The 1,153,433-nt window shown below is 38.4% G+C and overlaps 1 protein-coding gene, 2 long non-coding RNA genes, 1 other non-coding gene and 6 pseudogenes across 9 annotated transcripts, besides 11 other annotated features; 7 read left to right on the forward strand and 3 right to left on the reverse strand.

The window, feature by feature from the left end:
- Positions 45,231–46,060: an enhancer, noted in NCBI's record as "OCT4-NANOG-H3K27ac hESC enhancer chrX:137415505-137416334 (GRCh37/hg19 assembly coordinates)". NCBI's record gives its function as "activates a minimal SCP1, AML or CMV promoter by ChIP-STARR-seq in naive and primed H9 embryonic stem cells {active_cell/tissue: H9 hESC(naive and primed)}" and the evidence as "EXISTENCE:reporter gene assay evidence [ECO:0000049][PMID:30033119]".
- Positions 46,061–46,888: an enhancer, noted in NCBI's record as "NANOG-H3K27ac hESC enhancer chrX:137416335-137417162 (GRCh37/hg19 assembly coordinates)". NCBI's record gives its function as "activates a minimal SCP1, AML or CMV promoter by ChIP-STARR-seq in primed H9 embryonic stem cells {active_cell/tissue: H9 hESC(primed)}" and the evidence as "EXISTENCE:reporter gene assay evidence [ECO:0000049][PMID:30033119]".
- Positions 109,236–109,513, forward strand: RN7SKP31 (RN7SK pseudogene 31; annotated as a pseudogene).
- MAGEA13P (MAGE family member A13, pseudogene) lies at positions 194,574–196,170 on the forward strand (annotated as a pseudogene).
- KRT8P6 (keratin 8 pseudogene 6) lies at positions 199,355–200,767 on the reverse strand (annotated as a pseudogene).
- On the forward strand, positions 270,881–271,183 carry H2AQ1P (H2A.Q variant histone 1, pseudogene; annotated as a pseudogene).
- Positions 326,612–916,908, reverse strand: FGF13 (fibroblast growth factor 13). Of its 6 annotated transcripts, NM_001139501.2 has the most exons (8): positions 916,806–916,908; positions 915,944–916,156; positions 702,393–702,502; positions 569,397–569,564; positions 420,703–420,813; positions 414,869–414,972; positions 347,342–347,540; positions 326,612–344,871 (listed from the first exon to the last, which is right to left on the reverse strand). In NM_001139501.2, exons 4-8 carry the CDS (start codon positions 569,524–569,526, stop codon positions 344,735–344,737), a joined length of 681 nt encoding a protein of 226 aa, NP_001132973.1. In that variant the 5' UTR covers positions 569,527–569,564; positions 702,393–702,502; positions 915,944–916,156; positions 916,806–916,908; the 3' UTR covers positions 326,612–344,734. The 6 variants fall into 6 exon arrangements, with proteins under 6 accessions (NP_001132973.1, NP_001132972.1, NP_001132970.1 ...); NM_001139500.2 differs by lacking the exon at positions 702,393–702,502; NM_001139498.2 differs by lacking the exons at positions 569,397–569,564; positions 702,393–702,502.
- MIR504 (microRNA 504) lies at positions 379,596–379,678 on the reverse strand. Its single transcript, NR_030229.1, has one exon. It is a non-coding gene; the product is annotated as a microRNA 504 (primary transcript).
- Positions 423,992–428,490, forward strand: FGF13-AS1 (FGF13 antisense RNA 1). Its single transcript, NR_038405.1, has 3 exons — positions 423,992–424,027; positions 426,609–426,694; positions 427,776–428,490. It is a non-coding gene; the product is annotated as an FGF13 antisense RNA 1 (long non-coding RNA).
- Positions 472,213–472,742: an enhancer, noted in NCBI's record as "NANOG hESC enhancer chrX:137842490-137843019 (GRCh37/hg19 assembly coordinates)". NCBI's record gives its function as "activates a minimal SCP1, AML or CMV promoter by ChIP-STARR-seq in naive H9 embryonic stem cells {active_cell/tissue: H9 hESC(naive)}" and the evidence as "EXISTENCE:reporter gene assay evidence [ECO:0000049][PMID:30033119]".
- Positions 489,699–490,898: an enhancer, noted in NCBI's record as "MED14-independent group 3 enhancer chrX:137859976-137861175 (GRCh37/hg19 assembly coordinates)". NCBI's record gives its function as "activates an origin of replication core promoter dependent on BRD2, BRD4, P300/CBP and CDK7 cofactors, and independent of MED14, by STARR-seq in HCT116 cells {active_cell/tissue: HCT116}" and the evidence as "EXISTENCE:reporter gene assay evidence [ECO:0000049][PMID:35650434]".
- LOC100130620 (tropomyosin 2 pseudogene) lies at positions 518,259–519,015 on the forward strand (annotated as a pseudogene).
- Positions 637,399–637,543: an enhancer, noted in NCBI's record as "145 bp enhancer 215 fragment used in the MPRA reporter construct; PK_construct_3360". NCBI's record gives its function as "activates an SV40 promoter by MPRA in HepG2 cells {active_cell/tissue: HepG2}" and the evidence as "EXISTENCE:reporter gene assay evidence [ECO:0000049][PMID:23512712]".
- Positions 637,466–637,476: a transcriptional cis regulatory region, noted in NCBI's record as "NFE2L2 motif; enhancer activity is reduced when this motif is scrambled". NCBI's record gives its function as "necessary for full MPRA enhancer 215 activity {active_cell/tissue: HepG2}" and the evidence as "EXISTENCE:site-directed mutagenesis evidence [ECO:0005528][PMID:23512712]".
- Positions 856,252–856,455: a silencer, noted in NCBI's record as "fragment chrX:138226529-138226732 (GRCh37/hg19 assembly coordinates)". NCBI's record gives its function as "represses an EF-1alpha promoter that drives an FKBP-Casp9 reporter gene in an ReSE screen in K562 erythroleukemia cells {active_cell/tissue: K562}" and the evidence as "EXISTENCE:reporter gene assay evidence [ECO:0000049][PMID:32094911]".
- On the forward strand, positions 888,272–907,745 carry LOC124905222 (uncharacterized). The gene is made up of 2 exons (XR_007068344.1): positions 888,272–906,783; positions 906,952–907,745. It is a non-coding gene; the product is annotated as an uncharacterized LOC124905222 (long non-coding RNA).
- Positions 936,361–936,970: an enhancer, noted in NCBI's record as "OCT4-NANOG-H3K27ac hESC enhancer chrX:138306638-138307247 (GRCh37/hg19 assembly coordinates)". NCBI's record gives its function as "activates a minimal SCP1, AML or CMV promoter by ChIP-STARR-seq in naive and primed H9 embryonic stem cells {active_cell/tissue: H9 hESC(naive and primed)}" and the evidence as "EXISTENCE:reporter gene assay evidence [ECO:0000049][PMID:30033119]".
- Positions 936,971–937,579: an enhancer, noted in NCBI's record as "OCT4-NANOG-H3K27ac hESC enhancer chrX:138307248-138307856 (GRCh37/hg19 assembly coordinates)". NCBI's record gives its function as "activates a minimal SCP1, AML or CMV promoter by ChIP-STARR-seq in naive and primed H9 embryonic stem cells {active_cell/tissue: H9 hESC(naive and primed)}" and the evidence as "EXISTENCE:reporter gene assay evidence [ECO:0000049][PMID:30033119]".
- Positions 1,053,429–1,054,086: an enhancer, noted in NCBI's record as "NANOG-H3K27ac hESC enhancer chrX:138423703-138424360 (GRCh37/hg19 assembly coordinates)". NCBI's record gives its function as "activates a minimal SCP1, AML or CMV promoter by ChIP-STARR-seq in primed H9 embryonic stem cells {active_cell/tissue: H9 hESC(primed)}" and the evidence as "EXISTENCE:reporter gene assay evidence [ECO:0000049][PMID:30033119]".
- Positions 1,054,087–1,054,744: an enhancer, noted in NCBI's record as "OCT4-NANOG-H3K27ac hESC enhancer chrX:138424361-138425018 (GRCh37/hg19 assembly coordinates)". NCBI's record gives its function as "activates a minimal SCP1, AML or CMV promoter by ChIP-STARR-seq in naive and primed H9 embryonic stem cells {active_cell/tissue: H9 hESC(naive and primed)}" and the evidence as "EXISTENCE:reporter gene assay evidence [ECO:0000049][PMID:30033119]".
- Positions 1,073,825–1,074,367, forward strand: SNURFL (SNRPN upstream open reading frame like (pseudogene); annotated as a pseudogene).

Consider the following 1,153,433-nt stretch of genomic DNA (forward strand, 5'->3'; position numbering starts at 1 on the left):
TTCCCAAGAGTTTGAGCTGCAGAAAATGAAAATGGGCTTCCTAGACAGGTTGCAAGGTCTAGTTCACAGAATATAAAAACAGAATCTGTGGCCCATTGATGAAGATGTTGGAGAAGGGGTTTTAGTATCTGATGAAGCTCCTTAAGAATTCTGAGATTCTACAATGTTAGCAACATCAGCCCTCTCATTTTACAGATGAGAAAATTAAGGCTAAAGGTTTAAGGAGATGCAATACCTGAATAGGTTTCCTGAGTTTTAGTCCAGGACTTTTTCCACTATCACACACTGGCTTCTCAAACCCACTACCAATCTCAATCCCTCTGGAAAGCTCTCCTTGGTTAAATGAATTTCAGGCTTAATTACATTCTATTTCAAATATACCTTGTCTTGCAAAAAATTCCACCACCACTGAGTCCCACTCACACACCCACAAAGAGGGGCATTACAACTTTTATGAAAAAATATCTTTGTGCCAAGCTACTAGATGCACAATTGCTAATGAAAATAATCAGAGTTAGAAAAAGTCATCTAGGGAGTTTGGCTGAGACCCTTCCCCTTTCAGATACTGTCCATAACCCCCTTCTTGATCACTTGTGGTTGCTTAGACAACTAGGCTTGACTGAAACTCTAGGTTGACATTGCCAAGTTCAATATTATGCAAGATGAAGAAAAACAAAAGGTCAGAGTCTTGCCTTTGGAGAGCTTAGATTCCTGTAGAGAAGATCACACATAGGTGAAAAAAAGGATTTAAGAGCAAGTACAAGTAAGATGGTAGCAAATAACACAATTGTACGCTTTAAACTGAAACTGTAGGTAAGTGCTTAGAGCACATTAAAGAAAAAAATTAGGGCTATTTCTCCATCAAATGTTTTTCTTAATAGCTGCTCTGTTGAGAAAAATTGTTCCATCATCATCAACAAACATTGATGAGCACCTTCTCTGCTGGCTGGGGAGAAGAGGAGGCACCTACATCAGGATAGAGATCTAGGCCATGCATCAGGCAGCAAGTACTCAGGTCCAAGAATGTTCAGGTACACAGGTATGCAGGGGAGGTGCTGAAATCAGAAATCCCGAGGGCCCGAAGAGAAAGAGAGGGATTTTCTTCAGGATGCTGGTCTCAAAGTGTTCCTTGAAGAATAGCTAGGAAACAGAGAGGGCAAAATTATGCTAGGTTGAGGAAACAATATGGAAAGGACGTTTCGTTTACTATGAGGTTTTAGGAGCCAACATTGAAGAAAGAGAAGCCCAATTGTGGAAGACCATGAATAATACATTAAATAAGGATTTGTACTTTATCCTATAGCCACTTGGGTACCATTGAGGATTTTAAAAAGAAAAGGAGAGGGATAAACTTTACAGAAAGTTTTTAAGAAGTACTCTCTTTACTTTCAGGTGTGGGTTGTTGGTGGTAGTGATGGTAGGGAAATGATCATGTAAGTGTACAAATGGAACCAAAGCTTGGGGATGTGGATCTCAGGAAGAAGAAATGGATAAAACTGTAGTCCTTGTTTTGATGTATTTAGGAAAAACAACGTACTCCATTTTAAAAACAAAAATCAAAGAATGTTGTTTATTTAAAATCAATATACACGTCTTTAGTGATTTGGGGTATTTGACCTCTTCTTCCAGTTTCATGTTTTAAAGGAAATACAAGAACAACGTGCATTTTGATTTCTTTTTAAAATTATGCGTAAGTAAAACTGTCTAATATGCCAGTGAGTGTCTTTCCTTCTTTAAACCTAAATATACTTAAAACACTATTTATTGCCAAATTAACAATTCTACATTAAAGTTAATTTTAAAAAATAAGTTATTGTTCCTGATGATACAACTCTTTGTTATTTTTCATGTTCCCTTCCAGACCTAATCCTTATATATAATTTATTTTATACAACTGTTATTACAGTCCTTTATGTAACTGTCACTAAAACCTACATATAAAATGAAGGAGTTTTAATAGAAAACTAAACCACATAAAAATAAACAAAAATGTTGTAAAATGCAGTTAAAAATAAAAATGCTGTTTTGATACAACTTTGCTATGCCTCCTCAAACTCTCTCTAAACTACACCTGAAGTCATACGAACTGTTAGAAGGCTCTCATAGTTTACAAGCCTGAGATTTGACATCACTGGACCATAAACTGTTGATACTTTTAGGGTCATTATACTTCTCATGAGTAAGTAAAGTGGGCTTTAAGATTTGGTCCCTAATAGTTGTGATACTTATGTAATTATTCAAATAATCATAGTAGTTCCTTTTACTGTATGCCAATGGAATGCCAGGCACTGTGCTAATCAATTTGCATACATTAATTATCTCCTTACGACACCTGAACAGGATAGCAATTATCCTCATTTTACATAGAAGGAAACTGATGCAAGAAAGGTCAGAAACATACCTAAGATCATGAAGTTAGTTAAGTACCAGAATGGGATTTCAAATTTAGGTCAGCCCCATTCTTGTGTCTGAACTCTTAACTGATACTCAACTTGCTATTTTCAATTTTGAAGGGGAAAAGAACTATTTTTGTTCCTATTTAGTGCCTCACCCCCAGCTCCCATGTAACTTTTAGTTTCAGCAGCAGCAACCTACAGAATCCTTGATGGGAGCAATCGGTAGAGTGTGAACAACCCTATGGCTGACAGACACTAAATATATGAATCCTGAGGAAACTAGGCACACTGGGAAACTGCCTGATCAAACCTTTTGAGGCTTCTACCTAGTAGGAAATTGTTTCTTCCCCACAATAGTATTGACACCAGGTTCCCAGCTTCTGGGAATCACTTGCTCTCATAATCCATGTCTTCTATTTCTGTATTACAGTAACTGTTGGGGTTGGGGGATGGGAGTTGGTATGCAATTAAAGCATAGCTTTCATCCCATTAGTCCTTCAACAAATATTTTTTGAGTACCTCATACATACCTGGTACCATAATTGAGCAACTTTTATCATTCTCATTTGTGTTTATTCAGATGTTTTCTGTTAATTTAATTGGAAGTTTAATTTGTTTTCTCTTCTTGGTTGTTGCTTATTTTTCTCTACTGTATACTTGAGGAAATGGAAACTTCCTCAGCAGTCTTCTCCTGGGCACTCTGAGCTAACCATGTCAAACACTGTCTGGTTAGTTTCCTAATGGAGTCATGTCTGAGAAGAAGTCTTCTAAGGTCTCACAATCAGTGCTCTGGGTGGGGCAGGGCTAGCTTGCTGGGCATGCAGCTTGTGCAGTCATACAGGGCCTGAGCCTAGAAAGGCCCTGTACTTTGTAGAATGCTCTGCTGTTGCTGACTTGAAAATCTTAATGACTTTTGAACAAGGTGCCCCACATTTTCATTTTGCATGTGGCCTCATAAATTATAAGGTTGGTCTTGGATGGGCCAATGGCCCAGTGAAGCCAGTGGGAACTGGGATCACACAAATGATCCTTGCCAGCCTTGCCTAGATCCCCCATTTTGAATTGAAGAAAGATGGGAAGATGAATGGCCAATTCATCTTGTTCAATGTATGTCTGCTCTCCATTGAACAATGTGAACCACCTTTGAGGTTTTTGTTTTTGTTTTTGTTTCTGTTTTTGTTTTTGGAGTCCCGCTCTGTCGCCAGGCTGGAGTACAATGGTGTGATCTGTGCTTACTGCAACCTCCGCCTCCCAGGTTTAAGTGATTCTCCTGCCTTAGCCTCCGGATTAGCTGGGACTACAGGCGCGTGCCACCATGCTGAGCTAATTTTTGTAGTTTTAGTAGTTTCACCATGTTGGCCAGGATGGTCTTGATCTCTTGACCTCATTATACGCCCGCCCTGGCTTTTTTTTTTTTTTTTTTTCAGAAGGAGTTTCTCTCTTGTTGCCCAGGCTGGAGTGCAATGGCATGATCTCGGCTCACCGCAACCTCTGCCTCCAAGGTTCAAGCAATTCTCCTGCCTCAGCCTCCCGAGTAGCTGGGACTACAGGCAGGCACCACCACACCCAGCTAATTTTGTATTTTTAGTAGAGACGGGATTTCTCCATGTTGGTCAGGCTGGTCTCAAACTCCCGAACTCAGGTGATCCACTGCCTCAGCCTCCCAAAATGCTGGGATTATGGGCGTGAGCCACTGCACCCAGGGAGTTACCTTATATTTGCAGATTTCCCTGCAGTCAGACATAATCCAGGTGTAAAAGGATAGAATCAGAAGACATGGGTTAAATGTAAGCTCTAACACTTACTTACACGGTGATATTAATAAATCACTTAATGTCTTTGGACCTCACTTTTCTATCTGTAAAATGGAGATAGCGGTGGTCTGCCTTACGTATCTGAAAGAGTGTTTGTGAGACTCAAATGAGATAATGTATTTGAAAACTGTTGAATGTTATTCACGCTTTTGAGATCAGTATAATTGTATATTCTTTCTAAAGCCTATGTAAAATAGATTTTAAATTTTTCTATTTAACAGAATAAGTGTTTGTGATTATAAAATCAAATAAACAACTACAGAAGTTAAGAAATGCACAAAGAAATAGATCAAAAGAAGAAACATAAAACCCTGTAGAGAATGCATGCCATTTCTTGCACTGGAAGCTATCAAAGTGATTAACAAACTGCCGTGATATTTTCAAATTCTTATTGCAATTCTCATTATTTAAATAATAATTGGGATCTCAGGAGCATCATTTTCCAGCTACAAATCTATTGTCTGTCTGCACATTTGCCTAACACTTCAAAAAGTAGAACTGGAAATATTTGAGAGAAATTTGTACCTACTTGTCTAACTTCCAAATCCCTTGTATTCATCATTCTCCTGTCCTTCTATTTGTTGACAGTTGATATTAAATTCTTGTTTTTGTTTTTAGGAGAGAACAAAAGAAATGTTTAAAATGGTATGTTTCTCATACGTCAGAAGCTACATCAATCACCTATTCCCCCCTCCCTTTCCTGTCAGCTATGGGAAGTTCACACAGGTATAACTTTTATTGAAAGTTGTTGTTGTTGTTGTTGTTTTTAACCAGAGGAGCCTACATCCACCAGAATTACCAGTCACTTCTGTTAACTGGTATGCGGTGAGCAGTCTAGCCACTTTTAAACGTTGTACTCTCAAATAAGCTTCCTCTAATCCTCCATGGCTGTTCTGACAGTTTTCTGGAAAGTTGGCTCATGCCGTGATGTATATAGTGAGTTCATTTTTAGGCTCATTTGCCACATTTTTCGAGTAAAATGCATAACGTGAATTCCTAAGTTACAAGCTGGGCTTTGTATCTATTTCTTTCAAGTCAAGAATTTGCTTCTTGGTTAAAAACATCATATTTCCAAGTTAATAGACATCCAGATGGGCCATATGCTCCTCCAAAAAATTTAGGAGGGGGATGCCTCACAACCACTGCTAGGGCTACTTCCTCTCCAGGCAGCTCATTTTGGAAGTGGGCAACCTTGCCTAACTTGTACATAAATGATTTTAGCATCCAAATAGTCCATACAAGTTGGTCATGAAGATAGTAAAAAACATTGATTAACCATTTGTGGTTCTATTTTGCTTATCATATACACATGGTTACACAGTGTAAAATTTAAAGTTAAAAAGCAATTTTACAGTTTCTTGTACTTCATTTCATTTTGTCATATCACTAAAAGCCATTCATAAATGAATCTTCATATTTGTATGGCTTAGCCTCTGGTCTTACCACAGATCCTGCCTTAGCACTTTGGTTATTAAAAAAATAGGCAATACCCCTCCTGGATTAGTGTCTCTGAGGTGTTTCAGTAGATTTGTCAAACTTACTTTCCCCCATATGCTCCAAGACTGATAGATTGAAGCTCTTTGAAAGGTGCATATGTGCACAGCCTTAAGTAAAATATACCCCCATTCACAACATTAGTGACAAATGGGAAATGGAGTTGAATGATTCCATTTATCTTAAAACTAGCAAAGGGACTCTTTCTGACTGTCTGTGCTCAAATCCCTGAAATAAAGGCTAATGATGGAAGGGCCAAAAGAATGCACGGTGCTCATGGACTAGATGCTTCCTCCCAAGAGATTGGCTGCCCAAGGTCAATGATAGGGCAGGGTATATGTGAATAGTAGGCTCTACTGAAGATGACTTTGGCCCAAGGCAATCCGCTTTTCCTCTCTTGAATTCCATTTCCTCTTCTGTAAAGGCAGAGGGTTGAGGTCAGCAGAAAAAGTGGGCTTTGATAAGGAGGTGATAGATAAGAGACTGTAGAGAATAGTGGCAAAGAGGATGGGCTATGTAGCTAGGTTGCCTGCATTCAAATTCTGGCTGTGCCATTTACTGGTTGGGTGGCCTTGGGGAAGTTGTACACTCTGTGCTTCAGTTTCCTCTTCCACAGAAATGGGGCAATAATAGTGCCTACTTCACAGCATTGTAAGAATAAAATGAATTCATACATGCAAAGACTTTAGCACAGTACCTGGCACACTGCAAGTGCCCAATATGTTTCAGCTGTTATTATCAGTGGTCTGTAAGCAAAGAAAGGTCCAGAATTGCTGATTAGGATGATATCTCATTCTGGAGTCCCAGAAAGCCCCACATAGTAGGTCCTTTAGTGCCTCTCAGCCATCCGACTACTGAACACTGGTCGTTATCCTCTTCACCTGGCTGAGCCATTGATAAATGGAATATTCCCTTCTTTGCCTCCTGATCGTATGAACCACACATACCTTACAACTCCCACCCCTTTCACAATGCTTTACCCAAACCACAAGGCACATCCACAGACTCACCATAAAAGTAGGCTCACACATAATATTTAGACACATCATTTAAAATACACTCTCTCACACACCCTCCACACCACACACACACAATCAATCTCTGTCTGTCTGTCTCTCCTGCTTCCCCTGTCCCCCCCGCCGTCCCCCGACCCACAGCCTCTCTTTCTCCACGTCCATGACTTGCCAACATGTAGGTTTAGAACAGTGGGCCAGGCCCAGGTTGTGCCCCAAGAGGGCCACTTCTTGCACAGTGCTGTATGCCTTGCCTCTCTCCATGAAAATAATGTGCTCTGGCTGGCCTTGCACAATCCTTGTCCAGCTGGCTGGCAAGCAAATGAGAATGCCTCACATTAACTGACTGAGCGAGACCTTCATTACCTGGGGTTCAAAGCTCTTCTCTTTCCAACTCTGTATGGGTGCCAAATAACAGAAAGAGTCCTTTCTTGCATCATGATCTCTGCAATAATTGCTGCCTCAGAGGTCAATGCCATATTACAGCATTAAACATGAGTGACCTGTACTTCCTTGCCTGAGCCTCTGTGTTGCTTCTGTGACCTGTGTAAAAACTGTGAGCTATTCTAACAAACGTACCATTTTCTTTCATAGTTTGGGGTCCAGGTACTAATTACTGGGTCAGAAGAACATAGCATAGTTGAAGCTATAACTTATTTTGATATTCTGAATTTTCAGCAACACTGGTTTAGGTCTTAGGACAGCTGCTGAGAATGGTAGGGGGGCAGGAAAGAGGCTGCTACTTGATGAAAATTCAATTTAAGAAAATGAGTACCTCCCTTTCTAGCTGTAAGTTAACAACAGTGACCATCTCGTCAATATCATTAAACCTTTATGGAACACCCTTTAGCCTCAAAGTTTCTTTTCCTCTTTAAAAACTTTTCCTCCCCAGTTACCTGTAAATTGATGCATTATAGCAGTAATAGAGATAACAAAATGCTGTAGGAATGAAGGGGTGGGTTGCCCCTCCACACCTGTGGGTGTTTCTCGTAAGGTGGAATGAGAGACTTGGAAAAGAAAAATACACAGAGACAAAGTATAGAGAAAGAAATAAGGGGACCTGGGGTACCAGAGTTCAGCATATGGAGGATCCCACCAGCCTCTGAGTTCCCTTGGTATTTATTGATCATTCGTGGGTGTTTCTCCGAGAGAGGGATGTATCAGGGTCACAAGACAGTAGTGGGGAGAGGGTCAGCAGACAAACACGTGAACAAAGGTCTTTGCATCATAGACAAGGTAAAGGATTAAGTGCTGTGCTTTTAGATATGCATACACATAAACATCTCGATGCTTTACAAAGCAGTATTGCTGTCCACCTGTCCCACCTCCAGCCCTAAGGCGGTTTTTCCCTATCTCAGTAGATGGAACGTACAATCAGGTTTTATACCGAGACATTCCATTGCCCAGGGACGGGCAGGAGACAGGTGCCTTCCTCTTGTCTCAACTGCAAAGAAGCATGCCTTCCTCTTATACTAATCCTCCTCAGCACAGACCCTTTACGGGTGTCAGGCTGGGGGATGGTCAGGTCTTTCCCTTCCCACGAAGCCATATTTCAGACTATCACATGGGGAGAAACCTTGGACAATACCTGGCTTTCCTAGGCAGAGGTCCCTGCGGCCTTCCGCAGTGTTTGTGTCCCTGGGTACTTGAGATTAGGGAGTGGTGATGACTCTTAAGGAGCATGCTGCCTTCAAGCATCTGTTTAACAAAGCACATCCTGCACAGCCCTTAATCCATTTAACCCTGAGTCGACACAGCACATGTTTCAGGGAGCACGGGGTTGGGGGTAAGGTCATAGATTAACAGAATCTCAAGGCAGAAGAATTTTTCTTAGTACAGAACAAAATGGAGTCTCCTATGTCTACTTCTTTCTATACAGACACAGTAACAGTCTGATCTCTCTTGCTTTCCCCCACAAGGAAAATCACCAACTTCCACTCAGCCACAATCCTTCTGTGAGACCTCATGGAAGATACTTTGCTTTTTCTCCCGGGTGGCAGTTTCTCCACTAGCTATGTTATGTTTTTAGGCCATGTTTTTGAACTTCCTCTTTGGTGGGTAGCCTGAGATGATCATTGAAGGCATACACACTTATTTCCAACACCAGAAGAGATTACGTCTTGAGTCTAAAAAGTACCCCTGACATAGGAGGTGCCTCCATACCTGTAAGCATTCCCAGAAGCCAACAGGATTGCGTGGATCAGAACATTGAGTAAGGCAACATGGCTTAAACCCTTTGCTGTTCATAGTTGGAAAGCAGCTTCCAAGGAAGCAGATCTCAATTTCTTCTACAGCTGAAGACACCTGAAGGCTGAAGCAGGACTAAAGAGCCCAGAGACAGCATGGTGTGTTAGGAGAGAACTGGCCTTGCACTTGGAGGACCCAGCTTCTGGTCCTGCTATGCGACCCACTTGCTTGGTGACCAACTTATGTCTCCTCTCAGGACGCTTGTTTTTCCATGTTTCAAAAGGGGAAATTGGACTAGATGGTCTCTAAGGTCTCTTCCAGTGTTGATATTTGATTGTTCTCCCCAGGGGTTTCACATAGATCATAACCATTCTAGAGTCACACCCTCTGTCCCCAATCCTGGATCAGTATTTGGTTGCTAAGGGAAACAGGCAAGCAAAAATGTTTGACAATCCTTAGTGCTATCACCAGTTGCCAAGTACACATCTGTCATGCTGACAGTGTCAGCAGGGTCACTTTTTGTATCTGGATGACAGAATGGTCATATTATTGCTTGATTTGAAGAAGAGCACCATTGACTATCTGCCGGAAAAAAGCTGTGGGTCCTTTATGACTGCATGATGCACTTCCACTGTTTAGGAAACTGACTATCCGATCATGTGAACTGACAGATACGGGGCTGTGTTAAATATTAAGTATTGTAGAAATGAAAACTGTTATTAAAGTAGTAAAATGTTTATCTAGAGAGCAGTGCTGATGAAACACTGTGGTTAGTTCTTGCCCTCTTTGTTAAAATAGGTAATTGATTGTACCATCCACATACCCACGTGAAAATTATCCAGCATGTTGTATTTATAAGCTCCTCCCTACCTGAGAGAAAAAATGATAATTATCTAGCCTTTTTGTCCTGGGTCACTTAATTCAGTTTCAGTCCAAGTTTTTGACCTTCTTTAATAAGAAAATGCCAGATTTTCCATCCCATAATCTGGTTATCTAATACCTTGCTCAGTGATTAAAATTGATTAAAATGAAGAAAGAGTGCTCTTTTAAAATAAGAAAATGATTGAATTTCTATGGTTTAGGTTGTATTTAAGCAAAGATTGGATTAAATTGATCTGGATTGAATGAAGGACACTCTAAACAATTCTAAACTTATTGCAACTCTGAATATTGCTTTCTGGAATGCCTCAGCACAAAATGTCACTGTCACTTTTGTTTCATAAACACATATATCTTTTAATGCATAGATAATGCACTTTTTAGAGGCGTTTAAAACATACACATTTGCATAGATATTCATTCACAACTGTTTTCACTAAACCAAAATAGAAAAGACTTAGCTGACTTTTAAGCACTTGCATTTTCCAGTTTGAATACAGAGAATTATGACTTTGGAGATCTCCATTTACATAACCAAGAGGTGGCAGTATTACATCCATTATGTATTCACTGCACCATGTATCATTTAATGATAAAAAGTGAAATGTGTAAATAAAAATATGTAACAAATACTTCTGTCCTTTATAAATGTCTGCATCGCTAAAAACCATTAAAGTGTAATGTTTCCTTGTAAACAACAATAACCTTCCCAAAAAAATCAAAGCTAGGAACCACAGTTTATTACCGCTAGTGAGTTTATTGCAGCTCCAAGAATCCATACACATCTACTTCAGTAATCACTTGTTTTCTGGTAAAACATTCACCTCCTTCCCAAATATATATATATATATACAAATCAATTTCTAAAAAAGCAATCAATCACAAGATGCCCCAAAGTAAGACCCTCTGTTTCTATATAAGAAACAATTTAGAAAAAAAGTAAGTAAAAGAGTTAAATATGGATAAACATCATCTTATTAACTGATTATTACTATTAAAATAACTATTTGGAATCAAACATTTTTGGTTACCTTCCAAGATTGTTGAGCATCTTGGAAGATTGAGCATCTACTATGTTATAACATGTCACTTGTGTTATGATCCAAGTAAGTTTTATCTAAGCTACCTAATCTTTTCTGTTTTATTTTTGGTCTTCTATTTCTAACCAGTCTTGGAGATAAAAAAAAAAAAAAACAATAGCAGAAGGAAAAACTACGTAAAACTTGAATCTGTTGAATCACCAGTTTATTATAAAACTATCCTCAGTAAAAATCAATACCACAAATACATCTGAGCAATGAAGTATTGGTATTTGGAATAGAAATTCTTAGAAAAATAGTTTAAATAGAAACTGAGCACTTTACATTTGGCCTTGTGGAAAGTTGGGTTACTCATAAGGAAATATGATGTTATTTTAAACCATGAACTGCATTGTATAAGATTTCTAAAGATCCATCATCCCCGGAACTAAGCCATTTGAGTGTTGGGAAATATTTTTATGTTATTTAGATGCTTATGCTACTGATTAGAATCAGTGCATATCCTAACTGTATAAGAATGTTTGTTGTACAGGGTCTAAAATTTATCTGAAAAGCTTTTATAGGGCACTTAGATTATCAATATCAAACTAAAATATTTATAGCTCTCAATTTCAAAGAAGGTATTATATAGTTATGAGATTAACAGTTCTAATTGTGGACACTTGAATATTTTAAATATGTCCCTTTTATTTCTTTTTTTAGATCTCATTTAAAATCAGAAATTGTGGTTGTAATGGAGAGAATTGGGCATTTTTTTCATATATGGAATAAACAGCAAACACATTCTCAATGAGTTTAGACTGAACATCTAGTTTGAGAAAATTTGATTTATGGACAGGAGTCAAAGTTTACCTGTGAAGATAATGAAATAGCATGACAGAAAAGAGTGGTGTTGTGCCAATGGCCAAAAGAGTAGATCAGAGATTACCTTCCAATGATTTCAAAGTGGGCAAGGGTTTTAATTACTGAAGGTGGAAGGGGAATTAATGTAATTATTGTAATCACTCCTAAGAAATCTTCTAGTTTCACCACACTGTGGAATAATTTTAAGTTTATAATTCATTCTTAATCAAATTTGATGCATTATATTGCCATCTCCCACAATGTTAAAATAAAAATGTATTTTAATGTTTTAATTAAATTTACATTTTTTCTATGTATGAATTATGTGGTTGTATTACAATATTTGATACTTCATCAAACTCTCACCTTCCTCTGTGTACAGGTACTCCTGTCACGTTTTCAGATTCTTTCCCATGCCTCTATTTTCCTTCCTCAATAAAATATTCATTCCAGGGAAAGATGTTGGTTGGTCAGGAAGAGGAGGAAGCAACAAGATATCAACATTTACTTCGTTACTTAAAACATACCAGGTGCTTTGCTAAGAGCTTTGTACTGATTATCCTGTGTAATCTTCACAACAACCATTTCAGGTAGGAACTGTTATTATCCTTATATGACAAAAGGGAAAACCAGAGATGTGAACTGACTTGCCCAAAGTCAAACAGCTGGTAAGCAGCAAAGATACAACACAATTCCACTTACAGGAGGCAACATCACCAACAACAACAATAATAGCTCCCGTTTATTGAACTGCATTATGTGTTAAGCACCATGCTAAGCATTTTACAAACATCAGTTCATTTAATCCTCACAACAGTCCTCATGAAACAGGGGCTAATCATTTTTTTTAAATTTCATTTTATTTTTTATTATTTTTTTAATTATTATTATACTTAAAGTTTTAGGGTACATGTGCACAATGTGCAGGTTAGTTACATATGTATCCATGTGCCATGCTGGTGTGCTGCACCCATTAACTCCTCATTTAGCATTAGGTATATCTCCTAAAGCTATCCCTCCCCCCACCCCACAACAGTCCCCAGAGTGTGATGTTCCTCTTCCTGTGTCCATGTGTTCTCATTGTTCAATTCCCACCTATGAGTGAGAATATGCGGTGTTTGGTTTTTTGTTCTTGCGATAGTTTACTGAGAATGATGATTTCCAATTTCATCCATGTCTCTACAAAGGACATGAACTCATCATTTTTTATGGCTGCATAGTATTCCATGGTGTCTATGTGCCACATTTTCTTAATCCAGTCTATCATTGTTGGACATTTGGGTTGGTTCCAAGTCTTTGCTATTGTGAATAGTGCCGCAATAAACATACGTGTGCATGTGTCTTTATAGCAGCATGATTTATAGTCCTTTGGGTATATACCCAGTAATGGGATGGCTGGGTCAAATGGTATTTCTAGTTCTAGATCCCTGAGGAATCGCCACACTGACTTCCACAATGGTTGAACTAGTTTACAGCCCCACCAACAGTGTAAAAGTGTTCCTATTTCTCCACATCCTCTCCAGCACCTGTTCTTTCCTGACTTTTTAATGATTGCCATTCTAAGTGGTGTGAGATGGTATCTCATTGTGGTTTTGATTTGCATTTCTCTGATGGCCAGTGATGGTGAGCATTTTTTCATGTGTTTTTTGGCTGCATAAATGTCTTCTTTTGAGAAGTGTCTGTTCATGTCCTTCGCCCACTTTTTGATGGGGTTGTTTGTTTTTTTCTTGTAAATTTGTTTGAGTTCATTGTAGATTCTGGATATTAGCCCTTTGTCAGATGAGTAGGTTGCGAAAATTTTCTCCCATTTTGTAGGTTGCCTGTTCACTCTGATGGTAGTTTCTTTTGCTGTGCAGAAGCTCTTTAGTTTAATTAGATCCCATTTGTCAATTTTGGCTTTTGTTGCCATTGCTTTTGGTGTTTTAGACATGAAGTCCTTGCCCATGCCTATGTCCTGAATGGTAAAGCCTGGGTTTTCTTCTAGGGTTTTTATGGTTTTAGGTCTAACATGTAAGTCTTTAATCCATCTTGAATTAATTTTTGTATAAGGTGTAAGGAAGGGATCCAGTTTCAGCTTTCTACATATGGCTAGCCAGTTTTCCCACCACCATTTATTAAATAGGGAATCCTTTCCCCATTGCTTGTTTTTCTCAGGATTGTCAAAGATCAGATAGTTGTAGGTATGCGGCATTATTTCTGAGGGCCCTGTTCTGTTCATTGGTCTATATCTCTGTTTTGGTACAAGTACTATGCTGTTTTGGTTACTGTAGCCTTGTAGTATAGTTTGAAGTCAGGTAGCGTGATGCTTCCAGGTTTGTTCTTTTGGCTTAGGATTGACTTGGTGATGTGGGCTCTTTTTTGGTTCCATGTGAACTTTAAAGTAGTTTTTTCCAATTCTGTGAAGAAAGTCATTGGTAGCTTGATGGGGATGGCATTGAATCTATAAATTACCTTGGGACAAGGGCTAATCTTTTCTCTGTTTTGCGGGTAAGCAGATGGAGACACAAAAGATTTGTAACCTACCTAAGGGCATGTAGCCGGTAACCTAGGATTCAAATCCGGGTCTCTCTTCACTCCATAACCCTTAACTCTCCTGTTATAAAATAGAAGAAGACAGAACTGAAGGTGGGCTCCAAGGATGATTCAGCTTGTTCAGCCTATTCAAATAATCCTAGAGCTGTCCAAAGATATGAGATTTGACTTTATACTTCTTATTTGTAGCTACCTTCAAAAGTAGACCTGGGGCTCTGTCCATATGCAAACTTATATGGTACACCTTCACTCAATGTATTGTTTTGTTCTGTCTTGTGGATAAGGATTAATCCAGGAGGGAACATGCTCATGTCACCCTTCTGACTCAAGAAACTTATTAACTGACCAGTTTTATCAAAAGGGTGGAAAATCCTGCCCATGTAGATACTACTTACAGATACAAGTGATTCCTTACCACCACTCATATCATCAAGGCATCATGAGTAGAACAGATGCCTTTGGATTTTATAGATTATTTATTTATTTTTAATTTTTTAAAATTATACTTTAAGTTCTAGGGTACATGTGCACAACATGCAGGTTTGTTACATATGTATACATGTGCCATATTGGTGTGCTGCACCCATTAACTCATCATTTACATTAGGTATATCTCCTAATGCTATCCCTCCCCCCTACCCCCACCCCACAACAGGCCCCGGTGTGTGATGTTCCTCTTCCTGTGTCCAAGTGTTCTCATTGTTCAATTCCCACCTATGAGTGAGAACATGCGGTGTTTGGTTTTTTGTCCTTGGGATAGTTTGCTGAGAGTGATGGTTTCCAGCTTCTTAAAGAGTAGTACTGGTTGAGGGGGTAGAGGACACTGACCCGGGGTATTTGCGCTCAAAGGGAAAAGTCATTAAAGACCAAGATGTGAGATCCAAAGAAATGAATCAGAATTGATGAAATTTCTTAGCAGTTGAGAGATTACTTGCAAATATCTTTCATTTTATGGACTATAGTGCAGACCTAGGACTGTGAGCATTCTTTTTCTCAGAAAAAAAAAGGCTTTTTGACACTAACACACTGTGAGGCAAAGCTATCTACAAAAGACCACAATTAAAGCAAACTTACTTTTACTTTGCACCAAAGATATGATTTATATCCTAGTCTCCAAAGATTAAAAAAGCTCATGTGCAAAGATAGAGACATCTATGCCTTGAATTATTAAACTTGTCAGTCTCTATTTTTAAAAAGTCAACTTAACATGCAGTCCTGGATGTCTGAACCACATTCCATTTGCAAAAGGCAGCAGTGAGGATGCTCACTTCATCTATTTCTTTGTTAAGTAATGAGCAATCTGAAAAGACAAGTTATTTGTAATCAACGTATCCATTTTAAAAAAGGACACGTCTAAGGAGAAATCCAATCATCATCAGTTGAAGTTTGGATTCAGTGGTAGACTTTCCTTTGGAAAACTAAGTATTAAATCTCATCTATTGGGCATGAATTAGAAATTTATTACAAGCTAGTCTGCTAGGTTTTACCTTATGATATGCAGAATGTTGCTGCTATATATAATAAAAAAGCTTAGTGATACAGTATGACCTCAGCGGTTTTCTATTCAAGCATTGTGCATGAGCGTGGATAATTTCAATCAGAGTAAATGCAATGGAGATATGACTTTAAGCCGAAGCTCTGTCTCTGTGACCTTGGAAAAGTTACTTAACCTCTCGTGCCTCAGTTTTCTCTTTTGTGAAGTAGGATGTTTGATTCGTTCATCTCACAGGTATGTATAGGGTACCTAGTATTTGGTAAGTACTAAGGTTGTCATAGTGAACAAGGAAAGCCCTTGCCTTCATGAAGCTCATAGTCTATGTGTAGAGACAGCCAATAAATAGGCAAATAAATAATTTAATGTATAATTTCAGACAGTGGTATGGTTTATGGAAAAAATAAAGCAGAATAAGGAAATAGAGCATGATGAAGAGGATAGACTAACTTTTTGAAAGACTGCTCCAGAAAGGCTTCTTTGAGGAGGAGACTTTAAGCAGAGACCCAGATAAAATAAAGAATCTAGACATACAAAGATTTGGGTGAAGGAAGAAGGAGACAGAAAGTGCAAAGGCTCTAAATTCAGTGTGCTAAATATATTGGAGATACATAGAGGAGGCTGGAGCTGACTGAGGAAAATCGAGAGCAGTAAGAAAATGGCAAGAGCATAGGAGGCCTTCTGGGCCATGGTTAGGAGTTTTGTTTTATTTTAAGTATGACGGGATGTTATGGATGTTTAAGCAAGGTAGTGCTTTGATTTGATTTACATTTTTAAAAAGATAACTCTGTATTCTCTGCAGACAATAGACTTTAAGGGGAGCAAGAGTGGAAACAGAGAGCAGTTAGGAAGCTATTACAATAATCCAGGCAGGAAATGATGTTGGCTTAGACCCTGATTTTCATCATCAGAGGTAGTAAGAAGTGTTCATATTTTGAACATATTTTGGAGGTAAAGCCTACACAATATCTTGATAGATTGGATATGACGTGTGTATTAGTCTGTTTTCACACTGCTGATAAGGACATACCCAAAACTGGGCAATTTACAAAAGAAAGAGGTTTAATTGGACCACAGTTCCAGGTGGCTGGGGAGGCCTCACAATCATGGTGGAAGGCAAAGAGGATCAAGTCACATCTTACATGGATGGCAGCAGGCAAAAAGAGAGAGCTTGTGCAGGGAAACTCCCATTTTTACAACCATCAGATCTTGTGAGACTTATTCACCATCATGAGAACACCATGGGAAAGACCTGCCCCCATGATTCAACCACCTCCCACAACACATAGGAATTCAAGATGAGATTTGGGTGAGGACACAGTCAAACCATATCAACATGTGAGTGAAATAGAGGTACCAAGGATGATTCTGAGAGTTTAGGTCTGAGCAAGTGAAATGTTTGATAGTGAGATAGGAAATATCAAGTGAGATAGGAACTATATCTCACTTGATATATCAAGTGAAATAGGAAAGATGGAAGAACATTGTTTAGGACAAGAATCACTAGTTCTGGTAGAATTGTGAAGTTTGACATACTTATTAGATATTTAAGTAGAAATGTTGAGGCATGAGTTGAATATATGCATCTGGAGCTTAAAGAATGCTAAGATATGGAGTGACAAATTTTGGAATTTTCAGTATATAGAAGGTGTTTGAAACCACAGAAATGTAAAATATCAACTCCTAAAGGAGAAAATACAGTTGAATAAAAGAAGAGATCCAAGGATTAAACCTGGATCACTCTTTCATTAAGAGGTTAAATAGATCAGGTGGATCCAACAAAGGAAACTGAGAAGAAACAACCCATGAGATAGAAGAAGCAGCAAGAAAGAATGGTGTTTCAGAAGGAAGTGTTTCAAAATGAGGAAGAGAGTGATAAACCATGTCAAATTTTGCTGAGAGAATAAGTAAAATGAGACTTGAGAATTGGCCAGTAGACCTAGCCACATGGAGGTTGCTGAAAAACGTGTTAAGGGTGGTTGCTGAAAAATGCTTGGTGAAAAATTGTTGGTTGAGAAGACAATGGAATGCAAAGAAGGAGAGACAATGAGTATACATAACTATTTTTAGGAGTTTTGCTGTGAGTAGGAGCAGAGAAATTATGTAATAATAATGCTGTTTTTACTGGCTTATGAAAGTTTTTGGCAGACTCTTACATTTAATATACAAATAATTAGACTGATAAAAATTAATCACTTTCTAATGTCAATAACTGGCAAATTCACTTTACATGTTTCTACATATTCATGCATTATAAAGGTTTATTAGTATTTTTGACCACATTAATCTGAATGTTAAACACACGGCAGTCTTCAATGAGTCAGAGATCCCCTCATATGAAACACAAACCCTTTGCCCCATGCTTATGCCATTCTGGATGACTTTGTTCACTAATAACCACTATCTAAGAACATGTCTATATTTTTCTACCAGCCTATATGCCTTGACACATATACTACATAGAGGGAGTATACTTTCTCTTTAGTCTTCAATATAAGCATAAGATCTGTGAGGAAAATTAAACAGAGTGAGTCAAAGTTCTAGAAGGTGGCTTGAGGTCATGTCATAGTTATGGAAAGGGGAGCAGAAAGCTAGAGAACAAAATATTTATTGATTTCTTCCTTGTCATGAGACAATCATGGAAAGGGGAGGGAAATAAACTTGCAATGGAATGAAACTTTCAGAGACATTGAAGGGTATTTATGTGATTGTCAATTTTTTTTGTTCCAAAATGTCTAAGGAGTTCCTTAGAACCCAACCACATTCATTTATAAAATGAGGGTGTTGGAGGAGTTTATGCCAATAAGTGACTGACAACATTAACTCATTCTAGAGGTTCTGGCCATCGCCAATATTCCCTGTATTCCCAAGTAATAGAAATAGAATTTGACTTAAGCCAAAGGAAATATTGACTGCTATTTCAAGGGTTTACCTGGCAGGGTTGGTAATAGCAAAGAATCCCTAGTGTGTCAAGGAGAGAATGGAATCTTTTCTCCAGGTGTAAAGCCTATAATAATCACCGGCATCCACTTAGGTCAGAAAATAAAGCTGTCAAGTTAGAAAACAGCAAACATTTATTTAGTGGATTTCAGCTAACCCCATGTGTGCATGTATACACATGCATGTGTGCACACATGCACACACTTTGTGTGATATAATAGCTAAAGGACAACTCTAAATAATGTGCTTCATAAGGAAAAGTAGTTAACAGATGCATAGACTCTGTTTACATATTTATTCCCAGAGTTGATTGTTTGTGTTAATTTCCAAAAACCCTTGTGTTGATGAGAGCTAGTTGGTAGAAAGAGAAACAAACTCTATGTCATTGTATAATTATGCCCATGTTTGAAAATTTCTTTTTGTTTCTCATCAAGATGCAAGGCTTACCATATATCATTATGCACTGACAATGCTAATAGAGGAAAAAATAAAGCAAACAATTAGCCTTGAGGAAAAGATATGAACTAATGCACAATTCATGAATTTGCTACTCATTCACACCTGTGATTCTAACAGTGAGTGATTTTGAACAATTCTAAGTTAATCTTTTGAGAAAGCACTTGATGTTAGGATTATTTAAAATATGACTTCTTATGGTACGTATGCAAAATAAGTTGTTTTCAACAGAGATGAAGTTCACTGACTTTCGTACAACCTTCCTAAGTAGGCCAGGAATGAGACTCAGGGCAGCTTCATTACTGCCATGAAAACACCTTACTGTGAGCTAAATGTTTGTGTCCCCTCAAAATTCATATGTTGAAGCCTAAACCCCAACATGATAGTATTTTGAGGTGAGGCCTCTGGAGGTTGATTAGGTCAGGATGTTGGGGCCCTAATGAATGGGATCTGTACCCTTATAAGAAGAAGAGACATGACAGAGTTTCTCTCTTTCACTTTCTCTCTCTCCCTTTCATCTGAGGATATAACAGTAGATAATCATCTACAAACCAGAAAGTGAACTGTCACCAGGCCTTGGATCTGCCAGCAATCTTGATCTTGGACCTTCCCAGCCTCCAGAACTATGAGAAATAGATTTCTGTTGTTGAAGACACCCAATCTGTATTATTCTGTTACAAAAAACTCTATGGACTAAGACATGCCCCTAATGATAACGTCCGAATGGGATACAGTTTCACAGATACACGTATGATCTGCAGTCATCAGAACTCTGGATAGATCCCAATTTAAATCAGCTGATGCAAAAATGAGGCTGTATTAGTTTAGATTACCTAGTATAGAAGGAGGTTTATAGCTGGTTGTCAGCAATGATTACAGCAAGGAATTTTACTACTCCCTGCATATACTCTTTTTCTCCATTGCCTGTCCATTTCTCAATATACAGTAATTTTATTCTTTCAGATTAGCTTTTAAAATACTACAGAAGATATCTTATTGGCCCACCTTGGGTCAGGCTCCCACTGTTATACCAATGAATGGTCCCTTGAGCACTACCTCTGGGAAATATAAGACTCCCTATGCCCCCATGAAGCCTTCAGAAGCCCTGAAAATGTGGTTTCTGGGTATATACCAGCCACACAGCATTACCTGGACTACGTCCAGGAAAATAGTTGCTACCTGCCTGGGATTTAGAACTGTTCATATTTCAAACAAGACCAAATAAAACAAAGGAAAAGAATGCACAGACACATATATCTCCTCAATAAATCAGAGGGCTTCATTTTGCTGGATTCCATTCTAGACTCACAGACACCTGTGTTGGAGTTGGCAGGAGCTCATTACTCAGCTTTTCCTTTGTCTTTCTGAAAGTAATCAAGAAAAGAGGCCTAGGAGCCAGGTTAATTTAAATATTTGTTTATAGTCAGTAAAACTGTATTGGAAGAAGTGGTTTGGACTGGTTGCCAAAGTGGGAATTCCATATTACTTCCCCTCAATCTGTATTATGAGACCTACATATGGGAAGAGTTGGGTCTATAAACCAGGATTTTACCCAGCTAGCCACATGGAAGGCTGATACATACCCTGGCTGAGCAAGAGTCAGAGGAAAAGAAAAGAGGGAGACTTTCAGTTTTGCCTATAGAAAGTAGGTCCTGAGCCCTGATCCAGCTATCTTTACCATATATGGAGCAAGGATAGAGAGAACAAGTGCCCCTAAAGAGAGAGCAAGCAACAGATATATGCATGTATCCAGTGACACCTTTCCCCATTTCATCAATCATGTAAATAATTTTTTCTCCCTAGGAAAGGAAAAGGTGAAAAAATAAAGAAAAGCCCTTAAAATGTCTCTCTGATACTACTTTCTCCTGGGGAGTGAAGCCAAAGCTCTCTTATGGAAACATGAGGACAGAGGAATAGGATCCACATCCCTACAAAGTATTATTTTTTCATAACCATGATTATATCATAGTACATTCTTATTGTTTATTCTAATCTACTAAGCCACCAATAATAGAGGCATGTACCAATTTTACCACAACTTTGCAAGCATCATGGATGAACCATTGAACATTTTGGTTTTGACTAATTTAATAGCTATAAAATGCAACTCATTAATTTTCTCTTTTTATTTTTTGATTGCTAGAGGGTTTAAATATTTTCCCATATGCTTGTTTACTAATAGCATTTTCTTTTATAAATTGTTCACCTCCATTACCCACTTATCTCACCAATTTGTATGAGCTTATTAGATTATATAGACAGCAACTCTTTGTCATCTTTACTCTTAACTTTTCTTCTCATCTGTTGTTTACCTTATTATTTTAGCCACTTTTGTATGTATGCAGAGGTTTAATTTTCAGGGAGTCCACATCATCCATTTTCCCTTGTAAATTCTTTAATAGCTTCAAATCTAAGAATGTAATTGACCCCTTGTTCTAATGTATTTTGGGGGATGGAATTATTTAAAAAAAAAGAAGCAGTCATGTCTCACTTCCAAAAAAGTTATAGGAATCAAAGCAATCTTGAACTAAATCACAGTTTGTAAATGAATTAGTTAAGCTTCAAGTTGGTTTTTCCTTATTCATGCTGAAAAAGACTTTTGCTCTTTAAGCAACAAAATATGGATCACAGCGGGAAGTATTAACTTCTAACACTTTCGGAAGCGCACAAACCTTCTGTTATTCCATTCACATAAAATACCAGTTGACAGATGGTATTTGCCAGAAAATAGGAGAGAAAAGCATCTTAGCAGAGATTTATAAATTGAAAATTCTCTCAAGAGAAGTACCTATCTATTTGGTTGGATATTTAAGAGATAATAAGTCTAGGGCCAGTGTCAGAAAATGGAAAGAAGATAGGGAGAAAAGGAAGTTCAGTCTTAAGCCTGGTTTGGTTTTAACTAACTATGTGACTTTCATCAGCTATTTACCTTCTCTGGGCACATGTTTTCTCATGGTTTTTGTAAGAAAATTGAACAGAATAATTTATTAAATCCCTTTTGATGCTAGCATTCTGATTCTTCATTTATTCATTTAATAAAAATGTCGAGTTCATAATATGTAGCAGACACTCTGCTAGTTGCTAGGAATACAATGTTAAGTAAGAAATAGCTCCTCTTTTCACTGACCTTTTGAGCAACTTGATAAGGAAAAGAGATACATAAGTAGAACATTGAAAACCTATGTTATTAGTTCTTTAATGGCAGTGGGAGGTAGAGCTATGCACTGTAGGCTAAGGAAACAACTAAGGGGCATCCTCTCCATCCCCAACTTCCATCTCCATGCTTTCCTCAGCACAAGTCAGGTTGTCAAAGGAAAACTTAACTGAAACCTAAAGATGTATAGGATTTAGGTAAGAGGAGAAGAGATGTGGGTAGATGAGGAAGACTATGTGGAGGAATCCAGTAGGAGCAAAGGCTGAGAAGCATAAAACAACAGGAACCATGCAGAAAACTGCAAGTCTTGATTGTCCTGGAGTTTGGAGTGTAAATCAGAATAAGCCAGAGACAAGGCTAGAGGACAGGGCTCAGACCATAGAGGACTTCTTGTGTTAGGGTAAGTAATCTGGCATTTATTCTCTCAGAAAAAGAGACTTATTATAGAGTTTCAGGTATGAGAGTACCATGGTGAGATTTGTATTCTGTCAGAAGACTGCAGGGTGGGTTGGAGGAGAGTACAAATGGAGGCAAGATCAGGTAATATATTGAAAAGCTATTGTCATAAACCAAGCATGATCCTAGAGGCTTAAATAAGGACAGTAAGGGTGGCTGCATATGGTTGTTCTGGTCATTTACTGCACAGTGGTACCTGGCTAGGGGACAAATGGGAGCTAAAATTCAGTTTGTACTCCAATTGTCAAGTCTGCGCCTTGGTAAGAGGCTTCATCCTTCCAGAGAAAGAGACACCATGTTCTAATTCCTGCAAAGAGGTCATAAATGCTAACTTGCATTGGCCCTAAAAATGGTCTTAGACATGAACACGGATTTGAGAAATATTTAGGAAGGATGTAGGAAGGACTTTAACAAAATTATTGTGAGTATCAAACAATCTAACTATTTGTTATTTCTAAAAAATCAATATTAGATGGCATTGATCTTTCCCCTCATTGAATTTACCTGTGTAAGTTCTGAACTATATCAAAGTTAAGTTCATTTATTTAAATATAAGCTACCAGAGTTAACAGGAATTGTGAGTTTAAACATTTACCATACCATGTGTGACACACAATTGCCATCAGCTGGGTTGGGCTATTGAAGATGGTAAATAGGACCTCCTATGGCCATACCATTAGGCTCTAAAAACCATGAGGCCATAGTGCTTCATGGTTTTTATAAATATCCACTTTCATTATTGCTTTTTATTTTCACACTAACCTTCTAAGGAAGGCACAGAAAAATGGCCTTATTCCCTTTTGTAAATGAAGAAACTCAGGATCAGAAATGCTAAGGGACTTGGCATGGTCATACACAGACACAAGACAAGAACCCGAGTTCCAAGCCTCCCAGGCCAGTGCTCATTCCTTCACACTAATTGGCCTCCATGACTACTCTATCTGTTGTAATCTCACTGCTAAAATAGTTTGAGAAACATCACAGCTGAAAATTCCTATATTAATTTTCAGTAATCATCAGCAGAAATCATACTGATATTTAAAGGTCATTAGTAAAAACAATTTATAAAATACTAAGTGTCAGTCCCAGCAGACCAATAAAACTATCTGAAATGGGAGAGGCACCGTTTCTCTGGCATTCATTCCATCATCTGTGCCTACTATTCCTGTATTAGTTGTCAAGTGCTGCATAACAAATCACCCCCACCTTGGTGAAATAAATGAATGGATTCAGCAAAAAATCTTAAATATTTACTATGTGCCAAGCCTTATACTAGGTGCTGGAGATACTGTGAGACACAGTCCCTGCCCTCAAAAATCTTATAACGTAGTGGGAAAGGTAAACAGACAAAAGCAATAGACTGTGATGAGGGCTTTGATGGAGGTAAGCCCAGTGTAGTCTGGAAGTGCAAAGAATGTACACTCCTATCTCAAATTCTGTGATAAGGGAAAAGTGAAAAAAATCACCACAGAAGAAGTAATATACAACTAGAATCTTGAAGTAAAAGTTAATATACCAGTGAGAACAGGAGCAGGGGGAAGAAATAGCATTCCTGGTAGCAAGAAAAAGAAGTGCAAAGGCCTAGCAACAAAGTGTGCTTAGATTGCTGTATTAGTAAGGGTTTTTCAGAGAAACAGACCCAATAAGATAATATGTATATGTTTATATAGGTGCTATATTGTGTGTGTGTGTGTGTGTGTGTGTGTGTGTGTGTGTGTGTATATATATTTGTGTGTGTGTATGTGTTAGAGTGACAGCAATTAAGAGAGAGAGAGAGATCTTAAGGAACTGACATGCAATTGTGGAGGATGACAAATCTAAATCTGCAGTTTAGGCTAGCAGGCTGGAGACACAGAAGTTGGTGCTATAGTTTGAGTTTAAAGGCAGTATGCTGGCAGAATTCATTCTTGCTTAGGGGATATTAGTCTTTTCTATTAAGGCCTTCAACTGACTGAATGAGTCAGTTACATTACATTACATTACTTTACATCTACATTACAAAGAATAATCTGCTTTACTCAAAGTTAAGTTTTTAACTGTTAATTGCATCCAAAAAAAAACCTTCATAGAAACATCTAGAATGATGTTTGACCAAATATCTGGGTTCCATGGCCTAGCCAAGTTGACACATAAATTAACCATCAAAGTTGCTGAACATAGTTGAGTATATCTAGAGAGCAGATGTCATGTTAAGAGGGAGGTTTTGCAAGAGACGAAACTACAGAAGAAAATGGAGTCCAAATCCCTAAGGATTTTACAAGTCTAGAAAGAAACCGAGGACTGTATCTTGAGGGCAGTGAAGAGCTATGTAAGGCCTAGATTTCCATTTTAGAATGGCTCTTCTGACTGCAGGGTAGAAACTAAATTGGGGAGAACAGGGAATGAAGAACTAGCAAGAGGAAGACCAGAGAGGAGAAAATTGCTGAGTTCAAGCAAGGCATGTTGGTAGCTTGGACTAGAGAGATGGGGATGGAGATGGAGACAAGTGCTTGAAATCCACAGATAATTTAGAGGTAGTAGTCCCAATAATTGATCATGGATTTGATGCATTAGAGAGGGAGAAGTAGCCCTAAATTGATACCCAGGATGCTGGTTGGGGCACTGGTTAAATAGAGATTTCATTTACTAAGATGGAAGAAAGAGAAGGAGGAGGCAATTTGAGGGAAACTATGAAGCATTCCTTTTGTACAAATTGAATTTGAGATACTGTGAGATTCTAGATAGAATGGCAATTGAATGAACAGAGAGTTATATAATCCTATTCTTTCTAAAAACAGTGAAAGGTGCTTTTACGCTACCACAATTCATCTGCCTTTTTCTCTTCATCGGGCAAATACATTCATTGTAAATTCCTGCTATTCCTATAACCTAATGATTGTCAGCCCTTCTCCCTGGATTTTACTGTGGATGCAACTGGAAATAACACAATGGAGCTGCACACACTAGCAGTTTAAAAATTCCTGGAACTCCTTGAGATTTTTAGCTTAAAATAATAAAATGTGGATTATTTTTGGCATCAGATTCCAAGCCATTTCCATTGACTCCACAATCCTGGAAAAGTATTTGGTTTTGGTGCTATCAAGCGGGTTCCCAGGATACCCTCATAAATTGTTCTTTTCCATTTTTATCCACACAGAAGCCTGAGAGATACTTTTACAATGTAAATAAGATGATGTTACTGCTTTGCTCACAACCCTCCCATGGCTCCCCATTTGGTTCTGAGTAAAAGCCAAAGCTCTAATAATGGCTTTCATTCTACAGGATCTGTCCCCTGGCTATTTTTTCTGATCTTATTCCCGTCTCCCCCTTACCCCTTCCATTCTATCCACAGAGGCCTCCTTTCTATTTCACAAATGCACCAGATACACCTCCATCTTAGGGTATTTGTATTTTCTTTCCTACTGCCTGGAATGTTTTTCTGCCAAATATCAACATAAATACCTTCAGTCTCTGCTCCAATGTCAACTTGCCTAAGAGGCCCTCCCTGATAACCCTAAATGAATCTTGCATAAATGTGCCAAATTCAGTGCCTTCCTCTTATCCCTGCCATACGTACACACACAGGCACAAACACACGGATTCAGTCATTTCTCTCTGAAAGCAGAGTTTCCTGGTAGAAACATGTTATTTAACAAAAGATATCCTGGGCTAAGGCAGTGTAGAATGATGGGAATAGAGAGTAAGCAGTGGAAAGATGCTGAAGTCAGCCTTCTTTGGGGACGCTGGTGGCCTAGTTCTACCTAAGATAGACCCACTAAGAGTGGCTTTCTCTTCTTTTTTTAAATATTTCATTGTACTACCACTTTCTAACATTGCCTTCTCCTGTTGAAATGGCATGTCTCTAGTTCTGCTCCTAGCTTCTGGGTCTCTGTCCCAATTACCTACCCTGAGAAGAAAGGAGCCCTGACCTGGCTATATGAGGTAGAAGGCAGTGCCATAGGTATAGTTCAGGCCCTGGGACATCGAGTCCTTCTTCTTTCTCCCTGAGGCCAAGAGTCCTATCTCTCTCCTCTCCTTGTAATAATCATGTTTTGGTTCACTTCCAGCCCTTTGTCAAAGAGAGTAGGACATGGGCTATCCTTCAAGATATGGGCCTAAAATCTCCCTGGCATGATGAATGATCATATTGGCCCAGAAGCCATTGAGGGCTGTCATGGGAGAGGGCATCATCTCTAATCTAGTTCGTCACTCTCCATCTCAGAAGTGCATGTCTTATTTTCCATGTGAACCACTGGAAGTAAACGTTCTACTTTCAACTCCTAGAGATTATGGTTCTGTTCTTTACCTGACATTTATGTTCTCTGTCAGCAACTCATTAGATATGCTAAGAAAAGAACAAAGTGGTGGGGTTGGGAGTTGAATGGAATACGTCAAAGAGATGGGATATCCTGGAACATGTGATTTGCTTTAAGCTCTATTCTTGTCATGTCTTTTCATCCACTGTGTCCCCAACCTCATGATTGTTCCTGTAACATTAGTCTAACAAACACACCATTATAATTGCATAGTTTTTTACTACTATTTCAGAGCATCAGGAGTTGGCCTAACACCTTGGCTATTATATTCAACAGAGCCTATTCAAATTATAAATAAAGCTTTACTGCTAGCTCTTTCCATTTTAATTTCTCACACATGTACATTATCTTTGCTTGCCAGAATGACAGCTCACTATCAGTGAGCAAACACAGGTAGAGGAAGAAACTACCCAGCAGAGAAATTGAAACTAGCTGAGAAGTTCAACATACATCCCTCTCTACTAAGTCTCATCTTGGAAGAAAGAAGACTACTTTCAGTTAGAGTTGGAAATCTAGGACACTGCCTCTAAGAGATAGAAATTCCAAATCCCACACCTAGCTTTTTGCTCTATCTAGTTAGCTATTTTATACCTCTGCAGCTTTTCTGAGGGGCTTTTCTTTCAAGATTCAATTCAAGCCCTACCGCCTTTGGAAAACCCCCTGGGGATTGAAAGGCTGTTTTTACTTTTATGCCCCTGTAACATTTTTTAAAACTTTTTATTTTGAAATACTTTTACATTTACAGAAGAATTGCAAAGATAGTACAGATAATTCCTATAAATCCTTCACCCAGCATCCTCTAATGTCAGCATCTTACAAAATCCTTGTTCATTTGGAATTCACCAGTTTTTCCACCAATATCCTTTTTCTGTTCCAAGAGCCAATCCAGGATCCTACGTTGTGTTTGGCTGTCAGGTCTCCTTAGTCTCCTCCAATTTGCAACATTTTCTTGGTCTTTCCTTGTTTTTCATAACCTTGACACTTTTTAAGAGTACTAGTCCAATATTTTTCATAATGTCATCTTTGTTCACTGTAAAGTTATTACATCCTCTTTTCACACTCTATTCCTTAGAAGTGAATCAGCGAATCCAGCCCACACTGAAGAGGAGAGGAGTCAAGCTCCACTTCCTGGAGGAAGGAGTATCAAAGAATTTGTGGACACATGCAAAGAATACATTTGCAAATATCCAGTTTCTCCTTAAGGTTTTGCCTGTACAATTTGCCACTATCATGTTCTAATAGTTCTAATAGTGATTTTTCCATTTATTTCATTCCTTTCACATTTTATTTATTTTTAATTTTTAATTTCCATAGTTTTTTGGGGAACAGGTGGTGTTTAGTTACATGAATAATTTCTTTAGTGGTTATTTCTGAGATTTTGGTGCACCCGTGACCCAACCAGTGTTCACTGTACTCAATGTGTAGTCTTTTATCCCTTACCACCCCCCAACCCTTTCCCCCAAATCCCAAAAGTCCAATGTATTATTCTTATGCCTTTGTGTCTCATAGCTTAGCTCCCACGTTTGAGTGAGAACATACGATGTTTGGTTTCCATTTCTGAGTTACTTCACTTAGAATAATAGTCCCCAATTCCAGCCAGGTTGCTGTGAATGCCATTATTTCATTCCTGAGTAGTATTTCAGGGTATATATACACCATATATTTTTTATCCACTCGTTGATTGATGGGCATTTGGGTTGGCTCCATATTTTTGCAATTACAAATTGTGCTGCTATGAACATGCATGTGCAAGTATCTTTTTCATATAATGACTTCTTTTCCTCTGAGTGGATACCTAGTAGTGGGATTGCTGGATCAAATTGTAGATCTACTTTAGTGCTTTAAGGAATCTCCACACTGTTTTCTATAGTGGTCGTACTAGTTTACATTCCCACTGACAGTCTAAAAGTGCTCACTTTTCACTGCATCCACATCAACATCTATTATTTTTTAATTTTTTGATGATGGCCATTCTTGCAGGAATAAGGGGATATAACATTATGGTTTTGATTTGAATTTCCCTGATAATTAGTGATGTTGAGCATTTTTCCACATGCTTGTTGGCCATTTGTATATCTTCTTTTGAGAACTGTCTATTCATGTCCTTAGCCCACTTTTCGATTGGATTGTTTGCTTTTTGTTTTTTTTTTCTTGCTGATTTGTTTGAGTTCTTTGTAGATTCTGGATATTAGTCCTCTGTCAGATGTATAGATTTTGAAGATTTTCTTCTACTCTGCGGGTTGTCTGTTAACTCTGCTGATTATTATTTTTTATTTTTACTGTGCAGAAGTTTTTTTTAGTTTAATTAAGTCCCATCTATTTATCTTTGCTTTTGTTGCATTTGCTTTTGGGTTCTTGGTAATGAAGTTTTTGCCTAAGCCAATGTCTAGAAGGGTTTTTCTGATGTTATCTTCTAGAATTTTTATGGTTTCAGGTCTTAGATTTAAGTCTTTGATCCATCCTGAGTTGATTTTTGGATATGGTGAGAGATGAGGATCCAGTTTCATTCTTCTACATGTGGCTTGCCAAGTATCCCAGCATCATTAGTTGAATAGACTGTCCTTTTCCCACTTTATGTTTTTGTTTGCTTTATCAAAGATCAGTTGGCTGTTAAGTATTTGGCTTTATTTCTGTGTTCACTATTCTGTTTCATTGGTCCATATGCCTATTTTTAAACCAGTACCATGCTGTTTTGGTAACTATGGCCTAATCATATAATTTGAAGTTGAGTAATATGATGCCTCCAGGTTTGTTCTTTTTGCTTACTCTTGCTTTGGCTATGAGGGCTCTTTTTGGTTCCATATGAATTTTAGGATTGTTTTTTCTAGTTCTGCGGAGAATGATGGTGGTATTTTGATGGGAATTGCTTTGAATTTGTAAATTGCTTTTGGCAGTATGGACATTTTTACAATATTGATTCTACCCATCCATGAGCATGGGATGCACTTCCACTTGTTTGTGTCATCTATGATTTCTTTCAGCAGTGTTTTGTAGTTTTCCTTGTAGAAGTCTTTCACCTCCTTGGTTAGGTATTTTCCTGAGGGTTTTTGTTTTGTTTTGTTTTGTTTTGTTTTTGCAGCTATTGTGAAAGGGCTTGAGTTCTTGATTTGATTCTCAGCTTGGTCACTGTTGGTGTATTGCAGAGCTAGTGATTTCTGTACATTAATTTTCTATCCTGAAACTTTGCTGAATTCTTTTACCAGTTCTAGGAGATTTTTAGATGAGTCTTTAGGGTTTTCTAAGTATATGATCATGTCATCAGCAAACAGCAACAGTCTGACTTCCTCTTTACTGATTTGGATGCCCTTTGATTTCTTTCTCTTCTCTGATTGCTCTGGCTAGGACTTCCAGCCCTATGTTGAATAGAAGTGGTAAAAGTGAGCATCCTGTCTTGTTCCAGTTCTCAGGGGGAATGCTTTCAACTTTTCCCTCTTCAGTATAATGTTGGCTGTGGGTTTGTCATAGATGGCTTTAATTACCTTAAGGTATGTCCCTTCTATGCCAATTTTGCTGAGGATTTTAATCAAAAGGGGATGCTGGATTTTGTCAAATGCTTTTTCTGCATCTATTTAGATGACCATGTGATTTTTGTTTTTAATTCTGTTAATGCGCTGTATCACATTTATTGACTTACATATGTTAAAACATCCCTGCATCCCTGGTATGAAACTCACTTGAGCATGGTGGGTTATCTTTTTGATATGCTGTTGGAATTGGTTTGCTAGTATTTTGTTGAGGATTTTCACATCTATGTTCATCAGGGATATTAGTCTGTAGTTTTCTTTTTTTGTTATGTCCTTCTCTGGTTTTGGTATTAGGGTGATACTGGCTTCATAGAATGATTTAGGGAGGATTCCTTCTTTCCCTATTTTTTGAAATAGTGTCAATAGGATTGGTACCAAATCTTCTTTGAATGTTTGTTAGAATTCAGCTGTGAATCTGTCTGGTCCAGGATTTTTTTTTTGTTGGGAATTTTTTTTATTACCATTTCAATCTCACTGCTTGTCATTGGTCTGTTCAGATATTCTATATCTTCATGGTTTAATCTAGGAGGATTGTATATTTCCAGGAATTTGTCCATCTCCTCTAGGTTTTCCAGTTTATGCACATATAGGTGTTCATAGTAGCCTTGAATAATCTTTTTTTAAAATTTATTTGGTGTCAATTGTAATATATCTCATTTTGTTTGCAGTTGAGCTTATTTGGATCTTCTCTCTTCTTGGTTAATCCTGCTAATGGTCTACAAATTTTATTTATATTTTCAAAGAACAAGCTTTTTGTTTCACTTATTTTTTGTATTTTTTTTTGTTTCATTTTGTTTCATTTAGTTCTGCTCTGATCTTTGTTATTTCTTTTCTTCTGCTGGGTTTGGGTTTGGATTTTTCTTGTTTCTCCAGTTCCATGAGGTGTGACCTTAGATTGTCTATTTGTGCTGTTTCCAACTTTTTGATGTAGTCATTTAGTGCTATGAACTTTCCTCTTAGCACTGCTTTTGCTGTATCCCAGATGTTTTAATAGGTTGTGTCACTATTATCATTTAGTTCAAACAATTTTTAAATTTCCATCTTGATTTCATTTTTGACCCAACAGTCATTCAGGAGCAGGTCATTTAATTTTCATGTATTTGCTGGCTTTTGAAGGTTCCTTTTGGAGTTGATTTCCAATTATATTTCACTGTGGTCTTAGAGAGTACTTGATGTAATTTCGATTTTCTTAAATTACTGAGACTTATTTTGTGGCCTCTCATATGGTCTATCTTAGAGAATGTTCCATGTGCTGATGACTAGAATATATATTCTGCAGTTGTTGGGTAGAATGTTCTATAAATATCTGTTAAGTCCATTTGTTGTAGGGTGTAGTTTAAGTCCATTGTTTCTTTGTTGACTTTCTGCCTTGATGACCTATCTAGTGCTGTCAGTGGAGTATTAAAATCCCCCACTATTATTGTGTTGCCATCTATCTCATTTCTTAAGTCTAGTAGTAATTATTTTATAAATTTGGGAGCTCCAGTGTTAGGTGCATATATATTTAGAATTGTGATCTATTCCTGTTGGACTAGTCTTTTTATCATTATATGATGTCCTTCTTTGCCTTCTTAAACTGCTGTTGCTTTAAAGTTTGTTTTGTCTGATGTAAGAACAGCTACTCTTGCTCGCTTTTGGTGTCCATTTGTATGGAATATCTTTTTCCATCCCTTTACTTTAAGTTTATGTGAGTCTTTATGTGTTAGGTGAATCTCTTGAAGACAGCAGAAACTTGTTTGGTGAATTCTTATCCATTCTGCCATTCTGTAACTTTTATTTTTTTATTTTTTTATTTTTTTGAGACGGAGTCTCGCTCTTTTGCCCAGGCTGGACTGCAGTGGCGCTATCTTGGCTCACTGCAAGCTCCGCCTCCCGGGTTCATGCCATTCTCCTGCCTCAACCTCCCGAGTAGCTGGGACTACAGGCGCCCGCTACCACTAATTTTTTTTTGTATTTTTAGTAGAGACGGGGTTTCACCGTATTAGCCAGGATGGTCTCGACCTCCTGACCTCGTGATCCACCCGCCTCGGCCTCCCAAAGTGCCAGAATTACAGGTGTGAGCCACCGCGCCCGGCCCATTCTGTAACTTTTAAGTGGAGCGTTGAGGCCATTTACATTCAATGTCAGTATTGAGATATGAGATGCTATTCTATTCATCATGCTATTTGTTGCCTGAATACCTTGTGCTTTTTTCATTCTATTATTGTCGTGTAAGTCCTGTGACAATTATCCTTTAAGGAGGTTCTATTTTGGTGTATTTAGAGGATTTGTTTCAATGTTTACAGCTTCTTTTAGCAATTCTCATAGGGTTGGCTTGGTAGTGGCAATTTCAGCATTCGTTTGTCTGGAAAAGACTGTATCTTTTCTTCATTTATGAAGCTTAGTTTTGCTAAGTACAAAATTCTTGGCTGATAATTACTTTGTTTAGGGAGGCTAAAAATAGGACCCCAATCCCTTCTAGCTTGTAGGGTTTCTGCTGATAAATCTGCTGTTAATCTGGCAGATGTTTCTTTATAGGTTACCTGATGCTTTTGCCTCACAGCTCTTAAGATTCTTTTTTTCACCCTGACTGTAGATAACCTGATGACTATGTGCCTAGGCAATGATGTTTTTGTGATGAATTTCCCATGTGTTCCTTGTGCTTCTTGTATTTGGATGTCTAGATCTCTAGCAAGGCCAGGGAAGTTTTCCTCAATTATTCCCTCAAATATCTTTTCCAAACTTTTAGATTTCTCTTCTTCCTTGGGAACACCAGTTATTCTTAGGTTTGGACGTTTAACATAGTCCAAAATTTCTTTGATGTTCTGTTCATCTTAAAAAAAATTTCTGTGTCTTCAACAGATCAGGTTAATTTAAAAGCTTTGTCTTCAAGCTCTGAGGTTCTTTCTTCTGCTTATTCGATTCTGTTGCTGAGAACCTCCAGTGCATTTTGCACTTCTCTAAGTGTGTCCTTGATTTCCAGATGTTGTGATTGTTTTTTGTTTATGCTCTCCATTTCACTGAATAATTTTCCTTTCATATCCTGCATTATGTTTTTGATTTCTTTGAGTTGGACTTTACCTTTCTCAGGTGCCTCCTTGATTAGCTTAATAATCAACCTTCTGAATTCTTTTTCTGGCAGTTCAGAGATATTGTCTTGGGTTGGATCCATTGCTGGTGAGCTGGTATGTTCTTTTGGGGGTGTTGAATAACCTTGTTTTGTCATATTAATAGAATTGTTTTTTTGGTTCCTTTTCATTTGGGTTGACTATGTCAGAGGGAAGATCTGGGATTCAAGGGCTGCTGCTCAGATTGTTCTGTCCCACAGTATGTTCCCTTGATGTGGTGTTCCCCCACTTCCCCTAGGACTGGGGCTCCCTGAGAGCCAAATTGTAGTGATTGTTTTTACTTTTCTTGGCCTAGTCACCCAGCAGAGCTATCTGGCTCTGGACTGGTACTGGGGAGTGTCTGCAGAGTCCCATGATATGATCTATCGTCAGATCTTGCAGCTGTGGATACCAGCACCTGCTCCAGTGGAGGTAGCAGGGGAGTGATGTGGACTCTGTGAGGGTCTTTGGTTGTGTTTTTGTTTAGTATGCTGGTTTTATGTTGGTTGGCCTCCAGCCAGGAGGTGGCACTTTCAAGGATGCATCAGCAGCAGCCTTATAGGGAGGATGCCAACTTGCCCTAGGACACCTGGTTAAGTACTCGGTTTTCTCTGGTGGTGGGCAGGGCCATAGCGCTCCCAAGAGATTATCCCCTTTGTCTTTGTCTGCCAAGTTGGGAAGAGAAAGACCACCAAGTGGGGGCAAGGATAGGTGTGTCTGAGCTCTGCCTCTCTTTAGGTATGGCTTGCTGTGGCTGCTGTGAGGGATTGGGGTGCTCTTCCCAGTCCAATGGAGTTATGTTCCCAGGGGGATTATGGCTGACTCTGCTGAGTCATACAGGTCTCCAGGGAAGTGGGGTAAAGCCGGCAGTCACAGGCCTCACGCTGCTCCCATGCATCTGCAGTCCTAAAGGCTGGTCTCACTCCCACCATGTACCTCCCCCCCACCAATAGAACTGAGTCTATTTCCAAGCAGTTAGTGACCAGGGCTGGGAACTTGCCTCAGACCCTCAGCCTCCCCACTCAGAAAGCAAGCAGGCTCACAGGTTTTTGGCATCTCAGGGAGCCTGCAGCAGTGATCCAGATCCTTCAAAGAGTCTGTGGATTATCTCAGCTTTCCTGGTACGTTCCAGTATTATCTCAGCTTTCCTAGTATGTTTCCTGGTATGTTTCTGGTATGTTCCGGGTATGTTTCTGTATCTCAGCTTTCCTGGTATGTTCCTTAGAGCAAAAGTTAACAATGTGAGTTTCCACATGTTACTCTGTCTGTAGGAGCAGGAGCTGCAAGCTACTCCTGCCTCTTCTCCGCCATCTCAATCCTAGTACCACCCCTTTTACATTTTTAATTGGCATTCTTCTGTGAGGAAGATTTGGCCCTTTACCTCATTTATTTATATAATCATCTATTTGATCCAAGAATCATATGGACTCTTGGATATTTATTTTATACTTTGGATTATAATCTAATACTGTTATAATTTACTTTCTTGCTCACATTTTCAAGTGTCAGACATAGAAAGCTATTTTAGTTTGGCTCTTGTATTCTTTTGACATCACCTGAAACATTTTAATATACTTTCCTGTGTGTGTGTGTGTCCATCTCATTCAATTAGGTTGTCCTCAAAGACAGAAATGTTGTACTATTTATTTTTGTGTTCCTTGTGTTGAACACAGTGATGGACATGGTAGGTCCTTGATAAATGTCTGTTGAATGAATTAGAGGAACAGAGAAATGGGAGTGGAAGATTTATCTCACTAATAAAGGAAGAATTCATCACTTTAGGCCCATACAAGTCCATATGGGACCACAGGAAACTTAGATACAGAGTTTTTTGTAAAGACCTCATCATTTTTATGAGAATATCATCTAACACAGTTATAGATCAATTTGTGAACAGAATTTCTGCTGCCAAAGAAGAAGAGGTATTGTTGAATAAGTGAACATAGATAGGGTGCTTGAAATAGTAAGTGTCCCCAGAATCATGGCCTCAGAGTTTGGAAGTGTGCTTTGTGAAGAGCATTTGGAAGCAGTCCATATACATTCCCTGAACACAGAGCCTTCATAAGCTACTTCTGACTGGGAAGTTCTCACTGACTCCTGACATCCCAGAGAGTCACATTCTGTCCAGGATCAGGAGGGTGGTATAGATTTTAGAGTGAGGCTATTCAGCCAGTCAGAATAGTTGGCTAAGAAATTTAATGCTTTAAGGTAATATCTCATGTATCCCAGAGTTTCTGAGATTTATTTTTCTTTTTTCTTTGCACCTGTGAGAAAAAGCCAGCTAGTGGCAAAATTTTAGAAAACTTCTGATTCTCATCCATTTTCATCTTTGGTAAGGACCATCGATCTAGGTTTCTCAATAGAGAGCTTAGAGCTCCTGAAGGCAAAGTTGTATGAAACTCAGCCAGGATATTCTTGGTCTCTGCCCAGGTATTAAATAAGAGCCAGAAAAAGCTGCACTCAGGCTAACTCACAGCTACCTTAGTCTCACAATGTCCAGAAGAGAGAAGATAACCAATCATCTTTGGGTGGTGGGAAAACCTTTCTAGAACTGTAACAGAGTAGGCAATAGAATCAGTGAAACTTGAGTTGGAATTTTCTTTACCTCTTGCTTATTTTATAACCTTGGACAAATTGCTTCCTCAAGCCTCGGTTTCTTCATCTGTAAAATGACGATAATATTGCCACCTTGGTAGGTGGCTTTAAGGAGATAAATCATAGATGTAAAGCCCCTAATGGAATACTTGGCACACAGCAGGTGCTGAAGAATGACACCTGTTATGAAGGCTCCAAACTCCCATTCCGTAAGCTCTTCTTGCAATTTCAAGTTCTTGTCCAGTCTGTAGTAAGTAACTGTTGCTGCACTACTCCAACCCAAATGTGAAAAGAATTCACAAGCCTTCCTTTATACAGCCCACAATGCCCCCGGCCTGCAACCTTTCCTTTTAGTTTTTAATTATGTTTATAGTTCTCCTCAGAATGGCTCCCAAAAAGTTTCAGATTGTTACCAGCTGAAAAAAACCTCCAAAATCAACCTCCTTCTTGTATCTATTGTCCTCTCTTCAAACCATCCTGTGGCTCTCTTGACAATACTTTGTGTTCCTACAGCATATTCTAGTAAAATAGGATTAAGTCTTTTCTGTTTGGCTCTAGGAAGGCATATTGCTTTCTGATCAAGTGTTACAAGCATTTTTTCAATACAAGGAGAGATGGAGAAAAATGTATACCACATCAGCCAGAATCTCTAGTAGAAAAAAATTCCTACACATGGGAAATTCTCTTCACCTGAAAGGCTTAAATATAATATAGTGATTAGTTTAGATTGTTACTTGACTTCTGAGTAGTATGACTCTAAAAACACAGAGCTCTTACATGCATTTTAGCTTTCTCTGCATCCAGTACTCTGCCCGGTCAGGCTGACAGAGATGAATCTTTGAGTATAAGCTTTTAGGTTAGATTGTCGCAAGCACAGCACTGCACATCCTATAAGCTGACAATAAATAATAAGAGCATATAGTAAACACATATAAAAATTATATGGCCTGGCCTCATGTAGTGCAAGATATAACTCCTGTAATCAAGACCTAACTGGCCATTTTTAGGACACCAGTTCCCTTCTATAAATCTCCTGCTTCCAGGACTGCAATTTGATATGTGTAGCTGAGAAAAAAGTTGGTAAGTGGGCAGAATATTTGCCTTAAATATCTGAGGAGAAACCATAAAAGGAAGAGCTGAAAATTATTAATGTGGTCAGTGGGGCAAGAAAGAGATTACAGAGCTTAAATTGTGTTTTCCCAAGCGTCAAGCTAGCTACATCATTAGGGAAAACAGCATATAAAACAAAAGGTGAAACAGAGAGCATTCTAAAAACTCATCATTAAAATAATTTCAATATCTTATATTTATAGGCAGATTAGTCAGAAAAAGAAGCCTACAAGATTCCTTGTAGGATGAGTTTCCAGAATAGGGGTACAAGGTCAGGCAGAGTCACTCTGATTGGGATAAGAAGAATTGAAAATGAAATAGATGGGGTTAGCCATCTGTGGAAATCTTTTCAGAAGCAACCAACCCTAAGAGATATCTTGAAAATGTGTTGCCTAATGAAATGAAGACAAGTCCCTAAAATTTCCTTGGGAAGATGCCAATCAAAATGTCATGCATTTAGGATCTGCTGTAATCTCAGAATTGTTACTTAGATTGGGAGTCATAAGAGCTGGCATCCTACACTTGCTGAGTGACCTTGGGGAAGTTATTTGACCTCCCTGAGACTCAGTTTCTTCATCTGCAACATGATAAAGACTTATATCTACCTGATAGAATTGCTGTATTATATGAAAATATTCATGAGAAAGTGCTTTATAAATGATAAAAACCCTAAAATATTAATTTGATGATGATGCTAATGATGAAAGTGACAAAAATGTAAATGGATATGGGCTGTAGAAAAAGGATAATTGTAGTGAATGTTCTTCTTAATTGTGATTGTGACTAGGTCTCCCTGCCTGGTTTAGGGATATCCTAGGGTGCTACCGCCCACTGCCTACATATTTTAACCCACCCAGCCATAATTACCAGTGATTTGTCATCTGTCTCCCTTGCACATGATGGCAAGTATCTCTTATTCCCTTGCCAAACCCTCCCCTTTCTTACTTTAAAGCACCTCCCATTTCTCCTTGCAACTAGTTCTATGTAATTAAAGGAAGAGAAATCATGATGTAGTCTTGCCCAGCATTTTTCTCTCTTTTCTACCATCTTTCTTTTGCTTATTACTCCCCAAAATACATCTTCATGCAAAATAAGTTGTCAAAAGTGCCTTTGATTAGGTCAATAACCATAGCCTTTGATCTAAAGCTTGCTTCATTTTAATTCTACACTGGAACCCCGCCAGGCATTCCTAAATGTTTTATGGCTTATGGTTGTACAGTCCTAGGAGACTACCAAGTCTCTATCCAATGTGATTTTTATCATGTGATTTGGCAACTGATTTCAAGTATATGCATATCTTCTACTTATGCTTCCACTCCCATCAGCTCTTTTGTAAATCCTGCTCTAGGACTGTCAACTGGTCAAGTTTGTGTTCTACCTTGGCAATGTATTGTCAAGATATATAATTTATTTTGATTGCTTGAAAAACACTTAATACAGAGTTCAGCATTGGAAAGAACATTACACCAAAAAGTCAGGGGAACTAAGTTCAAGTTGTCAGCCTGCCACTAACTATCTATGTGACTTGAACAAACCACTGTATTTGTTGAACTTCAGTTTCCTTATCTGTAAAATTAGAATGATCACTGTTTTACTGTGTATCTCACAGAAGCATTGCAAGGATCACTGTATCCTGTACTTGTGTCTCTCATGCTATTTATTACTTTGTGCTTTAATTGTTTGCTTATTTATCTATCTCTCTATTCCCAGAACCTAGCAGAAAACCAGACATATAGTAGGTGCTCAATGACATTTGTTGGAAGAATGAGCACATGAATGAATAAGGTAGTGATTGTGAAAGTGATTTGCAAAAATAAAAATGTATTCAAAATTATTTCAAAATGTCCTAGTAAGACAAGTATTGTAAGTATTTGCATACCCCGTTTAGAGATGAAGTAATAGACTCAGAGGGGTAAAGTACATTGTCCAAGGTGGTAAAATGACTTGATGATGGATAAATGAGAAGACTGGGGTCTTTTGACTCCTAGTCCAGCTCATTCTCTACTGTAGTACATTGTCTCACGTTTTGCTATCAGTATTGTAAATCTTATTGGATGGAGACTTCAGATATCTTATTTTCTGGACCATGTGGGATGAGACTATAGTAATGATCAATTTGGCCTGGGCTTCTCAAAACACTAGAGTGTAAAAAGTGACTGGTAGTGCTTAGGGCCCATTATGTAGTTTTTTTTTTAATAGTTTGATTCTGAAGTAATCTATCAGACCAATAAACTCAGAGCAAAAGAGCACTTTTGAGCAGGGCCTAGCTGAGTAAGAAACCACTACCCAACAACAGAAGTTAAAAACATTTGCAATCATAGTGACCCGAGATCACACTCCAACCTGGGTGACAGAGTGAGACTCTGTCTCAAAAAAACAACAACAAGCAAAAAAAAAAACAAACAACAACAACAACAAAAATTGAAGTTATGACTACAATTTGCAGATAATCAGACAATTGACAGGAAGCCAGACTTTTCTAAACCACTTTAAACCACTTTCTTCTCATGAAACCAGGTAACTTGCCTTTATTTTATCAAGAAACTGTTACCCTATGATTCTTTGCAGCTAGAATGAATGCTAAAAGAGCAATAAACACCTTTAGGAAACAAGTGTAGGACAGAATTCAGGAGCCCTGCAATTGCAGTGTGGTGTCTCAATCAATTACATTGAAAAAGCAGCAGCTGCAGAGGCATTGTTACCTTGGAAACAAAATAAGCATAGCTTATAGAAGTGGACAACACGACCTGAGCACCCCATGCACTTTTATGTGAAGATAGTTCAGAGCACAATTATGCCAATTCCTGCCACACACTAATACCAATTTTAATACACAGAGAACAGCCCTTGAAATCTTCCCTGAGGTTTGCTTTTGGCACTGTATTATATTGCAAGCACACTGAGTAACCAAATCTAGATGGGCTCCAAGAAATCTCTGTGTTGGACTCAATTCCATCCTAGAATATTTATATTTATTATTTATTATTATTATTTATTTATTTATATTTATTATATACCTTTCAGCTCCACCATCATACCTCCTCCCACAAACAAGAGCTCATCTTTTCTCATATGTAGTATTGCAATAACCTTTTAGGTAGACCCTTTTGGCCTGTTTTTGGACCACCTACAACACTTCCTTTACATGGTTCCCCGAGTAATCTTTCTAAAATTCAAATATTTGATCACGCTATTATCCTATAAAAACCCTCTTAAGTAGTTCTCCATAATCTCAACTGTATTTTAAAAAATGTACCCTGGGGTTGCACTGTCAAATAAGTTTGAGGAAGTGTTTCTTAAAATATTCCTGCTCCTGGGCATTCGCCCTGCGTAGCAGTGTATTGAGAGCTCTGAGAAGAGTACCATAAAAATCTGTTTGATTTGTTAAATCCAGTACTTCCATACTTATTTGACCACAGACCCATTTTTCATACTACCTCTACCAACATGTCTAAGCCATTGATATATCAATTTATCAATCTCTTCAGTGTCACTCTCTGAAAAAAATGGTTTGGTAAGTTGTCAGTATCTGAACAATTTCTTAGACCCATGTGCTTTTTTAGTTACAAGTTAGCTTAAAAAAAAACCTTAAAGTTTTTAAAATGTTTTGTTTTTAGCTCATTGGCTTGTATTCTATTTTATTAATTAACAAACTTTATTTTACAGAGCAGTTTTAGGTCCACAGCAAAGTTGAACAGAAAGTACAGAGTTCCCATATATCTCTACCTTCACACATGGACAACTTTCCCATTGACCACATCCTGTAATCAGGTACATTTGTTACAATCAATGAACCTATATTGACCCATCATTATCACCCAAAGTCCATAGTTTACATTAGATTTCACTCTCGGGAAAACCTTAAGTTCTCACTGTGAATTGGTTCCTTGTCAGTTTCTAGCCTCTATTGGGATTATACTTCTGTTTAAAATAGGGGCACCAAGCAACTCATTTTTAGGGATCAGCTTTTTACTACTCAATAAAGGTCCTTGATAAAGAATCTTACCATACCATGAACTTAGTTGTACATCAACATCTTAGGGAATCAGTTGTTCTCATTAACAACATTTCCCACAGAGCTGAAGGCTAATCCTTTCCTGCCATCAAGGGCATGACACCAAGGTACAGCACACAAACAGAAAAGATGTGTGTTGAGTTTTGAAAAGGGAATAGAAGTTTGCCAAATTAAGAAATAGAGAAATGGATTCTGCTGTGGACTGAACTGTGTCTCCCCCCACCCAAATTCATATGTTAAAGCTCTAACCTCATATGATTGTCCTTGGGAAAAGGGCCTTTAGAAAAGGGATTCAGGTGAAATGAAGTCATAAGGGCGGGGACCTGATCCACTACAACTGGTGCCCTTAAAAGAATAGAAAAAGACAGCTGATCTTTCTCTCCACCGTGTGAAGTCACATGGAGAAGACGTCCATCTACAAGCCATGAAGAGGACCCCCCTGGACCTAACCATACTGCCACCCTGTTCTGCGAATTCCAGCTTCCAGACCTATAGAAAATACTTTTCTATTGTTTAAGCTACCCAGTCTGTATTTTGTTATGGCAGTCTGAGCTAAGACAGTGTCCAAATAGAGAGAATAGCCTATATACAGGTAAAATGTCACAGGAAAAGAGTTTGCAAAGACTACCAGGTGATAAAGCCAGATTGCACATGCCCTTTATGTCATTCAAAGAGTTTTCAAAAAACACTGGTCAATAGGATTAAGTCCAATGTGTGTTCTTTTCAACAGTAGTTATATTGTGCTTTAGGGACAATTTACAAGAAAAGAGAAAAAAGTCAGGAAATACAACTGGAGCCTGTGAATGCTCCAGGAACTGATAAGAAAACTATAAGATTGATAAAGGATGACCTGATTTTCAGGAGTGGAAACTTCAGTGTCTACATCATCTTTCAACTCAGTTGTCATAATAGCTTCTTAACTGTTCTCTGAAAATCTACTCTTGTCCCTTCCCAACCCTGCAAACCCATTTTTTTCTACCTCAGACAGAGTTGTAGATAAAGCTTCTCACAATCTGATGTGCATTGGAATTCCCTGAAGGGCTGGTTAAACAGATTACTGGACTCTACTCCCAGAGATTCTGGGTCAACAGGTCTGTGGTGGAGCCCTGAGAATTTGAACATCTACCAGCTCCCAGGTGATGCTTTTGCTGCCAGTCCTTGGACCATACTTTGAGGACCACTGGCATGAAAACCAACCTGATTAGTCTCAGAGTTGCAATTAATATTCATTTTTTCCTCCACTGTACAAATGTAGACTCCCCTCAGCTACTATACCTTCTAACCTTGATGGCTTCTCTTGCAGTGTGAATTTGACTCTCATCCCTGAGTGATCTGAGTCCCTAGTCATCATATTGTCTCATGCTTAACTCCTGCCCTTGTCTATTCAATATTACAATGGAGCAAGTGGTGTGCCAAGAGATGCCCCAGTTGATTATCTGGGTTTCATAAGTATTCACCCTGTTACCATTGTGTAACAACAACCCAACCTCTTCCTGCCAATAAGTCAGTGAGTCCTACCAAGATGATGACTCCTTTTTTCTCTTGTGGTCCAAGGACATAAAGAGTCTCAAGTTCTCTAGTGGTAGTTGTCACTTGTAATTCAATGTTACGCTTGCTGTATCCCCTGGTAAAAGTGTGCTGCCTTTGGTGACAAGCATCTCTATTCTAACTCTATTGAGCCTACAGTTCCAGGGACAGGAAGAACAAAGTCTCCCATTGTAAGACAGGGAGTAATAGAAAATGGAATCATCCTAGCTTTCACCCATTGGTTTTCAGATTATGTATTCATCCTGTAGGGTTATAGCACCATATATAAGTCTTTTATTTAATTTATACACTGTATCCTAGAAAAGGGAACCCCATCCTCAAAGAGAATTCCCTCGAAGCTGGCACTTCAGCTGTGCCTTCAGTAGGCCTTACAGACAGTCTATCAGGCTGGAAATTTCTGAAAAGCACAATATCTGAAACAGTCAGTGGAACCCATGGTTTTATTTTTTGAGATGTTTTATTGGATCCAATTTTAATGGATCCTTTTATAAGCCCTCAGATAGTGGTGCTGGCTGAGGCTCTGCAGGCAAGAAAGGAAAACCCATACCTGATATACCCATCTATTTCTAACAAGAAAGCACTGGCCCTTCCAAGATGGAAGAGACCGACTTGCCACCCTCATGGCCAATTTGCATTTTCAAGGACAGGTTCTATATTGAGGGCTCAGTGTTGTCCTTTGTTTCTGGCCAATTGAATATTTGACAGCAGCAATCAGCCTTGGTGAATGGGAACCCATGTTGTTTGGTCCATGTGTGGTCTCATTTTTTGCCTCCATGTGCTCACTATGCCAGTTCCAGAGTAGCCAATGTCAAAAACAAGTTAATGTCAAATGACTGAGTCATTCTATATATTTGGCAGTTCAGTGTCTCTCCCATAGTAGATGTTTTCTGGTAAGTGTTAACATGTGAAACAAAGATTCTCACATGTTGTACCCACTCAATTATGTCCATCCACATGGCTTTACCCCAGAGTTCTTTATTTCAGTCCTTTCTATTTTTTTTTCATGCCCCTACCAGCCAGACAAGCCATTTGCTGCTGCTCATGAGTCTGTATATGTATTCTAAACCCTGGCCTCTTCTCCTTCCACAAAAGGTGGACAACCTAGTGCACTGCCTGAAGCTGCTCATCGGAAAAATTGTTTATCACCAGTTTTTCCTGGCCATCCCTGAATAAGATTGTATTGCAACTGTCATCCATTTTTTGTTTGCACTCATCTACCCAGCTGACTAATCTTTAAACAAAGTTTGAACCTTTTCACAACTCCCGCATCAGCCGGTCATCTGAGCCCCCAGATGTGGCCATAGGCATGGCTGAGGCAAGGGAAAGGATGATGGTGCAAATGTGGTAGATGATTCTGGCGTCTGGGCTACTGGTTCATGTAGTTTGCTGGTATCCTTTGGTCTTCCTTGTACTTATCTCAGATGTGGCACTTCTACTCTATGATGGGTTCATTCTACATCCTTATGATTTCATCCTCTCACCATTACCAATCAGCAACCCCAGTCTTCTCGTCTCTTGCCTGCCATCATTCCCTTAAAAACTTTACCCCTTAACCCTTCAGGGAGATGGATTTGAGGGTTCCTTCTGTCTCCTCATCCAGCTACCTAATGATTATTAAACTCTTTCTCTGCTGCAACTCCTGCTGTTTCAGTGTATTGATATGTTATGGTACAGCAGGCAAATGATCCTGGTGGTCCCATAACACAGGCATACTGCTTTTCTTGTGGTAACGGGAACAAGTGCAACAGTATGACTTTTCCTTCAGTGAGGTCTCAGCACATTTCTGAAACCAGGACCCCTGAAAACTATACTGATTCAGCAGACTCCCGAATCTTTCAGTATTTACCTTTTACCTCTTGGAGTGGAATGCATGTGTCTTACCAAGTTCTCCATCATGCTAACCATCCCTTGCTGATGTGGCCCAATTAGCATGAAGTCATTGGCTTAAAGGATCTATGTGATTTTCTGCAGTATTTGCAGATGGTTCAGATCTCTTCAGACTACTTTATAACAAAGGGTCAGAGATTTAGCATAGCCCCATGGAAAAACTGAAAATGTGTGCTAATTTTCATCCTTGAGAACATGAACTGATTTTGATCCTCTTTGATTGGGATATACAAGAAAGAATTTGCCAAATTGGAGGCCACATATTAATCTCTTCTGACAGACATTTCATATCTAGCACAATGGCTGTAGTTTGAGCTATCACTTAAATGAATTTGTGGTAGTCTCTAGTTACTATCAGTATTTATTACATTTCTGTAGGGACTAAACTGGTGGATTAAATGGAGATATAATGGGAACTACCACCTCTGCATCTTTCAGGTCTTTAATAGTGGTGATAACTTCAGCTACTCCCCAAAAGTAATACTGGCTTGAATTTACTATCTTTGCCTGAGGTGACAGGGGGTGGAATGAGGCAGCTCTTATCTTATAGTCCAAGGACCCAAGTATGTGAGTTATTCCAAATGCCAAGTATGCCAATCCAATTATACATTTGAGTGTAGGGAAAAGAAAGAGAGATCAGATTGTTGCTGTGTCTGTGTAGAAAGAAGTAGACATAGGAGACTCCATTTTGTTGTGTACTAAGAGAAATTCTTCTGCCTTGAGATGCTGTTAATCTGTAACCTTACCCCCAACCCTGTGCTCCCTGAAACATGTGCTGTGTCAACTCAGGGTTAAATGGATTAAGGGCTGTGCAGGATGTGCTTTGTTAAACAAATGCTTGAAGGCAGCATGCTCGTTAAGGGTCATCACCACTCCCTAATCTCAAGTACCCAGGGACACAAACACTGCGGAAGGCCTCAGGGACCTCTGCGTAGGAAAGCCAGGTATTGTCCAAGGTTTCTCCCCATGTGATAGTCTGAAATATGGCCTCGTGGGAAGGGAAAGACCTGACCATCCCCCAGCCTGACACCCGTAAAGGGTCTGTGCTGAGGAGGATTAGTAAAAGAGGAAGGAACGCCTCTTTGCAGTTGAGACAAGAGGAAGGCATCTATCTCCTGCCCGTCCCTGGGCAATGGAATGCCTTGGTATAAAACCCGATTGTATGTCCCGTCTACTGAGATAGGGGAAAAACCGCCTTAGGGCTGGAGGTGGGACAGGCGGGCAGCAATACTGCTCTTTAAGGCATTGAGATGTTTATGTGTATGCATATCTAAAGCACAGCACTTAATTCTTTACCTTGTTCATGATGCAGAGACCTTTGTTCACGTGTTTATCTGCTGACCTTCTCTCCGCTATTATCCTATGACCCTGCCACATCCCCCTCTCCGAGAAACTCCCAAGAATGATCAATAAATACTAAGGAACTCAGAGGCCGGCGGGATCCTCCATATGCTGAACGCCGGTCCCCTGGGCCCCCTTTTTTCTTTCTCTATACTTTGTCTCTGTGTCTCTTTCTTTTCCAAGTCTCTCGTTCCACCTAACGAGAAACACCCATAGGTGTGAAGGGGCAACCCACCCCTTCATTTGAGACCAGGGAAGTAACCATTAGGTGGTTTCATGGACCCAGTAAATCCATAGTAAGCCAAACCTTGGCCAGATTTTTGTTTATTATCTGGCCTCCAATATGCCTCCACCCTAACAGAGGAGTCATAGCTTTTGCTTACATCCTGTTTCCCAGAATTGAGCCATATAGCTACTCCTAGCTGCAAGAAAAGTTGTGAATGTGAATATTTTAATATTATGAGTAGTTGGGCAAATTACCAACCCAAACACAATCTGAGCTCTGTAAGTAAGGAAAAAGTGGAAAATAGATGCTGTGTAGGTAGCTAGCTTGTCTGCAACAGCAATGCCTATTGGATCCAAGAGGTTTTTTTTTATATGCCATATTCCTTTTATACTTAAATAACCAGTTTAGGAAAATTAGAGCAATATTCATTATTATTCCATTTAAGGTAATGTTTACAAAATACTGAAGTCTCCTAGTGTTAGTGAGGTTATTCCCTTAAAATCAGTGCCTATGTGACTCTGAACAATGTCTGTCTCCAGCTTTCCATTGTTCCAGAATCACATTTTCCCCAAATTAATATGAATTGCTAAGAACATTTTCTATTTTGTTATATCTATAAGGGAGAGAGAGACAGCCAATTTTTTATTAGTCTCAAATTATATTCATCCCACTTTTTTGGTGGTAAAATTACCTCTTATGAAGTGACGATGATTATAACTTATAATTAAATAATAATTTATTTAATATCCTTATTTGGAAAAATTAATTTCCAAATATATATAACACCTGAACTTAACCCTTAAAAGTAAAGGAAAGATAATGCAGACCTCAAGTAAATTATCTTAATGTCAGATAATATACAAATGTCTGAGTCCAGAAGAACATAATAAAGTCTCCTTTACTTTCGATTTAACTGTATGTTTCAAATCATTTGAGGCACATCATAAAAATTGTCTCTTCTTTATCATTTTACCCGTGCCAAGTTTCCTAATGGACACAAGTTCTTCATTCTACTCTTTTAAATTACCCCACTTAATCAACTCTTTTCAATTGGAAGGAAACCTCTTCCTTTTAAAATCACCCTATCTCATTTCTTTCTCGTGTGGCCACTTAGATTTGGTGATTCTTCCTCTTGTCCTGTGAAAAAGGTTATCGAGCATTGAGTATTTTGATCCTTAGACACCTGATAGATTGCTTAGTATATTAGAAAAGGGGGAGGTTTAGATTCTGAAGGATAAATTGGAGAACTTTAAAAGAAGCTATTACCTTTCTCTGCCTTCAGGGTATAATATCTAAAAAAAAATCAGATATTGTACACTGCAAAGATCAAACTGCTCTTAGCACTTTCACTATGCATTATAAAGCTAAAATAATCTCTAGTTCTTTTTTAGCATGGAGGTACAGGACCAGAGAACAACTTTAGTTATTCTGGCCTAGATATGCTTTGTATCTCCAGAAGAAATGCAAGAAAAAAGAAAAAATATGTATCCCATTACACTTATATCACTCCCTGTCTCAAATTGATTTTTGAAATTTGGTGAGTATAGTGAACTCTAGGTGTACAATAGTAAAATTATAGCAGACTTGTACCATGTAGTTAAAATCATCTCTTACATCTAAATGCCACTTTAAAGTTAGTAAAGACCTGTTTTTATCCATTACTCCATTTGATTTTCTTTAATCTCTTATGAAGGTAACTGAGCAAGATAGTCATTAGTACTGATCACACATATTTAAGCTGTCTCTCCCCTTTGGCACATAGGAAGATTGCCCTTCTCTCTGCCTACTTCAAGTTAGGTGTAATCATATGACTTGCTTTGAAAGGTGAGCAGATGTGTCATTTCCAAGGAAAAGCATTGAGAGGCAGTCCATGCTTTTCCACATTTTTTTATTCCCTCTGTCAGGGCAACCGGCAATGCTAAGTCTGTGTCCCAGAGTGAGAATGAAAATTCAGAGCAAAGTCCCCAGACTACCCACAATGAACATATAGTGTGAATGAAAAATAAACCTTTTTGTTGTTTTAAGTCATTAAGACTTTGGAGTTATTCATTACAGCAGCATAAGCTTGCTTAACTTGCAAGATTGAAGTGGCTTTAATCTTAACAATATATTGTTTGTTTGCAAAGAATGGAAACCCATTCAAACTAGCTTGAGAAAAGTGGGCTACAAAGGTATCACATTAAACCCAAGTGTAGGAAACATGACCAAGCCTTGTGGAACCAACCACATATTTGATGATCTCTTTCTTCTCCTCTATTCTGTCTCTCTCTCTCTCTTTCTCTCTCTCTCTCTCTCTCTCTCTCTCTGTCTCTCTCTTGTCTGCCTGTCTCTTTCTCACTCTTACTTTCTCTTTCACACACACACAAACACCTTAAACCCCAAGTGCACATGATCGAATTTCTAGAAAAGAGAAGCTGATTGCCTAAGCTTGGATTAAGTGTCCTTCCCTGTATCATTCAGCTGTGACCAAAGCACAAGGTCATGTGGCAAGCAAGCTGCTCACTTTCTGCAATAGCCAAGGCATATTCCGTAAGAAGAGAGAATAGACAGAGTGAAATGATAGACATTTTTAGTCCACCAGTCAAAATTAGTTGGCTTCAGAGCCAGAAATAGAACTCAGGTGTTCCGACTTGTAGTTCAGGGCTTTTTATCTACCACACCGTTTGCTGAAGCTTCACACTTTTGTATTTGGAAGAAATGATTGGACCTAAACTCTATCTGAACCCATGTAATGATAACACTTTTTATAACAGGGCACTACTGTTATTTTCATTTAAAAAATATATATAGTGATGCAAAAATAGACTGGTATCTCATAGAAGATATCCAGCTTTCATTGGATAATAAGTCAAAACCTCCTTGAATTTATAATTCTATATTTATTGTGCCTTAGTTTGTTGTCTTCTTTCAATGTTTCTGTATTGAATGATCTTTGTCCTAAATCTATCTAAAAAAATACAAAAAAGTCTTTGATTTTCTTCTCAAAGTTTCAGAGTTAGATGTATTCTTTATCCAGATTTTTTGGGCTCAATTTTTATTTTCCCTAATTTAACATTAACTTTTTAACTATTAGTGTTCCTTAAAAAACCTTGTAACAGCATGAAAATCAACTTATAACTTGAGTAACTTGTATTTCTCCCAAATTAATAAATATGTTATTTTTATGTCATCTGTGATGTTACTCTCACTATATGCATGGTGTACATAAATTCAACATTTAATACTCAATAGCCTCTGAAGAATATTTGCACAATTTGAGCAAGCTACCATGCATTAAAAGAGCAGTGACAGGCCAGGAGTGGTGGCTCACACCTGTTATCCCAGCACTTTGGAAGGCTGAGGCGGGTGGATCACCTGAGGTCAGGAGTTTGAAACCAGCCTGGGCAACATGGTGAAACCCCATCTCTACTAAAAATACAAATAATTAGCTGGGCATGGGGGTGCCACGCCTGTAATCCCAGCTACTACGGAAGCTGAGGCAGGAGAATTGCTTGAACTCAGAAGGCGGAGGTTGCAGTAAGCTGAGATGCCACTACACTCCAGCCTGGATGACAGAGCAAGACTCCGTCTCAAGCAAACAAACAAAAGAGCAGTGACAGCTTGGTTACGGTTCTGTGAATTGAAATGCTAGGCTTCCCTTAGGGTTAGTTCCTCCATAAGAAAGATGATAATTCTTCTATCCTCTACAAAGAAGTAAAATATTTATCTTCTCTCTTCACTCTTCCCTGCCTCACCTATCACACACATTTCTGTACCTGATTATGGTGTTCTCCCTTGCCACTAATACTTGGGCCATGTTTCTGAAATCCAGAGCTTAAAGTTATCCAGAAAACTGCTTAATGTAAAGCTTGCTTAGGGTGCAGCATGCTGTAGTAGAAAAAGCTCAAACCAGACTTGAGAAAGCTAGATTCTAGTCCTAGCTTTGTTCTTTAAGAATGGCAAACTTTCTGCAAGTCATATACACTCTGAGCTTCCATTTCCTCATCTGGAAAAGATATATTATAAATACTGTTCTACTCACCTCTCAGGCACACTGAAGGCTCAAAGGAGATGTATGTGACAATTTGTTTAGAACTGAGAAAAAATATACTAATGTAATACACCATTAACAATATTTTCTATAAGAATCTCTATCTCTTACAGTCTCTCCGAAATTGACATTAGAAGAGAAAATTTAAGAATAATCTTAAATAGAAGACAAGCAATCCCTTATTTAACAACATCTGTGTCATAAATGTTTCATATATGTTGTTTGCCACAGTTCTTCCAACTGTTTCTGTCAATGTAAAAACAACTGGAAATTTCAGACAACCTAAAGTTTACAAATAGAAGAAGGCAAGATGCTGTTTAATAAAATAAATCACTTCAAGACCCAATGATAGATTTAATAGTCATGTCCTTTAGCAGATGCCCAAATCCTAAAATTCACATGACCCTTAGATTTTTTTCACTGCTAGAAATCCTACCAATTATAGACTCCATTGCATTAATATGCATCTTCTTTGAAAATGCACGAAAATGCATGTTAATCTCTGCTTTATAAGGATGCAGATTTTGGTTGAGGTGCAGAGGTAGGTATTTTTGTGGCCAGTAATACTTTGTGGGAATGTAGACCTGAGCGATTTTCTCTGGTAGGGGATTAAGGAAGCATGCAGGTATTGGGCTCCAAGCCCAAGGAATAGGAGAAAAGTAGTAGGAGGGTAATAAAGATAATCTTCATCTATTTTTAATGAAAAAGTAACTAATGATAGCCCTGTAACTTACAATAGAAGAAATACTCTCCTTTCACTTCCTTCTCCTCTGTCTTCTGCTTTCAACACATGAGCCCTGTATTAGGGATACAACTATTACATGGTTTCTAATATCTAGGAGCTTCCTTACCTCAACCCTACATTTCAGGAATACAGCCCTCAGTATCCAGAAATCAGGCAGAGACATTAGATCTAGAGTTACATTTCTGACCATAGTTTACTTTCCATGCTACCTTTTATATCAATACCCTTAGATCAATCAATCTGGAGCCTCTTAGATCAATATGCTTCTCTATTATCATCCCCTGACGTGTATATGGGAAGGATGGAAGTGGAGGGGAAGGAAAATATTGGGTCTCACCAAGGGTTACATGTATATGAGGCAACTGAAGAAAATGACTCTGCTTTTCCATATAAGATTCCATGTTGATTTTGTGGGCAAATTCAATTCCTTATCTTGAATGATATACAAAAGTTTAATATATTCAGCAAATATTTCTTGAGCACCTTCCTTGTACCAGACACTGTGGCAGCTTATGGTATAATATGAGATGAATAAGCCATTATGCACATTCTAAAGAAGCTTACTGTTCACTGGGAAGAAGACACAGGCATCAGATTTCAAAACAATAAATAAATACTGTATTAGGAAAACAAACAGCGTTTTATGAAAGATCAGAAAAGACTTTGTGCAGGGCAGGTTTTCAGACAAGATAAGAGGAAGTTGGAAAACTGCACCAGACAGAGGAAATAGAATGTGCAAAGTTTAGCATTGAGATAAGGCATAACATATTTGAAGAAGTGCAGAAACTCTATTGTGGCTAGAAGATAGAGTGAGGTGAAAAGGTGGGAAGGGTAGCAAGAGAAAAGGCTGTGGCTGTGAGCCTTATATATTTTATTAACGTATTACAGTGGCTTTCCAATTATGTGTGATGATAACTCTGGAAGATTTTGGAGTTAGATGAGGTCAGTAAAGAATATTCTTCTACCATATCTGAGGTTAGAACCAACAGAGGGAGAAAAAAAAAGTCAGACAAATGTAGATAAAAATATCAACTTTATGTTGGAGAGTATAACTTTGTATATATTATAATGTCAAGTAGACTTGTTAATACTGCTTCCTTAATTTGAATTTATCTACCCAATCCCAGATACTACTGAAATACCCTAATAGTCTTCTATAGCACATCAGCCTTTGTCAACTTTACAGCATGGAGGAGCAGATAATTCATGCGTCCTGAAGGCAAACTATTTCCTGAAAAAAGAGCCCAGGAGCTAAAGAACGTGAGTTGTCAGATTTCTTGTAATGAACAACCACAGTAGCAACAACAACAAACTCATTCAGACACATAAAATATGATAACAAAGAGAAGGTCTCAGAACTTCCACAAGGAAGAAAACAAAAGTTTTACTACAAAGGGGAGAGAATCAAATTGGCATCAGACTGTTCAGCAGCAATTTGTACCTCTGTGCATCTACTGAACATCTGTCATCCTTGAAAGTCCTGTTATACAATAAACAAGTAATCGAATCACACAAACAATAACTTCTTAAGAAAGTGAGGAGAACTCGGGAGACGGAGCTTGCAGTGAGCCAGGATGGCACCATTGCACTCCAGCCTGAGCAACAAGAGCAAAACTCTGAAAAAGAAAGAAAGAAAGAAAAGAAAGAAAGAAAAAGAAAGAAAGAAAGAAAGAAAGAAAGAAAGAAAGAAAGAGAGGAAGGAAGGGAGGGAGGGAGGGAGGGAGGAAGGGAGGAAGGGAGAGAGGGAGGGAGGGGAAGGGAATATTTGGGCACTTACATATTTGAAAAGGTATTTTGTGTTCAAACAAGATTGGTATATTGTGTGTAGAACTCTAGGATTAAAATGATGTTTCATTAGAACCTTGAAGTGTCACATCATTATTACTCCTACCATCCAATTTTTTTTCCTCTAATAATCTTCCACTCTGTTTTTGAAACTCAAATAGTTAAATAATGGATCTCTTGGATTAATTCCCTCTGTTTATTTTCCTCATATATTTGTTTCTTTTTTATTTGTTTTAAATCATATGACATCTCCACAAATTTTTCTTCTATCAGTTTCTAAGAGCTCTTTTTAGTGCTCTGATTGTTATTGCTTTTCCTGAGAACTCTCTTTTATGTTGCTATCTTCAAACGTGTAGTTATGTTTTTTTCTTTGTATTTTAAGATTTAGCAACAGAAAAGCTTTTCATATTCAAGAAGTTTGTTCACTCACAGAGTTTACTTTAAGGGAGAGAAGGCTGTTTCACAAAGTGACCCACAGAAGCCAATGTCATTCTGGAGGTTCTAATTACTACACTAGTTGCCTTAATTTCCCCAATAACATATAATTTTAACTTCTTTAGGAAAGTGTCTTATAATTTTATTTGCTTATTTGTTTACCTGGGAGATAAATTTTGGCAGTGGGTGTTGCAAACCTAATAAGCCTCAGTGTTTTGAGGTTCCGTTTCTCTTTTCTGACCTCTTTGCATTAAAAGAGATTCAATAATTCTTTTTTTTTTTTAAGTTTTTTTTTCTTTTATTATTATACTTTAAGTTTTAGGGTACATGTGCACATTGTGCAGGTTAGTTACATATGTATACATGTGCCATGCTGGTGCGCTGCACCCACTAACTTGTCATCTAGCATTAGGTATATCTCCTAAAGCTATCCCTCCCCCCTCCCCCCACCCCACAACAGTCCCCAGAGTGTGATGTTCCCCTTCCTGTGTCCATGTGTTCTCATTGTTCAATTCCCACCTATGAGTGAGAATATGCGGTGTTTGGTTTTTTGTTCTTGCGATAGTTTACTGAGAATGATGATTTCCAATTTCATCCATGTCCCTACAAAGGACATGAACTCATCATTTTTTATGGCTGCATAGTATTCCATGGTGTATATGTGCCACATTTTCTTAATCCAGTCTATCGTTGTTGGACATTTGGGTTGGTTCCAAGTCTTTGCTATTGTGAATAATGCTGCAATAAACATACGTGTGCATGTGTCTTTATAGCAGCATGATTTATAGTCCTTTGGGTATATACCCAGTAATGGGATGGCTGGATCAAATGGTATTTCTAGTTCTAGATCCCTGAGGAATCACCACACTGACTTCCACAATGGTTGAACTAGTTTACAGTCCCACCAACAGTGTAAAAGTGTTCCTATTTCTCCACATCCTCTCCAGCACCTGTTCTTTCCTGACTTTTTAATGATTGCCATTCTAACTGGTGTGAGATGGTATCTCATTGTGGTTTTGATTTGCATTTCTCTGATGGCCAGTGATGATGAGCATTTTTTCATGTGTTTTTTGGCTGCATAAATGTCTTCTTTTGAGAAGTGTCTGTTCATGTCCTTTGCCTACTTTTTGATGGGGTTGTTTGTTTTTTCTTGTATATTTGTTTGACTTCATTGTAGATTCTGGATATTAGCCCTTTGTCAGATGAGTAGGTTGCGAAAATTTTCTCCCATGTTGTAGGTTGCCTGTTCACTCTGATGGTAGTTTCTTTTGCTGTGCAGAAGCTCTTTAGTTTAATTAGATCCCATTTGTCAATTTTGTCTTTTGTTGCCATTGCTTTTGGTGTTTTAGACATGAAGTCCTTGCCCATGCCTATGTCCTGCTGGCCAAGGTGATTTACAGATGCAATGCCATCCCCATCAAGCTACCAATGCCTTTCTTCACAGAATTGGAAAAAACTACTTTAAAGTTCATATGGAACCAAAAAAGAGCCCGCATCGCCAAGTCAATCCTAAGCCGAAAGAACAAAGCTGGAGGCATCACACTACCTGACTTCAAACTATACTACAAGGCTACAGTAACCAAAACAGCATGGTACTGGTACCAAAACAGAGATATAGATCAATGGAACAGAACAGAGCCCTCAGAAATGATGCCGCATATCTACAACTATCTGATCTTTGACAAACCTGAGAAAAACAAGCAATGGGGAAAGGATTCCCTATTTAATAAATGGTGCTGGGAAAATTGGCTAGCCATATGTAGAAAGCTGAAACTGGATCCCTTCCTTACACCTTATACAAAAATCAATTCAAGATGGATTAAAGACTTAAATGTTAGACCTAAAACCATAAAAACCCTAGAAGAAAACCTAGGCATTACCATTCAGGAGATTCAATAATTCTGCAAGTCAAATTAACCTTCTCCCCAGTTGCAGATGATAGCTCCCACTGTCCCATTCATCAATTGCTAGAACATTTTCTAGAAATTTGTTGAAATCTTTTTCCACTAATGGCCTCCTTTAGTTATTATTATGATTTAGGATTAAAGGGGGCCTCAAGAAAAAGAGGGGTTAAAAGTGGTGTGTTCTGTCATTCTGAACTGGAAGCCTTTGTGAGTCCTTCAAATTTCAACATTGCTAGGTTCGTTTCTCAAATGATTGTTATGAATAACGCTGCCACCAGTGATATATGAGAATACTTGTTGCCCTGTGTCCTTCACAACAATGAATATTATTGCTCTTTTGAATATTGACCATTCTAATAGGTTAAAAATGGCATATCTTTATTGTTTTGCTTTGCAGTTTTTTTGATTAAAAAAGAAGCTGAGTAACTTTGGATCTCAGATGGGATTTTTCTCTGGTAGAGTTTGCTTTTTATGTACTTTGATCATTTTATTGCGGATATAAACTTTTTATTCATTTGTAGCAGTTGTTTGTATATGTTATGTATTGATAGATACCAGATAAATTTAAAAATCAGTTCTACTATTATAAAGCAGCAAAAAAGTTGCTTTATATATATTAGTTGTTACACAACAACAAAGGATGTACCTAGGAATACATCTAATAAAGGATGTGCATGACCTTTAAGTAGAAAATTACATAACGTTATTGGAGAGTATGAAAGAATGCCTAACGAAATGAAAAGATGTACTTTGCTTATGGATAGAGGACTCAATACGAAAAAATGCGGATTCTTTCCAAACTCATTTATAGCTTCAATGACAGGTCAATTAAAATTTCCCCAAAATTCACTGTGGAACTTGACAGCTGATTCTAATAAACACACACACACACACACACACACACACACACACACACACGAATGAATGAACAAAAGGCCAACATTAGCAAAGATAATCCTGAAAAAGAAGTTTGTGACTGGAGAGAGAGATGTTCCTTATCTGATATAGATATTTATTATAAAACCATAGTTATACAGATAGTGTGACATTCATAGATACACAGATGAGCCAATGGAACAGAATGGAGAGGCTAAAAATAAATCTATGTCTATATATCTATCTATATCTATCTATATATATGCACACACATATATATGGAAACGATATATAACAGAGATGCATTGCAGATTAGTATGTAAAGAGCATAATATTTAATAAACAATGTGGTTGTATACATATGTAACAAACCTGCACGTTGTGCACATGTACCCTAGATCTTAAAGTATAATTAAAAATAAATAAATAAACAATATGGTACAATTGATCTTCTGTGTGAAGAAATAAAATTGTTTCCCAACCTCACACCAGAAACAAAATCAATTCCGATTGGATTAAGGTGGCAAATCTGAAAGGCAAAACGTAAAAAAAAAATTCACATGACAATATAGAGGAAATCTTCTATACCTGATGTTAGATAAAAATTTTATAATCAAGGCACAAAAATCCAATCAGACTGGCCAACATGCTGAAACCCTGTCTCTACTAAAAATACAAAAATTAGCCTGGCATGGTGGCATGCGCCTGTAATCCCAGCTACTTCAGAGGCTGAGGCAGGAGGATCGCTTGAACCTGAGAGGCAGAGGTTGCAGTAAACCAAGGTCGTGCCACTGCACTGCAGCCTGGGTAACAGAGCAAGACTCTGTCTCAAAAAAAACAAAACAAAACGGAAAAAGACACAAAAATCTCAAACCAGAGAAAAATGCAGATAAATTGTATTTCAAATTACAAATTTTTTTTCTTTTTTTTTTTTTTGAGACAGAGTTTTGCTCTTGTTGCCCAGGCTGGAGTGAAATGGTGTGATCTCTGGCTCACCACAACCTCTGCCTCCTGGGTTCAAGCGATTCTCCTGCCTCAGCCTCCCGAGTAGCTGGGATTACAGGCATGTGCCACCACTTTGTATTTTTAGTAGAGATGAGGTTTCTCCATGTTGGTCAGGGTGGTCTCGAACTCCCAACCTCCAGTGATCCGCCCACGTAGGCCTCCCGAAGTACCGGGATTACAGGCGTGAGCCACGGCACCCGGCCTACAAATTTCAATTCTTTAAAAGATATTTAAATACTGAAAAGACAAACCACAAACTGAAAACGTATTGGTGACACATATAGCCATAAAATGTTATTTTATTGATATATAAAATGTCTATTAATGAACAAAGCAGATAGCTATGAAATAGGCAAAAGAAATCCATAGGTATTTTGTAATTGAAACAACAAGAATGGCCAATAAGTTATTAAAAGATACACAGATTCATTAATATTTAGGAACAAAACCATAATGAGACACTATTACATCACATTGGTAAACATTTAAAAGTCTGAAAATACTAAATGTTGGGAAGTTAGTGGAAGAAGAGAAACTCATATACCAGTGATGGAATGTAAAATGGTACAATCACTTTGGAAAATAATTTGCCATGGCCTGGTAAAGTTGACCATGTGCATGTCCTACAAGCTAGCAATTTCACTTCAGGTACAGCCATAGAACACTGGCTTTCAAATTCTCATGACTCACAGTAAAAGTAAAATTTACATCATGAGTCAGTGTATACTTGCATATATTTTGACTAATGTTGAAACATGTGTGTTTCAAAATAATACTCACTGCTGTTACTTTTGATGCATTCTGATTTTTTCATGTTCTATTCTTTTCTGCACAATTTCCTTTTATCCTAGATGTGACTCAACCCACTAACTGGTCACAACTCTCAGTTTGAAAAATATAAGTTTAGAGAAAGCTTTTGAGTGTGCACTTGGAGACACAGAAAAGAATGTTCATAACTGCACTTCTTAAAATAGGAAAAAAATAGAAACAACCCAAATGCTTTTCAATAGTACAATAGATAAAGAAATTGTCGTTTATTCATACAGTGTAAGAATACTATGTATGTGAGGAAATGAATGTCTTATAGCTACACACTACTCTATGAATGGATCTCTGAAACATGTTGAGTAAAAACACAAGTTGCAGAAGACTATATATATATGTATTTGTCCATTTATATTAAAGTCAAAACCACAAAATTATACACTGTTTAGAGACACATATTTATATATTTTATTTATTTATATGGTAAACTGTAAGAAATACAAGAGAGTGATTTAGACAAAATTTAGGAAAGTGAATCTTCTGGGAAGATGAAGGTGGATGCCATAAAGGGGTGACACACTGGGTATACCTAACGTATTGCTAATGTGCTCTGTTCATTTCATTAATAATCCCTAAACTGTCCCCATTATTATATAGGCTTTTTTATGTAATGATATAGTTTATAACTTTAAAATGTAAAGGAATGAATTTATTATTTTATTTAGCAAATATTTAGTAAATGCCTGCTAGGGACAAAAAGATAAAAATCCCTGTTCTCATGGTGCTTGCATTCTAGTGAGGGGAAGACAGACAATAAATAAGACTAATCAGTAAAAGAACTTCTATTTTAGAAAGTGATAAATGCTAAGGATGAAACATAAATCAGCAAAGGAGTTATGGAATGTGGAATATGGGTGTCAAGGAAGCCCTTCACAAAAAGTAAGGGAGTAGAAGATGAGGTGTGAGGAGAAATTAGGACCAGATCTAAGTGAGATGGGAAGCCATTCGAAAGTGTCAAGCACAGGGGTAGATTTAATCTGATGTACTTTTTAACAGCCTCACTGCTAATTAATGCCCTATCACTAGAATAAAAAATAAAATGGGTATCATAAGTGTTCTAAAATGTTACTCTGAAGATAAGAAATAAGGTATTAAGTACACCAAGGCCGAAACCCTAAAATAATGGTAACTACATTACTTTTGGATGTTTTTGAGCAAAATGATAACATAAGAGAAACAACAAAATACTTAAGAAAGAAGACATATTGGTGTGGGGGTTATAGTCAAGAACATCAGGTTGGCAGCTATTAGAATAGTCCACCTGTGAGGCAGTGCTGTGCCCTGAACCCTCTGATAAGTACTACAGTGAGGCTTCAGGGCATTTGCTGTTTGAGCCTATCTTCATGTACACGTCCAGTTTTGCAGTCCCCCTTTCCCGCAAAGCTTTTCTTTCATCTTGAAATAATGTCGGAAAGAAATGACTGTCAGGAATCTATGTAGGAGCTACATGTAGAGCTACATATATAGTCATGTAGAGATCATAGTTTCCAATGTGATCTTATTGGACAAACCACACACCTGTTCATTACTCAGCGCCTGGCAATTATTTCTATAGCTGAGAAGCTAAAAAAAGAATTACCTGAAATGTATACACCAAACAAAGATGATCTTGGGGAGAAGTTTGAAAAGTAAGTGCAAAAGTAATGATATAGTTGTCTGCTTCTTATTTCATTGTGTCTGATCACTTTCACAAGTCTATTAACAAAAGTGAGTCCACAAGCAGACACTGAGATTTATATGCAGAAGTACTTGTTAACTTCTATTGTAGAAGATATGAACATGTGAAATTTTACATGTGAGAAGTTTGCAAAAAATAAAAATGTTAGAAGTATTAGTTCACAAAATATAATCATATTTACAAGTATATAGTTTGCTATGCATAATAGCTATACAAGTCAACCTCATTTATTTTCCTTTAGAAGCTTTTACAAACTCTATTACTGGGCATAAATAATACAGTAAATTAGCATTTTCAAAGTCTAGTATGATTCAGATAAATGATAAGAGGTATGGAAATGACACATGGGAAATGTCAGATATGTGGAGGGAAATTTAAAGAGTCATTTTTATTGATTTATTTTCCTTGTACCTAAAATCAGATACTAAACCTGGGAAGCATGGGAATTTTACCGATATTAATTTGACACTGAGATGGTAGGGCAAAACAAATACAAATGAGACATCTATGAATGTCACAGGAATTGCTACTGACATAAAGAAACTTTTGTCTCTGTGCCATTGGCTAAAATCAAGCTGGTGCTGGTCAATGCTATTACAATACCCTGTAGGACATTGATCACAAGAATTTCTTGCACAAGAATTTAATTGCACTTAGTATTGGTTAGAATACATGAACCAAACTCCAGACTTCGCAATCTTTGTTACACGGAGGTTTATATTAGATATGTATGGAATGATAAAAAAATAAAAACTGAGTGTTATATGTTTAACTTGTGGTATAAATGAATTAGGTTGAATTTATTTCAAAATAGACTGACTTAAAAAAATAACTCACTTAGAAATTAATCAGTCAGAAGCACTTTTGGGCACGCAACACTTCAGTGTACAACAGTATCATGAGTCAGGAAAAATGGACTGATGTTGGGGCTATCCGAGGGCTGATCTTCCTCCACAAGGGAGACTGCCCCCAAGACCTGAAGCCAAGGTTCTCCCAGTGATAGAAAAGTATCAGGCAGAGGGAATTCATCAAAAGGAGGCTGTTAGTAAATTAATAATGAAATGAAGCAAGGCTCACATTGAAACCTGCTGAGACTTAGAGTGCTTAAATTGACCAAGAATTGGCTGAGGGAGAGGATCAAGGCCACTTTAGGTCAAGTTAGGAAAGAAATTACCATTCCTTTGTTTGCTTTTACTTTGGGTCTTGAATTGACTACTTTGTTATTTTCAACACACAGCACTGTATAGAGCATTTTATTTGTTCATTCTACAAATATTTATTAAGCAACTATAATGTGACAGATACTTTTCTCAGTGCAGGCATAAAGTGATGAGCAAAATAGGTATGATCACTGTACTCATTAATTTAATGGTCTAGTGGGATAGGCAAACAAGCAAATTAATCTATACATATATACAAGAATATATACATACAAATCAAGAACAGTCCTCTAAAGGAAAACAATAACGTGCAATAAAGGAAAATAGCAGGGATACTTACTAGTTGATTGCATGTTAAGGAAGGCTTCTCAAAGAACGTGACTCATTTCATTTAAAACTCAATTATCCCTATTTTACACACGAGAAAAGGGAGATTTAAAGTGACTAAGTGCCAGCAGTTAACTCAGCTAGTACTGATAAGGAACTGGGATCAAATCAGGCCTGCCTGATACTGTATTTTATGCCTGCTATTGTATTTTATGCTCTTAACTACTGACCTTAACCATAAGGTTGAGGAACAGGTGTCTGTGAGTTTCCCTGAACTGCTTGTTTGGGTTTATTTCGGTTCTGAGCAACAGCACTATCCATGCCACCTAACAATCAGCACTGCTTTAGCTTCTGATAGTCAGCAGAGGTCAGAGTGTGATACCAAGAAACAAAGAGATAACAAGACCGAACCACAAGGTTGTGGTCATAAATTCACAGCAGTACATATAGCAGCATTTGATTGGTATGAAATAATCGCATCATATTTTGGGTTAAACCATGTATTTATTTACATAAATCTTGTTAAACATTGAAGTTCAACTACAGTTGTGGAACTCTCTTCACCTTTTCCAGAAATTTGGTTAAGTGCAGTAACAGGCTAAGCAACTTTTAGAGCTGCTCTTATTAATGAAGCATCCAGTTGCATATTTTTGATCCAAGTAAGTGAGAACAACAGAATAAAATCAACTAAGACAAATAACACATTAGTAGAAGGATAAGAACAAAAATTAACAAACTCATACAAAGACAAAGAGAATATTAATACAGGAAAAGCTGATTCTTTGCAGAAAGAGAATAGCTAGCAAGAGATGGTGTCAAGTCCAGGAAACATTTCCTTATATTCTTTATTGCCAAATGTGCCATCTTTGGCTAATTTCATTTCTGCCACCACAAAAAAAAGGGAGCAGCACTCTTATTTAGCAAAATGTCATGGCTTTTGTTTGCATTGAAACAATATATATCTTCTTTCATCTGTAGTTTCCTAAGAAAATTTATTTAGTACTGGTTACATAATTACTTTGGATCCTGACCTGTGGCTGAGAACCATCCCAGTCAGATGCAGCGGTGGGACCAATACATGAGCTGAGGCTTCAATCCCCTGACACTTGCTCTATTGTCCCATCTGACTTCATTTACCAGACACAATTTCTCACAGAAAAAAAGAAATTAAGAACTTCAAGATTGCAACTACAGAGCCTTAAACCCAGTGTGAGGCACTTCTGAGCACAGGGTCCTGTGTGACTATACTGGCAACATGCCCATGAAAGCAGCCCTGGTTGATCAAGTGATTGTTCCTTACGTAGGGGCTTTTGCCATTTAAGCTCTTGTAGCTTTAATAGGCAACCATACTGAGCTAATTCCATCAAATGGTACATGTACCAATAGAATAGCTCTTCCAACTGAAGATCACTTGTTTAACTTTTAAAAATGGAGTTCTGGAGCACTTAAATCAATAAATACTTGTGCGTCCACTGTGTTTGGGGTAAATCAACAAAAGTAAAGACAAACTTCCTCTTCCCCAAGAGCTCACAAATCTAATTGGAGAGGGAGAAATAAGATACGGTCAATGGATGTATATCTAACTTATTTTTCTTAAAAGCTTCATAATGTAACATAATGTGCCACTATTTACTCAAATATTTCCCTAATGTTGGGCAGTCATATTATTGTCAGTCAGTCATATCAGTTAGCTTTTGCTGTGTAACTAACCGCCCCTAAATTTAACGGTTGAAATTAATCATTTATTAATTTCCATGATTCCGTGGGTTGGTTGGGAAGTTTTTCTCATCTAGGTCAACTCAGCTGATATATCCTGGGCTCACTCTTGTGTTTATGATATGCAAGCAAATTGACAGAAGGCTGGATATCCAGGATAGTCTCATTCTTATCTCTGACAGTTGGAAAGCTGTTGACCAGAGTGACAGGACTGACAGGTACACATGTCTCTTGTCATCCGTCATTCTAGCTAGTTTCATTCACGTGGTAATCTAACGCTTCCAAGAAAAAGATCAAGCTTCAATGCACAAGCACTTTTGAAGCCTCTTGATCATATTTGTTAATGTCCTATTGGCCAAATAAATCACATGGCCAACTCAAATTTAAGGGACAGAGAAACAAAATTCACCTCCTAATGAAAAAAAGTGATCACTTTTACAATATTTTGCACTAGTTTTTCTGATACTATATAATAAAGATATTTATGCAAGCATACCTTGTTTTATTGTGCTTCACTTTATTTTGCTTCCCTTTATTGTACTTTCCAGATACTGCATCTTTTACAAATTGAAGGTTTGTGTCAACCCTGCATTGAGCAAGAGTATTAATGCCATCATTTTTTCCAATAGCCTGTGCTCATTTTGTGTCTCTGTGTCACATTTTGGTAGTTCTTGTAATTTTTCAAACTTCTTCACTCTTATTATATCTATTATAGTGACCTGTGTGATCAGTGATTTATGTTCTTACCATTGTAATTATTTGGGGCACCAAAAAAATATGCCCATTTAAGATGTCAAACAATTGACAAACATTGTATGTGTTCTGATTGCTTCACCAACCAGCCATTTTTCCATCTCTCTCCCTTTCCTTAAGCCTCCCTATTCCCTGAGGCACAAGAATATTGAAATTAGGCCAATTAATAATCCTACAATGGTTTCCAAGTGTTCAGCTGAAAGAGTGACACATCTCTCAATTTAAATCAAAACCTAGAAATGATTGAGCTTAGTTAGACATGACAAAAGCTGAGATAAGCTGAAACTAAGCCTTTTGCAACAAACAGCCAAATTCTGAATGCAAAGGAGAAGTTATTGAAAGAAAATAAAAGTACTACTCTAGTGAACACATGAATGATAAAAAAGAGAAACAGCCTTATTGCTGATATGGAGAAAGTTTTAATGGTCTAGATAGAAGATAAAATCAGACACAACATTCTCTTCAACCAAAGCCTAATCCAAAGCAAGGCCCTAACTCTCTTCAATTATTTGAAGGCTGGGAGAGATGAGGAAGATCTGAAAAAAAAAAAAGCCTGAAGCCAGCAGAAGTTGGTTCATGAGGCTGAAGGAAATAAGCTGTCTTATAACATAAAAGTGCAAGGTGAAGCAGGAAGTACTGATGGAGAAGCTGAAACAAGTTATCCAGTAGATCTAACTACGATCATTGATGAAGTTGGCTACACTAAGCAACAGATTTTCAATGTAAATAAAATAATCATCTATTGGAAGAAGATACATCTAGGGCTTTGATAGCCAGAGAGGAGAAGCCAATGTTTGGCTTCAAAGCTTCAAGGTCTCAGGCTAATTCTCTTATTGGGGCTAATGTAGCTGGTACCTTTAAGTTGAAACCAATGCTCATTTACCGTTCTGAAAATTCTAGGGCTCTTAAGAATTATGCTAAATTGACTTTCCCTGTGCCTTATAGATGAACTAATGAAGTCTTGTTGACAACACATCTGTTTACAGTAGGATTTACTACATATTTTAAGTCTACTGTTGAGACCTACTGTGCAGAAAAAAAAGATTCTTTTCAAAATATCACTGTGTCTTGACAATGCATCTAGTCACCCAAGAGCTCTGGTGGAGATGTACAAGAAGGTTCATGTTATTTTCATGCCTGCTAACACAACGTACATTCTGCAGCCCACAGATCAAGGAATGATTTTGACTTTCAAGTCTTCTTATTTAAGAAATACCTTTTGTAAGTCCATACCTGCCATAAATAGTGATTCCTCTGATAGCTGTATCTGAGGAAAGTAAATTGAAAAGCTTCTGGAAAAGATTCACCATTTACATGCCATTAAGAACATTTATGGCATTAACAGGAGTTTGGAAGTAGTTGATTCCAAACCTCATGGGTGACTTTGAGAGGTTCAAGACTTCAGTGGAAGAAGTAACTGCAGATGTGGTGGAAGTAAGAAGATAACTAGAATAAGAAGTGGAGACTGAAGATGTGACTCTATTGCTGAAATCTCATGATAAAACTTGAAAGGATGAGGAATTGCCTCTTATGGATGAGCAAAGAAAATAGTTTCTTGAGATGGAAACTACTCCTGGTGAAGACGCTGTGAACATTGTTGAAATAACCATAAAGTATTTAGAATATTACATAAAAATAGTTGATAAAGCAGCAGCATGACTTGAGAGAATTGCCTACAATTTTGAAAAAAAAAATACTGTGGGTAAAATCCTATCAAACAGCAATGAATGCTACAGAGAACTCTTTTGTGAAAATAAAAGTCCATTGTGCAGCAAACTTCACTGGTGTTGTATTTTAAGAAATTACCACAGCCACCTCATCCTTCAGCAACCACCACCATGATCAGTCGGCAGCCAGCAGCATGAAAACAAGACCCTCCACCAGCAAAAAGATTATGATTGCTGAAGGCTCAGATGATTGTTAGCATTGTTTAGTAAGAAATAATTTTTTAATTAAGGTACGTACATTGTTTTTTTAGGCCTAATGCTATTGTATACCTAATAGACTACAGTATAGTATAAACATAACTTTCACATGCACAGGGAAACAAACAGTTTGTCACTAACCTTATTGCACTATTTGCTTTATGGTGGTAGTCTGGAACTGAACTTGCAATATCTCCAAGGTATTCCTGTACAAGTATGGTGGGTTTTATTTCTGTAAGAGAGATTTCCTGAAATGGAATTGTCATGTTAAAGGATATGCAAATTTTTAATTTTAATAGGTATTACAAAATTGTTTCCAGAAAGATAATAGTACTTTATATTTGAACAGCAATTTATCAGTGTTCTTTCCTCTGCATTATCACCAGGAAAGAATGTTAGCACTATTATTTTCTTTTCACAATCAAATGTGTGCAAAATGCTATCTCGCTGTTACTGTAATTTGCAGTATCTTGACTACTAACATGCAATAAACTTCAGAAAACATTTATGTTAACACAGTTGTTGAAAGGTTATTTATTAAGATGATTAAGGACAAGTCAGGAGAAATTCTCAATTGATGTTGACAAGAAAACTGCTTGTCATTTAGTTGTCGATGTAAAACATGCACATAAGTCCAAGATTTGGACTTTTAGTAAAAAGCCATAACAAAATTACACATAAAGTGTATTTAATAGAAGTATGGAGAAAGTTTTATCTGGCTTTGGAGATCAGGAAGGGTTCCTAAATGAAGTGATAGATGCAATGACATTTCTTAATCCCATGCATATTTTAGAGCATATTTTATGTATCAATCTTATCTTCAGCTCTATTTTGCCTAAGTTATCAGAGGTAAGAATTAGGGGAAACAATATATGCCTGGTGGGTGAGTGGGAAAAGATAGACTTAATAGAAATTTCACCAAAAAATAGTGCATACAGATGATGGAGATAATTAGGTGTTTCAGTAGTATAGGAATTGGTCTTTGGGGATCAGGCTCAGAAAAAAAAATATGTCATTTCCTATTTTTCCACCAAACACTGAGAGCTTTCCTTTAGAGGTAGTGAGGTGATTAACTGATTCTGAGTTTTTTCTCATTCTCAACTTTGTTGAGTTGTTGGTGTTAAGTTATGTTACAGTCACAGGGCACCAAATTGTCCATGAACCAGCACTGTTAAATTTATAATCCTAGACAGTTAATCCTAGGAGAGAGAAAAATATTGGAAAAACCAAAGCTTAAAAATCAAAAATACATTGAAGACTTCCATGTCTGCAAATATTCACATATTTTTCAAAGCTTATAATGAGCAGTTGACACTTGGGATTTCTTCCTATATATCTTAGATGGAGTTATATTCCTTGGCTAACCAAAATTCTTTCCTGATTCATTAATACACCAACAAAATCACTTCATGCTTAGTTTACACGATTTCATGTTTTAAAAACTACAATACACATATTCATTGTAGAATCAACTAAAAATCACTCAGTGTATGTGGAGATAATTTCCATATGATAAGGGAAATGAAAATGGCAATAACCTTATCTCCATTCCTCCAGGGAAGGAAATTGAATATAACATTTTAACCTTAAAAAAGACACATAGATTGAAAGCTTAGAAAAAAGCCAGTGATAGCTTTGGACAGTGGCAATACGTTGCCCAAATCAACCACTAGAACATGCACCAAAATTGTGCCTTCCTCTATTTTTATTACTTGATTAAACTACACAATCTTAGGATCACCAGAGTTTGATGACTAAAATTTTAAAGTATTAGCATGAATTTTTCCTTTCATTTTTAAATTGTGTAATGTCAATTTTAAATGCAAAGCATTTAACTTGTATGCAAAAATCACTAAAATTACACAATTAGTACTTTGTGGCTTTTCCCCGGAGGGCACCTAGGGTTGGCCAAAAGAAAACAACATGAGCCAGACTTAAATGTTAGAAGGAGAAAGAGAGAATAGACCTAGGCCCGAAGCTAGCCAAGGGAGTGCTCCTGAGCACTAGGAAACTAGCAAGATGAATGCATACCCTTTTGTATTAGTCTGTTCTTAACACTGCTATAAAGTAATACATGAGACTGTGTAATTTATAAAGAGGTTTAAGTGGTTCATGGTTCCGCAGGCTGCACAAGAAGCATGATGCTGGCATCTGCTCAGCTTCTGGGAAGGCCTCAGGAAACTCTGACCCATGGCAGAAGGTGAAGGGGAAGCAGGCACGTCTTATATGGCAGAGCAGGAGCAAGAGAGTGAGGGGAGAGGTGCTGCATACTTTTAAAACAACTAGATCTGAAGATAACTAACTCACTCACTATCACAAGAATAGCACTGAGGGGATGGTGCTAATCCATTGGTAAGAACTCCACCCCCATGATCCAATCACCTCCCATCAGGCCCCACCTCCAATATTGGGATTATAATTCAACATGATATTCAGGTGGGGACACATATCCAAACCATATCACCCTTGAAAGTATGCAGAGGCCTTACTTCATGATATGAGGCATGCTCAGACCTTACTGTCATTGGACTGCCCTGCCCACCAGCTACTAGACCTGTACATTGCACCCCAGAAGAAGGAGAGGTCTGAGGAAGTTAACTTAGGTATTTTACCAATCCACAGCAAACAAGTGACTTCCAAAGATACTTAAACCTTTCCACTGAAGTGCGCTCGATACTTGAATTGTAGGTGGGTGGGCAAAAGACTCACCTCAACCAAGAGGCAGATTAAGGCTGGCCATCCACTAGACAGTCATTTGTGCTGCCAGCCTAGCCTGGGGATGGCTGCTGCCACCATGCCTCATGCTAAGATGTCATGGGGCATGCATGCCCAACTTCAACTCTCCCTGCCCTTTCACCCAGGCTTCTGCAGGGGCCTGGGGGTAGCAGAGCCCAGGGAAGAAGGAATAATAGGCAGGGCACAGAGTTTCAGAGAGTGAGAGGGTGGCCAAGAACTGAACCTGTCTGGGGAAGGTGGCAGGAGGTAAGACTGCATGTGAGCCAACACTCCGAGCCTCCAGTGCATGTCCCATTTGGCTTAACTCAAAAAGCAGAATTGTAAAGATAAACTCATTTATAATATTTAAGACAGCAACTACAGAATATTAAGCCCCAGGTGCAGGGCTTTCTGAATGTAAGATCCTCTACAACTGCACTGATCACATGGCTATGAAGCTGGTTCTTGCAGCAGGACTATGGAAGGTACATGTAACAGGGTGAGTAGGGTTGAAGAATGGACCCAGTTGTGGGCTACTGTAATAGTTTGAGGGACAGAACTGGGACGTGAGCAGTGCCAATGTGCATGAAAGGAAGAACGCCATTGGTGGGCTGTGGATAGAAATATTTGGAGACACAAAGATGAGAATATGCCAGTAAGTAGGTGGGGCAATGAGAAAGTTGAATGGCTCAGGAAAGTCAAAGGCAGTGTTTTCTTGGGTCAATAAATGTGACCCAGTAGCTTCTTCAGGATACCACACTAGCAGAGTCCAGTACTGTAAGATGAAAGGCAAAATGAAGTGAAAATGAGGTTAGAACGCTTTAGAACAAGAGGAGTACTTCTCAAAGGCATTCACTCTCTCACCTCTACTCTCTCTTATAGGTCTTCCCTTTTCCCTCTTTCAGTATAGCTACAGTCTCCATATACCATACTACTGGGAATGTATATGTAGTTCTATGGTTTGCTCAGTCATTTTGTGCTGAGCTATGGAAGATAGTCCAGCTACCTGTTTATACTTTGGTATCATCCTTGGGCTATTTGCACATGTATGTTGATACAGCCACTTCTATCTATATAATGAAACTTTTTAAGGACTCATTTTAGAAAAGACTCTCTTTGTCTTTCCCTCCTTTACCTATACCTCCAAAGTTCCTGGTTTTTATTCCTTTTTTGTGTGTGACTCCAAAGCTAAGGAGAAGATAAACCACAGCAGTATTTACCAAAGTTCTTTTTCTTTTTCTCTATCCCGTTTCCTCCTCTAGAGTCACATTTCAGCTGCTCAGAAACTTTTCTGTTAAAGTTGTTGATGTATAATTTATACATGATTATAAGTATATAGTTTTATAAATTTAGACAAATGTATACACCATGTAACATTACACAATTATAAATATAGAACATTTCCACTACCCAGAAGGTTCCCTTATGTATTTGCCTGTATCCCCCACCCTTCCATCTTACATAACCACTGATTTCTATTAACTAAAGATTAGATCTGCCAGTTCTAAATTTCATAAAAATAGAATCACACAGTATGTACTATTGTGTCTGGCTTCTTTTGCTTAAGATAGAGATTTTGATATTTACTTTTTTATCACTGAGTAATATTCCATTATAAGGGTACATGGCCAGGTGTGGTGGCTCATACCTATAGTCCCAGCACTTTGGGAGGCTGAGGTGGGAGGATGGCTTGAGCCCTGAAGTTCAAAACCAGCCTGGGCAACAAAGCAAGATCCCATGTCTACAAAAAATACAAAAAGAAAGAGTATGCAACTAATTTATTCATTCACTCATTGGTTGACATTGTTTCCAAGTTATTGGCTATTATGAATAAAGCTGCAATGAACATTCATTTAAAAATATTTGCATGGACATGTGTTTTTGTTTCTTTTGGATAAATGCCTAGGAGTAGAGTAGCTATGTAATTAGGTAAATGTATATTTAAATTTATATGAAACTGCTAAACTGTTTTCCAAGGTGATTGTACCATTTTACACTCTAACCAGCACATATGATTGATCCAGTTGCTTCACGTCTTTGACATTTGGGTTGTCAATGTTTTCCACTTTAGCCAATTAAATTAGTAAGAAGTGTTATACCAGAGAGTTTTTTTTATTTCCTCCTTCTGGATGACTGATAATGTTAAAAATATTTTCATGTGCTTTTTGTCCTTTCATAAAGTATCTGCTCAAATATTTCATCCATTTTAATTGGATTATCTTACTATTTAATTACTAGAGTTTTTATGTGTTCTGGACAAAAGTCTATTATCAGATATATGTATAGTAAATATTTTCTTCTAATAGGTAGCTTGACTGTTCATTTCCTTAACTGTGTCTTTTGAGAAGCAGACCTTTTACATTTTGATGAAGGCCAACTTAGCATTTTTACTTTTGTATGATTTCTCTAAGGGTAACAAAGTGCATCCTTAACTTATTAAAGTTTATTTACAGTCAATATCGTACCTCTTCATATCTGACCCTTCATATTCTCACTTTCCAATTCTCATTTAACACCTGACACATCCCACTTCCCTCTCCACTTCACAAATACAATATTCTTACAACAGTTTAATTACACTTACTCACCTCTTAACATTTGTTTTATTGTTGGCATATTTATTACTTCCACACACATTGCAAAGCTCATCTTGCAGTGGTATTATTTTTACTTGAATCAGTCAGTTGTCTTTAATTGAAGACATTATGAGAAGAAAAATAAAACCTAGTATTTTATATTTACCCACTTATTTATAATTTCTGATATTCTTATTTCCTTTATGTAGATCCTATTTTCTATCTGGTATCATTTCTCTTTAACCTGATGAGACTCTGTTAGCGTTCATTTTATTGCAAGTCTGCTGATAAAAAAATTATCAGTTTTATTTATCTGAACATATATTTTACCATCATACTTGAAAAATATTTTTGTTGGATATGGACATACTAACAGGTTTTATTTTTTCCCTTTAAGTACTTTACAGATGGTATATGCATCTTAAAGAGTAGTCTTCTGGCCTACACTGTTTATGATAGGAAGCCAGCATCTATTATTACAATTGTTTCTGGTATGTAATGGTGTTTTATATTATGACTGCCTTCAAGATTTTCTCTTTATTTTTGGCTCAGCAATTTGATTATGATGCGATGAATTTTGGCTTATTTTTGGTTGTTTACTTTTTTTTTTTTTGAGCAAATTGGATTAATAAGTCAATATTTTCCATCATATTGGGGAAATTTTTGACCATCACTTCTCCAATTTTTTCTGCTCTATTATTAGCCTCTTCTATTTCTGAGATTCTGATTACAAATATCGTGTATCTTTCAATGTCATTCCACAAGTCTCTGAGGCTCTGCTCATTTTTACCTATCTTTAGCCTTCATCTTTTCAGATAGAATATCTGTTGTTCCATCTTTGAGATTACCGACTCGTTAGTCTGCAATCTTCAATCTGAAATCTGATGTTAAACCCATGTATTGAATTATTTATTTCAGTTATTGTACTTTTCACTCTTAGAAATTCCATTTTTTACATTTTTGCTTTTACTGTTAATATTCCTTGTCTCTTGACTCATTAAGATCATGTATTCCTTTAATTATTTTAACACATTTTCATTTAGTTCTTTGAACATTTTTATAATAGCTGCTTTAAAGTCTTTGTCTGCCAAATCCAAAGTCTGGATCACCAATGGGTCAGTTTCTATAAACTTTTATTTCATTTGACTATGTGTCACATTTTCCTATTTTTTTTCATGTGTACTATTTTTTTAAAATTGTACTTGACATTGTTGATGATATATTTTAAACACTTTAGATTGTGTAATCTTTACCTGGAAAGTGTTTATTTCTTCTTAATTACTAGCCAATCATCTTCAACTTGGGTTAGATTAGGTTTACATTTTGGAAGGTAAGATCTATGGAAATTCCAGTGTTTTCCCAGATCCTCCTACTTAATGAAACTCAACTTCCAACCTTTGTATCCCTCGAAAATTTTGTCAGGGTTTGGTTTTAGTCTTCATTAAAGTAGATCTAGAGTCAGCCATATTGTGGTTCTTAATCTTAAGGCGCATCCTTTCTGGTGTCTCCGTTGGGTGGTATAGATATGTTAATGAAAGCTTTATACTCTAGCTAGGTCAGACTTAATATTTCCCAGTGCTCATTGAACTCTAGACTCTCTTCCTTTCTCAAATTCATAGTAGCTTCTCTCTAGTAAGCATCAAGCACTCTCACCCAACACTTGCAGAGGCCAGCCAAGAAATCACGCAGTACATTTCCTCAGAGTTTTGGGTGCCTTCTCTACGTGCAGCTCCTTTCTCTTCAGTATTCTGTCCTGCAGATTCCAGCCATTTCAGCTTCCCTGAACTCTCACTTCTGCTTCCTCAGTTCAATGACATTTCTATGCCCTGCTTGATTCCAGTCCTTTGCACCATGCTTGAGATATTGTCCTCAAGCGAAGAGCTATCTGTTTTTTAAACTCTGTGAACTGTTTCTTTATATATTTTGTACAGTTTTATGGTTGCTTATGATGGGGAGGCAAATCTAATACCACTTACTCTATCATGGTTAAAAACCTAATTATTTTTTTCAACTCCACTCTCACTGTTGATTGCTTGTAATCACCATGCCCCTGGCTAGAATCATGGGGTGTAATCCTGGCCTTTTAAGTCATTCATTTTTAATATACTTATTATCACTTAAGAAAATTACATTTATAAGATCAGAATTAGTGAATTGTTAGTAAGGAAACAGTGTTAGTTATACTAAATATAGCACCATGAAAGGTTTATCATTTGCATTGCCATTTCAAGAGTTATTTTTAAGATTGGTTACTTGTTATTCAGTGTGCCTCCCATTTCCCTTTACATCAATGAGCTTTCTATTTTTTCATAAAGTTAATGCTTATTGAACTTTTACTGTGATACACACACACACACACACATACACACAGATTTTACTGTGTACTGTGAATACAGAAATCAAATGCAGTCCCTCATGAAATTTATCGTCTAGTGAGAGAGGCAGACAAATAAACAAATAATTAATACAATGCCCAAGTTGTTGAGATATATAGTACACCTGGGAAACTGACAAATAGGGATGTGTTGATATCTTTATTACTGATCTGTTATAAATTATCTATTAATTAGATTATTATTCGACATCTTGTTTTTCCATCAGCTCATGCTAAAACTTTTGCCTCATTCAAAAATCCTCCTTGGTATTACTGGACCATCTACAAAATTAGTCCCTTTAACTGTTGGTACTTGGGGTAATACAATGTAAACTTTTTCAGATATAGTGCTTTAGACTCAAATATAAATTAACTGAGTTTAAGTAGGTGTTTTGATCAGACCTTATAAATATTCAATTACCTTAGTAAAAAACTGAAATACAATTTTATTGCTTCTTTTCCTATGTAGAAAAAATAAGTCATTTAAATGTTCAATAGACAGTACTTTTTATGATTAACCCACAATTTAATATACTATAGTCGGCTGCTACCAAACGTATGGTGAGACTGAAGGGATTGAGGAAAAGCACATAAAACACCTAGACCCCTCTTTATTGAAAGGCTAAGGGTTGGAAAATAATTTTATTTGATAGGCTAAGTGTTGACCTATAAAAGGAGAAAATAGGCCAGGGAAGAAAGGATAAGCCTGGTGGAAAGAAGTTAAAGTATGGTTGCTTTGGAGTTATAAAACTCCTAAACCTGATCAAAGAGAGGGAGGCCAAAGGGGTTCTTTCATGTGCTCGAAAGGATGTTTCAGAACATCCTCATGAAAAATAAGCAATGATTTCTACTTAACTGCGAACTGGATTTCCCAGACTTTTTCTGTTCTTTTATTCCAACATTGGTAGTTTAATCAGGTTTATGAAGAGAGAGAGGAGCTTGTTAAAAATCCTGCTTTGGCTTTTCTCCTTTTTCTTCTTTCTTGCACACAGTTCAAAATCAACCAATACATGAAAAACCTACATGGTACTATCTCAGCTCATTAATGTGAAGGGAAATGGGAAGTATACTGAATAACGAATAAGTAACCAATCTTAGAAATAACTGCTAATTGATGAAGTATTAAACAGCAGTGCAAATGATGGACCTTTCATGGTGCTATATTTAGTATGATTGAAATTCATCCATAAAAACTTCATTTTAGAGGAGATGGGAAAATTGAGCTTTTGATTAGTAAAAAGTGGACTTTCAAAAATGAAGAGGAAATATATGCAATATACCTAAAGATGGTAGGACTAAAATCTTAGTGACAGTGTATTTGTTTCACTTGTTTTTCTGAATTTTTAGCTCAGAGCAGTCAAGTTCTCAATGCATTGAACAGAAAAATTGCATTAGCTCAGTAGCAAAAATTTAGCCTCAGTGAAAAAAAATTACTGATAGTTTCTTGGTCCATGTGGGATGGGGTAACAGAAGATGGAAAGGTCTTTTCCATTTTGATGGCTAAATTTCAATGTAAACAAAATTAGTATATTAGTTTTTAGGCAGAGCTGCAAATATTTTCAGAAATAGTATGAGTGACTGCTTAACCAAAATTTCAAAGACTTTTTAGATATAAATCACTGTATGGCCTTTTGTTCTGAGATTGATTCTGTGTGAAAACTTGTGACGTGGAGCCAAAATTCTTGGTTTCAAATCACATCTCTCCAATTTGTTGACTTAATCTCTCTGTGCCTCAGTTTATTCACTTTTTAAGTGGGCAGGGAATTATATCCTCCTTTCAATGTTGTAATAATTTAATGAAATTGTGTATGTAATATGTCTAAGACAGCTTACAGCATAAAAGTAGGTGATGAGTACATGGCAGTTATGTTATTCACCAAAATGGAAACTCCACGAGGGCATAAACTGTGTGTTATTCATAATTTCATACCCAATATCTTTTTAAGTGCCAGGCACATGGTAAACACACAATAAACAAATAAATGTTAAATGAATAAATTCCAGTTCCACACTCTTTAAACATATATAGAAATTAGTCATATCAAGGATGGTTTTGGCTTTTGTTGATGAATTCTTATAGAAAGCAACCAATGTAGTCAACAAAACAGTCCCAAGTAGGTTACCTCTAGCTCTGCTCCTATGTAGTGTAGATGCTTGAATTATAAGGCCTAACCACTAGAAGGTAGAGAGCTAGCAATCTGGCTCTCTTACAACATACCAGTTTCAAGAAATGAAAGGCATATGGTTTTGGTTTTAACATTTTGCTGTTTCTTTAAATTATTCCATCATATCAGTGACACATGATAATTTCCCCAATAGGCAGTGGGTCTCTAAAAACATTCTTCCTTGATACCATGATTTAATCTATGTTGGTTCAATACTACTGGATACAGCAGAAATATTCATTGATTTTCATCTAATTTATCCTTTTTCTTTTGTTAAAGTGTTAACATGTCCCCTTGATCCTCATTGATATGATTTTAAAAGTACCCATAAATACATTTATACTGATCTAATTCCTTGCACTTTTTGATCCTTTTCTTTGTTGAAATGAATCCTCTGGAAGTATACAAATGTAAATGAAAAATTCATAACTTACCAATAGTAAAATAAATATCAAAATGAAGGGGAAAAGGATAACTGTAAGATGGTAATAAATTCTAATTGCACTGAGCTATAGCAAAGAGCTATTCTGAATGGGAGCAGAGATAATCAGCAATCCTTCAGTACATGCACGTTGTGTGAGCAAGTGTACTCTGGCTATGCAATGAGAACCTGCCAGTTTTGAGCCTTTGAAGATTACTTTGGTGATAACGTATGCATTTTGTCCAAAATTCATGGCATTCTTGTGAAAGTTATGAAAGGGTTTTCTTTTTGAGTATGCTTTCAAACCCTGTAATAAAATAAATAGTATTTCTGCTATATTTGCATATCTGTAACTTATTAACAAAAATGTGTGGTTATCTTTCTTATTATGAAATTAACCTCTTTTAATTGAGAGACTAAGTATTGCAGTGGATAAAAAGACAGGTGTTAGAGTCAGGAAACAGGTTTGATTAGACCTCAAATCAGAATCTGTATCAGTTACATATGACCTTCAACAAATCCCTTTGTCTTTCTGTCACTCAATTTCTTCATCCATAAAATAGGAAAAAATAACACCCAGATAATACAACTCTAAATTGTTTTCTTAAGTGTTAAATTCTCTTTCTTTTCCATTTTCAATCTATTATACAAAATAAGAAACAGAGAGAGGGGAAAGTTTCAGATATTTTTGATCTTTAGGTATATAGACTTTATTTATTTATTTTTATTTTTTATGTTTTGCTATTTGAGTGAATATATTTTTTGGAATACTAATTTCAAGACATTACCATAGTTTAAAATTTCTTTTTTTTTCCATTGCTATTTTTTTTATTATTATTATACTTTAAGTTTTAGGGTACATGTGCACAACGTGCAGGTTTGTTACATATGTATACTTGTGCCATGTTGGTGTGCTGCATCCATTAACTCGTCATTTAGCATTAGGTATATTTATTTTATAAATTACCAGTAAATATAATTAATCACATTTCACTATAGAATAGTAAAAAAAATCCTGAGCATTTTCACTGCATTTTACAAAAAGAACAATACATTTACCTAAAACATTTGCCAAAATGATGAAATGTTCTTTTAGAGTACAATATAAGTAATATACTCAAGTAGCTTTCAGGGAGCAGAAAATCTAGCTGTGTCACTCGATTTAAAGAATTGTAGCTATATTATTTTAGATTAGAAGTCTGGTGGCTAGGACTGTCTCCTATCTTTCAAAGCTATGCAGTCTGTGTTTAAGGGCAGTGGAATGACTAATCTCATTTAGATAGGCACAAAGATGCCTGCCAATCAGTGACCCAAGCTTTTCTGCAGAACCAATACGATTGGAGAAACACCTTTTTCACTTCAGGCTGCATTAAGAACCAGAGGCAAATATGGAACTATTAAATGTATAAATGAGTTTAGAATTGGGGGAAAAAGGCAAAAATCAAAAAGGCAAAAAATAACTAGAAAATTGGTACCTCTTATTAATGCAAATAAGTTCATTTTTAATGGTTTTATTGAGACATAATTCACATACCATAAAATTCACTAATAAAAAGTGGACACTACAATGGGTTTTAGTATATCCACAGTGTGGTATAACCACAGCATTATCCATAATTTGAAATTTTTTGTTATCCTAAAGAAAAACCCTGTGCTCATTAAAGAATCAAACTCCATTCTCCCCTCCCCCAGCCCCTAGAAATCACTAATCTTCTTTTTGTCTCTTTGAAGTTGCCTATTATGGACATTTCATAGAAATACAATTATATAATATATAACGTCTTGTATCTGACTTCTTTCATTTAGCATAATGATTTCAAGTTTTATCTAGGTTATAGCATGTATCAGTACATTATTCCATTTTATTCATTTGTACAGATACGTCAAGTTTTGTTTGTCCATTTGTGTTCTGATGGACATCTGGGTTGTTTCCACTTTTAGGCTGTTATGAATAACGCTGCCATGAACATTCATTTATACATTTTTATGTGGCCATATGTTTTCATTTCTCTTGCATATAAACTTAGCACTGGAATTCCTGGGTCAGTTGATAACTGTTGAGTTGTAAGAATTCTTCACATATTCTGAGAATAAATCTCTTATCAGTTGTATATTTGTTAATACTTTATCCCATTCTGGGTGGGTTATTTTCTCACTTTCTTGATGATATCTTTTGGTACATAACTTATAATTTTGATGAAGTCCTACTTATCTTTTTTTTTTATTTGTTCCCTGTGCTTTGGTGTCATATCCAAGACTATTGCCTAAGCCAAGGTTATATGACTTACTCCTATATTTTCTTCTAAGAATTGTAGAGTTTTAGCTGTTGCATCTAGGTAATTGATAGATTTTGAATTAATTTTTGTATATGGTGTAAGGTAGTTGTCCAACTTCATTCGTCTGCATGTGAGTATCCAGTTATCTCAGAACCATTTGGCACCATTTGTTGAAAACATAATTTTTCTTTCATTGAATGGTCTTGACACGATTATCAAAAATCAATTGATCATAGAAATATAGGCTTTTAAAAAGAATGAGATCATGTCCTTTGCAGGAACATGGGGATGGAAGTGGAGGCCATTATCCTTAGCAAACTAACGCAGGAAGAGAAAACCAAATACCGCATGTTCTCACTTATAAGTGGGAGCTAAATAATGAGAACCAATGGGCACAAGGATGGGAACAACAGACACTGGTGCCTACTTGAGGGTGTAGGATGGGAGGAGGGAGAGGATCGGTAAAAATAACTATCAGGTACTGTGCTTAGTACCTGGGTGACGAAATGGTCTGTGCATCAAACCCACATGACACGAGTTTGCCTCTAATAACAAACATGTGCATGTACTCCTGAACCTAAAATAAAAGTTAAAACAAAGGAAAGAAATATGGGTTTATTTCTAGACTCTTAATTCTATTTTATCGATCTACATGTTTACACTTAGACCAGTACCACTGTAGATTTGTGGTAAGTTTTTCAAGATTGTTTTGCTTATTCTGCATCCTTTGAATTTCCATATGAATTTTAGGATCAACTTACTAATCTCTGCAAAAAAAGCTGGGATTGCATTGAATCTGTAGATCAACCCGGGAAGTACTGCCACCTTAATAGTATTAGGCTTCCAACCTATGAATACAAGATGCTTTCCATTTATTTAGCTCTCCTTTAATTTCTTTGAACAAAATGTAACTTAATTTTGTAGGATGAAAATTTTTATGGGATGTTCTTTGGCTGTCATCCATCTCCTATTACACCATGACACCTCTCAGTGGCATCCATATTGTCTCATGCTTTAGACCTTTTCATGGGTAATTATAGGCTTGGTGTTCAAACAGATCTGGATTTAAAACCAACTCTGTCGTTTATGGTCTGTGGGACCATTTAAAAATCAATTAATTTTTCTGTGCTTTGTTGCTCTCTTATTTAAAATAGAGAAAATATCTGCTTCAGGATTACTGTAAGGAATCAATAAGTATTGGAAAGTGTCTTCATGGTTTCTGGCACAGGGTGGTCATTCAATAATTGCTACTCTCCTTCTTAATCCTTGCTCACATCAAAATAAATCTTAAGATGAGTGCCAATGGATAATGGGGAAACCAATCAATCACTGGTACTGTGCTACCTTCTTAGGTAGTAGATGTATTAACTTTCTTAAAAAATAATAGACATTTCAATAAATATTTTGGGGAGATTTTAGGACATGTGCCTTTTAAATCACACACTACAGGCCACTCCCTCATAATAGTATTTAGCATTTACCACATAAATTATTCTGTGAGGAATTATAGATATGTCTAAGGTATAAATAGCTCTGCCTAAAGATACTGATATTGGAGTTGGTAGGACAAAAAAAAAAAGCAAATAATTGATAGCTGTCATAAAGGCAATAGTTAACAGAATTTTCTCAAAAAGATTGTCCAAAATAAGTGATATGAGGCTTTAGAGAAAGAAAAGGTCAAATGTAGACTGGACTGGTCCACAAGGCTTTTTGTAAATAAGGTAAATTTAGCCTTGGGGTTGAATAGCCTTAGATAAGAAGAGAAATGGGAGAAGAGAGAATGGCATGAATAAAGGCAGTATGTCAATGAAGGTTATATGATTGTAAGTTAGGAGATTGACTCCTGGTTAAAAACTTTTGTGTGATTATATAGGCCTACACATACACAATTACAGGTTTCACCTGGCAGGCCTCGTGGAGAAAAGCTGCCCTTCCCACACCACACATAGTTCACAGCCAATTAACTAAAGTTTTTGAGGGGAGCTGCAGTGAAGGCATCCCCTGGCCAGTCATGTTCTTCACGTATTTGCATTCATAGCACCAGTGCCACAACATGGATGGAACTGGAGGACATCATGTTAAGTGAAACAAACCAGGCACAGAAAGTCAGACTTTGCATTTTCTCACTCATTTGTGGGAGCTAAAAATTAAAACAATTGAACTAATGGAGAAAAAGAGTAAAATGTTGGTTGCCAAAGGCTGGGAAGGATAGTGGGGTGGGGAGGGGAAGTTAGGATAGTTAATGGGTACAAAAATACAGTTAAATAGAATGAATAAGTTCTAGTATTTGATAACCTTCATTCTTAAATGTGTTTACCTGAGACTTGGGCAGAGGTCTTCTTTAGCTGCCTCTGCCAAGGCTTCATTATAGAGGGAGGAGGGGGAAACCTTAAAGATAACTTTTATTTCACTATGACTCAGTAACCAGTACTTTTCTACTCCAAGCCCACCCGACCCAAACCACGCCCAACTACCTCAGAGTCCATAAAACTCTAGGAGTCTTTTGTTTAGACTGAGATGACCCCCATGTCTGTGCTGGTCAACCTGATGCTCCACTGGTGCATCTTTTCATGGAGACAAATAAATTAGGGTGAGTTAGCACTTCGTTTTCTTAGGTTTTGACCTCTTATAATTTTGCAGTAAATGATTACAAGCTTAACTCTTATTTTTGAATTGTTGTTTTAATCAACTACTCTAACACCTGGCAGCTCAGCAATCTCCCAAAGCTCAGTTTAACTCCTAACAGTAGGTAAGGGCAACTTGCTCTGTCTAAATATGCAAAAGAGAAAATTTATTGGAAGGGTATGAGATAGAGTAGATAATTGAAGGAAAATCCAAAGAACCAAGCTTTAGAAAAGATAGGAGGCAAAGAACGCTAAGGCAATAGGATCTAACTAACAATATTCCAGGAATCACTTTCTAAATTAATTAAGTCTAATTCTTGTGTTTAGTACGTGTGTAGCTCCATTCTGAGGGAAATTCCAGACAAAGGGAGCTTGGCTTAATTAGGACCACATTTCTACTTTGGGCTCCTTATTTGATAATCCACAAAGATTGTATCCAATGTGGGTTAGGTATTTCCGCAGAGAAAAATTTGCTACCAGACGAAGATAATTGGATACTGGTAGACAAAAAAGGCAAGTGTATTATAGGGAAGCACAAGTTGTGTTTGAAGGACGGTATAGATTTCTGTTTCTCGGGACTGTGGGGTTCATGTAGAGGAGTAGAAGGGGATAGAACATAAATATCAGGGACTTACTGTGGGACATCATAAAAGTCAGACTAAGAATTTTGTTATTTATCGTATAGCCACTGGGAGCCTTAAATCAAAAACATTTTGTCATGAGAACAACATGATAAAAATAATAATGTAGGAAGATTGCCTTGGTAACATAAGGATGAAACTGAAAGGAAGAGCGAACAAGGCAAGAGGTTACCGTAAGAGTGTAAGCATGAGATATTAGCTTCCAGAAGGAGGATAAGTGGAAAGAAATTGCCAGACATCGTAAAGGTAGATTTTCATAATTGACTGGTTGAATGAGGGGTAGGGAAGTCAAAGATGAAGACTGACCAACAGACAGATTGGGTAGTGAAGAGGAATACCTTAAGAGAGAAAAGGGCTTCAGTTTCTCCATCTGTACAATAAAGAGGTAAGACTAGATTTCTAAGGTGACTTCTAGGTTTCAATTTTTATGATTGTATGAGTTTTAAACAACTTTATTGAGGAATAATTGAGATGCAAAAATGGCACATACTTAATTGATACAACTTAACGAATTTTGACATATGCATACACCCTGAAACCACCACAATCATGATAATAAACATATCCATCACCTCCAAAAATTTTCTCATGCTCCTGATGCTCCTCTGTTTTTATTTTATTTTTTGCAGGAAGAACACTTACTAAAACCCTCAATTGAGCTAAAACCCTCAATAACTTTTTAAAATGTACAATACAGTATTGTTAACTACACGCACTATGTTGTACAGAAGATCTATAGAACTTCTTCATATTACATAACTGAAACTTTATACCCATTGAACAACAACTCCCCATTTCCCTCTCTTCCCAGCCCCTGGCAACTACTATTATCTGTTTCTATCAGTTTGACTATTTTAGATACTGCATATATGTGGAATCACATAGGATTTGTCCTTTTGTTACTGGCTTATTTCAGTTAGCATAATGCCCTCAAGGTTAATCCATGTTGTCACATATGGCAAGATTTTCTTCTTTTTAAAGATTAGATCATACTCCATTGTAAATATACACTACTGTTTTATATACATTCATCTGTCGATTGACATTTAAGTTGTTTTCATATCTTGGCTTTTGTGAGTGATGCTATGTGAATATGAGAGTGCAGATACTTCTTCGCAATTCTAATTTCATTTTTTTGGATATATGCCTAGAAGTTGAGTTTCTGGATCATAAATTACATTTGAATTTTTTTTGAGAAAACTCCATACTATTTTCCATAGTGGTTGCATCATTTTACATCCCTACCAACAATGTACATGGGTTTCAATTTCTTCACATCCTTGTGAACACTTCTTTTTGTTGTTTTCATAGTAGCCATCTTAATTTGTATAGGATGATCTCATTGTGATTTTTATTTGGACTTCACTGATAATGAGTAATGTTCGGCACCTTTTGATATACCTGTTGGCCATTTGTGTCTTCTTTGAAGAAATGTCTATTCAAGTCCTTTGCCCATTTTTTTTTTAAATTGGGTTATTTGTTTGGTTTTTGTTTTTGCTATTAAATTGTATGTTATACCTTATAGTTGTACCTTATATATTTTAGATATTGATCCCTTATAAGATATTGGTTTGCAAATATCTCCTTCTAAAGGTTGCTTTTTCATTCTGTTGACTATTTGCTGTGCTGAAGGTATTTATTTTGATACAGTCCCATATACCTATTTTTTCTTTGTTTTCCTGTGCCTGTGCTTTTGATGTCATATCCAAGAAATCTGGTTTAATGCTGCTGGCATAGCTCTGTGAAATTTAGAGAAGGCGCCAGGTGTGGTGGCTTATGCCTGTAATCCCAGCACTTTGGGAGGCCAAGGCAGGTGGATCACGAGGTCAGCAGTTTGAGACCAAACTGACCAACATGGTGAAACCCCGTCTCTACTAAAAATACAAAAAAAATTAGCTGGGCGTGGTGGTGGGTGCCTGTAATCCCAGCGACTTGGGAGACTGAGGCAGGAGAATCACTTGAAATCAGAAGGTGGAGGTTGCAATGAGCCGAGATTGCACCACTGCACTCTAGCCTGGGCAATAAGAGCAAAACTCCATCTCAAAAAAAAAAGAAGTTTAGAGAAGGCACATAATGCTAAAACTTCTCCCCCAGGAGAGAGAGAGAGAAGAGTAAAGCATGTATTCACCATTTTGGCCTTTCAGTGCACTGTTATAAGGAAAAGGAATGGATGGCTTACTGCAGCAAGCATAGCTCTGTGAGATTGGGAAAAGGTGCACAATACTGAGACTTCTCCCCCATGATGGAGGGAGAAGACTGGAAAGTGCACATTCGTTAAAAAGGTTTTAAAGGCTTCCAAAATATGTAGTCAGGCTGATCAGTGAAGGTCTTTCCCTGTCAAAGCCAGTCTGTAAAATTGGGAGAGGCCCCTGTTTTTTCATATGCATGAACACCAACACTAAACTGCAAGAAACACAAAGAATCAAGAAAATATAACACAACCAAAGCAAAAAGTAAATCTATAAAATGTGACCATAAAGAAATAGACATCTGTGAATTTCTTGATAAAGAATTCACAATAGTAGTCTTAAAGAAGATCAGTGAATGATATGGTTTGGCTCTGTGTCCCCATCCAAATCTCATCTTGAATTATACTCCCATAATTCCTACATGTTGTGGAAAGGACCCAGTGGGAGATAATTGAATCATGGGATCATTTCCCACATACTGTTCTTGTGGTAGTGAGTAAGTCTCACAAGATCTGTTGGTTTGATAAGGGGAAACTTGTTTCGCTTGGCTTTTATTTTCTCTCTTTGACTGCTGATATCCATGTAATATGTGACTTGCTCCTCTTTGCCTTCTGCCATGATTATGAGGCTTCCCTAGCCATGTGGAACTGTAAGTCCAATTAAACCTCTTTCTTTCATAAATTGTCCAGTATTGGGTTGTCTTTATCAGCAGTGTGAAAATGGACTAATACAGTAAATTGGTACAGTAGAGTGGGGTGTTGCTGGAAAAATACCTGAAAATGGGAAGCGACTTTGGAACTGGTTAACATGCAGAGAGTGGAACAGTTTGGAGGGTTCAAAGAAGACAAGAAAAATGTGGAAAGTGTACAACCTCCTAGAGATTTGTTGAATGGCTTTGCCCAAAATGCTGATAGTGATATGGACAATGAAACTCAGGTTTAGGTGGTCTCAGATAGAGATGAGGAAGTTATTGGGAACTGGAGCAAATGTGACTGTTGTTATGTTTTAGCAAAAAGACTGGTGGCATTTTCCCCTGCCCTAGAGATTTGTGGAACATTGAACTTGAGAGAGATGATTTAGGGTATCTGGCAAAAGAAGTTTTTAGCAGCAAAGCATTCAAGAGGTGACTTGGATGCTGTTAAAGACATTTCATTTTATATGTGAAGCAGAGCATAAAAGTTTGGAAAATTTGCAGCCTGACAATGTGATAGAAAAGAAAAACCCATTTTCTGAGGAGAAATTCAAGCTAGCTGCAGAAATTTGCATAAGTAATGAGAAGCCAAATGTTAATCCCCAAGACAATGGGGAAAATGTCTCCAGAGCATATCAGAGGTCCTCATAGCAGCCCCTCCCATCACATGCCCAGAGGCGTAGGAGAGAAAAAACGGTTTCTCGAGTCAGGCCCAGGGTCCCCGTGGTGTGTGCAGTCTAGGGATTTGTCCTGCATCCAAGCCACTCCAGCCATGACTAAAAGGGGCCAAGATAAACTTGGGCTGTTGCTTCAGAGGGTGGAAACCCCAAGCCTTGGCACATTCCACATGGTGTTTAGCCTGCAGGTGCACAGAAGTCAAGAATTGAGGTTTAGGAACCTCTGCCTAGATTTCAGATGTATGGGAATGCCTGAATGTCCAGGCAAAATTTTGCTGCAGGGGTTGGGCCCTCATAGAGAACCTCTGCTAGGGCAGTGAAGAAGGGGAATGTGGGATTGAAGCCCCCACACAGAATCCCTACTGTGGCACTGCCTAGTGGAGCTGTGAGAAGAAGGCCATTGTCTTCCAGAGCCCAGAATGGTAGATCCACCAACAGCTTGTATTGTGCACCTGGAAAAGCTGCAGCCACTCAACATCAGCCCATGAAAGCAGCCAGGAAGGGTGCTGTATCCTGCAAGGCCAGAGGGGCAAAGCTGCCCAAGACCATGGGAAGCCACCTCTTGCATCAGCGTGACCTGGATGTGAGACATGGAGTCAAAGGAGATCATTTTGGAGCTTTAAGATTTGACTGCCCTGCTGGATTTCAGACTTACATGGGGCCTGTAGCCCTTTGTTTTGGCCAGTGTCTCCTATTTGGAATGGCTGTATTTATCCTTTGCCTGTATCCCCATTATATCTAGAAAGTAACTAACTTGCTTTTGATTTTACAGGCTTATAGGTGGAATGGACTTGCCTTGTCTCAGGTGAAACTTTGGACTGTGAACTTTTAATTCTGAAATGAGTTAAGACTTTGGGAGACTGTCAGGAAGGCATGATTGGTTTTCAAATGTGATGATATGAGATTTGGGAGGGGCCAGGGGCAGAATGATATAGTTTGACCTGTGTCCCCCACAGAGGTCAGAGGAACAAAAAGAAAAACAGAATGAAAAAGAGTGAGGAATGCCTAAGGGACTAGGGGACACCTTCAAGTGAACCAATATGGAAGTTCCAGAAGGAGAAGAGAAAGAAAGGGGAAGAAAGCTTATTTTAAAAACCAATGACTGAAAACTTTCCAAATCTTGGAGGAGGGAAGGATGGGAATGGAGATCCAGATTAATGAAGCCCTAAGAATCCCAAAGAGAATGAATCCAAAGTAGTCTACCTCAAAACACATTATAATCACATTGTCAAAGAGAATCTTGAAAAGAAGCAAGAGAAAAGTGACTCATCACGTAAATGGAGCCTCCATAAGACTGTTGGCAGATTTCTTAGCACAGCCTTTGCTGGCCAGAAGGAAGTGGAATGATATATTCAAAGTGCTGAAAGAACAATTTGCCAACCATAACATTATACACAGTAAAACTGTGCTTCAAAAATGAGGAAGAGATAGAGCTTAGGGAATTCGTCACCACTAGGCCTTCCTTACAAGAAATGCTAAAGGGACCTACCTCTTCAAGTTGAAATGAAAGGATGCTGAACAGCAACATGAAAGCATATGAAGTATAAAACTCACTGATAAAGGTAAATAAATAGACAAACATAGACTGTAATACTGTATTGATGGTGTGTAAATCACTGTATTTTAGTATAAAAGTATTTAAAAAGTATTAATAATAACTTTATAAAAAATTTGTTAATTGATATGCTGGACAAATGATGAAAACTGTGAAATCAATAATATAAAGTGTGTGTTGGAGAGGTGTAAAATTGTGGAGTTTTTGTACGTGGTTGAAGTTAAGTTGTTATCAGCTTAAAATAGACTGTTACAGGATGTTTTATGTAAGCCTCACAGTAATCACAAAGAAAATACCTTAGCAGATACACAAAAGGAAAAGAGAAAGGAAGAGAAAGGAATCAAAATATACCATGACAAAAAATCAGTGAAACACTCACCAAAAAAGACAGAAGAGAGGAAAAGAGCAATAAAATAACTAAAAAATGAGCAGAAGGAAATTAATAAAATGGCAATAGTAAGTCATTTTCTATCAATAATTATTTTAAACATATATGGATTAACTCCCTCAATCAAAATACATAGAGTGGCTGAATAGTTCAAAAAATAAGATCCAACTGTGTGCTGTCTACAAGAAACTCACTTTAGACTTATGAGTTTTGTTTGATTTGATCTAGAAGTATGCTAGGCCTGTGGCATGCATTGTTTAAACATATATGCCCATTCTTTGGGTCTAGTGCTGGAACTGTTATTAACCCACTCATTTTGCTTTGTGCCACTATTAGGCCATTCTCACTCTGCTAATAAAGACATACCCAAGACTGGGTAATTTACAAAGGAAAGAGATTTAATTGACTCACTGTTCCACATGGCTCAGGAGGCCTCACAATCATTGTGGAAGGTGAATGAGGAGAAAAGGCACGTCTTACATGGTGACATATACCCTGAGCATATGCAGGGTAACTCCCCTTCATAAAACTATCAGATTTTGTGAGACTTATTCACTATCATGTGAACAGAATGGGAAAAACATGCCCCCATGATTCAATTACCTCCCACCAGGTATCTCCCATGACATGTGAGAATTATGGGAGCTATGATTCAAGATGAGATTTGGGTGGGGACATAGCCAAACCATATCAGTGCCCCTAGATCTTTTTTGGTCAAGAAAAGGTTAATGCTTTTCCTTACCATCCTACAGGAATAAATACACATTTCTTTATATTTAAATAACCCTTTACACTTAGAGTACTCTTCTGAATCTACTCTGCATTTCACCCTGTGAGGTAGGCAGTGCAATAATATATTTATTTCATTGAGGAAACTGGGGCATAACAAGATGAAGTGAATTTCCCAAGGACGCATAGATAAAAGATGAAGCTAAAACTAGGATTCAGTTGTTCTGATTCCTAGTCTAGGACTGTTATATTATACTAAACTATATAAAGCAGTTATAGCCTCTGAATGAATTTAGATTTCATATGAATAACTTAGGTGAAAACGTGCTATGGTAGATGACTATATTAGAAGCATTTGAGTCCTCAAAAATCATATATGCTACATTTATTTCCAAAATCTAGAATATAAACTAAACAGAAAAAGTAGATATGTGTGCGTTGCAGAATGGTGTCTTTGGGCCAGTTTCAATAACTTCCCTTTTATTTTACTTCTCCCTAACGCAACCACATGGTTCAAAATTGGGTTTTAAAAATAAGCTTATTTGTTGAAATGATTAACAAAAATTGAAAATATAGAAATGGGACCAGTAACACAGTATTTCCACCTCTATTTCCTTTCCCTTGGCTGTAGTATGAAATACATTTATTGGTTGGGCATGGATGTTGCTTATGATAGACAACATTAATGCCTCCCCCAAGATCACTGAATTCTGCTGCATGAGTACCCTGATACCACCCCAAAACTATTTTTTCCCATCCCAGGAAGAGTTAAAGATAGTAGGGTTGGATCTCAGGGCATCATCCTGAAAAGCATGGATGTTTGGAATGTCTTTTATAATTCCCACCCATAAGAGTAGAACCAGCTTCCCACTGGTCCTTCTCCAAGCCTGGAACACTAAAAGTTCTTCTCCAAGCCTGGAACACTTAAAAGTGGGGAAAGAAACTTATTACTCATTAATTTATTGCTTTTTAAAATGAAGAGAAAGGAGAGAGAGATCTAAAAATATTGGCTCAGGTACCTTATCTTCTTCAAGGGGAAAAATTTTAAAACTCAAAATATTCCTCTGACTTGGTCATGCTAACCAGAACAAAATTAATTTTGATTCTTCATGTATTTTGAAAGGAAATGTTTAAAAGAACAAGCTAGTTAATGTCTGAACATTACTATGGTCTTGGACTTTATTTGTTACAAAAAGGAAAAATCACATACAGAGTCTAAAGTCTGCTTCACCATCCTTTAACCCAACCTCTAAGATCAAACAATCACAAATAAAAATTTCAGAAATATACTCTACTGTCCATCAGTCCATCTATCACATTGAGGCAGAGGAGTAGCAATCATCATTTTGAGCCACTGCTTTTATCTCGAAACCTCACAATTCCAGCTAAGAAAAAGGCCACCACAACAAACTAATTTTCTTGGAATACTGATTTTACATGTGTTTACCATTCAATTTTATATTGTTTTTCTTTATGTGGTAGAAGTAAAGTCAGTAAATATAATTTTTAAAAAATTTTAATTAGCTTCTTCCATAAATACTTTTCTCAAACTTCTGGTACTTGCTACAACATGTCTTCTAGTGAGTACTCATAGATAACACAAAAGAATTAGCAAATGGAAAACAGGTTCTATCAGAAAAAAGCTAGTGAAAATCTTATTCACTACCTATCAAATGAGTGTGGCTTTACTGTATTTGGAAAACTTTTTCAAGTTCATTGTTCAGGCAAGGTTTTCCTCAATATATGCATTTATAATCATTTTCTGCTTGGAACTCTTCAGGCCCTTTTCACCAAAGTCAGTGTATATCTTCTGCTGTGTATCTACCCTGAAAGTAAACAGTAGATATGTTGTTTTAAATATTAGCAGTTCAAATCTGAAAAACCAATATGACGAGTAGAAAGGTAAAAATAGGATTAGCATTTGTTTTTATAATATATATATACTCGGAATTTGAATTCCAATTAAGCCCACAAAAAGTGCCAGGTACCTTGCTAGTTGATGGGATTGAAAACCTAGATAGGAAAGTATCTGTATACTCAAGACCCTCAGCATCTCATAGGGAGATACAGAAAAAGAAGCAAATAATTCTAATGCAATGTGGTGTGATACCGGCTGTCATATATATATGTTTAAAGTACTATATGTAATTTGAGGAGCTGCAAATTTCCTCAAGTGGTGTTAAGGAGAGATTTTCCTGAGGTGGAGATATTTGCTTTGAGTCTTAAAATATGATTAGGAACTCCTCAGACAAAGAAAGATGGGTAAGGGCAATGTGAAAGGAATAAAAACTGATATGAAGTTAAGATGACTGGTATATCCGAATATATGGGGCAAAGTAAAAAATCCAGAAAAGCCCATTGGATTTTTTTTTTATTGATTTACAGCTTAATCATATGAGCACAATGAATATTTAGAGACTATATGATATAAAAAGAACAATCAGAATAAGCGATTATGTCTTCCTGAATCTCATTTAAAACTTAATTAGATCTGGCGGGAAGCTGGCAGAATCCTATCTGGTTGGAAGGAGATAGATCTATCACTGTAAAAAAATATCAAAAAGTCAGCTTATTTCTCCACAAGCCCAGAACTTATCTGTAAACTCAACTTTGCAATGTTGGAAGAGTAGATTCTTACCTTAAAAGAGACACTTAAGTTTATAAGTGTTTTCCAAATACATTTTCATTTTATCCTTACAGCTATTCTTTGAGGTATTGACAAATAGGACCTTTATTATTATCCCTTTCATCCATATATGAACTAAGGTCAGAGAAGTCAAGTAACTTTTCAGAGTCACAAAGCATGTCAGTTTGTATAGCCAAGACCAAAATCCATATTTTCTGATACTAAATATTTCATTCCCTACTACACCACACACTATATTTACCAAAATTTACAACACACTTTTAAAACAAATTATGCCATGAAATTATAATTATACTTAAATTGTTCTATGATAATCTTAAATTGAATTTAATTAATTCATTTCTTCAAAATAAATCTACTTATATCTACCTTGAGACATGTAGGCATGAGGCAACTTTTTTCCAAAAATCCTTACAGTAGAAAATCCTACATTCTTCACCTTGCTCATTGCCCTGTGACATTGACTTGTGTAAACATACACCAACAGGCCTCTTACCTTTAGCTTCCTGTTGGCTTTGGCCAGTGGGAGGAGGCACCTTCAGGTGAGAGAAAAGGCAGAAGATGAGGTTGGAATATGTATTATATTCCTTTGACTCCTTCCCTGCTGTTCTACAGTAGGATGGCTATGTCCTGCTACTGAAGGCCACAGCTCCAATCATGTGGCCCTTCACACATAACTATCCTGTCTGGGTTCTGATAATCATTTCCTCCTTTGTTCCTTCAAGCCCAGCGGTGCTAACAGTACGCTACTGTTGTTAGTCCTGGGGTACTTCACCATTACTTACTGCTATTCCTAAATCCTAGCCACACTTTTGTAAATAGTCCATGTGTTAAATTCTTCTCAAATTATTCATCATAAGTGTGTCATGTTTCCTGCTTGGACTTGACTGATAAAGCCCCTAATCTTCCTTTTTGCTTCCTTGCACCCATTTCTGATAGTCTCCCCATGCAAACTCCTTGTTTCATTCTTTTACAAGGCTAAATAGTATGCCTCTGTGTGTGTGTGTGTGTGTGTGCACGCGTGTGTGTGTGTGTGTGTGTGTGTGTGTGTGTGTGTGTGTGTGTCTCAGTGTTGGGGGAGGGATGTGGTGGGAGGTGGTTGGATCATGGGGGCAGATTTCCCTCTTGCTGTTTGCATGATAGTGAGTGAGTTCTCATTACATCTGGCTGTCTGAAAGTGTGTGGCACTTCTCCCTTTCTCTCTCTCTCTCCTGTTCCACCATGGTAAAACATGCTTGCCTCCCCTTCACCTTCTGCCATGATTGTTTCTTGAGGCCTCCCAGTCATGTTTCCTGTTAAGCCTGCACAACTGTGGGTCAATTAAACATCTTTTCTCCATAAATTATCAAGTCTCAGGTAGTTCTTTATAGCAGTGTGAAAACACACTAATACAATGGACATTTAGGTTGTTTCCACATCTTGGTTATTGTGAATAGTGTTGGAGCCAGTGAGAAAGGGAAATAGTGTATGTTGGTCAAGGGGTACAAAGTTTCAGTTACATAGGATGAATAAGTGAATAAGTTCTGGAGATCGAATGTACAACAATATGATAATAGTTAATGCTGTATTGTATAATTGACATTTGATAAAAGGTTAGGTCAATAAGTGTTGTCACCATACACACACAAGAAAATGGCAACTATGTGAGGTGATAGATATATTAATTAGCTTATTTTTGGTGATTATTTCACAATGTAAGTGTATATCAAATAATGAGTTTGCACACCTTAAATATATGCAATTTTAAATTGTGAGTTATACCTCAATAAAAACATAAGTAAGTAGCTCCACCCCCATCACTCTTTCACACAACCTTCTTTTTTTTGTTTTTATGTTGAGACAGGGTCTCATTCTGTTGCCCAGGCTGGAGTACAGTGGCGTGATCATTTTCCACAGCATACTCAAACTCCTGGGCTTTGAAGTTATCCTCCCGCCTCAGCCTCCTGAGTAGCTGAGACTACAGGCACATGCTGCCACGCCCAGTTTTGTTTTGTTTGTTTTGTTTTGTTTTGTTGTAGCCACAAGGTCTTGCTGTGTTGCCCAAGTGGCTCTCAAACACCTAAGCCCAAGCAATCCTCCCATCTCGGCCTCCCAAAGTGTTGGGATTATAGGTACGAACCCCCATGCCTGGCCTATTTTTCTTATATAATGTATTACTAACTGAAATTTCCCTTTTTGTTTATTGTGTCTCTCCCTTCAAGAAGGAAAGCACCTTGTAAGAGGAGAGCAAAATGGTTTGTTCATTGCTGTATCTCCAAAGCCTTGAGGAATGTCTGGCATACAGTATGTACTTGGCAAATAATTCCTGAGTAAATGAACAAATAAATAATTTTGGCCAAGTGATTAAGTGATTAAGAATCAAACTTCCTAGATTTGAATTCTGACTCTCCAATCACCAGTCCTATGCCCTTGGGCATGATGCTTGACCATTCCATCACTTGGCTTTATGATCTTTAAAAGTAGTAATATAAATAGAACCTAACCCTTAAGGTTGACATGATGTTTGACTTAGTATATGTAAAGTGCTTAAAACAGTGTTTGGCATATAGAATGTGCTTTATAAGGATTATATCATTACTGCTGCTATTAGTGCATCATAGATTCACTGGGGCATTCTCATTCTCATTATTCCCCAAATCCTCATATTCCAGTACTAGCTCTTGGTCATTAAATCATTCATGAGGGCCTCTGTCAGATGTATTTAGTGGTTAAGGATGTAATCCTGTAGACACTAAAGATCTATGGAGTCACTGATGCTTAAAATGTAATTGTATTGATTCAACGGCAAGATTCATCACACATTTTACAAATATGGAAGATACTCAACACACACACACACACACATGCACACACACACACATAGCATAACTTTATCAGATGGATCTGGGCTTGTTGAAAATTTTGACTTCTATGCAGTTGGTAGTGCCCTAGAAAGTCCAAGCTATACACTTAAATTATAATGCCCACAAGTCTTAGGAACTATTTTTGTCATTTCAGTATAGTGCCTTTCTCAATAATATCTATTTTGCTGAAAGCAAAATATGTCAGAAAACCAACAAATAATTATAATTCTTTTTTAAAAACTTTTATTTTAAGTTCAGGGATACATGTGTAAGTTTGTTACACAGGTAAACTTGTGTCATGTGGTTTATTGTATAGGTTATTTCATCACCAAAGTATTAAGCCTAGTACCCATTAACTATTTTTTTTTGATCCTTACTCCTCGTATCATCCACCCTCTGACTGACCCCAGTGTGTGTTGTTCTCCTCTATGTGTTTTTGTGTTCTCATCATTTAGCTCCCACTTGTAAGTGATAACATGTAGTATTTGGTTGTGTGTTCCTGTGTTAGTTTGCTAAGAATAATGACCTCCAGCTCCACCCATGTCCCTGCAAAGGACATTATCTCATTCTTTTTTATGGCTACATAGTATCCCATGATGTATATGTACCACATTTTCTTTATGCAGTCTATCATTAATGGGCATTTGGGTTGATTCCAGGTCTTTGCTATTGTGAATAGTGTTGCAGTGAACATACCTGTGCATATGTCTTCATAATAGAATGATTTATATTCCTTTTGGTATAGTATACACCCAGTAATGGGATTGTTGGGTTGAATGGTATTTCTCTCTCTGGGTCTTTGAGGAATCTTCACACTGTCTTCCACCATGGTTGAACTAACTTACACTCCCACCAATTGTGTATAAGCATTCCTTTTTCTCCATAATCTTGCCAGCATCTGTTATTTTTTGACTTTTTCATAATAGTCATTTTGACGGGTGTGAGATGGTATCTTATTGTGGTTTTGACTTGCATTTCTCTAATGATCAGTGATACCAAGCTTTTTTTCATATGCTTGTTGACCACATATATATATTCTTTTGCAAAGTGTCTGTTCATGTGCTTTACCCCCATTTTTATAGAGCTGTTTGTTTTTTTCCCGTAAATTTGTTTATGTTCCTATAGATACTGGATATTAGACCTCTGTTGGATGCATAGTTTGCAAAACATGTCTCCCATTCTGTAGGTTGTCTGTTTACCTTGTTAATAGTTTCTATTGCTGTGCAGAAGCTCTTTGGTTTAACTAGATCCCATTTGTCAATTTTCATTTTTGTTTCAATTGCTTTTGGCATCTTCGTCATGAAATCTTTGCCTGTGCCCATGTTCTGAAGTAATGACTTGGTTGTCTTCCAGGGTTTCATATTACGTATTAATATTGCCATGTAGCCTCAACATAAATTGACTTCTCAGTGGCTACATTTTTCCTATAGTTAAAATGGGAAACCTTTGAGAATGAGTTACTGTGTTGCAGGTTAGCTCCTACAACTCAGGTAATAAAAAAGTCTCTAAAAATCATGGAGAAGAGGGACAAGATGTTTGACTAGATGCAGTCACAAAGCACTGCTGCCATCAAGGGAGTCCAAATTATCCAGCAAATCACCATAATTTGGAGAAATTATGCTCAGAGTGGAGGTTGAGGCAACGCTGAAGCTGAGACTCTTTAGTCTCAGTTTCACAGCAGGGACAAAGCTGTGAACCCTGCACAGTGTGGCCAAATTACAGGGCTTATCCTTGGCCTCAAAAGGTTCCTGGTAAAGGAAGGAGCTGAGGAATAGCTCACTCTCACTATGGTCCTCTGAGAGCCTAGCTACAAGGAACCCCACATCCCCCATGGACATGTTAGCTGTCAGGGGACTCTCCCTGGGGAGCAGGCAGAAACAGGTCTTCAGACAGCATGGAGCCTAGGAGCTTTTTTGTTCTGAGCAGCTCCAGTGGACAGCAGTCATAGACACCCATTCCCCAGGGCTCCACATGCCCCACCAGGTGATACGGGCCCCAGCTGAGTTCTGAGCCAGCAGAGAGTAGGGCTAGCCTTCTTGTGGAAGTTCAATGCATCTGCTCTGCAAATCCTTCTGCCCTCTGGCCCTTCCCAGGGTCAATGCCTAGCTACCTTGCAGGAGGGGATGCATAGCACAACCCTTGTAGCACAGCCTGAGTGCATTGCTGCACCTGAATACTTTCCTGTTGGTCAGGAGCACATTGGACCCTACAGTGCAGCCAGGACTCAAGTGGAAGAGAAGACTCCACCATCACAGCAGTGAGAGGGATGAGACTTGTGGGCTCCTGTGCTGGGGTGGGAACAATGCATGCCTCCTCCTACAAGGTCAGTCCAGAGAAAGTGTGACATATCTCTCTGTTGCAGCCTTTGCACTTAACAAAAGAAATGCAGGCACAGGACTAGCAATTGGAGGCGGCTCCCCCAAGGCCCAGAGGAACATCTCTGATATGAGGGGGTCATCTCTCTTTCTGCCTCCCTGTAGAAGACACCTATGGTGCATGCCTCCTCCTACAAGGTCAGTCCAGAGAAAGTATAACATATCTCCCTGTTGCAGCCTCTGCACTTAACAAAAGAAATGCAGGCACAGGACTAGCAATTGGAGGCAGCTCCTCCAAGGCCCAGGAGTGGATCTGGTGAGGGGGTCATCTCTCTTTTTGCCTCCCTGTAGAGCACACCTGTGAACATAAGAAAGTACAGAAGGGTCATGTGGCTGGGTATTAACCTAACTACCTGCCATCATTCTCAAGTGCCATCTTCTGGATTGCAGTCCAAACTACAAAACCAAAAATTTATCCAGCTAATATATATACATGTGAAACCAAGTGCAATAATTCAGCTGCACATGAAGATGCTATGCAGACCCCTGGCCCTCTGAAACCATCTGGAAACAAAGCCACCTGACTGTACTCAACTTATATCACAGGTAAAGGAACACCAACCCTTCCAGATGAGAAAGAATCAGCATAAGAACTTTGACTATTCAGAAAGCCACAGTGTCCTCTTACCTCCAAATGAACCCATGTGCTCCCCAGCAATGGTTCTTAACCAGTCTGAAATGACAGAAATATCAGACATAGAATTCAGAATCTGGATGGCAGGAAAACTCAGTGAGATTCAGCAGAAAGTTGAAACCCAATCCAAGGAATCTAAAGAATCCAGTAAAATAAGCCAAGAGTGGGAAGACAAAATATTCATTTTAAGAAAGAACTAAACTGAACTTCTACAGCTGAAAAAACTCACTACAATAATTTCATAATACAATCAAAAGTATTAACAGTAGAATAGACCAAGCCTAGGAGGGAGTCTTAGAGCTCAGAGACTGGTTCTTTGAGTCAACTTGGTCAGACAAAATTTAAGAAAAACAAATTCAGAAAAATAAACAAAACCTCTGAAATATATGGGAATATGTAAAGAGATTAATCTATGACTCATTGGCATTCCTAAGAGAGAAGAAAAGAGAAAAAGCAACTTGGAAAATATATATGAGGATATAGTTTATGAAAATTTCCTAATCTCACTATAGAGGATGATATGCAGATCCAACAAATACAGAAAACCCCAGCTAGATACTATATAAGATGACCATCCCCAAGGCACATAGTCATAAGATTTACTAAGGTCAAAGAAAAAGAAAAAAATCTTAAAGGCAGCTAGGGAGTAGGGGTAGGTCACATAAAGAAGGAACCCCATCAGGCTAGCAGCAGACCTCTCAGTAGAAAACCTACAAGCCAGAAGAGATTGAGGGCCTATTTTCAACATCCTTCAAGAAAAGAAATTCCAACCAAGAATTTCATATCCTGCCAAACTAAGCTTCATAAGTGAAGAAGAAATTGCTTCTCAGAGAAGCAAATTCTGAGGGAATATGTTTCAACTACACTAGCTTTAAGACTCCCTTAAGGGAGTGCTGAGATATGGAATTGAAAGAATGACACCTTTTACCAAAAAAACACACTTAAGCACATAGCCCACAGGCATTATAAAGGAACTACACAATCAAGTCTACATAATAAGCTAACAACACAATGACAGTATCAAAATCACACATATCATTGAATATAAATGGACTAAACATCCCACTTAAAAGACACAAAGTGGCAGACTGAATAAAATGACAAGATCCAATGATCTGTTGTCTTCAAGAGGCCCATTTTACATGTAATGGCACCCAAAAACTCAAAGTAAAAGGGTGGAGAAAGATCTACCATGCAAATGGAAAACAAAAAGAAGCAGGAGTCACTGTTCTTATATCATATGAAACAGAATTTAAACCAACAAAAATTAAGAAGACAATGAAGTGCATTACATAATGATAAAGGGTACAATCCAACAAGAAGCCTTAACTATCTTAAATATATATGCACTCAATACTGGTGCACTCAGATTCATAAAACAAGCTGTTCTTGACCTACAAAAAGGCTTAGACAACCACACAATAATAGTGGGAGACTTCAACACCTTACTGACAGCATTAGATCATCAAGCTAGAAACTAACAAAGAAATTCTGGACTTAAACTTGACACTTGACCAATTGGACCTAATAGGCGTTTACAGAACACTCCACCCAACAACCACAGAATATACATTTTTCTTATCTACACGTGGAACATATTCTAAGACCACATGCTTGGTCATAAAGCAAATCTCAACAAATTAAAAAAAATTGAAATTGTACTCTCAGTCCAAAGTGCAATAAAATAGAAACCAATGTCAAGAAGATCTCTCAAGACTACACAATCACATTAAATTAAACAACTTGCTCTTGAATAATTCCTGGCTGAACATTGAAATTAAGGAATAAATAAAAAACACTTTGAAATTAATGAAAATATGGACACAATTTATCAAAATCCCTGGAATGCAGCTAAAGGGGCGTTAAGAGGAAAGTTTATAACCCTAAACACCTTCATCAAGAAATTAGAATAATCCCAAACTAGTCAAATAACTTTGCACTTAAAGGAACCAGGAAAAACAGAACAAACCAACCTGAAAGCTAGCAGAAGAATAAAAATAATTAAATTTAGAGAACTTCATGAAACTGACATGCAAAAATCCATTTAAAAGATCAGTGAAACCAAGAATTGGTTATTCAAAATAATAAATAACATTGATGGAATGCTAGCTGGACTAACAAAAAAAAAAAAAGAGAGAAGATCCAAGTAAGTAAAATCATAAATGGCAAATATAACATTACAGCTGATCCAAAGAAATTCAAAAGATCCTCAGAAACTACTATGAATGACTTTATGCACATAAATTAAAAATCTAGAAGAAATGAATGCATTACTGGAAATGCACAACCTTGTAAGACTCCATTATCAGGAAGAGATTGAAACCTTGAATAGACAAATATCAGGTACTGAAATTGTATCAGAAACAAAGAAACAAACAAAAACCTATCAACCAAAAAAAGCCTTGGACCAGATGGATTCACAGCTGAATTCTACCACACATATGAAGAACTAGTACCAGTACTACTGAAACTATTACAAAAAATTGAAGAGGAGGGACTCCTTTCTAACACATTCTATGAAGCCAACATCAGCCTAATACCAAAATCTGGCAGAGACACAGTGAAGAAAGAAAACTTCAGCGCATCTGATAAACACAGATGCAAAAGTTCTCAACAAAATTCTAGCAAACGGAACCCAGCAGCACATCGAAAAGTTAACTGGCCCCAATCAAGTAGGCTTCATTCCTGGGAAGCAAGGTAGGTTCAACATAGGCAAATCAATAAATGTGATTCACCACATAAATAGAATTAAAGCAAAAATTATATGATTATCTCATTAGATGCAGAAAAAGCTTTCCCTGAAATCCAACATCCCTTCATGATAAAACCCTCAACAGACAGGTCATTGAAGAAATATAGCAATACCTCAAAATAATAAGAGCCATCTATGCCAGACCCACAGCCAACATCATGCTGAATGGACAAAAGTTGGAAGTATTCCCCTTGAGAATGGAACAAGACAAGGATGCCAACTCTTACCACTCCTATTGAACATAGCACTATGAGTCCTAGCCAGAGCAATTAAAGGAGAAAAAAGAAATAAAAGGCATCCAAATAGGAAAAGAAGAAGTCGAATTATCTCTCTTCACCAATGATGTAATTCTATTCTTAGAAAACCCTAAAGACTATGCCAAAAGGCTACTAGAACTGACAAATGATTTTGTAAGATTTTAAGACACAAAATCAATGTATAAAAATCAGTAGTAGCATTTCTATACACCAATAACATCCAGGTGGAGAGTCAAATCAAGAACACAATCCCATGTACAATAGCCACAAAGAAAATGAAATGCCTAGGAATACAGCAAACCAAGGATATGAAAGAGCTGTACAAGGAGAACTATAAAACACTGCTGAAACAAATCAGAAACAACACAAATAAATAGAGAAACATCCCATGCTCATGGATTAGAAGAAACAATATCATTATGATGGCCATATGCCCCAAAGATATTTAGAGGTTTAATGCTTTTCCTGTGAAACTGTCAACATCATTCTTCACAGAATTAGAAAAACTTATTTTAAAATTAATATGGGATCAAAAAAAGAGCCTAAATAGCCAAAGCAATCCTAAGCCAAAAGAACAAAGCCAGAGGCATCACACTAAATGACTTCAGATTATATTATAAGGCTACAATGACCAAAACAGCATGGTACTGCTACAAAAACAGACACATAGACTAATAGAACAGAATAGAAAACTCAGAAATAAAGCCACACACCTACAACCATCTGATCTTCAACAAGGCTGACAAAAACAAGCAATGGGGAAAGGGCTTTCTATTCAATAAATGACGCTGGCATAATTGGTTAGCCATAGGCAGAAGAGTGATATTAGCCACTTAACTTTCACCATATACACAAATTCACTGAAGGTGGATTAAATATTTAAATGTAGGACCTCAAACTGTAAAAGTCCTAGAAGAAAATCTAAGAAATACCCTTCTCTACATACACCTTGGCAACAAATTTATACCAATTCCCCAAGAGCAACTGCAAGAAAAACAAAAATTAACAACTAGGAACTAATTAACCTAGAGAGCTTCTATACAGCAAAGGAAACCATCGATAAAGTAAACAGACAATCTACAGAAGAGAAAAAATTATTCACAAGCTATGCGTCCAACAAGGGCATATCTAGAACCTATGAGGAACTTAAATAAATCAACAAGCAAAAAACAATCCCATTAAAGTGTGGGCAAAAGACATAAATATACACTCCTAAAAAGAAGACATACAAGGGGCCAGCAAACATATGAAAAAATGCTCATCATCACTAATCATCAGAGAAATGCAAATCAAACCATCTGATACCAGTCAGAATGGCTATTATAAAAAGTCAAAAAAATAACAGATTCTAGTGAGGTTATGGAGAAAAGGGAATGCTTATATACTGTTGGTGGGAATGTAAATTAGTTCAGCCTCTGGGGAAAGCAATTTGGAGATTTCTTAAAGAACTTAGAGATACCACTCAACCCAGCAATCCCATTATATACCCCCAAAATATAGATCATTATACCAAAAAGACATATAACCTCATATGTTCATCACTGCACTGTTCACAATAACAAAGACATGGAATCAACCTAAATGGTCATCAATGGTGGATTGGACAAAGAAAATGTAGCATATATACACGATGGAATACTACACAGCCATTAAAGAGAATGAAATCATTTCCTTTGTACCGATATGGATGGAGCTGAAGGCCATAATCCTAAGTGAATTAACACAGGAACAGAAAACCAAATACCACTTGTTCTCTCCTAAACATTGAGCACACATGGACATAAACATGAGAACAATAGACACACTGCGGACTACTGGTGGAGGAAGAGGGAGGAAAGCATGAGCTGAAAAACTACCCATTGGGTACTATGATCACTACCTAGGTCTAATATACCCATGTAGCAATCCTACACATGCTATGTGTAGGATATGCTGTGTATCTAAAACAAAAGCTGACGTTTAAAAAATAATCAGGGAACAACTCTCTGTATGTTAGAACAAAGCATATACCTGTACATGCCTATCAATTAGCTCAAATGAGCATGACTACTTGAAGAGTAGGATTTTGCAGAGCCATGTTAGCACTGTGCAGTACTTCTGAAGTTCTACCTCAAAATACTATAATACAGAGAAAACATGAGCAAATATATTAAAAAAAACATTCTTTTTTGGTGTTAGAAAACTGCATTCAGCTCTTTTTGATGGATTTGCTAGTTGGTTCATTGAAACAAATTCTCAGCTAATTCAAACAACTCATGCATTTTGCTGTTATCGCCCACAAAATTGATGTATTTGTCCAAATTGCTAGTTGCTCTGGTTTTCTGCAGCAGAGGGTAAGTTCCGATGAACTCTAGTAGATGGATGAAAGCAATGTAGTTAGCTTTCTAATAACATCCACAAATGATCACCAAAAACAACACATGTATATAGGATATCAAAAAGATCCTAAACCATCATCACAATTTGACTTTTTAAAACTTACACAACAAGGCAAACGATTTGGTGGTAACTTCTAAAATTGTACTAGAACTAGGGCAACTTGCACACACAGAAACAAATAGAATAATTTGTTGCCAGAATGTTTCTGGTGTCTGTGGGTTTTAAAATAAGTCCCAGTTTTCCTCCTGATCTAGAACATCTCATTATCATCATCAAAAGGAATACTTGCTTCTGATGTCTTATATATTTACTATCTTTAACAGATAGCCAGGGGATTGCAGTCTTTGATGTTTACATTTATCTAATTTATTGTCCACAGGCTTTGAATTGCTTATTTAATTTAAATTAATGGGCCATGTTTAAATCAAAGAAAGCTAAACTAATTAGGCAGAATAGCCTAATCTGGCACTTTAAACTTTAAGATTTATTGCGGGCATTCAAGATTTGAAATTGACTGCATTTATTGAATAAAGCCAGGAAGCCATTTTATTCTAACGGTTGGGCTAGGTTAATCTGTAATGAAATCCAGTCTAAGAGTAGAGGGGGGAGTTCAATTCAGTTAGACATTTGAGTACTGTGTGCCATATAGATGCTAGATACTGAGGATAGGGAGATGACTAGGCCTCACACCATACTTTCATGGAGCCCACAGTCTACTAAGAAGGATGGAAAGGAAGAAATAATTATCACAAGGGATGCATCCTCCTTTCTTCTGTAAGTATGTGAAGAGGACTTAACTTCCAAAGATATATTCAGTTCAAAAAGCTTTTACTGAAGACCTATGATTATGTGTTGGAAACTGGTACTAGTGTTAGGGACTGAGAATACATAAATGAAGCCTTTGCTTCTGTCATTGAGATGAAGGAGACAAAAGAAACAAATGTTTACAATAGAGTGGAAATAGATATATGAGCACAGTGAATAGAAACACAACTTGCTCTGGAGGAGTTAGAGATAACGAGATATTGCCAATTGATGCATTCAATAAATGTTTAATAAGTGCGCTCACTATGTATCAGGTCATAGGGGTAAAGGGATGAATAAGTCATAGATCCTTCCCTAGAGGAGCTCATGATTCAATGGAGCTGTGTATTGCAAAGTGCTACAAATGTTTGCATCTGGTGGATTATTTTAACAAAAAATAAAAAGTGTTTGAAATTCTCAGGCTTCTGAAAGATATAGCACTGGCTTAATGTAAAAATATAGAAAATCCTGAGGCAGAAATAATGAAGGATGTAAGACACAGAACTATCAGTTGGATGAAGGTTAACAGTTTTTTTACTGAACTATATTGTGTTTAAAACAACTTACAAGCTGAAGTTAAAAAATGACTCATGATGCAATTATGAGTTCTATCGATTAAATCATGATAAATTGCCTCAAATGTTTTTCTTGGATTGAATTATAATCTATGATATTAGACTGTTTACACAATATCAAAATCACTGGTGGAAAATTGTAAGATTTGGTCAACTAGTTTTTCTCTACTTTATGCTAAATGATTTAAATTTAACAATAATAATTTTCTAAAAATAACACTGTTCAATGATGATAAAATTGTTGTCCCAGTGTATTTCTGTACAATTGTGAGTTGTTGAATTGGTTGAGTACAGAACTTCTTAAAGTTACATAGAGTAGTTGCTTTGCCTTTACAGACATATTCTTTTCAAGTTCCAAGATTCATAAATATTAAGATTGCATATGATTTCCTCACTAAAACATCTATGACTAGAAATTGTTACTTTTTTGGAATTTTTTATATGCATTGCCAGCAGTTGACTTTCTTGTGGGGACTATTCTTCCTCACATAAGATTTTATTACTTAGAATTTTGTCAGGTTGACTAGAGAATAATCATGCCACTTGCAGAGAAAAATGCTTTCCAGTCCACTGCTTCATTTACCATCCAAGTGAATACTAAATGTTGCCAGGGGTGTGGAAGGGAGACAAATCATGATATCATCAAATCCAAGGGTCACTTGAAAGTATTTTAAGCTTTGAATATGAAATCTAAGAATGTTGTTTTGTACTATATAAATAATCTTACCCTTTTATTTTTAAAATACATACCTGACTATGTCTCTAATCCCATGCCAAGCAATACAAGGAACTTAGAAGTAATACCAATCCTTTGTGAGGCCTAGGTAGGCAGATCACCTGAGGTCAGGAGTTTGAGACCAGCCTGGCCGACATGGTGAAACCCTGTCTCTACTAAAAATACAAAAATTAGCCGGGTGTGGTGATGTGCACCTGTAATCCCAGCTACTCAGGAGGCTGAGGCAGGAGAATCGCTTGAACCTGGAAGGTGGAGGTTGCAGTGAGCTGAGATTGCGCCATTGCACTCTAGCCTGCATGACAGAGCAAGACTCCATCTCAAAACAAAACAAAAACAAACAAACAAACAACAACAACAACAACAAAAAACAGAAGTAACACCAATCAGCCCTCCCATCTTCCATGTTATTTGTCTAGTATTATAGTCTCATCTTCTTTTTGGTCATATCAACCGAGAAAATTATTCATCAATATGATTGTTTATGTCAGGGGTTAGCAAACCTGTTCTATAAAGCTCGAATAGTAAATACATTTGGCTGTGCAGGCTCTACAATCTCTGTCACAACTGTGTAACTCTGCTAATATAATGCAGAAGTGACCATAGACAATAGGTAAATTAATGAGAGTGGCTGTGTTCCAATACAATTGTACTTGCAAAAACAGGCTGTAAGCTGCATTTGACCTGTGTAGGCCATAGTTTACCAAACCCTGGTTTATATATCAGAGATTTGTTCAGCTTTACCACAATCACCCTGCTTTTTAAAAACGTTTGCATTCCACTTCTTATACATTCAATTTTCTTCTTCCTGAAGGGGAGCTCCCGTTCGTATTTCAGAGAGGGTCTCTAAAGCATAATCATCTTTGACAGCTAGGATTTCCTGAAGCTCTTCAGTTTAGATATTCTAATCTAATTTGATTGGTGTTTTAAATTTTATATAAAAATTACAAATTCTTTCTAATTCTGTGAAGAAAGTAGCTTGATGGAGATTTCATGTGGAACCAAAAAAGAGCCCATATATCCAAGACAATCCTAAGCAACAAGAACAAAGCTGGAGGCATCATACTACCTGACTTCAAACTATAAAGGCTACAGTAAGCAAAACAGCATGGTACTATTACCAAAACAGATATATAGACCAATGGAACACAACAGAGGCATCAGAAATAATGCCACACATTTACCACCATCTGGTCTTTGACAAACCTAACAAAAACAAGCAATAGGGAAAGGATTCCCTATTTAATAAGTGGTGTTGGGAAAACTGGCTAGCCACATGCAGAAAACCGGACCACTTACTTACACCTTATACAAAATTAACTCAAGATGGATTAAAGACTTAAATGTAAGATCTAAAACTATGAAAACTCTAGAAGAAAACCTAGGCAATACCACTCAGGACGTAGGCATAGGCAAAGACTTCATGACTAAAATACCAAAAGCAACGGCAACAAAAGCCAAAATGGGATCTAATTAAATGAAAGAGCTTCTGCACAGCAAAAGAAACTATCATCAGAGTGAACAGACAACCTACAGAATGGGAGAAAATTTTTGCAATCTATCCATCTGACAAAGGTCTAATATCCAGAATCTACAAGGAACTTAAACAAATTTACAAGAAAAAAAACAACCCCATCAAAAAGTGGGTGAAGGATATGAACAGACACTTCTCAAAAGAAGACATTTATGCAGCCAGCAAACATATGAAAAAAACCTCATCATCACTGTCATTAGAGAAATGCAAACCAAAACTACAATGAGATACCATCTCACTCCAGTTAGAATGGCAATCATTAAAAAGCCAGGAAACAACAGATGCTAGAGAAGATGTGGAGAAATAGGAACACTTTCACACTGTTGGTGGGAGTGTAAATTAGTTCAACCATTGTGGAAGACAGTGTGGCGATTCCTCAAGGATCTAGATCTAGAACCAAAAATACCATTTGACCCAGCAATCCCATTACTGGGTATATACCCAAAGGATTATAAATCATTCTACTAAAAGACACACGTACACGTATGTTTATTGCGGCACTATTCACAATAGCAAAGACTTGGAACCAACCCAAAATGACAGACTGGATAAAGAAAATGTGGCATGTATACACCATGGAATACTATACAGCCATAAGAAAGGATGAGTTCATGTCCTTTGCAGGGACATAGATGAAGCTGGAAACCATCATTCTCAGCAAACTAACAGGGAACAGAAAACCAAACACCATGTGTTCTCACTCATAAGTGGGAGTTGAACAATGAAAGCACATGGACACAGGGAGGGGAACATCACACATTGGGGCCTGTTGGGGGTTGGGGGGGCTAGAGGAGGGATAGCATTAGGAGAAATACCTAATGCAGATGATGGGTTGATGGGTGCAGCAAAACACCATGGCACACGTAATACCTATGTAACCAACCTGCACATTCTGCAAATGTATCCCAGAACTTAAGGTATAATAAAAAAAATTATAAGTTCTGATTCTTTTATTCAAAAGGTCATACTCTAATAGAAAATTGTATCTATACTAGGTTTAAAACTGTTTATTTATGATATAAATATAAACAAGGACTGGAAAGGAATGTGGGAAAATAAAAATAGTTGATTTGTTAGAATAGAAGGATTGTAGCTGATTCTTTTTTCTAGTTATATTTGTAGAATAAATAAATCTTTTAAAAGTTTTTGTTTCAACTGATTCAACTTTATTTTCCTTGGACAAGAAACATATTTATAGCTTTCAAGTAAATTGGTGTAATATCAATATCTAAACAGAATGACATTGATTTCTTTTTGTAGGATCTCAGTTTCTCAAAGAATACCTTAGGGAACTCTTTTGGCAACTCTGTGTAGTTATGCCGTCTGGATGACACAAATGTGTTGAACACTGATTCCCAGAAGTATATACTGGTTTCTTCCCCAAGAGGCCTGTGTGCCTACCTGATGCTGAAAATTGGTAGCTACTTGGCATAGGAGCTGTATTGCATAGTCAAAACTCACGTTCCATAAGTATCATTTGCGCTAATGATTGACTGTCAAACATTAAGATATGTTGATCTTAATGTCTTTGGCAATGAGTGCTTAGGGGAAAAAAAAACTTGTCAGTAGACTACCACTAGAATCACCTTAATTTTACACTCATGACCTTTGATAAGGACTGTTATAATGTAATATTTTTATCAGTTATTTATCACTGCATAACAACCTGCCTCAAAACTTATTGGTTTAAATACGCAAATATGTCTTATGTCTCAAGATTCTATGAGTTTCCTAAGATAATTTTCTGGACTGGGTTGGTTTAATTAAAGTCTGCTCTGCTCACTGATGTGTCTCTCTTCAGGCAGTGGGTTAGCCGACACCTGGATGTTCTAGGATGGCCTCATTTCACATGTCTAGCACTTGTCAGACTTATTAAATGGGGCACATTGGTTATCTTCTGTAGTGGATGCTATGGCATGCAACCTAGATCCTCCTCTACAGGGCCAAGACAATTTTCCCACAGTGTCTAGAAGTGTTGCGAGCTGACAATTTACTACTGTGCCCTTACCCCAATTATTGCCAAAAGTTGCTGCATAGCCCAAGATCATATTACCTCACTGAGAGACACCCTCATTCTATTACTGGTTCTTGCAAAGAGAAAACGCCTAGACCCTTTGCCCAACTTGGTACAACTTTGAATAACCATCTCAGTTCTAGAGCTTCCCAAGGAATCAGCTGAGACCTTCATCTCAACTGTGTTGCAGCCCAACTTTATCTTGTGGCCAGTCCTATATTTGTTATTGCCTCACAGTTGTTGCCAACAGTGCTTTCAAAAGCTTCCTGCTTGGAAATCTCCATCCCAGAATCTATTTTCTAGGGAACGTCACCTAAGACATCTTTATGTGGTTTCTCATCCTCTAGCAGACTTTCAGTCTCATTCATCTCAGGGTTGTTACAGGGTTCCCAAGTGCTTAAAGAAGCCATGTCTTTTGAAGACTGGGATCAGAACCTGCCCAATTTCTCTTCTGTCACATTATTTCGGTCAGTCTTACCAGTTGTTAAAATAAATTTGAAAGGGTTAAGTAATCATTTAAAAAAATTATAGAGGTGGGAACTTTGCATATTGCTCAGGCTAGTCTCAAACTCCTGGGCTCAAGAGATCCTCCCATCTCAGCCTCCCAGAGTGTTGGGATTACAGGCACGAGCCACCACTCTTGGCTCTATATAATCTTTAAAAAATTTTTTCAAAACAGGGTCTTGCTCTGTTGCCCAAGCTGGAGTGCAATGGCATGATCATGGCTCACTACAGCCTCAACCACCTGGGCTCGAGAAATCCTACTGCCTCAGCCTCCTGAGTAGCTGAGACCACAGGTGCGTGCCATTATGACTAATTTTTTTTTAATTTTTGGTAGCCATAGGGTGATATTGTTTGGATACTTGTTCCCACCCAAGTCTCATGTTGAATTGTAATCCCCAACACTGAAGGTGGGGCCTGGTGGGAGACGTTTGGATCATGGCAGCAGATCACTCATGGCTTGGTTCCATCTTTGTGATAGGGACTTCTCACAAGATCTGGTCATTTAAAAGTGTGTGGCACCTCCAGCCCCACTCTTTCTCTCACTGACTCCTGCTTTCACTATGTGAAGTCCCTGCTCCTGCTTTGCCTTCTGCCATGAGTAAAAGCTCCCTGAGGCCTCCCCAGGAGTTGAGTAGATGCCAGCACTATGCTTCCTGTAAAGCCTACAGAACCATGAGCCAACTAAACCTGTTTTCTTTAGAAATTGCCTAGACTCAGGTATTTATTTATAGCAATGCAAGAAGGGCCTAATACACATTGTCTCTCTATGTTGCCCAGGTTGGTCTCAAACCCCTGGGCTCAAGCGATCCTTTTGCCTTGGCCTCTCAAAGTGATGGGATTACAGGTGTGAATTACCACACCTGGCCTTAATTAATCTTAATACTGCTGATGATGATGCTTTTTCGAAGGTTATTTTCTGCCAGGCATGATTCTAAGCACTATATTTATAATGACTTATTTATTATTACAGCCTTATATGGTAAATACTGTAGTTATCCTTTTTACAGATGAAGAAACAGTGAAGTTTCATCATATATTTCCCTCAAATAAGCTAAATGTACCACATGAAATCTATGAAATACCCCCGCCTTTCCTAATGTGAAGATGGGTGATGTGGTTCTGTGATGTACAGAGCAATCAATCAATTGGCTGACTTCATATTTGGGATTTAAATCATTGAACAATGCTGATGCTAGTGAGAAGTTTCATTAACTCGAGAATTTTATTAAGTGAGTGAGACTTGGAAGTAAAGAGTGAGAGGGCTCACATCTCCCAGTTTTTATTTGGACTCTACAAATGTTGTGGACTTCAGCGTGCTTGTGCTCATGAATCCCTACTATATTTTATTCACTGAGGGATTCCCACGCTGAAATAATTTCAACTGAAGAATTTGTCTGGTGTGGTCAAACTGCCCGTTGTGCATCAGAGCAGGCATTTTAAGCATCAAGCCAGCTTATATTTGAATAAAGGTGGATCTACTTACTGATCCCATGCATTTATGCTGTCTGCCTTTTATTTTAATGATTGCTTTTCCCCAACCTCCTTTGATAATCAGAAGCTATTTTTATGGCTACTCAAATATTATTGAGGCAGCATAGATTTAGCATAAAACTTTCTACAGCTAAGAACTGTCTCCTCATTCCTCTAACATAAAAATGCAGAAACTATTACTAAGGGAATGTGAGAGCAATGTTGCAACATTTTCACTCCACAGCATGACCGGATGGCAGTTTGGTCTGACTGGCTGCGTGGGTATTCCCTTTCTCCCTCACTATTCAATATACAATTGACTAAGGGGCTGACCTTTCCATATGGTAAAGATTGCTATTTGGTTATGGAAATGCAAGTTGCTGTCCTCTTGTGCTGGAATTTTTAAACAAGCTTCTAGAGAACATAAAGGGCATCTTAAATGCCCTACAATTACAGCATATGTAATTTTCACCACTGAGATATTGTAAGTAGCCTAGAGTTGTCTTTGTGGATTCTCAACCTGAAGCTCCAACACTTCACTGTCACTTGTACTATAGTTAGAACACTAAAAATATAATTCATAATGTAAACATATGTTCAGTTTATCCTTAATAAAATCAAAAAAGAAGTCATCTTCCAAAATGGGCCACTGTTCAGTCGCATTCTTTACAAGCTGGTCTACAATGCATTATCATAAAATTTTGGCTCAGAAGAGGAATTGTAGTCTACTTTCTCTAAACTGCAGTCATTGACTTAAAATATCATAAGTATGCTCCAGGGACAGTTAGTAAAATTATTAATGGAAGGCGACTGAGCACCTATAAAGTTTGAAAGGTTCCCCAATGAATAGCAGCTAGCCAAATCAGAATATTAATTTTTATTGTATTTATGACTTATTGAGCATATTAAATAAACAGAGCTCAATGTTAGGCTCCTGACCTCAGTATTATTATTGATATTACTTACAGGGTAAGATTTTCATTCAGGGAAATTATTTTGATTAATTTCTTTGTTGACTAAGAAAAGATTCTCATTTCCCACTTCCAGAGTTGCTACTTCATTTACTTCAGTTGGCAGTAGAAAAGGTGATTAAATTGTTGACCACTCATGTTCTCTTTTGTAGCATATTTGAGTTTGTCTACTTCAAAAAGTAGAACAGGAGCATAATCTTGGTGACAGAGTTTCTGGGATCTGTAGCTACGCATCTCCTCAGGTCATTGCTTATTGTATCTGCCTGACTCAGGGAAAGTTCCACCACACTGAATGTTGCCAAGCCACAAACTGATAGAACACCACCATTTTCGTCGATAGAGCAATTTGCTAAAAAGTCTTTCAGCAAATGATTTGTTATAACTGAGCCTAAATGTACAGAACACCCTGGGCTTCTATTTGTTTTTACCTTATGCAATTGTGTTGTCAAATAATAGTTAGATAAATTAATATCAGTTCTTAAAAATTGCCTCAAATAAGACAAAACAAAGACCTTACAGCAGTTTACAGCAGTTTGTTCTCTACTCTTAAGTCCTCCATTTCTACAGATGACATTCTGTTCCAAGAGAATTAAAATCAAACCATCAGGTAATTGTATCTATATACAAAGTTATTTTCTTCCATATTCAAATCCCTTTGAAATTGTCTTCCCTTTAGCACTTAGTTTCTAATTAAGCGTGTCTTTGGTACAAACTTGAAATCATCGTTAAATTGCCACAGATGGTTCTGCCTTGTTCACATTTTTTCCTCAGTCTTTCCCTTGATGTAGCTAGGAGCTAGCTTTCTGCTTTGATTTACCTTAGATTTTAAGAAGTTAGAAATGCACATATCATTTTACTCCATAAACTGGACTAAATGGCTTTTCCTTCTCAGAATTCCTTGGAGGATCTTTGTTAACATCAGTTTGTGTCGCTATTTCTAGTCATATGGCATGTGAATTATTTTCCTAAAATGTGTTTAAACTGATATGGTCCTCACAATCAACTGAAGGTATTTATCAAGATCATTAAAATAAATCCATATGTTATCCATTCATCTGCATAGATATTTCAAATGGATATGTTTTAGTCAACATTTTAAGCCATTTCCCTAACATTCCACCTTGCTATGCAACTGTAAACCTGAGTGCTCTACAAATAGCCATACGCACACAAAAGGGATTTTCAAATGCCAGTGCTGATGTTTGTAATAAGTTTTCCCCAGTTTGTGTGCAAAATTGTATTTGTTTTATGTGCTGGGTAGCTAGTGGAATTTCCTTCCAAATGTCTGTAGTAAAAGAGCCACCTCTTGAGTTAAGCTGTGAATTTTTTAAAGAGGGAACTCTCATTAACCTTGATTATGGACCCACAAGATCCAGCCTAATGCTGTGGACTCTGAGTACATTTTTGGTGAATTACAGACGGATTATCTGTGAAAAGCACAGGCTGTGAAGAGACTGTTAATTAGGGATTAAATTGTATAACTGATTACATCATATTTAATAAGTTTTATGAAATCCAGTTTGATTGAAAAGATATACCAGTGCCACTTAAAAATGAACAACACTATATAAACCATAATAGGAGGTAAACATGAATGCAAACAGTCCAGAAGAAATGCAGCATCAGATTGTGAACAATTGAAAACTTGGACTTCCCATGCTTGGCATGTGCCTTACTTCTGTCTCCTTTCTCATCATATGGAGAAGAATTAAGTTAAAGAAGGGAAACTGCATGGAAGGTGATGTCCTTATTCTTGTTCACTTTGTGGTTATTATTCTTGCCCACTTCTGGTTTACCTTGCTCCTTGTAAGCACCTGCATAGCATTTTATGTTTTAGAAATTAAAATTGGACTTTGGGAATTATAGTTGGGAAATTATTTTCATCTTTCTTAACTTACTTGATCTTCATCAGAACCATATGATTTAGATAGTTATAGTAGTCGTTGTAGTAGTAGTAGTAGCAGCAGCACTAATAGCAGCAGTAATGATATAATCCTTATAAAGCACATTCTATATGCCAAACACTGTTTTAAGCACTTTACATATACTAAGTCAAACATCATATCAACCTTAAGGGTTAGGTTCTATTTATATTACTACTTTTAAAGATCATAAAGCCAAGTGATGGAATGGTCAAGCATCATGCCCAAGGGCATAGGACTGGTGATTGGAGAGTCAGAATTCAAATCTAGGAAGTTTGATTCTTAACCAGTTAATCACTTGGCCAAAATTATTTATTTGTTCATTTACTCAGGAATTATTTGCCAAGTACATACTGTATGCCAGACATTCCTCAAGGCTTTGGAGATATAGCAATGAACAAACCATGTTGTTCTCCTCTTACAAGGTGCTTTCCTTCTTGAAGGGAGAGATACAATAAGCAAAAAGGGAAATTTCAGTTAGTAATACATTATATAAGAAAAATAGGCCAGGCATGGTGGTTCGTACCTATAATCCCAACACTTTGGGAGGCCGAGATGGGAGGATTGCTTGGGCTTAGGTGTTTGAGAGCCACTTGGGCAACACAGCAAGACTTTGTGGCTACAACAAAACAAAACAAAACAAAACAAACGAAACAAAACTGGGCGTGGCAGCATGTGCCTGTAGTCTCAGCTACTCAGGAGGCTGAGGCGGGAGGATAACTTCAAAGCCCAGGGGTTTGAGTATGCTGTGGAAAATGATCACGCCACTGTACTCCAGCCTGGGCAACAGAACGAGCCCCTGTCTCAACATAAAAACAAAAAAAAAGAAGGTTGTGTGAAAGAGTGATGGGGGTGGAGCTACTTACTTATGTTTTTATTGAGGTATAACTCACAATTTAAAATTGCATATATTTAAGGTGTGCAAACTCATTATTTGATATACACTTACATTGTGAAATAATCACCAAAAATAAGCTAATTAATATATCTATCACCTCACATAGTTGCCATTTGCTTGTGTGTGTATGGTGACAACACTTATTGACCTAACCTTTTATCAAATGTCAATTATACAATACAGCATTAACTATTATATTGTTGTACATTCGATCTCCAGAACTTATTCACTTATTCATCCTGTGTAACTGAAACTTTGTACCCCTTGACCAACATACCCTATTTCCCTTTCTCACTGGCTCCAACACTATTCACAATAGCCAAGATGTGGAAACAACCTAAATGTCCATTGTATTAGTGTGTTTTCACACTACTATAAAGAACTACCTGAGACTTGGTAATTTATGGAGAAAAGATGTTTAATTGACCCACAGTTGTGCAGGCTTAACAGGAAACATGACTGGGAGGCCTCAAGAAACTTACAGTCATGGCAGAAGGTGAAGGGGAGGCAAGCATGTTTTACCATGGAGGAACAGGAGAGAGAGAGAGAAAGGGAGAAGTGCCACACACTTTCAGACAGCCAGATGTAATGAGATCTCACTCACTATCATGCAAACAGCAAGGGGGAAATCTGCCCCCATGATCCAACCACCTCCCACCACATCCCTCCCCCAACACTGAGACACACACGTGCGCGCACACACACACATACACACACAGGCATACTATTTAGCCTTATAAAAGAATGAAATTTTGTCATTTTCAACAATATGAACATGAACTTGTAGGCCATTATGCTAAGTGAAATAAGCCAACCACAGAACAACAAATACCACATGATCTCACTTATAAAGGGTGGAGCTGCTTTTGGCTATAATCTGGGAAGTCCTTTCTGAAGAGAAGATAATTGGAGGAGGCTGAAACATTTACAAGAGGAATGAAACAGCCATGTAGACAGAGTTCATCATAAAGTAAGAATAGCATTAGTTCAAAGGTGATAATGACTAAAATCATAGCAGAAAAGAGAAGAAGAGAGTGTGGCTAGAATGTAGAGAATGAGGGGGAGAGTGCAGAACATGAGTTCAGAGGTCCCAAAGGGGTTTGGTTCCATAGAAGGATTTTGGATTTTGCTCCAAGCAAAATGAAAACTCATGGAAGACTTTTGAGCAAGAAAGCATTAGAGTCGGATTTAAATTTAAAATGGCAATTTCTGGCTGTTTTGTAAAGAGAGAACTTCGCCCAGTTAAAAGTGGAAGCAGAAAGACCCACTAGTAAGAAGTGAATGGATTTGGGGCATACTTTGGACTCACAGACAGTAAGGAGAGAACCTGGATGATAAATCAGGTTGTCTACTCCTCAAAAACTAGTTTCAATTTTAACACGAAGAAAATTAATATTTTAATTGCTGAGTGTGGGTAAGGAAGGAAAGAAATGTGCAGGAGACAGATAGGAGAGACAGAGAGAGAGAGGCGGGGCCAGAGAGAAAAGAAGGAAGAGTAAAGAAAGGGAAGGTGAGGGAAAGGAGGAGAAGGGAAGGGAAGAAAGGAAAGAGAAAACATTTAGAATATAAATCTCTGAGGAATGTCTTTCAAGTGAATTGCCACAGTTGAGAACTTTAAGCAGTAGAAAGTCTCTGGAATTGGGGAAGCAAATATTCCGTGTTTCAGAATACTAGGAGACCAAGTTAGCCGAGAAATTCTTCTCAAGATAGACTAAGGACCAGATAGACTCTAGGTGGCTTCTAAAGTGAGAGACAGAATATCATTGTTGATGTTTATAAAAGTGGCCTCCCTTTTATCCTTACAACTGACATGCTCCCCTAAATTGATAAGCATTACAGAATTTAGTCAACTGAATGTATTTTTATTCTTTTGCTTCTTCAATAGAGAGTTATTTAGCAGAGTCTTGCCCCTTTCCTTTAAATGGGGATGTGTTTAAGCGAAGCATATGTCTCTTGTGCATCTTAGCCAGTCTAGCGTGCTGTGAAAGCCTGATAAATGTTCAATCACTCTAACGACCTAAGACTTCTTCCTGAATGTCCTGAGGCTTGTCTCTTGGGTGTAAAGCCTACATTGTTCTGGGAAGTAGTCACAGTAATGGTTTGGTCAATTAGTGTAAGTATTAGCTGTGACTAGATCCAAATGATAAAACTGTGTTTTTAAGCATTCTGAATGTAAGGCACAATATATCTAAAACCTCTTTGTAGATTAAATCAAGTTATAGCCAACATTTCATCAAGCTCCATTTAACAAAGTGTGCCAAGAATCTTAGGATCACTCTCTCTCAACTTTCTTTCTCCTTCACATCCTGTCTCCTGTTAAAACCTGCTCTAAAGAAAAGACTTGAAAGTAATTTGCAAAAGTATAAATGTCTAATAAGCCTTCAGATACTTATTTACTCCTTCAAATACATTTTCATTTCAACAGGAAATAAGAAGTCTCGAAGGAAAAGAATGACACTCCAGTTACAAAATTTGCCCATCAATGAAAGGGGCAGAACAAATAAATCGAATGTTTACTGTATTAATCAAGATTCTGCAGAAAAACAGAACCAATAGAATATTGATTTATTATTTACTTGCTCATTTATTATAAACACTTGGCTCACGCAATTATGGAGGCTGAAAAGTCTAAATCTACAATGTGGTCTTGCAGACTAGAGATCCAGGAGAGGTGGTGGTAATGAAGTTCCAGTGTAAAGGTAGTCTGCTTGAGAATTCACTCTTGCTTGGGGAGGCCATTCTTTCTGTTCTAGTCAGGCCTCCATTTTATTAGATGGTGCCCACCTGCATTAGACAGGGCAATCTGCTTTCCCCGAAGTTCACTGGTTTTAATGTTAATCTCATCCACAAACATCCTCCAAGTTGACACATAAAATTAACCATCACATCTACCTTTGATAAGAACTGTTGAAAATATGGTTCTATCTGCTTACTTCTCCCATGGGTTGTGTTCCTCATTATATTTGATTGTCTTTTGTTTGGAATTCTGTTCAAAACCAACATGATACATATATGAAATGTTATGTTCAAAACAAAAAACATACATATTTGATATGTTATGTTTCCTGCTGTCAATATGTAGATATAGTAAAGAACATACCGGGGATAACTGACCATGTTCAAATTCACAAACGTATGTATTAAGCCCTTATTATAGGATAAGGATTGCAGGTGAAAACACAAATAGGTAAACCATAGACTTACTCTCACACACTCTTGGGGTGAGGAGTAATATAAGTATATAAATTATTATATGTAAGGTAGAATAACAATACTATCATAAAATTAGTATATGCATGATTTTTGAGGATTTAAAGAAAAGAGACATGATATCCCATTGAGAGAATGTATCCATTTCTTTCTTCCTTCATAAAATAAATATGCATGAAGTTCTACTATAGCTAAAGCACTATTTTAGGTGATGGTGATACAGCAGTAAAAAAAAAAAAAAAAATCCCTGCCCTCATGGAATTCCCCTCCTAGGAGGGAAGACAGACAGGCACCCAACATGAAAACAAATCAGTAGAGTGGTTTTAGGTCCTGATAATATTTCAGAGAGTGATAAATAAAACTTTAAAATTAAAATAACCAAAGAGAAGGTGATGGGTTACTATTTAAGTTAGGAAGGCCAGGGTTTTGTTATTGTTTTTGTTTTTTGAGTCAGGTTCTCGCTCTGTCACCCAGGCTAGAGTGCAGTGGCAGGATCATGGCTCACTGTAGCCTCAAACTCCTGGCCTCAAGCAATCCCCACGCTTTGGCCTGCTCAAAGTGCTAGGATTACAGGAATGAGTCAGAGCATCCAGCTCCTTTCTAAAGAATGGCATTTGAATGGACACCTGAATAAAGAAAGGAAGTTATCCATGCTTTTGTCTAAGGGAAAAGCATCCCAATAAATGGGAATCACAAATGTAAAGCCTCTCAGGAAAAAAAAAATGGGTTTGGAGTGTCCAGGAAAATCTTCATGAGGGGTGGGATTTACAAAGAAGCTTAAAGAAGAGGTGAGATTTTTTGCAAGTAAAAATGGGAGTGAGAAAGTGGTGTTTATTTAGAAATATAAAATCTTCTATGAAGAGTATTGGTTATATGTATTTATATGACCCTATAATATTAATTGTAATATTTTATTTCCTAAGTGCTTTTATTTCTCCTCTGTTTTGTGCAATGAATAATTCAAGACATTATGAAATAAATATGAGTGTTGGTCTCATCCTTCTGAAAGTAAAAGACTGAGGTGGACAGGTCTACTATCCAGAGTATGTGCAATCTAATGGAAAGAGCTCTTTCCTCAAAGAGTTTTGTTCTCTAATTTCACAATGAGATCCACATAAATAGCTTTTGCACGCCTCAATAGAAGGTTATTTCTATCTGTCATTCACACTAAAGTGAGAATAATTTTGATCAGGTAGTTGAATAATTTCTTTGTATACTCACATAACCTCAGGTAATCAGAAGGAGACTTAAAAGTCACCTCAGCCAAGCACCTCCTGATGCTTTTGTCCCCACCAAGTGATTGCCTATGTTACCGAACACAACTAATGTTCTCTCTGAGACGTCCCATCCCATCATTGGTCAGCTTAGATAAATCATTCTTTTTGTAGCACCTATCCATTGGTCTAATACCTATACCTCTATGTCAGGATTCTTAGTCACAGATAATAAAATCCACCCTAGGTAGCTTAAATATAAAGGGATTTATTACAGCTTGTTAGATAGCTTACAGAATGTTTGACAGTGTGGGAGATCAAAGATTGGGTAATACACAGCCAGTAACAAGAAATTCTCAACCAAACTGTAGGGCTACTCTAGCAGAAATTCCACTAACACGAATGCCCACTATTCAGCATCTGTGATTTCAGACAGTAAAAAGTAGAATCTCTGCCACATTTTCCCTTGAAGATTCTAACTCTTTATTCACAGTCACCACTTCTCTCTCAAATTTAATGGGCAAGTATATCTGTTTGGTGAAGCCTAGATCACATACAGAAGCTTAGACATAAGGGAATCTGGTCAATGCAGTTTTGTGATTGCAAGACTCTTACTAGTGAAAAATATGGTAGAAGAGGATTGGGAAGGATATGGAATGAGCCAATCTGTAATATTTGTCATATTTCCTCTCTGAGATTTCTTGAAATTAAACAGCTTCAGTTCCTTCAAATGTTGGAGGCTGTTGAGATTTAAGTCGGTTTGCCATCCTGGTACTTCTTCTCTGAGAACACCACTATTTGAATATCTCCTTCAAAATGTCATACCAAGAACATGATAAATTTTTCAGGTATATTTTGACCTGTGAAAAATGGAGCAGTCCTACTACCTCTTCAAGACACTGAACATCTATTGATATAGCCTCCAAATGCTGTTGATTTATGGAGCTTATTGTGTAGGACAGCAAGTCCTTTTCACATGTCTTACTGTTTTTTGTGCTTTTTGTTTTTTTGTTTTGAGAAGGAGTTTCTCTCTTGTTGCCCAGGCTGGAGTGCAATGGCGTGATCTTGCCTCACCGCAACCTCCGCCTCCCAGGTTCAAGTGATTCTCCTGCCTCAGCTTCCTGAGTAGCTGGGATTACAGGCCCAGGCCACCACGCCCAGCTAATTTTTGTATTTTTAGTAGAGACGGGGTTTCACCACGTTGGTCAGACTGGTCTCAAACTCCTGACCTCATGATCCACCCGCCTCAGCCTAGCCAAAGTGCTAGGATTACAGGCGTGAGCCACCGCGCCTGGCCATCTCACTGTTTTTAAGATAAGTCATCCCAAAACTGTGCTACTATACTTGTAGGGCTAGTTTTATACACAAAGGTAGAATGTTGAAATGTATCACTATTAAATTTCATGTTGTTAAAAATCAGAATTCAAAACCTGGTATCAAGAGGCTAAAAATATGGACAAAATATATTTTCCAATATAAATCATTATCTCTCCTGGTTTGTATCTACTAATGGCTTGATAAGCATTTCAAACTATATTCTCACTCAATTAATTAATATGATTAATATGACAAGGTAGAAGACAGAGACCTATCAGAGATGAGTTAACACTGATATATTAATTAGAATAAATTCTGTTTAACTGTACACACACACACACACACACACACACACACACACACACAATTGTTGTCTGGTCCCAATTTATTCATCTTATACATAGTATACTAGGAAAGACTTTGAGTGCTAGTTTTTTTGTGGTGCTATAAAGAAACACCTGAGGCTGGGTAATTTATAAAGAAAAGAGGTTTAACTGGCTCACAGTTCTGCAAGTTGTCACTAAGCATGGCACCAGTGTCTGCTTGGCTTATGGTGAGGCCCAGGAAGCTTTCAATCATGGCAGAAGGCAAAGGAGGATCCAACAAATCACATGGCAAGAAAGGGAGCAAGAGAGAGCAGGAAGGTGGCACATTCTTAAACAACCAGATCTCACATGGACTCAGAGCAAGAACTCACTCATTATCACAAGGGTAGCACCAAGCCATTCATGAGGAATCTGCCCACCATGACCCAAACACCTCCCACTAGGCCTACCTCCAACATTGGAGGTCACATTTCAATATGATATTTGGATGGGACAGAACATCCAAACCATATCACTTTGTAAAATGCCACATAAAAATCCAGTTACATCATTTTCACAGAATACCCTTTATCTACCAGACTGATGAATTTCAACATAATTCATCTCATCATCCTACCCACATAATAGATCTGACTCCTGATTCTCATATGTCTGACAAAAGGTCGTTTCTCCTTTAGGTCACTCAGGAATGTTAAACCGTCTTTGAGACCTTTAATTTCCTCTCACCATGATTAATTAATCACTAAGCTGGTTGTTTTTCTTCCATTATAATGCTCTGGTGTCTCCATTTTGTACTTTCACCACCTTAATCTGGGCCTGTATCATTTCAGACATGGGCTGCTGCGAAAATTTAGCTGATTTCCCTCATTGTTTTATTTGGTGACATCGTGAAGAATAACTTCCTTTTGTTCTTGTGATCCCCATTTAAAATGCAATCACCCATCTCCTCTGTACACATTTATTAGAGATTCTTGAGGGCAGTTTCTTTCAACCTGTTTGTAAGCAACTTAAAAGCAAATATTATGGTATCAGCTCCCACAATTATTGTTCACAGAAATATTATTTAACAGCAGTTAACTAGAGCTTGAACCCATTGAATCAATTCACTTATTAAATGTAGGTACGGAATATTTTTGTAGCACTTATGTGAAGATGAATATATGCAACTGTTTTGAACCAAGAGCAGCGATACCACATTGAATTCATTTGGGTGGTCTTGTGGTAAAGCTTTAAGAATTTGTCATTTGACAATCTTCCAAATGTATTGGCTGCTACTGCAGGCAGAAATCTATTGGCAGATAAAATGCCCCAAGTGTTTCACTTGCAGTGTTTGGCTGAATCACATTTGGCAGTAAAATCTATTCAGAGACCTCAGAGACTCATTAAAACCAGATAACGTTGAAACATAGCAAAATGGTTTCTATTTGGACCATAGTGCCAACTTAATAGATGTGTGAAAAATAAAAGAATTAAGTAGTTTCTTGTAAGAACATACATCTAACTAGCCAAGTCCTGAAATCAGTCAATATGTGTATATGTATTAGGTCAATGGCAGTTGACCTACATGGGTGATAAGAGAGAGATGCCTAAGAGCACACTATATATGTGCTAGAGTATTGAAAATAAATTACCTAGCATTAAAGTTAAGGTATTAGTACATAAATATGCTTCATTTGTATGACACAAAAAAGAATAGTCAGTCTATGGGAGAACCACTTACTAATGGGGGCATAGCTCAGTGGTTCCCAATCCTATATATGATACACATTTATCTCAACTCTTAAAGCAGTTAAAAAGTTTTTCTAGTCACTAGAATAATTCATTGTCATTATAGAGCATTTGGAAGATGCAGAAGTACAAAAGAAAAAATACCATTACCTGGAATCCTGCCACTCAGATTTTACTCCTATTACCATTTGGAAAACTATATAGAATTTTAATATATTTTTATATATAGGTATCTTAATGTGCATATTGTCAAAAGAAATGTTTTCTACTAAAATAAAATAGTTCTTCATTTTCTTGTCATTGATGCTTTCAAATGAACATCCATATGTTAATTCTTACCAACTTTAATCTTTTTGTTGATTTTTATCCATGCTCTAACAGGGAAAATCAAGAATGTATGTATTGTTAAGATAACTAACTGATGCTTGTTTTAGAAGTTGTGCTAGCTATTCTGAAGATCCTTTCTAAAAGACCTCACTGAAGGCATAATAACCTCCAGTAAAATGTAAAGCAATTTGGTAACTGTCAACAAGTGTCAAATAGGTCCCTTGCAGGGAAGGCTGAGTATCTTACTTCTTGGGAACCTCTCTGGTAAGGAATATTGAACACTGTGAATACTGCTTGCCTGGTAATCAGGACATCAGAGCTCTAATTCTGACTCTGCCACTGAATTGCCACTAATCTTATTTTCTGATATATGGAATGGGGGTGGCAGGAAAGTGAACATATTTTAAATTATCTGAAAATTTACTGTGGATCTATTCTGATTTAGACAGAAGACATAGGTAATCAATGTATTATATATTGGATGTTAAATGACTGAACAGCATCTTCATCTCAGAAAGGTTAAGCAGTTATAGATATAGCATTAAATTAATTGGAAATGTGGGAAAAGGTAGAGGAAAAACAAATTGTGTCAACTCTCCTAAAATGCTTTTCAGAAAAAAAAAGAAAAAAGCACAATAAGGAAGTCTCCTTGACAAGTATAAATATTTGAAAATAGTCATTAAATAATACTGTCATTGATTTGTTGAGTTTGGAGTCTTGACTCACTGTTGGCTCCTTCCTATCATAATATTCAGTTTTCTTTGCCCATTTATTATTTATTCTAATCATGAAGCAGTGGAGTGACATAGGTCCATGGTAAATACCAAAGGAAGTCTCAAGCCAGGTTCATTATACTAACGTCTTGAAATATATTATTATGTGCCGTACTTATATTCTTATTAAAGTAGTTAGGGTTAATCTTTCCTGAATGCATGGACTATTAATTTCTTTTAAAATGGACTGGGGGAACAATTGTATATGTGTATTAGTAAGGTTTACTAATGAGATGGTCTGTTTTCATTTTTTGGCTCAATTTTAGTGATTCAAGGTTGGAGAATCACTTAGCTATGTGGCTCTTCAAGACCTACAGCTCACAGAGCAGATTATGAATGATACAAAAGAGTAGAGCTCTGACAAGGCCTCACAGTGATAAAGTACTGGGGGCAGAGACACGCAAAAACCTATGAATCTCAAATTTCTGCCATGGAACTCTCTAAGTTTTCAACACTAATCATAGCCACACTTTAAAAATAAGATAAAGAAGCTCCACTTTCCCAGTCACTGGTTTCTTTCCTCTGCACTGTTCTTGCGTTTGCCTTTATTGACGTGGTATCTCTTCCCTCTATTCGTATTGTTCCCTGGTTGGCTTTGACCACTTAGAGGGCAAAATCAGCAAAAAATTTTTGAGAGTCTGAGAAGATAGGAGAACTGTGAAGGAATTGGAGATTTTGCTTGTGAAGTACTGGCCTGTTGTTCCTTGTTACTAACAACAGGAAACTGAAAAAAAGAGATTGTCAGATAAAGGGAAGAGTGAAAGAAAGGAAACATCAAGTATCTTTTCTCTTCTCAGGGATAGGTGGATGGGGGGCACTCACTGAAAGCCATGGGGGAAATATGAAGAGAAGTGACAAAACATTGTCACAGGAGGGATGGAGCAGGATGGCAGAGTAGCAGGCTCCACCAATCATCACCACTACAGGAACACAAAATATAACAACTCTCTACACCAAAAAAAGCACCTTCATAAGAACCAAAAATCAGATGAGCACTCACAGTACCTGGTTTTAACTTTATATCACTGACAGATGCACTAAAAAGGGTAGAAAAGACAGTCTTGAATCACGACACCATCCCTCCCCACCCCTCTGGCAGTGGCCACGTGGTGTAGAGAGAGAATCTGTGCATTTAGGAGAAGGAGAGTGCAGCGATTATGAAACTTTGCATTGAACTCAGTGCCACTCTGTCACAGCAGAAAGCAAAACCTGGCGGAACTCAGCTGACACCCACCCATGGAGGGAACATTTAAACCAGCCCTAGCCACAAGGAATCACCTATCACAGTGGTTATAACTGGAGTTCTGGCAAACCACGCCACCATGGGTTAAAGTATTTTGGGGTCCTACATAAAGTTGAAAGGCAATCTAAGACACAAAAACCGTAACTCCAAGGACAGTCCTAGTGCTGAACTTGGCTCAGAGCCAGTGGACTTGAGGGACACATGACCTACTGAGATACAGTCAGAGCAGCTAAGGGAGTGCTTGCAACAGCCCTCCCCCAACTCCAGGCCACAAAGCTTGTGGCTTCAAAAGAGATCATTTCCTTCCATTTGAGGAGAGGAGAGGAAATATTAAAGAGTACTTTGTCTTGCAAAGGATTCCAGCTCAGCCACAGTAGGATAGGGCACCAGTCAGAGTTATCAGGCACACTTTCCAGGCCCTGACTCCCAGATGACATTTCTAGACACACCCTGGCTGAAAGAGAACCCAATGTCTTGAAGGGAAGGACCCAGTCCTGGGAGGATCCATCACCTGCTGACTAAAGAGCCCTTGGGCCCTGAATAACTAGCAGTGACACCTAGGTAGTATGCCATGGGCCTCAGGTGAGACGCTCAGACTTGCTGGCTTCAGGTGAGACTCAGCATATTCCCTGCCTAGCTGTGGTGGCTAAGGGGAGAGACTCCTTCTGATTGAGAAAAGTGGAGGGAAAAGTAAAGGGGACTTCTTGCACCTTAGGTACCAGCTCAGCCACAGGGGAGTGCAGCACCAGGCTGGCTCTCTGGATCCTCAATTCCAGGCTTTGGCGCTTGGATGGCATTTCTAGACCTCCCCTCTGGACCTCTGGGAGAGAGGGAAGCTCACTGCACTGAATAGTGAGTCTCAGGCCAGGCAGCATTCACCATAAGCTGACTGAAGAGCCCCTGGGCTTTAAGGGAACATTGGTGGGTAGCCTGGGAGTAATCCCCATGGGCCTGTGGTAGTGGTGGCCACAGTGAGAGACTCCTCTGCCTGTGGAAAGGAAGACTGGGAAGAACAGCATCTTGTTTCAGTGCCACCTCAGCTGCAATACGACAGAACACCAGGTAGACCTCTAAAGTATTTTTCTCCAGTCCCTGGCTCCTGTACAGCACCTCTGAACCTGCTTGGGGCCTGGGAGAAGTCACTGCCTTGAAGGGAAGGAAACAAACCTGGATGCCTTCACCATCTCATGATTGTAGAGCCCCAAGGGCCTTAAGTGAACATAGGCAGTAGCCAGGTAGTGGTTACAGTGAGCCTTGGGTGAGACCCAGTGCTATGCTGGCTTCAGGTCTGATCCAATGCAGTTCTAGTGGTAGAGGCAACTGGGATGCTTGTTCACTCCATACTCAGCTCCAGGTGGCTCAGAAAAGAGAGAGACTCTATTTGCTTGGGAGAAAGTAAGGGAAGAGAACATGAGTCTCTGCCTGGTAATCCAGAGAATTCTTCCAAATCTTGTCCAAGACCATCAAGGCAGTACCTCTATCAGTATGCAAGAATGACAGCATTACTGGTCTTGAGATCCTAAAGCAGATACAGCTTAGATCACAACATCCATGTTATTTCAAATATTTGGGAAGCCTTCTGAAGAAGAAAGAGTACAAACCAGCCCAGACTGTGAAAACTACAATAAATACTTAACTCTTCAATGCCCAGACACAATAAGTCACCAGGGACGAATCCTGGAGAAACAGAGATATGTGAATTTCAGACAGAATTCAAACTAACTGTTTTGAGGAAATGCAAATAAATTCAAGATAAGCAGAGAAGGAATTCAGATTTCTATCAGATAAATTTAACAAAAAGATTGAACTAATTTAAGAGCAGCAAGCAGTAATTCTAGAGTTGAAAAATGCAATGGATATACTGAAAAATGGATCAGTCTTTTAATACCAGAATAGATCAAGCAGATGAAAGAATTAGGAAGCTTGAAGACAGACTATTTGGAAATACATGGTCAGAGGAGACAAAAGAGAAAAAAATAAAAACACAAAGAAGCATGCCTACATGATCTAGAAAACAGCCTCAAAAGGACAAATCTAAGAGTTACTGGCCTTAAATAGCAGATAGAGAAAAAAAAAGGGTATAAGGTTTATTCAAAAGCATTATAACAGAGAACATACCAAAACTAGAAAAATGTATCCAAGTACAAGAAGGTTATAGAACACCAAGTAGGTTTAACCCAAAGAAGACTACCTCAATGCATTTAATAATCAAACTCCCAAAAGTCAAGGGTAAAGAAAGGATCCTAAAAGCAGCAAGAGAAAAGAAACAAATAACATACAATCAGGCTCCAATATGTCTGGCAGCAGACATTTCAGTGGAAACCTTACAGGCCAGGAGAGAATGGCATGACATATTTAAAGTGCTGAAGGAAAAAAACGAACTTTTACCCTAGAATAGTATATCCAATGAAAATATCATTCAAACATAAAAGAAAAATAAATACTTTTCCAGACAAACAAAAGCTGAGAGATTTCATCAACACCAGAACGCCTACAAGAAATGCTAAAGGGAGTATTTCAATCAGAAAGAAAAATATGTTAATGAGCAATAAGCAATCATCTAAAGGCACAAAAGAAACTTGTATTAGTAAGTACACAGAAAAACACAGAATATTATAACACTGTAATTGTGGTGTGTAAACTACCCTTATCTTAAGTATAAAGACTAAAAGATAAACCAATCTAAAATAATAACTATGACAACTTTTCAAGACATAGACAGTATAGTAAGATATAAATAAAAACAAAATGAGTTAATTGTGGGATAAAGCTAAGGCATATGGTTCTTATTAGTTTTCTTTTTGCCTGCTTGTTTGTTTATGCAAGCATTGTTATATTGTTATCGGCTTAAAATAATGGGTTATAAGGTAGTATTTTCCAAGGCTCATGGTAACACAAAATCAAAATTATATAATGGATATACAGAATAAAGAATAAGGAATTAAATCACAATTAAAGAGAAAATCACCTTCACTAAAAGGAATACAGGTAGAAAAGAAAAAAGGAAAAGAAGACAACAAAACAACCAGAAAACAAATAACAAAATGGCAGGAGTAAGTGCTTACTTACCAGTAATAACGTAGAATGTAAATGGACTAAACTCTCCAATGAAAAGACAGAGTGGCTGAATGGATTTAAAAAAGTGAGACCCAGTGATCTGTTGCCATAAGAAACATACTTCAGTTATAAAGATACACATAGACTGAAAATAAAGGGATGGAAAAGATATTCCATGTAAATGGAAACCAAAAAAGAACAGAAGCAGCTATACTTATATCAGACAAAATTGATTTCAAGGTAAAAACTGTAAGAAGAGGAAAAGAAGGTCATTATATAATAATAAAGGGGTCAATTCAACAAGAGAATATAACAATTTTAGATATATATGCACCCAACACTGGAGCACCCAGATATATAAAGAAAATATTATTAGAGCTAAAGAGACAGACCCCAATACAATAATAGCTGGACAATCCAACACTCCACTTTCAGCATTGGACATATCTTTCAGACAGAAAATCAGCAAGGAGATATTGGACTTAATCTGCACTATAGAACAAATGGACCTAATAGACATTTACAGCACATTTCATCCAATGGCTGCAGAATACACATTTTTCTCCTCAGCACTTGGACCATTCTCAAGGACAGACCATATGTTAGGTCATAAAACAAGTCTTAAAACATTCAAAAAGTTGAAATAATATCAAGCATCTTCTCCGACCACAATTGAATAAAAGTAGAATTCAATAACAAGAGGAATTTTGGAAACTATACAAACAAGCGGAAATTAAACAATATGTTCCGGAAGGACCAGTGGGTCGATGAAAACATTATGAAAGAAAATGAAAAGTTTCTTGGAACAAATGATAATGGAAACAAAACATACTAAAACTAATGGAATACAGTGAAAGCAATACTAAGAGGGAAATTTATAGCTGTGCCTACATCAAGAAAAAAATAAAAACTTTAAATAAATAACGTAAGATGCATCTTAAAGAACTGGAAAAGCAAGAGCAAACCAAACCCAATATTAGCAGAAGAAAATAAATAATAAAGAACAGAGCAGAAATAAACAAATTTGAAATGAAGAAAACAATAGAAAAAAGCAATGAAACTGTAAGTTGGTTTTTTGAAAAGATAAATAAAATTGACAAACTTTAGCCAGGCTAAATATGAAAAAAGAGAGAAGACTCAAATAAATAAAATGATGGATGAAAACGGAGACATTACAACTGATACTTCAGAAATTCAAAGGATCATTAGAGGCAACTATTAGCAAGTGTATGCCAACAAATTGGAAAATCCAGAGGAAATGGATCAATTCCTACACACATAAACCTACAAAGTTTGGACCATGAAGAAATAAAAAAACCTGAACAGACCAATAACAAGTAATAAGATCAAAGCCATAATAAAAAAAGTCTCCCAGTAAAGAAAAGCCCAGGACCCTATGGCTTCATTGCTGAATTCTACCAAGCATTTAAAGAACTAATACCAATCCTACTCAAACTATTCTGAAAAATAGAGGGAGAGGGACTATTTCCAAACTCATTCAATGAGGACAATATTATTGTGATACCAAAACCAAAGACACGTCAAAGGAAGAAAACTATAGGGCACTATCTCTGATGAATATTGATACAAAAAGCCTCAACAGTATACTAGCAAACCAAATTCAACAATACATTAAAAAGATGATTCGTCATAAAGAGACTTTATTTTTTTTATTTTTTTTTCAGACTTTATTTTTGAAAGTCTTATCAGTAATTTTTTAAGTTTTATTTTAGCTTCAGGGGTACATGTGCAAGTTTATTATATAGGTAGGTTGAGTGTCTAAGGGGTTTGGTGTACAGATTATTTTGTCACCCTGGTAAAATGCATAGTATCCAATAGGTAGTTTTTTGCTCCTCTCCTCCCTCCCACCCTCCAAGCTCAAGTAGGCCTCAGTGTCTGCTCTTCCCCTCTTTGTGTCTATATGTTCTCATATTATAGCTCCTACTTATGAGAAAATGTGCTATTTGTTTTTCTGTTCTTGCATTAGTTTGCTTAGGACAATGGCTTCCAGCTCCATTCATGTTGCTGCAAGGGACATGACTTCATTCTTTTTATGGCTGCATAGTATACTATGGAGTGTATGTTCCACATTTGCTTTATTCACTCTACCATTGATGGGCATTTAGGGTGATTCCATATCTTTGCTATTGTGAATAGTGCTGTGATGAAAATATGCATGCAAGTGTCTTTATGATGAAATAATTTATAATTCCTTGGGTACATACACCAAATAGTGGGATTTCTGGGTCAAATGGTATTCTAAGTTCTTTGAGGAATCACCATACTACTTTCCACAATGGCTGAACTAATTTACACTACCATCAGCAGTGTAAAAGCCTTCCCTTTTCTCCACAACCTCACGAGCATCTGTTATTTTTTTCCTTTTTTTTTTTTTTTTTTTTTTTTTGTTTGACAGAGCCTCACTCTGTCACTAGGCTGGAGTGCAGTGGTGCGATCTCGGCTCACTGCAACCTCCACCTCCCAGGTTCAAGCGATTCTCCTGGCTCAGCCTCCTGAGTAAGTGGGACTACAGGTGTGCACCACCATGCCTGGCTAATTTTTTGTATTTTTAGTAGAGATGGGGTTTCTTCGTGTTAGCCAGTATGGTCTCAATCTCCTGACCTTGTGATCTGCCTGCCTCGGCCTCCCAAAGTGCTGAGATTACAGGCGTAAGCCACTGCACCCAGCCCTTGACTTTTTAATAATAGCCATTCTGACTGGCATGAGATTGTATCTCATGGTGGTTTTGATTTGCTTTTATCTAATGACTAATGATGTTGGGCATTTTTGCATACGCACACTGGCCACGTGCATGTGTTCTTTTGAAAAGTATCTGTTTATGTCCTTTGCCCACTTTTTAAAAATGGGGTTGTTTTTTGCTTGCAAATTCATCTACATTCCTTATAAGATTCTGGCTACTAGACGTTCTTTGGATGCAGAGTTTGCAAAAATTTTCTCCCTTTCTGTAGGTTATGTTTTTAATCTGTTGATATTTTCTTTTGCTGTGCAGAAGCTCTTTAGTTTAGTTAGATCCCATTTGTTATTTTTTTGTTTGCATTGCAATTGCTTTTCATGTTTTCATCATCAAATCAGATGTGGTTTGGTTTGGCTGTGTCTGCACCCAAATCTCATCATGAATTACAGCTTCCATAATCCCCACGTGTCGTGGGAGGGACCCAGTGGGAGGTCATTGAATCATTGGTCCAGGGTTTTCCCATGCTGTTCTCATGATAGTGAATAAGTCTCATGACATCTGATCATTTTATAAATGGGAGTTCCCCTGCACATGCTCTCTTGCCTGCCACCATGTAAGACGTGACTTTGCTTTTCCTTTGCCTTCTGCCATTATTGTGAGGCCTACTGAGCCATATGGAACTGTGAGTTCATTAAACCTCTTTCCTTTATAAATTACCCAGTCTCGGGTATGTCTTTATTAGCAGCATGAGAACAGACTAATACAGTAAGTTGGTACCAGGTAGTAGGGCACTACTGTAAAGATAGCTGAAAATGTGGAAGTAACTTTGGAACTGGGTAATAGGGAGAGGTTGGAACAGTTTAAAGGGTGCAGTAGAAGATAAGAAAATGGGGGAAAGTTTGTAGCTTCCTAGAGACTTGTTGGATGGCTTTGATCAAAATGCTGATAGTGATATGGACAGTAGAACCTGGACTGAGGTGGTCTCAGATGAAGAAGAGGAACTTGTTGGTAATTGGAGTAAAGTTCACTCTTGCTATGCAAAGAGACTGGTGGCATTTTGCCCCTGCCCTAGAGATTTGGGGAACTTTGAACTTGAGAGAGATAATTTAGGGTATTTGGGGGAAGAAACTTCTAAGCAGCAAAGCATTCAAGAGGAAGCAGAGCATAAAAGGTTGGAAAATGTGCAGCCTAACAATGCAATAGAAAAGAAAAACCCATTTTCTGGGGAGAAATTCAAGCTGGCTCCAGGAATTTGCTGGAGTCCCTACTGTGACACTGCCTAGTGGAGTGGTGAGAAGAAAGCCACCGTCCTCCACACCCTGGAATGGCAGATCTACCGACAGCTTGTACTGTGCATCCAGAAAAGTCAAAGACAATCAATGTCAGCCTGTGAAAGCAGCCAGGAGCAGGCGTGTACCCTGCAAAGCCATAGAGGTGGAGCTGCCCAAGGCTGTGGGAGCCCATCTCTTGCATCAGCATGCCCTGGATGTGAGACATGGAATCAAAGGAGATCATTTTGGAACTTTAAGGTTTAATGACTGCTCTGTTGGATTTAGGACTTGCATTGGGCCTGTTGCCCCTTTGTTTTGGCCAATTTCTCCCACTTGGAATGGGTGTATTTACCAAATGCCTGTACCCCCATTGTATCTAAGAAGTAACTAAATTGCTTTTGATTTTACAGGCTCCTAGGCAGAAGGGACTTGCCTTGTCTCAGGTGAGACTTTGGACTGTGGACTTTTGGGTTAATGCTGAAATGAGTTTAGACTTTGGGGGACTGTCAGGAAGGCAAAATTGGTTTTGAAATGTAAGTACATGAGATTTGGGAAGGGTTGGGGTGGAATAACATGGTTTGGTTTGGCTGTGTCCCCACCAAAATCTCATCTTGAATTGTAGCTCCCATAGCCCTACATATCATGGGAGGGACTTGCTGTGAGGTAATTGAATCATGGGGGTAGAGTTTTCTCATGCTGTTCTCATGACAGTGAATAAGTCTCATGAGATCTGATGGTTTTATAAAAGGGTGTTCTCCTGCACATGATCTCTTGCCTGCCACCATGTGAGATATGCCTTTGCTTCTCCTTTGCCTTCTGCCATGATTGTGAAGGCCCTCCAGCCATGTGGTACTGTGAGTCCATTAAGCCTCTTTCCTTTGTAAATTATTCAGCCTCGGGTATGTCTTTATTAGCAGCGTGAGAACACACTAATGCAAAATCTTTGCCAGGTCCTATGTCAGGAATGGTATTTCCTAGGTTATCTTCCAGGGTTTTTTTACAGTTTTAGGTTTTACATTTAAGTCTTTAAGCCATTTTGAGTTGATTTTTGTGTATGGTGTAAAGAATGGGTGCAGTTTCAATCTTCTGCATATGGCAAGCCAGTTATCCCAGCACCATTTACTGAAGAGGGAGTCGTTTCCAAGTTGCTTCTTTTTCTTAATTTTGTCGAAGATTAGATGCATGGCACTGGTACAAAAACAGACACAGAGACCAATGGAACATAATAGAAAGCCCAGAAATAATACCTAACTTTAAATTAAACTACAGAGCTATAATAAACAAAACGGCATGGTACTAGCATAAAAACAGACATATAAATCAGTGGAACAGAATAGATAAGCCAGAGATAAATCCATACATCTATGGTGAGCTAGTTTTGACAAAAGTGCCAAGAACATATATTGGGAAAAGGACAGCCTCTTCAATAAATAGTGCTGTCAACACTGGGCATCCATATGCAGAAGAATCACACTCAACTCCTATCTCTCACCATATACAAATATCAAATCAAAATGGATTACAGGCTTAAATCTAAGACCCCAAACCATGAAACTACTACAAGAAAACATTCAAGAAACTCTACAGGACATTGGACTAAGCATAGATTTCTTCAGTAATACCCCACAGGCACAGGTAACCAAGGCAAAAATAGGCAAATGGGATCACATCAAGTTAAAAAGCCTTTGCAAAAAAAAAAAAAAAAAAAAGGAAACAATCAACAAAGTGAAGAGACAACACACAGAATGGGATTAAATATTTGCAAACTATCCATCTCTCAAGGGATTAATAATTCATAACCAGAATATATAAGGAGCTCAAACAACTCCATAGGAAAAAAAGCTAATAATCCAATTAAAAATGGGCAAAAGAACTGAATAGACATTTCTCAATAGACATACAAATGGCAAAAAGTATATAAAAAAGTGCTCAACATCATTGATCACCAGAGAAATGCAAGTCAAAACTACAATGCAATATCATCTCACCCCAGTTAAAATGGCTTATATCCAAAAGTCAGCAATAAGAAATGCTGGTGAGGATGTGGAGAAAAGGAAACCTTCATACACTGTTGGTGGGAATGTAAATTAGTACAACCACTATGGAGAACAGTTTGGAGGTTTCTCAAAAAACTAGTAATACAGCCCACATATCCCACTCCTAGATAAATATCCAAAAGAAAGGAGATCAGTAGATCAAAGAGATATACTTCTACGTTTAATTATAGCAAAATTCACTATAGCCAAGATTTGGATTCAACCTAAGTGTTCATCAACAGATGAATGGATAAAGAAAATGTAGGACAAATACACAGTGGAGTACTTACTATTCAGCCATAAAACAATAAGATCTTGTCACTTGCAACAACATGGATGAAACTAGAGGTCATTATGTTAAGTGAAGTAAGCCAGGCACACAAAGACAATCTTCACATGTTCTTACTTATTTGTGGCAGCTAGAAATTAAAAGAATTTAACTCATGGAGATATAGAATAAAAGAAAGGTTATCAGAGGCTAGGAAGGGTAGTGGGCATGAGTGGGTAATAAGTGGGGATGGTTAAGGGGTACAATAGAAGTTAGAAAGAGTGAATAAGACCTAGCATTTGCTAGCAAAACAGGGTGACTGTAATAAAAAATAATTTAATTTTACATTTAGAAATAACTGAAAGAGTATAATTGGATTATTTGTAACACAAAGGATAAATGTTTGAGATGATGGCTACCCCATTTACCCTGATGTGATTATTATGTGCTGCATGCCTGTATCAAAATATCTCATGTAGCTCATAAATATATACACCTACTATGTGCCCACAATTTTTTTCAAATATCTATATAAGCAGCTATTGCTGCAAAAAAAGCATTGCCATATGTTTGAACGCAGTACTACCTGTCAGCAAGAGACCAAATGACATATAAACCTTCCTTATTGACACTTGAATCAATATGCCACTAGTTTGCAGCAGCACAGCCATAATCACCTACTGAGGAGTTTACAGAAAAAAAAAAAAACAGACACTTAGGTTGATTCCAGGAATTCACATAGAATCAGTGGCCAGTTTATAGCATCTCAAGAGAATGAAAGAGTGATAAGGAAGAAAGGCATCTAGAGAAACAGCCAAAAGCTCCACCGCCTTTTGTTAAATGTTCTGCTCACCGCCAACAAAGTTTCACCAAGACCGGTCTTGGCAGAGCCTTGGGAAGACTAAAAACTTAAGTTTACACCTAATTCTTAAAAGCAAAGGGTTAGCTAGGTGACTGCTAAAGCGTGTTTCCAATCTTTCTTGATCACATATCCTCCTTATCAGTAAAATAATAATAACTCCCAACATGGCTGACATTTGGCTAATACACTCCTGTACTTCCCTACCTATTGTTTGCATCCATTCTAATTGGCCAGTGTCCAATTAGGCTATCATATTTCTTTAAGGGGATTTTTGAAACAAAATTTCCTGATCTGTCTTGATTTTCCCTGATATACTTCATGGCTGTGAAGGCCTCTTCCATAGAGTCACTTTGGAGGTCTGAAAGGGTCACAATATGAAAATTTCCCCTATCTTACATTTGATAGCCCAATGTTGCCAGCTATTTAAGGTCTGGCTAAGTTAATAAACCAGAGAACACTTGGTTAAAGGGTACATATAAGTGAAAAGAGCTAACTGCTACCAGATGGGTTAGGAGGTCCAGGAGGAGCCTATTAATTCACCGCTCATCAGCTCTGTCTTCTCTTATGACCAGTTGCAGGGAGTTCTCATGGCTGCTCAACCTCCACCAAAACCAGGAGACCCTGGGAGCTCTAGCTATGCAGAAAGCCGTACAGCCAAAAGAAGTCCAGGAAACTTCAAGTGGCAGCAGGGACATTCTGAGCGGGTGTTTCTGAACAGCACCTATAATAAGCGATGTGGCTAAAGCAACAGTAGTACCTAGAGGTGAGCAGTGGCAACCTTAGAAAGGTTGACAAACTTTAGGGTAAAACCCAGACCTTAGCTGGTTCCTTGAGATTTGGAAGCATTTAGTATCTTTGGTTACATGGCCATAACTAGTTTCCTGCTGCCTTTTCACTCCAGCTCATGGTTATTCGGTGAGGAGGAGAAGCACCACAGAACAATGCCAACACCAGTTCAGTCTGAGGTGTGAGTGTGGGAGAGGCTGTGAGTGTGAGAAAAGTAGCATGAAAAATGCAAACATTCTGATTCTAAAATAGAATATTAAATCCATTTCTATAAGCAAGTACAGGAGGATCTTGGCAGTGTATTAAAGTTCATGATTCCTGCACATCATCTCATACTGTAAGTGAAGTCTTAACAAGCGGCAGGGAGATGGGCTGTGGTAGCCAAACATCTTTTACACTTTAAGATAATGTTGTCAGGGACATTGTTCAGCCATAAGAAGCTAGTTCAAAATGGAAAGGAAACTCAGATGCGTGCTTTAAAAAGTGGGAGGTAGCATGGTATGATGAGAAGTGTACAGATTTTGGATTCAGGTAAACCTGAGTTCCGATCCCAGACCTGCCATTGAATGTATATTTTCTGACTTCAATCAAGTTGGCTTTCATCTTCTCATTTGTCAAATTGAACTAGTAATAGCACCTATAAACGAAGGTTTAATGAGGATTAACGAAAATGCTATATATAAAGCCCCAGCACAAGAGTCTGTCACATAATAAGTGCTCAGTAAGTGGTTATTCACATTCCACTTTGCTCTCATTTTTTCTTGGCCTCTTAGAGTATAAGAACTTAAGACACAGACAAAAACATGGGCCTAGGAAGGCCAGAAAGTGGAGGATGACTAGGCATAACACTTCTTTTTTTGAGACTGTAACTAGAGACAAAGCATTTCTGCCTTCTAGGTTTGGAAAGGTTCTTGTATAACAATCTGGGGAGTATAGGCGGGAGGTTAAAATAAACAACTCATTAAACCAGAACATTTAATATGCTATTACAAGAGGCAGGAGGGAAAATTAATAACTTCTAAAGACTCCTTGGTCTCCTCTGTGTATCTGTGCTCTGAAGACTTCAGCCAGATCGGCTTGACAGAATATGGGCTTGTCAGGGTAAGTTATGCTCTGATGGGAGGCTCAGTGGTCTTCCAGCTTTGCCCCAAATGCATGATGATCTCCATTCATGAAGATCTCATACTGACTCATCGGAGAAGTCTAGGAATTGAAAAGCGGAGCTAAAAATCATTGTGGGCAGCCTTTTCTGAGTATGTAGGAAAGGAAGATCAAGAGATAAATATCTCTGCTAGAAAGGATGCAAACAGCAGTGTTGCCAAATAGGCTGCCCTACTTGCCTTGCCTAGGATAAGCCATAAAGATTCTTCCCAGACAAACCAAAGTGGTGGCCAAAAGCCCAGATATTACAAATAATTTAATTCAAAAAAATAGCTGAAAGATACAAATGCTTATGAGAGTCAAGTTGTTTTCCTAGCCTGACTCTCCAAGTGCTCTAAGAACTGATGAGATAAAGCAAACATGTTACAAATGTACCACAATTTATTAGGTAAAATTGGTATTTCCTATGTTGAATTTGCTTGAAGATAAATTAGAAGCCATTTCCTTATAAAAAGATTCACACCAGGATTTTCTTTCAATAGTGAATTTTAGAATAAATTTTCTCCATATGCAGCTCTTCATGAATGTGCCTACTGGGCAAAACAGAAAGTCCTGTAAAAAGAAGGAAAGAGGTTACGATTTATAAAGAGCCAAGGAAAGCAACTGCCTTCTCATTGGTCATACTGTGCTAACAACCAATCATCAGGAACAGCCAAAAATGTTACAAAGGGCTACAATTATAAATGTGGCTCCTGAATTGTCTGTTTGGAATCAAACATTGCCACAAGGTTGCTACATGCATCAGCATCTCTTAGTAAGTATTATATTCTGTGGATATATATTATGGTTAAAATCTATTAAGTACTGATTCTAGGCATCCAGGCAGTCGACATATGTCACCATAGTTCTTTTGGTGATGGAGGAGAAATTATAATTTAGAAAGGCAAGGAGGAAATAAAATTAGTTTCTATTAAAATTAAAAGAAAGCATTAGCTGACTTCATTAAGGCAAGTCAGAGCCATTAGGAAATGAAATTACATATCTAAAATCATGAAGCCTTCAGATAGAGCAATAACTATGGAATCTATCTATTTCTCTTCTAAATTTATCCAATGTTACCTCAAAGCCCTGCCAGAAACATAATTCATTCTCTCATGCCTCTTTCATAGTTAGAGTTATAGAACTTTACATAAGAGGCTAAAATTACCCCATATTGTAAGACACTTACAAGGTTGCTATTCATGTGTTTAGTCCTAGAGTTGCATCCTGGCCAAAACAGTCTGTGCAATCAAGAGAAATTTCAAAATAAGCCTGGTTTTCATTTTTATTTATTTTTATTGTTTTTACAGGCAGGGTGTCGCTTTGTCACTCAGCACAGCAATCATAGCTCACTGTAATGTCGAACACCTGGCCTCAAGCAATCCTCCTGCCTCAACCTCCTAAAGGGCTGGGATTACAGGCATGAGCCACCATGCTTGGCCATCATTTGTATTGCTTAAACATTGCTGTATCAGTCAGAGTCTCACCAGGACATAGATAGAATGCTCAAATGGTGTAATTGAGGAAGGTTTAATATAGGGGCCGTTTTTATGAAGATGTAGTCAGGGTAGGGAAAACCAACAAAGACAGTGGCATATCTGGGGACTAATAACAGGGGGAAGCTGCTACCATGTCCAGAAGTGAAGGAAACAAGAGAAGGAGTGGTGTTACTAAAACTCAGTGGACACTGTAGCCATAAAAGTAGGGCTTCTCAACAGAAGTTTTAACACTTAATAAAGGAATGAAGCCACTGCCAAAAGCATAACCAGGTTAGTTGTTGGGTAGGGAATCAATACCCTAACCAACATCTCTCTTTTCTCATTATTTGATCTCATGCTAGTGCCTTCCATTGACTGAATCTGAAGAAGCCCCAGCTAGAGACCTGGGAGATACAGTACCTAGAGCCTGCAGGGGTGCAAATCAGACAAGAGAATGGTAGAGAATAAATCTGTAGGAAAAAAAATGGAAAATAACTAGTACTGATAGGGGCAGAAGAGGGCAGGTTCTCGGCAAGAGCCCAACCCTCAAACTGAAAAGGTGATATGGAGGCCCAAAGTGAGAACATACATTCCTGTTTTCTAGCTTGAATGCTGCCTTTTCCAAAACCACTCATAGCCCACCCCACTCCCCCATCCTGTGCCCATAAAAACCTCAGGCTCAGCCAGTGAGAGAGAGAAGCAGCTGGACGTTGGGGACTACAGTTGGACGTCACAGAGAAGTAGCTTGACTTCAGAGGGAAAGCTTGATGGCATAGCTTCAGAGAGGATCCCAAGAGGGGAGGACCAGACTCCATGGGAAGATTACCTTCCCATCCATCCCCTTCAGCTCCCCTTCCCACCGAGAGCTATTTTCACCAGCAGTAAAATCCCCCACATTTACCATCTTTGATTCATTCATGTGACCTCATTCTTCCTGGACACTGGACAAGAGCTCAGGTGCCACAAGTGTGGGTGCAAAAGGCTGTCACACTATCCCTCCACTGAGCTGTTAACAAGCCATCTGTGGATGGCAAAGCTAAAAGGGCACTGTAACACTTCCTCTGGGGCTTCAGGGGTCACAAGCATGCTCCCCTAGATGCTGCCATGGGGTGGGTACAAAATTTTCTCTTGCTAGTGTCCAAAAGCACTCACCCTGGCTCCTGTACTTGCTCACATGAGCTCCCCCTCCCACAAGAGGTGGAGCAGCAAGTGAGTGAAGTTCACCCCAGCTGGCACCTGTGCACTCCAGTTTACACCTGTGAAGGGGTTGGGGAAATATCCTGCTTCAGTACCACTATGAACATGGATTCATAAACCACAGCAATACTTCCTTAAGATGTCCCATTTCTCTTTCATCAATTTCCTTCACAAATCACAGTTCTCCTCATAACCCCTTATAATCTCCTCTAGTTCTTCCCTTTATGTACCTATTATTAATATCTTATTCTCCCACCCTCCTTTTTTACTCTTGATTCATTCTATACCACAGAAACTCAAGAGTGAGTCTGATAAGGCAGAACCCTCTTTCCATTGTGCAGGAAAAGAAGAAAGCAAGGTATACCAGGCTTGAATTCCCTTTAGCAAGCAGGAAGAAGGAAACATTGGAAACATTCATTTATTAACAATTTTTATCTCTTTAAAATAGAACTTTCTTAAATTCTAATCTAACTGCTCCTTTATTGCCATCACCATGAACACAACAATTATCAGTATTCTAAGGTCACTCTGCTAAAGCCACACCTGCTTACTCTCAAGGTTTTTAGTATTGTATCTTGACTCGTCTGAGGTTAAATATCACTATGGTTTCTGCAACCTCTTACATTTTTTTCTCTAGGAGTTAGAGTATTCTTGAAAGAAGTAAATGGTACTAAAAATGAACTTTAAAACTTAAAGCAATAGAGTAATGGGCCTGCAATTAGTGGAGCTTATATTCTGCTGGGTGTTGTCAGGGAAAGAGTCAAACAAAGGATTGGTAAAAACATTGTCATCCCAAGGTAACTGTGTGCATGCCCAAACTGTATCCTATGAAGAGCAACATCACAGGCCTCACACTGCAGGGGAAAACAGACTGCCTTAAAGTAATACAGCCAGCAACTACACACTCTCATTTTCACTGAAGCATTATTCACAATAGTCAAGATATGGAATCAACCTAAATGTTTATCAATAAAAGAATGGATAAAGAAATCATGGTATATATACACAATTGAATACTCTTCTGCCTTGAAAAGAAAGAAATCTTGACACTTGCAACAACATGGATGAACCTGGAGGACATTACACTAAGTGAAATAAACTAGGCAGAGAAAGAAAAATACCGCGTGATCTCACTTATATGAGGAATATAAAAAAGTTAAACTCACAGAAGTAGAGAGTAGAATGAGGATAACCAGAGGCTGCTTGGGTGGAGGAAGGGAATGGGGAGATGTTGGTCAAAAGGTACAAAGTTTCATTTAGCCATATAGAATAACTTTTTGAAATCAATTGCACAGTGTGGTGACTATAGTTAATAATAATGTGTTGTACATTTCAAAATTGCTAAGATAGTACATTTCAAATGTCTCACCACAAAAATGATAAGTAAGTGAGGTGATGGATATGGTTTAGCTTGATTTAGTCATTCCACATTGTATACTTATATGAAAACATCACACAGTACTCTATAAATATATAAAATTATTATTTGACAATTAAAAATAATAATTTTAAAAGAACCATATAGAAATTCTGGAAATGAAAAGTACAATAACGAAAATGAAAAATTTGTTAGAGGAGCTCAACAGATTTAAACTGGCAGGAGAAAGAATTAGTGTGCTTGAAGATAGATTAATAGAGATTATGCAATCTGAAGAGCAAGAAAGAAGAACAGAGCCTTAGAGAAATGTGGAACACCATTACGTGCACCAATATATGCATAATGATGGTGACAGAAGGAGAAGAGAGAGAAAAGGGATAAGAAAAATATTTGAAGAAACAATGGCTCAAAACTTCCCAAAACTCTTGAAAAACATTAATCTACACATTCAAATATCTCAGCAAACTCCAAGTATGATAAAAATAGAGATCTGAAAATAGTCACATAATAGTAAGAGTGCTTAAGGACAAAAAAAGAGAAAATATTAAAAACAGCAAGAGAAAAATGGTTCATTACTTACAAGAGAGCACCAATAAGGTTAATAGCTGACTTCTCATAAGAAACTTTGTACATCAGAAAGCAGTGTGATAACATATTCGAAGTGCTCAAAGAAAAAAATGAACGACCAAAAATCCAATATTCAGCAAAGCTATATTTTAAAAAAACGAAGAGAAAATAAAAGCATTCTCAAATAAGTGAAAACAGAGAGAATTCATTGCTAGTAGAATTTCCTTGCAAGAAATATTACAGAAAGTTCTTCAGACTAAAAGCAAATGACCCTAGACAGAAATTCAAGTCTACACACAAAAAAAATAAAAAGCACTGGTTTAGGTAATTATGTAATTATAAAAGATAAATGAGTCATATCAGCATAAATGGTAGAGTAGGTACCTCCCCACCTTCATCCTACTCTCAGCCCCCACTCCAAAGAAACACCAAAAAACAAGCAAAAACTGTCAAAATCAACTTTGTCAGAACTCCAGAAAACAATCAAAAGTTTGCAGTAAACAAGCTAACATTGAATCAAGAAAAAGGCAATATGGAACTGTTTTGTGATGTTTTTACCTGCCCTTACTCCATCCCCTTTCCTATACGGCAGTAGTCTTGGTCACTGAACAGTGGCAGTCTGTTTTCCTAGTGTGAGACCATGGCCCCTGGTTCTAGAAGGGAACAGAGCATACCTTATTCAGAAACTATTGTGAATATATGTTCTAACCTGTCTAGGGGCTACATGGAAAACTAAGGCAAGACACTCATATCTATTTTGCCTAACTTGGGGCTCAAGCTAGAAAAATGGTAGACTTTACTGGAAAACACTGCAAGCTAAACTAACAATCCTTAGATGCTGGGGACAAAAAATTATGGACAAAACATTAAAAAAACCAACAACTAAGGAATGAGAAAAAACCTTGGGAGAATTTCTTTGTGAACCTAGGATTTCAAAAGTAGCAGTTTAGACCTGGTAATTTAGGAAGTCATGCACACAACCAGAGACACATGCTAAGACCTAAGCTTTCACTTTAGGCTGAATCCTAGGCTCAGTGCAAGCCTAAGTGTTAAAGGAGTGCCCTGGCACAGAGCTAATCTGCAAATACTGGGAGAGGTGTCCTTTGTTTGTCTGTTTGTGCTCCTGGAGTGCAAGGTAATCTCTATCAAAACACTAGCTGAATACAAGCTAAGGAACAGAAACTTCAGTTACCATACATGACAAAGAATACAGTATTTGCAAAAATTGCTAGAGTTAGACTGTAAACAAATGAACTAGTTCAGCCTTCAGCAATAAAAAAAGCAAACTCTGGGGAAGAGGGAGAATTTCATAAATAAGCTTGTGTTTGAGGTAGGCCTTAAGGAATAGGAAAATTTGCCTTCAATAATAGAATGAGAAGCTAGGAGAGGAAAGCTTTTACCATTAGAGGAATACAGGGAGCCACACTATGGAAAACAACAATATCTAACCTTGGTCTTAGGAAAACTCAGCCTCCAAGCTATATGGCCCAGATTGTCCTTTGGGTAAGAAGAGCAAGGAAAAAAATACACACTCAGTATTTCCTGATGAAGCTGTAGGAAAATAGGAGTTACTTTCTGCATTAGAAAGGTTGTCATTTCCATTAGGTTGACAAAGGTCGAAACCAGGCCAGTAGTTCTTGTTGAAGTGGATTAATATAAATGTTGAGAGTTGAGAGCTAGTTACTATCCAGTGGTAGAAATAAGAACTTTGTCCAATACTCTAGCTTTACAGATGAGGAAGACAAGGCCAATGAATAGGGTGTGACTTTACCACCAATATATTGAGGGCCTAGAATTTGAGCTAGGTCTTAAAGAATGGTTTGTATTCTAGCATTTCAGTTTTCATTATACTCTAGTGTGTATTCTGGCAACAAGGGAAACAAGTTATAGGATATTGAAAATACTTCATCAATGTCTCCTTTTAAATACCCTCTCACACCAAGGGAAAAAAAGATACAGATATTATTAATGTTATTTGTACATAGATCTAAAAATGTCTAACAGTAGCCCCTTAATATACAGTATTTGTAATGAAATAAATAATGTCTAACTTTCACAAAGTGCTTTAGAGTTGACAAAGCATGTTATAGATTCAATTTAATCCACAAAACAACCTTATGTGGTAGGTATTATTATCCACAATTTTGTAAATGGTGAAAAAAACAAAGAACACTTAAATAAACCTTTGAGTGCCCCAAATCATACAACTAAAAGTTTATTAAAGTTCAACCCTAAATTTCATGATTCAAGTCAACTCTAGGAATTATCCTTGACTACATAATCTATGTTTCTAAGTCCTGTCAATTAAATCCTGCATATTTTTCCTCTTAAGCAGGTTTTAAATCTATCTTGTTCTCCATGCCTACTACCCCTGGCCTCATCAGACTTTTGTTGTATTTCCCATGTGCTGTTGTAATAGTATTTCAACTTTTCATTCCTCCATTCTCATCCTCCTTAAATTTACCTTTCATGCCACAGCAAAAGTGTTATCAGCCGGGCGTGGTGGCTCACGCCTTTAATCCCAACACTTTGGGAAGCCAAGGCAGGCAGATCACAAGGTCAGGAGATAGAGACCATCTTGGCCAACATGGTGAAACCCTTTCTCTACTAAAATACAAAAAGTTAGCCAGGTATGGTGGTGTGCACCTGTAGTCCCAGCTACTCAGGAGGCTGAGGGAGGGGAATCACTTGAACCCAGGAGGCGGGGTTGCAGTGAGCGGAGATCACACCACTGCACTCCAGCCTGGCAACAGAGCAAGACTCCGTCTCAAAAAAAAAATGTGTTATCTAAATACAAATCAGACTTGTCTTTATAATACTTCAAATAAAAATAGAAGAATAAGTCAAAATTTGGTAATGTTTTAGTTGAAATGGATTAGCACATTGTTAAAGGGAACTCCAATGCTGCAGTGCCATGTAGTGTTGCACTGTATATATGCCTTCAGTGGTTTTATAACTTTACTGGGGAGATAGAATTAACATTCTCAGCACAAATATCCCAAAAGAAAGGAGAGTATATAATAAAGTGCTAAACTGCATAAAATTAAGAGTCAGGATCCGTGAAAAAAGTACCATATGGTTTATTCTCTTGGTTTCAGAAACTGCTTTGAAAAAATATTTTTTTGTCAACTTGAATAGTGTACCCTTAAAGTGTCAATTTTTAAATTTTCCTTTTAATCCTTAAAATAGATGAATACAGTTTGATATGGTTTGGCTCTGTGTTTCCACCCAAATCTCATGTTGAATTGTAATTCCCAATGTTAGGGGAGGGACCTGATGGGAGGTGATTGGAATATGGGGGCGGATTTCCCTCTTGCTGTTCTTGTGATAGTGAGTGAGTTCTCATGAGATCTGGTTGTTTAAAGGGTTTAACACTTCCCCCTTTGCTCTCTCTCTCCTGTTGCCATGTGAAGATGTGCTTGTGTCCCCTTTGCCTTTCTGCCATGATTGTAAGTTTCCTGAGGCCTCACATCCATGCTTTCTGTACAGTCTGTGGAGCTGTGAGTGAACTAAACCTCTTTTATTCATCAATTATCCAGTCTCTGGCAGTTCTTTATAGCAATGTGAGAACAACTAATACAGAAAATTGGTACTGGAGAAGTGGGGCACTGCTATAAAGATACCTGAAAATGTGGAAGTGACTTTGGAACTGGGTAACAAGCAGAGGTCAGAAGAGTTTGGAGGGCTCAGAAGATGACAGGAAGATGAGGGAAGGTTTGGAACTTCCTAGAGAGTTGTTGAATGGTTTTGACCAAAATGCTGACAGTGATATGGACACTATGAATTCTTGGTTGAGGTGGTCTCAGATGGAGATGAAAAACTTACTGGGAACTGGAATAAAGGTCACTCTTACTATGCTTTAGCAAAAAGACTGGAAGCATTGTGCCCCTGCTCTAGAAATCTGTGGAACTTTGAACTTGAGAGAGATGATTTAGGGTATCTGGTAGAAGAAATTTCCAGGCAGCAAAGCATTCAAGATGTGACCTGGCTGATTCTAACGGCATATGCCCATATGCAGGAACAAAAAGATTATCTTAAATGGAAACTTGCATTTAAAAGGGAAGTAGAGTGTAAAAGTTTGGAAAATTTGCAGCCTGACCATATGACAGAAAAGAAAAAAAACTATTTTCTGGGGAGAAATTCAAGCCAGGTACAGAAATTTGCATAAATAAAGAGGAGTGGAATATTAATAGGCAAGACAATGGGGGAAACACCTTCAAGCTATTTTGGAGACTTTCGTGGCAGACCCTCCCATCACAGACCCAGAGGCCTAGGAGGGAAAAAAGGTTTTGTGAGCCAGGTCAAACACATACAATACTGCACAACTCCATTAAAATATCATACTCATTAATGAGAATGATACCTCTGATGGAAACCATGACTGCTTTCCACTAACACTTTCACACTGATTGGCACCAGCTCTATCCTTCTCAGCCCAAATGGCTGCTCAAGTTGCTGAAGAGAGTTCTTCCTCATCATCATAGTGAACTGGCAAGCTTATAATAACCACTGCCTGGAAATAGGAATTAGCAATCTCTTACACTGAACCTCAGAATCAATTAAACTACTTTATTGAATTGATGAGTCAAATTTCCATCAAGTATCCTCTCTAAGGTCCTAAAGCACAGCCATTCTTTCCTTAGATATCCGTTTGTCTCAGAGTTTGCCTTCCTTTTTCATTATCCTATATATCTGTCCATTTTCCATTTTGGCAAAAGATACATGGAGTATTTGGTAGGCCAGGAAAGTGGGTCTTAGTATATGACCACTAAATACAACTTTAGTGAAGAAGGTGATGAGGATAGGAAGGGGAAGAAATAAAATACTAAGGATATTGAAAAGAATAATTTAAAAAAATTTTTAAAATATATCAAAAATCACAAACCTTATTTATAAAAAGACAGCTGCATGAGAATAAACAAAACACATGCCATGTTATTGAATATGAAGACTCCATAGTATACAAATGTCCATTCTTTCTGAATTACTCTATACACTGAACACAATATAAGAAACAATGAAATTCATTCTGGAACTTAAAACTAATATGTTAATCAGGAAAAAATAAATGTATGAAACCCATCAAGAAAATTGTGTAAAATGAAAAAAGTTAGAGGGTATTTGTATTATAAAATAATTTTAAAAGCATAATTTTATCACAGAAAGAGTCAGCACTTTGAAACAGAACAGAAACTCTTGACAGATATCACATGTATATCCGATATAAATATGTGATTAAAAATCCATGCAAATTTAGTTGATAAAGCAAAGCCGTCATATATTATGTAACAAAATCCAGCAAACCATTAAAACCTTATATAAGGAAAAAATACTATGAAGAAAATTTGAAGGCAAATGACTAATAAGAAAAAAACCCTACTACTTGAAGTCCTATTACAAATCAAAAAAAGAGTAATGTTTCCCCAAAATTGGCAGCTATAAGTTTGAAAAAGGAGTACAAAAAGCAAACAAATGTGAAGACTAGATAAAATATGAAAAAGCTCAATTTCAAAAATAATAAAGTGATGTAAATAAAGTGAGACACAATTTCACCTCTTAAACTTGCTAAATCATACAAAATTATAATTACTCATGTTGGCAATGTAATGGGGAATGGGAATGTTGATAGGCCTAATTTGGGAATGTAGTCTGGTGAGTCTCTGGAGGCAATCTGGCAATATGTACCAAAAACTCTAAAAACGTGCATCAGCTAGGACACAGCTATTCTGCTTCTAGGAATTTATTTTTAAAAATAATCATGGAAATGCAGAGATTTAGCTGCAAGAATGCTCACTTAATATTATAAGCAATGCCAAAAATTATTTCTATCTTCTTTTGATCTCCTTTTCCCCTAAATTTCTACAATGAGGAGTACTTTTGATACAGGAGAAAAAGAATTGTTGCTTATGAGCAAATTAAATAAACAAGAAAGCCACATTAGTTTAATGGAAAGAATACTGGAGACTGAATTCCAAACCTAGATGCAACTCAGAATCACCTGAGTAGCTTTTTTTAAAAATTATCTTAATTGGAGAATATGCCAGTTCTGACTTCTTGCCTCTACTACTCTATTACCCATCACCCCCATGGCTGCTAACAAGCAAACTACTATCATCCCTGGCATACAGAAAAGAGCCACTACTGAACTTGGTGATGCTAGCGCCTTTGCACTAGCACATTCTTGATAACCTTGATGAATGGTGAGTCCTTTGGGTTCTCCTGTGGAACATAACTCTCTGGTGAGTTTTATGGCCTCGCATAATAAATCAATTCCAGCATTCCTCCTTCCCTGAGCCTTTTTATTTCTTCTTCTACCATCTGCCAGGGCAACTTTGACATTTTCACTTCCCACAGCGTGAGACATCACTTTCTCCAGGCTTGTAAGAAACATGCTAGCAGTGAGTTTGTCCCATCCAAGGAGTCTTTGCCAGGGTGTTAAATCCTGTGTCCTAAGGAAGTGCCCCTAAATCAATGAATTCTTGGTAATCTAGTCTTACATTCCAGATTCCTTGTAGAAGCATCCTCGAAACTGAATCCCAGAAAATACTATGGTTTCTGCAGGACATGCTAGCAAATTTTTGCAACTCTTTCAGAGTGTAACGTCTTTACTCCTTATCAAAACTATCACATTCTGATCCAGGTTATGTTAATATTTAACCCTAGTTATTGTCCTGGCAACCAAGAGAGGAGATGGGACATCTCTGTGTGCGGAGAGGGATAGTACCAGCTGCCTTGCATGAGAGAAGCCTCTGTAATTTCTTTTCTCATAGTAAAAGTACTAACTCTTACTCCAAAATGGTGGGCCACTTCTAGAAGCTTTGAGAGATGTAGGGGGGATCTATAGAGTGAAAATCTTCAAGACCATCCCCTTAGATGTCTCCATCTCATGTTTCAGCATCCCATCTAATAGTAGACTTGACTTTTGCATAACGGACCTACTTTGGCTGATAATTTAAACATTTCTGGACCTCTAGGACCCTAATTAGCAAATCCTTAATTTACCCCTAACCTGTAACTATTCTCCCATTGGAGGCCTCCTGTTAGGCTACCTTGAAGACAGTCTGGCTCTCACATTTGGCCTTTAATTGTTTGTTAACCAACCTCATTTTCTCATTATCTCTCTGCAGGGCATTAGTGCAATTTAGTAACAACAAACAATCCCTACTACATCAAAATTGAAAACTTTTACTAGCCAAAAGACATTGTTAAGAAAATGCACAGGTGACAATCATAAAGACTGAACATATTCTGGGCCATAAAGCAAAACTTAACACATTTAAAATACTTCAAACTAAGTTCTCTGATTGTTACAGAATTAAACTGGAAACCAGAAAAGAAATATTTCTGGACAATCCCCATGGGTCCAAATGGAAAATATTTTGAGTTGTATGATAACAAAAACATAACATATCAGAACTTGTGGGATACAGCTAAAGCAGTGCTGAAAGGAAAATTTATAACAGTTAATGCCTATATTATAAAAGAAGAAAGGTCTCATCAGTGATACAAGATTTCACCAGAAGATACTAGGTAAAGAAGACCATACTTAACAAAAAGTGAGGAGAGGAGAAGAATCAATGAGTCAAAAGCAGGTACCTTGAAAAAGTCAACAAAATAGAAAAATTTCTAGCCAGACTGATCAAGAACAAAATATGACACCAATTACAAATATCAGGAATGAAATTGGGGAAATCACAGAAGACAATATTGATATTAAAAGCATAATAAAGGGATATTACAAACAACCCTATGGCAATAGATTCTACAATATAGGTGAAATGGATGAATTCCTCAAAACTTGCAAACTTCCAAAATTCACTGAAAGAGACATAGGTAACCTGAATAGTACTATGTAATTCTGAGAAATTAAATTTGTAGTTTAGAAGCTTCCAACAAAGAAAAATTCTGGTCCAGATGGCTTCACTGGCAAATTGTATCAAATATTTAAGTAAGAAATAATAACAACTCCACAGGAATTCTTCCAGAATTTATTTGAGGAAGAAATTCTTCTTAACTCAGTTTATGAGACCAGAATTACACTAATAAGGAAACCAGATAAGAGCATTACAACAAAAGAAAATTGTACGACAATATCCCGTATAAACATCAATGCAAAAAACATCAACATAAATACTACCAAATAGAATCTAAAAATATATAAAAATTATATCATGACCATGTGGTGTCTATCTTGGGAAACAAGGTTGGTTCATTCAAATATCAATCAGAGTAATTCATCATATAATAGATAAAAGAAGAAAAACATGTCATCATCTCAATAGATGTGAAAGAAACCTTTGACAAAATGTAACATCCATTCATGATTTTTAAAAACTTCCCAGAAATCTAGTAGTAGAAAGAAACTTCCTCAACTGTTGAAGGCTAACTAAAAGAACTTTTGAATTTTTTCATCGATGATTTATGTTCATTATTTCTTTCATAATTGAAAAAGTTTAGTTTTCAGTTTATGCTGAATAGTGACATTTAGTCAAATCCTAAAAATTCACCATAAGCTTTTGAGACATTGGATTAGTATGGAATATTCTAAGCTTTGAAATGAGTAATATCACACCACGCAGTCTAGAAACTCTCAACTGTAGTTTCTCCAGAAGATAAACCTCATGTCTCATCCTCTTTGAGTTAGACATGTGACTGTATGAGTTGGTGTTGAGGACCAGGAAGTCTAACAGCATTTTCTGTCGATTTTAAAACTATCCTTATCCTTTCATATCACCTCAAGTTCACACATACTTTCTGTGGGCATGTGTGGAATGGGGCCTACTAATCCAAAGCCTATGCTCAGGTTTGTCTAAGAAAAATTATTTCACTTATTATTTCCATAACTACTTAGGCTTCAGCTCTTTCTGTTCTGATAAGTCATTTCCATCCACTTCTGTCCATTGCTTTCCTTTCAAAATGTTGTTTATTTCTCTCTTGTGCTATAGTTTCTTCTCTTTCTCTGGTGGTTGTGTTTATATGTGTGTTATTTTTCTGTTGTTTTAATGGGATTTAGGGTGGCAGCGCAGACAAGCATATGTTTTCATGTGCCATTTTTATAGCTTTATTATTTTGTAATTTATACAACATACAATTTACCCACTCTGATTATATACTTCAGTTACTTTCAATAAATTTATAGAGTTGTTAAACTGCTCCAACAGTTCAGTTTTAGAACATTTCTATCACCCCAAAAAGTTCTTTCATGCCCAAGTGTTGTCAGTCAACACTCTCAGACCCAGCCTCAAGCAACCAGTGATCTGTTTTCTTTCACTGTAGATTTATCTTTTCTGGCTAATGCATATAAATAGAACTGTACAATGCACAGTCTTTTGTATCTGGCTTTTCTCACTTAGCATTATGTTTTTGAGGTTTGTTCATGTTATAGAATTCATCAGTAGTCTCTTTCTTTTTATTGATGAATTGTACTGCATTTTATGGACACACCACATTTTTCAAAATTCTTTTACTAGTGGATGAATATTTGGATTCCAGTTTGTAGCTGTTATAAAAAGAATGCTTTTATGAACATTCTCTCACAAGCCTTTATGGAAAAATGTTTGTATATCTCATGGATAGATATATAGGAGTAGAATTGCTGTGTTGTGTGGTATGTTTAACTATTTAAAAATTTGTCAAACTGTTTTTAAAATTGCCTAAAACATTTTACATTTCCACCAGCAATGCTCTAACTTTTCCACATTATTGTCAACACTTGTTATTATCTGGCTTTTTGGCTACAGTCATTCTAATGGTTGTATATTGGTATGTTATTGTGGTTTTAATTTTCATTTTCATAATGACTAATGATTTTGACCATTTCTTCATATGCTTATTTCCTATTCCTATATTTGCTGAGCTGTCTATTCAAATCTTTTGCCCATTTCTTAATTGAGCTATTTGTCTTATTACGGACAAGAAATTGAGTTGTATTGAGTTGTGAGAATTGTTTAATTACTCTTGATAACAGTCCTTTACAGATATATGACTTGCACATATTTTTCTCCTGGTTTGAGTTGTCATTTCATTTTCTTGTCTTTTGAAACACAAAAGCTTTTTATGCATATAAAGTCCAACTTGTCAATATTTTCTTTTATGGATCATGCATTTGGTGCTGTATTTAAGAACTTGCCTAATCCAAGGTTACAAAGATTTTCTTCTAAAAGTTTTACCTCTTACATTTTGATATGATAGATGTTTAATTGATTTTGGGGTACTGTGTGAGGTTATAATGTAGATTCATCTTTTTGCATATGCTACCTCAATGTCTCAGGACCATTTGTTAAAGACTACCTCTCCTCTATCAAATTGACTTGGCAATTTATTGAACATCAATGGAGTATAAAGGTGAGGATGTATTTTGAGAATTTCAGTTTAATTCCATTAATATATATGCCTATCTGTTTACCACTACAATACTATCTTTACTAAGGTATCTTTATAATAATTTTTGAAACTAGGAAGTGTGAATCCTCCAACTTTTTTTTTTCAAGTTTGTTTTTGACTATTCTGGGTCCCTTGCATATCCATATGGATTTTAAGAAGAGCTTGTCAATTTCTGCAAAAAGAGCTGTATTAGTCCGTTTTCACGCTAATGATAAAGACATACCCGAGTCTGGGCGATTTACAAAAGAAAGAGGTTTAATTGGACTCAGTTTCACGTGGCTGTGGAGGCCTCAGAATCATGGCAGAAGGCAAGGAGGAGCAAGTCACATCTTACATGGATGGCAGCAGGCAAAAAGGGAGCTTGTGCAGAGAAACTCCTGTTTTAAAACCATCAGATCTCATGAGACCCATTAACTATCATGAGAACAGCACAGGAAAGACCCACCCCCATGATTCGATCATCTCCCACCGGGTCCCCCGCCTCCGCAATTGGGATTTATGGGAGCTACAAGATGAGATTTGGGTTGGGACACAGAGGCAAACCATATCAGAGCCACCTGGGAATTTGGTTGCATTGAATCTATGGATCAATTTTCCATCTTATCATTACTGAGAATTATAATCCATAAATGTGAAATATCTTTCCATCTAATTTGATTTTCTTTAATTTCTTTCAACAATGTTTTATGGTCTTCAATGTATAGACTTCCACTTGAAATTTGTTTCTAAACATTTGCTTATTTTTGCTGCTCTAGTGAATAAAATTGTTGTCTTGGTTTTATTATCATGTTATTCACTGCCTTACAAGAAATACTCTATAATGGTCTTTCTCAGCTGTTTTATCTAAAATATAAATTGCATGATAATGTGTGAAAATGTATTATACACAAATATGATTTCCTGGACCATTTGCAATAACTCTTTGTACCTTCTCCATCAGAAATCCGAGGTACAACATTTTAAAATTACTTTTTTGTTAATATAAACAACTTGGTACCTAAAAATATAATTTAAAAAACAGTAAATATTGCTTTCTAAATTTAGAGAAATGGGATTAAGAGAAAATCTCAGATAATTTATACAAATTTAAAGATTTTCTTTGTTGGTTTAACTCCTGACAATAAACTTTTATTAGAGAGTAGAGTTAGACTTGAGAGTTATAAGTAGACAGGCTGAAAAAATGGAAATAAAGTCATTCTCATAGAGTACTTCTGTGTAATATTCTATACGTATATTTGGTTTTCACTCATGACAATAGAGTTTTATTATGGCATAAAATTAAAAACCTTTTTAACGTGCCTTGTGAACAATTTATCAGTTTACTATGGCCACAACTACATCATGTGACTAACAACCACAAAATCTCAATGGTATCAATGTTAATCATTTGTTTACCTCACAACTCGGTGGGTCAACTAATTTAGGCTGGACTCTGCTGGGCAGCTCTGCTAATCTCAGTTTTGCTTGCTTATACATGTAGGTGATGTTTGATCTAGGCTAGGCTCATCTGGGCAGCTCTTCTTAACTCAGGTGTGCTGGCTCACACATCTGGGGGTTGGCTGATCCAGGCTGGAGTAGAATAGGCTGTTTTGCTAATGTGAAATATGCTTTCTCAAACATATGAAGATAAGCTGATCTAGGCTGGTCTCTGCTGTGGTAACAACTCTGCTCCAGTTTTCTCTCATTCTTCTTCAGGGTTCAATGGGCGAGCCTGAGTCACGTTCTTTTTCTGACAATAGGAGAGGTCCAAGAGCAAGTGTAAACATGCAAGCCTCTTGAGGCCTAAGGTTAGAGCTAGCTCACTGTTACTTCTAACTTTTTCTACTCTCCAAAGCAAATATCATAGTCCTACACAAATTTGAGTTTGGGAGGACATTTCTGCAACATGGACATAGGGAGGGATGAGGAATTTGAAACAACACAATATACAACAAAACCCTAAAAATAACTCATTATTAAAATTCTGAAATCATCATGAGTTTACTCAAGACTTTTCAAACTCATATTTGAGAGTTTCACCCTTAGATTCTCTCAAAATGACCTTCAAGAATGCCAACTCAGTGTCACAGTAAGGGACTACTGAGTCTTATTATCTGAGCCTTTGTTGTGTTTTCTGTGTTTTTGGTAAATAAATACATTTCTAATACAAGGCTATATTGGTGTGCTGACCTACACAGTATGTCTTAAATGGCAGACATTTATCTAGATAATGCTTTTTAATGTCACAATGAATATATTTAATTTGATAAAAAATAAAAAAGGCTTTGTACTTTTGAAACTGTGCTCTAAGCATTTGCTAGCCGTTTGTACATTACTCCCTTTGATTGTTATACAGCTCTAATGGATGCATGTTTCAACACTCCCTCACCCTCTTGTGTTGAGGAGACTCTGAGTGGGATGTTCAGTAGTTGGTATATCATTCCTAGTTGGCCAGATTCCATATAATCACCAAATGGTAGAAATTATCTCAATGTGTTACAAAAAAAAAGAAATATTTGACATGTAATTAGACTGTACTTATTTAGTAAATTATATTGGGAGCAGAGGGAAATTGCGTTTGGAATAAATATACCAAGAAGCTAGTATTTTACCCTAATTTGTAGTTTCACTATGGTTTTCCATTCAACTGTGACTAGGAAATTATCTCACGCAGTGAATTCTAAATATAGAAAAAAAATTAAAAACAAGAAGCAATTCATTTAAATTCTAAATTTCTTACAAATCTTTTTCTGTTGGTAAAAATACGAATAATATTTCATAGTCTAAAACCCCATAAAAAGTCACTTGGCACCCAGATATACTGTCTTCAGAATGCTATGAAACCTAAGGGAATCATAAGTTTTTGCTATAGTTAGTGATATGTTTGGACAAGAACAAACCATTGGTTCAGTTTAAGTCCTCTTCTATTCATGAATCTGTTGATCCACTAGGAAAATGGCCACAGCTCTTTTAAAATCAATTCATTTTAACAACTACTTATTGCGTCCTCATTACTTCCAAGGCCCATGATAAATGCTGTACGCATCCAGACATGGTACTAGAAGGCCTAAGTCTAAGAAAGGAGAGAAAAATCTAGAGAAATACTTATTATAAGAACTCACATTTATTGAGTGCTTACTACATGCCAGGTACTACATTAACTGTGTCATAATCATTGTGTCATTTAATCTTCACAATAACCCTAAGACATAGGTATTATCATCATTCCCATTTTACATATGAGGGAACAGAGGCTTAAAATGGTTAAGTAACTGGTGCATGGTGTCAGAGCTAGTAAAGAAGGCAGAACTTGTACTTGAACACACTTTTGTTGGAGTCAGTATTAATCACCATGGTTCAATAGGTTACAAGTACTCTTATTAGTGAAAAAATGCAATAGGCTCAAAGAGAACGAAGATATTAGATAGGAAGGAAGGAGTCATAAAGGGGTGGGGTCCTGTGAGGAGGGGAATTCCAGGCTGAAGGATACATGAGCAAAGCTAAAACTCTGCAGAGCATATTCAGGCAATGGTAAGGAATTCTAGCACGGCTGCTGCATTTGAGGTTTGAAGAGGAGGGAAAATAGAGGGAAATGAGCCAGACATGGTAGTTTGGGGGAGAGTTTGTCTCATGTTTTGAATGCTTTTCATAAGATATTGAGCTTCAGTTTTGAAGGCAGTGGGTTGTCATAGAAGGTATTTTAGAAAAGGAGGTGATTAATTTAAAATTATGAGATCTCTATGTTTACATAAATGGTGACACCATGTACTATTATTCAGAAAGCTGCAAACTTCTATTATTATGGCATGCTGGTCCCAGAGCAGGTGGATGAGACAGTCAACTTAAAAAGCCCAAGATTGGGCCAGTTTTAGTATTAGACATGTAGTGAAGCTATTGAATCAATGCTATATTAAACAATGCTCATATACAGACGTTTGTAAAAGCTAAGCCATTTGAAATTTATTTCTCAAGTGGGCAAAATTGATAGTAAACATTCAGGAATCTCAAGATTCTTTTGAGAAATGTATGGGTTATAAACTGAAAGAAATATACCACCTATAAAAGGTGTCTTCACAAATGAATTGTTTAATGAGGTGATGAGGTATCACATTAAGGACTAAAAATGAACTTTCCTATCCTATTGATGTTTTTGTTTGTCTTTTTCCTTCCAGAACTCCCATCCTGAATCTCTCTTAGTCTTATCTGAATGTCTTTGCACATAGTGATCCTTCTACTTGGAATGCATTTCCCCTGTCTCTTTGCTTGATTCATTCCTAATGATCACACAAGACTTATCTTGGGCATCACCACCTTCTCCAGTAAGCTACCCTAATACATTTTCCCCACCCAAATCTTAATTAAGTACGTATTTTGTGGTCAATCAAAGCCTCTTGTTCCCTCTTCCAGCATCTCTTACAGTCCTTCTTATATTACATTGTAGTATTATGTTTACTTTTCCATGTCCTAATGACTGTGAAGTCCATGAGTGCAGGGACAGTTTTATTCATCTCTGGGTCCTCAATTTTTGTGTTATTTGTTCATATAACTACATATGCAATAAAATGTTTGCTGAAGGAATGAATGCATATGTAACTGTGCAGCTAATACCTCTGAAGAAGCAATTTGATTGCTTAAAAGCCATAAGTTTAATCCTAAATGCTCTAAAATGAGATGAGATAGCCTTTCCTTTTAATGAATGTTTGTTTTTATTTAATGGTTATGTATTTACAAGGGAAAACAAATGTTGAGGCTAAAAACTGGATGAAACTGAACTATTACAACAAACCTTACTCTGAGAATGAATACAAGGACAATCAAAGGATATAAAGTAGTCCCCCTTATCCTCAGAGGATAAGTTCCAAACACCCAGTGGATGCTGAAACTGTGGATAGTACTGATTCCAACTGCCATCAATTGGAACATGTTTCTGTTCATGTCTCCCATCCACAAATGTAATGCTTTTTCCATCTTTCAAAAAATGGGGTACATAACAGGTGTATATATTTACGGGGTAAATAAGATGTTTTGATATAGGCATGCAATTGTGTAATAATCACATCATGCAAAATGAAGTATCCATCCCCTCAAGCATTATCCTTTATGTTGTGTCTTTTTATCTCAACTAAGTACTTATTATGCACTGTGGTCATAAATTTTGCAATGTGAGGTATGACAGCAAAACTAGCACAAATTTATTTTTCTTTCTTCACAAGTTCATGGACAAAAGATTTGTTCTTACTGTGTATCATAGCAACCTCAGCATACGACTTTTTTCTTTCCTTATTAAGTGAAGAACTTTCAACTTTTCACTTAATGGAAACACTTTACTGCTTCTCTTTGGCATATTCAAACTGCTAGCTTCACTACTCTTCATAATCTCATGCCTTCACTTGGAAGCTAGAAGTTAGATAACCATCTACATCTTATTAAAGTCATTGCATTTTATTAGGTCAGCTCCCAGTTAACACAGTCCAGAAATTTCATTCATTTGCATGATTTGGGAGTTTTCACTTACATATTTATCTCAACCGACATCTCTGAATTTGTTTATATATTTCTTAAGAGAGAAAATTTTATTGGAATAGCAATAGGCATTCCCAGTGTTTTTAGACCTATGCCCTCAAGACTGCCATAAGATTCAAGAGGGGACTTCCCAACTTTTAGTTACTTGAATCCCTCTCATCCCAGGATAGTAGGACTGAATTGTCTGTGACAATGTTTTTATATTTACAGTTTAAAACCTCACATACTACACAACAAAAATACACCTTATTATCTATGATGGCATGATGTATAAAGAAATTCAAGGCCCTTTCCTACCAACAGTACCACTAAGAAGCAAGAAACTAAACATTCACATGGTATACTGAGTTGATTTATCAGTGAATTTACTTTAGGGTTTAAGTGTATTGCATTAGATATCTCTTAAGGAATATATTATCAATGCAGTTTCTTTTCACATTGTATTAGTTGTCTCTTAAAATCCAAGCATTTATGTTTAAGACATCCTCAAGGAAGAACATGGTTTAATTACAAGGAGAAAAGCCAACAGAAACGCTTTTGGCACAGAAAATTTGCACTCTGCCAGAGTATAATTTATCCCTGCGTGTACATACATAAGAGTATAGAGTGAAAAAAAAGGGGGCATATTTTCCTGTCAGACCACATCGTTCACTGCATTCCCAGCAAAATGAAGGGAAGATGGGTTAAATAACACGTAAAGCCTAGGATTTCCACATTCAGCAGCAAAAATAAGATAAGCATTAATTAATTAATCCAACTAAACTTTGAGTACCTCTTCAATGCCATAATCTGGGGTTGGATTTCCGAGGAAGCCAGTTCTGAGATGGGCTTCATTATGCAGGATATTTACTAAGAAGTGACCTTGAGATAACATCTGCAGAAAAGAGAGGGAAGGAAACAGGAGTAGGCAGCAGGAGAAGGTGATGTTTGATGCAGCCCAGTGACAGCCTTGTACAACCCCACAGGATCTCTGAAGCTATAGCTGCCCTTCAGAAGTCCCACACCCCTCCATGGGTGGGTAGGATCAGGCATATGTAATCCTAAATCATTTACTCGTTGTGTCTTGGCCACCTTGGGAAGGGATGTGACTTTGAGCAAGGCAACCCTCTACAGCTGAGCTGATCCCTGAAGGGGCTGATTACTGAAGGCTGTTTGCGGACAGCACTTCCAATAGCTGAGATGAGTCCTTCCCTGAAGGGGGATCTGGATAACACACCATTGTGTCTACCATAGCCATGCACTGTGCTAAGACTGGAAATACAAAAATGGGCACAATTTTTGCCCTTGGGAAGGTCAAAGTCTTGTAGGGTAGATTGTCTTATAAACACACAAGCAAAAAAAAATATTTGTTTTATGCTATTTGTGTTATTTATTTTGTGTATTTAAGGCACCGTTACAAACATTTACATACATTACCTTATTTAATCATCACTAGAACCCAATGTGGGTGGAACAATTAATATCCTATTTATCAGAAAAGAGGAATAAATGAATCAATGGTAAAGTGACTTGCTCAAGGTCCAATAGTAAGTGGTTAACTGATCCAGCATTCAAAGCCTTTCAGTTTGACTCCAGTGTGATAACTGTTTTTTGTTTTTTTAAAAAAAAATAGGTACTGCAGAAACGACGAAAGGTGTGTGATCAACTTTGCCTATGTTTACAGGTTTCAAAGAGCAGGATCTTTCCCAAACACAACACACACATGTCACTTCCCTGTTTTAAAGCCTTCAATGACTACTCATTGCCTTCTAGGACAAGTCCAAACTCATCAGCATGAGGTTTACCAAAGCTGATCTAGCCTTTCTAATTAACTGTGTGGCCTCTCTCATCCCACACCTCCTCATTCATAGGTTAAACAACTTGTAGTTTTATTAACCAAATAAGTTGATGTTGTTTTAAACTTATGAGCCTTTGCACACACAGCTCCCTCTACTAGGAATGGTTTTACCAGAATGGTCCATGCCCATCCAAGCAACTTTTATGTGTTCTTGAAGACTTGGCTCAAAGATCATCTGCTCTCTGAAGACTTTGTCAAATTTCCCAGTTAGGGTAAATCACTTCCTCTTCTTTAGTCCCCATTGTAGCTTGTACATAATTTTACTAAGGTTCCATCATACTGTCTTATAAATATTTTTATTTATTTCCATTTATTTTACCTGAAGACAATTATTGTGTTTTACTTATTTTTAGAATTCCAGGCTCTAGCAGTTTCTGGCACAAAGTAGGAGATAAATATATTTTTGAAATAAATGGATAAATAAGTCATTCTGGACTCCAACCTCTACTTCATTCTCCACACCCAATTGGTCACCAAGTCTTGGGTCATCTGCCTGTTAAAAAAGATTCTAAATTTCTGGTGCCCTCTTTATCCCTGCAAGCACAGTCTCATTCAAGTCAGCAGCCTCCTAAGTGGGGTTTCTGTTTCTTGCCTTCAATCATACTTCCTCCTCTCCTTGTTCAAGCCATCTTTTGCATGGCTAGCAGAGTAATTTGTCTGAAATGTAAATAAAATTACACCAATCTCATAGTTAAATCTCTCCATGGGTCCCAACGACACACAAGATCAATTTTATATTTTACATTGCATATATGGCCTGCTAGTTATTTGTCCCCTGCTGATCTTTGTAGCTTCATCTCTCTCATTACTCCCCCATATTCAGAGCCAGAATGATAAAAAGTGGGACTCTCAGGAAAGCTAACAATTCGATACTAATCAAGTCAGTATTTTTTCAATACTTCTTCAGCCATTTTGTCTAAGCGAGGATAGGAAGAAATTGATTTATTAAGGATAAAATTTTATTCCTCTTTATGCTTAAGGTAAAAGATTTATGACATTAATTTATACCATACAATTTCTAAATTCTGACAACTACTTGGGAAGCAGCGTGAACCAGTTAAAATGTAGCTACTAGATAATTTCTAATTCTAAATAAATAGTCCAATGTATTGTTGCTGAATATAGGTGACTATCCTCTGACTGTCTTGGGTTTAGTTGTGCCAACTGTAGTTGGAACATGCAACTTGTGCATGTGTGTTGCAGAAAACATTTGACAATGAGAAGTCAGTACCAGTAGGAATGCTTTTTAATTTTTAGGCGAGGTACTGAGTATTTCTGTCAAAGAATGTGTGATTTCTATTTTGGCAGTGATATAATGAGTTGTAGATAGAAACATGACTTAACTGGTGCCATCTACTACTTAATATTTTAATGTTTAATGCCCATAGTAGATTGACATCAGAGCAGCTGCCTGCCTGGCCTCTTCCTGGATATGGTTCATTCCCTACTCACCTTGACCATACCATATATATGCAAGTTTTCAACATGTCATAGTGTCCTGAACACATGCTTTTTGGATACACTGTTCTCTCTCCCTTCAATATCTTTCACTTTCTTTTTCTTCCACTAGGTTTATTTTGTTTTTCTTTTTAAATTTTTTATTTTGACAAATTATAATCATATACAATTATGGGACCCACAGTGATGATATATGTATATAGTGTGGAATGATTGAATCAAGCTAATTAACATATCCATCACCTTAAATACTAATAATTTATTCCCCTGTCTAAATGCAATTTTCTGCCCTTTGACCAACGTCTCCCTGATTCCTCTCCCCAACCCCACCAGCCTCTGATAACCATGGTTTTCCACTCCCTGCATCTATAAGTTTGACATTTTTAGATTCTACAGTAAATAAAAACATGCACTGTTTGTCTTTCTGTGACTGGCTTATTCCACTTAGCATAATATTTTTGAGGTTCATCCATGTCACAAACGCCTGAATTTCCTTCTTTTTAAAGGATGAATAATATTCTTTTGTGCATATATGCCATGTTTTCTTTATCCATTCATCCATCGACGGACACTGAGATTGATTCCATAACTTGGCTTTTATGAATAATGCTGCAGTGAACATGGAGGTGCAGATATCTCTTCGACACACTAATTTTAGGTTTTCTTTTTGGTGTCATCTCTTCTGTGAAGCTTTCCATGAAGCTTTTCCTAATGCCCACCTTCAAGACACTAGATGTGGAGATAAAGTTCTCCCTCTTCTTCATTTCTATAGGGCTCTTACATGATTCCTAGTTTTATCTTCAGTCATTGAGTAGGAGGTGTCCATTACCAGGCTAGATTATGAAGATATTTGTAAGAAAGATAAAGAGTTCATTTTTAACATGTTTAATTTGGGGTTTCTTTTAGAACATCCAAGTAGAGATGTCCAGTGTTCTGCTAAATATGTATGAGTTTACAGTTCAGATGAGAAGTGTTGGGAAACAGTTCCTTATGGTTTCTCACATTTTTGTGCATCTTGAGAGCAGAGTATTCCATGTAGGAGTTCTAGATTTAGGGGAATTTTTTTTTACCATGGAATGAAGATTTCTAAACCTACAGCGGAATAGGCCATGAAAAAAAGTCGGTAGAGGAAGGATGATTTCATGCAGAGAACTAAGAAGTGAGAGCAACAATGTCCTTGACTCTAAAAAATAATCTGCATTTAATTATCCTTGTCTGCCTAAAAAGCTTCTATTCATCCTTTTATTCTCCATAATCTGCAGAATCAAAAAGTCAACAACTCTATGAAGCCTTCCCAAATTTCCAAGAAGACAGGTTTCCCTTTCCTATGATATATTTGCAACATCTACATTAGTCTATCACTTTTCACACAGTATTATTACTACTGATTTACATGTTTGTCTTTTCTTCTGGGGCAAGAAATAAATAAATATAAAGAAGACAGTAATTTTCTGAATGTATAGTTATTATAAGTGGGTTTGATGAAAAAGGAGAAGAGAGGTATCTGCAATTGGGCTGATAATAGAGAAATGGAGGCAGATCCAAATCCAGAACAATCTTACACTGGGCAGAAGTATCATTGAATTGTGGGGCAGGGTGGAGAGGCTTAGGAGAGTTGCATGGCCAGTGAGCCAACACTCGGGCATGGCCATGGGGGGAATATTTGTGGTTCTGCAGGGGATGCACAGATGATGATGAAGAGCAGGACATGGTGATAATATAGAGGTGGATGCTAGGTAATGGCTACGTTGCTTCAGCATCTATGCTAGGCACTTTTTGTACATTATTCTATATAATGTTCAAAACATCAATGCAAGGTAGATGTTATTGTTACCAAGAGGCTTAGAGATATTAGAAAATTGACTCAAAGTTGCAAAGCTGATAAAAGTGAAAAATGGAAAAGCCTAGGCCTGTCTAGCTTCAGATGCTTTTTCGAGTACACCCGTTTTTCCCTATCTGAGATTAACATAACACTGATTTATGCATAACTGGCCAGGAGATGTTAGACAAGTGGTACACAATAAAGTATTCTGAGGTCAAATAAGTTGAGAACACATAAATAAGAAAGATAATCAGGTATATTAACTGCAGAATTCCAAAAATTAATTTGATTATAGTATTCCTTTGTTCATATACCAAAAATTACCATCTATCATGCCACTAGCATCAGGTCAGAGTCTGGAAAATGCTACACTCCACTATGATAGCAAATGTCACCCATGTAAAAATCTTATTTTGTTTACAGAGAAATTGTAACCAAAACAAAACTTTCACGGCCTTCACCCACCAATTGTCACTCAGAAGTTATTAACAAGTGGATCATATGGCTCAGAGCTCCTATGAGCTAGTTCACATTATTAGTTGTCAACCTTTCATTTCATTAAAAAGGTATCAAAGTATACTTATTTCATACCAGGGACACACATTTTGCTTCTGACTAGTTCTAGATAGGAAAATGCTTCCCTCTACCTTAGAAATACTACCCAAGTATAATTATAGAGGAACAAAAAGATCTGCCAGTGATCTTATGCAAATTTTGGAAATATCAGTGTGAGTTATCTTAAATTAAGCAGACTTTCTATGTAAGAGTACTGATTACAAACTCTTTAGGGAAAATGCACTATTTGTTGTTACATAGTAGCTAGGAAGTCCACCTGCTCTTCTTTGATCACTGTTCTATTTTGAATGACCATTTGGTATTTAATTAATCATCTTATTGGAGAACCCATCTCGCATTTTCTGCATGTGATCGTATAGGCAAAGGAAGATGGAGACACTAGCTACCAGAGGCTTCTTTGTATATTTTCATGTAGGTATTATTTCAGATGGATTGCATTTTACTCACAGCCTCAAAACAAATAAAATTTACACTAACTGCTATTTTATTATAGGGAAGTAATACCACAGTTCCACCTGCTATTTAAAGTAAATGCATTAGAATAAAATTTTAGTTCAACTTGGCATAGTAGCTAGAAGTAAAGACTCTAGAAACACACCTTGGACTCTGTCCCTTGCTAGCCAGGTGGTATGGAACAAGCAAAATATTCTCTCTGTGCCTTTGTTTCCTCAACTATAGAATAAAGATAATACTGATCCCTGCCTCAAAAGATTTTAGGTGAATTAAATGAACTAACATATATAAAGCACTTAGAAGAGTACCTGAAACACAGTAATGCTATATAACTGTTAGAAGATTAATTAAATACAGACTTTTAGGTCTTCTCAAAACCTTTAATATGCTTGTGCTTAGTGTGCATCTATAAGAACCTAGTTGTTAAGAAGGCGACTAGCATCCTATCTATTCGGTATTGTACTAGAATTCCTACAAGCTAGCACTGTAAGGCAAGAAAAATAACCAAAGGTATTAGGTTTCTAAATAAAGAAACAGAACTGATATTAATCACAGACAAGTTTATCGACATAGAAAACTAAGAGAACATGCACACTAGTTTTTGGAACTAACAAGAGAGTTCAGCCACATTGCTGCAAAAAATATCAATATGCAAAAATAAATCTTGTTTATTCACACTAGCAACAAACAGAAATTGCAATTAAAATTAAAACCATTGATATTAGTAACAAAATACCATCTAGAAATAAATCCAATCAAAATGTACAAAAGCACTATAAAAATTATAAAATTATGCTTGAAAGGTATTTTAAACATTTTATTTAAAATAAGAATTGTAGTCATGAGAAGACTCAGGAGAGTACAGAGATGAAATTTTGCTGAATTAATCTAAAATTCAACGTAATTCCAACTAGGAGAGTAAGCTCTGGATATAAACTTGGCAGCATTCAAATTCCAATATAACCACTTACTATGTTATCTGGGGCAAGTTACTTCAACTTTCTGTGCTTCGGTTTTGTTATCAGATAGAGGCAATGTAGTATTTTTCTCTTTAAGTTCTTCTGAATGATAAATAAAATAATAAGGATAAAGTTCTTAAAATACTCCTAGCACATAGTCAAGTGCTCAAAAAATGTTGCCTATTACTTTTGTTCTTGTTATATTAAGAACTCCTACAGGTTTATAAAGAAGAGAAATGACCTAATAGAAAATAGGATATCAAACTAAAAGGAGCTCACAGAATAAGAAATACAAAGTCCAATATGCATTTAAAATATTCTTTACTAATAATTTTTAAGGAAAATAAAACCCTATATTTCTTTGGTAATATTGGCAAAGATTAAAAAATATGTTTCTAAGAATATAAGAGAAATAAGTGTTTTCATACACCACAAGAATGTAAATTAGCACAATTTTGAAGAAAAATATGACAGCATCTAACAAATTATAAGATGTGCATAAATTTTGATATAGCAATTCAATTTGTGGGGATTTATCCTACAGAAGCAATAGCATAAGTAAACTAAGATGGAATACAGGATGTTTATTGCCATAATTGTAGTAGCAGAAACTGAAAATATCCTAAAGATTCGTATTATTCAGCCAATGAAAATGGAGAGATAGACAGATATACATTAACATGGAAAAATGCCCAAGACCTATTGTTAAGTGAAAGAGCAAGATGCAGAACAGTAGTCTAATGAGACATCACAATTTAAATTTTTCATATAAGTTTTGTAATATACATAAAATCCTCTGAAAGAATATACAGAATCTGTTCACTGTGGTAAACTCTGGGGATGGGGGTGGGGAGGGAATACATATGGCTTTCATTATCTCTTTTAAGCATGTCTCAACTGTCTAAAAATGCTACAAGGTGATTGGCTTACTTTTATGGTAAATAGATTTACTTCTGCTAAGTTTTATTTAGTTAACATGGTTTTCACTGTTAAGCTGTCTCTTAGCTTCATATATATGTTACATTATTTATATTCATTTACTAAATACTAAACACTTCTCTAATTCAGTAAGATGTTTACTATTTAAATTTATGAAAATTTTAGAATGCTAGGTCATTGACGTTTTAGTTCAATCTTTTCTGGTTCATGCTTAAAACTGATTATATATTTCTCCAGTATGATGGTTAATATTGAGTGTTAACTTGATTGGATTGAAGGATGCAAAGTATTGTTCCTGGGAGTGTCTGTGAGGGTGGTGCCAAAAGAGACTATAACATTTGAGTCAGTGGACAGGGAGAGACAGACCCATCCTCAATCAGGGTGAGCATCGTCTAATCAGCTGCCAGAGAGACTAGACCAAAGCAGGCAGAAGAAGTTGGAAGGACTTGACTTGCTGAATTCTTCTGGCCTTTATCTTTCTCCAGTGCTGGATGCTTCCTGCCCTTGAACATCAGACTCCAAGTTCTTCAGCTTTTAGACTCTTGGACCTCTACCAGTGGTTGCCAGGGGCTCTCGGGCTTATGGCCACAGACTGAAGGCTGCATTGTCGGCTTCCCTACTTTTGTGGTTTTGGTACTCAGATTGGCTTCCCTGCTCCTCAGCTTGCAGACTGCGTGTCGTGGGACTTCATCTTCTTTAAAACCTCCCCTTCATATATACATGTATCCTATTAGTTCCGTCCCTCTAGGGAACCCTGACTAATACAACCAGAGTCAAATTGCAAAGGTTTCAGTTGTCCATTTGAACAATTTTGTCATTTCCCTATACAGTATATACCCCTCACTAGGACAATGAAGAACCATACCCATAAACTTTGTTTGATCAGCATGGCAACTTTGGGTTCATTTGGACATTTAAAAAGCATGACTCTTGATACCTCTGGGCAGGAGTTGGGGAAATGGTAGTGAAGCCAAAATGCTCTGATTGGAGAAAGAGGGTATCTTTTTAGTATCCCCTAAACAGCCTTCCTGAAATGACCTTCCACCTCTCCTCATTTCCCTATGTTCCATTCTGTTGGCACACATGGCAGGGAGAGGACGTTTTCTCTAAGCCTTTCCCCATTGCCAGCCCATTCAGTTAGTGGTTTATTCAATTCTCCCTTACTCTTCACCAGCACCTACTATTTTGGATGTCTTGCCTAACATCCATCCAAGGTAATGTGGCTGTATTTAGTATTTAAGTCTTGGTGAATATGTGAATCATCCCACTTTTCTTTCTCTCTCTCTCTCTCTCTTTCTTTCTTTGTTTTCCTCTCTCTCTCTTTCTTTCTTTCTTTTTTTTTTTGAGACGGAGTCTCGCTCAGCTGCCCAGACTGGAGTGCAGTGGTGCGATGTTGGCTCACTACAACCACCGTCTCCCGGGTTCAAGTGATTCTCCCATCTCAGCCTACTGAGTATCTGGGATTACAGGCACCCACCATCATGCCTGGCTAATTTTTGTATTTTAGTAGAGACAGAGTTTCACCATGTTGGCCAGGCTGGCCTTGAACTCCTGACCACAGGTGATCTGCCCGCCTCGGCTTCCCAAAGTGTTTGGATTACAGGCGTGAGCCATTGCATCCAGCCTATCCCACTTCTTTCTTATAAATTTCCTGTTAAATCTTGGAGGCTTTGTTAATCTCAGAAAGTGTATTACCCAGACTTAGGCTTTTTTTGTCATATAACTGAAGAAGGGGCAGATATTCACATGCTGAAAGTTGTTCTGAGTGTTTGCATTCAGGAAAGTACAACTAAAAGCAATCTGTTTACCTAGGAGGTTGTTCAATTTTGTACTGGAGATTCTATCCAGTGCAACAAGAGAAAACATAAAGATCTCTAGATATGAAAGGGTGATGTAAAACTGTCTTTATTCACAGACTCCAAGATAGCATATGTAGAATATCCTATTAATCTAAAAAAAAAGTTTCAAGAGCTAATAATTGAGTTTGGCAATATTATAGGACAAATGATCTATATGCAAAAAATCAGTTGTATTTTTATATACTAGTAATGAACAATTGGAAACTGAAAGTTAAAACAGTACAATTTAAAATATTATCAGTAAATATTATCAGTGAAAAATCTGGCAAAACATGTAGAAAACCAAAAGCTATAAAAACCATTGCACATATAAATTAATGAAAACCTAAATAAATGTTGATCTTGAGGAAAAACCCTATAGAGAAACAGGTTTTGGTGGATTGAATTGTAGTCGTCAAAATATATGTGCAAGTCCTAACCCCTGGCATTTTAAAATGTGACTTTATTTGGAAAAATATTCTGTGAAAAGGTTTAAGTGAGGGATATTGAGATAAGATTCATCCTGGGTTATCTGAGTGGGCCCTGAATCCAATGACAAGTGTCCTTATAAGAAGAGGAAAAGACACAGAGAACACAAAGGAGAGACACAGGAGAAGTCATGAGAAGATGGAGGCACAGATTGGAGTTACGCAGCCCCAAGCTAAGGAACCCCTAGAGCCACCCAAAGATGAAAGAGGCAGAAAAGGACTTTTCCTAGAGCCTTGAGAGAGGACCACTCCACCAACACCTTGATTTCAGACTACAGACCTCCAGAACGGTGAAAGAATACATTTCTGTTTCAAGCTACCCAGTTTGTGATAATTTATGACAGCCCTAGAAAACTAATATACAGATATAAGAATTACAATGGACCTCTTGTCAGCAACCATGCAATAAAAGAGAGTGAAATGAAATATTTAAAGTGTTGAGAGAAAAAATTAATCCACCAACCTAGAATTTTATATCCAGAAAAAATGTTATTCAAAAATGAAGGAGAAATAAAGACTTTCTCAAACAAAAACTGAGAGAATGCATCACCAGTAGATATACCTTGCAAGAAATGTGAAAAAGGTCTTTGGACAGAAATGAAAAAAATATATATTAAAACCTTATATATATAAGAAAAGAAGAGTGTCAGAGAAGGAATAAGTGAATGAAAACAAAATGATTTTTTTCTTAATTGACGTAACTGACAACTGTCTGAAAACAGTGTATTGGGTGATCATAGCATATGTGTAAGAAAAGTGAATAACAGCAATGTCACAGGAAATGGATGGAAGAAATTGGGAACAATCTTTTAATAAAATATACTACATGGGAAGCAGTTTAGTGTTATTTGAAGGTTGGACTTATATTAAAACTATATGTTGTAAACACCAGGGCAACTTAAATTTCTTGAAAAAGAAATATTATTGATATACTAAGAGAGAGAGAATGAAATGGAATCATATTAAATGCTCAAGTAAAATCAGAGAAGGCAGAAAAGAGAAAAATGAAGAATAAATGAAACAGAAAGGTTACAAACATGGTATATATGAAACCAGCTATATCAACTATACCTTAAATGTATCTATGTACACAATTTTTTAAAAACAGAGATAGAAAAATTCATGGAAAACAACATCCAATCATATGTTGTTCACAAAAAATGCATTTTAAATATAAAGACTCAGGTTAAAAGTAAGAGTATATAAAAGATACATCATACTAACAATAAAATAAGAAATCTAGGGTACCTATATTAATTTCATATTATAGTTGGATAATTCTATACTATTCTATCAGTAATTGGTAGATCAAGCAGGCAGAAAATCAGTAGGGATATAGGTGACCTAAACAGCACTATCAATCAACTTGATCTACTTGACATTTATAAAATACTGTATCCAAAAACAGTATAATACTTATGCACTTCAAGCTACATAAAACGTTCAATAAGATAGAACACAATCAGAGCTATTAAATGCACCTTCACAAATTTAAAAGAAGAGAAATTATACAAGATACGTATGTGTAAAATTCACAGACCACAATACGTATAATTCATAAAGCATGATGGAATTAAACTAACAATCAACAACAGAAAGTAGCTAGAATAGCCCCCAAATATTTGGAAACTAAATAACATACTTCTAAATAATTTGTGGGTCAAAGAAGAAGCCCTAAGAGATAGATAAAAAGACTTTGACTTAACTTAAAAATGAAAATAAACCTTCACAAATTTTAAAGAAAGTAGAAAAAATAAAAACAAAAATTAGATAAGACATCAGGGTGTAGAGCCAAGATGGCTGAATAGGAACAGCTCCAGTCTACAGCTCCCAGCTTGAGTGACACAGAAGACCGGTGATTTCTGCATTTCCAACTGAGGTACTGGGTTCATCTCACTGGGGAGTGTCGGAAAGTGGGTGCAGGACAGTGGGTGCAGCGCAACGAGCATGAGCCGAAGCAGGGCAAGGCATTGCCTCACCCAGGAAGCAGAAGGGGTCAGGGAATTCCATTTCCTAGTCAAAGAAAGGGGTGACAGACAGCACCTGGAAAATCAAGTCACTCCCAACCGAATACTGCGCTTTTCCAACTGTCTTAGCAAACAGCACACCAGGAGATTATATCCCGCTCCTGGCTCAGAGGGTCCTACACCCACAGAGCCTTGCTCATTGCTAGCACAGCAGTCTGAGATCAAACTGCAAGGCAGCAGGGAGGCTGGGGGAGAGGTGCCCGCCATTGCTGAGGCTTGAGTAGGTAAACAAAGCAGCCGGGAAGCTCAAATTGGGTGGAGACCACCCCAGCTCAAGGAGGCCTACTTGCCTCTGTAGACTCCACCTCTGGGGGCAGGGCACAGCCAAACAAAAGGCAGCAGAATCCTCTGCAGACTTAAATGTCCCTGTCTGACAGCTTTGAAGGGTAGTGGTTCTCCCAGCACAGAGCTTGAAATCTGAGAACGGACAGACTACCTCCTCAAGTGAGTCCCTGACCCCCTAGTAGCCTAACTGGGAGGCACCCCCCAGTAGGGGCAGACTGACAACTCACACGGCCGGTTACTCCTCTGAGACAAAACTTCCAGAGAAAAGATCAGGCAGCAACATTTGCTGTTCACCAATATCTGCTGTTCTGCAGCCTCCGCTGCTGACACCCAGGCAAACAGTGTCTGGAGTGGACCTCCAGCCAACTCCAACAGACCTGCAGCTGAGGGTCCTGACTGTTAGAAGGAAAACTAACAAACAGAAAGGACATCCACACCAAAACCCATCTGTACATCACCATCATCAAAGACCAAGGGTAGATAAAACCACAAAGATGGGGAAAAAGCAGAGCAGAAAAACTGGAAACTCTAAAAATCAGAGCGCCTCTCCTCCTCCAAAGGAATGCAGCTCCTCACCAGCAATGGAACAAAGCTGGACGGAGAATGACTTTGATGAGTTGAGAGAAGAAGGCTTCAGACAATCAAATTACTCCGAGCTAAAGGAGGAAGTCCGAACCCATGGCAAAGAAGTTAAAAACCCTGAAAAAAAATTAGATGAATGGCTAACTAGAGTAACCAATGCAGAGAAGTCCTTAAAGAACCTGATGGAGCTGAAAACCAAGGCACGAGAACTACGTGACGAATGCACAAGCCTCAGTAGCCGATTCAATCAACTGGAAGAAAGGGTATCAGTGATGGAAGATCAAATGAATGAAATGAAGCGTGAAGAGAAGTTTAGAGAAAAAAGAATAAAAAGAAATGAACAAAGCCTCCAAGAAATATGGGACTATGTGAAAAGACCAAATCTACATCTGATTGATGTACCTGAAAGTGACAGGGAGAATGGAACCAAGTTGGAAAACACTCTGCAGGAAATTATACAGGAGAACTTCCCCAATCTAGCAAGGCAGGCCAACATTCAAATTCAGGAAATACAGAGAATGCCACAAAGATACTCCTCGAGCAGAGCAACTCCAAGACACGTAATTGTCAGATTCACCAAAGTTGAAATGAAGGAAAAAATGTTAAGGGCAGCCAGAGAGAAAGGTTGGGTTACCCACAAAGGGAAGCCCATCAGACTAACAGCTGATCTCTCAGCAGAAATTCTACAAGCCAGAAGAGAGTGGGGGCCAATATTCAACATTCTTAAAGAAAAGAACGTTCAACCCAGAATTTCATATCCAGCCAAACTAAGCTTCATAAGTGAAGGAGAAATAAAATACTTTACAGACAAGCAAATGCTGAGAGATTTTTGTCACCACCAGGCTTGTCCTAAAAGAGCTCCTGAAGGAAGCACTAAACATGGAAAGGAACAACCAGTACCAGCCACTGCAAAAACATGCCAAATTGTAAAGACCATCAATGCTAGGAAGAAACTGCATCAACTAATGAGCAAAATAACCAGCTAACATCATAATGACAGGATCAAATTCACACATAACAATATTAACCTTAAATGTAAATGGGCTAAATGCTCCAGTTAAAAGACACAGACTGGCAAATTGGATAAAGAGTCAAGACCCATCAGTGTGCTGTATTCAGGAAACCCATCTCACGAGCAGAGACACACATAGGCTCAAAATAAAGGGATGGAGGAAGATCTACCAAGCAAATGGAAAACAAAAAAAGGCAGGGGTTGCAATCCTAGTGTCTGATAAAATAGACTTGAAACCAACAAAGATCAAAAGAGACAAAGAAGGCTATTACGTAATGGTAAAGGGATCAATTCAACAAGAAGAGCTAACTATCCTAAATATATATGTACCCAATACAGGAGCACCCAGATTCATAAAGCAAGTCTGTAGAGAACTATAAAGAGACTTAGACTTCCACACAATAATAATGGGAGACTTTAACACCCCACTGTCAACATTAGACAGATCAATGAGACAGAAAGTTAACAAGTATATCCAGGACTTGAACTCAGCTCTGCACCAAGCAGACCTAATAGACATCTACAGAACTCTCCACGCCAAATCAACAGAATATACATTCTTTTCAGCACCACACCACACCTATTCCAAAATTGACCACATAATTGGAAGTAAAGCAGTCCTCAGCAAATGTACAAGAACAGAAATTATAACAAACTGTTTCTCAGACCACAGTGCGATCAAACTAGAACTCAGGATTAAGAAACTCACTCAAAATCGCTCAACTCCATGGAAACTGAACAACCTGCTCCTGAATGACTACTGGTTACATAACGAAATGAAGGCAGAAATGAAGATGTTCTTTGAAACCAACGAGAACAAAGACACAACATACCAGAATCTCTGGGACACATTCAAAGCAGTATGTAAAGGGAAATTTATAGCACTAAATGCCCACAAGAGAAAGCAGGAAAGATCTAAAATTGACACCCTAACATCACAATTAAAAGAACTAGAGAAGCAAGAGCAAACACATTCAAAAGCTAGCAGAAGGCAACAAATAAGTAAGATCAGAGCAGAACTGAAGGAAATAGAGACACAAAAAACCCTTCAAAAAATCAATGAATCCGGGAGCTGGTTTTTTGAAAGGATCAACAAAATTGATAGACCGCTAGCAAGACTAATAAAGAAGAAAAGAGAGAAGAATCAAATAGATGCAATAAAAAATGATAAAGGGGATATCACCACTGATCCCACAGAAATACAAACTACCATCAGAGAATAATATAAACACCTCTACACAAATAAACTAGAAAATCTAGAAGAAATGGATAAATTCCTCGACACATACACCCCCCCAAGACTAAACCAGGAAGAAGTTGAATATCTGAATAGACCAATAATAGGCTCTGAAATTGAGGCAATCATTAATAGCTTACCAACCAAAAAAAGTCCAGGACCAGATGGATTCACAGCCGAATTCTACCAGAGGTACAAGGAGGAACTGGTACCATTCCTTCTGAAACTATTCCAATCAATAGAAAAAGGGGGAATCCTCCCTAACTCATTTTATGAGGCCAGCATCATCCTGATACCAAAGCCTGGCAGAGACACAACCAAAAAAGAGAATTTTAGACCAATATCCCTGATGAACATTGATGCAAAAATCCTCAATAAAATACTGGCAAACCAAATCCAGCAGCACATCAAAAAGCTTATCCACCATGATCAAATTGGCTTCATCCCTGGGATGCAAGGCTGGTTCAACATACACAAATCAATAAACGTAATCCAGCATATAAACAGAACCAATGACAAAAACCATACGATTATCTCAATAGATGCAGAAAAGGCCTTTGACAAAATTCAACAACCTTCATGCTAAAAACTCTCAATAAATTAGGTATTGATGGGAAGTATCTCAAAATAATAAGAGCTATCTATGACAAACCCACAGCCAATATCATATTGAATGGGCAAAAACTGGAAGCATTCCCTTGGAAAACTGGCACAAGACAGGGATGTCCTCTCTCACCACTCCTATTCAACATAATGTTGGAAGTTCTGGCCAGGGCTATTAGGCAGGAGAAGGAAATAAAGGGTATGCAATTAGGAAAAGAGGAAGTCAAATTGTCCCTGTTTGCAGACGACATGATTGTATATTTAGAAAACCCCATCATCTCAGCCCAAAATCTCCTTAAGCTGATAAGCAACTTCAGCAAAGTCTCAGCATTCAAAATCAATAAGCAAAAATCACAAGCATTCTTATACACCAACAACAGACAAACAGAGAGCCAAATCATGAGTGAACTCCCATTCACAATTGCTTCAAAGAGAATAAAATACCTAGGAATCCAACTTACAAGGGATGTGAAGGACCTCTTCAAGGAGAACTACAAACCACTGCTCAATGAAATAAAAGAGGATACAAACAAATGGAAGAACATTCCATGCTCATGGGTAGGAAGAATCAATATCGTGAAAATGGCCATACTGCCCAAGGTAATTTATAGATTCAATGCCATCCCCATCAAGCTACCAATGACTTTCTTCACAGAATTGGAGAAAACTACTTTAAAGTTCATATGGAACCAAAAAAGAGCCCGCATCACCAAGACAATCCTAACCAAAAAGAACAAAGCTGGAGGCATCACACTACCTGACTTCAAACTATACTGCAAGGCTACAGTAACCAAAACAGCATGGTACTGGTACCAAAACAGAGATATAGACCAATGAAACAGCACAGAGCCCTCAGAAACAATACCACACATCTACAACCATCTGATCTTTGACAAACCTGACAAAAACAAGCAATGGGGAAAGGATTCTCTATTTAATAAATGGTGCTGGGAAAACTGGCTAGCCGTAAGTAGAAAGCTGAAGCTGGATCCCTTCCTTACACCTTATACAAAAATTAATTCAAGGTGGATCAAAGACTTAAATGTTAGACCTAAAACCATAAAAACCCTAGAAGAAAACCTAGGCAATACCATTCAGGACATAGGCATGGGCAAGGACTTCATGTCTAAAACACCAAAAGCAATGGCAACAAAAGCCAAAATTGACAAATGGGATCAATTAAACTAAAGAGCTTCTGCACAGCAAAAGAAACTACCATCAGAGTGAACAGGCAACCTACAGAATGGGAGAAAATTTTTGCAAACTACTCATCTGACAAAGGGCTAATATCCAGAATGTACAGAGAACTCAAACAAATTTAGAAGAAAAAAAAAACAACCCCATCAAAAAGTGGGCAAAGGATATTAACAGACACTTCTCAAAAGAAGACATTTATGCAGCCAACAGACACATGAAAAAATGCTCATCATCACTGGTCATCAGAGAAATGCAAATCAAAACCACAATGAGATACCATCTCACACCAGTTAGAATGGCGATCATTAAAAAGTCAGGAAACAACAGGTGCTGGGGAGGATGTGGAGAAATAGGAACACTTTTACACCATTGGTGGGACTGTAAACTAGTTCAACCATTGTGGGAGACATTGTGGCAATTCCTCAAGGATCTAAAACTAGAAATACCATTTGACCCAGCCATCCCATTACTGGGTGTATACCCAAAAGATTATAAATCATGCTGCTATAAAGGCAAATGCACATGCATGTTTATTGCGGCACTATTCACAATAGCAAAGACTTGGAACTAACCCAAATGTCCAACAACGATAGACTGGATTAAGAAAATGTGGCACATATACACCATGGAATACTATGCAGCCATGAAAATGATGAGTTCATGTCCTTTGTAGGGACATGGATGAAGCTGGAAACCATCATTCTCAGCAAATGATCGCAAGGACAAAAAACCAAACACGGCATGTTCTCACTCATAGGTGGGAATTGAACAATGAGAACACATGGACACAGGAAGGGGAACATCACACACCGGGGCCTGTTGTGGGGTGGTGGGAGGCGGGAGGAGTAGCATTAGGAGATATACCTAATGTAAATGACGAGTTAATGGGTGCAGCACACCAACATGGCACATGTATACATATGTAACAAACCTGCACGTTGTGCACATGTACCCTAGAACTGAAAGTATAATAAAAAAAAAATTGAAAGAAAGAAAGAAGTTCGAACAAGCTAATAGTGTATAATTTCATTTATATGGCATTCTGAAAAAAGATAAAACTATAGAGACAGTAAAAGGATCAGTGGTTGCCAGGGTTTGGGAGAAAGGGAAATAGTTTAATAAGTTTAGCAGAAGGGATTTATTAGGGCAGTGAAATTATTCTGCGTGATCCTGTACTGGTGGATACACCAGTTGGAGACACTGAACATTTGTCAAACCCTATGGAACTTTTCAGCACAAATAGTTAACCTTCATGTATGCAAATTAAATAAAATCATTTAGAAGGTTGGGGGAAATCTCAGGATGGTCTGGAGAATACAATAAAACAGCCTAATTCTATTACAATGGTATGGAAAAACCTCACTAGAGGGTATTGGCTGGGGCGGGGAGGGGGGTGGCAAGCTGCTGACCTAGATAACTTTGGAAATGAGTGAACCTCTTCAAAAGTAAAAAAATAAATAAATAAAGAACCAAAATGCACTGTACAGAGCAGAGGGGATCAAGGTGGATGGGAGGCAGGACTAGAATGCAGCTCCCACTCAGACGGACAGAGCAGCGTGTGGTTTGGAGGCTCTCGCATCGTGAACTTTTGTTCTAGAACAACTGCAGGAATACATTAGGAAAGTCAAGAGAACCAACAGACCCTCTGAAGGAAATAGATTGCTCCTGCAGAACTTGGGAGACACCCCAAATACTGTGAGTGCCCAAACTGTGGAAGTGGAAAAGGGAACCACTGGGGAACCTGAAGTTCTAGATTATGGGAGAAGATTCTGACCTTACCTGGAGCTAAGTCCATTTAGAGAACCGAGTGAAATACAGGGGTAGAAGAAGCAGCGGGAAAAGCCCTGTAGGCTTGCTGGGACCCCTAGCAAGCCATTTCTGCCCTACCTCACAGGGGTCCTTGGGGAGGGGGGCCAGAGGCACTGGAAAAAGGCCACAGGGAGAAGGAAACTTCCAGCTGAACTTTGTAACAATTTGAACCCATCAAGATGTCTCCTGGCCAGAACTCGGAAGAGGGCATAAATGTGGTGTTCAGACTCCACAGGCAGGGGAAGAACTAAAGCGCTACTTGCTTTCGCAGCTGGGAGACAGGTAGCCTGGGGCAAGCTCTCAGTGCTGCTCATCCACTGCCTAGAAACAGACTTGGTGTTGTTGGGGGATGGGGGGAACAGTGGGAGTGAGACTGGCCCTTTGGGTTGCGTGCGAGCTGGTTGAGGCCTGTGAATGCCAGCTTTCCCCCCTTCCCTGACAACCTGCATGACCCAGTAGGGGCAGCCATAATCCTCCTAAGAACATAACTCCATTGACCTTCGAACCTCACCCACATCCCTGACAGCAGCCGCAGCAAGACTCGCCCAAGGAAAGTCTGAGCTCAGACACGCCTAACTTTACCCCCACCTAATGGTCCTTCCCTACCCACTCTGGTAACTGAAGACAAAGGGTATGTACTCTTGAGAGTTCTAGGACCCCACCCACTGCCTGTTCCTCCCCATACTATGACAGCTGATGCTCTCTTGAAAGCTCCATCTCCCGGCAGGTCAACCAGCACAAAAATAGTGCATTAAGCAACCAAAGCCAAGGACCATTTTAACCCCCTACCACCTCCAGCAAAGCAGGTGCTGGTATCCATGGCTGAGAACCGCAGATGGTTCACATTACAGGAATCTGTGCAGACAACCCTTAGTACCAGCCAGGAGCCTGGTAGACTTCCTGGGTGGCTAGATCCACACGAGAGATAACAATCTCTACAGCTCAGATCTCAGGAAGCCACATCCCTAGGAAAAGGGGGAGAGTACTACATCAAGGGAACACCCCGGGGGACAAAAGAATGTGAACAGCAGCCTTGAGCCCTGGACCTTCCCTCTGACAGAGGCTACCCAAATGAGAAGGAACCAGAAAACCAACTCTGGTAATATAGCAAAACAAGGTACTTTAACAGGCCCAAAATTCATGCTAGCTCACCAGCAATGGATCCAAACCAAGAAGATATTCCTGATTTACCTGAAAAATAATTCAGAAGGTTAGTTATTAAGCTAATCAGGGAGGCACCAGAGAAAGGCAAAGCCCAATCTAAGGAAATAAAAAAAAAAAAGATGCAAAAAGTGAAGGGAGAAATACTCAATGAAATAGGTAGCATAAATGAAAAACAAAGCTTCAGGAAACAATGGATGCACTTATAGAAATGTAAAATGCTCTGGAAAGTCTCAGCAATAGAATCGAACAAGCAGAAGAAAGAACTTCAGAGCTCAAAGACAAGGTCTTCAAATTAAAGCAATCCAACAAAGACAAAGGAAAAAGAATAAGAAAATATGAAGAAAGCCTCCAATAAGTCTGGGATTATATTAAACGACCAAACCTAAGAATAATCGGCATTCCTGAGGAAGAAGAGAAATCTAAAACTTTGGAAAACATATTCATGGGAATAATCGAGGAAAACTTCCTCAGCCTTGCTAGAGACCTAGACATCCAAATACAAGAAGCTCAAAGAACACCTACCTGGGAAATTCGTCGCAAAAAGATCATTGCCTAGGGACATTGTTATCAGATTATCTAAAGCTAAGATGAAGGAAGGAATCTTAAGAGCTGTGAGGCAAAAGCACCAGGTAACCTACAAAAAATTTTAAAAACCTATCAGATTAACAACAGATTTCTCAGCAGAAACCCTGCGAACTAGAAGGGATTGGGGCCCTACTTCAGCCTCCTAAAACAAAACAATTATCAGCCAATAATTTTGTAACCAGCAAAACTACGCTTCATAAATGAAGGAAAAATACAGTCTTTTTCAGACAAACAAATTCTGAGAGAATTCTCCACTACCAATCCAGCACTACAAGAACTGCTAAAAGGAGCTCTAAATCTTAAAACAAATTCTGGCAACACATCAAAACAAAATCTCTTTAAAGCATAAATCTCACAGGACCTATAAAACAAAAATACAATTTAAAAGAAATCAAAAAACAAAGAACCAAGCTATATAGGCAACAAATGGCACGATGAATGGAATGGTACCTCACATCGCCATACTAACATTGAAAGTAAATGGCCTAAATGCTCCACTTAAAAGATACAGAATTGCAGAATGGATACGAACTCACCAACCAACTATCTGCAAACACATAAGGACTCATATAAACTTAAGGTAAAGGGGTGGAAAAAGACATGCCATGCAAACAGACACCAAAAGCAAGGAGGAGTAGCTATTCTTCCCCTCCCCCCCGCCCCCAACCCGAGATGGAGTTTCGTTCTTGTTGCCAAGACTGGAGTGCAATGGCGTGATCTCGGCTCACCACAACCTCCGCCTCCCGGGTTCAAGTGATTCTCCTGCCTCAGCCTCCCGAGTAGCTGGGATTACAGGCATGTGCCACCATGCCTGGCTAATTTTGTATTTTTAGTAGAGACGGGGTTTCTCCATGTTAGGCTCCTGGCCTCAGGTGATCCACCCACCTCAGCCTCCCAAAGTGCTGGGATTACAGGTGTGAGCCACCGTGCCCAGCCGAGTAGCTATTCTTATATCAGACAAAACAAACTTTAAAGCAACAGCAGTTAAAAAAGACTAAGAAGGACATTATATAATGATAAAAGGCCTTTTACAACAGGAAAATATCACAATCCTAAATATATATGCACCTAACACTGGAGATCCCAAATTTATAAAGCAATTACTAATCAACCTAAGAAATAAGGCAGACAGCAGCACAATAATAGTGAGGGACTTCAATACTCCACTGACAGCACTAGTCAACACAGCACAACACAGGTCATCAAGACAGAAAGTCGACAAAGAAACAATGGATTTAAACTACACCCTGGAATAAATGGGCTTAACAGATATATACAGAACATTCTACCCAACAACTGCAGAATATACATTCTATTCAACAGCAAATGGAACATTCCGCAAGATAGACCATATGATAGGCCACAAAACGAGCCTCAATAAATTTAAGAAAATTAAAATTATATCAAGCACTTTCTCAGACCACAGTGGAATAAAACTGAAAATCAACAGCAAAAGGAATATTCAAAACCATGCAAATATATGAAAATTAAATAACCTGCCCCTGAATGATCATTGGGTCAAAAATGAAATCAAGATGGAAATTTAAAAATTCTTTCAACTGAACGACAATAGTGACACAACCTATCAAAACCTCTGGGATACAACAAAGGCGGTGCCAAGAGGAAAGTTCATAGCCCTAAACGCCTACGTCAAAAACTCTGAAAGAGCACAAACAGACAATCTAGGGTCACATCTTAAGGAACTAGAAAAACAAGAACAAACTAAACCCAAACCCAGCAGAAGAAAGAAAATAGCCAATATCAGAGCAGAGCTAAATGAAATTTAAACAAACAAACAAACAAACAAACAAAAAATACAAAAGATAAATGAAACAAAAACTGGTTCTTTGAAAAGATAAATAAAATAACAGAATATTAGCAAGATTAACCAAGAAAAGAGAAAATCCAAATAAGATCAATTGGAAACAAAATGGAAGATATTACAACTGACACCACAGAAATACAAAAGATCATTCAAAGCTACCATGAACGCCTTTATGCACAAAAACTAGAAAACCCAGAGGAAATGGATAAATTCCTGGAAAGATACAATCCTCCTAGTTTAAATTAGGAAGAACTGGATACTCTGAGCAGACGAATGACAAGCAGTGAGGTTGAAATGTTAATAACAAAATTACCAACAAAAATGTCCAGGACCAGACGGATTCACAGCAGAATTATACCAGACATTCAAAGAAGAATTGATACTAATACTACTGACACTATTCCATAAGATAGAGAAAGAGAGACCCTTCCCTAAATACTTCTATGAAGCCAGTACCACCCTAATACCAAAACCAGGGAAGGATATAACCGAGAAAGAAAACCACAGACCAATATCTCTGATGAAGATAGATGCTAAAATCCTTGACAAAATACTAGCTAACCGAATCCAACAACATATTGAAAAGATAATCCATCATGATCAAGTGGCTTTCATACCGAGGATGCAGGGATGGTTTAACATATGCAAGTCAATAAATGTGATACACCGCATTAACAGAATTAAACACAAAAATCACACGATCATCTCAATAGCTGCAGAAAAAGCATTTGACAAAATCCAACATCCCTTTATGATTAAAATTATCAGCAAAATCAGAATACAAGGGACATACCTCAATGTAGTAAAAGTCATTTATGACAAACCCATAGCTAACATAATACTGAATGAGGAAAAGTTGAAAGCATTCCCTCTGAGAACTGGAAGAAGACAAGGATGCCTAATCTTACCACTCCTCTTCAACATAGTACTGGAAGTCCTAGCCTAGCCAGAGCAATCAGACAAGAGAAAGAAATAAAGGGCATCAAATCAGTAAAGAGGAAGTCAAACTGTTGCTGTTTCTGATGATATGATTGTTTACCTAGAAAACCCCAAAGACTCCTCCAGAAAGCTCCTAGAACTGATAAAAGAATTCAGCAATGTTTCTAGATACAAAACTAATGTACACAAATCAGTAGTTCTTCTCTACACCAACAGCAACCAAGCTGAGAATCAAATCAAGAACTCAACCCCTTTCACAATAGCTGCAAATAAAATAAAATAAAATAAAACACTTAGGAATATACCTAAGCAACGACGTGAAAGACCTCTACAAGGAAAACTACAAAACACTGCTGAAAGAAATCACTGATGACACAAACAAATGGAAACACATTCCATGCTCATGGATGGGTAGAATCAATATTGTGAAAATAACCACACTGCCAAAAGCAATCTACAAATTCAATGCAATTCCCATCAAAATACCACCATCATTCTTCACAGAATTAGAAAGAAAAAATTCTAAAATTCATATGGAACCAAAAAAGAGCACACACAGCCAAAGCAAGAGTAAGCAAAAAGAACGAATCTGGAGGCATTATATTACCTGATTTCAAACTATACTATAAGGCTGTAGTCACCAAAACAGCGTGGTACTAGTATAAAAATAGGTGCATAGACCAGTAGAACAGAATAGAGAACCCAGAAATGAACCCAAATACTTACAGCCAACTGATCTTTGACAAAGCAAACAAATACATAAAGTGGGGAAAGGACACCCTTTTCAACAAATGGTGCTGGGATAATTGGCTAGTCACATATAGGAGAATGAAACTGGATCCTCATCTCTCACTGTATACAAAACTCAACTCATGATGGATTAAGGACTTAACTCTAAGACCTGAAAATATAAAAATTCTGATTCTGGAAGATAACATTGGAAAAACCCTTCTATACATTGGCTTACGCAAGAATTTCATGACCAAGACCCCCCCAAAAATGCAATAAAAACAAAGACAAATTGCTGGAACTTAATTAAACTGAAGAACTTTTGCATGACAGAAGGAACATTGAGTAAAGAGACAACCCACAGAGTGGAAGAAAATCTTCACAATCTATACATCTGACAAAGGACTAATATCCAGAATCCACAAGGTACTCAAATAAATTAGCAAGAAAAAAAACAATCCCATCAAAAAGTGAGCTAAGAACACGAATAGACAATTCTCAAAAGAAGATATACAAATGGCCAACAAACATATGAAAACATGCTCAACATCACTATTGATCAGTGAAATGGAAATCAAAAGCCCAGTGCGATACCACCTTACTCCTGCAAGGATGGCCATAATTTAAAAAATCAAAAAATAATAGATGTTGTCATGGATGCAGTGAACAGGGAACACTTCTATGGTGCTGGTGGGAATGTAAACTAGTACAGTCACTATGGAAAACAGTGTGGAGAGTCCTTAAAGAACTAAAAGTAGAACTACCATTTGATCCAGCAATCCCACTACTGGGTATCTACCCAGAGGAAAAGAAGTCATTATACGAAAAAGCTACTTGCACATACATGTTTATAGCAACACAATTCGCAATTGCAAAAATGTGGAACCAACCCAAATGCCCATCAATCATTGAGTGGATAAAGAAACTAATATATATGATGGAATATTTCTCAGTCATAAAAAGGAATGAATTAATGGCATTCACAGCGACCTGGATTAGATTGGAGACTGTTATTCTCAGTGAAGTAACTCGGGAATGGAAAACCAAGAACTGTATGTTCTCACTCATAAGTGGAAGCTAAGCTATGAGGATGCAAAGGCATAAGAATGACACAATGGACTTTGGAGACTTCGGAGGAAGGGTGGGAAGGGGGTGAGGGATAAAAGACCACAATTTGGGTGTAGCTTATACTGCTCAGGTCATGGGTGCACCAAAATCTCATAAATTACCACTAAAGAACTTACTCATGTAACCAAACACCATCTGTTTCCCAATAACCTATGAAAATAAAAAATTTCAATAAAAAAATTAAAATGAACTGTACATATAAACACTGTTTTCTAGTTCTATACAACCACTTTACCTGTATACTGGAATTGAACAGTTAAATGGGTGGCAGATGGTGAGAGCCATGTTTCTCACTATTGGAGTAAATATTACAGCAAAGCAAGGCTCGAATAATCCTTGCCATAATGAATTACAGGTAGAAACACCAATATAAACTAATGTTCAGTTTGATATAGACGCAGATAGTTACATATATTAATATTTATAGATATGTGTGTATACATGAATTAATACACACACACATGCACATATAGACAGTAGAGAAACCTGAGAAATACCATCTCAGCCAGATGACCAAGATGAGTACCAATGGTGATAAATCGTGTTGCTCAAATGTACTCTTGATATGGTTTGATAAGAATAGCACTTCATCTCTCATCTTCCTCCTCAAACTCCATAACCCCAGTCTCATCATGGAAAACCATCGGAAAAATCCAAGTTTAGTGTCATCCTACGAAATACCTGGCCGGTAATCCTCAAAAATTTCAAAACAAGCAAAGTTTGAAAAACTGACATAGCCAAAAGGAGCCTGAGCCACAATGACTACTAGCATCATGGCATCCAAATGAGATTCTGGAGCAGTAAAAGAACATTAGGTCATACTGATTTGTTATTTGTGGCAAACGTACTACACTAATATATGACATTAATGGGAGAAACCAGGTGTGAAGCATATGGGAATATTCGTTATTATTTTCACATTTTTCATGTAAATTTGAAGTTATCCTAAAATTAAGTTTTTTAAAAAAATACACTGTTAAGATAATTTGAAGGAAACAAGTCACAGGCTGGGAGAAAATGTATGTGCATACCATATCTCATTAAAATAACTAATTTTCTGAATGAAGAAATCTTAAAACACAAACATAATTCCATAAATGCATACTATTATGATTTGCTAATCAAAAAAATTTAATAAATAATTTTTTTAAAAAAAACTTAAATCCCCAGCTACTTAGGAAGCTGAGGCAGGAGAATCGCTTGAACCCGGGAGGCGGAGGTTGCAGTGAGCCAAGATCGTGCCACTGGACTCCAGCCTGGCAACAGAGTGAGACTCCGTCTCAAAACAAAAACAACAGCAACAACAACAACAAATTTCAATCCTAAAAAACACAGCAAAATGAAAAAACATATGAATAAAAAGATGTGCAAAAGATTTGAACAGACTTTTCACCAAAGAGGGCATACAGATTACAAAAATTCATATGAAAAAATGTTCGATATCATTTGTCCTTAGGGGAAAATGCAGATAAAAGCCACAGTACGATTCCACTGTACACTTATTAGAGTAGCTAAAATACAAAATCTGAAATTTCCAAATATTGGACAGTATGTGGAGCAACAGGAACTCTTATTCATTGCTCCAGAGAATAAAAATTGATACAGCCACTTGAGAAGACCATTTCTTATAAAGACAGAATTACCAAAAGTTGAAACAATCTTATACTTAGGTTTTACCCAAGTGAATTGAAAACTTACATTCACAAAGCAACCTTTACATGAATATTTATAGGAACTTTATTCATAATTGCCAAACAAGATGTGCTTCAACATGTAAATGGACAAATAAACCTTGTTACATCCATACAATGGTATACTAGTGAGTGATAAAAAGAACTAGCTATTTATTCATATAACATGCATGGATCTTAAATGCATTTTGTTAAGCGAAGAAGCCAGATTCCAAAGACTAAATATTTTATGATTTTACTCATATGACATCCTGGAAAAGACAGTGATGTAGATACAAACAGCAAATTAGTAGTTGCCAGTAGTTTAGGAAGGGGAGGAAGTGGCTGAATACAAAGGGGCTGCACAGAGGAATTTTCGACTTACGGAACTGTTCTATATGACAGTTGAGTGGTAAATATATGACTGTATGCATTTGTTAAAATCCTTACATCTGTATATCATAAAGAGTTAACTAACTCTGATGTATGAAAACTTAAGTAATTCAACCAGCCATTGTATATTTAAAAGAATCACTGGCTGCTGAGAGAGGAATGAATTTTACAGGGGTAAATGAGGAAGGAGAGGTACCAGTGTGGAAGCCTTTACCATAGTCTAGGTAAGAAATGATGTTAGCTTCACCCACAGAGGTAGTGATGGAGATCCCAAGCAAGGAGAGTCTGAGAAACTGGCACGGATAGGAAGAGGCTAAGGAGATGTGGCCATTGACAGCAGTGTGATATACTGGAGGGCATAAAAAGGAAACTAGCTAAAAATTAGGTAAGGAATTATGAATAAACTATAAGTTTTTGTTAATAATGATGTATCAATATTGATTTATTAGTTGTAACAAATGTATCATAATAATGTAATCTGTTAACAATAGGAGAAACTGGTTGTGGGGCATATAGGAACTTTGCACCATCTGTGCCATTTTTCTGCATGATTCCACTCACATGATGTATATAAAGTAGTAGAAGTCACAAAAACAGAAAGTGGAATGGTTGTTGGCAGGGGATATAAGGAGAGAGAAATGGGAAGATGTTGTTCGATGGGCATAAAGTTTCGGTCATGCCAGATGAAAAAGTTATAGAAATTTTTTGTACAACATTGAGCATACACTTAACATGTTAAAAATTGTTAAGATGATAAATTTATGTGTTTTTAATCACAGTGAAAGAAAAACTGCACTAGAACACAAGGTCAGGGATATTGATATCAAAACAAGTTAAGAGTGATGAATATTGAAAGGAAAGAGAACATATTTGGTAACAATACAATCTACCCAGAAAATCAATAAATTAGGCATGGGGGAAATTCAAATACTTAAGAGACTTCCAAAAGATTGTGTATGGAATTCACTATAGCAAAATCAAGAGTGCTGCCCCACAAAATCAATAACTAATTAGAACATGTAATAGAAAATATCCCACTTACAACAGCAACAAAATCCAGAAATTATCTAAGAAGCTTGACAAAATTGTGTAAGATCTTTATGCAGGCACCTAGAATAGTTTCCTGATAGATTCAGGTAAAAAATAAAAGTCCCAAATAGAAAGATCAATATACCGTATTTGTCGATGGAAAACAGAGTATTGTAAATATGTCAATTGTCCTTAAATTATTTACAGATTTGGTGCCTTATCTATATTTGCCAAGATGACAAGCTTGGCCTACTATCTTCCTGGGAAACAGCCCTGGGAAATTATAGAAGGGAGAATGACAAACAAAGGAATTAAACTTGCTAACTATATTGTATTCGTTTCTCAGGGCTGCCATAACAAATTGCCACATACTAAGTGGCTCAAAGCAACAGAAATTTACTCTCTCACAATTCTGTTCATCAGAATCTGAAATCAGTATCACTAGACTAAAATCATGACATCAGGAGGACTCACTTTCTTCATGCTTCAGGGGAGGATATGTTTCTTGACTTTCCAGCTTTTGATGGCTGCCACTATTTCTTGGCTTATGGCCTCATCACTCTAATTTCTGCCACCATCTTCACGATGTTTCTTCTGAGTATGTGAGAAATTTCTCTGCCTCTCATTTATTAGGACACTTGTGATGTATTTTGGGTCTACCTGGATAATCCAAGTTAATGTCCTCAGCAGAAGATCCTTAATTTAATTACATTTGCATAGACCTTTTTTCCAAATAAGGTAACATTTATATTTTCAAAAATTGGGACCTTATAGCTTTCAGAAGCCATTTTCTAGAATACCATAGTCTATTATCTAGCACCCAGAGATTCACATCCATCCCACATGCTATATACATTCACACTATCCCAGCATCTGAAAAAGTCTCAATCTGTTACAGCATCAACTCAAGTCTAAAATCTCATCTAGATAACTTTAGCTCAAAAGTCCCAAATCTGAATCATCTAAATATGGTATAGGCATGATCCATTCTGGGGCATAATTTTCATCTCTATCTCTGAACCTGTGTAACAAAAAAACAAGTTAGCTGTTCCCAAAATACAATGGTGGAACTGGCATAGTGTAACATTTATAAACATTCACATTTCTAAAGAAGATGGGAGGAAAAAAGAGACCACATTTCCAAATCATTTAAAAATCCAGCAGGACAAATTCCATCAGGTTTAAAATCCTGTGAATAATCCTCTCATGATTCAAGGCTTTCATCACTGGGTCCAAGTCTTTGCTTCTGGAGTTATCCATCTTTTTTCTTGAAAGGTAGCACATGTGTACTGATGAGTAGTTCTATCAATCTGTTTTCTACCCATAAAATTTTAAAAATTCAATAGCCTTCCTTCATTTCATATTGTCTTTGTCCCTTTCAGTCCTATCTGGAAGTATTTCTGTTGATATAACTTTCATAAAAACTTTGTGGGCCTCCCATGTATGTCACAGGGATTCACTCCATTTTAAAAGATGGTCCTCCCAAGATATTGCCTGGAAAATCTCAACTCTATTCCTGGCTTCTAACGGTTGAGTGTATTCATGAGTTGCACACATAATTTCTTCAGCATTGGCCTTCTCTGCAGAGTATACTTTCTTAACAGTAAATCTAATTCAGCAATTTTTGAAACCTGGTAAGTTGAGAATTTCCCAAATCAAGGGCTGGTTCAAATTTGCTTAATAATTCTTGCCTCAATTTATCTCTCTCCTGTCACACTTTACTATAAGCAGCAAGGAGAACCTAGGGAGAATTCATTCCTTGACTCTTCCAGTTTCTGGTGGCTGCATCGGACCCCATCACTCCAATCTTCATGGACAGTACCTTCCAATCTCTCTGGTCCATCTTCACTTCACCTTCTCCTCTGTGTGTGTCAAATCTCCCTCTGCCCCCCTCTCAAGAATGCCAGTGATTGTATGCTCACCCATGTAATTCAAATAATCTTCTTATGACAAGACTTAATCACATTTGCAAATACCCCTTTCTCAAATAAGGCAACATTTACAGGTTCAAGAGACTGGAATCTGATATCTTGAGGGGCTCACCACAAATAACATCAATATCTAAACAACATGAGAAATGCTTGGGAGGGGCTGAAGATTGTGTTGAATTGGTACTTGTGTTTGGAATGAGAGTAGAGGGAGGTGGCAGTGAATTTGGGGAAAGTCTCCAACCTGCAATAGATACTAGATGACAGAATAGATATGCTATGGTCTGAATGTGTCCCTCCAAAATTCATATGTTGAACCATAATCACCAATATGATAGTGTTAAGAGGTGGGGACTTTAGGAGTTGAATAGGCAATGAGGGCCCCACCCTCCTGGATGATATTAATGCTATCAACTAAAAAAAAGAATCAAAAGATCTATACATTTAGAAAAGGAGATTCTATTTCTTATAAAAGATTAGAACCTGCAAGGTGGCCATCCCACAGACTGGCAAGCATAGGCACTGGTAAACACTAGAGACAGGCACTTAGAAGGAGGAGGGGTTAGGGTACAAGCTTTATGCCGAATGGATTCGCTAAACATACATATTCAATAGGTTATAGGAGTAGTTATGAATATTTATGAAGGTGGTTCTGATACATGCATATTGAACAAACATGCATGTTACATATGACCCATGTTCACCTTAGGGTAAAGACTTAACGTTTAAATGTATACAACTACAAACTAGCCAGAACCAGTCCATTGTGAATAGAATGTTATTGAAATCAGCCTCTTGTCCAATCAGAGCTCTAGTTATGACTGCTGGAAGAGGGGAGTCAGTTAGTCAGTGCCTGTGAGCTGGGTGAGCTGTTATTGTTTCAATACTGCTTATCTTGAGGCCAGTGCTTGTTCAGTTGGTAGAGAAAGAGAAAAACCTTGTGGCAGTTAGAACATAAATTATTCTTTAAGTGTAGAAGGTACATGACTTAACCATTGCCTGGCACATCCATTAAGTCTTACTTATAATTTGGTATCTTATTGCCACAAAGAGTTGATGCTGTCAGTCTTATGATCTCTATTTTAATATTAATGCTGGTAAGTGGTTGTGCATAAACTACAAAGGGAGTGGATATAACGAGACATGTCCAACTTCCTGTTTCCATCATGGCCAGGAACTCAGTTCTTAAGAATTCTCTGGGGTCCCCTTGGCCAAGAGAAGTCCATTCAGTCTGTTGGGGAGGGGGATTTAGGATTGTATTTTTAATTTACAGTGCCTTTACAAAAGCGCTTGAGAGAGAGAGTTCAGCCCCATTTTGCCCTTCCATCTCTTCTGCAATGTGATTACACTGCTTTCATCCCTTTTTGCTCTTTTTGCCCTTCTGCTTTCCATCATGGGAAGATGCAGCAACAAGGCTCCATCTTGGAAGCAAAGACTAGAACCTCACTAGACCACAAACCTGCCAGTGCCTTGATTTTAGACTTCTGAGGCTTCAGAACTGTGAGAAATAAACCTTTATTATTTAAAAATCACTTAGTCTCAGATGTTTTGTTATAGTGGCAGGAAAGAACAAAGACAAGATAGCAGGAAAGATTTTAAACTTTGGTCTCTGCTTCACCGCATAATTCTGAGGCAGTCCCTCCAAATACAAGTGCCATTAGCCATGGGCCAATATCAGGACAAAAGGAAAGATGGAATGGACTGAAGCAGTATGACTTGAGTCTGTATTGACAACCACCTGAAACCACTTTACAGGAGGAGAACTATTCTTTTAAAAAATTTATTATTTTAACAGTGTATAAAAATGGAGTACAAATAAAATAGCAACTATCATAGTAAATCACACATTGGGTAGGTATTCTTTCGTGTATGTGTGTGTGTGTATGTATTCTACACATATGCTTTGTAGAGATGTAAAATACATTTCATACCAAAAATGAGAGTTAAAAAACTAAAAATCATTGCATCGAATAATGCAACGTTAACTTCAAAAGAGCAGGACCTTTCAAGATGATGAAGAGATAAGCCACAAACTGAGAGAAAATATTTGCAACCGACATATCTGAAAAAGGACTGTTATCCAAAATATACAAAGAATTCTTTAAAACTCAACATTAAAAAACAAAAACCTGATTTTAAAATGGGTCAAAGACCCGAACTGATACCTCACCAAAGAAGCTACACAGATGGCAAATAAGCATACGAAAAGATGCTCCACATCATACATCATCAGGGAAATTCAAATTAAAGCAACAAAAATAGAGCACTACACATCTATTAAAATGGCAAAAATTCAGAAAACTAACAACAGCAAATGCTGGCAAGGATGTGGAGCAACAGGAAATTTCACTCATTGCTGGGGGAAAGGCAAAGCGTATAGCAATTTGGAGGAAAGTTTGGCAGTTTATTGAAAAATTAAACACACCCTTACCCTACAATCCAGCAACTGCACTTCTTGATGTTTACCCAAAAGGGTTGAAGACTTATGTCCACACAAAAACCTACACACAAATATTTACTGCAGCTTTATTCATAATTGCCAAAATTTGGAAGTAACAAAGATGTCATTCAAAAACTGTGGCCCATCCAGGCAATAGAATATTATTCAGTGCTAAAAGGAAATGAATTATTAAGCCATGAAAACAACATAGAAGAAACTTAAATGCATACTACTAAGTAGCAGAAGCCAAATTGAAAAGCCTTCTATTGTATGATTCTAACTATATGACATTCTGGAAAAGGCAAAACTATGGAAACAGTATAAAGATCAGCGGTTGGAGAGGTTGGGAGGAATGAGGGATAAATAGGTGAAACACTGAGGATCTTCAGGACAGTGAAACTATGCTGTTTATGATACAACAATGGTGGATACATGTCATTATTCTTTTGTTCAAACCTGTACAATATCCAGCACCAAGAGTGAACTATAATGTATACTGTGGGTTTGGATGATATGATGTGTCAGTGTAGGTTCATCACCTGTAACAAATGTCCCACTGTAGTAGAGGATGTTGATAATAGGAGAGACTATGCATTTGTAGGGGCAAAGCGTATATGGCAGTGGTCCCCAAACTTTTTGGCACCAAGGACTGGTTTTGGGGAAGACAATTTTTCCACGAACAGGAGCGGGGAGGATGGTTTCAGGATGAAACCGTTCCACCTCAGATTATCAGGCATTAATAAGATTCTCACAAAGAGCGTGCAACCTAGATCCCTCACATGTGCAGTTCACAACAGGGTTCGTTTTCCTATGAAAATCTAATGCCACCACTGATCTGACAGGAGGCGGAGATCAGGCAATAATGCTTGCCTGCTGCTCATCTCCTGCTGTGCTGCCCTGTTCCTAACAGGCCACAGACTGGTACTGGTCTGCGCACCGGGGGTTGGGAACCCCTGCTATACGGGGCATCCATATACCTTCATCTCAATGTTGTTGTGAACCTAAAACTGCTCTAAAACCATAAAGTCTTTTTTAAAAAATGAATTGGCCACAAAATGTCATAAAGTGTAGCAGATTAAAGTACTTTTTTGAAGTCTTGAAAACAAAGAGCATGGCCTTCCAAAATCAGGCTGTTCAGCCTCTTCCATGTAGAAAATAAATATCTCAGAACAAAAGGCTTTGAAAATCTAAATCTGCCTGGTGAAGTGACCCCAGAAAAAGGTGTGCTTCTTCTGTAACAGATCACTTCATATCATGTGTGCTGCTGCTCTCCCTTCTAGCATCTAGCCTGGGAGCTGAAAACATCCTCTGTAAGAGTTACAGGTGTATAAATGCTCAGAGCCGAAAGGGTGTGGTTTCTCTCATGGAATGTTTAATCCAGGATCCAGGACCTAAGACAAGGACCCTCAAGAATGAAGAGTGGAGTTTGCTGTGGGATGGGGAAGAGATACACCCACCTCAGAACTTGAGGTCCTTGGTTTGAGGTAAATGGACTCCAGTTTGCAGAGGGAGGAGGCCAACTCAGTGTCAGAAGTCAAGGTGATGATACTGAGGAAGGCTAAGCAGAATCCCCACCACAGAAGAGTCTGGGCTACAGGCCCATCCTGCCTTAGCTGTTAGCCTTAGAAGGCTTTGGGGACATGATGACCCTCAACCTGATTTCCACCCTGAAAGGGGAGCAGTTTCAGGGAAGTGAGGGTCTTGGTCTGAGGGGGTAGGACTCAGGTCAGCAAAGGTAGGAGTTCCAGGCCCTTCAAAGTGAGGACCCTTATTGGGGGCTGAGTTAACCTCCCACCCTCAGAAGGGTCCCCACCAAAATGCAAATTTGTCGTTAGCCTTTGGAGGTCCCTGGCTGTCAGGAACAGGCGGGCGCCAATACCCACCTTCTCTGCAGTTCTGTGAAGGATGTCTCAGGTAGACTGGGGAAAAGGCCTTGTGAAGACAGGGAGTTGAGGTCCTGTAATGAGAAAATATGTATACTTTGAAAAGGACTGATGGTAACCCTTAACCCAGAACAAAGAGAATACCACAGAATCTTATGCTGCCCAGCTCTGGTGGCCCCTTGTACAGGCATGTCAGGCTGAAGCCCCACCGGTTTGGTGGTCTTAGTGAAGTAAAGGCATCAATGAGGGGTGTGGCCTCTGGTGGACAAAAAAACGGGCCCCAGGTATTGCCAGAAATCAAAGTGAGGCCACTGAGCTAGGTCTAAGGGGTTTTTCCACCCAAAGTGGAAGGGGACTTATGTTGCCCTGCTCTTGTTGTCAGCCCTGAGAAACCTCAGGCAGAGTGCCCAGATGTGGTGTAACTTTTTTTTTTTTTTTTTTGGAGATGGAGTCTCGCTCTGTCGCCCAGCCTGGTGTGCACTGGTGCGATCTCAACTCACTGCAACCTCTGCCTCCTGGGTTCAAGTAATTCTCCTGCCTCAGCCTCCCGAGTAGCTGGGACTACAGGCACGTGCCACCATGCCTGGCTAATTTTGGCATGTTGGCCAGGCTGGTCTTTAAGTCCTGACCTCAGCCTCCCAAAGTGCTAGGATTACAGGCGTGAGCAACCGTGCCCATCCAATGTGGTGTATTTCTTTCTTCTTCTTCTTCTTTTTTTTTTTTTAATTATACTTTAAGTTCTAGGGTACATGTGCACAACTTGCAGTTTTGTTACATAGGTATACATGTGCCATTTTGGTTTGCTGCACCCATTAACTCGTCATTTACATTAGGTATATCTCCTAATGCTATCCCTCCCTGTGTCCCCCACCCCATGACAGGCCCCGGGGTGTGATGTTCCCCACCCTGTGTCCAAGTGTTCTCATTGTTCAATTCCCACCTTTGAGTGAGAACACGTAGTGCTTGGTTTTCTGTCCTTGTGATAGTTTGCTGAGAATGATGGTTTCCAGCTGCATCCATGTCCCTGCAAAGGACATGAACTCATCCTTTATTATGGCTGCATAGTATTCCATGGTGCATATGTGCCATGTTTTCTTTATCCAGTCTATCATTGATGGACATTTGGGTTGGTTCCAAGTCTTTGCTATTGTGAACAGTGCTGCAATAAACATACATGTGCATGTGTCTTTATAGTAGCATGATTTGTAATCCTTTGGGTATATACCCAGTAATGGGATGGCTGGGTCAAATGGTATTTCTAGTTCTAGATCCTTGAGGAATCGCCACACTGTCTTCCACAATGGTTGAACTAGTTTACAGTCCCACCAACAGTGTGAAAGCATTCCTATTTCTCCACATCCTTTCCAGCATCTGTTGTTTCCTGAGTTTTTAATGATTGCCATTCTAACTGGTGTGAGATGGTATCTCATTGTGGTGTATCTTAACTTTCACTTTGGAAGTCTGAGGGAGGGGAAGCTTCCTCTGAGGCGGCGGGCTCAACTTAGGCAAGCAGAAGAAGAGTCCCAGACCCTGTCAGGCTCCAAGGTGAGGCCCGGAAGAAGTAAGGGAACCGCTCACCACACTGGAAGGGTCTCCTCCAGCTTCACCTTGCCCCTGGATGTGAATGCCTCCAGGTAGGGTTCCGGGATTTGGTGTGTCTGGCCTTTCATCTTTAGAGTCGCACGGAGGAAGGAGGCGTCTTCTGAGAGGACTGAAGTTGGCTTGGCAGAGGGAGGAGTCCCAGGCTCTCCAGGTATTAAGGTGAGGGCCCTGAAGAAAGACAGAGGAGATGTCTTACCGCAGAGAGAGGACAACCCAGCTCCCTGCCCCTTCAGTCAGCCCTGCGATGCTGCAGACAGGGTTCCCGGATGTGGTGTATCTGGGCGTCCCTCTTTGGAGTCTGAGGTAGGTGAAGCTTTATTTGAGGGGTGTAGACTGAGGTCAGGAGAAGGAGTCGTCCTAGGCAGTGCCAGACATCAAGATGAGGACCCTTACGGAGGGCTGAAGGGATCTCCCATCAGAAAAAACGGAGCCCGTAGAAACTCATTCCTGCTGTCAGCCCTGGGAGGCTCCAGTCAAGCAGGCACACCTTCCCCTATTCTCCGCACTTCCTTGTTGGAGAGATAGGAATCTTCACTTGAGGGCTGCATCCTCAGTTCAGCAGAAGGGAGGCAGTGCAAGTCCTGTCGGGAGTAAATAGGATGACTTTGGGAAGAACTGAGGAGACTCCATCTCAGAACCCAATGGGATCGCCACAGAAATTCACCCTAATCCTCACTGTCAGCCTGAGAACCCCAGGAAATACTCTCTGGCTGAGCGTCCTCTTTTACATGCATCATACACAGGTTGGGTGTTGTAGGGGGATGAGAGCCTTGGTCTGAATGGCCAAGCCTCTGCTTATCGTGGGGAGGAGTCGCAGGCCCTGCTAGGCATAAAGGCAAGGACCCTTAGGTAGGGCCGAGAGTACCTCCCACCCCAGATAGAGAAGGCACCACAGAAACCTCCCCTTCCCTGAAAGGCCTCAAGCTTCGCTCTAAGGCAGAGGTCCCCCCACCCCACTCATCCCCCTCATTTCCTTGTCTGGCCCATCTGGGATATGGGCACCTTAGCATAAGAGAAGCATCCTCTAGTCAGAAAAAAGAATGGGTTGCAAGCCCTGTTGGGAGTAAAAATACCCCCAACTCAGAACCCAAAGGGAGCCGCATAGATACCTGCCCTGACCCTGCTATGAGCCCTGGTAGAATTTACTCAGGTCTGTTAGGCTGAGGCCCCAACTCATTTCCTTCTGGGTGATCTTAGTTAAGTTAAGGGCGTTAGACGGGGTGCAGCTTCCAGTCAACACAGTGGGGAGCCCAGCCCTGCCAGGAGTCAAGGTGAGAACTCAGAGAATGGACTGATGAGGCCTCCGACTGTAAGTAGAGGGACCCAAACCATGTCCTGCTCCTGCAGCCAGCCCTGGAATACCCTGAGTAAGACTGTTAGGCATAGGCACCTCCCTCCAACCTTCCACTTCCCTCACTTGCTTGTCTGGCATGTCTGGCCATGGAAGCCCTGGCCTGAGGGAGGTATCCTCAGGACAGCAGAAGGAAAGCAATGCAAACCCTGTCATGAGTAAATTTGAGTCCCTTTGGGAGAATTGAGGGCAAATCTTACTCCAGACAAAGGAAGTTTCCATCAAAACCTGCCCCACACCTATTGTCGGCCCTGGTAGCCCCCAGGGAGGTCTGTCTGTAAGTCTCCCCTCATTTTCCACTGACCTGAGAGTCTCAAAGAGGAGAAGGCCTTTGTCTGGGACGGCCAAATTCAGGTCACCAGAGGGAGGAGTCCCAGGCCCTGCTGGGCATGGAGGTGAGGACCCTGAAGGATAACTGAGTGTACCGACCACCCAAGGACATATTAAGTCCAGCCCCTGCTATCAGCCCTAGGAGTTCCTGGGCAGGGGTGGCTGTATGTGGTACTTCTTCACTTTTGTCTCATTGGTCTCAGGGAAGTGAAGGCCTTAGTCTAAGGGGGCAGCTTCGCATCAGTAGAGGAAGCTACATCTAGTCAGCCCAGGAAGGAGAACTAGGTTATACCAAGAGTCCAAGTGAGGATCCTGAATGAGGATTGAGGGGACCCCCTGCCACCTTCATAGAGTTGAGGCACCTGCCCTACACTATTCCTTCCCCGGGAGGCCCTGGAGCATGGTGTCCAGATGTGCTGTGCCCTCCATCCCATCAGCTGGACTCAGTTCAGCAGAGGGAGGAATTTCAGGCCCTTCCAAGAGTCAATTTGAGGATGGAGGGGACTTGACAAAAACAGATGGGCCCAGCCCTTCCTTCCCTGGTGTTAGCTATGGTAGGACCCAGGAGTAGTGGGGGATCCACTCCAAAGCTGTGAGGACCTCAGAGTCTGGCCCCATCCCACCTATCAGCCCTGAAGGGACCCCCTGAACTCCTCTTACAGGGGATCCAGGAACTGGAAGTGAAGGCCTTAATATGAGGCACATGTCCTCAGCTCACAGAGAAGAGGAGATCCAGTCAATGCCAGGAGTCATGATGAAGTGCAGGACGGGAGACCTGTGGGGCCCTAGAGCACTAAAAGAGGACCTGTTAAGACAGTATTTATCAGAATGACAAGGTTAAGTTTTTCACACTCTTCCTCTCCCCCAGTCCAGTTGGCTTCATCAGCCATCTCCTGACCATGCTCCTGTAGGCTGCCCCCGAAACAAGTCAAGATGCCTCACAGCCAAAAGAGTCGGCACTGTGAGCTTGAGCAAGGGCTTCAGGCCCCCAAAGAGGCACAGGGCCTTGTAGGTGTGCAGGTTGCTGAAGCTGAGAAGGTGAATACCACAGCCTCCTCCTCTCCCTCTACTCTGATCCAGGGCACCTTGGAGAAGGTGTCTGCTTCTGGAACACCAGGTACTCCCCAGAGTTCTCAGAGAGTCTGCTCCCCCTGCACTACCATCAAAGCCACTCCATGGAATCAATCTGATGAGAGTTCCAGAAGCCAGGAAAAGAAGGATCCAGGTGCCTCCCAGGCCCTGTGAGAGCCCGAGTCCTTGCTTGGTAGCATGCTAGAGAAGAAGGTGGACGAGTTGGTGAAATTCCTGAGTGTCAAGTATACAACAAAACAGCCCATCACAGAAGCAGAAATGCTGAAGGGTGTCATCAAAGAACACAAGGATCACTTCCCTCCGATCTTTATGCAAGCCCATGAATGCATGGAGATTGTCTTTGGCACTGACATGAAGGAGGTGGACCCCATCAGCCACTCCTGTGTGCTCCTCAAATCACTAGACCTCACCTACGATAGGAGGCTGAGCGATGACCAGGGAATGCCCAAGACCGGCCTCCTGATTCTTACCTTCGGTGTGATCTTAATGGAGGCCAACTGTGCCTCTGAAGAGAAGATCTGGGAAGTGCTGAATATTATCAGGGTGTATGCTGGGTGGAAGGATTTCATCTATGGGGAGCCCAGGAAGCTCATCACCAGAGATTTGGTGCAGGAAAAATACCTGGAGTGCTGTCAGGTATCCAACAGTGATCCTCCAAGATACAAATTCCCGTGGGGCCCAAGGGCTCATGCTGAAACCACCAAGATGAAAGTCCTGGAGTTTTTCTCCAGAGTCAGTGGGAGTGATGCCAGTTCCTTTCCACTCCTGTATGAGGAAGCTTTAAGAGATGAGAAAGAGAAAGCTCAGGCTATAATTGCCACCATGGGTGGTACTACTCTCATGGCCAGTGCACATTCCTGGGCCAAGTCCAGCAGCTTCTCTTGCCCTGAGTGAAGTCTCAGGCAGATTCTTCACTCTGTGTTTGAAAAGAGAAGTCAAGGTTTTAAGTAGTGAAGGGCTGATTGCAGATTTTTATCTTTTTGTTTGTTTGTTTGTTTTTGCTTTTTGGTATTTTTCAAATGTTTCTCTTAAAAGGCTTATTAGCTTCAGAATGCAGATTCATGAATGACATTGCTCACACATTTATTACTGTTTATCAGGTTTAAAAATAAAAGTTTTCTATTATATAAACCAAAGGGGGGAAGCTTCCGTCTTATTTTGTGATCTGGAATAAGATAACATGGTGTTGGAATAGGAATTTTCTCAGAAATGTGTAACAGCCTAGCAATAAAACTAATGAGATCAATAAATACAGGAAAAACATAGAAGATGGTTAATTGTAGGATTTATGTATGCCTCTTAATCTGTGGTTTTGTATTAAAGATTTATACCTGAATTATTTGGCTTATTCAAGAATGTATGAGAAATTAAATCTTATTAAATATGAGCCCCAGTTCACTGGCTCATTTATTCCCCAAACATTAATTGAGCATCTGCTCTTTGTAAGGCACTGTGTTAGTAGTGGGGATTCCAGGTTAAGTGAGGAGGTTGGCAAGATGCCCTTTAAGACCTAAAGAGCAAGTACAAAGAAGGAGTGAGGAAGTGGGACTTCAGATTAAACAGTCAAGAAAAAATGCTTGAGCTAAGGAAGTTTGGAGATTTGGAAAAGTGCAACTCCTTCTGTGGGAGTTAATTTTAAGTTAAGCTGGATGGTGGCAGGGGCCAGGCGCTCAATATGTCTTATAGGTGAGATAAAAGCCTGGAATGGAAAACTGCTCCTAGCAGTTCCTTCTAGATGGTGGACAAAGCAGAGAGGAATCTCCACCTGGGGCAAAGTATGGAATGTGGCCTGCACTCATCCCAGTGTAGTTGAACAGGGTGCATGAACTAAGTGTTCATACACATCATCTGCAAGGGTTTCCTGAGAAATAGGGTGATACCCCCTTAAAGTGGTGCCCAGAAGCCTCTAGGCTGGCATTCATTTCCCTGGTGTGGGAGAGCCAGGGCCGACTCTATTAAAAAGGCATTTAATTAAATGATCTTGACTGTAATTTGGCCAGTTCTAAGCAAAGGCTAGATTTTGAGTGAGAGTGGAATGAATGAAAATAGTGATTTGCATGGAAGAGAAGTTGGGAGGGTTGGAAGGAGTTACTCCTTGACTCAAAACTTCTAGGATCCTTGAGTTGCATCCAGCTGGTGAAAACTTCCCTACATCCAAATCAAATAATGTGTCTATCAATAGGAAAAATTTACTGAGTTTTATTTATAAAGTAGCATTTCTGACCCATTTGGTGTGTTATGTCCTAGTGTGCTGCATATTCTCTGAAATATCCTTGATATCTCTTTCTCTCCCCCACCTTCCCAACACACACTCCCAGAGAATATGGTACATATGGAGGGTTTAGGGTTAAAATCATATTGAAAACAACTGCCATTCATGAAAGATCCAATACATGCAAGTGGCTGTGCCAGTTGCCTTACTCACATTACGTACATTCCAACACTTCTACAAGACAGGGCTTATGAAATCCACCTTACGTATGAAGAGCCTGAGGCTCATAGTGCTTGATAATTTCCCCAGATCATATAACTAGTAAGTGACAGGACTGGGACTTGACCTCTGGCCTGAATTCATCTAGGCCCACACTGCCCCACTCATCCTAGCCTGAGGCAGGCCTTCTGCCTCTTGGTTCATATCTGTTCTCAGTTCTCCATAATGTTGTTCAGGTAACAAAAAGAACCTTGTGGCTAAGGTACTAAAAAGCAGGCCCAAGGAAGGAAGATGGAATGAGAAACACAATCTGAGAGTAGTCTGTGGGCTTTATGAACCTAGGGTCCTCCTGCCTGAGCCCCGTGGTCCTTGAGAGCTGATTCTGCCCAGGCGCTCACATTTTTGTCCTGTCCCAGCACTTCCCTGCATTACAGTACCCTTTCTCTGGTGTTGACCTGTGTGCCCCCCTGTCCAAACCTGGAACCTGGACTGCTTACCAGATCATCACTGCCTCCTCCTCTGAGGGCTGTGCCCTGCTCCAGGTGGAAGAACTCAAAATCACCTGCCCTTCCCCTGACACAGAGCATTCCTTCTATCTGCAGATGTTCCCTGAACTGTTCCCTCCCTCATTCTGGAATCCCGTTGATAGCAACAGCCCTTTCTAATGTTAAAAGCACACTTTGGAGGATGTTTTGATGCCTGGTCATTCCCCCTGGGCCTCTTCAACACATACTCAAATTGTCTTGCAAATGGATTAGTGAGTAGAGTTTGATTTGCACATAATATGCTGGTTCTTGGGATATAATCCTAAAGTTAGAAAAAGAGATCTTTTAATCATCCTGATATTTGCGATAGGAATTTAATAAAGTGTATTATTTGAAGCAGGCCACTGAATGCATTGACGAATGGTAATACTTTGATGGTTGAAAAACCAAAGCCTCCCTTATAAGCAGTAGGCAAAGAAAGACCATATAAATTACTTGATAAGCAAACATCTACAAAAGGCTGAATTCCTAAAATCCTAAATTTCTCCTAGGAGGTGAACAATAATTCCCTGACAGACATGCTAGCTCTGATGAAAAAGAAAATAAAGGTTCATCATCATTCTACTTGCTCTTGTCTGTGTTTCTGCCTCCACAGGAAAATCCTGTTTTGTAGTTCACTTAATGGTACCTGTACAGGTGTTCCAAAGTGTTCAGTCCTGTGGAAGGTAGCAGAGACTCGTAAGTTAAGATTTTGACCATGCATCAAATAGAAGGAAAAAATTCTTAGTCTACTAAAATTATGGAAGTTTTTGCAAAGATCAGTGCAGAACTCCCTGCAAAGATTTCTAGGATTCTTTGAAAACTGGATGTGATCCTGTATTTGAAAGCACTTAAGAACCGTGGTGAATTTCAAGATGAGTTTAGTTTTCTCAGAAACTCCTCCAAGAAATGAAGAGTGTTGTAATAACAAGTTATGATAGTTGCTTTTTATTGAGCACCTATTATGTGACAGCAAAAGCCAGTGTGCCATTTCCATGCCTCCTCTCTCATCGAGCAGCAAACACGGTGGCCCTGAGTTCAGATGGTGGAGCTACAGAACAGGGAAGCAGCCTGTATCCCTGGGTGGCCTGACGGAGGAAGTCCCTGGCAACCTACATCAGAATTTATGCACACAAAAAGGAAACTTTCGTTGTGTTAAGCCATTCAAATTTCAGGTTTTATCTGTTGCATCAGCTAGCAGTTACTTAACTGATAAATGCACAACTTTTATTTATATATATGTTCATATAATACGTTTTATTTCAATATAAAATTATTATATTTAAATTTTTTATACTTATATGTATACTTGTTTACATAAATATTTGAATAAGTCTCGAGGAACTCCTAGGCTTATTTAAATATTTTCATTACAAAAGTAGCTGTGCAAGTACACTTATTGCAAAAAATTTTAAAAATACAGATCAGATCAATCAAAATTCTTGCCTTTAGAAAGTTCCTCCAACATTCAGGCACCTTTTTGGGGATAACCACAATTAACAATTTGATGTGTATTATTTTAAAGCTGAATCTAGGCTTTTTCATGGATTAATATAGTAGAAAATTATATTGTGAGTTTTTTTGGTAGAGTCAGCTGAGTCTTTATTTTGGAAAAATACAATTGAATTGGTTTTTAGTTAGGGGGCATGGGCAAGATCAGGTACCCCAGGCAGCAAACTCCCCTCAACGGTAGGCTAAGGGCTATGGCTGAGCGTCAGATGGGTCTCCCGCTCCCTATGCTCCCCTGTTTAGTGGCCTCTCCCACAGGTTCTGGGGCAGCCACAGGAGTGGGTAGTCTGGGAGGGGCATCTCTGGCAGCACATCAGGGGACCCTGACACTAGCTTCCCATCACAGGTCTCGATAATCTTCACAACCATGGCCCTGGAGGAGCTCCTGTGGCTAAAGGCATCAGAGCCCCTGCCAGAGCCAAAGCCAGAGCCCAGGCTGTAGAGCTTGTGAGGCTCCCATAGGCCAAGCTCAGCCCACCTGAGTAGCCACTGGTGGTCTTCCTACGGATACTCATGTTACTCATCCCAGATTCCATCCAGCTCTTCTCATCCTCCACTCCAGCAGCCTCCTGTAGGTGGCAATCTTGATGTCCAGGGCCAGCTTGAATTTCATCAGCTCCTGGTACTCACGCAGCTGCTGGGCCATGTCCTGGTTGGCCCCCTGCGGGGCTGCCTCCAGCGCCACTAGCTTTGCATTGACGTCCTTAACGGGCATTGGTGTCCTTAACAGCCAGCTCCCCACACTGCTTGGCATCTGCCATGGCAGCCTCAGGTAAGCCATCTGGCTTTTGAGGCCCTCAGTCTCATCTTAGAGCTGGCTGATGTTCCAGTTCATTTCAGAGATATCCATCTTTGTACAACACAGGTCATCTCTGTGCTTCCCAGGCAGAATCTGCAGCCCCTCACACTTGTTCTGGTGCATGTTCTCAGCCTCAGCTGGGTTATGGCTGGCAATCCCCTCACACTGGGCACACTTGGCAATGATGCGGTCCACATCCAGGGAGTAGCTGTTGCCCATGGACAGGAACCACAGGTGTGTCCAAAAACTGGGACTGCACCTCAGGATCTTTTCTTCATACAGCTGCCTGAGGAAGTTGATCTCATGGGTCAGCTCTTTCAGCTGAGACTTTAGCTCTACTTTGTTCATGTAAGCTTCATCCACATCCTTCTTGTTGAGGACAAATTCATTATAGCTGTATGCTTATTGATCTCATCCTTGTACTTATTCCTGAAGTTTTCCACCAGTCCCTGAATGTATTCAAGATCTGCTTCCAGCTTCAGCTTTTTCATGGCCCAGGGTTTCCAGATGTTTCCAAAGGTTACTGATGTAGTTGTCAAACATGATGTTGTTCCAAGCTGCCTTCTGCTGTGGCACGAGGCTCCACTTGGTCTCCAGCATCTTGTTCTGCTGCTCCAGGAACTGCACCTTGTCAATGAAGGAGGCAAACTACTTGAGAGTCTTGATCTACTCTTTCTCCTGGGCGCCCACAGCCTGGATGTTGGGGTCCACCTCCACCTTAAGAGACTCTGATTCACCTTGAGTGGAGGCAGGCCGGCTGAACCAGATGGAGATTCAAGGAGCCCAGAAGCTGCTTCTGAGTAGAAGCATTTTTTAAAAAATATGCATGGGTAATGAAGTACACATTCACCTGACATTTGCGTTTGCCACTTAATAAAGTGGATGCAGAATCTTTCCATAACAGCACACATAAATCTACCTCGCTTTTGTACCTACTCCCTAGTATTCTAAAGAATGTAAGAATGTATGTGTCATAAATAATTGAAAATTTTTCCTCCTAATGGACAAATGAGTTGTTTCTAGATTTTTTTGTATGATTAATAGGACTTAAATCAACATTTTTTTAAACATGAATTCTTGGTCAAATGTGTGTTTTTTTCTCATAAGAAAGACATTTTAATGTGGAAAATTGGGTTTAAGTGGGAGAGGTGTGAATGTTTTTAATTTTTATAAATGTTGCTGACATTTTATTCCAAAAATGCTGCAACATTCATTTTCTCATAAACCAATGTATGTTAATACCTACATGCTCAGAACCATTTTTTATTATTAATATTTTAAATTTGGGGTAAAATTATGGGTGAACAAGTATTATCTCACTATTGTTTTAATAGATATTTTCTCATTTTCTCATTAGGTTAAGCAGAAAATATAACTTAATTCCTCACCCATACAAAGCGAGATTTATGCAGTGATGTCCAGAGCAACAGAATTCTTCCGGGTATGGTTTAAAATTCTGAAATGTCAACCATTCTCCCTTTGCTTTGAGAAGCAAGGGTTTGGTCAGAATGTTCAGGAGCAGAGCCAGGGAAGAGGACCAGACAGGACACCCCTAAGCTAGTGAGGGGCATTGGAAGGATCTAAGGAAGAGTAATTGCCAGAGTCCACGAGCAAGACCACGTGCAAAATGGTTCCAGAGAGCCCAAGGCCAGGTGACACTCAGAGCTGTAAATCCGGAGTTCAGTGTAGAGTGAAGCAGTGCCTATAAGAGAAGGTGGGAAATCTGGGTGGGGAGCATGGTGGTTCAGGACAACTTATGTGAATAGGCTTGGGGAATCTCTGAGTCTTTGTTACAAGCTGGAAGCTTCATTGTGGTCTGGGTAGGCAGGTCTCGTGACAGAGCGGACCAGTGGCATGCCAGACACACCACCTTGCCTTAGAGTCATCTTATGTCCTGTCAGGAAGAGCATGGCTAGCTACCCAGCATTATTCTAGGTGAGTTACGTCTCCTGACTACTCTACTAGTCCATGACACCCTTGCCAGTTTCCCAGGCCTGGAGTTGTTGCAATGCCTGCCAGAGTGTGGTATGTTTTCCCCTCCACAGTGGCCCTCCTCCATGGAGGCTGAGGCTTTGTGAATGAATGGGGTTGGTGACTGATGACCAGCAAGATAACAAGCAGAAACACTGAGGAGCAGTGGAAGGGATGCTGCAGCTTCCAACAGGGGCAATTGGAGTGGGAATGCCCTGGGACAAATTATCTCAGTGACTGCAGATAAAGGGCTGAGGGTAGACTTGCCTGGAAAACGGTCCAAATGATGTCCCCTGCTCAGATTACCTCCCTTGGAATCTGAGCCGTTGGCACTCTAGAGGGTGGGTGTCTTGTGGCTATGACTGCTGGCCTATGTTGCCACCAGATGCTGTCTGGCTTAGAGGATTGGCCCAAGGTGCAGACATGTGCAGTGTAGATGGAAAACCCATGCAGATGGCACATGCTTCCTTGTTAAACTAACAGGAATATGTGGGGTGCAAAGCAGGAAGCATCATGTATGATGATGTTGAAAGCATCCCCACAGCCAAGATAGTGTTTAGGCCTGGAGATGAGACATCCATAATGACACACTCTGTGCTACTTTCCCTTGGGAATTCTGAAGTTACATGAGCAGTTGTGGCACTGTAGGTTTTTTTCCATGGAGGCAGAAAGCCCAGGCATGAGGCAGCCTCCACATTTTGAACCAGCTAATGTGACCCTCTGGTACTTTCATTTATTCATTTATTCTTCCAGCAAACATTTATTGAACACGCATTGAAGAAAAACAAATGAAAAAGACAAAGCATTAAATTCAGACTGGAAATTAGGCTGTGCTGCATCAATAGAGATCATTTGAGGTCATAGGTTTAGGGAAAATTGAGGTTTGTATACATAGCAGCCATCCTCTCTCTGGCAAACACAGTTAGCAACCAAACTCACACAAAACTTGATAAATCCAGGGAAGAATTTAAAGGGAGAAAGTACCCATCCAGAAAAATCCACCAGAGAAAAATGCCCTGTGTTTTCCTAAATATAGTCTATATGTATGTATGTATGTATGTATGTATGTATGTATGCATGTGTGTAGGCTTGTGTCCATGCTTGTGTATTTGTTGTTTGTTATATGTGTATGTAAAAAACACCCACACATACAATTATATATTGTGAGTTTTCAATCTCACATCTGCTATCTTAGGTCACCTCTAAGGCTCTAATCTTACTGGCACCAACACCCAGACACTCTTCTAACCCTGTGTGGCTGTTTGAGGGAGCTGGCAGATCTGCATTAACTAAAGTTTCTACAGCAAACAGGCAAAGTGTTGGGTGCAATCTTGGGCGCCAGGACCTGAAGGCCAGGTCTCAATTATCTATCATATTTATATCTAGCTGGTGGACAGCAGTTGTCAAAATTTTAGATGAGAGACCCATCATTCAATCTGAAGCCTTCCACAGAAATCCAATAAATGAACATGACAAGGCAGAGCAGTCTGATTGCAATGAGGACCATAAGACCAGAGTTTCATCCACTCAGTACCCTTTCTTCTTCCTCTGAAGCAGTGGGCCTTGACGCTCAACCCACAGAACTTTAGTCTTCCCTTGAGCCCTGCTAGGAAAGCTCTATGCTAAAAGACCCTTCCTCAGACACGGATTTCATCATACTCTGGTACAGGCAGTTATCTATGTGGACTTCATTGTGTCCAATGCACTGAATTTCAATTTTGCTGTCTAGCTTTTTGATACTGTCAACAACCTGTGGCCCACCAACCTCAGCATCTCCCGATTACCTTACCATTCATTTCTTATTTCTGTGACTCCTCATTGCTCCAACCCATCAAGTTAGACACCTATAGATACACACTGTCCTCCTATCCACTTACCTAGTCTTCATTCTTAGCATGGGACTGGCTACCTTCCCTCTAATGCATCATCCACTTTCAGATTTTGCCCAGGCTTTTCCTTCCTACCAACACCAATCCCTGTCTCTACCTTGTATAGGTCTGTGTCAAACTCTCATCTCGGAAAAAGTCTCCTACTATTGCCTTTACCTGGTAGCCTCTTCAGCACCAAACAAAACAACGAAGAGAGCTTTCTCTGACTTTCCACCATTCCCTTCTTTTAAAACTATTCTCAGGTTCTGTTCCAGCTTTTTCAACAAGAGCAGGGAACTTAGATCATTTTACCTTCACATGTTCTCTCTGCTCTTCCAACATGGCTCACAACCTTCTTGATGATATTCAGAAACTTAATTCCCTTTAAATCTTTTATTATGTAGCTTAATTTCCCTTTAATAACAAAAGGGGAAGTTGTTCCCATAAGAGTTCCCTATGTAAAATAGAGAAAAGTAATTTGGGGATTGCAACATCCGTTCTAATAACCATGTGCTCAGTCTTTAAATTATACATGTTTCTAAAATCCTTGGTATGTGTGACCACAGTGACCACACTGTGGTAGGAGGGCCCTGGGTATAAAGAGGGAAACAGCTGGCTCTACCCACTGGAAATTCAGAATGCTCAGAAATGCAAAAACCAGCGATATACGTTTATTTCAATAAATCTCTTCATATGTTTTTTTTTATTTTAAACTGTCAATTATCACAAAGGTATTTGCATAATAAGGAAAACATATTTTATACTTACCCATGTAGTTGCAATTTCTAGTGCTCTTCATTCCTTTATGTAGGATACAGATTTCTATCTGGTATCATTTTCCATCTGACTGGAGGACATTTTTTTTTAACATTTCTTATGGTGCAGAACTGTTGTTGGTCAATTCCTTTAAGGTTTTGTATTTCTGAAAGAGGCTTTGTTTCATTTTTGTTTTTGAAATACATTTTCATAGGGTATAGAAAACTAGGTTGACATTTTATTTATTTTTTTTTCCTTTCAGTACTTTAAAGATAGTGTCCCAATCTCCACCGGCTTTCATTGTTTTTGACAAGATATCCACTTTCATCCTTATCTTTGTTCTTTTGTAGGTAAAGTGTCTTTATTTTTCTTCTCGCTACTTCAAAGATTTTCTCTTTATTAGTGGTTTTAAGCAATTTGATTATGATATGACTTAGTATAGTGTTCTTCATGTTTCTTGTTCTTGGAATTCGTTTTGGATCTGTGGGTTTATAGTATGCATAGAAATTGGGGATTTTTAATTTACAATTTATTCAAATATTTTTTCTATCCCCATTTGACCCTCTTTTTCAGAGTCTCAAAGTTTATGTATATTAGGCCATGTGAAGTAGCCTCATAGCTTGCTAAGTTTCTATTTATTAGTATTAGTCTTTTTTCTTTCTCTGAGAGCATCACTGTTTCATGGTGGAAAATGTCTATTGCTATACCTTCAAGGACGTTGATTTTTCTTCTGCGATGTCTAATCTGCCATTAATCCAGGCCAGTGTAGTTTTTTTATTTTAATATTGTAATTTTCTTTTCTCAATGTTCATTTGGGACTTTTATTATATCTTCAATGTCTGCATTTAACATGTTTAACTTTTACTCTTATTTCTTGAACGTGTGAAATACAGCTTTAATAACTGTTTTAATATCCTTGCCTACTAACTCTATCATCTGTGTCAGTTATGACCAACTGATTCTCCTTTTAAGTAGCAATCTTGATTTCATGCTTTTTTGCATGTCTGGCAATTTTGATTGTATGTTAGACTCTGAATTTTACCTTGTGGAGTGCTGAGTATATTTTTTAATTCCATAAATAAATATCCTTGAACTTTTTTTCTGAGACATAGTTAAGTTACTTGGAAATACTATCATCCTTTCAGGCCGTCCTTTAAGCTTTTTTTAGGTAAGATCATAGCACTTTTTAGTCTATGGCTAATATTGCCTCACTACTAAGGCAAAATCTTTCAGAGTACTCTACCTAATGCCCCATGAATTATGAGGCTTTTCACTCGGACTCATGGGAAGGAGAACTATCCCCAGCCTTGTATGAGCTCTTGAGTTCTCTCTGTATGTTGTTCTCTCCTCTTTGGTATTCTACCCCGAAAATTCTAGCTACATGGGCCTCCCTGGACTCCCAGCTCTATATCCTCAATTCAAAGAGAAATGTCAGTTCCCACTGTGGCTTGCATTCTCTCCAAAAGCAGTAAGCTGAAGCAAAGGTAGGGCTCACTTCGTGTGTTTTTCTTTTCTTTTCTTTTTTTAGTACAATAAAAAATTGTTTATTGATACATAATGACTGTACATATTTATGGGATACATGTGATGTTACATAATACAATGTGTAGTGATCAAATCAGGGTGTTTAGAATATCCATTACCTCAAACATTTATGATTTCTTTGTGTTGGAAAAATTTCAGATCTTCTCTTTTAGCTATTTTGAAATATATATTATTGTTAACTATAGTCACCTTATTGTGGTATTAAAAACTAGAACTTATCCCCCTCCTTCTTTTATGACATCAACTTTCTTATTTTATGTGAAGTAAGCCAGGCACAGAAAGATAAAATGGTAGGTTAATGGGTACAAAAACATACAGCTATATAGAAGGAATAAGTTCTAGTTTTTAATACCCTCCCTTTCTCAGCCTCTGGTAATTATCATTCTACTCTCTACTTCAATGACATCAACTTTCTTAGCTCCCACTTATGAGTGAGAATGTGCATTATTTGTCTTTCTGTGCCTGGCTTACTTCACATAACATAATGAATGACCTCCAGGTCCATTCATGTTGCTGCAAATGACAGGATTTCTCTCTATTTATGGTTGAATAGTATTTTATTGCTTATTATTTCTCAGAAATCACTGTTTGTCATTGCCTGATGTCAATAAATTAAAAATCATTGTCTTATATATTTCATCTGGTTGTTAATGGTGTATCAGGTAGGAGTGAAGATTCAGTTCCTGTTGCTATGTTGTGGCCAGAAGCAAAGTCCTACAATCTAAATTTAAAACCTAAATTACCTAGGCATGATACACATCCCAAAATTTCAAACTTATTTAAATTAAAATCAGAATTGAAAGACAGGAGGACACACATTATGTTCACATAGACACATTACATACAACTGGGAAAATACCAAAAACATTTTTCTCTGCTAGTTGAAATATGTTACTTTTTATTTTCTTATTTATGGTTTTAAAATGTCTAACATTTATTAAACACATATGAATTATTTTATCTTTAAAAGTTTTAAATAATATAAATATTTTGATTTAGACGACCAAGAATAAACACACAGACATTCTCAAGATTGTTTGTTGGCAATGTTGATCAACCTCTTGCTGGGTTCTTCTCAGCCTCTGGCGTGCCTACCATTTGTTTAACTAGAAAAAAAAATCGCAATCCAGTTAATAAGCTGTGGTTAGTCATCAAACTTTCCCTGCAGTTTCAAATACAATGCTGCACAAGTAAGACTCTATCTTCTTTTTAAAGCCCTCCCTCTAGAAAAAGTACTAGCTTATAATTTAAAAGGGGGAATTACATTAATATCTAAGCCATATTCTCCATGACATGATTGCATCCAATATTTATATGAAGACAGTATACAGGCAATATGGGGCGATTGAATTATAATGATCACATTCATTATTGTGACTGTTGTTTTATATGTCTCTTGTCAAAGCTTATAACAAATAAATTATGATATTTACAAAATGTGTTCTTTAGTCGTTACTGCCACTAATTCCAAGTTGTACTTGGAAATGCACCTTTAGTTAAATACTCCTTGATTTTCCTATGAATGTTATTATTCAACATATAGTCTCTTAAGTTTCCATATGATTATCTTTCACAAAGGAAATAGCATGGAGAAAGAGCTTTGATTTATGGTTTTGTTAATGCTTCTCTACCATATACATTATGTGCTTTGTTGTTAGCTATGTGTCACATACTCATTTTCTTCGTTCAACAATTCCACCATTTGAATGATTTCATTCACACAATGTCCTAATGAAACCATTAATTGTCGCTGATATGATACCATATTATCCTTGTGCTTTAGGATTTTCTCTTCAGTATTACTTGTTCCTTTGTCTTTTTCTTTTTAGAAGAACCACACAGCCCCTTTCCTTATATAAGCCCCTTTCCTTATGTAAGCCCCTTTGCTTATATAAAAATCTCTTTATTTTTTTGACCATGGCCTTCTTTCTGAGACTCACGAATCCCTGGGTTTTACCAAATGATTTTGATTCCAAAGTGTTTGTATACATTTTCATTTGTAAAATATGCACACGTTATCTTTTATTTGCAATGGAATCATCTTATAAGGCATATTTTAAAATTTTTTTTAAAATGTAGGTTTACGTTCTCCACAAAAGGTGCAAATGAATTAATAAGCACCAATATCTTTGCCGGTACTGTTTTTTTCCAATACCATTTAATATTTAACCAGCATTTTCCACTTGTAAAAATAAGGCTTTCAAAATTTTTTATGTTATCACTTTGTTTCCTCTATATGCATTTGCTATAAATCTAAAGAATTTGATGGCTATTCCACAAGTTCAAAGAATTACAAATTATTATTACACTATAAGGCATGTATTCATTTATATGATTATAATACGTCCTCTTTTATTTTTCCCTTTCTGCAAACTCCTATATCATATATTCTTTTCTCTATTTGCACAGCTTTTTATACTTCAAGTTGTGTTCAAAGTCATTGCTTTTCTATAGTCTTTAAAAAAATTTTTTTAAATATTTCAGCTGATATATGTGTGTGTGTATATATATATATATATATATATATATATATTTTTTTTTTTTTTTTTTTTTTTTTGAGACGGAGTCTCGTTCTGTCGCCCAGGCTGAAGTGCAGTGGCGCAATCTCGGCTCACTACAAGCTCCGCCTCCCCGGTTCACACCATTCTCCTGCCTCAGCCTCCCGGGTAGCTGGGACTACAGGTGCCTGCCACTACGCCCGGCTAATTTTTTGTATTTTTAGTAGAGACGGGGTTTCACCGCGTTAGCCAGGATGGTCTTGATCTCCTGAAATCGTGATCCGCCAGCCTCGGCCTCCCAAAGTGCTGGGATTACAGGCGTGAGCCACCGCGCCTGGCCTTCTCTGATATTTTTAAAGAAATTATTTTTGTTCCATTGATAACTATTTATTGTTTTATGAATTTCAATTACATTGAATTCTGCTGTTATCTATATTATCACTATCTTCTGCTTGCCTTGTGTTTAATTTATTTGCTTTTATAATTTCTTAATTTGGAAGCTGATATTATTGAATTGTCTTTTTTGTAATATGAGCGTTTAACGACATAAATTCCCACTAAGCACTTATTTGGCAGAATCTCACAGATTCTGATATGCTTTAGTTAGATTTTCATTCAGTTCAAAATATTTGCTAATTTTCCTCAATAATTTTTGAAGCATGGGTTAGTAAAATGTATCACGTAATTTCTGCATATTTGTGGACCTTACAGATAATAACAAAATGTAATATTAGAGCCTTAAATGCCAGAGTGACATGTTTGTACCTAATATTTTGAAAAATGGGAGTCATTGATGGTTTCTGAGAAGTACACTCACATGATCAGAGCCATGTTTGAGACAAATCAATCCTGGAAGGTAGAATAGATTGGAGGCAGGAAATAAGTAGGTAGGAGTCTGCTACTCATTCTAGCCAACTATACCATAGCCTGCACTTACATGTATTGAGTTTGTCTCTGTTTCTGAAGGATGATTCATCTTAGTACTCAGCTTACTTTGAAATTAAATGCCAATTTGAATGTACTGGCAAATTCACCAGTTAGTGTCATCTTCAATCCTAATTAACACACACTTTATCTACATAAATGACTGATTTCACTATTATCATGACCAAATCAGTTAAATAACTCAAACTGGGCTAAAACTGTTATTAGTGGAATAGATATTTGCATTTAATATATGCTTTTCAAACTGTAAGTAATTGCTACTTAGTTACACAGAATCTAAAATGCAATCGTCATGAGACATAATTAGTATGAAATCAGAATCTTATAAATCTGTACCTAATTATTCTGACTCATATACCTAGAAGTCTGGTTGCTATATACTTTAAAAGGTTTTATGATCTTTTAAATCAAAGCATTTATTTCAACAAATCTCTTGAAACTTACGAATACTGTGGAAGTAGCACAATTGTTATTTAACATGTGTGACTTACAAGGTAAGCAAAACTAAGTTGACCTGGACTCATAAAATAACATTACATTTTATTCAGGAAGAATTCCGTGATTTTAAAGGTTTTTGTTATTTTTTCAGAGCAGCCAATTATCATAAGATCCATATTATATAGGCAGGAAGTTGGAATATTCTATTCATTTGGCATAAGGGTAATTACTTGCCATAAATGGGAGAATAGACAAGCATTTCAAACCAAAGCCCTGCAGTTAAAACAATCTTGTCTCACCTGCCTCTTCACAGACAGTCGGCATTGGAGAGACACATGTATCATGGATTTGATATGCAACACTTATTCTGAGTCACAAAGCAACTTTCAAGTAACACTTGAGGACTTTGTCCATGGCACGCTTCTTAATGTTTTGGGGTATGGACCTCTTTCAGAATCTGATGAAAGTTGGGGAAAGGAGGACTTTTGCCAAGGAAATTCTTTAACATGTACATAAAACTCATAATTTTTTCTATAGTTTCAGGGAGTTGGTAAGTTCCTCCTTGTTGTAAGTTGAATTGTGTCCCCCGAAAACATATATTGAAGTCCTAACTTCCAGTATCTGTGAATTTGGAGAGAGAATCTTTGCAGATGTAATCAAGACATTAGGGTAAGCCCTAATCCAATATAACGAGTGTCCTTACAAAAAGAGGGAAAACAATGTGAAAACAAAAACACAAGGAAAATGCCATGTAATGAAACAGGCATATTGGAGTGATGCATATAACCCATGGAACACCAAAGATCCCTAGTGGTGTGGATTCTCTTGACATCCATCCGCAGAAGACTGAAACGATTTTTAAGAATTTCACCAGCAAAGCATTGCCAGCCTGGAGAGAAAGAGAAAGAGGTGGGGCAAAATGAAGCAAGAATGACTTCAAGGGCAGAGCCATGCATGCAGAGGCAAGAGATAGCACAGGCCTTGAGGGGCAGGGCTTCCACTTCACAGCTGCCAGAGATTGAAGCCACCACTCAGGGTCAAGAGGGCAAATCCACATCAGTGGGCCCAGAGGACAGAGCACTGAGTCACAGAGAATTATTCTCAGGCCTTGGAACCTATTGAAAGTTGCCCTGCTGTGTTGCAAAATTGCTTTAGACCAGTACCCCTTTTTCTTCCAATTCCTCCCTTTTGAAATAAGATGTCTACATTATACCTGCCCCACGGTTGTATCTTGGAAGAAGATAATTTCTTTTCCAGGTTTCACAGATCCATAAAAAGAGAGGAACTTTGCCCTAGTATGAATCACATCCAGAGTCTCATTCATAATTTATTTAAATAATTTACATGATGAGATTTGGGACTTTTGGAGTTGATTATATATAGATAATATTTTGGGCTTAAAATTAATGCTGGAATGGGTTAAGACTTTTGAGGATGCTGGGATGAGGTCCAGGTATTTTGTGCATGAAAGGGACATGGGTTTGGGGAGGGCAAAGGGCAGATTCTTCTGGGTTGAATTGTGTCTTCCAAAATGATACGTTGAAGTTCCACAGTACCTGTGAAAGTGACCTCTTTTGGAAATACATTCTTTGCAGATATAATTAAATCATTGGGGTGGGCTCTAATCCAATATGACTAATGTCCTTATAGAAAGAGAGAAGATGATGTGAAGACATATATACAGGGAAAATGACATGTGCAGATGCAGCGAGACACTAGAGTAATGCATCCAAAAAGCCAAGGAATGCCAAGGATTCCTGACCATCACCAGAAGTGAGGAGAGAGAAATACAACAGATTCTCCCTCAGAATGCTCATAAGGAACGAACACTGATGACACTATGATTTTGGACTTCTAGCATCCAGAAAGGTGAGAAAATAAATTTATATATTTTTATGCCACCCAGTTTGTGGTACTTTGTTTCAGTAGTCCTAGAAAACTAATGACTTCACCTTCAAGTCCCATTCATAATGTTTTTAGCAGTCTATGAAACCCAGGATCCTTCCATTGGCAGGTATTTGTTTAGCAGCCAGACATAGTGGCAAGATGCCTTGAATACAGTATAAAGCATATTTTGAACCAACTTATATGACTAAGACTAGATAATATTATACCTTTTAAGATCTTTGCATAATGAACTACTGAAGAGTGTGCTTTGAAAACAGGATAAACTGGCAGCAGACATTTCATTCCAGTATTCTGATTATCCATCTGACTAACCTTTGCTTACTCATTGATTAATATGTTTACCTGTCTTCTCCATAAGCATAGGATTGAATATCAAGTTTGGAGCTGACTCACCATTCAATAGATATTCAAATACACTCTTTTTCAAATGCTGGGTAAAACATTCTTAGTAAAATAAAATATAGGCAATGGACAAATAAAGTTTTACTTACTAAGCTCTTGATATGAGTTCTTCTTAGGCTGTTACCTTGAATGTATCAGTCTCCCATGCCCATAATAAATATTTGAAATACGCAAAATATGTGAGTTTAGCAATGTATGGTGCCTAAGTCAAAAATCAAACAATATGGGCCAGTACATCATATTGTTTTGAGGTCAAAGCAGTTTTACTGAAAATTCGTGATATAGAGAAGGTTTTACAATGTTAAAAAATAGATAAAAATTAAAAATTGTTTTCATTAAATTTATTTTTATGTTTCACTCTTCAGGGAAAAATGTACTGTTCTATCAAGTTTGAGTGTTTGACTATATTTAGGAAAGATTTTCTTCTAATTTTCTTTTGTGCAAATGGTAAAATAAATTATTCCAATTAGATATAAAGAGAAAATATAAATACTAGTATCGGGAGAATCATTCATTTATCAAATATTTACTGAGTGCCTATAATGGGTCTGGTACTCTGCTGGATAATAACAATACAGGGACAAATAAAGCATGGTCCCTACCCTCAAGGAATTTTGCTGATAGAGAAAGACACTCAAAATAGTAATTATACAGTATTGGTGGGAGAGAGTGTGGAGAATGGGTGTCCTACTGGAGATAGTAATTGAGCTGATATTAAAATGGGCAAGTGAATTCCAGAGAGATATAACAGCATGAACTAAAACAAATGTAAGAAACAGCATGTTACATGGGAAATACTTACACTAAAAATATATTAGTTGTTTATCTGAAATTCAAATTTAACTAAATGTCCTATATTTATACTTCATAAATTTGGCAACTGTTTATGTGGAGAACTGAAAGCACTTCTGTGTTGTTAGAATGTCAAGTGTAAGGCAGGGTTTGTGACAGTTAATACTGGAAAGGTAGGTAAGAAGATGTCAGATCATGAAAAACTAGGTTTGCCAAATCAGGCAGCTTGCTTTAAGTTCTGAGGAAAGTAGTGAGCCATTGACAAGTTTTTAGCAGAGTGGTAGTACAATCAGACTTTTAGTATGGTATTCTGACAACATACAGGGAATACATTGAAGTGAATAAAATTAGGGACAGGAAAATTATTAAACTGACTAAAGCTAGGTAATCCAGGAGAGATGATGGCAGCTCAAACTAGTGCAGGTTGATAGAGCTGGAGATAAAGTAATGGAAGAAACTTTTAGAAGTAAAACCTGGAAATTTGAGTGATTAACTAAATAGGGTAATGAGGGAGGGGAAGTCTAGGATGACTCCAAAGATTCTATCCTAGTGACTGGATGGATGTCATGGAAAATTTAGAAAAAGGGTAAATTTTTTAGAGAAGATAACAAGTAATGTTTTGGACATGTTGAATTGGTAGTGCTTGTGGGACAGCCAGAGAAAAATGACCAGCAGAAATCAGGGAGCAGTCTAGGTTGACAATATAGATTTAGGAGTCATTAGAATAGAGTTAAAGTTATAAAAACTAGGGAAAAAATTAAGAATAATCATATTTGCAGTTGGTAGAATTAAAATCTTCTTAAAGGAAAATTGCCACTCAATGTAATCATAATTTTGGCTCATCTATACAGCATAAAATTAGTCAATAAAATAAATATATAATTATGGATAAAGGCACTGTACTTGTTCCAAATCATGTTTCTTATTTGTGGAATGACTTTATATTTGACAGACCTGAACATAATGTGAGAAATTCTAGCAAGGAATGGGGAAACTTGTAGAAAAAGCTAACCATTGATATTTGTTATGGCATGGATATATCATTCACTGCACAAGGCATGACCTAACATGAACAATAAGATAATTCATATGTTCCAATGTGGGCATTTATAAAAGGAACTTCCAGCCTTTAATGTGTGTATATATATATACATATATGCAGCCTAATTACATTTTATCATTGTCAAAATAGTAAGTTTTAATTTTGATTCATGGTTCATATCATAACATCTTCTTCAAAGGGAAGAGTGTAACATAGATTCCTCCCTCTCTGAACACCTATATCATTAAACAACCAACATAATGCTTTGCCATATGTCAATTTACCTTGTAGAGTTGAGCCATGGAATCTCAGAGTTGAAAACTACTTAAAAATGTATCAAGTCTAACCTCATTTTCTATGTAGGAATCTCTCTGTCATCCCTGATATATGGGTTTTATTCCCTGCTCAAATACTTACAGTGACTAGGAGGACAAAGGTCCCTCATTCCATTGCTGGACAGGTGCAGTAGGTCCTAAATCTGCCTTCTAAAGGTATGCAGAACCACACCTTCTGTAACAACACTCTGCTTTTTGAAGACATGTTTTAGGTTATTCCTTTAGTTATCCTGGCTTTTTCTTTTCATGAAATTTCCTTCAGCCTTTCTTTGCATGATTTGTATGGTAGTTTAAAAATATGTCCACATATTCTTTGATACTAACCCCTTCAAGAAGTAGTGCTTAATTTCCCTCCTTTTGAGTACAAGTTGGATTGATGAGTAGAATGTGGCAGAAGTGACTGTGTATGACATGTCATAAAAAGCAATGAAGCGTCTTCCTTGTTCTCCCGTTTAGATCACTTGCTCTGGCAGAAGCCAAATGCCATGTCGTCAGGACACTCAATCAGCCCTATGGAGCAATCCATGTGGTGAGGGGTACTAAAGCCTTATGTCGAGATCCATCAAGGAACTGAAACCTCATGCCAGGAGCCATGTGAGTAAGCATTCTTGGAAGTGAATTCTAGCTCCCCTAGTCAACCCTTCATATGACTGCAGCCCTAGCTGACATTTTGATTGCAAGTACCTGAGAGACACTGAGCCAGAACCATGCAGCTAAGCTCCTCTTAAATTACTGACCCTCAGAAACTGAAATGATAAATGTTTTTTAAGCTGCTAAATTTTGAAGATGATTTGTTGCACAGCAAAAAAACTAACATGATATGGTTTCTAGGTCTTACATTCTTGACCTTGTCCTCTGGACACATTAAAGTTGTTGATTTCTACCATAATATGTAACACAATAATTGATCCAACATTTTATCAAGTGTGTAGGTTTGTATATCTACCATGGTAGTCAAGTCCTAAACTGTTAAATACCAGAAGAATCACCAAACTAACTTAAACCAACTTAAATTCTTCTCCCAAACCAACCTAAATTCTCTCTCCAAGCAATCTTGACCATTTTGGTAACCACTGATCTATCAACAGTAGAAATGGCAGAGTAGGTAGCTAAAGAGGTCACCCCTACGCAGAAACACACACCAAAAAAATGAGCAAAAACTGTCAGAATCAACTATGTCAGAACTCTGGAAAATAGTCAAATGTTTACAAAACTGAAGGAACCAATAAGTCAAGACAAATACAACTTTAAAATAATAGGAAAGGTTTCTGGTGTTTTTACTTGCCCTTGCCTCACCCACCTCCCTGGCTTGACAACTATCTTGAAGATAGGAGCTAGGATAGCCAGTATGAGAACTTTGTCTCTCATTCTAAAAGAAGCAGAATGATTTTATTCTCAAAGCATTGTGTTTGTTTCAACCTATCTGAGGGTTATATGAAAGACTGATGCAAGGTGGTTGCCTTTGTTCTGCCTAATTTAGAACTCTCGAGGTGGAAAAGTAGCTATGCAGAAGGCATTCCTTAAAAACATTGTAAGACAGCTGAACAATCTGCCACCACTGGAGAAAAGACATCGTAGATGAAGCAAACAACAGACATATTGAAAGTCTGGGAGGAAAATTTTGGAAGAAGTTTCATGAGAAATTCATGTTGTAAAAATCACCTGCATATACAGAGGAATTTAGAAAAGTATACACATGACCAGGGCAAGATAGTTGCTCAGAATATATCTGGGAATACTCCAGACATTCACTTCTGGATGATCTCTAGGCTCAGCACAAGCAGAAAACGAAAGCGAAGGCAGAGTTGTAAGTGGCCTGGCTAAGCCCCAACACTGAGAGAATCTGCAAAAACAGGGAATTTTTTTCTTTTTCCTTTTGCTTTCTTTTTTTATCTTTTTTTAGCTTTAGGTATTCAAGGAAATATCTGTCAAGAGACTAGTTGACTACAAGCTAAATAAACCGGAACTTCAGAGACTACACACAATAAGAATATAGACTTTACAAAAATAGACACTAAACAAATGAACAAACAAATGTAAAGCACAGTAAATTTACAAATAAAAAGATGAACAAAGGAACAATCTGATTTCCAAGAGTTACCACATTATAGTATTCAGAGTGTCCAAATTTCAACAAAAACTTATGAAGCATTCAAAGAAACAAGAAAACACGGCCCATTCACAGGATAAATTAATAATAACTGTCCCCAAGGAAGCTCAGAAATTAGATTTACTGAAGAAAGACTTTATTTTTTTTAATTTATTATTATTATACTTTAAGTTTTGGGGTACATGTGCACAATGTGCAGGTTAGTTACATATGTATACATGTGCCATGCTGGTGCGCTGCACCCACTAACTCCTCATCTAGCATTAGGTGTATCTCCCAATGCTATCCCTCCCCCCTCCCCCCACCCCACAACAGTCCCCAGAGTGTGATGTTCCCCTTCCTGTGTCCATGTGTTCTCACTGTTAGATTCCCACCTATGAGTGAGAATATGTGGTGTTTGGTTTTTTGTTCTTGCGATAGTTTACTGAGAATGATGATTTCCAATTTCATCCATGTCCCTACAAAGAACATGAACTCATCATTTTTTATGGCTGCATAGTATTCCATGGTGTATATGTGCCACATTTTCTTAATCCAGTCTATCATTGTTGGACATTTGGGTTGGTTCCAAGTCTTTGCTATTGTGAATTGTGCCGCAATAAACATACGTGTGCATGTGTCTTTATAGCAGCATGATTTATAGTCCTTTGGGTATATACCCAGTAATGGGATGGCTGGGTCAAATGGTATTTCTAGTTCTAGATCCCTGAGGAATCGCCACACTGACTTCCACAACGGTTGAACTAGTTTACAGTCCCACCAACAGTGTAAAAGTGTTCCTATTTCTCCACATCCTCTCCAGCACCTGTCGTTTCCTGACTTTTTAATGATTGCCATTCTAACTGGTGTGAGATGGTATCTCATTGTAGTTTTGATTTGCATTTCTCTGATGGCCAGTGATGGTGAGCATTTTTTCATGTGTTTTTTGGCTGCATAAATGTCTTCTTTTGAGAAGTGTCTGTTCATGTCCTTCGCCCACTTTTTGATGGGGTTGTTTGTTTTTTTCTTGTAAATTTGTTTGAGTTCATTGTAGATTCTGGATATTAGCCCTTTGTCAGATGAGTAGGTTGTGAAAATTTTCTCCCATGTTGTAGGTTGCCTGTTCACTCTGATGGTAGTTTCTTTTGCTGTGCAGAAGCTCTTTAGTTTAACTAGATCCCATTTGTCAATTTTGGCTTTTGTTGCCATTGCTTTTGGTGTTTTAGACATGAAGTCCTTGCCCATGCCTATGTCCTGAATGGTAATGCCTAGGTTTTCTTCTAGGGTTTTTATGGTTTTAGGTCTAACGTTTAAGTCTTTAATCCATCTTGAGTTGATTTTTGTATAAGGTGTAAGGAAGGGATCCAGTTTCAGCTTTCTACATATGGCTAGCCAGTTTTCCCAGTACCATTTATTAAATAGGGAATCCTTTCCCCATTGCTTGTTTTTATCAGGTTTGTCAAAGATCAGACAGTTGTAGATATGCAGCGTTATTTCTGAGGGCTCTGTTCCATTCCATTGATCTATATCTCTGTTTTGGTACCAGTACCATGCTGTTTTGGTTACTGTAGCCTTGTAGTATAGTTTGAAGTCAGGTAGTGTGATGCCTCCAGCTTTGTTCTTTTGGCTCAGGATTGACTTGGCGATGTGGAGAAAGACTTTAAATCTGTCTTAAATATGATCAAAGAACTAAAAGTACCCATCAATGGTTTCTAGCTAAAGGAAAGTAGGAGAATGATGTCTCAATAAATAGAGAAAATCAACAAAGAGATAGAAATTTTAAAATAAACCATGGAAATTCTGAGCTGAAAAGTATAATACCTTAAATTTTTAAAAAACTTACTAGTGGGCTTCAATAGAAGCTTTAAACAGGCAGAAGAGATAATTAGAGAATTTGAAGATATGTCAATTGAAATTATCCAGTCACAAGAGCAGAAAGGAAAAAAGAGTGCCTAAGAAACCTGTGGGATACCATCAAGCCTACCTATTTTCACACAATAAACATTTCAGGAGAGGAGAGAGAGAAAGAGATGGAAAGAATATCAGAAAATGTAATGCTCAAAATATCTCAAATTTCACAAAAGACATTAATCGACACATCTAAGAGGTTCGACAGAGTCAAAAAAGGATAAGCATAAAGAGGTCCACACTGAAACATATTATAACTAAACTGTTAAAAGATAAAAGCAAACAGAATGTTGAAAGCAAAGATAAGTGACTCATGATTAACAGAGGATCCTCAGTGAGATTAGCAGCCAGTTTCTCATCAGAAATTATGGAGTCCAGAAGGTAGTGGAAGCGCACATTTAAAATACTGAAAGAAAAAAACTGTCGGCCAAGGATTCTATATCCAGCCAGATTATTCTTCAAAAATCAATGAAAAAATAAGACAATCTCAGATAAGTAAAAGCTGAAGGAGTTTATTGCTAGAACCTGCATGAAGGAAAGCAAGAAATGCTTTCAAATATAAATGAAAGGATACAAAACAGAAACAGATAAATAAAGAACATTGTTCAAGTTTAATACAAAAGCCAGTATCATTGTGTATTTGTTTTTGTAACTCTTTTTTTGCTTTCCTATATGTTTTTAAGAACAAGTGCCTGAAACAATCATTGTAAATCTACATTAAGGGGCAAAGAAGGTATAAAGTTTTCATTTGTGACAACAATTATATAAGAGATGAGGGAAGAAGCTGTAAAGAAGCAGAGATTTGATTACTATTGAAGCTCAGATGGTATTAATTCATAAAATATTTTAACTGAGCCTAAAAGGTTAATTGTAATCCTCATGGCAAACACCAATAAAATAACAAAAAATAAAGAAAAAAATAAAAATAAATCAAGATGGTACCCTACATGCATTGTCCATTCTTAAATAACTTTAAAGGAATACCTGAGACCGACTAATTTATAAAGAAAAAAGAATTTAATTGGCTCACAGATCTGCATGCTGTGCATAAAGCGTGATGGAAGGCAAAAGGGGAGCAAGCACCTCACATGACCAGAGCAGGAACAAGAGAGAGAGTGCAGGGGAGGTGCCACATAATTTTAAACAACCGGATCTTACAAGAACTCACTCACTATCATTAGGACAGTACCAAGGGGAATGGTGCTAAACTATTCATGAGAAATCTGCCCCTATGATCAAATCACCTCCCACCAGGCCCCATCTCTAACACTGAGGATTATAATTCAACAAGAGAGTTCATGAGGACACAGATCCAAATCATAACACTATAAAAATCAATTAAACATAAAGAAGGCAGCATGGAGGAATAGGGGAACAAAAAGGATGTCAGACATAAGTCCTTCCTTGTCAGTAATTACTTTAAATTTTAAAAGCTTAGTTCTCCAATTAAAAGGCAAATACTGCCATGAAGTCTTTGCCCATCCTATGTCCTCAATGGTATTGCCTAGGTTTTTTTCTAGAGTTTTTATGGTTTTGGGTTTTACATTTAAGTCTTTAATACATCTTGAGTTAATTTTTGTATAAAATGTAAGGAAGGGGCCAGTTTCAGTTTTCTGCATATGGCTAGCCAGTTTTCCCAGCATCATTTACTGAATAGGAGATCCTTTCCCCATTGCTTGTTTTTGTGAGATTTGTCCAAAAGCAATTGCAACAAAAGTCAAAATTGACAAATTGGATCTAATTAAAGAGCTTCTGCACTGCAAAAGAAACCATCATCAGAGTGAACAGGCAACCTACAGAATGGGAGAAAATTTTTGCAATCTACCCATCTGATAAAGGTCTAATATCCAGAATTTACAAGGAACTTAAACACATTTACAAGAAAAATGCAAACAACCCCATTAAAAAGTGGACAAAGGATATGAACAGACACTTCTCAAAAGAAAACATTTATGCTGCAAACAAACATATAAAAAAAGCTTAATGTCACTGATCATCAGAGAAATGCAAATCAAAACCACAATGAGGTACCATCACATGCCAGTCAGAATGGCGATTGTTAAAAAGTCAGGAAATAACAGATGCTGGTGAGTCTGTGGAGAAATAGGAACACTTTTACACTGTTGTGGAGAATGTAAATTAGTTCAACCATCGTGGAAGACAGTATGGTGATTTATCAAGGATCTAGAACCAGAAATAACATTTGACCCAGCAATCCCATTACTGGGTATATACGCAAAGGAATATAAATCATTCTATTATAAAGACACATGCACATGTATGTTTATTGCAGCACTATTTACAATAGCAAAGACATGGAATCAACCCAAATGCCCATCGATGATAGACTGGATAAAGAAAACATGGTACATATACACATGGAATACTATGCAGCTTTATAAAGGAATAAGATCATGTCCTTTGCAGGAACATGGATGAAGTTGGAAGCCATCATCCTCAACAAACTAACACAGGAGCAGAAAACCAAACACTGCATGTTCTCACTCATAAGCGGGAGTTGAACAATGAGAACACATGAACACAGAGAAGGGAACAACATACACCAGGGCCTGTTGGGGGGTGGGGGGCAAGGGGCGGGAACTTAGAGGATGGGTCAATAGGTGCAGCAAACCACCATGGCACACGTATACCTACCTAACAAACCTGATGTTCTGCACATGAATCCCGCTTTTTTATAGAAGAAATAAAGAAAACAAATGAACAAGCAAAAAAAAAAAGGCAAAGATTGTAAAGTAGTTTAAAATCAGGTAGTGTGATGACTCCAGCTTTGTTCTTCTTCTCAAGATTGCTTTGGCTGTTTGGGATCTGTTGTGGTTCCACGTTAATTTTAAGATCGTTTCTTTCTATTTCCATGAAAAGTGTCTTTCGAAATTTGATACAGATTGTATTGAATCTGAAGACCATTTTAACATAATTAACAAGATTAATATTGTTAATATGCAGGATAATATTAATTCTAACAATTTATGGACACAAGATATCTTTTTATTTATCTGTGTCTCCAATTTTTGCATCAATATCTTACAGTTTTTAATATACAGAGTTTTCACATCCTTGGTGACATTTACTCAAAAGTATTTTATTCTTTTTGATGCTATGGTAAATAGGACTTTATTTCAAATTTCTTTGTTGACTATTGCATTTAATTTCTTTCTTGGATAATCTTTCTGTTAGGGTATAGAATCACAAATGATTTAAACCCTATGGTACTGGCATGAAAACAGACACAAAGATCAGTGGAACAGAATAGAGAGCCCAGAAGTAAACCCACACATACAGAGTCAACTAATCTTTTATGACAGTGCAAAGAATACACAATGGGGAAGGGATAGTCTGTTCAATAGATTATATTATAAAAAATAGATATCCACATGAAAAAGAATAAAACTGGACCTTTGTCTTAGACCACATACAAAAATTAACTAGAAATGAATTAAAGACTTAAATATATATTCTAAAACTATAAAATCCATAGGAAAAAAACATAGAAAAAGCTCCTTGACATCAGTTTTGGCAATGAATTTTGGATATGACACAAAAAGCATAAGTCAAAAAAGCAAAAATAGGCCAAGCACAGTGGCTCACACCTGTCATCCTAGCACTTTGGGAGGCCAAGGTGAATGGATCACTTGAGGCCAGGAGTTTGAGACCAGCCTGGGCAACATGGCAAAACACTATCTCTATTAAAAATACAAAAATTGTCTGAGCGTGGTGGTACACATCTATAGTCTCAGCTACTGGGGAGGCTGAAGTGTGAGAATTGCTTGAACCTGCGAGGTGGGGGCTGCAGTGAGCTGAGATCGAGCCACTGCACTCCAGCCTGGGTGACAGAGCAAGACTTTGTCTCAAAAAAAAAAAAAAAAAGGAAAATTAAATAAGTTGGATTACATCAAACTAAAAAAGCTTCTGTACAGCAAAGGAAATGATCAAGAGGGTGAAAGTCAACTTATGGAATGGGAGAAAATAATTTCAAACCCCATATCTAAGGCATTAATATCCAAAATATATAAGGAACTCACACAACTTATAGGAAAAAATGAGCAAAGACCGGAGTGGACATTTTTTTAAAAGACATACAAACAGGTATATGAAAAGGTGTTCAACATTGCTAATCATCAAGAAAATAGATACCAGAACGACAATGAAATATCATTTCAAAACTGTTAGGATGGCTATTATCAAAAATGCAATAAATAACACATGTTTGTGAAGATGTAGAGTAAAGGGAATCCTTGTACACTGTTGGTAGGAATGAAAATTGGTACAGTCATTGCAGATAACAGGATAGCTGTTAATTCAACAATTTTAAATACAGCTACTATATGATCCAGCAATACCTCTAGTGGGTATGTATCCAAAGGAATAGAAATAGATATCTTGAAAAAATATCTGCACCTCCGTTTTCATTGCAGCATTACTCACAATAGCCAAATATGTAAACACTCTAACCATCAATTGAAGGATGAATGGAAAAAGAAAATGTAGAATACATATATATGTATATGCATGGATATATGTAGACAATGTAGAATACATATATATGTATTGCCATTCATCCTTCAATGGAATATTATTCTACCAGAAAAAGAAGGAAATCCTGTCATTTGGTACAACATGGAGGAACCTGGAGGACATTATGCAAAGTGAAATAAGCCAGACACAGAAAGACAAATACTGTATTATCTCACTTAAAAGTAGAACCGAAAATAGTTGAACTCATTGAAGCAGGGAGTAGAATCTTGGTGGTTGCCAGGGGCTGGGGGGTGGGGGAAATGGGGAGATGTTAATTAAAGGGTACAAACTTTCAGATATAAGACGAGTAAAGGCCCAGCACAGTGGCTCATGCTTGTAATCCCAGCACTTTGGGAGGCCAAGATGGGCGGATCACCTGAGGCCAGGAGTTCGAGACCAGCCTGGCTAACATGGCGAAACCCCGCCTGTACTACAAATACAAAAATTAGATGGGCGTGTTGGCACATGCCTGTAATCCCAGCTACTCAGGAGGCTGAGGCACGAGAATCACTTGAACCTGGGAGGTGGAGGTTGCAGTGAGCCAATATCATGCCACTGCACTACAGCCTGAGTGACAGAGCGAGACTCAGTGTCAAAAAAAGGGAAGATGAGTAAATTATGGGGATCTAATGTACACAATGGTGACTGTAGTTAATAATTTCGTGTTGCTTAATTGAAATTTGGTAAGGAGGAAGATTTTAAGTGTTTGAACCACACACACAAATGCAAGATTGGTAGCTATGGATGATGGTAGATATGTTCATTGATTTGACTGTGTAATCAATACACAATGTACACATATTTCAAGTCATTATATTGTATGCCTTGAATATAAACAATTTTTGTTAACTAAATATTTTAAAATAAGAAAACCGAAATTGGCAGAATGGAATTTTAAAAAATATGATCCAACTTTATGCTGTCTCTGAGAAACTCATTTTAAATTGAGAGACAAATGGGTTGAAAGCAAAAGAATGGAAAAAGATGCAGATATACCTTTGAGATGTTGTGGGCTAAGTTCCAGACAACCGCAATACAGCAATTATCGCAATAAAGCAAGTCACATGAATGTTTTGTTTTCCCAGTGGATATAAAAATTATGTTTACACTATACTGTAGGTATATTAGCCATGCAATGGCATTATTTCTAAAAACCAATGTACATGCTTTAAAAATATTTTACTGCTAAAAATTCTAATGATCATTTGAGCCTTCAGCAAATCACAGTCTTTTTGCTGGTAGAGGATCTTGCCTCAATATTGATGGCTGCTGACTGATCAAGTTGGTGGTTGCTGAAGGTTGGAGTGACTATGACAATTTCTTCAAATAAGACAATGATGAAGTTTGCAGCATCAAGATTTCTCTGTAGCATGTAATGCTATTTAATAGCATTTTACCCACAGCAGAACTTCTTTCAAAATTGCAATCAATCTGCTCAAACCCTGCCACTGCTGTATCAACTAAATCGAAGGAATATTCCAAATCCTCTATTGTCATTTCAACAATATTTATGGGACCTTCACCAGAAGCAGATTTCATCTTAAGAAACCATTTTTTTTTTTTGCTGATTCATAAGAAGCAAAGCCTCACTCATTAAAGTTTTTTTTTTTAAATAAGATTGCAGCAATTCAGTCACATATTCAGGTTCCCCTTCTAATTTCAATTCTCTTGTTATTTCCACCACATGTACAGTTACTTCCTTCACTGAAGTCTTGAACACTTCCAAGTGATCCATGAGGGTTGGAATCAACTTCTTCCAAACTCCTTTTAATTTTGATATTTTGACTTTTTTCCCCATGAATTAAAATTGTTCCTAATGGTGTCTAGAATGGTGAAACCTTTTCAGAAGGTTTTAAATTTACTTTACATGGATCCATGAAAAGAATCACTATTTATGGTAGCTATAGCCTTATGAAATATATATTTCTTTAAACAAGAAAACTTGAAAGTCAAAATTATTTCTTGATCCACGGGCTTCAGAATGGATGTTGTGCTAGCAAGCATGGAAACAACATGAATCTCTTTGTACATCTCCATCAGAGCTCTTGGGTGACCTGGTGCATTGTCAATGAGAAGTAATATTTTGAAAGACATCTTTTGTTTTCTAAGCAGTATGGCTCAATAGTTGGCTTAAAATATTCAGTAAACCATGCTGTAAACAGATATGCTGTCCTCCAGGCTTCATTGTTACACTTACAGAACACAGGCAAGTGGAATTAGCATAATTCTCAAAGGCCCTAGGATTTTCAGAATGGTAAATGAGCACTGGCTTCAACTTAGTGTCACCAGCTGCATTAGCCCCTAACAAGAGAGTCAATCTGTCCTTTGAAGCTTTGAAGCCAAGCATTGACTTCTTCTCTCTTGCTATGAAAGTCCTAGATGGCATCTTCTTCCAATAGAAGGCTATTTTGTCTACATTGAAAAACTATTATTTAGTGTAGCTAACTTCATTGATGATCTTAGCTAGATCTTCTGGATAACTTGCAGCTTCTACATCAGCACTTGCTACTTCATCTTGCACTTTTATGTTATGGAGATGGCTTCTTTCCTTAAACCTCATGAACCAACCTCTGCTAGCTTCAAACTTTACTTCTTCAGCTTCCTCACTTTTCTCAGCCTTCACAAAATTGAAGAAAGTTAGGGCCTCTGGATTAGGCTTTGGCTTGAGGGAATGTTGAGGCTTGTTTGATCTTCTATCCAGATCACTAAAATTTTCTCCATATCAGCAATAAGATTGTTTTGCTTTCTTATCATTTGTATGTTTCCTGGAGTAGCACTTTTAATTTTTTCAAGAACGTTTCCTATGCATTCACAATTTGACTAACTTGGGCAAGAGGCCTAGCTGAAAGCTAGCTTTCAGCTTTCACCATACCTTCCTCACTAAGCTTCACCATACTTTCCTTTCATCATACCTTCCTCACTAAGCTTAATCATTCCTAGCTTTTCATTTAAAGTGAGAGGCATGTGACTCTTTCCTTCATTTGAACACTTAGAGGCCATTGTAGGGTGAATAATTGGCCAAATTTCAATATTGTGTTTCTGGGAAGAGGAAGGCCCCAAAATGATCAAGTGTGGGGAGGAATGGGCTGTTGTTAGAGAAGTAAGAACACAGACAACATTAATCAATTATTATCAATTATTTGTTGTCTTATATGAACATGGTTTTTGGTGCCCCTAAACACTTAAAATAGTAGCACCAAAGATGACTGATCACAGTTAGCAATAACAGATACAATGATAATGAAAAAATTTGAAATCGTGTGAGAATTACTGAAATGTGGTACAGAAACATGAAGTTAGCACATGCTGTTGGAAAAACAAGACCATTAGACTTGTTTGATGCAGGGTTGTCACGAATTTTTAATTTGTAAAGAAATATCTGTGAAGCATAATACAAAAAAAACCCCACAATACCTGTGAAGCTACAAAACAAGCCTCAATAAATTTAAAGAGGTTTATATCATCCTATGTATATTTTCTGGCAACAATAAAATGAAACTAGAAATCAATGACAGGAGGAGAATTGAAAAATTCACAAATATGCGCAACTTAACAATATACAACATATTCTTATGCTGTGAAGCATAATACAAAAAAACCCACAATATCTGTGAAGCTACAAAACAAGCCTCAATAAATTTAAAGAGGTTTAAATCATCCTATGTATATTTCCTGACCACAATAAAATGAAACTAGAAATCAATAACAGGAGAAAAATTGAAAAATTCACAGATATGCACAACTTAACAATATACAACATATTCTTAAGTAATGAATAAGTCAACAAAAAAAAAGAAAAATTACAAAATAATTTGTGATGAATGAGAATGAAAATAGAACATACCAAGACTTATAGGATGCAGTGAAAGCATGGCTTAGAGGGGAATGTATAGCTGTAAATGCCTACATTGAAAAAGATACACAATCTCATATCAGTAACCTAACTTTACATTGTAAGAGATTAGAAAAAGCAGAGCAAACTAAACCCAAAGCCAAGAGAAGTAAGAAAATAGCAAAAATAAGAGAATAGAAAGAAAATAGGGAAAAATCAACCAAACCAAAAGTTGTTTCTTTGAAAAAAATCAACTAAATTTACAAACCTTTACCTAAATTCACTAAAAAAAGAGAGATGACCCAAATTCCTAAAAATCACAAATGAAAGTGTGGACACTACTGCTGACCTTAAAGAAATAAAAATGATTATAAGATAATACTGTTAGCAAGTCTACATAAACAAATTAGAAAAGGAAGACAAAATGAACAAATTCCTAGAAAGGTACAAACTACAAAAACTGTCTCAAAAAGGAAATAATGAATCAGAACAGACCTACAACAACTAGAGATTGAATCAATAATTCAAAACTTCCCATTCCTGAACAGCTCAGCACTAAATGGCTTCACTGCTGAATTATACCCTATCTCATACCATATAAAAATTTTAAACATAAAATTGATCAAATATCGAAATGAGGAAGCTGAAAGTAAAAAAAAAGTCTTAGAAGAAAGATTTACACTTAGAAGTGTAAATCTTTGTGACATTGAATTTGGCAATAGATTCTTAGATGTCACACCAAAAGCACAAGCAATAAGAAAAAAAATAGGTAAATTAGACTTCAAATTTTTAAAAAAAATGTGCATCAAAGGACATTATAAAAATGGTGAAAACACAATCACAATATAGGAGAAAATATTTGCAAACTATGTATTTGATAAGGGTGTAGTGCCCAAGATATAAGAATAACTCTTACAACTCTACATCAATGACAGCAACAACCCAATTAAAAATGAGCAAAGGGCTTGAATAGCCACTTCTCTAAAGGAGATACCCAAATGATGACAAACAGACACATGAAAATATGCTTAACATCATTAGTCATTAAGGTAATGTAAATCAAAGCCACAATATATCACTTCACACCCATTACAATAGCCATAATCAAAAAATGCAAAATGAGCGTTGGCAAGGATGTTGAAAAATTGCTGATGGAAACATAAAATGGTGCAGCTGCTGTGAAGACCAGTTTGGTGGTTCCTTAAATTAAACATAGAATTACCCTATGACCCAGCAATTCCACTCCTATTTACCCAAGATATTTGAAAATAGATGTTCAAACAAAAACTTATACATAAAATGTGCATAGCAGCACTATTTATAGAAGCCAAAAAGTGGAAAACAACTCTCAAATGTTGATCAAAGGGTCTTCAAAGGAAACTTCTCATTACCAAACTAAAATTGATTCTCAATATATGAAAGGAAATTCCATTTTCAGGAGTTCAGACTCAAAGTTTCATTCCTATCTATAAGTAGATAAACAAAATATACATCCATACAATGACATATTATTCAGCCACAAAAAGAATGAAGTATTGATATGTGCTACCATGTGGATGAATCTTTAAAACATTATACTAAGTGAAAAAAAAAAAAAACCAGACACAAAGGGTCACATGTTGTGTGATTTCATTTATATGAAATATCCAAAATTTTTAAATCCATGAAGACAGAAAGCAAATTGTTGTTTTCCAGGAGCTGGGGGAAGGGTTTAATGGGGAGTAACTGCTTAATGAATACCGTATTTCCTTTAGGGATGATGAAAATGATTTTGAACTTGATATAGGCAGTGGCTGTACAACATTGTGAATGTCCCAAATGCCATTGAAATGTACACTTTAAAATGATTAGTTTTATGTTATGTGAATTTTGCCTTAATAAAAATAAATGGTATATAAATGCAATCATACAGTATGTGACCTTTTGAGATTAGATGTTTTCATTCAGCATAATTCCCCTGAGATCCATCTAAGTCATCTGCCTTTTTTGTCTTCAGAAAAACTGATGAAAGAGTCAGTGCCAAGCACAAAGCCAGCTAACATGTCAGTGGCATTCTCTACCTATGTTAACATTGCTCCCTTTGTATTTGTGTACACTTCTACCAGGTGTAATGACACTTCTCTGTCCTATCAGCTAGTCTACATTTCTCTCTCTTGTTCCTAAAGCGATATTAAAATTCTTTGCTGAATTTAATAAGTATCTAAATTAGTTATTATTGCTGCTGTAACAAACTATCACAAATGTAGAGGCTTAAAACTACAGAAATTTATCTTACGGTTCTGGAAGTCAGAAATGTGAAGTGGGCTTCACTTGACTAAAATCAAGGTGTTGTCAGGGCTGCATTCCTTTTGGAGACTCCAAGACAGAATATGTCTCCCAGCCTTTTCCAGTTTTTAGAGACTGCCAGCATTCCTTGCCTAGTGGTCTCTCTGTCTTCAAATTACATCACTCCTACCTCTGCTTCCATCATCACAGCCCCTCTCTTTCTGGATGGGTCATTTTTTAGTTGACCAAAGTATTTTTTTTATTATACTTTAAGTTCTGGGGTACATGTGCAGAACGTGCAGGTTTATTACATAGGTATACAAGTGCCATGGTGGTTTACTGCACCCATCAACCTGTCATCTACATTGGTACAAAGAGGAGCTGGTACCATTCCTTCTGAAACTATTCCAGACAATAGAAAAAGAGGGAATCCTCCCTAATTCATTTTATGAGGCCACCATCATCCTGATACCAAAGCCTGGCAGAGACACAACAAAAAAAGAGAATTTTAGACCAATATCCCTGATGAACATCAATGCAAAAATCCTCAATAAAATACAGGCAAACTGTATCCAGCAGCACATCAAAAAGCTTATCCACCATGATCAAGTTGGCTTCATTCCTGGGATGCAAGGCTGGACCAAAGTAATTTTTGCTGAAATCCAGACATATTGGTTCAACATCATTCCCTTGACTTACCAGCCTAGATAGCCTTTCAAGGATACCAATCTAATCTGTCAACTGCAATGCATTAAATGAAGTGAGTGGAAAGAACCACAGTAAACTGGATATGCCAAATACGCTACAGCAAGGTTGGACATCCACAAACTGACTTTTTTGAGTTATGAATTTTATTAAAGCATAATTAGTACTGCTTTTTCCCACACTCTGCCAGTTTGGGGGCAATGCTTGGGATATTTTGCAGACAAAATATGCATTGATTAATGATTCCTTCTGGTGTCTCTTCACTAAGATATTATTTTGGTGGTTTGTATTATTGATTTACATTTTCTTACAGTAAAAGCAAAGTAATAATTTGTATTAATAAATAGAATAAACTGATACTTATTCGTTTGACTTATAATACAACCAGCTCTCTAGAAGGCAGAAGAAAAGAGAGACAACATAATCTCAGAAAAGCTAAGCATTTCTTCTAAATATATGTAAAATGCAAAATACGGCAATGCATTTAATGTATATTTTATATATATAAACAAGACAGTAATGTACATATATGTCCCCACATAAAGTAAATATTACGTGGATGTGTTTTCTCCCCTTAAAATGTGAAAGCATATCCCAATGGGAGCATTTTTTTTAATCCTTACCCATACCGGGTCTTCAAAAAAATTTCCCATTACCAAACTAAAATCTATTCTCAATATATAAAAGGAAATTCCTTTTTCAGGAGTTCAGACCCAAAGTTTCATTTCTATCTATTGCAATTACTAGCTGTATACATAAAAACCTAAAAAAATTTCACCATACCTTCTGAGTAACATTGAGAATACTGGAACATGTATTCTCTCTGTCTGTGATTCCACAGGGACCTTAGTAGCTTCCTAGCTTAAATGTTATCTACTAGGTTTTGTGACATCTGCACATTTATTTAATAAACTTTTTTTTTTCTGGGGATCCATTGAATATGTTGACTGAGTAGGGCTAAAGACAGACACTAAAGCAAGGAAGTCCCTTTAGGACACTCATGGCAGATAGGCCTTCAATCTTTAGATGCTTCCTAAAACTGCTTTAGGGTTTTTTGAAGTTGCCTGCTACCCTCTCTTTCTCTCTCTTCCTTCCCATCCATCCCATGCTACCTGCTTTGATGATCATGCCCTTTGCTTTGTATTTACACATATATCTGGTTGGAATATTTTGATATAAGGGAGTTACTGAGGATCTCTCTTTAAGCTTCAGTTTCATTCTGTGTCACTAAGTCCAGGGGACAGAAATCTCTTTTTTACAGATGGTGAACTCTATTAATGTTTCCATAATATCTTTGCTGCAGTTTGTAGCAACTGTGGATTTGCCTTACCTTACCTTTTCTCTATATGTTGTCACATTATTTATTTTTAATCAAATGATATATATTGATATTTCATTGTTTCTGTGTTTTTCTTTGTTTCCATTTGTCTCTCTAAGCTGTGAGCTGACAGGGTTGAGAGCCAGACTTTGAAATGAGTCAGCTGTGTAGAGCCCAGACACTGAAAGAGGTTTCCTTAGCAACGGGAGATGTGTGGGAAAGCCTTATGCACACTATAGCTTAGGAAGCAGGATTTACTGGCTGAGGCACAAAGCTTTCCTTCGGTCCTGGAGTTATATTCTTAGTACAGGGATACTTGGTCTGTGTTAGTTTTAGCTAACAAACATTGTAAAATTTCTTCTCAACATAAACTTTGCATTATGTGAAAATAAATTAAATACTGATATTTAGCACATACTGTTTCAAAAATAACTGTAAAATCAATAAAGCACTATTGACCAAAGGGGCCAAGCTTGAATCAAAGGTAAATAACAAAGGCATCTTGTTGATCTCATCACAAATACATACACTGCAACAATGACTTCAATCTGGAAAATGTCTTACCTCCATACTTATCTATAACGCTTTCCTTAAATACATGGAAAATATGTGACACCTGGCAGGTTTCCTAGAAGATATTTGATCTTTCAGATGGCCAATCTTTATTTGATCTGTTGTCAATTGATTTAATTGGTTAAACATGGTATTAAGCTAGCCAAGACTTTAGGTGCAATACCCCGTTCCTCTCAATCCTAGGTGGTTGCATTGTGAGACAGGTATTTGGCAAAAATGAAAGAATCAGTGCATTTTCACCTTCACTGCTGAAGACGCAACACCAAAGACATTATTTCTATTATCTAGACTACTATGTAATGTTCATAAACTCTAAGTGCCATGCTAATTCTTATTTCTGCATTAGTATAACAATATTAAAGGCACAGCTATAGATTTAGCAACCTACTTTATTCAAAACAAATAGTCTTATGGCTGAAATGAGAGGATGTTTGTGTTGGTTGTCTTTTATTAGGTAGGCTCTAAATAGAAAGAATGCCTATAAAAATGTTTTACAAATAAATATATCATTTTCGCTATTCTGCCTCCTTTTCGTCTTGGTAGTACTGAGGTAGTAAAATTAACTCAAAAGCCAATAACAAGTTTGTTGAATAATTAGTATGTTTTAACAAGTATACAGCACATAGTTTGCGCTTAGCAAGTGCTTATTAAATGAATGGGTGAGTGAATAATATTCCCGACTGGTTTTAACCAGTCTCTCTCATGGACTCCCTGTCTTCCATCTAATCCCCCCAAATTGCGAGTATTAACCAATGTCCTATATTATGGTTTCAAATGTCACATAACTTGCCAATTTAATCCTTTCATTTGAGTCCTAGTTGTAATAACTCTACCTGGATACTAGACATGTTTTTTGAATTGTGAGTTCTTTACCCCGAAACCAATTATGTCCATAAGTGAACTCCGTTTCCCACAGCTACCATATCCAATCAAATTCAGTTTTATTCCAAATAACTTTGTCCCTGTTAATAACATTTTTATTCTCTTAGGCTATTCAGACTTAAAATTTTGAGTCATCTTTGGCAATTTCTACTCACATAGCTCTTATTCCAGTTAGTCACAGACCCTATTCATTTCCTTTCAAAACGACTGTCATTTCCATCCATATTATGTTCCTTCTCAAGATTTTGTCTTCTCATCCTTAGATTACTGGAAAAGCCTCCTAGCCAAGGCCCCGGGTACTGAGTTCTCCTTTACCCCAAATTACCTCAAGTGCTCTCCCTTTCTGCTATCTCCTACAGCATTTAAAATTTATGTCTCTCAGTTTAGCACTGAATTACATAGTTTTACACTGGTCCTCATTGCTGCATATAAAGTTCATTTCCCTGATATATTATAAATTCCAAGAGGCATTAATTTCTTAAACTGCTCTGTATATTTTACAGCCCTGAGCAGACTAGCCACTCAAAAACTTAAGAAAGGCGTATGAGTAAAACTAAAGAGAAAGTAGGGTGGTAGGAAACAGGCAAGATGAGGAGAAAATAAAGAGGAAATGAAAGGGAGTTTCTCTATGCAAAATTTCCCTTAAAGGAGCGATATCCCCCAATCCTGATCCACTCTGCCCCTGTTGCACTTGCCCTAGTCAAGTAGATAAGAAACTGTATTCTTTACCTTACTTGTCACCTTTTGGTTGGACTGAATAATCTGATAGACAGGTAGCAATGGCAGAAGTGAGCTCTTAGACTTAGCATCAGAATAGAGCCTGTGATGGAGCTGATGTCTTGGCTAAAGTACTGAATTTTGAGAAGGTTTGGAGAAGCATTGGGGAATAAAGCACCTTCGCTAAAGAAACAATAAAGCCTCGCATTTGTCTTGCAGGGACCACTGCCAAAAGTTTGTCAGCATTCTACATCTCCGGTTTCCTACTGCCTTTCACACACACAAAAATGTTAAACAACAATGTCTTATGCTTGTGCTATGGTCTGCATATTTGTGTCCCCTCAAAATTCAAATGTTGATACCTGAAATTCCCAATGCAATAGTAGTGAGAATTTGGGGCCTTTGAGAGGAGATTATTTGATAAAGGCAGAGCCCTTGAGAATGGGATTAGTGCCCTTATAAAAGAGATGCTAAAAACTTTGCGTCATCTGCCATGTGAGGACACACAGAAGGTGCCATCTATGGGGAAGAGGCCCTTACCAGACATGAATCTGCTGGGGCTTTGATCTTGGATTTCCCAGTCTCCAGAACTGTAAGCAATACATTTCTGTTGTTTATAAATTACCCAGTCTAAGATATTTTGTTATAGAAGCCCAAAGAGACTAAAACAGTTGTAACACTGTTAATCAGAAGATGCTTCAATATGTTTCAATAACATACAGCCTCAAAATCTCAAAAGATTAATACACAAGTATTTATTTCTCACACACGTAAGGCCAATTGGGAATCATTTGGGGGTAGGATTTTCTGCTATTTAGTGACTCAGTGATTTACACCTCTTCTATCTTACAATGCTATCATTTCAACATATTATCTCTGCAGTTGCTAAAGAAGGGGAATAGAGAGCTTAGATAGCACACCAACTTGTAATGCTTTGACTTAATAGTGACCCACATCTTATGTACGCAAAACCCATTGGCCAAAGTGTTTATATGGTCCCAACATAACTAAAAACATACTGGGCTATTTAGGGGAACACATGAAAAATTTGGAGAGTACTACTGTCTTCCAGGAGAACCTTTATGTTATCCAATAAATTTCACACCTGTTTCTTACTTGATTCCTGTAACAGTTCTATGAGGTGTACAGAGCAGATAGCCACTCCTTCATAGAAATGTAGCAACTAATTCCCACAGGGTACAATGACTTTTCTAAGGTCACAAATTTGACTGATATAGAGGTTGAATTAGAACCCAGGATGCCTCGGTTCACTCCTTAGTTCTTCGTGTTTCAAAAAATTTCCTCCTGAAAGGAAAAAAATTAAGTTCCAGGAAGAATCCTAGAAGCTAAAGGTGGTCCACTCACTCAGCCAATTTCAGCCACTTTCAGATATAAAATGTGATTCTCTATATTCCAAATATATTAATAAATAATATATTAAAACATTAGGAATCTTTTAAAAAGAGATTATTGTATATTTGATAGCAAAAAAGAAAATTAATTTGGTAGCAAAATTAATATTTACTGGCAAAAAAGAAAATTAAAAAACTCTGTTGATCTGACAGCAATTAGCACCACAAAGCAGTTTTAAGGAAATAGTAGAGAAAGAAAATCTTGATTAATACGCAAAAGGGATACTGAAAGGAAATCTAATCAGAGGAAGTTTAATATTAATTATGTGGTCTTATGTCATGATCATTTGACATTACACACACAAGAGTTAATATAGTGTGCTAGACAGATAATTTGGTCAACTGGATTTCAAAATAATTAATATTATCCATTCATTACTATGCCTCTCCTTATACTCATCTCTCCCATACTTATGTACCCCTGTTTTACTACTTGTCATATTGTGTTTTAATCATTGATGTTGGTGTCTCTTCCCTCCCCCAGATTTTGAAGACAAGCACTGTGTTTTATTGGTTGTTATAGTCACAACACATAGTGCAGTGCTCCTACCTCTCTTGTTACTTCTCTGAAGATTCTTCAGCTTTTGTTAATCACTTGCTCTTCCATGTTCCTCAATGTTCTGTCCTACATCTTCTTCTCTTCTCAATCTATACTCTCCTCTTGGGAGATTTTAGCTACTCTCATGGATTTAAGTACCATCAATATTGTGATGATCCTTGATCTCTATTTCTAATTGATCTTTAGACCCATCATTCATTGTCTACAAGACCTCTCCACTGGTCCTGAAACTCAAAACATTTCTAGTTGACTCAATTTTCTCCCTCCCAACCCCCAAAGTGCTGTTGATTCTATGTTCTCTAGCTCTTTGAATGGCACCATCATCTAACTAGTTGTTCAAGCCAGATATGGAGGAGTCATTTTTCTTCCCCCCAATCATCCACTATGATCAATCAATCACAAAATTCTACCCATTCTACTTCATTAAAAATCTCTCAGATACATGAAATTTATTTCCGTCTCCACTTCCATTGTACTAATCATGACACTATTACCTCCCAACTGGAATACTCCAGTCTTTCCTCTTCTACCTCACTTTCCATACTTCAGAGAGAGTAATCTGTCTAAAATACCAATAAGATCTTATTGCTTCCATATTTAAAAATAATTAATACTCTGTTATTACTAGGTGCTTTGAGTATACAAAGAAGGAAACATACATGATTCTTGTTTTTAAGGAGCTTGAAGTATAAATTAGAGTGGTGATGGAAATAAAATAACTAAAGTTTTTTTAATACCAACAACAGAAACTGACTCTGGCTAACTTAAGCAAAATTTAAATAATATATATTAAAAGAATAGTAGATAGTTTCCAAAACCAATAAGAAGTCTGAAAAAGTAGGTTTGGAAAAGAGTCAAGAACCAAAGGTAACTAGGCAGCAAAAAAATATAGCCAAAGTCACTCCACAGGAGCAGCTGATGTTGGCACTACTGCCTCTGGCCACTGACTCTACCGTGTTAATGAATAATCTTTACCTGTCCACATTTCTTTGCATCATTCCCTTAAAATTCAAAATCCCAGAAGGAACCATTCAATTAGAGAAGTCTAAGTCATGCATTCATGACTACATGCCAGGGAGGAAGGAGTGGGAGTATCTGGTTACTTCAAAATCCATGAAGGAGATGGAGCTCTAATTCCCACCAAGACTCACACAATGGAAGATTCTCTCAGAATAGAAAGGTTGTTTAGAGAGTAAGCAGCTCCCAAAAGTGACAACTATATATAAATATATGCAAGTTTACAATTCTTTATCCAAAAGCCTTGGGAAAAGATGTATTTGGGAATTCATAAATTTTCAAACTCAGAAGAGTAACAAGGTTGATATACCATATATTAAGTAATATGATGAGTGGGATTTGGAGCAATATCCCATAATTAAATACACTTATATTTCTTAATTGAAATATATTACTATTAACACTAAACTTGGATAAATAAAGACTAGAAAGAGCCTTACTTCAGTTCAAGTTAGGTTTCACTACCAAATAATTTCAGGTCAGACCAGATTTTTTAATGAATTATGAAAAAATTTCTATTTTCATGACTTTGGGGATTTAAACATTGTAAGAAAGAGTTGATTGTCTTGTTTGTGTTAAGCAACATAAATATTAATCAAAGTTTCTCAGATAAAGGACACAATTATTCTGAAGAGATCAAGGAACAATCATCCTAGTCTATCTTAAAAGATTACTAGGATTTGAATGGACCTGAATGTGAGGAAGGACATAAACTCTGGAAGGCATAGCATGAGGAAACACTCTTGGATGGGAAAAAAAGAAAATATGTGAAGGATAGCTTAGATGAAAGTTTTAGGGTCTGTGAAGGGGAAGGGCAGGACATAACCTTGAAAGGTTGAGAACTAGATTAAGGGAGTTCTCCAACCAAGGGGGAGTCATTGAAAGTTTTGAATATAAAATTATAAAATCAGAGCTATGCTTTGTAAAGATTAATCTGGTTGTACTGTGTCAGTTTCAAACCATCTATATAGATAAATTCTATCTGGTGTCACAGGAGGTGTTTATACAATTGAAATCCATATTCTCTTGTCCTTGTCTCAGTAAAGATAAACAGCTGCTCAACACCAACAAGTCAATATTACCACACTTGCAGAACATTCCTACTCAGTTGCCTACTAAGAAGTATAGAAAAATTGTCGGAAGACTTGTGAAGATCTAGGATACAAATGTAAGATAAACCATAAACACACAATGTAATGCAGAATACTGAAATTAAATGTTAATATTTAGTCACTTCTTCAATTGTTGCTTGTTTCTTTTAATGATCTAATATCAGTATGCCAGATGTTGATCATAATAATGAGTTAATTACAAGTATTCCATTGTGAGGGAAATAGTCAAAGAAAATATAAGTTCCAACAAACATTTGTTGAACATTCAGTGGAGCCGGATATTATCCTGGGCAATTTCTGTACGTGATACTCAGGTCAGGAGTGAACTATTTCTTGGACATACACCAGGACAGTAACCTCTCTCCCCTCTCTCTTCACCCCAAATTCCACCCTCCTTTCTTGGTTGCAGAATAAAACCTCCATATTTGGCACTTATTTGTTCTTAGGAACAGGAACTGGTAGTTTTCTTCATTTTCAAAGCATCTCTAGTCTCAACTACAGGAATCAGAATGGCTATATATCAAAGAGCATTGGCTGCTCCAGTTGTTTAGCAGCAAAAAGCACAAAAGAAATGCAGCCTCAGCACGTTTGAGGTTATTATCCCATTAAGAACCACTAAGTGTGAGCTATAAAAATCTCATAACTGTCTCCACTTCCACCACTGCATTTGGCTCTGTAGTACTGTCCTCCCCACAAGCTGTTACCTGCAGACTCTACCATGACACATATTTGCCAGTTATGGTTGTGCTTAAACTGTAGAATAATTTTGCTCTGTACGCTAGAATATTTCCAATATTTCCAGGACTTAAGGGTCTTCAGAATGAGTTATTTTAGAACTGATTATTGTTCACTTGTTTCACTAATATCATTACAAAACTATATAGTACAGCTCTTCAAATCTCATAATCCCTCCCCAACAAACAACTCATTCTCCAAAGTGATTCCCCTTTAACTGGGAAAAACATTTTGTCTAAATATTCTTAAAATTGGCTCGTTGTGTTAAAGAGATTTTTAAACAATGGATTCATAACTAGAAAGACAATGTGACACAATGCAGCAATTTTGAACTTTATTCTCCTGTGGCACATGAAACCAAAAAGGTGCATATACTTACAGCACTCCCCTGAGAGAGTTCCGGTGCACTAGTCATAATTGCATCCTGTTTTCTTTGATCAAGAAAGCAAATAAGATTTTAATGGACTGATAGTAACCACATATTCTCCTGGTTTTCCTTCTGTTCCACTAAGTGTCACTTTTTGGCTCTTCCTTCACAACCTGACTTCAAAATAGTGGAGAACTTTGTGATTCAGTCTGGTGACATCTCTTCTCATTCTGTACTCTTTTGTTAGGCATTTCCCTAGATATCTTAAGATCGATTTAATATCTATATGATGATGACTCCAGAAATTTCTATTTCTAAGGCAAATCTCTCCTCTGATCTCCAGAAATCTATTTGTCCCTCTGTCTATTTGATACCCCTTCTTTGATGTTTCAAAGGCATTTCAAATTCAACTTTTCTGCATAATTTTTCTTCAGCAGCTGAGTCCTCTTTCAACAGATCATGCTTCAGTGAATAGTTTCACCATCCATCCAGTCTTGTATGTCAGAATCCTAGAAGTCAGCTATAAACCTACTTCTCACTTAACATCTATAGCTAATGTATTCCCAAATCCTGTTAATGTCCTTAATCTATTTTTGTATTTTTCCCTTTCTATAGCTATCCTTCTAGTCTAGGCCATCATCTCATTTCACCTAGACTACTATAATTTATTTTCTGCACAGTAGACATCAAATATAATATGAATAGTGTCTTAGGAGTTAGGAGTTGCTCAACTCAGCAGTTCTCAAGCTACTTGAGAGGAAGTAAGGTCAGGGGATCATGGTCAGAAGTCAGTTACTAGAATTGTAGTTGAAGAGATGCACAACTTTATGCAGATTAATATGAAAGACATACATTTCTCTGTAGAACAGTCTGAGGTCACAGGTAATAAGGAAATGTTAGTAAAGACTTTAAGAGTCAGGATTCAGGAGCTGGGAAGACTAGGTTCATTTTCTGAATCCGTTCCTGCTTCCATGACACTTATGACAATCCTGCATCTACCTGTGAGAATGAAACTTGGCCATCTTAAAAACTCACTACACTGACCTAGCACCTGGCATATAATTTGTTTTCCACAAAGGTCAGCTCTGCCTCCTAGATTATTTAAGCTCTGTCTGATAAATCCAATTCTCTTGAAGAGGGAAAGGGGTAAACAGGGAGATGTGAATGAAGGCAGGGATAAAGAAAAAAGAGGTGCAGTACTAGAAAAGAGACAAATAAGATGTTCTTATACAATGAGAAATTGTTGCACCTATAACTACCTCTGTTCTCTTGCAAAATCACAAAATCAATTTCGTCATATACTTCTAACTGGACATGAGCCTATAGCAAAATAATAATATGTCTCATCTTTTCCACTCTCCCCTTCCTTATTCCCTTCTAACCACACCATCTTTTTGGTATTATTGAAATATACCAGGTTTTCCTCAGCCTTAATGATTTATACTTGGTGTTGTCTCTGCTTGGACCCATCTTCTCCCAGATATCCTCACCACTATCTCCCTCACTTCCTTCAGGTCACTTCTCTGACAATATTTAACCTGAAGTCTTTCCTGACTTCTCTCACTTGCACATATTATCCCCCTTCTTGTCTGTGTCACACCAGCAAAACATGAAAGCCACCAGAATAAGGTCTTCCCGTTTTTTGCTGTGGTATCCACAATATTTTAGAATAATGTCTGACTTACAGTAGGTGCTCAGTAAATATTTGTTATATGAAAATAATGAGCAAATAATCTGATGCAACCTAGTGATGAAATATCGTAGTGAAAATTCTTCTATTAATTACTAACAAAGGCTAACAAAGAAGCCTTACTTAAGAAACATCAGTCTGGTTGGATAGAATCCAAGAACTGTGACAATCTCTGCCAACACCCGCTCAGAACCTTCTTTGCCCCATCCATCTGCTAAGTGTTTCTATTCATGGATTTGCCTTGCGGCTTTGTTTGCAGTCCCATCTAAACTTTTTCTTCCCCAAAGGAAGAAGCATAATCTCAGTGTCTGGTACATGTTTAGCCTTTTCCTGTTCAAGACTTGGTGTCATTTCTTTTCTCAGGCAATCTGAGCCACAGTCCCACCTCTTCAATGGTTTTCCTACAGGCCAGGCCTTGTGCCCTACTCACCAAATTGCTTATCTGAAAGAGATTCAGATTTTCTACAGATTGAGTTAAGTCCCTGCTTCATACTGGGAACGTATGGATGAGCTAAGTTGTATGTGGGCAGTACAACTGTGGGAACTAGTTTTCAAGCTACTTTTAGGAGCTGTTTGAGTAGTATGCTTATGACAGTTAGCAGCATAAGATTGTATTCATGTTCTCTAAACCCTAGATAAAAATACTAAGAACTCAGGTTTTCAGAATTTAAAAATAAAAATGTGTACTTATTTATATAGAACCAAAATAAAACACTAATTATTCTACTGCAATTATATTGGACATTTTTCTCTGAAGGTTTTGCAGAATTTTACAAACATGGCTAAATCAGTGTAGCAGGGAAAATAACAGAAAATGCAACTCTCATGCAGTAATTTAGTGACTACAGAAGGTCCATAAGACATATTTTTAAAAACCCAAATATATGACAATTAAACAACTCACTTAAATAACAGGTGAATAATGAATAAATCACAAGGAAAATTAGAAAATATTTTGAACTGAATAACAATAATAATATAACATATAAATTGTGGAAGGTAGATAAAGCAATGCTTATAGGAAAATTTATAGCTTTCAATGCTCATAAAAGAAAAAAGCCTCCATCCCTAAAAGCTAGACTAAGAAGAGCAAACATAATCTTGAATCGTAAATAAGTAAAATGAAATAAATAATGAAGATAAAAGCAAATATCCATGGAATAGAAAACAAACATTACAAAATATAAACAAAGCCAAAATTTGATTCTTTAACAAGTTCAACAGAAGCAATAAACCCCCAGCTAGACTGGTGAAGGAAGAAGGGGAATCCCGATTACCAATATCAGTAATTAAAAATATGTAATCACTGTAAATCTTACAGACATCAAAGGTATAGTAAGGGATATTATGAATAATGTTATGATAACAAACATTGTTTGTTTCGACTTTCTATTTTACTTTTTGTCAGTTTTGATAAGTTGTATTTTTCAATAGAAAAATATAAAATAGCTGGGTCAAATGGTATTTCTAGTTTAGACCCCTGAGGAATCGCCACACTGACTTCCACAATGGTTGAACTAGTTTACAGTCTCACCAATAGTGTAAAAGTGTTCCTATTTCTCCACATCCTCTCCAGCACCTGTTGTTTCCTGACTTTTTAATGAATGCCATTCTAACTGGTGTGAGATGGTATCTCTTTGTGGTTTTGATTTGCATTTCTCTGATGGCCAGTGATGATGAGCATTTTTTCATGTGTCTTTTGGCTGCATAAATGTCTTCTTTTGAGAAGTGTCTGTTCATATCCTTCGCCCACTTGTTGATGGGGTTGTTTTTTTTTCTTGTAAATTTGTTTGAGTTCATTGTAGATTCTGGATATAGCCCTTTGTCAGATGAGTAGGTTGCAAAAATTTTCTCCCATTCTGTAGGTTGCCTGTTCACTCTGATGGTAGTCTCTTTAGCTGTGCAGAAGCTCTTTAGTTTCATTAGATCCCATTTGTCAATTTTGGCTTTTGTTGCCATTGCTTTTGGTGTTTTAGACATGAAGTCCTTGCCCATGCCTATGTCCTGAATGGTATTGCCTAGGTTTTCTTCTAGGGTTTTTATGGTTTCAGGTCTAACATTTAAGTCTTTAATCCATCTTGAATTAATTTTTGTATAAGGTGTAAGGAAGGGATCCAGTTTCAGCTTTCTGCAAATGGCTAGCCAGTTTTCCCAGCACCATTTATTAAATAGGGAATCTTTTCCCATTTCTTGTTTTTCTCAGGTTTCTTAAAGATCAGATAGTTGTAGATATGTGGCATTATTCCTGAGGGCTCTGTTGTGTTCCATTGGTCTATATCTCTGTTTTGGTACCAGCACCATGCTGTTTTGGTTACTGTAGCCTTGTAGTATAGTTTGAAGTCAGGTAGTGTGATGCCTCCAGCTTTGTTCTTTTGGCTTAGGATTGACTTGGCAATGAGGGCTCTTTTTTGTTTCCATATGAACTTTAAAATAGTTTTTTCCAATTCTGTGAAGAAAGTCATTGGTAGCTTGATGAGGATGGCATTGACTCTATAAATTACCTTGGGCAGTATGGCCATGTTCATGATACTGATTTTTTTCTACCCATGAGCATGGAATGTTCTTCCATTTGTTTGTATCCTCTTTTATTTCATTGAGTAGTGGTTTGTAGTTCTCCTTGAAGAGGTCCTTCATGTCCCTTGTAAGTTGGATTCCTAAGTGTTTTATTCTCTTTGAAGCAATTGTAAATGGGAGTTCACTCATGATTTGGCTCTCTGTTTGTCTGTTATTGGTGTATATACCCAAAGGATTATAAATCATGCTGCTATAAAGACACATGCACACGTATGTTTATTGCAGCACTATTCACAATAGCAAAGACTTGGAACCAACCCAAATGTCCAACAATGATAGACTGGATTAAGAAAATGTGGCACATATACACCATGGAATACTATGCAGCCATAAAAATGATGAGTTCATGTCTTTGTAGGGACATGGATGAAGCTGGAAACCATCATTCTCACAAACTATAGCAAGGACAAAAAACCAAGCACCACATATTCTCACTCATAGGTGGGAATTCAACAATGAGAACACATGGACACAGCAAGGGGAACATAGCACACCGGGGCCTGTTGTGGGGTGGGGGGACGGGGGAGGGATAGCATTAGGAGATATACCTAATGTTAAATGATGAGTTAATGGGTGCAGCACACCGGCATGGCACATGTATACATATGTAACAAACCTGCACGTTGTGCACATGTACCCTAAAACTTAAAGTATAATAAAAAAAAATCTTGGTTCATATTTAGATGACGCATTTTCTTCAACTGAACAAGAGTCCACAGTTACAAATGCAAACAGAAAGGGCACATCTGCGAAAAACAAGCCTCTTAAGCTGGAAGAATGAATAATGATGATTTGTGGGCTGTGCTTTCTATACAGCGAACTCTGGGAAGACCTTTCTGTGAACAGCTATCTGATAACAATTGAAGAGGCTTTGTGCTCCCACCCACTTCCCACTCTCTTTTGTATCAGTAACTCCGCAGGGGAAAAGGAGATTGGTAGTAAAGATTCCTTGGTCATTAGAAACTCAGATATCGATTCAGAATCACAGAATTTGCAGGAATTCTTTTTTTCATCACTTATAGTTTTGAGTATAGAGTAAATCCTTGAGTGTTTTCTTTGGGGATATGAAAGTTGTTTCTACTTTGAGTCTTAAATCCCCAGTAGAAGCTTCTAGATAATGAACCAGATACTTAAATAAAATACTGGTTCAATTAGGATTTAATTAAAGTTTATGGTTATGAAACAATTCCATTTTCATTATAGAAATTGCATGTGGGGTTTCCCATTTTTATTTTGCATACATTTCTGTTATTCTAGAAAATGTATAAATTTGCTTCTAATTTGAAAAAATATATATAAAATATATCTTAAGGAAATTGAATTTGTCATTTTAAAAAAAACTGCCCCAAAAGAAAACATAGTGCTTTTATAGTTTTACCAGTTAATTTACCGGACATTTAAGGAGGAAATAAAATGAATCTTAAAGAAACATTTTCAGAAAATAGAATAGGAGGGACCAATTCACAACTCATTTTATTATGCCTAAACTAAAGACACAACCTGAGAAATTCATTACAAGCTGGGCACGGTGGCTCACGCCTGTAATCCCAGCATGATGCAAAGCTGAGGCAGGAGGATCACTTGAGCTCAGGTGTTCAAGACCAGCCTGGGCAACATGGAGAAATCTCATCTCTATTAAAAATACAAAAAAAAAAAAATAGCTGGGTGTGGTGGCACAAGCCTGTAGTCCCAGCTACTGGGGACGCTGAGATAGGCGGATAGTTTGAGGCCAGGAGGCAGAAGTTGCAGTGAACTGAGATGCACTACAGCCTAGGCAACAGAGCCAGATCCTGTTTCATAAATAAATAAATAAATTCATTACAAAAAAAGAAACCAAGAGACCAATATCTCTCATAAATACAAAACCCTTAACACAATTAGTACAATTTGAGCAAATAGAATTCAGAAAAAGAAAAATATACTGTAACCACATATCTTTTATCCCAAGAACATAGGATTGATTTAATTTGTAAAGGTCAATGTAATTTTCTATAGTTGTTAAATAAAGGAGAACCAGCATTTGATAAATTTCAACACCCATTCATCAAAAAGAACCTTCAGAAAACTGGGTACAGAAAGAAACTCTCTTAGTCAGATAAGAGTCATTTACAAAAATACCTAGAGCCAATATCATATTTAATGGTGCAATATTGAATGAATTTCCCTTTCAAACAAGGAAAGAATGACTTCTTTTACCACATCTATTCAGCACTTTGCTGAAAGTAAATGAGGAAAGAAAAAGAGATGAAAGTCATAAAGATCAGCAAGAAGGAAACACCAAAATTAGGGAAGGAGAAAGGAAAGAGACAGCCTGCCTGTCTGGATGATATGGTTTGGATTTGTGTCCCCATCCAAATTGTAGTCCCCAGTGCTGGAGGAGGGGCCTGGTGGGAAGTCACTGGATCATGGGAACTGACTTCCCCCTTGCTATTCACCTGACAGTGAGTGAGTTCTCATGAGATCTCGTTGTTTAAAAGTGTGTGGCACCTTCCCCCACCTCCCTTTTTCTTCAGCCATGTAAGAGGTGCCTGCTTTCCCTTCGCCTTCCACCACGATTGTAAGTTTCCTGAGGGCTCCCCAGTCATCCTTCCTGTACAGCCTGTGGAATTGTGAGTCAATTAAACCTCTTTTCTTTATAAATTACCCAGTCTCAGGTAGTTCTTTATAGCAATGTGAGAATGGCTAATATACTGGGAACTCCTGAGAGCCAGAAGTGACTTTCCAATGTAGGGAAAGGGTGAGTGAGAGACTCCCAGCAGCCAACATCCCCATCATGGAATTGTGCAACCCTGGTTATGGGTTACCTCTTGATGTTCCCAACCTGAAAACTAATGTAGAGAGCTGCCATGAGACTGTGGGATGGAAAAGCTCCAGATAGGGAGCTTGCATTGGGTTCTACACCCTTTCTGAGACCTAAGTGGCTAGAGCAAGGTGCTGTTTTCAAACCCATCCTTTGGCAGACTGCACAATTTCCTGGGGGCCAGCAATGCTGGGACTAAGCCATCAGGGAAAATTGGACTGTCACTGCTGGTACTGGAGAGTAAGCTAGAAGCAATCCCGTAGCTGGAGCTGGCCCTAAGAAGCAAGCAAAGCATGGACTACAGCTGCTGATCCCAGGAAGTTAATGTTTTTGGGACAGAGACTAGAACATGAGTGAGGTTTTGCTGCTGGGAATTGGTCACTACTAGGGTGACAGCTCCTGCAGCAAAGTTGGGGGCACTTCTAATCCTTGGGAGCAAGCCCCATCAAAACCAGGGTGGGAAAGGGACATGCATTCCCCACCTGCTAGCCTACACTGTGGCCACTGAGAATGGCCACACCCTCTTCAGTGACAGGGTGTCAGAATGGCTGCTACTGCTCCTCATTCAAGCACTCCATTTGTGGCCTGAGGATTGCCCAGCCCCAGCCCATCATGGATGTTCCCTGCTTTTAGCATTGGGTGATCAGAGCACAAGCCCACACAGCCTAAGTTTGTTCCCCCACCCCCAAGGCATAGCACATATCCCAGAGTACTGGGGATTTCCCAAATCAATCCACCTCCTTGAGCATCTGAGCACTCCTCCTGAGAGCCTGAGGTTGAGCCTAAACTCCTAGCTGCTACCACCTCAGCTGGCACCTGCCTGCAAGTGCCAATTGCGGGCCTGGAGACTGGCCCAACCAGCCCATCTCAACCACCACCAACCTAAACACACTGTGCTCTGGACCCAGAGAATCGTCCTGCCACTGCTACTTCCATTGCTCATGCAATGCTGGCTGCCCAGGGCCTGAGAATTTGCTCACCTGCCTGGTCCACCACTGCCACAACCAGCATCTGAGCAAGCAATCTGGAAGCTTAACAATCAGCCTGCCAGTAACTGCTAATACAGGTGCAAGTAGACATTGCCCTGAGGCACAAAGATAGGAATGCTCAGCCCTGGATAAAGAGATCAATCCAGCAAGATGATATAATAATTCTAAATATATATGCACCCAACAATGGAGAACCCAGATTGATAAAGCAAATACAATCAGATCTAAAGAAAAAGACAGACCATAATATAATAATAGTCAGGGACTTCAACACCCCATACTCAGCCTTAGACAAACTGTCTAGACAGGAAATCGACAAAGAAACATTGGCTTTAAACTGGGCTTTAGACCAAATGGACCTAACAGAAATTTACAGAACATACTATCCAACAATTGCAGAATACACAGTCTTGTCATCAGCACATAAAATATTCTCCAGGATAAGTTATATTTTAGGCCACAAAACAAGTCTTAACAAATTATTTAAAAATTGAAATCATATCAAGTGTCTTCTCAGACCACAATGGACACAACATAACTGAAACATATATGATTAATATATGTTCATGGATTGGAGAAATTATTATCATTAAAATGACCATATTTCCCAAAGCAAACTACAGATTCAATGCAAATGGTAGCAACATACCGACATTATTTTTCACCGAATTAGACAAAAGCAATCCAAAATTCATATGGAACCAAAAATTGTTCTAAATAGCCAAAGTAACCACAAGCAAAAAGAACAAAACTGCAGGCATAACATTACCTGACTTCAAAACATGTTACAAACTATAGTAAGCAAAATAGCATGGTATTGGTGTATAAAATAGACACACCAACCAATGGAACAAAATGGAGAACCCAGAAAGAAAGCCACATATTTAGAGTCAACTGAACTTCAACAAAACTGACAAGAACTTTCACTGGGAAAAGGATGCCCAATTCAATAAATAGTGCTTGAGAATTTTGATAGCCAGATGCAGAAGATTGAAATTGGACTCATATCTTTTATCATATACCAAAAACCAGCTCCAAATTGATTAAAGACTTAAATATAAGACCCAAAATTATCAAATTACTAGAAGAAAACCCAGGGAAAACTCTCCTGTATGTTGATATAGGCAAATAATTTATTGCTAAGATCTTAAAAGCACAGAAAACAAAAACAGACAAATGGAACTATATTAAACTGAAAAGCCTGTACACAGCAAAGGAAATAAGCAACAGAATGAAGAGACAACCCGTTGAATGGGAAAAAAAAAATTGGCCAACTATTCATCCAACATGGGACTAATATCCAGAATAACCAAGGAACTCAAACACCTCAAGATGATGAAAATAAATAATCTCATTTAAAAGTAGGCAAAATACATAATAGACATTTCTCCAAAGGAAATACACAAATAGCCAACAGGTATATGAAAAACATGCTCAATATCACTATCATCAGACAAATGCACATCCAAAACACAGTAAGAACACCATCTTACCCTAGTCAGAATGGCTACTATTAAAAAGACAAAAATAAAAGTTGTTGGCGAGGATGTGGAGAAAAGGAAACTCTTATACACTGTTGGTGGAAATACAAACCATTACAACGACTATGGAAATCAGTATGGAGATTTCTCAAAAAACTAAAAATAGAATTACCATTCAGTCCAGCAATCCTACTGCTGAGTATCTACCCAAAGGAAAAGAAATCCGGATACCTACATTCCTATGTTCATTGCAGCATGATTCACACTAGCAAAGATGTGGAATTAATCTAAGAAGTGTTTATCAATGGATGAATGGATAAAGAAAATATACTATATACTATTCACAATAGCAAAGACATGGAATCAACCCAAATGCCCATCAATGATAGACTGGATAAAGAAAACGTGGTACATATACACCATAGAATACTATTCAGTCATAAAAAAAGGAAAAAGGTCATGTCTTTTGCATGATCATGCATTTTGCATGATCCATGACATGGTTGGAGCTGGAAACCATTATCCTCAGCAAACTGGAACAGAAAACCAAACACTGCATTTTCTCGCCTATAAGTGGGAGCTGAACAATGAGAATACATGGACACAGGGAGGGGAACAACACATGCTATGGCCTGTCAGGGCAGGGAGATGCGGAGGAAGGGAGAGCATCAGGATAAATAGCTAATGCATGTAGGCTTAATACCTAGGTGATGGGTTTATAGGCGCACCAAACCATCATGACACACATTTACCTATGTAGCAAACCTGCACATCCTGCACATGTATCCTGGAATTTAAAATTAAAAAAAAGAAAATGTGCTGTATATACACAATGGAATGCTATTCAGCCTTAAAAACATGAACTCATTTCATTTGCAGCAACATGAATGGAACTGGAGATCATTATCTTAAGTGAAATAAGCCACACATAAAAAGACAAATATCATGTGTTCTCATTTCTATGTGAGAGCCAAGAAATTTGATCACATTAGATAGTGGAAAGGTAGATAATAGAGACTAGGATAGGTGAATTGAAAGGAAGAAGGAGGATGAAGAGAAATGAGTCAAAGGGTACAGTAAGATAGAAGGATAAATTCAATATTTGATGGTAGAGTAGGGTGACTATACTTAAAAAAGTGTATTATACTCAGGTAACGAAGACTCAAAATACCCTGACTTGATCACTATGCTTTACATATGTGTAACAAAATTTCTCATGTACCCCATAAATTTGTATACATTTTTTAAAAATCAGTAAGGAAGAAGCAAGTCTTTTGTTTTTAAGTCCCATGAAAGTATATGTAGAAAATTATAAAGAATCTACCACTAAAATTACTATAATATTTATGTCATTTTAGCAAGGTAGCAGGATATAAACTAATATAAAAATCAATTATGTTTTCATATTTTACTGTTGAAAAATAAAAAATAGAATTCACAATAGCAACAAAAACCTATTACTAGAAATAAATCTAATGACAGATGTGCAAGACCTCTACAATGAAAACTAAAAACCATTGCTGAGAAAAATTAAGGCCTAAATAAATGGAAACATTTTCATATTTGTGAATTGGAAGACAACATTTTTAAGATGTCAATTATCCTCAAAATTATCTGTAGATTCCATGCAATCTTAAACATAATGCCACCATGCTTTTTTTGTAGAAATTGACTATCTGATTCCCTGAATATATATGGAATTTAAACAACTGACCTAGAATAGTGAAAGTAGTTAGAAAAATCACAACAAATTTGAAGAAATATACCACCTTATTTTTTTATTAATAATTTTTATTTCAGTAGTTTTGGGAGTAGAAGTGGTTTTTGGTTACATGGATGAATCATATAGTGGTGAAGTCTGAGATTTAAGTCCACCAGTCAACACAGTAGTGTACATTGCCCACAATGTGTAGTTCTTTATCCTTCATCCCCATCCCACCCTCCCCTTTCTGATACCACTTAATTTTGAGAATTACTGTAAAATTACATTACTCAGGACAGTATGGTACAGTATGGTACTGTTAATAGAGCAGAGTTCAGAAAAAGACTCACACTTATAACAGTTATTTAATTTTTGGAAAAGTCACTAATGCAATCCAATGTTGAAAGAAATGGCTTTTCAACAGTTTTCAGAAATACTGGCTCTCCATATGGAAAAATAATAGAACTCAACCCTCACCTTACATCATAAACAAAAATTAATTTGACATAGATCACTTATATAAATGTAGCATAACGCATGTTGTATATTTATACAATGAAACAAAACTTAATAATAAAAAGGAGAAAACTACTGAAACACAAAACAATATGGAAAATCATAAAAATATTATGCTTAATGAAACAAGCCTTACACAAATGAGTACCTACTGTGTGATTCCATTTACATGAAGGTCTAGAACAGGTAAAAGTAATCTACCATGGAAAAAAATCAGAACATTGCTTCTGATGAGGGTATGGGCACAATTTGACTGGGAATGAAGCACTAGGAAACTTTCTGGAGTAATTGCAATGTTCTACATTTTTATAGAGGTTAGAGTTATATTGCACATTCATTTGTTAACAATCTTCGAATATTACACTTAAGCTTTGTAGGGACTTGAGCTCATAGGTGCTGCTCGGCAACAGGGGGTCCAACTATAAAATCAATATACCATCCTGGCTAACATGATGAAACCCCTTCTCTACTAAAAATACAAAAAAATCATCCAGGTGTGGTGGCAGGCGCCTGTAATCCCAGCTACTTGGGAGGCTGAAGCAGGAGAATGGCGTGAGCTGGGGAGGTGGAGCTTGCAGGGAGCCGAGATCGCGCCACTGCACTCCAGCCGTGGCAACAGAGTGAGACTCCGTCTCAAAAAAAAAAAAAAGGAAAAAAGAAAAAATCAATATAATGTGTATACTGGTGCTATTGTACCTTTCTTCCTACATTTTGTGTTCTTCAAAGATTTCATTACAAAATGTTGGTAAAAATCAAACAAATAGAATATCTATTTATTTTGTCTGTTTGATTTTTACCAACATTTTGTAATGAAATCTTTGAAGTGCACAAAAGGAGGTCTTCAGAAGCGTAAAGATGTACTCTGCCTCTAAGGGAGAAAGGGTTTGAGATGGTAAGGTTTACTTCTGTCATTGCTTTATCTCATCAGTAGAAGTGTCTAAGCTGACTGAGAGAAACTTGGGTAGAGAGGATATGCAATCCACTTTTTCTTTCCAACTGAGATGATGATAATGAGCTTTCACTACATTCTAATTACTGATTTCTGCCTGGAGGAACATCTTGGCTTTTCCAATTAACAATAATTTAATATGTTATTGCTTATCCTTTGTTCTTTTTTCTTTGAGCTCATCCAATTACTGCATACTGCTTTTTTCTTAGCTCTAAACACTAGTTTTATTATTTTTCTTATGAGTTTTTTTAGATCTTGTCCTAATTATGAAATATTTCCAGTTGTACTTAAAATCATGGTTAAATGCTTTGTATTTTTGGCATGCATTAAAAGAGTGGATAAAATATCATCTGTTTGTTACTTGGGGAATAATGTAACATAAAATATTGTTTTGAATTTTTTAAACAAATCATTTTCATCTCTTTAAAAGATTATCAATACAAGGTATATGCAATTTAAGCTAAATTGCATCTTCTTTGCAAACCAGTGGCTTCGTAAATAATTTCTTTGTTGATTGAATAATCAGTCCGGGAGCCATTCTGTATTTTCCTTCTTTTACATATTGCGGATCTCAAACCATCTGAGAAGCACAGTGGTTTCACCATATTCCTGAAATATTTTAGAAGAAATCATTCACTGACGTAAAATTTCCCCAGATGACACTCTGTTTTTATTGAGTAATAACTATCTGGTAGGCATCATAATTAGTGTCTTCCAAACAGAGCTTGCAGTCTATACCTCATAATTTACTGTATTGCAATGTTTTACAGTTCCCAAATGTAACTACAAAACTTCTTGAAGGCAGAAACTTATATCATGCCTTTGTATGTCTCCATAGTGCCAAGCAAAAAGGTAGAGTCAGAGTAGGATTCCAAAAGTAAACTAACGGATATGTTGTAGTTGCATTTCTCCTTCAGTGCACTGGCTATATTTGTGCTAAATGGGAATACCTGAGGATAAAGTTCAGTAAAATTAATCTTTTTTAATCTAATTGTTCATCTACAATTACATTGAAATCATGCTTGGTCCCTCTGTGTGCTCACAGACAGACTGACTGATCTGCTGATGAGACAAAAAAAGAAAAAAGAATTGTAGAATAAACACGTTTCTAGTCTCTACTAAAAAAATTCTATAGCCCAAAGGCCAAAGTACAACTTTTTTGTTGTTGTTGTTGTTGAGATGGAGTCTCGCTCTGTTGCCCAGGCTGGAGTGCATTGGAATGATCTCGGCTCACTGCAACCTCTGCCTCCTGGGTTCAAGCGATTCTCCTGCCTCAGTCTCCCAAGTCAAAGTACAATTTTTAAGACTACTTTATTAGCAGAACTTATCAGCTTTATTTAACTAATTTCATTCAAGATTTTCTGGTCTAATAGAAGAAATGTAACCTCTGAACCATTTATTATAAGAGTACTATACTTTCAATCAGGTTGTATACTTTGAAAAAGGTTATAGATATTGGTATGTCTCAATTGCTTACCAACCCATACTCTCTTAAGAGACTGGGGCAGTTTCCCTCACTGCAATAAATCATATCCTTGTACAAATAAATTATTAGGAATGTGTCTGTGAGCATTCTCATTCCATTCAAGTTTGCTAAAAATCTTTTCAGTTGAATTGTGCTTATATAAGAGAATATGTTCTAAATGTTGATCTAATTTCAGCTGTAAAATATGTGGAATAGGCCACGGGTAGCAAAATAAATTCTGAACTTGCAACTGGAAGAACTGTTTCTAGGCCTGAGCATATCACTTATTAGTCAGATAATCTTGGGGGAGTCATTGTACCTCTCTAATGCTTTGACTTCCCCTGTAATGCTGCCTTCCTTCCTACCTCTCAGGGATGTGAGGATTTACATGCTTTGTAAGTGGTTGAACATGATGCAAATTTAAGGGATGATAGCCATAACTTAACCAAACAAATTTCTAGCTTTAGCTGTTCTTTTATGGCTTGAGCATAAATTTTCCTGGGGGAAATTCTAGTATATAAAAGAATGAAAGTTAAAGTCACAGTGGCTAATGTTTGCTTCTTGCATACAAACATTGTCCAGCTCTCTCTAAAAACGTACCTCTGCTTCCCTCTCTCTGACTTGAATACCTTATACTTCTAACTACTGCTCATGCCATGCAATTCCTCCTCATTTTTTTCAGGCCATTTAAAGTCTAGTTCCTTGATAATGTATCTACACCATGCTGATTTCTTCTTCACTGAACTTCTAGAGATTTTTTGATGGTTCAAATTATTTGATTAAGCCAGCTCCTCCAGCAAGCCTTCCCTGACCACTGCTACCAAGACTGGCTTATGGGCTCCTCCTTTGTGCTCCAGGAGGCCCTTGGGCATATGTCTCTTCCAGCGCCTGTCATACTTAAATGTTTTAAAGAGCATTACGAACTGCATCTGAAATAAAATTGAATTAAATCATATTGTGATCACTTACTTACTCAACAGGAAGCTTAAGAAATAATGACATAAATATATTAAAGCCTCCTAGGTACTTTTTTTGAATTCTGTTCCTCTCCATAACTTTCAGAAAAACCTACTGAATTGATGTACATTATTGCATGTAATTCGATATTATCTAACTACCCATAAGTCTAGAACTATAAAATATATAGTATTATTTGGCATGTTGTAAAAATTTTATCTGGAATTACACTGAAGTATCCTTCTGTGATATATACTTTTACTCAATGTTGTTTGTGAGATACCTCCATGTTGCATCCTTGAGTACAATACTCAGCTTTGAATATACTACAATGCATTCATCTATTCCTCTAACTGATGGTTTGACTTTTCAAAGAATATTTTAAGAGAACTGTACTATGAACATTCTTACCCTCGCTTTTTGCCATACATGTCTGTATAGAAGTGGAATCGTTGGGTCTTAAAGTTATGCACATGTTAAGCTTTAATAAATATTGCCAAATCATAAAAATTTACACTCCCAGCATCTTGTAGAAGATTTGTGCTTGCTCTACACACTCTTCAACACTTAATATAGTTATACTTTTAAAATCTGATGAATCTTTGTCCCACTCCAGATTTACTCTTCATTCTTTTCTGCCCTACTATGTGATCCAAAAGACTGAACTGTATGGAGGACAGCAAAGGATTACCTTGTCTTTGGCTTCTATTTGGGTTCCTATGGGAAGCAATAGAAGAATATTGAAAAAAGGGAAGAAAGCTATTCTCATTCTTCAGTCCCCACTCTGTGAATAATAGATTTTTTTCCCTTCAGTTTCCTTTCTGTGAAGTAACCACATCAGAGCCTGGAATACTTTCTTCATCATTTCTATTGAAGTGAACTTTTTCTTACTAATTTGTAGAAGTTCTTTACATATTCTGAGTACTAATCCTTTTGGGGGAGGATATATGCATTGTAAATATCTTCTCCCAATGTATGACACGTAAAAACATTACATGTTAAAATATTAAGATTTTTAAAAATTTTATAATGGTTCTATTTATCAAGTCAATCATTTTACAGTGTGTAATTTGTCTTCTTAAATAAATATTTTTGTACTCTAAAGTCATGGAGGTATTTTCTTAAATTTTCTTCTAGAAGATTAATGAAAATTTGACTTTTAATATTAGACTTTTAATCCACCGAGAATTTATACTTGTATACAGTGTGAAAAAGAAATCCACCTTTACTTAATTTTTAAGGCCATACTGCCTCTGGAGGCTCTAGAGGAGACTCCTTTCTTGTATTTTCCAGCTTCTGGAGGCCACCTGTACTATGTGCATTCCTTGGCTCATGACTCCTTCCTCCATGTTCGAAGCCCACAGCATAGCAACTTCGAACCGTTCTCTGCTGAGGTTGTCACATCTTCTCTATTCTGTGGAAGAATCTCTTACTCCCTATTATAAAGGTACTCATAATTACATTTAAGGCCCACATGGTTAATCCATGCTAATCATCTCATCTCAAGATCTTTAATTTAATCACAACTGCAAAGCCCCCATTACAATAAAATATAACATGCACAGGTTCCAGGGATTAGGACCTGGATGTATTTGGGGGGCCATTATTCAGTCTACCACATGCTACATTAGATACGTGAGCTTCTTGAGGGCCTATGGTCTTATCAGGCTCAAAATCTCTAGTGCATCACATATAGCAAATGTTAAGCAATGTTAAGCTAGTGAATGAATACAATTTTGTTTCATTTCCATGGTATTATTATAAATTCCTTCAAGGAAGACTTTGCATCTTTAGCTTTTTATATACCTTACAGTTACTCTACAACAACATAGATCCCTAGTAAACTCAATACACTTGAGGTAATATGGTAAAGTATAAAAAGATCAAGAGTCCAGTCCTGGTTGTGTCACTTATTAACAACTAATTTTAGGGCAAATTTATTTTTGCTTATCTAGGAGTATCTTTGTTCATTGATAAAATGGAGAAGAGAGAGTAAGCCTAATTGGTAAGAACCCAATCTTCTCATTCCTGATTCATACAGGGCATTTCTGTTTTTATCTGTTTTATGTAACTACTGAGCTTTTTAATACAAAATTTCATTGGTAAAAACAAAGGGTTCTGCTTCTTTAAAAACTTCCGAAAATTATTGTTCTCATCACAGCCCACCACGGGGATCCTGAAGCACAGAGAGGTACATGGCTTTGCCTCTTTTTTTTTTTTTTCTTTTTTTTTTTTTATTATACTTTTAAGTTTTAGGGTACATGTGCACATTGTGCAGGTTAGTTACATATGTATACATGTGCCATGCTGGTGCGCTGCACCCACTAACTCGTCGTCTAGCATTAGGTATATCTCCTGATGCTATCCCTCCCCTCTCCCACCACCCCACAACAGTCCCCAGAGTGTGATATTCCCCTTCCTGTGTCCATGTGATCTCATTGTTCAGTTCCCACCTATGAGTGAGAATATGCGGTGTTTGGTTTTTTGTTCTTGCGATAGTTTACTGAGAATGATGATTTCCAATTTCATCCATGTCCCTACAAAGGACATGAACTCATCATTTTTTATGGCTGCATAGTATTCCATGGTGTATATGTGCCACATTTTCTTAATCCAGTCTATCATTGTTGGACATTTGGGTTGGTTCCAAGTCTTTGCTATTGTGAATAGTGCCTCTTAAATTTGCTTTCTGAAACCATTGCCTTGAAACCATTCTGTTGAAACCAGTACCTTAAAACCATTGTGTTAAAAAGGCTACTAGGACCATGTCTGTCTTTATCCTGGGGGTTGCCAATATTTCCTCTTGTCCCCACTCAAAGGACAACTGGAGAAGTTCTGAGACACCATGTAAATATATTATTATCAGTGACACATTTCCTATAGGCAGACTGAGATCCAAATCTGCAGCACAGTTTCAGAAATGCAATACTGCAGCAATCATTTAGGGAGGAAGGACATAGCAGCACTAGTCAATCAGTAGGTTAGGCAACTTACTGTATGCAGTGTGGTAAGGTGTACAAAATGCTCCTTGAAAGCAGGAATGGTGTCTTATTTATATTTCTATGCACACATTTATGTTTCATAAATGACACAATATCTTCCCCAAAGGAACTTATATCTCAGTATATTATGTCATATGCACAACTTTAATCTATTTTCATCAGTAAGACAGCAAAGCTGATTAGACTGACTGTGGGCCAATATTTGCAGTCACTCAGATATGACTTACATTGTTTCTCTCTAAACTTCATCTTACGGCTCCTAGAGCTCACTGTCATAAATCCAGGAAATGGTCAAAAAATTACCGATGAAGAAGATCTTAGCTTTTCTTGCATGTACTCTCACAGCTTTTCTGAAAAATAAACTTAAAATCACAGCTTCACTTTGTCACATGAAAAATAATCATGTTTATGTATTCTGATCACTATCTGTGTGACCTTAAGTAGTCCCTTCCTAACCCAGTGAGTTATTTTTACCATATAAAATGTGAAGACTCAGACTAAATAATCCCCAAATTCCTCTTCAGATTCAGAGGTCTATGATCTATGGTTACGTGAATAAATATATCACTTTAACCCACTGAATTAGTTTTCTTAGGTGTCTTTACTATTAAATGACTATTTATTAAATGCTTGCCAGGTACAAATACTTCACTCAGAAAGAGTAAAAAAGGAGAATAAAAAATGTTGATTCTGTTACTGATAAACAATAATATTCATTGGCACAAACTGTGACTTCTGGAAATTTTTTTAACTCCACCAAGAGTAACCATGGCAACATAGATTAAATTGACTATTGCCCTGTAGTAAAGTATGAAAGTCTTAAATTCTTCCCTTGAAGCAACAATATGGAAGTAAGAAATGTGTCTCTTATTTCTGAAGCTGAATTAGTTGAAATAAATGCAGTAAGCTGAGTAATTTCAATGGACTTTTCAGAAATTCTGTGACAGATCATTTAAGGGTTGAAGAGCAATCTAACTGCTACAAACAAAATAAGATTACCATTTATTAATGTCCCATTCTGTCCACACAACTTAAAACCAATAGTCTGGGTTCTTGAGGAATGTGATAATGAAATATTAATATTGTAATTTTTGTTATGAAAGAGAAGTCTGGTCAATTTTCTAAATGATTAAAATCAGGAAATAATTTTTTAAATTGCATCAATATTATAAGAAAAGTTGGATGAAAAAGATCACATGACATGTGGAAAAGATGAAAAATAAACCAGTGCATCATGAAACATAATTTTTAAAAGCTTGAATAATTTAGAAATACCACTCAAGTAAATCACTTGGGTATTTTATCTTAATTCATGGTTATGTTATAGTGACCCATTTTTTCACTACAAGATATATATTGACAGTATTTGTCAACATGTTAAATTGCTTCCCAGATAAAGACAATTGAATATTTTTTAGTTCCTCAATATGACATGTTAGGAGCAATGCCCACACATGTCGTGTCCCTAATCTTTCTTTAGCTACTCTCACTTTCAGCTCCAGTTTTATCAAGAAGATCCAAGGAGATAGAAGTCATCTTCTTTGAGTTCACTCAGAGTCTTTCCTTTCCATGTCTGAAGTCCTTTCTCTGTGCTCTCATTCTCTAATTTTCCTTTTGTATTGTAGAGAAAGAAATGTCTCCCATGGTTTTAAATCTAAAAAATTCATTCCTACTACTCCTTTAATCCCATTACTCTCCTCTGGTTCTTTCTCTCAAGCATATTCATCTCTATTTTTTTTATCCACTTTCTTTACTTCCATTTCTAGTATCTACCTTTCAATCTAGGATCCAAATCAAACACTACCAACTTCTGGGTGGATATTTTTAGGCAAATATTCCTTAGAGTCCTTAAATTTAGTGTTTTTTAAAAATAAAACTCACTATTGCCTTCTAAACTCCTATCCAACATGCTGCCTCTCTTGATTCCTCATTTTGTGTAATAGTACTACCCAGTTACTCTGTATCCTCTTGTACCACATTTTGAACCATTCTCCCTGTAATCCTCTATATCCAGGTAGTCATCAAGCTCTATTGATTGTAAGACTACAATATTGATGACATCTGTCCTCTGCTTTGTGGTCAAGTTAACCTAATTCAAGTCTTCATTCTTTCTTTCCTAAGATTACTACCAAAGTCTCCTAAGTCATCTTTTTCTATTCTCATGCCCCTTCATTCCATCCTTCATACCACCACTAAAGTCTCTTAATATATAGCTCTAATCGTGTCATGAATCTGTTCAAACACCTTTACTAAATCCACAGTATAAAACATAAACTAGTTAACATGTTATTCCATATCCTCAGCAATGTGGGATGATGTTCCTATAAAATTTGCTTCTTAGATATACTTAACTGCTTTCTTTTCTAGACATGATCCTAGTACATTTCAGTCTTTGCAGACCTTGCCTTCGGTATTGGCAATCTTGTTCTCATGTATCTTTACCAAAATTCAAGGTTAGTTCAACTTTCAACTCTTCTGTGAAGACTTTTATCTCTTTGTTTGAAATCAGTCTTTCCTGTTCTGTTTCTCCTTCACTCTCTACTTGTTCTTATCATGCTTTCCTTATAGCTGTTATATTCCTACAAATTCTGACATAATATAGGCACTTGTATGTTTGAAGTGAATTGAATCAATACATAATTGGTATGATACATTGATTATGGTTGTGGTAATAGTATTATATTCTGCCATATGAAATAACTGTTTTTCTTGGCAATAAATGACTGAATTTAAGTGATTTTCCATAATTTAACCAAACACTTTATTTTTTTCTACTTATTTTTTTTTAGAAAAGAATTTTTACAGTACAGCTAGACCATAATTTAGCTAGTTTGAGGGCCATGGTTCTGCTAGTTAGAATAGAGGATGTCAGTTAGACATTCTTATTTGTATTCCCAACTTTTTAGCAGTCTCGTTTTATTCCCTAGATCACGTCACCTAAATAACAGCACTAAGATCATATACGATCAAAGCTAACAACTAGGCACAGTGCATCACTGAAGAAATGTTGGCACACATATTTGATGGAAAACAGTCATATGGGCCAAAACCAGTATGATCAAACATCCCAATTCAATGGAAAAGTGCAATTTTGGTTTAGCTGATCTGGTTCCACTGAGAGAATATGACTACATTCTTGCTGCACTTTACAAATGAACTGAATTCTGATTTTCTTCTTTAAATTCATGAAGTCCTGATGGTAGGAACTTCTAAAAAATTTTCACACATGCAAATGAAATGCACTTATGACCTCCCTATAATTTACTTCACGGCATTGAGTCCACAGAGGCAAATGATTTTCTGGAAATAGGTGGCTTACATCAGGATGGAGATCAGTACATTTGAGTTACACCTTGCATTTTCTCAACTACCAAATATGCTCTTTTGGAATCAAAAATACACTGGAAAGTATATAATTTTATTGTCCTATATTTAATTTTTATTATCTAAGTCAACTAATCTTCCCAAAAGTCATAATCCATTTTTAACTGTGCCTCAGATATTGTACTGTTCCGGTAATTATATACCAGGTATTATACCAGAATGATAGCATATTATGAGAAGGGTAGAATGATTTTTTATATTTGAATGGCCAATGTACAATTAATTCTACGTAAATATTCAATAAATAGTAATTTGTAAATACATCATCAAGTAATTTTTAAGTAATACATCATTTGACAAAATCAAGCATTTTCGTTCATTCCTCTGTTAAATACTGAAAGGAAGGAAATTGACACTTTGTCAACTGGGATTCTAAAATGCTTTCCAGGTTCAACCTATGTATCTGAGCCAGGGTGAAATCCTAAAAAATCTCTCTTTTCCCACCCATTGCCAAAGGTGCAGGTGCCCTAAAAAGAAGCTCAGTAATTTTTTCTAAGTTCTACTTCAATTTTCCATCATCTGTCTTGCTCTGGCCGTATATTGCAGATCTCTATCCTACTTCATCATTTGTGGATGATGCTCTTTGGCCTCAGTCTTTTGTTTGGAATTCTTGAACTCAGTTTTTTTTTTTTCTCTGGATACTATCACTCAACACTCTGAAGACCGGGGGCAGATCACTACTACACCCTTTGGATTGCAGCCTAGGTACCCCAGGCCTCAGCTTGTTCAAGCAAAGAGTTCAGACACTTGGTCTGATCTAATATTGGCCATATTGTGAAGTCAAGACCAAATTCTCATGCCAAATGTTCTTGAAAGTTTTCAAAAGCCAGGAATTGGGACAAATGCATTTTGGTAACTCGATTAAATGTGTTAAAAAAAAAAGAGATCGGGGTGGGCACGCAGGAGCAGCAGTTCAACAAAGTGATTTGGAGTCAGTGGGGGTAAGTTTGAGTCTCTGCTCAGGCACATACTGGCTGATGACACTAGACAGGCTACTTAATTTCTATGGGCTTTCACTCCTCGTGTATAAAATAGGATAACACCTTTTTTGCCAATTTCTGAGGGTTGCTGTAAGAACTGAGCAAGGTAACCAACCAAAACACTTTTCATGAAAAGCAGTATCATCCTTATTGAAACCAAAAGGACAAACAAGGTAACATTTTGAAAGGAATAAAACCTTTGACACTTTACCAAGTAGGTAACAAAATAATAGCCTAAAATATAAAGGTAGCCCAGCAAATATTATTTTCCTGCAGCTCCTGGAGCCTCCTAGCAGAGTTAATTGTTCAGCTAACTGGCCGTTGCCATTTTTTACTTACAATTTTGCCCATACCACACCATCAATCTTATTTCTTACATGCAGAAATAGCTGCCTTTATACATCACCTCTTCTTTCCAATATCCAGACTAATACACCACAGTGACATGAATAATAGCCAATCTGCCACAGCGTGCGCTACACCTCATAACATGATTCATTGATGCAGTTTTGGTAGTGCAATTCTTCTTGATTAGAAGTTCTGGAGGTCTATGGTTTCCCTCTATATTAACTTTGAACATGTCCTGTCTAAGACACAGTGGCTTTGGACTGAAGAATGCTATATTTTGAGGCCCAAGAACTCTATTGTTCAGTACAGAACTATAGTTTGCAAACTAATTCATTTTCTCAGTTTTCATGCCCTTGTTTACATAAGAAATAACTGTCACACTACAATTTATATTATGATTGGGTTTACAAAGTTTTCCATTGCTTTTGCTTAATTTCCTTTTTATAAAGAGCAAGGCTGAGTTAGCAAAGCTACCACCAAAAGCCTTTTAATTGAATGAGCAGTCTATAAAGTTATCAATGGCCATGATGAGGGCAATCCCATCTATGGCTTGTCGGCTTACTTGTAACTTAAAATAACTTCCCAGCACTTTCTGAGAGATTCGTTCTTCAAAACTGTGAGATATTCTCTTTGTTCTTAGATATCAACCCTATTTATATCTCTATACCTGTAAAGTCATGTATCTGTAGAAGAGTCAGCTCTCTATTTTTAGCTGTGCTAATGGCCAATTTTCAAACAAATAGAACAACTTGACCAAACAGTGACCTGAAACAGCATGTTAAGACAGATGACATGTAGACCTGCTGCTATAATCCAAAATATTGGCTATTAAAAGCTATATATGGCAACAGTTAAATCCAGGGCTGTTTAAAGATGACAACCACAGTACAACTTTGGTAGAGTTATTTTCAGCTCAGTTTCATATAGACGCTAAATTCATGCTATGGGACAATGCAACAAGCCCTTTTATGGGCTGAGGTTGACATTTCAACTGACTGATACATATTTCTTGAGCCCTTGCCAAATGTCCAAGGCTGTCAAAATGACTGAATTGTTTGATTGTGTTAGAAGGCAAAAACAGAGTTTTAAGGCAAAGATCAAATTTATGAAGTGAAAAACTAAAAGCTAAAATAAAAATGCCTGTACCAGGGCCTGTGATGAGATACCTTAAAAATTCCTCAAACAGAGAACCAGAAGAGCAGGCTGGGGGACAGCCACAGCAAGGGACAGAAAGAGCAATGGTATACACAGCCTCAGAATGGGACTGTGGAGATGAGGGCAGACCTCCAGTCATTCTGAGAGAACACTGGATGACTCTAGTCTCTTTGACATACAGGCAAACTAGTCAATTGGTAAATATTAACCATGTGTACACACTTTTCTAGGTATTGTAAGAGAGGGATGCAAAGAAACATACTATGGTCTCCATCCTTTAGTTGTTTATAGTCTAGTTAGAGAATGAAGATATCTATGCATAACCATTCTGCCTTAAAAGTTCGAATTGTGTGCCAAATGAATGGCATGGTTTATAAAGGTTATGGAAGTTTATAGTTCTCCATCTGTTTGGACCAACTTCTGCCTTCCTTACCTGACTTCTTAAGCTAGGGCAGGTTATTTCATTATAGGCCGTCCTAGAACCTCCCCTCTTCTTCCTAGTCCTTTTTCCGGTCTGTAACTCTCTGTGATTGCATTATTTCTAGCCACCTCCCCATATAACCTGTAATCAGGTCATGAAAGACCAAGGCCATTTTTCTGTTTGCCACTGTATCTCCAACACCTTGCACAGTTCTTAGCTTCTCTCTCATGTACTTAATTTAATATATTTTCTAATATTATTTTTAATTAACTTTAATTAGGTATGATTTACTTGCAATCAACCAAATTTATTTAAAATGTTCAAGCTTCGATAGATGCATAGAGCCATGGAACCACCACCAACAACAAGATACGGAACATTTCCATCTCCCCTAAAAGTTCTCTTGAGCACCTTTACAATCCATCACTACCTCTGATACTGGCCCCAGAAAATCACAAATGCATTTGTCACTATAACTTATTCTGCATTTTCTAGAATTTCATAGAAATTCTTATTCTGCATTTTCTAGAATTTCATGGAATTACACAGTTTGTATCATTGTGTCTAGCTTCTTTTACTCAGTCTAAGGATTTTGAGATTTCTTCATGTTATTGTCTACCCACAATATTTTTTTTGCATCCTCCAACGGCATTTTCTGACAAAGAGTGTATTTCCATTTTACTATCATATTTTCTTACATATCATTTCATTTTACCACAAAAAAAAATGTGTTTCAACTGGTGTGATATTTTCTAATCTTATAGTAGTAAGTAAGAATCCTCAGATGAGGCTTTAATACTTTTATCATTTTAAATGAACATATATAATGTATTGAAATGGGTATTACATTATTTTAAACATTTTAAAACTCTGGAGTTAACTTTTTTCTTCTTTTATTGTCCTTTTAACTGAATCCTTTTCAGATGTGTAGTCATGATTTTTCCCTTGTAATACAGCTGATTTGTAACAGGAGTAGGAAATATGTCAGATATGGCGTTTACTTGTCATTAATTTGTGCTTTTGTTATTTGTTTTAGTCTCAAAGCTAAGTGTCTTCAAAGGAATATTTTTAAGTTACTTGTCAATTTTGTAAAGGTTTGTTTATTTCAGGCTAGATTTTCAAAAATCCACAAATCAACTAGGCTCACAGAAACCATAAATAGTTGTAATCAGCGGAAACTGAGAGGATGAGTGAGGATACCACAACAAAGGGATTTGTCCACTCTTTCCTCAGGACACTTGGCCTCCCTTATGCAATAGGTGGTCATATAAATACCAAGTGGGGGTGCCAGCGCATATTTACATACTCAAAACTAGTAGAACTAGTAGAGACTCTTTTCTTTTTTACTTTTTTGAGCTAAAATTTAGAAATAGAATATACCCCACTTTGGAGACCATTGCTAGGCAAAGGAGAAGTATTGAGAATCTTTAAGCTGAGAAGTGACCTGACAAAAAAAAGGAAGTTTTAATTATATTAACCAGGTGATACTACACACACTGTGTTGCAGGGATTAGAGACTACAGGTAGAGGGAATAATCAGAGGTTGTGTTTGTTTTTATTTCCATTTATTTTTAATTAGTATTTTAAGTACTATACACTCAAAAGATTTAAAGGAATAAAGGGTATATAAAGTCTTCTTCCCCTTCTTATCCTTCAGCCCAAGTCTTCAGAGTTAACTACTATTAAGAGTTTATTGTGCATCCTTCTGGATAGTTTCTAAGTACATATACCATATAGATGTATGCCCATCCTTGTCTATTTGCATAAACGTGGTTAACTGTTCACACTGTGCTGAATACTGCTTTTTCATTTAACGATATCTACCTTGAACATCTTTCCACATATATAGGTAGAGAACAACCTTATTCCTTGTCAGTGCTACTGAGATATGTTATAATTTGTTAGCCAGTCCCCTTAAAAATTTTGATCCTTGTTAGAAACACAGTAGTGAACATATATGTACATGTGTCTTGTGTAGGATTATCTTTAGAAGCAAAATTTCCTGGATAGAAGTATATTATCAGTCTCTATTGCTGCATAACAAATTGTCCTGTAAAACAACAGTCATTTACTTGTGCATAAGTTTGTGGGTTGGCAATTGGAGGAGGGTTTCTTTGACATGGTTTATCTCTGCTCCACATGATGACAGTCGGACCCACTTAGGCATTTTCAGTTTGTTGGTGGGTTGTCTGGGAGCTTGCTATTCTTAGATGGCCTCTCTCACCTCTCATGGGCTCCAACTCTGAGTGCTGCTAGAGCTGACATGGCTGGGCCTCTTTTTCTCTCCACATGGTCATTCTCTCTACGTGACATCTCATTCTCTCAGAGGTTAGCCCAGACTTGTTTACAAGGCTTTTGTGACCCAGGTGAGTGAGATCAGAAGCTGCAAAGCTTCTTCTAGACTTGGAAGTCATACACTGTCAATTTTGTCACATTCTATTGGTCAAAGAAAATCCATAGCATCCAAGACTCAAGGAGTAGAAAAATAAGCCACTTCTTGGTGGAAGTTGAGACAAAGTAACACTGCAAAGATATGTGTACAGAGATGGGAGAATATTTTCTGGCCATATTTGTAAACTATCCTCAACAAAGAATGTGTGCAAGATCTTTCCAATGAGGGGACTATTGTGATATTCAGGTAACTGCAGGTTAATAACCCAAGAATGATATAAGACACATTGTAAAGGAAGAGCCAAAAGAACTTGTTAACTGATTAGTTGTGAGATGATAGACAAGAATTTAAAAATTTTGATGTTCAAAACTAGACTTCATCCGTCAAGTTTAGAATTTAGGACTGGAAGAAATCTGCTCCAACCCTGACTAATGCTCAGATTCCCTCTACAAACTCATTCCTAATATGCTTGAGCACCTCCAGTAATAAGGACATCTCTACCCTTGTGACAATAAATTTTTTGAACGTTCTGCTACATGGGTCTTTCCTGAATCAGACCAAACTTTGGCTCCCTGAAACTTCAACTGCTCAGTCCTGCTTCCAATCTGTAAGCTCCAGAGAATGATTCCATTTCTCCTTTGACATAAGGCCTTCAACAGCTGAAGACAATTATCAAGCGCTGTCCTTCCTTAGTAACTTTTTCTCTAAACATCTCCAGTATTTTGATCTGTTCCCATATCTCATCTCTTCCAGAATATTCTTTTGCTATATGTATAGCAGTATGTGGATATGCTCATGTTTGCCAATCTCTCTCTCTTCCTCAATATATAATGTCCAGAATGAAACACAGTACAGAAGCATTGCCTAATATACAGCAAATGAGCGTGATTAGTTTTTCCCCTTGTTCAATTTAATGTTTAAAATTTTTTAAATTTTAATTATTATGGACACATAATAGTTGTACATATTGATTCAATTTTGATTAATGCAAACCAATACTACCCTAGCTTTTCTGGAATCTGCATGTTATATTTTATCCATTTCTACTTTCAATACATGAGCAACCTTTTTTTTTATCAGATATACTTCTTTTCACGATGTTACAAGAAACCGTTGAAAAATCATGTCCTTCCAAGCCAGGAGCTTTTTGCCATTCTCCACAGGACAGCCCTTCATCTGTTAAAAAAATCAGCTTAATACACTGCTGTTCATATTCCTAGAGAGTAGTATCACAAGTACTGGGGCAATCTATCCTCAAATGACAATTTATGTATTGCATGCTTTGTGAGGGAAGGGAACAAAACATGAGATACTCTACAAAAATGTTATATCTGGCTTTTTGTCCTAAGACACTATGTATGTTAGTTACCTTGTAATTTTTTAAGTACAGGGGAAGCCCATTTCTCAGTGTTCCAAAAAAGAAAGAAAAACTTGTAATAAGGCATTAAAACTGTCAATCATCTCGGTTATAGAAGAGGTCACTGCAGTTTCCCCTAAGAAGCAATTATCAGGTGAGCTTAGCTTTCCGGAGAAGGTGGAGGAGTGAGGTTTATACTTTTCAGATTTTTAAAACATAAGAAAGAAAGGTTAGCAGCATAGGGTTTAAAACTCATTACAAGTAAACACAAATTGTTCCTTAATATTATCTTTAGTAGAAGAGGGCCTTTGTTAAAGAAAAAATCTTTTGACTTCCTTTGTGAGTCTAAATTTTTCACCAAATTGCCTTATAAAAATAATCAATTAATACATTTAGGACCTAGAAAGGAAAAATGTCCTTTGATATTTGGTTAAGGATTCCCCTAACATAAGGTAGTATTTCCCTAAATTATATTTGCAGAACTGTTTTTTTCAACACAAATATAAAACTTTGTATTTATTTATATCAGTCAAGGTACATATGTTAGATTGAGACTGAGTCTACCTTGAAGAAATCTTTAAGGTTCCTGATTATGTCTTAACAATATAGTCACTGTCCCTACTAAATTATTTTCATAAGCAGATTTTATATGCATGCTATGAATGTCCTCGCCCAAGTCATTAAAAAATTGCTGAACAGGGCAATCCCAAGTATCCAGCTCTGCAGCATGTCACTAGAAAATTCTCTTCAGGTTTTCGGTGAGCCATAATCAGAACCGTTTTGGCTGCAGCAAATCAGCTGGTGCTGAATCCACCAAGTTCTCCTGGACATCTAGCCCATGCTTCTCTAACTCATCCAAGAGGACATCATGAGAAATACTAATATCTGCTTTCTTGATGCCTTCTTATCTTTTCCTCTTGGAATTCACAAACTCATCAAGGTTAAAGTTTATTTAAACTTTATAAGAAAATGTTTTCTAATGCTGAGGTATTTTTTAATGTCCATAAGGTTCTTTAATTAAAAAATGCCAAATTCATCTATACAACAAATAAAGCAAAATAGCCCAATGCATTCTATTCTTAGCTCAATCTGCCAGAGCACATTTGCATAATATCACAATGTACTGATTTCAGCTGTTTGTTATATCAGTACCAAATGGAGCAAGGCCAGGAAACAGAGCGGAAGTGGCTATAGATATTACCGTACTGCTTTTCATTAATAAGAAGCTTAAAAACTGGCCTTCAAAAAATAACACTTGTCAGAACCTCAAATTGGTGCTGTCTAAGGAGTATTGATTGATCTTGACTAGCCAGGAAATTACAAAGAGGAGAGTCATAGTGCAACAATTCATCTTTGTCAATAAAAGAATCTCTGTTTCCACTGGAAACCATCTCTCTCCTGGTTCATGGGATGCAAACTTAAAGAACTGTACGTTTCTGTAGGAGCTTTCATGCGTTGTCTTGGAAAGTCCTTCAATTGTAATAATTATGTGTGCTTACACTTGTCACCTTGAATCACTTTTAGTCACATTCTCTTACCAAGCAAAGTGCCACAGAAGTGAAATGTTGACCCAACATACCAAGGAATTTATTAGCATGGTAGCATTGAAAATGGGGAACATTTATCACTTACTTCAATGCAAACTACAAGTTACATTCAGTTATGTTGTCTGGATAGTAATTTTTTCACTAGAATGTAAATGCCATGAGAGCAGGAACATTATTTTGCTCAATGCCATGTCCCTGGCAATGAGATGAGTACCTGACCCATACAAGACAGTCAATAAATATTAATGAGACTGATAAATAAATTAATGAACAGCTAATACATATCCATAGAATTACTACTATGGAACAAATATTAAATGCTTACTACGCCTCAGACACTGAACTAGGTTCTAATGGTATAGCTATGGAGAAGACAGAATGTGCCCTCTTGTTGATTATAACCCAGTGGCAGGTAGCCAGAAGTAAAAGATTGGTTCTCTGCTCTTGGGAGTTAGCTATGTTAAAATTGAGTTGGAAGGGCAAGAAACAGACACACAAAAAGTTAAATAAGGAGACTTTAATATATATAATACAAAGGCTATCATCCTTTTTATATGTATAGCTCATAAGGCTTACAGAGTCCATCTGCAATTAAGTTCATGTCTAGGCTTTTTGTTTTGTTTTATGAAGGCTTAGCTGCCCTTACCACAAACACTTAATCTTATCATTTCCTTCCTCCCTCTAACTATTTTATTTTCACGTATCATTTTTTTCTTTCCTGTATACTATAAACCCCCAACCAAATAGGAAACAAAATAAAGTGTGATACATCTTGTTTACTTTAAAACATCTCAACCTTTCTGCCTACACCACCAAAAGCAATCATACTTCAAAGTCTGTTGGCTGTATCATCACAGCACTTTTAATTTAGATGTAGTTACATTTGCATAACAGTTTAGCTGTGAATTTGGCAGGAAATTTCTGAAGAGTTATTTTGGTTTTACAGAAAGTATGCCCAATGTCTAATAAGCAGATCTCCTGTGCAGTGTTGCATTTTTATCTTTACGAAAAAAAAAAAGACCCGGAGGCTCATACCTTGGCAAAACCTTTTTTCCTAACAAATAATACAATTAGCAATATTGCTTTTCTCAAGGGTGATAATGTAGTAAAGCTTGTTAAATTTCTGAAACCATAGTAACACTACAGGATAAACTCAATGAAAATGATATTTAATATTTGGTTTACTTTTTCTGAGTATAAAATAAATGCATATTCATATCATATTTTTGGAAGATGCAGAGAAATATAGAAAGGATAAAAATTACCCATAATCTTATCACCTGAAGCCTACTACTTTAATATGTTAGAATAAACCATTCTAGTTATTTTTTTCCTATGTGTGTACTTGTGCATATTTAAGAAACTTAGAAGTATACTCTATTGGCCAAGGATAGAAAGTAAGTGTTATCTAAAGTGGCCTTCCGGTTGCTTAATAGAGACTACTAACATATTGAAGAGGCTTCTTAGATAAAGATACCATGAAGAATTAGTAAAGGCTGCCTTTTTTCTTTCATTCTTTCTTCTTTACATTCTTTCTTTCTTTTCACTTTATATTACAGAAAATTTCAAACATAAATTAAGGAAAATAATATAATGAAACCCCATGTACCTAATCACCCAGCTTCAACAACTGTCAATGTTCTGTCATTATTGTTCCATCTATATCTCCACTCAGTCCTCACACTACTTGATTATTACATTTGTACACTTCTTTTTTAGGTAAAATTTGCATACATTAATATACACACGTTTTAACTGCACAATTTTGAAAACAAATCACACCCATTTCCAGATAATTCCGTGTGTCTCTCCACAGTCAATCCTGCCCTCATCCACCTTGGAGGTACCCAGAATTCTACATCTTCTAGAACTTCACCTACATATACATGTACAGCATGTACTCTTGGCTTCTTCACCCAGCACAGTGCCTAGGAGATTAATCCATGTTATTGTGCGTATCAGTAGTTCAATCTGTTTTATTGCTGAGTAATAGTCCATTGTATGAACATACCGTGGTTTGTTCATCCATTTTTCTGTTGATGAACACCTGAAGTATTTCCAGTTTTGGCAATTATGAATAACAATGCTATAAAATTCTGGTGCACTAATTCACATGTATGGGTGTAGATATATTTTTGTTTTTCTTGAATAAATACCTAGAAGAGGAATGGTTGCGCCATAGGGTAAGTGTATGTTTATTTTTGTAAGAAACTACCAAACATTTACCAAAGTGGACGTGCCATTTTCCACTCAACCAACAATGAATGAGAGTTCCTTTTGCTCCATATCTTCATCTACATTAGGTGCTATCAGCCATTCCTGTGGGTATATTGGCTTCACATTGTGGTCCAGTTATTAGGATGACCAGCTTCCTCACATGTACGTTTCTAGACCAAAGCCTGACCAGGGCCCAGTGGACACCAATGGCATCCCAATATCTAGAGAATCACAAGGTTATTCCTTTACCAGTCCCAATAACAGGCTGGGTCACAGAGTTATAGTGTCCAGGAATGAGCACTTGTTATAGGTGTCTTGAGAGGCTCAGGCCTGTTGGACAATCAAACTGGGCCAATCATAGCAAAACGCAGCAAATACCATGTTTTCGAAGAGAAGGCAAAGGAGCTCCTATAGGTGTAGAAATCAGACTTTCTCCTACTCCATAAGAGCCAAGCAGCAGTTCCTCTTGAGCTGTGTGCACTGCCTTTTGTGGAAGAATCACTGCCCAAGACCTGAACTTGTTCACTACTTTCAAATACTTGGTGGCAACATCCTGGAGCTGATGGGCAACAAGGTCCACAAAAACTATAGGATGCACATCACCCCAAAATATGTGGAAAGAGTAGTGGACAACAATCCATTGCTCAGCCACCTCTTTGAAGGTGACACAAATTCAGGCTGATGAACTATTTTGATCCAGAAAGAACAGCTGTTGTCTGGATCCCAGAACCTGAAGGGAGTCCACACAGCCTCATTTAGCTCTCAAACTTTAACCAGCTGAAGGGCCCCTAGGATACTGCCATCAGCAAATGCTAATAAAGAATCTAAATCCATGGGCATGCTTCTGGCTCCTCTCAATTTCAGACATTCTGAGCTGAAAGTATTTGTGAGACATCCAAGAGGAGAAATCCCATATAAAATTGAAGGGATAGAAACTGTGGTCAGTGTCAGGTGTTTGAGTCAGTGATTTTAGAGAGGAGCAGTTTCTAATGATGAGAGTGCAGAGCTCATTAGCTCTATGAAAGGCCTTATGAGATCAGGAAGTTGTCCGGGGTCCTCCTAGGCATGTTGAGTTCTCACATGATGATTGTAGTTGGGGTGAGCTGAAGACCGTGGCTGAGATGCAGAAGGCTACATTCGTGATAGGGAATGCCTAAAGGTTGGAGGTGAGAAGGTTGCATAATGGTTGGCATAAAATTAATGGAGTTTTAAGGTGAAGATTTAGGCATGATGGAGAAAATATTAAATAAATATACAAAAAAGAATTATATTAATGTTGATTTTATTTATTTATTTATTATTGATTTTATTTAATATTTATTTATTTATACACTACCACATTCCAAAGAAGAACTTGAAGCAAAGATTATTAGCTACTTAGTGTTATGGTTCTTCCTGTGAAATACGTCTTTCTGTCCTCTCTTATGGACACTGGTAAATAGTAATATTACATACAAGCTACTATCCAGCCTACGGCATGCACTTCAAGCAGTTCTTACTGCTTATTAAATGTTAATGAATATATCTACTTATTAATGTATTCCATTATAAACACAATTATTAATCTCATTCTCAGATGAAACACCAATGAGTCTAATGATTATATATTTGAGAGAGCACCATACAGTGGTTGAATAAGTATTTGAAAATGTGTAAGTATACTCTATGCAAATTCTGTTTCCAGTGATGGATTCAAAAGAAAATATAATTCTTACAGACACATTAACACACGGTATTAGGTTAAAAATAGGTGCCGCATTACATGCTGTGGAAATCTGAGATTAATTTTTATTAATAATAACTATTCTCCCTTGTGAGGGAGATTTTCACTTGCTCACTGGATATTCAAGGGCCGCCCTCTACTGCCTCTTGGCCTTCTTACAGAGAGCTGATAAAAGAAAGTCTGTCCAGATGATTTAAAAAATGGAATTAGAAAGCCTAGCTTTGAGACTGCAGTTCACTACTTACTGGCCATGTATTCTTGGACATTCATTTATTCCCTCTGAGCATCAGTTTCCTGTTCTGTAAAACGGGGATAATAAGAGTTTCTTCATCTTTGTGTCTTTGAAGGGATTAAGTCAGCCTGTGACTTAAAGCCACCTGGCACAAAGTACATCCTTAATTAGTGGCTCCATGGGTCTTCCATATATACCAGATATTTAGGTGTGCTTCCCCAAGGTACAGCTAGATGTGGTTCTCATGTGATTGTTGGATGCTTAGGCAACTAGATGTGAAAATCAGACTCTGCTAAACCTTTTGGAGAGACATAAGAGTGTTGTGAAGTGGAAGTAAGAGTTAGAACAAAGAACTAGACAGTCCATACACTGGTTTCCTCTTGGTTCTCCACTGCCTGGTGATCCACCCTCTCTCTGCTGCTTTCCACCATCTTTCAAAGCAGAAGGACCTGGCTTGGCTTTTGCCTGCTCCACAGGAGTGACCTGAGTATGAAAAATATAGTACTGGTGTTGGGTTTTCAGCTGTTTGGAATATGTGCTTGCATAAATTCCAAGAAACCTTTGTTGCCACATAATGCTTACAAAGCATCATGTTTACAGACAGCGCATTGTCAAAATGTTCACAAATTTGTGATTTGTTACAGAGTCACAAAGCCTTCTTAACATCAGCCAAGGTAAACTCTTAGTCTTCTTTTTGTTTTACCTGGCAAGCCAGCCTCTCTCTGCAACAGCTGGCAGTGGAGATTCGTTTTCAGGTGAAAACACCATAACACCCACATGGCAGCCATCACCCAACCCCAAAATGAAGTATCTGTTTGTCCAGAACACTGGTTTCTCATATTAGGTTGGTGCAAATGTACTTATGGTTTTTGCATTGTTGGAATTGCCGTTTGATATTGGAATACATTCTTAAATAAATATGGTTATGTTATAATCATTTTAATGGGCATTTCTCACTTATTTATTTTGCTAATGACGTATTAGTTGCTGTTTATTTTAGAGTATGGAAATGATGTTACACAAAAAGCAAATTTAAGTGATTTTCTTATTCTAGTTCAAAATGGCTCATAAAGCAGCGGAGACAACTTGCAACATCAACAATGCATTTGGCCCAGAACTGCTAACAAATGTACAATGGTGGTGGTTCAAGAAGTTTTGCAAAGGAGATGAGAGCCTTGAAGATGAAGAGAATAGTGGCTGGCCATCAGAAGTTGACAATGACCAATTGAGAGCAATCATCGAAGCTGATCCTCTTACAACTTTTTATCTTATTTGTCTAATTTATTGGAGTAATATTTCTCATTTGATATCTGTAGAATCGGTAGGAAAGTCTGTTTTTGCATTACTGATACTGATTATTTGTTCTTTCTCTCTCTTTTTTCTTAGTCAGTCTTGCTAGGCTTTTATCAATTTTATTAACTGCTTCAAAAACCAACATTTGACTTAGTGCATTTTATGTTGTTTATATATTTTCAGATTCATTCGTATATACTCTTTATCATTTCCTTTCATTCTACACATGAGGTTCAATTTGGTACAGTTTCTAATATCATAAGGTAGAAACAATGATTTTTACTTTCTGTATTATGAGGATTTTTAGCATGCTTTAACTGCATATGACGAAGTTCGTTATGTTATATTTTTATTTTCTTTCAATTTGAAATATTTTCTATCTTCCCCTTTGATTTATTTTTACCATGGGTTATTCAGAAATATATTGTTTTATTTTCAATTGGGACTTTTATAGCTATCTGTTTGTAGTTGGTATCTAATATAGGTCCATTATAGTCAGAAAGATGTTCTGTAATATTTCAAACATTTAAAATTCATTGAGAATTGACTTATGTCCCTGAATATGGTCTGTCTATCTTGGTGTACATTCTGTACACATTTAAAAAGAATGTATATTCTGCAATTGTTTGGTGTCATATTCTGTAAATGCCAATTACGTCAAGGTGGTTGATAGTGTTCTTCAGATTTTCTATATGCCTAGTATTTTCTGACTAGTTGTTCTATTAGTTACTGAGACTGGGGTGTTAAAAATCTCTGACTATGTTTGTGAGTCTACCTATTTCTCTCTTTAATACAGCCAAATTTGTGTCATTGATGTTTTCTGGCTGTGTTTTGGGCATTCTAACTATGAGTTAGAATTTCTGTGTCCTCCCAATGTATTCATGTTTATTATCATTAATAAATGCCCCTACATTTCTCCAGTAATACTATTTGTCTTGAATTATATTTTGTCTATTTATATAGTCACTCCTGATTTTTTATGCTTCTCATTTATATATTTTCCCAACTTTTTACCTTCAACCTATTTGTGAATGTTAATTTAAAATTCATCTTTTGTAGACATGACATAGGTGCACCTTGTTATTTCTTTGTTTGTTTTTATCTTGCCCAGAATTCTCTGCTTTTTAGTTTGATGTTTGGTACATTTATATTTAATACGATTATTGACATGATTGCATCTCAAACTACTAATTTGTTATTTATTTCCTAATCAGCTCATCTGGGTTTTGTGCTCCTTTTAATGTCTTATTTTGATTTAATAAAAATATTTTTGGCATTTAATTTGAATTCTTCTATTGGCTATTTATTGTACAATTATTTGTAACATTAAAAGCATACCAAGCTTATACACAAGTTGTAAGCACAACTTTTAAGAAATATTTTTAAAATATTTTTTCCTAATCTCATTGAGCTAAGTTTGGTGACATGATGCTCTATTATCCCTAAATATTTTATTAGTATATCTTTTAATAGTAAGGACATTCCCCCCAAACAACCACATTACATTACACCATTAAAATTAGAAAATCAACACTGAAACTATTATTTAAACCAAATACTTCATTTAATTCCCATCAAAATTCCCAAAGAGTAGTAAAATATTCAATTCAAAAAGATGTGTTGTATTTAGCTTCATGTCTTTTAGTATTCCTTGGTCTGCAAAATTTTCTTAGACTTTATATGAATTTCATGAATCACACAACTTTGAAAATGGTAAGGCAGCTATTTCATAAAATGTCTTTTAAGTTGAGCTTGTCTGATATTTCCCTATAACTAGATTTAGGTTATACATATTTTACAGTTATATCACAGAATTTATGTTGTGTTTTCATTTTATTCTATGAGTACCCAACAATGTTGATTTGTCTCATTACAGATGATGTTCACTATGTTCACTTTGTCAGGCTTCTATACTTAAATATCCTTGTGTTCCAAGTTTCCTTTTGGCATCATGCCTATTCCTCTAACTTAAATCCAAGACAACAAAATTCATTCATGTTTTCTCCCTTTCTGTATTTAGAACTCCGTTCTCTGACATTGAAAAACTAAAATTCCTAATTCATTCATGAGAAGACTGTAATGGAGGTAAAAGCCAATCATCCCAATAGGTCCTTGGAGAGGTCCTAGGCTCAAAATCAGCAGGTTCATAGGATGGAAATAAAAAACAGTGATTGTTAAAAGCAACATGAATTGAAGGTCTCTCTTTCCATCTTATATATTAACAGAGAGTATATTTGACTAAACAAATGAAGAAAAGCAGCATCCCAAAGAGAAGGAAAAAGTTAAACAACTGATTGTGGAGGAAACAGATGTTTCAGGGAATAGAAGATAAATTTAAATAAAATAAAATCTTTCTAAATTGATATCCTTAGGCAGATTTGAGGAATTTGTGCCATCCATGAAAAAAGATATCATAAAAAATAATTAAGGCATAAGAAACAGCTCTTAGAATTAAATATGATTGCTTAAAGAAAAAATTCATAAGAAGAGATGGAAGAAAAAGTTGAAGAAATTTCCTAGAACATTGGGGGAAAATATTAATGATACACAAATTCAATCAAAAAGTCAATATCTGATTAATAAAAGTTCCAAAAGAAACAATAGAGGCTGATCATTAGAGAAATGCAAATCAAAACCACAATGAGATACCATCTCATGCCAGTCAGAATAGCGATTATTAAAAAGTCAAGAAACAACAGGTGCTGCGAGGTTGTGGAGAAATAGGAATGCTTTTACACTGTTGGTTGGAGTGTAAATAAGTTCAACCACTGTGGAAGACAGTGTGGCAATTCATTAAAGATGTAGAACCAGAAATACCACTTGACCCAGCAATCCCATTACTGGGTATATACCCAAAGAAATATAAATCATTCTATTACAAAGACACATGCATGCATATGTTCATTGCAGCACTATTAACCATAGCAAAGACACAGAATCAACCCAAATACCCATCAATGATATACTGGATAAAGAAAATGTGGTACATATACACCGTGGAATACTATGTAGCCATAAAAAGATATGAGATCATGTTCTCTGCAGGGACATGGATGGAGCTGGAAGCCATTATCTTCAGCAAACTAATGCAGGAACAGAAAACCAAACACTGCATGTTCTCACTTACAAGTGGGAGCTGAACAATGAGAAAACATGGACACAGGGAGGGGAACAACACACACTGGGGCCTGTCGGGGGTAGGGGAAGAGCATCAGGAAAAATAGCTAATGCATGCCAGGCGTAATACCTAGGTGATGGATTGATAATTACAGCAAACCACCATGGCATATGTTTACCTATGTAACAAATCTGCACATCTTGCACATGTACCCAGGAACTTAAAAAAACAGAGAAACAATAGAGGAAGCTGAGGGTAATAAATTATCAAATAAATAACAAAACAAAATTTCCCATGGGGGCACAAAGACATGAATTGTCATATCAAAAGGACCTATAGAGAGGTGATTAGAACGAACTTTTAAAATATCGTGTCCAAATGTATCCTCATAAAATTTTAGAACACTGAGTACGAAGAAATGATTCTAAAAGCCTCAGTGGGGGCAGGGGACAGTTCATCTACAAATAAACAAATATCAGACAAGCATCAGACTTATGTGTAAAATTGGATGGTAGGAAACAATACGAGAATACCTCAAAATTCTGAAGTAAAATGTTTTTGATCCTAGAAGTTAGATTTGACTTCATTGTGCTAAGTAGTTAATGTACTTCCTCTGTCTTGTGTACTAGGCTTGTTGCCCTGCTTAGTCTCTCCCTTGAAAAGGAGTATGACTAAGATCTTTGTAATACAGATCTTTCTTTTTCTTTTTCTTTCTTTCTTTCTTTCTTTTTCTTTCTTTGTTTCTTTCTTTCCTTTCTTTCTTTTTCTTTCTTTCTTCTTCCTTCTTTCCTTCCTTCCTTCCTTCCTTCTTTCTTTCCCTCCTTCCTTCTCTCTCTCTCTGTTTTTTTTTTTTTTTTTTTGAGACAGTGTCTGGCTCTGTCTCCCAGGCTGGAGTGCAACAGCGTGATCTCGGCTCACTGCAACCTCTGCCTCCCAGGTTCAAGTGATTCTCATGCCTCAGCCTCACATGTAGCTGGGACTACAGCCACGTGCCACCATACTTGGCTAATTTTGTATTTTTAGTAGAGACGGGCTTTCACCATATTGGCTAGGCTGGTCTCGAACTTCTGACCTCAAGTGATCTGCCCGCCTCAGCCTCCCAAAGTGCTGGGATTACAGACATGAGCCACCGTGCCCTGCCAGATTTTTCTAAATCATATATTTCTGCTTTTTTTCATAGATTGAATTTTTAGCATCTAGGATGCTAGATATTGAGTTTTTTGTTGTTGGAACTTTGTTCTATTCTTTTAAATAACCTTAGACTTTTCTATCTTAGTTTAGTTAGTTGGGATATGTTTGAGCCCATGTTAATTGCAGCACTATTCACAATAGCAAAGACATTGAATCAACCTAAATACCTATGAATGACAGACTGGATAAAGAAAATGTGGTACATATACACTATGAAATACTATGCAGCCATAAAAAAGAACAATATCATGTTCTTTGCAGAAACATGAATGGAGTTGGAGGCCATTATCCTTAGCAAACTAAGGCAGGAACAGAAAAGCAAATACTGATGTTCTCACTTATAAGTGGGAGCTAAATGATGAGAACACATGGACACATAGAGGGGAACAGTACACACTGGGATCTACCAGAAGTTGGAAAGAGGGAGGAGGGAGAGGAGAAGAAAACTTTAGTATTGAGTACTAGGCTTACTACATAGGTGATGAAATAATCTGTGCATCAAATCTGTGTGACACGAGTTTACCTATACAATAAGCCTGCACATGTACCCCTGAACCTAAAATAAAAGTTTTTTAAAAAGATAAATATCTCATGTTAATATTGGTTATTTCTGGGTAGTAGGATTGGTAGTAACTTTATTCTTATTCTTTTACTTTGTATTTTTCTAAATTTTTGAAAATTCTACAGTAAACACATTTCTTTTATGGCAGAAAAAGGAAATAGAAATTATTTTATTTATTAAATAATGAGGTCTGGTATTAGGACAGTATTTTGGTTACTTGAAAGTACAGGAATCTTAAAATAGATGAATGCTTGCCCAATTTTCAGGTCTATACAGATTCTGGGTTTTCTGTGCTAAAGTACAGGTAGTAAACTGACAAAAATATGTCTTCTCATCTTTCTTTTTCTTTCTCTTTCTTTTTCTTTCTTTCTTTTTTTTTTAAGACGGAGTTTCGCTCGTTGCCCAGGCTGGATTGCAATGGCACGATCTCGGCTCACTGCAACTTCCACCTCCCAGGTTCAAGAGATTGTCCTGCCTCAGCCTCCCAAGTAGCTGGGATTACAGGCATGCGCCACCATGCCCGGCTAATTTTTGTATTTTTAGTAGAGACAGCGTTTCACCAGGTTGATCAGGCTGGATGGTCTTGAACTCCTCACCTCAGGATATCCAACTGCCTCGGCCTTCCAAAGTGCTGGGATTACAGGCGTCAGCCACCGCGCCCGGCCCTTCTCATCTTTCTGTTGCAGGAGGTGGAACATTGATGTGGTACTGATCATTTTGTTCAGGACTCAATTAGTAGGAATTCTTCCCCCAAACTGTCAGTGGGTTGTCTTTCTTAATTTTCACTGCTGCTTTGTGTTTTCATCTTTCTATGTGACTTCATTGGTGTTTTAGGAAGAAGCTGTGCAAGGCTGCATTGGCGATGTTAGCCTGAAGTCTTTGTAAAACTTTGAACATACAGGAAAAATTGTTTCTGCTGATCTACAATTCAGTTGTCATATACACGATGATATCTTAAGTGGACATTTTTTTCTTTTATATTATTTCACAGAGATCTGTAATTCCTCTCACTTGAAGGTCACTTTAGTAAGTTGAGTGTGGCTTCCTGACATATTGGGGAAATTTGTTTTGTTTTGTTTTGTTTGTATTTATCCCAGATCTCTGAACCAGAGCACATGTAACCCACCCTAAGATGCAAAACAAAGCAATGTAACAGGTAGGGACTGAGCTCTGGGTGCAGCAAGTTTATTGTTTCCAAAGATCACCTCTGATGGCAGAGGCTACTTTGGTTTTAGTTTCCTGAATCATGATTCTGAGGCCTTTTCAGAAAAGGGAAAACTATTCTGAGTCAATATAGAAAGTTCTAGAATCAATGCTGCCTTCTTGGTTTCCAGGAACTTCAGTCACCTTGTAGTTGTTAGTGTGCTTGGGGTGAAATCACCCTAAAAGTTTGATTTTTGTCTATATTGAAATTAAGGTCAGCACAAGAAAAAAGTAACTGTACATAAATCCCACTTCTTATGTATATGTTGGTAAAACTATTCTTTAAAATTTTTCTGCCAGAGCTGCATTAAAATGTATGAACAGATACATCTAGTTGCATGAACGTTTTATGCAGATTGGGAAATTAGGCTGTCTTAGAAGTTCACTGCAATTTTCTCCTAATATAATTTTTTTGACACCTCAAAATAAAACTTCTTTTTAATTGTGTACTTGTTTTTAGTGCCTTATGTGGGTTACCTTGCATATGTATAATTAAGTTTTATAGATTTATATTTAAAATTGAGAGAGTTTTGGAATTTGAAAATTATCATTCAAAAATAATGATGTAACTGTAGAGTCAGGTCATGTTTCAGTTTTGTGCTGTCCTTAAGACAGTGTGATTAGTAATAGTTTTGAATTCTTCTTGCCGAAATTGACAAACCTGAAACATTGTAAAAACTAGTATCGCATTTTTTTTAGATTGAAGAAAACTTGGATATTATCTAAACATAAATCTTCATTTTATAAGACAGAAGGCTGAGAGCCATTAAGAATAAATATATAGCCTAGGATCATACGCCAGTGTTAAAATCACGCTTTACTGTGCCTTTATGAGATAATCAACTGTACACCACATGACCTGCAGAGGACACCATTGCAGGTATACCCTATAATAACAAAATTGTGTACTTATTTGTCAAACAACTATTTCCTTTCTATGAAGAGAAAGGAATCAGAACATCTATTGCTCCTGCTATCCCTTTAGCTACTTAAATTTAGTTCAGATTTTTTTCAAAAGCCTATTTGACAATTGCACAAAATCACAACCATTAGGGATGAGTCATTCTACACTCAAGCAAATTTTTATTGAGATTAATTTATGCTAATCAAGGATAATGGGCTGACCATGAGCAACAATATTAGCTAAGGTAAATACCTGTTCAAGTTATAACAGTGATGGCGCTCTTAGGAATAAGCCAGTTTGTAATGAAATAGACCTCTTCCACATCTGAGCTACAGCTGTAGACCTGTCAATCCTTCAAACTCCCTGAGGCCTATGCTTCCTAAACTTTAATGGTAGCTAGCAGAAACTAAAAACGAATTCATAATGTTTTTCACAAAAGTCCTTCTGGCATTTAGTGTCTTATTAGGCGCCTGAGCAGCAGATAAATATCAGCTTCATGAAATTTGACTGTTTGGCTCTGTCTCTAATGGAGATGAAACTAAAGAAAAAGACCATTGATTTCTGACATTATCATGATTTTCTGCAAAATTATGTGAATATATTGTCATTCTGGTATGGACCACTCTAGCTGTTTTTTGGTGGGCTTTTAGATAATAGTTACTAATAGAGTTCCTGGATAATGCAATGGTTGTCTAGTGATGACTCAGTTTGCCACATGCAGTTAATGCCTGCAATTTTTTTTTTTTTTTTGAGACAGAGTCTCGCTCTGTCACCCAGGCTGGAGTGCAGTGGCATGATCTCAGCTCACTGCAACCTCCGCCTCCCGGGTTCAAGCAATTCTCTGCCTCAGCCTCCCAAGTAGCTGGGATTACAGGCATCCACCACCACGCCCTGCTAATTTTTGTATTTTTAGTAGAGACGGGGTTTCTCCATGTTGGCCAGGCTGGTCTTGAACTGCTGACCTCATGATCCACCTGCCTCAGCCTCCCAAGTTGCTGGGATTACAGGTGTGAGCCACGACGTCTGGCCAATGCTTGCAATTCTACAAGCACCGCCAACCCCATATCCTCCCCCATCTCTCCCACAGGAAGTGATCTCAACCTAAAAATGCAACAGTGACTTCAATCCAATATATAATTCCATCTAATTTCTTCTTAAATACATCTGTGCATAGTAGAAATTGTTAAGAGGCCAGTTTGGATTAATGAAAAATTGATATTTCTGAACGCTTTAGATAAAGAGTAATACAACATTTGGCATGTGGAGTGCCTTTATGCTTCCAAAAGGATTTCAAATCCATTGTTTCATTTGATGCTCAAAACAGCACTCCGAAGTTCATGGCACAGGTACTAGCATTCTCATTTTACATCTGAGGAAACTGAGAGGCAGAGTGGTTGAATGATTTTCCCCAGCTTACTCATAGAGTAAGTCTTACAGTAGAGACAAGTACCTATATACCTTGACTCCTATCTAAATGGCTTTTCTTCTACAAACAGCTGAAACATTTCCCTTTATAAACTGCCATCATTGATATTGTTATTAGCTTATTTACATTAATAAATTTAACAATACTATTTGTTATAAATGAACTTCACCATAACATAACTAAATGAGCATTTCTAAAGTGTTTGAAAAGAGTTAATAAAAATCACGTTATTACAAAATTATTGCAGAGATACTCAGAAGTTTGCATAGAAAAGGCAAGAAATCAGAGAATTCTAGATAATATACAAAATGCTAGCATACAGCCCATCATTTTCTGATCAAAAATTGACCTTTTAAAATTAACAGAATGAGGTTAGCAGGGTTACCATTGCCATTTTAGCATATTTGAGTTGGTGTTTCTAGTGGTGAGTACAAAGTCCATGAAAGTTGAAGAATAAGACATTTTCACTCTTTTGTATGTCATCATGTGTCCCCTTTGCCTCTATCTCACTTAATTGTAAGTCCTGTACCCAGCAAGTTGGCTCTACCAGGAAGTTTTCTGTTCTTATACTTTAAACTCCAAGGAAACATAGCTTATTCACTGCTAGTGGCACTGAGGCTATAACGGCCTCTTGTCTTTTTCTCTTATGTATTAGTCATATCTCTCATTCCTCACATTTATCATGCTGCCCTTCAATACAGGAGGCAGTATAGTGAACTCGTTAAAAAAAAAAAAATCATAGATTTAGAAGTCAGACCAAGTGAGGCTTGATCTTATCACTTACTGCCCTACCCACTTTGTAGCCATGTGACTGCCTACCCAGGGTTGGGTTGTTGATTCCTCATCTGTAAAATGGTGTTCATGCATTAATCTGCAAGTGGTTGGATAATGTTTGTACATAGAACGTATGTAGCTGAAACAATGCAGGGATTAACACTAAAAGTGGTTCAATTGATTGTTAAACCAGATTGGTTTGAGGAGTCGCTGTGTCATTTAACATGGTTGTTACAGCTCTTGAATTATGGATATGTAGGTAGGTAGGTAGATAGATAGACAGACAGACAGACAGATAGACAGATAGATAAACTGATACAGATATTGATAGGTAACTTTCAGATTCTTCCAGGGCTAATTGATTATGCTACTACCTAACTATAAATGTATTCTTCTATATACGTGTATTTGTCACATTGTTTCTGCAGTTCTTTCAACCAGAATTCTTCTTCTGGGGCCCTATTTTTAGAATATTTATGTTGCAAGTAATAGAATATCTAACTAATAAATGACTTTTAAAACAGGGATTTATTATCTCACTTAATAAAAGCTCCATAACTGGGCTTTTCCTGGGTCTATAATGGCAAGACTCTCAGTTGGTTTCTCTGAAATTATTTTAGCTTTCCCATCAGGGTTGCGAGATGGCTGCCAAAATATCACATTGTCAGAGAACCCATCAAAGAGTGGAAGAAAGATACTTTCCTGCTGCATCCTCTGCTATTCAACAGGAAGGAAACCTTTCACAGAAGCCTTCCCCCCTCACCCCCATGAAATAATTCCTCTTACATATTTTTAAACAAACTTGGTCACATGCTCATCCCTAAACAGATCACTGGCAAGAGGGCAATGGGGTTACCATGTTTGGTTTGGACTGGAGAGATATCCACCTTCCCTGAGCTTGTCGCTGCTTATACTGAACAAAATCAGTATTCTGTTAGGAAGGTATCAGGGGGCATGGCTGTTGGATGAACAATAACCAGCAGTGCCTGCCATAAGGATGCAGAGACTGTTATCAGGCAATAGATTTCTATCTAATGTAACTAAAACAAAGCTCAAGCCTCCTCTTGACCTGAAACTAAACTAAACTAAAATAAAATAAAAAGCCAAAGTGATTTACTAAAAGCAATATTATGATGTTAATTATGGGACACTGCTCTGTGCTTCTTTTTTTCTTTCTCTTTTGATATAGAAGTGAAATTTGTTATTCAAAAACATATAGGCTGAAATTGGAACATAGGCTGAAACTGGAGTGGAGAAGAATAATTTGTACATGAACAATTCACAGAGTTTTTCAAGGTTGGAAGGAACATTAGAAAATATCTATACTTATGTCTCAAAATCCTCCATCCATTGTTTCAGTTTGCAAAAGAGAAACTATGTCAAATAATTGTTCCCCTTCACTTGAATACTTTTGATGATGGGCATCTCATTATGTCATGAGCCAGTCCAGTCTCTTTTTTGAACATTCTAACTATTACAAATTTCAACTTATAGTGACACAAAATCTATCTTCTTCATTCATTACAGTGCTTAAATCTAGTGCCACACAGAACTGATCCAATCTCTCTTTAAAATTCTTTAAATTTAGAAGAAATTGCTCAGTCTTGTTTCCATATAATAACCCTGAAAATAGTTGAAGGAACTTATGGTGCACCCTTTTGTCTCCCCTAAAGTTATTTGTCTCTTGATCCTGTATGGTTTCATCCCACGTCCATCCTGGTCCTTTGCTTGCAGTCTCTGCTCATCTTAAAAGTGGCACCTAGAAAACAGTAAAGTCCTCCTGAGTGGATTGACAAGTGCAGAGTAGAGGGTAACACATCTCCATCATTCAAAATGCTAAATATCTGTTAAAGCAGTCTACTTGTGCACTATTTTTATAATGATATTTAAACGATGGACTCATACTGAACTAAGTCTTTTTTAAAATCATGATTTAATGTTAAGCCTCAGCACCTATATCTTGTAAAGATATTGTTTTTATCATTTGAGGAATTTTTAGGGGAGGGATGGAATTTGAGTAAAGGATGTTAAATTGATTTCTCTTAAATTTCATCATATTAGGTTAAGGTGTTTCTTTTTCAAAAAAAATCTTATGCTCTTAATTTTTTTAACATACATCTGAGTTTTGGTAACTGCTAAAGTTCTATAAAAAAAAGGGGGGGCTTACAGAATTTCTTTAGATTGCTGCTCTCAATCCTGACTACAAAACAGTATCACCTGGGAGACTGAAAAAAAGTCAAATCAAATATCACAGACAAAAACTCTAATATTTAGGCTCAACCCTAAACCAATTTAATCAGAAACTCTGGAGATTGGCTTTGGCATTACTATTTTTTTTTTAAAACTCCTCATATAATTCTTATGAGCAGCCAGGATTGAAATTAACTGTGCTGTATTGACCCAAGGCAATTCTAGATAGCTGATGAAATGGTCCTTCAATTCAAAAATTATAGCTCTATATCATAGAGACAAGATAGACCTCTCAAGTTCAGATGTCTTTCCAAATGTTTATGTATTTCAGACACAAATTAGAAATTCCTAACATTAATTTATATAATCCCTTTTCTACCCTAATACAATTATTATTAACATTTTTGTATGGTTTCTCACAGTATCCGATGTATCTTTTTTTTAACAGTTTTAACCATATTAATAGTAACCCAAAATATTTTAGATGCTGTTCTCTATTCTTTATAGTTATCATTTTAATGAATGTGTACTTTTCCAGTGAAAGAACATAATATACTTTCTTCCCACTTCCCTATTATGAGACATTTAGGATGGTTGTTTTAGACAATGCTGCACCAAACACTCTCATTGATATAATGTTTACTGTATTTTGATTTTGAATAATTTCCTAAGCATAAGTCCCAGAAGTAGAATTAATTAAGGGTATTAATATTTTATTGTATATTTTTAAATTGCTTTCTAAGGGGTCTGTAAAATTGCCATAAAATTTTATACATATAAGGATACTGGTGCTGCCTGATTGTGCCTGCATTAGGATGTGTCATTGAAGTTTTTACAACTTATACAAAAAAAAGACCTTATATTGCTTTTAAAAAAGAAATCCCCTCCCTAGATTATCAGCAGAGTTAAATGCGTGCCTGCTTGTAAATATTTCCTTCTTGCTCAGGGTGGCTTTGGCTGTGTCTTTTGTGGTTTCCTGTAAATTTGAGGATTGTTTTTTCTATTTCTGTGAAGAATGTCAGTACCGTTTTGATATAGATGGCATTGAATCTATAAATTGCATTGAATCTATATTCTTCGGGTACTACGAACATTTTAACAATATTGATTTTCCAATCAATAAACATGGAATATTTTTCCATTTTTGTATGTCCTCTTCAATTTCTTTCATCAATGTTTTATAGTTTTCAATGTAGCTATCTTTCTTTGATTAAGTTTATTCTTCAGTAATTTATTTCATTTGTAGCTATTGTAAATGAGATTAATTTCTTCATTTCTTTTTCAGATTGTTCACTGTTGGCATACAGAAAAGGTACTAATTTTTTATGTTGATTTTGTATCCTGCAACTTACTGAATTTATTCGTTCTCATAGTGTTTTTGTGGAGTCCTTAAATATTTCTAAATATAATATCATATCATCTCCAAATAACAATACTTTGACTCTTCCTTTCCAATTTGCATACTCCTTATTTCTTTCTCTTTAATTACGCTGGCTAGGACTTCTAATACTATACTGAATAAAAGTGGTGAAAGTGGGCATCCTTGTATTGTTCCAGGTCTTAAAGGAAAGTCTTACAGTTTTTCCCCAATCAGCATGATACTAGCTGTGTTTTTGTTGTATATGGCTTTTATCATGTTGAGGTAAGTTCCTTCTACATGCAGTTTTTTGAGGGATGTTGAATTTTCTATATGAAGGGATGTTGAATTTTATCAAGTGCTTTTTTCTACCTCAATTGAAATGATCATATGATTTTTGTCCTTCGTTCTGTTGATATGATGTATCACATTTACTGATTTGCATATGTTGAACCATCCTTGCATCCCTGGGATAAATCCCACTTGATCATAATGAATGATCTTTTTAATATGTTGTTGAATTTGATTTGCAAGTTTCTTGTTGAGGATTTTTGTACCTACGTTAATCCGAGTTAGTGCCCTATAGTATTCCTTTTCTGTTGTGTCTTTGTCTGGTTTTGTTATCGGGGTAAAACTGATCACATAGAATGAGTTTGGAAGTATTCCTTTCTCGATTTTTTGGAATTGTTTGAGTAAGATTGGTATTGATTCTTCTTTAAATGTTTGGTAGAATTCTGCAATAAAGGCATCAGGTCCTGGGATTTTCTATTATGAGAGACTTTTTATTACTGCTTTTATCCTATTACTTGATCTTGGTTTATTCAGGTCTTGGATTTCTTCATGGTTAATTCTTGGTAGGTTGTGTGTGTCTACGAATTTACTCATTTGACGTAGGTTTTCCAATTTATTGGCATATAGTTGCTCATAATAGTCATTAATAATCCTTTGAATTTCTTTAGTATCTGTTGTAATGTCTTTTTCATCTCTGATTTCATCTGTGTCTTCTTTATTTTTATTAGTCTGGCTAAAGACTTGTCAATTTTGTTTATCTTTTCAGAAAAACAACTTTACATTTAATTGACATTTTGGATGTTTTTAGTTTCAAATTTATTTATTTCTGTTCCTATCTTTATTATTTTTTTTCTTCTACTAATTTTGGGTTTAGTAATTTTGGGCTTGCTTTTATTATTTCTTTTCTTCTACTAATCTTGGGTTTAGTAATCTTGGGCTTGCTCTTGATTTTCTAGTTCTTTAAGACACATTGTTTGATTGTGTATTTGAAGTTTTTCTACTTTTCTGATATAGGTGTTTATTCCTACAAACTTCCCTCTTAGTACTGCTTTTGTTGTATACCATAGGTTTTGGTATATTGTGTTTCCATTTTCATTTGTTTCAAGAAAAGTTTTAATTTCCTTCTGATTTTTAAAATGACCCTCTGGTTGTTCAGAAGCATATTGTTTAATTTTAATGTATTTGTAGAGTTACCAAAGTTCCTCTTGTTATTGATTTCTAGTCTTATTCCATTGTGGTCAGAAAAGATAAAAGATTCTTGATATGGTTTTAATTTTTTGAATTTGTTGAGATGAGTTTTGTTGCCTAACATATGGTCTCTCCCTGAGAATCTTCTACACACTGAGGAGAAGAATGTGTATTCTGCAGCTGTGAAGCAAAATGTTCTATAAATGTCTATTAGGTCCATTTAGTCTATAATGCAAATTACATCTGATATTTCTTTGTTGATTTTTGTCTAGGTGATCTGCCCAATGCTGAAAGTCCTCAGTTATTATTGTATTAGGATCTTTCTCCCTCTAATTATAATTTGCTTTATATATCTGGGTAATCCAATGTTGAGTGCCTATATATTTACCATTATTATATTCTCTTGCTAAATTAACCCATTTATCACTATATAATTACCTTTTTGGCAGGTTATATTACCTATAAGCTTTATTTTAAGTTAACACAGGGCAGTTACAAATCAATAAGAAAAGGAACATTTGATTTAATAGGATCGAGACCCACTGTTCCATATATTAATTTATTTGTGATTTTGACATTGAAAATGATCTTACCCTCATCATTCTTTGTCTATATTATATTTTAATGAACAGAGCCTTAGATTTTGATATGATCAAATATAGCTTTTTCCATTATATTTTGTGTTTGTTTCATCTTTCTAAAAAATATTCTGAAAACCCAACATTAATGGATTTTATCTCATATTTTCTTCTAAGAAAGTTACAGCTTTGCATTTCATCTGGAGTTAATTTTTTTGCACATTGTGAAAAGTACAGGTCTTAGTTCACCTTCTCAGTGTGGTAAAAGTTTTTCCAATTCTATTCATTAAATAACCTATCCTTGATTTGTGATACAACCTTGTAATATGTTTTAAAACTTGGTAGGGCAAGACCCTTTCTTAGTCTTCTCTTTTAGAATTGTCTCTGCTATCTGTAAACATTTACTTCTTTCTAAAAATTGTAGAATCTGTTTGCCTGATTACTGCTAAACTAGTGCTGCATTTTGTTATAATTTCATTAAACCTGTAGATTATTTTGGGTAGAAATGCATGAAACAATATGGGATATAGTTCCATTTATTCAGGTATAAATTAAAGCTTTTTGTAAGCATTTACAAGTTCTTTATTATATTTTGTGGGGGTTTTGAATAAATTACATTTTAGATAACTTATAGTGTTCTCTGCTATTGTAAATTTTATCTTATTTTCTATTTTAATTAGTTATTGATCTAGAGAAATGCTATTGATTTTTATGTTCACTTGTGTTCAGCAACCTTTTTGAACTCTTCAACTAGTTCTAATAGTTTGGGGATTCTCTTCAACTTTCCGTGAAAATTATCATACCATCTGCAAATAACAGCACTCTTTTCTCTTGTAGTATTAATACCTTTTATTTTCTTTACTTTTCTTATTGCATTGATCAGGACTTCTAATACAGTCTGTTCTGTTCTAACAGGGAATATGAATTCCTAAAAAGCACAATGATATACAAAATTATTCAATAAATATCACAGGGCTTGTGGACAAATGGGGTTAGGGTCACAACATTTGAAAACTTCATCAGGGACACATTTTAAAAAATAATTTTAAGAACTTAAAATAAATGGTATTACAGATTTTTACATGTTAAATGGTTAGGAAATATATGAATGCACCAATAAATATGGCATTTTACCTTGAAAAAGATTTGAAGTAAGTTTGTGGACATGGGTAGTGGAAGTATTGCAGCTTGTGAGTTTTTGTGAAATGGTAGGAGGATTATCTGAAATCAGGTAGAAAGTTGGAATGCCAGATGTGAGCAAGCGTGGCTCATAAGCACGGAGTAAACTGAGAGAGCTGGTGGATGTTGAAGTTTGTGAATGTGTTTGTGTGAGAGAGAGTGAGCACAAACACATGTTTTGTTTACTCCTCTTTGGTTCAGTTCAGCTGGGTATGGTTTCCTGTGTTTGCCTAGTGTTTCTCCTGGAAGAAATCATGCATAAGAAAACACAAAATGCATGTTACACTCAAATTGTTTTGATATATTAATCATGCTAGAAAAAAGTGTGTTTTCAAAATACACATTATATCAGAAACAACGTGCTATCATAAAACATAGTAATGATAGTCAGCATCCTTGTTTAGTTTCTAACGTTACAGAAAATTTGTATGTGCTTTCTGTCTTAAAAAGTGCTTGTGGCTGGGTGCGGTGGCCCATGCCTGTAATCCCAGCACTTTGGGAGGCCTAGGCGGGCAGATGACCTGAGGTCAGGAGTTCGAGACCAGCCCGGCCAACATGGTGAAAACCCTTCTCTACTAAAAATACAAAAATTAGCCGGGCATGGTAGCAGGCACCTGTAATCCCAGCTACTCAGGAGGCTGAGGCAGGAGAATCTCTTGAACCCGGGAGGCAGAGGTTGCAGTGAACCGTGATCCCCCCATCACACTCCAGCATGGGGGACAAGAGCGAGACTTCATCTCAAAAAAAAAAAAAATGTGCTTGCTTTGGGTTTTTGGTATATATATTTTATGAAGTTAGAAATATTTCATTCTATTATTAATTTGGTAAATACTTTTATCATGAAGAGAGACTCCTTTTGGTCTGTTAAAGTGGAAATTACATTGACAAAATTTTTCTGGCACTAAAGTATTCTTTTGTCCCAGAGGTAGATCCTATTTTGTCACAACATGTTATTTTTTCCTATACTTGAATACAGCTACCTAACACTATGTTAATAATTTTAATATCAACAGTCTTTGAATTTCTTAATTTTTTATAATATGTTTAACTGGTTTTGGTATTAAGGCTATGAGAGTCTAATAATATTAGTTTCTCTGCAAAAATTTGTATCAGGTGGTGATATAGTTTGGCTGTGTCCCCACCCAAATCTCAGCTTGAATTTTATCTCCCAGAATTCCCATGTGTTGTGGGAGGGACTCAGGGAGAGGTAATTGAATAATGGGGGCCAGTTTTTCCTATGCTATTCTCGTGATAGTGAATAAGTTTCATGAGATCTGATGGATTTATCAGGGGTTTCCACTTTTGCTTCTTCCTCATTTCTCTCTTGCTGCTGACATTTAAGAAATGCCTTTCACCCTTTGCCGTGATTGTGAGACCACCCCAGCCAAGTGGAACTGTAAGTCAAATTAAACCTCCTTTTCTTCTCAGTCTTGGTTATGTCTTTATCAGCAGTGTAAAAATGGACTAATACAGATGGGGTTGACTATTCTTGGAAAGTCAGTAAAAACCTAGCTATAAAAAAAATTTGGGTCTGGTGCTCATCTGAAGGGAAGCCTTTGCCTTATCATTTCATTTCTTTAATGTAATTAGTTTAATGAAGTTTTCAAATTGTTGTGACAGTTTTGGCATTTTGTTTTTCCGGATTGATTCAACTTGTGTAAGTTTTAAAATTTTTATATATTAGTGACTGTTTCTCCTAGTATGTATCCAATGAGTAGCTCTAATTTTCTTGATGCAAATGTTCTGCTAGTGGTTTGAGGGTTTCGCATTTTAGTTTTATTGCTTTCAGATGTCTCTAGCTTCACAAAGTTATAAGCCCAGTTTGATAAGTGAAATTGTTTCAGAGCTGAATTCCCCAATACTGAAGAGATGGAATATTCATGGGTTCTTGAATGTTGGGAACATGTAGCATTCTTGCATACAAAATTAGGAGTTGGCAGTTGTTCTGATGGGGGTACTTGTGTAGATGCAAGGTACTGATCTCCGAGCATCACAGATTTTAAAGATATAGTGAACACCTCTGTGGTCAAATTCATCCCAGAGGTAGTTTAGGCTGTGATTAGGAAAACTGACAGATTTTGAGTGTATTATTATGGCTTCAATATCTTCTCAATAACCACATTGGATTAAAATCCAGAAAGCTTTCCTGAGACCCATGCTGAGGGGAGCTCCACCTCTGAGCTTTCATAATTGCTGAGCCAGAAAAAAAGAATGTGATGGATTAGATACTGGTTCTTAAAGCTTTCCCTTGAAAATTACAAACATACTTTTCACTGACATTTAATTGACAAGGGGGAGAAAAGTGTCACCTACCTCCTCCCATATCTGGAAAGAGAATCAGAAATATTTGGTGAATAGCAATAATGACTACCATATTTGATGATGAATATGAGACAATATATGGCTTCAAGGAGCTCTAAGTTTATGACTTAGGCTCATAAATACCTGCAAAATAAAGCATAATATAGTAAATCCCAAAAGAATGAAACAAAGTTTTGTGGGGCATTAGAGGAGGAGGAGATCTATTTGGCTATGGTGGTCTAAGAGCACACCATTTTCTTCTATGAAGGTACTGATCTTACTTCTAGTTTGTGAGACCAAACTAATCTTTATGGTAACCATGCCCACTATTATATGAAAACATTAGGCTTCAAATGCCTCACACAATGAATAAGCTCAATGATTTCCAGGTGTACTGCATTTAAAAGGTAAAAATAAATGTAAGATGGAGTTAGAAGATCTATCAGTCACTGGGCTTGATCTCTGATTTAGTCTTGGAGAGAGAATAAATTTTAGGTTCGTGTTTGTAATTCAGTTCAACTGCTGCTATTGTGATTATTCTGAGTTTCCATCATTTCAAACTTTCTTCCGAATATATAGAGTCATATCTGAAATGTTTCCCGCCAACACTGGCAAAGTAAAAGTGAACATCATAGTAAACTTTTCAGGGATGATAGTTAGGCCTTGGGCATCAAAACTGATAATATTTTGAAGCTTTCCATTTGCAGTACAATGTTCACTAAATTACCACTCAATTTCTTTTAATCATGCTCTGAGAACTTCTCAGTGGATTTGAATTGAGGCATGTTTTATTTATTCATTTAACAATGATGGTGCTATTAGAATGTCAATTCCAAGCCTCATTATATGTGGAACTTCCTAGATGGTTCTGCTTTTATTTGTGGATTTCTAATTCTCTCATTATTTTGTTACCCTTGAAAATGCTTAGCTTAGGACTCAGCCAATTCCTGTTCTCTAACTCTGATATACTTTGTCTGATGATGGCTTACTTCAAATTACCCTGGCCAGAAAAGAATGGGCCCAGGTTTCCATTGATCATAGAATCTCAACCCCAGTCCCAGTGTTTGCCTCAATAGTGTGAGCTATAGTATGTCCCCCATGACACACTCAGATTCGTATTATTCTTGGTACTATTTGCCTGTGTATATGGTCCTCACAGATAGATCCTGCAAAGAAAACTTCCCGAGAATTTCTATAACTATTCTGTTTGGCTTTGGCAAAGTTTATATTTATCAGGTCTTTATGTAATTTAGGGAGAGGGATGAGATATTTAAAAGCTTAAATAAGCATTTTTGACTACAGCTGGCAAAAGTCATAGTTACTTTGTATTGGCAACAGTTTTTGTTTTGTTTTGAGACAGAGTCTCGCTCTATCGCCCAGGCTGGAGTGCAATGGCACTATCTCGGCTCACTGCACCCTCCACCTCCCAGGTTCAAGCGATTCTCCTGCCTCAGCCTCCCGAGTAGCTGGGATTACAGGCGCCTGCCACCATGCCCAGCTAATTTTTGTATTTTTAGTAGAGACGGGGTTTCACCATGTTGGCCAGGCTGGTCTCGAACTCCTGACCTTGTGATCCGCCTGCTTCAGTCTACCAAAGTGTTGGGATTACAGGCGTGAGCCACCATGCCCGGCTAGCAACAGTTTTATTGTTCTCAAATTCTATGAACTGTCTTTATACCAGAGGTTAGTTGTTATAAGAAATTACATATTACCAATGTAGTTTTACTGTCTCTCTTCATTCTTAGGTGATGACATCCCTACTTTTACTGATAAAATAGAAGCAATCAGAAGAGAATGTCCACATCATCCCACTTCTAACTCTACTAACCCAATTACATTGTGCACTCTGCTTCATTCTTGCTTCTAACACCAACCCTTTCACTTTTGTACAGGGTTCCTAAGCAAGGATTAAAACTATCACCCCTTTCTACCATATCATTATATGCTGATGAGAATGATTGATGACAAACAGAAAAAACAAATATGCTGTATCTCCCATTTAAAAAACCCTCTTTAAACCCCACAACCACCCTCCTCACTCCCCTACCCCCATATTAGTTGTCTATTGCTGTGTAACAAATTCCCCAGAACTTAGCAGCTAAAAGCAATGTGCATTATCTCACAGGTTATGTGGATCAGAAACTTGGGAGCAGTTTACATGGTGTCTCTAGCTTAGTTTCTCTCATGAGACTAATTAAACTATTATCTTCAGTAACAATCCTGACTCTACCATACTCACTCACAAGGCTGTGGTCACAAAGCTGGATTCACTTCCATATTCACTCACATGGCTATTGGCTGGCATCAGTTCCTCATGGGCTACTGGACGGAGGGCCTTAGTTCCTTGATATACCACCTGGGCCTCTCCATAGAGTTTCTCACTGTATGGAAGCTTGCTACCTCCCACACCAGTGTTCACAGAGAGTCATGGAGAAAGAAGGAGACATCAAGAGAGAAGCTACAGGCTGGGTGTGTTGTCTCACGCCTGTAATCCCAGCACTTTGGGAAGCCGAGGCAGGCAGATCATTTGAGTCAGGAGTTTGAGACCAGCCTGACCAACATAATGAAATGCTGTCTCTACTAAAAATACAAAAAATTTAGTCAGGCGCGGTGGCACATGCCTGTAGTCCCAGCTACTCAGGAGGCTGAGACAGGAGAATCATTTGAACCCAGGAAGCGGAGGTTGCAGTGATCTGACATCATGCCACTGCACTCCAGCCTGGGCAACACAGTGAGACCCTGTCTCAGAAAAAATAAAAAATAAAAAGAAAATAAAAAGAAAGAATCTACAGTCTTTTTGTAAGTTAAACTCAGAAGTGACACTATTCTTCCTGCCACTTTCTATTCTTAGGTGTAAGTCATTAAATCTAGCCAGAACTCAAGGGAAGAGGATTACACAGGGGTTTGAATACCAGGAGACAGAGAATCATGGGAGAGTAGTTTAGAGACTGCAGACTCCTCTAGCTACTGCCATAAGTCCTCTGCCTCTCTTTCTAACTAGCCTCACTATTAGGATAGTGTCTTAGTCCATTTGTGCTGCTATAACAAAGTACTACAGAGTGAGTAATTTATAAATAATATAAATTTATGTCTCACAGTTCTGAAGGCTGAGAAGTCCAAGATCAAGGTGCCAGGAGATTCAGTGTCTAGTAAAGGCAAACTTTCTGTTTCCAAGATGGTGCCTTGTAGCTGTGTTCTCCACAGGAAAAGAATGCTGTTTCCTCACAAGGTGGAAAGGACAGAAGGGCAAAAGGGAACTCCAGAGTTCATTAGAGCCTCCTTTAAAAGGGCATTAATCCCATTCATGAGGGCTCAAGCCTCATGACCCAATAATTTCCCATTTATTGCATTGAGGATTAAGTCTCAACATGAATTTTGGAGGAACACAACATTCAACCCATTGCAGATGGCTTCTATTAAAAATATGAAGAAAGAAAGTAAGTGTTGATGAGAATGTGGAGAAATTGGAACCATTGTCCACTGTTAGTGGGATTGTAAAATGATGCAGCCACTATGGAAAGCAGTATGGGAGTTCCTCAAAAAGACATCACAAGAAAAGGAAACTATAGGTCAATCTCTCTGATGACACAGATGCAAAAATTCTCAATAAAATACAAGCAAACTGAATTCAACAATACATCAAAAAGGTTATACATCATGACCAAGTAGGATATGTCCCTGGATGGAAGATTGGTTTAACATATGCCATATCACTTTGCCCTTAACTCCTAAAAAGTGTAATCCATGCTTATTTTCATCATTTTCTCACCTCAAACACCCATTAGATTTATAGTTCTTTCATTCCACTGAAAGAATTCTCACCTTGCCAAATTCTTTTTTTTTTTTTTTTTTTTGAGATGGAATATTGCTCTGTTATCCAGGCTGGAGTACAGTGGCATGATCTTGGCTCACTGCAACCTCTGCCTCCCGGGTTCAAGAGATTCTCCTGCCTCATCCTGCCCAATAGCTGGAACTATAGGTACATGACACCACACCCGGCTAATTTTTGTATTTTTAGTAGAGATGGGGTTTCATTATGTTGGCCAGGCTGGTCTCGAACTCCTGACCTCAGGTGATCCACCCACCTTGGCCTCCCAAAGTGCTGGGATTATAGGTGTGAGCCACCATGCCCGGCCACCTTGCCAAATCTAATGATCCATTCTCAGTCCTTATATTAAAGATTCAATCACAGAATTTGATGGGGTAATTATATCTTACATTTTGAAACACTTTCTTCACTTGGCTTTTAGGACTCTGTAGTCTTTTGGTTTTTCTGATACCACATTTGCTTTTTTAAAATCAAACTCTAGTTGGTTTTCCCTCCCCTTATGTCCCATTTCTAAATGTTGCAGTCTACAAGAATTCACTCCTAGTCTTTCTTCTCATCTCTAGATTACAGCCTCCAGATGCACATCTAATAAGCATCTAAATCCTAAAATGTCCAAAACAGGACACTTGAGTTCTACCCACAAAATTGACTTCCAGTTTTCCCCTTCTCCCTGAACAGCATCACCATAAACCCAATTGCTTAGGTAATTTTTAGCAAATCCAATATACTCCACCTTCAAATATATCCTCAATTCAATCCCTACATACCGCTTGCATTATTAGCATTTTGATCTATGCCACCACCACATTTTGCCTAGATTAGTGACTCCAAATTGGAAATTATGAACTTCAGGATCTTCACAAGATGACCGATGAGAACATGCCAAAAAAACAGAATTATGATCAATATTTTTCCTCTAATCATTTATTGCATAGGTTTTAGAAGATACATGATATATTAGAACATCATATGTGTATATAATCTATAAATAATTAAATACACATATATTAGGATATGTGCTTGCTTGAAATTTGTTACCATTAAGGGAAATTGATTAAAATGTTGGGAGATATATTTAACGGAGACTACTACCTGGAGGTCATTTCTGTTATCTTTTTAAACCAAGAAATAACTTTCCTATAACAAAATTTACCATTTTATAGTGTATAATTGAGTGGTTTTTAGTGTATTTGTGAGGTTGTGTAAACACTACCACTTCCTAGTTCTACATTTTTATCACCCCAAAACAAACTTTATTTTCACTAGCAGTGACACCGCATTGTTTTGTTCCTTGATCCCTTGGAAACCATTAATCTACTTTCTGTTTTTATAAGTTTCCATATTCTGAATATTTCAAATACATTGAGTCATATTATATGTGATCTTTTGTGTGGTTTATTTGACTTAGCGTAATGGTTTCAAGGTTCACGCATGTTGTAGCAGCTATTAGTATTTCATTTCCTTTTATTGCCAAGGAATATCTCATTGTATGAATACATCACACCTCATTCACCTATCACTAGGTTGATGGACATTTGAAGTATTTCCAGTTTTGGTTATTGCAAATAATATTTCAATGAGCATTTCTGTACAAGTTTTGTGTAGACATATCTTTTCAATTATCTTGAACCTATAATAACATTACTGTGTCATATATCAGTCTCATGTTTAACTTCTTCAGGGACTGCCAGATAATTTTCCAAAATGGCTGCATCATTTTATGTTTCAAACCAGTAACATATGAGGGTTCCAATTTGTCCACATGCTGACCAACACTAGTAAATGTCTGTCTTTTTTATTGTAACCATCTTAGTGGGTGTGAAGTCGTATCACATTGTGGTTTGGATTTGCATTTTCTTAGTAACTAATTATGTTGACCATCTTTTCATGTGTTTATTGGTCATTTATATCTTCTTTGGAGAAATGTTCATTCAAATTCTCTGACCATTTTTACTTTTAGTTTTTTAACTTTTATTTTACATTCAGGGGTACATGTGCAGGTTTGTCATATAGGTAAATCGTGTGCCACAGAGGGTTAGTGTACAGATTATTTCATCACCCAAGTAATAAACATAGTATACCATACATAGTTTTTCAAACATCACCCTCCTCCCACTCTCCACCCTCAAATAAGCCCCAGCTTCTGTTGTTCCCTTCTTTGTGTCCGTATGTACTACATGTTTAGCTCACACTTATAAGTGTAGTTATCTAAGTATCTTCATAGGTCTTATATTTATGATGGTTAGGTCTTCTTGTTGAATTGAGCACTTTACCATTATGTAATGCATATATATTTATGATGTTAGATGCATATATATTATTAGGTGTTAGGTGCATATATATTTATGATGGTTAGGTCTTCTTGTTGAATTGAGCACTTTACCATTATGTAATGCCCTTTGTATTTTTTGATCCTGGTTGGCTTCAAGTTTGTTGTGTCTGAAATGAGAATAGCAGTCCCTGCTTCCCTCTTTATTTTTTGTTTGTTTGTTTGTTTGCTTGGTAGATTTTTCTCCATCCTTTTATTTTGAGCTTCTGAGGGTCATTGCATGTAAGAGGAGTCTCTTGAAGATCGTATACCACTGAGTTTTGCTTCTTTATCCAACTTGACACTCTGTGCCTTTTAATTGGAATATTTATCCCATTTACATTCAAGGATAGTATTGATATGTGTGGATTTAATTCTGTCATCATGCAGTTAGCTGGTTATTATGCAAAGTTGTTTGTGTGGTTGCTTTATAGTGTTCCTCCAGTGTGTTTTTGCAGTGTCTCATAGAGATCTTTCTTTTCCATATTTAGCACTCCCTTCAGGAGCTCTTGTAAGGCAGGTCTGATGGTAACGAATTTCCTCAGCATTTGCTTGTCTAACAAATATTGTATTTCTCTTTATCTTATGAAGTTTAGTTTGTTGGATATAAAATTCTTGGTTGAAAATTATTTTCTTTAAGAACGCTACAAATGGGCTCTGAATCTTTTCTGGCTTCTTAGGTTTCTGATGATAGGTTTGAGGTTTGCTGTTAGCCTGTGGAGGTTCCCTTTGTAGGTGACCTGCCCCTTCTCTCTAGCTGCGTTTAGCATTTTTCTTTCATTCTGAACTTGGAGAATCTGATAATTGTGTGTCTTACTGCTTGTGTGATATTTCACAGGGGTTCTCTGCATTTCCTGAATTTGAGTGTTGACCTCTCTAATGAAGTTGGGGAAATATTCATGAATGTTATCCTGAAATATGTTTTCCAAGTTGCTTTCTCTCACCACATCTTTTTCAGGAATACCAGTGAATCACAGATTTGGTCTCTTTACATAATTCCATATTTCTTGGAGGTGTTCTTTATTCTTCTTTATTGTTTTTCTTTATTTTTGTCCGATTGAACAATTTTGAAGAGCCAGTCTTTGAGCACTGAGTTTCTTTCCTCAGCTTGATTGATTCTGCTGTTAATACTTGCAATTGCATTATGAAATTCTTGTAATGTGTTTTTCAGCTCTATCAGATAAGTTTGGTTCTTTCTTACAATGGCCATTTCATCTATCGACTTCTGTATTGTTTTATTACAATCCTTAGTTTCCTTGGATTGAGTTTTGAATTTGTCCTGAATGTTGATGTCTTCATTCCTATTCATATTCTGAATTCTATTTCTGTCATTTCAGTCTTTTCAGCCTGGCTAAGAACCCATGCTGGGGAACTAGTGTGGTCATTTGGAAGTAAGAAAACACTATGGCTTTTTTAGTTGCCTGAGTTTTTGTGCTGGACCTTTCTCATCTTTGTAGGCTGATGTTCCTCCAATCTTCGGAGTTGCTGTCCTTTGGATGTTTTTTTTTTTCCTTTTATCCTCTTTGATGTGCTTAGGTGTTTGATTGTGGTATAAGGTGGGTTCATTCAACTAGCTACATTTCTAGAAAATTTTAAGGGGGCCAAGGCTCGGCCCAGGGCTCCTGGGCTAAGTTCACTCTGGCAGGCTTGTACCAGGCCCCTGGCTTTCTTTTCTGGCCCCTTCAGATTAAGAACCTGCTGTGCTGGAGTGATTGAGATATTATCAGTCCTGTCATCACAGGACTCTGATGGGTGGTGCCAGGCAAAGCTCTTCATCGGGCAGTGGCAGCAGATTCCATACTCACTTGCATATGCCAGCAGCAGTGGCAATGTAGTGAGGTGTACTCTCATTGGCTATGGTGAGGCCTTGGTGGATGCAGGGGTGCCAGCCTCCATGCAGGCATTCACGATGGTGGCAATGACGGCACAGTACGGCAGGGTTGGGCTCTTTGCTCATTTTAAAATTGGCTATTTGACTTTTTATTGTTCAGTTGTAAGAGTTCTATATATATTCTATATACACGCCCTTATCAAACTTATGATTGCAAAATATTTTCTCTTATACAAGGGCAATCTTTTCATTGCCTTGATGGTGTCCTTTGAACACAAATGTTTCTAATTCTGCTGAAGTCTCATTGGTCTACTTTTTCTTTTGTTGCTTATGCTTTTGGCTTTTTATACTAGAATCATTGCCCAATCTAAGGTCATGGAGATTTATGTTTATGTTTTCTTCTTAGAGTTTTATAGTTCTAGATTTCAAATTTAGGTCTGTATCCATTTTTAGTTAATTTTGTATATGGTATGTAAGGTATGGAACCACATTTGTTTTGTTGCCTATATATATCCAATTATCCCAACGTCATTTGTTGAAAGAACAATTCATTCCTATTGATATCTTAGCATCCCTCTCTAAAGTCAATTGACCATAAATATACACATTTATTTCTGTACTTTAATTCTATTCTACTTATCTATATACACAGTTTTAATTACTGTAACTCTGTTAGTAATTTTGAAATAAAGAAGCATGTGTCCTCCACATAGTTTCAAAAAATTTTTTAGTTATTTGGATTTCTTATATTTATATATAAATCTTGGGGTTTATGTAAAAAGCAGACAAGAGCAGACACCTTTGCCGAGTTTCCAATCTTAGATAGAAAATTTTAGTCTGTTATCATTGAGCTTCCTGTTAGCTTTTGGTTTTTGTAGACGTCCATTGACATTTTGTTTTTTAGTTTCCTTCTGATGTTAGTCTGGTTTTCTTAAATCATGAAAGGTTTTAGATTTTCTTAATTTTTTGCATCTTTTTCAATAGTCTAGTCAATTAATATGGTGTATTACATTGATTGATATTAATATGTTGAACCAACCATGCCTTCCTGGAATAAATTTCACTTGGTCATGGTGCATATATTTTTCATATGTTGCTGGATTTGGTTTCCTAGTATTGTGTTGAAGGTCTTGCATTTAATTTCATTAGGAGTAATGGTCTGTAATTTTCTTTTGTTTTAGTTTCTTTTCTGGCTTTTGTATAAGGATATCACTGGCCTCATAGAATGAAGTGAGAAGTGTTTTTTTCCTCTTCTATTTTTTGGGAGAATGTGTGAAATAGTGGTTTTAATTCTTATTTAAGCTTTTGGTAGAATTCAAGAACAGTAAAGTCATCTGGGCATGGGCTTTTCTTTGTGGAAAGTGTTTTGATTACTAATTCAATATTTTTGCTTGTTATAGGTTTATTCATATTTTATACTTTTTCTTCATTCAGTTTTGGTAATTGGTGTCTTTCTATGAGTTAACTCATTTTATTTAGGTTATGTAATTTGTTGGTATACCATTGTCCATAATATCCACATATAATACTGTTTATGTAAGATCAGTAGAAACATCCCCTTTATCTTATCTCTCCATCTCTATTATGTCTCTCACCTTTGGTAAATCTATAATACCTAAAGGTTTGTCAATTTTGCTAATCTTTCCCAAGAATCAGCTTTTGGTTTCATTGATTTTTAAGATTCTTCATTCTCTATTTTGTTATTTTCTACTCGAATCTTTTATTTCCCTCCTTCTGCTTGCTTTGGGTTTAATTTTCTCTTCTTTTTCCATGTCTTAATGTGGAAGATTGATTTGAGATTCTTCTTATTTTTTGTTATAGGCATTTGCAGCTATAAATTTCCTCACTAAGCACTGCTTTTAAGGTGCATCTTATGAATTTTGTTATGTTGTGCCTTTGCTTTCATTCATTTTTATAATTTCCCTTTTTTGATCCATTGATTATATAGGTTTGTGTTTCATAACTTCCACACAAATGTAAATTTCTCAAATTTATTTCTGTTATTGTTTTCCAATTATATTTTATTGTGGTTGCAGAACATACTTTGTATGATTTCAATTATTTTATGTTTATTTATATTGTTTCGTAGCCTAACACATGGCACATCCTGGAGAAGTTCTGTATATACTTGAGAAGAATGTGTATTTTCCTGTTGTTGAGTGGACTGTTCTACAAATATTTATAAGATCTAGGTTTGTATAATGTTATTGTTATTTTCATCTGGAGAATTTCTATCTTGTTTTTTCAAATAATTTCTCTCCATTTATGTTCTCTATTTAGTGATACATTGGTCTTCTAGTTTCCTTTTTTTTTTTTTTTTTTTTTTAGATAAAGTTTCACTCTCGTTGCCCAGGCTGGAGCACGATAGCGTGATCTCAGCTCACTGCAACCTCCACCTCCCAGGTTCAAGCGATTCTCCTGCCTCAGCCTCTCGAGCAACTGGAAAGTGTGTGCCACCACGCCTGGCTAATTTTTTGTATTTTTAGTAGGGATGGGGTTTTACCATGTTGGCCAGGATGCTCTGGATCTCCTGACCTCGTGATCTGCCCACCTCGGCCTCCCAAAGTGCAGGCATCAGCCACCTTGCCTGACTTCCTTTTGTTCTTTTTTTTTTTTTTTTTTTTTTTTTTTTTTTTTTTTTTGTGATGGTGTTTCGCTCTTGTTGCCCAAGCTGGAGTGTAATGGCACGGTCTCGACTCACCACAACCTCCGCTTCCCCTGTTCAAGCAGTTCTCCTGCCTCAGCCTCCTGAGTAGCTGGGATTACAGGCATGCGCCACCATGCCCTGCTAATTTCGTATTTTTAGTAGCTCTTTTGAGCGTATTTAAGACAGTTTGTTTAAAGTCTGTTAAAGTGTAACATCTGTGTTCATTCAGGGACAGTTTCTATTAACTTCTTTTCTTTCTGTTTATAAGGGCCATACTTTCTTGTTTCTTTGCATGTATCATATTTTTTGATGAAAACTTGGGATTTTATATAATATAATGTGTCACTGATGGAAATCAGATTCCTCTACATCCCTGACGTTTGTTATTTTTGCTTTTTGTTTAGTGAACTTTCTGAACTAATTCTCTAAGGTCTGTATTTATTATAAGCAAATTCTTGTGTGTAGTCACTGAAGTCTCTGCTCAGTTAGCTTAGTAGTAATCAAGTAATGATTAGACCGAGATTACCTAAACACTTGGCACTAATAAGTCTCCAATGTTAGCTGGGGATCACTGTTTTCGTGTAGTGCATGGCTTCCACCCTCAAGCGGTTAATTTACAACTTTATTTTCACTTTCCACTTGTGCAGAGCCATAACTTCAGCTTAAGGTGAGAATTTAGGACCTGCTCAGGTTTGTCCTGGCCATGCTTAAAGCCCTGGGAATACACACAGCCCTTCATATGTGCATGGTTTTCTAGATTTCCAAAAATATAACAGAGCTTTTCAAAGTCTCCTGTGGACATCTCATTCCCCAGCTTTCTTTTTAAGCTTTTGATTAGCATATAGTTTGCTCCAACTGTTATCCACTGTCTCAGGCAGACATGATTTTAAACAACTGCTGTAATTGTTTTCCACAAATACCTCCAAGAAAAGATAGTTAACTTTGGGTGATTTTTGACCCAGGCCAAATAAAGACAAGCCATGGGAGTGGTGTCTTCCAGAGAACCACCAGATGGATTAAGTAATGATCCCTCTGGGAATAGGGCTTTAACAAAACTTCAATCCCATTCTGTCCCCTCCAGTGGCTGCCAACTGCTGGTTTTCATTCTGATTGTAGATCGTTTGCTTTTTTGGCTACTGTGCAGCAGGGAAGAGGGGATTGGAAATAGGATAAACTAAAATGCCACAAAGCTCTCTGGTCTTACCAAGATGCAGCTATTTTTCTTAAATAAGTGTTCTTGATTATTCCAAGCCTTTGGTTAATTCCCAGCATTCTGAAAAAAAAAAAGTATTAACAGTTTTTACTGGTGCTTTCCTTGCTTTTACAGAGGAGAGTGGTTTCCAACATCTGTACTCTACCATTTCCACTAATGTAACCTAAATGTTTTTATTATGACAGAACATTCATCCTCTGGATTTTGCATACTTGGTTATCTCACTTTGATCAGGTCTTTGCTCACATTGTAACTCCTCAGGGTGGCTTTTCCCACTCACTGTTTTCACAATACTTATAACTACCTAACTGTACTGTATTATCTTTATAGTACGTGGCAATGTACTATATAGTTAACCAATGTTGTCCCCTGTAAAATATTACTCTGTAAGGGTGAAGACTTTGTGTATTTTGTTCACAGTTTTAACTCTCTCATAACACCATCTTTGGCACATGGTATGAGCTCAATAATTATTTGTTGAATTATTAAATTCATTGATGACCACTTTTCCTTTCCCCACATCAAATACCTGGCTAAATGAAATCAGTTTTTAATAAAATAATATTTATTATTTTTTATGAATATTAATGTGGTATATACTAATTAAAATATGGAAATGTAGAAACATATAGAAAATAATAATTACCCATGGATACTCTTGTGAGCAGTTTGTTACATAACAGTTTGTTTTACTGAATTGGATTTTTTTTTCTGAACACATTTTTAATGTGGATGAACCTGCTTTATTTAACCACTTCCATATCGTTGGACTTTTTGAGGTTGCCTTCAATTTTTTGTTAATCCATGATAAATATCTTTGTAAAAAATACTTTTTTTCATTTTTATGTTTAGTTCCTAAGATTAAAATTGTACAATTAAAGTTTCTGAGTCTTAGAATATACAAAATGATGAGTTATTTTGATACATATTACTAAATTTCCCTTCAGAGATGATTTTCTTAACTTGTAACCATTCTGTAGTCTTGGAGATTTCCTATTCCCTCAAAACTTTCCAACCTTTACTACTTTCGTATTTATTTTATCAGTTCATAGGCCAATAAAAATGTTATCTTGTATTGTTAATTTCTTTCATTACCAATGACACTGAGCATTTTTATATGTTTATTAATATTGATTTCAATTTTACAATTGTCTGCCCCATAACTGTTTTTAGTTTTTTTAGTGTTCAGCGTTTCCTTTTTTATAAGGGAGCCCTCTGTTAAGTAAACAATTCTTTATTGAACATATAAGCTCTTTCTTGGTTTCTCATTTCTATTTTTATATAAATTCTAGCATTTTTATTTCTTATGCAGTCAAATATCATAATTTTATTTATATAAACACTTAACTCTATTTGTTGTGTTTAATTCTTAATATTTAATATTTTTTTGCTATTGTGATGAGGTTTTTGTCCTTTATATTTTCTAAATAATTACATTGGTAGATTAAAAAGGCATTGATATTTATTCAATTTTTACAGATAGTTTTATTGCTTTAAACAATATATTAATTATTCTCTTTTATTTTCATAGTGATTATATTACTTGAAAGTAATAGTTCACTCTTTTCTTCATTTAACACATAATTATTTGGTACATACTCTATGCCAGAGACTGTTCCTCACACTGAGAATATATTTCCACCTACAGAACAAGACACATGGTGACTCTATCCTCATAGCAGAAGAAAGGTAATGATGAAACAAAACCATCTATAATATATCATATGATGATAAGTGTTATGAGTTAAAAAACGGGGAAAGGGGCTATAGACTGATGATGGCAGAAAAAGGTTACAATTTTCAATTTTCAATGGGGTGATTAAGGAAGAATGCTCTGATAAAGTGACATTTGAGAACAGACTTGAGGAAGTTAGGAAGTAAGTTATGGGAAGATCTAGATCTGGGTAAACAATGTTCCAGATAAAGAGAAGAGTACATGAAAAGTGCTTCCCTGAAGCGGAAACAAGTCTAACATTTTTAAGGAACAGTAAGGAGGCCAATGTGCCTTTTGTGAAGTGATCTTCAGGGAGAATAGTAGGAGACAAGGTCAGAGAAGGAGTAGGGGTCGCAGCATATGTATACTCTTGTAGAATTTGGACTTTTATCATGAGTGAGATGAGAAACCAATAAATAATTTTAATGAAAAAAGTGACATGATCCAGCTTAAATTTGTTAATGTTATTTTTCCGACTACTAGGGGAAGAATAAAGTAATGGAGAAGGACAGAACATAGAAACTAGTAGTTGTGAGGCTATAGTCTAGGCAATAGATGATGTTGGTTATGACCTAGGTGGTAGTGTCAGAGGTTGTGGGAGTATACAGATTGGGAATATACTCAGATGGAATAACTGATAATAGTTGTCTGGTCATAAATTATGAGAGAAAGAGGATAAAGAGTGTAATTCCTAAGTTCTGGGCCTGAACAACTGAGTTAATGACCTAACCATTTATGCAGATGTGGAAATCTAGGAAAGGGTTGGGGTTAGAATGAGGAATAAACCAAGCATTCTACCTTGTAAACAGTAAGCTTGAGTTTCCAATTAAGCATCCAAGTGGAGATGTCATGTAGGCAGTTGACTATACAAACATAAGTTCAGGGGGAGTTCTGGGATAGAGATGTAAGTTCAGGTGCCACCCATTTATGGGAGGAATTTGAAGTCATTGGGTTGGCTGAGATCATTTTGTGTATGAAATCCTCAAAGGCTGAGCACTGAGGCATTCTCACATGCATACATCATGAAAATGAGGAAGACCTAGCAGTGGAAATGGTAAGAAGTGGCCTGTGAGGTACAAAGACAATTAAGAACAAGTGGTGCCATACAAAAAAGTACTTTAAGAAGGAGCGATTGGCTCTTAGTTTCTAAAATGTGTATTTCCTATTTGTATTATTGCGTTATATAGAAATTCCAATAGTGATAGTACTAACAGTGTCTATTAAGCACCTAGTATGTATTAGGCATTTTGTTTAGCAGTTGACATTCATTATGCAATTTAATTCTCATAATAATATAGGAGTAAGTGAAAATTATCATCCCAATTCCTCAGATGCAAATCCAAGGACCAGGTAATTTAGACCACTTGCTTGAGATTTCATAGCTAGTAAGTTTTGAATCTAGATTTGAACTCAGGATGTCAGAAGTCAAAATCAGTGTTTTTAACTGCTGTGTCATTTTGGCAAAGTACTGTTAATCAATAGTGATATTAGCAGTAGTCATCAATGGCTTTGAAATACTTGCATTTTTGCATTGAGTATGATACTGGTTGTTGGCACATAAATATAAATAGATTATATGATAGGTAGGTGGGTAGATAGATAGACATAATCTTGCTATGGAAATGTAAGAAAATTACCTTTTCTAATTTAGTAACAATTTTTATTAGAAGTAAATACTGAAATTCATTTAAAACCCATTTGGGGCTCTTTTTGAGTAAATATTGACAAGATTATTTTTAAATGCATATGGAAATTCAAAGGACCCAGAATAGCTAACATAGTTTTCAATAACAGCAAAATGAGACAACTTATCTATTTGATTTCAAAACTTACTATAATGCTATATCAATATAGAGAACTAAATTGTATAATGAATGTCAAGTGCTTAACAAAATGCCTAACACATACTAAATGCTTAATGTATTAATTGTTAGTACTATCACCAGTAGTAGTAATAAAAACAAAATAGCACTGACGTAAAGGTAGACATATAGATCAATAGAACAAAATGGAAGTTCAGAAATAGACCCATACATACATATATAGCCAATGATTTTTGACAAAGGTGCAAAGGCAATCCAGAGTCAAAAAGATAGTCTTTTAAACAAATTGTGCTTAAACAGTTGAAAGCAGAAACAATTAACCTGATTTTTTTTTCTGATCATACACAAAATTAACTTGAATTGGATTTTAGACCTAAATCTAAGATCCAAAATTATTAAATTTCTAGAAGACGTAAGAGAATACCATTATGATCTTGGGTTAGGAAAGAATTTCTTAAAGAGCACACAAAGTATATGGACCACAAGAAAAATGTTTAGTAAATTGGACTGCATCAAAATTTAAAAGTATTGTTCTTCAAAATACATGAGTAAGAAAATGAAAAGATAAGCCATAGACTTGAAGAAATAGTTGCAAAACATGCTGATAAAATACTTACAACCTTACAATAAGTTAAACAACCCAATTAAAAATTGGCAAAAGATTTAATCGGCCACTTCACAAAAAAAATGGTATATGAACGGTCAGCAAGCACATGAAATGAGCAGACACTTCACAAAAGAAGACATTTATGTGGCCAACAAACATGAAAAAAAGCTGAACGTTAGATCATTAGAGAAATGCAAATCCAAACCACAGTGAGATACCATCGCCTGCCAGTCAGAATGGTGATATTAAAAAGTCAAGAAACAACATGCTGGTGAGGCTGTGGAGAAATAGGAAACTTTTTACACTGTTGGTGGGCGTGTAAATTAGTTCAACCATTGTGGAAGACAGTGTGGCGATTCCTCAAAGACCTAGAACCAGAAATAGCATTTGACCCAGCAACCTCATTACTGGGCATATACCAAAAGGGATATAAATCATTCTATTATAAAGATACATGCAAGTTATATTCATTGCAGCACTGTTCACAAAAGCAAAGACATGGAATTAACCCAAATGTCCATCAGCGATAGACTGGGCAAAGAAAATATGGTACATATACACTTTGGAATACCATGCAGCCATAAAAATGAAAGAGATCGTGTCCTTTACAGGGACATGGATGGAGCTGGAAGCCAGTATCCTCAGCAAACTAACACAGGAACAGAAAACCAAACACCATGTGTTTTCACTTATGAGTGGGAGCTGAACAATAAGAACACAATGAGAACATATGGACACAGGGTGGGAACAACACACACTGGGGCTGTGCAGGGGAAAAGGAGCATCAGGAAGAATAGCTACTCCATGCAGGGCTTAATACCTAGGTGATGGGCTGATAGTTGTAGCAAACCACCATGGCACATGTTTACCTACGTAACAAACCTGTGCATCCTGCACATGTATCCTGGAACTTAAAATAAAATAAAATAAATTTTGAAAAAAAATAAAATAAAAGATGCTCAGCATATTATCAAAAATGGCGATTAGGCCAGGTGTGATGACTCACGCCTGTAATCCTAGCACTTTGGGGACTCGAAGCAGGTGGATCACTTGAGGTCAGGAGTTCAAAATCAGCCTGACCAACAGGGCGAAACCCCATCTCTACTAAAAATACAAAAATTAGCCAGGTGTGATGGTGCCTTCCTGTAATCCCAGCTACTGGGGAGGCTGAGGCACGAGAATCGCTTGAACCCAGGAGGCAAAGGTTGCAGTGAGGCGATATCACGCCACTGCACCCCAGCCTGGGTGACAGAGCAAGACTCCATTAAAAAAAAAAAAAGGCAAATATAACCACAGGAGGTATCAGCACTCACCATTAAATTTAAAATTTACAAAAAGATAGAACATGACAACTGTAATTTTCACACACTGATGGTGAGATGATGAGATACAAAATAGTATAATCACTTTGGAAAACAGTTAACATTTTTCTTATTAGGTTAAACATACACTCATTCATTCAGCAATCCCACACCTACATTTTTATCCAGGAAAAACGAAACCATACGCCCACACATAGAGTTGTGCACAAACGATTATAGCAGCTTTGTTGTTAATAGCCAAAAACTATCAACAATACAAATACCCATCAGCACAACAATACAATTAAATACTATTCAGCAATAAAAAGGAATGAAATACTACAGACACATGCTACAACATGAATGAATGTCAAAAATATTAGGCTGAGCAAAAGAAGCCAGATAGGAAAAATACATACTGTATTATTCCATTTATATAAAACTATAGAAGAGACAATTTAAACTGGTGGACTGGGCCTGGCACTGGATGTATTTGGAAGGAGGATTGATGGTGATAGGACTATGATGAGATTTTGATGGCAAAAGGACACTTTTAAGTATAATAGAAAAGTTCATTTTCCTGATAGTGGTGATGGTTACCTCTGTACGAATTTGTCAAAACTCAACAAATTGCAGAAAGTTGTATTTTATTATAGATAAATAATCCTTCAATAAGCTTTATTTTAAAAAAAAAGACAATCTATTTTGGCAACCAAGGAGGTAATAATAGATTTTTCCTGTCAATTATTAATGTGAGAAAGATAATAATAAATGTCCTAATATTCAACCTCTTTGCATTTCTGAAATGAAGCATACTTCATTATAACAGTTTATTCATTTACTATCTTGCTAGATTTCAGTTTTTAGGGCTTAACTCAAGATTTTTTGTATCTATACTCATGAAATTGGTCAATGATTTCATTTTCTTATTTTCTTTGTCAGATTTTAATCTCATGGTTATGATAGCACTGTAAATATATTTGGAAGCATTTGTAAAAGAAATTAATTTTAGAAAATCTTAAAACTGGTATTACTTTTTTTTCTTGAAGGCTTGAAACAGCTCATTTATAAAGCGTTTTTTACTCAACACATTTATGGAGATTGTTCTTTGATAATGCTTTGGTTTTGTCATTGCAGTGTTAATCTTTTGAACTTTTCTGGGTCAATTTTTTACGTTGAATTGTATGTTGTGTTGTTTGACTTGATTTCTTCTTCAAGATTGTTTGTATTTGCTAACTAGATTTTTGGCTTCTTTTTACTTTTTATTTTCTTTTACGTGAAATATCCAATTAATTATCATGACCAAAATAAAAGCCAAGTCAGCAGGTAAAGCCTTGCTTAATTTCCAAATAATATGCTTCTCCTCCTTCCAGCACACCCACCCCCAAGATTCCGATATACTTTCTTAGAGGTGTTTTTTGTATGTATGTTTGTGTTTTTTGTTTGTTTTGTGACTTGTGACACGCACAGCAATATTAACAATTAACAATTATTAATTGTTAACAACATTAACAATACTAATAACCATCCATTAAAAGAAAGCAAAAACGAATTTATTTATTCATGTTACGATAAAGCCCAAGCATTACATGTTCATTGCTAAAGAAATTGTCCTGGCTAGGAGCACTCAGTGTTCTCAATGGACAGGTCAGGTTCACGTCCTGTATGCACATCCTCTGGGAAGAAAATAGGGTCAGATACCTTGCAGATGAATACTTAAAATAACTAATTAATAAATAAAAATTGCAGTGGTCATATTTCTCTGGTTCACAATGATTAATTTAACTTATTCTCCACTAATTAATGATGTCCAAATTGAAATGATGTCAATTTAATTTTTTCTATGAAAAATGAACAAGTTTTCATTGAGTCAGTCAAGATTATTTGCAGGGGCAAGTGACGAAAATTGAAAATCCAGCACAAACTAGATTAAGCTAAAAAAAAAAAAAGAGGGTGGAATGTATTCATCATTTACGCAATTATTTCTTGAATGCCCAATACATCACAGGGAAATAAATGTATTGGGTTACATAACTGGAAAGTTTAAGGATTCTAGTTTTTGGCAATGCTGTGGTCTGAGATATTAATGCTATCATCAATGTTCTATTGCTCTCTCTTAGTTCTCCTTTCCTTTTTGTTTGCTTCACCTCTGGCTGATTCTTTTCATTTCATAGCCAAGATGTCGCCCAAAACTTCTAGATTTACATCAACAATATAGCCATTGATTTCAGTTAATAAGAACACCTATTTTCACACAATGCTGGCAAATGTTCAAGGAAGGATTGTGATTGGCCCAGCTTGGGACATGTGCCCATTTCTGAACCAATCATATTGAGTTAGAAATTGAGGTACTGGGGCCAGTCCTGGGCCATGTGCTCACTCATGTATTCATCTAAAGAAAGGTCAATCTATTAGAAGCTCAATTATATGAGTTCTCAAAAGGAACAAGTGATATTGTTAACAGAACAAAGGGGAATGGGAAATATGCTAGGCTTTCAAACACTGTATGAACACTACTACAAGTACTCTCTTGCACTTCTTACCTCTTTTTTCCTTTTATTCCCCAGTGTTATTTCATAGTCTGTTATTTAAGATCAAGTTGATTACACTTTTTTATTTATTTATTTATTTTGAGACGGAGTCTCACTCTGTCACCCAGGCTGGGGACATGATCTCGGCTCACTGCAACCTCTACCTCTGACTCCCAAGTTCAATCAATTCTCCTTCCTCAGCCTCCCGAGTACGTGGGATTACAGGCATATGCCACCACACTCAGAAAATTTTTGTATTTTTAGTAGATATGGGGTTTCATCATTTTGGTCAGGGTGGTCTCGAACTCCTACTCCATTCAGTTTCCTTCCAGAGACTGAATCTAATTACAGGAAATTCATTTATCTTTTGCTCCACTGAACTCTAAATATGCGGCCATTTCTCCTCATACTTCCAACAGAGTACCTGGCCAGTCATAGCTTCTCACCTTTAGACTTTTCAGAAAGTCTTTAAACACCATTCTTTGAATCCCATCAACTTCAGGGGATACATGTCAAGTTCTCTAAACTGTTCTGTTGAAGTGACCCTCTCTTGGCGTGAGGTAGAGGGAAATAATTCTTTCTCTACTCTCACAAGTGGTTGAGAGAGACTATATACCATACCAACAACTCTAAATTTTTCACTCTCTTCATTTTCTCAAAGAATTCTTAGTATTTGCCTATATTATTTAGCGATGTATGATGGTGGTAGATCCAGTTTGGGGACATAGCCTTTGCAAGTCCTACACAGAAGGCTTAACTGCACTCTGAAATGAAGATGTTTCATGACACCCATGTATCTCAGCCTTTGGAGTTTTTGCAGACACCCTGGTACAAAAGAAAATGTCTTATTAAACAAATCAGCTATACACAATTTCAGTTACTTAAAGTTAAATCTGTAACTGGTTCCAGAAGTCACTACCTTTTATAACATAACTTCGCCATTTTAGGTGATTTGTTCTGATGCATACTACTTTTGACTGATGAATATTATTGAAGAATATATACGCAAAGATTTTTCCCTACAATTTTTCTTACATACTCATACTTAGTCTCTTATTTTGTACTGTCCGTTTTTAGAAGGCTCATTAAAAACAGAAGTTATCTAAAATGTGTTCTTGTTTTCTCCTGTAAATCATTTTTAAAAGTATGCCCTTTCACTTGCAAGACAAGATATTGTCCATGATTGTTATTTTTCCATTTACAAAGTATAATAGACTTAGTTGATTTGACACTTCGAAGGTATTCATAGTACCCTTACAGCTTGCCTTCCTTCTTTGTAAAAGCAGAGTATCTAAAATACCTTGCCAGACTGCCTTGAAGCTGACTATGGCTATATGAGGCAATATTTGGTCAATGAAATGCAAACAGATGTTGCTGGGAGGGCTTGCTACAAACTTTCTATATGAACATACTAAGCATGTATGTAAGTGTATGAGCATACTAAACCAGCATGTCCCTTGGATACTTTGTATATTCCTGCCTGAAATTCAGATATGAAGCTAGGAGATACAGCCACCTTGTAACCATGCAGGGAAAAGCTACACACTAAAGCTAACAGAGTAAGAAGATAGAAAAAGCTTAGATATTTGTTGACGTCCTTGAGTAGCTGTACCAGCCCTGGGTTGCCTGCCTCTGGCCTTTACATCACTGAAATATATAGCCTCTCACCTTTGTAGGTGCTGTTGGTCAGCTTTTCTCATATATGCAGACAAATGTGAGTGCAATTTTCTTGTTTACATTTAATACCTACCAGGTTGCTGTTGAAATCTCACACCTTATACTGGAGAGCAGAGTAATAAGTAATATGTATTAAAAGTAACTATAACTAATGGCCGGGCACAGTGTCTCATGCCTGTAATCCCAGCACTTTTGGGAAGCCAAGGTGAGCAGATCACTTGAGGTCAGGAGTTCAAGACCAGCCTCTACTACAAAAACAAAAATTAGCCAGGCATGAATGGTGCATGCCTGTAGTCCCATCTACTTTGGAGGCTGAGGCAGAAGAATCCCTTGAACCCGGGAGACGGAGGTTGTGGTGAGCCGAGATCTCACCACTGCACTCCAGCCTGGGTGACAGAGTGAGACTGTCCCCCCCGCCACAAAAAAAGTAACTATTGATGGAGCAGTGTATGAAGAAGGGGTTGGTGCTTTGAGAAACCTCTGGAGAAGATTTTTATATTTCTGTGATAGCTTCCCTCTATTTGGTAAGCCACTGAACTATAGGACAGCTTTCTGTATTCAGATGTCTTTTTAGTTAGCTTCCATCCCAGTTATTCGGTAGCTCTGTCTGTCTGGCCTTCTTCCCAAGCCTGTTGTCAGAAATGCAGCCATCTGTACAAATGGCTATCTGCTCCTGGTAGCTCTGTGAATCATGGAGCCTCCCAGAGTAGTTGCTTGTTGATATTATGGCTCTTCACTGGCAAAGGGTACTTAAGGAGGGTTGTTATACATCTGCCCTAACATCCCTCCTTGCCTGCAGCCCTTACTCTTCTAAATGAGGTGGTAATGGTTGACTTTTTCTGGGATTGCCTCTACATATGGTCATGATTCTGTGATGTCTTTTCAGAAGAGAGTTGACATTAAGATTTGCAGCTTTCTTCAATATGCTGACATGTTCATAATATTAAGAAGAAATTCCCAGTATGTGAATAGCACCCTTTCCAGATTTCCAGAAATGAAACAAATTCCTTGCCATCCTTTTAATTCCTTGGCTTGTTCAATAGGTGGATATTTAGAAAGAGGCATTATTCAAGTCTCAACTTATGCAGAGTTCTCGAAGTTTGCTTAAATTTATGAAGATATGTAAACATTCAGAAGGGAAATTAAACATATCTGTCCCAAATGCAAATGTTCTGCTCTCTGACACTTGATATTAAATCAAATGTCCCTCAGTCCGATCAGTGTGGTGCAATGTGAAGTGCAATGGCTTGGGACCTAGAGATTCAGTTACCAGGTGTGTGATCAGGGGCAAGGGATTACAATTTCTCCATTTCCTCATCTCTAAAAAAAAATGTTTGGATTATAGTTTTCTGTTGTCATTTGTTTGTTTGTTGACTAGTCTGTTCTTCTATTATTATTATTATACTTTAAGTTCTGGGATACATGTGCAGAACGTACATGTTTGTTGCATAGCTATATGCATGCCATGGTGGTTTGCTGCACCCATCAACCTGTCATCTATATTAGGTATTTCTCCTAATGCTATCCCTCCCCTAGCCCCCCATGCCCTGATAGGCCCCGATGTGTGATGGTCCCCTCCCTGTGTCCACATGTTCTCATTGTTCAACTCTCACGTATGAGTGAGGACATGTGGTGTTTGATTTTCTGTTCCTATGTTAGTTTGCTGAGAATGATGGTTTCCAGCTTCATCCATGTCCCTGCAAAGGACATGAACTCATCCTTCTTTGTGGCTGCATAGTATTCCATGGTGTATATGTGTCACATTTTCTTTATCCAGTCTATCATTGATGGACATTTGGGTTGGTTCCAAGTCTTTGCTATTTTGAACAGTGCTGCAATAAACATATGTGTGCATGTGTCTTTATAGTAGAATGATTTGTAATCCTTTGGGTATATACCTCGTAATGCAATTGCTGGGTCAAATGGTATTTCTGGTTCTAGGTCCTTGAGGAATCGCCACACTGTCTTCCACAGTGTTTGAACTAATTTACACTCCCACCAACGGTGTAAAAGTGCTCCTATTTGGATTATAGTTTTTAACCAAAATTATACTGAGAAATAGAAACTATCCAATGTCTGTAGTGTGAAACTCAGGAGTAAACACATAGAAGAGAGAAACAAAAAGGGACATATTTTCAAGGCATGAAATAGTAGGCAATCAACTAAGAGTCCTTCTAGCCCTAATAGTCTACTATATAATCTGTTTCAGTGTGTGACATTTCTTGGAATTACCATACTTTCATCAAAAATGGGCTTCCACATTCTTGTGAATTAAAGATAGGTAGAATAGATATAGATTTACATACATACAGCGGTTATTTTTAACTTGGTGGTTTTTATGTTTTAAAAGTTTGTGCCTTTCTGGATTTTTCGTATTTTCTACAGAGCCATATATTTTACATTTATATAATATAAAATATACATTTCGTATATTTTACATATATATGAAAGGAGAATTATTTTCCCATAATGACACACATTTGGGGAAGGGGTTGTCTAACAAAGACCAATGGGCTGTGTAATATACTGCTGTCAGTTTCTAAAAAGGTTAATATAATAATTGCTGCAGCAGCAGCAGGAGCAACAATAATAATGATAAAAAACATTAAGCTCTTACTTGAGCCCTATTTTTATACCTTTATTTTTATGTTATATAATATAGTTAATATTTTTATTTACCATGTGTCATCTAACTTCTTTAATCTTCATAAGAAACCTAAAAGAAAGGAACTATTATTTATCCTATTTAATATATAAATAAACTTTGAGATATAGAGTTGTATACCATCAGAATGATGCGTCATTGCATGAAACATCAAAGAAGAACCACACAAACCCAAAGAATTCTGCAAAGGTGAAGTCAACTTCTCTGGCACCAGAGCATTGACGAAGTGCTTTCTTTCTTTGTTTCCTAGAGCTGTGGGTCTTAATTGTGTTCATTTGACACATATGTTCTGAAAGGTTTTAGACATATTTTGTTACTAATACTAGTTCAAAGACAGAAGTTTCTTAATTGTATACATTTTAAGTTTTCTTTTTATTTTTAATTTTTAAGGTGTACAATTCAGTGGTTTCCAGTATATACACAAAGTTGTACAACCAAAACCACTCTCTAATTCCAGAATATCTCAACACCCCAGAGGAAACCCCATACCAATTAGCAGTGACTTCCCAATCTTCCCTTGCCCCAGTCCCTGGCAACTATGAATCTACTCTTTGTCTCTCTCTATATATAAATTTGCCTATTCTGAACATTTAATATAAATAGTATAATAAAATATGTTGGCCAGGCACGGTGGCTCATGCCTGTAATCCCAGCACTTTGGGAGGCTGGGGGGTGGGGGGTGGAGCATCTGAGGTCGGGAGTTCGAGACCGGCCTGACCAACATGGAGAAACCCTGTCTCTACTAAAAATAAAAAATCAGCCGGGTGTAGTGGTGCATGCCTGTAATCCCACCTATTCGGGAGGCTGAGGCAGGAGAATCGCTTGAACCGGGGAGGCAGAGGTCGCAGTGAGCCGAGATCACACCACTGCACTCCAGCCTGCGCAACAAGAATGAAACTCTGTCTCAAAACAAACAAACAAACAAACAAACAACAAACAAACAAAAAAGAGTAGTTTTTTGTGTCTTCCTTCTTTCAATTAGCATGTTTTTAAGTTTGTATGTTGTAGATATGTCAGCACTTCATTCACTTTTATGAGTGAATGATATTCCACTGTATGGAATATGACATATTATTTATCAATTCATTAGTTGGTGGACTTCTGGGTTACTTTTAATTTTTAGTGAATAATGCTGCTGTGAACATCCATGTACAAGTTTTTAAGAGAAAATATGTTTTCATTTTTCTTTGGTATGTACCTAGTAGTGGAATTGCTGTGTCATATGACACCATCATGTTTAGCTTTTTGAGGAAACGCCAGACTATTTCCCAAAGGAGCTGCAGCATTTTACATTCCCATCATTACTGCATGAGAGTTCCAATTTCTCCACGTCCTCATCAATATGTGTTACTGTCTTTTTAAAAGCCATTTTGGTGGATGTGTTTATTGCAACCTCGTTGTGGTTGTGATTTGCATTACCCAAATGACTAATGGTGTTGAACATTTTTTCATGTGCTCATTGGCTATTTCGATGTAGTCTTTGGAGAAATGTCTATTCAGATCATTTGATCACATTGAATCACAAACATTTGATCACAAAAGTTATGTATATATTCTGGATTGATTTGTAAATTTTTTTCCTTCATTCTGTAGGTTTCCTTTTCATTTTCTTTATATGACTTTCGAAGCACAAAAATATTTAATTTTAATGAAGTCAAATTTAGTTATTCTTTCTTTTCTTACTTGTGCTTTTTGTGTCATATCTAAGAAGGTTTGCCCAGTCTAGAGTTGTAAATGTTTATGCCTACATTTTCTTCTGAGAGTTTTAAAGTTTATATCTTATATTTAGATATTGTTTATATTTTGAATTAATTTTTATGCATGATCTGAGCAAGTTGTCCAACTGTATTCTTTTGTGTCTAGATATCCAGTTATCCCAGAACCTTTGGTTGAAAAAGTCTTCTTTTTCCATTAAATTATCTTGGCACTCTTGATGAAAGTCAATTGACAATAAGTGTAAGAGTTTATTTTTGTACTGTTAATTATATTCCATTGACCTATATCTATTCTTTTTTAACTTTTATTTTAAGTTCAGGGGTACATGTGCAGGCTTGTTATATAGGTAAACTTGTGTCAGAGTGAGGGGGTGTTGCTGAACAGATTATCTCCTCACCCAGGCATCAGGCCTAATACCCATTAGTTACTTTTTATCATCGTCTATCTTCTCTCCTCCCACCCTCTAACCTCTGGTAGGCTCCAGTGTGTGTTGTTCTTCTCTAGGTATCCATGTGTTCCCATTATTTACCTCCCACTTACAAGTGAGAACATGCAGTATTTGGTTTTCTGTTCCTGCATTAGTTTCCTAAGAATAATGGCCTCCAGCTCCATCCACGTTCCTGCAAAGGACATATCTCATTTGTTTTTATGGCTGCATAGTATTCCATGGTGTATATGTACCACATTTTCTTTATTCAGTCTACCATTGATAGGCATTTAGGTTGATTCTATGTCTTTGCTAATGTGAATAGGGCTGCAATGAATATATGCACATATATGTTTTATGATAGAATGGTTTATATTCCTTGGGGTATATATCCAGCAACAGGATTGCTAGGTTGAAAGGTAGTTCTGTTTTTAGGTCTTTGAGGAATTGCCACACTGTTTTCTACGTTGGTTAAACTAATTTATGCTCCCAGCAACAGTCTACAAATGTTCCTTTATCTCTGCAACCTTGCCAGCACCTATTAATTTTTTATTTTTTAGCCATTCTGACTGGTAGGAGATGGTATTGAGGCAGGAAAATAGGGTCTGGAGGCAGGGAACATAAGGCCAATTCACACTACAGCTATGACAGGAAATATCCTCTCCATAGAGGATATTGTCCAATTCTTTGTTCAAAATGCCAAGAACCTGGGTACCCTCCACCGTTGACAGAATCTCATGTAGTTTACATTTGCATTTCTCTAATGATCAGTGATTTTGAGATTTTTTTTCCTTAGGCTTGCTGGCCGCATGTATATCTTCTTTTGAAAAGTGTCTGCTCATGATCTTTGCTCACTTTCTAATGGGGTTGTTTTTTCTTGTAAATTTGTTGAAGTTCCTTATAGAAGCTGGATATTAGATTTCTGTCAATTGCATAGTTTGCAAAATTTTTCTCCCATTCTGTGGGGTGTCTGTTTACTCTGTTGATAGTTTCCGTTGCTGTGCAGAAGTTCTTTAGTTTAATTAGATCCCATTTGTCAATTTTCACTTTTGTTGCAATTGCTTTGGTTGTCTTCATCATGAAATCTTTGCCCTTGCCTAGGTCCTGAATAGTATTGTCTAGGTTGTCTTTCAGGGTTTTTATAGTTTTAGGTTTTACATTTAAGACTGTAATCCATCTTGAGTTAATTTCTGTATATGGTGTAAGGAAGGGGTCCAGTTTCAATCTTCTGCATGTGGCTAGCTAGTTATCACAGCACCATTTATTGAATAGGGAGTCATTTCCCCATTGCTTGTTTTAGTCATGTTTGGCGAATATCAGATAGTTGTATGTGTGCAGTCTTATTTCTGGGTTCTCTATTCTGTTCCCTTGGTCTATGTGTCTGTTCTTATACCAGTACCATGCTGTTTTGGTTACTGTGGCCCTGTAGTATAGTTTGAAGTTGGGTAGCATGATGCCTCCAGCTTTGTTCTTTTTTCTTAGGATTGCCTTGGCTATTTGGGCTCTTTTTTTGTTGTTCCATATGAATTTTAAAATAGTTTTTTTTCTAGTTCTGGGAAGAATATTATTGGTAGTTTGATAGGAATAGGATTGAATCAGTAAATTGCTTTGAGAAGTATGGCCGTTTTAGTGATACTGATTCTCCTATCCATGAGCATGGAATATTTTCCTATTTGTTCGTGTCATCTCTGATTTCTTTGGGCCGCGTTTGGTAGTTCTTATTGTAGATGTCTTTCACTTCCCGGGTTAGCTATATTCCTAGATATTTATTCTTTGTGTGACAATTATGAATGGGATTGCCTTCCTGTTTTGACTCTCTGCTTGGCTGTTGGTGGTGTATAGGAATGCTAGTGATTTTTATACATTGATTTTGTATGCTGAGACTTTGCTGAAGTTGTTTAGCAGTTTAAGGAGCTAGATCTGTATCTATTCTTATAGCAATATCACAATTTCTTGATTACTGCAGTTTTTTTTCACCTTTGTTATTGTTTTAGTTATTCTGGTCTCTTGCATTTCCCATGAATTTCAGGACAAGCTTTTAAATTTTAATACAAAAAGCAACTGTGACTTTGATAGGAATTGCAGTGAGTCAGTGGATCAATTTGTGGAATGTGATTGTTAGTTTTATGTGGCAACTGGTGTAGTACTCAAATCAAGCATTAATCTCAGTGTCTCCATAAAGGTATTTTCTAGATATAGTTAATGTCTACAGTCAGTTTCCTTTAGGTAAAGGAGATTACTTTTGGTAATGTGGGTGAGGCTTATGCAATGAATTGATAGGCCTTAGGAATAAAAACAAGTTTCCTGGAAAAGAAGAAGTTCTCTTTCCACAGTCAGCATCAATTTCTGCTTGAGTTTTCAGCTGGCTTGCCTGCCCTACAAATTTGGAACTTGCCAGCACCCACAATCACATAAGCCAACTCCTTGAATAAGTGTTTTCTTTTTTGTGTGCTTTTGAGACAGGGTCTCGCTCTGTTGCCCAGGCTGGAGTGCAGTGGTGTGATCATAGCTAAATGCAGCCTTGATCTCCCAGGCTCAAGCAATCCTCCCATCTCAGCCTCACGAGTCGCTGGGACTACCAGTGCACACAACCATGTCCTGGCTAATTATTTATTTTTTGTAGAGATGGTTCTCAATATATGGTCGTGGGTTGTCTGGAATTCTTGGGCTCAAGTGATCCTTTTGCCTTGCCCTCCCAAAGTGCTGAGATTCTAAGTATGAGGCACCACACCTGGCCTGAAATAAATGTCTTCATAAATATTCTTTCTCTTTTTTTTCCTTCCCTCTCTTCCTGTCTCTCTCTCTCTCTGTCTACCACTCTTTCTCTCCTATTTGCTTTCTCTGGAAAACCCTAACTAATAACAGAGAGTATAGCCATCTTAACAATACAAAGTCTTCTAATGCAGGATTATGAGATGTCTTTTCATTCATTACATCTTTTCCATTTCTTTCAACAATGATTTATACTTTCCAGTGTACAAATTTTGCACTTCGTTCACTTAATTTACTTCTGAGTATTTTATTCCTTTTGATGCTATTGTAAATGGAATTGCTTTCTTAATTTCATTCCATATTATTTATTGATAAAGTACATAAATACAGCTGATTTTCATATATTGATTTTTGTATCCTGTAACATTGTTGAACTCATTTATGATTCTAATAGGTTTTTTTGGAAATTACTTATAATTTCCTCAATACAAGGTCATGTCATTTGCAAATAGAGGTAGTTTTACTTCTTTCTTTCCAATCTGAATTTCTTCCATTTCTTTTTCTTACCTTATTTCCCTGGCTAGGAACTTCAGTAAAATTTTGAAAACATATGGAAATGGCAGATATCTTGTCTTGTTCCTGATCTTATAGGGATAACTTTTAGTCTTTCATCAATAATTGTAAAGTGAGTTGTAGTTTCTCTTTATCAGATTGAGGAAGTTCCCTTCTGTGTTTAATTTGTGAGTATTTTTCATCATAAAAGAGTGTTGGCTATCTTCAAATGGTTTTTCTAAATCTATTGAGATGATCAAGTGTTTTTTTTCATTATCAAATGAATATGGTACATTTTTTATTTTTATATGTTGAATTAACCTTGCATTACTGGATTAAAGCTGCTTGTTCATGGTGTATAAAAATTTTTTATTTGTTTCTGGTTTTGGTTAGCTAGCATATTTTTAGAATTTTTACAACTTTATTCAAAAATCACATTGGTCTGTTTTTGCTTCTTGTATTTTGGGGTGCTGTTGGTAGGTGCATATACATTTATAATTATTATGTCCTCTTGATGGATTGAGCCTTTATCATTGTAAAATGTTATTTCTCTCTAGTATGAATTTTTGTACTAAAATCCATTGTTTTCAATAGTAGTATCTACTCCTCTATCATTATTACTTTTTGCACAGTATATCTTTTTCTATTATTTTACTCTCAACATATTTTTGTCTTGGAATCTAGAGTGTGTTCCTTTTGAAAACATGTATCTAAACATATCATGTGGTTTTCTTCATTCTGCCAATCTCCACGTTTGAATTGGAGATTTTAATCCATTTATTTTTATTGCAATACAATATATATAACCTAAAATTTACTATTTAGACCATTTTAAATGTACAATTGAGTGTCATGAATACATTCACAACCCTCAAAACTATTTATTTTCAGAACTTTTTTGTCTTCCCAAACTGAAACTCTGTCATTTTATGCACAATTTTTTAAATTATGGTGAATCCAATTTACCTATTTTTTCATTTGTTGCCTGAGTTTTGGGTGCCATATCTAATTCATTTATTTTAATGGCACTACTAAGACAGTAGGATTGACATCTGCCATTTTGCTATTTTTTTCTATATATCTTACATCTTTTTTGTTCCTCTTCTTCATTACTGGGTTTTTTCCCCTGTTAAATAGCTATTTTCTACTGTACTACTTTAATTGCTTTGCCATTTTTATGCTATGTTTTAAAGTTATTTTCTTAGTGCTTGCCCTCAGGATTTCAATTAACATATTAACTTATAACAGTGTATTTTAGATTAAAAACAACTTAAATTAAGTAGTATAGAAAAACTTTCCTCCTATATATCTCTGTTCCCTCCATGTTCCTTTTTACTATCACTGTCATACAAATTCAGTCTTTATACATTATAAGTGCATCAACAGAGTTTTATAATTATTATCGTTTAATGCTATTTTCTTTTAACTCAGTTAAGAGAAGACAATTACAAACAAAAAAATATACTATCATTTGTATTTGCTTTATGTTGTTACTGGTACTCGTTATTTCTTTATATGGATTTTAACTACCATCTTAATGTTTTTTTTCTTTTTAACCTGAGGACTTTCTTTAGTATTATTTATAGGCAAGATCTGCTAGTGACAAATTATCAGTTTTTGCTGATCTGGGAATGTCTTAATGTCTTCATTTATGAAAGATAATTTTTCTGCATAGAGAATTGTTGGTTGACAGTCTTTTTCTTTAAGCACTTTGAATATGTCATCCAACTGTGTTCTGTCATCCACGATTTCTGATGAAAAATTATCTGTCAATGTTATTGTGGATTCTTTTTACACAATGAGTTGCTTCTCCCTTTCAGGTTTTAGGATTCTCTATTTTTGAATTTTGAGAGTTTGATTATGATCTGTTTCTGTGGGGATTTCTTTGCATCTATCCTACTTGGATCTCATTAATCTTGGTCATACAGATTAAAGTTTTTCTTCAAATTACTGAGATTTTGAAAAGTGTTTCTTCAAATATTCTCTCTGTCTCTTTCACTCTCTCTTCTTCTGGGATTTCTATTAAGCATATTGTGTTGGACTGAATAATGACCCTCAGTGATATCCAGGACCTAATCCCTAGAACCTTGAGAATATCACTTTAAATGCCAAGAGATATTTTTCACTGTGATTAAATTAAATATTTTGAGATGATGGGATTATCCTAGATTAATCACAGGGCCTTAAATGCAATTGCAAATGTCTTTACATGAGAGAGACAGGGGGATATTTGACACAGCAGGCATAAGGTAATAATATGAATGTGAAAGTACAGAGAGACATGAAGACACTATATGGTTGACATTGAAGATAGAAGGAAAGGGCCATACATATAGGAATGAAATTCTAGGAGCTGAAAAATACAGGGAAACAGATTATCTCTTGTGTCTCTGAAGGGAGTGTGGCCCTGACAACATCTTTGTTTTGGCCCAGTAAAACTGATTTCAGTCTTCTGGCCTCAGAACTATAAGAGAATAAGCATTTTTAAAGAAGTCACAAAGTGTGTGATAATGTTTTTTACAGCAGCCAAAGGAAGCCCATATATGTATGTTGGCATGGTTGATAGTATATCAAAGTTCTCTGAAACTCTGTTAATTTTTATTCATTTTTTTCTTTCTGTTTCTGAGACTAGATAATCTCAATGACCTCATCAAGTTAGCTGATTCTTCATCTTCCTTTTGTCTTTCTTCTGTCTGCTGTTGAATCCCTCTGGTACATCTTTTATTTCTGTATTACACTTATCAACTCTAGAATTTGTAGTTCATTTGTTGTAATGTTCATCTCTATCAATATTCTCTACTTGATGAGACATAATTCTCACACTTTCATTTAATTATTTAGAAGTAGTTTCCCTTGGTTCTTTGTACATATTTAAAATAGCTGATATAAAGTATTTTGCTGTTAAGTACAATGTCTGCTCTTGTATTTTCCTTTAGTTTGGTCTTGAGGTCTCTCTCTGGAGAGAGGTTATAAATTCTAGCCCTGCTCTGATGGGGGTTCCAGAGGATTTGGTTGCAGATGATTACAGTGTGCCTTTCATTTCTTAATCCTGGAAGACAGCCTAATACCTAGATGTCCAACCCACATGGAAGGTATCTTTTTCACAGGAAACTTGTTTATATTGGCAGACACCCTTATGGCTTTTGTCTGAACTGTGTACAGTTCATTTCTACCAGGATAGCCGTTCTCTAAAAGAGCCTCACTGAGAGGAAAGTAGAATTTGCTTTTGCCAATCAGGTGAGAAACATAGGAGGCAGCACAATACAACACATGAAATAACAGAAGCATTTTTAAACTCTCAGATCCATAGGAGAAGAGGGGTACCCATGAGGGAACACAGAAAGCCTGAAGGCAACGAAGTGCTCAACTAGTAGGTGAGGGGTGACAGACTCGGGGGACATGTGGGACTATGCCTTTATTAAGGCTCATGGGTGTTATCCCTTAGGCTCTCCCACAGGGACTGTGGGTTGGCTAGTTTAAAGAAAACATGTATGAAGCAGGAAAATTATTCACATGACTCTGGAGTTGATCATTAGATTTTGTTATGTTCAGCAGCTATGGGATGTGTTAGGTTTTGAGTAAGCGAGATGAAGAACAATCAGGCTATATCAAAAACACAGAGAGAGCAAGTTTTAACTAGGCCAAATGGGTCAGAGTATGACTAGTCAGAGTATGACTAGGTTTTGAGCAACTTATGTCAGGACTAAAAATGGATGCTGAAATAGCAACTATGCTAAACAAATTTCTGATAGCTCTTCTTTAGGGATAGTTTCTACTGACTGCTTTTTCCTCAGGTATGGGCCATAGTTTCCAGTTTCCTTGCATGTCTCAGTTGTTTTGTTGTTGAAACTGAACATTTTAAATAATATAATGTGAAAAATCTGAAAATCAGATTTTTTCTCCATTCCTAAAGTTTGTTGGTGTTTTTCTGTTTGCTTTTGTTGTTGCAGTTTGATTAATGACTTTCTTGAACTAATTATGTAAAGTCTGTATCATTTGATGTGTATGGTCACTAGTCTCTGCTCAGTTAGCTTAGTGGCCAGCTAATGATTGGACATATATTAGATTAGACACATATAAGAAATTAGGGCCTTCTCAAGTCTTCCCTAGGTATGTACACAGCCCTGCCCATACATGCAGCCTTCTAAAATTCCCAAGAATATATTGAAACTTTTAAAATCCTCCTATGGACATCTCATTCCTTAGCTTTTCCTTTTAAGTTTTTCTAGTCAACTTTGTGTTTGCCCTAACTGTAGTTGACATCTCAAGCAGCTGCAGTGTGGAACAACTGCCACGGATTGATTTCAACAAAAGCCTGTTCACACTGAATGAGGTTGAATCAGGTGAAACAAAGACAAGTTCTACAGGTTGGGATATTTAGAGAACAGGTCCCTGATGACATTCTGTAGGGATAGAGCTGGCAGACACCCTTAATGGCATTCTTCCACTTTTGATGGCTGCCAGACTGCTGTTTTTATGCCACTATAATTGCAGGGCACTTGGCTTTTGAGAATATTGCAGAGCTGAGTAAAAGAATATGGAAATATGGTAAGTTAAAATGCCACAGATTTCACTGTTCTTGCCAATATCCAGCAAATTTTCTAAAATAAAGACTTCTCAAATTCTTACAAGTTTTTAGTTAATTTCCAGAGTTATGAACAAGTTAATTTAGAATTTTCACCTGTGTTCTTATTGCTTTTATGGATGAAAGGGTTTTCAGAAGTTCTTACACTGCAATTTTAGTAATTAACCACAGGAAGAAAATATGCAAACTACACATCTGACAAAGGATTCATAACTGGACTATATAGCAAACTCTGAAAACTCAATGAAAATTTCTTAAAACATCCAATAGAATATAGAGAAAATTCATCAACAATCATTTTGTAAAATAGGATATATGTATCGAAAATAAACACATGAAAAATATAGCTACTTTAAAAAAGTTTGGCAATATATTACAGAACTGAATATGTGATTATTATATAACTCAGAAATGCTTATTAATTTGTCTTAGAGCAATGAAAGCCAATGATCACACAAAATCTTATACATGAATGTTCATAGCAACTTTATTTGTAATAGCCCAAAAGTAGAAAGAACACAAATGTTGTTCAACAGGTGAATAGTTAAACTATGGCACATCTCTACCATGGAATACTACACAGAAATTAAACATATTGCATTACTGATATACACAACAGTTTGGATGCATCTCAAGGGAATTGTGCTGAGTGACAAAAGCCAATCTCTATGTGTTATATACTGTATGATGACATTTATATAACAATTCTGAAATAATAAAATTATAAGGATGAAGAACAGATTAGTGTTTACTAGCTTTTATGGGTGAAAAAGGATGACAGGGAGATGTTTATAAAGGAATAGCACAAGGGATCTTAGTGGTGACGGAACAGTTCCATATCTTGATCATTGTAGTGGTTACCCAAATATACACATGTGGTAAAATTGCATAGACCTACACACATAAACGTGCACGCACACACACACACACATACAAATTAGTGTATGTAAAACTAGAGAAGTCTGAGTAATGTCTGTGGATTATACAGATGCCAATTTCTTGGTTTATATATGATACTGCAGTTATGTAAGTTGATACCACTAGAGGAACTAGATAAAGGGCATATAGCACTTCCCTATACTCTTTGCATCTTCCTTTGAATCTATAAATATTTCAAAATAAAAGTTTTAAAAGATCAGTTGGAATATACACATGCTTATTCCTATAGTAGTGTTACTATATTCAGTTATTAATATATTCTCATAGCTTTCTTCATATGAAGATAAGGTATAGGGAAGAGTCATATCTAGTATTTGGGAAACTGAAAGAAACCCCAGTGGACCCACTTGAGTGTACATCATGGCAGGAAAAAAAAATTGTTTCAGATGTATTATTTTCTGGTACCATAGATAAAGAATAAGGATAATGCAATGGGAACAGTTGAAATATTGGCTTGTTTACTTGCATTTGTATGTTTGTTTTTAAATTTTTACCCTGTGCATTAGTTCATTCTCATGCTTCCATAAAGAAATACCCAAGACTAGGTAATTTATAAAGGAAAGAGTTTTAACTGACTCACAGTTCCGCATGGCTTCGGAGGCCTCAGGAGACTTACAATCATGGTGGAAGGCCCCTCTTCACAGGGTGGCAGGAGAGAGAATGAGTGCCAGCAGGGGAAATGCCAGATGCTTATAAAACCATTGGATCTGTTATAAATCACTATCATGAGAATAGCATGAGGGAAACCACCCCCATGATTCAGTCCTCCACCTGGTCCCACCCCTGACACATGGGGATTATTACAATTCAAGGAGAGATTTGGGTGGGAACACAAAACCAAACCATATCATTCTGACCCTAGTTCCTCCCAAATCTCATGTTCTCACATTTCAAAACACAATCATGCCCTTCCAATAGTCCCCCAAAGTATTAACTCATTCAAACATTAACCCAGAAGTCCAAGTCCAAAGTCTCATCTGAGACAAAGCAAGTCCCTTCCACCTATAAGCCTGTAAAATCTAAAGCAAGTTAGTTATTTCCAAGATACAATGGGGGTACAGGAATTGAGTAAAAATACCCATTCCAAATGGGAGAAGTTGGCCAAAACAAAGGGGCTATAGGCCCATGCAAGTCCAAAATCCAATAGGGCAGTCGTTAAAGCTTAAAGTTCCAAAATGATCTCCTTAGGCTCCATGTCTCACATCTATCCAGGTCACAATGATGCAAGGGGTGGGCTCCCACAGCCTTGGGCAGCTCTTCCCCTGTGGCTTTGCAGGATGCAGCCACCCTCACAGCTCTTTTCATGGGCTGGTGTTGAGTGCCAGTGGCTTTTCCAGGTGCATGGTGCAAGCTATTGGTGGATCTACCATTCTGGGGTCTGGAGGACTATGGCCCTCTTCTCAGAGCTCCACTATACAGTGCCCCAGTGAAGACTCTGTGGGGGAGCTCCAACCCCACATTTCCCTTCTGCACTGCCCTAGCAGAGGTTCTCCCTGAGAGCTCTACCCCTGCAGCAGACTTCTGTCTGGACATCCAGGCATTTCCATACATCCTCTGAAATCTAGGCAGAGGTTCCCAAACCTCAATTCTTGACTTCTGTGCTCCTGCAAGCCCAACACCATGTGTAAGCTGCCAAAGCTTGGGGATTGCACTCTCTGAAACAATGGCCTGAGCTGTATGTTGGCCCCTTTTAGCCACAGCTGAAGCTGAAGCAGCTGGGGACGCAGGGTACCATGTTTCAAGGCTGCAAAGAGCAAGGGGGGGTGCCTGAGGCCTGGCCCACTAAACCATTTTTTTCCTTCAAGGCCTCCTGGCCTATAATGGGAGAGGCTGCAGTGAAGGTCTCTGACATGCCCTAGAGACATTCTCCCCATTGTTTTGGTGATTAATATTTGTAGTGATAGGAATATTCTATATCTTGAAAGGAGTTTCTGTTACATGGTGCACGCATTTGTCAATACACATGAATTGATATACCTAACAGGTTTGTATATGATACAGTATATAATTTTAGCTCCATTTCTCCCCCAAGAAATATAGAAATATTAAACTCTACTTCCTGATATGCATGATAAAGGGTTTAAAGATGAAGTGCATTGATGTCTGTAACTTATTTTGAAATGCAAAAAAATAATTATTTTATAGATAAGAGCATTAATTGATGGATATATTTTCATAATGAAATGTTGGGGGAAATACTTGGAAGTGAATATAATCAACTAACTTGCAACCGTAAGTTGGAGATTGTATCAAATTTGTTAGAGGTGTGGACCAAGCCAAATTAAATTGTAACTATAAGTTTTTTAAAATTTGTGTTGAGCTAAATTGTAAGGTAAACTGAAAGAAGCTGTGTAAAAGAACCAAGGATCATCATGGTAAAGAGAATGAACATGAGGTGTGTGTGTCTGTGCATGCACACATGTGTGTGAGAGAAAAAGAGAGTGAGAAGGGGATAGCTGGGCACAGTGACTCACAATTGGTATCCTCAGGACTTGGGAGGTGGAGGTGGGAGGACCACATGATGCCAGGAGTTCAAGACCCACCTGGGCAACATAGTGAGACCCCATCTCTACAAAAAATGTAAAAATATTAGCTGGGCATGGTGGCACACGCCTTGTAGTCCCAGCTACTTGGGAGGCTGAAGTGGGAGGATCACTTGACCCAAGAAATTCGAGGCTGCAGTGAGCTGCGATTGTGCCACTGTAATCCATCCTGGGTGACAGAGTGAGACCTCAACCCCAGAGAGAGAGAGAGAGAGAGAGAATATTTTAAATTATTTTGTAAAACTCAACAATTCCAAAATAAACTTTATTCAAGGAAAAAAATAATTAAAATATGCATTTTAGATATTGGGGTGATGTCAGCAAGATGGCAGAACAGGAATTTTCTCCTGTCATTTCCCCACTATCTACAATTTTGACAACCACTCAAGTATGAGAGTACCTTTGTGGGAGTCTGGTAGTCCAGCTCACAGATGGAGCAAAACAATTACGAGAATAGGCACATTGAAAAGAACCAGAAAATAGTTTCACTACTTATGTCAACCGTCTCTCAAGCTAGCAGAACTCAACACCAAGAGATACAACTTTGACTCATGATTTCTCCATTGGGTGAAAGGGAGAGTGTAGTAAATGAATGCCTGGCTTTCCTAGCCACGTGGGACACTGACCAAGAGGCCTACTTCTTTCTATCCCCACTCAGAATACTGAGGGGATCATCATGTCTGAGTGACTGAGAGGCTGTGAGCAGGGAACAGCGGTAGGGGCTCACAGCAACCAGAGACTGGAAATTCAACAAAAGGACACATATACTACTAACAACTTCACAGACTCCATCAGGAGGCCCACCCACTAGTGGCTTGGGATGCCTGAACTGTAAACCCCCGAAGCTGACACATGGGTGCTCCCAAAACTTTGCATGTCTCCCTCTCTCCTCTACCTTGGCTTGCTCCCTGCACACGGCCCAAACCCTGACAGCGAGTGTGAACTTGTGTGCATGCAGAAGCAGGCAGCTTGACTCTGTGGGAATGGGAGAAGGCACAAAAACTTGAGCACTTCAGGGCACCACGTTAGAGAAAACAAATGGGAAACTCTCAGAATTTGGTTTGGTTTTATGAAATTAAGAAAATACAGATGATCTTAAAATTTCTCAAAAAGAGCTTGAGTGACACATCTACAGAAAAGATGTGCAAGAGTCTTAGTATCCCCAGTCAGGCTAACTGGTATAACTGTTTCTCTTCTGAAGCCAGTCAGTATAGGCTGAAGGAGGAGACTACTTCTTCAAATGTGAACATGGCAACACGAGATTTCAAGGAACACCTGCCAAAAACAACACAAAAATAATACCACCGAAGAAACTCAGTAATTTTCCAGTTGCCAACAAAAAAAAATGGAGATCTACAAATTTCCTGACAAAATATTAAAAATAATTGTTTTAAATAAGCTTGGGTTGCTACATGAGAACACAGACAAAGAAGTCAGTAGAATCAGGAAAACAATGTATGACCAAAATAATAAGTTCAACAAAGAGATAGAAACTGTGAAAAACAAACAAACAAACAAACAAACAAATTCTGAAGCTGAAGAATACAATGAATAAAATTAAAAAAGTAACAGAAAACATCCACAGCATACTCAATCAAATGAAAGAAATAATGAAGTCAAAGCATTAGGAGAAACACTTAATATAGATGACGGGTTGATGGGTGCAGCAAACCACCATGGCACGTGCATACCTATGTAACAAACCTGCACATTCTGCACATGTACCCCAGAACTTCAAGTATAATATAAAAAGAAAGAAAGACAGAAACTATCACAGTGAACATGCAACCTACAGAGTGGGAGAAAATTTTTGCAATCTATCCATCTGACAACGGTCTAATATCCAGAATCTACAAGGAATTTAAGCAAATATACAAGAAAAAAAAAACCGCATCAAAAAGTGGGCAAAGGACATGAACAGACACTTCTCAAAAAAAGACATTCATGAGGCCAACGAACATATGAAAAAAGTTCAACATCACTGATCATTAAAGAAATGCAAATCAGAACCACAAGGAGATACCATCTCATGCCAGTCACAATGGTGATTATTAAAAAGTCAAAAAATGACAGATGCTGGCAAGGTTGCAGAGAAATAGGAACACTTTTACACTGCTGGTGGGAAAGTAAATTAGTTCAAACATTGTGGAAGACAGTGTGGTGATTTCTCCGAGATCTAGAACCAGAAATAACATTTGACCCAGCAATCCCATTACTAGGTATATACCCAAAGGAATATAAATCATTCTATTACAAAGATACATGCACGCATATGTTCACTGCAGCACTGTTCAAAAGAGCAAAGATGTGGAATCAACCCAAATGCCCATCAATGATACAGTGGATAAAGAAAATGTGGCACATATACACCATGGGATACTATGCAGCCATAAAAAGGAATGAGATCATGTCATTTTCAGGGACACACATGGCGCTGGAAGCCATTATTCTTAGCAAGCTATTGCAGGAACAGAAAACCAAACACTGCGTATTCTCACTTATAAGTGAGAGCTGAACATGAGAACACATGGACACAGGGAGGGGAACAATACACACTGGGGCCTGTCAAGGGGGGTGGGGTGTGGGGAGAGATACTATTAGGAAAAATAGCTAATGCATGCTTGGCTGAACACCTCAGTGATGGGTTGAAGGTGCAGCAAACCACCATGGCACATGTTTACCTATGTAACAAACCTGCATATCCTGCACATGTACCCTGGAACTTAAAATAAAAATAAAAATTATTAAAAAAAAAGAAATCAAACCATAGTACTACAGGAAAATCATCAATCACAAAGAAAGACAGCAAGAGAGGAAGAAAGAAACAAAAAAACTTACAAAACAGCTGAAAAACATTTAACAAAGTAGCAATAGTATGTCTTTACCTATAAATAATTAATTTTAATGTAAGTAGATTAAATTCTCTAATCAAAAGACAGTGAGTGGCTGAATGGATGAAAAAGGAAGAACTAAGTACTTGCTATCTATAAGATAGTCACTTTAGCTGCAAGGACACGTATAAACTGAAAGTGAAGAGATTAAAAAGATATTGCATGTAAATAGAAACCAGAAAGAAGCAGAGACACCTATACTATATCAGACAAAACAGACTTAAAGTCACAAACTGTAACAAGAGACAAAGAATGCCATTATATAAAAATAAATGAGTCAATTCATCAACAAGATGCAATTTTGAATATATACACACCCAACATTGGATCACCTAAATATATAAAGCAGGTATTAATAGATATGAACAGGAAATATAGACTGTAATAGTATAGTAGTAGAAGACTTTGATACCCAGCTTTCAACAATGGACAGATCACCCAGACAGAAAATCAATAGGGAATTGACTTGAACTACACTTTAGACCAAATGGACCTAACAGATACAAAACATTCCCTCCAAAAGCAATAGAATGTACATTCGTCCCAAGTAATTGCGCAGGTACATTTTGAAGATACATCAACTGTTAGGCCACAAAACAAGTGTTAACAAAACTAAGAAGATTGAAATCATACCAAATATCTTTTCTGACCACAATGCTAAGAAACTGGAAATCAGTAAAGGGAGGAAAACTGTAAAATTAAACAATACACTCCTAAATAGCCAAAGAATCAAAGAGCAAATCAAAAGAAAAATTTAAAAAACTTGAGACAAACAAAAGTGGAAAAACAACATACCAAAATATATGGGATGCAGCAAAAGGCATTTCTAAGAAGGAAGTTTATAGTGATAAATGCCTACATTAAGAAAAAAAAAATCAAATAAACGACCTAACTTTACACCTCAAGGAACTATAAAAGAACCATAAACTAATCCCAAAGTCGGAAGAAGGAATGAAGTAAATATCAGAACAGAAAAAAGTGAAATAGAAACTAGAAAAATAAAAAAGAGCAATAAAACTGAGTTGTTTTTTGAAAAGATTAAAAAACAGACAAGCCTTTAGCTAGAGTAACTGAGAGTGAAAGAGAAAAGACATAAACAAATAAAATCAGAAATGAAAGAGAAGACATTACAACTGATACCATAGAAATATAAATGATCATTAGAGACTATTATGAACAATTATACACAAGTTGGGTAATCTAGAAGAAACAGATAAATTTCTAGAAACATACCACAACCTAGCAAGACTGAATCATGAATAGAGAATCTGTAGAGAGCAATAATGAAAAAGAATATTGAATCAGCAATTTTTTAAAAAAGAACTTCCCAACAAAGTAAAGCCCAGAACCAGATGGCTTCAGTGGTGAATTCTACCCAACATTTAAAGAAAATCTAATATCAATCCTTCTCAAATCTTCCAAAAAAAAAAGAAGAGTGAGGAACACTTCTAAACTCATTTTTCTATGAAACCAGCATTATTCTCCTACCAAAGCCAGGCAAGGACACTACAAGAAAAAAAAGGAATACAGTCCCAAATCCCTGTTGAACATAGATGCAAAAATCCACAACAAAATACTAGCTAAAAGAACTTAACATCACATTAAAAAGATCATTCACCATAATCAAGTGAGAGTTATCCCTGGGATAAAAGGATGGCTCAACATACTCAAATCAATAAATATGAACAATAAGACAATGAAGGATAATAATCATATGATCATTTTAACAGATACAGAAAAGGCATTTGAAAAAAAATCAACACCCTTTCATGATGAAAACATTCAAAACATTAGGTAGAGAAGGAATATCCCTAAATATAACAAAGGCCATATATATGACAAACTCACATCTAACGTGATAGTCAGTAGTGAAATGCTGAAAGCTTTTCTTCTGAAATCAGGATGAAGAAGAGAATGCTCACTCTTGCCACTTCTATTCCACATGGTACTTGAAGTTCTGCTTAGAGCAATAAGTCGAGAAAAAGAAATAAAATGCATGCAAATCAGGACGGAAGAAGTAAAATGGTCTGTTTCAAATCACATGCTCTTCAATACAGAAACCCAATGACTCCAACAGAAAAATGTTAGAAGTGATAAATAAATTCAGTGAAGTTGTAAAGATTTTTGGGGACTTATGTGGTGCCATATGAATTTTAGAATTTTTTTTTATTTCTGTAAAAGATTCGATTAAGATTTTGATAGGGCTTGCATTGACTCTGTAGATCACTTTAGTTAGTATTAACATTTCTGTAATATTAATTCTTCCAATCTATGAACAAAGGGATCTGTTCCATTTGTCTTCTTCAATTACTTTCATCAATATTTTATAGTTTTTAATATAAAGATCTTTCACCTCCTTTGCTAAATTTATTTCTAAGTATTTTTTTGCAATTGCAAATGGGATTGTGTTCTTTATTTTTTGGATAGTTCATTGTTCGTGTGAAGAAACAACTGATTTTTATGTTGATTTTTTTATCAACATTGGTGAATTCTACCCAAGTGAAATTGGTGAAATCCCACTTGATTATGGTGAATGATCCTTTAAATGTGATGTTAAGTTCTTTTAGCTAGTATTTTGTTGTGGATTTTTGCATCTATGTTCAACAGGGATTTGGGCCTGTAATTTTTTTTCTTGTAGTGTCCTTGTCTGGAATGGTATGAGAATAATGCTGGCTTCATAAAATGAGTTTGGAAGTGCTCCTTCCTCTTCATTTTTTTGGAAGATTTTGAGAAGGATTGGTATTAGTTTTTCCTCAAATGTTGGGTGGAATTCACCAATGTTGATACAAAATCAACATAAAAAATCAGTTGTTTCTGTACACTAACAATGAACTATCCAAAAAATAAATTAGTGGCTGGGTGCAGTGGCTCACGCCTGTAATCCCAGCGCTTTGGGAGGCCGAGGAAGGTGGATCACCTGAGGTCAGGAGTTTGAGACTAGCCTGGCCAACATGGTGAAACCCCATCTCTATCTACTAAAAATACAAAAATTAGCCAGGCATGGTGGTAGGCGCCTATAATCCCAGCTACTCGGGAGGCTGAGGCAAGAGAATCCCTTTAACTCGGGAGGCAGAGGTTGTGGTGAGCCAAGATCACACCACTGCACTCCAGCCTGGGTGACAGAGCAAGACTCCATCTCAAAAACAAACAAACAAACAAACAAACAAAATAAAATAAATTAGAAAAACAATCCCATTTGCAATTGCATCAAAAAGGAAAATGTACTTAGGAATAAGTTTAACCAAGGAGGTGAAAAATCTGTACATTAAAAACTATAAGATACTGATGAAAGGAATTGAAGAAGAGAAATAAGTGCAACAGTATCCTGTGTTCATAGTTTGGAAGAATTAATTTTGCAAAAATGTTGATACTAACCAAAGTGATCTACAGAGTCAATGCAAGCACTATCAAAATCTTAATATAATTTTTTACAGAAATAGAAAAAAAATTCTTAAAACCTTATGGAACCACCTAAGTCCCCAAAGATCTAAAACAATCTTGAGAAAGAAGTTTAGAACATTTCCTGATTTCAAATTATATTGTAAAGCTATAGTAATCAAAACAGTATGGTATTGGCATAGAAGCAGACACATAGACCAATGGAACAGAATAGAAAGCCAAGAAACAAATCCACACATATATGATCAACAAATCTTCAACAAAGGCACTAAAAACACATCATGGGGAAATATAGTCCATTCAATAAATCGTATTTTAAACATTGAATATCCAAATACAAAATAATGAAATTGGACCTTTATCCTATACCATACACAAAAATCAACTCAAAATCGATTAAAAACTTAAACATAAGACCTAAAATTGTAAAATTACTAGAATAAGAAATAATGTCTATGGCATTGGTCTTGGCAATAACTTTTTTGGCTGTAACACCAAAAGCACATGCAACAAAGTAAAAATAAACAAGTCAGACTACATTAAATTAAAAAGTTTCAAAGCCAGGCATGGTGGCCCATGCCTCTAATCCTAACACTTTGGGAGGTCCCAAGGTGGGCAAGATGGCTTGAGCCCAGGAGTTTTAGACCAGCCTGGGCAACAGGGTGAAACTCCATCTCTACTAAAAATACAAAAACTGAGGTGGGAGGATCACCTGATCCTGGGGAGGTCAAGGCTGTGGTGAGACATGATCACACCACTGCACTCCAGCCTGGGTGACAGAGTGAGACACTGTTTCAAAAAATAAAATAAAAAAATTATCTGCCCAGCAAAGGAAATAATCGACAAAACGAAAAGGCAACCTGCAGAATAGGAGAAAATATTTGCAAACCATATTTCTCATAAGGGGTTAATATCCAAAATATATAAGGAACTCATACAAGTCAATAGCAAAAATACAAGTAAACTGTATTTTGAAAAATGGACCAAGGAGCTGAATAGACATCTCTCCAAGGAAGACATACAAATGGCCAACATATATCTGAAAAGGTACTTAACATCATTAATCATAAGGGAAATGCAAATCAAAACCACAATGTAATATCACACATGTTATTAATAGGAATAATATTATCCAAAACTTAAAAGATAATGTGTTGGCAAGGAGGTATTCTTGTACACTGTTTATGGGAATGTAAATTAGTAAGCCATTATGTAAAACAGTATGGAGATCCTCATAAAAGTAAAAATAGAACTACTGTATGATCCAGCATTCCCACTTCTGGTTATATATCCAAAGGAAATTAAATCAGTATGCCAAACAGACATCTGCACTCCCATTCATTCCCATTGCACCATTATTCACAATAGATAAGTTATGGAACAACCTAAGTGCCCACGGACAGATGAATGAAGAAAGAAAATTATATATATATACATATATATATATAATATATATATATACATATATATATATAATATAATATATATATATATCTTAGCCATATAAAGAGGGAGCTCCTTCCATTTACATAAACATGGATGAAACTTCAGAGCACGTTGAAATAAGCAAACTAAGTGAAATAAGCCAGATGAAAAAAGAAAAAAATGCTACATGACATCCTTTGTATAAAAAGAATCTTAAAAAGTTGAACTAATGGAAACAGAGAGTTGAATGGTGGTTACCAGGGTCTAGGGGGTGAGGTAACGTGGAGCTGTAAAAAAAATTATTTTAATTTTTCACCTTTATATACCATTTCGGTTGTTCGTAGTAATTATGTTACCTTAAAAAAATAAAATGTGCACTTTAGATGGGAAGATGTTGTTAGAACATAATTTTGCTGATTTTTTTCTGATATGATTGTACTGGTCAAACTGCCCCTATAACTTGAGGAATTCCTTTTTGAGCAGGCAAAATACAGATTGTTCAACAGACGAAAAGGAGGAATTAGTAGGGCAATCTTCTATAGCCTAATAGGCAAGGTTGTGAATCATACTTTGCTCAGAGTCTATTTTCTTTCTTTCATTTTGTCTACTGATGAGAATAAATTACTCATTAGGTTTCTACAAAACATGTAGAGCAACTCCATTTCAGAGATGCTCAAATAATACAGGCCTAAGTGGCTCATAATGTTTTTCTGGTAATGAGGTATGATGGAATGAGGCACTGTAGAAAGATTGCTCCTTTCCCAGACATCACTTGCATACCAGGGGCTCTGCCCCTCATTGTCCAGCTACACTAGGCTAATTAATATTTTAGAGATACCCAGTGCTATTTCATGTGCCTTTCATGTGAAGCTCTATGCCTTCACTTATACTATTCTGTTCTGTTTTGTTTTATGTGACACAGAGCGTCTACACTTCCCTTCTGGCTGTTGAATTCCTACTCATCTTTTAAGACTCCACTGAAACATTAACTCTTCTTTGAAAATGTTTAAATTTCCCTAATCAAAAATTTTTCCTCCATTGTATTTTTTACATCACAGCATTTATTGCAATCTAAGTGTGATGCTTGCATGTCTATCTACCACTTTACACTGAGAGTTTGTAGAAAGATCATGCAAATTCCGCTTTTAGTACAGTTAGCCTTGCAGGTGACTCCAAGGAACTTTGAAGCTCTCTTTACCAAAACTTCCCTAAGAACAGCAACATGACTTGTTTATTTAGTGTCCTGCTACACACACACACAGACACAGACACACACACACGCACACAGAAACAATAGGGTAGTGTTTGTTCTGTGTATATCTGGCACTAAATATGTTGGTAAATATATTGGTGGTGTATTTTGAAACGTTCTTAAGACCCATGAAAGTCAAATATTGTTCAAGCTGTTTTATTCAGCTGTTTTACATTAAGAAGAAAACTATAGTATAGCCAGACTTGGAGAACTAATTCATTCTGGTTTTGAAATTTTCGAGGAAGAAAATAACACTTGGATGGTAATCATCCAGTTTGTCCCAGGGTATTAGTGACAGAGAGGTTTCCATATGTGAAGAACATAAAACTGAATAGTTACTTGCAATTGGAGTTCCACTTTATTAATCGCAGTAAGGAAAGAAAAATTCTCTGTTACTAAACCCCAGAATATCTTTTTCTACAAAATTGACACAGTTTCAATCCATTTATCTTTGTGTGAATGCTTTATCCAGGCCTCAGTAATGTGCTGTGAAGCGCTGACAGTATTTAAGGTCATAAATATCTACTGTGCCAACAAGCTGAGTGATTGACTCAAAAGGAGCTGAGATTTTACTCAATCATTATCCCATACGTTTCTCTTACTCTAATTGCTAACTTTACACAGCATTAAAAACAAATTATTAAGAGCGTACACATTATTACAGTACAAAATATGTAGATATGCTAACATGTTGTAGGGCAAACCTGGGCAATACTATTTAGTGTGTGTGTCATAGCTGAAAGGATAGCTTCTGAAGCCAGAGAGCCACATGGATTTTGAACTTGACTGCTCCATTCTCCCAACTGAATAGACATATGATCAACCTCCCAGAGGAAGACAGCAGCTCTGAGTTCTTTTGGAGGCCCATCTAGTGTGTGTGTGCCTGTGTGTGTGTGTGTGTGTGTGTGTGTGTGCGCGTGTGTGTGTGTGTGTGTGTGAAGTGTTTGTACAAAAGAGAAATAGGCAGTGTTTGTAACAAAAACTAATATAAAATGAGAAACTGAATTGACATTTGGTTAGTTTACAATTCTAAAACTGAAAATCATCCACATTGTGTGTTCTAGAAAGACTTCCTGCATTGTGACAGAATTGCAACTGTTACAAACTTCTTCCAGTATGCCCACATAGAAATTGGAAAATCCCCAAAATGATGCCATGTATTATACTTGTCTGCATTCTTTATTACGGTAAATGTGATGAGAAATACAAGATACTTGTACTCATGTGATATTAGCAAAAGGGTTCATTAATTTGTCATAGATTATTGTTCTCTGTGCAACAAATTCAAACCAACCTCTAAAGAGTAACAGTGTTTAAAGATTACAAAGGCCCAGAAAATGTGATGGTTCATGAAAGAGTAACTTCCAAAATTCCTCTAAGCTGGGATTTTTTTTCATTCTCTCTCTCTCTGTTTCTTGGAGATAAAGAGCAGTCCAGAATTAGAGACATGTTCTTTTCAGTATACTATTACTTGTAGCATTCTCAATCGTGTGAAACCATGAGACCACATCTTTGTGGACAGAGCAATAAAAGTTATGAAAAGCTGTCTTTGTAAATATGGTTAAGAATTTGAAGGGTACTAGTGGCCTGACCTAGCTATACTTTGCTAATTGTTTTATAATTGGAAATGGTCATCTATTATACCACTGCCATATCCCTGTACAGATTTTTGTACTGACAATCACAGCCCTGCTGTAATCAATTTCTAAAGTGAGAAAATGGCTTTGAATAGAGGTTGAAAGGATTTTCAGAAACAATAGAAAAAAGCGTAGATTGTCTTGCAGAGATTGTTAAAGACTCTGCCAGTGAAGGCACATTTCAATTTTACCCATGAATGACATCGCATCTAAATGAGGCTTCTAAGACACATTCGTATGAAATTTGTTGAAAATGGTTATCAGTTCTGATCCCACCACCCCTTATCCACAGCATAGTTATGGTCAGCTGATGTAGATGAAGAGATATTCATTTTCCCTCATATGTTCATTTGGACAATGGATGCTTGGTAAAGTTAAATCCATGTAGCTAAGGTCTTTGAAAAACTCTTCGGTGAGCTTGACTGGCTTAAAACTGGAACAAATGTACTGGTTAGGGAGGGGAGGAGTGCCACAGATCACTTCCCTCTCAGTCCTTTAAGGATTCCATGGCAATGAGCATGTCCTCTCTTTGGATACAAACAAAACTCCTGGGAGGGGGAATTGGAGCCTGTTTTGCTTTTAAAAAGTTGCAAAAAGCCTGAAGAAAGTGTTGTTTTCTTTTCCATATTCATTCTCAGGCTAAATACAGTATAATGATTGAATACACGTTCACAGATGGGGTGGAAAACTGACATTAAGTGCCATGCCATAGAACACTGACATTAAGTGCTGTGGCATAGAACAGTAGGTATCAGATTCAGGAGATTCCCAGGCCAAGCTTAAAACAAAAGAAGCATATAAAACACCACAGGTGATTCAGGTACACATAAAAAGCTTGAGGACTACCACTCTACTGCAATGTTAATAGACGCTCCATGAAAATGTGGCTTTGTGGCCCAATAAGTTTGTCTCAGCATTTGTAAAAGTTAAACAGATTTCTTTAACACAAGACTTTTCAGAAATTAATTTGCTAATGCACGCTAATCCTGAAGAAAGGAATAGTGTATGCCAGTGTGATATGGTTTGGCTCTGTGTCCCCACCTAAATCTCATTTAGAGTTGTAATCCCAATGTGTTGAGGGAGGGACCTGGTGGGAGGTGATTGGATCCTCGGGGCGGTTTCCCCATGCTGTCTCATATAGTGAGGAAGTTCTCACTAAATCTGTTTGATAAGTGGCGCTTTCCCATTCTCTCTCCTGCTGCCACGTGGAAAAGGTCCTTGCTTCCCCTTCATCTTCTGCCATGATGGTAAGTTTCCTGAGGCCTCCCCAGCCATGCAGAACTGTGAGTCAATTAAACCTCTTTCCTTTATAAATTACCCAGTCTCAGGTAGTATCTTTATAGCAGCGTGAGAATGAACTAATACCAGTGGTTCTCAAAGTCCCGAGGATCAACAGCCTCAGCATCACCTGGAAACTTGTTAGAAATGCCAAGTTTTGGGCCCACACAAGACTCACTCAATCAGAAACTCTGAAGGTGAAGTCCAGTGATCTGAGTCTTACAAGCCTTCCAGGTGATTCTGATGTGAGCTAATATCTGAGACCCAATAGTATTTGAAGTGTTTCCCACAACTATTTGACTAGAGTCTTTTTTTCTTTCATCAGTTATGTGGCAGGACTAGTATTTTCTGCCAGGAGGAATGCTACTAAAGGATGTGCATGAGGGGATGGGGTGGGAAAGGGTGTGTGTGTATGTGTGTGTGTAATGAAGATGTGTGAAAGTATTGATATCATCACTTGTAGGAAGGTTTGAGGACTATTTATTTACTTATTAATTTATTTTAACACCACTGTCTGTTTAAAGCAACTTTAAGGCAGCTCAAAAAGAATGCTGGGGGTAAAGGATTCTTCCTGGGCATTTTGACTCCATCCTATTAACGCAGGCATCCCTGAGACCCACATAGTGCTAATTTGCTTACTACCAGCAGACCTACACTATTTCTGAACAACAGAAAAAGCAAGACCAGCAACTGAAGTAGTCAGTGACCAAACTTTAAAGTTCTTAGAGAAAGAGGGAGACAATGCACTACTTTTCCCTACTGATTGAAAATTAGTAAGAGTTAATAGGGAGAGGTGGTTGAGTGAGCATCTCCTGATTTTTAAAACATGGTACAAAGGATCCTGCATCCAAGATAGCTAGGCAGGTGAGCGTACCTCATGTAGGTGTGTTTAGAGCTCAGGCAGGATGAAGCAGGATGAGGAGGACTTATCTCATGAAATTACAAGGTGACTTAGACTGGGCTGGGGTGGGCAGGGATAGGAGCTCATGCTGAATCTGGTCCAAACATCTTAGAAATGAGGAGTCTCCCCTCCTTGCAAAAGCAGGCTGTTTGGGGCCCCAGTAATTTTATTTGCAGATGCTCTGAAAAGCACTAGTCAACTACGTTTTATGTATTTCACAATTCTTCCCTCCATATACAGATGATCCTTCACTTACGATGGGGGTCACATACCAATAAACCCATCTTAAGTTGAAAATGCATTTAATACACCTAACCTAGCAAACATCATAGCTTAGCCTAGCCTACTTTAAATGTGCTTAGAACGCTTATATTAGCTTACAGTTGGACAAAATCATGTACTACAAAGCAAATTTTGTAATTAAAAAGTGTTGAATAGCTCATGTCATTTATTGAATAGTGTACTGGAAATAAAAAGCAAAATGGTTGTATGGTAAAGTATGAGTTCTACTAAATGCCTATTGCTTCTGTACCACTGTAAAGCCCCCGAAAAAATGTAAGTTGAACTACTGTAAGTCAGAGACCATCTGTATTGACTGTTCTCAAAGTGTTCATTGCCAGACAATGCAGCTTTGGGGAGCTAGAGAAAAGTCATCAACATTTAAAAAAATTTACATTTTCCTTCAGTTCTCAAAGGTAGAAAGGACACTATTTAGTCCTGTGTATTCCCTCTAGAGAGGAGAGAAATAAGCAACAGAGAGGGGAAATGACACTGTGAGTGGCAGAGAAAATACTAGCACAAACGCCTCATTTGTATAATTTGACTACTGAACGGGAATGTGAATTCCTTTGTACCAATCTGAAGTGCAAGTACAGTAACTAGTAAAATAAACACACTTTAAAGTGTTCATGTTAATATGACTCTCTAGACTGTAGACTATCTGAGGACAGTGACCTTATCTGCATTATACAATGTTTACTTCCAGTTGCTACTTCAGTTACTGGCACATAATGGACGCTCAATAAATACATGTTGGAAGATTATTCTTTGAATGAATATAAAGAGTTTATTCGGTGCGTATTTGGGTATACAACAACAAATATTAAACAACTTTTTTAAACTTTTTGTGCACAGGACAGAAAACTGCCTGTACATGCTATGTCCACTTTTGGAACACAGATTTTTAACAATTATGAATGCACAAAATCTTACATATCATGCAACTCTATGCCAAGAACCCAACTTTCTTCCATGCAACAGATATGAAGATCTAAATGGAAACCTAGCTAAGTCTTAAACACTTTTCCAGTAGCAAGTATAATATATGTTGTTGAGGGAAAACCAGTCTTAACAATTCCTTGTACACAATATTCATGTGCCAAATACAATGACAGGAAGACTCATACATATACAGATAAGACATTTCTTATTTTAACAACACAAAAGACAACATCACAGTTCCACAGTTCCTGTCTTTACACAAGAAGCCACAACAATAGTTTAACATGATACACAAATGGAATTAAGAGAAATCTACACTTGAGGATAATTTTTTGAAGTTCTCTTTACTGACTGGGGTTGACAATACAACTCAATTTCTACGCACAAAGTACAGCACAATAACTTGACCAGAATACCACAAATCTAAAAAAAAAAAAAAAGAAAGAAAAACAATTGGTCAAACCACAAGAACACTGTTACCTTGAGCCTGAGAAGCCAATTCAGATTCAACCCTGAATTTGGTTGATTTGGATTAAGTGACGCAAAAAGTCAATAGAACCATTGAATTTCAGAAATCATAAAGTTGCACTATGCCAAAGAAAAGAGTACATGTGAATCAAGCGTAGATAGAAAACATCAAGCCAAGAAAACAACACAATTCACATAATTTTGTTTGCCCCGACAAAACATTTAAGCAGTTAATTTTGTTTTGTTTTGTTTTGTTTGTTTTTGAAGAACAATTGTGGTCTTTTACATTTTCTTGGTGGGAGAGCAAATTTTGATCAGCATTAGTGCTGTGAAATACTTTTGGATTATCATCCCCAAAGTATAGGTGAGATCATGAGAAAATTTGGCAGTCCTTCTCTCAGATTTAGTTCACTAAAATGCTTGGCATTCTTATGCACAAGCTCAATCTAAATAATGGGGCTTTAGTATGGATGATAAGAAGGTCTAATGGCAGATAGAATAGTGAACTCTGCCTGTTTGTTTGGTAAATGTCACTGACAAATTTGAACTTTTGGGTGAAGGACTGCTAGAAGAATTCAACAGCACCTGGAGGTAAGGTTCTGTTACAGAGCCCTTCTTTTGCCCTCACTGGCTACGTTGATTCATTGTGGCTCATGGATTTGCCTCCGTTCAGCACGCCAGAGACACTTCTGCTCTTGGTTGGGGTCCCGCTTCCAGATCGGGAGAACTCCGTGAGATCGTGCAGTGATGGCTCCTTGTACATGGCCACTGAAAAGCACACAAAGATGGTGTAAAAGGCCTTCAAATGGGCATACCAATTGTGAAAATTTCTAAGAATAGTTTGTAGGTGTTCTATTCCACACACCTAAATGATAAGTATGTGAGGTAATGCATATGTTAATTAGCTTGATTTAGCTATTCCACAATGTATACATATTTCAAAATACCTTGTTCATAATAAATATATACAATTTTTGTGTCAATTATAAATTAAATTCAGAAAAGGAAAAAGAGAAAAAAAATACATTAAAAAAATGGGCCTACCACACTGGTCCTCAACTTTTCTTTTGGTTACTAGGCTTCTGTGCCTTAAGCCAGACATGAAAAACACTGCTTTCAAGGACTCAGTAGAGAGTGGACAGGTTCAGATTAAGCAAAAATCTAGCCTTGGTGTAGTAGTGTGTAAAGAATTTTAATGCCTAACTTCAACCACATATGGTTATGTAAGAGAGGATTAATAAAAAATGCATTTAATAAACCTCTTAGAAGTTTAAATATGATCTATAGCATACTGTACAAGGCAAATATTAAAATTTAAAATATTTTAAAACACTGATTTCTATCATACTTTAAAATGAAACACTTCAAGAGTCTAAGTATTGGATAATTCTTGGTACAGTAAATGGTAAAATTTATTATTGTGCTATAAATAAACATAATAGCTTATAGTTATGGAACACATAACATTAGATACTACTCTAAGTTCTTTGCATGCATTATCCCATTTAGTCCCTATGAGAATCTTATAAGTACTCTTATCCATATTATACAGATGAACTTGAGGCATACACAGGTAAATAACCTGTTCAAGACCATCCAGTTAGCAAAAAGTGAAGTTGGGCCTTGAATTTAGGTAGTCTGGCTCCAAAAAATGTGCTGTAAAACACAGTGCTGTGCTTATTCGAATTGCACAGTGTCTGCCTCTACTCTAAACCCCTACTCTTACCTCAGGCTAGTAATCTCTTTGAAGTCTTCCTCTGCTTTGCCCGCATTTTCTGTCTCTTCTCTACCATATCTCACTATTTCTTACCTCCCTATCTTCCATAGCCTATTCTTGTCCCTCACCCTTTCTAATTTGCTATTAATCTGCTAATAATGATGGGAAAACTATAAGCAAAATTTGCTGAAATAATATGTTGGGCCCTTAGAGAGGACCCAAGGAGCTTTCTGGTAAGTGTTAAGTGTACACACATTTTTTTTTTCTTTTGTTTTTTGAAACGGAGTCTCACTCTGCCGCCCAGGCTGGAGTCCAGTGGCACGATCTCAGCTCGCTGTAAGCTCCGCCTCCCAGGTTCACGCCATTCTCCGGACCTCGTGATCCGCCCGCCTCGGCCTCCCCAAAGTGCTGGGATTACAGGCGTGAGCCACCGTGCCCGGCTGTGTATACACATTTTTAACACCTATGTTTCTGCCCAGGCAACATTTTAGCATAATTTGGGGATCTTGGCTGTCCTGAGTTAGCATGTAAGTTACTTCCACATAAGTAAAGTGTCACTATATGTACATGCACTATGGAAAAATTAAAATCAGGAGAGCAAATGTTTTTGAGTGTTACAAAATGTAAGTTTTTTAAATAAATGTCTTAATGTGGAACAACTGTTTCATTTTCAAAAGTATTATTAAGGACTGCTTTAAATTACTATTTCTAAATGTTCAACATCACTAATCATCAGGGAAATGCAAATTAAAACCACAATGAGATACCACCTTACTGCTGCAAGAATGGCTATAATTAAAATGTCAAAAAACAACAGATGTTGGCATGGATGTGGTGAAAGGGAACACTTTTACACTGCTGGCGAGAATGTAAATCAGTACAACCACTATGGAAAACAGTATGGAGAATCCTTAAAGAACTAAAAGTAGCATTGGATCCAGCAATCTCACTCCTGGCTAGCTACTGAAAGGAAAATAAGTCATCATATGAAAAACACAACTGCACAGGTATGTTTATAGCAGCGCAATTCACAATGGCCAAAATATGGAACCAACTTAAGTGCCCATCAATCAACGAGTGGATAAAAAAATGTGGTATATATATACACCATGGAATACTACTCAGCCATAAAAAGAAATGATATGATATCTTTTGCAGCAACTTGGATGGAGCTGGACGCCATTATTCGAAGTGAGGTAACTCAGGAATGGAAAGCCAAATATTGTATGTTCTCACTTAAGTGGGAGCTAAGCTATGAAGACATAAAGCATAAGCATGATATAATGGACTTTGGGAACTTGGTTGGGGGGAAGGTTGAGAGTGGGGTGAGGGATAAAACACTACATACTGGGTACAGTGTATACTGCTTGGGTGATGAGTGCACCAAAATTTCAGAAATCACCACTAAATAGCTTGTCTATGTAACCAAAAACCACCTGTACCCCCAAAACTATTGAAATTTAATAAATAAATAAGTATATTTAGTAGCATAATCCATAGTTCCCACAATATCAAATGTACCTTTCAGTGGTTTAGGCAGAAAATGAGCTGCAGGCTTGTTCTTCTTCACATGGTTGCCTTTCATGATCTCTCCTTCTTTGTTCAGACCCAGATACCACCCTCGGCCTGACTGCTGCTGACGGTATATCATTGATGAATATGTCACATAATAATTTTCAAACACTGATTCTTTGAATTTGCACTCAGGTGTGAAAAGTTCCTGCAACAAAAGTAAATAAACAAAAGTTCAGTGTTTATAGCTATGAATTTCCTGTAGAATCATGTGGTATTGCCTTTTAGGAGATTAAGACATACTTTGTAAAAGCTCGTGTGACTGGTGCTCTATTTTAATAGCATAAACTATCATCATTGGAAACCATCAGACTACATATAACATTTCACATGATGCTTTAGAAAAAGTCATAAGTGAAAGTGCTATTGATCAATGATTAGCTCTCTTTGTAATAGGTAATGGGAACATTAGAACAAGCCACATAAGTGAAATATATTGGACAACTACAAGAGCCAAGGATTGAAAAGACAAGCATAAAACTGACACATGGAGCTTTGTTCCCTTCAGGGTTCAATATGAGAAAATAAACATTCGGTCCTTGTACTTAATTTTCATGGATTCTTGAGTTATTATACACTATGGTTGTCAATTGCCTCAGGCTGAAATCTGTGTTACAATGCTTTCTGCCTATATTTCTAAAAGAATGCTACAAAGAAAGCCTACCTTTTACTTTTAGGTAAACCAAATTGATTTTTTTTGGATCATTGGACCTTGACTTGAGACAGAAAGAAAAATTCCCCCCTCACCCCATCCTTGCCTTACAGTAACATTTACATGCAAATCAATACAAAAGCAAGGAATTTACAGCAATTTTACTAGCAGACACGATAGAGCAGCCCAGTGGACTTTGAACTCAGGAATATGGTTTTCTGTCATGCATTTGGCCATTTTTACTTTAGACTGGATTTTTCAAATGAAGGGCTCCTGCCCTCAATAGACCATTTCAAGGAAACAAACAAACAAACAAAAAAACCAACAACAACAAAAAACCTTTTGTGTGTTTGAGTGTACACGTGTCTATGTGTACAATAAACAGCCATTAAAAATGATAATTTCTAAGCTAAATGAAATGAATAGTAGATTTGAATGTATAAGTAATCCATAGAGTAGCAAAGGGCCTACTTGGAGTGGAAGATTATTAGGAAAATGCTAAGTGAGCTACATGTCATAGAGGCACCAATTAAACTATCAGATTTTTGCTAATTTGCTGAGATGTTATCAGGAAAAACACTTGGTACTATCACCAAAAACATGTATACAAACAAATATTGCAAGCTTTCTGGGGCACTAGTCTTTTAAAAACAATGTCTCCATGGTTCTACCTTCCTTTATTTTTCATATTGGATACCATTTTAAGCAATACACACTAGCTGAGCAGCAACATCTGAAGCCCTCTCAGTCACTTCAGCAAAGAGGGATATATTCCTCAGGCAAGGCAGCTTTTCTCTGAAATTTAAGCACTCAAGCAATTTCCTTTCCTTTTTTCTGGGATTCTACAAACAGTGTTTCACACAGTAATCTGCCTAATCTCCCCCCATCTTCCCAATCTGGCTCCCAGAATGCACGAACTGAAGTATCTTTTGGGGTTATTTCAGCCTAGGGGCACACTCGATAGATGTTCAGAGGATTCACACAAATTCAACCTACTCAAGAAGCAATGTACTTCTAAGGCAACTGTCACATGTTAGGAACCAAAATGTTCTATTTATGGGCTGTGAAAACTCCTCTTTGTAGGATTTCTCAACATAGAGAAAGCCAAGAAAGTACCAAGAAATTTGACTAGAAGTCTCCACATTTCCTTTAGTGATGAGGACAAGTACATAGAACGTTGCTGAAATTCTTTGGGAATTAAATCACTGTACGGAAAAAAGTCATCATTGGAGAATGGATTTTCCTTTCATAAAGAATCAAACCATTTTGAAAATATATCTGGTGAAAAATGCATATGATCAAGGCAAATGATACCAAATAGCCACATAAACAATGTATGGCTGACTCCAGAATGGTGAGATGGGATCATTGCATATTCTAAGTCAGGTCCCAAAAATGGGCTGCATTTAATGTCTTGTGTGATAGCAGCATTCATACATTCATTTAATACACATTTTCTAAGGATCCATTATGTAGTTGATCGGTGCTAAATATTCATAGGTAAGTAATATGTGGCTTCAGACAGCTTATCATATATTTGTAGGTATCAAGCATGTACACAAATGTCATAGATACAATGTGTGCTACCATAAGGAAAGAAAGGGAGGCTTACAGGAGGTGCTGTATGAAAACAGAAAAAGCCAGACTTAATTCTGACTGAGGGACTAGGGAGGGATTCACAGAGAGGGTATCATTTTAGCCGAGCTTTTCAATACAGAAAACAGGGAAGAATAATATTTGAAGCACAGGGCCACACTTCCTCTACTTTTCCTGTGTTCCCTGTCTTAGTAACTGGAATCCACCATCCTGGCAGTTGCTCACTTAACACTTCAGAGGGCCTTTCATTTCATTCCTGTGCCCTCTAGTCCGTGATCCATGACCTTCACCTTCCATTCCCAATGCCACTGCTCTACTTTGCGCCTTATTACCTCTTCACTGGACTGCTGTCATAACATCCTAACTGGTTTCTTCTCTTCAGCTGGCAGGTTTGCTTTCCTAAAGCAAAGTTCCCTTCCTTGGGAAATTTTGATGATTTCACCTTGCCTATAGTAAAAACAACAAACAACTTGATGTAACATTTAAAAATTCTCCACAATTCAGTCACTACCATGCCTTCCAGCGTCATCTTCCAGTGTCATTCACCACAGAACCATGTGTGCCTTTGCGCTTTACTGATGCCATTCATTTCCTTTGCTTAGAATGTCATTCCTTTGTTTCTCTACCTACTGGCTTTCCTCTAACCCTCCAAGGCCTAGCTCAAATATGACTGTTTCCAGAATCACATATAATCTCTCCCAATCAGAACTGATTACACCTGTTATCTGTGCTCCCATAAACTCTATCTACATCTCTAGCATGGCCCTGTGACTCATACAACTGTATGATTAGCTCCAGATGGTAGGGAACTTGTCTTATTTTTTCCCCAATCTACCTTCCCCCAACAAAAATGACACGTTAGCACATGGCAGACCGCTTGATTATTGTTTATGTGATTTGAATTTCAGAGATTCAGATTTAAATATTGGAAATTCTAGGACTCAGAATTATCAACTAGTAAAAAGTCTGCAGGGATTTTCCTTAATACCATATCATGAAATCAGCTGTATGTAAAATGAGGCTGTCACTGCATGGACAGATTCTGCAAGTGTAATTTAGTATCTGGCACCTATAACGTGGCACCTATAACATCAGGAGAAAATCTTGGCAATTGTTACAACTATTGAAAAATGGCAAGGAAGGACTCAATGAACTGAATGCTCTGTCACATCCTGGCAATTTCTTAGTCATCACCACTAAATTTGGACTCAAAAACTCAGTAAAGAGGGAGAAAAATGAGGCCAAAAAAAGAATGCTGAAGCAACCAAAGGAGTGTTCTGTTCTCTGTGTATGACACTGTCATTTTATCCAGTGTTGAGTAGGCAGAAGAGGCTTGATTTTTATCAAATGTGGAAAAATGTGAGCATGTCACCCAACACAGGCAGGTCCACCAAAAGGATACAGTTTCACCCCTATGTCTCTGCAGTGATTCATATGAATAATAGAAATTGGATTTGTCCCAACCCACGAAATCCCTGTTCAGAGGAGACTAAGTAGATGTATGCCAAGGAACCAACCTACTTTGACTGATCTGGAAGATGCTCACTAGTGCCCTGGAAGAAGGTACCATAGCGCTCTTGACACATGAGAGGCACTAAATAAAGGCAGCAATCACTGTGTTCTGGATTTAACAGGCACTGGATAAATGTCTGCTATTGTCGTTAATGCATGAATGAGTTAAAAAGATGTCATGCATTCCCTGCATAGTTACTGAGAAATTACTTGACATGAGTACAAAATAAAAGATGCTTTAAGTCTTCTGACCTTTTATGTGTTGATTTCTCTTAAAAGAAATGTATGTTTGGCATATCTATGTTTTTTCAGAAAAATAACAACTTTTTAGTTAATGAAATAATCAATCTGTCTCTAATATCTTTCCTCTGTATAATCATGTCTATTTCTCTTGCAGTTCAATGTTTGGTTCTTCTCAGTGAATACTGAACCTTTTATTTAAGAAATTCATGGTGGCTCATGCCTGTAATCCCAGCACTTTGGGAGGCTGAGGCAGGCGGATCCTGAGGTCAGGAGATCAAGAGCATCCTGGCTAACACAGTGAAACCCTGTCTCTACCAAAAATACAAAAAAAAATTAGCCGGGCATGGTGGTGGGCACCTGTAGTCCCAGCTACTCAGGAGGCTGAGGCAGGAGAATCACTTGAACCTGGGAGGCAGAGGCTGCAGTGAGCCGAGACTGCACCACCGCACTCCAGCCTGGGTGACATAGCGAGACTCCATCTCAATAAAAAAAAAAAATTCTTATCAGTTAGTATCATTATAGTATAATGATAATATTTTGGATAAGGAATGAGGAATCTACATTCAGAGAGTAGGTGGATCCAGGAGCAAAATCTAATACTCCTTTTTACCAATGTACTCACATTATTAAGGAGGAAATAATTCTTTGGAGGTTGAAATATCACTGACAAGAATAAAACATTTGAACCCTAAACACCACATCTGTATAACATATTGGGGAATTGTTACAGCCACAGATGTTAATGATCAGCTGCCCTTCTCAGGGCATATTAAGACCTCCACACAGACTTTAGAGAGGCAAGTAAAGAATGCATTAGTGCAACCAGTTATGTTGAATATATGGAAATAACCGCAAGACCCAAAGGTGTGCCAGAAAACGTTTTTTCCCCCGAACAAAGGCTTGGGAGCAATATAAATTGTTATTCTCTGTTACAGTCAGAAGAAGCAATAGTGGCCTGGCTTGCCCCTGGCACCGAGGGCAAAGTATGGACAGAGTGTAGTATCTCTTTGGCCTCCCGGAGCTGGAGCCAGGTTAATAGACGAGTGGGCTGTGATGATGGCTTCCCTGAATTGAGCCAAGTAAGGACCATGTCAGTCAGCAGATGGTGTGTAGCTATATCTTCAGTAGCCATACCAAAATGATGAGAGCTAAAATATCTGTAAAACATTTATGTTGTTTCAGCGTCTTAAACACATCTCCAATACCAAAAGATACACACCAAGACTAAATGCCTTCCTGATGCAAATAAGTAATTTGGCAAACATAGGCCTTAATAACAGGTTTTTCATACTTTTTTTTCACCCTGCTCTTGTATTTTCAGCTATAGTGCAACTGATAGGGTGGCACTGTTTCATGTGTGTCCGTATCTCAGCAGGATGGGAGGCTTTGAGGATTGCCATGCAGACTGTAAATGTTTCCCTTTAACACATTTCTCTCAAAAACATATTTTTTTTTTACATGGGCTGCACTGATTCCCTTGGATCTGGAGAGAACAACAGAGGGTACTGAAGTTGTCCATACATAAAATGGGAACACTAAGTCCTCAGCCTGGCGAACAAAGCCTGTGATGGCAGTGTTGCCAAGTGCACACATCCTGGTATAGATTAATGTGTCTCAATACATTTTGTTTAATTCACATGTAACATTTTTTAAAGCAAGAACCATAGAACACAGAAAGAAAAACAGTTGATAGATATTATGAGTAGGCATTTAAAGAATGTTTCATAATGAACCTAGAAACACAGTTTCCTCTTTTCAGTAGGTTTTATAAACCTATTTTAACTAATCTACCTTTTCCTTCTATATTCCCACCTCTCTCTTCTTCTCCTCTCTTCCAGTCACATTTTCAGTAGCCTGATCATTCCAATTAATTGAACAATTACTGCCAATAGCAAGGGTCACTCTTCTAATTCTGAGCCATGTTCCGATGATAATTAATTTTCCAGATTAAAAGTTAGGTTATTTAAGCAGGTTTGACTTGTGTACATCAATTATTCCCCAGCCTAATGAAATTAATATGCAGATTAAAATTAGATTTTCAACTCTGTTAAAAAACTTGAAACAACAGAATCTTAAAACATAAATCATGCCCATAGGGGTGACAATGTAACTACCTATATTCTCTATACAGGCTTCCCCTCCACCAGTGATTTCAAAATCCAGGACTAATTATTATATTTAGGGCTTTGATGTTCTCTTCCAGGGTATATTTGATGTGAATGAATTTCATTATTACTGAGATCAAAGCATGGGAAGGGAGAGACTGGGGAAGAGGGAATCAATACTCACCCAGTGCACTGTAGCTAAGCAAAATTATTAATTCACGATAAACAGAATATGGATTGCTCACTCAAATATCTGCTGGACTATTAGATACTTGAGGGCAGCTCCTAACATAAGGGCTGGCATACAGTAAATTATCAATACATACCTAGTGAAACAAATAAATTAAAAATAGAATATATGAAGAAACTTTGGAAGCTCCCTTGTGTAAATCCAAAAAAGGGTTAAATGTGGCACTACATTTTCCAATGAATAGAGGACTATTTTAAAGTAGATACAGGCAAGTCAGAAACTTGCCTGTGAGAGCAGAAAAAGTAGGCGATCAAAGGAGGAAAGTGGCCTAGAGGTAAATTCAATTTCAAAACTGGAAAGGATGAGAGAAAGGGGAAGGAGGGGAGGTATAGAGAAAAGGGGGAGAGGGTGAGGGAGGGAAGCAGGGAGGGAGGGAGGGAGAAAAGGAGGAAAAGAATAGAGAATAACAAAAGCAAAACAATACTTAAGCAAAAATAAAGAAATTCCTAATAATCCTGACATAGGCAAGAACCTCATACTCCTGGTCTTTTTGTCTGCAAATAGTTAAGTGTTTCAATTAAATTCTATTAGACCGATTTTTGTAAAATGGTGAAAAAAATCTACCAGTTCTGCTGATCTTACTGGTTGTTGTATGAGGATGCAATGAGATGATCTAGGGTGAAAGAAGCTCTGAATATTGTAAAGCTCCATAAACATGAAATGTGGGATTGCTTCTGATAATACGGGCCCAGAAATCAAGGCCAAATAAATAAATCCACTTTTCAAGATTCTTTTTCACTATGGAATCAATTTACAAAAAAAAGGCCTGGCTATATGTGTTTTATTAACATGGAAGAATATAAATTCTATCAAAAATTAGGACTGTACATGAATTACACTTTGTGTTCAGCACTCTCCTTCAAGCTTGGTTCTCAGAGAACTGTTTTGCCTCCTTTCATTTTTCATTTCTGTCTGCAATAGGCTGAAATGGCTGCAGTAATCCAAGCCATAGCACTAAAGAAATGCAGTGCTTAAATAAAAGGGCTTCATGAAATACCATGCCACAAAATGACTTAAAAATACACAGGTTAATTAGCAACGATTTCTAAAGAAATGCAAATTGGAATTAAGAGTATGCACATTGGGACTATTTTGCCTCATATGGTTACACTGAATTCTTTACCAAGACTTTCTATATTCCTAGATATTTCATAGATATTTTAATTTACCTTATGTTGGCCCCACAAAATATGTCAACACAGTGTTGCTTTTTCTCCTTAGTTCTTCACAAACAAAAATAAGAAAACTATTCAGGAACCTGTCAACCAATGGACTGCTGAAAACAGAGCTAGGACTCAGATATGACCATATTTCAGCCCTGGAGTTCATTTAGTCCTCTATACTGAATTGTTCTGGATTTTCATATATTTCTCTAAAGCAATGTCATACAATGGATTACCCAGGCTCTCCATTCTTCCAAAACAATGTTTTATAAAACACACTGAAATAAGCTAGAAGTTAAAGAATGAGAACAAACAAATACAATACATCCCTTCCAGAGGCTAAGATGGGTTATTTTTGTCGTGATACAAAAATTACATGATCCAAACGCCTCACTCTCCTGCAAGACTGGTCAGCAAATACATTTTGACATGGAAGTAGCTTGTTGAGACTCGTGACAAAGAAGAGAGATAGGCCATATGTCTTCAAGACTGTGTGACTGGCCCAAGACTGTGTTAGTCTGACCTTAACCCTGCAGAAGGATACGGATTGTTTAGGCAATCCAATTAGGTGGCAGAGGGTGTAATTCATTTTACATAAAATATGTTCTAGAGAGACTGTGTGAACTGTTGTATATTTTAAAACTTATTAGGGCATCTCACTGTTTAACAGAAATCTGTGGAATTTTTTATTTCAAGCGAAGAACACTTCTCTAAGGTGAATAACCCCCTAAAAAACCCCCTATTAACCTGCTTATTATGTGTATTAATTCAGTATATTGGTTTTTTTAATGGCAGTGTTGATCTATGTGTTTTGAAAGGTGAATCAAATATCAGATATGATTTCTAAAAACAAACCTTCTAGTCTTTTAGCCATTCTCTGTAATTAATTTGTGCCTATTGGATACATAGTCTCTGCTACTATGAAGCTTTCTCATTTGTGGCAGTCCTCTTCTCTGTACTGACTTCAGAGTGGGATCTAAATCCAGCTGCAAGAATATGAGTTCTGAAGTACATGTTATCAGGAGAACAAGCTTAGTAGGTTGTGTCTTTTTAAATAGCTGTTGCAAGCACTTGACTAAAAATTCAAAGCTTAGGAGCTCTGAAAAATTTTCACAGAGATCCAACCAACTGTCATGCACAAGACAAAGGTCCTTTCCTCCTAGATGAATTGAAAAGCTCTGGCAAGGCCTATTAAAAATAAAATGATACCAAGGTGGGTGCATATTATATTCTTGTACCTCAGGATTTTTTTTTTCTTTTCTTTTTTGAGATGGAGTCTCGTTCTGTTGCCCAGGCTGGAGTACAATGGCATGATCTTGGCTCCCTGCAACCTCCACCTCCCGGGTTCAAGGGATTCTCCTGCCTCAGCCTTCCAAGTAGCTGGGATTACAGGCAAGGGCCACCACACCTGGCTAATTTTTGTATTTTTTTAGTAGAGACGGGGTTTTACCATGTTGGCCAGGCTGGTCCCGAACTCCTGACCTCAGGTGATCCACCTGCCTTGGCCTCGCAAAGTGCTGGGATTACAGGTGTGAGCCACCGCACCTGGCCAGGAATCTTTGAGAATCACACTTTTGACACACATTGGATAGCAGCTCTGTTACATTTGGTAGGGTTTGTCTCTGAAGAAAAGTGTCACAGTAATTAGGAGTCTGCTTCTTCAAAAACTTTGAAAGGAGACTTTCTTGAACAAGTAGGAAAGTAATGCTAGCCAACAGCAACTGCTCAAATGGAAGTCACTATAGCATTCTTTCTGCTGCAAAACATAAAAGCTGGTGTCACAGGGCAAGGTGCAAAGGCCTCATCTATAAACCAAGGATTTGAATGGATGAGAATGGTGCTGCAGAGGACTATTAAACTGCTGCATCACATTACATCTGCAAATGACTGCTGAGGATAACAAGTGCTAAAGAGAGGAACCTTTTTTATGAAGAATGCATTTCTACTCATCAGCCCCTTGAAAGGAGCTACATGAGAGGATGCTAGTGGCAGTCATTTGTCACGAATCTGAATGGAGGGAGCCAATTTATTCATTTGAGACCCAAATAGAAGAATTAATTCTAATCTAGGATTTAATGAAAGCCTACTGTGTCCCAGGCACTGTGACAGCCCCCTTTGAAATATATAACAATCTGCTTTACTCTTGAAGGCACCTCTCAGTAATTACTTCCCTCTGGCCTGAGAGGAGAGTTCCTCCCACCTCACAGGTGAGAAAATCACAGCAATGGTGCCCTTAACAAGTCATTTTTAAAATAAACTCAATTGCAAGTGCACCTTTTCACCCACAGAGTAGTCACTGGGTAGACAACAGCTGTAATGCCAACTCCCTTCTAAATGCGCAACTTCAACGTTTGCTGAAGGCTCAGCCCTCCCTCCTATTTGTGTGCCCTGGCCCTTTTGAAGAGCTCAGCTCAAAGTTGCCTCTTCCACTTCCAAGTTTTCTGACTGTAGGCAATTCGTGTGTTTTCTGATCCTGCATCTGCAAGATGGGGACAGCATCATGTGCTTCATACGGAAGATCACAGAAGGCATGGGGAAGCAGTTAGCTTAAGTGGAAATGCTCGACAACTACCAGATCTCTTCCCTTCCTTTAACTTTCCATTTGTGTGATATATAAGAAAATGTAGTATTCTCCCCACCCCGCAACTTGAAATTGGTATAAAAACTGGTGGTGGTCAATAAAAACAGAGAAGAAAAGCACCTTTCCATTTCTGTGAGGGGCTAATGCTACACATTAATTGTATGTGTGAGAAATGCTTACAGTAGTGATTCCTTTTCAAGGATGACAATGCATGAGCCTTTGATTTAGCGCTTAAAATATTCTAAGAATCTAATACTAGAATTACTATAATGTGTATCAGTGAGACCACATGATAATAAAGGGATTTGTGAAATAATTCCATATTAATAGGCCAGATGACATTTACACATCTCACTTTAATTACTATGCTACAAAACTACAATGTTATTATCTCACTTCTTTTGTTCCAAACCACTGTTTTACTAGTTCTACTTTCATAATGTAGATTACTAATAACAATAATGAAAAATATAACAGTATTTTATGTTTAAGCAGTGCCTACATTTAAAGTTTTCTACAACTGCTTGAATAGTTATGGCATTCAAGTGACAGGTAAGGGACAGTTTAACAAAAGTAATGATAACAAAAGTAATGATTATAATGGGTTTTGGTAGACTTTTAAAAAAATCTCTAAAGAGCTTGTTTTAGAGTCAAAGAAATGAAACAAGAGATGCTAATACACTGGAACCTGGCATTAACACTTTCTGCTGGAGAACTAATCCAGTGCAGGGAAGCAGCTCCTTCTAGAGGAAGCTGGAATCTGTTTACGGTAGCTGGTACTGGCATGTGATATTTCTGGGGCTGCAAGACACTGAAGATCCAGGAGCTCCAACTGATCCTGAGTTCCAGAGGGTAGGAAGAGGTCTGACACAGAGCAGAAGCCAAGCCAGGCAGCCTATCCCCTAGGCCGCTTCTTTTTCCATTACAACGGGCAGCAGCATTCCATTTATCTTATATAAATCTGTCCACTTAACATTCTCCTAGATCATGGCATGAAAAGTTCACTCTTCTACTGCAAAAATACTCACAACTGAGTTTGGGCACATGTTGGGTTTTTTATTTCCAGTGAACTCTACTCTAGAGGTATTCAGGAAATGACCCTAGAGCACCTTTACTGAAATTAGGCTTCTGCCTTTTCAGGTACAGACGCAGGTAACACATATAAGGAGATATATAAATTATTTAGTCAGATTCGTGTGTGTGTATGTGTGCACTCACATGCATACATACATGAGAGAGACAGAGCGAAACACAGAAATACAAAGCGGAGAAAGACAACAGAGAGTGAAAACACAGAAAGTTAAAAAAATGGGCCATTTGCTTTCCCCAATTCTATAAACCTGTGGACTTTGAGAAATATCCACCACCCTCACCCGTGAATGTTTAACGGGGAAGGCTGGAAAGTAAGTTGTCTCCCCTTTGCTGGAGAAGACATCTCTTTACTGTCCAAACTCCCAGCTGTGCTCAGAGCTCAGGGTGAAATCCGATAGGCTGCCCAAGGTAAGTAAAGTTCTTCTGTAAAGTTAGTGTCTATAGAGGAGCCAAACAGAGGAGTAAACATATTTCTTCCTGGAGGTTTTCCTATGCTTAATGCACATCCATCTCTGGGGAAAAAAAAAAAAAAAAAAAAGGAAATCCAGGACTCTTGAGAAGTTCAAGATTGGTGCAAAGAAATCCTGTGAAAGCTCATTAAAACAAGACACTTTGAAATATGAATGTCACCATCATAAAGTGAATCACATTTTCACAAGGGATATATAATGCTTACATGTGTAGCTATGTTGCAGTGAACAAGACAACGGTTTCCTATTTACGACTAAACTGCCATCGCCTGTGATGCTGTTTATGATTATCATCTTATATTATGGCTCTACAGAAACCACTGCGGTGAAGCCTGAATCCTAAAAATGCAATGCTTTACGGGAGTGTTTGGCCACGTATCTAGCTACAATTCATAACTGAGCCCCTAGTAGCTTAAATTAAATTTGGCTTGCCTTGTATTTCCTGAAATACTGCAACATTTTATATTAATATTTTAAAAGGATTTTGATGACATTAAATTTTGAAATTGGCAAATTACAGTTCTTTATCAAAACATGCAATTTAAATTTTCAAATATTTGTTACCTAAGTATCACTGTAGCTGAAAACACAACACAGTAATATAATATAAACCATGAGAATATATAAAAATGATGAATACTTCATAAGCTTTGTACAACCATTACCTATCTGAAATAATGTTCAGTTCTATTTTCAACAATGTAGACTGTTAAAGTATTTGCATGAGAATGCAAAATGCATAAATTATCCCTGCAGGGAGCACTTAAAACTTAAGGTAATTATATAGCATAGAAGTGGTTTCAGATAACTCAAACAAAATAACAAATAATTCTACAGTCACCCTTTAAAATGATTACTATTCTGTGTTACCAGTGATCTTGATCATTTAAAAATCCCTCCTTACAATTACATTCACATGATCAATTCGTACTTTGTTCTTTTACCATCAACCTCTTACAGCTGGCTCTGAAAATTTGCATGCTATAAAAACTGAACTAGTCAGCTAGTAGAGATGAATCCTACAGTTATATTCATGCTGTGAACAGAACCGTAACACTCCCTTAATATATCTTATCATTGCACTTTTATACTAAGCGTGCATCCAAATCAAGTCCTATTTTTTACATTCCTCCTGCTCAAAATCTTTTAATGGCTCTCTGCTGCCTACAGGATAAAATCTAAACTCCCTGGCCGGGCGTTCAAGGCCCTCCACAATCTGGCACCTGCTCTCCTACAACTCTAGCATAAGATTCCTCAACTCAAGCCAGATTGGAGAAATAAGTCCAGGATGAAAAGTAGGAGATATTTTTTTCTTATGAATGGAAAAATATCTCCTACAAACCAATTACTGTGCTTCAAGGGTAAGATAGTCTCTGTGGGTAGAGAGAGAATCATTAGGTCACAAGGAGTATGTAACTAATTCCTCCTAAATCTCTTTCTTATGTTCTGCAGTATTATTTTTTTTAAATCCTGAAAAATGACTTGCAGTTCTCGAACATCCCAGTTGTGTCATGTCATGCTTCCTCACACTGTGATTTAGCAGGCAGTGCACTTGTGCAAGGCTGCCACTATGCACGCAATTCTTTGGGGCCAGTTGATAATAGGCACCTCTCCTTTTCACAGCGCACAGAGAAAAAGAATCAAACGTCAGCATGTCAGAAACCTCCAGGCTCAGCTTTGACAGGAATGCAAATGCACTTTACCATTGATTATTTCTGAAGACTTTTCACAGCATCAAGGAAGAGGATAATGAAGTTGTATCTGAACAGAAGGAAGCTAAATTATTTATCTCATACTAATTTTTACCAGATGGCTGGTGAAGAAAAATCTATATTGGCAAATATGTTGTATATATTACCTTAAAGATAATCAAGGGGGCTAAAACTTTAAATGTCCACAATATATTTGCATTTAGTCTTAGCGCTCACATTGATTTCATGCACAGGTTCTTCTGAGTGCACGTGATTGGTATACAATAAATTGTTATCACCAAGTCATTATAAGTTGCATCATTTATTCATGAATCACATCAGCAATTGGATTGCTTCTAATTTTTAAACTCTCAGATAAAATACATTTGGTATGTCATTACATGATGATGGCTACTATATCCCTCAACATCAGGAGGATACAAACAACACTCCTTCCCCAAGAGAAAGAGAATATTGCCCTTCAGTGAGAACACAGTTCTCAGAATCAAACTCCCTCACTAAGCTTCAGGCAGAACTGGTTAAATGCTGACTTCCAACTAAAATAAACACAGTCAGTTGATGGAAAGGTGATAACTGTAAGGGAGACAGGGTGTACCAGATATACATTCTTTTCCTCTCCTGCCCAAGTTATGTCTCTGGGGGTAGGGTTGCATGCACTCCACATCTGATTCTTCCCTCCTCGGCCCTGTCATGGATCCATTTGCTCTGCTTTGAAGCTCACTACTGGGGAAAGGAGACATAGACTTGTTCTTTGACTGACTCTCAAATGTCAGTTGTTCAGAAAAGAAGACATTCAATTATGTGTGCTGGTTTATATCAACTAAAACATTTTCAGATGAGCCTAGCTATTCTATTCTGTTCTCTAGGTAAAGCAGGTATAAGTTCTGGTTCCAGAAAGAAAGTGGTTTGTGTAAAGAATCACAATGCATGATTTCCCTAGACAGTCAGAACTCCTCTGAACAACATCTTCACATAATGTTTGTTGTTTAGCAGAATGTGTGGTATCACCTCTGGCTGACTTATGAAGACCATTTTTTCTATATGCCATTTAATGAAGAGTTTACTCATTCAATTCAACAAAGAATTCTTAAGTGCCTATCACGTGCACTAGTTTTCCTAAACTAGATTCTGACAACCATGGTGCTTAGCACTTTTGGAATAGCATGTGCCTTCTCTAGACAGTTGTCCAAAGAGCACTTCCCAGGTCTCAGCCTGAACTCATGAAGTATCCTAAAGTGTATTCTTACAGCAAGAAGACAACAGACCAAAACTGAGTTCTATAGTCTACACTGGCCAAACAAGATATAACTCTACTTTGCATGAATCTCTTCCTACTAGAATAACCTGCTTGAGCATTTATTCCATTCCAAAAGGATTCATTTGGTAAATTCATGTTATAGTTAAGTATTCTATTATCATTAGAAGCGGCAGCAGCTAATTGCTTACCAATCTCTAAAAAAAAATGTGATTATCCTAGAGCAAGGAACAGATTAAAATTTAAATAACTTTTGTTGAAACCTAAAACCAGATCTTTCAGAATCACACTTCAGAATGACCCAAGTTGCCATCATGACAGTACCTACAAGAACATACAAGTCGTACATGTTCCTACAAGAACATACAAGTCGTACATGTTATGACTAGCCAAATATGAGTCAATTAATCATAGTGAACTATAAACAATACACTACATTCTATGCCAATATAAGATATTAAGATTCAATTTTTTCTTTCTCTTTTTAGTTTACACATAATAACTGTACATATTAATGGGATAAGAGTGATGTTTCGATACATGTATACAAGGTGTAATGATCATATCAGGATAATTAGCATATCCATCACCTTAAACATTCATCATTTCTTTGTGTTGTGACCATTCAAAAATCCTCTCTTCTAGCTTTTTGAAACTATATAATAAATTATAGTTAACCATATTCACCCTTTACTGCTGCACAACACCAGAATTCATTCCTCTTATCTAGCTGTAATTTTGTATAAGGCGGCTCCATTTTTAAATCACCTTTCTGCACAGGAAGATTGCTTCAATCATCAGAAACAACATGCTACAAAACACACTTTGGTGTCACTGAAGTTATACTCTATGCAATTCAGATCTACTGAAGGAATGTTTACAGAAGCTGGATATTTGCTGAAAACCATAGGGAGGAGGAAGGAACAGGGGAACCATAAGCCAAGTGACCAGAGTAAAAGATAGTATGAAGACTCTGAGTAAACACTAACAGAGTTTCAAATCTCATAGCTTTGGGGTAAGCTCTGCAGACTATACTTAGTTGCCAGGGACTTCACTAATTTTCTAGCATTTGAAGGAAATAGGAGTAGACAAATTTAGCAGGTATGAAGCCATTAGAATAGGGATGTTTAACTCTGTGCAAGCACATCAAATTATGTGTACAACTCCAACAAAAAAGCAAAGAGATGGGTGTGTAAACAGCAGTGACAGGAAGACAGACATACACATAAGCAGTGAAAATAATTTCAGACTACACATTTGTTTTCTTAGCAATATTAACTCTCCATTCTTTTAAGTATTCTCAATATTTAGCCACAGTTGCTCACTGTATTCTGAATATATAATAATAGATTCGATTTTTCCTGAGCCTGAGTCACAGCCTGGTAGTAAATTAGGTGCTTAGGAAGATACTTTATTTCCTTGAGGCCACTGAGCCATCATTTAGGGTGTAATATGCTTGCCTTGGTTTATGAAGATGCTCCTGACTCACTTCAGTGGGAGTTGTTTTTGCTGCACTGCTGATAGCTGAGTTAAATGAGTGTACTCATTATTTTCTTTGTGCAGTGTAGATGGGATGGGCTGAGCTAATTATACTTTCTTGCCAATTCCATTCTGACCTACAGAGCAAATGTCCACAATGTTTTGTTAAAATCTGAGGTTCATTCTTTGTCTGTGGAACAAAGCAAAGCCAGTGAGGCCACATGGGGTGGAGGGAAAATTGTGGACTCCTTGATAGCATTCCCTAATTCACTCTGTTAGTTGGCCACTATACATGTAAACTATACATGTAGTATAACATTAATTTACAATATAAAGCAGATCATGTCATTCTTCTACTCTACACCTCCCAATAGCTTTTCATTTCACTCAGAGTCAAAGACAAAGTCCCTGACTTGGCCTATGAGATCATCTGTGATCTGACCACTACTACGTCTTTGATCTTATGTATCATTTGTCCTCTTTTTTCATTTTATATGTCACACTGGCTTCCAAGCTTGTCCCTTTAATATGCTAAGCATATCCCCACCTCTGACTCTTTGAACTGGCTTACACCTCTGCCTTGAATAATTTTCCTCCAGATATCCGCCTGAACCTTCCCCTCTCATCCTTCAAATACCACCTCAACAGAGAGGCTTCCCCTGACCATCCTATATGAAAGAGAAACCCTTATCTCTCCGCACTCTCTACCCCTCTAACCCTTCTTGTTTATTCTCCAAAGAAAACTATATCTTTATTTGTTTAAAGTCTGTCTACCCTCTCTATAATATGAGCTCCCTGTGGGCAAGGATTATGTTTTGCTCATTGCTGTACTCCAGTGTTTGGAACAGTACATGGTACTCTATTCCTGACATAAAAATTTACTAAATTAAGGGATAGATGAATCCTGGTAGCCTGGTACAGTGAAGGGACAAATTATTCCAAATTTTTAAGGTCTTTGCATAATTATTAAACAATTAGACCTGTCATAAAATATTTAGGACCCTACTGAGGTACAGTTCTCAGGACTTTAATTTTCACTGCTGTTACGAACTGCATTAAAATTATAAATCAGCATCTCTACCCAAAGAAACGAAATAAACCTTTATGAATACTCTTTTGAGCTAAACATGAAAGGCTATTCACAAAAAAGGTAGGGCAAGATGAAAGGAAACAGCTAAAGAGAATACCTTTGAAAAGTGTGCCAACAGGTAATTAATCATTAAAAGCAGCAAATCCTGATGGCTAGTAAATTTCAAGGACTTATCCTAGTAATATGTGAAAGTGAAATCTTCTCAACATATCAGAAATGCCAACTCCTTGTATTGAACCAAACAACAAATGAAGAATACATCTTTCCAAAGAAAATTCTGTAATTTTGATGATTTAATTAAAATACACTGCAGATTACAGATTGAACAGTAAAACATCGAAAGCAGGTTAGCCAGGGACCTAGTATTTATCTCTGATGTTTCATGGGGGCTTAACACCTGATATCACTCATGCTTAAATTGCTCTTTGTAGAATATGGGCATCTCAGGCTGAGCACATACCGTACAGATGGGTTCATGGTTCATTCTTTTTGCCATGGACCACAATTTCTCTTCAATTTACCAAAACAAAGATAATAATCTTTTTAGAAAGAGAAATATTAACCAAATACATGCCACAACTTGCTAATTAAGTACAATGGGATACAAAAATCTATCACTTCAGTGCCACGCTTCCAATGTTGTTTAGAGAAGGAAATGATTTCAAAGGAAGCATAGTGAAGGAGAAAGAAAAAAAGAATGATTAAGTTAATTATTAGTAATTAATTATTAAAATTAAAAAGTTAAATTTTTAATTAAAAATTGAATTAAAAGTGATTAAATTATAAATTACACTTTACACAAGTGTTTTATCAACAGCAATAAACACAAAATGTATCTTTATTCTACTCACTGGCAAGTAGGTACATCAGGACTCCATCATAGTGTGCCTTGCTAATAAGTGAACTCAGAAGTAACGTATCTAATCAAATACCTGGGATGGCTTAGCCAGGAGCAAAGGTTCAGGGCCCTGACCTAAGAGCAGTGCAGAGGGTTAGCTGAATTCCCTGCAAGATAGTCTCTTCTGTATATAAACTAACAGACTAGATACTGGACTCAAAATAAAAGTAAGGCAACAAGCACAATAGGCCCTTTAGTCGCTCCTTTCATGGAAACTGGTTTTTAAGACATGCCCACTGCAATCAACTGTCTTGGCTTGCTGATTTTGGCACACTGGGAAAAGGAAAAATGTATAAGGGGTGATTACATGCCTTTAAAAAAATCTGAACTAATGGCAAATAGCGTCCCAGATTGGTGTGCTGTACACTCTTGTTCTTCACTTTACATTCTGTATTAAGGAAGCTTTGAATTTGCATACTGGTTGAGTTTTTAAGTCAGTAAGTTGCAGAACAATAATTAGAACCCAGTCGGGTCTAACTTAGTAACTTTGGGCAAGTAATGTTACCTCCATGCCTCAGTTTCCTCATCTTTAAAATGGGGAAAATATAGTACATTCTCCATAAAGTTGTTAGGAGGATAAAATAAGTTAAGATTTGTAAAGGGTCACCCAGCCTATAATAAGGAATACAATTTCCTAAAGAAGAAGTTTATAAATTGAGGAATGAATGGCAGTATTTTAGAATGTTTGCATTCATATAAAACAATTACTTCGTGCCTGAATAAAATAGCATAGTAATGGCTGCCCCTATGTATAAACCAAAACAGGACTAACAATCAATTAGTGTCTATAGTCAGCATCAAATCTGCTTCAAGGTGAGTGATTTAGGCTTTTGGTTTTCAAAATGGGGTGATGGGCTGGGCATGGTGGCTCATGCCAGTAATCCCAACACTTTGGGAGGCTGAGGTGGGCGGATCGCTTGAGGTCAGGAGTTCAAGACCAGCCTGGTTAACATAGTAAAACCCCGTCTCTACTAAAAATACAGAAATCATCTGGGCGTGGTGGCACTCACCTGTAATCCCAGCTACTTGGGAGGCTGAGGCAGGAAAATCGCTTGAACCCGGGAGGCGGAGGTTGCAATGAGCTGGGATTGCACCACTGCACTCCAGCCTGGGTGACAGAGTGAAACTCCGGCTCAAAAATACATACATACATACATACATACATACATACATAAATAGCGGGGTGATGGCAGGTAATGAAATTCTGTGACCTCATTTTTTTTGGTAAACTTTGCTTTTCTTTCTGTACTTCATCAGTCATCCTTAGAGCATAGGTTAGAATCCTCCAACTTGAAGAATTTAAACCCTATTTCTAAATATCTGGCTAAGAAATCCCCAGGAGATTTCTCTGCAAGTGCTTTTCCACTCCTCTGCTCTTCCATAGCTTTTGAGGAGTGAGGCTGCTCCTCCCATTGCCAGGAAATGAATTCCAAGAGCTTAAATTTTGATAGTGACCACCTAAAAATGCATTTCATTCTAGTGTACCTTCTTCTTGTCTACATAGTAGTTCCTAGGTTTTTCTTGTTGTTTTGTTAATACCCTTATCTAAAATATTGTCAAACTGTTGCTCTGCAACAGTAATCTGTGCCTGGTAGTCTTCATTTGGGAGTGGCCGTATCATAGAAAGAAGGAAACCCTGAGTATCCACTGGCTTTTAATTCAATGTCTGTTCAATATCTGTTTCTCCCATTTAACGATAAGCTCAGATAAGGCAGAGGAAGTTTTTGGCAAGTATCAGACAATCTGTGGATTATTGTTGAGTGAATAAATGTTTGGATGGATGAAGGGATAGAAATATATAATGTAGGAAGCTATCTTGACGATGGTAGAAGGAGTAAATATAAAAAGGTCAAAAATACATTTATTCAGAATCTTGCTAATTGGTTAAAGAAAAACAAGAGAAGTTTAGATTGTGTATATAATTTGGTGAGACTATTGATAACAGGTAGACAAAGTAAAAAGTGAGAGAGGGTTAAGATGTGCTAAGGAGGGGCTACCAGGGTTGATGAATGTGGGTGACAGTTACTTGAGAGGTGAAATGCCTTTTCGAAGCTGCTACTCTAAGCAGATTTTAGCCAATCAGTAATGATACTGAATAATGATGGTAAAATAATATTATGCAATAAAATAATTTTAATTAATATTAAAGTGTTATTATTATGTTACATCCATCCTGAGATTAGTATTTGGAGCATAATTGCTAATATTAACGCTTTGCATCTATTCATAGAAAATATGTTGATTATGCTTACCCTATGGTTTCAGAGGGTAACTGGAGAATACATAGCTTCTTTGGGGACTTCTCTGTAGGAATAATTCAGAACCTGTGATACTAGGATACTTTTCATTCATTCATTAATTCAATAAACACTTACTGAACACCTACTACATGCATGAAAAGTGTAGACACTATGCTAAAGCCCTAGGGATACTACAGTGAACAAGTCACAGCTATTTCCTGCTTTTTCAGAATTTACAGTCTGGTTAGAGAAACAGGAAGGATAAATGTTGCAAGTATTGTTTGGCAAGATGAGTACCAAAGTAGGAGTAATCATAGTGCACTATAGGAACTTTGAGAACACATGGTGCTTTAATCAGAGAAGGAGCTGCTGTTTAGTAAGAGCATCCTAGACTGAGGTATAACAGTCATTTTAGCCTAAGGGCCACTAGAGAGGCTCAGTCATAATAATGGATATTTAATAATAGAAATAGCTGACATTTATTCAACACGTATAGCATGTCAGTAATGTGTACAGGACTTTACATATATTATCATAGGGAATACAATGGCATAGCGTATGTAAATCCCGTAGGTGTTAGGGGGGAATAGCAGAGTTGCCTTGGGAAATTTTCTAAGGCTTTCTCCAGGCTGCAGTGGCTCCTCAAAGCTGATAGCAACAGCAAATAAGAACAATCCTGTCACAGTATCTCTTGGTTGGCAAGGAGTTCAACTGAGCTTATTGGAGGAGGAGACCATAGCACCTTGAGGGGTTCATGATAACCGGTGAATGATAAGACTTGGTATAATATTTCACATTGCCAAACACTAGAAGCATATGGGTTTAACACTAACAAATCTTCTGGCAGACGCCAGTAGGTTATTAGCTTAATGCTGGTGGGTTAAAGTGTCAGAAAAGTAGGGGGCACAACCTCCTTTTCAATCTTATAGGTAGGTACTACTAAAGTGTGAAACAAATGGCAGGCAGACTCCTCCTCAAAAAACAGACACAATGTCCAAAAAACAAAGAAGGCTGAAAGATACTAATTTGAGAACATTGTGAGGCATCTTAACCAGGGAAATGCTACACATAGAAAGGAACAAAATACCAGCTATGGACATCATTAAGGCCTAACTTTTCAATCAGACTGATAGTACTGAATGAAATAATCTGTTATATTTAATAACCCTTGCTAAAGCTTTTCAGAAATCATGATGGCGTTTCATAGATCACCCCTGTGCACTCTGAGCTCAATTATCAATTATTGGTAAAATGACTCCTACATATTATTCTCCTTGACCTTGTTCTTTAGGAATTATTGGAAATCAATTTTAGAAAAAAAAAGCCAATTAATTGGCATATATTTATTGATTGCCTATGGGCAGGGTAATGTACTAGGTTCTTGGAAATGAATGAAAATATTTAGTTGAATCTTTAATTTTGATCCTCCGGGGTCCCATTTGTCATGAACAAACACAACCCACTAACTTAAGAATTAGGTGTTTATATGACTCCATCTATTATTAAAATAACATTAATCACCATGTTATTCACTTATCTTATTAGAACTGCAAACAGAATTACCTTTAGCAATTACTGACTTCCTATAGACACAAGCATTTAAATATGGGCATTTGCCGTTAGCCCTAAAGAGCCAATATTAGGAGCTTTTGCCTCAAGCCACATGGGTATGCATAAACTATTTGAAACTATTTTGAAATTTTGACACAATATTATACAATCATATTGCATGTGATGACGGAACTACATTGCCTACTTTTATTATCTCAATTTTCCACTTAATGGCTTTGACTATATACTTAAGGAAACCAAATCTTTTACTGACTACTGGGCTCTATGAAGGATTATTCTGGTAATCCACACTTGATCTTAGCCAAAAGGCCGAGAAGCAATTATTCTGGTAATCCAAAACCAAAATTCAGATTCTGCCTGCTAGAAATAAAAACAACCAATTCCCAGTATGATTACTACACTGATGTCAGAAATCACAATCTGAAATATGTCATTGATGTAGATCTTTGATAATTATGTTTCTTCCTCCATTACTGCATAGGACAGCAGAGAATTCTAATAAAGGTCTTGCCTTATAGAGTCGCTTCTGATTTTTAAAGTGACTATGTTCAAGTTACTAAATCAAATATTTATTATGCTTAACTGGTTGTTTTCTTTTATTGAGGATCAGTCGTGAAAGTGGAAACTATGAAATAAGCTTCCATTGTAATGGCAGAACCTTACTGAAACAAAGCCAACAAGTGAAGTTGAGCAGTTAGCTTTCACCAGGACTACAATATTTGTGTTCAGGAGGGAAGGATGTTTTTCTACAATACAAAGAAAATAACTTTTCTGCACTCAAGTAATTTTCCCAAGTAATTTTCAGAATGAGCAAAAAATGTGAGACTGTCAAAACAGACAAGTTTCCTTTAAATAAAGGTGTAAGCAAATACAACCAGCAATTACTAACAGAAATTGCCTTCACTACAACAGCTATCAGCTAGACTGCCTAGCACATGAAAGAAACTAATCCTTAAAACCTCTTTTCTTTTGTATGAATACTTAAATGAAAGCAACTAGTTAAGCCAATGATTCTAATTGGACTTTTTAAAGTAAACATTTTTATTTATTTAGGCTAGGTATATAAGTCAAAAGTTACAATTATGACAAATTTAAATTCAATCTATGAATGCAAAAGAATAATCATTCTTATATAATAGTACGGAAAATAACTTTTCAGTTTGTCTGAAAGACATTTGAACATTCGAGTGTCGGGAGTAGCTTAAGGTCAAGACCAGTTACATTCTTTTACATCCAGGAATTCTAATGGAGAGGAATCTCTGGATCGGTCACTGGTTTAAAGATGACCCTTACTAAAGTCTGGCAAATGCTCTGAGCCTTGAGCTTCAAAATTTATACAACAGAAAGAATGATACTGACCTTTCTCATTTACAAGTTAAGGGATGATAAATATTATTTCTACTAGGCTACATAATCATAGCTTGATTTTATTCTCAAACTTGTCTTTAAAGAAGAATTTTTTAAAGTGTAAGTCCTCATCTCTTGCCTATTCTGACAAATACCTCAAATTGAAAAACATTCGCCTCTATCACCTGTATAAGTCAAAATATGGAATCTTATCTCAAGCTGATGGTGGAAATACTGGCTTGCTTTTTCTATCAATCTTACATAATCTTGAAAGTTGATCTTCTTATCTCTCTAATCCTTCTGAAATGTGAAGGACACGAGTAATGACTTGAAAAAATGAATGACAGATCTGAACCATCACATTAATACCTTCTGAAGCAATGAGCTAAAAATGTTCTAGAAAGATATTTTTTAATTAAGTAAGGCTAGGTGCAGTGGTGCATGCCTATAGTCCCAGCTACTCAAGAGGCTGAAGCAGGGCGATCAGTTGAGCCCAGGAGCTGGAGTCCAGTCTGGACAACATAGCAACAACCTGCCTCTAAAATAATTAAGTATAAAAATGAACATTAGGTGCAAATCAAAACCACAATGAGATACCATCTCACGCCAGTTAGAATGGCGATCATTAAAAATTCAGGAAACAACAGGTGCTGGAGAGGATGTGGAGAAATAGGAATGCTTTCACACTGTTGGTGGGTGTGTAAATTAGTTCAACCATTGTGGAAGACAGTGTGGCCATTCCTCGAGGATCTAGAACCAGAAATACCATTTGACCCACCAATCCCATTACTGGGTATATAACCAAAGGATTATAAATCATTCTACTATAAAGACACATGCACATGTATGTTTACTGTGGCACTATTCACAATAGCAAAGACTTGGAACCAACCCAAATGCCCATCAATGATAGACTGGATGAAGAAAATGTGGCACATACACACCATGGAATACTATGCAGCCATAAAAAAGAATGCGTTCATGTCCTTTGCAGGGACACAGATGAAGCTGAAAACCATCATTCGCAGCAAACTAACACAGGAACAGAAAACCAAACACCACAAGTTTTCATTCATAAGTGGGAGTTGAACAATGAGAACACATGGACACAGGCAGGGGAACATCACACACTGGGGCCTGTTGGCAGGTGGGGGGCAAGGGGAGGGAGAGCTTTAGGACAAATAGCTAATGCATGTGGGGCTTAAAACCTAGATGATGAGTTGATGGGTGCAACAAACCACCATGGCACATGTATAACTATGTAACAAGCCTGCACTTCTGCACATGTATCCCAGAACTTAAAGTATAATATTTTTTTTTAAAAATGAACATTATAAACATAACCATTCTTCATGGTCTTATAAGCTATGTACTTAGTTGCTAATTTAACGCATGCTTGAAGTGTTCATTTCTAAATAAAGGTTTCACATAGGTTATTAATTCAACATTGGTGAGATGAAATAAAATGTAACTGTATTTCCAATTTAATCTGTAAAAGGAACTTACTCCTTGAGAAGTGAAATGTTGTAGCCTTTCCTGACAGCCCTGTGGGTGGCAAACAAGTCACAGTCTTTTTTTCCTTTTACCCAGCTGTATATTGTGTTAAAATAATTTACACTTTGTCTAGCAAGGCAAACCAATGATTTGGAGTGCCCTTCTTAGAAATTCTCATGACACACATTTAATTTTTTAAATTTGAATTTAAAAATTTGTTTGTGGGTACATAGCAGGTGTATATATTTATGGAGTACATGAGATATTTTGATACAGGTATACTGTGTGTAATAATCACATCAGAGTAAATGGGGTATCCATCACCTCAAGCACTTACCCTTTCTTTGTGTTACAATCCAGTTATACTCTTTTAGTTATTTTAAAATGTACAATAAATTATTGGTGACAGTAGTCACCCTGTGAATATGAAACACTAGATCTTATCCTATCTAACTATATTTTTGTACCCATTAACCATCCCCACTCCCTGCCTCACCCTTTCCAACCTCTAGTAACCATCGTTGTACCCTCTATTTTCTATGGCAAATATTTTATTTGAATGTTGCTCTATGTAAGATGTACTTCATTTTTAGAATAAAGTGATTTGAAATATATTACAGTTGGGGGAATTACACAGATAATACACACCCACTATAGTATACATCTAAGAAAAATATAACTAGGAAGTTTCATTTCTGTCCCCAAACAGTATGTTATACAATCCAAAGGTCCAACAGAAACACATTTGAGGAAGTCTGCTCCTTTAGGTAATAAACACTGTGTTGTCTTTTCAGAAATCTACTACCACTACTCCTCATTCACTAGAGGAGTTAGGGGTAGTTAACAGATAACAAGTGACCCAAACTACGTAAGTTACTTGGCTAGTATATGTCCATGGAATTTTCCTTCCTTCTCCCAAACCCTATCACAGTTCTCTTACTCAGCCTTTCCTTTTGTTGTACTCTAAACAAATAAGAGCTTGGAAAAGGGTATAAGAAGCAGCATATCCCTCAAAGATCTTCCTCTCAGATACCTGGTGCTCCTCTACAATTGACATTTGTGGATACAGAGTAATGGTTTGCTTTGTGCCTCTTACATAAATCAAAACTGTGATTCCATTTCTTTGCAAAGACTTACGGCTAACGAAGGCTTCAGTTTCTTAAGTTCTGATGCTAAGTCCACTTGGTGCTTTGGAGTTCCAGTGGGGATGAATGAAAACATTTCACTGTGAACTCTGGTGATGTTACTAGTGCTGCATTACTTAATCATATTAGATGACTTCCATATTAGGAAGTCCAGGAGACACCATGATTGTTTGGAGATTTTCTCTGTTTCTCATATAGTCTTCTGTTTTCACCAATAGTATTAGATAGAAATTTAATTTCTCTGCCTCAGAGTACTTTGGTAAAAGAAAATGAGAGAAGGAGAGTTGGTACATTAGGTTAGAAATAAGGGTATAGGAATAGTTGAAGATCAGTATTTCCTTGTTCATTTTTACAGGCAGTTTGCCATTTTCATGTGTTTCATTCTATAGGAATGGCTTTGTTTTATTTCGTTTGATAATTGGGATATAATGAGAAATAGAATCAAGCTGTGAAAGTGTTCATGACAAAATCTCACTAAGTACTATTTCTTTGAATGTGATGCAGATTTCATCAGGGGGTTCTAACCTTCTTTACCACCTTAGTCTTTAAGAACAATAAAACACAATCCTCAATAAAAATTCTAATCTGCATATTAACCAAGATTTTCTTCTCTTTGGAGGAGTTACAATAAAAATGCAAATAAACAATGCATCAATATAAGAAATGAGAAAATTTGCATTCACATAAAGCTTCATCCAAGTCTATGTGAGAAATATAACAAAATCCACATTAGTAAAGTCGAAATTCCTGAAGCCCTAATGATGTTTCCCTGAATTCTATAGGACTGGCATTGAGTGATTCACTTCCTGAGCATTGACAAAATCAGATCCATTGTTCGTTTAATTTCATTATTTTTTCTTATACCATAGTGCCTTTTCAGACAAGAGTACAGTAATAGGTAATGACAAGTACAATAAAAATGATAATGTTCTTTGTTAACAATGAATGATTAAACTGTCTTGGTAGAAGTCAATATGGTTCCATATTCTTGTGAGTTAAAAGATGACTTTGGAATATGCTTCAACCATCACTTTAATGCTCAGCATGAAAAAGTTAGCTTACTAAACAATGCTTTCTAAAGAGCATCTGAAATAAATGCAGCAATCAGCAAGACATACTGAATCTACATCCAGAAAATTTCCGTTTTTAAATGGAATGAAGCATGTAACCCATGGCAGACGCATAAAATGGAATTCAGGTAAAATGGCAAATCTGACTCCAAAAAGAGCATTTTGATTCTGTTCAAAAGTTACATCTAAACACTAAAAGCAGCAAGGGCCTCTTCAATTTTCCATTTGCTAATTGTTTCTAATCTATTCTGCAATAAAAACATGGTGTGCTAATGGATAATCATTAAGAAGGAGAGAATGGTTTTCAGCTAGCTCCCATTCTCTCGAGGTCCACCAGTTGTACTTCAGATGCTCTGGTGCCTACTGCAGAGCTACTGGGTACTGTCACCATCCAGCTGACAGGCATAAGATTTGGGGTGTTTCTTTGTTCTAGAAGGCTCTGAGCTTTCACATTTCCTTTTTTATTGTCTGGTCCAAAGCCTTATTCAGGATTTCTAAACTATCTCTCATTAATAAGGAACTCCAGCTTGAACAAGACTAGTTCCCCCTCCACCCTCAAAGTCTAGAGTCTGGACTAATGGAAAGAAAGAAAAAATTCCACATTAGTGAAGTTGTGGAATCACAGGCCTCTACTCACAGTTAAGTTATCCAAGTTAAAAAAAAAATTACCTCAAATGTATTTCTCTTGGAGTTTTGTATTAATATTACGCATCACAGTATTCAGGGCAGAAATTTATCTTCCTATTTTATTTTGCTTAGGTGAATATTGAAATGATTGTGTATTTTCTGAGCCTCCTCAGATAGGGAGGAGGCAGTCAGAAGTGTGGTGAGGCTAAGCCAGCCTGGAATCAAACATTTTCTACAGACAGAAATCACTAATCAATCTTGTGTTAAATTGCTCAAGAAAATCCATAAAGCAGTTAACATCACCTTGATTATTTATATACACAGATAGTTGAAAGTTGACTAACAAGATTTGGGAACAAAATATACAAAGCAGCTGATGCCCATCATGAAAAGGTGCACATAAAATCCACACCATAATCCAGGATGACAATTTCTAAACTCATACCTTGTGTTCAGCCATCTATTAAAACCTTGAGAATGATAATATTTGTTTTATATTTTAATTCTGTATCTAGTCCCAAATGAATCATCATTGACTACTCTCCCTCACCCAACATTATGTAAACATATAATAAATGGAGTTGTGGTTGTGGATAATCTTAGGAACAGACATTCAAATAAACAGGCATATAATTCTTATTTAAAAGTAAACTGGCCATCTATGCAAAATCCAAATACAATTTGTATCAGAAAAATTATAGGGTTGGGGTGTGTTTATATGATAAGAGAGAGAGGAGGGGGACCATTTTAGTCTATGTTTTCAAGGCTTTACACTTCACTCAACATAACTGCAGCTGAAACTTTAGTTTTTCTAAAGTCATGGTGGGGAATTCCTTACAGAAAGTCTCACAGCATCTTCTTTTGTGATTCACCTGTATCTCTGGTATTCTTTGTCATCTGATCATCTACTAGTCTAAATTAGGTTTCATTCAGCACACCTCCAAGGCTGTTCTGACAAACAGGCAGCTGCCACTACAGCATCTTCTTAAATGGCTCCATAAATGAAGTAAAGAGTATGGCTGTTCCAGTGGCCTGTTTTGGCTCAATGGTACAATCTTCCAGCTGGTGAATTCCCCAGTAAGTAAGCACTACAAGAACAATTTGTTTGATTGATGCAATGAAGCCTGAAAATTGCTATGGCACAAAGCTGCCTCCAGATTGGGAGGAAACTTTGGCTAGCACAGTCCCTTGAAGACATAAATGTTAAAGGCCATCTAACATTTTGTTTTGGCTAGGGCCCTCGAAAAGCTCAAAGTTACTTCAAATTATTAGTCAGGTCGGAAATGTTATATTCAATACATGTACGAGTCTTTAAAAGACCAATCATTCCTTTGTTTCAGTGAAATTATTTAAGTGATTTTAGGAGATAAAATTCAGAAAAGCGATCAGCTGAAAAAGGGAAGTTGTTACAAGAAAGATCATTTGCTCATTGATCTTCAAACACTAGTTTGCATGTGTGAGAGAGAGAGAGAGAGAGAGAAAAGGGAAATGAATTAATTTAAAAAATTAACTTAACAAAAAAATATTCCACAGATGGCTAGTTATAGAACACTTGGCAGTTAGAAAATGCCAAGAGGGTTTCCCACATAAGGCTGAGAAAAAAATGAGTTTATTTCTTTTTAAAAGAAGCAGTGGCAGAAGGACCAAGAAACAGAAGAAAAAAGATAGAGATGGAAAATCTGAACCTCCCTCTACCAATAGCCAACAATGGTCTGATTACAAGAATTTAGGAAACATACTACTTATTTTGGCTCAAAGAAGTCCAAAGGAAGTTCCCTTCTCATCCTTTTCCACCTTCCTCACCACTGCTCCATTCAATTTTATACCTATGTTGTTTTTAAACTCAGTATGCACTGACCTTAATACTCAAGGGTATGCTCGGTCCAATGAGCTCTCTGGAAGTGAGGGAACACAACCAAGATCTTTGTTTGTAGGAAAGGGGTTCTCAGTGACCTAGAGTTTGCTCCTTTAGTCCCTTCATAGTCTTCTACCCTGGAGAGTAGATTATATCCCAGTTTCCAGAGATCACCCCAAAACAAGATCCAGGTCTCACTTAAACCTAAGATTCCTCCACTCAAAACTAATTTGAAGGAACAAAGTGAGGCTGTCTGCTTCTCCTTGAACCTGTGAGGCCTTAGAATCTGTGTCAATTCTTCTTCAAGTATCATAGGGATTCCACGGCTACCTGGGGTTCAGCTCGAGCCAAGGCTCTAATGATCTCAATTTATTATTGATTTGACTGTGTAATTAAGTTACTTTAATCCTTGTGCACTGAACAACCAGTGTCCTTACTGCAAGTGTTCCTGACTGGATAGAGGAGATAGTAGGGGAGCTGTTTCCTGTGCCTTTTAAGCAGACACAGGCAAAATAATTTTGGAAGATTTTGTAAACACTTAGAATATGTGTATCTGCAATATATCTTTCTGGCTGGGCCTTTGGAAATATATCAAAAGCGTCTAGCGTACTTTAGTTAATGCCTAAGCATTAACTCTGAACACAGGGATAATATTAAAAGCATTTCATTCGTATTTATGAAAAACATGTAGATTTTTTGCAGTAGATTATATTTCAGTATTCTGTAAGTGCTTGTCAGATGAAGGCAGTTTAACTGAGATGTAGTGGCACTTAATTTTTGAAAAGAAAAGAGAAAGCCCCTACCCTCATGTAAAACTAGTGACAAAAGTGTGTGCCTGACCACTTTTTAAAAGAGCACAAGGATAAGACAGGGCAGCAAAAGGTGCTATTTTAAAGTAAAAAAGAATAGCAATCTGCTATAAAGAGAAAAAAAAGAAAGCAGGGAGCAATAATGCCATCAACTAAATTAGGGCTGACACAGGGCTGGGAGGTACATAATCATCTGTTTCTCAGATACTCAGATGAGAAGTGAAACCATTCCCAGTGTTTTCAAAAATTTTAACATGTATGCTATCACTAAGATGTTTTCATAGGGAGTTTTTGTCCTATGATTTAATTCCCTGGCATTTACATTGTATTTCTTCAATTGTCTACATTTTGAAATCAAAATGTTCAAATGCTGAATGATGGTAGTCTAGACTCTCTAAACTGTCCAACAAAAGACATGGATTTTCTTCTTCCTGAGAAAAGTCTGAGTTGCTATATTATCTCATAAGCCTCATCAATAAGGATCCAATATCTGAGAGTTTTTTCTACATATAATACACTGTGTATTTGCATTCCTGAAAAGAAAAAAATGTGTTTTTATTGTTAAAATCTAGCCATATTCAGTTGTCAGCTAATGAGGAAATTCATGAGAAAGCTACATTCTCCTAAGGTATGATCCAAAAAGTACGTATGACAATAATTGAATAAGAGGTGCTAGAAAGAAGCACTTAAAGAAAGTGAAGTTGGGACATGGCAAAGTGTACTGGAAAGAGTATTGGTTAGGAGTCACAAGACTTGCTTTCTAATTCCAAATTCCAATGTTGTCAATTATTTATTAGCTACGTGTCTTTTGGAAAACCACTTCATCTTTCTGGACATAAGTTTCCTTATCTATAAGGACAGAATAATAAGCCCTTCTCTATCTCACAAGGTGTAGCAGGGATCAAATGAGGAAATAAAGATGAAAATACTATAAATTTTAAAGTGTTAGATATAGGTCTATTTCAATTATCATATATGAACAGAATACAGAAACATATACAACTTATAAATAAAAGATCATTATTCCATTTCCTAACACTTTTTTAAGAATTCAAGTGCCTGATCTAGACATAAAGGTTGTACACATTTAGGTGTGAACAGTTCCTTGTTCCCAAAAACAAAAACAAATAAACAGAGAACAAACTAAATAGATTATTACTATTCAACCACTAAAATGTAGATTAAGAATAATATTTTAATATATAGAGGAATAGTCATAATAACGAGTAAACAGCAGGTTTGAAACATGGTATGCATAGTTATTCCAAATGTACATATATATCTTTATGTAATATATATGTATTTTATATATGTACACATATATGTGTATACATATATTATGCTATATCATATATTAGGTTATATATGTATATTATGTATTTATACATATATATAAAATACGTATATATTACATGAAGATATATATGTATATTTGGAATATATGTATACATATATAATATACATATATATTACATAAAAATGTATATTTGGAATATATGTATATATATAGAGAGAGAGAGAGAAAGAAAGACAAAGACAGAGAGAGAGAGATATACACGAATTCCAGCTAGCCACTACAAGGATCTATAACAGAACATTAATATTGGTTTTCTCTTGGTTGGGGGACTTTGTAGATACCTTTTTGTATTTTCCAATTTTTCTGCAAAGAACATATATTACATTGGTAAACAGAAAATAAACATACACAAAATAACTGTTCAGAAAGAAAAGCTCAATTAGAAACTTAACATTCTTACTGAACCTGACTATAAGAGAGTTACAAAGACATTTCAATAACTACTAAAGAGACTTATCAGGATTGAGTTTCTTCATAGAAGAGGATCAGTTGAATTTTCATGAAGCATTGGGGTGGTGGGGTAAGATTCCAGGTGAAATGGCTTTGAAGTTGAGTTCCAGTCAACATTTGCCATACGGTGGTAGTCTGTGCCCTCTGTATGGGAAACCCTGCCCTGCACTCCCTTCAGTAAGAATACAGATAGAGTGCAGACCAGGGTCTCCCAACAGCAGCTGATTCAACATTCCACTCCATATTTTCTGTCTTCTGTTGTGATTCTATGTGGGAAATGGATGGCTCGTTGAGTTACCTTTTCCTTTTGAGTTATTCCACTTCAGTGATGGACACTAACTGATGAGGGTAGACTGTGGCCTTGTGGATCAGTTCGTCCCCTGTAAACAGCTGTACTTTTGGACTTTACATAAATTTTTCTTAGTCTTAAAAAAAATGACAATTTAATATATGATAGGATTTCCATAGTCTTCCAAGAATTATAGGCTTATATATATTGGCCTGAAGGCAGCATGTTATTATATGGACTGTAACGGCAAATAATATGAAGCATTTGTTAACTTAATGAACTTAACACTGTAAAATGCTGTGCATGTATTATCATTCCATTTAATCCTCTTAAGAACCCTATGAGGTCTATACTACTATTACCTCCATTTTATAGATGAGGAAACTAAAGGACAGATGGATTAATAATTCCTTTGCCCCAAATCATAAACCTTATAAGCATTTGAATTGTGTTTCAAATCCATGTAATGTCAGAGCCCTCCCTCTTAACCACTACAGGCATTTTAAAGGCAGATATTATGTATCATTTATTATGATGCTGCAGCCTGCTTAAAATCAGGATAGCAAAAGGTTGTTGCCACAGGGTAAAAAGGGGAAGAAGTGGGGGAGGGTAGTGTGTTCTATTTCAGAGATAGAGACAATGACTCCATTGTTGGTTATTTTGAGTTTAAAGAGCCATTAGTGATAGGTTAATGTGCAGCAGCCATTTGTATATATAAGCCTGGCTCTCAAGATGAAAGGTGTCTGCATATGGATGGTAACTGAAACCACAAGAATACATTTAATAATCTAGAGAACACAAGCAGAATACAAGACAACTACTGAGGCTGGAAACTGGGGGTGGGGAGGACATCAAACATTTCAGAAAAGACGAGGGAAGTGTAAAAATTAAAAGAAAAATAGTGATGGTGTAGAACAGAGAAAAAGCAGTGTTGTGAAAGCCCACAGAAGAGATGGTTTCAATGAAAAAGTTGACCAACCTGGTCAAGTGCTGTAGAAAGGAGAAATAAGGTAAGGACTGAAGGGAGAAATGGATTTTAGTTGGCAGTCACTAGCGACATTAGCAGGAGGAGTTCATGGATGGCAATGTGGGCAGAAGATAGAATGCGGAGGGCTGAATAATTAAGAATTAGATGAGAAAATAAAAGCAAAGGTGAAGCTGAATAATTTAAAAATAGGCGAGAAAATGAAGAAAGCTCTTGCCTATCAAAGGAAAGAGACAGTCTGAAAGAGAAACTTAGGAGGGACTTTTTAGGATGAGAAGTCTTGAAATGATCTGTATGCCAGTGGAAAAAAGGTAGTAGTCCAGGAGGTAGTGAAGGTACAGGACAAAGGATAATTGATGTATCTAGGTCCCCATGGCTTTGGGAAGAGATAAAATAAATGGAAAAAGAAGAGGAACTTTTCTTTTGGGAGATGGTTGTTGAACTGAATGGCTTTTAAGGCCCTTCACAATACTGATGCAATTTCATAAAGGATGGAAAAATCCTACAGTTATTGTAGTGAGTTCTGGAAAACTAGACAGAGGATGTACTCCAGTGGTATCAGGCTGGCAATACATGGCACAAAACAATGTTACAAGGCTCCAGTGTACTTCAGACAACTACCAATAACCCCTGTGCCTGATGCTAAACCCAGACTTTTTTCAACAAATAACTGTCTCTTTTCCTTTCTTGTCTGGCTTCTTTTAAATGCTAAGTTTGAAATGTGATACCTTTGCATGAAAGCGGCATGCAGTCTACATGTCAGTTGATAAGAGTATACTGGAAATATTTCACTTTAATAATGTGGATAGGATCCTTCTGCCTCTCCCCTTCTCCCCTGGCCCCCACACCTTGTTCTTAATATCTCTGGATTCCATCTCTTCCCTAAAATACCTTTAGGATTTCTCCTATGTGCATAACAAATAACAGCATTATTTACATTTTAGCACTTCTTCTAAGACGTTTCCAGGTGCTAGATACAAGCTGTAGAAGAGCTTGCATTTTTTCCTTTAGATCTAAATAGTCTGAATCTCAGTATTGCTCATGGGAAACTGTTTCAAAGGCTGAAGTGTCAGAAGCAGAAAGGAAAGAAATGAGTGGGTGGGAAGTTCTACATGCAAACCTGTCACACTCTTCTTTCATTTTCAGACCTGAATATGCATGGATGCAGAAATTATAGCTTATTCCAAAGTTTTTATTGTCAGCATCAAATTTAACAAAAAAACGTCAAGAATATCAGATTGGTATATTTAGGTGAAAATGTTCAACAGACTTCATCTTTAACACAAATAGTCCTATCCGTTAATAAGCCCTTTAATTCCCTTTGAATACACTTCAAGAGAGGGCTCCAGGCAAAGTACACAGTAAAATCTCATTTATTCCAATTTCGCTACTTTGAAATTTACAATAATTTAAAAACAGAATAGGGAAGAAACTTGATTTTGTTTAGAGATCCCTTTATACGTATAGAACAAAATAATGACACTGAGAAAGAAACTTTAAAAATACTTGCAAGTCAAATTATAAAGATGATGCATGCATAAGAATGTTTACCATAACATTATTTTGTAACAGCAACAAAGAAAAAAATGCATCAGCAGAGGACTGGATGAGCAGATTATGGTACATACATACAACAGAATGTTATTCATCTTTTAAAACAATAATGTGGATGTACATTTATTGACATAGAAATACATGCACAAGATGTGCGTAAAAAAGCAAGTTACAGAACAGGTCATATAAAGTTATCTCATTTACATACAATCAAGTAGATATATGTGTATATATACACAGGGAGGCATACAGGTGATAGACACTGAAATATCTGTGTAGTGAGTTTGGGGTGATGTTTTATTTCTTTTTGTTTCAGTATAAAATAAAAACTAGAGATGAAAAAGTGCCTACGAACAAACTTTTCTGGAATACTCAACTTATATTTACATGTAAACAACTGAAACACTAATTATATATCATTTCATTAATTCAAGTCATCTGAGGACAAGAGTTAGCATAGTTTGAGTTAATCTAGAAAATTCATGTAATTATGTTTCCTTAAAAATCCTTTATAAGACTGACCTACTTCATAATTAATTTTTAGTTATAAGTGGATTTTGTGTGTGTTGTGTGCACTGGAAAAGTTTCAATGCTGTTCTTTAGCTATGACAAACACACATGACCATCACCATCGCCACCACCACCACCGCCATCATCATTTCCATTATTAATCTACATCATCATAAAGTATATTTAAAATATATTAAAATTGATTACATAACTCTTAGTGGAAATAAATGTATATTTCAAATACTCACAATGCTCCCTAGCAACAAATGTCAGCAAGTGATAAGGAATCAATAGTTGGACTATAGGAGTTCAATATAAATTAGGCTGAATTACGTCTCTGCTTCATATAGAGGGATACTCTTATCAAGAAAAACCTCCGGTTTTTCTATTTATATTTACCTGCTTTTGGACAAGTCAACATTTCCTCATCAAAGAGTTGAGTAAAATTATGAATCTTATAAATACAGGCAACGTTTATCAATATCTTTTCCTCATACAGTACTTGGATATTTATCCATTACATTGATTGAGTTTAAACATTACTCTTGGAAGCTCTTTCAATGTCTGAACTAACTAATCAATTAATTAAATATTGTAGGCAACATTTATTGAGTACCTAGTATATTCCAGACTCTGTTCCAGGTACTCGGGAAAGATCACTAAGCAAAATAAAGACCCTGCCCTCAAGGAGCTGACATTCTAGTAGAGGAAGACAATAAACAAATAAGCAAGTACGTATTGATTCATTCAACAAAAAACAGTGAGCAAAACAAAAATCCTGACCGCCAAAAAATTTATACTCTACTGTGCATACACAAACAATATACAAATAGGCATTTTATTCAATAAATGTACATTTAACATATTTAACATGACTTGATTTATTTAAATGTGCTGTATAAATTATGGATGCATAAAATGGATATATAAATAATAGATAATGGGAGATAGGAAATTATGGTGACAAAATGCTATTTTAAATTAAGTAGTCAGGGAAGCCTCTGTGAAAAAGTCATATATGAATAGAGACCTGAAGGTAGTGAGGGAGTGAGCAATGGGGAATCTGGGAAAGAGCAGTCCAAGCAGAAGAAACAGCCAGTGCAAAGGCTCTAAAGCAGGGGTGGGTTTGTCATGATGTGAAGAAACGGCAGGAAAACTGATATGACTGGAGCACAGTGAGTGGTAAGTAAGGAGCTAGTAAGGGTTAGGGAGATGAGGTCAGAAAGATAGTCCCCTAGGCCATGTCACAGAGGGCATTAAATTCCATACTAAGGATTTTGGACGTTGAAGAATCCATTGGAGAAATCTGAACAGAGGAGTTGTCACATTATCTGACTTACTATGAACAGGATAACTGTGGAGCACAAAGTGGGGAGGCATAAGGATGGAAGCAGGGATGCTAATGAGGAGACTATAACAATAACTCAGGTGTGAGAGGGTAGATGTAGAAGGTAGAAGTGGAAGTGATGAGAGTTGGTTTAGTTCTGGAGTGCATATATTCTGAAAGAAAGCCAAAGATTTGTGGTGCATTGATGTGTCATGTCAGAGACAGAGAGAAGGCAAGGAAAACTCCAAGGATGTTGACCTAAGCAAATGGAAGGATGGGGTTGCCGCTTATTGAGATGGAGAAGACTGTGAACATATAATATTTAGGGAAGTGACATGAATATTTCTATTTGGGACTTGTTAACCGAAATACGATAATCAGGCATCTACATGGAGAAGTCAAGGAAGCAGTTGGAAATATGCCTGAACTTTAAATAAGAATGCCAGGCTGGAGAATTTGGGGAATCACCAGTATGTAGACAGTGTTTGAAGTCATGAGAGTAATACACAAAGAGGGTGAGTGTGCACAGAGAAAAGACCAAGTTCAAGGATGAGTCCTGGAGCCCACCAAAGTTTACAGGTTAGGAAGATGAAAAAGAACCAATAAAGGAGACTTAGAAGGATCAGTCAGTGAGGTAGAAGAAAAGCTAAGCGAGTGTGGTGTCCTGAAGCCAAGTGAAGAAAATGTTTTCAGGAGGAAGGAATGATGAACTGCATCAACCACCACTGTTTAGGTCAAGGAAGCAGATATTGAGGACAAGACACCATATTTGGGAAGGTGGAGGTAACTGGTGACTTTAGGAAGAGTAATTGGGTAGAATAATGCGGGGAGGGGTAAAAACCTGATTGGAATAGGTTTAAATAGACAGAATGGGAAGAGATGAAGTGGACACAATGATATACAATACTTTCAGGGATTTTGCTGTAAAGGGAAACTGGTAAATGGAATGGTAGCTGGTAAGGGATATGCAATAAAGGAATATTTTTTCTCATTTAAATGAAGCTGAAAGAGGAGACCTTGTGTTTAGGGGATACCAGCCAGTTACATGCGATGGCTGGAGGAGGTGGTGTTTGATTTGCATAGGGCTCAGGGGATTGGTTTGACCAGGCATGTTATTTACGTAGCCCGCGGAAAAACTGACTCTTCCACCCTAGTCTTTTAATATGGAAATGCAGGGAGCCATGATGTTTTACACACATGGGGATATGTGGGAGTAGCCATGCTGCCAAGCACATGTGGGGGCAAGGGCAAGGGGACAACGGTGGGAATTGCCATGTTGGGTGGACCCAGTTTTTCTTGGCTTGGATTTGCATATTAAAGACTGTCAGTTTGGGTTTAAGAGCCAGGGATTTTATGCTAGACAAGAAATTACTTGGAACTGCAAAAAACCTTTTAAGGACCCCTTTTTCTTTTTATTTGCCTAAATCAAATGGGATAAATAACAGTAATGATTGTATGCTGATGGGGTTGATATGGTGGAGAGGGATACGAAGACATGAGAGAGAGAGAAAGAAAGAAAAGAACAATTTCTAGACTGAGAAATTTGAGTATGAAATATGGAGTTGAATATACTGCATGACTGTAAGAGCTGGCCTTATATAAGAACAAGGAAAAGGATCCATAGTAACAAAGAAAAAGACAGAATATGGGTCACAGCTAGAAGTGGGTGAGTAGATATGGTGGTGGAGGTATGAGGCCATTTTGTTCTGACTTTCTGTTTTCTCTGCGAATTAAAAGCCTTAGCCTTAGGAGGGGGAGAGGGAGGCATTCAGGATTTCAGGAGAAATAAAGTTCAAAATAATTAATTAGGTTGGTATAAAGGTAATTTAACTAGGGGAATTCTAATGTAGTACTACTAAAAAGGAGAAGGTGGAAGAGGAGAGGGAGAAGGAGGGAGAGAGGAGGGGGAGAAGTAGAATAAATTGAGCCCTTACTAGGTACCAGGCACTATTGTCAGGTTCTTTGTATATGGGAATACACTTAAATCCCTCAACTCTATGACTATAGTTTTCTATTATTATCCCCATATTATAGATGAGAGAACAAAGTAAAGTCAGTAACTCATTTGAGTAGAAGACTTATTGGTCTGCACTGATGGTCATTAAGTTTAAGCAAAACCAATCAGCATGGTTGTATTTTCCTCCAGCAGAACTAGTATAGATGCTGAATTAGCACAGATGTGGATTGAACAAGGGCTGGAGTATTGCCAGTTGATTAATTACGGTGGGAGAAACAGAAAATTGAATCAATATCTGAAAGTGTGATTATTATGAGGTCTGCATCACCTAAGATGAGGAAAGAGAGAAGTGAAGACATGGAAGCAAGCTGAAAGAGGGAGTGGAGGTTGAGGAACTGAGAAAAGGTGTTAGGGTAAATATACTATCTCTCTGTGGGGTCAAGAAATTTGAAGTCTGAGAACAAGAAGGAATAATCTGTAAATGTAGAAGGTAACAGTCAAACAGTGGGATGCTTGAAATGGAGATGGGGCAGAGGGCAGAGGTTACTGATGATGACAGTCTAAGGTTTTCCATTAGAGTGGATGGCTGAGATAGGGTGGACAAGATCATTGGAGGACAAAAGTTCAAGGAACTGAGATGGCAGAGCACTTAAGAATCATCTATATGGATACTAAAATTATCAAGATTTATAGCAAGAGTAATGCTGGAGGGTGTGACAAAATTGTCAAGGGCAATTGATAGTGGTGTTGGAGAGAATGATAATCAAACACAGGAAAGGCTCCCAAAGAGTTTTATCTCCCCTTTACAGGAGGTGCAATCAAGGGAGAACTAAAGAGTCGTGTACAGTATAAGGTAAACTAATAGTTAAGGACAAACATTTGGCAGTTCTCATGGTTATGGCTCTGATGAGCACCCCAAACTCTTGCCGCTTTCCCAAGTAATCAGTTTACGTTTCTATCAGTTTGCTACTTGATAACTTATGTTGTCATGAGCTTGTTAAATCTATGGATACTGTTTCTCATGCCATTTTCTTCCCAATGAAGCAAGCTAGACTTTGTACGATGCAAACGCAGAGCTCATTTGTTGTAAAAAGCTCCAAACAGAAATATTTGTTAGAAAAATATTTTTCTTTAAAGTCCTGGTAACCTAGCCGAAGAAATAGGATTTACTCAACTGCAAGGCAAAGGATAAATGGAATCTAGATCTTTGACATTTGAAACATTCATAATTTTATTATGAAAATCTTGAGAAATCATAATATTCATCTGCCACATTTTTAACTCTACATTGTATATTACATGCAATAATAATTCTGTGAAAGAAAAATTCTTTTGCTAATTTTTGTATTTATTATATAAATGTTATAAAATAAGTATGAATAACATCTATAAAATATTACAAATTCTATTTACTATTATTTTCATATTTATTCTATTTTGATTTATTATTCTTAATTTTACTCCTTTTTTCACATTGATGCAATTCTGATAATCTAATATGCATCTTAAAAACGATGCCACAAATTAAATCAATGCCTACACAAAGGGGAGTGGAAAATTGAGATAAGTTAGACACTGTCTAAAGGGTCCATTCTTCTGCTTTTTTTTTCTTTAACAAAGGTAATAAAACTAATTTAGAAACTTGCATACGGGCATAAACGTAAGAATCACATATGATTCCACCATGTGGTGACAGCCATTTTGAATCTTTTTGGGGAATGTTCATCTTTGGTAGGGAAGGAGACCTAAGAGATGAGACCTGAGTCTTCCAAGATATATTTTTGTTGCTGTTATACCCTCTCACTGTTTGCATTTCGCAGTAATTCAGTGTTCTGCTAAATCATCGAGAAAAATGATAGTTGCTAAAGCATCATTATTATTAACTAACAGTTTTACTTTAAACAAGAAATAGTTGTTTTGAATGAATGGAAACATTTTCAATCTGCAGTAAAACCAAAGGGGGAAAAGCAACTAAAGATTAGAGTCAGCAGAAAAAGACATAAGGAAAAAAAGCTGAAAAACACTTCCATATTTTAGACTTGTAATAGCACAGTGAATCCACAGCTACCTCATGCCTGGCCCCACCAAGCCTACAAGGTCTGTTAGCCTTGTAGGCACACTAAGAAAACTGGGTGAGTTGGAACTAAGGTACAGGCTAAGTTTAGGGGCCATTCAGGGTTCAAAGACATGTTAAAACATGAATGGGATTAATGGACTTGGAAAACCCACTTAAATGTCCAGTAAAGATTTATCTTTAAGAATTTATCTTTTCTTCACCACTATGTCTCATTGACTTCATAATGCCTTAACTGTGTCCTCAGTCTTTCAATCTATGAAATACGGACCCTATAAAACAGTGGTCCCCAAGCTATTTGGCACCAGGGACTGATTTCATGGGAGAAAATTTTTCCACGGATGGGGGTGGTGGAAGCGGTGAGGGTTTCGTGATGAAACTATCCCACCTCATATCATCAGGCATTCGATTCTCATAAGGAATACACAACCTAGATCCTCCACATGTGCAGCTCACAATAAGGTTCAGGCTTCTATGAGAATCTAATGCTGCTGCTGATCTGACAGGAGGCGGAGCTCAGGTGGTAATGTTTGCTCCCCCATCGCTCAGGTCCTGCTGTGCAGCCAGGTTCCTGACAGGCCATGAATTGGTACAGAGGTTGGGGAACTCCTGCTACAAAGCATAAATGGTTATATTATCTGAATTATAGAGTACATCATCCTTATGGACACAGTCACTATTTCCTTATAAGGAATTCACATTGCTACAGAATGTTTCCCATAAATCATTCAATCAGAAATTTAAAAGGTTGAGAATATGATTCGTATTTCAAACTAGCTCTCTCTTCAAATTTCGTTGATCCTTTCACAGAGATTTTCATATTTCACTATATTATGTACTATCTATTATAGTTATGTGCTGACAGAAAATTTCTGTAAAACAGACCATCAGGAATAGTGATGAATTGTGGGATGGTAGCTTAAGAAATAAACGTTAGACCTAAAACCATGAAAACCCTAGAAGAAAACCTAGGTATTACCATTCAGGACACAGGCATGGGCAAGGACTTCATGTCTAAAACACCAAAAGCAATGGCAACAAAAGCCAAAATTGACAAATGGGATCTAATTAAACTAAAGAGCTTCTGCACAGCAAAAGAAACTACCATCAGAGTGAACAGGCAACCTACAAAATGGGAGAAAATTTTCACAACCTACTCATCTGACAAAGGGCTAATATCCAGAATCTACAATGAACTCAAACAAATGTACAAGAAAAAAAACAAACAACCCCATCAAAAAGTGGGCAAAGGACATGAACAGACACTTCTCAAAAGAAGACATTTATGCAGCCAAAAAACACATGAAAAAATGCTCACCATCACTGGCCATCAGAGAAATGCAAATCAAAACCACAATGAGATACCATCCCACACCAGTTAGAATGGCAATCATTAAAAAGTCAGGAAACAACAGGTGCTGGAGACGATGTGGAGAAATAGGAACACTTTTACACTATTGGTGGGACTGTAAACTAGTTCAACCATTGTGGAAGTCAGTGTGGTGATTCCTCAGGGATCTAGAACTAGAAATACCATTTGATCCAGCCATCCCATTACTGGGTATATACCCAAAGGACTATAAATCATGCTGCTATAAAGACACATGCACACGTACGTTTATTGCGGCACTATTCACAATAGCAAAGACTTGGAACCAACCCAAATGTCCAACAATGATAGACTGGATTAAGAAAATGTGGCACATATACACCATGGAATACTATGCAGCCATAAGAAATGATGAGTTCATGTCCTTTGTAGGGACATGGATGAAATTAGAAATCATCATTCTCAGTAAACTATCGCAAGGACAAAAAACCAAACACCGCATGTTCTCACTCATAGGTGGGAATTGAACAATGAGAACACATGGACACAGGAAGGGGAACATCACACTCTGGGGACTGTTGTGGTGTGGGGAGTCCCCATCACACTCTGGGGACTGTTGTGGGGTGGGGAGAGTGGGGAGGGATAGCACTGGGAGATATACCTAATGCTAAATGACAAGTTAATGGGTGCACCATACCAGCATGGCACATGTATACATATGTAACTAACCTGCACATTGTGCACATGTTCCCTAAAACTTAAAGTATAATAATAATAAAATAAAATAAAGAAATAAAGTAGCATTCCAAATAAATTATCCCTCAAAATGGATAACTAAACCGTTAGATTCACGCATGCCAATCTTTCTTATTGTAGTTTTAAAGCACTCTTTGCTCCTTTCTGATATATGGCATTCACATTGATCTTGAGTCCATGACCAAGTTAGAGGAAGCTACAACTGTGAGCCTATCATCATGCCCTATTTGTGCACATTTACAACTGAACCGTAGATTTTTTTATTGTTACACAGGTGAGCCATGTAAAATCTTTGCTTTGAAATGATGGCAAACTTATATAACATGAACTTGAATGAATGTAGTGTTTCTTTTTCCACTGATAGTCTCAGCTTATTTAACTTATAGGCTTTTGGCCTCTACTGAACAAAGTACCCTCAACCAAATTAAACAGGGAACAAAGCACTCACAAGAGATGTTTTTCTTTATAAAATGTTTCATTAAAAGTTCAAAAATCCTGATTGCTTTTCCTCAAGTTGCACTTCTAAGCTAAAATTAGATTTTAGATTCTACAACTACATGAGCCTCAAGAAATGTATCCAAAACTTTTGGCGCATAGAAGAAGGTAGCCTTAGTCCGATGCTCATTCAGCCACGGTGATGGGATGCAAACATTTATTTGGCAAATATATATGACTAACAATTCACACAAATAATCTCACATAACCCCATGAATAGATAATGCTCCATTTTATTTTTAGAGGCAGGGTCTCACTCTATCAATCACCCAGGCTACAGTGCTGTGACATGATCACAGATCAATGCAGCCTCAATCTCCTGGGCTCAAGCAATCCTCCCACCTCAGTTTCCTGAGTAGTTGGGACTACAAGCACATGCCACCACACCCCGCTAATTTTTTTTTTCTTTTTGTAGAGACAGGGTCTCGCTATGTTGCCGAGGCTGGTCTTGAACTCATGGGATCAAGTGATCCTTCCACCTCAGCCACCCAAACTGCTGGGGCTACAGGCACGAGCCACCACACCCAGCCCCATACTCCATTTTTTATTAAGGATTCTATTAGGTAACTTTCCCAAGAGCACACAGCTTGGGAGTGATAGAATATACAGGCATACCTTGGAGATATTACAGGTTCAGTTCCAGACTACTGCAATAAAGTGAGTATCTCAATAAAGTGAATATTGCAATAAAGTGTGTCACATGAATTTTGCTTTCCCAGTGCATTTAAAAAGTAGGCTTACACTATATTATGGTCTATAAAGTGTGCAACAGCATTATGTCTAAACATTCAGTGCATATACCTTAGTTTAAAAATATTTCATTGTTAAAATATGCCAATGATCATCTGAGCCTTTGGCAAGTCATATCTTTAGTCCTACTTGAGGGTTTTGCCTGGATGTTAATTGCTGCTGATTGATCAGGATGGTGGCTATTTAAGGTCAGGATGATTCTGGCAATTTCTGTGACAATAATGAAGTTTGCTGCATCAATGGACTCTTCCTTTCATGAAAGATTTCTCTGTAGCAGGTGATACTGTATGATATGACTTTACCCACGGAAAAACTTATTTCAAAATCGGATTATATCCTCTCAAACCCTGTATATGATTTATCAACTAAGTTTTTGGAATATTCTACATCATTTGTTGTAATTTCAAAAATTTTCATAGCATCGTCACCATTCAAGAATAGATCCATCCTAAGAAATTCTTTGCTCATCCACAAGAAACAACTCTTCATCCATTTTGTCATGAGTTTTATCATGAGATTGCAGCAATTCTGTCACATTTTCAGGCCCTACTTTTAATTCTAGTTCTCTAGCTGCTTCCATGACATCTGCAGTTACTTTTTCTAATGAAGCCCTAAACCCATCAAAGTCATCAGGAGGATTGGAATCAACTTCTTTCAAAGTCCTGTTAATATTTTGACCTCCACCTATGAATCATGAATGCCTTAATAACATCTAGAATGATGAATCCTTTTCAGGTTTTCAATTTGCTTTGCCTGGATCCATCAGAAGAATCACTATCTATGGCAGCTATGGCCTTATGAAAAGTATTTCTTAAATAGGAAGACTTGAAAATCAAAATTACTCCTTGATCCATGGGCTGCAAAATGGATGTTGTGCTAGTGGCCATGAAAACAACTTTAATCTCTTTGTACATCTCCATTAGAACTCTTAGGTGACTAGGTGCATTGTCATCAAGCAGTAATATTTTGAAAAGAATCTTTTTTTCCCCCCAGCAGTAAGTCTCAAAAGTAGGCTTAAAATATGCAATAAACTATGCTGAAAACAGATTTGCTGTCATCCAGGCTTTGTTTTTCCATTTATAGATTAGAAGTAGAGTCATAATTCTTAAGTGCCCTAGGATTTTTGGAATGGTAAATGAGCATTGGCTGCAGCTACACTAGCTCCTAACATGAGAGTCAGCCTCTCCTTTGAAGCTTTGAAGCCAGATATTGACTTGTCTCTAGCCACGAAACCCCTGGGTGGCATCTCCTTCCAATAGAAGGCTACTTCATCTACATTGAAAATCTGTATGGCCGAGCGTGGTGGCTCACCCCTGTAATCCCAGCAGTTTGGGAGGCTGAAGCAGGCAGATCACTTAAAGTCAGGAGTTTGAGACCAGCCTGGCCAACATGGTGAAACCCTGTCTCTACTAAAAATACAAAAAAATTAGCCTGGCGTGGTGGCAGGCACCTGTAATCCCAGCTACTTCAGAGGCTGAGGCAGGAGAATCTCTTGAACCCGGGAGGCAGAGGTTGCAGCGAGCCAATATTATGCCACTGCACTCCAGCCTGGGCAACAGAGTGAGACCAAAAAAAAAAAAAAAAAAAATCAGAAAAAAAGAAAATCTGTTGTTTTGTGTAGCCACCTTCATCAATGATCTTAGCTAAATCTTCTGGATAACTTGCTGTAGCTTCTGTTATCAGCACTTGCTGCTTCACCTTGCACTTTTATGTTACAGAGATGGCTTTCCTTAAGCATCATGAAGCCACCTCTAGCTTGCAACTTTTCTTCTGCAGCTTCCTCATCTCTCTCAGCCTTCACAGAATTGAAGAGAGTTAGAGCCTTGCCCTAGATTAGCCTTTGGCTTAAGGGAATGGTATGGCTGGTTCTATCTTCTATCCAGACAATTAAACCTTTCTCCATATCAGCCGTAAGGCTATTTCTTTCTTATCATTTATGTGTTCACTGGTGTAGCACTTTTACTTTCCTTCAATAACTTTTCCTTTGCATTTACAACTTGGTTAGCTGGTGCAAGAGGCCTAGTTTTTGGCTTATTTCAGCTTTTGACATGCCCTTCCTGCTAAGTGTAACCATTTCTAGTTTTTGATTTAAAGTAAGAGAAGTGCAACTCTTACTTTCACTTGAACACTTAGAGGCCACTGTATAGTCACTAGTTGGCCTAATTTCAATATTGTGTTTCAGGGAATGGGGAGGCCTAAGTAGAAACAGAGAGATGGGGGAATGGCCTGTCAGTAGAGCAGTCAGCACACACACAATATTTATCAATTAAGTTTGCCATCTTATATGGCCATGATCTGTGGTGCCCCAAAACAATTATAAGAGTAACATCAAAGATCACTGATTACACAAGATCACCCATAACAGATACAACAATAATGAAAAAATGTGAAATACTTCAAGAATTACCAAATGTTACCTGGAGACATAAAGTGAGCACATGCTGTTGGAAAAAATGGCGCTGATAGATTTTCTTGATGCAGGGTTGCCACAAACTTTGATTTGTAAAAACTGCAATATCTGCAAAGCATAATAAGACAAGGTATGCCTGTACATGCTTATGGTGGCTATATTTGGTATCAGGAGTGGATTCCCCTATATCTCTATTTTCTAACTCTGTATACAAGGAAAACAAGGCTGTGTGTAGCTACCACTGTAATTCTTTCCCATAGCTGTCTATAAGTATATTTTGAAATGGAAAATATAATGCATTGCCATGTCTAGGAAATATTTACAGTACCCACACAAGTTGTGCCATTCAGGTGAGCTATGTCTCTAAAACAGAAAACAAAAAGTGCCAATAGTGGAAAGCTACATCATTGAATAAGTTCCTTTCCTCTGTTAATATCAGAGGGGTGTGTGTGTGTGTGTGCGTGCGTGTGCGCACCTTTGTTTAATTTGCCCCCTACAGTGCAGTCTTCCAAACCATTTGTTATTTTTATTTTCATGTCATGTGAATAAATGTGAGTAATTGTGGTAGTTAGAGGCTTTACTCCCTCGGATGGTAATTATCCAATCTATAGTTCCATTCCAAACTCAGTAAAATAGTATTAGAAAAGTTGATCTTCATCAGAAAGGATCTCTGGGCATAGCAGAATAGACAAGACATGTAATCATAGGTCAAATTAAAATAATTTTACCCCCCCGAAAGTACCTGTTATTTACTATGTTAACAGGTTTTATTTGTATTACTGTAAAATGTCAGCAAGCTTATATTCATAGGAATCTTCTATCTTCTATGAATTTATCAAGCTATTATTGCCTAGGACTTATATTACTTTTGCTGGCAAGAAAACATGCTTGAGAATGCTTCAGAGGAATTGTTAGCAGATGAAACATCCAAGCTCTGGTGATCTGAAGTGAGTGGAAGGGCTAATGCACAAGGTTGGCCTTAGTTTTGCTTATTTATTCCTTTATATTTAACTCTATCAAGTATAAAAAATGTTGATATTTAGGATTTCTGAAAATTAAACCCAAGGAGTTCTGTCCTATTCCCTCATAAGCGAGCCAGGAAAAAGCTAGTTTATAGTTTACAAACTCCTTTTGTTGATCACTAAATGGCAATGAAATTACACAAAACTATTAGAGGACATAGAGTATGTCATAAAATTCCTATTTATGCACAAATTATTATATTTTAGAGAAACACAGTAAGATCAATGATTCCAAGTTCCTCCTGCAAAAAAATGTTTGAAGATGGGGATTATCGGTCAGGAACTATGAAGATTCTGAATCCACTTAATTTGCAGGACCATCAGTGCTTGGATGGAAGCTAAACAAACTAACACACACACACAAACACACTCTCTCTCTCTCTCTCACACACACACACACACACACACAGCTCCAATGTTAATAAAGAAATCATGTCTCTTCTCTTGTTGTATAGGGTATTGATATTTTAGTTTTAAGTCCACTTGATTTGCTTCCTGAGTCACTATCAGTGAGGCAAGTATACAGACTAGGCAAGTGAGCCCTCAATTAAATGATTTAACAACTAATTGCACCATAGATGCACACGTCTAAGCCCAAATGAGAATTTTCTTCAGTTTAGAAATATCTAGTTATATACCTTACCATTTTCAAAAGCTGTCTACCTCCCTTTACATAGAGCAAATTGCTGTATTTTGACACTATTCACACATTCATTTGTTATATGAGTCATAGGCCAAGGAAATGTGACATTTTCCATAATTCAGCGGGATGACGAGCAGGACAATTAAGTGGAGGCAAATAGAAGGCACAAAGAGTCATCCTTTATTGGTCAAGTCCAGTTATGCCCCAGTGGAATTCTGTTACTTTTATATAAATAAACCAAATAATGAAAGGCAGAGGAAAATAAAAGAATGCTGTCATGAAAGACTCATTAGAAACCTATGTCCACTGTTGTAATCACGAGCAGGAAATAACTGTTCATTTCCCTAGGTATATCCCATCTATTTCAAATATGATCCCCTGGCTACTCAGTACTAAAGAGCACTCATTAGATCTATATTCTACATAACCTCATTGCTGTAGATTTTATTAAAAATTTAATAATGCATGCAAAGTTAAGGGATTTATTACTTGCAAAATAGACTTAAGAGGTCAAAGAAATATATTATACACTATCATTTGATATTTAAGGTAATTGATAACCTGACAAAGGAAGGGAGCTGCTCAAGTTCATACATTCATTTGAACAGGGGTTAGAAACTGCACTCCTGTATTTCTAATTCGGTGTGCCCATATTGTGAAACACACATAATTTGAACCTCCAAATTCTTCCTTACTAAAGTGTATCATTTTGATCCAGTCATCTCTTATTATGTGAAAGAGAAAAATCACTCATTTTTTTTCTGTCTTTGGCTTCGTACATAGTAAAATTATCTTCTATCATTTATTTACTAAATATTGGTAAAATATTTACTTGGTATTTAGTAATGAATTTGGTATGGTGGGAAATATAAAAGATGGGGAAGGCACCATTCTTATATTCAAATAGGTTAAAATATGGTTTGGGAAATATCAGATTTACATGCAACAAACATTTGGAAATAAAGGAGATATGAGAAAATATTACACACATTGTGCGTCAAGAACACAAAATGAGGCACAGTGATGCCTCTGCAGGCTTTTTATGAGGTTGTAACATCACAAGAAAATAGCCTGATATTAGCCAATATTACTTATCTCTAATATCTGTATTTACAACGGACTTAATGAAGCCCAAACAGGGTATGTGGTCTCATGGGCATGCAATCCAACTTCTTCTACTCAAGAGATTTTTTGCTAAATAAAAATATGAAGGCAGTGAGTCCTTCCATAAACAATTCAAGAAAGGGAATAATTGCAGAGAACAACAAACAATAAAGCAAAAACAAACCAAAAGAAGATCCTAACTCATTTGAATTTAGAATGTTACACCTGAAAGGAAAATGAACTACTAAATATTCTTAGAAAACGAAACTTCAATTAAAAGCAGGAAGTACTGTTGAGCTGGTATGCTTCGTTTAGCAACCACAAGGAGATATAATAAAACTATCTAGAGCAACACTTCTCCCTTTAATTAAGTGGGATGACCACTAAAGGAGCATAATTGCCTTGGGGACCACCAGCAATGTCGTAACAGCAAGAGAAACTTTCTAAGACTTCCGGAATCTATACAAATCTGCCACAAGATCATACCAGGGGCAGTGATTTGAGAATTCTACACGAGATTGAGACTCATCAAACAACTAAAGAAAAGTTATTGTATCTTGCAAGAAAGCCAATTAATGGTTTCTTGGCCAGCACCCCTAACAAATAAAGGTACTTCATCTACAACTTCTAGAATGAAATAACCCTTTCAGTGTGACCCTACACCATAAAAAAACTGTCATAAATGAAAAAAAAATGGACAAAATGATGAATTGCACATTATCACGATTTACTTACTGTTACAAATATATTTACTTGGACTTTATATTTAATTCAACAGTTCAAAATAGCAACCCAAATACAGCAGCTTTTCTCGATCACTTGACAAGTGCACACAGTATGATGTAAGATAATGCAGGCAATAGGGCTTTAAAAGTATGAATTGCCATACTTAAAAGTATGTATTTTAATATTATTACACTGAGCTGTCTCTATAATCCTACTCTTAGAATCCTAGAAGCAATTTAAATGGAAACTATTTTTATAGCAAAGTTTATTTGGCATGTTACAAACTAAATTCCCTCAGATGAGATCCCCCTATATAGAGTGAGAACATTTATTATTTTTTTTATCAAGGGTCCCTATAAACTTTTGACCCTCAATGTATTCTGATCTAGTAGCACTGCATGTGGCTTCCTGAAACAGCACTTTTCTCAATATACTAAATGAAATGCTGTTTGTGATGAGACGGTAACAGGTTGCGTGACCACAGTAACAGCAAATAAACGTTCAATAAAATCTAATAAAAAAGAAAAATTCTTTACTATGGCTGTACTTAAACTTCCTATGAATAATATTACGTTTTAACATCTTGCTGCTAACTTTTAAGAAAAAAGGTTAATCTTACGTTCTAAGGGAAAAAAATACTATTTATGCAAAACTGATACTGGTTGCCATCAGCTTTTCCCTAATGCTCCAACAAATATTAGAGAATGCTGTTTAGCCACTTGGTAAGGTGAACCTATATTCTTATTTATAATGTATGAAAGAGTCATTGATTCATTAAGAAATTAAATGTTGGCAACATTCTGTAAAAGAGAGTGTTACTGTGCTTATAAAAGTGAAATGGGAACATGACGAACAATTTGTGAAATAATTAATGTGCCAGAAATGAACAATTTGTTGGTAATACATTCCAGGATTTTTCACAATGTGCCCAATTTTCATTTTTCTTGACTTGCAAATACTATATGAAGTTTGAGATCTGTAAGGTTCAGGGCTCTGAGACATATAAAAAGCAAGATTTAACTATTAATACATGTTATTTATTCAATAAATCAGTAGGATAATATTTCATACTCTTACAACACATTTCATACAGAGATCTTAATATACTTACGCCTCTATGCAAATGACACTGATGTCTTGGTAGAATTTCTTGTATTACTCAATTTTAGGTTTGATAAAATCTATACAATGTCAGCTAAGAAAATTATATCATATTAAAGGAGTGACTCAAACAAACTGTGTAAATGACACCTATACTTGATGATTAGTTATACTTAGAAAAAGCCTAGAATGTGTATATATAAAGCCTCTTAAAGGCTGACTTAGTATTCAATGATGCATAATAATATTTCAGGAAATAATAATAAAACAATTAAGCACGGGTGGTTAAAGCAATGTAAGAATCCAAAACAAAATAATGATCTATCTTCCTTCAGCATGCTTTTGTCAGCATTTCACTAGTACAATAACCTACCACATTCAACATATACAAAAATCAACTCAAAATGTATTAAAGATCTAAATGTAAGTCCTGAAACTGTGAAATAGAAGAAAACATCCAGAAAATGCTACAGGACATTGGTCTTGGCAAAGATTTTTTGGGTAAAACCTTAAAAGCACAGAAAACAAAATTTAAAAAATAGACAATACATGAAGCTAAAAAGTTCCTGCACAGCAGGGAAACAATCAACAGAGGGAAGAGACAACCTACAGAATGGGAGAAAATATTTGCATACTGTCCACCTAACAAGGGATTAATAAGCAGCATATATAATGAACACAACTCAATAGCAAAAATAAATAAATAAATAAATAAATCCAATTAAAAATTGGGCAAAGGACTTGAATAGACATTTCTCAAAGGAAGACATACAACTCTTCAACAGACACATGAAAAATATGCTCAACATAACTAATCATCAGGAAAATGCAAATCAAAATAATGAGATAGCATCTCAACTCTGTTAAAATGGCTAATATAAAACAAACAAAAAATAACAGTTGCTGGGTACGGATGTGAAGGAAGGAGAATCCTTGTACACTGTTGGGAATGTAAATTAGTACAGCTATTATGGAAGACAGTATGGAGGTTCCTCAAAATACTAAAAATAAAACTACCATATGATCCAGCAATCCCACTACTGGGTATATATCCAAAAGAAAGGAAATCAGCATATCAAAGAGATATCTGCATTCTCATGTTTACTGCAGCACTATTCACAATAGCCGTGATATGGAATCAACCTAAGTGTCCATCAACAAATGAACGAATAAAGAAAATGTGGTACATATACACAATGCAATATTATTCAGCCACAAAAAAGAATAAAATCATGTCATTTGCAGCAACCTGGATGGAACTGGAGGTCATTATGCTAAGTGAAATAAGCCAGACACAGGGAGACAAATACTGCATGTTCTCACTCGCATATGGGAACTAAAAAATTGGATTTTTTTTTTTTTTTTGAGACGGAGTCTTGCTCTGTTGCCCAGACTGGAGTGCAGTGAGTGGCACGATGTCAGCTCACTGTAACCTCCACCTCCCGGGTTCAAGTAATTCTCCTGCCTCAGCCTCCCAAGTAGCTGGGACTACAGGTGCGTGCCACCATGCCCGGCTAATTTTTTGTATTTTTTTTTTTTTAGTAGAGACGGGATTTCACCATGTTAGCCAGGATGGTCTCGATCTCCTGACCTTGTGATCTGCCCACCTGGGCCTCTCAAAGTGCTGGGATTACAGGCATGAGCCACCTCGCCCGGCCCCAAAAATTGGATCTTATGGAGGTAGAGAGTAGAATGATGGTTACCAGAGTCTGGGAAAAGTAGGTGGGAGGGGGAATGCAGCAAAGTTGGTTCATGGGTACAAAAATACAGTTAGATAGAAGGAATACATTCTAGTATTTGACAGTACAGTAGGGAGATTATAGTTTACAAAAATTTATTGTATCTTTCAAAATAGCTAGAAGAAAAGATTTGAAACATTCCCAACACAAAGAATAGAGAAATGTCTGAAGTGACAGATGTCCCAGTTACCCTGATTTGATAATTACACATTGAATACATGTATTAAAATACCACGTGTACCCCCTAAATATGTACAATTATTACATATCAGTAAAAAACTTAAAAAAAAACCTACCCCAGTAACAATCAAATCTCATTTTGGTTCCAATTTTTAAACTAAGGCAGTTCACAATAATTCTGACAAGGACAAGTGTTTCCCCTTCAAAATGGAAAACTGACCATATAAAAAGAAGACTGCTCAAATGCTTCTATATTTACCATAAAAAATACTTTTTTCAAATATCCTAATAGAAAAATGCTAAATGAACAACAGGAGAATCTGACTTTTGGGTATGAAATCAAATCATTTAAAGCCTATTTGCATAGGTATGCATGTGAATATTAGCACAGATGGAGAGAAAATCAATGATAAGCATCTTTGAAAATATCTGTCATCATGTAATTTCCACTACTAAATAACTGAATTTACTCCTTTTTATACTGTATTTCTTACTACAGAGGTGATACAGAGATTACTGGGCATCTGGACCAAGAGCTCTCACACTGTTGAACCCTGAGGGCAGAGGCTAGTCAGAATTTCAGAGAATACTAAAAACCTTGTGGAAGAAACTGCCTTTCATTTTCATTTTGATTCCCTGAAACTCCCAAGAATGGTGCTCTGTCTGCCAAAAAGAAAGGTAGCTAAGTCTGAAATAAATCTAATTCAGAATTGTTTTACATTTCTGGAATTCTCATTTCTTTACTATTATTATCTCTCATTTATCTGCCAGCATCTTTTGAATGTTTTGATTTTACATAATTACAAAGCAACACTACTATCCAGGCAGTTTGTTGCAAAACAACTTTCTCCATGGGTCTACACCTACACTCACGCCCCAAGTGGCAGAGCCTTGCCTCTGACAGCAAGGACCATGAGTGGTTCCAGCAAACTGACAGGCATCACTAGAATGTGTTACAGATACTGAAAAACAAATGAACCAAACCAAACCAAACACCTCTCTTGATGCTGAAACTCCTAGTCTCACCAAGGCTTCTGAGGTTCAAGATAGCTGCCGCTGAGCAGAGGAGGCAAAAAGATGAGTTATAGAGAAGAAAAGTCTAACCTCAAAATCTGAAGAGAAAGCATACCTCAAGTAAGTAGGGTATTGGAAAAGAGAACATAAAATAAAATGCTGCTCTATTTGCTCTCCATGTGGACATTTAAGGCCGAGTTCCACAGCAAAGAAAATAACTCAGCAAAACCACCCATCATGGTTCTGTTGACACCCTATTTTCAAGTTTAATTATTTGTTTGAACAGTTTCATGCCTTGATCAGAGATAGCAGTTAAAGTGTCTGTTGAGTGTATTTTCTTATGTGAAATTTAATAATCGTTTGACTGAAATACCCTTGTAATGTACATGAGCTTTGATTTTTTGACAGCCCTACTGAAAGCAGAACTTTTTTGTTCAAGCAAATAATTATTTTTGGGACTAGAGGAGTACAGAGAAACATAATGAGTTGGCCAGGTCGCTTCCCTTACTGGTAAAGATATGAGGAACATAAATGTAATGAAGAGCTTTAATACATGTGTTTTGTATCCACTTATTGCTTCTAGTGTTAACCACCCATCTAATCACAGAGAAGGGGTAAATGAGTAATGGGGATCTCAAAGAAGGAGGAGATAGGAGGGTCAAAACTTTGCTCTTTCCTCATCACTCATGAAAGTCAATAGTAGAAAATGATAACTCTTTTTTTTAGAGAAATAAGCACTTTCTGTTCCTCAAAATATCAGGTGTTAATATATATTGCATGTTATAGCTTCAGGAAATTATATCTCTATGGGTCAGCATTGTTTCTCTTTGTTATGCCTACTATTGGAACTTGAAATTATAGAAAAATGGAGGGAAATATATCCCTGTGTCATTGGCCAAACATGTGAGGTGGACTTTGATACATCTAAAAGCTTTGGTTGGTTGAATCTACTGTAATCCACTTGTGCTGGGCAAGTGGGAGCCTTTTTTTTTTCTGAGTCACACATATATAAAAATTTTAAAGCATTTTATCCTACATCATTTCTTGATATAATTGAAAACCATTGTCCAGTGTATTCAATTTTACCTCCTCATGGCATAGAAGCATGATCTTAGTGTGATCTGCTAAAGTCTGTGGTGCCAAGCAACCAATATATATTGTTTGATATAACTGGTAAATTTCCATAATGATGCACTCTCACCCACCCCCATCCCAAGGCATTCAAATTGTTTCCCTATATGGAATCTTCTTACAGTGAGTTCTGGGCTAAAAATAGCATTGCCAAGCTGCAGAAGTCAGGATGAAACAGTTTATGCTGATCCTGTAGTAGATCAACTATTAACAATTACAGATCTGAATTTGGGATGAATCTCCTTATGTATACTATAAATTCCAGACATTGACAGTATGAATGGATCAACATGATCATGGTTTGGGGTGCCTAGTATCTTATGGATATTCAACAGGTATATGCTAATCAATTGGTTGGCAAAGCTTGTGGACCATTTTATGCTTCGACTTCCCTGGGAGATTAGATGTGTGACTGGGCTCTCTGAGACTTGAAGAGCAATGAAGGGAGTTTTCAGGAAATTTCTGCTTCAAAGGTTATGATACAATATAAAAGCTCTCAGCTTCAGGTCTCCCATAGGCTCTATCTTCCTCAGTGAAAATAACACTGCAAAGAGGCTCTTTCATTAACACGTTAATTACAGTGAATCACTGTTATGACATGGGAAGGAGCCCGGGAATACTTTAAATATTTTTAAGAAGTCTTTAATCAGATCAACCACCAAGCACTCTAAAGAGGACTTTTGTTGTTGTAGCCTTGCTGATTTTGTGGCCAGGATATAGCAGTAGATTTGTTACACACAGGCTTTTTTGTTATAGTATTTACTATACACAATGAAGTTTTTACCTTTTCGAATTTCATTTCTGAAAGCTATGACTTTCATTTCCTGGTATCTCATTGACAATTATGAAAGTATTATGGAATGACTCACATCTCTTTCTATCAGACATTTTTCACTCTTCGTATTATTACAGTCTAAGTTATAATACTTTGGGGTTGTTATTTACATTTGACTCTTCCAAATCTTTATAGGACATTTTTTCTTGGGTAAAAATGAACATCACACCTAATTTTAATTACTTTTGTTATATGATATGCCAGAATTCCTATACACATCTGAGGCCCTTTTAAAAGGAGGTGTTATATATCCAAGAAATCAATTGAGGTTTTCACAGTAGTTCTATTTCCAGAACTGTCAAAAGTAGTTAGCATCAGATTATCTGATGAATAACTTAATCAGAATGATAGCATAGATGTGTTATCTACTCACACATTCAGCTGGACAAAACATATTAACTGTATTATTCAGGGGCTTGCCCGTTATTAACCTTGGTTACAGCTATTATAATGATCAGAAAATGCTTTCATTCAAAACTTCCCTGTTCAGAAGTCACAATTCCCTTTAAGTGGTGTAGTCACTGAAACCAGTGCTGTAGCTTCCAATTTTTTTTCTTGTGTCTCAGTAATTCACTTTCTTATGTAATTTTGAAATGTTAACACTTCAGAGGACCCACAAAAGTTCATAATTGGTCTCTGTAACTTATTTAAAATATTCAATAGGCCTGACAGAAACAATATCATCAGTCTTTATGCTTTATTATATACATCTCTATTAATTATTTCAATAAATATGTGTTAAAAACATACTTTTGCTAGGCTGCTCTATGACTAAGGGGGAAGTAGAGAGAAAACAAATCAGTTACTAATTAATGAGCATAGGATTTTGTAGGCAAACTATTTCAATGCACAAGGTTGATGGGGAAAAATGTTTTGTTGAGCTGTTTTTTTTTTTTTTTCTATCATGTTGTGGATTAACATTATACAAACGAGGAGATAGAGACTAAAAACAACGTCTTCACCAAGACATGAGAATCACTGGGTAATCACATAAAATAAAGCTAAAAAGTCATATTTGCTCTCTTTCATAAAGGTACTTAGCATTACCAAATATGTTGCTAGAGCAATTTCCAAATGTTCAGTGTAGGTTATGTATTTAAAACTTAGAATTATTTTAGGAATTCCAAAATAACTAGTGCCGTTATAGCAACAGAGCAATGAATATAACATTACATTTTTCCATTTGTCTTTCTTATATGTGTGTGTGCATGTGTGTATGTGTGTGTGTGTGTGTAAATCCCCTTACATCTGGCTTTACTTGCTAAAATTCCTCTTAGTCTTTCTTGCCAATTATTTTATTGTTTAGCTTCAAGAGTCTGGCTTTTTCCCACAAATATGAATTTAGCTTCAGAGTTAAAATCATGAAACACTCTGTTAAATATGTGCTCCATGACCTCTAATTTGGATTTTTTTTGTCAACTTGGCCTCAAAAACAGAATACAGAGCCAGTCACATTCTATTTAGCTACAACCAATAGTCTCCCTGATTTCCCAGAAAGTACCATTCTCAGTCATTCTTACACCTAAAACACTAGACCATCACCCTGAATACTTTACCCATTTTTGTTATTTTCTTAGAGTCCATAAAGAGAAAATAGGTACAAGCAACCAGACTTATGCAATTTCACATACAAATAATGCCAAGCTAGGTTTTCTTCATATTTTAGTGAAACTTACATTAATTGCAAAGAATAATAAACGTGAAATAATCTGTGATGTAGGAAATGTTTTTTGGCCTTGAAAATTAAGCTGATTTACTTGTGTTTGGAAGTAAAATCTAAGATGAATACTGCTACTTCTGTATATTTTTCACTGCAATAATTTTAAAGACTTTCATCTTAATAACACCAACTCAATAGCTGGACACCTCTTTAAAACATAAAATCTAGCTCTTTGAGCTAGCAGATCCATTTGGTAATAAATAAAATTTGCTTATTTTCTCTGCTTTTTTCCTGTAAAAATTTAACTTTCTATATTTTCCATTTCTAGTGATAGCATTCAGAAATATATGTGTTTGTATAATTACCCATACAAACCATTAGTGTGAACTGAAAACATTCATCAGAAATGTTTAATCCCATAAAACTAAATGATTCATCAAAAAAGTTTATCAAATGTATACTACACACCAAAATTAGGAACCTAAGTTTTGATAGTAAACACTTTTCCAATTTTAAATAAACCAAATTCAACAATTTGTTAATTAACTGATATATATCAATAAGCAAAAGTTTTAATCTGAAGTTAAAATACCTTTGTGCCTATGCTTTTTGATTTTATTTGATAATGATCATTTTCTTCAATATTGGATGTGATGCTGCTTGTGTTTATTTTAGATCAATTTCCTTCAATAATTGAGTCCATATCACTTTCCTAAAGAGTTTTCATTATTAAACAAAGCTCTCCATTTAATTCTATTAGATTTTTAAGCCTCTAAAAAGTAACCCTAGAATTTAAATTAGATGTACTTGCTGATATACCATCTAATATAATTCAAACATTTTACATGCTACAAATATTTGCTAGAAGTACATTCATCACTGTAAATTGATCAATGAGTTCATCTAAAGTTTGACATCCTTTCTGTATTAGAATAAGAGCTAAAGATGCAAAGCCATACCATTGAAAATTAGGTCTTCGATTGTCACACATTAAAATCACAGGAAGTAAACAAATCAGCAAAAGTGTAACCCTGCATTTGACAGGTAAACATACTGAACATCTGAGGCATCTTAACATGAACCAACCCCCTACTCATGGTATGAAATTAAAACATATATCAGAATCGATTTTATTGCACCTAAACAATGCAAACAACCTTTCCATTAATTGTATTTAAGCCCAGTGACTAGAATGCGGAATCCAGAAATTGCTGCCAGATCATATTTTTTATGACATTTTTTATTTTTTGGAAATACATGTTAATTTTTTCTTTTTTCTTTTCTTTTCTTTTTTTTTTTTTTTTTGAGATGGAGTCTCGCTCTGTCACCCAGGCTGGAGTGCAGTGGCGCAATCTTGGCTCACTGCAAGCTCCGCCTCCTGGGTTCATGCCATTCTCCTGCCTCAGCCTCCCCAGTAGCTGGGACTACAGGCGCCTGCCACCAAGCCCGGCTAATTTTTTTTTTATTTATTTTTATTTTTTTAAATTTTTTATCAGTAGAGACAAGGTTTCACCGTGTTAGCCAGGATGGTCTCGATCTCCTGACCTGGTGATCCACCCACCTTGGCCTCCCATAGTGCTGGGATTACAGGCGTGAGCCCACGTGCCCGGCCATGTTAATTTTTTCTACCTCAGTTTAGCTATCAGTAAACTTATATGACATATCTGGGAATCACTGGTTATTTCTCAATTTATGGACTAATTATTTTACTTTTCTAAAGAGGTTTGGGATTGCTGAAAACATAACATTAAAAACTGGGATCTTAGGAGTAGGATATTTACATGGTCTCAAAGTGTCTCCCAGTGGATTATTTACTAGTTGAAACACACACACACACACACACACACACACACACACACACACACACACAAACCCAGAAAACCAAGAGTTATACAGGGGAAAATGAGAAAACACCTTGATTTTATCATCAAAATTAACGTCCAATGAGGGGCAAATGGATACTGCATACCTCCAGATGTGATACCCTAAGAAGGACATACTATCACCTAAGCAGTACTCTGGCTAAAATGCTTAATCTCAATTGAATTAAGAAAAACCATCAAGCAAACCCAAAATTGTGAATGCTTATTTTAAAATTAGAAAGTGGACTCTTGTCTTCAAAAATTCTAATGTCATAAAACACAAAGAAAGTCTCTGGAAATGTTCTAGATTAAAAGAGACTAAGAAGACATGCCAATGCTGTAACTGACCCTAGACTGGATTCTCTACGGAAGGAAAAAATGAACATATTTTTTACTTAAAAAATTGGAATATGGACAGTAGATTAGCTAAAGTATTGTATTAATGTTACATTTACTGCAGTTCATTACTGTCAGTATATAAGAAAATATCCCTATTCTTAGGAAATAGGTGTAAAGTGCCAGGGTACATACTCTCAAATGGCTCAGAAAACTGTGTGTGTGTGGGAAAGAAAGAACAAATGATAAAGCAAATGGAGCAAAATGAATCGGAGGATAGGATATATGGAGTCATTTGTACTAGTGTTATTCTTGCAAACTTTCTATAAGTTTGAAGTTGTTTCCAAATAAAAAATTTTAAGCAACGCAACTAAAATCGGACTATAAGTACATATTTGCTTTCCCTTTTGAAGACAACAAAGTCAGTAAATATGTATTGAGAAAACAACAGCATGCATTAATCAAGGCACTGGGGATATAGTAGTGTATAAGAAAAATGGAATATATGCTGTCAACATGTTAAATTCTAGTTGGGGAAGATGAAAAACACACAAAATAATAATTTTAAATAGTGATAATGCCTTGAAGAAGATAAATGTGGATAATACAGATAGTGAATGTACTGCTTTAGTTAAGGTGGTCAGAGATGGCCTTTCTAAAGAATGTCATTCCAGTTGAGACGTGAACAAAGAAGGAAGCAGCTATGCAGGTATTTGGGGGAAACAATCCAAATGTCCATCAACTGACAATGAATAAACCAATGTAGGAACATACAATGGAATATTACTCAGCCATCAGATGGAATGAAGTACTGATTCATGCTACAACATGTAAGAGTCTTCTAAACTTTATGCTAAGTGAAAGGAGACAGTCATAAAAGGCCATATATTGTATTCCTTTTGTATGAAATGTTCCAAATAGGCAAATCCATAGAGAGACAAAGTAAATTAGTGCTTGCCTGAGACTGGGGAACGGGATAAGGTGTGTCTACTAATTGGTATAATTTCTTCATTTAGCGTGATAAAAGTATTCTAGAATTACACAGTGGTGATGGTTGGACAGCCTTGTGAAATATACTAAAAACAACTGAATTGTACACACTTTAAATGGATAAATTTAAGATCTGTGAACTATATCTCATTCAAGCTGTTTAAAAAAAGAAGGAGGTAATAGATAATGGAAAAGCGGTCAATAGTCTGGAATATGAAAAGGTCCAAGAGTATGGCCATGAGATTGATAAGGCTGAGGAATAGAAAAATATCCTTACAGCTAAAAAAGGTCACAGAACTTGAGACCAGTTTTGTTGGACGGGTCATCTCAGGGATTCTGAAGTTACCAAGAATGTTAACATATGACTGACAAACTCAATGTCAGTGTCTTTGAGAACAAGGAAAATGACAAAACACTTACTAATTGAATTATCTGTAGCAAATGCTGCATCTTGGGCTGCCATCTCGGGCTTTTCCCTATTCATCAGCAAAAGCATTCTAAGAATATTTATGCATGTATTCATATATCACACACCTCAGTAATCAAATGCATCTCTCTAAATGTAACGTGTTTAGAGGCATGGTCAAATGAAGAATTTTTCCATTTAATATTTATATTTCTCATATTTAGTTTGTTTAAAACAGTAATTCTTAACTGATTTTACAATGGCCAAAAATTTGCAATATGTGTTGAAAAATTATAAAATTTTAAAAACCAAGCTAAATGCATTAAATATAACCTAAATATTAACTTAGGCATGTAACATTCTTAAAGGAAAGCAAATCTAAGTTGTCAAAGAATAAAACAAGTGAAGCTAAGGTGTCACAACTGCTAAGGGGCTGGTATTGTTTCATTTGTCACTATTTCTGATAGTGACTCCTTCAAAGGAGATTGTATTATGAGATGTTCTGAGTGATAGGTAAGAACAACTCTATGTAATGAGAGAAGAAACGGTAAATTTAAGGTATGTGAAAATAATCCAGTAGAGAAGAAAAATATGTCCCCTTAGTTCAGATTGCAATCTGACTGAGCCGTTGGGATCAGTAACACAAGCTGTCTCATTCCCATGGCATCAAGCTGACTCTCAGAAAGAGGACTGCTTTCTGGTCTTGCATCTAGTTTGCTATGGTAGTCCCAGGACTACAAAACGTGACAGTAAAATCACTCCTACAAGTTTTCCCTGGAAATCCATGAATGAAAAAGGCTTGTCAAAGGATTTCTACTTGTCTATACGTTTTGTCTGCCCCAACTTCAACCCAAGCAATACTGTGTATTGTGAAAAAGGAAAACTAGAATTTTTTGAAAGGTAAGTAATTATATGGGTAGAACTGCTGCTAATGAGTTCTAGAACATTCCAAAATAAAAAAAATAATAGTAATGCTTTTGGTTTAACTTTGAGTTTTTGCTATCCTGTTTCTAATATCTGTTATTTCTTATTAAAGTAGACATAGAACGGGAATTTTTTTTATATTTAAGACACTTGACTTTCTATAGTCAATGATTATTTATTTCAAGCAGTTTTAAAACATTTATTACAAATAGCTTTATGTTATTAAATATTCATACTGTGAAGTTTTGAGGAACTCTCAAAAGCTTGTGTACAACTCCTTATTATTGCTAAAGAAAACCAAAGGTAAGAACAAAATTATCTCTGCACAACAAATAACAACTTTCTTGCAGTCCCAGAAAGACTCAGCATATATCATGGACAAAAGTAAATATGTTATGAAATAATGGCTAATTATGATTCTCTGTGCCACAGATGTGCCTACATCAAGTCTGTCCCCCATGGCAACAAGAAAAAAAAAGGGCGGGGAAGGGAGGGTGCAGTGCAAGAATTCTGAGATTAATCATGGAAAGTAAATTGCTATCTCTGTAACAATAACAATGTGGAGGTGTCGTTTCTTTATTTAATGGACAAAAGGGAGAAAATAAATGGCAAAAACTATAAAGTTGAATTCAACCCCCCCAAAATTGAGGGATATAGAAGTAGAAATGCAAAAGAAGGTAGAATAAAGAAAAAGAGATAAAATAAGAACGCTCTTCCAGGGATCAGCATTTTCCATCATCTCAAGAAATATTCCTTCAAAAATGTAAAGGCAATTTGCTTGCAAGAACAGAAAAACATTGGTATCAGGAATTTGGAACAAATGATTAAGTGCATATAAACTCATGGTTTCTGACTTCAGTGGCGTGTCCTCAGTGCCTCAGTGCTATTCAACAACCATTTTTCTTAAGCTCAGATCAGTGGTTTTCATAAGCATTAGCTGGGGAGCTTTCGAAAATATTCATGCGTAGATCCCACCCTTGGATATTGATATAATTGGTCCAAATGTAACACAAAGAATGGAATTTCTTAAAGTTCCTCAGGTAATTCTGATGGGTACCTAAGGCTGAGAATCATTATCTGATTACAATCTAGGGGTCAGCAAACTTTCTGGGAGGTAAAGGGGACAAGTTATTTAGTAAATAATTTAGGCTTTGTGGGCCATAAGGGCTCTGTTGCAACTATTCAACTCTGCTGTTGCAGTGCAAAAGCAGCCGTAGACAATAAGTAAATGAATGGGTGTGGCTGCGTTCCAATAAAACTTTATTTTCATAAACAGGTAGTGGGCTGGATTTGACCCACGGCCTTAGCTTACCTACTCCTGTTTATTAAACTGTTTCCATTCCCCTTGCCCAAAACAGTTGTTCCCACCCCTGTTTACCTGTGGTTACCCCCATACCTTTGACTTTCAGTAGGTGACCTCTTATTCTACTTTAATGGAAAAATGCAGATCATCTGGTAGAAAATTCTTCTACTTCCTTGTCTATTACTTGCAGACTCAGTAAACCTATGTCTGCATCTGTCCTCATCTCTTTGTCTCCTATTAGAGATTCAGTGTCCCTTCTTTTCAAGATGAATGTAATTCTTTCACTTATACTTAATTCCATCACCCTTCCATCTCTTCTGCAGCTCGACTCCATAAAGAATACCATTTCTTATGTCTGTAATCACTCCCTTTCTATTTGTTCATTTCTTTTACTTAACAAATATGTTCAAGTGACATCCTTAACCAAAGAATCCTCAGTCTTCCTCAACCCTGTGTTCTGCCCTAAATACACACCCACCCTTCCCTTCCCTTCCCTTAGAAATTCTATACCTGTTGCCTCTACTTCCTCTCATCCCATTTACTCCTCAAGCCACTAGAATCTGGCTTCTGTTCCCAATATTCCACCAAAACTGTTTTTGTTAAGATCACCCACAACATATGAAACATTTCACATTGCTGACTCTTCTTAAAACTCCTTCCCCATTTAGCTTTTGCAATACCACTATATCTGCCATAATTAGTTATTCTTCCTCTGCTGGTCACTTTCATGCTGTTATTTTCTAACATTATTTGACAAGCTCTCTCCTCTTCTTATGCTACATATTTTCATAACTATTTCCATGGCATGGACTGCTACCTACATGTGATAACTCCCGAGTTTTATTTCTAGTTCATGTCCCTTTCTCAAGTGCTAGGTTCATATTTTCAAATATCCCTTGAAAGCTATACTCAGGTAACTTCCTCAAATCTGCTTTTTCCCGCTTTATTCAGCCTAAATGCCAGAGGCAAAATTCCCCCTCTCCCTCATGACGCCTGATAATCCACTGAGCACTTCTGACTTCTGTGAAGGTTTTTTTTTTAATTCTTACCTGAAGACACCTCATTCTCATCTGTGCAGTGAATGGCAACCATACATGTTTAACCATGTATGGTGGTCCTGCTTTCCTTCCAAATCCAATCAGCCACCAAATCCTGATGATTCTACCTCTAAAATATCTCAGCAATCCATCTCCTTTTAGCCATTCCCACTGCAACTGCTTTTTAAGCAGACTGTAGTCATCCCTCACCAATTTTTTTTAACTTGCCCACATCAGTAGCCCCTTACCTCCTTTGCTTACTTTTGCTTTCTCTTTAGGTCATTGTCCTGTTCTGTCTTCTCTTTGCTAAGAGGCACTTTGCAAAATTGCATATAGCATTTTGTAGTAGAAGTGCCATGGTTTTACGCAAGGGAAGAGTGATCCTTCCTCTTTGGTTGCTGTCTCTTCTTGATGAAACATGATATTTCATTAAGCTTTTGATCTCAGCAATATAAGTTGCTGAAGTTATTAGGATAGAACTCCATCCTAAGTAATCTGGGCACCACACTTTAAATAAGATGACAACAAAATGAAGTGCCCACTGAGGATGGTGATCAACTTGGTGAATGGATTCCCAGCCACAATTAATAAGGAGTAATTGGAAGAATTGGAAAATTAATTCTAAAGAGGATTCTGATTTATTTCCTGGAGCAGACTAATTTGGATATTCTTTCCATATATGAACTCCAGGATCATCAAGCAGGCATATTTCCTCCTTAACAAAAACATAGTTCCTTTTCTCTAATAGAAACACTTACTTAAGGCTTCTTTTTTCTTAATAGGAAATACATACAAGATGTGCCACATTTGGATGTATATTGGCCCACCCATCACGGAAAGGAAGTTCACCAATCTACAGTCCTCATTTCCCTGGGAAGCCTTTCTAGAAATGAGCTCACATTGACATTTACCAGTTTGCTGGAATAATGATTAATTTGAATGGTAGGCTATGCATTTTCAACGCTGGTTCCTTAAGTGTAATGCTGAGTGCCCTAATTTTCTTGAGTGGGGGCACCTGACATATAACCCAAGTTAAATAATTTTCCACATTCTTACTTAAATATTATTTCCAAAGTACGTTCTTCAATTGTGATGTTGCAAAATTTATATTTAGTTAGCTTTTCTCATCAGGGCACCATAACGGTGACTGCAACCCATTGAAATTCTGGATGATTTATCAGTAATTATTTCATATGATATCTGGCATGTGCTTTCTCAAAAGTATGCCCAGTATATTCCGTTTCCTTATCATGCCTTCACAATATTTTCAGAAAGCGTCTATTTTATTAAAAAACCTACCTTTGTATCTGGTCCTGCTGAGGCAGTCTGTTGATCTAAAGGAAATTACTTAAAATCCTTCATTATTAAATTATCTTACCTTAGTACACAAATCTAAAATAAAATCCCCTTTCCTATCTTTTATAGTAGCACTCTAGTAATAAAATGACGTATTTCATGAACTTTGCCATAAAATCACATTTTTCATTTAGTAAAAAGAGCAAACCCCCATATTTATTAAGCAACCAGACCACTGAAATTGCCTGATAGGAAAACTGATAGTGACCAGGGTTTGAGGTATATGCTGATAATTCTCTTTTTTTCATAATCTTTTCTCATCATATGAAACAAACTACCTGATTTACCAAATAAACAGGCCCTCTGGGGCCTTACTCTATTCCCACCTCTTTCCCATCTTGGCCTCTGCAAAACAGGGTTATCATATGGTTTCCACCATATCTGCCAAGAGTCTTCCTGCACACCTGGCTTTGAAAGAAATTCAGGAAACAAGCAAGCAAGAGTGGTTAAAGGTAGTGTTTCACCTGAAGTTTGAGGAACAGATTTTTATTGTTATACTAACAACCTGCTTCAAGACTTGCTAGTAAGAAGTTCGACAAGCAATTTTCTCCATTTTAAACATTCTTTTCCTTTATTAAAATACATGAATTCAAAACAAAGATTTAAAAAATACTCATATATTACGCTGGGCACGGTGGCTCACGCCTGTAATCCCAGCAACTTGGGAGGCCATGGCAGGCGGATCATTCGAGACCAGGAGTTCGAGACTAGCCTGGCCAACGTGGTGAAACCCATCTCTGCTAAAAATATGGAGTGTCACCACGGCACTCCAGCCTGGGCCACAGAGCAAGATTCTATCTCAAATAAATAAATAAATAAATTAATTAATTAATTAAGTTAAAATAAAAATTCATATATCAAATAGTCTCTTATAATCTGAAACTAGATCTGCCAATAAGAATAAAATCTTAACCCTAATACTGTATCATTTTGCTTATATCTAAATGTTAACTTTTTTTAAAGTTTAATTTGGCCCCATGTTCCATATTGAATTGTAATCTACATTGTTTATACATTCATCTGAGAAAAAGTTCCATTTTTCATTCTGTTCACTCCAAAGTTACAAGAAAAAGACAAGCAGGAATTTATAGGTAAGGAAAGGTTAAATAGTGCTTATATTTAAAGCAGAAGCAATCAGGAATCCTGTTCAATTAAACTGAAGATAAGAAATAGAACTCTAGAAACCCTTCAAGAACTGGTTTTCATGTCCTCGAGCTGATCTGAGGGAGAGATCTCATGTTTTTTTAGGAGTAAACCTGGATAAATATATGTTCAACTGAGTTATAGAAATGACTTTGTTTCCCACAGCTGCAAAGCAAGGCAGCAAGACAGACCATTATATGCTACATAAGATGACCCAAATGACACTGTATTAAAAAATGTTCAGTGAATCTTTGATTATATACTAAAATGCTTGCTTCAAATAACTGATTAGTAATAGATATATTTTTCACAGAAAGTTAATCTGTCCTTTCAATGAAATATTTCCATCAACATTCTTCTCCTCATCACAGAAATCTGTAATGATAACACATATAAAGCACATTTTCTTTCATATTGGATGAAAACTAGAATAGTCAAAACATGCACACAGTCAAAAGCTTACCGAGGTGTACAAGTATCCCTCACTGTTCATTGCCAAGTACAGCTTGGTTTGAACTCCTTGGATAGCCACCACTCGCAGACCCACAGGGATGAGGTTAAACAGAGCTGAAATTAAAAAAGAAAATGAAAACAGTGTTACAATTCTGAATTTCAGAACTTTTCAATGTTTCCAGCAGGACTGCCTGGTCCTCCAAAAGTAGTGTGTAGTTGGTGAGGGTATGCATATATGTCTGTTTATGTAGACATGCATACACATACAGACCCCCACAAACACACCCACACATACCCCGAGGCAGACAGATAGGTCTCATTCTACCTTTTAGTGTATTTAATTTCATGGTTGCAGCCAGGTAACTGGAGCTGTAACTACATATTATTTAACAGCCTGGAGAAAATGGAAGGCTTTTGGTCACAATTTCATGGTTTTTACAGTGTTGGAGGTGGGGAATCTTGATGCTTCTGGAAAGATACAGTCCCAAGAATTGTTCTGTACATTAAATAGTGTCATTCTCAACAAATTAAGGTTTTAAACTGCTCCCCAAGATAACTGCTGAAATTCTCACAGTCATATTTAAAATCTACCTGTTGGGTAGAGAGTCCTAGACTTTTAGAAGAGTCCAATGCCCTCATCTAAATTATCTGTGTTATTCCAAATACAAGAACTCCAAAATAAATTCAGGTCTTGTAAAAAGAAAAAGTCATTTTGTAGTCCTATGTTTCCAGAGTAGTATTTCCTTTTTTCATTTTTTGAGACAGAGTTTCGCTCTTGTTTCCCAGGCTGGAGTGCAATGGCCCGATCTCGGCTCACCACAACCTCCACCTCCTGGGTTCAAGTGATTCTCCTGTCTTAGCCTCCCTAGTGGCTGGGATTACAAGCATGTGCCACCACGCCCGGCTAATTTTGTATTTTTAGTAGAGACGGGGTTTCTCCATGTTGGTCAGGCTGGTCTCGAACTCCTGACCTCAGGTGATCTGCCTGCCTCGGCCTCCCAAAGTGCTGGGATTACAGGCGTGAGCCACCATGCCCGGCTTCAGAGTAGTATTTCTTAAAGGACCAACATTTTCCAAGATTAGAGTTGAGAGGGCTCCTAGCTTTTAGTCTCCAAGAACAAAGGACATAGGAATAAAAATAATGAACTTGAAAGAGGTTTATTTTATTATTTTATTATTATTATTTTAGCAAAATAGTTGCAAGTGGGCAGCCAGTTGGTGCCAGTGAGGACTTCATTTCTCCATTTGAAGATCTGACTGCGTGAAACTTACACCCAGGCTTTCCTCACAACCACACACCACTCACTGGAGACAACTAGTGGGTGTCCTCCCACTACCAGCTGTCTACTCCCTCCCACACTGTGAATAAAAATAAAACAGTACATTTTTAAAACGTAGTGCTTGCCACACACATCTTTTGAAAATAGCCTGTGCACCTTTCTCTCAGGAGTCGTAGACCAATGTTGATGATTTTGCCTTGTTTTGTAAGTTTATTGAGGATAATAAATCAGTCTGTTATGGTTTCTGTGAACAAGAATGTAAAGGAGTCACCCTGTGGGTAAGAATAGTTTTTCTGGGATCGTTTATCTCTGTGCATATACATTCTGCTGCAGTAGGTGGGGTAATATGGATGAGAAATACTAATGAAGACCTAAATATTCCTTGGTGAGCCTACAACGTATCGTTCCTTTAAAACCAGGGTGTTACCAAAGAGGAGCTAGGACATATTGTACGGTTCAAAAGACAAGTGTTCCTACCACATGCCACTGATGGCACTTCATTCAATACTCATCAAATTAAAAGCTGTGCCCTTCTGTTATGTGAGGTAAAGGAATGTAATTGCACAGATTGCAAGCCAAGATCTCATGCTATATTTGACAATGCAATACACAGGCAAGAAGTCTGACATCTCTGAGCATGTCATGTTTGTCATATCCCTTTCTGTTGACGATGTCTTGTTCACAGCAGGTGTTCAACACCCATTTGTGGATTGATAGCAATCTGTATGGTGAAAATATGATACTATGTTTTTGAAAAGTAAGAGACCACAATCCCATTTATATAAAAGCTCATACTTCAAAAAATCTGAGATCTAAAAAACTAAAGCAAAACTTCCAACATGGGGTTGGTTTAAAAGCCATATCACTACATACCACTTGACAACTATAATATCAGTATATGCTTGACACCTAGTTTAGTCATAGTAATAAATGACAGAGAATGATAAATGAAATTCAGAATTATTTATAGAACTTCAGTTTTTAAAATAATATTATGAACTTTCTTAGTTCTCTTAATGCAGCTTATAACAAGCACAAGAAAGAAACAGAGAGAGACTAAAAAAAACTGATTTGATTTTCACCGTGTTCTCCAATCACTCTGACTCAGGTTTTAATGAGCAATGAAATGTCTAAATTTCAAACATCAGAAAACAGAAGGAGGAATAGAAGAAAAAAACATCAGCAGTACATTCCTGTGATTATTTAATCTTGAATAATGGTATTAACTATATAGCAAAACTATGTACTTTTCACTATGTACTTTAAATTTCCATGAAGCCTGATTAAAAAACAAAAAACATCACCCCAAAATAAAAACTTGTTGAGAGTAGCGAATCTAGGGATTGACTGATCATACTACTACGATCTTTTCATTTCTTTAAACATTCAAGATAGATCATAAACCGGGTTTGTTTAAAATATGTCTAAAGGGACAGTCTGCCCAGATAAAAATGCAAAGAAATTATATCAGGGGTGAGCTTAAACCAAATAAATATCCTCCTATGTGCTTTTGTTTCTCTATATCTGGTACCTTTCCTCATGGATTTAATATATTATTTTGATCAGGATAAAAATACTATAAACATGAGAAGAAAACAGTTGACTTCATTTATGGATTTAAAACACATTCATTAAATACCTAAAATCTCTTCTTCCATTTCAGTGAAAGTTTTGAAGAAGCTTTTAAAACATAAATGTGCCTGTGTTTCTTGTTTGTTCTCTGTTATGTCTGCATAAAAACAAACACCTTCTATTTGAAGGGCCACTTAATCAGAGCCATGTACCTAGTTGGCACCCAGTGTTTGCTGAAGGCAACACTGAAGCCATGCTTCTTCATCAGTTGGCCAAGGTCAATTTCTCAAAAGAGAATAATTAATGAAAGTATATATTAACGTAGGTTGGAAAGGCAACATGTTGAACTGATAATGCTACCGTGAGTTTGAAGAGAAAGGGAAAACTAGTCTTTTAAAATGTCCTTCCTTGCACCCAGGGCAGACATAATAAAATTACTGCCATGGAATGTCTATCATCTTTTCCTTTTCAAGGGAAAATACATAATTTACAATGGCTGATTTCCTCATGATGAGATTTTATTGAACTGACATTTATCATTGTAATAAATCTACGTAAGGTAAGGTGAAATGCATAATATCAAACATATGTTTTCAGAAATGGATATATCTGGATAAATGTGAACTGATTTATCAGGACATTGCTTACTATGTCTGAATAAAAATAACGCAATTCAATCAAATTAAACTAAATGAGAAAATATGCTGAAAATAATGAAGGTTAATAAAAATAAGAAGAGTAAGAAAAATATAAACATAGTATCACGAATACATATTAGGGAAATATTATATACATGAGTGATAGTTGAAAAAAACAACTTGTATTCTCGTTATGCACAATTAAACAATTAATACCAATAAAACGGCTTGGTTTTAAGGAAAAAAAAAGAATACATTTGGATAGCTGGCCTTCATGATATACCAGTTTAATCATTAAACCTTCTTGTTTCATGATGGCTTATGCCCCACAATATCCTCAATGGCAAAGCTGAGCTAGCTCACTAGCTTCTGGTCACTCTTAACATCAGGAGCAGATCCAAGCTCTACTGACTTGCTATTTCTATTGAGATACTTTCCATTTGTATGCATCAGGTTATGACAATACTTACCTTTAGTTGACTTACCTCTCTATTTTAATCTGCCTAAATACAGATTCCTGTTATCAGGCTATGTTCTTTAATGGTCTTTCAATATCATTAGTAGTACACAGAAATGCCATGCGTATCAGTCAGTTATAAGACAACCAAAGGCAGAAGCTATGCATATGTAGGAACTGAAGAGTAAAACCTACTGTATGATTTAAAGCTCCACAGTAAGAAATGGAGCCTTGATATATGCGTGTGTGGTGTGTGTGTGTGTATCTCTTAAAATGATTACTTAGAATGTGATCTCGATGAATTTGGTATATTGCTGTTCATAGGACACAGCACATGAATTATCTACTTTTTTTTTATTTCTTTTCAGGAAACACATGTGAACACCAGATCCAAAATATTTCTTCTCTGATTTGTACCCGGAGATGTTAAAAAGGGGAAAGAAACGTGACTGGATAGGCTCACTGGCAGCTAATCATGAACTTGCCTTCAATAATGCTCAACAGACCCATTTTCCTGAGGCACTCTGGAAAGCAGGGCAGCTTACATCCCCTAATTCCTTCCCCAAATATCAATTTGCACAATAACTTATGGGAATGTTTTATTGCAGATGATCACTATACACTAATGTCTGTTATTTGATTACAGTAAAGCCCTCTAGTTACACTTGCCTAATAGTTTCAAATAGAAGACTATGCATAAAAGAACAACTAGGATTTACTATAAAACTTTAATATCACAACAGTGACATAGAACTTTTGCAAAACAGTGAAGAACCATTCAGTATGAGGTTTTTTCATCCTCCATACCAACAAAGCTTTCTTCAATGGTAATTAAAAGTGACTTCCTCTCGAGGTTATAGATCGGCCATCAGCCCACGAAGCATTCCTAAAAGGTGGGAAACTCTTTACACTTATTGAGACCCTCGTCAATGGCATTGCTGTAGCCATACAACTCTTAAAAAGCTGCAGAGTATACTGCTTAGCATTCAGACCTAGTTTCCTTGGTTATTTTCTCAGCCGACAATTGGAATATTAATGCGAAATTATCAAAGGGTTTGAGAGAAATTCAGTAGAAATTGGAGAAAACAAAAAAAATTGTGAGAACTAAGTGTTTTAGCCTTGTGGAACATTTAGTAAGTCTCCAGAAATCTGTAAATTGCAAGAAAACATCAATCATCATTGAGGAGAAGCCTGCACTATTTGTGAGTTTATATTTTTATTACTCCTAATAAATAAAACATGTAATTAAAGGTTACGTAACATCTTGGAATCACCTTCTTTCAGTAATTGGAAATAAAACCTAATTATTTTTTATGTGTTTCTTTTTTAGGCTCACCATTATAGTCTCCAATTTGGTCTGAAACCATGGTTAAAAAGAAAGAACTAAAAGAAATCCCTTTACCCACCTGCGGAGGTATCTCAATGTTAAAATTCCACTAGTCTCAGAGTTATCAGTGTGTGTGTGGAGCAGGGAGCAGAAGTGAAAGCTTGTAATGATGAATTTTCATGGTATGAAACCACTCCTCTCTCTTGGGTTAAGACCGGTTCTTAAGAGTAGAGATAACATGCTATTTCTGGATCAGTGTGTGGGTGAGTAAATTTTCTGTGGGAAAAAAGTAATAAAATCCAAAGGATAGCCATAAATCTATCTAGATTTCCATGGAGATGACATTTGGATTATTCTTCAGATGGTGTCAACATTATTTGCCCTAGTTTACTATCTTAGACAGACTCATATTCAACTTCCTTTAGGTTAACCTGTGTAAACAGGATTATGTAGTGTGAATATATTTTGCATTTAATTCAGGATTTAGGAAAGCGTATTTATTTTTAAAATAAATAAAAACAGAATGTTAACAACATGCTGGCATATACTATTTATTTTGCAGTCACTTACTGTAAGTGCTGTCCTCATCTTTGGTGCCATCAATGGTTCCATCCGCCTGCAGCTGCAAGTGGTAGCCTTGTCGGCTGTATAGCTTGGTAACTATACCCTTAAGCTGAGGCTCTGCAAAGAGAACAATGATTTGGATCAATTGATAAATTGTGCCTATGTAGTTGAAAAGACTAGGAATTTCAATTTCTAATTTCATTTACAAATCTTAATGGAAAAAGTCAAACTACACTTTTAAGGTGTCTGGAAGAAAGAAAACAAACTCTGAGTTTCAGAATAAATTTTCAAACTAAAGAAACATTTTATTTCTATCTGGAAACATTGGTAAAGCTTCTGAAAGTGTCTATAGTTTCTGATAACCTGTCCTTTGGTTTACAGAGTGGAACTCTATCTCACTGAGTATTTGTAATGGGTTGGCAAATGGCTATTCTGCCTTTTGAAATTGTGCTACTTTTCATGTGAAAGGAAAAGGAGAAATAGAAAGATAATTCAGAGTTGTCTGCCAACCGACCAAGGACCAAAAACCCACTAGCAAAGATTTCCTTCAGAATGACCACAATTTGAATAAATAATCTCCTTTATTCTAAGAAGGTAGAAAATGCATAAATAACGTGGAACCCCATTAAGGAAACTGTATTTGGAAAATTGAGCCTTTTATACCAAAAAAGGGAGGAGGGAGATACAACCACCATTAACAAATCTTGTCATATTAATTATCATTAGTGAAAATGTGTGTGAAAAGAGCAGGGTTTTTGTTGGTAGGAAGGAAAAAATCAGTGCATACTAATTTTTCAAATTTCATATCAGAAGTATGATTATCAAAAATATGAGTTCTTAATTAAAATGATTTTCAATTATGAATAACCATAGATCAATCAAGTGTCTCATTTACCAATAACAGCCATGTTATCCAAAATTTTCTTTTACTGAATATAGACTCCTGCGCTGAAATAATATTTATGTGATTATTCGAGCCACATAAGCATGCTTTGCAACCACTTAAGCCTTTTTGAAACAAGCCTAATTTACAGTTAATGCATTAAAAACTTTGTGCAAACAGAAAACGTTATGTCTGCTTTTCCATCCCAGGGTGTAGCACACATAAATGGAGAAATAACAGATCGGTGACTCTTATTTTTTTTGTAATATTTATCTAGTAAAAGGCAGAAAAGAGTGTAAAAGATTCATTTGGTTAAGAATGGCAAATAAACTGCATGCTCGCCTGAAGGTCTGCCTTGACGCAACCTGACACCTAGAGCTGAATTTCCAGTCGCTGGAATATCGCGCTACTCCTACCACTGAAAATGTTCAAAAGCACCACAGTCTGGGTATGAGCTTAAATCCCCTCTTCAACACCGCATTTTAGTAGCATGTAACCGATTACACTAAGTCTAACCAAATCTCTCAGCTCTTTGCAACAAGGTTCTAGAAATCCCCCCTCCCCCCGCCCCAGCAAACATTTCGAAGCTGCACCACAAGTCAAGTCTGTCCCAAAAAGCTTAAAAGTCATCAAAGAAACGCAATGCCTAGACAGCAGAAGCCCACATCCCTTGGAGGTGGAAGCTGGAGGGGAAGGGTCTGAGGCAGAGATAAAAGCAAGAGAGGGATTCCCCAGGCTCTCCTGGGGACGGGAGGATGGTGTCTGCCCAGCTCTGCGCCTGCAATTTCCACGCCATACATATCACAGCCATGTCTGGGTCACGCCTGCCCAGAGCCCACCGGGCATGCACATATGTGACATGTCCGAAGCTGAGGGCAAGCCACCCAGGGCAGAGTATGCCCCCAGGCTCTGCGCCTGTCCCAGGGCAGTTGCAATGCAGCAAGCGTGTTACTGTTACGGAGGCAAGAAAGCCAGCGCCTTCCCACGCACGCACACAGGCTAGGTGGCCTCTTCTGCACAAGATGGGCCACCAACAAACTCACCTATGCTACATACCTGCTCCCCACCGCCCCCACCTCACTCGTAAAGTATGGGGAAAAGAAAGCAAAAGCCCTTTCCGACCTGGTCTTCTTCTGCGCCTCTTCTTGGAGCCGAAGAGTTTGACCCGGGAAAAGACATTTAACTTGTTTTTGTCGCAGCTGGTCTTGCCTTTGCTGGGGCTGCTGACACACTTGCAGGCGTTGGATTTCTCGCGCTCGCGGGCTTGCCTCTTCTGACGGATGAGCGAGCTGGCGATAGCCGCCGCCATGGCCACGACGCCCACCACCACCGCTTCTTTTGCTGCCCCTCTCTGGGTTCGCCTCCTCCTCCTTCTCCTCCGCTGCTTGTCCGCTGTCTCGCGACTTCGCCGCTTTGGTCTCCTTAGCCTGCGTTTGCCCGGGCTTCTCCGCACTCGGGCTTCAGCCAAGGAGGGGGCTCAGCATGCCGTCCGAGCTCCTCCGGCGGCGGTCCGGCTCCCGCGCGGGCTGCTGGCTGCCTGGGTCGGAGTCGACGCCACAGCCCCGGGCCCGGGATCGCGGGCGAGACTGGCACGCGGATGCTGAACTGCGCGACTGCGTGTGGTCGGCCCCTGCGCCCGGCGGACACCGTGCATGTCCAGCTGCTCCGGTCCGAATTTCGCCGGACCCCCTCGCCCTGTTGCCCTTCTGATGGGGGCCAGAGGAGGGAGGCGGGCGGAGGGAGTGAGCGCGGGCGGGAGAGAGGCCGGGAGCTCGGGCGGCCGGACGGAGGAGGGACGAGGCAGCGCGCGGGGGAGCGCGCCCTCGCCCTGGCCCCTCCGAGTCTTCGACTAGTCCTTGCAACTTCTTGGCGTGATAATCGGGAAAAGTTGGCCCGTGCCAGGTTTCCGACAGGGATCAAACAGGTAATGGCCTCGCATCTTCGCTGTTGCTGCTGCTCTGGGCGCGGCACAGTCGCAGCACAGGAATTCAGCCGCCGCAGGCACCCTCCGGAACAGCGCGACAGCCTCCTTGCAGCCCCCTCCCGCGACGGCCCCTCCCTCCCGGGGCTGAGCCCGTAGGCTCGGAGCCGCAGGCCGCCCCTCCCACCCCCACCCCCACCCCCACCCCCCCAAGTCCCCGGCCGCCCGTTCCGGCTAACACCTGTAGGGGCTTCCGCACTGCCCCAGTCGTCCAAATCCTTCTCCCCTCCTTTTCCCGAAAGGAGCTTCGGGAGGAAACAGTGATGGAGGAGGAACTGAGATGAGGTAGTTGGGCTGACGGAGCGGGGGTTTGCTCGGCATTGGGGGATGGAGTGGTGGGGGTGTTTCCTCAGTGTTTGAGCTGACCAGATTGTGCTCGGGCTGGAGCCCCTCAGAAGTTCGCCAGATCCCTGCCTCAGGCTTGGACGCACCAACAACCCGGAGAACCCTCACCCACCCGCGCAGAGGTATTTTGCTTGGCGACACTTGTAGCCATTCAGGGGAGGAGGCCAGAGTCCCCAGACGGGTTCAGCCCCAGCGGTAGCAGCAGAAGCAGACACTGCAGAGCTGCGCCCGCACACCACGCTGCCACCCAGTGGTTTTTGCTGACTTTTCATTTCAAGCCAATTTGTAGGGTCCAAAACCTGTTTTTCCTCTGCGCCCCCTCATCTGTCCGCTCAGATTTGGGATTCAAGCAGAGAGCTTGGGTCGTGTACCGTAAGCATTACGTATTTGGGAAATGCAGAGTCGAACCTCTCTATTTAAGCTGTGGCCCATCTCTAATCTCCTAACTTATTTTTTTCTGCTCCTCCAAAGTCAGGCAGCCTCCTTCCCTCCAATTCAGGAACCAGTCTGGCTTTTTGCTGGCCTCAGTCTATTAACAAGTTCTGTCCTCTCCCTGTGTTATATTTTATTCTGGAGGAAAAGAAAGAAGAGGTTTTGAGGCCAGAAATGCAGCAAAGAGAAATGGCCTGTCTACATCCCTACCTTCAAACAGACACAATTATTTGACTATTTTACTTGATTTCTGAGGCCAACTAGGAAGCAAAATAGAGCAGCTCTACTACCTGGCAGCCCTACACCGTCTTTACTGGACTCCTACATGGCACCCCCATCACCTCTTTTCAGAACTAATGTAGATGCAAAACCAGATGCTCAGCTTATCTTCAGACTCTAGCCCTTTTTTCCTTGCCTGACTACCCAACAAACAAGCTCGGACTCAGCAACACTGAAATGCTTTCAGGCTTCTTAGCCCATAAGAGCTGAATCACCGGACCCTTCTGTAGATTCCATTGCTTCACAGGGGAAGCTGTTGCTACCCCTCCTTCCACTTCTCTGCAATCTTGAAATGTCTCTTGCTCCATCAGAAGCACCACTGTGTGTCTGCAAGGCAGACTGGGGTAAAGGTTGCAGTGGGTTGAGACTGATAGTTACAGGAGAATGATGCCAAAGGGTCTGACATTTTCTACCTACTCTTTTGTGCTTTTGGCTTTCCCAAATGAAAAGGGAGGACAAGGTAGACGAGAGTTTTAACACCTCAAGTCTATTCAAGTATCCACTTCTTTAAAATTTGATTCATAGGGAAAAATAAATCCCTGAGGAATGACTGATTGATATTGATTCTGAAGAGTAGGAGGCTATTTCCTAGTTCAAAATGTTTGTGATTGTTGTTTAAATTCCAGATACCATGAAGGGAAATATCTTACATAAAGAGGGGTCAGGAGAAGCTTTGATCAAGCCCAAATATTTGGGGTGGGTGATGAACAGGTACAAGGTCTCTGCTTATTCTCTGCATGTTTTTACCTTCTGCCAAGCACCAACCCCAAGGGCCTTTTGTTCCTACTCTCATTTCTCTCTTGGGATCCTGACCCAGAGCAGGCATGCAAAAGCTAAAGAAGGATGAAGTTCTGATTCAGGAAGGGGATAGACCTTAGAAGAAGAGATGGTATTGAGAAAATCATAAGGGCTTTCCCACACCGTTTTTCCTCCACTTCTCCTCTCAGATAGCTCTCACTGTTTGCTTCTGCAAACACCATTCATAAGGTATTTTCAGGACGCCTGTAGAATTATTGGTGTGGACACTCTGTGGTACATATTAGAGGTAAACAGACTCAGAGAAGACTTCAGGAATATATAATAAGAATGGCGGGGGCATTTATTACAAATTTGCAAACACAAACTGTAAATACATCCTTTTGTTTCTAACTCCTGTCTACCATCCACATAAGCTCATGGAACCACTGGGCCAAGGCTGATAACCAGGTGATTCTACACGTGTTTGTAGATGTCCTTCTTGCTCTAATCCTTCTCTCCCTGATTAAATTGTATAATATTGAAAAATGAAGAGTATGGGGGAGGGGGAACGAGACTCTCCCTCTGTCACATGTTCCTGCCAACCCACAAAAGATATTTCTGTCTTTTTATATCCTGACCCCCTTGAATCTTTTGTTTTCATGAACAGGAAAATGCATGGCACATTATTAATGAGACTTGAGAAGGGGGCATCTCTCTGTGATCTGTCTGTCTACGGACCTCATTCATTCTCCTCTCTCTTCCACAAAGAGAACTCACAAAGGCCTGTGACCAGAGGGTAAATTCAATCTGGGGCAGAAAGTGAAAGAAAACCATTTTGAAATTGGGTCCAAATCATATTGCTCAATGAACTTAACCATTAATAATGCAGATATTGGCCAGGCGTAGTGCCTCACGCCTGTTATCCCAGAATTTTGGGAGGCTGAGGCAAGCAGATCACCTGAGGTCAGGAGTTTGAGACCAGCCTGGCCAACATGGTGAAACCCTGTCTCTACTAAAAATACAAAATTAGCCAGGCATGGTGGCGCCTGCCTGTAGTCCCAGCTTCTTGGGAGCCTGAGGCATGAGAATCGCTTGAACCCGGGAGGCGGAGGTTGCAGTGAGCCAAGATCAGGCCACCACACTCCAGCCTGGGCGATAAGAGCGAAACTCCACACACGCACACACGCGCGCGCACACACACACACACAAAGCAGATATGTTCGCGTTTTCCTAACTCTCATGTCTATTTCCCAGGTGCTTAAAATTTCAGAGACGAATGTGAATATTACTTTCAAATCTCCAACAGGAAACTATGCCAAAGTCACATCCATCTTGAGAAGGTATAATGAAAGAATTGCAGCCAATCCTAGAGAAGCATATTTTGCTTGTCTTTGCTGTCCCACTGCCATCCTGGGCCAATAGTACGACATTTGTGTAGGGGAAGTAATAAAGAATTCTCTTTTGACACCTATTTCCAAATCCCTTTTTCTCCAGTTTTGATTTGTTCCTAGCAGTTCACATTGTGGCCTTGCTATGGAACTTCCTGGATCTCCTCCATATTTGTAAATTTCAGTTATCTCTGCTTATCCCTGGTGGTTCAAACTCTTCTATGCTCTATTCTAAGGTAGGGTCTATTCTCCGTTGTTTCTCCCACGTGTCCGCTCTCCCATTGCATTGTCCACCAACCTCTCTTTTTGACCATGTTCAGAAAGAAAGCATTCTTAGCTTTTTTTTCTAACTCAACTCCCAAAGAGTTCTAGCCTGGCAGGCTGGAAACATATGTTTTAATCCTATCTCTGCCACTAATTGGCTGTGTGACCTTGAGTATGTCATTTCTCCATATTACAGGCCTCAATTTTCCCATCTTTAAAGTAATACTTAGACAAGATTGGCAGTTTTCACTTTGTATTCTTCAGCAATCTAAAAGTAATGAAAAGTAATAAAAGTTCCCTCGCCAATGTTTCAACAGTAGATTTCATCTATTTTAACTGTTTTCATTCAACTGTTTATTTCTCTTTCTCTTTTCATCTGTTTTATATAGTGGAGCTCATTGTATGATTTCTTACGTAAAAAATAAAAATGAAAAGATTCTGGTACTAAAAACAAAACGTTTGGAAACCTCCAGATGACATGTTCCTTAAAGTCCTTTTGGCTCTGGGAGCCTATGATTATTTTTCCCATATGTTCCTGTTCCTACTTCTTTATCTTCCCCTCTTCATACTTCCCATCTCTCTGTTCTCTTCCCACCCCATGAGAACATAAATTCTAAATTGGATTCCAAGGAAAAAATGCAAAAGTCCCTTTGATTCCACTCCTCGTGGGTTCACTTGAGAACTAGGTTTTAGCATTCTTTTCAGAGAGAGTTATGTGAGTTATCTGGGCATAGAATGCTGATCGTTCTCTGCCAATCTCTTTTGGCAGGCCTCAGAGGAGCTGTAAGGAAGCTGAGGGGACCTGCTCTCAAGAGGCATCTCCAGGAGAGAGACAGAAACCCAAACAGATGTGACTGTGATGAGTAAAAATGAGAGAACTCAGACAGCCTAATCGGGAGCAGCCTCAGTCCATTCTGAGCAGAAAGGAATTGGCTGTCTTTCTGAAATTCTGAAAATGAGAAATTTCAAACACCCTTCCTATGTGAAGATAAGCTCACTCAGAATCACTTGCCAGTTTGTTCTCCTTCTACACTAACAGTTCACCAAAATATCTGAGTGGGAAGTTACCTGGTCAAGGACTGATGATGAGCTCAAAGAAAGGAAATGTTGGCAGATTCAAATGCACCAACGTCGAGTAACACTGGGATCTCCCCATTCACTAAGTAAGGCAGCAGAGAGAGTATTTACGAGATGAGGTAGCCAAGTACCACCTTTTGTGGTCTAATTATGTACAAAGGCTCAGAGAAACAACTGGATAGAAATACAAATGAGGAGTTTAGAGAAAAGCTAACAGAATAGGCTCTTTTCAGCCAGCCAGGCACAGTGGCTCACACCTGTAATCCCAGCATTTTGGGAAGCTGAGGCAGAAGGATCCCTTGAGCCCAGGAGTTCCAGGCTGCAGCAAGCTATGATCCTGCCACTGCATTCCACCCTGGGTGACAGAGTAAGACCCTGCCTCTAAAAAAAAGAAAAATAAGAAAAAAGAAAGAAAAGAAATAGACACTTAACTCCAGGAAGAAAAATGCAATTTAAGGAAATCTTGTTAGTGTCACACTAGAATGCCAGGTAAAGAAAGAGTGACTACTGTATTCTGTTACATACCCTGACACATATATTAGCTGGCAAAGATTAGATCATTTAGGGGAGTTATACTTCAGAAACAAAGGTCTCCAGAACCATCCTTTTAGAAACTGATTGGCCTTCCTGAATTGCATTTAGAATGAAAATCCACAAGACCTTAGGCTTGCATCACACTAGGATGGTGGCTTGGTTTTCATTATGTCCTGTTTCTGAGATCATTCTCTAAATACTTAAGCTATAGAATTTACTGATGCTACCTCTGATTTATATTTAAAATCAATTGAGAAAACACTGATTAATTCTGATCCTTAAGAAGAAAAATCCTATAACCCACATACAAATTTCATTGTTCAGTCATAATTTATGAACATTAAAGCCATAAAACGCCCTGATGGTATTAATCATGTCTGTGAATTCAGCACTTCACCATTTAATTAGCCATGGCAGCTGCAACATCGAGAGTTCAAGGCCTCTGATTACCTGCTTGGCCATTTAATCAAGAAAACCTGGAGAGAAATAGCAGCTTTCTGGGGCGGAGGTTTCTCCCTTAATCTTGAGGAGAGAATACAAGGAAATGAGCTTAAGCTTTAATATGTGGGGATTTAAGTTTTGTACAAGGAAAACATTCTTTTCAGTGAGCGTTGTTAAATACTATGATTGATTGCTGATTTTTCTTCTATAAAACCTTTTATGAATACAACAAAAACCTTTTCTATCTAGCTAGGTATGTGGGTTGGTTTCCATTAAGACTATCATTCTGTCATAAAATCTACACGACTATTTGTATAACCATGACCTGCCACCAAGAAGTAATCACTAGGAGAGTGGAAAGGGGCAGTAACACCATTATGAGAAGGCAAAGGTCCCCTCTGATAGGGCATGGGGATTGCTAGTGTTTTTGTTGTTGTTGTTGTTGGTTTGTTTTGTTTTGTTTTGAGATCTGGTCTCTCTGTCACCCAGTCAGGAGTGCAGTGGCGTGATCAGCTCTCTGTAACCTCTAACTCCTGGGCTCAAGCCATGTCCCATCTCAGTCCCCAAGTAGCTGGGACTACGGGCACGTGCCACCACATTTAACTATTTTTTTTTTCTAAGGCTAAGGTCTCACTTTGTTGCCCAGGCTTGTCTCTATCTATCTCCTGGCTTCAAGTGATCCTCCCGCCTTGGCCTCCCAACGTGCTGGGAATTACAGGTGTGAGCCATAACACAAAGCTAATTGTTAGTGCTTTTGCCTTTGGAAGATCATACTGGATGAACTTGGAGCATGTGGATCAAGGCAGTCACATTCATTTCCTGAAGTTTCTCTCATCCAACTTGCAGAAAACACTTTGTAGACACAATAAATGTATTATTAATCAAATGGGTTGCTTCAGTGGTGACAGAGTGTCTAGAGCCAAGAAAAGCATCAGGTTCTCTAAGTGAATTTGATTCTGTTTTACTCAATAATATTTGAAGATCTTGAAGGAACAATTTCTATTTTATGAACTAAGTGATGGCTAACAAACATTAAGTGAGGTGCTTCTATGGTGAGACATTTATGGCAGGCTAAAAATGTACAAGAATCAGAGGCAAAATATCTGTAACACTGGGTTCATTTCTTGCCCAGTGAACTAGGTAACCTAAATGAAAAGCTAGGGGAAAAAATGATGGAGGATTTGAGGCAATGGCAGACAACCTAATTTTTCTGGATTTAAGCCAATTCAGGAAATAAAGTTACTGGAAGGTGACCTAAACTCAGTATTTGAGGAAAGGAATGCAGTGTGGGCAAATGATCTAGTGTCTGTTATTATTTAGCATATGGAGGCAAGATTCACAACCAGCATTAAGGAACACTGGATGGATTTCCTACTTGCCAATGGCACTGTTTGCTCCAATTTCCTATCAAGAATTTATATTTTTTAAAGCAACAGAGAGGTAATGGGAAAATACTTTAGTGTTCCCTCAGGATTAAGAGTCTTAACACATCTCTTTTCAGACACTGACCAAGATTTGGGGAGAAGAACCTGGTATATTCAGAGAAAATACTATCCTCCATATTCTAAGGAGGAGATGAAAGACAGGTTGATAACCCACCTGAGAACTGTGCAGATGCCCTAGATGATTTTTAAGCTCTCCCTTCTGCTTTAGATTTGTTTTTCCCAAAACTGGGGTTGGAAATGGTGATAACACTCAATAAATACTATGGTTATAGTTGGACAAGCAACTTGTTAAGTGCTATAACCTTAATCCCTTTAATCCTTACAACAACATGTAAGGTAGGTATTATCATTATTGCCATTGCAAAGGTGAGAAAAGTGAAGCCTGGAAAGACTAAGTGATATGACTCTGGTTTCCTGGCTAGTACATAAGTGGAAGTGCAAGTATTTAAGCTAAGGATCCTGAGCCAAAAAGCACATTTATGTATACAAGGCCAGACCTTTAAATACTACTTCTTTCCTCATTGGCAGTGGGTCTGGAATTTGGGTTGCTCAACAGTGGTGCCTGGATGTGACTATGTTTTGGCTTGGGGGACTGAACGAGATGAAATATAGCATGATTTTTCTAATCAGTTTTTTTTTCTTTAACAAAAGTGAATTATGAAATAAAAATAATACATATGATCTATGCCTAGTTATAAGCACAGTTCATAACACTCAATAACTTCTTATAGCAATATTTAAAGAAAACATTGCTAACTTTCTCATGAAAATTATAGGATTATAAAGCACTACTTAATGTTATTCTATGTTTCCTAGCCCAAGAAATAGTTTAACACTAGAACCTGTTTTGACTCAGGTAATCTGGGACTTTGGAATGCTATGAGACCCAAAGGACACTTCCCGGCCTTTCTCTCCATCACTACTTAGCAGAGACAAGAAGTTAAAGCACTCCAAACACTCAGTTCTTTTCGTACAGGAAAAACTGGCTTTCCACACTGTAAGCTTTTTTGTGCCATCTGTTTTTAGCTACAGGAAGCTTGAGTTCAGCCAAAAGAGAGAAAAATATTATACACAGTGTATTCACTTCCATACTCGGAAGCCCATGACTATCCTTTTGCAATTAGGAGCTTCTCCAATATCTATTCTAGCTAATTTGCTCTAACTTTTCTCTTCTGACAAACAGTTAAAAGTACAGTCAACAGACTGAAATTATTTAGTAACTTTTCGTGCAACCACTGAAGGCCTCAAGCAATTTTAGAAACTGATTTCCTAACAGAAGCCTTGATGCTTACCTAATGATTTCATTTTAGAGAAGAGATCTGAGGCAAGAGAAGTTGAATACATTTGGCTTGGGCCATTTGTTCATTTGTTCATTCATTAATTTATTCATTCAACATTTACTGATAACTGTTTGACAAGTACTGAGCTAAGACCTGAAGGATGCAAAAATACTAATAGCTCTAATGTATTGAGCACCAACTCTACTCCGGGCACTATTCAAAGTACAATAAATCATTACTTATGTCATTGATATGTTCTTGAAAACTGCAATTTTAAGCGAAATGACATAACGAAACCAAATTTTTTTCTCATCAACATTATAAGGAAACAATATTGAAAGAAATGACATTATTTGAAGACCTGCTGTATGTCATCTCACTTAAAGTTGCAATTTCCAAGAACTTATTTATGACATTTAAGCGAGGACTTATTGTACTTTGTTTACTCTTTTAATACTTATAATAACCTTATGAACTTATCTCCATTTTACAGATTAAGAAGCTGAGATGAAGAAAGGCTAATGCATTCATTAGTGTAGGGAGTGGTGGAGTCAGAATTTAAATTTGTGCATACTGCCTTTATATTTCATGTTTTAAAAAATGACTCTACTGCCTCTCCAGTGACTGTCCCTGGCCTCAAGTGGAGGAGAAAGAGAAGTAAATAGTTAACTAAAACACAAGTGTGGTAAGCACTTTAAGAATGATACTAAATATCCAGTGTTTTCAGAGCCCAAAGAGGGTGCAGCTAACTCCGTGGGCAGGAGGGCAGGAGGGCAGGAATTGAATCCAGCTTCAGAAAACAAAACCTGTCACTGAAGATGAATGTGGGAGGATGGGAAGAAGCTCAGAAGTTGGGGAACGAAATTAGGTAAAGCCAGACTTCAAACCTGGATTTCAACTGACTACTGGTACTATATTCTTCTTACTAGGCCATATTACTTTCCCTCAGGTAAAGAATTTGCAAAACCTTAGATTTTTATATCACTACCCTTTGAACATCAACCACTGGGGACTGGGAGAAATCGACTATGCTATGTGGATATTCTGATGAACATTTGTAAGTTTTTATTCCTTGCTTTAAAGAGATCGTCTTCTTTTTCCTACTGATCGCATTCAGTACATATTGTCAACATTGATGTTCAAGTATACAGTTGTTACTGATTTCTGACTGGCAACAGCAGAGGGTGTAGTAGAAGTAATCCCTTTAGAAAGATGCCAATAAAAATGAAAATTACATTGGCATGTATGTCATGGTAAGTCAGCCATTCTCCTGATATAACTGGCGTGAGGTTGGAGACCAGAGATTTTTCACATGGGCAGTCAATAAATAATTTTTATGATGATAAAACTTTAAGGTAACAAATTAAAGATTGTGTGAAAAGACTGTCCAAGCCAGGTAATGCCAGTAATTCATCTATATAGATTTCAGTATTCCTATAGGAGAGGAACAACTAGGATTTGGTTGGTATTTGAATATATTGAAAACATATTGAAAATTTCCCTGCTCACTGTATTCCTCTTCAATTGTGCTTAATCAGTTTTTCTATTGCTGTGCTTCAATTCTGGAAATTTAGCTATCAACTCTTTACTTATTGCCTCTCTTTAAATCTCTGTTGTTCTACTGAAACTTCTGTTAGGTGCATCCTACCTATTCTTCCATAAAACATAGAAATAACGGATAAAATATTCATTTTATTTAGTCTCTCCCTCATGATTCCTTACTTCTCTTTCCTAGTTCCATCTCTGTATCTTTCTTTGCAAAATCTGGGTGCTTCACTGATCCCCTCTTTAGCTGGATTTATCTGTTGATTTTGTTTTTATTTCATTGGTAGAAATACTATATATTATACAATAATATTTTATGAATGGCATACAAAATCATATCTATACACACAAATGTTATATATAAAATATATATACACACATATATTAAATACATATATATATTTACAATTTCTGTTTGGTGTTTGATAATATGTCTATTTTTTCATAACGTTCTGATCATATCTTAAGAGTTTTATTCCTTTATCTTACTGAACATTTTGATCACACTTATGCACTTATGTTAAAGCCTCTTTCATATTGCCTTATTTCTGGAATATGAATTACTCTGGTTATTGTCACTGCTGACCTACCTCATTCCAAAGAAGAATTGAAGTGGCTTACAAAAAGGTGCACAAGAAAATAAAATTGAAACACAAATAAAGAAACATGAGAGTGAACGACCAAGAGTCAGATGGTAGAGGAGGCCAGCAGGGTTTCCAACCAAGGTTTCTAACTCTTAGTCTCACTCCCTTTCAGCTCCATTAGGCTGCCTCCAAAAGCTTTTGAACCACTGGGTGGTGACTGGCAAGAGATTTGTTGGCATTAATAAAAAAGTAGCAACAATTTTGACCTCACAAAGCAAACAGCCCAGTATCTATTTGAATAATCTCCCATCAAATGTAAGCACTGAAAATTGAATCCAAACTTGAATTACGGCAATTATCCTGCTTGGATTAGAAGCCTAATCAACCAACAGACACAAGTAAGGTGAAATGAGCTGAAACCACAGAGAAAATTGGTCCATGAGAGGACAGGGGCCTGGGTTTAATTTTCAGAGCTACATATATGTTTAAAAAGGTAGCTCTATTTCTGAGATAATCTAATTCAATTTTGATCACATCACATTTTATAGATATCCACCTGCTCCCGGGTTTTGATGAGAGTTTAAATAATAAAGTGGCTTTACTTGGATCCTATGCTTCAACTAGTATCACAGCTATCATTTTCTTAAGTGTTGTACTGAAATTGAAAATGATAATATCTATAAAACCTCTCTAGTGCTGACATTTCCAAGTCTCTTTTCCAGCACAAACAAAATTAGAAAATGAAAAATATAACCTTTCCCACTCTGTAGTTTCTTTACAGGGTATAAAATAGAAAGGTAGTCTATATTCAAGAATTATGGCCAACTAACAGGAATAATAATAACAGTGATAATAATAATAGCAGCTAACATTTTCCCAAGCATTTACTCTGAGCCAACCATTGTTCCAAATGTTTTACATGTGTTAACTTATCCAAATCTCATAACAACCTTCTGAGGTAGGTACTGTTATTAGCTTTATGTTATAGGTGAGGAGAAAAGATACGACGAGATTAAAAATTTTGCCTAAGGTCACACAGCTAATGGATGGTGGAAGTAGGATACTAACTCAGACAGTCCTGCTACACACAGATATGCAAATAATCCTGATTTATAGTTATTTGGTCAGAGGGATGGATTGTATATTTTATGAATGATTTCAGACCCTCTTCTACTCCCTCTTACTTTCTTTCTGTTTATATCACTGTCAATTAACTTTCCAGTAGTAGAGGCTCAGAGATGGTAAAACTACCACTAAATTTATAGAAAGTTGTATGAATTTCTTTAAGAAGTGGGAATACTTCTCCTTTCCTCAGTTTTTTCCTATTTATGGTCATTGCAGTAATTTCTATCATCCTTTGCAGCTTTGAAATCACTTCTTCACATGTAAACAGCTCACCCTGGTGTTGCCATGGAGATTTATATCAATGCCATGAGCCAGGGCCTAATTTGCGCATTCTGCTGATTAACAGGAGTATTTGCTAATCCCTGCCAAGCTCTCTCATCCACTGCCATGACTAATCTCACCGGTTGGCGATGCGTGGAATTCATGAATGCTAGAAACCCATCATCTTAGGTTATTTAACACTTCAATTCTGTTCAGTAACAACTTAATTAAGTCTCGAGGGGAAAAAAAGGTCAACAGAAAAATAAAATTAAACCTTTTAAGAAATTAGTTAACAAGAAGGGAACGTTACAATTCACTGCTGTGAAGCAGAACTAATAACACAATAATGCAATATAACATAAATGGTACATTTCATCTTGGGTACTCAGGGGGTGATCATCTGACCAAAAGGTAACTATCATTTGTTAAGAGAATTCTCTGAGCTTGTCAGTGTGCTAGGTGCTTCAACATATGTTATTTCTTTCATTTTCACAACACTCCTATGAGGTAGGGTGTTTTTATGTTTGTTTTGTTTTTATCAGGTAAGAAAATTAAGGCCCAGAGAAGTTGAGTCATTAGCCCAAATTCACACAACCAGCAAGTGACACTATGTGAACAAAGCTGGGACCACCCAATCGTGTCCGACTCCTTGCATACCACTTGAGTGGAACTGTACACGGAGCTTACTTTCCATCCAATATTTTGATTTTCTGGAAGACAGAAATAAGACAAAGGAAGAGAAGCTGCACGGAAATAGATTAGGGCTCATTTTGATGAAGACATTTCCAACAATAGGGATTGTATAAAAATAGGTAGCATGGACTATCTTGAAAGGTAATCAATGTCTTGTCACTGGCAATGTTCATAGAAGGGCCATGGGATCACACAGACCTATTCCAGTACCAATCAGATGTTGTGGAAGGGATTCTTGCATTTAGTAGATGATTGAATGGTATCATCATAGACCCTTTTGTCAAAGCCCTCACACAAAGACTACCAGAGAAACCTGCTGATCATACAAAGCTGGGTATGTGAAACACACTAAGCAAGAGAAAGTCCCCCTTGACAGAGTCTCAGTACTATGTTAAAAAGGAGGAGTTAGCAAAGAGTACTTACAGGGTTTTCAAGGCTGGGGTTAGTCAAAGGTAATTCATTTTAGGACAGAAGTTTTTAAGTATAGTGCTTAACAACGCAGGTTAGAATTTGTAAACTAGGCGAATTGCTGGAATAGTCAGTGGTCTTATCTTTAGGACACATAAGCCATGTGGAATTACTATTAAAACAGTCTGAGCTAAAAACCAATAAAAAGCAAAGAAACTCTCACAAACCAGAGGAGATTGAGGAGATATAATGACTAAATGCACTGTGCTATCCTGGATTGAATCCTGGAACAGAAAAAGGGCCTTAGTGGAAAACCTGGTGAAATCCAAATAAAGTCTGGGGTTTAGTTGATAATAATGTACCAGTGTTGATTTCTTAGTTTTGACAGATGTACCATAGTATGTTAACTTTAGGGAAACCTAGATGAAGGGTATATATGAATTCTCTGTACTATATTTGCAACTTTTCTGTAAACTTAAAATTATTCAAAACATTTTTATAAGTTTATTAAAAATATTTGGAGTTTCATTTGTCTTTCACATCATAGTTGGCTTCAATTTATCTATTTTGCGAGCTATGGTTCAATATGTTTTACAACTTACAGTTTACTTCATTTCTTACCTTGATCTGGAAACCACCTCAGAGAACCATCTGGTCTGAACAGAGTTTCTACTTAATTCGAACTATGGGGAAATAAGTAATGCGGTATTATGGGACTGGAAAAGATGTATGTAAAATAAGGCCTATTTTTCACTCAGTCTTTTTTTCCCTCTAACTTTATAATTTCTGGAGTTAAGGGGACCATCTTGAGTACACGAATAATACTGCACCAACAGGTCTGTAGGAGAAGCATGCACATCCTTCGTCACTGCTAATAGAAAAGCAACAAGTAAAGACTACTGAAGGCCATGATATGGTTATTTACCCAGGGGATAAAACTCCCTGGATCTAAGAGCCAGTGCACGAGAAGTCAAAATGGGTCAAGAACAGTTCCTTTATGTCTCATTCAATCAGAAACTGCACACTTGTTCTTCCTAAGCAGTACGGTAAGATTTTTCAGCATTAAGAGTGCCAGCACCAGACATTATGAATTTCAAGTCTGTACTTCTTCAGGGAAGCTGGCTGCAGATGGTGTTCATGATTGCAGTAGAGAAATGCCATTTAGGGCAATGAGTATTGATAATATAATGGATTTTTTCCTAACGGTATTTGGCATGTATTTCTACTGATATTTACTTATAGGTACTCAGGAAGCTTGAAGTTCCTCCCCCCCACAACCCTCCTGTAAAAATATTATATTATTGGTAATGAACAAAGCATGACTTTGCATTTGCAAAAGTAAGGACTAGGCATTATAATAAGGCAACATTTGTTATGGGTTTGCACATAACTAGAAACAGCATCGAGTTGTATAAAAGTTGCATTGTCATTGCCATTTTTCAAACTACAGGCTTGGTGGAATGTCGGAAAAAAAACATCCTGGGGTTTGAGTATCAGTTTTCCTGCCAACTCGTCTTAAACTTCAGGAAAGCTCCATCTATACTCTGGGCATCTACTTCCACACCGATAAAATGACAGATCTAAGTTACATGACCTCCAAGGCCTATGGACATGAAAGTTCTTCGAATTTAGTTAGTCCACCACTAATCAAAAAGACAATAGTTTTGAGGGTTTTCATTTGCTACATCAAATTGAAAAAAAAAAATCATGCAGCACAGGAATCCTGAAGCCCTGGGGTAAGCTTCCCCCTTAGTGCAGAAGAGGACTATATGGCAGAGTGGTTAAGAGCATGGGCTTTATAACTAGGAAACTTAATTGCGAATCTTGATCCAGTAGCACATTAGATATGTGACTTTAGAATGCTATTTAACCTCTCTGATCTTCAATTTTTTCTATTGTGAAATTTAAATAACTTTAGTGTCTACCTCCTAGGGTAATTGGGAGAACTAAATGGTTAATATTTGTAAAGAGTTTAGCATGTGCTTCGCATGTAGTACAGACTCAATAAATTGTAGTTGCTGTTTTTGTTATTCTTCTTGTTGATGTACATACACTATTAAAGACAGCTTTATCTGCACATACATTTTGACAAAAAGTCATAATCTCTTATCTACTGTAGACCAACTGAGACGACTGATACTCAGTTGAGACCTCTAATGGCCTCCCATCTCCTCAGCTTGCCCTACTATGGGCTGTGTGAAATGGAGAAGAATAATAGCAAATACTTATATTGCACTTATTCTATGCACCAAACACTGGTCTTACACATGTATTAATTAACCTAATCCTACTGATGAGGTAGGTACTGTTATTACTCCTAACTTTTGGATGATAAAACTGAGAGGTAGGGAGGTTAAACAATTTGCCCAAATGGCAGCTAGTACATATCAGAATCAGGATTTGGTCACAAACAGTCTGGCTCTGGAGTCCCTACTTTTAACACTTCGCTCTGCTGCCATAATGACAGCTCATATTTGGTAAGTGCCTACCAAGTACCAAGCTCATTATAAACCATATCTGTAATCGTTACAATAATCCTTCGAAGTAGGTATTATGTGTATCTCATTTTTTTCTGATATGGAAAGTGATGCTCAGAAAGACTAACTTGCCCGACATCACATAATGAAAAGGAATAAGATTCATTTTTTTTTTTTTAACTCAGAGGCTTTAGGAAATAAGGCAAATTTTACTCTGTATCAAATATCTAGAAGGGTTAGTAACTGCAACACCAACATTCTGTCTGGGAAATATGCATAGCACCCCTATCAATGAGGCACAGGAAGCAGTAGCCTTCATTGAAGCCCCCCCTGCTGCTAGTTCAGGCCCCCCAGGCACTGGGGAGATCTGTAGATCTCTTCAACAAGAAGATTTTCTCTTATATAAAGGGAGAGAGTTACTGAAGCACATAAAGAAAGCTATCATATGAAATTCAAATTTGTTCAACCTTCCTGAGAATGAATCTTAAGTGAACAAAATAACATTCTGACTAAAGCCCATAATCACATTACTTTCTACACGATGAAATACAATGAGATGCATAGAGAAAATAACTGTGGAACAAATCCACCCTATTTAATTATATGGGAGAACAGTTCTAGATTTACCATAGAAATACATAGGATATCAATGTGAAGCTAATACATTCTTCATACTCTACTAAGAAAATATACCTAGGAAAAACGTGGAACTAGGCTAATGATTAATATTTTCTTGTCTTTAAATTAGGTGTTTGAATATATAGCCCATAAACAATGCTCCCCAAAGCATTACAGTGAACATGAACAATAAAGAGATGGAAAAACATATATGTTCTGCAATTTCATGCTTTCATCTTTGGACATTAATTTCATGTAACTCATTTCAATTTTGTGCAAAAAATGTCTCCCAAGTTCAAAAGGTTGTAACAATAAATATGAAAAAGAAGACAGATGGGAAAACTTATATGTTAACAGTGACTTTTATTCATCCAATATTTTCATATTATATTATCCTTTCCAAAGTCAAACTTAGCAAAAACTAAAGAAAAATGCGTGAATTAATACTCTGAAGAGGATCCTTACATGCAGTAAAATATAAACACATTTATATTAGATCAAAGCCTTTTATGAACCATAAGCCATCATGGAATGGCTTATTTGATAATATTTCACTCTAAGTGATATAATTTTTGCAACTTTCTTGTTTTGGCTCCGTGGGTTATAACTCCTGGTTCTCCAGAGTTTCAGAGTGGAATCCATCTCTCATCTAGCATTTAAATGGGGAGTATCTCCCATTCCCAAATACTCCATCCCTTGAGCCATTGCCCCTTGAAACTTTAAAGACTATTTTCATTTAAAATTTACCAAGAACAAACTCTGGTATCCAAATTGGAGACTGGGTTTAACCAGGCAATGTGTGTAATTATTGCTTACTCAAGTATGCACAGAGTTTTGGAATATTAGGTGGCTGGTGGATATTTTATTTACATTATATTGAGTTCACATACTTCTGCGATAATGGTCCTCAGGCACAAGTCTAATATATGCTAGTAAACAAATTTCAGAAAGTATGAGTTAAAACCCTCCCACACTCTAGGCTTTACAATGAGTGGGAAATAGTGACCATCTACTATTGGGAGAGGGGAAGGAGGGCTGAGAGAGACCTCCTCTCCCAGTCCTAGGTGCATAGTACAGGAAGGCTAGGAATAACATCTGAGAGACACCCCATGGGCATTGAGTACCTTCAGTACACTGATTACCACCCATTGACCCTCTACTGTTGTGAAGTGTAAAAAATATAAGAGAGAAAACACCCTCCTGCCTGTGTTATGGAACACAGAGCTTGCAGAAGTATGGCGTTAAGAGAACAGAGACAAACCATCCAGGTACTCAGAGCTAAAGCATTGCTGTAGATAAGATGGTGATCCTGCTCCTAAATAAGGTAAAGTCTGTGGTGAACTGAATGTCACTAAAGCTCAGATCTAGATCAATATAAGAGTAGATTGATCCCAAACAAAATACTAATGGCCTAATAGAAGAAAAGGTATTCTCATTTTTGGACATTGACATAATTTACTTCAGTTTCTGTTCTTTTACACATAGTGACTTGCCTTCAAGTAGAAATTAGATAAACAACAAGAAAAGACTTACAAAAAAAGGAAGAATATATGAAACATACTCAAGTGATAGATCTGAGTCTCAGAGATGGCCCAGATTATGGGATTATCAAACAGGGACCATAAAATAACTATGATACATATTTTAAAAGGTCTAGTGAGAAAAGCAAATGACATGCTTGAATAAATGTATTATTTACATATGGCGATGGAAAGTACAAATAGAGAAAAAATTGAAAAGCTAGAAATAAAATGTAGAATGTCAGAGATGAATTCTTTTTAAGAGCTAATCAGTTGACTGAATATAGTAGAGAAAGGAATTTGTGACTTGGATACATTTGAAAACAAAGTATCCAAATGCAACAGAAAGAAAGAAAACAGTCAAAAAAAATTGGAACAGTGTGTGATATCTGTGGGACAATAGGAAACCATCTGGCACATGAGTAATTTGGAGTCTCAGGAGAAGAGAGAATCAAGCAGAAGTATATGAGGGGATAATGGCCAAGAATTGTTCAAAATCAATGAAAGACAACATGTTATGTATCTAAGAATCTCAGAGAATATCAAATAAGCCTAATAAAACAAACAAACAAACAAACAAACAAACAAAAAACATCTAAGCATATCATAGTCAAACTGCTAAAAACCAAAGATAATGAGAAAATCTTGGAAGCTGGCAGAGAAAACAGAAACACTACCTACAGTGGGACTACAATAAGAGAGATATATAACTGCTGACCAAAACAATGAGGGAAAGAAGACAATGGAATATCTCATCTTTAAAGTGCTGAAAGAAAAATAAAATCTGCCAAACTTGAATTACATATCCAGCAAAAATATTCTTCAAAGATCAAGGTAAAATAAATAAGTTTTCAGAAAAAAAGAAACATAGAATTTTTCTCCAGCAGATAAACACTAAAAGAAATGAACAAAAAATGTTCTTTATAATGAAGGAAAATTATATCACATAAAAATCCAATTCTGCAGGAAGAAATGAAAAACACGAAGAGTAAATAAATTTGTAAAATATTAAAGATCTTTATTTTAAAAACAATGTGTGCATGTCCAGGCCTGTCGTGGGGTGGAGGAGGGGGGAAGGGATAGCATTAGGAGATATACCTAATGTAAATCATGAGCTAATGGGTGCAGCACACCAACATGGCACATGTATACCTATGTAACAAACCTGCACGTTGTGCACATGTACCCTAGAACTTAAAGTATAATAATAAAAAAATAATAATAATGTGTGCATGTATATAGAAATTACATCAATGAGTATTGACTGCTATTAAAAATAATAAAATTGTAATGAGAGGTTTATAGCACATACAGAATAAAATATGAGAAAACAATCATGAAGTTTGTAAGAAAATTGGAAGAATAATGTTGTAAATGTCTTACCTTGTTTGTGAAGTAATAGAATATGTTTTGAAAGTAGCAGAGATAATTTAAAGATGCATATTGTAATCTTGAGAAACTGCCAAAAATAATAAAAATAATGTAATACAAAAGTTATTTGATTCACTCCCAAAACATTAAAAAAGAAAAACAGAGGGACACAGAGAAGATGGGACAAATAGAACTCAAATACTAAAATGGAAGATTTATATCCAAACACATCAACAATTACAATAAAATGGACTGAAAAACGAAATAAAAGTCAGAATTTGGGAGCTAGAAGAAGAGAGACTCAATTACATATTGCTTACAAGAAACAGACATTAAACATAAAGGCACATAAACAATAACAGTCAAAAGATAGAAAACATACACATTGCAAACACTAATCCTAACAAAGATGGTGTGGCTGTATAACTATCAGATAAGGTGGACTTCATGGTGAAGGATATTATCAGAGATAATGGGGGAAATGTCATAATTATAAAATGGTCAATTAATCAATAATATACAAATTCCTATATGTGTGTGTACCTACTAACAAAGGCACTACATATTTGAAGCAAAAAATTGATAACACTAAAAGAAAACATAGGTAAATCCATAATCATAGTTGGAACTTGCAATACTCATCTTTCAAAAATTGACAGAAATTGTATACAAAGTCAGAATATGGAAGAATTGTACAACACTGTCAATCAATTTGACCTGATATAAACGTATAGAACTGACCAACAGCAAATAACACATTAATTCACGTGAAATATTCACCAAGTAAACCATAAGCTGAGCCATAACCCAAATTTAAATACATTCATAAGAAATCAGAGTATGTTATCTGACTGCCAAATATCAAGCTTGGAATTAACATCCAGAATGTACATAGACCACCCCCTCAATAAGAAATCAAACATTATATATCTAAATAAGTCATGAGTAAAAAAAAAAAAAATCAAAAAGAAGGTTAGAAAATAGGTTGAATTGAATGATAAAGTACAATATATCAAAACAATGAAGTTAATGTAAAGCTGTTATTATAGGAAAATTTGTAGCTTTAAATGCCTTCACTCAAACAGAAGAAAGTTATAAAATAAATGATTTATGTTTCCACCTTAAGAAACGAAAAAAACTAATTAAACCCCAAATAAGTAGGAAGAAAGAAGTAATAAAAATGAGAAAGGAAATCAGTGACAGAAAACAAATGGAGATAATCACGAAAGCCAAAAGTTGGTTCTTTGAAAAGATTAATACAATTTTAAACCGCTAGCAAGATAGACCAAGAAAAGAGAGAAAAAAATGAATCATTAATATAATAAATAGAAGTGGAGATATCACTAGAGATGCTACAGACATTAAAAAGATACTAAAGAGCTACTGTGAACAACTCAATAAGATAAGAAAATAAAGATTGGCAAAAGACTTGAACAAATACTTCCTTAAAGAATATGTACAAATTACCAATAAACACATGACAAAGCACTCAACATCATTAGTCATTAGGCAGATGCAAATTATTACCAAGATGCAATGCTACCATATACATGCAAGAATGAATAGAATGAAAATAATTGACAACCCTAAAAGCTGATGATTATGTAGAACAACCAGAACTCTCATACATCACTTGTGGGGATATAAAATGGTACAGCCATTTGGGAAAATTCTTAGGCAGTAGCTCAAAAAGTTAAACTTATATCAACTTTATGACCCAATAATTTCACTGCTAGGTTTTTGTCCAAAAGAAATAAAAACATTTGTCCACAAAAAGATTGGTAAAAAATGTTTATAGCAGCTTTACTCATTTAAGCTAAAAGCTAGAAACAATCCAGATATCTCTGAATGAGAGAATAGATACACAAACTGGCATATTCATGCAATGGATACTAGTCAGCCATAACATGTAGTGACTTACTGATATACACAGAAAAATAGGTGAATTTCACAAACAGTATTCTGGGTGAAAGTAGCCAGACACACAAAAAAGCACAAAATGTAATGCTTCCATTTCTATGAAGTTCTAAAATAGGAAAAACGAACCTATGGTGATAGAAGTAAATTAAGTGGTTTCTTCTGGTGGCAGAGAAATGTTGACTAGGAAAAGGCATGTGGAACCTTTTTGGGGTGATGAAAATATTCCAGATCTTGAAAGAGGAATAAATTGCACGAGTATGTGTATTTTGAAAAACTGATAAAAGTACTTAACATCTGAGCACTTTATTTTATATAAATTACACTTAAATTGAAAAAAAAACTTTAAAAGCAATACACAACTGCTTGTGTATGGATGGGCGAGGGGACGACAACAATGAAGACTAGTGAGTCACTGGTGCAGAAGAATACTTACAGAAGTGAGATGTGGATGGTCTTCCTGTATCAGAATCACATGGAGTGCTTATTAAAATGTAGATCCTTGGGTTCCAACCAACTCAGCTTGAAATCTTCAATTTTAGCCAGTTTCACAGAGGATATTGATGGCACACACTAAAGTTTGGGAACAGCTGGGCTGCAGAATTTTCAGCCCAGAATACAGAATTTTCCCATATAGAAATAATGTAGTTAGACAACATTGAAGCTAATGCTCAAAATGTGATTTTGGATATTTTCATGAGTTATGAGTGTTATGAGTCAGCTTTCATATGTCTATAAAATCAGATTATTTTATTTTATTGCAATGAGCTGACACTTATTTTTAGTTGGATCTTTGAAACTGGGCATCTTACAGAAACTGTAACTGGGATTCTAAATCTTTTTGTGTTATTTATACATGAATTATCAATATGTATTCATGTAAAAATGTTTAAAGAATGTTTAAGCATCAAAATAATAGCTTTGTTTCTATTAAGCATAAAGCATTCATGTAATTGCTATTAGGAACATAAACACACATGCCTGGGATTAATAGCTACCAAAGACTAACAACCTCTTATACTGTAATCTAAAATATATAAAGATCTTTCAATCAGAATGGTAACAATCAACCAATGAACAAACCAAAACTTGCTGAAAATCTACTATATCTGGGATAGGATGGCATTACATGAACCAAAGACTGGCTTCAGTGTTCATTAATCACAAATCTTGGTCATGTTATGTAACCTCTCTGAGCCTCAGTTCCCCTCAGTATTAAAATGAGGAAAACAATAATCTACATTGTGCAGTTACTGTATGAATGAGTTACACCTGTGCAGTGTACAAGCTGGGAAAGGGGCTGTAGTTGACACTTAACAAACGGTAGTTTTTATTTTTTGATCACACAGTCTAACCAGTAGGGTGGTTATTTAAGACTACTTTATTTAATGAAGAGGAGCCAAGAGACTGTTTAACAAGGATCAAGCAGATCACATACTCTGAGAATGAAATAGTATGGACAGGAAAAAAAAAATGAAAACCTGACATTTTGTCTTTGGACTGTTTTCCTTTGGAGTACTAAGATATATAGGATAGATGCTCAGCGCAAGGGGACAAAAAAATTTAGAAAAGCTATATAGGACAGGGTCATGATGTGACTTGGGGGAAAAGGACCAAAAGGCTGTTTGAACTGCTTCTAGACTATATATTCCATGTTCTATTCAGTACTGCATACCTAGAAGCTAGCACAGTGCCTGGACTATTATTGTAGGTTCTCACTGCATATTTGTTGAGTGAATGAAAGAAGGCAAAGGAATCTTCACAGCTTGTATGCAATCCAGTGCAGTTTCCCAGGAGACTATATTAAGGTTTGGAATGAAGTTCCCAGCCAGTAGTAGTAAATTTGAGTCATTTTGTCATCTGTCTTATTATCTTGGTATTCTACTGTATAGCAGTGGTTAACTAAGTCAAGGAATTCTCAGAACCCAATCAGGTTTTTTTTTCACATAAATGACATGTGTAGTTACTCTCATTAGTAGTTCTGTGCTATCAGTTAGGGAAATAAAGTGTTGAATATGGGCCTTGCCTCCTAGGAATATAATAATCTAGAGGGGAAAATGAGCACAAAGGTAAAAACAATGTAAGAAAGTTTTGGATGAGTGTCATATGATTGGTTTAGCCAGTAAGTACTGTGAGAGTTCTAGAGGTGAAGAAATCTCATTTGGTTGTCAGGAGAGGAAAGGTATCTCAGAGGACACAAACCAAATTTTCACATACATTTAAGTCCCTGGTTAATTTATACCTCCTCGATGAGGCTATCCCAAATCCAGCCAGCAGAAAGCATCTTTCCTAGTTCTAGTCCTCTGCTGCTTTTGTGTTATTTTGGTTATAGCATTCATCACAGAGTGTCTGATAGAAGCTAGCTGGGCAGCCAGCCTGTGCCTTCCTGGAAGGCAGGGTCCATGATTCTTTCATCTTGGCACCTTCCTTGGTGTCTAGCACATCACAGAGAGAGCACTGCATAGATTATACATTAATGAATTGGGCAAATTCCTCTAGGAGGCAATTGGATTGGCTGAAGTAGTTCTTGTAGGAAAGGAAGGAGATAAGACTAGAAAGGTATGTTGAGCCAGACTACTGTAGGCTTTGCTTACAGAATAACATCAAACACTGCCTCCAACTAGTTGGCATTCAAAGTGAAGCCAGTAAAAGTTTTGATATAAGGAAGGGACATAATGAATGTGGTATTTAGAGACTTTATTTAGATTTTATCATATTAGCTAGTATTAGAGCTGGAAAAATATCTTCTCATTCAGCTATGCAGTTAAGCATTAGTGGAACAATGAATACTACAAAGAACACTTATATTTTGTATTTACGCAGAGATGCATGCACTAACCAACCACAGAAAGAGTCCTAGTAAACACCTCCAAGGCTGACTGCTCTGGAGCCTTGGAATGTGCCTAAATAACACCTACTCTGTTGTACAAGGCGAAGTTCCTGTATCATAACTCTTCATTCTCTAAGAACAGAGTAAAGGATGGAGTACATTGGGAAACAGCCAATATTTAGACATTTCAGCGGCATGTTGAACTAAATATAGGGAATTGGCATGGTAACAGATTAGAGTTTTGGGTCCAGGAGATATGTGTATACCCTATTTACATAAGTAAGTGGCCATGCCAGTTATTCATGGCTCCTTTGGATGAAGTTTTTAAAAATTCTATTTTAGAAGGCAATAATATAATGTCATATCAGATAAAGCTGCTAAATAGTAAGAAACACCAATAAGCTCTTCAGAAACTTCCAAAGCAAAGTAAGCAGACTTAAATGTAACCATTTTTAACATACTCACAAATGAGGCATTATTACATTAAAGCATACATAAGCTTAGCAAGCTTTGGTCAAATAATTTCTTCTGAATAGAATGCAGATATCTTGTTTTCATTCTGACATTTTAGAACTCAGACTTTCAAATGGATAAATTAAAGAGTAATCATTTTAATACGTCTATTATAAGTCTTCGCTTTATAGAAACACTCACAAAAAGGCTCCTTTCTTTACTGCATATCCCATGTGGATTTCACGTGGGATTTGATTTACATATAATTTTCTGGAAACAATTTTATTTTATAAAACGAGAGACACTTATACTGCCAATTGAGATATGCCTAAATTTTTAGGCCATACCCAGTGGCCCTGCCGGAATGAAAATAAAAGTTATGGCACATTTTTCTCCCATGAGACTGGTACTCCCAAGGGGGACTTACAGAACTCCTTCTACCCAGGAGGCACTCACTTCCTTTTGAATACTCTCCTTCCTTCTCAAGAGCTTAGCTGCTGGGGTGAATTTTTCTACCACCCTGGATGTCTTCACTTGTAATAGTTTTCTCAGTTCAAATCTTCCAGTTTCTAAGGCAAATGGCAAAAGACAAATATAGACTACCGCTATACATTCTAGAAACCCAAATTGAAGATGGTCATTTATGCTTTGTTTTATAAGATCAGCTAGATTGTTTAATCATTTTCCCAAAGAAAATATAAAGAAATATTTTCTAGTGGTCTATACAGCCATTTTGGGCATATACAGTTACTCAACAAAAACTAAGTATATACTAAGCACAAGCCCAGGGCCAGGCAGTTGGAACTGCATATCATGAGAAAGCACTTTGAGGCACTGCCCAGGTGATAATGGACTCAATGTTTGGAATGAGTGATCTATAGAACAGCTGAAAGTACACATTTGCAACCCCTGAAAAATGGACAGGGGATTATTGATAAAAAAAAATTAGTAAACATATTGTTTCCTAAGTCCCTACAGCTAAGGAAATGATTAACAAATATACTGTTTTATATATATACACAAATATATATATGTAAATATATTGTTTTCTTCCCCGAGAGAAGAAAATCTGTCTTCATGTGCTGTTTGAGAAACTCTAAGTCAATATGATACATGGAGTACTAGGCAGGTGTAGGAATAGCCACTGAATAGAAAAACTCATAATTACTTAGAAAAGAACACGAAAGGACCTTAAAAAGCTGAAGAAGTAATTGTGGACAAGCAGAGGGGAACACAACAAGGACAAAAACATTTAGAGAAGTAAATGGGTGAGCTAAATAAGGTAGGTTAAAAACAAGATTGAAAGGGTAGACTAAAGAAACTAGGGTTCCTTAACTTAAATAAGCATAATCATGAGAGCTTCTGGGCTGGGAAGGGTTACACAGAGCACAGCTGCTGTCTATTCTTTAGCTTCCCTGAGGATCAAATGAGAGGCAGCAGACTTAACTGGAGATGGAGAACTTAGGATGGATGTTCTTGCCTTGAGAGCTTTTGAAATGAGTTCTTTAGAGAGCTTGTGGATGCGGTGGCTGGGACAGTCTCATCTGTGTACAAGGGTTGAAGTGTTTTCCCGTATGAAGGCTAAGAGATAAACCATGTGACCTTTCTTGCGACTCGCCATTCTTTGGCTGCATATCCTTTCTCCTGATTTCATTTGCATTGCATTGTTCTACCATGAACTCAGAGCCTATGCTATATCAGATATTTTAATATTTCTTTCAGAGGAGCAACTGCAGCATTTTCAATCACTACCAATCTGTCCCACAGCTTGCATTCATTTCTGCAAAGGGGCTCAGTTTCCCACAAACATACATTTATTAAAAATGGACATGTCTATTTATAACATTTCATCAATCAACCTATAAGTCTATTGTAAGCATAAAGTTAGTTTGTGCTTGAATCTAACCAAACAGCTTAGATGGCAATTTGACAGTCTCCAATTCATAGACTCACATGTCAATAAAATAATTGTTTGGTGAGAATTTCCTGTGTCACAGATCTTACTCAGCAAATAATTAGTGTGTGTGTTTCACTCAAATACTTTACAAGCAGAGTGATGAGTGTACTTGTTTCAGCCACATATACTGTATCCTGAGTAAAGAGGCATATAGTCTGTAGCTCCTGCCTTTAATGATGATTATAAGCTGTCCACCACCTGGAAGGTGAAAACTCTAACGGGTTTCTTAGAGACATGAATTGTGGAAATAATCAGAAAATTAAATGTTGAACTAATCTCACAAATTCTGTAACGATTTTCATCACTAATATTGCCCTTGATGTACTAATCTTTCAAATAAGCTTTTTTTCTCTCTCAATTTTATGGGGAAACCAATTAAAAACAATCAGATAAACAATGCTCATGCAACATGACAGATCAATCCAAATCTCCATTTGGGGATGCTCTAGGAGAACTCCAAATAGCTGAGGATATCCTGTGAAGTACTCAGAAGAGAAAGCCTATTAATCCCAGTTAATTACATGAATAAACACATGCTACTCAGCAGTTTCAGGACAGAGAGAAGGATTTTGAGGAAACAGAAAATCACCATGAATAATTACTCATCTGGACAAAATGTTCTAGCAAAATAAAACATTTAGCAAGGTTAAGAGTTCTCTGGGATTCTTTCAGGTTCAACAATAAAGCAAGTGCAAAGGGTTTCAATGAAAGTGTTTGCTTCATGAGGTTGCTTTATTCAGCTAATATGAAGATTGGCAAAACCATTTTTTTATTAGTTACATGTAAAAACTTCCCATTAAAAATGTAGCTGGAGGAGTGATTTCACTCCTCCAAAAGAATCCCTGTCCTGCTCTTTTCAAAGAGACTTGAAACTGGTCGCTCCGGCAACCTTCTCTCAGCTTGTTTTTCTCCGTGAGCTGGAAGCTCTTGGGCGTTGGTTCCATCAGCTATCTGCGGCATCTGCCTTGCCGCCATGGAGGAACAGATACTCTCCTAGTTTCGCTGAGACATTATAGAGTGCCTATCTTCTGTGATTTCCCTGAAGATACACCTAATAAGTTTGTCAAAATTAAAGTGTGATTGTGTCCACCTTCCCTTAGCTAAGTGTCATCTTCTCTTTCTTTCCTTTCTTTCACTAAGCTAAAAGAAAAATACATTAAAAGCCAATTATAATTACTTATTCTCTTTTTTCTTTAGAAATTAAAATTAATGTTTTGTGCTGTATGCATAGAATAAATGCAAATCTAGAAGTAGGAAATCTCTCTTGAATCAGTTAGTGCCACCATTTTCTAAATGTAAATAGAGTTTTAAATGGTCAGAAATACACATTCAGTTTCCTATAACAATTAATATTTTAAATTCCTCCCAGAAAAAAAAAAATGATGCATTTTTCCAAAAGAATCCATTCTTAACGTCAAACATCCCGGAGTAAAGGGAATCAAGAACCCCTGTCCCATCCAGAACGAAAAATATCTCAGCAGAAAGATCCCTGGTATAATTTTGTTAATTTCTACAAAGGCATTAATGTCCAGGATAAACATTCAAATCTATGTCCATCAAAAACATTGCAGAAATAAATCTTACCTGAATACGACTTCCTTAACAAAGCCATGCTTCTTTATAAGCTGGTCCTACCCAGACAATTGCTGTCTACATTTGGAGCAGACACAGAGAGAGAGGAGATCAGAGAAAGTTTAAGGCATATCTAAAGTATTCTCCAAGGTAATGGCCAGAAACATCAAGCCCATACTCTCAGTATAGAGAGATCATTAATGGGCATTAGTGACAGACCATTATGGCTCTCCCAGATCATTAATGATTCATCATGTAGCAGTATTGTTCTGGCAGTAATCAGACCATTGCTTGGACTCAGACATAAGCTTTGCCTATACTATTTGCTTAAACTTATTATTTCCAAGCATAAAATTTTATTTTGCCTTCTAGAATTATGAAAAACGGTCTGTAACAGGATCCCTCAGCACATTAGAGAAGTTTTTGGAGCTGGCTGCCTTATTTGGTAGACTTCTCCCACAGTCAGGAATCTGAAAGTCTCCCCGATAGTGTTTGGGATGTTGAAATGTGTCTTTTATTTTGAAATTGAATTATTGATGAATAGAAAACGCTACAAGCAAAATAGACATTTGTAAGAATTATAGTTGCTCAATCCTCTGTAACAATTACACGTAAAATGTTGAAATTCTACCAGAACTTTTAGTTCTGTGCCACAAAATTATATTTTCATATCAAAGTCCCTTGTTAAAAATTCAGAAAATCTATGAGCAGCCTATGAAAAGGCTTTTAGCTAATTATAACAAAGAGCAAGAAACAGACTATTTTAGCATTACACCATACTCGTTACTGAAGCACTCAATAGTGTTAATATAGGAATCAAAATTTTAAGAAAAAGCAAACCCTGAAACAAAATTGCCATGCTTTTTATTTTTGCTTTATGGAAGACCCACTATTTTTGTTAAAAATTCAAATAGAAATGGAAATGTAAGTTATTCTGGGATCAAATGAGTCTTTCCTTTTGAACAGACTGGATTCTCCTTCTGTGTGGCTCTGGGAAAACTGCCCTCGAGTCAGAGAGAAAGGAAATCTGTCTCAAGTTCTGAATATTGTCACTATCAATGAATATTGAAGAATTACCAACACCCACGAGGAGCTATATTTATTAAGCCCCAGTACCCATATTCAGTGCTATATGGAAAGGAAGATAATGTATATCCAAAAGCATTCCATAAACTTACATATTTTTTCATAAGCTTCTCTGCATAATCAAAATTGCCTTGTGCTCTCTCCCTCCACTTTTCCATCCAACACTAAGCGTGTAACAGACAACAGCTGCAAATGTTAGCCCCTCCCAAAGGGATCCAGCCTCAACAAAATTGCTTTAGCTCTGAGGATGGGATTTCAGCAGTAGGCAGAGGATGGAGAAAATTTGTTCTGCCCTGAAATCAAACACCGTCCCCTATACCCCAATAGCCATCCACAGCCCAGGGACCTGAACAACAGGAGCCTTTAGAACCCAAAAAGGCAAAATAGCTGTTCTTTGGTAGGGCTACCTCCTGGACACATGACCTATGCAGCGGCAAAGGGCCATGCTCTGAGAAGGGCCCTGCACTGGGTTTAATGATTTGCTGTCACCATTTTGAAACTAACAATTTTTTGAACAAGGATCTCTACATTTTCGTTTTGCACTAACCCCTGCAAATTCTGTAGCCAGTCCTGTTTCCCAGAAAACCATTATTTTAACTAGTCAATCATGCTTAGAAGCACAGATGATCAGATTCAGAATGTGGCCATGGGGTATTCCCCATTGTTCTCTGGTTGGGAAGCTGAGCAAGTGCTCAGGCCACCAGGTAAAAAGCTGCATATATTCAGATCCCTGTTTGCAAACCAAAATGGCTAATGGAAGAATTTAGGCTTCAGCAAACTCTTTACACAGGAGAGGTGCCAACTTCCTTCAAACAAAAATAGAAAAGCTTAATATGGAGGCAGTCTCTCTTGGCCAATGTGGGAGCTCTTAAAAAGGCATTTCTCAAGGGACAAAATTAAGTCATCTTAATATGAGTGGTCTTATCAGGTCTAATCAAGAGACTCAGTCTTTCAGCTGTGCCATAGCTTCTTATAATGGCCCTGCAGGGGGCTGCACTGGTCAGTGTAGTGGGGAAGGGGGTCCCCAGGGATGGGAGCAGCTCAATCTGTTGATGTCTAGACAGCACAGAAATAAACAAAATGAGAGCCGACATGGAGCCAAATTGCAAGTCAGGTAAAATTTATTTCTGCTATCCTCTCTTTCCTTTCCCCTAAACTAATTCTCAGCCATGCAGGGCCTTTGTGCTGCTCCCTAGCTGCCTGTAATTCCACTGCAAGAGGAGCCCTCTCCACCCTCAGTACCCCATGCTCCTACCTTCTTTTGCATTCCACATCCCCCTATTCTCCTCGTCATCAGAGTGGCTGGTCTTGGTCAGGTGTTGTGGAAGAAAGCAATCTGATTAAGCTAATTCACACAAATTTGTCAATTTTCACAAAGGTATTCTCATTTTGGAAGCAAGTGTCTTGTTCTCCAATTGGCATACTTTTAAGAAGTATGACAAATGGAAGGATTTTAAGCAATAGAAAGGCACAGAGAATGGTAGTGCTCACCTGTTCTATTTAGCATTATGTGGTGATATATTTCAATAACGTCATCATTTATTGATTAAGTTTTTAAACCTGAGGACTAAGGTCACCCCATCCTTTAAAAAGTACCAGAGGACTCAGGTTCCACACTACCAGACTGGGTTCTTGGAATGTACTAGGCTTTTTCACACCTCCACAGGTTTGTTCAAGAACTTCCCTCAGTTTGAAGTGTCCTTGTCCCCTTGTCTGCCTACTAATCTTTCAAGTAGAACCTTCTCTAGAAAGAATTTTCTGCCAGCCCCTCCACATCTCTCAATTTGAATGTGACCTCCTTGGTCCCCTCACTGTAGCCAACAACATCTATCACTGTATTGGATTGTACCCAGCTGCTTACATGTTCCCTCATTTACTGGACTGTGAGTAGCTAGAGGGCAAGAACCACATGTGATCTGACCAGCACCTGTGAATAGATGAAATCAATAGAGAAGGTGAATACACTAGATGTTTGAGACTGCGTGTCCGTCATAACTGTGGCACACACATATTCACAGGTTAGAGTGCAGTTTGCATTAGTTGACTCAGGCAGTGACTACATGGGTGGCTTTCACTTGCTTTACAATGGTTTTAATCCAGATAGTGTAAATACTGAGGTCACCACATGGCGCTGTGTCATTCAGCCTTTTCTAATAGATGCCATCAGCAAGGGGCTCTCTCTCTCTCTCTCTCTCTCTCTGCCAATTGACGAATAATACCCCGGAGGTCATGATCTATCATCTGTTCCTACAGGCAGAGTCCAACTAAACAGAAGGTGACAAATCCAGTTAAATTTTTGGCTACTGGCCTTTAATTCCAGCCCAAGGAGTTACAGATCTCCAAGCTTTCACTGCATTGCGGTCAAGCAGCACAAGTAAGCTTCCTGCCTTCCTGGAGGCCTCAATCAATACTCTGCCCTCTTCTTAAAGCCTAGACACATCGAAGGCAATAATGCCTGAGATTTAATCATTTCCTATTAAAATGCAAAGCTCTTGTCTCCAGGCCCCCTTGACAGTTTAATTGTTTTAAAATGTCTGCAGAAGCCGCTGTAAACAGATTTGTAGTACGTTGTTTACTTGCTGTGCCACCGCAGCCTCTTGGCTAATTAATGAGCATTTTGCTGCAAATTGGGCCTCTTGTATGCACTGATCCCTCACCTTGGGAAGAATTGATGGAAAGGAGGAATTTATGGGAGTAAGGACAGATATATTTTTCATTTAAAAAATACTGAGTACCCATGAGTTGAAATCTAATATCCACACAAAAACCTGCACGCTAATGTTTATAGCAGCTTTATTCATAGTTGCCAAAACTTAGAAGCAACCAAGATGTCCTTCAGTAGGTGAATGAATAAGTAAACTGTGGTACATCGAGACAATGGCATAAAAGAGGGCTAAAAGAGATGAGCTATCAAGCCATGAAAATACATAGAACTTTAAGTGCATATTACTAAGTGAAAGAAGCCAATCTGAAAAGGTTACTCCATGTGACTCCAACTGTATGACATTCTGGAAAAGGCAAAACTATGGAGGCAGTAAAAGGATCAGTGGTTGCCAGGGGTTGGTGGGGAAGGAGGGATGAATTAGAGGAGCACAGAGGATTTTTTCAGCAGTGAAACTCCTCTGTATGATACTATAATGGCCTTTTATACATTTGTCCAAACCCAGACAATGTACAGCACCAAGAGCAAGCCCTTATGTAATCTATGGACTTTCGGTGATAAGGGCATGTCAATATAGGTTCATCAATTGTAACAAATGTACCACTCCAGTGGGTGGATATTTCTAGTGGGGAGGCCATCCAGGGAATCACAGGGTATATGTCAACTCTGTACCTTATGATCAGTTATGCTATGAACCTAAAACTGCTCTAAAAATAAAGTCTATTTTTAAAACTTGTACTGGGTACCTAATATATTCCAGGAGTACGTTCTCTCTGATCTTCACGACAACCCTAGAAGGTTTTGTTTAGTTTTTTTCATTTTTGTTTTTGTTTTTGCCTATGTGGAAACTCACTAAGAGAGGTGAAGTTTTTTGTTCAAGGTCACAGAGATGGCAATTTGGAATACTATCAGGGGATTCAAAAGCTTGCTTAGTGGTTAACGTGGATACCCTTGATGGTTTCTCTCAACCCAGAGCTTTCAAGATTTTGTGTTCCTCCTCCTCCTCCTCCATAAAATGTTCTTCAGTGAATCCAATTGCTTGAAGTCTATCGCAATTGCCCAAGTCACTCATTTCCTACAATACTAAAGAGTTCCAGGAAGGAGGGGAAATGCCACACAGGAAGCTCTCCAACCACAGTTAGAAGGTTGGAAACCTTCATTCCTGTCAACCACTATGTACTGTGCTTCCTTTCATTTTCACTGAGGGTAACAGGGGCAGACAGAACAGCCAGGAAGATTCCTGCCCTCCTGCATGAACACAAGAGTCAGCTTCAAATAACAACCCATGAACTATACTAACCCACAGTGCAAATCCTAGTCAAGCACCATTGAGGCCCTGATGTATGGAAGGCATAGGTAAAGACTATTATATACCTCCAAATACCATCTATTTGATTATTTTGATATCATGGCCACAATCATGCAAAAACAGGTGGTGGGACTGGGGTGATAATTATTTCTTTATTGGGCTTTTATAAGAATTAAATGAGATATTTATATAAAGTCCTCAGCACAGTGCGTGGCATTTCGTAAGCAGTCAATGGAAGTTAGTCCTCTTACTTTACCCTTAGTCTCTTCTTGCCCATTCACTTGTCTCTCTTGTAACCTCATCATTATCCTGCTTGACATTTTTTGGCAGCATTTTTGTGAAAACAGATCAATAAGGAAGCAATCCACAAACATTAACTGAGTCCTTACAATGTATCAGGACCTTTGTCATGTGCAGGAGTTATAAATATGGAAAACACACACATACACACAGAGCCCAGGGGTTAAAGGAACGAGTCTAAATGGGAAGACATACATGAGTACAGTTCAAAAATATTACTCAGAATCCAAGGCCATCAAAATATGCTGAAGGTAGAAACTGGAGATGAGATGTTGAAGACAAGATTTGATTTGCTTAAGCCACTGGTTACACAAAGTACAACTTTCCCAAATATTGACTGTGTTATGTGTGCTGCCCATCATGGTTTCATAAGAAACAAATCTAAACAAGTGTACACAGCTGGTACTACTATATCTACGTGTTATTACTGACAAGAGCTGACTGATATCTCTGACACCTGGATGAGTCTTCCTCTAAAATGGTCTATCCTATACGAGAGTTAAAAGCAGCATAGTGCATGCTTTTATTCTGTTCAGTTGTGTTTCTGACATCATACTACATAACATCTAAATCTGTCAATGAACAAATTCCAGATATACCACAAATCATACATCTTTAAACTTGATGCCTGAACCTTTTAAAGGAGTTAGGGGTATGTGTGTGAGTGTGAATCTTATTAGTAGGAAGCCTTGTCCGAGGCATACATAATTTTCTGGCAACGGTGGAGAGTTATTCCATTCTTGCACAATTGTATACAATGCAGGGAAAATAAAAAAGTTACTTGGTTTGTGCAGTTCCTCTCTCTCTCTGAGGAAGAATAAGAGAATGGCCTCGTATGTGTTCATAGCACCCCCTTGTGGAGAAATAACGTATTTCAGTTGCATGCTAATCCTCCCAACAACAAGGCACCAACCCCGGCTTCAACAATTTCTTTTTCCTCTCAGGAGTTTCATGGAAAGATAAATTAAATATTTAGATTTTTCCAGGTTAGCATCTCGCGACAATAGGGACAAAACAAATCAAATTACAATCCTTATTCATTTCATTTATCTTGAAGATTCTCTTGGCCAATTTCAAAATTAATGTCAAATTCTTACTCTATTTCAGGAAAACTTCCTTTCCATTCTTTTATTCAGCAAACATTTCCTGGGTTCCCATTATGGATTAGGCCTGTTCTGGGTGTTTGAGACACGAGAATAAATAATCCCAAGTCCCTGCTGGGGAAGGAGCTTGTCTGGAGATGAGAGATACCTGCAGAAGGCAATCAGTGCCATCTTAAAGAATATAAGGCTCTGAGGCTGTACCAGGCCTGGCAAGACTCAGAGAAGGTGAGAGGGAACCAGAAAAACTTCACACAGCAGGTGATAGTTGAACTGAGCATTGAAAATTGAACAGCTGTTCCCAAGGCAGATGAGGTTGGTGAGGGAGAATATTTAGAAGTGTGAAATTACCTGAAACTAAACAGGACACAGCTGAAACTGGAAGTTGTTTGGCATGTCCACAGACTAAGGGGTGAGATTTGGCACAGAGGAGAGGGTTTGGGAGGTACACACTGAAGAAATAGGCAGGGAATAATTTAGGAAGCCAGTTTAAGGAGTTTGGATTTATCTCAATGGTGACTAGGTTTTACACCAGAAAGGAATCAAATGACATTCAGAAAGGTGACCTGGGCTGCAGAGTGGAGAATATGAGGGGGAAAGAGGAAGATAGGATATAGGGAGCTCTCTTAAGAGACACAGGTGACAGTGATGAGGATCTAAGTTAGCACCTCGTTGTGAGGATGAAGACTGGAGTTGTAGGTTCCCTACCAGAACCTAGATCATTGTCTATAAAAAAAAAAATAGTTCTATTGACCACAGAGCTATTTCCTAAAAGTAATTGGCTCTTGCAGGAGGGGGCAGAAAGAGACTATTTCAAATAGCTATCTAAGGTACTCTTTGATTTGACCAACACAATGCAGATGGACCTCACCACCTCCCTAGATTCACCCGGAAGCAACAGAGAAAAGTAGTGAAAAGCAGGGACCCTAGAGCCACAAGGGCATAGACTGGAGTCCTGTGCTCTTCTGCTTATGCTAAGCTATGCTTCATTGGGCTTGTCTCCTCAGATTTTTGAAACTCAGTTTCCTGCTCTGTAAAGTGGATCCAAAAATTCTGTCTATCTCATAGGTTGGTTGTAAGAACTCGAATAATGTATGCAAAGCACTTATCACAGTGCCCAGCATACAGTAAGCAGTGGGGTGGTTTCCTTCTTATTATTCTTCCTTGGCCAGTGTGGCCAGGCAAATTAGCCTTTTGTAAGATGGCTAGTATGCAAGTCCCTTAGTATCTCCCTAGGGCACTCTACCCTGGGCTGTAAGCAAAGCCTCTATTTGAAAGGTATCAAGTGATTTCATCTGTTTCCCTCGTAACCAGGGCAGACTCTAAGCTCCCTGATAGAGTTAGGAACAAACCAGGTTCTGACACTCCCAAGGGCCTGATCTGTGTGCCCACCAATTCTCATCAGAAAGAATGGAACCTGGAAACAAGGCTGACAACAGAATCCTATGGAAATTCTAAGTCAGTCAAGAAAAAGGCATGCTAACAGGAGAAGGCAGCCCAGCCAAGATAGGAGGCCAAACGAATTTGGCATTACTGGGGGCCAATGTGTAGGTGGCTCAGGGAGGGAGAGAGCAGGGTAGGCCTGGAGGAATTATTTGAGTCAAAGTGCATCTCACAGCAATCGCTTTTTTCATGATTTTCTTCATTGTTACCCTTCCTAAAAGAGAGTCTTGGAGAATAATAATCTGATCAAGATTCTCTGACTGAAAAGGTCCTGTGATCAGTGAGTTTGTGAAAGACTGCACAGCACACCAAACTATTGGTAATTAGTATTATGTATTTGGCTTGCTAAAGGTTCAACTAAAGCCTACGGTAAATAAATCTATTTTATGTGAGAAACTCCGGAATAAACATACTAATTTGCCTTCAGAATCCTTTATTTCCCACAGTAGCTACTAAGGTCCCTTAATAATAGCATTGAGTGAAAAACACTTCAAGGGCACGCCAGGCTGATGTCTCCTGGGCACAGGCCTCTTTAGCCAGGACTGACAGAATCACTCAGAAAGGCCCTTCTTCATGGCCTCTCAAAGGTCTTAATCTCAGTTGGCACTGTATTCTCAACCCATCTATCAGATGGCCAGAGCGGGATGAGGTCATAAAGTTTCCAAGGATGAGGCCATCTCCACTGCTTCTAGTATTTTTGGTTCTCTTCTAGGCAAGGGTTCTTTGAGGGAGCTTTTGGAGGCCTGGTACCTTGGAAATGGTAAAATTAAAGTCCTTGAAGACGTCCGCTTGACCTGGAGAGAATGGAGCTTCTCTGCCTGCCAACGAGATTCTAGGCTTCAGGAATAGTAACCTGAAGGGATGGAATGGGAGAGAATTCAAATACCGTTTCTCAAGCCCAAAGGTTCTCTGGGACTTCCACTAGTCCCTGCACTGCTCCAGCAGCATAATCCCCCTCCTTTGAGATATAAGGTAAATGACACTCAGAACATTTGATCATTGGTTACAACTAATTCTGCTCCTTTGCTCCAAGGTGATTTAAATATATTGTTTCATATAATTGCACAAAATTTTGATAATCTTGGGATGCATACCTGTTATGAACTGAATTGCATCCCCCAAATGCATATACTAAAGCTCTAACCCCCAATGTGACTGTATTTGAAGACAGGACCTTAAGGGAGATAATTAAGGTTACATTAGGGCCCATAAGGCAGGGCTCTAATCTGATAGATCTGGTGTCCCTATAAGCTGAAGAAACACTAGAGCTCAATCTCTTTCCATGGAGAGGAAAGGCTATATATGAGTATAGCAAGAGGTGGCCATCTATAAGCCAGAAAGAGAGGCTTCTCCAGAAACCAACCTAACAGTACCTTGATTTTGGACTTCTAGCCTCCAGAACTGAGAGAAAAATCCATTTGTGTTGTTTAAGCCACTCAATCTGTGGTATTTTGTTATGTCAGTACTAGCAGACAAATACAGTACTCATTTATTTGAAAGCATATACAACTTTGCCATTTCTTTTTCAAACAACGCCACCTAGAGGACAAGGTAGCAGTCCAAACTTACAAAACTATATAATGCTTGGAAAAGTAACCAAAAAGTAACCAGGAGTGTTTTAAAAACGGAAATCCACTGTACAACATTGCGCTCATAGTTAACAATATTGTATTGTATACTTAAAAATTTAAGAGTAGATATCATGCTATGCTTCCTTACCACAATAAAAATATTTTTTAAAAAAATGGGAAAGCAATTTTAATGAAAGAAATAAGAGGCAAAATCACAATCTCCAAAAGAAAAGTGAAGCAGCAAATGTTTAACAAGTGTCTAATCTGTACTGCTCTCTGTGCTTGGCTATAGGAGGTTGCAGTGGGAAACATAATTGTGAACAAAACCTAGTCCCTTTCTTCAAGGAGTTCAGTGTTTACTGGAAGAGACAGACAATAAACAGGCACTTTCAATGCAAAGGAGAAGTTCTATGCTACAGAGGAGGGATATCTCACAGAACCTTCCATTGGTTGGGGGTTGGGAGGTTGAAGTCAGGGAAAGCATCCCAGAGAAGATGATATTAAGCTGAGAAACGAAGGAAGAGCAGGAGGCAACTAGGTGAAGAGAGTAGCTGCTCTAGAGAAATCATACAAAGCCTCTGGCCTAAATGAGCTTTTAGTCCCAGGGGGGAGAGACCAAAATACACACACACACACACACACACACACACACACACACACACACACACACGTACACATAATTATCTTAAAAGGTGATAAGTGTAATGACAGAAATGTGGCACAGGCATTGTAAAATCACAGGGGGGCGGGTACCCATGCCTACCTACCAAATCTAGCCTCAGGGATGATCAGGAAAGCCTGTCTCAGAGCAAGTGTTTGCAGCTGAGTTTTGAAGGCCAGTGGCCATTAGTCAAATCAATTGTTGGGAGGGTGAAAATGTGCTGGGCTGAGAAAATTGCAGGCAGAGTTCACAAGTACAAAGACATACAGGCTTGGGACAGTCTAGCACAGTTTAGAAATGCAGGCAGATTTCACAAGTACAAAGACATGCAGGCTTGGGACAGTCTAGCACAGTTTAGAAATGCAGGCAGTTTGGAATGGCTGGAGCACAGATTTCCAGAGATAGGATGAGGGATAAAACGATGGAAGGTGTTAGGAGTCAGATTATGTGTGACCCCCTGGATCACGGGATAGGATTTGACACAATCCTTTATGCCATGGGGAACCATGCTAGGCCTTTAAGCAAGGGAGAGACTTGGTCAGATTGGCATTTTAGAAAGATTTCAGTGGCTGCAGCATGAAGACTAGTATGGTGGTTGTAGCCACAAGACTAGAGGCAGAGAGAACTACGGAGAGCATGTCAATTGTGCAAGAGCAATGTTGATAGCCTCAATTAAGGCAATGACACTGTGACTAGAGAAAAGGCAACAGAACACAGGGCCACTGTGGATATACAATCTACAGACGTTGGTTATGGACTGCAATGGGGAGGGGAAGAGGAGGTAGGTTCCAAAGAGTATTCTAGGGCTTCTGATTGGGCAACAGGATGGTTGCGGTGTTAGAAACCTGGAGCGCATTTCCCCATTTTTTTAAATAAATAAAGGTTTATAATTATATGGGTGATTTAAATAACTATGGTTAGGTGAAAACAGTTGTTGGCTATTAGAGCAATAATTATTTCCAGCTATATTACAATGCTAAACTGTCAGAGTTTTAAATAATTCAAATTAATGGAGGGACATTTTAATTTTATTTCTTTCCAAAAGACAGCTTTAGTTAACATCTTTAAAAATTTAGATTCAGGGGGTACATGTGCTTGTTTGTTACATGGGTAATACATTTGTAAATGGGGGGGTGGGCTTCTAGTGAACCCATCACCGAAATGGATTTTTTTAACATTTTTATAGGTGAGGAAACTAAATGTGCACAACATCACTCAAAAAGTGACAGCTCATCCTACATACCATTTTTTTTTTGACTCTCTGCCAACTAATTGTTTTGCTGCATACATGTGAATGCGCACACATATACACATACATTCAGTGTTAGGTATGCCTGTAGGGGTAAGGCAGTGAAGATAATCTAAAAGTAGTAAGCCTGGAATATGGGAAAGGGACCTGGTCTAGAGATAAAGATTCTGTAGTGATGAGCAAAGAGATGGTGTTTACAGTCATGGCGGGGGTGTGGAGATGGATGAGCTGCTCTAGGAAGAATGCATAGAGCAAGATTAGAAGAAGGCTGAGGATGAAACCATGAGAAACACTAACATTTATGATAGAGGAAGAGGAGGCAGTGAAGGAGACTAGGGAAGACCAGACAAAAGGTAAAAGACAAAGTAGAAAATAGTGATATCACACAAACCAAGGAAGGAGAGAGTTTCAGGAAGGAAGAAGGGCCTCCTGAGAGTTCAAATAAAACACTCTTGAGAAGTCGAGTTAGTTCAGGATTGTATATATCCACTGGCTTTTGTCATTAGAAGATGACAACCTTGGTAGGACAACCTTGGTGAAAGTGGTGGAGACAGTGGGGTGAGGAAAGAAAAGGAGGTGAGGAAGTTATTTTTCCTTCCTTCTTTCCCTGCACCCTCTATTGCCCCATTGCCAACTCACAGTATAATCATGCACTATACGCCAGACTAGCAGAATCTGGGCTCTAAGGAGTCAGAAGAGAAATGAGAAATGTGAGTCCCTGCAGAACTTTTCCTGGCTTCATTCCTGCCTTACTTCAAAGTGATCCATGCTCAGAGGCATAGGCAGGTTCTGATGAGGGTGGGGAGGCAGGTGGAGGGTAACTCTATGTCTCATAGTTGATTAGATAGGGGAGTTACTACATAAGATGTCACCCTTCAACTCTTCTAAGTGTGTCTTGGTCTTGCTTTTATATCATTTCCACTAGCATCTTTCTTTCACAACTTATATCATTGAAAGGCACTACTTTTGGAGATATGCTTAAAGAGGGTAAATACCTCCTCCTTTTTTGCTTTTCTCTATGCCCATTACCAGAAAATTATGTTCACAGGCTGGAACAGATGTCCTGCAGGAACAGATCCTACTTCAAAATCCTGTGTATGGAATGCATCGTATCAACTGGAATATATGAGGTGTATCCATGGTCAAAAGTAATGACGTGATGAGGGCAAGACCTAAATCATTTCATCTAAGAAGTGGAGAATTAAACATGTTTTTCCATTGTTATCATCATCATCAATATCACAGCAATTATTATTAACATTTGCTATATTATTTAATTTATGCCTCACAACAACCCCCCAACACAGCTATTATTATTTATACCATTTTATGGATGACAAAACAAAGGCCTAGAATATGGATAGCAGAACCTACTCAGGTTCACACAGTAAGTAGAAAAACCTGGATTTAAACTCATTCAATAATTCAACAAATGTTATTAATTGAGCACCTATGATGGACTACATGCTAGACAAGTGTTCTCCAAAGCGGGATGCATGAGCCTCAGGAATGGGCAAGACAATTATATATGGACGGCCAGGCGCGGTGACTCACACCTGTAATCCCAACACTTTGGGAGGCGGAGGCGGGCAGATCACCTGAGGTCAGGAGTTGGACACCAGACTGACCAACATGGGGAAATCTCGTCTCTACTAAAAATACAAAAATTAGCTGAGCATGGTGGTGCATGCCTGTAATCTCAGCTACTTGAGAGGCTGAGGCAGGAGAATCGCTTGAAACCGGGGGCAGAGGTTGCAGTGAGCCAAGATTGTGCCACTGCACTCCAGCCTGTGCAACAGAGCAAGACTCCATCTCAAAAAAGAAAAAAAAATTAGATATGGAAAGAGCATATTGGAATATGTGTTTTTCTCAACTTTTAAACTGTGTATGTTTGCGTATACTCTATAATACAACAAATAAAAATATGAAATATATTAGTAGATATATACGTATGTATAATTTAGACATACATAAATATGCACACTCAGGCAGAGGTGTGTGATCAGAAAGTTTATAGATGGCTAGTCTAGTGATAGTGGGAAACAAGACCTCATTACCCCTGACCTCCTGGAGTTCACACATTCAGACATAGGACTGTCTGTCCTCTGAGCCTATGCTCCTGAGTCTCTCAATTTTATACTGCCTTGAAGTACACAAATCCTTCACATTGTTTGGACCAAAGCACAGACCATGGGTTTAATCTAAAATATATTTTTGTGAACAATTTATTTTCCAGACATTTATCTCTGAGGCCATTCCTCATTGTCAGAAAAAAATCAAAGGTATCTATGTTTGAATCTGCACCTTCCATAACTCATTTTTATTGATGATGAATTTTTTATAGTTGAAACATGAAATGAATCTTAAAATTTGAAATAGAAACCCAGATAACTAACCATATTACAGAATAGTTTCAATTTTTGCACACTCCCTAATTACTATTTTGTGTTTATATATTTAATTAATCCATTCTTTCAATAATTAATTCACCAGATATTTATTGAGAGCATGCTGATTTCTGGCCTCTGTTCTGTTGTTCTAGGCACTAAGGAATTCAAGCAGTGATTCAAGTTGTACGTCAGCATGTCTCGAAATTTTTGTCATTTCCAAGAGCTAAATGCTAGGAAAAGCTTTACTTATCTGGAGTGCTGTGTTTTTCTCCTTGCTGATTCTTAGCTACCTACAGCAGACAGGGAAGCACTGTCAGTTACTCAGCTTTGTCAGATAAAAACGTAGCAAATATATAGAAATTTATTGTACTGGTAGAAACAAAGTAACAGTTCCAAAAGTGGTTTCCCATTTTCATGGCTATGAGCTACACTTTGGATTTTTAGCGTACAGACATCAGGATAGATCTGATTAATCAACTTTCTACCTTATCAGTGTACTGGAGTTCTGAAAGAGACTAATTCAGTTGAAAATAAACAATGTCAATCTATAAGATTCATGAGATGAGTGTATAAATGCTGTAACCTTCCCAACCTCTTCAGTTTTGTGGCCAAATCTGGTAAATTTCTGAGTGTAAGACTGAACTCTGTGAAAGTAGATGTTTCTTTTATGAAATGCCTCAAGTTAAGCCAAGAGGAACTCTCAGTGGTATAATATGGAGACAGGATTGAGATGTGTCCTGGCTGACTACACTTGACAGTTAACAAGAATAGTTCTAGTCTACTAAATGGCAGCATTCTTGTTGACTTAATCAAAATTGATCTGATGCTAGGCTTCTAATGATGCTCTTTTGTTTGAATAAAGCTGATTGATCTCTTTACTGAACTGGTTGTGTCTTACTGCTCTCTAAATAGCTAACAGGTTGTTCTTCATTATGGTTATCAACAACAACAAAAAAATCACACTACCAGCACATAAATGGGTTTCTGATCATGGGACTCACAACTGACAAAATGCCAAGGCCTCTGATCATAGTGGTAACAAATAGTTTCCAAGTAGAATCAACTTTATCAGCATTTAATACACACAGGTTACTAATACACAGTCTTAACTGGAATTTTGAGTAGAAGGCATCTTCTTGTGTTTCTTCTTATCAAGGAGTGTGCGAAATATATGTAAATGTTGATGTTTTGCTCGAGACTGGAGAATTTCCAGTAAAATGGATGTGACATAATTCAGTGTATGCATATAAAGTGCACTAAAATGGAGGCTCCATAAGGACATGAATATTTGTTTGATTCCCTGTTATGTCCTCAGTTCCTTATATAACACCCAATGCACATTTTTTGAAAAAATAAATGGATATGAGTATCACAAAGAGTGTCCATTTGATTACCTTGACTCCCTCACCTTCTCTTGGGCATACCAAACTACTTTCAGCTTCATGAGTAAGTCAGGCTCTCTCTCCCACTAGGCTTTTGCATCTTTTGCTGCTGCCATTGGGAATCTTAATTTCCAGAATACTAGCCCCACTCACATTACTTCACCAGTCTCAGGACCTGAGACTTCTGTCCTTAGAAAGGACTGCTTCAACATTTGGCCCTTGGCTGGTGTCTGGGAACTTGGCTGGCAAAAGTTCTTTACACTGATACAAAACTTGCTAAATGGTAAAAGTGCCTCACTATGTTTAAATAGTTTTGCACAAACAATGTGGTTTATGCCAAACCCCTACCTGTTTCCCTTCTGGGCATCTAGAATTTTGGTACATCCCAGGCAGAAGATGCCTATGTGATCAGTCCCCAGCAAAAACCGTAGGCACTGATTCTCTAATGAGCTTCTCTGGTAGACAATATTTCATGTGTGCTGTCATACTTGTTGCTGGGGAAAATAAGCACGTCCTGTGTGATTGCACTGGGAGCGGACTCTTGGAAGTCTGTGTGTAGTTTCCTCCAGACTTCTCTCCATGCACCTTTCCCCTTTGTTAATTTTGCTGTGTGTCCTATTGCTGTAATAAATCTTAGCCAGGAGCATGACTATGTGCTGAGCCCAACAAGTTCCAGAGTGAATCATCAAACCTGGGGGTGATCTTAGAAGCCTCCAACATATCTTTTACTATACACTCATCACATTTCATGAAATAAACAAGTAGCCTCAGATTCAATCTAGACAGTAAGTTTTATGAGGGCAGTAATCTTCCTGGTTTCACTCACCACCATATCCCTAGCACCTAACTCCATGCCTTGCACATTGTGGATATTAAAAATACTATTGGAATTCAGGAATCAATCAATCAATAAACCAACCAGAGAATTCTCTATAGGGAATTAAGTTAATCAAAGTCTATACTTACAAACCAATTGTTAATAGTTAGAGGAATGGTTATAAACTCAATATTGGTTTTGATTTTTACACTTCAAGGTCCAACAATTTCTTGTGGAATACATGTCTAAACTTATAATAAGAACTAATTCAAAAATATGATCTAATGCATTCAGCTTTTTCTTTCTCACATTTAGCCTAGTATGTGGCCTGCATAAGGCAATAAACATGGTTATTAAATAACAAATACATGAAAATATATAGCAAGTTCAAACTCTATAATGAAATTACATTAGTTTATTCTCAGAATAAGAAATCACCCTGAACTGTGAAACACCATTCATTAGCAAGTCATCACAAACTTGCATTTCTTTTCTGCAAAACTTGTTGTTTGACAAGAACTCCAAGCTTCTTGCTCTAACCCATTATTGTAATGATGGGGAGACAAAGGTTCAGAGAGGAAAAGAATCAGGGCTCTCTGATAACTGTATGCAGTGTGTTATGGATTGAATTGTGTCCTCACAAAATTCATAGGTTGAAATACCCCCAATACCTCACAATGTGACTATATTTGGAGATAAGGTCTTTATAGAGGTGATTAAGTTAAAATGAGGCTGTTAGGATGGGCTCTACTTCAATCTGATTGGTGTCCTTATAAGAAGAAGATATTAGGACATACAAAGAGACACCAGGGATGCATGCACAAAGAAACGTCTGTCTGAGAACACAAGGAAAAGGTGTCCATCTGTAAGCCAAGGAGAGAGGCCTCAGAAGAAACCAAACCTTGAACTTGGACTTCTAGCCTCCAGAACTGTGAGAAAATAAGTTAGTGTTGTTTAAGTCACCCCGTATTTTGTTATGGCAGCTCTAGCAAACTAACAAAAGGAGTTTCTCATCCTCCAGATGAAAACCTTTGCTACAATTCCTGTCAAACCAGAGAAAAGAGAAGGCAGCTGGCAGTCAAGGATTCCAGAAGCCCTGGGCAGTTTCTCCCTCTCTCCAGCTGTCCAGTCAAATTTCAGGCTGGAGAAGCCAAACTAGTCACTGGGAACTGCGGTGGGGGTGGGAGGAGTCTGCCTGGGCAGCCAGTTTGAAGCAGGACTGCTGTGTGCTGGCTATTAGCAGGCAGGCTCCTGGAGATGGCAGCATTAGCTAATGATTGCTCCTTCAGGCAGGACAGCTGCCTTTCTGCTTTTTTCCATAGCAATTTGTGGCCAGGGAAGGCTAAGCAACGGGCCCAAATAAAGCAAGGACCCTTGCCAGTGCCATATGTTTCTAACTGAAATGGGGAGCCCTAGAAATGCTTTTAGAAATAACCATTTGCTCTTAGCTAATTGCAATTCCCCTACCCCAGCCCTTTGTCAGACCGCAGCCTTCAGGAATACCAGGCTGCCTGGGGGACAATTGTACATTACATTGTCAGTCTGGGGTGTAAATTTCCCACTCCAGTCATCCTGTTGAACTCACAGTTCTGTCCCTCCTCCTAATCCTCCTTCCCCAACATGCCATCCATATTTCTGGCTCCAGGTGATGTCCACTATATACTCCATCTGGAACACCCTCCTTCTTTCTCTTGATCTAATTCCAGTCCTTTACCTACTTCCAAGCTGAATTATACCTCTGTTATCTGTGAAGCCTTCCTTGGGCACCACAAGCTGCAGTAAGGCTTCTTTTCCTGAAGTGTAATGGTGCATAGTGACAAGGGACCTATACTGGAGCCACATCGAAGGAGTTGAGCAAAAGGTACACAGAGGCAGGGGATGGGTGCGATGAGAAACAACCCTGTCTGTGCACCTAGTATGCCATTTACTGGCTTGGTACCTAATCCCATGCTGCCTGAGGAACATACCTAGCATCCTGGTTTGACTCTTGGTCACATTACATATCATGTGCATTGATCACTACTGCCTCAGGGTTTTCCCTGCCAACCTCACCCCTTTCCCACCTCCCCACCCTTTGAGCATCACCTATAGTGTATGTCGCTGAATTCCAAGTGGCATGCAATTTTCTGCATGCCACTTGGCATATTCTCCCAAGTGGCTTGCAATTTTCTGAACTTGGTGCTGAATAGACATTTAGAGGTGAATTCAAATCCAGCATGGAACCTCTGTGAATTTCCAAGAAACTCTAAAAACAACTATTTTGCTGTGTTTTCTGCCATCCTTAAAATGTCAGTCAAAGGCCTGAAGGAAGAGCTAGCTGCTCTGTGAATTTTTTTTCTCTGTGAATTTTTTTTTCTGTGCCTAGAAATGTGTGTGAACCAATAGTGAGCTGGCAGTATATGAGACATGGCAACGGAGCACAGGAAGGAAGACACCAAAAAATGCCCAACACAGGATCTCTGACCTTGAATTGTTTAGACGAATAAGGAAGACAATATACTGAGTGCTACAATGAGGGACAGGCAAGGAGATGTGGGACCATCAGGAAGGCAGAAAGGAATAGAAAATGAGGAAAGTTTACTGAGAACCTACTATACACCAGATTCTGTGACAGCTGCTTTACATGGATGATCTACTTCAGTTCCTTTAGCAACCCTGTGAATTGGTAGTATTATTACATCCATGTCTGACAAAACGAAAATCAAGGATAATTGAGTTGCCCAGAGCTGCACATCAAAAAAGTAGTAAGGGTAGGAATTGAACTCAGGTCAATTGTACTTCAGGGACTGTACTGTTAGTCACTGTGCTGAACTAGCACATGCAGTACTGAAATTCAGCTCTAAATCTGTGGCAAGTTAACTTTTACTAGGCGGGAATAAGGAAGCTGTGTCTGCTCCTCAAAGTCAAGTTGGAAGGGGAGAAACAAATGCAGGGGAAGCCAGAGTGATCCCTAAATGTCCCTACTACTACACTTCTTCCTCCCATCTGAGCTCAGGGAACCTAGTCCTCTCCTCCTCCCTCAATGTACATACCGGGGGAATGTACTCTGGGGAAGAGAAAAGGACCTGTCATGTGTTCACACAGCATGTCTCCTGATGCTCAGTGCACTTCCCTTGCACCCAGGTTTTAGTCCCAGAATGTTACCTTCTCAAAGCAAGGACCGTACATTTCTATGCATGGTCTTTTCCAGACACATCCCAGCTAGAGCAATCAACAGCCAAGACCTCAGCAACCGGACCACTGAAACTGACAAGAAAAACACAGCAAGTTCCTAGGTCCTCATGCTTGGCATTGCAGCTCTCCACTCATCTCTGCTCTGGATCTTCGACCCTCTCTTCTCAGTGACCACTAGCTAGTGGTTGAGATGAGTCCAATCTGGCTCCTCTCACACAGGAAATGCAAGGCCCTTGGCATACCATGTGTCCCCTCCTTAAACTGCTTGGCTCCTGCAGCCTACCCTGAAGCTTTCTGGTCCCCCAGCTCTTTTTGCTTTTCAGCAAAAAAAGAGTTTTGATTACAAAAACTGTCAGAAGTAAGAAAATTTATCCTTGTTAAAGGACACAGCCAAAATCAATATATACATTCTATTCCATATAACAGTCATTTCATTTATGCTAATTAAATAACAGCTCCACAATCAATTATTTGGCTATTTACTAATGGAAAATAATGAAAGCGACTCATGTGAATAAATTCATGCTCCTCCTTTTAATCATTTTAGGATGGTCTGCACACATTTTAATACAAAAGTGCTCACATTCCAGGTTTGCCGGAACAGCAGGCAGGTCCTTTCCTTGAACGACAACTCCTTAAGGCCAACAGGGTAGCAAAAAGTAATGAGTGGAAGCTGAGAGCGTAAAAATATTTACTGCACATAGTCCACATTTGGTTTCCATTGCAGGTTGGTCTGAGTCATTGCTGGCTTTTGGTTCATAAATTAAAAAAGCAGATTTCTGGGTAATTGCAGATTCCCTGACCAAGGGCTTGGGATGGCATCACGTATCTGACAAAACCACTTTTGCTTCAAGAACTCAACACTCCTAACCTTCTGCAATAGATTGGGAACACTGCATACACCAAGCGAATATTGATGCCCCGACATCTCCTTAGGGCTTATTTCAAACTGGTTGCCTCCCCTGTAAAATGCCATTTATGGCAACTGGCTGAGAGGGAGCTATTTATAGTAAGCAAAGCAGGGCATTGCTCTCCAGACACCTCAAGTGTGCTTTTCTCATCACCTGTTTCTCTGAACAAGCAAACAAGGGAAGAATGAAGTTCTAATGCTGGCTGAGGAGAAAGAAAATATGTGGAGCAGCTACAAAAGATCAGCTTGCTGTTCTCAGGCCCTGGTTTCCAGGGGAGATGCAGTAATCTTTAACCTTCTCAGTGCAGTCCCGCCTGCCTTACTCTGTAGCTGAAGTCTGGCCACTGCATTGTCCCAACTGGCCTACTTCTCAAGTGCAGCATTGGAAAAGTGGAAGGGGTATGGGCTGTGGAATCCAAGAGACCTAAATCCACTCTGCCACTTAGAAGTCATGTGACTTTCGACAATTACATCACCTCTCTTAACTTTAGCTCCTCATCTGTAACTTGGAGCTGTGTAGGCTTGTTGTGAGGCTAGAGCAGTAAAGCAGCTGACACATCATAGGCCTTCTGTAAATGGCAATTGTTACTGTTAATAGTGAAGGTCAAGATCCTATATTTCACCTCTTCTCTATACCTAACGATTAGCACCAGTGATTTTATGAATGAAAACAGCCTTTAATAAACCCTTGCTATATGCCTGGAACTCTGCTGGATGCTATGCATGCCTTGTTGGGGTGTATGAGGATGTAGTGGGGGTAAGTGGGGAGATGATTGTTACAATGAAAGGAGTCCTCTGCTTTCTGAACTCCTGTCACCTTTAGCAACCATTATTAAGCTCAAAGATGTTTGTGCCAGAGTTCCTAAACAATGCACCGTTAACCCAGATCGATGTTATTTATATTGTCGTGCACCTAACACATATTTACCATCTTTCAACAATTCTTTGCAGTCATCCTAAACAGAATAAGTGGAAAGGCACCACTGTGTGGTTTGAATGTCTATGTGTGCATGTACCTGTGTGTGCATACTTGGACCAAAGAGAAAGCAAGGAATAAAATCCCTTTGCAAGTGCTTAAAAAGCAGTTTCTTTCCATTAACCCTCTTCCCCTTCGTTTGAGTTCCAGTGTTCATTCCTAGGGAAAAAGGACCACAAAGCTGACACAAGCCTGCCTCGGTGTTAGCCCCACTTTACAAAGTTAGAGAAGAGAGATTCTGGAACCCACCAAGGTGGGCAGGGGAGGGTGTTGTGGGGAATCTGGCCAAAACAAAGGAAAACATTTACAGACAATTAGTTGCAAGTTAGAAGACTGAGGGCTAGCAGGCTTGCCTTTGTCCATACCACTCCTCCTTATCCACAAAACCCTGTGAAGCTCAGCAAGTTTAACTACTTTGTCCAAGGTCATGTGGCTAGTAAGAGGCATAGCCAGGATTCCACTTCAATGTGAGCTTACTGTCAAGTCCTCCAGCTTTCTTTCCTCTTGTACCATAATGTACCATGAGGACTTTATTGACAGGTCACTGGGTCAACACAGAGCCAGATTAGAATCCATATCTAAACTGTTAACCTAGGTTCTCTAACATCTCACCATAAGAGGTGCCTAGAAAGCTACAAGTGAAAACAAACAAAAAAACAAACCTGGAACAATCAAGTAAGGACAGGTCAAAATGAAAGCTAAACTTTCTCCCAGCTTCTAAGAACATGTGTCTGGTCACAAATTGCATTACATCAGGTACTGGATCAAAATCCAATACTGTCATACTGGATGTAGATTTACATGGATGTAGATACTGGATGTAGATACTGTCATATCATGTAGATTTATGTTCCTCTCCGGCCCTGATCTCAGCAGAATCACCATGTTAAATGTGCCTGAAAGAACTTCAGGGGTTTAATTCAAGTCAACTTAAAAGGCCTTTGACGATACTTTTTTATGGTTCTTGAGATTTAATATTCTCTACAATGCTGCCTGCTCTTTCTCTTGCTTGCCATTCAGATCTTGTTAATGATTACTGATGAATTTCACAAAGGTCACAGACACAATTTTTTACTCTCATTACTATACTCAGTCAACACCCTTGAACTGAGTAGTACTGCTCTCCCGGAGCTCTGAGTGCTTCACCACTCCTGGAACTGCTTTGGGAATGTTTAAGGTCAAAGGCTTTGAAAGGACCACTGAGGCAGCAGATAGGTAAGGAGCCATGCTGCCATCCACAGGGTTAAAGCCAGTAGTAAGCCAGTGGCAAGTCAGTTGCTCAAAAAGCAAATCAATACTGCACTTCCTCATGATGTCTGCCCCATTGGACTTGAAAGCAGCGACTGTGACTAGGGACCTCCACTGTCCAGCACAGTGCCGGTTTAACAAAGCTGCCCCATCATCAGTGTCCATCATGTTTGCCCCATATGTCCACCTCCAGAGGATATTTTTGACCTTTAACTTCAAAAGACTGCTTGCCAGCACTGGACATTGAGAACCACACTTTATTCTTTGATATTCCCATACCTTGACTTTCCTGACTCTGCATTATCCTGGTTATCTTTCCACGAAATCCATCCCCTCCTTTGTCTCCTTTACTGCGTCGTTTTCCACTTTCTGACTCCTAATTGCAGGTGGTGACAGAGGTCTGTCAACACCTCTTTTTTCTTTCTCTTCTTGCCTTTTTTCTCTAGGTAAGTGCTATGCAATAGCACTTTCTGTGATAATAGAAAGGTTCTATACCTCTGCAGTCCAGTATAGTGGCCACTTTCTATATGTGACCATTGATAATTAAGTGTATCTAGTGTGACTGAAGAACTGAAATTTTAATTTCATTTAATTTTAATGTTTAAATTTAACTAGCTGCCTGTGGCAGGTGCCTATCTTATTGGCTAATGTAGCTCTAGACATTTGCATGTGGCAATCTCATCTCATCCTATGGTTTCAGGAGCAACTTTATTTATGACTCCTCAATGTCATTTGGCTTGATACCAACTTCCCAATGGTGCCTTTGACCTGATAACCACTGTATGTGGAAGAATTTCATAGCCGTTAACTCCACTGAAATCTCTACTTACTGCCCTAGCATATATAATAAATACTTATTTAATGAAAGGATGAACAAAGGATAGGTAATTTTAATTTCATCCATTTTTGTGAGAACTAGATTTTTTGGACTGAGAGGAAGACTGTTTAGACAAAGAAGAAATTAATTGGCTGGTTGTTCAAAGATAAAATTTACATCTTTCTTCAAATTTATTATATTTCTCCACCACATTTAGGACGTTATGGGCTTCAATTCTGTCTTATGAGGAGGAAGCATAGTGTTAGAGTTAAGATCTTGGTATTGACAGTCAAATTGTCTGGGTATGAACCCTGGCTGTACCACTAACAAGCTATGCAACAATAGGCAAGTCACTTACCCTCTCTGTGCCTAAGTTTTCTTATCTGTAAAATGGGAATAATAGTAGTACTTACTTGATAGGCATATTGCAAGAAGTAAATGAGATCATGCATAAAATTGCACCTAAAGCAATATCCAGCATATAATAATGATGATAATAATAGCTAATATTTACCTGAATCACAGTCTTCCTGTGTTCACTACATTTGGCTTGGATATGTGATCCATTGGGAAGCCCAGGAATGCTGGATCTCAGGTCCAAATGAAATACCCTTAAGGAGGTCCCCAAACTCCAGAATCTAAGTTAGCAGAACTGCTGAGTAGACACAGTCTTGTACATAATTTCCAAAATGGCTGAGTTTTGTTTTTACCATACTTGACTATAAGTAGAGAAAATGGAGACACCTGCTTAGCTCACAGCAAACTTGGGAAAAAATGTTTATGTTTATGTGTATGTATTATATCATATACACCAAGATAATACATAGTTTATATTATATATACATATATATATTTCAAAGCATGCTGTGAGTTAAGCAAAGGGATCCATTGTTTCAGTTACACTACACACATCTTATGTAAATATATAATATATTATGCAGATCACAAACTATATATATTTTATATATATACATGTTCTATATATATGGAGGGGTTTCCCCTATTTGGGTGGATACTTACTACCTACAAGTCCAGCTGGGAAATCATGTATGTCCTTGCTGGTTTGGGGACCGATAGAGAACACACTCCACAAGTGTTTGTAGTCCTTGCATTGTCACATCCAACACATTTGCCTGTGCACAAAAGCGTGGCTTGTTGTATATGCAAAGACACTGTGTCTCTTGCACTGCAAGCAAGATAATTAGATGCTAAGACCCTAAAGTCAACATTTGTTTTTGGATTGAGTGTTCTGGTAACAGTTAATTAGCATCTTCATGCACAGTATTATCCTCTACCCTAAATCATGAACCTCAACATGAGGGACTGCTTCAGTGGATACTAAAGAGTTGGCATTCTTCCCTTTGTGCACTACCCCCTGCCCGCCTTTAAGTCACCAGCTGTAAAACATGGCCTTTAGCTCTTTCTCCACATGGTATGTTGCAGTTATATGCTACATCCCGTGTTAATAATACATCTTCAGCAATGGGACAGCTGTCACTCTTGCATTTACATATCAGATAGTGAGAAAACAGAGCCAGGGAAATGGCTGGACCAGGGCAGCATGAGGACAATAAGTGCTCACACACCAGCTGGCTGCTCCTTAGAAAGAAGCAAGAGGTTGTCAACTAGATACCTTGCCAACTACCCTGTGCCTGAGGCGTAGTAGAAAGGTAAGCACTGGCAGTTCCACTGATCCAATCATTCCAAACCGGCTTTACTTCCCCCTGCATGAGTAGCCTTTGCTGACTGTGTTTCTAGCTTAGACCCTGAGCTGAGAAGCCCCTTCCATTCCTAAAGAACTTCAGATCCAGGGAACTATGAGAAGAATCCAGCATCTCAGGAACAAACTGTGATGAGGAAGCATGCCATCTCTGAACCTGGGCCATAGACTCTTGGCATAAACCTCAACACGAGGGGCTGCTTTTCCAGATGAAAGCATGTGTAATTAACCCTGTGATACTCTAGCTGAATAAAATCACATTCTATTTTTCTGCCCGAAATAAAGTTTGGATATGGAGCAATCCTCTAACCCCCGATGATGTAAACACTCAACTTTTTGCAAATAGTATAACAGCTATTAGGCATACACTCTAGTGTAGGCTGCTTAAAGGCAAACTGTGGCCGCAAGGTCAAATCTGGCCCAATGCCATCTATGTTTACACAGCAGCAAGTTTAGGGTGGCTTCCACATTTTAAAATGGTTTAAAGAAATAAAAATGAAGACTGTTTCATGATACATAAAATTATGTGAAATTCGAATGTCAAGGTCTGTAACTATAGTTATAGAACCTGCCATTAGTTACAGACACAATCATACTCATTTGTTTTATAGTCTATGGCTGTTTTCTAACCAGAAAGTTGAGTAGTTGGAACAGAGGCTGCAAACCCTAAAATATTAAGTACTTACTGTCTAGCACTTCACAGAAAAATTTGCCAACCCCTTTCTTAATGCTCCAGTAGCCTGTTTTATAAAATGTGGTTAACTTTACCTTTATTTTTAGACTTTTGTAAGGATCCAATTAGGTGATGCATATAAACATGCCTTCTTGGGGATTTGAAAGGCAACACAGAGGCAGGAAAGAAATCTGGGGTCATCAGAGAAATGGCTGTTATTTCTTCTTTTCAATAAGTTCCTCCACAATAATGGCAAGCATCTATTCAACACAATAAACATGTGCTAAGCCTCTGAATGGCAATAAAATGGTTAAGAACTCAGGAGTTGGAGGGATCTTGCTTTGGATATGAGTTCTATCATTTCCTTAATATGTATTTGGGAAAAGTCTTATGACCTCACTGAGCCTCTTTCTTCATCTGTGAAATGAGGCAATAATATATCATTCCATGTAATGTTCACAGCAGTCCAGTGAGAGAAGTAATTATTAATAAAGTGTTTTGTAATGCAAAAATGCTTTGCATGCAGCTGTGATTATTATTACATGTACTGTCTCTCCCTCATTCACTTGCTTAGTCACCCCTTCAGAAAATTCCAGATCTATTAGGCACGGCTTCTCTTTACAGAATCTAATGACACATACTGCCTTTCTTCAGATAGATTTCTGTGGTCCTGTTCTCTATTATAAATTCCACCAGCTTATTTGACATAGAAAGCTAGACTCACTTATCTCACTGGTACTATAACAGGCACTCTGTCCCAGTGCCCATTTGTTATGTAGTAGAAAACACCCAAGACATCTTTCAAAACAAATCAAGGCACAATTTGAATTAGAGATGGCCTGAAGTTTAAGGCCTGGAGGAGATTTCAGAAAAAGTGTAGTTGCATAAAAATGAACAGGAGCTATATTGTGATTGAAAGAGCTGTCTCAGCAGTCAGATGGCCTTGGGTTTGAATCACCACTGTGTCCTTTACAGCTGTGAGGCCTGGAACAAATTATACTCAATCTCTCCGAGCCCTTTGAGGTCTCCCCATTGCACTAGAGAAAACATCACCATCCTTCCCATGACTATCAAGGCCCTGCACAATCACACTTGTCGTGTGCAACTCTTCCTCTCTCTTTACTCTCAAGTCTTACTGGGCCTGTTTCAGTTCTCGAATGTTCCATGCTCTTTCCCACCAAAGGGACTGTGTACTTGCTATTTCCTCTGCTGGGAGTGAAGCCCCTATTTCCACTCTGCTCTCTCGCCCATCTTACCTAGTTGACACCCATTCATCTTTCAGACCTCACCTCAGCTTAAAAGTCATTTCTCTAAGAAAATCTTCTCTGACTCCATCCTCCATGTCTACATAACTGACTTAATTCTTTCTCACCGATCCCCACTGTAGCCTGTACCTTTGTGTACTAGCATTTGACACCAATACTTACATTTTTTAAAGTGTAAATTGAGCATTATTTGTTAAATGTCTGTCTCACCCAGAGAGCTCACCATTGAGTTTGGACTTCCTCACCATTTTATCTGTAGCACACAGATTTGCACCTGCTACATAGTAGGTGGTCAATAAATGCTTGTTGTATAAATGAATGAATGACTCTGTGATGTGCTCTTGCTAATGTGAAATTTTAGAGGACATCAACTTTACAGAGCTAACAAGTTCTGGAAGGCTATCAATTGCACAGTGGTCGTTCCACTAATGACAAAATGCCTTGGGAAGCAGGAAGAATGTTTTCAGAGTAGCAGTTACAACCTCCCTGCTGACATGATTTCAGTGCAAACCCATTTCTCTTTGCTATTGCTAGTCAGAATGCTATTAGAAGTCAAATAACGCAACCCATATTTAGGGAGCTTAAATATCTTTTTGATGTTGCACATGATTTATAATGTCTACAAAGGCATAGCTGAGATGGCTGATGTTTCCTTACCTTGCAGCAAATTAAGGAGTCTATTTTTCCCTAGCAGGTGTGTGAATACTGTAAACCTAATTAATGCTAACGATAGAACATGCCTGCAAAGAGACCAAAGTGAAGGAGAGAGATCCTTCCTGTTAGAATCTTCTCACCACTCCTCATGTTATAGTTTGAGGTCTTACATTTACATCTTTAATCCATTTTGAGTTAATTTTTGTATATGGTGAAGGGTAGTGGTCCAGCTTCAATCTTCTACATATAGCTAGCCAATTATCTCAGCACCATTTATTGACTAGGAAGTCCTTTTCCCATTGCTTGTCTTTGTCAACCTTGTCAACGATTAAATGGTTGTAGGTGAGGTTCCAAGGCCGGGAAAGCTCACCAGAGCATCCATGCCCAGATGATTCACAGGCCCAGGTGCTCAAGGACGAGGCTCTGTGGGCCAAGTTTTCAGAGTCTAAGCGGCTTCAGGGGAATCTACGTTTTCTGCTATATGATGTGAGGTGAGAGGGGACCAGAACTTGGAGAGCGATTATGGAAACAGGATTCAGGAATTGGGATTGCCAAGTTGAGTTTCTTGGCCTCAGCAAGGCACTGGTGCTGGCTTCTTCTTCTTGAAATAAAATAAATAATCTCACTCATATTTTTATGTCTTTTATCCAAGATATAAAATCCACATAGCCCATTTTGCAGAATATACTAAACTTTGTTTCCAGGCATTCAATGATGCATCTGAAATTTTAATGTGTGCACAAGTCCCATGGGGATCTTGTTAAAATTCAAATTCTTACCCAGGAGGTCTAGGATGTGGCCTGAGATCCTTCATTTTATTCTGCTGGTCCATGGATCAAACTTTGAGAAACAAGCAATACTTTAGTCTGGTTCTGATATCATCAGTAGTAACTGATGTGATTAATGATCATTCTGAGGCCCTGCAAATTCCTTCTGAATCATCTCAAAATAGTAGAAATTCAGGACATCTATCTGAAATTCTGGAGGCCATAGTCAAACTATCTCCAATGAAGCAACTCTTGGTGAAGCTATGGAGTGTTTCAAGCTTGATATATAACGGATACAGGCAGAAGTTCTAGTCAAAACAGACATGGCTTTTCATCCTGGCCAAGGAATTTACTAGCCATGTGACCTTGGTCAGGGCATTTAAACTTTCTGAACATCAGTGTTCCCATCTGTGAAAAGGGAATAACAATTCCATGGGGGAATTTGGAGAATTAGAAACCAGAGATATACTACAGAGTTTGGCAGGAATTACATCATCAGAGCAAAGTGTTGTCTGTTCCGCCACATAAAATCTGGTTGCAATTAAGACTCACACTACCTGGCCAATGAAACTTTGTCAGTGGCAGTTTTCTACTGTGGGAATATCTTCTCAGAAAAGAGAGCCCCGAAGGGACTGCAAAGTTACAGAGGTTTAGGACTTGGCCCTTAGCCCTTTTTGATCACTACTGTCATGAACCCATCCAGGGGGCAGCATCATGAAAGTCAGCCATCATCATGGGCTCCCCTCTCCACAGCCATGGTCACTCTTTCAGGCCTGGCTATTTAGAAACTCGTCATTTTAACTTCAAACATCGTGAAACATTTTTTGAACTAAAAATATTCTTCCCTCTATGAAATGTGGAAAGGCTTGTAGTTTTAAGCATGCATTGTCTGATGTATAAGCTCTGGAGTCAGATAGTCCAAGTATGTCTGTCATTTAGTAGCTAGACCACGGTTTCAGTTCTTCTAGCTTTTATGCTGTTCCAATTTAGGATAGAGGTTACCCTTAAGGGTTAGTGACCACAGTGGCTCTTTTTGGGGGTGCTGGTAATGTTCTACTTCTTCATCTGGGTGCTCATTATTTAGGTGAGTTCAGTTTGTAAATATTCATCATTAATTGTACATGCACTCTTTTGTATGTATGTTATATTTTACGACAAAATTAAAATATGTCATTCCTACCTATTAATGCAACTACAAGGACTATGCAATGATCTGAATGAATACTTTTAAATGCAAGTGCAAAATGTAAAGTCAAAAGTAGTATATATATATATCATACTTATATATAAGTATATATTATATATATATATATAAGTATATATTATATATATATGATATATATATATATATAATTTCACAAGTGGCCAGTCTCTGGGCCAACAGCCTAGGAGGAGACATTTCATTAAGCCTCACAACCAGCCTACTTCGTTTTATTTTGGTCTATGTGTGAGAAGATAGAAGAAGCAGATTCATGGATCCCTAGAGCCTCTGAGGGAAGAGTGGGGAACTCACTAGTTTGGGGTCCAGCACAGCATACTCTTGACTGCTTTTGTTCTGTTCTGGGGGTGTCTAATTGTGTTATGCTGTGAGTAGTTAATATCCTGCATCAAGTACAAGTTATGAATCAGGGTTTAACATGATTCGGTTGACTGTTCTAATAACACTGTAACACGCTTGACCTATTCACATATATAGCAATGATACATAACTGATCCATGACTACTTGGCAAGTAGGTATAAATGGATCCTATTTAATGGTAGTCATTGAGGTTAGGATTGTTTTCTTGAAGATATATTTGTATGGACATAGGAGTGAAATTGAACTTCTCTTTGATTATACACTGCAAAGGATTTATAGTAAGCTTAACAGTAACATGGCGGGGTGGTTAAACATGTAATATGTAAGCTTTGGCATCAGGCAGACCCAGGTCCACTTCCCTAATCTGCAAGTTACCAGCTGTGTAACTTTTTACAAGTTACTTAACCTCTCTGTGCTTCAGTATTGTTATAAATGAGTTGGGTTGTCACGAAGGACAAATGAGATAACAATTGTAAACTGTACTTAGCCCACTGCCTGGCAGAGAGTAAACATTCAATATGTAATTATTATTATACCATTATAACCATGACCATCATGGAAAATCAGTAAGTTAAAATGTGGAAAGTGTCTGGTGTAAAGTTAGCGCTTGATACATGTTTTTACCTTAAGACCACAGTTTCTGAGATTAGCGTTGGTGTGGGACCATTAGGCCCACAGGGAAAGTGAATATTTTTCTGATTAGCTATAGAACAATCTGAACGTGTAAACAAGGGAAAATAAAAAGTGAATACAAATTATTGTTGCCGAAGAGGACTTGCAAAGCCCCCTGGAATTTGGGCCAGCCCACCTTGTGTCCGGCCTCTCATGCTGCCCACTATCAATGAATCACCTAGTTCCAAGAAGACGATAGAGAAAAAATTGAGCACCATTTCATGTAAGCATAAGCCCTGAAACCTTATCATAGATTTCTCTCACTTTCTATTTATTCATGTAGTTTTACATTTTCATGTCTCCTTTAGAACATGATTTCCCCAAGTGTGTTTCAAAAATAATAGATTTTAGAAATGTATTATTCAGTGACAAAAACGGTTATGTGGTCAAATAAGGTGAGAATTCTGCATACTATGCCCCTCTCTTGAGATCTATAACACACATTGTTCTATCAAAGGCTCTGACAAGTCCTGCCATGTATTCAATCACTTGTTCATTCATTCATTTAATAAAACATATATTGAGTACTTACTATTAGCTAGTCAATATTTTCGGCACTGGGGGGAATATAGCAGGAGCAATGTTACCCCACAGGGCATTGTTTAATTCAGTGTTTCCCAAATCATTCTCTCTGTAAAGACCCTTTATAATTTGCCACACCCTCAGCCCCCCACTTTTACCCCAGCTAAAATGAGTTATCTTGAGGTTTCCCAAGCAGGGCACTCAATTTCAGATCTCTGTGAATTTGCTGGTGCTGCGTCACCCTCAACCTAGAATGCCTTTTCTCCCTCCCTTCCACCCCCTCTTGACTCACTAACCCCATTCTTTCATTTACATCCTGCTTAAGTTCCAACCCCTCTGAGAATCCCTCCTAGTTCCATGCTACTAGGCTGAGATAGCTTTCTGTCCTCTGTGCTCTCATCGTGTCCTATGCACACCTACTATCGTGGCACGTTTTTAAATGATTTCTTTGCTTGTCTGTCCCATGCCAGACTCTAATTTCCTAGAAAGAAGAGACCATGCCCCATCCATCTCTGCATTCCCAGAACTTAATGTGGTGCTTGGCTCTGGGTAGTGACTTTGCAAATGGGCATTAAATGTTTTTATGAATCAGGGCCAAGAGTCTACTGCCTTCATGCAAATTATATAAAAAGGCACCAGCTCGGAGGAGGCACAAACTGGGAGTGCATGATCTGGCAAGTGCAAGGCACGTATGTACATGTCTGGGTCGGTGTGGGGTGGAGAAGGTGGGAAGTGCCTTCTGTGGGTGCAAGGTTTGAAAAGCAGAATGTGGGTTGGTCTTTGGCCACGACTGACCCCTCTGGCCTGGTAACATTTTGTCAGCAACCCTACAGTGTAAAGAATGGGGTCCCAGGCCACGGTGGGGGATTTTGGAGGTGACATTACACCGATGGACCTCCACAGCTTTTTCAGACTCTGAAATACTATACATCTAAAATGAGTAAACTAAAGAAAAATTTCTATGCAAGCCTACATATAATTAGCATGCATCCTTGCTCCTGCTTAAATTATTATGTAAGTTGGTTGTACTCAGCTGATAACCCATTCACCAAATCAGACATCTGCTACTCATTTGTTTCTAAGGAAGTGAAGACAATTCGGCAGGATTCCCACTATGATGAAACAAGTTAAAATTGGTCTTACTGCTGTAACTCAATTATGTAATCTGGAAATTATAATTAGTATATAGGTTTGCCAGATGAAATATAGGGTGCCAATTTAAATTTGAATTTCAGATAAATGATACATTTTTTAGTACAAGTCTGTCCCATGCAATATTTGGGATCAACTTATACTAAAATTGTTTTGTTGTTGTTTCTCTGAAGTCAAATTTAACTGGCTGGCCTCTATTTTTGTTTGCTACATCTGAAAACCCAACATGTGATACCCCTGCAACAGCTAAACAGGGAAGATTTTCCTGGTACTTCCCCTCCAGAAAAAGGTATATTTGGGGTAGTAATTAATAGAGACACATGAGAACGCTCTCCGGTCATTCCCTGACTGCAAGATAGAGTATACAAGGAAAAGAATACAGTCATGATTCTGGAAGATAAAGAAGCTCTTCTTGCAGAAAAAAAAGGAGGAAACTCAGTTTAGAAGGATTTAGAACACCAAGGTGTCACTGCTAAATTCTGTACAGACTGTGATAACAAATCCATTTGAAGTGAAAAAGAGTGCCTTCATTTTTGCTGTTGATTTGTTAGGTTTTGTTCTCTCTGCTTTAAGAGAGCATATAAATTTATTTTTTCTTTAAAATGAAGTTTTTAAAATATTACATTGAGGAGAATAAAAATATTTATATACAAGGATTTCATAAAAGCAAATATTAAGATACATATGTGTATATATATATATATATATATATATATATATATATATATAGTAAAATCATCTCTATAGTGGGACAAATGAACATATCCATCACCATGTCGTATACCTTAAATATGCACAAAATTTATTTTAAAATTAATATACTGAATGTAAAAAATAAAATAAGATTTCAACTGGAAAAAAAGCAAGAATTAAACGTGATAATGCATATTAGGCATGTAAACATGCCTAAACATTAGGCTAAATGTTCCAGAAATTAGACTTGTTAATATTATCATCTTTATTGTTGTTATGATTTCTACATCTGGAGCAATCTAATATGAGCTTCCTTTCTTTTAGCACATAACAGGAGGACTGTTATGTGCTTATGTGTTATGTCCCCTTAGAAAAGGGGACACCCGTACCTTGAACTTTACCCTCAAGGCTGTGTTTGTGCTCTCAAATTATGGCACACTCAACAGCAAATGTTTTACCCAGATACAATTTTGATGCCATTTGTCTTCATTCCTTATATATTTTGTATGTGAGTTCTTCAATCCATGCTGTTTTCATCCATTTTTTTAAACATTGGCATTGGGCAAACTTTGCTGAGTTTTGTTAGTGAGTTGCAAAGATTGGCAGAGGTTGTACGTTACTTTCCATTCAAAGGCACGTTCTGCTAACAAGATTATGAATTAGAAACCTGAACTCTACCATAAGATGATTCACCATGGTTTAGGCCAAGCCACTTTTTCTTTTACCTCTGGGACCTATTTAATAGGCCATTAGCTTTGAAAACCGTCAAAATCCAGGAAGTACCCTAAGTATAAACAGATCCTACATAAAGCTGGTGTTACCTTTCATATGATTAGCTCCTGATAGCAATCTGGACAAGTATCATTCATTGAGTCTTGCTGGCATAACTAGCTATAAAAGTATCTATAGTGGGCTCAAATCATAGTAGCATAGAAGAATATTTCTGCACTATTGACCGAACTAACTGGTGTGTCAGTTTTTAAGTTCAAGTTGATGGCTGGTCTATATTTAGTAAAAAAAAAAAAATAAAAATATATAAATAATATATTTAAAAATGCCCTCATTGAGAAATGATAGAGGTGATTGAATGAATGATCAGCAAAAGCAAATGATAGTTGCCACATAAAATTAAAAGAGGCATCAGGATTCCAGGAGGGAAGTCAATTCAAATACAGCCATGAAATCAGTTAGTCCACCCATATGGCCTGTGACCCCACAATGTATAGTGTGCCTGGGAATCCATCCTGATGCACAGTGCTGCTCCTTCCAGTGGGGTCACTTGCAGCCCTTCCAGAAAAATGCTGATCTCACTGGGTCCTCAGAGGACAAAGGAGCAAAGGTGGACTTGACAATGGGTGAAGTTGATGAGCTTTCCAGATTTCAGTGATCAAGTCACAGGGAGTGCAAACATGTCATTATTCCCACTTGGACGTTTTTACAACATAGTAAACACTCATGACTACAGCCCATCATGATCCCACTCTGAAATACTGAATTTGGATCTCCAGACTCAAATGATGAATGTTATCCATGTTTCATAAAGTCATGCTACAATATGTTGTCAGGTGGTTAAGGCATTAAAAACAAAGTGAAATTTTAGCCGTTCTTAGTCCATAGCAGTTAATTTTACAGTTTTACTTCTTAGCTGTCAATACCTTTGCCATGGCACAAAATTAATTTATGATTAAAAAATTTATTAGAGAATAATTTTCAAGGAGGGGTGATTTTACAACTTGGGGACAAAGAGCATTCAGCATCAACCAAGTATCCACAGAATAGGCCTAAGGTACTATATGCCAGCAATGCAGCATGCCTTTGCCCTTACCTTATGTAGCTTCTGTCCAGCTATTTCAGCTGATTTTGTTAAAGCCAACCGAGAACAGGTTTTGCCTTCACAAATATACACGTGAATAGATACAAATAATCTAAGTCTTGGCTTATCTTCTCCATAACTTGATACAAGCCCCCATGAGCCATTCATTCCAATGACAACAGTCTTACTGTCCTCTGTCCTTTCATTGTCCCATGCTTTTGCCTGTAAAGCTCTTGCCTCAGGCCCAGATTTACAAAAATGATGATCTAGTAGAAAAAAGTAGGTAAGGGTATTCCTACCCATTCTTCACAGGAACTGGGAAAAATAGGAACTCAATAAATAAATTATTGGCAACGTTTTCAAAAGAAAAAACGAATAATGAAATTTAACTCAGCTTACAAAACACAACTCTAATACTTCTGCAGGAATAGAGGTGATGATGGTAATGATGATGATGATGATGACTGATGATGGTGACGAAGACAGCTAAAACTTATACACAACTTGCTATGCATGAGGAATTATTCCAAGTACTTTGGAACTCACTTAACCCTTGCTTCAATCATATGAGGTGGGCAGTATGTGATCTCACTTGATATATGAGGAAACTGAGGAATAGAAAAGCATAGCACTTTGGCCAAAGTCACCCATCTAGTAAGTAGTGAAATTAACATTCAAACTGAGAGAGTTTGGTGCCAGAGTCCTTGCTCTTACCCACCATTCCAAACCATTATGCTTTCCTAGACCTCTCATAGCACCTCCACAAAATTTGGCTTAACTCCACACTGTTGGCACTTAACAGAAATTATTAAAATAGAAGGCATGGTATCTAAGTGCCCACTTCCACACCAAATGGTAAGATTCCTAAAGGCAAGGCCCATGTATTATTTGTCCCTGTATCATCTAGGGCCTACTACAATATCCTGACCTATCATATACCCAGAATAAATTAAGTGAACTGATTTAAAATATTAGGCCAATCCATAAGAAACTGACATTGTTATAGGTCAAAATAGTTGATTGTCAGCAATTTATTTTCATTAAACTTAATAGAATATGGACAACACCCACCTGCTCCGAAGCTACCCATATTCTTCATGCTCTTTGTTTTTCTTATTTTTAAAATGTTTATTTATTTATTTGAGACAGGGTCTTGCTCTGCCACCCAGGCTGGGGTGCAGTGGTGCAATCTTGGCTCACTGCAACCTCCACCTCCAAGGTTCAAGTGATTCTTGTGCCTCAGCCTCCCAAGTAGCTGGGATTTCAGGCATGCGCCATCACGCTGGCTTATTTTTGTATTTTTTATAGAGATGGAGTTTTGCCATGTTGGCCAGGCTGGTCTTGAACTTCTGACCTCAAGTGATCCACCCTTTTTCTCCTCCCAAAGTGCTGGGATTACAGGCATGAGTCACTGTGCCCCAGCTCTTCGTGTTCTTTGAATGATTTATTAATTTGCAGCACATTGATAATCAGGAAGAGAAAAATACCATTAGAAAGTTTACTCACCTACTACTGATAAGGCCAGGACAAGAAAAAGTTCATAGTTCTTGATTTCTTAATGCAAATATTTTATTCTTCATTTTCCTTTATGGTAGGTACATAATAATGACTTGGGGTGTCTACAACACCATTTTTAAAGGTCTCCAAATCGCAATGGACAGTGCGTCAAACATTTTATCAAGGTGATGTTTAAATTAACAAAGTCTCCATCCAATTCTTATCTCGTCTCTCATTTATTCATTTAATTCTGCAAGTAATTTTCAAGCATTTCTTGCAGACCAGGACTCGGGAGATACTAAAAAAATATAACCCAGTTCTCACTGGCGACTCTTAAGTGGTAATGATATATCACTCCACAAGATGGCACTAATTCTTCTTTGTATTCCTTTCCCATCGTGATAGAAGATCCTACGATTTTTCTGCTGTCACAGAATACATAGAAGCATGACTTCTGTTTTGCAATTTATGCAGCTGACTGCCCATATTAACATATTCCAGACACTTGAGTCCATTTGGCTTTCTCAGGGACTTTCAAATGTTACTTTGGGAGAGGGTGTATATTATAGCATGGAGATATGTTGTGATGTGAGGGAGTTGAAACCTTTTCCTATTGCCGGTCTCTACCCTGGAGGAGCACTCAGACTTCAAGAAAAGGAGGGCAGAAAGCTGCATACAACATAGCAAAATGTATGCTAAGGCTGGAGAAGCTCAGTGGGCCTTGGGCACTTGCCTAAAGCTTCCCAGGGAAATAGATGCTCCAACTGCATCTTGGAGTTCCTCATATGCAGCTTCCCCATCCCTACTATTTCTACCAAGACTGATATTATGTATTTGTGCCCACTGTCACCTAGACCCTCTCTGACAAAAACATGGGATTGGCAAATTGTGACCTATGATTTTACTTCAAGAAAATATCCTAAGCCTGCAAAGAATACTTTTGAAAATCATAGTAACACTGAATGTTATATACCAGGCAGTTTGCTGCACACATTGTAGAGCTTATCTTATTTAATATCTCGTAAGAACCTTACGAGATATTTTTGCCTACATAACAAACACTTATACCATATTAAATGCATTTTCAAATATTAACTCACTTCAATTAACCATCATAACGGTCCTATGAGGATATATGCTGTTTTAATTTCCATTTTGTGGGAAACTGAGGCACACAGGGATTTAAGTGATATGCCAAAGGCCTCACAACTGGTAAGAAGTGCAACTGGGGTTCATAACCAAAAATGTAAAACATCGAGTTTGGGCTCTTATGTTGCCTCTCTGTTTCACAGGAAAGTAAGTAGATTCATCGGCTAAGAATGTCCTCAAATTCCTGCTACCAAACCTATAAACCTATCTGAATATGCATCTTCTTTCCTCTCTGTCCTTTGCTAATACTTATATCCTCATCTGTGTTCTGAGTTCTTTTCTCTAAGCACTTTTTGGGACCTCGCTCTGTTGACTCTCCTCTCCCTCTCTTTGCTTCCCATTTTAGGCCTTTAAACTACAATCAGATGTCTGGTCCAGACAAGATGGTGTAGATGTATTTCTCCCTGCTCCTCTGCCCAAAGTATTAATACAAATATGAACCCTGGGAATAATGCAAGCAACAACTAGAGGAAAACTCTGTAAGGTGGTAAAAGGCTGGCTAACTGGTTTAGGATCCCAGTATTGGATAAATAGCACAGTAGCAGGGTGTCTTATGATCCTCCCCCTATCCAACAGAACAAGGTGACACAGACCCAGCATTTCCTGATCCCTGACAGAACAGCAGATGGCAGCCCAGGTAGGCTTGCTTCTTTACTGGATCAAATGGTAATTCCTCTCACAATATCAGGTGAACCTGGGAATGGCAGCAAGGGGACATGATTGGGAGCCCTACTAATAATAAGTAGCCAGGGGAAGCACTCTCCTTCCCTGACAGCCCAGGACTCTCTTCCCTTACTGTGAAACACCAGGCAGCCAGGCAGTACTGGCAATGGGTATCCTGCCCCAACAAGCAGACCTTGTCCAAAAAGGTTTTTTGTTTCTACGGACCTGACACTCTCTCCCATTTTGAGAGACATCAGGTATCCAGGAAACAGCAACCAGGGGATTTCTACCACAAGAGGGTGCCCTGTACGTGAAGCATTTTTGTCCCAACAAAGGAGAAAAAAGGACCCAAGAATCCCTTCTTCTGCCAGAGGATGCTGGAGCAGGTGGGTGGAAATGATGGGAAAGGCCCAGCCACGACAAGTGGCCTACCAAGGAAGGTTCTTTATTTCTGTGGGCCTGGGAAAACCCTGTCTGCTCCCTCAGGCAGCACAAGCAAGGACCAGTGGGAGTTCCCAAGGCACCAGATAAACCATGCCGACCAAAATAGCACCGCGAAAGCTCTAAAAATATTAAACTGCCATTGTAGCCTCAACTCACAAAGTAGGCCAGAACCTTGACGCCAAATCTCAATGGAGTGACTTCTTGCTAAAAATACAAGATTTAGATAGGATCCATAGTCTCCCAATATATTAGCCAAAATGTCCAGGACACAAACAAAAATATCACCTGTCATACCAAGATCCAGGAAACGCAAAACATAAATGAAAAAAAAAAAGATACTCAGTTCATAATAACATTGAGATGACTTAGATGTTAGCATTACCTGATTGATAAGGATTTTAAAGCAGCTATCATAAAAATGTTTAAACAGCAATAACTTATTGAAAAGGTGGGGGTAGGAGCCAAGATGGCCGAATAGGAACAGCTCCGGTCTACAGCTCCCAGCCTGAGCGACGCAGAAGACAGGTGATTTCTGCATTTCCATCTGAGGTACCGGGTTCATCTCACTAGGGAGTGCCAGACAGTGGTATTTCTCAAAAGAAAACATACAAATGGCACAGATATATGAAAAGGTGCTTAACATAATTATCAGAGAAATGCTAATCAACACTATAATGAGATATTACCACATCCCAGTTAAAATGGCTTACATCCAAAGTGGAGACAAGATGGCCGAATAGGAACAGCTCCGGTCTACAGCTCCCAGCATGAGGGAGGCAGAAGACAGGTGATTTCTGCACTTCCATCTGAGGTACCGGGTTCATCTCACTAGGGAGTGCCAGAAAGTGGGTGCAGGACAGTGGGTGCAGCACACCGTGCGCGAGCCGAAGCAGGGCGAGGTATTGCCTCCCTCAGGAAGCTCAAGGGGTCAGGGAGTTCCCTTTCCTAGTCAAAGAAAGGGGTGACAGACCGCACCTGGAAAATCGGGTCTCTCCCACGCTAACACTGCGCTTTTCCGACAGGCTTAAAAAACGGCACACCGGGAGAATATATCCCGCACCTGGCTCGGAGGGTGCTAGGCCCACGGAGTCTCGCTGATTGCTAGCACAACACTCTGAGATCAAACAGCAAGGCGGCAGCCAGGCTGGGGGAGGGGCGCCCGCCATTGCCCAGGCTTGATTAGGTAAACAAAGCAGCCCGGAAGCTCGAACTGGGTGGAGCCCACCACAGCTCAAGGAGGCCTGCCTGCCTCTGTAGGCTCCACCTCTGGGGGCAGGGCACAGACAAACAAAAAGACAGCAGTAACCTCTGCAGACTTAAATGTCCCTGTCTGACAGCTTTGAAGAGAGTAGTGGTTCTTCCAGCACGAGCTGGAGATCTGAGAACAGGCAGACTGCCTCCTCAAGTGGGTCCCTGACTCCTGACCCCAGAGCAGCCTAACTGGGAGGCACCCCCAGCAGGGGCACACTGACACCTCACACTGCAGGGTACTCCAACAGACCTGCAGCTGAGGTTCCTGTCTGTTAGAAGGAAAACTAACAAACAGAAAGGACATCCACACCAAAAACCCATCTGTACATCACCATCATCAAAGACCAAAAGTAGATAAAACCACAAAGATGGGGAAAAAACAGAACAGAAAAACTGGAAACTCTAAAAAGCAGAGCACCTCTCCTCCTCCAAAGGAACCCAGCTCCTCACCAGCAACGAAACAAAGCTGGACGGAGAATGACTTTGACGAGCTGAGAGAAGAAGGCTTCAGATGATCAAACTACTCTGAGCTACGGAGGATATTCAAACCAAAGGCAAAGAAGTTGAAAACTTTGAAAAAAATTTAGAAGAATGTATAACTAGAATAACCAATACAGAGAAGTGCTGAAAGGAGCTGATGGAGCTGAAAACCAAGGCTCGAGAACTACGTGAAGAATGCAGAAGCCTCAGGAGCCGATGCGATCAACTGGAAGAAAGGGTATCAGCAATGGAAGATGAAATGAATGAAATGAAGCGAGAAGGGAAGTTTAGAGAAAAAAGAATAAAAAGAAACAAACAAAGCCTCCAAGAAATATGGGACTATGAGAAAAGACCAAATCTACGTCTGATTGGTATACCTGAAAGTGATGGGGAGAATGGAACCAAGTTGGAAAACACTCTGCAGGATATTATCCAGGAGAACTTCCCCAATCTAGCAAGGCAGGCCAACGTTCAGATTCAGGAAATACAGAGAACGCCACAAAGATACTCCCCGAGAAGAGCAACTCCAAGACACATAATTGTCAGATTCACCAAAGTTGAAATGAAGGAAAAAATGTTAAGGGCAACCAGAGAGAAAGGTCGGGTTACCCTCAAAGGGAAGCCCATCAGACTAACAGCGGATCTCTCGGCAGAAACCCTACAAGCCAGAAGAGAGTGGGGGCCAATATTCAACATTCTTAAAGAAAAGAATTTTCAACCCAGAATTTCATATCCAGCCAAACTAAGCTTCATAAGTGAAGGAGAAATAAAATACTTCACAGACAAGCAAATGCTGAGAGATTTTGTCACCACCAGGCCTTCCCTAAAAGAGCTCCTGAAGGAAGCACTAAACATGGAAAGGAACAACTGGTACCAGCCGCCGCAAAATCATGCCAAAATGAAACGACCATCGAGACTAGGAAGAAACTGCATCAACTAACGAGCAAAATAACCAGCTAACATCATAATGACAGGATCAAATTCACACATAACACTATTAACTTTAAATGTAAATGGACTAAATGCTCCAATTAAAAGACACAGACTGGCAAATTGGATAAAGAGTCAAGACCCATCAGTGTGCTGTATTCAGGAAACCCATCTCACCTGCAGAGACACACATAGGCTCAAAATAAAAGGATGGAGGAAGATCTACCAAGCAAATGGAAAACAAAAAAAGGCAGGGGTTGCAATCCTAGTCTCTGATAAAACAGACTTTAAACCAACAAAGATCAAAAGAGACAAAGAAGGCCATTACATAATGGTAAAGGGATCAATTCAACAAGAAGAGCTAACTATCCTAAATATATATGCACCCAATACAGGAGCACCCAGATTCATAAAGCAAGTCCTGAGTGACCTACAAAGAGACTTAGACTCCCACACATTAGTAATGGGAGACTTTAACACCCCACTGTCAACATTAGACAGATCCACGAGACGGAAAGTCAACAAGGATACCCAGGAATTGAACTCACCTCTGCACCAAGCGGACCGAATAGACATCTACAGAACTCTCCACCCCAAATCAACAGAATATACATTTTTTTTCAGCACCACACCACACCTATTCCAAAATTGACCACATACTTGGAAGTAAAGCTCTCCTCAGCAAATGTAAAAGAACAGAAATTATAACAAACTATCTCTCAGACCACAGTGCAATCAAACTAGAACTCAGGATTAATAATCGCACTCAAAACCGCTCAACTACATGGAAACTGAACAACCTGCTCCTGAATGACTACTGGGTACATAACGAAATGAAGGCAGAAATAAAGATGTTCTTTGAAACCAATGAGAACAAAGACACAACATACCAGAATCTCTGGGACGCATTCAAAGCAGCGTGTAGAGGGAAATTTATAGCACTAAATGCCTACAAGAGAAAGCAGGAAAGATCAAAAATTGACACCCTAACATCACAATTAAAAGAACTAGAAAAGCAAGAGCAAACACATTCAAAAGCTAGCAGAAGGCAAGAAATAACTAAAATCAGAGCAGAACTGAAGGAAATAGAGACACAAAAAACCCTTCAAAAAATTAATGAATCCGGGAGCTGGTTTTTTGAAAAGATCAACAAAATTGATAGACCACTAGCAAGACTAATAAAGAAAAAAAGAGAGAAGAATCAAATAGACACAATAAAAAATGATAAAGGGGATATCACCACCGATCCCACAGAAATACAAACTACCATCAGAGAATACTACAAACACCTCTACGCAAATAAACTAGAAAATCTAGAAGAAATGGATAAATTCCTTGACACATACACTCTCCCAAGACTAAACCAGGAAGAAGTTGAATCTCCAATAACAGGATCTGAAATTGTGGCAATAATCAATAGCTTACCAACCAAAAAGAGTCCAGGACCAGATGGATTCACAGCTGAATTCTACCAGAGGTACAAGGAGGAAGTGGTACCATTCCTTCTGAAACTATTCCAATCAATAGAAAAAGAGGGAATCCTCCCTAACTCATTTTACGAGGCCAGCATCACTCTGATACCAAAGCCGGGCAGAGACACAACGAAAAAAGAGAATTTTAGACCAATATCCTTGATGAACATTGATGCAAAAACCCTCAATAAAATACTGGCAAAACGAATCCAGCAGCACATCAAAAAGCTTATCCACCATGTTCAAGTGGGCTTCATCCCTGGGATGCAAGGCTGGTTCAATATACACAAATCAATAAATGTAATCCAGCATATAAACAGAACCAAAGACAAAAACCACATGATTATCTCAATAGATGCAGAAAAGGCCTTTGACAAAATTCAACAACCCTTCATGCTAAAAACTCTCAATAAATTAGGTATTGATGGGACATATTTGAAAATAATAAGAGCTATCTATGACAAACCCACAGCCAATATCATACTGCCTGGGCAAAAACTGGAAGCATTCCCTTTGAAAACTGGCACAAGACAGGGATGGCCTCTCTCACCACTCCTATTCAACAAAGTGTTGGAAGTTCTGGCCAGGGCAATTAGGCAGGAGAAGGAAATAAAGGGTATTCAATTAGGAAAAGAGGAAGGAAGTCAAATTGTCCCTGTTTGCAGATGACATGATTGTATATCTAGAAAACCCCATTGTCTCAGCCCAAAATCTCCTTAAGCTGATAAGCAACTTCAGCAAAGTCTCAGGATACAAAATCAATGTGCAAAAATCACAAGCATTCCTATACAACAACAACAGACAAACAGAGAGCCAAATCATGAGTGAACTCCCATTCACAATTGCTTCAAAGAGAATAAAATACCTAGGAATCCAACTTACAAGGGATGTGAAGGACCTCTTCAAGGAGAACTACAAACCACTGCTCAAGGAAATAAAAGAGGATACAAACAAATGGAAGAACATTCCATGCTCATGGGTAGGAAGAATCAATATCGTGAAAATGGCCATACTGCCCAAGGTAATTTACAGATTCAATGCCATCCCCATCAAGCTACCAATGCCTTTCTTCACACAATTGGAAAAAACTACTTTAAAGTTCATATGGAACCAAAAAAGAGCCCACATCGCCAAGTCAATCCTAAGCCAAAAGAACAAAGCTGGAGGCATCACACTACCTGACTTCAAACTATACTACAAGGCTACAGTAACCAAAACAGCATGGTACTGGTACCAAAACAGAGATATAGATCAATGGAACAGAACAGAGCCCTCAGAAATAACGCCGCATATCTACAACTATCTGATCTTTGACAAACCTGAGAAAAACAAGCAATGGGGAAAGGATTCCCTATTTAATAAATGGTACTGGGAAAACTGGCTAGCCATATGGAGAAAGCTGAAACTGGATCCCTTCCTTACACCTTATACAAAAATCAATTCAAGATGGATTAAAGACTTAAACGTTAGACCTAAAACCATAAAAACCCTAGAAGAAAACCTAGGCATTACCATTCAGGACATAGGCATGGGCAAGGACTTCATGTCTAAAACACCAAAAGCAATGGCAACAAAAGCCAAAATTGACAAATGGGATCTAATTAAACTAAAGAGCTTCTGCACAGCAAAAGAAACTACCATCAGAGTGAACAGGCAACCTACAAAATGGAAGAAAATTTTTGCAACCTACTCATCTGACAAAGGGCTAATATCCAGAATCTACAATGAACTCAAACAAATTTACAAGAAAAAAACAAACAACCCCATCAAAAAGTGGGCGAAGGACATGAACAGACACTTCTCAAAAGAAGACATTTATGCAGCCAAAAGACACATGAAAAAATGCTCATCATCACTGGCCATCAGAGAAATGCAAATCAAAACCACAATGAGATACCATCTCACACCACTTAGAATGGCAATCATTAAAAAGTCAGGAAACAACAGGTGCTGGAGAGGATGTGGAGAAATAGGAACACTTTTACACTGTTGGTGGGACTGTCAACTAGTTCAACCATTGTGGAAGTCAGTGTGGCGATTCCTCAGGGATCTAGAACTGGAAATACCATTTGACGCAGCCATCCCATTACTGGGTATATACCCAAAGGACTATAAATCATGCTGCTATAAAGACACATGCACATGTATGTCTATTGCGACATTATTCACGATAGCAAAGACTTGGAACCAACCCAAATGTCCAACAATGATAGACTGGATTAAGAAAATGTGGCACATATACACCATGGAATACTATGCAGCCATAAAAAATGATGAGTTCATGTCCTTTGTAGGGACATGGATGAAATTGGAAATCATCATTCTCAGTAAACTATCGCAAGAACAAAAAACCAAACACCGCATGTTCTCACTCATAGGTGGGAATTGAACAATGAGATCACATGGACACAGGAAGAGGAACATCACACTCTGGGGACTGTTGTGGGGTGGGGGGAGGGGGGAGGGATAGCACTGGGAGATATACCTAATGCTAGATGACGAGTTAGTGGGTGCAGCGCACCAGCATGGCACATGTATACGTATGTAACTAACCTGCACAATGTGCACATGTACCCTAAAACTTAAAGTATAATAATAAAAAAAAAATTAAAAAAAAAAAAAAAGAAAAGGTGTCCTGAGTTCTCTTGTGTCAGTTTCCTCATTGCCCACTCAATCTTTAATCCACTACAATGAATCCTACCATTCCATTGAAATGGCTCATGTTAAGGTCAACAATGATCTTCTTGTCATTATGTCTAATGTTTACCTTTCTATCCCTATTTTACTTGATATCTTGACTAGTTACCTGCTCTTTCCTTTTGGAAATACTTTCCACCTCCTATCTCATTGGCCAATCTTAATCTCATTTTTGGGCCCTTATTTCTCTATTAGCCTACTTCTTTTCCTTCCAGTTCATATGCCAGAGTAATCTCATTCTATTAATTCTCTAATTTTAGCAAGACCTGCAAGGTACTGACCTCACCACCTTCTCACAGTTCGTCATCTACCTCATGTATTCAAGTCTCTCTATCCAGACCTTATATTTGATAATCCATTATATTCACCATTTTCCAAATATTAACTCCCTAATTTCTCTTTCCCTCCATCACACACATCTGCCTTGCAAAGCCCCAACTCTAGTTAACTCTACTCTCTTCCTACTTCACTGCTGTATTTTAGCAGGTGAGTGTTGCTTGAGAAAAGCACACAGCAGTGTTAACAAGTTTCACTTTAAAATCATGGTTGGACATTTCAAATGAGCCCTCTGTGTTGCCTGAACAGTCTACTACACTTCCCTTTAATGTTCACACTTCCATTCTCCAACACAATGATGTTACAGTGTTTTTTCTATTCTCAAACCTACATGTACATCCAACATCCAGACCTTCAGTCACATATGATGACCTTTACTCAATTGACCAGGAGGAGCACTGTAGTGAAATGTCCTTACTTCGCTCCATGGCTAACTCCTCCAACTGTGCTCAGTATCCATCTCAACCCATCTAGCCTTCTCAAGGGCTTTCCTCTCTTTCTTGCATCTTAAGTTTTTCCCTCTTTACAGGATTGCCCACATCAGCAGATAGGCATACCCTATTTATCAAATATCTTAACTCACCTCTGCATTCCAGCTACCTCTCCATGTCTCTGTCCCCTTTCACAACCAAATCTCTTTCATAAGTAGTCTACCATCACTATTTTCAACCCTAAATTCTTTTTCTCCCCTTGACTCACTCTAATGTAGCTTTTCCTTCTCCACCACTATATAGACATCACTGTTATCAAAGTTATCAACAACCTTCAGGTAATCAAAGTCAGTGATCTCTGCTCTTCATTTACTTGAGCTCCCAGCAGGATTTGACACAGCCAACTAGCCAATCTTTTAAAAAAATCTGTTCTTCTCTGGGCTTCCAGGACATTTTATTCTCATAGTTCTATTTCTATGCCACTGGTCTTTGCTTCTAAATATTTTTTACAGCTCCTTTTCTTCTCACTCTAAATGACCTCGGCCTCATTCAGTCCTACAGATTTAAACACTATGTATGTGTTGATGACTCCCAAGTTTATATTTCTACTCATGTCCAACTGACTACTTGACATCTCTACTTGAATGTCTCATAGGGACCTCAAACCTAGGATTCCAGATGCAAACTCATGATTCTTACCCACAAATCATCTCTCCCAGCAATTTCTAGTTGCTCACATAAGAAAGCTAGGATTGATTCCACTCATTTTCAAACATCATGTTCAATTCTTTCTAAGTCCTTCTGACTTTGCTTTCAAATATACATACCAATTCTGTCTACTTTTGTCAGTCGCTACTATTACCATCTTAATCTGATCCACTATACCCATTTGTTCTAAAGCAATTGCTTCAGATGTTTTCTTTCTTAGCTTCGTTAACTTTGTAGCATCCATTCTTCACTCAGAACCAGAGTAATCTATTTAAAAAAATAAATCAAAGCATTCACTCCTTTTCTTAAGATCTTCTAGGAACTACCCAACAGACATAATAAAATCCAAACTCCTTTTTCTGCCTATTTTTCCAACTAGTCCTGTAGGAAAAGCCACAGAGGGATTTCCATCTTCACTCCCCAGAAAAAAAAAATTGGGCCAAGGTGGGATGGAACTAAAGTATAAATACCCACTCTGTATCTGCACCTGAAGAGGAGGAAGCTGCTTTACTGGCAGGAAATCAAAAGACCATGGCAGCTCTTTTCCAAGTAAGGATGACTCAGTCTGCCACCTCCAGAGCCTTCCTTGGGGGACTACTTTCCAAATTTCTCTAATATAAAGCCCCTGCTTCAAGCATGCTTATTTCTTCAAGGTGTCACAGTGAGTCAGACAACTTGTTGCCTCTCAGAGTTTGTCAGAATTCCCCCACCCATCTCTTTACTTCACCTCCTACTGTATCCTCACTTAGCCAAATCCAATGATCATTCACCAGCAAGCCAGAGGCAGCAATGACCCAAGGAAAGGCAACAGAAACTTTTTGGCCTCTCGACTTCAGGTCCCATGTAGATCTGCTAATAACTAGTGTGTGATGCTGGGCAAGGCACATAACCTTTCTGTGCCTTCATAGTGTTAAAGTGGTCCCTATTAACACCACAATTCCATCATTAGTTTCTACTTTTCAGGTCACAACATATCACCAGTTCTATTAGCACCAAGTCAAGGAGAGGAAATGCAATAGGTCATTTTGGAAAAACTGTAACTGGGCATTTTCCCTTCTTTTTGGGAAATCCTACATAGTGAAGCAACGCTTTAATCTTTCCCTTGTGAAACAGAGAAATCTTAAGCTCCTGGACCAAATTGTCACTATCTGCTCACTTACTAGTTTACAATTTGCAACAGTTTTAGACTAATTTCTTTAAAGTGGAGGGTTTTGTTTGACTTTTCAAAGCAGAATATTCTTCCTCATTATCTGCACTGTGAAAATGTTTTAAAAGAAATTAAATGAGGAACGATTAATTGATATTTGAATTAGCCCTTAATCAGCCAGATGGGGCTGTGGAAGCATCAGGGAAGTATTGGCTTTGGCAGCCCAGATTTTGCTGCACAGAGAAAGAGTGCTGCTCCCCATAACAGACACTGGATGTCTTAGTCATTTGGGGCAGCTATAACAAATTACCAGAGGCTGGATGGCTTAAAAACAAGCATTTATTTCTCATAGTTCTTGAGGCTAGAAATTCAAGATCAGGATGCCAGCATAGTTGGGTTCTGGTGAGAGTAGTCTTCTGCATTGCAAAGAGCCAACTTCCCTTTGTCTCTTCACATGGCAGAAAGACAGCCAGTTAGTTCTCTGGCTTCTTTTTGTTTATTTGTTTGTTTGTTTATTTTGCTCTAAGTTCCCAGATACATGTACAGAATGTGCAGGTTTGTTACATGGGTATACATGTGCCATGGTGGTTTGCTGCACCTATCAACCTGTCATCTAGGTTTTAAGTCCTGCATGCATTAGGTATTTGTCCTAATGCTCTCCCTCCCTTTGCCCCCCACCCCCCAACAGGCCCTGGTGTGTGTTGTTCCCCTCCCTGTGTCCATGTGTTCTCATTGTTCAACTCCCACTTATGAGTGAGAACACTGTCTTCTTCTTATAAGGTCACTAATCCCATCATTAGGGCTCCACCCTCATAACTTAATTACCTGCCAAAGACCACACCTCCTAATACCATCACATTGGGATTGGATTTCAACATATGGATTTTGGGAGGATGAAAACATTCAGTTCATTGCATTCCAATCTGGCTTCCCAAAATTCTTGTCCTTTCTAATAGCAAAATAATTCATTCCATTCAAACCAACCCCCAAATTCTTAATTTTCAACTCCAAAGTCTCATCTAAATGTCATCTAAATCAGATATGGATGAGATTCAAGGTACAATTCATCCTTAGGCAAAATTCTTCTCTATTTATAAACTTGTGAAACCAAGCAAGTCATGTCTTTCCAAAATACAGTGGTGAGATGGCCATATGATAGACATTCCCTTCCAAAATGAAGAAATAGGAAAGAAAGAAGGGGTGACCAGTTGCAAGCAAGTCTGAAACCTAGCAAGGCAAATTCCATGAGATCTTAAGGCTTGAGAATAATCCTTTTTGGCTTAATGCTCTGCCCTCTAGACCCATTGAGATGGAGGTCTCGTCTCCTGAACATGCTGGGGCAGAGGTCCCAACTTCTGGACCCACTGGGGTGGCCATCTTGCCCCTGCAACTCTGCTGGGCAGGGGTCAGGCCCCTAAGGCTCTGGGTATCCCATACGTCATGGCTATGGGTGGAGATTGTTTGACCTTTTGAAACTCAGGCAGTGGCACTAATGATCTCTGAATCACCTTTAGGATCCTTCTTGCCTTGTCTTCAGGAATAAAGCACATTTTCAAGCAAATAACTCTGTGGTCCTGTCCAATACAATCTAAGAAGTCTGACAGCCTTCCTCCATTCCTTCCCATCTCCATTCCCTTCAGTTCAAACTGTCAGTTTTTTCTATTGGGGTAGCTGATTATGTTTGTGGTTGACATCCATGCTAATCTCCCTGTCAAAGATTCCTTGGTCAAACATACTTTCACATTTTGTTTTTTTTTGCAATATGGACATACTGAGAAATTTCCAAATCTTTAAGTTCTAGTTCCTTTTTGCATAATTCCATCTTGAAGTCATTTCTCTCCTCTTGAATTTTACTATAAGCAGTGAGAAGGAACCAAACTGCTCATTCAACAGTTTGTGTAGAAATGTGCTCAGCTAAATAAATATCCAATTTCATCACAAGTTCCACCTTCCACAAAACACCAAAACATGAACATGACTCAGCTAAGTTCTTTGCAACTTCATAAAAAGGATCATCTTTTCTTCATTGTCTAGTAACATGTTCCTCATTTCCATCTGAAATTTCATCAGAATGGCCTTTATTCATATTTCTACCTGCATTCTATACAGGATTATTATTTATTCATTTGTTTATTTTTATTTTATTTTAGACAGAGTCTCCCTCTGTCGCCAGGCTGGAGTGCAATGGCGTGATCTCAGCTCACTGCAACCTCCGCCTCCCGGGTTCAAGCGATTCTGCTGCCTCAGCCTCCCAAGTAGCTGGGATTACAGGTGCCTGCCACTACCCTCAGCTAATTTCCGTATTTTTTTTTTTTTTTTTTAGTAGAGATGGGGTTTCACCATGTTGGCCAGGATGGTCTCGATCTCCTGACATCATGATCTGCCCGCCTCGGTCTCCCAAAATGCTGGGATTACAGGCGTCAGCCACCGCGCCCAGCCCAGGATTATTTATTTGTTCTCTAAGAAGATGGAAGTTTTGTCTACAGTGTTCTTCTTTCCTTTCTGAGCTCTCACCAGAATCATCTTTAAAAGTCCCTTCACCACCAGCTTCTTCCAAAATGCACTTCAAAATTCCTCCAGTTTCTGGTATCTAGTTCCAAAGCCACTTCCACATTTTAGGTATTTATTGTATCAGAACCCACCTCTTAGTACCAATTTCTGTCTTAGTTCAGGCTGCTGTAACAAAGGACCATAGATGGAGTGGCCTTAAAAAACAAACACACGGCCAGGCCCGGTGGCTCATGCCTGTAATCCCAGCACTGTGGGAGGCCGAGGCGGGTGGATCACGAGGCCAGGAGATCGAGACCATCCTGGCTAACACGGTGAAACCCTGTCTCTACTAAAAATACAAAAAATTAGCCGGGCGTAGTGGCAGGCGCCTGTAGTCTCAGGTACTCGGGAGGCTGAGGCAGAAGAATGGCGTGAACCTGGGAGCCGGAGGTTGCAGTGAGCCGAGATCACGCCACTTGACTCCAACCTGGGTGACAGAGCGAGACTCCATTCAAAAAAAAAAAAAAAAAAAAAAAAAAACAAACACACACACACATGCTGGCACCATGATCTTAGACTTCCAGCCTCCAGGACTATTTTTCACAGTCTTGGAGGCTGGACGTCTAAGATCACGATGCCAGCGTGGTTGGATCCTGGTGAAGCCTTCTTCCAGGTTGCAGAAAGCCAATTTCCCATTGTATCCTCACATGGGGGAAAGAGAACTAGCTATCTCTCTAGCCTCTTCTCATAAAGGCATTAATCACATCACGAGGACTCTACCCTCCCAAAATTACCTCCCAAAGGCACCACCTCCTAATATCATCACATTGGGATTAGAGTTTCAACATATGAATCTTGGGAGGACACAATATTTCATCCATGGCACTGGAGCAAACCTGAACTGCCCATCCAATATCCAACCCTAAAACCTCATGGCTTGCCTGCCTCCACAGTCTTTTTCCTTTTCAATAGCCTATCCATCACCTGGTCCTGGCGAACCCACCTCAGAAATGATTCCCACATAAGTTCAGACCTAAAGAGCCAACTCTTTCTCTCATCACCTTCATCTACCTTATGGTTTCTTTGTGTTTTCTCATCCTTATGCCTTTGGCCTCTGCCTTTAGTAAAATGTCTGCCTCTAATCCTATGTTTGCTTCTTATTCATCTTCTCAAATGCAGCTGAATTGTCCCCTCCTCTTGGAAGCCTCACCTGACTCTCTAAGACATAGGCATGCTTTACTTCCTCTGTACTTTCAAAGCTATTTGCCATACCCTTTCCAAAATGCACCATAGTGTACCAAAATATTTCAAATTTACCTGTTAAGGCTAAGTCATTGTTATCTATATATTGCCAGCACCTGACATAAGGCTGGTGTACTCAAGTACAGTCAACCTTCCTTATCTGTGAGTTCCATATCTGCAGATTCAACCAGCCACACATAAAACATATTCAGAAAAAACAATAAAAAACTGTGTAACAATAAAAAATACAAATAAAAATATGTCAAGAACCCCATAAATATATACAACTACTATGTACAGATAAAAATTTAACAAAAAGAAAACCAAAACTTTAAGAAAACCAATACAGCATAACAACTATGTCCATAGCATTTACATTGTATAAGGTATTTTAAGTAATCTAAAGCTGACTTAAAGTATGCCAGAGGATATGTGTAGGTCATATGTAAATACCACACCATCTTATATAGGGCACTATGGCATCCTCAGATTTTGGTATCCACATTGTGGAGGGGGGTTCTAGAACCAATCCTTCATAAGTACCAACTGATGGCTGTAGTTAGTCACTGTCTGTTGAATAAACGAACACAACAATGGATCCTCAAAACCTGGATTTGCCTATTCATGAAACCAAAAAGTTGTGCTTCCTTTACCTAATCTCTAGAATGATAGCTAGGCCCACCTTTTTATGTCAAACTGTTAATTGGCTGTTTTATTTGGAAAGTTCTTTCTTCTACCATTGGTTGTGCTGTTGCATTTGAACTGATCACAGAAGACTTAGCTACTGCTTTGTATGAAACTGCAATCAAAGGAAGAAGTAATAACTCCTAGATTGTTGTCCTGGAAGGCTCTCTCAGTGGCCTGAATGGTAGTATCTTAATGTCTGTACCAACACTTTAATTTCTGTACAAAGCAAGATATTTATGTACATTCAAGCTGGTTTTGTCACCCTAATGAACATCATTGGAAAAACTCCAGGAGCATTCAGCTAGAAAAGTAAATGCAATTTTAAAAGGTTCATTTGTTAGTCATCAACATTTCTCAACTTACCCCCAGGATATATTTAAAATCTACGAATTTTGACAGAAAAGACATTAGCTTTGATCTGTGGTCTTGATATCAAAATTTTAACCATAGTTAAAATGTTTGCCCATTAATATTTAATTCACCTCCAGCTTCTTCATTCCCTTCTAAATTCCTAAAATTTATGCAATTTTACCCAAGAGCAAAGATGACTTAACTGTATTCAAAGAAAATAATTTTAGTGGCCAAAAAGCTGAGTAGTGTTGCTAGCTTCTCACAATAATACTATCTTTCTCCCTTACGATCAATCTGCTCTATAGGAGGACTGAGATACATATCTGCATTGCTCCATCATGCATGGCAGAATGTCTAGCATAGACTAGGTACTCTGTAAGTTGTAGCTGACATCAACAACAATAACAACGATAAATTTAATAAACATGAATTGACACCAACTATATTTTCTGTACTTTTTAAAATTAAATCTTGACATCTCTTCAAGTTATTACGCCTATTCTTCAGATTAGGAAACTAAGGTTTAGAGAGTTTCAATGTCTTGCCCCAAATTGCATGGCTAGATAGTGGGTGGCAGAGCCAGGAAATAAACCCATGTCTCCTTGTCTCCAAAGCCTAGATATTTTTTTCTCCCTAGAGCATGTGACCAAAGTGATCTCATTTCTATTTTGCAGGTGAGCATTCTGAGTCCTAGAGAGGTTAAAATAACTTATCCAAGGCCATATCACCAAGAATTATTGGAGTAGCTTTTAACCAACTTCTGTCATATTCCTAAATTTATACTCTTTCTCTTATACTACTTTGTTTCAGTGAACAAATGGACCTAGGATGGCCTGAGACTGATCCCACAGGCTGTTAAGAGAATCTGGAGACTGATGGGGCATGATGAGTGAGGAGTGATATTTTAAAAAGTAGGAATGGAAGGCAGCCATAATTCTCTCTTCATATTCCTAGTGGTCCAATTTGGCCCTGTACATCCTGGTTTCCTGTATTTCAGAGCACAGTTGGGGATGTCAAGTCCCCTGTAGTGGGTTGAGTTATATTCCCCCAGAATACATGTCCCTGCCCTAACTCCTGTAACCTGTGAATGTTACCATGTTTGGAAAAGGGGTCTTTGTAGATGTAATTAAGAACTTTGAGATAAGATTATATTGGATTATCTGATAGGCTCTAAATTCAAAAACAGCAGTTTCTTTATAAAAGGAAGGCATAGGAATACTTAAGACAGAAGAGGAGAAGACACATAAGAAGAGGAAGTGATGCGAAGACAGGTAGAGACTGAAGTGCTACAGCCACAAGCCAAGGAACACCAATGCCTGGGGCCACTATAAGCTACAAGAAGCTTGAAACGAATTCTCCTCTAGACCTTCTAGAGAGAGTGCCCTGGTGAAAACTTGATTTTAAATTTCTTGCCTCCAGAAACTCAAGAGAATAAAACTCTATTAATTTAAGCCACCAGATTTGTGGTAATTTGTTACGGCAACCACAGGAAACTACTACGTGCTCTGAGCATGGTTTAAGGTACCTTCATTTCTAGATACACAAGAGGATAGTTCCATTTACCTCTAGGGCTGAGTACTTTAATTCTTACAAATCCCCAGCTACAGATTCCAGGATGGTCAGCATTCAGGGTGCAGGCCAAACTTCTTGGACTGCAAGGCATAGGGAATCAATGGGTGGCAGTCAGGACCTAGTAAATGCCCTGTGATTGGAAACATCTCCTGGTCTAATATGTGTGTCAGTAAATTCTTGATAATTCTGAATGTAAAAATTCTAACAGAGGAGGAATTAATACCGTACAACATGTATTAACCTATACGTGTGAGGGCTTCAGCTAGGCTTCAATTAGGTCAATTTGCCCTGCCTTTAAACTTCATCTGAAGATTCATGATGTAGTGAAGTCCACATGGGCTTTGGCCTAAAAACCTGGGTTAGAATTCTGGTCCTGTCCAAGGTCACAGTTATTTTGAGCTAACATGACTAGAAGCTTCTCAGTTTCCTTGTATGTAAAATTGGGATAGTGACAATAACTAACTCATTGAGATGCTGTCAGGATTAAATTCAATATTGCAATTTTACATGCAATATCATTGACACAAAATAAGTGCTCACTAAATGGTAGTTGCTGCTCCATTCAGTAATGAGACCTCAGGCTGCAGCTCTAACATTGCCATCCTCTCCTCCAGGTGGTTTGGGAGCAAGGGGCAGGGACTGTACTCCCATGCCCAATGCTCTAATTTAAGTGGAAGATGGCTCAGAACAACAGCCTCCCCTCCATCCTGGAACAAATTCTCAAAGTGGGGGAAATGGTGAAATCCAGTATATTTTATAACTCTGAAAATAGGTGATGGCTTCTCACCTTATCTGGTAATTGTTTCTCAGATCTTACGATAAAATTGTTTGGGTGAGTAATGCGATTGTCCCCAGCCAGTATTTTTTGCAACTCAGGATAAAATGTAGTCACATTTATGAAATGAATGATTCATAAGGATTAAATTTTTTTAATGAAGTCAGCAAAACTATACAAGTTGCCATCACAGCTAATAGGCTATACTCTAGAATGTCATGATGTTCAGTGAAGGCATGCACTTGAGTAGCTATGAAGATTGGATGATCCTAGTGACATGAGTACTTTCTATGAAGTCACACTTCATTTACATTGTGACATTTACATTGCGACATCATATGATTCAGCTCATCTGTTTCACTCAGTTAACAGGCCTTACCTCCAGTCTGATCTCTCATGTCCTTTTAGAGGTATTACAAGGAAGATCTGCCAACCTAATGGGTGGTCTTTTTAAAATTCTGACAAGTGAGAAAATACCTGTAACTTCTTATTTAGTCGCGGAGAACATCAAAGGTAAGGAAACTGACCTATCGTCCCAAAGGTAATAATTTGTTTTGAACTATTCTCTAGGGAAAGGAGAGGTCAGGATGCAGTGAGCAAAATTCGGTGTGCTTTTAACAGTCTCTATCACTGTTACCAAGTCACAGGTTAACTCCCTCTTCAGAATGTCAGTCATTTAAGAGAGAAAAAAACAGAATCATAAATAACTCTAGCCAGAAATAGTACAATGCCTGTGTTTGTCCTTAACTGAAGAGGTATTTTGACATTTTGTGCTGTGCCTGACATCTTATAGTTTCTCCATGAAAGTATGCAAGAAGTTAAACTCAGACAATCCAAGTGAGGTTTTATTCATTCTGTTGGGAGTTCTCTTTATAACTACGAACTCAGAGTATAGGAGGGGTCAAGTTATTCGCTCAAGAAGCTAAACTGTAGGTGGAATGGAGCCAAATTAATTAACTCCTACATAGGTTTAAGTTATTCATAAACCTGAGAAATAAGCACAGCCTGGATTCCCAAGTGCCTCTAGCTAACACTCTTAACTCTTTATTGACCAGCTAAAAATATCCTGAGTCTAGCTTCTATAGAGGAGAAATTTTAGTTTAACCAGGTCAGTTCTACTAGCCTTACTCATTCTTCACACTATATAATTTGGCAAAAAGTCCTACAATAAACACAATGACACAAAACAGTGCTAAAATACACAATTATTTTAGGATACTTTGTACTATAAGTTATTCCTGTAAGTGACAGAGTTACTCTGAATCATCAAGATCAATCCAAATTGAATGGCTGTCATGGTTGATTGGCAGATAACACATAGATAGCAGGTCTGGGACAGGTGAGTTCAGGAACACACAGCCTATGTTGGAAAGACAATGGTGTTGAAAATGGTTCTTTTCATAGACCACATGGCCAACATAGATGTTTCATTCCAGTCAAGTTCATGCTAAAAGAAATGTAGGACTGGACTGGCCCATAAGTAATAAATATAATTACATAAATATAATTTATTGTCCAAATCAGGATACTTTTGAAGATATAATGAAGAACTATGAAAAATTATACTAAGACCCAGCTATAAAGCAGGGAGCAGGCACTGCTAATATTATACCTCAGTGGCAACAGAGAGCTAATACCTTGCATGATGCCTGGCTTACAGTAAAGTCCAACAAAAGTTTATTAAAGGAATAAATTAAAGTTGAATCACTTTACTTCTCCAGTGTCCTTCAAGCACTGATCACTGAGGTTGGTGAAGTGAACCATTATTAAAGACTTGGTGGTGGCAGTATTGATGTTATAATAAAGGGAGAGAATGATGTTCTAACCATCAAATCCAATGACTTTGTTTCAGATGACACATTCTTCTTGAATTTTTTTTAGTAAGTTTTGTGTCTTTCTTTTTTTTTTAATTTTACTTTAAGTTCTGGGATACATGTGCTGAACATGCAGGTTTGTTACATGGGTATACATGTGCCATGGTGGTTTGCTGCACCTATCAATCCGTCATCTAGGTTTTAAGCCCCACATGCATTAGGTATTTGTCCCAAGGCTCTCCCTCCCCTTGTCCCCCACCCGCCGATAGGCCCGGTGTGTGATCTTCCCCTCCATGTGTCCATGTGTTCTTATTGTTCAACTCCCACTTATGAGTGAGAACATGAGGTATTTGGTTTTCCATTCCTGTGTTAGTTTGCTGAGAATGATGGTTTCCAGCTTCATCCATGTCCCTGCAAAGCACATGAACTCATTCTTTTTTTATGGCTTCATAGTATTCCATAGTGTGTATGTGCCACATTTTCTTTATCCAGTCTATCATTGATGGGCATTTGGGTTGGTTCCAAGTCTTTGCTATTGTAAATAGTTCCGTGATAAACATACGTGTGCATGTGTCTTTATAGTAGAATGATTTGTAATCCTTTGGGTATATACCCAGTAATGGGATTTCTGGGTCAAATGGTATTTCTGGTTCTAGATCCTTGAGGAGTGGCCACACTGTCTTCCACAATGGCTGAACTAATTTACACTCCCACCAACAGTGTATTTCTCTGCATCCTCGCCAGGATCTGTTGTTTCCTGACTTTTTAATGATCGTCATTCTAACTAGCATGAGATGGTATCTCATTGTGGTTTTGGTTTGCATTTCTCTAATGACCAGTGATGATGAGTTTTTTTCATATGTTTGTTGGCCGCATAAATGTCTTCTTTTGAGAATTGTCTGTTCATTTACGTTGCCCCCTTTATGATGGGGTTGTTTTTTTCTTGTAAATTTGTTTAAGTTCCTTGTAGATTCTGGATATTAGACCTTTGCCAGATGGATAGATTTCAAAAATGTTCTCCCATTCTGTAGGTTGCCTGTTCACTCTGATGATAGTTTATTTTGCTGTGCAGAAGCTATTAAGTTGAATTAGGTCCCATCTGTCAATTTTGGCTTTTGTTGCAATTGCTTTTGATGTTTTAGTCATGAAGTCTTTGCCCATGCCTGTGTCCTGAATGGTATTGCCTAGGTTTTCTGCTAGGGTTTTTATGGTATTACGTTTTATGTTTATGTCTTTAATCCATCTTGAGCCAATTTTTGTATAAGGTGTAAGAAAGGAATCCACTTTCTGTTTTCTGGATACGGCTAGCCAGTTTTCCCAACGCCATTTATTAAATAGGGAATCCTTTCCCTATTGCTTTTTTTTGGGTAAAGTTTACTGAAGACCAGATGATTGTAGATGTGTGCTGTTATTTCTCAAGCCTCTGTTCTGTTCCATTGGACTATATATCTATTTTGGTATCAGTACCATGCTGATTTGGTTACTGTAGCCTTGTAGTATAGTTTGAAGTCATGTAGCATCATGGCTCCAGCTTTGTTCTTTCTGCTTAGGATTGTCTTGACTATACGGGTTCTTTTTTGGTTCCATATGAAACTAAAGGTAGTTTTTTTTTTCTACTTCTGTGAAGAAAGTCAATGGTAGCTTAATGGAATAGCACTGAATCTATAAATTACTTTGGCCAGTGTGGCCATTTTCACGATATTGACTCTTCCTATCCATGAGCATGGATTTTTTTTTCCATTTGTTTCTGTCCTCTCTTATTTCCTTGAGCAGTGGTTTGTTATTCTCTTTGAAGAGGTCCTTCATGTACCTTGTAAGTTTTATTCCTAGGTATTTTATTCTCTTTGTAACAATTGTGAATGGGAGTTCATTCATGATTTGGCTCTCTACTTGTCTATTATTGGTGTATAGGAATGCTTGTGATTTTTGCACATTGATTTTGTAACCTGAGACTTTGCTGAAGTTGTTTATCAGCTTAAGGAGTTCTTGGGCTGAGATGATGAGGTTTTCTAAAGATACAATCACGTCGTCTGCAAATAGAGACAATTTGACTTCCTGTGTTCCAATTTGAGTACACTTTATTTCTTTTTCTTGCCTGATTGCCCTGAACAGAACTTCCAATACTATGTTGAATAGGAGTGGTGGGAGAGGGCATCCTTTTGTTGTTCCAGTTTTCAAAGGAATGCTTCCAGCCTTTGTCCATTTAGTATGATATTGGCTAGGGGTTTGTCATAAATAGCCCTTATTATTTTGAGATATGTTCCATAAATACCCAGTTTTTTTAGAGTTTTAGCATGAAGGGGTGCTGTATTTTATCAAAGGCCTTTTCTGCATCTATTGAGATAAACCATGAGGTTTTTGTCATTGGATCTGTTTATGTGATGGATTACATTGATTGATTTGCATATGTTGAACCTGCCTCGCATCCCAGGGATGAAGTTGACTTCATCGTGGTGGATAAGCTTTTTGATGTGTTGCTGGATTCGGTTTACCAGTATTTGATTGAGGAATTTCACATCGATGTTCATCAGGGATATTGGCCTGATTTTTTTTTCTTTTTCTGTTGTGTCTCTGCCAGGTTTTGGTATCAGGAGGATGCTGGCCTCATAAAATGAGTTCGGGAGGAGTCCCTCTTTTTTTATTGATTGGAATAGTTTCAGAAGGAATGGTACCAGCTCCTCTTTGTACCTCTGGTAAAATTCGTCTCTGAATCTGTCTTAACCTTTGCTTTTTTTGGTTGCTAGGCTAATAATTACTTCCTCAATTTCAGAACTTGTTATTGGTCTATTCAGGGATTCGACTTCTCCCTGGTTTAGTCTTGGGAGGGTGTATGTGTCCAGTAATTTATCCATTTCTTCTAGATTTTCTAGTTTATTTGTGTAGAGTTGTTTATAGTATTCTCTGATGGCAGTTTGTATTTCTGTGGGGTCAGTTGTGATATCCTCTTTATAATTTTTTTGTGTTTATTTGATTCTTCTCTCTGTTCTTTATTAGTCTGGCTAGCGGTCCATCTATTTTGTTATTCTTTTCAAAAAACCACCTCCTGGATTCATTGATTTTTGAAGGGTTTTTTGTGTCTCTATCTCCTTCAGTTCTGCTCTGATCTTAGTTATTTCTTGTCTTCTGCTAGCTTTTAAATTTGTTTGCTCTTGCTTCTCTAGTTCTTTTAATTGTGATCTTAGGGTGTCGATTTTAGATCTTTCCCACTTTCTGATGTGGGCATTTGGTGCTATAAATTTCCCTCTTAACACTGCTTTAGCTGTGTCCCAGAGATTCTGGAAGATTGTCTCTTTGTTCTCTTTGGTTTCAAAGAAGTTATTCATTTCTGCCTTCATTTCGTTATTTACCCAGTAGTCATTCAGGAGCAGGTTGTTCAGTTTCCATGTAGTTGTGCAGTTTTGAGTGAGTTTCTTAATCCTGAGTTCTAATTTGATTGCACTGTGGTCTGAGAGACTGTTTGTTATGATTTCCATTCTTTTGCATTTGCTGAACCGTGTTTTATTTCCAATTATGTGGTCAATTTTAGAGTAAGTGTTATGTGGTGCTGAGAAGAATGTATATTTTGTTGATCTGGGGTGGAGAGTTCTGTTGATGTCTATTAGGTCAGCTTGGTCCAGAGCTGAGTTCAAGTCCTGAATATCCTTTTTAATGTTCTGTCTCATTGATCTGTCTAATATTGACAATGGGGTGCTAAAGTCTCCCACTAATATTGTGTGGGAGTCTAAGTCTCTGTAGGTCTCTAAGAACTTGTTTTATGAAAGTGGGTGTGTATATATGCATATATATGCACCTATATTGGGTGCATATATATTTAGGATAGTTAGCTCTTCTTGTTGCATTGATCCCTTTACCATTATGTAATGGCCTTCTTTGTCTTTTTTTATCTTTGTTGGTTTAAATTTGTTTTATCAGAGACTAGGATTGCAACCCCTGCTTTTATTTGCTTTCCATTTGCTTGGTAATTATTCCTCCATCCCTTTATTTTGAGCCTGTTTCTTTGTACATGAGATGGGTCTCCTGAATACAGCACACTGATGGGTATTGACTCTTTATCCAATTTGCGAGTCTGTGTCTGTTAATTGGGGCATTTAGCCCATTTACATTTAAGATTAATATTGTTATGTGTGAATTTGATCCTGTCATCATGATGCTTGCTGGTTATTTTGCACATTAGTTGATGCAGTTTCTTCATATTGTCATTGATCTTTATATTTTGATATGTTTTTGCAGTGGCTGGTACCAGTTTTTCCTTTCCATATTTAGTGCTTCCTTCAGGAGCTCCTGTAAGGCAAGCCTGGCGGTGACAAAATCCCTCAGCATTTGCTTGTCTGTAAAGGATTTTATTTCTGCTTCGCTTATGAAGCCTAGATTGGGTGGATATGAAAGTCTGGGTTGAAAAGTCTTTTCTTTAACAATGTTGAATATTGGACCCCACTCTCTTCTGGCTTGTAGGGTTTCTGCACAGAGATCCGCTGTTAGTCTGATGGGCTCCTCTTTGTAAGTAACCTGACCTTTCTCTCTGGCTGCCCTTAACATGTTTTCCTTTGCTTTGACCTTGGAGAAACGGACGATTATGTGTCTTGGGGTTGCTCTTCTCGAGGAGTATCTTTGTGGTGTTCTCTGTATTTCCTGAATTTGAATGATGGCCTGTCTTGCTATGTTGGGGAAGTTCTCCTGGATAATATCCTGAAGTGTGTTTTCCAACTTGATTCCATTCTCCCCGTCACTTTCAGGTACACCAATCAATCGTACGTTTGGTCTTTTCACTTTTTCACTTAGTCCCATATTGCTTGGAGGCTTTGTTTGCTCCTTTTCATTCTTTTTTGTCTAATCTTATCCTCATGCTTTATTTCAGTAAGCTGATCTTCAAACTCTGATATCCTTTCTTCCACTTGATCAATTCAGCAACTGATACTTGTGTATGCATCACAAAGTTCTTGCTCTGTTTTTCAGCTCCATCAGGTCATTTTTGTTCTTCTCTAAACTGGCTATTCTAGTTAGCAGTTCCTGTAACCTTTTATCAAGGTTCTTAGCTTCCTTGCATTGGCAGAACATGCTCCCTTAGCTCAGAGGAGTTTGTTATTACCCATCTTCTGAAGCCTACTTTTGTCAATTTCTCAAACTCATTCTCTGTCCAATTTTGTGCCCTTGCTGAAGAGGAGTTACAATCATTTGGAGGAGAAGAGGCATTCTGGTTTTTGAAATTTTCAGCATTTTTGTGCTGGTTTTTCCTCATCTTTGTGGATTTATCTACCTTTGATCTTTGATGTTGATGACCTTCGAATGGGACTTTTTGTGTGGGCGTCCTTTTTGTTGATGTTGATGTTATTGCTTTTGTTTGTTAGTTTTTCTTCTTACAGTTAGGCCCCTCTTCTGCAGGTCTGCTGGAGTTTCGGGGAAGTCCATGCCAGGTCCTGTTTGCCTGGGTATCACCAGTGGAGGCTGCAGAACAGCAAAGATTGCTGCCTGCTCCTTCCTCTGGAAGTTTCACCCCAGAGGGGCACCCGCCTGATGCTAGCCACTGTTCTCTCGTATGTGGTGTCTGTTGACCCCTGCTGGGAGGTGTCTCCCAGTCAGGAGGCACGGGGTTCAGGGACCCACTTGAGGAGGCAGTCTGTCTCTTAGCAGAGCTCGAGCACTGTACTGGGAGATCTACTGCTCTCTTAGAGCTGGCAGGCAGGAACGTTTAAGTTTGCTGAACCTGCACCCAAAGCCGCCCCTTCCCCCAGGTGCTCTTTCCCAGGGAGATGGTAGTTTTATCTATAAGCCCCTGACTGGGGCTACTGCCTTTCTTTCAGAGATGCCCTGCCTAGTGAGGAGGAATCTAGAGAGGCAGTCTGTCCACAGCTGCTTTGCTGCACTGTGGTGCGTTCCACCCAGTCCGAACTTCCCAGCCTTCTTAGCACTGTCAGGGGAAAACCACCTACTCAAGCCTCAGTAATGGTGGATGCCCCTCCCCCTACCAAGCTTCATTGTCTCAGGTGGACTTCAGACTGCTGCGCTGGCAGCAGGAATTTCAAGCCAGTGGTTCTTAGCTTGCTGGGCTCCATGGGAGTGGCACCCACTGAGTGAGACCACTTGGCTCTCTGGCTTCAGCCCCCTTTCCAGGGGAGTAAACAGTTCTCTCTTTTCTCTCTTGCTGGGTTTCCAGGTATCACTGGGGTATGAAAACAAAAACAAAAACAAAAACAAACTACTGCAGCTAGCTCAGTGTCTGGCCAAACAGCCACCCAGATTTGTGCTTGAAACCCACGGCCCTGGTGGTGTAAGCACACGAGGGAATCTCCTGGCCTGTGGATTGCAAAAACCATGGGAAAAGCATAGTATGTCAGCCGGGTAGCACAGTCCCTCACGGCTTCCCTTGGCTGGGGGAGGTAGGGTCCCAGCTCCTTGTACTTCCCAGGTGAGGCAACTCCCCATCCTGCTTCTGCTCACCCTTGCTGGGCTGTACCCTCTACCTAACCAGTCCCAATGAGATGAACTGGGGACCTCAGTTGGAAATGCAGAAATCACCCATCTTCTGCATTGGTCTCACTGGGAGCTGCAGACTGGAGCTGTTCCTATTTGGCCAACTTGCCAGATGTCCTAAAAGGAACACTTCCTTGAATTTTTTTAAGTATCTGATATTATTGGCCAACTCCTCTTGTATCTTGGCTTCTATGACATTGTGCTGTCCTAGTTTTCTTCTTACCTTTCTGACCACTGTTCCCTGCCTCCTTTTCCTAGTTGCTCTTTGTCTTTTCCTTTCTCTGCACTAAAAGCAAGTATTCACAGGGATTCTATCCCTGACTCCCTTTCCTCTCTATCTACATGCTCTTCCTTGTTGGTCTCACATACTTTTATGTATTACTCACTCCATTCTCCTCAAATTTTCGCCCCCTCCAAAGCATCAATTGCAGAATGCCATGTTTTTTCAGCACCTCAGACTCTTAATATTTGAAACATGGCTAAACAACTTCCACTAACTCTTCCTTCTTATTTCTTTCTAGGAAAAGCACCTCTGTTTATTAAGGAACCAAGACTTGAAACCTCAGACTCATTGTTTTTTCTTCACTCTCTCTGAGCCACACATCCACGCCAACACCAAGTTCTCCTGGAACTTTTTACCCAATTATTCCTGCATTTCTCCAACTCTAATGGCAACTACTTTGGTTCAGGCTCACCACCTCTTTCTTATTATAGTGTATCTATCTCTTAATTAGCCTTTCTGCCACCATTTCTAGTCTACCAATTCAAATCACTAGGATTTGAAGTTCTCTCTATTTGGATGTGAAGGTATGACCTATCTTGGCTACATAATTGCTACTGCTGAAAGCACGTGAGGATGATTCAGAGGTGATCCAACCATTAGATAAAGAATTTGAGTAGAAATCTGTAAGATCCCTTCCATTAGCTAACAGGGCAGGTAAGAGGTACAGCTCTAGAAATTAGATCAAGATGAGCATCTAGACTGCTTGGAGTGGGCATCATCTCATGTTTATTGAAGTCCATTCCATGGTATTCATTTCTGCTTAGGCTAGTCTCTCTCACAATTTATTTTCCTGGGTGAGGGTCTTGGCAGTTCAGACTAAACCTTTAGGATTTCCATCCTCACAGCCTACTGGGTGAAGCCCAAAGGAGCATTACCCGCAGAATCTATATTAGAGGCCAAGCTTATGCATGACATCTGAGCCCCAGAGTGTGATGTTTTAGCTAAGAGTGTATGAAACTGGTAAGATACTACCTCAGTTATCTGACGATGTCATTGTAGGGAATCTCTTGGCTACTACAGCTATCCATTTCTATGTCCTTCATGACTAGCTGATAATGTTTTGGCCCAGAGTTCTGATGAGGCCTTCCTCTGTTCCACACAATTCCACAGCATTTCAGAAAAATAGCAACAGCACAGTTTTCACAAAAAGCACAACTTTGTGGTGACATTTCTTCCTGTGAAGCAGAGTTGGTCTTTTGATTTGATGCCAAATGCAGTGGCAGCATAGCGTGTGGCTTGAAAGTAAGAAGCAAATGAAAAAAAAATAAATTCATACTCTAACCAATAATGCTCACTTTGGTGCAGTCTGTGCCATCATTTCTGAAAGGAGTCAGCTCTCCAGGTGACCCCTCCAAAGTGAGGAATGCATTACCACATTTAGACTTAATATGCTTTAAAAACCTGACACACTTTGCTCCCACAGAATTTACATTTTCTTTTTCATTCACTTAAAATATCCTTAGCTCCCTAACAAGGAAAAGGCACTGAAGTTAAACAGCAAGCACTCTGCTTCTGATTTATCCTCTCAAACCCGTTTTCCTGACCTTATCAGAACCATTCACTTTATTCTCATGGACAGCTAAATTCTTCAAATGTGGCATTATATTTTCTCAGAAAATGCTCTCTATCTCATTGTCACAGCTCTTCCTGCCACCATCATTATCTGTCATATGTCACCTTCACCTGAACTGTGCAATTCACTGTGCACCAGTTTCCCAGGGTATGTGGCCACAATCATTATTTGGAGCCATTAATTGTTCAATGAATGCACTTTTAACCATAATTCTTCAGCATGAATTATTCCAATATTATGTATGTTTCTGTGGGATGTGTACACATTCACACAAACACACATACACTTGAAACCACATATAATATTGAGATCTTCCTGGTTTATAAATGGGGAATCATTAACATGATAGGTCACTATGCAATTTGACTTAGGTTATATTTGTGTAAGTACACACGTCCTATTTTTAGAAGGCCGCCTTGCGATTCAAGTCTGTGCTGTATAAGTATATTAAAAAACAGTTCACATTCAATCTTTCTTTGTACTATGTTGTGGTAAACTTGGAAACATATGATTATTTGATTTTTCAGACTGTCTTTTCCACTAAACTATACATTAAAACAATTTTAATATTAGAAACAGATTCTTTACAGTCTTATAACTTCATTTCAGAATGTGGGGTCTAAAAGATCCCATCTTATTTTAAATAAATATTGAAATATCAGATTGATCATAGGGTGAAGATGGATAATAGCAGTTAATACTAAATGGTATCATGATTCATTCAGGATAAAACTATCTTATAAAAATTATTTCTTGACACGAATCAAATTGAAAAGGCAGATGCTTTAAGCAGGTGAAATATTAATTGACCTGGGTTTATCCATGTTTTGTAAACACAAATTTGGAGATGTATAACTTCCTACACATTCAACTTTATATAAATACCCTCAGATACGGATAACAAAAATCATCTATATATGGTAACTTGGGGAAAATAAATATACAAGGTAATATCAGATGCTAAGATTGATGTCTGAGGAAATCTCATCATTTCCTTCCCTTAAACCCATTTAAAATACTTTGCCATATGTTCAGACAGTTGGCAGATTAACCTTGAAATTAACTGAATTGAGAAAATTGTGATAAACATAAGCACACCCATACTTTTAGGAAGGAATCTAACTACAAAAATGGCTGATGCTTTCATTAAATTGCCTGCATGGATTGTATTTTTTTTAAATGCAACATTTGATTGGACCTGTGCTCCAGCAATCTGAAGTCAAGGGTGAGAGTGGGGGAATATTTTAGGCTCTACAATCTAATCAATCATCTGCTAAGTAGTTGGAATGAGAAACAAAAATTGCATAATTCAAAAAAGCATAAAGGCCAGTTAAATTCTGTAAATTTTAGGATATAACCAATTCAAAAACATTTATTTTCTTCAAAAAATTTTATTTTATTGTAGTAAGAACACAACATGAAATCTGCCCTCTTAACAAATTTTTACACATACAATATATTATTGTTGACTATGGGTACAAGGTTGTACAGCAGATCTTTAGATCTTATTCATCTTGCTTAAATGAAACTTTATGCCCCTTGATTAACTCCCCCTTTTTTCACTCCCACTTTTAATCCTAAAGAGAAAGGGGAATGCTGGGTCACTACTCAAAACCTGGTATGGCTTATTATTTGATTAAAAAAGTCTACAACCCTTGCATCTAGTTCGTCTTTGTGACCCTAGGATGAAGCATGGCACTTGACTCAGTATGGGTGTTTAATAAATGGCTGTTAATGAATAACTAGGTTAATGAAAATAAGATCCTTATATAATAACATAGTTTTCCAAAATATTCTCTTAATCATTTAGTTCAGTGGCATCTTACTCTAGTCATTTTTGTTGTTAACTTTGAAGGTTTATTCTCCTTTTAAAATTCATATTTTTTCTGCTATATAACTTACCTAATCATAAAAATAAACTTTCTTATGTTTCAGAAGCAGCCAACAATTCTGAAAAAAAATCTCCCAACTTATTGAAAGACTTTAGTCATATTAGGAGCGTGAATCTCAGTCAGTGGAGCCAGCAAAATCTGCCCCATCCTCACTGCGTGCCAGGTGGCCCATCCACCACTGTAACCATGGACACTATCAATAAGAAAATTCAGACGCTAAAGGTGGAGAAGGATAATGCCACCAACCCCGTCGAGGAAGTCAAAGCCAATGAGAAGCAAACTGAAGACTGCTACAAACAGCTGGGTGAGGAGCAGCAGGGCCTCCAGAAGAATCTGAAGGGGACAGGAGATGACACAGAAGAGTATTTAAATTCATGAATGATATCTTGGAGAAACTGGAACAGGAAGATAAGGATACTGTTGCTGAGGCAAATGTGGTCTCTATAAAACGCCTCATTGAGCAGATAGAAGAGGAGCTTGACTGGCACAGGTGCATCTGGCTGTAGCCCTGCAAAAGCTGGAAGATACTCAGTAGGTAGCCAATGAGAGGGACAGAAGGATGAAGTTCATCAAATACCAGCCCATGAAGTATGAGGAGAAGATCTGGGGAGGAAAACTAGATCACTCAGGAGAGATAGCTCAGGTGACCAAGATCTGAGCCAGACAGCTGGAGGAGAAACTTCAAGCCATGGACTAGGCCATCAAGGCACTGAGGGCCTTAGAGAGGGAATATTCCATGAAAATGTGTAAATACGCAGAGGATATCAAATTGGTGGAGAAAAAGCTGAAGGGGGTTGAGACTCAAGCAGAATTTACAAAAAGGTCTACAGCAAAATTGGAGAAGGCCACCAATAAGCTAGAGAAGACCACGAATAGTCCCAAGGAAAAGAATGTGGAGACTCACCAGACCTTGAACCAGACCCTACTCTAACTATGTAATCTGTTGAGGGCCGGCCCTGCCTTCAGCCAGGCTTTATAGTCGATGCCCCAGTGATATAAAACTGATGTTACTAGCAAAAAAAAAATGAATGATTATTTTCTATTATTTTTACGTTTTACAACAGCAAATTTCAGTTTATGTAACTGAAACACTATGTGAAACTCAAGACAAAACAATTAAAAGCAGAGCTTGGATGTATGGGGAGGTAGGAAGCTAAGCTTCATAAGTGAAGGAGAAATAAAATCCTTTACAGACAAACAAATGCTAAGAGATTTTGTCACCACCAGGCCTGCCCTACAAGAGCTCCTGAAGGAAGCACTAAACATGGAAAGGAACAACTGGTACCAGCCACTGCAAAAACATGCCAAATTGTAAAGACTATCGATGCTAGGAAGAAACTGCATCAACTAACAAGCAAAATAATCAGCTAACATCATAATGACAGGATTAAATTCACACATAACAATATTAACATTAACTGTAAATGGGCTAAATGCTCCAATTAAAAGACACAGACTGGAAAACTGGATAAAGAGTCAAGACCCATCAGTGTGCTGTATTCAGGAGACCCATCTCATGTGCAGAGACACACATAGGCTCAAAATAAAAGGATGGAGGAAGATCTACCAATGAAATAGAAAACAAAAAAAAGCAGGGGTTGCAATCCTAGTCTCTGATAAAACAGACTTTAAACCAACAAAGATCAAAAGAGACAAAGGCCATTACATAATGGTAAAGGAATCAATTCAACAAGAAGAGCTAACTATCCTAAATATATATGCACCCAATACAGGAGCACCCAGATTCATAAAGCAAGTCCTTAGAGACCTACAAAGAGACTTAGACTCCCACACAATGACAAAGGGAGACTTTAACACCCCACTGTCAACATTAGACAGATCAACGAGACAGAAAGTTAACAAGGATATCCAGGAATTGAACTCAGCTCTGCACCAAGCGGACCTAATAGACATCTACGGAACTCTCCACCCCAAATCAACAGAATATACATTCTTCTCCGCACCACATCGCACTTATTCTAAAATTGACCACATAGTTGGAAGTAAAGCACTCCTCAGCAAATGTAAAAGAACAGAAATTATAACAAACTGTCTCTCAGACCACAGTGCAATCAAACTAGAATTCAGGATTAAGAAACTCACTCAAAACCGCTCAACTGCAAGGAAAGTGAACAACCTGCTCCTGAATGACTACTGGGTACATAATAAAATGAAGGCAGAAATAAAGATGTTCTTTGAAACAAATGAGAACAAAGACACAACATACCAGAATCTCTGGGACACATTTAAAGCAGTGTGCAGAGGGAAATTTAGAGCACTAAATGCCCGCATAAGAAAGGAGGAAAGATCTAAAATTGACACCCTAACATCACAATGGAAAGAACTAGAGAAGCAAGAGCAAACATATTCGAAAGCTAGCAGAAGGCAAGAAATTACTAAGATCAGAGCAGAACTGAAGGAGATAGAGACACAAAAAACCCTTAAAAAAATCAATGAATCCAGGAGCTGGGTTTTGACAAGATCAACAAAATCACTAACAAGATCACTAGCAAGACTAATAAAGAAGAAAAGAGAGAAGAATCAAATAGATGCAATAAAAAATGATAAAGGGGATATCACCACCAATGCCACAGAAATACAAACTACCATCAGAGAATGCTATAAACACCTCTATGCAAATAAACTAGAAAATCCAGAAGAAATGGATAAATTCCTGGACACATACACCATCCCAAGACTAAACCAGGAAGAAGTTGAATCCCTGAATAGAACAATAACAGTCTCTGAAATTGAGGCAATAATTAATAGCCTACCAAACAAAAAAAGTCCAGGACCTGATGGATTCACAGCCGAATTCTACCAGAGTTACAAGGAGGAGCTGGTACCATTCCTTCTGACACTATTCCAATCAATAGAAAAAGAGGGAATCCTCCCTAACTCATTTTATGAGGCCAGCATCATCCTGATACCAAAATCTGGCAGAGACACAACAAAAAAAGAGAATTTTAGACCAATATCCCTGATGAACATTGATGCAAAAATCTTCAATAAAATACTGGCAAACCGAATCCAGCAGTATATCAAAAAGCTTATCCATCACGATCAAGTTGGCTTCATCCCTGGGATGCAAGCCTGGTTCAACATATGCAAATCAATAAATGTAATCCATCACATAAACAGAACCAAAGACAAAAACCACATGATTATCTCAATAGATGCAGAAAAGGCCTTCGACAAAATTCTACAGCCCTTCATGCTAAAAACTCTCAATAAATTAGGTATTGATAGAACATATCTCAAAATAATAAGAGCTACTTATGACAAACCCACAGCCAATATCATACTGAATGGGCAAAACCTGGAAGCATTCCCTTTGAAAACTGGCACAAGGCAGGGAGGCCTTCTCTCACCACTCCTATTCAACATAGTGTTTGAAGTTCTGGCCAGGGCAATCAAGCATGAGAAAGAAATAAAGGGTGTTCAATTAAGAAAAGAGGAAGTCAAATTGTCCCCGTTTGCAGATGACATGATTGTGTATTTAGAAAACCCCATCTCAGCCCAAAATCTCCTTAAGCTGATAAGCAACTTCAGGAAAGTCTCAGGATACAAAATCAAAGTGCAAAAATCACAAGTATTCTTATACACCAATAACAGACAAACAGAGAGCCAAATCATGAGTGAACTCCCATTCACAACTGCTTCAAAGAGAATAAAATACCTAGGAATCCAACTTACAAGGGATGTGAAGGACCTCTTCAAGGAGAACTACAAACCCCTGCTCAACGAAATAAAAGAGGACACAAACAAACGGAAGAACATCCCATGCTCATGGATAGGAAGAATCAATATTGTGAAAATGGCCATACTGCCCAAGGTAACTTATAGATTCAATGCCATCCCCATCAAGCTACCAATGACTTTCTTCACAGAATTAGAAAAAACTACTTTAAAGTTCATATGGAGACAAAAAAGAGCCTGCATTGCCAAGACAATCCTAAGCCAAAAGAACAAAGCTGGAGGCATCATGCTACCTGACTTCAAACTATACTACAAGGCTACAATAACCAAAACAGCATGGTACTGGTGCCAAAACAGAGATATAGACCAATGGAACAAAACAGAGCCCTCAGAAATAATACCACACATCTATAAGCATCTGATCTTTGACAAACCTGAGAAAAACAAGCAATGGGGAAAGGATTCCCTATTTAATAAATGGTGCTGGGAAAACTGGCTAGCCATATGTAGAAAGCTGAAACTGGATCCCTTCCTTACACCTTATACAAAAATTAATTCAAGATGGATTAAAGACTTAAATGTTAGACCTAAAACCATAAAAACCCTAGAAGAAAACCTAGGCAATACCATTCAGGACATAGGGATGCGCAAAGACTTCATGACTAAAACACCAAAAGTAATGGCAACAAAAGACAAAATTGACAAATGGGATCTAATGAAACTAAAGAACTTCTGCACAGCTAAAGAAACTACCATCAGAGTGAACTGGCAACCTACAGAATGGGACAAAATGTTTACAATCTACCCATCTGACAAAGGGCTAATATCCAGAATCTACAAAGAACTTAAACAAGTTTACAGGAAAAAATCAAACAACCCCATCAACAAGTGGATGAAGGATATGAACAGACACTGCTCAGAAGAAGACACTTATGCAGCCAACAGACACATGAAAAAATGCTCATCATCACTGGCCATCAGAGAAATGCAAATCAAAACCACAATGAGATACCATCTCACACCAGTTAGAATGGCAATCATTAAAAAGTCAGGAAACAACAGGTGCTGGAGAGGATGTGGAGAAATAGGAACAGTTTTACACTGTTGGTGGGACTGTAAACTAGTTCAACCATTGTGGAAGACAGTGTGGCGATTCCTTAAGGATCTAGAACTAGAAATACCATTTGACGCAGCCATCCCATTACTGGGTATATACTCAAAGGATTATAAATCATGCTGCTATAAAGACACATGCACACATATGTTTATTACAGCACTATTCACAATAGCAAAGACTTGGAACCAACCCAAATGTCCATCAATGATAGACTGGATTAAGAAAATGTGGCACATATACACCATGGAATACTATGCAGCCATAAAAAAGGATGAGTTCATGTCCTTTGTAGGGACATGGATGAAGCTGGAAACCATCATTCTCAGCAAACTATCCCAAGGACAAAAAACCAAACACCACATGTTCTCACTTGTAGGTGGGAACTGAACAATGAGAACACTCGGACACAGGAAGGGGAACATCACAAACCGGGGCCTGTTGTGGGGTGGGGGGAGTGTGGAGGGATAGCATTAGGAGATATACCTAATGTAAATGACGAGTTAATGGGTGCAGCACACCAACATGGCGCACGTATCCATATGTAACAAACCTGCACATTGTGCACATGTACCCTAGAATTTAAAGTATAATAATAATAAAAAAGAATAAAAAAATAGTTTTCTGCCTCTGTAACAAGACTAGGGGCTCTTTTAAGATAGACACTGTATAGTAATTAACTGTGTAGCTCTATGTCAAACTTCTACATCTCAAAATGGACATGACTATAACAGGACTCTAGATTTCCAGTCCCACCTGTACCCTATCCTACTTTCCCTCCAGTATTTCCTATGTTAGTAAATGACACCACCATCCACCAGGTTGTTCAATCACAAAAACTAAACTTTACCCTTTATTTTTGTCGTTCCCTCATCCCCAATCCAATCCATCATTACATCTCATTAATTCTACCTATAAAATATATTACAAATCCAACCACTTTCTTTTTTTTTTTTACAGTTCAGTGGTTTTTAATGTGTTGACAAGGTTTGCAACCATCACCACAATCAATTTTAGAATGTTTTCAACACCCCAAAAAGAAACCCCATACCCATTAGCAATCACTCTCCATCCCTCCTCCTCCCAGCCCCTGCAAGCACTAACCTACCATCTGTCTCTAGATTTGCCTATTCTAAAACATTTCACATAAGTGGAATCATACAACATGTGGTCTTTTGTGATTGGTTCCTTTCACTTAGCATAATGTTTTCAAAGTTTATCCATTTGCGGCATGCATAATATTTCAGTTTTTATCATAATAGTAGTACAGACAGCCCACATTATCTTTACCCATTCATCAGGTGATGAACTTTGAGTCATTTCCACTTTTAAGCTATTATTAACAATGGTGCTATGAACATTCATGTACAAGATTTTGTGTGGACATGTTTTCATTTCTCTTGGATATGAGGCACTTGTTTTGAATAGTCTTTGGTTTTTGGTTCATCATCTAGTTATCATTTAAACTTTTTAAGTGGTTTACCTCCAAATTTTTCCACTTTTGATGGTATCTGTTAATGTCTCACTATGGAAAAAGGAGAATTTATGGCTCTTATACCACTTCCTACCTCTCCATTCCTGATGATCTTGGTTATACCTTGATTTTAGACCAATGTGATAATACATTCCATATGTAGAAAAGTTGGGAAATATAGTTACACATGTTTTTACATGAATAAGATTTGTAACATTTTCTTTTTAAAAATTTTTTGGATTTTAAAAAAATTTCTTCTAAAAAAAATGGGATACATGTGCAGAACGTGCGGGTTTCCAGGTTTGTTACATAGGTATACGTGTGCCATGGTGTTTTGCTGTACCTATTGACCCGTCTTCTAAGTTCCCTCCCCTCAACCCCACCCTGTAACAGGCCCTGGCGTGTATTGTTCCCCTATCTGTGTCCATGTGTTCTCAGTGTTCATCTCCCACTTATGAGTGAGAACATGCAGTGTTTGGTTTTCTGTTCCTGTGTTAGTTTGCTGAGAATGATGGCTTCCAGCTTCAGCCACATCCCTGCAAAGGACATGATCACATTCCCTTTTATGGCTGCATAGTATTTCATGGTGTATATGTGCCACATTTTCTTAATCCAGTCTATCACTGATGGGCATTTAAATAGTGTTGCAATAAACATACATGTTCATGTGTCTTTATAGTAGAATGATTTATATTCCTTTGAGTATATACCCAGTAATGGGATTGCTGGGTCAAATGGTATTTCTGGTTCTAGGTCTTTGAGGAATCACCATACTGTCTTCCACAATGCTGATAACTTTTCATAATCTCCACTATCATTGCGGAGTCTAGCCAGAGCACCTCATACTCTGCTTATTACTGCACCAACAGCTTCCTAACTGAGCTCTCTGCTTTTGTTGTTGCTCTATGATTGTCCATTCCTTCATTCTAATTCTCCCTCTCTTTCTTCTCTCCCTCAAATTCTTTGGTCAAATAAACTTTACTAGGAAATCCAAGTTGAAACAACACCTGCCTCCTTGTTTTACTTTTCTGCTGCTTCTTGATCCACCCTCTAGGGCAATGATGTGCTACTGATACCCATTTAATGAAGCTTGGATAAACATACCATTTTAACAGTTGCTACAGTGAAATACCGTGCTCTGTTAAGTTTGCAGTCAATCTAGATACCTCCTCCAGATGTCAAAAGTAATGCAGTTGAAGCAACTTTTTCCTGACTTTCACCTATGCAATTCCACTTTTAAGACTCAGTGCAGAATTTTCTCCACTTGTTGAGTTTAGGTTGATCATTCCAGACTGTTAAGATGGTTTTGAATTTTGAGTATTATCAGTCATGACTGTCATCTCTTATGAGTATTCTCATTGGTTTTGGTAAGTATGTTTTCTGGCTTCAGTGGAGTCACCAATGAGAATATATGAATGAATAAAGGAAGGACTAGGACATTTCTATCTTGGAATATAATTAGAATGGCAGTGGAGAAAATTTGTTCTTCTCTGCTTGTTACATATGCACATGTTCTGCTTGTTAAATATACTTTTCACATCCTGTATAAATTCAAAATCCCAAAACTATATTTTTCTTAATTTACATTTTCTCCATCCATAAAGGAAAGGAAAGTAGACTTGAAGAAATAGAAAGACATTTCTTGTTTTTTGATAGGATGACTCAATAGTATAAATATGTAAATTAATTCATAAATTTAATATAATCCCAATAAAAATAACAATAAGTTATTTTTAGAATTAGACAAGTTGTCACTGAACCTCACATGGAAAAATTAACAATAGCCAGTGAAACACACAAAAAATGATAAACTATGAGCAGGTACTAGCCCTACTAGACAGTAAAACATACTATAAATCATCTATAATTTAAAGGGTGTTGGGATTGCATCAAACTAAATAGCTTCTGCACAGCAAAAGAAACAATGAACAGAGTGAAGAGATAACCTATGGAATGGAAAAAAAAATTTCAAACCATACATTTAAGGGATTAGTATACAAAATATATAAGGAACTCAAACAACTCAATAGCAAGAAAACAAATAACCAAAAGAAAAAATGAGCAAAGCACTTAAGTAGACATTTCCCAAAAGAAGGCATACAAATGGCCAACAGGTATAAGAAAAAATGCTCGACATCCTAATTATCAGGGAAATGCAAATTAAAATCATAATGAGATACTACTTGATACCTCTTAGAATGACTATTATCACAAGATAACAAGTGTTGGGGAGGATGTAGGGAATATCATTGTGTTCTCATTCAGTGGGAATGTAAATTAGTACAGCTATCATGGAAAACAGTATGGAGGTTGCTCAAAAAATTAAAAATAGAACTATCATATGATCCAGTAATTCCATTTCTGGATACACGTTAAAAAAATAAAACCAGTATGCCAAAGAGATACTTGCACTCTCATGTTCATTGCAGCGTTATTTACAATACTCAAGATATGGAATCAACCTAAGTGTCCATCAGTGGGTGAATGGATACATAAAATGTGGTCTATATACACAATGAAACAATAATCAGTGTTAAAATAAAATGAATTCCTGTCATTTGCAGCAACATGGGTGAACCTGGAGGGCATCATGTTAAGTTAAATAAGCTAGACACAGAAAGATGAATACTGCTTGATATCACTTATATATGAAATCTAAAAATGTCAAACTCATAGAAGCAGAGAGTAGAATGCTGGTTGCCAGGGGCTGGGGAGGGGTGATGGGGTTGGTTAAAGAGTACAGAGTTTGGATTAGATAGGAGAAATAAGTTCAAAGAATCTTACATATAGCATGATGATTATAGTTAATAATACTACATTGTATACTTAAAAAGTGCTAAGAAAGTAAAACTTACATGTTCTTACCACAAAAAATAAGTATATAAGGTAATACATATGTTAATTAGCTTGACGTAATCATTTCACAATGTATACATATATCAAAATGTCACACCGTACATTGTAAATACGTAAAATTTTTATTGGTCAATTATATCCAAAAAAAGCTGCGGGAAAAAATGAAAAAAAATGCAGGTGTGGTACTGACACATCAATAGAGCCCAGTTAAATAGAGTAGAAAGTTCAGAAATAGACATAAGAAAATATGGAACTTTAGTATATAATAAAGGTGACATCTCAAATAACTTTAGAGAAGATGGAGTTTTCAAATGATACTGCAACAATGGACACCATTTAGGAAAAGATACATTACATCCATGATTACCAGCATGGCACATGTATACATATGTAACTAACCTGCACAATGTGCACATGTACCCTAAAACTTAAAGTATAATTTAAAAAAAAAAGAAGAAAAAAAGTAAAAATAAAAATAAATTCCAAATGGATCAGGGATCTAATTGTTCAATAAAACCAAACAAACACTAGGAGAAAACATGGGTGAATTCTTCTTAAACTGGGTGTAGAAAGAGTTCTCCTAATTAGAACTCCAAATCCAGGTACAATAAAACAAATGATTGTTAAATCTGACTACATAGCAACAACCAAAAACCTAATGCATGCCCAAAATTACCATAAAGAAATCAAAAGATACCATAAAGAAACCATAAAGAAATCAAAAGATAACTGGCAAAAGAGGAGGAATAATTGAAACACATATAACAGATAAATGGCTAATACCTCTAATATGCAAAGAATTCTTAAAATTCAAGGGGATAAAAAAACAAATCTCAGATAGAACAATGATCAAAAATATGAAAATAAGTCACAAGAGATATTAAAATGGCTTTTACGTTTATGAAAAAATATTCACCCTTACTCATAAAAAAGGACATGTAAATTAAAACTACACTGATAACTAGTTCTCACCTATCAGGCAAAAATTAAATAGTGCAACCTACTCTGTAGGTGAGGCTGTGAAGAAACAGGCACAATTCCTATTGCTGGTAGAAATATAAAATTTCTGAAGGGAATTTGGCAATATTTAACAAAAATATATGTATTTTGACCCAGCAATCGCACTCATCAGAATTTATCCTGAAAATGTATCACCAACAATATGAAAATATGTAAGCACAAGGCTACTTATTGCAGCATTTCTTGTAATTGCAAAAAATAGGAAACTGATGTACTATAGAGTACTGTTTTTGTGACTTTTCTGGAAGTCTGAAATCATGTCAAAATTAAAACTTTAACAAATGATTTGTTTTTCTCTAAGGCAAGCTTGTCCAACCCATGGCCCATGGGCCGCATGAGGCCCAGGACAGCTTCGAATGTGGCCCAACACAAATTCATAAACTTTCTTAAAACATTATGAGACCTTTTTTGCAATTTTTTTAAACCTCATCAGCTATTGTTACTGTTAGGGTATTTTAAGTGTGGCTCAAAGACAATTCTTCTTCTTCCAATATGGCCCAGGGAAGCCAAAAGATGGGACATCCCTGCTCTAAGGAGACCTTCATCTGCTTATTAGGAGAGCATTCAGGACCCCTATTGTCATAGTATCCATCTCACATTGCATTTTAAAAATAATTAGAGGATTAAGGCTTTGAATATGTAAGTGAAAAGAATATTTTACAAATCATTAATCACACTGTTGTAGTCCTCTCCAGATTGGTAGTAAATTTGGAAGAATACAGTCAATCAGTCAACAACATTTATCTTGAGAATTTCAACTGTGTGGATAGCACTTCAGGAGGCCCTGCAATGATAGGAGGGCAAATGTGATTATTATGGTTATTTTTCCATATCTGCCCTAAAACTGATTATTGAGAACTTGTGAGTCCTGCTTAATAGGACTTAGGTATACCGCCTTGTGGTAACAACAATGGCCACAGACACTGGGCTTCCATCCCTCTGTATGGGAAGGAGGATGGACCCTAGTCCTTTATTTCCTGAAGAGTTTCCTATAGATTGATGTCCTCAGCATGAACCAGATAAAGACCCTGAAATTGTTTGGTTTTAAATTAAAACAGTAACATGAACATAACTGGTTCTTAATTTATTTTAGAATGCAAAGGCAACCTATGGATGTTGCTGTCACTCCTGCATAAATTGGCAGGCTAAACTTTATATAATTTTGCCACTTATCTGTAGGGTGCATGTATGCTCTCCTTTTTAAGAAAATGTCAGTGGTGTGTCATGAATGCTATAGGGGCAATATGCAGAGATACTGATGGAAAATGAAGACAGTTATAACCTGTAATGTCTCTTCCCACTCAAAGACAGCACAATGATATGGTTTAATTCCTCTGAAAAATTTCTGATCCTTGTTCAAGAAGAAGTAATCATATGTGCTGCCTTTATGTTTTCTCCAGTTTCCCACTTAGGTCACTGGATTGAAGTTACAGATGTACATGTTTATCTACAACAAGGCCTGGCAAACTTTTGTTATAAAGAATCACATAGTAAATACTTTGGGTTTTGTGGGCCATATGGTCTCTGTTGCAACTGCTCAATTCTGTTGTAACGTAAATGTAGCCATAGATAATATGAAAGTGAATAAGTATGGATGCGTTCCAGTAAACTATTATTACCAAAACATACAGTGGGTGAGATCAGGCTTTTGGGCCACAGTTTGCACACTCCTGGTCTGTAACACTCAAGACAGAGGCAATGTCCTAAGTCTTGACATCTCCAGTTCTAGCACAGTACCTAGAATCCTCAAAGGTACTCAATAATCGACTGTTGAATGAGTGTGTAGTTGAGCACAGGGTTAAAATTTGTGGTTGTGCTTAGAGATTTCTACATATTTGATTTCTCAGAGTGTGAAGTATGGAATAACATTAATCATAATTGTAACCCAATCATCAATTTAATGTCTGAATGACTACTATGACATTTCCAACAAGTTGCTATCCATTTCTACTTGAATAACTTCAATGACAGGAAATTCACCACTACTTACGGTATCTCAGTCTACTTAAGGAAGGCTATGTCCATACGAAGGAATTTCTTATTTGAGCCCAAATCTATCTCCTTCAATTGGTCCTGGCACCTCCTAATCATACTCCTAAAGTTATCTAATCATACTCCTAAAGTTATATAAGGATATATATATGCACAGACACACACACACACACACACACACACACACACACACACACACACACTCATATGCTAGAAAGGACTTTATATTTCATCTAGTTCAAGTTCTTCATTTTACAGATGAGAATTAAGGCTCAGAGAAATTTAGAGATTTGCTCACAGCACCCCAGACTGTCAGCAGCAGAACTCTTAAACAAGCAATTCGGTATGTGCTGGCATCTCTGGCTGGATTCCCTAAAGATTTGGTAAAAAAGAATCATCCTTAGTTTACTTTGGGAGGGCTGTCATTTTTTTTCTTTCATTTTCTCAAAGCAGAAATACTTTTCTTTAAATGAATTTTAAAATAAAAATAAAATGGGTATGCACTTGGCTATTTTTATCCAGAAATGTGGATTGAAATGTAGTATACAGAGCAGTAGACCAGGTGTCAGGAGGCTAGAGAATTGTATGGGCCACTAATTTTGCTAAGTTAACTTGGGCAAGTCATTCAGCCTCTTAACAGGTGACTTCTCTGGCCTCTCCCAGCTCTAGGACTTCATTCTTCAGAGGAAAAAGGTAGAATATTTCAAAGCACCATATGGAAACTTTTTTTTCGGAAGCCCCATTGCTTTAATCTCAGAAAATCTTACAGTTTGTATGGTAGTTAAGAGTATGGGCTCTAGAGACTTAGGTAGAAAACCCAGATCTGCTACTTACTTCTTATGTAGCCTTTTTGAGGCTCAATATCCTTTTCTGTAAATTAAAAATATTAATACCTACCTCAGTGGGGTTTTTTTAGGACAAGATATCAATTATATAAACAAAATATATAAATGGTATATAGTAGTGCTCAGTAACTAGAATCTGTCATTAACCTAAGAATTCTGAGAAAAGGCAAGCTAGAAACATAAACTATAAGGCTGGAGGTTGGAGTGAATAATGAATGCTTCTAGCTACTAGTACATAGAAAGTCCTTATAGAAATGGAACTCCCCAGTGACAGCTCTTGTACTTTTTGCTTTCATATCATAAAGCCTCCAGATCCTTCTCTGAGATTTGTATGCTCTTGTTCTTCAAGTTCTCCATTCATAAATGTATGGCTCAAGTGTGGAAGCCATTTCCCAGGTTTGCTTTCAGAATTCCGCTTTTTAAATATGACATTAAAAGGGATGGCCAAATGGTCTTTTGGTGTTAATATGGAAGTATTGGTGGCCACCAGTTTCTTACCCAAAACAGAAAACTTTCAATAATGGAGGCTGACTCTAAGTAATGTTTAAAATCAGCACATATAATGTTTATTTCTCCATTTTTAGTGGAGAAAAATACCTTCTTTATTTAAAAAAATTATGTTCATAATACTTATTATGGAACTGCATATCACATTCACATGTACTTCAAACAATAACTTGAAGGTGGAATATTGTGATTTGCACTGAAGATTCAGAAAAAAACAACAAGTTAGGCCAAGTGGCTTATCTGAAGCAGCCAATTAGACCAAAGATCAAGCCAAGACTTGAGTTCACAGCTTCCATTATGTAATTGTGTATTGGAGGCACTCAACTTCTCAGGATTTAATCCATTTGCATCCTTGAGAAACAAGTAAAATCAAATAGAAATTACAGAAAAAATGGTAGGTGGTACATAGTATTAAACAAAAAGAATGAAGGTGGAAAAACAAAAATTCTTTTATTTAAGTGAACAGTTATAAAGTAACTAACAATAAGGTAAATATCATAAGGCATTCTAAAGAAATAGCAAGAACCATTCCTGTCCTCAAATAACTTACCAATTACAGACAGAAACATCAACTTTCATAAAACTCATCAATTCAATTTGATTCAATTTATCTATTGTTCGATTCCACAAACATGTACTGAAAACTTGCATGTACCTAGTGCAATGCTTAGCACTGAGGATGCATAAGACAGTGTCCTCATCCTCTAGGACATAGGTAGCCAAACTTTTTCTGCAAAAGGCAAGATAATCAATATTTTGGGTTTGGGGTCATTAAGTTTCTGTTGGAACTATTCAATTCTGCCACTGCAGCATGACAGCAGCAATAGATAATATGTAAATGAATGAGCATAGGTGTGCTCCAAAAAAAACCTATATTAATTAAAACACACAATTTGGCTCACGGGCTATAGTTTGCTAACCTCTGCTCTGAGCTCACAGACTAGTTCGTGAGACAAATCAACTTACATCTGAAGGTAACGCAGTGGAAAAAGTATTTTATTTGAGAGATACATGGGAAAGTTACCACTGTCTGATAGAAGGGCTTGTGGAAAGCTTCTTATAGTAAATGGCATTTGATCTGGGTTCTGAAGAAAGTGCAAAATTTGGGAGACATTAGTGAGAGTGAATTTGTGGAAGGTTGTTTGTGCATGGTGCTCCTAGATAATGGAGAATAGTCCAGTGCATTTAAAGTACAGGGAAATACATGAGGGGTGGCAGACTAAGACACTAGGAAGCTTGTCAGGGACCAGCTCAGAGAGGGTCCAGCAAGTCATATTCAGAAAATTGGGCATTGCATTTCACTCAACAGTGGGCAGTAAAGAATTCTTAAGCAGTAAAATTATGTGACCAGATATGTGATTTACCAAAATGCCTCAGGAATCAGGGAGCATGACAGCCTGAGGTAAGCTGGCAGAAAATGAAAGACAAAGAGGCTAGATAGGAGAATGTGGTAATAGGCCAAACAGCCAATGGTAAAGCCTTCATCTTAGGCTTTATTAGTGAAGTGAAAAAAGGAGATACATTCTAGAGATAGCTTATAACTGCATTGTCCAAGATGGTGTCCACTAGCAACATAAGGCTCTTGAACACCTAAAATGTAGCTAATGTGACCGAGCAACTGAATGTTTAACTTGTTTAAAATTTTAATAAACTTTTATTTCGATACAAAAACCTGTACGTGGTTCAGTTATCAGAAAACTTTTGAGTATGCCTGGAACGACTTGGGCAATGTCAATCTACTTTTTCAGCTATAAATGTGATGAAATTGAAATACAAAATATTTCTGATGAGTAGTTAGTATCTGCATTGAGATGTACTTTAAGTACAAAATCTATACAAGATTTTGAAGACTTCGTATTTAGAAAGTACACTATTTCACTAAATATTTTTATAATGATTAAATGTTGAAATAATATTTTGGACATATTGGGTTAAATAAGATACATGATCAAAATTACGTTCACCAGTTTCTTTTTAGTTTTTAAATGTGACTACTAGAAAATGTAAAATTACACATGTGGCTTACATTATGTTTCTATTGAATAATCCTGCTTTAAAAGAGATTTCTATGGTTCTGTGACTAAATACATGGAACAGAGTGGAGGGATCAATGGCGATAAAATTGAATGACAGGAGGAAGAGTATAAGAGAAAGTTAATTTCAAGCCTTTTAAAAAGAAAAATAATCAAATTATTCTCCCATAGCCTAGTTTCTTCAATATGGGAAGGAGAACCAAGGCTCATACCCTGCATTTTTGTGTCTAGCATTATAGGTCCTCACATATGAGAGGTACAAAATATCTGATGATGATGACATGATATGATTACACACCAAATCAAGATCAACCTCAGGTTTAGAAGTGACCTAAAAGATCAAGATCAAGTCAAGAAATGTGGTTTTTCCTCTGCCCAGGATTTCTATGCTTGGTTAGAATCAATCATTCTAAAGCATACAGAAGGCCTCTGTTTATCTCCTCCTGCAGAAATGAGGACAGGTTGTAGCACTATATTCTTCACAGTAAGAGAGTCAAAGCAATTTCTTACCTTTACATTGTTGCACATAGTAATGCTACGGATTGTCAACAACTTTCCCAGACTACAGTTATAGATAATGGGATAGAAATCTTTCGAGACACCTCAGGGGCAGTCAATAACCTGATGGAAACAAATTACCAAAAGCTACCTGGGTTCACTGAAAGAGAAGGGTCATTTCATATGGGCAGTGTCCTTGCAGAAAATAGATAGCACACTCAAGGGAATAACTGAAGAGTGTTTAATAAAGGGACCATTTAAAGAAGTATAGATAGCACTCACAAAACCCTTATGAGGTGGTGAAGCTCCCAGGGATGAGCAAGAGTATAAAGTTGTTATCACACTTAAACTTGGAAGGGCAAGTGGACAGAGTTATTACTGAAACTTACAAAGAGCTGCAGGCTTGAAAGAAGGGCAACAGATACAGGAATCCGAAATTTTAGGAAAGTGACATTGCTATTTAACTGCTCTAAAATTTCAAAAATAAAGAATCTCTAATAATGTAATCAAAATTTTTGTTAAACTGGCCATGCAGTTCCTTACCTGGCAGGCAGTGTCATGGTGCCACAGAAGTTGTCCATTACCACAATCATTATGCTTTTACTGAATGCCTAGGCAGTGGAGATACCAAGCTGAACTCATCCTTGTCCTCTGGGAGTTCCAAGTGTAGCAAATGGAAAACCAAGTCAGCTATGAACATACAGTGTGGTACAGTACATATAGAGACTGTGGGATAACCAACACTGCACAGAGTAGTGTGGAGATGAGGAAAGTGTCACATATCAGAGAACATCATTCGAGGTGTTATGGAGAAGGGGGAAAGGCGGGGAAGACTGAAGGAACAGCATGAACAGAGTCAGGAGGCGTGAAAGTTCACAGCCTCCTGATTTGGGGATTGTCAAGTGGTCCAATGTGTCTGGAACAAGAGAAGCTTTGAGAGGAGATGATAGAGGGTTGAGATACAGTTGTAATATATTAAACACTGTGAAAAAGGATTGGGCAGTGGGGCTATGGTGAGATAGCTAGGTGGGAAGGAGTCCCCAGAGAGACTCCAGCCCGCCTGCGCACTAGGAGGAGTGCATGATAGGGTGGGGCCACAGAAGTTCACAGTTTGCAGCAGGGAGGAGCCTGGCCTCTCCTCTTTCTGGGTGGAACCCAGAATTCAATCTGTAAGTTGGGAAGCCCGCTGGCAGGATAAACACACTCTCTCACTTCACTAAGAGTTTCTGTTTCCCCTTTTTTTTCCTTTTTACCCAATAAAACCCTGCCTTACTCACCCTTCAAATTGTCTGCAAGCCTAATCTTTCATGGCTATGTGACAAGAACCCTATCTGTAGCTGAGCTAAGGAAAAGTCCTGCAACAATGGGATTCAAGCTTCTACTTTTAGAAGCAAGGGGCACCTTGAATCTATTTCAGTTCAATTCCCCTATACAATTACTCCTGCTATTACTACTATAAGTACTGTAAATAACACCATGACTGCAATTGTTATCATTTCTGAGCACTTACTAGGTGCTAGTTTCTATGTTTGGTGATACATATTGTTCAGTGAGGTGACATGCACTGTTTCATCGGATCCTCAAAAGAACCATACCATGCCCATATTATTATATCCATTTAAGAGATCAGAACATTAAACTGATGGATTATTTTTATATAGGGAATAGGTGAAGCATGTGAGTGAACCTGTAACTCATTTTCTTGCATGTCCTATCCCTGCCAATTAGCACCAATAGTCATCCAGTCTCTAGAGCTCCTTTATCTGAGCATATTTATATTTTGAAAGACAGCATAGTCAATGAAGTGAGAAGGAAGAAGCTAGAAATGTAAGAGAGGGAAGACTGATTGAGATCAAGGTAATTGAAGGGGCAGGAAGAATGTGATCCACAGCACATACCAAAAAGGAAAGGAGGATTAACTTGGCACAGGAAGAAAGACATTTTCTCTAAGATGGGGAATGGGATGGAGGCTGACTACAAATGGGGTAAGTTTGAAGGTGCAGAAGAGGGAAGCTAAGGGAATTCCCCTGGACTTTCATCTGCAAAGTCAAGACAGTTCATCTGATGAGTAGGCTTCAGATGGGGCAAAGGCTTGAGCCCAGTTGCAGAGGTTTAGGACATCTGCTGTGGAAGATGAAAGAAGAAAACAATAAGATACATGACTGAATGACTGATGTGGTGACTTCAGTGGCAAAGCTGTATCCTAAATGCACTTGACCTACTCACTTGTCAGGGCAAAGAGCAAATAGGGAGAATTATTCTTTTTAAATAACCTAAAAAATTAGAACCTGACCAACTACGATACTTTTTGTTCAAAACTGACCTAATGCAGGTCAAAAGTTAAGGGATAACTGAACATATATAATGACAGTAATATGTTAGTCTTAAAGATAAAAAGTACATTTTAAGTGGAGCTATATATGATATTGGCCATAAATACAGGCCAAATTTTACTAAATTTTGCCTATATTCCTTCTAAGTATATTCAAAGAGCCCATGATATGTTAACATTTGGTCTTTGAAGAAAAGTGATTGGGCACGGCTAGGATTTTCTATGTTACAAAGTCTCTAACTCACCTCCTTTTCCTTCACTTAGCTATAGTTTCATGGCCCCTAAGGAAAAGGAACAATGTCTTTCTGCTTCAAGGGAATTATATGCCCTGTTCAATTCGTGCGTAAGAACAATATTCATGCTCAACCATTTTCTCCTCTGGGCATTTCCTCCACTACACAGGTAGCTTCCAATACATTTTTTATGCATACAGGACCAAGGACATGAGAAAAGTGTTCCTTTAAAGAGGATGACTCTAGGATCACTGAATAAGGCTACGGGATGTTTGGGCTGTTATTACACTGATCTTCTCTTCCTCTTACCTATCACTGTGACATCTTAGTTGTGAGAAATCCCCATACAGGTTGTGACAGTTTCAATGTTTTAGGAGTTGCTTACTGGGGAAATGTATACATAATAGTTAAAGAGCATTGTCTTTGGAGTCAGACAAATCTGGGTTCAAATTCCAGCTCCAATTTACTAGCCAGGTGACCTTGGGCAAGTAAACACAAATTCATACTCCACATCTCCATTTCTCATCCTGAAATTAAGGACAAACATTAAGATCAAACTCATGATATTCTTATGGCGATTACAAAAATAATGTGTATAAAGACTTATTATTGGTACCTGGCACATAATAGTCGTCCATAATGTGCAGCTACATAAAAATAACTCAGTGCTTTCTCTTGCTTTTACTTCAAAGGAAAAAGCAACTCTTTCATTCTTTACTTTTCCAGGCCCCCATGATAAGCACACAGACCCTCTGAAAATGAACTGCTATAGTTAAGAACTTGACCTCTGGACTCTGATTGCCTGGGTTTGAGTCTCTGTTCTGCTACTTACAAGCTGTGTGACCTCAGGCAAGTTACCTTTCTAAGCCTCAGTTTTCTCATTCGCAAAATGAGCAGTAAATGGAATCATGTATTTAAAGTGCAGCGACTAGCATATAATATGTTAAATATGTAAGCAAATGATATTAATAGGCAGCCTCACTCTTAGCTCATGAAGATAAGCTGATAGTTTTTTCAGTGGCAGTATGACAAAAATGGAATTTTAGGCTTCCTACCAATAGTGTACAAAATTCTGCACTATACTTGGTTCTGTGGTGGCAGCAAAACTCACCCTAGGATGGTTAATTACATGGCTTCTTAAATAGGGAGTTTCTAACTCCTTAGGCAATAAAGAAATAGTTCAGCTACACTGGGACAACCTATGAGGACGTCTAGACCTCCAATTATGGGTCTCACAATGTGGGCAAGGGCATTCAGAGATAGCATCTGACAGAAAAACTTTTCTGGATTGAATAGCCATCTATGCTCTCAGTCACCATCAGCTCAGCTTTCTGATTCATAAAGATCCTTTCTAGAAGATCATTACATCTATCCTTTCTGAAATATTTGGATGTGCTATTTTCCACAGAACCATGTGCCATGGTGCTGTAACTCTAGTTTTAGGATGCCTTGCCCAATGCATTAGGTTATTGCTATTTCCGGAAACCTCTTAATTCTTTTAGGCTAAGTGAATTCCATTAGACAACATATGTCTACAATATACTAATGGCACCCAGGTGGCCTAAAATTTGGCACACCCCTTAAATTCCTAACTCATTTCCATAAAAGTCATTTATAATTTTCAAACAAAATCTATCCAAAGTGAAACCAAATTATGATATCTTTCCACAGAATATAAAACACAGAAACACATGTTTAAAGTATGCATTTCTCAAGTGGTAAAGGAAAGATCTACATGGTAATATTTCACAATATATATTCCAGTTATGAAAGCCTCTTCATGATCTGCCGACTAAACGGAAACAGAAAATCAGATCCTAAGAATGCTGCTAAGGGATGGAATCAAATAAGGTAATCCCTTATTTTATCTAATAAAATGGTTTGATCTTAGAAAGGTGCATATGAATCAATGCTTATTTAAATATACTTTGGAACAGCATTACAAAGCAATCTTTCAGTGGATCTATTAGCAAATTGAATAATCACTCCCATTTACCTCTTTATAAATCCAAATACTCAAATAGTAATAAAGTGGCATTTACTTATGACCCAAGAGATCCTAGCTCAATAGCTACATACCTTAAGTAACTTTTATTCCAACAAGGATCTTATGGCACTACACTGGTACACAGGTATATTAAAGCACAGTAAACTGAAAGACAAGCCATAAGGCTTGTAACATCAGGAATTGTAACATGGGGGAGCATTTATGGCACATAGCCGCCTCTATATAGATTCCACTTCCTGTTCCATTGGCTACATTTTAAGATTCAATGGTATCAAAGGAAAAGTCTGCCAGCTACCAGAGCATGTTCTAATGCTAGAAGAGTTTGTATCCAAGATAGAAAAAGGCATTGAGAAGCAACTCCCTGGAAACTTCTAATGAACAGATCAGGTTGTTCTGCGGTGCTGTGGCTGGATCCCAGTGATTGCAACTTCATGCCCTTGCGTATTGAGGGACACTCCTGAAGTAGAAAGAGAGTGAAAGAATGTTGAGGGTCCTGAATATAGAAATTAAGACAGCAGCACAGAAGAGCTTTCATGGGGGGAGGCAGTACTTTGTAACTGTGGAAATGATTTTATATACATAAAATAAATCATATAGGACTGTTTAGATTATTTAATATTCTAATGTACAGTGAAAATTTCCAGGGCAGGGTTATGGCTAGTACCTGTTTCTCAAATAGTTTTTACTCTTGGGAACTTTCCTAGGTGAGTATTTCATTTGGGTAACATATTAGGAAATGCTGCTGTAAAGGCAATTTTAACAATAGTTAGAATAGCTAGAATTTATTAAGTGTTAGGAACAGAATATGTGAAACTCAGGAATCATTCTAGAAGCAAAGTATAAGATAGGTCCCAGTGAGCAGTTTGCGAGTGGCTAAAAACAGATGAGGACTCTGAAGGCCCATTTTTACATGTCAATGACTGTATAAGCTTAAGGATGGCAAGATAAGTTAAAAGAATCACTCAGAGCTAAATCATCATAATCATAAACAAAGGTAATAAAAATAATTTCCCTTTATTGATTACTTGCTATGTTATAGGCACTATGCTTAATCAATCCTCAAGACAACTCTGTAAGTTGAATCTTATCATTGTCTCTATTTTATGCTTGTTTTCCTCCAATCACACAGCTAATAAGTGGCAGAGGTGGGGTTAAAACCCGGGTTTGTTCAGCTACGAGTTCTTTGTTTTAATTCTAGTGGAATGTTCCCTCATGAATACACTGGTGACGACAAATTCTCAAGGACCTTCAGAATATCATGTACAGTGGTTTACATTATAGGTAATTGCAATCGGCAGAAGGCACTAGGAGAAAACGATATATATGAATGGACTCTCACAGCTCAGAATTAAAAATACAGGAAAATACAATCAGCAACCCAAATGTCTTTAACCCAAAGTAACTTGCAAAAAAATTCTATGTGGAGGCTAGTTGCCTCGATTAACTAATGAATCTATTGCTCACTCTGCATTTTAAAATCTCCATTAAGGGCCGGGCGCGGTGGTCACGCCTGTAATCCCAGCACTTTGGGAGGCCGAGGCGGGCGGATCACGAGGTCAGGAGATCGAGACCATCCTGGCTAACACGGTGAAACCCCGTCTCTACTAAAAATACAAAAAAAATTAGCCGGGCGTGGTGGCGGGCGCCTGTAGTCCCAGCTACTCGAGAGGCTGAGGCGGGAGAATGGCGTGAACCCGGGAGGCGGAGCTTGCAGTGAGCCGAGATCGCGCCACTGCACTCCAGCCTGGGCGACAGAGCGAGACTCCGTCTCAAAAAAAAAAAAAAAAAAATCTCCATTAAGGTAAAACAGCACTCAAGAGACAGATCTTATTGTGCAACACATTCTGTGAAAGCCACTTACTAGTAAGGCTAACATGCCCTTAACAATGGTGTGGAACAGTCAATATTTCCAATTATTAGAAGTATTTTTTTTTTTTGCATTGAGAGGTATCAGAAGGTTCCATTTACTTTGTATGCACCCCTCCCCCGCCATCTGCTTTATAAAACAGTAGCATTGTGGTCTTCAATTCAGAAACATGTATTGGGCACCTACTACGTGCCAGGAAAAAGACACAGGACATTCCCTCTATGGGAAGACAAAATCCTTTAATTTTTAGCAGGAAGTGATAAGAACTTAAATGGAGAGTACAATAGTTTCAATATCCCCTCTAAAACCAATACTGAAATTTAATTGCCATTGTGATGGTATTAAGAGGTGGAAACTTTAAGAGGTGATTATGTCATGTGTGCTATGGCCCCATAAATGAACTAATGCTGTTATAACAGGAATGGGTTACTTAAGGCAGAAGTGTGCTCCTGATAAAAGGATGAGTTTGGCCCAATTTCCTTTCTCTGTCTCACACACACGTTTTCTCAGCATGTGATGCTGCTATAGTTTGGGTATGGTTTGTTTGTCCCCACTAAATCTCATATTAAAATTTCATCCCCAGTATGGTGGTGTTGTAAGATGGGGCCTAGTAGAAGGTATTTGGGGTATGGAAGTAGATCCCTCTTGAATAGAGTAATGCTGTCCCTGGGGGGTGAGTTATTACTCTACTGGTTCCCAAGAGAGCTGGTTGTTATAAATAGCCTGGCACCTCTTCCCCTTCTCTTCCTTCCTCTCTCACCATGTGATCTCTGCAGACGCCTGTTCTGCTGCTTCTTCCATGAGTGGAAGCACTCTGAGACCTTCACCAGATGTAGATACCAGTGCCATGCTTCTTGTTCAGGCAGAACTCTGAGCCAAATAAACCTCTTTTCTTTACAAATTAACCAGCCTCAGGTATTCCATATAGCAACACAAAATGGACTAAGGCAGATGCTTTCTGCCATTTTTTGACTCAGCAAGAAGGTCCTCACAAGATGCAGCCACTCAATCTTTGACTTCACAGATTGCAGAACCCTGAGCCAAATAAGCTTCTATTCTATTTTTTTTTTAGACAGATTATTGCTCTGTCACCCAGGCTGGAGTGCAGTAGCATGATCTCAGCTCACTGCAACCTCTGCCTCCCAGGTTCAAGTGATTCTCCTGCCTCAGCCTCCCAAGTAGCTGGTATTACAGGTGTGTGCCACAATGCTTGGCTAATTTTTGTATATTTTTAGTAGAGACAGGGTTTCACCATGTTGGCCAGGCTGGTCTCAAACTCCTGATCTCAGGTGATCCACCCACCTTGGCCTCCCAAAGTGCTGGGATTACAGGCGTGAGCCATCGCGCCTGGCTTAAACTTCTATTCTTTATAAATGACCCAGTCTGTAGTAGTTTACTTTAACAACAGAAAACAAATAAAAACAGAAAATGGGTAATAAAGACGGGAATGTTGTTATAACAAATTCCTAAAACTGTGGAAGTAGCTTTGGAACTGGGTAATGGGCAGAGGCTGGAACAATTTGGAGGAACAGGCTAGAGAAAGCCTAGATGGCTGTGAATAGAATGTTAAGGGGGATTCTGGTGAAGGCTCAAAAGAAGAGGAGAGCTATAGGAGAAGTTCAAATCTTCTTAGAGATTACTTAAGTGATTATGATCAGAATGTTGACAGAAATAGGGAAAGTAAAGACCCTTCTGAGGATGTCTCAGAGAGAAATGAGAAACAAAGTACTGGAAACTGGAGTAAAGACCATCCTTGTTATATAATTTTAAAAAACTTGGCAGGATTGTGCACGTGTCCTAGAACTTTATAGAATGCATAATTTAAGAGTGGTGAATCTGGCTGAAGAAATATCTAAGCAGTATAGCATTCAAGCTATTGCTTGGCAACTTTTAACCACATACAGTGAGATGTAAGAGAAAAGAAATTACTTAAAGATAAAATTTATAATTAAAATAGAGAAGCAGAACAGAAAAGTTTGGAAAATTTGCAACCTGGCCATGTAAAGAGTGAAAAGGGGTGTTTGTGTGTGTGTGTGTGTGTGTGTGTGTGTGTGTGTGTGTGTGTTTTAAGCTATCTCCTACAGTAGGAGAAAAGGTGTGTTTAGGAGAGCAAATCAAAGGTATTGCCAAGCAACCATTTGCTAAAGAGATTATCATAAATGAAGGGAGCAGGTGCTACTTGTCAAGACAATGGGAGAAATATCCTGAAGGCATTTCAAAGATCTCGAAGATCTTTGAGGCTGCCCCTCTCATCAAAGTCCAAGAGCACCAGTGGGGCAGAATGGTTTTGGGTGAAGGGCTTAGGGCATCTTCCATGGACTCTCTGCCTAAGGATGCCTTGGGTCTATTCTCCCCACATTCCAGCACAGTGTCCCCTGGCCAACCCAGCTGTGGCCCAAGTGAGCTCAGGTGCAGCTCAACCTGTTGCTCCAGAACGTACAAGCCATACATGTTAGCAGCATCCATGTGACGCTAATTGTTCAGGTGTGTGGAAGGCAGGAGCTGTGTAGAGATGGCTTCCTCCACTTATATTTCAAAGGATGTTGTGGACTGCCTGGGGGCTTAATTAGAAACTTGTCACAGGGGTGGAGCCACCACAGAGAGACTACTAGGGCAATGACTAGAGGAGCCATGGGAGAAAGGCAACCTCAGAGAATCAAGAACTATGGGGCCACAAGTGGGCAACTCCATACTGGGAAAGCTACAGGCATGAGACTCCAAATTGTGAGAGCTGCTGGGTAGACTGGGCCCAGAAAAGCCATAGAGGCAGAACGTTCTGGGACCTTGGGGGCCCAATCCCAACCTCAGTGTATCCAAGAAGTGAGACATGGAGTCAAAGGAGATTATTCTCCAGCTTTAAATTTAATGATGTTTTCCCTGCTGGGTTTGGGAATTATTTGAAACAACTAACCCTTCCTGCCTATTTCTCCATTTTAGAATAGGAATATATATTCTATTCCTGTCCTTCCATTGTATGTTGTTATTTTTTCCTTGCTATTCCATTTCTTTTTTTTTTTAACTTTTATTTTAAGTTCAAGGGAACAATTGTAGGTTTTTTACGTAGGTAAATTTGTGTCATGAGGGTTTGTTTTACAGATTATTTCATCATTCAGGTACTAAGCCAAGTACCCATTAGTTATTTTTGCTGATCCTCTCCCTCCTCCTACCCTCCACCTTCTGAAATGCGCCAGTATGTGCTGTTCCCTCTATGTGTCCATGTGTTCTCATAATTTAGCTCCCACTTATAAGTGAGAACATGCAGTATTTAGTATTTGGTTTTCTGCTCCTGTGTTAGTTTGCTAAGGATAATGGCCTCCAGCTCCATCCATGTTCCTGCAAAGGAGAGGATCTCATTTTTTATGGTTGAATAGTATTCCATGGTGTATATATACCACATTTTCTTTATCCAGTCTATCATTCTGTCTTTGCTATTGTGAATAGTGCTGCAATGAACATACACATGAATGTGTCTTTATAATAGATTGATTTATACTCCTTTCAGTATATATCCAGTAATGGGATTGTTGAGTTGAATGGTATTTCTGTTTTAGGTCTCTGAGAAATTGCCACATTGTCTTCCACAGTGGCTAAACTAATTTACACTCCCACCAACAGTGCATAAGTGTTCCTTTTTCTCCACAACCTTGCCAGCATCAGGTATTTTTTGACTTTTTAATAATAGCCATTCTGACTGGTGTGACATGGTATCTCATTGTAGTTTTGATTTGCATTACTCTAATGACCAGTGATGTTGATTTTTTTTTCATTTGATTATTGGTCACATGTATGTCTTCTTTGGAAAAGTATCTGTTGATGTCCTTTACCCACTTTTTAATAGGGTTGTTTGTTTTTATTCTTGTAAATTTGTTTAAGTACCTTATAGATGCTGGATGTCGACCTTTGTCAGATGCATGTCTTGCCAAAATTGTCTCCCATTCTGTAGGTTGTCTGTTTAGTCTTTTGATAGCTTATTTTGCTGTGCAAAACCTCTTTAGTTTAATTAGATTCCATTTGTCAATTTTTGCTTCTGTCACTATTGCTTTTGGCATCTTCATAATAAAATCTTTGCCCATGCCTATATCCTGAATGATATTGCCTAGGTTTTCTTCTAGGGTTTTTATAGTTTTGGATTTTACATTTAAGTCTTTAATCCTTCTTCAGTTGATTTTTGTATATGGTGTAAGAAAAGGTTCCAGTTTCAAACTTCTGCATATGGCTAGTCATTTATCCCGGCACAATTTATTGAATAGTGACTCCTTCCTCCATTGCTTGTTTTAGTCAGGTTTGTCAATGATCAGATAGTTATAGGTGTGCAGACTTATTACTGGGCTCTCTATTCTGTTCCATTGGTCTACGTGTCTATTTTTGTACCAGTACCATGTGGTTTTGGTTACTGTAGTCCTGTAGTATATAGCTTGAAGTCAGGTAGCATGATGCCTCCTACTTTGTTCTTTTTGCTTAGGATTGCCTTGGCTATTCAAGATCTTTGTAGGTTCCATATGAATTTTAAAATAGTTTCTAGTTCTATAAATAATGTCAATGGTAGTTTAATAGGAATGGCACTGAATCTATAAATTGCTTTGGGCAATAAGGCCATTTTAACAATATTGATTCTTCCTGTCCATGAGCATGGAATGTTTCTCCCTTTGTTTGTGTCATCTCCGATTTCTTTGAGCAGTGTTTTGCGATTCTTATTGCAGAGATCTTTCACGTCAGTCATTAGCTATATTCCTAGATATTTTATTCTTTTTGTGGCAATTGTGAATGGGAGTTCATTCCTGATTTGGCTTTCGGCTTGACTGTTGGTGTACAGGAATGCTAGTGAATTTTGCACACTGATTTTGTATCCTGAGACTTTGCTGAAGTTTCTTATCAGCTTAAAAAGCTTTTGAGCTGAGACTAGGGTTTTCTAGATAAAGGATCATGTCATCTGCTAACAGGGATAATTTGACTTCCTCTCCTCCTATGTGGAGGTGCTTTATTTTTTCTCTCTTCACTGATTGCTCTGGCCGAGACGTCCAATACTACGTTGAATAAGAGTTGTGACAGAGGGCATCCTTGTCTTGTGCTGGTTATCAAGGGGAGTGTTTTTAGCTTTTGCCCATTCAGTATAATGTTGTCAGTGGCTTTGTTATAGATGGTTTTTATTATTTTGTGGTATATTCCTTTGATACCTAGGTTACTGAGAGTTTTTAACATAAATCAATGCTGAATTTTATTGAAAGCCTTTTATGCATCCATTGAGATAATCATGTGGTTTTTGTCTTTAGTTCTGTTTATGTGATGAATCACATTTATTGATTTGTGTATGCTGAACCAACCTTGCATCCCAGATATAAAGCCTACTTGATCATGGTGGATTAACTTTTTGATGTGCTTGCTGGATTTGGCTTGCCAGTATTTTCTTGAGGATTTTTGTGTTGAGGATATTGGCCTGAAGTTTTCTTTTTTGTTGTATCTCTGCCAGGTTTTGGTATCAGGATAATGCTGGCCTCACAGAATGAGTTAAGGATGAATCCCTTGTTTTCAATTTTTTGGAACATTTTCAGTAGGAATGGTACCAGCTCTTCTTTGTACAACTGGTAGAATTCAGCTGTGAATCCCTCTGGTCCTGGACTTTTATCAGTTGGTAGACTATCTATTAATGCCTCAATTTCGGAACCTGCTATTGGTCTGTTAAGGGATTCAGTTTCTTCCTAATTCAGTCTTGGGAGGGTGTATGTGTCCAGGAATTTATCCATTTCTTCTAGGGTTTCTGGTTTGTGTGCAAAGAAGTGTTCATCCTATTCTCTGATAGTTGTTTGCATTTCTATGGGGTCAGTGGTAATATCCCTCTTGTCATTTCTGATTGTGTTTATTTTAATCTTCTCTTTCCTTCTTTATTAGTCTAACTAGCAGTCTATTTTATTTACTTATTTTTTTTCAAAAAAAAAACAAAACAGCTCCTGGATGGAGTGATCGTTTGAATGGTTTTTCATGTTTCTATCTCCTTCAGTTAAGCTCTGATTTTGGTTATTTCTTGTCTTCTACTAGCTTCTGGATTTGTTTGCTCTTGGTTCTCTAGTTCTTTTAGTTGTGATGTTAGGCTGTTAACTAGAGATCTTTGTATCACTCTGATGTGGACATCTAATGCTATAAATTTACCTCTTACCACTGCTTTAGCTGTGTCCCAGAGATTCTGGTACATTGTATCTTTGTTCTCATTAGTTTCAATGAACTTCTTGATTTCTGCCTAAATTTTATTATTTACCCCAAAGTCATTCAGGATCAGGTTATTCAATTTCCATGTAATTATATGGTTTTCAGTGAATTTCTTAGTCTTGATTTCAAATTTGATTGTGCTATGGTCCAAGAGGCTGTTTGTTATAATTGCAGTTATTTTCCATTTGCTGAGGAGTGTTTCACTTCTGATTACGTGATCAATTTTAGACTAAGTGCCATGTAGTGATGAGAACGTATATTCTATTGTTTTGAGTTGGAGAGTTCTGTAGATATCTATTAGGTCCATTTGATCCAGTGATGATTTCAGGTCCTGAATATCTGTGTTAATTCTCTGTGCCAGTGATCTAATGTTGTCAGTGGGTTATTAAAGTCTCCCACTGTTATTGTGTGAGAGTCTAAGTCTCTTTGAAGGTCTCTAAGAACTTGTTTTATGAATCTGGGTCCTCCTGTGTTGGGTGCATAAATATTTAGGATAGTTAGATCTTCTTGTCCAACTGAACCCTTTACCATTATGCGATGCGGATTTTTGTTTTGTTTTGTTTTTTGATCTTCATTGGGTAAAGTCTGTTTTGTCAGAAACTAGGATTGCAACCTCTACTTTTTCTGTTTTCCATATCCTTGGTAGATTTTCCTCCATCCCTTTATTTTTGAGCCTGTGTATGTCACTGCATGTGAGATAGTTCTCTTGAAGACAGCATACCAATGGGTCTTTGATGTTTAGCTTGCCACTGTGTGTCTTTTAATTGGGGCATTTAGCCCATTTACATGTAAAGTTTGTATTGATATCTGTGGATTTCAACCTGTCATCATTATGTTTGCAGACTTGTTTATGTGGTGCTGTATAATGTCACTGGGCTGTGTACAGACTGTGTAATTCAGTGTGTTTTTGTAGTGGCTGGTAACAGTCTTTCCTTTCCACATTTAGTGCTTCTTTCAGGAGCTCTTGTGAGGCAGCTCTGGTGGTAACAAGCTCCCTCAGCATTTGCTTGTCTGGAAAGGATCTTATTTCTCTTTCACTTATGAAGCTTAGTTCGGCCAGATATGAAATTCTAGGTTGGAATTTGTTTTCTTTAAGATTGTTGAATGTTAAAAAAAAAAAGAGAGAGAATGTTGAATATTGGCCCCCAATGTCTTCTAGCTTACAGGGTTTCAAGTGAGAGGTCTGCTGTTAGTCTGATGGGCCTCCCTTTTTAGGTGACCTGGCCTTTCTCTCTAGCTGCCTGTAACATTTTTTCTTTCATTTAGACCTTGGATAATCTAATGATTATGTGTCTTGGGGATGATCTTATCGTAGAGTATCTTAGTGGTATCCTCTGCATTTCCTGAAATTTGAATGTTGGCCTCTCAAGCTAGGCTGGAGAAGTTCTCATGGATGATATCCTGAAATATGTTTTCTAAATTGGTTCCATTCTCCTCATCTCTTTCAGGTACATCAATCGGTTGCAGATTCAGTCTCTTTACATAATCCCATATTTCTCAAAGGGTTTGTTCATTCCTTTTCATTCTTTTTTTCTCTGTTCTTGTCTGCCTGTCTTATTTCAGAAAGCCAGTCTTCAAGCTCTGAGAGTCTTTCCTCCACTTGGTCTATTTGGCAATCAATAGCTGTGACTGCATTATGAAAGTCTTGTAGTGTATTTTTCAGCTCTATCAGGTTGGTTATGTTCTTCTCTATACTATCTATTTTGTCTGTCAGCTCCGGCAATGCTTTATCATAATTTTTAGCTTCCTTGCATTGGGTTACAATGTACTCCTTTAGCTCAGTGAACTTCATTCCTATCCATATTCTGAATTCTCCTTCTGTCATTTCAGACATCTCAGTCTCAGCCTCAGCCCAGTTCCGAACCCTTGTTGAAGAGGTGATGCACTCATTTAGAGGAAAGAGGGCACTCTAGCTTTTTGAGGTTTCAGGGTTCTTCTGCTGATTATTATTATTTCTCATCTTTGTGAAATTATCTACTTTCAATCTTTGAGGTTGCTGACCTTTTGGTGGTGGGTTTTTTTTTTTTTTTCTTTAACAGTCTGGCCCCTTTTCCATAGGGCTGTTGTGGTATTCTGGGGGTCTGCTCCAGTTTCTAGTAGACTTGGATTTGCCAGTACCTGGAGGTATCACCAGTGAAGGCTGTGAAACAGCAAATAAGGGAGCCAACCCCTTCCTCTGGTAGCTCCATCCCAGGGAGGTATGGACCTGTTGCCAGCCTAAACACATGTATAGGAGGTGGCGGGCAATCCCAGTTGGGTGGTCTTGCCCAGTTAGGAGGAATGAGATTGGGGGCATGCTTTAAAAAGTAGCCTGGCCACATTTTTGTAGAGCTGCTATGCTGTGCTGGGGGTCCACTTCATCCCCTGGTCACCATGGACACGCTGAAGCCTGAAGACTGGAATGGTTAAGTTTTCCTAAGAGCAAAGATGGCGGTCTGCCCCTACCATTGGGAGCTGCATCCCAGGGAGAGCTGAGACGTCTGTCAGCCAGAGAACACCATTAGGGGTAGCCAGAGACCCCAGGTGCGAGGCTCCACCTGGTGATGAGAAATGGGGTTGGGGACCCACTTTAAAAAGCAGTCTGACCACATTTTCGTGGGTCTACTCTGCTGTGCTGTGGTATTGCTTCCACTCCTGGTCAGCTTTGGCTCTGCAGAAGCTGGAGGCTAAGTTGTTTAAACAGCAAAGATGGCAGCCCACCCCTCCTTCTGGGAGTTTAATCTCAGGGAATTTTCAAAACTCTGTAGACCAGGGAACACCAGTCGGGGTGGCTGCAGGCCCTGGCTGGGAGGTTCTGCCCCATGAGGAGGAAGAGTACTGGGGACCTGCTTAAAGAAGAAGTCTGACCATGCTTTTGTAGAGCCGCTGCACTGTGCTGGGGTACTGCTTCTGTCCCCTGTCAGTTTGGACTCTCCAAAGCTCACAGGCTGGACTGGCTATGTCACCTAAACAGCAAAGATGGCAGCCTGCCCCTCACTCTGGGTTCTCTGTCCCAGGGAGTTTTCAAATCTCTGTTGGCCAGAGAAAACTGGCTTGAGTGGGTGGTGGCCCCAGTTGGGAGCTCCTGCCCAGTGAGGAGGAAAAGAGCAAGAACTCACTTAAAGAAACAGCCTGGCCATGTTTTGATAAGCAGCTGTGCTGTGCTGGGGGATCCCTTCAAACCTTGGTAGGTTTAGACTCTCCAAAGCTTACAGTCTGGATCAGCTAAGTTGCCCAAACAGCAAACATGGCGCCCCACCCTTCCCCCAGAAAGCTTTGTCCCAGGTAGGTGCAATACTGCTACTGGTGACTGGCTGGAATTCTAAACCAGTGGGTCTTATCCTGTGAGGCACAGTGGAAGTGGTGTCCACAGACTATCACTGCTTGGTCCCCTGGATTCAGCCTCTTTTCTAGGGGTATGTACAGGTGTCCAACCTCCCACTTTGCTGGAGTTGCAGTTACTTTTGCTGAGAAGCCTGAAATGCTGGCGTATCTAAAGCTCCTGGGTCTCCACATGTGCCTGAGTGGCTACTCTGCAGAAACTCCGTGTAGCTCTGTGTGTCAGGCTGAAGGTCCCAGTGGAGTGGATTCACGATGGGATCTCCCGACCTGAGGGTTGCAAAGATCCATGGGAGAATTGTGGTTTCCCAGGGTCACACATTCACTCAACTGCTTCCTTGGGTGGGGGAGGTTCACTTGGTTCTGTGTCACTCTCAGGTGGGCTGTCATTCTTTGTTCTCCATGGGTTGAGTTGTTTCCTTCGTTAGTCCCAATGCGAGTACCTGAATGTTTCAGTTGAAGGTGCTGTGTTTACTGTCCTTTCCATTCCTCTCTTTGAGAGCTATGGAGCTTCTAGTCAGCCTTCTTGGCCATTCCCCATTCCCTCCATTGTATTTTGAAAGTAGACAGTTTGTTTTGATTTCACAGTCTCACAGCTGGAGAGAAACTGCCTGAGGAATTTGCCTCCCTGAGTCTCACCCATATATGACTTAGATGAGACTTTGAACATTTGAGTTGGTATTGAAATAAGATTGCTGGGGCTACTGGGATGGAATGAATCTATTTTACATGTGAGAAATACATGAATTTTGAGGGACTAGGAGAAGAATGCTATGGTTTGAATATGTCCCCCAAAACTCATGTTGAAATTTAATTGCCAATGTGATGGTATTTATGGGTGACACCTTTAAAAGGTAATTAGGGCGTGAAGGCTCTACCCTCATGAATGAATTAATACCATTATTGTAGGAGTAGGTTAGTTAAGGTAGGAGTGGGCTCCTGATAAAAGGATGGGTTTGGTTCAATTTCCTCTATCTTTCATCCCTCCACACTTCTTTGTCATATGATACCTTTCATTATCTTATGACACAGCAAGAAAGCCCTCACTAGATGTGGCCTTTCGGTCTTGGACTTCCCATCTCCCAGAATGGTAAGCCAAATAAATCATTAAAAAAAAATTTTCCACTCTATGGTATTCTTTTATAGCAGCAGAAAACAGACTAAGACAGAGGGGGTCAGAAAAGTGCTGAGAAATTGAGAAGGAAGGGTTATTCCACGAATCTATCAAGATGACAGTTTCGGGAATAGATCTGGGAAGGCAAAGGGCGAGGTTATGGTTTGTGCAAGGTTTTTAAGAGTTATGAACTTGACAAACTTTGAACTTACAGAGATGAGCCGTGCTGTTCACAGAAAAAGGAAAGTGAAAAATCTCAAGTTAAAATGTCAGATATGAAAATCTTTAATAAATCAGGTCTTCTATTTATGAACAAGCAGATTTGAATGCATACATATGCAGCTACCATCTTTACAGCTAACAAAAGATTTACCAATGCAGTGTTTTTGTATCTAGTACAGCAATTACTCTAGAATAAAATGTTTTGTCAATAGAGAATATAAATTTAAGTTTAGTCACATCTTAAACAACAGTTCAAGTCAGTAACCCAGGTAACACCCCAGATGTAAAAGCCATCTGGCTTAGAAAACTTATAGTTCAAAATTCAAATCACATTATATTTTTTAACACCTACTGGGGTTTTCAGTTCTGCCTTACCTAAAGTCTTTGAGGCTCAATTTCCTTCTGTATAAAAATGGGATAAAATATCTACATTCTAGCATTTCTATCGAGATTATAGAAACTTGAGGTGATATCTGGCCCAGATTGCACTTTAGCAATGGTGGCTATGGTGTTGCTGCTCTTAATCCAATGTCAGATGCTGGGGACAAGGGTAAAGAAAGGTGAAATGAAAACCTGACTTGAGGCAATATTCTACAAGTTTCTCTAGTTTCCACTGAAACTGGAACATCTGTATGTTTCTCTAGCTATTCATTAAATTCCTCCATTATCTAAACTACTGGAATTTGGAATAGCTGTAGAAATATTAGAGATCTGAGCAGCTATGGTGCTCATAAATCAGCAGTGCTGATTCTATGAATAGGCTACCACCTAAAAGAGAACTGGGGAGTTTGAAAACCTTTAGACTTTCAGTTGGATAAACAAACATCCCGCCATGGTACCTAATGCTTATCCAGAAACAGTTTACACACAGGGAGAATATGGATTGCTGTTCAGCTTCTAGCAGAAATAGGCAAACATTGGAGTAAATGAAGGGTAAAATTCAATATGCACAACAGGTCGCCCTGCCACTGTATACTTCTCTACAGGGGAAATCATAATAAAACAATAATAAAACAGTGGATATCTAAATGAAAAAGGGAAAGTGAAAACAGATGTGGTTCCTTTCAGAATAAAGCCTCCCCATACCTGACTCTCATTGTGTTATCTGGAAGGGAAGGAAGGAAATATAGGTAGAAGATGAATGCCAGGGAAGCCCCAAGACAGGGGCTGGTGAATTGAGGAGTGATGTTAAAATTGATATCTACCATTTTGAATCAGGATATAAAGGTACGAAGTCCAGTGGCCAGGGTGGTGGTCTACCAACCAAGCATTTTCTCTTGCTTCCAGTTTCTGACTTTCTGCCTATGGTGAGGGGATTTTCTTTGCTCCAAATTATTCTTCCACAAAATAACACAAAGCAAGGGGTTCTTTGCATTAGGTTCATGAAAGCATTAGGTCCCTGAAGTCAAGATTTGAGGCACTAAAAGGAAGAGTTAACAGGTCACAGAGTTAACAGGAAAAGTATGCTTACCTCCTAATCCATATGGCAGGTCTTGAGAGTCTCCCTTTTGGAAGAAACAGAGTGTGGCTTGGAAAGAGAATATAGTTTTGTACTTCGATCTCCCCATTTTCTAATGGTGAGATGTTGGGTAAGTTACTTAGCTAATTCGATCATATTACCTAATTTTCAAAAGGAAGACAGGCAAGTACTTACAAAATGTTACTTTTCCTTCTCCCTGTGCCCATACCAGGTCATGCCTAGGCTTTAATCTTCTCAAAGTCCAGAATTAAGATCACGAGTTTCAGCAAAAATGTGAAAAAGGAGAAGCCCACGGCCATCATTATATGGCCAGGAAACCTCCCCTCAAGCTCAACCAACGCAGCAAAAACTTGAAACAATTATGAAGTCAGACTTCAACCATATCTATTAGTTGAATTTCCATTTTAACTATGCATAAAGTTGTCAGGAAACATAATAACAAATTGAGTCTTATTTTAAACTATCTTGAGATATACAAAATAAGAGAATTCAGTACCTATCCAATCCTTTTTAAAAATTTTTTTTATTTATATATATATAAGGATATGGAGACTCAAGGAAGGAACGGACCTTATCCAAAGTAACATGAGTCACTGAGGACACTTTACTACGATAAAGGAACAAAATCAAAGCTAAGAAACAGGAACCAGATAAACCACAATTGCTTTTGAAAAAATAAATCAAAATACATTAAATTAGCTAAGAGGTAAACTTAATTCTATTCTTTGATAGTCTTTTGGAGTATTAATTTCTCTGAATTTTAATGAGTTTAGTTACTGCATGTCCCCCAAAATATTATGTGAAAATTCCAAAATTCCTTCTTTCCTGATCTCATAGACTTGCTGACAGTGTAAAGGAACCAGGATGAGGTAAGGAAAAAGTGATGCTTCATTTTGGCAGTTATTTTAAAGATTAAATACTGAGTGAAGCAACTAGCCCAGTGCCTGGCACCATTATAGGTACCCAATGTTAGTCGAGTCTGAATAGTTAGCTTGAATGTTCTAAGTTTTTCAATGTTGAACTAGATATGAAAACATGAAAAATAAAATCTTGAGGAATACCTTCACCTCTGCTCATCATCAGCCCTGCTGAAGAAAGGCTAGACTGAGCAGAAGCCTTCTAAAAGGACAGCAATGAAAAGATTTTTCTGAATGAGCTTATATTTGAGCCTGAGCCCATGATATAACTGACTTACATTCCTTTTCATATACAGAGTTTTCATGTCAAGCTCCTAAAAGGCAGGGACTCTGTCATATTTCTCCAGATCTCCTATAGTAGACACAGGGAACAAACCAAGTTGTAACTCATTCAATGACAGTGGAATTTAACCCGAAGCAGCCTCAGTTTTCTTATACCAAATCACTGCATTGAGCTCTACTGGAGAGCCTTATATAATATAAATATATTTATATTTGTATAAATAGCTGAGATAAGTTAAAGGTTTGAGAAGGGCAGGGGAAGGATCAGGAAGAGTAAGGCGGAGTTTGAATTAAGTTGAAACTACTACCTTAGTAACCCAAGGATGGAGAACCTTGGTTATGATGAAACAGAAGTATTTTGACTGGCTCTCAAAGAAGCAGAGTAATTTTCAGAATATATGTGTTTTGTTTGTATAGGTATTACACAGCCCAGTGGTTCTTAACAAGGTGATTTTGCTCCTTATGGGATATTTGGCAATATTTGGACATATTTTGAGTTGTCACAACTAGGATGGGGTGCTACTGGCATCTAGTGGGTAGAGTCAAGGGATGCTGCTCAATATCCTTCAATATATAGGACAGCCCTTGACAACAGAATTATCTAGCCCCAAATGTCAACAGCACCAAAGTTGAGAAATCCTGCTCTAGCTCAACACAGAGCCTGGCACTACTGACTGAAGGAAAAATAAATATCTCAACTAATTTTTACAGCTGAAAAGAATCACTAACAGATTTGCTCACTGGGTTTTAGGTCTCACTTGTGCTTCTCATGATAATTTGGTGTAATTTTTAAGCCAATGTTATTCATTATCAAGTATGAGAATGTGTTGCTTGATTTGTTAAAACCTTCTATGTAGAAAAAAAATAGGTAACATTCCATAAATGTAATAAATACTAAAGCTCTGGAGCACTGTAGGGGCACAGGTTGGCTTCTGATTTTCCCAGTGTCCACTCCCTGCTCCTCCAACCAGCAGTGATTTTACTAAACAAGAGAGAAGATAAAGTTCAGTTCGCATGTTAAATGTAACCTTCTTCCATCTACCTACAGAGATATTTCTCCTTCTTCTTCAAAGTCCTTTCTCTAGGTTACCACATAGGTGAGAAAAGGATGACAGGATATCAAAGGGGTTCACAAGCTCCCTGGTTAGCTCACATGTTCCACTATTGAGATTCCAACCTATAATCAAAGCACAAGATCCTGTCTCAGCACAGATTTAATTTAAACAAATTCAGGGAGAAAAGTAGTATTGGATATGCTAAGGAAAAAATGGAATGCTGCTAGAGGTAGGTCCATGAATGCAGTATTTTCTTTCTACATTTTTTTTATTTCAATAGATGTTTTGGGAATGCAGTATTTTCTGTCATGACATTCTCCTGTCTTAGGAAAAAGGGCAGTCAGCAAAAAGTGTCTAAAAGCTCTAGTCTCTCATGTTAGTTTAGAAATGGGTAGTATCCTAATACAGTCTGAATTAAGGGACAATCCAAGTGCAAGGGAAAAAAACCTTCAAATACATAGGACAGACCTTCAAAAAGAATTTTTTTCCCAAACACTCTACCTTACACTATGAAAAATGAATTCATTTAATTTCTTATTTTTTTAATCCCAAAAACACATAGCCTATTTCCTCCCTTGAGGCTACTAAGGAAGTAGCATTTGACCTTGGTGAGTGGGACACTCTGTACAGAAAACTTTCATCATATTTTGCATAGGAAGTTATCATTTCCTTAGGATCAACATTCACAAATCCTAGATAAAAACTTAGCCTAATTACATAGACTCTATATCATATTGTTAACAGTTCTTCACCACAAAACTGTGTATTTGTTCTTTTTAAACACTACTTCTTTCATTCAGCAAGAAACGTTCACTGCTAGACAAGGAATCAATTTCTAGCAAAAGTGCACGTTTGTAAAGTTGGCAGAAAACTTGCTTTATTGGAAACACATGTAATGTCATCTTGATTGTATCATATTAATGTGGCTTCAAAGTTTGTCAGTTTTAAAATACCAAACTCAAGGGGTGATTTAATTTTAATTCTCAGTGATCCAATATTTTTAGATTACAGAAAAAATTACCGAGCAAGCTTAACTACATTCAAAAGGATAAACAACAAAAGAATAAATTGGTCTTGCCAAAGCCTTAAACTTTACAGGCATTATAGAGAAGAAAAATCGATGACATCTTTACAAAGACCTACTCTTTCCTTAGCAGTTAGACAACATCTAATTCCTCATCACTCTATCTATCAAGGGTCAGTTTAACTATTTCAGTGATTTATGCCATTTATTCCCAAGAGCGTGAGAGGCAGAGACATCTGTTCTACATTGAAAGGAACTGGATTACAAAGCCTAGATGCTAAAAGGGATATATGAAAGGATTGTATTAAATTAGCAACGATTTACCGCATTCAGCTCTACTGATCCATTCCTCCTTCCTGAAGCCGAGTCCTTCCTTGGCTTCCTTAGACCTCATTCTTTTGGTTTTCCTTCTTTTTCTTCTGGAGTCCTTTCTTCTCTATAACATCTTACAATGTTTCTATGCCCCAGGCCTTGCTTCTCTAGTCTCTCTCCCTATGTGTCTCATCTGCTTTCATGGTTTTAATACTGGCCAGAGGCTAACAATACTGAATGTGTGTTACCAGCATAGAACTCATTCCTGAGCAATTGAAATGCAAGGCCATATAGTGCCTGACACACAGAAAAGTTGCTCAGTAAATGTTCAATGAAAAAAATTAATAAATGAATATTAAAATAGATAAATAAGACTTGAAAAACACATGGAGAGCTGAGGTGTCCTGTACAAACTCATCATAGAACAGTCAATGCCACCCTGCCTTACCAGCTGACCACAAATATATTGTTGAGCCCAGGAAGGATAAGCAATGCCCAGCTTAGATCAGCAGAACCACAGAGCCAACCTATAGCCCAAGAGAAATAAAATATATTTAGCGGGTTTAAGCCACTATGTATTAGAGTGTTTTTGAATGCAACACAATCTTGATAATCAAGTAGTTCTAAGTCTGCTTTCCTGCTAGTCTTTAATTCCTCCTTGAGGGCAGAGATGTAATCTGTCTTATCATGCTGTGCCTACCCACCATAATGCCTGGCTTGTGCAAGACACTCAATAAACACCTATTAACAAATATATCAATTCTGCTAATGGTGATGAGAAGCACTCAGTCATTTGCCACCTGGAATTAGAGCAAATGGCCGTTGAACACAGAATATCAAAATGTGTTAGATAAATAAGTTATTTGTAATAATAAATATTCATTGAGCACTTACTGTTGACAGACACTGTGCTATGCTTATGGTATCCATTTAATAAAGCTCTATTAAGTAGGGATGCAATGGAGGTTGTATATTTAAATGGAGTCCTGACTGGGAAGGGAGAGAGACCACTTTTAAGCACCAGTAGCCATTCACAAAGAAAAAGCGGCACTAGAGGAAAAGGTTCCTAAACTATGCTGATTTGCTTTGGGGATTTTTTTTCTCCCTCACTAAATATTCTGGGTACATTTAACCAATTATCCACTAAGTGAACAGCTTACCATGTATGCCAATTAGAGATTTACTGAATTAGTTCATGAATCTTCTAACATGGATTCTAAATGCTATCTTCTCAGAGAAAAATCAAGTAAGTACAGAGGGGAAATGGCTGAAGAAGGAACATAAGAGAAAAGTTACTTGCTGGCAGCTTCTATAATCCCCACTTTTTGAAATGCCCTTTGTTCCTTCCTTGTTGCTTAAAAAGAACCCGATTTTGTTCACAGCCTGAGGCAGTTTGCTAGACAAATGTCCTCGCTGTATGAATGGCTTGCTTGAGCCCATATTATCCCATAGAGGGCTGTGATTAATCTGGGCTTTGTTGGGCTGGATGTATCGTAGAAAGGACTCCAGTAGAGGAACCATGTGAGCTGTACTATTCTGCTTTTAAGTGTTTTTTCCCCCAAATAAACTATTTTAAATAGTAATATGTGTCCATTTGTGTGTGTGTGTGTGTGTGTGTGTGTGTGTGTGTGTATTCAAACCCTCTTTGAATGGCAACTAGCGACCACAAAGGGGCATGTTTCCCTTGTCCCAGTGTTTTGTGCTTTTGGAAGGGACAGAATCAACTGTGCCATTATGAGAGCAATGGCAGGTCTCTGGTGGAGCTCAACTGAGACAGCTCCTGCCCCATTGAAGTCCTCTGTGAAGGTTTTACACCCAATTCAGGGCAAGTCACCTGTGCTCATGCACGGAAAGAGAGAGAAGAAGCAAATAATTTCAATATGGATGTGTCATTTCCTCGAGTCTCCCTGTATTTGTGGACAGACTATCGTAAAAAGGATGCCACCTCTCTCAGTGCTGGCTCCAGCATTGCCTTCTGCCATGATTAAATGTCTCCTGAGGCCTCCCCAGAAGCTAAGCAGATGCCAGCATCATGCTTCTTGTACAGCCTGCAGAACTGTGAGCCACTTAAACCTATTTTCTTTATAAATTACCCAGTCTCAAGTATTTCTTTATAGCAGTGTGAGAACTGACTAACACATAGGTGGAAAGGCACATTCCCTAGCCTAAAGAAAGCAGAGTAGACAAGTGAGCTTTTAATATCTTTTATCTAGGAACAGATCTATTGCATTCAAATCGAATTTAAGTATTCATTAATCACTCCATTATTTCTTTGTATGCCGGGACCAAGTCATCAGTTCCTTAAAGGTAAGGGTCATTTCATCTCTTCCTTTTGAGTGCTGCACTCTACCTAATCTTAGGCCTACAGAATGAGCAAGTACCTCCTGAGTCGAGTCCCTTCTGCTTATGACAAACTCTTGCTGTCACAAAGCTGAGGAAGGACTGTAGACAGAATTTTATTCCTTTACACTTAAGATCACTTTTTAGCACTACAGTTTGTTTTAGATAACAAATGCACTTATGGAGCAAGAGGGGGGAAACTGAGCATATGGAGAAGCCATGGAGGGGAGAAGGCATGGCTTTTAGAAGCCAGAAAAATTAGGTTCAAATCAAGTCCTCTCATTTACTGGTGAAGTGACTTACTCTTTCTGCATCTTAGTTTGCTGATCTGTGAAATGGTAGTAGCAACCCTATCTGACAGGGTTTTCGTGATCATGCTTCTAAGGGGCTATGCACAGTGTTGTCACTGAAGATGTGGCCCAGTGGAAGTACGCTCTCTTCCCTTTCCCTTTTGTAGATATAGTCTTGGGGCCATTGTACACTTGCTGCTTCCAAAGCTGGACATGCTTCTGAGAATATATATCTTAAAATAGCTAGGGCTCATAAGTAAAAATTTGCTAGCACATGGGTGGAAGTGGACAAGTGATTTTCATGTGCTGGAGTGAGTGTGGATATTGGCTGTGAGGCAAGACAAGGGCAAGTGCTGATAAAATGCAGAATATAATGTCTCTTGTTTAACGCTTTCACAGTGGTCATTATTGAAGGTGCTATTCTTAAGCACACTAAAAAATGCCGTAGAGTATAAGAAATGAATATCAGAATCCACGTAGTTTAAAATGCTAGGAATGATTTATAAACATGGATAGCAATTAAAGCCTCCTAATCATGTCAGAGTCAAGTTTCACATATGGGCTGCTGTAATCCTTTTATGCTGCAGTAGCCGATTACATTTAGATGATAAGAGGGCAATGCCTCGATGACAGCCTCTGGTGTAACACAGAGACAGATACACAGGCTACAAGCTGCTTGAGTCAAGCTTTGCAATCTTACTCTAGAGCAGTAGCAATCAAGTAAAGAATTGTCAGTACTTTTCTGGCATATCGTGACACCCTTTTCTCCTTCTCCATCTTCTTGTTTAAGTACAGTCTGAGAAACTCTTTGACCCATACTTGCAAGCTGCATCAGATTCTGAGAGCAGAACAAGTGTTTCAACAATTGCTTGCAAGAAAGAATGTTGGTCACAAGGTGGCAGATTACCACACGCTTATGGAGAATCCTAATTATTTTTCTAAAAGCACAGAGTGGCAAACAAGTAAGGGAACTTCAGAAAGGTGTGTGTGCACATGGTGGGAAAGACGGATACCTTACATGGCCATAAGTTCTAAAGGTCATATAAGGGCTGCCTCTCCAGCTGAGCCCTCTATCACAGGGCACCTTTTGAAGAGGCCCATGCAATCAGCATGATAAGATTCCTGGATTGACAGCTGACATCACTCAGCAGACCTTATGCCAAGGTGATTATTTCCTAAGGCAGTGATTCCAACCCTGTTAGCACATTAGAATCACTTAGATAGATTTTAAAAAAAAGTACCCCTGTTGAGCCGCTACCACAATAAATTTTTTTCCAGTTATAAAGTCCTTTTTACTTAATTATTTCTTCTCAAGAAATATTTCTTCTCAAGAAAAAATATACAATGAGGACATAGAATGAAATGTTTTATCCATATAAAAACTAGTAACTAAAAGTTGAGTATCTCTTATTTGAAATGCTTGGGACCAGAAGCACGACAAGAGATTTTGCAGGTTTTCTTTGTTTGTTTGTTTGATTGTCAGTTTTTGGTTTGATGTTGAGCTCAGGCGTCAGTAGTATTTAAATATCCTCAGTTGATTCCAATGTACAGCCAAGTTTGAGAATCACTAATCTAAAGCAGTGTTACTCAATGTATGGTACACAAACATAGCACTAGTCTGTGAACTATGTTACTTAATACAGTTCTTATTTAGTTCAGCTGACATTACTTTTCACAGCAAGACAGCAATATTTTCTTCATGAAGGAAGCAGTGATTTACCTTCTGGCATAAGATCCTTATCTAGTCATGGATTGGTAACAAAGAACTTGAGACACATGAAGAACATTTGAGTAGCCTTTCTCTAACGATAGTAGGTGGGAATCGAGAGGAAGGGAACAGCAATCATTTTCAAAAGTGTGCTACTTGACAAAGCTCATGTTTGATGAGAACACACTGCTTAGTAGAGCCAGCAGAGCCTTTCCCAAAGTGTTACTTGGAAGATGTTCATCTGTATTATCAGTAAAAGGGTCCAGTAGCTAGAAGATGCTGTTTACCACTGAACTGCCTAAGGTAGACAGCTTCCTAATCTGCAAGACTCTTTAAAATCTTTCATATACTCATATGCATTGTGACTCTCTAGGAATGGCGTGTAATTTGGGAAACATATTTGACCACAAATGCTGTCTTTTTACATAAATATATGATCAGTGTTGCATGAAATATTATTGGAAAACATTGATCTGATAACTATGTAAGAATCTGTGAAAAAGATTATAGTTCACTCCTGTATTCTCTTCAACCAGGCAAGTGAATTGTCATTTAAAACAAAAGACAGGGTGAAAATTGGAGCAGAGGGAGCAGAACATTCTTGTGCATCTCCTTAATAGACGTAGACTTCTAATATCAGGATTGGGCTTGATTTGGGGAATCAACCAGTCTTTCAGGCTATGCCTTTATGGACATGGAACATAGCCTAGCTGGGTCATACCATGCTGGGTCCAGAAGGCAGAATTTCTTAAGTGGTTTACCAACTGGCTGGGAAGAGAAAAAAACTCCAGAAAAGTTGGCAAGACATCATCCCAAGAGCATGTTGCCAACACAATCCCTGATGTCTTGGCCTTGAAAGGGGAAGCACCCATATGGATGTATAACTTCCAGATGTTTTCAAGTATCTTTGATTTTGACTTTTTAAAATCAAAATCACCAGCATACACTGTCATTCATCTAGTAGAACTTTCAAAGCACTTTCGCAGATAAGTGTCACTTTAAACATAAATGCCTGAAACGGGTCATCAGTGCTGGCTTCATACAGGAGAAATGTCTGCTCCAAGTATTAACTAAGGAAGACTTCAGCCAAGAGAGTTACAAAGGAGAAACAACTTTGTCTCAAGGAAACCACCACCATGATTGGAACACATAAGCTCAAGGGAGAGGGGAGGTCAGTTGCTTTAAAAAGTGAATGATATTTTAAAGAACGAACGGTTATTAGTTTGTACTCTAAAAGCCAGCCTCCAGCCTAGAGACTGAATGGAGATGCATATATTCAATAAGAGAATGATAAATGTCCATCTTATCATGAAAGTGAATTACTGGCTACTATACATACTCCTTGATTAGACTGTAAGTTTTCCAGAGAGTAGAAACTATCCCCAAAATATGACTTCATTTTGTGTTTGCTGCCATAAGGTAGGGGAAATAAGGGGGAAGAAAGAATGGGTTTCATTGCCATTGCTGGTTTACTAATGTTATCAGGACATAAGCTGTAAGAGAAATAGAATTAAATACTTTGTGGGGAGAGGATAGTGTTTACTCACTGCTAATGACCAAGGCCACCAGATTTCTGGCATTAATTTGGACTAATATTTTTTTATCTTTCTTGTGACTCTGCAATTAAGCTGCCATTTGCTTCAATGAGCAAAGAAAATTGTCTTGTGTCATTTTGTGATCCTTCAGGTCATAAATCAAAGGCAGGGTGGCCCTAAGTCATGAAAGAAAAAAGTGACTTTGAAATAAAAAGGTTGAGAACAAAGTCTTCTTATCTCTTCAGAGTCACCAGAACACATGGTCCCATGCTTTTCTTTTTAAGTTCCGGTGTACATGTGTGGGATGTGCAAGTTTGTTACATAGGTAAATGTGTGCCATGGTGGTTTGCTGCACCTATCAAACCATCACCGAAATATTAAGCCCAGCATGCATTAGCTATTTTTCCTGATGCTCTCCCTCCCCCGATACCTCTCACCTCAACATGCTCCGGTGTGTGTTGTTCCACTCCCTGTGTCTATGTGTTCTCATTGTTCAGCTCCCACTTACATGTGAGAACATGTGGTGTTTGGTTTTCTGTTCCTGTGTTAGTTTGCTGAGGATAATGGCCTCTGGATCCATCCATGTCCCTGCAAAGGACATGATCTCGTTCCTTTTTATGGCTGCATAGTATTCTACAGTGTATATATACCACATTTTCTTTATCCAGCCTATCATTGATGGGCATTTGGGTTCATTCCATGTCTTTGCTACTGTGAATAGTGCTGCAGTGAACATATGTATGCATGTATTTTTATAACAGAATGATTTATATTCCTTTAAGTATACACCCAGTAATGGGATAGCTGGGTCAAATGGTATTTCTGGTTCTAGGTCTTTGAGGAATTGCCACACTGTCTTCCACAATGGTTGAACTAATTTACATTCCCACCAACAGTGGAAAAGCATTCCTATTTCTCCACAGCCTTACCACCATCTGTTGTTTCTTAACATTTTAATAATCACTATTCTGACTGGCATGAGATGGTACCTCATTGTGGCTTTGATTTGCATTTCTCTAATGACGCAGCAAAGGTCTTCAATAAAATTCAACTCCCCTTCATGTTAAAAACTCTCAATAAACTAGTTATGGAAGGAACATACCTCAAAATAATAAGAGCCATTTATGACAAACCCACAGCCAATATCATTCTGAATGGGCAAAAGCTGGGGGCATTCCCCTTGAAAACCGGCACAAGACAAGGATGCCGTCTCTCACCACTCCTATTCAACACAGTATTGGAAGTTCTGGCCAGGGCAATCAGGCAAGAGAAAGAAATAAAGTGTATTCAAATAGGAAGAGAGGAAGTCAAATTGTCTTTCTTTGCAGATGATGTGATCCTATATCTAGAAAACCCCATTGTCTCAGCCCAAAAGCTTCTTAAGCTGGTAAGCAACTTCAGCAAAGTCTCAGGATCCAAAGTCAATGTGCAAAAATTACGAGCATTCCTACACACCAACAACAGACAAGCAGACAGCCAAATCATGAATGAACTCCCATTCACAATTGCTACAAAGAGAATAAAATACCTAGGAATACAGCTAACAAGGGAAGTGAAACACCTCTTCAAGGGAACTATAAACCACTGCTCAAAATAAATCAGAGGACACAAACCAATGGAAAAACATTCCATGCTCATGGATAGAAAAAATAAATATGTTTAAAATGGCCATACTGCCCAAAGTAATTTATAGATTCAATGCTATTCCTGTTAAACTACCATTTACATTATTCACAGAATTAGAAAAAAACAATTTTACAATTCATATGAGACCAAAAAGAGCCTGCATAGCCAAGACAATCCTAAGCAAAAAGAACAAAGCTGGAGGCATCACACTACCTGACTTCAAAGTATACTGTAACGGTACAGCATGGTACTGGTACAAAAGCAGACACATACAACAATGGAACAGAATAGAGAACTCAGAAATAAGACCGCACACCTACAACCATCTGATCTTTGACAAACTTGACAAAAACAAGGAGTTGGGAAAGGATTCCCTACTTAATAAATGGTGCTGGGTGAACTGGCTAGCCATATGCAGAAAATTGGAACTGGACCTCTTCCTTGTACCTTATACAAAACTTAATTCAAGATGGATTAAAGACTTAAATATAAAACCCAAAACTACAAAAACCCTAGAAGAAAATCTAGGCAATGCCATTCAGGACATAGGCATGGGCAAAGATTCCATAATGAAAACATCAAAAGCAATTGCAACAAAAGCAAAAATTGACAAATGGGATTTAATTAAACTAAAGAGCTTCTGCACAGCAAAAGAAACTATCATCAGAGTGAACAAACAGCCTATAAAATGGGAGAAAATGTTTGCAATCTGTCTATCTGGCAAAGGTCTAATATCCAGAGCCTAAAAGGAACTTAAACAAATTTACAAGGGAAAAACTAAACAACCCCATTAAAAAGTGGGCAAAGGACATGAACAGACACTTCTCAAAAGAAGACATTCATGCAGCCAACAAACACATTAGAAAAAAAAAAGCTCATTATCACTGATAATTAAAGAAATGCAAACCAAGGCCCCATGCTTTTCTAACAGAATAGGAATGTCCCCTCAATTATTCTAAAGGAGACAGACATGGAACCTAGTTATGTCTTTCCTGAAAGTCAAGATATTTTCAGCTGACAAGCATCAGAGGTTATTACCCAACTCTAGCTTAGTGACAAAATGATTTAATAACCATAGTTTAGTTTTATTCAACTATTAATTCAAATTAATGCTGACACATTTTTCTCGAAAGGAAAATTAGCATTAAGATGAGGAAGGCACAACAGGAAAACAACAATGTTGAAAAAACATGAAGATGAAAAACATTTCCCTCAGCATGTTCCTCAGCATTCCTCTGACTTCTTCCTCTCCCATCATTAAGGTAAGACTGATATTCATGGTGATGTATGCTCTTTCTGGAATAACCCAACGCATTATCAGAGTAACAGACATGGTAGTTACAAATATACCCCCTTACCATTTAGCATGTAATTTTGCTTTCTCTTGGTTGGTGGAAGCTGCCATACTTTATCATCAATCTCCAGCACAGATTCTCTTCTCCAACCAAAGCCGCAATGGTTGGATGGCTCTCTGAATAAAAAGGTTACGAATGCCCTAAGGAAGACAGAATGTGTGTGTGTGTGCGTGTGCGTGTGTGTGTGTGTGTGTGTGTGTGTGTGTAATCACATGAAAACAGGACTATAGCAAAGAGCTCAAATGCCTGATAAAAAGATGGTGACAAATCACCAAGCTCTGTAGTACTTTCCTATGTTGCATTAATTTCTTCACATTTACTATCGTAATCAGAATTTTAAACCCTAAAAGCAAACACTGGGAATCCATGATTTATTTTTCCCTGTAGATTTCCAACACTATCTACTTGCAAGCATATTTATCTTGGTGTGATTCTCTTTAACAATCTTCGAACATCAGTAAAAGTCCAAGGAGTGGCATTTAGGAAATGACAACTATGCTAATATTAGATTGGCTTCCAGGAGTTACTCTAAATTAGTGATTTCATTTTGGCACAAATGCCATAGGAAGATAAAGTGAACAAAAGAATAAAGCTATGAAGCTTATACTTTCTTTTGCCAAAAGGCTCCTGGAGCGGTAAGAAAAAGATTTTGGTAATGATCTCCACTCTCCATGTGGCTTTCTTTTAACAAAGAACATTGCTGGTACTGGGCCAAATTAGACTCTCAGATACTTGTGTGCACTTCTTCAGCCAAATTCCAGCACTCACATAATATTATATCATAAGTGGTTTTTATAGAAATAATCATGTCACTGAAAATCGCAAATGTTTGGAACAGATTAAAAATTTTTTTGGAATTGGATATTCATAAATAGAAACCTGGTATTGGCAAAGTGTAATTTGGCCTTCGTGTATCCTGAAAAGCCAGTGAGATATTTCAGTCCCTTTGTGTATTATTTTATATGGATTCTGAGGGCCCTGGACGTAAGACAAAAATATCTATAAAAAGATGGGTGACTATAAACAATGTTAAATTATCTGTAGCAAATCTTAAGAGGTCATAAACTATGAAAACAGCCCAGCCCTTATAAACCACTGCCAAACAAAAGAAACAGCAAGACTTTATCTATACTAATTAAAAAAGAGTTGGGTAATTTTTATCAATTTAGTAATTCCAACTGTATCACAATACACATAAACCTGTTTAATTAATCATTTCTAAAGCTTACGCAATTCAAACATTTATTTCCCCAAAAGGCTTAAAAATTTTTTTTTAATTTTTCATTTGGGGGTTTTAACATTGCATAAAAAAATAATCTCATTAGAAGAGGTTATACTAGCATACGGGCATTGCATAGATCAAACAATGTATGGTTTAACCACCCTGTCCATTGCCTTCACCTGCTGTAGAATTGGTGAGCATCCACAGCCAAGGTCAATTAAGGTCTCATGTTTTGGCACGGAGGCCATGACAGGGAGTATCTCTTCAAAATGTTTCACGTAACAATAAAATGTTTCAAGGTATAGACATAGTTTAAATGCAAAACACTATCCATTTGTTAAAAAAAAAAAAAGAGGTCTTTTATTTCTACTAATTATAACAAAATGTCACAACAACCTTAAGAGGGAACCGAACACTATAACTTACGGCAATTAAAAAACAGTCCTGCAAAAATCTTCCAGGTTGCCAGAATGACCAGTGAACCCTTCCAAACCCATAGTTACTTCGCCTCCTGGAAATGATGAGCTTCGATATCCTACATGAAGTAAGCATGTTAAGTTCTTGGCAATGTTTCCTTATTTATCCAAGATCAGCTCCACAGCATGTTTTCTTTCGCCCCCATCTAAAGCCTTCTGGATCCTGTTAACTTGTGTAGAGATCAAGTGTTTTCATTTTAAGGTCTGAGTTCATCATTAGATTCTGGGATCTTGTTTGAGGGGGTACAGTAAGATTGCAAATAGTATTTAAATGTCATCCCAGAAAACCTCTGACTTTAATACTAGTTACAAATCATTCATAAGAATAAAGACAGAAATATTAGCTTTGATATCGTGGCAGGAGGACCTGGAAGGAGGGCAAGACTGAGGAAAATCTCCAATCTGAAAGAAGACAATGCCCATCATCACAGTACACAAGTGAAAGGATGGCAGCCCCATTAAACACAATGGCAACAGCTCAATATGTGGATTAAATGACAGATCAAAAACTACCTAACTTTGCAGAAGAGAGTCTAACTGCTACCTATTCTCTTAAGAATTCTCTATATCTGAAAATATTCATAACAGTATTTACAATACACTCCAGATGGTACTTGAAAATAACAGATTCTGTCAAAATTATATGTAATAATAAAAGGAATGGGGTCTTAACTGTTTTTTAAAATCTGAAATATTGTTAAAAATATTTTAATTATGTAACTGATTGCTTGAGCGAATTTAACCAGCTGCTTCTTAACTGGCTTATTTTTCTTAACGAAACCAAATTTTGATTTTTAGGCTGATTTGCAAGTACAAAAACTGTGTGTGTGTGTGTGTGTGTGTGTGTGTGTTTATAATTTTTAGAGTAAAGAAAGCAGAAAATATTGGAATGTAGTATATATAGTAAAGTAATTGTCACTGGTTAAAATTTTTTTGTTTCATTAAAGTACAAAATAAAGTTAGTTATCTTCTCCACTAAACAACCAAATGATTGCTTTTACTCACTGTAAAAGTTCACCATTTATACCTCCAGATGAATATATGTGGAAGTCGGTGGTCACACTCAACGTGAATAGTTTAGACACCAAAAGTATGGGTAGAATATAAATATGAGTGCTCTATTCTATGGCTGAATTAAACACAGATACATGTAGGCTTCTCATTTTCTGCCAATGATTGTCTTAAACTCTATTTGGAAAGAAGAAAAGGGGAAACTTTGAGTTGTGAAGTTTTGCTTCCAAAACTACGGACTAGAGTGCATTTGGAGAAATTTATTTACTCACCGAATTTTAACCCACATGCCAGTCTCTCCCATATCAGAAAGACAATTATCATAAGGATTCCCATAATGATGCAAAAGGGCAACTTGAAATAGAAACAAGGTCGCTTTTAGAAATTATACAAAAACCACTAATGCAAAAGTATACACCAACTGCCAAAGAACAGGTGAATTTTGTCACTTCCAAATGTTATTCATTGGTAAACTGCCTCAGTGATATTTAATGTGAGGGGAAAATGGGCTGTTTAACAAGTATTAGCATTTACATTATAATTCTCAGAAGTTATTTTGGAAGCTGGAATGTAAACAGATGGCAATAAATTTACCACATTTTATTTGTAATGTGAAAAATATTTCTCTTTGATAGATGCAAAAATGTTGGAAACAATGAATAAATACCATTTCTGGCCAGATGAAATACTTTGAAGATATATTTGTGATATGGATTGCAATGAGTACCTTATTAACCTCAGTTTAAGTAACAGCAAGTAGAGTTGTCCAAACCTGTACTTGAGCTGAAAAGAAAAAACAAACTACTCATAGTTTCCTTGAGGCATGCATTTTACCATGGCAAAGTGCAACGGGGCGTGCATTATACAGGTAATCTGGGCCTGCTTCAGCAAACTAAGTAGATCATGAGCATTCTTCAAGTGCAATGCAAAAGCTTTATGGAGTGAAGGAGAGTTGAAAATTTTTGAAACAATCTTCTCATTATTTCATTTTAGAAGTTTCATTCCTCAGCTGACTGCTGCTTCAGGAATGCAAGGTGATGGGAACAGAATTGGCCAGATGTTGGCTACAGAAGCAAGCAACTTTGCCAGCCCAAATGGGGCAGTAAAATGACAGCAACTGAAAATGTTTCAGCTGTGAAAAGCAGGGTGACGCTGTGCGCTGTGCCAGAGATGACCATATTATACAGCGTCCCATCTGAGACTGTATAACACTTTCACCAGCCAGCCAGGGGGCCTCCTAGCTATGGCAGGGCCTGAACAACACACAGCACACCAGAGGGCAATGCACAATCCAAAAGAAAGAGAAAGAAAGAAGAATGAGAGAAAACAAGCAAAACACGCGTCTGTCGTGCACAAACCTTCCGGCTCTGTGTTCTCTTTGTGGTGTACTTGCTTCAGCGGGCAGCAGAAGATTTCGTGACACTTAGCACGAAAGGGGGACTCTTTTTTCTTTAATTCCGCAGATTGGATGGAATCTTGTCGTAACATAATGTATTCCTGTGTGCCAGGGGGGGCGTCATCCAGAACTGTGGTCACCACATAACAAAATGAACTCAAGTTAGAGCCTCAGAAAAGCAGCGAATGTCTTAAATCAAATATACTCCCAGGGAAGACTAAAGAAACAACAGCCCTAAGAAAAGTTTCAAAGAAAAACATCTAATAGCTTGGCGATTTTATTTTAATGGGCTTAGTTTAAAATACTAAAGCCGTGGAAATAGCTACTCGACTATATATACCTCTGTTGCTAGTACAATGAAAACAGTGTTAAATCATACCCAAAGTGCAAAAACGTATTTTAATATGGATGCTCATGTTGTATCTAAATAAACACCATGTAGAACTTATAGGTTTCAGATTGAGTACAATATAAGTATTCATAGGTTAAACTGGCTAATATCCACCAATTATCAGTAAATTTGCTTCTGTTTCTTTTCTTGGTCTGCTCCTGGTGAGGGCCTTACTTCCAAGCAGTATACACGGAGACAGACAGAAGAATCAGTCACTGCTCTTTACTCTTTTGATTTCCAAAGAGAACTGAAGCTGTTGCAAACATTCTTCAGATGTTCAAAACCCCTTAATGAAGACAAGAGATTCCAGCTGAGAGCCTACGAAACAACGCTTGGTCAAAGGACTACCTTGTTGGATTGTAAAAGAGCCAGGCCTGGTTTAATAATTTTGGCCTTAGGTATACACCAGGATCCTCTCAGTCCACATTTTTCTTTCTAGGCTCTTTATATGCTTCCTAAGTGTATCACTAGTGTTTTTGTATCACTATTATTTTTATTCCCTGCAAAAGCAAGATATTTGCCTTTATAGGGTTCACTGCTACATTCTCTATTCTGAAAACCTTCCATGAAAATAGGTGCAAATTTGATCTGCATTTTCAGAAACAGGGAACTGACCCCAGCATGAATTGTTTTCTTTCACACCCTTCCCAATGAGGCCATTCCATTTCACCAGAAGTGAGTCAGTGCCTCCAAAGCTTTGATTAATGACGAGCTGACTCATTCTACTACCCGAAATGCATACACTTAACACGCATGTAGGAGGACTGATACTACTAGCAAATTTCTTGTGGGGTGAATAATGCCGTGGTGTTTGTAAAAAAAAAAATAAATAAATAAACAAATGGTGGCTGAATTTAGATGGGATATGAAGCTTCTGTGTTGGGTAAAACATTCCTAGCTCATTGGCTGGGATCTTAAGGGGCTTTAAGAATTTCCTTTCATGTCAAGGAAAAAATAGTATAAAAACCAACATAACTTTTAAATTAGTATTATGAGTTTAGAACAAGTTCTTAATAGATTGACTCTATGAGGGATTGTTGTCTTCCTTTATAACTCATTAAATTATGCAAGATGGTGATGCTGATATTTTAGTCAGTTCTCTATTTCCCTCTAGCATTCAGCAGCAGCAATCAAAAATATTACATAGACACACCACGATAGCTTTTTCCGTAGAGAGTTCCCTTCATCTACTAGGAATGCGACTATAACTTCTTAGAATCTCGTTGTTGAATGCACATCTTTGCTAGCAACAGCTGCTATTCAAAACATTTGTAACCATTTCCTGCCATGAGCAGATAGTTATGATAATATAGACACTCATCAAATTCCAGCATCACAGCTGAAGACAAATTCTAGTTTTACCATCCAAAATATTTAAATAAAACTCCCCAAATTGGAACTCTTTAAAAAAAGAAGCACCCATGATTATATGGAAACTGAGAAATTCCATTTTCACCCACTGCTGTATAGAAAACATATTATAAGACTGAAGGACAATTGGAGGATAAAAGAGAAAAAATGACTTTTTGACAATGCATAAGGAATTTGTTATTCAGAAGTACGTGACAGATAACAGTAAACTGTCTTCCATTTTCATTGCTCAGTACCAACAATGATGTCACAAATTGACATTTCTGGAGATTAATAGTGGACTGAAGCTAATAGCCTTTGGCTGACTCTCCAGCCATCAGCTTTTCCCAGCTGGTCATTAATTCCCAGAAAATGCCTTGTACTGGCATCATTATTGTTTAATTAGATACGACTGGTTATCTGTAACACACAACAAAATTCTAGTGAAAGCTACATGCTGACTGATACAAGTGCTAACCCCAAAATTCATCATGATGGGAAAAACATGAAGGTCATAAAAGTGCAGGATAATTGCTTTCCACAAAATTTTCCCTGTCTTTTGTTCTTTCTTCAAATTGAATTTAGCAAGTGCAAAAGGTGCCAAGATGAGAGTGTTCAAGGAGTCATCAGAACAGTAACCATAGGCACAGAACATTTCCTCGGAAATCGTGAACATCTGGGAGTTAATGGGTCAGCTTTGGGTCTCAGGCTGTCTCTCCTCAATACCTCAAATGTCAGTCAATTCAAGCAAAACAGAAAAAAAAAGAGTAGTCAACCAACAGTAGCTTGATGTTATGTTGGCAAAAGAGCTAGAAACACTGATTTTTTTAAACCAGAAGTGGCACTGTATAGGCAACACATTACGCTGGCTTATAAAATCTCTTTAATTTGAGATATTTTGGATGGAAAATTAAAACTGTTATATCAAATGCACTTATTCCCAGGGCTCCCTCAAGTAGGATGGTGGCTGTATGTGCAGTTGACAGCAGAAAGAATGAAAGATGACTTCCCACAGGACTCCAGCAGTAAGATAGGTGGGTAGCTTTGTTCTGATTCCCTAAGAAAGTGATGAGGATGCAATGCGTCCATGGGGTACCAGCTTTATGAAGGGAAAAGGAGACCTGCAAAGAATCCAGCCCATTAAGATAGGAAAAGGGAATGGGTTTCTTTTTTCCCTGGCTTAATGCAATGTTTTCTGCCATTTTACCCAATCTGGTACATTCCCTTCTTGCACATGACCTCTATCCTCTGACAACCACTCTTGCCACTGTTCATCTGAACCATTTGTCCACCTTTCATTCAGTGACTCCTGCTGCCCTACCCAAAAATAGATTTATCCAGTCTTGGAGGTGGACAAAAAATTCCAGTGATTAGGTAGACATTAGATTTATACAAAGCTTCCTCCGATTTCAGAAATTCAACTTGACTCTTCAAGACAGATAAGGTGGTAAAAGTGGCTCCTGGTTTATTTCTGGATCTGGAAGCCCCATGCTTTTTGAAAGGCTGCTGAGCCCCATGAGAATAGCTGCCAAAGAACAGGCCTTTGGGGGGAAATTTTGCCCATATAGGCAGTGCCCCCAGCCTCGAAAACACAGCCCTCCCATTCAGGACTCCGAAGTCTCACAGGAGTAGTGCAGAGTAGGAGGACACAAGTGCACATGTGCAAATCCACACATCCACAGACACACAGACACTGACAGGTGGCATACTCAGACACAGAGGTGATAAGAATAAGTGACTTTAGTGGTGGGATGATGGTTATAAGCAACTTTTATAAAAGAGCTAGTTCCCATTGCAAATGTTTTTCCATTGACTAACCATCAGGTGGGCAAGCTTGCATCTAGGTTTGGTTTCTCAGCAGCAGCAGTGCTGTTCTGCCATTGTCAAGGTTAAGGACACAGTCAGGGAGCAGTCATGGTAAGAGGAGAGAGTTTAACAGAGTCTAAGCCTGCTGACCTGGCCTAACGTACTCATGTTCACAGAAATACAGTATTCCCATTTCAAACTAGAGGTAAAGAAAGAACCAATCTTATAGTAAACCTTAATCTCTGATAGAATAAAAAAATTCCAATGCAATGTATCCTTTAAATATATTTGAAGCTAAATAAGTTAATCATTTATCTTTCCTATATTTAGAATGTTTTGGTTTACTCTATAAAAGTTGTATCAATAGACATAACATTGGCCTCAGAAAACAGCTACCTAAATATTTAGTACGTGACAAACACTATGATGAAATCCTCTATGTCATTTCAAACAAAATTTCTTTAGAGATAATTTAATGCCACTCCTTTGTTTTAAAACATAAGGAAAATAAAACTCAGGAGGGGAAGCAACTTCTTAAAAGTCACATAGTAAGTTATTGAAAAAGCCTATCATGTAGCCAGGATTCCAGTGTGTTTGTCAACAAGTCTAAAGTAAGACAGCTTTTGTCGGGTGTGGTGGCTCACGCCTGTAATCTCAGCATTTTGGGAGGCCAAGGCAGGTGGATCACCTGAGGTCATGAGTTCGAGACTAGACTGGCCAACATGGCAAAACCCTATCTCTACTAAAAATACAAAAATTAGCCAGGCATGGTGGCACACGCCTGTAATCCCAGCTACTCGGGAGGCTGAGACAGGAGAATTGCTCGAACCCAGGAGGCGAAGGTTGCAGTGAGCCAAGATGGCACCACTACACACCAACCTGGGCGACAGAGTGAGACGCCATCTCAAAAAAATTAAATAAATAAATAAAGTAAGACAACTTTGTAAAAGCATCAATATATTAGATAGCTATTGGGTTCTTCAGTATTTTTTACTTTTCAAGACTACCCCTGTCTCCAAAAAACTTTTTCCCTTATTCAAAGACAGAAAAGCAACCAGAGACAGCCTAGGAAACTGTTTTGACAATGCCACAGAGGCATCTGCCCCCTCAGCAGGCCACTGTAATTCGCAAGGTTTGCTGGCTTCAAGCTGGAAGCAGTTAACAAGCCCTCAATTATTTGATGATGATGCTGTTTGCCTTTAAATTAACTCTTCCGAAAGATAACAGAACATAATTAATGATACATGATTTTAAATCAAAGCAAATCTGAGATCACCAAGGCCACAGCAATGTAGACAGCAATGGGACTACCAATCAAAATTATTAGACACATATTAGTGACTCCAACAATAAAATACTTAAAAAATCTATGAAACAGAAAATATGGCAAAACATACAGATTATCAGACATCCTTACCTAATCAGAAAGAGAGAAAAAAAAATGGGGTAATTAGAGCAATGACTCTTCCATGTCACTGAGCACCTGTCATGCTGAAAAGTGCATTCAACCACAGGATGTGTTAGCTCAAGACCTCCATTTTTCCTCCCAGCTAACCATCTACTTATCTCTATATAAGATTTAAGCTTTACTGCCACCATGGACACTATGAAGTTAGCAGGTTTAAATGTGCATGAGTAACTTAAGTAAATAATTCACTGAATGGAACAGATCAATGCTAATGGTCTTTCAATTTGTTCAAGGTAGAAACAACTTTTCAATGTTTGGAAATTTCAGTTACCTTCTCCTTTGCAACCTCCCTCATTCTCCAAGCATTACTAGGTCTTCATCCATCCTATGTTTCTTCAGGCTAACTTGCTCTTTTCATGGTAGAATGAAATGCAAACTCCCTACCATGCTGGCCCCTCACCTCCTCAATTTTATTATATGCCTCTCTTCTGGCTCACGTTAGCTTTCCATTAGTATCTAGAATATGCCAGGCTTTCTCCTGCCTCAAGGCCTTGTACCCCTTTATGTCCTTCAAGTGGCCCCTTTATGTCCTTCAGGGTTCCACTAAAATGTCACCTCCTCAGAGATGCCCTTTTAGCCACGTTAGGGAGGTTTCAATTTGTCACAGTCTATAATTACTTATATATGTATGTATTTCTCTCTTGTCTGGCTTTCCCTACAAGAATATAAGCCCCCTGAGGCAGAGACATTATATGTCTCATTGACCATTTATATGTGGGATCTAGGATAGTGCTTACTCATAATACACACAAATAATTCTCTTTGACCTATGTAGCCTTCCCATGATGCTAAGGCATACAGTCAGCTCCCTCTCCTAACTCTCAATTTCCACATACGTTTTAAGAAATTTATCTTGTGGTGCCTCGGGACAGGTTTTTGGTTATTATCATGGGCCTTAAGTAAAAAGCTAGATGATCACTATTTTGACATATATCTTTTCTCCACTACTTGAATGTAAGCTCCCAGGACAAGAACCATGTCTCAGTCTCTTTTGCAATCATTTTTGCTTTCTTAATGGCCTATAACACTTTTCATACAGTTGTTTTGCATGCACAAAATGAGCCACTTCTAGGGATAGTCATGCCTACATTGAAGGTGTGTGCTATGAAGCGGTAATAAATGAAGAGTCTAGCCCATTGCCTGGCACCTAGTAGGCACAAAGTAAATGGTATCTGCAATGGAGGAAACACTGTCCCTGCCAGAGATGAAACTGTTGAGCAATGCACTCTGGTAGTTGGAAAACCAGGAGCCTCACCCTGACTTGATGCTTTCTGTGTAACCTTTAGAATGTAATTTCACCTCTGTGAGCCTCAGCTGCCTCATTTCAAAAATAAGGGGTTTAGACTAGGTCAGGGTTTCTCAACACTGGAACTTTTGATATTCGAAGCCTGATAATTCTTTGTTGTGAAGGGCTGTTTTGTCCATTGTAGGATGTTGAGCTGTATCCCTAGCCTCTACTCACTAGATGCCAGTGGCACTGCTCCCCAAAGTTGTGACAACAAAAAATGCCTCCGGACATTGTCAAATCCCCCCAATCCCCGCCCTGACAACTGAAGGCAAAATTGCCTTATTTGAGAATCACTGGACTTGATGGGTAAAGTCCCTTTGTCCTACAAACCTCTTTGTGAAGAGTTAGCTCCAATCCTGGAAACACTTTTTTGACCCTCAAAGATGCTCAGCATCCTGCAAGGACTCAGCTATTCCATTTTGGAGAGTTTGGCCCATACAATGCAGACCAGGAAGAGAGGGGAATGCACTGGTGTGCACATCAACCTCCCAGGTAAAAGAAAGCCTCTGACTGGCAAAACATAAAGCACCACTGCTACACATCAGTGGGGTCTTTACTCAGCATAGGACAAAGACTTTCTCTACTGAGTGGCATCACTTGGCATTCTGTGAGTAGCCTCAGGGGCCTGCTGTGAATGGCAGGTGGGGCCCAGCCAACCGAAGTCCTGGCCCAGGTGGGAACGAGAAGCAAAAAGGGGAGGTTGGGGGACCCTCTTTCACCTTACCTATGCAGCTTCCTCAAAGCCCAGCCTTTCCATCAGCCAAAGGCCCATGTGGCCAGGGAGGATAGATCCCCCTGCTGAAGACAGAAATAGGTCCACTAAGAAGAAAAGTGCAGCTTCTACCAGAAAAGCAGAGTCTTCTTCCAGAAGTATTCTGCCCCTGCATGAATGACATATACTTTTTTCTGTGCTACAGTTTCAAACAGATAAGAAAGATATGGTAAGACTAGAGAGGAGTACATTCCACCTTAGAACACTGGTTATTGCTGTACATCTCAATGGTACCATCAGGAGAGTTGACATCAGCTTGTTAGGTTCAAGTCTTATAGCTTTAGCTCATTGCACTCCCTTTCCATAAACGTTCATGTCCAAGTCGAACTTAAGTGAGCCTCACAGTCACCTAGAGGGCTTATTGAGACTGACTGTGGACCCCCACCCAGGAGTTTCTAATTGAGGTGGTTTGGGCTGGAACTTGAGAATTGGCATTTATAACAAGTTCCCAGGTGGTGCTGATGCTGCTGGTCAAGGATCATACTTAGATTGGAGAACGACTCTCCCAAGCTACTTGTCTCTCCCAGGTTTCTCTGCCTGTATGCATTCTCCTCTGCCCAGTACGAACGCAATCTAAACCAGTGGTTCTCAGTTGTGGTTTAGCATTAGCATCACCTGGAGGACTTTTAAAAACCAAAACACCCATGTTGCCACACCAGATCAATTAAAACAGAAACACCTGGCTGGGGCCTGAGCACTGGTAGGTTTCAATGCTCCTCAGATGATTTGACTACAGAGCCAAGGTTGAAAATTACTGCTCTAAGTAAAGCCTTTCTTTACTCTCTCCAGTGAAAATTCCTCTCTCTCTTCTCTCTCTCTCTCTCTCCTCTCTCTCTCTCTCTCTCTCTCCTCTCTCTCTCTCCTCTCTCTCTCCTCTCTCTCTCCTCTCTCTTCCCTGAGGGCAGGCTCTGGCTCATGATTATCCAATTATTTGCGTTTCTTCCCACACCTCAGGCTAGAGTATGTACTCTTGTGCAGTGGCGCTGTTCACTGTGTAAAATTGCACAGCAGCACACGTCTCTACACAGAAGCCCTGTTCCAGCCTCACCCACCAAGGTGGTCTGCTCAGAGTTCTATAGCATTAATCCAACCCTGCACTGTGTTCTCATTTTTAAAAATGACCATCTCTTGACTAGCCAGTTTTGTTGAATTGAATAAAATCAAATTCAGTTTTTCAAAATACCCCCCCAAGAACTTAGGTTAGCAAGAAAATCAGGACCTACAACATGTGTCTTTGCCCTGGAGCTGGTCTATGATGTTGTATCTTTCTACTCTCATCCCTCCTTACCAGCTCCCCACCCTTAGGGTCTGTACAGAATCATTTCAAACTTTATATAGGCTGCAATCTCAGAGCAGTCCAAGCTCGCAGTCACAAAATAAAATGGTACCAAGAACTAATTGGAAATCTTGTTGGTGAATGTCTAGTTAAATACACTGGACCTTCTTTAATGACATCCACGAGAAAGGGGACTGAGGCTACATTTTTCCAGAAATTGTTTCCTTGAATCTGTAATTCAGTGGTTCTTTATCCTAGCTGCACATCAGAATCACCTGGGGAGCTTTAATAACATGCCCATGTTTGGGCCCCACCTCCAGAGATTCTGGTTTAATTGGCCTATGAGTGGGGCTTGGGCCTTAGTAGTTTAGAGTTCCCAAGGTGAAGCAAGGGTGGCAAACCAAAGTGTCTATCTGAAGAAGCCAAGAGAAAAAACATAAACGTATGCACAATTAACTGCAAAGACCATGTTTTTCTGAGCTTAGAAGAAAGAGCTTTAGAAGAAACTAGGACTTTAAAGTGCCAGGCCCCTTCATCAAGCCTGGAATTCAAATGGATTTTCTCCTCTCTTAAGAAGAAGGTTTCAAAAACCTTGGGCGATGTGGCAGATTGCACTGTACCAGCAACGGCCTTATAATCAACCTATCCTGCTTTCAAATCACAGTTCCGCTCCCACCCCCACCACCACTTACCACCAGTGTGACCTTGGGCAAGTCCTGTATACTCCTTGAGGCTTAGTTTCCTCAACCATAAGATGAGATGATAGCTAGGGTTAAGTGTAAATCCTGGCCCAGCATCCTGGGTTTCACCTGGGAGCTTGTTAGAAATGCAGACTTGCAGGACTGCTAACTCCAGATCAGCAGAATCAGAATCTATTTTCACGAGGTTCTGAAGCGACTGCTATGCACATTAAAGTTGGAGATGCACATTGCACAATAGCTGGCACACAGTCACATAGTCAGTACTAAGTATGGGTCAATTCTCTTCTCTTCTGAGGCCAAGCATTATTTGGGCATCAGTTAAATATATACACATGGAAACACAACTAAAGGTTGGGGAAAGAACATCACCTACAACATGACCTTGTGCAAGTCAATTTCCTATCTCTTACAGATGACCAAACTGAATCTCGACGTTTAATTCCTAACAAGGTCACTTTAACAATTAAACAAGATAATGTGGGTGGGAGCATCCAGCATAGTGCCTACCCCATGATAGCTATTCCCTATGTATTAAGTACTCCCTGGTGGGTGCAATGGCTCACACCTGTAATCCAAGGGCTTTGAGAGGCTGATGCAGGAGTTTGAGACCAGCCTGGGCAACATAGTGAGACCACATCTCTACAAAAAAAATTTTAATGTAAAAAATATTAGCCAGACATAGTGACACACACCTGTAGTCATGGCTACTCAGGAGGCTGAGGTGGGAGGCTTGCTTGAGCCCACGAGTTCGAGGCTGCAGTGACCTATGATTGTGCCACCCTACTCAAACCTGGGTGACAAAGCAAGACTCTGTCTGTATTAGTCCATTTTCATGCTGCTGATAAAGACATACCCCAGACTGGAAAGGAGGTTTAATGGACTCACAGTTCCACTTGGTTGGGGAGGCCTCACATCACGGTGGAAGGCAAGGAGGAGCAAATCACATGTTACATGGCATCAGGGAAGAGAAAGAATGAGAACCAAGCAAAAGGGCTTTTCCCCTATAAAACCATCAGATCTTCTGAGACTTATTCACTACCACAAGAACAGTATGGGGGCACTACCCCCATGATTCAATTATCTCCCACCGGGTCTCTCCCACAATATGTGGGAATTATGGGAACTATAATTCAAGATGAGATTTGGGTGGGAACACAGCCAAACCGTATCACTGTCTCTAAATCTATCTATCTATCTATCTATCTATCTATCTATCTATCTATCTATCTATCATCTATCTATCTATCCTCCCTAAGTAGTAACTGAAGCTGAATTCAAGTTAACGTGAAGGTGTCTTCCACTCCCACCACGCACAAAAAATTTTCAACCACTTATAACTGCTGGTCCAGAGAAGGCCTCACACGAACTTCACTTTAGTTTTCTAACCAAAGTAGGAGAGATGACTCAGTGGAGAAAAAGATGGCTGTACTGCTTATGGATTATCAAATTGACTAATAGTATTTCTTTCAAAATGCTGTCTGAAATTTCATGAAAATGTTCAATATGTGACTGGCTTCATTGAAAAATGTTTGGTCTCACTCACTTTGCTTTAAATGTAAAGTGCCTCTGGCCACAGTGTCCCAGGAACTGAATTATCTAGGCAGCCTTTAAAGATTATTTACATATCGATTCCAGGCATTGTTTTTGCACTAAATTTTGCCTCTTCCTCCATGCATACTTATGGAGGTCACTGCCAACATTTCAGGCAAAGTTTCTAGAAAACTCACTGCCCTATGCATGTTGTTCCAGCCAGCGGGGCCCAGTGTGTGTGTGTGTGCGTGTGTGTGTGTGTTTGCATGCACGTGTGTGTGAGGCTGGACATATGTCTTTGACATTAGTAACAATTAGTAGAGAAACTCCAGTTAGGCTCACAGAGTGATGTCATAGTTACTCATATAAACTTTCTTGCCCGAAATCTTCTCAGCCTTTGATCTTAACACCTTTCTCAGGCAATATTATAGGCTAAATTGCTAGAGAAAGCCTATTTTCTTCTCTCAATCTTTTCAATTTTTGGAGTATTAAAGCTCAGAGGACTGAGGTTTCCTCACCAATATACTATAGAGTGCATTCTCAGGCATTACACTCCTGTCTTCCTAGAAAATGTGCTCATCAACACCACACCTCTTCACATGGCATGCTGGAAGAGCCCTGCACTATGCATCATCACTATCCCCTTCACACTTTTATTTGGTGTTTGGAAACCTAATCTCTGATCCAAATTTCATGGGTCAAGCGAGAAATTTGGTCCTGATGGTTGCCCGAAATTTCCAGGGATGTGTCCAGAGCTCCCTGCCTCACGAAGACCCCACCCCAGGCTCAGTTGACCGCTAGGAATTCCTTGGTTCTAGTGCTAGCGGCAAAAAAAATTATAGTGCAAATGTTGCTGGAAAATTATATGATTGGAAGAATGATCAATGCCATCATGTGCACCTCCATCTTTCCATAACCACCCCCCAAAAGTATCTAAGTAGCAAACTCATTTTACCTTATTAGTCAGGAAATACTTTTATTTTCAAGCAGGTAGGGTGCTCTTCTTTTCCTTCCTGCCAACGTTCTGTGATCATATATGCTTCTGTCACCTATTGATGCTTTTCTCCATGCCCAGGAACAATGGTGAAAATTCACTCAAGTACATTAACAACCCATCTTGACTGACCTTTTGGCAAAAACCATGAAGCAGATACCAATAGGTGGGCTGATCTACAGAACCATTTCTGAAATATGAAGTATGTGTATGACATTTTGGCTTTGTGCTACCTGGCTTTCCATATGATGTGGCTGTGCCACTGATGAGAGTAGTAGCAAAAGCAGGGAGGAAGTACAGGAAGGGATGTAGGAGAAGCTCTTCCAATTGATCAAGACATGAGTCCTTGGATCCTCTTGTTTCATTTAAAGAATGCACTGGTAAAATCCTCTCCCTAGTTAGTCACAAGCTGCACTCAAGCTCATCAAAAGGCAGTTAGTTCAATTTGGCCCCAACATTGTATTCATCAATTTGCAAGCTCAAACGGTCAACACCTCCAGGAAATGCATTTCTCTACCTATTTGCTGTGGAGGAATTTGTCCTCCTTAGATACTTAAAAGAAGCACATTTTTAGCTAATGGAAAACACTAGAACATAACTCTCAATTACGATAGTTGAAATCCATTAAACAATTCTAATAGAGAAATAAATATTCCAACTAAATGGGTGCTTTTCTTTGCATTCTTGCCTGCCACAGATTCTAATTCCCCATTCAGTAAATAGCGCTGGTGTTTATTTTCAGGGGGGCTGTCCTTGCAGGGATTACAGATGGAAGAATATATTGTGCCAGGTTAGAACCCGCTCCAAATTTGTTTGAGAAGAATTTCAAAGCAAATGGTATTTTAGTTTGCTTACTCTTGGCAGCATTACTATTTAAGAAAAAGGCATTACGACTTCTTTGAAAGCCTCAAGTCATCAAATGTCCTTAAAATAGCGTTTAACGATTTAGGTATAAATGAATTATCAACACTTATATGTAACTCCCCTCTCATTCCCTATAAACCTAGCTGGTTAATTGAGGTTTTAGCAAAAGAGCACTTGGCCTACTTTGTTTTATTAAAGGCAATGTCCTCCACATTGAGCTCTAAGCTGCATTTGATGCTTAGATTCAGAACATTAGGAATTGTCACATTATTTTTTTAAGTAGTAAAGTAGAGTTCTTGATATATACCATACACTTTTACATATCATTTTTAATATTCATAGCAACCCATGTTCACATTTAACAGAGAGAAAACTGAATGTCAAAGAGGTTACAACATATCCCGATTAACCCAGCTATCAAGATGAAGAGCTGATTCAAAGCAAGGTCTGCATGCCTCCCAAACCTACATTCTTACCAACTATCCCATACCTTCTATTTGTCTGCGTATCTCTGAAAGGCTGAATAATGGTCCTCAAAAATGCCCATGTCCTAAATCCCTGGAACCTATGACTATGTTACCTTAAGACTGCAGATGAAATTAAGGTTGCTATTCAATTTACCCTTAGATGGGGGATATTAGCCTGGATTATCCAGGTAGGCCCAATGTAGTCACATGAACTCTTAAAATAAAATGAGGAAGGTAGAATAGTGGAGCAGAGAGATGAAAGGAAAGAAGAGGCAGGAGGGATCAAAAGTTTGAAGAGACTCAGCTTGCCATTGCTGGCTTTGGAGATGTAGGAAGGAAGCCATGTGCCAAAGAGTACACATAGTCTCTAGAAGCCAGGGATGGCCCTCAGTTGACAGCCAACAATAAAGCAGAGATCTCCATTCCGCAAGGAATTGAATCGTGCTGAGGATCAAAAGGAGCAAGGAAACAGATCCTGCCTAGAGTCTCCAAAAAGGAATGCAGCCCTGCCAAGACCTTAATTTTGGCCTAGGGAGATGGGTGTCTGATTTCTGACCTACAGAAATGTAGGATAATCAATTTGTGTTGTTTGAGCCCCTAAGTTTGTGGTAATATGTTATGGCAGCAATAGAAAACAAATGAAATGTTCAAATCTTGATACTGAAAACCTAAGTAGGTTTTAAAGTCCACATGCCTTCTATAGTTATAACAATAACCAAATATTGTATGCAGAATTGACACAGCTTCACTGTATTTAACCTGAGAAGAAAACATACACACAAAGAAGCTTCCTTTGAGGTTTTTATTTTCCATTCCTTCTCATCTCACTACCTTTCAACATTCTTCCAACAAATATTTATTGGAAATCTACTGTATGCCAGGCACTATTCAAAGCATACAGTATATAGAAGATGGGGGGGGAACAGACAAAAATTCTTGCTTTCATATAGTTTACACATTTGAGGGTGGTGAGGAGTAAAGAGACAGTAAACAAATTGTTAAGCTGAGACCTCCAAGGGTATCTGAGTCACTGATTGGAAAGAAGCTGCTCCAAATTGCTGCTAGATCCACCTAAGTGAGAAATAACTATTTATGAGTTAAGTTCCTAATGTGTCAATTAGCTTTCTGCTATTGCAGTATAATTCAGCCTAATCTACATAATATAGAAGTCCTCACTAAGAAGAAGACATTGGCGCAGAGGCTGGAGGAAGTGCGGAAGGGAGTGAGCCACAGAGATACCCAGGAGAAAAGAGTTTCCAGTAGAAGTATCAAAAATGTAAAGGTCCTGAGATAGGAGTGTGAATTGCTGTTTTTGTAGAAAATGAAGGAGACCAGTATGGCAGGAACTGAGAGATTGAAGAGGAGAGAGGTAGGAGATGAGGCCAGAAGGGTAAAAGGAAGTCTGCTCATGTAGGCCATTGTAACAGCTCTGGCTTTAATTCTGACTGGCGGGCAGCCACTGGATAGTGTCAGGCAGAAGAATGATGTGAGCTGGCTTATGTGTTCAAAGGCTCACTCTTGCTGCTATGTAGAGAACAGACTGCAGGGCGCAAAGATGGAAGCAGGGAGACTGGTTAGGAGGCTACGGCTATAATCTAAGCAACAGGTGACAGTAGTTAGGACCAGTGGCAGTTGTGTAGTTGGGAAGAAGTAGTTAGATTCTGGTTATACACACTAGGAATATAAAACTCTGATGAACAGAAGTAATGGCTGATGGCAGGCAGCATCTAATGACACTATTTAATATAGATACCCTTTGATAATAATAACTCCCTGGGATATACATTTCACAAACGGAAAATAATTACTGTGGATTAGCTAACTCTACTCTTTGGGCAAGGAGGAGAGACATCCCACAGTTAGCTCTCTCCTGTGGTGTCTCATTGCACTAAATCTATCTATGTAGAATGTGATCAAATAGGTACCCGGCAAATATTAACATTGCAGGAGAGTACTGATGGCAGTGATGGAAATGATGATGGGCAGTTTGCAAAACAACATCCTTGAAAAACTGATTCTCTAGAACTCCTACACCATTCTTGTTTCTGTCCTCTAGATCAGCCTAAATCAGCCTAAGCTCTACTCCTTATTGAATAAGCCACATCATCTGTGTGAATCCAGATTTCCTCAACTGGAGTTGACCAGATGACCTCTAATTTTTTTCAGAGCTTACATGGGGCAGGGGGTTCTTCCCTCTTCTTGATACTGTTTTTGATATGAATCGCATTAGCATAACAGTGCTGGCTTCCCTCTGGCCCATGATTCACTCTTTTATGGAAGTGGTAGACTGACTGGTGAGGTTTCAAAAGATAAACTAGCATTCCTAGCTCAGCTCCTTCCTTTTTACTTTCTCCTTGGGAGTCAGCTCACTGGAGAAAGCATTCATTCTTCTCTGCTCCTTTATGCCTTAAGTTTGTAGGGGGAGGGCCTTTGTGACAAGTGAGGGGTGGAAGAGGGGGACAAGGGTCTACTGTCACTCAGGATTTTCTGTGGCCAAGTGATTACGTCTATCCAATTGCTTTTTATACACTGTTCTCATTTTACTTCTTAATTTGTTTGCAACTTAGACAGGGGGAGAAAAAGAACGTTTTGAGGTTTTTTTGTGCTCCGCTGCCACAACTCCCAGCAATATTTGTGAATGCTCAGAATCATGGCCTTCATAGTATTGGAGAAGCCTAAATCCTCTACAAAACGTGAAGCTTTGCTGGCCAATTTGGCTCTGGCTTCCTGTGTTTCATGGTCCAGATCAGTACCAGGAGACCTGCACTATAAGGCCAGAAAAAAATTGGAAGGAGGAATGGTAAAAACACCAGGTAGAAGGAAAGAGAGAGGTGAGGGAGTGCCGGTTTGGTCCTTCACAGATGGAAGGTACAGACTGCCACATTAATTTAAAAACCTTCTGCTGCCATGGAAATCACTAGTTATTGACTGAAGTTCTTGTAGTCCCACAGGAAGCTCTGTCAAAATCTCTATTTCAAAGCAGCAATAAGGACGTGGGAAAGATAATGTAGGTCATACATGGGAACAGGAAAACTAACGCAAAGGGGAAATAAAGCTGTGAATTCATTCTTCTTGAATGGCATTGGAGTAATGTCCACACTGGGAGGCAGCACAAGCTTCCCAAATCTTACCTCCCTGTCTTTTCCAGTGGCCCCTGTCAGTGAGTCTCTCCTGACGTGCCTCCGATTTTCCCATTAATTAAATTCATGTTGAGAAACTGGTCATTTGGGGAGTGTTTATTGGTGTCTTCTAGAAATTGAAACATGCCAGTTTTCACAAGCTTCAAAAATGTCAGCCAGAGTAAAACCATTTCCCGACTGGATTAAGAAAATGTGGCACATATACACCATGGAATACTATGTAGCCATAAAAAAGGATGAATTCACGTCCTTTGTAGGGACGTGGATGAAAGTGGAAACCATCATTCTCAGCAAACTATGGCAAGGACAAAAAACCAAACACCGCATGTTCTCACTCATAGGTGGGAATTGAACAATGAGGACACTTGGACACAGGAAGGGGCACATCACACACCGGGGCCTGTTGTGGGGTGGGGGGGAGGGGGGAGGGGTAGCATTAGGAGATATACCTAATGAAAATGATGAGTTAATGGGTGCAGCACACCAACATGGTACATGTATACATATGTAACAAACCTGCACGTCGTGCACACATACCCTAGAACTTAAAGTATAATAAATATATATATATATATATATAAAGTAAAATTAAAAAAAAAAAACCATTTCCCAATTCTCATACTAAGGACAGCTCTCTGCGTCTTCCTTAATGGACAGTTAAGTAGAATTTAAGATTAGACTCAAGAAAGACAGGGCAAAAAGTTCCACGTAAATTATCTCCCAGCCAATTTAGATGCTTACTTGCTGAGTGGTAAAAGAGATACTTTTAGAGTTCCTATGAAATGCAGAATAATCACAATCCTTTAAGAGTTGCCTAGAGGGCAATTCTTTCTTCTCTTTTTTTTCCCCAACGGCTTTTTGTAACACCTGTTTAACTGACAGCCTCTCAAAGACAAGCTTACTATATATGAGATATTCTAAGCTACTCAAGACATCACTTGACGCAAGTCTCTATCTGGCAAAGCGATCATTAGGTGAAGTTATGGCAAGCTTGAAAAAGATGTTTTGGGCAAGAGAGCAGGATGGGTCACACTCAAATCTAAGAAGCAGCAATGATCATGGACTGACTTACATGCAAATTTGGGTTGTCAGCCTTTTTCAGCAGGCCATTTCTCTGTAAGTTCCTCTTCTCTGCAGGGAACATTGGGAGCTCCTTACCAAATTCCTGGTCAGCAGAAGAGTAACTTGGTTCTCTTTTTGATATCTATACTTAGGTCAGTCCTAATGAATGGAGAATGTGGCAAAGGCAAATAGACAGAGGAGGCAATAGGCATGCCTAGCTGGGAAACTACAAGCAGCCTCGGGCCTCTCTCTGTACTTAGCTTCATATTAGCCTCTCTGCTCCTGAGAAAGTGCAGCTTGTGACTGGGCGAGGTGGCTCATGCCTGTAATCCCAGCACTTTGGGAGGCCGAGGCGGGCGGATCATGAGGTCAGGAGTTTGAGACCAGCCTGACCAACATGGTGAAACCCCGTCTCTACTAAAAATTAGCTGGGTATGGTGGCACGTGCCTGCAATCCCAGCTACTCAGGAGGCTGAGGCAGGAGAATCACTTGAACCCGGGAGGCGAAGGTTGCAGTGAGCCAAGATTGCACCACTGCACTCCAGCCTCGGTGACAGAGCGAGACTCTGTCTCAAAAAAAAAAAAAAAAACAGAAAAGAAAAGAAAGAAAGTGCAGCTTACTTCTCTTCTCCCAGCAGTCCAGCAGTTCACTGGAGACACACAGCTTAAAACCTTGTAACCACACCTGTAATGTACTCCAGCAACAGATGCAGGAAACAGCCTGATGGAGGCCACTCATCCTTGACTGGTTTATTGGAATAGCAGAAACTGGTTGAGTCCATTTGTCATAATAACTGAATTAGTGTCACTTGTTAGGGGAAATGACATGCGATTACTGAAGGACAATGTGATGGCTAATTTTATGTGTTAACTTGACTGGGCCATGTGGTGCCCAGATAGTTGGTCAAACATTATTCTAGGTATGCCTATGAGTGTTTTTTTTCTTAATCGGTAGACTGAGTAAAGCAGATTACTCTCCATAATGTGGGTGGGCCTCACCCAATCAGTTGAAGGCCTGAATAGAACAAGAGGACTGATCCTCTCCTAAGTAAGAAATAATTCTTCATGCCTGGTGACCTTTGAACTGAGTCATCAGCTTTTCTCTTGCCTTCAAACTTAAGCTGAAACACTGGCACTTCCTGTGTCTCAGCACTGCCAGCCAATGGACTAGAATTACATCATCAGCTCTCCCGGTTCTCAGGCGTTTGGACTTGGATTAGATATATAAATCAGCTCTTCTGCATCTCTAGCTTGTTGACTAACCTTGCAGATCTTGGGACTTGCATACCTGCATAACCATGAAAGTCTGATTTATTATTATCTCCCTATCGGCTTGTACACACACACACACACACACACACACACACACACACACTTTATTGGTTCTGTTTCTCTGGAGAACCCTGATTGAAGCAAACGCACACTATGGGAAGCTGAAACACATAAAGGGACCACTTGCCCATTTCTTTTACCAAGTTTGACATGGCTGCTTTGGTTTTTCATTGTAAAAATCAGTTCTCTTCTTTCCATCTCTCAACAATACAGGGTGATAGTTCCACATTGTGGTGGACACACCCTAGAATGATGCCCAATGGATTACACCCTTGTATAACCCTCTCACCTTAAAATGTAGGCAGAACCTCTGATATGCTTTTAGCCAATAGAATATAGTAAAGGTAAAGTGATTTTTAAGATGTAATTCATGCCCCTGATCAGTTGATTTTGAGTTCATCAAAAGGCACACTAATCTGGGTGGGTCTGACTTAATCAAGTGAAAGCATTAAAAGAGAGATTTACCTTCAGGCCTTAAAAAAGTAAGCTGCCATGTGAGCAGGCCTACGAGGGGGCCACATGGCAAGGGACTTTGGGAAGTCTCTAGGAGCTCGGAATAGGCCCTGTGTGACAGCCAGCAATAAATGGGGATGTTGGTCCTATTGCCACAAACAACTGAAGTCTGCCAACAATCACATGAGCTTAGAAGAGGATGCTGACCTCCAGAAAAGAGCACAGCCGTAGGCCTTGTGAGATACTGAGCTACCTATGCTACGTCCTCTAAGCATTCACTGGCAGAGAGTTTACTAGCCCCAAATGTGCTGTCATTTTGAGACTTTGAGTGTTAAGTTTGAAGAAACAAACTATGGTGATGGACCAGAATATTTAAGATGGATCTCTCTATGTGGTCTATAAAGATTACCATGATAAAGATAAACAATTATCTCAATACTTAGTTACCTCAGAAAGGATACAACAAAAGAAAAATTTCTTAATAGAATCTAAGTAAAGCAAATAAAGTGTCGGTACTATTTCTTCCATCAAAAAGTCATTTTAAATATGAAATATAAAAGCTTCCTTTTAACAGAAAACCAAGCACCGCTTGTTCTCACTTATAACTGGGAGTTGAACAATGAGAACACATGGACACCAGGTGGGGAACAACACACACCAGGGCCTGTCAGGGGGTGGTGGGGGGTGAGGGACGGGAACTTAGAGGACAAGTCAGTAGGTGCAGCAAACCACCATGGCACACGTATACCTATGTAACAAACTGCACGTTCTGCACATGTATTCTGTTTTTTTTTTAAGAAGAAATGAAGAAAAAAAAAGGAAAAAAGCCTCCTTTTAATGAACATTTCATTTTTATTCATAGAAGGGACACATTTGTGATCATCTTTATTTTCTCTATTAGAGAAAAAGACGTGAAAACACTTTTGCTTCATTTTAAATAATGAAACCACTTTTGAATAACTTTATTTTTAATGGGAATTTTTTATTGTGGTAAAATATATACAGCGTGAAACCAGCCATTTAAATAGTTTTTAAGTGTACAATTCAGTGGCATAGATTATAATCACCATGCTATGAAGCCATCACCACTATTTCGAAAATCTTTTCATCACCACAAACAAATTCTGTAACCATTAAACAACAACTTTCTATCCTTCTCTTCCCCCAGCCCCTAGTAGCATAAAATCTACTTTTTATCTCTATGAATTTGCCTAAGTGGAATCACATAGTATTTATCCTTTGGTAACTAGCTTCTTTTACTTAGCATAATGTCTTCAAGCTTTATTCATGTTGTAGCATGTATCAGAACTTAATTCCTTTTTATGGTTGAATAATATTCGATTGTGCATATATACAGCACATTTTTATTTATCTTTTCATCTATTGATGGATTCTCAGGTTGTTTCCACCTTTGAGCTAATCGTGAGTAACACTACAGTGAACTTTGGCATACATATATCTGTTTGAGTCCCTGTTTTAAATTATTTTGTGTATATACACCTGGGAATGGAATTGCTGAATCAGATGATGAGTCTCTATTTAGCAATTTGAAGAGCTGCCAAACTATTGTCCACAGTGACTGTACCATTTTACATTTCCACCAACACCACATAAGGGTTCCAGTTTCTCCACATCCTCATCTTCACTTATTTTCCTTTAAAAAAGTATACACCCTAATGAGTGTGAAGTGGTATCTCATTTTTTTTTTAATTTTATTATCATTACACTTTAAGTTTTAGGGTACATGTGCACAATGTGCAGGTTTGTTACATATGTATACATGTGCCATGTTGGTGTGCTGCACCCATTAATTCGTCATTTAACATTAGGTATATCTCCTAATGCTATCCCTCCCCCCTCCCCCCACCCCACAACAGTCCCCAGAGTGTGATGTTCCCCTTCCTGTGTCCATGTGTTCTCATTGTTCAATTCCCACCTATGAGTGAGAACATGCGGTGTTTGGTTTTTTGTCCTTGCGATAGTTTGCTGAGAATGATGGTTTCCAGTTTCATCCCTGCCCCTACAAAGGACATGAACTCATCATTTTTTATGGCTGCATAGTATTCCATGGTGTATATGTGCCACATTTTCTTAATCCAGTCTATCGTTGTTGGACATTTGGGTTGGTTCCAAGTCTTTGCTATTGTGAATAGTGCCGCAATAAACATACGTGTGCATGTGTCTTTATAGCAGCATGATTTATAATCCTTTGGGTATATACCCAGTAATGGGATGGCTGGGTCAAATGGTATTTCTAGTTCTAGATCCCTGAGGAATCGCCACGCTGACTTCACAATGGTTGAACTAGTTTACAGTCCCACCAACAGTGTAAAAGTGTTCCTATTTCTCCACGTCCTCTCCAGCACCTGTTGTTTCCTGACTTTTTAATGATTGCCATTCTAACTGGTGTGCGATGGTATCTCATTGTGGTTTTTATTTGCGTTTCTCTGATGGCCAGTGATGATGAGCATTTTTTCATGTGTTTTTTTGGCTGCATAAATGTCTTCTTTTGAGAAGTGTCTGTTCATATCCTTCGCCCACTTTTTGATGGGGTTGTTTGTTTTTTTCTTGTACATTTGTTTGAGTTCATTGTAGATTCTGGACATCTTTGTCACATGAGTAGGTTGCGAAAATTTTCTCTCATTTTGTTTTTTATTTGCTTTGCCCTAATGATTAATGATATTGAGTATATTGTCATGTTCTTATTGGACATTTGTATATCTTCATTGGAGAAATATCTATTTAAGTCCTTTGTCCATTCAATTTTCTTTTGTCTTTTTGTTGTTGACTGTTAGGAGTTCTTTCTATATTCTATATATCAAGCCTTTATCAGATAAACAACTCACAAATATTTTCATCCACTGTGTAAATTGTCTTTTTCACTTTCTTGATAATGTTCTTTGATACACAACGATTTTTAATTTTGATATAATCCAATTTTACTTCCGTTGCTCATGCTTTTGCTGTAATATCTAAGAACCCACTGCCAAATCCAAATTCATGAAGAGTTACCCTTATGTTTTCTAAGAGTTTTATGGTTTTAGATCTTATATTTAGATATTGGTTAACGTTAGTTAATTTTTTTATTAAGTTCGGGGGTACATGTGCAGAATGTGCAGGTTTGTTACATAGGTATACACGTGCCATGGTGGTTTGCTGCACCCATCAACCCGTCATCTACATTAGGCATTTCTCCTAATGCTATCCCTCCCCTAGCCCCCCACCCCCTGACAGTCCCCAGTGTGTGATGTTCCCTTCCCTGTGTCCATGTGTTCTCATTGTTCAACTCCCACTACCTAGTCAATGCCATTCAGCACATAGGCATGGGCAAAGACTTCATGACTAAAACACCAAAAGCAATGGCAGCAAAGCCCAAATTGACAAATGGGATCTAATTAAACTAAAGAGCTTCTGCACAGCAAAATAAACTATCATCAGAGTGAACAGGCAACCTACGGAATGGGAAAACATTTTTGCAGTCTATCCATCTGACAAAGGGTTAATATCCAGAATGCACAAATAACTTAAACAAATTTACAAGAAAAAAACAAACAACCCCATCAAAAAGTGGTGGAAGGATATAAACAGACACTTCTTAAAAGAAGACATTCATGTGACCAACAAACGTATGAAAAAAAGCTCATCATCACTGGTCATTAGAGAAATGCAGATCAAAACCACAGTGAGATACCATCTCATGCCAGTTAGAATGGCGATTGTTAAAAAGTCAGGAAACAACAGAAGCTGGAGAGGATGTGAAGAAATAGGAACGCTTTTACACTGTTGATGGGAGTGTAAATTAGTTCAACCATTGTGGAAGACAGTGTGGCCATTCCTCAAGGATCTAGAATCAGAAATACCATTTGACCCAGCAATCCCACTACTGGGTATATACCCAAAGGATTATAAATCATGCTGCTATAAGGACACATGCACACGTATGTTTACTGTGGCACTATTTACAATAGCAAAGACTTGGAACCAACCCAAATGCCCACCAATGATAGACTGGATAAAGAAAATATGGCACATATACACTAAGGAATACTATACAGCCATAAACAAGGATGAGTTCACGTCCTTTACAGGGACATGGATGAAGCTGGAAACCATCATTCTCAGCAAACTAACACAAGAACAGAAAACCAAACACTAGATGAGTTTATTTTTGCATATGGTATGAGATATGGGTTCAACTTGCATGTGGAAATCCAGTCGACTCCGCAGCACCTGTTAAAGAAACTGTTTCTCCATTGAATTGACTTAGCACTCTTTCAAAAATCAATTTATCTTAGATGTATAGGCTTATTTTTGAAACCTCAATTCTACGCTATTAGTCTATATGTATATCCTTATGCCAGTATCATACTGTTTTGATTACTGTACTTTATAGAAAATTTTGAAATCTATTAGTGTGAGTCCTCCAACTTTGTTCTTCTTTTTCATGATAGGGGTCTATATAGGAGGCCCTTGTAATTCCATATTGTTTTGAGGATGAGCTTTTACATTTCTGTAAAAAATGCTATTGGAATTTTGATAGGGATTGCACTGAATCTGTAGATCACTTTGAGTAGTACTGACATCTTAACATTATTAAGTCTTTCTATTCATGAACACAGGATGCCTTTCCACTAATTTAGGTTATTAATCTCTTTCAGCAATGTTTTATAGTTTTTAGTGTGTGCAAGTCTTTTACCTCCTTTGTTAAATTTATTCCTAGGTACGTTATTCTTTTAGATGTTATAATAAATGGAACTGTTGTCTTAATTTCCTTTTCGGATTTTTCATTATTGGTGTTTAGAGATACAACCAAATTTACATGTTGTTTTTGCACCCTGCAATTTTGCTCTATTTGTTTATTATCTCTAGTAGCTTTCTTGTGGATTCCTTGGGATTTTCTGTACATAGTATTATGTCACATGCAAAAAAAACAGTTTTATTCTTCCTCTCCAATTTTGTAGCAGGGTAATCTTGGCCTCAGTGAATGAATTAGGAAGTGTTCCCTTCTCTTCTATGTTATGGAAGTGTTTGAGCAGGATCATTGTTAATTCTTCTTTAAATGTTTGGTAGAATTCACTAGCAGAGTCATCTGGTCCTGGACTCTTTATTGGGTAGTTTCAAATTACGGATTCCATCTCCTTACTTGTTGTCAGTCTATTTAGATATTCTGTTTCTTCATCATTCAGTCTTGGCAGATTGTGTGTTTCTAAAAGTTTGAACATTTTGTCTAGGTTATCTGATTTGTTTGTATATAGTTGTTTATATTATCCTCTTTATATTTATATTTCTGTAAGGTTGGTAGTAATGTCTCCACTTACATTCTCATTTTTGTTATTTGTATCTTCTCTGTTCTTTGTCAATCTAAACAAAGTTTTCTCAATTGTTCTGATCTTTTCAAACGACCAACTTCTGATTTCATTGATTCTCCATATTGTTTTTCTCTATTCTCTATTTCAAAAATCTCTGCTCTAATCTTTATTATTTCCTTCCTCTGCTTGCTTTATGTCTAGTTAGTTCTTCTTTCTATAGTTTCTCAAGGTGTAAAGTTAGGTTATTGATTTGATATCTTTATTCTTTCTTAATTTAGGTATTTACAGTTTTAATTTCACTCTGAGTAGTCCCTTTGCTATATCCCATAAGTTTTGGTATGTGGCTCTGTGTTTTCATTAATCTCAATGTATTTTCTAATTTCTATTGTGATTTCTGTTTTGGCTATTGGTTGTTCAAAATTCCTGAATTTTCCAGGTTTCCTTCTATTATTGATTTCTAGTTTCATTCTATTGTGGTTGGAGAAGATACTTTGGATGACTTAGATCTTTTTTAAACTTCTGAGACTTATTTTGTAACCTAACATATGGTCTATCCTAGATAACTTTCCATGTGCACTTGAGAAAAAATGTTTATTCTGCTGTTGTTGGATGGAGTGTTCTATATATGCCTGTTAGGTCTAGTTGATGTACAGCGTGATTCTATTTAACAGTCATTTTATGAGAAGAAGTTTGGCATTATCAGGTTGGAATCAAATAACTTTCTCAAAATAATTAACTTTCTTCTATCATCCATCCTCAAAGGAGCCCCAAATTATTCAGGATAACCAACAAAACCTTTAGCTCCCCACTATGTAAGCTGTTACATCAAGGGAAGCATGGTTTCATTTTACACCTCAGGAAACTCAAGCCATCCAGGGTAAACTAGCTGTTAGCCTCAGCTCTCATTTTGTAGGACTCAGTTGGGCTGGTTTCAGTACAGAAGTTAACCTGTTTAGTGCAGTAGACCAGTGATTCCCAAACTTTCTTCAACAGCCGAACCCTTTGTTCAAACAAACTCTTGCATGGAAACTCAATACATAAACTTGTTTGAGGAAGGGTTAAAGAGGAATCCCTGCTAGATTTCCTCCTTCCCCTTCCCTCCCTCAAGCCTCCCTCTTCATCCCAGAGGTTTGAAAACCTCTGCCCTAGATCACAGGCTTTGAGGCTAGGAGAAAAGATAGAGAAACCTGCCCCCCAAAACTTGTCTATCCTCTCTGCCTCTAGGATAGTGGCAGCCACCACTGGCCTATGGAATACTGTCAGGCACAGAAGTAGATATGATGTAAAGAAGAAGCACAGACACATGGATCAAGCAAATTACAGTGTTGTCATCTTTGGCATCAGCTGTCCAAGCCTTGCATCAGCTTCAACAAAGAAGTTTTCTGCTGCAGTGTCAGCACTCATTTCACTGCAACTTTTCCATGCACCAAACAAATAAATTCAGCCTAGTGTGAACATTTCCTCTCTATTCCTGAGATTGCAGAAGTAATCGCCTCTGATTTGGAGGTAAAGCCCAACTTCATCTCTGTCAGCCAGAATTGTATACAGCAGCATCTTAGCCAACATATGGGAATTAGATATTGGGTAGAGGACCAGAGACGAGTACATGTGATCCTACCTCATAAAAGAAAGCTTTTCTTCAGGTCATAAGGTGAGCTCATGTCCAAACTGGGATACCAAGTTTGAATTTAGAAGAGCAAGCACAGGCTAATGGAGGGAAGATCAATCACTTTAAGGGGATGGAAGGCATGCCACCACGAAGCGGAGGTATAGAGTCATGGTTACTGAAAATCTCATACAATGGTGTATGGGATTAATTGATGATATGTCTCAATAATAGTCAACCAGGAGCCAAGACAATAAAAAGAAGGTGGCAAATATGCTAGCAGATAACAGAGATAGACAAAGAAATAGGTGTCTTACATCTGATGAAAAGCAATGTAAAATGAGATCCAGGAATAATACAGCCACAATCCAGAATATCAGAGCTCACAGAACCACTCTGTGGGAATCACAGCCAATCTTCAGGGGGCTTTAATGAGAAGAGCACTACCTCAGCAAATTATTTGGAGAAAACAAAGATTTGGCTTGAATAAATGGAAATTCATTGGCATCCCCACACAAAGAAGAAGTAAAATGATCATATTAACAAGCAAAATGCTAAAAAATAAGTCATTATCTTTCCCTGACACTTTCTCCAGAAGGGTATAGCAGTTAGAAGACGTGGGGTCTATTTCTGACTTAGCCACTTGCTAGCTTTGTGATCTTGGGTAAGTCACTTAAATCTCTGAGTCTTTATTTCTTCATCTGCAAACTGGAAAAAATTGTGACTCCATTTCCTAATTCACAGGATAGTATTAATTAAGGCAAGAGACAGGGCAATTCACACCATTTGGACTACTACAGGTGTTGGAGAAATAGAGAGCCAGACAAAAGGAGTATATTATACAATATGAGTTTCCCTGGTCTTATACCTTAGAAGTGGTTTTGTGAAAGGGAGAATCAAATGTCCTCAGGACCATGGTCAAATCACATGCCAAAGATGGGTAGTGGAGAACCTCAAAGAGTTGGAGCAGCTTTTCCCAATCTTGGATTTGCTCATTCAGAGCCCATGCAAGGGAGAGGGCCTCCTGTTGGAATTTTCTCACACTGCTTGCTAAAGTTCATACTTATAAGCAGACACCTGTTACCCAAAGTATTTGTTCTCTAAACCTTGTCCCCAATAACAAAGTCCATTTGCCCAAACTAGTGAGAAGTGGAGAAAAGTCAAATTTGTTACTTGGTATTATTGAGATTAGTTCAGATTTTCCAGCCACAGCTTATTTCCCCTTCTTAAAGTTGATACAAGGAATATCTTTTTATTGTCTTGGCTCCTGGTTGGCTATTATTGAGAAATATCATCAATTAAATGACGTAAAGACAAAGTGACATAAAGCACTAGGGTATCTCAGAAAAGGACAAATACTACATTCACACACACAATTGCAAGAGGACAGGAAGGAAGTCGATATTTATTGACTAGGATTTCAAATAACTAAAAGGAGGCATCTAATGGGACCTTCCTGTGGATTCACTTATCAATGTAAAAATGAATCAATCGCTGCAACACCATGCCATTGAGACCCTAGTTAAAATGCTCCCCTTTACTGAGTGACAGAATTAGAAAGACATTCACAGATGTCGAAAATGGCACCATTAGCCATCTAGTTCAAAAATATCTTTCCTAGCTCCTTTAGACTGGCAAGAATGATCTGCCTTACCATCAGGGTGCCTAGTTTAATAAAATATAACTCAAAGTTGACACTTGCAGAGAAAAATACAGCATATTAGCTTCTAAAATTATGTTGTTGAAAGTTTGTTGTTTTAGGTCAGGTTCCTTAGGTAGAAGCAGATCCTGAGATGGATTATTTGGGGTAGAATGGGATTAAGAAGGAAGGGGAAATGAAGGAACTAAAAAAGCAAGGCTGTGGTCTCACCTGGAGTCTAGCTCTAACTGACCCCAGGAGAAGCTCAGGACCATGAATGGAACCATAGGATTGGTCTCACCTTGAGGCCAAGGGGTTGAGCCAGTCATTGGCTGTGGGCTGCCCCCAGTGCTTCTGCTATAGAGAAGGGGGTGACTATAAGCTTTAGCAAACAACGCTCCAAGTAGCTAAGGGATAGGTACCTCTGCCTGGTAAAGGGGATCAACAGTGTCCACTACACAGTTGAATATCACCAGTTACTTTGTAAACTTCTTTCCATGGGTCAGCCAACTCCTGGCCACTTCTTTGACTTCATCTCCCATTATTCTCTGTCTTGCTCACTCTACTTCAGCCACATTGGAGTATATCATCATTGCAAGGTCTCTGCTTGGAGCTCTCTGTGAGCATGTATCTGCGTTACATCCTCCCTTAACTCCTTTAGTTCATTATTCAGATGTCATCTTCTCCATGAGGGCTTCTCTAACCCCCCCCGCCAATACTACCACCCATTACGGCCCCTCTTGAATGTTAACTCCAACAGGGCATGAATTTTCATCTTTATTATTATTCTTCACCAATGTATCTCCAGTGTCTAGAGCAATGCCTTGTTCATTAAATATGTGTTAAATAGATGAATAAATATTTCCTTAATTTTAATTTCTTCTACCCTAAGCTTGAGCTAACTGGAATATAATTCCAATGTTCATATATTTCCCTGTACTTCATCTACACCACTTCCAGTGCATTCGTTTCCCTTTAAAAAAATAACTACGGTAATGGTATTGTTTATTCCCACTTCGTATTTTCAAATGTTCACCAAATCAAGTACAGTCATTGCATCCACATGGGTTATGAGTCATGTTTGTTTTGAGAATGAAAATACTTAAAGCTACCAATTCTGCCGGTCATGAGGGACAAGGCACTATAAGAAAGAATGTACTTTCACTTACGAAGTGCAAAAATGACATTCAAATGGAATGAAGGTGCGTTCTACATTCTAAAAAAGACCAAAGCCCCTACCCCCACCCCAATGAGCTGCATCTGAACAGAAATCCAAGTAGCTTTTATTAACTAAAGACATCCATTATGTACTATTTATTTTGAAACCTAGAAAATAATGCATGCTACTTTTGTATTCCTATTTATAATACAGTGTTTTATGAACAAAGTCAATACTTACGGAGTCAGTCTTTTGAATCTGGAATGAAAAAGAAATCCTAGTATTTTGAAAAGCCAAATGTTTTACTAACTGATTCATTTCAATTGGGACACAAAAACAGAATTGCAAGCTCTGGTAGATTTCACCCATTTCCCATAGTAAAGGTGCACAGCAATGGCTCCAAAACCTTAGTAGTTTCATGACCTTGGGCTTTCTCAGCTTTGTTTTCTCAGCTATAAAATGTGAATAACCCTCCTCAGGGTTGTTGTGAGCATCTCATGAGATCATGGATGTGAAAGTACTCTGTAAACAATAATACACATGGTTTGAGGTAAATCTGGCCTCTCAGTAGGCCTCTAAAATTCAGCAAGTATAAGCGTTGTGTTTCATAGTTTTAATTACTTGGAAAAAAAAACTCCACCACACTAGGCAGATATAAAGTCCTTGTAAATTATGACCACAAAGTACTATGGATACGATGGTAGGAAACCTGGATTCAATAGTCACTTTTAAGTCCAGTCCTGTGCTTTTGTACCTGTTAAACAACTATGACTGGGAGTCCTGCCAGGAAGAGCAAACTTTGGCCTTTATCCCAGACTGCTCCTTTGTCTCTGGGATAGTGTCATCTACTTTGTTCTAGTCTGGCAAGTAGATCCAATGTTGCATGGTGGTTAAGATCATGGGTTGTGGCATCAGATTGAATGAGTTTGCATCCTATAACCCTAAATTACTAACTGAGCAAGCTTAATAATGCTGCATAATTATCTCCCTGAGTCTCAGCATTCTCATTCGGAAAGTGGGCAAATCAGTACAAGTATTTACCTCACTTATAGGATTGTTATTAGGATTAAATAAATATATGAAATGTGTACAATGTCTAGCTCACAGCAAACTCCAGAAGGGCTAGCTATGATTGTCACACAGATGAGCTATACCCAAATTCTGTTTTTGTTTCAATTTTACTTTAATAGAATCAAGTTCCCACCGTGCTAAGTTAGCACTATGGAAATCCTTATCAGCTATTAGAACAAAAGCTAAGCTACCTCATCCGGCCAAGTCATCATGGATGTAACTAACCAGGCCTCTTCCTTGTTGAGCTGCAATGTGACACCATGAAAAGAGCACTGGACTTGAAGTCAAAAGACTTCAAGTTTTGGCCCTACCACTTACCAGCATTGTGACACAGATAAACTCCCGCTACTTCCCCACTAGAATGAAAGCTCCTAGAGGGGAGAGACAATATATAAATGTGTTCATCCAGCCCCAGCACAATGATTTGAAACTAGTAGGGGCTTGACAATGACTCATTAAATAAATTAAATAAATCAATATGTCTGAGTCCCAACTTATGCATTCAAGGGGATGATGATAGTTACCCTGCCTCCCTGTCAAGGTTATTTAAAGACTGAGCAGTGGCTCCTGTAGTAACCTCTCTTTTCCTTCCCTAGCATTTATCCCACTTAAATGTGACTGCCTTTTTATGTTGGCTTCCTCTGCCTAATAGAATGTCTCTCATGATTTCTCTCCTCCTTCTTCTCCCTTCTAGTTTAATACCTATTCATCCATCAGTTCTCAGCTCAAAAGGCCCTTTCTCTCCTCAGAGCTTCTCCTGCCGTTATAGTTTTTCCCATATCTCCTTCATGGAACTTGAATTATGTTACATTTGTATGGTTGTTTCATTCTTCCTACTAGACTATAAAGACTGTCAGGGCAGGGCCCATGTCTACCTTGCTCACCACTCTATTTTTTGTGCCTTGGCCATTTGCTAATCTACATTTGTTAACCTTGGCCATTTGCTAACCTACATCAATAATAATACGCCATTGAGTTGTATCATTCCATTCCAATGCTCTTGGGAATATCACTTTGCAAGTCCTATTATTTATCAGGAAAAATGCACTATAAAATATTCTCAGATACTGAAATTGAGAAGGCCAGAACTCCACCTCAGTCTTTGTGAGCACCCATCTGTTTCATTATGATCCCAAGAGACTAACTTTCTTGTCTTTGGACTCTCACTATCTCTTCTACTTCTAGGATTTGAGCCCCCAGCCACCTATATCTATAGCTTAGCATGGAACCTGGCTTAGTGCTCTACTGTTGGGTCTTCTAAGACCCATGCTCACCAGGTCTTTATCTGTGATGGTGATTCTCAGGCTCCCTAAGGTTGGCAGCTGACATTTAGCACTCCTTTTGGCTTATCAAGGGTGGCGGGGAGGGGATGGAGGTGAGGAGAGAGAAGAGGTGTTGTCTTTGCTTGCTTCCCAAGTTACTGCCATTTTTCCTTCTTCTTCCTTCTACCTGCTCATAGGACCAAGAAAAAGAAAAAAAAAAAAATTCCACCTGCTACCATAAAAGTCATGAGTCAGCAGCACCCTTTAAAAGATCTTCCTGCTGAATCTCTACAACCTTCCTGCAATTCAGTATTATCATGCCTACGTTCCAAATGAAGAAACTCTATCGTCAACCATTCTGTTAGCAGCAATCTCATGAATGCCATCATTCTTCTGATATCTTTGTCCACAAGAAGTCCTTAGTGCAATATAAATATGATGCATGACACTGTAATTATTTTTGCTGTCTTCCATGGGCATTAGAATCATTCATTCAACTAATATTTTTTGAGCACCAACCATGTCCATGTGCTCAGCACTGTCAGACACAGAGCCCCAGGAATAGGAGTGGGAACAGAAAGACAGGCGAAAACAAATATCACAGTATCGTGAGTGCTCTAATGGTGGATACAAAGTATGTCTGTTGGTGCAGAAGAGAGCAGGATAATCCAGGGTTGGGGTGTAGGGGGAGAGAAAAGGCCTTCTTTGCTGAACTACAGAAGAGAATGGCCAAATCCAAATAGGCTAGTAACACAAAGCATTTCTTCCCTCTGCAAAATATTTATGTAATCAACACATGTCTGTTGCATAACAACTCTATGCCAAGCACAGTGATGTGCACTAGAGATACAAAAGGAAATAAGGCAAACATGGTCCCCACCCTTAGATGGGAATTTGGACCAGATGTACTAAAAAGACCTCCCAGCAAGAATATTTGATTGTTTTTCCTTTCAAGCAAATAAAAATCCTTTGATTTGGTGTCACCATGGCAAACCCCAAGGGTAACAACAGGCAGTCTGTCCAAGATAAAAACATCTCCTTAGAATCTTAGAAAATGAAAACCCATCAAATCTCCCTGGTGTCTTAGAGAAGACAACACAGGTGGCTTTCACAACCCATCCCATAGCCTGGCTCTCTTGAAATGGCCCATAAAAGAAATGACAAATAACTCTAAGCAGCAGGCATGGAGAGAGCTCCATGAAAAATCATTCTCATTCATATGCCAGAGCAAAGAGTTATTACGGTGGCATCCTTGTTTAGAACTGTATATCAAGGCTAGAACAGAGAAAAGTCTGCCATGAAAAGGAAGCAATAAGCACTACTGAGCCAGAAATCGGGCTTTCGGAGCTCAGAATGGAGAGAGAGGCTAGATGTTAGTGTATATTGGAAACCCATTCATTTTAACATGAGAGGAATATGTTACCCAACCTCTCCCTTTTGAACTTTTTTTTTTTTTTGAGATGCAGTCTTACTCTATCGCCCAGGCTGGAGTTCAGTGGTACAGTCTTGGCTCACTGCAACCTCCACCTCCCGGGTTCAAGCGATTCTCCTGCCTCGGCCTCCCAAGTAGCTGGGATTACAGGCACCTGCCACCACACCCAGCTAATTTTTGTATTTTTGGTAGAGATATGGTTTCACCATGTTGGTGAGGCTGGTCTCAAACTCCTGACCTCAGGTGATCCACCTGCCTCAGCCTCCCAAAGTGCTAGGATTACAGGTGTGAGCCACCACGCCCGGCCTGAACTTTTTCTATGTAGATACTTGAGCACTGTGAGGGTTTGACATCATTCCATGACTTTTTCATTCTACAAATATTTTTGTAGTACCTGTTATGTGGCAAGTACAGTGCCGAGTTACATATAAGATAGTGATAGTGCTTCTCTTTCCTTGAGATATATGAATCATTGGTGTCATTATTAACACTAGCCCTCTCCATTTTGTACCAAGTTGCACACATTAACAGCAATGGCAACAGCAATGATACCAATGACAAAAAAAAATAGGTCTTTCTCTTTGCCAGGTATTGAGTATTGTACATACATTAATTCACTTATTCCCCATAATAACCTTGTGAGGAAGGTACTATTATTATTCTTATTTTACTGATAATTAAAGTACAGAGAGCTTAAGCCACTTGAAGAAGTTTTAGCATTCTTTTTGCTTACTCACTCAGTCTGGTGTTGAAATACACCATTTCAGGAATGCTTTCAGTACCCTTACCATGTGCCAAACTAAGATACACTATGCTAGCCTTTACTAAGGTTCAGCAGCCCCTCACTTATTAACCAATCAATTGGGCTTTGGGATCAACTCACAAATACTGAGCATAAAACAAGTTCCTAGGTCCATTCTAAGGTCCTAAGGGGAGATCCTTCAATGGATGTATGTTTCTGTGATTGGTATTATTGCTGTTGTCATTTCTGTTAATGTGTGCAACTTGATACAAAATGGAGAGGCATGTCTTAGCTGGAGCTGCTATAATAAAATACCATAGACTGAGTGGCTTAAAAAAACATTTGTGGCCGGGAGCGGTGGCTCACGCCTGTAATCCCAGCACTTTGGGAGGCTGAGGTGAGCAGATCACGAGGTCAGGAGATCGAGACCATCCTGGCTAACACGGTGAAACCCCGTCTCTACTAAAAATACAAAAAAATTTGTGGTGTCGGGCACCTGTAGTTCCAGCTACTCCGGAGGCTGAGGCAGGAGAATGCCGTGAACTCGGGAGGCGGAGCTTGCAGTGAGCCGAGATTGCGCCACTGCATTCCAGCCTGGGCAACAGAGTGGGACTCCGACTCAAAAAACAGAAAAAAAAATTGTTCCTCACAGTTCTGGAGGCTGAATATCCAAAGTCAGGGTGTCAGCATGTTCGGCTTCTGGTGAGGGCTCACTTCCTGGTTCAGATGGCCACCTTATTTCTGTATCCTCATGTTGTGAAGAGAGGAAGCTCTGGTTTCTCTTCTTATAAGAACACTAATCCCATCACTGGGGCTCACCCCTCATGAACTCATCTAAGCCTAATTACCTCCCAAAGGCCCCACCTCCTAACACCTTCACGTTAGAGGTTAGGACCTCAATGCATGAAATGTATGAATTTGTCAGAAACACATTCAGTCCATGTGATGGTTAATTCTGCGTGTCAACTTGATTGAATTGAAGGATACAAAGTATTGATCCTGGGTGTGTCTGTGAGGGTGTTGCCAAAAGAGATTAACATTTAAGTCAGTGGGCTGGGGAAGGCAGTTCCACCCTTAATCTGGTATGCACAATCTAATCAGCTGCCAGCGAATATAAAGCAGGCAGAAAAACATGAAAAGGAGAGACAGGCCTAGCTTCCCTCTTTCTTCCGTGCTGGATGCTTCCTGCCCCCAAACATCTAACTCGAAGTTCTTCAGTTTTGGGACTCGGACTGACTCTCCTTGCTCCCCAGCTTGCAGATGGCCTATTGTGAGATCTTGTGATCGTGTAAGTTAATACTTAAACTCCAATCTCTGTCTCTCTCTCTATATATACATATGTGTGTGTGTGTGTGTGTGTGTGTGTGTGTATTATCTCCTACTAGTTCTGTCCCTCTAAGAGAACCCTGACTAATACAGTCTATAACAGGGAAATAAGAGTTGATGTCCAAGTCTTATCTTCCCATCTAGAGTGCAAGCACTTTTAGGGCAGAGATTATTACCCAAATATGTGGTAGTTATACAGTGCTGAATTCATACAATAACTGAGTTTAAACCTCAGTTTCACCACCTACAAACCATGTGTCCTTGGGAAAGTTACTCAACCCCTCTGAACCTTATAAAATGGGCAAATGGATAACACTGAATGGTAGGGATTAAGTTGTGTTATTGATGTAAAATATTAAGTACAGTGTCTGACACAAAGCAAACAATTCATACTAGCAATACATATATGTATATCACAAGAAGCAGAGAAAGATTAAGTAGGGAATTAGTGGTACAGAGGGTAAAGTGCTACAGAAGGTCAGCAGAGACAAGTAATATACAGACAAGATCTGTATAAACTGTGTCAATGAAGGTTTTTTGCAGGAGGTAAGGGCTAAAGGATTCTTAACAATAAGTGAAGCAGAGGAGGCAGAGTGTTTCAGATGGGGAAACAACTTGAGCTAATATAGAGGTCTGGGAGTGGGAATGAGTAGAAGCCTCCAAAGGAGTGACCAGGGATCAGGCTGCCAAGAATAGCTGGTGCTTAGTGGGGAGCCTCTAGTTATAAGTTTGGCTGATTTAGATGAGCCCTCGAATGCCAGGAAGAGGAGATGGGGGCTCATATATAGTGGGTTCTAGAGAACCTAGTTGAGAATTCAAGGGGAGCATATATGGGTGGTAGACATACTTAGCTACATGAATGTTTGTCTCCTCTAAGGTTTAAAGTGCCCTAAGAATGCACCCATCCAATATTTAGTGACTACCCACCAAGACCCAGGAATACATAGATACAAGTGGGGAGGAAGCAAAGGGGGGTGGGCAGAAAGGGAGGGAGGGAGGGAGAGAGAGGAAGATGAAGGTGATGTTGTAAGAAGCTACAAAGCAGACTACAAAAGGTAGCTACCGAGGCAGCTCAAAAAATCCATGCAACATTTGAAGCACAGGGATTAGAAGAGAAAGGGGACAATTAAGAGACTCCCAGGGATATGAGAAGGACCTCGGAGGTAACTGAGAAGGCTGAAAAGGTCAGATGGTATGAGTGACTGGCTTTCCCTGGTGACATCTATCTTCCCTTCACCCTGTACCCACACCCAGATCCTTTGCTTTTTGAGATATCCTTCTCACTCCATTTTGGCCATTTGCCTCATAGCAAATTGATACACGAGGCTTGTCCTTGCGCTTATAATTTTTCCACCTTATGTTGAAGTGGTGCCTCGGAGATTACAAGGTGCCCTCACGTTTATTTATTATCTATCAAAATCCTCACAGCTCTCTTGTCAGGTGGGCTCGGAAGGGATTACCACCCCCATTTTAAAGATAGGGAAGCTGATGCCTAGAGAGATGAAATGACTTGCCCAAGAGTCACCTAATAAATGACAAGTCAGGTATGACCACTCAGATGCTTCCTTCACCCTGCTATGCTGCCTCCTGCAAGGAGTTGAGCTTTTTGTCCGAGAATGATTTCATGTCATCAATCACTTAAGGGTAAGGAAAAAAAAACAGGTATTAGAGAAAAGCTTCACCTGAAGCCTATATTGGTAACACTTCACTAGGTGGATAACGTGAAATAAGTCTGAATTACTTGTGCAACCTGTAAGGTGAGCCACCTTGTATAGTGCCCAGCATAGACACCCACATATTGCTCAAAAATAGGAGCTATTATGGGTAAACAGACTCACAATTGTAATGCTGACTCCAGCCTGTCCACAAAATGCTCCTCAATGCACTAATCAGAGTCATGATCTGAATGAGCCAAGCAGAGAGCTCATATTTTTCTATTCATGATGTTTACATTCATTATTATTGGTATAATACAGGTCTACCATACCTTACGAGGTTATTAGTAATTCCAAACTCCAAAAAGTTCTACATAGAAAAGACATATTTCTGTGGTATTATATGAGCCGAATGGACTTATTGGGCAGCAAAATTTTATCTGAACTGCCAGGAGGAAACTTACTGTCTTTATTAATCCAACTTTTTTACCATTCTAATACACAAAAGTGTTCTCTATTTCAAAATGCCCCGGGTCTCGGGGGATTCGGAGGAAAGACTAAAGGACCTGTAGTATCTTCTCTTTCCATCACAATGGAAAGAACTAGAGAAGCAAGAGCAAACACATTCAAAAGCTAGCAGAAGGCAAGAAATAACTAAGATCAGAGCAGAACTGAAGGAGATAGAGACACAAAAAACCCTTCAAAAAAAATCAATGAATCAAGGAGCTGGTTTTTTGAAAAGATCAACAAAATTGATAGACCGCTAGCAAGACTAATAAAGAAGAAAAGAGAGAAAAATCCAATAGATGCAATAAAAAATGATAAAGGGGATATAACCACCAATCCCACAGAAATACAAACTATGATCAGAGAATACTATAAACAACTCTATGCAAATAAACTAGAAAATCCAGAAGAAATGGATAAATTCCTGGACACATACACCATCCCAAGACTAAACCAGGAAGAAGTTGAATCCCTGAATAGACCAATAACAGGTTCTGAAACTGAAGCAATAATTAATAGCCTACCAACCAAAAAAAAAAGTCCAGGACCAGATGGATTCACAGCCGAATTCTACCAGAGGTACAAGGAGGAGCTGGTACCATTCCTTCTGAAACTATTCCAATCAATAGAAAAAGAGGGAATCCTCCCTAACTCATTTTATGAGGCCAGCAACATCCTGATACCAAAGCCTGGCAGAGACACAACAAAAAAAGAGAATTTTAGACCAATATCCCTGATGAACACTGATGCAAAAATCCTCAATAAAATACTGGCAAACCGAATCCAGCAGCACATCAAATGCTTATCCACCATGATCGAGTGGGCTTCTTCCCTCGGATACAAGGCAGGTTCAACATACGCAAATCAATAAATGTAACCCAGAGTATAAACATGCTACACATCCATACTGGGAATGTGAAACACCTGATTTGGCTCTGTAAATATACCTGATACTTTTCTTGGGCTCCCTTACTTGACAACCTATTTTTTCCAGCTTTATTGATGTATACTTGACAAATGAAACAGGATATATTCAAGGTGTACAACTTGATGATGTGATATATGTATACATGGTGTAATTATTACACCAATCAAATCAGCACATCCATCACCATCCACAGTTACCATGTATGTGTGTGTTGGGAGGAAGGGTGAGGACACTTTTATCTGATGGGTTAATATCTAAAATGTATAGGGAATTCATACAAACAAAAAAGGAAACCCCAAATCATCTAATTAAAAAATGGGCAAAGGATTCAAATAGACATTTTCCCAAAGGAGACATAAAATTGGCCAATAAGTATATGAAAAGGTATTCAACAAATCAAAACCATAATGAGGTAATCACCTCACATCTGTTAGGATGGTCATTATCACATAGATAAGAGATTTGTACAGTGTTAGTGGGAATGTACATTGGTACAGCCATAATGAAAAATAGTATGGAGGTACCTGAGAAACTAAAAATAGTACTACCATATGATCCAGCAATTTCACACGGGTATATATCCAAAGGAAATAAAATTAGTATGTTGAAAAGATATCTTCAGTCCCAAGTTCATTGCAGTTTTATTCACAATAGGCAAGATAAGGAGTCAATGAATGTCCATCAATGGATGAATAGATGAAGAAAATGTGACATATATACACAGTGGAATACTATTCAGCCACAAAATATAAGGAAATTTTATCACATGCTACAACATTCATGAACCTGAAAAACTTAGGCTAAGTGAAATAAGCCAGGCACACAAGGTCAAATACTGCATGATATCACATACATGTGAAATTTTAAAATGTTGAACTCATAGAAATAGAGAGAAGAATTATCAGAGGTTGGGGATGGAAGAAGGTCTTGAACTCCTGGGCTCAAAGGGTACAAAGATTAAAGGGTACAGCATTTCAATTAGGAGGAATACATTTGTGAGATTTATTGCACAGCATGCTGACTATAATAATAATGTAGTGTACTTTTCACAATTGCTAATAGTAAATTTCAAATATTCTCACTATAAAAATGGTAAGTATATGAGATGATGGATATGTTAATTAGCTTGATTAATCATTCCACAATTTGTGTGTGTGTGTATATATATTTTTATTTATATCTCAAAACGTCACATTGTACCCCATAAATATGTACCAATACTACTTGTCAATTTAAAATAAAAGTTAAAAAATATACTTGAGATAAATACTATGATAGGGGAATTAAATATCAATAGCTCAGTACACAATAATGAGTCATAAATCATTTTCACCTATACTTTTCTTTCACCAACCAGTCTCTATTCTAGCCTCTCACTTTCCTAATCCATCCTGCACATGGCCGCCAAATTAATCTTCATAAAACATTGATTTCATCATCTAAGTCTCCTCTCTAACCATTCAATGGCTCCCGACTTCTTATAAGATATATCCAAACTCCTCACCCTATCCTTCATAAGACAGCATATGTACAAATAAACAGGCTTTGGAGTTAGGCAGACTTGAGCTTGAATCTTGGCTGTGCTTTTAGCTATGTTAACTTAAGCAGGATGTCTAACTTCTCTAAACATCAGTGTCCTTGTTTGTTAAATGGGAAAATAATTGCCCTTCGACATCTGACACTTTTACATGCCATTCCTCCTTCCTGGAATGCCTCCCTCAACCTTACCTGTGCCACTCTGTCTGAATGTGCCCTACCTATCCCTCAGGACACCACTGCAGTAGCTATGGCATATTTGACAGAAAAGTAATGAGATCACGTAGATGATGGCAGATGACGGTGAGCACCTAAATCCTGGATCCAGTCTAAAGTTCCGGGGGTGGGAACACGGGACGTGTAGCATGTACATGTTGGGGCCACTTCAGAGGCAAGACAGAAAATGCACCTTGAGACAGGGTCTGGCTCTGTCACCTAGGCTGGGGTGCAGTGGTATGATCTTGGCTCACTGCAACCTCCGCCTCCCAGGCTCAAGACATTCTTCCACCTCAGCCTCCAGAGTAGCTGGGACTACAGGTGCACACTACCATGCCCAGCTAATTTTTGTATTTTTTGTAGAGATGGGGTTTCGCCATGTTGCCCAGGCTGGTCTCCAATTCCTGGGCTCAAGTGATCTGCCCGCTTTGGCCTACGAAAGTGCTGGGATTACAGAGGTGAGCCACCACGCCCAGCTTATTTTCAGTTTTTTTTTTCTTTATTCAAGGCTAAGTCTGTTGCTCCTTTGGCTTGCATATTGGAAGGGCCTGGGACTCTATTCAGCCTTGCTTGGCTAAGTGAATATGGATCTCAGTCTTGGAATGGTTCACATTCTGTTGATCACTAACTGCTATGAACAATTATGTGAGCAAGTTCTAAGGCCACATGACATCAGGTAGAGTTGTTGAGAATCTAGAAGAAAAACCTACCAGTGAAGCATCAGGGAAGCAGAGCCAGCCACAGCAGATGCTACACACTTGTCATATCTCTGTCTGCTGGGCCAGCACTATTTCCATCGTGTTGGATCTGGAAGACTTTAAGGGTCCGTCTGAGGCTGGGCACACTTGCTGATTAAGCTGAGCACAGCAGGCACAGAACCAAAGAGTTCACACCACCAAACTACTATGAGGTTGATGAGTCTCAGCCCTCACACCACATCTAGGGCTTGCATGATCAGCCATGGCAATTTGTCATAAGAATGCACTTCACAGCCTGGGCACTGGTCCAGATTCAGATCTGAATCAGAATTATTATCTCTGTGATAAAGGAACCCAAAAGCCCATACCTTTGTTTTATCTTGATGAGGTCAAATATTCATAGGACTCTCACAAACACCTCATGGATCAGGGAACACCCTCTCAGGCTTTCAGTAGCACTGCTGACAAATCACACCACATGTACAAAGCTTAGACAGAACATCAGCTGCCTCTGAAGTTAAATCCCACTTGCCTAAATAAATGCCATGGGATCTTTCTCCCGCTACAAGAGGCATATTTGCTCTTCTATTTAAAAATGCATCCTCTGACATTAACAACAACAATACAAATTATGACTTCCTAGTAGAGCTGCAAACAAGCAGGAGAAAGGGAGGGGGTATGAACAGCATTCCATTGCACACCCTTTAACTACCTAAAATGTATGAGTTGTTTGAGTGCAAGCACTACCTATATTATTTACTTATGCGTCATCAGTGACTAGTACAGGGTCAAAGCTAAAAGTAGTTGGTTCATAAATATTTCTTGAACATCTAGTGGGGGCCAGGCCAGGCAATTTACCACGTGCTAAGTAGACGCTTGGTATATGTGGATTCAATGGATGCTTTTGTCTCATTTCCTTCTACTCACTCACTGAGGCAAACATGTAAGTGCAAGGACCATGAAAGGCCCAGCACCCACTTTATGTCCCAGTTCTTTGAAAAAGAAACACAAAGAATTATTTCACCTTCAGTCAATGTGTCCAGACTCCCTTTTTTCCCCTCTGTGTCCTTTTACTATTTTGAAGCATTCATAGATTTTTTTTCATAGAAGGTTTAAATAATATTGAGAGGTGATTAAATGCCCCAAGTTTGTTGGGAAGGGGGAGATTCGTGAGAGGGAGAGGATAAAAAAGAGAATCATTTCTTTTAACATCTTCATAAAATATTAGAGCAATTTTATAGATGGAAAGGAGAGAATTTGCGTCATCTGCCTTTCCTGTGCAATTGGCAGTTTGAGGGAGAAATAATTGACAAAAGCTCTTTGGTGATTTATTGTTGCCTCCCTTCTCTTCTCTCTTATTCTCTCTTCTATGCCCCTATCAAAGGCTCAGAAGGAGGTTGTCACACTAAAATGCTTGGAACATCTCCTTTTACTGAGGAAAAATCTTTCTGGTGTTTACTTTCACACTGGTGGGACTGGCCTCCCCTCCCTGCTCCATCACGATTCCAGCCGTCAAGTCCATGGAATTAGAAACCAGATTCAATGCTGTGTCTCTCATGTTTTCTCAGGTTCTCTAGCTTTTATTTAGTCTTTTATTCAAGGCTAAGTCAGTTGCTGCTTTGGCTTGCATATTGGAAAGACTCAGATGAGAAAAAAAGCTTGTGTTTTTTGGGGGGGTTGGGTTATAAGAACATGTAGAAACTCAACAGTTACTGGCTATAGGCTAAGGTTGATATGCATGAGTAGGAGAAACATGGGGAAATGGAAGCTTGTATTTAAATACAAATTTCAATGTCATGGTTGTTAAGCCAATTACAATCCCCCTGTCATGTGCAGCATAGCACCCTGTCCAGACTATACCCTGCACTCATATCCCATGGGGCATCCTTCCAGGTGCTGGGTAAGGTCACTTTATCATCCCTTTCCTTAGCACAAAAAGCCAGCCATATCGGCACAATTCTCTCCATTTCTTGGGGAGAATGCTTGCCAAAGTTGACATTCTTGAAATGCTTGCAAGATTTCATGAGAAACTGAGGCTACTTGGTCCACGATACACATACCCAGAAAAGCTTTCTGGATCTCAAACCAGGAAGCTGCCAGAATTAGAGAAAGAAGTTTCAAAACTATGTACATGATGGGCCAAGACAAGAATGAACTGAATGATACCAGCTCAGGATGCCCTCCATCTTGGATTTCTCCAAAAAAGAACCTTCTATGCAGTGTATTTACCCCAAAAAGAATATTTTTAGCTTTTCTTAAGGTAATTAATAAATGGATAACTAGTTCCCACCGCCCTCAAGAAATTGCCTGCAATTAGAAGCATGAAGCAGACAACTAGCTAGTCCACCTCCCTAAGTGAGGTCACTCATTTTTGGTCAGAAAATTAGAAATAGCACAGTTATGTACGTATATGAATATGTAAGTGTCTATGCGTGTGAGTATATGTGCATATGCCCTGGGTTTATTCTCATGAAAGGAGCTCGGTTTTGGAGATAAAAAAAATGGGAGAAGAGAAAAGGAAGGAGAATTAAAGCTAAAAATGATGAGATGTCCTACCAGGCCTGGTAAGTCAGTCAGGTTCTTTTTACTAATTGAAAATGTAATGTGATTCAAGAGCACCAGTCAATATTTTGAGGCTCCCACTGGACTCTCAGCTGCATTTACATACCATAAGCTGACCATGTCACTTACTAATGTCTAAAACTCCACTAACTCAGGGATCCAGACAGGATCATGTCCAAACTCCTCAACAAACCATTCTTACACAGTATCTCCATTCTCATCCCTCCATCCCTCAAAACTGCAACTCTTTATACTCATCCTTCCACCTCTGTTCCTTCTCTTAATCTTCTCCATCTCAATAAAAGGTACTATCCAGGAACACAGTAGAGAATCTGGGTATCTCTCCTTCCCACACACCCTCAATTCCAATCCACCAGCAGTTCCCATGAGCTCTATGTCAAAAACAGGTCCCAAATCTGATCACTCTCATCATCCTCACAGCCACAACCCTAGTCCAAGATGCCACTACTCCTCTGCTAGATTCTAATAGCTTCCCAATATATCTCCCCTTCTGCATTTTCAGCCCCTTCTACTCAATTATTCATATAATCATCAGAGCAAGCCTTTAAAAACTGAAATCTGATTGTGTTGCCTCTCACTTAAAACTGTCCAATGGCTTCCCATGTCATGCAGAAGAAAACCCAAACCCCTTGGCATGGCCTACAAGGCTTTATATGACATTACCCCTGGCCACTTCCCTGGCCTTATCTCCTCTGACTCTTCCCCTAGTTCACTGCTTTTTTTCTGCCCTTTGAACATAATCAACATGTCCCTGCCATAGAGGCTTTGCAATTCCTCTGCCCTTGGCCTGGATCACTCATTAACCTCTTTCCTTGATGAGGCTAGCCCCTTCTTATCATTTGGGTCTCATTCTTAATACCAACTCGACCCCACCTTAAGTAAAGAAGTGCTCTCCAATTATTCCCTGTCCACTCACCTTGCTGTGTTTCTTTAGAACATTGATGACTTTTAGACATTAGGTGTATATTGGCTTCCACATTTATTCTGTCTCCTCACTTTGGCACATAAGATACACATGAATAGGGATGTGGTCTGTGCACTGCTGTATCCTCAGCATATTTTCTGGCACATAATCAGTAAGTATGTGCTAAAAGGCATGCTAGAACTGCTTTTGTTTTTTTAAGTTGGTTATTCCTCTTTCCTCTCCAGTTTCAGAATTTAGCATCTGGACTGATACGCATTTATGAAATGATGAAGCGCACGGTGGGGCTGTTTGCTGGAACTTTACCCAAGCCTGGTAGTTCTGTCACAGACCCTAAGCCCATAGGTCCTGCATCTCTTTGTAATCATCAGGAAACTTGCATGGGAAAGTGGGGAGCTCAGTGTGTTGAGGGCACAAGTGCCTGTGCAAGAGGCCAGGGCAGAGGATTACCTATTCCTTTGATGTTTATAGCATTCCACTTGACAGGAGCTATTGATATGGTCGTCCCCAGGCACCTAGACTCTCTTGAATCTCTGAGCCTTTGGATATAAAGTGTTTCCTTTCTCTCTTCCATGATTTATCCCCCTGGCAAACTTGTATTAATAGACTTCTCATCAGCACCAAATGGAGTAGTATTTTTAAAGTACTGAGGTTGTTGGTGGGGACTGAGATATCTCCATCCAGCTAACCCATCATTAAACCAGTGAAAGTGAAATTTCAATCTCAGAAAAAAATAAAACTGAGAGAGTTCATTGCTTATAAAAACTTCACTAAAAGGATACACTGTAGTTTAAACAAAAGGCATGGAGTAGGATGTAAGAAAAAAACGGCAAGCAAAGAAGTTGCTAGTGAATTTAAATAAACACTAACTGTAAATATTAAAAGAAATAATGGCTAATGGAGGAATTGTGGAAGTAAGGTAGAACTAAATACTGACAGACAATAATTTGGTATGTAGTAATTGGGAGATCAAAGTTAAAACACTCTAAGTTCCTTACAAGTATTGGGAGGAGAGTAGAGAAACTGAATAGTTTAAGATTTGTGAAGCTAATCATACTTCCTGACATTTTAAGAAAAACCAGTAAAATAACAGAAAGGGAAAGTTTGATTATGGTTCTGAGTGTTTGACTGGTAATGCAGAAATCTATTTTCCGGTCTTTTAGCCTGTTGAGTTGCAGATTTAAGGATGTCAGATATTTCTGTTAGACTGCTAGAGCAAAGCACTCAACACAGGTTATTTTGATGGTTATAGCAAGGGATAAATGTTGCACCCATTTTGTATAATACAGAAATGTTCTTAATGTGGCCTATAAGCTTGAAAACAAAGTGAGGGTATATTTCACTTATTTGAGTAATTCAATCTTGTTCTCATATGATCTTCTTGTTCTCTGAAGGAAACCATCCCTCCTTTTCTAACAGTTTGATCACCCCTTAACGTTTTCCTTTCCACAGATACTCTCACAGTCTCATTTTAACTAATAATTTTAACATTCTCTCCATCAACTTTTTAGCTATTTTGGGGGTAGGAACAAAATCTAAATTGGAGTTTTACTTCCTCATTTTTTTTCTATCACTGTGATAACAACAAGTAGAAAGGATAAAAGAGGAGGAATACAAAATCATATTGATTAAAACTCTGCAAAGAAAACTCTTGGTAGGAATATTTAAATACCAAAAATACATTTATTTGGGTAATGGTTTTTTGAAATCTATGAAGGAAGTCTATATATGTTTGCTAATGGCCTCTCTTTAATACAAATTATATGCAGCATCACCTAAATGCCTAAGTAAAACCACAAAATCATGTATAAGTGCCTTTAAGGAACCCATTACCACATTTGACTAAACATTCTTAGTTTTAAATAAAGATCAATTTCATAGAAGCTGAGATTAGCTATTGTTTTAGAGCATAGTGAAAAGAACAAGGAGAAAAAAAGATCTAAAGTTTAAAAGCCAGTTGACAATTAAAAATGAAAAAAAAATACTAATTACTAGATTTTGTCCATCATCAAAGGACAAGCTTAATGATTCTTCCTTGCATACAAACTTCTAGGACATCAATAAAAAGTGGATTTCTAAATTCCCATTACTGAATATGCCAACAATCAAATTTTAAGGTTGATATACTACTGGATAAATGTTATTGTAGAAAGGAAGACAAGAAAACTGACAAGTCTATAAAAATATAAAATGGCAAAATGAGTAGGAACCAATAAAACTATACTCTATCAGCTGAAAGCAATCAATCTGGTCCAGGAAAATGATTTCTTATGGCGTCGAGATGTCTACAACTGTTTAACAGGGCATAACCCAGCACTCTCCCCAAGCATCTCTACCACATTGCAGGTCAGGCTGAGAATGAGTTTCTCTTGAGTATTCAAAGCATCTTATTTTCACTGGTGGTTGGTATCTTTGTTTCTCAAAACAGAAAGGAGTGGTTCAAGTGGACCTTAGGCTGCATCATGATCACTGCTCCTTCCAAATAAGAAGTCTCCAAACCCCAACAAGTAGATTAAACGGACACAACTACCATTATATTTGAGACAAACTTTTCCCAAATATCCACCTCATTTCTAGCTCCACACCCATGATCTTGCTTTCCACTTATCCAAGATGCCTTCCCAGGCCTCTATGCCCATCTTAGTTCTATTATAGTAGAGTCAAGGTATCTGCTCCCTCTATTAAAACTTGAGAAAATTCTTGCCTCTTATGACTACTGTAGCATTTATTTTAAACTAAATTACCTTGCATATTTGCTCTGTTTATTTCACATATTCTTTCTCCCCCAAAATAGAGTATTCTATGCTGCTCAATAGCAGAATGATACAATTCTGGGCACCTCAAGTCTCAAATACTGGCCCAACAATGCTTCTGTGAGCAGGTGTATATGCATGGTAGGTAGGAAGGGGAAACAAAGGAAGGCCACAGTGGCAGTTATGATTGACTATGTATAAATGGATAGAGATTGATTCTCTAGGTGAAAGTTTCTAGCTATATATATATTTTAAAGTCTTCTTTCCATTTGGCAGATATGATTGTTCTGCCTCTCTTTCTCCCAGAGCTTTAGAAAAGAGATATATGAACAAAAACCTAGTAAATACTAATGTCAAAGTAAAATATGTTAAAGACAATTTCAAGCACAAAAAGACAGTGGCTCGTGTCAAGATACTTTAAGTATGGATACACAGAAGCAGCACAAATAAGATTTCAAAGAAGCACTTTGCAACTCCCAGGATGACATTTAGAATTTGTGTGTGTATCGTGGTTGTGTGGGGTGGGCGAGGGGGGCAGTATCTTTTAAATGAAATGTAGTTGGAACTGTGTTGATGTTTCTGGCAATGACATAAGGTGTTTGACACAAATTGAATTGCTTCGAATAGCTGTTATCTTCCACATATGAGGCTGAGCACCTACCAGGGTCCAAGCCCTTTGCTAGGCACTGGGAAAACAGATAAAATATAGGGCCTTCCCTTAAGACACTTCCATTCTAGATAAGTGGTGCTCAACTTGCACTGGCTGCACAAATAAACTCTGGTGGTGGACAGCATTAGAAATTCTGTAATTCAGTGGTTCTCACTCTTGGGTGCACATTTAAATCCTCCTAGGCCTTACCCTGAGACATTCTAAGTTGCTTGGCCTGTGGTAGAACCTGGAGGCTGGACACTGGTAATTTTTAGAAGCCCTCTCAAATGAGTTTCATATGCAGCCAGGATGAGAACCTCTGAGTTAGTTGGGAAAAGGGACATGCGCGCTCCAAGAGAACAAATCACATGGGCCTTTTTTCTTCCTTGACAATTTATGACTTGAACTAGTAGAATATGTTGAAAGTGAAACTTGGTAAAAAATAGATTTTTCTCTAATGTGACAGGAATCTAAGTGTCAGGACTCTTTCTATTAGAGATTTAGTCGTTACCTGCAAATCAATATGAAATATTGAAAAGGATTTTGAAATCTCAGTTAACTCACAGTAAACGTAAGTACAATTATGACCAAACCTGACGGAAAGAAAGAAGAATGACTTAAGAAATCTGGCAGTGGTCTGTACACTGAGATGGACTCTATGTCCAGATTGGGTTGAGTGGCGTAGAATTCCCCTAAAATCTGGGATTCTTGGGACAGGGACCTTACTGAGCACAGAACCCATGGAGTAGACGGTCCTAGAGCTTGCCTGTTCTTTGAAAACAGAGCAGTGACCCCTTGAATTTTGCATGAAAACAGAGCCTCTCACTCAAATGTAGGTCTCCTCTAAAAGGAATAATAAAACTATTTAATTAGGTAATTATAATACAAACACATAATAGAGACTTTAATTTTTATAAGCACAAGATAATGTGACTACTCTGACAATGGAATATACCAGATATTGCCATGTGGATAAACTATGCTCAGGATAAAAATGAGACTCCATATACTCCCTAAGCCACGTGGTTGACAGTGCATGGGAGACCCCAGAAGGCAATAAGACTCTAAGGGGACCTTGACAACTTTTGGATGCACGTATAAATGAATATGCACTGCCCTAGAGAGCTCAGTGGGCAGCTTTTACTAGGTGTGATTTTGTGGTCTGATGTATTTTTGTTGCATTTTATTTGGGGAGAAGGGAGTACAAACAAATTTCACTTTTGTGAATGAAAGTGACTAAAAACATGACCAGGAAGCCCTGACATGCTCTGGCTTTGCAAAACACTTTAAGTTGGGAAACGTGGTTGTTTAGGTCGTGGATCCAGTGGGAGAAAGTCCACATTAGAGCATGTCAGAATAGCCATTAATCCTTATTCTTAAACCTTTAAGGAAGAAACCACCATTCTCTATCTGATCTAGCTTCACCAATGAACCACAGCTAAGCCAAAAAATGTTCAATGGGTTCTTTTTGTCACAGAACAATGAGGCATATCCTGCTCTTCTGGTTGGAGTTTATAATGACAAGTCCATGGATGCTATAGGTTAAGCAGATGGAAATGAAACATCCATCTCATATGGTCATTTTATCGAAAGAGTTTTACAGGGCCAGGTAAGAATCATGGAAGGAAATTCCAAAAAACCAATGCAAAATACTATTAAGTGAATGCTCAGTCTGATATGTCTGGAATCATTGTCCCCAGGCTGATGATCAAACCCTGGCTGTATTATTTATTCATGCTGTGACCCAAAGGCCACGGAGGCAAGTCACTTAACCCCCAAGTCTAATTTTCCTTAAATGTAAAATGAAAATAAGGACAGTATGTACCATGCAGAGTTACTGTGAGGATTAAGTGAGTTAATGTGCAGCATGCAATAATTATTAATTGCTCTTGTCATTTTTATTGGCATACTCATTGTCTATTGGATACTAAGTTTATTCATTCACATGTTCATTCATTAATTCATTCAACATATATTTCCTGAGCACCTATCATGTGCTGGGCATAGTTCTAGGCCGTGGGGACATAGCAGTGAACAAAGGCAAGCCTCTGTCTTTTTGAGCCCTACATTCCAGTGGCTGAGACAGAAAATAGAAAAATTAATAAACAGATAAAAAGCAATGTCAGGTAGCGATACGTACAGGAAAGAACAATAATGCAGGCTAAAAGAAGCGTCATCGGCAAGCGTTACTTTTAATAGAATGCCAAGGAAAACCTCACTGAGTGTAACATTTGAGCAGAGATCTGAGGTTTCAATACTCCTGGTGACTAGGCCACCTATTTTTTTTCTAATTAAATCAATCAGGCTATTGGTATAGCATGCACCCTCAGCCTTCAGTTCTGTGACATGGAGTCCTATATCTCCTTTCCCCAGCGTTCATGTTTTAGTTGCCCAGGGATGTGCGATTACACTGACAGCATTGCACTGAGGCAGGCACAAAAGTCTGTCTCATTTGTAGCCCAGCTAAAAAATCTTGAATGTTAAAATTTGGCAGATCATTATTCCACCTGCTGATCCCAAAAGAGTAAGCTACTACTTTTTCCCCCTCTTCTAAAAATAGATAGCTGCTTCACTAACGTGCTGTGTAACAAAGAGGCTGCCTGGCTCTCCATCCCATTTATTTCCTATTATTCAAGTTGGCTAGGACGGTAGAGTTAGCTCCTGCCTCCCCAAGGAATTGTGGCCAGCCAGCAAGACACAGAGAATGTAGATTCCCTGTTAGGAAAAGCTTGGAGGGATCATCTTAGCTCAGCTTAACTAAGGGAATGCGGACAAGGAGGCAGGGGTTCTCCTACTCTCTCCCCAGTGCAGCAATGGTTTAGCAAAACCTTCACTAAGACAGAATATACTGCAAGGCCATTCTGACCTATCTCAATTGCCCTTAGTCACATCTCTGCTAGCTCCCCCTCCCCTCTCCCTAACAGATCAGAATCAGACTGATAACAAGATTGTGGGTTGGGAAGAGAACAGGGAGTTAAAGTTCAGGCTGCAGCTGGAGTTCTAGTAATTCAGCCTTGGGAGAGAGAACTGAAGCTGAGTCAAAATGCCTAGGGCCTAGGCATTGCACTCCTGACATTAACAGGACTGTAGGAAGCATCCCATGTGGCCTTTTCATTTTCTGCTTCATTTCTGAGCTGGGATGAGCACAGGCAGACAGCCCTTGTTTCAGATAGAGGTCATGCCACTGAGCATGCTCCTTGAGGGCAGGGATGTGGCTGTGCTTTTTGAGACACCTCTGTCTAGCATCATGCTTGGCTCTCTGATCTAGGCCATTTTGGTGATCTATTTATTCATGATTTCATTATTACACCTGTTTTCTTAATGAGCCATATACACATGGGGTTTCACTGGCAGCTTTACTTGGTTTTGAGAATTTAAAACCTAACTCTTGGTTACTAAATATCAAATAAGAATGCTGATTAGAAAGGCAGCCTGATATGCTAAGAGAAAGCACTGAGCGTGAAGTCAGAAGACCTGAGTTTTAATGTTTCTGAACAGGTGAAAGAAAATGAACACACAGAGAAGACAGAAAGAGAGGTATTTGCTATTTGGTGCATCAAATACACCAAAATGTTAATGATGTATATGTCTGTAGAGTAGGATTATTGGTGATCTTTTTCTTCTTAATCATTTTCTTTTTTTTTTTTTTTTTGAGACGGAGACTCGTTCTTTCACCCAGGTTGGACTGCAGTGGCGCTATCTCGGCTCACTGCAAGCTCTGCCTCCAAGGTTCATGCCATTCTCCTGCCTCAGCCTCCCGAGTAACTGGGACAACAGGCACCCGCCACTGCGCCCGGCTAAATTTTTTTTTTTTTGTATTTTTAGTAGAAACGGGGTTTCACCGTGTTAGCCAGGATGGTCTCGATCTCCTGACCTCATGATCCGCCCACCTTGGCTCCCAAAGTGCTGGGATTACAGGCGTGAGCCACCGTGCCTGGCCATCATTTTCTTTTTTTTTTTTTTCAATTTTATCTAATGAGCATGTAAAATCAGAATATTGACATTATACAAGAGATCAAGTTAGAATCTCATTTTTGTCATCTATTACTTCTGTCACTTTGAAGCCAGGTACAGTCCCTTTTGAGGGTCCTTAGTTTTCCCATCTGTAAAAGGAGAGGCAGGGATAAGGAAGATCCTTCAGTTCTAACATTCTGTGCTGCTAATGAAGTTTTTAAAAATTATATTAGTTAAAAAAACACACAATTTAAAGAGCTGAGACATTACTACTTCTTCAAGTCACCATTACCAGAGTTGCCATGTGCTGCGGGCGCTAATCCTTTCAGCAGGGTTCTGACTGCCAGTCTGAGAGCTCACAGGTATTGCTATTATTCTGAATTCATTTGTGAGTCACAGTCAGCCTGATACTGGATGTTGAAATGTCTTTGTTGCCAAAGGGTGGGATTAACAACAAACTATTCCTAACATCTGCCTTCAGCTGAAGCAATGTCTTTATTTCAAATTCTGCCTTAGAGTGTCCATCAGACATACACAGAACATAGTACATCAATTATCTCCTTGAATCACACTATGAAATGGAAACAAGTATTATTATCCCCATTTTATGAATGCTGAAACTGAGGCTCAGAGAAACACAGCAATGTACCAGAATTTGAACCTAAGGCTGCTTAGACATGCTAAATGTGCATAGCTAGGTTTGCTGGGGGTTACTGAGCTTCTAGTTGTCTTTATGTGGTTTTCCTCTGTGACTTAGGGACAGGAAATCTTATAGCCAAAAGGATTTTGCTATTGTGCTGTTTTCCTGTTTCCCGGGGATGGAGATAATGATCAGCACTACAAAAGCCTCTACCATTGCTCTCACCCGGAGTGGGAGACTTGAGGGTAGATGTAGAAGCCGACAGAGTACCCAAATGGAGCAGGTGGTAATTATGCCACGATCTCGGCTCCTTCCATGTGAGAATGTCCCAAAACCCAGAGAGAGGTAAATGTGGCAGCAGACCCAATGGAAAGCTCCTGGATGTGAGACTAAATGACACACCCATGGAGCCTTCTCAATTTGGTTTTATGGTCTCAGTTCAATTAGACCTGAAGTAGAGCCCATTCATGCTTTAAGATTAAGAGAGGTAACATTGGCTTCTGATTGGCATGGCCACCCTATGGAAGGGTATTGTTTCCCAACTTTGTGCTAGCATGACATTTTTATCACAAGGGCCAATAGCAGGGCTAATGCATGCAGGCACAGTGAGTGTGGTCAAAGAGCAGCGGGATTACTAATTAGTGTGTACAACTCTGCAACTTACAGTTAGGTGATGTTGGACAAATCCTGTAAGTTCTTTAAACTCCATTTCTGCATCCATAAAAGGGAGATAATAAATCCATTTCACAGCATGTTTATGAGGATTAAACTAGGACATTTTTCCAAAGTGAGAGAAAAACATTATCTGAATATGTTAGCAGGCATTTGGTGGGTATATATGTGAATTGGCATGCACATGAGCAGGAGTGTGCCATAATCTAATGAGTCTGGGAAACACAGGAGCAAAAAAAAATTAAGTTAGTGTATCATAGCTCTTATATCACAAACTTCCCATTCCATCATGGAGTCCAGAGGCTGCTCAAAAGCCCCAGAGACAGTTCAAAGAAAAGCCAGAGAGTCAGGATGGCCTGAAGAAGTTAATCTAGCCCACCAGCTTGTTTAGAGTATAAAGAGACAAGATCAAGCTATGTACCACAGGTCTTCCTGCATTTGGCTAAAGGACATAAGGACATCATGTTAGGAGTCTTCAAGGTTAAGGAGTCCACCTCAAGCTCAAGAAATACTCACACTGGCCCCAGACTGGTGCCCAATACCCTCCGTCATGATCAGGTTGGTCATTTTTGATCACAAAGAGCAACCCATAAGATTGGCAAGATGTGCCATATGAAAAGACCAAGTTACAAGAAGACATTAGTTTAGCCTAGAGGTGACATTGGTACCTTGGTACTGTTGTGGTCAAATTCCCAAGCAGATAGGGCAAAACCAGCAAGATTAGAAAGTTCAAAGTAGAGGCCAAAGCATAGGAAGATGGCAGCATCAACTTAAAGAAGTCCCAAATGAATCTAATGTCAACAAAGGAAGCCACTGCAAGTTCTGAAAGGCTGGTCTTTCTGCTAGATCAGAAATATTTAAGGGAACATTCCAATCTTGGCTAGAGCCAAGCAAAAAGCTGAGATTTGAAGGAGACAGAGTATGCTATAAAACAGCAAGAGAAATATACTTTGGCTCTATGGAAACCCAGGTGAGCATCTACCATCCCTCCTTGAAACATGGTCTCTACACACAGGACCCAGGTAATTAATTTATTGAAAATTTATAATATACCAACTGTATCAGCTACATGACAGACATTATATTTAATGATTAAATAATGTGCCTAGGAAAACATTAATAGCAAGAACCAGGATTGAAATCCAGGCTGATCTGATTTCCAAAGCCCAGGCTTTTTCATTTATACTGTGAGGTAAGCAGGTTGTTTGGCTTTCCTAAACCTATTGGCCTCTATGTCAGTATCCCAGTGCAGGATACTTACCAGTGTCCTACAATTTGGTCCCATGCCTATTCATTCACTCCCACAGCTCAAAGGCCCCAGCACTAAGGATTTTTTTCAAGCAAAGGAGGTGCTGGGATGCTGGGATAACTAACATATCCTCAGGTGACTAAATAGTAAAATGAACCCCAACTTATGTCAATAAAGGAGCAATTATCTCATTTCCAGGGAAATCTGAAAGTCTTGCAGTAGATTTTGAAGACAATTTCATACATACTTTGCCTGAGCGCACCTCCAGGCCATTGTTCCAGCTTTTTTCTGTAGTGAGAATGCCTGTGTCTGGTCAAATCCTGTGTGTTTTTCAAAGTCTATCTCATCATGTCCTTTGCAGGGACATGGATGGAGCTGGAGGCCATCATCCCTAGCAAACTAATGCAGGAACAGAAAACTAAATACCACATGTTCTCACTTATAAGTGGGAGCTAAACGATGAGGACACATGGACACACAGAGGGGGGCAACACACACTGGGGCCTACCAGAGAGTGGTGGGGGGAGGCAGGGAGAAGATTAGGAAAAATAATTAATGGATACTAGGCTTAATACCTGAGTGATGAAATAATACGTACAACAAACTCCCACAACACAAGTTTACCTATATAACAAACCTGCACATGTACCCCTGAAATTAAAATAAAAGTTAAAAAAAAACAGTCTATCTCAAATCTAATTTCCCACTTGGAAGTATTTGCTCGTTCTCCCAACATGCAAGGGCCTTCACTGCTCTGAATCTCCATGGCAAATATTTTATCTTGTATCACAGGCAGCTAATAATTTACCTTTACCCAAAACTTTGCAACCATCTGTAAACTTGTCAAAGTGGAGACTGCATATTCCTCACATCTATATGTTCCGAAACACCCAGAATAACACCCTGTCTCAGAAGATACTCAGGAATAATTCCTTGACTTAAATGCATATGGAAATGTCCAATACATATCGTAACAGAATAGCTCCTTCCAGCTTCCTGGTTTGAAGTAAAAGGGAGTAACACCCTTGGTCTCTGAGCAAACAGCTTTCCTACTATCTTGGAGACTGGTATTTTTATATATCCCAGAAGTAGCATGGCACATTTTATAAAAATGTTTGGAGTTGAAATAAAAAATACTAAACCAGACAAATTCTGACCTGAAATCCATAATTCCTTTAAAATCCTTCTGTTTAAGATGACAAGCAGAGATTGATTAATCCAAGGTTGATGAATGGATAGCTTCATTCACCCCAATCTGTCTTCCCCTTTATCTACTGAGAATACATGTTTTACCAGTGCTATAATGTTTCCATGGCAATTTACATTTTGAACTTTTCACAATCGTTTTCTGTCGGCATTCAGCATGCTAAAAAAGAGTGGTTAGGTCCACATAGGAAACAGGGAAAGACTCAACCATTGAGATGTTAAAGGTCATCCTTCAAATCAGAGGCAGTGCTGAGAAGAGAACACTGACTTCAGAGACTTGGGCTCTGAAGGCATATTAACAAGCCAGTTGTCCATACAAAGGAAATAAAGAAAAATGCTACTGAATTAGAGTTAGAAACTTCTATAAATATATCACTATTTAATCAACTTAGAGTAAAAGATTGATGGAAGTTGATCAAAATTGGGTGGCCTAACGAGCAGATTAAAGAACACAGATTCCAAGCCCTACCCAAAACCCACTGAATCAATAGCTTGGCAAAACTACCCAGTTATTTGCATTTTAGTAGGCTCCCAAGAGATTCTGTTGGGCAGCTATGATTAACATCATGGATTTATGTAACTGCAAAGATGTAGGATTCGAACTCTCACTCCCAGATTCTGTTCTGCTTTGCCATGAAGTTGCCATTCAAAATGGCAGTGGGGGTTGGGGAATGATGTGGATAGTTTTCAGTCTGCATCCAGGGAAAATGAACCCCTTTAAAGAGTCCTGAACAAGTCTCTGGAAGAGAGCATCCTGACCCTTCCTCTATTTGCACGCAGTGTTTGGCCCTGACATTTCCTCAAAGCCAGGTTTTCACTCTTGTGTTGTCCTGGTATGAAAAGAAAACAAACCCCTAGCAAAGACAGCTCATTTAAACCCAAGATATCATTCCACAGCAATAAACTGTAAACAAAATTTCACTACATCTCAAACCCATTTGTAACCAGACAGCATCATTTTACTTTTAAGGGAAGGACCTTGTTATGATTTTCTTCTCTTGCACCTGGAAAGAAAAAGCATCTACTTTTTTTTTTTTTTTTTTTTTTTTTTGAGATGGAGTCTCACTCTGTTGATCTTGGCTCACTGCAACCTCCGCCTCCCGAGTTCAAGCAATTCTTCTGCCTCAGCCTCCCGAGTAGCTGGGACTACAGGCGTGTGCCACTACACCTGGCTAATTTTTGTATTTTTAGTAGAGACGGGGTTTCACCATACTGGCCAGGCCGGCCTCAAACTCCTGACCTTGTGATCTGCCTGCCTCGGCCTCCCAAAGTGCTGGATTACAGGCGTGAGCCACCGCACCCGGCCACATCTACTATTTAGAAGTCCCAATTGTAGTTGGGTTACTGTTAGACTTGTGAAAACTTGGTGAATTAGATTACTCAGAATCACAGCAATAAACAAGTCAGGAAGGGGAAAGAAAAGAAAAGAGAAGAGAAGAGAAGAAAAAGAGAGAGAGAGGGAGGGAGGGAAGGAGGGATGGAGGAAGGAAGGAAGGAAGGAAGGAAGGAAGGAAGGAAGGAAGGAAGGAAGGAAGGAAGGAAGGAAGGAAAGAAAACTATCAGGGCGAACAAGGAGTATTTTAACATCAATCTTAGAACATAATAATATGACTTGACTGTTTTTTCCAATCCTTATGATTAGAAGAATTTTTTGTTTTGGGTTTCTGGTGCAAAGATAAGACTCCAGGATGAAATAACTTAATAGAAACAACATGTCTCCACCCCAGGATTACATCCAGACCAACCCTCAGGGAAGGCTCTCACTGTTATTCTGTTAGTATTCTTTGTACTGTGCTTGAACCAGGTGAGCTAATGCCTCATTAATGAGGGCAAGGCCACCACTGAGATAATTCCTCCCCTTCCGGGCCTTAAAAATAAAGAAAATGCAAAACATCATGGAAAATTTTCATAAGACTTTGACAAAATCCATTCACTAATTACAAATCAATCATCAGTCTTCTCAGAGATCCTACGCTCAAGGCTCCTACTGAGAGAGCACCTTATCCTCACCTCTTACCACTCCCCTGGACAGCAAGTAGCTCATGGCCAATAAAGTATTGAGATCCAGGCAACAGGATACTAGATGGGATGGTTCCTCCTACTTGTGCCCCCCGAGCTGCCATTGCCTTTCACACAAATACCATTACAATCCTTCTGGCCCCATCCCATTTTCATGAATCCTTCTCCTACCATTATTTTGCAGCTATCCCACACTGTATGTTACTCCAACTTTGTGGTCTCAGCCTGCTCTTTCTGAAACCATTTGCAAAAAGTGAAAGTCTAGCCCTTCATGCTGCCTTCCTTCTCAGATTCCCCAGACAGCAGGGTTGGGGTATTCATGGCATGGGAAACATTCATCTCTGCGTTTTTCTTTAGATTCAATCTGCCTGACAGCACATTGGCAGCTTCCAAAACCACCAATGGTTTCCAAAGGTTTTGTACAGCCAAGACCTCACTAGTTTCGAAGCTTGTGTTGGACTTTTTTTTTTTTTTTTTTGCCTTACAAACAGAAAAATATAAGAAATAAGGAAAAATAATCTTTTTTATTTGTACAAAAAGACCTCCCATGCTTATGTTGGAAAGGCCCTGCTGAGAATTCCTTGCAGAGAAAAGGAAGTAGTAGGAAAACTGCTCCAAGTTTAGTTTAGTTAGTTTTAGTTTATCTTAGAAAATCCACTGGGTTGTTTCAGGTCCCATGACAAATGTATCACCATCTATACTCCACTGGTAACCACTTGGCACTGCCTGCTCCTGTGCACATGGACAATTCTTTATGGCAATTATTTGCAATTTCTGCCTGCCAGAGTGCATTCTCTGGCCCCAGAAGCTTGATCAGCCTGGGCATAGAGTAAGCTAGAGAGTTAGTAATTTCCAGGGAGTTGACATTCCTAGGAGGAGCCCTTAGCCATGACTGATAGCAGTTAGTGAATGGCTACTCCAGTTTTTTCAACTCAGAGGCATGTTCTGCACAATTCCTAGGGTTCCCAGGATGACTGAGCTCCAGTTGCTCATTAATATACTTTATATTGGCTTAAATAAATTCCTTTCTTCCCTGTTTCATTTCCCTACTCCATTACTGGTGCTCTGGAAATCACCTCCCAAAGAAACCACTGGAACTCAGATCCTGTCTCAGGGCCTACTTTAGGAAGAAGCTGACTTAAGACACTTATCCTCATTATCAGATCCAATAAACTTGGAAGAAGAAATTGGACATATTCGATTGAGTTCCTTTCTCATTCTTGCTAACTGCTTGCTTGAAGGAGCATGCATTCTTGTTTGCTTGGCCACCGACCTAATCTATGTTCTACAAGCAGCTTTACCAAAAATTGAGGTGATATTTTCACCTTTATCTACCTCACACTTTCCCTCATTTTTTCAAGACTCAAATGGGGAATGAAGGGGTGTTATTTATTGATCCACTAAAGCTTCAACAGGTATTTGTGTCTTATCAACATCTGTTGTCAGATGGGATCTACAGATGAGTAATCCCAAATCTTCAAGAGTTCAGGCTGACGGGTCCATGGTCTTCTCTTCATCATTGTCACCAATTTTTATACCCCCTCTTCAGAGATGTAAAAATGCTCATTTCTTGAGATATGAACTTTGGAAAACTACTTAAACCTCTCCATTTCCATCACAGAATTTTTGAAGGATTAGATGTGAACTAAAGTGTCTTTAAAAATGCCTGGCTTATAGTATTTATTGAACAAATGGTAGGTAAATTTAAATGGTGAACTCTGTTGGCTTCTCTAAGTTCTTCTGGTCCTAGTACCTTCACTGATCACATTTAATTCTTACCCATTCCATAGCAAATAAATTATATAAATACATCTTTGTTTTGGGTCATTAGAAGCTGCAAGATATGAACAGCAAGCAGCTCTGTAATGTTTGGGTAATTTCTTTTTCAATTGGTCCTGCTGGTGTTGCATAAAGGTGCCTCCAGAGCTTTGGGAGACCTGTTGATCACAGAGCAACATCTGTTCCATAATTCGCAGTGAGTCGATTGCAAGACAGCAGGAGATGACTTGAAAATCTCACTCTCCAAGTCTAGGATAGCAAACTCCTGACATATGGGACACTCTGACAATTCTTAGTGCACAGTGCCCAAAACACTTTTCACAATACTTCTAAATACGGACTCCTGTTATATTTCCACAATTGATTGGAGTTGACAAGTGAAATGAGCTCATTTGCAATCCCTGATCTGTTTAAACTAGATCAAAGAAGAAACAGTCTTCATTTAATGTGGGAAAGCTTACAGGTATGTCTGATTATGATGCAAAGAAAGGGTCTGCATTTTGATAGACCACCATCAGACAGGGACAGCAATGAATCAGAAAAAGGCCAGCTTTCAAGACATCATATTGATTATAAACTCATTATCTATTTCTGATGTTGACAAAGATATCATTCAGTGAAATATTAATATGAAACTGGCAGAGCAAGTTAACTGCTTTATAACAAATTAAATTCTCTAAAAAAAGCTGCTTCGCCTAAGAGACTGATCACATTCTACATGCTATTCAGGTATCACATCAATATTCAACTGAGTACTGATCATATTTCAGTGAGACCAATATGAGCAGAAGCAAATGAAACTTTAGAGACCAAGTTATCCAACCTACTCTTGGTACAGATTAGAACACTGATTTCTACAAAGAAAAAGAAATGTGCCCAAGTTCACATAGTGAGTTAGTGGCACAGTCAAGGTGTCCCGGCTTCTGGACCAAAGCTGTTTTTACTAAATCAGATTATCCCTAAATTACCCAAACAAAACCAAATGGATGGAGGGAGCACGAGTGAAGGGAAAAGAGGGAAAGAGAGGGAACAGCAAGATAGTAGAAGACGTGAAAGTTTTGTTTTAAAGCTGACCCTGACTATAACTATGTAAGTGGGTTCATATAATACTATTAATTATGCAAAAAAAATGAGAAATAAAGAAAAAGAGAGCAGCATTATATTGAATTACTAAGTGGCCTAACACTTAGGAAAATGCACGTTTAGTTTTTGCCTCCTGCACTGTTATGGACTGAATGTCTGTATCCCTCCCAAATTCATATGTTGAAGCCCTAACCTGCAATGTGATGATACTAGGAGCTGAGTCCTTTGAGAGGTAATTAAGGTTAAATGGGTTTGTGAGGAAAAGCCCCTATAATTACTGTTCTCACAAGAAGAGGAAGAGATACCAGACTATCCTCTATTCACCATGTGAAGGTACAGCAAGAAGGTAGCGATCTGCAACCAAGAAGGCAGCCCTCACCAGAACTCAACAATTCTGGCACCCTGACCTTGGACTTTCAGCCTCCAGAAATGTGGGAGATAAATGCCTATTCTTTAATCCACTCAGTCTGTGGTATTTTGTTACAGTAGCCCCAGCTAACTAAGACACCCACACTTCACTTTACTTTTTGAGCAGCAAGTCCCACTCAAGGTATTTTATTTTCCTATCATTTACAATAAATTCTAAATGATAGCTCACTTTTGGACAATTGCTTCAAGTTCACTAAAGATTATCAAAGTGTGTTCTTTATATCTTCTGCTTCCTTGGAGTTATGCTTTATTTTTCCTTTTTTTACTTTTAAGTTGCCTTTGCTATGAACATATTTTGCTACAGGCAACATCTGGGGGTGTGTATTTCAGATCCCACAGGTTACCATGGCATAAAATTAGGCTTTCAGGTCTCTAATTAAAAACAGACTTTTTGCTTCATAATGGCAAAGTCCAGAAGCAGCAGGAATTGACTCGAAAGGAGGTTCTATTTTCCCTCACTTACCATCAGAACAATCTTCCTGAGTTATGATGAATCTGAAAGGAATGTCCATTATTACTTCATCTGACATAAGGAGGTACTAGGAATTTTATAGAGTCTGATCCATCTCCCTTGGAAAGAACATGTGTCTGTGCCTATGATGGGGAGACGAATCATACCAACAGATAGTTTAACCATTTTGGACTAAAACCTTTCCAAAACAATTGACACAATTCTCTGCTTCTTTAAACAGAAGACAAAAAAAAAAATAGGATTTCCTGTTTTCTTGTGCTTCAGTATTATTTTAATGCAGCTCTTGGCTTTTGACACTGAGCCTTGTTATTCGTACATACTCTGGGAATTGGACTTTGGTTTTCCTTCACTCTGTCATGATTAAACAACCCCTTTTATTACCAAGGTCTTCACTGCCTTGAGCACAAATCCCCCACACTGCATCCTGTGGCCCCCAGACCCTTATTCACTGTTCTAAGCAGGTCAGACTACAGAGCTCTGGCCAGTCCTGCTTCTCTCATGAGGAATGGACCCATGGACTATAAGGGAATTTGCCTTTGAACTAAGCACACTAAGGCTGCTTTGCTCTGTGAGGTCTTAGGTCTGCTTATTTTGAATGCATCTCTTTCATCCCCACATTTGATAAAGGGTCACTGATCACTTACTATCCATCAGACACTGCACTGAGGGATACAACTATTAAACAAGTCACAGTCTCTTCTCTCATGCAATCTACAGTTGGTTGGGGGACACAGGTGAGTAAACATACAGCTACACTGCAGTGTGAGAAGTACAATAAGGAGGGTAGCACAAGATGATGATTAAACATAAAGCAGGAGCTCAAAACAAGTCTTGAGGAATGTAATGAAAGGCTTCGCAGAGGAGTTAATATTTGAGCACTGAAGGATGACCAAAAGTAGATGACCAACTGGAAGAAAGTAGAATTAATTGAGATGGCCTGAAAAATCATCATTTGTTGCCATCAGAGTATCTGTCTGTAGAATTTCCCTTATGCCTTCCAGTGTAATTCTAACTTATGAGGTGCTTCCAAATTAGATCAGCAGAAGTATTAATACTGTGTATCAATTAAGAGCAAAGAGGCTGTTTGGTCCCTAGGGGCTTACCTATGGAAAAAAATGCAAAGGAATTTATTATGTAAGATCACAAAAACCACAAACCATAAAGGAAATGACTGATAAACATTGCTACATTAAAATTTAAAATGTATGCATGAAAAAATACACCACGTACAAACTAACAGGTCACAGACAGGACAACATTTGTGGTATATTTAACGAGGATTAGTGCTAATAATTTAAAAAAGAACTCTAACAAATCAGCAAGAAAGAGGCCAAAAATCTCATTAGAAAAAGACGGGCAAATTATATAAATGGAAATTTCAAGGAAGAGAAAGCTCTAATGACTTTATCACATATAATCTCGAAAGTGTAAATTAATAAGAGGAAGATGGTACAAAAACTCAGAAAAATAGTTTGGCAGTGCCTTTCAAAACTAAATATGAACTTATCATACGACTCAACAACTGCACTCTTGGGCATTTATCCTAGAAAAATAAATAAATTTTGTAAATTGTAAATTATTCAAACGTCTTTCAATGGGTAAACCGACACAACTGCATGCAACAACTTGGATACATCTGAAGGAAATTGTTGCTGAGTTAAAAAGGTCAATTTCAAAAGGTTACATACTATATAATTTCTTTTATCTAGTACTTGTGAAATAATAATTGTAGATATGTAGGACAACTTAGTTGCCAGGGATTAGGGAGAAGAGAGAGGAGATGAATATGGCTGTAAAGGAGTAGCACAGAACAGTCTTCTGTATAGTGGAGTATGTTAACTGTCACGGTGGTTACATGAGACAACACATATGATAAAATTACATAAAACAACACACAGAAAAACACAAAGGGGCTCATGTTTAACTGGTGAAATCTGGGAAAGCTCTAAAGATTTTACCAATGGTTTTGATATTGTACTATAATTATGTTATATGCTAATACTGGAGGAGGCTGGGGAATGTTGTATAGGACTTTTCTGTGTATTTGTTTGCAATCTTCTGTGAATTTATAGTTATTTCAAAATAAAAATTTTTTAAAAATTAAGAAGAGGGGAGAGTAGATTTGAGGCAAAGTAGGCCAAATGACATTTGTTTATCTTGTCAGCAGGCAAGTGAGAGTAGGTAATATTTCTGCACCAACACTGTATGTTTAAATTATTTTGTGATCATAGTTAAATAATAATAGTAATAGAAAAAACAGGTTTGAAGTCAAGCATAACTCATTTAAATCATATGACTGTCACTAATTAGCTATATGATCATGGGACTGTCAATCTCTCAGAGTATCTATTTCCTCTTTTATGAAGTCAGCATAAAAATCCCTGTTTTTAGAGAGTTTTTTTCGTAAGATTGATTAAAATAATGAACATAACTCACCTGGCATATACTATGAATGGAATAATGACTGGTATGAATTTATGATAATGATGATGATAAAGGTTGTTCCTTCCTATACAGCATCAGCTGAAATTAATTTGACATGGTCCCACAAGACAAGCTGAAGATTATTCAAGTTAACCTATGGAGGCTTTTTCTTAAATGAGAACAAGTCTACCTTTGGTGGTTTTCTTCACTTTAGCAACATCAAATCATATCATCCTTTAGATAATTTCATATAATACCATGAAATGCTATCACACAGAAGGTAAATGGGGATAACTGATGTGCTATCAACTCTGCCACAGAGTTGTATTACTAGTGTTCAATGTTGTAATGATAGAGAAAGGACTGGACGAGCGAGGTGAGAGTAACTGCTGGGAAATATGGTCCAAGTGCTCCTGGTCTTCTCTACTGTCTACCTTATCTCTGTAGATAAAGGTTTCAACAGTTCTTGGCAAGTCTCTATGAACTCGGCCAACTATGCACAAAAGAACTGGTATCAATTTTAATGTAGTTAATATATTATGTAAGCAGTTTAGCCTAGTTCTCTTAAGAGCATGGATTTTAGGTTTAGCTGACCACTAGCTCTGCCACTTACTTCATGTATACCCTCAGACAAATTACATGGCCTCTCTAAGCCTTTACTTTCTTATCTATAAAAATACAAATGATAAAACCTACTTCAGAGGGCCATTATCAGCATTAAATAAAATAATCTATGTAAAAGTCTCAGTCTGGTGCCAGGTACATAGTTAGCACTCAAAAATTAGCTAATATTTACCTACCAAACCACTAAGTATTACTTACATCAAAAGCAATCTCTACTGAGCATGACATTTTTTTCACAAAAGTTCCTAGAGGGAATTAAGAGGTCATAGAAAACGAATTGGGTTAGAACATTCATGCACTCATCACTACCACCATGCAGAAGTTGTGCAATGTGAACTCCAAAGTGTGTAAAGGCTTCATTTCACTGTGTGAATTCAGGTGGTAAATACTACGGATATTTTTCAGGTTATTTGCATATTTATTATTTCTTTTAATAGTATTAATTCTTACTCCAATGTAGCCCTGACCGTGTTACTGACAATGTTGATTGAATAGGTATTATAAGAAATGCTACCAAGTTCCTTAGTGTGAGTCCTACATGTACCCTTTCCTGTCACTATTACTTCCAACTTTCGTGGTATTTCTGACTTCCAGCTGTAAAGAGCCCATGAAACTATGGTTTCTCTACTTGTCCTTTTTGCCTCAGCCTAAGAAACATATCTTGTGATTTACAAGAAGACAGTCAATATTATGGGGCAGCTTGATTGCTATCCTGCACAGAGGCGTGAGAACAGACTTGACTGCATTTCAAGGACCTTTGAATCTAACCTTGTAATTCTACTTGTTGTGATGTATTTTTTTCCACAAGAGATATCTGAGTGTGTGATACACTAGTTCTGCACTGTGCTAGGCACTGCAGGGAGATCCAAAAATTATGAGGTAGAACCCATGCTTCAGAAAAGATGAAAATTAACTGAGGAGACAGAACTCGCAAACATAAAACAATCAGAAGAATAGGCTAATCATGTTCTCCTTATGGAACTCAAAAAAAAAAAAAAAAACAACAAAACAACAACAACAAAAAAAACGACCTCTCTATCATTGTTTTTCATCTTAAGTCTGTAGCTTAAGGTGTCAATAGCTGATTTTGCTACTGGCTATGCTCCAAATAAATCTCTCTAAGAAATGACTTCCCATTTCTGAAAATGTTTCCACTGCCATATTTTCTCACACAAAAAAAATGAAACTAAATTGGGGATTTCTAACTAATATCCTGAGTGTAAGCAATGTTTTTTCTCAAAATAACATGTCCATTATCCAGATACCACACTGGCTTTCAATGGCAGAATTTGAATGTCTTCATAAATTTTCCTATTCTATAGCACAAGGCTTATATCCGAAATCAAAATGGCCCCAAGGGTGCCAATCACACTCATGGGGAAAGGTATGGTGAGTTATGTCAAGGTGGCCTGCATAGGGCTCTGCACGCCTCAATCTGTGGGGAGTCTCTCTCTACATTGACCTACTGGATGAGCTTATCCATTTCCATAGCTTTAGTCATCATCTTTAGGGGGGTGATCTAAAAATGTCCATCTTCAGGACTTAATTTGCTGCTCAGCTCTAGGCCTGCCTTCCAATTGTCCACTAGACATCATCTTCCCAAACTAGAGTTCCTCAAGAATTCCCACTTCTATCAAGAACACCACAATATTTCCAGTTGACTTCATAGACATATACTTGATTCCTGTCCTTCTCTATTTCTTCACCTCTAATCTGTCACCAAGCCCTGATGGTTTTGCTTTTAAATATCTGTATTTGCCTATTCCTCATTTCCACTGTCACTTTCGTAGTTCATGGTAGAATTTCACTTAACCCATGGTACTAGAAACATTTCTTTGTAAGATGCCCCGCTTCATCTCTAGCCTGCATCCATTCATTCTCCTTACAAAAAGCAGTCTACTTTCAACACCATAAATCCACATCAAACAGTCCATATATATTTGTTGAAATGAGATGAATTAAATTGCATTACAAAATATTCCTATATGACAGACAGTTTCCTTATTTGGAACATGTGCATATTAATGATTTAGGGATGCTATGAATGCTAGAGAATAAACACGATTTCAAGGTATTTTGCAAGCATAATGTCCCAGGACTTTGAAATAAAAATACATTTCTATCTACTATATTCACATTCTATGAAACCATCAGAATTTTTGCAGTATGATGTGCTTCATAATACCAGCTTATTAACATTGTGTGTTCATATCTATGGTGCTGCCTTTTGGAAACTGAGCAAAATTCTCAGAGTAAGGTACTCACAGTGAGATGGGTCATACTACTGGCCCATCTAGGGCAATAAGGAGGCAATCACTAAATTAAGCTCTGATGAATGTGAGAGGTTAACTTATTTCTCCAACCTAATCCATTTATTTTCAGCTCCACTAACTTACTAAAGGATCAAACGGAATATATTTAACTATATGATCAAAATATAAGGATGATTCACTGACTTTTCTAGGTTGGTAGTACAGCAATTGATTTGCTGGTACAACCCTGCAGACACCATCTTGTACAGCTACACTGCGTGAAACAGTGCCAGGCAAGCCACCCTGCATTTTCACTGAATGAATGCAGGCCTTCTTTGCTGCCCTTGTTGCCGCCCATTTGACTCCTGTCCCAAGTCAGACAATCTTGAATTCATGCATTCTCCTGAAAAGTGCACATGGCCCTTGGCTTCTTCTCCATTCCTATATGTCTCCTCCTCTTTCACAAAGATCCAGCCACATGAACCTTCTGTGGAGTTCTTAAACCAACAATCAGCTTCTTCTTTCCTGTCTCTGGGCCTCTGTGCTTGCTGTTTCCTCTACTTAGAATGCTTTTCCTCTAGATAAGCATATGTATGGCTGCTTCTCATCATCCATGTGTTAGCTCAAATGCTTATTCCTTTATTTAAAGGAGCAACCCTTACCACCACATCAGGTGCTCTTCAGCCCATTACCAAGGAAATCTCTCTCTAGTGGCATCATTATTGGTGCATTCCTGAATTGAGTAAGGCAGGAAAGGATAACCATGTTGAAACTTTGATACTAGAATGAATAACTTGTTGCAAATGGAAAGTTCCTTTTGATTTTCATGAAGCTTTATGAGGTACTGAGGAGAGGATGTATTAGTCAGTTTGCTTTTTATTGCAAATGGCAGAAACCCCACTCAAATTAGCTTTAGCAATGATGGGAATTTATTGGCTCACATATGGGATGTCCAAGGGGGTATGTTCACTTCAGGCATGCCAGGATCTTATGGTTTGAACAATATCAGCAGCACTCTGCCTTTTTTCTCCATCTCTCAGCTTTGCTTTTCTCTGTGTTGGCTCTATTGTCAGACAGGTTTTTCCCACAGTTGGAAAAGATGGCCACTAGAAGCACCAGGCTCTGGTCTGGAGACATAACCATGAATAGGAAAGATACAGTTCCTGCTCTCTTAGAGGTATGACTTGAGGAATGATGAGCTGTCTGGACATCTACCTCTTGTGACATGATACAGGAGTAAAATGGACAATAATGAAGGCAGCAAGGACATATAGATATGCAAATAATGAAATAAATAAGGTAATTTTAGATGGTGACAACCACTATTTAATATGCCTTTAGGACGTCTTGGTCACAGCTTCCCATATACTTCAATTCTAGCCAGTCTTTATAGAGCACCTATACTGTGCTTCCCTGTGTCAAGGGGTTGGGGTGCAGAATTGAGTAACTGAGTCCATAACCCTGAATGACATACAGTAGTATGCTATGCTCACTCAACTGCCACACAGTAAGCAGAATAGGAAGGAAACCGTAAGGGACATCCTAACCAAGGGACCACCCTAGTAGGTGAACTCCCAGGTGTTTGAGGTAGGGGGAAAGTTAAAAAAAAAAAAAAAAACCTGGTAAAATATTCTATGTATGAAGTGGTGAAGGGCAGAATTAAAGTCCTGGTAGTGGTAATTGAGAAGTGATCAGCCATCAATATATCAATATGCCTGGGTGAATGATGGTTTCCTGAGAGCTACAATGAATTCAAGTAGCAGCAGGTCTCAATGAAAACAGCAGGGCAGAGAGTGATAAGCTTGCTTTGAGACATGTTAGTTTGAAGAATATGTGGAAAGCAGTGATCAATATCATTTCTGTTCCCATTTGTTGAGGGACTTTATGTGCCAAGAAGTATGCTTCATATACATTGCTCCACTTAATTACACATCTATTGTCTCTCGGCAAAGCAGATGTTGGTAGCCCCACTTTTTACTTTTGGGACACTTGAAACTCTGAAAAGTTATGATACTCATGCAAGGTCACACAGCAAGTTACGCCACAGCCAACATTTGACCCCCTACCACTGTCTGACACTTTCTGCCTTACCACCCTGTGTTATCACAATGATACCTTCAAAATCGGCAACCAAAAAGATCTTACTGGCTTACCTTCCCATTAAAATCATTTCCAGTTGAAGAAAGAAGGGGATGACTCAACCCCAACAGGAAGGTTGATTTATTTTGGAAGACTTTTCACAAGACTCTTTACGGAGCTCTCTGACAGTGCTAATTTTAACCAAGTCATTGTGAAGCAACCTTGGATTCCTCTATGCAAGGCAAAGTACAAACACAAGCGTATGACTCAGCACAAAGCAGCTGTGGCTCTCCCTCCACTCCATTACCCACACCCCAAAAGGGATGAGTAACAGGTTCACTAATAAATTCAAAACTTTTTCAGAAAGCCCATCCACATCCCCCACTGCTCCAAGTTTTTAATACTGAGGCTTCAGCATCACTTCCCCAAAAGTCTACCCTGGTGAATATTCTTCCCATAATTCCCTCTTGCTCTGGTGTTGAAGGCAGAATGAGCTTCGTTGTGGGACATGTCCTACAATTGGTAAATGTTAGTATGCATCTGCTTTCTGACACCACTGATCAAAGGGAAAAGAGGGCATGGAAGAGCTCAGATGTAGTAAGAACAGCAACAGCAATGGTCATGGAAATCTGGTCTCGATTTTTGGATGAGGGCCTTTGCATAAAGAGCTCTGAGATGCTTCCCTACCTTACTGTTATTGTGAGAGAGCTGCCCAGGACCCTCTAAACTCAAAGTCTCCCCATGATTTTCTCCTATCTCTCTTGTTGATCTCACTCTCCACTGCCAAGAAATGGAGGTGAGTGGTTCCTCAGACTTTGATCTGGAGTCCACAGCCAACAGCTCAGCAGGTGAGGGGAGTTCTCCCTTGCTCTTCTGAAAAATCTGAAGATCCTCTTTAATGTTGCCTGCCAAGCACATGATGAGTTATTCATTCCACAAAAATATAATAATGCACTACTGTGTTTAAGACACTCCTTTAGGGTTCAGTGACACAGCATGACCCAAACAAAGATTCTTGCTTTCATGAAGTGGGAGAAAACAGACAGTATGCAATCAGCATAACATATAAGTAAATTATGTAGCATAATTAAAAGTATGGTATAATTTGATGAAAAAAGAAAAATGTGAGCAGAATAAGGAGAACAAGGAGTGCCAGAGTGGGAGGTAGGTTGTGGTATTAAATAGGATGATCAATGTGGGCCTCATTGACATTGTGAGCGATAAGCAAAGACTTGAATGAGATGAAGGATTTGGTCCAATAGACATCTAAGAAAAGCCCATTCCATGTTGAACAAACAACCAGTGCAAAGGCTCTAATGTAGGAGCATGCCTAGTATATTTTTAAAACAAGGGGCTGGGCACGGTGGCTCACACCTGTAATCCCAGCACTTTGGGAGGCCGAGGTGGGCACATCCCTTGAGATCAGGAGTTCAAGACCAACCTGGCCAACGTGGCAAAACCCCACTTCTACTGAAAATACAAAAATTAGTAGGGTGTGGTGTGGCGGGCTCCTGTAATCCCAGCTACTTGGGAGGCTGAGGCAGAAAGAATTGCTTGAATCCGGGAGGCAGAGGTTGTAGTGAGCTGAGATCACGCCACTGCACTCCAGCCTGGGCGACAAAGCAAGACTCAGTCTCAAGAAAGAAAAACAAAAACAAAAATACAACAACTAAGCCTATATGGCCAGAGCAGAGTAAGTGAGTCTTATTCAGTCACCTCTTAGAAAGCCAAGATGATTTATTTAGGGCCAGAGTACAAACCTTGCACCAACCGACCTAACGCATTTGAACAAACCACCCAAATGAAAGCTCTAGTACTATCTTCATAGCTCCATCGTCACTACAGAAACAGGCCAAATTCAAAAACAATGTGTTAAATGGATGAATGAAAGAATGAATAAATGAATGTAGAACTGTAACTTTTATTGTTACAACCTAATCTCCCTGCACAGTTCACACTTAGTCGGAGGCCCATCCAACTGTGCTCCATAGACCCATCCATAGACCCATCCAACTGGGCTCTAGGGTTCAACCCACTGGTTTTTACATTGAAACAATCCATGATCTACTCTGCAGTCACCTATGCTGTGCTCCATGAAATAGACCACACTTCATTTTTAACAAGTTTCTCTCCTTGGCCCCATTTGCTTATTTGAAGTTTCAATGCATTTAACAGTATCATTGTTCACTGGCCCTTCGCTTCTCAATCCCACCTCTCTACTGCATCCTCCTACACAAGCTTAAACTAATTTCTTCTTGAATTCCCCACAGACTTAGAACAAAAAAACATGTCTTCGTAATAGATCTTACCACCTTCTCCTTTGACTATGATTTATTTAACAAACTTGCATAGTGTGCCTGATATGTGCTGAACACCATTAAAGGAGAAAATGCCATGGTCTTTACCATGGAGAAGCGTTCCACCTACCAAGCTGATATAAACTACAAGCCATGCTATTACTTAGTACCAGCAAGGATGAGGTAGTCAGCCGCTACCATAGACTGGGGGTCTATATAAATTGGAACTATATAACAAGACCTTAAAATTTCACATCATTTTCCCTAATAATTTCAAGCCTTGAAAGCTGGACTAAAGAAATAAAGATGTGATCAAATATTTACATATAAAGCTATTTATCGGAATAATTATTTAGGACAATTAAATTCCCCTAAATTAGTAAATATTAAAATATATTACAGTAAAACTATATAGCTACCAGGAATATTTAATGACATGGAGAAATGTTCACTAAGACAAAATGGATACAAAACTGTATGTATAGTATTGTAATCATTTTATTTTGTATAACATACATGCATAAAACATTGAAAAAGAATACAATAAAATACCAATTTGATCTTCTTTGGATGTTTAGGGTTACATGTACTTTGTAATATGCCAAATTTGTGTGCTTTCCTGAATCCTCCAGACTGAGCAAATATTTTAATTTATATATTAAATTTTAATAAATACATAATTTATAAATTTTAAAATTAAATAATTTAAATATTTTAAAGTAAGCAATAGGCATTACACAAAAATATATATCTTATTTTTGGAAATTTTCTCCAAGAAAAAGGGCATGTATATTCTATATGTGTATTGCATTATATCTAGAGAGGTGAGAGTTAGAGATTTTTGAATCTTTTCCATTTCGGCCTTTGAGGGACACACTCCTCTTGCAGGAAGATGTTATCGCGGTGCTCTCAGAAAGAAAAAGACCCCACCCAGGGGTGCCCTCACATCCCAGGAATCTCCCAATCCCCAGAGGGCAGCATAATCCCTACAGCAAAAGAGTAATAAACAAAGTTCCTCTCAGAAAGGAATCTGCAGGAGCCTCAAACCAAATAACTATAGGCTGGGAAACAATCTTAGAAAATGCTCACTCCAGTCCCACACCTCCTCACTGATGACAAGAATTTTGTCTACAGTTTCTCTGCAACTTAGCCAGTCAGAATGTGCCTCAATATCAATGAGACATGAAGACTTCCCTTTTCCACACTTAAAATGACGTCCTAAAATATAGACCCACCATATCTTTCCAGTTTTCATTCTCACCATGCCCCTCCATGGAAAGCCTGGTTTTCAGTGATACAAGTCTCACTACTGTTTACCAAACACATGTGTTCAGGTCAGATATTAAGCCCCTGCTTGGGATTTGCTCTTTCTCTCAACAATGACTGACTGTACTTGAAATGACAATCATTTATTTCTCTTGTTCTCTTCTCAAAGTCATACAACTTGCCCAAATAGGCATCACTGATTGGATAAGAATGGACAACTGACCAAAGCTGGGTGACTTTGGCATCAGGACACAGGAATTCAAGTCAATCTCTGTTGGATCCTCAAACTAGGAAGTAGTTTTAAAGTGGAAGCTGATGTGACTACAAGTGTGTGAAAGCAGAAGAGGAAAACTCTGTGTGTGTGTGTGTGTGTGTGTGTGTGTGTCTCTCTGTGTGTGTGTGTTTAGTGTGGAGAAGAGATAAGCTTGAAGTGGTCTTTGAAGCAGCAACAAAAGTTTATATGACCCAAGATGATGAAACAAGTAATCTTGGGTTCTCAAACTTTCAGTTGTTGAATCCTACCACAAGATCTAGGGGCAGGCTGTAATCATGGACTCTTCCAATATAATCTCCTTTTTTTATTTGAGCAGTTCAAATGGGTTCTCAACTTACTTACAGAAATTTGCACATAAGTTAGCCAGTAAAAAAGAATGAAAATAATTGTGTTCATACTAAAAAGCTCCATTAAAGGCCAGATGATGCCTGGCTCATTCCTCACTCTGTCCCTAGCACTTAGCAAATAAGAGGCCCTCAACAACTATTTGCCTCACTTTGACAGCATCCTGAATCCCTGTCCCTTGTGCCTAAAATATACCCCCATTTCTACTTAGTCCAGTTCAAACTCCTCTATTTTTTCCACAGCTCCTTTGTTGGCTGCATGAGTCCACAGATAAGACATCCTTTCCCTGTATTACTCTAGAGCAACTGCAGTCCACAGCATTCACCCTGGTCCATTGTTGTGAACTGCCTTAGCTGTGTGTGTGTGTGTGTGTGTGTGTGTGTGTGTGTGTGTGTGTGTGTGCTTGATATCAAAAGATTATAAAATCTTGGAAGGAAGGGGCCACCCTTTCTCCCACTTCTCAGTATATTTCTAGTACTATCTTTGCCAGAGAAGACATTTAATAAAGATTTGCCTAAAAAGCGCAGCATGCATTCAAAATTTACTTTTTCAAAAGTCCTCAAGTCAGTCTGGCAGGAAACTGATAATTTTTAAAACCATGGACTCAAGCCAGCAGGGTATTGGTTGCCTAGCAGCAAGTGGCCTGAAAGAGTTAACAAGCCTCAAGTCTGAAAAAAATATATAACTTGTTCACATTGAGGCCAACATATTTGTTAAATTCCTAGCAAAACATGCACTGTGCTAGGGTGTCTGATTTCTTTCCACTGTGTTTATACTGTAATAAAGTAATGATTCTATTTGAAAGCTGACTGAATTCAATTAATAACTGCTGTGTTCATTTATTTAGTAAAAGCAAAGTTTAGATTGTAAGGTTTTATTTATTTTAATGTTCACATAAACAAGGCAGATAGCAAAATGCATACAGAATGGAAAATATGATCCGGTGCTTTCTGGATGGGCCAACTTTCCCCTTCAAAACAGACTCCAAATCCGGAGAAATCGCAAAAATGAAGATGTATGAACAAAAACCTAGGAGAACAGATCTGAAAGTCTTTTAATCTCTTCTATTTAAAGTCAAAAATAGTCATTTGTTCAGTGTCATTTCTCATCATGAATCTAAGACCCTATGCTGTAAAACTCTACCCGTTTTCACTTGCTGTATCACCGTCCCCATGCAGTTATATGGCGGCTTAGTAGAGATGGTAACAAATAAGCCCAGCTGCTTCTGTACTGCAGCTGTTTACCAAAAGTGCATCACAGGGGACACACACAGTTCAAACCACAACTTGACCAAATGGATTTATAATTGAAGTTGAAAAGTCAAGAGCTGTAGAGACACCCCAAACCTCCCTTGGCTGCTATGGGCTGAAGCACTTGATGTATCCCTAGCAACTTGGGTCACTGAGGTACACACGTATCCTACATTTACTAATTGATTGTCTGTAGGAAATGAAAAATGAACAGAAAGGATGGAAGAAATGAGCAGGAATACAGCTCTGAAATCAATTCTCTTCTGAAGTCTATTTCTTATGAATTATAATACATTAAAAAGGATTTTCTACCATAATCAGAATTCCAATCTTATTTGGCCCTTATGGCCAATCTTTGGGACTACTGACTCTAACTACCCAAAATGTTTAGCAATAGTGACTATGTGCTGTAGGAGATACCAGAATACCTGTGCACTGGATACAGCCCATTTGCAATAGCAGACTTGGTCCTTTACTGAAGTGAATATGACAGAAAAGGGCTGTTTTTTTTTTTTAATAACTGTCAACTTTTCCCTAGGCAGCAGGGCTGTGGGCCCATCTACAGCTAGGGAGTAGAGACTGACAGGGACTCTTCCAGCTACAGATGCTTCTGGGAAACCTTCAAGTGAACACTGTCTAGGATAGTATGAATCCCCTTTGCTTTAGCGCAGATGTTTTTGTGAAACTCCAACCCACCAGGGAGCTGAGAGTCTAAGCAGAATCCTTTTGTCAAGAATCAAAACGATGAACTAACACCTCCAAGCTGAAACAAGAAAATAAACTCATTAAAAATAGAACATGTCACATTATCTAGTTTGGGGGCTGAGTGTTCTTCCAATCCTAAAAACAACTCTCTGTGGCCAAATTGCTCCAGGCCTCCAACATATCCAACATAGCTATATGTGAATAGAGTCATCAGCTTCTGCTGTTCGTATACAAAAGCCTGTGTATTTCTAGTTTTATCCAAGAATATGGAGATGGCAGAATTTATCATTTGCAAAACCTCAAATGTACTGTACTCAGCTGTACCCTAAATACATATGTGTCTACTAAGAAGAGTGTAACAAAGGGTGATTTGCAGCATTCAAATATAGATTTATGTGCTCAGATAAAAACAAATAAGTATATAAATAAGAAAAAATGACCAAAACTCAGTTTGTAACAAATGGGCCCTTTAGCTAGTGTGTTTCCCATGTCCATTCCCCAACAGCTTAGGTGGCTACAGGGAATGAAAAGCCAGCAGCAAACTATCCCCCCACCCCCCATTTTAAAGGTCACTCCTCCATGGAGTTTGCAGCAGTTTGCAGCAGTTCACTCCTGCAATGCATCTTTTTTAAAAAGAGTTGAAGGCCATTTACTGTTCCTGAGATTGGATCCAATGGAGTCGTCACTCCCAGCAACGTCCTTAAAAGCTTAAATATCGCCACGAAGATAAAAGGTGCAGAGTATAAAGCTGGAAGAGCTTAGTACCATTTGCAGCAAAAGAGCCCATTAATCCCATCCTTTTGTACCAGATCACAGTTTACTGAGCCATTAAAACGAAACCCCAGCCGAGTGCAATGGCTCACGCCTGTAATCCCAACACTTTGGGAGGCCGAGGCGGGTGGATCATGAGGTCAGGAGCTTAAGACCAGCCTGCCCAACATGGTGAAAACCCGTGTCTACTAAAAATACAAAAATTAGCCGGGCCTGGTGGCACACGCCTGTAATCCCAGCTACTCTGGAGGCTGAGGTGGCAGAGTCGCTTGAACCCGGCGCGGGAGGGCGGGGGGTGGGGGTGTGCAGAGGTTGCAGTGAGCTGAGATCGCACCATTGCGCTCCAGCTTGGGCGACAGAGACCGGAGAGGGACTCCGTCTCAACCACAACGACAAAAAAAGAAACCCCTTCCCAGAACTAAACTGAAAGATAACCCCAACTGAAAATAGAAAGGGGAAAAACATGTCAGGAGTGTAGTGTGTGTGTGTGTGTGTGTGTGTGTGTGTGTGTGTGTGTCTGTTAACTTTTAAGTTGGTTTGCTTCTTGGTTGTTTTTACATTATAGAACTGTGTCTGCTAGGATCAGTAGCCATCCTGGGCTGTTGTCTGGTCTTTATGGCTAGTGCCCCTGCTCTACAGGCCCTGGCTTATAGAGACACCTATATCTCCTCCAGCCTAGAAGCAATTTGTGTTTCATGGAGGACCAGTGTTAGTTGTCTAACGCTAAATTTTAGGCCCACCTCTGCCACTTAATATGTGAGACCTAGGGCAAGTATAACCAGGAGACTAGCTGTTCTGTCTGTAAAAGAGAGGTCACCGGCTTTCTTTACACCATGCTGCCTTTAGATAAAAATTTCAGAAATATTTTCATCATGTCAATGTCCAGCTCAAAACTTGTACTGGCTCCCCACTGCCTGCAGGACTAAGTTCATGTATTTGTCTTCCCTACCAGTCTGTGAGGTTACTGAGGGCATTGACCATGTCATAGTCATCCTTAGGTTTGCAGAAGCAAACATCTTTGGTTCTATACCTTTCTGACCAAGGGCATACTAATTTTTTAAGAAAACCAAAAATATTTGGAGGAGAACAGCAACAGACTTGTGGAAGATTCCCTAAGATATTTCTTAACATGGACACCCAGTGGCATGACTTGGGGTTAAATATCTGTCTCCTAAGACTCAGGTTCTGTAGTGTAGACTGGGAGCTCAGCCAATCAGATGGAGAGAGAAAAAGTTGTGTCCCCCACTCTAAACACAAACAGTGAGAGGCTGTCAAAGTGCCTTGTTGCTCAGTAAATGTGATGAGGGCAAAGCTAATCTCTAAGTTTCACTTTTGGAAGTCCCAAGGGTAACTAACTTGAGAAGGAGGTCACTCTGGTTGAATAACATTGTGTTTACCTTAAGGCCAAACAGTAAAATGTGTGGCCTTTTAGCATTGGCTTCCGAATTGGTCTTTATGCGAATTGGTCTTTATGCTTCAGGCCCAGCTTTCTCCACACCATGCTGCCTTTAGATAAAAATTCCAGAAATATTTTCATCATGTCAATGTCCAGCTCAAAACTTGTACTGGCTCCCCATTGCCTGCAGGACTAAGTTCACGTATCTGTCTTCCCTACCAGTCTGTGAGGTTACTGAGGGCATTGACCATGTCATAGTCATCTTTCGATTTGCAGAACCAGCCATAGTAACTGTATACATTAAACTGGATTAAGTTATGAACCCAGTATCCTAAGTTGAAAACTACAGATGATTTTAATTTTCTATGTCTTACTAACCAATATTTCAAAATCTTCTATAATCAACAGATACAATTTTACTTTTCTAAATGAAAAAAATAGGTTACTTAGAATTTCGGTGTAACCTCTTTTGCTTTAACTTTCAAGAGCTAAATCCCAGATTCCAGCAATCCACAAAGAACTCTGCAAAGTTCTCTGAGCAAGACTTGGCTGCTGTGGAGGGGCTCCTACACTACTCAGATATGTGGCAAGTAGAGGAACAATTATACCATGAGGCAAAATGTGGCAACAGCTGTAAAAGTGGTCCTAGCAAAATGCCATAGGAGTTCAGTGGAGGAAGCGGACCCATAACCAAGAGGAAGATGAGGATGCCTTCTCCTTAAAAAGCTGATCAAGATAAGGAGGAGGAACATTCTTCCCCATATGATCACATCTAAAAAGTGCTTGGTTTGGCCATTTCATGGGCAAGCAGAAATGACCTGCCATCATGCTAAAAACTGCTTTTCAATCCTGCCTAATAAGTCTGAAGCACAGTAACAATTTGGCATCTTGTCTAACATGTCAGAATATCTTGATGGGAACTTGTATTTTATTTCAAATGTGTGCTGCTCATGGAGGATGGCTCTCTGCTTACAGCTTTGAAAATAAACGAGATGAAATGTGCTGTAGGTTGCAAAACTGCATCTGTGATTTGGTTGCTTAGTAGGTTGGAAATCAAAACATATGCTCTAATGGGAATAAATCGTAGGGGCCCAAGCCAGTCCATCATAAATCCTATTCAATTGATCCTCATCCTCATACAAATGTACCCAGCATTTTGACATTTGACTCAGTCCTTCTGGGAGTTAAGCAAGGCAGTAGTCATTAGCCATATATCCAGGATGTGAAAAGAATCTAAAAGTTTTAAATGTCTGGCCAAAGGTCCCACATCCAGTAAGGAGAGGAGTTTGGAAAAAAAAAAAATACTATGCATATTACTAAACATAATCTAGTGAGAATAGAATTTGTGATAAAATTTTCTCCCTCTTCTCCCCCTGCCCTCAGGAGGGCACCCCAAAGATTTCAGGAGGAGGAAAAGAGTGAAAGGGGAGATGGACACCTCCCTGATTTGGTAAAGATGAGTGGTCCTCCTGTCCTATAGCATCAGAATCGAAGTTTCAGAGTCTTTACTCTTTGCAGGAAACTTTGTTGGGCGGCCCCTTCAATGGGTCAGGGCCTCTGGAAGTCAAGGTCTGCTTGCTCTGTGCTGCAAGTACAAACAAGAACTACAGTCATGTCAAATACTGTGAGAAAGCTGGGACGCTGAGCGTTTGAGGATTGCGGGCCACAGTTTGGGGAAAAAATGAAAAAAAAAATGCTCTTTCACACAGCTTCACACTAGTTTCCTGGAGAGCGGACTGTGATCATGCACCATCCTATTTTGCCCACAGGGCATTTCTCAAATAAGGGCACTCAGTAGCTTAACAACAGAGATGGTACAAGGGAGGATAAATTAGCTTCTCATGACTTGAAAAGAATCAGGTGCCAAGTTCAAGTAATCTCCCCACTTATTACCCTTCTTCCAACTCTGCCAAATCATTAAAGGCTTTGAATGCTCACATTTTGTACAGCCTGAGAGGTGAAAAATAGAGCACACGAGATGATGTGTGCTTTATTTCTTTTATATTTGGACTTTTAAAATTGACATACAGTAAACTTGACTTTTCTTGGTGTATAGTTCTATGAGTTTTAACACATGTGTAGATCTGTGGAACCTCCATTGCAATCAATCACTCCCACAAAGTCCCTCATGCTATACTTTTTAAGTCACACAAACCCTCTTCTATATTCTGACAACCACTGCTTTGTTCTCCATCATTATAGTTGGGTCTTTTCAAGAATGTCGTAAAAATGTGAAAATGGAATCTATGTGGTATGTGTTTTATTTTGATGTGCATGAGGCACACTTACAAGCCCTGCTGCTTCCAAATGCCAGTGGTTAAATGTACAGCCTGGCTGGGCTGTGGGATCAGGAAGTTCTTGTAAAAACTTCATCTCTCCATTGCTTCTTCAGGGTCACTTAGGCATCCTTAGTATCAGAGACAAAGACAAGGCATATTGGGTGATTCCAAGGTCCCAAAGTTGTACTTGAGCAAAGGGGAATTATCTCAAAATTCTTGATAAGGCTCAATCATCTCTTGGGGCGAAGGCCCCACAGTCTACACTGGTTGTGCTCCCACAGACCAAAGAGCCTACAATGTTCTACTGCTTCTTCCTAAACCTCTATCCCTCGGATGCTTCTTTCTCCACAAAAAGAGCTCTCCCTTAGTAATCTTACTGATGGCTGTCAAAACTCCCCCAAGCTTCAGCCCAGACCCAAGCCAACATCAAAAGCACTTTGGATGACTCCGAGAAAATTATTTAACTTCATTGTGACTATCTGGAGAGTAGAAAATAACAAAATATATCAAGTAGAGTAATTGTAAGGATAAAATGAGATAATGCACATGAAGCATTACCTAGACATAGTAAGGGCTCACTAAGCATTAGCTATTGTTATAATAAGTATAACACCAAATGGTAATTACTTGTTAGCATATCAGTTTCTTGCATCAGACTGGGAGCTGAGTTCCTTGACAGCAGGGACCTGATGTCATTCACCTGTGTACCCCAAACATCCATCATAATGGCTGACCAGAATAAGTTCTGGCTAACTCCTGCTCACTCTATAATTCATTAACTCATTCAATAAATACTAATTGAGCACCTATTATGCATTCCTTTCTACGGAAGCACACCTTCTGTGGGAAAATTTCTGTGAAAACTTACATATTGTGGTCTCCAGGGAAAGCATTAATGTTTCCCCATTCTCCCTCATCCCTCCACACTGGGGACCGCAAGGCCACAGTGAGGGGAGCGGTCAGAATGTTATAGGGTAAAGATTATACTTCATTGAGAAAAGGGATTAAAGGTCTGGGCATATGTGGCACAAAAATGAGGATGAGTGTGACTTTGGCTTTTTTCTTTTATATCTGTTTGTGAGAATATCTCCCTGCAGTGCCAGGCCATCTCTCTCAAGTGGTGCTCTTAGATAGCTAGTATGACAAAAGCAGGCCCGGACCCCCTTTCTTCTTGAGAAGAAGTTTCCTCTTTTCTCTCCAGTCCATCTCTACCCCCTCCTTTATAGAGCTTAGTAGAAACCCAGAGAGACTGAGTTTAGACAAAATGAGCCCTTCTGGTCTTACAAGTCAAATTCAGCTCACTAGGGCTAGAGTTACACAGTATGTTGAGAACGAAAGACCCAGAGAGTGTTCCTTTGTGTATATCATGGGGCGAGATGGCAAGGATGTAGCAAATATCAATATTTTCAATACAACTTATAATAACACACACAGAAATACACACAGGCTAGATATGAACCCTCATCTGTACTCATTTCTGCACCCAAATTATCTCTATATGACACTTCCTGCTGCCTTTTGATTGCCTTCTGACTTTAACTAAACCACTAGCTGCATGTAAGCAGGAGCTATGCCCTTGTCCTCATGGTATTTCTAGTGTGTGGCATAGCACCCAGTACATTGGCATTCTCCATTAGCATTTGCTGAATGAATATTTGTATGTAGCTATGTACGTATGACTGCATGAATGTATACACATTTTTCTAGTATCACATGGAATCCTATATCCCAGTACCTGTAACTTCCTAATCCCCAGTCTATACTGCAGCTAGCACTGTGTCTGACACAGTATAGATTATCTTTTAATATTTGTGGAAAGAGTAACTCTAGGTGAACAATTTAGAAACAAAAAATCGAAGGCCAAAAAGAAAAAGAGAAGGCTATTAATCAGTTGACTGCCCTTTAGTATTCTGCTTTAGAGAGAAGATTTAGCACAATACATGTGGCTAAAAGGATTAGGATTGGAGATAGAAATATAGACGTCAACTGCATAAAGATTAAAGCATGGGGAGTAGATAATCTCACTGGAGCAGGATGTAGATGAAGGCAAGAAAGCCCAGAGGCAAATCTTAAGGAAACTACCATTTAGAGAATGGTAAGTGGGAAGAAGCCAATTAAAGAGACTGAGAAGGAGTGGCCATTGAGGAAGAAGAACAAGGAGAACATAAATGAGGATGAGGGTGACAACATAGGCATATTACTAAACATAGTGTAGTTCAGAATAGAATTTGTGATAACATTTTCTCCCTCTTCTCCTCCTGCCCTGGACTACACCACACCCAACAGCAGTCAACAGATGGATGGTGCTAGGAGACCAAACGGATGTGAAAAGAGAAGACTGATTGGGTGACACAGGAGTTCACTGGTGATCTTGACAAGAGCAGTCTCAATGGAGGGATGGCTGAAATAGCATGAAAAGATAATGGGAAAAGTAGAGGCTGTCAGTATAGACACAAAGAGTAAGTCCTTCTTCCAGCTTTTGGGGGAAACTTAGTCTGCCTGCCAAATACCTTTAGAACTTCATTCCTTGCCTACTACTTGAAAAAACATTTCTCCTGGCCAAATCAGAGCAGTTGTAGGATGTAGATAACAGGCATATATAAAAGGAAGCCAGAGTGGCGAGCTCTTGGCCTGGGATTCACGGGATTCTGCCGCCCCAAAGAACTATGACTTAACTGCTTATGCTACCCTCTGTTTGCTACTTAGCCCCTGGCATAGTCTCACCCATGCCCCCACCCATTCCATCCATTATTAATAACATAATTGTAATTAAAAGACAGAGAGAATTTGGAATGCATCAAGTAGGAGTTGCAACAAAATATTTTGTTATTCAATGATGAATTTTTAAATGAAACATCTAAATACAGATTGCTCCCCAAGAGATGTTCTGATTTGAGGCTGAGCTTGATGTACTTCCAAGAAACTGTCTAATTACAAACTAGGCCCTAAACCTAGATGCTTAGGTACGTTTCTCATGCAGAGCACAATGCAGTTTTTTCTACTCAGCTTCTTGTGCGGGACTGGGGTGCAATGCAAGGCAAGGGTTAGACAAGCTCTGCTAAGGAACTTGTCCATTTAGCCCAAGGAAAGAGTCCATTAGGCGTTGAGAGGCATTTGCCATGTTGAGGTGGTTGGCTTTAAATGTAATGTTAATTTTACTTTGCTTTTAAAGTACTTGGAGAATAGAAATTGGTATTTAAAGCCATTTCCTAAAACAACAACAACAAAATCTGAAACTTGATTTGTCCCAAGATTTTCACTCTTGGTTGAGATAGTGCCAGGACATAGTGAAACCAGGCATAGTCTGGCCTCCTGCTGGCATTGCCAAAGCTGCTAGTAAGGGTTTATTTATGGAAACAAGGCCAAAGATCAACTGACCCAGAACAAGCCCTAAGTCAAATGATTTCTCCCTGTATTCATAAGCTAAAACTAAGACAACACAAATATTGCTTCATATTCCATGAATTGCAAATCCTCAGCTTTTTAAATTTAATTTTCATATGTTAGAGTTTATTTATTTTAACTTTTATTTTAGGTTTAGGAGTGTACATCTGCAGGATCATTATACAGGTAAACTGTGTGTCGGGAGGGTTTGGTGTACAAATTATTTAGTCATCCAGGTAATAAGCAAGTACCTGATAGGTATTTTTTTATCCTCTCCCTCCTCCCAACCCCCACCCTCAGGTAGGCTCCGGTGACTGTTATTCCCCTGTCTGTGTCCATGTGCTCTCATTGTTTAGCTCCCACTTATAAGTGAGAACATACGTTATTATTTTTCTGTTCCTGCATTAGTCTGCTAAGGATAATGGTCTCTAGCTTCATCCATGTTGCTGCAAAGAACATGACCTCATTCTTTTTTATGACTACATAGTATTCTGTGGTGTATATCTACCACATTTTCTTTATCCAGTCTACCACTGATGGGCATTTAGGTTGATTCCATGTCTTTGCTCTTGTGAATACTGATGCAATAAACATACACATGCGTGTGTCTTTATGGTAAAACAAATTATATTCTTTTGGGTATATACCCAACAATGGAATTGCTGGGTCAAATGGTAATTCTGTTTTAAGTTCTTTGAGACATCGCCATACTGCTTTCCACAACAGCTGAACTAATTTACACTCCTACCAGAATTGTATAAGCATTCCCTTTTCTCTGCAACCTCACCAGGATCTGTTATTTTTTTACTTTTTAATAATGGCCATTCTTACTAGTGTGAGATGCTACGTTATTGTGGTTTTGATTTGCATTTCTCTAATGATTAGTGATGGTGAGCTTTTTTTTATATCCTTATTGGCCACATTTATGTCTTCTTTTGAAAAGTGTCCTTTTCAAAACTGTTCATGTCCTCTGCCTAGTTTCTAATGGGGTCATTTTGTTTTTCTTGTAAATTTGTTTAAGTTACTTATAGATTCTGGATATTAAACCTTTGTCAGATGCATAGTTTGCAAATAATTTCTCCCACTCTGTTGATTGTCTGTTTACTTTGTTGATAGTTTCTTTTGCTGTGCAGAAGCTCTTTAGTTTAATGATGTCTCATTTGTCAGTTTTTGTTTTTGTTGCAATTGCTTTTGGGGTGTTCGTCATGAAATCTTTGCCTGTGTCTATGTCCTGAATGGTATTTCCTAGGTTTTCCTCCAGGGTTTTTATAGTTTTAGGTTTTACATTTAAGTCTTTAATCCATCTTGAGATGATTTTTGTATATGGTGTAAGGAAGGGGTCAAGTTTCAATCTTCTCCCTGTGGCTAGCCAGTTATCCCAGCACCATTTATTGAACAGGGAGTCCTTTCCTTATTGCTTGTTTTTGTTGGCTTTGTTGAAGATCAGATGATTATAGCTTTGTGGTATTATTTCTGGGCCCTCTATTCTGTTCCATTGGTCTATGTGTCTGTTTTTGTACCAGTATCATGTTGGTTTGCTTACTGTAGCCTTGTAGTATAAAGTCGGGTAACGTCATGCCTCCAGCTTTGTCCTTTTTGCTCAGGATTGCCATGACTATTTGGGCACTTTTTTGATTTCCTATGAATTTTAAAGGAGTTGTAATTGTGAATAATGTCATTGTTTTATCTCAACGCATGCAGAGAAGGCCTTCAATAAAATTTAACATCTCTTCATGTTAAAAACCCTCAATAAACTAGGCATTGAAGGAACATACCTCCAAATAATGAGAACCATCTATGACAAACCCACAGCCCACATCCCACTGAATGGGCAAAAGCTGGAAGCATTCCTCTTGAAAACCAGACAAGAAAGGATGCACTCTCTCACCACTCCTATTCAACATAGTACTAGAAGTTCCGGCCAGAGCAATCAGGGAAGAGAAAGAAATAAAAGACATCCAAATAGGAAGAGAGGAAGTCAGACTATTCCTGTTTGCAGACAATATGATTCTATACCTATAAAACCCCACAGTTTCTGCCTAAAAGCACCTTGATCTGATAAACAACTTTAGCAAACTTTCAGGATGCAAAATCAATGCACAAAAATCAGTAGCATTCCTATACACCAACGATGTCCAAGCTGAGAGCCAATGCAATCTCATTCACAATTGCCACAAAAAGAACAAAATACCCAGGAATGCAGCTAGCCAGGGAGGTGAAAGATTTCTACCAGAATTACAAAACACTGCTAAAAGAAATCAGAGATGACACAAACAAATGGAAAACATTCCATGCTCATGGATAGGAAGAATCAATATTATTAAAATGGCCACACTGTTCTAAGCAATTTGCAGATTCAAGGCTATTCCTTTCAAAATCCTCAGTCTTACACAGAAAGAAAGTCCTCAAACCTCATGGGATGATATTTAAGTGGAAAGTCCCTGCTTCTGAAATTTGAAGCCAGATTAGGTTGTATGTATGGCATCTCATTCCTCTGAAAAAAAAGTAGCATTTCTGCTGATCTACAGGCACCTGATGCTCCCTCTCCACTAGTGTGTCTATGATCAAGTCCCCTTATTCCTGGAGTTCCTCAAAACCAAGGCCATAATCTGGAAGAGCACCAGATAGAGCTTAAATGTGCAGTCTATGTACTTGTGTCAGAATTCTTCCCTGAGTGAGACTTACTGGCCCAAGAGAAAAAGACCTCTCATTGGCATTATTTTCAAATAAACAGAGTCTATAGTCCCAGCCTTTCCTTGTCCTACAAAATGCTGTCGTGCTCATCTATCTTTTATTGAGCCACTATGTAAGGATATGTCTCGCATGGGGAGATGGGTTTTCCATGGATTATCTCATTTGATCCATACAACAAGCCTTGGAAGTTGGTATTATTATTCTCCCCATGTCTTAGGTAAGCAAACAGAGGCTGAGGGTGAACCATTTGCCCCAGGTCATATACATAATAAATGACAGAACTTAGCCTCCATATCTTATGTTCCTACTCCTGCATTACTGTCTACTCTGGAACAAAGTGCCTGCTGACTCAATAAGCACATTGTATCACCTCCATTAGGAAAGATGCCCTCCAAACAACCAGGGCTGGAGTGTGTTTTTAACACATCACATCTGCATAACAATTTGGCAAAGAAAGGGATGCCTTAGAGGCAGCCTACAAACCTTGACCCTAGGTTAGCTGTGTATGAGCTACAGTTCTGGGTCCAAGAAATCTGGTCATTTGAGCAATAAGAGAATGTCCTTTTCGGTTTTTCTCTCCTTCCCCACTTCCTTGGAAAAGCCATTAGGAAGAAATGGGCCCTTTTTATGCTTGCTACAGAGCTAATTCTTCCTGTCCATACAAAGAACCCTTCCCAGAATTTTACCTCTAACAACAAATCTCTGGACAGTTAATTAAGAATCCATTTTCAACTAGACACAAAGGTATTTTCTATCTCTTTAGTTCACAACAGGGGGAAAAACAACGTCAATATTACAAGAAAAATACAACTGGGGAAATTCTCATTATGCCGACTCCTTGTATACTGTGTTCTTCAAGTATCTTGTTGTTTTTTTTGTTTGTTTGTTTGTTTTGCCATTTAACACATAACTTCTCATCTTAGAGATTGCTCTAGGCCATTTACAAGACCGAAAAATTTTATTTGGGCCTGACAAATAGTTTCTGAAAGCATTAGACTATCCAAGATTCTACTTTGCTCATGTAATTTATATCAACTCCACTAAAATCCCCCCAAAAACCCACCTGTTGTCTCACATTGACTATAAACTCTTCATCAGAATGAAATACTGTGCATATATATATACTTTTTTGTACCATGGGAAATATGGAAGGGGACTGTTGATCAGGGACTGGGCAATCTGTTCCTCTCCTGGGCATCACAGTGGGTGGGCCCCAGGGCTGTGCCTGAGAATATCACTGGCTCACTCCCACTGCCCATGGTCTGTGATGAGGGTTTGCAGAGGCCCCTTGTGAGATCCAGTGTCCAATGTGTAGTAACTCAACATTTAGTCTTGCAGGCTATGCAGAACTCATTCTGGTTGATGTGAAGTGCACCCTGCATGTAGGACAGTACACGGCAACTAAAGCCCTGCAATTGAGCCCATATTTCAACATTTCACTGAGAGAATATGAGCTAGCTAGGAGCTCCCAAATATGAATTCCTATGAAAATCACATAAAGCATGCACTGCTGAAGCTCTAATATCTGACCTACTTGGAAGTAGGTATCCTGTCTGTCAAAAATGTCATTCACTAAATGTCATTCACTAAAATGTGCCCCACATGGATAATTATAGGACATTTGAACAGTAATAGAAAGGAAGAAAAATTGAATAGCTAAGTGGATCTTCATCTAGAAGGACTGAGAATGAACTATCCTGGAGTAGAGGTATTCAAATTCTCATCATTTTAGCAAGGATCACCACTGTAAAGGGGATGAAAGCAAAAGAGGAGGGTGAATTTCACTGCTGAGAATAATTCCATGCTATTTTCACCTCTCGGAGACAGGGTATAACAGGATAAGTGGACACTATTTGACTTCCTGAGTAAACCTTTTCAAGAGCAACAGCAGCTGAAATACGCTATAGGGAGATGTCTGAAATCATTCATGAAAAGGAAAGCAAAGGAGGCTGGGTACGAATTCAGAACTGGGAACTGGATATTTGTACTATTTTACTGGTTGTTTAATGAATTCATCATGGATTTTTTTTGTATCTCCTATACTTAAGTATTAGTGCCCCTGTTCTACCAACTCATCGAGCAAAGATTTATGGAATGCCTATACAATATTAAGCTCTTAGACCTAAGGCACATGAAAATTGGGTGTGTAGAGAAAGAAGATTGAGACTCAGGAAACACAAATTCTGGTCCTCCTTGCCATTAAGGTGCTGTGTGACCTTGGGCCAATCACTTTGCTTTTTAAATCTGATTCCCCTCCATTCTTCCCTACAGAAGGATAAGATAAATGGCTGTCCACAAAGATTATAAGAAGGTCATCATGGGAATCCATGAGCTATTTTTAACATTTCAATAAGCCTAAGGGAGATGGTTTGTAAAGATTGCTAAGATCAAGCTGACCCTAGACCAACTCAACCATCTACTGCCTTCACTTTGGGAAGGAATTATATCATCTTATTGTGGTTACACTGGTTATTTCATGCTGACCAGATTCTCTACTGAGAGATCATTAATGGCTCTGAGCAAAAAAAAAGAAAAAAAAAATGAGAGAAGGAATTATTATGTGATAAAGGTAATTTGTTTAGTAGGCCTGATATTTCAAAACACAGTATGCAGGGGAAAATTAATTAAAGATGCCTTAGATAATGAAAACTTTTGGAATCACTAGACTAGATCATTTCTAAGGGCCCCTCAAGTTCGAAAATCCTCTAAAGCACTCTTGAGCAGCCAATAGATCATAGGATGCATCTTACAACCAGGCAGGCTAATTTCAGGCTGAAAGATTAAAAAGCAGGTTCTGTATTGCCATTTCTCAAATATGACTAGATATTAAATTTTTTTTAGTTGCTAAACAGAAGTGGCAATTCTCTCACTGGTATTTTTCTATTTAGAAAAAAGATGATATAAAATTTGAATAATAAGCTACCCATCCTTCCTTCCTTCTCTCTAAACTTATGTATTGAGTGTCCACTATTTGTCTCATACAGTTTTCTTTTTACCAGTTTGACCTTCCACAAAAGCTGTTGGTCACCATTGCTCTAAGGACTCTGTTCTTCTTGGTGGTAGAAGGAGTGAGGTGAGGTGTCGAGCATATAAAAGCAGTCTACACTAGGAGGAGGTCAAAGTGCAACTACAAGGAGCAGCCTAGTAAAAGGTAGATACTATAATTAGAATCTGCAGGATCCCATGATAGACATGTAGTATAATGGAGGGCTTGAATTTTTGTTTCCTACATCTTTATAAACCAAAATGGTATTCTTCATTGCTATGAAGACTACGTGCGACATGCATTTATCCCCTTGTGGTGCAAAGTTCTAAGTCCTAAACGCATGGGAAATCATTAAGATGATTTATCTTAGGACTGCTCCTCTACTCCTCAAGCACAGTTGCTGTCCTCCACAATCTTGAGTAATGAGGGTGAGTCACAGGCAGCAACAAAAAAAGGTAGTCAAATGTCTACTCGACAGATGAAACAGATAGCAGGACTGGTTAGTTCGGCACTCCTGCCTGCTCCAATGAACAGTGGGGGGGTCATTCCTAGAAGAAAGGATCTACTGCCCCAGGGCTTTTTAGTATTAACAGGGGTTGCCAACAGAACGAATTAACCCTTTGTCAGGGAAGTAGCCAATAATTGTTAATTATCTTGGTGAGTATGTGTTCAATTAAGTGACTATGCATGAACTAAAAAGAATAGGTACATGGAAAAACGATTCAGTGGATTAGAGACATAGGAGAACAGAAATAGTTTTGTATTAGAAATGAGCAAAGAAGGCATCCTCTGTGCACTTACAGTGACTGTAGGTTACCCTCAGAGAAGCTTGTCTTATACCACAAGCTTTCCAATCAACTGTAGAAAACTATTACCAAATTAGATGATATAGATAAATTAACAATTTAGTTTTTTTAGTTTTTTGCATTTTTTTAACTTTATGATTTTTTTTGTCAACCTATTTCCTAAGGAATGGATTCCTCCAAGCTGTAACTTCCAAATAACTCAGTTAAAAAGTCAATGTACTGAATTTAAAGAGTTATGGTGGTTTAAAGCAATGGTCTGAAGCCAGACTGGATAAGCTGAAGTTCTGGCTCTGCCACTCACCATCTCTGTGATGTTAAGAAAGTTACCTAACAGCTCCAAGCCTCAGTTTCCCTATTTGTAAGGTAGGTATGATAATACCTCTCTTGCAGAGTTATCAATTGTGACAATTAGAAATAACACATAGCCAGTATCTAGCACATGATTGATTTCCAATAAATGGGGGCTCTTTGTTAGGAAGTACAAGCAGCAGGAGGAAAGCACTGCGCATTGAATTCACTGTGTGTTCTCTTAAAGAGGCTGGGGAGAAAAGAGCCGCTGGATCTCAATTGACATCCCACTGGACATTTGAAACTAGTAAGCAATTATTAATGGTCCCAATTCGACATAATGTTTTTCCAGGAGGACAAAATGTGCACCAATTTAAAGTGAATGAACTCAGTGTACTGGACTTACAAAGAATAATTTAGCAAGGGAGTTGTTGGTGATCAAAGATGTGGGAGTTTGTCCTGCCTCCATTTAACCTCTTTGAATCTCAATTATTGCATATGGAAAGTGGATATAACAATCCCTGACTGATCACTTCAATATGTTTTTGTGAAAATCAAGTGAGATATAGAAGATCCATGTAAACTCTAAATGATGCAACAGCAGGAAGCATTGCTATTATCAACACCATCATCATTTTTAAATGGCCCTCCAATACTCTGAAATATATTTCCTCTGTCACAGGACCCAATACCCACTTTCTCAGCAAATAATCTATCCTTACAAACTGCACCATTCACTAGGTAGAAAGAGCATCCTAAAATGTGTCACAATCATAGAAAATGTTCAGAAAACTGGGATGTTCCTGGCTCTTCTGTCAGTCTCCAACAACTTCCAAAGTTTGGGAACAAAACTGCAAAAGAAACAATGAACATAAATAGACCATTTCAGTACTGTAAAGCAATTTGTTGTAACAAAACAAACAAGAGGTCGATTGCAGAGGCCACAGGACAAATCTAAACTACTTCATTACGCCAGTGTGGCTAAAAGGGCTCTCTGCACCATCATCCCCCAAATTGTTTTTTCAATGTATAATTAATCACTTTGCTGTCATCATTTCCTGATTCTTCAGTTGTTTAAGTTTCCATGGCAAGCTCAAAAACAAAGTGAAGCAATGCTAGTCCAGTATGAGTATATGATAAATGGACATATGAATAAACGATGACTGTGAACATCTAGAAACTCTTTCATATAATTGTTTTTTCATTTTAATGTCACAGCTTAAAATGAGCAAAAAAAAACTTTTTTTTCAATTCCAGATAAAGGATGCATGAGGAAAGGGCATGAATTTATAGTCAGACAGATTTATATTCAATTCTTAACTCCAATACTTACTAGTTTTATGCCTTTGAGCAAATCACTTTAGCCCCTCTGAATCTTAATTTTCTCATATGAAAATGGGGGTGTAAATATTTATTTTTGCTAACTGATTGTGAAGAAAAAATAAAAAATCCTATTACCATGCCTGTCACATGGTAGGTGTTTACCAAGTGGTGACTTCCATGATTCTTTTGCCTCTCCTGTCATGAGGAAGACCTGTGAATTGTGCTTGAGTTAATTTCTCTGTGTATACTACGAGGCTAACGTCTCAGCTATCAGAGCCCAAGACCAAATAACAAACAAATCCATCACCAAGTGATTGCAAAATAATTTGATCCTAATCACAAAACTACGGGGCTGAACTGTCACTACCCAAAGTTCTTATGTTCAAGTTCTAAACCCCAGTACCTCGGAGGGTGACTGTATTTGGAGATAGGCCTTTAAATTACAGTAATTTCAGTAAAATGAGGCCATATGTGGGTGGGGCCCTAATCCATTCTCACTCCTGTCCTTAAAAGAAGAAATTTGGAAACAGATAAATATGTGCACAGAGGAAAGACCATGTGAAGACAAAGGAAGAAGTCAAGCCGGCCATCTACAAGCCAAGGAAAGGGGCCTCAAAAAGAAGCCAACTCTGCCAACAACTTGATCTCAGATTTCTAGCATCAAGAACTGTGAGGTAATATATTTCTGTTGTTTCAGCCATCCAGTCTGTTGTATTTTTGTTATGTCAGCCCATGCAAACTAATACAAGGGCTTACCCACACAGAAGGGGCAGGTGTGTTGTGCTTACTACCTTCCCCACGTTATCCAGGGTAGAGGTCAACACCTATAAACCCTCCAGTATGCTTTGATAAAAAGGGTCTCAGATGATTCTGATGATATGCCTGGAAAAGAAGATGATGAACATAAGGGGATGATGTTACTTGTTGACCTTTTTTAAAAAGATTGGTGGGCATAGAGCCTGGGGATTCAGACAAAGAAAACTCAGGAAGGATAAAGAGCACATGCTAAATCCCTACTTTTGGCCAGGCAGTGTAGGCTGCAAGAGTGAAAAAACAGATTTCCTCTAGAGCTGAGGCCTTTGGGAAGATGCCCTAGAGGAAGAGAGACCAGAATGCCATGTGGTGAACTTTTGGCTTTATCAAAATGTGCAGCCAAGTATAAGCATGTTCCAGTGTCATATACAGGAGCTGTGAAATCAGTAGAGGGCTCTAACATTTCCAGAATTTTTGCTCCATTTTTAGGCATTAAGACAAAATCTACCTTGGATATTACAATTCTGGAATTCAGGGACTAAAAGGAGGCTTCTCCATTTCAATTTTATAAATCAGTTTCCTAGCTTATAGTTGGAACTCCTAGTGTAGACAACTGAATTCCTGAGACTGTCAATGTGAACAATACTTGTCTCTACCCTTGTTAGATAGCACATTTTGTTTTATTGTGTACAAAGCTGATTGCTTACCTATCTATGCTCCCTCCAGCCTCTGAACTGGAAAAAAACAGAACTATATTGTCTTATTACAAAATTATTGCAATCTGAGGCAGAATGGGTGAATTAGAGAGGTAAGGAACAGTCATATTTATTGACACAACAACTCTATTAGGTAGGTATTATTATTTCCATTGTACAGGTGAAGAAATCCAGTCAGTAGCTGGGCCAGGATTACAGCCAAAAATTCTCTGGCACCAAAGTTTGTGATCTTTTTTTCTGCTACAGCATTGCTACAGAGGTGAAGAAGAGAAATTACATCTAGTTGAAGAAATCTGGAAAAGACATTATATTTGAGCTTGACCTTGAAGAAGGATGTAAAAAACATTCCTAAGGCTGCCATAACAAATTACCAGAAACTGGGTAACATAAAACAACAGAAATTTGTTCTCTTACAGTACAGTAGGCTAGACATTTAAAATCAAGCTGTTGTTTTGGCCATTCTTCCTCTGAAGGCTCTAGAGAAGAATCCTTCCTTGCCTCTTCTTAGCTTCTGGTGGTTGCCAACAATCCTTGGTGTTCTTGGCTTGTTGCTGCATCACTTCAATCTCTGCCTCCATCACTACATGGCCTTCTCACCTGTGTGCCCGTGTCTCTGTTATTTCACGTGACTTCTTATAAGTCTTATATAATCCAGTCATTGGATTACAGCCCATTCTAATACAGTATGTTCTCATGTTAACTAATTACATCTGCAAAGACCCTATTTCCAAATAAGATCACATGCTGGTGTTCCAAGCGGATGTGAATTTAGGGGGAATCACTTCAACTCAGTAAAGATGGATATATGTTTAGCAGACAGATATGGGAGGAAAGGCTTCTCAAGATAACAGAATAAATGGAACAGCATGAATAAAGAGGCAGAAACAGTAAAACATTGGAATTATTTGAAAAATAGTAAATGGTTTGCTGTGGCAAGAAAAGAGGTAAGGGTATATAATCAGGTTGAGACCAGAGCACAAAGGGCCTAGAATAATTTGCATTGGGAGAACACCAGTAGATGTAGTTCTAAACACTTGGTTAGAGACTTTGATGCATAAGGCAAAAGGAATACTCAGTTTTTTGTGCTTCTGTCCATGTATTGACTCTGAAAACAGCAGTGGTAGCATTAGCAGAAAACAACTTACATACACAATCCTCTCCCTCCCCATCCCCTACAACAGAAGGATGTTAAAAATGGAAATGTATGGAGCAAGTTCCACATTCTTCTCTATTACTAGAATCATTCAAATATGTGTTTCCATCATTCAGACATGACAAATAGCCAGGGATCCTCCTCTATGATTCAGAAATGCATTGAATCAATGAGTGAGCTGCAAAATGACCTCACATATCAAACAGATATATTCTGTGAGTACCATTCCTGAACACAGAAGAGAAATCTATCAAAAAATAAACCCACAAAACTATCTTTCACCTTTTTAAGGATGTAACTCATTTGAAATTGGATATCTCACTTTAGTTTACTATTACATATATGTCATTACAAATATGAGGTTAACCAATAAGTACCATTTTGAGTGCCTATGATGTTAGCTAGTGCGTTCATATTCTTTGAAGCACTCATATTCTCCAATATTTATGTAAACCTCTTTCGATAGATGATAGGAGTGAGCCTCACAGCAATCAAGTCATATGTCCTTGTATTCAAGTTCTATGTTTGTTTTATGTCAAAGTCCCTGCTCTTTTCACTGTACACTGACTTAAAAACCTCTTCAACATCTGCATTTACCCACATTTAATGAGCACATTGTGTTTCTGGAAAAGCATTACATGTATTCCTTCATATAATTTCAGTTTTCAATGATAAAATTGTCCTTTATGCCAGGGAGTTTTATAATCATATCTGTCATGTCTGTGCTTGGAGATTCAGTTATTAGTATTACTCAAAATAATAAAGATGCGATTTTAGACATACAGAAAGAACTGTTTGTAACTATAGCCTACCCCTTCTTAATGGGTCATCTCTATTTCAATGGTTCTGTTTGAAGTCTAGTAGGGGAAGAAAAGGTAACCCTTCCTATATTTGCTTCTGGCACTAAAAACTCTTGGTGAAACTGGTATAATATGAATGAAAAGTATTGTAAGTACAACAGACACCACTCGTTGAGGGCTTACTATGTGCTATGCCCTGTGTTAAGAAGTGATCATATACTTGCTTATTTAATAATGATCCTGTGACATAAGTTGGTGTTATTATCTCCTTTACACAAATGAGAGAATTGATACACAGAAAGATCAAGTGACTTGCCTAAGGTCACGCTGCTGGGACTGGAGTCAGAAATTGAACAAAGATCTGTTGAACTTCAAAGCTGTCTTGTTGAATTCTATAGTACTCCGCCTCCCATCAGCTTACTCTGATAACAATTATCTCATGGACTAATGCATCCTCTATAACAAGTAAGGCAAAGCCAGATGCATGCTGTAGTCGTTAAAATGTAGGCTCTCGAAGAAAACAAAGAAGAATATCTTCATGACCTTGGAGTTGGCAAATATTTCTTAGACAGGATATAGTATAAACAATAAAACATTGATAAATTAGGCATCATCAAAATTGAAATATTCTGTACATCAAAAGAACAGAAAAAGATTAAGTAAGCCACAGTCAGGAAAAAATATTCAAAAAAAATATACCAGACAAAGAACTTATATTCATAACTCCTATGATACAATAAGAATACAAACAACCCAATTTAAAAAATAGGTAAAAGACTTGAACAGATGCTTCACAAAGCAAGATATATGAGTGGCCAATAGGACATGAAACAATACTTACCATGGAAATATCAGGAAATACACATTAAAACCACAATAATACAGCAACATACCCGCTAGAATGGCTAAAATTTAAAAAACTACATATATCAAGGCTGGCAAAGATGTGGTGCATACACAACTCTCATATATTGCTAGTACCCTGTTAGGTATAGCCTGTTTAGAAATATGCTTTGTAGTTCCTTGAAATGGTAAACATACTTTTTCCATTATCACCCAGGAAATCCACATCTAGGTAAATAAACAAGAGAAATGACAAACCACTGCTCAATGAAATAAAAGAGGATACAAACAAATGGAAGAACATTCCATGCTCATAGGTAGGAAGAATCAATATTGTGAAAATGGCCATACTGCCCAAGGTAATTTATAGATTCAATGCAACCCCCATCAAGCTACCAATGACTTTCTTCACAGAATTGGAAAAAACTACTTTAAAGTCCATATGGAACCAAAAAAGAGCCCGCATTGCCAAGTCAATCCTAAGCCAAAAGAACAAAGCTAGAGGCATCATGCTACCTGACTTCAAACTATACTACAGGGCTACAGCAACCAAAACAGCATGGTACTGGTACCAAAACAGAGATATACACCAACGGAGCAGAACAGAGCCCTCAGAAATAATGCCACATATCTACAACCATCTGATCTTTGACAAACCTGACAAAAACAAGAAATGGGGAAATGATTCCCTATTTAATAAATGGTGCTGGGAAAACTGGCTAGCATATATAGAAAGCTGAAACTGGATCCCTTCCTTACACCTTATACAAAAATTAATTCAAGATGGATTAAAGACTTAAATGTTAGACCTGAAACTATAAAAACTCTAGAAGAAAACCTAGGCAATACCATTCAGGACATAGGCATGGGCAAGGACTTCATGTCTAAAACACCAAAAGCAATGGCAACACAAGCCAAAATTGACAAATGGGATCTAATTAAACTAAAGAGCTTCTGCACAGCAAAAGAAACTACCATCAGAGTGAACAGGCAACCTACAGAATGGGAGAAAATTTTTGCAACCTACTCATCTGACAAAGGGCTAATATCCAGAATCTACATTGAACATAAACAAATTTACAAGAAAAAAACAAACAACCCCATCAACAAGTGGGCGAAGGATATGAACAGACACTTCTCAAAAGAAGACATTTATGCAGCCAAAAGACACATGAAAAAATGCTCATCATCACTGGCCATCAGAGAAATGCAAATCAAAACCACAATGAGATACCACCTCACACCAGTTAGAATGGTGATCATTAAAAAGTCAGGAAACAACAGGTGCTGGAGAGGACGTGGAGAAATAGGAACACTTTTACACTATTGGTGGGACTGTCAACTAGTTCAACCATTGTGGAAGTCATTGTGGTGATTCCTCAGGGATCTAGAACTAGAAATACCATTTGACTCAGCAATCCCATTACGGGGTATATACCCAAAGGATTATAAATCATGCTGCTATAAAGACACATGCACACGTATGTTTATTGCGGCACTATTCACAATAGCAAAGACTTGGAACCAACCCAAATGTCCAACAATGATAGACTGGATTAAGAAAATGTGGCACATAGACACCATGGAATACTATGCAGCCATAAAAAGGGATGAGTTCATGTCCTGTGCAGGGACATGGATGAAGCTGGAAATCATCATTCTGAGCAAACTATCGCAAGGACAGAAAACCAAACACCGCCTGTTCTGACCCATAGGTGGGAATTGAACAATGAGAACACTTGGACACAGGGCAGGGAACATCACACCCCGGGGCCTGTGGTGGGGTGGGTGGAGGGGGGAGGGATAGCATTAGGAGATATACCTAATGTTAAATGACGAGTTGATGGGTGCAGCATACCACTGGCACATGTATACATATGTAACAATCCTGCACGTTGTGCACATGTACCCTAAAACTTAAAGTATAATAATAATAAAAAAAGAAAACATCTGTCTGCAAAAATACCTGAAAACAAACAACCACGGCAACTTTATATATAATAGCCAAAAACTGAAAACAATTCACATGCCCATCAACAGTAGAATGATAAGCAAATTATGATATATTCATACATTGCAACACTACTTAGCAATAAAAAGAAACCACTGATACACATAACACTATGGACAGATCTTAAATCACCATCTGAATGAAAAACAGCTAGATACAAAGGAGTTCATAGTATATAATTCCACTTATATGAAATTCTAAAAAAGACAAAACTAACCAACATGTGGTAAAAAAAAAATAAATAAACATAGAAAAGCCTTTGTCTCTGGAAAGGGTGAGGCAGTTGACTTAAAGAAACAAAGAGAAACTTTCTAGGATGAAGGAAATATCTTTATCTTGTTAGGGATGTGATGTGTGTTATACAGTTATAAACATTTGTCAAAGTTCATAAAATTTTACACCAAATATTGGTGCATTTCATAGTATGTAAATTTAACGAGAGAGAGAGAGAGAGAGAGAGAGAGGAGAGAGCATACAAATTACTGAAGAGCAAGCTTTAAAATCAAACAGACTTGGGTTGAATCCAGGCTTCATCACTTAATTTATTCCATGAATATTTATTTACTGAGTCTCTGTTGTATGACAAACGCTGTTCTTATTGCTGAGGATACAGCACTGACCAAAACGGACAAGTATTACTGCCCACACAAAGTTGTTTAGATAATTTTTTAAGCATAATGAATAAGTCACTGAAAATTTTTAAGACAGAAAGTGATTCAAGTTGCATTTTTTAAATACCATTTTCATCCCTGTTCAACACTAAAAAAATCCCTTACCAGTTGTGTGGCCTTAGGTAAGTCACTTTATCTCTTTAAGTTTTATCTTCTTTGTTTTAAAATTAGGGAAAATATTAATGCCTGTTTCAAATATTGTCATAAGGATTATGGAAATATAGGTAGCAACTGACACTGAGAAGTTACTCAGTATCTATTATTGTGATCTATTGTGAGATAATTCTACTTTATTACATATATTGCTAAACTTCATTACTTAGAATTCAATCATAAAATAGAGAGAATGCATTTTTTAAAATGATCTGAGAGATCAGCTGGGGAAACTAATTAAAAGCAGATCCCTCAACGTTCACCCTATTCTGTATTACATGCCTTGTGGATCTGATATCAAGCCACTAAAGCAAAACAAAATGAATTTTCTGTGGGGAAAAATACCGTCTTTGAGGACCACTAGCAACGTTTTCTTATTTTCTCTGTGTGAAAATCACCATGTTTGAATGATGTAGGAAGTCATAGGCCTCATTAATGGAAAGACACTTTCAAACTATAAGAAGTTCCAAGACTGAAAGCAGGGAGGAAAGGGAGAATCTTTACAACTCCCTGCATCAGTGGTTCCCACACTTGACTGCTGATCAGAATCACCTGGGCGACTGGACATATAGTATAGATCCTGTGACTATCCCCTAGATCTCCTCAATCAGACTGTCTGGGAATTGCAACTGCACATCTACACTTAAAAAATAACTTTTAAGATAATTTTGACACACTCAGGTCCTGAGTCAGCATAAAGAACACGTGCTCAAGCACAAACTCTTCATTGCCTAGTGGGGAAAATTAGTCCATAGAGACGGGAGGGAACTAAATCATGTTTCACACAACAGTTATCGGCTAAACCAATGCTCCTTAACCCATTCCCTGCCATGTTTCCTGTGTTCCCTCCGTTCAACAGGGATACAGATAATTGGTGGTGAATACAACATTCAGAATACAGAGTCTTCTGTGGGGTCCTGATGAAGATAGGCAAAATAGCAAACGTTTGGTAGTCTCTCTTTTAGTCCTCAAAAGACTCTCCTAATGTGGGTATTATTTTCTCCAATTTGATTGATGAAAGCATGGAGGCCCAACAAGAATAAGTTAACTCGACCAAGGTTACACAGGTAGTAAGTGGCAGAGCCATGATTCAAATTCATGTCCGACAGGATACAAAGTGTGTGCTCTTAACCACAACACCACACCACTCTCCTGGTTTGAAACTCTGGCCTGGCAATTTTTAATTAGTTTTTAGTTCCCTGGATAGGCTGAAGTTATCTCTAAGTAGGTCTCTGGTTTGTCAGATGAACTATCTTTGTTTCTGAGGTAGCACAGAGAAATTCCACCCAAAGAAACATCAGTCTTCAACTCAGGAAGTCTAAAGACCACCTTGCCTCTAACCCTAAGAAAGGGGTCTGTGCACTGCCTTTCTACTTTCTTGAGTTTGTTGGTTTGTTTCTTCCTCTCCACTTTGGTACTCTGAAGCAATGTCCTCATCCTGCACCAATACACAAGAAAGAGAGACCAGGAAAGACTAGGCTTGGCTCGCCCATAGTCAGGTCAATAACAGGTAGATACTTCAGCTGAGGCTCAGTTGGGTTTCTTGACAATTACAAAGAAGGTTGGAAGACTGGGATGGAGACAAGCCCAATAATAGCTTAGGTCGTTTTGCCAGTGGCCTGAAGCCAAACAAGCACCATACCAGGGCGAGCACCAGATACTGCTTCTTTAAGAATTAGGGGCAGAGAGTGTGTCTGTGGGAGGCCAACAGGATGGCACTTTGTCGAGGAAAAAGAGGATGCTTTTGACTATGATGTATATTTGAATAAAATACATGTTGTAAAATGGAAACAGTTCACAAAGACACGAGAACCAGCAGAAATAAGACAGAAAGAAGGAAGGCCTTGACGGAGTGACAAAACACAAATCAGCTGTATTTCCTTTGCCTGTTGCTCAAATGGGGGTGATTATTTATAATTGTGGGTTTAAATTACATTTGTCCAGGATCTTTGAGAAGTTACTGTGGTATGAATGTAGGAGGTTTACAATTAGAAGAGAAGTGAGGGTTGGCTGAGACTCTGTCCTAGGGATCAAGGGCATGGGTTCCAGTCTCAGCTGTGCACTGACTGGATGCATGGCCTTGAGTTAGTCAACTCTGCTCTTTTTGGATCAATTTTCTCATATAAAGAAATACAGGAATTAGACCTAGATCATGAGCTTTCAAACTGTGTTCCTCAGAACCTCCTCAGGAACCACTCTGAGCGACGTAGGGGTGTGCATGACTCAGTCTCTCCCTTCTTTTTACCCACCCTTTTCAACCAGGGATTCTCTGGTTAAAATAGTTTTCAAAAACCAGTGAATTCGATGATCTGTAGGGTTGTCCAAGCACTGAAATTCTGTGGTCTTCACATACTATGGACATGCATCCAAGACTTGGCTAAACCCTTGAGACTCCTGTAACTGGATGATAAATTATATATGTAAAAGTACACATTTCTGGAAGAAGTGTTCATAGCTTTCGTCAGATTATCAAGAGTCAATGATCCCTCCTAAAAGGGATTTCAAAAGTCCCCATATGCTCTAAATCAATTACACTGTAATCAAGATTCAGTACACGTTAGGACATTAGTATATGCCTACGGGGAAAGAAGAGAAGAAAGGAAAAGGAAAAAAGAGCGAGAGAAAGATCAGCCCACATCTAACCTATCAAATCAGAATTAGAGAAATCATCAAAAGCCACACACAGTCTCTTCAAACAGGAGACTGGAAGTATTGTCCAAGCTAATTAGACCATGTTGTAGTGAGAAGAAACAATTAATATATCCATGACACAGTATCAAAACATATAAATGATTTCATGGTATTCAGAGAAGCTTGGCACAGCTGCTGGGTGCATTTTGTGAAAAGATGGATGAAGAATGAAGAGACACAGGAATATATTTACTTTTCATCTCCAAATCAGACATATGTGCAAATCAAGATGAAGAAAGCAGATGGGAGTTAAAAGTTCAGACATCAGAAGCCAGGTAGCGTGATGCCTCCAGCTTTGTTCTTTTGGCTTAGGATTGTCTTGGCAATGCAGGCTCTTTTTTGGTTCCATACGAACTTTAGTTTTTTCCAATTCTGTGAAGAAAGTCATTGGTAGCTTGATGGGGATGGCATTGAATCTATAAATTACCTTGGGCAGTATGGCCATTTTCACGATATTGATTCTTCCTATCCATGAGCATGGAATGTTCTTCCATTTGTTTGTGTCTTCTTTTATTTCATTGAGCAGGGGTTTGTAGTTCTCCTTGAAGAGGTCCTTCACATCCCTTGTAAATAGGATTCCTAGGTATTTTATTCTCTTTGAAGCAATTGTGAATAGGAGTTCACTCATGATTTGGCTCTCTGTCTGTTATAAGAATGCTTGTGTGTGTATAAGAATGCTTGTGATGTTTGCACATTGATTTTGTATTCTGAGACTTTGCTGAAGTTGCTTATCAGCTTAAGGAGATTTTGTGCTGAGACGATGGGGTTTTCTAAATATCCAATCATGTCATCTGCAAACAGGGACAATTTGACTTCCTCTTTTCCTAACTGAATATGCTTTATTTCTTTCTCCTGCCTGATTGCCCTGGCCAGAACTTCCAACACTATGTTGAATAGGAGTGGTGAGAGAAGGCCTCCCTGCCTTGTGCCAGTTTTCAAAGGGAATGCTTCCAGTTTTTGCCCATTCAGTATGATATTGGCTGTGGGTTTGTCATAAATAGCTCTTATTATTTTGAGATACGTCCCATTGATACCTAGTTTATTGAGAGTTTTTAGCAGGAAGGGCTGTTGAATTTTGTCAAAGGCCTTTTCTGCATCGATTGAGATAATCATGTGGTTTTTGTCTTTGGTTCTGTTTATATGATGGACTACGTTTATTGATTTGGGTATGTTGAACCAGCCTTGCATCCCAGGGATGAAGCCAACTTGATTGTGGTGGATGAGCTTTTTGATGTGCTGCTGGATTCAGTTTGCCAGGATTTTATTGAGGATTTTTGCATCGATGTTCATCAGGGATATTGGTTTAAATTCTCTTTGTTGTGTCTCTGCCAGGCTTTGGTATCAGGATTATGCTGGCCTCATAAAAAGAGTTAGGGAGGATTCCTTCTTTTTCTATTGATTGGAATAGTTTCAGAAGGAATGGTATCAGCTCCTCCATGTACCTCTGGTAGAATTCAGCTGTGAATCCGTCTGGTCCTGGACTTTTTTTAGTTGGTAGGCTATTAATTAGTGCCTCAATTTCAGAGCCTGTTATTGGTCTATTCAAGGATTCAACTTCTTCCTGGTTTAGTCTTGGGAGGGTGTATGTGTCCAGGAATTTATCCATTTCTTCTAGATTTTCTAGTTTATTTGTGTAGAGGTGTTTATAGTATTCTCTGATGGTAGTTTGTATTTCTGTGGGATCGGTGGTGATATCCCCTTTATCATTTTTTATTGCGACTATTTGATTCTTCTCTCTTTTCCTCTTTATTAGTCTTGCTAGTGATCTATCCGTTTTGTTGATCTTTTCAAAAACCCAGCTCCTGGATTCACTGATTTTTTGAAAGGATTTTTGTGTCTCTATCTCCTTCAGTTCTGCTCTGATCTTAGTAATTTCTTGCCTTCTGCTAGCTTTTAAATGTGTTTGCTCTTGCTTCTCTAGCTCTTTTAATTGTGATGTTAGGGTGTCGATTTTAGATCTTTCCTGCTTTCTCTTGTGGGCATTTAGTGCTCTAAATTTCCCTCTACACACTGTTTTAAATGTGTCCCAGAGATTCTGGCATGTTGTGTCCTTGTTCTCACTGGTTCGAAGCACATCTTTATTTCTGCCTTCATTTCGTTATGTACCCAGGAGTCATTCAGGAGCAGGTTGTTCAGATTCCACGTAGTTGTGCGGTTTTGAGTGAGTTTCTTAATTCTGAGTTCTAATTTGATTGCACTAGGATCTGAGAGACAGTTTGTTATTATTTGTGTTCTTTTACATTTGCTGAGGAGTGCTTTACTTCTAACTATGTGGTCAATTTTGGAATAAATGTGATGTGGTGCTGAGAACAATGTATATTCTGTTGATTTGGGGTGGAGAGTTCTATAGCTGTCTATTAGGTCTGGTTGGTGCAGAGCTGAGTTCACGTCCTGGATATTCTTGTTAATCTTCTGTCTCTGTGATGTGTCTAATGTTGACAGTGGGGTGTTAAAGTCTCCCATTATTATTGTGTGGGAGTCTAAGTCTCTTTGTAAGTCTCTAAGGACTTGCTTTATGAATCTGGGTGCTCCTATATTGGGTGCATATATATTTAGGATAGTTAGCTCTTCTTGTTGAATTGATCCCTTTACTATTATGTAATGGCCTTCTTTGTCTCTTTTGATCTTTGTTGGTTTAAAGTCTGTTTTATCAGAGACTAGAATTGCAACCCCTGCTTTTTTTTGTTTTCCATTTGCTTGGTAGATCTTCCTCCATCCTTTTATTTTGAGCCTATGTGTGTCTCTGCACATGAAATGGGTCTCCTGAATACAGCACACTGATGAGTCTTGATTCTTTATCCAATTTGCCAGTCTGTGTCTTTTAATTGGGGCATTTAGCCCATTTACATTTAAGGTTAATATTGTTATGTGTGAATTTGATCCTGTCATTTTGATGTTAGCTGCTTATTTTGCTCGTTAGTTGATGCAGTTTCTTCCTAGCTTCAATGGTCTTTACAATTCGGCATGTTTTTGCAGTGGCTGGTACTGGTTGTTCCTTTCCATGTTTAGTGCTTCCTTCAGGAGCTCTTGTAAGGCAGGCCTGGTGGTGACAAAATCTCTCAGCATTTGCTTGTCTGTAAAGGATTTTATTTCTCCATCACTTATGAAACTTAGTTTGGCTGGATATGAAATTCTGGGTTGAAAATTCTTTTCTTTAAGAATGTTGAATATTGGCCCCCACTCTCTTCTGTCTTGAGAGTTTCTGCTGAGAGACCCGCTGTTAGTCTGATGGGCTTCCCTTTGTGGGTAACCCAACCTTTCTCTCTGGCTGCCCTTAACATTTTTTCCTTCATTTCAACCTTGGTGAAGCTGACAGTTATGTGTCTTGGGGTTGCTCTTCTTGAAGAGTATCTTTGTATTTCCTGAATTTGAATGTTGGCCTGCCTTGCTAGGTTGGGGAAGTTCTCTTGGATAATATCCTGAAGAGTGTTTTCCAACTTCGTTCCATTCTCCCCGTCACTTTCAGGTACACCAATCAAACGTAGATTTGGTATTTTCGATAGTCCCATATTTCTTGGAGGCTTTGTTTGTTTCGTTTTACTCTTTTTTCTCTAAACTTCTCTTCTCACTTCATTTCATTCATTTGATCTTCAATCACTGATACCCTTTCTTCCACTTAATCGAATCAGCTACTGAAGCTTGTGCATGCATCAAATAGTTCTCGTGCCATAGTTTTCAACTCCATCAGGTCATTTAAGGTCTTCTCTATGCTGTTTATTCTAGTTAGCCATTTGTCTAACCTTTTTTCAAGGTTTTTAGCTTCCTGGCGATGAGTTCGAACATCCTCCTTTAGCTCGGAGAAGTTTGTTATTACCGATCTTCTGAAGCCTACTTCTGTCAACTCGTCAAGGTCATTCTCCGTGCAGCTCTGTTCCATTGCTGGTGAGGAGCTGCAATCCTTTGGATGAGAAGAGGTGCTCGGTTTTTAGAATTTTCAGCTTTTCTGCTCTGGTTTCTCCCCATCTCTGTGGTTTTATCTACCTTTGGTCTTTGATGATGGTGACCTACAGATGGGGTTTTGGTGTGGATGTACTTTTTGTTGATGTTAATGCTATTCCTTTCTGTTTGTTAGTTTTCCTTCTAACAGTCAGGACCCTCAGCTGTAGGTCTGTTGGAGTTTGCTGGAGGTCCACTCCAGACCCTGTTTGCCTAGGTATCACCAGCGGAGGCTGCAGAACAGCAAATACTGCAGAACACGATCCTTCCTCTGGTAGCTTTGTCTCTGAGGGGCACCTACTGGGAGGTGTCTCTCAGTTAGGCTACTCGGGGGTCAAGGACCCACTTGAGGAGGCAGTCTGTCTCTTCTCTGATCTCAAACTCTGTGCTTGGAGAACCACTGCTCTCTTCAAAGCTGTCAGACAGGGACGTTAAAGTCTGCAGAAGTTTCTGCCGCCTTTTGTTCAGCTATGCCCTGCCATATACTACAAGGCTACAGTAAGCAAAACAGCATGGTACTGGTACCAAAACAGAGATATAGACCAATGGAACAGAACAGAGCCCTCAGAAATAATACCACACGTCTACAAACATCTGATCCTTGAAAAACCTGACAAAAACAAGAAATGGGGAAATGATTCCCTATTTAATAAATGGTTCTGGGAAAACTGGCTAGCCACAGGTAGAAAGCTGAAACTGGATCCCTTCCTTACACCTTATACAAAAATTAATTCAAGATGGATTAAAGACTTAAATGTCAGACCTAAAAACCATAAAAACCCTAGAAGAAAACCTAGGCATTACCATTCAGGACATAGGCATGGGCAAGGACTTCATGTCTAAAACACCAAAAGCAATGGCAACACAAGCCAAAATTGACAAATGGGATCTAATTAAACTAAAGAGCTTCTGCACAGCAAAAGAAACTACCATCAGAGTGAATAGGCAACCAACAGAATGGGAGAAAATGTTTGCAATCTACCCATTTGAAAAAGGGTTAATATGCAGAATCTACAAAGAACTTAAACAAATTTACAAGAATAAAACAAACAACCCCATCAAAAAGTGGGCGAAGGATATGAACAGACTCTTCTCAAAAGAAGACATTTATGCAGCCAACAGACACATGAAAAAATGCTCATCATCACTGGTCCTCAGAGAAATGCAAATCAAAACTACAGTGAGATACCAGCTTACACCAGTTAGAATGGTGATCATTAAAAAGTCAGGAAACAACAGGTGCTGGAGAGGATGTGGAGAAATAGGAACACTTTTACACTGTTGGTGGAACTGTAAACTGGTTCAACCATTGTGGGAATCAGTGTGGCGATTCCTCAAGGATCTAGAACTAGAAACACCATTTGACCCAGCCATCCCATTACTGGGTATATATCCAAAGGATTATAAATCATGCTATCATAAAGACACATGCACACATATGTTTACTGCAGCACTATTCACAATAGCAAAGACTTGGAACCAAGCCAAATGTCCAACAATGATAGACTGGATTAAGAAAATGTGGCACATATACACCAAGGAATACTATGCAGCCATAAAAACGGATGAGTTCATGTCATTTGTAGGGACATGGATGAAGCTGGAAACCATCATTCTGAGCAAACTATCTCAAGGACAGAAAACCAAACACCGCCATGTTTTCACTCATAGGTGGGAATTGAACAATGAGAACACTTGGACACAGGGTGGGGAACATCACACACCGGGGCCTGTGATGGGGTTGTGGGACGGGGAGGGATAGCATTAGGAGAAATACCTAGTGTAAATGATGAGTTAATGGGTGCAGCACACCAACATGGCACATGTATACATACGTAACAAACCTGCACGTTGTGCACATGTACCCAAGAACTTAAAGTATAATAAAAAACAAAAAAGAAAAAAAAAAGTGCAGCCATCAGAAATAGAATCCCCATTTGACTTTCTTGGTACATAGTAAGGACCTCAAGAAACACTTGCTGATGGATTAGGAGACTGTCCCAAATCACCCACTGGTAGGAAAATTAAACTCTTTCAGGTTCCTAGAGTCTTTTCTCATGAGTCAGAAAAACCCTTATCTAACTTCTTGAGCATCTGTTAGAACGCCACTCCTGGCAAGACCCTCTGACCATTCCCACAGGTGGACAGCTCTCAGCATTCTGCAGTTGCAGCAGTTTGAGGAACATATCACCTGGGAAAAAGTTCATGAGTGTCCCTTCACACCTGCTCTAGAGGTTACTGTTTGCTTTGCATTGACTAGCCAATGTCCACAGAAGTGAATCCTGAAGGGATGTGGCCTATGTGACTCCCCTGGCTTGGCTTAGGACTTGCCTCTGACTTTCTCTTTGACCCCACCTTGCCACAGCAACACATGCCCCACATAAACCTTCTTGGTACTTGCCACCTACTAACTTGGGCTGTCAGACTTATTTGCTATGCAGTTATCTGACCTCCCCTATTATATTGCATATGCCATGAGAGCAAGGAGAACATAAACCAAACACAATCTTTTTCGGTTTTAGACAGTCTCACTATGTTGCCCAGGCTAGTCTTGAATTCCTGGGCTCAAGAAGTACTTCCGCCTCAGCCTACTGAGTAGCAAAATATAATCTTCATGGTTAGTGTTTTGCTTACTGAAAGTCCTATTTAATTTGTCTTCTTTGTCCTATTTCTAAGCATCCTATTTGAATGTTTAAAAAAGCAGTGTAGTTAACTGGAAAATTATTTCTATTCTACTATCTAATAGCTTTTAGTGTGGTCCCAATCAGCTAGCTATGCCTCAGTTTCATCATCTGAAAAATGGGGACAGTAATACTGCACTCATATGTACACTTAACAAATACTTGTTGAGCAGCTACACTCAGCCAGGCAGTGGGCTAGGAGACTGACTTGAACTGTTCAAATAATAGGCAACTGTAAATTTTTCTTCCATTAAGTCTTCAGTGTATAAAGAGACTTAAACATTAAGCAAACAATGTAGGAGTTGATAAGAAAGTCCCAAGGATACTACAGAGACATACAGCAGCAGAAAAATCAGTTTAGGCAAGTCTGTAGAGAAAGAAGGATTCACTGAGAGAAGAGGCCTACAACAGAAACAGGTTGAGGGAGAGTTTTCCAAGCAGAGGGAAAGCCAATGCAAATAAAGGATCTGTGGCCTGAGGCAACTTAATTCTAAATCAGAAATCAGCAAACAATGGCTTATGGTACAAATCTGACCCCCCACTATTTTTCTATGTCCTGCAAGCTAAAAATAGTGGCTAGGTCTTCCAGGGATCACAGAAATTTTGGTAGAGTAAAAGTCTATTTGAAATCTAGGATTTTTAAAATATCCAGAGGGGGTGATCAGGTGTCTTAGAGATAAGGGGCACAGTGGATATTTATCCTTTCTTCTTCCATAGGACATTTCAGACATCAAACAGTATGTAATTCCAGCTGTCTTAGTCGACTTGTGCTGCTATAAAGGAATACCCAAAGCTGGGTAATTTGTAAAGAAAATAGGTTTATTTGGCTCACAGTTCTGCAGCTGTACAAGAAGCGTAGTGCCAGCATCTGATTCTGGCAAGGACTGCAGGAAGTTTCCACTCATGGTGGAAGGTGAAGGGAAGCTGGTGTATCACATGGTAAGAGAGGGAGCCAGAGAGACGGGAGGGGTGCCAGGCTCCTTTCAACAACCAGCTCTTGCAGGTAGCTAATAGAGTGAGAACTCACTAATTTATGGGGCTGGGGGGTACCACAAAGCCATTCATGAGAGATCCACTCCCATGGCCCAAACATGTCCCACCAGGCCTCGCCTCCAACACTGAGGATCACATTTCAACATGAGATTTGGAGGGAACAAACATCCAAACTACATCACCACCTATTCCAGGAGACAAGTACAATAGGTAGCTTGGAATGGGCATAAACTTCCCGAGAAGAGGCCAGCCAGCTGTTCCATACACACCTGACCCTTAACCTGATGAATTCCCAGGGCAGGTTAAGATCCTTGCCCTGCTGATGAAAGAATGATGAAAGAACAAAAGGAGGACATGCTGTTTCCTTGGCCTAAATGGCCTCCCCAGGATATGCCTCTCACCTCCACTTCCTTTACCCCTTCAGTTCGTTTAGATGTCAACTCCCTTACTCATCTCTCAGGCTGTGTTAGGGGCCCCTGCTCTGGGCTCCTACACTTTCTATCATGTGGTATTGCCATCTATTCACCTACAACCTTGCCTCCTTTAGAGCACTGACTGAATCCATCTTGTGCACCACTGTATCCCCAATGCTTAGCACAGTGCTTGACACAAAGGATGGACTTGAAAAATGTTTGCTAAATTAATGAAGGAATAAGTGAATGGATATCAGGGTATCTGGTACACTGACAAGGTAATGAACATCCAGGTGCCCGTCTATATTCTCATTTAAGTCCAATGTTATTGAGCAAGTGGTTTCTTGCATTCTTTCACCAAGCATCATTCAAATGGGCCTGTCATTAAAAATTTCACTATGAGCAGGGAGGTTCCAGAATGATTCAAGAGACTCAGGACTGGCTACACAATTTGTGGGGCCCAGTACAAAATAAAAAAATGAAATGTCCCTTGTTCCAAAATTATGAATGTCAAGATGGATACAACAGAGCATTGAACCAATCACAGGATCCTTCCATGTGTGGTGGCCTGTGCGACTACACAGGCCAAACACCCATGATGCTGGCCCTGAATAAAATCCAGAAGTCCCTTTGATATCTATAGCCCATGAAAGGGAGTGGTAAAGAAAATGTTTTTATTTTTGATGTTTTGATGAATGAAAGCTTTGGTTTTTATTTTTGTTTTACATTTTGATATATCAAATCTATCAGTCATTTTCTTTGTGATTTCTGCTTTGGCTTTAAATGCCCCTGTGATCGTTAATACTGAGTGTCAACTTCATTGGATTAAAGGATGCAAAGTATTGTTCCTGGGTGTGTCCATGAGGGTGTTGCTAAAGGAGATTAACATTTGAGTGAGTGGACTGGGAGAAGCAGACCCACTCATGGAGAATCTCTTCTAGGGCAGTGCAGAAGGGAAATGTGGGGTCGGAGCCTCCCCCCACCCCCACAGAGTTCCCACTGGGGTATTGCCTAGGGGAGCTGTGAGAAGAGGGCTACTGTCCTTCAGACCCCAGAATGGTAGATCCACAGACAGCTTGTACTGTGCACGTGGAAAAGCCACAGACACTCAATGCCAGCTGTGAAAGCAGCCAGGGCAGGGGGCTGTACCCTGCAAAGCCACAGGGACAGAGCTGCCCAAGGATGTAGGAGCCCACCTCTTGTATCAGCATAACCTGGATGTGAGATGAGAGACTAAGGAGATCATTTCAGAGCTTTAAGATTTGACTGCCCCACTGGATTTCGAACTTGTGTGGAGCCTGTAGGCCCTTTGTTTTGGCCAATTTCTCCCATTTGGAAGGGGTGTATTTACCCAATGCCTGTATGCCCATTGTAACTGGAAGTAAGTAACTTGCTTTTGATTTTACAGGCTCATAGGCAGAAAGGACTTGCCTTGTCTCAGATAAGACTTTGGACTTGGAGTTTTGGTTAATGCTAGAATGGATTACGACTCTGGGGGACTGTTGGAAGGGCATGATTGTGTTTTGAAATGTGAGGACATGAGATCTGGGAGTGGCCAGGGGTGAAATGATATGGTTTGGCTCTGTGCTCCCACCCAAATCTCACCTTGAATTGTAATAATCTTCTTCTGTCAAGGGAGGGACAAAGTGGAGATAACTGAATCATGGGGGGTGGTTTCCCCCATACTACTCTTGTGATAGCCAAGTTCTCATGAGATCTGACATTTTTATAAGGGGCTTCCCCCTTTGCTCAGCAGTCATCATTCTCTCTCCTGTTGCCCTGTGAAGAGGTGCCTTCCACCATGATTTTAAGTTTCCTGAGGTCTCCCCAGGCACGTGGAACTGTGAGTCAATTAAACCTCTTTTCTTTATAAATTATCCAGTCTTGGGTATGTCCTTATAGCAGCCTGAGAACAGACTAATACAACCCCCCAAAATTGCTCCCTGCCCCCCAAAATTGTTAAATATTCCACATTATTCTGATATTTACTATTTCATTTTCTTTTATATTTAACTCTTTAATACAGCAGGAATTCACTTTGTCTATGTTGTAGGATAAGAATTTAATTAGATTATGTCCCTTAATGGGCAGAAAATTAACGAATACCATTTGTTGAAGACTCCATCCCTTACCCTTTGCGGTTCTTCCTGATTTTCTTGGCTTACAAAAAATCATTGCACACTAAGCTCAATGCACACAATTTAAACGTAAATTTCTCATCTTCTAAAAAGGAGAGCCATTAAGAAAAAACAATGTTTTGTGACACAGAAGTCACAGGTGGCAGGTCTTCCAATGTTACAGAAACCTTAGGGAAGTAAAGTAAAACTGGACAAGGAGGCTACAGCAAAGAAAGGCAGTGGATAAAGGGAAAGAGGCCTAAAGAAGATGGAAAGTCCTGCGGGGAGGGTGGATTAAGACACCAGGGAAATCAACATCCATGACATCTGGGTGGAGAGACTCAAGCCACAATTTTGAATACAAGCCATTTGATCCAACTGCATAATGCCTTCAGAATCTATCCCTTGGTAAAGGTCAAGACAAAATACAGTAAACAGAATATAAGGCTATGATGGGATTTATTTATAGCCACAGGAGAATACAAGGCTGTACCTTGTGGAGGAGATGAAATGGAAACTAAGGCAGTCTATAACTGATCATCACTCAATTAGTATGTTTGTAAAGTTTCCTGCAAGCAGGAAACTAAAATGAGAAGAGGCAAACTGGAAACAGTACAGTGAGCAGTCATTCTGGTTCCTTCCTTTTCCAGACGACAAAACTAAAGCTCCCCACAGTGAAAATGCTTCCCCTAATTCGGCCAGCTACTAGGTTGCAGAACCCAAACTCGACTTCATATCTCCTAACTCTGCTCTTTCTATTTCACCTTGATGCCCCTCAGGAACATGATTAAAATAACATAAAAATATACCTCTTGCAAGTTCTGACAATTATTACATAGCAAGAAGATATGAAGGCAAAGATTAATTCACCTGTGTGTGATGGAGATTTCATTTAATTTGTTAGTTTAATATTAACTTGTAGGATAATGATTAATAAACCAAACCGCAAAGGGAAATATTCATTTCTCCCATACTTTTAAGGAAATATAAGTTGCAAAATTTAGTGGCACTTTCTTGACTATGCAATCCTACTGGGTCATAATACAAAACTAGTTATACCTTTTCCAAACCAAGGAGAAATGAAACTAAATTGACTTTTCTCCCTCCCTCACTTTCTCCCTTCTTCTCCCCATCCCTCTCTCCTTTTTATTTCCTTTTTTCTGTCTTCCTCCTTTCTTCTTCCCTGCCTTCCAGGCTTTCATGGACTCAAACATCTTTTCTGTTTCCTGACTAAGTGCTACAACAGTGCCAAGTACTGTGAAGACAGAGTAGAAAAGATATAGTCCTGTTAAATAGAGAATGCCACGAGGGAGGGTTCTGACATGCAAATAATGAGAAACAACAGCAAAGCAGAAGCTATAGTGAAACTCTGAAAAGATACAGAGAAAAGATGAAAGCAGGCTGAAATCTCTCTTAGATGTCATACTTGCAAGCTGATTTTCTGAAAGAGGACTAGGCAATTTTTAGAGAAATGGGGAGTGAGAAAATTACTTCAGGCAGAGGAAATGGCATATGTAAAGACAAAAAAGTTGTAGAAATAATGTATCCATTTAGTTTGTTTCTCTCACAGAATGTAAAGTCTATGAAGAAAGGGCCTTTTGTCTGTATTGCTCACAGCAATATACCCAGTATCTAAACAAGTACCTGGCACATAAATATCCACTGAATGAGTAAATGCCTTATTCTGGAGCTATACATATTTTGGATTACTAGAAAATAAATACAGTTGATGAGAGTTGAAACTGGAGGGAGAGGGGCAAATTAGGCTGACCTTTGTATGTCACGCACAGGAGTTTGGGCTTTATTCTGCACAGACAATGGAGAGTGACTGAAAAACTCGAAAAACAGAAAAGTGACACAGTCAACTGTGTGTCAGAAGACTTATTCTGTAGTATAGGTAGTAGGAAAGATGGAGGAGAGGGATTGATTGGAGGTAAGGAATTCTGTTAAGTTATTGCTGTAACCTTGAGATAACTGGAGCATGAACTGAGGTAGTGGCAGTGGGGATGGGGATACATTTATGGAGCAAACTCAAGGGAACTTTGGGATAGGACATATCTAGAGAGATGGGTGACAGAGAATGAAACATCTAGGCTGGTTTCTAGGTTTTGGATTTATCTGGTGGTATCACTTACAAAAATTTGGAATACACAGGGCAAAGCAGTTTGTGGAGAAGAATCGAATAGGACATAAAATTGCAATATAGCTTGTATAATGTCTGAAAAATAAAATAAGGTTGTGGGGTGTCACATTTATGAAATTTCTCATAAGATAGTATGGTGCATTTTTCTTACTAGTGTTATAGTTTTATAAGAACACTGGCTCTGAATCCAAAACGGAATGTATTAGGAATGTGTTTTAATTAGCACACCACTACAGCAAATTAGAGAGTTGAGAGCTTGTCATTGCCTCCCGTGTATAACAGGCAGCAAGAAACTAAATTTAAAAGTCTAACACCAATGGAAATCCATAAAGCCACCTGACTCAATGACTATATCCATACAGCCATTGTCGTTTGTTGGCAGGCAAGTAGCTCAAAGCAAATCAATCAAATCTGTTTTTGATTGGCTGACTCACCTACCATAATAGCTGTGCATGAAAATGGCAACAATCTTAGACTAAAATAAGTGAAGCTATAGAGAATTGAGTGTGCGTGTCTGTGTGTGTGCATGTACACACCCCGGATGCTATGCTGCATGTACATGCCATCTACAGCTAACGTTATAATGCCAAAATGAAGAAAAGGAAAGGAAATTCACACTTTGTGAACACAGTAAATATGTTTTGGGCACTTTACATCCACCACGCCTATTTATTCCTCATGGTAGGCTTACTGATCAGAAGGCAGATATAATCTATTAAATTTTTAGTTTCAGGAGTGCATGAATGATGTCTGTTTTATTCGCCATTGCAGCTACAGTGCCTAACACAATGTCTGGCACATGGTTGGCACTCAATAAGTATTTTTAAAAATAATTAAGCGGAGGAAGAGGAGGGCGGGCATCAAGACCTATTTTACAGTGAGTCACGCAGCTACTAAGGGACATAGCTGGGACTGATATGCACTTTGTTCTCAGACTCTATGCTATGTCTGCACTGCCATATTGTTCTCCACAATGACATAGGAGGGGGAGAAAGAAGAAAAACAATATGTCACTCTGTTTGGAGATTGGTAGGCTACAGAAACAGTATCAATTCAGACGCTCCTAAAAACAGCCTTGCTGAAAAGCTTTTGACCCAGAGCGCGTCAGGATGCTTCTAGTCCAATTGTTTCCAATTATACCTAATTCACCTACAGGAGAAATTTATCTTCTCACAAAGCACCAGGGGGACCCACGATATTTGCTAGTGACTAACAAAAAATGCATTTAGGAGTTAATACATCACTTCCAAACTGGTCTTCGTCTGCTTGAGTTTCCAACAAGCCTTGCAGATTCTCCTAAATTCCCACTTATTCTCCATACTTTTTTCAGCAACCAAATCCTATTTTCGAATATGACAAGAAATAAAATGATTTTAGGCACTAGAGTTGAGAATTTATAGATAAATGTTACACTTCGATGCTTAATTCAAATAACCACACAACGGTAGCACTTAGTCTTTTAATCTTTCAGCAAACTCATTGGCAACTTGAGTTAAGAGTAAAATTCAAAAACCTGGTCTCCGCAGTTAACAAAGATTAAGTGGGTTCATGATGAACTGTATTTCCTAAACTTCAGAAGTTGAGTGTTTCTAAGTTATGAAAAAGAATATATGCAAATCTGGGGAGCACTGACCAAAGTGGCCCACAACACCAAGGGTTCCCTGGTGAGAAATAGGACAGGGTATTGCCAGGGGCCTGGAGTCAAAAATAGATTGAATTCCTGGCTCCTCTACCTATTAGCTGTATGGCTTTTGGCAAGTTAACTATCCTTTCTAGATCTCAGTTTCCTCTGTTAAATGGGAACAGTATCTACCTCAAAGGAATACTGTTAGAATTAAATATAATGTTACATGTAAAGCAGTTAACTCAGTATCATGTACATAGTAAGTGCTAATAATTGCTAGGGTTTTTGTTTTTCAGTTTTATTTTGTTTTTAACGGACAAATAATAATTGCACATATTTATGTAAAACTGTCTACAGATTCTCCAATTTAAAAATTTGGTTGTCTTTTTTAATTGAGTTGTAATAGTTTTTCATAAGTCCCTTGTCAGACATATGGTAAACAAATATACTTTTTTCATTGTGTGGGATTTCTTTTTACTTTTGTTTTATTTTTAAGGTATATTTTCTTTTTATTTGTCATATAATAATTGTACATGTGTATTGGGTACAGTGTGATGCTTTGATACATACATATATATTGTGTAAAAGTCAAATCAGGGTCAATAGTATGTTCATCACCTCAAACAGGTGATTTCTTTGTGGTATGAACTCAAAATCCGCTATTTTGAAGTATACAATACATTATTGTTCACTGAGCACTCTGCTGCGCAATAGAACACAAACATTTTATTACTTCTAACTGTAACTTCATACCCATCGATCAACCTCTCCCCAGTAGTGGTTACCCAAGTCTTGGTAACCACTGTTGTACTCTCTACTTCTATGAGATCAATTTTTTTAGATTCCACATGTAAGTGAGATCACATCATATTTGCCCTTCTGCGCCTGGCTTATTTCACTTAACATAATGTCCTCTAGGTTCATCCATGTCATAAATGACAGAATTTTATCTTTTTATGGCTCACTAGTATTCTATTGTGTGTGTGTGTGTGTGTGTGTATATCACATTTTTCTCTATTCATCCATTGATGGACATTTAAGTGGATTCCATATCTTGTCTATTGTGAATAGTGCTGCAATGAACATGGGAGTGCAGATATCTCTTCAACGTGCTTATTTCAATTCCTTTGGATATATACCTAGTCATGGGATTGTTGGATCATATGGTAGTTCTATTTTTTTTTTTTTGAGAAGTTTCCATACTGTTGACTTATACTAATTTACATTACGACCAATAGTTTATAAGGATTTCCCTTTCTACACATCTTCACCAGAATTTTTTTTTTTTTTTTTTGAATCAGAGTCTTGCTTTGTCGCCCAGGCTGGAGTGCAGTGGCGCGACCTCGGCTCACTACAAGCTCTGCCTCCCGGGTTCACGCCATTCTCCTGCCTCAGCCTTCCGAGTAGCTGGGACTACAGGCGCCGGCCACCATGCCCGGCTAATTTTTTCGTATTTTTAGTACACACGGGGTTTCACCATGTTAGCCAGGATGGTCTCGATCTCCTGACCTCGCAATCCACCTGCCTCAGCCTCCCAAAGTGCTGGGATTACAGGTGTGAGCCACCGTGCCGGGCCCTCACCATCATTTTTTATTTTTTGTCTTTTTCATAATAGCCATTTTAATGGGCGTGAGATGATATTTCATTGTAGTTTTGATTTGCATTTACGTGATGATTAGCGATATCGAGCATTTTTTTAAATGCCTGCTAGCCACTTGTATGTCTTCTTTTGAGAAAGTCTATTTAGATCTTTTGTCCACTTTTTAAATCAAGTTTTATTTTTGCTATTGAGTTGAGTTTCTTATAGATCCTGAATAATTTACTTCATTATTTTTTTTTTCTAGGTAGAAGCCTTGTCAGTTTTGTTTAGTTTTTCAAAAAGCTCTTAATTTTGTTGAGCTTTATAATTTATTTAGGACCTTTTTGTTAGTTTTGCTTTGATATTTAGTATTTCTTTTCTTCTACTCATTTTGGGTTTAGTTTGCTTTTGTTTCTCTAGCTCCTTGAGGTGTAATGTTAGGCTGTTTACTTCAAATATTTCTACTTTTTAATGCAAGCATTTATTGCTATAAAATTCTCTCTTGGAGCTGCCTTTGCTGTATTCCATAGGCTTTTGTATGTTGTGTTTCCATTTTCATTTGTCTCAAGAAATATTTAAATTTCTTCATTGACTCATTGGTTGTTCAGGAATATGTTGTTTAATTTCTATGTATTTGTACAATTTCCAGAGCTTCTCCTGTTATTGATTTCTAATTTCATTCCATTGTGGTCAGAAAATATAGTTAATATGATTTTGGTTTTTTAAAATATTTTTAAAACTTGCTTGGCAGCCTAATATATGACCTATCCTGGAGAATGTTCCCTGTGCTGTTAAGAATGTATATTCTGGTGCTGTTAAATAGAATGTTCTGTAAATGTCTGTTAGGTCCATTTAATCTGGAATGTGGTTTAACTCTAATGTTTGTTTGTTGATTTTCTGTCTAGATGATCTATCCATCGCTGAAAGTGAGGTGTTTAAGTCCCTTACTATTATATTGCAGTCTATCTTCCCTTTTAGGTCTATTAATTTTTGCTTGATACAGTTTGATGCTCTGATGTTGGGTGCATGTATATTTGCAATTATTGTATCTTCTTTCTGTATTCCCCTTTATCATTATATAATTGCCTTCCTGGTCTCTTTTCACAGTTTTTGACTTAAAGTTTATCTTGTATCATATGAGTTTAGCTACTCATGTTCTATTTTGTTTTCTATTTGCAAAAAATATCTTTTCTCCTTCCTTTACTTTCAGTCTACGCATGTTCTTACAGGCGAACTTGAGTCTCTTGTAGGCAGTATATAGTTGGGAGGCAATTAGGATTAGATAAGGTCATCAGGGTGGAGCCCCCATGATATGACTGGTAGCTTTATAAGAAGAAGAGAGATCTGAGTTGAAGCACTCTTGACCTCTCAACATGTAATGTCCTCTGCCATGTTGTGATACACCAAAAAGGCCCTTACCAAATGACATAACCATGCCCTTGGACTTCCCAGCACAGAAAACTCTAATAAATATATTGCTATTGTTTATAAATTACCCAGTCTGCAGCATTCTGTTATAGCAGCAGAAAACAAAATAAGACAAGGGGTCAGAGGCCAGGAGTCAGGTGAATGCAGAATTGGATAATAAGGAACAGAGCAAATTTGGGGAAAATAAAGGAAACTAAGGAAACTATAATGTTAACAGAACTGGGTTACCTGTGACTCTTCACTATTGGGTGCTTGGTACATGAGGAGTTGATTAAAAGGATATAAGCAGGAAATATAGTGGAGCTCTCTGGCTGGTGTGATTTTATTCATTTTATAATACAGCCTACAAGGATCCCCTGACCCTGGAAACAAGGGCTCAGGCAAGACTGCCACCCTGCAGAAGACTCATCTCTACAGTTCAGCCAAGTAGCTACTATGTGACCTGATTGTTACCTTTCAACAGCCTTTTCACTGAATCATTATCTCCTCTTTCTGGTTCTAAGTCTTCTATTCTTGAATATTTAAAGAAAGTTAGGAGAATTCAACTCCATAGGAAAAGAAAGGAAAGAGAAAAAGTCTAACAGCATATCAAATGGGCACAATACGTGTTTTGTAATCTAACAACTAGGATTTCAGTTACATATATTACATCCGTAGATACTTACATTCATCACAGCTCAGTAAAGGAGACTGTGAGAATTAGCATATTCTATGGATTGGCATCAGCATGGTGCTAAGCAATGGAGAAGACACAGAGATGAATCATATGCGGTACCTGTTTTCATGAAACTCATATCTAGTGCAATCAAGTGCTGTAATTACAGGCACCCTAATTTTTAAACCCTAAATCAGAACACATAGTGAGACTGAGGATTTCAATTTCTTTTGTGGTGCCAGAGGCAGTCTGGAGAGTAAAGTTTGGAGGCTGAAATACTGAAGTTTCTGGGACACTTTGATGGTTGTGCTCAGGGACTGACTGACAAACTTCATCCTTCTGTGCCATTCAAGCAAATTGCTTCAAGCAGCCTTGGCTGATTTTTCAATGGAAAAACAATAATGAAAGCAATAATACTCCCCATGTGCATGGCACTTCACTGTATATAGAAAGCTTTCACATGCATTATCTCCTTTGAGTTTCACAGCAAGCCTGTGACATGTGCAGGAAAGGCATTATTATCTCCATTTTCCAGTTGATGGCACAGGCTCAGAAAGTGAGGTTGACTATCTTGTCCAAGATCATGTACATAGAAAATGGCAGAACTGGAATCCAAACTCAGGATTTCTGATTCCCAGCTCTTCTACTACACCAGAGTGTTAGAGAACCAGAGAACTGTAAAGAAGAAAGGCCTTAATCCAGTCTATCATTGATGGACATTTGGAACATGTATACATATGTAACAAACCTGCACGTTGTGCACATGTACCCTAGAACTTAAAGTATAATAAAAAAAAAAAAGAAGAAGAAAGGCCTTCAGTATTACTGGGGGCTCTAAGAAGGTTCCTTGGAGTAGATAGGATTTGAACTTCAATTAGAAGAATGGGTAGTTCTTTTGTCACAGATCCAGAGGAAAGAAAGGGCCTTGGAGGAAGAATGGTGTGAGCAAAAGATGGCAAAAAAGTGTGGGGAATGACATCAGGACTGAGAGCAGTTCACTGGGGCTGCAGGGGAACAAAATAAAAGCAATGTTGAGAATGAGGGTAAGAGCAAATTGTGAAGGACTTTGATGAATATGGAAGGTTTGAGATTATCAGAGTTCAAGGTCACTATGTTGTGTTTTAGGAAGCCTAAGCTGGCAGCAATGTGAATATACTGGGAAGGTGGCAGTTTGGCCTATATAGGAAATGGAGCTTGAGGGAGTTGCCTAAGACCAAGCGTATTAGATTTTGAGCCACTGTTCATTGGACACTTCTCACTTTCTCTTAATAGAAAAACAAATTAAAAATCTGAATTGCATTAGTGTCCATTCATTGACAACTGCTGTTTTCAGTCTGGTCTTCTGACACTGCATTACTTTTGTTATGCGCTGGACTCGGGAATGCTCCTGGCCCCTTGTGACCACCGGAAACAAGGCTCACATTCCTCTGACCTTTCAAATAAATCATTGTTAATAAATACGTTTACGCTGGAAACATGTGAGAGCTTTCAACAGCTCTATTTTAAAGAATATTTTTTAAAAATTGTGAATTGCAAAGACATACAACAAACCTACGTGTCCATCAACCAATGAGTGGATAAAGAAAATGTAGTATATATACACCATGGAATACTACTCAGCCATAAAAAAGGAACAGAATAATGTCTTTGGCAGCAACTTGGATGGAGCTGGAGGCCATTATTCTAAGTGAAGTAACTCAGGAATGGAAAACCAAATACCATATGTTCTTGCTTATAAGTTAAAACTAAGTTATGAGCATACAAAGGCATACAGAGCAATATAATGAGCTATAAAGACTCAGAAGGGGGATGGTAAAAGGGGGACAAGAGATAAAAAATGATATATTGGGTACAATGTACACTACTCAGGTGATGGGGGCACTAAAGTTTCAGACTTCACCACTATAAAATTCACCCATGTAACCAAAAACCATTTGTACCCCAAAAGCTATTGAAATAGAGAAATTTTAAAATATTTGTGCAAATTTTCTGCAAAAAAGCCCATTGAAAATGGATTAAGGTGAGCTGTTAGCATGATAGATGGAATGACATTTTACAAAAAGAAAATAGGCACAATAACACATTTGAGATTTGATTGTTGAAATTATAGTCCTTTTCTCAGTGGTCAGATGGAATAAAAGGTCAGAGTCACCATTTTCTCCACAGAAAGCTGCTGAAGTTATAATTTTAATATGGATGCATTCCATAAATAAAAAGAGGTTTTACAGTGCTCTATAAACTAGCCTCTGTTAGAATAGCAAATGTTCAAGTCATTTAAGATATTAACTATGACTCAGTGCACATTTAAGATAATCAAAATACTAACAATGAACTCTTTGAATCTGAATATTAGGAATGTAGAGAAGGGTAGTTTTGGAAGGTCCAGAAACTTTGTTCACATGATGAACACTGGCCCAAAGCAGTGCCTGGATAGCAACATGAGTGATGCTCACTTCATGTGGTCTGGCCGGTACTTCTTCACATTAAATGCAATTCGTTTTCTTGACGTATATTAAGTGTTTCTCTTTCCCTTAAAGGACTATTTAAGCTTTCAAAATATAGTGTGTTATAACATGAGGAAGGCATTGAAATGTCATCTTTATATAGCTCTGGTAAATAGTGGGAGCTTTTGCCATCAGTCTACAAAATCTTAAATGATCTTGCCTATGATCTACTACTTAATAGGTGAGTGGAATCAATACTAACTTGATGGACAGTAATTCCTCACATGAAAATAATGTGGGAAAAGGTTTCTTTTTGCCACAGCTTGCAACTTCCTCACAATCACATTCCATTCCTAAGAAATTGGCCTTTGCACCATAAGTGTCTTCATATACTTGCTCATGAATATCTGACCTTAATTGGTAAGAACATACCTATACATGCACAGGTATCAAAATATATTTGGCTGAGGAGCCTGGCTTTAAAGAAACATGGAGTAATGAAGGAGGATACCACAGATGAAGTGTGAGAAATGGGAGCAGAGCTAGAGAAAAAGAGATGAAGGAGTAACAAAGAGATGGACAGAGCTGGAAGAGACAGTCTTACCGTCACTGTTCTCATGAATTATTTAAGCTGGTTTACTATTCAAAGATTTAAGGTAATTGACAAAAGCAAAGCTGAAGTCTTGGATCTGTGCTGGCCAAAATGTTAGCCACTAACTATATGTCGTCATATAAATTTAACTGTACATTAATTAATATCAAATACGATGAAAAACTCCATTTTTTATTCAGATTAGCCGGATTTCAAGTGCTCAAGAGCCATATGTGACAACTGGCTATCATATCAAATAGCAGCTATCATAGCAGAAAGTGTGGATGTAGAACATTTCTATCATTGTAGAAAGCTCCAGTGGACAGCATTGTTCTAAACCATTATTTCAGACATGACTTGATGGACCGTCCATAACACTGCCAGGCCACTTCCTTCTGCAGGTCTGTTCTCTCTGCCTCATAACTTGCCTCTGTGTAAATTTAATCTACTTTCCAACCTGTTTAATCTCTATGGGCTAGCTGCCCTGGTTTTTTTTTTTTTTGAGATGGAGTCTCGCTCTGTCGCCCAGGCTGGAGTGCAGTGGCGCGATCTCGGCTCACTGCAAGCTCCACCTCCCGGGTTCACGCCATTCTCCTGCCTCAGCCTCCCGAGTAGCTGGGATCACAGGCGCCCTCCACCACGCCTGGCTAATTTTTTGTATTTTTAGTAGAGACGGGGTTTCACCGTGTTAGCCAAGATGGTCTCGATCTCCTGACCTCGTGATCCGCCCGCCGCGGCCTCCCAAAGTGCTGGGATTACAGGCGCGAGCCACCGCGCCCGGCCCCTGGTGTTCTTAATGTTAGATTACTTGATGGTTTCAATCAACAATGATGATAACAATAGTTAACATTTACTGAAGACTTATTATGTTTGTACCAGGTACTTCAAAGCATTAGATTTATATAATATATTCAATCATCACAACTCATTTTACAGAGGGGGAAACTGAAGTAACAAGAGGTTAACACTGCCTCCAAAGTCATACTGCTAGCAGGTGGCAGATCAATATCTGAACTGAGGCAGTTTGACCAAATTACTGAATGTTTTACAGGATTTTGAGATAATGGAGTAAAAAACAGAGTTATGTACTTTGAGACCTTACAACTAAATCTACAAAAATAGCAAAATTAAGTAAATAGTAAACTATTCCAAAAAAAATGATAAGCATCAAGAGATTTAGGCCCCATGATGAAAAGTGCATTTTCCACTAATATGGAGCAAGCTTCTCAAATTACAGGTTTTTGAATGAAGACTTGTTAAGTAGTCACCTTACCTGCTTCAACTGCAAGTAATGTAAGAGAACATACAAACAAACAACTACCATCTTGGCATTCTCTATGTACACACACCTCCCTGTAAAGAAATGTAAAGGTCAGACCTCTTCTATGAGAAAAACCCCACTGTGACTGGATAAAGAAATTACAATCGTTTGAATATAGGACAGATTAAGGAGACACCATGAGGCAGGAAGCACATTAGTTGGGAAATGAAAATACCTATATTCCAGTACTGGCTTTGCCACTGGTTAACAAGCATTGGTACCTGGGATTAGTCCATTCTTTTTTCGAGGTATCAGTTGGCCCAACAACAAAATAAGGGAGGAGTAGATAAGATCAGAGATTTTCTTTTTTTTTTTATATTATTATTATACTTTAAGTTTTAGGGTACATGTAAACAATGTGCAGGCAAATTTGGTTATCTGACTTTCCAAAGAGTGAGTAGCCTGGTATATCTTCCTACCATTTGTATATTCCTTTTTTTTTCCATTTCAATTTCCACAATGACCTTTTTCCCATTTGACAAAAGAGAGACAGACATACTTCTCATCCTGAATTTTAGTATGGAGCATTGTACCAGAGGGCAAGATCCTCTGGGGTACCAAACAACAAAGAAGGGATTCAAGGACACAGAGACTCCTGAAAAAGAGTCCCTGGAGAGCAAAGCAGAGTGTTTGGGTAAGAAATATTGATGAGGCAGTGCCTTTATCTCATCCAAGTGACAAACCATGGCAAGGCTCTGTACCTTAGCTACCTATCTTTATGTTAGAATTCAGTAGCGAGATGCTTGTCACAGGGGAATATAATGAAATCAGACTCTTTCAAACAGAAAGCCAGTCTGAGTTGGCAGGCTGGTTTGACAATGAGGACTGGTTTCACTATTGAGGTTACATGGCAGACATTTCCCATAAACTGAATGAGTTAATTGAGTAATGCCAAGGCTGTGATAAAAATGTACTTAAAATGTATAATCAATATGCAATATGCTGAAAGTTATTTCCTTCATAACCATTTAAACTCATGATTAAAATGTATATACATATATCTCAATATAAAGATGTATGAACAGTTATGTAGTTTTTCAAAATGTTTTTTTTCCTTTTAGAGGGGATATAAGCAAAAAGAGAAATTGAGGATCACCAAAATAGATATTCTGAAAAGTCTGTCCATCTCTATCAGTCTGGGCTTCTCTAATGTTCAGAAGCACTTTTTACCCATTCCTTTTAATCCCCGAGCCAAACCTTACCTGATTTTCAGTCTTCAGAATTTGTATTACTGGATTCTGCAAATCTCCTTGAAACATGTAGCATCCTACCTTTCAAATTCTTAAGTAGAAATCAAAAAGAATATACTACTTCATCTCTCTCCTGGCTCATGAGTGATGATCAATAATAATTTCATGTTGTCTTTACCATGAGGACTTGATTAGGGAGAGAATGTTTTCTTTTAAAAACCAAATTTTGCATTAGTTGACACTTTGTTCCTGCAATTAGCTACAAAATGCAATACAATTGCTAACACTCTTCCCATGAAACAGCTGCTTGATAAATTCTAATAATCTTCAGAGAATACAGAGAATAGTAATGATCGTCATCACTATGGATGCTTCCAGAAGTGTGGTTTTTTTTTTTTTTTTTTTTTTGCATTAATGGCAAGGAAAGCATAGAAGAAATTTGTGTTTAGGAGAAATACAGGTTGTTTTCTGGATGATAAGAATGAATAGGGTTTGCTTGTAGATGCCCATTCATTTTGGTGACTTCTTAATGTATGTATTCAGTTTACAGACAAAAAAATGAAAGTGAACAAAAAAGTCAAATAGAACAGAGAAGATAAATAGGAGGAAGGTTTCCATTCACATATTAGGAAACATACATTGAAATCCTAATATGTACAAGGCCTTGGGTTAAGCACTAGGAGTAGAAAAATACAAATAAGATGCAGTCCCTGCCCTCTACAAGCTCATGGTTCAATATGGGATGAAATCAGAAACAAAACTGTCAAGTTTTGTTTATTTCATTCTTATGGCAATGATGCCTTAAGAGTGGAATGCTATGAGAACACAGAAAAGGGACATCTGAGGAGATTCTAGGGCCAATAAGAAAAGCTTTTTGGACAAAGTAGTGCTTGTGATAAGACTGGAAGACTGAGCAAAAAATAGAGGAAAAGGGTACTCTAGGTAGAGAAACAACAGGTACAATGGCAACAGGATGTGAAAGAACTTGGCCCCGTTGGATAAACACAGCTGGAACAAAATTGTGTGCTTACACACACACACACACACACACACACACACACACACACATGCGAACACAAGGGAGGAGGGTTATCCTGATGAGAAATGAGGCAGTTGAGAATCAGGGCTCTATATGCCATACTAAGGAATGCAAGAATTATTCTGAAGAAATGATCCTATTTTGAGCAACCATGATATGTCAGGTATATACCAACATGCTAGGAGTGAATGGGAAGAAATGAGGATGGATAGGACATATTCTGTACATCATCATTCACCCACACAGCGTTCCAGAAAATGCTCAATCAGCCTGCTCCATCAGGCTCAGGTGATACAGTCCAACAGCCCAGCCCATTTGGACCACAGTTCACAGAGAGGTAAAAATTGGGAACCAGCCTACCTTATTAAACTCATTCTCAATACCCACCCACAAGCAAAAGACATTTAATTCTAGACTTGGTGGCCATGCCATGAAGCCCTTCTCATACTCAGTCCCCTTACCCTTTTTCTCACATCTTATTTCTCTCTCTCTCCCACATATCTCTTGGTTCATCCAATTCCTTTGCTCTTACCGCCTGCCTTAATCTGGCTCCCAGAATCAGTCACCAGTTGGTGTTCAGAATCAAGGATCACACTGGACATCTGATCAGAGCCAAGCAGTTTGACAAGGCTTGGAAGAAGAGTCAGAAAGGGTGTGTTAAATACTATTGCTGTGTGGCCACTTTAGCGAGCATGAGGATAGAAGTATAACTAACAGCGGAGGACATGATTAATGTGGTAGAATGGCCTCAGCTCAAGTGGCTTTTTATGGTTGAAGGATATAATCAAGGTTGGGAGAAGGTCGTTAAGGTCAGGAATGCAGGTGTGACCAGAGAGAGGTTGGGAACAGGTCTGGGAAATTTATCTGAGTTGTTGGGTATCATCAGGATTCAGGGATATGATTTTGTTAAGGGACGTAGTTGTGCTTGGAATATGGTGAGAGCTGAAAGATGGAATGCTACAAGGGACAGGGAGCCATTATACTGTATTTTTTTTCTCTGATTTCAAGCTCCACCATTGTCTGTGCTTTAACAATATTCTCAGCCCTTCTCCTGTGAAACGTTATTTTCCTTTTCCAGTCCCTCCACATAGTCAGGACACATCTATGTTAAAGAAAACAAAAGAGGACAAAACCCCAGCTCAGAAGGTGTGTATTTGAATGAGGAACAGATTATTACTAGTGGGGGAAAACGGCTTCTGCATTTCAGTAACGCATTTCTGCATGCAGACTCAGGGATTCATAGAGGAAGTTGCACAAGAAAGGCTGAAGAAATAATCATTTCAGCTAAATATGATAGAATCCATGCCCTCACAGACTGGTAGAAGAGAAACTTTAATACACATGATTTAGTGGCAGAGCAGTCATCAGCACAAACTGGAGTGGGAAAAGTACGCCCAAGGAATCAGAAGGCCAAGGTTCTCATCCAGGCTCTGCCACCAGATAGTTTAGAGTCTTTGGGCAAATAACATTCTTCTTTGACCCTCAATTTCTCCATCTCTAAAATGGGATTTGATTTGCCTTTCCCTGTTGATTAGTGATGGTGAACATCTTTTCATATGCCTGTTGGCCATTCGTATGTCTTTTTCTTTGGAGAAATGTCTATTTAAGCAATTTACCAATTTTTAAATGGCAATATTTGTTTTTTGCTATTCAGTTGTAGGAGTTCTCTACATATTTTGGATATTAACCTCGTATCAGATATATAGTTTGCAAATATTTTCTCTCATTCTGTACGTTGCCTTTTCACTCTATTATTTCCTTTGCTGTACAGATGCTTTTTACTTCGATGCAATCCCACTTGTTTATTTCTGCTTTTGTAGCCTGTACTTTTAGTGTAATATCTAAGAAATCATTGCCAAGATCAATGTCAAGAGGCATTTTCCCCATGTTATCTTCTGGGAGTTTTACAGTTTCATATTTTACATTTAAGACTCTTTTTGTAGTTGATTTTTGCAAGTGGTGGGAGACGGGGTCTAATTTTATTCTTTTGCATGTGGCTATCCAGTATTTCCAGCACCATTCATAGAAGAGGCTATTCTTTCCCCATTGTGTATTCTTGGCACCCTTATCAAAGATAAGTTGATCTTATATATATATATATATATGAGTTTATTTCTGGGGAAATGTAAATCAAGACCACAGTGAGAGATCATCCCATACCTGTTAGGATGGCTACTATCAAAACAAAACAAAAACTACCAGGTGTTAGTGAGAATGCTGAGAAATTGGAACCTATATACACTGTTGGTAGGAACGTAAAATGGGGCAGCTGCTATGGAAATCAGTATTGAGGTTCCTTAGAAAATTAAAAATAGAACTACCATATGATCTAGCAATACCATTTTTGAGTATTTACACAAAAGAATTAAAATCAGGATCTTGAAAAGATATTTGGATTCACATGTTCATTATAGTATTATTCACAACAGCCAAGATATGGAAACAACCAAAATGCCCATTGATAAATGAATGAATACAGAAAACTTGGTGTAGACGTACAATGGGATAGTGTTCAGCATTCGACTGGTATAAAGTTTCAGTTATGAAAGATGATTAAGTTCTAGAGATCTGTTTAACATTTTGCCTATAGTTATACGACATTTTGCCTATAGTTATCAATACAGTAGAATGCACTTAAAATGTGTTTAAAAAGAAAGGTCTCATGGTAAGTATTCTTACCAAAATTGCAAAAAATGAGGAGCTTTGACTAGTGAGCAATAAAGACCAGTGCTAGAAGAAACCTCAGCATTTTGTTTATGGTTTTGTTTTGCTTTGTTTTTTAAGAAGAAGCAAGGTAGGGTGGGCACAGTGGCTCACACCTGTAATCACAGGACTTTGGCAGGCCAAGGCGGGCAGATCACTTGAGCCCAGGAGTTTGAGATCAGTCTGGCCAACATGGCAAAACCTCATCTTTACTAAAAATACAAAAATTAGCCGGGCATGGTGGCACATGCCTGTAGTACAAAGTACTCAGGAGTTTGAGGCAGAAGAATCGCTTGAACCCGGGAGGCGGAGGTTGTAGTGAACCGAGATTGCACCACTGCACTCCAGCCTCCAGCCTGGGCGGCAGAGTGAGACTCTGTCAAACAAAGGAAGAAGAAGAAAGAAGAAGAATAAGGAGGAGAAAGAGGAGAAGGAGAAGAAGGAGAAGGAGAAGAAGGAGAAGGAGAAGGAGAAGAAGAGGAAGAAGAAGAGGAAGAAGAAGAAGAAGAAGAAGAAGAAGAAGAAGAAGAAGAAGAAGAAGAAGAAGAAGAAGAAGAAGGAGGAGGAGGAGGAGGAGGAGGAGGATGAGGAAGAGGAGGAGGAGGAGGAGGAGAAGAAGAAGAAGGAGAAGGAGGAGAAGGTGAAGGAGAAGAAGAAGGAGGAGAAGAAGAAGAAGAGAAGGAGGAGGAGAACAAGAAGAAGAGAAGGAGGAGGAGGAGAAGGAGGAGAAAAGCAGCAGCAGCAAGGTAAAGGTAAAAATGTACTGAGGTCCTATGTCAGTTCTGTGTGTGTGTGTGTGTGTGTGTGTGTTTTAATTTTTGTATTTTTTAAGAGCAATGAGGCAACACTGTCATCATTTCTCATTAAAATGAAAATACAACTGGGGATGTTCCCCAGTCACAAAAATTACCTACAGTACAAATAGGATAAAGGCAGTTTGGGGGAATATTAATGACATCACACTTAATCATACTAATGTCTCTTACTTAGGTAGTAGCTTCCTCCTGAAGAACTCAAATGATGCATCCCTACTTTTTTCATGCTTGTCCTCATGACACCTCTGTGAAGTAAGGAAACAAAACATCAACATCCTCCATTAGGCCTATGTGGAAGGAAAAGTTTAGGCTGTGTCTAGATCACACTGAATATGTTGTGACAAGCAACTAAATGTTTCGCAGATTTACAGAAAGGAACTGATGTCCTGGATTTTGGTTTTGGTTTCTGTTTGTTTTTAACCAGCTAAGTTAACAAGGTTCATAGAATCACAGAGTTTTACAGAAACACACAGAGAGGAGAGGACAGTGAATAGTGGCAGAGATGGGAAGAGGATTCAAGTCAGCTGTCTCTATCTATGGCTTTCCACCATGCCCCTGCCTACCTAATATTCCTGTTAAACAGGATGGAGTCTCCTGTGACAACACCTCTTCAATCATTCTTGTTTATTACAGAGATTAAAAATAAAAGTGATCCTTAATCTAAATACCCTACCAACCTCTGTGAGTACAATTGAGAAGATGAGATATATCAGTAGTCCAACAGGCTGGAAGAGCCTGAAAGTGCTTCCAGGTTTTGCACAAGGTCACACTGGACTATTCTCAAACCCCAAGACAATGGTTACCTAACAAATATGAGTGATTACTGAATGTGGTTCCTAATTTGCCTAAGTGTCTTATCACTTAGTCTTAAAGAAATGGGTTATTACTCAAACTATTGTTGTTAGAAAATAAGTAAATAGTAAATAAAAATATTATTTTCTCAGCAGAATGCCTAGCATTGGAATAATTTTATTAGGAGAGACTATCATTTTTGATAAATAAAAGCCATCTGGTAATAAAATTAAACGTGACTTTTTTTCTACAAGATGCCTTGAAAGGTGAAAAGACTGCTGGCATATGTGGTCTATATAAATATCATATAACTTGGCTACTTGAAGAAAAAAACAGCAAACAGCACACTGTTTATAATCGACTGTTGAATCTGACGGTTTTACATGCATTACTTCATTTTATTTTTACAACCAGACAACTTGGCATTATTATTACACTCATTTGACAGATGAAGAACTGGGGCATAGGGAAGTTAACAAAGCCAACTAAGGTCACATAGTTTGTAAATGATAGAGATAAAACTCAAACCCAAATAGACTAGCTCCTATGTCTATGTGCCTGGAAATGTACCAATGGTAGGATTGTTTGTTTTTAATTTTTTGCCCTATAAGAGCAATGGAGTTCAGCTCCATCTCCATGTCTGATCATGGTAATTACGACTAAAGCAGCACTTTGAACTCATCTATCACAATTTCTTTCATTTTGCTCATGAGAACACTGAGGACTAAGCCAGGTCTAAGATCGAACAATGAGTGAATAGCAGAGCCAGGAATTGAAACTATGTGCCATTACCTCACACTTCCCCAGCCTGAATTTCTTCCACTACACTATGCACTTGCCCTCTACTGGGCTTCAGCAGCAGCATGTATTACCCCAACATGGGAGGAAGGAGGGTACATTTTCCCACAAAATGGCAACATTTTAAAAATTGTTTTAAAGACGGGGTCTTACTATGTTGCCTAGGCTGAATTTGAACTCCTGGGCTCAAGCAATCCTTTTGCCTCAGCCTCACAGGTAGCTGGGAGTTCAGGGGCACAGCACTGCATCCAGCTGGAAACATTTTTTAAAGAGTAGGCTGACATACCAACTAAATAAATTTGCTCTAGAATAAATTTCTATAAAGCAACCTGATTTTCCCATTGAATCCATTTTAAAAATAGAAATGTGTTATTAGATTATCTTGTCACATGATATTATAAAAATTATATCAAAATAGTCATAGGAAGGAAACAGAAATTTAACAGAAATAGAACATTCTTAATAATCATCTATTACCTCACCATCTCTTCATACCAAATATTTAATACTGTTATAATGTTGCTTGTGCAACAAATATTTAAAATAAACAAAACCTGAAAAACCTTCAGAAGAAAGAAGACTGACATAGCTTTGTAAATGTATGAATCATTCTGAAGGCATGTATGGAGTTAAATGGCCCAGCCACACTTCAGTTCCTCTACATACTGAAGAACTGGAGATACTGGCAAGAGACAGAAAATGTCTCTAAGATTTCTCTGAAGTATAGCACAAATGTTGTGTCACATCCATAAAGGTAGCAGCAGTGTTGGCAGATGTGAGAGTAAGCATTCAGTTTTTCTAGAAATCTAATTATTTTAAGTATTCCGATCTCCCTGGGTCACTGTTTGCTCTGCCCCATCCTTTCCCTTTCCTTATAGTATTCACTCTTAGACTCTGTTCCTACTCTACTAATAAGCCTCTGGGTTATTCTGAATACTCTGCCAGAACTGCTGCAACCAGCATAAGCAGCAAAATGGAAGGTGCAAATCCTGCAAGTAGCTCCAGATGTGCAGTTCCACAGAGGGAATTCATGGCTTAAATTCATTTAATTAAATTTTAAAATTCAAAATTGGATAATTTTCAGCTAAAGTAAAGCTTTGGCTGATGTTCATTTTGTTGAATAATCTTAATACTGACCAAAATGACTTCTTAATGACTCAGATAGTAGATAAAGTTCTGATCCAAATGATGTATAAAAAATGTTAACACTGGAAAATTAGCTGATGATAATGTTAGTCAGATATATCAGGGAAAATCAGTGAATTATTGAACTCATATTGGAAATTTCTTAGGGATCATGGTGAAGTTAACATTTGTTTTCTTAACGGCTATTATGCAGCTTTTGGCTATAAAATACATGTACATTTTGATGATAAACTAAGCATATATAAAACACGCTATTCATTTGTGAGTTCATTCTCAATGTTGATGAGGGGACAAAAACATAATCTATATGACTTCCTTTGTAACCTACAATACCTTGGAGGATAGGAATGAATTTTATCATTACAATAATAAAAACAGCCCATTGTTTTATTGTTACACATAAAAATAATAGTTTGATTTGTACAGCTTAGTTATGCTCTCTCTGGTTTTCACCTGTTCCCTAGTTTCCAACAACAAGCAGAATCATTTTCCACCTAACTCACTATATTATCTTTCACAGTTTCCTTGGTGGACTCTTTTACATCTACACTCCTTGCCTAAATCTTGGTCTTCCAAAATCTCCTTTGTTAACACCTTCCTCTTCTTTCTCTATACTCACTCCTGCTGTGAATATCATCTGCTCCCTGGCTCCAACTAGCCATATGCTAACATCTCTCTCTAATCACCTTATTTTCTGTAGCAAATGCATTTGGCACTTAAGTCAGAAAATCCGATTTCTAATTTTTATTACAGGTGAAAAGGCATATACCATGTGTTTCATAAATATTTGTTGAATGAACAAATGAATAACTGAATGCAATCTATGCTATATAATGATGAGCTATTATCATAGGCTCCTCAGCTGGGATCTCTAAATCATGTTCTATAAAAATGTAGGAAAGCCCACAGATTGAAAATTTATCAAAATTTGTTACTATTTTTCTAAAAGGCTCCAGGTTCTGAATGTAAATATTCTCATTCAAAATAGCTTTTCTCTGCCATTAGTATGCAGAGGGAGTATGCAGGCATTAGTATATATGATTGCAACATGTGCATCACACAGAAAGCCCAAACTTCCTCTAGCTCTGGAACACACAAACATCATTTACTACTTAGGTGAATGGGACAGTCAATCTACCTAGCTGCCTCATTTTAAAATACAATCAAAGAAAGCAGGAGCTGAAACTAGCATAGAGTTTTGAGGTTTAAGTAGAGTGGAAGAGACAAATGCACACCATTGCACCATTCTGAGCATGCTTGCTGGCATCTTCCTTATTGTGGCTCATCTCTTAATAAATTTTTATACTTCATTTTCTCAACACTAGGAAATATATACAAATATCCTGAAGATTGCTGAGAACAGAAATTAAGAATGACTAAGTATTCATTTTAGAAGGATGAGGGCTAAGGTTTTTATACTCTTAAAATGTATCCTTGGCTGTCGGCTACCACTTATAGATGAGTAAAATATATGCCACAGTGAGTTGGGAAATACGTTTCTTCTCTTATGCTAATGATATGTTTTTAATATCTGCAACCAGGAACAATGAAAAGAAGAAACTAAGAGAGAAACGGCATGTGCATTTAACTACCAGAAAGGACTCTTTACAAACTGGATCAAAATGAAAACTACCCTCCCTAGAAGAAGAACTCCATTTTGAAACTGATTTGGTATCCTGGGATTTTATGTTACTGCTGAGTTGTACTGGCCAGAATACCAGGAGGCTATGGCGATCACAACCACACTTCCTACTGGATTTCCCTACAGTTGAAGTGAACAGCTGGTGAGGCCCATCTTGAAACATTTCCTAACCCAAAATATTCATTTAGAAGGGATCCAGCGCCTGGTAGATACTCAATAAACAGTAACTATTGTTACTAATTTTTCCATATTTAGAAATTCCCGAGCTAAATAAATTTCTTGGTATTGTCATAGATATCTAGAGTAGGCAGATTTCATCTGAAAAATAACACTCAGAATTAGAGGCCTTGCAGAGATAAAGCTATAAGAGAAATTATCACAGTTATGGGAAATAGCACAGACATCTAACCATAATAGGAGATTGATTACTTTTGATAGTTGAGCCACACAATGATACTATGCAGACATAAAAATAATTATATAACACGATAATGACATGGAAAAACAATCATAATTTACTATTAACTGAAAAAAAAAAATAGGTAATACATCTTTGTGGAGTTAAATGGCCAGCCCAGAGTTATAAAACTACTTCGAAAAAGCACCAGGAAATAACCAAGATTCATCCATACCCAAACCGTGTTCACACTATTGTGTCACATTAAAACCCCAAAATTCAAGTTTGGAGTCCCCAAATAAGCTATAATATCCACTGCCTTGAATTAAGTGAAGACTTAGTATAAATTTCCAGGCAGATATTTTTAAAGGCTTTATAAAAACAAAGGAATGCTGAAAGTATGTTTTTGGCATCTTAAAAGAATCCTGCCTGAACAGTATGTCTCAAGGCCTAGAGACTTCCTAATATTTGAAAAATTAAAGACTTCCTTTTTTTCCAGAAATACACTGAATGATACCTTCAGAGCAAGGTATATGTACTGTGGGATTATGTGCAGGGCACTTAATCATAAGGGGCCAAAATTATAGTCTATAAAGGGTAAGATTTGGAGCAGATATTCTATAAAATCTTCTAGCTTCCTGGGTTAAGATTTAAAAATACAGCCCTTACACCTATGTACCCATAAAAATTAAATTATTAAAAAATAAAAATAATAAATAAAAACATAGCTTTCTGAGTAAAGATGGAGAAACACAGGCTTTATATTTAGACAGACTTGGTTTTTAATTCTAACCAGAGCCCCTGTATTAGTCCATTTTCATGCTGTTGATAAAGACATACCCGAGACTGGGCAACTTACAAAAGAAAGAGGTTTAATAGGACTCACAGTTCCACGTGGCTGGGGAGGCCTCACAATCATGGAGGAAGGCAAGCAGGAGCAAGTCACATCTTATGTGGACGACAGCAGGCAAACAGAGAGCTTGTGCAGAGAAACTCCTGTTTTCGAAACCATCAGATCTCGTGAGACCCATTCAGTATCACCAGAACAGCACGGGAAAGACCCGCCCCCATGATTCAATCATCTCCCACCGGGTTCCTCCCACAACACTTGGGAATTATGGGAGCTACAAGATGAGACTTGGGTGGAGACACACAGCCAAACCATATCAGCCTCCATTACCTTATACAGCACCTCTGTGTGAATTAATAAGCTCTCCCCTCAAGGTAGACACAACTCTGTAGGCACATGTAGACAGCCTTTGGGAGAACAAAGTCCCCCTTCCTTGGGAAAAGACAGTCCCAAGCAAGGGCTCCAGGTTTAGTTAGCAGATCATACGCTGGATTCTAGCTCCCATTACCTCCCTCGGTATGCATCCTTGTGCACTGTGCAACCACAAGCCTCCTTTGAAATGGAGGCTCCAGGCCCAGTGCAGGCCCACAGTTACTAAAGCTCGAAGTCAAACTATCAAGAGGAAAAGATAATAGAGCTGGACTGAAATTTAGTAGTCACTACTCCGTTGATGCCTTCTCATGATGTTATAGCTGTTAAGTGCTAATGGATGCCTGCTACTTGAGAACCCTGGGAGAAATATTATTAATGATTACAGAAATAGAGTGTATGCTTTCCTCAATTTGATACTTAAAACACAAATTCCTCTCATGGAATGAAATTGGGAACCCTTGCACCCTTTGAAATAAATGGTTGTTATTGCTCTCATATATTGCATGCCTACTGTGTGTCTGGTAATTTACACATATCTTGCAAGAGATATGGAGCATTCTGGTCAGGACCCTTTTCTTCCAGTCTTGGCTCAGTGTGTGACCCTGGACAAGTCATTGCCCCTCTCTGGGCCTCATTTACTCCTCTAAATCATTCAGGCATGGGCTAGATCATCTCTAAAGGTCTTTTCAGCTCTGAGTTATATGACTCTATAGCTCTATTTTCTTGTAGAAAGTAAGTCAGATCTCTGAATCAGGTGGAGAGTAGGAGGGAAGCAGAAATAGTTTCAGTAACAATGGAGATGGCTGGCATTTTGACACTCCCTGAACATGACTATATTTCCTTAAAGACAATCAATAAGGGAAAGTTTGGGAAAGTATTTCAAGTAGCTATAAATGTCAGTTGTATAATCTTATGTAATATAACTTACATTACCAGTGACCTCCAGAAACATCATCGTAACGCAGCCTTCTCCCAAATATCACCAGAAAATAAATACATTTCTGTTTCATCTGTATAACATCTGTGCTAGATAGTTGAAAAAGTCCCCTTTTGCACTGGTTTGCATTCCCATCAGCAATAAGGAGGAGTAATTCCCCACAGCCTTGCCAAAAGAATATGTTGTCATATTTTTAAATTTTCACCAGTTTCATAGGAAGAAAACAGCATCTTGCTATTGTTTTAATGTGCATTTCTCTAATTATAAGTGAGCTTAGGCATTTTTCCTATATTTATGGGACATCTTTACATATACACATATATATACATGTGTGTGTGTGTGTTTGTGTGTAAGTGTGTGGGTGAATTTCCTGTTCATGTCTTTTTTTCCCTTTTCTATCAGGTTTTTAGTCATTTAGCTGTCGATTTAGGAGTTCTTTATATTTGGGGGATATTAGTCTTTTGTGATATGGTGCAAACATTTTCTTCCTGTTTATCAGTTGTCTTTCAATTTTGTTTATCGTGTTTTATAGTGCAATTGTTTTAGTTTCATGTAGTCTAATTTATCAATATTTTATGTATTTAGTTATTTTTGCATATGGAATTTCATGTAAATTGAAAAGTTGTAGTTGGAAAGCCTTAAACAACAAACCTTAAGAGGAAATCACCCATATTTTCTTCTAGCATTTCTGTGGTTTCATTTTTACACTTATTTAGCTGTTCCTTTTGGAGTTCATTATTTTATATAGCATGAGATATAGGGATAATTAAATGATGATAATAATAGAGCCCAATCCATATAATAAAATAAATACCTTGGAGTATATACTAATAAAAATAAATAATTGAATAAATAAATAAATGGAGAAGAAGGGCAGATCTTTTTACAGTAGAATTCAAATTAATAAATGTAGAATGAATGATATAGATAGAACATTGCTATTGGGCAAACACCACAAAAGTGATTATTGTAGTTAAGAAATGTTGATGAGTGCTAAAATTAGTGAGCAAAACATATGATGAATAAACAGGTATTCATGGTATTTACATAATCTCAAAGTATTTCCTAATAAAATACTAATTAATACAAAGGGAAAACTGTATCATCCTTATAATGGAATGACCTGGTGACACCACATTTCCTAAGTGATCAAGGTTAACATCACCAGTAAGGAGACATAGAGAAATTATGTACCTCTTGATATCATGCACTGGGAAAGACACACTTCTGTGTTATCCCCACCAAAAATTCCTAATCTGAATTTAACCATGAGGAAACTTCAGAAAAACTCACATTGAGAAACATACTGAAAAATATCTTACCAGTATACCTCAAAAATGTCAAGGTCATGAAAGACAAGAAAAGACAGAACTGTCACAGACTAGAAGAGACTAAGGAGAATGGCAACTAATTGAAACATGAGATACTGGATGAGATCCTTGACCAGGAAAGGAACATTAGTGGAATAACTGGTGAAATCTAAATAAAATCTGTAGTGCAGTTAATAGTATTGTATCAATGAGTGTCTCCTAGTTTCAATAATTATACTATGGGAATAGAAGAAGTTAAAATGAGGGGAAACTAAGTATGCAGAAAATCTGTACTGATGTTGCCATTTTTCAGTAAGTCTAAAATTATTTCAAAATAAAAAGTTAAAAATGTCCCTTTTTGCAATCCAACCTATTTCATCCAAAGTGAACAGTGTAAGAACTAAAGCAGCTTTCATCATCAATGCTTAATGAAAACGTATCTCTAAGACAACAGAGTACTCAAACCTAAACTCTAGCTATTGGTTAACTATCATAGCTGAATACCATCCCTTCTAAAAACTCTTCCCTCATTACACCCAGTTGGCATAGTGATCATCAAAATAACAGATACATAGGAACCAGACAAACGAAATTCTCGCTGCTTTCTGCACATGATAGCTATATGATCTTAAGTGCCTTAATCTCTTAGAGATGTACTTTCCATATCTGTGAAATTGAGATAATCCCCACCTTCCCATGAAGCATAATAAAAATTAAGTGACACACTGTGTTGTCATAAAGATTAAATGAGTTAAGGTGTAAAAGTGCCTCTTACAGTGTCAAAAACCTAGTAGACACCAAGTAGTAACTACTCTTTCCATCAATTTTATTATCATGCTAATTGATCCAACCTTTCCTCTTGGGATCTATGCTTTTAAAATTACTGGAACAATTTCTGGTCATTAGAGATATATATTTTACCTCCTGTATAGTACTAGAGACTACTGGATCCTTGAAATAGAAAGCCTCCAGTTTTGCTGTTGTCATTTTGTTTTAGTCTGATCAGACTGCTATAACAAAACACCATATTCTGAGTGGCTTAACAGAGACATTTATTTCTCATAGTCTGGAGCCTGAAAGTCCAAGCTCAAGGTACCAGCATAGTCAGGTTCTGGTGAGGGCTCCCTTCCTGGTTGCAGATAACCACCTACTTGCTGTATCCTCTGACAACAGAGAGAGGAAGCTCTGGTCTCTCTTCCTCTTCTTATGAGGGCACTAATCACATCACAGGTGCCCCAACCTTATGAACTCATCTATACCTAAGTGTCTCTTAAAAGCCTTACCTCCGAATATCATCATGTTGGGGGTTAGGGCTTCAATATGAATTTTGTGGGCAAACATCTAGTCCATAATTTTGTTGATAGTCATTTTACTTGGTAGACTTAATTTCAAATTTAAAAATAAATACATTTTAAACAAATAATTCCCCTACTATAAAAGTTGACTAATTATTATTTCAGGATATAATCCCTTATATTTTCCTATACATATAGGTTACAGATATTATAAATTATACTGAACATATAGTGTGTGTTTTCATTTAGCATTTGCATCAATATTCATACAGGCTTAGAAAACACCCCAAATTCATGATTTTTAACCATGCTTTATATTTAATCAGAGTATGTATTATAGTACTAATTAATCCTCTATCATTTGATATTTTATGGTTTGCTTCACCCAATATTATTCTTATAAACAATGTTACGTGTTGAAAAGCATGTAAACAAGCATCTACACTTTTGAGAGCATTTATCTATGCCAATAAATATTCTTTCATAATATTCTTTTTAACAACTGCATTCAGAGAGGGGTGTAGCTACAAGGCCAAACAGAAGGCTCCACTGCTTGTCCCACCCCAACTCAAGGACACCAATTCAACAACTATGTAACCAAAAAAAAAAAAAAAAAAGCATCTTCAGTCAGGTAAACACTCACAGTACCTCGTGTTAACATTGTATCACTGAAAGAGGCAATGAAGAGGGCAGGAAAGACAGTCTTAAATTGCCAGCATTACCCCTCCCCCATCCCCTAGCAATGGTCACATGGCATGGAGAGAGAATCTGTGCACTTGGGAGAGGAAGAGTACAGCAATTGTGAAACATTGCATTGACCTCGGTGCTGCCCTGACTCAGCAGAAAGTAAAACTGGGATAATTTCAGCTGATGCCCACCTGTGGATTGAGTACTTATTTTATTTATTTTTTAATTTTGATTTTTATTTATTTTTTAATTTTTATTTTACGTTTAGGAGTACACGTGAAGGTTTGTTACATAAGTAAACACGTGTCACAGGGGTTTGTTGTAGGTATTATTTCATCACCCAGGTACTAAACCCAGTATCCAATAGTTATATTTTCTGCTCCTTTCTCTCTTCCCAACAGCCCTCCCCCAACTAGTGTCTGTTGTTTGTTCTTTGTATTCATATCTTCTTACCATTTAGTTCCCACAAACAAATGAGAACATACAGTGTTTGGTTTTCTGTTCCTGCTTTAGTTTGCTAAGTATGATAGCCTCCAGCTCCATCCATGTTCCCACAAAAGACATGATCGCATTTTTTATGGCTGCATAGTAGTCCATGGTGTATATCTACCACATTTTCTTTATCCAATCTGTCATTGATGGGCATGTAGGTTAATTCCATGTCTTTGGTATTGTGAATAGTGCTGCAATGAACATCTGTGTGCATGTGTCTTTATGGTAAAATGCTTTATATTCCTCTGCATATGCACCCAGTAATGGGATTGCTGGGTCGAATGGTAGTTCTGCTTTTAGCTTTTTGAGAAATCACCATACTGCTTTCCACAATGGATGAACTAATTTACACTTGGAGGGAGTATTTAAACCACCCCTAGTTAGAGGGGAATCGCCCATCCCAGCAGTTGGAACATCAGTTCTGGCAAGCCTCACCAGGGTAAGCTAAAGTGTACAGGTACCCCAAATAAACTTGAAAAGCAGTCTGGAGAGGGTCTGGCAAGATGGCCAAATAGGAAGAGCTCTGGTCTGCTGCTCCCAGTGAGATACCCACAGAAGGCAGGTAATTTCTGCATTTCCAATTGAGGAACCTGGCTCATCTCACTGGGACTGGTTGGACAGTGGGCGCAACCCACAGAGGGCAAGCCGATGCAGGGCACGGCATCACCTCACCCGGGAAGTGCAAGCAGTTGGGGGATTTCCCTTTCCTACCCAAGGGAAGCCGTGAGAGACTTCCAGGAGGAACGGTACACTCCTGCCCAGATACTGCGCTTTTCCCACGGTCTTTGCAACCAGCAGACCAGGAGATTCCCTCCAGTGCCTGGCTCGGCATGTCCCACTCCCACGGAGCCCAGCAAGCCAAGATCCATTGGTGTGAAATCCTCGCTGCTAGCGCAGCAGTCTGAAATCGACCTGGGGTGCTCAAGCTTGGTGGGGGGAGGGGCGTCCACCATTGCTTAGGCTTGAGTAGGCAGTTTTATGCTCACAGTGTAAACAAAGCTGCTGGGAAGTTCAAACTGGGTGGAGCCCACCACAGCTCAGCAAGGCCGACTGCCTCTCTAGATTCTACCTCTAGATGTTCAGGGCATCTCTGAACAAAAGGCAGCAGCCCCAGTCAGGGACTTATAGATAAAACCCCCATCTCCCTGGGACAGAGCACCTGGGGGAAGGGGCCGCTGTGGGCGCAGCTTCAGCAGACTTAAACATCCCTGCCTGACAGCTCTGAAGAGAGCAGTGGTTCTCCCAGCACAGCGTTCGAGCTCTGATAACAGACAGACTGCCTCCTCAAGTGGGTCCCTGACCCACATGTAGCCTGACTGGGATACACCTCCCAGTAGGGGCCAACAGAAACCTAATACAGAAGAGCTTTGGCTGGCATCTGGCGGGTGCCTCTCTGGGACAAAACTTCCAGAGGAAGTATCAGGCAGCAATAGTTGCTGTTCTGCAGCCTCTGCTGGTGATACCCAGGCAAACAGGGTTGGGAGTGGACCTCCAGCAAACTGCAATAGACCTGCAGCTGAGGAGCCTGACTGTTAGAAGGAAAACTAACAAACAGAAAGGAATAGCATCAAATCAACAAAAAGGACATCCACACCAAAACCCCATCTTGTAGGATACCAACATCAAACACCAAAGGTAGATGAAACCACAAAGATGGGGAGGAACCAGCGCAGAAAGGCTGAAAATTCCCAAAACAAGACCGCCTCTTCTCCTACAAAGGATCACAACCCTTCGCCAGCAAGGGAACAAAACTGGACGGAGAATGATTTTGATGAACTGAGAGAAGTACGCTTCAGAAGGTGGGTAATATCAAACTCCTCTGAGCTAAATAAGCATCTTCTAACCCAACGCAAGGAAGCTAAGAACTTGAAAAAAGGTTAGACAAAATGCTAATGAGAATAACCAGTATAGAGAAGAACATAAAAGAACTGATGAAGCTGAAAAACGCAGCACGAGAACTTCGAGAACCATACACAAGTTTCAATGGTCGAATCGATCAAGTGGAAGAAAGGGTATCAGTGATTGAAGATCAAATGAATGAAATAAAGCGAGAAGACAAGACTAGAGAAAAAAGAGTAAAAAGAAATAAACAAAGCCTCCAGGAAATATGGGACTATGTGAAAAGACCAAATATATGTTTGATTGGTATACCTGAAAGTGACAAGGAGAATGGAACCAAATTGGAAAACACTCTTCAGGATATTATCCAAGAGAACTTCCCCAACCTAGCAAGGCAGGCCAACATTCAAATTCAGGAAACACAGAGAATACCACAAAGATATTCCTCGAGAAGAGCAACCCAAAGACACATAACCATCAGATTTTCACCAAAGTTGAAATGAAGGAAAAAATGTTAAGGGCAGCCAGAGAGAAAGGTCGGGTTACCCACAAAGGGAAGCCCATTGGACTAACAGCAGACCTCTCTGCAGAAACCCTACAAGCCAGAAGAGGGGGGGCCAATATTCAACATTCTTAAAGAAAAGAATTTTCAACCCAGAATTTAGTATCCAGCCAAACTAAGCTTCATAAGTGAAGAAGAAATAAAATCATTTACAGACAAGCAAATGCTGAGAGATTTTGTCACCACCAGGCCTGCCTTACAAGAGCTCCTGAAGGAAGCACTAAATATGGAAAGGAACGACCAGTACCAGCCACTGCAAAAACATGCCAAATTGTGAGGACCATCGACGCTATGAAGAAACTGCATCAACTAACAGGAAAAATAACCAGTTAGCATCATAATGACAGGATCAAATTCACACATAACAATATTAACTTGAAATGTCCCAATTAAAATGCCCCAATTAAAAGACACAGAAGGCAAACTGGATAAAGAGTCAAGATCAGTTGGTGTGCTGTATTCAGTAGACTCATCTCACGTGCAAAGACACACATAGGCTCAAAATAAAGGCATGGAGGATGATTTACCAAGCAAATGGAAAGAAAAAAAAAAAAGCAGGGGTTGCAATTCTGGTCTCTGATAAAACAGACTTTAAGCCAACAAAGGTCAAAAGAAACAAAGAAAGGCATTACCTAATGGTAAAGGAATCAATGCAATAAGAAGAGCTAACTATCCTAAATATATATGCACCCAATACAGGAACACCCAGATTCATAAGGCAAATCCTTAGAGACCTACAAAGAGACTTAGACTCCCACACAATAATAATGGGAGACTTTAACACCCCACTGTCAACATTAGACAGATCAACGAGACAGAAAATTAACAAGGATATCCAGGACTTGAACTCAGTTCTGGACCAAGCAGATCTAATAGAAATCTACAGAACTCTCCACCCCAAATCAACAGAATATACATTCTTCTCAGCACCACATTGCACTTATTCCAAAATTGATCACATAGTTGGAAGTAAAGCATTCCTCAGCAAATGTAAAAGAAGAGACATCACAACAAACTGTTTCTCAGACCACAGTGCAATCAAATTAGAACTCAGGATTAAGAAACAGACTAAAAACTGCACAACTACATGGAAACTGAACAACCTGCTCCTGAATGACTACTGGGTAAATAACAAAATGAAGACAGAAGTAAAGATGTTCTTTGAAACCAATGAGAACAAAGACAAAATGTATCAGAATCTCTGGGACACATTTAAAGCAATGTGTAGAGGGAAATTTATAGCACTAAATGTCCACAAGAAAAAGCAGGAAAGATCTAAAATTGATACTCTCACATCACAATTAAAAGAACTAGAGAAAGAAGAGCAAACACATTCAAAAGCTAGCAGCAGATAATAAATACCTAAGATCAGAGCAGAACTGAAGGAGATAGAGACACGAAAAACCCTTCAAAAAATCAATGAATCCAGGAGCTGGTTTTTGGAAAAGATCAACAAAATAAATGGACCACTAGCTATACAAATAAAGAAGAAAAGAGAGAAGAATCAAGTAGACGCAATAAAAAATGATAAAGGGGATATCATCACCAATCCCACAGAAATACAAACTACCATCAGATAATAATATAAACACCTCTACACAAATAAACTAGAAAAACTAGAAGAAATGGATAAATTCCTGGACACATACACCCTCCCAAGACTAAATCAGGAAGAAGTCAAATCTCTGAATAGACCAATAATAGGTTTTGAAATTGAGGCAGTAATTAATAGCCTACCAACCAAAAAAAGTCCAGGACCAGACACATTCACAACCGAATTCCACCAGAGGTAGAAAGAGGAGCTGGTACCATTCCTTCTGAAACTATTCCAATCAATAGAAAAAGAGGGAATCTTCCCTAACTCATTTTATGAGGCCAGCATGATCCTGATAACAAAACCTGGCAGAGACACAACAAAAAAAGAAAATTGTAGGCCAATATCCACGATGAACATCGATGCAAAATTCTCAATAAAATACCGGCAAACTGAATCCAGCAGCACATCAAAAAGCTTATCCACCACGATCAAGTAGGCTTCATTCCTGGGATGCAAGGCTGGTTCAACATACACAAATCAATAAACATAATCTATCACATAAACAGAACCAACAACAAAAACCACATGATTATCTCAATAGATGCATAAAAGGCCTTCTATAAAATTCAACAGCCCTTCATGCTAAAAACTCTCAATAAACTAGTTATTTTTGGAATGTATCTCAAAATAATAAGACCTATTTATGACAAACCCACAGCCAATATCATATGGAATGGGTAAAAACTGGAAGCATTTCCTTTGAAAACCAGCACAAGACAAGGATGCCCTCTGTCACCACTCCTATTCAACATAGTATTGTAAGTTCTGGTCAGAGCAATAAGGCAAGAGAAAGAGATAAAGGGTATTCAAACAGGAAAAGAGGAAATCAAATTGTTTCTGTTTGCAGATGGTATGATTGTATATTTAGATAACCTCATCATTTCAGCCCCAAATATCCTTAATCTGATAAGCAACTTCAGCAAAGTCTCAGGATACAAAATCAATGTGCAAAAATCACAAGCATTCCTATACACCAATAACAGACAAACAGAGAGCAAAATCACCAGTGAACTCCAATGCACAATTGCTACAAAGAGAATAAAATACCTAGGAATCCAACTTACAAGGGATGTGAAGGACCTCTTCAAGGAGAACTACAAACCACTGCTCAAGGAAATAAGAGGGCACAAATAAATGGAACAACATTCCATGCTCATGGATAGGAAGAATCAATATTGTAAAAATGGCCATACTGCCCAAGGTAATTTACAGATTCAATGCCATCACCATCAAGCTACCAATGACTTTCTTCACAGAATTGGAAAAAAACAACTTTAAATTTCATATGGAACCAAAAAGAGCCCACATAGCCAAGACAATCCTAAGCCAAAAGAACAAAGCTGGAGGCATCACACTACCTGACTTCAAACTATACTACAAGGCTACAGCAACCAAAACAGCATGGTACTGGTACCAAAACAGAGATATAGATCAATGGAACAGAACAGAGCCCTCAGAAATAACATCACAAATCTACAACCATCTGATCTTTGACAAATCTGATAAAAACAAGCAATGGGGAAAGGGTTCCCTGTTTAATAAATGGTGCTGGGAAAACTGGCTAGCCATATGCAGAAAGCTGAAACTGTTTCCCTTCCTTACACCTTATACAAAAATTAACACCAGATGGATTAAAGACTTAACTGTAAGACCTAAAAACCATAAAAACCCTAGAAGAAAACCTAGGCAATACCATTCAGGACTTAGGGATGTGCAAAGACTTCATGACTAAAACACCAAAAACAATGGCAAGAAAAGCCAAAATTGACAAGTGGGATCTAATTAAACTAAAGAGCTTTTGCATAGCAAAAGAAACTATCATCGGACTGAAAAGGCAACCTACAGAATAGGAGAAAATTTTTGCAATCTGTCCATCTGACAAAGGGCTAATATCCAGAATCTACAAAGAACTTAAACAAATTTACAAGAAAAAAACAAACAACCCCTTGAAAAAAAAATGAGTGAAGGATATGAACAGACTCTTCTCAAAAGAAGACATTTATGTAGCCAACAAAGTTAGGAAAAAATTCTCATCATCACTGGTCATTGGAAAATACAAATCAAATCCACAATGAGATACCATCTCACACCAGTTAGAATGGTGATCATCAAAAAGTCAGGAAACAACAGATGCTGGAGAGGATGTGGAGAAATAGGAATGCTTTTACACTGTTGGTGGGAGTGTAAATTAGTTCAACCATTGTGGAAGACAGTGTGGCAATTCCTCAAGGATCTAGAACTAGAAATATCATTTGACCCAGCAACCCCATTACTGAGTATATACCCAAAGGATTATAAATCATTCTACTGTAAAGACACATGCACACATATGTTTATTGCAGCACTGTTCACAATAGCAAAGTCTTGGAACCAACCCAAATGCCCATCAATGATAGACTGGATAAAGAAAATGTGGCACAAATGCACCAAGGAATACTATGCAGCCATAAAAAAAGGATGAGTTCATGTCCTTTGCAGGGACATGGATGAAACTGGAAACCATCATTCTCAGCAAAGCAACACAAGAAGAGAAGACCAAACACCACATGTTCTCACTCATAAGTGGGAGATGAGCAATGAGAACACATGGACACAGGGAGGGGAACATCACATGCCAGGGCCTGTTGGGGGTAGGGGGCTTGGGGAGGGATAGCATTAGGAGAAATACCTAATGTAAATGACAAGTTGATGGGTGTAGCAAACTCACATGTCACATGTATACCTATGTAAACAAACATGCACGTTGTACACATATATCCCAGAACTTAAAGTATAATTTTAAAAAAAAGATGAACACAAAAGCTTAAAGATGTATTGCGTTTTTAAATATGGAACTTTAATAAATCTAATATTGCCGTCAAAAAAATAGAAAAGCAGTCTGGGCCACAAGGACTGCAAATTCAAGGCAAGTCCTAGTGCTAAACTTGGCTAAGAGCCAGTAGACTCAGGGGGATATGTGAGCTACTGAGACTCCAGCTGGGGAAGCTAAGGAAATGCTTGTACCACTTGTCCCCCAACCCCAAGCTGTACAGCTTGCAGTTCCAAAATAAATCCCTTCCTTCCACTTGAAGAGAGGAGAGGGGAGAGTAAAGACATCTCTGTCTTGCATCACGGATACCAGCTCAGTCACAGTAAAATAGGACACCAATCAGAGTTGTGAGTTCTCATTTCCAGGCCCTAGATCCTGAATGACATTTCTAGACACACCCTGGGCCAGAAGGAAATCCATTGCCTTGAAGTGAAAAACCCAGTCCTGCCAGGACTTACCATGTGCTGACTAAAGAGCCCTTGGGCCCTGAATAACCAGTAGTGATACCCAGGAAGTATACTATAGGCCTTGCGTGAGACTCTAAGACTTATTGACTTCAGGTAATATACAGCAAATTCCCAGCTGTGCTGGCTATGAGAAGAGACTCCTTCTGTTTGGGAAAAGTGGAGGGACAAGCAAAAGGGACTTTGTCTTGCACTTTAGGTACCAGTGTGTCCGGAATTGGTGGGTTCTTGGTCTCACTGACTTCAAGAATGAAGCCGCGGACCCTCGCGGTGAGTGTTACAGCTCTTAAGATGGCGCGTCTGGAGTCTGTCCCTTCTGATGTTCATATGTGTTCGCAGTTTCTTCCTTCTGGTGGGTTCGTGGTCTCGCTGGCTCAGGAGTGAAGCTGCAGACCTTCGCGGTGAGTGTTACAGCTCTTAAGGCAGCGCGTCTGGAGTTGTTCGTTCCTCCCGGTGGGCTTGTGGTCTCGCTGGGCTCAGGAGTGAAGCTGCAGATCTTCGCCGTGAGTGTTACAGCTCATAAAAGCAGCGTGGACCCAAAGAGTGAGCAGTAGTAAGATTTATTGCAAAGAGCGAAAGAACAAAGCCTCTACAGTGTGGAAGGGGACCCGAACGTGTTGCCAATGCTGGCTCGGGCAGCCTGCTTTTATTCTCTTATCTGGCCCCACCCACATCCTGCTGATTGGTAGAGCTGAGTGGCCTGTTTTAACAGGGCGCTGATTGGTGTGTTTACAATCCCTGAGCTAGATAAAAAGGTTCTCCAAGTCCCCATCAGATTAGTTAGATACAGAGTTTCCACACACAGGTTCTCCAAGGCCTCACCAGAGCAGCTAGATACAGAGTGTCGATTGGTGCATTCACAAACCCTGAGCTAGACACAGGGTGCTGATTGGTGTGTTTACAAACCTTGAGCTAGATACAGAGTGCCGATTGGTGTATTTACAATCCCTGAGCTAGACATAAACGTTCTCCAAGGCCCCACCAGAGCAGCTAGATACAGAATGTCGATTGGTGCACTCACAAACCTTGAGCTAAACACAGGGTGCTGATTGGTGTGTTTACAATCCCTGAGCTAGACATAAAGACTCTCCACGTCCCCACCAGACTCAGGAGCCCAGGTGGCTTCACCGAGTGGATCCTGCACCGGGGCTGCAGGTGGAGCTGCCTGCCAGTACTGCGCCGTGCACTCGCATTCCTTGGCCCTTGGGTGGTAGATGGGACTGGGCGCTGTGGAGCAGGGGGTGGTGCTCGTCGGGGAGGCTTGGGCAGCACAGGAGCCCATGGAGTGGGTGGGAGACTCAGGCATGGCGGGCTGCAGGTCCCGAGCCCTGCCCCGCAGGAAGGCAGCTAAGGCTCGGTGAGAAATCGAGCGCAGCGCCGGTGGGCTGGCACTGCTGGGGGACCCAGTACACCCTCCGCAGCCACTGGCCCGGGTGATAAGTCCCTCATTGCCCGGAGCCAGCAGGGCCGGCCGGCTGTTCTGAGTGCGGGGCCCGCCAAGCCCACGCCCACCCGGAACTCCAGCTGGCCGGCAAGCGCCGCACGCAGCCCTGGTTCCTGCTCGCGCCTCTCCCTCCACACCTCCCTGCAAGCTGAGGGAGTGGGCTCCAGCCTTGGCCAGCCCAGAAAGCGGCTCCCACAGTGCAGTGGTGGGCTGAAGGGCTCCTCAAATGCCGCCAAAGTGGGAGCCCAGGCAGAGGAGGTGCCGAGAGCAAGCGAGGGCTCTGAGGACTGCCAGCACGCTGTCACGTCTCACCAGCTCAGCCACAAAGGGACAGAACACCAAGAGCGCTTTTGAGGTACTCAATTCCAGGCCTTGGCTCTTCAATGACATTTCTGGATGTGCCCTGGGCCAGAGAGGAGCCCACTACCATGAAGGGTGAGTCCCAGACTAGGCAGAATTCACCACAAACCAACTAAAGAGCTCTTGAGCTTTAGGGGACATTGGCTACCCTCTGTGGGCCTGTAGTGGTGGCAACAGGGTGAGGCTTCTCTGCCTGTGGAATGGGGAGGAAAGCGTGGGAAGGACCACATCTCACAGTTTGAGTGCCAGCTCAGCTGCAGTACAACAGAACACCAGGTAGACTTCTAGAGTGTTTTGACTCCAGGCTCTAGATCCCAGACAGCACCTCTGGACCTGACCAGGGCCTAGGGGAGGTCACTGCCCTGAAGGGAAGGACGCAAGCCTGGCAGGCTTAAGCACCTGCTGATTGTAGAGCCCCAGGGCCCTGAACAAACATAGATGGAAGACAGGTAGTGGTTACAGTGGGCCTTCAGCAAGATCCAGGGCTGTGCTGGCTTTAGGTCTAACTCAGGAGAAGCCCACTGGCGTTGACCACAGGGTTGCTTGTGTCACTGCCCCCCCCCCCCCCCCAGCTCCAGGTGGTACAGAACAGACAGACAGACTCCATTTCTTTGGAAGAAATAAGGGAAGAGAACAAAAGTTTTTGTTTAATAATCCAAGGAATTATTCTGGATATAATCCAAGATCATCACAGTTGTACTTCTAGAAGTTGGCAAGAACTACAGTGTTACTTGGCTTGGGGTGCCTCCTAATGCAGACAAGGCTTAGATCCTAATACTTAAGTCCTTTTGAATACCAGGAAAGGCTTCTCAAGGAGGATGCATACAAACAAGCCCAGACTATAAAGACTAGTAAATATCTAACTTTCCAACACCCAGATCAGATACAGGTGGATTTCCACAAGCATCAACACCATCCTGAAAAACATGACCTCACTAAATGAACTCAATAAGGCACCAGAGGCCAAGCCTGAAGAAAGAGATATGTGACCTTCTTTCAGAAAGAGAATTCAAAATAGCTGCTTTGAGAAAACTCAAAGAAATTCAAGAAAACACAGAGAAGGAATTCAGAATGCTATCAGATAAATTAAAAATATTGAAATAAACAAAAAAAAACCAGAAATTCTAAAGTTTAAAAATGGAGTTGACATAGTGAAAAATGCAGAGTCTAATAGCAGAATGGATCAAGCAGAAGACAAAATTAGTGAACTTGAAGACAGCTATTTGAAAATACATGGTCAGAGGAGACAAAAGATAAAAGAATAAAAGACAATGAAGCATACCTATAAGATGTAGAAAATAGTCTCTAAAGGGCAAAGCTAAGAGTTACTGGCCTTAAAGAGGAAGTAGAGAAAGAAATAGGAGTAGAAAGTTTATTCAAAGGGATAAAAACAGAGAACTTCCCAAATTTAGAGATAGATGTCAATATCCAACTACAAAAAAGTTATAGAACACAAAGCAGATTTAACCCAAAGAAGACTATCTCAAGGCATTTAATAATCAGACTCCCAAAGGTGAAGGATAAAGAAAGAACCCTAAAAGCAGCATGAGAAAAGAAACAACATAAAATGGAGCTCCAATACGTCTGGCAGCAGACTTTTCAGTGAAAAACATACAGGCCAGGAGAGAGAGGCATAGCATATTTGAAGTGCTGAAGAAAACAAACCTTTACCCCAGAGTAGTATATCTGGTGAAAATATCCTTCAAACATGAAGGAGAAATAAAAACTTTCCCAGACAAACAAAAGCTGTGGGTTTTCATCAACATTAGACCTGTCCCACAAGAAATGCTAAAGAGAGAACTTCAGTAAAAAAGAAAAGAATGTTAATGAGCAATAAGAAATCAACTGAAGGTACAAAACTCACTACTAATAGTAAGTATACAGAGAGACACAAAATATCATAACACTGTAAGTGTGGTGTGTAAACTAATTTTATACTAAATAGAAAAATTAAATGATGAATCAATCAAAGATAATAACTATAACAACTTTCCAAGACATAGACATTACAATAAAATATAAATCAAAACATCAAAAAGTTAAAAAGTGGGGGGATGAAATTGACGTGTAGAATTGTTGTTACTTTTCTTTTTGCTTGTTTCTTTGTTTATGCAAACAGTGTTAATTTATTATCAAGTAAAAATAATGGGTTAAAGACAGTATTGACAAGCCGCATGGTAACCCCAAATCAAAAAACATGAAACAAATCCATGAAAATTAAAAAGCAAGAAATTAAGTCATATTACTAGAGAAAATCATCTTCCCTAAAAGGAAGACAAAAAGGAAAGAAAGAAGCAAACACTACAAAACAACCAGAAAACAAATAACCAAATGCCAGGAGTAAGTCCTTAGTTATCAATAATAACATTGAATGTAAATGAACTAAACTCTCCAATTAAAAGACATAGACTGGCTGAATGGATTTTAAAAAACAGAAAAAAAGATCTTTTGCTTACAAGAAACATATTTAACCTATAGAAATACACATAGACTGAAAATGAAAGGACAGAAAAAGATATTCCACGCCAATGGAAACCAAAAAAAGAGCAGTAGTAGCTATGCTTATATGAGACAAAATGGATTTCAAGACAAAAACTAGAAAAAGACAAAAAGAAAGTCACTGTATAATGATAAAGAGGTCAATTTGGCAAGAGGATACAATAATTATAAATATATACATATAGAACACTGGACCACCCAGATATATAAAGCAAATATTATCAGAGCTAAAGGGAGACAGACCCCAATACAATAATAGCTGGGAGGCTTCAATGCCCTACATTCAGCACTGGACAAATATTCCAGACAGAAAATCAACAAACAAACATTGGACTTAATCTGAACTATAGACCAAATGGGCCTAATAGATATTTACAGAACATTTCATCCAACAGCTACAGAACACACATTCTTTTCCTCATCACTTAGATCTTTCTCAAGGATAAACCATATGTTAGGTCACAAAACAGTTATAAAACATTCAAAAAATTGAAATAATATCAAGCATTGTGGTGGTCTATAGAGATTAAGGTGGCAGATAGGAAACAGGACAAGCTTGCAGCTCCTCCTTGGACTGACAAAGCAGTGTGTAGAGACTCACATCGTGAACTTTTGCTCCAAGAACAACTGCAGGAAAATACTAGGAAAGCCAAAGGAATCCACAGACCCTTTGAAGGAACTGGATCACCACTGCAGGCTCCGTGAAACACCGAAAAACTGTGTCTGCTTGCTTTCTCAATGGGGAGGTTTGTGATCTGGGGTAAGTTCTCAGTGCTGGTCACTGGCTATCTGGAAATAGACTCAGTGCTGTTGTGGGGGCATAGTGGGAGTGAGACTGGCCTTTAGGACTGCAGGCTGCAAGGCAGCGGGATGAGGCCTGTGACTCCTGTCTTTCCCCCACTTCTCTGGTGAACTGTATGACCGAGCAGATGCAGCTATAATCACCCAGGGAATATAACTCCAATGGACTGGGAACCACACCCCCTTCCCAAAGGCAGCCACAGGAAGCCCTGCCCAAAGAGAATCTGAGCTCAGATATGCCTATCCCTGCCCCCACCTGGTGGTTTTTCTCCACCCACCCTGGTACCAAAGACAAAGATCATAATCTCTCTGGAGCTCTATGGCCCTGCCCACCACCTGAGAAACCTGAATATTTAACCAGGTGACCCTAGGGCAAGTTTGCATCCTTCCTATAGGACTGCAGCTGATGCACTCTTGAAAGCGTCACCTCCTGGCTGGAGGCCAACAAACACAAAACCAGCACACTAAACAAAAACAACCAAGGACCATCACAGAGTCCACTTCACTTCCCTGCTACCTCTACCTTCACCGGAGCAGGTGCTGTTATCTACAGCTGCAAGACCTGAAGACAGATCACATCACGGGACTCTTTGCAGACACTCCCCAGTACCAACCCGGAGCCTGGTAGCTCCACTGGGTGGCTAGACCCAGAAAGGCAAAAACAATCACTACAGTTCAGCTCTCAGGAAGCCCCATTCCTAGGGGAAGGGGGAGAACACCATATCAAGGGACCACCCCATGGGACAAAAGAATGTGAACAGCAGCCTTTGAATCCCAGATCTTCCCCTGACATAGTCTACACAAATGAGAATGAACCAGAAAAACAATTCTGGTAATATGACAAAACAAGGTTCTTTAACACCCCCAAAACATCATACCAGCTAACCAGCAATGAACCCAAGCCAAGATAAAAATCTCTGAATTGCCAGAAAAAGAATTCAGAAGGTCAATTATTAAGCTAATCAAGGAGGCACCAGAGAAAGGTGAAGTCCAGCTTAAAGGAATCAAAAACATGATCCAGAAAATGAAAGGAAAATTCTTCAGTGAAATAGAATAACTAAAAGCAGAATCACAACTTCTGGTAATCAAGGACACACTTAGAGAAATGCAAATTCACTGGAAAATCTCAGCAATAGAATCGAACAAGCAGAACCAAATCCATCAAAGACAAAGAAAAAAGAATTTTAAAAAATTAACAAAGCCTCCAAGAAGTTTGGGACTATGGTAAACCTAACAATAATTGGTGTTCCTGAGGAAGAAGAGAAATCTCACAGTTTGGAAAACATATTGGAAGGAATAATCAAGGAAAACTTCCCTGACCTTGCTAGAGATCTAGAAATCAAAATACAAGAAGCTCAAAGAACACCTGGGAAATTCATCATAAAAAGATCATCACCTAGGCACACAGTCATCAGGTTATCTAAAGTCAAGACAAAGGAAAGAATCTTAAGAGCTATCAGGCAAAAGCATCAGCTAACCTATGAAGAAAAACTTATCAGATGAACGCAGATTTCTCAGCAGAAACCCTACAAGCTCAAAGGGACTGGGGCCTTATTTTTAGCTTCCTTAAACAAAATAATTATCAGCCAAAAATTTTGTATCCAGCAAAACTAAGCTTCATAAATGAAGGATAGATACACTCTTTTCCAGACAAACAAATGTTAAAATAATTTGCCACTACCAAGCCAGCACTACAAGAAATGCTAAAAGGAGGTCTAAATCTTGAAACAAATCCTCAAAAAACCCCAAAATAGAACCTCATTAAAGCATAAATCTCACAGGACCTATATAACAATAACACAATGAAAGAAAACAAGGTATTTAGGCAACAAATAGCATGTTGAATAGAATACCACCTCATATCTCAATACTAACATTGAATGTAATGGGCCTAAATACTCCACTTAAAAAACACAGAATGTCAGAATGGATAATAATTTACCAACCAAGTTTCTGCTGTCTTCAGGAGACTCACCTAACACGTAAGGACCCACATAAACTTAAGGTAAAGGAGTGGAAAAAGATACTCCATGTAAATGCACACCAAAACCAGCAGGAGTAGTTATTCTTATATCAGACTAAACAAACTTTAAAGCAACAGCAATCTTAAAAGATAAAGAGGAACATTATATAATGATAAAAGGACTAGTGCAAGAGGAAAATATCAGTCCTAAATATATATGTGCCTAACACTGGAGCTTCCAAATTTATAAAACAATTACTACTAGACCTAAAAATGAGATAGATGGCAACACAATAATAGTGGGTGACTTCAGTAATCCACTGAGAGCACTAGATAGGTCATCAATACAAAAAGTCAACAAAGGAATGATGGACTTAAACTATAGCCTATAACAAATGGACTCAACAGATACTTGCAGGACATTCTACCCAACAACTGTAGAATATACATTCCATTCATAAGGACATGAAACGTTCTCCAAAATGGACCATATGATAGGCCACAAAACAAATCTCAGTAAATTTAAGAAAACCAAATTTATATCAAGTATTCTCTCAGACCTCAGTGGAATAAAATTGGAAATCATATCTAAAAGGAACCCTCAAAACCATGCAAATAACATGGAAATTAAATAATCTGCTCCTGAATGATGGTTGGGTCAACAATGAAATCAAGATGGCTATTAAAAAATTCTTTGAATTGAAATATAATAGTGACACAACCTCTCAAAACCTCTGGGAAACAGCAAATGCGGTGCTAAGAGGAAAGTTCATAGCATTAAATGCCTTCACCAAAAAGTCTGAAAGGGCACAAACAGACAATCTAAGGTCACACCGCACAGAAGTGGAGCAACAAGAACAATCCAAACCCAAACCCCGCAGAAGAAAAGAAATAATGAAGATCAGAGCAGAACTAAATGAAATTGAAACAAAAAAAAAATACAAAAGATAATGAAACAAAAAGCTGGTTCTTGGAAAATATAAGTAAAATTGATAGACAATTAGTGAGATTAACCAAGTAAAGAAGAGAGAAGATCCAAATAAACTCAATTACAAAAGAAACGGGAGATATTACCACTGATACCAAGGAAATACAAAAGATTATTCAACACTACTGTGAACCCCTTTATGCACATAAACTATAAAACTTAGAGGAGATGGATACATTCCTGGAAATATACAACTCTCCTAGATTAAACCAGGAAGATACAGAATCTCTGAACAGACCAATAGCAAGCAGTGAGGTTGAAATGGTAATTTAAAAATTGTCAGCAAAATAATGTCCAGGATTAGATGGACTCACAGCTGAATTCTATCAGACATTCAAAGAAGAATTGGTACCAATCCTATTGACACTATTACACAAGACAGAGAAAGAGGAAATCCTCCCTAAATCATTCTATGATGCCAGTATCACCCTAATACCAAAAACCAGGGAAGGACCTAACAAACAAACAAACAAAAAAAAAAAAAAAAAAAGAAGAAGAAGAAAACTACAGACCAATATCCCTGATGAAAATAGATGCAAAAATCCTCAACAAAATACTAGCAAACCTAATACAACAGCATATCAAAAAGACAATCCACCATGATCAAGTAGGTTTCATACTTGGGATGCAGGGATAGTTTAACATACGTAAGTCAACAGATGTTACACACCACATAAACAGAATTTAAAACAAAAATCACATGATTATTTCAATAGATGCAGAAAAAGCATTTGACAAAACCCAGCATCCGTTTATGATTAAAACCCTCAGCAAAATCGGCATAGAAGCAACATACCTTAACAAATAAAAGCCATCTAAAACAAACTCACAGCCAACATTATACCGAACGGGCAAAAGTTGAAAGCATTTTCCCCTGAGAATTGGAACAATAAAAAGATGCTCATTCTCACCACTTCTATTCAACATAGTATTGGAAGACCAAGCCAGAGCAGTCAGACAAGAGAAAGAAATAAAGGGCATCCAAAGAGGTAAAAAGAGGAAGGCAAACTATTGCTGTTTGCTGATGATATGATCGTATACCTAGAAAATCCTAAAGACTCATCCAAAAAGCTCCTAGAACTGGTAAATGGATTCAACAAAGTTTCAGGATACAAAATTAATGTACACAAATCAGTAGCTCTGCTATACAGCAACAGTGGCCAAGCTGAGAATCAACTCAAGAACTCAACTCCTTTCACAATAGCTGAAAAAAATAAAATAAAATACTTAGGAATATACCTAACCAAGGAGGTGAAAGACCTCTACAAGAAAAACTACAAAATACTGCTGAAATAAATTATAGATGACACAAACAAATAGAAACACATCCCATTCTCATAAATGGGTAGAATCAATATTGTTTAAATGACCATACCACCAAAAGCAATCTACAAATTTAATGCAATTCCCATTAAAATATCACCGTCATTCTTCACAGAACTAGAAAATAAACAATCCTAAAATTCAGATGGGACCAAAAAAAGAGCCCACATAGCCAAAGCAAGACTAAGCAAATAGAACAAATCTGGAGGTATCAGATTACCTGACTTCAAACTATACTATAAGGCCATCGTCACCAAAACAGCATGGCACTGGTATAAAAATAGGCATCTAGACCAATTGAACAGAAAAGAGAACCCAGAAATAAACCCAAATACTTACAGCCAACTGATTTTCAACAAAGCAAAGAAAAACATAAAGTGGGGAAAGGACACCCTGTTCAACAAATGATGCTGGGATTATTGTCAAGCCACATATAGACAAATGAAACTGGATCCTCATCTCCTACCCTATACAAAAATCAACTCAAGATGGATCAAAAACTTAAATTTAAGACTGAAGCCATAAAGATTTTAGAATATAACATTGAAAAAACTCTTCTAGACATTGGCTTAGGCAAAGATTTCATGACCAAGAATGCAAAAGCAAATGCAACAAAAACAAAGATAAACAGATGGAACTTAATTAAACTAAAAAGCTTCTGCACAGCAAAAGAAATAATCAGCAGAGTTAACAGACAACCCACAGAGTGGGAGAAAATCTTCACAATTTACACATCCAACAAACAACTACTATTCAGAATGTACAAAAACTCAAATCAGCAAGGAAAAAACAAACAATCCCATCAAAAAGTGGGCTAAGAACATGAAAAGACAGTTCTCAAAAGAAGATATACAAATGGTCAACAAGCATATGGAAAATGCTGAACATCACTGATGATCAAAGAAATGCAAATCAAAATCAAAATGCAATAACACCTCACTCCTGCAAGAATGGCCATAATCAAAAAATCAAAAAGTAATAGATGTTGGCTGGAATGTGGCAAATAGGGAACACAATTACACCGTTGGAGGGAATGTAAACTAGTACAACCACTATGGAAAACAGTGTGAAAATTCCTTAAAGAACTAAAAGTAGATCTACCATTTGATCCAGCAATCCCACTACTAGGTATCTACCCAGAGGAAAGGAAGTCATTATATGAAAAAGATACTTGCACACACATGTTTGCAGCAGCATGATTTGCAATTGCAAAAATATGAAACCAGCCCAAATGCTCATCAATCAATGAATGGATAAAGAAAATTTTATATATATATATATATATATATATATATATATATATATATATATATATATAAAATGAAATACTATTCAGCCATAAAAAGGAATGAAATATTGGCATTCACAGCAACCTTGATGGAATTGGAGACTATTATTCTAAGTGAAGTAACTCAGAAATGGAAAACCAAACACTGTGTATTCTCACTCATATGTGGGAGCTAAGCTATGAGGACGCAAAGGTATACAAATGACATATTGGACTTTGGGGACTTGGGAAAGGGTGGGGGTAGCAAGGGATAAAAGACTATTCATTGGGTACAGTGTACACTGCTCGGGTGATGGGTGCACCAAAATCTCAGAAATCACAACTAAAGAACTTATTCGTGTAACCAAACACCACCTGTTCCCCAAAGACCTACTGAAATAAAAAAAATATTTTTTAAATCAAGCATCTTCTCTGAACACAACAGAATACAACTAGAAATCAATAGCACAAGGAACTGTGGAAACTGTGCAAATACACAGAAATTAAACAATATGCTCCTGAATGACCAGTAGGTTAATGAAAAAATTAAGAAAAAATTTAGAAAATGTATTGAAACAAATGGAAATTGAAATACAATATGCTAAATCTTATGGGATACAGCAAAAGCAGTACTAAGAGGGAAGTTTATAGCTATAAGTGCCTACATCAAAAAAGAAATAAAAAACTTAAAATAACCTAATGATGCATCTTAAAGAACTTGAAAAGCAAGCACAAACCAAACACAAAACTAGTGGAATAAACGAAATAATAAACAGCAAGAGCAGAAATAAATGAATCTGAAATGAAGGAAACAATACAAAAGATAAACAAAACTAAAAGTTGGTGTTTTGAAAAGACAGACAAAACTGACAAACCTTTAGCCAGATTAACCAAGGAAAAAAGCGAAAATAGCTGAATGAAAATCAGAGATGAAAAAAGAGATGTTACAAATGGTACCACATTAATTACTACTATGAGCAACTATATTCCAATAAATTGGAAAATCTAGAATAAATGAATCAATTCCTAGAAACATACAACCTATTAAGATTAAACCATGAAGAGATCCAAAACTTGTACAGACAAATAACAGGTAAAGAGATTTAAGCCATATTGAAAAGTGAATTTGGTAGAATTCACTGTTGAATTCTACCAAAGATTTCAAAAACTAACACCTATCCTACCCAAACTATTCTAAAAAATAGAGAATAACAGAATAATTCCAAACTCATTTTACAAGGCTGGTATTATCCTGATACCAAAGCCAGACAAAGATACATCAAAAAATGAAAACTATAGGCCACTATTGCTGATGAATATTGATGCAAAAATCCTCAACAAAATATTAGCAAACCAAATTCAACAATATATTAAAAAGATCATTCATCATGACCAACTGGGATTTATCTCAGGCATGCAAGGATGGTTGAACATACAAAATCAATTATTGTGATACATCATATCAACAGAATGAAAGACAAAAATCATATGATCATTTCAATTGATGCAGAAAAAGGATTTGATAAAATTCATCATCTCTTCATGACAAAAACCCTCAAAAAACTGGACATAGAAGGAACATATCTCAACATAATAAAAACCATATATGACCAACACATAGCTAATATTGTAATGAATGGGGAAAAAACTGATAGCTTTTCTTTCACGATCAGGTACATGATAAGGGTGTCCACTTTCACCAGTTATTCAACATAGTAGTGGAAGTCCTAGCTAGAGCAATCAGACGAGAGAAAGAAATAAAGGGCATCCAAGTTGAAAAGGAAGGAGTCAAATTATCCTTGTTTTCAGATGGTATAATCTTACATTTGGAAAAACCTACTAAAGACTTCATGAAAAAAATTGTTAGAAATGATACATAAATTCAGTAAAGTTGCAGGATACAAAGTCAACATACAAAAATCAGTAGCATTTCTATATGCCAACAGCAAACAATCAGAAAAAAAATTTCAAGAAAGTAATCCCATTTACAATAGCTACAAAAAAAACCCTAAGAATAACCAAAGAAGTAAAAGATCTCTATAATGAAAACTATAAAACATTAATGCAAGAAATTGAAGTGGACACCAAAAAATGTAAAGATATTCCATGTACATGGATTAGAAGAATCAATATTGTTAAAATGTCCATCCTACCCAAAGCAATCTACAGACTCAATGCAATCTCTATCAAAATACAAATGATATTATTCACAGAAATAGAAAAAAAATCCTAAAATCTATATGGAACCACTACAGACTCAGAATATCCAAATAAATCCTGGGCAAAAATAACAAAACTAGAAGAATCACATTTCCTTACATTAAATTATACTACAGAGCTATAGTAATCAAAACAGCATGGTACTGGCATAAAAACAGAAACATAAATCAGCAGAACAGAATGGAGAACCCAAAGACAAATCCACACATCTACAGCGAACTCATTTTTGACCAAAGTATCAGACACATACATTGGGGAAAGGACAGTCTCTTCAATCAATGGTGCTGGAAAACTGGATATCCATATGCAAAAGAATGAAACTAGATGCCTATCTCTCACCATATACCAAAATTTCAACCTTCACTAGAAGAATATGAAACTGCCCATCTCCTTGTACTCTTACCAATACATGTCATTATTTTTTAATCTCTGCTATTTTAATATGTAGAAAATATTTCACTTCTGCCAATTTTTTTCTTCTTTGAGTTTAGCTAAACATTTTAGTCTCATTTAAATGTGAATTATGTGAAACTAGGAAGGAGTTCAAAATAATATCTGTTTGCGCTTTATATGTTGATAACAAGCAATATGTGAAAAGAGGGGGGAAAGTACTATTATCTCTATTGCTATTTTTGCAAATAGTGAAGTTGATGCTCAGGATATCAAAGAAATTTTCCCAAAGTCAGTGAAAGATCAAATCTTCTAGCGCTCTTCCTAGTTCTCTCCCAATCTGAAGTAAACACAGGGCTGATAGGCAATCCAAGATTTTCTAAGTGCAAGTAAAAGTGTAACATATATAATTTAGTGATGGAGTTGTCCCAGCACTCTCCTCTCCTCTCGCCTTTTCCTTCTAGCATAATCTTGGCAAAATAAAGCAAAGGGAGGAGGAAAGTAAGGCAGCTGGACTCGGGAGGTCTCCCAAGCATAACTAGAACATATTTTATTCACTTCAGCATTTGGCTCCACAACAGTACTTGAGATGACAGTCTGTGAGGTGCCTCAGGGCCAATCACATGGCCTCCCTACTGATGTCCTATCTAGGTTGCTCCAGCCTCCCTGGTCTCCAGTTTGCCTTTTGCATGGAGATCCAAGAACAAATGGGCCACTTGAGGGACAGTTGCTTTCCCCCATACCACACAAATAGACTCATTTCCTAATTTATTTTCTGTGTTTTTAAAGAAAGATGGAAATGCACTGATCTCTTTCAGTCAAAGTAATATTTTATTTTTGTCTTTCTAAAATATTCATATCCTTCCTTCACACCGAATACTCAAAACAGATCTCTGTGGTAAATAGCTTCAGCATTCCTTCAAATGACTTAAATAACTACCCATTTTACTCCAGAATATATGTATATACAAACATACACATATACATGTGTGTATATATATATATACACACACACATATATGTAATGCATATACGCATACATATATATCAAAACATCCAGGCCAGGATGGTTTGTGTGGAGATGGGGGGATCAAACTTCTTACAAAATTTAGGCCCAAGTTATGTCCCCAACTCTGTTATATAGATTGCATTGAAAGTCCAGAATAAATCTATGTTGTTGGGAGTAATTCTAGGATGGTTCCAATGGCGATGAATAGATGTGTATATATGTATTACATATACATGTATGTATATATATATATACACACACACACACACAAATGTATATGTACACTCCTATATATGTAATAGATATGAATACATACACGAGTGTGTGTAAATACACATGATAAATATACCCATGTGGTTGTATGAATGGAGACAATAGAAATGGGTTCAGAGGCAGTGAGAACAAACATTGGTTAAGAGACTGCTGTGTGCCAAGTACTATAACTATATTATCTAGTTGAACCTTCAAAGGAATTCTTGAAGTGGGAAAAGATGGCACCAGGTTAGTCTGTCAGACCAACTGGACGTATTCACTCTTCAGGTTCCCTTATCATACAGAATGTCTCCAGTAAAATGCCTGACCACAGAGAATGCCTGCAGTAAATCTGCATGAAGTGATTTCACTCTGGGCGGTGTTAATTCAGGATTCTTTGTAATAGAGATAAGTAGGAGCAACTTCTTACAAAATTGCAGCCTGAGGTGTATCATCAACTCTTATATATTCCAGAAGTTATTGAAAAACTGGAGTAATTCAGCATGGGAGAGAGACAGGCCAGGGTTGTTTTTGTGGAGATGGGAAGATCCAACTTCTTACAAAATTTAGGTCCAAGTTATGTCCCCAACTCTGTTATATAGATTGCATTGAAAGTTCAGAATAAATCTATGTTGTTGGGAGTAATTCTAGAATGGTTCCAATGGGGATAAATAGATCCAACTTCTTATAAAATCAAAGTGCAAGTTGTGTCATTTCTTTCAGCTTCCTTTTAATGTGGATTGGCTCAGTGGAAGGTGAAAGGCAAGAATGGTTTGTTGTGAAGACTGATGCATGGAACCTCTTATAAAATGGAGACCCAGGGCATGTCTTCAACTCTTAAATCTTCCAGATTGTATCAAATGTCTCCAGTAAACCTGCACTGAGTAATCCACATTGGAGGATATTTCTCAGTGAGGACGATTAAAGCAGATTCCTTAAAACATATGCCCTTAACTCTATAAAATGTCTCAAGTAATTCAGCATTGGAATTACCAGGACTATCAGGCCAGTGCAGCTTGCATTAAAGACAAATGGATCAGACCTTTGAAAAAATTGAGGCCCGAGGTATGTCTCAACTCTTCAGCTGAGGATATTAAGAGGCGACTAAGTTCCATCTGCCATAAAGCCCCAGGTGGCAAATTATTTTTGCTCTGTGCTTACCTTAGGAAGCTGCCAAATGTAGCTTCCAAAATCCACAAAGGGATAGAGGTTTCCAAGCTGTGTTTCTAAAGGGAGGCAAGCCTGTTAAAATGGTCACTGTGATGCAGCTGAGGAGACTCTGTCCAGGTCCAAGACCACATACTTATGAGAGTTTCATTGGGCTACAAACCTGGATGGCCAAACTAGAACATGGGAAAAGGTTCATCTGGGCCTTTGAGGCAGAAGGGACTCCATCGTTGGCCATCTCAGGAAATTTCCCTCCTTTACTCTTTTTTTTTTTCTTTGTAAACAGCTTAATTGAAATATAGTTCATATGCCATATAACTCACCCTTTAAAGCTAACAATTAAATGGTTTTTAGTATCTTCACAGAATTGTCAAACTATCACCACAATCAATTTTAGAACATTTTCACTACCCCAAAAAGAAACCCCATACCCTTTAGCAGTCAATGCTCCCCACATTTCCCTCCTAGACCCTCTTATCACTAGGCAACCACTGATCTATTTTCTGTCTCTATAGATTTGCCTAAGCTGTACATTTCATAGAAATGAAGTCATAGAATGTTGTAAATGTATCTCTGAAATGTAGCTATCTTCATGTCTTATTTTAAAAATGAGCACTCAGAGAAGTCAAGTAATTTCCCCATGGATACACAGGTAGAAAGTGGTGGAGCCAGGATATAAACCAGGGTGTTCTAGAAAACCTGGGTTCCAGCCCTACCTTAGCCACTATTTTGCTTTGTGAAATGAAATGATTCAACGTATACTTTGGATGTATGTTAGAAAAGATACGGCATGGTTTTGTCTGTAAGAATTCAGACACAGAGAGCTCCTGGCTTGAGCAATTGGGTGGATGAAGGTTCCATTTATTGAAATATGGGAAAAAAGGAGGGAAAGGTAGGTCAAGAGAGGCACATTAAGTAAAAGCCAAACTAACACTACAGAAAATAAAACAAAATCCTCACATTCTGAAGGTCTCCAGAGTACAAAAGTCAAAAACTAAAACATGGAAAAGAAGAGAGAAAAGACTATAGATATGAAGGGCTGAACTGACTTAGCCATCACAGGCATTTCGATGAAGGTGACAGAAAAACAATTATTAAAAGTATAACTGAGGATAACTTTTCTGAGCTGAGGAGAAAGCTGAGGATATTGATAAAATGAGTCCCTCAAATTCCAGGCAAAAACAATGAAGAGATCCACACCTAGATAAATATGATGTGTATATGTGTGTGAGTGTTCATGTCTATGTGTGTGTGCATAAAATCCCACAATGAACCAGTCTAGAAAAAAAAAGGGCTTAATAAACAGTAACTATAATGCTGGACTTCTCTGGAAATTTTTTCCTTCTGATATTTAGTATTGCAGAATTTTGCTAGGAAAAATTAAGACCTTACAGACCTCAAAGGTGTGAAAAAAAAAAGGCTAGCAACCACTGTTATCATCATTAAATAGTATCACATTGAGCCCTGAAGAAGCAGTACAAAGTAATAGAAAACCTGTCAAACTAGCTGCCCTAAGATCTAGCTTGTGGTGTTGGTCATATGAAATTACTCAACCCCCTTGAGATCTGGTTCCTTCCTATTTAATATCAGGATAATTATACTTTCTCATACTTTTATAAGAAGGACAAAAAATGATGATCTATGCTAACTTAGGGTTACAAATTCACCAGCAAAATCAGCCTAATGTTTTTCGCTTTCCTTTCTTAAAGCAGTTCTGCTTTGTCCTTCCCTTCTTCACAGACAGAAATTTGTAGTTGAGACTGCATAACCCATGGGGACATAAAAATTCCTCTTTCCTCATCTCAAACTACCAGCTTATCAATGTGGCAGCAACACAGCTAGAAGCATCTCTTTTGCACAGAGAGCAGCAACTTTTTTGACAGTCTAGGTCCTCCAGAATTTGGTCCCATGCTGCTTGGTAAATTGTATACCTGCCCCTCTCAAGAGTAAAGCTGACGGGTCTTCCTACTACATTACTGCTGTCTAATCTACTTTCCATCACCCACTCCGTATTATGGGGCCTGGTTCATACCTGCCCTAGTACCTTTGCTAAATGGAGTTGGCTTAGCATTGACGAAGAGATCAATGATCAGCTTAAATTCCACCTTTGCTATAAAGCTTTCCCCAAGAACTGCAACCATTGTAGACACTCGATAATTCAAGTTTCTAAACTGTGGTGCAAATAATGTGATTAATGGTCAAGTCACATTCTTTAGTTTCTGTTCTTCCCAATTTAGTTCTGTACTATTCACTATTTTAGGTGTATTTTATTGCATCCCAAGGTTCACTGTAATTCTCTTGGTTGTTAGGGGTGGAGAAGTAGGATGTATAAAAGAGTTAGTAATGACATGAGAAAATGTTTAAGCTATAACGAAAGTTAAAACAAATCAAGATAAAATATTGAATTGGATAATAACCTCAACCAGAAAAAAAATGTAGAGAAGGAAGAATGGAAGGCTGTATGATGAAATGTTGGCAGTGATTATGACCGGGTGATGAAATATATTGTAAAATATATTTCACTTCCTTTTTAGTACAAGTGAAATATATTCAACCACATTCAATTGCCAGAAGCATCTAAGACGTTCTCCACTAAGGCCAGCAACCAAAAATAATTAAAATGTATGTATAAATAAAAGAAGCCAATAATTCAAATTCCCACAATGAACAGTTAATTACATTTACAAGTTAACAAAATTAAGAGATATGCTTTTGGAGGTAAATTTTGGGCTGCCATCCCCTAAATCTTGTAACATTTCTAAGAGGTAAGTACTTGTTTAAGGTTTTATCTTTTATCAATTTTACCAGTAATAAACAGGTTTATTATATAAAGATTAAATGTAAAAATATTAATAAAGTAGCACTACAGTCTAAAAATAAGTGACACAAAATGGCATACTTATAAGGAAAAATAATAAATCCACAATTGCAGCAGCAGTTTTAACACACACCTGTCAAAAACTGCCAGACCAACCATGCAAAATTTAATACAATCATAGATTTGAACTACATAATTAACAAGCTTAATCTAATTAAACCATATAGAACCCTGCACCCAGTAATTAGAGAATACACATTTCTTTCAAGCACATGCAGAACATTAGAAAATCTGACCACACACTGGTTGTAAAGGAACTCCCCAAAATTCCAAAGAATTGCTTTAATAAAGAACACAAGCTCTTTCCAAAATCCCAAGATCCAATAATAAATTATTATGAAAGACAGGAAGGAAGGGAAAGAGAAAGAGACCTACCAGCCTGTGTGTTCAGAAACTGAAAATATAATCTAAATAATTTATAGGCTGAAGATGGATTTTCAAATATTTTGAACAAAGTATGCATGGTAAATACTTTAAAAGTGAATACTTAAATAAATAGCCACCACATCGACTTCACATTCGATCGGACTAGATGATTGAGAATTGATTATGTTAAGAGACGTCAGTGACCAGACTCTTTTATCCATATTAGATTCTTTCTTTGTGTTACTCCAAATACCAGAGAGAATTCTTTGATAAAATTTCTAGAGAAAGTATCACTTGGAATGGTTGAGGAGTAAGTGAGATGGAAAGGATAATTGATGAAGCAAGGTGGGAGATTTGCCAGGTAAGGATGGGACAGGAGCAAGAGGAGGAAGGGGAAGTAGGACTAATGGACTAGTCTTTGTAGGAAAAGAGGGATTATTTTCTTCTAAGATGAGAGAGGAAGAAAAAAGGGATGTATATGGAAAGAAGCACAGAAAAGACTTAAGTTACATAAAAGGGGCAATAACTCCAACCTTCGGTTACATAGCAGCATTGGGGTACTCAAGTCATTTATATTAATGCACTTAAAATCCTATGTTTTCTGTATTATTTTTAGGCACACAATACACAGGGCATTGTAAAAATAATTTTCCTACATTTATTTAAAGTTAAAAAGCAGTAATCACATCCAATATTTTTTCTTCCGTTGGCTTCCCTCTACTCCGTCAAGTCCCTTTTTTCTTTCTTTATATCTTCTTTATCCAACCCAGTTTTTATCTTTCCTTTGGTGAAATTGTTTGTTCCACGTGTATTTGCAATCCATGTGCTGCTGACAGTGACTTTGTAGAGCAAGTGAAATATATTCAACCACATTCGACCACCAGAAGCATCTAAGATGTACCCACCAAGGATAGCAACCCAAAGTTGCTACTTTATCAGGGAGACCAATTCCCACCCCAGCCACATGAAAGAGCCTCTGCAATCATTTTAAAAGGCAGATGTGGGTCAAACATATACAGTATGAGGTTCTCCAAAAGAAGCAAGCTCTGTCTTCCTTCCTTTGAAATGAATAGCACACTCTTCCAATGGGACACTTTGCAAGCAGCTGCATGTCCTCTAGTGATGTTACTTTTCAGTTCTGAGCCAAGCACTATTCAAATGCTTGAAATGTATTTCATTCACCCTTCACAAAAACCATTTGAAATTATCACTATTATTAGACCCATACTACAGACAAGGAAACTGGGGTTCTGATTCACAATATTAGTATATGGCATACAAGAAAATTGTTCTGGAATCAAGTTAAAGGATTTACATTATCTATAATAACTTTGTAAACTCCTCAGGTTTAAATCAGGACTCATCAATCATTTCCTGTAAAGAACCAAATACTAGATATTTTAGGCATTGTGGGTCATATAGTCTCTGTTGCAACTACTCAACTCTTCCATAGTAGTGTGAAAGCAGCTATAGATAGTATATAACCAAATGGGCATGGCTGTACAACAAACTGTATTAATGGATCCTGAAATAAAAATTTCATATAATTTTATATAATTTTCACATATCACAGAATATCATTCTTCTTTAGAATTTTTCAGCCATTTAAAAATCTAAAATGTATTCTTAGCTTGTAGGATAAAATTGGTTTCAAGTGTAAATTGTAGCAAAAAAAGAAAAGCAGACAAGAAAGCAGGAAGAGAAAAAGAAGCAAAGAGAGAGAAGGGAAGAGAGAGAGAGAGAGAAGAAAACACTGTGATCCAGTCATTACATTTCTAAGAATGCATCTTAAGTAATCATAAATGTATGCAAGATTAATTTCTCTTTAAGAAAGTTCATACCAGGGTGATTCATAATTCTACAAAGGTGAAAATAACCCAGATGAACAGCATGAGAAGATTGGTTAAGTATATACAGTAAGTCGATGAAATACTATACTGAATATCATGCGGTAGAAGATTATTGATGACGTCATCATGTTCATAAGACAATCAAGAAAATATAAAATATGTTGCTATGATCTCATTTTAGCTAAAAAGCATATTCAAAGACACAAAATATTGAACAATATGCATCCAAATGTTAACAGTGGATATCTGCAGCTGGTGAGATTTAATGTGATTTTTTCTTTTATCTTTTTCTATATTTTTAATATATTTTACAATGCATATATCTTACTTTCATAATCAGGAAAAAATTTCAACTTCTACCTGCTCCACACCAGTCAGTAGTGCTATAAAATTTCTGAAGAATTACTAAATGTTTCTCCGGGCTTAAAGCATTTTTGGCTTAGGTCCATTAAAACAATTTTTTTTTCCAGAAGGGCTGGGTCTTCTGTTCACAGGGGCAGTGAACCTACAGACAACTAGCAGGTGCATGGAAAGCAGGAATCAATGAAATCCACACATAGTGCCCCAAACATATTTTTGACCAAAAGTCTCCCCTGTAAGCCATTTTTTTAAAAAGTCTGTTGCAATGTAAATAACTTGAAAGCTGTATCTAAGCAAGCTCCCAGCTTGGTAAGAAAAACTGACATAAAGTACTATGTAAATTTAGGATCCTTATACAAACTCGAGCTCTGGACTCCAAGAGCTCTCACCCATGACTCGCTTTTATACAACTCATAGAATTGCAAGGAAGCTCCATAGGGCTTCCCATTGGCCTTATGCACCAACATGAGGCCAGCAAATCTCAATATTCCTCTATCCCATACTTGTCATCCTTGGTCCTTGCCCTGAATATAAGTCCCTTTGTCATCTACAGTCTCATTCTCACCCCATTGTGCTGCTTCTCTCTGCCTCAAGATTGTATTGCTGCCCTTGTCCATAAACATTCTCGTTGTGTGTTCTGGATCCTTAAGATCATAGTAGATTAATTCATATACTTCCTAAACTTGACAGAATGCTTCTCCAACTCAAACCTTTAATGGAACCTGGCTCTTCTCTGATGACACTGCTTTCCCTGAAGGGATTTCAAGTGAAGACTGCTTAGTCTTTCATCTACTCCTGCCATTGCAGGATCAGAGTATTGGTGATCTGGCCCTGTTGTTTCCTACCCAACATTATGATCATTATTCCCGGATCATTAATCTAAAGACCTCTGGTCTCTTGAAATGTTTGTTTCTCAACTATATACCTCTCTAGGCCTCCTAATAATTCTTCCACATTCAGGATGATCCTGGGGCATAGTTTACTGCTTCTTCTACCCCATCCTGTCATCACTCTCAAAGAGTCCTGCCATCCATAGGTCTCTGCATCTCCTCCCAGCCTAATAAATGCCTCCTATCTTCACTTTCTTTCCTGCCCTGCCTGGATATGATGGCTATGATTAAAAACCACTTGTCCTCCAGTCCCCTCAGTGTCTTTTCACCACTGTCCTTCTGCCAAAACCCTAAATCCCAAACCCTGGTCTAATTTTACAATCCACCCTTTCTGATTTACACAGCAAGAGAAAGACATGCAAATCTGGAAGTTTGGCATCATTACAAATTCCAACCTTTGCTGGATTTTCAGCTACACTCTTTTATACTTTTCTTCAGTCCATTTTCTATTCTGCTCAATGACCCTGTTCAGTCTTTACTCCCTTGCTCAAAAGTCCTTAGATCAATCCCCATTCCTTCCAATTTCAATATTTTGCTGGCCTCTCTGCTTCATCAAGACAATTGAAGCCATCAGCTATGATTTTCTTTAACTTTCCACCTCACAATATAAGCATTCAAGAGTGAGGACAGTGGGGTCTCTCATCCAGTTGAAGGTCAATCAGTTCCCTCTGTGCCCTGCCCCACATCTTTCTGTTCCTTCTGTGGCATTGGTCTTCAAGTCCCTTCCTATATCTCAAACCATTCTCTCCCTTTTCTTTCAGACTCCAGTAGTTATGCTAGAGATGCTCCATTTCCTTAAACTTGAAGAAATACCTCTTCCTTACAGATGTGTTCCCTCTAGAAACCACTCTTCTTCCCAGCACAACCTTTGGAAGGACTGGACTATTCACTAACAATCTTCTCTCTTCCTTCCCTTCCTACTCATCCCTCATTCTGCATTTCTGTTTGTTGCCCTTTCAATTTCATGGAAGGGGCTCTTGGTAAGGTCAGCATTGACCTCCCATCTGCAAAGTCCTATGGCTATTTTCAGTCTTTATCATTCTAGACCTCTCTTCTACATCTGACAATGTTGAACACTTCCTCCTCCTTTGCATCCACAACAATGCAAATTCCTGGTTCTATTTGCACCTCTCTGACTCATGGACTCTCTTGTAAGGCCTGCCACAGGATTCAGAACTAGACTTGACATGTGTATGCTTAATGTGGCTCATTATATTCCAATTCCCATTGCCCCAACTTCCCTGCCCTTACACCACTTCACTGGTGAAATGTCCTTGTTATAATTTTCAATACCTAATTAACATTTTTAACAATAATATATATCTATTAAAAGATGATGCCCTCATCTTTATGTCACATTATGTGATACAATTTTATTTTTTTTAACGTTAACATATTTCTCCTTGAATTCAGGAGAGCCACAGCATGAAATAGAGGGCCTTGGTTTAATAATTTTAAAATAAAAATATCAACTTATTTCTAAAATATTATGATTATTAAATGAGATAAAAAGTGCCAGAGTGACCAGAATACTGTCTGGCACAAAGTAAATCACATAAAAAATGTTTACTGAATTCAAATCTAAAGTCAGTGAGTCTCCTTGGCCACTAAACAATTGGCCAATTGGCAAAACACAATGTTAGTCAAGGCAAGTAAAGCATATCAGTTCAACCAATTGTCTGGTGTAGTGACATCAAGGCCCAAGGTCAGTATCCTCTGGTGTTTGTGCCAAAGTATGCAAATCATGCCGGGACAGTCCAGTTTCTCTGGTGGGAAACCCTGTGGCTTCCTCCCTGCTGCTCACTACCATTCTCGCCAGCAGAATGGTGACAAACCAGTAGCAATAAAGAGGTGGGAGGACTTGAGCCTGAGCTCCCATGGCTGGCAGGCACAGTATGCAAGGGAAACCTTTGTTGCTGCTCCAACCAGTGTTCATTCAGCATTCTCTTCCCCAAACTGTGACCCAGCACACCTTGGCACACTCCTTTATAAAACTGCCAAACGCCAGCATAAAGAAAACCAGTGGCAGATGGACTGGATACTAACTTTTACAAGCAGTCATTTTGGCATTATGCATCCAGTCTTTGAGTAATTCTCCTCCCCAAGATTAATGAGGTCACCATGGGAGTTTGTGAATAGACATAGGAGGTGAAACTGCCACATTCCTTTAACTCCTCTTTTTTGGCTGTCAAATGAAATTACTCAGTGTGGCTTTAGTAGTGCCCAAGGCAATCACAAATTTAGCACACATTACACATATCCATTGCATCTCCTCTACTGTGCCCCTTATTCAAAGTGGCATTTGATTGTATTGAGAAAATATTTGTTCTTATGTAAGCTTCCTTAGACCTTATAAAATGTACTGTCACTTGCAATATAACTGATACAAAGATGTTTACATAATGTGACACTGATCTTTTTGAATTTGGAAGTGGCATTAATGCATAACCTTTTTTCCAGAATGGCATGCAAGTTTTCATTCTACATTTTCCCCAAAACATAAATGTTCAAAAACTTATCTGTGCAGTTAATAAACTTTATCATATAGGAAACTTTCAGTGAAAAGTAATACAGCATGTCACCTATTTTCTTTCCTGAGTATAAGGACTCATTTGTAAGTTTTAAAATTCTCAAGCCATTTGTCTCCCTAAATATAATCTCATTCATACTTTGAAGTTACCACATGGATTCAGTTTATTTACATCCAAATGTATACACTGACAGTGACATTTAAAACATGTAACATGGATTAACATCTGTTCTTCTTTTGTTCAAAACACAGAGAGGTGTGTTTCCAGTCAAGTTTTCATTCAATACTGATAAGCTGTAAGTAGAGATACATCTGTAAACACGCTAAATAAAAGGTCAAAGGCCTTTTGTGCTCTCTCTTTAATGTCACTGCAAATAAAGAAACAGAAAAATTCAGGCAGACCAAAAAAAAATGAAAGGAAATTTCTAGACTCAGAGAGAAGGAATTCTGGGACGAAGATATGCCTGTTCTCTCAAGCCAGCCATTTCGTCTCAAATTTTTGAAACAATATCACAAAGTGTCACAAGTATACACAGATACTTATTTTTGGCAAATCATTTCTACATGCTTTCAAAAGAATGGACAATACAAAAAGTTCTAAGGCAGACAGTGTCAGTCACACAGAACCCCTCCACCCAGAGATCACTAACGGTATTTAAGCACAGGTTCCTCCAATTGTACTTGTCTAGGAGTAAGTAAGCTAACACATACTTCTCCACTTAAATACATCATGCAGGGAAAGCTGAGACTGCAGTATATACAGAGCTCTTTTATCAGCATTGCACTAAAAAGATTTCTGATTTCACTAAATATCTTTATAAACATATTTTTTAGTATTTGTATATAAAACTCCATCCACATGGAAGTGCCAAGCTAAAAATAAGTTTGTGAAAACAATGGTATTGAGACTACCTTGGATTTGATGGGAAAATCTGGAGCTTGGAAGTGATTAAAGCAGCCACACCTCACACAAACAAATAGAGTAATCCTTGATTTCTTATTTCAATTGTATGGAATGCCTTGGAAATTCCTGGAATTGAGGCAATAGAGCAATCAGGTGTTTGTGCTATGAGGAAAATAAAGACTGAATGATGATGGTCCAAACCTCATGTCATTCTATCTTTTGTTATAGGTCCTGAAAAGGTCCACCATATGTTTCAGTTAAGGCAGAAGAGAGAGGGAGAGAGAGCGTGTGTGTGTGTGTGTGTGTGTGTGTGTGTGTGTGAGAGAGAGAGAGAGAGAGTGTGTGTGTGTGTGTGAGAGAGAGAGAGAAAGAGAGAGTGTGTGTGAAAGACAGTGTGTGTGTGTGTGTGTGTGAGAGAGAGAGAGAGCGTGTGTGTGTGTGTTGCAAAGAAGAGGTGTATGATCACAGGAGCACTTTAATCAAATAAGTTCTGCTTTAATCTGTTTTATACACATTGGATAGAATCGTTGGTAGCTTTTTTTAAGTAAAATAAGATGCCCACTGCCAAATACATAAATTCTTACATAAATACATACATACAATAAAATAATGAGATAAAATTTTTTAAAGCACTAGTATAGAATAAAGAACCCAATACTGGGCCCATGGACTGGGTTCATGTCCTAGCCTAGCCATGTCAGTAGCTGTATGACCTTAAGGAAATCATTTTTTTCTCTCAAAGTCTCAAATTTCCTTACTGTTAAATGGAGACAGAAATATCAATCTCACAGGATTATTATATGTAGCAATGAATGGCATAAAAGAAAGCATATATCATGGTACTGAAGGAGTGCCACTCCAAAATATGCCAGATAAGTAAAGTGATTATTTCGAATTGAAAACACTGGAGAAATTGTAGTTTCAGAAACCTGGCTCTTCCTGCATTCAGCAAGCCGTGAAAGCCAAGAAGATTCCTCTGGAAGGTGTACCCTCTCTAAACCAGGGTGAGAAAACCGTCCTTATTACCAGACACTTGGAATTGATGGCTGCCATGGACATGAATAAACATACCTAATGAAGTAACTCATATCTTCCACCTGTTTTACACCCGTAATATATCTTCTAGTGACTCCTCTAGGAAATTTTACTGCCCTATCCAGATCTTCTTAGTCCTACCATTTCTTTTCAGATTTATTGCTCTTTGTCAGAAAATGTATAAGCATCTTGCTTTGGCCACTTGTTTAGACTTCACTCTCTTATGAAGATCCCCTGTACATGTAAAACTAATAAAATGTGTCTGTTTTTATCTTGTTAATCTGCCTGGTGTCAATTTAGTTTCTAGATCCAGCTGAAGAGCCCACTAAGAGCTAAAAGTAGGGCTGGAGGTGATGTGATCTCTGGCTCTCCTACAGTAACTATTGCATAGTAGGTACTTAACATACGTTATATGAGGCTCAATTTACCTGCTTGGTGATCCCCAGCAAAGATGAAATTAGAAGAACATTATCATGAAGTCAAGATCTCAGACTGACTCTATGATACTGCACAGAATCTCAAATATCATTAACCAGTTAGTTCAATAGTCAAGACCAGGGTTTGGCAAATTTTCTGTAAAGGTTAGATAGTAAATAATTTTAGTTTTGTACACCATACCATCTTTCTCACAACTATTCAACTCTGCAATTATAGTGCAAATCCAGAAATAGACCTATGTAAACAAATAAGCATGCGCCAATAAAACTTTACTTACAAAAACATGTGGACTGTCTGCAGGCCCTACTTTGCCAACCCCTAGTTTTCAAAGTTAGACAGAGTTAGCCTGGCAAGTAATTTGGGAGAACCATGGCAAAAATCCTCCATATAACTTAAGAATAAGAAATAAAGTGAAAATTTTGATGCCAAAGAGTCCAATGGGAAAGATAAAAGCTGGATTTTTGTCTCAGTGGCCTTGAACCTAATAACAAATGATTTTCTTGATCTGAGCAGCTAAGCCTTAACGACTTGAGTAAATGGCAACGAAAGCTGGCCTAATTACTAGGAAGCTCCAGGACCTCTAACAATCCTACCAGACACTGTGGTGGTAGCTTCAAATAATTCACCAGTATTTGTATTTATGTGTGCCTGCAAACGATGTGTAATTTAGGCATCTGTTTCAGTTATCTACTGCTGTGTAAAAACCACCCAGAACTAGTAATTCAAAACAACATTTTACTATATTACCTCACAGTTCTGTGGGTTAACTGGGCCAAACTAAGAGGTTCTTAGATAGATCTCTTCTGCAATTGCAGCCACCAGGGCTGCATGTCTAAAATGGCTATTTTACTCAAGTTTCTGGCACCTCAGCTGGGACGACTAGAGCAGCTAAGGGCTGGTCAGACATCTCTCTCCCTCCATGTGGCCTCTTCCTATTTAAGTTTCTCCAACATGGTGGAGTACACAGTCAGACTTCTTACCTGGTTCCCAGCTTCTCCCAGAATAAACATTCCAAAAAACACAGACTGAAGTTGCAAGTCTTCTTATGATTTAGCCTACAAAGTTGTGCATTGTCACTTCTGCCACATTCAATTAGTCAAATGCTAGCCCAGGTTAAAAGGAAGGGCTTGAATCCAGGGAAGCATAGTCCACCAGAGGCATGTTAAAAGGTATACGTTTTAAAGATCTGGTTTTTGGAACAGGCCTTGGCGGACTTATTTAAAAGCCTGAAGCCAAAGTACATCACAAACTCTAAGCGTACACTATCTACTATAAATGTGTATCTCCCTAGACAATTTGGCTACAAAGTGCAACATGTCAGCAATTTAGTCAAAAATCTCATCTTCCTCAGGGAAACTCAGAGCCACTTTACAATAAAGATGTAAAATCCCTTCAAAGCAGCTGAAGATATTTGTAAAACATTTTTAAGCTGGATTTTGAGGCAAAAAAATAATAATAATTTCCCAAGATTCTATACCTAAAACCCATTTGAAGGTAAATCCAAAGCAAAAAGGCAACAGCTTCTGGATTATTTGACAAAACAAAGCAGAAAGGATGAACCAACAGAGAATCTCAGCATTATAAGGGACCCAAGAGCATCTAATTCAATTTTCCACACAAGGCAGATTGTATTTTCTGTAATAAATTATAAGGAATTTTAGGGAACTGACATTTTTACCACCTACTCTGTGCCCACCTAATTAACTCCTCCCAACAACTTTATGAGGTCATTATAAAGTAGGCAATATCATTACTCCCATTTTACAGATAAGAAAACTGAGACTCTGATAAATTAAGTGATTTGCCCAAGGAAACATATGTAGAAATTGGAAACAATAGAATCTAAAATATGTTCTGGGTTGATGCAAAGGAATCAAGCATTGAGTCTGTCATGAAGTAGCCCATTCCAATTCCAATATTGGGCAGTTCTAAAGATCGGGGTCAAAAAAAAAAAAAACCAAACAAACATGCTCCAGAAGTTTGTATGGTAAATCAAGAAGCCTCTCCTGCCAGGTTTCTTATGCTCAAAGTGCATAGTTTGACTTCAGTGACACCAGAACTCCTTGAAATAATATGTAAATTGTGCTGTCTACAGATGTATTTTATAACAGTGGTTCTACAACTCTGGTTAGATTATTAAAAAAAGACAGCTCCAAAAACTTTAACAGCAGCCAATCCATAAGACAGAGTTATGCCCAATAAGAACAGACCAGGTGTCTATTCATAAAGACAGCAAACCTAGGCCGTGATCTTCATGGGTTCACGTTCCAGTTGAGCAAACAGAAGATGCATCTATGCAACCACAGCAGATACAAAATAATATTAACACTAAATGTTAACATTATTAACATTACTTAGGTCCTTACCCCTCTACAGATAAGTAACAGGGCTAAGCAGATGCTTTCCCCACTAATTGTTTTGGCCACAGAACTCTTTATCTAAACATTTGCTAATGCCAAATATAAGATACAGATTAAAGCGGAACTTCTTTGGTGGAAGTGATGATGGCTTGCCCATAGCCCTTTCTGTTTAGCTTTCCTTGGACACCAAACCACGCATCTTCCACCAACTTCCTTTTTATAAAACCTTTGGGATTCCTTCAGAATATACCTATAGGGTTCTTTTGAAGCACAGTTTGAAAACCACCAAGTATAACTGTTAGGATGGTCACTGAGAACCCATTTATCTCTATACTTCTAGCACTATGCCTCTGTATTATACCTAAGTAGTCATACAATGTGTTCCCAGCTAGATTACACAAAGAGTTGTTTGGGAATAAGAGTAAATGAGGAAAAGACATTCTGAGAAGGAAAGAGAAAAAACCCCAGAGACATAAACAAAGGGCAACTTTGCTTAGATATTGAAAGGCAAAGGTAGGAAGAAGGAAGGCATCAACCAAGTCACTGAGTGGCCTAAGGAGTTTTGATCCTTCAGTAGAAGCAAGGAAAAACCAATGTATGCACTTTCCAGCTCACTGCTTCCTGCTCTGCTGGGGTCTGAATGACAGAAGAACCACGACAACTGAGATGGATGGATATTTCTTTATTCAGTTCTCTACCACCTTCCTGATGCAAGTTAATAACCTTGCAGTCTCAGGAGGCAGATCACAAGCATTTCAAAGGAAACAAGAACTTCAATGGACTTTCGGTTCTTCTTTGAATTTTTTGGTGCCAAGGAAGAATCAGGCTTATTTGTCAGCTCTCCTTTCCTGGCCTGGTAAAATAATTAGAAGACCAAAGTCAGAATATCTGATTATCCAAAAAAAAAAAAAAAAAAAAAAAAAAAACTACAGCTCACATTCATGGGCTAATTTGGAGAGATTTTTTGGCTCTTCCTTTTCCCCTCAGCTCTGTGAGGAAACTCCTAGCTTGTACTGGATCATATCAAATCAGAGCAAAATTGGAGTTTCTGGCAACTATTGCTTTAACAAATCAATTTTCTTTGGAAAGGTAAGTTACATTTGACATTTTTCTTTTCATAACTGATTTGCAGAGGGGTAAATAAGTAATACTACTACTAATAAAAATGATTAAATGCATTCACAAACTTTGCAAAAGAGGAAAGCCAGAAAGTTCACACTTATTCCATCCAATGAGGTAAGTCTTTCCTTGACATTTGGATTTAATAGACCTTTATCGATCACTGACTTAGGTACAAGAGAATTTTCACCAGGTTAGTATGAAGCTTATGTCACTGCCCCCATTTTAGAGATAAGGAAATCAAAGCTCAGAGTGATGTATTGGCCTGTCCAAAGTAACACTGTTAGGAAGTAGAAAGATGAAAAAGTTTTTACTACAAATTCAGAGCTATTTTCAATATACTACAGGGTCTTGCTTACAAGGCAATAATCAAAATTGTACTGAGAAAAAAGCCATGTAAACATACGTGACATTTTATAACACCCGCCTCTGTGCTTCTAACCCCTAACTGTCTTATTTCAGGCACCTTCCACTTCTACACCAAATGACTGCAGCACAGGGCAGAGCTTCTGAAGCTTTGAAGCATTGAAATAGGCAATGGTCTTGGAAGCATTCAAGCTACCAACTAATATGACCTTTTCTTGCATAGAGCAAGTGTTAACTAAAAGTGAAAATCAGTTTGGGATGAGCTGATTTCTCTCCATTGCTACATGTCTTATTATAATCTCTAACATAATATCTGAAGAGAAAACCATCAGCAGGGAAAAGTAATGTCCAGCTACAGGGTCCACATACTGTCTGAGCATTCTGTGTTCTCTCACTGAATGATTATGGCGTCCTTCTCTAAAAATGACTTCTATCAGAATTATTGACATATTACAAGTGCCTTTCAAACATGAAAAACATAAACCTTATAATAACAACAGCAAAATATATGCTTTGAGTACTTACTCTGTCCCAGGCACTGTGCTAGGTGCTGGAAATACAGTGACAAAACCAGCGTCCACAGCCTATAGTCTAACAGAAGAGACGGATGTTCACTAAGTAATCACCATTCATTGGAACAAGTGGCTTAATAGGAAAAGTACCTACAGCAGGGAAGCAAGTCTGAAAACTCAAAGAAGCTCCAGTAGGAAATGGCATCTAAGGCAAAACATAGAAAGAATGAAGGGGAGTGAGTTAGCTGGGTGAATGGGGGAAGTGGGGAGATAATGTGATCCAGAGGTAACAACATGTATGAAGACCCAGAAGAAAGACCATGTTCTAGAAACTAAAATATGTTTATCCTGACTAGAGTTGTATGTGGGAATGGAGGGGAGGGGAAGTGGTGAATGGCTCGAAAGTTGAAAAAGTAAATAGGGGCCCAGTTTTAGAGATCTCATAGGCTATGGTGTCTGGAGCCCAGCAGGAAGTCACTAAAATAAGTGGCTTGTTCTTCTTATGTGACTTGCAAGTAGCAAATGCGGATTCCAAGCATCTTGAAGACTGGGCTTATTTTTCTTAAATACTTCACTTGTTGATTTTTCTACTCCTATTTATTTTCTTAAATAGAAGTCTTCTAAGGATAGATGAATGCTCTGAAAAAATCAAAGGTTTTGTGATGTTGGGGAATTGGAGTTAGGAATTACTTTTTAAATTTCCTTTTTCTTTACTTTCCAAAGCTATTGGTAATAATTCTTCATTTTTTATTAAAACATGAAAGAACTGTGGGAATGTTTTCATAATAACAACACAAAAGACAATGTTTTCTATAATTTCTGCAGCAGGATTGGCCCATATCATTCAATTTGCTGTATCTAATCGTTAGAAAAATGCCCTAGCAGTAACTAGACGCAGTATAAACATCGCTTGGCAATGATCTATCTTTCTATCATCTCTCCATCTACCAATCTATCTATTGCCTCACTTCAAAATCATTTGAAGCAGATCTAATAAATATATAATGAAAAATTGATTTAAAAAATAGGTAAAGAAATTAGGAGGAAGAGTAAATCAGAACATGTCACTATGATCAAGCCCAGATCAGAACCACACTCAGAAAGGCACATCCGGTACTGTATAACTGTTCAAAAATGCCCCAGGCTTGATTTTGAGTTTTCCAGTGACTAAATCACAGGGACTATTTTGTTATAATAGTGATCTTCAACGTTAGCTACATATTAGAATCAGGAGGAGCATTTTTGCAAAATTAGCCTCACCATTTGAAAAATTAAGTTCCTGAGAGTGGGGCCATGCATTCATGCATATCTAATATGCAGCTATGGTTTTGTTATTCAGTGGGTCTGGCCACTGACTGAATAACAAAATTCCAAATACTCATAAGCGTAAAAACACACTAGTTGCTGAAGAGAAACACAGCTTTTCCTGGCAATGAGGTCTGAGAGAACTTCTTTCCTTTCACGGGTTCTTCTAAAGTGTATTTGGGACATTCTGGACAATGCTCCCAATACCACCCCTACCATAAAGACAACGACAAGTCTGTGATGAAGAATTTTTGGAGTGTTCTCTATTGGAGGTCCAGCACCTAATACTGAAGTACAATTCAGAGAAGGTGGGCTTAGGAGGGTTGAGGAGCATTTCAGGGACATAGCTCTCTGATGTGCTCATTTCATTCAGAAAGACCATTTCTAGAGGAGCAGACAAAAAAAGAGGTTCTTCACCCACTCACCCACCTCCAAAAGAGAAGTCCTTTAAAACACAAGCACATTTCTCAGCAGCCAGTCAAAGTAACAGCTCAATGTGCAATAATTTCAGATGATTTATTTAAAGCATTAGAGATAGGAAGTGTTCTTAGTTTGCCAAGGGACCAGTAAGTAAACCTTAAAAGTCATTTTTATGTCAAACAAATGCTTAAAGATCACAGAGAAAGTCACTAGTGATCTATGGAATAATAGTGCACCTGACCTATGACATAGGGGAACATTTGCGAATTCTATTGATTTTGACCTTTGCCAATGCAACAGAAACATCCCGCCATCACAAATGTGTTTAAGCCTCATAGGATATGGAGTTCCAAATGTTATAATCTACTTTAAAAATCAAACAAGAGCCCAGATGCTGTCATATATATGATATTCTGCTGCTTCTCACAGCCAGCTTGTGCTTGGGGGTCTCCAAGAATTCTGCTCTACCTCATCCTCCTTTCTATGGAGTTTACTGAAAATCACCCTGGAGTTTCTACGTTTCTACTTCTTCTTATCATCTACAGTGAAAGTCTGCAGAATGTCCACCATTATGTTCAAACTTCTTTTTAGCCCCAGAATTGTTTTTGTAAATTGAAATGTGGCCTACATCAAAGTCAATTAGTTAAAAAATAGATGAGCATAGAGCTTCTCTGGTTGAAAGAACCCCATCACCCCACATCCTTTTCCTCAAAAGCCCTAGGTTTCTGGGGCTTGCTCCAAACATGGGTTTGAAAACCACTGCCTTGCATCAAGCATAGTGTATTAGTCCATTTTCACACTGCTGATAAAGACATACCCGAGACTGGGCAATTTACAAAAGAAAGAAGTTTAATGGACTTACAGTTCCACATGGCTGGGGAGGTGGCACAATCATAGCAGAAGGCAAGGAGGAGCAAGACACATCTTACATGGATGGCAGCAGACAAAGAGAGAGAACTTGTGCAGGGGAACTCTTTTTAAAACCATCAGATCTCATGAGACTTATTAGCTATCATGAGGAAAACCCACCCCCATTATTCAAGTACCTCCCACTGGGTCCCTCCCACAGCACGTGGGAATTGTGGGAGTTATAATTCAAGATGAGATCTGAGTGGGGACACAGCCAAACCATATCACACGGGTTTCAGTGAGCATTGATACTCTGAATCTGAAGGTAGGTCAGATCAAGCAATAGAATCTGTTAGCTCCAATGGAGACAACTCTTCTACCACAATACACTGAACCACCTATTTGTCCCACATCTCCCTGAAGCCTCGCTTTCTTCTGCTGCTTCTCTGCAGAAAAAAATTTAGTGTATTGAGGGAAAAGGACACTGCATTTGGAGTCAAAAAAGCTGAGTTTCATCTCTAGCTGCATCATGTGATAACTATAGGCAAGACTTTTCAAATCTCTGACCCTCACTTTCTCTCTCCATATACTAAAGAAAATAATTCCTTCCTCACAGAATTGCTGTGAATATTGAAAGAGGTAATGTTCATGAGCATGCTTGACAGTAGTAAAAAACAGTATAGAATTAGAAAGCTATTTTATTAGTTTCCTATTGGTGCTGTAAAAAAAAAAAAGATTACCATAAATTTAGTATCTGAAAACAACACAAATTTATTCTTGCAGTTCTGGAGGTCAGAATTCCAAAACAGGTCTCTGGGCTACAATCAAGGCGTTAGCAGTCTGTGTTTCTCCTGGAAGCTCTAGGGGAGAATCTATTTTCTCACCTTTTCCAGCTTGAAGAGGTTGTTTGCATTCCTTGGCTCATAGCTCTACAGCACTCTGCCCTCTGCATCCATGGGCACATCTCATTCTCTTGTCTGCCTCCCTTTTATAAAACCCTTACAATTACATAGGGCCTGCCCAAATATTCCAGAATAATCTCCCCATCTCAAAATCCTTAATCACATTTGCAAAGTCCATTTTACCATTTAAGGTAATATATTCACCTGTTCCAGGGATTAGGCTATGGACATCTTCGGGGAAGGCATTATTCAGCCTAGCACAATTATATATTAGATGTTGTGATGGATAGTTTGAATTTGTCTCTCTGGATCTATACTCCACCCCTCTCCACATTCTGTGTGCCCCAGAAGACTGATCTCTACAGGCTACATCAAACCAACTCCCTTTTCCCTCTGGCTTCCACTTGAGTATGCCCAATAGGAGGTACTGGCAAGAGAGTGAAAGAAGGGCAGGGTATGTGTCCCTACCACCAGATCCCTTGGTTCTGGACTACAGATTGATAGCAGTTATGTTCCTCTACCAAAAACCTTACCAGGCCTTCTCCATGCAGCTGCTGCCCTCTCCAAGCTCTGTAACCACCCCCACTCCTAGTTTCATCAACACACAGGGTGATAATCCACCCCTGCTGTTGCTTGTCCTGGGATGCTTCCTTCTCCTTTGTTGGCTTTCTTTAACTATTAACCTTAAACCCCGACCACAGCGTTGTATATATCCCTTTATTACATTATCCTCTAGCTACCCACTTTGCATGTACCACCTGTTTCCTGTCGGGACCCCCAACTGATAAAATATTGATATTATTTTGGAAAGTTTACCATGACCACCTTTTAAAACCTTCCTACCTGCCCTCACTCCCTTGACTCCTCTAGTTTATTTGATAATGTCAACAACTCTGCCTTACTTTTCTAAATAAAGGATAGGTATATTCTCTCAAAAAAATCGGGACATCAGGCTTCTTTTAGCTCATTGAACAGGCCAAGCTCTTTCCACTTCAGGATCTTTCTATATGCTGTTCCCTCTGGCTGAAATGTTCTTCCAATTGCTAGATTCTTATCATTTGGATCTGTTTGGATGTCATCTCTTAACGAAGTCCTCTCTTCTGATTTAAATTAAACAACCATTATTCTCTAGAACAGCACTGCTTATTTCCCTCATAAAATTTTCACATCATTTCTAATCATATAATACATAATTTGTCTTTCTCCAAAAGGGCAAGAGATCATGTCTATATTATTCTCCCAGGGCTGGATACAAGGCCTTGAAAAATTTGGTAGTGAGCAAAAGACATAAAAGTAGAAGGAATATATTCTGTACAATGTCATTACATTTTTCTCACTTAATCATTAGAACAATTATTCAGATAAGTAGATATTAAATTTCATTTTACAGAAAGGGAAGCCCATATTCAGTGAAGATGAGCAACTTGCTGAAGGTTAATCAGCTAGTAAGCTTGGAACAGAGATTTGAAACCAAGCCTTCTTTACTGGGTGGCTCTTGCTAAAAATAGTTAATGTTTATTGAGCACTTAATTTGTGCTAGGCTTGTACAAAGTGCTTTATAGACATTCTTTCATTTTAATGTTCATGACAGCCCCACAAAGTGGCATTCATTATCCTTACCTAAAAATGAGGAAACTAAGCCTCAGAAAGGTAAATGATTTGCCAGGGGTCACACACATTGCTAAGAAGCAATTAAGTTTAGATTTAAGTTCAGTTGAGCCTGAAGGCAAAGCCCTTTCCTTTGCATCAAGATTTTCTGAAGCCCTTGACACAGTGTCAGAAATATTAAAGCCTAGAATAAGGTGAGGCTTTCCTAAAAAGGATGTGTTTTATATTTTCCAGAAAAAAATAAAAGAGAAATTCGTAGGCTTGTTCTTGGGAACAACAGCATGCTATAACCAGAGGAGAAGGAAAACAGGTATTTTCAACTACTGTTTTGCTTATGTATTCTTCATTATAGGTAATGATCCAAAGATTGGAAAAGGTACAACTAAGGTAGTTTGTAACAGAATAATGGAGTGGGGTGGAATAAGGAAGACAAAGCTAGGCAAAGAGATTGGAAACGAACCCCTGGCTATTTAAGAGATTTCTAATTACCGGGATTGAAGCTTCATGAAGTCATGGATATTGTTTTTTTCACCCTATATCCCTAGAACGGCAACTGTCACATAGCAGGCATTCTATCAATATATTATGAATGAACTAAGTCTCCTGATACATTTAGATGGCATCCCAGGCAAAGAGAACACCTGCAGATCAGATTTCTGAATGACCCTTTATAATGCAAGGGAAGGTGAAAAATATGAGACGTGTCAGAAGACTAGAGATGGGAAAACGTTTTGAAAAGGTTGTATACTTCCATTTTCAAACAAATTAAAATAAATCAGTGAGATACTTTCTGAGTGGTTTGTTTAATAGTATGGCCTGAGAGAACTTATGGATGAGGAACCCTAATGTTCACCAACGTCTTTTGTTACATTAGTTGAGCACTTACCAGGGACTATATAAAGTGTTTAAGTGTTTTATCCCATTTAATCCTCACAATAGTCCTATCAGGTAAGTACTATCATTAGTCTGTTTTCACAGCTGAGGAAAGTGAAGCACAGAGAAGTTGAATAACTTGCCCTCTGGTCTGATTCCAATGCCTGGCCACATCATGGCCTCATCTAATCACTGTAGTAACTAAACCTGCCAAGGAATTTGGAAACAATATCCAGTCATAAAAGTGAATTGAGAGACTCACAAAATAAGGAATTGTGTTTCATTGAAGGATCACCTGTGTAAGGGGAGAGGAGGTTAAAGATGGAGGAAAACAGAGATGCACAGCAGCTAGAAATAGAACATAGATTCAATCTTCAACATCAAAAGACACTTAAAAACCAAAATCCTGGGAGGGGTAGGAGAAGATCAAGATTTGCCTAAGACTATTATTAAAAAGTCAAAAAACAACAGATGCTGGCGAGATTGTGGAGAAAAAGGAACACTTTTACACTGTTGGTGGGAGTGTAAATCAGTTCAACCATTGTGGAAGACAGTGTGGCAATTCCTCAAAGACCTAGATGCAGAAATACCATTTGACACAGTAATCCTATTACTAGGTATACACCTGGAGAAATATAAATTATCCTATTATAAAGATGCATGCACACGTATGTATGTTCATTGAAGCACCATTCACAATACCAAAAACATGGAATCAACCTAAATGCCCATCAATGATAGACTGGATAAAGAAAATGTGGTACATATACACCATGGAATACTATGAAGCTGTAAGAAGGAACGAGATCATGTCCTTTGCAGGGATATGGATGAAGTTGCAAGCCATTATCCTCAGAAAACCAATGCAGGAACAGAAAACCAAACATCACATATTCTCACTTGTAAGTGGGAGTTGAATGATAAGAACACATGGACACATCGGGGGAACAACACATACTGGGGCCTGTCGGAGGTGGGGGTGGGGGTGGGGAGCATCAGGAAGAATACCTAATGGATGCTGGGCTTACTATCTGGGTGATGGGATGATCTGTACAGTAAACCACCATGGCACACATTGATCTATGTAATAAACCTGCACATTCTACACATGTACCCCTGAACTTAAAATAGAAATTGAAGAAAAAAAAAGATTGTCTAAGAAAATAGAAGCTTAGACAACCTTCAGTAGAGCAATATAATATGTATGCTTAAACAACAAAGGATGTTGTTTTTTTAATTTCCTATTATGTAGAATAGAATGAGCAGATCCATTTTCTATTATAACCCATTTAAATGAATGAGATAGCACTCTTGAGAGGATTAGCTGAGATTATAACGTGCATACAAAAGCACTGATACTAATACATGGTTATCTAGGTTAGAAGTAGAATTTCTATCTGAATCTCTTCTGCAGGATGGACTCCTCCTATTGACACCTAAAATTATATTCTAGATGAATTTCCTTTTTTATTAATTACTACAGGTACTTATCCATTTAACTGGTATTAGTGTGTTTTAAGCATTGCACTTAGTCACATTTTAGCTTTGCTCTTCTACATAAACTCAGGTACTTTAATAGAACTCAGTTGCTTCCATAAGTCTGATTCTGTGTTCTAAATGCAATCACAGTTCCTAACATTTTTCAAGCAAGCCTAATAGGTATTTTCCAATAACATTAACCACACCAACTTGAATTTAATTTAATGTATAAGATGGCATTTGAACACAACATCACAACCCTTAATGATTGTTGGTGGAAGAACAATATGGAAAATCCACTATAAGAATGTGTTCAAATTCGGGTAATAAACCTCAAAAGCATGTTATTCCCTAGAAAGAAAATGATGTGCATTCTTCTGTCAAAAATACTCAAATTATGTATGGTATTTGGTAGCCTGTCATGGAGAGAAAGTAGTCTGAACATTCAATCACATGTGTAAAACTGCAGACCTGTCAGAATATTTCATCATGGTATTTGACAATACTGGGCTGTTAGCCATTAACTAGAAGAATGGGTATGTCTAAATTACCTAAGAGCTTAAATAAAAGTTACACAGAGCAATAAAGACGGCATGGTTACATGTGTTTCTTTCCATTTCAAAAGCCAGAGCTATGCTGTCTATAGAATAGTGCTGTTGTTCTTAGCAAGAGATGGGTGTTCTCTGTGGCCCACACTAATGTGATATCCAATGATACGGAACATGGGTTTTGGGTATGTGGAGGCAGATCCATGAGAAATGAATCATTTGGACCAGGAATCATCCCAAGAATGGAGTGCTGTGTTGGTATATAATATTTCAGGTAGTGCCTGACGATGGTTAAATGGAGTAGGTGGAGATATAATCAGCTCATTGGTAATGCCTGCACTCAGTTTAGGGACAGATTCATGTTTTACATGATGATGGTAAATTCAGTTGTAAATCGAAACTGACAAATATAATGCAATTATTGCAGTGTATGTTGTCTAGCTATTAACATGCATTTATGTAAAAAAAATTTGATTTTAATAATCAAGTTCAGCTAGTGATTAGTTTGGTTTCTTAATTTAAATATTATTTTAAAGACAGATGAACCACTGTAATTTATTCAATTTTGTGCAGTGCTCATCTTAGCTGAATTATGTGTAATTTTTTGGACATGGTCCTCTACATATTTTATGAACTGACGTAATGTGAGAGTGAGGTCACTTATCATTGAGCGACATCCCCGTATAATGTTAAATTTGTATTTCAGATAATTGGATTTTTAAATGTATCGTGGATTCTGATTAGTGCATTACGATTTCATTAAAAATTAGTGCTCAGCTTTTAGAATCTGAGCTTATGGAGGACCGAAAATTTTCCTTGTTTCTGGATCCACAATGTTTGCCACAATTTTTGGTACATTATAGGTCTTCAAGAAGTTTGTGTTTAATAGCTAGATGTCAGTTATTGCTCCCAGCTGTATGTCATCTGTTGAAGATGGCATGCTCTTTTTCCCTGCCCTATGTGCACATGTGAAGGAACTTCAGGTGTAGTAACATCCTGGCTTTATACCCACGTGTGACTTACCCCACCCCAAGGAGGAGGAAGTTATCTAATTAGTGGGGCACATCCACTGGGCTACACTTTTCAATTAGGGAAAGCTAATCAATATTTTTTGGGGTGGGGATGGAGTCTCACTCTGTCATGCAGGCTGGAGTGCAGTGGTACAATCTCGGCTCACTGCAACCCCCGCCTCCCAAGTTCAAGTGATTCTCCTGCCTCAGTCTCCTGAGTAGCTGGGATTACAGGCGACTGCCACCACACCCATCTAATTTTTGTATTTTTTTGTAGAGACGGAGATTCAGCATGTTGGCCAGGCTGGTCTCGAGCTTCTAACCTCAGGTAATCCGCCCGCCTCGGCTTCCCAAAGTGCTGGGATTACAGGTGTGAGCCACCGCACCTGGCTGCTTATCAATATTTTAAAGCCACAAGTGTGGAAAACAGTCTGGTGCTTTCTCAACAAGTTAAACATAGAATTACCATATGACCCAGAGATTCCACTGCTAGGTATCTACCCAAAATAATTGAGAGTAGGTATCCAAGCAAATACTAGAAAACAAAAGTTCATAGCAGCACTAGTCACAATAGCCAAAAAGTGGAAACGGCCTAAATGTCCATCAACAGATAAATGAATAAACAAAATGTGGTATATGCATACTATGGAATACTATGCAGTCCTAAAAATTAAGAAAGTTCTGTCACATGCTACATCACGGTTGAACTCTTGGAAACATTTTGCTAAATGGTGAAAGCCAGACACACAAGGCAACGTATTACATGATGCTATTCATATGAAATTTCCATAATAGGCAAATTCTCCACAGAGATAAAATAGATTAGAGCTTACCAGGATCTTAGGGGAAGGAAAGTTGCAGGGGGAGGTAATTGTTTTGTGGGTACTGGGTTTTCTTTTGGGGTAATAAACATGCTTAAAACTAGATAGATGTTGTGGTTATACAATATTGTGAATACACAAAATGCCACTTAATTGTATACTTCAAAATAGTTAAAAGGTAAATTTTATGTTGTGTATATTTTACTGTTTGTTAGGCCATTTTTGCATTGCTATAAATAAATACCTAAGACTGGGTAATTTACAAAGAAAACAGGTTTAACTGGCTCACAGTTCTACAGGTTTCACTGGAAGCATGGTGCTGGCATCTTCTCAGTTTCTAGGGAAGACTCAGGAAGCTTACAATCATGGTAGAAGCCAAAGTGGAAGCAGGCACATCACATGGCAAAAGCAGGAGCAAGGAAGAGAGAGAATGAGGTGTGAGGTGCCACACACTTTTAAATGACAAGATCTCAAGGGAATTCTATCACAATGACAGCACCAGTCCATGAGACATCTGCCCCCATGATCTATACACCCACCAGGTCCCGTCTCCAGCATTAGGGCTTACAATTCAACGTAAGATTTGGGTGGAAACAATTATCTAAACTATATCATTCCACCACTGGCCCCTCCCAAACCTCATGTCTTTCTCACATTGCAAAATACAATCATGCCTTCCGAACAGTCCCTCAAAATCTTAACTCATTCCAGCATTAAAAAAAAGGGGGCTATGTGTCCTATGCAAGTTCAAAATCCAGCAAGGAAGTCATTAAGTCTTAAAGCTCCAAAATAATCTCTTTGACTCCACGTCCCTCATCTAGGGCATGCTGGTGTGAGGAGTCGCCTCCAATGGCCCTGAGCAGCTCCAACTCTGTGGCTTTGCAGGATACAGCCGACATAGCTACTCTTTAGGTGTAGGGTGCAAGCTACTGATGGATTTGACATTCTCGGGTCTGGAGGACGGTGGCCCCCATCCCACAGCTCCACTAGGCAGCACCCCAGTGGGGACTCTGTGTGGGGCCTTCGACTCCACATTTTCCCTGTGCACTGTCCTAGTAGATGTTCTCTGTGGGGGCTCTGCCCCTGCAGCAGGCTTCTCCCTGGATACCCAGGCTTTTTTCATACATCCTCTGAAATCTAAGTGGAGGCTGCCAAGCATTCTTCACTCTTGCATTCTGCACACCTACAGGCTTAACACCACATGAAAACCACCTTGGCTTATGGTTTGCATTCTCCAAAGTGGTACCTCAAACTGTACCTGGGCCCCTTTGAGCCACAGCTGGAACTGGAGTGACCAGGATATGGGGTGCAGTGTCCTGAGGGTGTGCAGAGCAGTGAAGCCCTGGGCCTGGCCCATGAATCCATTCCATTCTCCCAGGCCTCTGGGCCTGTGATGGGACAGGCTGCTGGGAAAGTCTCTGAAGTGCCTTTGAGGCCTTTTCCCCATTGCCTTGGATATTATCACTTGGTTCACTTTTAGTTATGCAAATACCTCTAGCAAGTGGCCTGCTAGAATACCTCTCCCTAAAGAGCTTTTTCTTTCTCTGCCACAGGGCCAGGCTGCAAGGTTTCCAAACTTTTACACTCTGCTTCCCTTTTAAACATACGTTCTAACTTAAGTCATTCCTTTGCTCCTGCATCTGAGCATAGGCTATTAGAAGAAGCCAGGGTAGCTCTTGAATGCTTTGCTGCTTAGAAATTTCTTTCACCAGATGCACTAAATCATTACTCTTTAGTTCAAACTTCCACAGATTCCCTAAGGCATGAACAGAATGCAGCCAAGCTCTTTGTTAATGCATAACACACGTGACATTTGCTCCAGTTCCCAATAAGTTCCTCATTTCCATCTGAGACCTCAGCAGCCTGGACTTTATTGTCCATATCACTATCTGCATTTGGTCACAACCATTTAACCAGTCTCGAGGAAGTTCCAAACTTTCTCTCATCTACCTGTCTTCTTCTGAGCCCTCTAAACTCTTCCAACCTATGCTCGTTACCCAGTTCCAAAGTTGCTTCCACATTCTCAGTCATCTTTATAGCAATACCCCACTCGTGGTACCAATTTTCTGTGTTAGGCCATTCTTGCTTTGCTATAAAGAAATACCTGAGAATGGTTAATTTACAAAGAAAACAGGCTTAATTGGCTCATGGTTCTGCAGGCTTTACAGGAAGCATGGTTCTGGCATCTACTTGGCTTCTACGGGGGCCTCAGGAAGCTTACAATCACAGCAGAAAGCAAAGAGAGAACAGACACGTCATGCGGCAAGAGCAGGAGCAAGCAAGAGAGTGGGGTCGGAGGTGCCACACACTTTTAGATGACTAGATCTTGTGAGAACTCACTATAACAAAGTCAGAACTGAGCCACGAGGGATCCGCCCCCATAATCCAAACACCTTCCACGACGCCCCACCTCCATCATTGGGGATTATAATTCAACATGAGATTTTGGGGACAGGGTCAAGTATCCAAACTATATCACCTTGCAATAAAAAAGGTCAAAGGCACTGAGGATTCACACTTTTCTGTCACTATCTGCCTTGAATCAGTAAGAGGCAGCACCCTGGGTAAATGTAGTGGCTCCTATGGGCTCAACCTTTCCCTTGGGTTTGCTGTCCTGATGTCTGGACTTGAGAGAGTTGGGGGATGTGACAGAGTACAAATGTCAGAAAACCCTTTTCACTATAGATCTAAAACCAAATTCTTCTGCTGGATTTATTAGTAATAATTCTGGCATTCTGTCTCCATTTCTCCACCTCTTGAATTTTATTTCCCAATGAACTTTTAACTTGGAAAGGAATGAATGGAATAATATTTATTGGCATACACCCTCTCCATCATCAAAATTGAAAAACCTGACTAGCGTGGCTCCTGTGGGTTCCTCAAATTCGATATTTATAGGTTGAACAATAAAGGGTTAAAGACAGAGAAGAGCCTGCATGGCCCCCTCTACTACAGTGCACCCTCCAGGGTCTACTAAGCCAGGCTGAGTATCTGCTTTGATAATACAAGAATTAAGAAAATAACTGGTCTGTCCTCAAAACCCTGGAACAATGTAGACACAGAGCCCTCATTCAGCATTCTCCTGGTTCAATCATTCAAGCCTCTTATGTATCTACCTCATGGGATCTGAGAGCCTTGCTGAGGATTTCCCTGTGTGTTAGCAGTCAAGCCAGAATCAATAGACTGAATTCCCTGGCTACTTGAAGTCCTCTTTGAACTAGGAATGCATTATCAGCTCTAAGTCAACAATGTTGGGGTATATTTTCTTAATGACCTAAAAATTCATCTAACTATGCCACCAACTAGCACATTTTCCCAGGCTGTGGATAGTGCATGATGTTTTGATATATGTATACATTGTGGAATGAGTAAATCAATCTAATTAACACATCCATATCCATATCACCTCACATCCTTATTATTTTGGAGAATGAGAACATTTATTTTTTGGTTTTTTTTTTCTTTTTTTTATTATACTTTAAGTTTTAGGGTACATGTGCACATTGTGCAGGTTAGTTACATATGTATACATGTGCCATGCTGGTGCGCTGCACCCACTAACTCGTATACTCTCTTAGCACATTAATGTTAACTATAGTCACCATGCTGTACAATACATCTCCAGAAAATATGCTAGCTTTGCCACTTTTGGACTGCATGACTTTGGAAGAGTTAGTCAAACTCATTAAGCCTCAATTTCCTTATGTGTAAAATGGCTAAATTAGCATTAACTGCCTGTAAAATGAGTTTTGAGGCTTAAATGAGAAGATATATTCCACTTTTCATAGTACCTAGCATACAGTGGGTTTATCATATATGTTAATTTACTCCCTCTGTCAAATGGCAAAAGCACGATTATTTTTGCACCAACCTAATAATATTCCAAATGAATGTTTCAACAAATTTGTAATTTCTCCTTTAAATTGCCTATCCAAATCCTTTGTTCATTTATCTATTAGGTAGTTCTTTTCTCTTATGAATTTGTAGGAGTATTTTTATATTAGTAACATCAAGACTTTCTTCTATCAGATGTATGCAAATATTTTCTTCCAATAGATTAATTTTATATAATTAAATCTGTAGAGATTTTTTTTCTTTAAAGAACATGGATCTATGTCTTGTTTAAGGAACATCACCCCACAGACATATACATATTTTTATACCGTTTTCTAATACTTCAGTAGTTCTTTTTTACATTACTTTTAATATATCTAGAATTTACCTTTGTACATGTTGTGAAGAAGCAGTTCTATTTTTATTTTCTTCTAACACCATATATTGAAAAAGTCACAGTTTTGCTACTGATTTCAATAATACTTTTATCATGCAGCAGATTCCCACAAATACCTGGATCTGTATTCTCCATTCTGTTCCACTGATTTGCTTGTCCACATTTGGACCAATATTACTCTCATTTACATTAAATTTCATACCTAACGGGGCACTTTTCCTTCACTTTTCTTTTTTCCTAAGATTCCCTTAACAATTGCAGCACCTGTGTTCTTCCATAGAAACTTTAGAATCATGATCTTAAGTTTTAAAAAATATTATTAAGTGCTTAAGATAACATAATTCTTGCCATGCAGGGGGCATGGTATGTCTCTCACCTTCTACAGCTCTTGTTTTTTTTTTTTTTTCTATTGAATACAATGTTGTGATTAATCTCACATAGATTGTATTGTCATAATTGTATTGTCCTAATTAATTCTATTCCTGGGTAATTTTTTAAATTACTACCTTGTTTGTGAATGGGATTTTGTCCTGTTTCTAACTGGTTAGTGTCAGTATAATTAAAAGCAATTGTTTAATAATATATATTTTGCACCAAGCCACCCAGTTAAATTCTTATTCATTCAAATGATTTTATAGTTGAATCTCTTGGATTTTATAGATATATAGTGGTACTGTATGCAAATAATAATAATTTTGTCATTTTCCTATTTATAAAACTAATTTCTTTTCCATGGCACACAACACTAACGAGTACTTCTAAAACAGTGTTGAATAGTAGTAACAATGGGGAAATCCCTGTCTTGTTTCTGATTTTAATGAAAATGCCATTTATATTTCTCTATTTATTATGATGTTTACTATTGGTTTATGGTAAATGCACTTCGACGTGTTTAAGAGTTGGCATTATTTTCTTAATTTTTAAAATTTTTAATTATCCAGGTGCAGAGAGCCAAATATCACATATTCTCACTCATATGTGGAAGCTAAAAAAATTGAAATCGTGGAGATAGAGAGTAGAATAATGGTTACCAGGGGCTGAGAAGGGTAGTGGCAGGGGGAGGTAGACAGGGAATGGTTAATGGGTACAAACATACAGTTGGGTAGAATTAGCTTTTTTTCTGTTTCTACTGATGATATGGCCTATTTACTTCAAATCTCTCATACTGAGAGATCTATCATACTGATTACCAACTGTTGAGACAGGCTTGCATTTCTATAACGAACCTAACTTTGTAATTAAAATGTTTCTGTCACTCTTCCCCTCCAACTCTCCAACTTCTCTGCCCAACAGTCAACCTGACTCCATGGAGATAAATGAGTTAAAGGAAATCTATTTGTTCAGGAATGTCAGAAGACTGACTTGTGTGCTTCCCTGCCCTTTATGGTCTCCACTCTGGGTTAGGTACCTCTGCTTTTCAGTTCTTTGCTTTTTCAAGCTGGGAACTTGCCATGAGTCACAATGGCAGCTGGGCTTCAGAGGAAAGCTGGTCTGAGTCTGCTAAGTTGTCTGCCTATGCAGATGTTATTTCTATCTTGCTGACTGAATGACTTTTCATAGTTCAGCCACACATGGCCCAGATGGCAATAAGTTTCGGAATCCCATAGCATTCCTTTTGATTTCTGGGATATGTGCATTTTTGTAATAAGCAGTAAGGAGAACAATGTAGGCTACCTTTTAAATAAGACTGTCATGAACATTTGAGCGAGATCTAAATGTTTTCCTGCCACAGTCCAAAGCCAAGTCAATTAACATCTTCTTCCTAGATGTCAATGACAGTTTAAAACACTACATAGTAACATATATTCACCACATTTTACTTTTCTAGAACAGTCCCTCCCAAGTTATAGCTCAGACTCATGTCTGTCATTCACTGAGTAGGTGCATAACCAACTCTGTAGGAAGTGTGCTAGGTTCTAGCCATTCAAATTGAGTCAAAAGCCTGCTCTCAAGGCACTCTAATAGGGAAGAGACATATGTCAACAGATCAATGTGATACAATGAGATGAGGTGCAATAAAAAAAGAGGTATAGGATCCATGTCCTTCAAGTCTTCCCCCTTAGCCTCCATCTTGGATATGGTAATCAACTTTCTTTCTCCAGTCTTAATCAGGGGCTTCATCCAAGACAATAATCTATCTTCAAGACATTATCTTCTAAAATGCAATAACATACTAAGAAGAGTGGCTAATCATCTCTATATCCCCAACAGTGCCAAACGCAGAGCCTTGCTTTGAATCAGGAGGTGCTCTGTCTGCTTTGGATTGCATGAACACATAAATACAGCCAAATATCAAAAGCATTAAGGCCTACAGAGATAGAGTAAAAAGCAAAAATGAATGAATGAATAGGGAATAAAGAGGCTGATAAAAATGGATAAATGCACATAAAAGCATCACTAGTGCCACAAAGTTATCTCTCTCAAGTAAAATGACACTAACAGCACCACTTTCTCTCAAAGGGAGGCCACTATGTTTTAAAATAGAATGTGCTATATGCCTCCAGCTTATTTTCTTATAGATGTTGGGTGTATTCTGACAAAATCTAGATTTTGCTTTCATGCACGTGTTTTTTAGTCACTTGGAAATGTAATAGCTCAGAACAGCCATTTTTAGTCATAGTTAATTCAGATTGCCTGAAATAACACTATGCCTCAAATAAATCAGCCTTTACTATATGTGTATAAAAAATTGACCAATACTTCATACACACTCCTCCTCTCTGGTTCTTCCTCATGACATCTTTTATATAGGTGTGAGAAGCATTGCCTCAACTTCAAATTCTTCAGTCTGATTCGATAAACTTTCAACTGCCTGGCATAACTGGGGAATGGCATATATAGGTCAATGAAACATTCTAGTTACTGGAGACCCACCAAATATACTTAAAGCCTCACTAAATATACCACACACAGATAGAAATATACAATAGTAAAATGACAACTAAGCCAAATTTGATCTTTCTCTGATGATTCAGAAGCTCTTTTAAATTCAATAATCAAGGTGTAAGATGTCCTAGGTAGCATGGTAGGTCATTCATCACTGGGCATGTCTATTACCATCATCATTCCAGCCCTAGAACTGGCTAACATATCACAGACAGATAAGTTACAGAATGTCACAAACACCTACTTTGGTTATCCAGATATCACAGAACCTTAAAACCTGAAGAACCTTGATCAGGTTGTGTATCCTAAGTCAGGATCATTTAGCCTGGGAGTGCCCCATTTTACTCAGACCTTAGAACCTTTTATTCAAATGAAACCCCAAGAATAGCCCCTATATATAGACCAGTGGACAAAAGAACTACTTGGGTCATAGTTGGGGATTAAGGTCGCAGAGTCCCTCCTGCAGTGATCTCTGTGGCACCTCTGTGGAAGCCTATTACTACAGAACATAGTTTATAATTAATAGTTTTGACTAAACAAGTAGTTTTCAAATGAGGAAAGTAAGATCCACAACATTAAAGTGACTTGCTCAGGTCACCCTATAAAGCAGTGACTGATCTAGAACAAAAAGCCAAGTCTCCTGATTCCCAGTCAAAGGGCATTTTTCCACCCACTAGCAGTCTGCCTGTGCAGTTTCTCTTGTCCTATATTTGCCCTACAAAATATGAATTAGCACTGATATCTGAGAGTTCAAGGTTAAGCATTATGACGGATTTCAGCCATGTTCTAAAACTTCTTCTGAAAAAAATGATGTTTCTCTTATTTTAGGCCATCAATCCAACAATGGAATATCCCATATCCAGGAGTTGGTATAAATTACAAGTCTCTGAAGCTTTAGTTCTAACAATTACCAGTTTAGCAGAAGTTGCTTTATAGTTCATTCATCTGTTCATATCTTTATGTTATATATTGGTTTTTGTATGGAAACATTCTTTCCAACTTTGCCTTGTTTTAGTATCCTGGAACCTAGCACTGGTAATAATGGTTATTTATAAAAATCATAAGTTAAAAATAATAAAAATAGAATGTGACATGCTTTAATGTGAAAATTTTGTTTTCACACCACACACACACACACACACTCATTACACTAATATGAAGATATTTCAAAAAGTTAGTGGAAAAAATGGAAGTAAAAGATAAAAATAAAAAATATAAACTTTATTCCTCAATGTAAGCTCCATCAAGGTCAAGACAGTTTTGTAAGTGATGATCCCAGCCATTTAGTCCACCTCTAAAGAACTGAGCATCCTGGAAATTTAACCATGTCACTGCAGTCTTTTTTACATTATTAACTGGAGAAAAATGAGTGCCCTTTACAGATCTTTTTAAGATGAGGAAACAAAAAGAAGTCAGCAGCAGCCAAATAAGGACTTAAAGTAGATGCATAACAATTTCCCATTGAAACTCTTACAAAATTGCCCTTGTTTGATGAGATGAATGAGTGGGAGTATTGTTGTGGTGGAGAAGGACTCTCTGGTGAAGCTTTTCCAGGCATTTTTCTGCTAAAGCTGCGCCTTGCTTTCTCAAAACACTCCTGTCATAAGCAGATGTTATCATTCTTTGGCCCTCCATTCGAAAGTCAACAAGCAAAATGCCTTGAGCATGTCTTGACTGGCCTACTTTTGCTTTGACCGCTTCCACCTCTTAGTAGCCATTGCTTTTTGTTTGTTTTTGAAACACCAATTTTCTATATTTTATTTTATTTTTATTTATTTTCATGATTTTTATCTTTTGTTTTAATTTTTCCATAAGTTATTGGGGGTACAGGTGGTATTTGGTTACATGAGTAAGGTCTTCAGTGGTGATTTGTGAGATTTTGCTTGCACCCATCACACAAGCTGTATACACTGCACACTATTTGTAGTCTTTTATCCCTTGCCCCCCTCCCACCCTTCCCCCCAAGTCCCCAAAGTCCATTTTATCCTTCTTATGCTTTTGTGTCCTCATAGTTTAGCTCCCACATATTAGTGAGAACACACGATGTTTGGCTTCCCATTCCTGAGTTACTTTACTTAAGTCTCCAATCTCATCCAGGTCACTGCAAATGCCGTTAATTCATTCCTTTTTATGGCTGAGTAGTATTCCATCATAGATAGATATGTGTGTGTGTATATATCATATATCATTCCTCTGAGTACATATCCAGCAGTGGGATTGCTGGGTCAAACGGTAGTTCTACTTTTAGTTCTTTAAGGAATCTCCACACTGTTTTCCATAGTGGCTGTACTAGTTTACATTCCCACTAGCAGTGTAGAAGTGTTCCCTGATTGCTGCATCCATGCCAGCATCTACTGTTTTTTTTTTTTTTGGTTTTTATGGCCATTCTTGCAGGAGTAAGGAGGTATTGCATCGTGGTTTTGATTTGCATTTCCCTGATCATTAGTGATGTTGAGCATTTTTTCATGTTTGTTGGACATTTGTATATCTTCTTTTAAGAACTGTCTATTCATGTCTTTAGCCCACTTTTTGATGGGACTGTGTGGTTATTTTCTTACTGATTGGTTTGAGTTCCTTGTAGATTCTGGATATTAGTCCTTTGTCCGATGTACAGATTGTGAAGACTTTCTCTCACTCTGTGGGTTGTCTGTTTACTCTGTTGACTGTTCCTTTTGATGTCTAAAAAGCTCTTTAGTTTAAGTAAGTCCCAACTATTTATCTTTGTTTTTATTGCATTTGCTTTTGGGTTCTTGGTCATGAAATCCTTGCCTAAGCCAATGTCTGGAAGGGTTTTTCCAATGCTATCTTCTAGAATTTTTATAGTTTCAGGTCTTAGGTTTAAGTCCTTAATCCATTTTGAGTTGATTTTTGTATAAGGTGAGAGATGAGAATCCAGTTACATTCTCCTACATGTGGCCAGCCAATTATCCCAGCACCATTTGTTGAAAAGGGTGTCCTTTCCACACCTTATGTTTTTGTTTGCTTTTCAAAGATCAATTGGCTGAAGGTATTTGGGTTTATTTCTGGGTTCTCTGTTCTGTTCGATTGGTCTACGTGCCTTTTTTTTTTTTTTTTTTTTTTTTTGAGATGGAGTCTCGCTCTCGCCCAGTCTTGAGTGCAGTGGCGCGATCTCGGCTCACTGCAAACTCCGCCTCCCGGGTTCACGCCATTCTCCTGCCTCAGCCTCCCGAGTAGCTGGGACTACAGGCACCCACCACCATGCCCAGCTAATTTTTTTGTATTTTTAGTACAGACGGGGTTTCACCATGTTAGCCAGGATGTTCTCGATCTCCTGACCTCGTGATCCGCCCGCCTCAGCCTCCCAAAGTGCTGGGATTACAGGCGTGAGCCACCGCGCCCGGCTGGTCTACATGCCTATTTTTATACCAGTACCATGCTGTTTTGGTGACTATGGCCTTCTGGTATAGTTTGAAGTCAGGTAACCTGATGCCTCCAGATTTGTTCTATTTGCTTAGTCTTGTTTTGGCTATGTGTACTCTTTTTTTGGTCCCATATGAATTTTAGGATTGTTTATTTTCTAGTTCTGTGAAGAATGATGGTGGTATTTTAATGGGAATTGCATTAAATTTGTAGATTGCTTTTGGCAGTGTGGTCATTTAAACAATATTGATTCTACCCATTTATGAGAATGGGATGTGTTTCCATTTGTTTGTGTTGTCTATGATTTCTTTCAGCAGCATTTTGTAGTTTTCCTTGTAGTTTTCTTTCCAGCATTTTGTAGTCTTCCTTTGTAGTTTTCCTTCAAGGAGGTCTTTAACCTCCTTGGTTAGGTATATTCCTAAGTGTTGTGTTGTGTTGTGTTGTGTTGTGTTGTGTTGTGTTGTATTGTATTGTATTGTATTGTATTGTATTGTATTTTGCAGCTATTGTAAAAGGGGTTGAGTTCTTGATTTGATCCTCCGCTTGGTCGCTGTTGGTGTATAGAAGAGCTACTGATTTGTGTATGTTAATCTTGTATCCGGAAAGTTTGCTGAATTCTTTTATTAGTTCTAGGAGCTTTTTGGAGGAGTCTTTAGGGTTTTCGAGGTAAACAATCATATTGTCAGCAGTGACAGTCTGACTACCTCTTTACTAATTTGGATGCCCTTTATTTCTTTCTCTTGTCTGATTGCTCTGGCTAGGAATTCCAGTACTATGTAGAAGAGGAGTGGTGAGAGTGGGCATCCTTGTCTTGTTCCAGTTCTCAGAGGGAATGCTTTCAACTTTTCCCCATTCAGTATTATGTTGTAGTCATTGCTTTGATTGTACTTTGTCTTCAAGATTGTACTGGTCAAGCCAGGTTTTATCTCCTGTTATGCTTCTTTGAAGAAATGCTTCAGAATCTTGAATCTACTTGTTTAAAATTTCCATTGAAAGCTCTGCTCTTATCTGCAGCTGATCTGGATGCAATGGGTGTGGCACCCATGGAGTGGAGAGTTTGCTCAACTTTAATTTTTCACTCAGAATTGTGTAAAATGAACAAATTGAGATGTCTATGGTGTTAGCTATAGTTTCTGCTGTTAATCGTCAGTCCTCTTCAGTTAAGGCATGAATAAGATGATTTTTTTCCTCACAAATTGATATGGATGGTCTGCCGCTTCAGGCTTCATCTTCAACATCGTCTTATCCCTTCTTAAACAAGTTATCCATTTGTAAACTGCTGATTCCTTTGGGGCATTGCCCCATAAGCTTTTTATAAAGCATCAGTGATTTCACTATTTTTCCACCAATCTTCAAGATGAATTTTATGTTTATTTTTGCTTCAATTCTAGCAGAATTCATGTTGCTGTGATAAGGGCTCTTTTCAAACTAATGTCTTATCTTTCTTAGTGCCTCAAAACTAGGTCCTGTTCAGATATGTTATACCAAGTTAGTATGAGTTTATTTTGGTGCAAAAATAAATAGAAATTCATGTGCAATTTTTTATAATACATATTTTTCATGAACTTCTTGAAGTCCTCTCATACAGGGTTAGGAAGCAACCAATCTTTGCTTTCTCAATATATTAATGAATGAATATAAGTGTCTGGGGAATCCCCAAAGCCTGCCACTTTTGTTCCTAGACAACAGCCTTCTCCAGCAAAGAATCTAAAAGTACCAACCATATAAGGAACACCTACTAGTACTACGTGTTTTACACAAATTAATCCTCAGAAATGGGTATATAATCCTCATATTTTACAGCTCAGGAACTGAGGGTTAGATAATTACTGAAGAACTAAGGTTCTCCCACTTGAAGTAAATTCACAGTGAGCCAAGAGATCAAACCTTGAAACCTGGACAGCCACTCTGTGTTAGCATCTCCATCTGAGGACCAAGGATAGCAAGACCGGCCCAGGGCAGTCATCACAAAATAAGGATTAGGAAGTTCATGTTTACAGCATTTACCCTAATCTCCTTTGAAAAAATACAAACTCCATGAAATTACCAAGCATTGTTGTTATTACAAGGGATTTTGAAAACGGCTGAATGTACTTTCAACTCGAAAGACTGTGCTAGGAATCATTTTAATTCAGATTCTCATTTGGTATGAAAGCAATAAACATCCTTTTAAAAGATTTCCTTCTTTGCTCTAAGTGGTTATGAGTAATAATGTGGGTGTAAATCTCCTTAATTCTTCCTGAGCTATTTGAAATTCTTAATCATGATCAGAGTATAAAACAGAAGATATTATGTGTGTATTAAAAATGGTATTTGCTGAAAAGTCACTTTAAGTTTTCTTTCTCTGGCTTAAATGATAGTAGTTTTCAGTGATGGAGCATGCGAGCCTTCAATGGGAGGAGAGCTGCTTCTTTGATGTTCAATTTAAGCCCTAGAAACTTACAACTTTTTTCCTGTCAAAGATGAATTTCAATCTCTTCAAATTAGCAGCGAAGGAGAAGCAAAGATGAGTAGACAAAGCTGTCTGGGGAGACAGAAAGAACCATGGACTAAAGTCAGGAGACTTGCCCACTAGGCCCATGTTGCCTGGTCATGTCCATTCCCTTCCCTGAGCTTCAACTGTCTCATCTATAAAATGATGGGATTGGGTAGATGACCTCTAATGCCCTCCCAGAACTTGGATGCAAAGATTCTATAAGAAGGGGCATCTGAGCTAAATCTTGAAGGCCTTGTCCACATATTTTAGAAATGACAGGAAAATACTTGTCGCTCCAATTAAATCCCTGGATAGGAAATGACTTAAGATTAGTTAATTTATAGAAGTTGGTATCAGTATTATTTTCTGAGTATCACAACATTATATAAAAACCTGTCAAGAAGAAAAAAAAAAACAAACTTTTCCACCAGAATGGCTAAAATTAAAGACACTGACCATACGGAGTGTTGGCAAGGATGTGAAACAAGTGAAACACTTATACATTACTAATACAAATTTAAAATGGTGCCGTCACTTTGAAAACAGTTTTGCATATGACCCAGAAATTCCACTACCAGGTATATACCCAAAAGAAATGGAATGTATACCCAGAGAAAACGTGTACCCAAAATAATTGAAAACATATGTCCACACAGAAACTTGTACATAAATGTTCATAGCACAATTATTCATAACCACCACAAAGTAGAAAAAGCTGAAATCTCCATCAACTGATGAATGGGTACAAATATTTTGGTATATCCATACAATGAAATATTATTTGGCAGTAAGAATGAATGATTACCGATACATGTCACAACATGGATGAGCCTTGAAAACGATATGCTAACTGAAAGAAGAAAGTCACAAGAGCTGCATATTGTTTGATGCCATTTATATGAATATCCAGAATAGGGAAATCAAATTAATGATATTAAAAGTTATAGCACTTAACCTTTTGGTGAGAAATAAGGTTTAGAAGAAAAGGACAGAAGAAATTCTGGGGTGCTGTTAATGTTATCTTTCTTTATATGGGTGCTGATTACTATGGTTTCTCCAATTCGTGAAGATTTGATGAGATATACACTTAGGATCTGTGCACTTTTTTGTGTGAATGTCATTCTCCTAAAGAACTATACTAAAAAATCTAAAGAGGCTATTTATAATTCAGCTATTTTGATTTTCTGGGGGAATATTAACTCTGCACAATCAAATACCTGCATCGTCTTGAATGCTATGTTTGAACACAAAACCAGAAAAGGAAAAGGCGCAGTGTAGCTTTGATGTGATTTTCTTCCCTTACTCCCTGGAAGGGCTTCAAACATTTTCAAGATCATAAATAGCAAGCATCCTGTGGCTGGCACTCTGGGTATCCAAAGTAAGAGGACAGATATTTTAAATATAAAAGACAATGTTCCTATAAAGTGAATATCTTCTTCATGAAAGCTATTTTCAAGCAGATTTCTCCTTTCCATCTGTCTGTTCTGTCTGTTCTTCCTTTCTTCCTTCAATTCTTCCTTCCTTCTGCCCATCCATCAATCCATTTATTTAACAAATACTGACTCATAAACCTCCACAGTCACAATTTAGTCATATAAATGAGTAAAATGTCCTTTTTTAGACAGAGGACCAGGTCCAATTTTCTATATCAGTTGTTAGAATTGACCATTAACTCTATAATATTAAAATAGTATCTGTACACACTGATTCTCAACATAATGTGTGAACATACTAAAGTAAGATGAAAAAATCTGTAAATCAATAATTGCATCAGAACTGTTTATTAGCACAAAGTTACACATCAACAAATGTATTATAATAGTTGCAGGTTCCTGGAATGAAGAGAAAAAGTTCCAAATGAATACATAATTCAGCCATGCTCTTTCGTATATGCAGAGGAGATTTCAGATCAAACCCCAGGACCCATGAACCCTACCACCTAACTTTACCACCTACGTATGGTGACAGGAGCCTGGGTAGCCATGAGGTCCTGATTTGATCTCTGCTAGCCTTCCCTTTTTCTCTCTTTTAAAGTTACATTGCATTCAAGGGGATTACTCAACCAAAAAGTTAACTCTTCAAAACTGCCTTCATCTTTTGTGTTCTGAGATTGAAAGAAAAGGGGGTGGAGAAAGAAAAAAGTCTTTTAGTATCACTTTCATTATTATTATGGCCCAAAGCATGAAAATTGTGCTGAATTTTGAGAAGTGACGTTCTAATCTTTAACAAAAACCAACCAAAAGCTAGGTGATTAGAATAACCACTAAGAACTTTTTCTTTCAAAAAGTTTTCAGTGATGCGTAAAAAAGAGAGAGAAAAAAAAACACAATTTAAGTTCCTCTGGTTCAGCTTGTAAACTCGTCCTTTTAATCTAGAAACCTTAGTCATTTGACCCCTCAACTCTCTTTGGCAGAGAGCCACCAGACAGTATACCTGAGTCACTGCCACAATAATAGATGGTCTTAACACCAGGCTTTTCTCCAATGATAAAGTGAAGAATGTTCTTAAAAAAAAAAGAGAGAGAGAGAGAGAGAGAGAATATTCTCTAAGTAAAAAAGGCCAGGAGGACCTCTCTGCTTCACTGCTTCAGGTTTGTCAGGCACGAGGAGACAGTACTGAACTTTTCCAACAATCTCCTCAGAGAACTTTCCTCGGTTTTGTGGGGCCCAATACACAAAAGCCCTGAGAGACCCTCTAGGCATGACCAATTTTCCTGTCCTTTTGCATAAATGTATGGAACATAATGTTTTCTAAATTCTTTTGCACACTCAACACTATTTTCCAGATTCATTTTTGTAGAAGTATATGGATGTGATTAGCTACTTTAAACTGCCATATAGCCTTCCATTTTAAAACATGCTGCTATTGATAGTATTAATCCATTCCCATATGTTGGACATTAATTTTATACTGTGGAAATGAACATTCTTGTTTATGTCTCCTGTATACACATGCCAGGATTTCTCCATGGAAAATATCTAGAAGTGGGAGTTGGGATTATAATAAGGTGTGCATATCTTTGACTTTGCTAGGTGTTGCCACATGCTGTCCAAGGCAGGTGTATAAATTGATAGTCCCTCAAAAGTCCCAATTCCTTTCATCTTTGGGATATCACCACTTGGTATTATTCTGCTTTTTAATATATACTAATTTGATGGTTGTGAATTATTTTGAATTTAATGTACATTTCCCTCATTACTAGTAAGCTTGGGGACCTTGGATCATATGTTAATCTGTGGAGAATTAATTCCTTTATGACAATGAGCCTTCCAAATCACTAAAATGGCATATTTCTTCTATTATTTATATTTATATTATTGTTTATGTTCTTCAATAAAATCTCATAATATGTACTTACATATCTTGCATATCTTTTGTGAGGTATATTTCTAGATCTAATATGGGTTTTGCTGCTATAGTGAATGGGAGTTTTCCATCTTCAATTTAGCATTTTCTCTTGCAAATAAATTCTAATTCTAGTATATTTCTATAAATTAAATAACTAGCTAACGATACAGATCTTATGCTCTTGAAAGCAGCAGACACCCTGAGCTCACCAAATATTAGTCAATTTTGTCATTCCATTTAACAAAGTAGGGCAATTCCTAATGTGTTCACAGACTGCTTTTTGGTTTGTTTGACATTGTTTCTTCAATATATATATTTCAGAAATGATATTTTTCCTATAAAAGCTTCTACTTTTCCTGCATATGACTCCTCTCCATTGTGGTAATCATATATGCAAGTTTTTTCTTTTTATTCTTTAGAATATGTGTTGGTGCTTAATTTTCATTTAACGTATATACTTGTTCAAAGTAACTTTTTTCTCATTAGAAGGCTCTGGGTTTGGAGAACATATTATTTACACACAAAGACAGACACACACATGCACATGCAAACATACTTTTTCTGTTTTTTTTTCTATATAAAGTGCTTCTTCTTTTCACAATTTACTTTGTTTTGCATTTGTATTCCCTTCCAACTATTCTATATTTCTAGTCCTTCTGTCCCTATTTTCCATTAAATTTTTCATTTTTTAAAATCTCTTCTTTATAGACAATGCAGCTTCTTCACCATTTTCCTCATTTTAGATATAGTTTCATATTCTTTAGTAATTCAGAACTTAATATATAAGAACTACCTTTCACAAACTTTGTATCACATTAATCTGCAGGTTCAAGATAACTGCTGTCCTCTACAATTGACTCTCCAACAGGCTCTGCAGCTACCTAAATATTTATGTCTACAATCATCCATGATCTTTTTCTAAATCTTCACCAATATTCCTGGGTGGCTGTACTAATTTACATTCCCACTGCTATGGTTTCAATATGGTTTGCTCCTACCAAAACTCATGTTGAGGATTGATGCCCAATGTAACTGTGTTAAGGGGTAGTGGGAGCTTCAAAAGGCATTTGGGTTATGAGGGATTCACCCTCATGAGGGGATTAATGCAGTCTCAAATGAGTGAGTGAGTTCTGACTCTTATGGCACTACATTAGTTACCCAGAGAGAATGCTGTTATAAAGCGAGGTCACTCCTCATGTTTTGTCTCTTTTGCACATGCCCACTCTCACATGCACTCCACCATGTGATGCCATCCACAATATTATGATGTAGCATGAGGCTCTCATTAGATGCAGCCCACCTACCTTGGACTTTCCAGCCTCCAGAATTGCAATAAATAAACTTATTTTTTTTTAAAATAAATTACTGAGTCTCAGGTATTCAGCCACAGAAACAGAAAATGAACTAAGATGCACAACCAACAGGGTACAAGGGTTCCCTTTTGCCCATATCCTTGCCAACTCTTATTAACTTTTGTTTTTTTGATAATAGCCACAGTAAAGGGTATGAAGTGGTATCTTATTGTGGTTTTAAGGTGCATTTCCCTGTTGATTAGTCATGTTGAGTGTTTTTTTCATATACCTGTTGGCCGTTTGTATGTCTTCACTTGAGAAATGACTATTCAAGTCCCTTGCCCATTTTAAAATCAGGTTACTTGTCTTCTTGCTATTGCGTTCTCTGAGCTCCTTATATATTTTGAACATTTACACCTTAATAAATGTATAGTTTGAAAATATTTCCCCCATATATAGTTTGTCTCTTCACCCTATTGTTTCTTTTGCTGTGCAGAAGCTTTTTAGTTTTATGTAATTCCATTTGTCTAGTTTTTCTTTTGCTGTCTGTTCTTTTTTGGTCTTATCCAAAAAAATCATTTCCCAGGCCAATGTCACGGAGCTTTCCCCCATGTTTTCCTCTAGTAGTTTCGTGGTTTGGAGTATTACATTTAAATCTTTAATCCATTTTGAGTTGTTTTTGTATAGGTGTAAGCTACAGATCTTGTTTCATTTTTTTGCATGTGGATACCCAGTTTTCCCAACAACATTTATTAAAGACTGTCCCTTCCTCATTGTGTGTTCTTGGCTCCTTTATCAAAAATGAATTGGTTGTAAATGCATGGATTTATTTCTAGGCTCTCTATTCTGTCCCACTAGTCTGTGTGTCAGGACAATGCTATTTTGATTACTGTAACTTTATAGTATATTTTGAAGTAAGGTAGTGTGATACCTCCAGCTTCCTTCTTTTTGCTCAAAATTTCTTTGGCTATCTGGGGTCTTCTATGATTCCGCACAAATTTTAGGATTGTTATTTCTACTTCAGTGAAGAATGCCACTGGTACTCTGACAGGGATTGCAATGAATCTGTAAATCATCTTAGGTAGCATGGACCTTTTAATATTAATTCTTCTAGTCCATGAACACTAGGTATCTTTCCATTTATTTTTACCTTTTTCAATTTCCTCAATGGGACTGGTTTTTAAAGGGAAAGTAACTAGATGGACTTCTTGCTTGAATACACTAAGAGGGGGGCACACAATCCCTAGTGGGGGATCCTTTACTTAGGTAGATAGGAATAAGTTGAATTTTGCTTAAGCCGGTACCAGAAAAATCAGCATTTTCACTTTGATATTCAATTTCCATAGCAGTAGCCAAATCAAAGCCACTAAATACTTGAAAGAGGAACTATGACTGAGGGATATTCTCTAAGTTCTTCTCAACTACCTTGTTCACCTTAATTTGTATTTTTTGCTTTAAATTGGTTAACTGCTATTTAGAGGGTCTGGAAAAAATAAGAGAAAACCTCATAGCTCAAGCATATTGTGGCAGGGAAGAAGGAGGTAACAAATCTTGCAGAAACAACTTAAAACCTGAAAGAAAGTCAGAAGTAAGATGAGAGACAGCAGTGCATGATTATGGATGCCATATCTGTTGTCAGAAAATGTTTTTATAACATTTTCTTCTTGTTTCTTGCTATTATAGAGGAGGACTATGGATTTTTACATATTGATCCCATACCCAGAAGACTGGTTGAACTCTATGTTAGTCTGTCTACATGCTCTCTTACATTATCTGTGTAGAAAACATACCATCTGTGAAAACTAACAATATATTTTTGACCTTACATTTTTCTTTGCCTTATAATTAGTTAGGACGGCAATTATAATGCCCAATAAAAATAGTGGTGAGAGGTTTTCTTATCAGTCTTCTTCCTGACTTGAAAGGGACATCTAGTATTTCAAGTTCAAGTATAATGTTGGCTATAGGATTTTGCTAGATAACCTTTATCAGGTGAAGGATCTATTTCCAGTTTGTCAGGTGGCTTAATGTTTATTTTTCGAAATTTATAGAGTGTTTTATGTACCTACTGAGTTGACAATAAGGTTTTGTTTTCTCCTATAATCTAGTTTATAGTTGTGGATTTCACACTATATTGCATCTTTATCAAATAATCTGGTCTATAGAATACTGGCTTTTGGTACTACAGATTTTCTTCAGGATGCAGTAAAAGGTAAATTTTTGAACATGTTCCCTATTTGTTAGAAAAGAATTTGTATTACCTTATTGTTGGGTGCAGGGCTGTATACAGGTCCATTGGATCAGATTTAACCATTTTGTTATTCAAATCTTCCATACCCTCAATACTTGTTTGCTTGATCTATCAGTTTATACGAGTACAGTATGTTAAAATTCCCCAGTATGACTGTGTACTCATCAACTTCTCCTTATAATTCTGTCAATTTCTGCTGCATATATTTTGAAGGTATGTTATTAGATGAACCAGGTTCAGGATGGTTATTTTGTGTATGAAATTATTCATTGTATCATTAAGTAATGTCCTTCTTTATTTTTAATGATGCTTTGGTCATTAATATATATTTTGTCAACTATTGCCTAAACCAAAATTTTTAAGTTAATATTTGTCTGGTGTTTATTTTTTCATCTATTTACTTTCAACATTTCTCTGTCATTATGTTTTAGTAATGTCCAGTTTAATAAGCATAGAGCAGAGTTCTTTTTTTTTCTTTTTTTTTTTTTTTTTTTTTTTTTTTTTTTTGAGACGGAGTCTCGCTCTGTCGCCCAGGCCGGACTGCAGACTGCAGTGGCGCAATCTCGGCTCACTGCAAGCTCCGCTTCCCGGGTTCACGCCATTCTCCTGCCTCAGCCTCCCGAGTAGCTGGGACTACAGGCGCCCGCCACCGCGCCCGGCTAATTTTTTGTATTTTTAGTAGAGACGGGGTTTCACCTTGTTAGCCAGGATGGTCTCGATCTCCTGACCATAGAGCAGAGTTCTTTATAAAATACAACACTGTGGGTAACCCGACCTTTCTCTCTGGCTGATCTTAACATTTTTTCCTTCATTTCAACCTTGGTGAATCTGATGATTATGTGTCTTGGGGTTGCTCTTCTCAAGGAATATCTTTGTGGTGTTCTCTGTATTTCCTGAATTTGAATGTTGGCCTGTCTTACTAGGTTGGGGAAGTTCTGGATAATATGCTGAAGAGTGTTTTCCAACTTGGTTCCATTCTCCCTGTCACTTTCAGGAACACCAATCAAATGTAGATTTGGTCTTTTCACATAGTCCCAAATTTATTTGAGGCTTTGTTCGTTTCTTTTCATTCTTTTTTCTCTAATCTTGTCTTCTCACTTTATTTCATTAAGTTGATCTTCAATCTCTCATATCCTTTCTTCCTCTTGATCAATTTGGCTATTGATACTTGTGTATGCTTCATGAAGTTCTCATGCAGTGTTTTTCAGATCCATCAGGTCATTTATGTTCTTCTCTAAACTGGTTATTCTAGTTAGCAATTCCTCTAACTTTTTTTCAAGGTTGTTAGCTTCCTTGCATTGAGATGTTATCACCAACAGGCCTGCCTTACAAGAGCTCCTGAAGGAAGCACTAAACATGGAAAGGAACAATCAGTTCCAGCCACTACAAAAACATACCAAACTGTAAAGATCATTGACACTATGAAGAAACTACATCAACTAATGGGCAAAATAACCAACTAACATCATAATGACAGGATCAAATTCACACATAACAATATTAACCTTAAATGTAAATGGGCTAAATGCCCCAATTAAAAGACACACACTGGAAAATTGGATAAAGAGTCAAGACCCATTGATGTGCTATACTCAGGAGACCCATCTCATGTGCAAAGACACACATAGGCTCAAAATAAAGGGATGGAGGAATATTTACCAAGCAAACGGAAAGCAAAAAAAAAAAAAAGAAAAAGAAAAAAGAAAGGGGGGTTGCAATCATCTCTCATAAAACAGACTTTAAACCAACAAAGATCAAAAGACACAAAGAAGGGCATTACATAATGGTAAAGGGATCAATACAACCAGAAGAGCTAACTATCCTAAATACATATGCACCCAAAACGGGAGTACCCAGATTCATAAAGCAAGTTCTTAGAGACCTACAAAGAGACTGAGACTCCCACACATTAATAATGGGGGACTTTAACACCCGACTCAATATTAGACAGATCAACGAGACAGAAAATTAACAAGGATATCCAGGACTTGAATTCAGCTCTGAACCAAGCAGACCTAACAGACATCTACAGAACTCTGCACCCTAACTCAACAGAATATACATTCTTCTCAGCACCACATCGCACTTATTCTAAAATTGCCCACATAATTGGAAGTAAAACACTCCTCAGGAAGTGCAAAAGAATGGAAGTCATAACAAACAGTCTCTCAGACAACAGTGCAATCAAATTAAAACTCAGGATTAAGAAACTCACCCAAAACCACACAACTACATGGAAACTGAACAACCAGCTCCTGAATGACTACTGGGTAAATAATGAAATGAAGACAGAAATAAAGATGTTCTTTGAAACCAATGAGAACAAAGACACAACATACTAGAATCTCTGGGACACATTTAAAACAGTGTTTAGAAGGAAATTTGTAGCACTAAATGCCCACGAGAGAAAGCAGGAAGGATCTAAAATCAACATCCGAAGATCACAATTAAAAGAACTAGAGAAGGAAGAGCAAACACATTCAAAAGCTAGCAGAAGAGAAGAAATAACTAAGATCAGAGCAGAACTGAAGGCGATAGAGACACAAAAAAACGAATCCAGGAGCTGGTTTTTTGAAAAGGTCAACAAAATATATAGACCACTACCCAGACTAATAAAGAAGGAAAGAGATAAGAATCAAATAGACACAACGAAAAATGATAAAGGGGTATCACCACTGATCCCACAGAAATACAAACTACCATCAGAGAATACTATAAACACCTCTACACGAATAAACTAGAAAATCTAGAAGAAATGGATAAATTCCTGGACACATATTGAATCCCTGAATAGACCAGTAACAACTTCTGAAGTCTAGGCAGTAACTAGTAGCCTACCAACCAAAACGTCGAGGGCCAGATGGATTCACAGCCGAATTCTACCAGAGGTACAAAAAGGAGCTGATACCATTCCTTCTGAAACTATTCCAAATGATAGAAAAAGAAGGACTCCTTCCTAAATCATTTTATGAGGCCAGCATCATCCTGATACCAAAGCCTGGCAGAGACACAACCAAAAAAAAAAAGCAAATTTCAGGCCAATATCCCTGATGAACATCCATGCGAAAATCCTCAATAAAATACTGGCAAACCAAATCCAGCAGCACATCAAAAAGCTTATCCATCACGATCAAGTCGGCTTCATCCCTCGGATGCAAGGCTGGTTCAACATACACAAATCAATAAACATAATCCATCACATAAACAGAACCAAGGACAAAAACCACACAATTATCTCAATAGATGCAGAAAAGGCCTTCGATAAAATTGAACACCTCTTCATGCTAAAAACTCTCAATAAACTAGGTACTGATGGAACATAATTGCAAAATAATAAGAGCTATTTATGACAAACCCACAGCCAATGTCATACTGAATGGGCAAAAACTGGAAGCATTCCCTTTGAAAACCAGCACAAGACAAGGATGCCCTCTCTCACCACTCCTATTCAACATAGTATTGGAAGTTCTGGCCAGGGCAATAAGGCAAGAGAAAGAAATAAAGGGTATTCAATTAGGAAAAGAGGAAGTCAAATTGTCCCTGTTTGCAGATGACATGATTGTATATTTAGACAATGCCATCGTCTCAGCCCAAAATCTCCTTAAGTTGATAAGCAAATTCAGCAAAGTGTCAGGATACAAAATCAATGTGCAAAAATCACAAACATTCCTACACACCAATAATAGACAAACAGAGAGCCAAATCATGAGTGAAGTCCCATTCACAATTGCTACTAAAAGAATAAAATACTTAGTAATACAACTTACAAGGGACAAGAAGGACCTCTTCAGGGAGAACTACAAACCACTGCTCAACGAAATAAAAGAGGACACAAACAAATGGAAAAACATTCCATGCTCATGGATAGGAAGAATCGATATCGTGAAAATGGCCATATATCCCAAAGTAATTTATAGATTAACTGCTATCCCCATCAAGCTACCATTGACTTTCTTCACAGAATTGAATAAAACTACTTTAGAGAAGTGTCTGTTCATTTCCTTTGCCCACTTTTTGATGGGGTTGTTTGTTTTTTTCTTGTAAATTTGTTGGAGTTCATTGTAGATTCTGGATATTAGCCCTTTGTCAGATGAGTAGGCTGTGAAAATTTTCTCCCATTTTGTAGGTTGCCTGTTCACTCTGATGGTAGTTTCTTTTGCTATGCAGAAGCTCTTTAGTTTAATTAGATCCCATTTGTCAATTTTGTCTTTTGTTGCCATTGCTTTTGGTGTTTTAGACATGAAGTCCTTGCCCATGCCTATGTCCTGAATGGTAATGCCTAGGTTTTCTTCTAGGGTTTTTATGGTTTTAGGTCTAACGTTTAAGTCTTTAATCCATCTTGAATTGATTTTTGTATAAGGTGTAAGGAAGGGATCCAGTTTCAGCTTTCTACATATGGCTAGCCAGTTTTCCCAGCACCATTTATTAAATAGGGAATCCTTTCCCCGTTGCTTGTTTTTCTCAGGTTTGTCAAAGATCAGATAGTTGTAGATATGCTGCGTTATTTCTGAGGGCTCTGTTCTGTTCCATGGATCTATATCTCTGTTTTGGTACCAGTACCATGCTGTTTTGGTTACTGTAGCCTTGTAGTATAGTTTGAAGTCAGGTAGTGTGATGCCTCCAGCTTTGTTCCTTTGGCTTAGGATTGACTTGGCGATGCGGGCTCTTTTTTGGTTCCATATGAACTTTAAAGTAGTTTTTTCCAATTCTGTGAAGAAAGGCATTGGTAGCTCGATGGGGATGGCATTGAATCTGTACATTACCTTGGGCAGTATGGCCATTTTCACGATGTTGATTCTTCCTACCCATGAGCATGGAATGTTCTTCCATTTGTTTGTATCCTCTTTTATTTCCTTGAGCAGTGGTTTGTAGTTCTCCTTGAAGAGGTCCTTCACATCCCTTGTAAGTTGGATTCCTAGGTATTTTATTCTCTTTGAAGCAATTGTGAATGGGAGTTCACTCATGATTTGACTCTCTGTTTGTCTGTTGTTGGTGTATAAGAATGCTTGTGATTTTTGTACATTGATTTTATGCAGCCAAAGAACACATGAAAAAATGCTCATCATCACTGGCCATCAGAGAAATGCAAATCAAAACCACAATGACATACCATCTCACACCAGTTAGAATGGCAATCATTAAAAAGTCAGGAAACAACAGGTGCTGGAGAGGATGTGGAGAAATAGGAACACTTTTACACTGTTGGTGGGACTGTCAACTAGTTCAACCATTGTGGAAGTCAGTGTGGCAATTCCTCAGGGATCTAGAACTGGAAATACCATTTGACCCAGCCATCCCATTACTGGGTATATACCCAAAGGACTATAAATCATGCTGCTATAAAGACACATGCACACATATGTTTATTGCGGCATTATTCACAATAGCAAAGACTTGGAACCAACCCAAATGTCCAACAATGATAGACTGGATTAAGAAAATGTGGCACATATACACCATGGAATACTATGCAGCCATAAAAAATGATGAGTTCATGTCCTTTGTAGGGACATGGATGAAATTGGAAATCATCATTCTCAGTAAACTATCGCAAGAACAAAAAACCAAACACCGCATATTCTCACTCATAGGTGGGAATTGAACAATGAGATCACATGGACACAGGAAGGGGAATATCACACTCTGGGGACTGGTGGGGGGTGGGGGGAGGGGGGAGGGATAGCATTGGGAGATATACCTAATGCTAGATGACGAGTTCGTGGGTGCAGCGCCCCAGCATGGCACATGTATACATAGGTAACTAACCTGCTCAATGCGCACATGTACCCTAAAACTTAAAGTATAATTTAAAAAAAAAAACTACTTTAAATTTCATATGGAACCAAAACAGTGCTTGTGTAGCCAAGACAATCCTAAGCCAAAAGAACAAAGCTGGAGGCATCACGCTACGTGACTTCACACTATACTACAAGGCTACAGTAACCAAAACAGCATGGTACTGGCACGAAAACAGAAATATAGACCAATGGAACAGAACAGAGGCCTCAGAAATAACAACACACATCTACAACCATCTGATCTTTGACAAACCTGACAACAACAAGAAATGGGGAAAGGATTCCCTATTTAATAAATGGCATTAGGAAAACTGGCTAGCCATATGCAGAAAACTGAAACTGGATCCCTTCCTTACACCTTATACAAAAAATAACTCAAAATGGATTAAAGACTTAAACATAAGACCTAAAACCATAAAAACTCTAGAAGAAAACCTAGGCAATACCATTCAGGACATAGGCATGGGCAAAGTCTTCATGACTAAAACACCAAAAGCAATGGCAACAAAAGCCAAAATTGACAAGTGGGATCTAATTAAACTAAAGAGCTTCTGCACAGCAAAAGAAACTATCATCAGAGTGAACAGGCAACCTACAATGGGAGAAAAAATTTGCAATCTATCCATCTGACAAAGGGCTAACATCCAGGATCTACAAAAAATTTAAACAAATTTACAAGAAAAAAACGAATAACCCCATCAAAAAGTGGATGAAGGATATGAACAGACAATTCTCAAAAGAAGAGATTTATGCAGCCAACAAACATGAAAAAAAGCTCATCATCACTGGTCATTAGAGAAACGCAAATCAAAACCACAATGAGATACCATCTCACGCCAGTTAGAATGGCGATCATTAAAAATTCAGGAAACAACAGAGGCTGGAGAGGATGTGAAGAAATAGGAATGCTTTTACACTGTTGGTGGGAGTGTAAATTAGTTCAATCATTGTGGAAGACAGTGTGGAGATTCCTCAAGGATCTAGAACCAGAAATACTATTTGACCCACCAATCCCATTACTGGGTGTATACCCAAAGGATTACAAATCATTCTGCTATAAAGACACATGCACACATATGTTTACTGTGGCACTGTTCACAATAGGAAAGACGTGAAACCAACACAAATGCCCATCAATGATAGAGTGGATAAAGAAAATGAAGAAAATGTGGCACATATACACTATGGAATACTATGCGGCCATATAAAAGGATGAGTTCATGTCCTTTACAGGGACATGGATGAAGCTGGAAACCATCATTCTCAGCAAACTAACACAAGAACAGAAAACCAAACACCACATGTTCTCACTCATAAGTGGGAGTTGAACAATGAGAACACATGGACACAGGGAGGGGAACATCACACACTGAGGCCTACTGGGGGGTGGAGGAGGGATAGCATTAGGAGAACTACCCAATGTAGATGACGAGTTGATGAGTGCAGCAAACCACCATGGCACGTATATACCTATGTAACAAACCTGCTCATTCTGCACATGTACCCCATAATTTAAAGTATAATAATAATAAAAAAGAAAATCCAACACTGAGAATCTTTATCTTTAAACCAAGTAATTTATCTATACTTATTATAATTCCTGATTATTCCTATGACCTAATTTTGAGTTTTGTATTTACCGTGTTGTCTCTACTTCTCTGTCTACCATTTTATTGACAATTTTCATTTTTTCGTTTATGCCTTCTATTGGTTTGGAAGTTTTATGTTTTATTACCATCCTTTTAGTGGTACACACAAGTTTTTTACATAATACTTAACTTTGAAAAGCATGAAGTTGACCAATATCTTCATCTTCCTCTTACAAAACGCAAAGATTCAGAATGTTTTAAATCTTATTACCTCTCTTCATCTTCCATGTTACTGTTGTCCAAGAGTTTTATTCCTTCTTATTTCAACCTTCTTAAAGTAATGATTATTGTTGTTTATGCAGCCCATGCTTATTAAGATTTATGTACTTTATCAATAACACTGGTCCCCATTGCTTCTTACAACTCACACTTTCTTTGTTTTAATAAATTTCCATTACAGTCCACCCTATAATAGTACTTTTTATTAAGGACCTGTTATTCATAGAATTTCTCCAGCTTTTTCATCTCAAAATGCCTTTATTGGCTGGATGCGGTGGCTCACCCCTGTAATCCCAGCACTTAGGGAGGCCGAGGCTGGCAGATCACAAGGTTAAGAGATCAAGACCATCCTGGCCAACATGGTGAAACCCCATCTCTACTAAAATTACAAAAATTAGCTGGGCGCAGTGACAGGCACCTGTAGTCTCAGCTACTCGGGAGGCTGAGGCAGGAGAATCACTTGAACCCAGGAGGTGGAGGTTGCAGTGAACCGAGATTGTGCCACTGCACTCCAGCCACAGAGCGAGATTCCATCTCAAAAAAAAAAAAAAAAAAAAAAGCCTTTATTTTTCTCTTTTCTCTCCTGCTTCAACAGTGATGTTTCGGAACCAATTGTGCCCCCTCCCCAAAATTCATATGCTGAAGCCCTAACTTGTAATGTAACTATTTTGGATATAGGCCCTTTGGGGAGGTAATTAAGGTTAAATGAGTTCATAAAAGTGGGGCCCTAATCCAATAGCACTGGTGTCCTTATAAGAAAAGGAAGAGAGAACAGAAATCAGAAATATCTCTCTCTCTCTCTCTACACACACACACACACACACACACACACACACGGAAGAAAGTCCATGTGAAGACACAGCAATAGGAAGCCTTCTGCAAGTCAGAAAGGGAGACTTTACCAGACACCCTCTCTGATGGCACCTTGATCTTGGACTTCTAGCCTCCAGAACTATGAGAAAATAAATTTCTGTTGTTTAAGCCACCCAAGATGTGGTATTTTGTTATGACAGCCTTAGAAGACTAATACAGTGACTTTAACTGGATATAAAGTTCTACGTTAATAACTATTTTTTCTCACCTATTGGAAGATAATTTTATTGTTGCTGATATCAGGTCCACTGTCTTCTAACTTACAATCTTCTAATAGGTCATCTCTTTTCTCTCTGACTTTTAAGATTTTCTTTTTCAGGGCTTTGCAGTTTCACTACAATATGTCTAGGTTTATTTGTTTTTGTTACTCTGCTTAGGATTTAATGGGCTCCTTTGAACTGAGTATCCAAGTCTTTCTTCAATTCTAGAAAATTTGGAGCTGTTATCTATTTGAATATTGACTTTCAAGATTTTCTTGATTCTTTCCTTCTGGAACATTTCTTAGATTTATACTGGGCCTCCTCATTCTACTTCCATGTCCTTGAACCTCTTTTGTATCTTTTTATGTTTCTGTGTTGCATTTTGCGTGATTTCTTCAAATATTATTTTGACCTTCCCTTTTAAAATTTCAATCATCATTTTTTTCTAGAAGTTATATTTATTTCTTTTCAAATCTACCTGTCATCGTATACTTTCTCTCATTAGCATTTCTAATCCTTCCTTTATCTAGTTAATCGTCTCAACGTTTCATTGTATTGTTTTATTTTTTCTAGTTTGGAGCTGTTTTTCCCCCCCCCCTTTTCTGTGTCTCACATTGCTCCCTCCATTTCCCCATGGGGTTTGTAATTTGAGTTTTCTATACTTTTCTCTACAAAACTCACGAACACTTGGCTTAGGCTTCCCAGTACAGTGCAAAGAGCATATCTTTTGAAATCAGATAGAGCAGGGAATGACTTTGGACAAGTCGCTTAAGCTTCACAACTAAGGAAACCCCAGTTTTCTCAGTTGTGAGTAAGGGATAATAATAAAAATAATAATATCATAAGAGCTGTTATGAAGCCCAAAGGATAAAATGAGGTTAAAGTAGGTGGTGTACAGAAGATTTTAATAAACATTAGCCTTTGAATCACCCCTATTTCACTCACTCTTTTCCCTTTCTTAAGGTGTTAAGGTAATTATATCTCTCTTTCTTGTGTTACAGATCCCTGGTTTCTAACTTTAGCCTTCCTATTAGACAAAAGGATTCTTGCTTAGTCAAGTGGGATAAGGAAGTGATTGGACAGCCCCATGACTACCTTCTTTGAAGATATCTAGCCCAAGCCCTTGCCCAGAGAACATGTACCACAACACGTATCAATCAAATGGAACTGAACCATTTGAAAGACATAGGCATCTAATTTCAGTGTTTTTCTCCTCTCCACTGGGAATGTTATTTGGATACCCAGAATAGAAATCTTCACTCACAGAGCTACTAGTTTCCTATCACAATTGGACACCGTGCAAAATTATTACAGGGTTTAGTGTGATGAGCTGGCAAGAAATGTTTGCCAAGTTTCAAAGTTGTATGGAAAGATGTTATAGCCCTGAAAGGCACTTTCTTTTTAATTCTGTTTGGAAGTGTTTGTAACTCTCAGAACAAAATGTAGTCCTTGGGCTGTCTTTTCTCAGATAGCTGGCGCTAAATTTCTCTTTCCTGTTACCAGTTTCCTAAATAAGTGTATCTGTATTTAATTACTGCTGAATGCTGGGGAGTCTTCTATTGGTCCTTTTGTTCAGTACTTTAGGATGAGAGGAATAACATGTGTGGTGGCATGTCAGTGTTCTTTTATTCATTTGAAAGCCAATTTTTATTACAAAAATGTATAACTCATCCAGACCAGCAGCCTAAAGGAAGTAATTTAATACAATTCTGAATAAATTCTAAAGACTCCAAGCTAGTTCTATGTTTCATTCATAAATCAAGTGTGGACATAAAACTTTTTTTTGAATAGTTAACACGTATAAGGGAGGTTATGCGCAGCAGATAATCTGAGAGGCAAAACCCAGTGTATTCATTAGATATGTTAGGCCAAACCTGAAAGAAAATAAGCTTAATTAGGCTCAGAGAGGTGAAGCTACTTGTTCAAGGTCACACAATCCATTCATTTTTCTCCTTGATTCTACCTTAGTCCAAGAAACCATCATACCTTGTCCAGACTGCTGCTAACAGCTGCCTAAATAGTCACCATGCCTTCAGTGTGGTGTCTACTTTAATCCATTGTCCACCTTACACTTCCAGAAACATCTATTTAAAACACCATCTTCCATAAAACCTGCCAATGGCTTCCCATTGTCCTTACACTAATGTTCAAGTGCTTTACCATGGACAGGTAGACCTGGAAGTCTCCGCCCCCTTCTCAACTCCTCAGCCTCAGCTTTCTCCACTTTTATGTGCTGTGCTCCAGACATGCTGGCTTTCATGCAGTGCATTAGAACATACTGTATTCTCTTGTTATGCCTTAGGAATCTTAAGCCTGCTCTTCCTTCCTTCAGGAATTTTCCCTTCACATACCCTTGTCTAAATAACTCTTCATTTTTCATATTCCTTGTTTATACCTCAACTCGAGTTTCACTGTCTCAGAATGTGAAGCTCCATCAGTGAAGTTCGCTGATGCCCCAGACTAGATCAGGTCTCTCGTGACATGTACTTTTTCCTCATAGCACCTACCATGTTTGTAATATAGTAAGTTCAATAGCTATTTGGTGAACATATGAATAACTTGATTAACAACTCACTTCCTGACTAGGTATTAAGCTACAAAATGATCGTTAGTTAAGTAGTAGTCCAGGATTTGAACCCAGGGATTCATCCCCGCCCTATTCTCTCCCATTACCCAGACTCTATCTTCCCATTCTGCTTTTCTCCACTCCTCTGTTCCTTTGTCCCCAACTTGTCTGGCCAGTGGTCTCCTCACAACAGGCACTACCCGATCCCACTGGTGGCTCAGTGGGGACTATTCTCAGTTTCATCTAAACACACATTGGCAACTGATCTTTGTCCAGGGAGAGCTTTCCTCATACACAGAAGAGGCAATTACCTGCTAATGCTTAAAATGTCACCATCAGGATATTGTTCCATCCAATAAGAATGGCTGTCTCCATATATCCCTCTCAAAATCCTTATAAGCCTATTGTGGGAAAGGTAACACTTGCCTTGTCCACACCTCAGAGTCAACATTTTTATGAGTCCATTCTCTTCACCTGGCTCAGAGTGGGCTTAGGCACAGATGAAAGAAGGAACTGAAATAAAAAGAAATGGAGGAGAAAAAGAAGGCTCTCAACTTGTCCACAGGCTAAACCTGCCTCTCTTTTCCCGTCTATTTTCCCATTTGCCATTAGTGCAGAATGGGTATTTTAATTTTTAAACCTGTATATTATCTGTACATTAATTTGTCCATACCAAACCAATAGCAAATTGTGTGTATGTGTGTCTGTGTATGTGTATTTCTTTTTTTTTTTTTTTTTTTTTGAGACGGAGTCTCGCTCTGTCGCCCAGGCCGGACTGCGGACTGCAGTGGCGCAATCTCGGCTCACTGCAAGCTCCGCTTCCCGGGTTCACGCCATTCTCCTGCCTCAGCCTCCCGAGTAGCTGGGACTACAGGCGCCCGCCACCGCGCCCGGCTAATTTTTTGTATTTCTTAAAGTACCTTCATTTATATAGCTTGAATCTATAACAATCATTCAACTCACCCACATGTAAAACTGCTCTCTGATGATTATACTGGTTCCCTTTTCTGGCCATTTAGAGCCTCCATGCATGACGATAGCCTTCCCCACATTTAAAGTTCCCCATTAGCAAGAACATCATATAAATGGTTTCTCTGATCACCTAACACTGAAGTACTCTGTAGGCCATTAGTGCATTCTGGTTTAAAAAAACTCAAAAAGTGTAAAATGGGAATTTGTGATTTGAATGTGCTCTAATTATCACATGGTCAAATAAAATCCATGCAATCACTGGAGTAAATACACTGGTATGGAAGTGCAATTTGCACTTATTTGGATACTTACTTACTTTCAAGAGTATCTGGTTTTCGCATTCACCAGATCTAAAAAGGTAAAAAAAACAAACACACACACACACAAAACAGGGAACCATAGCACCTTCTGCATGTATAGAGATTAATTTGCTTTAAAGCAATCAACATTAGTGGGTGGTGTCTTTTTAATTTTAATGAGCTGATATTTTCTCTTCTGTCATTTCATTGACCAGTGAAATAAGAATACTAAATAGAAATCTGAAAAAATGCAACGCTATACTACCATAATGTTTCTGAGTTATAATAATGCACACAACTAAACACTGGAAAACTGAAAAAAAAATCGCTCAACTGAGGCTGGAATCTGGCTATCACCTTGACGTTGGGAAAGAAGGAAAGTTTCATTTTTTCTCAGTGCCTTACCTTATGATTCTCTGATCTTTTGGTAGCTCTATTAGGGAACCCAATATCTTGAGGGCCATTTGGCCCATGCACAAATTATGTATCTGAGGTTTGCCCAGAAGTATAAGAGGAGGTATTTCAGTCTATCTCCCACTACACTACGGTCCAGGGAGAAACCAGCACCTAGTACAGGTGTGTTTATTTGATGACAAAGAAAAGAAAGAATGTTCTCTTCAGATTTGAAGAGGTGGGTTTTGGGGAACCGCAGGGCTGTTTGTCCTGTATCACTGCACCTGCACTGTTTTGGGGATCAATTCAGTGTTCTGCAAAAGAATGGGACAGTGTGATGCTGAATGGCACTTAGGGCACAGCTTCCGTTCAAGTGCATTGATTCAGTATTGATGTCACTGCTTTCTAGTAAACTCCACTTGCCATCAGACCCCTTGGTAGCATTCAATAAATGCCAGTTAAGCTTTAATAAAATGTATCGCTATTTGAAAAGCCAATGGAAGATAACTAAAATAAAGATTACCAGTGAAGTGTTTGTTATTGATTAGTTTCTAAGACAATTCTGTTTGGAGAAGCTTAGGTTTGTTTGAAATAAAATTCGCCTTTGAATGTCACAGGGAATTTTTGTTATACTCTATTTGCAATACTGTGCCACTTTATTACAGAGTAGAATGTGGTATTAGGCAATTTCATTCTTAGGGTTAGGGACAATGATTCATGATCTCTGGGTCCTCAGCACCTAGCACGGTGCCAGGCACAGCATAAATATCCAGTAGCTACACACATACATATATACTTTTATGAGGTGGCACCATAGCATAAAATTGGAACCAGCCCCTGAACACAGACTTGAAACAAGTGCTTCATATACTTAGCTTTTAAGAATCTTTTAAGTGTAGTGATTCTCAGTGGGGATTGACCTGCAGATAATGTGTAAACTTAAAATGCAGAAGCCTGATTGCCACATAAGAGTGAATCATAGGAAGCACTCAAATACTAAGTATATTTTTTAGTGATTACTAGTCACTTTGCATTTTCTCATTCACTCCTCCCATAACCTAATGAAAGCAGGGCTATCGTGTTACCCATTTGAAAAATGAAAAAAAAGTGATGAGGCTAGGAGAAAATAAATGATTGCCCAAGGGCACACGACTAGCAAGTGATGGAATCAGGAGTCAGACCAAAGTCCATTTGTCCTCCACTTTTCTACTGTCTTACACCTACTTGAGCTATTCAAGCAACATCTCCAGAGCCAGAGCTTAAGCTTGTGGTGGATTTTTGTTTGTTTGTTTGTTTAGTTTCCACAGTGATTCTGATTCATATGCCTACTTGAGTCAGAAATTCGGAATGATTTAAATGAGAGAGAGAGAAAGTGATGGGGAGGGAAGAAGGAAGCAAACTGCTCAGGCCATTAGCACAGTTCTCCAAATCTGAGTAAAGCTATGTGAAATAACCCATCCATGTGAATCAAGCAGAAGATACTGGGCCCTCACTTCGCTGCAAATCAAGCATGCTAACACTTCTGTTGCCAGCGGCTTGCCCTAAACAATCTGTCACCTCATAGCAGAGATGGTCCAGCCATTTATGGTACCATTGCACAGTGCTCACTAAGCCTGATAGATGGGAGTACAAGGACAATGACATGATCTACATGCTGTACTAACTTAATACAAAAGGGTAGATGCTATTTTCAGTTAACATTGCTGATTTTCCCCCACTGAATTTGTTAAGACTTTGAAAAATATTCTAAACTTCAGTGCTATTGCACAATCAAGAAGCAACTACTGTCCCAGTTCCATAACAAATGCAGATCAAATACATTTGAATTGGAAAAGTAAATTTAATTTGCAGGTTTCTGTCTACATCCTCTGCTTCTATTTTCTTTGATAAGATTAGTGAACAAAGTTCAGAGGACTTTTTCAGTTCAAACGTTCTCTCATAATGGCAAATCAATCTGCTCAGGCAAACAGAACATCAAAACGCTAACAATAAGGAACTATCATTGGAAGCTGATCCGATTTACACATAAATATACCCGCTAACGTTTAAATGAAACTTTACAGAGGAACAAAATTGGTGAAAGAATCTTTTTAGTCTTTTAAAGCAGCTACTACAATAATAACTGCAGAAGTATGCACAAATCGTGCCAACTCTAATCAATCTTGTGTATTTCTTCTGCACTGCTACAAAATACATTTCATAGAAGAGTAAAGCAAGTTCACAGCAGGCAAAATGTAGTAGCTGAATTCAAGCATAGCTAATTTGCTGCTTAGGACAGATGTGATCTACAGAATTCACCAATCCATCCTCATCAGCTCTGACATGGAGCACCGATTCGCAGCGTGTGTTGCTTCTGTGGATTTTATGTTGATGAAATAGGCCTCCTGGATCTAGATGGATATAGGAGATGATGACAGCATGTGAGCAGAAAGCATACCCTATTTTACAGGCTGGCATTAAGTATGATAAGAAGGCAATTTGTCACGCCAAGCCTGATGAAGTGGGAGCCAGGAGCAGGTCTCAGACAAAGGTGAGAGCTTATAGAGAGGGCAGGGGCAAGAGACGGGATCACAATATGGAGAACAAGACAGTTGCCTAATATCCATGGATCAAGAAAAAACAGAAGATAAAACTAGGTCTGAGAGATGAAGGAAGAAGAGGAATGGCCCCAAAGGCTTTGTCTTCAGAATATATATTATGAGCCCAGAACACAAGTCTCTGGAACAGCTTTGCAGGACAAACACCATCCTCCCTCTAGCTTCTTTCAGAATCCCTATATGAGCACAAAAATGATGAAGAATTTGGGGCTGAACTTCACCCACACCTTTGCCCCAACTAGCAACTAACACAATCACTTAGCAAAGAGACTGGACATTGGGACAGTTCTACTGAAGGGATAGGGAGATGGACAAGTGTACCAACTTTAACATGTAAAGTCTTTGGCACTGAAAGGCAATGCAGGAGTGGTTAAGAGTGTGGACTATGGAATCATAATGTTCTGGGTTCAAAATCTAATTTTGAATGTTGTTAGTCATACACTGGATAAATTACCTAACCTTATCTGAAAATGGGAGTAATGGTTCTGAATTCTTATGACTGTCATGAGGATTAAATAAATTACTGAATCAAATGAAGGCACTTAGTGAAGTGCCTTCTTCATGGTAAGTACTCAGCAAATGTTAGTTGCTTCTATCAACATCACCGTCATCATCACCATCATCATCATCATCATCATCATCAAATGATCAGGTTTTTACATTGACCAAAATAGAGAAAATATTACCACACACACACACACACACGCACACACACAAAGTAGAACCACAGTGAGTTTTTCCCCAAAATACATGTTATAAAGTTTCTTAATATTAAATATTCTACAAGGCCCCCATGCCCTGCCAAGAAATCTTTCATCCTCACTACACTACTAAAAATACTCTAACCAAGATCACCAACCTCCTTGCTGTGACATTTAGGCAAAAATTTTTATTCTTCCATGCCAATCTCTCTTGGTAACATACATGTGCTTCTTCTGGGACTGTGTCATTTCCTCACTCTCTCTTCCATACCTGTTTGTAACAAGTGGAACATACTCCACATTCAATACTTGTGTAGAAGTATTATCTGTCATGTTATAAAATAAGAGAAGGCACAAAAAGGTAAGGAGGAGACATTAATGAGGCTGAAGAAGATGAATCCAAGAAGAGGTTTGTATACATCCTCAATTCCCAGGCTCCTGTCTTCCTCTGTCACGTATCTTTGGCAAAACCCAAATTTGAGTTAAGTCCAACCCTTTGATGACTTCATGCCTGCTCCCAAGCAGCTTATTTTGGCTAGAAAAACACACAACCATGCTGTCTGTTCTCATTTAAACTGAAGGCCTCATACCCCAAGTGTGGGCCATCGGTGCTGTCTGCCATCTATTCTCTTGGATAGTTATTTCATAATTTCCCTTTTTTAATTATCCTTCCCTCTTCCTTTGTCTCAACTGATGTCCAAGCTTCTGATTTCAGTGAGGAAATAGAAGCAATTAGAAAAGACATTCTACATCCTCCCACTACCACATTTACCCAGCATCTGTACAATACAGTCTCCCATCCTTTCTTAATTATTCAAAGACTTTGCCCCTGTAATTACTCCCTCTCATGTCTATACCACTGCATCATCCTCATCACATTACAATAACTCCCATCTTTAAAAAATATAAACCTATTCCTTGACTACGCATTCTCCCTCCTCCAGCCACCACCTTATCCTTCCCTTCCACTTTAGAAAACAACTCTTTGAAAAAGTTGTCCATCCATGCTTACTGCTCCAATTCGTTTCCTCCCATTCTCTTTTGAAATGCCCCCCACGCCCTGCCAAGCAATCTTTCATCCCCACTACACTACTAAAAATACTCTAACCAAGATCACCAACCTCCCTGTTGTGATATCTAGGAGAAAATTTTTACCTTTATATTGTACAACTCTCTGCAGCATTCATAGAGTTGATTACTCCTTCACCCCTGAAATATTTTCTTGGTTTCTAGGATATCTCACTCTCTTAATTTTATATCTATACCCATCAGCCACTCCTTCTCATCTCTATGTTGGCTTCTTCTTAACACCTGACCTTTTAATGTTAGAGTAACCCAAAACAGAATGCTCAGACTTTATCACTTTTCCATCTACACTTCGTTATGATCTCATCCAGTCTCATATCTCTATGGATGGCTTCCAGATTTATATTCTCCATCCCAGTCTTTCCCTTGTACTCCAATCCTGTATATCCAATTACCTATTTGCCACCTGCATCTGCATTCTAATTTGCATCTCACTCTTTACTCATCTGAAACTGAAGTCTTGATTTTTTCCTGCAAACCCTCTCGCTTTGCAGTTTTCTCCAACTCAGTAAGTAACGCCACTGAGTGTGCTCAGACCAGAAACCTTGGAGCCATTCTTAATTCCTCTCTCTCTCTCTCTCTTATGTGTTGCACTAAATCCTTTCATCTCTATTTTCAAATGATGTAACTAATCTGACTACTTTTCATCACCTCTACTATGACTACACTACTTCAAGACACCATCATCTTTTGCCTAGATTTCTATAATAATCTCCAAATTTGCTCCTAGGACACTACCCTTGCTCTGTGACTGACTGTTGTCCACACAACAACTACAGTGATCATTTTCAAATTGAAGTCAGGTTACATCAATCTCCTGCTCAAAAGTTTCCAGTGGTTTCTTTCTGCCTTTGAAATAATACCCAGATTGCTTCCCCCGATCTTTAAGGTCCTGTATGATCTGATCTCTGGTTATTCCTCTGACCTCATTCCCTACCACTCTACTCCATGCCTTCACACCGCACTCTAGCTGTGCTGATCTCTGTTTCTCTTCTAGCACAACAAGCACACTTCAGATTGACAGCCACTGCATTTAGCCTTTCCTCTGTCTAGAGTGCTGTTCCCTCAGATATCCGCATGGCTGGCTCCACTTCTCTCAGTTCTCTCCTCAAATGTCCCCTCTTCAGAAAGGCCTTTCCTAACCATTCTATCTAAAGACCAACCATAATTATCCCTTCTCTTTCCCCATCTGCAGTGAGTTTATTAATGCCTCCCTCCACCCAAACTTCATGTCCACGTAGAACATCAGAATGTGATCTTATTTAGAAAATAGAGGGTCTTTTCAGAGGTAATCAAATTAAATGAGGTCATGCTGCATTAAAGTGGGCTCTATATCCAATGACTGGAGTCCTTGTAAGACGAGAGGAGGACGTACAGGCACACACAGAGAAGCCCATGTGAAGACAGAGACAGGGATTAGAGTGATGCAGACAAAAGTGAAAAAACATAAAGGATTACCAGTAACTACCAGAATCTAGGAAAAGTCAAGAAAGGATTCCTGAGAGCTTTGAGAGGGAAGATGGCCCTAATGATGCCTTGATTTCAGATTTCTAATCTCCAGTACCATGAACGAAAAAATTTCCATTATTTTAAGCCATCCAATTTGTGGTAATTTGTTATGGCCATCCTAGGAAATTACTACACCTGTTTCATTTTTCTTCATAGCATTATGGCATTATGGCAATTACATGATAATATAATATAGGTCTATTTGTTTACTGTCTGTCTCCCTCACTAGAATATAAATGTTTGAGGATAATGCTGTATCATGGAGATAAAAGCAGTGCTGGGCACTTATTAGGCACTCAATGAATGTCACCTGAGTGAATGAAAAAATGAACAAGGAAAGAAAAACATGAATTTCTCACTATGTGTGAAATTCTGTTTTGCATGCTTATAGTGCTCGCTTTCTGTCTCCCTCCCTCTCTCTCTCCTCCCCCTCTTACCTTTTGGAGAGAAATCTAATGCCCCAGGAGTCTAGGTTCTTAAAAGTTGATGTTCCCTTTCCCTGCTTTCCCTTTCTTTTTCTCCTCCTCCTATTTCATTTTATTTTTCTCCCGTCTCATATTCATAACATCTCTGGTATGTACCATGTATGCTATCCAATTAACAAGCTATTATTACATCCATTATCTCATTTGACTCTTCATGTATCGTGCCCCAGTGCTCAGAAACTGGGCTTCCATGTGAGTGATGATGCCTTAGATAGAACCTGGTCTTGACTAAAGAGTGCCGATGAGTGAGGCCTTTCCAACAGAGAAGTGCCAGCCAGGAAATATGGGAAGTATGCTTGTCAAGCAAAGCTTGATTTAAGACCTGGATCCAATGACAGGAAAGCTTCTTGACTTCCTTCCTTTTTTGCCACTGAGTCTGAGATTATGCCAGAGAATGTGGTAACCCTCAAACACCTATAGAAAGTATCCCAGGGAGGGCCGGGCACAGTGGCTCACGCCTATAATCCCAGCACTTTGGGAGGCCGAGGCAGGCAGATCAGGAGGTCAGGAGATTTGAGACCCTCCTGGCCAACATGGTGAAACCCCGTCTCTACTAAAAATACAAAAATTAGCTGGGCGTGGTGGCATGCGCCTGTAGTTCCAGCTACTCGGGAGGCTGAGGCAGGAGAACTGCTTGAACCAGGGAGTCAGAGGTTGCAGTAAGCCGAGATCCCGCCACTGCATTCCAGCCTGGCGACGGAGACTCCTTCTCAAATAAAAAAATAAATAAATAAAAAAGAAAGAAAGAAAGTATCCCAGGGAGAGAGTCCATGGCTTGTATACAGGATCTGCACAGTGCTCAGGAAGCCAGTCAGCCTTTTCAGTCGGGGGGTGCCGAGATGGGGGACTGGTGTGTTGGCTTGCACATTCTGCATCAGGGTAAGATTTTCAGTTTCTGAGCACTACAGCCATGATACATGAAGGATCAAATGAGATAATGGAGGTAACAGTAGCTTGTTAGTTAGCTAGCATACGTGATACATACCAGAGATGTTGTTATGAATATGATAATGGAGAAAAAGAAAATAAAACAGGAGGAGGAGAAAGAGAAAATGGGGAAGAGGAGAAGGAGTGGAGAAGGTAGAAGAGGGAAAGGAGGGAGAAAATGAGAAGGAAGAGAAATCGTTCATTTAGTCCTACATGTCATTGGTGAATATAACATACAGAAGATTGCAAATGTGACCACTAAACTTTTGACACTCTGGCAGTCACTTGTTTGGGCACCTTGGACAAGTCCCTTTCCTTGCCTAGGCCCTGGTTTCCCCACTAGTCAATTTGAGGAGTTCACTCCTTAGATGCTCTCCAAGGACCTGCACAACTCTGACCTCTTTAAGTCCATAATCTTTGCATTCGCCTGTTTAGCTCTGTGATCTGGGTCAGTGGAGCCGCGAAGCATCAAGGCCAACCGGGACACAGTTTGGGGACTTAGCAGATGTCCTTGAAAACAGGCAAAGATTCCCAGTGCCAAAATTACTTCAGTCCATGAATGGGAACCTTAGCTGCCTTCCCATAGTCCCCAGCTTTATTCCCAGAAAAACATTGGTCCTGGGGGCTTGCTGATGTGTATCTTATTTTACAGTTCTTTTTCCTAAAAAATAAATAGCACAAGCTATCATTTGTTCCTCTGCACAGAATAAAACGGTCCAATGAAATTCAGCCAATTTGTCCTTTAATACTTTTTATTGGCTCTTTAATGATAAATTCATTTGAGCACTTTGCCCCAGAACCTAATTCACAGTAACTCTTAATGTAAATGAGGCCTCTCCCAATCTCTGCTCCTGGCCCCTTTTGAACTTTCATAAATCACACCTCGCTGTCTTAGCCACAGCCACTCTAGTCTTACTTTGGGAAAGGATCCAGCATGACAAGAACTACACTTACAGTTCCACAGAAATTAACTATAGGCAGGTATCCCCAGAGGAAGCCAGCCTAGACTAGAAATGGAGGGGGCACAGTCTACGAACACCATGTTGCTTCCTTACTGTTAAATCTTTCCAAGATAACTGGTGCGGAATCTAAATCCCTTGCCCAAATGTAGGCTCAGAATACTTTACAATTCAAAAAAAGGACTTGTCATACACTAGGAATAATACTGGATCTAGAACCCAAAAGACCAAAGTAAAATTTTAGCTTTACCACTTACTGCGCTTTGGGCAATTTACATAATGTCTCTGAGCCTCCTGACTCTCCTCATCTCTAAAATGGAAATAATAATAGTACATAACAAATAACATTGAATAAGGTACCTTTCTCTAAAGCACATAGCACAATGCCTGGCACATATGTGTCCAATAAATATTAGCTATTAGCCACTGATAGTATTAAATGAAATGATGGGTGTGGGTATGCTATGTAAAATAAAAAGAGCCACCCAAAGTGTGTTTGCAAAATAGGTGACTCTAATGTGAGCAGCTACATTTTAGCCTTAGTTTCATTATATTGCATCATTATCATCATGAGCAAAGGTCACATATTCAAATTTGTTCAAAGGAAATAATCATAGATATAGGCACAAATTTAGGTGCAAGCTGTAGCATCATTATGATAGCTGACAAATGGTACCTACCTAAATGTCAAAAAAAAGCCTAGTTGAGGAAACTGTAACATCTACATACAATAGACTACTAGGCAGCAATTAAAATGATGCTCTGAAACTATATTTATTGACACAAAAATATGTCTGAAATGTACTCTCCATCAAAAAATAAGATTGGGAAACAGATGTTCTATTTTCTATTTTATAAACCTATCTTGTATTAATTTGAACAATTTTTTACCTTGTAAATAAAATAAGTGTGTACCATATGATCTTACTTTTGCAAATACATAGTATATATGTTAAAATGCAGAGGAAGATTCCCAAAGATATTACAGGAAATGGTGATTATGCCTGGATAACATGAACTTAGTTGACTTTTACTTCTTCTTTGAACTTAGTTGAAAAACTTTCAGGGTTTTGTTTTTAATAATTTGTTTAAAACAATGAACTTGTATCTGTTCAGTATCATGACAGATAGCATCCCTAGCCCTTAGTCTCTAAGTCTCTCAAAGTAGCCAAAACTTGGTTTCAGAGGCTGACGTGCTGGTTTCAGGGAGATTTGAGCTTCCCAGTAAGCACAGGCAGGCACCTACCTACTGCCCCCCAAACATACTGTGTCAGATAAATAAAGGCAAAATATAAATTTTAAAAATTATGCCATTCAGGAAGAAAGAGCACAAGGAGGAGTGATTACTTAAATGGGTATGAAGTTTCCTTTTGGTGTGATGAAAGTGTCTGGGAACTAGATAGAGCAGATGGTTGCACAACATTGTTAACGTATTAAATACCACTGAATTGCACATTTAGAAACAGTTAACACTATTTTATTATATATTGCAAAATAGCTAGAAGAGTTGAAATATTCCCAATGCAATAAAATAATAAATGCTTGAGATGATGGATACCGCAAGTACTCTGATTTGATCATTAACACACTACATGCTTATATCAAAATCACATGTGCCCCATTAATAAAATACAAGTATTATGTATCCATAATAATTAGAAATTTAAAAATGGAAAAAAATGTTTAATATGTGTTGCGTGAATTTCACTTTAATAAAAAAATAAAAATTAAGTCACCAACTAAGTGCAGGTAACTTGATTATTCATGTGAAAATTTTTGCCTCTTAAGTTTTTGTGTGGCCAACATGTAAACACCTGCACAACTAGACCAAAATTTTAACAGAAGCCTTTTCACTTTGCTGGGGAGAGATGTATGTTATTAACCAATATGCAGATTTCATCACGTTGTTATCATAGTCATAGAACGTCAGAACTGAAAAACAGCTCAGCCAGTTCATTTTAAAGAATAAGAAACTGGCTGGGCGCAGTGGCTCACGCCTGTAATCCCAGCACTTTGGGAGGCCAAGGCGGGTGGATCACCTGAAGTCGGGAGTTCGAGACCAGCCTGACCAACATGGAGAAACCCCGTCTCTAGTAAAAATACAAAATTAGCCGGGCGTGGCGGTGCACACCTGTAATCCCAGCTACTTGGGAAGCTGAGGCAGGAGAATCGCTTGAACCCGGGAGGCAGAGGTTGCAGTGAGCCGAGATCGCGCCATTGCATTCCAGCCTGGGCAACAAGAGTGAAAACTCCGTCAAAAAAAAAAAAGAATAAGAAACTTAGGTGAGAGAACAAAAAGCTTAAATACAGAAGTAAGTTAAAATAACAGATTTAGAATTCAAGTGTCCCTGTTCAGCATTCTTTCCACCATAATCTACAGCTAGTCTTTTCTTCATTTATTTTTCTGGGCCTCTTTAAGAATTATTTTTTAAATAAATATTTACTCTTTGATCAGATTCTCTGCCTTCATGCCATTTTCCAGAATTTGCTTTGTGAACCCAAAATCTTTCGATAAACTGTACATACGCCATGTGTTTTGATGGTTATATTGAGCAAAGTCATCCTTGTTTGATATAGTTATTTCAGTTGTGAGAAGCAGGTGATGGGTTTTGGATTGACTCAGTAATGCTCCACACCTTCTCGGCCCTACCACTTTATTCCTGGGAAAGCTGAAGACCTAGGTTTTATCTGGGTCTCAAAAGCACTATCATTAACACAGCAGTTTCTGTGTCTGTGCCCCTTACACTGCCCTGATTCCAAAACCCAGCTAGATTGTTTATTTGCTGGACAAAAACATATTTCCATCAACAGCCAAGAAAATTATACCTTACTTGATCTTTGTATAGATTAATTTCTGAGAAAGCCTATGATCATGTGGCTTTCAAATTTTTCTCCACAGTTGAACAGTACAGTTGCCAGTGAACTCTCCTATTTGGAATCAGAGGAGCATTGACATGAGGGAGGCAGCAAGGACCTTCTGGAACACCTTGTTAAGTTTCATGTCATTAATTTTCAGCTTTGCAACACATCCATGCGGCCATTTGGAGTCTGACGTGAAGTATGTTATTCCTGCAAAATGGCAGGTTTTCGAAAACATGCTGGGCAGCTATGACATTGTTAGGAGTTCTGATACATTTGGAGCGAATGATCTGATTTGAATCTGTATCCCAGCCTCTGGGGGTTTACCCATTGCACATCTTAGCAGTGAAACCCTATATAGTGATTCAAAATCACTTCCTAAGCTTTAGAACAAACAAGATTAAGGAGTTCAGTTTGTTTCTTGCCTATCAGAGAACGGTTGATGACTTGGTAAGTAATAACTTGAGCAGGAAAGAAAGGAGAAGGAATTCTATTTGTTAACATATCCCAATCTGTGCAAATAATCAATTTTGAACCAAGGCCAATTTTATGGTGGGGCTTCTGATGCAAGGGAACAAGAGTTTTCCCAGGCAGATTCAACAAAGTCAGCTACAGTTGGATTCACTCAGCATTACTTGCAAGAAAAAAAAAAAAAAAAACTCAAAACAAATGATCATTGACACTAAATTTGGCCACTATACATAGATAGATGTAGACCAAACTTTGAAAGGACTGCCAGTGATATGTCCCCTCTCACAATCTCCAATTCAGGGATAAAATGAGAAGGTTGACTGCTGTGATTTTCCACATTTTTTTTTCCACAGTGACACACAAGCAAGGAACACACTCCATCGAGGAGGCTACAGTCTGAATGTCTGCATCCCCACAAAACTCATATGTTGAAATCCTAGCCTCGAAGTTCATGGCTTTTGGGAAGTTATTAGGTCATGAGGTTGGAGGCCTTATGAACAGGATTAGTGTCCTTATAAAAGAGGCCACAGAGAACTCCCTCAATCCTTCCACCATGTGAGGACACAGTGAGAAGGCACCATCTATGAGCCAGAAAGTGGGGTCTCACCAGACATTAAATCTTCCAGTGCCTTGATCTTGGACTTTTCAGCCTCTGGAACAGTGAGAAACAAATTTCTGTTATTTCTAAACCACTCAATGTATGGTATTTTGTTATAGCAGCCCAAATGGACTAAGACAGGTGGTTACCCAGATTATGATAAATCATGTGTGCATGTGTGTGTGCACGCATGTGTGTTGGAGAGAAAGTGGGAGGAAGCAAGGCAATGAGGCAGCTGAGGACAGGTGGCTGAAGTACTCCAGGTAAATCTTGGCACACAGGAAATCAGGTGGCTCATAGACTCTAATTTATTTCAAAAGGTAAATCAAAGTTGGAAACTCCTGGACTGCATACATACTAAAGTCCTTTGCACTGTTTAAAATAACTGACTTGAATAAAAAATACTATTATCCTTATGAGATTTTTAAGTATCATAACTTTCTTGTGGCCACATTTATGTGGTACCCAACTGGACTCTTATGAAGGGGTGAAAACTATGCTTCAGATGTCATGTTTATGCCCATGTCAGCCTCCACATGATTAACTTCATTCAATGGTTATGGGCTGATATAAAGGATGGATTTTAGAGACAGAAGACCTGGACTCAATTTTTTTTTATCTGCCATTGACTAGCTTTATATGCCTCAGTTTCTTCATCTCAACTGAAATCCTGGAGCAACTATCTGAAATTTCCTCAATTTCTCTATGGTTTGCTCTCATCATCTATAAAATGAAGATAATAATAGTACTTCTCTCCTAGGCCTGTTAAGGATTTAAAGAAAAGATACTTGTAGAGCTCTTCAAGTTGCCTATGGCAGAGAAAATGCTCAATAAGTGTTACTGATAGGTAATAGTAACATCATCTTTGTGACCATCATTATTATTATTATTGATGGGATCTACCTCTGTCACCCAGGCTGGAATGCAATGGTGCAATCATAACTCACTGCGGCCTTGAACTCTTCTCCTCAAGCAATCCTCCCACCTCAGCCACCCAAGTAACTGAGACTACAGGCGTAAGCCGCTGCACCTGGCTTTTAACATTATTATTAAGGTGCTTTTCATAGCTCCCAGGATACAGTAGGCACTTAAAATTGGCTTTTGAATGAATTTATCAAGTTCCTATACCATAAAAATGCACATAAAACTACTACTAATAATAAGCTACATTTTTGAGCTATAATGTGTCAAGCACCATGACCACAGCAGCTGTTTTAACATAAAGTAACTTGCTTAACCCTAACAATGCATCTGCAAAGTAAGTTTCCAGTAGAGATTCCCATAGATCAAGAACCTGACATCACTAGTCACACACCACTAGTAAATCACAAAGTCAGGATTTGAACTCAGGTCTGTCTTACTGGAAAGTGACTATTAATAATGATAACAAAAATAGCAAAGACTCATGGAGTGCTTAGTACATAACAGGCATTAATACCTGTTACGTAGTAAGCAATACCCAATGTGTTTTTTTCAAACTCTTATTTTAAATTCACGGGTACATTTCAGGTCTGTTACATAGGTAAACTTGTGTCATGGGGGTTTGTTGTAGAGATTATCTCATCACTCAGGTAGTAAGCTTAATACCAATTAGTTATTAATATTTTCCTGATCCTCTCCCTCCTCCCACCCTCTGCCCTCCGATAGGCCCCAGTGTGTGCTGTTAAACGTGCATTGAGACTGCATCTAAGGCCGAGTGTGGTGGCTCACGCCTGTAATCCCAACACTTTGGGAGGCTGGGGTGGGGCAGATCACTTGAGCTCAGGAATTCAAGACCAGTCTTGGCAACATGGCAAAACCCCATCTCTACAAAAATTACAAAAATTAGCCGGGTGTGCTAGTGCACGGCTGCAGTCCCAGCAGGCTTGGGGAAGTGAGGCAGCAGGATTGTTTGAGCCCGGGAGGTTGAGGCTTCAGTGAGCCATGTTCATGTCACTGTACTCCAGCCTGGGTGAAAGAGGGAGACCCTGTCTCAAAAAAAAAAAAAAAAAAAAAAAGACTGTGTACAGTGTATTCTTGGTTTCCAGGGTTATAAATTAGAAAGGCACTGGAAATATTGAGAGAACTGGGGTGTCAAGATGCAAAAAAAGCAGAGGCTATCTCTTGCTCTCTCTCTTTGTCTAAAGAAGGAAGCAAAGGTAACAAAAGCCCATGCTGCAGAGGAACAATTTGGGATCTAAGTAGAGCACAAACAAACACAAACCCTTCCTGGAAACTTGGGTCAGAATCCTAGAACTAGCCAAGGCCTTGAAAAGCAAACTTGGCAAACCCCCTGATTTGTAGTCCAGAAAGCTGAAGTCCTGAGAAGGGGAGCAATGCAGTTTATCATCTCCCACAGGATCTCAAAGTATTTGCAAGCTCTGCAAGCAGAGGGTGGGAGGAGGGAGAGGATCAGGAAAATATTAATTTGGAGCAATGCAGTTTATCATCTCCCACAGGATCTCAAAGTATTTGCAAGCTTTGGAGTCTGGTGGGGTAAGGCCACTACAACATTTATCATGGGTTCTGTAGGGCCCAGAGGCAAAATGTGACAATCATGCATCTGGCACAGGTCCTGGCCCTCAAGGAGCTTACTGTCCACTGAGAGAGACAAACAAGTCATGAGCACATGAATTTAAGCCAGGAGAGAAGTTCAATCACACAGACAATGTGAGTTCTGAGGAAGTAAATCCCTTTCATTTGGTGTTAGGGTGTCAAAAGAAGCTTAGTAAAATAGATGATACTGACAAAAGACAAGTAAAATCACAAGAAGGAGAAATACATTTAGGTAAACTGCTATATATCAGAGGCAGAAAACTTCAGGGTGTGTTCAGCAAGAGGTAAGGGGTCTAGTTCTGCTGGAAATGAGCGCACATGAAGGAGAACAGAGGGGCATAGGCTGCTCAGTTTATTGGAAAGCCTATGGACAAGAAGCTAGGGAGGGGAGATTCTGTTCCTTAGCTGTCGTAGTCTGAGTACAGGACGAAGCTGATAGAACTAAGCCTTAGAAAGAGGTACCTGGCACCACTTTATGTTAAATGCTGGAAAGAGAAGAGGCCAGAGAAGGAAGGCATGGGAAGCTGAAGAACAGCTAGGAGGCTATCTGTTGCAATATACAGGCAAGAGGTATCGAGTGCCTGCCTAAATGAAATAGAGAAATGCCCTGGGAAGAGGAAAGGAGGGGTGGCTGCCAGCTACACTTTTGCTTCTCTTCCATTAAGGCTATGCTTAATTGCTGAATGGCACCCAGGTGACCTGAAGCAATACCTAGTCCCAACTCACACCCATCTTATTCCTTAGATACTTTTGCTCCCTAAAAGGATGTGACTCACTAAATAGCTTCTGATTATTCAGTCCTTCTATTCCAGCCTGCATTTGGTCAAACTCTGGCATAATTGAACACCTTTTAACATTCTCAAATCTTAAATTTTATGATCTCATCAACACATTCCTACTGATTGCTTTCTTTCTTGTCAGAGAAAAGTATCGAAGTGGGATGCACAGGCAGAAGCCAGCCAGTTCAAACAACAGCCCTTAAACTGTGATCACATCAACAACTGCATCCCATTGTCTGTGACCACTGCTTTTCTGGGTCTTAGCTTCTAGTTGGAGCTTCTTGCTGCACCAATCCTCAAACAACAAAAGGCATCTGCCTCTCAGGATCGGCGCTACTTGGCAATTTGATATGTGCATTCAGAAACTAGCATTTACCAATCGAAATGCTTCAAAAGTAGCTGGGAGGCAAAGGGCAGGAGATCCCTGATTAATTCTCCACCATGTTCTTAGACATTCCAAGAACCCCAAAAGCCCCACAAGAGAAATTAGTCCTTGGCACTGCATGTTTACTTTTGACCTACTCAGAGCAATCTGCACTATCCTCCCACCATTCAGTGAAGATATCTGCTAAAAATAAACTAGATGGATTTGACTTTCTCCACTAAGATAAGTTACTGATCTTAGGGTAAGGCAATAATACTCAGTAAAGCCATCTCTGTACCAACAGAACACATCTCAAATCTTACTACAACAAAGTCTGTTTAACAACTTTCACAAAGACTAAAAATGGAACCACCACAAGCAAGCAAAAGAGCTTGGAGTGATCAGCAGGGAAAAGAATAATAAAGAAGGAGGCATCAGCCTTACAGGGATGAGCACTGGGGCATGCTGCAAATACCTGTGGAGCACTATTTACTAGAACCAATGGCGAGCAAAATCATCCCTATGAAAAGAGATGTAAAATTAGTCAGTTGGTCAGCTTTCTGCAACACACCAGGTGGAGGGTATGGTTCTAGGAGACTGGGGATAGTTGTCACAATCACACCTCAGCTTTCGCAGCCATGTGATTTCCTGCCTTCAAATTTGTCCCATCCTGATTCTAATTTACTACCCTGCCTGTGCATGCAACTTTCAGACAGCTCCTCCTTGGAAGCTGCTTTCAGAGCTGGTCATACATACTTTGAAACATCTGCTATTGCGAGAAGAACCAAGGGTCAGTGGAGAAGCAAGCGACAGATGGAACTGACTCAAGAAAAAGAGATAAACTCAAACCTCCCACTAGAGAGCTAAAAACTTCCAGAGATAGTGAAGTGGGCTCTAAACTTACTTCAGGATTTGGTCATCTATTATTCTGGATGTTAAAGGAAGATGTGATCCCAGAATCTACACTGGGGTATTACTTTTACAAGCTGCTCTTCTTGGGCAGGACTACTAATGGCCTCAGTCTACTGGGGATGCTAGTGGTTCCAGCCTGCTGGATTTCCATGGAGCCAAGATGCACATGTTGGGTAGCACTCAGGACGCTGGGCTTAGGAACACGTGCAAGAGTACAACAGTATCTCTGCTGTCACAACACCCCCCATATAACTGAGCCCTCCAATAGCGAACAAGTGTAATGCTACTATTCAGAGAACTGAATACATCATGTCCAAGTGCTTTGGCAGACATTACTTTATTAGATTCTCCCAACATTTCATGGTCAGGGTTTTTATCTCTATCAACAGATGAAGGATCTGAGACTGGGAGCAATGAAATGACTTGACCAAAGTCACTTTGCTTGGTAGAGGACGCCAGGGATAGCACCTCAGCCTAATACAGAAATGTGAATGAAGAAAAGACTAGCAAATCTGATATGCCTTTCAGATATCACATTGTCATACAGGCCGTCTCTAGTGCCTTTTTGTTTTTTTAGATGAATATCCCAAGAGAGGATTCCTTTCTTAAAAATGTGGCAGGACCCAGAAAACTAAGATTGAGAAGTGAGTTACTCTGCATCTTATGAACATGGTAGACAGAGCTATATATCTCTGTTAATGGTGCTGCATGAAGAACTATCATGTAGTTCTAAAGTTCAGTGAAGAAAACTATACAAACTGTATGTACACAATGCAAAACCACTGTTTTCAAACCTACATGAATTAGAAACAGAGTTTGGAATGGACTTCAAGGAACTAGAGCTAATGGAGCTACTGGCTGTGGAAAAGCTGAGGTTCAGCACACTTAGGAGCCATATCCAGGTGAGAGGAGTTGCATACAGTTGAGGGCTGCATAGTGGCAAGGGCAAGGCCATACAGAGATAATAGGAGTCATGTTTAATAAGAGTCAGAAGAGGAGAGGGCTGACCTGACCAACAAACCCCTATATGTACAAATCATGGTAGAGAGCCAAAAATCAATTACAAAATATGTTTTCAGTCTTCAAGGCACTTAAGGACTAACTGAAAATAAAGAACATATTCCATAGAAAAGATAACTGATAAAAAGGGTAGTCTAAACTGAGGGCCAAATAAAGTTTCCCAGCCTGGGACGTTCCATCAAAAGTCCTGAGTCTTGATGCAGGCTTGACTCCCACTCTGCTATGTGACTCTGGATGAGACACTCCTCCTTTCTGGTCTTTAGCTTTTTATCTACACAGTGACGGGTCTGGACCACAAGATCTGTAAGACTGTTGCTGTGACAGCCCTAAATGGCGCTGCCAATTAGTGGAGTAAGGGAAGAAAAAATGTGCTCTCCTAGCCAGCAGAGCTCTGTCTTGAAACAGCAAAGTACAAATTGCCCCCAAATATATGCTGTCACCAAACATTCATGCCCTCTGGCTGGCCTCCTGAGCAATCTCCTGAGGATAACCTTTGTTCCCAGCTTCCTTTCAGATAGTTGTCTGCCTCTTCTTTAATTGAGGAAGCTGTTGTTTCCAACAGCTGGATGTTGGTGTGCTCAGCCTTCAGGAAGATCCTACAGATGGGGTTGGAACTACCTGACAAAGCAGAGACTTGTTTCTGAAAAAAAGTTCCAGATCCTTTCAAAACCCAAAAGCCCTCGCTCAGGGAGCAGAGTAAGATGCTGTAGGGACAAGAAGCAGCCAAAGGAATTGCACACATCACACATTCTTGCCTCATTCCAGCAGCTTCAGAGATCAATCAGCAGAGATGAGGTCACTTTTGACCACTAAAATAAATACCTGAAAAACTGACTGTGGAACAGTGTGGAGCCGGGCAGAGGTTACTCACATAACAGGTGTTTGACAAATAGCTGAGGTCTTGAGATGAGGTCATAGAGAAGAGATAGCTTGGGTAGTAGAATAATAGTCTATCAGACTTCACTTTGAATCTCAACTCCTCCATTTGCAGGCTGAGTGGCTTCGGCCTAATTGTTCTACCTATCTGAGTCTCAGTTTTCTCATCTTTAAAACTGGAGATGATAATGGAACCCAGCTCTTTGATTTGGTGTGAAGATTACATGTGACTTGGCACAATACTTGGAATACAGTAGATACTAAATTAAGAACAACAACCATATGTACCCACCACTTTCTGCATCTTTGTTCTCCCTTAGGGATGTTCCTTTTCCATGTCCTGCCTGTATATCTGCTCTCAGGAAAAGATCTAGGAAAGCTACCATTTGTTAGGTAACAGGGAAAACTGTGAGGGGTAGGGTGCAATGCCAGGGAGGGCCTCCTCTGCTTTCCAAGACCAGTTAGCATTTTTAACAAGAAAGAAACACAATAAGAAAAATTAGTGGAGTTCAAATAGTGGATTTTCAGACTTCAGCCAGATGGTGAAGGGGGAATTCTGGGGGGTAAGGAAATCTTCACATTACTCCAGTATGAATGCCTGTTCAATTCCACTTTAATTCATTCCAATTGAATTGAACAGATTCTGAGTAGTCCCCTGCTAAGTGTTTAGAATGTAGGCATGAAAAAGACAAGGATTTGCCTTCAAGAGGCTCACAACCTACTAGTTTGCAGTCATGTAAGCAACTCATTAAAATAAAACAACACAATACTTGCTATGAAAAAGTCTGAGGGAATGTGTGCTGGAAACACAGGAGAATGAGTTATCTATTCTGTCTGGGGGAAACTGGGGGAATTCATGGATCAGGTAGAATTTGCGATGAGCCTTGAGAAGCAATGAGTATTTCAAAGGATAAAGATATAGGAAAGGGTGGTCAAAATGGTGAGAAGGGTATAAACAAAGGTACCAGGTTATGAAAGTTAAGAATATATCAGGAGAAGTACACTAGTTTTGTGTGGCTGGAACTCAAAATCACAAGTAGAAAAATTGTGTTTTGTAAATGGAAAGCTAGGCTGGAGCTAGATCATAAAGGGCACTGAAAGTCCTCCTGTGATTTGTAAGTGAGGAAGATAATTATATGACTAATAACATGTTTAATAACATTGATTTAGCAATTATGTGGACTTTGAAATAAAAGGAGTAATACAAGAAGCAGAGGCACAAATAAACAATATTGAGAATTAAAAGGGTCATAACTACAGATGTAGCAGATAATAAAAAAGATCAGTCAATGCTATGAGTAACTTTACACCCATAAATTTAACAATTTCAATAAGATATCGACATTAGTAGAAAAAAAATTTTTTAATTGACTCAAGAACATTCTTATAAGCACTAAATTTTTTTAAACTTCCCATTAAGCAAACATCAGTCAAGTTTTACTAAATATTAAAGAAACAGATAATTCCAATCTTATACCAACTCTTCCAGAGAAAACAAGACAAGAATATTTCCCAACTCATTTTATGGAGCTATTCTCACCTTGTCACCCCAAAATAGACAATAACATGAGAAAGGAAAAATATATACTAGCATAACTTGTGATCATAAATATAAAAATACTAAATAAAATATTAAGAAATGAAATCCAGCAATGTATAGAAAACAAAATAAATCATGACCAACTCAGATTAAATCCAGGAATTTAAGTTTCACTTTAAAAGTTCTATGAATGTAAAGTGCCATATTGCTTTAATGCAGGGGTGTCCAGTCTTTTGGCTTTCCTGGGCCACATTGAAAGAAGAAGAATTGTCTTGGGACACACATAAAATACACTAAGACTAATGATTGCTGATGACCTAAAAAAAAAATCACAAAAAAAATCTCGTGTTTTAAGGAAGTTTACTAATTTGTGTTAGGCCACATTCAAAGCCATCCTGGGCCACATGTGGCTCATGGCCCACAGGCTGGACAAGCTTGCTTTAAAGGATTAAAGGATGAGATCGGGTGCATTCAGGATGGCCCAAACCCTCAGCATCCTACAATATACCCAGGTAACAAACCTACACATGTACTCCCTGAATTTAAAGGAAAAGGTGGCAAAAAAAAAGGGTTAAAGGAGAGAGAAAAATAAATAAATTACACTATATGATCATCTCAAAAGACGCAGAAGATGCATTTGATAAAAGTCAACATCCATTCACAGAATAAAATATTGTAGTATTCCATTTAAAAGTCTAGAAGAAAAGAAGAGTGTCTACTACTCTGATTCAACATTGGACTACAGGTCTTAACCAGTGCAGTAAGGCAAAACAATGGAGTAAATGGCATAGGGATCAGAAAGCAAGCAATAAAAGTGTCATTATTTGTAGATGATATCATTGACTATATAGAATAAAAGAATGTTACAAATTATTAGAATTTTATTAAGAGAATTTAACAAGGTTGCCAGAGCCAGGCTTTTAAGTATAGGTAACACTCTATTTCTCAAGCTATATGGTAAATACATGGGAGTTCATTTTATTTTTTCATTATAATTATTTTTAATCTTCATGGATGTGTCATATGCACTTTTTGAATGCATCTTTCACCATAAACATTAGAAACACACACACACACAAACAAAAAGTTTGGAGGCAGAAAGATGAGTGTTATGCTCTACTATTTCAGGCGAGGGAGAAAAGGGTGTGAAACAGATCAGTGACAGCGAGCATGGGCCAGGTTAGGGCTCTTAGAAGAAGCCCATGACCCCCACCTCTGAGCTCAGAAGGGGATGGAGAGAGCGAGAGGGATCTGAATAGGGTAGCACATCTGTTTTGTTTTGTTTTTTGACTTTTTAATAATGGTCATTCTGACTGGTGAGATTTCTGAAAGAACTAAAAATCGAACTACCATTTGACCCAGTAATCCCCCTACTGGGTATATACCCAAGGAAAAATAAATAATTCTACCAAAAAGACACATGCACTTGTATATTTCTCACAGCACTATTCATAATAGTAAAGACGTGGAATCAAACTAGATGCCCTTCAATGGTGGATTGGTACATATATATCATGTATATATTGGTACATATACACCATGGAATACTACACAACCGTAAAAAGAAATGAAATCATGCCTGTTGTAGCAACATGGATGCAGCTGGAGGCCATCATCCTAAGCAAATTAATGTCCAAACAGAAAACCAATACTGCATGTTGTCACTTGTAAGTGGAAGCTAAACGCTGGGTACGCAGAAACACAGAGATGGGAACAATAGGCACTGGAGACTCCAAAAGTAGGGGAGGAAGGGAGAGGGACAAAGATTGAAAAATTACCTATTAAGTACTATGTTCACTATTTGGGTGATGGGTTCAATAGAACCCCAAATCTCAACATCATGCAATATACCCATGTAACAAATCTGCACATGTACCCACTGAATCTAAAATTTAAAAAGAAAAGAATGAACAGCAAAAATAAACAAAAATAAGGCAAGACAGAGCCACTCTTCACCTATCTAGCAATGAGGACTCCCCTGAGTTAGCAACCTTTGCCACAGAGCGTCATTCCTGACAGCCTGCTCCCTCTGTACCCCTGCTAGGAGAAAATGGGAGCTGATCTCTTATGGCCCCCATGGCTACAAATGATGGTCTCATCTCACCTCGGTTTGCTTCCTCTGGCCACTCCCTGCCTATGGACACACGCATCTTAGCCATGGCCTAAAATAACGTAGCCAAATGAATCAAACAAATATGCATTTACTGGGTCTGACTAACCTAGCCTCACATAGAATAAAAGTTAGAAATAACAACCTAATTATAAGAACAGAACTTACTTAAACTATCTATTAAAAGCATGGCAACCTGTCGAGTTGCTATCCACAACTGGTTCTGTCTGAGGCTTGTGGCTGCAGAGAATAGTGGTGAAGAGGTTTCTATCTCAAAAAAAAAAAAAAAAAAAAAGAAAGAAAAGGAAAGAAAAAACAAAAACTCTACTTGCTAAGCCTCAATACTGGCTGGACAGTTGTTAGAGTACTGACAAACGTAGGTAGGATCAATGGTTGTCCTTTTGCTTCATGCAGGACCAATGACCAGGCCCTGGTCACAAGGTACTTCAACTTTCTGCCCTTGAGCCTTTATGTTACTGTCCTCTCCCCTGTCCTTGTCTCTGGTTCTCACCTATGAATTGAAAGAAAAGAGAACCAATCCAAGGGTATATCAAAGTCTGCTCCAAAGAACTGTAGCTGAGGTGGGGAGGAGGAAGGAAAACTCTGAATTCTCCATCAACATCTCAAGCACAGCAACTACAATTTGACCTGTTTGAAACACTAAACTTTACATAAGATTTCAGAGAGAATTTTTTTAATTACTGTTAGAAGAAAACAAAGCAAAACAAACCTTAAAAGGTGTGAAAACTGCTACATTAGTAGACTTCTGGTCATAAAAATGGCGATTTATTTTTAGATTAGTTAAGTCCAGAACCATAGCCTGAAATACTGGTGGCAGCAACTGAGAGGCAGAATTGAAAGTGATCAGGGCCCACCCACAACCCCAAAAATAATGCAATGGCCATGTGGGTCATCCTTCCCATTACTGGGGAAAGCAAACACACACACACACACACACACACACACACACACACACACACACACATAAACACATGTTCAGTAACCGCCAGGGAGGCAAAATAACTTCTCTGGGGCTGGAACTCATTGTAATAGTATGGCATCAGAAAGATTAGGTATGACCTGGAATTTGCAAAGCAGATGGCCCCAGCTTGGAACATTGCTTTACCATGTACAACAGGCCACAAACCAAGGACACACGAGCAGATTAAGGAGGCGAGGTAAAGCTATCAAATATGTACCTCAGGAAGAACATGTTAGCACTTAAAAGTGAGAGGAATGGAGAGATGGTGGGAGAGAGAGAGGAGGGAAGGATGGAGAAAGGGAAAGAGAGAGGGAAGGAGAAGAGTAGAGACGATAATAGGCAGATATGAACAAGAATGAGAGGCTCTGTGCAGCACTGACTATAAACAACACTAGGAATTTGATCTGAAGCCCAAACCCCAAAAGATGATCAACTCAGGGAAAGGCAGACTACCAACTGAAAAAAAAACTTACGTTTAAAGGACCATGATGAGAACTCTTCAGTGGAGCTACAATACAACAAAGACGATAAAAAGCGTTTTTCCTTTGAAAAATGTGGAAACCTGCAAATGATAGGATTCCTCCACTAGCCAAGAAAGGTGAAAAGCTTTGTAATAATTACCACTTTCTTGAAAAGTAAAAGCTCAGAAGCCAAGCATCACATTCAAGAAGACATCACAGCATTCCCAGGGCCTCGGTTCACGGATGCAATCTCTTGTATTCTAACAGGGAAAGCGGGATCACTAACCTTACGTGGTCCCGTAGGTGGTTTTCTATGTGGTCCACTTTCCATGGCCCAAGTATAAGAAATGGATATACTATTAATATCATCCATTATCTACTCTTCTCCTGTGATACCATGAATGAATAAAGGCAGTTGCTATGGCTTAGCATCTCAAAAAGACACAAAAAATCAAGCAAGAAGAGCAATCATTTGTAAGGGTGAGATGCTCTGAATGTGTCCAGTACTCAAATATGACTTATGCCCATTTAAATTGAACAAGTTCATCAGGGACTGATGGGCATAAGTCATATTTGAGTACTGAAAAAACTTTGCTGCTGAACCATTAATGCACTGGACTCAGAGACCCAATTCTGACTGCTGCTGAGAAGCTGCTATTAGTACCAAAGGCCATACTCTCCTCAAAGCCATTCTGGCAAAAAGCCAATAGTCTACTATCCCTCCACAGATTATTAATATTATGGTTTCGTTAGAAATCAATAAATCTACTTTTTAATCATCCTTGAAGCCAACAGCTACTGAATAGTCTGCTGCAAATACCTAAAAACCTGTGTGATTTATCTTACTGCTATTCCAACTACAGCATTTGTTTTTAAACACATTTTGTTGTTTGTGGTTTATAATCAGACTTGGTATTATATTTTTACGTGTGAAACAGATTTGCAATTTTGAAAAAGAATATTCGACGGATTGGGTATTATTTTGCCTTTCACAAAAACTAAAAGAACTATCATACTTGGAAAATAAAAATTTGAATTTGAGGAAGTATAAAATCTTTATAATAAATATTAAATATGTCTGCAATTAAACGAATAAATAAAGGCCTCAATCTATCCCCTTTCACACTGTAGTAAGTGAAAATACAGATTTTTAAATCAGGACTTCATCGAATTGTATAATGTCCTTGCCTTTCCCTTTGATAAATATAAACATATTACAAAGCCACACAACCATTTCAATATTATGCAACTATTTGTTTCCTTCTAACAGCTGTCCCAATGGTGGTTAAGACCAGCGTCTACACTCTTTCTTAGAGAATTTGAGTCGATGTGGAGGACTGGGCTGGGAGAATGGCTCCACAAGAAAACTTGAATGTCTTTGTCTCTCTCCTTCTCTTTGCCTCTCTCCTTTGTGCTTGGCTAACCTCACCCATCCTTTAAGGTCTAGCACCAGCCTTCCTTCATCTAAGAAGTTGTCATGACTTTTTTCAAAATTTCTATGACATTTATAATCCCCACCACAATACAGTATCTTATAGTTCTTCTAGTTGTTTGTGTATGTGAATCTTCTCCTCCCTATTGTTTTATAGCATGATAATTATTATAAAACAGCCTGCTGAGGCCCCAACATACACAAATATCATGGTAAGGAAAATAAATTTGTGCTTGGAGACAGAAGTTTTAATTTTAACATCCCTGCTTTATTACTTACTATGAACGTGGCTCTGGAAAAAATACCAAACTTGTACGAACCTTAATTTCCTCATCTGCAAAATGAGAATGATGCTGGGTGATGACAAAGGAGGAAGAGGAAGAGAAGGGACAGGATGAGCAAAAAAAAAGTCATTGTCAGCACAGCATTGTGGAAATTGCACTTTGGCATCAGATAGACCTAAGCTCTATTACTTACTTGCTGAGACACCAAATATAAGTTATTTAGGATCTCTGAGTCTGTTTCTTCTTTGATGAAACTGGAATAACAGCTCCTACCCTGACGTCTTTTCTTGTTAACAAATGTAAGGATGTAGTAAAAGACCCAGCACATAACAATGCCTAGGACAAATGATAGGGATTACTCTTATACTAATGATCATGATAATAAGTCATACTTGATCCCTGGCCTCAAGAGGTTCCCAATCCACCAAAGAAAATGAGATAGAAAAGCAGCCCCATCTCATTGTGCAGCCCCACATGCTGACGGCCAAATGGGCCGTACAGACGGTGAGAGGCTTAGGGGATGAAAGGGAAGGGAGAGCTAGCTGAAGGCCGCAGCAACGTGGAAAGGCTCCATGGACAAGCAGGGTTTAGAAGGGCCTGACTTAGCCATAAAACAGAAAGGCATTTCAAGGAGGAGAAACAGAGTCTAGATAAGACAATGAGAAACATATTTGAAGAATGATGCCTAGATCCATGTAAATATAAGAGAGAGTTTGTGTTGAGGATCTTGGGAGATAAGGCAGGGTAAGGACAAGGGCTCAGTAAAGCACAGTTCCCTTGCCATTCCTTCCCCAGTATAAGTGCTCACTCCATGCCTTGCACTTTCCCACAATAAAATCCAAACTCAAAAGTTTAAACAGTGTCCTAGAGGCAATAAGAAACCAGTGATGACTTCTAATTGGAGGGAAGACATAATGAGAGCTGTACTTTCAGAAAATTAATCTGAGAGTGCTGTGCAGAATCTAGTTAAGAGGCTGGTTAGTTCATAATGTCCAAAAGATGGAAACAACCCAAATGTCCATCAACTAATGGCTGGATAAACAAAATGTAGCATGTCCATACAATGGAATATTATTCAGTCATCAAACGGAATGAGGTACTGATACGTGCTACATGTGAGAATTATAAACAGTACTAAGGCTAAGTGAAAGAAGCCAATCACAAAAGGACACATATTATAAGTCTACCTATGAAAGTCCAGAATAAGCAAATTCATTCAAACAGAAAGCAGATTAGCAGTTGCTTAGGGCTGGTGGGGAGGGAAGTCACAGTGAACAGGGATAGTGGCATGATAGCTGAAGGGTTTGGGCTTCTTTTTTGACATGTTAATGTTCTAAAACTGACTGTGGTAATGGTGGCAAAATTCTGTGAATATACTAAAACCATTGAATTGTATGCCTTAAATGGGTGAATTGTATGGTACTATATGTGAATTATATCTCAATATAGTTGTTTTTAAAAGAAACAGTTAAGAGCTACTGCAGTTATCCAAGTGTGAATTACTGTAGGCCTGAGACTGAGAATTGAATAACATGGGAGAGGGAGAAGTGAGAACACATTCTCAGAACTAGACTGAAAGGAAGATGGAGATAATGTCTGCTTTAGAAAGGCAGGCTCCTTGTGCCTTCTAGAACCTTAAACAGGGATGATAGTGTGGCAGAGTGGTAAACAGCAGACTTTATTATCACCCAGCATGAGCTTCAGATCTGCCTCGGCCACTAAGTAACAGTGACCTGGAACAAGTCACTGAGCCTCTTTGAGCCTCAAGTTTCTCATCTGCAAAATGGCGGCAATGGTAGTATCTGCCTCATAGAGTTGTTGTAAGAATTGGATGATAAAAATGTATTAATGTTGGGTAAAATGCCTGACACATAGGAGATCTTCAATAAATGTTAGCCATAATGATCATCATTATCATTATTCATAAATACTTTTGAACAAACATGGACAATAATAGAGAGGGTGAAGCTTTAAATTCAGAGGAGCAGTCTGTAGGGCCTGGTATTTGATGAAACCTAGGCTGGGACTTCTTGTCATTGTCATTGGAATACATATTAGCTGATGGAACTTCACTGCCCAAAATAGCTTTTAAGCTGGGTTTCCAAGCAGAAGAGTGAAACTTAATAGCCAGTCTATCAGTAAGAAATACCCTCAGAGAAATGTGGCCTTTGGCTACCCAAAGGTAACCAGGAATATTGGGCAGCACTGGACTACTCTGCCTTTACTCAGGCTTGGCCATTTCCTGCCTGCCAGATAAAAAGAGAATACATATCCCAAAGCAGTCATAAACAGGCTGTCTTAGTCTGTTCAGGCTGCTATAACATAGTACCATAGACTAAGTGGCTTATAAACACCATAAATGTATTTCGCACAGTTCTGGAGGCTTGAAGACGAAGATCAGGGTACCAACGTGATCAGATTCTGGTGAGGGCCCTCTTTTAGGTTGAAAACAAACAACTACCCCTTGTAACCTCACATGAAGGAAAGGCAGGGAGCTAGCTCTCTGCTCTATTCCTATAAGGGCACTTAATCCCATTCATGAGGGCTCAATCCACATGACTCAATCACCTCCCAAATGCCTCACTTCCTAATAATTTCACATTGAGGGTTAGATTTTAACATATGAATTTGTAGGGGAGACAAACATTCAGTCAAACTCCACTCCTTTTACAGAGAAAGTCTGTCAACCCCTAATTTAAGTTATATTGAGCCTGCAACTGTGTCCTTTATAATTTTCCATTTCTTTCAAGTTTTTTTTTTCATTTTAAAATCGTTATTCTTCTTCATTGTATTTTACCAAGACCATTGCTAATACCAACACTGGTTTTCAGTAGGACATAGGATCAATTCCCTATCTGGCCAACTCTCACCTCAGGTATAAAGAGTCGTGGAACTCAGGGCTGCTGGATGCTTTGAAAGATAAGGCCTGTTTACAATTCATTCCATACCCTCAATGGCCATGCTACAATTGACATCTATAGACCATGAGGTGCTGTGTGTAGCAGACACAATGTGGTATGGAGGAACAGGTGCTGAGTGGGAACCTAGGCCTTTCCACTAACTTTTTTAATAACTCAGGGAATTTTTTTTTCTTTCTAGACCACAGAGTCCTCTTCTGGTTGCAACCTAAGATTCTTTATGTTCTCGTCTGACCTCATGATGCAGGTTCCAAATTCTATAGAATATAAACTACCAGAATCTACCTTCATGCTCACGAACTCCTATCCTGAAGTCAGGCAGGCCTGGATGTAAACCATCACACTGGTATTTGGCCTGCTCTCAAACATCAGATACATGACTTAACCTCTTAAAGACATAGTTTCTTCATCTGTTAAATAGTGAGGATCCAATAAGATGGGGCATATAAAGCAACTAGCACAGGTTGGGACACATAGTAAGCAAACAATAAACAAGTAATTATCAGCACTATTACTAAATATTCACTATTTATTTAGTAGATATCTAAATGACATCATCATCTTTTTAGAATACATTATGTTAACACTACAATACTTTAGAATGCATTCCTGGCTGGCATGTCTAGAAAAAATTACATAAAAGAACCTAAACTTTTAGAATTGATAGATTAGAAGAGATTACAATAGGGCTTTTTTCTCTTACCAAATAATTCATCACAGGTTTCCTGCAAAAAGTAAACTTCCCTCAAGAAAATATTATTCAATTCTTTAAGATCACTTCCATTGTGTAAAAACATATGGTATGCTTGATACAGATTGTGGAGAGGCATTTGGTTGACTTCTGTTGGCAATAGCAGCATTCCAGAGATAGAGTGACACTGCATGGGAATGCTAATCCTGTACATTTGCAAACTGAGGCTAAAGCAAACCTGTGCTTCTAATGCAAAAATCTCTGAGTAGCCATCCTAAAATGAGTCCCTCCCATGTACATGACAGGCATCTTCCAGCTGACAGAGCACATTCCACACACAGAGGCGCCCTTAAGCCTCCTGGCAACTCCACAGAGGCAGTCAAGATTGATTATGCTCATTTGTCAAATGACTCAACAGAGCCACAGAAAAGTTGGGTGACTTACCCAAGGCCATCCAGCTGGGCAGCCACAGAGTTGGCGTTTAAAGTTCAGTGTTACTCTTGTCACTATACCTTCTGCATAGTTTTGTTCCATTCCAATGTCATGAATTTCTGAAGAAAAGTTGGGCTTTGCTTGCAGGAGCCCAGAGTTTTGCAATTTCCTGCTGACTATGGTCTTACTGACCCTGCATTTATAAATTTTTAGTGCTGGATAGAGTACCAGCCTTCACAGATGGAATGGGAGCACAGAATAATGGATTTGGGCCTCCGAGATGTTTATCCTCATTATTGTTTCTAGTAGCTGATTTAAATATTTTAATGAATCATTTTCTTGTGCTTAAGCTCAGAGAATATGTGAGCAAAGACAGTGACTTCTAAGATCTAGTTAGGATTCCAAATGTACCAATGAAAATACTACATAAAGTTCAAATGTAGTTTTGACATTCTTTACAAAGGGGTTTTAAACTCTTCATAGCCAAGTGTGTAAGAGTCTAGATTTGCCTATGCAACCAGTGCCATGAGGGCCAGAGAGGAGACCAAGAAGATTCTAAGAAACTAGGGGGAAGAAAGCAAGAGTGTCTGATCAGCATCTCTGTAAGGCCACTATTACCCCCACTGAACAGATGAGGAAAGCGAGCCTCCGGATATCTCCGGAAGGCTTCAGAAGCTTGTAATTATCCTTTGTGCCAAAGCTATGCTATTTTTTTTTCATTGTTTCATACTTTTAATATGTATGAGACCCTGGGGATATAAAAGTGATTAAGACACAGTCCTGTCCTTAAGGAGTACACAATAAAGTAGGGAGGAGGGGTGTGAACAAGTAAATTGACAAGTATGATAACGTGTGATGAAGAGTGGCAACATGCTAGCCACTATTATAAGAGGCACCTGGCCCCTGGTAATAATGCTTATAGAGTAAGTTAATGCCTAAAATTATGGTTGTGAGAGTAGAAGCATATTGTGACTTGCTCCTTTAAGATGGCTTTCCCTGAAACAAAAGCAACTGGTTATTTATCATGAATACACTACATGCAAGAAACCTTTTAAATAGCCCAGGCAACAAAATGAAGTAGACCCCACAGATGGAAAGTAATCAGAAAGCCTTAGGTCATTGATAAAATATGCTGATCCTGAAATATTCATCCTTCATTGCTGAAAAGAGAAGGATCAGGTTATGAAAGCTGACCTCTCAGGCCATCTGCCAGGGCTAAGTGAATATTGTGAAGAACAGTTCAAAATAAATATTTATGAAAGTAACTGAAGAATGAGAGAAATATGGAGGAAAGGAGGGAAAGGAGAGAGGGAGGAAAGGGAGAGAAGAAGATGCAAGAGGGATGACTTTGACCCCTCTTGGATTATGAGACTAGTTCATGATCGGATATTCAGACCCTCAAAATATAAAATATTAACTGACAGAAGGATATTGAACAGAAGGAAAAGATGATGGTGATGATCACAATGATGAGAAGGAAGAGGAGAGGAGAGGCAGCAGTGGCGGTAGTGATGGTTTTATTGGATATCTAGGATTATTTCAATTAATTCATGAAAATACTGTAGTGAAGCAGCAAAAGTAAAAAAAGAAAAAAAAAATGTGGATTCAAGTCTTGGCTCTGCCACTCCCTAGCTGTCCATATCAGGCTTCAGTTTTCTCACCTTTAAAATGAAATAATCCTATCCTACCCACCAGGAAGACTGTGAAGACCAAATGAGATGATGGAAGTGAAGAGCCCATGTAAACTCTAAAAAGTACCACTCAGAAGTTAGTTATCATTTTTCATAATTGTATTTTCAATGATGGAACACTGTTTGCCTTTGACATAATGCAGTTTTGAAGTCCCTCGTGAGTTATAGATCTCAGTAAGGTACGGATTTCTTGTTGTTTCCACATCAAATAAGACACAGAAACCTATGTAAGAAAATATATTCCAAAGGTCAACAGTCCCAAATTTAGAGGGTCCAGATCACTGGAAGTTCTAAGCTATGGGCAGTCTTATAAATGCCTTAGTCAGGCATCTGATGCAACCCTAATGTCTCGAAACCCCAGCTCTGCCCGGGCAGCTGACATAGAAGAGTGCTGTGTCTGATTGACTGGGAGGCAGAGGCACAGAGGAAAAAACGTAAGAGACTCAGCTATAAGAAGATACCAATTAAGACCATGGTCAACATTTTACTTTATCATTCTTACAAAAGTCATACAAGCCCATGACAGAAAAATCTCAGAATATACATGAGAAAATAAAATCAACTAAAATATGTCGTAGCTGTACTACCTATAGACAACCATGGTTAATACCCTCTAGTGTGTATTCGAAGTTCTCATTCTGTGTTGTATGCATGGATTTTTATATATATATTTTTTTTAATTTTAACTTTTATTTTAAGTTCTGGGGTACATGAGCAGGATGTGTAGGTTTGTTACATACGTAAATGTGTGCCATGGTGGTTTGCTGCACAGATCAACCCATCACCAAGGTATTATATTAAGCCCAGCATGCACTAGCTATTTTTCCAAATGCTCTCCCTCCCCCAACCCCACCCCCCAACAGGCCCCAGTGTGTGTTGTTCCCCTCCCTGTGTCCATGTGTTCTCATTGTTCCGCTCCCACTTATAAGTGAGCACATGCGATGTTTGATTTTCTGTTCCTGTGCTACTTTGCTGAGGATAATGGCTTCCAGCTCCATCCATGTACCTGCAAAGGACATGCTCTCGTTCCTTTTTATGGCTGCAAAGTACACATGGATTTTTAAAACAGCAATGACATATAGTTATGTTGTTTAAAGAGTGAGAATATTTTATCACAAAAATAAGCAAGTTTTATAAAATAAAAAGTATTAAATAATGAATGCAAGGAAGAACCAGGACAATATGGTGAGGGCACCACAATAAAGTTTTCTACTTTGTATTCTCTTGACAGGTATTAAAACCTGTTCCTGTGGTATCTGTCCTTGCTCTGGGAGATGCGACCAACTCATTAGTGTTTATTAACAACCAACTCAGCAACAAAAAATGCTCTCAGATGTCAACACATGTCACATGTGGAGTAAGCACTTTATTACCAGCAAAGGGGATGAGAATCATAAAATGTATGCCAAAGTATCTGCAGTATGTTTTTGGATGATGACGAAAATGAAAAAGAAGACATGGCAGGAGAAAAGGAAGGGAAGACAAATGCATGCCCTAGATGTCATTCTCTTTGAGAAAACTAGGGCTTTCTCGGCTATTAAGAGTATGGGCTTAAAGTCAGGCAGACACGATTTGGCATTTGAGCTCAGCCACTCACCAGCGGAGCGACCACAGACCAGCCATCACTTTTTTCTGAGCACCCATTTCTTCACATCTGAAACAGTAGTGAATAATGACCAAAACTTCTTCACCTGGCTGTTGAGAGGCTCAAGTGAAACAATGCATGTTAAATGCTTAGAACAGAGCCTGGCACATAATTAGAGAACCATAACAGTAGCTCTTCTTTAGGGTGCCCTATACAAATCAACCTAAGGAGACCTTAGGGATATAAACTGGAAAGAATTTAGAGATCATTGAGTCCAAGCCCTTCATTTCTCAAAGGAAGACCCAGCCTCGAAGAGGAAAAGATCATTTACCAATGGCACACACCTATTTTCAATTAATTCACCAAATACTTACTGAGCATCTGGGCAAAACACTGCTGGATGGAATAAAATGTGTCTCATAGAAGAAGATGCTTACAATCTGTGCAGGTTACTTAATTTCTCTGTGCCTCAGTTTCCTCATCTAAAAAATGGGAACAATTTTGTAGACCACTGCCTGGAACATAATAAGCTACATATATTTTTGTTTTTATGTAAATATATTTATATTTCAAATATTTATGTATTTTATATTCGTATACTATAAATAGATGTGTACATGCATCTTATGTACATATAATGTATATATAAATGTATATAAAATGTATATATATAAAACATAAAAAGATATATATATCTTTCATTTTTATATGCTGATATGGTTTGGCTGTGTCCCCACCCAAATGTCATCTTGAATTGTACTCCAATAATTCCCACGTGTACTCCAATAATTCCCACCGAGGGACCCGGTGGAAGATAATTGAATCACGGGGGCGGTTTCCCCTCATACTGCTCTTGTGGTAGTGAATAAGTCTCACGAGATCTGACGGTTTTATAAGCGGTTTCCACTTTGCTTCTCCCTCATTCTCTCTTGCTGCTGCCATGTAAGAAGTGCCTTTTGCCTTCTGCCATGATTGTGAGGCCTTCCCAGCCACGTGGAACTGTGAGTTCATTAAACCTATTTTTCTTCCCAGACCCGGGTATGTCTTTATCAGCAGCATGAAAATGGACTAATACATGTGCCTATATATTTTATAAACAAGAGTAAGGCAAAGATTATCTTCCCACGTCTCCAGCTGTTTAGCTTTTTACTCCTGGTAAGCAAAGTTGTGGAGACATGGAGTATTCACAGCAATATTTGAGCATCCAGTGACTTATTTTTGAGGTGTTGAGAGACAATTGCAGTAGCAGTGGTGGTGGCTTCTTCCCCTTGGACTGCGGCATCAGCTATGCGTCCTGAAATCTAGCGTTCCAGTGGTGGCTTCCCAACTCCCCACCTCTCTGCACGTAAAAGCAGCTGCAGCTCCCTTTGGAGGGCCAGTTTTGTGGTGGTGGTCTAGGTTTCATTCCTGGAGACACAGCCTAAAGCCCCCACTTCCACCCACCCCATAGATTTTGTAAGTACCTAATTAACAGCACTAAAATACCTATTTTAGCTTATGGTACCTACAGATGAATGTTGACTGCTACAGATGGCTAAGATCTCAAAAGGCAGAGATAGAGTGGAGGGAGAGTAAATGCATCCCAGCTGGTGGGAACAGCCAGATCAGGTATATGCAGCATACTTTCAGGCGACCATGAGGAGAAGCGGCCTCTGGCCAATCACAGCACGTCTGGCAAAGGTGTTCAATAGGAACTGATGCACCAAAATGAACTTCGTGATCATGTTATCAGACATGGAAGAGGACGGGATATAATTGCATACCACCCCGATGAGGCAAAGCTGGGAGATCCTCAGTAGCATCACAACTCCTAAGAGTTCTCTTTTAGAACTGGGGAAAGAAAATCTGGAGATATATAGTTATAGCAACATACTCTAAAGATGAAGATGTTTTAGCAGTAAGGATAAAGATAGAACCGAGGCTGCCTAATACTGAATAACTTTATTGCTTCTAAACAGAAATTTTTGATTAAAGCATATCAATATTAACTCTATTTTATAGGATTCCAGTATTTCTGCCAAGACAGTTCTGTTGCAGTGCCACAGAAAATGTCCCCAATGAAACTGTTTCAGTTTATGAATGCTATCTATTTCTAGAAAAAACACACGCTGCTGCTTCTCATAAACGGGGAAAGTTTACATAAGAGAAACAAAACATAACACCCAAAATGAACAGTACATTTAAAATAAAATGCTTCTGTACTGCCGGAAAATGAGCACAACGAATACCTAATATATTTTCCCTATTCTAAATTCCTTATACATGAAGCATTTTTTATTCCTTAGTTTTTGCCTAATAGATTAAAACTTAATCATTAAATTGCTGGATGAACAACCTCCTCCCCCAGCCTGGGCTGTTTCTATGTGGAAAAATAAAACATGTGGGTAGTGATGTGGCAGAAACATTGCAAAGTTTTATTCCATGACCATTTAGTAGTAGAAATGGTCATAAATTCTAAGACCAATAAAAACCAGGGCCATATTTATTTGATACCAAAAAGAAAATCAATCACTTTCCTATTTTACAAAGACAGAAAAAGCATAATCTTTAAAGTCAAACAAACATGGGATTGAGTCCTGGCTCCCACACTTACTATGTACATGATCCTGGGCAAGTCTCTCAATCTTTCTGAGTCCTTATTTCCTCATCCGTAAAATGGGGGTTATGATACACTTACTTCACAGGGCTGCTGTGAGATGAAATAAAATAGTATTTGTAAAACTCTTAGCACAGTGCCCAACATATAGTAGGCTCTCCATAATCATTAACCATCAAGTTACCCTGCTTTTTTTGTAATAACAACATTGAGATACCATTCATATACTATACAATTGACTCATTTAAAATATGCAATTCAATGATTTTTCATATTAAATAAAAAATCACAGCTGGGAAACCATCACCACAGTCTAACCTTAAGATATTATTGTCTCCCAGAAACAAAAGCTTGCACCCATTAGCAGTCCTTTTTAATCCCCATAAAATGTTGCCAAGACCTTAGGCCCTGGATCCAGTCACAACTGGGCTCAAATCCAAGCTCTACAACTTACTAGCTACATAACCCTTGGCAAGCTGCTTCGCTTTACCAGCTCTCAGTTTCTGCACTGTAAGAGGGAGATGATAATAATACCTGCCTTATAGGCCAGTTGTAAGAATCCAGTGACACAATGTATACACAGTACCGGCTAATGTCTGGCCCATAGGGAGCACCAGATAAATGGCAAGCATCTTCATTGCTATCCTCCTCTTCATACATTCTGCTTATTTTCCTCTTCCTTTTCTTTACCTGTGTTTCACATCATTCCATTAGAATGCATCTCCAGGACCTGGAACAGTGCCTCATACATAGTAAGCACAATATTTATTTAGTGAATTAATTACTTGATTATGTAGTGTGTGTGTGTGTGTGTGTGTGTGTGTGTGTGTGTGTGTGTGTGTGTTTTCATTTAGACCAGGTTCTATTCCAGAAAATAAAATTAAAGTGGCTTTTTGAGTAGTGCCAAGACACTAAGTCATGAAAACAAAAGGGTAAATGTTCACAACCAATGCCAACTGGAGGCTGTGTCTATCAACAGTGCTCCAAATTATCAAAATCCCTGTCTAGATTCAGCCACAGAGACCTCGTGGGATTCAGTCGCATTCAAGAGCTCCAGATCAACCCATCATCTGTCTCTCCACCACCCCTTCTCATATTCTTCAAGTGTATGTACCTACACCTGCCAGGTTCTCCAACAGCTCCAAGAAGGTTCTTACCAAAGGCTCACAAGGCTAGTAGACTGTGAAGCCATGACTTAAAAACAGGCCACCTGACACCAAAGCCTATGACCTCTTGGCTACAGCACATTCCCACCTTGCTAGAATTATTAATGTTTCTTCAGGAATTAAAAAGAAAAGTATACTCCCTCTTTGTGTATTCTGCAATGGTAGCAGGTAACACAAAGATAGAAAAACACTACTAAAAAATAATCATTCAATATTCAATCACAAATGTTGTTATTTCAAACCAGGTTGGGGGTGGATTATACTTGGCTTATCACTTAAAATACGTGGTTACATTTTAACAAATCACCTCTTTACCCTTTAGTAAAAGTCCGTTCACAATTCCTTATACATGATGAGAATACCTTTTAATTGTTGAATAAGTGGTAGCATGATAGAATAGAAAGAGCACTGGAGTGGGAGGCAGATGGTGAGGCCACTAAATGCTTGACTTGGCCAAGTGCCTGTTGCCACTCTGAATCTCTACTTCCTCTTCCGGAAAATGAGGAAGACTGAAACAAGGATGACTAAGCGCCCTTCTGGCTCCAATATTCTCAGATTCTGGCTCCAATATTCTCAGATTCTCCGGTGTCTCTAGGCAAAGCAAAAGTGACTTCGGATTCTCTTAACACCCACTTAATTTCAATAATTAATGTCTTTACAGCCTTCGATGGCAAGTCATCAAGTGACTTCATCATGAGCTACTCTGAGTAAAACAGAGAGCTCAGGTCTCCTTCTAAGGCCTCAGGGCCTGGTTAACCGGAAGCTGGCTTGCTAAAGGGAATGGGAAAATTCAAGCTCATGAAAAAATGCCCTTTGTTTAGAATGATTTGCCTTGGAGGATCTGAGTTATTTTGCCTTAAAGTAAGCAAGCTCCATTATGCAAAAAAGAGAACTGGTTCTGCTTCTGAAAATACAATTACCTAAAATCTAGATGTACAAAATACATGAATCAGGAGGCAACTGTTCAAACACACGGATAGACTCAAATCCTGGCTCTGACAAATAAACGCTAGGTGTGTAAACTAGGTAGGCCAGTTGTGTTCAACAATTGGACATTTACTGAGCATTGACTATATGCCAGGTTCCAGGTCAGGGGATAGGACTATCAAACTCAGTACAATCAGTAGCTGCCCATGAAGATCTCACTGGCTTGTGAGTGGAAGAAACACTTAAACAGGAAGCTTTCCTGGAGGAGATAACACATGGGCAAGGCATTGGACTTATCCAACTTCTCTGAGCCTGTTTCCTCATCTGTTCAACGAGGAAAAAAAAGTCTGCCTCATAGGACTGATATGAGAGTTCAATAAGGACATCAGTGAAGAAACTGAGCACAATAAAAATCCATAATGATAGTTAGTGCTCATGATGTTTTCTCAATATTATATAAATGATGACTTAACTAATCTATTTATTTTTATGTTAATTATTTCTTGTCTGTCTGCCTCACTAGAATGCTCTACATCAGGAAAGAGATCTTTATTTTGTTCTAAATATATATCCCCAAAACCTATAACAGTGCTTTACTTATACTAAATGCTTATTAGACAGTTCTGGAAGAAAGAAGAAACTATAGAAAACTTTGAGATTTTTAGAAATACCTAAAATACAATTTAAGATAAAAGTGTATGTATTATACAGATACATTTTCATGTTAAGTCTCTGAGCTCTCCCTTTCAATCATAAGTCCTTCTTTTATGAAAACCTGGGGTTGACAGGAGAAGTAAGGTAGTGGTATGTCAACCTGAAAACTCAACTGGAAGTCTCACAGCCATCTTAAAATTAATGTGTCCTAAATGGAACTCTTGCCGTTCCTCTAAACCCATTCCTCCCAGCCTTCCCCATCTCAGTAAATGTTACCATGCAGTCCTACTCTTTATATCCTTCCAGTCTGTTTCAAATCTGCTAGTTGATTATCCAACATCCATATCTGCCTTCTTTCTTACTAACAAAGCTCCCATTTTATTCAGTGTGACTACATATCTGGCTAACAGATAGCATGTCCTATCCTCTTTTCTAACTGATATGTAAAAGACAATCACTAGGTGAGGCTTCCAAGGATTGCTCTTCAAAAGGACTGAATTATATGGTAAGCAAGCCATTTTGCGTCCACATCGCCATCCTCCTCCTTCCTGACTGGAAGGCCAGCAGGCATCTTGGACCAAAAAGTGACTTTAAGGATGAGAGCCCCATTCCAACTCTGGAAAACAGAAAGCCAGAAGGAGCCTGTGTCCTGATATCCTGGAACTACCATATCTACCCTGGAATGCTCACCTCCAGACATCTTTCACTTGAAGGAAACATATTTAAGCTACTACTTCGAAAGATTTCTGTTATCTAGAGTTGAATGACTTTCTGATACAAATTCTCAGGTCAAATATTTATTTTCTTCATACATTTCTCAACAGCTTTCAATAATTGTTCATTTTCTTTCAGTGTTCTATTGTTCCGTTGTTTGTCTTCTCAACTAGAAACGTGAACTCCATGACTACAGAGACTGTATGTTTGGTTCACCATCTTGTAGCATGTGCCTGGCACATAATAGAAGCTTAATAAATATTTTCACATGAGTGATTCAAATGTCTTGGATAATACCTGATATATAATGGGTACACCAGGCCACTCCCGTTTTTGGAATCATGAAGGGCTCTTTAGCTCAATGAGTAAATACATAGATCTCCAGGATCACTTCTGTGAATACAGTTCAACAAATTTTATTGAGCACCTACTAGGCGCCAGACTCTATGCAGGAGACTAAAGGGAAGTGTTCCCAAATGTTCAGTTCAAGCATGTCATACAAAACCTATGTCTTGATTTCAATAGAAAACTAAAAGCAACCCGACCCTTATTGTGGGCTACTTTTAAATCTTACCAAGAAATATACAATGAGTGATCATTGCTAATTTTCATTAAAAATGTATAAATTCCAACATAGTGGGATGTTCATTTTATGACATCAGGTTTAGTATTCTTAATTTATTTTGCTCATTTCTGGCATACTTTATTTCCATTGGTATTTTTCCTTCTAAGTCAAAAAGAAATGCAGGAGCAAATATTTCTAATTTATCCCAAAGACCAACTTGTTTTGGGTAATTAACATATTACAGACTATAATAATTCTATTATAGCTTTGTCTTTTCTAGTAGTTGAATTCTTCCCATGAATATTGTTTTGGCATTTTTTGAATCTTGAGAAAATATGAATATTAATATGAAAAAAGCAAATATCCCTTCTCATTGCAAACCTAAAAGCTCATTTTAATTGTCTTTCCATGGAAACACTCTGGAAGTTGTGCTGAAGGTTGAATCCTGCTCCTTCAAGTTGGTGAAGAAAAGAAAAAGGAGAGCGGGGGGAAAAAAATCCATTTAGCACTGTGTCATGTTCACCAGAAAAAGAGAAAAGAACACCAGGGGGAATATTAGTGAGGGAAGGAAAGGCCAAATTGAAGAACATACAGCAGGAGGGAGAATGGTACAGGGTGACCATGTTCCCATCTCCGCCATAGCAACCACCTGATTACTGATGACTATACTTCCCTGGGGACTGCTAACAAGAAAGTAAAGCAGCCCACTTGGCTTTCTAAGATGCGCTGTGCTACCAAGTTGAACATTAAAAATATCAGTCACAGTATGACATGAGGAATAGCCAAGCTATCAATACTACTGAAGGGAAGCATATAACAGTATTATCAACTACCATTAACTGAGAACTTAAGATGTGCCAGACACTGTGCTAAAGGCCTTTTAGGAGTAATCACTCAAGTAAAAAAAAGGAAGGCACCAGAGACCACTTAACCCAGTGGTTCTCAACTGGGGGTAATTTTGTACCTCCCAACAGAAAACATATGGGCAATATCTGGAGGCATTTTTATTTGTCACAACTGGAAAGGGAGGTGCTGCTGGTGTAGAGTTGGTAGAGGCCAGGATTACTGCTAACCATCTTACAATGCACATGACGGTCCTACACAGCAAAAAAATTAACAAATCCAAAATATCAGCAGTTCAGAAATCTCAATTAAGCTCTATACTTTATGGTACAGAGGAGATCAAGGTCCAGGGATGTGTGTCTTATCCAAGGTCATTCTTATCTATCTGTCATCTATATATTGGACCTATCTTTTTATCTATCTATCCATCCATGCATGTAGGCATCTATTGGGCTTAGCTTAAAATTTCACTTAAAGGGTCCTGCTACATTAAAAGTGTGAAAATCACTGCTCCAGTCCCCAGGTATTCTCAGAGGAACTGATGCAGGTGTTCCTTCCATTTTCCAAGAAACCCACTACTATCCAGAAATACATATCACACTCTCCTGTTAATTCCTGTTACTATCATTAGTTTTAAATGAGAAGCACAGCTATCTAAACAAGAGAGGAGATCATCCACCTCACCACCCCACTCCCCACATACACATTACATCTCACAGATGCCTGGGGTAATACCTCCCTGTTGCTCAGGACTCATACAGTGAGTCCCCTGTCCTTCCTCAATCACTACCCACTTGTTTGCTCAATGAAGGATCCTCTTTCATGCTTCCTCACATATTCTATCCTCTTCATATTATCTCCTTGGTACAAGGCACTAAGCTGGGGCTAGGCGTAGGGGATAAGGAGATCTCAAGAACAAGGCACAGTCCAGGTCCACTAGGGACTCCAAGGCTGGTAGGGGATGGAGTGGGTAATGAATGAATTTTCCACCAGGTATGCTGTGATAAGAATCTCTGCAGTTCGCACAGTCCTATAGGGGAACACAGGAGAAGAGGAGTACATATGGCAGTTTAAATGATGAGAGAACACTTCATAGAAAAGGTAGCAGGCATTCTCCATGGCCAAAAGCAAGTAGCAGATTGCCCCTTTATAGAAATGTACATACAGATTCTCCTCTACTTACAATGGGGTTACAGCCCAATAAAGTCAACATAAGTCGAAAATATTGTAAGTCAAAAGTGCTTTTTCAAGTTATAATATTTTCAACTTACTATGGGTTTATGCAGACGTAACCTCATCATAAGTTAAGGAGCTTACTAAATGCGTATTGCTTTCACACCATTATAAAGTTGAAAAATTGTAAGTCAAACCATCATAAGTTAGGAACTCTCTGAATTAGGAAATGAGGAGACTCCACAAAAGAGGAAACAGACAGAAAAGGAGGCCCCAGATCCATCGTAGTTTTATAGCTTTTGACATTTAAGCAAAACAACAGAACCTTACTGTAACCCTTTATGCCTTCTACTCAATGGTTTATAGGCTATCACTAGAGAAATTAAAAAATAAATTCCCTACCTTGGAATCCAATGCCCTTCACTCCCTACCTTAAACCAAATCTCCCTCCTCAGAAACCTGTTAAAGGATACAAACTGGTCTGTTCATCACCACCAGAACTCCCTGAGAGCTTTTCACCTTCCTGCCTTTGCCAGTATCTAAACCTCTCCCTCTCAGCTTTGGGAGGCTAGGCGAGAAGAATCACTTAAGGCTACAAGTTCAAAACCAGCCTGGGCAACATATGGAGACCCCACCTCTACAAAAATAAAAATAAAAAAATAGCTAGGTGTGCTGGCTCATGCCTGTAATCCCGGTGCTGTGGGAGGCCAAGTCAGGAGGATCCCTTGAAGCCAGAAGTTCAAGACTACCCTGGGCAACACAGAGACCCCATCTTTACAAAACATAGAGACCACCAACACAAAACCCCATCTCTACAAAAAATAAAAATAAAAAATTAGCTGAGCATGCTGGCATGCACCTGTAGTCCCAGCTACTCTGGAGGCAGAGGTGGGAGGAGCTCAGAGGTTCAAGGTTGTAGTGAGCTATGATTGTGCCACTGCACTCCCGTCTGGACAACAGAGCAAGACTCTGTCTTTAATTAATTAATGAATTAAACCTCTCCTCCCAAGTCCTTATTTACCCAAATCCTTATTTACCTTTCGCACTGGGAGCTTGCAGTCCGCCAATAATAATGAGAGTTACTCCTTGTATTCATTACAACTATGAGGCTTAGTAGTAATTCGTGAATAACATCTTCATTTACTGAGTACTAACCATGTGCCAGGCACTATTCTAGGCCCTTTGTCTGTATTACTTTACATAATCCTCCCAAGGACGTGCTATCATCCTCTCCATTTTGTAGTCAGAGAAAGAGGCACAGCGAAGTGACATAAGTTGTCCAAGGTCACTCAGCTAACAAGTGGCTGAGCCGGTATTCAAACTTAGTTCTTGTAGGCTCATGGCTAAGGGCTTTCCATCATGCTATGCAAGGTTCCTAGGGCCTGCCTGCTCTGTGATGCCTCTCTTGAGTTCCCAGCTCTCTGAGCTCCCTTGTTTCTCTGAACTCTGAAATACACAGGGTCTGTAACTCTTGTGGTCCATGTTACCTTTGTTAATGATATAAATTAATAGTAATGACAGCAGACTTTAAATAGTCCTTCCATAAAGCAGGCACTCTTTTAATTGCTTAACATAGGTTAACTTATTTAATCCTAGCAACATCCCTATTATCATCATCATCCCCATTTTACAGATGAGGCAAGTGGAGCACAAAGAGGTGAAGGCACTTGACAAAGGTCCCACAACTAGTGATATGGTTTGGCTCTGTGTCCCCACCCAAATCTCATCTCAAATTGTAATTCCCAGAGGAAGAGACCTGGTGGGAGATGATCGGATCATGGGGGCAGTTTCCCCCATGCCGTTCTCATGATATTGAGGGAGTTCTCAGGAGATCTGGTTGTTTGATAAGTGTCTGCCATTTCCCCTGAGCTCACTCGCTGTCTCTCCTGCTGCCATGTAAGACATGCCTTGCTTCCCCATAGCCTTCTGCCAAGACTGTAAGTTTCTCGAGGCCTCCCCAGCCATGGGGAACTCTGAGTCAATTAAACTTCTTTCCTTTGTAAATTACCCAGTCTCAAGTAGTATCTTTATAGCAGTGTGAAACAGACTAATAACAACTAGTTAGTGGTTGAGCCAGTTTATGAACTTAAGCAATGTTGCTCCCATGCTGTCCCTTGTCTTCCTAATCACTGTATTGTATTACCTCTTGTATACTAACTCACTTAATCCATGCATCAACCCCATGGGGTAGGTACCATAATTTCTATTTTTATAGCTGAGGAAACTGAGGCTCAGAGATGTTAAATAACTTGCCCGAGGTCCCAAAGCCAAAAGGAAGAGGAGCTAGGATTGGAATCCACTCAGTCTGGCTCCACGGTCAGTGGTCTTAACCTCTACACTATGACCCCTAACCAGTGATAAGCTGTCTGGGGCCTCCCAAGCTGGGTCCATTATTAAACCACCCACCAGAAACAGTAGGTTTGAGCCCAAGGAAAAGTATTTTCAAGCCACACTGCTAAAGGCCCCCAACAGGTTTCCCCCCAGGTCTATATGGGAACTGACCTCAATTAGTTTGGGACATGTCCCATGGATAGCTTCAGAGCCTGGGCTTCCTACGCCTTCAGGCACTGTGGGCTGTGGGCCAGCCAGAGGACTTAAGTCCCTGCCTCCTTAGCCGCAGACTGAAGTCAGGCCTAAAGTGACAACCAGATTCACTATTGAAATACAGATGAATAATGAAGGCAGAGGAGGCAGAGAAAATAACAAGCATGTTACTCATTCTTAAACCATAAACGTACAATTATGACCTCACTCGCGAATAATTTCAGGTGGCACTCTGCTGACAAGTAAGGATGACTCTCTGCATGCAATAGGACCACTTAATATAGTAGAAAGTGGTATGGGGAGAAGCCTATAATCATTTATTGTTGTTTACATTTCCCCTAAGGGCTTCCAATGTTATGATTCTGACATCATTATAATTTATTACATTTCTTTCTATTCCTCAATAGAGCTTGTCACAAAATGTTAGCAATTCTCATTCTTTATGAAAAGATCAGACAGGATTTAAATGTTTATAGTGTTTTCTTGAGACCTGTATCTCCACACCATTTGTAAAATAAGCAAATTTTACAGGGTAAAAGAAAGAGCATGCATCTTAATTTTGGAGATTTGGATTTCAGAAGTTGCTCCATCACTACCTATACGATCGTGAGCAAAGTAGTCATCCTTCTAGTCATGTTTAATGGTACCAAATATTTGATTTAGGGTCTAACTCTGTCATCCAGGCTGGAGCACAGTGGCAAGATCATGGCTCACTGCAGCCTCCAACTCCTGTGCTCAAACTCTCTTCCTGCCAGCTTCCTGAGTAGCTGGGACAACAGGCATGTGCCACCATGCCTGGCTATTTTTTTTCTTTTTTATAGAGATGGGGCTATTTTGCTTAGGCTGGTCTCAAACTCCTGGGTGCAAGTGATCCTCCCGTCTTGGCCTACCAAAGTGCTAGGATTATAGATATGAGTCACCACCCCAAACTGAGGACTTGTTTTAATCAGGTATTTAATCGGGTATACAGACATGGAAATGACTGTCAGAAGAAAGGGGTTTAGTATACTACTCAAAGGTCCCTAGAAGCAGGAGGCACACCACACCACATAGGGCCATGTGGGGAAGCACCAAGGCCAGTCAGGAGACAGAGGATGTGAGAGAAAATGTGAGCAAGAGCATTTATTGTGGTTTCTGCAGGAAGACACGGGTAAGGCAAGGTAAGCAAGCTTAGGATCGGCTAGTTTGAATAATTTTGTGGACTCTGGGGTAAAAAGTCTGTCCCTAGTTATCTGGTACCTAGCCCTGCAGTGATTAGGCAAGAAGATAGTGACACAGACCATGAGATTCTGATAATGAAGGCAGCTGGGGTATAGGCTTTGTATTGCTTGGTTTGCATAAGAAAAGACACTCAAACTGAATTGTTTTCCATCTCTAACAAGTGGCTAACACCAGGAGGGGTGGTCCCTTCAGGGTCAGTAAGGCCCCAAGATGCCAAAGCATCAGAATACAGAAAATAAAAGACAGGATTAATACAAGACCTCAATTCCCTTCTCTATAATTGGGGATGGTAATCATGGTGTGAAGTTATTTTGAGGAGTAAATATCATATTTGTAAGTGCAAGTTTCTCTGTGCTATTCCAGAACACATAGAAGTAAAGCTGTTAGACAGAAATCATAAGGAGGTGGATTCTCATTCAAGAACCTGCTCCAAGCAGGTTTTCATCTCTACCACTCCACTGGCACCATACTTACCATGATTACCAATGATCTCCACATTGCCAAATCCAATAGGCAATTCTCACTCATCTTATTCAACCTTTCTGTGGCATTTGACACGTGAAATCTTTTCTATACATGGCTTCTGTAACCAGCACTCTTTTGATTCACATTCTTCCTCCTTGGCTACTCCTTCTTATTCTCCTCTAAGGAATCTTTAGATATATAACAGGCTTCTCAAAATTCAACATTGAATTCTTGATTACTCCCATCCAAACCTTTCCCCTAAGACTTCTTCATCTTAGTAAAAGGACTGGCATTTACTCAGTCCCTCAGACCAAACTTTTTGGGACCATTCTTGACTCCTCCTTACTCCCACACCTGCATCCAATCCATCAGCAAATCTTGCAAACTCTATCATCAAAATATGTGTGTATCTCTAGGGTAGGTTTGTCTAACTTAGGCACTATTGATATTTTGAGCCACATAATTCTTTGTTGTGAGAGGCCGTCCTGTGCACTGTAGAATGTTTAGCAACATCGCTGACCTACACCCACTAGACACCTGTAGCAACCCTGCACCCACATTATGACAATAAAAAATGCCTCCAGATATTGCCAAATGTTCCAGGGTGGCGGGAGCAAAATCACCCCCGTTGAGAACCACTGCCCTAAAGTAATAACTTCTCACCACCTCCACCCAAGTCCAAGCCACCACCAGCTTTCCCCTGGAGTAGGACAGTGTTCCTGTTCCCACCTCTGCCTCCCACAAGTTTATTCTCAAAAGAACATCGACTGATCCTTTAAAAACATAAGTCAAATCATGTCACTTCCTGGCTCAAAACCTTCTAAAAGCTTCTTATTGTATTTTTTTAAAAATGCTCGCGTTCTTACCATGGCTTACAAGACCCTACAAGATCTGGCCTCTGCCTATCTCTTAAACCTTGTCTCCTGCCACCTTCCCCCTCACTCCCGCCATGATGGCCTCCTTGCTGGTCCTCAGGTACAACAAGCAGATCTTGAGCACAGATGCTTTGTACTTACTCTTCTCTCTCCCAGGCATGCTCTTGTCCAGTTGTTCAATGGCTCACTCACCATATCTAGGTCTCAGTTTAAATGTCACCTCCTTGGAGAGGACTTCCATAACTAAAACAGCACTCTAGGCACTATTCCCTTCTTTTTTTCTTTTAAAGCACTTATCACAACTTGGTATTATATACTTGTTTATTGTGTGTCTTCTGTATTAGAATGTCAGCTCCATGAAGGCAGGCACTTTGTCTTGTTCACCACTGTATCCTCCCCACTAAGAATGGTACTAAGCACACAGCAGGTGTTGAATAACAATGTGTTGAATAACAATGTGTTGAATATATGTGATCTAAGTCCTAAATTAAGGCCCAGTATTATGTGCTGCCTTCGCAGGTGGTAAAATTAGGAGGGCCTTGAATGCCATAACCACAAGTTCTCTTTCCCACTCTACTCTTGTAGATAAGGTCCCCTAGCCAAACAATCCTCCTTAACAAGGGGACGAGGCACAATTGTTGCCTATATACGAGTAGGGAGTTTCAGTTCCCTGCCAGAGTGTGGAGTTATTCAAACCGACCAATCACATCTTCCCAGGGAACGGGGAACCCCACTCTCTTGACACTACAAAGCCTGCCTCCCACAGACCCTGCTGCTTCAATTTCTTCAGGAGTTTCTCTTTGTTCACCAGTGAACCCCCATGTGTCCTTGCATGAAATGTAGTGCCCTCGTCCCTGGGATGTGAGTATATGTGGCTAATAAACTGCTGTCAGTCTTGTCTGTTCAGTGACAGACGTCATGTGTTCAGCCATCCACATAACCCCATGACATGAATCTCTCCCTCAACAACGGGATAATAGGAGGCAAGTAAGACATTGTATGAATGAACGTAGAAATCTTTTCACAACTAAGGCCCATCAGATATGGGAATTTAGCTCTCACTTCCCTCTAAGTCTTTTCTTCTTCAGGATAAACATCATCCAGTCCCTTCAGTGCCCTCACAGGTCTTGACTCCCAGACCCTCTCCATCCTCATACACTACTTTTGATGTCCAGATCATACCCGCCTTGCAACACAGGGCCTACAAGTGAGCATAGGAACTTCTCTCCACATGTGGGCTGACCACTGAAATGAAAACAGCAGATCCTGGAATTAGACAATTCTGGGGTCTGATCAAAGCTCTCTAGCTTCCACTCTGAGTCAACCTAGACAGGTTACCTCACCTCAGTTTCCTCATCTGGAAAAGTGGAAATAACAATAAGTTCCCCGTAAGGTTTTTGTGAGGCTCAATCAAAAGCATCTCTATGGAGTGCAGTCCAGAGTTGGTACTCAATGAGCAGTTGCTATTATTAACATAATCAAGTAAGAAAGACAAATGTTCCACAGAAGTAAACCAGGATTTGGGGAAGAAAGCAGGCTGAGGGTGGCCTGAGGATGAGTACAACCAGCCTAGGCTTCCAAATGGGAGCTCTCTCACATGGTTCCCCTAGGAAGAGGGTGCGACTGCTAACTCCCATCCCAGCTGCATAGACAGCAAACATTCTCAGCCTCCAAAACAGGAGTCCAATTACCAAAATCACATAATATATGTTTTTTGCTTCTGTCCATGAAACCAAAAGAAAATCTTTTAATTTTTTTTCAAAATTATGAGTCCCAAATGTTCACGACATGGAACAAGGACCCAATCAATTAAAATCAATTATGGAAGTTAAGGGGGGAAGTCACAAAAATAGAAATTGATACACATCTGACTTCAGGAGTATTTTTAAGTCTCCTTAGAAGCAGTTTCCTTATGGGAATATTCATATTTAGGACTGATTTTTCATAAATGTCTTCAATCAGATCCAGAAAAAAACTGTTGTCACTAACACCAGCAATTTTTTTGGCAATAAAAAGACGTTCAGCTCTTTCTCAGCTTGCAAAATTATGGATGTTGTAGTGTTCCACCTGCCATTCACTTAAAAATAATTAGTTAAGAATGAAAACTATTTTTTTTCTCTTTGGGGAAGCTCCAGTATAATCTGGAAGAGTTCCCATTGTTGTGATGCAGTTCCTATGGTTGTGATGCAGTTCCATAAAGTTGTATGTCTTAGTTTTTATGAACATTAAGTTGCAGCAATTAAAACAAATGGAAATATCAAAAGAATCTGATACCAGTTATATTAAAAAGAGTTATTTAAAGGACCCATAGCCCTTAACTGAATGCTAGGTAAATCAGTTAAGCAGACGTGGTCTGGGCATCTGCTCAGTGCCTGGCCCTGTGTTAGGGGGACAGTAAGAATGAAGATTCATGGCTGACAAGCACACAGCTACAGCAGAGCCAAGGCCTTAGAAAGGGATAGTCTGGTAGGTGGAACGGACAAGGATAGAGGGTGAAAATAGATCCAGAGTGCTAGGACCATTCTAGATTCTCACAGCTCAGTCCATGCCCATCTACTGCAGCTCACCTACATGCCATATCCCATGTACACCCTCAACCCCTGCTACCAGTGCCTGGGTTTCATCTGTTCAGATGAGGTGCTTAACACACAATCAACTGGTTGGCCTTCAGCAAGTCACTTCACCGCTGTGAGACTCCATTTCTTCACAGTCAAATAGGGATGATAAATGTACCTATACTTTACATGACAGCAGTCAGCCATGGCTACAACAGTAAAGGTCATGTATTTATATATTGTCTGTTGTGGTTTTTGCACTACAAGGCCGAGTTGAGTCATTGTAACAGAGACTGTATGGCCCACAAAGCCTAACATATTTACTATTTGGCCCTTTACAGAAAATGTTCACTGACCCTTCCCATAGAACGTCCTCCCCTTTTGTTTCTACTTGGCTAAGCCTTACTCATTTTTAAAAATTCAGCTCAAGAGTCCCCTCCTTTAGGAAACCTTCCCAGACCTTTTGCCCTGTCAGTGCTCCAAAGAAATCGGGAATCTAACCCTTCCTCTCCACCTCCACTTTGCACTCAGTTCCTGCCCCTATCAAAGTACGAATCACACTGGGCTGGAAATATCTGTCTGAAACCCAAGACAGTGACTTCTCTGTGGGATGGCTCATTCATCTGTGGATTCTGAGTACCCAGAACACAGGGCATGGCCTGGAAAATGGTACCAAATAAATCCTGCTTCAATGAACAGGCTTGGCTGGCCTGTATTTTTAATGTCACACAAAGTCAGCATTCAATAATCCCCTTGGCACTTAGATGAGGTCACAGTCATGTCCCGTCGGCAAGAATAATGACCTCTAGAGGGAGCTGTGCTCCAGTAGACAGGTGTGGCTGAAGAAAGTCAGCAGGAGAGTACAACCTGCTCCTGCTGGGCAGTTTCATCCCTGCAAGCCTCAAGCCCAAAAGCTATTTCCAAATCTTTCTCCACTCAAATGTCAGCTCTGAGAATGGCTTCACCAGGGGTCTGTTGTCTGAGCCACATCCCAGTCCACTGGGTCCTCTTGCCTGTCCAAAGGGCTTACCTCCTTCATTTCAGCTCACCACACCCAACTTTGGCCAATCCCCAACTCGCGACACCACAACCAATGTGTCTTAGGTACTACTTCACTCACCATCTACTAGCATGGCTATGGACCTTGGCTTTTCACTTGATCATTTTCTTCTTAGGTATTAATCTTAGTACTAGGAATGGAGGGTGCAGTGCCGCAGAAAAAAAGCACCATACCCAGGTGTTACTACAGGTTCCTCCACTTTCTTACTGTGAGAACCTTGAGCAACTTAGGCCTCACCTTCCTTATTCACAATTTGGAGATGATATCACCACCTGGTCAGAGGAAGGGAGGCGATCATAGGAGTGAAAATGTTCTTCCATCTAAGATGTGTGATTCTCAATAGATAGGAGCATGACCCCCTTCCACAAGAAGGTTTTTCAGAGCCACCTGGAGTACTTTCTCCAACTATATCCAGCCCTGGGAAGATCTAGAACAAGGTCTTCACCTCTTGAGAATGAGAGCTGGGTGAGGTATCTTTACCTGTGGCGGATTAGTGTGTCTCAAAGGTCTGAGGCAGGAAAGGGGTTGACAACCACCACTCTGGTGTTGTACAAATGGAAGAGGACATTGTAGTGTAGTAATGAAGAGGCCAACAAGGAATGGGGCTCCAGTAATGTTTCCCAACTTTTTTCATGTATGGCACTTAGTACAGCATGCCAATCGTACATGGCATGCTGGGGGAAACAGCTGAGGCTGCTGGCCACCACAGGCAACTCAGGGCCAGCACTCTTGGCAGTCACAAGGGCTAAGGAGAATGACATGCCAAATACCCCTTAACTTATTTTTCAGCACATACTTAGGAAATTGTGCTTGAGCAGATGTTGGTAACTTTGACATATGACCACCTTTCAGGGGCAAGTAAGCCAATACAAGGGTTAAGAGTATACTTATAATCATTATCCCACCAACCCCTGGCATACCAGGAGTCAAAACCACATCCCATCACTAGGAAAACAGGCTGATGTCGCTTTAGAACCTCACCCTCCTTTGAGTTTAAGGGAGGTTCTTGGTTCACTGCATGAGTCTGCCTCTCTTTCCACTTCTGATGTTCCTTAGCCAGGACTCATAGGCATTATTCTACCTAAGCCTGAATCCTGGACTATGCTCAAATGGGGAAAACAATTTGCCCAGAAGCTTAAGAAACTCAAGAGCTTAAGAAACAGCATCAGTACCAGGATCACGCTCAGGACCAGGGATGCAGGTGCTGCCCTGGTCCTGGACTCTAGTTCTCATTACCGGGATTATCCTTCTTCCTTAGAGTGAGATCCCTGCCTCATCTTCCAAACCCAGTAACTTGTTTCTTGTTTTGTTTCTGTGTCCAAAGCTGTCTGTTTCCCAGTTCCTAAAGGCCTGGATACCTATCTTATTCTTTCCTAATCTCTAAAGGCCTAGAATGCATACTCTCGGCAGTAACTACGACACCAATCATTATATACTACCACAATCCCCTAGGCCCACTTGGTTCTCTGGATCTCATACTCTGAATTTTTTCCAAGACCTTGAGGCTAATTGTTCTCCCCAGTGCTTGTGCCATCCTGTCTGGGGTGCCTGCTGTCTACATCCATGCCCTTCCTGGTCTGGCCTCTGCCTAGTCAATGGAGTCCAAAGGCTCTTTCTCCTATATAGCCTCTGCTTTAGCATGACAAAGACATGGAGTAAAACTGCAGGTCAACTGCTCACTAGCTGTATGACCTTGAACAAGTCAGTCTGCTTCGACTTCCTCATTTATGAAATGATAATATGAAAATTGCCCACCTTATAATGTCATTGTGAAAATTAATGAAAACGTTGCATTCGTTCATTAAATAAATGGTTGAGTGCCTACTATGTGTGAGGCACTGTGCTAATCAGTCAATAGGAGATAGAGTGGTGCTCTCTGGTATTAACATTCTAATGGAAACTAGTAAATAATTATCTATAAATATTAGTTATAATAATGACAATGCTGGTCAGGGACCATTTCATTTTAAGTGTTTACTAGACCTTCTGCAGTCTATTTCAGCACCTGCAACAACGGTTGGCATAGCAACACTATAATCAGTCTGAACATTGTTCCTAATTTAATCCCTTCATTCAATAAATGTGGTGGTGGGGGAGGGGGGAGCTCCTCTGTGCAGCTACTCTGGCTGATGCTATGGAGGCATTCTTCCCAAACCTGGTTCTTCAGCAAAATAATCAGGGAAATATACACACACACATACACATACATACACACATACACACACACACACACACACACACACATGTGTGTGTGTGTAATTTATGTAATTAATATAATATGTAATAATATAATGAAATATTTAATATAATGTAATTTATAATATCATATGATATATTCATCACATATTACACTTTCAGTTCTACTAAATCTGAATCACCAGGGTCAAGAATATGTGTATTTTAAGGCTCCTCAAGTGATTCTGATAACCAGCCCAGCTCAGAAACTGATGCAGTGGAGAACAGGGAGAAGACAGCCTAAATCCCACCCTTGTTAGCATGGCCTTCTTTAGGCCCTTTGTAGAACAAATAAACTACTGCATGCATAAGTGCAGAGGAGGAAGAGGCATTTTTTGTAAGGGGCACTTGAGAAAGATTGCATATTAGAGACAGGCCCCAAAAGATGACAGATCTCTTGCGTCTGAAAAGACCCAAAGCAGCAAAAGAAAGCTAGGAGATACCAGACTGGGGCCCAAGTTCAAAATTCTCACATTTCTTTATGAAGATAATGATGAGTTCGAGCTCCCAAGTGTCATGATGGCCCTATCTGTAACACAAACACATGCTGAGAAAAAGTCCAGGCAGAGGGCTAGGAGGCAGATCCTTTATTTGCTTGAAAATGTCAGCAGACACACTACTAGACCCAGGAACAGTCTCTTCCTTTCTCACTGTGACCACTCCTGCCTTATTTGTTTAAAATGAGGGCAAGTCCCTGATGTTCCACCTTATCGATTCTCTGACATTTCGGAGAAAGCCACTTGTCCGTCTCAAGCCCATTTTCAAAGTCCTTCAATAAGGATTCCTTTCTGCTTTCAACCAATATTTATGGAGTACCTTTTATGAAGCGGGGACAGTAGTAAGAACTGAATGAATAGGGAACAAGGAACTAACAAAAGATTGAACAAATATGTGACAGAAGTATAACTTCAAATGAACAATTTTTAAACTATTTAGTATTTCTGCCTCCTTATTCTTCTATACAAATTTTGCTAGCAATTTGTCACATCTTATAAAATAACCCACTGGGACTTTAATTGGCATGTAGTGACACTATATATTAACTCAGGGAATATTGCATCTTTCTTATATTTTGTCTTTTCATCTGGAACAAGGCATCTCTCCATTCATTTATTTAATGTCTTTTATTCTTCCCATTATGATTGTATAATTTTATTTAAATAAATCTCATGTCCCAAATTAAATTAATGCCAAAGTATTTAATGTATTCTGTCTCCATTGCAAATGAATTATCTTACTCACTATATTCTTCAATTGTTTGCAACTAAAAACATGTGTTAATTTGCTTTGAATTACATGACATTGCTGAGCTCATTTATACCAACTAATATTTGATAGTCTTCTGTGTCCTAGACATGCACAGTCTTTCTGGAGTGTATCCCCAGTACCTATCACAATGCCTGGCATACGGTAGGTGCTAGACCTATTAAGAAAGGTTTGGCTTTCTTTGCTGATGGCATTACTTTTTCCTTATTAATGCCTATGGCTCAAATTTCTACTATACTGTTAAAAAATGGTAGAGCCTTAGTCCTATTTTTGTCATCTGTAATTTTTTCTATTTTCATAGGGACTTTCTCTTTTCCCCATGAAATAGTGTTAGATTTTATACCAAAATATATGAAAATCATACTCGTTTTTGGGTTGCCAAATAAATTATCCAAGAATAGTTGTTTCATTTATTGGATGCTTTTTCAACATCTATTTAAAAATATTATTTTAATTACGTTTTCGTATTAATATGATTATCATAATTTTTGTTTTATCATCGTATCCTGTGCTCCTAGATTAAATGCCACTTAAAGATAAATTTGTAAGTGGAATGATTTTTCTATTTATAATTCTTAATGAAGAATGAATATCCATAAATAAGGTTGGCCTATAATTTTCTTTTTTTTTGTACTTTTTCCCAATTTGAGGATTGAAATCATGTTTCCTCAAAATGTAAATTAGGAATTGGGTAAACTAGTGTCAATTCAACATTTAAAAACAGTTTATGAGAGAATTTTTTTATTCTGGTAGAAAGTATAGCATAGGAAAAGATAATAAACTTTGTAGCCAGATAAATCTGGGTTCAAATCCCCACTCTATCACTTATTTGCTGAGGGATTCAGGCAAGCCATTTAACCTTTCTGAGCCTATTAGATCAGCTGTAAACTGGTTTTACTAATGGTACCCATATATAATTGTTGTATGGATTAGAATATAGAGGGGTGTGTGTGTGTGTGTGTGTGTGTGTGTGTGTGTGTGTGTGCAAAGGATTAAATTTACAGTAGGCAGTCAAAAATGATGAACAGAGCTAGGTGCAGTGGCTCACACACTTCGGGAGGCCGAGATTGGAGGATCTCTTGAGACCAGGAGTTCAAGACCAACTGGGGCAATATAGGGAGACCCTGTCTCTACAGAAAATTTTAAAAATTAGCTGAGCATGGTGGCATATGCCTGTATTCCCAGCTACTCAGGAGGCTGAAGTAGGAGGACTGTTTGAGCCCAGGAGATCAAGACTGCGGTGAGCCATAATCATGCCAGTGCACTCCAGCCTGGGTGACAGAGCATGACCCTGTCTCAAAAAATAAAAATAAAAAAGATCAACGTTGCTCTAGAAGTCTGAATTCTTTCTATTAATCTATTGGAGCCAAAAACCCATGGTTTGTGTGGATTTTATGATAGGACTTTAATTATTTTTCTTATTCCTTCCTTTGCTACCAGTCTATTCATGTTTTCTGTTTAAGCTTGCACGAGTTTTATATAATTTTGCAGGAGGTCATTCATTTCTGCTCTGGTTCATCTGATTTATTAGCACATACAGAAGGTTATTGTTTCTCTGCAAATTTCTAAATCTTTCACATTCATCATCTGATCTCCTGTCTCAGTACTAATGTAATGAATTTGTGTTTTCTCTTTTTTTAGTTAGCTAAACAGTTGTTCATTTTTTTCAAAGACAAGATGTAGTATTTAATAGCTTTTTCTCTAGTTTATTTCTGGTTTTACGTTTACTACTTCCTCTGCCCACCATTTCTGGCTTCTGACATTCTTCCTATTAGAAAGCATCTAGGTGCAAGCTTAATTCATTATATTTGGCCTTCCTTTCTTTAAGACATAAACATCTAGAGTAATGTATCTTCCTCCAAGCACCACTTTGGCAACATACAACACTATTTTGTTATGTTCATATTTATGCTTGTTTTGCTTTTTAAAATGTCTAGGTTATTAGGATCTGCACTTCTATCAAAATCAAGGTGTTATGTAAGAGAGCATGTTGGTAATTTCCCTTAATTTTTTCTCATTTTATTGTAGTTTCACAAAATGCTTTCTTAGTACTTTTGTCTTTTAACATTTACAAAGTATGTATCTAAGTCCAAGTATGTCATTTTTATGAATGATATGCACACATCTGTGAAGAAATCTTATCACTACCTTAAGAGCAAATAATGTGATTAGTTTGAAATCTATGCTGTCATTTTTAATTAAAATAAGAGCAAGAGGACTTTGAAAAATGTATATTTTCATTTTAAGATTCTAATCTTGACTATGGGAATTCTTCCAAAGGAAAATGAAATGCTCTTAGTTAATTTCCTAATATTGCCACTTAAACATAAGAATGACAGACTAAACAAACTATTTTAATGTGTTAATTCTAACCAAATGTAGTAATTCTTGCTATTTAAACTCAGGAACATAGTAAGATCTCATTTTAGTAGAGTGAAAATACACCAGTGTTGCAATATGTACCTCTTCTATGGCCATAGGTCAAGGGAAATAAAATCCACATACTTCTTTTCTTATAATTGACCAGCACTTTCCAATGTATATCCACTGGGTATTGATGGAGAGTAAGTGGGAAAAAAGGCTTCAGTGGTAAAATACATTTGGGTAATGCTAGGTTACACAAAGGATTTCTTACTGCAAAATCTCTTAGGTTCTTTATATACTAATGTACCTTATGAATCTCTAAAAGAGGGACATATGTTCTCAGGATTTGACCATGGATTCTTTCATTGTTCAGCATGTTGAAAGACTAATATTTTCATGGAATGCACTCTGGGAAACACTATTGTAAGTAACAAAAGCAGCTCTCCAAAGGCAGGGCTGCTTGGCCTTTGGAAGCAGTTTCTCCAGGCAAGCACATATCTGAGCCTGGAGGAGGCTCAGTAAACTCAAGCTGGGACCACGTGAAAAAAAAAAAAAAAAAAATTCTCACCAGAAGACTGGTGAGAAACGCCCAAGATGAGGGGAAAGGAGTGAGAGGAATGTCCTGGTGGTTGTTGTACAGATTTCAAAGGGTATACATCCAAAGGCCAAAGCATAGACTGTCCCAAGTCAAACTCCACTTAACATAGCAAAGGAAGAAGAATGGCTTCATATTGTAAGAAATGTATCTTTTCTCCTTTGAGGTTCACAACTATGCAATTATAGTGCTCTCTCTCTCTCCTCATCACTGTCACCTTAGGCCTCACAGGCACCTTCTCATATTCACTGGGGGCTGTGGTACCTGACTCCCAAGTTTCCTCTTGGCCACAAGCCCCACCTTCACCCCAGGTGACTTCAACACACATGTGGACAACATATCCAACTTCCGGCCTCTGAGTTCCTTGCTCTCTTCATCTCCAAAGATATTTACCTTTACATACCCACTTTGACCACTAGAGTTTGTTCTCACCTGGAACAGTTCAACTCTGAAATCTTAAATTGAAGCAGCCTACTTTCTGAGCACTAGTTTCCTCGGCCTTTTATTCTCACTCTTCTGGAACTTAGAAACTAGAAGAGTCAGGAGGCTATGAAGTCTCCATTAAGTCTATCGATCAGGCCACACTTGTCTTCCATCTTGGATACCATGGTCCCTGACTTCAATAATTATTTTACGAATATTCTTAACAACTTTGCCTCTTCTTTCCATTTTTCCCACCTGGCAACCCCCTAACTCCAGATCAACATGGCAGAACATATGTCATGGAATCATATGGCCTGGCACTACTAGTTATATTGTCCAACCTCACTTGGGTCTTCAACCATGCTCAACAACATTATTGTGTACTAATACTATGTGTCCTAATCCAATTTCTTTCCCATTCCTCAATACAGCTCATTTAATCCTTTCATCTGTTTCCTCAAGCTTGATTTTACTACCTGTCAAAATATAGCACCTGTTTAAATCCCCTTCATCTGCCATTCTGCAGATCCACATAACTATTTATTATTCTCAGAAGAAATCAGGTCTCTCTTGCCAGTGGGACTTTGCACATGCTGTTTCCTCTTCATGGAACGCCTTTCTCCTGTGCTGGTAGAAAGTTACCTCCCCTTAAGCCTAGATAGCATCTCTCACAGAATGCTTTACCTTACACCCCGTCCCTTGCATCACCTTGCATCATGGTTTCCTCAAAATCCAACCATGTCAACCCATAAACTGCCAGACTCTCCTTGAAAGCAGGGACCATTCCTGTTCATTATTGGAGCCCGATACACAACGTAGAGTAGTTTAAGGCATAGTTCTCAACCCGTGTTTGATGAATGATTAAACATAGAGTCATTAAACCCTTGTAAAGAAAGCAGTGAGTTGCAACCTCTGCCTCCCGGGTTCAAACAGTTCTCCTGCCTCAGCCTCCCCAGTAGCTGGGATTACAGGCACCCATCCTCATGCCTGGCTAATTTTTGTATTGTTGTAGAGATGGGGCTTTGCCATGTTGTCCCGGCTGGTCTCAAACTCCTGATCTCAGGTGATCCTCCCACCTCAGCCTCCCAAAGTACTGGGATTACACGTGTAAGCCACTGCAACCGGCCTGTCAAGACAACTTCTGAGGTCTCTTCCTCCTTTTAACTGGGCAGAACCTTGATTGGAACTATTTCACAGGAGCTCAGATGAATGGCAGAAAAAAAAAACTGCTCATTCATTCTTTTTAAATTGTTAATTCATTACTTTATTTTTAAAAACTCTTTAATTCACTAAAATCATTTATCCTTGAGTCTTACTCTGGTAGAGAGCAGTGCACAGTGAGACTGACTTTAGAAAGCCAAAGATAGATTTGGCCAGTCCTGCTGTCCTTTCTATTTGCAATGTCTTGTAGGTATTAGTGGGAGTGAAAGAGCCTACCTGCAATTTTAGAGTGGCTATATATCCATTTGTTCAAGATTCTAGTATCCTGGGGCTGATCCTCACCTGTTTAGCTCCATAAGAAAGTGATGATTGTAAAAGTGACTGTCCAGGCAGGGTGTGGTCCACAGAAAGTGAAATGCTGCAAATTGCTTTAAAAACATTTTACTGCGGAGATCTGAATTGAAGGGTGATAGAGCAATTTGGTGTTGCTGAAAGAGATGATCATGTAAAAGCATAATATCTATGGTAATTCTTTTCAAAGCAGCATGGAGTGTGTCTTTGCTAATTTAGATCACATATCTGGTCTTGGTATCAATGATCAGTGCTTGGTTATGTGAGGCACCTACTGAATTTCTTGTGCTTGACACTAGGACAGTTACAGATTGCAAATATCTATACAACCTTAGTTTCCTGACTCTATGTGCCATGTTTCTGCAATGGGAGTCTTAGATGTTTAAAATGACTGATAGTATATGGAGGTGCTAAAAGCATCACTGCCAATTCCTAATATTTGGGGGCTCAAAGAATTGTTTTTACTTCCACTTTCATATCTGCACAGTGATCCACTCAACTGCCACCCTATGGGGGTTCTGTCTCTGTACGTCTTCATCAGTCCTATCACGTCCTTCATCATGTCAAAATTTCAAAATAAAATTAAATAATGCTAAAAAAAAGAAAGCGGTGAGTTAAATCTAAAATTATTTAGAAGAGCATGTTATACTTTAAAGGTATATAATCTCTTTTCTTCCCACTTCAGATAGTTAACTTCTAATTACCTTTCAAGATTTAACAAGTGTTAACTCTTCCAAAAACCTCTCCCAGATCCCCAGGGCTACTCTTCAGGGCTACCCTTGCCCTCTGCACTAACATCACTCATTGTATTGTAATTATATGCTTACATGTTGGGCTTTCTATCTGAAGTATGAGTGTTGTTTTTTCAATATATTTTTTTATTTAAATAGCTTTTGGTGTACACGTGGCTTTTGGTTACGTGGATGAATTCTATAGTGGTGAATTCTGAGATATTAGTGCACCTGTCACCTGAGTAGTGTACACTGTAACTAATGTATAGTTATTTATCCCTGCCCCCCCACCCTCCCCGTTCTGAGTCTCTAAAGTCCATTATATGACTCTGTATGCCTTTGCAGTAAAGTGTGAGTGTTCTGAAGGGCAACACATGTGTTCTACATTTAAATCTGTATCAATGTGTTAGGTTCTCAAGATCAAGCCCAGGTTCAATAATCTGCTAGGAAGACTCAGTGGATTTAACAAATTGTTGCACTCACAACTATAATTTATTACAACAAAAGGATACAAAGCAAAACCAGCCTAGGGAAAAAGCACATGAGGTAAAGTCCAGGAAGAACCAGGTGAGAGCCTCCAAGAGTCCTCTCCCAGTAAAGTCACGTAAAACATGCTAAATTCTCACAGCAACAAGTTGTGACAACACATGGGAAATGTCATCTACTAGGGAAGCTCATTAGACTCAGTGCCAAGGGTTTTTGGAGAGAGTTGGTCATGTAGACACTTTCTGCCAAGCACATACCAAAATGTCAAAAACCCCAGAGGAAAGCAGGTGTTTGGTAAAAATGACAGTGTTTGTACAAATGGCTTAGGCACCAAGAGACACTTTATCAATTAAAGAATGGTGGAAACCCTCCTGAAAGACGAATTCCCAGATGCCAGCCAAGGCCCAACCATGTCAACAGATAGCAGTCAGGCCTACTCTGCTAACTCTTTTCTGCACAATCCATTACACCTAGTATTAAGCCTGAGACTGCCAGACATTTAGATAGGTCATTCACCTATGTTATCCCATGACTTTTCACAATCACACTGGAACATAAGCATTATTATTCTAATTGTTAACAGACAGAAACAAGCTCAGAGAGGCTAAACAACATGCCCAGAATCACAGTCAATTAAACAGGGCTATGATTTGATATTTTAGCTGCCTAATCTAGATCTCACGCCTTTTACACTTTACCACAATTGCCTATTCAGGGGGATTATATAAGCAGCATATAAGTAAAACAAGGCAGCAGAAACTGCATGGTTAGGCAAACACACAAACAAGCAACTGAACTTGTAGAACACATACCAACCAAATTTCCAAAAGTTCTCAAGAGGCATTCTTGCAGTACCTTATGCAGAGATTTCTGGGCCCTTTTCTTGATTCCATCCACTCTCCAGAGGCAGCTACTTAACTGTGCAATTGCTAAGTTACAGACTTCTTCACCACTTAGAACTCAGGCATGTACCAGATGTACTGCCACACTCATTAGGGCTAAGCACACAGAAGCCCACCCAAGTATTCCACTTGGGATCCAGCCTAGTGATGAGTAGTTGGAAATAATCAAAGCACCAGAACCCTCAGGCCCTAATTGAGGAACACTCACTTTTGCTAATTATTCTTTCCTCAAGAAATATTTTGATTGTGTCAACTCTGGCACCCACTGATGGAGTTTTGAGACTGCAACAGCAGGCTAAACCCACTTCAACAACTCATCTAATGAGTTAGGTGTTGTGTGTATGTTTAGGGAAAGCATTTTAGATCACCGTGAAGCAATGGTCACACGGCCAGTTCAAGTTCTCTGCCCTGTATTCAGTGCCTGCTCACTGGCCAATGCACTAGCCTCAGCCCTGAGAATGCAGAAATGAACAAGATCCAATCATCATCTTTGCAGACAGAGTCCAGAGTAATGGTTAAAAAGTGGAATTTCCGTTGTTCCCATATCCTATGATTGACTAGGGACTATCCTTTGTCAATGCAAAGTTGAAAGGACCCACTGGAATCATCATAAACAATAATAACAATAGTACACACCATTTATGAAGCACTTACTGGGTACACCAGGAACTATGCTAAGCATATTACATGCTTCACTCATTTATTCCTCAAAATAGCCCTGTGAGGTAGATATTCTTATTATCCCCAAATTACAGATGGTAAAACGGAAGGTTAGAGGAACCAAGTAACTTTCTCAAGCCCAAACACCAAATATGTGCTAGCAGTGGGATTCAAACCCACTTCTGCTTTACTACAAAGCCCAAGTTCTTAACCATAGCACTCCCTACCTTAGAGAAGCTATTATAGAAACCAATTGAAGAAGTAAGACAGCAGGATTTGGCCACTCTGCCCCTCTCTCCCAAGTCAGAGGCTATTTCTGCACCAAGGACAAAAAGTCTGCTCATTGCAGGTCCACACTAGGCTCAAAGAGCAGGTCTGTGACCTACAGCCCATCAGTTATTTTCACATGAACAACTCCATCCACAGAGACCCAAGTACACAGAGGGCTTAAGGCAGCCACCAGAGCTCACTTAATAATACACCCATATCTTACAGACACACAGTACAGGGGAAACAACAGCATAGACTGGGTACAGATCATGTACCCCAGGCCTCAGAATGCTTGGATGGGTTTTCAATGGCAAGCTTCCCTACCACAGAGGAAGGATTTCCAGTTTACAAAGCACTTTCATATCTGATCCTCCTGGCAACCTTTTTAAAATGATTCTCACTTCTGATTTGAGGAAACTGAGGTTCAAGGATGTCCAATGACTTGCCAATATCACACAATCTGTACGAGACACAGCGTGGACTCTGACCCAGGTCTTTTGATTCTAAACCAGTTTGTCTATACCAGCTCACACTTGTTATTTATCTTTTTTTTTTTTTTTTTTTTGAGATAAGAGTCTCACTCTGTTGCCTAGGCTGGAGTGCAGTGGTGCAATGTCGGCTCACTGCAACCTCCTTCTCCCGGATCCAAGCTATTCTCCTGCCTCAGCCTCCCAAAGTAACTGAGATTGCAGGTGGGCACCACCATGACTGGCTAATTTTTTTGTATTTTTACTAAAGACGTGGTTTCACCATGTTGGTCAGGCTGGTCTCGAACTCCTGACCTCAAACGATCTGCCTGCCTCAGTCTCCCAAAGTGCTGGGAATAGAGGCACGAGCCACCATGCCCGACCTGTTATTAATTAATATAAACCCATCACTACACTGCTAAGCTAGTTAGGCAAAGACGTATTGAGTGCCTTACTATCTGCAGAGAACTGTATGAAATGCCCAAGAGTCCACAAAAATAGGTATGAGTTATGCATCTTCATGTGCACACAGAAATGCTTACCTGGGAATTAACAGATCACTCAAAGTCCAACAAAACATGAGCATATTTTTAAAGAAGTCTATTAAACAAAGTGTTAAATTCCTTACAGGCTTAAAAAGGAGACTACACAAAGGAAGGCATCCAGTTAAAGGTACCAAGAATGTTCAAGCTTTCAGGATTGCACAATGGTGATGGATTGAAAGCGGGGAAAATTTATTTGTTCTACTTATCTTAAAATGATTCAAATATACCTTAAAGAAAAAGGTAACCTAAATGTAGTAAGACCTGTCATCTTTATGGGTCCATTATAGATTCATCCATTCATTTACTCAACAAATACCTACTTAGAACTACATGCTAAGCAATATACTAGTTGCTAGGCATGAAAGGAAAAATAAAGCATACCGTAAGAGAAAAACACAGAGAAGGGTAGAAGGGAAGTCTAGGTACTGAGAAAAATGCGTACAAAGGCACAGAGGCAAGAGAGTATGGTGATTGCTATTGACAATTACTATTTGAAACACCCTATACATGGCTTGTCTGAAGCATGCCCTCTTGATTTTCCTTCTATGTCTTTAAATATTCTGTTTCTATGTCTCTTACTGATTCTACTCCTCTCAACCTTTAAAAGAGGTGTTACTCAACTTAGTTCATATCTTTTTCTCCTCTCACTCTACTCTTCAACAAGATCATCCATAATCCAGGACTTCATTTCCCATTCATATCTTCCTCCTCATTAACCTTTAAATCTACATCTCCAGCCTGGGTCAAACATCTGAAATCCAGACTCATATATCCAATGATCTACTCTGTTTCTCCCCTTTCACATTTCATAGGAATTTCCAAATCAAACCCAGTTCAAAGTGGAGTCATTCACTCACCTCACCACCAAACTAGTATGTGCCTAGTGGTCCCAATAAATGACATCACCCCAGTGCTCCAGCCAGACACCCAGAAGTCATCCTTGACTCCTCCCTCACCCTCATTCCTGACATGCTACCCATCGGCAAAGTCCTGTGGGTCAGCTCTGTGTTCTAACTAACTATCTGATATTCCCACACCTCTCCATCTCCAGGCCCATATTCATTTCCAGAACACCATCAGCTTTCTTCCAGTCTCCTAATGTATCTACTGCAACAGGCTGCTCCCTGCTTCTATTCTCACCCTCCTTCAAATGTGTTCTGTAGTAAGTCATTCCATCTTACCACCTTTACAAGAAGCCCCTGGTCCAAGTCATCATTTCCTTGCTTCCACTTTGTCCCTTAGGGTCTATTTCAACGGAGCATCCAGGCAGTATGGGGGAGGGGAGATGGGGCAGCAATCAGATCAATCCTTTTAACACTTCATGTGCATTTTATCATTCCCCCAATGTCTTCCCATCTCACTCAACATGAAAACTAAAATCCTTACACTGGCTAACAATGCTCTCCATGATCTGGGTCCCTACTATCTCAGAGATGTCATCTTCCACCGCATTTCCTTGCTCACTCCATTTCTGTCACATTGGCCTTGTTGCTGGGCCTTGAATACGCCAATTCTCCTTTCTCCTAAGGGCCTTGTGTCTGCTCTTCTCTCTGCCTGTAAAGCTCTTTTCCTTCATGGTCAATCTCTCACTTCCACCAGGCCTTTGCTGAAATGCCAGCTTTTCCTCGAGGTCTTTCCTCACCACTAGATAGATGATAGATAGATAGATAGATAGATAGATAGATAGATAGATAGATAGATAAGAGTGTACACACACACACACACACACACACACACACAATTGGCACCCTTTCCCCAAGGGCACACTCTTGGACCTTTGCTGCTTTCATAGCACTCCTCACCATGTGATATGTTCTACTTGTTGGTTTCTTTACTATCTCCAAACTCCACTCCACTAGAATATAAAATCCACAAAAGCAAGGAATTCACTGTCTATTTTATTATTTGGCTTATCCCTCAGAGCCGAGGACAATGCCTGGAATGTAGTAAATGTTCAATAATTACCTGTGAAATGAATAGTAACTGCATTGACCTTTTCAAAATGTAACTGAAAATTGAATCATGTCACCCTAGGTTTAAAATCCTTTAATGACTTCCCACTGCTGTTAGAAAAAGGTTCAAATCCAGCACCGTCTTATCCACCCTCCACTCACTCTGTCTGCTCCAGCCCTGCTGAATTTCTCTGTTTCTCTATCATGGTATTGTTTATTCTACTGATAAGCCTTCACACATGCTGGTCCCTCTAACCGCAAAGCTCTCCTCCCTTCTCATCATATAATGACCCCTCCACATTCTTCCATCCCAGCTGAAAAGTCAATTTCCTGGAAAAGTCCGTCAGGTTTGTACATCTCCTTTGCAGTTTCTTCCTACTTCTCTTATTAACTTATGTATATTTAGTTCTTCAATGTTCTGTTTCTCTGAATAAACCATTAACATGGAGACCATATATATTCTATTCAATACTCTGGTTTCCAGTAGGCACATAATAGGTACTCAGTGAATATTTCTTAACTAACTGCTAAGGGCAAGTGCCTTATAATACAGCTCAGATCACATTAACATCTATGAAAGTAGTAATGTCATGGGTTTTGTGTGCCCTAGGACCCACACACTGATTAGCCTAAGAAGCCGAAAAAGAGAACCTTGGAGCTCAGGCAGACTGAAGACATTGCCGGGCTCAAACACTTAAGGTACACATTCTGCCTGAAGAATACATAGGCAAGTGAAAAAAACCCCATTCCTCCTGTGAGATCTAAGTTGGTGCTGTAAACATCAGTTGTTTACAAGTGTGTCTGTCACCTGAATATAAAGACAGCTAGTTTCCAAAACTCAGTTATGATAAATGTGTCTCACTGCATTTTTTTCTAAGCTGCAAGCAATGACTGATGTTTATTGTCAATATTTTAGTTGTCAAGTGAGAAAATGGCACAGATAATTGGCCACAGGTTCTATAGGTAAAAATGACAGCTAACAGAAAGAAAAAGATAAAAATACCACCACATAAAAACATAAATGGCATCATCACAGACAATAAAAATAGGGAAGGTGTAAACTTTCAGAGAATAGCAAAGTACTCTCTTCAGGAAAACTTTAATTAAGTACACGGCTTTTCAAAATCTGCCAGTAAGTAGTACTGGCAGAGTACCAAATCTCTCTAATTCTTAACAGTTTGGGGGAAAAAGTGGTTTTCAATTTCTGGGTACAATGTAATGGTTAAGAAAGGCCACCAGCCTGCCTGAATTCAATTCCTGGCTTGGTCACTTTCAAGCCATATGACTTTGGCAAGTGGTGTTATTTCTTGGAGCCTTGGTTTCCTCCTCATCTGTAGAAGAGTAAAATTAATGCCTGTCTCAAAAGTTGTTGTGAGAATTAAATGCAATAACATAAGAAAAGAACAGAAAAAGCACTGATCAGTTTTTTCTTACTTTCATTGTGGTGGTGGTGGTTGTCATCATCCACATATCGCATGTAACTGAAAATTGAATCATGTTACCCTAGGCTTAAAATCCTTTAATGACTTCCCACTGCTATTAGAAAAAGGTTCAAATCCAGCACCATCTTGGATGGTTGATATGTCATCATCCACATATCACAAAAAGAAATATTTGCAAGTAGAGGTCCTGATAGACTTTTTAATGAAAAGACTCAGCATTTGGAGAATCATCTAAGGCCATACAAAATAAAATGTTATAACAGCACACTGTCAAAGATAGGGCTTAGCACTGTGAACACTATATATGCCCTAAGTTTGATAACCAGGATAAGCAATGCAAGGTACTCATGAGAATAAAAACCAGTGGGAAATATCCTGCCTCTGAAAATCAGGCTATAAAGATGTTGAAAGGGGAGCCAGAAGTCTCTAAGCTCATTTGTGTTTGGATATTTATGTGGTAATCTGGGTTACTGATTCCATATTACTCATGCCTATGGTAATAGTCCTAGTAGTCTGGAAGAGCCCCAGTGCTTCACAGTCATCAACAAGGTGCCTATCATCATTTACAGGTGTTCCACACTTTGCAAAAACTGATAAGCTTCCACACAGCAACCGCAACACAGGCCTGACTAAATGTTAAATGTTAACAAATATATAACATAATTACAAAAGTAAATATTATAGCCCTGGTTTTATCCGAATGGACATTATTTGGATTACTAGTATTCAAATTAGCGGAGGTTTAACAAAGTTCAAAAGGAAGTACTTCAGTACACTCTGTGTTGTCTGTCTTCCCCACGCTGTGGATGCGCTCTCACTGTTCAATTAGGGAAGATGTCCCCCATTCATCCCATTTTGGACCTGCTTGTCCCCCAAAATGTTCTCTGGACTTGAAGACAAACTAACCTAAATAAGGCGCTGCTGTTTTAGGTGATGAAGACTGCTTCCCTCCAAGGTGGGCTCCAACCAGACTCCACTAGGGCATTGCTGGAGCCTTTGAGCACAGATTGGGGATGCATCAAAATCTAGTCCCAAGGGACTTCCATGCACAGTGGACCTACATACTAGCTGATCACATAAATCAAACTCTCCAGTCTCCTAACTGCCTTCTAGTATGGTTCCAGGCCCAAATGACTGCCTTTCTCTTCTTGCTACCCTAATATGCACCTGCCACCCCCAAATTTCTGTTAGTTCACTTCCCTTCCCAGTGGCCAGCTCTGCAGACCACCAACATGCAAGCTGAAGCCCACACACACCAAAGCCAAGGAAAGGTAGCCCTGGCAGGGTGCAGCACTCCCCTCCTTCTCTCCCTTCCTGTTCTCACTGGCACTGCTAGCCTCAGGCCTGGGATGGCGTACTCACTGAGCTGTAACCCTCACCACAGTCTCACTCTATGCATTGAGTGCCCATTGAGCAGGGAAGCCTGAACCCCCTCCTGGCCTGTGTGAAAAGAACTCTGACCTTAAGTTCAGCCCAGCCCTTGCCAACCCTTTTCCTCTACTCTGATGGTGTTCTACCACAACCCAAGCCAGAAACCCTGGAGACAAGAAGTTGCTTCTCTCTTAACCACTGCCTGAGACACTCCCCTTTTGGGGAAGCCAGTTCACATTCACATCCTATGAGAAACAAAGCCCTGAGATTGTACCTCCTGTCCTGATTATTCCTCAAGCCATATCACTTTCTCCAGAAGACCCCCCTGACATGCACTGCAGTCAGGCACTCATTCTGCCTTGCCTGGACTCCTGCAATGGTCTCCTTCCTGGTCTCCCTGCCCAGTCTTCCCCCATCCTTATACTGCCAAAGTCCTCCTTCTAAAAGCAAGTCAGATCCCCTCATTCCTCTGCTGAAAAGATCTTCAACAGGTCCCCATTAGTTAAGGAAAGAAATTCCACAAATGTTAGCATGTTACCAAAGCCTCTAGAGCAACGATCATCAAGCTTTTCGATCTCAGAATCTTAAAAATAATTGAGATGTGGCAGAGAAAAAAAGGGTGATTTCTTGGGGGAAAAAAACAGTACTCCAAAGACCTTATATTTTGTGAGCTACATCTGTCAATATATATTGAATTATAAATAAAAACAAAAAATTTTTAAATATTCAGGTATCAATTCCCTTGAAATTCACAATAATAAACCAACAACATGTTCATATAAATAATATAATTACATGGTAACATAAGTAACATATTTTTAAGAAAAATAACTAAAGTTTTATGAAACATAACCATATTTTTCAAAACAACCAAAAATGTAGGTCAAAACAACACGGTTTTGTATTTTTGCAAATCTCTTTAATGTCTGGGTTAATGGAGGACAGCTGGATTCTTATGTTTGTTTCTGCATCTGATTTGTTATGGTAGTTTGTTTTAGCTGAGGTACATGAAGAAACTCCAGTATTACACAGATATGTAATTAGAAGAGGCAGGATTTTGCAGACCCCCTCAAAGGGACTCTAGTGAGGAGGAATCAAATCAGCATCAAATCAAATGGGCATCAAATCAGAGAGGCTGGGAGAGAGGGATAGCAAAAACGAACAAGTATACTTTTGAGAGTGATGGATGTTTTCATTACCTTGATTGTGGTGATGGTTTCATGGTATATACATATGTCAAAACTTATAAAATTGTATATTTTAAGTATATGCTATTTGTCATATGTCAATTAGTTCAATAAAGCTATTTAAAAATAGGAGAAAAAAGCTTCAAAAATGCTGTTCATCATGACGTCAACCTCCCTTTCTTCCCCCTCTGCCTCTACTCCCCTTCAAGCCATAAAACTTACACTCCAACTGTGTGTTACTAACAGTGGTGCCCCAGACCCACCAGCACCGGTCCCTTTCTGCACCTTTCCTCTCATCCCTTCCTCTACCTAAAATCCTTTCCCCACCAATGCCTCCACTCTCCACCTTCCCTCCTCTCCAACTGGATAAATTCCTCAAAATCTACCTCAAATGTCATCATCCCTAAAAAGCTTTCCTAGATCCCAACACCCTCTTCCAGGAAAATTAAGCTATTGTTTCTTCAACTTTAGTGGGTCAGGAAGGAATCAGGTGAGAGCAGCGGGGGCACATTTCTATCTGAATTTCCTCAGATTGACTTGTCTCCTGTTAATCTTCTTTGAATCAAGAAAAGACACTAAAAAAGGGATCCAACCTTTCCTTACACCTTATACAAAAATTAATTCAAGATGGATTAAAGACTTAAATGTTAGACCTAAAACCATAAAAACCCTAGAAGAAAACCTAGGCAATACCATTCAGGACATAGGCATGGGCAAGGACTTCATGACTAAAACACCAAAAGCAATGGCAACAAAAGCCAAAATTGACAAATGAGATCTAATTAAACTAAAGAGCTTCTGCACAGCAAAAGAAACTACCATCAGAGTGAACAGGCAACCTACAGAATGGGAGAAAATTTTTGCAATCTACCCATCTGACAAAGGGCTAATATCCAGAATCTACAAAGAACTTAAACAAATTTACAAGAAAAAATCAAACAACCCCATCAAAAAGTGGACAAAGGATATGAACAGACACTTCTCAAAAGAAGACATTTATGCAGCCAAAAGACACATGAAAAAATGCTCATCATCACCGGCCATCAGAGAAATGCAAATCAAAACCACAATGAGATACCATCTCACACCAGTTAGCATGGCGATCATTAAAAAGTCAGGAAACAGCAGGTGCTGGAGAGGATGTGGAGAAATAGGAACACTTTTACACTGTTGGTGGGACTGTAAACTAGTTAACCATTGTGGAAGACAGTGTGGCAATTCCTCAAGGATCTAGAACTAGAAATACCACTTGACCCTGCAATCCCATTACTGGGCATATACCCAAAGGACTATAAATCATGCTGCTATAAATACACATACACATGTATGTTTATAGCGGCACTACTCACAATAGCAAAGACTTGGAACCAACCCAAATGTCCACCAATGATAGACTGGATTAAGAAAATGTGGCACATATACCCCATGGAATACTATGCAGCCATAAAAAAGGATGAGTTCATGTCCTTTGTAGGGACATGGATGAAGCTGGAAACCATCATTCTGAGCAAACTATCTCAAGGACAGAAAACTAAACACCGCATGTTCTCACTCATAGGTGGGAATTGAACAATAAGAACACTTGGACACACGGTGGGGAACATCACACACCGGGGCCTGTCGTGGGGTGGGGGAGGGAGGAGGGATAGCATTAGGAGATATACCTAATGTAAATGACAAGTTAATGGGTATAGCACATCAACATGGCACATGTATACATATGTAACAAACCTGCACATTGTGCACATGTACCCTAGAACTTAAAGTATAATAATAATAAAATATAATAAAAATAAAGAACTTACTTGTGTAACTAAATACCACCTGTTTCCCAAAAATCTATGGAAATAAAAAATTTAAAAACAAGTTAAAAAAAAAAAAAGGGATCCAAAAGTCTATGAGCAGATGAAGACAGCCTAGGGCAAGCAGCCTAGTGCTACAGGGCCTATTGGAAAAGTCGATTTCCTCCGTGTTCCATCTCCCCACCACACACATCTGCAGGGAGCTTGCTGATAGCAAGGCCTACACTTAAGCCACCTATAATCCTTAAAGCACCAAGCCCATCACAGGTTCTTACCACATACCTGTGCTGCAAGGGAAGCAGGACTTCCTCAGTAAGACTCAGCTTCCTCAGTAAGACCTTCAGACATAAAAGGCATCTAAGAGTATCCACCTGTCAGGGTTGCCATAAGTCCTTATCAACAGAGTGTATTATTTTCCTAGGGCTGCCATAACAAAATCGCAAACTGGATGTCTGAAAACAACAGGAATGCATTCCCTCACAGATCTGGAGGCTAGAAGTCTGAAATCAAGTTGTCAACAGAGACATGCTTCCTTGGCTAGTAGCTGCATCATTTCAATCTCTGCCCTCGTCTTCATATGGCCTGGTATGTCTCCGTGCGTCTCCAAATCTCTTTCTCCTTATAAAGACACCACTGATTGGATTTAGGGTTGATCCTAATTAAGTATGACCTTGTATTAATTTGATTACTAGGTTCTTGCAAAAGTAACTCTGGGTTTTTTTTTTTTGCCATTGAAGGTAATGCATCTGCAAAAACAAAAACAAAAACAAACAAACAAACAAAAACCCTATTCCAAATAAGGCAACATTCTGAAATTCTGGGTAGACATGAATTTTGGTGGATGTATCACCACTCAGCACAGTATACAGAGCATGTGTGAAGGTACACAGTAAGTGACAGGCTCATGTGAACATCCTCCTTTCTTTCTACAAAGGTAGAAGAGTAGCAGAGGCCCCTTTCCCAGGAGGATAACCTGGGCTTATGGAGGGCTTTGTACTTAGACACTTACCAACCAAGTAGGAGCAACTGGAAGGAAAATGAGAGACAGAAGTGGATGATAACTGTTTTCCTTCTCAGCCATTGCCCTCCTCCCGTGACTGCTCTGCCTTCATTTTTTCCTGTTTCCTCACTCCACACCCACATGGGCAGTGCCATACAGAACACACACCTGCCTATTCAGAGTAGAACTTCATACACTACCCAGGAATTGCTTCCTTACACTTAGGGAATATAATTTATTGCTAAAATTTCTCAGTGATGAGTATAGAATATCCCAGTGAGGGAATGTTTGTTGTGTGCAGCCTACATAATAAATCATAAAGGCCAGCTTTTTAAAATGAATAAAAGGGAAAGAATGACTGAAAAAAACTACTCTAAAAATGCCTTCACAACTAGCTCTGATCCAAAATGCTATAATGTGATTTGGCTTTCTAATGCCAGGTAGCAGCCATTGGTTTAAAAAAAAAAAAAAAAAAAAGGAAAAACATGAAATATCATGGCAAAGTATCAAAAGCCTTCATGAAAAAACAGATACAAGTAAATATTCTATGTCCATCTTTAACACTGAAAGGCCAGGGATGTTCAACAAGCCCACATTTAGGAACCTGCACTTGATCTGTTAGCTGTACTGAGTGTGCTCCTAATGTCAGTTTTGCTGTAAGTGCATAACAAACCCTACCAGCTCACAGAGGCTTGGATGCCTGGGAAATATGGTGACAATAATGGGGGCAGGATGGGCAGGGTCCTGACCCCAGACCCAGAACATAGGAATTTGTCAGACAATGAGGTAGCAGGCCTGGAGTCCTTCTGTGATCCCCTTTTGCCCCCAATACCAAATCTTAAATTCAGTTTTGAGTTGCTCAAAACATCATTACTTCTCAAAGGCAACTTGAACTGAGTCTCCTGCAATTTTAAAATGACCTTGACCTTTTCTGCTGTCAGTCTTGGCGATTTGGTGAAGTATTTACACAACCCTATTATTTCCCTTGAGAATTCCTTTTCCCTCCCTGTTTTTCTTCTATTCTTTACTCTCCCTTTATTCTTTCAAGATATTCACACTGCTTTATTCAAATTGTGATACTTAACACATCATTAATTTGCACCATTTCAAAGGTTTTCCATTTCTAGACCTGTGCACATAATATGTACTATTGCAATACATTAGATTAAGGATTTAAAATCAGAAATATGGAATTGACATCAAAGGGAGGCCACATGCCATGTTACATTGGAAATACTTTGTTAAATGTACATAGGAACCTAATCTTCACATATGCTGAAAATTGGTACTGTTCACACTTATAAGAGCTACTGATATTATCTCTTACTAAAGTGTGTTTGGTGAAAGAAAACTGTGTTTAAGTTTAGAATGTCCTGAGAATAACAGGTAAGTATCTGGGTCAAAATTCCCATTCAAGTAATTACATTTCCCCAACCAAAAGTTAATTAGCACTTCTTGATAACACTGTTGGATAGTGCTACTGAATAAGATTATTTGAGCAGGTACCAGTCCACAATGTACAAAACAACCTAGATCCCCATAGGTTACTTTTTCTATTAATTGGAAATCTGTGGTCTCTTATTTAAAGGTGAGCCCCCATTAAAGGAATCTTGGACAGTCCATTAAGACAAAAATAAACTTCATGTACATACTCTCCATAAACTCTTCTGAGAAAATATGATACTAATCACTTGCTTATCCAGCACAAAACCTATCAGTGCATGTCACCCATCCAGAACTCAGGTGATAATGGGAAGAAGGGCAAAACAGATTCTGTAGAGGTGCACAATTGCACACACCCACACCCACACCTACACACAAAGTTTCAGAAATTGTTATTTACAGGAGAACTCCTCAACTCCTCACTAGGAACTTCCATTCTCCTACTTTACACAAAGTTTTTACAGGGTTGGCTAATTCTCTCCATCTGAATATCCTAGAACTACCAAATGAGAGGGAGGACAGTGAGCAAGTGCTACCAGTAGGCCTCTAACAACAACTCAAAGTGATAGCTGCTAGCCTGCCAGGGAAGAAGACAGAAAAACTCAGAAACTCCAGCCCAAGAACTCAAAAAGTTCTTGGTCTCAGACCATTTGTTGCAGGATAAAGTGATCCCCGTACCTCAAGAACTGATACTTATTAGGAAGATTCTAGGTTGCCAACAAAAGATAAAATATATTCAGCAGTATTTGCTTTAAAAAACCAAAGTAGTGACTAACACATTTTAAAAAGACACTACTAAAACTTTTCAAATTAAAACTGCTTTGCTATCTAAATGGCAAATGGTCAAACCCACCTATCCACAATGACTCCCTCCCTGGTGCTCAAAGAGATGAGGTGGTGTTAAAGAGAAGGCTTTGTTTGGAGGTGGTGGCTTGGGATTCTTTTCAAATAGTGAATCTTCTTTTTCCTGTTATTGTATCTAGCCCTCATCTAGCCTGTGAAGTAGGCTGAGTCCACCTGCAGTGCCTTCTCTCTATCCTATCAACAAATATTTACTGAGCCCTTTCTATGTGCCAGGCACTGTGCTAGATAACTGGCAATAGGAACAAGATAGAAACAGCCAATGCCTGCACAGAGCTGATAGACCAGACAACTTATAAAATACCAACTACTCATTGTATGATAAGCACTGAGATGCAGTGAACCTAAGAGATACAAGAACTCCAAGGAGCAGCCCCTAATTCTGCTTTGACTCCATTACTGTAGTAACCTCATGCTAGTAGCCTAGGCCACTTGTTTCAGCGGCCCACAAAGGGTGCTACACCCACAGCAATGTCTCATGACTGAATCTTTTCTCATACTCTGTCCATATCCTTTTAATACTTAGCTCTCCTGGGCCCCGTATGTTAGGAAGTTAAGACTCCTAAGAGGACACAATCAGATAAGCCACGCATTCTCAAAGGGTCAATACAGTCTCCAAAGGGTTGAAGTTGGTTCTTTGGGAGGGAAGAAAAAAAAAAAACTTACATATTACAATGGTTTTTGGCTCTCGAGAGCTCAACCTTACCCAACAAAATCTTACAGCTTGTTATTTAATTTCTCCTGTTGTGTTTTCTTGGGTATCATACTAGTAACACTGACCTTGACTTCATAGTAGACATACAAAATGTGTGCCAGATCAGTACTAGAAAACTACGGTGAATAGATGACTGTGATTGGAAACTTTCTCTCCATTGATCGCCCATTCTAAAAGTTAAATGGCAGAGGTGGCTGCCACTGGCTGCCTTGTCAATGTGGTTTATATTTGATCTTCAGTTTATATGTTATCATTTAATTCTAATAACATTATTCAGCCCATTATTAATTATGTCAAATATAAAGAAAAACTGTTAGCAAGATCTGAATGACTGTCTAGCAGCTAGTTAAATTAGAAGTTATTTTCCCATATCAAGCAGTAGTTAAATGTTAAGTTCAGTAAAATTTTTTAAGAAGCTAATTTAATTTTTTCAATTACTTTACTTTCGCCGGAAAAAGAGCAGATTTGGATGAATTTTTTAAACATTGAAGCACCTTGCTATTAAATATTACAAATTTATATAAATTGTTAATTTTTATATGTAGTTGATACACTGGAATTTTTAAGTAAATAAATTAAATTAAAATGTACTCAGCAAATACACACAAAGTTAATTGTTAATAGCTTTTTAATTTTTAACTTAATTGTTAACTGCAAACGTTAGTCATTCTTAATCCTTCATGTTATAAAAAGAGTAAGTAGGCCTTATACTTATCCTTGTTCTATATAAAGGACAGATATAGGTACAACACATAAATAGTATATCTCTGGTATTAAAATGTCATGGTATTAAAATGTCCTACAATTAGGAAAAATGTCCAGAAAGGCTCCTTAGGGGAGCAATAATGAAAAATAAAAAGCCTTGAGAAACATTAAGATAAGCTAATCTCCATTGCCTGAATGAGAGCTAACTGTAACACCATTAACAGAGACTGGGTAACAGGAGGGTGCCTCTGTGTACTAGAATTTGAGGAATTCCCTGAAGATGGAAAACACATGGGATCAGATCGACAAGAGAAGAGCAAACCATAGCTCAAATCATGTGCAGGAAAGGTAAAAGCAGATCCAGACAAACATTAAATTCAGAGCGAACTGTCATAAAAAAAAAACGGAGGAGGCCCCGGGGCGATTACCGATGTGATTAAGTTAAAAAAAAAAACAAAAAAAAAAACGACGAGGCCAGTATGTACTGGGCCTCCGATGTGGGCCCAGCACACAGGTGCACAAATATACATACTGAACAGTGGCCTTCAACCACAGACTAAAACCTGAAAACATTATAAAAGGGACTCTGGTTCTAGAGCCCGATCAAGCACTGTGGCTAATTGTGAATCAACAAATATGTGGGGGGAAAGGTTGGAAAGGTGGATCTACCCAGAATGGAGATCCCTGAAGCCTTATTTGTTTAGAATAAAGCTCCGTTAAATATCATATGGGACTTGGGATCCCCAGTCTGAATGCCTACTCCATGCCCAGAAACCTGAAATGACTTCCCACTGCCCAGGGGAAAAAAATCAAATCTCTTCAAAGTTTACAAAGCTCTTCTTGATGCCCCCCAGACCCTGTGCTTCAGGCAAACTGAATTTCGTGCTGTTTTTCCACCATGTGTTTCTCTCTCTCTCACCGCCAAGCCCTCACACAAAGCCTTCCCTTTGTCAGGAATACTCCTTCACCTGCAGCCTTTTGTACTGCTCCTTTACTGGGTAACTCTTACTCATGTTTTGGGATCTCAGCTCTTTGACCTTCCCCCACTCCTACCTCCCTTCCCCCAAGGTCAAAATGGATGCCCCTACTATGTCCTTCTCTTACTGCACTCAGAAAAATAAGTAGGCAATTGGAGTCTAGCACTGTTTAGGTGCTCACTGTACTGTGAGCTCCGTAAAGGCAGGGATAATCTCTACCCTTGTGATCAGTGAATCCTCAGGGCCTACTTCTGGTTATTAGCTCAATAAAAAGTATTGATCAGATTGAACTGAAATGGGTGGAAGAGAGATTTGGACCTTGGTAGGGCTTTTGGCTGTCAATTCACCCTCTACAGACAGCCAAGAATTCCAACTATTGGCAGGTCCAACCTGGCTTCCGCTTTCCCAGCTATTTCTGGTTTTATAGAAATTTGCCTCAATGTCTGTTGCCACATGGTTTTTCAACCACTATTGCCAGTACCTTTATGAAGAGATAATGAAAAAAAAAAAAAAGTCCTATCCTAATCTCAGAATCAGGAAATGAAGTCTGACGACTGGCTCTATCCCTTATCAGATTTCTGACCTTAGCCAAATAGCCCCCTCTCCCCTAGACCTCAGTTGGTGAAAGAAATGGGCTACAATTTCTTCTAGGACTTTCCTCCTCTTCTAACATCTATGACTTTTAATCCATATAAATCAACTCATTCCTGTGCCACTGGGTGGAAGGGAGTTTTCCCTTCTTTAAAATTTAAAAACTAGGAAAAATAAGAGAGACAAGGAAAAGCCACTGTTGTGAGTTAAATTATGTCCCCCAAAAAGATACGTTTAAATCCTAACTCCCAAGTACCTGTGAATGTGACTTTATTTGGAAATAAAGTCTCTACAGATATAATCAAGGTAAGATGATGTCATAGTGGACTAGGTTAATTGGGCCCTAATCCAATGACTGTTATCGTTATAAGTAGAGGAAAATTTGGACATAGAGAAAGGGGAAATACATGCACACACATGGGAAAAGGCCTTGAGAAGACAGAGGCAGAGACTGGAATGTCAAAGATTGTTAGCAACCAGCAGAAGCTAGAAGAGGCAAGGAAGCACTCTCCCCTAGAGTCCTACTAATACTTGGATTTCAGACTTCTAGCCTCCAGAACTATGAGACAATGATTTTCTGTTGTTTCAAGGAATCAAATTTGTAGTCATCTGTTACAACAATTCTAGGAAATAAACACAGATACCATCTTGAGAAAAGACCAAACACAAAAAAGTCTTCTGATTTTACCTGAAATCTAACACCCCATGACTACCCCCTTGTATATGCACACATAGGTCCCATTGGTGAGAAAATTTCCTATGACCACTATTAGCAAGATGAGGTTCTGGCTAAACAGAAGCAAGCATGTGTGCAGGAGTGGGCAAGGGGACAAAAAATAGCACTCCTGAGAGTCGCCATGAGTTTTTTCCACTCAGAACATTATGTGCTGATCACAAAGCATGCCATAACTCATTATTTTAAGAGCACTGATGAAGCGATGGATTGACCAACTCCAAATCAGCAACAGGGAGGTATCCAGGACAACATATCAATTGTCTAAAGAAAGGGCTGGATAAATACATAACATAACCACGGAAGCAATAATTATGAACAAGGGCTCTTCAGCAGATACTAAATGAGAGTCACGTGTCCAGAACAATTACCGCTTGTAAATTAGAAAAGTCTCCAATAGCAAAATGTAGCCATTAAATGACAATAAGCCCTTAATAACAACAAAAGGTGTGATTGCTTTTCATTAAGCAAAGAGACAAAACACGCAATCTGCAATAGTAAAAATGATGCGGCAAGTGTAGTCAGGAGCCCTAGGCCCTGTCCCTGGCTCTGCGCTCATTTAAGGAACACAGCAGCAGTTGTGCTTTCAATATATTTTGATTGAGAAAACAACAAACTGCAAGCAGCTACCATGTCTTGGGTAGTTCTTTTAATTTGTATATTAGTAGTAATAAAGGTTAATATATACAGCACTTACTTTGTACCAGGGACTGTTCTAAGGATTTTTAAAAAAATATTTAATATAAGGTAGACAACAACGTTTTGAGGTACATGCTATTATTATATTCATTTCCCAGACAAGGATGTTGAGGCTCAGAGAAGTTAAGCAATTTGTCTAGCATCATTATACATACATACAAAGCTTGTATGTTCTAGATGGAGAATCTCAAACCATGCAGTCTGGTTCCAGAGCTTATTACTTATCCTGCCATCACAAGAGTATGCATATACTTGTGAAAAACAGGAGCACATATACAGGCCATATTAATCATTTAGTCTATAGCTAAAACTAGGTGTGCATATTTAGTACCTTAAGCATTAATGACACCCCCATACCCTCAGGGTGCATGGCTCCTGTGTCTTGAAGCCTCTTCTTAATGAAAAGCAATTGCTTCTTAATGAAAAGGAATTGTCATGTAATAGCTACATTTTGATATTGGGGATCTCTAATTTACATGCAATAACATGAGACCCAGCACTGAAGACGCTTTAGAGCCTAATCCAGCTCTGTCTCTCTATAGGCCCTTCCAGGTCAGTGCTGGCCAACAAGTATCTACTAGAAAGAAAGTCTCCCAAGTCACCCACTTAAGCAAAGAAATCCCCCAACACTCAGATGACAGGTGGAGGGATACAACTTCTTTGACTTTTTAGTTTGTCTCCATGAGTTATCTTCAGGACACTGCAGCTAACCGTGGACTACTTTGACTCACCATTCTAGGGTAGGGACTGTAAGTTTCTGGGGACAGGAAGAAAGGCAGAAATGTGCAAAAGTTCTTACTGGCCACAACACAGGAGACTAGCTCCAGCAGTCTTCAGAGGCATGTTTGCCCTGGAGATGCAGATGCCTAGTGAACTGACGGTGGGTGCAGAAGAGTAGGGAAATGCTTGTCTGAGAAGTCAATTTTTCTCCTCTGCTTAACATGAGCTCCCAAAGAACAATAGACCTGATACAAAAGCAGTCTTCTGGAACTTGTCCTCCCCACTCTTCAGAAAGTGCTTGGGATCATGGTTTAGGGATTTCCATTGCTAATGGCCACCTCCTGGTAAAAGCTGCTAGGCCAGGGATATGCAAGCCACAGCTCGGGGCTGTTTTTCAGGGTGAGCCCTGGGCAGCAGAATATTCTCCAGACCCAGGAAGCTTTCCCACAGGCAGGGAAAGTCAATGTTTGGTGAGGCTTCAAGTTTATACAATTTCAGAGACTCTTTTTAGGAATGGAATACAAAATGATGAACATAAAATTGTTTTGTCAGGGTTGAGCCCTGGTCAGCAGAGTCTTCTCCTGTGAGAGAAAATAAATCACCCAAAACTTCTTTAGATTCATTATAAACCCACTTTTGCCCACAAGTTTTTTAAATGTCACATGCAGACAACTGAACTTACTACCTCCCCTCTCCCCTCACATTCTATGGGGACAGGCTTTAAGGTGGCCCCCATGATCTCTGCTTCCTGGTATTCACGCCCCTGTATAAACTCCTCCCTTTGATCCTGACTTGCTTCTAACCAACAGGACATTGCCAAGGTGATAAGACGAATTTGATTATGTGTACATGATTACAATGCATCAAAATGTAACCCTTATATTGCTAAGTGACTCCCTTACTGGCTTTGAATAAGCAAGGAGTCTTATTGGTAAGGCCCATGTGGCAAGAAACTGAGTGTGGTCTCTGGCCAACAGCCAGTTAGAAACCGAGGCGCTCAACCTTAAAGCCCACAGGCTTAAGTCGTTCTCCAACTTCAGTATGCACAAGAATAATCAAGGGAGCTTATGATAGTATTTATTCTAACATATTCTACCATTCTTAACAAAATCAGAGCCCACTCCCAGAAATTTTTATTCAGTAACTCTACCATGGGGCACATACTTAACATCTAAGGTGAGAAAAAGTACACTGCAGTCCACAAGCCAACATGTTTAAGCTTTATGGGCCACAATAAATGAAGGTGAGAAAAATGTACCTGGTCCTTACGTCATTGCTTTATGTCAAATTGAAATGAGAAGTAAAACGCTAAGGAAACTAAGTAAACATCAGAAAGTCATCTGAGGAAAACAAGAACCAAACAAGAGGCCGCTGAGAAAATCTAGGAGCACAACACACTATTCCAGGAACCATTAGAAGGGCAAACTGCCAATATAAGAAGAGAATGGAAAGGAAAGTGACATTTGCTGAGCATCTACCATATGCCAGCCACGTGAAATATGCTGTAAGTCTGATTATTATCATTATTATTATTATTTCCTTACCATAGCCCTGTAATGTAGGAATTGTCATCCTTATTTCACTGATAAGCAAACTAAACTCGGAAGCTATATCATTTGCCAAAGGTCACACGACTAATAAGTGGCAAAGCAAGGACTCAAACCCAGGTATTTCTGATTTAGACCCAGGCACTTTGTACTAGATCAGATTATAATGAGCCCCACCTTCCACTTCTATCTTGTTTAAATTTACTCCAAACTGCTATCTGAGAGACCTCTGCTATGGTTTAAATGTATCCTCCAAAAGTTCATGTGTTGGAAACTTAATACTTCTACCCTCATAAAGGGATTAATGTCACTATCAGGAGTGAGTTTGTTATCTCAGGAGTGGCTTTGTTATAAAAGCAAGCTCTCTCTAGCTCTCTTGTTCTTCCCTTCTTAACATGTGATGCCCTTCACCATGTTGTGATGCAGCAAGAAGGCCTTCACCCCATGCAGGTGTAATGGTTTTTAACTTCCCAGCCTCCAGAACCATGAGTTAAATTAACATCTTTGTTTTATAAATTACCCAGTCTGTGGTATTCTGTTTTAGCAATAGAAAACAAAGAAAGAAAATTAGTACCAGAAAGTGGTGTTGTTGCCACAACAAATATCTGAAAATGTGGAAGCAGCCTTAGAACTGGATGATGGGTAGGGGCTGGAAGAAGTTACAGGATGTGGCTGTCGGGGTGGCCGAATAGGAACAGCTGTGGTCTGCAGCTCCCAGTGAGATCAATGCAGAAGGCATGTGATTTATGCATTTCCAACTGAGGTACCCAGCTCATCTCAATGGGACTGGTTAGACAGTGGGTGCAGCCCATGGAGGGCAAGCTGAAGCAGGGTGGGGCGTTGCCTCACCCAGGAAGTGCAAGGGGGCGGGAAACTCCCTCCCCTAGCCAATGGAAGCCCTGAAGGAATGTGCCATGCGGAATGGTGCATTCCAGCCCAGATACTATGCCCTTCCCATGGTATTCACAGCCCACAGACTAGCAGATTCTCTCAGGTGCCAACACCACCAGGGCCCTGGGTTTCAAGCACAAAACGGTGCGGCCATTTGGGCAGACACCTAGCTAGCTGCAGCATTTTTTTTTTTTGATATCCCAGTGGTGCCTGGAACACCAGAGAGAGAAAACCGTTCACTCCCCTGGAAAGGGGGGTGCAGCCAGGGAGCCAAGTGGTCTAGCTCAGCAGAGCCCACCCCCATTGAGCCCAGCAAGCTAAAATTCAATGGCTTGAAATTCTTGCTGCCAGGAAAGCAGACTGAAGTAGACCTGGGACACTCCAGCTTGGTGGGGGGAGGGGCATCATACATTACTGAGGCTTGAGTAGGCAGGTTTCCCCTCACAGTGTAAAGAAAGCTGCCAAGAAGTTCAAACTGGGCGGAGCCAGGTACAGAATGGCTCTGTAGCCAGACTGCCTCTCTAGATTCCTCCTCTCTGGGCAGGGCATCTCTGAAAGAAAGTAATTGCTAACTAGAATAACCAGTTTAAAGAATAACATAAATGACCTGATGGAGGTGAAAAACACAGCGTAAGAACTTTGTGAAGCAGACAGAGGTATCAGTAGCCAAATCAGTCAAGCAAAAGAAAGGATATCAGAGATTGAAGATCAACTTAATGAAATAAAGCATGAAGAGAAGATTATTGAAACAAGAATGAAAAGGAACAAACAAAGCCTCCAAGAAATATGGGACTATGTGAAAAGACCAAACCTACATTTGACTGGTGTACCTGAAAGTGATGGGGAGAATGGAAGCAAGTTGGAAAAATACTCTTCAGGATATTATCCAGGAGAACTTCCCTAACCTAGCAAGACAGGCCAACATTCAAATTCAGGAAATACAGAGAACACCATAAAGATACTCCTCGAGAAGAGCAACCCCAAGACACATAATCATCAGATTCACTAAGGTTGAAACGAAGGAAAAAATGTTAAGGGCAGCCAGAGAGAAAGGTTGGGTTACCCACAAAGGGAAGCCCATCAGGCTAACAGCAGATCTCTCTGCAGAAACCCTACAAGCCAGAAGAGAGTGGGGGCCAATATTCAACATTCTTAAAGAAAAGAATTTTCGACCCAGAATTTCATATGCAGCCAAACTAAGCTTCATAAGTGAAGGAGAAATAAAATACTTTACAGACAGCCAAATGCTGAGAGATTTTGTCACCAGCAGGTCTGCCTTACAAGAGTTCCTGAAGGAAGCACTAAATATGGAAAGGAAAAACTGGTACCAGCCACTGCAAAAACATACCAAATTGTAAAGACCATCAACACTATGAAGAAACAGCATCAACAAATGGGCAAAATAACCAGTTAGCATCATAATGACAGGATCAAATTCACACATAACAGTATTAACCTTAAATGTAAATAGGCTAAATGCCCAAATTACAAGACACAGACTGGCAAATTGGATAAAGAGTCAAGACCCATCAGTGTGCTGTATTCAGGAGACTCATCTCACGTGCAAAGACGCACAGAGGCTCAAAGTGAAGGGATGGAGGAATATTTACCAAGCAAAGAGAAAGCAAAAAAAAAAAAAAAAACAGTGTGGGTTATAATCCTAGTCTCTGATAAAACAGAGTTTAAACCAACAAAGATCAAAAAAGACAAAGAAGGGCATTACATAATCGTAAAGGGATCAACACAACAAGAAGAGCTAACTATCCTAAATATATATGCACCCAATTAAGGAGCACCCAGATTCATAAAGCAAGCCCTTAGAGACCTACAAAGAGAATTAGACTCCCACACAATAATACTGGGAGACTTTAACACCTCACTGTCAATATCAGACAGATCAATGACACAGAAAATTAACAAGGATATTCACGACTTGAACTCAGCTCTGGACCAAGCAGACCTAAGAGACATCTACAGAACTCTCCACCCCAAATCAACAGAAGATACATTCTTCTTAGCACCACATCACACTTATTCTAAAATCGACCACATAATTGGAAGTAAAACACTCCTCAGCAAATGCAAAAGAATGGAAATCATAACAAACAGTCTCTCAGACCACAGTGCAATCAAATTAAAACTCAGGATTAAGAAACTCACTCAAAACCGCACAACCACATGGAAACTGAACAACCTGCTCCTGAATGACTAGTGGGTAAATAACGAAATGAAGGCAGAAATAAATAACTTCTTTGAAACCAATGAGAACAAAGACACAACGTAACACAATCTGTAGGACACAGCTAAAGCAGTGTTTAGAGGGAAATTTATAGCACTGAATGCCCACAGGAGAAAGTGGGAAAGATCTAAAATTGACACCCTGAAATCACAATTGAAAGAACTAGAGAAGCAAGAGCAAATGAATTCAAAAGCTAGCAGAGGGCAAGAAATAACTAAGATCAGAGCAGAACTGAAGGAGATAGAGACATGAAAAGACCGTTAAAAAAATCAAGGAATCCAGGAGCTGATTTTTGGAAAAGATTAACAAAATAGATAGACTGCTAGTCAGACTGACGAATAAAGAAGAAAAGAGAGAAGAATCAAATAGACACAATAAAAAATGATAAACGGGATATCACCACTGATCCCACAGAAACACAAACTACCATCAGAGAATACTATAAACACCTCTATGCAAATAAACTAGAAAATCTAGAAGAAATGGTTAAATTCCTGGACACATGCACCCTCCCAAGACTAAACCAGGAAGAAGTCAATTCCCTGAATAGACCAATGACAAGTTCTGAAATCGAGGCAGTAATTAATAGCCTACCAACCAAAAAAACCCAGGACCAGATGGATTCACAGCTGAATTCTACCATTGGTACAAAGAGGAGCTGGTACCATTCCTTCTGAAACTATTCCAAACAACGGAAAAAGAGGGACTCCTCCCTAACTCATTTTATGAGGCCAGCATCATCCTGCTACCAAAACCTGGCAGAGACACAACAACAACAAAAAAATTTCAGGCCAATATCCATGATGAACATAGATGCAAAAATCCTCAATAAAATACTGGCAAAATGAATCTAGCAGCACATTAAAAAGCTTATCCACCACGATCAAGTGGGCTTCATCCCTGGGATGCAAGGCTGGTTTAACATACACAAATCAATAAACATAATCTATCACATAAACAGAACCAATGACAAAAACCACATTATCTCAATAGATGCAGAAAAGGGCTTCAATAATATTCAACACTCCTTCATGCTAAAAACCCTCAATAAACTAGGTATTGATGGAACATATCTCAAAATAATAAGAGCTACTTATGACAAACCCACAGTCAATATCATAATGAATGGGCAAAAGCTGGAAGCATTCCCTTTGAAAACTGGCACAAGACAATATACTCTCTCTTAGCACTCCTATTCAATAAAGTATGGGAAGTCTGGCCACAAGACAATATACTCTCTCTTAGCCCTCCTATTCAATAAAGTATGGGAAGTCTGGCCACGGCACTCAGGCAAGAGAAAGAAATAAAGTGTATTTAAATAGGAAGAGAGGAAGTCAAATTGTCTCTGTATGCACATGACATGATTGTAAATTTAGACAATCCCATTGCCTCAGGCCAAAATCTCCTTAAGCTGATAAGCAACTTCAGCAAAGTCTCAGGATACAAAATCAATGAGCGCAAAAATCACAAGCATTCCTATACACCAATAATAGACAAACAGAGAGCCAAGTCATGAGTGAACTCCCATTCACAATTGCTACAAAGAGAATAAAATAGCTAGGAATACAACTTAAAGGGATGTGAAGGACCTCTTCAAGGAGAACTACAAACCACTGCTCAAGGAAATAAGAGAGGACACGAATGGAAAAACATTCCATGCTCATGGATAGGAAGAATCAATACCATGAAAATGGCCATACTGCCCATAGTAATTTATAGATTCAATGCTATTCCCATCAAGCTACCATTGACTTTCTTCACACAATTAGAAAAAACTACTTTAAATTTCATATAGAACCACAAAAAGAGCCTGTATAGGCAAGACAATCCTAAGCAAAAAGAACAAAGCTGGAGGCATCACGCTACCTGACTTCAAACTACACTACAAGGCTACAGTAAGCAAAACAGCATGGTGCTGGTACAAAAACAGATATAAAGACCAATGGAACAGAACACAGCCTCAGAAATAAAGCCACACATCTACAACCTTCTGATCTTTGACAAACCTGACAAAAACAAGCAATGGGGAAAGGATTCTCTATTCAATAAATGGTGTTGGGAAAACTGGCTAGCCATATGCAGAAAACTGAAACTGGACCCCTTCCTTACATCTTATACAAAAATTAACTCAAGATGGATTAAACGTTAAGACCTAAAACCATGAACACCCTAGAAGAAAACCTAGGCAATACCGTTCAGGACATAGGCACGGGCAAAGATGTCACGACTGAAATACCAAAAGCAATGGCAACAAAAGCCAAAATTGACAAATGGGATCTAATTCAACTAAAGAGCTTCTGAACAGCAAAAGAAACTATCATCAGAGTGAACAGGTACCCTACAGAATTGGAGAAAATTTTTGCATTCTATCCATCTGACAAAGAGCTAACATCCAGAATCTACAAGGAACTTAAATAAATTTACAAGATAAAAACAAACAACTCCATCAAAAAGTGGGCAAAAGATATGAACAGACACTTCTCAAAAGAAGACATTTATGTGACCAACAAACATATGAAAAAAAGTTCATCATCACTGGTCATTGGAGAAATGCAAATCAAAACCACAATGAGATACCATCTCATGCCAGTTAGAATGGCGATCATTAAAAAGTCAGGAAACAACAGATGCTACAGAGGATGTGGAGAAATAGGAATGCTTTTACACTGTTGGTGGGAGTGTAAATTAATTCAACCATTGTGGAAGACAGTGTGGTGATTCCTCAAGGGTCTAGAACCAGAAATACCATTTGACCCACCAATCCCATTACTGGGTATATACCCAAAGGATCATAAATCATGCTACTATAAAGACACATGCACACGTATGTTTATTGCAGCACTATTCACAATAGCAAAGTCTTGGAACCAACCCAAATGCCCATCAATGATAGACTGGATAAAGAAAATGTGGCACATATACACCATGGTATACTATGCAGCCATAAAAAAGGATGAGTTTATGTCCTTTGCAGGGATATGAATGAAGCTGGAAACCATCATTCTCAGCAAACTAACACAGGAACAGAAAACCAAACACTGCATTCTCTCACTCATAAGTGGGAGTTGAACACTGAGAACACATGGACACAGGAAGGGGAACATCACACACTGGGGCCTGTCAGGGGGTGGGGGCCTAGGGGAGGGATAGCATTAGGAGAAATACCTAATGTAGATGACAGGTTGATGGGTGCAGCAAACCACCATGGCACGTGTATACCTGTGTAACAAACCTGCATGTTCTGCCCATGTATCCCAGAACTTTAAGCATAATAATTTAAAAGAAGAAGAAGAAGAAGTTGTACACTGGAGAAATCAAACTCAAGGATAGTGAGGGAGTCCTGGTCACATTGTTGGAGGTCATTCAGCTTTGAAGCCAGGTCTACTTTTACTCCTTTCAGGTATGCAAATCAATATTATAATAACTACTACTACTACTATTATTACTGCCACCACTACTATCACCACCACCATTATTATTTCTATTATTATTTGGGTTAATGTCTGTTTCTATCAAATGAATTCAACAACTCTAAAATTTTCCTGAAGTTTTCTTAGGAAAATCCAGTCTAAGGATGCTGTGCATTAGAGATCCAAAAACAGTATGTTCAAGCAGCATCATGAATTTAAGTTGGAATAACTGAGCACAGCATGCTTATTTGGTATGCTTTTTTCCTCTAGAATATTCCCCCCAAATATTCCAAATAAGGAATCATATTTTGTGAACAACCAAAACCGAAGTATTTATGACAACGTTAAGGTGGGGGCTGACAGCTCTGAAATTTGCAGGGCAGGCTTGCAGGCTGGAAATTCAGGCTGAGTTTTCTTTTTTTTTTTTTTTATTATTATTATTATACTTTAAGTTTTAGGGTACATGTGCACAATGTGCAGGTCAGTTACATATGTATACATGTGACATGCTGGTGCGCTGCACCCACTAATTCGTCATCTAGCATTAGGTATATCTCCCAATGGGTTTTCATGTGGTAGTTCTGTGGATAATTCCTTCTATGTCGGGGAACCTCAGTTTTTGCTAATAAGGTTTCCAACTGATTGGATGAGGGCCATGTACATTATGGAGATTAATCTTTTTTTCTTAAGGTCTACTGATTTAAATGTCAAATCACATCTAAAAGTACCACTAGCCAGGTGCAGTGGCTCACGCCTGTAATCTCTGCACTTTTAGAGCCCAGGCGGGTGGATCACTTAAGCCCAGGAGTTCGAGAGCAGCTTGGGCAACATAGCAAGGCCTTGTCACTACAAAATAACAAATTTTGCCGGGCGTCATGAGATGTGCCTGTAGTCCTAGCTACTCAGGAAGCCGAGGTGGAAGGATTGCTTAAGCCCAGGAGGCTGAGGCTGCACTGAGCCAAAATGCACCACTGCACTCCAACCTGGGTGATAGAGTGAGACCTTGTCTCAAATAAATAAATAAATAAATAAATAAATAAATAAATGAATGGAGAATTCTATTAAAAAATACATTCACAGCAACATTTGGACTGATGTTTGAAGAACTGTTTACTTATAGCTTAGCCACATTGATAAATAAAGTTAATCATCACAATAGTAAATGAACTACTTAATATTATTTTCTCTTATCTGTACTTTAAATAAAATAAGAATGGTTGCCAAACTGAAAAAAAAAAGAATTTATAGGAGCAAGTTTAAAAACCCTAGATTGCTGTGAATAGGGCACTAAGGGAGACTCTGGGGAGGGCTCAGAAGAAAAGAAGACTAGAGAAAGTCTGGAACTTCTTAGGGATTACTTAAGTGGTTGTGATCACAATGCTGGTAGAAATATGGACGTTAAAGTCCATTCTGACAAACTCTCAGATGGAAATGAGAAACAACTTATTGGAAACTGTAGTAAATGGCATCCTTGTTACACAGTTGCAACGAACTTGGCAGAATTGTGTCCATGTCCTAGGATTTTATGGAATGCAGAAAATGATGAACTAGGATATCTGGCAGAAGAAATATCTAAGAAGCATAGCATTCAGGATGATGATTGGCTACTTTTAACCACATAAAGTGAGATGCAAAAGGAAAGAAATGACTTAAAGATGAAATTCATAATTAAAAGAGAGTAGCGGAACAGAAAGATTTGGAAAATCTGCAGCCTGCCACATAAAAACTGAAAAAGCTTGCAAGAGTGTGGCCAAGTGACCATTTGTTAAAGAGATTGGTAGGGCTAGAAGGGAGCCAGGTGCTAGCCATCAGAACAATGGGAGAAAAATCCCGAAAGCACTTTGGATATTTTTTACTCTGCCCCTTCCATCAGGGGCCCAGAGCTCTCAAGGGCAGAATGGTTTGGGGGAACAGGCCTGGGTGGCCTCCAAAAGTTCACTGCCCTGTGCAACCTCAGGATACTGCTCCCCACGTTCTGGAGCTTTGTCCCCTAGTTTGCCCCAGCTGGATTTCAAGCGGCCCAAGGTGTGCCTCAATCTCCCACTCTGGAAGTTACAAGCCATTAAGCTTGGCTACATCCACATGGTACTAATCCTGCAGGCCCAAAGAATGCAAGAACTGTGGGGGTATGAGGGTATGATAGTCTCCACTTAGATTTCAAAAGAAGTATCAAACAGCCTGGGCCCCTTTGTTTTGGCCATTTTCTCCCATTTGGAATGGGTGTATTTACCCAATGCCTGTACCTCCATTGTATCTAGGAAGTAACTAACTTGCTTTTGATTTTACAGTCTCATAGGAAGAAGGGACTTGCCTTGTCTCAGATAAAACTTTGGAGTTGGACTTTTGGGTTAATGCTGGAATGAGCTAAGACTCTGGAGGACTGTTGGAAGGGCATGATTGTGTTTTAAAATGTGAGGACATGAGATTTGGTAGGGGAAGGTCACAGAATGATATGGTTTGGCTGTGTCCCCACCCAAATCTCATCTTGTAGTTCCCATAATCCCCACGTGTCATGTGAGGGACCCACTGGGAGGTAATTGAATCATGGGGGCAGTTACCCCTATGCTATTCTCGTGATAGTAAGTTTTCACAGGATCTGATTGTTTTATAAGGGGTTTCCCCCTTTGCTTGGTTCTCGTTTTTCTCTCTCTAGCTGCCATGTGAAGAAGGACGTATTTGCTACCCTTTCTGCCATGATTGTAAGATTCCTGAGTCTTCCCCAGCCATACTGAGCTGTGAGTCAATTAAATCTCTTTCCTTTATAAATTACCCAGTATGTCTTTATTAGCAGTGTGAGAATGGACTAATATAGTGCTGAAATAAATTAAGGCTTTAAGGCTATTTGGATGGAATGAATGTCTTTTGTATGTAAAAAGGACATGATTTGGGGGTATCCAGGGGCAGAATTCTGTGGTTTGAATACCCCCACCCAAAACTCATGTTGACATTTAATTCTCAATGCAACAGTGTTGGGAAGTGAGGCCTAATTGGAGGTATTTAGGTCATGAGGGCCTTACAGATGCCAGACACCATGCCACTGGACTTCCTAGCCTCTAGAACCATTAGCTAAATAAACTTCTTTCCTTTATAAATCACTCAGTCTCTGATATTTTGTTATAATCACACAAAATAGACTAAGACAGCCTCCCTAAAACCTTTTCCATATGAAAATTTCACTTTTCCATATGAAACACTCCTTCAATTCCCCTTAAAAGATAACACCCAAGCTCCTTATCATGATACATGAGACCCTTCATGATCTGGCCCAATCTCAATTTCCAGCCTCCCTCTTACCCTCACATATGCTTCCCAAACTCATCGTCCTCTTTTATGCTTCTGTGCCTTTGCAAATGATATACCCTCTGCATTTCAATTTGGCAAACTCCTATTCACCCAGTAAGACTCACATCAAATATCACCTGCTCTGAGAAGCCTCCCTTGAGCAATTATTTTATATAAATGAATATCTCCTTCCTTTTCTGTTCCTCTAATACATTGTGCATAAGTCAACGGAAGCACCTGACAAAGTATACTGTCTCCCTTATTGGACTGTGAGCTCTTCAAGAGTAACTTGTATATACCCTGTACTTGGCATAGTAGCTGGCGTATAGGAACATTTGATAAATGATTATGGGAAAATGACAGGTTTAATTTAATCAAGAGAAGATATATTCTAATTACAGAGATAAAGATAAGCAAAAGTCAAGTCAGCAAATACATGTATGTAGGTACACACACATGTCAATGTCACTCATCTCAACTCACCCTAGGTAACTTTTTATTCCTGAAATCTGAGATATTAATGTTGGCAACATCTGAAAATGAGGACATCTCACTCAGTGATGTGGTAATAACATTGTGCCAGATGAGTTACATCCAACAAAGCCAAAACATTAAATACATGGCCAGGTGTCAAAACCTCAACTGACCCTGATCCTTTATGAGTGATACAGAATGATAAAGATCATCAATGTCTCTGGAGTCCCAGCTAAAAGTCTCAGATCACATAAGTGATAACTGCACTGATAAGCCATAAGATTGATTCAGAAATAAATATGGCATCATTCATCAGCCCACAAAGTCAGACACATTCCACTTAGCAAAAATGTGGGACAATGTGTTAATGTATATGCCACATTCTGCTTTAAAAGAAAAAAGCATAGGACTCCTTTCAAACAGTAAAGTATAAGTGCTGTGGATTAATAATTTGCAAACTATAACAATGCAACTTTACCAGAATATAAATGCCAATATCTATTCTTTCAAAAATCATACAATTGTAGTTAAAGAGAAGACATCATATTTCACAAATATAAGACTCTGGAGTTCAAAATGAAAACTAGGATACTACTTCACACTCAAATGGATAAATATGAGAGAATGGTTTATAGATGCATGCTATTTCATTTAAAACCTTTCATGAACCCAGTGATTTTTCAAGACAGTTTCATACTTAATAGTCAAGATGCCAAGTCTCCAAATCCAAGCAAGTGTTATGTAAACAGAATTGTGGATGTTTCATCAATACAACCATTCGATCAAGGTTTAATAAGGTGCAGGTTTGGGTACCCTATAATTATGAGTGGCCTGTAGGTATATCAGATAAAATTCCAAAACCTAACTCTCTTTCTACCTAGATCTTTCAGAAAGTCAATTTGAAATACATTTAGTATTTTTAAATATATCATTTTTTTATTTTACAACAAAAAGCTGACACTCTTCTCCATAATAAATAACAATTTTTATTACTTCCCTACCTTATGTATAGCAACAAGTATATGTTTATGTTAGGTAAATGTTGAGGGGGAAAAAGAGGGCTGTTGAAGAAAAAATACAGTAAAAGGTCTTCTACATAAAGCTAAAATAATTAAAACACAAATTATACATTCTTTACAGATAGCTACAAATGTAATAGCAATATTAAAACATTCATGAAAGTTATTCACGCCAAATTCAGAAACTTGGTCCCCTCCAGGCAAGAAGGAAGGGAATATCAGTGAGGGATACACAAGGAGCTTTAACTGCATCAGTAATGTTTTACTAAGCTAAGTGGTGGGTCCATGAGTACCCCCTGGATTATTCACCATAGCATCCAATTTTGTATCTGAAATACATCTAGTAATTTTTAAAATCCATGCTAGTAGTCATTCCTTGTATTTCTTTTATAGGACATAACTGAAAATATAAGATGCTCATGCCCATGTTGTTGAACTGAGAGGCATTCTTTCTTAGTAAAGAGAAATGTATCAAGATATGAAGTCTGAAGTTACTGCTGTAATGGAGTAGACAGTGTTCTGATTACAAATAAAGAATATTAACAGCCAAAATTTATCCAACACTTACTATGTACCAGGCACTGTGTTAAGCACTTTACACAAATTATCTTCTTTAATCTTCATAAAAGCCCACAACAGGAGGTACTAGTATCATTCATGTTTCATGGAGAATGAAGCTGATGATCCAAGAGATTAGGGAAGTTGTGCAAGGTCACACACCTCATAAGGGTTGAGCAGACATTTGATTCCAACCCCAACTCCCCATTTATCTCTTGCTCTTCACCACCTCTTCATGCTATCTTCCCAAATATCCAATGCTAGAGCATAAGGTGCCTTTCTATGAATTAGAAAAAGGTAATCCCTCTGGAAGAGTGCAGCTCCTCATCAGCTGCCAAAAGCACTGTCTGAATATCAGCCTCACTGACCCCGAGGGCCAGACATCCCTGTACAATGGCCCTGTCTCCAGCTCCCCTTGCTTATCTCTGGCCTAGGCACCTCTTTTATCCCCTGCTTGCTTGCTTGTATTTTTTAAAGAGACAGGATCTTGCTCTGTTGCCCAAGCTGGGGTACAGAGGTGCAATCACAGCTTGAACTCCTGGTCTCAAGGGATCCTCCTGCCTCAGCCTCCCAAAGAGCTAGGATTACAGGCATAAGCCACTGCGTCTGGCCCTGCTTTCTACCTAGAACCCAGAAATTCCTTTCATGAATTCGGCCTGATTGGACTACAAACGATTGTTCAAAATGCCTTGGGAACTACAATGTCCCTAGGTATCAAAGAATACTCCAGATGCCTCATCAGTGAGCCACCAGGATCAGTGAGAGCCTCTAAAAGAGATCAAGTTCATTGTCCCTAGATAAGCCTGCCTTTTTCGGTGCCCAACCATGACAGCAAGAGGCCAGTTTCCCTCTCCCAGCAGCATGGAGGGCAAAGGCCTGGGTTTTTGGTGGAGCACATGAATCTTTTCAGGGCAGTGGCTTTCAAACTGCATTTGCTGAACTACAAAGGGTTCAAAGAGGTACCTCAGGAGCCATCACGAAATTGCAGGATTTCAAGGGAACAAGCAGGCTTGGATCCAAGCCCAATTCCCACCTGAACTCCATGCAGCTTGGCCCTTATCTTTCATGGAGTTTGCGTAAGATTTCCTTTGAAACAAAGAGACCTATTGTGAAAACCACAGCATTAATTAAAGTATAAAAACCATTCCCCCTAAATCCTTTCAGTCCACCCTCTGTCTTGCCCAGACTCTCTCTAAGCCCCAAACACTGTTTCTTTACGTATTTTAGTTCCATTGCCACCCTACCACTCAGCAAGCTAAGCCTTTCTCATTTATGCTAATGCATCCTCCTCACCACTGCTAGCATGATATTTCTAAAAGCACACATCACAATTGTTTCCTGCATACAGCCCTTGAAGTTGAAACCACCCAGCCAGGCCTACTAGTTCTGCTGGGATCTGGTCTTTGCCCTCTTCCTAGCTTGGTCTCTTGCTACCCAATTCCCAGATACCTGCATTCTCTACATCACAGTAATTGCCATTCTTCAGCATAACATTCCCTCATAGACCACTGGGACTTTGCAGGTGCTATTCTTTCTGCCTGAAATGTCCTTTCCCAACCTATTCCCTGGGGAATTCATATCCATCCTTCAAGGTTCAGCAAAATGTCATCACTTTCATGCAAGCTTCCTTGACGATGCTCCAGCTTTCACACCTTGGCAGCTTAGCGGCTCCCTCCTCAAGGCCTCCAACCATCCTGCACTCATGTTTCTTGCCACAATATGCTATAAATATCTGTTCGTGACACTGCCTAGCTAATTCTCTGGATATGTCTTAGCACTACCTATAAAGTCCCAAAGACATTGGCCTGACATTCAAGGCTGTCCCTACCAATCTAGCTTCAACTTATATTGCTAACCTGACCTCCCGTCATTTCCCTTCCCAAGCCTCAGACTCCAAGAAAAAAGTGCGTTCTGTTAGCCAACACATCACATGATTTCTCAACTATGTGACAGCTGCCTCCATCTCCTCCCATCTCTTCATGTGCAGATCCTACCTATCTGCCAAAGTCCAGCTCTGATTGTCCTCTTCCAGGAAGCCTTCCCTGAGTCCCTTAGCAGGAATAAATTTCCTCCCTTCTGAATTCCCACAGGGCCTTGATAATGTCTTTATGCTTGACTTATCCTGAGCAGCCAACTGGATTATGAGAACCTAGCAAGTAAGGTTGTGCCCTATTCATCTTAGTGTCCCCAGAGCTGACAGCATATTCTTATGCTGAAAGAATAAGGATGCATTCTTGGGGCTACTTTTAAAAGAAGAATCCGTATTAGAAACATGAGAAATACAAATTCTACTTTTTTTTCCTTTTGCCTCCTTAAGAAAACTATTATTAGATGCCTAATTTATTTTAGGTTGTACAACAGAGTACCCAAAAATGCTGAAAAAACTTGTGAAAGAAACAAGTGCAAGAGAACAGGGGAAAGAGAATACCTCTTGATGGCTTCTGATGGGAGGTTCTAATCCAACCCTCTACTGTATGCTCTTAGGCTATAATCTTCCTTCAACAGAAATGGGATGTGAACAGATCCTATGCCCCAGTCAGGGCTCTGCCCTGCTGTCTTGTTTGTCTGCCTGCTTGTCTCCCTACCTCCTGTAGTAATGACTTTCATTTTGTAAAAAGAAAAAAAAATCAATTTAATTTCTAAATTGGATGCTTTTTCTAAAATATATAAGCATTAATAACAAATCAGCATGCCCATTTTCAACAGCTTCCTGAGTAGGCCTGAGGACTTATCACAGATATGTGAAAGAGTGTGCTAATTGTTTTCTTTTCAATGTGTGATTTACAAATGAATGAATAAGTTAGAATGCTAATGACTTTATACAAGAAAACAATGGATTATCTTCTCTACTTTGTGATTATGATATTGCTTTGACATGCAGCTTATTCATAAACTTTTCAAGAGTAAAGGATGTCCATTCTTCTATGATTTTCCTTTATAAACATTCAAGTTGCTTCGATGTGACTGGTTCTTTCTTTCCTGCAAAAATTTTAAAAACTGAAAAAAATACCTTGAATGTGTTTTGTCCCCAGTGGGTCCTCAGTAAATATAGTTGTTTAAAACTAACTTCATCAAGATATGATTTCAACATAAAAACTCAAATATGACTCTATATTTCTACTTTATTTGCATTAAATTCCCCGCTGCTCCATAAAATTCCCATATACTTTCACAAATATTTGAAATGATGTTAAGATGTTTTAACTCGTAAATATCAGGACCCAAAACCAATCTGAGTGAAAAGTTACATGTGATGAATTTGATAGCTCTTGAGCTATTCCTGCAGCAGGTTGTAAGGCCAGTTAACTCTTTCTGGCCAGCAGGTCATCTGGGGAGATGACAATCAGCCCTGCCAACAGCCTTGTTTCCTGATTCAAATATGGGGCTTGCGTCCAAACTCCTACTCACATTGGCTTACACTTTCCATTTCTTCCTTCCTCTTGCCCTCTCTTCATTTTCTACCCGTGCATAATCCAGCTTCCACTTTCCTAGCTCTTAGCACACACCAGGTATTCGATCCATCCTAGGATTCCGAGGTTCTGGTCAACCTTTGCACAAAGCTCTAAAGACAAAAATCTTTAAAGGAGAAACAAGATCAACTTTCCACTATTGATAGATATCAGAAAGCTCTGAGGACAGTTTAGGTAGTATTTCACCAAACCCTATGGCAGAACTCTGCAATCTCAAATTAATCTTTATATTCATGTTCCAACAGTCAGAACACACTGGCAGATACAGATTTTCTCAAATCAGGATACAAATTTTACATAATACCTGATTAGGCTAGAAAACTTGTAAATTTTATTACCCATGATGCTTTTTATATCCTGAGCCAAGAACCAAAAGAGACTTTAATTTCCAGATTTATATTAGACATACACCAACCTCCAGCTGACTTCCACTATCAGACACTAAACAAATATTTGTCAAGCATATATTACAAGCTAGGTACTAAGGAAGATTCAAAGGCAGTATAAAACCTGGCTGGCCCTCAATCCTCAGAGAGATTATAATATAGTTAGAGAAACAAAATATCTACAAATTTTAAAAGTTAATTACCAATCTAAGGCAATTTGCAAGTGCCAACGAATACCAGTGTCAAAAGAATAACATAGGAAGTGATTCCTTGACAAACCCAAAAGGACAGAAATATCTGTTTTGAAAGAAAAGAATTCAGAGGCAATATGGTGTGCTACAAGAAATCAGAAGATCTGGACTTTAGTCCCAGCTGAGCTGCTGGCTACGTCTTGGGCCATTAACCAGCATTTTAACCTCCCTGGCTCTAAACTGTCTCTTCTAGAAATTGATACAAAACAACCTGCCTCACCTGTCTCATCAGATAGCTCTTTTTTTAAAATATATGAATATAAATATAATATATATATATATGTAAATGTTTTTAAAATTATACTTTAAGTTCTGGGATACATGGGCAGAACGTGCAGGTTTGTTACACGGGTATATACGTGCCATGGTGGTTAGCTGCACCCATCAACCCGTCATCTACATTAGGTATTTCTCCTAATGCTATCCGTCCCCTAGTCCCCCATCCCCTGACAGGCCCCAGTGTGTGATGTTACCCTTGCTGTGTCCATGTGTTCTCATTGTTCAACTCCCACTTATGAGTGAGAACATGCAGTGTCTGGTTTTCTGTTCCTGTGTAAGTTTGCTAAGAATGATGGTTTCCAGCTTCATTCATATCCCTGCAAAGGCCATAAACTCATCCTTTTTTATGGCTGCATAGAATTCCATGGTGTATATGTGCCACATTTTCTTTATCCAGTCTATCATTGATGGGCATTTGGGTTGGTTCCAAGTCTTGTTATTGTGAATAGTGCTGAAATAAACATCCGTGTGCATGTGTCTTTATAGCAGAACGATTTATAAGCCATTGGGTATATACCCAGCAATGGGATTGGTGGGTCAAATGGTATTTCTGGTTCTAGATCCTTGAGGAATCACCACACTGTCTTCCACAATGGTTGAACTAGTTTACAGTCCCACCAACAGTGTAAAAGCATTCCTATTTCTCCACATCCTCTGCAGCATCTGTTGTTTCCTGACTTTTTAATGATTGCCATTCTAACTGGCATGAGATGGTATCTCATTGTGGTTTTGATTTGCATTTCTCCAATGACCAGTGATGATGAACTTTCTTTCATATGTTTGTTGGCCACATAAATGTCTTCTCTTGAGAAGTGTCTGTTCATATCCTTTGCCCACTTTTTGATGGAGTTGTTTGTTTTCATCTTGTAAATTTATTTAAGTTCCTTGTAGATTCTGGATGTTAGCTCTTTGTCAGATGGATAGAATGCAAAAATTTTCTCCCATTCTGTAGGTTGCCTGTTCAACCTGATGATAGTTTCTTTTGCTGTTCAGAAGCTCTTTAGTTGAATTAGATCCCATTTGTCAATTTTCGCTTTTGTTGCCATTGCTTTTGGTATTTTAGTCATGACATCTTTGCCCATGCCTATGTCCTGAATGGTATTGCCTAGGTTTTCTTCTAGGGTGTTCATGGTTTTAGGTCTTAACGTTTAATCCATCTTGAGTTAATTTTTGTATAAGATGTAAGGAAGGGGTCCAGTTTCAGTTTTCTGCATATGGCTAGCCAGTTTACCCAACACCATTTATTAAATAGGGAATCCTTTCCCCATTGCTTGTTTTTGTCAGGTTTGTCAAAGATCAGAAGGTTGTAGATGTGTGGCTTTATTTCTGAGGCCTCTGTTCTGTTCCATTGGTCTATAACTCTGTTTTGGTACCAGCACCATGCTGTTTTGCTTACTGTAGCCTTGTAGTATAGTTTGAAGTCAGGTAGTGTGATGCCTCCAGCTTTGTTCTTTTGGCTTAGGATTGACTTGGCTATACAGGCTCTTTTTTGATTCCATATGAAATTTAAAGTAGTTTTTTCTAATTCTGTGAAGAAAGTCAGTGGTAGCTTGATAGGGATAGCATTGAATCTATAAATTACTATGGGCAGTATGGCCATATTCATGATATTGTTTCTTCCTATCCAGGAGCATGGAATGTTTTTCCATTTGTTTGTGTCCTCTCTTATTTCCTTGAGCAGTGGTTTGTAGTTCTCCTTGAAGAGGTCCTTCACATCCCTTGTAAGTTGGATTCCTAGGTATTTTATTCTCTTTGTAGCAATTGTGAATGGGAGTTCACTCATGACTTGGCTCTCTGTTTGTCTATTATTGGTGTATAGGAATGCTTGTGATTTTTGTACATTGATTTTGTATCCTGAGACTTTGCTAAATTTGCTTATCAGCTTAAGGAGATTTGGGGCTGAAAGGATGGGGTTGTCTAATCTAAATATACAGTCATGTCATCTGCATACAGAGACAATTTGACTTCCTCTCTTTCTATTTAAATATGCTTTATTTCTTTTTCTTGCCTGATTGCCCTGGCCAGAACTTCCAATACAATGTTGAATAAGAGTTCTGAGAGAGAGCATATTGTCTTGTGCCAGTTTTCAAAGGGAATGCTTCCAGCTTTTGCCCATTCAGTATGATATTGGCTGTGGGTTTGTCATAAATAGCTCTTATTATTTTGAGATAGGTTCCATCAAACCTAGTTTATAGAGAGTTTTTAGCATGAAAGAGTGTTGAATATTACTGAAGCCCTTTTCTGAATCTATTGAGATAATCATGTGGTTTTTGTCACTGGTTCTGTTTATGTGATAGATTATGTTTATTGATTTGTGTATGTTAAACCAGCCTTGCATCCCAGGGATGAAGCCCACTTGATTGTAGTGGATAAGTTTTTTGATGTGCTGCTAGATCCAGTTTACTAGTATTTTATTGAGGATTTTTGCATCTATGTTCATCATGGATATTGGCCTGAAATTTTTTTGTTGTTGTTGTGTCTCTGCCAGGTTTTGGTAGCAGGATGATGCTGACCTCATAAAATTAGTTAGGGAGGAGTCCCTCTTTTTCTATTGTTTGGAATAGTTTCAGAAGGAATGGTACCAGCTCCTCTTTGTACCAATGGTAGAATTAGGCTGTGAATCTGTCTGGTCCTGGGCTTCTTTTGGTTGGTAGGCTATTAATTACTGCCTCGATTTCAGAACTTGTCATTGGTCTATTCAGGGAATCAGCTGCTTCTAGGTTTAGTCTTGGGAATGTTTATGTGTACAGGAATTTATCCCTTTCTTCTAGATTTTCTAGTTTATTTGTATAGAGGTGTTTATAGTATTCTCTTATGGTAGTTTATGTTTCTGTGGGATCAGTGGTGATATCCCGTTTATCATTTTTTATTGTGTCTATTTGATTCTTCTCTCTTTTCTTCTTCTTTAATCTGGCTAGTGGTCTATCTATCTTGTTAATCTTTTCAAAAAATCAGCTCCTGGATTCACTGATTTTTTGAAGGGTTTTTTTTTTTTTTTTGTCTCTATCTCCTTCAGTTCTGCTCTGATCCTATTCACTTCTTGTCTTCTGTCTTCTCCTGGCTTTTGAATTTGTTTGCTCTTGCTTCTCTAGTTCTTTTAATTGTAATGTTAGGGTGTCTATTTTAGATCTTTCCCAGTTTCTCCTGTGGGCATTTATTGCTATAAATTTCCCTCTAAACACTGCTTTAGCTATGTCCCAGAGATTCTGCTGCATTGTGTCTTTGTTCTCGTTGGTTTCAAAGAACTTATTTATTTCTGCCTTCATTTTGTTATTTACCCACTAGTCATTCAGGAGCAGGTTGTTCAGTTTCCATGTAGTTGTGCAGTTTTGAGTGAGTTTCTTAATCCTGAGTTCTTTGCACTGTGGTCTGAGAGACTGTTTGTTGTGATTTCCATTCTTTTGCATTTGCTGAGGAGTGTTTTACTTCCAATTATGTGATCGATTTTAGAATAAGTGCGATGTGTTGCTTTGAAGAATATATCTTCTGTTCATTTGGGGTGGAGAGTTCTGTAGATGTCTATTAGGTCTGCTTCGTCCAGAGCTGAGTTTGAGTCCTGAATATCCTTGTGAATTTTCTGTCTGATTGAGCTGTCTAATATTGACAGTGAGGTGTTAAAGTCTCCCAGTATTATTGTGTGGGAGTCTAAGTCTCTTTGTGGATCTCTAAGAATTTTCTTTATGAATCTGGGTGTTCCTGTATTGGGTGCATATATATTTAGGATAGTTAGCTCTTCTTGTTGTGTTGATCCCTTTACCATTATGTAATGCCCTTCTTTGTCTTTTTTGATCTTTGTTCGTTTAAACTCTGATTTATCAGAGACTAGGATTGCAACCCCTGCTTTTTTTTTTTTTTTTTTTGCTTTCTCTTTGCTTGATAAATATTCCTCCATCCCTTCACTTTGAGCCTCTGTGTGTCTTTGCACATGAGATGGGTCCCCTGAATACAGCACACTGATGGGTCTTGACTCTTTATCCAATTTGCCAGTCTGTGTCTTTTAATTGGGGCATTTAGCCCATTTACATTTAAGGTTAATATTGTTATGTGTGAATTTGATCCTGTCCTTATGATACTAACTGGTTATTCTGTCTGTTTGTTGATGCAGTTTCAGCACAGTGTTGATGGTCTTTACAATTTGGTATGTTTTTGCAGTGGCTGGTACCGGTTATTCCTTTCCATGTTTAGTGCTTCCTTCAGGAGCTCTTGTAAGGCAGGCCTGGTGCTGGCAGCAAGAATTTCAAGCCAGTGGATCTTAGCTTGCGGGGCTCCATGGGGGTGGGATCCGGGCAGCTAGACCACCTAGCTCCCTGGCTTCAGCCCTTTTCCAGGGGAGTGAACATTTCTCTCTCTCTTGCATTCCAGTTGCCACTGGGGTATGAAAAAGAACTCCTGCAGCTAGCTATGTGTTGGCCCAAACGGCCAGCCATTTTTGTGCTTCAAACCCAGGGCCCTGGTTGTTTAGGCACCCAAGGGAATCTCCTGGTCTGCGGGTTGCAAAGACCATGGGAAAAGCATAGTATCTGGTCCGGAATGCACTGTTCCTCACAGCACAGTCCCTCATGGGGAGGGACTTCCCCAGCTCCTTGTGCTTCCCAGGTGAGGTGACGTCCCACCCTGCTTCAGCTCGCCCTGCATGGGCTGCACACACACTCTAACCAGGCCCAATGAGATGAGCTGGGTACCTCAGTTGGAAATGCAGAAATCACCTGCCTTCTGCGTTGATCTCGCTGGGAGCTGCAGACTGGAGCTGTTCCTATTCGGCCATCTTGCCAGCCACCTCATTAGATAGTTCTGAAGAGCAAGCAATAAGATCAATGGAAATTACTTCTAGAAGCTATACTTGGCTATGCCAAAAAACCTTGAGCAGGTCCTTTACACTCTCCAGGACTGAGTTCATCAACTGTAGAAAGAATGGCCAGATGATCTCTGAGGTCACTGAGTGTAGGAAGATAGAAAATGGAAAGAAAGGATATGAATGATATCACTTGCACCATACTGCCAGAGGGAATTTGCAAACATCAGTATTTCTGTCCATTCAGGTCTAATAGCCTCAGAGAAAATGCTGCCAAGTATATGATTATTTCCATGCGAACACTACACCAATCCCATCACAAACTTAGAGCCAAAGCCCACACTCCACATCACCATGTCACATAAGGAATTTTTGCATTATTTCAGTTTGAAACTCTCCATGTAAACCTCAAGTGAGGGTAAGGCAGATTCAGATTGTGATTATGAGAGACAAGATATCTCAAGAGCCAGTTCTTCATCTAAGGTCTTTAAACAAACATCAAACAAGTTATGCGTAGAAAAACAATACACCATATGTTTCATGTGGTCTCAATCTGCATAATTTGGGAGTCAGGTCTATAATAATAATTTTGGTGTGAGGTTTGTAATCACAGTCAATTTCTTTTTTCCTCTCTGTCACAAACTGATTCCAGTTATCTTCCTACTTTATCTTTTGATTGCAGAAAAGAATAAGGGATTAAACTGGACATCAGTGTTCTATAATAGATCTTTTATATATTTCTTTTCTTATCTTAAAATTATTGACTCAGTGAAAGGAAAGAAGGAAAGAGAAAGAAAATCTACATAATGGACTCTTGCTTTTAAAAATACATTTATAAATTGCAAGCCGGCAAGATCAATAACTAACACATGAAGGTGATTCCATAACACAAGTGACTTTTTAACAATAGTTTCACCTTATAGAACATTTAACTCTATGGCCAATATTCCATGATACTGCCTATTACTTTTAATGGCAAAACCGCAATTAATTTTGCACCAACTTAATATCTCACAGTGGACTAGTAAAGCAACACACCCCAATGTGGTCCCTTCTTATTTTAGTACTTTGTTCACTCTCCCATTACATGTCTTCAAACTTTTCATAACTTCCCCTGAGTTGATGGCAATTTTCCCATTCGAAGAATCATTCTTTCATTTTCTTAGAAGATGCCTCTCTTTTCGCAAAAAATCAGTTTTCATTTTATTTCATTTTATTTCTGCTCCTACAGTATGAGTCAAATACTCTTGTGATTCCAGGACATTAAAAAAAAAAAACATGCAGAGGAATTGGATTCACTTCTCAGCTCAGCTACTTCTTAGCAGTATGAGCGTAGAGAAATTGCTTAACAGCTCTATGCCTTAGTTTATCAACTAAACTCATAATCTCACTTTCATAATCTCTTAGTTCATAATCTCACAAATTATGTGAGATGGGGAATATAACAGAAACAACCTCACAAGATTGCTATGAGGATTAAACCTGCCTCATATGAGAGAAGCACTTTGCAAATAGCAAATAGCTGATTGTATGTTTTAACACATGCATCTACCTGGAGTATGAGAGTATCTTGGACTGGTCTGACTCATTTCTGTATCCCCAGCATCCAATGCTGAGTAAGACCCAAAACAGACACTTAATAAATGTTTGTTGAAGGCATGAATGACTCGTCAGTCATTTAACTGTATGGTCAATAAAGGAAGGCACTCCTTGGGTGTCCCCATAGTATGCCAAAAGCAGGGACCATGTCCTGTGTATCTCTGTGTCCCTAGTATCCATCATAGTGTCTGGCCCAAGGTAGTCAGTTACATAAATTTCAACTGATGAATTAATGAATAATCCAGTGAGGATACACCATTACTAACACCTCAGGTTCACTTTTACTTTCATTCCCAGGTCCCCCTACCCTCCCACTTTGACTTTAATTTCCACTCACCTACTGCTTTTATCATAAAGCCTTCCTTGACATACCCCACCCTTGGCATGTCTCCTCTGAATGCCTCCCACACGCACAAAATAGACAGCTTAGCTTTATATTTTATACTCTTCCAAGCTGCTCACCACCACTGCAGATATAACATCTGAGATCATCAATTAGAATGCAAATTCTTTGGGGGCAAAGGCCATGCATCATCAATCTGTCAAATTTTCTACAATGACTGGCATCATACTGGGCACTAAGCTAAATGATGATCTTCTGGAACTTACATACCCTAAAGGTATTCCATGCACAAATTGCTCTGAGCTGGGTAGCTACTGTAAGAATTCTATCATCCAGAGTCCTCAAAAATTGAGTTTTCTGAAATATTACAAATTATTTTTTTCTTAGTTCTGTTTCTCTCTGTATGAAAAAAAACCCTCATTCTAACATATAACATATATTTCTTTTACTTTTCAAGTGGAGGCTCACAAACATGATTTGGCTACCTTATATGCCTCAGTAATTACAATTGGCTGTACACACAACTGAAGATGGAGATGATGATGTGCGCAATAGGGCTGCCTGATTTAACTGGTGACTGTGTGTGGTCACAGTCCCCGATCTAAACTGTACAGGTTGGCACACTGACCCCCTCCCCAAAGGACAACTGCACTATGGGTTGCTGACCTATATCCCTGCCTCCAAATACATCCAGAAAATAAAAGAACCCTACATCTGTGTTGCTCTCAGGTGCCATTCAGTTCAATAGTTATCTGCTGCACTATTCCTACGTGCCAGGTACTACATGAAAGAGAACAGTTCCACAGTTTACTGAAGGTTGAAACAAGCAGAAAAGATGACTGATAAACAAGTAACAAAATATGCCTCTTAACGGCATTTGGACAGATCACTGAAGTAGTATCAGAAAGACAAACCGATTCATTTGCTCATTCATCAACCATTTACCTAAAGCAGCTCTACAGAACCGAAACCTCACAGTTCCTGCCCTCATGTGACTCACAGTCTGGTGAGAAGCAGATGTGCAATAAAATCACTAGTCCTTTAATAGAGATGTTCAAATTGCAGTGAAGCACAGGAGTACTAGCAGTTAGGTGTGCCTGGGGGCATCTCAGAAGACCTCACAAAAGGGGTAACACAGGGCATGTTCTTGATCTCAGCCATGCTCTTGATCTCAGTCTAGCTGGAGTACTGAGTTATAGGGAACAGCTATGCCCAACACTGACCCCAACTAGCAAAGATGTACTGTCACTCTAGTTGCCTCTTCTCTTCACTTCTGCCATAGCAATCTCCAAAGCTCACCTTGGTTTTGATGACTACTTCATTCAGATGTTTAGCTCCCCACTGCAGAGAGTCCAGGCCTTTGGCCAAGTGGCAAATTGAGGGCGGTTGAGACTGACTCTAGTCTAGACCTGCAGGGAAGGAAATGAACACAAGGAAGGGCAACTCTGAAAGAGAAATCTGCCCAGCTATAGTCTGCCACTCCATGAGCATCAATGGCTTACTGCATACCATGACACTATGCTTGAATTACACTAGTCCCTGCCTTCAAGGAGCCCACAGCCTAGTGAGGGAGAGACCCATAAACAGATAATATAATGCAGTATGATAACAGCTATAATTCAGAAACTGACTGATATAATTCAGAAATAAAGTGCTGAGATAACAGTGGGAATTATCCACTGGGAGAAGGGTGGAGAAGGTGGAGAGGGTTGATGCTTGAACAGGGTCTTGAAGGGACTGGCGGGGCTTTTCCAGTTGGATGAGGTGGGGAAGAACCTTTGCAGCAGATATTGCTGGTTCTTTACTGAAAAAAATTCCTTCACCACCCTCTTCTCCCTCTCCAACACAACCCAGACTTTATGCAGACTATTGTTTTAGACAGAGACACTCTAGGCAGATAATCTTCATAATAAGAACTTAAGTAATAATAATAATAGCAAACACTTATATAGAGCTTACTCTGTGTCTGTCACTATTATATGTGTTGTATATATTAACTGATTTAATACACACAACAACCCAGTGAGGTAGGTACTACTCTTATCCCCATTTTACAGATGGGAAAACAAAGGCACAAGCTCTGCATGCTTAACCACTACACCATATTCTCTCTTTACTATGAGATGTTGAAGGTCCACACAGCAAAAGGGACTTTATAAGCAATCTTAGGTAGTACCCTGGATTAAATATGAAACAGTAAAGCTCAGGGAGAGCATTTCCTAAATAGTATAAATTGTCCTTCCTGAAAATTTTCCAAGCTTTGAACTTCAATAGGACCATCAGTCTTTTATGTTAAATAAATTGAAGTGTCATAAGGTGGCTTCTTCTGAAATTGCGTATTGTTCTAGTTCATATAGTATTAAACGTTCTGTAATATTTTCATCACTGAATGACAGCAAGGCAGGAGAACTGCAGGCTCTCCTGCTGATTCGGGCCTGTCACTTTCACAACACATTATCTTTTATCTGTCAATAGTAAATTGTTCACATATTCCCTCGGGATGGGGTGGGGAAGGTAGCAAAATAAAATAATCTGGGCCATGAAAACTTAGAAACCAAGTATGTAGTTTCAATTGTGAATAATGCTAATTTAGGAAAAATTCCTGATAAAAGGCCGTGTTTTTTGATAGCTGAACAATATTCTACCAGTAAAGGCCTTCTAGGGAAAAGCAAGTCCATTCATTAAAAAAGTACATTTACATGTATAATGCTAACCAAATGCTTTCACATATCATGTCTTTTTTATACTCCAACAAGCTTAGTGGGTGCTTAATGTTACTATTCTCACTGTAGCGTTTCACAAAACTGTGACCCATTGAGATTAAGAGGCTCACTCAAGGGCACCCAGTTCCTGTCTTCTTTCCACAAATACACACAGTTCCCTCCCTCCTCACCACCACATTCAAATATTTATATAACAGATGGGCACTTCACTGAAGACAAAGGGGAAGGGCAAATCTGCAGCCCCTTACTACAACAGCTAATTGTCCTGGCATGGATTCACTCCCCTGCTCTGTCTACTTGCACACCATTGGCTGGCAGGACACGCCAAAAACATGTCAAAAGTATCACATGTCCAAATTTTGTACAAGGGAGGCTGGAGCAATAATTTTTCACATTAGGTCTGTGACCTCCTCAATACAGAATCAACTCTGCCCTTCCAGACCTAGTGGGTCTTCACCACCTTATCCACCTAGAAGTGGCAAGAGTTACACAGAGCACTGTTCAGAGAGTGAAATGATTTGGATGTGTGTCCCCTACAAATCTCACGTTGAAACGCGACCTCCAGTGTTAGAGGAGGGCCTAGTGGGAGGTGTTTGGGTCATGTGGGCAGATGCCCCATGAATGCCTTGGTGCCATCCCCATGGTAATGAGTGAGTTCTCTCTCTGTGAGTTCACGTGAGATGTGAGTTCACGTGAGAAGGGCCTGGCACCTCCTCCCTCTCTCTTTTACTCCCTCTCATCATGTGATAAGGCAGCTTTCCCTTTGCCTTCCACCATAATTGTAAACTTCCCGAGGCCTTGCCAGCAGCAAATGCTGGTACTACACTTGTTGCACAGCCCACAGAACCATGAGCTAAATAAACCTCTTTTCTGTATAAATCTTCCAGTCTCAGGAATTCCTTTATAGCAATGCAAAATGACCAACACCAGGAAATAGGGAGAATATGGATCTACTAGTCCTAACAGTAATCCACAGCAAATACTGAACAACAACCACTCCTCTCCATGACTTTGACTCACATACTACTCAATGCAAGTGGCTCCACACTGTTCTTGCTTGCACTTTGCAGGTCCTCTGGAGAGGCTGATCTATCTAACTGATAATTTCTCCTACTTTCAGGAGTCAAATGGTCTAAAGTAGCTCAAGCAGAACCTATGTTCCTGAGAGGTGCTCATTCTTCCCAGACATCAGAACAGTTAATACTTTCTTTTGCATAAATGAAAATATGGTATGCTTGAATTTGCAAATCATCAAGTAGCTTCAACACCAAAGCAGGTATATCCATGGGTTCATACCAACTTAGTACATGTAAATGCTATCTGTATGCATATACAGAAATTTCAGAGAGTACAATTTAAAAAGCTGTTCATGAACTTTTAAGATTCAAATAACCAGAGACTACATTTGAAATTCTGCCTTGCAGAATTTACACAGGAATGCAGAAAGGGCTTTACCCTTGTTCAATAAAAAACACCTCTAACTGCCTGACTTGTGGGTAATACATTTTTATACTTGTGCACTTTTATTTTACCCAGGCAACATGCAAAAGTTGGTAACCCTCTTCCCCAAGACACCTGCATGGCTTTCTCTCAGAATTTTACTCAAATATCATCTTCTCAGTAAGTCCATACCTCATCATCATACTCAAAACTACAGCCATTTACCACCACCACTACCATACATACACATTCCCAGATTTATTTTCCTCCATAGCACTTGTCAGCAGATAACATATCTTTTTTACCTATATATATATTGCTTATTGTATGTCCCTACACACACACACATACACACATACACACACACACACGAATGTAAGCCCAGGAGGGCAAAGATCTTTGTTTTATTCATTGCTATATCACTTATACCTAGAACACTGCCTGGCACATAGTAGGTATTCAATAAATATTTGTTGAATTAATGTTAAATGAAAAATCTTTATTTTCAAAGTTGAAATAAAATTTTCCCATACAAGCCATGAGTGTTATTTCAGAATGAACAATCTTTTTCATTCCTTCTTTTGCTGATTCATTTCTGACTTAACATGGCTGTCTTCTTCTTTAGAGAAAACACTCAAATGCACATTCCAGGACACTTTATTGGGAGGACTCTCATTTTAGCCTCACATGTAAACGATTTAGTTCTAGTTCACATACAGATGAAACCAGACCTGGAAAGTACTTGTATTAAGTTTGTTTTGCACTGGAACAAAACTCATGAAATCAGACCCAACAATGCAGAATTCGTTTAGCTATCCATGGGAAAAGGGGGTGCTGAGTACATAGTAATACTTGCCAACCACACTCACAATAACTGCTTTCAAAAACAATAGGAAAATTTTAAAATATTTTTATTTCTTCATTATGGCAAATCATGAAATCCATAAAATTCTACTAGCTAGAAGTTCATGTTACTTTGTATACTTGAGCATAATAAGTGTCTCTTTTAACCCACTATATAATACTGGCTTTTGTTTCTATTGTTCAGAAAACACCTATACCCCATGCAATTATTGCAAATCTCTGTGCCTTTGAAATGTTGATCATATAATCTAACTTTTGTCAATAGCAGTTCCAATTCCTATACATTTCCCCTTTACTGCTAAGTGAGTTCTTGCCAGTTGTAGTTTTGGCTTTTACATTTGATGTTCTGAAACATGAGAAGACCATATTGCTACAAGACTATGCAGAGCAGGGAAGGTCCATAACAGCCGGAGTCCACCGTGCATGTCCACCAATGGGCCCCCACTGAAGCTGGTGTGGGGTAGAGTTAGGACCTAGATTCTCTGAAAAAGCTCTTCAGGGGCTTCTGTTCTCTGCCTTACACCACCTCCAATGACAAACATCAGGAAGTTCTTAGAGGAAAGGTCTATTATAAACACTAAATGATTATGCTTAAAAGCTATTATCTTGTTAATAATATCACCCCAAAACTAAAGTCAGGATCTGGCATTATCATAGACATTTTACAAATGGGAATACTGATATAAAGCACATAAGTGATTTTCTGTTGCACTAAATAAAGGCAAGATAACAGCAAAGTAAGGGGGAAAAATGTGAGTTCTTAAGGCCCAGTCCAGTACAGGGGACCATTATATCACACACAATCTATGGTTTGATTTCCACTTTAGATTATTCCCAGTAATAAGCTACAGATAAGAAAGACTAAATAGGCTAATCTGCACCTAACCAGGAAGTATACCTGCATAAGAATGTAGCTGCATAATGCCAGTTCATTTATTTGGGCAATATTTATAAATGGTCTGCTATGTACCTTAGAAGCAAAGGATATTAGGATCATTATGAATCACCACTGAAAATCAGGCTGCAATCACAGTGGGAAAATGTAAGAGATGAAAAAAAGAAGATGCAAAGAATAAGTGATACTGCTCAATCACACAGTTGTAAGTGCTAGAGATGGGACTGGATCCCAGAAACATAAGAGTCATCATTCATGACTCCTGTCTCCCGCTTAAGTAAATGAGATATCATTGTACCACTCATGTTATTATTTGCACAAAACCCAATCTACCCCAATTCCTGGATAGTGCTCTCAAATCTTTAGACATTGTCCATCTTCATTCTTACTCTACCAAGTCTCAGCCTGGACCCACCGCATCAGCTTTCTCACTGCCTTCCTAGCCAGACAGAGTTTTTAAAAATGTACATCAGATCACAGGGCTTCCCATCAGGAAACTCTCCAAAGGCTTTCCAATGCATTTGAAATGAAATCCAAACTCTTCATCCTCATACACAAAAGTACACCTCAATGCCTTTGTGTGCCAGCCCCTGCCTACCTATTCAGGTACACCTCATGCCTCTCTAGCCATAATGCATGTCATACAGTTATGCCCTTTTACATTTACATTTGCAATACCCTTCCCTCTCTCTCTCCCTTCCTTCCTGCCATTCTTCTCACTTCTTTGTCTTCAAATGAGCTGTTCTCTCTGCTTGAAATTCTCTTTGTCCTCCTCTTTGCCAGGCCAGGTCCTAATTCACTTTTCTGATCCCAGCCGATCTCTCTCCTCAGGGAGCATTCCCTGGTCCTTCAAGGCTGTGTTAGCTGCCCTCCTCTGAGCTTGCACAGTTTCCAGGGCATCTGCTATTACAGCACTGGTCACACTGTATTTGTCTCCATTGACTATTTGCTTGTCTGTCTTCCCCACTACACTGTGAGCCCTGCAAGGGCAGGGACACTCTGTAGCTTGGTCACATTTTTCCAACACCTACAATCAAGCTTGACAGAGAGCCAACACCCAATACGTGTTCCTTGAATGAATAAATGGTATGAATGGAACTATCCTGAAATTTCTGTGTGGCAACATCTGGGAAGTATCTGTGGCAGTACATTTACTTTCATGCAACTGCTGGAGACAAAGCAGAAAGTCAACATGAGTGATATAGTTGGAAGTCAGAAATGAGTTGTGTTCTGCCTGATTACACCCTACACTGCCAAGAATGGCATTATCTGTTAAATATCAATGTTCTTTTTGACTTAATAAAAATTCATGGCCTACTAATAATAGCCATAAAACTATGTACTTTCATATGAATAAAGTTGATTAAGCCACTTTCTGGAATAGTTGTGTCTTACTGCTAAATAATGCATATTCTGAATAGTTAAGAAGTTATCCCTCTTTCTTGTTACTAATAAAAAAATCATGGCTGCAGACACATATATGGATTTCTGATCATGGAGTCCACAATTAACAAAACCCTGAGGCCTCTAATCTTAGCAGAAAAAAAATAAGTCTTCTACTTAAAATCTAATGGGTTTCATTCATTTATAATGATAGTATCCTGAAGTTTTGTTCACAATCAGCATTTCATCAAGTGCATTAAGTTACCATTGAGCCTACTTGTTTTTCATGCATTTCTTCCTACCAGGGAACCTCCTTGTTAATGCACAGAAAAACTGCATTTTCAATATTTCTGCTTAAAAATTGGAATCAATGGGACTGTCCACTGAAATGAGAGTGGCATAATTCAGGATATGCCAGGACTATCCACGTAACTAAGGTGACTCACTACTCTAGGAATAATGTACTTCCTTCCGTTCTCTAAGTAAGCCATGTTCTTGCTCATCACCTAGCTTCTACATGTGCTGTCCCCACTTTCCAGGACACTCTTATTCCTCTTCATCAACTGACAAATTCTTACTCATCCTTCAGGTGTCAAGTTAACGATCGCACTTGCTACCACCACCCAACTATGTCAGCTCCCTCTCCTATGAGCTTCCTTAGTTCTCTGTGTTTCCCAGTCAAGGCACTGCTTCCTTTTTATTTCTCCCACTATCAGCTCTGTAAGAGCAAGAATAGAGACTCTTCCTCATTGGTGTTTCACCAGTGCCTGGGCCTGCCATAATGCTTGATGCTCTTTGAATGAATGGAGTCCAGATTCTTAAGCATGTGTCTCTAAAGTATTGTCTATCACCTGAAAATAAATATATCTGCAGGCTTTCTGCCCACCAATGGGAAATAATATATTAAGGATTGAGGGCGTTTATTACAAATGACAATCCCTTTGGGAGATTTCTATTTCTGGAACATTATAAAGAGGTTGGAGACAGTTCAGGAGAAGTTAGGGGGCATGAAAACAAAGCTTAGGAGCCAATACATGGAGTGGGAAATCTGTGCCCTGATACAGAAACAGCACTCACAGCACTAGCTGCACAACTCAAAGCCACACACAGCACTTCAGAGGTGGCAGGGAGGAGACAGAATTCACAGTGGAAATTCAGAGGGACTTACTCAAATCAAAACTAAAGTCAAGGCCTGGATATTTCCTCTATTTGATGCCAAGTATTCAACAAATGTTTCTCCCACTGCCCAAAAAGAGTTGAAAACAAAAAAAACTTGATTGCTTCATATTTAAAACTAATTTGTGCTCCTAAACATGAGCTATGTTTCAAATATAAAAGAAGCAGATAAAAACAAATAAAAATGTTGAATTATTCCAAGGCTAACTGTGAAGTTAAATTTTTCCAAATGACAGAGTGAGTCAAATTTCTCTTCAAACATTTATTGCATTTGCCTTATGAGCCAGGCTTTGTCCTAAGTACTATTCAGAAATTAATAACTTGGTCCCTGCACTCAACAAGTTTACAGTATAGTGGGGGACACATATAAACAGGAATGGAAATAAATGGTAAAGGGCAAAAATGCAAGGATGAAGGATCATAGAGGCTATCACAGAGGAAGTTCATTGTTTCCACACACACACACACACACACACACAAAATCACTATAAAAAAGTAACATAATAGACCCAAGAGGACCTAAAAAAGTCCTATTTACTCTACTCATGGTTCTCAAACTTGCAAGTCATTTGGATTGATGCCTCAATTCTCCAGTACCCTAAAAATTTGCATTCTTCCTTTATTTTATTCACCATGTTATTTTAATAATCTTAGACTAAAGACTGAGAAAATAAATTGAGTATTTTAAAACAATTTATCCCATCAATTGAAAAAAGATCTACACCCAAGTTCATAGCAGCATTATTCACAAGAGTCAGAAGATGAAAGCAACCCAAGTTTCCCTCCTTGGACGAATGGATAAGCCAAATGTGGTCTATATATACAATGTAATATTATTCAGCCTGAAAAAGGAAAGAAATTCCCACACACACTACAACATGGATGAGCCTCAAGGCTCATCTTTTCCTTATAAATTACCCAATCTCAGGGGTCTCTTTATAGCAATGCTAAATGAAATCAGTCAGTCACAAAATGACAAATAACTATAGTTCCACTTATACAAGGTAGCTAAAGTAGTCAAACCCATAGAGACAAAGTAGAATGGAGGTTGCAAGGGACTGGGGTAATGGGGAAATGGGGAATTGTTTAATGTGTACACGGTTTCACTTTTGTGAGATAACGTTCTGAAGACTGGTTGCACAAGCAGTCTTCAGATTATATACTTCAGTTAAATACTTAACACTACTGATCTGTACACATAAAAATGGTTAAGATGGTAAATTTTATGTTATGTGTATTTTACCACAATTAAAAGTAAAAATAAAATTTTCAAGAGGGATCATGTTATAATGTTACATGGTGTATTGTCCTGAAGCTCTACTCCAAGAAAACATGATTGGGGTACACAAAGGCCCCAAATGTGAGAAAATGCAATACTTCAGTTCTTTTAGTCATGAATAAATACATTGTGATGAGAGGGATGAACATAGTTTTAAAAGCTGTTCTTGCCTTTGTGGGGAAAACAATACAAGCAAACTTATTTAGGTCACAGCAGTCACTGTAAACATCCCAAGAAAAGCTTATTAATAACAGCCACCCACAAAGGACCTGGTTTCAACCAAAGAATGCCATGGAGTCAGTGAAAGGAAGGCTGGGGAAGAATTGTCCTGTATTTTAGAAATAAGAATGTTAGCATCTTTCTGTAGTTCAACTTGGATTTAGAAATCACAAATACGGCCAATTATTTTAAATAAGGAAATTGAACTAGACAGTGTCTGAAGGACCTTCTGGCTCTAAACCATAATAATTGGTTGCTTGCTTGATAAAAGAAAAAAAAAACAGAAAAATACCCTAAACATTTATGTCAATCCTTGATTCTGCTATCAGTAGAGTAACAGAGGCCACCTGCCTGAATCTGTTACTGTGTCAATGTGGAAATGTACTGGGCTAGGCCCCTGCCACTAACTTGTTCTATGACCTTGGGCAAGTCATTGCCTCTCTGTGGGCCTAATTCTTCTACTCTGTAGTGGGAAGGTTAGACCAAATGATGATGAAGGTCCCTTCCAGCCATTATAGCCTGTAATTAAGGATCTGTGGAGCATGGTGATTAAGGCTGCAGAACAATGTGAATATACTTAATACCATAGAACTGGATACCATAGAATTGACTATAAAATGGTCAGTTTTATGTTGTATATTTTGCCACAGTAAACATATTTAAAATAATTAAAATAAAAAAGATAATAATCCGAGAAGCAAGACAGCCACTCTGAGCAACAGTTTCTAATTAGAATAGCAGGAAACAAATGCCTCAACAAGAGGCCTCTAGGCTTGGTTTTGATTTCTTTCTTTTTAATCAAGTAGTCCTTCATGCCCAAAGAAACGTGCGAGTACACTAAAGATGATGCTATTAAAAGAAAAACTTTTCATAAAACAATAACTCTTTCAATATTGTAACTACCTCCACATTCGGCATTTGAGTTAGATTTGTATATATAGTTTTTATAAATTGAGTCTCCCCTATATACAATATGGTCAAGAGAGATGCACTCTGAACCAAATCTCACTCTCAGCAGAGCAACTACTCTCATTTCTTCCAGCCATGTAAAACAAGCAACTCAACTCTGGCTCAAAGGCAGGGAAATAAGTTTATTATCTTCTGCCAGGATTTTCAGATCCTGGGGAGATGCCTCTGCACTAAAAATCAATACAAGATTTTTCAAGGTATTCAGTTTTGTCACTTGTTTGGAGACAATGGCCTCAGAAAAGAAGATGAACTGCCTTACTTCTTTTTCCTCCCTTTTTCTGCATGCTGCCCTTTAAAGACATGCTCTTTGTGCCAGAAATTCAAAGGTTGCTTTTATGTCCAGTGGGGTGGAGGGAGGAAGCTCGGTGTGTTTTAAACGGTGAAATCTGTCAAAGTCCCAAAGGCTCTTGTGATACAAATCAGGTCATCCTATACAGCCTGAACCCCCAATTCCACAGAGGAAATAAAAACCATTTATAACTCAAAGTAACTAGCAGTAATAGGTCAATGCACTTGATTGGTCATGAACCAATTACAGAGACACTGCTTGGTGCCTCAAGGATGAGAAGGGGTGGGGGTGCACCTAGGCCCAGCCCAACACTCACACTCCTGCTTCCACCTCCCATCACCACCTGCTGCCAGATACAGGCAGAAAAATTATGTCCAAGGAAAAGCGGAATTACCTTGTCCACCCTGTGTCACCCTGCTCTAGACTGGCAGAGAAATGTCTTGGAAGTCCCACTCCCACCCCCTTATCCCACCAGTTTAAGATCCACTGAGGTTCAAGCTATCATAAGGGTCAAAATATTTGGACACTGACCTCTGCTATTCTAACAGCTGTGCTAGGATTGCCATCTCTGAATGGCATGCCCGAAGCTCCCTCCCAGCCCCGCCCTCTCTGCGAGAGCCGAGGCTTTGAAATTCTCCTGCTTCCCTACTTTCTCCTAAAGGGAGACCATCAAGGGAAACAATTGAGGCAGGACTGGCAATAAGATAGAAAAAAGCAGCAAAAAGAGAGAAAGAAGGCTTCCAAGCAGAACATTTATATGTGGAAGATGAATAGGGCCGAGAAGGTCTTTAAGGTTGCTTAATTCAACCCATGAGGACACTGAGAACTCAAAACATACAGTTGACAACAATGCTGGTCCTAGACATCAGGGCTCCACCTCATGTAATATTTTTGGAGTGGATGACTCCTTTGAGAATCTGTTCAAAGCAATGGAGCCTGCTCACCAGAAAAATTGACATTTATACATAATTTCTAGGGGAGTCCTGTGATTGTCTCTAGGACAATGTTTCCCCAACTAGCCTGATGATAAGAATCACCAGGACACCTGCTTACAAGTCAGATTACCATCTCTTTTCCTAAAATTCTAATTCAGTAGGTCAGCGGGAGGGTTTTTGTTTTGTTTTGTTTAGAAAAAACAAACAAACCCTACAGGTGATTCTTTAGGCAAGCTTGAGAAACACTGCCCAGAGGCAGTAGGTCCCTAAACCAGCTGTGCATTAGAACCACTTGAGGAGCTTAATAAAAAATGTGGCTTTCTAAGGCTCATGCCCAGATATACTGAATCAAATTCTCATGGTCGGGGGTATATGTGGTTAGACGTGATGCTGATGCCCAAGCTGGTCCAGGAACCACAGCTTCGGTGGTTCCTGAACCACAGATAAGCAACCCATGTATGACTCCATCCAGCTTGACTCATTAGTAATTTGGCTTGGCCAGAGCCTGATGGCTATGATGGGCACCAGATCACTCACTGCTTGACATACCACGAACATGAAACAGAGTGCTTCATGCACTGAAAGTCTGTTTCCCTAAGAAAACTTGCAAAATATGCTTGTATTATCCATGAAGGCAGGGATAGTTATCTGTTCCGCTCACTGCTGTATTCTCAGTGTCTAAGAAAGCAGATGGCACATAGAAGGTTCAATACATATTTATCGAGTAAATTAACAGATGAATTAATTTACACATGCATTAAAATAACTGAAATCACTTAAGTTGGGGTATGACTGTCCAATGCATGTGTGAATCTGTAGATTTATTTCTACCACCAAGAAACCCTCTATCAAGAGTCCTCTAACTTGAAAAATCAATATGAAAATCACTACTATTTCAGTAATATTATCAGTATCATCATTGACCAAATTCTACGTAGATAGCCCATTATGAAGTAGCAATTGTATCCTAAATTAAATTAGCAAAATTAAATCCAGCAGGATTATTGCTGTCAGTCTAAGGGCTTTTGGTATAGAGTTTCAAAGGTAAAGGAGCATTTACAGAAACCTACGATGGATGATAAGCATTGTCATTACGTAACACATTTAGTGAGCACTTGCTTTGTGAAAAGGATCCTTGAAGACATTCCAGTCTATTCAGAGAGATAAGACATAAGCAGATGAGAAGTTAACCATGAGATACACCCAAAGTAGCCCATGGAGATTGCCAGATGGGTGACATAGAAGCCCTGTACAGAAGTAAGCAGTCAGTGCCTGCTGGGAGGGCGGAAGAAAGGCTTCATGGAGGATGGAGATTTAGCTTGGACTTGAAGCATCATATAATATAAAAATAATAAGTAGGTCACGGTAGATCAAGGAATGAGGGAGCAGAAAACTCAGTTTGAAGACAATCAATAAGTAATATTTCATTAGTATTATTTTTATTATTATATCATTAATATAATTATGTATTTCCACTATAGATAAAAATAGAAAATATGACTAAACACTATAAATTTCTATAAGCCAACCACCCAGAGATTCCTTTTGGTGTATATTCTTTCAAGATTTATTCTTAGCATATTTGTTGTGTATCTATTTACATATGTGCATAGTTGTCTATGTGTGTTTAATTTGGTATTTACAGATTTATACACACATATACATAGCCCCATATGGGCACATATTCATATATGTACTTTTACAAAATACTAATCATGCTTGTGGTGTCCAGTGAGAAGGATCTCAAGGAGGTGCAGGAAAAATGTTCACACCCCAGGCACAAATCACCATCTCTCCTTGGTTACCCCTAAGTCCACACCTAGTATACACACTGAAAATGATGGTGCAAATTATTTAACGACATAAAATAACATTCTAAGACGTTGAGGGAAAAAAAGGAAGTTATCGTGTATGTGCCTGATCCCACATACACACTTAAAGATAATTAGCCATGTCTATGTATTATAATATGCAGAGAAAAAGGACTAGAAGCAAAGCCTCAAAAAGTTAACTTGGTAGTGGAACCTTGGGTGATATTTTCTTCTCTACGCTTTTATGATGTTCCAAATTGTCTCCGGTAAACATGCATTATTTTGTAATCTGAAAAAAATCAATGTAATAAAACATAAGCAATATAAAAACACACACATAAATTCAAATCTGCCTGTGAGCGTCCTGCTCAAGATGCATCTTCGGTTTTTGAGCAGCTAAAGTCAAATTAGCATTAACAAGAAGACAGAGAAAGCAAAGCTCTTGTGTTGGTCAAGCCCTGACTTCAAGGCTCTTGGCCTTCTATGCCTGCCTTTGAGGTGTCTAGTGGGTGGGTCAGGTGTACGGAAAGCAAGAAAGCCTTGATAGGTGTCGCTAAGGGAGGAGGGCGCGCCTCCCTGAGCCCCGCCCGGCCACCACCAGCGCTGCTCTGACCGCCACCATCTTAACGCTGCTTCCCCACAGGCTGCAACGTGCCCGCGGTCTAGACTGCGAGGCCGCGGGCTGCACCGGAGCGCGCAGTATCTTCCCCCGGACTGCGACCACCCGCACCGCCAGCCACGGAGCCCTGGCCCGGGCCCGCGGTTCCCTTTGCGACGCCTCCCCGTGAGTCGACTGGGCCGTGGGTATCGAGGACAAGCAAACAGAAACCCCCACTGCCCACCGCCGCTGCCGCCGCCAGGAAGGCGCTTTGTCATGCCCGGAGCCGGCGCCGGGCAGCTCTTTGCCAAGTTTCACCTTCGGTGACACAACTTTTCCGTGTTTCTTTTTTAGGCAGCTGCCACATCACGAGGCTAATGAGCACACTAAGGTTTGTAATAAACCTGCCTGCCAGATACACAGGAACTGAGGGAGGCTGGTTGACCAGACCTTTCAGCGCGATCGTCGGTTCCCAGCTAGCCGAAAAACAAATGTTCCCCGGAATGAGAGCATCTAGGAGCACCTTGTCCTGTTTCCAAGAGAATGGCTCACATTGTTCCCAGAGCTCCGAAAATCACTCACAAATTCAAGAGCTCTTGGAAGCCTTAATGTTCAATAAACCCCCCAAGGGGAGAGGCAAGCATACACACAGAGAATCAAAGGCAAAATAAGCAGGTCAATTCTCAATACTTTCAAAGTCACCATTGAAAGAAGTTTCTGAAAATATCTATGGGCATATTCAAGAAGTGCACTCAGCCTGTCTTCTTTAGGTTGTTTACTTCTACTTTTAAGAGCTAGATAAATATTTTAAGAACCCTAGCTATTTACTAACCCTCAACTCCAGAACAGTAACAAATGCTACCTACATTATTTGGAGCAAGTTTTGAGAACTGGGTTTCATGTTTGTTATTAAATTTACCTATAGCCATGCAATAGACCCATCACTGTTAATTATTACCATTGAGCAACAGTTCTACAATACAGATAAATACTACATGATTCCCAACTTCGAGAACTGTAATTAATATGCTTGTTCAAGGCGTTGTGTCTCTGTTAACAAGATATATTTTTGGAAATATTATCTAACTGAAGGCAGCATAAATAGTATACAAAATAAAGCTTGCACTTTTTTATTTTTCCATTTAAAATGAGTTACGTAAGTAGTGAAAAACCTCTTCTGTGGAGCTACGCTTTGTTGTGGGGGGTGGATTTCTTTCATCACGATTAATATAGCTATCAAAGGAAAAAATCCAGAAATGAAAATCTTTCAATGAGCTCAGCACACCCTGAGGAGCCCCATTCGGTTAATAAAAACCACTGACATTTGTTAACAAGAAAAGGAGGGAGGGAAAGAAGGAGAGTCGGAGGAAGAACGGGGTAGGGTTGAGAGACAAAGAGAAGGGAAATGAGACATATGATTCTGATGGGAGACAGACTGAAAGCATATACCATGTAATGAAAACTAAAATAAACAAGTGGAGTTTTTACTCAACAGTGAATTAAGAGGATGTATAATCTTGAAGACACAGGTGAAACAAGGTCTCAGATGCAGTTGCAAAAGAAAGTACCATTGTTTTTAAACCAATATGAAAGCCAAAGTCACCTGGCCAATGAAAGACACAGTCACCTGGCCAATGTCCTGTAGCAGTGGTTCAAGAGGATGGCCAAGTGAAGTGAGATGCACATCGGAAAGTTTAAAGTCAGAATGTCCCAGGCCAGAGAAGAAGGAAAGGGTACCCCGGCACAGCACCTGATAGAGAAAAGTCACTCAAAAAATGTTCAGATTTTGTTTAACTGAACAAAGACCACAGCCCTGGAGCAACCATGTATTTAGTATAGGCACACTCCTCCTAATTATGTCCAATTTGGTGAATGGAAGTAATTTCGTCTTTGTGCAAACCTGCATTAGAAAGACTCAGCTGTGCTGCCTAGGAAGGGAGTATGATATAGTGGTTAGTGGTTAGGAGGTAGATTTGGAGTCAATGAAATCTGGTCAAATCCTCACTTCACCATCTTGTTAGCTGAGTGACCTAAGGATGGCCTCGGTCTGTTTCTTCATCTGTCACATTGAAGACTAGTGTGGATATTCATTCTCCATACATTGAATGTCCATACATTGTTATGAAGATTTCATGAGATATTTCATGTCAACTCCCTGGCCTATAGTCAGTGCTCAGAAAATACTATTTTTAGGACACCAGTCAAAATTATTTCTGCCACGTATCTAGGTGTTGGAAAGTCAACCATTAACTATTGAATTCTTTGAGTGAAAGCTCTACCCCAGGCAATCTTTAGATAGAATGTAAATATCCCTAGGTATTTGTCAGATTAAGCCACCAGGAGGCTCTGAAAAAGTCTTTCTCTATCACAGTGCCTTCTGATATGACAACAAAACAGGAAGTGAGCAGGGCATAGGACCGATGAGTTTTCATAGGTGCATGGCATATGCATTCATCATTTATTGATTACTACAAGGCCAAGCACCGTGTTAGTAATTTGCAAACCACTAGTGGTGTGACTTCATATAAGCTACATGATCTCCATGAACTTCAATTTTCTCATCTCTAAAGTCTGTATGTACTAAGAGCTACTGTACTTCATTTGGCTGTCAGGATTAAATTAGATATATGTAAAAATAATGTTTGCCTAGTAAATAGTAACTGCTCAATAATTTAGAGGCTACTATTATAAAGACAGCAATGTTCATTATTGTTATTTGCTATTAAAGGATGAATGAAACATACCTCTGCTTAAAGGATTTCCCTATCTTTCCCAGGTCATTCAACAACTACTCCTAGAAGACTAACCATGTCTAAGATTCTATTGAATGCCCCAGTGTGGGGCACGGTGGGAGTCTTCCAAGAAACCAGAGGACAAGACAAGAAGGGTTATCAACAGGGGATGAAGAGTGTTGGATGGGGAGGTGGCTAGGTGTGTCAGAAACCAAAGAGTGCATACAGGAAAAACTAATAGATGATGATAGAAATAAAAATAGGAGGCCAGGTGCAGTGGCTCACGCCTGTAATCCCAGCACTTTGGGAGGCCGAGGCGGGTGGATCGTTTGAGGTCAGGAGTTCAAGACCAGCTTGGCCAACATGGTGAAACCCCATCTCTACTAAAAATACAAAAAATTGGCCGGGCGGTGGTGGCGTGTGCCTGTAATCCCAGCTACTAGGAAGGCTGGGGCAGGAGAATCACTTGAACCTGGGAGGCGGAGGTTGCAGTGAGCGGAGATTGTGCCACTGCACTCCAGTCTGGGTGACAGATTGAGACCCTACCTCAAAAAAAAAAAAAAAAAAAAAAAAAGAATAAAATAAGAGTTGTCTTTAGGTGAGGGGAATGACTAGAAAAGGGCATGAAAGAACTTTCTGGGGTGACAAGAATGTTCTGTATCTTGACTTTGGTGTTGATTTTACGGATGTAAATATTTCTCAAAAATCATTGAGATGCACACTTAAGATCTGTACATGTTACTACAGGTAAATTTCAATTACAAAAAAAGGAAATTGAGTTTTACTGTTTTTCTTTTCTAATTTGGCCTTTGACTGGCCTGCCTTTCACCAGAAGATTCTTTTCTTTCTTCCCAGCCCTACTTACAGGAACCACAAAATAAAGGACAGACATATACAACTAGGGATTCCTTTAGGCCAAAGAGTGATTGTCCAGACCAAATCTGATGTCTCTGCAGGCAGGCCAAGCAAGCAACTTAGCTCTGGACAGCCCTACTGTACTCCCTAGAATGTCAACCACAACCCTACACCAGCAGAAGCCTTTGCCTGTGGGGAAGGTCATTAGCCCGTGACACTAGTACTATTTCTATTTGAAAATCAATGCTAAAAGTAATTTCAAAGGGCAGAGGCAAGATCAGCCATGAGAACTGCTTTACAGTAATCACAATAAACAGTCATTGTAATTTAGACTTAATATTTATTACAACTCAGATCCCTTAATAGTCCTTCATATATCCATTGTGCCCTAAGAATCAAGAATTTATTTCTTTTCTAATAACCCCTCCCCCACCATTTTCAGAATTAATACTCTGGAAAACACTGCTTTAAAGGAAAAAAATGGCCATCCAATTCAAGGAGAAATCGGATCTAAGGCCTGGAGTGGTGGTCATAATGACTACTAAATATTATTTCACTTCTTTAGGAAATTAATGCATTTACCGGGAAACCCACACTCTTAGGAAATGTTTCATCAATATATGACATTCAAAAAAGTGATAAAATGCCATGTTAAAAAATGTCAGAAATAAGATTCAACTAAGTTTGTAGAGCTGGTATATTACAAATAGATAACCTACATTTCAAGTTGATGAAAACTAACTAAGATGACCCACATTACACAGGACAATGAGCCTGAAATCCACTCTTCAGCCTGTGCTGATATATCATGGTGATGATGTGTCTTCTTGATAGGGAAACATAAATCAGTGACTGCAGAAAATGAGTTATGCAGACATTTGTGTTCTGTACTAATTGCTAAAACTATATTATGTGCCTAGTCTTCACATTTCAAAGATAATGTTTAGCTGAGCAAGGTAATAGACATGTAGGATCCCCTTCATCTACTCTAATGCACATGGTTTTTCCCCCCTCCTTCAATTGCTTAATCTTGACAATTATTGTCCATTCTTTTCAAATTTCTCAACTCCAAAAATATAAGTCATACTGAAGCAGACACTAGAAAGCCTTTTTATTGGATATATTTGAAGAACTGCAACACATTCTGGTTGTTCTATGTTGATTGTAATTCCCAGAATAAGAAGTTGATTTGGACATAAAACAGCACAGCTGCAAAGAGACCTGGAACGCTGTTTCATATCCTTACTTACCGCCTTACAAATCAGCCCTCTGGCTTATCCAATTCTGATTCAAATTCTCTCCCTGATTCCAATTCTCTCCCCAGTCCTGACCCTGTCCTCAAAGCCACCCATAAAATCTCCCTGCTGTGGGCATAGACCTCAACTCCTTCCTTCGCCCCACAGCTCACCCTCTGCTTCTTACCCAGGCCCCAATTCAACATCCATTCCCACTCCAACCTCACCCACATCTCCAGACCTAGGACACATACTAAGCCCTTTAAATTATTTGAACTGTGCTGAAAAGAGGCTTAGAGGAAGCAGTACTAAGCTAGAGAAAAGATACAGTACCCCTAACCCATGCCTCAACTTGCTCCCCCTTCTAGCTTTAGCCTTTGTCAATAAAGAAGCTACACGCTGCTACAAATAATTATGAAGAGGATTTGGGTATAATGTGCACTCATTTTCTCCACCTATCCCCAAGAACAGACCAATATTTCTGATTAGAGATCTCCCTGGTCACACCTCCTTAGCAAGGCTATGATCACCTCCTTCAGCACAGAAAAGACCGTGTGGCTTATGACACTGTATGTAAAACCATGGGACCATGATGTCAGAGTGAAAAAAACAAGTCCCTACATGAGTAATAGACAGATGATCACTGTTACTTCTTAATAAGAGGTCACCAACCTCATAATTTCTTGTCGGTAAAATACCTCTAAACATCTGCTTTTGCCTGGCCCAAGTCTGAGAAAGACACTTGATGAAACCTATTATAGTAAACCACAATGATCAAGATGATCTTTTGGAAGGCATTCAGGACTCAAGCCTAGATATGCTGGCTGCATGACCACAGTGACCTGTCCTTCTTCAGTAGGATAGGATAGAAAGACTATTGGAAAGGGCCAGGAAGTGAACAAAAAACGAACTGTGGTGTAAATGCATGGGGCCACTACTACCCATTACAACAGCAGCTGTACAAGTGGCTGGCTTCTTGGGCTATGCATGGAATTGTCCTCCATTGTCCAGCAGCCAGCATGAGCCCAGCCTGACAACAGTGCTGTCTCACCAAGAGAACCCACAGCCCACAGAGCCTTGAAACTTGCCTGGATATGGTGGCTGTTAAGCTAAGCACAAAGGAAAGGGTTGTTGAAAAGAACACACCCAACTCCAAACATGTAGCCACAAACCTAAAGACAGTTTTGAAAGCGAGAATTAGCTAGCATTTTTACTTAATCCAAAAAAGATTTGGTTTTATCTATAGCAGCCTACAAGATTTCCGATGCCACAGGAAAACTGTTGCAACAAACCAGAAACAGCCTTAACTGAGTGCTTTTCCAACAGAAGACTGCTGAAAAGATCTTATGTGACAAGGTAGAGAAGAGTGAGTCAAAGCTAAGAGAATATCTGCTTGAACAAACAAATATTATGCTTTCTTCTTCCCTGAAATGGAAACAGATCCTCCGGTCCAAGAGCCGCGTGACTCAAACTATATACACATCTGCCAATTTTAAAGTTTATACAAAGCATAAATAAATACACAAAAGGCGACTGGCTGCACAAGAGGCCTTTTTAATAGTTTCAAACAGAATCAAGGTCCCCGCCCCCTTTCCAAACAGAACAGCCTATCTTGTCTGGCTACATTTTTGAAAAGGTTATGAAAAAGATCAGTGTCCATCACTGGTCTTAACCTCAGTGAGTTGAAGAAAATGTCATTTAAAAAGACAATCAGCAATTTATGTACTCTTAAGGCCATATTTCATTCAGCAGCACAAAATAATTTACTGGAAACCTACTACCTGTGCTTTAAAAGCTCTGGAAACACTGTACTCTATAATAATTGATGTAGTTATGATACACTGTGGGTATGAGCCCTAACTGATGGGGGTGGGAGGCTGAATTTAAATGAGCAGTAGACTCTGAAAACAGATTATGAAATTCATTCAAACTGTTACTAAATTATTTGATTTCATCCAATCATCTGTCACACCATTGTTCAAAATTAAATGTGTGTATATTCAAGGTATCTATGAAATGCTTGATCCTATATCTTGCTATGTTACAAAGAATATGCCAATTAGTTTTTCAGCTTAAAAAAATTAAAGATGACCTATATATAGGAAATTTGTAAGTAAGGAAAACTCTTCAGAAATATGGTCAACATATATAAACTCTATTGATTAAAAGATAAGTAGACCTTGTACCTTTCATCTCTAATATAAAAAGTAGTCTTTAAAATTTGGTCACATAAGACTTTTCATATACTTGAAAGAAGAAAATACTAATGGCTACTACACACTTAATATTTTGAAAATGCTCTAAATTCAACAACGAACAGAAAGGCTGAAATGGCAATCTTGCTCTTAGCAGCCAAAAGCTTCCCATCTTCTCGGGGAAGTAAACTCCCTTCTTAAAAGTTGCCTTGTAAAATTAATTTATTCTAATTACAGCCATAATTTCAAGTGCTAATTACTCAATTCCTACAGAGGTATGTGGTTTCAAATGTGGTGAGTCAACACAAGAAAATGTTATGACACATGCCTAGTACAAATTTGTATTATTGAATTACAGAAACCTGTCCTGTTTCCAGATGCGTTAATCCATTCTGGACAACTGCAAATTATAAACAGAACAGAAACTCATTTTCTGTGAATGAATTTGGTTTCAGGGTCTCCCAACGGTAGCCTGAAATAAACCTGAAGTAACCACCTGATGGAAATCAGGAACCAAAGTTCCAGAAACAAACGAGAAATACTCCCAGATTCAACAGGGGAATGACGTGCCTAGATCAATCTGGTGCTACATTCTTTAATTACATTTACTTCTCTGGGCCCTCAGTGGAAAACAAAACGATTTAATGACCCTGAAGTCATTTTCCTTTATCATATAAATGCCTGTTTGAGACTCAACAATTAGGGGAGCTCTGGAAACCTACAGCTGTCGTTCTACTTTCCAAAGTTACTCTTTCACTTGGGATTGAATGCTAGCCTTGAGCCAGACCGGGGGCAACAATGACCCGTATGACAACGGATCTAACCCCTCCACAAACTTCCGGAACCTTCAGTCACCCTTTCGCCTATTTGGGGGAGAAATGGCTCCACTTAGAAACAAGGATAAAGGCCTTGAGCTGAAGACTTTGACAACTTTCCGCGGGGGAGGGCTGGTGCTGCCCTAGAATCTCCCGGGAAAGAAAGCTCTGAGAGATGGGGAGAGGCGAGAAGGAGGAGAGGAGAACAAGGAATAGAGAAAGGAGTGGGAGTGAAGGGGGCCTGAGGGCTCAGGAAGGAACTGGGGCCCCCATGAACAAAAGCTGGGACTCCCTGCGCTGCAACCTCACTTCTGCAGTGGGGACTCGGCGTGGGTCGCTGCGGTCCAGTGTGCTTGGGGCCCTCAGGGCTAGTCCAGCCCACTCCAGCGTCTGCTCCGTGGCCATTCGGACACTTGCACCTAAGGCACCTGCTGTTCCCCACTGCTCTTCCATATTCCCTCTCTGTGCCTCTCCGCACCCCGGTCTCCAAGGCTGCTGTCTCCAGTTTACATTCTGGAGCTAATCCCGGTCCTGAGAAAGGCAACGGCTAGAACCGGCAAAGGGTGGGGGGGCGTCCCCTGCCTTTGCCTTAGTTCTCCCCAGCCTGAGCACCGCTTTGCTGCGCCTCCCCAACCCGCCGATGGGAGGCCCTGGGCAGAGGCGCGCACTCCAGGGGGACCAGTGGTCGGGTGCCCCGGGCGCGGTGGCTGAACCCCAGCAAACAGAGGAAGAGGACTGCCCCCTCCCGCGGAGGCCCACTCACGCTGGGCACTAGTGACAAGGGGACATCAGCCTTTGTTCTCCTGGGGCTTGGCGAGGCTGCGCTGCCAAAGCGCAGCGCGGGCGGCGCCAGGGCACCAGGGTTGCTCACCTTTGCACGCGGCGTGTCGAAGGGTGCAAACTCCTGCCTTCCCGGAGGGTTGGGGTGGATAAGGAGTTTAGGATTAGGAGGTGTCGGGTGGCGGGGGGGGGGAAGGAGGTGGTGGGAAAGGAGGGGGGAGGGGTTCTGCGTCTCGACCAGGCTCTTTGTTTGCATTGGGGGCGGGGAGAGGGGGCTGAAGGTGGGTTCAAGCTTGGGTTCTGACAGCAGGGCAGATTCCTGAGTATGTCACCATGTTGCACGCGCGCAGCACACATATGCACACTCGCGCACACGCACACACATGCACTCATACAGACAGGCGGCCGGCTGTCAGCAGACAGCGCGGTTCCCGGCGCTCCAGGCTGCAGCAGCTTCGTCTGCCCGCAGCGCCACCACCGTGCGTCCAGAGGGGAAGTGGAGGAGGCTGGAGGCACTCGAGGGTCGACAATTCCGCGAGGAAGGAGGGAAAGTGGTGCAAACCTAGATCCACCCCCTAGCGACCTCTGCCCCCCCTTTTCTCCCGGGGTCGCAGAGGTCATGGGCAGCTTAGGCTCCGGGAAGGAGGCAAGGAGCCGCCGGAGGGCGGCGCGCACGCGAGGGGGCGAGGGAAACGAAGGAAAGGAAAGCAGGCGGACTCGGCGGGCGGGCTTACCCTTAGAAGCATCTTTCTCCTCTTTGGGCTTGGTCACCTTTCCACTCATAGATCCCAGCTTGCTTGACAAGGTTCGCTCAGAAGACGGAAGTCCTCGCCGAGCGGGTCGGACTTGGGAGAGTGCTTAGGGCGGCAAGTCTCGACCACGAGCTCCCCTCGGTGTGGTTCGGGGCGGAATCCGCTTTTCCCCACCGCTGCCGCCGCCGCCGCTGCCTACGAGAGAGTGGGGAGGAAAGGAAAGGGGTGAAGGAGGAGCCGCCGTCGCCGCCGCCGCCGCCGCGATCCCGAGCGGCCGGCCGCGGGAGGAGCCGCTCGCCGCGCTCAAGAAGTGAAGAGACAAAGCGGCGCGGCGCTTCCTCCGCGCCCCGCGCCCTCAGCTTCTGCCCGCCTGCGGAGAGCCACGCTCGCAACCCCCGGGGCGGCCGAGAGGAGCGGCCGGGACTCCCCGGCTTCACTGCCGGCCTCCCTGGGCTCCGCGCGGGCCGCTCGCTGGGAGTTGCCTGGGTGGGCTGCCCGCGCACTGGCAGGCTGCTTTCCCCCGCCTCTCCCAATCCGCTGCGGGCCGCCAACTCGATCAAAATAAAACCCCGAGGAAGGCTTTTTAAAAAATCAAAACAAAGATAAAAATATTCACTTAAAAATAACAAGCCTCCCTGAAAGGGAAATGTTTGAACATGTGATGAGCAACGTGTGAGCCTGTTACACCGCAGAGTCGCGCAGCTTCTCGCCCGCGGGGAATGGGGAGGAGAGGGTCGCCTCTTTTCTTTCTTTCTATTTAATCCATTTCCAGGTTCCTATTATTTTGCCAAAAAGGGGGCCGGAGTTGCTCGCCGGCGGAGGAGTGGGAGACGATGGCCCTTACCTGCTCTCTTTCTCTCTCTCCCTACACCCACACCCCCTCGGAGCTCGCCCGCTCCCTCGCTCGCGCTCTCCTTCCAAAGAACTCTCCGGTCCTAGAGAGCCACGAATCAACACCGCGGCGCATTCTATATAAACGGCAAGGTGTGGGCACGCGGAGGGTGGGGGCTGGCGAAGGCGGGGCCTCACAAAGCCGCCTGCCCGCTGTAGTAAAAGGAGAGCTCGGCAGGGGCGCGCCGACGTCAGCCGCCGGTTGGCAAAACCCCGGCGAGCCCCGCGTAGTGCGGGCGAGCGTGTCTGCTGGGCGTACCCTGGCCCCTCCGGGGCAGGGAGGGCCCGCGGGTGCCACTGTAGCGGGCTCCCACCGTTGGCCAAGGAGATGGAAGGCCGGCGCTCCCCCCACCCCGGCCCCTGTAACTCCTCTACTCCTAGCGCCTGCTTTCCCAGGCCCGTGCTGGTCGCCACCTACACTTTGGGGACTCCCCTGTTGGCAACTGCTCGCACCGAGCAGTGGAATCTCAGTCCGGGAGTCGACGACTTTTCGCTTCTGGCTAGCTGCTCAAGTTGAGACAGTCCGGCTCTCAGTGGGGAGAGAAGGGCTCTCTGGGATCTGGGTGTCAGTAGGTCAGAGAGTGAAACTGACCGCGGCGGCTGCCACCTCCCACCCCCACCCCCACACGCAGGCCCCTCCTCCTAGGGCTGGTCGCTCTTGTTGGTAAACTGGAAGCAAAGAGTGCCCACCGCCCAGGATGGCCAATCCCAGGCAAACGGGTGAGGTGGGACTGGGGGCGAGTGCTGAAGAGGAATAAGTAGGATTGAAACGTTGCCTGAGGAATACTTGTGACAAAACCCAGAGAAGGTCCCTGAAGATTAGAACTAGAAGGAAAACTGCTCAAGAATTGTTCTACAGAGGGCAGATGAGGAAGGAAAGAGAGAGAGAGAGAGAGAGAGAAAGAGAGAGAGAGAAAGAGAGAAAGAAAGAAAGAAAGGAAGAGAGAGAGAGAAAGAAAGAAAGAAAGAAAGAAAGAAAGAAAGAAAGAAAGAAAGAAAGAAAAGAGAGAAGGAGGGAGGGAGGGAAAGAAGAGAGAAAGAAAGAAAGAAAAAGAAAGAAAGAAAGAAAGAAAGAAAGAGAAATAAAGAAAAAGAAAGAGAAAGAAGGAAAAGAAAAAGGGAGAGAAAAGGAAGGAAGGGAGGGAGGGAAGGGAAGGGAAGGGAAGGGAAGGGAAGAAAATGAACGAACTAGGGAAGGAGGGTGAGATAGTAGTCAGGAAATAGCCCCTGGGGCGTCCTGGAAAACCTTTTCTGCGATGGCCTTTTTTTTGTGCATGCGAGTCCCTGGTAGCCTCGCGCTCTGTTGAGGGACTGGGGTGGTGACTAGCAGGACTTGGTCCTCAGAACAGTCCATTAATCAGACCTTAGGCTTCATCCTGGCCATGAAGGCGCGGTAGCGACTCCCATGCAGAAAATTCGTTTTCCCTCGTCCTACTCAGCTCCACCCCCTTCTTAATTCGGTTTTGTTAATGGCATTAAACCAGGCGAAGAAATCATATAGATGGATTAGTCTTACTGCATCCCAGGCGGTAACTCAATTACAAGAGCCTGCTGTGGCTTTCAAGACCAGGAGTGTGGGCTGCCCCTGCTCCCAGTCCAGGTCTAAAGGTCGGCAACCCTCTAAACTCAATTTGCAGCCTCCATCCTCAGTCTGAGAGGAACTCCAGGCCCATTTTTCTTGTAAATAATATCTAATAATCTGAGGCTTGATGACACGATGTGATTATCCAAGCCAATGTTAGACCATTAGTTCATATCAGTTGTCTGGGAAGGAAAACATTTCTCTTCAAATGATCGAATTCAAAAGGGTTGGAGGTTTAGATGGGTTTAGAGGAAAGGTCGAGGGGAAGGGGAGTCCTACCCCAAATCTCAGCATTATGCAGTATACCCATGTGATGAACCTGCACATGCACTTCCTGAATCTAAAATAAAAGTCAACATTTTTTAAATAATAACAATTTATACCCCAAAACAGTAAACATCAATTTAGCACCTAACCTGTGCCAAGCAGCATGCTAAATGCTTTTACATCATTATCTTATTCCATCTTCACAACAACCCCAAGGACGTGTTGGTTTTGTTATTTTCGTTTCACAAATGAGGAAAATGAAGCTCAGAGAGGTAAAGTAACTTGCCAGGAGGTCACACAGCTGGTACATGGTGCAGCATGGATCACAAAGATGGGCAGCAGGCTAGGATGCCAGGTGGGTCTGTCTCTAAAACCAGTGATCATCTGTTATACCACGTGGTCTCTCAAAACTCCTAGCAGCCTCTTAAAGAGAGGTGGGAGGCACATTTTCACTGGTCCTGTCTGCCAATTCTAAACTCCTAGGTCTTTTAAAACTTCCCTAGCTCAGCACATTCAATCAAAAGCATACACACACATACTCCTCCGTTGTGTACATACCATTTAATTTGTCCACATCCCTCCAGTAAGCAACAATACCTTATTTTGGGAAAAGGGTCAGTTTCTGTCTTGGAAGATATCAAGCATGGCATTGATGTGGACACTGGGTGTCTCAGCTTTCCTGCCACGTTAAGATTTCCAGGAAAGTTCTCTCCACAGATAAGACCCCTCTCTAAGCCCTATCAACAATGACACCTCTAGCAAGGGTAACTTCCAACTGGAAGCTAGATATCATTCTGTTCCTTAAAGGAGACTAATCTTCAATATATGACTAAACCTAGGTTAGTTAATATGATCAAGGTGAGTTGAGATGTCTGCTTTGGAAAATTAGTGGAGTCTGTCTGTCCATGAACACAAACAGGTAAAATACAGTGTTTTGCTTCACTGTAAACCACCTTGGAAAGGAAATATCAGAAGATAAAGGAAATACACACTTCATGCAAGAACAGTATGGTGGTTTGTGTCCATACAGAGACAAATCAATGACATCATAAGGACACTCATGTCAGAGACCAAGGATTATGAATAGTCAAGTGCAGGGACAAACATTCTTATCTAAACCAAGCTTCTGAAGATTCTGCTAAAGAGGTCACTGGCAGCTTGTTCTGTGAAAGGAATGGGGGACTTTCTCTCTTCAAAGCCCCATGACAAATTTAGTATGAAAAAAGTGTTGTTGCAATTGACTCAGAAAAAGGCATGGTCCAGTGTCCAGCCCCCAAGCTACTTGGTAATGCAGGATGGTCAGCTGGAAGATCTGACATCTGTGTGAGGATGGTCCGTAGGTCTTTTCCTGCCACCAAAGGGACTCAGTCTTCAAGCATCTCAAGGAAGACCTGGCTGAGCTTATAGTACTTCCCCTTTCCCACCCAGCCTTTCCCACACAGATCCATCTCCCTCATCCCACTGTAGTGGAAGTACGTTCAGTTTTCAGTGTAGCAATTTGCACTTAACTGGTCACTTCACCTCTCTGTGCCTTGTCACTTTGGTAAAATGTGTCCCATCCTGTCTCTGCTGCTCTTATGAGAGAAATTCCATTGACCCGGTAGAGTATGGGGTGCAGAGTTATTCTGTGTAGTAGAGTGAATTAGTCCTGGAATTAAAGCAATATTCTAAAACAAAATGTTGCATGGCCACGCCTCTAAATAGGGCTGGGCTGCTTTCTGGAATAAAGGACAGAGGCTTCACTACTTGGTAGTGAAGTGGAAAAGGTCCTAAGGAGGCTCACCCTCTTGGCCCTATTATCTCAGTGTCAGTTTCCTGCTAGTCTACAAATGCCTCAAGACACCAGACTCTGGATTCCAGGTTTGCTCATCCTACAGCAGCTCTGAGCAATGTTTCTGGGCAAGAGACCACATGGTTCCCTTGTCTGTGCTAACGGGTAAAGTTGGAGTGAGCAGGAGGGCAGAGGACACATACACTTAGGGCTTTTTTTTCTGGCAGTTTTGGACTACCTGGGTGTAGAGACATTGTCATCAGGCACCACCAAATTAGATGTTTTAGTGACAAGACTGCTTCTCACTGGATGAAACATGTTTTTCATTTGTGAAAACATTTCACAGCAGAAAGCTGGTTCAAAAGGAGGCAGCCTGGCAAAAGCTACACTTCCAGCCAGAGTGCTTGAGATAAAGAAAAGCCCACTGGGCCAAGATCTGGGAGTTGGAAGCCACTTTAATTTTTACGCTTAAGTCTCAACAATTTGAACGTTCAGATCCAAATGCCAGAGCTCTGAAAGGCATTCATTTCTGATTCAAACCCTGCAGTGTTTATCTATATCATGATTTAAGGTTCATTTCTATTGGAATCTCCAATGAGTTGGTGGATTTCTACAACAAAAGACCTGGAAAACATAATCTGCCGCTCCCCAACTCTTGGCCACTGTAGCAGTTTTAAAATGTGGCCATTGAAAGGTGGCCACTATGTCCTCCCTTCTTGATACTGACTGGGTTTGTAACTGCTTCAGCCCATACAGTATGGTAGAAGTGTTACTCTGTTACTTTTAGGCTAAGTGAGAAGAGGCCACGTAGCTTCTGCCTGGCACTCTTTGGAATGTTTGCTCCGGGAAAAGCCAGCTACCATGTATGAAGTTTGTCCACACTGAGGCTGCCATACTAGAGAGTTCACATTTAGGCTCACCAGTCAACCATGCTAGCTGAGCTCCCAGACGACAGCCAGCATTGCTGGCCGGCAAAGGGAGAGATCTGTCTTGGATGTCAAGTCCAATCATACCACGAGATAACTGCAGCCCCAGCTGACATGTGACTGCAGCTTTATGAGAGATCCCTCAGTGGAGAACTACTCAGTGGAGTCCTCCTCACATTCCTAACCCATAAAATTGTGAACAAAATTAAATGTCTTTAATTTCTAATTTGTTTTTAGCTACTAAATTTTAGGGTAATATGCTATGCAGCAATAGTTACTGGAGTCGTGACCAACAAGTTCTCCTAATCCTATATATATTTATATGCCTCTCCACCTTGCAGAGCTAATGTCTATTTCCCTCACCCTTGAATCCAGGCTGTCCTTGTGACTTGTAATGTGGCTAAAGTGATCCTATGCCAGCTTCAGTCCTCACCTTTAAGAAACTTGGCAGATGCAGTTCCCTCAAGGGGAAGCCAGACACCATGTAAGAAGTCAGACACCCTGAGACTCAAGTTGTAAGGAAGCCCGAGCTGGCCATATGAAGAGTCCATGTGAAAGGGAACTGAACAACTCAGCTGATGGCAAGAACCGAGGCTCCAGACATATCGCACCAATTAAGCCATCTCAGTCAGCTCCTAGCCATTCAAGCTGTGAGCCTCCAGATTTCATGGGAAACCAAAAAGCCATTCCTGCTCCACCCTGTCCCCATTTCCAACCCACAGACTTGTGAGCAAATTGGTGGTTGTTTTAGGCCACTCAGTTTGGGAGTGCTTTGTTACGCAGCAATGGATAACTGAAATGAGTAGTCCAGAAAGATTTTCAGATCAAGTCTTCTCTGTTCCCTATGTTTGTCTGTTACAAACCAGAATGGGTTTTAAAGTGAGAGAAAGTTACAAGACAGAGCGATGTCAATGATGCATCCCAAAACAGCTTAACACTAAGACCCTTCCAATCTACACGAAGCAGATGTGTGATTTTCTGCCTCCTGTAAAATTGACATTTGGGCCATTATAATGCGATGTTGGGATGCCTGTCAGGAATGAACATCTTTAAATGTTTGTCACTTTCTTCTCCAGTGAAGAAGGAAACAATGAGCTACAGCTTTTCCAAAGATTCCATCTCATTCCCAACCAATATCACCGGGCAGCCCTGGATCTTCACCCAGAATCCCTATCATTCCACAGCATTCAGAATCACCTGTGTCAAAGAGGAATGGGTAATCAAAGTTAGCCTTTTCCTCATAGCATGCTCCCAACATTCACTACATCTGAAACTGAGGACCTTGCCATTGTCTCTCCCAGGAAGTAACACACAAAAGACTTTGGCCTGGGTCAGTTTCCAGAAGATTTTCAGGTCTTGTTCTTGCCTTCATTCTAGCAGTCATACTGACAATGGTAAAATAAAACAGTTCGGGAGAGAAAATTTTATTTCACAAAAAAATTATTGGATATAGTAGTAAGTTGTTAGCCCTTCATATTTGCCTATATCTTGAATTCTCTCAACAAGATTGTAAATTCGTAGAAGAAAAGGACTGTGTGAAACTCCTCTAAGATTAACTTGTCCCATGCCCAACCTGTGGTATAACATAGTGCCTGGCACGTAAGAGGCACAATAAATATCCTCATCATTATAATGTTATTTGCTTAATATACTAGTATGTACTACATATTTATCCAGAATATGGCACTTTATACTGAAAGCAACCCTCTGAGTTAATGGTTATTATTATCTCCATTTTCCAGATGAGGAAACAAGCTCAGAGAGGTGAAGCAACATATCCAAGATTATACAGCTAGTAAGAGGTGCACCCAGGCAGGATTGAGATGCAGGTAGGTCCTTCTGCTTCCAAAGTCCCTGCTCTTTCCACAATATGACACTGAATATTTTGTTAATATTATGAAATAAAAAATACCTCTAAAATTTCTCTGAAGATAAAGTCAAACATTAGAGAAAGAGAAGAGATCTCAGGGCTTACTGGGCTCTCCTTTGTTTTCTGTCAGTGCCTTTGTTTTCTTTCTTTGTTTTCTGTCAATGCCTGACCCTTGCCCCTCCCCACATCCCGCTACCCCCCACCCCCACAGTGTGATAGACATAAAGGAGTGCTGTCCAGATTCTCCTCCCAAGAAAGGCTTGCTGCCCAGCTATGGGGAGTGCAGTCGCTAGGCAGCCTCCAGCTGTCAGCTCCCTCACGGTTTGTCTCTGCTGCGGAACTGCTTCACTTGAGGTCATTCCCTTCCTAGGTCAGCCCACATTCCATGAATGAGCAAAGCCTGGCCATTTTAGATCAACACAGGCACTCTGACAGACAATACTCACTCCAGAGCTCCCTGCCGGGTAGGCTAAGGCTTCGTTAGTCCTGCTTCACAGTTCAACTTCTCCCTCTGCCCAACTCAGCCTCCTCCCACTTCCTTTCACAGTTGTTGATCCCTAATGAAAACATCTTCCACCACAAACTCCATCTGCTTTCAGACATTCCCATCTGTGACACCTTCTCTCTCTGTTTCTCTCCAACCCTGTCTTATTGCCCACGATTTTGGTAAAGAAAGATTCTGGGAATCTTCCTCTTCCTCTGATAGTTTAAATGATCTTCACTGCATTGCCAGTCGTTTTGCTTCTGATCCTTTGTCTTCTTGGGTAGCTTCTTGGAGCCTTCTTTGGAGTGCTAGGGGTTGGGACATGTGAAGAGCCCTTATACACAGCTGGTACTGTATACAACTGTTACATTTTAGAGAAAGAGAAGTGACTCACAGATGGTCAAGAAATAACAAGCTGGGTTTCTCATGATGAGACACTTAGACCTATACTTTCCTTCACTTGAAACTGTAACCTACTTGGTATGATTTTACATGGTGTAGAATGGATGTGTCTGGCACATGGCTGAAGTGACTTTACCCATTACACTGTTGTCATAACTGTACCTGCCATACTGTAGCTAACTGTGGTCTTCTCTAAGGGACCTCCCTACTCATGTACTCTTCTCAGTATCCCACGTGTGGGATTCTTTATTCTTCCCCATTCTACTTCTCCCAGTGCAGTCTCTGCTGCTATTTCCCTTTCCATGTTCTCATCCCCTCTCCCACTATGAGGATCTTGCATGATTGTTTCTTATTACATTTTTTTCTGTATTTATTCCACTCTATTCTATAAGGCCTTTTCCCTCCCTACATCACCCAGCCTGCAAGGTAAGGAATCACTGTTGTCTGCTTTGGGGAGGCAACTCAGATCAATAATAGGAGCCTTACTGTTGCTTGGACAGCACAAGAGAATCTCCCTGGAGGGTCCCCACTTACTATAAAAGAAAAGAAACAACAGCATCATTTTCCTTTGTTTTAGGCATACACCAGAAGCATTGTCAAGGCAGCAAGACTAATGACCCAAAATAAATGAGGTAATTAATATATCGTGCTTTATATAAACTGTCATTTCGTCCTTGTACCTTTTCTCAGTATTACACAGTGTCAGCCTTGATTTACAAGTAATGAAAAGAGCTTGGAAAGGGTAATTACCAGCTCAGGTTCCCATATCTATGGAATAGCACTAGCAGTATTTGAACCCAGGTCTTTCTGTTGCAAAATCCAATACTTTTTGCATATCAGATGCTGACGTTGTCAAGAAGGCTGCGGTTGGCATGGGCCAGAGGATTCTGAAAGAATCCATGGATACTGAGTGATGCTCTGTCTTTTTTGGTAGTGAAGAGGACATTTCTGAGAACCACATCAAAGCACACCAATCAAGAAAGCTATGGCACTGTGACTAAGGACAGAGGAGTCCTCTCAGAGGCTTCCTTAGCCACACTCATAATCCTACACTGCTAGTCTTTGTTCTTTCTTCTGGGGTACTGTGCTGGATTGTCCGATGTCAACTCAGGGACCACTTCTGGTTAAGGCTGGGAAGTAGGTTTTCAGAAGCTCTTTCCTTATATGGTTCCAAGTTAGACTTTGCCACTGAGAGAAACTCACTCAAGGCTTGGAATGTGGGAGTGAAGCAGAAGTCATTGTTCTCAGGAGGCTGTGACAGTCAGATAGTGTGGCTTCACAGATCTCTCTATGACGTCCACTTCCGATTAGCCTTATGCAACTAGACCTGGTGACTTCTCAGAATTCCTGTGAGCTTTTGTTTCCTCACCTCCTCCAGTGTTTCAAGTTAAAGTCATTAGAGACATTTGTGTGATCCTCCAGCATGAATCTTCCAGACTTTCACTCTCTAGCTCCCACTTTTTATGAATCCAGTTTCTAAAATATATTAAATTCCTTATCATTGTTAACATTTTAGTGGCTCTATTTTCATGACTGTACCCAAACTGATGCAGGTACCCACCCTGAATTTCACCACTAGTTCTGTGTTATTATAAAGTGACGCCCTAGGAAGTAATGTAACTAAAATCCATTAAAAGGCCTTTTTTCTTCTTCTTTAGAAACCACAGAGGGCTCTGGGAAGATACCAACTAAGCATGTGTTGTTTCCCATTGTCAGCTCCAGGCTTCCTGCTTCTCCTCAACCTAATGGCTATTGAAGCCTAAGGAGAAGAACTGGATATGAGTAGGGTCCTAGACGTTGCAGAAGACTTAATAAAAATAAGTGTTATCAGGCTTTGCCCCTTGAGCAAAGCCTGGATCCAGCACTAGAAAGGCCCAGCACAAACAGACTAGGAGATTGGGAAAACAACATTATACTTGTGTTCCTGGTCTCCTAGACCTTCAAGAGGCCAAGAAGGAATGAACTAAAGGAACAGACAGGGTCAGTGTAGACCTGGGAAGACAGCAGCTTTCTCCAGGTACTAGTTTCTAGTATCCCACTACTCAATGGCTTACAACCCCTTGGGGAGCTCCCCTTCTAATATGAGCTGACCTCAATGTGCTGACAACAAAATGCTTTATAACCATTTCTGTGGGTTCAGCAATCACCAACCAGAGAGAGGTAAATTGAGCAATGTATACCTAAAAAAAATTAAACTGATGTGAGGAGAGACAAGTGACAACTTGAAAACCATCACTACCAATAACGATAACAAAATAGGAGCATATAAGGAGATACATGCACAGCATAAAAATAGACTTTCTAGAACTGCAAACAAAAATGTGATTTCCCAAATAAACAGTTCAGTAGATGCACTTAAGACGAAGAGGATTATTGCTGAGACCCAAAACAGTGGCCTGGAAGATAAAGTGGAAGAAGTATCACAAAGCACAAAGTCAAAAATATAAAGACAATGAAATGATGAAGAGAAACATAAGAACCTTTGAGGATAGATCCTGAAAAATAATAAGTCTCCTAGAAGGAGAAAAGAGAAGAAATATAGGAAAATCTGTGATTTTTTTTTTTGGTCAAAGATAATGGAAAATAGCTTTTCTGAGCATAACAATTATAAAATTTAAATGAATAATTTAAAATATGCAAAAAATAACTGTTTGGAGTATATACCCAAAGGAAAATGAATCAGTCTACCAAAAAGACACATGCTCTTGTATGTTCACTGCAGCTTTATTCACAATAGCAAAGACATGGAATCAACCTAAATGCCTATCAACAGCAGACTGGATACAGAAAATGGGGTACCTATACACTATGGAATATAATACCGCCATAAAAAATAATGAAGTCATGTTCTTTGCAGCAACATGGATGCAGCTGGAGGCCATTATCCTAAGTGAACTAATGCAGAAACATAAAACCAAATACCATAAGTTCTGACTTATAAGTGGGCGCTAAACATTAAATACATGTGGACACAAAGATGGGAACATGAGTTGGGAAGCTACCTGTCAGATAGTATGCTCACTACCTTGGTAGCAGAATCATTCTTACAACAAGCCTCAGTGAATGCAATTTACCCATGTAACAAACCTGCACATATACTCACTGAATCTAAAATAAAATAGAAAAGAAAAAGAGGAAATTACAAAATACACTCCTAGAACACCATTGATTCAAAAGTGAAATTATAAACTATGTAAACAGCAATTAAAAAGAACATTTTATTCCAAAACCTATGTGGCGCAAAGAATGTTGTACTCAGAAAAAAATTCCTTTTTTTTTTTTTTTTTTTTTTTTACTTTAAGTTATGGGATACATGTGGTGAACGTACAGGTTTGTCACATAGGTATACATGTGCCATGGTGGTTTGCTGCACCTATCAACCCGTCATCTAGGTTTTAAGCCCCACATGCATTAGGTATTTGTCCTAATGCTCTCCCTCCCCTTTCCCCACACCACCGACAGGCCCCGGTGTGTGATGTTCCCCTCTCTGTGTCCATGTGTTCTCATTGTTCAACTCCCACTTATGAGTGAGAAAAAATTCTATTCTTAAATGTTTTCAGTATTAATAAACAAAGGTGAGAAGGTAAATGAGCTTAAAATTCATCTTAAAATATTTGGAAAAGAACCACAAATAAAACTAAAAAGAACTAGGAAAGGCTTTGATAACATAAAAGCTGGAATTAATGAAATAGCCAAAAATTGTTCTTTGAGAAATAAAACAGATAATCATCTTGCAAGTCTAATTAAGAAAAAAATAATAAATATTTACAAGACTTGAAATGAAAAAACAGACATAACCACAGATGAGACAATTTTAAATAATTATATAAGAAAGTACATTAAACTCTGTAACAACACATTTGAAAACCTAGAGAAAAAGGATGATTTTTTAGAAAGCCAAATTAACCCCACAAGAATAAAAATTGAATAGGTCAATTATCAAATAAAAGAATTAAATCGTGAATAAACATCTACCACTGAAACAGTCATCATAGCAGAGAATCATTTGCTCCGATTCAACTTTTTTCTTTTAAAACAAGTAATTTTACTGTCATTTAAATTCTTATAGGCCATAAAAAATAAAGCCCCTTAATTCTTTTTTATAAAGCCAACCTAAATTTAATATCCAAACCTAGAAGGAAGACCACAAAAAAGAAATCTATAGACACTAATTCTTGGGTGTAAATGTTGACATTTTGAATAAAACATTAGCAAATACAATTCAGCAGTCTTTCTTTTTTTTTTTTTTGGAGACGGAGTCTCGCTCTGTCGCCCAGGCTGGAGTTCAGTGGCGCGATCTCGGCTCACTGCAAGCTCCACCTCCCAGGTTCACGCCATTCTCCTGCCTCAGCCTCCTGAGCGGCTGGGACCACAGGCGCCCGCCACTACGCCCGACTATTTCTTTTTTTTTATTTTTAGTAGAGACGGGGTTTCACCGTGTTAGCCAGGATGGTCTCGATCTCCTGACCTCGTGATCCGCCCGCCTCAGCCTCCCAAAGCGCTGGGACCACAGGCGTGAGCCACCGCACCCGGCCACAATCTTTCAATAAAGTATAATTATAACCAACTAGAGTGTGGTGGATTACAGTATTGGTTCCAGTTCTTCACTCCTCCCTGTGTCCAGGTATTTTTACATGGTGTACATTTCCCTGTCCCTTAACTTTGAAATCAGCCAAATGCCACTTCCCAGGCTAGGCCTTAAGAAACCTTGTGCATTTTCTCCTTCCCTCCTGTGTCTCTGCAGTCACCTCGAGACTAGCCTGGCTAGCCTACTTGCCTTGTCAGGAGGATAAGAGTTACTTAGGGCAGAGCTGCACTTGCCACTACAGCCTGAAGTAAAGCAGCTCCAACAGACCAACAGACCTACAGTGACAATCAGAGCCACTCAGCTCAACCCAAACTGGATCAGCCAGACCCCAGTTAACCTGAAGACACACAAGCAGTAACAAATGATTGTTGTTTTTAAAGCCACTGAGATTTTGGCTGGTTTGTTTCATAGATATTACTAACTGACATATAGAATTGAATTTGGAAATGCAAAGGAGGTTCAGTATCAGTAAATCTATCAACATAATTAATTACATCAATAACTTAAAGAGGAAAACCATATGAGTGATGATATCAAGAAAGGCTTAAAAGTCAATTAATAAAATTCAGCTACCTTCCTAATAAATTTCTAAGTTAAATAAGATTAAAATAAAACCTTTTAAAATAGTACAGTTTACCAAAAATGGATGTGAAATATAATCCCAAATGGCAAAGCACTGACCTGTTCAAATAAAATTCAGAACAAGACAAGAATGCCTCTTATCTTTGTTTATTATTCAACATTGCCTTGGATGGTCTAGTTAATAAAAAGACCAAAAAATAAATGAATACAAACATCAGAAATGCTATCTATTTCTTTGTCTGCTAATGGTATATTTGTATAGCTAGAAAACGAAACACTCTAGTAAAATCTATGAGACTTATTCAAAGAATGTGGTACCATAAAGGAATACAAGGTTACTATAAAACAAATAGTGTATCTCTATTCAGACAACAAACACCAAGAAATAGAAATGAGAAACGTTATATTCACAATAATGAAAATAACCTGTGTAATACACTGGACTGAATTTAACAAGAAAAGCATCAGACCAGTATGAAGAAAATTGCTCTACCTTATTGAAGGATGTAAAACGAAATCTGAAAATAAGGAATGAACGAATGAATAATAAAACTTTATATCATAAGACCTCAATTCTCCCAAAGTCAATATTATTTTTTAAATTCCAGTTGAAAATTGCCAGTGTGGTTTTTTAGGGGAAAAAAAGAGGGCATTTATACAATATAATCTTAATACTTATATAAAAGAATAAATACCCTAGAAAAGTAATGAAAAATAATAATAATGAGAGAGAAATATCTTAACCAGATACCAGAATATACTCTAAAGTCAATGTAATTAAATCAAAACATGGCAGTGGCATGGGAGTAATAGACAATTAGATCAAAGAAACAAAATAGATAATGCAAAATTGGAAAGCATATATAAGCATTTAATACATGACAAAGGTGATGTTTCATTTCAGTGGGGAAGAGATGGATTGTTAATGAACAGTGTGGATGCAGCTGGCTATTAACTTAAAATAAAGTTGGACCTCTATTTTATACCTAAAAGCAATATAGTTTCCAGATAAATACATATTTTAATGTAAAAACAGTAAAAGTCCTGCAAGAAAATCTAGGGAACAACATGCACAATCTAGAAATGGAGAGACCTTAAGATATTTGACTATATACAATTCTTCAAAATTTTGGCAGAAGACATAATAATTAAATCAACAGGTAAACAAGGAATTGGAAACATAGTCGCACCCAGAGAACAGATGAGGGGTTTATAGGACCTCTTAACAATTGACAAAGAAAAACAACCTATTCAAAAAACAGGCAAACAGTGGGAAGAACCACTTCATAGAGAAGCAAATTCAAATGGCCAATGATTTTTTTCAAAAGATACTCAGACTCATAAGTAAACAGAGAAACTTAAGTTAATGTAACAATGAGATGACTTATTTTTATCCATAAGACTTACAAAATTTAAAAAGAGCAGTAAGATAAACTGTTGGTGGGGTTGCAAGGGGGAAATTTGTACTCTCATAAATTACTAGTAGACTTGTAAATATGTTATATGCTTTTTAAAAAGCAATAAGTCAACATTTGATGAAATTAAAAACAATATGCATATACCCTTCAACCCAGCTATTTCATTCCTGGGAACCTGTTTCAGACTGAAAAAACCAACAGCATGTAAGGGTATATATATATATAAATGTGTTTATTGCTATGTTGCTTTTTAGTGGTAAAATATGAATTGGAAATAAAGTGAATGTCCACTAAAAGTGGAATGGTTGAATAAATTATTCTCCATCTATATCACAAAATGCTGTGCAGCCATTAAAAAGAATGAAATAGTGAGATTGCTGTTGACTTGTAGGTTTTATTGAATGGGAGTAATAGTAACGATGATAATAGCAAACATTCATATATGGTACTCTTTTAAGTGCTTTACATATTTTAACTAGTTGACTGCTCACAACAACTCTATGATATAGGTTCTATTATAATCCTCATTTTCTCGATGAGGAAACTGAAGCTCAGAGAATCTAAGGCCACATAACTAGTAAAAGACAAGAAGAGTAAGATACAAAAATGTGTGAGTAACATGACATAATTTCTGTAAAATAATCTATAGTAAAAGACAGGCATGGGCATATGTGTATATATATATATATATATATATATACACATGTTTTATATAATTATATGAGACTGGCAATATGGAAATATAATACTCAGCTGGTAGTATGGATTATTACATATATATTATATGTAAAGTATATTAAAAATAATTCAGGAGCCTCAGCATTTCAAAAACAATTTCAAAGAACTTGCAATTCCTGCTTCAGGTGAGACAAAGAAGGGAAGCCTGTCCCAAGGTAAGTCCATCCAGATCCTCATCACCAAATATCTCTTGCCCCTCCTCTGTACCCCTTGATACTGTGCTGATCCCTCCCTTATGGTGGGAGGGATCCGCATAGGGCAGAACTACTGTATTTAGAAGTGCCAGGTGCTTCCCATCCTATCTAAGCCAAGAGACTCCCTGGAATCCAGTCATCACTGTGCTCTGAGACTGCCCAACTGCAGAAGGCTTCTGAGATCCTACTCTTGTGCATAAATCTCAGATCTGGGACATGCAGACAGGGAAAAGACCTGCCTCATGTACACATCTCCTTGGGAAAATAAAGTCTCATCTTGGGACAGGTTCTATCCTCCCTCCCATCTACAGCAAAGAGATTTAAACTTTACCACCCCCATTGACACAGACCAGATTCATGCCTAAGTTTACAGCGACAAATAAGCAGAGATCTCCTATCTCAAAGAGTTTAAGTTCTTGAAGGAAAGATATGCCTTTGATATCCAATAAATATGTGTTGAGTGAGGAAAATGATGACATACATGAATAAATCAAATACAAGGTAAAGAGCGAAGTGTTAAATCATAGAGCTACAAACAAAATACTATAAGAGTTGTAGTAGGGAAGGGCAAACATTTCCAGAAATGGTTTTGTAAAGAGATGGCATTTGAGCTAAATGCAGTGTTTCTGAATGCGTGGTCAGCATCAGATTCTCTGAGGTTCTTAAGAGCTCCAGATCTACTGAATCAGAAACCCCAGAAGTGAAACCCAGGAGTTGGCATTTTAAAGAAGCCTTCCACATCAATCTTATGCACCCTATAGTATAGACCATGAGAAATGGGGTAGATTTGGGTGTGCAGAGAAGTGGGGAAGGACACGTAGTCAAGGGCAATAGCATGAGTAAAGTTTCCAGGCATAAAAGCAAAATAGAAGACAGTGGCCAGTTCAATTCGACCATGAGTGTTGGAAGTGGTGAAGAGGAACAATGAGGAATAAGATTTGAAAGATAGGTTAGGGCTAGATCATGGAGGGCTTGGGGGATGCTGAGTTAAAGAATTTGAACTTTATCCCAAAGGGAAAAAAAATTAAGAGATATGAGACAAAACAAAAATATGACAGCCTAGACTTTCACAGTGCTTCCCAAACTTAGCCATGCCTCAGAATGATTCCTGCTAAGTCTAGCTTCTGGGGCTCCACCCCAGACTTTCTGAATCAGAATTTCCAGGGATGTGGATCAGAAATGACATCTTTAAACAACCTTGTTAGGTGATTCCTGGATAGCCAGCCTGGCATTGGTTCATAAAATGGAGTTTGGGAACCACTCCTTTACTGACAAATGCATTCCTAAAAAGTTGTTTGTATGTAGAAATTTTATTAGTGGAGTCACTATGCAAAGTACTAAGCAAGTAGACTATTCAGAGGCAACCTCCTGCAAATCTCTTTGTTCAGCAGAAGAAAAAGAAGTCACTTTCTTTGGAGTGTTTCTATTAAATAAACACCCAATTTAAATGTAAAACCCCTGACAACTTTCCATAACATGTGACAAAACAATTTAATGCCGGTATTAGTGATGATATATGGTTGTACAAATAGAACATGGGAAAAATAATTCAAAATATTTAAGTTTCCTCTAGATTTATAGCAAAATGAATGACCGTAAGGTAATATTGGAAAAGAGATAGTGCTAGTAGGATGTGATGCTGATAGAGCATGGCTTCAGGATGGACATATCTACCAGGTAGCCCTTTTGAGGTTGCAGGGGAAATTGAGGCACCAATATAGGTAGAAACCAGATGGTCACTCATCTCAACTCAAGCTCCAATAAGGATTAGACTATATGACTTCCAAGATTTCTTCTAGCTTTAAGATTTTAAGTTTGTGTTATTTGCACACCATCTACCTTGAAGATGGGCAAAAGGAAAAAAGTGGGCAGGGGAAACGAAGTTCAAGGATCAGTCTAATTCATCTTTCTAAAAAATGCACAGACACAGATGATTCTGAGGCTGAAGGTTTGTTTCCTAAAGCCATGTGATATTTTAAGATTGTCATTTTCCTTTAAGTAAAGTATATCTGTTACTAAAGTGTCTCTTCATTTTCATGAAAACACCTCAGTTTGGCTAGTTGGAATGTTGGCATAGTAATTTGTTAGCAAATGCTCAAAAGTCAACTTTGAGCAAGAAATTGCTAGTGTTTAACCTTCCAACAGCCAAGCTTGCTTCTTTTCCTCTCAGAGGGTGTCTAACCTCACCCCCAGAAGTTTCTAGCTCCCCTTCAATTCCAACTCCTTCCCTAATGCCCACTGCTATAAACAGGCCAGAAATCAGAGATGAGTTCTGACAGCAATATTTCAGGAAGGAAATGGAATCCAAGCAAGTCTTTTGTGTACCTGGGTCGGAGTCTCTCTTTCACAAGGTCTGTCTGAACTATAGGAATTCCTGCCCTGTGCAGCTCTATATTACTCTCCACTACTGCACAGCAGACAAGGAAAACACAGATAACCAGTGCTCTGATCCAAATTCACATTCACACAGTAATGAGTCAGGAAGGACAAGGCACCTAGAATAGAGCAGCTCCAGGTAGAGTAGTTGATAAAGGGTTAAATTTAACATTGAGGTGCTTTCTTTTTAGCTAATTCCTTAGCTTTTGGGTGAGAGGGTACAAGGAAAGGAATTAATTCCCAAACATTACTGTGCCTTGATCAGTGTGTTGGGAGCATGGAGTTGTATTTTTATTTGTAGGCCATGTCCTGCCCAGACATTTGTCTCCCCACCCTAGGCCAAGGAAACCTGGGCCTGGGTTACCTAAGAGGATACCAATTCCCGTAGCATTTTCCCAATGAGTTTGGTTTCACCTACCTTAGAAGTGGAGACGCAATGGGCCTGGTGGTGAGAAACAAGCAAGATCCCACCATGGACCAAAATCTTAAAGGGCCCTGTTGTTATTAGCGCCCACGGTCACTTGCTCCCAGGCCAGGGGTAGGAAGCTTCTTGGTCATGTCGTCACTGTGAGTTTCTGCGGTTTGCAATAGTCTGCATCTGAGCCAAAGCACCCCCAACACCCTAATCCCCTCCTGGCTTCAAGGGCTCCAGGCTGGAAAAGCAAATAGTCCAGAGTGATTGCAGGGGCCAGTGGACCCTATGCAGTTCATATCAGACTGTTCTGAGGAGTGGTAAGTCACAGGGTCTATATTGCAGCTATTTTTAGTGAAACTGAATTCCTTCCCCAAGTTCTCTTGCTTCCAACTTGTTCTAAGTGTAGGAGACCAGCTGTGGTCAGATCATCTTACTGGACCAAGGCTCTGTCAAGGCGAAGGGACCAAACCAGGGAGGTGGAGCAAAGAGCTCACGGCTGTTGGTGCTTTGGCCCTTTCTCACTGTCTCAGACATCTCCAGAGCGGTAGGATCCTTTGGAAAGGAAAATGTCACTACCCAGGGGAGTGGGCATTCCCCTCCAATCTGGCAGAAACTTGATAGGTAGATGACATGAGAGGGAAATATCGAGAAATTGGCAAATCTTTCTGTTTTTTCCCCTCAATTTGTAAACACACACACACACACACACACACACACACACACGTCAGATTCTACAGGCCAAACCCAGGTCTTGGACAGACTTGCCAGAAGGGTCTAGAAAAGAATGTCATCATCCATGAGCCAGGCCAGAGGTGAAAGTATGAGGAGCACTGGTGCCTAGTCACTTTCCAGCTGTCATTTATTGTTCTAAGAGGGAGTTTTAATGGGGAAAAAAATTCCAGGAAGATTTATTTTGGCTTTGAACTTTGGCAAGAAGTGTTAATTCATAAGAGGCAGTTCTCTGGGCTCCTGAGGGTGCTAATTTCTTTCCCTGGCTTCATCTAGGTAAGTATTGTACCAGCTGTGGGCTATGACCCATTAGACAGTAATGAAATCTATCTAGTGGGGCATAATCAGCATTAAAAAATGAAAAGAAATAAAATGTATAAAATAATTTTTAAAAGTTTCACAGAAAATACTCACTGTTAGTATGTGCAATGGAGTGTATTCCACATAGTATGTTCTGTAAAACTTTTGTTTCTTCTATGTACATGTGTACTCAATCGCTGCATAAAATGTATTTTTTTACTCTTGGTCACCATAAAATTCTACTTTTTTGGAAAACACTGATTTCGATGATTTGGTAGAGAAGCGCATGAAGATAAATCATTTAGCACTCCCAATTTTATGAATACTACTACTGTTACTATAATCACTATTTTAGGGGTGTTCATTATATGTCAAGCATTATTCTAAGGGTTTCATTTTCATCATTTTCTTTAGTTGTTATCACAACCTTCTGTGATAAATTTATCTCAGTTTCACAGAAGCAACAGCAGAGGCTCAATATCAAGTTCAAGACCTATCAAGAGGAAGTGCTGGGGTATAAAGGTAGGTCTGTCTGTCTCCAAAGTTTGTGTTCTTAAAAATTCTAGACCACTTCTCTCCTTAATTGGCCAATACAGAGTTAATTCCGTTTGTTAAACAGATTTGAAAACCTTGGCTGTGCTGGTAGCTTTGTATAAAATCAAATGAAAATGTTTAGTAAAATAATTTCAGATCCCTAGAAACTTCTAGTAACCTCTTATTTAAAAAGATGGTTTAATTTTGAATTACTTACCTATTTTACTCAGAACCTCACACCCCAAACTGAGCCTCAAGATTCTCTAATGGACATCTGAAAGATCAGAGGAAGGAATATGATTTTAAGGTATTCTATTTTCATGGCCTTACCCCTCTAGTTACTTCCATTCTATTCCACACAGAAATCTTGTCCCAGGGCGCATTTGGTTTTTGTCTTTTTATAGTTTGAGCTAAATCAGTTCAACCACTTTTTGAGTTGATGAGGAAAAAAATCATAGTTATTCCACTTCCAAAATAAGCTTCTCTTTTTGGGTACACAGAAAGCTCAGAAAAGGCTGAAACTTTCAAACTTCCCACTTCACATATGGGGACTACTAGGTCCTCATTACTTTCAAATTTACTTTAAAAATTCCTAGTGATTTGCTCATTTTGCAAACTCCTATGTTCTGTTGTCATTTTTGTAATTTCATGGCACATACTCTGCGTGCATGCCCAATATGTTATAGACCAGAGGTACTGGTTTCCATGAACTGGTTTCATGTGGAAAGTGTGTTTGTGGGGAGAGGGAGAAAGGTTAAGTAAGAGGAAAATATTGAATACAGCCTCCTGCAGAGCCCCTGTGGGAGTGCAGGTTAGATGAACGATGCCCCAAAGGGAAGTGTTTCCTGGCTGCTTGTGTGGATCAGAGCTACACCACATGGCTACTGGCTTCAGAACGGTATTTTCTCCAAACCAGGGAAAGCTGAAACCTGACCTAACTGGTGATTAGCTTCTCTGTAGTAGATCCTGGCCTCTCATCAGAGCTTCTCTGATCTTCTTTGTTTGGAATGAAAACTAATTGACTCGTAAACACATGCGGAATTTCCAGGCAAGAAGTTCTCCATTGTTACCAGTGACATGGCCAGACGCTGGGGTCACAGGTGCTGTCAGGAATCCAGCCCAAATCTCAGCTCCCCACCATGCAGGCCCTGCAGCTTCCTGGCTGGGCTTGGCTCTTAGGGGCAGACATTAACCCCCACCTGTAGCCACATCCTTCCGATGCTTTTCAAAACAGGAACAGTTGTCTCAGTCCTCGCATTCTCCTGGCTATTCTATTTTTGCCGGGATGGAATAGGATATTGCAGGGCTTCTCCGGCCAGAGCTGGGCAGACTTGTCTAAAGGGAGCCCAGTACTCCCTGCCCCAGGGTTCCCCACCCCAGGGCATGCTCCTGGCTGTATCTGTTCCAGTCACCACATTCATGGAAGCAGTGTGGAAAGGGGCTCTACTTAGCAACCTCACCACTCTGCTGAAAGCTTCGATGAACAAAAGGACATTTAATAATAGAATTCCTCCTCTAGTATTTATAGCACCAATTGCTCAAAGCTGTTTTCGGTTTTATTTTTTAAATTCAAGCCTTTGTCACAACCTCCCCAGGAACTGCAGCAGAAGCCAGGTATTAGCAGCTCCACTTCGCAGACCAGGAGACTGAGGGATCAATGGAGAGAGACTCTTCCAAGTATGGACAACATGCAGAGACAGCTGAGAGCTGTCTATGTCTGAAAGCACACAGCCCGTTCAAACACTGTGCCAGGATGATGAGGCGGTGGTCCTTAACTCACTGACTCACTAACTTGATCATCCATTCACCTAACATTAAGTTCTGATTATTTCCTAGCCACTGCACTAGGCACCAGGGATGCAGAGATGAATATGTTATGCTCTCCTGTTTCTTCAACAAATAAATTTCAAGGAAACAAAAGGAGGGCAAACTTAATGATTGAAAGAGATTTGAAATATACATGAACCAAATGTAATGTGTGGACCTTGTTTGGATCCTGAATCAAACATACCAAATTCAAGAACACATTTATGAAACAAGAGGGAGTGGATATTTAGTCGTTAAGGAATTGTTCTTAATTTTTTAGATGTGATATAGTTACTGTGTTGAAATTACCTTACCATTTAGGGTTATATACCATAGCATTTATAGATGAAATGACATGATGGTTGAACTTAAAGGGAATGGGTAGGGATATAGAATAACCAAGAATGCCCTTGAGTTGATGATTGTTGCAGCTGAATAATGGGTATAGGGTAGTTAATTGTACATTTCTCTTTAGTTTTGTGTGTGCTTGAAAATTTCCACAATAGATGCATATTTTTAAAATAGAAGTCACGGTATGGTAGCTGCCTTCAAGGAATTCCCAGAGTCTACATTCCCCGGAGACCCTTACTGACAGCCATTTTTGATGAGCCCACCCTCTCCTGAGTTAGAGAGGTCAACATCAAGTAATGTGAGGCCCCAGCATAGAGCCACAAGTTCAGAAACAAGTTAGCTGGAGCACTGCAAGGCAGGACAGGAGTAACTCTGACTGATGTGGGTCTTGATGTCATTTCTCTCCCCATCAAAGACTCACCAGGTGATGTTTGAACTGGAAGGGTCCTAAGGTCCTCAGATAGGGAAACAGGCTGAGAGGCTGGAAGTGCTTTCCCAAAGCTACACAGCAAACAGTGATAAAATTAACAGTCTAAAACTGGGGCCTTTGACTTCCACAGCACGACCCTATTTTTCAAACATGTATAATATGCCCCCTACATGCCAGCAATCATGCTGGTACTATCATATAGTAATTTCATCATTAGATCCTCAAATACAGAGAAATCCATATTTATTCCTTTCGGCTGCACTTAGTCCAGTATCCCCCACACAGTAAACACTTGACTGGAGTTGGATTTAATTAGGGTTGGGTCCTGAAGAACAATTTTTGATTGTCATTAGGATGGTAGGCTTTAATCCAATACGACGGCTCTCTTTTTAAAAAGGGGAAATTTGGACACAGAAACAGAATTATATATAGGGAAGACAATGTGAAGAGAGATAAGGAGAAGACAGCCATCTACAAGCCAAGGAGAGAGGCCTGGGACATATCCTTCCCTCATAGCCCCCCTGAAGAAACCAACCTTGCTGACACCATGATCTTGAACTTTTAGCCTCCAGGTCTGTGACACAAAACATTTCTGCTGTTAAAACCACTCAGTCTGTGGTACTTTGTTATTGCAGACCTAGAAAACTAATACAGCATATATGAGTAGGCAGCTAAGTGGAGGAGGAGGAGGAGGCTGAAGGAGGATTGATGAAGAAATTCATTCCACAGATGCGTATTGTGCCCCTTTGATGTGGCAGGCACTGTGCAAGGTACCATGGCAGCTATAAAGATAGCCTTTTGCTCCCAGTGTCCTGATAAGTAGTCATCATAGAGATGACATGTTCATTCACAACTATAATATAGGAAGGAAGAAAGTAACTAGAACCATGAAGAAGTGCTGATAAAGTGCCAGTGAAGTTCAGAGCAGGAGAAAGAACTCTTTCAGCTAAGAGAAGGAGAGAATTAGAGAAGACTAAATACAGAGGGTGTCAGTTAAAATATATCTTAAAGATTGAATAAAATTTAGACAGGCTAAGATATCAGAAAAGGGCATTCCAGTGGAAAAAATAGCATAGGCATAAGCATAGCAGTGACATAAAAAGAGGGGACTCCAGTGGGAACAGTGAGGAGTTTTTCAGATCAAGGTCTAAGGTGGGTGGAAGAGAATCTGAGGAGAAAAAGCTATCCAAAGGTACGCAGGAAACCAGTTAGAAGGCAGTTGTAGGAGTGTAGCTGAGATAGACGATGGTGGCCTGAAGTAGGATAGATATACAGCATAAGATTTGAGGCAGAAAAGGTAGCTCCCAATGGACTTATTGAAACTTTTTCTCAGGTTCACGGCTATGGCAAACAGAGGGGTTGAAGTCACTTGGTTTAGTAAACTAATAGCACTTAGATGAGTCAGAGTGCTCCTGCTTAGGGCCAAGCTCATGCTAGGCCCTGACTAGTTCTTCCAGACCCAGGAGTGGGCAACACCATGGTCAATACCCTCAGAAAGCTCAAGGTGGGAAAGATGGGGGCAGTATATACACAACTAATTGCACGTTCATCTCACTCCACTTTGAGAAATGCTAAGAAGGAGATATATGGGATACTGAGGGTGTGTGTGTGTGTGTGTGTGTGTGTGTGTGTGAGAGAGAGAGAGAGAGAGAGAGAGAGAGAGAGAGAGATCTTCCCAGTCTGAGCATTCATCAGTCTGAGCATTCATAGAGAGAAGGCTTCTAAGAGGAAGTAATATATCCATTGAAAACAGAAACTAAAGGAAATTTGTGGTGAAGTGGTGGGGATTGAAAGGAAATCCTCTCAAGTAAAAGGAAGACTCTGAATTGGGGAAAACCTCGAGAGAAGGTTAATGTAGTTGGAGCACAGAGAACTAGGGCAAGCATGGCATGAGATGAAGTTAGAAAGGCAGAGAAGGAATAGATTATACAGGGCCTTATGCGCCATGGTAAGGAGTAGACACTTTGTTCTGAAGGCAGTGGGAAGCCATTAAATTGTTCTAAGCAAAGTGTTGATATGCTCAGATTTGCATTTTTAAAATATCCTACTGACAACATTGTGGGAACTTGAATGGTGGAGATAGGAAAAGAAGCAGGGGACCAAATGACTGAGAGTTACAGAGCCAGGTGAGAGACTACAGTGGCCTGGAATAGGGGGATGGAATGAAGATGGAGGGAAGTGGACACTTTTGATAAAAATTTAGGAACTATAATAAACAGAATTAGGTGCCTATTTGGAAGCAGGGGTGGAGTGGGAGGAGTCAGGGATGACTCCTAGGTTTTGGCTGGAGCAGCCAAAAAATGGTAGCAGTAGGGATTGCAGCAAACACATTTAGGAGTGAGTGAAGGTCATGAGATAAATTTTGGAATTCCATGTCCAATTTTGCTGAGCAGTACAGTAAGGATGTAGTGGCTTCACCAGGCTGAAGGCTAAGTTTGTCTAACATCCTCTCATTTAGAGCAATCTGTAGGCTAAATCACTGAGCAACCTGGGGTGTCATGGTGCCCCACTCCTCATTCCTGCCCCTGTGAGTATATCTAAGGTGATCATGCTGGGTCTGTGCTCCCTGTGATCTCTGTTCTCCAGGAGTTCCTTATCTGGGACCTTGTATGGATAGGTTCAGCCCTTGGGCAGCATGAAACAGGTAGAGTCAAAAACAAGGAGACTCTGGATCAGTCTGGAAATTCTAAGACCGACTACCAGGCTACTCCCATTCCCACCTCCCACCTGGAGAAACTTGACGTATTTTCCCAGTCATGAGCCCATTTGTTCTCCACGACACTACTATGACAAAGACAGGAAATGAAACAGCTGACAGATGTGGAGACTGAGGCCAGAGAAGTTAAGTAACCTGTCCAAGTCATTTAACAAATACTCAATGTGTGTGCTTTGGGGACTGTATGTACCTTCTTTGTTCATCTCTCTCTCTTTTTCTACCTCTCAGTACCCCTAGCATTTAGCACATGGCTTGGCACAGAGAAGGGACACAGCGAGCACTTAGTGGAAGATATAAAGTGATATCACTTATTTTAAGTAAACAAAAGAAACAGCAGCACCTTCTAAATCTCTCTAGACATCACCTAAAGTTCCAATCTAAAGCTGTCTGGATGCCCTTTCCAGAAATACAAAACATGCCATACAAAACAAGTCGTCTTAGAGGAACTACTTTTATTTGTTATCATTTGTTATATATCTAAGCATTTCAAAGTGCCAGGTATAGTAAATGATGGGGCCTAGCCTTCTACAAGCCATATGATCCTTCATTTAAATAAATTTAATCAAATGCCTTCAATAGACACAGAAATTGCCATCTGGGAATATGAAATCTGCAAGGGAAGCAGCAGACGTTTGTTACTAGAAGCTTGGATCAGCAATAAAATTGGCAATGCTGGAGGTGGGGAGTACAGGTTAGGGGGTAAGGTAAAAGACGAAAACAGCTCTCTTGGTGGGAGAATCCATAAAGGCAGAGACAGAGGTGTACGGCATGGGCCTTAGGAGGAAACCAGCTTTGGAGCTGCTTAGGTTTCTCAGGCTGAGGTCTGCATGTCATCAGGGCAACTTATCAAAGGGCCAATGTATTTGTGGTTGGAAAGGTGAGGGAGAATAGCAGAGAGGGACTTCTCTCTGTTGATTGCGAATAACAGAAGCCCAATTTCAGCAGGCTTTCCCTGTCAGACTGGCCCCTTTCTGATAACCTCAGAGATATAAATCTACTAAAAAGAGATCTATTTTCCAATAATTCCAACCAAAACTCTAGAATTGAGTTCCATTGAGCTGGATTGAGTTCCATGTTTAATCCTAAACCATCAATGTGGAGAAGTGGCTGGAATTTATCAATAGGCCAGGCCAGGCCCACATGCCTATGCCTGAGGGATGGATGGGCATGAATCCCACCCAAACTAGTTGGAGTGAGAAGAGAGGCCAAATGACTCCTCAATGAAAAGTTAATGTCATCAGAAGATGGGGAGGTTAATGCTGGGTAGGCAGAAATAACCAAAGTGCGCTCACCAGCACTCACCAGAGGACAAGACTGGGGAAAATAACACACATGGAAAATTTTGAGGGGAATGAGTCAAGGCAGGAGATGAGGAAACAGCCTTGGATGTGGATGGGAGAGGAATATTGGTGGAGACCTCCTTGAGACGATCCGCATGTCCTTCAGGGATTATTGCTTTGTGTTTGGGACAGTGACAAAATTCTTCACAGAACTAAGAGAAAAATGCTCCTCTGCTGGGATACCCAAAACAGAAGCATCACTTGTGGGCAGGAATTTGAAAAACTTAGTAAGACCCTGTGTCCACAAAATTTTTTCTTAAAAATTAGCCAGGCATGATGGTGCATGCCTGTAGTCCCAGCTACTTGGGAGGCTGAGATGGGAGGATTGCTTGAGCCCAGGAATTCGAGGCCACAGTGAGCTGTGATCATGCCACTGCACTCCAGCCTGGTTGACAGGGTAAAACCTCGTCTCAAAAAATAATAATAAAAAAGCAGGGCCTGAAGCTGGTCATGTGCTGGGGAGCAGCAAAATGCATGTGTCATGAACTAAGCAAGTGTGCATAGTTTGTTTGTTTTTGTGTGTTTTGTTCTGCTGTTCCAAACTCCTTCATAAATATTTGCTATTACAAAGGATAAAATGTTCCACAGAGTACCACCAGGCAGAGTCTGGCTTCTCGTATTACTAGGGAAGTCAGAGAGTAGAAATGAGAAACTGAAAAGTTGTCTATCAGCCTGTTGGGGTCATTCCATCTCATTCAGCTTCAGATTTCTTGTCTGTAAAATGCAGATAATAATATTGTGTTTGTAAATACTTAGCATCCTACCTAGTTCATGGTAGACACTCAAAAGTGGTAGTTCCTTTTCTGCTCTACCCCCCTTCCCACAAGCATACACACCCCAAGGTGACAAGAAAAGCCAAGGCCTTTTTCTAAAAGCATCTGTTCACTCATTAGAACACCCTTAGCCGGAAAGCCTGTAAACAGAGGTAAACCATGCTATCTTTGTGCACCTCCTCACTGCTTGAGGTCACTTGTAATTGCCTGATGACCTTCTCCATCCTACTTGCCTAGGAATCTAGGACTGTTACTGGTCTTCTTGTTCTGATCACTCTGCCTTACCAGTAGATTCAGAGATTCATAGCATTTCCAAAACTCAAGTGAGCCACAGGGGTAATCTGGTCTGATTCTCTTCCCTGTCTTACAGATAAGAAGACTGAGGCCCAGAGGGGAGAAAGAGTTGGCTCAAAGTTTCATAGTGTCTTAGGAACAGAGTCAGGGATAGATATTGGGACTGAAAGACCAGTGTTCTTTCTACTATTACGCAGCTGTTACTAAGCTGATTTGTTGTTTTCACCAAATGTAATATATACTTTATCAGCTAAACCAACTTCTTCCAACATACATCTACAATAAGGGCTTTCAGGAATGAGGCAAAGGGATTAAATGGGGACTACTCCTCAAAGAAAAGAGTCATCCTTCTATTTAGCCAACCAGGGCTGATTAAATGTAGTGAGGAAGGCGAAAGAAGGAGGAATCTAGGTCTTACCCGCATATTCACAGAGGACCTCAAAATTAAATATTTGACTAGTCATTACCTGACAATAATGACAACAACAGCAAGAACAGCCACATGGTACTTGCTAGGTATGAGACCCTATTCTGAGCCCTTTATAGATAATAATACATTTAATCCAAATGATGTTATGAACTACAGTGATATTTTAAGTGCATGTTAAAATTGTTACTATGTTAATATTTTAAACATAATACAAGTGTTGTGACTCTATTTTGGCATCACTTGTTTTCTTAATGTATCATGAGCTTCAAACCATGAAAGAAGCCTGGATCTATTGACCTTGGAAAAACTCTGCCACCATCTCTCATCTATCACCCATCATCTATTCAGCTATCATTCATCAGCCATCATCCATCCATCCAACCATCCACCCACCAACCCATCCATCCACCCAACCATCCATCCATCTGACACTGCTGAGTTCTTCCCATAAACCAGGCCCTGTGGTTGATGCCAGTGATATGCAGATGGAGAGAATATAGTACCTGTGCTTGAGTTGTTCACAGTTTGTTTGGTAGAGGAAGAATAAGTATGAACAGACCATAAGGCATGGAAATCACTTGGAAACAGTGGCATAGAGTACAGAGAGGAGGCACCTTGTCCAACCTGTTTGCTTGATTGTTTTAGAGGGAAGTGTCAAGGAAGACTTGCCCAGGAAGGTGACACCTCAGAGGAGACCAGGATAATAAGAACAGAAGATTCCGGTGAGAATTCTTCAGCCAATAAGTCATAATATTCTTGGAATATCTGAGGAAAATTGTTATCACTCAGATAAATGCATTTATGTATCTGTAGATGTATTTCACCTTTTCAGAGGTGACTTTAAAATTCAGCTCCATCACTCAACAGCTGTGAGACTTTAGGTCTCAGTAACCTAATTGGTAAAATGAAAGTAACAATAATACTTGTTGTCCTCTCAGAGTAGTTGTCACCATCACATCCAAAATTGAGTGTCAGATGCCTGCAGAGACTTGACAATTAATAAGTTGTAGTTTTTTTTTTTCCTAAGTGGAATTTAACTTTCAAAAGTAGTGAGATGGCAACATAGCCAAGAGGGTAAATTGATCTTTTCTTGTTTCATATGGAGTCCATTTTTTTCTGCCTCTTCTATCACGCAGGTTATTCTATCTAGCCTCATTTTCCCAAGTGGCTTCTTATGGCCAACCTCTTAGATTATTTGGAACCCCTTAGGGTATCGAGAGATATGATTCCTGCTCAGGGTGGGAGGCAGTTCTTTCCCTTGTGGAAATCTTTTTTTCTACCTAAAATGACTTCAACCCCTTTTCTTGTAGGGCCCTTAGAAGTTTCTCAGCCACATTCCAATCCCCAATTCGAACAGAAAAATGGCATGGGCTGGAGGTGCTGTGTCAGACCTTTGGTAAAATATCTCCACCGCCCCAACTAATCTCTTAGCTTACCTTCTAGGGTCTGTATTAGTTTTCTAGGGTCACTGTACCACAAACTGATTGACTTAAAACAATAGAAATTTATTCTTTCACAGATCTGGAGGCCAGAAGTACCCACACTTGGAAATCCAAGTGTTGGTGGGGTGGTTCCTTCTGAAGGCTCTGAGGGAGAATCCATTGGCTGCTGCCTCCCTCCTAGCTTCTGATGGTTGCCTGTGATGCTTGATGTTCATAGATACATCACTCCAATCTCTGCTGTCATCTTCACACCCTCTTCTTCTTTATGTCTCTCTCAGTATCAAGTCACCCTTTCCTCCATCTAAAAAGGACACTTGTCTTGGGATTTAGAGCACATCCAGATAGTCCACAATAATTTCATGTCAAAATCCTTAACCTAATTACATCCACAAAGACCCTTTTTCCAAATAATGTCACAATCATAAGATCTAGGAATTAGGACTTGGACATACCTTTTAGAAGTCCATCATTCAAGCCACTACAGGTCTTATTTCTTTGACCAAATCAAGCCTTTTCAATCGTTGGGTTTAGGCTTTTTTTTTTTTATTGTGATGTCACTACCTTTGAATAAAAGAAGAAAAAAAAATAAGATCAGTTACAAGTTGGTGTCAGACACAGTGCTAGGAACTGTATATGCATTGTCTTATTGAGTCCTCACAACCTTTGTAGAAGGCAAATGTCATGATAATTCCTATTTTGCAGGTGAGGCTGAGAGTGATTCAGTAATTTGTCCCAGGTCACAAAGCTAGTGCATAGTGAAGTTGACATTCAAACTCATCTCTGCCTAATTCTGAAACTTAATTGATTGGGCATTGACCCTGGGCAAAGTACCCTTCTATGTGTTTTACAAATCAAAACACATCTGGCATTCACAAGAACCCTACACATTGAGTACATTATTAATAGCTCCTTACCACAGAAATAAGGAATTTGAGGCACAGTGAGATTTAGTAATTTGCCCAAGATAATATATCAAAAAGAGCAATCATGAACCTGGATGTCCTTCATCATCGAGGTTAAAAACAAAGGTTTACTGAACACTTACTACCTGTCACCTTGTTTTTTCACAATGAGTCTTCCCTGGAAACCTGTGAAACAGACACTATAATTATTCCATTTGATAGAAGGGAAAATGAGACTTGGAGGGGTGAAATGACTTGCCCATGCATGATAGAAGTGAAACACAAACCCAAGTCTTTGCAGTTGGCCAGCTATGTTATTTCCACTGGCCTTTATTGCCTTCCAGAGTCATCATGTGGATCTAGTGAGATAATGTGGTGACTGGGTCTCACTTTGAAAAGAAGGGTCCTGTGGAAAACTAAGTAATTCTCCGTATCGTTATAGTACTCCTCTTCATCATCATCATCATCATCATCATCATCATCACCATCATCGTTGTCATTATTGTCATCAACATCAAAGTATTACTGTAGTTGCCCAACCAGAAAAGTTCAAGGCCAGGGACAGCAGTGCCCAGGGGATGCTACTGGCTTGCACAGCTCTGATCTGACTCTGATACTTTTGAGAAAAAAATTACATAACCTGAGGAAGGGAGGATAAGTTGGCATAAAGCACACAGTTCAGTCACATTGTAGTCATGTTTGAAGTGTCTAAGTATTAAGCGTGTGCCTCTTGGCAACAGCTGAAAAGAGGGTCAGGACAGAACCACACACACCCTGCACAGAGGACTGCACAAGGAACTGAGAAAGTAGAACATGAAGGCGCAACAGAACCATGTGGTACCAACGGCTTCTCAAGGTAAGCCAGCTGTTAAAAATGCTGGGGCATGGTTGGGGATGGGGGAGGATAGAGTTAATGCCATCAGAAATACGGTCTGCATTTGCACCCTAGAAGTATGGGGCAGCAGGGATCCAAGCACACAGAGCATGTTCCCCATTACACTAGCTTTCCTTGGGTTTCTTTTTGAATGATACAACCAGTCCTGAACCATCAGGTGGCCTTGACTCCTTCTTCCCCTCTATTGACTCTGTGACTTGCATGGCGGTGGTGGCCCTGGTCCCAGAAGTCTCCACAGGTGCTATGTCTGTGGTCCCCACCTCTCTTTTGAGAAACTGTTCCTATTCCACCATGACTATGTGACCCTAGGAAGCCACCATTCCTAGCACCTCATCCCATCCCTGCTACTGTTGTGGAGGTAGGTCCAAATATAAAGTTCTCATAAGATATAAACCTGGCCAATTCACATTCTTTTGTGGAATTTTTCTCATTGGAGCTAGAGATGAAAACCCTTTTTGTTCTTGGATCAATGGCGTGGAAGGATGTGAACTTGAGGCAGCCCTGTAGTAAAGTTTCTCAGCACATGGAGAACGCCAGCCTCCAGCAGGAAAGAATACAGCTGACGCATAAACAGAAGACAGATGAGAGGAAGAAAGAATGCTTAAAAGCACTGTGTTTCTTTCTGATTTCCAGCTGTCCCCAAGGCCAGCGCTACTCTTGTCTTTTCCCTGGCTTGATCATGGGAACAAATATAGTCTGCCTTTTTGGGGAGTTTAAGCTCAATTGAATTGTGTTTCTGTGACTTGCAACCAAACAGCTCTTATACATCCACATGCCAATAAGAGTCATAGTAATTCTATGTAGTCCAAAACGTTGGTTGCCTCATAAGATTTTTTTCTGAGTCAGTTAGCTCCATTTTATAGATGAGGAAGCTGAGACACAGAAAAGTTAAATGAATTTCACTAAGTCCCACAGCTATTCAGTAGGAAAGCCTGGAATCTGTGTTTTCCCCTACCCCTTGCTACTAAATATTGTTAATTTCACCCCTACAATACATCTTGTAGCCTTCATTTCCTTTCTGTCCCTTCTGTCACCTACCTAGGGCAGGGCCCCTTCACCTCTTTCCTAGTGTATGACAGTAATATCCTCACTAGTTTCCCTGCCTCCCACCGTCTCCAATCTGTTGTTTCCCAATCAGTACTCCTAAAACATTCTCTCTGGTTGTGTAATTTACTCAACTAAAAAAATCTTTGAGGGCTTCCTATTGCCTACTCAATTAACTTGTTATCCTGGCATTCAAAATCTGAGCATAATCAACCTTTATATGTGTCTCTTCCTTTCCCTTGATCATCATTGTCCAGATTCCAGCTATATTCCTGCTTCCACTCCTTTGCTCAAGTACATTTTCCACCCAAACTGCCTTGGTGTCCACTTTGAAAATCCAACTGGTTGTTTAAGGCCCATCTCAGAGGCCATGATTTCATACATCCTTCACAGGGCCACTAATTATCCACAGGGCCACTAATGATCCCCTCTCAGATCCTGATGGATCCTTCCTTCCCCCTTGTTTAGGGCACTTTTCTCATTCTGTTGAATATTATAGCCATCCTGAAGTTTTTCTTAAAATTTTTACCAAGACAAGCGTGCCTGGAGGACAGAGTCTGTGCCTTCCTTCCTGTTTTCATTCAACACACATTTTTCAATATTGTTTGTATGCTTGGCCCTGTGCTTTGTGCTGAGTATAGTTAATATTATTAGATAATATGCAAAACACTGAAGACCTTAATGTACATTAGCTCATATGATTCTTAAAAGAATTCTACAAAGTAGGTATTGCTGTTCCCATTTTACAGATGAAGAAACAGAGGCACAGAGAAGTTAAGTAACTTGCCCAAAGTTACACAGCTAGTAAGTGGCATAGTTGGCATACAAACCCATGCAGTCTGGCCCCAGAGACTGTGCCCTTAAGCACTACACAAGGCTACCTTTGAAAGCCGTCTCCTCAGAGTGATTCAAGATGGCTGATTAGAGGCAGCTGTGGTCTGTAACACTCACAGAGAGGAATGAAAAGGGGCAAGTGAATTCAGCACTTTCAACTGAGATATCCAGGTTCTTGCATTGGGGCTGACTGGAGGAACAGCTCGACCCTTGGAGAATGAAGAAAAGCAGGGAGTTGGTGATGGCCCACCGGGGAGCAGCACAGAGCCAAGGGAAGCAATCCCAGCCCAGGGAAGCAGTGAGTGATTGTGTGACCTTGCCTGGGAAACCACACTTCTCCCACGGATCTTTGCAACCTGCAGATCAGGAGATCCCCCTTGTAAGTCCATGCTACCAGGGCCTTGGGTCTAATACCAAAGCTCTGTGGAGTTTCAGCACAGCAGCCACTTGGCCACACACAGAGGCCCAGAAGTCTTACATATTCTGGCCCTGAGTTTCCCAGCACAGTGGGAAATCCTTCTGTACATATCCCTAGGAAGGGAGCTGAATCCAGGGAGCCAGGAAGCATCTTTTTGTGGGCCCCATTTCCACAGCACATCACAAGTTAACATTTACTGGTTTGGAATCCCAGCCCCCAATGGCAGTGAGTTGGAGTCTACTTGAGATGGTCCAAGTTCCTGGGGGAAGGGACAGCCACCATCTCTGTGATTCAGTAGACTCAGCTGCTCCAGCCTGCCAGCTGTGGAGAATACAGAAGATCCAGACAAGGAAGGGTCCCCCACAGTGCAGCACAGCTGCCTTGCCAGATTGTGGCCAGACTGCTTCTTTAAGCAAGACCCTGATCCATTCCTCCTCACTGGGCATGACCTTCCTGTGGGGGCTTTAGCCACTCTAGCAAAGCTTTAGAGACAGAGCTTTGATCTCTACCTGGGACAGAGCTCCCTGGGGGAGGGGTGGCAGCCATTTATGTGGTTCTGTCAACTCAGCTGCTCCAGTCTGCTGGCTTTGGAGAATACAAGAAATCAGGACAAGGAAGTCCCCACACCCCGCCCCCCCAACTCCCTCGCCCCGGCCAGTGCAGCACACCTGCTCTACCAAAAAGCAGCCAGGCTGCATTTTGGGGCAGGTGCCTGATCCCATTCCTCCTGACTTGGTGAGACCTGCCAATGGGGAGCTTCAGCTACCTCCTACAGGTGCATGCAGGTCAGGAACAGGTCAGCAACCCCCGGCACAGAGCTTCCAGAGGAAGGAGCTGGCTGCTATGTTTGCTGTTTCACAGCCTTCACTTGTGATACCTCTGGGTACAGGAGAAATCGAAGTGACTGGGGTCTGGGGTGGACCCCTAGCAAACTGCAGCAGCCCTACAGTAGAGTGGCCTGACTTTTAAAAGAAAAACAAACAGAAAACAACAACAGCAACAAAAGACCTCACAAAAACCTCATTCAAAGGTCAGCAACCTCAAAGATAAAAGGTAGATAAGCCCCAAAAGATAAGAAAGAATCAACACAAGAACACTGAAAAGTCAAAAAGCCAGAATGCCTCTTCTCCTACAAATGACCACAACACTTCTCCAGCCAGGGCACAGAAGTGGGCTGAGGCTGAGATAGCTGATTTGACAGATGTAGGCTTCAGAAAGTGGGTAATAATGAACTTCACTGAGCTAAAAGAGCATGTTGTAACCCAATGCAAAGAAGCTAAGAATCATGATAAAACAATACAGAAGGTGATAACCAGAATAGCCAGTTTAGAGAGGAACATAACCTACCTGATGGAGCTGAAAAACACAACACAAGAACTTCACAATGCAATCACAGGTATCAATAGCAGAGTATATCAACTGGAGGAAAGAATCTCAGAGCTTTAAGACTACCTTTTTGAAATAAGACAGGTAGACAAAAATAGAGAAAAAAGAATGAAAAGGAATGAACAAAACCTCTGAGAAATATGGGATTACATAAAGAGGCCAAACCTAGGACTGACTGGGGTACTTCAAAGACACAGGGAGAATAGAACCAGGTTGGAAAACACACTTTAGGATATCATCCAGGAGAACTTTCCCAACATTCAAATTTAGAAAATGCAGAGAACCCCAGTAAGATACTTAATGAGAAGATCAACTCCAAGACCCACAATCATCAGATTCTCCAAGGTTGAAATGAAAGAAAAAATGTTAAGGGCAGCCAGAGAGAAAGGCCAGTCCATCCACAAAAGGAAGCCCATCAGACTAACAGCAGACCTCTCAGCAGAAACCCTACAAGCCAGAAGAGATTGGGAGCCAATATTCAACATTGTTAAAGAAAAGAATTTTCAATTCAGAATTCCATATCTGGCCAAACTAAGCTTCATAAGCGAAAGAGAAATAACATCCTTTTCAGACAGGCAAATGCTTAGGGAATTCATCACCACCAGACCTGCCTTGCAAGAGCTCTTGAAGGAAGCACTAAATATGGAAAGGAAAATACGTTACCAGCTTCTAGAAAAACACACTGAAATACACAGACCAGTAACGCTCTAAAGCAACCACACAAACAAGTCTGCAAAATAACCAGCTAACATCATGATGACAGGATCAAATCCACACATATCAATACTAACTTTAAATGTAAATAGGCTAAATGCCCCAATTAAAACAGAATGGCAAGCTGAATAAAAAGACAAGACCCATCGGTGTGCTGTATTAAAGAGACCCATCTCCCATGCAAATACACACATAGGCTCAAAATAAAGGGATGGAGGAAAATTTACCAAGCAAATGGAAAACAGAAAAAAGCAGGAGTTGCAAACCTAGTTTCTGGCAAAACAGACCTTAAACCAACAAAGATCAAAAAAGACAAAGAAGGGCACTACATAATGGTAAGGGGTTCAACTCAACAAGAAGAGCTAACTATCCTAAATATATATGCACCCAATACAGGAACACCCAGGTTCATAAAGCAAGTCCTTAGAGACCTACAAAGAGACTTAGACTCCCATACAATAACAGTGGGAGACTTGAACACCCCATTGACAATATTAGACAAATCATCAAGACAGAAAATTAACAAAATATTTAGGACCTAAACTCAGCTCTACATTAGGTGGACCTGATAGATATCTGCCAAACTCCCCACTTATTTAACAGAATATACATTCTTCTCATCACTACACAGCACTTACTCTAAAATTGATCACATAACCAGAAGTGAAACATTCGTCAGCAAATGCAAAATAACTGAAATTATAACAAAGTCTCTCAGATCACAGCACAATCAAATTAGAACTCAAGATTAAGAAATTCACTCAAAACCACACAATCACGTGGAAATTGAACAACCTGCTCCTGAATGACTTTTGGGTAAACAGTGAAATTAAGGCAGAAATCAATAAGTTCTTGAAACTGATGAGAACAAAGAGACAACATACCAGAATGTTTGGGATGCAACTAAGGTAGTGTTAAGAGGGAAATTTATAGCACTAAATGCCCACATTAATAAAGCTAAAATGATCTCAAGTTAACAACATAACATCTCAACTAAAATAACTAGAGAACCAAGAGCAGGCAAACCCCAAAGCTAGCAGAAAAGACAAGAAATAACCAAGATCAAAGCTGAACTGAAAGAGATAGAGACACAAAAAAACATTTAAAAAATCAGTGAATCCAGGAGCTGTTTTTTTGAGAAAATTAATAAAATGTATAGACCATTAGCTGGCAAGTAAAGAAGTAGCATCTCAATTAAAAGAACTAGAGAACCAAGAGCAAACAAATCCCAAAGTTAGCAGAGGACAAGAAATAACCAAGATCAAAGCTGAATGAAAGACATAGAGACACAAAAAAACACTTCAAAAAAATCAGTGAATCCAGGAGGTGTTTTTGTGAGAAAATTAATAAAATATATAGACCATTATCTTGGCTAGTAAAGAAGAAAAGAGAGAAGAATTAAATAAACACAATCAGAAATGATAAGGGGGATATCACCACTGACTCCACAGAAATACAAACAACCACCTGAGAATACTGTAAACACCTCTATGCACATAAACTAGAAAATCCAGAAGAAGTGGATAAATTCTTGGGCACATACACCCTCCCAAGACTGAATCAGGAAGAAATTGAATCTCTGAATAGACCAATAACGAGTTGTGAAATTGAGGCAGTAATAAATAACCTACCAACCAAAAAAAGCACAAGACCAAATGGATTCACAGCTGAATTCTACCAGTGGTACAAAGAAGAGCTGGTACTATTTCTATTGAAATGATTCCAAAAAACTGAAAAGAAGGGACTCCTCCCTAACTAATTCTGTGAGGCCAGCATCATTCTGATACCAAAACCTGGCAGAAATACAACAACAACAAAACTTCAGGCCAATATTCTTGATGAACATGATGCAAAATTCCTCAATAAAATACTGGCAAACCAAATCCAGCAGCACATCAAAAAGCTTATCCACCATGATCAAGTAGTCTTCATCCTCAGGATGCACGGTTGTTTCAACAAATGTAAATCGATAAACGTGATTCATCACATAAACAGAACTAAAGACAAAAACGACATGATTATCTCAATAGATGCGGAAAAGGTTTCGCTAAAATTCAACATCCATTCATGTTAAAAACTCTCAATAATCTAGGCAATGAAGGAACATAGCTCAAAATAATAAAAGCCATATATGACAAACGCACAGTCACCACCATACTGAATGGACAAAAGCTGAAAGCATTCCCATTGAAAACCAGCACAAGACAAACATACCCTGTCTCACCACTCCTATTCAATATAGTATTGGAAGTTCTGGCCAGGGCAATCAGGCAAGAGAAGAAATAAAGGGTGTTCAAATAGGAAGAGACGAAGTCAAATTGTGTGTATTTGCGGATGACATGATTCTATATCTAGAAAACCCTATCGTCTCAGCCCCAAAGCTTCCTAAGCTGATAAGCAACTTCAACAAAGTCTCTGGATGTAAAATCAATGTACAAAAATTGCTAGCATTTCTGTACACAAACAGGCAAGCAGAGAGTCAAATCATGAATTCACAACTGCTACCAACAGAATAAAATATCTAGGCATACAGCTAACACGGGAAGTGAAGGACCTCTTCAAGGAGAACTACAAACCACTGCTCAAAGAAATCAGAGAGGAAACAAACAAGTAGAGAAACATTTCATGCTCATGGTTAGGAAGAATCAATGTCATGAAAATGGCCATACTGCCCAAAGTAATTTATAGATTCAATGTTTTCCCCATTAAACTACCATTGACATTCTTTGCAGAATTAGAATAAACTATTTAAAAATTCATACAGAACCAAAAAATAGTCCAAATAGCCAAGACAAGTCTAAGCAAAAAGAATAATGCTGGAGGCATCATGCTACCTGACTTCGAACTATACCACTAATACAAGGTATAGTAACCAAAACAGCATGGTACTTGTACAAGAGCAGAGACATAGACCAATGGAACAGAATAAAGAACTCAGAAATAAGACTGCACACCTACAACCATCTGATCTTTGACACACTTGACAAAAACAAGCAGTGAAGAAAGGACTTCCTGTTCAATAAATGGTGCTAGGAGTGCTGGCTGGCCAAAAGCAGAAAATTTAAACTAGACTCCTTCCTTACAACATATACAAAAATTAACTCGAGATGGATTAAAGACTTAAAGTAAAACCCAAAACTATAAAAACTCAAGAAGAAAATCTATGCAATACCATTCAGGATATAGGCACGGGTAAAGATTTCATGATGAAAATGCCGAAAGCAATTGCAAGAAAAGCAAAAATTGACAAATGGAATCTAATCAAACTAAAGAATTTCTGCACAGCAAAAGAAACTATCATCAGAGTGAACAGACAAGCTACAGAAAGGGGGGAAATTTTTGCAATCTATCCATCTGACAAAAGTCTAATATCCAGAGTCTACAAGGAACTTAAACAAATTTACAATAAAAAAAAACATTAAAAAGTGGGCAAAGGACATGAACAGACACTTCTCAAAATAAAACATACATGCAGCCAACACACATATAAAAAAAAGTTCAATATCACTGATCATCAGAGAAATACAAATCAAAACCACAATGAGATACCATCTCACACCGGTCAGAATGGCTTTTATTAAAAAGTCAAAAAACAACAGATGCTGGTGAGGTTGCAGAGAAAAAGGAACACTTTTACACTGTTGGTGGGAGTATAAATTAGTTCAACCATTGTGGAAGACAGTGTGGGGATTTGTCAAAGACACAGAGGTAGAAATACCATTTGACCCAGCAATCTCATTACTGGGTATATACCCAAAGGAATATAAATCATTCTATATAAAAATACATACATGCATATGTTCACTGCAGCACTATTCACAATAGCAAAGACATGAAATCAACCCAAATGCCCACGGATGATAGACTGGATAAAGAAAATGCGATACAAATACACTATGGAATATTATGCAGCCATAAAAAGGAACAATATCACATTCTTTGCAAGGACATGGATGGTGTTGGAAGCCATTATCCTCAGCAAATTAACCCAGGAACAGAAAACCAAACACTACATGTTCTCACTTATAAGTGGGAGCTGAATGATGAGAACACATGCATACATGGGAGGAAATAACACACACTGGGGCTGCCAGGGCAGGTGGTGGGAGAGAGAGTATCAGGAAGAATAGCTAATGGAGGCTGCAATTAATACATAGGTGATGGGATGATCTGTGCAGCAAATTACGATGGCACACATTTACCTATGTAAAAAACCTGCACATCCTGCACATGTACCCCTGAACTTAAAAGTTGAAAAAATATATATATTATATATATATACACATATATATTTTATATATATACACACATATATTTTATATATATACACACACACATATATATATATAGATGTAGCCACCCCCGACCCCATACCACTCCCCCAACCAAAAAGAAAGCCATCTTCTCTCTCAGCACTCTTCCTAGATGATACCATCTACTCTTGCATCTTCATTTCTTTATTCTTTTATCCACTCATATCACACGGTTTTATTGGGGGCCTACTAAGAGCCAGGCAATCACAGTGATTCCGCAGTATAGTGAGCTGAATGGTGGCCCCAAATATATGTCCACGTCCTAATCCCTGAAACATGAAAATATTACCTTATATGGCAAGATGTGTGATTAAATTAAAGATCTTGAGGGGAGGGGCCTATACTGGGTCAAATTATCTGGGTGAGCCCAATGTAATCACACAGATCCTCATAAGAGGGAGTCAGGAGGGTCACAGTCAGTGGAGATGTTACAATGGCAGTAGAGACTGGCATGGTGCAACATAAACCAAAGAATTCTGGCAGCCATCAGAAGCTGAAAGAGGCAAAGAACAGATTTCTCCCCTAGAGCCTCTGGAGGAAGTGCAGCCCTGCTGGCACCTTCATTTTGTCCCAGTGATACTGATTTCAGATTTCTGGCCTCTAGAATTGCAAGAGAATACATTTCTGTATTCTCAACCACCTGACTTGTAATAATTTGTTATGGTAGCTCTAGGAAACTAATAAAAACAATGAGCAAGATGAATGTGATTTCTGCTCTCATGGAATGGGCAAGACAGACACTAATAAAAAAATTAGGAGATCACTGAGTATTAGAAGTTGGAGGTGCAGGGCACTATGAGAACTTCTATACTAGCAAGCCCACAGCTCTCCTGCATCATCATACACATGAGAGGGACAAAAGGATGAGAGGGATGGCTGAGGGCTGGAAGAGAGACTTGGTATATTGAACAAGCATAGCAGCAGTGCATTTTGACCACTGTCCTTGATAATGTGAATTTACCACGGCATTGCTTTATGAGACTAACAATGAAAGGATATAAATCTCATCCTAACAGCTATCAGTGTTTTCATGGAGGTTACACAGAGGCTTTTGTAGCCCGTGCCCAAAAGAGTACCTCTCTCTTTTGTTAATATATGTTCACAGGTTCCTGTTGAGGCATTTGTGTAGCCACTTATGCTGGGATGACAAAGAGATCTCCATTAAACTGGTAGAGACTGACTAGAGTGCCATTTTGAGAAACGCTCTGAAGCCATGTCCAGGTTCAATCAGAAAGGGTGTCATGATTGATTAGCCATACTTGCCATAGGCTACGTATCATGGAATGGGAGTATCATGCTTTTCTGTCCATGCTCTAGACAGTGGCTCTCAAACTTTAGCTCACATGAGAATCACCTTGAGGGCTAGTTAAAACACAGATGGCTGGGCACCACTCCCAGAGTTTCTGATTCAGTAGATTTGGAGTGAGGCCTGACGTTTTACACTACTGTCAAGTTCCCAGGTGATGCCAATGCTGCTGGTCCAGTGTAACACTTTGGAAACCATTGCTCTAGAGTGTTTCTGGAAATGTAATATAAGTACAAATCAGTTAAGGTCCTTGTTAAAAGGTAGATTTGGATTCAGCAGTTGTAAGTTGAGGCTCAACAGTCTGTATTTCTCGTCAGCTCCCAGGCAATGCTCATGCTCCATCATGGACTACACACACCTTGAAAAGAAGGGAGCTAAATAAATGGTTATCAATTGTGACAGGGCACACGAGTGTACCAAGGCCAATTTGAGGGGTCACAAATATTTACAGTTAACCTCCCTTATCCACAGGGAATATGTTCCAGGATGCCTAGCAGATGCCTGAAACTGCAGACAGTACTTAACTCAATTGCCATCAACTAGAACACGTTTCTTCATGTCTTCCACCCACAAATTTAATACCTTTTCCATTTTAGCTAAGTACTTATCACATACTGTGGTTGTAACTTTTGCAGTTTGAGATGTGACAGCAAAACTAGCACAATTTTTTTCCTTCTTCACAATTTAACAGATAGAAGATTTTTTCTTACTGTAGGTCTTAGCAACCTCAGCATGCAATTATTTTTCTTTATTTAAGTCAAGAACTTTCACCTCTTTACTTAATAGAAGCACTTTACAGCTTCTTTTTGTCATATTCGAATGGCCAGCATCACTTCTCTTGCACTCTGGGGCCATAATGAAGTAAAATAAGGTTATTTGAACACAAGCAGTGTGATACCATGACAGTCAGTCTGATCACCCAGACGCCTACTAAATGACTAACAGGAAGGGAGTGTCTACAGTCCTGAATATGATGGAGAGAAGGATGATTTGTGTCCTGGGTCAGATGAGGTAGAACAAGGAGAGATTTTTATCATGCTACTCAGAACAGTGTGCAACTTAGGAATTGTTTATTTCTGGAATTTTCTATTTAATACTTTAATACATTGGTTGACTGCTGATAATTAAACATCCAAAAGGGAAACGATGGATAAACAGGGGACTACTGTAAAACTAATTACTATCTCTAAAAGTAAACTAGGGGAGATTCATTTTTTCTCTGTTTAAAAAAGTCTGTCTTGCACTTGTGTACTTGTGCAGTATGAGAGAAAGGGATCCAATTATAGCGAATCACTAGGAATTGTGTGTAAATTCAGAGACCATCCCATCTGTGCAGTAGTTCTTAGTGCATGTCATGCCTCCAATGGTCATTTATTGTGTATAGCAGCAGAAAAAGGCTAAGACCACAGTGATAGAGATTTAGATACAATACTTTGGCAAAGAACACCCTAATTCTTCCCACTAAGCTGAATTACAAGAACACCATGAAGGGTGAGGAAAGAGAGAGTAAGTTCTCTAATTAAAAAGAGCAAGTGGGAGCACAGTAGGGTGACACACATGCTGGTTAGCCCAGGTCTGAGTGTCTGCTCAGAATGCAGAAATCTCAATGCAAAATCCTGGACGGTGTCAGGAAAACAGGGATGTTTGGTCACACTGGCACCCAGCGTCTTTCTTCTGCCCTCCTCACATCTTATGCTCCCATGTTACATAACGTCCTGCCCCTCGCCAAACATACCATATTCTCTGGAAAGTTTCTGATGCAGTTCTGGAACATCATAACTGTCTCCTGAATATTAGCCATTATTATTTCAACTGTGGACACTGCTGGAGACACACAGTATAACTTCCAGTTTCCTCACTTCTCTCCATCTCCAAAAAAAAAAAAAAAATAGGCAAAGGACAGGAAAGGAAGAGAGAAGAAACAGATTAGAGGCATAGGAAAAGGAAGAGAGGCTCTGATTTCGGAAGAGGCCACACAAGTGAGCAGGGAATTGTGTTTTCAGAGAGACAGAGAAGATATCACACACACACACACATTTCCTTTCCCTTCTTGTGTTCCCTTCTGGTTAGTTTTGTAGCTTTTCTTCTTTGCTCCCTACCCTGCTTGGTATAATGGGCCTATAAAGTGGGCCTGAGGCTGCCTTATTCAGGGATCTGGTTTATTACAAACAAGCTGGAATCTTTGTGGATAAAGACGGTTGGACAGACAAGGGAAAATCACCCACCCAAAAACCTGCTCATCTGGAGTCACGCATGAATGTGTCAAGCCCACACGTTCTCTAAAGATAATTGGTATGCCCTGGTCATTCTTGCATAATTCAGGAATTCCAGGCTTGTGTTTTCTCACACAACATTGTCAACGAAGGGAAATAGAAGAACAGGGGTCTCTCTTTTTTGGGGGGACTATCTTCTGGGGTTGCAAAAGAGGAGATAATAAAACTAAATTCAAACCAAGCTGTCATATTTAGAACCCTGATGCTTTAAAAACCCAAGTTCCTATCATGGTCTGCAGCTTTCTCAGAAACAGCAGAAGAACTTTTAGTCAGTACTTGGATGAATTGCAGCATGTGTTGCGGGAGAAAAAAGCTCTAAGTCATGTGGTGTGGCTATGAATTTTAGAAACAAATACATGTATGCAAAAATTAAGCTTCATTTCTCTAAAGCTTAACTTAGCTCTTATGCCTCCTATTTCTATTGAAGACAGAAAATGTAACCTTACCAATACAAGGTAAACTGTCGTTTCTGTGTTTTTCCAGTCTCTTTTAAGTAAATACTTCGACCAAGCTTGTCCAAACCACGGCCTGTGGGCCACATGCGGCCCAGGATGGCTTTGAATAAAGCCCAACACAAACTTTCTTAAAACATTATGATTTTTTAATGATTTTTGTAAAGCTCATCAGCTATCATTCGTGTTAGTGTATTTTATGTGTGGCCCAAGACAATTCCAATGTGGCCCAGGGAAGCCAAAATGTTGGACATCCCTGATACAGAGAATCCAGGACACTCCCTCTCCCCTTTCTTCTTTCCTTCATTCTGGGGGGTTAACATAGGGTCCACATATGTGTGATCTGCTTCTTGTCCTTGATCAGTTTCAGTCCTACACTGACATCCACTGTCCATGTAATTTAGCCAGTCTGTTCTTTGCTATGTTGCTATATCCATTGCTGAATTTGCCTGAGTCCTCCTCTAGTCATTATTCCCCTGGACCCTGCTGATTGTTTTGCATCATTCTTTTTGACCGTGCAACTTCCCCAAGCCAACTGGCCTACTTTTAGACACCATGCCCAAATCATAGGAGACAGGAGTGGGTGTAAGGCAATGTCTTGCTAATCATTCCATAATGCCCTTGATGTTGGCAAGGTGTTGTGGGGTAGAAGTAGATATCTTTACTGGCCCCAGAGTGTCTCCTGATCAAGGGATACCTCTGTCCTCAGAAGGAAAAAAAGAACCAGAGTAGCTCCAAGGGAAAAGAAGACAAAAAGCAGGCTGCTTAGCTTGTCTCTGGTCTGGGTAAAAAATGTCTTGGCCATGCAGAAAAGCTCACCAGAGAAGTGATCACACAGGGACCTGTGGTCAGAGTTCCGGCTACTAATTTGTTTTAAGATATGACTTCCACTTTCAGGAACCTATAGTAGTAGGAGAAAATGGCTTTAGGGTTAGTAGATTTGGAGATCTGGCCAAACCGCTTGTAACATCCAGAGACCAATTGAGCTTTATTTCCCCAACTATTGATTACACTTATTTCTGTTATGCTCTCCCATCTTCCAAGTAATATATTTTGGCATTAGCTCAGCTCAGTTATGTTGGCATTGCAAAGAAACACTTTTCTCCGTAAGGCAAGAGTTACTGTAAAGTGATCTTTACACAATCTCTCAGGTGTCTTCATTATTGAAACCCACAAAAAAACTAATTATCAAATGTTTTAATGATAACATCTTAGCATGTGTTCCTTCCTATTAGTTTAGAACAATGTATCTGGTTTTTTTAATAAAAGATGTAGTTCATTTTAGTTCAACAGAAAAAACATTTTTAATCAAATACACCTTAGTAAAGGGATCGTTTTATTTGATATAGAAATTATAATGCTGGACTACTATAGCAGTAGCTGAAGGAAGTAGATGTGCAAAATTTTCCTTACAGCAATTTGGCCATATGTACAAAGTAGTCTTAAAAACATGTTTATGCATATCCTTTGTTTCAATTGCACTTCTAGGAATTTATAGTAAGAAATAATTAAAGCTGTATGAGCAGACTGTGCTTCTACTTAGGATATAGAGAGATGCAATTGACTATCTCCTCCACCCTAACAATGAGAAAAAGCTGGATAATTTATAAAAATGTAACATTTATTTAACCCATCAAAAATCTGAAGGCATAGGATCTTAGTCCATTTAGTGTTGGTACAAAGAAATACCTGAGGTTGGGTAATTTATGAAGAGAAAAGATTTATTTGGCTCATAATTACGCTAGCTGAAAGGTCCAAGATTTTGTGTCTGGTGAGGGCCTCAGGCTGCTTCCTCTCATAGCAGAAGGTAAAGGGAAGTCAGTGTGTGCAGAGATTGCATGGTGAGAGAGGAACCAAGAGGTCGGGGAAAGAACTAGTTTGTTTGCTTTTTTTTTTTTTCAACCAGTTTCCTTCAACTAATACACCAAGAACTTACTCACCCTTTCCCCGAAGGAGGGGATTAATTTATTTTATTCCTGAGTGATCCATCTTCACTCCCCAAACACCACCCATTAGACCCCATCTCCAACACTGGGGATAAAATTTCAACATGAGATTTGGAGGGGACAAATATCCAAACTACAGACTAGGGAAAACAAGCAAAATGAGTTCCATGGTAACCAACCACTGTAAAAAGAGATGAGACACATAATATCTTTCATCTTTGGCAGAGCAGAAGGGAAAATGAGGGAGCCGCACAAGTGGTTAAGAAGAAATAAGCTAATTTTTTAATTAATTCTTAAAAGACAAGTGGGGATTGGCATATCAGTTTGGAACATATAAAAACCACAGACATAAGGAGAGCTCACACTCACTTCCACAGACCTCTACAGGATGTTCAATAAAAAGGTTGAGGAAAAGTCAGGAGACTGAGGAGAACTCCTCTCAATGCCACAGATATGCAGGAGGTGATTGGCTACTGCTGGAGAAAGACACAAGTCCCACTTGCTTCCCTCACCTTTCATTTCTCTGAATCAAATGCTTTAAGTTACTGGTGAAATGGCAGCAAATTATTTAGCTCCCAGGCCACTAGCAGAAATCTATTTCTTCAAGAGGAGAAGTAGACAGGGCATGGTGGTTCACGTCTGCAATCTCAGCACTTTGGGAGGCTGAGGTGGGTGGATTGCTTGATGTCAGGAGTTCAAGACCAGCCTGACCAATATGGTTAAACCCTGTCTCTACTAAAAATACAATAATTAGCTGAGCATGGTGGTGTGTGCCTGTAATCCCCACTTCTCGGGAGGGTGAGACAAAATAATTGCTTGAACCCAGGAGGCAAAGGTTGCAGTGAACCGAGATTGTGCCACTGCACTCTAGCCTGGGTGACAGAGAGAGATTGTGTCTCAAAAAAAAAAAAAAAAAAAAAAGAAACAAAAAGAAAAAAGAGAGGAGAGGTAAAAGCAGAAAGCTGCTCCTAAGAGAGAGGCAGGAATCCGCCTTGTACTCAGGATCCTGTAAGGATACAAAGAAAATCCACCTTGGGCTCAGGATCCTGAAAGGATATTATATTACCTAGGAGAGGGGAAGGAAACTCCCACACCAGATCAACCACAAAACAAATTAGAGTTTGACTGCCACACAAAAGAGGTAAGAACGCTGAGAAAGCCCTACGTTTGAGGCCCAAGTGCACAGGACTTATCTAAGGAAGAAGCTGCAGTAAGACAAAAGAAAATCATTCCATCCTCCACCATAAGCCCAGCATGGAGTAAGAAGCAACAGTAGTTTAGTAAGCATGTATAGAGAGTTCACTGCTGTAGTGCAGTTGTGAATGGACAAATAAAACTGAGGGGATGTGTTAGTCTGTTTGCATTGCTATAAAGAAATACCTGATGTTGGATAATTTACATAGAAAAGAGGTATATTTGGCTCGCAATTCTGCAGGCTCTACAAGAAGCATAGCACCAGCATCTGCTTCTGGTGAGGGCCTCAGAAAGCTTCCATTCCTAGAAGAAGACCAAGAGGGAACAGCTGTGTCACATGATGAGAGAGGAAGGAAGAGATATTTCAACAATTAGCTCCTGCATGAACTCATAGGATGAGAACTCACTCATTACCATGAGGATGGCAACAAGACATTCATAAGGGGTTTACCTCCATGACCCTAATGCCTTCTATTAGGCCCCACCTCCAACATTGGGGAACACAGTTCAACATGAGATTTAGAGCTGACAAAACACCTAAACCGTATCAGGGGGGTAATGGAAATACTGAGAAAAACCCACTCACACCCCAGTCCCATCCTAAGCACAAGGTAACAGCAACCAATATCTGGAGGAATTTAAAGTTCATGCCACACTTAAGGTAAAAACAGCAACAACAAAACCCAAATTCCATTCAATTTCTGACTACATTGATTCAACCCCTAACACTAATGGCCTGACTGAATAAGATACGTACTCATTGCCAGGATAAATACTATTTACTTCTATATCTAATGTTCTTCTATAAATGATGTCCAGCATTCAATCAAAAATTACAATAAACACCAAAAAAGTAAATTTAAGAAACATTGTCAGAGATAACGTAATCAAAAGAACCAGATTCAGTGATAACCTATTTGTTGGAATTTTTAAACAGGAATTTAAAACTAAATACTAACATATTAAAGGCAAAAGGAGTATGATGATAGATGGAAATTTGGACATATGTAAATAAATTAAGAGTGTCAGAAATGGTAAAGATTAAGGTAAACATAAAATATACTATTTTCACATTTCTAATCACTTTAAAAGATAATTCATAAGTTCAAGTTCTCAGTAATTTGGAGAAAACACACTCTATACTCTCTCCTACTGAATGTAGTTAAAAAACCTTGGTTAAGTGTGTGAGTTTCTATTCAAGGACTCTGAAAAGTAGATAGTAGCAGGAAGACTGGAGCAGTAGACCATAATTTAAAGTATTACCAATCCAGCAATGAGTTTACCATTTTGTACCTCCTCTGATATCCTCCAGCCTAGACTTAATGCAGCCCAAAACCTGCAAGTGGGAGTTGGCATGAACAGAGGAAGTTTTAGGAAAAACCCTCTAGTTATCACTTAAGAAGCAGGGAAGTAACTTTCAAATGCTCAAAATGAGGAAAATTAACATTTTTAAAATGTCTCAATTTTCTCACACTCTAGTCCCCAAGCAATACTGTATCAGTGGCAGCAGCAGCAACAGAAGCAGAAACAGGGGTTGGTAGGGGCCAAAAACTCCAAGAGAGTGGGACTGTCCTTTCAAATGAGAGGACCTGTGGTCCAGAAAAGGCAGACTGAACCTGCATTGCATTTCTTCCTCTGTCCTCCCAAAAGCTGGTGCCAAATGTGGGCATAGTCATGGGAAATGCACAGTAGTGTGGGGGTAAAGACAGCCTTAGCTACTGAGCCAGAGGACCAAAAAAGGGAGGAACAGGGAACCAAAAGTACCTGTAAGACTCTAGAAAGCAAGAGAGTATATCAGGATAGAAAACCCATAACATTGTTTATGAAATCATGCGCATGTGTGAATTAGACCCTGAAAAGCATAACGTAACTTTGAAAGCTGAGGAGAAGGTAGTCTGCATTCAAGTCCCAGATGGAACACTTGGTGGGACACACATGGGACCAATAACAATCATACTTCAAAAACTTTGAAAGTGGAACTAACATTGATATCACAACCCACAGAAGGATGGTTAAAACTTGGGACCTGAACCTGACAGAGGTGACTGCTTGTGAGAGCCAAAATATCAAGATTTTCCATTAGATTTAAACAAAACCCAGACTCTTGCGATATGATATTTTAAATGTTCAAGATGAAATCCATAACTTCTCGGTACATAAAGAACCAAGAAAAGGTAAACTTGCATAGGAAAAAATAATCCACAAACATCAATGACCAAATGACAGACATTGGAATGATCAGACAAAGCAGCTATTAAAAATTGTTTGTTTAAAGAAGCTGTTATAAAAATGTCTCAAAAACTAAGGATGAATGAATGAAAAGTATAAACCTTAGCAAAAAACGATACAAGAACATAATGTAATTTTTTGAATTGAGAAATACAATTAAAAAACATAATAAAAGGGCTCAGTAGCAGAATGGAGATGACAGAGAAAGAGGCAGGAGAACTTGAAGACAGACCAATCGACCAATAGAAATGATCCACTATGAAAAACAAAGGGAAAAAATTAAATTAAAAAACAGATCCTCAGACACACGGAGACAACCAAAAGGTCTAACTGTTAAGTCATTGAAGCTCGAGAGGAAGAAGGGTGCTTAAAAATTATTTGAGTAGGCCAGGCACGGTAGCTCACACCTATAATCCCAGCACTTTGGGAGCCCGAGGCGGGCGGATCATGAGATCAGGAGTTCGAGACCAGCCTGGCCAACATGGTGAAACCCCGTCTCTACTAAAAATACAAAAATTAGCCAGGCGTGGTGGCATGTGCCTGTAATCCCAGCTACTTGGGAGGCTGAGGCAGGAGAATCACTTGAACCCAGGAGGCAGAGGTTGCAGTGAGCCAGGAACATGCCATTGCACTCCAGCTTGGGTGACAGAGTGAGACTCCATCTCAAAACAAAAAATTATTTGAACAAATTATGGATGAACATTCCCCAAAGTTGGGGTAAAACATAAACCTATAACTTCAAGAAGCTCAATGAACCCCAGACCTCAAAAGATAAGCCTAAAGAAATCCATGCCCATCATAATCAAATTGCCAAAAACTAAAAACAAAGAAAAAACCTTATAAGCAGGCAGAAAGAAATAGCACATCACCTTTAGCGAATGACTAGATTTCTTGTAAATAACCATGGAGATCAGCATTTCAAAGGACTGAAAGAAAATAACTGTCAACCTGAAATTCTATATTCAGCATAAATATTCTTCAGAAATAAAGGTGAAATAAACACATTTTCAGATGAAGAAAAATGAAGAGAATCTGTTGTCAGCAGACCTGTCATAAAAGAACTGCTAAAAAAAGTTCTTTGAGGAGAAGAGAAATGATACCTAATAGAAACTTGGTAAATCAGGAATGAAGAAAGTACAACAGATGTAACAAGTATCCGGGTAAACATAACAGAACAATCTTCTCTTCTTGAATCCTTTAAAATATGTTTGATGGTTAACTATTCTTTAAACATTAGGTGGAATTCGGCAGCAAAACTCTCTGAGCCTAGAGATTTATTTTTATGGAGTTTTGAAATTAGGAATTCAGTTTTCTTAGGAGTTATAGGGCTATTTGAATTATTCATTTCATATCAAGGGAGTTGTAGTAGTTTTTGCTTTTTGAGGAATTGGTTTCTTTTATCTCAGTTGTCAAATTTATGTGTGTACAGCTTTTCATAGTTTCCTTTATTATCCTTTTGCTGTCTGCAGGATCTGTAGCAATATCTCCTGTTTCATTCCTGATATTGGTAATTTGTGTCTTCTGGCTTTCTTGTTTTTATTTTACAGACTTGTTACAAGTTTTTTTCCCCAATATTATTAATCTTTTCAAAGAGTCAACTCTTTACTTTGAAACAATGTTCTTCTCTATTGATGTTATAGTTTCAATTTCATTGATTTTTGCTGCTTATCTTTAAGATTTTCTTCCTTCTGCTTGCATTGGGTTTATCTTGCTCTTCTTTTTCTAGGTTTTTGAAGTTAGAGCTTAGATTATTAATTTAAGACTTTTATGCTTTTCTGTTGTATGTGTTTAGTGCTACAAAGTTCCCTCTCAGCACTAATTTAGCTGTGTCTCATGAAATTTGATATGTTTTATTTTTATTTTAATTCCATTCAATGTATTTTTTATTTCCTTGAGTCTTCTATTTTATCTGTAGATTCGTTAGAATAATGTTGTTTAGTTTTCAAGCGTTTGGAATTTTTCTGTTATTTTTCTGTTATTAGTGTCTAATTTGATTTCATTGTGGGTGCAGAACACACTCTATATGATTTCAATTTTTAAAAATTGGTTGAGGTTTATTATGTGGCCGAAGATACAGCCTCTCTTGGTAGATATTCTGTGTGTACTTGAAAAGAATGTTTATTCTGCCATTATTGGGTGGAGTGTTCTACAAATTTTGATTAAATCCTGTTGATTCATTGATTATATTGTTTATTTTATATGGCCTTGCTGATTTTCTGTCTAGTTTTTCCATCAAATGTTGAGAGAGTGTTGTTGAATTCCCCAACTGTAGTAGTGGATTTGTCTATTTCTCCTTTTTATTTTTTTATTTTTTTGCTTTGCATATTTTACCATTCTGTTGTTTCATGCATGTGCATTTAGGACTACCATGACTTCTTAGTGGATCAACCCACTGGTCATTATATAATGTTTCTTTCTTTCCTTCATGAATATATATTTTTTGGCTCTGAAGTCTACTTTGTCTGATATCAATAAAGGCACTCCTGATGTCTTTTTATCCCTCCTTTCATTTACAACGTGCTGCTATTGTTACATTTGAAGTGAGTTTCTTACACACAGTACATGCTTGGATTGTGATTTTAATCCATAATGGCAATCTCTGTTCTTAATCAGTATATTCAGACTATTTACATTTAATGTAACTATTACTTTGTTAAGACCCGTCAATTTATTTTTTGTTTTCTGTTTATCTTCTATATTTTTCTTCTCCATTTTCTTGTTCCTGTATTCTTGTGGGCTACTTGAACAATTTTCAGAACTCCATTTTGATTTATCTAGTGTGTTTGAGTTTTTCTATTTGCAGTTAACTTAAAGTAGTTTAAGATACTTTCACTATATATATCATTACACATGCATAACATATTGCAGTTTACAGGTGTCATCATCTAACCACTTGGAGTGAAGTGTAAAACCTTACCTCTATTTACATCCTTTCACTTTGTCACTTACAATATACTTTCCTTGTATAGTTCATCTATGTACAATTAGAATCATATGAGACTATTATAATTTTTGCTTCAACTGTGAAGCATAATTTAGAAAACTCAGCAGGAAAAGAACAATCCATTTTATTTACCCATATTCTTATTTACTGTGTTCTTTCTTTCTTCCTGATGCTGCAAGCTTCCTTTTTAATCATTTTATTTTTTTAAAGAACTGTCTTTAGTCTTTCTTTTAAGATAGGTCTGCTGGTGACAAATTCTTTTAGTTTTCCTTCATTTGAAAAGTTTTGATTGCCCCTTCATTCCTGAAGGATATTTTCAGTGGGTATAGGATTATGTGTTGACAGTTTTTTAGTTTCAGCACTTGGGAACATTGTGCCAGTGTTTTCTAGACTTCATGTTTCTTTTCTTTCTTTTTTTTTTTTTAATGAGAAATCGTCTCCATTCCAATTGTTGTTGTTGTTGTTTTTTCTCTATAGGAAAGGTGTTATTTTTTCTCTCACTACTTTGAAGATTTTTTCTTTACCTTTATTTTGCAAAAGTTTAATTATGATATGTCTTAGCATGGATTTATTTGAGTTTATTCTTTTCAGGTTTGTTTAGCTTCTTAAATCTGTAGGTTAATGTCTGACAAATTTGGGAAGTTTTCAGCTATTATTCTTAAAGTACTTTTTCAGCTCTACCTTCTTTCTTCTCTCCTCTAGGACTCCTACTAATGTTACATATTTTGTCTTAGTCCTACAGGTCTTTGAGGCTCTATTCCTTTTTCAATCTATTTTCTCTTTTGTTCACACTGGGTAATTTTTATTACTCGATCTTTCAGCTCACTGATTCTCTCCTCTGTCCCCTCCATTTTGCTGTTTAACCCATACACTGAGATGGTTATTTCAGTTATTGTGTTTTTCTGTTCTAAAATTTATAATTTTTTCTTCTTTACATTCTCTTTTTTTTGAGAATTTCTATTTCTTTTCTGAGGCTTTCTACTTTTCACTTTTTGGAAGCATGTTTGTAATTGCTTCTTGAAGTATTTTTTATGATGGATAACTTTACATAGTTGTAAATAATTCTAACAGCTATGTTATCTTGTTGTTGGTGTCTCCAGATTGCCTTTTCTCATTCAGTTTGAGATTTTCTTTTTTTTTTTTTTGTATGCCATATAATTTTTGAGGGAAACCTGGGGAATTCTGTATTATTTTATGAAATTCCAAATCTCATTATTTAAAAGCTCTGCTTTAGCCAGCTGTATCTGACATCAGTCTGGGAGGGGAAGGGTGATAGAGCCTTATTACTGACAAAAGGGGTTAGACATCCAGATCTCCCACTTGGCCTCTGTTGACACTTAAGAGAAGGCACCCCTTACTGTGAGAGGTGGGAGGGTTCTGGATCCCCATTAGGCTTCAGTTGATACCTCTCTGGCTGGGAGGGGTAGGAGTGCTTTGTTTTTGCTCTCTACATGACCACTACGGACACCTTGAGGTAGAAGAATGGCTTCATTACAACTGAGAGGTGCCAAAAGTCCTGACTTTTCACTAGGCCCTCTCTAACACCACCCCAGTAGAGAACTGGAGGAACACTCCATTAAAGCCATTTGGGAATAGAAGTCCAGGCTTCCCACTTGATCTACACTGACACCAGAAGCAGAGGGTCTCACTACCAACTGGTGAGGATGAAAGTAACTCCCTACTTGGTCTTCTCTGACACAATCCTGGTGACAGTTTGGGTCTATTTGTTACAAGCTACAAAGGTGGATGTCTAGCCTACCCACACTTTATTTGCTTATATGAATGGTTGTAGGACAATTGCTTTTTCTGTTGTATTTGGCTGGAGTACAACAGTTACTGTTTAAAAATTTCTGTCCTGCTATGCTTCCCCTTTACTGGTCCTTTGGTTAGAGAGGGAATGCTTTGACTGGAACACTTTTATTTTGTCTGTACCCATTAGTGTTTCTGAGTTGGTGATTTCTCTAGCTCTAAGTCTGAGATATATGAGACAAAGAGAAAACCCTGGGAACTCAGTACCATGTCCTATCTTTTCCAAAATCTTTTTATGTTTGTTTTGTATATAAGTTCCAGGGTTTTAGTTGTACTTAGCAGGGGAAACAGGATAAAGCATATCTGCTTCATCGTCTAAGAAATGAAAGTCTTCTGCAAATGTTTAAGAATTGAAATCATTCAAAGTATGTTCTCTGGTCACAAAAGAATAAAGCTAGAAATACATTATAAAAACATATCCAGAATATACACAAACATTTGAAAATCAAGAAATATACTTCTAAATAAATCATGATACAATAGAGACATCACAAGGAAAATTAAAATATTTTCAGTTTAATACAATTAAAAGCATAACATATCAAAATTTGTTAAAGGCAGCTAAAGCAGTGCTGCGAGAGAAATTTATAGCACTCAAATGCATAAATTAAAAGAAAGAAAAAGTCACAAATCAATAATCTAAGCACACACCCCCAAAATCTAGAAAGAGTAGAGGCAACTAAACACAAAATACCAAAAAGAATGAGATAATAAAAGTAAGAAAATTAATAAATAGTTTAATTTGGGTTTAACCCATTTAACCCAGGAATGTAAAGCTGGTTCAAAATTTGAAGACCATAGAATACTGATGAGAAACTTTGAGGTCTTAGTGTACTTCCTAGTTTCCCTAAAATCATCACCATAGGCAGCTTTCTACTCTGCTGAGGCAGGCTGGCTACCTTTTGTTTTTTTTTTTTGTTTTTTTGTTTTTTCCAAAAACAATCTCCTCCTCAGGCACTTTCATTGGTAAGCCTTGTTGCTAATTGAAAAAAAAAAAAAAAAAGAAAGAAAGAAGGAGCAAATCTTTCCTTTATTTCCAAGAAATAGGAGAGTTTATGAAGATGTGTGGTGTAGTAGATTATCAGAAAGGATAGACAGAGTTCCTGCTGAGCCCTATGTAATGGAACAGCCTATGAGGGTGGTGAAAAATGTGTTTTTGAGTGTTCCAAGACGGCCAAATAGGAACAGCTCTAGTCTACAACTCCCAGCATGAGCGACACAGAAGATGGGTGATTTCTGCATTTCCAACTGAGGTACTGGGTTCATCTCACTGGGGTTCATCGGACAGTAGGGGCAGGATAGTGGGTGAAGCCCACTGAGTGTGAGCCGAAGCAGGGTGAGGCATTGCCTCACCCTGGAAGGGCAAGGGGTCAGGGAATTCCCTTTCCTAGCCAAGGGAAGGGGTGACAGATGGCACCTGGAAAATCAGGTCACTCCCACCCTAATACTGCACTTTTCCAATGGTCTTAGCAAATGGCAGACCAGGAGATTATATCCCGTGCCTGGTTCAGAGGGTCCCATACCCACGAAGCCTCGCTCATTGCTAGCACAGCAGTCTGAGATCGAACTGCAAGGTGGCAGCAAGGTTGGGGGAGGGGCGCCTGCCATTGCTGAGGCTTGAGTAGGTAAACAAAGCTGCCAGGAAGCTCGAACTGGGTGAAGCCCACCGCAGCTCAAGGAGGCCTGCCCGCCTCTGTAGACTCCACCTCTGGGGTCAGGGCATAGCCGAACAGAAGGCAACAGAAACCTCTGCAGACTTAAATGTCCCTGTCTGACAGCTTTGAAGAGAGTAGTGGTTCTCCCAGCACACAGCTTGAGATCTGAGAATGGACAGACTGCCTCCTCAAGTGGGCCCCTGATCCCCAAGTAGCCTAACTGGGAGGCACCCTCCAGTAGGGGCAGACTGAAACCTCACACAGCTGGGTACCCCTCTGAGACGAAACTTCCAGAGGAACAATCAGGCAGCAACATTTGCTGTTCAGCAATATTGACTGTTCTGCAGCCTCCACTGCTGATACCCAGGCAAACAGAGTCTGGAGTGGACCTCCAGCAAACTCCAACAGACCTGTAGCTGAGGGTCCTGTTAGAAGAAAAACCAACAAACAGAAAGGACATCCACACCAAAACCCCATCTGTATGTCACCATCATCAAAGACCAAAAGTAGATAAAACCACAAATGCGGGGACAAAACAGGGCAGAAAAGCTGAAAATTCTAAAAATCAGAGCACCTCTCCCCCTCCAAAGGAATGCAGCTCCTCCCCATCAATGGAACAAAGCTGGATGGAGAATGACTTTGACGAGCTGAGAGAAGAAGGCTTCAGGTGATCAAACTTCTCCAAGCTAAAGGAGGAAGCTCAAACCCAATGCAAAGAAGTTAAAACCTTGAAAAAAGATTAGACGAATGGCTAACTAGAATAACCAGTGTAGAGAAGTCCTTAAATGACCTGATGGAGCTGAAAACCATGGCACAAGATCTACATGATGAATGCACAAGCTTCAGTAGCTGATTTGATCAACTGGAAGAAAGGCTATCAATGATTGAAGATCAAATGAATGAAATGAAGTGAGAAGAGAAGTTTAGAGAAAAAAGAATAAAAAGAAATGAACAAAGCCTCCAGGAAATATGCGACTATGTGAAAAGACCAAATCTACGTCTGATTGGTGTACCTGAAAGTGACGGGAGAAAGGAACCAAGTTGGAAAACACTCTTCAGGATATGATCCAGGAGAACTTCCCCAACCTAGGAAGGCAGGCCAACATTCAAATTCAGGAAATACAAAGAACGCCACAAATATCCTCCTCGAGAAGAGCAACTCCAAGACACATAATTGTCAGATTCACCAAAGTTGAAATGAAGGAAAAAATGTTAAGGGCAGACAGAGAGAAAGGTCAGGTTACCCACAAAGGGAAGCTCATCAGACTAACAGCAGATCTCTCAGCAGAAACTCTACAAGTCAGAAGAGAGTGGAGGCCAATATTCACTGTTCTTAAAGAAAAGAATTTTCAACCCAGAATTTCATATCCAGCCAAACTAAGCTTCATAAGTGAAGGATAAATAAAATCCTTTACAGACAAGCAAATGCTGACAGATTTTGTCACAACCAGGCCTGCCCTATAAGAGCTCCTGAAGGAAGCACTAAACATGGAAAGGAACAACCAATATCAGCCACTGCAAAAACATGCCAAATTGTAAAGACCTTCGAGGCTAGGAAGAAACTGCATCAACTAAAGAGCAAAATAACCAGCTAACATCATAACGACAGGATCAAATTCACACTTAACAATATTAACCTTAAATGTAAATGGGCTAAATGCTCCAATTAAAAGACACAGACTGGCAAATTGGATAAAGAATCAAGACCCATCAGTGTGCTGTATTCTGGAGACCCATCTTACATGCAGAGACACACATAGGCTCAAAGTAAAGGGATGGAGGAAGATCTACCAAGCCAATGGAAAACAAAAAAAGGCAGGGGTTGCAATCCTAGTCTCTGATAAAACAGACTTTAAACCAACAAAGCTCAAAAGAGACAAAGAAGGCCATTACATAATGGTAAAGGGATCAATTCAACAAGAAGAGCTAACTATCTTAATTATATATGCACCCAATACAGGAGCACCCAGATTCATAAAGCAAGTCCTTAGAGATCTACAAAGATACTTAGACTCCCACACAATAATAATGGGAGACTTTAACACCACACTATCAACATTAGACAGATCAACGAGACAGAAAGTTAACAAGTATATCCAGGAATTGAACTCAGCTCTGCACCAAGCAGACCTAATAGACAGCTACAGAACTCTCTACCCCAAATCAACAGAATGTACATTCTTCTCAGCACCACATCACACTTATTCCAAAACTGACCACATAGTTAGAAGTAAAGCACTCCTCAGCAAATGTAAAAGAACAGAAATTATAACAAACTTGTCTCTCAGACCACAGTGCAATCAAACTAGAACTCAGGATTAAGAAACTCACTCAAAACCACTCAACTACATGAAACTGAACAACCTGCTCCTGAATGACTACTGGATACAAAACAAAATGAAGGCAGAAATAAAGACGTTCTTCGAAACCAATGAGAACAAAAACACAACATACCAGACTCTCTGGGACACATTTAAAGCAGTGTGCAGAGGGAAATTTATAGCACTAAATGCCCACAAGAGAAAGCAGGAAAGATCTAAAATTGACACCCTAACATCACAATTAAAAGAACTAGAGAAGCAAGGGCAAACACATTCAAAAGCTAGCAGGAGGCAAGAAATAACTAAGATCAGAGTAGAACTGAAGGAGATAGAGACACAAAAAACCCTTCAAAAAGTCAATGAATCCAGGAGCTGGTTTTTGAAAAGATCAACAAAATTGATAGACCGCTAGCAAGACTAATAAAGAAGAAAAGAGAGAAGAATCAAATAGACACAATAAAAAGTGATAAAGGGGATATCACCACCGATCCCACAGAAATACAAACTACCATCAGAGAATGCTATAAACACCACTATGCAAATAAACTAGAAAATCTAGAAGAAATGAAAAAATTTCTGGACACATAAACCCTCCCAAGACTAAACCAGGAAGAAGTTGAATCCCTGAATAGATCAATAACAGGCTCTGAAATTGAAGCAATAATTAATAGCCTACCAACCAAAAAAAGTCCAGGACCAGATGGATTCACAGCCGAATTCTACCATAGGTACAAGGAGGAGCCGGTACCATTCCTTCTGAAACTATTCCAATCAATAGAAAAAGAGGGAATCCTCCCTAACTCATTTTATGAGGCCAGCATCATCCTGATACCAAAGCCGGGCAGAGATACAACAAAAAAAGAGAATTTTAGACCAATATCCCTGATGAACATCAATGCAAAAATCCTCAATAAGATACTGGCAAACCAAATCCAGCAGCACATCAAAAAGCTTATCCACCATGATCAAGTGGGCTTCATCCCTGGGATGCAAGGCTTGTTCAACATACGCAAATCAATAAACATAACATATAAACAGAACCAGTGACAAAACCACGTGATTATCTCAATAGATGCAGAAAAGGCTTTTTGACAAAATTCAACAGCCCTTCATGCTAAAAATTCTCAATAAATTAAGTATTGATGGATGTATCTCAAAATAATAAGAGCTATTTATGACAAACCCACAGCCAATATCATACTGAATGGGCAAAAACTGGAAGCATTCCCTTTGAAAACAGACAAAAGGCAGGGATGCCCTCTCTCACCACTCCTATTCAACATAGTGTTGGAAGTTCTGGCCAGGGCAATCAGGCAGGAGAAAGAAATAAAGGGTATTCAATTAGGAAAAGAGGAAGTCAAATTGTCCCTGTTTGCAGATGATATGATTGGATATTTAGAAAACCCCATCATCTGAGCCCAAAATCTCCTTAATCTGATAGGCAACTTCAGCAAAGTCTCAGGATACAAAATCAATGTGCAAAAATCACAAGCATTCTTATACACCAATAACAGACAAACAGAGCCAAATCATGAGTGAACTCCCATTCACAATTGCTTCAAAGAGAATAAAATACCTAGGAATCCAACTTACAAGGGACGTGAAGGACCTCTTCAAGGAGAACTACAAACCACTGCTCAATGAAATAAAAGAGGATACAAACAAATGGAAGAACATTCCATGCTCATGGGTAGGAAGAATCAATATCGTGAAAATGGCCATACTGCCCAAGGTAATTTATAGATTCAATGCCATCCCCATCAAGCTACCAATGACTTTCTTCACAGAATTGGAAAAAAACTACTTTAAAGTTCATATAGAACCAAAAAAGAGCCTGCATTGGCAAGACAATCCTAAACCAAAAGAACAAAGGTGGAGGCATCACACTACCTGACTTCAAACTATACTACAAAGCTACAGTAACCAAAACAGCATGGTACTGGTACCAAAACAGAGATATAGACTAATGGAACAGAACAGAGCCCTCAGAAATAATTCCACACATCTACAAACATCTGATCTTTGACAAACCTGACAAAAACAAGAAATGGGGAAAGGATTCCCTATTTAATAAATGGTGCTGGGAAAACTGGCTAGCCATATGTAGAAAGCTGAAACTGGATCCCTTCCTTACACCTTATACAAAAATCAATTCAAGATGGATTAAAGACTTAAATGTTAGACCTAAAACCATAAAAACCCTAGAAGAAAACCTAGGCAATACCATTCAGGACATAGGCATGGGCAAAGACTTCATGTCTAAAACACCAAAAGCAATGGCAACAAAAGCCAAAATTGACAAATGGGATCTAATTAAACTAAAGAGCTTCTGCACAGCAAAAGAAACTACCATCAGAGTGAACAGGCAACCTACAGAATGGAAGAAAATTTTTGCAATCTACTCATCTGACAAAGGGCTAATATCCAGAATCTACAATGAACTCAAACAAATTTACAAGAAAAAAACAAACAACCCCATCAACAAGTCAGCAAAGATATGAACAGACTCTTCTCAAAAGAAGACATTTATGCAGCCAAAAAACACATGAAAAAATGCTCATCATCACTGGCCATCAGAGAAATGCAAATCAAAACCACAATGAGATACCATCTCACACCAGTTAGAATGGCAATCATTAAAAAGTCAGGAAACAACAGGTGCTGGAGAGGATGTGGAGAAATAGGAACAGTTTTACACTGTTGGTGGGACTGTAAACTAGTTCAACCATTGTGGAATACAGTGTGGCGATTCCTCAGGGATCTAGAACTAGAAATACCATTTGACCCAGCCATCCCATTACTGGGTATATACCCAAAGGATTATAAATCATGCTGCTATAAAGACACTTGCACACGTATGTTTATTGCGGCACTATTCACAATAGTAAAGACTTGGAACCAACCCAAATGTCCAACAATGATAGACTGGATTAAGAAAATGTGGCACATATATACCATGGAATACTATTCAGCCATAAAAAAGGATGAGTTCATGCCCTTTGTAGGGACATAGATGAAGCTGGAAACCATCATTCTCAGCAAACTATCGCAAGGACAAAAAACCAAACACCGCATGTTCTCACTCATAGGCGGGAATTGAACAATGAGAACACTTGGACACAGGAAGGGCAACATCACACACCGGGGCCTGTTGTGGAGTGGGGTGGAGGGGGAGGGATAGCATTAGGAGATATACCTAATGTAAATGACGAGTTACTGGGTGCAGCACACCAACATGGCACATGTATACATATGTAACAAACCTGCACGTTGTGCACATGTACCGTAGAACTTAAAGTATATTAAAAATATATATATTAAAAAATAAATAAATATATAAAACTTTTTTATCTATTTGCTTACTTGTTTTTCCTCATTTTTATACATGGATATATGTAGCTTGTCATAAAAATAAACAGTATTTATATACATTACATTTTGCCTCCATCAGCTCTCTTGTATGGTTTAGAAGAAATGTGAGAGTGAGATATATGTACCATCTTTCTAAATTTCTCTTCATCCTTCCTATCTTCATCTAAGTAGCTCTCTAGATAAATTTGGCCCCAAGCTTATCACTAAACTAAGTTGAGATTTGGACAATTTCATTTGACCTTCATATTTTCAATATTCTAGAATCTCAATTACATTTCCTGTTTCTCTGAAACACTTTAAGATCCCTTTATATTTTGACATTCATATGGAATTTTGCCTTTTTTAATTTCTTTTTTTTCCCTCATTACATTTGGTGTGATAATGTGACACATCACTAATTTCAACAGTAGTTTTAATCAAACAATAGTATAAATGCTCACATTTTCATCTGCATTTTAAAATATCACTAAGTATTCATATCATGTATATATATTTATTCTGATAGTGCTAAGGAATGTAATTTCTGTTTTACTTGTACAGTCTGCTTTGGAGAAAATAACTAATTTACATCTTGAAATTATTATTATGTTAAAATGTTCCTGAGCAGAAATCAGATCCTGAATCATCAACAAAGTCTTTTGCCTGATCCTTTTTCTAAAAGTCACCTATCCTCCCATCCCCTTTAAAGGACTGTAGAAATCATTACACACTAGTAAGTTGCTGACCCAGGATTCTAGCTTGTGATGCTGAAATTGAGTAAAAAATCAAGTACTGATAACTGAGTTAATCATAGCATATCTGCAGCATAGCATAGTGTTTAGGACAACAGGCACTAGCATCATACTGCTTGATTTCCTAATCCTGACTTATGGGCCAGGGGTCCTTGGAAACGTTACTTAATCTCTCTCAGCCTCCATTTCTCCTCCTATAAAATAGAGATAATGCCAGTACATTTTTCAGAGGAATGATATGAAGATAAGTTGAATCATTGCTTGAAATATATTAAGGACTCAATAAATATTATCAATTATTATTTAATGAACTGGTGGTTTGGGGTGTGGAGTTTTCAGGATATAGTTTAATAAACATTAGATTAAGAGGCCCTAATTAATCTAATGACAGCTACATGACTGACAAAATGCTCTGACATTTACTTAACTGAGTACTGGATTCCACATATCAGTGCTAAATGCTACTGCATAGGCCGGGCGCGGTGGCTCACGCCTGTAATCCCAGCACTTCGGGAGGCTGAGGTGGGCAGATCATCAGGTGAGGAGTTTGAGGCCAGCCTGTCCAACATGGTGAAATCCCATCTCTACTAAAAATACAAAAAAATTAGCCAGGCATGGTGGCACGTGCCTGTAATCCCAGCTACTCAGGAGGCTGAGGCAGGAGAATCGCTTGAACCCAGGAGGCAGAGGTTGCAGTGAGCCGAGATTGAGCCACTGTACTCCAGCTTGGGCGACAGAGCAAGACTCCGTCTCAAATAAAAAAATAAAATAAAATAAAAAGAATGCTATTGCATAATGTTATCTGGTTCAGTGTTACCCCCCCCGCCACACATGATCCTATGGGATAAGTATTAGCATGTCTATTTCATAAGCAGCATAGCATAGCAGTTAAGAACTCAGGCCCAGAATCAGACTTCCAGGATTTTAATTCTGGCTTTACCAGTTATTAGCCATGAAAGTTGGAGCAGGTCATTGAAATATTCAGAGCTTCAGTTCCTCCATCTATAAGGTGAGGAGCACTTTAAGAAAAAGCCTATGTCATATGATAACTATGAAGATTAAATGAGCTACTGCATATTAAGCTCTTAGCACAATGCCTGGAACAGAAGTGATCAAAAACTCTTAGCTGTTATTATTGCTACTAGAATAGATGATAACAAGTATCTTGTCCTAGGCACAATGTTCCCTAATTTTCTATTTTATGTTTTTTGCATATTTCTGCTTAGGATGGTAATTCAATTATTTTTGCTTCATTTCAGTGAAGATTCTCATTGTTAAAATGTGTTGTGATCTCTGGCTGCTCTGTAAGGTCCTTGCTACTCAAAAAGACAATAATTTTTGGACAGATTTACATAGTTTAAGTTAAAAGTTGAACAAAGAGCAGGAGGGGATTCTTTCCCGGCATCACACAACATGTCAGCATATATGCAAGACTGAAAGGGAGATACCAGTAATTGGCTCTGTCGTTTACAGGAAGGGTATTTGCATGATTTGTGAACTATCTTGTCTGTTTTTCTTTTTCTTTTTTTTTTCTTTGTTTTGTTTTGTTTTGAGACAGTCTCACTCTGTCACCCAGACTGGAGTGCAGTGATGCAATCAATCTCTGCTCACTGCAACCTCCACCTCCCAGCCTCAAGCCATCTTCCCACCTCAGCCTCCTGAATAGCAAGTAGCTGGGACCACAGGCATGTGCCACCACACTTGGCTAATTTGTGTGTGTGTGTGTGTATTTTTGGTAGAGATGGGGTTTCACCATGTTGCCGAGGTTGGTTTCAAACTCCTGACCTCAGGTGATCCACCCACCTTGGCCTCCCAAAGTGCTGGGATTACAGGCATGAGCCACCACTCCCAGCCTGTGTTTTTCTAACAGTTATGAGTATAGAGCATATATGGTCCAATATTCTGGCTAACCTTACTGAAAAGTGCAGTAAACTAGGAATGTGTTTTGTCCAACCCAGAGATGAGATGAACTTGATTCTTGGCAGTCCTCTGTGAAAAAATGGGAAGGTGACACGTAAATGGAAAAAGGCAAGCATCAAAATCCACATTCATGTGAAAATCTTTATTTTTATAATGTTAAACTATTTGTTTGTTTGTTTGTTTGTTTATTTATTTATTTATTGAGACAGAGTCTCACTCTGTCACTCAAGCTGGAGTGCAGATCTCGGCTTACTGCAACCTCTGCGTCCCAGGTTCAAGTGATTCTCCTGCCTCAGCCTCCCGAGTAGCTGGGACTACAAGCATGTGCCACCACGCCTGGCTAATTTTTTATTTTTGGTAGAGATGAGGTTTCACCATGTTGGCCAGGCTGGTCTTCAACTCCTGACCACAGGTGATCTGCCTGCCTTGGCCTCCCAAAGTGCTGGGATTACAGGTGTGAGCCACCACGCCCGTCATGAGAAAATATTTCTATGGAGATAACAAAGGAGCTCCAAGCAAAGATCTCCTCTGAACAGCCTTGAATACCCTTGATGAGATATACCCTCTAAATTTGACAGACAAAATTTTTTTAAATTTATTTTGATGAGAAAAAAAGATCATTTGAATCCTGAGATTTCACTTCAGTAGTAAAGTGGTACCAAACCAACGTGAGTTTTTGTTTTATGTAGGCTATATGATTGAATGATCTTTTAAAAAACTTTGAGGATTGGACAGTTGCGGTGACTCACACCTGTAATCCCAGCACTTTGGGAGGCCAAGGCAGGCATACCACTTGAAGTCAGGAGTTCGAGACCAGCCTGGCCAACATGGTGAAACCCCATCTCTACCAAAAATATAAAAAATTAGCTGGGTGTGGTGGCACACGCCTATAATCCCAGCTACTCGGGAGGCTGAGGCAGGAGAATCACTTGAACCCATGAGGTGGAGGTTGCAGTGAGCCGAGATCGTGCCACTGCACTCCAGCCTGGGTGACAGAATGAGACTCTGAAAAACAACAACAAAAACACACCTTTGAGGATCAAGATTCAGAAGTCAAAAAGGTCATGACAGACATCTTAGCAAGAATACTAAATTTTGTGAAACATCCCCGGAAAACAATATGAGAGAAAGTGGCTAAGCATAATGCCTCTTTACTGTATTCTAAACCTTGCACCATTTACATTGTATTTAAATTGTCCTGGGAGAAAGCTGTATAAAAGTTTCCACACTAAATAAAAATGCAGATAATTAGTTTATATTTGTGTTTGAAGAAAGTTATTTGAAGCAACTTATACATCAAGAGTATAGCTTCAAATAAGTAATACTAAGTACTGTAAAGCACAATGCACATTAACAAAAGTACTTTTATCGTTACATCCTTGATCTAGGATCAGTTGTATGACAACACTCCCTTACCAAGTTTTTGGTTCTGACAAATGTAAAACCAGAGGGATTTCTTGTCAAGGTAGTGTACTAAGATATCAGTAAAAACAAACACAAACTTCTTGCTCCAAACACAAATAAATACTAGATAAAACATTACAAAATCATTTTTAAATGCATAATCAAGGTTAAAAATAAAAAGAATAAGTCCCCATGTCCCAAAAAACAAGAAGAATCTCAAAGTCAGAATGGCAAATGGCTGTTGAAATAGAGCAGCTTATGGAGATCTAAGGAATAGAGTTGCATCTGGGAGTTTGGATTTTAACATCTACTAAGGAATAGCAAATAAGGACTCAGGCCTATGTAGAAAACTAGAATTGAGCCCACTGCATAAAGCCACATGCCACAAAAAGTGTCCCTTATATAAAACGGGCAATAGGAAAACTCTGCCTACTAGCCAAGGGAAGCAGCAAAGTATTTCATCATCTTCTTGGCACTGTGGATTATTATAATAATAATACAGAGAATTGACTGCACATACAGGCCCCCAAATCTGAATCATCCACGATGTGAGTTTCAATTCACAATACTTGCATGTTATAGAAACCTGAGGCCATATAATAATCATAAAAATAAGTCTGAAGAAAGCTAATTCTGTAGAGATCTCAAAAAAAGCCAAATTGACATACAGGATTGGCTCTCTACAACCAAATGATCTAGGATGCCTACTGAAAATAACTCCTTTGAAGACTGGTTGACATTCAAAAATTTCAAGAAAAAAACATATGGTGAGAATTTGGACCCCCAGAACAATAAATAATTCAGAATTTAAAATGTACTTAGTTTAGCATCTTTTGAAGTCAACTAAAAGAATAAAAGATAAAGGAAGGAATAAACAATATAGTAAGAATAGGTAGGTTTTGAAAATATATAAATAAGAATGTACATTGAAAAACGTAATTATGGAAATTAAAACTCAACGTATTAGTTAAACAATATATTAGAGATAGCTGAAGAGAGTTAAATGAACTGGAAGATAAATCTGAGGGCATCACTGAAAACGCAGCAAAAAGAGATAGAGAGATGGAAAATATGAAAGAGGTTAAGAGACATGAAACATAGATTCAGAAGAGACAACACAAGGCAATCAGGAGTTTTAGAAGATTACAATATAAATGCAATCTTTAAGGTAATAACTGCCAGAAATTTTTCAGAATTAAAAAAATCTAGCGTCCCCAGATTCAAGTAGCATCTTGAATCTTTAGGAGGATAAGTTACAGCAAACCACACCTAGACACACTGTGGTGAAATTTCAGAACAAATAGCAGCCAGAAAGAAAATAACGATTAACTGCAAAGGAAAGAAATGCATGTTGGCTGTAGATATTGCATTACCAATGAGATCTCAGAAAACAGTGAGATAATGTATTCATAGTACTAAGAAAAAAATTAACAATCTAATAAGCTATACGCAGCTAAACTATCATCCTAAAGTGAACATAATATAAAAACTTTAATAGACATATAAATCCTGAATTTGTTACTGACAAACTAACAGAATTACTAAATGATATGTCACCATGAGAATAAAATAGAAGCTAGAAGAAAAGTGTTAAATGCAAAAAGCACTGTAAATAAAGTGCTAAACACTTTGATAAATCTAAACATTATTTCCACTACTAGTACATAATACTTATAAAGCAATATGAGGCAGACACTGTCATAAACATTTTACAACAATCCTGTGAGACAGTTTCCTATTTAATCCTATTTTATAAATGAGAAAACAGAGAGGTTAAGTAACTTGCTCATGGTCTCACAGCTAGTAAATGGCACAGTCTGACTACATAGATTGTGCTCATAATCATTTTGCTCTATTGCCTCTTCAGTAAATGTCAACTATAAAAATGTCCTAATAAAAGTGATCATTATAAGGTGAAATTAAACATCTAAACAATAGTAACATGGAAAATGGAAAGTGTGAACTCAGAATTAAAGCAGCTTAAAGTCATTGTGTTGTTTAGAAGGATTGAAATATTGATTAACTTTGGTTTGTGTTAAGTATAAAGAGTAAAAATTTAAGGATAATGACTAAAATAATAGAAATAAAATGTATAACAAACCAAGAGAGGGGGGAAAGGAATAAAGAATCCTTGATTGTTCCAATAAGCAGGTAAAGAGAAAAAATGAATTAAATAAATAGCAGAGTAAAAAGAAAAGACAAACTGAAGAGGAGAAATACCTCAAGATACTTAAATGATAAATGTGAACAGGTTAAATACAACTATTAAAAGAAAGATTCTCATACTGCATTAAAAGTAGCGAGCCATCTGATACTTACAAGAGATACATCTAAAACATAATAATACACAAAGTAAAAAGATTGAAAAATATATACTACAAAAATACTAAAAAAAGTTGATTTAATTATATTAGTATCAGATGAAATAGATTATAAAATGCAAAGGATTACTAGAAATAAGAAGACATTTAGTAACAACAAAAAGAAAAATCCACCAAGAATAATCACAGTGATGTACCTCTATGTACTTGACAACATAGCATCAATATATATAAAGCAAAACATTAACCAAATGACAAAATTTTATAAATCCACAATTAGAGTGGAAGACTTTTAATATACCTTACTAAGAAACTGATGGCTCAAGCAAACAAAGATTAGCAAACCTATGGAAGATTTGAATAACACTTGACAGGTACTCTCTGGTAGACTCACATGGAACTTTGAACTCAAATAATAGAGAATTCACATTCTTTTCAAATACATACGTAGGATGCCACAAAGGACTGATTTGAGTTTACTTTTGAGAGAAGGAGGCAGTAAACTCTTTATTTCAGTTGGCCTTCGTGTATTTTTATTCTAATTCTCCCCAAACTTTTAACAACAATGTGCTCCTTTGCACATTTTAAAGTTGACATTTTTTGTGATATGTGCAAATAGGTACAAGGAGTATTATTTTCCACACAGTGTAAAGAAAATAAAACTGCTAAACCATTCTTTATTGCTCACCATTGTCTACTTTAAATATACATAGTTCCTGTTTTTCCTCGACCTCATTCATCCATTCCATTCCATCCCCGGATTTTTATGCTTGAATATCTATAATTTATCCACATTAAAATGTGTACATAAATTAAAATTAATTTCTTTTTTATTAACATAAGGCTCTATGTGTTTTTTTTTCCGGACTGGGCTGTCGTTACAATGATCCATATTAAGCAATTTTTAAAAACAATATACATGTATTAAATCTTTTGATGAAAAATTCCTAAACCCAAAATTAAATTTTATTGCAAACGCATCTCTTAATGCATTGGTTGAAAATGGGTTTTTAATTAATTCATGTATCTCAGGGTGAATATTACTTTTTGCTAGAGATAGAGTTTAGTATCAATTCTATTCTTCTTTTAACATTTTTGTATTTGCCAGGACTAAGAAATTTGGTTTATATAAACAAGTACTAGAAAGAGTTTGGTATAACAATGTCACTCTATTCCTTGAACTCTTTCTGAGTTACATGCCAAAATCACTTAAGATATTTTATCACAAATTATTTTTTGTACACTCTTGATGATAGTATAAATTAATGCAGTCATTATGGAAAATAGCATAATATATAGTATAGAGGTTTCTTTAAAGATTAAAAATAGTACTACTATATGCTCCAGTAATCCCACTACTGCGTATATACCCAAAGGATTTAAAATCAATAGGTTGAGACACCTGCCCTCCCACATTCTTTGCAGCATTATTCACAATAGGCAAGAAATAGAATCAACCTGTGTCCATCAATGGATGAATGGATAAGGAAAATGTGGTACATATCCACAATGGAACAGTATTCAGCCTTAAGAAAGAAAGAGTGTCGTTTTTGACAATATAGATGAACCTGAAGGACCACATATTAAGTGAAATAAGCCAAAGACAGAAAAATAAATACCACATGACCTTACTTAAATGTGGAGTGTAAAAAGTCAAACTCATAGAAATAGAGTAAAATGGTGGTTACCAGAGGCTAGAGGGTTGGCAGTGGGGGACTTAGGAGATGTTGGTCAAAGGACATAAAATTTCAGTTAGACAGAAGGAGTAAGTCCAGAAGATGTATTGTATATCATAGTGGCTATAGTTGATGACAACATATTGTGTATTTAAAAATATACAATTTAAACATTTTAAGTGTCTCACCACAAAACATAATAAGTATGTAGGGTAATGCGCACGTTAATTATCTCAAAGTATACATTTTCAAAACATCATGTTGTACACAATAAATATATATCTTTTTTTGTTCATTTTTGAGACAGTGTCTCACTCTGTTGCCCAGGCTGGAGTGCAGTGGCCCCATCATGGCTCACTGCAGCCTCAACCTCTTCGGTTCAAGCGATCCTCCCACCTCTGCCTCCTGAGTAGCTGGGACTACAGGTGCGCACCACTATGCCCGGCTAATTTTTGTATTTTTTGTAGAGACGAGGTCTCACTATATTGCCCAGGCTGGTCTTGAACTCCTGGGCTCAAGCCATCCACCCATCTCAGCCATCTAAAGTGCTGGTATTACAGGTATGAGCCACCACCCCGAGCTTCAATAAATATATATCAATTTTGTCAATTAAAAATTAATTAATTAAAATTATTTTTAGTGATCTGTGGGCAACTTTATTAAGTCTTCCTGAAATCTTTTCTCAGGCAAATCAATTTCAGGAGAGAATGCATAAGGAGGGGATATAGAAATAAACACAAAGTGCCTATGTAGTCCCATGAGTAAATTCACCCAAATTCAAAAATCACTGTTTTACTTCACCATCTTAAAACTTAAAGTTTCTGCAACATAATTTTTTAATTAAAAAAATTAAAAAAAAACCTGAGCAAAATGTCAACTTTTATTAATTTGGGATGTGGGCATACGGGTGTGTCAATTCTAGTACGTTCTATACTTTTCTGTGTATTTAAAATATCTCATTTAACATAATATAAGAATACCTTGGAGATACTGTGAGTTTGGTTTTAGACCACCAAAAAATTCACAAGTCACATGAATTTTTGGTTTCCCAGTTCACATAAAAGCTATGTTTACACTATACTGTAGTCTATTAAGTGTGCAATAGTATTATGTATTTAAAAACAATGTACCCACCCTAATTTAAAAATACTTTATTCCTCAAAAATGCTAACAATCATCTGAGCCTTCAACAAGTCTTAATCATTTTGCTGGTGGAGGGTCTTTCCTCCATGTTGATGGCTGCTGACTGATCTGAGTTGGGTGGTTGCTGAAGGTTTGGGTGGCTATGGCAATTTTTAAAAATAAGACAAAAATGGCATTTGCCACATTGATGGACTCTTCATGAAAGATTTCTCTGTAGCATGTGCTGCTGTTTGATATCATTTTACCTACAGTAAATCTTTCAAAATTGGAGGCAATCCTCTCAAACCCTGCTGCAGTTTTATCAATTAAGTTGATATAATATTCTAAATCCTTTGTTGTCATTTCAACAATCTTCACAGCTCTTCACCAGTAGTAGATTCCATCTAAAGTAAACACTTTCTTCTCTCATCCATAAGAAATAAGGCCTCATCTGTTAAAGTGTTATAAGATTGCAGCAACTCAGTTACATCTTAAGGCTCCACTTCTAGTTCTCTTGCCATTTCCACAACATATTCAGTTATTTCCTTCATTGTAGTCTTGAACTCTCAAAGTCATTCATGAGGGTTGAAATCCACTTCTTTCAAACTCCTGTTAATGCTGATATTTTGAGCTCTTCCCATGAATCACAAATGTTCTTAATGGCTATGGAATAGCCATCTGGAATGGTGAATTCTTTCCAGAAGGTTTTCAGTTTACTTTGCCCAGATTCATCCAAAGAATCTCTATGTCAGCTATAGCCTCATAAAATGATTTTCTTAAATAGTAAGACTTGAAAGTAAAAATTACTTTTTGATCCATAGGCTACGGAATTGTTGTGTTAAAAAGCATGAAAACAACATTCATCTCCTTGTACATCTCCATCAGAGTTTCTGGGTGACCAGCTGCATTGCCCATGAGCAGTAGTATTTTGAAAGGAATCTTTTTTTTTCTGAGTAGTGTGTCTCAACAGTGGGTTTAAAATATTCACTAAATTATGCTATTAACACCTGTGCTGTCATTCCTGCTCTGTTGTTCCATTTATAGAACACAGGCAGAGTACATTTAGCATAATTCTTAAGAGCCCTAGAATTTTAGGAATGGTAAGTTAGCATTGGCTTCAACTTAAAGTCACTAGCTGTATTAGCACCTAAGAGAGTCAGCTTGTCCTTTGAAACTTTGAAATCAGGTATTGACTTCTCCTCTCTATTTATGAAAGTCCTAGGTGATATCTTCTAAGAGGCTGTTTCATCTACACTGAAAATCTATCGTTTAGTGTAGCCATCTTTGCTAATGATCTGATCTAGATCTTCTGGATAAATTGATGCAGCTTCTACCTCAGCACTTTCAGCTTTGTCTTGCAATGTGTTATGTAGACAACTTCTTTCCTTAAACCTCATAAACCAACCTATGCTAACTTCAAGCTTTTCTTCTGAAACTTTCTCAGCTGTCTCGTCCTTTATAGAATTGAAGATAATTTGGGACTTGCTCTCAATTAGGCTTTGGCTTAAGGGAATGTTGTAGTTGGTTTAATCTTCTATCCAGACCATTAAAACTTTCTCCATATCATCAATAAGGCTATTTCACTTTCTTATCATTTGTGTGTTCACTGGGGTAGCACTTTAAATTTCCTTCAAGAACTTTTTCTTTGCATTTAAAACTTTGCTGACTCTTTGGTACAAGAGGCCTAGCTTTCTGCCAGTGTTGGCTTTCAACATACCTTCCTCACTAAGCTTAATCATTTCTGGCTTTCTAAAATGAGAATCATGCAACTCTTCCTTTCACTTGAACACCTAGAGGCCATTTTAGCATTATCAATTGGCCTAAATTCAATATTGCTGTGTCTCAGGGAATAGAGAAGCCTAAGGAGAAGGAGAGAGACAAAAGAACGGACTGTTGGTTGGTGAAGTCAGAACACACACAAGTTTTGTCATTTTATATCGGCACAGTTCATGGTACGCCAAAACAATTACAATAGTAACATCAAAAATCACTGATCACAGATCATCGTAACAGATATAATAATAATGAAAAAAATTGAATTATTTTGACATAACCAAAATGTAGTACAGACATGACGTGAACACATGCCATTGAAAAAAAAATAGCATCAGAGACGTGCTCAAAGAAAAGTTTCCACAAACCTTCAATTTGTAAAACAAAACAAAAAAATGCAACATCTGCAAAGTGCAATAAAGTGAAGTGCAATAAAATGGGGGTATGCCTATAATTCATTCCAACTTGATAATGGTTAAGAGGTACAAATGAGAACATTTTGCTCAAGTCTTAGTACAAGCCCCACTCATTGTGTAGCACATCTGTTTTTTTCTTTGTGACATTCTGTTGCTTTGATTTCTCAGATTTCACTGTAAATTTCAAAATGTATTATTTAAAATAATCACAGGCAACCAAAGCAAAAATCCACTGAATTGTGTATAGAGAATGTGGAGGCTTTTTAAGTTTGGAAGCCCCAGATATGGCTGATGTTCATTTATGTTTGCTAGCCTCCACCACTCCATATCCATCCACTCATACCTACACTCACACACTCTGAAAATACTCTTTGGGAAGGACCTTTGAGAACAAGACTATAGTCAAAGTTTGGTAACCAGGATATCTGGATTAGGATGTGAAAGGGTTGAGACAGAGTGTAGTATGTCACTGAAACTATCTAGCCTGAAGGTGGTAGCATAAACAGTAAATGCTAAATTTGATCACACAGGTTAGACTACTAAAATATAGTCAAGTAAAGAAGCGTTCATTGAGTAGCTACAACCTCAAGACTGTATGAATATCACTGCAAAATCAGCCTATTCAGTGGGAAAATGTACAGACCTAGGAGTCTGAATGACTTGGGTTCAAATTCTGATTATCCTGACATACACTAGCTGAGTAAGCTCGAACACATTGCTTAATTTCTGCAAAGCTTAGTTTCATCACTTGTAAAATGGGGGTTACAGCATCTATGTGAGAAGTTTGTTGCAAGGATTAAATTAAATGAGATTATTTTATGTAATAGGTCCTGGTCAAGTCTAGCACAGAGTAAGCATTCACTCAAAACATGTTTCTTACACCTACAGTCAACTCATTTTTGACATAGGTGCCAAGAACATACACTAGGGAAAAGACAGTCTCGTCAATAAATGATGCTGGGAAAGCTGGGCATCGATATGCAGAAGAATGAAACTAGACCCCTATTTCTTGCCATATACGAAAATCAAATCAAAATGGATTAAAGACTTACATCTAAGACCTCAAACTATGAAACTACTACAAGAAAATATTGGTGAGATTCTCTCGTACATTGGTCTGGGCAAAGATTTCTTGAGTAATACCCAATAAGCACAGGCAACCAAAGCAAAAATGGACAAGTGAGATCACATCAAGTTAAAAAGGCTTCTGCACAGCAAAGAAAATTATCAACAAAGTGAAGAGACAATCCACAGAATAGGAAACAATATGTGCAAACTACCCATCTGACAAGGGATTAATAACCAGAATATATAAGGAGCTCAAACAAATCTATAGAAAAAATCTAATAAATAAATTAAAATGGGTGAAAGATCTGAATAGAATTTCTTAAAAGAAGATACACTAATGGCAAACAGACATGTGAAAAGGTGCCCAACATCATTGATCATTAGAGAAATACAAATTAAAACTACAATGAGATATCATCTCACCCCAGTGAAAATGGCTTTTACCCAAATGTCAGGCAATAACAAATGCTGGTGATGATGATGCGGAGTAAAGGGAACCCTCGTAACTGTTGATAGGAATGTAAATTAGTACAACTACTTTTGGGAACAGTTTTGAGGTTCCTCAAAAAAAACCTAAACATTGAACTATATGATTGAACTATTCGATCCAGCCATTCCACTGCTGGGTATATACCCAAAAGAAAGGAAATCAGTATAACGAAGAGATATCTGTACTGCCTTGTTTGTTGCAGCACTGTTCACAGTAGCCAAGATTTGGAAGCAACCTGTGTCCATCAACAGATGAATGGATAAAGAAAATGTGGTACACATACGTAATCGAGTATTGTTAACCCATTAAAAGGATGAGATTCTGTCATTTGCAACAACATGGATGGAACTGAAGATCATTATGTTAAGCGAAATGAGCCAGGAACAGAAAGACAAAGACTGCAAGTTCTCACTTATTTGTGGACTCTAAAAATCAAAACAATTGACCTCATGAAGAGGCTTGGAAGGGTAGTGAGAGGGAGGTGGGAATGGTTAATGGATACAGAAAAATAGAAAGAATAAATAAGAGCTACTATTTGATACCACAGCATGTGACTATAGTCAATAATAATTGTACATTTAAAAATAACTAAAAGAGTATAATTTGATTGTTTGTAACACAAAAGATACATGCTTAAGGGGATGGATACCCCATTCTCCACGATGTGATTATTATGCATTGCATGCCTATAAGAAAACATCTCATGTACCCCATAAATATATATACCTACTATGTATCCACAAAAAATAAACATAAAATAAAAACAAAACTAAAAAAGTTTATTTTGTCATTTTATAAAGACATTTTTTCATCATTTTAGGTATTGGAGCTAGAGAAGGTCACACAGATAAATTTTGCCATTGGGGAATTTATGAGTTCTGGGTGAATGGTCATATGCAGGCTTGGTATAGTGCACTGGTTAAAGAGCTCTGTTGTCCAACTCTCTGGGCACAATTCCTGTCTCTGCCACTTTTTAGATGTATAAACGTGGACAACTTTACCTTCTTGTCCTCCATCCCTCAGCTGTAATAGTGTCCCTCGTGGGATTGTTACAAGAATTAAAAAGGAATAATCCATATGAGGCTTTAGCATTGTGCCTGGCACACATACTAAACATTCAGTTTAGTTATTTTACAGACACACACACACACACACACACACAACTTTATGCAAGACCTCAAACCCAACAAACCATGCCTACATGGCCTTCTATTATAGTTGTTTCTTTAAAAAAAAAACTGCTGAATGAATGGTTTAATTGACAACAAGTCAGACAATCTTTTTTGGTTTTGCTTCTCAAAGTAAGTTCTGCAGAGATCAGCAACATCAGTGTTACCTGGGAGCCTGTTAGAATTGCAGAATCTCAAGCCCCACTTCAGACCTACTGCATCAGAATCTGCACTTTAACAAGATGCTCAGGTGTTTCCTATGCCTATTAACAGATGCTCAGGTGTTTCCTATGCCTATCACAGTTTGAGAGTTGCTGAGCTACACCTCCACCTGCACTCTTGTTCTTACCACTAATTGCCTCACTGGCCTGTAGCAGACAGAATGTCTTCTAGTATTTCCATGAAACCTACCATTGTGACCTTGGTCTCTTCCGGAAGTTCTTGGTGTCCTCTTTGGTCTGTCCAGCCCTTCCAGTATAGAGACTGCAAGATTTATATCTGGTTCCCCTCCAGCATTAAGCAAGCAAGGCCCTTGGCGTTAGTGTGGTCTCCCCAGCTAGATTGTAGACTCCTTGAAGGCAAGGACTATGATTTTATGTTTCATCTGTATCCTACCATTTCCCTCAGATATTCAGTGTAAATTATGTATCATAGTCTACCTTGGTGTCTTCATTATGATAATTTCAGCAGACCTTGGAGAGAGAGACTATAACTGCTGTGGCTCAGGAGAGCATTTCAGAGGGGGAATAAGGAAGAGTAGTTGCTCTGTCCCTAGCACTCCTGATTCCAGTCCAGAAAGCTGTCTTCCAAAGTGAGTAATGGCCCTAACAGAGCTGAGTGTGTCCTTGATGATTTGCTTGTTAAACACACTGTCAGCAGGCCTGTTGGACCACCGGCCCTTGAGATCCAGAAATCCTCAGAATAACAAAAGCGGAGGCAGCCAGGACACCAGTGGCTGGCATAAGTAGAAAGACTGAATAATTTGGAGAAAAATGCCTCTTCTTATTCTCTTCAGGTCCTGATAAAGCAGAGTGACAGAAGTGGGGGTAAGGGAGCTCTGCTTGGTTGAACATTGTGCTAAGCACTTATATAAATTCTGATTTATTTTATCTAATTTGTTTCATTTAAATTTGATGTGATTTCTAACTTAGAGTTGGAAGAAACAAAGAACTTCTGTATACTTATTCCTGAATTCACCGACTGTTTACATTTACCCTCGTTTTATGGTTTTATTATTCATTCTCATTCTCTCTTTGCATTTTATATATATATATATACACACACACACACACATATACGTATGCATACAGCGATTCAGAAAAAGGATTATATGTGTGTGTATGTATGTATACGTATTTGTGTACATGTATATGATTTCTTTTTCTGAACCATTGTAAGCTGGACACATTGTGCCACTCAACCCTTAAATGCTTCAATGTGCAGTTCTTAAGAACATTCTCTTTTTTTATTGTGGCAAATATACATAACATAAAATGTGCTATTTTAGCTAGTTTAAGTGTCCAATTCAGAATGTGGTTTGTGACATTACCACCACCAATTTCTAGAACTTTTTCATCATCCAAAACTGAAACTCTGTACCCATTAAATAATAACTCCCCACTCTGCTCTCTACATAGTCTCTGGCGACCACCATTCTACTTTCTGTCTCTATGAATTTGACTACACTAGGTCTTCATATATGTGACATCATACAGTATTTGTTTTTTGGGGACTGGCTTATTTCACTTAGAACAATGTATTCAAGGTTTATCCATGTCGTAGCATATGTCAGAATTTCCTTCCTTTTTAAGGCTGAATAATATCCATTGTGTGTATATACCACATTTGGTTTATTCATTTATTTGTCAATAGATACTTGAGTGGAATTGCTGGATCATATGGTAGTTTTTTTTTTGAGATGCAGTCTCACTCTGTTGCCAGGCTGGAGTGCAGTGGCGCGATCTCGGCTCACTGCAACCTCTGCCTCCCGGGTTCAAGCGATTCTCCTAGCTCAGCCTCCTGAGTAGCTGGGACTACAGGTGCCCGCCACCACGCCCAGCTAATTTTTGTATTTTTAGTAGAGACGGGGTTTCACCATGTCGGCCAGGAAGTTCGATCTCTTGACCTTGTGATCCGCCCACCTCGGCCTCCCAAAGTGCTGGGATTAAAGGCATGAGCCACTGTGCCCGGCCCTATTTTTAATTTTTTTGGGAAGTCACCATACTGTTTTCCATAAGAGCTGCACCATTTTACATTCCCACCAGCAGTGTATAAGGACTCCAATCTGCCCACATCCCTGTCAACACTTCTTATTTTCTGTTATTTTGATAATAATCATCATAATGGGTATAAAGTGGTATCTCATTGTGGTTTTGTTATGTATTTCCCAAATGATAGTGATATTTAACATCTTTTTATGTGCTCATTGACAATTTATATATATTATTTAAATTATATCATTTTCTTTAGATTTATAAATTTTATTTTATTTTTCCTAAGAGTTTTATCATTTTAACTCTTATGTTTAGGTCATTAATCCACTTTGAGCTAATTTTTGTCAGTTGTCCCTCAGTATCCACAGGGGATTTGTTCCAGGACCACTTGTAGATATCTAAATCCACAGATGCTCAAGTTCTTCTTTTTATTTTATTTTATTTTTTTTGAGATGGAGTCTCGCTCTGTCGCCCAGGCTGGAGTGCAGTGGTGCAATCTCGGCTCACTGCAAACTCCGCCTCCCGGGTTCACGCACCATTCTCCTGCCTCAGCCTCCCGAGTAGCTGGGACTACAGGCGCCCGCCACCACGCCCAGCTAATTTTTTTGTATTTTTAGTAGAGACGGAGTTTCACCGTGTTAGCCAGGATGGTCTCCTTCTCCTGACCTCGTGATCGGCCTGCCTCGGCCTCCCAAAGTGCTGGGATTACAGGCGTGAGCCACCGCGCCCGGCCTCCAGTTCTTTACCTAAAATGGTATAGTATACCCCTGAGCCCACGGAATCCATGTACTGTACGTGCTGTAAGGTAAAGGTTCAACTTCATTGTTTTGCTTGTGGATATACAGTTTTCTCAGGTTCTCACTTGTATGTGGGAGCTAAAAAGTTTATTTCACTCAAGTGGAGAGTAGAATGATGATTACCAGAGGCTGGGAAGGGGGCGCTAAAGAGAGGTTGGTTAATGAGTATAAACATACAGTTAGATAAAAGGAATAAGTTCTAGTGTTTAACAGCAGAGTAGGGTAACTATAGTTAACAACAATTTATTGTATACTTCAAAATAGCTGGAGGAGAAGTTTCGAAATGTTCCCAGCACAAAGAAACGATCAATGTTTGAAGTAATGGATGCCCTAAATACCCTTATTTGATCATTACACCTTGTATATATGTATCAAAACATCAGACATACCTCATAAATATGTATGATTATTATGTATTAACAAAAGACTGTACTTTACCCATGGAATAGTCTTGGCATTTCTATCAAAATTCAATTGACTATAGATATGTGGGTTTATTTATGAACACTTTTTATGATTTTACCACACTTTTTTTTATTACTGTAGCTTTTTAGTAAACTTTTAAAATGGTAAGTGTGACCCCTCCATCTTTGTTCTTTATTAAGATTGTTTTGCCTATTTGAGGTCTCTTTAAATTCCATATTAATTTTAGGATCAAAATTTCTATTTATGCACAAAAATATTACTGGGATTTATCTCTTTGAGACAGAGTCCAGGCTGGAGTGCTGTGGCGTAATCGTAGCTCACTGTAACCTCAAACTCCCGGCCTCAAGTAATCCTCCTGTCTCAACCATCTGAGTAGCTAGGACTACAGGTGTGTGCCACTACACTCAATTATTGGGATTTTGATAGAGATTGCATTTAACCTTTAGATCAATTTGGAGAGTTTTGCTGTCTTGACGATATTCTTTCAGTTCATGAATGCCAATGTCTTTTCATTTGTTTAATTCTTCTTTAATTTCTTTTAACAATGTTTGCAGTTTTTAGTGTACAAGTCTTGCACCACCTTGGTTAAATCTATTGTTAAGTGTTTCTTTTTTTGATGCTATTATGAGTGAAATTATTTTCTTGAGTTTCTTTATGGATTGTTCATTTTTAGTGCACAGAAATGCAACTGATCTTTTAATGATGATCTTGTATCCTGGAACTTTTCTTAATTTATTAGCACTAAATTTTTGTGGATACTGTAGGATATGTAAGACCATGTTATCTGTATTAGTCCATTTTCACTCTGCTATAAAGAAGTGCCCAAGACTGGGTAATTCATAAAGGAAAGAGGTTTAATTGACTCACAGTTCTGCATGGCTGGGGAGGCCTCAGGAAACTGACAATCATGGTGGAAGGGGAAGTCAGCACCTTCTTCACAAGGCAGCAGGAGAGAGAAGAGTGAGGATCAAAGGGGGAAGAGCCCCATATAAAACCGTCAGATCTCATGAGAACTTACTATCACGAGAACAGCTTGGGGGAACCACCCCCAGATTCAATTACCTCCCACCAGGTCTCTCCCTAGACACATGAGGATTATGGGGATTACAATTCAAGATGAGATTTGGGTGGGGACACAGCCAAACCATATCATTATCTGAGAATAGAGATCATTTTACTTCTTCCCTTCCAGTTTGGATTCTTTTTTTCTTTTTCTTGTCTAATTGCTCTAACTAGAATCTCTAGTACAATATTGAATAAAAGTGACAATAGAAAGCATCCTTGTATTGTTCTTGATCTTAGGTGAAGAGCTTTTAGTCTTCTACCATTGAGTGTGATGTTCATTGTGGGTTTCTCATAAATGTTCTTTATCACGTTGAAGAAGTTCTCTTCTATCCCTCCTAGTTTCGTTTTTATTATGAAAGGGCATTGAATTGTATCAAATGTTTTTCTGCATCAACTGAGCTAATCATGTGGGTTTTAAAATTTATTCTATTAACGTGGTTATTACATTGTGTAACGGACTGAATTGTGTGCCCCAAATCCACATAGTGAAGCCTTAACCTCCAATGTGAGTGCATTTGAATATAGGGCCTTTAAGGAGGTAATTATAGTTAAATGAGGTCATAAGGGTGGGACCCTAATTCAATGCTACTGGTGTCTTATTAGAAAACGCAAATACTCTCGGAATGCCTGTTCACAGAAGAAAAGTCATGTGAGGACACAGCAAGAAGGTGGCCATCTGCAAGTCAAGGAGAGGGGCCTTACAAGAAACAAAAACCAACCCTCTCAATATCTTGTTCATGAACTTTCAGCCTTAAATTTCTTCTGTTTAAGCCAACCAGTCTGTAGTATTCTCTTACGGTAGCCTTAGCTGACTAATAACCATTGATTAATTTATTTTTATAATGAAACCCTTGCATTCATTAGACAAATCTCAATTGTTCATGACGTATAATCTTTTTGATATGCTGCTAGATTTGGTTTGCTAGTATTTTGTTGAAGATTTTAGCATGTATATTCATAAGGGATATTGGTCTATAGTTTAGTTTTTTGAAGCATGTTTATAATGGCTAAGTTTTAGTTTCTGGAGAATAAATCTGTCATCTGGGCTCCCTCAGGGTAAATGTCTATTGACTGCTTTCCCCCTCCCTGTATGTGGGCCATATATTTTTGTTTCTTCAGACATCTTAATTTTTGATTCTAAACTGAACCTTTATAATAATATAATATGGTAACTATGAAAATCAGATTCCTTCTCTCCAGAATTTATTGCTATTACTGTTTATTGGTGTTTTGCTTTTGTTCATGTTCATCTGTTTAGTGGCTTTCCTAGACAAGTTCTATAAAGTTTCTATTATCTTTCATGGGCAGCAATTGAAGTCTCTGTTTCATCACTGTAGTGGTAAGCTAATAAGTCAACAAAGATTTTTCTTAAATGTTGTGAACCAAATCAACAACTCTTCCACCCTTTGCTTAGAGCAAGCTTGTCCAACCCATGGCCTGTGTGCTGCATGCAGCCCAGGACAGTTTTGAATGTAGCCCAACACAAATTCATAAGCTTTCTTAAAACATTATGAGATATTTTTGTGTGTTTTTTTTTTTCTTAGCTCATCAGCTGTTGTTAGTGTTAGTGTATTTTACATGTGGTCCAAGACAATTCTTCTTCTTCCAGTGTGGTGCAGGGAAGCCAAAAGATTGGCTACCACTGCTCTTGAACGTGTGTGTGTGTGTGTGTGTGTGTGTGTGTGTGTGTGTGTGTGTGTGTTTTAGGGTACCTGTTTAAACGTTCCAGCAGTTGGCAACTCTGCCTTAGCTTTTACTTCCTGCTTGTGCAGGGCTTCCATATTAGCCCTAGGTGATATATTAGTGCTCTCTGAGGACTTTCCTTGGCATGTTCACATTTCTATGTACATGCATGGCCTTCTAGATACCCAGGACTTTGTTGGAGTTTTTCAAAACACCCCACGGGCATCCCATTTCCCAGTTTTGCCTCTAAAGGTTTTGGCTGGCTTCTTTTTTCTCAAATTGATATTTCTGTATCAGGCAGCTGCACTATTAAGCAATTGTTGCTGATCGTTTTTACCAAACACCTTGTGGATAGGGTTATTTGCCGTGGACAAGATGTGAGTCAGGTCAAAGAAAGAAAAGCCCTGAGAATGGCACTTTTCTGCATGCTGCCAACTAACTAGGTCCAATAGTGACACTTCTCTAGGGATGGGCTTTGGGGGAGCTCCAATCCATTCTTCCCTTTCCACTGGCTGCTGGGCAGCTGATTTTCAAGGCTGCTGTTGAGGAAAGAAAGATGTGAATAGGGAAAGTGAAAGCGCCACAAAGCTCTCTGTTCTTATCAAGATTCAGCTGTTTTACTTGAATAAAATGCTCCATGGATTTTTGCAAGCCTTTAGTTAATTTCCAGAGTTCTGAAAAAGTTGATTTTGACAACTTTTGCCAGTGATTTCCTTGCCTTCACAGAGGGGTGTGTTTTTGGAGATTTTTACCCTGCCATTGTGCAAATACTTTTCTTTTTCTATTGCATTTTGGTTCTAGATCCATATTGTCTCTGTGGCCTTGGGAAACTCACATTACTTCCTTGGTCCCTCTTCCCCTGTACAACATAAAGGAGTCTGGAGGTGTAAAGGGTAGATAATCTCAAGATTATTTTTCTTACTGAGTAAGAAATTTTAGCAACACTGAATTGGAATGCATGTCATAATTGAATCGTAAGACAGAATTGTATCACAGTTGAATTTTCAGTGTTAAAAAAATTCTTATTGGTATGTAACATAAGAGAGTATCTTACATATGTGGCATCTTAGATTCTATAAGGTACATTAAGTTAGTCCTAGTCAGAAGGCTTTAAAGCATGAAATTACGGCAAGCTAATTCAACCTTTTTGATTAGGGTGATCAGATTATATTATATTTTTTCCCTTCAGGTCTTGGACCCAGGCTGAAGTATTGTTAGACTATACAAGACACTTCCTTCTCTAAAAACCTCATAGCTTGGAAAAAGAGGTGGAGATGAATTGTAAACCTCAACCTGTTGGTTTTGTAGTCTTAGATCATTACAACTGGCAGGAATCCTAAAGATCAATGTCCATCCACCTTTTTGTGTACACTGAAACACTGAGGCCCAGCTTGGCAAAAGGTCTTCTCAAGGTTGCTCAGAGAGTTAGTGGCAGAATGGATTTGAAACTGTGGTATATATGGCAGGCTGCCTCTCTTTTTATTCCTTCCCTCTCAACTTCACATTTATCTGCATATCATTTTTCAAACCATTCTAAAGGCATTCACCCCACCTTAATGGGCAGTTAGAATGGAGACAGCTACATATTTTTAAAAGTCATTAAATTATGTTTGTATTTCAAGTAATGTGATTCCCATTTAGAAATGAGTAAATATGCCAAGATAAGCCAGAGCCTTTTTGCAGACCAGGTTCTCCACCTTTCAGGCCCCAGCCAGATCACTGCTGATGAGTAGGGGTGGGGCGGGTGAGCTGGCAGCAGCCTTTGTTAACTCTTAGCAGTAACCCAAATGTTTACCAGTCATTGGGTTAGGAGATATGGAATACAGAAATACTGCATATTTCAGTGAAAAAACTAGAAATAATATTCAGTACGATGTGATTATTTAAGTAAATAAATGATAATACCCCTTTACAGTGAAATGTGATTCAAGTCATCAAAAATAAAAGTAAAACATGTATTTATGGTGATGGAAAAATTTTCACAGTTGATCAAAAGGCAGGTTATAAAATAGTGTGTGGGCTGGGTGTTGTGGCTCATGCCTATAATCCCACAGCACGTTAGGAAGCCAAAGCAGGAGGATCACTTGAGACCAGGAATCCGAGACCAGCCTGGTCAACAAGGCGAAACCATATATATATTAAAAATACAAAAATTAGCCGGGCATGGTATAATATGCCTGTAGCTCCAGAAACTTGGGAGGCTAAGGCAAGATAATTGCTTGAACCTGGGGGGCGGAGGTTGCAATGAGCCAAGATCATACCACTGTACCTCAGCCTGGGCAACAGAGCAAGACTCTGTCAAAGAAAAAAAAAATAGAAAAAGGAAATAGTGCGTGAATTATAATCCCATGTTGATAAATCAGAAATATATGCATCTCTATATGTAGACTGGTAGCTCTGGAAGACCGGAAGGATGTCCACCAAATGTCAGCAGTGTTTTACTCTGGTCAGTGGAATTAACGCATTTTTTCTTCTTTTGCTTGTCTATATTTTGTATACCTCCTACAAAGAATATATAATTTTTGCATAATTAAAAAATGTAGTGCTTAAGAAAAGCAGGACAACAGACCTTTAAACGCAGAAGAGGCTAAGTAGCAATAAAGACTATGGGAATGAATCCACGAAGAGAAAAATATGAGAGCCTGGACAAACTGAGCAGTGCTGACCAGGGGAAGGTAGAATGTCACTCTGTGATGAAAGCTCCTCTGGCTTTCTTGAAGGCTCCTGTGCAAGAATATGGGGTGGGTCTTGAAAGCTTAAGGGCCAGTACCCCAGAAGAGGGCACTGTCTTTTGCCCATACATTGGCACACTCCCGCAAGCAACACCTAGCATGGTGCCCCCAATAAATGCTCTGTAAATGTTTAATGACTAAATAATGATAAACAGACATGCAGCTATTAGTCATTCATTAAGAAACACGTTTTTCACATAACACAGCAGAGGCAAAAACTGCATGATGTCAGGCAAATCTCCAAATTAATATTTCAGAAAGAAACACTTCATTTACAACACTATGATATCATCAAATAAATATATACTCAAAGATATTACTCGCTCAGCTATATTTCCACAACTTCCCCTGAGTTTGGGGGAAGATTTGCCTCCAAGCTCAGTACACTCTAAAAGATTTATCACGTTAAAATTACTTCTCATCTTTATGAAATGATGAAACCCAAATTTACATTGAAAGAGTCTGGAGCAGTCAGCCTTAATCTAGTTCTCGCTCTGGCACTGACCAGCCATAGGATGCTGAACAAGTCTAGTCTACTTCACTCTCCGAAGCCTCCATCTGTACAATCCATACAAAATCTCTTCCAGATTTAAGAGTAATGCCTCCACAGGTTGATGAGAGCTACAATAAGCCTCTGTGTTACCTGTTAAAAATATAGATTCTTTGCATTCCTGCCCAGGGCCCTCTCTCCACTGAGGTATCTGGTATTGAATACGCAAATCACCATTCCCCAATAGTGATTCTGCTTGTATTGACCCTCATGGGTCAGAGTCACTGCAGAAGGGTTAGGAGGACAGATTTACCTTTAGATAGATGCACCAGGACTGGTGGTGGGGACAGAAGACCTCCCTCAGGTCAGTAGTGACTGCCACACATTAGAACCCTCCTCAAAAATATCTCCCCCATATTCCACCAATTGGAGAGATACTGAGGTTGATCAATGTGTTTGCACGTACATGGAAGTCATTAACTCATTGGCGTCTGCTGCTTTAATCAACTCTACATGGAAAGTAATGCTCTCACTCGGTCAAAGTTCTGTTGATTTCTTTTCAGAAAGGAGAAGACAGTAATAAGATAAAGAATACAAGGAGGTGGAGAAAGAGGGTTGTTCATTCCAGCATATATCAGTTCCTCCTCATCAGTGTTTCTGCTTTTCTTGACTTGTTTCACCTCCTTCCTTTCAATCTAAGTTATGGACACCCCAAAATTATATTTTCCTCTATATTAGTTAGAGAAAATAAAGCTAGCTTCTGTATCTCAAATTTCAATGACTTAACACAAAAAGGCTATTTCTAACTCATGTCACCATCCAATGCAAATATTCCTGGTTGAGCAGTTCCCACATTGTCATCCAGGACCCAGGCTCCTCTAAGTCCTCAGAGTTCTATGCACTAATCTAATACATAGGAAAAGGGAGTGAGGATCAAAGACTCATTATGAGCTAAGTCTAGACACAGTGCACATCATTTCCTCTCACATTTTATGTGGCATAATCATGTGGCCGTACCTTATTGCAGCCTGGGAACTATAGTCAAGTGTGCCTAATATGATTAGAACATGAATGTTGGTGAGTGCTAAGGGTCTCTGCCACATCCTCCAGAGTCAAGGGCCTCCATTCATTGGTCTTCAGTCAGGATTGCAAATCACCAAGTCATTGAAATAAATCTGAAGATGAGTAAAAACTTAGGGAGAACATGTGGGGATCCTGAAACTGACCACAGCATGACTAATACCTCCTCTAAATAACCGAAAAGGAAATATTCAGGCCACAAATTAGAGGTTATTTGAATGAAGACAGAACTTTCTACTGACAGGAGCTGCTCTCTGACAGTAAAGTACTCAATAGCTGAGTCACATAATTAGAGGTGAATGACAGGTGATACAAGTCATGTACTCCTCCTCTCAGCCTATAAAATTATGCTGCTGCTTAGGGGAAGTTAAGAAATGAGACCACTGTGAGATGTGGGAGAGGTTGTAGCATTCCTCATGTGTCTGCAGACATATTTCTAGGCTTTGGGAGGCAGTGGGTTTAATGAAAAGAGAGCAGGTAGACAGTTTGGTTTTAAGCTTTTGGCTTGTCTTACACCAGATATACGGCCTTAAGAAAGTAACTCAGCCTCTCCAAGCCTTGGTTCTCTCATCACTAAGATGGGTATAATAACAATACTTTTCTCACAGAGTGGCTGAGAAAGGTCAATAATTTGTGTAAAAGTGATTGGCTTGAAACTTGGCATAGAGTAGGTGCCCAATAAAGGGTCTCTTTTAAAAAATATTGGCAGGCTAATTTCTAAATGTGGGGCCTGCTGTTCTAGCCTGTCCTCATCTCTCATATACTCCACCAGGTAAAGGCAAAGAGAGGAGGCAATGAGTTTGAGAGCTAACAGGGACTTGCAGGCTATTGCAAGGGCTTTGGCTGTTATTCTGAGTGAAGTGGAGGAACTCTTGGGGATAATATTAGCACTTACCTCACAGGTTTGTTTAGAAGATTAAATGAAATAATATATGTCAATGCTTAATCCAGTGACTGGCACATGCACATCAGCTATTATCATACACAACACTGATATTATTTATTACTCCTCTTTTGAAGAGATGAAAGTGGTAATGGCTGGGTGAGGAGAAACGGAAAGGAAATTGTGGAGTCCCTCTGGCTGACCTCAGTCTTCTCAGTCATGTAGAGGGTGGGGTAGGGGTGCAATGGAAGGCTTGAGGCCAGTCACAAAGGCCTGTCAATGCTGCCATAGTCAATGCTGTTTTCCTGAGTCCAGCCTCATAGGAAGATAGTTGAAGACAGGATGAGATCATGCCTTGAAAGTTCCTTGTGCTCCAGCAGAGAAAGATGTCCTGCACATTTAAGTCACTATTATTCTGAAAGCCAAATGCCAGGCTTTGAAATGCAGCCTGCCTCTCTTCAATATCTAGTTATGTTTCCACAGCACAGGAAGAAAGAAAAAAATACCAACTGTTTATATGCAGTAGTATTTCTGGTAACTGAACTTATTAGTTTAAAAGGCAATATTTACAGAGCTCACAAAATAGCATGCTTTCTGTCCACAGAGACCTGTTTTAATTAAAGCTCTACCTTTAAAATTCATTAAAGTAATCAGTTCTAAGAGACTAGGAGCCTGCATATTAGATTTCAACATATGACTGCCACATATTCCCTTCCACAGGTGCAGGAGGCAGTGATTTAAGCAATTGTAAAGATCTCTTTTTTCATCTGATTTCAGTTTTATTTAAAGGCACTGACTGGCTAGCCTCAGGAAGTTCACTTTTTTATTAGGCACGAATAGCTCAGTTGCCTATTATGTAGATTACCTCACTATTATTGTCACCTGGGCAGAGCCATGACTCAGAAACTGGTCCAGGGGAAGAGGGAATGGAAAGGGGGCAGCTGACTGTTGAGAGACAAAACATCACCATATTCCCCTGCCACAAAGAGGTTTTGCTCTTATACCATAGATCCCTGGTTGTGCATGGAAGAGGGATGGCTGGAAGAGCTTAGTGGGATAGCTTAAAGTAGTGATGTTATAATAACTCTAACAATAGCAATTACAACAACTATTATTAATGCAATGCATGGAACATTTACTATGTGTTAGGTATCCACATTACGTTTTGTGAGTCTTATGGCAACCCTATGGGGTGGACCGTTTTGTCATCCTCATTTCTTACATGAGACTCAGAGAGGATAGGTCACTTGCCAAAACCCACATAAAGATTAAGTGACAGGGAAACAGTGTAGGAGGAAAATGATTGGCTTTGGAATTCAGTTATGTCCACTTTCTAGATGTGAGCTCTTGGGCTTCATTTTTCTAGGCTTTTGTTTGCTTGTATGTAAAATGGGCATGACTATATCTGCTTTTACAGGGTTGTGGCAAGAATCAAATCAGGTAACACAAGTAAAACATTTAGCACAGAGCCAGGCACAGAAGACACGCCCTGTATGGGGTAGCAATTACCATTATGAGACGGTGAATCATGAAGCTAGGCCTCCAACTGCCTGAGAACCAGTACCCTGGGCCTCAGTTCCCTCCCTGGCAACCCTGACTGGGAGACCAGAGTGGAGGGCTGGAATGGCGCCCCGTAAAGGGAAGATAGGGATTTAAATCAGCTTGTGCTAGAGACATAGAAGAGCCCTGAGGGTGAGGAAGCTGTGGCAGCAGATAACAGTCAGCTCTTCTACTCACAGAGGAAGTGGAACAAAGCTTTCATGGAAGGCACTAAGGCAGGTATCCTAGGTCCAGGCTGACAGCAGAGAACAATGAGACCAGGAAGAGGACAACTGGGCTTTGAAAGGGGCCCCAGCCACTTCTCCCAGGGAAACAACTTGTTGCTGCCAGGTGGAAAGATTAAGAAAGGTCCTTGATGGCAATCTTGTCCAGCCTCCTCAGTTTCCACATGGGGGTACCAAGGCCCCGTGGTTGTAATTCACATAGTTGTAAGTCTATTCCATTTTCTTTAATGTCCAGAGAGCAAATCTCCACACCGGAGTTCAAGATGACTCTGCCACCTTACTAGGTGTATGACCTTGATAAAAATAACCTAATCCCTTTATGCTTCAGTTCCCTCATGTATAACGTACATTACATTATGCATTATTCTTCATGTATACATTATCCCTCAATATACATTATTCCTCATGTATAATGAAGCACATACTTCACAAAGTTTTTCAAGGATTACATTAGACAATGTCTGTAAAACCCTTAGCACAGTGCTTGGCGTCTGGTAAGCATTCAATATATAGGAGCTTCCTCTTACTTTTCTCAAATTCTGTGAAACTTTACTTCCTATTATAGCTATCATAGTCACCTTCTCTGGTGTTCCTTACCTCTGCTGTTCCTAAAAGCTATCAGTCAAAGCTTGCCTAGATGCCTGCTGTGCTCAGTCCTGTTACCTGTGGCAGTTAGGTCTTCACTACTAATGTCCACAATGGGGAGGTGCTTATTCTGTGAGCCTCTGGCAAATGGAGGGCCTGCCTCAGTGTTTTTGTTCTGGGAGCCCATCTGTGACAGAGATGAGCTTCAGAAGTCCCCTCTGGATAGGCCTGCCTTGCCAGCTATGGCTTCTCTTGCTGAGAATATGGAATGTACCTCTTGCAGGCTTGGCATTCAGTTGCAGGCTTCTACCTACCTTTCTCATTGTCCCTGAGGCAAGGCTGGTGCCTATTCCTGAACCCAACTCACAAACTCCTTCACTGGGCACTGAGGTTGGCACTGAAACTACAGTGGTAAGAAAAATAGACACTGTTTCTGCCCTCAGTGATCTGGAATGATAATTGATTAAACAAGAAATAAACACAAGGTGATTAGAGCTATTCATTTATTTATTTAACCAATATGGATTGGAACCCATATTTTGTACTAAGTGCTATGCTAGGTGTTAGAAATATGATGTGAATCAAAAGCAGACACTGTCCCTGGCAATATGATACTTAGTCTAGTAAAGGCGACTGCGTAATTGTAATTATATATACTTCATGTCGTAATTTCTTGCTTGACAACTAGGTGACAGAAAAAAAGGAACAGGTTGCTAAGACAGCAGATCCTGACCCAGCCTGGAGTTTCAGGGGGCCTTCTCTATGGAAGTAACGTTTGACTTGAGCTCTAAAGAATGCAGAGTTATCCAGGCAAAGGCAGTAGGAGGCAGGATTGTGGGTTGGAGAAACTATTAGAGGCAGAGGAAACATGAGGGAAGGCCTTAAGGAAGAAAAGCATGTGGCATATTTAAGAAATTGAGATATGATTAGTGCGTCTGAGGCTAAATTAGCAAAAGAAGGAACGGTACAAAATGAGGTGATGAGGTTAATGGGCTCAGATCACACGAGGCCTTGTGTTCGTAATAAGGAGTTCAGACTTTCTTTTAGTGGCAATGGGGAGCTGTTGATGGATTTTAAGCCAGAGAGTGTCAAGATTGGACTTATGTTTTTTAAAGAACTAGCTACTATGCAAAGAATGGATTGCGGGAAGGCAAATCAGAGGGAAAATTGCAGAGACGAGTTCAGATGCTATTATCCAGTGAGAGATGATGGTAGCTTAGACAAAGGGGGGTGTTTAGAGGGAATGACAGAAGTGGGTTGATTTGAGAAGATATTAGAGTTATAATTGAAAACACTTGATGATGAATTGGATGTGGAGTGTGAAGGAGAGGCAGGTGTTGAGAATGACTCCTTGCTTTCAGGCTTGCACACTGGGTGGATGGTGGTGACATTCACTGAGATGGGAAACATGGGAGGAAAAGCAGTGGAGCAGGGTGAGAGGAAGATGTGTTCATTTTGAGATATGTTGAACTGAGGTGTCTTTAAGACATGGAAGTGAACAGGTCCATATATAGATCTAGAGCTCAGAAGAAAGGTGCAGACTAGAAATAAAAATCTTGTTGCTGTCATTTCAGCACCAAGGTGATAACTGAAACCAGGGAGTGAATGAATTCACCTAGGGAGAATGGAAAGTGAGCACAAAAGAGGACCAAAGGCAGAACTCTGATCATCTCCAATAGTTAAGTCAGGTAAAGGGGGATAAACTGAGAAGACTGAGCAGAAGCCACCAGAAATAGAGCTAGGATAGAGAATGCTTCAAGGAAGGCCTGGTCAAGGGTAGTTCCTGGGACAGATGTCAAGTAAAATGAAGACTGAAAAATATCCATTAGATTTAGCAACATAAAGATAATAGGGCACGCTGAAGAACCAGGCCAGCCCCTCCCATTCTCCCCTTTTGCTGAAAGGCATTCTTCTGGCAACTGGCCTTAGGCTGTGGAATCCAACCTCAAGTTTTCCACATGTCCCTTTGCCCTTTGCCCAGGCCCACCCACATGTTGGGGAAAACTCCAGTGGCTGAGCAAGACCCCCTTCAATACAGTTCATTCAGTCCTTCAGATCTCTGGGTTACTCCCAACTGAGTGGTGTTCCAGGCATCATTTTTATAACTACCACTTATCACTAATTTGTTCTTAATTCTAGCTTCATGTTGTTTTCCTTTTAAGCCCTAATAGTCATGCATTAGCTACAATTTATTCCTACAATTACTTTTGAAGGACTCATAGTGGTTTTTAGTCCTATACTATAAATTGTGTTTTTGATACTATTATGATTACATACTTGTATAAATAAGTAAATGAACAAATTATTCAAAGCAAAATTCTCTTAGACTCCCAGCATCCCATTTTATTCTTTAGTATGTCAGGTACATTCCCTTTCAAATACTTCTCAGTAATCTTCCTCATCCCTGTATGGATATGTGAAAATTAAGCACAAGGCTGGATTACTAAAGCAGCAGACAAAAATTTCCAGGTCCATCTTAGGGAGGAAATTTGATGATGCAGAAGTCACTGAGAAATGGGCAGTTATCTAAAATCACAGAAATTCATAATCGAATAAATAAAATGCAGGATCACAATTCAATTTCTGTTTCAAAATTAGTTATTATTTTTTCTTATATAAGAAAGTAGAACATATTGAGGGTGGATTTTCCTCATATTGTACAAGTTCATCCATTAACATCTCCTTTGAGGCTTATCATCAGGCTTGGTTTCAAAGATGCCATTACTGACTACTTAACATTTGGACAAAATGGTTCCCTTTTACTCTGTAGTTGTGTTTGAATCTGTTGGGAATGTAATTGAATGCTATCTACCCAGGTTAGCATCTCAAAAATACCATACAATTGTGGGTAAGGAAGATAAGACCAAATGTGATGTGTGCATATCCTATATTGTGCACATGTGGTGTGAAGTCTGCCAGCTTCTTCTGGGACTTTTGCCCATTGTTCTGGGCTTCAGGCCCCACTCAGAAACTTGGGGAATATACCTTCTCAGTCAGCTGAGCACTTCCTACCAACAACCCTTTAGCTCAATTCATAGATAACTTTAAAAACAATCACTATGTAACACTGTGCCCTTACAACAATCTACTTGGTCTCCATTCTCTTTGCTGGGACCCAGTCTCTTAACTCCAATAAGGATCCGCTTCTGCAAGTCTTCCTTTTCACTGCCTGGTCTCCCTGGTTCTCCTGAGGTTTGCTGGTTTATGTCCTTGCTACTTCTAGTTATCTTTAAAAATGCCCTCTCATTTATGAAAAATGCCAACTTCACGGGAATCACTAGCTCACTTATAATGTCTACTCATGAAGAGACATACCCCTTTCTTTATAAAATCCCTCTTACTCTGCTATTACTGGCATTCAATGAAACATACCTCTAATCAGTTAGAGTGGCCAATGCTGTAGGCCAGACTTACTGTATTTCCAATCCCACTTGAAAATTGAGAACATTCTTTTTCAGAAGACTGCACCGTAAATCTCCACAGGCTTCTCCAGCCCCTTGTTTATGTCTCGGTTATCTGGAAGAGACCATGGAAGCATAAGAAAATTAGCCAAGTAATAATCAAAGAGGCCCCAACAACAGTCAAAGGTTTAAAGGTATTTTTAAACGGCAGACTTTCTGATTTTGACCAATTTCTTTATTAAAAGATTTCAGTGCCCTAACTCCAGTTTAAGAAATGAAAAAGAGGAAACTCTTCTCACACTATTTGGAAAGCACAGGGCCAACTCTTTATTTTAGAAAGAACAAAACAAGTGTCATTATCTTGATATTTGACACGTGGCTTCCCTTTTATTTCAAGGTCCACTTGATTTTTATCATTATTAGTTTTAAAGATCTTCTGCAAATTTTCCAGAGCTTGATGGTATAAGGTTCAGTGGCTCTAAAGTCAAGTCAGTAATTCCCAAGACTCATTAACAATGAAGAGAAACAATGGGATATGAATTTCTAGGTGAGCTGTGCTCTAAAATGAGTAGCTTATAAATAAGCAATATGCTTGTGATTTATGGCATTACTAATACACCCTCTTTAAGAAAATCCTACCCACAGAACTTAGAAACAATAAAGATAAATTAGGGAAAGACTATTTACATTACAAAAGGCCTCTTCACTTTACAAAAAGATTCACCACAAGGCCTCTTTAACTAATGAGAGAGCATTGGTATGAGATTTTTGTTTACAAAAATGAAAACATCAGTTGGTACCAGAGTTACAGGAACTCTCAAATGGGTAATATGAGATCCACCCTCTGTTAGATGATTTATCTTGGGGCAGCTGGAATCGAAGGCCACACTGGGGAATGTGCTGGCTGACTCCTTCAGGACCCTGAAATCCACTGAGTAACTCTAAACTTGTATTTCCCAAATGCCCCACTCTCCTTATCTGTTTTCTGAGTGCACCTATGTGGAAGAATGCCCCAAGAAAACAAACTTTGGAGACATTTCAACTCAGAGTTAAAATCTGCCCTGATCCTGTGTTATCTATCCCAAGCTTGAGGAATTATACCACTATTATCTTCCCACTTTCCAGCTTTCTGACCACCAAAAATCGGGAAGTTTGGTAGTCAGGTGCCCCCTAGATCCATGAGGCTTGACCTTAATTCCTATCTGCAGAGACAGGGCTCTTTATTCTCTGCTCTGATGTTGAACTTGGATGAAACTGCTTTAAGTCTCCATTTAGAAAAATTTTGTTAATGATTGGCTTAAAACATCCATGAAGGTTCTTTTCTAGCATAAGCCCCAATTTGAGACTGGAAGCTTTGCAAAACAAGGACAGGTGTTCATTTAAACAATTATTTAAGGAAGCTCTAGAGCATATTTTAATGATGTTACATCGCTTTAAACTTTGTAGTTCCAGAGAAAGAAGGAAATGGCATAAAAAGAGGACATTCTGTAGTCCCCAGAAAAAGATATCAGTGAAAAACCTTTACCATTCAGGGACATATCCTACTGTGATGGGACAGCTTCTCCTTCCATTTCAACTCAGGGGGAAACAGGAAGAAACAAAGTGAGCATCACATAAATGTGGAATGCTTCTCCTGTCTGGAGATGAGCTGGAAAGGCAGCTGGAAGCAGTTGAGCATATTATTAGAAAGAGCCTGTGGAGCTTGGCAGCTCAGCAGACTTGGGTGTGAATCCTAACTCCACCATTTATTCTCTGTGGAACTTGGGCAAGTGAATGTATCTCACTAATGATATGATTCCTAATCTGGGAAATTGGGAGAATACCATCATCCTTTCAGGGTTGTTGTAAGTGTTAGATGTTGTTTATGTAAATGGTGTAAAGGGCACAGAACCTGGCACATGGCAGGCTCCCAAGAAATGTTAAATTAATGAATGACTACATATAAATATTGAAACTAAAGCTGCCCCTTTAATTCATTCTAAAACTTAAGCAAGGTCAAGGGAACCCCTAAGGTTGATACATAATGAAAACTAGACAGGTCATTAGGCATTTAAAGCAAATCTTAGACCCAGGAAGGATTTGATTCTCAGGTAATATTTATAGTAAGTTAACAAGAATGATCTCATCAAAGCCTATAAGCAGAAAGAGTCAGATGAAATGTCAATATTACAGTACTTTGTCTCAAATAACCAGTGTACATAGTAATAGTATGACTGCTTTACATATAACTTACCTGTGTGGAAAAATAGTGCCAGTGAAAAAACCTGCCAGTCTTATTACCTCAAAAGTGCGGTACCCATGATAACAGCCCATTCAAATCACTGTCAGTTACTGAACTAGGTTCTTTAGGGAAAAGAAGGATCAAATGTTTTTCCCTTTCAAGCCTGTGACTCCCAGTCATGGAGGTTGCAAGAACAAGGTAACACAGAGGTAAGAAGGAAAAAGGAGGTAAGAACACTGAGGTAAGAACTTCTGAAGTTCTCCTTCTTATAGCATCAGGCTCCTTGGCTCTTCTTGTTGTTGTCTTGGATGAGTTTGATGAGAAACACATGGCTAGAAAAAGAGTGACACTAACAGGTGTTCTACAAAGCAAAGCAAAGCAAAACAGAGCATGAAACTTGCTTTGGCTTAATGAATCTGTTTTTCTTTACCCAGCTTGATATTGGATAAAATGTTAGCTGATCTCTCTTATTCAAGCTGTACCAGCCACCCTCTATCCTGTCCCCCAGTTGAATTCACCTTATCTGAGGGGTGAATGCCTTTGTTTTCCCGCGACTCCCTCTCCAGAAGTCAAAGGCAGCCTTTCTCTTCCCTTATCTGAGTGTGAGGGGATCTACAGCCTAGTGCCATAGAAAAGTGTTGTGAGCTCCAAAGTACTCTTTACACAAGGGCCCCATTCTGGCTATCCCAGCTCCTTAGGCTATAGATTACCACAGGTGGTATTTCTGACCTTCTTTAGTTCATTCATTCATGTATGCCTTTATTGAGTATATATTGAGCACAATGAGGAACACTTATTTGATTGGTAAATTGGGGTAGATTACCTGGACATTCTCAAGTCAGTTCATCCTCTTTTCTCTTGGGAGCAATCGTATTCATGAGAGTGGGTGTTCTACTCTGCTCCTTCAGTGGGCAATCTATCCTGCTCCTGCACTGCCTTTATTTAGGTGAAGTCCTCCTAACTTTTGCAATCCATTGAGTAGACACTTTGACTTTCTCATTAATTTAGATCATCAAGCCTGGCCTCCATCAGTAATGAAGTGATATTTTTAAGTTCATATTTACTGTTTTGTGTATTTATCAACTTCAGAATCTGGATGATAAGATGAAGTGCTACTTAGTGAGGTTTTTGGGAGACCCCCACAAGTACCAACTATGTGCCAGGCATGTAGTCTAAGTTGCAGGGATAAATGGTGAGCATCATAAACAGAGGTCTTGTCTTCATGCAACTTATATGTCTAAGTCTCGCAGGAGACATTTCTGGTGTGAATAGCATTTCTCTCCCCATCACTTGTGTAACATGTTATCTCTATGGAGTAGACTGTTGGGGAGGTCTCCCAGCCATATGACATCAGTGGCAGAGCCAGGGTAGATGATCTGCCCTGCCTTTCTGCTCATGCCTTTTCTTAAAATGGCTTTGCTTGGAGTTGTGTTCATAAGAGACAAGACTGTTGCTGAAATAGAGACAGACTCCTGCTTATAAGACCTAATGTGGAAACTTAGCACTTTTTTCCTTTTCAAATATTGTTCTCTTCTTGTTTATAGATCATCAATTCAATGCCCTATGGTAGAGTCAAAGCTTTTGAAGGTTCACTATTTAGGACTCAGCAATACTTCAAAGTCCTGGAAACTTTAAGCCTTGACCAAATATCAGATATAAATTTCCAAATAAAACCAGAGAGTTTCCAAAAATGTTATATGTGGTGCATTGTGCTTAAAGTTCTAAGATTGTTTCAGTGTTCCTAGGTGTGCAAGTCCAGAACCATGACTTAGGACCAATTATAATTTTACTGGATAGATTGGCATTACTTCCAATAAGTAATGCACCTGTCCCTAGGCCCATCCTCCTCTGTGGTAAGGGCACTAGTTCAACGCACCCTCAGCCCGGGCCCCTCCCTCTCCTGGCGCACTCCTCCCTTGCCCCCCATGGCACTGTGCTCTCCAGATTTTCACTCTCCCAGGCTCTGGCCTTGTTGCATTAGCCAGCTCTCTTTCTGCATATTCCACTCTTTTTTTTTTTAAATAAGTAGTCTCAGTCGACATGCTTTGACCAAATGCCAAGGATGGTGCCCAAAAGTATGGTAATTGTCAACCCCTACTTGCCTAGTCACCATTTGTGTGTGTGTGTGTGTGTGTGTGTGTGGTGAGAACACTTAGGATCTACTTTCTCAGCAAATTTCAAGTTTTACAGTTCAGAACTTAGTTTCCTCATCTGTAAAACTGCCTGCCCTAGATGTTCTTTAACATTCTTTGTTCCATTTCTAATCTTGCCCTCAGGAACGAGGTTCTGGCAAAGAGGCAAAGAAAGATATTATAATACCATTATCTAATTTCCTGCTATGCAAATAAAATGTCCGTGATAGGGATTTGAAAGAATACATTCTATTAAGGCTCATGAAAAGCAGTGAAATGCATATGTTTATATGTGTAAAAATGGTTTGACACTGCATATTGTGAGAGAAGGCACGTGGCAGGTATCCATTTTGATCTTTTTCTAATAATGCTAATATATATGTCTGAATCATGAATAATTGTGAGTGGGGAAACAGAATATAGACACTGGCTAAGCATTTTTCATTCACCACTAATTGACTATTCACTCATTTATTCAACAAACGTTGAGCACCTCAGCTTCTGGAAATGCAAGGCTACCTGAGCAGGGTCTCTTGTCTCACAGTTAACTAGCATTAAGAGGTGTCACATTTCACTGAAGAATATAACAGTGGGAATGTGGTGGCTGAGGTGTTTCCAAATGGTGTCCTCCCTTCACATATAAATCAGTTGTATTCAATGGATTTTGGAGCTACAAGGATCAGTCACTGTCATGGGAAAGAAGTCATAGAGGCTAGATGGATGAGACATTTAATATAGCAACCCTGCTTTTCTGCAATTTATATATTTGATTCTTTACATTTTTTCACTTAAAAACAAGTTTTACTGGTTGTGGAAAGCTGAATATTGCCCTCTCCCAATAGACATATAATATCCTAATTCCTGGAACCTGTGGATGTTACCTTATAAGGCAAAAGGGACTTGCCAGTTGTGTTTAAATTAAGAATCTTGAAATGGGCAGAATATTCTGGATTGTATGGGTGAGACCAAAGTAATCACAAAGGTTCTCATAAGGAGAAAGGAAGGTCAGAGTCAGAAAGAGAGAAGGCAATATGACAATGGAAGCAGAGGTTTGAGTGATGCAACAAGAAATGTGGGAGGCCTCTAGAAGCCAGAATAACCAAGGAATGGATTCTACCCTAGAGCCTCCAGAAGGAACACAGCCCTGTGAACACCTTGATTTTAGCCCAGTAAGACCCAATTTGGATGTCTGACATTCATAATTATAACATAATAAATTTCTGTTGTTTTAAACCACAAAGATTGTGGTTATTTGTTACAGCAAAAATAGGAATTCAGTAATATATATACAACACATATGATATTTAAAGGTCTTTCTAATCAAAACCAGGCCTCCTTTAACCTACAGGTAGAGAGTTTTCCCAGAGCAGTGCCTCTCCATAACTCTTCCTAGGGCCCGTCTAATCCTGACACTGCAGGTAGAATTCTAGGTGCAAGGCCGGGCGCGGTGGCTCACGCCTGTAATCCCAGCACTTTGGGAGGCCGAGGCGGGCGGATCACGAGGTCAGGAGATCGAGACCATCCTGGCTAACACGGTGAAACCCCGTCTCTACTAAAAATACAAAAAATTAGCCGGGCGAGGTGGCGGGCGCCTGTAGTCCCAGCTACTCGGGAGGCTGAGGCAGGAGAATGGCGTGAACCCCAGGGGGCGGAGCCTGCAGTGAGCCGAGATTGCGCCACTGCACTCCAGCCTGGGCGACAGCGAGACTCCGTCTCAAAAAAAAAAAAAAAAAAAAAAAAAAAAAAAGAATTCTAGGTGCAAGCTACCCAAAGGCTGCCATTTTGAGATGATTCTGCCCCCACCAGTTTCTCCAGGCCAGAAGCTGATTGTCTGTTGTTTTAGGTGCAGCTCAAAACCTCCAGTTTTGCCTTCTGTAAGAGCACTGACCCAACTCTGCAAACCATTGCTAGTTAGTAACAATCAGAAAAGGATATGTGAATGCTTATTCTTCTCCATGCTATTTTCTAACCTGGCTGTATTAACAGCTAATCAGAAATTAACGCTATGAGTAGGCACTCTTCTGACTTAAGAGGGAGCAAGTCAGCGAAATATTTAAGTGACCATTTCATTGCCCGCCTCCATTCCAACAGGGTTAATGATCATGAGGCCTGGAACTTAGTCGTCATCATTTCCCATTGGGATTTTGGCTGTTCTTTTAGTTCTTGAATTTAGAACAAAACAGAAAATAAACAGTGCATGGCAAAAACTTGTTACATAGTGAGGTTAAGGAAGGTTTTCTTCAGTGCCTTTTTCCATTTGGGGTGGCAGGGCAGGTGAGAGGAGGGTTCAGTTAGCCTGAGTATCAGGTGATTGGAGTTCTAGTCTTGGTTCTGCTCCCAACATGCTTTGTGAGTTTAAGTCCCTCAGTTCACTTATCTGCAAAATTGGGATGAGGAGCTTAATGGTGAAGAATCCTTTTATATCTTTGGCAGTCTGAATCAAAGGCTGTCAGATTTTTTTAGATTTCATGGACCAATATAATTTCCCACAAGCATTTTAACAACCATTATACATAAACAAATATATAAATCTTATATATATATATACACATACACACACACACACACATATATATATATAGACTTTATAGATAAGTATGTGTAAATCCTATTCTGTAGGATATTTATATTTAGGATTTATATATATGCTCATATATATACATAGGATTTCTACATACATGTGTGTATATATGTACATGCACACATATTTATATATACACAGATATATAGGATTCACAAAGTTTGACTCCCAACTGAATGTATTTTAAAAAGCTACCACCATCATTTTATGAAAGAAAAGACATTTTATCACCAGAAACGTTGGAAGGGCATAATCTCAAAATAGAGGGCAGTTCATTATGTTGAATCTTTTTAACTTGATGAAAAACTCTCACTACCTTGTATTTATTTTTTCTCATTTAGATACACATATGAAAAACGTTGTTCAAGACTGGTAAAGTTCCACAGACCCACCTTTAGAGTCCAATGTTCTGCAGTACCAAAACTTTATCCTTTCTCTCCTTAAGTCACCCTAGGTGGGGACAGTGATCACTTCCATCAGGTCTGCTCATTACTGCTCCAGTCAGAACCACATCCAGGGGGATAGCAATGGGTTTTTCCCTCTCCCAAAGGGGAAAAAAAACCACCCTCTGTTTAAAAGCCTCAGAAAGCAAGAAAGAGAATAAAGTGACAAAAGAAGCTGGGTTTGATGAGCTGGAAGAAATCAAACAAACAAATCAAATAAACATGCGTGGGTGTGCCCACACACATATTTCAAAAGAAGAATCCAGGAAATTTGAAGTCTGGCTTCAGGTATCTGAAGCCAGACCTCATTTGTGGGATTGTGGTTTACAGTGGAAAAATGCCATGCTCCAGGTCACTCCGCCCATTAGGGCAGGCTGAGCAGCTATTTTAAAGTCAGGCCTCTTTAAGCATTTCAGAAATGGCACTCAAATAGTCCCAGCCCAGAAACGTTGTGGCTGTTTATTGGCTCACAGGATTGAATCCCTAACCAATGTTGCTGCACTATGCTGACTTTTTATTTCATAGACTCAGAAATTTAGGTGACTTACCCAAAGTCACAATTCAGTCAGCGGAGAAGCTGAGATCCCATCAAGAACTGTTGAAAAACAATGCCTATGTTCTTAACCACAGTGATATGCTGCCTTCAAACAGTCCATTTTTATGGTAGCATAGGCTATATGATGGCTTTGTTTGCCCATCCATCAAGAAGTATTCTTAAATTCCAAATAGTAGAATGACAATAATAAAGGCATTGTGATAAAAGCTGCATGAGGAGTAACTGGGAGTTCTTTGTAACTATCTCTGTAAGTATGAAATTATTTCAAAATGAAATGTTACCAAAAGAAATAAAAGATTAACAAAGAGTCCAAATCTGGCAGGAAATGATCACAAAGGCCAGAACGTGTTGAGTGCTTATTATGTGTCAGGCACTGTGCAAAACACTTTACATATGCTATTTCATATTATTCTCACAATACCACTTTACCACTTTAAGTACTGCAATTATCCCAAACTTACAGATGAAGAAACTGAGGTACTAAGAACTTAAGTAACCTGACAGGTCACAAAGTAGTAAAGCCTGGACTTATCCATGATCTAGATTGGTGCTTGTCCACTAGAGCACATTGCTTGAATATGGAGTATTAATATTTCAAGCATATAGATGTGAATAGATAATAATATAATAAATACCCACTTACTCACATTCGGTGTTATCAAATCTTAACTTTAGGACATATTTGTTTCAGACTTCATTTTTTTTAAGAAATGGCATTTCAGTTAGAGTTGTGAACCCCATTGTACCCTCCCAATTCCATTCTACAATTTTCTCTTCTTCCTGTTAGGAAATCAGTATGAAAGTTCCCATGCATATTTTAAATAAATTTACACCATACATATAAATCCATAAACAATATACACTATTTGTTTGTGTGTTTTTCAGCATTTAACAAACATGGTCATACTGTATCAAGAGGCAAATTGTTCTTTTCACTCAATATTATGTTTTCAAGATATTGCATAGTATCTCTGTACTGATTTTTTTAAATGCAGAATCAAATATATCAAGGGATCCTTTTATGATTGATGCTTTTTTGTTTTATTTTGTTTTGTCTTGCTTTGTTTAAGAAAAATTTCCCTGTCCTATGTCTGAGTCCATTTTGTGCTGCTATGATAGAATATCTGAGACTGGGTAATTTACAAAGAACAGAAATTTATTTCTCACAGTTCTAGAGTCTGGAAAGTCCAAGATCAAGGTACTGGCAAGTTGATTGTCTGGGGAAGCCTACTCTCTGCTTCCAAAATGGTGCCTTGATACTGCATCATCCAGAGGGGAGGAACACTATGTTCTAACATGGAGGAAGGTAAAAGGACAAAAGATATGAACTCCCTTCATCAAGCCCTTTTATAAGGACACCTGATCCAACTAAAGGAAGAGGAGCCCTCAAGGCCAAGTCACCTGTTAAAGCCTCCACCTATAACACTATCACATAGGCAACACTTGAATTTTGAAGGGGACACATTCAAACCATAGCAGCTATGGTCATAAAGATTTTCTCTTGTGTTTGTTTTTGTATTATGTATGTTAGGGGCTTAATTTTACTTTTCTCTGCATGTATAACTATTCTATTAGAATCACATATTGAATATACTTTCTCTTCCTGACTCATCTGAAATGCTATCCTTGACATACATCTGACATGGTTTTGCTCTGTGTCCCCACTCAAATCTCATCTCAAATTGTAATCCCTACATGTGGAGGGAGGGAGGTGATTGGATCATAGAGGCAGTTTTCTCCATGCTGTTCTTGTGATAGTGAGTTCTCAAGAGATCCAATGGTTTTATAAGCATCTGGCATTTCCCCTGCTTGCCTGTCTCTTTCTTGCCACCATGTGAAGAAGGTACTTACTTCTCCTTCAGCTGCCACCATGGCTGGAAGTTTCCTGAGGCCTCCCCAGCTGTCTGGAACTGTGAGTCAATTAAACCTCTTTCCTTTATAAATTACCCAGTCTTGGGTAGTATCTTTATAGCAGTGTCAAAATGGACTAATACATTACATTGGTACCAGGAGTGGGGTATTGAAATAAAGATACTTGAAAATGTGGAAGTGACTTTGGAACTGGGTAACAAGCAGAGGTTGGAACAGTTTGGAGGGCTCAGAAGAAGAGAGGAAGATGTGGGAAAGTTTGGAACTTCCTAAAGACTTGTTGAATGGTTTTGACCAACATGCTGATAGTGATATGGACAATGAAGTCCAGGCTGAGGTGGTCTCAGATGGAGATAGGAATATTTGGGAACTGGAGCAAATGTCACTCTTGCTGTGCATAGCAAAGAGACTGGTGGCATTTTGTCCCTGCCCTAGAGATCTGTGGAACTTTGAACTTGAGAGACATGATCTGAAATTGGAACTTATATTTAAAACAGAAGCAGAGCACACAAGTTTGAAAAATTTGCAGGCTGATGATGCGATAAAAAAGAAAAGCCAATGTTTCTGGGGAGAAATTCAAGCCAGCTGCAGAAATTTGAGTAAGTAATGAGAAGCCAAAGGTTAATCAGGAAGACAATGGGAAAAATGTCTCCAGGGCATGTCAGAGACCTTCACAGTAGCCCCTCCCATCACAGACCTGGAGGCCTAGGAGGGAAAAATCATTTCCTGGGCTGGGCCTAGGGCCCAGATGCTGCTCTGTGCAGCCTTGGGAGTTGGCACTCTGTTTCCCAGCCATGGCTAAAAGGGGCCAAAGTACAACTCAGGCCATTGCTTCAGAGGGTGTAAGCCTCATGGATTGGTGGCTTCCATGTGGTGTTGGGCCTGCTGGTGCATAGAAGAATTGAGGTTTGGGAACCTCCACCTAGATTTCAGAGGATATATGGAAATGCCTGGATGTCCAGGCAGAAGTTTGCTGCAGGGGTGGAGCCCTCATGGAGAATCTCTGCTAGAGCAGTACAGAAAGAAAATATGAGGTTGGAGCCCCCACACAGAATCCCCACTTGGGGACTGCCTAGTGGACCTGTGAGGAGAGGGTCACTGTCCTCCATTTAAGATTTAATGACTGCCCTGCTAGTTTTGAATTTGCATGGGGACTGTAGTCCCTTCATTTTGGCCAATTTCTCCCATTTGGAATGGGAGGATTTATCCAGAGCCTGTACCCCCATTGTATCTTGGAAGGAACTAATTTGCTTTTGATTTTACAGGCTCACTGGTGGAAGGGACTTGCCTGTCTCAGATGAGACTTTGGACTTTTGGACTTTTGAGATAATGCTGGAATGACTTAAGACTTTGGGGGATTGTTGGGAAGGCATGATTGGTTTTGAAAACTTGCCTTGTCTTGGATGAGACTTTGGACTTGGACTTTTGAGTTAATGCTGTAATGAGTTAAGACTTTGAGGGACTGTTGGGAAGGCATGATTGGTTTTGAAATGTATAAAGGACATGAGATTTGGGAGGAGCCAGGGACAGAATGATATGGTTTGACTCTATGTCCCCACCCAAGTCTCATCTCAAATTGTAATCCTCATGTGTTGAGGAGGGTGACCTATAATTTCCACATGTAGGGGGAGGGAGGTGATTAGATCATGGGGGCAATTTCCCTCATGTTGTTCTTGTGATAATGAGTGAGTTCTCATGGGATCTGATGATTTTATAAGTGTCTGGCATTTTCTGTCCTTGCACTTCTCTCTCCTGACACCATGTGAAGTAGGTGCCTTGCTTCCCCTTTGCCTTCTGCCATGATTCTAAGTTTCCTGATGCCTCCCCAGCCATGTGGAACCGTGGGTCAATTAAACCTCTTTCCTTTATAAAGTACCCAGTATCAGGTGTACGTTTATAGCAGTGTGAGAATGGACTAATACAACATCCAAGTTTCATTCATGCATATATGGCTAAATTTCTCAGCACTCTATACTAGTTCATTGGCATTTTTGCCTCTCCCTACACCAAACATAGCATCATTATTACTTTAGCTTTACAGGTAGTTTTGATATCAGGTAGAGCAGGATCATATGCTTAGTTCTCCCCATGTCTCTCAGCTATTTCTTTCCTATTTTTATATTTTCTGAAACAGTTTGTAAAAGGCAAGAATTATCCGATCCTTCAAGATTTGGTAAAACTTTTCTATAAAACTGCCTGAGGCTAGTGTCTTTGAAGGTAGAAAACTTTTGAATACAGTTCAATGTTACTGATGTTTATTGGTTTGTGGAGGTTTGTGGTTTCTTCAGTCACTTTTGACACATGTTCTAAGAAAATATTGACTTATAAGTTTTCAAGATTATTGGCATAAAGTTTATTGTAGTTCTATTTTATGATCTTGAAATCTTTAATTTACCTATACAATCACTGCATTCCCTTTTTTGTTGCTAAATTTTTTTGTCTTTTCTTGACCATTGTTGATATTTTCTCATTGTATTCATTCTATTTTTTTCCGAAGAACCAACTTTTGATTTTGTTGATCCTCTCTATAGTTTATTTGTTTTCTTCCAAACTCATTAATTTCTGCTCTTATTTTTACAATTTTCTTCTTTCTAGATTACTTTATTGTTCTTTTTTCTGGTTTCTTGAGTTGAACACAACTCATTTTTATTCAGTCTTCCTTAATTTTATAATTAATTGTGATTAAGATTGTACAATTACCTTGAACGATTACTTTAGCTAGATAACACTAGATTTTGTAATATAGTATTTTTACATAGTATTTTATGATATAAGTTTTTGTTTTACTTTTAAATAATTTGATAGAAAAGATGCAAAAGTAGTAAAACAATTCCCATTTATCACAAACTAATTCTACAAATGTTGGCATTTTATCCTTTTTGATTTAACTTTCTCATTTTCTATCTTCCACACACACATATACACACATAAACACACACAGCTGTGTATGTCTATATGTATGTCCTAAATTGCTTTATTGAAAGAAAGTTCCTAACATAAACCTCCTTTATGCCTTATAATGTAGTGTGTATTTTCTAAAAACAAGGTCAATCGTTTATATAATTAAAGTACAATGATCAAATATCAGAAAACTGTCCCTGAAACAGTATTATAATCTACAGCTCTCATTTATACTTCATCAATTGTCCCACTAATACGTTTTGTAGCAAAAGGCTCCTATCCAGAATCATGCATTGCATTTAGTTTTCATGTTTCTTTAGTCTACTATAACTGGGAACACTCCCTTGGCATTGCTTTATCTTTCATGATCTTGACAATTTTGAAGAGTACAAGCCACTTATTTTGTAGAATGTCCATCAATCTGAGTTTGTTTGATGTTTCCTCATGGTCATATTTAGGTAGGTTATATAATTTTGGCAGATATATCACAGAAATTATGTTGTGTTCTACTTGTATTATATCAGAAGATACATGATGTATATTGGTCTTAACTGGTGATGTTAATTTTGATCACTTGGTTATGGTGGTGTCTTCCAAGTTTCTCCACTGTAAAGTACTACTTTCCTCTTTGTTATTAATATGTGTCTTATAGAGGGAATATTTTGAAAATATGTAAATATGATATTTCTGATTCAACTTTAACCAACTAATTTTAGCATCAATTGATAATATTTGCAAGTGGTGATTTTCTGTATTATTCCTACTAAATTTATTAGTTAATTTTCTTGTGAACAAGTAAAAGATTTCACTCATTCTTCATTTATTTAGTATTTATTTATATTTGTTTGAACTTGTAGATTCTTAGCAGGGCCCAGTAAGGAGAATTGGGCAGCTGGGGTGCAAAATTTATGGAGGCCCTCACTCTCAGTGTCATTCAAGTGTCTTCTTAAGAGTGATGTGCCTAGGGCCCCTTTTTTTCTGTGTTCGCTTCTATTTTCAGCCATTCCAATCTAGCAGTTTTATAGTTGTCTCCACCTAGACCTGCAGGTCCTTGTTCCAGAACCAGGTCTCACAGGGTCAATTTGGAGTTTCTGCCCAGGGGTAATATTGAGGATGTGAAAGATCCTTTCACTGAACAAATGGACAACTTGGCTTATTTTTAAGTATGGGACTGTGTTCTCCTACCTCCTTATGCCATATCTTGATGGGGGATGATCTTAGCTAACATTTTGCCGCTTCCTTGCATGAGACAAGATGAAGTATTCTGTCTCCCATTCCCAGTTTTTTATTATAAGCATTCAGTCAGTCCTGTTCAATGTCAAATACTTTAGCCATCTTACCCATAGAGGACCTAATTCCATAACCTTCATTGTCTGTTATTAGACTGGGAGTCCAGTAACACTCAGCCTTGCTTAAATTTGAATTTTCTCTTCTATATTTAATCCATGGAGATGCTTGTATGCTATCTAAGATAAGCTATGTCTTTTTGTTTATCTTTTCTATATTTCACCCATTAACATTGTTGTCTGTAGCAGAGGAGAGAAAGTATATGCCTTCTCAAAATATGTGTTATTTATCTTATTTTTTATTCAGAGATAATTAACCTATGAGTATAGAGACACATTATAAATGATTGATCTATCATATTAATTATAATTTTAAAGCCTCCTAAAGAAATGTATATGCTTTCTCTTTATTTTATTTAGGTATTTAAAATCCAGCTAATAATATATTACAGTGTTAAATAAGGCTTTATATTTCAAATAAGAGAAGCTGGAAAACCAAGCACAAACAAGGTAGAAGAGCTCCATAAGAAAGCTTGATTAGCATTGTAAAGTGAAAAAGAAGAAAAGAGTGAAGTGAAATAGTTCTGCTAGGTATTACAAATAGAGCTTGGAGCTTCTGTGATAAACACCTAAGAAAGAGAAAGAGGTTATTTTTGTCTTACGTATGCATGCAAATTTTGTTTTCATTAGCAATTATGATAACAGATCTCTTTCAGAGGAGAGGCTAATTGTCCATTTATCCAGGTTCTAGCCAACTTTACTATAAAATTAATTATGTGGCATGTGCAGTATATTAGTCATCTAATAAGCTCATTTTAAGAAAAAACTGGAGGTTGGCATTTTAGACCTTCAAATTTTTTTTTGTTGTGGGCTCAATATTGAAATTAAAGGCATGTTCAATGTTTTAAATTCCTAAGCTCTCATTTTTTCCAAGGCCTGATTTATGTATCACATAGCTAACATAGTTTTGTGGTGGAAATGTGCAGCTTTAGCTACCTAAGACATGTGACTAATTACTCTGGACAGCAATTACATGGACAGATAATCTCCCTTTAATTAAATATCAGACTTAATATCTATAACATTAATGTCGCTTCAGAAAATGTAGTGGAAATAATGCAAATGCAAGTATTGTAGAATCATAGATTAGAAAACTATAAATATGAAGCTCAATCTTATTTTAGGACTTATTATCATATATTCTCACATCCCTTGCTTTTATCTCAAAGCATTTCACTTCAGTAGTTATAGAATGGCAAGACTTTGAGAGATATGAAATCAACACACTGAATGCCTAAAAATGATAAATATAGATATTGTACAACTGGAGTCAATGTCTTGCAGTCTAACAAGAGCCCTACAAATACTACAATGCACATGATAGATACATTTTATTTTGAAATCTGTTCTGCATTTGATGGCAAATTATTCTGGCTAAAGTAAGATTCCTTTTGTTCAAAAATCTAGCCATGCAAGGAACAGTCACTGTCTTCCACTTAACATGGTTACTTTCTCTCTTCCCATTCTCTTTTGCCACTATCTTGGTAGGCCCTTATCATCTGATGCCAGGATTATGATAACCTCTAAGCTAGTCTCACTACTTTTCCTTTTTACAAAAGGGGTTCTGCTATGGTTTGAGTGTTTGTGTCCTCCCAAAATTCATGTTGAAACTTTATCCTCAATGCAATATTATTAAGACGTGGGGCCTTCAGGAAGTGATAAAGTCATGAGGGCTCCACCCTTGTGAATGAGTTTAGTGCCCTTATAAAAGGACTTGGAACAAGTTCATCCTTTTTTGTCTTTTCCATCATGCGATGACACAGCAAGAAGGTACCATATTTGAAGCAGACAGCAAGCCTTCACCAGATGCGGAATCTTCCGCTGCCTTAATCTCAGAATTACCTGCTTCCAGAATTATGAGCGAAAAATTTATGTTGTTTATACATTACACAGTCTAAGGTAATTTGGCAGAGAAACTTGAGCTGGCTAAGACAGGCTCCCATTTACTGTACGATTACCATGGGTCAGGCACTGGGTAGAGCATTTTACATATTTTGTCTTGTTTAATCCTCACAGCATCCCTGTGAAGCAAGCAGGTTGAGTAAACTTTATCAGAAATGCCTGAGACCAGAAGCATTTCAAGTTTCAGATTTTTGTTCCTGATTTTGTAATACATGCATTATACTTACCCACTGAGGGTTGAGCATTTCAAATAAAAAAATCTGAAATCTGAAATGCTCCCATGAGCATTTCCTTTGAGTATCATGTTGGCACTCGAAACGTTTCAGATTTAGGAACATTTTGGATTTCAGATTTGGAATGTTCAATCTGTACATTCTATTATCATCTTTATTCTAAAGCTGAAACAATTGAGGGCAAAGAATGAGAGCATATCTTGACTAACGTCACACAGCTAATCAATGACAGGGCCTGGCACTGGCTTCAGACTCAAGTCTCTGGGGCCTGTGCCTATTCCCCCATTCTTGGGCTATAGAAATAGCATCTTAACTCACCCAATTTCTGCCATTTAATTCGTCCTTGTTTTCTAATGCCTGAGAATCTTCCTAAAATACAGCTCTCATTATCTCAATTCTGCCTTCTCATGAAATTTGACTAACTCCCCAATGTCAATAGGCTAGAATCTCAGAATACTTGCAATCTGGGCCCAGTGGACCTTTTCAATACTACTGTAAATTCTCTGTTCCAGCCACACATCTATTCATGGTCCCTGGGCCAGGCCTTATGCTTGTCTACCTCCGCATGTTTGGTCATGCTACTCACCCACATCTGGCTATATTATCTTGCTTAGTTTCTGTTTCCTAATCTACAAACTGGGAATAATGATATTGCTCTGGTAAGACCCAGTCATAACTAATTTAAAGTACCTAGTGCAATGCCTGGCACATAGCAGCCTCTAAGTGAAAGAAGGTTCTGTGTATTCAAGTTTTAGGTATCCCTCAATGATGCACTTAATCACTTCCTCTTCCATGGAGCCATTCATGGACATCCCAGTCAGAAATGGTATCTCCTTCTTCCACAGGACTACTTCTTCTCCTTCCTCTTCTTCCTCCTCTGTCCTTACTCTAGTCCTCCTCTTTCTCTCCTTTCCACCTGCTTCTTTTTCATTGCTCACATGGCACTTATTGCACTAGGCTTTGTATTTTAGTGATTCATATCTAGGGCCCCTTCCCCACAGATTAGAACACAAATTCATAATGAGCAAGGATGCCGTTTTGTTCATCTTTGTAGCTTCCTTGAAGGCTAGTGTTTTAGAATCAGAAAAATTGGTATTTGAGTTTCAGCTCTGCACCATACAAGTTAGATGACCTTGGGGGAAGTTATTCCGCACACCAGTTTCTCAATCTTGATGACAGGTGATAACAGTACTTACCTCTTAAGGCTTCTGTGAGATTATTTTTTTAAATGAAGCACTCCACACAGAACTGGACACAATATTTTCAGGAATATACTGTAAAATTTCCGTAGTGATCTGATATATCCACAACAATGCACCTAACTTTTTAGGTTGATCCATAACTGGGTTTAATGGCTAAGAGCACTGGCTCTGGAATTAAACTACTTAGATTCAGTCTCAGCATTGCCTCCTACTGTCTGTCCTTGAGAAAATTAGTTTCTCTGAACCTCAATTTCCTCTTCTGTTAAATAGGTAGGATGATAATAATACTTTATTTCCCACATGACTGTTTTGAGGTTTGACACTACTGCCAGCAAAGCATCTACAACAATATTCCAGCACATTGCAGATGCTTGATCCTGTCACTTAATTGATGCTCAGTAAAAATCAGTATACGTGTGCATGTGCGTGTGTGTGTGTGTGTGTGTATTGGTAGTGGGAGTGGGTTTGCAGTGTCTGCCATACTCTCTTGTCTTTCTCAGGGTAATGGTTGGCCCTGAGCATGTCAATATGGAGCACTTAGTAATTTGGGGGGAGGTAATGACATAAAACTACTTTTGCCATTATGCTTCTTTGAGAAGCATGGCTTTCTCTGTTTTCCCGCTTCCCAAGGTGAAAACTAACGCACACAGCAGCTGTCTGATCCCCAGTACTATCATAGTCAGAACTCCAAACCAAAGCCATGTGTGGTTTTAGCCTCATTAGCATATATGGCTTTGATATCAGAGGACTAGAGAGTCTATTTGCATTCACTGTTCCTAAGAAGAATCAAGCTATAATCCACATACCATGTGTTTTAGTTGTAAAGAGAAAAACACGCCAGGAAACTATTAATTTCTCCCAGCCAAAATGACCTCTTATTTCAAAACAGGGGCCCACTAATGCTTCTTGGAAAATTATAGTTCTGTTGCTAGACTGCCCCTTCATCTGGAAGCAAAATTGCCCATTCATATGGTTGAGCAAGGATGAATAAAACATGCTGGTAGTGAAATTCACTAGGTATGAGGTTCTATTTAATTTCATTCCACTGTGTCAGCACATTGTGTGGAGATAAGTTTCCCAGACTGCCACAGGGTTTTGCTATTAAATACTTAAAATAGCAGAGATTTGGTAGCTTGTTGCTTCCTATCATGTTGAAGCAGGCTTGTATCCAAGTATAGTGTGTAAAAGTAGAAGTGCCCCTGCTTATCAAGAGTATGTGTAAGGTTGAAACATTGAAAATAATGCCTCTCTACTTAGAAGCCTCTGTAGTTTTGGTACAAATCTAAGGATCTCAGGTTTAGGTCAGCTTCTCAGCATATCAGCTACTTCCTGAAAGGCATTCTTTGTACAAAGTAGAATCATTATTTGCAAATCTCTCAGGTAGTATTTTGTCCAGTAAGACAATAAATTACTCCTCCAATAGTCCCCATTTGATGATACAAAAATTAACAAGGCAGAAGAACTCACTACCCTATCATAGCAACAGGATAATTGTCATCATCATTCTGACTATTTGCTATTATTTACTGAATGCTGATTTTTCTTGACAGGCACTTTTCAACATGCAACTCTGGGAGACGGGTATTATGAGTTCTACTTTCGTTACCAGCTACTTGACCTTGGATAAGTTATTTTACCTCTCACTTCTTCTACCTACTCATTGGTAAAACGGTGTTTGTGATAACTTTTTGTCCCCACAGTTACAAACATACACAGGGATATACACAGATGTCAGAGAATTAAACCAATTATTTGCCACTCTGCTTGTGAGCAAACTTGATCTATTACTGAAAGCCTTTTGACAGTGCTAGGCACTCCAAAATTAGGGCCGAAATTGCCAACTGTATGCACATTCCTACAGTGGATTCTTAGTTTAACTGCTTTGCCTCCTGAAGACTTGAAACAAGGTACTTAACCTCTCTGGGATGGCTCTGGAGACACACTAACTGGGTTTGAATCCTAGTTCTGCCATTTACTAAACTTGTGACTTTAAATAGACTATTTAAAATTGTTGTGTCTCATTCATATCTTACTGTCTTTATCTATGAAATGTAGTATCTATCTCATAGTGTTCTTTGGAGGATAAAGGAGAATACACACTAAGCACTTAGCACAATGCTTGTCCTGTAGCATGTGCTTAATAAGTTTCCATTGGCCAGGTGCAGCAGCTCACGCCTGTAATCTCAGCACTTTGGGAGGGCAAGGTGGGAAGAACGCTTGAGGCCAGAAGTTTGAGTCCAGCCTAGGCAACACAGAAAGACATGGTCTCTACAAAAAATTTAAAAATTAGCCGGGTGTGGTGACATGCTCCTGTAGTTCTAGCTACTCAGGAGGCTGAGGCTAAGAGGATCACTTGAGCTCACAAGTTCAAGGTTACAGGGAGCTATGATCCTGCCACTGCATTCTACCATGGGCAACAGAGCCAGCATCTGTCTTCTAAAACAAAACAAAACAAAGAATAAATTTCCATTGTCACTGTTGTGATTTTCTGTACAATGTGGATAAAAGTACTTAATCTGTGTGCCTTATTGGGTTGTTGCAAGGGCATTGCATGGAGGATATCATGACAGTTTCAAATAGACAGTATTTAAAATTCAGTCTCCAAGCCAGAAGATACTCTAAGTGCTCAGTTACTTTTACTTCTCTTCCCTACTCAAGCATGCCAATCCCACAAATGGAATATAGCTGCAAATATTGCATCCATGTAAAAACCTTGTAGTAGGCAGACACCCCTTGATGTCTGTCCTGCAGGTCATCCCTCATGGTAGCCATGTATTGTTGTAGATGGCATCTAGCCCCACCTCAGGTTTCCTGAGATGCCCACACCCCTTCTGATTTAGTAGGGTTGAAGCCTACCCCTTTATTACTCCCCTTATTCCCAAGACACAGCTCTTAAAATACTTAAAAAAATTTCAAATCTATTTTGTATTCAATGACCATATAAGAAAGATGCCTCGGTTGGGTGCAGTGGCTCTTGCCTGTAAACCCAGCACTTTGGGAGGCTGAGGCAGAAGGATTGCTTGAGCCCAGGAGTTTGAGACCAGCCTGGGCAACATAGAGAGACCCCGTCTCTAAAATAAAAAAGAAAAAGAAAAAAGAAAAATGCCTCTAGTATTTGGTTCAACCAATTATAAAGTATATTAAAGTCAATTATGGCTAATTAAAATAGATATTCTCAAGAATCCATTAAATTTGACAATATTTGTGAAGGGCCTTAAACATGTATATATGTTTCAAACAGTAATTCTACTAGGAATTTATGATGAGGAAATAGTTGATCAAAATATAGTCAAATGAATTCATAGTAGAATTATTTGGAATTGTTTTTTGTAATAGCAAGAAATGAAACCAGAAAAATGTCCGGTAATAAAGGACTGGTTAAATAAATTATGGTACAATTGAATGACATGCCACCACGAAAATGTTTTTAACAAAACTGAATGACTTGAAAATATGCTTATAATAAGACGTTAAATGTTAAAAACCAGAGTAAAAAACCATGAATAAAACCTGTCCATTTAAAAAATATATATCTATGTATCCCTCAGGGATGACAATTTGGAGAAGATATCAAATGCAATAGATATCTCTAGGTTAAGAAATTATAGATCATTTTTATTCTTTTTGGTTTTTTCATTATACTTTATCTTCCTCAAGTTTGTTCTAATGGTCATGCATGGAAACAGGATTTGGAGGCAGTAGTGCACAGGCTCCAGAGTCAGAAGACCCAGGCCCTGATTCTAGTACTGCCATTTCCTAGTTATGTAACTTTGAACAGGATGCTGAATTTCTTTGTACCTCAGTTTCTTTCTATGTTAAATGGAAATCATAATATTTACCACCGAAAGTTGCGGTCCATGCATGCAAAACACTGAGCCCAGCACTAGCTGGTAGTATAGACTCAAAAGTATGCCATTATTATCATAATCAGAAAGAAAAAGTTATTTTAAAAATAGCTCTGGACTTCAATACCTAAAGTTGGCCATAGGCACTAGGCGTTTTGTTTGCCTGGAAGTTTATTGGGTAAGAAAACATGAGCAAAGCAAAGAACGTGCTTAAATTAAGGCCTCATTTAAAACACATCACTTAAGAGTTGCCTTGGATGAAAATGAAGTTACACTCTGATTCTCCTATGGGAAGAAAAACCAGTTTCTTTCAGTTTGAGCATAGAGCACGGAAAACCAGATCCAAGTTCCCTGGGATATTCATTGAGAATGTGTACTTTATGAACACATGGCATGTTTTCACCATATCCTCCATTCAGATATTTTATGAGATGGTGATGGTGTGAATTGTCTCTGCATTGTGCCAGATAGACTCCACATCTCTCCTCAGTAATCCTTTTCAGATAAGCCATGCCAGGCTGCACTATGCATGTCTAACAGCTTCCTTATACAAACTCAGAGTACCAAAAGACACCGGACATGTGACAGCACAACCTGGACTGTAAGTAGCTCATCAATCACTCTCCAAAAACCTGGGCAAGGACAATAATTTCCTTCTTCTCCAGGAAGTAATCAACTGTGGGTAAGATAATCCAGAGTCCTTTTGAGACGCCAATTTCAAAACCCAGTGTCAGGTCAGAAAGAAGAAGATGGATTGAGTTTACACATGGGTGGAAATGTAGACAGTTCACCAAAGCATTGTAGATAGAGAAAGCAGTATCCAACATAGACTAAGGTCATAGTGAAGTAAATGACCGAAGATAACATGCCAGACCAGATGTAAGGCGAAGAATCAGAGACTGAGGATTCACTCTAAGATTGGAGATAGCTCGATGCACACAAAAAAAGGCTAGACAAACAAAAAAGATACTAAGAAATTTGTGTGAAAATTGGTAGGGCACAGTAGTGCACATTTCTGCTTGTTTTATTCAGGAACAAGCTGAGTATCCTCAACAACTTCAAGAAAGCCCCCTGGGAAGAAAACTCCCAAACCCAAATAACTGCCCTACAAAATGATGCAAAAACACAATGCAACTGTAAGTGCTCACTAGACTTACTAATGGCTGTGAGTAATCACCGGTATCCATGGTCTTTTCTTCTTGGGTACACAGCTAGATTACATTTTGTAGCCACTCTTGCAGCTAGATATGGCCATGTGACTGAGTGATGGCAAATAGAATGTGGGTGGAAGTGACACATCACTTCCAAGCTGTCCCCCAAAACCTACAAATGCAGCAGCTCCCCCACCCTAGTCCCTGTGGAAGTTCATTAGACTATCAGAGAAAAACTAACTTTTATTCCATTCAGCCACTGGGTCTTTGAGGGTAGTTTTTTTATAGCAGTTAGTCTACCCTGATTATGCAACTGATCATATTGTTCCCTTCCTCCATATTTGAGCACCACAATTATATTCCAAAGTTATGTCTCTTAACTATGCTTTGACTATCTTTTCCTTTTAAAATTTTCTTCTTATTATTGATATAAAACAATACATGCTCAGTGCAAGAAATATGAGAAGCACTGGACAAAACAAAGAAGACAACAAAGATCATTCATAATTATCATCTACCATTCAGAGATAATTAAGGCTGACATTTTGGTTCATGTCCTGCCAATATATTTTCAGGATTGTTTATATATGTATATATTTCAAAACTGGAACCAGTGCGCACATCATGTACATTCAATACATATACTTCCCCATCATAATTTTACAGCTATGTAGGAAATTATTTAATAAAAATAACATTAACCTTTCCATTTATGACAAACAACCAGTTAGGAAATATAATCAAAGAAAACAACCCATCTAAAAAATAGCAACAGAAATGATTCTTACTAAAACAATTCTGGCAAGAATATTTATAAATTTCGACAATCCAAATAAAATACAGTAGGGCTTCATTTTCAATCAGCCACACTATAAAGTTCAAATTGAAATATAACTTGTCAGAAACCTAAGGGAAATTCTGAAAAAGAAGTGTATTGAGAGTATGCTAGCAATAACACCTATTAAAATACCATAAATCTTATGTAATTAAAGTTTGATATCAGTATATAAATAGACAAATCAAGGAAACAGAACAGAGAGCCTAGGAATAGGCACACACACACACGCACACACACACACACACATATATATAAAATATATGTAATTTAGTTTATTATGAGGGAAGCATTTCAAATCAACAAGGAGAAATAAATTATTCAACAAGTAGTATTGGGCCAACTGCCTAACCACTTGAAAAAAAATAAAGTTAAATACTTGCTTCACTTCTTATACCAAAATAAATACCAGATGGGTAAAAATTATAAATGTTTGTTTTAAAAATGATACTGAGAGGTGACAGCGTGCTGGCAGTCCTCACAGCCCTCGCTCACTCTCGGCGCCTCCTCTGCCTGGGCTCCCACTTTGGCGGCACTTGAGGAGCCCTTCAGCCCGCCACTGCACTGTGGGAGCCCCTTCCTGGGCTGGCCGAGCCCAGAGCCGGCTTGCTGGGAGGTGTGGAGGGAGAGGTGCGAGCGGGAACCAGGGCTATGCGCGGCGCTTGCGGGCCAGCTGGAGTTCTGGGTGGACATGGGCTTGGCGGCCCCGTACTTGGAGAGGCCCGCCGGCCCTGCCAGCCCCGGGCAATGAGGGGCTTAGCACCTGGGCCAGCGGCTGCGGAGGATGTGCTGGGTCCCCCAGCAGTGCTGGCCCACTGGCTCTGCGCTCCATTTCTCTCTGGGCCTTAGCTGCCTCCCCGTGGGGCAGGGCTCGGGACCTGCAGCCCACCATGCCTGAGCCTCCCCCTCCGCCGTGGGCTCCTGTGCGGCCCAAGCCTCCCGGATGAGCGCTCCGCCCCCTGCTCGACGGCGCCCAGTCCCATCGACCACCCAAGGGCTGAGGAGTGCGGGTGCACCGTGCGGGACTGGCAGGCAGCTCCACCTGCGGCCCCGGTGGGGGATCCACTGGGTGAAGCTAGCTGGGCTCCTGAGTCTGGTGGGGACTTGGAGAACCTTTATGTCTAGCTAAGGGATTGTAAATACACCAATTGGCACTCTGTATCTAGCTCAAGGTTTGTAAACACACCAATCAGCACCCTGTGTCTAGCTCAGGGTTTGTGAATGCACCAATCAACACTGTATCTAGCTACTCTGGTGGGGACTTGGAGAACCTTTGTGTCCACACTCTGTATCTAGCTAATCTAGTGGGGAAGTGGAGAACCTTTGTGTCTAGCTCAGGGATTGTAAACACACCAATCAGCACCCTGTCAAAACAGACCACTCTGCTGTCTGTAAAATGGACCAATCAGCAGGATGTGAGTGGGGCCAGATAAGAGAATAAAAGCAGGCTGCTTGAGCCAGCAGCGGCAACGCGCTCGGGTCCCCTTCCACACTGTGGAAGCTTTGTTCTTTCGCTCTTTGCAATAAATCTTGCTGCTGCTCACTCTTTGGGTCCACACTGCCTTTATGAGCTGTAACACTCACCGCGAAGGTCTGCAGCTTCACTCCTGAAGCCACCCACCTGGAGGAAGAAACTCCAGACGCGCCACCTTAAGAGCTGTAACACTCACTAGGAAGGTCCGCAGCTTCACTCCTGAGCCAGCGAGACCACGAACCCACCAGAAGGAAGAAACTCTGAACACATCCGAACATCAGAAGGAACAAACTCCAGATATGCCACCTTTAAGAACTGTAACACTGACCGCGAGGGTCTGTGGCTTCATTCTTGAAGTCAGTGAGACCAAGAACCCACCAACTCCGGACACAATACCACTAAGGTAACAAAAGAAAACAGAAAAAACTGATTTTTAAAATATTCTTAGGAGTGTTTTGTAAGCATGATGCATACTCGCAGAGTCATTAAACAAGAGACAGAGACAACTGACTCAATTAAAATTTAAAATTTTCCATGTATCAAAATACCATTAACGAAGCCAAAAGATAAGTGGCAGACAAACTACTTCCAAACATATATGGCAAATAATAGAAATACTCGATATATAGAGAGGTTTTACAAACAAGTAAAATAAATTTAGTAACACATAAGATAAATGGGCAAGGAACATCTATGTAAAAAATGCAAATTACTTCTAAATATATTAAAAGATGATCAATTTATCCATAGAAACAGAGATACAAAATTAAAGTAAAAGAAATGATCATTATTTAACTATGACTGCAAAGGATTATAAAAAACTATACTGTGTTAGTTCCGGATGTGAAAAGACTCTCTCATTCATTCTTGGTGGTAGTTAAACCATGACACTCTCTATGAAGGAAAATTTGGCAATGTTTATCAACATTGTAAATGTACAAACATGTGATCAGTGATTCTACTAACAGCCATTTATCCTATGACTTTACATGTACATGAGCAATAATGTGTATATGAAGATAATGCCTTCAAAATTACTTGTAATAGCAAAAGACGGCAAACAACTTTGGGACTATTTACATAAATTGTGAGATATCCATATATTTGAATATCATGCAGCTATTAAAAATAATGAGTGAAAGCTATTCATGCTGAAATGGAAAGATCACCAAGAGACATTGTTAAATAATAAAACCAAAGTTAAAAACAGTGTGTAGAATATGAGATCATGTGTGGGAGAAAAGGCAGAAGGATAAAAATATACAAATATGCTCTATACAAACAGAACAGCTCTTGAAAGACACACAAAATAATTGCAGTAGTTACTTCTAAGAAGGATGAATTGGGGGCTGGGGTAGTGAGAAAGGGCAATTTATTCTTCAGTGTATAACCTTTGATAGCTTTTCCTTTTTAATTCATGTGCACATATTATTAAATTCTAGTGTTCTGCACCTCATAGGATGACTATAGTTAGCAACAAGTTATTATATAGTTTCAAATAGCTAGAAAAAGGATATTGAATGTTCCCAACACAAAGAAATGATCAATGTTTGAGATGATGAATATGCTAATTACCCTGATTTTATCACTATACATTAAATGCATTGAAACATCTCTAGGTACCCCGTGAATACATACAATTGTTATTTGTCAATTAAAAAAATAAAATCTAAAAAGAAAAGTAGAGAAATTAGTTAATGGATACAGTGTACATTATTTGGGTGATGGACACCCTAAAAGCCCTGACTTGACCACTACGAAACTTATGCATGTAACAAAATTGCACGTGTATTTCATACATTTATATCAAAAATAAAAAATAAAAACAAAAGCAGGATAGTCTGGAGAAATACAAAATGTATATAAAGTAAGAAAAAGGTCAAATTTTGGAAACTTCTGTGATGTACATTCTTTGAAAGGTTAGCATTTCCACGTAAACACCAAGAGGACAGAAAGCTTGGATGTTAAGGGGAAAAAAATAAAGTACAAAATTGTTCCAGCCTAGTTTTCCAATTTATTCAAATTCTGATGAAAAAAATACATACTCCTAATGAGAAAATAGTAGAGCTAAATTTTAACTATGACTCCTGTAAAGCACAAACTGAAAGTTGCCAACTGTCCATAGAAAGGCAAGATCTACAATTATAGGGAAGGGAGAAGTAATGAACAAATAGATTCTGGACTAGACCTTCTGTATACTTTCTCTTTTAATCTTAATGGCAAATGTGTATAGATGAAGAATCAAACTTATAGAGAATAACAGATTTGCTCAAGGTGACATGGCTGGTGACTCTGAGAAAGCAAAAAGATAACAGTTCAATCTCCATGTTATTTCACAGAGGGCTACTGATTAAAAAGAACAGGAAGAATGAGGATGAAGAGCAGGATGGTGATATAGAAGGCTCCACCGATTGTTCCCCCAGCAAGGACACCAAGTTAACAACTATCTACACAGAAAAAACACATTCATAAGAACAAAAAATCACGTGAGTACTCATAGTACCTGGTTTTAACTTCATATCACTGAAACAGGCACTGAAGAGATAGAAAAAAAAGAGTCCAGAATTGATGACATTACCCCTCCCCCACCTGCTGCAGCAGCTGCATGGTGCCAACAGCATCTCTGGGCACTGAGGGAGAGAGAGCGTAGCAATCGTGATGGATTGAACTCGGTGCTGTTCTGTTAGAACACAAAGGAAAACCAGACCAAACTCAGCTAATGTCCGCCCACAGAGGGAGCATTTAAACCAGCCCTAGCCAGAGGGGAATCACCCATCCCAGTGGTCCAAATTTGAGTGCTTGTTAACCTTGCCACCAAGGGCTACAGCATTCTGTGCCTCCAAGTAAACTTGAAAGGCAGTCTAGGCCATGAGGACAGCAAATTTTAGGCAAGACCTAGGGCTGGACTAGGCCTAGAGACAGTGGACTTGGGGGGCATGTGAAATACTGTGACATCAGCTGGGATCAGCCAAGGGAGTGCTTGCATCACCCCTTCCCTAACCTCAGGCAGCACAGTTTGTGTCTCCAAAAGACACCCCTTCCTTCTGCTTGAGGAGAAGAGAGTGAAGAGTAAGGAGGACTTTGTCTGGCATCTAGGATACCAGTCTAACCACATCAGATAGGGCACCAGTCAGAATTGTGAGGTCCCCATTCCAGGCTCTAGCTCCCAGACAACATTTCTAGACATATCCTGGTCAAGAAGGGAACCCACTGCCTTGAAGGAAAGGATCCAGTCCTGGCAGCATTCTTCACCTGCTAACTGAAGAGCCCTTGAGCCCTGAATAAGCAGCAGTGATACTCAAGTACTACATCGAGGACCTTGGTGAGCCTCTAAGACTTGCTGGCTTCAGATGAGACTCAGCACATTACCAGCTGTGACAGCTATTAGGCAAAACTCCTTCTGCTTGAGAAAAGCAGAGAGAAAAGTAAAGTGGACTGTCTTGCACCTTAGGTACTAGCACAACCACAGGGGAATAGGGCACCAAGAGGGCTCTTGGAGTCCGTAATTCCAGGACTTGATTCTTGGATGGCATTTCTGGACCTGCCCTGGGACATAGGGGAGCCCACAGCCCTGAAGAATGAGTCCCAAGCCAGGCAGCATTCACAACAAGCTTACTTAAGAGACCTTGGGCCTTAAGGGAACATCAGGAGTGGTCTGGCAGTACTCCTCATGGCCTGAGGTGGGGGTGCCTATGGGGTGAGAACTCCTCTGCCTTTGGAAAGGGGAGAGAAGAATGGGAAGGACTACCAGACTGTTATCTTGTGGTTTGAGTGCCAGCTCAGCTGAAATACAATAGAACACCAGGTATACTTCTAAGGCTTTTGACTGTAGCCCCTGACTCTTGGACAGCACTTCCGAACCCAGCTGAGGCCTGGGGAACTTCTCTGCTCTGAAGGAAAGGACACAGGCCTGGTTGGCTTTAACATCTGCTGATTGTAGAGCTCCAGGGTCATGAGGAAACACAGGCAGTGGACAGGGAGTGGTTATAGCAGGTCTTGGGTGAGACCCAGAACTCTACTGGCTTCAGACCTGACTCAGTGCAGTCATAGTGGTGGTGACCACAGGTACTTATGTCACTCCACCCCAGCCCCAGGTGGCTTTGAACACAAAGAAAAACTATGCGTAGGAGAAACTAAGGGAAGAGAAAAAGTCTCTGCCGGCTAATCCAGAGAATTCTGGATCTTGTCCAAGACCGCAAAGGTGGTACCTCTACAAGTCTGCAAAAACCATGGCATTATAGGGCTTGGGGTGCCCCCAAAAGCAGATATAGCTTAGAGCACAATACCCAGGTTCTTTTAAATATTTGGAAAGCCTTCCCAAGAAGGACAGCTGCAAATAAACCCAGACAGTGAAGACTACAATAAATACCTAACTCTTCAGTGCCTAGACACCAAAGAAAATCTACTAGCTTCAACACCATCCAGGAAAACATGTCCGCACCAGATAAACTAAATAAGCCACCAGGGACCAATCCTGAAGAAACAGAGATATGCGACCTTTCAGACAGATAATTCAAAATAGCTGTGTTTGTTGAGAAAACTCAAAGAAATTTAAGAGACACAGAGAAGGAATTCAAAATTCTATCAGATAAATTTAACAAAGAAATTGAAATACCTAAAAAGAATCAAGGAGAAATTCTGGAGATGAAAAATGCAACTGGCATACTCAAAATGCATGAGAGTCCTTCAATAGCAGAAGTGATCAAGCAGAAGAAAGAATTAGCAACCTTCAAGACAGGCTATTTGAAAATACAGTCAATGGAGAAAAAAAAGAATAAAAAACAATGAAGCAAGCCTACAAGATCTAGAAAATAGCCTCAAAAGGGAAAATCCAGGGTTACTGGCTTTAAAGAGGAAGTAGAGAATGAGATAGGGAGAGAAAGTTTATTCAACAGGATAATAAGAGAGATGTTCCCAAACTTAGAGAAAGATATCAATATCCAGGTACAAGAAAGTTATAGAGCACCAAGCAGATTTAATCAAAAGAAGATTACATCAAAAGATTTAATAAGCAAACTCTCAAAGGTCAAGATTAAAGAAGGGATCCCAAAAGCAGCAACAGAAAGTAAACACATAACATACAATGGAGCTCCAGTATATCTGGCAGCAGACTTTTCAGTGGAAACTTTATAGGTCAGGAGAGAGTGGCATGACATAATTAAAGTGCCGAAGGGAGGAAAAAAAACGTTTTACCCCAGAATAGTATATCTGGTGAAAATGTCCTTCAAACATAAAGGAGAAATAGTCTTTCCTAGACAGAGGATAGCTGAGGGATTTCATCAACACCAGACCTGTCCTACAAGGAATGATTAATGAAATACTTCAGTCAGAAAGAAAAGGACATTAATGAGCAATAAGAAATCACTTGAAGGTTCAAAACTCACAGGTAATAGTAAATACACAGAAAAACACAGAATATTATAACAATGTAACTGGGCATGTAAACTATTCTTATACTAAGTAAAAAGACTAAACAATAAACAAATCAAAAATAATAACTAGAACAACTTTTCAAGACATAGTACAACAAGATAGAAATAGAAACAACAAAAGCTTAAGACATGGGGAAACAAAGTTAAGGTGTAGAATTTCTATTAGTTTTTTTTCCTTGTTTATTTATGCAAATAATGTTAACTTGTCATCAGTTTAAAATAATAGGTTACACGATAGTATTTGCAAGCCTCATGGTAACCTCAAACCAAAAAACATACAATGGATACACAAAAAAATGAAAAGCAAGAAACCAAATTATATCTCCAGAAAAAAATTACATTCACTATAGAAAGACAGGAAGGAAAGAATGAAGGAAGAGAAGACCATAAAATCACTAGTAAACAAATTAAAAAATGACAGAAGTAAGTCCTTATTTATCAATAATAACAATGAATGTAAATTGACTAAACTCTCCAATCAAAAGACATGGACTGGCTGAATGAATAACAAAACAAGATCCAATGATCTGTTGCCTACAAAAAACATATTTCACCTATAAAGACACACATAGACTGAAAATAAAGGAATGGAAAAAGATATACCATGCCAACAGGGATCAAAAAAGAGCAGGAGTCTCTATACTTATATCAGACAAAATAGATTTCAAGACACAAACTATAAGAAGAAACAAAGAAGGTCACTATATAATGATAAAGGGGTCAATTCAGCAAGAGGATAAAACAATTTTAAATATATATGCACCCAACACTGGAGCACCCAGATATAACAAGGAAATATTAGCACTAAAGACAGAGATAGACCCCAATACAATAATAAGAGCTAGAGACTTCAACACCCCACTTCCAGCATTGGACAAATCTTCCAGTCAGAAAATCAACAAGGAAACATCAGACTTAATCTGCACTATAAACTATATGGCTCTAACAGATATTTACAGAACATTTCATCCAAAAGCTGCAGACTACACATTCTTTCCTCAGCACATGGATCATTCTCAAGGATAGACCATATGTTGAGTCACAGAAAAGTCTTAAAACATTCAAAAAATTAAAATAATCAAGCATCTTCTTGGACCACAATGGAATAAAACTAGAAATCAATAAGAGGAATTTTGGAAACTATACAAATACATGGAAATTAAACAATATAAACCTGAATGACCAGTGGGTCAATGAAGAAATTAGGCAGGAAAACAAAAACTTTCTTGAAACAAATAATAATGGAAACACAACATACCAAAACCTCTGTGATACAGCAAAAGCAGTAATCAGAGGGAAGTTTATAGCTGTAAGTGCCTACATCAAAAAAGAGAAAAAATTTCACATGAGCAATCTAATCATGCATCTTAAAGAATTAGAAAAACCCAAAATAAGTAGAAGAAAAAAACAATAAAGATCAGAGGAGAAACCAACAGAATTGAAATGAACAAAACAACACAAAAGATTAATGAAACAAAAAGTTGGTTTTTTGAAAAGTTAAATAAAATAGACAAACCTTTAGCCAGACTACCTAAGAAAAAAGAGAGAAGATATAAATAAAATCAGAAATGGAAAAGGGAATATTACAACTGATACTGCAGAAATTCCAAGGATAATTAATGGCTACTATGAGCAACTATATGACAATAAATTAGAAAATCTAGAAAAAAAATGGACACACTTTTAGATATATACAACCTACCAAGATTGAACCAGGAAGAATAAAAAACCTGAACAGAGCAACAAGAAGTAACAAGATTGAAGCCATAATTAAAAGTCTGTCAGTAAAGCAAAGCCTCAGACCCAGTGATGTCACTGCTGAATTCTACAAAATATTTAAAGAAATAATACCAATCATACTGAAACTATTCTGGAGGAAGGAATACTTCCAAAAGATTCTACAAGGCCAGTATTACCCTGATACCTAAAACATACCGAAAACACAAAGACACACCAAAAAAAAGAAAAAAGAAAACTACAGGCCAATATCTCTGTGAATATTGAGGCAAAAGTCTTCAAAAAATACTAGCAAAACAAATTTAACAATATATTAGAAAGATTATTCATCATGATGAAATGGGGTTTATCCCTGGGATGCAAGGATCATTCAATGTGCACGAATCAATCAATTTGATACACCATATCCACAGAATAAAGGATAAAACCATATAATCATTTCAATTGAGGTTATAAAATCATTTGATAAAATTCAACAACCTTTATGATAAAAGCCCTAAAAAAACTGGATATAGAAGGAACATACCCCAATGTAATAAAAGCCATATATGACAGACCCACAGCTAGTCTCATACAGAATGCAGAAAAACTGAAAGGCTTTCCTCTAAGATCTGGAACTCAACATGGATGCCCACTGTCACCACCGTTATTCAACATAGTACTAAAAGTCCTAGCTAGAGCAAGGACTTTTCTTGCTCTGTTTTATAGAGAAAGAAATAAAAGTCATCCAAAGTGTAAAGTTAGAAGTTAAATTATGCTTGTTTGCAAATAATATAATCTTATATTTGGAAAAACCTAACGAGTCCATAAGAAAACTATTAGAACTGGTAAAAAAAAAAAAATTGAGTAAAATTGCAAGATACAAAAGCCACATATAAAAATCAGTAGCATTTTTATATGCCAACAGTGAACAAGGTGAAAAAGAAATAAAAAATTTAATCCCATTTACAATAGTCACACATAAAAGTAAATACCTAACAATTAACTTAAAAAAGAAGTTAGAGATCTTTATAATGAAAACTATAAAACATTGATGAAAGAAATTGAAAAGAACACCAAAACATGGAAAGATATTCCATGTTCATATTCTGGAAGAATCAATGTTGTTAAAAATGTTCAAACTACACAAAGCAATCTACAGATTCAATGTAATCCCTATCAAAATATCAATGACATTCTTCGTAAAAACACAAAAAACAATCCTAAATTTATATGGAAACATGAAAGATCAAGAATAGCCAAAGCTATCCTGAGCAAAAAGGAAAAGACTAGATGAATCACATTACCTGACTTCAAACCATACTACAGAGCTATGGTAACCAAAGCTGCACATTACCTGACTTCAAATCATACTACAGAGCTATAGTAAACAAAGCAGCATGGTGCTGGTGTAAATACAGACACATAGAACAATGGAACAGAATAGAGAACCCAGAAACAAATCCAAACATCTACAGTGAACTGATTTTTGACAAAGATGCCAAGAACATACATTGGAGGAAAAGAGAGTCTCTTCAATAAATGGTGCTGGGAAAGCTGGTTATCCATATGCAAAGGAATTAAACTAGAACCTTATCTCTCACCATATCCAAAAATCAACTCAAAGTGGATTTATGACTTAAATCTAAGACCTCACTCTATGAAACTACTGCAAGAAAACATTAGGGAAAATCTCCAGGATATTGATCTGGGCAAAAGTTTCTTGAGCGATAACCCATAGGCACAGGCAACCAAAGCAAAAATGGACAAAAGGAATTACATCAAACTAAAAAATCTTCTTTACAGCAAAGAAAATAATTAACAAAATGAAGAGACAAACCCCAGAATAGGATAAAATGTTTGCCAACTACCCATCTGACAAGGGATTAATAACAAGAATATATAAGGAGCTCAAACAAATCTATAGGAAAAAATCTGTTAACCCGATTAAAAAATGGGCAAATATTTGAATAGACATTTCTCAAAAGAAGACATACAAATGGCAAGCAGGCATGTTAAAATGTATTCACCATCATTGGTCATCAGATTCAGCAATCCCACTGTTGGGTATATACCCAAAACAACAGAAATCAGTATATGGAAGAGATAGCTGCACTCCCATGTTTGTTGTAGCACTGTTTACAATAGCAAAGATTTGGAAGCAACCTAAGTGTCCATCAACAAATGAATGGATAAAGAAAATGTGGTACTTATACATAATGGAGTACTATTCAGCCATAAAAAGAATGAGATCCAGTCATTTGCAACAACATGAATGGAACTGGAGATCATCATGTTAAATGAAATAAGTCAGGCACAGAAAGACAAACATTGAATGTTCTCACTTATTTGTGAAATAAAAAAAAATCAAAACAATTGAACTCATGGACATAGAGAGTGGAAGGATGGTTACCAGTGTCTGGGAAGGGGGTTGTGGGGGAGGTGAGGATAGTTAATGGATACACACAAAATATAAAGAATGAATAACATCTACTATTTGATAGAACAATACAGTGACTATTGTCAATAATAATTGTACATTTTAAAACAACTTACAGTGTAATTGATTTGTTTGTAACTCAAAGGATAAATGCGTGAGGGGATGGATACCCCATTCTCCGTGAGGTACTTATTTCACATTGCATTCCTGTATCAGAACATTCATGTATCCCATAAATATATTCATCTGCCATGTACCCACACAAATTAAAAATAAAAATAATTTAAAAAGAAAAAAGAACAGTTTTGACCCTTCTTACCTGCTCAGGATATGTTTAATGAAATCCAGTAACATACGTCTCTTTTGCCCCTCATAGGCAATCTTATATTCACCATTCTTCCCCCCTCAAAGAATATGAAGTTCACAATTAGGAGAAGAGGCTTCATCTCTACAAATTCCAATTCCTTATCCAATAAAATGGGAAGCACCTATTTAGTAGGGCTGTCATGAGGATTTAAAATAAATTCTGTAAATTGCCTGGCACATCATAGATAATCAATACATGGCAAGCCTTACCACTATTACCATGATCAATTGAAAGTGAAATTTGCATGGGCAACAGTGGGATTCTGATTCCAGATTATGAAAATTTCTGGTAGCAAAATAATGAAGGATTTAAGAATGTGAGCTCTGGAGTCACACTGACCTCTGTCCAAATCCATTTTTTTTTTTTTTTTTTTTTGAGACGGAGTCTCCCTCTGTTGCCCAGACTGGAGTGCAGTGGCGCGATCTCGGCTCACGGCAAGCTCCGCCTCCTGGGTTCATGCCATTCTCCCGCCTCAGCCTTCCGAGTAGCTGGAACTATAGGCGCCCGCCACCGCGCCCGGCTAATTATTATTATTTTTTATTTTTTAGTAGAGACGGGGTTTCACCGTGTTAGCCAGGATGGTCTCGATCTCCTGACCTCGTGATCCGCCCGCCTCGGCCTCCCAAAGTGCTGGGATTACAGGCGTGAGCCACCGCGCCTGGCTCCAAATCCTGACTTTATCACTTCCTAACTGTGTGACCCAGAAAAAGTAATTTAACATTTCTTCTCCTATAGAAAGGGGATAATAGTTTGCAGGCACTATCTCATAGATTTGTATGTCAATATTTTTTGCACTTGTATTCTCTAATAAATTGTGAGCCTCTTGAAGTGAATAAACCAGGTTTTAATTACTTTTACACTTCTCCAGTACTTCATTTACATGACGCCTGGATAACTTTAGGTGCTTGTAGAACTGTTGGGCAAATGAAACCTGTCACCACCTCCATGTGAGGTGTCCCACTGCATGGAGGATAGCAAATAACAAAACAATGCCTGACACCAGAAGCAGCTGTTAACATGCTCCAGCATGTGAACTTACTCCATGGTTTGGGGAGGCATCATCAAGAAAGACATGACTCACACAGGCACTAGGCAAAATGACTCCTTGTTCACATGGAGAAGAGACAGAGCAACACTAGCTTCAATTGTGGGCATTGGTAACGCATAGGCATAAGGTCCCATTCCATTACCAATACAGGGAGAGGGTCTGCACCCACCATTCTCAAGCTGCAAGAGAAAGGACCCTGTTTCTTCACCACCAGGAACAGATATAGCAGTGTGTTTGGCCAGATGCTGTATGATGCACACACTTAAGCAGAACAAAGGAATATACACTGAGTCTGAAGCAGGGAAAGATATTCCTGCCTGTCCAGGCTCTTTATCTTTTGGCAAGGAATTCCTCTAGGCCCAAGATCCATTGTTGTATGAAAGCCTTTTGTTGTCAAAAGACTGTTCTTGCTCATGAGACTGACTTTCCCAAGAGTGCTTAATGAGTATTTATTGACTAAGTAAATTGAAGTAATATTATATTTTTTTTTGTCTGAAGTCTACATTCCTAACTAAGCCTTCCAGGGTTGTTTGAGAGGGAGGATCAAGTGTCACCAACTAGGCGCTGAGAATGGGAATGTCAGAAAGCATTAAGGGACTCATGGTAAGATACTGATTGATATATTAATTAATATTCCAACATTTGTCAAATGCTTGCTACTTGCTAGGCACTAGATAAAAGGGTGACTAAGACTCATCCCTGTCCTCATGAAGCTCACTGGATATGAAGAATATAGGCAAGGGAACTAGTGATTATAGCAGAGCATAACAAACACTCTGGTAGAAGTAGACCCAGAAGGTGGTACTTATATATAGACCTGGAGAGCCAAATCTAAATTCTAAAATTGCAGAATTTTAGAGCTAGGAAGGATCTCAGAGAGGAACTGTTTAAACTGTTGCACCAATAATAAAAATTGACCATCGTTATTTGAATCCTTACTATCAGCTCTACATGCCCTTAATCTCACAATAGTCCCTTGAAATATGTATAATGATTTTCATCATTTTAGAGACGATAAAACTGAGAATCAGAGAGGTTAGATGGCTCTCTCAAGGTCACATGGCTAGGAGGTGGCAGATCTGGGCTTTATCTAACGCATGCCTGTCTGGATTCCAAGCCGGGGCCCTTTTTGCTATGGAGTATTCCCTCCCTTTGTGGCAAAGCTTCCTGCTCCTAACACCCCTGAGTTCTAGACTCACAGACCTGTGCCCTTGGGACTTTATCAGTGCTATAAAAACAGGATTCTGTGAGTGCTGAGCTTCAGAAACCATTTCCAGAGTCAGAATCCTGGTCTATATATTGAAACTCCATTCAGCCTCTCTTTTTTCCTTTTTGCTCAAAAAATAAAATTTATTATTTTTTAAAAAAATTATTGAATACAGTTAAATGCCCAGAACTTAAGTGTACAAGTTTTGATTAATGTATATACCCATGTAATCACCACCTGAATTCACAATGAAGAATATTTTCATCACCCCAGAAAGTTCCCCTCTGTGCCCCACTTCCCTTGACGGTTACTGTTTTGTCTGTTCTTGATGTTAATATAAGATGAATCATACAGAATATACTTTGTCTACTTTCTTTCACTTGTAATATTTTTGAGATTCAGCCATTGTTTTGCAAGTATTAGTACTTTATTCTGTTTTTTTAGTAGAATTGCATTGCATGAATATATCACATTTTGTTTATCCATACTTCTGTTGATAAACATTTTGGTTATTTCCAAATTTTGCTTTATATGTAAAGCAGCTATGACATTCTTATGCAAGAGTTTTTAGACGCATGTTTTCATCTCTCTTGGATCAATAGCTAGGAGTAGAATTACTGACTAGATCATAGGGGTAGTTCTATAAAAACTGTAAATCTACTTCCCAAAGTGATTTCCATTTTACACTGCAACCAAGAAGATATGAGATTTTAGTTTGCTCCATATTCTCACCAACATTGATGCTGTCAGTGTTTTCAATTATAGAAATTATAGTGAGTGTAAAATGGTACCTCAATGAATTTACTTTGCATTTACTTTAGGACTAACGATATTGAAAAATTTTATTGGCCACTTGTCTGTTTTACTTTCTGAAATGTCTGTATACTTTTTTTCACTATATTTTTCGGGGTTGTCTTTGTCATTGATTTGTAGAAGTAATTTATATATTCTTCTTATGAGTCATTTGTCAGCTGCATGTACTAAGAATATTTTTTTCCTAGTCTGTGGCTTACCATTTCATTTTATTTCCTTTTCTTAATAATTTCAACTTTTATTTTAGATTCAGGAAGTACATGTGCAGGTTTAATATACGAGTATATTGCATGATGCTGAGTTTTAGAGTACAATTGCTCTCATGACCCAGGTAGGGAGCATAGTATCCAATAGTTAGTTTTTAAATTTTTTCTTATTTTTAAAAATTTCAATAGGTTTTTGGAGAACAGGTAGTTTTTGGTTACATGAGTAAGTTATTTAGTGGCGATTTATGAGATTATCGTGCACCCATGACCCGAGCAGTGTACACTGTACTCAATGTGTAGTCTTTTATCCTTCACCCCCCTTCCACACTTCCCCCCAAGTCCCCAAAGTCCATTGTATCATTATTATGCCTTTGTGTCCTCATAGCTTAGCTCCCACTTATAAATGAAAACATACAATGTTTGGATTTGCATTTTTGAGTTACTTCACTTAGAATAATGGTCTCCAACTCCATCCACATTGCTGTGAATGCCATTATTTTGTTCCTTTTTATGGCTTAGTAGTATTCCATGGTATATATATATACTTTTTTTTCGAGACGGAATCTTACTGTTGCCCCGACTGGAGTGCAGTGGCATGATCTCCATTCACTGCAACCTCTGCCTCCCGGGTTCAAGCGATCCTCCCACCTCAGCCCCCCAAGTAGCTGGGAGTACAGGTGTGCACCACCAAATCCAGCTAATTTTTGTATTTTTAGTAGAGACAAGGTTTTGCCATGTTGGCCAGGATGGTCTTGAACTCCTGACCTCAGGTGGTTCGCCTGCCTCAGCCCCATATTTTCTTTACCCACTCGTTGACTGATGGGCATTTGGGCTGGTTCCATATTTTTGCAACTGCAAATTGTGCTGCTATAAACATGCATGTGCAAGTATCTTTTTCGTATAATGACTTCTTTTCCTCTGGGTAGATACCCAGTAGTAGGATTGCTAAATCAAACGGTAGTTCTACTTTTAGTTCTTTAAGGAATCTCCACACTGTTTTCCATAGTGTTTGTACTAGTTTATATTCTCTCCAGCATTGTAAAAGTGTTCTCTTTTCACCACATCCATGGCAACATCTATTATTTTTTAATTATGGTCATTCTTGCAGGAATAAAGTGGTATCACATTGTAGTTTTGATTTGCATTTCCCTGATAATTAGTGATGTTGGGCATTTTTTCATATGTTTGTTGGACATTTGGATATCTTCTTTTGAAAGCTGTCTATTAATGTCCTTTGCCCACTTTTTTATGAGATTTTTTTTTTCTTGCTGATTTATTTGAGTTCCTTGTAGATTCTGGATATTAGTCCTTTAAATGAAATGTAGGTTGCAGAGATTTTCTCCCACTCTGTGGGTTGTCTGTTTACTCTGCTAATTATTTATTTTGCTCTGCAGAAAGTTTTCAGTTTAATTAAGTTCCATCTATTTATCTGTTTTTGTTGTATTTGCTTTTGGTTTCTTGGTCATGAAGTCTTTGCCTAAGCCAATATCTAGAAAGGTTTTTCCAGTGTTATCTTCTAAAATTCTTATGGTTTCAGGTCTTAGATTTAAGTCTTTGATCCATCTTGAGTTGACTTTTGTATAAGGTGAGAGAAGAGGATCCACTTTTATTCTTCTACATGTAGCTTGCCAATTATCCTAGCACCATTTGTTGAATAAGGTGTCCTTCCCCACTTTATATTTTTGTTTGCTTTGTCAAAGATCAGTTGGCTGTTAGTATTTGGCTTCATTTCTACATTCTCTATTGTGTTCCATTGGTCTCTGTGCCTATTTTCATAGCAGTACCATGCTGTTTTTGTGACTATAGCCTTATAGTTAGAAGTCGAGTAATATGATGCCTCTAGATTTGTTCCTTTTGATAAGCCTTCTTTGGCTATGCCAGCTCTTGTTTGATTCCATATTAATTTTAGGATTGTTTTTTCTAGTACTGTGAAGAATGATGGTGGTATTTTGATGAGAATTGCATTGAATTTATAAATTGCTTTTGGTAGTATGTTAACTTTCACAATATTGATTCTACCTATTTATAAGCATGGGATGTGTTCCCATTTGTTTGTGTCATCTATGATTTCTTTCAGCAGTGTTCTGTAGTTTTCCTTGTAGAGGTCTTTCGTGTCCTTGGTTAAGTATATTCTTAATTTTTTTTTCAGCTATTGTAAAACGGTTTGAGTTCTTCATTTGATTCTCAGCTTGGTTGCTGTTGGTGTATAGCAGTGCTGCTTAATTGTGTACATAGATTTTGTATCCTGAAACTTTACTGAATTCATTTATCAGATATAGGAGCTTTATGGATGAGTCTTTATGGTTTTCTAGGTATATCATCTTATCATCAGTGAACAATAACAGTTTAACTTCTTCTTTACCAATTTGGATGTCCTTTATTTATTTCTCTTGTCTGATTGCTCTGGCTCAAAATTCCAGTATGATGTTGAATATAAGAGGTGAAAGTGGGCATTCTTGTGTTGTTTCAGTTCTCAAGGGGAATGCTTTCAACCTTTCCCAGTTCAGTATAATGTTGACTGTGGGTTTGTCACACATGACATTTATCACCTTAAGGTATGTCCCTTCTATGTTGATTTTGCTGAGGGTTTTAATCATAAAGAGATGCCGAATTTTGTCAAATGCTTTTTCTGCATCTATTGAGATGATCATATGATATTTGTTTTTAATTCTGTTTATGTGGTGTATCACATTTATTGACTTGTGTATGTTAAGCCATCTTTGCATCCCTGGTATAAAACCCATTTGATCATCGTTGATTATCTTTTTCATATGCTGTTGGATTTGGTTAGCTAGTATTTTGTTGAGGATTTTTGCATCTATGTTCATCAGGGATATTGGTCTGTAGTTTTCTTTTTTTGTTATGTCCTTTCCTGGTTTGGGTATTAGGGTGATATTGGCTTCATAGAATGATTTTGGAAGGATTCCCTCTTTCTCTATCTTTTGGAATAGTTTCAATAGGATTAGTACCAATTCTTCTTTGAATGCCTGCTAGAATTCAGCTGTGAATCCATCTGGTCCTAGATCTTTTTTTGTTGGCAACTTAAAAATTACCATTTCAATCTCGCTGCTTGTTATTGGTCTGTTCAGAGTTTCTATTTCTTTCTGGTTTAATCTAGGAGGGTTGTGTATTTCCAGGAATTTATCCATCTTCTCTAGGTTTTCTAATTTGTGCACATAAGGGTATTCATAGTAGCCTTGAATGTCCCTTTGTATGTCTATGGTGTTGGTTGTAATATCTACCATTTCATTTCTAATTTGAGCTTATTTGGACCTTCTCTCTTCTTTTATTTGTTAATCTTGCTAATGGTCTATCAATTTGGTTTATCTTTTCAAAGAACCAGCTTTTTGTTTCATTTTTGTTGTTGTTGTTTGTTTATTTTAATTTCATTTAGTTCTCCTTTGATCTTTGTTATTTCTTTTCTTCTGCCGGCTTTGGGTTTGGTTTGTTCTTATTTTTCTGGTTCCTTGAGGTGTGACCTTAGATTGTCTATTTGTGCTCTTTCAGTCTTTTTGATGTGGGCATTTAATGCTATTAACTTTCCTCTTAGCACTGCTTTTGCTATATTCCAGAGGTTTTGATAGGATGTGTCACTATTATCGGTCAGTTCAAAGATTTTTTTAAATTTTCCATCTTGATTTCATTATTGACCCAATGTTCACTCAAGAGCAGATTATTTAATTTCCATGTATTTGCATGGTTTTGAGGGTTCCTTTTGGAATTGATTTCCAATTTTATTCCACTGTGGTCTGAGAGAGTACTTAATATAAAATGTAGATATTCTTACATTTATTGAGACTTGTTTTGTAGCCTATCATATGGTCTATCTAGGAGAATGTTCCATGTGCTGATGAATAGAATGTATATTCTTCATTTGTTGAGTAGAAAGCTGTGTAAATTTCTGTTAAGTCAATTTGTTCTAGGGTGTATTTAAGTCCATTGTTTCTTTCTTGACTTTCTGTCTTGATGACCTGTCTAGAGCTGTCGGTGGAGTATTGAAATCCCCCACTGTTATTGTGTTGCCATCTATCTCATTTCTCAGGTCTAGTAGTAATTGTTTTATAAATTGGAGGCTCCAGAGTTAGGTGCATATATATTTAGGATTGTAGTATTTTCCTGTTGGACTAGTCCTTTTATCATTATGTAATGTTCCTCTTTTTCAGGGCTGGTACTGGAGAGCATCTGCAAAGAGTCCTGTGATGTGATCTGTCCTTAGGTCTCTCAGCTGTGGATACCAGCACCTGCTCTAGTGGAAGTAGCAGGGGAGTGAAGTGGACTGTGTGAAGGCCCTTGGTTGTAGTTTTGTTTAGTGTGCTGTTTTTCTCGATTGCTGGTTGTGCTAGCAGTGAAGCTGTGATGTTGACAGACTCAGGACCTCTGGTTAGCTAGGATGTTACAGGTGGTGGAATTAGCTGTTGTTTTCTCTTTTCTTGGAGCAGGCTTGTTCTTTTATAGGTTGCTTTAGTGGATTAAGTTGCTTGGACTCCAGCCAGGAGGTGGTGGTTTCAAGAGAACATTAGCTGTAGTAGTAGAGCGGGAATACAAGCTTGCCCTAATATCACCTGGATAAGTATTTGGGTTGCCTTAAAGTCTGTTTTGTCCAAGAATAGCTACTCCTGCTTGCTTTTAGTGTCCATTTGTATGGAATATCTTTTTCTACCCCTTTACCTTAAGTTTATGTGAGTCCTTATGCATTAGGTAAGTCTTTTGAAGACGGCGGATACTTGGTTGGTGAATTTTTATCCATTCTGCCATTCTGTATCTTTTAAGTGGAGCAATTTAGGCAATTTACATTCAATGATAGTATTGAGATGTGAGGTGCAATTCTGCTCATTGTTCTAATTGTTGCCTGAATACCTTGTGTTTTTTCCATTGTGTTATTGTTTTATAGGCCCTGTGAGATTTATGCTTTCAGGAGGTTCTATTTTGGTGTACTTCAAAGTTTTGTTTCAAGATTTAGAACTCCTTTTTGCAGTTCTTGCAGTGCTGGCTTGGTAGTGGCAAATTCTCTCAGCATGTTTGTCAGAAAAAGACTTTCTCTTTTCAACGCTTCCTGCACCAAAATTATGTGCAGTTCATTTAAGTGTTTCTATCTGGAGCTTGAAACACTTTCATGTTCTCATCAATGTGAAAAAAACAACTTTGAATCCATTATAAAGTGCTGGGCTTTGCCATACTCCAAACCAAACAATTTGCTGTGAAATTTGGCACAATTTCAATTGAGTGACCAGCTAAGCATAACTCAAGGAACAATACAAGACTAAAAAAGTGATTCCATTTCTTTGTTACTAAAAAACATTGAATTCCACTTTGTGAGGCACAAAAATGGAGAAAAGACATCTCAAGCTACCAACAATAGAAAATACCAAAGTAAATCCAGCCTGAGCTGTGAAAGGTACAGTTAGAGCCTTCATTTTAGTTGCCTAATTGGATAATGCCAACCTCATCCAATGAATACAGTTCCTGCCTCTCCTAGATCAATGCATGAATAGTATTTATTCTTTCAATAAATATTTATTGAGCACCTACTGGGTACAATGAGCTAGAAACTGGTAGCAAACCCTGCCCTCGTGAGAATTGCATTTCCATGGGAGAGACACTAAACAAATAAGCAAATGGATGATTATTATAATAAATGGCAAAACAGAAAAAGTAGGGAGCTATAATAAAGAATAATGGAGTTGGCCAGGCACAGTGGCTCATGCCTGTAATCCCAGCACTTTGGGAGGATGAGGGCGGATTACGTGGTCGGGAGTTCGACACCAGCCTGGCCAATATGGTGAAACCCCATCTCTACTAAAAATACAAAATACAAAAATTAGCCAGGCATGGTGGCGCACACCTGTGGTCCAAGCTACTCAAGAGGCTGAGGCAGAAGAATTGCTTGAACCCAGGAGGCAGAAGGTGCAGTGAGCCGAGATCACGCCACTGCACTCCAGCCTGGGTGACAGAGCAAGACTCCATCTCAAAACAAACAAACAAAAAAATGGAGTCGGGGGAAACATAGTGTTCTTCCTTTTCACTATGCTTAATATGTTTTTTGTGACTATTTTCTCCCAGTACTTGGCTTGCATATTCATTTTCTTAATGGCATCTTTTTGATAAACAGAAGTTCTATATTTTTGTTAGGTCTAATTTGTCAATATTTTTTCTTTAATATTTATCTCTTTCTGTGTTCTGTCTACAAAACGTTGTCCTCCCCCAGATTGCAAATATTTTCACTTATATTTTCTTCTAGAAACTTTGCAGCTTGAGCATTATATTTATTTCATGATCCATCTTTAATTACATTTTATGTATGTTGTGAGGTATGGGTAAAGATTTATTTATTTCTTCTATATGGTTATCCAGTCACTCCAGCACCATTTACTGAAAAGACTTTATTTTCCCAACTGAGCTACTTTGGCACATTTGTTAAAAATCAACTGACTTTAGAAGTCTGAGTTTATTTCTAGAACGTCTATTCTCCATTGATCTGTTTTTCTATCCTTTTGCTTCTACCACACTGTCTGAATTACTGAAACCTTACAGTTAGACTTGGAGTCATATAAATAGGCCACTAACTTTGTTCTTTGTTTTTAATGTTTGGCTGTTAGAGGTCCTTTGAAGTTCCCCATAAATTTTAGAAACAGCTTTTCAATTTTTACAAAAAAAACCTGCCAAGACTTTTATTTTATTGCATGAGCCTAGTAATTACTTTGAGGAGAATGGGCATCTTAATAATATGTAGTCTTTATCCAGCAATTTTTGTGCTTTCAATATAAGAATCATGTGTTGTGGATATTTTTCCTGAATCATATTATGTTTTGATGCTATGATAAACAGAATTCTTTGCTTAAATTTTTCCAATAGTTTTGTGCCATTATAAAGGTGTACAATTGCTTTTTGTATATTAAATTATGCCACTTTGGTAGATTTACCTATTACTTTGAATATTTGTTTTGTAGATGTTTTAGAATCTTTGACATAAACAATCATGTTGTGTATGAATAGATATGCTTTTACATATTCCTTTCCAATATTTATGCCTTGGTGAAGGGATGGGTTGCCCCTCCACACCTGTGGGCGTTTCTCGTCAGGTGGAAGGAGAGACTTGGAAAAGAAAGAGACACAGAGACAAAGTATAGAGAAAGAAAAATGGGCCCAGGGGACCGGCGTTCAGCACATGGAAGACCCGCGCCGGCACCGGCCTCTGAGTTCCCTTAGTATTTGTTGATCATTATCGGGCGTTTCCCGGAGAGGGGGATGTGGCAGGACAATAGGATAATAGTGGAGAGAAGGTCAGCAGGTAAACACGTGAACAAATGTCTCTGCATCTTAAACAAGGTAAAGAAAAAAGTGCTGTGCTTTTGATGTGCATATACATAAACATCTCAATGCCTTAAAGAGCAGTATTGCTGCCAGCATGTCCCACCTCCAGCCCTAAGGCGGTTTTCCCCTATCTCAGTAGATGAAATATACAATCGGGCTTTACACGGAGACATTCCATTGCCCAGGGACGAGCAGGAGACAGATGCCTTCCTCTTAACTCAACTGCCAAGAGGCGTTCCTTCCTCTTTTACTAATCTTCCTCAGCACAGACCCTTTACGGGTGTCGGGCTGGGGGACAGTCAGGTCTTTCCCTTCCCACGAGGCCAAATTTCAGACTATCACATGGGGAGAAACCTTGGACAATACCTGGCTTTCCTAGGCAGAGGTCCCTGCGGCCTTCCGCAGTGTTTTGTGTCCCTGGGTACTTGAGATTAGGGAGTGGTGATGACTCTTAACGAGCATGCTGCCTTCAAGCATTTGTTTAACAAAGCACATCCTGCACAGCCCTTAATCCGTTTAACCCTGAGTTGACACAGCACATGTCTCAGGGAGCGCAGGGTTGGGGGTAGGGTTACAGATTAACAGCATCTCAAGGCAGAAGAATTTTTCTTAGTACAGAACAAAATGGAGTCTCTTATGTCTACTTCTTTCTACACAGACACAGTAACAATCTGATCTCTCTTGCTTTTCCCCACATCTTGGATTTATTTTCTTGCCTTATTGCACTTGTTAATATTTCCAGAACAATGTTCAATATAAATCGTTGGAATGAACATCCTTGCCTAATTCCCAACTTAGGGGAAAGTTTGTAGTTTATCATTAAATATCATGAGATGTAGCTTATCAGTTGAAGGAAGTTTCCTTCTTTTGGTAGTCTGTTGAGGATTTTTTAAAAAGTCATAAACAGGTGTTGAATTTTGTTTTACATTTATTGAAATGATCATACATTTTCCTCTCTTCCTTTAATATGATGAATTACAGATTGAGCTGCAAATGTTAAACCAACCTTGCGTCCCTGGAATAAACACCATTAGGCCATGTTGTAGTATCCTTTTTATAGATCACTGACTTTAGCTAAATGTTCCGTTAAATAATTTTACATCAATGTACATGAAGTATATTGGTTTGTAGTTCTTTTCTGTAATATTTTGAAATATTTTGGAATCAAGTTTTTGTTGCTTCATGGAAAAATTAATGAAGTGGCCTGCCCCTTCCATTTCTAAAAATGGTTTGTATCTGATTAGTGATGTTTCCTCCTTAAATAGTTTATTCAATTCACCAATAAAAATATGGACCTGGAATTTTCTTTGTGGGAAAATATTTGATTACTTTAATAGATACAGGGCTTTTGAGAATTTCTACTTCACTTTGGGTTATCTTGATCATCTGTTTTTTGAAGGACTCTGTCCACAGCAGTAATGTTGAATTTACGGGCCTACGATTTTAAATTATATTCCCTTATTATCTTTTTAATATGTGTAGCATGTGGAGTGATATCTCACATTATTTCTAATATAGGTAATTTGTATTGTTTTGTAGTTCTTGAACACTCTAGGTGTTTATCAAATTTTAAATCTTGTTAAATGAAAAACTTTTGGTTTTCTTAGCTTCCTCTGTTGCTTGTCTTTCTTTTTATTACTTTCATTCTATTGATTTCTGTACAATTTTAAATAATTATTTCCTTCTTTGTGTTTACTTATGTTTCATTTGCTTCTCTTCCTCAGAATTCTTATGGAGAATAATGAGATCATTGATTTTAAATCTCTTCTTTGCACTGCTTTAGCTGCATTCCATATATAATGATAAGTTGTAATTTAATTATCCTTCTGTTTGAAATATTTTCTAATTTCACTTGTGATTTCTTCCTTGACCCATGGGTTACTCAAAACTTTACTTGTATTTTTTGCAGTTTAAAAATATCTGGGGCTTTTCTAGCTATCCATGTTACTGATTTCAACATATTATGTATGGTTCCAATGTTTTGTAATGTTTGATACTTATTTTTCACCCGGTATAAGATCTATTTTGTTTAACATTCTATATTCACAGGATTTAATTCTGTGTATTCTGCAATTGTTGTCTGTAGTGTTCTGTTTATTTCATTTGTATCAACAATGTTCATAGCCACTATTTATTCAAATACCCTTTATACCCTATGCTATCTCTTCTCTCCTAAGACTCCAAAAACTTTTATAACCTTTGATGTTTTGCTATAGTTCACAGTTCATTGTTTCCTTCGTAATGGGTTTGTTTTATTTATCTAATCTTCAAGTTTACCTATCCATTACACTGTCACTTCTAATCTGCTCTTAAGTCCAGTCAGTGATTTTTAAAATTTCAGATATTTATTTTTAGTTCTAATCTTTCCATTTAGTTTTATTTTTTATGGTTTCCATTTTTCTGCAGAGATTTTCCATCTGAAACTTCAATGTGAGTATATATAATATTATACATTTTCACCTTAGAAGAACCTAACACTGTCCCATAAATTTTAATGTGAGGGAATTATTCTTTTCATTACTTTGTAGATACATGATAATTTAAAATTTTCAGGTCACTTTTGTGCTAGGGGTGTATTTAAGAACATGATTCTTAATTTACAAATTACTAAGATACTTTTGGCCATCTTTTTATTGGTTCATTCAAGATTTAATTTCATGATAATCAGAAAATATGATTTGTTAAATCCATTTGTCTGACTTCTTGTTTGTCTTCTCATCAATTTTTGTAAATATTCCATAGATATAAGTGAATGTATACTCCGTGTTTATAGGATATAAGATTCTGAGGATATCCATTAAATCAAGTAAGTTGATTGGATTATGTGTATATGCAATGATTTGTTTAGGTTTTGTTTTTCTATTTGACAAAAATTTGAAAGTGGTATAATAAACTCCCTTCCAATAATTTTATTTTATCAAGTTTGCATTAAAATTTGAGGAATATTTTTGTACCTTTAGCTACTATTTTGAGAATACCTAATAAGTTATGATTACTAAACTTCTTTTTTAATTTTAACTTTTTTCATTGAATGATGTCCTTTAAAAACATGTTTAATATTCTTGAAGTTAAATTTCATTTAGCCTAACAGACATTGTTCTATTTCTACTCCTTTTTTCTTCCTGTCTACCTGTTATTTCTTTACCATTAATTAATTTTTATCCTTATTTTATCGCATCATTTTAGATATGTTCTTTTCAATAACATATAGCTGGACTTCTCTCCCTTTCAATGAGGGAATTCATCTTGTTTTTATTAAAACTGATATGCTTAGCTTTTTTTTCTTTCATCTTGTTTTGTGTCAACAATATAAGATACATTCTCTCTGGTTCTCTTATTTGTTTTCTTGACTTTTGCTGGTCAAGTTATTCTTTGTTCCTTTATATTGTCTTGTTGGTTTGGACTGTGTTTTCAGTTCTGCTTATGGGCACTATTTCATTTCTAATCATCCCAATTATACTTCTATTAGCCTGTGATTAAGTGAAAAAAATATCTACTGCTTTTCTGCTTCTTTGCTGTACCTTTTTCTTATCTTCTCTATATATTTAGAACAATTTTATGTCATCACTCCCCTTTCTAAATTTTAATTCCAAAATATTAATAGACTTTCCCTTATAGTATGTCTCACATTTCAACAATTGCTATTTTACATTTAGAGTAGAAATGTACTAATCACCCTATGATCATTTATTAAGATTTGACTAAATATAATATAAAAGTTACTGTTCCCTATGGTTTTCTGTCTGCTTTATCTTTTATTATGCTGAATCCTCCAATTTATTATCTTTTGTCTGTAATCCTCCTTATGAAATCTACCTTCTCAAATAAATTCTTCATTTATAGTATATGCATAGTGATATATTTACTATATTTGATTAATATGCCTGTCTTTTCCTCACTCTGAAATATGAATATCTTAATGAGTAAAAATTTTGTTGTAAGAGTATTTTTCCTTCATTAGGTTGTAACTATTGATTCAGTCTCCTATGTCTTCTGGATTCCTGAATTACAGTTGAAAAGTCTAATACTGGTATGATTCTCCTTCCATTACAAATAACTTGCTCATGAATTTGATGACTCTTTTGGATCTTGAGATTCAAATTTTTTTTCAAGTCAGGGTTTTTTTGTCTTGTTTTGTTTTGTCTGAGACTGAGTTTTGCTCTTGTCGCCCAGGCTGGAGTGCAAAGGTGCGATCTCGGTTGACTGCAACTTCTGCCTCCTGGGTTCAAGCAATTCTCCTGCCGCAGCCTCTCTAGTAACTGGGATTACAGGCACCCACCCCCAGCCCAGCTAATTGTATTTTTAGTAGAGACAGGGTTTCACCATGTTGGCCAGGCTGGTCTTGAACTCCTGACCTCAGGTGATCCACCCACCTCAACCTCCCAAAGTGCTGGGATTACAGGCATGAGCCACCCTGCCCAGCCAAAATCAGGGTCTTCTTTCCTTATTACCTGTTTAAATATGTCCTCTCTTACACAATTTTCCCCATCTTTCTGGAACTCTTAATATTCTCCCATTCAGCCTCCTGGATCTGTTCTTCAAGTGTCACTTCCCCCAACTATTTCTTTGTATTTTGCTCTGGTTCTGAATTATTTCTTCCATTAGAGTTTTCAGGTCACGAATATGACATTTAACAGTGACCATCTTCCTTTTCAGTTCATCTATCAAATTAGTACCAAATCATATTATTTTAATTCCACTCAGTATATTTCAATGTTCCCATTGCATTATTTATTTAATAATTTGTACTTTTTTTTTTTTTTACTAAAACCCTTTCCTGACAATTTTAATTCTACATAAATAGGGAACGCTGAAAAAGTTGTTCAACAAAATTTACCTCTCATTGTAGCTGAATCTCATTAAGTGCATTATTATTTGTCTTAACCATTTCATGTTTGGTTTATCCTCAGTCTTCAGTTAAGGCTGTTTGGGTTTCTTGAACAGTGGCAGTTTTCCACTGTGTGTGCACAACCTTGAAAGCCATTATTCCTCTGAAGAAGATCCAAAGCTTCACTGATCCCAGAATTCACAAAATACAAGAGAAATTTATCACCTCAAGGACTGTACAACTCAAACCACCGGTTTGTTTTCACATCAAACACTGATAGAGAACAAGATTATGCAGCATTGCAGAATCACAAGCAAACAAGAAGAGGAAGCTCTTCCCTGATTCTTGCCCAAGACCTCTCTGCTACTGATTCCTGGGTTTCCAGTCAGCACAAAGTGCCTCAAGGTTCCGTATCTTCTTTACTATCCAGAGATACTTGTAGAGTGTGTAGACTCAAACGTACCATCCAGGTTTGACAGCTTGCCTGCTAACATCTCATTCAAAAAGAGAGTTGAGGAAAATTCGATATGGATAAGGATTTAGGCATGTTGCTCTCATGCCATCATCTTTTCTGAATTCTCCGTACATAGATCAGTTGTTAGCAAACTGTGGACCTTGGGCCAAATCTGGCTCACCAACACTTTTGTATTCCTTGTGAGCTAGGAATTGTTTTAATGTCTTCAAATGGTTGGAAAAAATAAAAAGATCAATATTTCATGACATATGAAAGTTACATGAAATTCAAACTTCAGGGTCCTTAAATATACATCCATTCATTAACATGCTGTTTATAGCTGCTTTCATACTACAAGAGTTGAATAGTTACAACAAAAATGTAAGACTTAAAAACTTTATCTGACCCTTCACAGAAAAAGATGATTAATATCTTATATACATCTTGAAAATTATTTTATAATAATTTGTGAATTTGTATCAAAAAGTAAAAAGTACAGTTGAAAAAAGTAAAGCATACTAAGAAAGAAACTCTGTATAATTATTAACTCTAGATGCTATTAGAAAAGTGTAAGCTGAAGTACTGGTATTTGTTATCTATTGATGTATAACAAATTACTCCAAAAGTTAGTGGCTTCAGAAACACTTATTTTCTATTGTTCCAAAATTGCTGTTGGCTAAAAATACAGAAGTAACTCAAGGTGACTCTAGCTCAGGTTCAATACATGGTCAAGGCTAAAGTCACCTTAAAGCTTGAGCGATCTTGAAGATCCTTCTTTAAGATAGATCATGCACGTGACTGTTGCCAGAAGGCCTCAATTTCTTGCTAGCTCTATGCAGGAGTTCTTTGTTTCTCACCACATGGATCACTTCATAGGATGCTTGAATGTCCTCACAACATGGCAGATAGATCTCCAAAGTGAGAAAATGGAGAGAAATGGCAATGATGAAGCTGTAATGCCTTTTCTTTAAAATACAGGCGTGCAATGTTTAATAATAAATGGGATAACAATCATCTCAAGTATTTATCCTTTGTGTTAAAAACTATCTATCCAATTATACTGTTTTATTTATTTTTAAATATACAATTAAATTATTATTCACTACAGTCAAGCTGTTGTGCTATCAAATATGAGGTCTTATTTATTCTTTCTAACTCCTTTTTAGAACCCATGAACTATCTTCACACCTCCAAACCCACCACTCTTCCCAGCTTCTGGTAATTATCATTTTACTGTCTAGTTCAATAAGTTCAATTGTAGTAATTTTTAGCTCCCAAAAGTAAGTGAGAACATGTGAAGGTTGTCTTTCTGTGCCTGGCATATTTCACTTAACATAATGACCACCACGTCCATTCATGTGGTTGCAAATGACAGGATCTCATTCTTTTTTATGGCTGAATAATACTCCATTATGTATATGTACCCCATTTTCTTTATCCATTTATCTGTTGATGGACACTTAGGTAGCTTCCAAATCTTGGAATTGTGTAACAGTGCTGCAACAAACATGGGAGTGCAGATATATCTTCCATATACTCATTTCCTTTCTTTTGCATACATACTTAGCAGTGGGATTGCTGGATCATATGGTAGCTCTATTTTATGTTTTCTGAGGGGCCTCCACTGTGTTCTTCATGGTGGTTGTACTAATTTACATTCCCACCAACAGCATATGAGTTTCCTTTTCTCCACATCCTTGCCAGCATTTGTTATTGCCTGTCTTTTGAATATAAGTCATTTTAATGGAGGTGAGATGATATCTCATTGTAGTTTTGACTTGCTTTTCTCTGATGATCATTGATGGTTAGCACCTTTTCATATACCTGCTTACAATTTGTATGTCTTCTTTTCAGAAATGTCTATTCAGGTCTTTTGATCATTTTTAAATTGAATTATTAGGTTTTTTCCTATAGAGTTGTTTGATCTCCTTATATATTATTGTTATTAATCCTTTGTCAGATGATTCCTTTGCAAATATTTTCTTCCATTCTGTAGGTTGTCTCTCCACTTGGTTGATTGTTGCCTTTACTGTGCAGAAGCTTTTAACTTAATGTGATCCCATTTGTCCACATTTACTTTTGTTGTCTGTGCTTGTATTGCTCAAAAAATCTTTGCCCAGAGCAATATCCTGGAGATTTTCCCCAAAGTTTCCTTGTAGTAGTTTCATAGTGTGAGTCTTACATTTAAGTCTTTAATCCATTTTGATTTGATTTTTGTATACAGCAAGAGATAGGGGTCTAGTTTCATTCTTCTGCATATGGATATCCAGTTTTCCCTACACCATTTATTGAAGAGACTGTCCTTTCCCCAATGTTGTTCTTGGTGACTTTGTTGAAAATGAGTTCACTTTAGATGTATGGATTTGTTTCTAGGTTCTCTATTCTGTTCCACTGATCTGTGTGTCTGCATTTATGCCAGTACCATGCTGTTTTGGTTACTATAGCTTTGTATTATAATTTGAAGTCCAGTAATGCAATTCCTCCACTTTTGCTTTTTGTGCTCAGTATAGCTTTGGGTATTCTGTGACTTTTGTGGTTCTACATAAATTTTAGGATTGTTTCTCTATTTCTGTGAAGAAAGTTATTGCTATTTTGACAGGGATTGCATTGAATCTGTAAAGTGCTTTGGGTAGTATGGACATTTTAATATTGATTCTTCCAATCTATATATATGGAATATCTTTCTTTTTTGTTTCTAATTCAATTTCTTGCATCAATTTTTATAGTTTTCATTGTAGAGATCTTTCACTTCTTTGGTTAAGTTAATTTCTAGGTATTCAATTTTATTTTTAGGAATCATAAATGGGATTACTTTCCTGATTTCCTTTCCAAATTTTTGCTGTTGGAATATAGAAATGCTACTGATTTTTTAATGTTGATTTTGTATTCTACAACTTTACTGAATCTGTTGATCAGTTCTAAGCTTTTTGGTGGAGTCTTTAGGTTTTTCCTAATATAAGAACATATCATCTGAAAGCTAGCATAATATGACTTCTAACTTTCCAGTTTGGATGCCCCTAATTTCTTTCTCTTGTCTAATTGCTCTAGCTAGGACTCCCAGTACTATGTTGAATAACAGTGGTGAAAGTGAGCATCTTTGTTATGCTCCTGATCTTAGAGGAAAGGATTTTGGCTTTTCTGCATTCTGTATGACACTAGCTATGGGTCTGTCATATATAGTTTTTATTATATTGACGTATGTTCCTTGTATACTCAGTTTTTTAGGGCTTTTTATCACGAAAAGATGTTGAATTTTATCAAATGCTTTATCAGCCTCAATCGAAATGATCATACAGTGTTTGCCCTTCATTCTGCTGCTATTGTGTATCATATTGGTTGATTTGTGTATGTTAAACCATTATTGCATACCTGGGATAAATCCCATTTGGTCAAGATGAATGATCTTTGCAAGGTGTTGTTGAATTCAGTTAGCTAGTGTTTTGTTTAGGATTTTTGCATCAATATTTATGAAGGATATGGATTTGGAGCTTTCCTTTTTTGATTTGTCTGTATCTGGTTTTGGTATTGGGATAATATTGGTCTTGTAAAATGGGTTTAGAAGTATTCTCTCCTCCTCTATTTTTTGGAATATCTTGGGTAGGATTGGTGTTAGTTCTTCTTTAAATGTTTGGTAGAATTCATCAGTGAAGCAACTGGGTACCAGGCTTTTCTTTGCTGGGCAACTTTTTATTATGGCTTTGATCTTCTTACATATTATTGGTCTGTTCAGAATTTGGATTTCTTCACAGTTCAATATTGTTAAGTTGTGTTTGTCTACGAATTTATCCACTTCTTCTATATTTTCCAATGTACTGGCGTATAGTTGCTCATAGTAGCCACTAACGATCATTTGAATTTCTGTGGTATCTATCATAATGCCTCCTTTTTCATGTCTGATTTTATCTATTTGACTCTTCTCTCTCTTTTTCTTATTCTGGCTTAAGGGTTTTCCATTTTATTTATCTTTTCAAAATACAGACTATTTGTTTAATTAATTGATTGCATTGTTTTCTTTATTTCTATTTCATGTATTTCTGCTCTGATTTTTCTTATTTCTTTTCTTCTACTAATTTTGGGTTAGGTATACCCTTGTTTTTCTAGTTCTTTAAGATGCTTCATTACATTGTTAATTTAAATTTTTTATTCTTTTTTCACATATGCACTTATAGCTATAAACTTCCCTCTTAGTACTGCTTTCGCTGTATCCCATGGGTTTTGGTACATTGTGTTTCCATTATCATTTGTTTCAAGACATTTTTCAATTTCATTCTTAATCTCATCATTTACTCACTGATCATTCAGGACCATATGGTTTAATTTCCATGTATTTTTATAGTTTCCAAAATTATTCTTATTGATTTCTACTTTTATTCCACAGTGGTCAGAGAAGATGCTTGATATTAGTTCAATTTTTCAAAATGTTTTTAAGACTCATTTTGTGTCCTAACATATGGTCTATCCTTGAGAATAATCCATGTGCTGAGGAAAAAATATCCATTCTGCAGCCCTTGGATGAGGTGTCTACAAATATCTATTAGGTACATTTGGTGTATAATACAGATTAAGTCTGATCTTTCTGTGTGGATTTTCCATCTAGATTATCTGTCCAGTGCCGAAAGTGGAGTGTTGAAATCTCCATCTATTATTGTATTTGGGTCTATCTCTTTTTAACTCTGATAATATTTGCTTTGTATATCTGTGTGCTCCAGTGTTGGAAACACATATGTTTATAATTTCCATATCCTCTTACTGAACTGACTCCTTTATTATTATGTTGTGACCTTCTTTGCCTCTTCTTATAGTTTCTGTCTTGAAATCTCTTTTGTCTAAAATAAGTATAGCTACTCCTGCTTTTTTTTTGCTTTCCGTTGGCATGGGATACCTTTTTCCACCCCTTTATTTTCAGTCTATGTGTGCTTCTATAGGTGAAGTGTGTTTCTTGTGAGTGACAAACCATTGGTTCTTTTTTTTATCCATTCAGCCACTCTGTCTTTTGATTTGAGAGTTTTATCCATTTACATTCAATGTTATTATTGATAAGCAGGAAGCAGGGAATTTCTTCTGCCATTTTGTTATTTGTTTTCTGGTTGTTTTTGTGGTCTTGCTTTCTGTCTTGTCTTCCTTCCTGTCTTCCTTTTAGAGAAGGTAATTTTCTCTGGTATTGTAATTTAGTTTCTTTGTTTTTATTTTTATTTTTATTTTTTGTATATCTGTTGTAGGTTTTTTGATTTGAAGTTACCATGAGGCTTGCAAATACTATCTTGTAACCCATTATTTTAAACTAATTGCAACTTAACACTGATTGCATAAACAAACAAGCAAACAAGCAAAAAGAAAACCAATAAAAACTCTGTACTTCAAATTCTTTCCTCTATCTTTCAACTTTTTGTTATTTCTATCTTGTACTGTTTACATCTAGAAATGTTTCAGTTATTATATTTGATTGTTTCGTCTTTTAATCTTTCTTATTAAGATGAGAGTAGTTTACACACTACAATTATGACCTTATCATATTCTGTTTTTATGTGTACTTACTATTACCAGTAAGTTTAGTACCTTCAGATGATTTCTTATTGCTCATTAATGTCCTTTTATTTCTGGTCAAAATATCCCTTTTAGCGTTTTTTGTACGACAGGTCTGGTGTTGATAAAGTCCCTCAGCTTTTGTTTGCCTGGGAGTCTTATTTCTCCTTCATGTTTGAAGGATATTTTTGCCAGATATACTATTCTAGGGTAAAAGGTTTGTTTTTTTACAGCACTTTAAATATGTCATACCACTTTCTCCTAGCCTGTAAAGGACCTTCTTTGTCTCTTTTGAAAAAAGAAAAGTCTGCTGCCAGATGTATTGGAGCTCCATTTTATGTTACTTGCTTTTTTTCTCTTGCTGCTTTTAAGATACTTTCTTTATATTTGACCCTTGAGATTTTGATTATTAAATGCCTTGAGGTATTCTTTGGGTTAAATCTGTTTGGTGTTCTATAACCTTCTTGTACTTGAATGCTGATAATTTTCTCTAGGTTTGGGAAGCTCTCTTTTATTATCCCTTTTAATAAACTTTCCATCCCATCTCTCTTTATACCTACACTTTAAGGCCAATAACTCTTAGATTTGCCCCTTGGAGGCTATTTTTTACATCTTGAAGGTATGCTTCATTTTTAAAATTTTTTGTCCTTTGTCTCCTCTGACTGTGTATTTTCAAATAGCCTATCTTAAGCTTACTAATTCTTTCTTCTGCTTGGTCAATTCTGCTACTAAGACACTCTGATGCATTCTTCAGTGTGTCAGTTGCATTTTTCAACTCCAGAATTTCTACTTGATTCCTTTTAATTATTTCCATCTCTTTGTTAAATTTGTCTGATAGGATTCTGAATTCGTTCTCTGTGTTATTTTGAATTTCTTTGAGTTTCTTCAAAATAACTATTTTGAAGTCCCTGTCTGAAAGGTTACATATCTCTGTCTCTCTGGGATTGGTCATTGGTGGCTTATTTATTTCATTAGTGAAGTAATGTTTACTTGGATATTCTTGATACTTGTGGATGTTCGTTGGTGTCTGGACATTGCAGAGTTATGTATTCATTGTAGTCTTAATAGTCTGGGGTTTATATCCATCCTTCTTGGGAAGGCTTTCCAGGTATTTGAAGAGACTTGAGCATTGCCATCTAAGCCATATCTCCATTAAGGGGCACTTCAAGCCCAGTAACCTTGTGATCCTTACAGAGTTGTGGAGGTATCACCTCAGTGATCTCGGGTAAGTTTTGGAAGGATTCTCTGTATTAGCAGGCAGAAACTCTTGTCCTCTTCCCTTATTTTTCCTAAATAAATGGAGTCTCTTCCTCTCTGCTGAGATGCCTGGAGCTGGGGGTAGGGTGACATCAGCACCCCTGTGGCCACCACCACTAAAACTGCACTGGACCATACCTGAAACCAACACAGCACTGGGTCTCACCCAAGGCCCACTGTAACCACTACCTTATTACCTCCTATGTTTGTTCAAGATTCTAGTACTCTACAATAAGCAGGTGGCAAAGTCAGCCAGGCTTTTTTCCTTCCATTCAGGGTGGTGAGTTCCCCCAAGCCCCAGGCAGGTCCAGAAATGACATTCAGAAGCCAGGGACTGGAGTCAAAAACCTTGGAGATCCACCTGGTGCTTCATTTAATTATGGCTAAGCTGGCAGTGAAATCAAGAGGCACAGTCCTTCCCACCCTTCCTTCTAATTTCCACAGGCAGAGAGGCTTCTCCCCATGGCCACCACCACCATAGGGCCATGGGGAGTAGTGTCAGGCTCCTGCTGATGTTTACTTAAGACCCAAAGCCTCTTAAGTCAGCCTGTGTTGAATGCTGCCAGGTTTGGGACTCACCCTTCATGGAAGTGGGCTCCTCTCTTCCCCAGGGAGCCAGAAATGCCATCCATGTGCCAAGGCCTGGAATCAGGGACCCCAAAAGCCTGCTTGGTGCTCTACCCCACTGTAGCTGAGCAGGTACCTAAGGTGCAAAACAAAGTCCCCTTTACTTTTCCCTTGACTTTTCTCAAGCAGAAGAAGTATCTCATTGTAGCCACCACATCTGGGAATGTGCTGGGTCTTGTTTGATGTCAACATATCTCGGAATCTCCCCCAAGGCCCATAGCAAGTACTGCCTGGCTACCATTGCTGATTATTCAGGGCCCAAGGGCTCTTTAGTCAGCAGGTGATGTATCCTGTCAGGATTTGGTCCTTCCCTTCAAGGCAGTGGGTTCTCTTTTGTCCCAGGGTTTGTGTAGAAATGTCATCCAGGAGCTAGGGCCTGGAATGGGGGCCTCGTGACTCTGACTGGTACCCTAGCCTTCTGTGGCTGAGCTGGTATCCAAGATGCAAGACAGATCCTTCCCACTCTTCCCTCTCCTTACCTAAAGCAGAAGGAAAAGGTCTTTTTTGGAGTCACAGCTGGGCAGCGTGGGGTTAGGGGAGGGGTGATGCCATCACTCCCTTAGCTGTCCCAATTGATGTCTCACTAGGTTGTGTGTGCCTCAGTTCCACTGACTCTGAATCCAACACTGCACCAGGTCTCACCTAGGAGTTGCAGTGTTTGTGGCCTAGACTGCCTTTCAAGTTTATTTAGGACCCTAGAGTGCTTTAGCCTGCAGTGGTGAGGCTTGCCAAAACTCAACTTCCAACTGCTGGGATGGGTGATTCCCCTCTGGCTAGAGCTGTTCTCAATGTTTCCTTCAAGAGCAGGAGTCTTGTGAGGGAGCTGAGTTCAGCCCGGCTTTGCTTTCCACTATGGCAGGGCAGCACTGAGTTCAATGCAAATCCCACAATCACTGTGCTTTTCTCCGGCAAGTGCACAGATTGTTTATCAGTGCCACACAGCTGCTGCCAAGGGATGCAGGATGGGTGGCATCAGTGATATAAGACTATCTTTCCTACCTGCTCCAATGCCTCTTTCAAAGATATGAAGATAAAGCCAGGTACTATGATTGCTCACCTTATTTTTAGTTTCTATTAAGGTGATTTTTTCGTGTGGATAGTTACTACATTTGGTCTTCCTGCTGGGTGGGGGATCAGTAGAGTCTTCTATTTGTCCACCTTGCACCTTGTAGCACCTTTCATGACCCAGTCTCCAAAGTTACATATCATCATTTCCACTTTTTTTATTCTTTAGAAGAAAGTCAGTAAGTCCAACCTGTACTCAAGGGACAGGCAATTAAACTCTACTTCTTGAAGGGAGGCATGTCAAAAAATTAATGACCATTTTAAAAATCCACTATAATGCAGAAATCAAAATTTTGAAGGTCACAATATTCCATTAGAAATTACATGCATAACCTTCAAAGCAATAGAGCAGAAAAGAGGTAACAAGAAAAAAAGATGACTCAAAAAATAGCATGAAATATGACAGGAGAAATAACTACACAATTTAATATATAGTAAATAGAAAATAAAGTGGTTGGAATGATTCCAAGCATATCATTAATCACAATACATTTTTAAAGGGTTATGTTCTCTAATTTATAAAAAGATTCTCAGACTAAATTTTTAAAAATTGAATGCAATTTTTTAAAGAAAGAAACCTAAAACAAAATGAACAAGACAGGTCAAAACAAAAAAAAAAAAAAGGAAAAAGAAAGGATACAGAGTATTTGAAGAACATGTAACAGAAATGATCTAATACTGATTTAGAGAAACTTTTACTCAAAGATAATCTACCTATGAAACAGTCTTAAAAATTAACTATGCTCTATTTCATACACACACACACACACACACACACACACACACACACGTGCTTGCATACACACATCTCAGGAAATTATAAAAGTACATGTCATTGAGGCAAAAATCTATTGATAATGCGATAAACTTAGGCATCAACCAGAAGATGCTGACTGTAAAACAGAACAAAACAAAAACTACAAACAAACAGAGATTCAAAAAACTATTAGAGGTAGTTTCTTAAATTAGACATTTGAAACTCTGGAATTAAAATTATTTCCTTCTTCTTGGGGTTTGCTTATTTTTGTTATTGCTGCTGGTTCTACTGTTTGTTTAGTTACTTTCCTGGACTAAGTCTGCAAATTCTGTACTCTGTCATGGGTGGCCACTGAAGTCTCTGATTGGTTAGCTTAGTTGTCAGCTAATAATTGGATAGAGTTTTCAATAAATGCCTTGAGCCATCTGCTACCTGCCCATTAGTCACTTAGTAACTATGTCGGTTCTTGGTTCAACTGCCATAATATCATAGTGCTTATGTTCAAGTAGTCCTTATTTTACTTCGTAATGACCCCAAAGTGCAAGAGGAGTGATACTAGCAATTCAGACATGTCAAAGAGAAGCCATAAAGTGCTTCCTTTAAGTTAAATGGTAAAAAATTTTTGACTTTATAAGGAAAGAAAAAATATATATGCTGAAGTTGCTAAGATGTACAGTAAGAATGAATCTTCTATCCATAAAATTGTGAAGAAAAAAATAAATTTATGCTAGTTTTGCTATTGTACCTCAAGCTGCAGATATTATAACCAAAGTAGATAAGTACTTAGCTAAGATGAAAAAGGCATTAAATTTGTGGGTGGAAGACATGAATAGAAACATGTTCCAATTGATGGCAACATATTGCACCAGAAAGCATTAAGCCTATATGAAAACTTCAGCAAGGGATCACCTGAAATGAGTGACATGAAGTCATTTGCTGCAAATAGGGGATGATTACACAGATTCAGGAATAGGTTTGGAATAAAAATGTAAAAATTACTGCAGAATCTACATCTGCTAATGAAGAAGCTACTGCCACATTTCCAGAAGAGTTGAAGAAGTTGATTAAGGAGAAAGGATACCATGAAAAGCAAGACTTCAATTGTGATAAAACTAGACTTTTCTGGGAAATCTCCAATAGAGCTTAAAAATTCATGAACATGCAAAGAAGGCACCAGGGTATAAACAAGGACAGATGAACTCTGGTACTAGTGGCAATGATGCAGGGCATATGCTAAAGCCAGGAGGAGTGTGCAGAGCAATGAACCCATGCACTTTCAAAAACAAAAATGAAAATTATCTGCCTATGTTCTGGCAACATAATCAGAAAATATAGGTGAGAGTCATGTTGTTTATGGAATAGCTCTACTAACGCTTCTTCCTAGAAGTAAGAAAATATTTGGAAGAATGGTTGGAATTTAAAGTTGTATTAATAATAGACAATGCACATGGCCATCTTGAATCTGTTTGCTATGACAATAAAAATGTCCACGTTGTATTTTTACCTGAAAATACAACCTCATTGCTTCAGCCCCTTGACCAAGGCATCACTTGATTTGTCAAGGCCACATATGCATGTCTGGTATTTAATAACATTCAACAAGAATTTGATGCCGACCTTAATCTGGACATAAAACAGTGCTGGAAATCATTCACTATTGCTGGTGCAATAACATTCATCAAAGCTGCAATTGATGAATTAAAACCAGAAACTATAATGCCTGCTGGAAAAATTTGTGAAGTCATGAATGATTTTAGTCTTCCCAAGGATCAATGGAGAAGTTAGAAAATTCATTCATGCAGCAAGACAAGTTGGTGGAGAAGTATTTGTTGACATGCTTGATGAAGAAACGGAAGAACATATTGAAGGCCAGTGAGAAGTGTTAACACAGAGGAACTAGAAAAACTTGTTGAGTCATCTACAGAGGAAGAGGAAGATGAAGAAACTGAAGCAGAACTGGATTACCGAAATTTGTTAAAGTGTTTCAAATTGCATAGACGTTAACAAATAAAATTATGAATGCAATCCTCTGGTAGAACAAAACATTTAAATCACCCACATGACAACAGAAACATTTTAACCTCCGCAACAACACTTTGATGAGTTAAATAGAAAGAGACAACCTCCCATTACAATGTTCTTCCAAACTGTTTCCGCACACACCCCAAAAAACCTTTGACTATCGAGCATCCCTGTGTTAGTCCGTTTTCATGCTGCTGTTAAAGACATACCCAAAACTTGGTAATTTACAAAGAAAAAGAGGTTTAATGGACTCACAGTTCCACGTGGCTGAGGTAGCCTCATCATCATGGTGGAAAGTGAGGGGCATGTTTTACATGGCGGCAGACAAGGGAGAAAATGAGAACCAAGCAAAAGAATTTCCCCTTATAAAACCATCAGATCTCGTGAGACTTATTCACTACCCATGGGAACAGTATGGGGGAAACCACCCCCATGATTCAATTAACTCCACTAGGTCCTTCCCACAATACATAGAAATTATGAGAGCTACAATTCAAGATGAAATTTGACTGGGGACACAGCCAAACCATATCAATCCCTAACCATCCACATCATCTATTCCTGGCATCCAACCATGGACATTATCATGGCTTGATGATCTAGGATCACCCAAGGTAGAAGATCCTCCTTCTGATGTATTGTCAGAAGGTCTGTATTAGCCTAGTGATACGTCACAATGCCTACATCATTCACCTCACATGATTCTCATCACATAGGCATTGTATCATCTCATATCATCACAAGAAGAAAGGTGAGTACAGTACAATAAGATATTTTGAGAGAGACCACATTTATGTAACTGCTATTACAGTATACTGTTATAAGTGTTATATTTAATTATTAGTTATTGTTGTTAATCTCTTGGTGTGCATAATTCATAAATTATACTCTATCATAGGTATGTATGCATAGGAAAAAACAGTGTATATAGGGTTTACTACTATCTGAGGTTTCAGGCATCCACTGGGGGCCTTAGAACATATCCCTCACAGATAAGGAAGATAATTGTTATGAAGAGCTGGAAGGGGGACGGGAATAGGCTAGTTAAAATATCACAAAGCTTATGGTTCTTACCATGATTTAAACATGTTTTAAAAATAAACACTCCTCAAATTACTGCAAGTCTTTTTTGGTTAATTTCTATAATTCTGAAAATTTAATTTGGGCAATTTTAGCTAGAGTTTTTATATATTTTATAAAGAAGTAGAATTTTGGAGGTTTTTACTGCACCATTCTGGAAGTGCTTCTCCTAGATTATTTCTGAGTTAAAGACAAATTTATAATGGAAATTATAGATAGTTTTAAAGCTAACAAAGAATTAAAAATTACATATCTACCTCTGTGGAATGCAGCCAACATTTATTCAGTATAGAATTTACACCACAGAGTGCATTAACTAGAAAAAATAAAGGCCAACAACAAATAAATTTCATTTATAATTCAGGAAACAATGAAAAGAATCAACATAAATAAAGCCAAATAAAGTTTAAGAAAGGAATTAAAGATATAACAAGGAAACCTTGAAATGTAACAAAACAATTCCTATGGAATTCAAAAGTCATTCAATATATTTTAATGAAGCCTTAATAAGTACTTTCAATGCTCTAGAGCAGAACTGTTCAATAGAGCTTTCTGTAGTGATGGAAAATCTGCACTATAATCTGCACTGTCTAATTTGGTAACCACCATTTACACTTGAGCCTACTGAGCACTTGAAATGCAACTGTGGAACTGAATTTTACATTTTATTTATATTTAATTAGTTAAATAAAAATAAATAAATAAATTTAAATATGTTTAATTGCTATCATATATTATACTATTAAATTAATATAATACAATATTAAATTATATAATGCAATTACATTTAATTAACATAAAATAATAAGCTATAGTAATTAAAATGTTATTAATTTAAATTAATTAAATACAAATAATTAAAAATAGTCACTCAGTCACATTGCTGAGTCCTGACTGATGACAGGGAGCCAGCCAAATAAAGAATGAAAAGAATGACATTCTGTGAGAGGACATAGCAATTGAAAAGGCTTTAAAGTAGCAACAAGAAAGGCCTTTTTAAAAAAGTGAACAAGAGCCAGTGTAGCTGGAGAGCCAGGAACCAGGGGGAAGAATAGCCAGAGATGGCATCAGAAAAGTAAGTGAGGATGAGTGCATGCAGTCCTAATACACCAAAGGAAGGTGCTCGAATTTTTTTCCCATTGCAATGGGAAACTACTAAAATTATAATTTTTATTTTAATATGATCAATCAAATGCAATATAGAAAATGAATTGGGTGTGGGTGAGAAAAACAGCAAGACCAATTCAGAGACGATAGCAATAACCTAGACCAGATATTATGATATTTTTGACTAAGGCTTTAGTGTTGAGGATGATACAAAGTGATTATATACAGAATATATTTTATTGGTAGAAGGAGCAGGACTTGCTGCTAAAGGTAAATTAAAAAAAAAAAACAAGGTTTTTTAAAAGACTAAAGGAAAATGAACAGACATTTGGCAATTTTGACTAAGAAAAAAATAGAGAAATCACAGCATTTAAATGAAAAAGAGAATATAACCACAGATACAGAAGAGATGTTTTAAGTATAAGTGTAAAGCATAATGATATGTACAATTTCAATCAAAACATTAAAACCTATATTAAGTGGATAATTAAAGCTATATAAATTGTCAAAAATAGAACACCCCAATAGACAATAAGCAACAAAATAAATTGAAATTTAGTCAAAATTTATATCCTTAATAGGTATAGGCACAAGGCCCAAATGGCTTTATGTGTGAGTTCTAATAATCTCCAAGGCATAAGTAGTGTCTAACTTGAACTGTTTGAAAGTATAAAAAGGTTATAAAACTAACCATTTATTTTACCAGAAAAATATATCACAGGAAAGGAAAAGTGAAGCAAATTTCACAAATGAAAACAGATGCAAAAGTTCTAAATAAAGTGTTAGGAAATCAATCCACCACTGTGTCAAAAAAATAACATATGACCAAGTAAGTTTCATTCTAGACATACTAACATGGTAACACACTGGAAATTCTATCATTATAATTCTTCATATTATCAGATTAAAAGGAAAAGATTATCTCAAGAAGAATTTTAATTGGTAACATTTAGTATTCATTTATGATTATAAAAATCCTCTTCTCATTTCAAGAGTAGAAAAAAGCATATTAATTTAATAAAGGGTATCTCACAAAACCATACTGTAGGATAACTGCTTCAGACCATTTTTGATTGACTTGTAGCAGACCAAACCTATTGCCAAGAAGAACTTAAAAAGTTGGATGAAGAGTGGAGTGGCTGTCAGAGATGCCTGATGTTTTGGCCTAAGGACCAGTCAGTGAGGCAATGGAGCAAGCAAGGGATCACTTACACCTGAGATGGACTACAGAACAGCACATGCCCGAGGTGGAAGTTCAAGTCAAATACAGAACAGCTGCACTGAGCAACCAAGAGTGTCAATTGTACCTGAGGCATTCTCAGCAGCAGCAAGTGCTTGTGGTGGATTTCCAGGCCAAACTGAGACAGGTATTCATAACTGAGACACCAAGATGTGGTAAAAAGCCGTACTGGAACAATGAGGAAGCTGAATCCAAGCAAAATCCAGGCTCCATCTACTGTTTGCTTCTGCTTATTCGGGGAGGAATGAGTGATAGCCTAATAAAAAGAGAAATTAGCAACTTTGAAATCGTAAGTAAGAATAAAAAGAATTGAGGCCTTCATCATGTTTTTATTTTTGCTGCTGTGGAAGCTGTATCTTTAGGTAAATACATAATATAAACATTTCTGGATACAGAGTTGGTGTTCAGAGAAAAATATTTCATTTTCTAGAAGAATATTTATGTTGCCAAACATAAGGACAAGGGAAACGGTCCATCAGAGGACTTCATTGCCCATGTGACCTATTTTTACCTCTCTTCTCCCAAACAAAGGCAAAATATGGGAGGCCAAGGCGCGCGGATCACCTGAGGTCGGGAGTTCGAGATCAGCCTGACCAACATGGAGAAACCCCATCTCTACTGAAAATACAAAATATTAGCCAGGCATGGTGGTGCATGCCTGTAATTCCAGCTACTTGGGAGGCTGAGGCAGGAGAATTGCTTGAACTAGGGAGGCGGAGGTTGCAGTGAGCCGAAATTGTGCCACTGTACTCCAGCCTGGGCAACAAGAGTGAAACTCTGTCTCAAAAAAAAAAAAAAAAAGAAAAGAAAAGAAAAAAGAAAAATCCAAAGTGGAATTGGATAGGAATAGTAAATCAAGGAACTCTCACAGAAATCATAACAAAAAGTCAAGACATAGAAAATCTAAGATAATTTCTTTTTAAAATTTTCCTACTCGATTGACACCAAATGACCACAATATAAAACAAAATGGAATTTACCTCAGAAACTCAAATCCCATCTGAGCATACTTCAATACTTGGTTGTGTTCCTAGGTCAGTGACAAAATAAAGATCATCAGGAATAACTCTGGACTTCATGCTTCTCTGTGCAAATATTTCTCTTACACCCTGTTGCCTTCCCCATTGATGATTCCTCCCTTTTCCCCTTTTATATCTTCTGCCTCACTTTCCATGTTGACCCTTCCTACTCATAAATATCGAAATGCTTAAATCATTCCTAATTTTAAAAACTCATTCCATAACCCCCAAATACCATTGCATTTTTTTCCTTCACAACTAATCTTCCTGAAAGAATTATCCACATACAGAATCCTTTATCTTCCACTACTGAATTCACGGCAATCTGCCTTCTGACTCGCCACTTAGAGGTAACTGTTCTCACCAAAGCCATCAATGTCCTTCTAGTTTCTAAGTTCAAGAGATAATTTTCAGTCACTCATACTTGACCTGGTTGCATCGTTTGTCACTGTTGACCAACTTCTCCTTTCTAGACTTGGTTTCTGATATACCACTCTCTATTTGTGTGTTTCCTTTCTCTCCCTCTCTGGCTCTTTCTCAGCTCTTTTTCTAGTTTCTCATCTTTTAAAGGATCCTAAATATTAATGTTTCCCAGGTTTCTATCTTCAGCACTCCCTTCTTCTCAATCTACCAATATTTTTCAGGTAATCTTATCCACTCTTATGTCTTTAAATTGACGATTTCTAAATCAATTTAGAAATTGGCCCATACCACCCATACCACCTTTGGGGATACACATCTCATTCATTCATTCAAACTAATTCATACAACATTATTTTAGGCGCTGAGGATCCAGCAGTGAACAAAACAATTCTTCCCTGTAGAGCTCACATTCTAGTGGGGAAAATGTACAGTAAACAATCAAATATGCAATGCGCCAGATAGTGATAAGTTCTATAGAGAAAACTTAAGCAGTAATTGGGGAGATAAAGTTGTTCTTTGGAGGGTCCAATCTAAAATAAAGTGGTCAGAGGATAGTAGGCTCATAGAGAGGATGTACATATGAGCATAGGCCTGAAGGAGTTGAGGGAGTGACTCAGGCAGATATCTAGGGAATGAGTGCTATAGGCAGAGGAATAAACAAGGGCAAGAGTCATGAAATGAGACTATGCCTGTTGTGTTTGAAGACCATTAAGGAGGACAATGTGACTGTAATGCAGTGAAAAGGGCAGTAGCAGTATGAGATGAGAACATAAAAGTAACAACTAGCTTAGAATAAGACAATATCAATTTCTGGTTTCATGGAGCTTACAGCCTCATCTATCCAAATTCCTACTGGACATCTCTATTTTGGATGTCCCACAGACACATCAAATTAAACATGCCAAAAACAATTCAGGCCCCCTTCCATCACATTTCTTCCCCTTTCTATGTTTCCCTCTTGGGGTGAACAACATCATCATCCAATTGGTTTCTCAAATTCAGAAGTCATCTGAGATCCTTCATACTCCCCCTTGCGTATAATCAATCACCCAAGTTGTCAATTTGCCAACTGTATCGGTGAGACTCTAGTCAAGAAACAGATACCACTCCAGAAATTGCAAACATAGGGAATTTAAGAAGGTAATTGGCTTAATATGTGATTAAATTGCTGGGAAGCCCAACAGCAGCCATAAGGTAACCCAGAGATTAGCTACTACCTGCCTACCAGGGACTGGAGACAACAAATGTAGTTAGTGTTATCAGATCCCTGAAATTGTAGCTGCCCAGTGGTAGCTAAAACTATCGTGGGGATTCCTGGTAGAAGCTGAGCTCATATAGGCAGGGGCTATCAGGAACAACAGAGGGGGCACAACCACTGTGGAACATGCTTCCCAAAGTAGAGCAAAAAAAGGAGCAATACCTGGACTTTTCCCTTCAGTTTCTACCATTCATTCTCTATACTGCTCAGATTTCTAACATGTATATAATGTCATTATCCTGCTCAGTATCCTTCACTATTTCCCAATCACCTATGGGCAAAATCTAAATTATTTTGCGTGGTATATGTGCTAGTTTTCTATTGTCATATAACAAATTGCCACAGACATAACACTTTAAAACAACACAAATTTATAATCTCAGCGTTTTCGTGGGACAGTCCAGGTACAGGTTAACTGAGTCCTCTTCTCTGGGTCTCAACAGGCTGAAATTAAGGTGTGGCCCAGGGCTACAATTCTCACAGAAGGCTCGGGGTCCTCTTCCACACTCATTCAAGTTGTTGGAAGTATTCATCTTCTTGCATTTGTAAGGTTGAGGGTCCCATTTTATTGCTGTTTGCTGGAGACCATCCTCAGCATCTAGAGACCACAGCTAGTTCCTTGCCACATGCTTCCCAAAGGCAGTTCACAACATGGCTATTTGCTATCTTGCTAGCCAGGAGGAGTACATCTCTGACTTTTTAATACCCATTTAAGAGCTCATACAGTATCATCTCCCTTTTTATGAACTCTAAGTCAATTGATTAGTAACCTAAACACTGAAGTGATATCCTATTATATTCACAGCAAAATCAGTGTAGTTAACACTGGGAATTTGGGGGCCTCTTAGATTTCTGTATCCCTTAGTGGATAGGTCTCTAGCTTCAACTCTGATAACTACTCTCTCACTCTTTTACAATTTCATTCTAGAATTACAGAACTATGTATAGATTCTGGAATATGAATTTCTATACTTCTATACATGCTGTATCTCTCTACTTAGACTACTCTTTCTTCTATTTGTCTACCTGGTAAACTTCTCTTCATCCTTTAAGTGTCAGCTTAAATGCTACTTCCACAATGACACCTTTGTTGACTCCCAGGTAGACTTAAGTGTTCCTTATCCTCTGTTTTTATTGTATTTTGTATATGTCTCTTTAAAATTACTCTCTCCTGGACTAAGTTTCTCAAGGGCAGGTGCCCTATCTTTTTGGCTGTATCTCCACATCTAGTATAGTGCCAAGTATGAGTAAAAACTCTGTCAATGGTGGTTAGGTAAATGAATACATTAATGAATAGCTGAGGAATTATAAGAAATCTGGTATGGGGAGGAGAGGTTGAAAATAAGGTTGTAGAGATTGTTAGAAGCTGCTTTGTGGAGGGTTTTGTATGCCATACCAAAGAATTTGGACTTTATCCTAAAAGCAATAGGGACATCAGCAGGTTTTTAAGCAGGTAATAAAAATATGAGATTTGTGGTTTTAGTAATTTTACTCTGAAAGTTGTAGACCAGTGTTTCTCATAGTGTATTCCTTGGTACACCTCCATCAGAATCAGTGGTGTTTGGATAATGCAGATCACCAGTCAAACTCCTGACCTATTGCATCAGTGAGTGTCAAAGGGTAGAGTCCAGGAATCTGTATTTTAACATACCTTCTCCTCCAGAACTCTTATGTTCCATAAAGCATGAGAATCATTGCAATACAGATGAATTTGGGCACTCACTGTATGTGTGTAAACCTGGACAAGTTTCTTCACTTCTCTCTGCCTCAGTTTCCTCATCTGTAATATGTCAACAATAATGGCACTTATGGAATGGTTATAAAAATTAAGCAAGGTAATGAATATAAAGCTCTTAGAAAATACTCAGCATACAGGAAGAACTCTATGGTAACTATTATTATCATTATTTCCAGAAAGAGTGAGAGTGGGAACAAAAGAATCTTTTGCACCAATTTGTGTCAGTGATGATAAGGACATGACTTAAGGCACTGGCAATCGGAATAGAAAGAAGGGTATTAAAGGACATTTTGGAGGGATTATCCACAAGGCTTTTTCATTGTATAGGAATGGGGAGAGCAAGAATTTGGAGTTGAAATTACAGGGAATGAGGGGGAATCTTAAGTTTTGGAAGGAAAATCCTAAATTCATTTTGGAATATGGTGAATCTGAGATGCCTGCAAGTCTTCTAAGTGAAGCTATCCTGATAGATTGGCAATACCCTGGAGAGGAGAGGAATATATTGTGAAAAAAAACATCAAACACATGGTTATCAGGACTTGCTCAGTCAAAACATAGCCGTTTTCTCAAGTCACTCACCAGTCAGTCACCCAGCTCTATTAGGAGTTCTTCTGCAAGTCAGACATCAGAGTGGATGTAGGGGGTTGGCATCTTACCTTAACTCTTGGGGCCTACCTAGAGACTAGCTTCAGTTAAAAACCAACTCATAAGAAATGCTCTTCTAGAACCACATGTTGTGAGGTTGAATTAAACCAAGATCAGAAGTTTTTATCTACATTTGCAAAGGTCTCTGGAATAAGTCTGAAGTGTTACTAGGTGGAGTATGGTAGCCATTCAAGATGAAACATAACTGTGACCACTTAACAAAACCAAGGTGGTGGAGGGGTACTGCAAACGAATGCTGTTCAGCCCTTGATGTCTGTGGAAGAGGGAGTCACAGGTCCAGGGTGTGTGTTTGCTTGTTTTCCCAGCTTTATTAAGGTATACTTGACAAATAGAACAATTAAATATTTATGGTGTACAACAGCATATTTTGAGATACACATTCTTTGTGAAATGCTTAAATCAAGCTAATTAACATATCCATTACCTCACATTCTTGTAATTTTCTTTGGGTTGAGAACATTTAAGATCTGTCTTAGCAATTTTCAAGCATACATTATTAATGACTATATTCACCAAGCTATACCACAGATCTCCAGAACTAATTCCTCCTATCTAACTGAAACTTAGTACCCTTTGACTAACGTCTGTCTCCCTATCCTTGTCTCCCAACCCCTGCCAACAATTATTCTATTCTCTGCTTCTGTGAATTTAACCTTTATAAGATTCCACATATAAGTGAGGTCATGCAGTATTTTTCTCTTTATTCCTTTATTTATTTCATTTAACATAATGTCTTCTTGTCACAAATGCCTGCTTTTTTAAGGCTGAATAGTATTCCATTGTGCATATATAACACATTTTCTTTATTCGTTTATCTGTTGATGGATGCTTAGGGTGATTCCATGTCTTGGCTATTGTAAATAGTGCTGCAATGAACATGGGAGTGCAGATGTCCATTTCACATGCTGATTTCATTTCCTATGGATATATACCCAGAAGTGGTATTGCTGGATGATATAATAGTTCTATTTTTTAACTTTTGAGGAAACTTCATACTGTTTTCCATAATGGCTGTAATTTCCATAATTTACATTATTCCCAAGAGTGTACCAGGGTTCTCTTTTCTCCACATCCTCAACAACACATATCTTTTATCTTTTTGATAATAGCCATTTTTAACAGGTGTGAGGTGATAGCTCATTGTGGTTTTAATTTGCGTTTTCCTGATGATCAGTGATGATGAACATTTTTTAATATACCTGTTGGCCAGTTGTATGTCTTCTTTTGAATAATTTCTATTCAGGTCTTCTGCCCATTTTTAAAAATTGGGTCATTTTCTTGCTGTACAGTTGTTTCAAAAGCTGTTAGAGCAAGACAGCTGCTTGTCAACTCCCTCCTAGGATGTGAAACAGGATGTAAGAATAAAAATGAAGGGATAAACAGATAATTTTTTAAAATGGAGTCAAGATCTCATTCTTGTTGCCCAGGTTGGAATGGGGTGGTGTGATCATGGCTCACTGAAACCTCAAACTCCACAGATAGGTTTTATGGTAAAAATGTTGCTGTGGGGGTATTGATTTATCAGACATCTCTCATCAGTGTAAAAAAAAAAAATGAACATTTTCAAAATCACATTGGCCCTGGGTAATCTAAGTGTGACCTACTCCTTTGCTGTTTACAGACTCTTTTGTTTGTGCAGTCTTTCCTCTGTATGTGGCTAAGGCTTACATTTAGCTCAAAAGGTCTCAGAGAATTTATGTATTAATTAATTGTACTGAAGACCTGTTCCCTAGCTGTTTCTCGTTTAGTCAAAATGTATCAAGTCTTTTCAGAAATTCTGATACTCTCTGAATTAGGCCCAGCTGATTTATATTATCTGACATCAGTTCCTCTCTTTTCTGCTGGTAGGCTATAGAAAATATTCGCCACCTACTGCTGTCAATATTATTGATATTTATAACCAAGCATTAGAAGGATTCTAACTGTAAAATTATATATGCCTGTTTTCATGCACCTATTTGCAATGTAATCAATGAGACAGTATAAATGACAAAACACAAGCACAAAGAATTTGCTTCCTCCATAAAGTTTGGCATCAAAATACAGGGCCCTAGGAACCATATTTTTGAAAAACTACCATTGGCTGTTGCCTGGAGTCTGGGGGTTTGTAGTGTCAGAGTGATGGGAATTATTTTTTGATGAAAATTTCTTCCTCCAATTTTAACCACCCAATGGGTCCTTCTTGCCCATTGCCCTGGTAGACCTGATTTATCAAGACAGGAAAACTGCAATAAAGAGCTTTACACACATAGAGTTGGCTAAACAGAATACCACAGTTATATTACTACTCAAATCAGCCTTCTTGAAAATTTAGAGGCTAGGGTTTTTCAAAGATAGTTTGGCAGGGAGAGGAGTGGCTAGGGAATAGATGCTGCTGATTGATTGGGGATGCAATCACAGCAGTGTGGAAAGTGGTCCTCCTTCTCTCAGTTCACTTCTGGGTGGGGGCTACAGGACTGGTTGGCAGGTCCAGGTGAAGCCATCCTATCATTAGAAATGCAAAAGCCTGAAAAAACATCACAAAAGGCCAATCTTAGGCTCCAGAATAGTGATGTTATCTACAGGAGTAATTGAGGAAGTCACAAATCTTCTGACTTCCAGGATAATGGCTGTTTATCATTTATGTCTGCATATTAACAGAATTCAGGCTCCTCTCAGTCTCCTAACCTGGTGGTCTTTCAATTAGTTTTACAAAGGTGGTTTAGTTTTAGAGAATGGCTAATATGATTTAAACTATAAAGTAAATTTCTCCCAAAGTTAGCTTGGCTCAAGCCCGGGCATCACTAAGTGCAGGTTGGAGGTTAAAGGTAAGATGGGGGTTGGTTAGATCAGGTCTCTTTCACTGTCATAATTTTCTCATTGTTATAATTTTTGCAAAGGCAGTTTCACAAAGACACCAGTAAACTCGTTTGCACCCTGTAAGATATTTCTTATAGAATCCTTTACTTCATGTAGTAATTATGATAGCATTGAAGATAAAAATTCATATTGTAACGCACTAAAGTTTATATTTTACCTAAGATATTCTATGTGTTTTAAAATATAAATTAACACAAGTAGTACATGCACGTGGTTTAAGAAAATCAAGTGCCACAAAAGGGCATATTTTTTAAAGTGAGTCTTCTCCCACTTGCGACTTTCCAAAGGTCACTACTTCAATAATTTCTTATGTTTCCTTCCAGCAATTTCCCATGCCAATATACAACTATGTAGATATGCATCCATTCAAATAATAAATGAGAACATACTGTACAAATTATCCTGCATCTTGTTTTACCAAAGTCAAATTTCCTCATCTGTTCTCTAGACTTCTGTAGTAACATGTTTAATTGAAACTTTCATTGAGATAACTAAAGATTCACGTGCAGTTCAGAAATAATACAGAAGTTCACTTGCTCACTTTTCCCACTTTACCTGAGTGGTAACATTATGGAAAACTATAGTATAATATCAGAATCAGGATACTAATGATACCATCCACCAACATTATTCAGGTTTCCCCACTTTTACTGGTACTCATTAGTGTGCACTTAGTTCTATACTTTTTTTTTTCTCTCATGCAGGTTTATGTATCCACCACGAACTCAAAACACTGAACAGTTCCAACAACACAAATATCTTTCCTGTTGCCCTTTTATAACCACATATATCAACCTCTGGGTGTTCTCTCCCCCAACCCTGACCCCTGGCAACCACTAATCTGTCCTCCATTTCTAAAATTCTGTCACTTCAAAAATGTTATATAAATTGAATCATATATTGTTTAACCTTTTGGTATTGGCTTTTTCCAATCAGCAAAATTTCCTGGGGATTTCTCCAAGTTCTTGGTCTATCAATAGTTTGTTTCTTTTTATTTCTGAGTAGTAGCATTCCATGAAATGAATGTATCACAGGTTTTTTGTTTTTGTTTTTGTTTTTAACCATTCATTTGTTGAAGGACATCTGGACTCTTTCCAGTTTGGGGCTACTAAGAATAAAACTGCTATGAACATTTGTGTACAGGATTTTGTGTGAATATAAATTTCCATTTCTTTGGGATAAACACCCAATAGGATGCTACTTGTGTCATTTGGTAACTGCATGTTTAGTTTTGTAAGACTGTGAAACTGTTTCCAGAGTGGCTGTACCATTTTACATTCCTACAGCAATTTATGAATGATCCAATTTTTTCTGAATCCTCACCAACATTTGGTGTGGTCACTGTATTGTATTTTAGCCATTCCAATAGATGTGTAGTAATATTTTCTTGTGGTTTCAATTTGCACCTCCGTGATGACTAATGATGTTGAACATCTCATGTACATATTTCCCATCTCTATACCCACTTTGGTGAAACGTCACTTATTATGTCTCTTGATCATTTTATAATTGAATTGCTTTTGTTTTTACTGCTGAGTCTTGAGCGACCTTTATATTTTTTATACTCAAAAACATATATCAGATGTATTGTTTGCAAATATTTTCTCCAAGTCTGTTGTTTATCTTTCATCCTTTTCACATGGAATTTCAAAGAACAAAAGCTTTTAATTGTGTTTAGGTTCATTTTTCTATTTTTCCTTTTATGGATGATACTTTTGGTGCCAAATCTAAGAACTCTTTGCCTAGTCCTAGATTCCAAAGATTGCCTCAAGTTTTTTTCTAAAAGCTTCATGGTTTCATGTTTTACAGTTAAGCCTCTGATCCATTTTGAGTTAATTTTTGTATGAAGTATGAGGTTCAGAAGAATTCTTAATTTTTTGGCCTATGGATATGCAATTGCTCCAGCACTATTTGCTGAGAAGGCCATCTCTCCTCTATTGAATTGCTTTTGTACATTTGTCAAAAATAGTTGAGCATATTTGTCATATTTGTGAAGGTCTACTTCTAGATTCTTTTTCTTTTTTTGAGACGGAGTCTCGCTCTGTCGTCCAGACTGGAATAGATTCTTTATATTATTTGATTGACCAATCTGTCTATCCCTCTACTGATACCACATTGTCTTGATTATTGTAGCTATATAGTAAGACTTGTTAGGTAGAGTGATTCCTCCCACTTTGTTTGGTCAAGATTATTTTATTTATCCTAGGGCCTATGCCTTCCTATATAAATCAAAAATGCAAAGAAAACCCATTTGCTGAGATTTATATTAAACATACAGATTAATTTGGAGAGAATTGACATCTTTATTATGTTGGGTCTTTCAATCAATGAATGTGGTCTATGTCTCCATTTATTTGGGTCATTTTGGATTTCTTTCATCAGCACTTTGTAATTTTCAGCATACAGATAAAATACATGTTTTGGCACATGTATTCCTGATTTTGTTACATTTGGAGTGATTATATATTGCACTGTTTTAATTGCTATTTCCACAGGTTCATTGTTAATATATAGAAATGCGATTGATTTTTGTGTCTTGCTCTTATATCTGCAACCTTACTGAATTCACTTATTAATTCCAGGAGATTTTTGTAGACTCCTTGGATTTTCTATATGTGCAACAATATCATTTGCAAATAGAGATTTATTTCTTCCTAATACATATAAAATTATTTTTTTGCTTTAACACAGGTATTAAACTTATAGTACTATGTTTAATAAGTGTACTGAGGGCAGATATCCTTGCTGATATTAGAAGGAAATCATTCTGTCATCATTTAGAATAATGTTAGCTTTTTTCTTTTAAATTTAAGTTCCTTGTACATTCTGGATATCAGCCCTTTGTCAGATGGATAGATTGCAAAAATGTTCTCCCATTTTGTAGGTTGCCTGTTCACTCTGATGATAGTTTTTTTTGCTGTGCAGAAGCTCCTTAGTTTAATTAGATCCCATTTGTCAATTTTGGCTTTTGTTGACATTGCTTTTGGTGTTTTAGACATGAAGTCTTTGCCCATGCCTATGTCCTGAATGGTATTGCCTTTGTTTTCTTTTAGAGCTTTTATGGTGTTAGGTCTTATGTTTAAGTCTTTTTTTTTTTTAATACTTTAAGTTTTAGGGTACATGTGCACAATGTGCAGGTTAGTTACATATGTATACATGTGCCATGTTGGTGTGCTGCACCCATCAACTCGTCATTTAACATTAGGTATATCTCCTAATGCTATCCCTCCCCCCTCCCCCCACCCCACAACAGGCCCTGGTGTGTGATGTTCCCCTTCCTGTGTCCATGTGTTCTCATTGTTCAATTCCCACCTATGAGTGAGAACATGCGGTGTTTGGTTTTTTTGTCCTTGCGATAGTTTGCTGAGAATGATGGTTTCCAGCTTCATCCATGTCCCTACAAAGGACATGAATTCATCATTTTTTATACAAACATTTTTACACTGTTGGTGGGACTGTAAACTAGTTCAACTATTGTGAAAGTCAGTGTGGCGATTCTTCAGGGATCTTGAACTAGAAATACCATTGGACCCAGAAATTCCATTACTGGGTATATACCCAAAGGATTATAAATCATGCTGCTATAAAGACACATGCACACGTATGTTTATTGCAGCACTATTCACAATAGCAAAGACTTGGAACCAAGCTAAATGTCCAGCAATGATAGACTGGATTAAGAAAATGTGGCACATATACACCATGGAATACTATGCAGCCATAAAAAATGTTTAAGTCTTTAATCCATCTTGAGTTAATTTTTGTATAAGGTGTAAGGAAGGGGTCCAGTTTCAGTTTTCTGCATATGGTTAGCCAGTTTTCCCAACATCATTTATTAAATAGGGAATCTTTTCCCCATTGCTTGTCTTTGTCAGGTTTGTCAAAGATCAGATGGTTGTAGATGTGTGGTGTTATTTCTGAGACCTCTGTTCTGTTCCATTGGTCTATATATCTATTTTGGTACCAGTACCATGCTGTTTTGGTTACTCTAGCCTTGTAGTATAGCTTGAAGTCAGAAAGCGCGCTGCCTCCCACTTTGTTCTTTTTGCTTAGGACTGTCTTGGATATACGAGCTATTTTTTGGTTCCATATATAATTTGAAGTATTTTTTCTAATTCTCTGAAGAAAGTCAATGGTAGCTTGATGGGAATAGCATTAAATCTATAAATTACTTTGGGCAGTATGGCCGTTTTCACGATATTGATTCTTCCTATCCATGAGCATGGAATGTTTTTCCATTTGTTTGTGTCCTCTTTTATTTCGTTGAGCAGTGGTTTGTAGTTCTCCTTGAAGAGGTCCTTCACATCCCTTATAAGCTGGATTCCTAGGTATTTTATTCTCTTTGTAGCAATTGTGAATGGGAGTTCACTCATGATTTGGCTGTCTGTTTGTCTATTACTGGTGTATAGGAATGCTTATTTTCGCACATTGATTTTGTATCCTGAGACTTCACTGAAGTTGCTTATCAGCTTAAAGAGTTTTTGGGGTGAGATGATGAAGTTTTCTAAATATACAATCATGTCATCTGCAAACAGAGATAACTTGACTTCTTCTCTTCCTATTTGAATACCTTTATTTCTTTCTCTTGCCTGATTGCCCTGGCCAGAACTCCAACACTATGTTGAATAGGAGTGGTGAGAGAGGGCATCCTTATCTTGTGCTGGTTTTCAAAGGGAATGCTTCCAGTTTTTGCCCATTCAGTATGATATTGACTGTGGGTCTCTCATAAATAGCTCTTATTATTTTGAGATACGTTCCATCAATACCTAGTTTATTGAGTCTTTTTAGCATGAAGGGGTGTTGAATTCTATTGAAGGTCTTTTCTGCATCTATTGAGATAATCATGTGGTTATGGTCATTGATTCTGTTTATGTGATGGATTATGTTTATTGATTTGCATATGTTGAACCAGCCTTGCATCCCAGGGATGAAGCCAACTTGATTGTGGTGGATAAGTGTTTTAATGTGCTGCTGGATTCGGTTTGCCAGTATTTTATTGAGGATTTTTGCATCGATGTTCATCAGGGATATTGGCCTGACATTTTCGTTTTTTGTTGTGTCTCTGCCAGGTTTTGGTATCAGGATGATGCTGGCCTCATAAAATGAGTTAGGGAGGAGTTCCTCTTTTTCTATTGTTTGTAATAATTTTAGAAGGAATGGTACCAGCTCCTCTTTGTACCTCCGGTAGAATTCGGCTGTGAATCCGTCTGGTCCTGGGCTGTTTTTGGTTGGTAGACTATTAATTACTGCCTCAACTTCAGAACTTGTTATTGGTCTATTCAGGGATTCAATTTCTCCCTGGTTTAGTCTTGGGAGGGTGTATGTGTCCAGGAATTTATCCATTTCTTCTAGATTTTCTAGTTTATTTGCATAGAGGTATTTATACTATTCTCTGATGGTAGTTCGTATTTCTGTGGAATCAGTGGTAATATCCCCTTTATCATTTTTTATTTTGTCTATTTGATTCTTCTCTCTTCTTTATTAGTCTGGCTAGCGTTCTACCTATTTTGTTAATCTTTTCAAAAAAAAAAAAAAGCTCCTGGATTCATTGATTTTTTGAAGGGTTTTCATGTCTCTATCTCCTTCAGTTCTGCTCTGATCTTAGTTATTTCTTGTCTTCTGCTAGCTTTTGAATTTGTTTGCTCTTGCTTCTCTAGTTCTTTTAGTTGTGATGTTAAGGTGTCGATTTTAGATCTTTCTTGCTTTCTCTTGTGGGCATTTAGTGCTTTAAATTTCCCTCTAAACACCGCTTTAGCTGTGTCCCAAAGATTCTTGTACGTTGTGTTTTTGTTCTCATTGGTTTCAAAGAACTTATTTATTTTTGCCTTAATTCTGTTATTTACTCAGTAGTCATTCCAGAACAGGTTATTCAGTTTCCATGTAGTTGTGCAGTTTTGAGTGAGTTTCTTAGTCCTGAGTTCTAATTTGATTGTACTGTGGTCTGAGAGACGGTTTGTTATGATTTCCATTCTTCTGCATTTGCTGAGGAGTCTTTGACTTCCAATTATGTGGTCAATTTTAGAATAAGTGCGATATGGTGCTGAGAAGAACATATGTTCTGTTGATTTGGGGTGGAGAGTTCTGTCGATGTCTATTAGGTCCACTTGGTCCAGAGCCGAGTTCACGTCCTGAATATCCTTGTTAATTTTCTGTCTTGTTGATCTGGCGAAGGATATGAACAGACACTTTTCAAAAGAAGACATTTATGTGGCCAACAAACATATGAAAAAAAGCTCATCATCACTGGTCATTAGAAAAATGCAAATCAAAACCACAGTGAGATACCATCTCACGCCAGTTAGAATGGCAATCATTAAAAAATCAGGAAACGACAGATGCTGGAGAGGATGTGGAGAAATAGGAACGCTTTTACACTGTTGGTGGGAGTGTAAATTAGTTCAACCATTGTGGAAGAGACAGTGTGGCGATTCCTCAAGGATCTAGAACCAGAAATACCATTTGACCCAGCAATCCCACTACTGGGGATATACCCAAAGGATTATAAATCATTCTGCTATAAAGACACATGCACACGTATGTTTATTGTGGCACTGTTCACAACAGCAAAGACTTGGAACCAACCCAAATGTACATCAATGATAGACTGGATAAAGAAAATATGGCACATATACACCATGGAATACTATGCAGCCATAAAAAAGGATGAGTTCATGTCCTTTGCAGGGACATGAATGAAGCAGGAAACCATCATTCTCAGCAAACTAACGCAAGAACAGAAAACCAACACCACATGTTCTCACTCATAAGTGGGAGTTGAACAACGAGAACACATGGACACAGGGAGGGGAACATCACACACCAAGGCCTGTCAGGGGTTTGGGGGCTGCAGGGGGAAATAACATTAGGATAAATACCTAACGTAGATGACGGGTTGATGGGTGCAGCAAACCACCGTGGCATGTGTATACCTATGTAACAAACCTGCATGTTCTGCACATGTATCCCAGAACTTAGAGTATAATAATAATAATAATAATAATAATAAAGATATTAGGCTGTTATCATCCTGCTAGATTTCTGAGCTCATCTACTGGTGTCTGCTCCGTGCATATGCCCTTTGTTGAAAGACATTAGTAAGAATTTATATTTCCATGGTGTTTGTGTGAAAAAAATATGATGTTAGCTACAAGGTTTTTGTTGATGCACTGTATTAAGTTGAGGCAATTCTCTTCCATTCCTAACTTGCTGAGAGTTTTTTCATGATTGGGTGTTAGATTCCATCAAATAACTTTTCCTGTATCAGTTGATATGATCATGTTTATCTTCCTTTAGCTTCTTCATATGGTAGATTACATTAATTGTTTCTCAAATGTTGATCAAACCTTGCAACCTGTAATTAATCCCATTTGGCTATAGTGTAAAACATTTTTATACATTGCTGGATTCAATTTTCTAATATTTTGTTGAGAATTCTGGCATCTAAACTCAGGTGAGATATTGATCTATCATTTTCTTTTCCTTCCTTCCTTCCTTCCTGCCTTCCTGCCTTCTTTCCTTCCTGTACTGTCTTTGTTTGGTTTTGGTATCAGGGTAATAGTAATATTGGCCTCATAAAATGTGCTGGCAATTGTTCCCTCCTCTTCTATATTTTTCTTTAAATGTTTGGTAGAATTCTCCAGAAAAAAACAGAAAATTTCTTTTCAGGAGCTTTTACGTTATTAACTCAATTTCCTTAGTAGTTACAGGCCCATTCAGATTACATATGTCACCTTTTGTGTCTATAAACTTTTGGTTTTCAGGGAATTGGTCCATTTCTTCTAAGTTTTCAAATTTATTTGTGTAAAGTTGTTCCCAGTATTTTCTTATTATCTTCTTAATGGCTGTAGGATGTATAGTGATATCTCCTAGTTTAGTACTGATCTTGGTGATTTGTATCTTTTCTTTATATTTTTGCCAGTTTTGCCACAGATTTAGCAATTATTTTGAGGTTTATCAGTATTATTGATTTGTTCAAAGAGTTAGCCTTTTGTTTCACTCATTTTCTCTGTTTCCCTATTGTCAATTTCATTAATTTTGGATCTTATTATTTCCTTTCTTCTGCTTGATTTGGGATTATTTTGTTCTTCATTTTTTAGTTTCTTGAGGTAGAAACTTAGGTTGTTGATTTGAAACCTGTCTTTATTTCTAATTTTAAAATTTTATATTGCAAATATCCTTCTCACTCTAGTATATTCCACATATTTTGAGATGTTCTATTTTTACTTTTATTCAATTCTATGTATCTTTTATTTCCACTGAGACTTATTCTGACTAAGGGATTATCTTAGAAGGATGTTGTTTAATTTTCATATGTTTAGATATATGGTGTTGTATTTTTGTTACTGATTACCAGTTTCATTCCATCATTGTCAGAGCACACACTTTATAATTTTAATTCTTTTAAATTTCTTGAGGCTTGTTTTATGGACCACAAAATGCTGTATCTGTGAGAAATTCTCTGGGCACTTAAAGATATCCATTCTGCTGTTTGGGGGTGAACTTTTCTATATATGTCAATTAGTTCCCATTGGTTGGTTGCTCAGCTCTTCCATAATTTTGTTGATTTTCTGTGTAGTAGTTCTATCAGTTGCTGAGAGGGGAGGTTTTGAAGTCTCCAACTATAGTTGTGGATTTCTTTATTTCTACTTTCAGTTCCATCAGTTTTTGTTTCATATATTTTGAGATTCTGATTTTTGGTGTGCACACACTCTGGATTGCAACATTTTCCCTGAGTGATTGGTCCTTCTATAACTATATAATGACTCTCTTTGCAGTGATTTTTTTTCTCTAATGAGAAGTCTATTTTATCAGATATTTGTATAGCCACACCTGCTTTACTAAATTAATGTTTGCATATATCTTTTCCCATCCTTTTACTTGCAACTTATTTATGTCATTAAATTTACATATGTCATCAAAAAATAGTGTTGAGAAGGAAATTTAAAGCACCAAATGCTTACATTAGAAATGAGGACAGTTCTAAAAAGAATAACCTAAGTTGCTACACAAAAAAAAAAAATCTAGAAAAAGCATTGATGTTTTGGTAAGGAGCATACAGTTGGGTCCTGTTTTTTTTATTTACTAGTCTTTGTCTTATGATTATTGATTTACACCAATTTAATACAATTATTGACATTTTATCACTTGAATTTGGTATTTGTTTTACTTTTTTGCCTCTGGTGATTCTTATTCCTCTGTTTCTCTTTTCTTGTCTTACTGTGGCTTGCTTAGACAATGTTTGATATTTCACCTTGATTCATTTATATAGTGTTTTTGAATCTCTCTCTTCATATGGTTTTCATAGTGGTTGCTTTGTGTATTACAATATAAATATGTGCCTTATAATAGTCTACTCGTATCAACCAACTTTATTTTTCTTTAGAAATGAAACTTGTTTAATGACAGATGGCAGGAACTAGCATAGTAGGTTGTACAAGTTCAATAACTGTTTGCTGAATAATGATTATATTGAAGCTTTGGATAATAATGACACCATTCTAAACAACTTTATAACACGTTTTACCTTATACTTCCCTCAGCATTGTATGAGTGTCCATTGCACTGCACCTCACTCACCCTCAGAATGAATACTACATTTAAAAATTTTTGCAGCTATGGCAAATGAAAGTTGGTCTTTCATTTTAGTGCATATTTCCTTTTAGATTTTTTTAAATTGTTAATGTTTATTTTTTATTTTGAAAAATAAGTTTCATTGTGTATATTTGATATTTACAACATGATGTAATGGAATTCACATAAATAGTAAAATGGTTACTATAGTGAAGCAAATTAACATATTGGTCATCTCACCTAATTACTTTTTTTGTGACAAGAGCAGCTAAGATATACTTATTTAACAAAAATTGCTAATACAATAGAATTTTATTAACTATAGTGGTCATGTTGTACATTAGATCTCTAGACTTGTTCATTGTACGTATCTGCTACTTTGTATCTTTTGACCTACATCTTTGTATTTCTTTCCCTCACCCCTACCCCCGGTAACCACTGTTTTATTTTTTATCTCTGTATATTTGACCCTTTTTGATTTTTCCTTTTAAAAAATATTCCACATACTAGTTAAATCATGCAATCTTTGTCTTTCTGTGCCTGGCTTGTTTCTTTTAACATAATATCCTCTAGGTCCATCCATGTTGTGGCAAATGGAAAGATCTCCTTTTTTAGGCTAATATTTCATTGTGTGTGTGTGTCTGTCTGTCTCTCTGTGTGTGTATCATGTTGTTGTCCTCTGTTTGTCCAGCAACAGACACTCAGATTGTTTCTATATCTTGGCTAGTATAAATAATGTTGCAACGAACATGGTAAAAATACCATTTTACCAGATGGTGATTTCATCTCCTTTAGGTATATATTCAGAAGAGGAATTGCTAGGTCACATGCTGGTTCTATTTGTAATTTCTTTAGAAACCTCCATACTCGTTTCCATAATGGGTGCACCAATCTGCCTTTACACCAACAGTATATTAAGGTACCCTTTTCTACACATGCTCACCAACATTTGTTATCTCTTCTTTTTCTTTTTCAATTTTACTTTAGGTTATAGGATACATGTGCAGAACGTGCAGGTTTGTTACATAGGTATACATGTGCCATGGTGGTTTGCTGCACCTATCAACCTGTCATCTAGGTTTTAAGCCCCACAGGCATTAGGTATTTGTCCTAATGCTCTCCCTCCCCTTGCCCCCCACCCCCCCGACAGGCCCTGCTGTGTGATGTTCCCCTCCCTGTGTCCATATGTTTTTCTTTTATTTCTTTTTTTTATAATAGCCATCTTAATGGCCAGGAACTTATGGATAGCTAGGACTTTTCTCTGGTCTCTCCTTAGAATTCTTGGAGCCTTGAGCATGTACACCTTTCTACACTTCCAGAGACATGTGGGAGCCTATCCAGGTCCATCATGGCTATCACATTCCTTGAGTTTTCTTTAGCTTAAGGCTAGTCTGCCAGTCTGTTGCTTTCTAACCAGGATCACATCAGGTAAGCTGTGATGTTGTCTTACTCCCATTTGTTTGTCACCAAGATCACTCTGTTTCGCACAATTCTCAGGGTTGTGGGTTTTTTTTCTGCTGCACTCCAGATCAATTCAGCCACCTCTAGTAGCAAAATTGGTTTTGCAGCTTTCCTATTGTAGTAGAACTGCTGCACTGATCATTGTAGGGTGAACAGGAGGAGCTTCAGGCTAAAACACATCAGATTCTTGCTATTCTTACATGAGGTTTGGTAATTTTGTTTTTTTAAAAAATAAACAATGCTCACATTGTTATATGCCCTTAATTAATTTCAGAGTCCAGAGATTCTTTTGTCAATTTTGACCAGCTTGATGGTTATTTTGGGGGAGAATATTTGCTGATCTTCTCTTTTGGCATAATCCATAGTAGTCTGTAACTGTTCTCCTTGCTGCTCCTCTTGTCCTGCTGTATTTCAACCCAGAGGAGCACACCAGTTATTTTCTGTAGCACTAAAAATAAAATCCCAGACTTCTTAGAGTGGCCTACAGGTCCCAATGTTACAAGATGTCTGGGTGTCGATTTTTCTGGCCAGAAACCTCTGTGGCTGTGGCACCTTTGCCTGAGTTCTCGTCCTGTGTCCAGGAAGGAGGTATGCAGACAAGTGAAGGGTGAAGAAGAAGAGTTTTATTTAGTGTTAGAACCACTCAGAGGAATAGGTAGCTCCTCACTGCAGGCAGGTCGTCCTGTCCAGAGATTTGGCTCTCAGCAGAGAGGAGGCCCTGGAGAGGGTGGCTCCTCTCTGCAGACAAGTCATTCGGGCATCTCTGCAGGTCTCTGAAGCTCTCAGCACAGAGGGTAGCTCGTCTCTGCTGGCAGGTCATCTCTGCAGCTCTCAGCAGAGAGGGTACTCCTCTCTGTAGCTGGTCATCCCCGCAGCTGGTCATCCCATCATTTCCAGCTATCAGCAGAGAAGGTAGGTACTCCTCTCTACAGCTGGTCATCCCCTCCCAGCATCTCTCTGCCCATTTTGTCCTCTGGCCATCCTCTGCCCTGCTCTGGCTGAGTTCAGGGCTTTCATGGACCTCAGAGGGGAGGAAGTGCCTGCTGATTAGTCCATGGGCAGCCATAGGCTGCCCAGAAGAGGGACCATGAGTCACTCACTACTCTGGTCTGCAGGACTGGCAGCCCAGCCCCCAGTCTTCAGGCCCTCCCTGGCCCAAAGGTAGGGCCTTACGGCGGGCCCACCCCCTTCCACTCAGGAATCAATCTGCCTCCCGCTGCTATTCATGGCCCCAGGCTTGGCCCCACCCCCCACTCTGAGATCGGAGCAGGCACCAGGAGTGGAAAGAAGCCAGGCAGTGGGAGAAGACACCCCTGAGCCTGCAGGAACTGGGGTCCTTCCTGGGCCATCCTAGGGTACAGGCTGTAGAGACACCTGGCTCCTACGCCCACAGCCACAGCCGGGAAGGCAGATCCTGCCTGCTCGCGGCCCTCCCCCAAGAGCACAGGGAGGCTCGGATCCACAGCTGCATTTTGGGTGACTATAGCCCCACCCAGGAGGGTGGGGCTCCTGCCTGCTCCGCAGAGCAGGAGGCCTGGGTCTGCAGCTGTGGTTTAGGCGGCTGCAGCGGTAACCAGGTAACCAGCAACCGGGGAGCGCCAGTCCCAACTCAGAAGGGGCGAGGCTCCCACAGGCTCTTTGGAGTGTGCAGCCGCAGCGGCGCCTCCCTGCTGCAGCCAGAATGATGGCAGCAGCCTCTGCCATCACTGACATGACCTCAAACTGCACCCCCTACCCAGTAAATCCACTATGCCTGGGCCCCAGGCCCCTTCTTTCTCTTTCTGCAACATAGATGCTCTTTCCTTCTCTGTTCTCTTGTACTTGCTGTTCCCTCTGCCTCAAATGCAGAACTGTCTTCTTCTCATCACTTAGATCTCACCACCTCAGAGAGGCCTTCCCTGAACACCCAACCTAAAACATACTCTCTGGTCCCATTATTCCATTTAATTTTGTTCATAGCGCTAGTTTATTATCTGTGCCAACCCCCACTTATACATGCTCCGTGAAGGCAGGGACTTTGTATTCATTGGTACCTCATACTGTGCCCAGCATGTAACAGGTGACTATTGGGCATTTTTGCATGTATAAATAAACAAAAGTAGATGTATTTCTACACCTTTACCATTCTTTGTACTGGCTGAGTATTTTCTCATTGTAAAATGTACTATAATTCATGTCCTTGAACATCTTATTACTATAATAACTCAGTATCGGCTGGGTGTGGTGGCTCACGCCTGTAATCCCAGCACTTTGGGAGGCCAAGGTGGGTGGAGTCAGGAATTCGAGATCAGCCTGGCCAACATAGTGAAACCCCATCTCTACTAAAAATATCTGTTGTATGTGTAGATGGGGGTGGGGGTAGCTGGAAGTGATGGGGCAAAGAGATATTTATAAAATTTACATTTATTTGGTAGAAAATGAACTTTGCCAGAAAATGAAATTTTAAACCTCAAATTTTTCTTAATTAGAATCATACAAACCAAAAACAATGGTCTATTTGATATGTAGTAATATTATTGATAGAAGGTTACATCCAGATTTTAAAAATCTGAGGAGGCTAGGCATGGTGGCTCACACCTGTAATTCAGGAGGCTGAGGTGGGTGGATCACCTGAGGTCAGGAGTTCAAGACCAGCCTGGCCAACATGGCGAAACCATGTCTCTACTAAAAATACAAAAAATTAGCCAGGCGTGGTGGTGAGCACCTGTAATCCCAGCTACTTGGGAGGCTAAGGTGGGAGAATTGCTTGAACCCAGGAAGCAGATGTTGCAGTGAGCCAAGATGGCGCCATTGCACTCCAGTCTGGGTGACAGAGCAAGACTCTCTAAAAAAAAATAAAATATATATATATATATATATATATATATATCTGAGTAAATTTGGCTTCCTGTTATGCAACCTAGGTGTGGTAGGGGCTTTCCCTTTTGACTTAAGAGGCATTGTTGACAACCACGGGATGCAATTTGAATTTCTCTTGCACTTGGAGGCTCGTCTGTGAGGTCTTCTGTTTCAGGTAACTAGTGGAGACTCCCCCTAATAAACCAGTTGGCAGAGGACTGCCTTTCCACTACCATCTTATTCTGAGCAGTATGTATGCCATTTGCAGGCTTATAACCATCCCTTCTCGACAGCCTCACCATTATTTCACAAGCATTTACCAGATTACAATGAGGGGGGATATAAAATTCTTTAATAAAGAGTGAGAGAAAGCAAGAGTAAATGGAAGTCACAGTCTTTTAGAAACGGTCTACTACATTTGCTATCCAGTGAAGGGGCTGCTGCAATCCAGTGAGAGAAGCATGGTCTTTTCAATATATGGCACTGGATCAATTGCATATTCATGTGGAAAATTAACCATGGCACTCAAACGGTATGCAAAAAGTAACCTGATGGCCGGGCGCAGTGGCTCATGCCTGTAATCCCAGCACTTTGGGAGGCAGAGGTGGGTAGATCACTTTAGGTCAGTAGTTCAAGACCAGCCTGGTCAACATGGTGAAACCTTGTCTCTACTAAAAGTACAAAAATTGGCCAGGCATGATGACAGGTGCCTGTAATCCCAGCTGCTCAGGAGCCTGAGGCAGGAGAATTGCTTAAACCCAGGAGGCGGAGGTTGCAGTGAGTCGAGATCGCACCACTGCACTCCAGCATGGGCTGGACTGTGTCTCAAAAGGAAAAAAAAAAGGAACTTGAGATAGATTGTAGTAGATCTAAATGTGAAAGGTAAAACAATAACACTTCTAGGCAAAAATATCAGAAAACACCTTCATGACATTGGGTTAGGCAAAAATATCTTAAACAGGGCATAAAAAGCACCAAGTCTAGATGAAAAGATTTAATAAGTGAATTCACTACAGTTATGAACTTATTAATGAATTTTAATTAAAATACTGTGTAAAATAATATATTAGCTTAATTAGCACTAGCTACTGAAACAAACCATGCAACAGTGGTTTATTTCTCATTCACATTATAGTAAAATGTGGATTAACTCTTTTCTAAGAAGTGACTCAAGAACTCAGGCTGCTTCTATCTAGTGGCTACAAGGTCACCCTGGTATTATTCAGATAGAGGGCAGGGAAAAGAGTGTGATATTCTGAATGTTTGTGTCCCCCTAAAATTTCCTTGTTGAAATCTTAGGCCCCGAGGTGATTGTATTAGGAGGCAAGGCCTTTGGAAGAATTATAGAAGAGACCCCAGAGAGCTAGCTAGATCCTTCCATCATGCCACAGCAAGAAGGTGTCACCTATGAACCAAGAAAGGCACCCTCATCAGAGAGTGAATCTACTGACACCTTGATCTCAGACTTCCTGCTTCCAGAACTGCGCAAAAATAAATTTCTGTTCTTTATAAGCCACCCCAGTCTATGGTACTTTGTTATAGCAGCCCAAATGAACTAAAAGAGTTTAGAAAAGGCAAACTGCATATTTAACCACCTAGGTGCAAAAGTGATTCATGTCACTTTCACTCACATTCTATAGATGAGAACTAGTCTCAGGGCCAATCCAACTGCAAAGGGATGCCAGGAAGTGCAGAGTAGTTTAGGGATACCCATAAGCACCAATAGTCTCTGCCAAGATCAGCCAATGGAAAGTGAAGTATCAAACACTGTTATTACTTTTAGTCAAAAGAATTTTGAAATGATCACATGCCAAAAATAAGTGTGAAAGGAAAAAATATACTTGAAAATGACCATATTCCAAAAGTAAGTCTGAAAGGAAAAATAAACTTGAAATTTAGATATTCTGGGCATGTCCTGCTATTCCTGATTTACAAAGACCATTTTTCTGCCTGCCTGCTTCTTGAGACCACTTGGAGGATTTACACTGGACAGAGCAGAAAGGTACTGGTAAGAAAGAGATAAATAGATCCTAAAGACAGGAGGAAATAACAAGACAAACAAGAGCCAGCAGCACAAGCTAGACTTGGAGAAAATTTGAGAGAAATTGAGTGAAAAATGAGAGAGGTGTGGGGACATCTGCACTGTGGGTAGGCTTCTGAGAGAGAATGACTTGGAAAAGGAAGTTTTAGAAAGAACTTTATGAAAGTTTGGCTTACTGTGATATCGAAATCCCCTTTAGTGCTTTCTGAGACAATATCTATAATGCTAATTATAATTGTTTTTCATATTTTTCTTGATATTTAGAATAATGTTTCTTCAAATGTGACCATGTGCCAAGACTGAGTCTTGGGGTACTTTAAATTTATAGAGGTTACATAGAAGTTCATAGTAGATGCTACCAAATGCTTGCATAAAATTCTCACTTTAAAGGAATATAGCAAAGTAGAATGTTCTGTGTACAAACCTCTTTTCCTGGAATGACTGCACCTAGTTCCTTTGAAATACAACAGTATTATGACTGTGAATGGGACTCCTATGTCTAAGAACTTAGAACTCCCATGTTATCCAATTGATACCAGCAATTGATATGTTTCAATTGCTAACCTTAATATCAACATAAGTATGGCCACAACATTTCTCCTGGGAAGTTAATGAACAACTTGAAAGGCAGATAGAAGCACCTAGCTTTATGAGAAAGAGCAGAATCTCTGGAGTCATGGAAAACTGAGTTTCTTTCTCGGCTTATTAGTTTATCTATGTCACCTTGGTTGAACTCATTAAGATTTCTGAGTTCAAATTTCATCCTCTGTAAGATGGAAGAAATGGTATTACCTCATGGTGTTATGATGGGGGCTAAATATTATAAATATAAAGAATTTAGCACTGTGCTTGGTGCATAACAGGTACTTAATGTACGTTAGGAGCTAGTTTCTCTTCATCCACACTCCCTAGATGCCAAAATTCAGGGAATGAGAAGATGAGTAAGACTTTGTGTAGGAGATGGATGATGAGAAGGGGGAAGCATTCCTGAGGAAAATAAAAATACAAGTAAAGAACTGAATGTGGGTAGCAAAGCAGGTCATGGCATTTGCTGAAAAGAACAAAGACTTTGTGAGGGGAAGTGCAGAAGATAAAATTGTACAGGTCTTCCCACAGACTGCCATATTCCTCATGTATTGGCCTAATGATGTCTCCAGCTTCATTTTGTATTGCAGAACTCCTTAGCTCTGAATTTCACCCACAGTGGCTCTCTCAGGTTTTTTTGTTGATGTTGTTGTTAATATTCTGTGCTTCTTCATATACCTGCCTTGCATGGGGAGGCAAGGTATTTTGCATTTGCTGTTCTCTTTATCTGGAATGCATTTCCCATCTTCACTTTTTTTACTTAGTTAACTCTTATTCATCCTTTATATGTTAACTCAAATGTCAGGCAAGTCTTCCTTAAGATCAGACCTATTACATGCTCTGAAAATAATCTGTATTTTCCCTTTGTATCACAAATCGTCATTTGAAATTATATATTACCTTGTGTGATGATTTGTCTAATGTGTATATCCCACAGTTGACCCTTTTTATTTTACTTGTCATTGTATTCCTAACAGCTAGAGCATAGAAGGACCTCAATAACTACTCTTTTTTGACTGGATGAATGAATGAGTACATGTCTTTGGGAGGGATTAAAATATAATCCTGTTAAAGTTTTACCCCTAGGCCCTCAGAATAAGAAATGACAGGTTGGTCTAGACTCCCTCATTAATATCTCCAAACATCCAGCCCCATGGCAGAAGCCCATTGCAATGTTATTTGCAGGCTGAAGATTGATGGATACCCTCCTAGTAGCCCTGGTTGTATCCTCCAGCTGTGTGCTATGTGTGAAACATGTCTCAAGAGCTAGAAGGGAATTTAGACTCCTTTCCCAAATGCTATACTCCAAGTCCTTTATGTAAAAGAATTGAAGATTCTGCTTAAATTATTGTTACCAGGATCTCTAAGTAAGAGCTCTTTCTGCTGACAAAACCAGTAAGGATGGCAATGTGCAGGTAAAGCTGGAAGCCCCTATTTCAACTCTGTTGCTGTTTTCCAGCCTATAAAGAGTTGGCTTACAGCCATTCTGTTGATTCCACAAGGCAGGCCTAGGTCCGATTTACAGAATGATGGACACTTGTAATTCACATAAGAAAAAGTTATCAGAGTTGTTTCAAGATTAAGTGGGTGACACTGAGAGACAATGAATTCTCTGTACCTGGAGATAGTCCAGAAGAGACAGGATAACCTTTTAACAGAATTATTGTACATTATATGGGGAACAAAATGAGAAAACCTCTGGAGTTCTTTCCACTACTGCCGTTGGAAGATTCTGAGATGTGTGTTCTTTGAGTTTTCTCTCTAGTCATGGGGGATGGGTTACACTGAGTCATCTCCTCTCTCCCCTGGATTCCTTTAGCCCCAAGAGTCTTCTGGCTAGGGTTGGGGCACGGCCTGTGGCCAGGGAACATAACTGAGTTAACACCCTCACAGAGACTGAACCCAGGACCTTGTCCTCATTAGCTCTGTCCTCTAATCCCCCAACTTCACAGGCACACTTCTGATACACAGCAGTGAAATTAACTCCGGAGTTTTACACCATGCAAAGTGATGTAATCCAAAGACATCTATTTCAGCATGACAACATTATGCTCCATTTAAAAATGAAATTTTCAGGGTGATAAAAATTAAAATGATGGTTTTGAAGTATTTGAGTGAGGAATTTTCTGTCAAAGCAAGAGGAAATGTTATGCATAAGGATTTGCAGTTTCAACCATGCAGAGACATAAATATCACATATTAATAGACGTGACCTAGTTGCAATCATAGTCGGCCTCATTCTCATCTTGTCTCCCTCACATGTTTATTCTCTATTTGGATAGCTTACTCTGAAAGCTCATGGGATATCTGTGGATATGCAAAAAGAATGAGAAGTTGACAGTGTGATAATAAACAACACAGAAAATGAAGTGAGCTTAAAGAAATATTTTATTATTACTAACTTGACTTAAAATTATTGGGATTTGCTGGTTGTTGGTCCTTATTACTTTTGCTATCTCTAATTTAAAATCATATATTAGATAAACTCCTTACATAGTTAGATTTTCAATTATACTTACCAATGGCAAATATAATACAGCCTTCACTGAACTACCTGTTGAGTTTCCTATCACTCTGCGCTCTGCTAAGGAAGAGCTGTAATAAAACTGCTTAGCCAATCTCTTTGAAATTTAGAGCTACACAGGAACTTAAAAAGTACCTAGCTCAGAAATTCTTCATTTTCTGGGGTTATATGAACATCTGAGAATCTGATGAAAGCCATAGGCTCTATCCTTAGCACACTACATGTAAGTATTTACATACACATATACATGCAATTTTGCATAGTTCCTGGGCTTTACAGTCCCCTCCATAAAACCTGTCCATCGAGCCCAGATTAAGAATCTGTGTTCCAATGCAGTTTTTTCCTTTTAAAGATAACAAAGCTGAGGATCAGGACCTATCTAAAAAGCAGAAAACTTAAAAAAGAAACTAAAGATATAAGATTTAAGAGAAGACCTTACCTGAGGAAAAAAACACTATGAATAAACTTTGAGATAGTAACCATTTTACAATCTATACGTATCTCATAACATCATGTTGTAAACCTCAAATATACACAACAAAATGTATCTACAACACAGGAAATCAAAGTAATAAAAACTCTGACATACAAAAAATAATTCTATGGAAATTAATAAGAGAATCTGAAGATTTCTAGTTCAACAAACTTGGCTCCTGGCTTTTCTAGAATCATGTGTAGGCAACAATTATTACTGTTATTGCTGTAGACTCAGTTGTTTAGTCTGAAAACATATGATCTTATGTTTTTGGGTCCCATATTTCTGCAATAAATATTTATTGAGCTCCTAAAAATAATTATATAAAAACTTCAGATAATATTATGAGTAAAATAGTTAAAAATAAATAAGTAAAATAAACTTTGAGAGTCAAGAGTCATTACTAAAATGTGGGACTTGCATCTGTAAATGGAATATTTTAAGGGATATATCTAGAGAAGAACAAAGACCTTTCTACCTGCTAAATTTATTATAAGTTCTCTTACTTCACACAGTCATATATATTTTAATAAATCTACACCTGCCTTTCTGTTAGTGTTTTGAAACTGCACACATCAGTCAAATAATATTTTTTCCCATTCTAAGGAAAGCTTACAAAGGAACTGTTTCTTTTCTTGTCTGTCCGTCTGTTTGCTTGTGGAAATAAATTTAGTGTGGACCCACTAATACATAGAAAGATTCTCCTAACTCTTGCAGTTAAGCATCTTGAAATGCCAAATGAAGATTTTCACGTTGACCAAACCCTGGCCGTTTCCACATTGTCTGCTTTGGAATGGTTTCCCTTGGGTATCATTTTTTTTTTTTTAGAGTTAGCTTAGGAGTGTTTCCTGCAGTGACTGATATAGAACCATGTAGCTTGAGACCAAGCAGTTACTGTAAATATATCATCTGTAATTCTCTCAAATCCCATTTATCCACAGAGTCATGTGAAGACTAGAACTAAACATTGACACCCGGAAGACGCATACCCTATAGGTTTCCACAAATCTCTTTTTCCTTCAGTACAATAAATCCACCGAGCTATGATATGTCCTGTAAACCTTAAACCAAACGTTGTCATCCTGAAGGGTGAGCACAGTTCCCAGTGAGAATATTGATGCTAACAGATTGAATGCCATGGAAACTGAGAAAGACCTAATTTAAACAGAAACCATTGCTATTTATTTATTTATTTAGATCAGTCTTCTAAACTCAGAGTGAGCAAGAGTTTGAGGGCTTCCAAAAATAAGATTCATAATATTTAAAACCAGTTGTGTTTTTCTGAATGTAGGGCAATGAATACTAAATTTTCTTTGCCATTTACTTCTTCCTTGCAGTGAATCAAGAAAAGACTTCATGACTATAAAATTCTTGAGGTTGGGCTTGAAAATTTTGTAGCAATTGGCAAAAATGTGTAGAGTTCCCAATCTTCACCTGCAGAATCATATACTTGTACAGCTGAAAGTCTTCTTGGAACCAGTTCAGAGATTATTTAATCAAGTTAAAGATTATTTTACTATACTACTGATAAACATGCCTGCTCACTTTTCTCCAGGGGTATGACATAGCCAGATGAATGTTGGTTTCACTTTCATTCATTTGAACAAAAGGGTGATTTGGTCCACAACATAATTAGCAAGAGTAGAATCAGTTGACTGGGGGGAAAATGGCTCAATTTTCACCTGGGGAAATGATAAATTACTAGGGGGCAATAGGCTGTGAAACCCAGAGTGCCGTGGAGATGAGAGCCAAACTCCTCCTGCTACTTCATGGGGTCCATGGTAAGGCCTGGTTGCCAGTCAAAGGATAGTTCTTAGATGCCACCTACTGAGTCTCCCCACAAAAATGGACAAACAACAATCAGACTGGTGAAGAAGCAAATCTAGGCATCTTCTGGGATCTTCTGAGAGTCTTATATTGTGGCCAAGCAGTCTCCACATAGCTTAGTGTTTAACATATGAACTATGAAGCTAGACAAAGCTAGGTGTGAATCCTGAGTCTGCAACTACTTGCCATGTGACCCTGGACAAGTTATTTAATATACCTGTGCCTCAGTTTACTCGTCTTTAAAATAAGATAGTGAAACCTACCTTGGAAGACTGCATTGAGAATTAAATAAAATAATATAACTGTGGCAATGAATCCTTAGTTGCCTCAAAAGTTGAGCATGTAAGCATATATCATGTTACAATGGCTGACCTGGAATAGGGAACTCAAAGTACCTATTATTTTTTCTGCTTTTTAGCACTGGGTTTCAAACTTTTCTTAGCAGCTAAGAACACTTAACAGATCATGGGACACAAGTCAAAGCTCAGTAGCGGTTTTACTCACTTCCACTTCCAGGTAACAACCTTACAATAAATTACCCTTTCCCAAGCCTCAGTTTCCTCATTTATATGATGAAGGGGTTAGATCATCTCTAGGGGCCCTTTCAGCTTTGGTATTCTAGGTTCCTGTGGTTTTATATCTAGAGACATAAACATGTAGAAACATTGTGTTCTTGAGATTTTTAAAGAAGTGATAGAGACAAAGATGAGGGGGAGAATTATTGGGAGTAGTGACGAGTTCAACCCTTAGGAATTCAAAGTGAAAGAGAAAAGAGTTACAGAATTCCCATAGGCTCTTCTAGGCAGGGAGTAAGGAAGCAGGTGTATGAGAGTTAATGACCTGACCTCGATCAGTTTCAGTGAAGACAAGAGATGATTGTTGGAGTGGGATATTTACCTCTCTCCCCTCCTCTCACCCACAGACATGGGAGACTCCTACAACTCATAGCCCTGGGGCCACTTGTGCCCTACTGAACATTTATAGACTAGGACCATGGACTAATGAAATCTGGCTATGGCCAGGTGTTTGTTACAGAAGAAACTGTGATCCATGCACCAGGGCCAATTTGAATGCAAATTTACCCACTGTAGGTCTTGGCATGAAGTAAGAAACAGATTTGTTTCAATCGAACAGTCTTTCTATTTGCAATCATACCACTGTGTGCTGTGATCCTATTAGTTATGACAAGCAAAGCAGCTCTGTGGGGCTGACTGCCTCCTTCCATGTGCACACACACATGCAACCTCCACGGAACACTCAGACTGGTATCATGGAGGCAGTAGGTGGCAGTCCTCTACTTTGTAACTCAGAAAGAGTTCAGGGATTGGAGGCTGTCTTCTGCTGAAGCAAAACTGTGGTCCTGAATATTTCTTGAAAAACCACTGTCTATTTTAAGGTTGATGGAAGGAATCAGATCTGCTCTTCACCAAGAGTAGGGCAGAAACCCTAGTTAATCCGCTAATGGGAGGCAACATAGTATGGTGGATAAGAGCATGGTTTCTGGAGACAAATTGCCTGAGTTTTCTTCCCAACTCTGCCATTTATCAGCTGTGTGACACTGGGCAAATTATTTAACATCACTGTGCCTCAGTTTCCTCCTAATGTAAAGTGAAAGTAATAGTAGAGCCTACCTCACAGGGTTGTTGAGAAAATCAAATGAATTAATATATATAAAGAAGTTATGACAGTGCCTAGCAGAATAAGTGCTATATAATTGTTTATTAAACAAAATAATCTTTATATGTTTGGCACTGTCTAAATTATCTCAAAGTCAATATTAATTTAGCTGTTTTTCTCCTTTATTAAAAATCTGCAGCCTACTTACAGAGCACAAGTACTAATGGCCAAAATCAGTAGAGAGGGTTTTAAATAGCTTCACATTACTTTGAAATCCAAATTATAAATCCAGAAAGATGCATCTCACATAAGACACTTGTGTTAGTTAGGGTAGGATAACTTCCAGGACAAAAAGATCCAATATATACAACTGGCTCAAACACAATAGTTTACTTCTCACTCATTAGAAGCCCACATGGATGCTCCTGTTAGGCAGACAGCTGTCTTCTAAATGGAGAATTAGGGACCCAGGCTCCTTCTACCGATGGTTCCATCATCTTCAACACGTGGTTTCCCAGGTCAATATGCTCCTCTGCAGCAGGTCAGTAAAAAGGAAAACTTTGGGACTTCTCTACATGTATGTTTTTGTGATAGGTTTAATTCATACAAATTCCCCTTCCCTTTCTCCTTGAATTCTAGTTAGGGATCAGCCATTCCAAAATAGGTCAGATGAAACAATTCCCGGCAGCACTTGTCAGTCCCATGGAGCCAGGCTTTGATGATGTGAGCCAATTCCAGCATCTCTTGGAAGCTGAGAATTTAAGCATGAACTGTTGATGTCACCCACTCTTTACTGAGTGGCAAATGGCCAAGCTCAGTAACTCCAAAAATTATCCTTTCCTGGATGAAGAGCAACAGTTTCTGATGCTTTGTGTTTCTTCTTATAAAGATTCAAAAGTAAGGCTGGAAATGAATTCAAAGCAAAGCTCTTTTCAGATCTTCACTTTGATAGATAATATGAATATAAATTGTTTAAAAGCAGAAATGAAATCTTCCAATAATGATTTTAAAATTCTCCTGGTGTGATAAGATGTGTTTCACCATTAGGTATGCTGTGGGTTTGAGGACTGATCTAGTTTGAACATAGATCAGAGGCATGGGCACATCTGAAATGTAGAGCCTGGTTCTCATGCAAAACAGAACAATGATGTGAATGTGTGTGTGTGTGTGTGTGTGTGTGTGTGTGTGTGTGTGTGTTTGCATATGTGTATGAATGTGTGTAGGTATGTATGTTTATGTGTTTGTACATATGTATATGAGTATGTATGTATATTGTGTAGGTATATGTATAGGCATGTGCCTGTATCTGTGTATGTGTATATATGTGTATATGTATATGTGTTTATACGAGCACGTGCATCAGCATGTGTGAACATGCATTTGTGTCTGTATGTTGGCATACGTATGTGCATGTGTGTATGCCAATGTATGCCTATGCATCTGTGTATGCATGTTTGTTGTGTGTGTGTTTGTATATACATATATACGTATGTATATTTTGGCATGTACGTATGTATATGTGTATACGTATGTATGTATGTATATGTTAATATGTGTGTATTTGTATATGTATTTGTATATGTGTGTATTTTATGTTAGTGCATTGCATGTTTACATATGCATATGTGCATGTGTATATGTGTGTGTGCATAGGTATACATGTATTTAAATGTATTTGTAAGTTTGTATGCATGTTTCCTTGTGTATGTGTGTTTGCATACCTGTGAATATGTGTGCAAGTATATATATGTGTATATGCTGTGAATGTGTGTATATTTATAGGTTTGTGTTTGCTTGTATAAATGGATCTACATATTTTCATGTGTAAGTATGCATGTTTTCATGTGTACTCATCTGTGTATGTGTATATGTATGTGAGCATTTATGTGTATACATATGTATATATTATATATACATGCACACACAAACACATGGAACAAGTTTCAAAAACAATATTTCCATCTCCAACATTCAATGCATTCACATTTTTTTATTCATTGCTGTCTCATTAATAAAATATCCAGGTCATGACTACATATTTATCATCATCTATTAATGGGTTGCAACCACAGTGTGGAAAATACTGGTAGGATATAGTAATAGCAAATGTTTGTTAAGCACTGGCTATATGCCAAGCATTTTGCATATATTATTTCATTTAACACTCATAAAAATCTGATGAGGTAGGCACTGTTATTAGTTCCACTTTATGGATGAAACAGCAAAGTCATAAAAGGGTTGATTAACATGCCACAGCCAGAATTAACAAGTTCATCGTGGTTCCTAAGCAGAGCCAGAATTTGAAGAAAACAGTGTGGTTCCAATGCCCTAGCTCATAACCAATAGCCTACAATGTTCTGCCATCCATTTGTAAAGAGGCCTCTCTAATCCCCTTGTCTATGGTCCTTGTTAAAAGCATATTCCTCCCCCACACCTCCCTACTCTATTTTCCCACCTCCAGTGCCTGCTACAGGGGCCATAGCTGCCAGCCTCCATAACTTTGGCTACAATTACTCAAGAGAATGTGGCACTGCTTTCTGAGTCGATGGGCACAGATGTCATGGAACCAGATGCAGCTGTAAGATATAGTCATTAATCTTCAGCAAGTTTCATTACTATGATTTTTCCAGTAATAATGCTTCCCAAGTCTTTGGGCCCTAGTCAATCACAGGAATTGGGAGATGGGCCCCAGCAAATCAAATTGACTGAAATTTCCTGGCATGTCTGAATGAATTATGGGCATAAATCTATGGCTTTCATCACCTTTATGAGTCTTGTTTTGACATCTACTAAATGAAGATAACAATAACTGCAACCTTTATTAAGCCCTCCTTGCTGATTTCTGTTAATTTTCATACTTGACAACTGTCAACTGTTCTTTTTGTTCTTGTCTTTGTTGTTGTTGTTGTTTTGTTGTTGTTGTTGTGTGTGTGTGCATGATTGCTTTCTGCTTTTCATCTCCCTAACTAGATCATAAGCAACTCAAGGCCTAAATCATCCATCTCATTTCCTGATTGTTCCCCAGCCAGCTGAGGGAAGTGCTCTGCATACAAATGCTCCAGTGCAGCTGTGCCTCCTTTGCTCATGTACTGAGCTCCTATCCTGTGCCTGGCACTGTGCTAGAACCTGTGGATACAGAGAGCCAAAAACACATAGCCCCTGCTATTAAGGAGCTGTGATGGTTAATACTGAGTGCCAACTTGATTGGATTGAAGGATACAAAGTATTGATCCTGGGTGTGTCTGTGAGAGTGTTGCCAAAGGAGATTAACATTTGAGTTAACGGGCTGGGAAAGGCAGACCTACCCTTAATCTGGGTGGGCAAAATCTAATCAGCTGCCAGCACAGCTAGAATATAAGCAAGTAGAAAAATGTGAAAAGGGAGATTGGCCTAGCTTCCCAGCCTACATCTTTCTCCCATGCTGGTTGCTTCCTGCCCTTGAACATCAGACTCCAAATTCTTCAGTGTTGGAGCTCAGACTGGTTCTCCTTGTTTCTCAACTTGCAGACAGCCTATTGTGGGACCCTGTGATCATGTGAGTTAATACTTTATATATATATATACACACATATATATATTCCATTAGTTCTGTCTCTCTAAGAACTCTGACTAATACAGATTTTGGTACCAGGAGTGGTTCTAGACGAACAGAATATTAAGGATGGTTTTAGGGTTTCTGGAGTTGGTTGCTTAATATGATTATACCCCAAAATGCAAAGGACTCTACTTCTCATAGTATGGAAAATACTGATAGTCCTTGGTGTGAACTGTTTAGAGAGTTATGCAAAATAAATGCATTTGACACTCCTGATTCATCGCTCATGAGAGGCAAGGAGTTTACTGACTCTTTTCATAATACCTTTGACCACATGTGTTCAGTGGACAACATGATGAAAGAAAATGATGAACTCAGGGATTTTATCTCCCGGCTTTAGAAGCAGATACTGAGCCTCACATCTGCTAAGATTGCCCTGAGTGAGAGTCTTATCTCCTGTAGAGAAAGCACTGAAGTTGTGGAAAAGCAGACACAAGCTCTTATCATGCGAGTGGCTGACCTGCAACGAAAGGTGCATGCACAGCCTTGCCAGGTGCCTACTGTTAAAGTGAGGGCATTGATTGGAAAAGAATGGGACCATGCAACTTGGAATGGGGATGTCTGGGAGGACTCTGATGAAGCTGGGGATGCTGAGTTTGTAAACTCTGATGAAACTTTTTTTTGCCGGAAGAAGCAGCTTCCCCATCCCCAGTAGTAGTAACACCCCCTCCCCGACCCATGCTGCCATCAGCTTTTCCACCTTTGTCTGAGGAGATAAACCCTGCGCTGCCTGAGGCAACAGTGATAGTGTACCCTGAGGCAGTTGCCAGGCAAAATAATGTTGATTCTCCTCAGGAGCCACCCTCAACACCCCTGTTTACTTCTAGACCTATAACTAGACTAAAGTCCAGGTGGGCCCCTAGAGGAGAGGTTGAGAGTGTGACCCATGAGGAGGCGCACTACACTAGAAAAGAACTGCTTCAGTTTTCTAATTTATATAAACAGAAATCTAGAGAACAGGTATGAGACTGGATATTAAGCATGAGGGATAATGATGGAAGAAACACAGAGTTGGATCAGGCTGAATTTATTAATTTGGGCCCACTAAGTAGGGACTTTGCATTTAATGTTGCAGCTCGGGGAGTTAAAAAAGGTTCTAATAGTTCATTTGCTTGGTTAGCTGAAATGTGGATTAAAAGATGGCCCATTGTTGGTACATATACACCATGGAATACTATGCAGCCATAAAAAATGATGAGTTCATGTCCTTTGTGGGGACATGGATGAAGCTGGAAACCATCATTCTCAGCAAACTATCACAAGGACAAAAAACCAAACACTGCATGTTCTCACTCATAGGTGGGAATTGAACAGAGAGAACACTTGGACACAGGAAGGGGAACATCACACACTGGGGCCTGTTGTGGGGTCAGGGGAGGGGAGAGGGATAGCATTAGGAGATATACCTAATGTAAATGACGAGTTAATGGGTGTAGCACACCAACATGGCACATGTATACATATGTAACAAACCTGCACATTTTGCACATGTACCCTAGAACTTAAAGTATAATAATAATAAAAAAAAAGATGGCCCATTGTGAGTGAGCTGGAAATGCCTGATCTCCCTTGGTTTAACGTAGAGGAAGGGATCCAAAGGCTTATAGAGATTGGGATTGTGGAGTGGATCAGTCACTTTAGATCTACTCATCCAGCTGAGGGATCCAGAAGTTACACCCTTGACCAATACCTTGTGAAACAGATTTGTGAGGGCAGCACCTGCATCTTTGAAGAGCCCTGTAATTGCTCTTCTCTGTATGTCAGATCTAACAGTGGGAACCACAGTCACTCAACTACAAAATTTAAATACAATGGGAATAATTGGATCCTGAGGTGGCAGGGGCCAAGTGACGGCACTCAACTGTCAAAGGCAAGGTGGCCATAGCAACCGTAATGGACAGCAGAGACAAAGCAGCAATCAGAATAGTTTGACTCATGTAGAGGTCTGGCATTGGCTAATTAATCACAGTGTTCCTAGAAGTGAAATTGATAGGAAGCCTACTGCATTTCTACTTAATTTATACAAGCAGAAAACTTCTAGGTTGAATGGATACATGACTAATTTTAATTATAAAAACAGAGAATCACGGCCCCTCAATCAATTTCCAGACTTGACCCACTTTACAGACCCAGAACCCCTTGAATGAAGGGGAGGCTGGGTCCCCTTGAGGAAGGACCTCACTACACTACTGACAATTTATGCAGTGAATCTTTCTCCCATCCTTCCCCAAGGAGACTACTGGCCTTTTACCAAGGTAACTGTGCATTGGGGAAAGGGATATGATCAGACATTTTGGGGACTACTGGTCACTGGCTCTTTGCTGACGTTGATTCCAGGGGACCCAAAACATCATGTGGTCCTCCAGTTAAAGTAGGGGCTATGGAGATCAGGTAATTAATGAAGTTTTAGCTCAGGTCTGACTTATAGTGGGTCCAGTGTGTCCCCAGACTCATTCTGTGGTCATTTCCCCAGTGCCAGAATGCATAATTGGCATAGACATACTTAGCAGCTGGTAGAACCCCCATATTGGCTCCTTGACTGGTAGGGTGAGGGCTAATTATGGTGAGAAAAGCCAAATGGAAGCCATTACAGCTGCCTCTACCTAGAAAAATAGTAAATCAAAAACAGCATCGCATCCCTGGAGGGACTGTGGAGATTAGTGCCATCACCAAGGACTTGAAAGACGCAGGGGTGGTGATTCCCACCACATCCCCGTTCAACTCTCCCATTTGGTCTGTGCAGAAGACAGATGGATGTTGGAGAATGACAGTGGATTATTGTAAGCTTACCCAAGTGATGACTCCAATTGCAGCTGTTGTACCAGATGTGGTTTCATTGCTTAAGCAAATTAACACATATCCTGGTACCTGGTATGCAGCCATTGACTTAGCAAATGCCTTTTTTTTTCATTTCTGTCCATAAGGCCTACCAGAAGCAATTTGCCTTCAGCTGGAAAGGCCAGCAATATACTTTTACTGTCCTACCTCAGGGGTATATTAACTCTCCGGCTCTGTGTCATAATCTTATTAAGAGAGACCTTGATCACTTTTTGCTTCTGCAAGATATCACACTGGTCCATTACATTGATGACATTATGCTGACTGGATCCAGTGAGCAAGAAATACCAAACACACTGGACTTATCAGTGAGACATTTGCATGCCAGAGGATGGGAAATAAATCTGACTAAAATTCAGAGACCTTCTACCTCAGTAAAATTTCTAGGAGTCCAGTGGTGTGGGGCCTGTCGAGATATTCCTCTAAGGTGAAGGATAAGTTGCTGCATTTGGCCCCTCCTACAACCAAGAAAGAGGCCCAACACCTAGTGGGCCTATTTGGATTTTGGAGGGAACACATTCCTCATTTGGGTGTGTTACTCCAGCCCATGTATCAAGTGACCCGAAAGGCTGCCAGTTTTGAGTGGGGTCTGGAACAGGAGAAGGCTCTGCAACAGGTCCAGGCTGCTGTGCAAGCTGCTCTGCCATTTGGGCCATATGACTCGGCAGATCCAACGGTGCTTGAGATGTCAGTGGCAGATAGGGTTGCTGTTTGGAGCCTTTGGCAGGCCCCCATAGGTGAATCACAATGGAGGCCTCTAGGACTTTGGAGCAAGGCCCTTCCATTTTCTGCAGATAACTACTCTCCTTTTGAGAGACGGCTCTTGGCCTGTTACTGGGCTTTGATGGAAACTGAAGGTTTGACTATGGGTCATCAAGTCACCATGCAACCTGAACTGCCTATCATGAACTGGGTGCTTTCTGACCCATCTAGACATAAAGTGGGTCATGCACAACAGCATTCCATCATCAAATTGAAGTGGTATATATGTGATCAGGCTCGAGCAGTTCCTGAAGGCACTTGTTTAACTAAACAAGGAAGTGGCTCAAATGCCCATGGTCTCCACTCCTGCCACCCCGCCTTCTCTCTCCCAGCCTACACCAATGGCCTCATGGAGAGTTCCTTATGATCAGTTGACAGAGGAAGAGAAGACTAGGGCCTGGTTCACAGATGGTTCTGCATGATATGCAGGCACCACCCGAAAGTGGACAGCTGCAGCACTACAATCCCTTTCTGGGATATCCCTGAAGGATAGCGGTGAAGGGAAATCTTCCCAGTGGACAGAACTTCAAGCAGTGCACCTGGTTGTGCACTTTGCATGGAAGGAGAAATGGCCAGGTGTGCGATTATATACTGATTAATGGGCATAGCCAATGGTTTGGCTGGATGGTCAGGAACTTGGAAGAAGCATGATTGGAAAACTGGTGACAACGAAATCTGGGGAAGAGGTATATGGATGGACTGCTCTGAGTGGTCAAAAACTGTGAAGATATTTGTATCCCATGTGAGTGCTCACCAACGAGTGATGTCAGCAGAGGAGGATTTTAATAATCAAGTGGACAGGATGACCCGTTCTGTGGACACCACTCAGCCTCTTTCCTCAGCCACCCCTGTCATCGCCCAATAGGCCCATGAACCAAGTGGCCATGGTGGCAGGGATGGAGGTTACGCATGGGCTCAGGAACATGAACTTTCATTCACCAAGGCTGACCTGGCTACGGGCATTGTTGAGTGCCCAATTTGCCAGCAGCAGAGACCAACACTGAGCCCTCGATACGGCACCATTCCTCAGGGTGATCAGCCAGCTACCTGGTAGCAGGTTGACTATATCAGAGCTCTTTCATCATGGAAAGGGCAGACATTTATCCTCACTGGAATAAACACTTACTCCATATATGGGTTTGCCTATCCTGCACACAATGCTTCTGCCAAGATTACCATCCGTGGACTCACAGAATGCCTTATCCACCATCATGGTATTCCACACAGCATGTCTCTGACTAAGGCACTCACTTTACGGCCAAAGATGTGTGAAAGTGAGCCCATGCTCATGGAATTCACTGGTCTTACCATGTTCACCATCATTCTAAAGCAGCTGGACTGACAGAATGGTGGAATGGCCTTTTGAAGTCATAATTACAATGTCAACTAGGTGACAATACTTTGCAGGGCTAGGGCAAAGTTCTCCAGAAACCATGTATGCTCTGAATCAGCATCCAATATATGGTACTGTTTCTCCCATAGCCAGAATTCACAGGCCCAGGAATCAAGGGGTGGAAGTGGAAGTGGCACCACTCACCATCACCCGTAGTGATACACTAGCAAAATTTTTGCTTCCTGTTCCCACGACATTCCGTTCTGCTAACCTAGAAGTCTTACTTCTAGAGGGAGGAACACTGCCACCAGGAGACCCAACAACAATTCCATTAAACTGGAAGTTAAGATTGCCACGTGGACACTTTGGGCTCCCCCTACCTTTAAGTCAACAAGCTAAGAAGGGAGTTTCAGTGTTGGCTGGGGTGACTGACCTGGACTATCAAGATGAATTCAGTCTACTACTCCACAACAGAGGTAAGGAAGAGTATGCATGGAATACAGGAGATCCATTAGGGCATCTCTTCCTCTGTGATTAAGGTCAATGGGAAACTGTAACAGCCCAATACAGGCAGGACTACAAATGACCCAGACCCTTCAGGAATGAAGGTTTGGGTCACTCCACTAGGAGAAAAACCACAACCTGCTGAGGTGCTTGCTGAAGGTAAAGGGAATACAGAATGAGTAGTAGAAGAAGGTACTCATCAATACCAGCTATGACCATGTGACCAGCTGCAGAAACGAGGACTGTAATTGTCATGAGTATTTCCTCCATCTTTTGCTAAAACCATGTTTGTGCATGCATACACTTGTACTAAGAAGATATCTTCATTTTATTTTCTTTCTCCTTTATCATGTGACATAAGATTTATTGACTTCACATCAGTATTTAAGTATTGTTAACTTTATGTATAGTATTTGGGTTGGGGATTGGTGGATTTCCGGTTATATGAAGGATAGTTGTATTATGTTAGGCATAATTATGGCCTTCTTATTGTCCTTATTTGAAGATTATGTATGATCTCAGGGGATGTGTATGGGTTCAAGGTGACAAGCAGTGCACTCCTGAGGCAGGAGAATCACTTGAACCTGCAAGGCAAAGGTTGCAGTGAGCCAAGATTGTGCCCTTGCACTCTGGGCAACAGAGCAAGACTCTGTCTCAAAAAAAAAAAAAAAAAAAAAAAGCGGTTGGAAACTTCTAAGAAGGAGGGTGACATGACCTGATTTACATTTATAAAGGATCATTCAGGCTGCTATTGTAGAAAAAAAATGGATTGTAGGCACAAGAGTGACCATGTAGACTGACCAGAGAGACGACCAGTTAGGAGGCTATTGGCTGTGGTCCAGGTTAGAGGTTATATGTACAAAAATTGTATGAGTATATACAACATACATACATGTAATCACATTCTGTATATGTTTTCAAGATGGGGACAATTTGGTTTTCTTTGTGAGAGTAAGAATTGAAGAAAAGAGACATATGCCATCCCAAAAGAACATAATATCACTGAACTTTGAGTGAATCATGGCAATTAACCATCAGACTAAACAATTCTGAAGTGGTTTAGAAAGAAAGTCCTGAAACAAACAGGCTTGAGGAGGGGATATTAAGATAGAGGTATGATCATGTTCTACAATGATATTTGATGATGCTGAGGATGATGGTGATAATGATGATAATGGATAGAGTTTGTAAATAGTGAAGTAATGATCTGGCAGTGGCTTACTGGAAAAAGCTACCCCTCATGTGAGAAAATGAAGAACATGAAGAATATGGTGAATACTCTCAATCCTGCCCAAACCTCAATTACTAAGAGTAAGATCATACCCATTCTCATTATTTTTTAAGCATGGAGCCATAGAGCTGGTAAGTCTTCTTACAGTGTAGGACAGCTAAAATTAACAACAACAACAAAATTCTTGTTTTTAAGCTTCTTACACTTCCTAGCATGTGTGGTATTGTACTGCTGCCAGTTCAAAGATTTTGATATTTAGCAATTGCCTTTAGATTTGAAAGGTTCATTCATCAAAGAAGGTTTAATCCCAGCTGTGAGCCAACACTAAATTGAGTATTGTATAACATGCTTTATACGCTTAAACAAGCACATGAGATCCTGGTCCCAAGATTAAAGATGAAGATGCAGGGCTAGCTGTGTATTCAAGAGCCCTGGGCAAGGCTAATTATGGCCTATTTTCACCTGGTCAGAAAGAGAAACATTTTGCTGGATTCAGGGTTCTAAGGACACAGGACAAAGAAAACAAAGAGCTCCACACTGGCTCTTTGAATATCTTGAAATCATTATCTTAACAAAAATTATTTAGTGGACTTGAGCTTGGTGAATGGCACATACTGATGGGATTGGGGCAATTCCCTTCAGAGGGGTCATGCCCAAGCCCAATAGCACACTTAATTTACCAAGCCACTAGCAAACATCAGTAGAAGAATAAGGAAGACAGGAAGAAAAACTTGCAGCAGCAAAAAAAAAAAAAAAATGCTTTTAAAGTGTGTAATATATGTTGTATAATGTTCATTTTAGCATTGGCTCACAGCTGAGATAAAACCTTGACTAATGAATGAATCTTCTTTCTTAACTTTCTATGGATGCTTGCCCCATTGTCAAAAGTCTGTATGTTGGGGAACTGCTCTTTGAAAATATGGAAAAGTGGGTTGGTACTTGAAAGTAAAGCATGTATTCTTAACAGAACCTAAAGAATTCTCAAATTGTCAGCACCCTCAGCCATTGAAAATGAGAACACCTTCCTCTGAAAAGGTTGACCTTCTATCAGAAAATCCACCACCTGGCTGATGTCAATATGATGGTAGAGATGATAGAAAGCAGTAAGTTGCATGGGAAAAAGAGCACAGGTTCTTAAGGCACAGAAATCTGGGCTCTGATTCTGGCTCATTTAATAATTATTAGCAATATAACTTTACCTTTTCTGAGCCTGTTTTCTCACCTGTAAAATGGTAAAGACACAACAATTATAGGATTGTTCAAAGATTACAGGAGATATACATGTAATACGTTTAGTGTGTAATAATCATAAAAGTTAGTATTTATTACACACCAAATGTATTGATTCATCTATGCATTCATTCATTCAAATATTTGAGTGCTACATAAGGGCCAGATACTCTTATTGGTGCTGGAGATGTACCAGTGGACAATTTTTCATAGTTACATTATTTGATTTAATTATCAGAATAATCCTGTGTGGTAGGTATTTATTATCCCCATTCTACAGAGAAGGAAAGAGGCTTAACGATCTTAAGTAACTTTAAATCACTTCAAAACAGTTTTCACCAGTGTTTATGGACAATCAAATGTGTGCTGGTCACAGAGCAAGTAATGGCAGGACAGAGATTCCCACCGATCTCATCCTGACTCCAATACCATATCCTTCCCACTGTATACCACTTCAGTAACTGCTGCTTTTCCTTCCCTTCTCCACAGTAGCTTTGCATATTTGGATAATATGATTGAAAAAGCAAACAAATGCCATGTTGAGGGTGTGGACCATGTATCAGATCCTGCTCAAAGGAGGTGCTGGTTGCAGGGCACTGTGTGCTAATGACAGAGTCCCTTGGGGCAATACTGTGTTCTTCTCTGAACCTTTCCATTAGTGAGATCGTTCACAAACGGTAACCGGTACTGACACAGGTGACCAGAATGGTGGGGTATGTGATATACATGGACTTGCTGCACCCCTGCAGGGAGTGTGATCGGCACACAGGCTCCAGCTGTCACCTCCTTCGTGGTCCACCTCAATTGCAGAGCCAGTTGGTCTCAGGTAATGCCTACAAAGAGCAATGTGATGCAATATAATGACTTTCTCAAGGCTGTCATCATCTGATGACTGAGCAAAGTTGGTGAGGGGTGGTAAGTTAAAAGGCCTGGCCATTTCAGCCTGTCTGGGAGCAACTGTGAAGGGCAACATTTGTTCCAGAGTTCCTCATTAGGTTGGCCAAGGTTTTTCAGGACTACATTACATGTCGACTCCTCCATCAACTCAATCATGCTTCCTTTCAAAGGTGTTGGTCCATAAACAATATCGTGTACTCTAAACTCCATCTCAGTGTCTGCTTCCAGAACATGCAGCATGTGGAAAATAGTGCCAAGAATGATCAGCATTAGCAGGTAATAAGATTGGCCTTCGGAGATGGATCACTTACTGCCAGGCTGGCAGTGAGAAGCCCCTCACCAGTGACAGGTGGAACACAGACAGCTCCTGGCCCAAAGTGTTGGTCCAACTGTTAAAACTTTCACCAAAATTGGGAGAGTGGTCCCACAGGAAGGAAGGTACTGATGGGAAAAATGTATCAGACTTTTATGGAGGAAGTAGTAGACACTACTAAACCTCGGGAGTCTACAGATGTAGCTCATCTAGTAAGAGTTAGTTCTCCATACCATTGCAGGAAGACAATACAGAATTCTCTACCCAAAAGGCAACAGGTACCCACCTCAATATCTGCCTCACAACACTTCTCCTGGCAACTAAGCCTATGATTAGGGATAAAGTGAATCATAACCCAGCTGGAAAGGTGTTGGGCTTGATGAGGGAGGAAAGGAATTATACCCCAAAGAAGTTCTAAGAACCAGTCAGCATGTCCCAGCACATGCTCAGAGAGGAACACATGAGACTGGATTCTGAGGGTGTTTGATAAAAGGGATGTATATCATAAAATTGGATACAGAGTCTATGGACTTGTGAGTGTTCTCCAGAGGTACAGGATTTAACATCCTGGTGAGGACTCCAAGATATAGTGTGAACTTCTAATGGAACAACTCCTAAAAGCAGGGAAAAAGTGATGGCCCATACTGAATGAAGTTGAAATGCCAGAGCACATGGTGGAAAAAAAGATGTAAAGGCTCAGAGAAATAGGCATGGTAGAGTGATCTACTTTGTACAGCTGAGAGAGACTCATCAGATGATTATGTTCCCCAGGATGGATCTGGATACACACAATACACCAAGGCCATAAAGAACGCTCTGATAAGAGAGGCACCAGCTTCACTTAAGAAGTTCAGTTATGTATCTGCTCTGCAGACTAGGGCTTACAGCAGGACAGTCAGTAAATAATTTAGCTTGCTGATAGTAATGTGTATGAGAAGATGCCAAAACTATAGAGGTCAAGTAGTGAAGCTTAAATGCCCAAAGCCACAAGGACACAATTGCCACAATGCCTGACAACGTTAGAGTGGCGGTCAATAGAGTCTGATCTATAAGAATGTTATGGAGATGGCTAACAGAATATAAGATCTTACAGGCAAAATAGATGAGCATGGAACAAGAAATTAAGACTGGATGACTGGGACAATAAAAGAAGCAACTCCAATAAAAATATGATTCCTGGCACAATTTCTAAACCTAAGCCAATTTTATGACCTGGATTAATGGGTTAAAGTGGCTGGATCCACAAGAGGAAGGTCTCTGCAAAATCATGGCAAGTATACACAATAATAGTTCCCTCAGTCCTTTCTCAAAGAGTATTACAGTCATTTACTCAGATATAGGTATGCTGGGGTGAAAGAATGCCTGAACATTTCAAGGACTCCTGGACCATGGGACTGAATCAACATTATTATCCAGAGATCAGAAGGGTCATTATCATCTCCCTGCTACAGTGAAAAAATAAAAGGGCTAGGTAATAATATAGATTCCTGGCCAGAGTCTAGCTTACAGTAGATCCACTAGATTTGTGGACACACTTGATGATCATTCCCACCTTGTCCAAATGTATAAGACTGACATATTTAGCAGTTCAAGCAATGGCCATGTTGGATCCTTGGACTATGGAGCAAGAACCATCACAGTGAGGAAGGGCACATGGGAGCATCTGAAACTGCCTCTTAATCAAGATAGTAATTAAAAAACAATCTTGCATCCTGGAACAGGAAGGAAGACGACAGAAATTCGTGCCACCCTTAAAAATCTAACAAATGCAAGTGTGGTGGTCCCCATCAAATCTCCATTGAGTTTACCAGTCTGGCCCTGCAGAAACCCAATGGTCCCTGAAGGGTAACTATAGACTACACCAAGTTTAACCAAGTAGTAGTTCTGAATCATAACCACTTTCCCAGATGTGGATCTTTTGTTTTGTTGATTTTTGATTTTGCTTTAATAATTTTGTTTATTCATTTGTTAATTTTTATTTAAAGTTTAGTGGGTACATAGCAGGTGTATATATTTATGAGTTCATGAGATGTTTTAATACAGGTATGCAAAGTGTAATAATCACATCATGTAAAATGGAGTATCCGTCCCCTCAGGTATTTATCCTGTGTTATAAACAATTCAATTATACTCTTTTAGTTATTTTTAAATATACAATTAAATTGTAATTGACTATAGTCACCCTGTTGTGCTGTCAAATAGTAGGTCTTATTCATTCTTCCAAACTACTTTTTGTACCCATTAATCATCTCCACCTCCCCCAACCCACCCACTACCCTTACCAGCCACTGGTAACCATCCTTCTGCTCTCTACCTTCACGAGTTCTATTGTTTTGATCTTTAGATCTCACAAATAAGTGAGAACATGCAATATTTGTCCTTCTGTGCCAGGCTTATTTCACTTAGCATAATGACCTCCAATTCTATCCATGTTTTTGCAAATGACAGAATCTCATTTTTTTTTATGGCTGAATAGTACTCCATTGTGTACATATACCACATTTTCTTTATCCATTCATCTGTTATGGACACTTAGGTTGCTTCCAAATCTTAGCTATTGTAAACAGTGCTGCAACAAATATGAGAGTGCAGATATCTCTTCCATATACTGATTTCTATTCTTTTGGGTATATGCCCAGCACTGGGATTGCTGGATAATATGGTAGCTCGATTTTTAGTTTTTCGAAAAACCTCCAAACTGTTCTCCATAGTAGTTGTACTAATTTACATCTTCACTTTGTTGATTGTTTTCTTTGCTGTGCAGAAGCTTTTTAATTTGTTGTACTCCTATTTGTCCGTTTTGGTTTGGTTGCCTGTGCTTGTGGGGTAATATCCAAGAAGTTTTTGTCTAGACCAATGTCCTAGAGTTTCCCTGATATTTTCTTGTAGTAGTTTCATAGTGTGAGGCCTTAGATTTAAGTCTTTAACCCATTATACTTGATTTTTGCATATGGCAAGAGATAGGGGTCTAGTTTGATTCTTCTGCATATGGATATCCAGTTTTCCCAGCACCATTTATTGAAGAGATTCTCTTTTCCCCAATGTATGTTCTTGGCATCTTTGCCAAAAATGAGTTCACTAAAGGTATATGGATTTGTTTCTGGGTTCTCTATTCTGTTCCATTGGTCTCTGTGTCGATGTTTATGCCAGTACCATGCTATTTAGTTACTATAGCTCTGTATTATAATTTGAAGTCAGGTAAGGTGTTTCCTCTAGCTTTGTTCTTTTTGCTTAGGATAGTTTTGGCTATTCTGGGTCTTTGGTGGTTCCATATGAATTTTAACATTGTTTTTCTATTTCTGTGAAGAATGTCTTTGGTATTTTGACAGGAATTGCATAAAATCTGTAGGTTGCTTTGGGTAGTGTGAACATTTGAACAATATTTATTCTTCCAATCTATGAACAGAATATATTTCCATTTTTGGTGTCCTCTTTACTTTTTTTATCAGTGTTTCATAATTTTCATCATAGAGGTCTTTCATTTCTTTGGTTAAGTTAATTCCTAGGTATGTAATTTTACGTGTGGCTATTGTAAATATGATTACTTTCTTGATTTCTTTTTCAGATTATTCACTATTGGCATATAGAAATGCTGCTGACTTTTGTATGTTGATTTTATATCCTGCTACTTTAGTGAATTTGTTTATAAGTTCTAATAGTTTTCCTGTGGAGTCTTTAGGTTTTTCCAAATAGCCATATCATCTACAAACAAAGATAATTTGGCTTCTTTCTTTCCAATTTTGATGCCATTCATTTGTTTCTCTTGCCTGATTGCTCTAGCTAGGATTTCCAGTACTATGTTGAATACCAGTAGCAAAGGTGGGCATCCTTGTCATGTGCCAGGTCTTAGAGAAAAGGCTTTCAGTTTTTTTCCCCTTCAGTATGTTACTAGCTGTGAGTCTGTTGTATATGGCTTGTATTATGTTGAGGTATGTTCCTTCTACCCTCAGTTTTTAAGGGTTTTTATCATAAATGGATGTTGAATTTTATCAAATGTTTTTTCAGCATCAATCAAAATAATCATGTTTTTTGTTCTTCATTCTGTTAATATAAAGTGTCACATTGATTGATTTGCATATGTTGAACCATTCTTGCATACTTAGGATAAATCCCACTTGGTCATGATGAATGATCTTTTTAATGTATTGCTGAACTCAGTTTGCTAGTATTTTGTTGAGGATTTTTGCATCAATATTCATCAAGATACTGCCATGTAGTTTTTGGGTTTTGAGGTGTCTTTCTTTGGTTTTGGTATCAGGATAATACTGTCCTCGTAGAATGAGTTTGGAAGTATTCCCTCCTACTCCATTTTTTCAGAATACTTAGAATATGATTGGTTCTTCTTTAAATGTTTGGTAAAATTCAGCAGTGAAGCCATCTTTTCCAGGACTTTTCTTTGCTGGGAGACTTTTTATTATGGCTTCAATTTCATTATTTTTTATTGATAGGTTCAGATTTTAGATTTCTTCCCAGTTTAATCTTGGCAGGTTGTATGTCTCTAGGAATTTGTCCATTTCTTCTAGATTTTCCAATTTGTTGGCATGTAGTTGTTCATAGTAGCAACTAATGATCCTTTGAATTTTTGTCATATCTGTTGTAATGTCTCCTTTTTCATCTCTAATTTCATCAATTTGGATCTTCTCTCCTTTTCTCAGTTTGGCTGAAGGTTTGTTGATTTTGTTTCACAATTTAAAACAACAATTTTTTGTTTCATTTCTCTTTTGTATTGTTTTTTGTTTCAGATTTATTTATTTCTGCTCTCATCTTTATTATATATTTTCTTCTACTAATTTTAAGTTTGGCTTGCTCTCGTTTTTCTAGTTCTTTAAGATGCATTATTAGATCATTCATTTGAAGTTTTTCCTCTTTTTTGATGTAGGGACTTATAGCTTTAAACTTCCCTCTGAGTACTGCATTTGCTGTATCCCATAGGTTTTGATACACTGTGTTTCCATTATCATTTGTATCTAGACATTTTTCATTTTCCTGCTTAATTTCTTCATTGACCCACTGGTCACTCCGGAGCATATTGTTTAATTTCCATGCATTTGTATAGTTTCCAAAATCCCTCTTGTTATTGGTTTCCAGTTTTATTCCACTGTGGTAAGAGAAGATGCTTGATATTAGTTCAATTTTTTGAATGTTTTAAGACCTATTTTGTGACAACCTATGGTCTGTCCTTGAGAATAATCCATGTGTTGAGGAGGAGAATGTGTATTCGGCAGCTGTTGGATGAAATGTTCTTTAAATATTTATTAGGTCCATTTAGTCTATAGTGCAGACTAAGTCCAATGTTTCTTTGTTGATTTTGTGTCTGGAAGAACTGTTCAGTGCTTAAAGTGGGATACTGAAATCTCCAGCTCTTATTGTATTGGGTGTCCTATCTCTCTCTTTAGCTCTAATAATAGTTCCTTCACATATCTGGGTGCTCTAGTGTTGTGTGCATATATACTTACAATTCTACATCCTCTTGCTGAATTGACCCCTTTATCATTTTATAGTGACCTTCTTTGTCTCTTCTTACAGTTTTTGTCTTGAAATCTATTTTGTCTAATATAAATGTAGCTACTCCTGCTCTTTTTAGTTTTCCGTCCTCATGGAATATCTTTTTCCATCCCTTTATTTTCTATCTATTGGTGTCTTTATAGGTGAAGTGTTTCTTGTGAGTAACAAATCAATGAGTCTTGTTTTTTCATCCATTCAGCAAGTCTTTGTCTTTCAATTGGAGAGTTTCAACAATCTACATTCAATGTTATTAATGATAAGTAAGGACTTACTTCTGTCATTTTGTTATTTGTTTTCTGGTTTTGTGGTCTTCTTTTCTTTCTTTCCTTCCTGTCTCCTTTTTAGTGAACGTGATTTTCTCTGGGGATGTGGTTTTGTTTCTTGATTTTTATTTTTTGTGTATTCATTGTATGATTTTTGGTTTGAGATTACTATGATGCTTGCAAATACTATCTTGTAATCTATTATTTTAAGCTGATAACTTAACCCTGTTTGCATAAACAAGCAAAAAGAAAGCTCACAAAGACTCTGTCACTTAACTTTGACCCCCTACTTTTTCACTTTTTGTTGTTTCTATTTATATGTTATTATACTGTCTATGTCTGCAAACGTTATTGTGTTTATTATTTTTGGCTGGCTCATAATTTAGTCTTTCTACTTAATAGTAGTTTACACAACACAGTTACAGTGGTATAGTAATCTGTGTTTTTCTGTGTATTTACTATTAGCAGTGAGTTTCATACCTTCAGGTGACTTCTTATTGCTCATTAACATCTTTCTCTTTCTGATTGAAGTATTCCCTTTAGCATTTCTTGTAGGACAGGTCTGGTATTAATGAAATCCCCCAGCTTTTGTTTGTCTGGGAAAGTTTTTATTTCTTCTTCATGTTTGAGGACATTTTCACCAGATACACTATTCTAGGGTAAAAGTTCTTTTTCCTTCAGCACTTTATATCATGCTACTCTCTCCTGGCCTATAAGGTTTCCACTGAAAAGTCTGCTTCCAGATGTAGTGGAGCTCCATTGTATGTTATTTGTTTCTTTTCTCTTACTGCTTTTAGGATTCCTTCTTTATCCTTAACCTTTGAGAGTACTACTCCCAAAGTTCTACTTTCTACTCCTATCTCTTTCTCCACCTCCTCTTTAAGGCCAATAACTCTTAGATGTACCCTTTTGAGGCTGTTTTCTAAATCCTGTAGGAGTGTGTCATTGTTTTTTATTATTTTTTCTTTTGTCGCTTGTGTATTTTCAAATAGCCTAACTTCAAGCTAATTCTTCTGCTTAATCAATTCTGCTATTAAAAGACTCTGATGCATTCTTCATTATAGCAATTACATTTTTCAGCTTCAGAATTTCTGCTTGAATCTCTTTGTTAAATTTATCTGATAGAATTTTTAATTCCTTCTCTGTGTTCTCTTGAATTTTTTTGAGTTTGCTAAACACAACTGTTTTGAATTCTCAGTCTGAAGGGTCATATTTCTGTTTCTCCAGAATTTCTCCCTGGCTTCTTATTTAGTTTATTTTGTGAGGTCAAATTTTACTGGATTGTGTTGATCCTTGTAGATGTTCTTTGGTGTATGAGCATTGATGAGTTAGGTATTCATTGTAGTGTTCTCAGTCTTATTTGTAGTTGTCCTTCTTGGGAAGACTTTCCAGATATTCAAAAGGACTTGGGTGTTGCGATTAAGCTGTATCTGCTTTAGGGGGCACCCCAGCCCAGTAATGCTGTGGTTCTTAGAGGCTTCTTGAGGTACTGCCTTGATGGTCTTGGACAAGTTCCAGAATAATTACCTGGATTACTAGGCAGAGACTCTTGTTCTCTTCCAGTACTTTCTTCCAAAGGAACAGAGTCTCTCTCTCTCTCTCTCTCTTTCTGTTCTGAGCTACCTGGAGCTGGAGGTGGTGTGACACAAGAACCCCTGTGGCCACCACCACTAGGACAGCACTGGGCCAGACCTGAAACCAGCACAGCACTGGGTCTTGCCCAAGGCCTACTGTAATGAATCCCTGGCTATGGCTTATGTTCACTCAAAGCCCTGAGGCTCTACAATCAACAGGTGGCAAAGCCAGCCAGGCCTGTGTCCTTCCCTTCAGAGTGATGATTTCCTCCAGGCCCTGAACTTGTCCAGGGTTGCTGTCCAGAAACCAGGGACTAGAGTCAAAAACCTTACAAGTCTACCTGGTGTTCTATTGTACTGCTGCTGAGCTGACACTGAAACCACAACACACAGTCCTTCCCATTCTTCTCTTACTTTTCCAAGGGAAGAGAAGCCCCACCCCATGGCCACCAGTACCACAAGCCTATAGGGAGTACTGCCAGACTAACCCCAATGTTCCCTTAAGGCCCAAGATCTCCTAAGTCAGATTCTGGTGAAAGTTGCCTGGCCTGGGACCCAACCTTCAAAGCTGAAGTCTCCCCTCTGGCACAGGGCAGCCCCAGAAATTCTGTCCAAGAACCAAGTCCTAGAACTGGGAGCCCCAAAAGCCTGCTTGGTGCTCTTATAGCCCTGTGGCCAAGCTGGTACCTAAGGTGCAAGACAAAGTCCGCTTTGCTTTTCCCTCTGCTTTTCTCAAGCAGAAGGAGTCTTGCTCCATAGCCACCATAGCTGGGAATGTGCTGAGTCTCACCTGAAGCCAGCAAGTCTCAGAGGCTCACCCAAGGCCCTCAACATAATACCTGGGTATTACTGCTTCTTATTCTGGATCCAAGGGCTCTTCAGTTAGCAGATGATGAATCCTGCCAGGACTGAGTCCTTCCCTTCAAGGTAACAGGTTCCCTTCTGGACCAGAGTGTGTCTAGAAATGTTGTCCTGGAGCTAGGGCCTGGAAAGGGGGCCTCACAACTCTAACCAGTGCCCTAGTTTGCTGTGGCTGAGCTAGTATCCAAGATGCAAGACAAAATCTTACCCACTCTTCCCTCTCTTACCTTCAAGCGGATGGAAGGAGTCTCTTTTGGAGCTGCAAGCTGTGTAGCCTGGGGTTAGGGGAAAAGTAATGACAGCACTTCCTTTGCTGCACTGGCTGGTGTCTTAGTATGTTGCATGCCCCTCAGTCCAAAACACTAGAACTCACCTAGGAGTCGCAGTCCTTGTGGCCTAGACTGCCTTTCAACTTTATTTGGGACCCCAGAACACTTTAGCCTGCAGTGACAAGGGTTGCAGGAACTCAAGTTTGGATGGCTGGGATTGGTGAGTCCCCTTCGGCTAGGGCTGGTTTAAATGCTCCCTTCATGGGTAGTCATCAGCTGAGTTTGGTCTGGTTTTGTTTTCTGTTATAATAAGGCAGCACTGATTTCAATGCCTCACAAATGCTGCGATCGCCCCCTCCTCACCACAACAAAACTCTCCACACGATGCTGCCACTGCCAAAGGATGGGAGATTGGTGGCATTGGTAATTCAAGACTATTTTTCCTACCTCTTAATGCCTCTTTCAGTAATATGAGATTAAAACCAGGTACTATGAGTGTTCACCTGATGTTTGGTTCTTATAAAGGTGCTTTTTGTGTGTGTAGATGGCTGTTAAATTGGTGTCCTAGGTTGTGGGGGTATGATCAGTGAAACCTTATATTCTGCCATCTTGCTCCTCCCAACCTGATGTGGATCTTTTTTAGAACAGATTTACATGGCTTCAGTACACAGGTTGTAGCTGTTGATTTGACAAATACATTCTTTCCCAATCAGAAAAGAGGATCACAATAATCTTGAATTCACATGGAAATGTCAAATATGTGTGTGTGTGTGTGTGTGTGTGTGTGTGTGTGTGTGTGTGTGTGTAGTTTTGATGCAGGGCAGGGCTAGTTAACTCTCTTGCTATTTGTCATAACATAGCACAAAAAAAGTCTAGACCATTTGGGCATCCCATAGAATACTGTGCTGATTTATTATGTCAGTAATATTACATTAATTAGGATGGACGAGGAAGAGATACCAAGTGTGTTGGAGGCCTTGGTAAAACACATATGCTCCAGAGGGTGAGAGATAAACTCAATGAAGAGTCAAGGCCTGCTACATCTGTAAAACTGTTTAGAGGTCCAGTGGTAAGGAGCATGTTTGGACATCCCCTCCAAAGTAAAAGACAAATTGTTCTATCTTGCACCTGCAGCCACGAAGAAAATAAAACATATAACAGATCTCTTCAGGTTTTAGGGCACCATATTCCACACCTAGGAATATATCTCCAGTTCATATGTTAGGTGATATGAAAATCTACCACCTTTGAGAGGGAGGCTTAGAGTAAGGAAAGCATTTTGCAACTATTAGTGAAAGCAGTACTGCCTCTTGGGTCATAAGATTCAGCAGATCTATGGTGTTGGAGGTATCAGTGGTGAGAAACAATGCCATGGACAGGTTCTAGCAAGCCCCAGTGGGAAAATTACAAAACAAGCCACTGAGATTCTGGAGCAAGCCCATTGGCCACGGTAGTGTAGATCTTTAAACTTTAAAACAAACAAACAAAAACCTCATGGTGTGCTACTGGGCCCTGGTAGAGAAAGGATGTCTGAATATTAAATGCCAAGAGACTAAGAGCCTAGAATTTCTCCTATGGGCTGGGTTCTGTCAGATATACCAAGTTACAAGATTAGGTGGGCCTACCAACGATTCATCCGAAGAAGGAAGAGGTATGCTTTTGATTAAGCATGAGTAGGGCTGGTGTACCAGTGTGATGCATGAGCAGGTAGCACTGATCCCAATGGCATCTGCCACTGTTGCCCCAGACCTCTTAGCTGCCATTTATGATTGTATCACCACCTGAGAGAGGAGGAAAAAACCTGAGCACATCCATATGTGAGTGTATGTGGGTGCTAGCCAAAAATGGGCAACACCTGTGATACAGCCTCGCTCAATGATGGCCTTGAAAGACATTGGCAAGGAAAAACACTTTGGTTTTGGACAGAGTTTTGGACCATGTACCTGGCTGTCCACTTTCTATGGAAGAAGAAATAGTAGATGGTCAGGCCGTCTACTTAGTTAGAGGCCTGGAAAGAGAAAGACTGGCATATAGGGGACAAGGAGACAGAAGCATATGAATGGGTACATGGGAGTGAGGACAAAGTGTGAAGATATTTGTATCACACATTAATATCCACCAGACCACCAGAAAGCATCTACCATGGAAGAGGCACCGAAGAACCAAGTTGACAAAATGACTGAGCCAGTTGACCTTAGTCAGCCTTCAGTATCAGACATTCCCCAAACTGGCACAATGAGCACATGAATGGAGTAGACATGGTGACAGAGATGAAGGTTGCTGATATGGTTTGGCTGTGTCCCTACCTAAATCTCATCTTGAATTGTAGCTCCCATAATTCCTATGTGTCGTGGGAGGGACCTGGTGGGAGGTAATTGAATCATGGGGTGGGTCTTTCCCATGCTGTTCTTGTGATAGTGAATAAGTCTCATGAGATCTGATGGTTTATAAAAGGGAGTTCCCCTGCACATATTCTCTTGCCTGCCATCATGTAAGATGTCCTCTTGCTTCTCCTTTGCCCTCTGCCATGATTGTGAGGCCTCCCCAGCCATGTGGAACAGTGACTCCATTAAACCTCTTTCCTTTATAAATTACCCAGTTTTGGGTGTGTCTTTTTTAGCAGCATGAGAACAGACTAATACCGTTACACATGGGCCCAACAGCATAGACTCCCACTTAAGAAGGTTGATCTAACTCTTGCTGCCTCCTAATATTCAATTTATCAGCAACAGAGACAAACACTGAGCCCCTACTATGGCACTATTTCTTAAAGAGTTCTATTGGCCAATTGGTGGCAAGTTAACTGTAGTAAGCCCTCATTACCTGGGAAAATCAGTGGTTTATTCTTACAAGAATAGTATGAGTTCACCTTTCCTGTCCACAGGACCACAGTTAGCACTACCCTCTAAGGGCTTTGGAGTATTTGATTCATCAACATGAGGTTTCACACAACATCCTATTAGACCAGGAGACCCACTTTACAGCACAATATGTGTGGGAGTGGGACAATGACCATAGGATCCACTGGTTGTATAACATCCACAACCTGCTGACCTAACAGCATTGGAATAACCTGCAGAAGGCACAGCTAAAGCACCAGCTCAGGGCAACATTTAGTGAGGAGTGGGAAACTTCCTTCAGGATGCCATAGATTGAACGGAATCAGAGGCTTCTATTTGGTGCTGTGACCCCAACAGAAAGAATACACAAGTCTGGGAACCAAGAAGTAGAAGCAAATGTGACCCCACTTATTATGGAATAAATAGTGTCCCTCCACAATTCATATGTGGAATTCCTAATCCACAGTACATTGGATGTGACCATATTTGGAGATACAATCTTTACAAAAGCAATTGGCCATAATTTAATATGACTGGTAGCTTTGTAAGAAGAGGAAATTTGGATACAGATACACACAGAGGAATAATGATGTAAAGACACAGAGAGAAGATGGCCATCTACCAAGGAGAGCAGCCTGGAGCAGATCCTTCCCTCACTGCCCTCAGAAGGAACCAACCTGCTGACTAAGGCTTCTAGCCTTGATCTAAGACTTTCAGCCTCCAGAACTGTTAAAAAAATAAATTCATGTTCTTTGACTCACCCAGTCTATTGTACTTTGTTACAGAAGCCCTAGCAATCTAAGATACCACTTATCACTCACAAGACCCAGTGGAGGACTTCGCGTTTCCATCCCTGAAAGTCTGGGCTCTGCTGGGTTAGAGGCTTTGATTCCCCAGATGGGAACACCTTCTCCAGGGGACAGAACAAGAGTTGAATTATAAGCTACAGCTTCCACCTGGGCACTTTGGACTTCTTACTTCCAGAAACAGGTAGGAAGTGTAATTGCCTTGACAGAGGCACTTGACCCTGGTTATCAGGAAGAAATAGGGCTACTGTCAAACAGCAGCATAGAACCCAAGTAATCTACTGTGACATCTCTTGGTGGTCCCTTGCCCATTTGTGACTATAAATGAACAGATAGGGCAACCTCTGCTTGAGAAGGTGTCAAACCCCTCAGGGATGAGGGTCACAGAGATGGTGACTGAGAGTGGGGAGACTCTAGACTGGATAGTGGAGGAGGGAAATGGCATCAATTGTGGTCCTGAAACCAACTGTCATAGCAGAAGCTATCATTTGTCCAGTTAACTTCCTTCACCTGCCTTTTTTAAGGTTCCCCTCAGGAAGAGAGGCCCACTGACTCCACTGGTTCCTAGGAGACCCGTGTCTTGTATTTGTCTGAAGTGAATCCACATGGCACAGCGGACAGGCCGATAGACAGGGGAGTGTGCTAACCCAGATACCTCTCCAAGGAAGGACATGCCTAGATTTATGAAGTACAGTCAGCAGACAGACTCAGCTGCAGAGGGCTGCCTCATGCGATGTGACACTCTTCCCATATCTGGGGACTGAGAGAGAGGTTGGGCATAATAGCTGGTCATTCCAGCTTGTTGCTGGGCAACTCTAACAGGCAAGACTCTCTCCAGAGCTCCTTGCCAAATTAGTTGCAACTCTGTTGAGCCTCACGTGTAGTTCAACTTCTTCCTCTCCATTGTGCTGCTTTGCCCCCCATTCCTTTTATAAGCATTGATCCATAATAGACACCTTGCACCCAAAAGTCCATTTCAATGTCTACTTCCACAGAACCAGCCTGTGACAGAGTGAGGAAGCTATATCCTCTGAGGCACAGCTGAAGCTTTGGGTGATTTTCTGAATAGATCTAATTTCAAAATGTCAGGAAAGCTCTTTTTAAACATATCAAGGCATGTCATAAGGTATCAGGTGTAGTAGAATCTATTAAGCTTACTCTAGGAGGCTCTACAAAGCAAAACTAGATAGGCCCAATGGAAGGGTATCACAGGCAGACAGATTTGGGCTCAATATAGAAAGAGAATTTCCTGGCATTTCAGATTGCATAAAAAATAAAATAAAACTTCCTTGACATCAAATCCTATCCTGGAGAATGTGCAGAGGAAACTGAATGCACCTTGGCAGGGCAATGGTAGCAGAGTTTCCGGCAATTGTAGGGGGAACAGGCTGGATGACCTCTGAACTTGTGGCCAACGTGGAGACTCTCTGGGAACATGACATGGCAGTTGATTTCTTTTGTCTTTTTTTGGCACACAAAAGTTACAACGGTAGCCTATGCCATCTATAAATTTAAAACAATATAGAAGGGTATAAAGTAAAACATCAAAGTCTTCCATTTCCTCCACCATCCCAAATCCACTGCTCAGAAGTGACCACTCAGAGTATTTTACATGCAACCCTCCAGACATTCATCTGATTACCTACTATGTTTCAGGCACTGTGCTGTACTTTACATTTATTGATTATTTAACCCCAATCTTCAACAATCCTGTAAAGTAGGTACAAGCATCCCTGTTTTATAGATGATAAAACTGAGGCTTAGAGAATGGTGCATGGTTAGGACATGCGATAAAGCCAGGAGTTAAAACAGAGTCAGCTCTGTCTGATTCTAACTCTGGGCTCCTATACATAACTGCTGCAGATGAAATGGAGATGGGGGTAGACATAGGCAAACATTACTATGACGGTTATTTCTTAGTGAAAGATCAATGATCCTGAAACTTTTCAAATTACCAATGGCCATACACAACTTACTGAAAATCAAAATATTTATCACATTCCAGTGACTTATCAGGTTCCAGGAAGCCACCAGGAATTTCTGCCACCCTGACCCTCAGGGATCTATTTCCAACAGCAGTGACCCTGATCCTCAGGGATCCAATTCCAGAAATCTGGAGATTTCTGCTTGTCAGAAGTACTTAAGCCCAGCTTTTGGAAATTCAGATTATTCTACAGCAGAAGATTTCAACTCTGACTACACTTTAAAATCACCTGGTGAACATCTGCAAATTACCTAGGCCAGACCTCATCTCAGCAGTTCTGAATTAATTGGACTAGGAGAGGGTGTGGACACTGGGATTTTATAAAAAAGTCTCCTCCAATTCGTTTAATGTACAGCCATATTGAGAACCACTGGTTTAAAGCAATAACAAGGCTCTCAAACATGGAAATCACCCTGAGGATAAATCAATGCTATAGGCATCTGGATAACCTTGGGAAAACAGGATTCATATAAAAAGTAGTACAGGTGCTGCCATCCTCTACTAATAAGCCAGGCACAGAAAGACAAACTTTGCATTTTCTTACTTATATGCGGAAGCTAAAAAAGTGGATCTCATGAAAACAGAGAGTAGTTTCGTGGTTACCAGAAACCAGGACTTCTGTGTGTGTGGGGGTGGGGGGTGGGGCGTGGATGAAGAGAGGTTGATTAATGGGTACAATAATACAGTTAGGTAGAAGAAATGAGACCTAGTGTTTGATAAATCAGTAGAGTGACATAGTAAACAATCATCTACTGTACATTTCAAAATAACTAGTAGGGAACAATTTGAATATTCCCAGCATAAAGAAAAGCTAAATGTTTAAGGTGATAGATATCCCAACTATCATGATTTGATTATGACACATTACACAAATGTATTAAAGTATCACATGTACCTTGAAAATATGCAAATTTATTATGTTTCAATAAAAATGTAAATTTGCAATCCCCACCTCAGAACACAAACTTCAGAAATGGGACTCACACATGTGTGTTTTATCAAGCTCTCCAAGCAATTAGTAAGCACTCTAAAGTTTGAGAACCACTGATCTATAGAAGAGATTTCAACTCCTTAGGAGGCGCTATAAAACCCTTTACCCTCTAATCCCAATTTCCCTTCCTAGCCTCATCTCCTCATCTCCTACAGGCAGCCAGTGCACCAAATACTCTCTCTCCAGAGCACAGCATGTTCTTTCCATGAAAATTTAACTCATTTTTAATAACCTACACAAATATCTCTCATGTGGAATTTTCTTCCCTGTTTCTTCATTCTTCTATTCATTCAATTATTTATTCATTCAGTCAGCAAACATGCAGTAAGCTCATAGTTGCTAGGTTATGGGGATACAAAGATAAAGAAGCTTACAGTCTAGTGGGAGAGATTAAAACAAAAATGAAAGGTTAAAATATAATGTGGTGAGTGATACAATAGAGGCAATAGTAGAGTCCTATGGAAGTTGAGTTGAGGCATCCCTAACTCTGCCTGGATGCAGGCAGAGTATTGTTCTGGAAGTCTCAGAAAGGAGGTGACACCAACAGAGTCCTGAAGGACAGTAAGAAATCTTGAAAGGCATACCAAGGTTTCCCAGACCTTCCTTAAACAGAGTTGGTTCCCTCATCTAAGCTCACCGTTCTTGCCACTCCTTGACCCATTGCTCACTGGATACCATACTCAACCTGCCACATAAGCCATCTCCTACTTGAGGACCTGGGTGTGCCCCTCCAATCACCTGAACTGCTCTGGCGTTCTTTTCTGGTAGTTAGTTCCAATGTCTTCCTAATGTGGCTCTTCTACTATGGCCTAGAGTTCTTAATAGTCATGTCCCTGTTTTGCTACTGAATAAAGTTCTTACAGGCCCCCAGAAAGGCTGGACACCATGACACTGTCCCCGTTATAAGAACATTGCATTCGCAACATAGAAGGCAGAGGGAGAGTTGCAATATGGAGGCACAAAAAAAGAGCTTTCATCTTCTGTTTAAAGTTAAATGGCCCATTTGAAATTCAGTCTATGACCTTGGCCTCCTCAGCACTGGGCCCTAGCTAACAGAGAGCTGATTACCCCAGTGCAGGTTTGCTACAAATAATATTTTCAAGGTGCTTCTGTATTAGGGGTAAAACTGTCCTTTGGAAAAATAGTGTCAGATACTCACTGGTAGCCATGTTGTGTACAATAAACAAGCAGCATATGCATTTACCTCTTTAGAATCACTTGAAATCTGTCAGAAGGAAACTTTTTAGAAACTGCTTCATAGGCAGTGTTTAAGACCAACACGATCAAGCTGAGTGGAGGCACTGAACACCTCAGGACTCCAGAGGATATATTTCCTGCTCACTTAGTCTCTGGTTGTTTAACAAAAGCAATGTCTTATAATCCTCAGTGCAACGATCTGCAACTTGAAAGCATCTTAGTTTTCCAACTGTGGGGAACTAAAGGTATTTCAAGAAGTGATTTTTAAATATTCCTAGACTTGAACCAACTAAAGATAGCCAATGCAAATAAACACAACATTGAAAGTCAAAACGTAATTTACCTTCTGTTGCTACACAACTAGGCCAAGAATACAGCAGCTTACCTCCCTTCTGCCTTGCTGAAGTAGGCATTAGTCCCTGGAAGCTCACTCAGCAGGCAAATGGAATGGAAAATAACTGCTGTGTGGTGGCAAGAAGGCCCTTGAAGGATCCCATTTGCCCTCTGCCCCTAAGTAAATTCCTTTTTACCATGCCTGAGAATCTTCCATTCTAACTTCATTCTTCTGAGTTCCATAAAGCTTTTCAGCCTTCCAGAGTCCTCTGTGAATTAAACATGAGAATCCTGGGAAGGCATCAAAGCACAAACCCTTCCAGTTATCATGTACCAGGAAGCGGGTAAATGAGGACCACAAAGGATCTTCTGGCACTGTATTCTAGTGAGGAGGTACTGAGAGGAGAAGCAAGATACTGCAGAAGATATGACTATTGAGCTAATCTGGGCATAGCTGAGCCAGAATAAGATTGCATAAAAGATTTCATTGAGCCTACTTGTGTTTGCCATTTCCAGGAGAGGACTTTTTTTAAGTTGTCTTGAAGTCCAAATTTGAAGGCTGGGTAATGACAACTCCAGAGTTTTTGGCCCCATGCCTAACTTGTGGCTCCCCAGATCTGTTGGGATTTTTCAGACCCTCTGTGTGGTTCCTTTGTGCCTATCTCAAATAGCTCCTTTTTTCTAAGCTCAGTTGTAAGGTTGCAACTCTGAGTCTACATGGATTCTGCCAAATTCTGCCCTGATTCCAAGAAGGAAATGCACATCCGGAAAGGGCTAAGAAGAGCAGCAAGATTTTGCTCACAAAATCAGGATCTATTTCTTCATGTCTGAAATCCCAAGCTTTTCTCTCCTTATTTAGCAAAAATAGTAACTGGGTCAAATATAGAAAACTCACCACCTCTCCCTTTTATTTACTTCTCCATCTGTGTACAGGCTTCATCAATGATGACAGTGGGAATCGGCTTGGCTTTTGAGCTCTGGTTTGTTAGCTATTTGATATGAGGAAGCAGCTGGGAGAATATATACACATGTCATTCCTGGGCCACATTCCAGGGGGGCCCGCCATTGGGCTTTTCCTCATTTGCAGAAGCGAGAGACTGTTCTGGAAGTTGGTTACAGAACCCTTAGAAAAGATGCCTTCCCTCTTTTGCTTTTTTTAAAAAAAAAAAAAAAAACATACATGGAAGCATTTTAATAATATGTATTGTGTCTTTCTTCTAAATACAAAAGTAATAAATGCCCACTCCAGATCACAGTGCTGCGAAAACACAGTAAAACAAAGTAAAATAAAAGTAATCCATAATGCCACTACCATAAATTAACCATAATGATTATTTTTGTTTATGTCTTTCTGGGATTTTTCTCTGCATACCTATGAAAATAAAGAAAATTATTAGTTATTCATAATCTTCCCATGCTTTTCAGTAATTTCTAAGCAAGGTGGATGCCGAGAAAAAGTCATTGAGTCATTTCTTCCATTTCCTGTACACAACAAAGCAAAGTTGAAGATGAAGAGGAGACTTAGCTTGTTCTGCCTAAGAACAGACTAGAGCTGTGTTGTCCAATACAATGGCCACGAACCACATAGGGGTAACTTAGGATCTCTATTATTAAATAAAATGTTAAAAATACATTTCTTCAGTTACACCAGCCACATTTCAAGTGCTTAATTGCCTTGTGTGGTTAATTTAAATCAGTTAAAATTAAATACAATTAAAAATATATTTTCTCAGTTAGACCAGCCACACTTCAAGTGCTCAATAGCCACATGTGGCTAGTGGCTGCCACACTGGGCAGAGCAGTTCATAGTACCTTTTGATCACTGCAGAAAATTCTATTGGATATGCTAGACTAGAGAAGCACAGAAGGCTGTATGGTGGTGATGGTGGTGATGGTGGTGGTGATGATGTTAGAGGCGGAAAAAGAGGAGATGATTCTGCCAGTAGAAAGGGAGTCACTGAACGTGTTTGAGACAAAGAGAAGGGAGAACAGCAGCTTCAGAAGGACATTGGTGGGAAAGAGAAACGTTTAAAGGGAAGGCTGTCTGACATATGAAATAACTTCATCCCTATGACATTTTCTTATAAAATCTTTGAGAAAACCTATGTCATTTATTTATATTTAGATTTGGATTTGTGGGTGTGTGTTTTTACATGTGATATATGTTACTGACCTCAAAGCGGACATCTAGAAAAAGCAAGTTTGGCCTACATTCGGGTTATGTAAGATATACATGGGTATATAAAACAAATGAGACATGAGATTTTAGAAGAATGTATTGTCTTGTTTCTTGCTCTTATTCACTTAGCAATGTAAGAAACATTTCTCATGTTCATCTTTTATATACACATACAATCAATTAAATACATATATAATTATATATACAACAAACACATATTCCTTTAAGAAATATTTCTAGACGTCAAATAGGTTGGGATAGAAGATATACACAATTTTAATACTCTCAACATATTATTTTGACATTGTTCTCCAGAGCAGATACAACAACATAATTGCCCACAGTAATGTATGCACATTCCCATTTCTTCACATGCTCATCAAAACTATATATTTTTATTCTTTTTATTTTTTGAAGTTTTCAGAGGCAAAAACATAGTATTTGTTTTAATTAGAAGTATTTTTGAGGTTTCTCTAATCACGTGCGGAAAGAACAATGTCAATGCTAACACTAATATCATCTTTAGTCTCTCAAAGCATCATGGGGAAACCTCTCCATGAAATCTGAAAGAGGTACCCTAAACCAAACAACCTCTTATAATTCAATTCAAACAAATCTCTTCTGACTTAAATCTCCAAATCACTTGGTGCCTCTATGAGAACACTTAGTAATCTGCTTGTACTAAATATATTTATATACATCTCCATTTATCCCCACTGGATCAGGATTATATTTCATTCCCTTGTGAACAACTTTGGGACTTAGCACAATGTTTTATATACAAAGACAGTGAAGGACGTATATATTAAGTTGAAGAGCTTTTGCTCTTCTTTGAAACCTTGAGCTTCTGATGGGGAAATACAGAGACATGGTGCTGACGGTACCAGAACTGTTTTTAATCCTAATTCTTCTCTTTTGAGCTTCGGTTTCTCTCTATATAAAATGAGAGAGTTAACCCAGCTGATGTTTCTGATCTGTTACAGATCTAAAACAATTGTATTCCAAGGCCCCAAGTGTGTGTAGGGATTGAGTGGGATAGGGTGAGAGAGGTGTGTGTCTTCACATGAGTCTATGCATGCAAGTGTGTGTGTAGGAAGAGGAGAGGAGTGATTAATTGATGTTCCCTCCTCTCTGCTGGGAGCCCTTAGAGATAAGGGAAAAGAAGAGACAGCAACAGGTTTGAACACCAATTAGATAAGACTTCATGATATACAAGCACACCCTAATAAATTGTTTTGTGATGCCTGCTCTGGGCCTTGGGGAGAAAAGTTCCCATGATTCTTTTAGAAGCTGAAGGTCATATCAAAGTGCCAACGTTTGCATTGTTCTTTCTGTACTGAAGTTGCAACCAAAAAAGGAACTCTGTGTAGCTTAGTTCTTGATTAAAAGCAGCAAGATCATTTCCAACATGAGTTAGTAGCCCCCTGAGGCTGACATTGAATAGTTCTAATATTTTGGAGTCTCTATTCTAATTATCATTCTGAACAAGTTTTATGCCAAGGACAGAACATTTCATCGGTGGAATATCTGGGTGCTATGGCCTCACGAATAAATGACTGCCTGGCTGGTTGTTGGAGATTTTGTGTGGTAATAAGGGTTTTCAGAAGGGCATGTCTTTATCCTAATAAGGAGATAGTTATTCTTCAAATAATACACCACGAGCATCCCACATCCCAGTCACAGACAAGGCTGTTTTAAGGCATGAACACAACATCAGGTTTGTACCTTATACTGTAGCCTGAAGGAATCTATTTTTCTGCCTTTTTCTTGGGTCAAATAGAGAGTTCATTGAATTGGGGAGACTTTCTGCAGATTCATTGTGAAGAGTCACACTTATTCCTGCAAGATGCAGAACTTGAGAACACAAAGAACATTGAAAATTATTGTTCAGATGGGTTAACTGAGGTCCTGGAGGCAGAAAAGATTTTTCCAAGGTCTCAGAGATGGTAAAGGGGCAGACCAGGACTCGAAACCAAGTATTGACTCTCAGTTCAGTAGCAAATGCTGAGGAGCTCCCCTGCCCCTATTTCATCCATGCCACCCATACTGATTGGTTACTTACTGTGTGCCTGGCACAGTGATAGGTATTAGGGAGACCTATGGGAACAGGGCAGATCTGTCTCTCTGGATGCTTTCTGGCATGGGTGCTTCCTGAATTACTAAGATACTACTTGGCTGAGCTCTGAACTCACATTTGAGGACCATTTGCACCAGGACCAAAAATATCAGTATTTTCTTACTATCAAGAGTCCATAGGCCTTTGTATTGGTGACTGAGTGACTTCCAGTTGTCCCTTTATTTGTTCCATCCACTCAGCGAAGTACAAAGGACTAGGAGACATTTACATTCTTCTTTGCTGAGAAATTTCAAAAAATACAGTGTCTTTATAAACTGCATTATGGGAACACTAAAATAAAACTAGCATTCATTCTGTCAGGGACATCAGTGCCAAACATGGATTTTACCAAATTCACAGTGCCTTCGAGGTCACATTTTTATTAGTTGAAAAATGCTTAGTATGTTTCAGGAGGAAGGAGAAAAACCAAATTATTCCATCAAGTCAGAAGCTCTAAGTGACTGAGCAAAGACCAGAACTTTAGGCCTGCTTGACTCCACAGAGTCCACACGAGAAATGTCAGCAGGAACTTGGGCAATGGCTGTGGGAAGAAGAAGAACAAACATCTCCAAGATAGGATCATCAGGACTAATGGGTCTGTGTTAACTCAGTAGTCATGCATCCCTCAGATATTTATTGAGCCCTTGCTATGGGCCAAGCCTGTGCATTCCAGTAATATTTACTTCTGTAGCACCCCTTAAATTGTGATTTGTCTGTAGTTCTACAGATATGCCTCATCTCTTAAACTAGAAAGTAAGCTCTTTGAAGTCAGATGCTATGGTTTATATGTCTTTGTACCCACCTCCCACAATGACTGTGGAGAAAAAGTTCTAAAATACTGGAGAGGGAGGGGTTAAGTGATGTACAGAAGAGCCACGTTTTTTCCAGCTGTCCTGAAGAATTATTGAGTACAGAACATGGCAATGCTGTCCAGAACATCCCAACTGGAAAACTTCCTACTGACTATTCCTATGTTTATCTCACACTCAGCATTCTGTTTGTTCCCACTCACCCCAACAGTCACCTCATCGTTGCCTTGATCTGCTCCCTTGTATATTACTTATATTAAAATAAGTTAGTTCCCTGAGGATTGTTAGCTCCTTGGGGACTATGTGTCATTAATCTGTGTTCACTCTTCCCCATAGAACCTAGTGCACTTGCACATACTATGTGAACAATAAATATTTTTTAAATAAAACATAATAACAGTGACAGGTTAATAGCAGATATGCCACAGGCCATGGATCTTCATTGTGCTGGTTTGCCTTTTTTCCAAATGGACCATATCCTAAATGGAGTTCTTCATTTACCAAATCCAATCTCACTGCAATCTCCTTTATATTTGTCCTTGGCATCAATAGCACAAAGAATCTTCCAGTCTCCCCAGCTGGGTACTTTGGGGGTGTCTTTGATGAAAATAAGATGTGAATAGCAATACATCAAAACTGAACTATTTAACAGACATTTGGAAACTGATGCAGAGGTGGAAGAGTCCTGCTCTTCCTCTGAGACTGGAGAGAAGAATGAGATAACATGTATAGAGATGAGTTGAGGTAGAGATAAGAGGATATATAAAGGACTCAATCTCAGCAAAGTAGGAGAGGTAATCTGCTAAGGCTGGCGGTGGGTGGAGGCTTGAGGAAGGAAGGGGAACTCTGGAATAACTGGTGTCAGGAACTCCCTTGCGTATTGACAAGATTGAAATTCTGCATCAAGGATCCTGAATCAACATGACATCCTCAAATAAAGGTCCCAGTGTTTGTAGTTCTTGAAAAATGACTGTAGGAACTGACTAAATTAAGTATTCTTCTTAGACAATTCATGGGTATAAGATGGATGTTCCTTGTGTAGAGTGGCCCATTTAAACAGGTCCCATTTAAAGTTAAGTTAGGACACAGCTATTCTAGATACAGTATAAGATGATTTTCTTTTGCAATTCCTCCATTTGAGTTTTAGGATGGGATAGAAAGTCAATTTCTAAACATTAACCTTTTTTATCATTAATTTTACTTGCTGAAATATGCTAACTCATATTATTGTTCTGACCTCTTCCAACCTTTGGCTTTATGTAGGTCATTTTTACCCTCTTATTTTTAAGACAAAGACACGGCCACACAAAAAAAGGTAGAGCTTAGTAAATTATTATATGAATAATACCCTTATAAACACTACCAGCTTAAAAAATGACCGGTCACCCCACAAGTTTCTCCAAATGCCCAGTCATGAATACAGCCTCTTCTCTCCCTCAAGATGTAAATAGTATCCTGAACTTTATACTAATCATTTCACTGCACTCTTTATGGTTCCATCACCCAAAGGTGAATTGCTAGACACTATAATATAATCTTAACCATTTAAAAAAACCTGATATGTCCTGTAAACTTATGTTAATCTATAGGTTCTTCCTCTGTCCATTTCTTTTCCCTAACATTTATATGCTACAGAACCCAGGCTATTTTACCCATAGAGGCTCCCACAGTCTGCATGTTGCTGATTACATACTCATGGTGCACTTCAATATGCTCCTCTGTATTTACTGGTGGATCCTGGTCTTGTTCAGTCTCAGGTTTTCACTTTTTTTGTTGTCTGCAGACATTGATGTTCAGTTGCAAAATGAACACATTCTATAATTTTATTTTCATTTATTGGTTGGAATGATATTTTTATTGAGATATAATTTATATACCATAAAAGTAACCATTTTAAAATATACAATTCCATGATTTTTAGTATATTTACAAAGTTGTGCCATCATCACTCTGTTTATTGTTGTTATTGCTCTTTGTTTAATCACTTTTCTGAACTAATTTTGTAAAATCTGCATTCTTTGCTGTGTGTGGTCAAGTGGTCACGAAAGTCTGCTGCGTTAGTTTGGTGATCAGTTAATGATTAGACAGAGATTTCCTTAAATGCCTGGAAATAATAAGCCTTCCGGTCTTTTCCTAGAGGCTCTGTGTGTGTGTGCTGGGACATGCTTTCAATTCCCAGTCAGGCGGTTTTCAACTATGCCTTAGCCTCCCCTTCCTCCTTGTGCAATGTTAGCTAGCATGGACAGTGCGAGGCTTTCTTACTGAGCATGTGCACAGTTTTACAAATGTGTGCATCCTTCTAGATTCTCAGGAATATGTTGTAGCTTTTCAAAGTTCCTACTGACATCTCATTCCCCCGCTTTTCCTTTTAAGCTTTTTGGTTAGCCAATTGTTTACCCCATTTGTCATCCACTACTTCAGGAAGATTCAAACTTAAACAATTGTCTTCCAATATTTTCAACACACTTCTCCAGGGAAGGGGCATTTTGCACTAGGTGATCTCTATTCCAGGTCTAATAAAGACACTCTTGCAAGTGAAGTCTTCCAGGAAACCACCAGACACTTCAAATAACCACAATTCTCTAGGAAAGGAACTTTGATGGAGCACCAACTCTGTTCTGCCCCATCTAGTGGCTGTCAAGATGCTAGTTTCCACTGTGATTGGAGGCTGTTTGCTTTCAAGGCTACCACGAAAATGAAGACGGGGGATAGACATAAGAATGGGAAAATGCCACAAAGCTCACTGTTCTTACTGAGATTAAGCCATTTTCTTGAACAAAGCTTCCTTTTTTCTAGTTGCTTGTTAATTTCCAGAGTTCTAAAAGCATCAATTCTGACATTTCTTTTGCTAATTTTCTTCTATCAAGAAGGAAGAGAGACTTTTCAGAGGTCTTTACCATTTTTGCTGATATCTGATGATGGAAATGATTTTATTAAAAAAAAAAGCTTTCTCTCATCCTATATAGGAAAGATAATAAATGCTGGATTCCTTTTTTTTTTGCCCATTTCCTATCATCCTTAAAAGACCATCAATTATTATTTTTTAAAACAATTATGAACTTATTAAATAATCCTATTTGATGGTTTTCAACTCATTGAAATTCTTGTAATTATTGTAGCACAATCTGTAACTTTGGCCAGAGAGAATTTATTTAAGTGGGCTCCCAAGTCTTTTTGGCATGACACTGGCATTACTTAATAGTTTCCTATCAAGGATATTAGGATGTTTGGGTTTTATCTTGTTCATTTCCTGCCTCAGACCTGCAATCAACTATTTTTTTCCCAAGAGCTCTGGATTCTTTTGGGCACCAGGGATGCTCACTGCTAATAGATTCATCATTGTTTCTAAACCTTTTTAGTGTACCAAGCAAGGGAATATATATTTAAAGACAAAATATCTCATGTTTTCATACTGATATCTCTAATTTAAATTCAGGATGACATGGTTTTTAATCTCTTTTATATTCCATTTGTATTTCCTTTCTTCCACATTAAGAATCAATTTTCTCACTGACACAGAGATGATAGACTTGAAACACTGTTTCTCAATATTTTATTCATTAATGACCCCCCAAATAGCCTTTGATATATGTTTTTCCTAATAGCCCTCCACCATTAAATTTTAATACCATAGACATACTGTATATTTGTTACCATACTATATGTATATCTGCACTTTGTATATATCTGCACTTTATGCACTTCCTTGTTTATATATAACAACTTGATGACTTTTTTCACTCCCCAAGAATCATTCTTTGACCTCTTGAGAGTAATATTAGTCCCATTGAGAATACATGACTTAGGACATTCTGTATTTACTCATTTGCTTTTTTCCATGTACACACACAATAATATCTGTATAACAATACTATTATGGTCTCTGCCAATATGGTTATTGAAAATAATTTAAGCATTTTGCATGTGCTAACCCCTTTCTTCTCCAATTTTTTTTCTATTGTACTATATCTAAAATGCCTCATCATATAGCCATACTATACTCTCTCCTAACTCTCATTTAGACTTAATTCTAGGAGTAATTATATATTTAATGCATGTCACCAATACTTATGTTAATATCTATCTAGAGATGTCTAATAAATTTTACTTGTTTAACATTCACTTTCCATTATTTTCCTCAGAAAGCACTTACGCAAACAAGTATTTTAGCTCCAATACATTGCCGACAATTTGTTCATCGTATACAGGAAGACCTGTTTTCGTGGACATAAAATTCCTGGTTCACATGTTATTTTCCTTACATACCTTAAAAATATTATTCAATTATCTTGTGGCATAAATCATTGCTGTTGAAAAGTCTAATGACAGTCTGATTTTATTTTTCCTTATAAGCCTTGCTTTATTTAGGATGCTTGAAGTTTTTATCAATTTCTTTAACACCCAGTAACTTTAGTAGAACATATTCCTTGTTTGTCATTCTCAGTCAGTATTCTCAGGTATGCAATGAGTGTGCTTTTTCAATGTGTAGTTTAATTTTATATATATATATATATATATATAATAAGTATGTGTGTGTACATGTATTTTTTGTGAGTATCTGTTCTGTTCACTTGCTTCAGTTTCCTTTCACGGATTTCTATTATCTGTATGTTGGATCATTTTTCTTACCTTCCATTCTTATAATTTTCTTTCAAGTTATTTCATATTTTCACTTATGTTTATTTTTTTAAAGTTTTACCTTTTAATTTTGTGTTTCTGGTAAGACATTATTTATTGTACTTATTCTCTTTTGTATTTCTTCTAGTTTAGTCTTCATTTCTATTTTTTTTTTTTTAATTCTTGAGTTTGGCTACCCAATTTTTGAGTTTTTCTAATTATTATTTGTTCAGATACTCCTTGACTTACAATAGGGTTATGTCCGAATAAACCCATCATAAAGTTGAAAAACTGTAAGTCAAACCATTATAAGTTGGGGGCTGTCTGTATTGTTTTTCCGTATCTTGTATCACCTTCTTAGTATGTTTAATTTGTTTCAAAATAATATAAATTTGATCTGTTTTTTAAGCACGCCTTTCTGATACATTTTCATGGTATTTAGGGATATTACTTTGCTCCTTATTCTCTTTTCTTGTAGTTACTTCTTATGAGATTTTACCTTAACACGTTTTTGTTGCTCATTTTAATGTGAATTGGCTTTGACTCATCTTTTAGAAAGAGGCATGATTCAGATGGATTTTCTAACTTCAAAAGACACCCTGTCGTTATTTTTGTGTAATGTTAAACAATATGGCCACTTGTTTTCTGAGATTTCTTTTATCTTTTTCCCTCCCTGTCTTTGATTTAGACCTTCCTTTTCCCTCCTCTCCACTGTTTCTAACATGTTCTAATTGTACTCAACTGCCAGGAGTTCCTCCTCAATACGGGGCTCCATCCTGGAAAGGGAGTCCTAGTGGGTCAATCTTATAGGTCATAGAGAATACACAGCTCCAAGCCCCTTTAGACCTCCTTAAGCTAGGCTCCTATATTTTATTTTATTTTTAATTATTTAATTTAATTTTTGTATATATCCTTCCATGTATCCCAATGCTTTTCATATTTATCATTTTCATCGGTTGCAAACATTTTCATTAAGTTTAAAATGCCATAATTTTATAACCATTCTCTGTTAATGGCTGTTTGGGATATGTCCAGTTTTCCATAATAATACATAATACATAATGCTTTCTTTCTTCTGAATTATACCTTTAAAACATATCCAAGAGTGAGATTATTTATTAAAAAGGTATGAACATTTTATGGCTCTTGCTAAAAAGTACCAAATTGATCATCAAATTGACCAAAATCATTTACAATGCCACTAAAAATCTATAAATGTGTTAATTTCCCCAATAGCCTCATCGCTGGTTTTAATAATGTTCCTTTATTGTTGCTAATTTTGGAGGTATAAAGTGACATGTCATTGCTGTTCTAATTTGCACTTCTTTGCTAGTTGCCAAGAATGCAGTTTCCTATGTTAATATATTAATGGTGTTTCATCTTATGTAATCATTCTTCCCATCTTTTGACCACTGTCCACAGGGAACTTAATGTAAATTATAAAAACTCTTAGTATATTTTAGAAATGCATCTGCCATTATATATATTAAATATAGTTTTCTCTTTTGTCACTTAACTTTTATCGTGGTTTTGTTGCATTTTAGTAGTACTAATTTTTGTGCAATCACACTGCCTATCTTTTCCTTTGTAATTTATTTTCCTACTTTAATCAAATATTATCTCCCTCTCTAGACTGAATAAGTGCTCTATTTTCTCCTGTTTTTTTTAGCAATGTAATCACATTTTTGTGAATATTTCACACTTTAATTTTTGTGTTCTTGATTGGGATATGTCACATGAGGTATAGGTTTAAGTTAATTTTTCTCCATAGTAATCTCAAATTATCCCACTATCATTTAAGTAAATGAACTCATTCCTTGTTGCTTTGCTAAATGTAGCTGGACATATATTGAACTTGTAAGTTGGATTCCTGGGTATTTTATTCTCTTTGAAGCAATTGTGAATGGGAGTTCACTCATGATTTGGCTCTCTGTTTGTCTGCTATTGGTGTATAAGAATGCTTGTGATTTCTGCACATTGATTTTGTATCCTGAGACACTGCTGAAGTTGCCTATCAGATTAAGGAGATTTTGGGCTGAGACGATGGGGTTTTCTAGATATACAATCATGTCATCTGCAAACAGGGACAATTTGACTTCCTCTTTTCCTAATTGAATACCCTTTATTTCCTTCTCCTGCCTGATTGCCCTGGCCAGAACTTCCAACACTATGTTGAATAGGAGTGGTGAGAGAGGCCATCCCTGTCTTGTGCCAGTTTTCAAAGGGAATGCTTCCAGTTTTTGCCCATTCAGTATGATATTGGCTGTGGGTATGTCGTAGATAGCTCTTATGATTTTGAGATACATCCCATCAATACCTAATTTATTGAGAGTTTTTAGCATGAAGGTTGTTGAATTTTGTCAAAGGCCTTTTCTGCATCTATTGAGATAATCATGTGGTTTTTGTCATTGGTTCTGTTTATATGCTGGATTACGTTTATTGATTTGTGTATGTTGAACCAGCCTTGCATCCCAGGGATGAAGCCCACTTGATCATCGTGGATAAGCTTTTTGATGTGCTGCTGGATTTGGTTTGCCAGTATTTTATTGAGGATTTTTGCATCAATGTTCATCAGGGATATTGGTCTAAAATTCTCTTTTTTTGTTGTGTCTCTGCCAGGCTTTGGTATCAGGATGATGCTGGCCTCATAAAATGAGTTAGGGAGGATTCCCTCTTTTTCTACTGATTGGAATAGTTTCAGAAGGAATGGTACCAGCTCCTCCTTGTACCTCTGGTAGAATTCGGCTGTGAATCCATCTGGTCCTGGACTTTCTTTGGTTGGTAAGCTATTAATTATTGCCTCAATTTCAGAGCCTGTTATTGGTCTATTCAGAGATTCATCTTCCTGGTTTAGCCTTGGGAGGGTGTATGTGTCCAGGAATTTATCCATTTCTTCCAGATTTTCTACTTTATTTGCGTGGAGGTGTTTATAGTATTCTCTGATGGTAGTTTCTATTTCTGTGGGATCAGTGGTGATATCCCTTTATCATTTTTTATTGTGTCTATTTGATTCTTCTCTCTTTTCTTCTTTATTAGTCTTGCTAGGGGTCTATCAATTTTGTTGATCTTTTCAAAAAACCAGCTCCTGGGTTCATTGCTTTTTTGAAGGGTTTTTTGTGTCTCTATTTCCTTCAGTTCTGCTGTGATCTTAGTTATTTCTTGCCTTCTGCTAGCTTTTGAATGTGTTTGCTCTTGCTTCTCTAGTTCTTTTAATTGTGATGTTAGGGTATCCATTTTAGATCTGTCCTGCTTTCTCTTGTGGGCATTTAGTGCTATAAATTTCCCTCTACACACTGCTTTGAATGCGTCCCAGAGATTCTGGTATGTTGTGTCTTTGCTCTCATTGGTTTCAAAGAACATCTTTATTTCTGCCTTCATTTCATTATGTACCCAGTAGTCATTCAGGAGCAGGTTGTTCAGTTTCCATGTACTTGAGTGGTTTCGAGTGACTTTCTTAATCCTGAGTTCTAGTTTGATTGCACTGTGGTCTGAGAGACAGTTTGTTATAATTTCTGTTCTTTTACATTTGCTGAAAAGTGCTTTACTTCCAACTATGTGGTCAATTTTGGAATAGGTGTGGTGTGGTGCTGAGACTAGAGGGTGGAGCCAAGATGGCTGAATAGGAACAGCTCCAGTCTACAGCTCCCAGTGTGAGCGACACAGAAGATGGGTGATTTCTGCATTTCCAACTGAGGTACCGGGTTCATCTCACTGGGCAGTGTCGGACAGTGGGTGCAGGACAGTGGGTGCAGCGCACCAAGCATGAGCCGAAGCAGGGCAAGTCATCGCCTCACCTGGGAAGCACAAGGGGTCAGGGAATTCCCTTTCCTAGTCAAAGAAAGGGGTGACAGACGGCACCTGGAAAATAAGGTCACTCCCACCCTAATATTGCACTTTTCCAATGGTCTTAGCAAATGGCACACCAGGAGATTATATCCCGCGCATGGCTCGGAGGGTCCTATGCCCATGGAGCCTTGCTCATTGCTAGCACAGCAGTCTGAGATCAAACTGCAAGGCAGCAGTGAGGCTGGGGGAGGGGCACTCACCATTGCCGAGGCTTGAGTAGGTAAACAAAGTGGCCAGGAAGCTCGAACTGGGTAGAGCCCACCTCAGCTCAAGGAGGCCTGCCTGCCTCTGTAGACTCCACCTCCAGGGGCAGGGCATAGCCAAACAAAAGGCAGCAGAAACCTCTGCAGACTTAAATGTACCTGTCTGATAGCTTTGAAGAGAGTAGTGGTTCTCCCAGCACGCAGCTGGAGATCTGAGAACAGTCAGACTGCCTCCTCAAGTTGGTCCCTGACCCCCGAATAGCCTAACTGGGAGGTCCCCCAGTAGGGGCAGACTGACACCTCACATGGCCGGTTACTCCTCTGAGACAAAACTTCCAGAGGAATGATCAGGCAGCAACATTTGCTGTTCACCAATATCCGCTCTTCTGCAGCCTCTGCTGCTGATACCCAGGCAAACAGGGTCTGCAGTGGACCTCCAGCAAACTCCAACAGACCTGTAGCTGAGGGTCCTGACTGTTAGAAGGAAAACTAACAAACAGATAGGATATCCACACCAAAACCCCATCTGTACGTCACCATCATCAAAGACCAAAGGTAGATAAAACCACAAAGATGGGGAAAAAACAGAGCAGAAAAACTGGAAACTCTAAAAATCAGAGCGCCTCTCCTCCTCCAAAGGAATGCAGCAATGGAACAAAGCTGGATGGAGAATCACTTTGACGAGTTGAGAGAAGAAGGCTTCAGATGATCAAACTACTCTGAGCTAAAGGAGGAAGTTCGAACCCACGGCAAAGAAGTTAAAAACCTTGAAAAAAAATTAGACGAATGGCTAACTAGAATAACCAATGCAGAGAAGTCTTTAAAAAACCTGATGGAGCTGAAAACCACGGCACAAGAACTACGTGACGAATGCACAAGCCTCAGTACCCGATTCAATCAACTGGAAGAAAGGGTATCAGTGATGGAAGATCAAATGAATGGAATGAAGTGAGAAGAGAAGTTTAGAAAAAAAAGAATAAAAAGAAACGAACAAAGCCTCCAAGAAATATAGGACTATGTGAAAAGACCAAATCTACATCTGATTGGTGTACCTGAAAGTGATGGGGAGAATGGAACCAAGTTGCAAAACACCCTGCAGGATATTATGCAGGAGAACGTCCCCAATCTAGCAAGGCAGGCCAACATTCAAATTCAGGAAATACAGACAATGCCACAAAGATAGTCCTCGAGAAGAGCAACTCCAAGACACATAATTGTCAGATTCACCAAAGTTGAAATGAAGGAAAAAATGTTAAGTGCAGACAGAGAGAAAGATCGGGTTACCCACAGAGGGAAGGCCAACAGACTAACAGCTGATCTCTTGGCAGAAACTCTACAAGCCAGAAGAGAGTGGAGGCCAATATTCAACATTCTTAAAGAAAAGAATTTTCAACCCAGAATTTCATATCCAGCCAAACTAAGCTTCATAAGTGAAGGATAAATAAAATCCTTTACAGACAAGCAAATGCTGAGAGATTTTGTCACCACCAGGCCTGCCCTAAAAGAGTTCCTGAAGGAAGCACTAAACATGGAAAGGAACATCTGGTACCAGCCACTGCAAAAACATGCCAAATTGTAAAGACCATTGAGGCTAGGAAGAAACTGCATCAACTAATGAGCAAAATAACCAGCCAATATCATAATGACAGGATCAAATTCACACATAACAATATTAACCTTAAATGTAAATGGGCTAAATTTTCCAATTAAAAGACACAGACTGGCAAATTGGATAAAGAGTCAAGACCCATCAGTGTGCTGTATTCAGGAAACCCATCTCATGTGTAGAGACACACATAGGCTCAAAATAAAGGGATGGAGGAAGATCTACCAAGCAAATGGAAAACAAAAAAAGGCAGGGGTTGCAATCCTAGTCTCTGATAAAACAGGCTTTAAACCAACAAATATCAAAACAGACAAAGAAGACCATTACATAATGGTAAAGGGATCAATTCAACAAGAAGAGCTAACTATCCTAAATATATATGCACCCAATACAGGAGCACCCAGATTCATAAAGCAAGTCATGAGTGACCTACAAAGAGACTTAGACTCCCACACATTAATAATGGGAGACTTTCACACCCCACTGTCAACATTAGACAGATCAATGAGACAGAAAGTTAACAAGTATATCCAGGAATTGAACTCACCTCTGCACCACGCGGACCTAATAGACATCTACAGAAGTCTCCACCCCAAATCAACAGAATATATATTCTTTTCAGCACCACACCACACCACACCTATTCCAAAACTGACCACATAGTTGGAAGTAAAGCTCTCCTCAACAAATGTAAAAGAAAAGAAATTATAACAAACTGTCTCTCAGACCACAGTGCAATCAAACTAGAACTCAGGATTAAGAAACTCACACAAAACCACTCAACTACATGGAAACTGAACAACCTGCTCCTGAATGACTACTGGGTACATAACGAAATGAAGGCAGAAATAAAGATGTTCTTTGAAACCAACAAGAACAAAGACACAACATACCAGAATCTCTGGGACACATTCAAAGCAGTGTATAAAGGGAATTTATAGCACTAAATGCCCACAAGAGAAAGCAGGATGGATCTAAAATGGATACCCTAACATCACAATTAAAAGAACTAGAGAAGCAAGAGCAAACACATTCAAAAGCTAGCAGAAGGCAAGAAATAACTAAGATCACAGCAGAACTGAAGGAGATAGAGACACAAAAAACCCTTCAAAAAAGCAATGAATCCAGGAGCTGGTTTTTTGAAAAGATCAACAAAATTGATAGACCAGTAGCAAGACTAATAAAGAAGAAAAGAGAGAAGAATCAAAAAGATGTAATAAAAAATGATAAAGGGGATATCACCACTGATCCCACAGAAATACAAACTACAATCAGAGAATACTATAAACAACTCTACACAAATAAACTAGAAAATCTGGAAGAAATGGATAAATTCCTGGACACATACACCCTCCCAAGACTGAACCAGGAAGAAGTTGAATCTCTGAATAGACCAATAACAGGCTCTGAAATTGAGGCAATAATTAATAGCTTACCAACCAAAAAAAGTCCAGGACCAGATGGATTCACAGCCGAATTCTACCAGAGGTACAAGGAGGAACTGGTACCATTCCTTCTGAAACTATTCCAATCAATAGAAAAAGAGGGAATCCTCCCTAACTCATTTTATGAGGCCAGCATCATTCTGATACCAAAGCCTGGCAGAGACACAACAAAAAAAGAGAATTTTAGACCAATATCCCTGATGAACATTGATGCAAAAATCCTCAATAAAATACTGGCAAACCGAATCCAGCAGCACATCAAAAAGCTCATCCACCATGATCAAGTGGGCTTCATCCCTGGGATGCAAGGCTGGTTCAACATACACAAATCAATAAACGTAATCCAGCATATAAACAGAACCAATGACAAAAACCACATGATTATCTCAATAGATGCAGAAAAGGCCTTTGACAAAATTCAGCAACCTTCATGCCAAAAACTCTCAATAAATTAGGTATTGATGGGATGTATCTCAAAATCATAAGAGCTATCTATGACATACCCACAGCCAATATCATACTGAATGGGCAAAAACTGGAAGCATTCCCTTTGAAAACTGGCACAAGACAGGGATGGCCTCTCTCACCACTCCTATTCAACATAGTGTTGGAAGTTCTGGCCAGGGCAATCAGGCAGGAGAAGGAAATAAAGGGTATTCAATTAGGAAAAGAGGAAGTCAAATTGTCCCTGTTTGCAGATGACATGATTGTATATCTAGAAAACCCCATTGTCTCAGCCCAAAATCTCCTTAAGCTGATAGGCAACTTCAGCAAAGTCTCAGGATACAAAATCAATGTGCAAAAATCACAAGCATTCTTATACACCAATAGCAGACAAACAGACAGCCAAATCATGAATGAATTCCCATTCACAATTGGTTCAAAGAGAATAAAACACCTAGGAATCCAACTTACAAGGGATGTGAACGACCTCTTCAGTGAGAACTACAAACCACTGCTCAATGAAATAAAAGAGGATACAAAGAAATGGAAGAACATTCCATGCTCATGGGTAGGAAGAATCAATATCGTGAAAATGGCAATACTGCCCAAGGTAATTTATACATTCAATGCCATCCCCATCAAGCTACCAATGACTTTCTTCACAGAATTGGGAAAAACTACTTTAAAGTTCATATGGAACCAAAAAAGAGCCTGCATTGCCAAGTCAATCCTAAGCCAAAAAAACAAAGCTGGAGGCATCACGCTACCTGACTTCAAACTATACTACAAGGCTACAGTAACCAATACAGCATGGTACTGGTACCAAAACAGAGATATAGATCAATGGAACAGAACAGAGCCCTCAGAAGTAATGCCACACATCTACAACTATCTGATCTTTGATAAACTTGACAAAAACAAGAAATGGGGAAAGGATTCCCTATTTAATAAGTGGTGCTGGGAAAATTGGCTAGCCATATGTAGAAAGCTGAAACTGGATCCCTTCCTTACACCTTATACAAAAATTAATTCAAGATGGATTAAGTACTTAAATGTTAGACCTAAAACCAGAAAAACCCTAGAAGAAAACCTAGGCAATACCATTCAGGACATAGGCATGGGCAAGGACTTCATGTCTGAAACACCAAAAGCAATGGCAACAAAAGCCAAAATTGACAAATGGGATCTAATTAAACTAAAGAGCTTCTGCACAGCAAAAGAAACTATCATCAGAGTGAACAGGCAACCTACAGAATGGGAGAAAATTTTTGCAACCTACTCATCTGACAAAGGGCTAATATCCAGAATCTACAATGAACTCCAACAAATTTATAAGAAAAAAACAAACAACCCCATCAAAAAGTGGGCCAAGGATATGAACAGACACTTCTTAAAAGAAGACACTTATGCAGCCAAAAGACACATTAAAAAATGCTCATCATCACTGGTCATCAGAGAAATGCAAATCAAAACCACAATGAGATACCATCGCACACCAGTTAGAATGGTGATCATTAAAAAGTCAGGAAATGACAGGTGCTGGAGAGGATATGGAGAAATAGGAACACTTTTACACTGTTGGTGGGACTGTCAACTAGTTCAACCATTGTGGAAGTCAGTGTGGCGATTCCTCAGGGATCTAGAACTAGAAATACCATTTGACCTAGCAATCCCATTACTGGATATATACCCAAAGCATTAAAAAACATGCTGCTATAAAGACACATGCACACATATGTTTATTGCGGCACTATTCACAATAGTAAAGACTTGGAATCAAGTCAAATGTCCAACAATTATAGACTGGATTAAGAAAATGTGGCACATATACACCATGGAATACTATGCAGCCATAAGAAATGATGAGTTCATGTCCTTTGTAGGGACATGGATGAAGCTGGAAA

Source organism: Homo sapiens, chromosome X (assembly GCF_000001405.40).
Source record: "Homo sapiens chromosome X, GRCh38.p14 Primary Assembly".
NCBI classification, from domain to species: domain Eukaryota; kingdom Metazoa; phylum Chordata; class Mammalia; order Primates; family Hominidae; genus Homo; species Homo sapiens.

Excerpts from the sequence above, each read along its gene's own strand:
- FGF13 (NM_001139500.2), bottom strand. The coding sequence starts at position 915,992 with ATGAGTGGAAAGGTGACCAAGCCCAAAGAGGAGAAAGATGCTTCTAAG. Across the intron at positions 569,565-915,943 it reads GGAGAAAGATGCTTCTAAGG|TTCTGGATGACGCCCCCCCT; the intron begins GTAAGCCCGCCC and ends TGGTGACCACAG. Across the intron at positions 420,814-569,396 it reads AGAGAACACAGAGCCGGAAG|AGCCTCAGCTTAAGGGTATA; the intron begins GTTTGTGCACGA and ends TTCTCTTTGCAG.